A 1104987-nucleotide genomic window follows, 5' to 3' on the forward strand; every position below is an offset into this window, starting at 1 on the left:
AAGATCCCCCAGCCAAGAGGGGGGTGTATGCTCACCTGCCACATCGATACCGTGGGTACATTAAAAGCCACCCCGCAACTCTTTCCCCAGAAGTGACTGGGGGAGGCTTTTCAGTCATCTGGCTGTAAACCCCCTCCCCCTCAGGGAGACCAACATCCAGGCATGCCTTGCTCTAACTCCCCAAATCCACTGCCCTCCGAGGAATAAAAGGCGTCTGGGCCACTCCCCCGGCTCTAATCTGCAGATATGCCTGGCTTCCCAGAAGTAGGCTGAGAAAGCCAGCATTAAGGCACTCCTTCCCACGCCCAGATCCACAAAATCCTCAGAGAAAAGAAGAAAAATAGCCACTTCACCGCAGCAGGAAGTAAATGGACTTGGGGGACACAGGAGGCCAGTTCTCCCGGGGTCAATGGAAAGGAGGGCTAGATGCAACGTATCTGAGGATTTTCCATGTGCACAGCTGAAACAGCCATGCCTCAAGCAGGGATGCGTCCCATTTATGGCAGTTCCTCCCCACTTCTCATCCCCAAAAGACAAACTCGGGCCTCTGCCTTCTCCGTGTGTAGCTCCCCACTCCCTTCAGCATGGAGCTGCGAGGCTCTGGGTTTGTGGAGAACCACAGGTGGGAAACCGAGGCTACTCATGGTGACCACAGAGAACAGACCGGCTCGGAGGGGGCGAGGAGGGCTGATGCACAATTTCTACGTTTGAATTTGTTGGGAACTTGGTGGGAGTCACAGGCTTGCAAGCCACAACCCCAGCTATCCAGGACATGGGCTTCCCAAGATCACAAACCTCAGGGGACGGGGACGGGGACGGGGACGGCGCCTGCGCCGGCGAGCGAACGCCGGGCTGCCCCAACGCGAAGCACGGCGCATGCGCCCAGGAGGCGCATCCGCACGGCTGGTCGGGGAGCGGGCGCAGCGGGAAGCCCGCGGAAAACCACGCGAAACCGGCAACGCTCCTGAGTCTGACCTGGTCGGACTACGCCGCGCCCGAGAGCCGCGCTGCTGCCCGGCTGCCGAGTCCGCGAAAACTACAGCTCCCGGCATGCCCCGGGAGGCAGCCTGCCCCGCTGCCTGACGCCGAGGGGACGCCGCTTCCGTTCCCCCCCACCTCCCCACGCCGGCGCAGCAGCAGTTCCCGCCGAGCCCCCAGCGCCGCTCCGGGTAGCTCCGGCACGGCGCGGCCCCCGCTGCCGCTCCGTGCGTGCAACATGGACCCCGCCGCCCTCCTCGGGGCTTTCCCCGGGACCCGCCGGCCGACTGCGCAGCCCCGCCACGGGGCCCGGTGAGCCCCCCCCGCGCGCCCGTTCTCTCAGCCGCCCTGTCAGCGCCCCACCCCCACCCCACGCGCGCCCGTTCTCTCAGCCGCCCTGTCAGCGCCCCACCCCCCCCCCCCGCGCGCCCGTTCTCTCAGCCGCCCTGTCAGCGCCCCCCCCACCCCCGCGCGCCCGTTCTCTCAGCCGCCCTGTCAGCGCCCCGCGCCCCCCCCCCCCCCCGCGCGCCCGTTCTCTCAGCCGCCCTGTCAGCGCCCCCCCCCCACCCCCGCGCGCACGTTCTCTCAGCCGCCCTGTCAGCGCCCCCCCCCACCCCCGCGCGCACGTTCTCTCAGCCGCCCTGTCAGCGCCCCACCCCCACCCCCGCGCGCACGTTCTCTCAGCCGCCCTGTCAGCGCCCCACCCCCACCCCCGCGCGCACGTTCTCTCAGCCGCCCTGTCAGCGCCCCACCCCCCACCCCCGCGCGCCCGTTCTCTCAGCCGGCCTGTCAGCGCCCCCCCCCCCACCCCCGCGCGCCCGTTCTCTCAGCCGCCCTGACAGCGCCCCGCCCCCCACCCCCGCGCGCACGTTCTCTCAGCCGCCCTGTGAGCCCCCAGGGCTCCCCCCCGGCCTCGGCACAGGCGGCCCCCACCTCCCCCGGGCCACCCCCGCCTCCGACGTTCGCCGGTACCGAGGGGCGCCCGGCCCCGCTCACCTTCTCCCTCGGGGCAGCCGCAGCCCGGTCACTGCTCAGCTCCGCTCCTGCCTGGGCTCCCGGCGGCCCCTCCCCTTGCCAGGGAGGGGGCGTCGCCATCAGCCTCTCACTGCCCGCACCTGCGGCTCCTCCAGCCCCGGCCCGCAGCTGTGGTACCGAAACCCGGAACCAAACCCCTCACCACCAAGGTGAAGTGAAGCAGCAGGCACTGCCTTGACTGAGTGACAGATGTCAAGAGTCATCTGATGTGGAAGAGGTGTTAACTGGGGTCAAAATACAGATTTTATTACCCGTCTGATTTTAGTTCTAAGACTTGGCGATTGCCAGGTATCATCTTTTCGATTTCCCCAGGTCCACCCGCGAGCGAGGCCACAAGGGAGATTTCTTCCAGAGAGAGGATAGAGTTATTAAGTCTCAAGACCACGATTTGCTTTTCTCCTTCATGAAGAGGTGAGTGGATCATATAGCATCACTAGTCACCCAAGCAGTTAAGCCTGAACTTTTCACCTGTCCTTTAATGCCGTCAACTCCAAGCTAAATTTTTCCCGTTATTAAGAGGGGACCAAAGATCATGTGAAGTATTATTATCCTTTCTACAAATACACCCCCATCTTAGAGCTTTAGCTACTAGAGAAGGTCTTGGGAGTTTGGGGTCAGAGGAGCTAGCTGCAAGTACAAACTTTCATACAGCTCTGTTTAGGATGTGTGATGCTTCTCTGGTTGTCTAAACCGGTCTAAATTTCCACAGATGGTCCCGACTCTGGGTGGCTCTAACAAGGATCCTGGAACTCCAGTAAGTTCTAAACATCGTTTTATATTTTAAACATGATCCCAAGTTCCTTTTTGCACTTGTCTCTACGGTTTTGGCAGCTGACAGCCCCAAGGGGTGCTTGTACAAGTTTCTCCCGAAGGGCGAGTAAATTAATTCTTTTGTCCGTGAGGTGGATGGTTTGGTAACGTTATAATTCACAACGCTATAATTCCTTCTTTCAAATTTAAAAAAAATAATTGCCTTTTAAATCCATCCAATTTAATCTGCTAAAATGATTCTCGTTGTTCTACCTCTTTTCTCAAGTTTTGGTTAAATTCAATGTCAGTATTCTCCACGGAACTAGATTTTCATCTGACTTTGGAATCGGAAAGGCAGGCTGTTACCGAGGTTAAATTCTGTGTCTTTACAAAACTTTGAATCAGTTACAAAACTAGATTTTTTTTTTAATTCAAATTACAAAACCGGTTAATATCAAGATGAATAGCTCAAACAATAATTGTTTCATTTTGTTTATCTCATGTTTAGAACCCCTCAAAAAAAAACCACATACACCCTCTAAACACACAAAAAGATTATTGCCCTCGACAATATTCCTAATAGCAACCCCAACGTTATAAATTTTACACAACTGTTTTCCCAAATAGATAACGTGAAACTTACTTATAGATTTTCCGTTTTAAAGGGACAGTTTCTTTAGACTTCCAGTTTCTTGTTGGGTGCTTTCTTTATTCTCGAATAATGAAGCCAAGGTTCTTCTCCCAGACCTTTACTGCTACAAGTGTTGTTAAAATGACTCGATACGGTCCTTTCCAATTCTCGGTGATTTTATATATATTCAGGCTCCTGGTCGGAAGGGATGCGCTGCTACGTCCAGTTCTAAGGGTCCAGCTGTGGAGACATACTGACAAAGTTCTTGAAAAGAATTGCTTAAAGAAATCATAACACCTTTTAAAAACATATCTCCAAAGGCACTCAAGATACTCAGAACACAGGACTCTTGATATGGTCTTTCGTACAACATTTCCTAAAGACTTGACTTTTCTTTCTCTTCTGGCTATACTTCGATTCTTAATAGAGCCACGGGTAACGCTTTAACCCACGTGAGGAGTGAGGTTTCCTGACAAATTTTACTCGACAGTTGCTTAAGGATATAGTTCATTCTCTCTTTCTCTCTCTCTGCCCACACACTTGCTTGTGGTCTATGTGGGGTGTGATAGTCTCAATCCATAGATAATACATGGCTCAACTTGTCTCATAATCTTTGCTATAAAATGAGGGCCATTGTCAGATGACATTCTTACAGGCACCCCATATTTTGGTATTATCTCTTTGAGCAAGACTTTGACTACTTCCCTTGCTTTGTTGGTGCGACAAGGGAAAGCCTTGGGCCGCCCAGTAAAGATATCAACTAAAACTAGGACATATCCTTATTTTCAAGGCAATTCTATAAAATCAATTTGCTAATATTCTTCTTCTAAAAAATTTCCTTATTTAATAATCCCAAAGATGATCTTATTACTGGTTCGGGGATAAATTTACATACACATTTCACGTCCACTTATAATTGTTTAAACAATCTTTGTCATATTTCGCTTTCTGTTTCCCAGTATACTCTGTGATGTTCAATGGGGCAATTTCTCTTATTATTGTGGGTGGGTGGGACTATTATTCGACCTGTCGGTGTTACAGCCTATCCTGTTTCATTTTGTTAGCCTGCAATCTAATAATTAATTCTTCATCTTTTTCATTATAATTTGGAGTTTCTTTAGGCAATTTTATACCTTTCTCTGGAACTAGTGCTAGGATGCCTTTTTCTGCAGCCTCTTCAGCAGCTTTATCAGCCAGTCGGTTACCTGCGTTAGGACCGGTCTTACCTAACGGATGTGCTTTACAGTGCATCATCGTGACTGCTGTTGGTTTTTGAATGCTTTCTAACAATTTCAGTATTTGTTGTGCGTGCTGAACGGCGGTGCCTGGTGCAGGTAACAGTCCTCTTTCTCCCCGTATCGCTCCATGCGCACGTACCACTCCAAAAGCATACTTTGAGTCTGTCCAAGTGTTGACTCGCTTTCCTTGACTTAGTTCCAGAGCTCGAGTAAGAGCTATCAATTCAGCCTTTTGGGCAGAGATCATCGAAGGCAAAGTTGGCAACGCAAGTACCTCCTCAGTAGTTATTGTCTATCTCGATAAAACGTTGTCCTTCACAGATGGAACCGCTTCCGTCGGCATATAGTTCCCAATCTGTTTCTTCTAGTGGCACACCTCAGAGATCCAGTCAGCTGGAGTAAACTCTTTCGATTGCCTGCAAGCAGTCACGTTCCAGTTCTCCTTTAACTCGGTCAGTTGTTGAAAACGCAACGGGGTTAACGGCGGTAGTAGTTTTTAGGTAAACATCATCTTGTTCCAGCAACAACACCACTTGGTATTTCAGCATTCTGCTAGGGGATAACCAGTGCCCCCCTTTCCGTTTTAGCACAACAGTTATCATATGGGAAACGTACAGTAATCCTTTCTGCTCAGGCGAACTTACGAGCTTCCTGGATCAGTAGCACAGTTGCAGCGACGGCTCTCGGACGACCAGAGCATCCCAGACTCACGTTATCCAATCGCTTCGAGAAGTAGGCCACAGCTCGCCCACTTGGCCCTAAATATTGGGCCAGGATACCCAGAGCTCTACCTCATCTTTCACGAGCAAAAAGTTCAAGTGTCTCTCGTGAGATCTGGCAGACGCTAGGGCTGGCACCCCTGTTACAGCCTGTTTCAATTCTTGGAAGGTAGCTTTCTCGGCATCGGTCCAATCCGTCGTTTGAGGTTTTGAGCTGCTCCTATAAAGGTCAGGCCAGCAAGCCACAATTTATAATCTACAGGTGACACCACTCGACCATTCCCGGAAATGCTTGTCATTCATTTTTTTTAGTCTTAGGTTCGGGGAGACGACACATTGCCTCTTTTCTCTCAGTTCCCAATTGTCTCTGTCCTTTTAGGATTTTAAAACTCAAATTTAAGTTTCTTCTTTCTGGGTTATTTGGGTTTTTTTCTTTTGACACTCGATATCTACTGATTCCCAAAAAGTTCAAAAAGTTAAGAGTTAACTTTGTGCATTGTTCTTCCGTCTCAGCTACCATTAACAGATCGTCCATATATTTCAGCAAGATTTCTTGATTATTTTCTTTCTTCCAAATCTCTAATTCTCGTGCCAACTGATTTCCAAAAATGGTAAGACTATTCTTAAAGCCTTGAGGCAAGACTGTCCACGTATATCGTGTTTTTCTCCCAGTCTCAGGATTTTCCCATTCCAAAGCAAAAACCTCTTGACTATTGGGATCCAAGGGAATACAGAAAAAGGCATCTTTTCGGTCCAACACTGTGAACCATTCTCATTTCTCCTTTAGGGCTGTTAACAAAGTATAAGGATTTGCTACGACCGGATGAATACCTTGTACTATTTGATTTATTGCTCTGAGGAGGTCTTGAACTAATCTATCATCTTTTTCATCAGCCTTTTAACAGGCAAGATCGGGGTATTATATCTGGATTCACATTCTATTAACAATTTGTATCTTAAAAATTTTTGTATTACCATTACTAACTCTTTCCGACTTTCCGGTTTTAGGGGGTATTGTTTCATTCTTACCGGATTCGATCCTGGCTTTAAATCAACTCTCACAGGTTCTGCTTTTTGGATTTACCGGGAACTTCCCAGTCCAGACGACTGGAATGACAGCATTACACTTGGACCGGTATAATCTTCTGCTTTCGGTAAACATCCTGTTAACAACAAAGCCGCTGCTTCGATCCGTTTAGTTTCTGGAATTAAAATTTTAAGCTCTCCGTTTTTAAATTTAATTTCTGCCTCTAAGTTCTCAAATAGACCTCTCCTTAACAGGAGTTTAGGAGAATTTGGCACATACAAAAACTGCCGAGTGACCCACTGCTTTCCTAATTTCATTGTTAAAGATTTAAAGAAGGGTCTAGTTTCTCGTTCGCTTGTTGCACCAACACCACCAATTTCTTCAAAACTTAACTCTCCCTCTGAGGTATTTAAAACTGAAAAGGTGACTCTAGTGTCAACTCACATTCAATTTTCTGTTCTCCCAGTTTAGCTGTAACCAGAGGTTCTGCTGGGAGACTCCCCTCCGGTCCCCGCCCGATACGTTCACTTAAAAAGAACAAATCTACATATGGCACTTTATTCCATTTACTCTCTCTCCTACAAAACAACAGGAATTGCAATATAGTATTGTAACTCAAAGTTCTGTTTGTTTACCATTTTTCCTGCAGTTCACCCCAACGTGCCAATAAACATCCCAGCGGTGACGTTTCTGGTAACTTTTCATCAGCAGTTCTATTTCCTGCACTCTTATTCTTAAACAATTTTGCTAATGCCATTATACTTATATACATTCAAATACCAAATACCAAACAAATGCAAACGACAGCTGTCCCAAATAATACACAAAGTCCAACCCAGCAATAGCTTTCGCTTATGACTTACGGGCAGACGCCTAGGCTTCCAGTGCAGACGGCTACCCTCCAAGCCCCAACCCTGGGAAGCTTTCGCCGCGCCTCACGGGCAGGCTTTCCAAACAAATTCCAAAGAAGCAGCGCCTTACCTTTTTTCCAGGGAACGCTGCGAGGAGCTTTGCGTGTCGAGGGGGACGGTTCTCCCCGAGAATACCTCGGTGCCGGCCGGAGCTCGATCGACACGCCATCTCGTCCAGTCTCACTCGCAAGGTCCCATCTGGGTCGCCAAAACCGTTACCGAAATCCAGAATAAAACTCCTTAACGCCAACGTGAAGTTAAGAAGCAGGCGCTTTGTTTATCGCAGCGCTGGGGACACGGGGGATCGCTCCTCCAAAGGCGTGTCCCACTTAGTATCAAAATCCATCAGTTTTTACAGGCTTTTCCCGTCAGGTCATTGTTACCTAAGCTCCTTCCGTAAAAACGCATACTATGCTCGTTCTTAAATTTAACCGTTGTAACGATCGGTCCTGTGATTCTATAACCTTATCAATATTCTTATTTTAAAACAATCATTGGTCAGTGACACTTGGCTCTGCTGACTGGCATCGTCGATACTCAAATCGAGATGGGAAGGGTAAGGGGGTTTCCAAGCAGCAAACTGGTGTCCACGACGGTTTCCTTAGTTTCCTGAAACAGAACGTAGGAAAACCAGTAACTTCCTGGTGAGGTTTCTAGGGTTAGCTGTTTCAGACTTTAACAATATTACGGTTCCTAGCGTCACGCATAACACAGCTCCTAAAGTTTCTATGGCTACGTTTCAAACTTAACAATCCTATACGTTACGCTTCACAATTTTACTTCTTAATCAAACCTAACTCTTCTATGTGATTAAATGTTGATTTCTTTACCAGAACATTTGCAACAGCTGGAGCCCAGCAGGAACAGGGGGGGCACGGCCCGACCCCCCCCCGCGCCTCACCTCCGCCGCCGCCCCAGGGCGCCCGCACAGCCCCTCGCCCCCGGCCGAGGGAGCGCAAACGCAGCCCGGAGGGCAAAGGGGCCGGCCGGCCAGCGTCTATTCAGTCAGTCGCGCGCCTATCGAGTCCTGCCAGCGAGTCTGCTCCGGGGCTCGGGGCGCCCCCCGGCGCTCCCCCTGCCCCTCGGACACCTCTGATAGCACATTTCCATACGTTCTGTATGGCACGTCTAAATATTTGGGTGGTTTTAATACTTTGTACCAGCTGTGGTTTGCTGCTAGGTGACTGTAAAAGTGAGATTTGGTAAATAATGGTTAGAAATCTTATACTAACGCTACAACTGAAACAACAGACAAAAGTATAGCCGAGCAATTAACTAGCAGAGGTAGGTACTCCTAAGTTTTGCAGTTCTTTGCTCTTATGACTAGATGTTCCCCTGTAAGCTAAATGGGAACAATGCTGAAACTGACCACATGCGATTGAAACTGCGTTAAGCTTCAAGATCAAAGAACAAGGACAAGAATAAAGACTTCGAGGACAGCCAGCAAGAACTTCAAATGGGTCGGTGGTCGCAAAAGCAGCCCTTCGTCTCAAATGGATCCTTCCTTGCACGTGATCGGATGTAGGCAGTGCTATGATAATCGGTTGCCGTCGTTTTTATGTATATGTATACTCATCTGATTAATAAGCAATTAGTTATTCTATATAACCTGTTTGTGCTAAAGCTGTGGCACGCACACTAGGTGGAACTATCCCCCGTGCATCCGGCGCTGCAGTGAAGAACGCCTGCTTTCTAAAACTCCAAAACGAGTCTTAGGGAGTTTCGTCGACCGGCTTTTCAGTATCAGAGGTACAAGGGAGGAAAGGAAAAAAAAAAAAAAAAAGGAAAAAAAAAAAAAGCAGGGGTGTGGGAAAGAGAGGGGACCAGGGGACGGAGGGGGCAGGGAGGGACCGCAACACCGAAGAGGGGAGACGGGGCCCCGAGGGCCCGGGGCTCACCGCAGCTCTCGTTCTTGGCGCTGCCAAGAGACTTTGCCAGTTCAGCCGCTTCTTTCTCCTTCTCTCCTCCCTTCCTCTTCTGTAACTCCAGTCGCTTGGCTGTCCTCCGCATAACGGAACACGCGAGCCCCTCGCAGCTCTTGCGAGATGAGGCCTCCTAGACACGTAGCCTCGCTCGCTCGCTCGCTCACTACGTGGCTGTACCGCGCTGCTGGTCACGCATACAGACCCTGGCGGTCTGACCTGCTGTGGACTACGAGGAGGGATCCTCCCACACCCACAGAGGCAGGGTCCCTCTGGCCTGCAGCGGGAGGCAGCTGCCAGCCAGATGGCCTTCCGTTTCTTCTTCTTTACCTTTCTGTGGCCTCTCCAGCTTCAGCAGCTCCCGTCCACAGCCAGTAAGTGCTCCGCCTGTCCCTCTGCGCTCCCGTGCCGTGAGGAGAGGGAGGCCGGGCAGAGACAGGCCACGCGAGCCTGAGGCTGCTGCAGTCAGCGGCATCCCCGGGGACGAACGGACAACCCCGCTCACGGCGTGGCCTCTGGCAGAGGGAAAGAGGCAGCAGCGACCGTTATTACCGCAGCTCCACCCTGGCCGGAGCCCCTCCGTCCGCAGGGGCTTCCGCGGACGGACGCCACTCCTTCCCCGCGCCGCTGCTAACGGCACCCGCGTTAAGGGAGACTCGAGAACACCGGAGGGCCAGCTTGCCGCCCTCACGACAGGGCTCGGGGGCTGCCTGCGGCTGCAGCACAGGCTTCAGGGGAGGGGCTGCAGCTGGGGGCAGCCGCAGGGGCCGAGCGGGGCTGGGGAAAGGCGGCGGGGGAGCTCCGGCGACTCGGGGAGGCGCCCGCTGGCCGCGCCTGGGGGTGCCCGCCTCCGTCCCCTCTTCCCTTCTGTCGGCTCTCGGGGACCTGCCCGGCGCTGCCCTGGCCCGGCTCGCCTCCGGCGGACCGGGAGCCTGCCGCGGCGGCCGCTTCGCAGCTTCCCGTCCCGCCGGCCCCGGGCGGCCAGCGGGCAGGAGGCACCCGCCGCCGCGGCCGCCGCCGCCCCCGCCGGAGGGGATCGCTCGCCTCACCCGCGGTCCCGGCGCTCGCCCGCGGGGCGGCAGTGGCGTTTCCTTACCGGGAGGGAGGAAGCAACGAGCGCGGCGGCACTTTCCCCCGGGGCCGCACTGCCGGTACCGTCGGACGGCACGTGCAGGACCGGGGCAGCCCCGCGCACTCGCAGCCTCCGAGCTGCAGTACCGAACATTGGGCCGCGGGGTGGCAGCGGCGAGGGCTTGGCAGAACGCGGCAGCGCGCATGCGCGGCACCCCAGCTGCAGTACCGGACTTTGGTCCTTAGGTGGCGAAAGAGAGCGCTGGCGCAAGGGGCCGCCACCGCGCATGCGCGGCTCCCAAGCTGCTGTACCGTGGTTTGGTAGCCAGGCAACAGGCAGAGAGCCGTAAACCGCGCCTCCGCGCATGCGCGTTTGCCGAGGCGTCGTGTCGCGATTTGGTTGCCTGGCAACAGCGGCGAGCGCCGTAAACGACGCTGGGCGCATGCGCGGATGCCAGGCGGCCGTAACGCGTCCTGGTTGCTAGGCAGCAGCAAGCGCGCCGTACAGGGCGCAGCGCGCATGCGCGGCTGCCCAGCTGCTCTTCAGTTGCCAGGCAACAGCGGCTAGCAACGTCTATGTGCCAGTGCGCATGCGCACCAGCAGGAGCCCACCGACTCACGCCACCGCGCATGCGCGCCTCCCCAACGCCAGTTCCCACCTTCGCTCCCCGGGCAGCAGAATCCGCATCCCCGCAACGATCCTCTTCTGAGCGTCAGCTGCGTGAGGGACGACTGACAGCTCAGCCCAGTAGAGACCAGCCGCAGGCGGCAACTCCTTGCTGGGGGCACAGGGCTGACGTCACCCTGCCCTCTCCCCACTCGCAGCCCGGGCACTCCTCTTCATCGCCTCCCTTCCAAAAAGCACCCGAGCGGCTGGAGCGTTTACAGCAGTCAAGTGCAAGGAACAGACAATTCGGGCGGCCGCTTCTGTCCCTGCCCCCCCAACCCCGTTATCTAGAGAGGAGAAGCAGCACAGGGAACCTGCAAATGGGGGGGGGGGGGCAAGGGGGGTGTCCCCTGGAGCAAGCCCCAGGGACTGCTGTATCCCTCTGCATGGGGCATCAGGGTTGCGGGAGCGACAGCAGCCAGGCAGCAGACGCTGGCGAGAGATTTACAACAAAAAATAACGCCTGGTTCAGGTGACAGCCTGAAGGCAGGCCACAAGAGACCCAAAGCTGCTTCGTGCCGGAGGGGCGGCTCTGTTCGGCAGGAAAGGCCGCGGCCCAGCGCACCAGATGCGAGCGGCCCACCTGCAAGCTAGCGATACCCCGGCGACCCTGGGGCTCAGTCGGGGTGGGCACCTCTGTGCTATCAGAACGCGGCTCTCCTAATCCTGCACGCACGCAAGGCTCCTTGCGGGGGGCTTGTCTCTTATCGAAGAGACGCTGCACGGTGTTACGTACCGCCCTGCCCTCCGGCGTTCAAAGTAATCAGACGTTGAGGCAGGGAAAGCAGAGAGGCCTGTCGGGATATTAGATGTCCTCAGCAGAGGACCACAGAGCCCTCGAGGTTCCATCTTTGCTCCCTACGGGAGCGTGGCTCCGCACTCCTTGCCGCTCCTGCCAGCAAGCGTCACAGTTGCCCTTTGCCGCCTGCAACACGGCCCCAGTACTGCCGCTTACAGAGCGAGAGGCGCTCGCTATAAAGCGGCGATGAAGAACAAGGACGGCCCGTCGAGATGGCAGGAGGAACACAGAGAGCCTCCAGCATTAGCCAGGCAGGGCTTGCAACTCACCTCGTGTCCTGGTTTAACGCCAGCCGGCAACGAAGGCCCACACGACCGCTCACTGGCTCCCCCGCCCCCAGCGGGACGGGGAGACAAGCGGAAGGGCAAAAGTGAGAAAACTCGTGGCTTGAAACAAAAACAGTTTAATCATCATGAAAAAGAAACAACAACAACAACTTGTAAGGAAAAGAAGAAGAACAAATGACAGAGAACAGGGTGCAGGCAGCACACCAGGGGTCTGGAGCCTGATGGATGATGGGGGGGTGGTGGTGTGGAATATGGAGGAGGGAAAGGAGGGAGGCAGGGCAGGAGATAGGAGAGCAGGGGGTGCAGTGGGAAACAACTCGCGGGGGTGTGCATGGGGGAGACACGGACCTAGTGGGGAGGGTAGGTGAGGGTACAAAGGTGCACGGGGGGGTACTAAAACCAGACGTGCTGCTTCACAGAAATACGGTCCCACCTGAATTCAGGAGTAGGGTTTCTTCTGCGCTTAAACATTAATCAGGCATTTAAAAGCTTCAGTAGACTTGCAAACTGAAACCTCTGACAATTTACGTAGTCTTCTAATTTCTGATATCCAGGATATGTGAAAATAACACTCTCAATTCAACAGTTTTCACCGAGAATGATATGTGTTAACCTAAATCACACAAAGTGAATAATATCATGTTAGCCATGTAGCCTTTATTAAGAGGTTGAAATTACCTTCTCGGGATCTTTTAAGCTTCTAAGCGTAAAATAATGAGTGTAGCTTACAGATGTGGAAGAGAAATCTTTTGGTATCATAACCAAAGTAGTCTTCTCCTCTATGAATGGCAACACAATCTGTAATACTGCATCGACACTTCAAAACCCATTCTGTCTCTCCCCTTTTGTCATCCAATGTTGTCTTTTAGATATTTCAAGAAATTCTTTCATTGTCTATCCCATAAAATGAGAAGTAGATTATTACGGAAGAGCTCCACAGATAAAAAGTTAATGCATTAGACTAGCTGTGATATAAAAATTACTGGAGATATATTTATGTGTGATGTTCTGATGAATTATCTAGTTGTTTACAATTGCTAGGACTTCTCTCAGCGGTAAATCACTGGCAATGTGCACGAACACAAGAAACTCTTCACGGGGCACATTCATCCTTTATGCAGTTAAATGAAGTTTTTAAATCACAAAAAGATTTGGCTGTTACACAGTCTGTGTAAATTACGTGATAGTAACCCAAACCACAAGACCATGTCTCTCCTACTTTGCTCTGTTGCAGAAGAATCTCAGCTTGCAAAGCACATCAGTTTTCTGTAACACAGATAACCAGGGTTCACACAGTCAGACTTTTCAGTCAGAAGGCCACAGAAAGAATCATAAAGAGACCGAGTATCTTTTCCTTAAACATCCTGTTTACAGACAGCTATGTTACCTCCAAGTGCTATGAAAGTTACTTTCTCTAAAACTATCTTCCATTTAGTTTTCCTTTTTTTTTTTTTTTTTTTTTTTTTCCCCCTTTTCTTCCCCTGAAAACAATCTTATAGCTTAATCCTTATAGGATTTTTTTCAAGTTTTGTTTTTTTCTAACGAGTATCAACACATGAACACTCTAAATAGTTTCAGGAAGGTCAGTATTTGCTACAGTTGCACTTGATCCAACATCCCACTTTTTTTTCCACCAAGCAAAGGAGTTCAACCAAGTTTCTTTCAAGAGCCATACAGGAGAAAGTACAGATTCTGCTCTGTCTGCTAACAAGCAGGCGAAGGAGCTGCTGCCGATTTGAAAACTGTAGAGGCTCTGCTGTGCCCATTTTGAACTGGGGAACAAAAATAGTATTTAGGTCCACTTTTTCTCATTTGCAAAGCAGATCCACTGCCTTGGGAGACTGACCAGAATTACCTGGAACAAACATTCTTTTTGCCTAGGATCTGTTTGTTAGTTGAGAAAACAATCACTATGTCTCTGTGATAATATGACACGATTTCATCAAGACACTTCTGTCTCAAGGGGCCCAGTTGTATTTTATTTTCTAGTAACACAGCATCTATCCAATTCCGGTCCCTGACTTAAGAGATGAGCAACATGCAATTTCTTCAATGTCTACTTATCACGGTGAGGAAGTCAACAAACCTCTTTTCACAGTTACAAGCACTTTTCAAAGACCTGACAGTTCCCTCAGGTCATCAACTGACCCTGAACAAGTTGCAAAAAGGATCAATAAATGCGAGAAAGACCTTTGGTATGAGGGAACCCAGACAAACCCGGTGCAGCAGCTTTCTTCCCTATTGATTGGAAGAGAATGCTGTTTGGCTGCTGCTTCGACGGATAATCCACAAATTATTTGCTATTCTTCTTAGCCAAAGGGCTAAGGCAGTGCCATCAGCAACTTCATAATAAACCCTGAAACAAGAAGCAGATATTACAGCTCCAAGTCTGAGGAAACAGCATCAATGATCAAGACAGCTCTAACATGGAAGGCCTGGTAAGTGGCAGTGGTATAAGGCACTAGCAATTTATCAGGGCTCTCTTTCAAATGCTGGCATTTTCTGTGACTTGGATTTTGCCTATTGGTATGAGATCATTACATCACCTATCACACAAGTGTAGCTTTGTTAACTTTCAAAGAAAAGCTGCTAGACAATATACAACACAAAGTTAGACAAGCGAGGGAAGTACACAGGGATTTCACAGGCAATCTGGAATCGGGCACCCGACTTGAATTCCCGGCTTTGAAAACCTCTCTCCAAATGACTTACCATCCTTTCACTAAGATCCAGCAGCAGTTCCCTCCTGTGCCTCATGCTCCTCTTTAGTCAGCCAAAGCCCACGGAGCTGCACTGTAAGCTTGAAGACGAGGATGCCAGCTGCGTGTCCTATTTCTGTCACCTAGTTTTTACGTACCGTTTCTTGCTAATCAAAAGGCCCAGTGATTCCTCCTCACACATCACACTGGAGTTAGTACGTCCAAGCATTATTTCTGCCGCGCTACATTTGCACGGATTAGCTGCTGAACCCTCCAGATGATGTACTGCTTTTCAAGAAGGGTGTAGTATAACTGGCGAGGGTCTACAGTAAGTCCAAGAGGGTGCTCAACGATGTACAGGAGTCTGACTTCAAAGCATAAATTGAAAAACAGCCGCTTAACCTAGAAAGGGCAATACTGAAGAGAAATAACAGTGTTTAAACTCTAAAAGGTAGCTGTAAGGAAGAACTTTTGTGTGCATCCACTGCACACAGTTACACGGAATCATGGGGCTTAAATTACAACCTGAAAAACTTAGGGTATGTGGCAATCTTTGCAACAGTAGTAACAATTACAGGAAATGTTTAAGAATAAATTAGGCAAGCATTTGTCAAGAATGGTACAGAAAGTTGATCATTCACCTCTAGAATGAGAGCAACACTAGACTATCTTTAAAAGTTCTTCTTTCCCCACTGCTGTCCCTCTCCGTATTTCTACCCTCAAACACAAGCATCATCCTCAGCTCTGCACTTACAATTATATCTGCATATGCACATGTCTAGAGATGCACATTTATTTCTTCGTTACACAGGTGAAGGAGAGTACTCATAGGTAAGGCAATTTACATAAACAGCTTCTGAAAGTTAAACACCTCAGCTTCTTGCAAAACGTCAGCCCAACAGAACACCGGGAGCGGTATGTAAATCCTTATGCCAAAACTGCGTTCTCTTAAATCTTATGAAAACCATTTCTAACATAAAGCCTGACCTGACTGGTCTATTTTCTGACACTCCCCTTCTCTGTCATCAGGTACTCATTAGACAGTAAAACAACTGACGGGGCAAACACCATAACTAGCACAATAGCTGACTTCCGTAGCAGTTGCGTATCATGTCTGAAGAAATGTGAGTTTAGTAGGTGTATAGGTAGATACACATTCAGAAATGCACAAGAACTGAAAGGAGTAATCTGTAACCGGTAGACTAAGAACGCTGCAATAGCACGCAATGTAAATCAACATGCACCTATAGGGAAGGGAAGGGAAGTACAGAAACATTCTTCTGGATTTAAAAAAAAAAACAAAAAAAACCCGCAGCAATGGTAGGAAAAGGTACTTGGAACGTGCCACTTTCAGTCCACTGAAACAATGTCTGCAACAGCAGTAAGAACACTGGCAAACTACCTTCTCTGTTCCACAGGGCCTTGAAACCCATACGCATTGTCTGTTGCCAGTTGCTGTTAGGAAACAAAGGCACTGTGATCAGTAGAAGCGTGTAGAACACCAAAAATGAAACTTTTGAGTATGTCACATGCAAGATCCTCATTCTCCGTACAGTCTACAAGGTTACACAATTGTAAAATACTTTGTAAGAATGAGAATCCTGACGTTTGCCTTGGATTAAAAAAGTTTTTAAATTCCGCTTTGTTTTGAGGTTTTTCCCCCCCCAAGGGCTTAAAAATAAAAGCATCTTGGTAAAGTGATTTTCACACACTGCACAGACACAAGCAGTGTTTCTCCCACTGCGAGAGGAGTATCAAAATACTCTTATCTAATATGTTAGACAAGAGTGACCGAGGTCACAGGAGAATCTGTACTTTCCCACTGATTACAAGGAACGGGCCAGCTGCTTTGTGCCTCCTATGCAGCTGGAGCATGCAGTTGCCTGGTAACTTGTTCCGAGCTATTGCATCTTAATCACATATACACGTAGGAATACCAAGCTGACCGCTTAGGTTTATCAGCCAAAACAGTTTACAGCAACACAATAGTTTAGAGCAATTCAGGAAGTTTAACACTGAATTTAGGTATGTGCTTATATGGTTGGATGAACAGAGCTTCTATAAATGAAAGGGAAACAACAGAAGTTATTTACATGTGATTTCAGAGTATACAAAAGGTATAGTCTACAAACCAAGTATCAAGTACTAGCAATATTTACCTGTTCAAAGGGCATCATGTAATGTCTCAGACTCAACAAGCATAAACTGACAGACTGTTATGATTTGAAAATTTTAAAAAAGTTCCAATAGTGTGCCCAAAACGGAGGTGTTTCAGTGTTCAGGCTAGACTCCTTGTCTCCAGTAAATACACATCTTAATTCTAACACAGGATAAAAACTGATTTATAAATGTCCTCTTGTAAAAATGAAACCGTTCCAATCACCCTGTTCACTCCTGTTTAAGATATTAAATAGGGCAAATCAGAAGTAACTTGAACCAATCCCTCCCACCCAGCTATAAACCAGGACCATATACAGCCCCTTGCAGACTACACAAGACCCTGTCCCATTCCAGCCACATCATTAGCATAAGCTGTGCAAACCCATGCAAATCAACAGGTTTTTCAGGCATAAAAGCAGACTCCAACAGCAGTTAAGCCACTTCTTACAACTGACAATGTCATACTTCCATCCCTGATCATAGCACAAGAACAAAAGAGAATGGGTCTTTATTGTCCTTCATGAACTTGAGGGGCTGCAAGAAACCAGTGAAGTCACAAGCCTGGATTCTGTAACGTCGCTACCAGCATAATTTCCAGATCAAAGATCCGGCCTCCTGTTAAGATCATCAAACATAATTTTGAGTTCGGAGGACAGGTCATCACAACACTATGTTAGGTAGAGTATAAAACCTTATCATCAGATTCTCAGCTAGTTTAAGTCAATGTATTCTGTGTGTTCCGCTGAAGTCAATGAAACTAAACACACTATCACAGGAAAGAGGTATTTCAGCATGCCTCAGACCTGGAAAACTATCTTGAAAAATGCCCGTAACTTTTAACACAAATTCTCTGCACTTCCCACGATCTCTCAACAGCGAGCAGTAGTAAGACCCTAACAGTTACTTGCAACCTATTTCTTGCATAGCATTCATTTTTATTTTAATTTTAAAAGGGGCAACTAATACATAAGATTTTTGCAGCTACTCACAAAAATCAATAAGCAAAGACATTTGTTCCAAGATTTAAATTACTTGTACAATTTAAAAAAAACTATCAAAGCTCTGTAAAGTAAAATAGATACATTTACCTACTCATGTAGGAAACTACAGACAAACTTCAGGAAATGACCAAAGGTGCAGAGGATAGGCTAATAGGCTAAGGTAGAAAAATAACAACAACAAAAAAAAAACAACCCAGGAGTTCTACAGAAAAATGAGTGAGCAGCCCACAGCACTGGCAGACAACAGATTATTTTTATACCCACTTCCTCCACCCCTTCTTCCTATTCCCTCCCCCCCCCCCCCTTTTTTTTTTTTTTAAGGGAAATAATTATTCTATTGTGAAACATATTGTCAGTGATGCAGTTGAAGCCAAAAGTTTACATGAGTTCAGGAGAGGATTAACCGAATTCTAAGACATGTGCCAACACAACTGCTATAAAAAGCATCTGCATCGCGGTGAAATGCAAACAGCTACTCTGAGAACGACACATTATTATTCACTAAATTTGCCTTTGCCTTTTACCCTGTTGTATAGTTACTAATGTTGAAAAGAGTCACTGCTGTGCAAGAAACTAAAACTTACAGCGCTTCATGCTGGGAGAGAACTGTGGCCCATCAGCTCGTGGCTGTGAAGCCTTACAACTTAACACGTTGCAGCTGCACACCAACAAGTTCTGAGGTGGACTGCTGACTGTATTCAATAGTCACAGCTTAGGTAGGAGGATATGATAAACCTTACTTATTCGCCTTTAACCGATGCTCCAACTATGTTAAAGTCGTTCTTAAAGCAGGTTACTGGTTTGATTACCCTTCATACAAAATCCTCCTTCAAATGGAGGTTTCTCTTCTCTTCTTTTCAGATTTAAGGCATGAACAGAAACCACACCTGCATCATCACTGAAATCAGTGCCTATTTTTCAATAAACTTTAGCAGCATCAGAATTCGTCCTCAAGTACCGTTCATAAAGCAAATGCTTCATTCTTCAAAACTTTTTTCAGCAAAGGTTAGTAATGCTGTACCACAGACTCTCGCGCCCATTCACACATGTTCTTCCCGAGACTGTTACGCAGCTTAGTATTTTAAAAATCACCATCCTAACTGCATACCTGATACTACTGGTTCTCCCCTTTTTAAAGTCTGATGTTAAGGAAAAGCTGCAAGTCCTACAAAACCAGGCAGACTTGCTTGTTCTTGCCAAAGAGAAAAAGGTTAAGCATTATTAAAAAATAAGACTATTGCCTACCTTTAAGTATCCATAAAGCTATCAACATGAACCGTATGGTGGCTTGTTAGCACCAATACTTGTACACGGGCATGCAAAATGTCCTTCAGTTAAATTCCAAACTCTATGAATTAATTGGTGGGCAATTCCCCAAGGATAAAACGTCTATCAAAAGCCAACAGTAAGCCAGAAATCTCTTTCCGTTTCATAGGGTAAAAAAAAAAAAATAAATACAGTGAATCCTGAAAAAAGAAATCGATATTAGACAGGGAACGCCTATATAGTTATAGGGCAAGTAATAAAACATTTAGTGTTTTGATTTTCTTCTTTTTATTTATGTCATCACAATAGTTAGACAAACATGGAAACATTTGCAACAGCAATACTTGGGTCACTTTAAAATCTTGGTAACACTGAAATACAGGTCAGCAAAAGCTAATGATGTGGGGAGGGGACTTTAGGTCTTCTTATTTTCATACACATTCACACACACACACACACATATATCTATACACACACGCGCACTCCACAACTCCAAAGAGCTATCTTAACTATGTCTGCCAGTAAACGGAAATAGTAGGCAGAAAGGAACCATATCCATACTAAGACAGTTAGCTGTGTCGTAAAACTGAAGATCACTGCAACCAGTGCCATCTTAAAGAAGAAGAAAAAAAAAAAAAACAAAAAACCAACACCAAAAAACCTGAAAGGAACCATCGCTGTGCATGTCATAAGCATGAAGTTATTTTAACCTGGTGACTACTCTGCTCTATACTTTAAGCATCGTGAAGTTTTTATGTGTTTTTAAGGTCTAAGGTTACTATTTTAAATGACCTACTTGTAGTGGCAGCCCAAGTAGCATTCTGGAGAACACCACAGTGCCCACAACTTCTACAGGTCAGTGCAGTCTGATCAAGCACTACATTTCTAGGGGAGGAAAACAAAAAACCACTACCGCTCATTTATTCAATTGGAAAGCTTATTACCTGCACCTTCCAAAGCAACAGGCTACAGGAACACTGAATGCAAAGTAAACCAGACCCATCTGGAATAATCTGACCTCTCAGCTCCAAGTTACACATCTTTCATTTTGTATTTGAAGGGATTAACAGCATTTGGATGCACAGAAACTGTCTTTACAGTGATGTCTGCAGACCTCCGAGTCATAAGTTAAAAATGTCTTCCTAAATTATAACAGTATTAGCACTTCCTCTGAAAGGAGTGAAAAAAACACAACCAGGGAAGGAGGAAGTGACACAACACCAAGGTTTTTTGTCCCAGAGATAACAAAATCCTGAGAGAACAAGATGCTTGTGCTATCAGAATAAAAATCCCCAAAGAATCAAAAGAGTTTACCTTTCCCTTGGAAAAGTTACCTTTGAGTCAAGATCTGCTCTTTTTCTCTCCCAAGCATGAAATCTCTCTTCAGCTTAAGACTCTCTTCTACTGCAGTAGAAATTTAGTGCACGTGCTGGAACCTGGACAGAATCTTATTTAAAAAAACAAACAATACAATAGTACTACAGTGGCCAGAAATCTTTTACATATTCTGATGAAAAGACTCAACTTATTTCTAGGAAATAAAGTGTTTGGGGCCAAAGCCAACGCATGATGGTCATGTAAGGTTAAATTTTTATTAATTTTTTTTTTTTTTTTAAATTGATATATTGAAAAAAGCTGGAGAAGGAAGCGGGGACAGAAAGGAAAAACCATTCAGGGAGTCAGTGGTATAGACTGTCAGCACGCAATCTAAATATTGTAACTGCAGATCACATAGTCAGAACAAGCCAGTCAAAAGTAGCACCCTCCCTGGGAGAGGGGTGGGAGTCTCTCTCCCCTTGTCTTTCAAGCCAAGACCCAACTAGCAGAAGGCAGCTTTTCTGTCAGATAAAGCAAGGCAAAAGGATCATGTACAGCAACTTCCTTGCAGCCTCTTGCTCCTGAGCACCCTTCTTCACCTCTTTCTTTCTTTCTTTCTTCTGGTGATGGGGAGGTAAAGCATGTTCTGGTTCCTGTGAGCCCATACTGCTTGTCCCTATAGTCACAGCAGGCACCTGTGATTCCTCTCCGAAGACATTTACGCATAGAAATCAGTTGAGTGGTGTGTTACGGAAGCATAAGCTGCAGTGGACGTGATTTTGAATCAGTTATTGTTTTGCCCATCATGACAAAATAAAACCAGCAATTTCTTACTTTATAGAAATCCTCCTAAAGTAGTAGTTGCCCCCAGTCGCTGTCAAGTTTTTGTATCACAGGAGAACAAATGCAGCCAAAAGAACATTTTCTCTAAAATGACCACTCCGAACTGCACAAGCAGGCAGGCACAGGCCGCTGCCAATTTAATTAAGCGTATGTACACAGCACCACTTAGTGGTGCAAGCGGAGTCACCGCTGATAGGAATGAGAAGCTTGAACACCAACCTTCCCTCCCCGGCCCCCTGGACACTGCAGCCTGATCTTGACAAATTGACCGCCTGGATAAAGAAAGCTATCTGGCAACTAAAAAGATCCATTGTACTTTTCTGCTCACTACACCTAAAGATACAGATTCACCCTCTAAATCTCGGCCAATTTCTTGAATACCACCAACACTCAGAACAGGTTTCAAATGGCAACGTGGCAGGACAAAGTAATAAATACTTATCCTTAAGTCTGCTAACTTTCTAAACCTTTGCCTAGACCTTAAGGAAATGTAAAAACAAACAAACTACTGCAAAGTTCAATACGCAATCCACGCAAAGTTAAGGCTATCAAGTAGGAACTGGATTACGAGTATAAATCATGCAACAGCTACTCTATGACATGGATGTCCTGAACAGATCATCCTCTACAGTTTAAGTCCAAGGTACAAACCCATCAGCACCTCCTTCCCTCTCTGTATCGCTGTGGTTACCTGCTCTGCGCCCAGAGCCAAAAAGAGTCCCGACGTTGGAGTTACTGTTCCTTTTATGCCCACCCCCATACTTCTTTCCCGACGGAGAGGTGATGCACCTGATTTGAGGTGGAGTGCAGACAACCTTCTCATCTAGTGCTGGGCAGTTTATTTGTCCCATAAACAAACCCCAGGAAAGAGAATGCACGGTTGGACGGGTGCACTTGAGGTTTTGACCACGCGGTAGCACCGTTAACTGCTGAAAGAGCAGGACTCTCTGCCGCTCCGTGTCCATGTCACGACTGCCCTCACGTCCCCAGTCTGCACCCAGCTCCTCCAGGGTGTGCAGAGGGGTTTCCAGCCCTGGCTCAGCAGGCGTCCACATAAGATCCCCCAGCCAAGAGGGGGGTGTATGCTCACCTGCCACATCGATACCGTGGGTACATTAAAAGCCACCCCGCAACTCTTTCCCCAGAAGTGACTGGGGGAGGCTTTTCAGTCATCTGGCTGTAAACCCCCTCCCCCTCAGGGAGGCCAACATCCAGGCATGCCTTGCTCTAACTCCCCAAATCCACTGCCCTCCGAGGAATAAAAGGCGTCTGGGCCACTCCCCCGGCTCTAATCTGCAGATATGCCTGGCTTCCCAGAAGTAGGCTGAGAAAGCCAGCATTAAGGCACTCCTTCCCACGCCCAGATCCACAAAATCCTCAGAGAAAAGAAGAAAAATAGCCACTTCACCGCAGCAGGAAGTAAATGGACTTGGGGGACACAGGAGGCCAGTTCTCCCGGGGTCAATGGAAAGGAGGGCTAGATGCAACGTATCTGAGGATTTTCCATGTGCACAGCTGAAACAGCCATGCCTCAAGCAGGGATGCGTCCCATTTATGGCAGTTCCTCCCCACTTCTCATCCCCAAAAGACAAACTCGGGCCTCTGCCTTCTCCGTGTGTAGCTCCCCACTCCCTTCAGCATGGAGCTGCGAGGCTCTGGGTTTGTGGAGAACCACAGGTGGGAAACCGAGGCTACTAATGGTGACCACAGAGAACAGACCGGCTCGGAGGGGGCGAGGAGGGCTGATGCACAATTTCTACGTTTGAATTTGTTGGGAACTTGGTGGGAGTCACAGGCTTGCAAGCCACAACCCCAGCTATCCAGGACATGGGCTTCCCAAGATCACAAACCTCAGGGGACGGGGACGGGGACGGGGACGGCGCCTGCGCCGGCGAGCGAACGCCGGGCTGCCCCAACGCGAAGCACGGCGCATGCGCCCAGGAGGCGCATCCGCACGGCTGGTCGGGGAGCGGGCGCAGCGGGAAGCCCGCGGAAAACCACGCGAAACCGGCAACGCTCCTGAGTCTGACCTGGTCGGACTACGCCGCGCCCGAGAGCCGCGCTGCTGCCCGGCTGCCGAGTCCGCGAAAACTACAGCTCCCGGCATGCCCCGGGAGGCAGCCTGCCCCGCTGCCTGACGCCGAGGGGACGCCGCTTCCGTTGCCCCCCACCTCCCCACGCCGGCGCAGCAGCAGTTCCCGCCGAGCCCCCAGCGCCGCTCCGGGTAGCTCCGGCACGGCGCGGCCCCGCTGCCGCTCCGTGCGTGCAACATGGACCCCGCCGTCCTCCTCGGGGCTTTCCCCGGGACCCGCCGGCCGACTGCGCAGCCCCGCCACGGGGCCCGGTGAGCCCCCCCGCGCGCCCGTTCTCTCAGCCGCCCTGTCAGCGCCCCCCCCACCCCCGCGCGCCCGTTCTCTCAGCCGCCCTGTCAGCACCCCCCCCACCCCCGCGCGCCCGTTCTCTCAGCCGCCCTGTCAGCGCCCCGCGCCCCCCCCACCCCCGCGCGCCCGTTCTCTCAGCCGCCCTGTCAGCGCCCCCCCCCACCCCCGCGCGCCCGTTCTCTCAGCCGCCCTGTCAGCGCCCCCCCCCCCCCCGCACGCACGTACGTTCTCTCAGCCGCCCTGTCAGCGCCCCCCCCCCCCCCCCCCCCCGCGCGCACGTTCTCTCAGCCGCCCTGTCAGCGCCCCCCCCCCACCCCCGCGCGCACGTTCTCTCAGCCGCCCTGACAGCGCCCCGCCCCCCACCCCCGCGCGCACGTTCTCTCAGCCGCCCTGTGAGCCCCCAGGGCTCCCCCCCGGCCTCGGCACAGGCGGCCCCCACCTCCCCCGGGCCACCCCCGCCTCCGACGTTCGCCGGTACCGAGGGGTGACCGGCCCCGCTCACCTTCTCCCTCGGGGCAGCCGCAGCCCGGTCACTGCTCAGCTCCGCTCCTGCCTGGGCTCCCGGCGGCCCCTCCCCTTGCCAGGGAGGGGGCGTCGCCATCAGCCTCTCACTGCCCGCACCTGCGGCTCCTCCAGCCCCGGCCCGCAGCTGTGGTACCGAAACCCGGAACCAAACCCCTCACCACCAAGGTGAAGTGAAGCAGCAGGCACTGCCTTGACTGAGTGACAGATGTCAAGAGTCATCTGATGTGGAAGAGGTGTTAACTGGGGTCAAAATACAGATTTTATTACCCGTCTGATTTTAGTTCTAAGACTTGGCGATTGCCAGGTATCATCTTTTCGATTTCCCCAGGTCCACCCGCGAGCGAGGCCACAAGGGAGATTTCTTCCAGAGAGAGGATAGAGTTATTAAGTCTCAAGACCACGATTTGCTTTTCTCCTTCATGAAGAGGTGAGTGGATCATATAGCATCACTAGTCACCCAAGCAGTTAAGCCTGAACTTTTCACCTGTCCTTTAATGCCGTCAACTCCAAGCTAAATTTTTCCCGTTATTAAGAGGGGACCAAAGATCATGTGAAGTATTATTATCCTTTCTACAAATACACCCCCATCTTAGAGCTTTAGCTACTAGAGAAGGTCTTGGGAGTTTGGGGTCAGAGGAGCTAGCTGCAAGTACAAACTTTCATACAGCTCTGTTTAGGATGTGTGATGCTTCTCTGGTTGTCTAAACCGGTCTAAATTTCCACAGATGGTCCCGACTCTGGGTGGCTCTAACAAGGATCCTGGAACTCCAGTAAGTTCTAAACATCGTTTTATATTTTAAACATGATCCCAAGTTCCTTTTTGCACTTGTCTCTACGGTTTTGGCAGCTGACAGCCCCAAGGGGTGCTTGTACAAGTTTCTCCCGAAGGGCGAGTAAATTAATTCTTTTGTCCGTGAGGTGGATGGTTTGGTAACGTTATAATTCACAACGCTATAATTCCTTCTTTCAAATTTAAAAAAAATAATTGCCTTTTAAATCCATCCAATTTAATCTGCTAAAATGATTCTCATTGTTCTACCTCTTTTCTCAAGTTTTGGTTAAATTCAATGTCAGTATTCTCCACGGAACTAGATTTTCATCTGACTTTGGAATCGGAAAGGCAGGCTGTTACCGAGGTTAAATTCTGTGTCTTTACAAAACTTTGAATCAGTTACAAAACTAGATTTTTTTTTTAATTCAAATTACAAAACCGGTTAATATCAAGATGAATAGCTCAAACAATAATTGTTTCATTTTGTTTATCTCATGTTTAGAACCCCTCAAAAAAAAACCACATACACCCTCTAAACACACAAAAAGATTATTGCCCTCGACAATATTCCTAATAGCAACCCCAACGTTATAAATTTTACACAACTGTTTTCCCAAATAGATAACGTGAAACTTACTTATAGATTTTCCGTTTTAAAGGGACAGTTTCTTTAGACTTCCAGTTTCTTGTTGGGTGCTTTCTTTATTCTCGAATAATGAAGCCAAGGTTCTTCTCCCAGACCTTTACTGCTACAAGTGTTGTTAAAATGACTCGATACGGTCCTTTCCACTTCTCGGTGATTTTATATATATTCAGTCTCCTGGTCGGAAGGGATGCGCTGCTACGTCCAGTTCTAAGGGTCCAGCTGTGGAGACATACTGACAAAGTTCTTGAAAAGAATTGCTTAAAGAAATCATAACACCTTTTAAAAACATATCTCCAAAGGCACTCAAGATACTCAGAACACAGGACTCTTGATACGGTCTTTCGTACAACATTTCCTAAAGACTTGACTTTTCTTTCTCTTCTGGCTATACTTCGATTCTTAATAGAGCCACGGGTAACGCTTTAACCCATGTGAGGAGTGAGGTTTCCTGACAAATTTTACTCGACAGTTGCTTAAGGATATAGTTCATTCTCTCTTTCTCTCTCTCTGCCCACACACTTGCTTGTGGTCTATGTGGGGTGTGATAGTCTCAATCCATAGATAATACATGGCTCAACTTGTCTCATAATCTTTGCTATAAAATGAGGGCCATTGTCAGATGACATTCTTACAGGCACCCCATATTTTGGTATTATCTCTTTGAGCAAGACTTTGACTACTTCCCTTGCTTTGTTGGTGCGACAAGGGAAAGCCTTGGGCCGCCCAGTAAAGATATCAACTAAAACTAGGACATATCCTTATTTTCAAGGCAATTCTATAAAATCAATTTGCTAATATTCTTCTTCTAAAAAATTTCCTTATTTAATAATCCCAAAGATGATCTTATTACTGGTTCGGGGATAAATTTACATACACATTTCACGTCCACTTATAATTGTTTAAACAATCTTTGTCATATTTCGCTTTCTGTTTCCCAGTATACTCTGTGATGTTCAATGGGGCAATTTCTCTTATTATTGTGGGTGGGTGGGACTATTATTCGACCTGTCGGTGTTACAGCCTATCCTGTTTCATTTTGTTAGCCTGCAATCTAATAATTAATTCTTCATCTTTTTCATTATAATTTGGAGTTTCTTTAGGCAATTTTATACCTTTCTCTGGAACTAGTGCTAGGATGCCTTTTTCTGCAGCCTCTTCAGCAGCTTTATCAGCCAGTCGGTTACCTGCGTTAGGACCGGTCTTACCTAACGGATGTGCTTTACAGTGCATCATCGTGACTGCTGTTGGTTTTTGAATGCTTTCTAACAATTTCAGTATTTGTTGTGCGTGCTGAACGGCGGTGCCTGGTGCAGGTAACAGTCCTCTTTCTCCCCGTATCGCTCCATGCGCACGTACCACTCCAAAAGCATACTTTGAGTCTGTCCAAGTGTTGACTCGCTTTCCTTGACTTAGTTCCAGAGCTCGAGTAAGAGCTATCAATTCAGCCTTTTGGGCAGAGATCATCGAAGGCAAAGTTGGCAACGCAAGTACCTCCTCAGTAGTTATTGTCTATCTCGATAAAACGTTGTCCTTCACAGATGGAACCGCTTCCGTCGGCATATAGTTCCCAATCTGTTTCTTCTAGTGGCACACCTCAGAGATCCAGTCAGCTGGAGTAAACTCTTTCGATTGCCTGCAAGCAGTCACGTTCCAGTTCTCCTTTAACTCGGTCAGTTGTTGAAAACGCAACGGGGTTAACGGCGGTAGTAGTTTTTAGGTAAACATCATCTTGTTCCAGCAACAACACCACTTGGTATTTCAGCATTCTGCTAGGGGATAACCAGTGCCCCCCTTTCCGTTTTAGCACAACAGTTATCATATGGGAAACGTACAGTAATCCTTTCTGCTCAGGCGAACTTACGAGCTTCCTGGATCAGTAGCACAGTTGCAGCGACGGCTCTCGGACGACCAGAGCATCCCAGACTCACGTTATCCAATCGCTTCGAGAAGTAGGCCACAGCTCGCCCACTTGGCCCTAAATATTGGGCCAGGATACCCAGAGCTCTACCTCATCTTTCACGAGCAAAAAGTTCAAGTGTCTCTCGTGAGATCTGGCAGACGCTAGGGCTGGCACCCCTGTTACAGCCTGTTTCAATTCTTGGAAGGTAGCTTTCTCGGCATCGGTCCAATCCGTCGTTTGAGGTTTTGAGCTGCTCCTGTAAAGGTCAGGCCAGCAAGCCACAATTTATAATCTACAGGTGACACCACTCGACCATTCCCGGAAATGCTTGTCATTCATTTTTTTTAGTCTTAGGTTCGGGGAGACGACACATTGCCTCTTTTCTCTCAGTTCCCAATTGTCTCTGTCCTTTTAGGATTTTAAAACTCAAATTTAAGTTTCTTCTTTCTGGGTTATTTGGGTTTTTTTCTTTTGACACTCGATATCTACTGATTCCCAAAAAGTTCAAAAAGTTAAGAGTTAACTTTGTGCATTGTTCTTCCGTCTCAGCTACCATTAACAGATCGTCCATATATTTCAGCAAGATTTCTTGATTATTTTCTTTCTTCCAAATCTCTAATTCTCGTGCCAACTGATTTCCAAAAATGGTAAGACTATTCTTAAAGCCTTGAGGCAAGACTGTCCACGTATATCGTGTTTTTCTCCCAGTCTCAGGATTTTCCCATTCCAAAGCAAAAACCTCTTGACTATTGGGATCCAAGGGAATACAGAAAAAGGCATCTTTTCGGTCCAACACTGTGAACCATTCTCATTTCTCCGTTAGGGCTGTTAACAAAGTATAAGGATTTGCTACGACCGGATGAATACCTTGTACTATTTGATTTATTGCTCTGAGGAGGTCTTGAACTAATCTATCATCTTTTTCATCAGCCTTTTAACAGGCAAGATCGGGGTATTATATCTGGATTCACATTCTATTAACAATTTGTATCTTAAAAATTTTTGTATTACCATTACTAACTCTTTCCGACTTTCCGGTTTTAGGGGGTATTGTTTCATTCTTACCGGATTCGATCCTGGCTTTAAATCAACTCTCACAGGTTCTGCTTTTTGGATTTACCGGGAACTTCCCAGTCCAGACGACTGGAATGACAGCATTACACTTGGACCGGTATAATCTTCTGCTTTCGGTAAACATCCTGTTAACAACAAAGCCGCTGCTTCGATACGTTTAGTTTCTGGAATTAAAATTTTAAGCTCTCCGTTTTTAAATTTAATTTCTGCCTCTAAGTTCTCAAATAGACCTCTCCTTAACAGGAGTTTAGGAGAATTTGGCACATACAAAAACTGCCGAGTGACCCACTGCTTTCCTAATTTCATTGTTAAAGATTTAAAGAAGGGTCTAGTTTCTCGTTCGCTTGTTGCACCAACACCACCAATTTCTTCAAAACTTAACTCTCCCTCTGAGGTATTTAAAACTGAAAAGGTGACTCTAGTGTCAACTCACATTCAATTTTCTGTTCTCCCAGTTTAGCTGTAACCAGAGGTTCTGCTGGGAGACTCCCCTCCGGTCCCCGCCCGATACGTTCACTTAAAAAGAACAAATCTACATATGGCACTTTATTCCATTTACTCTCTCTCCTACAAAACAACAGGAATTGCAATATAGTATTGTAACTCAAAGTTCTGTTTGTTTACCATTTTTCCTGCAGTTCACCCCAACGTGCCAATAAACATCCCAGCGGTGACGTTTCTGGTAACTTTTCATCAGCAGTTCTATTTCCTGCACTCTTATTCTTAAACAATTTTGCTAATGCCATTATACTTATATACATTCAAATACCAAATACCAAACAAATGCAAACGACAGCTGTCCCAAATAATACACAAAGTCCAACCCAGCAATAGCTTTCGCTTATGACTTACGGGCAGACGCCTAGGCTTCCAGTGCAGACGGCTACCCTCCAAGCCCCAACCCTGGGAAGCTTTCGCCGCGCCTCACGGGCAGGCTTTCCAAACAAATTCCAAAGAAGCAGCGCCTTACCTTTTTTCCAGGGAACGCTGCGAGGAGCTTTGCGTGTCGAGGGTGACGGTTCTCCCCGAGAATACCTCGGTGCCGGCCGGAGCTCGATCGACACGCCATCTCGTCCAGTCTCACTCGCAAGGTCCCATCTGGGTCGCCAAAACCGTTACCGAAATCCAGAATAAAACTCCTTAACGCCAACGTGAAGTTAAGAAGCAGGCGCTTTGTTTATCGCAGCGCTGGGGACACGGGGGATCGCTCCTCCAAAGGCGTGTCCCACTTAGTATCAAAATCCATCAGTTTTTACAGGCTTTTCCCGTCAGGTCATTGTTACCTAAGCTCCTTCCGTAAAAACGCATACTATGCTCGTTCTTAAATTTAACCGTTGTAACGATCGGTCCTGTGATTCTATAACCTTATCAATATTCTTATTTTAAAACAATCATTGGTCAGTGACACTTGGCTCTGCTGACTGGCATCGTCGATACTCAAATCGAGATGGGAAGGGTAAGGGGGTTTCCAAGCAGCAAACTGGTGTCCACGACGGTTTCCTTAGTTTCCTGAAACAGAACGTAGGAAAACCAGTAACTTCCTGGTGAGGTTTCTAGGGTTAGCTGTTTCAGACTTTAACAATATTACGGTTCCTAGCGTCACGCATAACACAGCTCCTAAAGTTTCTATGGCTACGTTTCAAACTTAACAATCCTATACGTTACGCTTCACAGTTTTACTTCTTAATCAAACCTAACTCTTCTATGTGATTAAATGTTGATTTCTTTACCAGAACATTTGCAACAGCTGGAGCCCAGCAGGAACAGGGGGGGCACGGCCCGACCCCCCCCCCCAGCGCCTCACCTCCTCCTCCTCCCCTGGGCTCCCTCACAGCCCCTCGCCCCGTGCAGAGGGAGCGCAAACGCAGCCCGGAGGGCAAAGGGGCCGGCCGGCCAGCGTCTATTCAGTCAGTCGCGCGCCTATCGAGTCCTGCCAGTGAGTCTGCTCCGGGGCTCGGGGCGCCCCCCGGCGCTCCCCCTGCCCCTCGGACACCTCTGATAGCACATTTCCATACGTTCTGTATGGCACGTCTAAATATTTGGGTGGTTTTAATACTTTGTACCAGCTGTGGTTTGCTGCTAGGTGACTATAAAAGTGAGATTTGGTAAATAATGGTTAGAAATCTTATACTAACGCTACAACTGAAACAACAGACAAAAGTATAGCCGAGCAATTAACTAGCAGAGGTAGGTACTCCTAAGTTTTGCAGTTCTTTGCTCTTATGACTAGATGTTCCCCTGTAAGCTAAATGGGAACAATGCTGAAACTGACCACATGCGATTGAAACTGCGTTAAGCTTCAAGATCAAAGAACAAGGACAAGAATAAAGACTTCGAGGGCAGCCAGCAAGAACTTCAAATGGGTCGGTGGTCGCAAAAGCAGCCCTTCGTCTCAAATGGATCCTTCCTTGCACGTGATCGGATGTAGGCAGTGCTATGATAATCGGTTGCCGTCGTTTTTATGTATATGTATACTCATCTGATTAATAAGCAATTAGTTATTCTATATAACCTGTTTGTGCTAAAGCTGTGGCACGCACACTAGGTGGAACTATCCCCCGTGCATCCGGCGCTGCAGTGAAGAACGCCTGCTTTCTAAAACTCCAAAACGAGTCTTAGGGAGTTTCGTCGACCGGCTTTTCAGTATCAGAGGTACAAGGGAGGAAAGGAAAAAAAAAAAAAAAAAGGAAAAAAAAAAAAAGCAGGGGTGTGGGAACGAGTGGGGACCCGGGGACGGAGGGGGCAGGGAGGGACCGCAACACCGAAGAGGGGAGACGGGGCCCCGAGGGCCCGGGGCTCACCGCAGCTCTCGTTCTTGGCGCTGCCAAGAGACTTTGCCAGTTCAGCCGCTTCTTTCTCCTTCTCTCCTCCCTTCCTCTTCTGTAACTCCAGTCGCTTGGCTGTCCTCCGCATAACGGAACACGCGAGCCCCTCGCAGCTCTTGCGAGATGAGGCCTCCTAGACACGTAGCCTCGCTCGCTCGCTCGCTCACTACGTGGCTGTACCGCGCTGCTGGTCACGCATACAGACCCTGGCGGTCTGACCTGCTGTGGACTACGAGGAGGGATCCTCCCACACCCACAGAGGCAGGGTCCCTCTGGCCTGCAGCGGGAGGCAGCTGCCAGCCAGATGGCCTTCCGTTTCTTCTTCTTTACCTTTCTGTGGCCTCTCCAGCTTCAGCAGCTCCCGTCCACAGCCAGTAAGTGCTCCGCCTGTCCCTCTGCGCTCCTGTGCCGTGAGGAGAGGGAGGCCGGGCGGAGACAGGCCACGCGAGCCTGAGGCTGCTGCAGTCAGCGGCATCCCCGGGGACGAACGGACAACCCCGCTCACGGCGTGGCCTCTGGCAGAGGGAAAGAGGCAGCAGCGACCGTTATTACCGCAGCTCCACCCTGGCCGGAGCCCCTCCGTCCGCAGGGGCTTCCGCGGACGGACGCCGCTCCTTCCCCGCGCCGCTGCTAACGGCACCCGCGTTAAGGGAGACTCGAGAACACCGGAGGGCCAGCTTGCCGCTCTCACGACAGGGCTCGGGGGCTGCCTGCGGCTGCAGCACAGGCTTCAGGGGAGGGGCTGCAGCTGGGGGCAGCCGCAGGGGCCGAGCGGGGCTGGGGAAAGGCGGCGGGGGAGCTCCGGCGACTCGGGGAGGCGCCCGCTGGCCGCGCCTGGGGGTGCCCGCCTCCGTCCCCTCTTCCCTTCTGTCGGCTCTCGGGGACCTGCCCGGCGCTGCCCTGGCCCGGCTCGCCTCCGGCGGACCGGGAGCCTGCCGCGGCGGCCGCTTCGCAGCTTCCCGTCCCGCCGGCCCCGGGCGGCCAGCGGGCAGGAGGCACCCGCCGCCGCGGCCGCCGCCGCCCCCGCCGGAGGGGATCGCTCGCCTCACCCGCGGTCCCGGCGCTCGCCCGCGGGGCGGCAGTGGCGTTTCCTTACCGGGAGGAAGGAAGCAACGAGCGCGGCGGCACTTTCCCCCGGGGCCGCACTGCCGGTACCGTCGGACGGCACGTGCAGGACCGGGGCAGCCCCGCGCACTCGCAGCCTCCGAGCTGCAGTACCGAACATTGGGCCGCGGGGTGGCAGCGGCGAGGGCTTGGCAGAACGCGGCAGCGCGCATGCGCGGCACCCCAGCTGCAGTACCGGACTTTGGTCCTTAGGTGGCGAAAGAGAGCGCTGGCGCAAGGGGCCGCCACCGCGCATGCGCGGCTCCCAAGCTGCTGTACCGTGGTTTGGTAGCCAGGCAACAGGCAGAGAGCCGTAAACCGCGCCTCCGCGCATGCGCGTTTGCCGAGGCGTCGTGTCGCGATTTGGTTGCCTGGCAACAGCGGCGAGCGCCGTAAACGACGCTGGGCGCATGCGCGGATGCCAGGCGGCCGTAACGCGTCCTGGTTGCTAGGCAGCAGCAAGCGCGCCGTACAGGGCGCAGCGCGCATGCGCGGCTGCCCAGCTGCTCTTCAGTTGCCAGGCAACAGCGGCTAGCAACGTCTATGTGCCAGTGCGCATGCGCACCAGCAGGAGCCCACCGACTCACGCCACCGCGCATGCGCGCCTCCCCAACGCCAGTTCCCACCTTCGCTCCCCGGGCAGCAGAATCCGCATCCCCGCAACGATCCTCTTCTGAGCGTCAGCTGCGTGAGGGACGACTGACAGCTCAGCCCAGTAGAGACCAGCCGCAGGCGGCAACTCCTTGCTGGGGGCACAGGGCTGACGTCACCCTGCCCTCTCCCCACTCGCAGCCCGGGCACTCCTCTTCATCGCCTCCCTTCCAAAAAGCACCCGAGCGGCTGGAGCGTTTACAGCAGTCAAGTGCAAGGAACAGACAATTCGGGCGGCCGCTTCTGTCCCTGCCCCCCCAACCCCGTTATCTAGAGAGGAGAAGCAGCACAGGGAACCTGCAAATGGGGGGGGGGGGGCAAGGGGGGTGTCCCCTGGAGCAAGCCCCAGGGACTGCTGTATCCCTCTGCATGGGGCATCAGGGTTGCGGGAGCGACAGCAGCCAGGCAGCAGACGCTGGCGAGAGATTTACAACAAAAAATAACGCCTGGTTCAGGTGACAGCCTGAAGGCAGGCCACAGGAGACCCAAAGCTGCTTCGTGCCGGAGGGGCGGCTCTGTTCGGCAGGAAAGGCCGCGGCCCAGCGCACCAGATGCGAGCGGCCCACCTGCAAGCTAGCGATACCCCGGCGACCCTGGGGCTCAGTCGGGGTGGGCACCTCTGTGCTATCAGAACGCGGCTCTCCTAATCCTGCACGCACGCAAGGCTCCTTGCGGGGGGCTTGTCTCTTATCGAAGAGACGCTGCACGGTGTTACGTACCGCCCTGCCCTCCGGCGTTCAAAGTAATCAGACGTTGAGGCAGGGAAAGCAGAGAGGCCTGTCGGGATATTAGATGTCCTCAGCAGAGGACCACAGAGCCCTCGAGGTTCCATCTTTGCTCCCTACAGGAGCGTGGCTCCGCACTCCTTGCCGCTCCTGCCAGCAAGCGTCACAGTTGCCCTTTGCCGCCTGCAACACGGCCCCAGTACTGCCGCTTACAGAGCGAGAGGCGCTCGCTATAAAGCGGCGATGAAGAACAAGGACGGCCCGTCGAGATGGCAGGAGGAACACAGAGAGCCTCCAGCATTAGCCAGGCAGGGCTTGCAACTCACCTCGTGTCCTGGTTTAACGCCAGCCGGCAACGAAGGCCCACACGACCGCTCACTGGCTCCCCCGCCCCCAGCGGGACGGGGAGACAAGCGGAAGGGCAAAAGTGAGAAAACTCGTGGCTTGAAACAAAAACAGTTTAATCATCATGAAAAAGAAACAACAACAACAACTTGTAAGGAAAAGAAGAAGAACAAATGACAGAGAACAGGGTGCAGGCAGCACACCAGGGGTCTGGAGCCTGATGGATGATGGGGGGGTGGTGGTGTGGAATATGGAGGAGGGAAAGGAGGGAGGCAGGGCAGGAGATAGGAGAGCAGGGGGTGCAGTGGGAAACAACTCGCGGGGGTGTGCATGGGGGAGACACGGACCTAGTGGGGAGGGTAGGTGAGGGTACAAAGGTGCACGGGGGGGTACTAAAACCAGACGTGCTGCTTCACAGAAATACGGTCCCACCTGAATTCAGGAGTAGGGTTTCTTCTGCGCTTAAACATTAATCAGGCATTTAAAAGCTTCAGTAGACTTGCAAACTGAAACCTCTGACAATTTACGTAGTCTTCTAATTTCTGATATCCAGGATATGTGAAAATAACACTCTCAATTCAACAGTTTTCACCGAGAATGATCTGTGTTAACCTAAATCACACAAAGTGAATAATATCATGTTAGCCATGTAGCCTTTATTAAGAGGTTGAAATTACCTTCTCGGGATCTTTTAAGCTTCTAAGCGTAAAATAATGAGTGTAGCTTACAGATGTGGAAGAGAAATCTTTTGGTATCATAACCAAAGTAGTCTTCTCCTCTATGAATGGCAACACAATCTGTAATACTGCATCGACACTTCAAAACCCATTCTGTCTCTCCCCTTTTGTCATCCAATGTTGTCTTTTAGATATTTCAAGAAATTCTTTCATTGTCTATCCCATAAAATGAGAAGTAGATTATTACGGAAGAGCTCCACAGATAAAAAGTTAATGCATTAGACTAGCTGTGATATAAAAATTACTGGAGATATATTTATGTGTGATGTTCTGATGAATTATCTAGTTGTTTACAATTGCTAGGACTTCTCTCAGCGGTAAATCACTGGCAATGTGCACGAACACAAGAAACTCTTCACGGGGCACATTCATCCTTTATGCAGTTAAATGAAGTTTTTAAATCACAAAAAGATTTGGCTGTTACACAGTCTGTGTAAATTACGTGATAGTAACCCAAACCACAAGACCATGTCTCTCCTACTTTGCTCTGTTGCAGAAGAATCTCAGCTTGCAAAGCACATCAGTTTTCTGTAACACAGATAACCAGGGTTCACACAGTCAGACTTTTCAGTCAGAAGGCCACAGAAAGAATCATAAAGAGACCGAGTATCTTTTCCTTAAACATCCTGTTTACAGACAGCTATGTTACCTCCAAGTGCTATGAAAGTTACTTTCTCTAAAACTATCTTCCATTTAGTTTTCCTTTTTTTTTTTTTTTTTTTTTTTTTCCCCCTTTTCTTCCCCTGAAAACAATCTTATAGCTTAATCCTTATAGGATTTTTTTCAAGTTTTGTTTTTTTCTAACGAGTATCAACACATGAACACTCTAAATAGTTTCAGGAAGGTCAGTATTTGCTACAGTTGCACTTGATCCAACATCCCACTTTTTTTTCCACCAAGCAAAGGAGTTCAACCAAGTTTCTTTCAAGAGCCATACAGGAGAAAGTACAGATTCTGCTCTGTCTGCTAACAAGCAGGCGAAGGAGCTGCTACCGATTTGAAAACTGTAGAGGCTCTGCTGTGCCCATTTTGAACTGGGGAACAAAAATAGTATTTAGGTCCACTTTTTCTCATTTGCAAAGCAGATCCACTGCCTTGGGAGACTGACCAGAATTACCTGGAACAAACATTCTTTTTGCCTAGGATCTGTTTGTTAGTTGAGAAAACAATCACTATGTCTCTGTGATAATATGACACGATTTCATCAAGACACTTCTGTCTCAAGGGGCCCAGTTGTATTTTATTTTCTAGTAACACAGCATCTATCCAATTCCGGTCCCTGACTTAAGAGATGAGCAACATGCAATTTCTTCAATGTCTACTTATCACGGTGAGGAAGTCAACAAACCTCTTTTCACAGTTACAAGCACTTTTCAAAGACCTGACAGTTCCCTCAGGTCATCAACTGACCCTGAACAAGTTGCAAAAAGGATCAATAAATGCGAGAAAGACCTTTGGTATGAGGGAACCCAGACAAACCCGGTGCAGCAGCTTTCTTCCCTATTGATTGGAAGAGAATGCTGTTTGGCTGCTGCTTCGACGGATAATCCACAAATTATTTGCTATTCTTCTTAGCCAAAGGGCTAAGGCAGTGCCATCAGCAACTTCATAATAAACCCTGAAACAAGAAGCAGATATTACAGCTCCAAGTCTGAGGAAACAGCATCAATGATCAAGACAGCTCTAACATGGAAGGCCTGGTAAGTGGCAGTGGTATAAGGCACTAGCAATTTATCAGGGCTCTCTTTCAAATGCTGGCATTTTCTGTGACTTGGATTTTGCCTATTGGTATGAGATCATTACATCACCTATCACACAAGTGTAGCTTTGTTAACTTTCAAAGAAAAGCTGCTAGACAATATACAACACAAAGTTAGACAAGCGAGGGAAGTACACAGGGATTTCACAGGCAATCTGGAATCGGGCACCCGACTTGAATTCCCGGCTTTGAAAACCTCTCTCCAAATGACTTACCATCCTTTCACTAAGATCCAGCAGCAGTTCCCTCCTGTGCCTCATGCTCCTCTTTAGTCAGCCAAAGCCCACGGAGCTGCACTGTAAGCTTGAAGACGAGGATGCCAGCTGCGTGTCCTATTTCTGTCACCTAGTTTTTACGTACCGTTTCTTGCTAATCAAAAGGCCCAGTGATTCCTCCTCACACATCACACTGGAGTTAGTACGTCCAAGCATTATTTCTGCCGCGCTACATTTGCACGGATTAGCTGCTGAACCCTCCAGATGATGTACTGCTTTTCAAGAAGGGTGTAGTATAACTGGCGAGGGTCTACAGTAAGTCCAAGAGGGTGCTCAACGATGTACAGGAGTCTGACTTCAAAGCATAAATTGAAAAACAGCCGCTTAAACTAGAAAGGGCAATACTGAAGAGAAATAACAGTGTTTAAACTCTAAAAGGTAGCTGTAAGGAAGAACTTTTGTGTGCATCCACTGCACACAGTTACACGGAATCATGGGGCTTAAATTACAACCTGAAAAACTTAGGGTATGTGGCAATCTTTGCAACAGTAGTAACAATTACAGGAAATGTTTAAGAATAAATTAGGCAAGCATTTGTCAAGAATGGTACAGAAAGTTGATCATTCACCTCTAGAATGAGAGCAACACTAGACTATCTTTAAAAGTTCTTCTTTCCCCACTGCTGTCCCTCTCCGTATTTCTACCCTCAAACACAAGCATCATCCTCAGCTCTGCACTTACAATTCTATCTGCATATGCACATGTCTAGAGATGCACATTTATTTCTTCGTTACACAGGTGAAGGAGAGTACTCATAGGTAAGGCAATTTACATAAACAGCTTCTGAAAGTTAAACACCTCAGCTTCTTGCAAAACGTCAGCCCAACAGAACACCGGGAGCGGTATGTAAATCCTTATGCCAAAACTGCGTTCTCTTAAATCTTATGAAAACCATTTCTAACATAAAGCCTGACCTGACTGGTCTATTTTCTGACACTCCCCTTCTCTGTCATCAGGTACTCATTAGACAGTAAAACAACTGACGGGGCAAACACCATAACTAGCACAATAGCTGACTTCCGTAGCAGTTGCGTATCATGTCTGAAGAAATGTGAGTTTAGTAGGTGTATAGGTAGATACACATTCAGAAATGCACAAGAACTGAAAGGAGTAATCTGTAACCGGTAGACTAAGAACGCTGCAATAGCACGCAATGTAAATCAACATGCACCTATAGGGAAGGGAAGGGAAGTACAGAAACATTCTTCTGGATTTAAAAAAAAAAACAAAAAAAACCCGCAGCAATGGTAGGAAAAGGTACTTGGAACGTGCCACTTTCAGTCCACTGAAACAATGTCTGCAACAGCAGTAAGAACACTGGCAAACTACCTTCTCTGTTCCACAGGGCCTTGAAACCCATACGCATTGTCTGTTGCCAGTTGCTGTTAGGAAACAAAGGCACTGTGATCAGTAGAAGCGTGTAGGACACCAAAAATGAAACTTTTGAGTATGTCACATGCAAGATCCTCATTCTCCGTACAGTCTACAAGGTTACACAATTGTAAAATACTTTGTAAGAATGAGAATCCTGACGTTTGCCTTGGATTAAAAAAGTTTTTAAATTCCGCTTTGTTTTGAGGTTTTTCCCCCCCCACGGGCTTAAAAATAAAAGCATCTTGGTAAAGTGATTTTCACACACTGCACAGACACAAGCAGTGTTTCTCCCACTGCGAGAGGAGTATCAAAATACTCTTATCTAATATGTTAGACAAGAGTGACCGAGGTCACAGGAGAATCTGTACTTTCCCACTGATTACAAGGAACGGGCCAGCTGCTTTGTGCCTCCTATGCAGCTGGAGCATGCAGTTGCCTGGTAACTTGTTCCGAGCTATTGCATCTTAATCACATATACACGTAGGAATACCAAGCTGACCGCTTAGGTTTATCAGCCAAAACAGTTTACAGCAACACAATAGTTTAGAGCAATTCAGGAAGTTTAACACTGAATTTAGGTATGTGCTTATATGATTGGATGAACAGAGCTTCTATAAATGAAAGGGAAACAACAGAAGTTATTTACATGTGATTTCAGAGCATACAAAAGGTATAGTCTACAAACCAAGTATCAAGTACTAGCAATATTTACCTGTTCAAAGGGCATCATGTAATGTCTCAGACTCAACAAGCATAAACTGACAGACTGTTATGATTTGAAAATTTTAAAAAAGTTCCAATAGTGTGCCCAAAACGGAGGTGTTTCAGTGTTCAGGCTAGACTCCTTGTCTCCAGTAAATACACATCTTAATTCTAACACAGGATAAAAACCGATTTATAAATGTCCTCTTGTAAAAATGAAACCGTTCCAATCACCCTGTTCACTCCTGTTTAAGATATTAAATAGGGCAAATCAGAAGTAACTTGAACCAATCCCTCCCACCCAGCTATAAACCAGGACCATATACAGCCCCTTGCAGACTACACAAGACCCTGTCCCATTCCAGCCACATCATTAGCATAAGCTGTGCAAACCCATGCAAATCAACAGGTTTTTCAGGCATAAAAGCAGACTCCAACAGCAGTTAAGCCACTTCTTACAACTGACAATGTCATACTTCCATCCCTGATCATAGCACAAGAACAAAAGAGAATGGGTCTTTATTGTCCTTCATGAACTTGAGGGGCTGCAAGAAACCAGTGAAGTCACAAGCCTGGATTCTGTAACGTCGCTACCAGCATAATTTCCAGATCAAAGATCCGGCCTCCTGTTAAGATCATCAAACATAATTTTGAGTTCGGAGGACAGGTCATCACAACACTATGTTAGGTAGAGTATAAAACCTTATCATCAGATTCTCAGCTAGTTTAAGTCAATGTATTCTGTGTGTTCCGCTGAAGTCAATGAAACTAAACACACTATCACAGGAAAGAGGTATTTCAGCATGCCTCAGACCTGGAAAACTATCTTGAAAAATGCCCGTAACTTTTAACACAAATTCTCTGCACTTCCCACGATCTCTCAACAGCGAGCAGTAGTAAGACCCTAACAGTTACTTGCAACCTATTTCTTGCATAGCATTCATTTTTATTTTAATTTTAAAAGGGGCAACTAATACATAAGATTTTTGCAGCTACTCACAAAAATCAATAAGCAAAGACATTTGTTCCAAGATTTAAATTACTTGTACAATTTAAAAAAAACTATCAAAGCTCTGTAAAGTAAAATAGATACATTTACCTACTCATGTAGGAAACTACAGACAAACTTCAGGAAATGACCAAAGGTGCAGAGGATAGGCTAATAGGCTAAGGTAGAAAAATAACAACAACAAAAAAAAACAACCCAGGAGTTCTACAGAAAAATGAGTGAGCAGCCCACAGCACTGGCAGACAACAGATTTTTTTTATACCCACTTCCTCCACCCCTTCTTCCTATTCCCTCCCCCCCCCCCCCTTTTTTTTTTTTTTAAGGGAAATAATTATTCTATTGTGAAACATATTGTCAGTGATGCAGTTGAAGCCAAAAGTTTACATGAGTTCAGGAGAGGATTAACCGAATTCTAAGACATGTGCCAACACAACTGCTATAAAAAGCATCTGCATCGCGGTGAAATGCAAACAGCTACTCTGAGAACGACACATTATTATTCACTAAATTTGCCTTTGCCTTTTACCCTGTTGTATAGTTACTAATGTTGAAAAGAGTCACTGCTGTGCAAGAAACTAAAACTTACAGCGCTTCATGCTGGGAGAGAACTGTGGCCCATCAGCTCGTGGCTGTGAAGCCTTACAACTTAACACGTTGCAGCTGCACACCAACAAGTTCTGAGGTGGACTGCTGACTGTATTCAATAGTCACAGCTTAGGTAGGAGGATATGATAAACCTTACTTATTCGCCTTTAACCGATGCTCCAACTATGTTAAAGTCGTTCTTAAAGCAGGTTACTGGTTTGATTACCCTTCATACAAAATCCTCCTTCAAATGGAGGTTTCTCTTCTCTTCTTTTCAGATTTAAGGCATGAACAGAAACCACACCTGCATCATCACTGAAATCAGTGCCTATTTTTCAATAAACTTTAGCAGCATCAGAATTCGTCCTCAAGTACCGTTCATAAAGCAAATGCTTCATTCTTCAAAACTTTTTTCAGCAAAGGTTAGTAATGCTGTACCACAGACTCTCGCGCCCATTCACACATGTTCTTCCCGAGACTGTTACGCAGCTTAGTATTTTAAAAATCACCATCCTAACTGCATACCTGATACTACTGGTTCTCCCCTTTTTAAAGTCTGATGTTAAGGAAAAGCTGCAAGTCCTACAAAACCAGGCAGACTTGCTTGTTCTTGCCAAAGAGAAAAAGGTTAAGCATTATTAAAAAATAAGACTATTGCCTACCTTTAAGTATCCATAAAGCTATCAACATGAACCGTATGGTGGCTTGTTAGCACCAATACTTGTACACGGGCATGCAAAATGTCCTTCACTTAAATTCCAAACTCTATGAATTAATTGGTGGGCAATTCCCCAAGGATAAAACGTCTATCAAAAGCCAACAGTAAGCCAGAAATCTCTTTCCGTTTCATAGGGTTAAAAAAAAAAAATAAATACAGTGAATCCTGAAAAAAGAAATCGATATTAGACAGGGAACGCCTATATAGTTATAGGGCAAGTAATAAAACATTTAGTGTTTTGATTTTCTTCTTTTTATTTATGTCATCACAATAGTTAGACAAACATGGAAACATTTGCAACAGCAATACTTGGGTCACTTTAAAATCTTGGTAACACTGAAATACAGGTCAGCAAAAGCTAATGATGTGGGGAGGGGACTTTAGGTCTTCTTATTTTCATACACATTCACACACACACACACACATATATCTATACACACACGCGCACTCCACAACTCCAAAGAGCTATCTTACCTATGTCTGCCAGTAAACGGAAATAGTAGGCAGAAAGGAACCATATCCATACTAAGACAGTTAGCTGTGTCGTAAAACTGAAGATCACTGCAACCAGTGCCATCTTAAAGAAGAAGAAAAAAAAAAAAAACAAAAAACCAACACCAAAAAACCTGAAAGGAACCATCGCTGTGCATGTCATAAGCATGAAGTTATTTTAACCTGGTGACTACTCTGCTCTATACTTTAAGCATCGTGAAGTTTTTATGTGTTTTTAAGGTCTAAGGTTACTATTTTAAATGACCTACTTGTAGTGGCAGCCCAAGTAGCATTCTGGAGAACACCACAGTGCCCACAACTTCTACAGGTCAGTGCAGTCTGATCAAGCACTACATTTCTAGGGGAGGAAAACAAAAAACCACTACCGCTCATTTATTCAATTGGAAAGCTTATTACCTGCACCTTCCAAAGCAACAGGCTACAGGAACACTGAATGCAAAGTAAACCAGACCCATCTGGAATAATCTGACCTCTCAGCTCCAAGTTACACATCTTTCATTTTGTATTTGAAGGGATTAACAGCATTTGGATGCACAGAAACTGTCTTTACAGTGATGTCTGCAGACCTCCGAGTCATAAGTTAAAAATGTCTTCCTAAATTATAACAGTATTAGCACTTCCTCTGAAAGGAGTGAAAAAAACACAACCAGGGAAGGAGGAAGTGACACACCACCAAGGTTTTTTGTCCCAGAGATAACAAAATCCTGAGAGAACAAGATGCTTGTGCTATCAGAATAAAAATCCCCAAAGAATCAAAAGAGTTTACCTTTCCCTTGGAAAAGTTACCTTTGAGTCAAGATCTGCTCTTTTTCTCTCCCAAGCATGAAATCTCTCTTCAGCTTAAGACTCTCTTCTACTGCAGTAGAAATTTAGTGCACGTGCTGGAACCTGGACAGAATCTTATTTAAAAAAACAAACAATACAATAGTACTACAGTGGCCAGAAATCTTTTACATATTCTGATGAAAAGACTCAACTTATTTCTAGGAAATAAAGTGTTTGGGGCCAAAGCCAACGCATGATGGTCATGTAAGGTTAAATTTTTATTAATTTTTTTTTTTTTTTTAAATTGATATATTGAAAAAAGCTGGAGAAGGAAGCGGGGACAGAAAGGAAAAACCATTCAGGGAGTCAGTGGTATAGACTGTCAGCACGCAATCTAAATATTGTAACTGCAGATCACATAGTCAGAACAAGCCAGTCAAAAGTAGCACCCTCCCTGGGAGAGGGGTGGGAGTCTCTCTCCCCTTGTCTTTCAAGCCAAGACCCAACTAGCAGAAGGCAGCTTTTCTGTCAGATAAAGCAAGGCAAAAGGATCATGTACAGCAACTTCCTTGCAGCCTCTTGCTCCTGAGCACCCTTCTTCACCTCTTTCTTTCTTTCTTTCTTCTGGTGATGGGGAGGTAAAGCATGTTCTGGTTCCTGTGAGCCCATACTGCTTGTCCCTATAGTCACAGCAGGCACCTGTGATTCCTCTCCGAAGACATTTACGCATAGAAATCAGTTGAGTGGTGTGTTACGGAAGCATAAGCTGCAGTGGACGTGATTTTGAATCAGTTATTGTTTTGCCCATCATGACAAAATAAAACCAGCAATTTCTTACTTTATAGAAATCCTCCTAAAGTAGTAGTTGCCCCCAGTCGCTGTCAAGTTTTTGTATCACAGGAGAACAAATGCAGCCAAAAGAACATTTTCTCTAAAATGACCACTCCGAACTGCACAAGCAGGCAGGCACAGGCCGCTGCCAATTTAATTAAGCGTATGTACACAGCACCACTTAGTGGTGCAAGCGGAGTCACCGCTGATAGGAATGAGAAGCTTGAACACCAACCTTCCCTCCCCGGCCCCCTGGACACTGCAGCCTGATCTTGACAAATTGACCGCCTGGATAAAGAAAGCTATCTGGCAACTAAAAAGATCCATTGTACTTTTCTGCTCAGTACACCTAAAGATACAGATTCACCCTCTAAATCTCGGCCAATTTCTTGAATACCACCAACACTCAGAACAGGTTTCAAATGGCAACGTGGCAGGACAAAGTAATAAATACTTATCCTTAAGTCTGCTAACTTTCTAAACCTTTGCCTAGACCTTAAGGAAATGTAAAAACAAACAAACTACTGCAAAGTTCAATACGCAATCCACGCAAAGTTAAGGCTATCAAGTAGGAACTGGATTACGAGTATAAATCATGCAACAGCTACTCTATGACATGGATGTCCTGAACAGATCATCCTCTACAGTTTAAGTCCAAGGTACAAACCCATCAGCACCTCCTTCCCTCTCTGTATCGCTGTGGTTACCTGCTCTGCGCCCAGAGCCAAAAAGAGTCCCGACGTTGGAGTTACTGTTCCTTTTATGCCCACCCCCATACTTCTTTCCCGACGGAGAGGTGATGCACCTGATTTGAGGTGGAGTGCAGACAACCTTCTCATCTAGTGCTGGGCAGTTTATTTGTCCCATAAACAAACCCCAGGAAAGAGAATGCACGGTTGGACGGGTGCACTTGAGGTTTTGACCACGCGGTAGCACCGTTAACTGCTGAAAGAGCAGGACTCTCTGCCGCTCCGTGTCCATGTCACGACTGCCCTCACGTCCCCAGTCTGCACCCAGCTCCTCCAGGGTGTGCAGAGGGGTTTCCAGCCCTGGCTCAGCAGGCGTCCACATAAGATCCCCCAGCCAAGAGGGGGGTGTATGCTCACCTGCCACATCGATACCGTGGGTACATTAAAAGCCACCCCGCAACTCTTTCCCCAGAAGTGACTGGGGGAGGCTTTTCAGTCATCTGGCTGTAAACCCCCTCCCCCTCAGGGAGGCCAACATCCAGGCATGCCTTGCTCTAACTCCCCAAATCCACTGCCCTCCGAGGAATAAAAGGCGTCTGGGCCACTCCCCCGGCTCTAATCTGCAGATATGCCTGGCTTCCCAGAAGTAGGCTGAGAAAGCCAGCATTAAGGCACTCCTTCCCACGCCCAGATCCACAAAATCCTCAGAGAAAAGAAGAAAAATAGCCACTTCACCGCAGCAGGAAGTAAATGGACTTGGGGGACACAGGAGGCCAGTTCTCCCGGGGTCAATGGAAAGGAGGGCTAGATGCAACGTATCTGAGGATTTTCCATGTGCACAGCTGAAACAGCCATGCCTCAAGCAGGGATGCGTCCCATTTATGGCAGTTCCTCCCCACTTCTCATCCCCAAAAGACAAACTCGGGCCTCTGCCTTCTCCGTGTGTAGCTCCCCACTCCCTTCAGCATGGAGCTGCGAGGCTCTGGGTTTGTGGAGAACCACAGGTGGGAAACCGAGGCTACTAATGGTGACCACAGAGAACAGACCGGCTCGGAGGGGGCGAGGAGGGCTGATGCACAATTTCTACGTTTGAATTTGTTGGGAACTTGGTGGGAGTCACAGGCTTGCAAGCCACAACCCCAGCTATCCAGGACATGGGCTTCCCAAGATCACAAACCTCAGGGGACGGGGACGGGGACGGGGACGGCGCCTGCGCCGGTGAGCGAACGCCGGGCTGCCCCAACGCGAAGCACGGCGCATGCGCCCAGGAGGCGCATCCGCACGGCTGGTCGGGGAGCGGGCGCAGCGGGAAGCCCGCGGAAAACCACGCGAAACCGGCAACGCTCCTGAGTCTGACCTGGTCGGACTACGCCGCGCCCGAGAGCCGCGCTGCTGCCCGGCTGCCGAGTCCGCGAAAACTACAGCTCCCGGCATGCCCCGGGAGGCAGCCTGCCCCGCTGCCTGACGCCGAGGGGACGCCGCTTCCGTTCCCCCCCCCCACCCCACGCCGGCGCAGCAGCAGTTCCCGCCGAGCCCCCAGCGCCGCTCCGGGTAGCTCCGGCACGGCGCGGCCCCGCTGCCGCTCCGTGCGTGCAACATGGACCCCGCCGTCCTCCTCGGGGCTTTCCCCGGGACCCGCCGGCCGACTGCGCAGCCCCGCCACGGGGCCCGGTGAGCCCCCCCCGCGCGCCCGTTCTCTCAGCCGCCCTGTCAGCGCCCCCCCCCACCCCCGCGCGCCCGTTCTCTCAGCCGCCCTGTCAGCACCCCCCCCACCCCCCGCGCGCCCGTTCTCTCAGCCGCCCTGTCAGCGCCCCGCGCCCCCCCCCCCCCCCGCGCGCCCGTTCTCTCAGCCGCCCTGTCAGCGCCCCCCCCACCCCCCGCGCGCACGTTCTCTCAGCCGCCCTGTCAGCGCCCCCCCCCCCCCCGCACGCACGTACGTTCTCTCAGCCGCCCTGTCAGCGCCCCCCCACCCCCCACCCCCGCGCGCCCGTTCTCTCAGCCGCCCTGTCAGCGCCCCCCCCCCCCCCCCCCGCGCGCACGTTCTCTCAGCCGCCCTGTGAGCCCCCAGGGCTCCCCTCCGGCCTCGGCACAGGCGGCCCCCACCTCCCCCGGGCCACCCCCGCCTCCGACGTTCGCCGGTACCGAGGGGTGACCGGCCCCGCTCACCTTCTCCCTCGGGGCAGCCGCAGCCCGGTCACTGCTCAGCTCCGCTCCTGCCTGGGCTCCCGGCGGCCCCTCCCCTTGCCAGGGAGGGGGCGTCGCCATCAGCCTCTCACTGCCCGCACCTGCGGCTCCTCCAGCCCCGGCCCGCAGCTGTGGTACCGAAACCCGGAACCAAACCCCTCACCACCAAGGTGAAGTGAAGCAGCAGGCACTGCCTTGACTGAGTGACAGATGTCAAGAGTCATCTGATGTGGAAGAGGTGTTAACTGGGGTCAAAATACAGATTTTATTACCCGTCTGATTTTAGTTCTAAGACTTGGCGATTGCCAGGTATCATCTTTTCGATTTCCCCAGGTCCACCCGCGAGCGAGGCCACAAGGGAGATTTCTTCCAGAGAGAGGATAGAGTTATTAAGTCTCAAGACCACGATTTGCTTTTCTCCTTCATGAAGAGGTGAGTGGATCATATAGCATCACTAGTCACCCAAGCAGTTAAGCCTGAACTTTTCACCTGTCCTTTAATGCCGTCAACTCCAAGCTAAATTTTTCCCGTTATTAAGAGGGGACCAAAGATCATGTGAAGTATTATTATCCTTTCTACAAATACACCCCCATCTTAGAGCTTTAGCTACTAGAGAAGGTCTTGGGAGTTTGGGGTCAGAGGAGCTAGCTGCAAGTACAAACTTTCATACAGCTCTGTTTAGGATGTGTGATGCTTCTCTGGTTGTCTAAACCGGTCTAAATTTCCACAGATGGTCCCGACTCTGGGTGGCTCTAACAAGGATCCTGGAACTCCAGTAAGTTCTAAACATCGTTTTATATTTTAAACATGATCCCAAGTTCCTTTTTGCACTTGTCTCTACGGTTTTGGCAGCTGACAGCCCCAAGGGGTGCTTGTACAAGTTTCTCCCGAAGGGCGAGTAAATTAATTCTTTTGTCCGTGAGGTGGATGGTTTGGTAACGTTATAATTCACAACGCTATAATTCCTTCTTTCAAATTTAAAAAAAATAATTGCCTTTTAAATCCATCCAATTTAATCTGCTAAAATGATTCTCATTGTTCTACCTCTTTTCTCAAGTTTTGGTTAAATTCAATGTCAGTATTCTCCACGGAACTAGATTTTCATCTGACTTTGGAATCGGAAAGGCAGGCTGTTACCGAGGTTAAATTCTGTGTCTTTACAAAACTTTGAATCAGTTACAAAACTAGATTTTTTTTTTAATTCAAATTACAAAACCGGTTAATATCAAGATGAATAGCTCAAACAATAATTGTTTCATTTTGTTTATCTCATGTTTAGAACCCCTCAAAAAAAAACCACATACACCCTCTAAACACACAAAAAGATTATTGCCCTCGACAATATTCCTAATAGCAACCCCAACGTTATAAATTTTACACAACTGTTTTCCCAAATAGATAACGTGAAACTTACTTATAGATTTTCCGTTTTAAAGGGACAGTTTCTTTAGACTTCCAGTTTCTTGTTGGGTGCTTTCTTTATTCTCGAATAATGAAGCCAAGGTTCTTCTCCCAGACCTTTACTGCTACAAGTGTTGTTAAAATGACTCGATACGGTCCTTTCCACTTCTCGGTGATTTTATATATATTCAGGCTCCTGGTCGGAAGGGATGCGCTGCTACGTCCAGTTCTAAGGGTCCAGCTGTGGAGACATACTGACAAAGTTCTTGAAAAGAATTGCTTAAAGAAATCATAACACCTTTTAAAAACATATCTCCAAAGGCACTCAAGATACTCAGAACACAGGACTCTTGATACGGTCTTTCGTACAACATTTCCTAAAGACTTGACTTTTCTTTCTCTTCTGGCTATACTTCGATTCTTAATAGAGCCACGGGTAACGCTTTAACCCACGTGAGGAGTGAGGTTTCCTGACAAATTTTACTCGACAGTTGCTTAAGGATATAGTTCATTCTCTCTTTCTCTCTCTCTGCCCACACACTTGCTTGTGGTCTATGTGGGGTGTGATAGTCTCAATCCATAGATAATACATGGCTCAACTTGTCTCATAATCTTTGCTATAAAATGAGGGCCATTGTCAGATGACATTCTTACAGGCACCCCATATTTTGGTATTATCTCTTTGAGCAAGACTTTGACTACTTCCCTTGCTTTGTTGGTGCGACAAGGGAAAGCCTTGGGCCGCCCAGTAAAGATATCAACTAAAACTAGGACATATCCTTATTTTCAAGGCAATTCTATAAAATCAATTTGCTAATATTCTTCTTCTAAAAAATTTCCTTATTTAATAATCCCAAAGATGATCTTATTACTGGTTCGGGGATAAATTTACATACACATTTCACGTCCACTTATAATTGTTTAAACAATCTTTGTCATATTTCGCTTTCTGTTTCCCAGTATACTCTGTGATGTTCAATGGGGCAATTTCTCTTATTATTGTGGGTGGGTGGGACTATTATTCGACCTGTCGGTGTTACAGCCTATCCTGTTTCATTTTGTTAGCCTGCAATCTAATAATTAATTCTTCATCTTTTTCATTATAATTTGGAGTTTCTTTAGGCAATTTTATACCTTTCTCTGGAACTAGTGCTAGGATGCCTTTTTCTGCAGCCTCTTCAGCAGCTTTATCAGCCAGTCGGTTACCTGCGTTAGGACCGGTCTTACCTAACGGATGTGCTTTACAGTGCATCATCGTGACTGCTGTTGGTTTTTGAATGCTTTCTAACAATTTCAGTATTTGTTGTGCGTGCTGAACGGCGGTGCCTGGTGCAGGTAACAGTCCTCTTTCTCCCCGTATCGCTCCATGCGCACGTACCACTCCAAAAGCATACTTTGAGTCTGTCCAAGTGTTGACTCGCTTTCCTTGACTTAGTTCCAGAGCTCGAGTAAGAGCTATCAATTCAGCCTTTTGGGCAGAGATCATCGAAGGCAAAGTTGGCAACGCAAGTACCTCCTCAGTAGTTATTGTCTATCTCGATAAAACGTTGTCCTTCACAGATGGAACCGCTTCCGTCGGCATATAGTTCCCAATCTGTTTCTTCTAGTGGCACACCTCAGAGATCCAGTCAGCTGGAGTAAACTCTTTCGATTGCCTGCAAGCAGTCACGTTCCAGTTCTCCTTTAACTCGGTCAGTTGTTGAAAACGCAACGGGGTTAACGGCGGTAGTAGTTTTTAGGTAAACATCATCTTGTTCCAGCAACAACACCACTTGGTATTTCAGCATTCTGCTAGGGGATAACCAGTGCCCCCCTTTCCGTTTTAGCACAACAGTTATCATATGGGAAACGTACAGTAATCCTTTCTGCTCAGGCGAACTTACGAGCTTCCTGGATCAGTAGCACAGTTGCAGCGACGGCTCTCGGACGACCAGAGCATCCCAGACTCACGTTATCCAATCGCTTCGAGAAGTAGGCCACAGCTCGCCCACTTGGCCCTAAATATTGGGCCAGGATACCCAGAGCTCTACCTCATCTTTCACGAGCAAAAAGTTCAAGTGTCTCTCGTGAGATCTGGCAGACGCTAGGGCTGGCACCCCTGTTACAGCCTGTTTCAATTCTTGGAAGGTAGCTTTCTCGGCATCGGTCCAATCCGTCGTTTGAGGTTTTGAGCTGCTCCTGTAAAGGTCAGGCCAGCAAGCCACAATTTATAATCTACAGGTGACACCACTCGACCATTCCCGGAAATGCTTGTCATTCATTTTTTTTAGTCTTAGGTTCGGGGAGACGACACATTGCCTCTTTTCTCTCAGTTCCCAATTGTCTCTGTCCTTTTAGGATTTTAAAACTCAAATTTAAGTTTCTTCTTTCTGGGTTATTTGGGTTTTTTTCTTTTGACACTCGATATCTACTGATTCCCAAAAAGTTCAAAAAGTTAAGAGTTAACTTTGTGCATTGTTCTTCCGTCTCAGCTACCATTAACAGATCGTCCATATATTTCAGCAAGATTTCTTGATTATTTTCTTTCTTCCAAATCTCTAATTCTCGTGCCAACTGATTTCCAAAAATGGTAAGACTATTCTTAAAGCCTTGAGGCAAGACTGTCCACGTATATCGTGTTTTTCTCCCAGTCTCAGGATTTTCCCATTCCAAAGCAAAAACCTCTTGACTATTGGGATCCAAGGGAATACAGAAAAAGGCATCTTTTCGGTCCAACACTGTGAACCATTCTCATTTCTCCGTTAGGGCTGTTAACAAAGTATAAGGATTTGCTACGACCGGATGAATACCTTGTACTATTTGATTTATTGCTCTGAGGAGGTCTTGAACTAATCTATCATCTTTTTCATCAGCCTTTTAACAGGCAAGATCGGGGTATTATATCTGGATTCACATTCTATTAACAATTTGTATCTTAAAAATTTTTGTATTACCATTACTAACTCTTTCCGACTTTCCGGTTTTAGGGGGTATTGTTTCATTCTTACCGGATTCGATCCTGGCTTTAAATCAACTCTCACAGGTTCTGCTTTTTGGATTTACCGGGAACTTCCCAGTCCAGACGACTGGAATGACAGCATTACACTTGGACCGGTATAATCTTCTGCTTTCGGTAAACATCCTGTTAACAACAAAGCCGCTGCTTCGATACGTTTAGTTTCTGGAATTAAAATTTTAAGCTCTCCGTTTTTAAATTTAATTTCTGCCTCTAAGTTCTCAAATAGACCTCTCCTTAACAGGAGTTTAGGAGAATTTGGCACATACAAAAACTGCCGAGTGACCCACTGCTTTCCTAATTTCATTGTTAAAGATTTAAAGAAGGGTCTAGTTTCTCGTTCGCTTGTTGCACCAACACCACCAATTTCTTCAAAACTTAACTCTCCCTCTGAGGTATTTAAAACTGAAAAGGTGACTCTAGTGTCAACTCACATTCAATTTTCTGTTCTCCCAGTTTAGCTGTAACCAGAGGTTCTGCTGGGAGACTCCCCTCCGGTCCCCGCCCGATACGTTCACTTAAAAAGAACAAATCTAAATCTACATATGGCACTTTATTCCATTTACTCTCTCTCCTACAAAACAACAGGAATTGCAATATAGTATTGTAACTCAAAGTTCTGTTTGTTTACCATTTTTCCTGCAGTTCACCCCAACGTGCCAATAAACATCCCAGCGGTGACGTTTCTGGTAACTTTTCATCAGCAGTTCTATTTCCTGCACTCTTATTCTTAAACAATTTTGCTAATGCCATTATACTTATATACATTCAAATACCAAATACCAAACAAATGCAAACGACAGCTGTCCCAAATAATACACAAAGTCCAACCCAGCAATAGCTTTCGCTTATGACTTACGGGCAGACGCCTAGGCTTCCAGTGCAGACGGCTACCCTCCAAGCCCCAACCCTGGGAAGCTTTCGCCGCGCCTCACGGGCAGGCTTTCCAAACAAATTCCAAAGAAGCAGCGCCTTACCTTTTTTCCAGGGAACGCTGCGAGGAGCTTTGCGTGTCGAGGGTGACGGTTCTCCCCGAGAATACCTCGGTGCCGGCCGGAGCTCGATCGACACGCCATCTCGTCCAGTCTCACTCGCAAGGTCCCATCTGGGTCGCCAAAACCGTTACCGAAATCCAGAATAAAACTCCTTAACGCCAACGTGAAGTTAAGAAGCAGGCGCTTTGTTTATCGCAGCGCTGGGGACACGGGGGATCGCTCCTCCAAAGGCGTGTCCCACTTAGTATCAAAATCCATCAGTTTTTACAGGCTTTTCCCGTCAGGTCATTGTTACCTAAGCTCCTTCCGTAAAAACGCATACTATGCTCGTTCTTAAATTTAACCGTTGTAACGATCGGTCCTGTGATTCTATAACCTTATCAATATTCTTATTTTAAAACAATCATTGGTCAGTGACACTTGGCTCTGCTGACTGGCATCGTCGATACTCAAATCGAGATGGGAAGGGTAAGGGGGTTTCCAAGCAGCAAACTGGTGTCCACGACGGTTTCCTTAGTTTCCTGAAACAGAACGTAGGAAAACCAGTAACTTCCTGGTGAGGTTTCTAGGGTTAGCTGTTTCAGACTTTAACAATATTACGGTTCCTAGCGTCACGCATAACACAGCTCCTAAAGTTTCTATGGCTACGTTTCAAACTTAACAATCCTATACGTTACGCTTCACAATTTTACTTCTTAATCAAACCTAACTCTTCTATGTGATTAAATGTTGATTTCTTTACCAGAACATTTGCAACAGCTGGAGCCCAGCAGGAACAGGGGGGGCACGGCCCGACCCCCCCCCGCGCCGCACCTCCTCCTCCTCCCCTGGGCTCCCTCACAGCCCCGCGCCCCCTGCAGAGGGAGCGCAAACGCAGCCCGGAGGGCAAAGGGGCCGGCCGGCCAGCGTCTATTCAGTCAGTCGCGCGCCTATCGAGTCCTGCCAGCGAGTCTGCTCCGGGGCTCGGGGCGCCCCCCGGCGCTCCCCCTGCCCCTCGGACACCTCTGATAGCACATTTCCATACGTTCTGTATGGCACGTCTAAATATTTGGGTGGTTTTAATACTTTGTACCAGCTGTGGTTTGCTGCTAGGTGACTGTAAAAGTGAGATTTGGTAAATAATGGTTAGAAATCTTATACTAACGCTACAACTGAAACAACAGACAAAAGTATAGCCGAGCAATTAACTAGCAGAGGTAGGTACTCCTAAGTTTTGCAGTTCTTTGCTCTTATGACTAGATGTTCCCCTGTAAGCTAAATGGGAACAATGCTGAAACTGACCACATGCGATTGAAACTGCGTTAAGCTTCAAGATCAAAGAACAAGGACAAGAATAAAGACTTCGAGGGCAGCCAGCAAGAACTTCAAATGGGTCGGTGGTCGCAAAAGCAGCCCTTCGTCTCAAATGGATCCTTCCTTGCACGTGATCGGATGTAGGCAGTGCTATGATAATCGGTTGCCGTCGTTTTTATGTATATGTATACTCATCTGATTAATAAGCAATTAGTTATTCTATATAACCTGTTTGTGCTAAAGCTGTGGCACGCACACTAGGTGGAACTATCCCCCGTGCATCCGGCGCTGCAGTGAAGAACGCCTGCTTTCTAAAACTCCAAAACGAGTCTTAGGGAGTTTCGTCGACCGGCTTTTCAGTATCAGAGGTACAAGGGAGGAAAGGAAAAAAAAAAAAAAAAAGGAAAAAAAAAAAAAGCAGGGGTGTGGGAAAGAGAGGGGACCAGGGGACGGAGGGGGCAGGGAGGGACCGCAACACCGAAGAGGGGAGACGGGGCCCCGAGGGCCCGGGGCTCACCGCAGCTCTTGTTCTTGGCGCTGCCAAGAGACTTTGCCAGTTCAGCCGCTTCTTTCTCCTTCTCTCCTCCCTTCCTCTTCTGTAACTCCAGTCGCTCGGCTGTCCTCCGCATAACGGAACACGCGAGCCCCTCGCAGCTCTTGCGAGATGAGGCCTCCTAGACACGTAGCCTCGCTCGCTCGCTCGCTCACTACGTGGCTGTACCGCGCTGCTGGTCACGCATACAGACCCTGGCGGTCTGACCTGCTGTGGACTACGAGGAGGGATCCTCCCACACCCACAGAGGCAGGGTCCCTCTGGCCTGCAGCGGGAGGCAGCTGCCAGCCAGATGGCCTTCCGTTTCTTCTTCTTTACCTTTCTGTGGCCTCTCCAGCTTCAGCAGCTCCCGTCCACAGCCAGTAAGTGCTCCGCCTGTCCCTCTGCGCTCCCGTGCCGTGAGGAGAGGGAGGCCGGGCGGAGACAGGCCACGCGAGCCTGAGGCTGCTGCAGTCAGCGGCATCCCCGGGGACGAACGGACAACCCCGCTCACGGCGTGGCCTCTGGCAGAGGGAAAGAGGCAGCAGCGACCGTTATTACCGCAGCTCCACCCTGGCCGGAGCCCCTCCGTCCGCAGGGGCTTCCGCGGACGGACGCCGCTCCTTCCCCGCGCCGCTGCTAACGGCACCCGCGTTAAGGGAGACTCGAGAACACCGGAGGGCCAGCTTGCCGCTCTCACGACAGGGCTCGGGGGCTGCCTGCGGCTGCAGCACAGGCTTCAGGGGAGGGGCTGCAGCTGGGGGCAGCCGCAGGGGCCGAGCGGGGCTGGGGAAAGGCGGCGGGGGAGCTCCGGCGACTCGGGGAGGCGCCCGCTGGCCGCGCCTGGGGGTGCCCGCCTCCGTCCCCTCTTCCCTTCTGTCGGCTCTCGGGGACCTGCCCGGCGCTGCCCTGGCCCGGCTCGCCTCCGGCGGACCGGGAGCCTGCCGCGGCGGCCGCTTCGCAGCTTCCCGTCCCGCCGGCCCCGGGCGGCCAGCGGGCAGGAGGCACCCGCCGCCGCGGCCGCCGCCGCCCCCGCCGGAGGGGATCGCTCGCCTCACCCGCGGTCCCGGCGCTCGCCCGCGGGGCGGCAGTGGCGTTTCCTTACCGGGAGGAAGGAAGCAACGAGCGCGGCGGCACTTTCCCCCGGGGCCGCACTGCCGGTACCGTCGGACGGCACGTGCAGGACCGGGGCAGCCCCGCGCACTCGCAGCCTCCGAGCTGCAGTACCGAACATTGGGCCGCGGGGTGGCAGCGGCGAGGGCTTGGCAGAACGCGGCAGCGCGCATGCGCGGCACCCCAGCTGCAGTACCGGACTTTGGTCCTTAGGTGGCGAAAGAGAGCGCTGGCGCAAGGGGCCGCCACCGCGCATGCGCGGCTCCCAAGCTGCTGTACCGTGGTTTGGTAGCCAGGCAACAGGCAGAGAGCCGTAAACCGCGCCTCCGCGCATGCGCGTTTGCCGAGGCGTCGTGTCGCGATTTGGTTGCCTGGCAACAGCGGCGAGCGCCGTAAACGACGCTGGGCGCATGCGCGGATGCCAGGCGGCCGTAACGCGTCCTGGTTGCTAGGCAGCAGCAAGCGCGCCGTACAGGGCGCAGCGCGCATGCGCGGCTGCCCAGCTGCGCTTCAGTTGCCAGGCAACAGCGGCTAGCAACGTCTATGTGCCAGTGCGCATGCGCACCAGCAGGAGCCCACCGACTCACGCCACCGCGCATGCGCGCCTCCCCAACGCCAGTTCCCACCTTCGCTCCCCGGGCAGCAGAATCCGCATCCCCGCAACGATCCTCTTCTGAGCGTCAGCTGCGTGAGGGACGACTGACAGCTCAGCCCAGTAGAGACCAGCCGCAGGCGGCAACTCCTTGCTGGGGGCACAGGGCTGACGTCGCCCTGCCCTCTCCCCACTCGCAGCCCGGGCACTCCTCTTCATCGCCTCCCTTCCAAAAAGCACCCGAGCGGCTGGAGCGTTTACAGCAGTCAAGTGCAAGGAACAGACAATTCGGGCGGCCGCTTCTGTCCCTGCCCCCCCAACCCCGTTATCTAGAGAGGAGAAGCAGCACAGGGAACCTGCAAATGGGGGGGGGGGGGGCAAGGGGGGTGTCCCCTGGAGCAAGCCCCAGGGACTGCTGTATCCCTCTGCATGGGGCATCAGGGTTGCGGGAGCGACAGCAGCCAGGCAGCAGACGCTGGCGAGAGATTTACAACAAAAAATAACGCCTGGTTCAGGTGACAGCCTGAAGGCAGGCCACAGGAGACCCAAAGCTGCTTCGTGCCGGAGGGGCGGCTCTGTTCGGCAGGAAAGGCCGCGGCCCAGCGCACCAGATGCGAGCGGCCCACCTGCAAGCTAGCGATACCCCGGCGACCCTGGGGCTCGGTCGGGGTGGGCACCTCCGTGCTATCAGAACGCGGCTCTCCTAATCCTGCACGCACGCAAGGCTCCTTGCGGGGGGCTTGTCTCTTATCGAAGAGACGCTGCACGGTGTTACGTACCGCCCTGCCCTCCGGCGTTCAAAGTAATCAGACGTTGAGGCAGGGAAAGCAGAGAGGCCTGTCGGGATATTAGATGTCCTCAGCAGAGGACCACAGAGCCCTCGAGGTTCCATCTTTGCTCCCTACAGGAGCGTGGCTCCGCACTCCTTGCCGCTCCTGCCAGCAAGCGTCACAGTTGCCCTTTGCCGCCTGCAACACGGCCCCAGTACTGCCGCTTACAGAGCGAGAGGCGCTCGCTATAAAGCGGCGATGAAGAACAAGGACGGCCCGTCGAGATGGCAGGAGGAACACAGAGAGCCTCCAGCATTAGCCAGGCAGGGCTTGCAACTCACCTCGTGTCCTGGTTTAACGCCAGCCGGCAACGAAGGCCCACACGACCGCTCACTGGCTCCCCCGCCCCCAGCGGGACGGGGAGACAAGGGGAAGGGCAAAAGTGAGAAAACTCGTGGCTTGAAACAAAAACAGTTTAATCATCATGAAAAAGAAACAACAACAACAACTTGTAAGGAAAAGAAGAAGAACAAATGACAGAGAACAGGGTGCAGGCAGCACACCAGGGGTCTGGAGCCTGATGGATGATGGGGGGGTGGTGGTGTGGAATATGGAGGAGGGAAAGGAGGGAGGCAGGGCAGGAGATAGGAGAGCAGGGGGTGCAGTGGGAAACAACTCGCGGGGGTGTGCATGGGGGAGACACGGACCTAGTGGGGAGGGTAGGTGAGGGTACAAAGGTGCCCGGGGGGGTACTAAAACCAGACGTGCTGCTTCACAGAAATACGGTCCCACCTGAATTCAGGAGTAGGGTTTCTTCTGCGCTTAAACATTAATCAGGCATTTAAAAGCTTCAGTAGACTTGCAAACTGAAACCTCTGACAATTTACGTAGTCTTCTAATTTCTGATATCCAGGATATGTGAAAATAACACTCTCAATTCAACAGTTTTCACCGAGAATGATCTGTGTTAACCTAAATCACACAAAGTGAATAATATCATGTTAGCCATGTAGCCTTTATTAAGAGGTTGAAATTACCTTCTCGGGATCTTTTAAGCTTCTAAGCGTAAAATAATGAGTGTAGCTTACAGATGTGGAAGAGAAATCTTTTGGTATCATAACCAAAGTAGTCTTCTCCTCTATGAATGGCAACACAATCTGTAATACTGCATCGACACTTCAAAACCCATTCTGTCTCTCCCCTTTTGTCATCCAATGTTGTCTTTTAGATATTTCAAGAAATTCTTTCATTGTCTATCCCATAAAATGAGAAGTAGATTATTACGGAAGAGCTCCACAGATAAAAAGTTAATGCATTAGACTAGCTGTGATATAAAAATTACTGGAGATATATTTATGTGTGATGTTCTGATGAATTATCTAGTTGTTTACAATTGCTAGGACTTCTCTCAGCGGTAAATCACTGGCAATGTGCACGAACACAAGAAACTCTTCACGGGGCACATTCATCCTTTATGCAGTTAAATGAAGTTTTTAAATCACAAAAAGATTTGGCTGTTACACAGTCTGTGTAAATTACGTGATAGTAACCCAAACCACAAGACCATGTCTCTCCTACTTTGCTCTGTTGCAGAAGAATCTCAGCTTGCAAAGCACATCAGTTTTCTGTAACACAGATAACCAGGGTTCACACAGTCAGACTTTTCAGTCAGAAGGCCACAGAAAGAATCATAAAGAGACCGAGTATCTTTTCCTTAAACATCCTGTTTACAGACAGCTATGTTACCTCCAAGTGCTATGAAAGTTACTTTCTCTAAAACTATCTTCCATTTAGTTTTCCTTTTTTTTTTTTTTTTTTTTTTTTTTCCCCCTTTTCTTCCCCTGAAAACAATCTTATAGCTTAATCCTTATAGGATTTTTTTCAAGTTTTGTTTTTTTCTAACGAGTATCAACACATGAACACTCTAAATAGTTTCAGGAAGGTCAGTATTTGCTACAGTTGCACTTGATCCAACATCCCACTTTTTTTTCCACCAAGCAAAGGAGTTCAACCAAGTTTCTTTCAAGAGCCATACAGGAGAAAGTACAGATTCTGCTCTGTCTGCTAACAAGCAGGCGAAGGAGCTGCTACCGATTTGAAAACTGTAGAGGCTCTGCTGTGCCCATTTTGAACTGGGGAACAAAAATAGTATTTAGGTCCACTTTTTCTCATTTGCAAAGCAGATCCACTGCCTTGGGAGACTGACCAGAATTACCTGGAACAAACATTCTTTTTGCCTAGGATCTGTTTGTTAGTTGAGAAAACAATCACTATGTCTCTGTGATAATATGACACGATTTCATCAAGACACTTCTGTCTCAAGGGGCCCAGTTGTATTTTATTTTCTAGTAACACAGCATCTATCCAATTCCGGTCCCTGACTTAAGAGATGAGCAACATGCAATTTCTTCAATGTCTACTTATCACGGTGAGGAAGTCAACAAACCTCTTTTCACAGTTACAAGCACTTTTCAAAGACCTGACAGTTCCCTCAGGTCATCAACTGACCCTGAACAAGTTGCAAAAAGGATCAATAAATGCGAGAAAGACCTTTGGTATGAGGGAACCCAGACAAACCCGGTGCAGCAGCTTTCTTCCCTATTGATTGGAAGAGAATGCTGTTTGGCTGCTGCTTCTACGGATAATCCACAAATTATTTGCTATTCTTCTTAGCCAAAGGGCTAAGGCAGTGCCATCAGCAACTTCATAATAAACCCTGAAACAAGAAGCAGATATTACAGCTCCAAGTCTGAGGAAACAGCATCAATGATCAAGACAGCTCTAACATGGAAGGCCTGGTAAGTGGCAGTGGTATAAGGCACTAGCAATTTATCAGGGCTCTCTTTCAAATGCTGGCATTTTCTGTGACTTGGATTTTGCCTATTGGTATGAGATCATTACATCACCTATCACACAAGTGTAGCTTTGTTAACTTTCAAAGAAAAGCTGCTAGACAATATACAACACAAAGTTAGACAAGCGAGGGAAGTACACAGGGATTTCACAGGCAATCTGGAATCGGGCACCCGACTTGAATTCCCGGCTTTGAAAACCTCTCTCCAAATGACTTACCATCCTTTCACTAAGATCCAGCAGCAGTTCCCTCCTGTGCCTCATGCTCCTCTTTAGTCAGCCAAAGCCCACGGAGCTGCACTGTAAGCTTGAAGACGAGGATGCCAGCTGCGTGTCCTATTTCTGTCACCTAGTTTTTACGTACCGTTTCTTGCTAATCAAAAGGCCCAGTGATTCCTCCTCACACATCACACTGGAGTTAGTACGTCCAAGCATTATTTCTGCCGCGCTACATTTGCACGGATTAGCTGCTGAACCCTCCAGATGATGTACTGCTTTTCAAGAAGGGTGTAGTATAACTGGCGAGGGTCTACAGTAAGTCCAAGAGGGTGCTCAACGATGTACAGGAGTCTGACTTCAAAGCATAAATTGAAAAACAGCCGCTTAACCTAGAAAGGGCAATACTGAAGAGAAATAACAGTGTTTAAACTCTAAAAGGTAGCTGTAAGGAAGAACTTTTGTGTGCATCCACTGCACACAGTTACACGGAATCATGGGGCTTAAATTACAACCTGAAAAACTTAGGGTATGTGGCAATCTTTGCAACAGTAGTAACAATTACAGGAAATGTTTAAGAATAAATTAGGCAAGCATTTGTCAAGAATGGTACAGAAAGTTGATCATTCACCTCTAGAATGAGAGCAACACTAGACTATCTTTAAAAGTTCTTCTTTCCCCACTGCTGTCCCTCTCCGTATTTCTACCCTCAAACACAAGCATCATCCTCAGCTCTGCACTTACAATTATATCTGCATATGCACATGTCTAGAGATGCACATTTATTTCTTCGTTACACAGGTGAAGGAGAGTACTCATAGGTAAGGCAATTTACATAAACAGCTTCTGAAAGTTAAACACCTCAGCTTCTTGCAAAACGTCAGCCCAACAGAACACCGGGAGCGGTATGTAAATCCTTATGCCAAAACTGCGTTCTCTTAAATCTTATGAAAACCATTTCTAACATAAAGCCTGACCTGACTGGTCTATTTTCTGACACTCCCCTTCTCTGTCATCAGGTACTCATTAGACAGTAAAACAACTGACGGGGCAAACACCATAACTAGCACAATAGCTGACTTCCGTAGCAGTTGCGTATCATGTCTGAAGAAATGTGAGTTTAGTAGGTGTATAGGTAGATACACATTCAGAAATGCACAAGAACTGAAAGGAGTAATCTGTAACCGGTAGACTAAGAACGCTGCAATAGCACGCAATGTAAATCAACATGCACCTATAGGGAAGGGAAGGGAAGTACAGAAACATTCTTCTGGATTTAAAAAAAAAAACAAAAAAAACCCGCAGCAATGGTAGGAAAAGGTACTTGGAACGTGCCACTTTCAGTCCACTGAAACAATGTCTGCAACAGCAGTAAGAACACTGGCAAACTACCTTCTCTGTTCCACAGGGCCTTGAAACCCATACGCATTGTCTGTTGCCAGTTGCTGTTAGGAAACAAAGGCACTGTGATCAGTAGAAGCGTGTAGGACACCAAAAATGAAACTTTTGAGTATGTCACATGCAAGATCCTCATTCTCCGTACAGTCTACAAGGTTACACAATTGTAAAATACTTTGTAAGAATGAGAATCCTGACGTTTGCCTTGGATTAAAAAAGTTTTTAAATTCCGCTTTGTTTTGAGGTTTTTCCCCCCCCACGGGCTTAAAAATAAAAGCATCTTGGTAAAGTGATTTTCACACACTGCACAGACACAAGCAGTGTTTCTCCCACTGCGAGAGGAGTATCAAAATACTCTTATCTAATATGTTAGACAAGAGTGACCGAGGTCACAGGAGAATCTGTACTTTCCCACTGATTACAAGGAACGGGCCAGCTGCTTTGTGCCTCCTATGCAGCTGGAGCATGCAGTTGCCTGGTAACTTGTTCCGAGCTATTGCATCTTAATCACATATACACGTAGGAATACCAAGCTGACCGCTTAGGTTTATCAGCCAAAACAGTTTACAGCAACACAATAGTTTAGAGCAATTCAGGAAGTTTAACACTGAATTTAGGTATGTGCTTATATGATTGGATGAACAGAGCTTCTATAAATGAAAGGGAAACAACAGAAGTTATTTACATGTGATTTCAGAGCATACAAAAGGTATAGTCTACAAACCAAGTATCAAGTACTAGCAATATTTACCTGTTCAAAGGGCATCATGTAATGTCTCAGACTCAACAAGCATAAACTGACAGACTGTTATGATTTGAAAATTTTAAAAAAGTTCCAATAGTGTGCCCAAAACGGAGGTGTTTCAGTGTTCAGGCTAGACTCCTTGTCTCCAGTAAATACACATCTTAATTCTAACACAGGATAAAAACCGATTTATAAATGTCCTCTTGTAAAAATGAAACCGTTCCAATCACCCTGTTCACTCCTGTTTAAGATATTAAATAGGGCAAATCAGAAGTAACTTGAACCAATCCCTCCCACCCAGCTATAAACCAGGACCATATACAGCCCCTTGCAGACTACACAAGACCCTGTCCCATTCCAGCCACATCATTAGCATAAGCTGTGCAAACCCATGCAAATCAACAGGTTTTTCAGGCATAAAAGCAGACTCCAACAGCAGTTAAGCCACTTCTTACAACTGACAATGTCATACTTCCATCCCTGATCATAGCACAAGAACAAAAGAGAATGGGTCTTTATTGTCCTTCATGAACTTGAGGGGCTGCAAGAAACCAGTGAAGTCACAAGCCTGGATTCTGTAACGTCGCTACCAGCATAATTTCCAGATCAAAGATCCGGCCTCCTGTTAAGATCATCAAACATAATTTTGAGTTCGGAGGACAGGTCATCACAACACTATGTTAGGTAGAGTATAAAACCTTATCATCAGATTCTCAGCTAGTTTAAGTCAATGTATTCTGTGTGTTCCGCTGAAGTCAATGAAACTAAACACACTATCACAGGAAAGAGGTATTTCAGCATGCCTCAGACCTGGAAAACTATCTTGAAAAATGCCCGTAACTTTTAACACAAATTCTCTGCACTTCCCACGATCTCTCAACAGCGAGCAGTAGTAAGACCCTAACAGTTACTTGCAACCTATTTCTTGCATAGCATTCATTTTTATTTTAATTTTAAAAGGGGCAACTAATACATAAGATTTTTGCAGCTACTCACAAAAATCAATAAGCAAAGACATTTGTTCCAAGATTTAAATTACTTGTACAATTTAAAAAAAACTATCAAAGCTCTGTAAAGTAAAATAGATACATTTACCTACTCATGTAGGAAACTACAGACAAACTTCAGGAAATGACCAAAGGTGCAGAGGATAGGCTAATAGGCTAAGGTAGAAAAATAACAACAACAAAAAAAAACAACCCAGGAGTTCTACAGAAAAATGAGTGAGCAGCCCACAGCACTGGCAGACAACAGATTTTTTTTATACCCACTTCCTCCACCCCTTCTTCCTATTCCCTCCCCCCCCCCCCCTTTTTTTTTTTTTTAAGGGAAATAATTATTCTATTGTGAAACATATTGTCAGTGATGCAGTTGAAGCCAAAAGTTTACATGAGTTCAGGAGAGGATTAACCGAATTCTAAGACATGTGCCAACACAACTGCTATAAAAAGCATCTGCATCGCGGTGAAATGCAAACAGCTACTCTGAGAACGACACATTATTATTCACTAAATTTGCCTTTGCCTTTTACCCTGTTGTATAGTTACTAATGTTGAAAAGAGTCACTGCTGTGCAAGAAACTAAAACTTACAGCGCTTCATGCTGGGAGAGAACTGTGGCCCATCAGCTCGTGGCTGTGAAGCCTTACAACTTAACACGTTGCAGCTGCACACCAACAAGTTCTGAGGTGGACTGCTGACTGTATTCAATAGTCACAGCTTAGGTAGGAGGATATGATAAACCTTACTTATTCGCCTTTAACCGATGCTCCAACTATGTTAAAGTCGTTCTTAAAGCAGGTTACTGGTTTGATTACCCTTCATACAAAATCCTCCTTCAAATGGAGGTTTCTCTTCTCTTCTTTTCAGATTTAAGGCATGAACAGAAACCACACCTGCATCATCACTGAAATCAGTGCCTATTTTTCAATAAACTTTAGCAGCATCAGAATTCGTCCTCAAGTACCGTTCATAAAGCAAATGCTTCATTCTTCAAAACTTTTTTCAGCAAAGGTTAGTAACGCTGTACCACAGACTCTCACGCCCATTCACACATGTTCTTCCCGAGACTGTTACGCAGCTTAGTATTTTAAAAATCACCATCCTAACTGCATACCTGATACTACTGGTTCTCCCCTTTTTAAAGTCTGATGTTAAGGAAAAGCTGCAAGTCCTACAAAACCAGGCAGACTTGCTTGTTCTTGCCAAAGAGAAAAAGGTTAAGCATTATTAAAAAATAAGACTATTGCCTACCTTTAAGTATCCATAAAGCTATCAACATGAACCGTATGGTGGCTTGTTAGCACCAATACTTGTACACGGGCATGCAAAATGTCCTTCAGTTAAATTCCAAACTCTATGAATTAATTGGTGGGCAATTCCCCAAGGATAAAACGTCTATCAAAAGCCAACAGTAAGCCAGAAATCTCTTTCCGTTTCATAGGGTAAAAAAAAAAAAATAAATACAGTGAATCCTGAAAAAAGAAATCGATATTAGACAGGGAACGCCTATATAGTTATAGGGCAAGTAATAAAACATTTAGTGTTTTGATTTTCTTCTTTTTATTTATGTCATCACAATAGTTAGACAAACATGGAAACATTTGCAACAGCAATACTTGGGTCACTTTAAAATCTTGGTAACACTGAAATACAGGTCAGCAAAAGCTAATGATGTGGGGAGGGGACTTTAGGTCTTCTTATTTTCATACACATTCACACACACACACACACATATATCTATACACACACGCGCACTCCACAACTCCAAAGAGCTATCTTACCTATGTCTGCCAGTAAACGGAAATAGTAGGCAGAAAGGAACCATATCCATACTAAGACAGTTAGCTGTGTCGTAAAACTGAAGATCACTGCAACCAGTGCCATCTTAAAGAAGAAGAAAAAAAAAAAAAACAAAAAACCAACACCAAAAAACCTGAAAGGAACCATCGCTGTGCATGTCATAAGCATGAAGTTATTTTAACCTGGTGACTACTCTGCTCTATACTTTAAGCATCGTGAAGTTTTTATGTGTTTTTAAGGTCTAAGGTTACTATTTTAAATGACCTACTTGTAGTGGCAGCCCAAGTAGCATTCTGGAGAACACCACAGTGCCCACAACTTCTACAGGTCAGTGCAGTCTGATCAAGCACTACATTTCTAGGGGAGGAAAACAAAAAACCACTACCGCTCATTTATTCAATTGGAAAGCTTATTACCTGCACCTTCCAAAGCAACAGGCTACAGGAACACTGAATGCAAAGTAAACCAGACCCATCTGGAATAATCTGACCTCTCAGCTCCAAGTTACACATCTTTCATTTTGTATTTGAAGGGATTAACAGCATTTGGATGCACAGAAACTGTCTTTACAGTGATGTCTGCAGACCTCCGAGTCATAAGTTAAAAATGTCTTCCTAAATTATAACAGTATTAGCACTTCCTCTGAAAGGAGTGAAAAAAACACAACCAGGGAAGGAGGAAGTGACACACCACCAAGGTTTTTTGTCCCAGAGATAACAAAATCCTGAGAGAACAAGATGCTTGTGCTATCAGAATAAAAATCCCCAAAGAATCAAAAGAGTTTACCTTTCCCTTGGAAAAGTTACCTTTGAGTCAAGATCTGCTCTTTTTCTCTCCCAAGCATGAAATCTCTCTTCAGCTTAAGACTCTCTTCTACTGCAGTAGAAATTTAGTGCACGTGCTGGAACCTGGACAGAATCTTATTTAAAAAAACAAACAATACAATAGTACTACAGTGGCCAGAAATCTTTTACATATTCTGATGAAAAGACTCAACTTATTTCTAGGAAATAAAGTGTTTGGGGCCAAAGCCAACGCATGATGGTCATGTAAGGTTAAATTTTTATTAATTTTTTTTTTTTTTTTAAATTGATATATTGAAAAAAGCTGGAGAAGGAAGCGGGGACAGAAAGGAAAAACCATTCAGGGAGTCAGTGGTATAGACTGTCAGCACGCAATCTAAATATTGTAACTGCAGATCACATAGTCAGAACAAGCCAGTCAAAAGTAGCACCCTCCCTGGGAGAGGGGTGGGAGTCTCTCTCCCCTTGTCTTTCAAGCCAAGACCCAACTAGCAGAAGGCAGCTTTTCTGTCAGATAAAGCAAGGCAAAAGGATCATGTACAGCAACTTCCTTGCAGCCTCTTGCTCCTGAGCACCCTTCTTCACCTCTTTCTTTCTTTCTTTCTTCTGGTGATGGGGAGGTAAAGCATGTTCTGGTTCCTGTGAGCCCATACTGCTTGTCCCTATAGTCACAGCAGGCACCTGTGATTCCTCTCCGAAGACATTTACGCATAGAAATCAGTTGAGTGGTGTGTTACGGAAGCATAAGCTGCAGTGGACGTGATTTTGAATCAGTTATTGTTTTGCCCATCATGACAAAATAAAACCAGCAATTTCTTACTTTATAGAAATCCTCCTAAAGTAGTAGTTGCCCCCAGTCGCTGTCAAGTTTTTGTATCACAGGAGAACAAATGCAGCCAAAAGAACATTTTCTCTAAAATGACCACTCCGAACTGCACAAGCAGGCAGGCACAGGCCGCTGCCAATTTAATTAAGCGTATGTACACAGCACCACTTAGTGGTGCAAGCGGAGTCACCGCTGATAGGAATGAGAAGCTTGAACACCAACCTTCCCTCCCCGGCCCCCTGGACACTGCAGCCTGATCTTGACAAATTGACCGCCTGGATAAAGAAAGCTATCTGGCAACTAAAAAGATCCATTGTACTTTTCTGCTCAGTACACCTAAAGATACAGATTCACCCTCTAAATCTCGGCCAATTTCTTGAATACCACCAACACTCAGAACAGGTTTCAAATGGCAACGTGGCAGGACAAAGTAATAAATACTTATCCTTAAGTCTGCTAACTTTCTAAACCTTTGCCTAGACCTTAAGGAAATGTAAAAACAAACAAACTACTGCAAAGTTCAATACGCAATCCACGCAAAGTTAAGGCTATCAAGTAGGAACTGGATTACGAGTATAAATCATGCAACAGCTACTCTATGACATGGATGTCCTGAACAGATCATCCTCTACAGTTTAAGTCCAAGGTACAAACCCATCAGCACCTCCTTCCCTCTCTGTATCGCTGTGGTTACCTGCTCTGCGCCCAGAGCCAAAAAGAGTCCCGACGTTGGAGTTACTGTTCCTTTTATGCCCACCCCCATACTTCTTTCCCGACGGAGAGGTGATGCACCTGATTTGAGGTGGAGTGCAGACAACCTTCTCATCTAGTGCTGGGCAGTTTATTTGTCCCATAAACAAACCCCAGGAAAGAGAATGCACGGTTGGACGGGTGCACTTGAGGTTTTGACCACGCGGTAGCACCGTTAACTGCTGAAAGAGCAGGACTCTCTGCCGCTCCGTGTCCATGTCACGACTGCCCTCACGTCCCCAGTCTGCACCCAGCTCCTCCAGGGTGTGCAGAGGGGTTTCCAGCCCTGGCTCAGCAGGCGTCCACATAAGATCCCCCAGCCAAGAGGGGGGTGTATGCTCACCTGCCACATCGATACCGTGGGTACATTAAAAGCCACCCCGCAACTCTTTCCCCAGAAGTGACTGGGGGAGGCTTTTCAGTCATCTGGCTGTAAACCCCCTCCCCCTCAGGGAGGCCAACATCCAGGCATGCCTTGCTCTAACTCCCCAAATCCACTGCCCTCCGAGGAATAAAAGGCGTCTGGGCCACTCCCCCGGCTCTAATCTGCAGATATGCCTGGCTTCCCAGAAGTAGGCTGAGAAAGCCAGCATTAAGGCACTCCTTCCCACGCCCAGATCCACAAAATCCTCAGAGAAAAGAAGAAAAATAGCCACTTCACCGCAGCAGGAAGTAAATGGACTTGGGGGACACAGGAGGCCAGTTCTCCCGGGGTCAATGGAAAGGAGGGCTAGATGCAACGTATCTGAGGATTTTCCATGTGCACAGCTGAAACAGCCATGCCTCAAGCAGGGATGCGTCCCATTTATGGCAGTTCCTCCCCACTTCTCATCCCCAAAAGACAAACTCGGGCCTCTGCCTTCTCCGTGTGTAGCTCCCCACTCCCTTCAGCATGGAGCTGCGAGGCTCTGGGTTTGTGGAGAACCACAGGTGGGAAACCGAGGCTACTAATGGTGACCACAGAGAACAGACCGGCTCGGAGGGGGCGAGGAGGGCTGATGCACAATTTCTACGTTTGAATTTGTTGGGAACTTGGTGGGAGTCACAGGCTTGCAAGCCACAACCCCAGCTATCCAGGACATGGGCTTCCCAAGATCACAAACCTCAGGGGACGGGGACGGGGACGGGGACGGCGCCTGCGCCGGCGAGCGAACGCCGGGCTGCCCCAACGCGAAGCACGGCGCATGCGCCCAGGAGGCGCATCCGCACGGCTGGTCGGGGAGCGGGCGCAGCGGGAAGCCCGCGGAAAACCACGCGAAACCGGCAACGCTCCTGAGTCTGACCTGGTCGGACTACGCCGCGCCCGAGAGCCGCGCTGCTGCCCGGCTACCGAGTCCGCGAAAACTACAGCTCCCGGCATGCCCCGGGAGGCAGCCTGCCCCGCTGCCTGACGCCGAGGGGACGCCGCTTCCGTTCCCCCCCACCTCCCCACGCCGGCGCAGCAGCAGTTCCCGCCGAGCCCCCAGCGCCGCTCCGGGTAGCTCCGGCACGGCGCGGCCCCGCTGCCGCTCCGTGCGTGCAACATGGACCCCGCCGTCCTCCTCGGGGCTTTCCCCGGGACCCGCCGGCCGACTGCGCAGCCCCGCCACGGGGCCCGGTGAGCCCCCCCGCGCGCCCGTTCTCTCAGCCGCCCTGTCAGCGCCCCCCCCACCCCCGCGCGCCCGTTCTCTCAGCCGCCCTGTCAGCACCCCCCCCCCCCCCGCGCGCCCGTTCTCTCAGCCGCCCTGTCAGCGCCCCGCGCCCCCCCCACCCCCGCGCGCCCGTTCTCTCAGCCGCCCTGTCTGCGCCCCCCCCCACCCCCGCGCGCACGTTCTCTCAGCCGCCCTGTCAGCGCCCCCCCCCCCCCGCACGCACGTACGTTCTCTCAGCCGCCCTGTCAGCGCCCCCCCCCCCCCCCCCCCCCGCGCGCCCGTTCTCTCCGCCGCCCTGTCAGCGCCCCCCCCCCACCCCCGCGCGCACGTTCTCTCAGCCGCCCTGACAGCGCCCCGCCCCCCACCCCCGCGCGCACGTTCTCTCAGCCGCCCTGTGAGCCCCCAGGGCTCCCCCCCGGCCTCGGCACAGGCGGCCCCCACCTCCCCCGGGCCACCCCCGCCTCCGACGTTCGCCGGTACCGAGGGGTGACCGGCCCCGCTCACCTTCTCCCTCGGGGCAGCCGCAGCCCGGTCACTGCTCAGCTCCGCTCCTGCCTGGGCTCCCGGCGGCCCCTCCCCTTGCCAGGGAGGGGGCGTCGCCATCAGCCTCTCACTGCCCGCACCTGCGGCTCCTCCAGCCCCGGCCCGCAGCTGTGGTACCGAAACCCGGAACCAAACCCCTCACCACCAAGGTGAAGTGAAGCAGCAGGCACTGCCTTGACTGAGTGACAGATGTCAAGAGTCATCTGATGTGGAAGAGGTGTTAACTGGGGTCAAAATACAGATTTTATTACCCGTCTGATTTTAGTTCTAAGACTTGGCGATTGCCAGGTATCATCTTTTCGATTTCCCCAGGTCCACCCGCGAGCGAGGCCACAAGGGAGATTTCTTCCAGAGAGAGGATAGAGTTATTAAGTCTCAAGACCACGATTTGCTTTTCTCCTTCATGAAGAGGTGAGTGGATCATATAGCATCACTAGTCACCCAAGCAGTTAAGCCTGAACTTTTCACCTGTCCTTTAATGCCGTCAACTCCAAGCTAAATTTTTCCCGTTATTAAGAGGGGACCAAAGATCATGTGAAGTATTATTATCCTTTCTACAAATACACCCCCATCTTAGAGCTTTAGCTACTAGAGAAGGTCTTGGGAGTTTGGGGTCAGAGGAGCTAGCTGCAAGTACAAACTTTCATACAGCTCTGTTTAGGATGTGTGATGCTTCTCTGGTTGTCTAAACCGGTCTAAATTTCCACAGATGGTCCCGACTCTGGGTGGCTCTAACAAGGATCCTGGAACTCCAGTAAGTTCTAAACATCGTTTTATATTTTAAACATGATCCCAAGTTCCTTTTTGCACTTGTCTCTACGGTTTTGGCAGCTGACAGCCCCAAGGGGTGCTTGTACAAGTTTCTCCCGAAGGGCGAGTAAATTAATTCTTTTGTCCGTGAGGTGGATGGTTTGGTAACGTTATAATTCACAACGCTATAATTCCTTCTTTCAAATTTAAAAAAAATAATTGCCTTTTAAATCCATCCAATTTAATCTGCTAAAATGATTCTCATTGTTCTACCTCTTTTCTCAAGTTTTGGTTAAATTCAATGTCAGTATTCTCCACGGAACTAGATTTTCATCTGACTTTGGAATCGGAAAGGCAGGCTGTTACCGAGGTTAAATTCTGTGTCTTTACAAAACTTTGAATCAGTTACAAAACTAGATTTTTTTTTTAATTCAAATTACAAAACCGGTTAATATCAAGATGAATAGCTCAAACAATAATTGTTTCATTTTGTTTATCTCATGTTTAGAACCCCTCAAAAAAAAACCACATACACCCTCTAAACACACAAAAAGATTATTGCCCTCGACAATATTCCTAATAGCAACCCCAACGTTATAAATTTTACACAACTGTTTTCCCAAATAGATAACGTGAAACTTACTTATAGATTTTCCGTTTTAAAGGGACAGTTTCTTTAGACTTCCAGTTTCTTGTTGGGTGCTTTCTTTATTCTCGAATAATGAAGCCAAGGTTCTTCTCCCAGACCTTTACTGCTACAAGTGTTGTTAAAATGACTCGATACGGTCCTTTCCACTTCTCGGTGATTTTATATATATTCAGGCTCCTGGTCGGAAGGGATGCGCTGCTACGTCCAGTTCTAAGGGTCCAGCTGTGGAGACATACTGACAAAGTTCTTGAAAAGAATTGCTTAAAGAAATCATAACACCTTTTAAAAACATATCTCCAAAGGCACTCAAGATACTCAGAACACAGGACTCTTGATACGGTCTTTCGTACAACATTTCCTAAAGACTTGACTTTTCTTTCTCTTCTGGCTATACTTCGATTCTTAATAGAGCCACGGGTAACGCTTTAACCCACGTGAGGAGTGAGGTTTCCTGACAAATTTTACTCGACAGTTGCTTAAGGATATAGTTCATTCTCTCTTTCTCTCTCTCTGCCCACACACTTGCTTGTGGTCTATGTGGGGTGTGATAGTCTCAATCCATAGATAATACATGGCTCAACTTGTCTCATAATCTTTGCTATAAAATGAGGGCCATTGTCAGATGACATTCTTACAGGCACCCCATATTTTGGTATTATCTCTTTGAGCAAGACTTTGACTACTTCCCTTGCTTTGTTGGTGCGACAAGGGAAAGCCTTGGGCCGCCCAGTAAAGATATCAACTAAAACTAGGACATATCCTTATTTTCAAGGCAATTCTATAAAATCAATTTGCTAATATTCTTCTTCTAAAAAATTTCCTTATTTAATAATCCCAAAGATGATCTTATTACTGGTTCGGGGATAAATTTACATACACATTTCACGTCCACTTATAATTGTTTAAACAATCTTTGTCATATTTCGCTTTCTGTTTCCCAGTATACTCTGTGATGTTCAATGGGGCAATTTCTCTTATTATTGTGGGTGGGTGGGACTATTATTCGACCTGTCGGTGTTACAGCCTATCCTGTTTCATTTTGTTAGCCTGCAATCTAATAATTAATTCTTCATCTTTTTCATTATAATTTGGAGTTTCTTTAGGCAATTTTATACCTTTCTCTGGAACTAGTGCTAGGATGCCTTTTTCTGCAGCCTCTTCAGCAGCTTTATCAGCCAGTCGGTTACCTGCGTTAGGACCGGTCTTACCTAACGGATGTGCTTTACAGTGCATCATCGTGACTGCTGTTGGTTTTTGAATGCTTTCTAACAATTTCAGTATTTGTTGTGCGTGCTGAACGGCGGTGCCTGGTGCAGGTAACAGTCCTCTTTCTCCCCGTATCGCTCCATGCGCACGTACCACTCCAAAAGCATACTTTGAGTCTGTCCAAGTGTTGACTCGCTTTCCTTGACTTAGTTCCAGAGCTCGAGTAAGAGCTATCAATTCAGCCTTTTGGGCAGAGATCATCGAAGGCAAAGTTGGCAACGCAAGTACCTCCTCAGTAGTTATTGTCTATCTCGATAAAACGTTGTCCTTCACAGATGGAACCGCTTCCGTCGGCATATAGTTCCCAATCTGTTTCTTCTAGTGGCACACCTCAGAGATCCAGTCAGCTGGAGTAAACTCTTTCGATTGCCTGCAAGCAGTCACGTTCCAGTTCTCCTTTAACTCGGTCAGTTGTTGAAAACGCAACGGGGTTAACGGCGGTAGTAGTTTTTAGGTAAACATCATCTTGTTCCAGCAACAACACCACTTGGTATTTCAGCATTCTGCTAGGGGATAACCAGTGCCCCCCTTTCCGTTTTAGCACAACAGTTATCATATGGGAAACGTACAGTAATCCTTTCTGCTCAGGCGAACTTACGAGCTTCCTGGATCAGTAGCACAGTTGCAGCGACGGCTCTCGGACGACCAGAGCATCCCAGACTCACGTTATCCAATCGCTTCGAGAAGTAGGCCACAGCTCGCCCACTTGGCCCTAAATATTGGGCCAGGATACCCAGAGCTCTACCTCATCTTTCACGAGCAAAAAGTTCAAGTGTCTCTCGTGAGATCTGGCAGACGCTAGGGCTGGCACCCCTGTTACAGCCTGTTTCAATTCTTGGAAGGTAGCTTTCTCGGCATCGGTCCAATCCGTCGTTTGAGGTTTTGAGCTGCTCCTGTAAAGGTCAGGCCAGCAAGCCACAATTTATAATCTACAGGTGACACCACTCGACCATTCCCGGAAATGCTTGTCATTCATTTTTTTTAGTCTTAGGTTCGGGGAGACGACACATTGCCTCTTTTCTCTCAGTTCCCAATTGTCTCTGTCCTTTTAGGATTTTAAAACTCAAATTTAAGTTTCTTCTTTCTGGGTTATTTGGGTTTTTTTCTTTTGACACTCGATATCTACTGATTCCCAAAAAGTTCAAAAAGTTAAGAGTTAACTTTGTGCATTGTTCTTCCGTCTCAGCTACCATTAACAGATCGTCCATATATTTCAGCAAGATTTCTTGATTATTTTCTTTCTTCCAAATCTCTAATTCTCGTGCCAACTGATTTCCAAAAATGGTAAGACTATTCTTAAAGCCTTGAGGCAAGACTGTCCACGTATATCGTGTTTTTCTCCCAGTCTCAGGATTTTCCCATTCCAAAGCAAAAACCTCTTGACTATTGGGATCCAAGGGAATACAGAAAAAGGCATCTTTTCGGTCCAACACTGTGAACCATTCTCATTTCTCCGTTAGGGCTGTTAACAAAGTATAAGGATTTGCTACGACCGGATGAATACCTTGTACTATTTGATTTATTGCTCTGAGGAGGTCTTGAACTAATCTATCATCTTTTTCATCAGCCTTTTAACAGGCAAGATCGGGGTATTATATCTGGATTCACATTCTATTAACAATTTGTATCTTAAAAATTTTTGTATTACCATTACTAACTCTTTCCGACTTTCCGGTTTTAGGGGGTATTGTTTCATTCTTACCGGATTCGATCCTGGCTTTAAATCAACTCTCACAGGTTCTGCTTTTTGGATTTACCGGGAACTTCCCAGTCCAGACGACTGGAATGACAGCATTACACTTGGACCGGTATAATCTTCTGCTTTCGGTAAACATCCTGTTAACAACAAAGCCGCTGCTTCGATACGTTTAGTTTCTGGAATTAAAATTTTAAGCTCTCCGTTTTTAAATTTAATTTCTGCCTCTAAGTTCTCAAATAGACCTCTCCTTAACAGGAGTTTAGGAGAATTTGGCACATACAAAAACTGCCGAGTGACCCACTGCTTTCCTAATTTCATTGTTAAAGATTTAAAGAAGGGTCTAGTTTCTCGTTCGCTTGTTGCACCAACACCACCAATTTCTTCAAAACTTAACTCTCCCTCTGAGGTATTTAAAACTGAAAAGGTGACTCTAGTGTCAACTCACATTCAATTTTCTGTTCTCCCAGTTTAGCTGTAACCAGAGGTTCTGCTGGGAGACTCCCCTCCGGTCCCCGCCCGATACGTTCACTTAAAAAGAACAAATCTAAATCTACATATGGCACTTTATTCCATTTACTCTCTCTCCTACAAAACAACAGGAATTGCAATATAGTATTGTAACTCAAAGTTCTGTTTGTTTACCATTTTTCCTGCAGTTCACCCCAACGTGCCAATAAACATCCCAGCGGTGACGTTTCTGGTAACTTTTCATCAGCAGTTCTATTTCCTGCACTCTTATTCTTAAACAATTTTGCTAATGCCATTATACTTATATACATTCAAATACCAAATACCAAACAAATGCAAACGACAGCTGTCCCAAATAATACACAAAGTCCAACCCAGCAATAGCTTTCGCTTATGACTTACGGGCAGACGCCTAGGCTTCCAGTGCAGACGGCTACCCTCCAAGCCCCAACCCTGGGAAGCTTTCGCCGCGCCTCACGGGCAGGCTTTCCAAACAAATTCCAAAGAAGCAGCGCCTTACCTTTTTTCCAGGGAACGCTGCGAGGAGCTTTGCGTGTCGAGGGTGACGGTTCTCCCCGAGAATACCTCGGTGCCGGCCGGAGCTCGATCGACACGCCATCTCGTCCAGTCTCACTCGCAAGGTCCCATCTGGGTCGCCAAAACCGTTACCGAAATCCAGAATAAAACTCCTTAACGCCAACGTGAAGTTAAGAAGCAGGCGCTTTGTTTATCGCAGCGCTGGGGACACGGGGGATCGCTCCTCCAAAGGCGTGTCCCACTTAGTATCAAAATCCATCAGTTTTTACAGGCTTTTCCCGTCAGGTCATTGTTACCTAAGCTCCTTCCGTAAAAACGCATACTATGCTCGTTCTTAAATTTAACCGTTGTAACGATCGGTCCTGTGATTCTATAACCTTATCAATATTCTTATTTTAAAACAATCATTGGTCAGTGACACTTGGCTCTGCTGACTGGCATCGTCGATACTCAAATCGAGATGGGAAGGGTAAGGGGGTTTCCAAGCAGCAAACTGGTGTCCACGACGGTTTCCTTAGTTTCCTGAAACAGAACGTAGGAAAACCAGTAACTTCCTGGTGAGGTTTCTAGGGTTAGCTGTTTCAGACTTTAACAATATTACGGTTCCTAGCGTCACGCATAACACAGCTCCTAAAGTTTCTATGGCTACGTTTCAAACTTAACAATCCTATACGTTACGCTTCACAGTTTTACTTCTTAATCAAACCTAACTCTTCTATGTGATTAAATGTTGATTTCTTTACCAGAACATTTGCAACAGCTGGAGCCCAGCAGGAACAGGGGGGGCACGGCCCGACCCCCCCCCCCCGCGCCGCACCTCCTCCTCCGCCCCAGGGCGCCCACACAGCCCCACGCCCCGTGCAGAGGGAGCGCAAACGCAGCCCCGAGGGCCAAGGGGCCGGCCGGCCAGCGTCTATTCAGTCAGTCGCGCGCCTATCGAGTCCTGCCAGCGAGTCTGCTCCGGGGCTCGGGGCGCCCCCCGGCGCTCCCCCTGCCCCTCGGACACCTCTGATAGCACATTTCCATACGTTCTGTATGGCACGTCGAAATATTTGGGTGGTTTTAATACTTTGTACCAGCTGTGGTTTGCTGCTAGGTGACTGTAAAAGTGAGATTTGGTAAATAATGGTTAGAAATCTTATACTAACGCTACAACTGAAACAACAGACAAAAGTATAGCCGAGCAATTAACTAGCAGAGGTAGGTACTCCTAAGTTTTGCAGTTCTTTGCTCTTATGACTAGATGTTCCCCTGTAAGCTAAATGGGAACAATGCTGAAACTGACCACATGCGATTGAAACTGCGTTAAGCTTCAAGATCAAAGAACAAGGACAAGAATAAAGACTTCGAGGGCAGCCAGCAAGAACTTCAAATGGGTCGGTGGTCGCAAAAGCAGCCCTTCGTCTCAAATGGATCCTTCCTTGCACGTGATCGGATGTAGGCAGTGCTATGATAATCGGTTGCCGTCGTTTTTATGTATATGTATACTCATCTGATTAATAAGCAATTAGTTATTCTATATAACCTGTTTGTGCTAAAGCTGTGGCACGCACACTAGGTGGAACTATCCCCCGTGCATCCGGCGCTGCAGTGAAGAACGCCTGCTTTCTAAAACTCCAAAACGAGTCTTAGGGAGTTTCGTCGACCGGCTTTTCAGTATCAGAGGTACAAGGGAGGAAAGGAAAAAAAAAAAAAAAAAGGAAAAAAAAAAAAAGCAGGGGTGTGGGAAAGAGAGGGGACCAGGGGACGGAGGGGGCAGGGAGGGACCGCAACACCGAAGAGGGGAGACGGGGCCCCGAGGGCCCGGGGCTCACCGCAGCTCTTGTTCTTGGCGCTGCCAAGAGACTTTGCCAGTTCAGCCGCTTCTTTCTCCTTCTCTCCTCCCTTCCTCTTCTGTAACTCCAGTCGCTCGGCTGTCCTCCGCATAACGGAACACGCGAGCCCCTCGCAGCTCTTGCGAGATGAGGCCTCCTAGACACGTAGCCTCGCTCGCTCGCTCGCTCACTACGTGGCTGTACCGCGCTGCTGGTCACGCATACAGACCCTGGCGGTCTGACCTGCTGTGGACTACGAGGAGGGATCCTCCCACACCCACAGAGGCAGGGTCCCTCTGGCCTGCAGCGGGAGGCAGCTGCCAGCCAGATGGCCTTCCGTTTCTTCTTCTTTACCTTTCTGTGGCCTCTCCAGCTTCAGCAGCTCCCGTCCACAGCCAGTAAGTGCTCCGCCTGTCCCTCTGCGCTCCTGTGCCGTGAGGAGAGGGAGGCCGGGCGGAGACAGGCCACGCGAGCCTGAGGCTGCTGCAGTCAGCGGCATCCCCGGGGACGAACGGACAACCCCGCTCACGGCGTGGCCTCTGGCAGAGGGAAAGAGGCAGCAGCGACCGTTATTACCGCAGCTCCACCCTGGCCGGAGCCCCTCCGTCCGCAGGGGCTTCCGCGGACGGACGCCGCTCCTTCCCCGCGCCGCTGCTAACGGCACCCGCGTTAAGGGAGACTCGAGAACACCGGAGGGCCAGCTTGCCGCTCTCACGACAGGGCTCGGGGGCTGCCTGCGGCTGCAGCACAGGCTTCAGGGGAGGGGCTGCAGCTGGGGGCAGCCGCAGGGGCCGAGCGGGGCTGGGGAAAGGCGGCGGGGGAGCTCCGGCGACTCGGGGAGGCGCCCGCTGGCCGCGCCTGGGGGTGCCCGCCTCCGTCCCCTCTTCCCTTCTGTCGGCTCTCGGGGACCTGCCCGGCGCTGCCCTGGCCCGGCTCGCCTCCGGCGGACCGGGAGCCTGCCGCGGCGGCCGCTTCGCAGCTTCCCGTCCCGCCGGCCCCGGGCGGCCAGCGGGCAGGAGGCACCCGCCGCCGCGGCCGCCGCCGCCCCCGCCGGAGGGGATCGCTCGCCTCACCCGCGGTCCCGGCGCTCGCCCGCGGGGCGGCAGTGGCGTTTCCTTACCGGGAGGAAGGAAGCAACGAGCGCGGCGGCACTTTCCCCCGGGGCCGCACTGCCGGTACCGTCGGACGGCACGTGCAGGACCGGGGCAGCCCCGCGCACTCGCAGCCTCCGAGCTGCAGTACCGAACATTGGGCCGCGGGGTGGCAGCGGCGAGGGCTTGGCAGAACGCGGCAGCGCGCATGCGCGGCACCCCAGCTGCAGTACCGGACTTTGGTCCTTAGGTGGCGAAAGAGAGCGCTGGCGCAAGGGGCCGCCACCGCGCATGCGCGGCTCCCAAGCTGCTGTACCGTGGTTTGGTAGCCAGGCAACAGGCAGAGAGCCGTAAACCGCGCCTCCGCGCATGCGCGTTTGCCGAGGCGTCGTGTCGCGATTTGGTTGCCTGGCAACAGCGGCGAGCGCCGTAAACGACGCTGGGCGCATGCGCGGATGCCAGGCGGCCGTAACGCGTCCTGGTTGCTAGGCAGCAGCAAGCGCGCCGTACAGGGCGCAGCGCGCATGCGCGGCTGCCCAGCTGCTCTTCAGTTGCCAGGCAACAGCGGCTAGCAACGTCTATGTGCCAGTGCGCATGCGCACCAGCAGGAGCCCACCGACTCACGCCACCGCGCATGCGCGCCTCCCCAACGCCAGTTCCCACCTTCGCTCCCCGGGCAGCAGAATCCGCATCCCCGCAACGATCCTCTTCTGAGCGTCAGCTGCGTGAGGGACGACTGACAGCTCAGCCCAGTAGAGACCAGCCGCAGGCGGCAACTCCTTGCTGGGGGCACAGGGCTGACGTCGCCCTGCCCTCTCCCCACTCGCAGCCCGGGCACTCCTCTTCATCGCCTCCCTTCCAAAAAGCACCCGAGCGGCTGGAGCGTTTACAGCAGTCAAGTGCAAGGAACAGACAATTCGGGCGGCCGCTTCTGTCCCTGCCCCCCCCACCCCGTTATCTAGAGAGGAGAAGCAGCACAGGGAACCTGCAAATGGGGGGGGGGGGGCAAGGGGGGTGTCCCCTGGAGCAAGCCCCAGGGACTGCTGTATCCCTCTGCATGGGGCATCAGGGTTGCGGGAGCGACAGCAGCCAGGCAGCAGACGCTGGCGAGAGATTTACAACAAAAAATAACGCCTGGTTCAGGTGACAGCCTGAAGGCAGGCCACAGGAGACCCAAAGCTGCTTCGTGCCGGAGGGGCGGCTCTGTTCGGCAGGAAAGGCCGCGGCCCAGCGCACCAGATGCGAGCGGCCCACCTGCAAGCTAGCGATACCCCGGCGACCCTGGGGCTCGGTCGGGGTGGGCACCTCTGTGCTATCAGAACGCGGCTCTCCTAATCCTGCACGCACGCAAGGCTCCTTGCGGGGGGCTTGTCTCTTATCGAAGAGACGCTGCACGGTGTTACGTACCGCCCTGCCCTCCGGCGTTCAAAGTAATCAGACGTTGAGGCAGGGAAAGCAGAGAGGCCTGTCGGGATATTAGATGTCCTCAGCAGAGGACCACAGAGCCCTCGAGGTTCCATCTTTGCTCCCTACAGGAGCGTGGCTCCGCACTCCTTGCCGCTCCTGCCAGCAAGCGTCACAGTTGCCCTTTGCCGCCTGCAACACGGCCCCAGTACTGCCGCTTACAGAGCGAGAGGCGCTCGCTATAAAGCGGCGATGAAGAACAAGGACGGCCCGTCGAGATGGCAGGAGGAACACAGAGAGCCTCCAGCATTAGCCAGGCAGGGCTTGCAACTCACCTCGTGTCCTGGTTTAACGCCAGCCGGCAACGAAGGCCCACACGACCGCTCACTGGCTCCCCCGCCCCCAGCGGGACGGGGAGACAAGCGGAAGGGCAAAAGTGAGAAAACTCGTGGCTTGAAACAAAAACAGTTTAATCATCATGAAAAAGAAACAACAACAACAACTTGTAAGGAAAAGAAGAAGAACAAATGACAGAGAACAGGGTGCAGGCAGCACACCAGGGGTCTGGAGCCTGATGGATGATGGGGGGGTGGTGGTGTGGAATATGGAGGAGGGAAAGGAGGGAGGCAGGGCAGGAGATAGGAGAGCAGGGGGTGCAGTGGGAAACAACTCGCGGGGGTGTGCATGGGGGAGACACGGACCTAGTGGGGAGGGTAGGTGAGGGTACAAAGGTGCACGGGGGGGTACTAAAACCAGACGTGCTGCTTCACAGAAATACGGTCCCACCTGAATTCAGGAGTAGGGTTTCTTCTGCGCTTAAACATTAATCAGGCATTTAAAAGCTTCAGTAGACTTGCAAACTGAAACCTCTGACAATTTACGTAGTCTTCTAATTTCTGATATCCAGGATATGTGAAAATAACACTCTCAATTCAACAGTTTTCACCGAGAATGATCTGTGTTAACCTAAATCACACAAAGTGAATAATATCATGTTAGCCATGTAGCCTTTATTAAGAGGTTGAAATTACCTTCTCGGGATCTTTTAAGCTTCTAAGCGTAAAATAATGAGTGTAGCTTACAGATGTGGAAGAGAAATCTTTTGGTATCATAACCAAAGTAGTCTTCTCCTCTATGAATGGCAACACAATCTGTAATACTGCATCGACACTTCAAAACCCATTCTGTCTCTCCCCTTTTGTCATCCAATGTTGTCTTTTAGATATTTCAAGAAATTCTTTCATTGTCTATCCCATAAAATGAGAAGTAGATTATTACGGAAGAGCTCCACAGATAAAAAGTTAATGCATTAGACTAGCTGTGATATAAAAATTACTGGAGATATATTTATGTGTGATGTTCTGATGAATTATCTAGTTGTTTACAATTGCTAGGACTTCTCTCAGCGGTAAATCACTGGCAATGTGCACGAACACAAGAAACTCTTCACGGGGCACATTCATCCTTTATGCAGTTAAATGAAGTTTTTAAATCACAAAAAGATTTGGCTGTTACACAGTCTGTGTAAATTACGTGATAGTAACCCAAACCACAAGACCATGTCTCTCCTACTTTGCTCTGTTGCAGAAGAATCTCAGCTTGCAAAGCACATCAGTTTTCTGTAACACAGATAACCAGGGTTCACACAGTCAGACTTTTCAGTCAGAAGGCCACAGAAAGAATCATAAAGAGACCGAGTATCTTTTCCTTAAACATCCTGTTTACAGACAGCTATGTTACCTCCAAGTGCTATGAAAGTTACTTTCTCTAAAACTATCTTCCATTTAGTTTTCCTTTTTTTTTTTTTTTTTTTTTTTTTCCCCCTTTTCTTCCCCTGAAAACAATCTTATAGCTTAATCCTTATAGGATTTTTTTCAAGTTTTGTTTTTTTCTAACGAGTATCAACACATGAACACTCTAAATAGTTTTAGGAAGGTCAGTATTTGCTACAGTTGCACTTGATCCAACATCCCACTTTTTTTTCCACCAAGCAAAGGAGTTCAACCAAGTTTCTTTCAAGAGCCATACAGGAGAAAGTACAGATTCTGCTCTGTCTGCTAACAAGCAGGCGAAGGAGCTGCTACCGATTTGAAAACTGTAGAGGCTCTGCTGTGCCCATTTTGAACTGGGGAACAAAAATAGTATTTAGGTCCACTTTTTCTCATTTGCAAAGCAGATCCACTGCCTTGGGAGACTGACCAGAATTACCTGGAACAAACATTCTTTTTGCCTAGGATCTGTTTGTTAGTTGAGAAAACAATCACTATGTCTCTGTGATAATATGACACGATTTCATCAAGACACTTCTGTCTCAAGGGGCCCAGTTGTATTTTATTTTCTAGTAACACAGCATCTATCCAATTCCGGTCTCTGACTTAAGAGATGAGCAACATGCAATTTCTTCAATGTCTACTTATCACGGTGAGGAAGTCAACAAACCTCTTTTCACAGTTACAAGCACTTTTCAAAGACCTGACAGTTCCCTCAGGTCATCAACTGACCCTGAACAAGTTGCAAAAAGGATCAATAAATGCGAGAAAGACCTTTGGTATGAGGGAACCCAGACAAACCCGGTGCAGCAGCTTTCTTCCCTATTGATTGGAAGAGAATGCTGTTTGGCTGCTGCTTCTACGGATAATCCACAAATTATTTGCTATTCTTCTTAGCCAAAGGGCTAAGGCAGTGCCATCAGCAACTTCATAATAAACCCTGAAACAAGAAGCAGATATTACAGCTCCAAGTCTGAGGAAACAGCATCAATGATTAAGACAGCTCTAACATGGAAGGCCTGGTAAGTGGCAGTGGTATAAGGCACTAGCAATTTATCAGGGCTCTCTTTCAAATGCTGGCATTTTCTGTGACTTGGATTTTGCCTATTGGTATGAGATCATTACATCACCTATCACACAAGTGTAGCTTTGTTAACTTTCAAAGAAAAGCTGCTAGACAATATACAACACAAAGTTAGACAAGCGAGGGAAGTACACAGGGATTTCACAGGCAATCTGGAATCGGGCACCCGACTTGAATTCCCGGCTTTGAAAACCTCTCTCCAAATGACTTACCATCCTTTCACTAAGATCCAGCAGCAGTTCCCTCCTGTGCCTCATGCTCCTCTTTAGTCAGCCAAAGCCCACGGAGCTGCACTGTAAGCTTGAAGACGAGGATGCCAGCTGCGTGTCCTATTTCTGTCACCTAGTTTTTACGTACCGTTTCTTGCTAATCAAAAGGCCCAGTGATTCCTCCTCACACATCACACTGGAGTTAGTACGTCCAAGCATTATTTCTGCCGCGCTACATTTGCACGGATTAGCTGCTGAACCCTCCAGATGATGTACTGCTTTTCAAGAAGGGTGTAGTATAACTGGCGAGGGTCTACAGTAAGTCCAAGAGGGTGCTCAACGATGTACAGGAGTCTGACTTCAAAGCATAAATTGAAAAACAGCCGCTTAACCTAGAAAGGGCAATACTGAAGAGAAATAACAGTGTTTAAACTCTAAAAGGTAGCTGTAAGGAAGAACTTTTGTGTGCATCCACTGCACACAGTTACACGGAATCATGGGGCTTAAATTACAACCTGAAAAACTTAGGGTATGTGGCAATCTTTGCAACAGTAGTAACAATTACAGGAAATGTTTAAGAATAAATTAGGCAAGCATTTGTCAAGAATGGTACAGAAAGTTGATCATTCACCTCTAGAATGAGAGCAACACTAGACTATCTTTAAAAGTTCTTCTTTCCCCACTGCTGTCCCTCTCCGTATTTCTACCCTCAAACACAAGCATCATCCTCAGCTCTGCACTTACAATTATATCTGCATATGCACATGTCTAGAGATGCACATTTATTTCTTCGTTACACAGGTGAAGGAGAGTACTCATAGGTAAGGCAATTTACATAAACAGCTTCTGAAAGTTAAACACCTCAGCTTCTTGCAAAACGTCAGCCCAACAGAACACCGGGAGCGGTATGTAAATCCTTATGCCAAAACTGCGTTCTCTTAAATCTTATGAAAACCATTTCTAACATAAAGCCTGACCTGACTGGTCTATTTTCTGACACTCCCCTTCTCTGTCATCAGGTACTCATTAGACAGTAAAACAACTGACGGGGCAAACACCATAACTAGCACAATAGCTGACTTCCGTAGCAGTTGCGTATCATGTCTGAAGAAATGTGAGTTTAGTAGGTGTATAGGTAGATACACATTCAGAAATGCACAAGAACTGAAAGGAGTAATCTGTAACCGGTAGACTAAGAACGCTGCAATAGCACGCAATGTAAATCAACATGCACCTATAGGGAAGGGAAGGGAAGTACAGAAACATTCTTCTGGATTTAAAAAAAAAAAAACAAAAAAAACCCGCAGCAATGGTAGGAAAAGGTACTTGGAACGTGCCACTTTCAGTCCACTGAAACAATGTCTGCAACAGCAGTAAGAACACTGGCAAACTACCTTCTCTGTTCCACAGGGCCTTGAAACCCATACGCATTGTCTGTTGCCAGTTGCTGTTAGGAAACAAAGGCACTGTGATCAGTAGAAGCGTGTAGGACACCAAAAATGAAACTTTTGAGTATGTCACATGCAAGATCCTCATTCTCCGTACAGTCTACAAGGTTACACAATTGTAAAATACTTTGTAAGAATGAGAATCCTGACGTTTGCCTTGGATTAAAAAAGTTTTTAAATTCCGCTTTGTTTTGAGGTTTTTTCCCCCCAAGGGCTTAAAAATAAAAGCATCTTGGTAAAGTGATTTTCACACACTGCACAGACACAAGCAGTGTTTCTCCCACTGCGAGAGGAGTATCAAAATACTCTTATCTAATATGTTAGACAAGAGTGACCGAGGTCACAGGAGAATCTGTACTTTCCCACTGATTACAAGGAACGGGCCAGCTGCTTTGTGCCTCCTATGCAGCTGGAGCATGCAGTTGCCTGGTAACTTGTTCCGAGCTATTGCATCTTAATCACATATACACGTAGGAATACCAAGCTGACCGCTTAGGTTTATCAGCCAAAACAGTTTACAGCAACACAATAGTTTAGAGCAATTCAGGAAGTTTAACACTGAATTTAGGTATGTGCTTATATGATTGGATGAACAGAGCTTCTATAAATGAAAGGGAAACAACAGAAGTTATTTACATGTGATTTCAGAGCATACAAAAGGTATAGTCTACAAACCAAGTATCAAGTACTAGCAATATTTACCTGTTCAAAGGGCATCATGTAATGTCTCAGACTCAACAAGCATAAACTGACAGACTGTTATGATTTGAAAATTTTAAAAAAGTTCCAATAGTGTGCCCAAAACGGAGGTGTTTCAGTGTTCAGGCTAGACTCCTTGTCTCCAGTAAATACACATCTTAATTCTAACACAGGATAAAAACCGATTTATAAATGTCCTCTTGTAAAAATGAAACCGTTCCAATCACCCTGTTCACTCCTGTTTAAGATATTAAATAGGGCAAATCAGAAGTAACTTGAACCAATCCCTCCCACCCAGCTATAAACCAGGACCATATACAGCCCCTTGCAGACTACACAAGACCCTGTCCCATTCCAGCCACATCATTAGCATAAGCTGTGCAAACCCATGCAAATCAACAGGTTTTTCAGGCATAAAAGCAGACTCCAACAGCAGTTAAGCCACTTCTTACAACTGACAATGTCATACTTCCATCCCTGATCATAGCACAAGAACAAAAGAGAATGGGTCTTTATTGTCCTTCATGAACTTGAGGGGCTGCAAGAAACCAGTGAAGTCACAAGCCTGGATTCTGTAACGTCGCTACCAGCATAATTTCCAGATCAAACATCCGGCCTCCTGTTAAGATCATCAAACATAATTTTGAGTTCGGAGGACAGGTCATCACAACACTATGTTAGGTAGAGTATAAAACCTTATCATCAGATTCTCAGCTAGTTTAAGTCAATGTATTCTGTGTGTTCCGCTGAAGTCAATGAAACTAAACACACTATCACAGGAAAGAGGTATTTCAGCATGCCTCAGACCTGGAAAACTATCTTGAAAAATGCCCGTAACTTTTAACACAAATTCTCTGCACTTCCCACGATCTCTCAACAGCGAGCAGTAGTAAGACCCTAACAGTTACTTGCAACCTATTTCTTGCATAGCATTCATTTTTATTTTAATTTTAAAAGGGGCAACTAATACATAAGATTTTTGCAGCTACTCACAAAAATCAATAAGCAAAGACATTTGTTCCAAGATTTAAATTACTTGTACAATTTAAAAAAAACTATCAAAGCTCTGTAAAGTAAAATAGATACATTTACCTACTCATGTAGGAAACTACAGACAAACTTCAGGAAATGACCAAAGGTGCAGAGGATAGGCTAATAGGCTAAGGTAGAAAAATAACAACAACAAAAAAAAACAACCCAGGAGTTCTACAGAAAAATGAGTGAGCAGCCCACAGCACTGGCAGACAACAGATTTTTTTTATACCCACTTCCTCCACCCCTTCTTCCTATTCCCTCCCCCCCCCCCCTTTTTTTTTTTTTTTAAGGGAAATAATTATTCTATTGTGAAACATATTGTCAGTGATGCAGTTGAAGCCAAAAGTTTACATGAGTTCAGGAGAGGATTAACCGAATTCTAAGACATGTGCCAACACAACTGCTATAAAAAGCATCTGCATCGCGGTGAAATGCAAACAGCTACTCTGAGAACGACACATTATTATTCACTAAATTTGCCTTTGCCTTTTACCCTGTTGTATAGTTACTAATGTTGAAAAGAGTCACTGCTGTGCAAGAAACTAAAACTTACAGCGCTTCATGCTGGGAGAGAACTGTGGCCCATCAGCTCGTGGCTGTGAAGCCTTACAACTTAACACGTTGCAGCTGCACACCAACAAGTTCTGAGGTGGACTGCTGACTGTATTCAATAGTCACAGCTTAGGTAGGAGGATATGATAAACCTTACTTATTCGCCTTTAACCGATGCTCCAACTATGTTAAAGTCGTTCTTAAAGCAGGTTACTGGTTTGATTACCCTTCATACAAAATCCTCCTTCAAATGGAGGTTTCTCTTCTCTTCTTTTCAGATTTAAGGCACAAACAGAAACCACACCTGCATCATCACTGAAATCAGTGCCTATTTTTCAATAAACTTTAGCAGCATCAGAATTCGTCCTCAAGTACCGTTCATAAAGCAAATGCTTCATTCTTCAAAACTTTTTTCAGCAAAGGTTAGTAATGCTGTACCACAGACTCTCACGCCCATTCACACATGTTCTTCCCGAGACTGTTACGCAGCTTAGTATTTTAAAAATCACCATCCTAACTGCATACCTGATACTACTGGTTCTCCCCTTTTTAAAGTCTGATGTTAAGGAAAAGCTGCAAGTCCTACAAAACCAGGCAGACTTGCTTGTTCTTGCCAAAGAGAAAAAGGTTAAGCATTATTAAAAAATAAGACTATTGCCTACCTTTAAGTATCCATAAAGCTATCAACATGAACCGTATGGTGGCTTGTTAGCACCAATACTTGTACACGGGCATGCAAAATGTCCTTCACTTAAATTCCAAACTCTATGAATTAATTGGTGGGCAATTCCCCAAGGATAAAACGTCTATCAAAAGCCAACAGTAAGCCAGAAATCTCTTTCCGTTTCATAGGGTTAAAAAAAAAAAATAAATACAGTGAATCCTGAAAAAAGAAATCGATATTAGACAGGGAACGCCTATATAGTTATAGGGCAAGTAATAAAACATTTAGTGTTTTGATTTTCTTCTTTTTATTTATGTCATCACAATAGTTAGACAAACATGGAAACATTTGCAACAGCAATACTTGGGTCACTTTAAAATCTTGGTAACACTGAAATACAGGTCAGCAAAAGCTAATGATGTGGGGAGGGGACTTTAGGTCTTCTTATTTTCATACACATTCACACACACACACACACATATATCTATACACACACGCGCACTCCACAACTCCAAAGAGCTATCTTACCTATGTCTGCCAGTAAACGGAAATAGTAGGCAGAAAGGAACCATATCCATACTAAGACAGTTAGCTGTGTCGTAAAACTGAAGATCACTGCAACCAGTGCCATCTTAAAGAAGAAGAAAAAAAAAAAAAACAAAAAACCAACACCAAAAAACCTGAAAGGAACCATCGCTGTGCATGTCATAAGCATGAAGTTATTTTAACCTGGTGACTACTCTGCTCTATACTTTAAGCATCGTGAAGTTTTTATGTGTTTTTAAGGTCTAAGGTTACTATTTTAAATGACCTACTTGTAGTGGCAGCCCAAGTAGCATTCTGGAGAACACCACAGTGCCCACAACTTCTACAGGTCAGTGCAGTCTGATCAAGCACTACATTTCTAGGGGAGGAAAACAAAAAACCACTACCGCTCATTTATTCAATTGGAAAGCTTATTACCTGCACCTTCCAAAGCAACAGGCTACAGGAACACTGAATGCAAAGTAAACCAGACCCATCTGGAATAATCTGACCTCTCAGCTCCAAGTTACACATCTTTCATTTTGTATTTGAAGGGATTAACAGCATTTGGATGCACAGAAACTGTCTTTACAGTGATGTCTGCAGACCTCCGAGTCATAAGTTAAAAATGTCTTCCTAAATTATAACAGTATTAGCACTTCCTCTGAAAGGAGTGAAAAAAACACAACCAGGGAAGGAGGAAGTGACACACCACCAAGGTTTTTTGTCCCAGAGATAACAAAATCCTGAGAGAACAAGATGCTTGTGCTATCAGAATAAAAATCCCCAAAGAATCAAAAGAGTTTACCTTTCCCTTGGAAAAGTTACCTTTGAGTCAAGATCTGCTCTTTTTCTCTCCCAAGCATGAAATCTCTCTTCAGCTTAAGACTCTCTTCTACTGCAGTAGAAATTTAGTGCACGTGCTGGAACCTGGACAGAATCTTATTTAAAAAAACAAACAATACAATAGTACTACAGTGGCCAGAAATCTTTTACATATTCTGATGAAAAGACTCAACTTATTTCTAGGAAATAAAGTGTTTGGGGCCAAAGCCAACGCATGATGGTCATGTAAGGTTAAATTTTTATTAATTTTTTTTTTTTTTTTAAATTGATATATTGAAAAAAGCTGGAGAAGGAAGCGGGGACAGAAAGGAAAAACCATTCAGGGAGTCAGTGGTATAGACTGTCAGCACGCAATCTAAATATTGTAACTGCAGATCACATAGTCAGAACAAGCCAGTCAAAAGTAGCACCCTCCCTGGGAGAGGGGTGGGAGTCTCTCTCCCCTTGTCTTTCAAGCCAAGACCCAACTAGCAGAAGGCAGCTTTTCTGTCAGATAAAGCAAGGCAAAAGGATCATGTACAGCAACTTCCTTGCAGCCTCTTGCTCCTGAGCACCCTTCTTCACCTCTTTCTTTCTTTCTTTCTTCTGGTGATGGGGAGGTAAAGCATGTTCTGGTTCCTGTGAGCCCATACTGCTTGTCCCTATAGTCACAGCAGGCACCTGTGATTCCTCTCCGAAGACATTTACGCATAGAAATCAGTTGAGTGGTGTGTTACGGAAGCATAAGCTGCAGTGGACGTGATTTTGAATCAGTTATTGTTTTGCCCATCATGACAAAATAAAACCAGCAATTTCTTACTTTATAGAAATCCTCCTAAAGTAGTAGTTGCCCCCAGTCGCTGTCAAGTTTTTGTATCACAGGAGAACAAATGCAGCCAAAAGAACATTTTCTCTAAAATGACCACTCCGAACTGCACAAGCAGGCAGGCACAGGCCGCTGCCAATTTAATTAAGCGTATGTACACAGCACCACTTAGTGGTGCAAGCGGAGTCACCGCTGATAGGAATGAGAAGCTTGAACACCAACCTTCCCTCCCCGGCCCCCTGGACACTGCAGCCTGATCTTGACAAATTGACCGCCTGGATAAAGAAAGCTATCTGGCAACTAAAAAGATCCATTGTACTTTTCTGCTCAGTACACCTAAAGATACAGATTCACCCTCTAAATCTCGGCCAATTTCTTGAATACCACCAACACTCAGAACAGGTTTCAAATGGCAACGTGGCAGGACAAAGTAATAAATACTTATCCTTAAGTCTGCTAACTTTCTAAACCTTTGCCTAGACCTTAAGGAAATGTAAAAACAAACAAACTACTGCAAAGTTCAATACGCAATCCACGCAAAGTTAAGGCTATCAAGTAGGAACTGGATTACGAGTATAAATCATGCAACAGCTACTCTATGACATGGATGTCCTGAACAGATCATCCTCTACAGTTTAAGTCCAAGGTACAAACCCATCAGCACCTCCTTCCCTCTCTGTATCGCTGTGGTTACCTGCTCTGCGCCCAGAGCCAAAAAGAGTCCCGACGTTGGAGTTACTGTTCCTTTTATGCCCACCCCCATACTTCTTTCCCGACGGAGAGGTGATGCACCTGATTTGAGGTGGAGTGCAGACAACCTTCTCATCTAGTGCTGGGCAGTTTATTTGTCCCATAAACAAACCCCAGGAAAGAGAATGCACGGTTGGACGGGTGCACTTGAGGTTTTGACCACGCGGTAGCACCGTTAACTGCTGAAAGAGCAGGACTCTCTGCCGCTCCGTGTCCATGTCACGACTGCCCTCACGTCCCCAGTCTGCACCCAGCTCCTCCAGGGTGTGCAGAGGGGTTTCCAGCCCTGGCTCAGCAGGCGTCCACATAAGATCCCCCAGCCAAGAGGGGGGTGTATGCTCACCTGCCACATCGATACCGTGGGTACATTAAAAGCCACCCCGCAACTCTTTCCCCAGAAGTGACTGGGGGAGGCTTTTCAGTCATCTGGCTGTAAACCCCCTCCCCCTCAGGGAGGCCAACATCCAGGCATGCCTTGCTCTAACTCCCCAAATCCACTGCCCTCCGAGGAATAAAAGGCGTCTGGGCCACTCCCCCGGCTCTAATCTGCAGATATGCCTGGCTTCCCAGAAGTAGGCTGAGAAAGCCAGCATTAAGGCACTCCTTCCCACGCCCAGATCCACAAAATCCTCAGAGAAAAGAAGAAAAATAGCCACTTCACCGCAGCAGGAAGTAAATGGACTTGGGGGACACAGGAGGCCAGTTCTCCCGGGGTCAATGGAAAGGAGGGCTAGATGCAACGTATCTGAGGATTTTCCATGTGCACAGCTGAAACAGCCATGCCTCAAGCAGGGATGCGTCCCATTTATGGCAGTTCCTCCCCACTTCTCATCCCCAAAAGACAAACTCGGGCCTCTGCCTTCTCCGTGTGTAGCTCCCCACTCCCTTCAGCATGGAGCTGCGAGGCTCTGGGTTTGTGGAGAACCACAGGTGGGAAACCGAGGCTACTAATGGTGACCACAGAGAACAGACCGGCTCGGAGGGGGCGAGGAGGGCTGATGCACAATTTCTACGTTTGAATTTGTTGGGAACTTGGTGGGAGTCACAGGCTTGCAAGCCACAACCCCAGCTATCCAGGACATGGGCTTCCCAAGATCACAAACCTCAGGGGACGGGGACGGGGACGGGGACGGCGCCTGCGCCGGCGAGCGAACGCCGGGCTGCCCCAACGCGAAGCACGGCGCATGCGCCCAGGAGGCGCATCCGCACGGCTGGTCGGGGAGCGGGCGCAGCGGGAAGCCCGCGGAAAACCACGCGAAACCGGCAACGCTCCTGAGTCTGACCTGGTCGGACTACGCCGCGCCCGAGAGCCGCGCTGCTGCCCGGCTGCCGAGTCCGCGAAAACTACAGCTCCCGGCATGCCCCGGGAGGCAGCCTGCCCCGCTGCCTGACGCCGAGGGGACGCCGCTTCCGTTGCCCCCCCCCACCCCCCGCCGGCGCAGCAGCAGTTCCCGCCGAGCCCCCAGCGCCGCTCCGGGTAGCTCCGGCACGGCGCGGCCCCGCTGCCGCTCCGTGCGTGCAACATGGACCCCGCCGTCCTCCTCGGGGCTTTCCCCGGGACCCGCCGGCCGACTGCGCAGCCCCGCCACGGGGCCCGGTGAGCCCCCCCGCGCGCCCGTTCTCTCAGCCGCCCTGTCAGCGCCCCACCCCCCACCCCCGCGCGCCCGTTCTCTCAGCCGCCCTGTCAGCGCCCCACCCCCCACCCCCGCGCGCCCGTTCTCTCAGCCGCCCTGTCAGCGCCCCCCCCACCCCCGCGCGCCCGTTCTCTCAGCCGCCCTGTCAGCGCCCCGCGCCCCCCCCACCCCCGCGCGCCCGTTCTCTCAGCCGCCCTGTCAGCGCCCCCCCCACCCCCGCGCGCACGTTCTCTCAGCCGCCCTGTCAGCGCCCCCCCCACCCCCGCGCGCACGTTCTCTCAGCCGCCCTGTCAGCGCCCCACCCCCACCCCCCGCGCGCACGTTCTCTCAGCCGCCCTGTCAGCGCCCCACCCCCCACCCCCGCGCGCCCGTTCTCTCAGCCGGCCTGTCAGCGCCCCCCCCCCACCCCCGCGCGCCCGTTCTCTCAGCCGCCCTGACAGCGCCCCGCCCCCCACCCCCGCGCGCACGTTCTCTCAGCCGCCCTGTGAGCCCCCAGGGCTCCCCCCCGGCCTCGGCACAGGCGGCCCCCACCTCCCCCGGGCCACCCCCGCCTCCGACGTTCGCCGGTACCGAGGGGTGACCGGCCCCGCTCACCTTCTCCCTCGGGGCAGCCGCAGCCCGGTCACTGCTCAGCTCCGCTCCTGCCTGGGCTCCCGGCGGCCCCTCCCCTTGCCAGGGAGGGGGCGTCGCCATCAGCCTCTCACTGCCCGCACCTGCGGCTCCTCCAGCCCCGGCCCGCAGCTGTGGTACCGAAACCCGGAACCAAACCCCTCACCACCAAGGTGAAGTGAAGCAGCAGGCACTGCCTTGACTGAGTGACAGATGTCAAGAGTCATCTGATGTGGAAGAGGTGTTAACTGGGGTCAAAATACAGATTTTATTACCCGTCTGATTTTAGTTCTAAGACTTGGCGATTGCCAGGTATCATCTTTTCGATTTCCCCAGGTCCACCCGCGAGCGAGGCCACAAGGGAGATTTCTTCCAGAGAGAGGATAGAGTTATTAAGTCTCAAGACCACGATTTGCTTTTCTCCTTCATGAAGAGGTGAGTGGATCATATAGCATCACTAGTCACCCAAGCAGTTAAGCCTGAACTTTTCACCTGTCCTTTAATGCCGTCAACTCCAAGCTAAATTTTTCCCGTTATTAAGAGGGGACCAAAGATCATGTGAAGTATTATTATCCTTTCTACAAATACACCCCCATCTTAGAGCTTTAGCTACTAGAGAAGGTCTTGGGAGTTTGGGGTCAGAGGAGCTAGCTGCAAGTACAAACTTTCATACAGCTCTGTTTAGGATGTGTGATGCTTCTCTGGTTGTCTAAACCGGTCTAAATTTCCACAGATGGTCCCGACTCTGGGTGGCTCTAACAAGGATCCTGGAACTCCAGTAAGTTCTAAACATCGTTTTATATTTTAAACATGATCCCAAGTTCCTTTTTGCACTTGTCTCTACGGTTTTGGCAGCTGACAGCCCCGAGGGGTGCTTGTACAAGTTTCTCCCGAAGGGCGAGTAAATTAATTCTTTTGTCCGTGAGGTGGATGGTTTGGTAACGTTATAATTCACAACGCTATAATTCCTTCTTTCAAATTTAAAAAAAATAATTGCCTTTTAAATCCATCCAATTTAATCTGCTAAAATGATTCTCATTGTTCTACCTCTTTTCTCAAGTTTTGGTTAAATTCAATGTCAGTATTCTCCACGGAACTAGATTTTCATCTGACTTTGGAATCGGAAAGGCAGGCTGTTACCGAGGTTAAATTCTGTGTCTTTACAAAACTTTGAATCAGTTACAAAACTAGATTTTTTTTTTAATTCAAATTACAAAACCGGTTAATATCAAGATGAATAGCTCAAACAATAATTGTTTCATTTTGTTTATCTCATGTTTAGAACCCCTCAAAAAAAAACCACATACACCCTCTAAACACACAAAAAGATTATTGCCCTCGACAATATTCCTAATAGCAACCCCAACGTTATAAATTTTACACAACTGTTTTCCCAAATAGATAACGTGAAACTTACTTATAGATTTTCCGTTTTAAAGGGACAGTTTCTTTAGACTTCCAGTTTCTTGTTGGGTGCTTTCTTTATTCTCGAATAATGAAGCCAAGGTTCTTCTCCCAGACCTTTACTGCTACAAGTGTTGTTAAAATGACTCGATACGGTCCTTTCCACTTCTCGGTGATTTTATATATATTCAGGCTCCTGGTCGGAAGGGATGCGCTGCTACGTCCAGTTCTAAGGGTCCAGCTGTGGAGACATACTGACAAAGTTCTTGAAAAGAATTGCTTAAAGAAATCATAACACCTTTTAAAAACATATCTCCAAAGGCACTCAAGATACTCAGAACACAGGACTCTTGATACGGTCTTTCGTACAACATTTCCTAAAGACTTGACTTTTCTTTCTCTTCTGGCTATACTTCGATTCTTAATAGAGCCACGGGTAACGCTTTAACCCACGTGAGGAGTGAGGTTTCCTGACAAATTTTACTCGACAGTTGCTTAAGGATATAGTTCATTCTCTCTTTCTCTCTCTCTGCCCACACACTTGCTTGTGGTCTATGTGGGGTGTGATAGTCTCAATCCATAGATAATACATGGCTCAACTTGTCTCATAATCTTTGCTATAAAATGAGGGCCATTGTCAGATGACATTCTTACAGGCACCCCATATTTTGGTATTATCTCTTTGAGCAAGACTTTGACTACTTCCCTTGCTTTGTTGGTGCGACAAGGGAAAGCCTTGGGCCGCCCAGTAAAGATATCAACTAAAACTAGGACATATCCTTATTTTCAAGGCAATTCTATAAAATCAATTTGCTAATATTCTTCTTCTAAAAAATTTCCTTATTTAATAATCCCAAAGATGATCTTATTACTGGTTCGGGGATAAATTTACATACACATTTCACGTCCACTTATAATTGTTTAAACAATCTTTGTCATATTTCGCTTTCTGTTTCCCAGTATACTCTGTGATGTTCAATGGGGCAATTTCTCTTATTATTGTGGGTGGGTGGGACTATTATTCGACCTGTCGGTGTTACAGCCTATCCTGTTTCATTTTGTTAGCCTGCAATCTAATAATTAATTCTTCATCTTTTTCATTATAATTTGGAGTTTCTTTAGGCAATTTTATACCTTTCTCTGGAACTAGTGCTAGGATGCCTTTTTCTGCAGCCTCTTCAGCAGCTTTATCAGCCAGTCGGTTACCTGCGTTAGGACCGGTCTTACCTAACGGATGTGCTTTACAGTGCATCATCGTGACTGCTGTTGGTTTTTGAATGCTTTCTAACAATTTCAGTATTTGTTGTGCGTGCTGAACGGCGGTGCCTGGTGCAGGTAACAGTCCTCTTTCTCCCCGTATCGCTCCATGCGCACGTACCACTCCAAAAGCATACTTTGAGTCTGTCCAAGTGTTGACTCGCTTTCCTTGACTTAGTTCCAGAGCTCGAGTAAGAGCTATCAATTCAGCCTTTTGGGCAGAGATCATCGAAGGCAAAGTTGGCAACGCAAGTACCTCCTCAGTAGTTATTGTCTATCTCGATAAAACGTTGTCCTTCACAGATGGAACCGCTTCCGTCGGCATATAGTTCCCAATCTGTTTCTTCTAGTGGCACACCTCAGAGATCCAGTCAGCTGGAGTAAACTCTTTCGATTGCCTGCAAGCAGTCACGTTCCAGTTCTCCTTTAACTCGGTCAGTTGTTGAAAACGCAACGGGGTTAACGGCGGTAGTAGTTTTTAGGTAAACATCATCTTGTTCCAGCAACAACACCACTTGGTATTTCAGCATTCTGCTAGGGGATAACCAGTGCCCCCCTTTCCGTTTTAGCACAACAGTTATCATATGGGAAACGTACAGTAATCCTTTCTGCTCAGGCGAACTTACGAGCTTCCTGGATCAGTAGCACAGTTGCAGCGACGGCTCTCGGACGACCAGAGCATCCCAGACTCACGTTATCCAATCGCTTCGAGAAGTAGGCCACAGCTCGCCCACTTGGCCCTAAATATTGGGCCAGGATACCCAGAGCTCTACCTCATCTTTCACGAGCAAAAAGTTCAAGTGTCTCTTGTGAGATCTGGCAGACGCTAGGGCTGGCACCCCTGTTACAGCCTGTTTCAATTCTTGGAAGGTAGCTTTCTCGGCATCGGTCCAATCCGTCGTTTGAGGTTTTGAGCTGCTCCTGTAAAGGTCAGGCCAGCAAGCCACAATTTATAATCTACAGGTGACACCACTCGACCATTCCCGGAAATGCTTGTCATTCATTTTTTTTAGTCTTAGGTTCGGGGAGACGACACATTGCCTCTTTTCTCTCAGTTCCCAATTGTCTCTGTCCTTTTAGGATTTTAAAACTCAAATTTAAGTTTCTTCTTTCTGGGTTATTTGGGTTTTTTTCTTTTGACACTCGATATCTACTGATTCCCAAAAAGTTCAAAAAGTTAAGAGTTAACTTTGTGCATTGTTCTTCCGTCTCAGCTACCATTAACAGATCGTCCATATATTTCAGCAAGATTTCTTGATTATTTTCTTTCTTCCAAATCTCTAATTCTCGTGCCAACTGATTTCCAAAAATGGTAAGACTATTCTTAAAGCCTTGAGGCAAGACTGTCCACGTATATCGTGTTTTTCTCCCAGTCTCAGGATTTTCCCATTCCAAAGCAAAAACCTCTTGACTATTGGGATCCAAGGGAATACAGAAAAAGGCATCTTTTCGGTCCAACACTGTGAACCATTCTCATTTCTCCGTTAGGGCTGTTAACAAAGTATAAGGATTTGCTACGACCGGATGAATACCTTGTACTATTTGATTTATTGCTCTGAGGAGGTCTTGAACTAATCTATCATCTTTTTCATCAGCCTTTTAACAGGCAAGATCGGGGTATTATATCTGGATTCACATTCTATTAACAATTTGTATCTTAAAAATTTTTGTATTACCATTACTAACTCTTTCCGACTTTCCGGTTTTAGGGGGTATTGTTTCATTCTTACCGGATTCGATCCTGGCTTTAAATCAACTCTCACAGGTTCTGCTTTTTGGATTTACCGGGAACTTCCCAGTCCAGACGACTGGAATGACAGCATTACACTTGGACCGGTATAATCTTCTGCTTTCGGTAAACATCCTGTTAACAACAAAGCCGCTGCTTCGATACGTTTAGTTTCTGGAATTAAAATTTTAAGCTCTCCGTTTTTAAATTTAATTTCTGCCTCTAAGTTCTCAAATAGACCTCTCCTTAACAGGAGTTTAGGAGAATTTGGCACATACAAAAACTGCCGAGTGACCCACTGCTTTCCTAATTTCATTGTTAAAGATTTAAAGAAGGGTCTAGTTTCTCGTTCGCTTGTTGCACCAACACCACCAATTTCTTCAAAACTTAACTCTCCCTCTGAGGTATTTAAAACTGAAAAGGTGACTCTAGTGTCAACTCACATTCAATTTTCTGTTCTCCCAGTTTAGCTGTAACCAGAGGTTCTGCTGGGAGACTCCCCTCCGGTCCCCGCCCGATACGTTCACTTAAAAAGAACAAATCTACATATGGCACTTTATTCCATTTACTCTCTCTCCTACAAAACAACAGGAATTGCAATATAGTATTGTAACTCAAAGTTCTGTTTGTTTACCATTTTTCCTGCAGTTCACCCCAACGTGCCAATAAACATCCCAGCGGTGACGTTTCTGGTAACTTTTCATCAGCAGTTCTATTTCCTGCACTCTTATTCTTAAACAATTTTGCTAATGCCATTATACTTATATACATTCAAATACCAAATACCAAACAAATGCAAACGACAGCTGTCCCAAATAATACACAAAGTCCAACCCAGCAATAGCTTTCGCTTATGACTTACGGGCAGACGCCTAGGCTTCCAGTGCAGACGGCTACCCTCCAAGCCCCAACCCTGGGAAGCTTTCGCCGCGCCTCACGGGCAGGCTTTCCAAACAAATTCCAAAGAAGCAGCGCCTTACCTTTTTTCCAGGGAACGCTGCGAGGAGCTTTGCGTGTCGAGGGTGACGGTTCTCCCCGAGAATACCTCGGTGCCGGCCGGAGCTCGATCGACACGCCATCTCGTCCAGTCTCACTCGCAAGGTCCCATCTGGGTCGCCAAAACCGTTACCGAAATCCAGAATAAAACTCCTTAACGCCAACGTGAAGTTAAGAAGCAGGCGCTTTGTTTATCGCAGCGCTGGGGACACGGGGGATCGCTCCTCCAAAGGCGTGTCCCACTTAGTATCAAAATCCATCAGTTTTTACAGGCTTTTCCCGTCAGGTCATTGTTACCTAAGCTCCTTCCGTAAAAACGCATACTATGCTCGTTCTTAAATTTAACCGTTGTAACGATCGGTCCTGTGATTCTATAACCTTATCAATATTCTTATTTTAAAACAATCATTGGTCAGTGACACTTGGCTCTGCTGACTGGCATCGTCGATACTCAAATCGAGATGGGAAGGGTAAGGGGGTTTCCAAGCAGCAAACTGGTGTCCACGACGGTTTCCTTAGTTTCCTGAAACAGAACGTAGGAAAACCAGTAACTTCCTGGTGAGGTTTCTAGGGTTAGCTGTTTCAGACTTTAACAATATTACGGTTCCTAGCGTCACGCATAACACAGCTCCTAAAGTTTCTATGGCTACGTTTCAAACTTAACAATCCTATACGTTACGCTTCACAATTTTACTTCTTAATCAAACCTAACTCTTCTATGTGATTAAATGTTGATTTCTTTACCAGAACATTTGCAACAGCTGGAGCCCAGCAGGAACAGGGGGGGCACGGCCCGACCCCCCCCCCCCGCGCCTCACCTCCACCTCCTCCCCTGGGCGCCCACACAGCCCCTCGCCCCGTGCAGAGGGAGCGCAAACGCAGCCCGGAGGGCAAAGGGGCCGGCCGGCCAGCGTCTATTCAGTCAGTCGCGCGCCTATCGAGTCCTGCCAGCGAGTCTGCTCCGGGGCTCGGGGCGCCCCCCGGCGCTCCCCCTGCCCCTCGGACACCTCTGATAGCACATTTCCATACGTTCTGTATGGCACGTCTAAATATTTGGGTGGTTTTAATACTTTGTACCAGCTGTGGTTTGCTGCTAGGTGACTGTAAAAGTGAGATTTGGTAAATAATGGTTAGAAGTCTTATACTAACGCTACAACTGAAACAACAGACAAAAGTATAGCCGAGCAATTAACTAGCAGAGGTAGGTACTCCTAAGTTTTGCAGTTCTTTGCTCTTATGACTAGATGTTCCCCTGTAAGCTAAATGGGAACAATGCTGAAACTGACCACATGCGATTGAAACTGCGTTAAGCTTCAAGATCAAAGAACAAGGACAAGAATAAAGACTTCGAGGACAGCCAGCAAGAACTTCAAATGGGTCGGTGGTCGCAAAAGCAGCCCTTCGTCTCAAATGGATCCTTCCTTGCACGTGATCGGATGTAGGCAGTGCTATGATAATCGGTTGCCGTCGTTTTTATGTATATGTATACTCATCTGATTAATAAGCAATTAGTTATTCTATATAACCTGTTTGTGCTAAAGCTGTGGCACGCACACTAGGTGGAACTATCCCCCGTGCATCCGGCGCTGCAGTGAAGAACGCCTGCTTTCTAAAACTCCAAAACGAGTCTTAGGGAGTTTCGTCGACCGGCTTTTCAGTATCAGAGGTACAAGGGAGGAAAGGAAAAAAAAAAAAAAAAAAGGAAAAAAAAAAAAAGCAGGGGTGTGGGAAAGAGAGGGGACCAGGGGACGGAGGGGGCAGGGAGGGACCGCAACACCGAAGAGGGGAGACGGGGCCCCGAGGGCCCGGGGCTCACCGCAGCTCTCGTTCTTGGCGCTGCCAAGAGACTTTGCCAGTTCAGCCGCTTCTTTCTCCTTCTCTCCTCCCTTCCTCTTCTGTAACTCCAGTCGCTCGGCTGTCCTCCGCATAACGGAACACGCGAGCCCCTCGCAGCTCTTGCGAGATGAGGCCTCCTAGACACGTAGCCTCGCTCGCTCGCTCGCTCACTACGTGGCTGTACCGCGCTGCTGGTCACGCATACAGACCCTGGCGGTCTGACCTGCTGTGGACTACGAGGAGGGATCCTCCCACACCCACAGAGGCAGGGTCCGTCTGGCCTGCAGCGGGAGGCAGCTGCCAGCCAGATGGCCTTCCGTTTCTTCTTCTTTACCTTTCTGTGGCCTCTCCAGCTTCAGCAGCTCCCGTCCACAGCCAGTAAGTGCTCCGCCTGTCCCTCTGCGCTCCTGTGCCGTGAGGAGAGGGAGGCCGGGCGGAGACAGGCCACGCGAGCCTGAGGCTGCTGCAGTCAGCGGCATCCCCGGGGACGAACGGACAACCCCGCTCACGGCGTGGCCTCTGGCAGAGGGAAAGAGGCAGCAGCGACCGTTATTACCGCAGCTCCACCCTGGCCGGAGCCCCTCCGTCCGCAGGGGCTTCCGCGGACGGACGCCGCTCCTTCCCCGCGCCGCTGCTAACGGCACCCGCGTTAAGGGAGACTCGAGAACACCGGAGGGCCAGCTTGCCGCTCTCACGACAGGGCTCGGGGGCTGCCTGCGGCTGCAGCACAGGCTTCAGGGGAGGGGCTGCAGCTGGGGGCAGCCGCAGGGGCCGAGCGGGGCTGGGGAAAGGCGGCGGGGGAGCTCCGGCGACTCGGGGAGGCGCCCGCTGGCCGCGCCTGGGGGTGCCCGCCTCCGTCCCCTCTTCCCTTCTGTCGGCTCTCGGGGACCTGCCCGGCGCTGCCCTGGCCCGGCTCGCCTCCGGCGGACCGGGAGCCTGCCGCGGCGGCCGCTTCGCAGCTTCCCGTCCCGCCGGCCCCGGGCGGCCAGCGGGCAGGAGGCACCCGCCGCCGCGGCCGCCGCCGCCCCCGCCGGAGGGGATCGCTCGCCTCACCCGCGGTCCCGGCGCTCGCCCGCGGGGCGGCAGTGGCGTTTCCTTACCGGGAGGAAGGAAGCAACGAGCGCGGCGGCACTTTCCCCCGGGGCCGCACTGCCGGTACCGTCGGACGGCACGTGCAGGACCGGGGCAGCCCCGCGCACTCGCAGCCTCCGAGCTGCAGTACCGAACATTGGGCCGCGGGGTGGCAGCGGCGAGGGCTTGGCAGAACGCGGCAGCGCGCATGCGCGGCACCCCAGCTGCAGTACCGGACTTTGGTCCTTAGGTGGCGAAAGAGAGCGCTGGCGCAAGGGGCCGCCACTGCGCATGCGCGGCTCCCAAGCCGCTGTACCGTGGTTTGGTAGCCAGGCAACAGGCAGAGAGCCGTAAACCGCGCCTCCGCGCATGCGCGTTTGCCGAGGCGTCGTGTCGCGATTTGGTTGCCTGGCAACAGCGGCGAGCGCCGTAAACGACGCTGGGCGCATGCGCGGATGCCAGGCGGCCGTAACGCGTCCTGGTTGCTAGGCAGCAGCAAGCGCGCCGTACAGGGCGCAGCGCGCATGCGCGGCTGCCCAGCTGCACTTCAGTTGCCAGGCAACAGCGGCTAGCAACGTCTATGTGCCAGTGCGCATGCGCACCAGCAGGAGCCCACCGACTCACGCCACCGCGCATGCGCGCCTCCCCAACGCCAGTTCCCACCTTCGCTCCCCGGGCAGCAGAATCCGCATCCCCGCAACGATCCTCTTCTGAGCGTCAGCTGCGTGAGGGACGACTGACAGCTCAGCCCAGTAGAGACCAGCCGCAGGCGGCAACTCCTTGCTGGGGGCACAGGGCTGACGTCGCCCTGCCCTCTCCCCACTCGCAGCCCGGGCACTCCTCTCCATCGCCTCCCTTCCAAAAAGCACCCGAGCGGCTGGAGCGTTTACAGCAGTCAAGTGCAAGGAACAGACAATTCGGGCGGCCGCTTCTGTCCCTGCCCCCCCAACCCCGTTATCTAGAGAGGAGAAGCAGCACAGGGAACCTGCAAATGGGGGGGGGGGGGCAAGGGGGGTGTCCCCTGGAGCAAGCCCCAGGGACTGCTGTATCCCTCTGCATGGGGCATCAGGGTTGCGGGAGCGACAGCAGCCAGGCAGCAGACGCTGGCGAGAGATTTACAACAAAAAATAACGCCTGGTTCAGGTGACAGCCTGAAGGCAGGCCACAGGAGACCCAAAGCTGCTTCGTGCCGGAGGGGCGGCTCTGTTCGGCAGGAAAGGCCGCGGCCCAGCGCACCAGATGCGAGCGGCCCACCTGCAAGCTAGCGATACCCCGGCGACCCTGGGGCTCGGTCGGGGTGGGCACCTCTGTGCTATCAGAACGTGGCTCTCCTAATCCTGCACGCACGCAAGGCTCCTTGCGGGGGGCTTGTCTCTTATCGAAGAGACGCTGCACGGTGTTACGTACCGCCCTGCCCTCCGGCGTTCAAAGTAATCAGACGTTGAGGCAGGGAAAGCAGAGAGGCCTGTCGGGATATTAGATGTCCTCAGCAGAGGACCACAGAGCCCTCGAGGTTCCATCTTTGCTCCCTACAGGAGCGTGGCTCCGCACTCCTTGCCGCTCCTGCCAGCAAGCGTCACAGTTGCCCTTTGCCGCCTGCAACACGGCCCCAGTACTGCCGCTTACAGAGCGAGAGGCGCTCGCTATAAAGCGGCGATGAAGAACAAGGACGGCCCGTCGAGATGGCAGGAGGAACACAGAGAGCCTCCAGCATTAGCCAGGCAGGGCTTGCAACTCACCTCGTGTCCTGGTTTAACGCCAGCCGGCAACGAAGGCCCACACGACCGCTCACTCGCTCCCCCGCCCCCAGCGGGACGGGGAGACAAGCGGAAGGGCAAAAGTGAGAAAACTCGTGGCTTGAAACAAAAACAGTTTAATCATCATGAAAAAGAAACAACAACAACTTGTAAGGAAAAGAAGAAGAACAAATGACAGAGAACAGGGTGCAGGCAGCACACCAGGGGTCTGGAGCCTGATGGATGATGGGGGGGTGGTGGTGTGGAATATGGAGGAAGGAAAGGAGGGAGGCAGGGCAGGAGATAGGAGAGCAGGGGGTGCAGTGGGAAACAACTCGCGGGGGTGTGCATGGGGGAGACACGGACCTAGTGGGGAGGGTAGGTGAGGGTACAAAGGTGCACGGGGGGGTACTAAAACCAGACGTGCTGCTTCACAGAAATACGGTCCCACCTGAATTCAGGAGTAGGGTTTCTTCTGCGCTTAAACATTAATCAGGCATTTAAAAGCTTCAGTAGACTTGCAAACTGAAACCTCTGACAATTTACGTAGTCTTCTAATTTCTGATATCCAGGATATGTGAAAATAACACTCTCAATTCAACAGTTTTCACCGAGAATGATCTGTGTTAACCTAAATCACACAAAGTGAATAATATCATGTTAGCCATGTAGCCTTTATTAAGAGGTTGAAATTACCTTCTCGGGATCTTTTAAGCTTCTAAGCGTAAAATAATGAGTGTAGCTTACAGATGTGGAAGAGAAATCTTTTGGTATCATAACCAAAGTAGTCTTCTCCTCTATGAATGGCAACACAATCTGTAATACTGCATCGACACTTCAAAACCCATTCTGTCTCTCCCCTTTTGTCATCCAATGTTGTCTTTTAGATATTTCAAGAAATTCTTTCATTGTCTATCCCATAAAATGAGAAGTAGATTATTACGGAAGAGCTCCACAGATAAAAAGTTAATGCATTAGACTAGCTGTGATATAAAAATTACTGGAGATATATTTATGTGTGATGTTCTGATGAATTATCTACTTGTTTACAATTGCTAGGACTTCTCTCAGCGGTAAATCACTGGCAATGTGCACGAACACAAGAAACTCTTCACGGGGCACATTCATCCTTTATGCAGTTAAATGAAGTTTTTAAATCACAAAAAGATTTGGCTGTTACACAGTCTGTGTAAATTACGTGATAGTAACCCAAACCACAAGACCATGTCTCTCCTACTTTGCTCTGTTGCAGAAGAATCTCAGCTTGCAAAGCACATCAGTTTTCTGTAACACAGATAACCAGGGTTCACACAGTCAGACTTTTCAGTCAGAAGGCCACAGAAAGAATCATAAAGAGACCGAGTATCTTTTCCTTAAACATCCTGTTTACAGACAGCTATGTTACCTCCAAGTGCTATGAAAGTTACTTTCTCTAAAACTATCTTCCATTTAGTTTTCCTTTTTTTTTTTTTTTTTTTTTTTTTCCCCCTTTTCTTCCCCTGAAAACAATCTTATAGCTTAATCCTTATAGGATTTTTTTCAAGTTTTGTTTTTTTCTAACGAGTATCAACACATGAACACTCTAAATAGTTTCAGGAAGGTCAGTATTTGCTACAGTTGCACTTGATCCAACATCCCACTTTTTTTTCCACCAAGCAAAGGAGTTCAACCAAGTTTCTTTCAAGAGCCATACAGGAGAAAGTACAGATTCTGCTCTGTCTGCTAACAAGCAGGCGAAGGAGCTGCTACCGATTTGAAAACTGTAGAGGCTCTGCTGTGCCCATTTTGAACTGGGGAACAAAAATAGTATTTAGGTCCACTTTTTCTCATTTGCAAAGCAGATCCACTGCCTTGGGAGACTGACCAGAATTACCTGGAACAAACATTCTTTTTGCCTAGGATCTGTTTGTTAGTTGAGAAAACAATCACTATGTCTCTGTGATAATATGACACGATTTCATCAAGACACTTCTGTCTCAAGGGGCCCAGTTGTATTTTATTTTCTAGTAACACAGCATCTATCCAATTCCGGTCTCTGACTTAAGAGATGAGCAACATGCAATTTCTTCAATGTCTACTTATCACGTGAGGAAGTCAACAAACCTCTTTTCACAGTTACAAGCACTTTTCAAAGACCTGACAGTTCCCTCAGGTCATCAACTGACCCTGAACAAGTTGCAAAAAGGATCAATAAATGTGAGAAAGACCTTTGGTATGAGGGAACCCAGACAAACCGGTGCAGCAGTGTAGGGTTTAGGGATTAATCCGTGCGGGGCCCGGACGACGGAACACCAATGTGATGATTAAAGTCGCCCGTTTATTGAGCTTAGCTAATCATTTTTATACAATTCTCTAAGTTGTTGAGAGACTTTGATTGGCTACTATATGCAAGCACTTGGTGTCCACACACACAAGCATAAGCGGTGATTGGTTACATCGGTACTGTCCACGCGCACAAACACAAGACATAATTGGTTGTGTTAATTAGAGCATACAAGACTTGTCTTAGTCCAATTGGTCAAGATAAGCCCCTGAATTGAGGTTGTTTGTGCCAAGCTCCCTTTATCGTGGAATGTGCACCTGTGTTTTCCTAATTGGGATCTTTCTTCTTCTGTCTTCTTATTTATTCTGTTCAAGGCCTTCTAAAGGCGCCTGGAACAGACTTGTGACCATGAGCTATTTTCAGGCCCAATAACTAAGTTCCATATAACTGAACCCTACACAGCAGCTTTCTTCCCTATTGATTGGAAGAGAATGCTGTTTGGCTGCTGCTTCTACGGATAATCCACAAATTATTTGCTATTCTTCTTAGCCAAAGGGCTAAGGCAGTGCCATCAGCAACTTCATAATAAACCCTGAAACAAGAAGCAGATATTACAGCTCCAAGTCTGAGGAAACAGCATCAATGATTAAGACAGCTCTAACGTGGAAGGCCTGGTAAGTGGCAGTGGTATAAGGCACTAGCAATTTATCAGGGCTCTCTTTCAAATGCTGGCATTTTCTGTGACTTGGATTTTGCCTATTGTTATGAGATCATTACATCACCTATCACACAAGTGTAGCTTTGTTAACTTTCAAAGAAAAGCTGCTAGACAATATACAACACAAAGTTAGACAAGCGAGGGAAGTACACAGGGATTTCACAGGCAATCTGGAATCGGGCACCCGACTTGAATTCCCGGCTTTGAAAACCTCTCTCCAAATGACTTACCATCCTTTCACTAAGATCCAGCAGCAGTTCCCTCCTGTGCCTCATGCTCCTCTTTAGTCAGCCAAAGCCCACGGAGCTGCACTGTAAGCTTGAAGACGAGGATGCCAGCTGCGTGTCCTATTTCTGTCACCTAGTTTTTACGTACCGTTTCTTGCTAATCAAAAGGCCCAGTGATTCCTCCTCACACATCACACTGGAGTTAGTACGTCCAAGCATTATTTCTGCCGCGCTACATTTGCACGGATTAGCTGCTGAACCCTCCAGATGATGTACTGCTTTTCAAGAAGGGTGTAGTATAACTGGCGAGGGTCTACAGTAAGTCCAAGAGGGTGCTCAACGATGTACAGGAGTCTGACTTCAAAGCATAAATTGAAAAACAGCCGCTTAACCTAGAAAGGGCAATACTGAAGAGAAATAACAATGTTTAAACTCTAAAAGGTAGCTGTAAGGAAGAACTTTTGTGTGCATCCACTGCACACAGTTACACGGAATCATGGGGCTTAAATTACAACCTGAAAAACTTAGGCTATGTGGCAATCTTTGCAACAGTAGTAACAATTACAGGAAATGTTTAAGAATAAATTAGGCAAGCATTTGTCAAGAATGGTACAGAAAGTTGATCATTCACCTCTAGAATGAGAGCAACACTAGACTATCTTCAAAGGTTCTTCTTTCCCCACTGCTGTCCCTCTCCGTATTTCTACCCTCAAACACAAGCATCATCCCCAGCTCCGCACTTACAATTATATCTGCATATGCACATGTCTAGAGATGCACATTTATTTCTTCGTTACACAGGTGAAGGAGAGTACTCATAGGTAAGCCAATTTACATAAACAGCTTCTGAAAGTTAAACACCTCAGCTTCTTGCAAAACGTCAGCCCAACAGAACACCGGGAGCGGTATGTAAATCCTTATGCCAAAACTGCGTTCTCTTAAATCTTATGAAAACCATTTCTAACATAAAGCCTGACCTGACTGGTCTATTTTCTGACACTCCCCTTCTCTGTCATCAGGTACTTATTAGATAGTAAAACAACTGACGGGGCAAACACCATAACTAGCACAATAGCTGACTTCCGTAGCAGTTGCGTATCATGTCTGAAGAAATGTGAGTTTAGTAGGTGTACAGGTAGATACACATTCAGAAATGCACAAGAACTGAAAGGAGTAATCTGTAACTGGTAGACTAAGAACACTGCAATAGCACGCAATGTAAATCAACATGCACCTATAGGGAAGGGAAGGGAAGGGAAGGGAAGGGAAGTACAGAAACATTCTTCTGGATTAAAAAAAAAAAAAATAAAATACGCAGCAATGGTAGGAAAAGGTACTTGGAACGTGCCACTTTCAGTCCACTGAAACAATGTCTGCAACAGCAGTAAGAACACTGGCAAACTACCTTCTCTGTTCCACAGGGCCTTGAAACCCATACGCATTGTCTGTTGCCAGTTGCCATTAGGAAACAAAGGCACTGCGATCAGTAGAAGTGTGTAGAACACCAAAAATGAAACTTTTGAATATGTCACATGCAAGATCCTCATTCTCCGTACAGTCTACAAGGTTACACAATTGTAAAATACTTTGTAAGAATGAGAATCCTGAAGTTTGCCTTGGATTACAAAAGTTTTAAAATTCCGTTTTGTTTTGAGGTTTTTTTCCAAGGGTTTTAGAAATAAAAGCATCTTGGTAAAGTGATTTTCACACACTGCACAGACACAAGCAGTGTTTCTCCCACTGCGAGAGGAGTATCAAAATACTCTTATCTAATATGTTAGACAAGAGTGACCGAGGTCACAGGAGAATCTGTACTTTTCCACTAATTACAAGGAACGGGCCAGGTGCTTTGTGCCTCCTATGCAGCTGGAGCATGCAGTTGCCTGGTAACTTGTTCTGAGCTATTGCATCTTAATCACATATACCTGTAGGAATACCAAGCTGACCGCTTAGGTTTATCAGCCAAAACAGTTTACAGCAACACAATAGTTCAGAGCAATTCAGGAAGTTTAACACTGAATTTAGGTATGTGCTTATATGGTTTGATGAACAGAACTTTTATAAATGAAAGGGAAACAACAGATGACTTTAGAGCATACAAAAGGTATAGTCTACAAACCAAATATCAATTATTAGCAATATTTACCTGTTCAAAGGGCATCATGTAACGTCTCAGACTCAACAAGCATAAACTGACAGACTGTTATGATTTGAAAATTTTAAAAAAGTTCTAATAGCGTGCCCAAAATGGAGGTGTTTCAGTGTTCAGGCTAGACTCGTTGTCTCCGGTAAATACATATCTTAATTCTAACACAGGATAAAAACTGATTTATAAATTTCCTCTCGTAAAAATGAAACTGTTCCAATCACCCTGTTCACTCCTATTTAAGATATTAAATAGCGCAAATAAGAAGTAACTTGAATCAATCCCTCCCACCCAGCTATAAACCAGGACCATATACAGTCCTTGCAGACTACACAAGATCCTGTCTCATTCCAGCCATATCATTAGCATAAGCTGTGCAAACCCATGCAAATCAACAGGTTTTTCAGGCATAAAAGCAGACTCCAACAGCAGTTAAGCCACTTCTTACAACTGACAATGTCATACTTCCATCACTGATTATAGCACAAGAACAAAAAAGAATGGGTCTTTATTGTCCTTCATGAACTTGAGGGGCTGCAAGAAACCAGTGAAGTTACAAGCCTGGATTCTGTAACGTCACTATCAGCATAATTTCCAGATCAAAGATCCAGCCTCCTGTTAAGATCATCAAACATAATTTTGAGGTCAGAGGACAAGTCATCACAACACTAGGTTAGGTAGAGTATAAAACCTTATCATCAGATTCTCAGCTAGTTTAAGTCAATGTATTCTGTGTGTTCCGCTGAAGTCAATGAAACTAAACACACTATCACAGAAAAGAGATATTTCAGTATGCCTCAGACCTGGAAAACTATCTTGAAAAATGCCCATAACTTTTAACACAAATTCTCTGCACTTCCCACGATCTCTCAACAGCGAGCAGTAGTAAGACCCTAACATTTACTTGCAACGTATTTCTTGCATAGCATTCATTTTTATTTTAATTTTAAAAGGGGCAACTAATAGATAAGATTTTTGCAGCTACTCACAAAAATCAATAAGCAAAGACATTTGTTCCAAGATTTAAATTACTTGTATAATTTAAAAAACCAGCAAAGCTCTGTAAAGTAAAATAGATACATTTACCTACTCATGTAGGAAACTACAGACAAACTTCAGGAAATGACCAAAGGTGCAGAGGATAGCCTAATAGGCTAAAGGCAGAAAAACAACAACAAAAAAACCCCACAGGAGTTCTACAGAAAAATGAGTGAGCAGCCCACAGCACTGGCAGACAACAGATTTTTTTATCCCCACTTCCTCCACCCCTTCTTCTTATCCCCCCCCCCCCCCTCCCCTTTTTTTTTAAAGGAAATAATTTTTCTATTGTGAAACACATTGTCAGTGATGCAGTTGAAGCCAAAAGTTTAAATGAGTTCAGGAGAGGATTAACCAAATTCTAAGACATGTGCCAACACAACTGCTATAGAAAGCATCTGCATCATGGTGAAATGCAAACAGCTACTCTGAGAACGACACATTATTATTCACTAAATTTGCCTTTTACCCTGTTGTATAGTTACTAATGTTGAAAAGACTCACTGCTGTGCAAGAAACTAAAACTTACAGCACTTCATGCTCGGAGAGAACTGTGGCCCACCAGCTCGTGGCTGTGAAGTCTTACAACTTAACACATTTCACGGCGTCCCTTCTTCGTGAAAAGACACACGCCACGCCGCCGTAAAGGGCAGCAACCGGTTTCCGACGTGCCAGACACACTGCCGGAAAGCGCGGCGTCTTTTCGTCGTGAAAAGAAAAACGCCACGCTGCCGTAAAGGGCTGCAGGTGGTTTTCGACGTCCCCGCCGCACTGCCAGAAAGCGCAGCGTCCCATAGTCGTGAAACGGAGGGCGCCACACCGCCGTAAAGGGCGGCAAGCGGTTTTCGACGTGCCCGCCACGCTGCCGGAAAGCGCGGCGTCCCACAGTCGTGAAACGGAGGGCGCCACGCCGCCGTAAAGGGCGGCAAGCGGTTTTCGACGTGCCCGCCACGCTGCCGGAAAGCGCGGCGTCTTTTCGTCGTGAAAAGAAACACGCCACGCTGCCGTAAAGGGCTGCAGGTGGTTTTCGACGTCCCCGCCGCACTGCCAGAAAGCGCGGCGTCCCATAGTCGTGAAACGGAGGGCGCCACACCGCCGTAAAGGGCGGCAAGCGGTTTTCGACGTGCCCGCCACGCTGCCGGAAAGCGCGGCGTCTTTTCGTCGTGAAAAGAAACACGCCACGCTGCCGTAAAGGGCGGCAAGCGGTTTTCGCCGTGCCCGCCACGCTGCCGGAAAGCGCGGCGTCCCATAGTCGTGAAACGGAGGGCGCCACGCCGCCGTAAAGGGCGGCAAGCGGTTTTCCTTCCCCGCGCCGCTGCTAACGGCACCCGCGTTAAGGGAGACTCGAGAACACCGTAGGGCCAGCTTGCCGCCCTCACGACAGGGCTCGGGGGCTGCCTGCGGCTGCAGCACAGGCTTCAGGGGAGGCGCTGCAGCTGGAGGCAGCCGCACGGGCCGAGCGGGGCCGGGGGAAGGCGCCGGGGAAGCTCCGGCGTCTCGGGGAGGCGCCCGCTGGCCGCGCCTGGGGGGTGCCCGCCTCCGTCCCCTCTTCCCTTCTGTCGGCTCTCGGGGACCTGCCCGGCGCTGCCCTGGCCCGGCTCGCCTCCGGCGGACCGGGAGCCTGCCGCGGCGGCCGCTTCGCAGCTTCCCGTGCGGCCAGCGGGCAGGAGGCACCCACCGACCCCGCTCCCTGCGCGCCGCTACGCTGCTCCCGGGGACCGCGCATGCGCGCCGGCCGTACGACGGCGTGCGAACGCCGGGCTGCAGTACCGCCCTTTGCCCACAAGGCGGCACCAGCGGCGGCGCTGCTGCGCACCTGTGCGGTGCCGGCGCTGCTGTTCCGCGCTTTGCGCGCGGAGCGCCCGCCGACACCGCGCCCGCGGGGCGGCAGCGGCGTTTCCTTACCGGGAGGGAGGAAGCAACGAGCGCGGCGGCACTTTCCCCCGGGGCCGCGCTGCCGGTACCGTCGGACCACGGGTGCCGTTACAGGGGCACCACCGCGCCTTTGCAGCCTCCGAGCTGTAGTACCGGATTTTGGGCGCCGGGCAGCAGCATCCCCGCCGTAACGATCCTCTTCCGAGCGTCAGCTGCGTGAGGGATGACTGACAGCTCGGCCCAGTAGAGACCAGCCGCAGGCGGCAACTCCTTACTGGGGGCACAGGGCTGACGTCGCCCTGCCCTTTCCCCACTCGCAGCCCGGGCAGTCCTCTTCATCGCCTCCCTTCCAAAAAGCACCCGAGCGGCTGGAGCGTTTACAGCAGTCAAGTGCAAAGAACAGACAATTCGGGCGGCCGCTTCTCTCCCTGCCCCCCCCCCACCCCATTATCTAGAGAGGAGAAGCAGCACAGGGAACCTGCAAATGGGGGGGCAGGGGGGGGAAGGAGGTGTCCCCTGGAGCAAGCCCCAGGGACTGCTGTATCCCTCTGCATGGGGCATCAGGGTTGCGGGAGCGACAGCAGCCAGGCAGCAGACGCTGGCGAGAGATTTACAACAAAAAATAACGCCTGGTTCAGGTGACAGCCTGAAGGCGGGCCACAAGAGACCCAAAGCTGCTTCGTGCCAGAGGGGCAGCTCTGTTCGGCAGGAAAGGCCGCGGCCCACCTGCAAGCGAGCGATACGCTGGCGACCCTGGGGCTCAGTCGGGGTGGGCACCTCCGTGCTATCGGAACGCTGCTCTCCTAATCCTGCACGCACGCAAGGCTTCTTGCGCGGGGCTTGTCTCTTACTGAAAAGACGCTGCACGGTGTTACTTACTGCCCTGCCCTCCGGCGTTCAAAGTAATCAGATGTGAAGCAGGGAAAGCAAAGAGGCCTGTCGGGATATTAGATGTCCTCAGCAGAGGACCATAGAGCCCTCGAGGTTCCATCTTTGCTCCCTACAGGAGCGTGGCTCTGCACCCCTTGCCGCTCCTGCCAGCAAGCGTCACAATTGCCCTTTGCCGCCTGCAACACGGCCCCAGTACTGCCGCTTACAGAGCAAGAGGCGCTCGCTATAAAGCGGCGATGAAGAACAAGGACGGCCCGTCGAGATGGCAGGAGGAACACAGAGAGCCTCCAGCATTAGCCAGGCAGGGCTTGCAACTCACCTGGCGTCATGGTTTAACGCCAGCCGGCAACAAAGGCCCACAGGACCGCTCACTCGCTCCCCCGCCCCCAGCGGGACGGGGAGACAATCGGAAGGGCAAAAGTGAGAAAACTCGTGGCTTGAAACGAAAACAGTTTAATCATTAAAAAGGAACAACAACAACCACTTGTAAGGAAAAGAAGAAGAAAAAATGACAGAGAACAGGGTGCAGGCAGCACACCAGGTGTCTGGAGCCTGACGGATGATGGGGGGTGGTGGTGTGGAATATGGAGGAGGGAAAGGAGGGAGGCAGGGCAGGAGATAGGAGAGCAGGGGGCGCAGGGGGAAACAACTCGTGTGGGTTAGAAACTCGCATGGGTGAAGGGGGCGGGCTGGAGCGGGGCGGGGGGGGGGCATATGGGGGAGACACGGACACAGGGGGTAGGGTATGTGTGGGTACAAAGGTGCACGCGGTGTACTAAAACAAGTTGTGCTGCTTCACAAAAACATGGTCCCACCTGAATTCAGTAGGGTTTCTTCTTCTCTTAAACATTAATCAGGCACTTAAAGGCTTCAGTAGACTTGTAAGTCCAAACCTCCGACAATTTACGTAGTCTTATCATTTCTGATATCCATGATATGTGAAAATAAATCTTTCAGTTTAATAGTTGTCACTGAGAAAGATACGTGTTAATCTAAACCACACAAGGGGAATAATATCATGTTCGCCATGTAGACTTTACTAAGAGCTTGAAATTAACTTCTCAGGATCTTTTAAGCTTCTAAGCATAAAATAATTAGTGTAGCTTACAGATGTGGAAGAGAAATATTTTGGTATCATAACCAAAGTAGCCTTCTCCTCTGTGAACTGCAACACAATCTGTAATATTGCATCAACACTTCAAAACCCACTCTGTCTCTCCTCTTTTCTCATCCAATGTTTTGTTTATTTCAAGAAATTCTTTCATTATCTATCCCATAAAATGAGAAATAGATTATTATGGAAGAGCTCCTAAGATAAAAAGTTAATGCATTAGACTAGCTGTGATATAAAAATTATTTGAGATATATTTATGTGTGACGTTCTGATGAATTATCTAGTTGTTTACAATTGCTAGGACTTCTCTCAGTAGTAAATCACCGGCAACGTGCATGAACACAAGAAACTATTCATGGGGCACATTCATCCTTTATGCAGTTAAATGAAGTTTTTAAATCACAAAAAGATTTGGCTGTTACACAGTCTGTGTAAATAACATGATAGTAACCCAAACCCCAAGACCATGTCTCTCCTACTTTGCTCTGTTTCAGAAGAATCTCAGCTTGCAAAGCAGATCGGTTTTCTGCAACACAGATAACCAGGGTTCACACAGTCAGACTTTTCATCAGTTAGAAGGCCACAGAAAGAATCATACAGAGACCAAGTATCTTTTCCTTAAACATGCTGTTTACAGACAGCTATGTTACCTCAAAGTGCTATGAAAGTTACTTTCTCTAAAACTATCTTCCATTTATTTTTCCTTTTTTTTTTTTTTTTCTTCCCTGAAAACAATCTTATAGCTTAATCCTTATAGGATTTTTTTCAAGTTTTGCTTTTTTTCTAATAAGTATCAACACATGAAAACTCTAAATAGTTTCAGGAAGGTCAGTATTTGCTACAATTGCACTTGATCCAACTTCCCACTTTTTTTTCCAACAAGCAAACCAGTTCACCCAAGTTTCTTTCAAGAAAGTACAGATTCTGCTCTGTCTGCTAACAAGCAGGCGAAGGAGCTGCTGCCAATTTGAAAACTATATAGGCTCTGCTATGCCCATTTTGAACTGGGGAAGAAAAATAGCCCTTCTTGTTTCAATATTTAGGTCCACTTTTTCTCATTTGCAAAGCAGATCCACTGCCTTGGGAGACTGACCAGAATTAGCTGGAACAAACATTATTTTTGCCTAGGATCTGTTTGTTAGTTGAGAAAACAGTCACTATGTCTCTATAATAATATTACACGATTTCATCAATACATTTCTGTCTCAAGGGGCCCAGTTGTATTTTATTTTCTAGTAACACATTATCTATCTAATTCCTGTCTCTGACTTAAGAGATGAGCAACATGCAATTTCTTCAATGTCTACTTATCACATGAGGAAGTCAACAAACCTCTTTTCACAGTTACAAGCAGTTTTCAAAGACGTGACAGTTCGCTCCGGTCATCAACTGACCCTGAACAAGTTGGAAAACATAAAAGGATCAATAAATGTGAGAAAGACCTTTGGTATGAGGGAACCCAGACAAACCCGGTGCAGCAGCTTTCTTCCCTATTGATTGGAAGAGAATGCTGTTTGGCTGCTGCTTCTACGGATAATCCACAAATTATTTGCTATTCTTCTTAGCCAAAGGGCTAAGGCAGTGCCATCAGCAACTTCATAACATACCCTGAAACAAGAAGCAGATATTACAGCTCCAAGTCTGAGGAAACAGCATCAATGATCAAGACAGCTCTAACATGGAAGGCCTGGTAAGTGGCAGTGGTATAAGGCACTAGCAATTTATCAGGGCTCTCTTTCAAATGCTGGCATTTTCTGTGACTTGGATTTTGCCTATTATTATGAGATCATTACATCACCAATCACACAAGTGTAGCTTTGTTAACTTTCAAAGAAAAGCTGCTAGACAATATACAACACAAAGTTAGACAAGCGAGGGAAGTACACAGGGATTTCACAGGCAATCTGGAATCGGGCACCCGACTTGAATTCCCGGCTTTGAAAACCTCTCTCCAAATGACTTACCATCTTTCACTGAGATCCAGCAGCAGCTCTCTCCTGTGCCTCATGCTCTTCTGTAGTCAGCCAAAGCCCACGGAGCTGCACTGTAAGCTTGAAGACCAGGATGCCAGCTTCATGTCCTATTTCTGTCACCTAGTTTTTATGTACCGTTTCTTGCTAATCAAAAGGCCCAGTGATTCCTCGTCACACATCACACTTGAGTTAGTACATCCAAGCATTATTTCTGCAGCGCTACATTTGCACGGATTAGCTGCTGAACCCTCCAGATGATGTACTGCTTTTCAAGAAGGGTGTAGTACAACTGGTGAGAATCTACAGTAAGTCCAAGAGGGTGCTCAACGACGTACAGAAGTCTGACTTCAAAGTATAAATTGAAAAACAGCTGCTTAACCTGGAAAGGGCAATACTGAAGAGAAATAACAATGTTTAAACTCTAAAAGTTAGCTATAAGGAAGAACTTTTGTGTACATTCACTGCACACAGGACACGGAATCATGGGGCTTAAATTACAACCTGAAAAACTTAGGCTATGTGGCAATCTTTGCAACAGTAGTAATAATTACAGGAAATATTTAAGAATAAATTAGGCAAGCATTTGTCAAGAATGGTACAGAAAGTTGATCATTCACCTCTAGAATGAGAGCAACACTAGACTATCTTTAAAGGTTCTTCTTTCCCCACTGCTGTCCCTCTCCGTATTTCTACCCTCAAACACAAGCATCATCCCCAGCTCCGCACTTACAATTATATCTGCATATGCACATGTCTAGAGATGCACATTTATTTCTTCGTTACACAGGTGAAGGAGAGTACTCATAGGTAAGGCAATTTACATAAACAGCTTCTGAAAGTTAAACACCTCAGCTTCTTGCAAAACGTCAGCCCAACAGAACACCGGGAGCGGTATGTAAATCCTTATGCCAAAACTGCGTTCTCTTAAATCTTATGAAAACCATTTCTAACATAAAGCCTGACCTGACTGGTCTATTTTCTGACACTCCCCTTCTCTGTCATCAGGTACTCATTAGACAGTAAAACAACTGACGGGGCAAACACCATAACTAGCACAATAGCTGACTTCCGTAGCAGTTGCGTATCATGTCTGAAGAAATGTGAGTTTAGTAGGTGTACAGGTAGATACACATTCAGAAATGCACAAGAACTGAAAGGAGTAATCTGTAACCGGTAGACTAAGAACGCTGCAATAGCACGCAATGTAAATCAACATGCACCTATAGGGAAGGGAAGGGAAGGGAAGGGAAGTACAGAAACATTCTTCTGGATTTAAAAAAAAAAACAAAAAAACCCCGCAGCAATGGTAGGAAAAGGTACTTGGAACGTGCCACTTTCAGTCCACTGAAACAATGTCTGCAACAGCAGTAAGAACACTGGCAAACTACCTTCTCTGTTCCACAGGGCCTTGAAACCCATACGCATTGTCTGTTGCCAGTTGCTGTTAGGAAACAAAGGCACTGTGATCAGTAGAAGCGTGTAGAACACCAAAAATGAAACTTTTGAGTACGTCACATGCAAGATCCTCATTCTCCGTACAGTCTACAAGGTTACACAATTGTAAAATACTTTGTAAGAATGAGAATCCTGACGTTTGCCTTGGATTAAAAAAGTTTTTAAATTCCGCTTTGTTTTGAGGTTTTTTCCCCCCAAGGGCTTAAAAATAAAAGCATCTTGGTAAAGTGATTTTCACACACTGCACAGACACAAGCAGTGTTTCTCCCACTGCGAGAGGAGTATCAAAATACTCTTATCTAATATGTTAGACAAGAGTGACCGAGGTCACAGGAGAATCTGTACTTTCCCACTGATTACAAGGAACGGGCCAGCTGCTTTGTGCCTCCTATGCAGCTGGAGCATGCAGTTGCCTGGTAACTTGTTCCGAGCTATTGCATCTTAATCACATATACACGTAGGAATACCAAGCTGACCGCTTAGGTTTATCAGCCAAAACAGTTTACAGCAACACAATAGTTTAGAGCAATTCAGGAAGTTTAACACTGAATTTAGGTATGTGCTTATATGGTTGGATGAACAGAGCTTCTATAAATGAAAGGGAAACAACAGAAGTTATTTACATGTGATTTCAGAGCATACAAAAGGTATAGTCTACAAACCAAGTATCAAGTACTAGCAATATTTACCTGTTCAAAGGGCATCATGTAATGTCTCAGACTCAACAAGCATAAACTGACAGACTGTTATGATTTGAAAATTTTAAAAAAGTTCCAATAGTGTGCCCAAAACGGAGGTGTTTCAGTGTTCAGGGTAGACTCCTTGTCTCCAGTAAATACCTATCTTAATTCTAACACAGGATAAAAACCGATTTATAAATGTCCTCTTGCAAAAATGAAACCGTTCCAATCACCCTGTTCACTCCTGTTTAAGATATTAAATAGGGCAAATCAGAAGTAACTTGAACCAATCCCTCCCACCCAGCTATAAACCAGGACCATATACAGCCCCTTGCAGACTACACAAGACCCTGTCTCATTCCAGCCACATCATTAGCATAAGCTGTGCAAACCCATGCAAATCAACAGGTTTTTCAGGCATAAAAGCAGACTCCAACAGCAGTTAAGCCACTTCTTACAACTGACAATGTCATACTTCCATCCCTGATCATAGCACAAGAACAAAAGAGAATGGGTCTTTATTGTCCTTCATGAACTTGAGGGGCTGCAAGAAACCAGTGAAGTCACAAGCCTGGATTCTGTAACGTCGCTACCAGCATAATTTCCAGATCAAAGATCCGGCCTCCTGTTAAGATCATCAAACATAATTTTGAGTTCGGAGGACAGGTCATCACAACCCTATGTTAGGTAGAGTATAAAACCTTATCATCAGATTCTCAGCTAGTTTAAGTCAATGTATTCTGTGTGTTCTGCTGAAGTCAATGAAACTAAACACACTATCACAGGAAAGAGGTATTTCAGCACGCCTCAGACCTGGAAAACTATCTTGAAAAATGCCCGTAACTTTTAACACAAATTCTCTGCACTTCCCACGATCTCTCAACAGCGAGCAGTAGTAAGACCCTAACAGTTACTTGCAACCTATTTCTTGCATAGCATTCATTTTTATTTTAATTTTAAAAGGGGCAACTAATACATAAGATTTTTGCAGCTACTCACAAAAATCAATAAGCAAAGACATTTGTTCCAAGATTTAAATTACTTGTACAATTTAAAAAAAACTATCAAAGCTCTGTAAAGTAAAATAGATACATTTACCTACTCATGTAGGAAACTACAGACAAACTTCAGGAAATGACCAAAGGTGCAGAGGATAGGCTAATAGGCTAAGGTAGAAAAATAACAACAACAAAAAAAAACAACCCAGGAGTTCTACAGAAAAATGAGTGAGCAGCCCACAGCACTGGCAGACAACAGATTTTTTTTATACCCACTTCCTCCACCCCTTCTTCCTATTCCCTCCCCCCCCCCCCCCTTTTTTTTTTTTTTTAAGGGAAATAATTATTCTATTGTGAAACATATTGTCAGTGATGCAGTTGAAGCCAAAAGTTTACATGAGTTCAGGAGAGGATTAACCGAATTCTAAGACATGTGCCAACACAACTGCTATAAAAAGCATCTGCATCACGGTGAAATGCAAACAGCTACTCTGAGAACGACACATTATTATTCACTAAATTTGCCTTTGCCTTTTACCCTGTTGTATAGTTACTAATGTTGAAAAGAGTCACTGCTGTGCAAGAAACTAAAACTTACAGCGCTTCATGCTGGGAGAGAACTGTGGCCCATCAGCTCGTGGCTGTGAAGCCTTACAACTTAACACGTTGCAGCTGCACACCAACAAGTTCTGAGGTGGACTGCTGACTGTATTCAATAGTCACAGCTTAGGTAGGAGGATATGATAAACCTTACTTATTCGCCTTTAACCGATGCTCCAACTATGTTAAAGTCGTTCTTAAAGCAGGTTACTGGTTTGATTACCCTTCATACAAAATCCTCCTTCAAATGGAGGTTTCTCTTCTCTTCTTTTCAGATTTAAGGCATGAACAGAAACCACACCTGCATCATCACTGAAATCAGTGCCTATTTTTCAATAAACTTTAGCAGCATCAGAATTCGTCCTCAAGTACCGTTCATAAAGCAAATGCTTCATTCTTCAAAACTTTTTTCAGCAAAGGTTAGTAATGCTGTACCACAGACTCTCACGCCCATTCACACATGTTCTTCCCGAGACTGTTACGCAGCTTAGTATTTTAAAAATCACCATCCTAACTGCATACCTGATACTACTGGTTCTCCCCTTTTTAAAGTCTGATGTTAAGGAAAAGCTGCAAGTCCTACAAAACCAGGCAGACTTGCTTGTTCTTGCCAAAGAGAAAAAGGTTAAGCATTATTAAAAAATAAGACTATTGCCTACCTTTAAGTATCCATAAAGCTATCAACATGAACCGTATGGTGGCTTGTTAGCACCAATACTTGTACACGGGCATGCAAAATGTCCTTCACTTAAATTCCAAACTCTATGAATTAATTGGTGGGCAATTCCCCAAGGATAAAACGTCTATCAAAAGCCAACAGTAAGCCAGAAATCTCTTTCCGTTTCATAGGGTTAAAAAAAAAAAATAAATACAGTGAATCCTGAAAAAAGAAATCGATATTAGACAGGGAACGCCTATATAGTTATAGGGCAAGTAATAAAACATTTAGTGTTTTGATTTTCTTCTTTTTATTTATGTCATCACAATAGTTAGACAAACATGGAAACATTTGCAACAGCAATACTTGGGCCACTTTAAAATCTTGGTAACACTGAAATACAGGTCAGCAAAAGCTAATGATGTGGGGAGGGGACTTTAGGTCTTCTTATTTTCATACACATTCACACACACACACATATATCTATACACACACGCGCACTCCACAACTCCAAAGAGCTATCTTAACTATGTCTGCCAGTAAACGGAAATAGTAGGCAGAAAGGAACCATATCCATACTAAGACAGTTAGCTGTGTCGTAAAACTGAAGATCACTGCAACCAGTGCCATCTTAAAGAAGAAGAAAAAAAAAACAAAAACAAACCAACACCAAAAAACCTGAAAGGAACCATCGCTGTGCATGTCATAAGCATGAAGTTATTTTAACCTGGTGACTACTCTGCTCTATACTTTAAGCATCGTGAAGTTTTTATGTGTTTTTAAGGTCTAAGGTTACTATTTTAAATGACCTACTTGTAGTGGCAGCCCAAGTAGCATTCTGGAGAACACCACAGTGCCCACAACTTCTACAGGTCAGTGCAGTCTGATCAAGCACTACATTTCTAGGGGAAGAAAACAAAAAACCACTACCGCTCATTTATTCAATTGAAAAGCTTATTACCTGCACCTTCCAAAGCAACAGGCTACAGGAACACTGAATGCAAAGTAAACCAGACCCATCTGGAATAATCTGACCTCTCAGCTCCAAGTTACACATCTTTCATTTCGTATTTGAAGGGATTAACAGCATTTGGATGCACAGAAACTGTCTTTACAGTGATGTCTGCAGACCTCCGAGTCATAAGTTAAAAATGTCTTCCTAAATTATAACAGTATTAGCACTTCCTCTGAAAGGAGTGAAAAAAACACAACCAGGGAAGGAGGAAGTGACACAACACCAAGGTTTTTTGTCCCAGAGATAACAAAATCCTGAGAGAACAAGATGCTTGTGCTATCAGAATAAAAATCCCCAAAGAATCAAAAGAGTTTACCTTTCCCTTGGAAAAGTTACCTTTGAGTCAAGATCTGCTCTTTTTCTCTCCCAAGCATGAAATCTCTCTTCAGCTTAAGACTCTCTTCTACTGCAGTAGAAATTTAGTGCACATGCTGGAACCTGGACAGAATCTTATTTAAAAAAACAAACAATACAATAGTACTACAGTGGCCAGAAATCTTTTACATATTCTGATGAAAAGACTCAACTTATTTCTAGGAAATAAAGTGTTTGGGGCCAAAGCCAACGCATGATGGTCATGTAAGGTTAAATTTTTATTAATTTTTTTTTTTTTTTTTTTAATTGATATATTGAAAAAAGCTGGAGAAGGAAGCGGGGACAGAAAGGAAAAACCATTCAGGGAGTCAGTGGTATAGACTGTCAGCACGCAATCTAAATATTGTAATTGCAGATCACATAGTCAGAACAAGCCAGTCAAAAGTAGCACCCTCCCTGGGAGAGGGGTGGGAGTCTCTCTCCCCTTGTCTTTCAGGCCAAGACCCAACTAGCAGAAGGCAGCTTTTCTGTCAGATAAAGCAAGGCAAAAGGATCATGTACAGCAACTTCCTTGCAGCCTCTTGCTCCTGAGCACCCTTCTTCACCTCTTTCTTTCTTTCTTTCTTCTGGTGATGGGAAGGCAAAGCATGTTCTGTTCCTGTGAGCCCATACTGCTTGTCCCTATAGTCACAGCAGGCACCTGTGATTCCTCTCCGAAGACATTTACGCATAGAAATCAGTTGAGTGGTGTGTTACGGAAGCATAAGCTGCAGTGGACGTGATTTTGAATCAGTTATTGTTTTGCCCATCATGACAAAATAAAACCAGCAATTTCTTACTTTATAGAAATCCTCCTAAAGTAGTAGCTGCCCCCAGTCGCTGTCAAGTTTTTGTATCACAGGAGAACAAATGCAGCCAAAAGAACATTTTCTCTAAAATGACCACTCCGAACTGCACAAGCAGGCAGGCACAGGCCGCTGCCAATTTAATTAAGCGTATGTACACAGCACCACTTAGTGGTGCAAGCGGAGTCACCGCTGATAGGAATGAGAAGCTTGAACACCAACCTTCCCTCCCCGGCCCCCTGGACACTGCAGCCTGATCTTGACAAATTGACCGCCTGGATAAAGAAAGCTATCTGGCAACTAAAAAGATCCATTGTACTTTTCTGCTCAGTACACCTAAAGATACAGATTCACCCTCTAAATCTCGGCCAATTTCTTGAATACCACCAACACTCAGAACAGGTTTCAAATGGCAACGTGGCAGGACAAAGTAATAAATACTTATCCTTAAGTCTGCTAACTTTCTAAACCTTTGCCTAGACCTTAAGGAAATGTAAAAACAAACAAACTACTGCAAAGTTCAATACGCAATCCACGCAAAGTTAAGGCTATCAAGTAGGAACTGGATTACGAGTATAAATCATGCAACAGCTACTCTATGACATGGATGTCCTGAACAGATCATCCTCTACAGTTTAAGTCCAAGGTACAAACCCATCAGCACCTCCTTCCCTCTCTGTATCGCTGTGGTTACCTGCTCTGCGCCCAGAGCCAAAAAGAGTCCCGACGTTGGAGTTACTGTTCCTTTTATGCCCACCCCCATACTTCTTTCCCGACGGAGAGGTGATGCACCTGATTTGAGGTGGAGTGCAGACAACCTTCTCATCTAGTGCTGGGCAGTTTATTTGTCCCATAAACAAACCCCAGGAAAGAGAATGCACGGTTGGACGGGTGCACTTGAGGTTTTGACCACGCGGTAGCACCGTTAACTGCTGAAAGAGCAGGACTCTCTGCCGCTCCGTGTCCATGTCACGACTGCCCTCACGTCCCCAGTCTGCACCCAGCTCCTCCAGGGTGTGCAGAGGGGTTTCCAGCCCTGGCTCAGCAGGCGTCCACATAAGATCCCCCAGCCAAGAGGGGGGTGTATGCTCACCTGCCACATCGATACCGTGGGTACATTAAAAGCCACCCCGCAACTCTTTCCCCAGAAGTGACTGGGGGAGGCTTTTCAGTCATCTGGCTGTAAACCCCCTCCCCCTCAGGGAGACCAACATCCAGGCATGCCTTGCTCTAACTCCCCAAATCCACTGCCCTCCGAGGAATAAAAGGCGTCTGGGCCACTCCCCCGGCTCTAATCTGCAGATATGCCTGGCTTCCCAGAAGTAGGCTGAGAAAGCCAGCATTAAGGCACTCCTTCCCACGCCCAGATCCACAAAATCCTCAGAGAAAAGAAGAAAAATAGCCACTTCACCGCAGCAGGAAGTAAATGGACTTGGGGGACACAGGAGGCCAGTTCTCCCGGGGTCAATGGAAAGGAGGGCTAGATGCAACGTATCTGAGGATTTTCCATGTGCACAGCTGAAACAGCCATGCCTCAAGCAGGGATGCGTCCCATTTATGGCAGTTCCTCCCCACTTCTCATCCCCAAAAGACAAACTCGGGCCTCTGCCTTCTCCGTGTGTAGCTCCCCACTCCCTTCAGCATGGAGCTGCGAGGCTCTGGGTTTGTGGAGAACCACAGGTGGGAAACCGAGGCTACTCATGGTGACCACAGAGAACAGACCGGCTCGGAGGGGGCGAGGAGGGCTGATGCACAATTTCTACGTTTGAATTTGTTGGGAACTTGGTGGGAGTCACAGGCTTGCAAGCCACAACCCCAGCTATCCAGGACATGGGCTTCCCAAGATCACAAACCTCAGGGGACGGGGACGGGGACGGCGCCTGCGCCGGCGAGCGAACGCCGGGCTGCCCCAACGCGAAGCACGGCGCATGCGCCCAGGAGGCGCATCCGCACGGCTGGTCGGGGAGCGGGCGCAGCGGGAAGCCCGCGGAAAACCACGCGAAACCGGCAACGCTCCTGAGTCTGACCTGGTCGGACTACGCCGCGCCCGAGAGCCGCGCTGCTGCCCGGCTGCCGAGTCCGCGAAAACTACAGCTCCCGGCATGCCCCGGGAGGCAGCCTGCCCCGCTGCCTGACGCCGAGGGGACGCCGCTTCCGTTCCCCCCCACCTCCCCACGCCGGCGCAGCAGCAGTTCCCGCCGAGCCCCCAGCGCCGCTCCGGGTAGCTCCGGCACGGCGCGGCCCCGCTGCCGCTCCGTGCGTGCAACATGGACCCCGCCGTCCTCCTCGGGGCTTTCCCCGGGACCCGCCGGCCGACTGCGCAGCCCCGCCACGGGGCCCGGTGAGCCCCCCCGCGCGCCCGTTCTCTCAGCCGCCCTGTCAGCGCCCCCCCCCACCCCCGCGCGCCCCGTTCTCTCAGCCGCCCTGTCAGCGCCCCGCGCCCCCCCCCACCCCCGCGCGCCCGTTCTCTCAGCCGCCCTGTCAGCGCCCCCCCCCCCCACCCCCGCGCGCACGTTCTCTCAGCCGCCCTGTCAGCGCCCCCCCCACCCCCGCGCGCACGTTCTCTCAGCCGCCCTGTCAGCGCCCCACCCCCACCCCCGCGCGCACGTTCTCTCAGCCGCCCTGTCAGCGCCCCCACCCCCCACCCCCGTGCGCCCGTTCTCTCAGCCGGCCTGTCCGCGCCCCCCCCCCCCCACCCCCGCGCGCACGTTCTCTCAGCCGCCCTGACAGCGCCCCGCCCCCCACCCCCGCGCGCACGTTCTCTCAGCCGCCCTGTGAGCCCCCAGGGCTCCCCCCCGGCCTCGGCACAGGCGGCCCCCACCTCCCCCGGGCCACCCCCGCCTCCGACGTTCGCCGGTACCGAGGGGTGACCGGCCCCGCTCACCTTCTCCCTCGGGGCAGCCGCAGCCCGGTCACTGCTCAGCTCCGCTCCTGCCTGGGCTCCCGGCGGCCCCTCCCCTTGCCAGGGAGGGGGCGTCGCCATCAGCCTCTCACTGCCCGCACCTGCGGCTCCTCCAGCCCCGGCCCGCAGCTGTGGTACCGAAACCCGGAACCAAACCCCTCACCACCAAGGTGAAGTGAAGCAGCAGGCACTGCCTTGACTGAGTGACAGATGTCAAGAGTCATCTGATGTGGAAGAGGTGTTAACTGGGGTCAAAATACAGATTTTATTACCCGTCTGATTTTAGTTCTAAGACTTGGCGATTGCCAGGTATCATCTTTTCGATTTCCCCAGGTCCACCCGCGAGCGAGGCCACAAGGGAGATTTCTTCCAGAGAGAGGATAGAGTTATTAAGTCTCAAGACCACGATTTGCTTTTCTCCTTCATGAAGAGGTGAGTGGATCATATAGCATCACTAGTCACCCAAGCAGTTAAGCCTGAACTTTTCACCTGTCCTTTAATGCCGTCAACTCCAAGCTAAATTTTTCCCGTTATTAAGAGGGGACCAAAGATCATGTGAAGTATTATTATCCTTTCTACAAATACACCCCCATCTTAGAGCTTTAGCTACTAGAGAAGGTCTTGGGAGTTTGGGGTCAGAGGAGCTAGCTGCAAGTACAAACTTTCATACAGCTCTGTTTAGGATGTGTGATGCTTCTCTGGTTGTCTAAACCGGTCTAAATTTCCACAGATGGTCCCGACTCTGGGTGGCTCTAACAAGGATCCTGGAACTCCAGTAAGTTCTAAACATCGTTTTATATTTTAAACATGATCCCAAGTTCCTTTTTGCACTTGTCTCTACGGTTTTGGCAGCTGACAGCCCCGAGGGGTGCTTGTACAAGTTTCTCCCGAAGGGCGAGTAAATTAATTCTTTTGTCCGTGAGGTGGATGGTTTGGTAACGTTATAATTCACAACGCTATAATTCCTTCTTTCAAATTTAAAAAAAATAATTGCCTTTTAAATCCATCCAATTTAATCTGCTAAAATGATTCTCATTGTTCTACCTCTTTTCTCAAGTTTTGGTTAAATTCAATGTCAGTATTCTCCACGGAACTAGATTTTCATCTGACTTTGGAATCGGAAAGGCAGGCTGTTACCGAGGTTAAATTCTGTGTCTTTACAAAACTTTGAATCAGTTACAAAACTAGATTATTTTTTTTAATTCAAATTACAAAACCGGTTAATATCAAGATGAATAGCTCAAACAATAATTGTTTCATTTTGTTTATCTCATGTTTAGAACCCCTCAAAAAAACCCACATACACCCTCTAAACACACAAAAAGATTATTGCCCTCGACAATATTCCTAATAGCAACCCCAACGTTATAAATTTTACACAACTGTTTTCCCAAATAGATAACGTGAAACTTACTTATAGATTTTCCGTTTTAAAGGGACAGTTTCTTTAGACTTCCAGTTTCTTGTTGGGTGCTTTCTTTATTCTCGAATAATGAAGCCAAGGTTCTTCTCCCAGACCTTTACTGCTACAAGTGTTGTTAAAATGACTCGATACGGTCCTTTCCACTTCTCGGTGATTTTATATATATTCAGGCTCCTGGTCGGAAGGGATGCGCTGCTACGTCCAGTTCTAAGGGTCCAGCTGTGGAGACATACTGACAAAGTTCTTGAAAAGAATTGCTTAAAGAAATCATAACACCTTTTAAAAACATATCTCCAAAGGCACTCAAGATACTCAGAACACAGGACTCTTGATACGGTCTTTCGTACAACATTTCCTAAAGACTTGACTTTTCTTTCTCTTCTGGCTATACTTCGATTCTTAATAGAGCCACGGGTAACGCTTTAACCCACGTGAGGAGTGAGGTTTCCTGACAAATTTTACTCGACAGTTGCTTAAGGATATAGTTCATTCTCTCTTTCTCTCTCTCTGCCCACACACTTGCTTGTGGTCTATGTGGGGTGTGATAGTCTCAATCCATAGATAATACATGGCTCAACTTGTCTCATAATCTTTGCTATAAAATGAGGGCCATTGTCAGATGACATTCTTACAGGCACCCCATATTTTGGTATTATCTCTTTGAGCAAGACTTTGACTACTTCCCTTGCTTTGTTGGTGCGACAAGGGAAAGCCTTGGGCCGCCCAGTAAAGATATCAACTAAAACTAGGACATATCCTTATTTTCAAGGCAATTCTATAAAATCAATTTGCTAATATTCTTCTTCTAAAAAATTTCCTTATTTAATAATCCCAAAGATGATCTTATTACTGGTTCGGGGATAAATTTACATACACATTTCACGTCCACTTATAATTGTTTAAACAATCTTTGTCATATTTCGCTTTCTGTTTCCCAGTATACTCTGTGATGTTCAATGGGGCAATTTCTCTTATTATTGTGGGTGGGTGGGACTATTATTCGACCTGTCGGTGTTACAGCCTATCCTGTTTCATTTTGTTAGCCTGCAATCTAATAATTAATTCTTCATCTTTTTCATTATAATTTGGAGTTTCTTTAGGCAATTTTATACCTTTCTCTGGAACTAGTGCTAGGATGCCTTTTTCTGCAGCCTCTTCAGCAGCTTTATCAGCCAGTCGGTTACCTGCGTTAGGACCGGTCTTACCTAACGGATGTGCTTTACAGTGCATCATCGTGACTGCTGTTGGTTTTTGAATGCTTTCTAACAATTTCAGTATTTGTTGTGCGTGCTGAACGGCGGTGCCTGGTGCAGGTAACAGTCCTCTTTCTCCCCGTATCGCTCCATGCGCACGTACCACTCCAAAAGCATACTTTGAGTCTGTCCAAGTGTTGACTCGCTTTCCTTGACTTAGTTCCAGAGCTCGAGTAAGAGCTATCAATTCAGCCTTTTGGGCAGAGATCATCGAAGGCAAAGTTGGCAACGCAAGTACCTCCTCAGTAGTTATTGTCTATCTCGATAAAACGTTGTCCTTCACAGATGGAACCGCTTCCGTCGGCATATAGTTCCCAATCTGTTTCTTCTAGTGGCACACCTCAGAGATCCAGTCAGCTGGAGTAAACTCTTTCGATTGCCTGCAAGCAGTCACGTTCCAGTTCTCCTTTAACTCGGTCAGTTGTTGAAAACGCAACGGGGTTAACGGCGGTAGTAGTTTTTAGGTAAACATCATCTTGTTCCAGCAACAACACCACTTGGTATTTCAGCATTCTGCTAGGGGATAACCAGTGCCCCCCTTTCCGTTTTAGCACAACAGTTATCATATGGGAAACGTACAGTAATCCTTTCTGCTCAGGCGAACTTACGAGCTTCCTGGATCAGTAGCACAGTTGCAGCGACGGCTCTCGGACGACCAGAGCATCCCAGACTCACGTTATCCAATCGCTTCGAGAAGTAGGCCACAGCTCGCCCACTTGGCCCTAAATATTGGGCCAGGATACCCAGAGCTCTACCTCATCTTTCACGAGCAAAAAGTTCAAGTGTCTCTCGTGAGATCTGGCAGACGCTAGGGCTGGCACCCCTGTTACAGCCTGTTTCAATTCTTGGAAGGTAGCTTTCTCGGCATCGGTCCAATCCGTCGTTTGAGGTTTTGAGCTGCTCCTATAAAGGTCAGGCCAGCAAGCCACAATTTATAATCTACAGGTGACACCACTCGACCATTCCCGGAAATGCTTGTCATTCATTTTTTTTAGTCTTAGGTTCGGGGAGACGACACATTGCCTCTTTTCTCTCAGTTCCCAATTGTCTCTGTCCTTTTAGGATTTTAAAACTCAAATTTAAGTTTCTTCTTTCTGGGTTATTTGGGTTTTTTTCTTTTGACACTCGATATCTACTGATTCCCAAAAAGTTCAAAAAGTTAAGAGTTAACTTTGTGCATTGTTCTTCCGTCTCAGCTACCATTAACAGATCGTCCATATATTTCAGCAAGATTTCTTGATTATTTTCTTTCTTCCAAATCTCTAATTCTCGTGCCAACTGATTTCCAAAAATGGTAAGACTATTCTTAAAGCCTTGAGGCAAGACTGTCCACGTATATCGTGTTTTTCTCCCAGTCTCAGGATTTTCCCATTCCAAAGCAAAAACCTCTTGACTATTGGGATCCAAGGGAATACAGAAAAAGGCATCTTTTCGGTCCAACACTGTGAACCATTCTCATTTCTCCGTTAGGGCTGTTAACAAAGTATAAGGATTTGCTACGACCGGATGAATACCTTGTACTATTTGATTTATTGCTCTGAGGAGGTCTTGAACTAATCTATCATCTTTTTCATCAGCCTTTTAACAGGCAAGATCGGGGTATTATATCTGGATTCACATTCTATTAACAATTTGTATCTTAAAAATTTTTGTATTACCATTACTAACTCTTTCCGACTTTCCGGTTTTAGGGGGTATTGTTTCATTCTTACCGGATTCGATCCTGGCTTTAAATCAACTCTCACAGGTTCTGCTTTTTGGATTTACCGGGAACTTCCCAGTCCAGACGACTGGAATGACAGCATTACACTTGGACCGGTATAATCTTCTGCTTTCGGTAAACATCCTGTTAACAACAAAGCCGCTGCTTCGATACGTTTAGTTTCTGGAATTAAAATTTTAAGCTCTCCGTTTTTAAATTTAATTTCTGCCTCTAAGTTCTCAAATAGACCTCTCCTTAACAGGAGTTTAGGAGAATTTGGCACATACAAAAACTGCCGAGTGACCCACTGCTTTCCTAATTTCATTGTTAAAGATTTAAAGAAGGGTCTAGTTTCTCGTTCGCTTGTTGCACCAACACCACCAATTTCTTCAAAACTTAACTCTCCCTCTGAGGTATTTAAAACTGAAAAGGTGACTCTAGTGTCAACTCACATTCAATTTTCTGTTCTCCCAGTTTAGCTGTAACCAGAGGTTCTGCTGGGAGACTCCCCTCCGGTCCCCGCCCGATACGTTCACTTAAAAAGAACAAATCTACATATGGCACTTTATTCCATTTACTCTCTCTCCTACAAAACAACAGGAATTGCAATATAGTATTGTAACTCAAAGTTCTGTTTGTTTACCATTTTTCCTGCAGTTCACCCCAACGTGCCAATAAACATCCCAGCGGTGACGTTTCTGGTAACTTTTCATCAGCAGTTCTATTTCCTGCACTCTTATTCTTAAACAATTTTGCTAATGCCATTATACTTATATACATTCAAATACCAAATACCAAACAAATGCAAACGACAGCTGTCCCAAATAATACACAAAGTCCAACCCAGCAATAGCTTTCGCTTATGACTTACGGGCAGACGCCTAGGCTTCCAGTGCAGACGGCTACCCTCCAAGCCCCAACCCTGGGAAGCTTTCGCCGCGCCTCACGGGCAGGCTTTCCAAACAAATTCCAAAGAAGCAGCGCCTTACCTTTTTTCCAGGGAACGCTGCGAGGAGCTTTGCGTGTCGAGGGTGACGGTTCTCCCCGAGAATACCTCGGTGCCGGCCGGAGCTCGATCGACACGCCATCTCGTCCAGTCTCACTCGCAAGGTCCCATCTGGGTCGCCAAAACCGTTACCGAAATCCAGAATAAAACTCCTTAACGCCAACGTGAAGTTAAGAAGCAGGCGCTTTGTTTATCGCAGCGCTGGGGACACGGGGGATCGCTCCTCCAAAGGCGTGTCCCACTTAGTATCAAAATCCATCAGTTTTTACAGGCTTTTCCCGTCAGGTCATTGTTACCTAAGCTCCTTCCGTAAAAACGCATACTATGCTCGTTCTTAAATTTAACCGTTGTAACGATCGGTCCTGTGATTCTATAACCTTATCAATATTCTTATTTTAAAACAATCATTGGTCAGTGACACTTGGCTCTGCTGACTGGCATCGTCGATACTCAAATCGAGATGGGAAGGGTAAGGGGGTTTCCAAGCAGCAAACTGGTGTCCACGACGGTTTCCTTAGTTTCCTGAAACAGAACGTAGGAAAACCAGTAACTTCCTGGTGAGGTTTCTAGGGTTAGCTGTTTCAGACTTTAACAATATTACGGTTCCTAGCGTCACGCATAACACAGCTCCTAAAGTTTCTATGGCTACGTTTCAAACTTAACAATCCTATACGTTACGCTTCACAGTTTTACTTCTTAATCAAACCTAACTCTTCTATGTGATTAAATGTTGATTTCTTTACCAGAACATTTGCAACAGCTGGAGCCCAGCAGGAACAGGGGGGGCACGGCCCGACCCCCCCCCCCCAGCGCCTCACCTCCTCCTCCTCCCCTGGGCTCCCTCACAGCCCCTCGCCCCGTGCAGAGGGAGCGCAAACGCAGCCCGGAGGGCAAAGGGGCCGGCCGGCCAGCGTCTATTCAGTCAGTCGCGCGCCTATCGAGTCCTGCCAGCGAGTCTGCTCCGGGGCTCGGGGCGCCCCCCGGCGCTCCCCCTGCCCCTCGGACACCTCTGATAGCACATTTCCATACGTTCTGTATGGCACGTCTAAATATTTGGGTGGTTTTAATACTTTGTACCAGCTGTGGTTTGCTGCTAGGTGACTGTAAAAGTGAGATTTGGTAAATAATGGTTAGAAGTCTTATACTAACGCTACAACTGAAACAACAGACAAAAGTATAGCCGAGCAATTAACTAGCAGAGGTAGGTACTCCTAAGTTTTGCAGTTCTTTGCTCTTATGACTAGATGTTCCCCTGTAAGCTAAATGGGAACAATGCTGAAACTGACCACATGCGATTGAAACTGCGTTAAGCTTCAAGATCAAAGAACAAGGACAAGAATAAAGACTTCGAGGGCAGCCAGCAAGAACTTCAAATGGGTCGGTGGTCGCAAAAGCAGCCCTTCGTCTCAAATGGATCCTTCCTTGCACGTGATCGGATGTAGGCAGTGCTATGATAATCGGTTGCCGTCGTTTTTATGTATATGTATACTCATCTGATTAATAAGCAATTAGTTATTCTATATAACCTGTTTGTGCTAAAGCTGTGGCACGCACACTAGGTGGAACTATCCCCCGTGCATCCGGCGCTGCAGTGAAGAACGCCTGCTTTCTAAAACTCCAAAACGAGTCTTAGGGAGTTTCGTCGACCGGCTTTTCAGTATCAGAGGTACAAGGGAGGAAAGGGAAAAAAGAAAAAAAAAAAAAGGAAAAAAAAAAAAAAGCAGGGGTGTGGGAAAGAGAGGGGACCAGGGGACGGAGGGGGCAGGGAGGGACCGCAACACCGAAGAGGGGAGACGGGGCCCCGAGGGCCTGGGGCTCACCGCAGCTCTCGTTCTTGGCGCTGCCAAGAGACTTTGCCAGTTCAGCCGCTTCTTTCTCCTTCTCTCCTCCCTTCCTCTTCTGTAACTCCAGTCGCTCGGCTGTCCTCCGCATAACGGAACACGCGAGCCCCTCGCAGCTCTTGCGAGATGAGGCCTCCTAGACACGTAGCCTCGCTCGCTCGCTCGCTCACTACGTGGCTGTACCGCGCTGCTGGTCACGCATACAGACCCTGGCGGTCTGACCTGCTGTGGACTACGAGGAGGGATCCTCCCACACCCACAGAGGCAGGGTCCCTCTGGCCTGCAGCGGGAGGCAGCTGCCAGCCAGATGGCCTTCCGTTTCTTCTTCTTTACCTTTCTGTGGCCTCTCCAGCTTCAGCAGCTCCCGTCCACAGCCAGTAAGTGCTCCGCCTGTCCCTCTGCGCTCCCGTGCCGCGAGGAGAGGGAGGCCGGGCAGAGACAGGCCACGCGAGCCTGAGGCTGCTGCAGTCAGCGGCATCCCCGGGGACGAACGGACAACCCCGCTCACGGCGTGGCCTCTGGCAGAGGGAAAGAGGCAGCAGCGACCGTTATTACCACAGCTCCACCCTGGCCGGAGCCCCTCCGTCCGCAGGGGCTTCCGCGGACGGACGCCGCTCCTTCCCCGCGCCGCTGCTAACGGCACCCGCCTTAAGGGAGACTCGAGAACACCGGAGGGCCAGCTTGCCGCCCTCACGACAGGGCTCGGGGGCTGCCTGCGGCTGCAGCACAGGCTTCAGGGGAGGGGCTGCAGCTGGGGGCAGCCGCAGGGGCCGAGCGGGGCTGGGGAAAGGCGGCGGGGGAGCTCCGGCGACTCGGGGAGGCGCCCGCTGGCCGCGCCTGGGGGTGCCCGCCTCCGTCCCCTCTTCCCTTCTGTCGGCTCTCGGGGACCTGCCCGGCGCTGCCCTGGCCCGGCTCGCCTCCGGCGGACCGGGAGCCTGCCGCGGCGGCCGCTTCGCAGCTTCCCGTCCCGCCGGCCCCGGGCGGCCAGCGGGCAGGAGGCACCCGCCGCCGCGGCCGCCGCCGCCCCCGCCGGAGGGGATCGCTCGCCTCACCCGCGGTCCCGGCGCTCGCCCGCGGGGCGGCAGCGGCGTTTCCTTACCGGGAGGGAGGAAGCAACGAGCGCGGCGGCACTTTCCCCCGGGGCCGCACTGCCGGTACCGTCGGACGGCACGTGCAGGACCGGGGCAGCCCCGCGCACTCGCAGCCTCCGAGCTGCAGTACCGAACATTGGGCCGCGGGGTGGCAGCGGCGAGGGCTTGGCAGAACGCGGCAGCGCGCATGCGCGGCACCCCAGCTGCAGTACCGGACTTAGGTGGCGTTAGGTGGCGAAAGAGAGCGCTGGCGCAAGGGGCCTCCACCGCGCATGCGCAGCTGCCGAGCTGCTGCACCGTGGTTTGGTAGCCAGGCAACAGGCGGAGAGCCGTAAACCACGCCTCCGCGCATGCGCGTTTGACGAGGCGTCGTGTCGCGATTTGGTTGCCTGGCAACAGCGGCGAGCACCGTAAACGGCGCAGCGCGCATGCGCGGATGCCGAGCTACCGTAACGCGATCTGGTTGCTAGGCAACAGCAAGAGCGCCGTACAATGCGCAGCGCGCATGCGCTGTTGCCGAGCTGCCGTAACGCGTTCTCGTTGCTAGGCAACAGTATCGAGCGCGGTGCAAGGCGCACGGCGCATGCGCGGTTGCCAACCTGCCGTAAGTCGTTCTTGTTGCTAGGGGACAGCAACAGCGCCGTAAACCGCGACCTCGCTCATGCGCAGTTATCGAGGCGCCGTGTCGCGCTTTGGTTGCCAGTCAACAGCGGCGAGGGCCGTAGAAGTCCCAGAGCGCATGCGCGTGTGCCGAGGTGCCGTAACGCGTTCTGGTTGCCCGGTAACAGCGGCGAACGCCGTACAGGGCGCAGCGCGCATGCGCGGATCCGTGCTGCCGTAACGCGTTCTGGTTGCTAGGCAAGAACAATAGCGTCGTACACTGCGCAGCGCGCATGCTCGTAGGCCGAGCTTCTGTAACGTTTTCCGGTTGCTGGGCAACGGCAGGTGCGCCGCCGCGCATGCGCAGTTATCGAGGCGCCGTGTCGCTCTTTAGTTGCCAGGCAACCGCAGCGAGCGCCGTACAAGGCGCAACGCGCATGCGCAGATTCCGAGCCGCCGTAACGTGTTGTGCTTGTTAGGCAAAAGCGGCGAGCGCCGTACGAGGCGCAGTGCGCATGCGTTCTGGTTGCTAGGCGACAGCAGGAGCGCCGTAAACCGCAACGCCGCGCATGCGCGGTTAGCGAGGCGCCGTGTCGCGCTTCGGTTGCCAGGCAGCAGCAGCGAGTGCCGTTCAAGGCGCCCCGCGCATGCGCAGATACCGCGCTGCCCCAATGTGCTTTAGTTGCCTGGCAACAGCGGCTAGTAGTGTAAATGTGCCACTGCGCATGCGCACCAGGAGCCCAGCGACTCACGCCACCGCGCATGCGCGCCTCCCGAACGCCAGTTCCCACCTTCGCTCACTGGGCAGCAGAATCCGCACCCCCGCAACGATCCTCTTCTGAGCGTCAGCTGCGTGAGGGACGACTGACAGCTCAGCCCAGTAGAGACCAGCCGCAGGCGGCAACTCCTTACTGGGGGCACAGGGCTGACGTCGCCCTGCCCTCTCCCCACTCGCAGCCCGGGCACTCCTCTTCGCCTCCCTTCCAAAAAGCACCCGAGCGGCTGGAGCGTTTACAGCAGTCAAGTGCAAGGAACAGACAATTCGGGCGGCCGCTTCTGTCCCTGCCCCCCCACCCCGTTATCTAGAGAGGAGAAGCAGCACAGGGAACCTGCAAATGGGGGGGGGGGGGGTAAGGGGGGTGTCCCCTGGAGCAAGCCCCAGGGACTGCTGTATCCCTCTGCATGGGGCATCAGGGTTGCGGGAGCGACAGCAGCCGGGCAGCAGACGCTGGCGAGAGATTTACAACAAAAAATAACGCCTGGTTCAGGTGACAGCCTGAAGGCAGGCCACAAGAGACCCAAAGCTGCTTCGTGCCAGAGGGGCAGCTCTGTTCGGCAGGAAAGGCCACGGCCCAGCGCACCAGATGCGAGCGGCCCACCTGCAAGCTAGCGATACCCCGGCGACCCTGGGGCTCGGTCGGGGTGGGCACCTCCGTGCTATCAGAACGCTGCTCTCCTAATCCTGCACGCACGCAAGGCTTCTTGCGCGGGGCTCGTCTCTTATCGAAAAGACGCTGCATGGTGTTACTTACCGCCCTGCCCTCCGGCGTTCAACGTAATCAGACGTGAAGCAGGGAAAGCAAAGAGGCCTGTCGGGATATTAGATGTCCTCAGCAGAGGACCATAGAGCCCTCGAGGTTCCATCTTTGCTCCCTACAGGAGCGTGGCTCCGCACTCCTTGCCGCTCCTGCCAGCAAGCGTCACAGTTGCCCTTTGCCGCCTGCAACACGGCCCCAGTACTGCCGCTTACAGAGCGAGAGGCGCTCGCTATAAAGCGGCGATGAAGAACAAGGACGGCCCGTCGAGATGGCAGGAGGAACACAGAGAGCCTCCAGCATTAGCCAGGCAGGGCTTGCAACTCACCTCGTGTCCTGGTTTAACGCCAGCCGGCAACGAAGGCCCACGCGACCGCTCACTCGCTCCCCCGCCCCCAGCGGGACGGGGAGACAATCGGAAGGGCAAAAGTGAGAAAACTCGTGGCTTGAAACAAAAACAGTTTAATCATCATGAAAAAGAAACAACAACAACAACAACTTGTAAGGAAAAGAAGGAAAAAAAATGACAGAGAACAGGGTGCAGGCAGCACACCAGGGGTCTGGAGCCTGATGGATGATGGGGGGGTGGTGGTGTGGAATATGGAGGAGGGAAAGGAAGCGGGGAGGGGGGGAGGCAGGAGATAGGAGAGCAGGGGATGCAGGGGGAAACAACTCGCATGGGTTAGAAACTCGCATGGGTGAAGGGGGCGGGCTGGAGCAGCTGGGGGCATATGGGGGAGAAACACATGCCCGGGAGAGGGTAGGTGAGGGTACAAAGGTGCATGGGGGGACACGGGTGGGGATGACCTACCCCAGGGAGTCCACCCAGGATGATCCACAGCAGGTAACTCACCTGGGATAACCCACAACAGAGCATCCACACCACATCATCCACGCCGGGAGGACCCCCAGCAACGCCCCTCAAACTGCCTGTGCTTCACCCCCAATCTTCCCCAAACTGGGGAGTTTTTTGCTTTTTCAAAATACTCAGTTTGGGATATGTTTCAGTGCTTTTCCACAACATAAAAAGGGGTGATCTTTTGGTTGTGGTTTGCGCATGAAAATGGGGTGGTGTTTTTGCTTTCCAGCTGCACAAATCCAGGTGGATTTGGCTTTCCCAGGAGTCCCAAAGTCATTTGTTTTTTTCCATTGCAGACCCAGAATCAGGGGGTTTGGGGTTGTCCTGGTTTCGGCTGGAATAAAGTTAATTTTCTTCTGAGTAGCTGGTACAGGGCCATTTTGGATTTAGGTTGAGAATAATGTTGACAACACACCGATGCTGTAGTTGTTGCTAAGCAGTGTTTATACTAAGTCAAGGACCTTCCAGCTTCTCATACCGCCCTGCCAGCAGAGGCTGGGGGTGCACAAGAAGAGTCGCTGAGCTAAAGGAGGACTCCAGGTAAAAAAGGTCAGCTCAAAATACACCACCTCCTCTAAAAGTTAAGAGCGATTTGAAGACTTAAAATCAGCATTTAGGCTAATCAATACCATTTTGAACACCTTCTTAGCATGCAAATAAACACTCTTGCCCATGTTGGAAAACGTCTCCTCCCTTCCTTACAGCACTGCTGCAGGGAGACAACCCTGGGAGGCTGCGGGACGAGGTCGTACACAATCACAATCTACACTTACGGATCCACCACAACAGCTACAGCCCTTGCGCTGCTGCTGCTGCTGCTTTGCATCTTGCTTGTTTGGTGAATAAAGCTGAAAGTGAAGTGGAAAACTTCAAAGAGCAAAATGAAAAATAAAGAATAAATCTCAGTAATTCACTTTACACTAAAAAGGTGTGCCCATGTTTAAATACATCCAATGAAAATACTTATACTGTAAAAGTATTTGATTTCTCTTTCCCATTACCATAACTTGCACAGCTCTGAATTCGTACTGTTAAATTATCCCTCTCCAAAGTACACAGTTATAATGGGACTAGGGGGTTTTGTGCGTGTTGTGTAACGCGGGGGGACACCTGGCCAGCTGAGCTGCCCAAGAGAGGCACTACTGAACTGCCAGGGAAATGCACCATTGAAAGCCAGACAGAAAGGAAGTACTTCAGAGCACTCCGTCAAAACATCAGGAAAAAAAACCCATAACATTCAGTTGCCTCTCTTTTTAAAGGTTTAGAAAAATACCTAACTGCTTACATACACCTAACACATCATATACTACAGCTATTTGGCAGTTACAGTTTAAACAATGCAAGTCAGTTTGTAAAATCCCCAGTGCTGCAATACCTCAGACTACCAAAAAGCACTGGTGGATTTCCTAATGCTTTTGGCGGTACTGAAGCAGGCAGAGTAACACGTTTTCATGTTATCTCGACTGTTACAACTGAGAAACCAAAGACCAGTGATGCCATCAACTTTAGGAAGATGGGCTGTGCTTGAGTCTTTGGACTTTTTTTTTTTTTTCTTTCTTTTTTTTTAAAGAGAGTGAAAAGTCTCGTTACTGATGACTTCTACTGTCAAGTCAATCACCTCTGAAGATCCACTCTGATGGGAAGTTCATAAAACAAAATTTCTTTGAGTGAGAAAGACTTCCATTTTGGAAAATCTCTTTCCAACTGAAGTCAAAATTACACACTGTAGGTTAAAGGAAAAAATACATTCCTGAAGCAGTAACTCATCAAAAACACCTCAGGGCTCACTGTCACTAGTTACAAGGCTGCTAATGCTTCCTGGGAAAGCCTGGGAAACACACAGATGCCACGTCCGTTTGTCCTGTTTTGTCCCCCATCTCTTCTTTGACCTTGATTGCTTTTAGTACAGATGCTAATTATCCCCATAACGTTTTTGAGTACTAGTATAAGATATTTTAAAAAACTCATTGACTGTAAAAGCATAAAGCTTTTATCATGAAAACAAAGTCTGTTTCTTCTGAACACCTGAACTCTTATGAACAGTTTCTTCCCTCTTTTAGTACAAAATTATTTTCACAGTATCATTTACTAGCAAGCACTCAGAAACAGATGATTACGCTTTCAGGAAGAGAAAATAAACTGAGGGAACTAAGCTTTGTATAGGTGTAACATGCTCCGGAACAGAACTTATTTTTAGTATTTCTGTTAAAATATTTAAGGTAAAAAAAAGTAGAAGGAGAGTTGGCACACACTCAATGTTAAAGGCCATACTGCAGGTACCTTTGGAAAAACGCAGACACACATCGTAGGCGTACCTTGTACTTGCAGGCCACTACGGAATCTTTCCATCTGTCTCGTACCTTCACGGCAGAAGAAAGGGCAACCACGACGAATCGGTGCCAGCTGACATCCAGCTGAGAGAAGAAAAAAACCATTAGCACAAAGCTGGGTAGGAAGCCAAAGCTGCCTTTTTGTTTGTGAAGGTTTGTAAAGACAGTATGACTGAGCAGAGGAAAAAGTATTTTTGCGTCATTTTCGGTACAGCTGTTGACACAGGCCACTAGAGCTTTTGCATCTTTCAGACAACTGTACTTTTTTTTTTTTTCTCCTTTCTTTTTTGACTCGTTGGCAACTTTACTTTCACTAGAACTCACTTTCCTAGATACACGCAGGTGACACACCCAGAGATCTACGTACATTTTCTCAAGCTTTAGTACAGCCAAGGCTCCATCAAACCTATACGTCCCAAGTTGAGTATTTTTGCTAAAGAGCACAGCGACACATCTGTCCTTGTGAACTGCCTTTTTGCAAAAAAAGGAGTCATTTTTTCCAGTCCGTTGCTCCAAACAGGCAAGATCTTTTAAAACTGCAGCTGTGCCACCAAACCCGCTCAGGGTCCCTCCTAGCTTTTGACCGCCCTGAGATTTAACAGGCACACGCTCCATTCCACCTTCCAACAGCAAAAATACGTTAACGCTCTCGGACCCAGGGAGCAACCCTACGGACGTCCACGCACACAGCCTGCCGTTTTGATGAGGAGCCACCGAGCATCCCTGCGAGCACAGCTGCATGCGCCAGATCGGTTTCACCTGCGCCGCGAGTTACCGGTTTCAGTGAATGTAGTTTCTGACACTTTACACCGAAAACCGTATCTCGACGCTTCGCCACAGCAGAAACGACCCATCGCTAGAATGCTACAAAAACGCAGTAACACCAATTGCAAACCCACAGCAGCAACAGCTCCAGAAATATTTAGACCAGGAACAAGGGAGAAAAATAAAACAACTTCATCTCACGCACAGGGGAGCGGCAGGCAGAGAAAAGGGTTGGCATTCCGAGCCCTTACAGAAAACGGGCATTCTCCTTCCATTCCTCAGCCCGTCCATTAAGGTCTAAATGCTGCAACACTACTAAGGCAACGTCGAGAGTAGGGAACAGCAGCCCTGCCACTGGACTTGCCATCGACCCATGCTATTTACGTAGCAGGACGCGGACGCAGAGGGACACGTTTTGCCACACACAACCCTGAACTGCCTGAAAATTTACGTTTACCAAAAAAAGCCGTTTGGAACATATTGCCAAACAACATTCGGCAATAAAGCTTTGATGCGTTTGACACACGCAAGTTTTTGGTCACTTGCTATTTGCTTCCTGTTGCTGCTGCTGTTCTTCCTTCAGAAATTCTACCTGTAGCCAAGTTATTCACTACTGCTTCAAGCATTTGCCCTCCTGGTATTACCAGCACATTCACAGAGGCAAGTAACTTAACTGCTCTTCTACAGTTATCCAAACGACAATTACAGCCATGAAAGAGAAGGAGAGGTCAGGCAGCAGAAGAGCTCTGCAGGTTGGCACCAGTCAATATTGCACTCTCTAAAAACAAACAACAACAAAACAAAACCGTGACCCTGTATCCTCCTTTTTTTTTTTTTTTTTTTTTTTCTTTCAGAGCTCATCCCTGCCTCAGCATTTTGTCTTGTCAGAGCATGAAGCGCAGGTGATCCGTACCCTGATGACTTTTGCGTGTGATGAACGCCTGTTCAGAAATAGTGAGATCTGCAAGACTGGCGTCATTTTTATGGTTTTAATCATCATAACTCAAATTTTATTTCCTCACGCATTTGTGAGGAAACTTATTAACTTTTAGACACTGCCTCTCCTTTTTTTGGGGGGTGAGGGTGGAAATGTGTTAGAGACTGAAAAACATTACAATTCAGAGCTCCCAGCCACGAGGGAGTGGTGGAGAAATCAATGAAAGCAAAGACCAACAGCAGCAACTTCAACTGAAAGTTGGCTTTAATTCCCATCACGTACTTAAGCGACTCTCCAAGTCTATGCCTCGGTCCTAGGAATGACTAGCCCCTTTTTGGAAGGACAAACTTTTTCACTTAAAAGTCCTAGACTGAAGACTCCGCTGAACGGAATGGGGATTGTGCCACGGGACAACATGCCATCAACACTCTTAATGGGGAAGGAAAAAAAAAAAAAAAAAAAAACCCAACAAATAAAAATCAAGTTTAAGTACCAGTTCTCATCGTGTTTCACTCATTACATTTCTACTGGCATCTAGGCGCTCAAAAATGAACTACAGGGACACCACATATTCCTAAAAACTCAGTTATACATAAAAAAGTAACAGGCTATTTCCAACTTGCCCATAAAATCAGCATGAACAGAGAGAAGAGAAACACTCGACCCTGAAGAAGCTAACAGGCAGCTCTGAATTTACCAGACAGGAAATTTCATTCTTTCACCTGAAACAAAAACACATCAAGGGACCAGTTCAGGAACAGGGCACGATCTGTTAACAGCAATTTTTCCATCAGCTTCTCTGCACTAGCAGCAAATTTGCCTTCTCTGTGGGTTTAACGTGAAGCATCTGTAGTGCCCTCGAACTCGCAAGCGTTTCTCTCCGCTCCCCCAGCCCGATACGTGCGATTACCTGAGCAGCAAGCGGAATTGACCACGCAGGATTTCTTCGTGTGACGCGGAAGGTGACACTGGGAGAAGAGGAGACAAAGAAACGAACCTGCTTGTCACACCCAGCCAACAGTGAAAAGACAGGGGAGGATTCTGCCGGAAGGGCTCTGCACCCCAGGAGCTCTCACCGGCCGGTTTCTCTCCCCTTTGCCCGGTACCAAGGGGACGATGACACCTCGCCCGCGCCCCCTCACAGGGTGGGCTGCCCCAGGAGAGCCGGGGGACCCCCACCTCGCTTCTGCCCAAGGGAACGGACCGGGCGAGACCCTCCATGCAGAAAGAGGAGCGTGGCGTGGATTGCATCCCCGAGGGAAAAGGCTGGGCTCCCTGCTGGCAGAAGGACAACTCACCTCCCTGCTGCTCGGAGCTGCTTGCTGCGGACAGCCCCGCCTGCGCCCGGCCGCTCTTCGGCCGTGCTGGGAGCACAGTCCGGCCGATGGACGCTCCAGCTAATCGCGCCTCCTGCTCGTTACAGCCGCAGGTACTTTTGCGTCTGGCTAATGCACGCTCCAGACAGCGGACACCCCGCCTCGTTCCAGCTCACGCTTGCTGCAGTTGTGGCTCGCTGAAGCCCCAGCTCCGCACTGAAGCTCTGGTTGATTTCAGCTGCTTCTCCTTCCAAGCTCCAGCTACGTGCAACGGTCTGGGCTTTCCATAAGGCTGCGTATCAACTGCTGTCAAAACTGGAGCATTAGGATTAAACATCAGAGTTACACGCCAAGTAAATATCCGTTAGTTTGGGCGATTAATTACTTAACAACTATTCTGAGCAGCGCAGAAAGAAGAGCTGGACTCCAAGAGGGCACGTGGGGTCTGAAAAGTGCCTTTCCCCCCACAGACCACCGCAGATGTTGAGTTTGGCCCGCCGCGTGCCGGCCTCCCGAACTTCGGCGTCCGACACAACCAGACCCCCATCTCCAGGGAGGGTCCACGCACCCTGCCCGCCCCCCGCTTCTCCCTGCAGCCCCCAACACCCTCCCACCCACCTGCAAAACCAGCCGAGCCGGCTCCCGCTTTTGGCCCTGACACCAGCTGACTCAGAGCCCATTTGGGAGCCAAAAAACCTGGCTGCTGAGCCTGTTCTCAAGGCCCAAACACGCAGGGCCAGACCTCTGTTTCTGGGCCCAAAGCCGGGCAGCTCGGTCTGTTTCCAAGCCCCCACATCAGCCACGCGAGCCTGTTGTCAAGCCTCAGGAACAGAAAACTTGTTCTCCATTTCTGACCCTGCAGCGCCCATGGGCGACGCCGAGCGTCACCACCCCACAGCCCTGCACCCCCGGGGCCCCACACGTAGTTTCGGGGAGCGCTCGGGACCTGCGGAGGGCCCGGCCCCACGCCTCTGCGGGGCAGCCCCAGCACAGGCAGGGCACCGCTTCTCGATTGCCGTTTCAGGCTTTATTTCCCTGCCATCAGCGGCACGGCCAGGCCCCCACCCCAAACCCCCCAGCCGAAGCACCCCCGCGGGTAGCCAGGCCCAGCCACCCGGAAAACAAGAAAACCAAAGAGGGAACAAGACAGAGACCATGGGGAAAGGCAAGGAGAAGGACACAGAAACAGAGAGAGCGTGGGAGGGATAGGGAGCAGGACAGAGAGATGGAGCAAGAAAGGAAAAAAGGACGGGAAGCAGAACCAAGGAAAAGAGAGACAAGGATGGGGAGCAGGACAAAGGGACGGAAGGGGGGGGGGGGGGCGGAAATAGCGACGGGCTGCAGGACAGAGATGAAGGGATTAAATAGACACAGGGAGCATGACAGAAGGACGGAGAGAGACAAAAGGGACAAAAAGCAGGCTAGCATCGGAGGGGGAAAAAAACAACTGCGATGGGCAGTAGGAGAGAGATACGGAAAAACAAAAAAATACTGAGGAACAGAAAAAAGAAAGAAGAGACAGCTAGCGGGACGGGGGACACAGTTAGAAAGGGCATGAGAGGGAATGGGGCAGAGAAAGACAGACAGAAAAGGTAGCGAAAGAAAGCAAGGCAGAGGGACAGCAAGGTGGGGCAGGGGGGGAAGGGACAGGGGTCTGGACAGAGATGGAGAAATAAGCAGCAGGGACAGAGGAGACAGAAAGAGGGACAGGGAACATGGCAGAGAAGGAAAAATCAGGACAGCGGCAGGACGGAGATAAAAAACTGGGACGGTCCTCAGGACAGAGAGGAATATGAATACGAGCAGGGAGCGGGACAAAGGGATACAGCGAGAAACGACGGGACAGGAAGCAAGGCAGCGCGACAGACAAGAACAACGACAACGAGAGAGACAGAGACCGTGAGAAGCACAGGGGGGTGGGGAATTTGGAAAGAGAGGTATCAGGATCCCTGCAGAGAGAGGGTGAATAAAAAACGGGCAGGAAGCAGCACAAAGGGTCACAGAGAGCAAGAGATGAACAGGAAGGAGGATGGGGACAGCAAGATCCAGAATGACAAAAATAAACAGCAACAGCGAGCAAGACAAAGGGATAGAGAGAAAAACAGAAAGTAGGAAGAAAAGAGATAGGAAGGCAGGGACACAGAGTGGCATGTACAGGTGCAGAGAGGAAAAGAACGCCAGGGAACAGGCCAGGGAAACTGGGGGGGGGAAGAGGTGGATGCAGATCAGGACAAGGAGATGGAAAAGGAAAAAACAGTGACTGGCTGCAGGACAAAGACGTGGGGGGGTGGGGGGGGAGGGAGAGGGAGCAGGACAAGAACGGAGAGAGAAAAAGAAAAGGGGGGCAGTCGAACGAGAGAGAGGGAGAAAGGGGGAGAGGAAGAGGGAGAAGGACAAGAGAATAGACAGAAAAGGAGAGGTACAGAGAAGCAAAAAAAAAAAAAAAAAAAAACCAAATCCAACCGAAACCATCACAGCAGCACGGGAAAGAATGGGAAAAATTAAAAAAACAGGGACAGGGAACCAGACAGATAGCGATGGAGAAAGGAAAAAAGTTGCGATGGTCTCTACAGGGCAGAGTAGGAGAAATTAAAGAATCAGGACAGAAAGAGATGAAGAAAGGCGTCCCAAAGATCCCGTCTCCGCAGGGAAGCCACAATTCCAACAGGCTCTGTCTCTCACAAGGATTTGGAGACAGCCAAGCGACGGAGCCGCACATCCCTCCGCATCGCTCCCCCGGCCCGGCCCGGCCCGCCCCGCCGCTCCCTCCCCTCCCGCTCCGACCGGCCGCGACTCCGGAGCGCCCCCAGCCCGCGCTCCCCGGCGCCCCCCCTTCCCTTCCCCTTCCCCTTCCCCCCAGACCAGCCCTCCCAGCTCCCCGGTGCACGCACCCCACAGCCCCCGCCCTCCACGCCAGCGCGCTCGGGCTCAGCCCAGGGACGCCCGAAGACCCCTCCGAGGCAGCCCTCGCTGCCCGCTCCCCTCCGGACGCACCGCAGCCGGCGGCAGCCCTCCCGACACCCGCGGCCTCCCCGGCGCCCCTGCCCCTCCGCGTCGGGCGGCCCCGACCCTCACCCGCTGCCGGCGAGAAGAAAGCAGGCTTCGGAGCAGGCTGCTCCCGGGAGCAGCGGGAGAGGAGAGGCCGCTCCGCCGGGGCCGGAACCGGAACCGGGGCCGGAACCGGGGCCGGAACCGGGGCCGGGGCCGGGGCCGGGGCCGGTCCGTCCGTCCTCCCGCCCGGCCGCCGCGCTTCCGGCGCCTCTTGCGTCATCGCGCTGCGCCGCAGAGAGGACCCGCCCGCCGTCATGGTGCAGCTGGGTGAGTGCGCGCGGGCGCGGCCCGCCGGCCCCGGCCCCGGTCCCGCGCGCTCACCGCCTCGCGCTCTCTTCACAGGCAGCCGCCTCCTGAAGAGCTACCGCGGCGGGCACGTCGTGATCCGGTTCGCTCTCGGAGGCTGCGCCAACCGGCCCTTCTTCCGCATCGTGGCAGCCCACAGCCGGCGCGCCCGCGACGGGAAGTACCTGGAGCAGCTGGGCTGCCTCGACCCGCTGCCCAACGCCCACGGCGAGAGGGTGGCGGGGCTCAACCTGGAGCGGCTGCGCCACTGGCTGGGCTGCGGCGCGCAGCTCTCCCGGCCCGCGGAGAAGCTCCTGGGTAGGCCCGGGGGGGGCGTCCTGGGCGGGGGGAGGCGGGGGGGGCGGACGGCTCGCCGCGGCTCACCGGCTGCGTCTCGTTGCAGGTCTGGCGGGGTTCCTGCCGCTCCACCCCATGACGGTGACCGGCGCCGAGAGGCTGCGGCGGCGGCGAGCGCAGGAGGCCGCCGCGGACGGCTCGCCCGGGCCTGGTGAGGCACCCTGAGAGAGGCCCCGGCCCGGGCCCGGCCCGAGGATGCGCCCCTGCCCGCATTAAAGTGTCGTTTGCACGCTCCACACTGTGCATGTGCTGCTCTCTCCGGACTCGGCTCTGAAAGGGTTACTACCCTTGCTGCCAGGTTTGGCGCAGCAAATACAAAAGCGGTTCTCCCGCGACGATGTAGGTGCCGGACCATTCCAGGAGCCGTACATGGCTTTTCCTAAAGGCAGGTAATTACCTCTGGTGTACCGCTTTCCGCAGCAATGGCGCGAGTACTGCCAGCTTCCGTTTGCCCGCTGCGCTCCTGAAGTGTTTTGACTCCTGGCGCCAATTTACTGTCACAGGGCTGGCCCGTGGTCCAGGAGAGGCCTGGTGCAGACAAATGCACGTGGGACTGCAGCTGCGTTTCTGTTTAGTTTGTCCAGAGAGGGCCTGGGCCTGCTTGTTCGTTTACAAGCAGAAGGGAATGATTTCAGTCTCGGGTAAAGAGGGAGTGGGGTTTTCATGAAGTGAGGCGAGAGCCTTCATCAGGTTTTTTGACCCTATCCCGAGAAGCAAGAAACCCACTTAAGTCTCTCTCCTACCTTAGATATGCCTCTTGCTTTTGGGGATTTCCTTTGGCACAACTCTTAACACAACTCTACAAAGGTCAGGCAAAGACAAGTTTTCATTTTTACATCCCAGTAAGGCTTGTAGTGTAACCTCCCCAATAGAGGAAGAATAGACAAAACACTCTAAGAAAGGGGCTGGCTTGCTTTTAACAGAATCACAATACTGAGCATGGGCGGTTTTATTTCTGCTTACAGGTGAAAGATCAGATGATTAAAAACCGATTCGTTGAAGCGGATGAGGCTGTGAAAGGTGGTGTTGCTTTTCTAGTTGTCCCGCCTTCTTCCATGTATTTGATATGTACAGAGTCACATTTTATATAAAAATGGTGGCTGTACTCTGGTACAGGGTTTCTAGGAAGTTCCTCTCTAGCTTACTCTAGAGTTCCTTGCTTCAAAAGGTAAAGGTTTGCATCTGCACTGTTCTTCCAATCGTAATCTAAAGGTACCAGGCAGCTCTCCCTTTCTGGAGTTTTCTGCTTCGAACACAAGAACGTAGTCTGTAAGGTTTCTTTTGAGACAGTTTTGTGGAGGCCTGGCTTTTTTGCCTATTAAAAAAAAACCCCAAACTACTTTGTTATTAAATAAAGCATCCCATAATCATCCATGAGGCAGTAAAGCAGGTGCTTTCACATCCTTTTGAATACGGAAGTGCTACAGGGGTGCTCTGTAATGCAATAGGGTGAGTGGCTATTAGCATCAGACGCTGTTGCAAGACATAGTAAGAACACCAGGTAAATGAATGAAGTAATAAGAGGAGAGTCTGGCTGTGCTGAGGTAGTGCTTTCCGCAGTGGCTCCTCTCAGCTTTTCTCTTGGCCCCGTCCTCCCCCCCCTATTGTCTCAAGTCCCCTGCTAAGGCACCTGCTACACTGAGAAACAACATGCAACTGATCAGAGACTTACAGAAAACTGTGTGTTTCTCCTCACCTAACTCCTTCCTTGTCTGTGCAAGCGGTGGGCCTGTTTCTTTTTGTGGACCAAACAAGTAAGTAACTCAGGGTTCCTAAATTGCTGCACGTGGATCAGAAGAACAGTTTGTGCAACAATGCATAGCCTCTAGGCCACAGTAAACCCAGCCTGCCGTAGAAACAGTGGATTTTTCTGCGCAGATGCAGAGTACTGTGCATCAGTAGAGGACAGCCCCAACTTTAAAAAAAAAAAAAAAAAGGCATACTAAGCTTATAAAGCGTAATTCTCAAGCAGCTGCTCTGATGCTCTCAGTGGGTGAAGGCTGTGAACGAATTACAGAGCAATTCCAGTGTCTTGCAAATGGCGAGAGTGCAGTGCTGGAAAAAGGGTATGGCTGAGGCCTCTGGAGTTTGCTAGAGAAAACCAGTAGCAGTTAGCTATGACCACTGAATGCAGCTTTGGCTGTCGGCTGAACCTGCCTTTCAAGAGATTAGTTGATACTTTTCTTCAGAGCCACGATGACCTGTTGCTTAAGGGGGCTGTACGTGGGAACGTAACGGTACAGGGATCCAAGTTCAAGGGTGTATGTGTTGCTGTAGATGCTGCACTACATACTTTCTCTAGAGCAAGGGCTAGGGCAAAAGGAGAAAGAATTTTCCTTTTCTTGGCAGGAAGCAGCTATTAAACTCATTCAGCTATATTGTCACCTTCCCCTATTTCCCCTGAAAGTTGTGTGGGCTAAACAAAACAGCTGCATACAAGGAGTGAGCATAAGCCAGAAGCAGAGTATCACCAGGCTGACGCACAGCAAAAGTTAGGCTTGAAGAAAGCCACAAGGGAAGCTTGAATCTCTAGCATAGTAATTCCTCATAGCATTTGATAGCAGTACGGTTAAATTCCTCATTGTTTAAGTAGCTCTCGTAAGCTTGGTTAGCACCGTACTCACACAACCCAAAATCTTCATTTCTGCTCTGATGCTGTGATTTCCTCTGCTGGCCGTTCTGTTGGCTATTGCAACAAAATTTGTTATCCTTTGTTCGAGAAAGCTATTGCTGGATCCTAGAAAAAGCAAAAACAAAACAAACAAAAAAAGCTTACATACAGCTTATATATGCAGCCAAATACTGCACCATCCCCGTTGTAGACTGCTCCTCAGTCTGCAGACTGCTACTCTGTGCGTATTTCACATTTGAATTCATCTGATTAACATTACTTCATTGCCTGCTTTCTTCCTGCTCCTGGAATACTTCTGTGTTCCATACACCAGGCAAGCTGATGAAGCAGTCTCCCCTTTACTTACTGTTAACTATTAGTGCTATTTGGGTATTGGACTATGCTGTTGCCTTTGAGATCTAAAGTAAAACTCCTTGGCTAGCACTGTGGGAGGGAGTTTTAGGCAGCAAGCTGCACATGCCAAAAATTCTCATTATTCCATGCATTTACCATTTCTGCACAGGATATACAAGAGAGAGAGCGCACGTTGGCAAGGCTTTTAACATGAAGAACTCCTTGTACAGTGTAGAACGCTGTCTTCCCAGAACTTTCAAACCCGTTAGGCGACAGCATGGACAGCAATACCAAGGAATCTAAGGATTCTAGTAAAAGACTACTAGTCTGTCCCAGCGCTGCTGCCCTACAGCTTTTCCTGTTGTCTTGGGTGTTGCAGCCTGCAATTTGCCACCCTAAATGCAGGCCCACTTTCACTAGCACCTTCCCCTTCCACTCACCCTGCTTACAGAAGTGGCAGCCTGGGGCAGAGGAACAGCAATGGAAAGTTGCTGCAGCCAAATGAATCGTTATGTCTTAACAACCAGAGGTATGGAAAATGTCAATTTAGATAAATTAAACAGATGCTGGAGATCTCCCTTGGCATTTCAGCTCCAGTAGTCATAGAATTCTCAAGATGTTTATTGTACTTAATGCAATCCATTGGGTGGTGGTATGGTAATGGCATCTAAAAGTCTTGCTAAGGCTGTCATCCGATCTGAAGGCAGGAGAACATACAGTAAGAAAGCCACCTTTCACCTGAAGACAAATTCTTTTTTTAATAAAATAAAGTGCATCTCCTGTAGAGTACCAGATGACTAACTACTTGTCAGTAGAAAATAAATTGTCTAGACTCTTTTCAAGCAGCTCCCAATATAGCTTTTCTTTTTTTTTTTTTTATATATATATATACAGTCATGCAATTTTATTTGATTCTTGAGAAGACTTATTTTCTTCATTCAAGGATACAGCAAACGTTCCAAACTCATTAGGTTGTCTTTTTTGAGAGACATGGCAGAGGTCAAGTGAACTGCAGGCACACACGCTGAAATGGTTACAGCTAGCTTAATTACAAACGTGAGACAATTGATTAGGTGCTTTCTCCGTCCCCCTCCCCATTTTCCCTACTTATGTACCTCTGTTATAAATACATTTACGAACATCCACAAATAATTGCCATCAAGCAACCTTTAATGATAAGGACTTAATCAAAATGAACCTTTAGGCACTGCTGAAGAGATTCAACTACAGCACGGTGTAAAATCACTTTCCTGCCTAAACTCATGCATCTTACTTCTAAACAGCAGCTTGCAGATTTACAATATTTGAAGGGTTTGGATTCCAAAAGGTAAACATCACTTTGCAGCTCACAGTTCAACAGTGACCACATACAGTAATTTCTGTAAAACACAAAATGTATGACAAAGGAAGAGAATAAGCAAGTAAGCAGTGCCTCTTCTTTAAGTTAGTTTCTATGGATTTGATGCGACTTCCAACTCTGCATGATGGTGGCAGGCTCTGGGTTTTTTCCAGACACCACCAGTATTACTCAAAGCCCCAAATTGACATACATTGATGTTGACTTAAAAGTACTATGTATGTAAACACTACATAAGTACATATGCAAAACAAAGTCCATATCCTGTAAAATAGAAAATGTGATACATATTCTATTGGGCAATGCATACAGGCAATAGCAGTAGTTTTATAACTACATAAATGTATTTCATCAGGTTATTTACATAGGGAAGCAGAGACAAACATTACCATCAAATACATTGATTTCATCAATTCTGTGAATCTTTTTAAGATCCTCACTTGCAACAAAATGATCTGCAACTCCAGCTACCTAGGAAAGTAAAGTGCTCATGATCCATTTAGTGCAATAATGCTACAAAACTTAAGAGGAGAAAACATTTTAAGAACTAGTACCGCATTAGCTAGTGGGACCAAACCAAAAAAAAAAACAAACAAACAAAAAAAAGAAAAATAATTTTTTAGTTTAAGGTCAATAAGGAAGAGAAATTAAGGTTACACAGCAGACCAACAAGAAAAGAAAAATTCTCCAAAGTCAAGTCTTTAGATTGTCAGAAATCGAAGTGCCAAATGTGCAGTTTCTCAGGCTATTCTGTTCCAGCTTGATCCTGAACATTCTTGGAGACAGCTGTCCCATAATCCAGGAAACAGCATGTCACAGATACTCCTGCAGATATGGCACTACGTAAGCCCAAACAAAGAAAAATGAACAGACTCACCAATCTGACAGTCCTTTACCTCTGAGTGCTTAACTTCAGCGTTCCTCCATTTAAGTAAATAGCGAGTAGCATGAAACTTGCTTCTCAAATAAAAAAAAGTAATACTCAGGGACGGATGCTAAAAACAAGGGGTTCTTATAAGCTGTGCATTATGCTTTCAGCATTGGGGTATAGTAAGCCACAACAGCTAAAGATTGCACAAGTTATTTCATCTTGGCATCACAGATCAAGCACCAGAACAAACTTAGGTGAACAGTCAAGTACAACTCATTTAAAAGGCGTGGCACTCCAGAGAAAACCCTTCTTCTGCACCCAAAGACAAGGTGAGCAAAAATAACCTCCAGAGGGATGCCATGCACAGCACACATAAACACCAAAATGCCCTATCAGCCTTGGTAAACCTTGTCTGTCTACCCAAATACAGAGGCAGGCTGACAGGGATCCTAGAAAGTTTTATTTCTGTTTTCGTCTTTGCTCTCAAGACTTAAAAGACTCCCGGGCTTAACTGGAACTTATATGAGACCTCACACTTGCCACCTTCTAAAATCAGAATAATTAAGAATTCTCACAGATAATGAAACCCAAAGCCCTTTTTTACTAGTTTCAGTGAGAGATGGAAGATGCAGCTGTAGCTGACTAAAAGTACTTAATCACTGATCCCATGCAGATTTTAAAATGTCACAAGGTATAATTGAATGAAAAACAAGGATGATGTGCTACAGGCTTTCACACAAACGATTTTTCTTACATTCTCAACTTTGAGAGTAAGCTTCTACCCAAAGGAAGTTGACGCAAAAAGACCCTTCTCCCCAAAGGTGGCTTATGGACAACTGCCTGTCCTCCTGCTAAGTCATCACAAGCCCTTGTAGTCTTAGTTAAAAGTCTAACGTGGAAGCAAATATGCACATATTGGCAACCACCACCGTGGACCACAGCCAGAACCTACAGAGCAGGGTTTGCAAGCCAGGCCGCTGTGGTTTCACCCCACAGTGGCTTCTTGGAGCAGTTCTGCTGGCGGGAGCTCTACGCACCCAGGAGCCTGGCTGTGGCACTTGACGGAGTAGTTAAGCCACCTGAGCAAAACCAGTCACTCTCTGCCTTTCCCAAGTTTTGAAAAGCACCCATCCAGAGCCAGGCCTACCACGGGCAGAGACCGGGACCCGCAGGTTGGCCCCGCTACTCCCTGAGGCCTCGCGGGAGCCACCACTGCCCTCGGCAACTGAGGGCCGGGCTGCTCCACCGGGCTGCGAGATGGCACCTTCCGCCCACGAAGCCGGCGGAGCACTGCAGCCGCAGCGCTCCGGCAGCGGCAGTGCCTGCAGCGGCATGTGCAGCCCCGCAGCTCGCTGCCGCCCGAGAGATGGTGCTCGCCCTGCCCGGGCGCCAGGCTTCCGGGTCCCCTGCCTCAGGCCAGACAATGCCACTCGTCCCGCCGGGAATGACCGACGGCACCGCGGGGCAGCTGGAGGGAATGGCCCCGCGCTGGCACCACCGCTTCCCGTTGCCGTGGCCCTAGGGGCACAGACGGGCCTTTGCCGCCTCAGGGAAAGGATGGGCGGTGCCAGGTGCCACCAACTCGCCCCTCAGCTCCAGCGGGCAGGGGAAAGCTCGGCGAAGCCAGTGCAGACCTTCTCGCCGTTTGCCAGGCCCACTGCTGCCGTCCCGGGGTGGGACAAGCCCACCGTGCCATGATGGGGAGGCCAAGGGCGACGCAATGAGGCAGCGGAGGCTGTGGCGGCTTCTCCCATTTATTCGTTCCGCGCGCGGGGCAAGAGCGGGCGCTGCTCCTCGGCGGGTGGCAGCTCCTCGGCGAGCGGCGACTCATAGGTGACGCAGAGGGAAGAGAAGAGACAGCCCAGGAAGGATACCAGGCTGGCGAAGTACATGGCGCCGCTGGCGCTGCCCACAGCCGCCGTCAGCGGCCCCATGGCCAGGGCCACGAGGATCTGTGCCAGGAAGTACTGGCAGCTCAGCAGGGAGATGTCAACGCCCATCCCACGCCGCGTGCCCTCCGCCTGCGAGCCTACGAACTGTAGGGGACACAGCGTAAGGGGGCGCAGCGGAAGCCCCTCTCCCCTCCCCAGCCTGGGGCTCACCTCGCAGCTCTGGTAGTAGTCGCAGAGCAGGGAGTAGGGCAGCGTGCAGAGCGTGGCAAAGAGGATGCCGTAGGTAGCGCAGAGTGACAGCACTATGTAGACGTTTCTGGAGAGCGTGGCCAGCCCCGTGCCCAGCCCGAAGGCCAAATAGGCCACAAAGTACAGTGTCCGTGTGCTGAACCGCTCCTCCAGCTTCTCCAGTGCAGCTGCAAGACAATGGCATGGCATTCGGGGTGAACCGTGGCCCTCCCCGACGCTAGCCCATCATTCAACCCACGGGGTGCACTTTCAGGCCCCACAGCCCAGCTTTTAGGCAGCCACATCTCAGCGGCAACCGTTACACCTTTGACTAACTGGTGGCTCACACGTGAATGCCAAGGACCCCCCTTCCAAACTCCACTGCCACAATGCAGCCTTGCTGCCCTACATGTGGAGGACGCGGCAGAGCTGAAGGCTGGCAGTGCCCCTGTCCCAGAGGGGTAAATGGGAATTGGGGGGGGGGGGGGGGGGGGGTTGGAGGGGGTGGCAGGGGGAGGGCGGACGCATGACACACAAGGTGCTGGCGTGGTGCACGATACCGGGGCCTTCTGCTGAGGGCACACAGGCACTAAGGGCTGCTGCGCCAGAACTGTGCCTACGGTGGCTGCGTGTATTTCTGGATTCAACGTACATTGAAAATGCCACTTGTGAAAGGAACTATATACTAACAGAGATCTGTTTTCACCAGACTGCTGACCTCATCTGCTGTCAGTGCAGGCCAAGCTAACTAGCAGAGATAATACGGTGAAAAAGAACACTCTGCTTCAGCACTCCTGCCATGTGGTAGGCTACGTGCAACATAAATGGTGGACTACTTGTTGCAGAAACACCGCTTAAAGAACGGGTGCATCTTTCTCACAGCAGTGGTTAAGATGGCTGTACTAAGTACCTGAATAGAAAGCAGCACTGAATGCATAGATGCACATTCCCCAGCAGCCCATGGTGACCCCAGCGTTGTACTTCTGATACTCATCTGAGTTGTGAGGCGCTTTCGGATTCCCTTGAAACACTACTTCTCCCATGAAGTCGGTATAGAAGAGTAACATCCCCTCAAACGAAAGCCATCCTGAAAGAAGCCAGAAGTAGCCCATTAGGATTGCAGAGTATCTGTTTCCCCTTGTCAGCTTAGGGGATGGTATTAGCTATATTGCAAATTGCAACCGAAGACAGGTTGTGCAACATCGGTATTGCATAATGTTCAGCCACATTTATCTGAGACTGCTGTTCCCTGTGCATTATGCTACCATGTTTGCCAAAGACGTTCAGGATTTTAAAGACCAAGAGTTACCCTTTGAATGCCTAAGTGGAATCCTAGAGGCTGACTACAGGCCACAGAATACTGGTTTAGCAAGACAGAAAAATAGATTACAGCAGTCTGAGCTGCCTTCAGGTTTTGACAGGACACAACGCTCAGTTTCACAGAGTGTCTCATGACATCGTCATTTCAGGTTGCTGTTGTCCTCCCACACAGAACTGGAAGGAGTGCTTCTTATGTCATGGTTGCAGTCTCTAGAGCGCCTCCAACACAGTTAAAAACTCCTACTCACAAACCAACGTCAGGGCCACTGATGCAGGCAATCTCTTAATTCCTTTCACAGCCAATGAGTATTAACTACCTGTTACCTTCTGACCAATTTTGTGTAAACTGGATTGCTTGCAAGCCCTTCCTAACCATCAGTCACGCACTGGTAAGCTTAAAGGTAACAGTGCAGTGGTTATGGGCACTCCTGCAGTGTCATGTTCCGCACCTGTTCTGGGACCCCCTATACACAAGCTGTTAAAGGGAGGAAAGTGAACGCCGGTCTCAGGTGTGAGCAGGGAAATACAACTAATCTCATCTTTCTGCTCAATAATGCCAATTTCAGATCACTAAAAAAAAAAAAAAAAAAAAAGAAGGTCAATAGTTTCAAGTTCTTCGATCAGTGGAGTTTGTCATTCTGTTGTAAATATCCATTTAACAGATGTGATGATTTAGGCCATTGTTATTCCCTCTCAAGGAATGTAGGCTTTACTGTTTTGTTGGGTTTTGGGTTTTTTTCCCTTTCTCAGTGTTCTAAGAAACTAAATACCAGAAAGTACCTTATTGGTGAGTGTACATGGAACAAATCATGTCCCTTTAGTTAGCAGCTATTGCAGCAATAGATAAAATACTTAAAAACATTCACCCGAGGTAGACTTGACTTTACACTGAAAGCAAGACGGCACTTTCTGAATACCTAGGAAGTGGTTGATGCAGAGGTTCCGAAGAGCCTTGGGCATCTGGCAGATGGTCGAACAAAGAAGTTTCACGGAGAGTGGTTGCTCAGAGGTGTCACCTGATCCATTCAGCTCGCTCTCATACTTAACACCATTCAGCAAGATATTAGCAACCTGCACCATAAGAACTCCCAGGTCAACAAAGACAGTAAAACATTCTTTGAGCAAACCTATGCAGTATTACACCCCTATCTGACCACCTGAAAGTTAAACTCTGCTGCTGCAGTATGTTAACTTGGAGATGAAGAACAGTGTATTTAGCTAAGCTGTAAATTCAGCCTTTGAACAAGTGTTAAATGGCAGCACTGCGCTGCAGCTTTCAGTATACTTGAAACAGTACTCTTCACTTTTCTAGGGTATTTGGCAACCACATCCAGATGCTAGCATAGGGAAGGCATAAATTCCACTGCATTTAATAGGAGCTGTACCCACATTCAGGTGGATTTGGTTCCTGAAGTTTTAGAGACATCGAGGAAGAAGAGGCCAGTTTAAATTGAAACACATTCTCACTGCCTGCTAACCTTGATGCTCAATCTCTATGTGCACAGCATGTAAAATTCTGGCCCTGATGAAGTCTCCTCTCACAAACTGGGTCCAAGTACAGCAACAGCAACAAATAAACAAAACAAAACAAAGCAAACAAACAAAAAAACCACCACTACTACCACCACCACCCAAAAAAAACCAAACCAAAAAACAACACGACAGTTTACCTCATCCCGGATCATAAAAAAATGGGCCAGCATACAGAGGTCTCAGACATTCCAAGTTATCATCAACAGTGGGAGGTGAGATCAGAGTCTTATCCCTGGGTAAGGGAAACCTCACCTCCCTGATGGAACCAGATGTAATGACTGCCATAAGGAGAAGCTCATGGGAGAATCCTATCCCTGGCCCTATCTTGCGGGTATTTCTGTGGAAAGGGAAGATACAGGCTCAATAAAAATGTGTCTTTTTTCTGCTCTCACGTGGTAGGTCCCTGGGTGGTGAAGCAGGGCTAAAAATACTGACCTAACTTTCACATGTGGCCCGCTGAGAGCGGAACGCTCCCATTTCTGCCATCTTAACAAAGACAGTTGACAGACTGCCAGTCATAATTCACATCCTACCCACTATTTTACCAATAAAGTCATAGCAGGTATGCTGTTCCCATAATGACTTTTATGAGCAAACTATCGTGAGCATTCTTTAATAATGAATTTGTGCACCACACATTTAAAAATATATGAAGAGATTAAATGAATGCTCAGGTTTACGTGGTCATATCATTGATGTTCTGCTCTTACCTGTTGGCTGAAGGTTACATTTCTTCTTCTGCTATTTTCTGGACAGTGTCCTGTTACGATATCCGGAATGGCCAAGGTCTGAGGTCTTTTCAGGATCCCTGACGACCGTGGCTTTGTCGCATCCAGTGAGCCCACTCTTAGCACCTCGCCATCAGGCCCCGGCGTTATGCTGCTCTCCCCTTGCTCCAGAACTCCATTTTCTCCTTGGTAACAGCCATCAGGCACCCGAGGAAAGCTGACGCTGACAGGCTGCCTGGGCAAGCTAGCTGGAAGTGCCAAGTAGCTGTTGTGCCCGCCTGTAAAACAGTCTATAAGCACGCTGTCAATATTTGAAGTCCCAAATGATGATGCAAACTCATTAATTCCCGTCAAGGAATTATCTCTGCTGACAAAACTGCCATATTTGGGCGTAAGTGGGCTGAGGGGGGAAACTGGACTCGTAAAACTTGCATATAAGTGAGCTGAGTTATGAGAAGCAAAGTTTTCATTTACACCCTCCTCAAAGAAGAAAGGTGGAGAAGGAGGGAGAGGAAGACTTGGACTCTTCATCACCTTTTTCTTCCTGCTAAAGGACTTTAAGGGTCTTTCTGGAATGCTAATTAGAGTCAGCACAGTAGTGACAGTCAGTATAACTGAGGTGAAGACATAGATGACGCGAAGTTGCCCTCCCACAGCTTTTCCAAAACTGGTTTTATCCCAGTGTATTCCTCCAACAACATAACCAAAGCCACCTCCAAGACCTGGTGGAAAAACAGAGCTGAGATTATCTTCCCTAGCCAATCCTGGAAGTCAGTAACAGCACCATTTGTCTAATGATTTGTGAGTAGAATCCAACGTGTTACTTCTGTTCTACTACTCAACCCCTCTTCAATTCAAATGCAGTAATAAACGGTTATCCGCGCCACAAGGACAGTCTGGATGTACAAACACAGTACAGAAAGAGAGAGAAGGTCAGTGCTGTAAAAGTGATGATACAAAAAATTAAAAATGGTAGTTCTTTCTCTGCCAAGAACAAACCACTTTACCTTCAGCTATTTCAGTCCGTAAAAGAGAAGTGTCCACCAGCCTCGTGGCAAGGCTCTGCAATCAGTCAGCTAAGACTGTCTTCCTGAAAGTAAGTGAAAATCCATTTTCCTCACTCAGTTAGAGGAACACAGATATAACTGCGTCCAAGACAGACCGAATCACTTCGGAAGCGTAGCAAGATCATTACTCAGCAACACGTTGACAGCATACAAAACTGCCACTGCATTACTACCAAATGAACACAGAAGGTCTGAGGGCACCGGATACCTCTCTCACTCCATTCACGTGGTGAAAGCCTTACAACACTGTCCTTTCTTTCTTATGAACGCATTCAAGACTGTGAAAGAGTCTCCTGATGGAGAGGAAAACTAGACTAGGGCAGTATGGCAATTGAAGATGACAGCAATGAGGGATCATAGCACCCAGTATGCACTTTCCCCTCCAGCAGGGCGACTAAAAAAAAGGCATTTTCCACACCTGCAGGAAGCCAAACCTCCTCCCTCAAGGGATAATTTTGTTTCCATAGGTGTCATAAGTGACGTAAGGGACCTTCAGATGAACAACCCTGGACTGCATCTTGTTTGACTTTTGGTAGTTACAAAAGCCTTTTACAGAAAGCAAAAGTTTGTTTTCAAAGTTAATTAGTGCTACTCTCCAGGTATTTGGTTATTATGCTTATACAGGAAAAGACCAGCGATTTACACTTGGCTTTCTCACAGCAGGGCTTGTTTACTTAGGGGTCACGTCACCCAGGAAGCACCAAGAAAGCATACCTGCTAACAAAGCGTGGATGTTGAGGCCCCTGTCTTGATCCACTGGACTGCATACATCCATCATGTAGGCATGACTGGGATTGTCTGCTGAATCTGCACTGAAGTCCATGAGGACAACACCACAGACCGTAAGAATGATTCCCCATTTGTGGTTATTTGCAGTGTCAGACAAGGCAGTCCCTATATCTTTGCCATTCAGCATAAGCGAGAGCCCAAGCAACGCTCCTGGGAATAAAACCAAATCAAAATCAATCAATCAACTGCTTGTAAGCAAAAAAACCTGCATCACTCCATGATCCAAAAGCACTGTACTAACTGCACAGCCTTGCGGCCATCACTATTGCTTTTGTTCAGACCACCACAGTCTGGGGAATGAACGTGGCTTACAGGATATACATAATCCCTTTCCACTGTTCAAGCTTACAAATGTCTGGAGTTGTTTTGTTGACCAAAGAAAAACATTCTTGACCCTCAAAACACCATCTCTTCAGACTCTGGCAAGAGAAGCTTTTATGTGTGGATCTCCGGCTGCCAAAGCATCACCTCGGCGCCACTCACCACCTTCTTCAGACCCACAATACCCAACACTTCTGAGGCATTTTGTTCAGCCTAGTGCCACAGGGGATATCACAGAAGAGAGATGTGCAGTGTTTCTACTTTACAAGTGTTATCCCCATAGTTTCTAAAAGACACACCTACTGCCAAGACCAGAATGAAAGGTCTTCTCCTCCCGAATCTTGATGTGCATCTGTCACTCCAGGCCCCCAGCAAAGGCTGCAGCAAAAACCCTAGAAAAAAAGGAATCACCAATAAGTAGCATTTTTCTACAAGCCTGTTTCACAGGGGAGTTAAAATAGGTAGCTTAAAAGGCAGCTAAAGGCAGGACACCATAGCATAGCGATATCCCCAGTTGGTACTAGTCACCCAGGTGCACAAACAGTGTACTGCCTGGCATTTCCCAGGTTGGGGACTGAATAACATAATGTGCCGCTGCTTACTGTCATGGCGGTTCACTCTGCATCATTAATACTGCAGAATGTGACATCAGGTGGAGAGTAAAAGTACAACAGTTATATGTTCTAAAGGACTCTGTTCCTTACAAGCTAGTTCATTTACCTCATCTTAGATGGGAGATCCCCTGCAAATTAGCTTGGAAGATAGCAGGAAGTAAGCATGCAAGTTGGAAAGGTGCCTGTATTACCCTGGGCCAGCCTGTGAGTAGGGGCCTACCTACTCTCTTCTTCTGAAGCACATCCCACGAGTACAAGAACAGGCAGAACAAAAGTTTCCAAGTGGTAATAGCCCATCCTATGGTTCTTCCCATAGTAAGGGATATGCCCCCAGCCCTGCCTCCTTGCTAAGGCAAGTAAACCAATGCCCACAACAGTAGTGGTCGACAGTCTTTCATCATTAGAACACCTCATTTGTTTCAGAAAGTTAAACAGGAGAAGGCAATCCCACTCTGCTTTTTTCACACACCCTTGGGAACTGTCTCTGTATGCTTTTTTTTCATAGGGCCATAAATGGATACACTGATCCTCTTTTGCTAGTTTTTATATATAGGAACAGAATAACCAAAGCTTACCCTTGCACAAGATGTAAGAGGTTGAGAAGCTGTTAAAAAGAACATACCTTTTGATCACACCAGGCCCATTTCAGGCAAAACATAGCAAGAGTTACTCTCCATTCAGTTATCTAAAATTATGGCTAGGGCTTCTTAACCTCGAGAGCACACAGAATGTAATTATGAACAGCTACGGTAGAGAAAATAAAAACATATAAACCCCATGTAGCAGAAGAAACAAGAGGGAAGAAATAGAGTAAAGAACAGTTACCTAATATAGGGCTGATGAACCACACCATTCCATACAGTTGGTCTGGAAGCCCCATTTGAAGCAGCACAGGGGTAACATAGGCTGTTTCCATGGCATAGCTGAACTCAAGCCCAAAGAGAATGCACCCATTAAACAGGAGTTCTAGGAAAGACCTCTGAGGCTGGAGATCCCCAAAGTCAATCAAATCAATAGGACATGGAGTATTTGGTGGTGGTGGTGGTGAAGGGCGGATGTGTTTTCTCCTTTTTGGGTGTCTCTTGAAGTTGTTAGCCCTGTGACTTATGTGCCGTGTGACCGATCCAGAATAGCCTGGAACTTGTGACCTCCAGATTTCCTGAGAAGCCACACTTGGCAAGAGTGCAGCATCACTGACAGGGGTTGTTGCAGATGGTGGAATCATCACGGGTAGGCGTCTGGAAGAAAAATAGCTCAGAATAAAATGGTTGAGTAAGAAAACTTTGCTTAATTTCACTTCCTGAAGTCTGAGCCATTTCTCAAACACTTCACATACTGAGTGCAGCCTTTGTATTAGTTATAACCTTTTCTCTCCATCTCTTGACATGAGGCATATACGTCTTACGGGCACGTCTCCTCTATCTTTGCACAAATGAGACACCAGAGATGCTATCTTGCTTACCTGGGCATTGCCTACCATCATTGGGGATTAAGATTGTGTCATGGTTTCACCCTAGCCAGCAACTAAGCACCACGCAGCTGCTCACTCGCTCCCCCCACCCAGCGGGATGGGGGAGAGAATCAGAGGGAAAAAGGTAGAACTTGTGCATTGAAATAAGAACAGTCGAACAGAACAGAAAGGAAGAAAATAATAATAACAACAATAATAAAACGACAATAATAATGAAAGGATTGGAATATACGAAACAAGTGATGCACAATGCAATTGCTCACCACTCACTGACCGATGCCCAGTTAGTTCCCGAACAGCGATTCCCCTCAGGCCAACTCCCCCCAGCTTATATACTGGGCAAGATGTCACATGGTATGGAATACCCCTTTGGCCACTTTGGGTCAGCTGTCTTGGCTGTGTCCCCTCCCAACTTCTTGTGCCCCTCCAGCCTTCTCACTTGCTGGGCACGAGAAGCTGAGAAACCTTTGATTTAATATAAACACTACTTAGCACCAACTGAAAACATCAGTGTGTTATCCACATTCTTCTCATACTGAATCCAAGACATAACACTATATCAGCTACTAGAAAGAAAATTAACTCTATGCCAGCTAAGACTGAAATATTTAAAACAATTAGCAGTCAGACATGTCACGCTTCCCAGGAGTTCCCATAACAGCAATAGTTTTACATTTATCTGCAATTCACTTGAGCTAAATTAAGATGAATCGAGACCTCAGTCTAAGTTTACAATAAAGCAAAGCTGTGGCTTGGCTGCAGATTCAGGCCCCTGCTGCAATGTGAAATCACCTTTCAGTACTGATCTACCATTCCTGCTGCCTGTGCTCAGGCCGAGACTTAATGCAAAACTTTTTTCGCAATGACTGAGTTTGGTTTTCTTCCTATTTATACACCTGAACTCAGCAGAGATGCTCTGTTGCAAGGACAGGGTCTGATTCTCTGCTTCTTGCTGGTTCTATTTCTATAAGACTTTACTGGAGCACCCAAAGAAAGTGTTTTTGAAGTTCAGACTTCAAGCTGAACACCACACAAGCTGAACACTCGGATGAGGTCAGCTGACAAGAAACACACTTGGAACCAGAAGCCAACATCATTTTTCAGTGCAGGAATTGAAGTTTCAAACTAATTCCTGAGAAGAAGATACATACCCCACAAGCCACTCTCAGCACTGCTACTCCTCTCTCAGAGATGAATGCCATTAAAGGGCTGAACAGCCTCCTTGGGTCTCATCAGAATCGCTCCTGCAGCCAAAGCACGCATACTGTGGTGGGTAAAACAGCCAAATGGGTTCCAAAATAGCATCTCAGGATAGACGTCGACAGATCTGCTGAATTAACGAACCGCATGTGATTTCTTGCCTCTTGTTGCCAGAAATGGAAACAGCTCGTAAGTGAAGTCTGACCTTTTCTTTATGCTTTCTTGCCCACGGACCAAAGGCTGCTGCTGCACAAGGATGGCTCCACATCACCCCACACCTCTTCAGGAAAACCCCCACAGCTGCACACTAGTAAGCAAAAGAAATATCTTACTTTTTTTTTTTCACATTTGCCTGAGGAAAAGAATCCCACCTGTTCTGCTCCTTTGGCTGTACAGAACTCCCACAAATCTCCCATATTCTGCTACTTTCTCTGGCATATTTCACGCACCAGTCTTTCTTCCTGTAGCTTTTAGTCTACGCAGCACCATTCTTCCCTGCATATCCCCAACCACTATCAAAAGCAGAACTCCGCAAACCCACGTTTACCATCACATTGACGCAATGGTTGTTAAGCATGGTGGGATGATGCCCTAGACAGAACGATCCCCAGCTTCACGCAAACATCCAGAGACATTGCACAAAGCAAAATTGAACGCCAAGCACCTCACAGAAGACTGCAGTTGGCATAACTTGACTGTATTTGGGGCCTGAGGGAGAGGAGGAAGGGTGGGAAAGAACAGACATCTACTGAGGCATTGCTAACATTGTACCCCGGGTTTCCTCAAGATGGCTCCTCTTCAGACGAAGATGCATACCATGTTAAGAGAGAAGAACAAACAATTCATAATTGTAACTACACGCCTTGACAACCCCCATCTCACAAGGCACCAACAGCAAGCTGCATTTTCTTGGGAAAGCTCATTAGACACAATGTCACCTACATAGACCAACAGAAGGAGAAGCATATGGAGACTTTGTAAAGATACCTGCACCGGTGTTCCCCTTGACGCTGTTTTAACAAATTACTGAAAACTTCTTATGACCCATGTCTTCATAAGGAAAGTCCTTACTTTGCAGGAGTACCTTTATCAGCCTTCAGATCAAAGTAATGCCCTAAAGATGACAATTTCTTAAAAATTAGGAGACAGATACCAGAAAAAAAAATAAAGAAAACCTAGTCAGATTCTCGACGGATGCTCTAACGACCCTTTCACAGAGACGTGACAATACAGCTCTGCTAGCACTCCCCTTCACCACTGATACACCTTGCCATTTGTACCCAGGGTGTTGATCTCACTCTATTAATCTATTAGTTTAATTTCGTCCTAGGTCCTCCTTCATCTTCCTGCTCTGTAACGCGCCTTGCAAGCAAATCGTATCGGGAGTTGTAAGCAGCAACATTTTAGTGACAGAAGGAAAGAACCCCTCTGTGTGGCTCAAAAGCACAGGTGATCTGCAACCACTTGGAACTAAAGGCCGTTACTGACAGCATGTCACTGGTCCAGCAGAAAGCCTGCGTAGAACTGTGAGCTGAGCCCATACTCCTCACCACCCACTTTCCTCAACTTTCAAATTGTTCACCAGAGAGCATCTTCAAAAGACTTAAGCCTGTCCTCAGGTGAACCTACCCTACGATCGCAAGAGCTTCAAAGCCAGGAACCTCTCCTTCAGCGTGCAAAACAACGACGTGGCCCTTAAGCTTTCACTGTCAGCAGTCATTTGTGATTTCTGGTACCCGACATTTGTCATACCAACAACTGCGCATCTCAAACTGCAGGGCCCTGGCGACGCCGCCTCTGCCGCCCGCAATCCGCACAGTCAAACCGGCGCCCGCAGCCAACACGCGTGGCGGGCAGGGATCGGCCGTCACCGTTCCGCCGGGGCACCTCTGCGCCGAAAACGAGTTTTTTTCCTTCTTCGCCAGAACCCGGTCCCGGTTTCGCTGCGGCGGGTACCGAGGGCTCCGAACGAACCACAGACATCAGCATCGCAGGGAAAGGCCGACCCCGAGCCGGCGCTAGGGCCGCGGCCTCCCGTACGCCCCTGTGGGCCGAGAACGAGCCGCGCCGCCTAGCGCTGCGCAACCGCCCCGGGCCCGGGCCCACCGTCCGCCCCGAACGGGAGGCGCGCCCGGAGCCGCCAGCGCGCAGCGACCCCCGCCCCGGCCCGCCCGGCCGGCCGGCCTTACCACCAGCGACCCCCGCCCCGGCCCGCCCGGCCTTACCTCCAGCGGCGCCCGGCCCGGCCCGGCCCCGCACTGCGCCGTGCGCGGTGACGCCGCCCCAGCCCCGGTGACGTCGATCCGCGCGGCGGCCGCCCCCCCGCGCCGCCGCCGCCGCCGCACGAGCGGGCTCCGGGGCGGCGCTGGCGCGAACGCGCGAGCGTGCTCCGCCCCCCCGGGCCGGCGTCGGGGCCGGCGTCAGGACCGGGGCCGGTGCGGCCCTGCGGGACGAGCCCTCCCGGCCGAGGCAGGGGTCAGCGCGGCGCCGGCTAAGAGAGAGCTCGAGGGTCCTCCGGCCGGGCTCCCTGCCGCCGCCGCCCCGCTGCCTCCTCGCGAGAAGCGCCCTCTTTCTGTCGCGATGCTCGCCCCCGACAGGCGCGAGCTGCCCTGCTCCGCGTTGGCGCTGGAATCGCAGGGGAGGCGGGTCGCGGTAGGGAGATTTCTAGGTGGTTTTCGGCAGGCCCGTAGAGCAGATGCCGTAGATGACGCTGCGCTTTTCTAATCAACAGTAGCGCTCAGTCTTCCCTTCCCTGGGTAAGGCGCTCTGGCACTTTTGTTTTACAGCGCTGTATTTTGTGCTCACGTTCCAAATTTCCTCATGGCTTGCAAAGAAAGAGGTCATCATGTAGTGCGGTCTGCTCTGTATGTTTTTAAAAAACTTGAAACTCAGGGCATTAAGGATGCTTAATTCTATCTCCAGAGGTTACCGTAACACCACATGAATCCTTAGTATATATTAGTATTTAGCTCTTGTAGAATTTATTGGAGCAGAACGATGGCTTCCGTCCACAGAAATCACTAGTCGCAGTAGGAATAGAAGGTATTGCGCCATTTGTCCGTAGAAAACTAGCTCTCCTTTACATGGTAGGTGTGGTGCAAGAACAACATCTGAAAAAGATGCCAAAGAGCGCTCTCTGAAGCAGGTGGGGTTTAGCTAGTGCACAGGTTCATATAAAGCCCAACAAGAAATTGCAAGAAATCAGGGTAATCTTGCAGCACTCGAGGACAGGTGCAAGAGACCACTGAACATTGTTGTCACCATGGATTCCCTGTCACCTGAACTGTGGGTTTCAATTTTTTTATGTCAGTTTGGCCGTTATATGGGTCAAGTATCATTTGCCAGTGTTTATGTAATCCAAGAGCAGTGTAAAGGACCTATTTACATCACTAAGGGTTATTCACTCACAGCACAATGACATTCACAGGGCAGAAGAGGGTTTGTATTGGTCTAAATTAAAAGTGGGACTGGGTTCCTCACCTATCCTCACAAATGTTCTTCCTCAAAACCACATCCCAACCAGCACATCAACAGTCACGGCAAAACTCTTCCCTTTACTGCTTTCTAAGACAGGGGCCTGTGTAAGCACGTTGTTCCCAAACTGACCGCAAGATACATGCCTAATTCTGCCAGACTAGGTAAAAAAGCGGGCATGAAACTTGTCAAGCACCAGCACTGTTGCTCTCAGCTATTTGATCCAAGTTCACCTTTTCACCTCCTCCTTTGCCCATGTCAAAATGCTCATGCAGATAAACTAAACACAGATGGGAGAGTCAGCCTGATGTCACGGACAGCTTTGAGTAATGGAATCATCCCAAAATACACCTATTTGCCCCAAACAACACGTGTTCTTTTGCTGCCATGCCAGACACTGTTGCAGGCTTCTACCGAAGATGCTGCAGGTTCCTAATCTGACATACATTCTGTCCGCAGTCCTTCTGGCAGAGTTGAGGCAATTTCGGTACCGAGATGTCCCTCGCCTGTCTGTGCTGAGCTTTTCCTTTCGGCTCCCCAGATATGGGACTTCCAGAGCCTATGTCAAACCAGCCTTGCCACACGCCACTTCTCAGTGCTGATGGCCGATGGCTGTTTCTGTCTCTTCTCCTGCCAGAGGGTCTCATCCACAATACGGCAGCCACCGCTCCATTTGCGGCCTGTTGAGAGAACAAACTGGTTTTAGAAGCCACATTCTTAATGAATCGATTAAAACCATTGCTGTTGCTCTGGAAGAAAACAATCACGTTCTCATTCAAAAGCACAGGCTGATGGCATCCCTTTTATTTACATGCCTCCGATGCCACAACCGCTGGAAAGATCCCTCATGCTTCTGAGCAGCAAAGGTGAAAAACCAAAGATTTGCAACCCTAGGGATTAAGGGCAGGAACAGGAGAAGGTGCAGCCAGGTGCCACAGCTGGTGAGAGAACATGAGCAGGCAGGTCTGCTGCCTGCCAAAGGGAGCAGACAGGTGGGGCAAGAGATGGCTGTTGCTGGGAGGAGCCACTTCCATCAGCAGTAGTCGCAGTAACACCAACTACTGCTCACCCAGCTTCTAGTGCTCAGGGACAGCTAAATTGGCTGCAGCTATGGCTGACAGGCCAGCCACAATTGTTTGCTTCCTTCTTTGCTCAAGCCCCAGTGTCAGCCATCCCTTCAGTGACCACGAGAGAGAACACAGCCCAACAGCCTGTGCTCTCGCCAGCCTCGGTCCCAACCACCGCCCAAGTGCTAGAGAGCTCTGCAAACACTGAGCAGATGAAGGGGGCATTTAAGAGCCCCATTCCTTGTCACCGAGGACAACTTTTTGTTCCACCTGGGCATGGAGAGTGGGCTATATTATTAATGCCGGCAGGCAGTCGTGGCCATCATATACGATGATTCTTCCCTGTGAACATGTTTGAGACATTAAACTCGCCTTTATTCCACGTTCAATTAAATAAAACTGCCTGCTCAGAACTTACAAGGATTAACTCTTACACCATTTAGCACAGTTTGTCCACTTGGGATGGTGGGACAAGGCACTCTACTCCTTCCCAGGGTAACAACAATGGAGAGAACGAAAGCAATTCCTGCTGTGCATTCATCTATCAGCATCCTTTGGGCTTTAGACAAAACAGAAACCACAAATCTCCTCTCCTCTGTGAGCTTACACATAAATTGTTGTTGAAATGTAAAGATACTCATTTACTTTGTACTAATTTAACCCAACAGCATTCAAAAGAGTGAGTTTTGGTGATGAATACCTACTGCTATGAATCTGCGCTGTTCCCTCCTACCTTCTCTGGGTGCAAGATGTTTTGCATTCATTAAACTCTTTTGTGAAGTCTTTCCACGACGCAGCTTCTGACAGCATATTCATCTCTCTGCTCATTTACAGCTGCATGTTAGGCTCGCTGTTTCATTTGCCAGCAGACCTCATTATTTGCCTCGCTTAGATCAGGACCATTCCTCCGTTTCTTGGAAACCTCTCTTACTATCCTTATAATCCTTTTCTCCGAGGTAAACATTAGCTCCAGTTGAGTGAAATTCTGTGCAAACCACCAACTGAGAGTATGTTGTTCTCTCTCTTAAGAATGGGGTTTCAGTTGTGTGATACTGGGTGTTCCTTTTTCTTTTTTCATCTTAATTTTAAAACATCTTTCAGTTAGGTTCAGTGGCTCCACAATGCCATTCAGTGATCCACCTGGAACTGGCAGCTTCTTTTCCAATCATGACTTGATTCTTTTGCGGGGAGATACAAAATCTGTACCAAACAGACACGCTGTGAAAGTTGTTCTGCGCTCAGGGGCTGCCACTTCAGAACACCCAAAGGCCACACAAATCCTGGAGCAAACATTAATCTGTGCTCAATAACCCAGAGAGGGAGAAGCCTGATGAGTTACCAAGTTTTTATGTCTGCGGAGGGTCCTGTGCATGCCCTCCGCAAACTATCGTCCACTTCCTACAGAACAGCAGACAGCTTTCTCTTATACAAACAAAGCAGTCAAGGAAAAACTACGCCAGTAGAGATCAGACACGACCCCTCTTCCTTCAGAAGGGCCATGAAGGCACACATCCTGCACTGCTGTGTTTCAGTGGAAGGCGGTGGGCATGGCTGCAGAGAGCTCCTCAGAACAAACTGTACAGGCTTGCAATAGCTGTACAGCTTGGTCGCCCCTTGACACAAAAGGGTTGCCTTGCCAATATTTTAAGAAAACCCCAGAAACTGCATTCTCTTCTGAAGGCGGGTGGGGGGGGGGGGTGGGGGTTGTGGCTCAAATGAAGTCACCTTCTTTTTTCTTTTCTAATTTAGCAGAATTCACTTCATTTAGGGGTGGGGGGGAAGCTGCTTAGTTTGGAGGACTTCAGTTTGTCCCCTCCTGAGCTCCACAACAAAGAAGGTGGGGCGGCACGGCAGTAGGTGAGGAAAATCCAGAGCAGCATAGGTTACAGAAGAATAATTGCCAAGCCTATCTCAAGTCAGTTTGCACAATTTCCAAGTCAGTGATGCTGTCACATACTGGACAACTTTCCTTTCCATAGCATGGAAAAGACTAAAGCTCCCTGTGCCCAGAATGAAACATTGCATATTTCTTGCTTCTTAGGAGGAATAAGTGGTCTAGCTTAATCTGTCATTTTTGACCACCCCAACCTGGCAGTAATACAGAAAGAACTAAATATCCTTCTTTTCCTACTCCACATTGAAATGACAAGTTAATTACTGTCCATGCACTACAGTCTTTCAAAAGGAAAAACAAAAAAAGCCTTTGTCGTGTTTGGGAGAACGAAATTCAAGGGGCTGGGGCGGGGGGTGGTGGTGGGGTTGGGGTGCTACTCCTTATTAGTTAATTATTAAGCGGAAAGGTTAGGTTAAAGAATTTATGGAAAAGCTGAGACCTTACCATTTGTTGCCAATGTGTAGCTCTCATTGAAAGAGTATTTGACTGAGTCGGCTCTGCTGCGCTAGGCCTTAGTACCATAGCTGATCTGGCAAACTCATTGCCAGTGAGATTATACAGCACATAAGCTTTTCAACACTTGGTACTTTCACAGTTTGAGAGAGAGAGATGTATACAGACACAGTGACTTTCTAAGGTTCTTTCAAGCTGTACAGGATTTAGTGCCATGGATTCAAGACATTTGTCTGATACAAATTAAATTGCCCAAGAAATTTTGGGTGAGTTCTCAGGAGGTATTAGAGGAGAAACAACCACTCAGCTTATGTGGCTTTGTACAACAGCTTCTTTGTTTGGTTACTGCCTCTAAAACTACTGTGTCCCAGTCTGTTGCATCTTCCTATTCTACTTAGGCAGTCTTTGTATTTTAGCAAAAGCTCACTTTCAAAAAGCTACAGTCAGGAACTCTTCCAGCGGAGAAGCGCAATACAAAGATCTCAGCCCATGTCCAGAGAACAAGGTGTCAGCATCTGCATCGCCTCCACCTGTACACAGGCATGACTCTAGATATTTCCATATGCACAAAACCAGCCCACTGATTTTTCACAGTCCTTTTGCAAGGGGAAAAAAAAAAAAAAAAAACAAAAAACCAAACCAAAAAAACGGTCGTTGATGCCCGATGCCTATCAGCTGTCAGTGTTCAAAAGGCATTTGGACAATGCCCTTAATAGTGGGCTTTAACTTTTGGTCAGCCCTGAAGTGGTCATGCAGTTGGACTACAAGATAGTTGTAGGTCTCTTCAAACTGAACTGAACTGTTCTATTCCTCAATACTTTTTTCTTGAGAAGTAGAAAGCAGTGTGATTACTTAAGAAGCTATGAGTAAGGCCCTGTACACTTGCTACTGGGCATCAGGCTCATCTCTTTCAAATACAGTCTTTTTCCAAGCAAGTTCAACGCCCCAAATATTCCTGTAATCCCTCAGAAAGCTTGATGCAACTCTTCCTTTTACGTAGCATATTCCTCATTCTGTCCAGCACAGTTAACAAAAAGTCACATTATTGATTAACTTTCTTAAGGCAATGTTGCAGTTTTCTTGGTGTTATCATTCTTTTGCACCAGAATAATTTAAACAGGTGTCAGCTCAACCCTAGACTATTTGTAAGGGTGATGAGTTTGCAAACCAGGGACCAAAACATTTCTTAAATGGCAAGTTTATGACAGTCTTATGCTTATTTAAAATTAGTTCTGTCAATGACAAAAATTGCAAGGGTTAGAATCATAGAATACCTCAAGTTGGAAGGGACCCATAAGGATCAGAGTCCAACCCCCTGCTCCTCACAGGACTACCTAAAACTAAACAATATGACTAAGAGTGTCATCCAGACACCCCTTGAACTCTGACAAGCTTGGTGCCGCGAACACTTTCCTGGGGAGCCTGTTCCAGTGACCAATCACCCTTTCAGTGAAGAACCTTTTCCTAATATCCAATCTGAACTTCCCCTGACTCAGCTTCATTCCATTTCCTCGTGTCCTATTGCTGGTTACTGCTGGAGTTATCTAGATGAATACAGGCGCTCACCATACAGGCTGAAGCACTCTCTAAATCCCAACTGTCCTTGCTCCTTCCGCAGTCCATTTTTCCAGATAATGTCTAGAACCGATGCCAGTTTGCCCTCTTCCCTTGAACTCTTCCTGTACGTGTATTCCCAGTACACAAGAGTTTTTGCTCCATTGCTAAATCCAAAAGAAACTCTGCTTTCCACAACGTTTATGACACCAGTTGAAGAAATTATTTATATTTGTGTAAAAGCCCAGTCACGGCAATAAGGTCTATGGCCTATGGTATTGAACACAGTGCAAATATGGAGTAAGACCAAAAAAAAAGCAGCAAGTTCAAACAAGGTAAGGTACATTTCAATTATACGTTCTTAATGCTTAGAGGAGCTTACCACGTAAATTACACCGCCCTAGCATCCCTTACATGCCAAATGAGTAGGCGTAAGGAAGTTGGTGGGAGGCTAATACAATGTAAGAACATAAAGAAGTCTCATATATGCCAGTTTGCACACCACCTCCATATCTGGCCCTTAGCGTATTGTCATATGATTGTAATAGCCCAGATAAATCAGTTCCTGAACATAGATTCACCAAACTCCTACACTGGCTATATTAATGGGTGCAATTAAACATTTAAAAGGGCTTTTGAATTTTTACTTAAAAGAAGGAAAAACACAACAACAACAAAAAAACCCCCAACCCCCAAAAACCCACACCCAAAACACCACCAGAAACAAAACCCAGTATTTTGCTGCAGAACGAACAGCAGTGGTAACAGCACCGATCCATTTGCATGAAAATTGAGTTGCCAATTCATTGAGACAATAAATTCAACATAGCAAACTACTATACAAGATAAGAACACGAATTTTTAAAGAAACATGTATGCATGTTCTGACAACTGCTGTCTGCAATTTGTAAGCCTGCACCTGCATGGATGTAACAAAGTAAAAAAGGAGTTTGTGTCTGCTCCAATCCTTTCCCAGAACACAGCAAATCTACCCTATACTTTTTGGGTGCAAGGTGAGGGCATGCTCCTGAAACAATCCATCGAGAAGTATCTTCAAGATTACCCCTGACAAGCATGCCAGGCAACTACAATGCACATCACGTGTAGAGCTCTAATAACAGGAAGATACAGAAATGCCCCCGCTATTGACAAACACATAGCCCTGGACCATAGTTCAAACTTTTGTAAAACAGGTGAAACTTTTTTTTTTTTTTTTTACACAAGCAAAGTCTTTAGTAAAGAGCCAAATTGGTTTTAGAAAAACTGGAATGCTGTCACTGTACAAATGAAATGTCAGTGATGTATCAGCCTAGTCTACAGTTGCTGTATCAAATGAAAACCAGAATGCCGTGGCCCTTTCTCAAACCTTACAGGATAATTACTCAGAAAAATTTCACTAATGCCACGCTTCACTGAAACCATTCAGGCATTGCGCAGTGACAACCCAATAGTTTTTCTCCTGCTGGTTTGCGCTTGATTTGACTCATGTTTTGGTTCAGACGTGCTATTTCCACAATAGCAGAGTGCATGCATTCAGTCGTTTGCTTTCCTGAGCTTTGTGCAGTGACTGCTCAATGAGCATTTCTGTTTGCTTCTGCAGGACAAACTAGTGCTGCCCTCAGAATGAGGACACTTACCTAGCTCCTGCCCTCAACCAGACAATCACCCCTTCAATAGCTGGTCTCTCTCTCCGGCAATGAAAACCCAACACACAGTTCAGAGAATTAGTCACTAGAGGGCACTTACAGAATCCAGAAGATTGAGAACGGGCTCGGTATCGGAAGGCTACAGTCCTACAAACAGTTTAAAGCGTCCAAATGACGAGTTTTGCATTTACTTCCTAATCAGCTCCTGCTAAGACACAGAACCAGGGAAGTAATTCTATTTCAGATGATCTTTTACCATTTTCTGGTTTTCCAGCAATTGAATGAAAGAAGGCTCAGGAAAAAGTTTCCTCTGAGGCAACATGTGTGCTAGGCTACACTGACCATGCACTTCTGGAGAAAAGCTGAACAAGTTAACTGCAGGCATGCAAGGCATTTACCATGCAAGATACTGGTGCTAAGTGTCGCTGTTGTGTGCAGCTCTGGGGAAGGAGGTGCAGGAACACACAAAGCAGCATGGCAAACTCACAGAAGTACAGTATTTCATTTCACTTCAATGCCTCAAGTGGACTACACATTTCACAAGAGACAAGGATGTGATTATACCCCAAAGACCCGGCAGGGTTTTTTCTGCATGTGACAAACCACAGAAAGGTGACAAGTACTATGTCAGGAAAGCAGGAGCGAGAATCCTGGATGCAGGAACTTGTCACCCAGAGCAGGCATGGGCTACATATCTTTTAGAACTAAATTCAATTCTCATTTAAAGGTAGAGCATAAATAGAGACTACTGACATCCCTCCTGTGTTACATGAACAGCTCAATTCCTTGCTTCTCGTATTGTGAGGTGCAGCTTCAAGCCAGTAGGTCCTGTCATTAGTAAGATCACAGTTTTCTTGGCTACCGGGTGTCTTATTTCTGTAATTCAGTACACTTCAGATCTTCTAGTGGAGAAGGAAAGCAGAACTCACGTGACCAGCGAGTTCTGGAAAACCTCAAATCACTGCTTTTCTGAAGGCCAAGTGCCGGGCAGCACAAGAAAGGGCCAGGCCACTGCTGTACCGAGGGCTGTCGGGAAGAGGTAGGTGGTTGGGTGAGGCACCGTGCAGAGGGCAGGCCAAAGCACCCGGCTGCAGGCGAGCGTGGCGAACGGTGAACCCGGCAGGTCTGTCACGCAGCATCGCTCTTGGCAGGAGAGGTGGCAAAGGGTACCAAAGCACTGCTGCGCCGGGCTGCGTTCTCTAGCAGCTGCACTTGGCAGGGCTCGGGCTGGCTCAGCAGCAGCCAGAGACAGGGCACTCGGAGCTCGCAAAAGAAAAGCAGCATGGCACCAAGTGGTACGTGGTGGGCACTGCAAGAAGACCGGCAGTGCGCCTGCCTCTTGCTAAGCATTCATGAAAACTCTGGTTTATAAATTGGCTCTGTACTTTTTTTTCTAAATTGACTTTGGAAGCCTATGGGAAGTACTGCCCCACTTCCCTGTGTTTACCACAGGGGAAATGAGAAACCACCGGGTCCCTGGGGCTAATTACTTTCTTCAAAACCCAGCACTGCTCTATGTTTCTGACTCAGTGCAGCGTTCAATTTTCTGCTGAGATTGTATCTATATCGCATTACAGGATGAGTTGCAATAGCACTCGGTGTTAATTGCAGTGCACAGACTGCTCCCTTCTCTCCTTTATACCAGTTATCAAGAAAAACCAGAAAGTCTACTTCACTGTTTTTAATTTAGCCTCTTCCATCCATACAGAGTGCCTGTCAGACAGGAGAGGCAGGGGCTGTCATCCCCTTTCTGCCTGAAAGTGTCTAGCAACAAGGCAGAGACTATAAAGATGTCTACGTGCCATCCCAAACAATCAGTTACCTTATGGAGACAGACAGATATCGGGGTGCGGTATGGCCACTCGGCGTAAACATATACAGACAGGTGCTTTAATATTCCTGGACGGCCCCAAAGCCACTCTGACAGCCTTCCTTGCCTCTCGCATCCACTGAGGCAGAGAAGAGGGCAGAGATGAAGTAAGAGGACACCCCTATGCTACTCTGAGTGCTTGGCAGTCTCTTTCAGGGCATCTGTCTGCCTAAAACACCAAAGCAACCCTCAAAGCACCAGAGCACAACCACGAGCAGACTTCCACAAAGCACAGAAACAAGCAGGCGCTGTGCATCCCAACTTGACAAGTGTATATGGCTCAGGAAGTTCTCCTATGGGAACTAAATTTGAGAACATTTGCTAAGTGATAAGTACGATTTTTACCTTTCCCTGGAGCATGATCAAAGGGATAAGGGTTTTTAGCGTCTTATCCATGTTTTATTTCCCTCCTAAATGTCCATCTCTAACAGCAGTATGCCAGCACCCTACCATGTCAGAAACAAACATTTCTATGATACAAGTCATTTGCTAGCCTATCATCTCCCACTTCCCTTCCATCAGGGATGCTCTGCATCATATGTACACAGGGGAACGATATGGACTTGTATAGTGCTTCTCACTTTCAATGCAGTGTATGAATAGCATTTGAAGAAAATCGATTAATCAATATACTGGAAAGCAATGCCTGCAGGACTAGCGTGGAGGTTTTGGAGATCTTTTTGTGAGATCTTTCAAACACCGCCTCCTGCTAAAGCAACAGGAAGGCAGCCATAGTAGATCAGATAGCAGTCCTGTTTCCAACAGGGCTATTAGTGGACACTTGGTTGCTGCAATTCACAAACCTGCTTTTTGCTTCTACTGGTCTAAATAGACTATTCACCTTGGTATTCAGTTTGTTGGGTGTTTTCCAGTAAGTCAAAGCCCTGTAAGTACCTCCTTTCTTCTGATTTCTTACCCTTTGCTTAAAGGCCCTTTCCTTGTTTGGCAGATCATTCTCAAGACATTTTCTGCTCTCCCCCATCAGCAGTAAAGAAAATCCTCTGACTAGAGTCCAGCCTGCAACATGTGTGCAGTCTGGAGTTGCTTTTCTTAGGCGAGAGGAGGGGGAAAAAAAAAAGAAGAAAAAAAAGAAAAAAAAAGGAGACAAGAAGAACAGAACATTCTGTCAAATAAACATTTGCTCACACTCTTGAGCAAGAGAAATGGAACAGGTAGTAAACAGTAACCCAGATTAACTATCTGCTAGGGCAAATACACAGTACGCAAAGGTTCCCCGTACACTGTTTGGATGGCATTTCTGTGTTGAGCCTGGTACACTGATATATTAATTGATCTCTCCAACAACAGCCATGACCTTTGGATACAAAATTGGAGGTCAGGCCTCACATTACTCTAATTATTCTCCTGCCTGGTAGAATAAAAACAGGCTTGCTGTTAGCTTGACTTTTCTACTTTTTTTTTTTTCCCCTCTCCCATGAGCAGTAAAGTGATTTCTGCAGGTACACAGTTACTCAGTTTCTCAGTAATATCAGCTCTTTGGGTGTAGGACTAGCAGAGCTTGCCGAGAATCCATGGGTTGATTCTATATGAAAGTTTACTGCAACTTCTGGGTCAGCTTTATGTCTGAAGACTGAACATGTAGGAATCAGTAAATGAGTAATTGATTCCTCTCTTCTGAGGCTGAGCCACACAGAGGCATTCCCCAGGAAGGGGTCTGATCACAGCCCTTAACCAGCAGGGAGTATTTTCCCTTCTAGGCCTAGTACAGATGAAGATGACACTGGAGCCTGAGTCTAGCTCTGGGGACCACAACTATAAAATAGCATTGAAAAACTTGGGGTGAAGAATAGCAGAAATTATTTATGAGCCGGAAAACATTTTGCAATAATCTAATGTAAGAATTTTTATCTGTTGAATTCCTGAATAAGACACAGAGCAAGGGCTTCCAAAGCAGCTGGTCCAACAAAGGGCTGAAAATTAAAGCTAAACAAATTCAAATTACAAGTAACGTACATGTTTTTCAGAGTTAGAAGAGATCAACCATTGCAATAAGCTACTGAGGGAAGCAGTAGACATGCATGTTTCTGGGGAACACATGGATTAATCAGAGATCACCGGAGGAAGAGAGAACATGGGTCGAAGATGTTTTTGCTATATGAAAGCTCAGTCCGTGGGACTAATGGTCCTTTGTAGCCCTAAGGAAGAGAGTTTTGCACCTATCTAACCAATCTCTTCTCAAAGACAGTAGGGACAGAGCTAGATCACATCCACCCCACAGTAAGCCAATCTACTATCTTTTGCAAAGTCAAAAAAGTCTCCTTTGGAGGTCTTAGGGTCAGAGAGAAGGACATGTTAACCTCAGACCAATTTCTTCAAACAGACCATATTCTCCTGGCTCTCCTTTTCACATTGGCCAAGATGCTGGACAACCTTTCCGTGCCCATGTGACAAATGCTTCCAACCTCCTCCTCCCCCCTACTTTTTTTTTTTTTTTTTAATTAAAAATCCAGGTTCACTAGGACACTTGCTTATGTGATCAGGCTACATGGAGATAATAAAATGGGAGAAGTTTTTGATAAAAAATAAAGTGGACATCCTAAGAATTTGGAATATAAGCTCATTCAAATTTCAAGTATCAAATAAATGTCTTCACTGTGTAATAAAAAGATCAGATTTCGCAGCTGAAGAACAGCCATAAGGAACAGAGGTGAAAAATATTTGAGATTTAGTCAACATAAAGTAGATTTTTGTCACTATCTTTTGTTTCTGGGCAAGTTGGATAGGAGAAAAACAGGTTTGATACAAGTGTCTTCCTGCAGATTAACTTGTTACCTACCTTTGCACAACTTCTCAAGCCACCCACTAGCCTAAGGAGAAATGATGCCACCAGACCTAGTCCATGAACCTCAAGACAGGCTCTGCCCTTTACTTTCCATGGATGATAGTAACAATAAAGTCTGGACATCCAGCTCACAGATACAGGGGCACATAGTCTTATTATAATATTAGTCCTGCGAACTTCATGCATACCACACATTCTCCCGAACAGAAGAGATGACCAGGGCTAGTCTCTCCCTCAGCTTTAAGGCATACTGGACCACACTGGCTCTGGACATCCCCTCAGAATTACCTTCCCTTGAGAATTTCAATAGGGCAGAAACATGTAGACTGTTTTAAGACCTTCTGTACTGTCAATGAAAGGGAAGGAGGCAACCTATTTTAACCTGCAGAGTCAATGTTCATGACCTTTTGGAACACCCCTTTTAATTTAAAATCAAACCTTTCTACAAGCCAAAGGAGACTCACTCTCTCCCTCCTCTATTCTAATACGGTCTGAGATTATGTGATCAGACCAACACACAGAAATCCTGCCGTGGGAGCAAAGCAGATCTATCCAGCAGCATTTTCTCCATTACACCCTGGTCTAACCTCACTGCAGAATTTTCTCCTGGTGACCATGTTGCATCCTTTTCAGTCCTCCATTCTAGGGTTTCAGGTTTCCCTGTGTTTTCTGTTGCAACAGCATTTCTACTGCCCTGTCCTCTATCTGTTTAATGACGGCAGCATTGCTGTGGATAGGTGTGGTTTCTACCATGGCCAATCTTGCAGCTAAAACAACAATCTGTGTAGCAGTAGTTCTGTACAGGAAGAGGGAGCTAGAATTCTGATGTGCTTTTACTACATATATCATTCCCAGAATTGCCCAGTTGGATAGCTGGCATAGACAAAGGTCACATCTCCATGATGTTCTCAGAAAATACGTGCATGTTAGACTGCCTCTATTTGTCATACCAAATAGTCCTTCAGCCAGATCATCATCATCTTTGTAATTTTTCACCAAAATGGAATTTTCTTCCCTTTGCAATTCTGTATAAAACACCAGCACTTGGACACAGCCTAGCTTTGCACAGTACTTCACAGATACTTCTTAGAGGTAAAATGCACCCGATTGGAAAGAAAGGGTTTTTTCCCATGTTTGTTAGCTCAGCCACAGCTACAAACTCCTGACAGTAGACTTCCAAGAAAAGAGGAGCTGGGAAGGGAAGTTCTATTAAATGGACTGTCCACATTCACAGTTCATCCTCAGAAACCCTAACTGTCACCTTCTTCTATGGTCAGTTGACAGAAGTTGAGCCCCATGTCAGCTAAAGCATACGTAAGAACAGCTGCTTACCTCTTTGTTTTGCACAGAGTGTGCACCTGTGTAGCAACACACACATTACATAATAGTAAGTCATAAACTAAAAGGAGTCAGATTGCTAAATCAATCCACTGTGTGGATGAGATTTTTACTTCCATCACCTGATAATTTAATTGCTCAATTAGCTCCACCTGAATGCCTTGACCATGGTAGAGGAATGTTCCCTTGCAGGTCACGGTAAATCAGAAGACGGGAGGCAAGTAAGCAATGCAAAGGTAAATGATTCCTCTACAACAAACCAAGTGCATCATCCAATTGTATTTTCTCTCCTGATCTGCTCCTTGCACTAGTGTTTTAGAGACAGAACAGGCACCAGACAAATAAAAGACCAGAAAACTCTGGTCAAAAGCCAGTATCATAGGAGGCCTCCCCTATGAGGTTTAATCCTGAAACTTTCTTAGCCGATTCAAACCTCACTCGGACATTTCTTTTTGCATTTCTGCAATTCCATAACATGCCTAATTTAGGTAACAGGGTAATCTCCTCGTTGATGAGGACTTTGAAACATCTGCTGCATCACTGAACATTATATTATTGCTTTCCTTTAGCCAAGAGGCAAGTGGGAAAGACACCATTAAAGTGGCACTTATTGATCATCCTGGACCATAGTGGGACTGACTGTGGGCCTGTGGATGTGACTCTTGTGCAACAACAGACCCCAGCACAGAGGGTTTCGGTTGCAATGAACATGGCCTGTAGGTAGGTAGGACTTGATAGACTTTGTAACTTAATTTTTTAGACTTAATGGGAAAGTAATTACTTCTGCTGCAAAAGCAACTCTTGAGTGTACTGCAGGCACCTAGATCACAAGAAACTAATTCTACCATAGCATTCAAAGAAATCAAAGAACATGCAGTTCCCAGGGAAATCTGTATTTGTAATAGATTGGCTGCTGTGTAGGAAGGGTCTGGTTCTGAATAAATGCATTTGACACACAATTTCATTCTAAGCAGTTCTTGCCCTGCACTCTATACTGGAGTGCCTGCTTCTGCCCCCCCATAAATTCACCACCACTGATCCAATCCACAATTGGAAAATCTGACTCACTCATACCTTCCTCCGGACAGGTACTGGGACTTACCCGCTTTCCCTCACAGCTTGGAAGTGACTTAAAGCATTTTCTGAATTGTGGCTTTCCCAAACTCCTATTTCTGGATCACACTGATCCCAGGCTACACTGCAAGAAAAAGTACCAAATGGAGAGATAGTCAGAGTTTGGACAAAATAATTGGCACTCACTGTGCTGCCTTTGGAGCCTAATTTTAAACTATACTAGTAAATACACTTTCTCCGTCGGTTTAAGGCATTATTACTTCCAAGGTAAATCATTACTGTATGCCCTGCTGTGAAATATGACCCTAATCTGCACATCATTTATCTGTATATTTGTCTGGGTCTAACTGAGTCCCCTTCCTGTCTCTCTCCTATCTGTATTTCTGTTAACACCAGTTTTATTAACAATCCTCACAACTGCTTATTAATAATTTTCATTCACAAAACCGCCACTAGCAAAGATCAGGAAAACACGTCAGAATAAATGAGAATTCTTCAGGGGACAGAACCTTAAAGAAAATCAAGGGGCCAAGAGGTGAGCAGGAGGGTCATTATGGCACCAAACTGCACATACCTGAATCATACCCTCTTTCATCTGGTGGGTCGCACCGGAACACAAAATGAAGCTACAGCAGTCAAGTTCTTAACACTCTCCCTCTGCTGCTCATGTCAAAACCTGACTGCTCCAGTACAATTAATGAAATCATGTTGTTTTGTTTATTTTATTTATTAGTTAGACACAGGGCACAAATTTCTATTAAAAAGAATTTAAAATTGCTTAGGGAGATAGAAGAGTCTCTATCACTGGAGACTTTTAAGATCATCTGCCAGGATGCTTGAGAGCAGGTTAGGGTTATTAGATCCTGCCTTGGGCCAAGAAGGTGAAATAGAGGAACTCTGTGACCTTGCAAGCTCTCTTCTAGCTTTTCCTGGAACCATTCAGTGAAAGCGGCCTGGAAAAGCAGCAAACCAAGAACCACTAAGAGAGACACCTCTGGTCTGTGTTCAGTTGTGGAAGCAAAAAAAGCCAAAAGAGTCTTGAAAAGTCTACATCTAGCAAAGTGTCAAAAGGGAAAAGAGTTTACAATTGAAGTCAGTGAGTGCTAAAGGGGAAAACATCCTCTGCTACATGACCCCTATTTAAGGTCTTCTCATGAACACCATCATTAAATCCCTAGCCATATTATCATTTTACATAGCTCCTTCAAAACTCCATTTGTGAACTTCCCCCCGTAGTGCTCCTTGAGATCATCATGAGAGCTCACATTAAGTCATTCTGCAATGCACCTTTCCTAAATTGCTCCCTGAAGCCACCTATAAAACAGGTAGAGGTGAAACAGAATTTACTTGGAGATTACTGACCCCCTTTTGCTTTTAATTAGGATGCAATGTCTCCTGAATTCTTGGTCATTAGAAATCATCAGCCTGTTGATTCTGCAAGGACTCACCATGCTAGAAAATCCTGTTTCTGCCTCATGCCATGCAAAGCCTGACTGGATGTTACTTTGACCTGAAAAACAAGAAACAAAGTAGGTTTGTAGCCAAACCTTGGGCTGCCAACTATACCTGTGGCAGGAAAAGGTGCATGTCCAGCAATCAGAAATTATATTTAAAATACATCTTTTCTTGGATGGATCATATAAATCAGAGCAGTTCAAAAGAGGTGAATTTAATTAGAAAACACTTGTCCCAAATGTGATATTGACAATCTGGGAAAATCAAGTTTAATGGAAGGCAGAAAGGAGCTAAAAATAACAGCAACTGTACATAACCAGCTTGGGAAACAGATAACGGAAGTAAGAGGCAGTGAGGAAGGGAAAAACAACAACAAAAAAAACCACCAAAAAACCACCACCTTCCAGCAGACAATCAGAAGTGTTTAAATACATTAGGATAAAAACAAGTACAACAATTTGTAACAACATCTGTAATAATCAGATTGCCCGTTACTACATTCATATGGTAAAATCAATCTGTCAACAGTAATACAGAAAAGGTAGATATTTCTCATAGTTATTTCTGCTCTGGACTGCGAGGCAATGCATGTCATATAATACCTTAAAGCAAACAACTCGGACTGATACTTCAATAGTACTGAAGGTGAGATATTAGTGAATCAGCACCCCAGACCCCTACAAGACGTCGTCTGAAGACCTGATTGCTGACACTGAGTTTCTGCAAGTCATTGAAAAATAAAGTAAGCTCCATAGGTCAGAGAGAAAGCTAATCTCTAGAAGTATAAACAGGACAATCCAGGACTAAGAGCTCAAGACCAGTCCAAAAGCGGGTGAAGGAATTCCCTTTTTGTGGAAGGAGGGCCAGCATTCCAAAAGCAAGCAGCTGCCACCTAGGCACTACCTGGCAGACCACTCGTCACATCCTCAGCAAACTGCTCCGCTTCCCAGGAAGCCGCAGGCACAAACGTTTTCACTGAAAGCCTTAATAAGAAATGCCAGGGGTTCTGCATTTGGTCAAAAATGCTCCACAGCTACAGTCTGATCAGAGCACCTACGTCAAAGGTGGCAGAGTTTATGTTCGTGGATGAACACTGAGCTGGGAGGATGTTGGGCTGTAGAACAAGGCTCAGAATCAGTGCAGTAGGGTACTGGGACAAAATAATCTCTCAAGTATTTGGAGAGAATAGCCAGGAAATAGCTAAAATACCTCTAAGTCTGCACCATGGAAAACCGTTTACTAAAAAATAGGAATACATTTAAGAGCCATGAAGAACTTGGGACGTCTTGCAAGGAGAGATAAAGAGACAAAACCTGTGACTTACAGCCTCCAACTAGAACTTCTCTACTAGTAAATAAAATGCTATGACATCAATAGTGACAGACCTCCAAGTGAAAGCAGTTTTAATTCCAAAATGTTCGGATTAAGGAAACACAATTGTAGCTTAATGTATTTAGGACGCGATCAGAAAACTGCATTTAAGATGGTAAATTTGCCTTTTTACTCCACCTAATTTACAGAAAAATCTGCAGAACATTTCAGTATAAAGATAGAACATTCTGGAAGAACTTGATGATTGTTACTTTACATATGAAAAGTGTTTCTATTCCATTCTTTGAGATTTTATCATGCAAATCACGCAGAAGTGGGTGACTGAACATTCCAAAAGGCTTAACACAACTTTTACCGTGTTTGCTTAGGCAAATATTCTGATACCTGTCACCAGTTCAAATTTAATCTTGTCCCAGGGTTAGAAAACAGGTCACGGTGCGTTACGTTTGCCATTTTGTTGCGAAACTTCAGTGCATTTTCATACCGAGGACACATGAAACAATTTCTAGGCCAGCTGACTTCACTGGTACCACAGTTTCCTCTCAACTGTTACAGGATTCCCACATATTTGTCTTTTCTGAAGAACTCAAGCACTGAAGAATAGTTTGGTCCTTTAACTGTTTTACAGTACCTAGGAACGGTTCCTCTGACTGAGCCTGAAAGAAGTGCTGAGTTTTAATTTCACCCTTACATGCAAACTTGAACTGGAGCTTGGTAGAAAGACCCACAGCTCTGGCGTTTGAGATCTAATAGCATTGTAGGTTTTCTCTTGTAGGTGTTGCAAGCTCATCAGATTTCAAGCACATTTCCATGTTTATAAAGCAGTTGAGCTGACCCAACGCAAATGAATAGGTGGAAAGCCACAGGAAACCGAAGCCCTACCAATTACCTGCAACCGAATGCCATTTCTCAGAGAGACAATACAAGACGCTGATGAAATGCAGATACTCGCTTTTGGAACAGGGTGCTGGCTGGCGAGTTACAAGCTTTCACTTCAGGCTGCAGCCATCCCCCAGCTGACCTGCTGCTGGCGAAGAGTGACTCAAGCACGACGGGCGCTGACGCCCCAGCCCTCCCGGTTCTGCAGCTAGTGACTCACCCCTGCACCCCCCCCGCCCCGCTCCGCTCCCGGGCAGGCACCCCAGGGCCTCCCCTCGGAGCTCCAAGACGTGCTGCTCCGCAGTACCTCTCCTTCCACTCGGAGCAACCCCGTGCCCAGACCGCCTCGGGAAAATCTCAGTTTCAGCAACAGCGAAGAAGAGCTAGTTAACAAGGAGGAGCGAGGAAGCATTAGCGAAAACATCTTCTCCCGTGGGTCCGGAGGAGCGGAGCGCATCTGCTGACTAACAGCGGGGACGGGACGGGAAGGGAAGGCAGCTGGCATCTCCGTGAGGGAGGAGACACGTTCCTGAGCGATGCTGTGGGCAGTACAGGAAAAGCTGTCATCTCCAACAGCAGCGCATTGCCTCTCGGGGATCCGACACCCACTGCTTCCACAGCACCCAACGCTCCTTTCCCTCCTGGCTAAAAAGCACGTTAAACATGATGAGCCTGCAACACTCAAGAGGAGTTAAACTACAGCTAGAGCGCTCTGTTTGGCTAAAAGCCTTAAATACAAGTGGAAAAACTGATAGTATTCGTGAAGCCCTGAAAAGGAAAACGCAGGATACCTAAGTCTGTTTGTAATAAAGTAACCCTCTGTGAAAAGTAAATGCAAATGGGCCTGATGCTCCCCTTCCCGCGACCCCCACATACCGCCCAGAGAGCAGAAAGCAGTTTTTGTAAACCACCACCAGGATTCACACACATCCACAGGCTCACTGGCACCTCAGCCCTCTGCTAACAGAGGAGGAGAGCAGCCTTCCAGGAAAAGGCATGCACGTGGACGGGATGGGACCCAGCAGTTCCAACACTTTCCGATCGAATTTCCTGAAGAGACTTTGATGGGGTGAAGATTTGTGGGTCTCTTCAGGCTTTCTGGAGTCAAAGGCATGCAAATTCCCAGGCACAGAATCTCACAGTGGCATCAACTGCTGCAAGAAAGGTTCATTTTTTTTCGATTCTCCTCCTTGCACATGACCAGCCAAGACTACTCCATCTTATCTACCTGCTTATGACCCAAACTTCTTGTCAGCTGCTAGCTGAGTGATCCCCAAGTCTCCAAACACCGCATACCCTTCACCTCGTGCCTCTACTACTACACGCATCCTTGCCACAAAGCAGAGTGACTCACAGCCTGCCCATACAGATCATGGCCTAGAGAGCTGCTGATCAGGATGTGGAGGTATCAGCCACATCCTGAAAATGGAAGGGGCCACAAGGTAGAACAGACAGAATGGCACTGACAGACCTGTGAGTCAGAACACAAGGGAGAAATGAAAGATGTTGTCGACAGCATAAGGAGCCTGGAGGTAACAGGGAGCTTAATTGCTAGACACGTACAGAGTGGTGAATCAAGGTAAAACCCCTCCACAGCAGATTCTGTAACATTCTCTCAGCACACGTTCCCAAGCGCAGAGTCTCACTGTGGTGTATTTGTACCGCTGTCAGGACCAGTGTGAACAGCTTTTTAAGACTGCCATACAGGAAGAAGGCTTCAGGGAGTCTTTTGTGATTATTAGTTATGTTAGAACAGACTGGACTTTTGTCTCTCTGTTAACTTTTTGAGTCAACTCCACGGGTCACCAGCCAGAAAACCCAACATGAAATGCAGTCTGGTGTTTTGTTAATAATATACTCTGTGTTTGTTCATGCTCTTTAATCACATAGCTTTTTGCTCTGTGAAACATCCTGTCTCTCTGGCCTAAACCAGTTCGGAGGTAAGGATGCTTTGGACTGAATCCAGACTACACACGTATATTTTTGTCTTGCTCTGGAAACCCTATGTCAATTTAAGACCAATTGGTAGAGTTTGTATTACTGTATTTTCCTGAAAAACAAAAGGAACCTGCTTATAAGAAATATGAATAGATGGCCCTGTGCGCCCCCCCCCCCCCCCCCCCCCCCCAAGAGGAAATCCTTTGCCTCTCCAAAGACAGGAAAAAAACTGAAGGGGAAAGGCTAGCACACTGATAAATTTGTTCAGACTAACTGCTCATAAGAAGCTATTCATCTGTTGCTACTGCTATGTTTCTTACACATCAGCAAATGTGGTAACTGTTTATTTTTCTGTATTTTTATGCTAAGGCCATAGCATTAATGGTTTTGGGGTTTGGGGCATGTTAAACTAATCTCAAAATCTCATATTCCGTTTCTACTCCCAAGCATTAGGAAACCACCAAATACAGCTCCAAATCACTGACACTGTTGCGAACAGAACATATTATAAGTAAATTTATTACTAAACTGCTAACACCACAGATTCATGGATAACTTTTGCAAAAAATTCGGGGTTCTACCACTGCTGCCTCCTGACCCATGCATAACCCAGAGAGTATGCACGACGCCCACTGGAGAAGGGAATAAATATTCCAACAGCAGCAAATCCTCTTTCAAACCCCATCTAGCTGATTCATGCTTTCACAAGTTGGATAACAGGTTTTTATTCAGTCACTTTGATTTCTACCACATTGCTCAAAGTTTACAGGATGCCTCAATGCTTCTCCCTCTGCCCCATTTGTGTAATACCCAACAGATAAATTATTGAAACCGTGTCAGCATACTCAGGGCAGGACAGGGGGGAACCAAATAAAAAAAAGCAAACAACACAACAAAAAAACCTCAAGATTTCCAGATCCCCAAAATAAGAATAAAGTGTGTAATTCAAAAACTATACTAATGTGGAGTTGTATTTAATATTAAGAGCCAGTAAATAAATGTATTGGACATATGCCATTCCAAACCAAACGCACATATTCTTTATAACAAACAAATACTGTAGAGTAAAGGAACCAGGACTGACCGTCAGGAATTTACAATAAAACATTTTACAGGGATATTGTAATTAGTCTGAAGAGACCTATTCTGAAACTAACCAGATAAATTAATCAATAATTAGCAAAATTACTGCAAAATTATTTATCCATTCCAAGACTAAGTGCTGTCATTTGGAATGCTTACCCATGTTCCCCACACATAAGCAAGCATTTGATTCCTGTCTTACAGGCAATACTCAAGTTAGTCTTCACTGCGGAACAGGTACAAAAGTGTCCTACTATTAACTCTCATGTTGGACATTAGCCATAAAATAACATAGTAACTTATTGCTGGAGATCCACTATTAAACGGGATTCATGGTTTTAATCTTTCATCATAAAATAGATTAAATCTGCACCTTTGTAGAAGCATGAGCACATAATCCTAATAAGAGCCTATTTATCCTACACAAAAATAATTAAATGTTTGATTGCTGATTTTCTGAGCAACAGATTCTGTTTTTCTGGTTGGGGACACCCTTTCTTATACATATTTTAAAAAGCTCATGCTAATTAACACACACAATATATCCAGTAAGAATGCTGGTGCTCAAATGGTGGGGCAATAATCAGAAAGGATCTGCTGACTGCAGTCCAGCGCTCCTAAGGACATTTGTGTCACTTAATATGGAAATAACATGGGTATTTTATATATCCCCAACTTTTGCATTTAGGATGCATATGAATGAAAGGGTATTATTTGGAGCCATTGGGATCACTGTGAATGAATGCCATTCTAATTGACACGACTGGATGTGACTCCAAGACAAACTCTCGTTACCTCTGTGTGTGTGTGTGTATTTGCAAACTGAGCTCCTGAAGCACATTAACTACAAGGCATTTGTAACGCACACAGCTTGCTGCAGAGAGGCATGTACTAGAACTGGCTATTAAGATTGGGCATCTCTCCTGACCACCTAATTTTGTTCTGCTGATGCTGCCCCTTGTGTCAGTTTGATGTTGTAAACTGACTTCTACCTGGCCTGCCCTCACAGGAAAAGGATGCTCTTTTGACCAATGAGGAAATATCAAATACACACTGTGCACTTTGTTACACTGCCATTTTAGCAGAAAACAGAGTTTACTGACCTATCAAAGAAAGCAGCTCTGTGAGCAGCAGAAGTAGTGGAACCCAGGTCTAAATGGATTTTGTGGCTGCTGCCTGATTTACAGTTTTCTGCTGTCCTCAGCTCATGCCAATAAAATTCTCTTCTGCTTCCTGTCACAACGAACGCCTGTGAAATAACACACTGGCTGCCACACTTGCTCAGAGAAACCAGCTGACAAAAAGTGTGGAGAGACAAACTTGACAAGGTTTGACTCAGAGCATTCTTGCACAACAGCTCCCTATTTTCCAAAATGTGTATGAAAATAATTACATCTCAGACTACGTTTCTTCTCAATTTGCTAGAAATTGTTACGGATGGGATTATACCCATCCTCGTCAAACAATCAAACGCCCATCTAAAAAGCAATTTTGAGGAAAAAGAAACACAAAATTCTGACATTCAAAATCTCTTGCTCTGTCATTAACCCTATTTTCCCAGTAATGCTCATAACACAGAAATTAAATAGAAGTATTACACCTTAATCACTAATATTTCAATTTATCTGAAGGCAAATATTAGGACATATAAAAATATTAAATTAGTGGTCTGAGAACTCAAGATTTCTCATTCAAAGGAATACTATTTATTGAGGAAAAAAAAGAAATCTACCCCCCACAACCCGAGTTCTCATTTCTAATAAAAATCTCCCTGTTAACAAGAGAAAATGGAAACTAACGCCCCCGCCCCCCCCCCCCTTCCCTCCGTGGTATCCTATCTTTCCATTTCATTAAAATTCAGGTAGCATTGACATCTCTGGACACCTTTGGAGGGTGAAAGACTACTATAAAAGCCCACTCCCAAAACCTGAACGTTTCTCTTAAAGCCTAAGTTAGTTACAGATCTGGCAGTCTGTGTCTCAGTTCTTTTTTCCAGCCTGTATGATAGACACCATCCATCCTAAGCCTATATGCCTGCAGCTGGCGTGAAAATTTCATGACAGTAAAGCCATCTGAAGAAATAACAGCACAATACTGTTGTCCATAAGGCATATTTTAGGCTTGCATAAGACCTCCAGTAGCTTGTTTAAATTGCTATTCTTTTTTAGAACTGCAGGAGACAGAACAAAGAAATGGCTTTGTTAACACTTCCACAAAAAGCAGAGTATAGATCCTTGGGGCAGCACAGAGCAGCTGTTTCTGGTGAGAAGCAGGATATACAAATAGATGACTGAATTGCTGAAGACTGGGGAAAAGGCAGGAGTAAAAATAAACGTTAAATTTCACAGGCTGAAAAACGTCTGGGCTTGTACATACTATCTCTACTCTCCAGCAGAAGAGGTGCAGGAGAGGACAGTGCCTGCCTTTCATTTCCTCCCCTCCTCTCCACAGTTCTGCTGTCCAAACTCCCTTCCCCTGTCCCAATACCCTCCCTTTCCCTCCAGCAACTCCGTACTTGTGCAAGGTTCTTGTGCAGGACCAGATCTTTGTCTGTCTCTTGTCCTTGCCTCAGCGTTTTTAGATTCCAAAAGGTTTCTGCAACTGCACTCTAAAAGCAACACCATACTTCAAACTTAAACAGAGCTAACTTTTGTAAGTAACAAAACTTGTATGACAGGTGGATCTTGAAAAAGAAAATTCTTAGAATTTAAATCTGGAGAAGACCAATGTGATTCTCTGCTGTGATCTGACACCACAGAGACCTTAAGTTTTACACAGTCATTTCTGAAGGCAGAGAGTGACTGTGAGGGGGATAAAATCCTCTGGAAGAAGCCCAGGCAGTGTTTACAAATTTCAAAAGACAGAATAATCACCTCACAGTAAGAAGCACTAGTGACAAATCATCTTCATTTTTTAAATACTTTGCCTTTCATAATTGTTTAGAACTAGCAAATGAAATACTTTTCTTCAAGGAGAGGGTTATGGGGTTTTTTGGCTGGTTGGTTGGGGTTTTATATATATATATATTTATATATACACACACGTATATGTATGTATTTTCAATCTTTGATCCTTACAGTTTACATGTAGTTTTTCTGGAAAAGTTGGAGACAATCCATAAGTTCTGCAGTAATGCTATGGTGTATCAAAAAAAACCCACAAACCCCTGGAGTTAGTCCTGTGGAGCTCTTTATTTAGAGAAGCAGAAAATTATTTTTAAAATACCAGCTTTTAAACTCTCCTACTTGAGATAAGTCTAAACAAACCAATGCCAGTGTTTTGTTTTGAGTCTGAAAACTTAGGGTTGGATGAACTCCAGAAGGACTGAGTGAATTTAAACAGGCAGGAAGAATCATAAATTTTGCTTCTGGAAAAAAAGACCTGTGTTTTGCTTGCCAACAGGACACCAATAAACCTTCCCAAGAGGGAAGGAGCTGAACAACCATTTTTAAGCCATCCATCTGCACAGTCTTCCATTGAATTTTGAGAAGTTAAAATAATCTTTTGGAGATGAATGACTAAATCTCTCTGGAACAAGTAGTGAAAGACCACGTGAGCAAAAACACCGAACGTGACTTGCAGTGCTGCGCACACACAGAAGGGCCACACGCAGATGGGCAAACCCACACAGCATTTGGGTTAACACCTAGCACAAGCAGCAAAGAGCCTATTTCCCCAAAGACACAAAAGGACAAACTTTTTCAATATCTCCATGTGAAATGACTCCTCTCTTACATTCTAGTCCCTAAAGTCAATTCATTCTTTTTTTCTTTTTCTTTTTTTTTTTTTTTTTTTTTACTGACTTTGGAAAACATTTTCTGTTTAGAGATAGTTACCCAAAAATAGCGCAATACAGGCAGGGAGGCTTGTAAGGTGTAATATTAGGAACAAGCCTTGGAAAGCTCTAGAAAAAAATCAGTGCAACTACAGTGACAAAATAAAACAGAGGCAGAAGGTGAGGCAAATATGCACAGTTAAATTTGTCACATGACAATAAATAAAAAAGCAAGATGCTGTTCTGTCTGGTTTCATTGCTTCTGCTAGACCGCTTCTCCATTATTTCAAGTGTAGTAAAAACAAGAGGGCATAGCAGTTCATTTGCATAAACTTTAAAAAGTTTTAAGTGACTAGAATGGAAGAATCATCAACCAGCATCTGGCATTCATTGGCAATAACAACTCCCCCCATAAACCTTCATCCACACAAGCAAAGGCAAGATAGGCTTTCCATGCCCAGCCCTGATCGAAATTCTACTTCAGGAATTAATTAGCTTGCTACAAAGAAGGAAAGCATGCAGGAGTGGCTTTGGCCTGTCTGTGCTTCCAGCAAAGCCAGCCTTAGGCTGTAACATTCCCTGCTACGAGTGGGAGAGCTCAAACAGCTCAGCTGTTTAGACTCTTTTTCTCTTTAAACAACATAGTGGTGCATTTTAAGCCACAGAGCAGAAGTAATAGATATTATGATTTGTATACACTATAATATTTTTGCACAGTCCACTTTTAATATACCTACCAGAAAAAAAAACATTGAGTTACAATCCAACAAGTCCATCTAAAAGATTCACTAGCAGGCAGTAATAAAATAAAATCAGGAGAGCTCAGCATAACAGTGATCATGGTGGCAAGTGTGAGAAAGCAAAAAACCTTGAAGAAAATTAATTTCAATGATAGCTTAGTAATTTAAGACTGCTGTCTGAACTACAGCTTGTTAAATTCATCCTCATTCAAGTGAAGCCTCACAAAACAGAGGACGTGAGGCAGGACTATGTCACGAGAATTTGAAGAGATCTGTAAGACATCTCCTAGGCAGGTTATAGGTGCCTATTTGACAAAGAACTGATGTACAACCATGTTATGAACACAAAGGTACAACAATTTAATGAACACTGGACTGAGAATACATCATTGCATACTGGGTTAGAAAAAAATTATTCTGTGACTAACGGGAGCTCATTTACATTGGGTGGTGCTGGAAGAATAAACAGAGGAGCAGTATGTTTTAAAAACTGGGGAAGTGTCAGTTTTAAAGCCCGTAATTTTTCTCGCAGAGAAGTGGCAAGCTTGCCTTTCCAGGCTAGGGACTTGGCAGATCAAAGAACATGACATTGAAAAGTCCCCCTAGAAAACAGCTTGGGAAATACATGCTTGTGAAAACCATCTAGGGCACAGTCCCAGGGAAAAAGAAAGTGGATTCAGGAAGGGAGTCCAAAACAACTAAGACTTTCCCATTCACAAAATGGCAGGGCTCAGTGGTCAGTTGTGTATATACCACCTATTTTGTTGATTTTTTTTTACATTCACCCTGAAATATTCTAATTCTGCATACATGACAGAAGTAAGGCATTTCAAAGCAAAGGCTGTCTGTAGCTAGAGCTCAATGAGAGAGATGGCACAATACACAGACATCATCGATACCTAACTCCTTTAACTTTTTAAGGTAAGGATTGTCCATACAGACCCATTTCACCAAGAAATGTTATTGCAAAGATACACTGGCAGAAACATCTGCAGAGAGACTACCAGTATACTAATTAGATGTATGCACAAAATGAATTGAGAACTAAAGCAAGCAGAAAACCTGCAGATAATAGTGAAGTGCCCCTCACGTATATGAACACCACTTCAAATATCTTTTTTTCCACTTGATATGAAAACAATAATAAAAGCAAACTAAAATACTCCACAAGACAACTTTCTGACTGAACAGATTGAGAATATACAGGTGCTGTAGAGAGGAAAAGGCTCTCTGGGGACCAAGGGATAGATACAAGGCAGATCTTCATGCAGCTGAAAACACTGCATTTTTTGCACAAGACCAATATTCTTTGAAAGCAACAGTATTCCAAATGTAGATTTGATTCAGTCTGATTATCAAATTAATTACAGGAAGTCAGAAGAGACTGGCATCTGCATTCTAGCACAGCTGAGGGGAGAATGTAAAACCCCTTATAAATCTAAGTGCGTTAAATGCTCATTAAACATATACCAACCTTCCTGACACATAATCTGTTTAAAAGCAATTTACTTATCAATCTGCTCCAAAATAAAAAAGCCCACAACACATGAAGCAGGGCAGCAGATTTATCAGATGGGCAGAACTACCATTAAAAGAATGTATTCCCAGACTGTCTCTTTCTGTGTGTAATGTTTACTTACATGTACAGTAGATGGTATTGTAAAAAGACAGGACAAAGTGTTCTCATGGACTATATCTGGAAATACACAAGGTCAGTGGTAGCGTGTCAGTATTAGCCAGGTCTTTTTCAGCAGAAGGTTATGCAGGCTCCAACTTGTGACAGATCATCACAAAGCACAGTTGAAGGCTGGTATGAACTGGGGAGCCTGGAACAAGGGAATAGACTCCTTAAATCTGAGTTGGATGTAACGTAAATTCAGGTAAATTTATAGCATTTTAGAACTCATGGTTTTATTCACACTGAGATGCCTACCTCAACTAGGAATGCAGAGTCATGGCAGTGCTATGAGATCAAGGAAGCGAGTTTGAAGAATGACACATCTCAGCAGTTCCACTCTGGAATGGTTGTATCAGTAAAAAAAAATAAATGATGCCGTATCCAACTGCTCCCACCAACCCCTATGGCAGAGCTTTGAAGACTTCGGTATTGCAGATCAATTTCCTATGCTACAAACAAAATACTTTTGAAAGGGCTCTGAGTGTGGGCAATCCTCAGCAGCCCTGCTGTGTGCAGGACACTTCCAGGGACCAAGCCACACACTACTTGTATTTCCGCTTAAACTTGGGTCTTGCCCAATGAAAGGCCTGGCTTTCTTCCACTGCAGCTTTATGAGCATTGCCAGGGAAGAGAATTTATGCAGAGAGAGAAGGGACTGGTGTTCCTTCTACAGTAGGGCCAATTGTCTCAGGCTGCCACATTCAGTTAAATGTTTACTTTGTTGTTTCACAACTTCACAGGAAGCAAAAGGTCAGAGAGGGCCCACTGCAGAACAGAGATGGTGCCATTCATCTATTCACCTCAAGCCAAGATTCCAGTGGGAGACTACTGCTTTCCAGTTTTTTTCCTCTTCCTCCAGAAGACAGACACCAGGTAGTAAATCAACACTCCAGCAATTCTTCCAGTCTGGTTTCATATCCTAGAAGAAACGTTAGAAGTCTGAGAGTATTCTGTCAAGATTCTGGAAGAGGAATATTGCCAGGATTTATTCACCAAGACTGGTTAATGGAGAAAGATTAATCTCCTGAGATTACCCTTGAAGACCAGCCTTTTTGGCACACTTTAAAAGGAGAGCTATAGCAAGGATAGAGCTATAAGTGTGCAGAGGTTCCTGCGACACAAAACTTCTCCACTTGAAATGGTGAAGACCCTACTCAAATTCAGAGTCCTTCAGAAGCTGCACTTGCCAGCATGAAGGTAAAATAAGAACAACCATTTAATAGGAATGAGACTGCTATTCTTGGCTTGTTATGAATGGACAACCTGCAGTTTTGCTCTCAGTCAATGAAGTATGAATTCACCTGGACAGCCACTTGGCCAACTAGTCCGTTAAAAAGAGCCGAAAACTTTCTTATCCTGTAAGTATTTTCTTCCTCTGTTCAATTAACACGAGAAAAAAACCCACTGAGTTTAGCCAATGAAAACCTACCACAATAGTAATCAAGCCATTATTTTCAAGAGGAATATGCATGGGTCAAACAAACATAATGCAATTCTCAGCTAACTGCAAACATGCTCTGAGCTCGTGAAGAAAACGCAGAATATTGGGTCCTGGCACAGAATGAGTCCTGCTCTGATGAAACTTTGACCGCATTGTTTCTGACGGTCTGAGCGGCCAGACGGTTATTGGGACACAGCCTTGGATGGGATGAGTCATACCCCAGCAACACCTGTTTCTCTCCACTGAGTACCGAGAAAACTGAGACAACCAGCTCCAAAGCAGAAGTCTATATTTGGACAGGCAAATCCTTCCTGCTCTGTCTCTTCCTGAGCACAGCATGCAGTTCACAGATTAATCAACAACTATAGGACCTGAAGAAACTGGTGTGCCTGCAGAGTCTGGGAAATGTCATCTTCCTCAAAGACCAGAACCTCAAAAACACAAACTGAGACCTTTTCCGGCATAGGCGGGGTAACCCAAATCTGGAGGCAGGGGGGAACCCCAAACCCTCACCACGGCTGACTGAGCGGATGTGTATTAACCAAACCTTCCACCTTCTCAGCTGCTTACACAAAAAGTAAGCAGTACTTGTTCTGTAGCTGGTTGAAAGCACGGCAGCCCCATTCAAACTGGAGAACAACGTGTGCACTCTTCTGAGATGGTGAGCGTGTATCCAATCCCCAGTCTCATTAAAGAGGCTGACAAATCTACCATTGACCTAAGGCGGCAGCAGGATTACGCATCTGACTGGAAAAGCACAGATTTCCTGAGGACTGTCCAGTCTATATACAGCCAGCCACATAACTCGGTGACGCACTGAAAATCCCTGGACATGACTCAAAAATCTTCCTCACAAAGCTGACGGGAACATTCCTGGGCCAGCTATTCTGGCCACAAGTACTCTCCTCCTCACTGGATATGAGCTTTGTCATTCACAGTAACCTATGCCAGTAGACTCCTGACTCCTCTAGGTTATGAGGCAAAGCTCAGGTTTTTACAGATCAGACCTGATCCGTCAGACCAGGCTCTTCACTTCAACATGGTCAAAAGTCTTCAAACAATCTTCAAGTTCCCATATGATTGTGGGTATATTTTGACAAGTCGGCAGGATTTTCATTCCCCAGTCAATACTATTACCTGAGCAAAGAAAACATTTTCATATACAACCTATCTTATAACCCATACTATCCTATTCAAACAGCATTTGAAGCTATGTTTGGAGACTGAAACATCACCACTAATTAACTCGCAAATGGGTAATACGATAGAGAGTGCTTTAACATGATGACTGTATGCCATTCTAATTCCACTGAATCACTCTATTTTACAAAATAGGAAACTGAGATGCAAAAGGCTATTACTGTACTGCATTTGTAATGTCATATTATGTAAAAAAGTACCGACCTCGTGTTGCAGAAATAAAGCAAACAGATTTAGAATTTACATTTTTCTCATAGTGTCACCTAAGATCACATACAACAGGAAAGATATTTCATTTTTCTTCAAAATTACTCAGAAAAAACCATGACACAGTAAAAATCTGTCAGCAAGACTTCTTGGAACATTGGACATCTGCCATGTTACTCAAGAATTACATGTATCTCAGTCTCTCGGCTAATGCAGAATTTAAGTAGGAACATCCACAGTGGTTTTTAGAACATACCACCATGTTTCACTCTAAAAATCAGAAGGAAAACCCCTCTGCATTAGATGCTTACGTGTACTTGTGTGTTTCAACTGGCTGACTGTAAATACAGCTTTTCAGAGCTGAATCATTACAGCTTGATGACACCAAGTAAAGGGTAATGACTCGTGCTCTCATACAAACAAGCGGGCAAACAGTTAGTGAGAAGACCCTCAGTGACAGAAATGAGCTGTACTCCATTAGGACACTGCCCCTCATCTTTGAACCTTCTCAGAATGGAAATTTGAGAGCATGCAGCAGCAGCACAGAATAAACTTCAAATATATTTTGTGAAAAGCCTGAAGAAATCCTACCTCTGAGATCTCATGCTCATCTTGCGGTGCAGACCACATTAAAACAAAGAGTGTAGTGGGGACACTTTTTCTAGCCCTCTGTAACACTCAGCATAACATTTCAGGCTGTGATCCAAAGCCTAATTTAATACAGCATAGGTGTGTAGCCTTGGCTCTGTTGTGCTGAGAAGACTATTGTTAAGGTGTGAGAAAGTATACAAGCTTAAAGCTATGCAAGATAAAAGTAAAATCACAGACAGAAGTGTAATCGTCAAGACATGAATAACAGGCCAATGATTCAAGGAAAGAAATACTGACATGAAAAGGTAACAAGACCAAAAAATTCTAACAAGAAAAAGAAAGCAAAGAAATTCCATGTGTTGTGCCACTTCTACTCTCTGTGAGGTCCCAGTGCTCCTGCAGACTGTTTATGCAAGTGCTGTTCTCCCTTGATTACAATTCACTAATACCCTGTCGCAGTCGGAGAAAAGTGTTGGCACAAGAGTGCCACACATCTTACTTTACAGCCCTCCAGATGATTCATACGCAATTATTTAAAAGTCATAAAATTGTTCATCTATGAGGGTGAGTCAGAGAACTAGGAAGTGACTCGTATACCAGACTATGTGGACCTTACAGTCTTCAGCAGGATTCCTATAAGACCAAAACTATTTCTAAGACTGATTGCTTTGTGACACAAACTCTGTTGTCAGCTGATTAAAGAGACACTGCAAGGAGAGAGGTGAGGCTCAGGGTACTGAGGACAAACACACACACTCATTCACTGGCCATATTTACTTTTATACATACAATATGAACGTATTTCCAACAGCCTATTACCATGCAATTGAATGCAAATAAGTTTGCTGATGTTATGACAGTAAATAAAAACCCCACACTGTTATGTTTATAAACATAAATAGTCAAAATTACTGATTACAAAGATGAACATTATCTATGATTTGGTAAGACCTAGGAATGAATATGGCAGAATATTTTTAAAACACTACCTATATCTGTAAAGGTCTTCCAGGCACCTTATGAGCTTCATTTGGTTTTTGGTTGGGTTTTTTTTTTTTTCCCTCCTCGGGAACTTAGCCGAGTACTAATAAAGGCATATCAGTGTTAAACTTCTTTCTGGATGCTAAGTACTAGTATAGATTGAACATCATCCAAATGGTATATAATTCATAGACATATGCTACACTAATTTTCTGCAATGCACACTCTAAGCAAGCTAAAGGTAAACTTCATCTTTCGTAGAGCTTTACTCCTGTTCAGTCTTAATGCCTGTTCTTTACAGTAAGTGGTTCATGATAGTACGTAGGTGGAATCTGGAAACAAAAGGCTGTTCCTCAGTCATGGCTATGCCATGTGGGGAGAAGTTCATTTCATTATTCATGCATTCCCAGAAGAGGCCAGATGGACATGGGCACAACTACAAAACAGACTCTCTAGTAGTTTTCATACGGGGATTATTTCTTATTGGCACGAAGGGGAAGATTTATCCATCTGTCAGAAACCATCAAGGGGCCATTGGCCCCCGTTATGATGAAATCAGAGCAAAACTACTCCTGAATGAATTTTTCAGATTGTAAAAAGATGGTTATGGGCCACAGAGGAAGAATGTAGCGCTCCAAAGTCTGATGTTTGTGGGATCTAGGTTCATACTACAACACTAATACACACATAGCACGCTTTTAGTCATCTTTAGTAACCACAGCATCGTGGCAGTGAACTGCGATGCTCTTGATAAAAGCCTGGTATTTAACAATATCAGTTAGCCAAGTCTGGTTACACTTTTTGGCACGAATCACCAGAGAACGCCCGTTTTAAAAAGTAGCTGCTACAATTACAGCTATATATGAGATATTAGCAATGCCATCGAAATGTAACTTCATAGCCTCATCGGCATGTTTGCAGCTAAGGGCAAACTGAACTGAAAACAAAGCAATGTGAGTTGGAGTCCAAATTGCGACAGAGCAAATACCAACCATATTGTCCATCAGCTCCCCAGACACCAAACAGATTCTAGCAAAGCTGTCTCTTAGCATTTGTGCTTTGCAGCAACCAATAGCCCAAAGCATTAGGCTCACACTGAATGAGCAGAAAAGAGCGCTTCGGTAGTTCTGACACACTGAGTCCTGACACCACTGTGCGGTGCTAGAGACCAAGACTGGCTTGGCCTTCGCTCCCAGATGACTCCGCAGCACTTGCAGTCAAGACTAGAACAGAGCCTGTTCACCCACGCTGCCCCCAGCTCTACTTGAGGAACGCATGCGGTGCCTCACTCTGTGCTGCCCGTCACACGAACTCTGCACCGGTACAGAAGTGTGATAAACAGTCTCAGCCCACCTGCAGAAATTCAAAGGAAAGATCTGCAAGGATATACAAGTGCTACACGATGACACAAATCCTACCATATCACTGCTTTTCTTCCATGCGCACAGGTCCAACAGCTCGGCCAGCTCTCTAAGCCACCAGGTCACAGCTGTGCCACACTAACTCTGGCACGAAGCTGGCAGAAGGGGTGGGGGGCACTGCCTGTTTAATCCAGTTTGCAGAGTACAGCTCCTGCGTATCTAACTACAGTCTTAGAGTAAAGTTTTTAGGCTCTGCCCACTCATAATGGTTATCAGCTCACTCTTTACAATGAAATCCACTGTTCCCAAAAAGCAGCCAGCAGTTTCACTGAGGTAGCAATAACATGGAAACATAAAGGCTGATTCTCAACCATCTATGTAAAGTTCAAAGTAATTTCTTGTAACCTCGCCTCTATAAAAACTTTCTAAACATCGTTTAGCACTGTATTTTAAGCTGACCACAGGAAGCACAAACAGGAAAGTCCAGGAGAAGCCTCATCTACCCCTCAGGCACTTCCTGCACTAGTGACAAAGGCATAATGCAAAATTGCTAAGAAAATGCTTCATGTTTAGGTTATGCTTTTTCTTCCTTTTAGGCAAGAATATCTGTTCATCAAAAATTGCAGTCTGGAAGCAACTATGCCCACCTCTCTGTCACAGTGTCTGGCTAGACTCAGAGCTGCTGGAAGCATGTCTCCGATAAACCAGGTTTGGGAGCAAACTCGGAGAATGAACCAAACCAAAGCCAAGCTCTTAAATTTTCCTCCCTCTCTTCAAGCAGAGTGGGTGCCTAATAGTCATGTGATCTACTAGGCCAACCTTTGCTGAAAGGAAATTACCTATACTCCTCTCCACTAGCCTTGTAATCACTTAGCAGATGGAAGAAAAAGCTCTATGGTCCCTTTAAGGAGAAAGCAGATGATTCAAACATTCCCATGTTAAAAAACACACTAGAAACAATTGAAAAGGCCACAAATTGTTCCCCCCATTGCCACAGCTACACAATATCCCCGATCATAATGACCGTTAGCAGCGAATTCTCTCTTCCTGCTCAGACATCAAGACAATAAAAGCAAGAACAGCTACAAAAGACAAAACATTCACAAAAACTTTTTCACAAGTATTAATCTCTTTTTTCCTTCTCATGCTGTTTCCAAGGTAGCCTGAAGGGCCTTACTTTAAACTGGTGGAGCAAAATCTCTAACAGTTAGGCTAAATCTCAATGTGTGTTTGCTCCAGCCACTATTTGACCCTACACTGAAGAAAGAGTTGGGCATGTGCTAGCAGTTCATTTTCCATCCCTGCTTCATTTCCAGAGACAGAAAAGGAATACGCGTGCCAGCAGGTAGACAGAGCACACTATTTTAGGTACCTGACCTGGATGACTGGAGAAGCAGGATCTTGAAGTGTCTGCTCCTTAATCTGGACACAGCATCTGATCTCTGCTGAGCATCAAACAAGGATGCTTCTCTGCACTGTTCCCTTTCTCATAAGGATTTGTGCTTGCCTACTCTCACTAAAATCTCTACATCCTAAGTAATCAGCACACTTTACTGTTCCCCACAGCTCCTGGCAATCTTGAACAAGAAAAAAAACTAGAGAGCAAAGATTTAGTGTTCTTGACCGTAAAGGTTATTACATGTGTATTCACACAACTCACAAAGGAAGAGGGGAGGGGAAAAAAAAAAATCCACAAAACAACAAAAAACAAACCACCACCAACCACCCCACACCCCCGGACTCAGAGAAAGCTTCCACTAAAAACTTCCACCTCTCCCAAACAAATGAAGACCAGCATGCTCTCACAGCTCGTTGCAAAAGACAGCACACAGGTTTTCTCCTTAGGTAAACATGGAGACTTAATAGTCTCTCATTTCATGATGGTTGCTACCACACAGGCGGGATTTGTGTGCATGTTTCTGCTAGCTTTCTAGTGTACAATACTGTCCACAGAGCCTTCAATATTCCTTCCTCAAAAAACGCTAGTCATTTCGCCACAAGTCTTGCTACTGGGAAGGCTTTCCTGTAGTATAAGGAAACGCTACCTATGTTCAGATCCTTCAGGAGCAAGCTATAGACTCTTCTGTGTCACTATAGAAATCAGAGGCAAAGACTTTTTTTTACAAGAGGATATTTTCTAGAAGGCCTAGATAGGGTGGGGCAGACTGCAGCAGGAGAATCTTGCTTGTGCCAAGTGATTTCAGAGTGCAAGAGACAGATAACATATATGAATCAGCAGTGCCTTGGGCTCCAGTTGTAACAGCATTTCTCTCCACATCAGGAGAAAGATCCTGTGCCTGACAAGAGCTAAAAATCAGGCAGGGAGTGTAGCTTTCTAAATCACCTTCTAACCTGAGGGACTGCAAATCAAGGAGTTCAGGGAATTTGACTGCTTCAGCTAATGTGCACACAACAAAAGGCATGATGGGTCCTGGGGCAAGAAGAGGAGATAAGCCCTCCAAAATGCCCGTGGTCTTTCAGCTCCTTAGCAGCATCTTGGTAGCATCAATTCAAACCAAATCAGTTCCTCTAATCCACACTAAAATAGTTCTAATGCCACATTCCTTCTGAAGGAAGCTTATCTTGCCTGATTTTTCACTAGGACAGGCGACCCACAGACATACCCTAGACTGTCAATCTTCTCTCTACCCTCTCTTTCCACAAAGGCCTAACTCCACCTGCATTATTCTTCCAGGTGGTGGATCCATGGTACTCTATTTGCAGGGGCAGTGGACAGGATCATCACAAAGATGGCAGCGCAGTTCTGCGGGCAAGTCTTGAACATGGATACATTCCTAACGAATGTCTGCTATGTCTGAAAAATCATAGAGTAACTTTGGTGGGTTGTACAAACAGTGAAGTCTACCGCTGCTGACTGAAAAGACCAAAAAGACCACACCAGTTAAATGTATTTCAGCTGATTAGCATAAACCCTTTCAGAAAGAATGTTATGTGTTATTATATTGCATTCCATTATATTGCCCCACTAAAGAAAGCTCCAAACTGTAGTTGCTTCTCTGATAGATGACATCACGCACAGTAATTTACATACATAAGAATGCAGTAAAAATGTCTTCCATTTGGAAAATTTTTATGTGCTGAGATCCAACTCAGCTATGCCCTGGTGAAACTAAAAGTAAGGCAGTTTGGTTTTGCTTCAGAATAGGGAGTATTCCTCATGATTTAACACATCATGGAGTATGGAAGACATCTATCTGTCCTGAGTCTTGACCCCTTTGAGATCTGCCGCCTTGCATCAGCAAACTCAAGTGCTGGTAGTATCATCACAGGCAAGGTTTAAAATAAACAAACAAATAAATAAATAAAAATCCTTTTAACAAGGTTTTAACTATGTCTAGAATCTGCTGTCACCTATGTGTGGATGCAGGACAAGCTCACACAACGTGGGGCCTATATTCTACATAAAGAGTTCTGCCCAAGATAAAAAAAGCACTCTGCGTTACATACTATTTCTTTCAAAGTCTTACTGAAAATCTGTAAACTTTCAGTTTCGTCATACTGAGAACTTGTATGGTAGCTAACTAGAATATACAAGAAAGTGGATATTCTTACGAGTTAAAATATTTGAAGGAATACAACATAGCATCATTCTCCTACTTTCTCAGGCATGCCTTCCCATATAAAAATCCTATCTCTTAGCAAATACATATCCAGGTAATCGTTTTCCTGATGACGCAAGTGTACCTTACTACTACAGGCAACATTCTGTTCCTGATGCTAGTGACTGACAGACTCATGAAAGACTTGGGTAGCTCGGGGAAAATAAGACATTAGAGCTGCCTTTAACTGTTTGTCTTTGTGGGACGATGCTCTGCCTATTTTATACTCAGAAAAATTGAGATATTTAGGGACAAATGTGCCTCAGTGTGCATGTTACACCTAAAGACTGATTATTCCAGGTTGGCCTTTTCTCTTTCCATGCAGCCTACAGCACGCTGCTTTTTAGATAACAGATACTGCTTCCTGTACACAAAGCCACATAAAATGAGATTTCAGGAAATAATGGAATTTTTTTTTTTTTATCCACAAAATAACCCCACCCCCAGACCCACCAACAGGTTTTCTGTTTAAGACTCGTAGACTGCCTGCAGGTACTGCTGTGCTCTCCCTGCCTCCGGGAAAGGAGATAAATCTTATCAAGGAGTAATTAGAACAGGGAGCAAACTGTACTGTTGGCTGAGCCAATGCAGGTATACCTTGTTACAGTTCCCTCGCTTACCACTGCTTACTTGCTAAATAAACTGACCCAATGAGTCAGTCATTGCAACAAAATGATGTAATGCGTAAAAATTCTGAACTAGTAACCTCCAATATTCTTTGAACACTCGGGAATAACCCCTGCATTAGTCAGGGAGCAGCAAGTACAAGCTACCACTGCCTTGGTGAGTCATGAACAAAAGAGACTTGGCATCTCTTACAGCTTTGTGTAACCCTCCTCCTCATGTTCTTCCAGTACAAGCCAATGTTTCCCAAACTGGGCACACAGTATGAGCACATCTGTGATGCTGGCTGTATCCCTACTACATCAGGTCAATGACTTATCCAAGTGTGCCCCAATCAACTAGTGCTCAGTGATCTGTGCTCCTCTGTGTTTACACACATCAGTCCATTAAAACAGATGCATTTCTACATTGGATCTTTATCCACCTAACCTTCACCTGAAGACAATTTGAGTATCTAAGTTAAGCAGTCTAGTCTTATGCTTCCTGGAGGCATTTTGCATCAACAGAATTCATTTCCAATCTCTCATTAAATCTACTGAATTACAAACAACACTTTTCCAATTATGCAGTCTTCACTGGCTTTGTCAGTCCTTCTGTCAAAAGGCAAACTTCAAAACCTACTGTCTTGGGAAATGTTTCTGAAAGCTTCTCCTTCAAGCAGTAGGCACTGTAGATTAACACCAGGCCTACTCAAAATGTCTGGATATTTGTCAAGACCAAGCATCCACCAAATTGTCTCCTACAGGTTTTTCCCTGCAGGAATTGCCAACTGAACCTTTTGAAAGCTTCTAATTCACTTAAAATAAGCACTAAACACAGTCTAGAGACATCTGCTGGTGTCCAGGAAGGCAGGGCCTCTAGAAATGCAGGATGTATGCTAGAGTTACAGGACATTAATAGTTTTAAGAAAAATAAGGCAGGATTGCCCTTTGTATTTAACTGCAGACTACAATGGATTCAGTCAATGTTTAGATGACTGTATCACTGGTAAGGTCTGAAAAGGTGGGGTCAGCTTGTTTGGTTTGGGCTTTGTTTTTCTGGTGTTTTTTTTTTTTAAGTAAACTTGTTCAGGAGTTGAGCATGAGAGAGTGAACATCTCCAAAACAGACAAAGAATGCCAGCTAGAATAGATTTTTACTTGCTGCCAATGCAGCGCTCTTCAAGTTGGTATTTGTCTCAGTCACTACAGATAATAGATCTCAATGAACACACATAAGAATTTATAGCTATTAAAATGACAACTAATTTAATCAAACTTCCTCTCTCTACACAAAACACAAAGGCAAAGGTTTACTCTACCATCCTTCCTGGTTTTCTGATCCTGTATTACTCTGCATGGATCACCAGGACAACAAAAAGACTGAAATTGCAGCAACCCCACAACACTCCCAGCAGGCAAGTTTATGCAAGCTAAGTCTGTGCAAGAAGCTCTTATGAAAAAAAACAGAACAGAGAAGAACATGAAGTGTATCATCAAGGCAAGCAGAACCCTTGGCTATGTGATCTGAAATTCAAACAGCTGATTCTTTGCAAAATTAACTCCCTTATTTCCTCCCAAATCCATGGTAGCTGCTGGCATTCTGTAAGAATTTCCCATTACACTTTGTGATACTGTAATGTACCTGGATGCACTGCAGAGGGAATGTACATCTCTGTGTCTAGGAACTACAGCTGCTCTCCTGCACCAACATACATTAACGATACTAATTATACTTTACTTACAATAATTGGATTCATATACATTGCTTTGTAATCATTCACTGAAGATGCACAGGACAGTGAAAGCAGAAATGTGAAATGCATTATTCCATGCAGGAATCTAGTAAAAAACTGAAATGCCATTTCCTAAAGGATATTTAGAGAACTTTTACTGTGAAAGCATAAGTTGAAGCTGCTTCCACCACTGCTTCAAAAACACAAATGTTAGAAAGGAACTGTTAATTCTATCCCTAGCTTCTTTCTTTCCAATTATTCTTCCCATTCAGCCCCAGCTCTAAACTCAGTGTCAGAATTCAAGGTATGTTGCGGAGGACCAGTGACCTCCCCCTTGCACTTTGAAATGGAGAATCATCCTTTTTCTGCTCCAGATCATGGTTAGTCTGACAAAACCAGAAAAGCCTTCTCTGGTCCCAAGGACGCTCCACTTTTCTTCTCCATAAAAAACATAAAGATATTTTAACTTATAATTACTAAAAATTTAACTCAAAATTGCAAACAGCTTTCATAAAAGATGCCTGGCAGAAAACACCTCAGTATTTGCTGAATTCTAACATAAACATGTATTTACTTATTTTAAGGCTAAATACTTGAAAGCTGGTAAGGCCGGGACGCACAGCAAGCTGTGCTGTTTTACCCGCCAGTTCCAGTAAGCCCAGAGAGCTACCTTCTCAGCAACACAGGCCCAGATCTCTTAAATCTGAGCTGCAAAGAAAAGAAATTAGCATGTTCAATTAAGAAAAAGAATCTGCAGTTATCTACGCAGCTGGGAATTTGTGTGTGTTTGGACAGCAGACCCAGGTTAATGCTTCTCTAGCCTCTACAGTTTATACAGTTAAATCAGAATGGTAAATAAGCTTAAATGAAAAAAAGAACAAATATTAATGGATACAAATCTCAGACCCTGGCAAGCCATTTCTTGCACTGCTGAATAAACACTCTCACTAAACTGCATGTGCTCTTTGCAGACAGGCAGTGACATCTGGCTGATACACGGTTCCCAGTGTATCAGTATCCTCTGATACACTGCTGATACACGGTTCCCAGTATCCTCTCAGTCACACGAGTGAAGCTGCAGCTTCTGCACAGCCGTGATAGCCAGTGTTTGCATCCAGGTTGTGGGAGCAGACTAACAAGGGAGAAGGGCAAACAGCTGAGCAATGAATCCCCCTCTGATCAGTACACACTGGGCTTATATGCATCACCTCCCATCTCAGACAGAGACAGGAGCCTCTGAGAATTCCAGGCTCTCCATCACTGTAGACTGATCTTCTCCAATTTTTGCTTTGTATTTGTGTAAATCTATTTCTCTTCCTCACCAGCAGCTTTGTGGACTTCCATTTTCTTATCCTTAAGGATGCAGATAATTAGCCTGACAGTGTTTCAGCTTCATAAAAATCAGCTCAGGACCTTTGTGCTGCTGGTCCTTGATGGGCATGAGCGCATTTTAGAAAGGGTTGGAGGAGGCAGATATTAAAAGTATACCTTGCCTTTGCCAACTTTCAAAAAAACAGCTGACGCATTAACCTCACACTGACTATTCCTTACAGAACTTCTCCATTCTCTTAGTCTCCTTGGTCAGGAAGATGCAGAAATGGTTTGTCCCCAGAACTACTGGTGGCTCAGTAAGCATTCCAGCTTTCCCGCTCAGCATTCCAAGCAGAGGAATCAGCCACAAAGGGTTTTTTCCTTTTCCTCTGATTAACACACGTAAGTTTACACATGGCAAGCGCCACACATATTTTGGTATTGCTTAAGAAACATCTAGGTTAGGCAAGCAGAGGCTGGAGCGATGGAAATTGCCTTACTGGATCTATGAAAGACTAACCTCAAAAGAGGCCATGAGGTGAGGACAACATTTCTGAAGTTAACACATTCGCCACAGCAAGAGAAAGATGCAAAGCAAACTTGAGCTGCCTGCTGTGACAACTGCAGAGGTTGTGTGCTGAGCCCAGTGCAAATAACTGCTCTAACTTCCTAACAGCACCACAATGAATAATGGCAATCATTGTATAAGCACAGAAAGAGGTAGTCTCTCCATTGCTAGTAGCAATAAAGGAGTAGATATTCAGGACCAAAAACCAAGGATCCATCTAATTCTGTGTCTTCGAATCATAGAATCATTTAGGTTGGAAAAGACCTTTAAGATCATCAAGTCCCACCATTAACCTAGCACGGCCAAGTCCACCACTAAACCATGTCCCTAAGTGCCACATCTGCACGTCTTTTAAATACCTCCAGGGATAGCGACTCAACCACTTCCCTGGGCAGCCTGTTCCGATGCCTGACAACCCTTTTGGTGAAGAAATTTTTCCTAATATCCAATCATCTAAACCTCCCCTGGTGCAGCTTGAGGCTATTTCCTCTTGTCCTATCGCTTCTTACTTGGGATGAGACCAACCCGTACCTCACTACACCCTCCTTTCAGGTAGTTGTAGAGAGCGATAAGGTCTCTCCTCAGCCTCCTCTTCTCCAGGCTGAACAACCCCAGTTGCCTCAGCCATTCCTCATAAGACTTATGCTCCAAGCCCCTCACCAACTTGGATGCCCTTCTCTGGACACCTTCCAGCAACTCAATGTCTTTCCCGTAGCGAGGGGCCCAAAACTGAACACAGGACTCGAGGTGTGGCCTCACCAGTGATGAGTAGAGGAGGACAATCACTTCCATAGTCCTGCTGGCCACACGATTTCTGATACAGGCCAGGATGCTCTTGGCCTTGTTGGCTACCCAGGCACACTGCCAGCTCCTATTCAGCTGGCTGTCGACCAACACACCCCCCAGGTCCTTTTCTGCCAGGCAGCTTTCCAGCCAGTCTTCCCCAAGCCTGTAGCATTGCATGGGGTTGTTGTGACCCAAGTGCAGGACCCAGCACTGAGCGTTGTTGAACCTCATACAGTTGGCCTCAGCCCAATGATCCAGCCTGTCCAGATCCCTCTGTAGAGCCTTCCTGCCCTCAAGCACATCAACACTCCCACCCAACTTGGTGTCAGCTGCAAATTTACTGAGGGTGCACTCGATCCCCTTGTCCAGATCATTGATAAAGATATTAAAGAGAACTGGCCCCAATACTGAGCCCTGGGGAACACCACTTTTGACTGACCACCAACTGGATTTGACTCCATTCACCACCATGCTTCGGGCTCGGCCATCCAGCCAGATTTTTACCCAGCAAACAGTACACCCATCCAAGCCATGAGCAGCCAGTGTCTGCAGGAGAATGCTGTGGGAAACTGTGTCAAAGGCTTTACTAAAGTCTAGGTAGAAAACATCCAGAGCCTTTCCCTCATCCCCTAAGCAGGTCACCTTGTCTTGCCTAAGGGAGTTGTCAATACCAACTTTCTTAAAGCAGGATGTAAAAAAAAAAAAAAAAAAAGCCCCACAGGTAAGAGCTGTCCTCACAGAGAAAGAGCTAACCTGGTTATCGAGTTTCCTTCGTTCAATGCCCCATCACTTTGACCCAAAAAGGCCAACAACAGCCACTGCACTCTAAGTGATCCTTCCGGCTCCAATGCCTCTCTCTGATGTGGAAAAATCACCACCAACAGACTTATGCCAGAGCCTCTTAAAGGTCCAGCTCCCACTTCATAACCTTGGCAAATGTCCAAGCTAGTAGTTTTACAACTGGGGAAAATTAATCCTTCAGCAAGGACAATCAGCAGGTGACCACAGAAGGGGACTGCTGGTAAGACAGGATCGATCGCAGGTGGATATGCCAGTACTTAAGAAATTCTCTAATGGGGGTTTTAGATAACAGCCTCTCTCAACTGCAGGTAAGGTACAAGTGAGGTTGAATATGGCTCAGCAAGCTGCCCTCTTATCCATGAAGGCTTACCTGTTCTGAAGGGAATTTCTGGAGGAACTTTGCTGACTAGTTACAATGGTGCTGTAAATACACAGTACTGCAAGAGCCTAGCTGAACAGAAGTAAGAATTGCTAGTCACAGGTAGTCTTTCAGGGGCTGGAGTCATCCTTTGTGAAGGACTGCGGGCAGACTGCTCAGTGTTGCTGCCAACACAGAGGGCTTGTGGAAGGTCCCCTCTGATACAACTGGCAGCTCCCCGGAGCCAGTGAGGGTCCTCAGAAGGCTGGCAGTGCCCTGGGATGCATCTAAGCCAAGTCTGCAGCAGCACTGAAGAATGTGTGTGGCATGATCTTTCTCGCTCGGTTATATATAGATGAACCACTATTGCATATTCTCCGTTTCCACAGAAAAGGAGCACTGAAGGTGACACTTAGGTTAGGCTCAGCTTTTCTCTCATTTCTGTTTTCCAGTCTAGTTTCTTCAGACACAGCAGCTAGATCTAACATACTTAGGAAGGCTAGCCTCTTCTGAATCCTATCCAACCTGAAATACTGGCTTTGTTGGCCAGAGGCCCAGGTGAGGCTGTAACTGTGACACTACATGCAGTACCTTTGCTTAACCTTTTCCCTCCCACATTGCCAGGATGCATTTCAGATATTTTTACATCTTAGCAACAAAGACAATTTCATATACAGCTTTTTATTTCTCTTTCCATTTGAGCATGCCTAATGCAGTGCTCTGCAGCAACTGCAATCAGTACAGTCCCTTCCAAACTCTGAGTCAGATGCTAGGCTGCATCTTGCAACCGTTCAGTCTCTCCAGTGTCCTCAGGGCCAGAGGCTGCTGCTCCTCCAAATGCCTCCAGCCCATCTCAGGGAGGGGCTCAGCAGCACCCTCACATTTGGCCAGCTGCTTGCTCTATTCCACCCCTCCTGACTCAACCTCAAGAAACAGCCAAGTGAGCAATGTCCTTTTACTCTCTTACTGTTTGGTCCAAATAAGAGCCTGTAGGCTTCCACAGACACAGAATCCAGGTTCTTTGCACAGACACACTTTCAGACAGAGAATCCTGCAACTTCATGGTAACTTGAAATGTTTGTAAACATTTCTTCAGCCATGCAGCAGCTAACTGACGAAAAAAAAAAGTTAAACTAAGTGTTCAAACAAATTCCTAGGCTATATTATCAGCAGCTGAGTCTGGCACTTGTGAAATTCATAGTCTTTAAATACAGCAGCCGTTCAAGAGTTTCTGTCCTCAGCTCCTTATTGGGGAAGATGATTTCTTCTGAAATTGTAAAGAGGGCTTTACTCACTATAAAAGATACCCCTTACACTAATACATGTAATTCCTCAGCCTAGCATTTTTCAAAGGGAATTTTTCAAAAGTTAATCGCTGTGTCGGTTTTAAGTATTGTGAAAGCAAACAATGCACATAGATTCTGGACAGGGTCATCTGGAGAAATGAAATTCAAGCAAGCTGGACAAAGGTACTCCTAAAGCCTTCTGTTTTCCCATGTTTAGTACAAATTGGATCGTACAACAATTTAGGGTGGGCGAGACCTCAGGAAGTCTCTAGGCAGGATCATCAGCCATTATATTAGGTCAGAGCAAATTGCTCAGGGCTTGATTCAATCTGGTCTTGAAACTCTCCAGGGACAGAGACGGCACAACCCCTCTGAGCAACCTGTTCCAATGCTGGACTGCTTCACTGTAAGCAAGTTCCCCTTTACACCCAGCTGCAGGTGACAAAATGGTCTTTTCAACCACAGAAGTTTTTCTTCTGACAGTTTCCTCCTTTAGTTCCCTAACTTTCATAGCAGCATACTCATCTTCTCAAACCCCTGCTCTCATCTATCTCCTGCTTGCCTCCTCGTTCCTTTTGTTCACCCTTGACTTCTCTCTCACCTTCACCACACCAATCCCCTACACTTAAGCCAGCTTGCTGCTTTTTGCTTAGAAACCCTCCTGGGATTTCTTGCTCTCATTCCCTGCTCAGTTAACTCCTTAGATCTTCTCAGCTCTAAGGATGCCTGCAGGTCCCTGCAAAGAAAGATCCCATGTCACCTTTTGTGCTTGCATTTCTCAGTGCAAAGATGAAGGATGCCCAGAACTTTTCCACTCTGCATGTAACTGCATCCACAAGCAGCACTGGAGCCTCTCCTTCCCCTCCTCTACAGCATCCCTCAGGGTGTCACAAAAAATCTCTCATAAGCAGACACTATGAACAGCAACTACCTTGCTTTCAGCTCCTGCTCTGGAGACTACCAGACAGAGCAGCACAGATGAAGCCACAACTTCTACCATGAGGCAATACTATCATGACTCCCATGGCATGTGCAAATTTCTACAGAACTTTGGGCAGATGAGAGATGTAGCCGAGCTGCACAAGGCACCCCTGAAGGAATTCCAGGTGAATTCCCAGTAAAGTATGGAAAATGCTGACAGACTGCTTCCCCACCCCCACCCAAGGGGAAAAGGATTTCAACTTTACAACAACAACAAAAAAGATTACAGACTGGGATATCCCAACTACCTTAAGTTTGGCTTCAGCAGTCAAGTCTTACTTCGGGTGACTCAGGGTTACTCAGCTATCAGGATAAATTATCAAGCCAACCCTTTCACTTTGACACCAAGAAATAATGACTCTCGTGACATTTCTTCCTGTTCACTTGCTTGCCAAATAACATTGTTGATGTCTTCTTTACAAAATAAGCACGTGCTACCAGAACCTGATGTACAAGCAAGCTGTTCCAGCTTCTCTCAAGTACGGATAGCAATGGTACAGTTTAAGTAATTTCCCAGAAACTGTAAAGTCAAGTGATTAAACACACTTAACATAAGTGTTACGGCATAGAATTTTCTTAGGCATCTCCATTTTCAAAGCAGCAAAGCGGCCTCTGAAAATGCCATATAGCAAAAATACCCCGGAGAAACACAGGCATCCTGGAGCTTTGAGGTGAGATACAAAGCCCTGCTACCAAGTCTGGCCCAGCCACCTGGCACCGAAGTGAATTACAGACCAATCAGCCTTACGGATACAGATGGATACTTTGGCTATTCATGCAACCTTGAGAGGAAAAGGGAAAGCTTAAAATAATCTCTCTTATCTAAGCTGAGTCTAATTTATCCTACTATCCAGGGCAATTTCAAAGCATGTATCGAAGCGCACTAGGAAGCGTGTCAGGTACCACACAGCAATTCCTCAGCAAGCAAACAGGTAGGGAAAGCACTATCCCTGCGATATTTGCTAATAACCACCTCCTTGAGCACCCTACGTACGGTGGGGTTGCCTACTCAAGAACCATTTTATCCCCACCTGGCAATGTGTTCTAATGCTCTACTGCAAATACTGTTTTACACCAAACATGATTTGTTTTAGATAATATGTAACACCTCACTCAACTCCATCTCTGTGTACTGCCTCCAGCAGAACCCACTAGCAAACATGGAAGTAAAACACATTAGAAATGGGGCAGAGGAACCTTCACCTTCTGTCCACTGTCCATTAAGGATTCAGCAGTTGGCTCTAGTGACGTGTCACAGACGATAGGCTGATGGATGGCTACCTGCTCCAGGCCCTCCTCCTCCTTCCTTGGATGCAGAGACACAGGGCATGCCGGACTGGCCCTTCAGAGCCACCATGAGTTCACCCTGCCCTGAAGAGGCACCTTTGCTGGTGACTGTACGGGAATGCAGGCCACTCAGAGCTACTCATTCCCCTTACACCGTTTGTTTGTTTGTTCTAAAAGAACCCGTAACCAACTCATGCTATAGACTGATTTAAAAACCTCCAAGCCTTAAAACATAAAGCATACCCTCTAACAACTCATGGAAAAAATGTCCGGAAAGCAAACTGAAAAGCCTGAAAACAGCTGCCGTGCTTGCTGACTGCTGAAATCTGTTAGCCGTGTTCCTGCTTAGCGCTCGAGTAGCGGCACAGCCCCCACCCCAGCAGATGGAACAGCATCCTAACCTACTATACTTCAAACTAATTAGCTGGCTGCTCCCACTAACACAAGCATACGCTTTTATTCCTCAGCAATCTCTTTTTACACTGAAAATGCTTGAAGGAGCTGAATAAAAAAAAGCAAATAAATTAATCTTCCTTCCCTCCAACCAGTAACACAGTAATCATGAACAAGCAATGGCTGTTGCCATTTCTCAGAGAAATTTCTGTAAAAGCACAACTGTGTAAGTACATCAAAACAATCTTAAGTACATCAACCCGATGAGAACTGTGGTAACACTTCAAAGTCATTACCTGTACGTTGCAGAGAAAGTAACTCCTATGGTCTCTCCTTGCTTTAGGAAAAAGAGAAGCTTCAGCGCAGATAACACAAGCTCACGCATCTAGGGAAAATCAACGTAAGCCAGGCCTATGCAACGCTGAACCCAGAACAGGCAGTTACAACTCAGAAAAGAGACTGCCAAGTCATGCACAACAGCCCTCCGCAACCGAGGGCTTGAATTGGGGCAGTTGCCAGAAACGGACAACAAAAAGTTAGAAGGATACAACCAATCAGACAGAGTGTCCATCCAACGCGTGGCTCTGGTCTCTGCACCAAGGGTGATGAAGAGAGAAAGGTAACTACAACGATGAAAAGAACAGGGGCTCGTGAGGAGAGACCGATGGGGCTGAGATTTCCATCTGGAAGGAGAGAAGGATGCGGGAGACTGGATGGATTATGATCCAGGTTAACAAAACCCATAAAGGCAGTAAACAAGCTGAACGTGCAGCTCTCACCATGTGTAGGTATTTGCCAGAATTTTAGAAGCAGGGGCTCCTGCAGAAACCAGCAGCAAATTGGGTTAGAGCAGGTAAAAGAAAACCATTCTTTACACTCTTAACAGGGAGTCCCAGAGCCTGCTGCCACCAGTGGCTGTGGAGACATCCACGCTCACTCAGCAGGTTCAAAATCAGACCAGATAAATGCATGGAAAACTGATCTGTAACCAGAAAATACAGGACCAGGCAGGGATGTAGCCCCGTTACAACAGCTGTGGCTTCTGGGGGAGTGCAGGAGGACTGGACCACAAAACCATCTAGGCTTGCGAGCCTTCCCCAAAGTAGCCTTTCCTATTGCTCCCACAGGAGTCTGACTACTGGCCTAGATGGACTGTTGGTCTGACCCGTTAGGACATTTCTTGTGTTATTTTTATTCCCACACACAAATCTGTCGGCTTTAGTTGGATCCACAGCCAAACAGAAGATTCAAATTCAGAACTTGAGTTTGTGCACTGTCTCAATATTTGCACACACACACACACAAGATCCTGAACGGATGTTACTTTCATTATACATACTTCTGGATTATCTTTCTTTTCCCTTGAAATATGGGCTGTCTTTTGGGAGCCAGCCAGCTGACTTCAGGAGACAATGCTGCTGAACTGCTGTCAGCTGCTGCACTGGAATACAATACTATCTGACAGCCAAGGAAAACAATTCTTAACACGTTCACCACGAATGTGCCAGAGGTTATCACCAGTGTTTGTGTGTGGAAGACAAGCAAATAAGTAGACAAAAACTCTCGTATACAGTGAGCAGCCTGGGAAAGGGCAAAAATAACATATTTGCAGAATACTATGCAACCATCCCTCTGCATGTGTGCATTTCTGTATGTAAAGCTTATTTTCAAAAAGGATTTAAGAGAAATCAGTAACCCATCACCAGAAAACCTGTCCTCTGAGTCAGCCCAAAGTTCTCCATCAATACACAGACAGCATCTTTCCCTGCTAGAGTGAACGGATACTAAAGTAACTTGGAGATAAGGCCTGTATTACTAGAAATCATTTCACAGCAGAAACTTCATGCAGACTTTACTTTGAAACTACTGCTTCCAGGAAGACCAAAAAACTTGGGACATCACACCAGAATTAGAAAGCGCCAGCGTGCCAAGTCTGAGATTGAGTCACATACCTTTCCTTCCCCAAAAGACTATTTTGATAGCAGACTTGGTTCAGCTTATTTACAGGTTTGCAGGTCATTTTTTAACTTGTCAAAACATATGCCAGGCATGTGTGCAACAGCCAGATAACTTATCATTTAAGTAATTTTTGAAAACAACATGCAGAAACAAACATTTAATACAGATGATTATCACTTATACTTTGATTTTGGCTTCATACTACTATCTTTGCATCACTGTATTTAATTACACTCCACATTTCCTTCATGATTCATCGTTGCATAACAAACTAGATAGCCACTTTATGGGTGTGTTGCAGGTTTGCACAATTAACTGAGTCTATTGGACTGGAAATGACGATTTGTATTAACTGAAGAGATCATGTGGCTGCATAGTTTGTGGGTGTTGGTTTATTAGAATGGAAAGTGCCAATTAGAGAAGGAGAAAACAAAGACAGACTCATTAGGTTTTAAAGAGAAGTACCTACGACTTCCTGGAAATGTTAAAGTTTATCTGGGATAGGATTCCGAGTTGCTAAATTACAGAGAAAATTATTCTTCTTGTGTTCACGAGCATGTAGGAACGGCAAAGGAGGAAGCACAGGCGGCGGAGGGAGAACAAAACAAGTAGCAATCCAGGAACAGGACAAAACAGGAGTTTCCAGGCCAAGGCCACCTCCGCCATCGCTGCCACCTCCCAGCCCCCGCCCAGCAAAGTCTGTGCCTGCTGCAGGCCGGGCACATCAGTCACACAAGCTGCAGCAGGCTGTAGGGACTCACCGGGGACCGGCTGCTCTGCCCCGAGCGCATACAGGCACTCATCAGATCCCGGGAGGAGGACGAGACGTTTCCCCAAAGAAATGCCAGCTCCCAAACCTGCAGTGACCCTGCGGAGGAAGGAAGAGAGCGCGGTCAAGATGACAGCAACTTCGGGACTCCGTGAATGCTGGGTTTTGGCCGTACTGCAGGCCATGCGGGTGCAGCCTCACCGCCCAGCCCTCGCCCCGCTGCTCCCTCCACAGAGCTACTTCCAGCCATGCAGGCAGGAATACTCTTTTCCTGCCCGTATTTTGAGCTCAACAGCAATTTCAGTTCGATCGTACTCCACTCTTCACGCCTACTTTCAAGAGCGCCATCTCACTACGACAAATCTACACGAAAAATGTAAAGCTCAAATGCCTCTGAACTGACTAAAGTTTATATATTTGACTATGGTGCTCCCACCATTTTCATTAACAGTTAGAAGGTGATGCTCATGACAGAACAAACACCGTATAACTTAAGTAGTTAAAATCAAAGATGTGTTAAAAACCTCAAGCTATTTAGTTGCTCAAAAAAAACTCCACCATAATTTGGATTCATCCCTCAAACCAAGCGTGAAATATTTCCCATTAATTTTCTGCAATGTACTTAAAAAGAAATCACATAAATGAATTATCCCTCGTAAATTTCTTAAATCTGAACACAGAAGGGAATTCAATTCAGAGTTTGAAAAAGTGCTTGATATCTTTCAATATGGTATATTAAAAGGAGGACAAAGTCTTTTTTTAATTTTCTGGGTTTGGGGGGGGGGGGGGGGGAGATGAGTGGGGTGAGGGGGTGGAGTGGGGAAACACACAGAATCAGGTTATTCCTTTAATTTGTATTTTTATAATTCTATCCATGTTTATCTGAGGTGTGAAGATACTGAACAGCAGACCAAGACGCTCAAAAGGTCATGTTGCTCACTCCTAAAAGCAGATTATTATTCCTACAGCATTAATAAATTCTGGTTCTCCTTGGAATCCTTTTTTTTCTCCCCAGACTTCAGAGTAGAGCCCATACACATAAAATATCAAACGCACATCATGTAGAAATGCTCTTACAAGAATGTAAGTAATCAAGTAGCTTATTTTAATGCAATTATGTGCAAAGGTATCTGTCTGTCAGGATTTCCACTAACTGCCAGTCAATACATCCCCAGCTTTGGTTTTCCCGCCAACTTGCACTGGCGTCAGCTGGAAATTCCAACAACTGCCACAAGGTTCAGAAGTACAAACCAAGCACAGGAGTTCACTCTGCAATATTTCTCAGCACCTTGAAACAAGAACAGTGTGGGCGCTGAGAGCAAGCGCAGGAGGAATGTCATTTTCTGTCCAAATACCTCAGGCTGATGAATGAAGTTAGTAAATGAAACACTACAGAAAAAAAGGGGGAGACAAGATGGGAGCTGAAAAAGGATTGCAAAATGCTTTACAAAAAGCTTGTTGAGAATTACTGTGACGGCACCAGCTTTCCCCCCTTCTTATATGCTTGCAGCCCATGCTGCTGCTATGCCCAAGCACAGTTAAGACCTATCTTGTACACAGACATGCATATATATATGTACACATTCATACGACATATACGTTTAAGAGGGAAAAGCTATTCTCATGCCTCAATTTAAGAGACACCCCATTTGAAATGTTTTGAAGCAACCTGATCTTAAAGACATGACATTAGTTTTTTTCCTCTAAACCTCACAAAGGTTATTTTGATCACATATATATAACCTTAACTAGAGACAGGGCACTAGAGACACCAACATGTAAAAATACTTCTAAATAAATATATTAAATATCAGCTATTTAATTCCATGTGTAGACGTAAGTAAGAGCTGAAATTCAGAGACATTGATGAATCTTTTTTTCAGCAAAATCATTAGGTCCTGTAGCGCTCGGCTTCTCAGAAAATTAGTGTTTTATTAATAGGCACAAAGATGCACTCAGGTAAGTAAACGTTAGGCTCTAGAATTAAAGATGTCGTTCATAAACAGACGTTAAAAACACATGTCAGATTTTGACAGGACAAAAAAACAGAAGCCAGTTCAGCAGCACAGTCTCACTTTGTTGGGTATGTCTGTAGCAAGGGATCAGTAGTGCAAATACAAGCACACATCTCAAAATACCAATGCTTGGCAGACTGTTGTGTCCCCTTCCACATGCCCCATATAGGCAGAATCTCAAATATGAATAAAATTAACTTTATACTATTTGGGAATCAAGTTACCGAACTATTAATTTCTACAATGATACACTTAGAAGTGCTTCCAAATACCGTTTCTATATATATAGCTTTTCAACTGAAATTGCTGGTTCAGAATGAGAACCAGCAGAGTTTTACCCTCACTGTCCTTCCTGCTCAATCTGCTCTTACCTACCTGGCTCAATGAAGCCACACACTATTCCACCTTCAGATCTTGTAAAATCAGTGAAATCTCCTTCCCCTGCTTTCAGAGGTCTCACCAGTACCCACCTGACACCTAAAGGCATCCCAAGCGTCCCTGGGTTTTGTTTTTAATGGCATGCTATACTTCTAGGCTGTCAGTTTTGCTTACTGTTTATTTTGTAGAGATCATAAGCCACATCTATTGATTATACTAAATATCAATTTCATCAAAAGAACAGACTATGGCATTGCCTTCAATAGATAAAGAGGCTAGAACAAGCCACAGGAAAAGGCACAAAGAAAGCGAAGAGCTGACTGCTACCATTCTTTCCAACCTCTGTGAAGTCAACTGCCCAATTATGACTGTAAAAGACTGACAACTTCTAGGCTTGCCAATACAAAATACCCAACAGATATAGGTGCTGACCATACTTAGTTATTTTTCAAGAGCTCCTGTTCGGTCTTGACAAACAAAGGTCTGGCCAGAGCAATCCACACACCTCACGCTGGGCAATGCAACATGGTCCGTCTGGAGATTGACTCAGTGGACGTAGGGCCTCAGCAGCATGTGCTGCAGTGCACCAGATCACCCAGGACTGGCTCCTTCCACAGACAGCCTACCTGATCTAATTTATGTCCCTTACCTTGGTGTCTGTGATAGAGTAATTAAGAAACTTTACCACGTGCAAGGACCAGTTCAGAGGCCCCTGCATCAGACACACTCCTTGCATTGGGCAAACCAGTTGAGATCTCTTGCAGCAGAGAGACGTAAATCCTTCCCCAGCAGGGATAAGAAACGCTACACATACACAGTGTTCTGCAGTTTTCAGATGCAAGCTTGCTTTGCCTGTTTATCAAAGCCAACAAATGAGGTAGGGTATAACAGCTCAAGCTGAGCACTATGCCGCTATTCATATAGCTTCTAGCTGTTTTGAAGAACAGCCACCGCAGACGCCCCTACCTGCAAAATACTGTGTGAATGCATCCTATCATTCTCGGGCTGTTTAGCTTTTCCACAAAGCTGACTTCTATCTATGTAGTGAGATGACCACGGCAGAAAAAACACATTGAAAAAGAAATAGCATAATAGACAACAGTAACAGAATACAACATGTTCTTGGGAAGGATGAAAATAAACTTCTGCGGTGCTGCAGACCCTAACACTGCATGTGGGTAAATTCCAGGAACCTCCCCCAAACTGCCTTTATGCATAACACTAACCTTGTGTGAAACACTGTGCCTAAAGGGCACAAAAAAAAAAACAGCTGAGCCAGTCAGCTGACAGCAAGCCCTCTGGCTCTGTAAGGAAGGAGATGGGACACGGCAGGGCAGTTAGACTGGGATTTGAGTCAGCTCCTCTGTTTCTGCTGATCCACCCAGCATCCTGCAGCAGAACGTCTCCCAACACTGCCCTAAAAGCATCCAATCCAATGGATTAAGTGAGCTCCGGCTACTTCACCAGACTAGAGCTCAGCTTCCTGATGACCAGTTTACATGCCTGAGAGCAAGAATGTACTCAGCCTGGGAGGACTGTATAACAATGGCCCTACAGCAGCAGGATGGATGTTAACATTTCTGCAAGGCATTCAAACATTACAGAACGGATGGTAAAAAACAGATGTGGCTGTGGCCATTTCTGGGAAACACAAGTGTGAACAACCAGCTATTTTTAATTTCTCAAGTTCCATTCCAGTCTAAGCTGCTACAGAATCTGTGTCAATCTTTGTGTCCTTTTTTGATCTCTTCCCTCACTCAGCTTATGCTTATGTACTGAAAAAGTCTGAGCACATGATTACCCCATCCAGGCAACATGCCTTTGAAATGGCTTTTTAATCTAGACTCTCCACTCCCTGACAGACTGACTTTTGCAGTATGTCTGTATTTGCTGTCTAGACACTTGAATATGCTAACCTCTAATTTAGCCCTCCTTTACTGACCCGTGAGTTTCCTCCCTTCTGTGGGTCTTCTGGCTAAACTGGAAATGCAACACACTCATTCTGCCCTATACCTGCCTCGTGTAACTGCATTCATACAAATCTGACCAGTGAAGTAAGGACAGGTTCCTCATTCACAGCAGCGATGAATCCTTACACTGAAAAAGTTTTGTAGTGCTCTCCTAATCCTGTTCCCTTCTCTGCTGTCTCCAAACTCAAAAGAACAGCACAAGTCCTTTCCTAGAAGGATTCAGGACACATCTGGAGAGACAAGGACCTGAGCTGAATCTTGTAAACAGAATTAAATCCTTGTGTACCCTGTTACGTAGGCAGGAAACGATGGAAGAGTCTGATTGAAATACGAAAGGGAGAGCAAAATACCGATGTATCCTAACAGCAGCTATACTGCCTCAAATCCCAAGGTCCACCTAACCCAATATTGCCCTAGCATGGGCAAAAAGGGAACAAGAGATGTTCAGGGCAGCGGGAAACCTCCTCTCCCAATTCTCACCAGTCTGATACAAGGCAATTCCTCTACAGCCTTAATAGATCTTTTTCTTTCATCAGGCTCCCTGTGCCTAGGTTTTGAAGCAATGTAAAACTGGCATTTGCAGCATTCAGACAGAGATGTAATCAAGGTACACAGATGAGAGCTCACAAAAGCCATGCTGTACTTCCACTTTAGATAGTATGTTTGCATCACAAACCACTTCCATGTGCCTGAAGCATAAAAGATTTGCTATCTGTGTCAGTTTCTACAGATGACTTAAGAGGCAATTTAGAGTTATCCAATTCCTTTAAAGTCTTGGATAGGGTGAATTTGCACAAAGCCTGAGTAATGGCCTCTGTCCAAGGCTGAATTTCAGCATCAGGTCTGCACAGCAGTTTATCGTTACCCTTGCAATGCCAGAGTCTGCACTGTTAATCCTGGATATGCCTTACACTCAAACTCTTTGTCTCTGCCCCTTCCTTGCACACCTACACATCTTCCTCTGTCCCACAGTAAGTACCACGGTGCACCGTACAACATCCCCTGTACAGTAAGAATAGAAGAAGTATGAAGTTTAACTGCTTGTAAATTGGGCAATGATTTCTCCACTCGTGTACCAGCACGAGTTTACCACTGCTGCACCACAGTCTCTGACGTGCTATCAGTTCAGTGGGACTACAGCAATTCTGATGCATCCCATACGCATTGGTTTTTCCCTCGAATTAACAGATGCTCAGGTTGATTTCCCTCACTTCAGGGCGATAGATGTTCAAAACTTAGGCAACTAAGAATTTTATTATCTGCGTACTTTGTTTACGTCATCATAATGCATGCATCACTAGAGTAAGAGTACCACACAAACTCCTTAACCTCAATATTCATATGTAGATCCACTCTGTCAGACTACCACAGAACAGAAGATAAGGACCTGAATAAGACCTATGAAATGAAACTACACGATGATCGCACACATTTTAACTTCTACTGTGCACATCTTGATTCTGCTTGAGGTAAAGGCTGTGAATTTTAAGAAAGATGCAAGAGGGACACGACAACTCATTCATTTTGGAAGTTAGTACCCAAGCCAAGGCCAATGTGTTGAATTTTGATCTATTGAATAATGACGGAATTCAGGACTTCTCACAATGGAAAGATTTATTCATAGACCACCTTCCGCATTGTTTTTTTGCTAGGGTTGCTTTTCCCAAGCAACCCCTTACTAAAGGGTTCATAAAGGCTACATCTGAAATAACTACAGTGACAGATGGTCTCAGCTCTGCAGAAGCACCTCTGGAGGTGCTGTAGAAGTGTATCTACACCACTTTCATTCACATAACTAGTCATGCAAAAACTAGCACTACAGCATCCAACTTACGCTTTGTTTACCTCTCTTCGGAAAAGATTTTCCTCTCTGATGACTTACCGCAATTACCTTTTCTAGTCATTAACAAGGCAGAAGAGTGTCTAAGCTACTCATTCCCTCTCAGGCAACCAGACCAGAGGCACGCTTACCAGAAAACACGGAAAAAAACCCCAAGCTTCCTGCTCAAGAGCAGCTACCACAAATAAGTAGGATTAAGCAATAAGACAGCAGCAGCTACTGTAAAACAAAGTTATTGTTTATAGAAGTTGGCTCACCAAAAAAAAAACATGACAATCTACAGAATGACCATACAAGAGCTATATCTGACATTCTGTATTAAAAATACATACCTATTACTTCCCATGTTAGTCTTTCCATATGAAACCTTACTTTATTCATTTTCTAGCTTCCTAAAGAGATTTCGTGTGTCGCTTCTCCAGCTGCTGCTTACATTTATGCCTTTCTCCTCTCAAAACAAGCAGAAATAGCAACTGAAAATTTTAAGTGTTGAAAATGGGAAATATCAAAGGAACGGCGATCATTGAAAAGGTGTATGCTGCAAAGCAAGCTAGAAATAGGACAACTCTGATCAAAGGACATCCGGTATCATAGGGATCCCTCTGCAAAGGGAATGCTTGTATGAAAGGGAATATCATGAATGGTAGTCCATGATATTCTGTTTTCACAGAATTCAGACATTGCATTTACTAAATACAGACAAGTCTGCTATCCTTCTCCAAAACAGGGTACAAAAGAGATTTAAAGCATCTTGCAATACTACCTGAGCTGCTTTTTTAGCATACTTGTTATTAACTAATATTAACCAACCAGGATGTCCAAGATTACTTAGGAGTTAATCTTTAGGGCAACTAGCAAATTGCAAAGAGTGGTTTACACATGCCTACAGAACTGTGAGGTGGTTTAAGAATCCTGAAGTATCTTCATATTGCAAAGAAGGGAGAGAAAGGAGAATGTAACCGTTGGTACAGAACTCAATTTCCTCTGTGCAGAGGTCAGCACAGAAACTACTACAAGTGACACCATTACTAAACATTGTTACTCAGTGGAACAATCAGAAACTCAAGGCAGTGGGGTTTTAATGAGCAAAGGCCATAGGTAAAGTCATTTAACAGTAAGAGACAAAAATTCCACACCATTACATGCCCATGAACTAACTCCTAAATTATCTAACAGAGAAAAACCAGGCCTGCTGAGGGAAGTACAGAGGCCATAGGGTAACATCTGCAGGGAAAGCCAGAATAACCTTTTCCTGGATCAAAGATTCTCAGGCACAAACTAGTTAAAAAGACAAACATCTATTATTCCTCATGTTCCACCATGGAGGCACTGCAGGAGTTTGTCCTACTGAAGTCATGTCAACACTCTGAAATGCATTTAAATAAAAAAAAAAAGTTTGTCCTTCGTATCCATTCATAATAACATTTAGGCCTATTTGCACCATCAGTGAGTATGTATATCAACACACCAGAATTAAAAAAAAAAAAAAAGGAGAGACAACTTTCTCCTCCACACATACATGTAACCAGGACAATTTAAACTTAAAAGAATTCATGCTGCACATGCAGTTTATCCACAGAAACAACTAGTTGCAGTCTTCATGTCCAGAGCAAGAGAAGTACAGCAAAGCATTTGGAAGAAGTCTTTGAGCACGTACAGTTCAGCACAAGCTATCATCACTAGTTGCTACCCCCTCTAAGCATGCATCCAGAATACAACACAGCACAGTCTCACCGTTAACACCGTGTGCCGTAATTCATCAAAACCACAAAATCTCACTTGTCCGATCTCCTCCTCTGACGACTTTCACCCCCCCTTATATTCTTTTCACTCTCTTCTGCATAACACATTTAGCCAACTTTAGAGCAGCTTTTCATCACTTCTCACGTCCACAGAAAAAGAAACCCACCAAAGATCTCTCCTAGTTTATATTCCTGCCCTTTCTTCTCACATCACCTTCATTTGTACAGCAATATAGCAGTTCTAATGATACAAATATGCAGTAACAGAGCTTACTGTCCCCGAGAAAAAGGGCAGATGGGGGGACTGTCGCTGGAGATCAACAGAAACCCCAAAAGAGAAAGCAGAAGTCAACTGCAGACACGCACCGTATCATGGAATGAAATCAAGCATTCTTCCTTCTTAGCGATATGAATAACTATTCCAGCTCAAAAAGTATAGCAGACACCTGCTGTTAATCCTGTTGTTAGCAACTCTCAGAGCTGGGAGTTTGAGCATCCCACACTGGCATTCCTTTGTCCAACAAAAGAAGTATGCGCACCGTGCAGCAAAACTGATCAAAACCGAGGTTTACATCGTTTATGCTGTAATGAACAGTATCGCCTGCAAACGCTCACGAAACAGTCTTTACACAGCAGCTTTCACCGAGAACCCTGCTGCCCTAACCAGTGCGTTTTACCATCACAAATGCTGAGTCTTGACAGAAAATACGCTGTCAAGTCTGTGATAACCCACGTGCGATTGCTCAAGACGCCCAGTAAATCACTATATGTGCAAATGGATTATTCACGTCAACGCAAAGTTCAGGAAAACGGACATTCCCAGTAGCAATCCCTGCAACGGTGGAGGCAGGCCTTGGTGTTTTTTTCCTTCGAAGGACAAGCGTTCCCTACCACTGCGGAACACGCAGACACCAAGCGCGTGGGGTGAGGACGAGCTCCACCTCGCCGCTCGGGCGAAGCCGCTGTTACCACAGAAGGAGCTGCACCACGCACCGGCAGGGAGATAGATGAGCGCGGAGCCGAAGCCGCCACGTTCCTCGCCGGCCGCCCGGGACGGGCAACGCGGGAGCCCGGCGCCCCCGGGGCCGCCCGCTGCGGGCAGCCGGTTCGGGGCGGGAGAGCGGGCGCTCCCTGGTGGCGGCGGGACGCCCCCGCCGGCCCCGCGCGGGTGGCGGGGAAGCGGTCCCCGGGGAACGGCTGCCGAGCCGGGCGAGGCGAGGGGCTTCCCGCCTCCCGCCCGCAGCCCGGCCGGTGCGGCGGGGCCCGCAGGTCCCCCCCCCCGCAGAGCGGGAGAACGGCGGGCGGGCGCTGAGCGGGGCGACCGGCCCTGGCAGCGTCGGCAACGGGGCGCGGAGAGGGGGGGTACTGGTGGTGTGGGGTGGGCGGGCGGGCAGCGGAACGAGTAACCGCCGCCATCCCCCGGGGAACGGGGACCCGGTGACGGGCGGAAGGACACCGAAGCGGAGGGGGGGGTGGGGGGGTGGCGGGCAGTTCCCCTGAAGGATCGGTGCACCGGCCAGGGAAAGCCAAGCAGAGGGCCGGGGGAGGAAAGGACGCCGAGCGCGGGAGAACCGGGCGTCTGCTCGGCGAGGCCAGCCGCCGCGGCGGCGAAAACCGGGCGCCGGCAGGGTTTCACCAGCGCTACCTCACAGCCTCGGCTGGGCGCCCGCGGCTTCCCGCGCCGCCGGCGGGAGCGCGGCGCTCTGAGGGGACCGAGCGCGAGACCCCGCCGCGCCGCTGTCCCCAGCAAGTCCCTCACCCGCGCCGCCGGGCCAAGCCACGGGCGGCAGCTCCCCGACCGGCCCCGCGCCCCGGTTACCCCCGCCCGGAGCCCGCTCGGCGAACGCGCCTCTCGTTCAGCCCGGAGGCAGCCGTTCCCCGCAGGCCCGGGCGGGGAGGGGAAGGGGGAGGCGCCGAGGCGGGGGGCGGCGCTGCCCGGAGGGCGCACCGGCGGCCGTTCCCGCAGACGGGCCCAGAGAAGCGGACAGCGCTGCCGGCGCCCAGGCCCCCGCCGGGACCCGCTGCAGCCCGCCCCGCTCCCCGCCCGTGGCCGGCGAGGCCCGCACCCTCCCGGCAGCGCCCGCCTAGGAACGGCCACGGCACCTTTACCGGCCCACGCGCGGCCATCGCCCCTTTAAGGTTTTTCCCGACGAGTGCGCAACGGACGTGAGGGCGGGGGGGGGGGGGGAGGGTGGTGGGGGGCGGCCGGCTGGGCGCGGGGCGGGGCTCCCTGGCGGCTCCTCCCCCCTATATAAAAACAGCCGTCCGCGCGCGGCGCGGCAGTGATCGGGCGCTGTCGCGGCTCGGCGCATGCGTGTGGCGCCGGTCGGCCGCGCGGGGACATGCGGAGCTGCGCGAGGCTGTCGGGGTGAGTGATGGCCCCCGCGGCGGCACCTCCCGCCGCCCCGCTCGTTGCCATGGCGGCGGGGCGCCCCCCCCCCGCCGCCCGCCGAGGCCGCTCCCGCCCGCCGCGCACCTCAGCCGCCGGCTCCGGCCCCCGCTCCTCGCCCCGGGCGCCGGGACGAGGAGCGGGGGCCGGAACCGGCGGGAGCGGCGGCACCTGCGGGTCGCCCGGGCCGCGGCGCCAAGGCCGCCCGGGCCCCTGGCGCGGAGCCGCGGTCCCGGCGCGGCGCGGCCCACGCCAGCGGGCGCGGAGGTGGGGGTGGCGGCGGGCCGCGGCCCGGGAGGCGCGCCGTGGCGGAGCGGGAGCGCGTTTCCTGCCCTTGCGCTGGCGAGGGCGGCGGCGGGGGGGAACGACGGACGGGGGCCCGCCGCTGCGCCGCTTACCTGCGGGGTCCGGCGGGGAGGGCGCGGCAGGGAGCGGAAGCGCTGGCGCGGCAGAAGCCCCCTCAGAGCTGGACCGGCGGGTCGGGCGGGAGCCGCCCGGGGTCAGCGCCGCCCGCGGCCGCGATCTCGGAAACCGAGGCGGCACGCCGTGCGTCTTCCGTGACCCGAAAGAGCGCCCGCGTTCCCTTCTCCCTCAGCCTCCGAGCTGCTCCTCTCGCTCCTGTGAGTAAACAGAGACCGCATTGTGGGCTCGGGCTCCGCGCTTCGCGCTCTAATTTAGGATGGCTTAATTTAGAATAAACATTTCTTCGTGACTTCATAGCCCCGTACGCGCTTACCCTCCACCTCCTAAAACAGCCGGTCTGCGGCGTTTAAATCCGGAGCCACCGCTGTGCCCTGCACGTATTTCCAGTGCATCTCTCGAGCGTGCACGCCTGCTGCGGGCAGGCGCCGCGTCGCTTACGCCAAGCGAGCGGTCCAGAGCGGCTCCGAGACTGCGGTGGTCTCGTGTCGCTAGGGCACAGGCCAGACTGAGGACCCTACGCAGTATTGCTGAAGCCATAAGCAAAAAACCTCGCCGTGCTGGATCTAAAGATAACAGTAGTTAATCATATATTGATAAACTGGATGGGAAAGGCTCTGGGGGCAAGGTCTCTTTGGTCCGTTTGGGGATACTTGAATCTTTGTCATACTGGAACGACAGGCGAACGATGCCTCTGCATCGCGAAGGCATTTGTGAGCTGCATTTATAAAGTCAGTAAAACCTCAAAAGGGGAAACCAAACTCCTCAATTCACCCATGTTACTTTGGGCACAACCCTAGTTTTCTTTCCTTAGCAGTTTACCTATATGGGGCAATCTTTTTAATTTTTCTTTTTATAAATAGAAACCTGTGTTTTGAGGGAACGTATGTCTTTGGTGAAGCCTTTTCTCTGCCATCCTCTGCAATACAGGAATTATTTCAGAGGAAAACAGTTCCACTTCTCCGTAGTGGAAAACAGAATTAAAACTTATCACAGCGTGTCTAACGCTATGGTTATGACTCTGAGTCAGCTATAAAGGAATTTTTATTTCCTGAATGTAAGCTGGCTATATTCACATTAAAATTTTCAGGAGGGTGAAGTACCATACCTTAAGCATGCATCTGAAATCTGACAAGCAGAGGCAAGGCAATTGTCTTGCTGTTTAATTATTAGTTTTCTACCGGCAATTTACAGGTTCCTCCCAGTTGCTGTGTAGGACCATGAAATGGTAGCCCAAATTTTAACTGAACTTAAAACTCCTTGAAGAGCTACAGTTCTTTGACTATATTCCAACATAGCTGACTATTATAATCTAAATACCTGTTTGTCTGCTGTTCTGTTGATTTGTCTCTAAATTTATGCCCATCGTCATCTGGGCTATACCTGTAGAATTAATTTTATTTGCAACCTCCTATGATTTGAGCAGCATTTTTATCCATCTTTACTAAGTGATCATAGTCTTAAATTTTCTGCCACAGAATGGTCCATTTCTGGTTGGCAGAATGCATAGAAAAAAAAGTCTCTCAGAGCTAAGAATATGCCTAATTTATATAACTGTAAAGAATATAATGAATATAAAACTGTAAACAATATAAAAGAATAATTCCTATAAATGGAAAAATCTTCTGAGGCCTGTATCTGAGCATGATTTGGCTTGTGACTCCAAGGAATACTGAACTGCACTGTGGAGATCTGGTGCACAGCAAATAACGTCTAATTATTTATTAAATGAATAGATGTAAACTAACCTTCTTGTGAGGCTCTTTCTACTCAGTGTTGGTTACTGAGCATTCAGCTAGTTGCAAAGACAAAAGCACTTAAGGGATGATATGACTACTTGAGAACCAGGTTTTTGGTTTGTTTTTTTTTTGTTTGGGTTTTCATTTTTTTGGAAATATATGGAGTTCCAGAAAGTATACTAACAGCTCTTAGGCTTTTTAAAGTGCAATTAGAAGTCTGAAATACTTAAATATTAAAAGGGGTGGCTCTACCTCAGGTACTTATGTTAAATAGAAAGTCAAAGGAAAAAAAGGAAATTACATCACATTGTCAAATAAGGAACAGCTAGCTGGAGCTGATGACTTGTAGTGCAAAAATGTGCCCCTCCTCCTGTGAATTGCTTCTGAGATTTGTTAAAGATATGTGATGGCAAGGTGAGCAAAAATAGGTTGTGGATTTAAGGTAGCCACAGTTCTTCCCCTCCCAAAAGTGCTAAGTAGGTCTTACTCCCCTCCCCCTACCCCCCCCTCATTTCTTACATGAAGTAGATAAGACGCTTGTTAGGACTGTTGCCTTTTTAAAATCTGTCCAAAATTTGTGCAGGCATTCAAAAATCTGTACAGCAAATTGCTGTATTCCATGCCCATTAAGTGAAACATTCTAGAGCATGCTTTGGTATACTGTGCATACCATGAAGGTTTTCTTTATTATGAATCTGACTCGCCTCAAGTATTTAGTTGCATTGGGGCTGGGAGAGCAGGGAACATAGTAACAAGGTTCTCTGTGTGATCAGGGCTAGGTGTGGAGCTATATGCAAATGCTTCTTAGTTTCTAAATAGAGGGTTACTGTTGCTATAGTACAAGTATTTTGTGATAGGTATCCACATGAAAACTGTATATTTGGGATGTTTCATGTAACTCCATCTCACAAAAATTTTCTGATGTATTCCCCACTCTATAAATACCCTACTGTTTATGGATACATTTGACCATTTTCAGCTTACACATATCCATCCTATTATATTCATCATTCATCACTTCAAGTCTGAATGTGTATTTGGCCTTGTAAAAAAAAAAGTTCAATCTCACCTCTGATATTCAGAATAATTCATATTTGTTAATGTGAGCAGGCATGAATGATTTTAAAAGTATCTCCTCTGCACAGTTACCTTGCCTTACAGTGGATGGTGTTGATAGCTTTCTAAAGTACCAACAAACCTTTGATTTGCATCTGCCCTGTAGTACTTGCTAGCTACAGGTTTAGTTTGAACTCAGTTTCTTTTGAATAACAGTGAAACTGTAACATCTTCAAAAGTGCTCAAAGTGCTTCTATCTTTCTAAGTGCCATAATCGATGCATAATTAGGCCAGACAAGCAGAGTAACCAGAAGCCCATTCTGTGCAAATGAGTGGCAAACAAGCATGAGATCAGGAATACTTCATTACTGCAGAGTATTCATTTTCTTTAGGAAAGGTAGTTTGATTTTATTTATGGTTAAGTTTAGATCCTTGAGTATTTAAGGAGGCAGGATTCGGCCAACAGTTACAGTGGAAAGTGTTGCTGTTTTTATCTTCATGACTGACTTCTGTAATATTTTTTAAGCCAATTACTAGAAAACAGTAGCCTCATGAAATATGTACTGCTCATCTTTGGTAAGAGCACACTGTATAAAGTACAGAGTTTGTACTCCTCAGTTACATGTCCTCATGGCTCCCTCTTAAGATACTCTTTCTTCAAACAAGCTTATGCATGTTTTAAAGTATAAGCACCAACGCTCTAGACTCCCCTGAAAAAGTAACAAGGTGATGTAGTGAAAAAGCACATGCCCTACCTCTCTTGATACTCCTAGCTTAAGGCACAGAGGACAGTTTCATAACTGTCCATTCACAACTCCCCACTGAAATGTCAAGGCAAGTCACCTTCTGTGAATTCACAAAGAGGTTATTGTTAGAAGCAAGCAAGTTTTATGGCTGTAAAGTTTGTTTGTGCTTTATTTTTAAAAAATAAAGAGTTGATTGAAACAAGTGAAAATTACCTTTTCCTAGGGTATGTAAATATTTAAGTCCATTTCAGAAGTTGAGCTTAACATTCCAGAGGGATTTCAGAGAGGCAATTGTGCAACTATCAGTCTTGAGAGCTGAGATTTAGACAGCATTCAGAAAGCTGACACAGTAATTACTAGCAGTGGTTTTGGCGTGGGATCTGATGGAGGCTGGGCTTCTTAACAAGCCCTGCAAGGGTTGTATGTTATCATAGCAAGCACATTACATGTGCTCTCAAACTACAGCAATGCCACCCCCCCCCCCCCCCTTCCTGTCTCATTTTTTTATATCAGAATCAATGTCTCGCTCATGGTCTTGTTGGATCTTGTATGCGTGCTGAGGTGGAGTACTATCATTTGCTGACTAATCAGTGTTCTGTAGCAGTGATTTTTCAACTTGTGACTTGCGTTTCACTTCAGAAAATACTGAAATGGAAGCACAAACTCTTTCATAGGCATTAGTCTTAAGTTCACTAATTCATTCTCCTTCATTTCTTTTGCAGATTCATTGTTAATAGCATAGGATCTGAGAGGCACAAAAAAAATAATCACTGCTCGATACAGCATGAGCTGATGTGATGGATGTTTCATTTGCGAATTCTGTTAACATGATAGGAATTCATTTTAGAATTCATGCTATACTTGTGCTTAAGCCTTTTTGACAAATGGGATTCTCCAGTCTTCTGCTCCCCCATAGACAATGGTTCTGCTTGCGCTTACGGAACCAAAAGGAAGAACTGCTGTTACAGGACTACTAGAGATTTTGAACCCAGTGGCTAATCAGAACAGCGTTATTGCTTCCTGGGGCTGTATGTTTATATTTAATTTCAGTATGAAATTGTAATTTACAGCAGTCAAAATTTACTGCAATTCCCATTATGGGAAGGGTCCAACTTGATTGTATAATGCAAAAATTTCCAGGGTTAAGGTAGCTTTTAAGGAGATTATCTGAAAAGGAAGAACATAGTCTTTAGTAAAATCCGGAGGACTAAGACTCTAATGCAGCAGACAGAACACTGGTTTGGCCCTTGTTCACTTCTATTAAAGCTAATAGCCTCCTGTCTAGAATTCCTAAGTGCTTGGCTAACATACACTGCATATCTGGTAGTGAATTAAAAAAAATATTTAAAAATCATACTTCTGTTGACACAAGGGTGATCACTGGTAGTCACAATCAAGAAAACCATCACACCACACTCTTAGTAAGAATGTGATTAGGTCTTATACATGATAAATATACTTACAGTTATTTTGCGTGTACTGTTTGCTTGGATGATCAATATTGGACCCAATTCAAATTTGGAAAAGCATAGCAGAGTTGTTCTTTCTCAAGTAGTTGTTTATAAAAGGCAAATTGTGGTGTTAGATTGCAAATTAATCCTGGGGCACTTGGTTTACAGTCCTGCTTAGGAGTCTGCCCATCCCTCATGTTGCAAATGAGTATAATGGATCTTTACTCTTAAAGGAAAAGGGAGATTACGCATCTGCACAGAATGCCCATTTTTGAACAGATTTACCATAAGCATAAGCTATTACTTGTTTCTGTACCCCATTTTCTTGCTGCACCATACTGTGAAGGTGTTTTCTTGACATGTATACTGCACTGATGTGGCTGGCCCTCAATTGTTGGTTGACTTTTCTTTAGGCGGAATTTTTTTCTTTCAGAGGGGAGGAGGAAAGTAGTTCATGTTAAGAAACTGGTCATATTCTTGATTCTCAAGAGAGATACAAATTAAACTGTTCTGGCTGGATTGGGTTTTGTTGTGTTTTGTTTTTTTTTTTTTTTTAAAATGGCCATAACATACCATATCATACTTGCTGAATTTCAGATATTTGTGTAGATGAAGCACAGATCGAGAGCACATCGCTGCTTATAGTCTTGGACTTAATTTCTCCTGCCTTCAGAATGTTGACTACTTTTACACTGTGCCCCCTCACCCCCAATAATCCATTCTGAATTTTCTAAACGAAGCCGTGGTAGTCAACTTGTTCCTTAGACTATGATTACTTCTTCAATGTAAAGCAATTGCCAACACATTTTTTTCTTCTGTAAATGGGACAGATAAAGCACTGTTCACACATTCAAAATAAATCTGAATACAGCAGGACAGTTTAAGATGAGATTATTTCAAATCACTAGATTTCCAACTTGTTTGAAATAGCTAGAAGACTTGAGGCTGAGTTAAAGTATCTTAATGCTTAAGTTTGTTAATAATAGCAACTGCTTTACATAAAAGAAGTTTTGGAATTCTGATTTACTTAGTCAGTAATTCTGTTTATTGGAGCAAAGGCCATTTGTTAGGCTATTGAAGGTAATACTTAAAAACAGACCAGGCTGTTACACGTTGGCTACACTGGAAACCATAAACTCATTAGCAAAAAAGATATAACTAAAGATAGATGGCTACAAGAAAGTTAAACGAGATGGTTCTGGGAAACTTATGTTGCCTGAGTAACTAGGAGTTTATGTACAAGAACTGAAGTTGTTGATGCATAGTTGCCATGTATTAATAGCTTTACTGAACATACTTTTCTTTTTTCTATACAATTTAATTCTGTAGAACTTAACCATTTTTTTCTTTAGTGTTGCAGTCAGATACAAAATAACAAGTTTGATAAAGTTTTCCTGTTGGCAAGAAGGCCTTTCTAGAGAGCTATTTAATTCCTTGAAATACTGAAATTTCAGATGAGATATGAACTCATCAAGTTTGCATTTCTGATATTTATGTCCTTCTCTCTTTCGAAGGGAATGAAAACTGCAGGAAACCTGTCAAGCACTTAATTTCTAGGGTTGTAAGACATCGCCAGAAAACAGTGCATGATGTCAACTGCAGGAGTTGCTGCTCAGGAGATGAGAGTCCCATTAAAAACTGGATTCCTTCACACTAGTCAAGGCATGGGGAGTCTGAAAACCTGCTGGGGTAGCCACAGTGGATTTGAAAAGTGAGGCTAAAATTTCATCTATCATGTCTTCAAGTATATGAGATGAGGATTAAGAATACTTATACCGGTACTGACCTATGGTTTCTTTACCTTTTTTTTTTTTTAGTACTTTCTTTAATGTGGACCCTATAGCAGTGGCATATAATTTGAATTCATCAACAGAGCAACATTTACCATCCATTGGTAAGTATAAAGCCTAACATATGTACTTGGGTAGTGTAATGGATTTGTTTTAGGGAAAAAAAAAATAATCCTGAAGTCTTCTTCCCCAAGACACTAAATGCTTTCTCATTCTAGATATAAGGCTGCCCTCTGGTGACAGATTGCAAACATTTCAAGAAAATACTACTATTCAAGCCCAACAAAAAAACCCTAACAATTTAAACAACATGATCAAGTTAAAAAGAAACAAACAAACAAAACCTTTTCTTTGTACTTAGAGGCCTCGGAGTTGCCATTACTCTTTTGATAGAAAAGCTATTTAGTAAAATAGCACTTGTTCCATCGTAGTCCTTTGCTGGCATCTTCATAGCTGTAGCTCTGTTCTTTTGCTTATGCTTGGGGTCTCTTGAACTACCTCATTTAACTGGAGCACTGGCCTAAAACAATAAGGTAATCAGCTGCTCTCTTAACTAAACACATAAATCCATGACTGGAAAAGATCTAGAATAGCTACGTTTTGCTACTGGAGTCATTAAGCAGACATTACTTATTGTTGCATTAGAAGGAATTAAATATGCAGTGGCAAAGTCATGCACTAAAGTGTTATTCAGAAAAGTGTTTCTAAGACTGTCTTAACTTTTTAGGGCACTCTTCCAACCACGCTTCCATGAATGACCACAGCTTTGCTGAAAGTTGTATCGAAGTCCCATCTCAGAAATCCAGTCTACTTCCTGTAAGCCCCCAAAATGAACAGCCAATTTCAAGACACGAAGACCATCTCGTTCCTGGCTTCAGTAAACTGTCATTAACCATGGGCTGTGTTTCTGAAGAAACATCTCCTCACATGCCAATAAAAAATGGGCCAATTCAATTTCTGTCTGCATCTTCCAACGATCGTAGCTCCAGGCCACTACCCCCTCTGCCTGTTTCAGAAGGCCTTACTCCAGATGAGGTTGACAAAGAGGTGGAATTCCTGACTAGCTCAGATACTGACTTTTTGTTAGAAGATTATGAACTTCCTTTTAAATCTAGTGCTCCAAGTCGGCGGAGCTTTAGGGGCTGTGGACAAATCAACTATGCATACTTTGATACTCCAACAGGACCAAACCCAGAAGATGCCAACCCTACACGAAGCCTAAATGGATACATATCCAGTATTTATCCTCCTCCACAGCAGCTGCATCGACGTTTGCGAAGGTCCCATTCCGGGCCAGCTGGATCTCTTAATAAACCAGTAGTAAGACTATCTGGACACTTAAACAGGTCTTCTCCAAACTCTGATGAAGATAAACCAGAGATTCCACCAAGGGTTCCCATACCTCCAAGGGCTCTCAAACCAGATTACAGAAGGTGGTCAGCAGAAGTTGCTTCTAGCGCATACAGCGATGAAGACAGGCCTCCGAAAGTGCCCCCAAGAGAACCTTTGTCACGCAGCAATTCCCGTACACCGAGTCCCAAAAGCCTGCCATCATACCTCAATGGGGTTATGCCCCCCACCCAGAGTTTTGCACCTGATCCAAAGTATGTCAGCAGCAAAGCTCTACAAAGACAAAATAGTGAAGGATCTTCCAACAGGGTCCCTTGCATTCTTCCGATTATTGAAAATGGTAAGAAGGCCAGTTCAACACACTACTATCTGCTGCCTGAAAGGCCTCCATATTTGGACAAGTATGAGAAATTCTTCAGAGAAGCAGAAGAAAGTAGCTCTAACACAGAGGTTCAGTCCTGGTCTGGTGACTGCACAGCCACTTCAGCCCCAGCAAAACTGGACTCAAAACCTAGAATGGACATAGCTGGTCACCTGAAACGAAAACACCTGTCTTATGTGGTTTCCCCGTAGTCTCCGGGAACACAGGCTCAGCTCAGTTGTTCACGATGGAGCTGAACTTTATCATGTTACAAAGTTGTTAAGGTTCTCAGATAATGAAGTAGGACCAGTTTGTCCTCCGAGAACTGGAAAGTGGATGGTAAAGTCCTCTTATGCTGCACATCTCTGATATGTTTCTTAAGACTGTTTTTTGTCTTGGTATATATAGCTGAGAACCTACAAGGATTCCATAGAAACATACAGAGGGATAGTAGTCACAGTTGGCCAGTTACATGCTACCTAGATGAACATATTTGGTAGTCACATTATCAAAAAAAAAATTTAAAAAAAATCAATCTAGCTTTGCTTACGAGTCACTTATAAAGCTGACAACAGAGCAGATAGTGCAGTACAGTTTTTGTATCAGGCAATTCCAAAATTTCTTTCACACAGTAACTCACTCTACTGAGAACAGACTCTATCATCTTTGACTAGGATATATCAACCTGGTAAGAAGGTAACTGCAAGTTCTGATATCCACCTCAAGACTTGGCAAGCGTATTGGAAGCGCATTTTGAAAGATGAACCTATTTTACAACTTAATTTGACACTAATAGACTCTTAAAGTGAGTTAGGTTTTGTGGATTCTTTCAGTTGCTAGACACACTTGGCTCAATTTTGCAGTTTTTCCTAGGAGAGACTTGGACCAGCCATTGCTAAGCCTCTGCTGCTGCTCTTTTCCTGCTGGATCCTAGAAATGTGTGAAAGTGTCCTGAAAGTGGCAGAGGATATAAGCAGCTATACAGTTGCTATTAGGTAGGCAGTAACAACCACATGCTCACCTGGAGTCTGAAATTCTGACTGTATTAAATACAGAAACACAGCACAAGCTGGTCTTGTGTTTTGGTTTCTGTTCAGTATTTTAGGGGAGGAGGAGAATATGAGGAAAAAAATATTATTCCCTTTATGAACAGTGTCAGTCCCATCCCCTGCTGCTTCAGATGCTGCTTCTTGCTGTTTAATTTGTCCTCATTGTGCCTCAGCGATCCATTAAAGTTCATTGAGGTGCCACATTTGTGCATTAGCAGTTTCTCATGCTCATTTTGATTACATTTATCGTCTTACAGATAAGCACAAGAGAAAGGGTGCTCGTAATGGAGGTACAGAAGATGACTGTGTTCCTCCTAACAGAAATAAACAAGCTGTTTACAGTTTAAACTGCTGAATGAGATGTTTGAGCTATTTTAAAGCTTACTTTTTATTTGTTTTAGTACAAACTAAATGAAGGTGAAATACATGCTATAGAAATGCACTGATATTTCTGCATCGTGTACAGTATTGAATAGAAAAAGAATTCACTTTGTATTTTGAATATTGTCATGTCTTGAGTTTAATAAAGTTATAAAATACTTATTTATGATACATTTTGGTTTTTGCTTTATTGAATAGTGTGTGTAGTTGTGCATTTGAGTTCTGCATTTACTGGAAGGTTCAAAGTGAATAACGTTAAATGAGCAACAGATGTTGAATTCAGCTTGCATTTAATTAAAATTAAGATTTCAGCAGAAATGTTCGATGACTCACATTGCACACCATTAATTTCAATTCCTCCTTACTACCTGGTAGCACAGTGTCTATAGTTTTGTGCTGGCAAGAACACATCCTGTAAGATTAAGTTATTCAGCCTATCATTATTAATAACCTTTGTTATTTCTAGAATCAGCCATAGCATGTTAGGCACCATTGGACAGAAAAGAGAAGGTAGTAGTGTTCCTGTCTTCAATTTCTCACCTGTTAAAAAGAGAACTAAATCGTACATTAGGGGTGACCGAAGAGGAGCTACTCTTATTCTAAGGATGAAAAAAGCTTGAGCATAGCATGGTGATTTTTTTTTTTTTCTTAAGAGGAGAAAGAAATTGCAAATACTCATTGCAAAGCAACTATACTTAACCGTAGCATATGAGCAATGGATAAGGTTACTGACAATACGAAGCATCACACAGCTTAGATCTTTTAGCTGTGTATGCAGGTAAGTACTTGACTTGATCTGTCAGTCTAGAGTCTTCACATTTTCTGTGAATGAGCTTATTTCAGAATAAAGCACGTTGCCATCTGTGGCATTATACTTGATGGAGAAAACATCATATGTAGTTTTTCAGTAATGCCTAATTACTTGGCTTTTATAGCTGGGGAGATTGCAAAGCTTCATTTATGTAGGTGCTTAAAAACCTACTGCGATGCCATAAGGCTGCCAAGAACCTACGCAGATTGGCCTCCAAAACATAAAGTTATCTAATCCTGTGCAAGGCTGTTGACTATAATATCCTACTGAAAGCTCCGCTTCCCCTCCACCCCCTAGATTTTTCATAGGTGGAAAAAGTCAAATTGGTACTTGCAACCTTAATTCTGAGCAGCTGTAACCCTAGGACTCCAAAACAAAATACCTGCTCAGTTACACCACCCCTCCTGCAGCAAACAGAACAGCACTGCTAAGCTGCAGCTCTTTCTTTGTCAATTGTGAGTCTTGGCACAGACTCAGCAGTTGTCATTTCAGTAGAACTCGGTCTAAAACCGAGTGCCTGCCCTGCAAATCTCTTCTAGCTTTTGCCTCTGGGTCCCACTCCATTCCTGATACTTGGAACCCCCCTTTTTAGCCTAGGTTCCTGTGCTTGAACAGACTGCTCTTTTCACCTTAACCTGGAAGCACTTGAATTCCCAAAGGCCTCAACTCAGTTCTGCCCTTAACAAGCATTTACTCCCAAAGGAGTAGCAAAGCCACTCTCGGATGGGAAAAAGAAGAAAGCTTCCCCATCCAGATACCCCTAGTAAGCATCTTCCCTGCTTTCAGTGGGATTGTTTCAACTTAAAAGCATTTGGGAAAAAGCCACAGGGCTAGTGTGCACAGTGAGAAATGAACCCCTCTTGACAGGGAGGCCAGCCCAGTCATCCTGTATCATGGGATGTATAAGGCATTGCATTTGGATGAAGGAAAACTGAGTCTGAGCCATCGCACTTGCTGCCAGGTCTCATTCACTGTTCTTTTTGTGAACACAGCAACGGGATAAGATTTCTGCCCTACCTCATTGCACTTCATGCCGGCCTGATGCTATTACTTAGCATTTGCACAGGGCAAGCCAAAGAGACAGTGACTAACAATTGAACACGTCTTTACTGTGTATGAAATGGGGTATTTACAATTTCCTCAGCCCTGCACCACGGCACTTATTTTCACTTCTGTAAGCAGTGGAAGTTCCCGAGTCAGTGGGCTAAACCCTTTTCTCCCAATGTAGCAGCAAGACATTTTTCACTTCCTCAGAATAAGATCTACTTCCAAGTACAAACCGTTTTCATATTTAGAGTACTGAAAAGCTTAAAAACCTTATAAAACTTGTGTTTCTGAATGGCCCTACATAACCTTTTCTGCAATTCTAAAAAAGTTTAAGACTTCTAACCTCCATTACAGTTTTTCTCCTAGAAGGAAAAAAAAAAAAAAAAAGAATTGCATTTTCCTTTCCTGAAAATATTAGTATTGCTACTCAGTCCCGAGTATTGAAAAAGTAAATTATTCTGTAGTGATGCTTTCTTTCCTACTGTGTCAGCTGAGTAACAGCTGAACACAGCACAGCATTAAGTCTCCTTCCAGAAGTTAAACCTAAGTTTAGCGCAACAGTGACTTAAGTAAAACAGACTGAACCTAAATTGAAAATAGTGACTTGCTATGATCAAGCAGGTTTCAGAGCTCACATGCCTCTTCAGTATGAGGAAAGTAATTTATAGGCAAGTCTTACAGTAAAGTAACTTGGCCATTTTCCCTTTAAAAATCCAAAGTAATAAGGTTTCACTGAGGACTGGGTCCACAGTTCAGTGGTTCTCTCCGGGTGATGGCGGGGGGGGGGGGGGGGGGTGGGGGGTGGGGGGTGGTGTGACTGACAAAGGCAGATGGAAGCCTTGCTTGTGTATTCTCAAGACACCAGATTTCTGTGCTTTGAGGGGCAAAGTTTGCATGATCTAAAAACTGTATTCTGTTTTCCAAGTGAGTAATTAAGGCGGTAGGGCTGTGGGGGAAGCTTTGCAAGTTCTGGCCAGAAGACATCTTTCTGCTCATCCCCTGGCACATGATAAGACTTGTCAGGACACAAACACGCTTTTGCAACAGCCTGATCCCCTGTTTGAATATTTAGAGCTCGGGCTCACCTGGGCAAGGCCCAACAGCTTGCGCCTCTGAGGAGGAAGCCCCTTGCCAGGTAGATCTGACTGGAGTGATCACACTTCAGAGCAGTTACGACTTGACACACTGAAGCCTGAAGAGTCAAGGAATTTGTGTTGTAGCAGGGAAGAAGGATGTGCATCTAAGGAAAGGCAATGCTTCCCACAGCCTCCTGATTCAAGAAGTGGGCTACCCATACTGCTCCCCCTGCCCCCCCCCAGCAGTCTCTTGCCTCAGCATCGCTGTTGTGACCACCCAGCCACGTTAGTGAGGACCCATGGGTCCCAGGAGGCAGCTGCGCTGGGGCAAAGTGAGCTTGTACCACAACAAACTACATAGGGCTGGATCCAGAGCAGCCCTATGGTGAACCCCCATTTAAAAACCTCTGGATTGTCAGTTTCTCTTGCATCATAAGAGATAGAGCAGAAAATAAACCCAATTCAGAAGCATGCTGATTGACAACATAATTAAATTCTGTAGTCATTTAAAATTACTGATCGTTGTTGTCACTATTAGCTTTCCATTCACTCCCAGACTGCAACAGGCACAATTGCTACTGTACTGAAACTGCAGAAGAACTCTCACCGAGATTGCATTTCCTCCTGCTGCAGCCTTGATTTTGCTTTCAAACAGTACGAGGGAAGCGGTAGGTTTGACATGATAAAGGAAAGCATCCATCTAGTTCAGGACAAAGACACCAAATCTGCAAGGGCAGTTATTACAGCAGGGAGTAGTTGCTGATGGTGTTCAAACCGAGCCTTGTCAGGAATTCAGGGTTAAGATGATGACCAGATCAGTCATGGTGGAATTCCCACCCTTCAAACCCATGATTACAGACTGTGGCCCTTATAAACACATTTAATAGTATTACAAGCTGTATGCTAAGTACATACCCTCTAGATTACTGTCAAGAAGGAAATTTGAGATGGAGGTAACAAGGTGCATCATTTTATCTGCTCATAGGGTCTCTGCGGTTAGGTAACCGATTGAGCGTGCGTGAGCATGTGTTGAGTGTTCCTGGGGTAAACTTTGGTTTTTTCAAAGTAGCCTAATCTTTTCCTTTCTTGATAGCTTGCTTTCCAAAGCAGGTTATATTCATTTAAAACTGAAAACATATAGCAAATTTTCTGCTTCTCATAGCTCCTTGGCACTGAAAATCTAGCACACGAAGTTTAATTATACTTATTAATATTTGTTAAATAGTGCTGCAGAGATTTCTGGCTGCTGAGCTTGTGATTAGCATTTGTAAGCTGGAAGAGGTGTTACCCCCGCCCATCCTGGGTTGTAATTCAGGCCTTGCATAATCCCTGCCCAAATGCCTATTTTCATCCACACAGCTCATTATCTTTTCTGAATCATACATGGAAGCCACACCCGTGATTGCTCATAGACTGTTGCTATATTATTTGTATATTGGTGTGCACCTTGATCCCAGTTGCGGTTAATTTTGGAAAAGGTGTTAGGTATTCCAAATTTTAAGTGGCATGCCACTGAAACATGGGAACCATTACTGCTATTCATTTCCTTACAAAGTGATTCAGAGGAAGAGATGCTTCTATGTTTAAAACCTGCAGCTTCTTGTTGAAGATTAAAACTGTTGCCCACAAATTGTTAGCATGTGAAAGCCGCAAAGAAAGAAAAGTACAAATATACTGCCATGAAACACCAGAGAAAAAAAACCATGCCAGATTACCCCAGCATCATCAACCCGAATCTGCTCAAGGATGCTAACCACTGCACATTGAGCCATTGTGATAAAATACTCAGAGGCCCTCCATGCTCAAAGTCTCTGGATCAAGCATTAGATCATCAAGTCTGACCCTGAAGAACAATCTCCTGCCCACCACCTACCCAGGTGACAGGAGAGGCATGTTCCCATTGCCCGAAATCCTCATTTTACCTCTGTTAACGTGTTTCTTGTGCTCACAAGAACATCAAGGGCAGGGTCAGCACTACCGAATGCCCTTCTGCAAGGCAACTGGAACATCCAGCCAGCCCTATAGACTTAGCAGTCTTCAGGCGTAAAGCTCTTGGGGAACGTGGCAGCTTCAGGGATGTTCATGCCAAGGACCACATCAGCTCATGCCATGTTGAGTCCAGCTGCTGCTTGGCAAGATGCAAGGGAGACGCAAGCAAACAGCAAGTGGACCTTTGCAAGGTTACTCACTGCCTTGCAATCCGTGTGTTGTCATTTACTGGCTATTAAGCAAGGTCCAGAGGAAATCTGAGACTCCAACCATATTAGGTTGCACTTGGTAACTTCATTTGTCATCTATCATGTTGACAAGTTATTCCAGAAAAGTTTTCCTGCATCCTGCTTGCACACCCCTGCGCTTAGAGCTTAAGCAATTTGAATTGGGATTGTGCTCTTATGATGCAGAACCTACATCACTCCAGCGCAGCAACAGGCACGTGGCAACACAGAGGCCTCTAACGACTCAGGGCGGAGATGAGATTATGGCACACACCCGACACATTCTGTTGCTCGTGGGGCTAAAATAGCCTGAACTGCTTTTGCTGGTGGAAGGGAAGGCTGTATTTTCACCAAGTACTTTCTCATCATGCTGACAAAACCCAGTGAACCGAAGCGGTCACTTCATTAAAAGCCATGGGGACAGATGGCCCTGTCCAAGACACGCTCTTTTAAAAATGGACAGCAGCGAGGCAGGTGTTAGTGAACTCCTGCCTTGTATATACAGAGGCTGATGGAGGACTGGCATGGGGCTCTGAAGAAGAAGGGCTAACCTGAAGGAAGGATGAACTGTTAGCTCCTAGCTTCAAGTTACATGGCTTAATGCTAGTGTTTTGTTAAAGGCTGATGGGCTCAACATACATGTTTTTAAGGGCGAGACGACTACATTAGGCCTTTTTCTTCCATAGGTTTTCTCAGTCACAGGATGCCCTGTGCTGTTGCATCCAACACACAATAGTATTGCTCCATGGGAACAGCCAAGGATGCCACCGCTCCCCGAGCAACCTTTCCACTGGAGGAACAGACTACTGCTCCACTGAGACAGAGACAGCAGGCACAGGCAGCAGTCCAGTCCTAGCTTTAGGCAAGACGATGCGGCACGCAGGAGTTAGCTCAAGGTTGCTCAGCCTCTCAGGCTGCTCGCAGCCAAAGGGGCCACTGCAGGGTGCTCTGGACACGCCGCCTCTCCCATCACCCGCGCTGAATCAGACCTACTTGATCAAAAGCAGCCTCCACTATAAGACAGATGCTATTGCACGCCCTGGAGCAGCACAGTGAGCAAGGCGGCTGTTTTACAAGCAGCCCGGTTTACAACTCAGCACCCGAGCTTTCCATCGGGACATTTGGTCACACAGAAGGCAAATTACAGAACGCTGGCTCTCTCCAGCAACACAACAGGACGCAGTCAGTCTCGCTGGCTGCAGCCCCGCAGGATTCAGCAAGGCTGCATATCCCCCCCCGCTCCCCCCCCCCCCCCCCCCGGCCCCAGGCTTGGCAGGAGTAACTCCTCTCTCTTCTTTCTGCCTTTTTTTCTTTTTTTTTCTTTTTTTAAATTATGTTCGGGGTGTTAAGGCTCTGCGCTTCTCTGAGGAAGGAGGAAAAAAAACCCAAACAAACCACCCCCCACCTCTTGTTTTTGCTCCAAGGGACTTATTGGAAAGCTGATGGCAAAGCCTGCGCCTCTGGAGGCCCATACAGGATCCCAGAGCCGTGTTATTCCTAGAGGTTCTAGCACAAGCCCTCGCTTCCCTTCCGTGCGACCGAAAGGAAGGGAAAGTACTCCTTTGCAAAACACAGCGGGAGAACAACCAGTTAACACGGAGAAGTCAGCACAGATAAGTGTTCTTCTGTTGCCAGTTCTCTTAGCAATTCCCCACCCAGCAGCAGATTTCCCGTTAAAAATGCAAACGACAGTGCTGTGCCCATCAGAGGTCAGATTCGTCACTGCTCGAGGCAGCTCGCTCTCTATCTGCCAGTCACTATCTTGTCTAGCTGGTGACTTCAGCATGAGAGGGCCTTTTCCAGTTTATATACAAAATAACAGGGGAGAAAGCGGGAGCCCGAGACTAGAGCTGCAGGTATGTGGAAGTAAACAACACCGTCTTAGAAGAACTCACTGTAACTTGGAAATGTTTCAATGTACAAAAGCAGGCAGCTCCCACAGGTGATGGTATTTACAGTGCAATGCATGCAATTTAAAAAGCGGGTTTGAAACTACATAGAGACCAGCCTCCCAAAATAACTCATTGAAACTTAACAGCACAGAGAAACCAAACACCTCATTTAAAGAAGAGCTGTAACTACAAAAACCTTAATAGAAATATGCCTCTTGAGAGTGCAACAATTCAGAAATTCCTAAAATCTAGAAACAAAATCCACAAACAGAGTCTTTAAGAACCAAAGCACTTCCAACTAAACCACAGGAGCAGGAAGTATCCTTGTTGCCAGCTTTAGAGCCAGCAAACGACACCGCATCGCCCAGCTCCAAATCCTGGATTCTCAAAGAGCAAACACAGCGGTACCGACGGACAGGGAGCAACAGCAGTAGCTTCTCCACAACAGCAGACAAACAGAGCCAGAAGCACCAGCGAGGCCCACAGCCCCACAGTACCTGGGCGAGGAGAGCCAAGCGGGTCCTGGGGAAAGCAGCAGCTTCAGCCAGCACTCCAGCGATCCATCAGCCGGCAGCTCCGAAGCAAAGAGGCAGCTCCAAAGTCAAACCAGGAAGCCCCCGCAGCAAGTCAGGCTCACCAAAAAGCAGAGCTGCACCTGAGCCTCACTTTAAAGGGAGCTCCTGGGCCAGGGGCAGAGGGTGCTAAGAGGGCCCAGGTGAGGCTGGTCAGGGCCATGATGGGCTCACCATGCCCACAGCTGCTGCTCAACCCTGAAAAAAACTATTTCCAAGCTGTTTGAAGGAATGATGGTCACCACTCAAGAAAATTTTAATTCTTAGGAACTGGCAGCAAATTTCAGCCAATACTTTGGGTGTCATGAAGGAGAAAGCACTCTGTCTCAAGCGTCTGGTGCTGTCATGCACGTGACTTCAAAAGCTCTTATCAAAAACCTGAAAATTGACTCTGGGCATTCCTGGTCAGAGTACAGGAGACAGCTTGATTTGGACAAGTATCAGTGGGGAACTTCACTGATGCCTTAGAAAGGAATTTCTTTGCTTTGCAGTCTTGAGCAGCAAATAAAAATGCAGAATTAAGGAAAACTCAATGTGCTACTAGACTGAAAGGATTAAGTCACAAAATGACACTTTAAGTTTAGACTCTGCTGAACAATAAAGATCTTTAAATATCGGGGGCTATAGTCAAGAGTCAAACTACACAGTTAATAGCAGAAGAAATCCTCTGTTCAACATACAGCAGATGAAATTTTCATTGGAGATGCACTTGCAGAAACACTCCTGCTTGCATTCAGGGGATTCCTTTGATTCAGAACAGCAGCTCTACAAGATTGCAAGGAACACTGAGAATGCCGAAGGAAATTCTATCATAACCATCAATGACAAGAGGCTGGTTGCAGGCTTTAGAGCTGTTACTGAGCACACACCTGAACCGCAGTCAAGTTCTGGCTGTGGCTCAGAGTCACTGCCAGTGTAAACTGTAAAAATAGTTACACCATTGATATTTAGAAATCAGTGAGATTTGCTCAGAAAATTGTTACGTCCCTAGTCCTGCTGGGAAACTTCAGCAGCTGAGGAAAACTTCAGTGTCACCACTGATACACTTGTCTCTCTAGACATAATTCTGCTCTTTAGAATACAAGTGCTTGCATGAGATCCTCGGACAACTTTACTTCTTCCATCCTCTACAATTCGTGGAATGGCCTTGAACTACACTGTAAAAGGTATGTAAGTATCCACAAGACTCAAAGGGCTGTAAACTCTGTGTAGGGGGGGATTATTTAAGATTGTACAAGGGGTATAATTAGAAGCTGTTGAGTGAAGTTAAACAAAAGAACAACAAGGCCGAGTATAAAGGCTTGTCTCTCAATCAGCAATGCCTTTTAGCACACCACAGAGGTTTGCAGAAAGCACAGAGGCTCTAGAGCTGCTGAAGAGACTGAGCGCAACACAGAGCACTGCCATACCTAACTGCTGTGCTACCCAGTGGAGTCCTCAATGCACCTAGACACTATAGAGGAATAAGTTACCTTAAACCAGGATACTGGATTTTAGAAGTCTCAATCTGCTTCTGGAGCCTATCAATCACGTACACTAGCCCTCTTTCCCAAAGCGTGGCCAGAAAAAGACAAACCAGTAATGCTGCCTAGTCCCTTAACCAGTACTCTGCTGTTTAGAGTACTCGGGATACAGGAGGCCTGGATTCAATTCCCTCACCTCTGGCTTGTGTGGCTGGGCCTGCTCTGCATGCAGAGCTCCGAGTGTCCACGTATGCAGAAAGGTGGATGCTCCTAGACATGGAGGATTCACGTACAGCAGGTCTGGCCATTCTGGGAGGGTAAGGTCTGCCTTGGGATGCCTACCCCACAGAACGCATGCCAACTGAAGGAGCTGGGCCAGTGTCTGAGGCAGCACCCGGTACAGTGATTCACACAACCTGCTCCTAGCCCCTTCCCTTCCTTAGAAGCTTCTCAAGAGATGACAGGGAAGAGGCTGAAGGGCACATAAATTATTCCAGCAGGGGCAGCCTGTCCCTTTTTGCTGTTCTTCCCAGAAGCCTTATACCTTCCTGCCCTGTGACCATGCTGCAAGAACTACAGCATCTCTGTGAAGATGCTAGAAGAGCTCCAAGAGCATCACCAAGAAGAGCTAGGAAACATTAGCAGAGTAAGCCATTCACCTGTCAGATCAGGGCAGCAGGTAGGCATGTCTGTGCTGGGGCCTGCTCAGCTCTCATTTTACATATTTTGCTTTCTCTCCATACTGCATTTCACGCAGATATACCACAAGCAAGATCACATTCTAAACACGCTAAACTATTTAAAATTTTGGGCAACAATTTCTTCATTCACTCACAGTGTTTTCTTGCTTATTTTTGAAACTCAAACATGGCAACCCATGTCCCACTAAAATGTAGTCTCCATCTAACAGCAATGCATCCTTTTTTGTGGAGGTACAGTCTGTGAATATGAATGATGGTAGGGATGCAGGGCTCGGGATTATTTCTGTAGTTGGCACCTTCCTACTTCTCTGTTACATGCTTATCTTTCCAACCAAGCCATATCTCATCCAGGCTGCTGGAAGACTGCTGTCTTTTATCATTTTGGGATCATTGCTTGTATCTTGCATCACAATGCATCTTTTTGTTGAAAGAACAAACAAAATAATCTGATTTAAGTAACCATTCTTTGCTCTGAGAGTCACTGTGGGTTTTGTGCCTTGTAGTTAGGTCATACCAAAAAGTATACGTATTCAAAATGGCTAGCAAGCTGTCCAAAGCTTGTAATTACTGGATGAAGCGTATTCCTTTGTGTACTTTTACAACTGTAAGTACTAGTGTGCAGGTTGCTTTGCATCCGTTATGGTTCTGTTTGTCTCCACCTATTTTAAAAGTAACGCCTTTCTCTCTCGAGAAGACGCCTTTCTCTGTTGCTCGGAGGGACATATTCCTGGGTTTGGATTTGTGCCTGCTTACAGCACAGTGCCGTGTACTTTGCTTTCCCCTTTTGGAAAGAAACTTGCCAAGGAACTGCAGCAAACCCAGATTGCTCACTCTCCACATGTTCTTTGTTTCTTCTGGTTCAGAGCTGCTTCTTCATTTATAAGCTCCTTCATTCTGAAGGCAAATATTTTTCAGCATTGCAAGTATTCACTGCTGGCACTAGCATCTACGCCATCTTGTGTACATTCCTGTTCCTAAGTCATAGAATGCATCTCAAATCAATAAAAGAGCTCACTCTCAATTATGCATTCAAGCCTACACTATGACCAGAATCAAGAGAAAAACCCCCACACTATTCTTGAGAGATGATACAAAGCATACAGCAAATGCTAACTGACTACCTTCTCTGCAGGAAAACAAACAAACAATCCCCCAAATCCTCCGACTGTCAGGGAACAAAATGGTAAGTGCTAGCTAGAGATGAGTGGATGCACTCTTCATTTTAAGCCAAGTTCTGTGGCAGCAAATATCCAATTACCGTAGGCTCTAAAACTAAAGCTTGCCAATAATAAAAAGGCACGAAGTTTCTAGCATTCATGAAACGCTGAGTGGAAGAGTACCTCATCTCATCTTTCAGCAGCAGATATAAGGTGCTTTAGGGAAAGAGACACGTAACAGCTAGGGAACCTCTGTACGAAACAGATAAGGAGAGAGGAAAAAAGCATTTACCAAGTTGGAAGGCAATTTTTTTTCTCCCCTCTCAAATCAGCAAATTCCTTCTTCACACTTCCCCTAAGAGAAAAATTAGCCTAATCTTAGTTCATACTTAACTCCCCTAACTTTAAGACTGAGTTAGTGACACCTTGGCAGAAACAGAGAACCCATGTAAATTCAGGTTTGCTGGACATCTGCAATGTAAAAGGTTGAGAACAGGGTCAGCTTTATGAAGGAAGCTGTGATGCAAGCACATTTCATTAACCAAGCCCTTTTAGCTGAGTGCACTGAAAGAATCTGCAAGTTAACCAGATACCTTAATGGGCTCTAAGCTCATTTTACTGAGTGCTTTTCCTATTACTACTTTTAACAGGAGTGAGAAAGCCCAAATGTACACTTTGAAAACCTCATTTCTGTAAACTGAACTCTCTTGGCCTTAGAATAAAAAATAAAAATCTGTAATAAAATTTCTGGTCGCTTTGTTAATGCCTTATATTAAAAGATTTCTGGAAGCCTAAATATAATATGAGCACGGAAATATTTTCCGTCTAATGCTATAAGGCAGTACTACAGCCCAGGAAAGCGCAACCTTTCCTGTATTCTGAATCATGCCAATTTACAAACCAAGTGATTATTCCAGATTCTAGGACAAAGAATCTTTCCATCATTTGGTTTACATTTGCATGGCTATACCAGTTAGACGTGCAGCTTTAATGAACAAACATGTCCAATCTTACACAGATTACAACTTTTTGCATATCTTGAGCATATTTCAAAGCTAGAGAAACATATGAAAGATTTCCTAAACAAATCAGAGGCAGAGCATAAAAAAGCTAAAGCAGTTCTTCCAGTAGATACTAACAATGTAGAGACATTTCTTAATTCTGAATTTGCAAAAGTACCTATGTATTTCATTACCAAAATGCAGTAATTGAGAATGAACTTGTTTCCCATTAAAATAAGCAATCACAAAGGCACCTATGCAGTCATTTTCTAAAGCTTAGATTGTACCCTTCAGATATATGCTGAACCAGGTCTCCAGATGCTGCGGTAACTTCAGAGTCCAGTGAGGTGCCATCTTATAAGTGCGATTGCTGACAGAGCCAGGTAACAGCAAAGTTATTTGGGAAAAGAAAGGCAGCAAAGACAAAAATTGATCCCAAAATCTCAATTCTCATGGGGACAGTGCTCCACTACTTCCTCCAGAAATCTGTCCAGCAACTCCTCTAAGCCGACACACGCTCACTGAAGCCAGTCTTGTAGCAAGTTCCGATTCACAGTAAGCAGAAACGAGCACTGCTACTGGCAGTAAGCTACTAACTCCAAACTTCCTGCTTTACGCCGATTATTAGCTGCTTGAACAGCTCAATGGATGTGCAATCATTTAACGCAGAAGACAAATTCCAAGGGTATCATGGACAACCTGCTAGCTATAGGAACTCCGGGGTGCTTGACAAGGAAAGAATATTCCCACTTTTAATTTAGTTCCATGCCATCTTAGAATTAATACTAGCTAGTTATTGGCCTTATTTGTCTACAGGAAACTAAATATTGTTTTAACAAATTCTAACTTACAACTTAATACTATGTCATTGAATCATAGAATATCCTGAGTTGGAAGAGACCTATGAGGGTCATCAAGTCCAACTCCTGACTCTGCACAGGGCAACCTAAAAGTTAAACCATGTACCTAAGAGTGTTGTCCAAAAGTTTCTTGAACACCAACAGGCTTGTGGCCATGACTACTTCCCTCAGGAGCTTGTTCCAGTGCTTGACTACCTGCTCATTTCAGCTCATGCTTCAGAAGAACTGTGTGAGATTCTAGACAGAAGTTGTTTTGAATAGTACATTGCCAGCCATAGCGGTAAAAAGGTTTCATGCATCTGGATTGGGAGAAAACACACAAAGAAACAGGACACAAGCAGGGTTGCTTCATTTTTATTAACTCAGCAAACATTTTCCCACGTGATTCTTAAATGCCACGCAGGGGCTAACCAAGATTATTAGGTGCTGGCTGCTTTTGCGTGGTGAAGCTTTTTGCTAACAGGATCTTTTTCCAGAAATAAAGACCATTGGTTTGTTAAGGTATCCCAGTTTAGCCAAGTACAGTTGCTAATTTCACCCGCAATTAAATTGTATTTACAACAGTGCATCCTACAGTTATTCTACAACGGACAAGACCCTCCATCCAAAATTGTCCTACTCCCCATCCCACACCAGGATTTCACTCTTTCAGTATTAGGGGTGCCTTCACCTGTTCAGCCACTTCCTTCCCCATCAGCGTTTCAACAATGGCCAACCCAAATTCAAAGCTGGTACCAGGGCCGCGGCTGGTGAGGATGTTCCCATCTTTCTCCACGCGGCTCTCGGAGTAGGAGTAGTGTGCTTGGGGGGACACACAACAGAAAGAGAGAGGGTCAGTCTCCGGCACAGCGCCCACAGCTGCCGCAGCGCATAGACCTGCCTGACACGGGGCGCTGCCGCCGGCTGCCTGCAGGCTACTGCAGCTGAGGAGCGGTAGGTCCAGCCTGCCTTGGGCTCTGTACCCCTGTCCCTCCAAGAAACAAGCAGCACATCACTGCCTGCAGTCCTCAGGGAGCAAAATGGCCCACAGGGAGCTCTAGCATCTTGTTCACATGGTATGGGAAGGCACCTCTGATTCTACAAGCTCATCAAGAAGCACTCGCCGTGCCTGTCCGTTCCCGTGAGGTTACTTTTGGAAGTCAGACTGCTGTTGTGTAGCTGTTCACAACCATCTTTTTTCCAAACGCAAGCAGAGGGAACCGGAGGAACCCTGCAGACTCCTGCTCACCTTCAGACTCGTTAATGTTCACAGAATGACTTCTTAGTAGTGCTTCACCACCACTTCCTTTCGGTATGAGAAAGCGTGGACCCATCAGCTGCTCATAGCACTAAAGCACTACTCATGGGAGAGCAGGAGAGGTGCTGTTGGGGTTTGCTGTTGGGCCCACTGAGGCAAAGAACCAAAAGGGGAAGACATGGCTCAGCCTCAAGAGAATAAGGGAAAAAGTGCTCCTAGTATGACACCAGCAGCATATTTTCCCCAAGGATAAGAATGTTAATATAGCCCTGCATTTTGAGGTTAAACAGACTTAGAAATATAGTATTTGCATATTCAGTGGAATTTTGATTACATTCAGGAAAGCAATAAGGAAATTCAGAGACACAAAATAGGATACAAAAGCTATTTTCCTTTCTTTAAATCAGAGGTTCAGCTGAAAAAAAAACAACACTCCAAGAACAGTTTAGAGAGAAACTTATAAAAGTCATTATGTACCTCCATTCATCATTTTATCTTTGGCCAAAGGATGTGTTGTGACTTTGCTTCCAAACCCTATTCCATGTGCCAGAAGGGCAGTAGGACCTGTAAGGACACAAAGTTGCACCAGTGAGGAACTATTTTCTGCTACAAATGCTTTTAAGAACCAACGTCCAGGCACTAGGCCCTCAAGGGGCCAAAGCTCACTGTGGACAGACTACTTTTACAAGACCTGGTGTTAGCCCTATCTCTGAAGCAAAAAGCTTCAAAAAGAACACAGCTGTATAATCTCTCCCATTCTATTACACAAAACACCCTGTGCAGAGAAACACATGAAGAAAAGAGAAGGTTTAGAGAACACCCTGTTCATGCAGCTGTCCTGCCGAAGATTGTGCTGCCTTTGAAGGGGTCGAGAACGATGGTCATTTCACTTCCAGATAATACATTTTATTTAAAACTGCTTGAAGCTAAGTAACAAAAAGTCTGCATTTCAATCTGAACATTAACTAGGTATAATTACTTTAGGACCTTGTTAAGCCTTGCATTTAGGGACTTAACAGATAAAATATTATTTGAGCAAGCCTTTACATGTTGCAATTGTGTGCCAAGCAGTATTTTAGACAGATCATGGGCTGGCTGCTAAGTTTTTGGTTTTAACAGTCTTTCTCTTTTCCTTTCATACTTCCTCCTTAGCCTGAATTGAGGAAGCAGTTTGTGTCAAGAAGCTTTAGGTCATCTGACAGAAAATCCTTACGGGAATTCCAAAAGAAACTGAAGGCAGGACTGGCCTGATATGAGTTTTATTTCTGTACATTTGATTCATTTCAGATATAGTCCAGGAAATAACCTTCTTTGCGTTCAGACGGAATCGGCTCTAAGAACCATTACACCTAAATAAATGAACCATCCCCATTACAAGCAACTGTGAATTTGTGATTGCTCTGAGATACAGATAGAGAAGTAGAAGACTACCACTGCCAAGTTCAAGAATGTTCACAACTCTGTATGCGTATCACCTAACTGAAGAATGAAAGCGTAAAACCCCCAGCAATGTACCAGAAAACAAAAGTGAAAACACACTCCACAAACTCACTCTGTTAGACTGTCGTTTACACGCTCGTTGCCACTCTCCTCGTTCTCGGCTATGGGTACCTAGGCCAGCCTCCCAGTTCAGTTGGGAGTACTGGCAATCGTTCATCTTGCTTTTTTACACGCAAATCTTACAAAGAAATGAACTGGATACTGTTGCAGTGCTGTGCAGAATATGTAAGCAGACAACCCTCTCCTCGGAGTAATTCCATCTTTTGCTACCGCTCAGATGAGGAATGGTGAGCCTGTAATACTATATTTACAGCCTTCCTTCTGAAGTTAAAGGGCAGGAGAGGAGATGTGAGATAAATTTGTAGCAATGATGTTCTGCCAGCAGTGTGTCCTCAGCAACGTGAAAGATCACCAGAATAAGCAAATATTTTGTAAAAAATCCTCACGCAGTACCTTTCACTTTTTATTTTAAGGACAGTAACACAACCAATTGAAAAGAACTGGGTACCAAGCAGAACTTGCAGCATAAGTGTTCAAAGTATTTCAGAGATTCCTCTGCTATTAAATTTACAAAAAATTCACATGCTGATGGGTGCATGTATAGTACGAATCCCTGCTAATACATTACAGGAATACAGATTTCCAAGACAGGAAACTGTCTGCCTGCCCCTTCAAAATATCCAAATGCTTTACAAAGCAAGACACCTTGTTAACCCACCTGCACATATAGCAGCAATCAGGCCTTTTCTGCTTTCCTGGTCCTTCAAAATGTCTTTCACAGCAGGAGACTGTACAAAGAAACCGTATCACAAGTCATTGTTTGGCACTGATTATTTGAAGCACAGTTGAAATATTTACCACTGCAACTTCATAAACAAGTTTTACAAAGAAAACCAGCTGCCAGCTCTCCATCCTGCCACAGCACAGAAGGCAATGAAAACACTAAAAAGGAGAAAAAACTGAACAATAAACACATGCCCCACAAGGAAAGAGCAAGGAAATCAGAAGGAACTGCAGGGAAGTACTTGGCCCACATAAAAGCTCGTTAATCCACAGCCACAGAAAGTTGTTGTTGGAAAGCTTCACAAGACAAATAGGAAAGAGTATTCATGAGGTACCTCCAGACAGCCTCTATCATTCTTAAGAAGATTTATACGGGGTATTTGTCTCATATTCCAGGGCTTACGAACTGTGTGATACCATCTAAGTCCTATCTGATAGATCGACTTGTTTGTCCGCCTGCCTTCCACAAGGTATTTATACCACCACTACAACAGCTTTGCACCAGAGACAGAACTCTTGAGCAAAGGAAGAGAGTCTCGTGGGTTCGGCCTGTTTTATATTTCATGGAATTAAATCTTCATTTGCAACTGTTTCATCTTCATACGATTATGAACAGAGATTTTCCCACAATACAGAGCACCCTTCCCTTTTTATTCTGCTTAACTAGGTACTCAAGTCCAAGAATTTACGCAGTTGTCCCACCTATGTATTCGTAAGAAGGCTTAAGACAATTAACATTTAGTTTACTGATGTGTTCAGAAGAGAATTTTCAGATGCCAAACTGAATTTGCAGGATTACTAAGCAAGTGTAGACCACCCACTACTCATGAGGATGCCCATGAATCTTTAAGATATTAGAACTTTACCTCTGACAAGTTTTGAGCTCCAAGGTTACCCCCAGGCAGGACCACGACATCGTAAGGCCCCTAAACAAACAAAAGATAAAATTGTTCTGCTGAACAGAGGCTGTACGTACATTACACCGTTTTAAGGCCACTACAGCTGAGTCGGATGCAAAGCAAAGGGATCTACCTTTTTTTCCACTGAATGACACTTTATAATCAGAGAATGAGTTCCAATTATGGACCAAAATACGGTCTCCTACTCCAGGAAGAGCCTATTATGAATAAAGTCTGTCACAGAACTAAATTTCAAGCCCAGTACATTTAAGAGCTTCAACAAGCAAATGGCAGCTCTTGCACTGTAAGAATAAGTGGTTTTCCTCCAACCTTACTGTTCAGGTCTAACTGTAGCATTGTTTAGCTTTTCATCAGAACTTTTCAATTGTTCCACATCACAGTATTTTGTTGGGCCAACTAACATGCAAAATAAAGCTCTATGTTTGATGCTTTACAAAAACAAATACCTGTGCAGAATTACGAAATCTGCCTGATCCTAGCATGCTATGAAGCAGGACAACACTGAAGGGGAGCACTGCGGGACGTGCAGTTCCGTGATTCACTGCTGCGTAGAGCTAACATAACATGCAACATATTCCTAAAAGTAATGCATAAGCTTTCCAAATTCACCTCTGAAACTGTGAGAAAGGCTATGTTGGCCATTGTATCAGATCAGGGTGATGACCAACCTCTTTTCTGGCATCTTCAAGACTGGCATCAGGACAAATGAAGACATCTCGACTGCACTGCACTGGTTCTTTTCCTGTTAGGCCTGCAACAGTCACCTTGATCTAACAGAATACATAAAATTCAAGAATTTAGGGCATTTTTCTTATATGTTTGTTCTTAAGTAGTACACAGAATGAGCAAAGCACTACCGACAGCTGCTGAGAACAGGGCAACTCTTAAGCTTCCCCAAACCATGATTAAGTCCAAATGCGCAAGGTAAGCAGTGATACTCACCTCGAGATTAACAAATACCTCTAATAGTTCAACTTTTCAAACAGGACATTTAGAGAATATCTGATCCCACAGGTTTGAAACAAAACAAAACAAAACAATAGAACCCAGGAGAGCTGGACTAAGTAGATCAGATAATGAACTAAAGTCTCTCTGCAGGCTCAAGCCATTCTCAAACACACTTACAGAGTGTTCAATTTTCTCCCTTGACTTTTAGATGCCTGGTCATAATATCATACATGTGCATGGCACAGCTCACATTCACTAAATAAGCAGACAAGCTTGAGCTTCTTATGGCAGCCCAAATGGGGAGCACATTATTGGAATGACAAAGGTGGTGGGAGAGAGTAATTTGTATTTTAGTCATTTCTATACACATGCAGTTGATGGGTTTATTTAAAAATCTTATTTTCGTACTTAATCAGACGATAACACTGTGTACCACTACCGTTGCCAAAGTAACAAAGAGCATCAGGAAACCCACCAGACAGAATTCTAGTTAATAACAGAATCTTAAAAGCAGCTTGAGAAAAGCTATGTAACGTCACGAGCTGTAATGTACTGAGCTGTCCAGACCCCTACAAAAAAAGCACTTCCTGTTACTGTGCATGGGAGTAGCCATGTTTTCTGTTAGGGTAAGATTCACCTGAAACACCGCTCTGGTCTACGTGAGGCTGGTATTTTAAAAGGTTATCTTTTGCACAAATGTCAGTTGTCATGCATGCTTATTTGGGGCATGGCACAAATATTTGCTAACCGGTAAGAAGGCAAGGGTGAATTTTCACCTCATACCAGCAGACTATGCCTTGAACTCCTAGCAATGACCGTCAACTTGAGGCAAGGATTTTCCCTTGACCAAGCACTCACAAAAAGATTTTCGTGGTCTGCATACTCACCCCAGCTCTTCTCATAACATCAGTGGGGATTACAGTTTCCATTTCCTCTGCCCCTTTTGCAAGAATCACCAACGCTCTTTTCGAGGCCATATCTTGAGGGGTTGCTATTAGGTGAGATGGTTGCGAAGGGGGGGCTGAGGAGGGTGGAAAGAGACAATGTCGTTAGAAGGCAAATCCCCTAGTATAAATCCTTCCCAATGGTGAAGGTTAACAGTGAGCAATATGCATTTTTTGCGTTATCTTTCATTTAAGCCACCTTAAAATGGTTCACTAGCTTTAATATTCATAGCAATTTCACTTAACTAAAGAGCTTTTTACAAAGAATGCATTATGATATTAAGGGATCAAGACATTTGTGTAGTGGGAGGCACAGCACATCAGCACCAGAACAGAAAGCAGCCTGACCTAGTCAAGACTTTACATGACTTGAGTCTGCCGGAGAGAGGGGTTCAAGGTGGGTGGCAGAGTTGTTTTCAATTTGCACACCCTCACTCATACCCAGACTACTGACTCCTACCCAGGTCAGCATTTATAAAAAGGGCTTGCATGAGCTTTGACCTCATGTCTGGTATTTAGTTTCCACACAGCATGCTTCATGAAGAGTTTCCTGTGACTTACAATGACTCGACCAGTGCCCCTGCAAAACCTCAGCAACAGATTTTCTGGGTATTTCACAATTTTGTGGGGGAGAAAGGTGTGTGCACATGTGTGATGGGGGAGCAGACCACAGAATTTAGCAAATGGAACAAACTAGGCTTAAGACTTTTTTTTCAGGTTCCTAAACTCAAGTTGAGGTGAATGGCCAAATTTCCATTTGAAGGTTAAGTTAAAGTAGCATTAACTACATCATGTAAAATACACACTAACTCATACTGGTCTGACAGAAGTCTGTGAAAGCATCTGCGGTGTGAGAAGGCATTTCACAGGTCATCCACTCTATGAGACAGGGATTTTTTTCCTATGCGGGGACTTGCCATCCAGAAATGCATGTAGCACCTGGGAGCTCTTCATAAAATGACATCCATCTTTAGTTGCCTCCACGGAAGAAAACCATCCCCTCATCGTGCTTCAACTTCATCTATTTTCAGGTTCGCTCCCCACTGTTAAGCCTCATTTAGAAAGACGCTCTTTCTAGAATGCAGCCATATACAGTGGAACGTCCTGCAGGATGCAGAACCAGCCCAAGCAGACTAATTCAGTGTGTCAAATCTTACTTTTAGGACAGCTTTAAATACTGCCAACGCCAAGGCCAACCGAACAAGTACACTCGAATCATAGGTATTAGCAATAACTTCAGGACAACCTGGAGCTTCCTACTAATTCGTCTTGAAGATATATGTTGATTCTGCAAAACTAATTTTCGTATGGTTTTGACTAACTAGCAATGGAACACCTGAATAGCCACAACGCAGAAATACTGCATTTGCTTCTTATTGTAGAAAAGTACTCCAGGTCATAGTTTGTGTCCCTCCCTCTCATTAGTTCTTTAGATGCAAATAGGCACCTGATCCTGAAAGCTTTTCTCTTTCCCCTAATCTAGCGAAATGCAGCCTCTTCCCTACTGTCCTTAGACATTTCTGGTAATACACTGGCCGATTCTTGAGCATCAGTGCTGTTCTTTACGTGGGTGCATATGTAAACAGCCGTCACGCTGTAAATGCTACCAGGACAAGACCGTTTTCCAAGTAGGCAGAACCAAGCTGTACAGACGCGACAGCCGCCTCATTTAACAAGCTGTCTATGCACAGCAAACACAAGTCACCCGTTTGCTTCTCGGTGCCAGCATATGCGCAGGCTGCCTCAGACCTTTAAGCCAAACGTACTCCCCTACGTGGGTACATGCACATTTCTCGAGATGGTGACTGCTGGCAGACGGCCGCACCAGAAACTCCAAGCAGGCTGGCTTTAGAAGAATCGCGCCTTTCAGCGCCCCGACCACGCAGCCTCGCTACCAGAGGCGAGGGACGCGTCCAGGGTCATCAGATCGGCCGCTCGGAACGGAAGGCCGCGTCCCTGCGCGATCATGTGTTTATTTTAGGGACGCGGCGCCATTTGGTGTCGCCACCACCTCAGAACACGGCGAACGGCGGCGCGGGGCGACGGGAGCCGGGGGGGGAGGGGAGGGGAGGGGAGGGGAGGGGAGGGGGGGCCCGGAGACAAGCAAGCGGCCTTCCCGCCCTGCCCGCGGCCGCCGCCGGGCCCTGCGCGCCCCCTCCGCCCCGCGGCCGAACCCTCGCCCGCCGCAAGCGGCGACCCGGCTCCTCCGGCCAGACCCGGCGAACCGGGGCGCGACACAGCACCGAGCGAGCGGCGGGAGCGGCGGCGGCGGCGACTCACCTCAGCCGAGGCGCGGGCGACTCTGGGAGGCGCGGCCCCGCCCCCGGCCCCGCCCCCCCGCCGCAGGCCGCCCCCCCCCCCCCCCCCGTCCTCCTTTTCCGTTCGCGAGAGGCGCCGGTTTTCTCACGTTCGCTCGGAACGCGGCTTCGGCGGGCGCTCCGGGCGCCCACCGCCGTGACGCCACCCTCCTACGTGCGGCAGCGCGCTCGCGAGGGGCCACCTTCAACGCGAGCCGCCGCCGCGGCCGCCGCTTTTCCTCGGGCAGCCCTCGCACCTGCGGGCAGTGCCGAGCCGAGCCGCCGCTCTCCTCCGAGCTCTGCCCGGAACGGCAGACCCACATTCCCGTGGCTCCAGGACTGAGTTTTATCCTGGGCTTAAGGAGCGGTTTCAGTATTTGGAAGGACGGGCCGGGCTGCGGGAGGGGCCCTTCGGGACTTGCGGACGGCCCTGCTGCGTAGAACCGCTACTTGCGGGTGCCGGCAGTCGCGGCCCGGCTCCCCGGTGAGGGGCTCAAGGGAGCTGCGGCGGAGCGGCTCAAGTCCAGGGCATGGGGCCGGAGAGCGAGGCACAGGGAAGGGCCTGGCTGGGGGCTCTCCCGCAGTCGGTGCGGGGTTCTGCTCCCGCCACGGGCAGCTCTCGCGTGCCGGGCACGCTGCGCTTCGCTCAGAACCCCCGACTGGGCTGGTCCTCGCGCCTGCTGCCCGCGAGCCGACGGTCATAACGCGCTCTGGAAAACTCCTTCCTCCAGCTCCCGCCGGCCCACGCCGCCCGCGCACACGCGAGGCCCGCCGCTCCCGCAGGCCGCGCGAGCCGGCGCCGACCCCGCCCCGCCCCTGCTGGAGCGGCGGCGATTGGCCGCGGGGGAGCCGCAGGGGGCGGGGCTTGCGCGCCAGGCGGGCGCCCGGCCGCTGCTGGACAGCGAGCGCCGCCGCCCCGGCCCCGGCCCCGGCCCCGAGCGCCGTCGGTCCGCAGCGCGCCGTCACCCCTGCGCTGTGAGATTTACCTCGTGCCGAGGTGGTTTCGGTACCGCGCGGGACCTCCGCGCACGGCGGAGGTTGTTCCCAGACGTACCGGTGCGGTCCGGCCCCGGCGGCCCGGACACCCAGGCTCTTTCCCCCTCACCTTTCGGGGGCGCGGCCGGGCCGGGCCGCCAAGCCACCGCGGGGATTCCGCGCGGGACTCAGCGGGAAGCCCCGGGGGCGGGAGCGGCGGGCGCTGCCCGGCAGCGCTGAGAGGGGCTGCGGGCGCTGCCCGGCAGAACCGGGGGTCGCACCGCGGGGGGGGGGGGTGGGGTGGGGTGGGTGGGGGTGTGTGCGGTGGGGGGGGGGGGGCGGGCCGGAAAGCCCCGCCGGGCCGGGGTTTTCCCCGCCGCCCCCGGGCTGACGCAGCCAGGCCCTCCGGGGGCGGCCCGTAAGGGCCGGCGCCCGCCGCCCCGCGCGCACTCCAGCGGGCCGCGCCGCCGCCGCACCGACCCCATGCGACCGGCGGCAGCGCGGGCGGGCCGGGCGCTCTTGCCGGCGGCGCTGCTGGCCCTGGCGCTGAGCCCGGCGCCCGCCGCCGCCGCCCTGCCGTGCGGCGCCGACTGCCCAGCGGGTGAGGGCCGGGCCGGGCCGGGGCGCGCCGGGGCGCGCCGGGGCGCGGTCCCGCGGCAGCCACCCTCTGTCTCGGCCCGCAGGTACCTTCGTGGTGATGGCGGGCTGCGGGCGCGGCGCGGGAGCGGGCTGCCGGCAGTGCCCGCCCGACACCTTCTCCAGCGCGGCGGGACTCCGCGGCTGCACCCTCTGCCGGAAGTGCGAAGGTACCGGGCGGCGGCGGCGGGGGGGCCGGGGCCGCGCTGCCCCTTCGTTACGTCCCCAGGGCGAGCGCGGACGGCAGCGGCAAAGCGAGACGACGCGTCTGCCGGGCTTCTCGCTGAAGCCGCCGGTCTCGTTTCTGCCAGGCCCGGGCTTCCCTGAGCGCGCGTGTAACCCAGGTCTCGTCTCCGCTTTCCAGGGAGATTCAGGTACTTAAAAGAGTGCTCCTCCAAAAGCGATGCTGAATGCACGTGCAAGGAGGGGTACCGCTGCAGCGACGACGGCTGCTCCCGCTGCGACCCAAGCTGCGGCGTGGGCCAGGAGAACACCGGGAGCGGTAAGGTCACCTTTCCCCGCCAGCTTAAACCTCCTGCGCTCGCCGCGCCGCTGCCTCTCGCGCAGCGCGGGAACGACTAGAGCAAGGACCTCGCAAGACAAACCCACCAAACTCTGAGCCCTGCTGCAGCTCAAAGCCTGCGCCGGTTAGGTCACTTTGCACGACAGCTCTTCTGTTGCCAGCACGTGGGAAACTGAACTGGGAACTCTGGAGCTAGAGGTGATCTGCAGCATCTTTTGCCAAATAAACAGGTGGTGTAGCCGAGTGCTGTACTGGCCCATAGCTCACGGGGAAAGAAATTGCCTTGCACAATCAGAACAGCTTATGAGATAGTAATTCTGTGAATGTGGATCACAGTCATTGTACAAGCAGGCAAAAATAATCTCACATGTTGTTTTAAATGCTCATCTTGTACCAATTTACCTGTCCTTCTCTGTTGAAGGTTGCCAAACTTGCCGCTATGGAACTTTTAATGATCAGCCCAATGGCTCCTGTAAAAACTGGACAAAGTAAGTAATCTAAAAATAAATGCTACAGCTATTACACTTGACTGGTTTGGTTTTTTTTTTCCATGGTTTGGTTTGGGTTTTTTTATTTTTTTTTTTTATTTCTTTTTTGCTTTAAATGTCTTTCAGGTGCTCTGCAAACCAGGTCCTGGAGCCTGGAACTACAACAAAAGACGTCATTTGCAAACACGCTTCAGATAATCCCACTTTAGTCACTACTCTACCTACCACGTCTCCTGCAATTCCATTTTCTATCACTGTGCCAGGTGAGTCATAGTATAAGATTGCTTATGGAGCTAAAGAATTATGACCTACTTTGAAACATACTACAGCTCGCTCACTCACCATTTAAAGCAAGAGTCCTTTCTTCTATCCATTTCCAGTGTTGCAGACTCTTCCAGAAGCAGAACTGGAGACAAAGTTGTCAGCTAATTCAAGGGCAGTAGGATTTCGCTTTGTAACGCTTATTAGAGAATGTTGTTTGCTCCCTAGGGGAAGACCTCCAGATGGACATTGTCAGAATTTCTCTTACTGTAGCTGGGCTGTTGTGCGTAGTGTTTATGCTACCTTTGTGCGTATGCTTTGGTATCTGGCAGAAAAAGAAGCTACATGCTGTCTTCAAGAAAAGTAAGATATATACACTCTTGAATTCAATTTTTCTTTTTGAAACTAGACAGAAATCAGGAATCCAGGTTTTTAAATCTCTTTCAAAGATAATTCCAGACAGCTTCAGTTTTTGGCCTTGTAAGTCAGAAACAACAACTGAAAGGAAAACAGTTTGGGAATTTCTGTTGCAGAAAGCACTTAATTAGCTGTAGGCGTTTTATCAACATCACAGGTTAACTGCACGCGTATCCACAGAAGTGAAGTATTCACGGGAGGCAAAAAAGCTCAGCTGAGCCTTGCTGATCTGGTTGAGGGTCAGTTCAGTTTATTACTTCCAAGTACCATCCTTGGCGCGCGTGGCAATAGCGCTTTCCAGTTCCATCTGCTCAGGAACAGTATGCATGGCCTGGAGTGAGCATCTTTGAACTCTGGCTGCAGTAGAAGAGGGGATACCAGTCAGGACGTACTGCTACACAGATACAGAGTCAGCCTGAATCCAGCGCTGCCCTCTGAGAGCTAATAAGCCCCAGGGAAGCTCGAGTTCAGCACAGAGATGAGATGGAATTGCATCCAACGTAGTTTATAGTTGGGATTTTTGTCTGTTTGGGTTTTTCTCTCTTTCTCTTCTTCTCTCCTCTCCCCTCCCCTTTCTTAGAGATAAGGGCTTGATCTTCTGGTGTAATTCTGAATACAGGAGACAATAGCATTACTCCAGAAATCTAACAGCTCCATATTTGTCTTCCTTTCATTCTCGTGGCAAACAGAGCAATTGCAGTCCCTGTTGCATTAGGGAAAACAAAGTATGATAAAATAGTTTTATTGGATGTACATGCCGTAGAGGAATAATTTCAGATTATTGAATCATTTGGAAGAATTTTTCTTGCTGACTTCCTGTGCTTGTGACAGAGGAAGGGTGAAATAAGATGGCTGAATAAATACAACAGAAAGTGAGCATTTGATCTTTTTCTTCAGTGCACACCACACCTGAACAGTCAATTCAGGAAGATGATGCCTGCAGCTGCCGCTTTCCTGAGGAAGAACAAGGTGAATATGAGGACCATAGCAAATCCACAGAATTCAGAGATCTTTTGGTGAACTAGGAATTGGACTGTTCAGCTCAACCACATTTGAATTTTCTTTCGGAACACAGAACAAGAACCTGTTTACATAAATAGAGAGGGTATCAAAATCTGTGGATTTCAGAGCGCTAAATAGCCCAGCCACTGAGGAAAAAGTGCATCTTTTCCATCTCTTACAGAAATAAAAATAAATAAATAAAAAGATCTGAGTTTGCTGACTTTCTTCCTCTAGGACTAGGAATCATATTTCCAAGAAGCGGTACTTGATCTACATACAGAAAAAGTACTGCACTTAAAAGCAGTAACAAAAGGGCAGAATGGCTTTCTGGTCCCTCTGAGAAATGGTGCTGGAGCCATAATTTACATGCAGTCTGAAAGCATTTGAGCTAAAAGGGGGATGTGTAGCCCATAGTAGATCCACTTGTGACACTCATGGTCTCCATTACCATTACCAGCTAGCTGTCCTCTTGAGTCTAGAGCTGCAGCTCCTCCTAAAGTTTAGCTCAAACCCCACAGTCTTGGGTTTTGTGTGCAAATACAGATAGACCTCATTTCAGATCCCATCAGTGCTAGAAACAGATACCTGGCCTAACTACTGCACACCTTCTTATGTGTAGGAGAGAGGAAGCCAGAAAAATTTAGAGCTGCAAAGTGCTTCATAAGAGCTTGCCTCTGCTGTTGTATTACAGTGGTTGGCTTAAGAGGGGCAGTGGAAACACTGAGAAAAGCTGTGGTTGACTTGATCTTAGAAATAGATGTTACTGTGCAGCTGGACTGCACCACCTTCAGTTCTACATCATTCAACTTTGATCTTTTAGGTGATGTAAACATATTATGTACATTGCAGATGTGGTATACGTAGATGTGATACATTTCTGGTACTATTTTTGTAACTCTGAGGTTGGAAAGATTTTAACATCAGACACTCTATCTGTCTCTTTGATCGATTACTGTTACTTTGGTCTTAAAATGCATGTTTGAATCATGGTATTTGCAACACATTTTTAACCTTTTACAAAACCAAGTATTTTATTTCTTTAGTAGATGTTATGCAAAAAATAGAATGAAAACCCACCAATATGTCATGTAAAAGATGATTTTCGCCTCTATGTGATTTCAACTTGGAGAATGCTATTCTTGTCTTTGAGGAACGACAGCCCGTCTCTCCATTCAGCAGAAGATTACGATAGCAGATTATTTTCACCAAACCACACTTAGGCATTCTGATAAACTTCTGTACAAGTAAACATAAAACAGTATATGAGAAAATAAACGTCGTACCAAAGCCTGAACTATTAAGTATATTTAAATCTCTCTTTTCATCCCTAGCCCAAATCTCCTCTCTATTAGTACTTTCGACCATGAGAACTAAGTGACTATTATGTCAAGTTCACAAACTTAAAGACATGAACAGGACACGTGAAAAGCCACCAATCTATTTATAAAATCAACAAGCAACCTTTGCACCAGTGGACAGACAGTATCTTAGAACAGGATAAAACAGTTCTGCTTGTGATTAGTTTCTAATCTACACGTAAGGTATGAGAATTCATGTACAGATCCCTCTAAAAACTCAAAACATCCGGTGGTTTGTCCTTGGAAAAGAGAGAGCAGTTGGAATTTTACATTTTGTTAGTGCATTCAGTATGTATTTTGAAGGACATTCTGTTTATAACAAAAGCAGCACTGTAAATACTAAGGTAGTTGGAGTGTTCAGCAGTTTTCAGATTTATACAATATTCAAGTTGTGAATTGTGGCTTTCTATAAAGAACTCAAATTATACCCATAGAATCATGCACTTCCTTGAACATAATTAATTGTTGCATGTTGTGGAATTTGCCTTCACTGTGATCACATAGAACAAATTTATTAGAAGCTTGTTCCTGTTCTAGACCCCACATAGATAGATATTTTTATTTAAAAGTACTAAAGGATTTGCTTAAATTCTTCTTTTCACTATGCATGTAGCAGAAACAGCTGTAAAACCACTTCTGGCAGTATGCTATGGAAATGCAATGGGCAGACTCATCAATTAAGTTTGCTCGGAAGTTTGCATCTGCAAAAAAAGCCACATATTTGTAGCTTCCTTTTTTCCTTTTTAAATTATTCTTTCATCTCCTGAAAAAATCCACGGCAGCTAATAAAACGTTAGTCAAAGCTAGATAATGTGCAGATTGGTGGTTGACAAGTTGCTACTATACAAGTCACAGAAGCAGAAATGGTGTAGGCATCTGATCTAAATAATTCAGGATGCCACACAGAATTTTTTGAATGTTTTGTTCTCTCAAGCTTTTGTAAAAATGTTGCACAGTACGATTTAGGGATCATCAATGACTAGATTAAAAGAAACATTGTCATTAGAATTAAGCTTCTACTAGCTTTCCTGAACAGAATTTGTGGCTGAATTTGTCTGTTTCCTAACACAGAGGATGACAGCCTTCCCACATGCATATTAAGCACTATAAAATCCTTCATCCAGCAAGGGTGAAGGGGGAGAAACTGCACTGTGTATCTTTGACTATTGGTAATTACGGCAGAAGGAAGGAGTAAAGCCTAACTGTCCGTAATTCAGAACCAGGACTGTGGAAAAGAAGTATTTTTTGGTGAGGAAAAATAATGGATAGATCACGTGCATCTTGGCTTCACAGGGAGCTTTTATTGAACATACAGATTCTTTAACACCTGAAGAAACTTACCAGTTCATGTAGAAATAATGCAGATCAGTCCTCCTAACTCTTTGAGCTCTAAGTGTTGTCTGCTTTCTGTGAATGTCTCTTTTCTCAACAGTCTTTTTAATTTATTATGTAGCAAGCAAAAAGGAACTGGGAATGCCATGGTGACTCTCAAGCAGCCCAGGTGGCTGAGGATGAGGTAACAGGCCAGATGCAAGCTTTTTGCATTTCCATTTGTTTTTCTTGGAAGTCAGAAAGTGTCCATTTAGCCAGACTGTGTGTGGAGGCCCAGGTGATGTCAGGCAGAGTTCTGAAAGCATGGAAAAAGGAGACAAATTCTCTTTAAAGATAATTTTCAGCAGGAGAGCCTGCTGGTTTTTTATTGCTTCCAGAACCAGCACCATTTCCTGGCACAGTTCCTGGCATCAGTAATTAAAACCATGTTTGTCACATGTCTTGGCTTCATAATTTCTTGTAAGAGTTGTGTGGCTAAGGAAAGCAAAAGGTTCATAGCAAAAGGCTTTCTGTTTCTCACTTCCCTCTCTTCTACAGGCACGCCTGTGCATTTCTATGCCTGATACTGCTGGATCATAGAGACTCTGAAACTGTAATAGCTCCTGTCAAACATATAAACTTCATATAATTTTTTAAAAGCAGAATATGATTTCTTATTTTCAGTCTTTCTATCGGACCCTTCATAGGATAGAAGCATACTCTTCCCTGACAGTCATTCTGATACTAACACTAATGATGCAAATACCTCCACAGGAGATGGTCCACTCTGAAGAGACTTAACACATAGGAAATAGTACTACACAGGCAACTTGCACCACTCCACTTGCTTTTTAAACAGGTGATAAAAAGTCAAGGTAAGTTTCACTATTCAAATGATACAAAGTCTTATTCTATCACCAAGTGTTACCTCAGTTCTCTCAGCCAGGAACAAGCCTTCCCTGATACAGTGCTTTCTTCAGAGCCTGCCAAAGGAGGTTCTCCATCCCACAGGGTTTGTGTTAGCTGTGCATCAGGAACAGATGGCTGAGCATCCTCCTATCTATCCCTGGAACTAGCACGAAAAAAGCTGTTGGATGCCGTCACTGCCCTCACTGTAAATAAGAACTTTTAATACCATCTACAAAGAAAATGGAAATTCCCTCTAACCTCAATTTGGCAAGAGTTTTTTATGATATCACCTACTATGTTTCCTTTCACCTTCTAGATCCTGGGTGCCTGCCAGTTAAAGCAGCAGACTGTTCCTGCAATACTCTGAAGCAAACTGGACTGTATTTTAATGAAAAAAAACAAAAAAAACCCCACCAGCTGAACACCCACTGAAATCAGGGAAAATCTCTCCTGTTTGTCTAACCTGTTTGCATTAAGGAAATAAATCAGATTTTATTTGATTTACCAAGTGCAAAACCCCATACAAAGACACCTACCTCAGTTTAAGGATGACTTATCATAGTGTATCTTAAACCTGTTAAATCTACTCTCAGTTTACATAATCCAAACTAAAACAAGCCATTTAAAAACTGAAATAAACTGTCCGAGTTACCCATTTAAGTCAGTTTTAAACCAAATCTTAGGTTACATTAGCTCTCTTTTCTCCTGTACACAAGGATTTCAGCAGGTTTAGAACAAATGCAATTCTGGAAAAACAAGAAGGTAGATGGAGAGGTGAAAGAGACAATTTGCCTTTAGCTACAACACTATAGACTTGAGAAACATTTCTATTAAAAAAAAAATCCTTCTAATAATCACAGCATTGATATTTTGATACTTTCCATTTAGAACAAGTATAAACCATTTAACTTGAAAAGAATACTATACAGGCCTGTGAGCAGGAGAAAAAAAAAAAAAAAAAAAAAAAAGGAAAAAAAAGGCACCACACTAATTTTACTCAGTGCACCTTTATACAAATTTTAGAGAAACTTTGAAAGAGTAGAACACAATTCTAAAGAAAATGTACATACATGCCTAAAGCAAAATTTACTGAAGTATCTAAAGCATAACATATTTTCCTTAAACGAGAATGGAAAATACAATGAACAGGTATATGAAAGGAGTGGTAGGAAGAAACATCATCGACTCCAGAGGAGCTGCAACACTGCAGTTCAGCACCACAGTTGTCTTATCAAGCTACAATCCCATCAGAAGGCCAACAAGCGATTGACATTATCAGTGTTACAGCCACCCTTAATAATGCATCTTTTTGTATTACCGTATAGAAGTACAGGTGTAACCACAGAAAATGCTGGATGGTTCCCTCAAACTTATGAGTTCTAATAAGAGAAAAGGAAGCTGCTGTTCTTTAACTTGAGAGTCAAAGGATTTAGAAATCTGAACAGGCGCTCTACTTAGGAAGCTAGCAGATATGACCGTAGCATATTCTCTTGCCATTGCATCTCACTATGTCTGCATTCATCAATAGGGTAAGCTACAATCAGAATACTTCTCACATGGAACAGCAAGGTTGTAACACATAGCATTTATGTGCTTCTCAAGAGTGATTAAATATGCCTCAGGGAATTACAGAACAGGAAAAGGTTTTACTGAGCTGTGGCAGTACTAATTATCCTACCTTATATAACGGTTCCTGCACCTTCTTCCAGTCATTCCTAATGACACAGAAAGAGATCATCCTGTAAATAAAACATTAGTATGGTGGCAGAAACGAGTAGAGCAAATGAAGAAGGCTTTGGAGGCTTCCTGCACTATTCTATTTCCACAGATGGTGGTTTGCAATGGATTATTTCCTTCTAAGCATAAATCCTGCTTGTCTTGAAGAGGATTTTTAGAAAAGCTACATGGGTGCTGGGATGGGATACTATGTGCATGCTCTAGGCTTTGTAAAGTGACCTACTTCCTCAGCTGAAAAGGCCAAGAATACATCTGAGCAGTTACAAACAGCCAGAAATACCTCCCCATCACCCTCTCCAGCTTAAGGAAGGAGGATTGTTATAAGGACTAGTGGAGAAATGGATGGAACAAGAGAAGAAATCATAGAATCGTTTATGTTGGAAAAGACCTTTAAGATCATCACAAATGTCATCTAAAAGCTAGTTCGAATGTTGTTCTTTGCAAAGATCTGCAGCATTTCCTCTCCTGGTCTTACATATCCTTCACCTCCTGCTATATGAGGGTTGTCCTTAACCAGATGGTTCTCCGGCACATTAGAAGAAAGGAGCTACACAGCTGGCAGCAAGACCATAAAAAGAAAAGACAGGACTGTACTACAACAAGCAAATCAGATATGTATCCCTTCCTTGTGATACAGGTCCCAATCCCACTCTTCCAAGGATGGAAAGCATATGCTTCCATGCACAGGTGAATTTTTCTTATTTCTATGTTTCTTCTGCAGACTCTGTTCAGCAGTAACCAGTTGGTTCTGTCTGTTACAACTCTCACTCATAAAAAATGCATATGTAGTACAGGAATAAGACTAACAGGCTAAATAGTGACTGCTCTACAGAACTCTTCTTATATCGTAAATCTGCCTTGGGAGTTCTTGCAGGAAAGGGGATTTTGCTCCCATTACTTAGTTCCAGTGTAGCAAGAAACATTCAACTTGCCAAACCAGAAGACAAAGATCTGATACCTGCTTCCTTCACCTTTGTTAATTCCTACTCCTGTTGATCCCTCCCATCCCCAGGGAAAGCTTTCCACTCCAGTCAAGATAAGTCACAAAGTCAGTCAGTCATCACAGAGAAAATCAGTTAATGCTTGTAGCGGATTCCAGTTTATCAAATAATTCCCATCTCTTAAACAGTGAAGGGAAGATTCTACGTGGCTGACTGCCAAGATACATGCTTTCATTTACAAAATAACCTTGAAAGTACTGCTTTAAAGCTCAAGTTGCCCAGTGAGACCTATGCCAACTTTCCACCTGTTAAGTACACGTATTTGTCCTGAAATGTGAATCACCGAGCTTGCAGAGATTCCATTTAATTAACAAAAAATCCTCCAAGTAGTGAAAGATTAAAGAGATTATGCACTTGGAAAGCAAAATTAAAAATTAAAGTCTGCTTTTGTGAGCTATTCATTTACTGCCTACGCTAAGTTAGACAGTTAAATGCCAATGATTATTAGGATACCTCTTTAATTACAGTGGCTCCTGCCCACGCACTGAACTTCTACAGAACTACCTGAAATTTGTCCTCTAATATCAGTTGTTAGAGTGGTAAGTGATCCTAAGCCTCTGTGGTAAAAACAAGAAGAACATGTGTATACCAAATGTGAAAATGTGGACAGAAAAATAAAGAAAAGCATAAGGACACCTCTGACAAAATTGCCTTTGTTCCATCCCTACTGTAGATGCAAGCCCTTACCCTCTTGCTCTTTTAGATAATGAAACAGGGCACCATCTTCAAAGACAGCAAAATCTTATTAAATTTCTGATAAAATGGTTTGTAACAAGAAACTAACGAGACAGAGCACTGTGCAATTAACAGGGTATGAAGTAGGCTCAAGCGGGGAAATCTGGAAGACAACTCTTATACCTCATCCATCTCGCGATTTGCTGCTTTAGTGTTTCTGCACGTCTTCATATTGAGCCAGAAAAAGTGCAAGACAGCCTGGCCTACCCACCCCATCATCCAAACTACTACATCCAAAGAAAAGAATCAGCAGGGTATTGCTGCTTCCCTTTTTTGACATTAGTAATACCATTTTATTTTTTTTTTCAGAGTTGCACTCAAAGCCTTAGGAGACAGAAATATTAAAGCTGAAGTTCATTTCTTTAAATCCTCAGCTGTATAGATGTTTATGTGGGCAGGCTCCAGGACAATCATTTGTATGGAAAACCCCTCAATAATATGCTTAACAAAAAATAATGAATGGTCTAAGTCTAAGAACAGAACAAGAGTGAAAATGTCATAGCATGCAGCAGTCACCTAGCTCTGCAGCAGGATTAGCTTGATAATTTCTTATCACAACCTAAATTAAACCTCAGGAAGACTGTGCTATTGTTGTTGGTATTTTTTTAAATAAAATATTTATAATATCTACTGCTGATAAAACTACGAATATACTGTATTCTATATAACAACAGTACTTATGCAAAAGTCAAAAGATACAAAGATACCCTAGCATAGAAAAAACTACTGTGAATATACAGGAATACAAGGTACTCGTGATCCACAGTTGCAGAAAAAGGCAGGTTATTATATAGTACCATAAACAACAACAAACAAGAAAAGGTAATAATTCAAGTATGTTTAGTAAGGTCTTTATGTCTGTACTGTAATACATACAGATAGAAGGCTACCGTTAAGCCTGCACTGTGTTTGGCTGTTTTTCTAAAGCATCATGCTACCTAATCCTCCACAGTGAACATAAGCTTCTGCACTTGTGAGCTTTGTTTTGCAGCATATCAGTTGCCTCTGACAGAAGATTCAAGCATGGCTGCTCCCATCATTTGTAGCAAAACCTGCTATGGACACATAGCAGGCACAAAATTTGATTCCTTCTCTCCAAGTCAATCCCTAAAACTACCTCAGTGAGTATTGCTCCCCAATATATCCCCTAGACCACATATGCATCTTCATGCTATGCTGAAGGCTTCCAGCCTGTGCTTTTGCTCTGGCAGACAGAGAAAAATTGATTTAATTAAATAATAATAAAATAAAAGTTGTATGATCTGCGCTGAGATAGTATAGTAATGGATAGTAGTAGAAAAAAATCATCTAGCAGTTTTACATGAACCCCCTGCAATTTCATGATATATATATCAACCTATAGCTTTTATTATCTTGTTCTCAGAGCATAGGGCTATTCCTTCATGCTCTTCAGCTCTAAAACGAGCAAGGGTTCTGTTTCAATGCCTATACAAATTAAAACTGCTTTCTGAATAACGTTGCTCTCACAAAATATGTAAGAAGTAGTATTTGGTTCCTACTAGTTACTTAAACATTTTCAGAGAAAAGCTATCAACATGATACACTGTATTTTCAGTTACAAAGGACCACAGCTGATGGGAATCATCCAAGCTAATCAGCCTGAGAACAAATACAGCAATGTCACTGTATACTTAGTTTGGCAACTATATCCCCACTGCTCAGTTCGTCCCTACAGATGCTCTCAGACAGCCCAGGACACGTGGACCAGCAGGGACAGGACCAAGGCTGACTGGAAGTTAGGATCTCTTGAGACCAGAACCACAGGGAGGCAGAGATGTGAACAAGCTTACGTGCTCCAGGATGGAGGGGAACAGGAAACAACGCTAAACTCCATAGCTCTATTTGCTGAGGATGTCCATTTTCTCACCAAACGAGAAGACAATTAGCGTAAAGGAAAAAAAAAAAAAGGCAGCTTTATTCGGTATATTCATTGATTCATACACCATAAATACACTTGTGCCTGTGCAGCCACAAGGGCTCCAGCAGCGCGCAGTGCCACCCTCCGTGTTCCCTGTCCATGGTCCTGTGCCGAGGCCGAAACAAGGACCGAGTCCTGCGAGCACCTTCCCGAACCCTCCCTTTAAAAGCTCCTTCTTTCTTTCCACCCCCTACACTTCCACCTAGAGCAGACAGAGAGACAAGGCTGGGCACTGCAGACCGAGGAACAGTGCCAGGAGCGTAACAAGAGCACAAGCAGGAAGGGAGAAGAAAGGTAAGCTAGTACATGGAACGGAGCAAGGCCTAAGGTTGGACTAACAAAGGGGCTGCTACTTAAAAGCCTCACGAAGGTCAAAATCCTGCACAAAATGCTTTAGCTGTGGTTTCAGAGAGTTAAACCAGATAACAACGGCAGGCCTTCCAAGCTTCTTAACGTGAGAAGAAGCCTTGGCTGCTTCCAGAAATGCCAAGACAGCAAAGGCATTACAAGAAGGAAAAAGAATGAGAAAGCAGAGTAGATCATACAAGAGCATTCAAGAGTGAAGACTCTGTCCTGACCCGACTGTCTGCTTTACTCCGATCCACATAATTGTTGTGGTGCTCTTTAGTAGACCGAGCTTCCGATGCAGTTCCAACACCAGCAGTGATGCTGACTCCTATCAGTGAGGCTACTCAAGAAAAACTAATGTCTAAGGAATACATTGTATGGATAATTCCTCCAGAGTAAAAGCCTCTTGACCTTATTTAATCATTCTTCAAAGAAAGGCAAGAGTTATTTAGTTGAGAAACACACACATATGCAAGAAGGGAAGAGAAACAAGACCTTTTTTAGAAGAGATAAGTGGACACCCCACTGCCCCCCAAACAACAAAACCAATGCCACACAGTTACTTTCCCCCAATTTAGTTGTCTTTTGTAAATTTTAATTCTATACCGCACTGCCTGTGACACCGGAGTCGAGCCCCGCGCCCGGACCCTGGTCGCTCCAGCCTTTTTCAGGAGGTTTCTCAGCGCCACCTCCCGGGGCAGGAATTCCATTATCAGCTCCCTCAAACCCACCGAGCGACAAAGCCAGCATGAGCAGAGAGAGAAGGTTTCCTTTCTTTGAAACGCAGTCTGAAAAAATGAGGTACCTGTCACTGGTCGAGGCACACTGGCTGGCTGTTAAATAATACAGCCACCCAAAAGTTAATTACCCCTATTCAGAAAAACAAACAGGAAAACGTGTTCACCTATCCCAGCTCTTCCTCAACAGTTCTCTCCCTTCACACTCCCCACACCAGGAAGGAAAGGACTGGTGCACTGTGTCTCAGATCAGAGCTCATTTGGACTACTCTGGATTATTGGAAGGTCTCCAAACATCCAGTACTTTGCCTTGAAAAAGCCTCACAACAGACTTCTCTGCAGCAAAGCAGCACAACTTGGAAACTTTTACTGGTTCCAAATGCAAGCAGTGCTGCAGAAGCAGACTGTCGTGGTTTAACCCCAGCCAGCAACTAAGCACCACGCAGCCGCTCACTCACGCCCCCCCATCCAGTGGGATGGGGGAGAAAATCGGGGGAAAAAAAAGTAAAACTCCTGGGTTGAGATAAGAACGGTTTAATAGGACAGAAAAGAAGAAACTAATAATGATAATGATAACACTAATGAAATGACAACAGTAGTAATAAAAGGATTGGAATGTACAAATGATGCGCAGGGCAATTGCTCACCACCCGCCGACCAACACCCAGCTAGTCCCCTGAGCGGCAATTCCCCGCCCCCCACTTCCCCGTTCCTATACTAGATGGGACGTCACATGGTATGGAATCCACAGTTGGCCAGTTTGGGTCAGGTGCCCTGGCTGTGTCCTGTGCCAACTTCTTGTGCCCCTCCAGCTTTCTCACTGGCTGGGCATGAGAAGCTGAAAAATCCTTGACTATAGTGTAAACACTACTGAGCAACAACTGAAAACATCAGTGTTATCAACATTCTTCGCATACTGAACTCAAAAACATAGCACTGTACCAGCTACTGGGAAGACAGTTAACTCTATCCCAGCTGAAACCAGGACACAGACATGCATCTCTGAAGAAAACGAGCACAAGTCTCCAGCTTGCTTTATACCTGCGACTGATGAAATGAGAGTGCAAGTATGGATAGTCACTGACCAAGAGCCTATGCCTTTTAGGAAGGCTGCTTTGCACTCATTTCTGTGCAGTGTGCTGACCAGAAAAATGAGACAAAGAAGTTCTTATTCTGCTTTAGTCCAGACCATAATTTCTTATTAGGGTTGAACAGATTATTTGGGATACCTTGCGAGAACAGGAGAAAGGTAAAGAGAAAGTTCCATTCTTGCTGCAGAAGCTTTCCTCTTTCCTTATACTGCCTGCTCTCATAATTTCAGTTTTAAAAATAAACTGTAATTGCATAGTTAGTTCCATTACATTTTTTGTGGAAGAAACCTTATTTCAAGATCTGGTCTCTGCTCCTCTGTTTGTGGCTGCATTATCCAGAATCTGATTCCCATAAGATATTGATGTGCTGAATTTCCAAGCTCCAGTCATGCCAGACTTACTTTCCTTCATGTCAAACAGTGTGAAGCTTCAGTTTGCTAATTCTGTAGTGCTGAGAGGACAGGGGAATTAAGGACCAGTTTGTCAAGCTTCACTTGGAGAATATACCCAGACTACAGTGTGCCAGCCCAGCAGGGCCAAAAATCAAGAGGGTTTTTTCCCCCCAAACTGGTGGAAACTATACTACAAAGGAGCAATGTTTTGGCAGCTGTGATCCTGTACTAGAGAATTTTTAGACCACTTGCCAATTCTGTAGCAAAATAAAATACCTTCAGAAAGGCCTACGGACCTGCCATCTTCATTTACGCAGAGGCATGTGTTCGGTTAAGCGCACATACTCACCTATGCACCTCCAACCCACCACAGAACAAGAAAACCTAGGTCAGAACCTCTCAGAGATCTTACATAACTGAGAGAAATTCAGAAGACAGAAATACTAATATGCGTACCCAAATATGTGTAGCACCGTATAGTGCTATTTGATTATACAGAACACACACCACATGCGCTATACTACAGTTTGCGCACAGCGGGAAGAAGCATCATCTTCAAAAAAGGAAGTTAACAGCAAGTGCCCAAGTTATGGTTAGTTTTTTCCTTTGATCTGCTCAGTCTCACAGCTGGCTATTTTCAGTACACTCTAAAATGCAGAGTATACATAAGGCAATGCAAGCTAGTGGCAGGAAAAAAACTCTTATTGCAAGTATGACCTCACAAGGCAGCTATTTCAGTATGCAAACTAGATCTAATAATCAAGTTAAGAAGCTGAATAATTAGGTAAAATGAGAAATGTTAAGTTCAAGTTAACTTCTTAGGTGTTAATGAGGACAGATATCTGCTAAGCCAGCAGTGACAGCAAAGCAAAAAACCCCAAACCCCTAAATGATACGCTAGACCCTAGCAGGGAAATAAATAACACTGCAAATATTTTTTTTCTCTCACACCAGCCAACATGTATAACTCACTGAAACAAGATGTTAAGTTAAAAAATCTAGTAAAATTAAAGGAAGAGCTGGAGATTTATATAATAAGCTCATCTGCAATTACAGTGTCAATACAAAAACATTCTACTGCATGCCTCTCTTCATGCAACCTAAATGCAAGCTAAAAAGTTACACCAAAATTTACATCCTAGGAAGAAGTCGCTCATACAAACGTTACTGCTAAATCACGTCTTCTCTGAAATTTCTGCTGTTGCCAAGTGTTGCAATACTTGACTAAAATAACTCGTTTACTTATCATAAAGCACTTTAAAATAGGAAAGAACTTTTGCATTATAGATCAGATTTCATCCTTACTATTCTACATAGAAGGTAGGTAATTTTGGGGGGTGTTTTTGGTTTTGTTGTGTCTTATTTTTAAAATGAGTTTTCTTGACTTCATTAGCAAATTATTCTTCACGAGCCATCATTCTAAACCAAGAATAGTTGTTTCTTCTGATAATTAAGGATAATCTTTTATGATAGGGTAGCATATACTTACTATTCGGAGCTTGCTAAGTAATTTATCTGGACTACTGCTGCCCTGTTATTTTAAACTGAAGCACTTGAAAGAAAGTCTATTAGCATAAATAAGAACTTAAAAAAGTTTTGCCACAAACTTTTGATAAAAGTTTTGATAAAAATTAACACTATTTCTTGCAAATCAATTTTCAAGTTTTCAAAGTGCAATTCACATTTACTTCCCCCACCCATGTATTCAGGGTTTTGTACCTTTGTTTAGGATGAGCTGTTTCTTTGCTTTGCATGATGACGTGTGCACTGTCCCCTGAGGAAAATGCCTTTGACATTTTGGTAGAGGAAAGAGCGTCCAAGTGACAACTTCAAATCTGAGTAAAGGCAATAAGCTGCAGGCAAGTTGCCCAACTTCCACATGACGCACTTCATGATGGCTCTAAGAGGCTGAGACTTCCTTGAGAGAAGACAAAGGACATAAGTTGCTTGTGAAGAGTGCTTCATTAGCTTTCCTTGGAGGATGCTCAGCGCAAATATTGATAATGCCATTGTCATTGATAGTTCACTGAAGGAGAAGCATTTGTACAGAGCATCCAGCACCAACAGTGAGATCATGCATCAAATCAGACCTAATTACTGTCTGCAGTTTTGGAACGAAGAGTTGCATGACTCAGATGAGGAGAGAATTCCTCTCTAGCTACTTATTTCTCTCGTAGGGAAGCACAGGGCAAGAGGCATATAAAATGTATTAGGTTAATTCTGTAGAGAAATTCTTTTGTCATATCCACTCACTTCAGCAAAGAGAAGTCCAGAGAAACACCATTTGTACTTCAGACACCTGCAGCATGTATTCTATAAATCAATACTAGACCTCTCTGTACACACAGGAGAATAGAAAAGTTTAGGTTGGAAGGACCTCTGAAGGTCCTCCCTTACCTCTCCCACTCCCCACCTCTGCATTCAAAGCAGAGCATTTGACCTTACATGGGGATGCTCAGGGCCTTGTCAAGCTTAGTTTTGAAATTCTGTCCCATTCCATCCTTGAAGCTGGACCTGACTGGACACACTCCTGGACAAACTGCTCTGGCTGACCCTGCTTTGAGCACGGGGTGTTAGACTAGATGATTTCCAGAGGTGCCTTTTGACCTCAACCATTCGGTGATTCACAGGGTCCACAGCTTTTCTGGACAACCTGTTAACCGTGCATGTGTGGGGCATGCTCTCCTGGAATTAGACCTGCAGCAGAAACACATCTGTTCTATACAACAGATGTAGCCAATTTGAAATTAGGCCTAAGAGCCACAGAACTTATAATACAAAAATTAATCTTCAACAGGAAATGTCAATAAAGGAAAAAGGAAGCAGGTAAGTTCACTCCTTTTGCCACTTACAATTATCACGCAATTCAGCATAGGGAAAGAACTTTAGTAACATTAGTGGGATTTCATAGTATTTTACACAGCATTTGAAGGCACAAACATTTGATTAGAGGCAGGAAAGAAAATTACCAAACCTCAATTTATTATGAACCTGAACAAGCATAATCTTCTCACCACCTAAAGGAAAGAAAATTGGCATAAACTTACTTTTTTTTATTTTCAAGGCTCTATATGGTTGGGGGTTTGATACTTCATAGAGGATGAAGATGACAGACCAGTCCAGTCAGTCCTTGCTCTTTGATATGAAAAATGAAATTGTAAGCAGAGAAGACAATATGCTAGATGGAGAGAAATAAAGACTAAAGTTAGGCGATTACGTATAGCAACTACCATGCTAGCGTTAAATAAAAGCAAAAGGCAAACAGGGAAAAAAACCTAGCTAGCAGACACAGAATTAAGTAGCTCCAACTGAGGGAAAGAGAAGATAAGCGAAATAGAAAAGGGTCTCCCAGTCTAGTGAGGGACCTGTGTTTAATATCAACCAAAGTAGTTTATATGTACCAAGCAAGTCTCCAGATGGAGGCTGTACTTTCTCTGCCAAGACAATTCTCTAGGGCAACACTGGATGAAGTCTTCTCAAATAAATAGATGTGAAATGCTACAAGGGGGGGGGGGGGGAGGGACGACCAAAAAAACACCCCAGAATGAACTTCCCTAACATTCTCTTTGTAAATTAACTAGATATTTTAACTCCCCATATCTTTTACTTTTTCTGGCACAAGAACCCCAAATACAACACAACACATCCATCCATCTCACAAAACGAAAAAAAAAAAAAAAAGTGCATTTCATATCAGATGCTTTGCGTCAAGCCTGCTAAGGCTCATAAATCAGCTGTCTTATTGCCCTGGTCATTTCAACCAACGTCTGACCCTTTTGTTAACTCATGATTTATAACTGGAAGTTACTTTTTTTTTTTAATGCCAGATTTATAAACTTTACTGTGCTTGGTTTGATATAATATCCATTTTGTACACCAAGCTATAAGACAGTAAATTTATTGTCTATGAACTGTTACCTTGAAAAATTACATCAATGCAAAGTGGTTTCCATTTAGAATCAATGGGCAATAAATTCATTGGATTTTTTTTTTTTTTTGAAGGGGGGGAGAGAACATGATGATATTTATGAGGTCATGAGCGGCTATATAACGGGTGAATCTGGGAGCAGAGGCAACAGTCAGACAGGAGTTCTGAGTTACAGGGGTAGACAAAGACAAAATATATTCAACACAGCAACAATGCATAAGCTGGTATTCTGCTGTCTCATTATTATCGGCTTCTCCTATCCTCTCTCGTCTCTCCCCATCATCAATGCCAGTGAGATGTCTTATCAACTCTCAGGTAAGAGTCTTTTGATTTTAATAGTCATAAAGCAGGGGCTAGAGCAGAAAAACCAGAAAAGAAGCAAGTATGCTTTCCAAGGGGCCTTTATCTGTGCTGATGAGCTGTAGAAAAAGCAGGAATATCTTCAGAACACCAGCAGCGCAAGTGACACCATCCGTGGGTGCTAGTCTTGTAAACGGGGAGGTTGGGTGCCCTAAATATTTCTTTCTGCTGCTTTGAGATCCAGGAGGCAAAGGTATCCGAGCCTTCTGGCACTGAACGCAAGCTGGCATATACAGTGTCTGTCTTTGAAGCAACATTAGTAGGCATTGGGTAATTTAAAGAAACTTGGCTGTATGGTCTCTCCTCTTGCTATGCTTTAGAATGAGCTATGTTTAACTGAAGGTGTATTTAAAAAGGGGGAAACCTACTGCAAAGATTAATGCAGTCCTACTTAAATCAAGAACGGGCAAGTCTGTCTTACAGTACAAAAATAGCAATGTACTGAGCATGCTATTTGTTTGCACTAACACAGATTCCATTCAGTCCAGCAAAAGAATAAATCTTTGCTTGAAAAAGCCCTCCTCAAAGTTTGAAATTATACTACAAGTCAAGACTGAAATGGCTCAGTAAAAATGCACAACAGAATCTGGAAGGTTACGGTCATCAGACCTGACCTGTGCTGGAACAGTTTCTGAAATGACTTCTGAAAGAACAGGCTAATCAAACCCAAAGTTATTGCATAAAGCTGACTATTAAAAAATGGCTGTTCTTACCTGCTTTGCAGGTGCAACAGCTATTGTGCCAGTTTATAGATATCAGTCGTTCCTAGTTTGCTTTGAAAACCTTGGACTCACTAAGCCAGCATCTTCTCAAGCCTTCCACTATGTAACTTTCATTTACAGCCAGCCATGACTCAGTACGGGTAACATCTATCACATCGTAGGGTGAACAAGCTGGCTCTAACAATTACTGCATTTGTTTGAAGATGTCCATTAGGCTTATTAAATCTTCCTTGCTAATATAAAGAGTCTCTAGGCTGGCTAAGATAGAAGTAGAACTCTGTATTAAAGAGGGTGGTTTGGGCTTTGGGGGGTTTTTTTGGTTTTTGGTTTTTTGTTTTTTTTTTTTTTTTTTTTTTAAGTCTCAAAGCAAGTTTACCTGCTAACACCACTCTGAATTAAAAAATAATACAAGGCTAGAGATGTGAATTGTCTACACATAGCACAGGGAAGTTACAATATTCTTATTCAGTCTTACATTTAAATCCCCACTGTCCTTTGCAATTGTCCTTTCGTACAGTGAACAAACTAACAACATGGATGTCCAAGGTCTTCAAGTTCTTGATCTTGGTCCAAGCTTTTGAAATGATGGGGGATTATTTTCAGCAGTTTATTTTCTTATATATTTCATATTGAGGAGCTATAGAGTCTCACCCATCCCTGCAGGTAAGAGCAACTAAAACTCCATAGTATTATCTAAAAGTACAACTACAAAACAATATTCATCTACACAACTAGAGTTGCATAATAGCACCCTCTCGTAGCCCACAATTTTGAATGTCTGCTATATATTAGCAAAGAGGAAATTTACTGCTCAGATTACAAAAGCCTTATTTACCTCAAGTATAACACCGCTAAGGGCTCCAGCTGGCAACCTGCCTCGGGGTGGGGCACAAGCTAGTTACAGAATTCTGAATTCTCTATGCACATACAAATTAATTCCATCAAGTATCAGCAATCTGTTGTTTCAGAAAAAGTAATAATATCTGCACTGATACACACATTAAATGAGGGAGATGATTGAAATACACAGAGAAGCATAGCTGCCAAAATAGGCTTTAAGACTTCTTACATTTATTTCTGCCCTTCCCCTAATTTTATTGCATTTAATTGTCAGGAAACTGAGCAGGTTAATAGGCCTTGAACAGGAAGTTTTGTCTTTATTCATAGAAAAGCTCCAGCATAGGAAGTAGTTGATAAAGATATGGACTAAAAAAAAAATAAAAAAAAAATAAAAAAAAAATTATATACACATTTGGGTTGTCTACAGCTGGGTACCAGAACGATTAGGCTGTGAGTTCCTCAAGCAATGGGAGTGGCTGCTGTTGGTCAAAAAACTTTCTTAAAGAAAGACCTGCCAGAGAAATGAGCATCCAAGATTAACATCAGGAAGGTATCTTTTCTCACAGCTTTGGAAGGAAAAACAAGACCAACTATCCCCCATTTTATTCATTAAATGAGGATGGGTGACTGGATTTCATGATAATCTCCAACAGGTGGGGCCAGCAGACCTGATCAGAAGTCATCAGAGACAGACTGAAACAGGGATTCAAAGCAAAAGACTCTTACTGTATGTCTGTTTCTGTCATCTCCCATTTGCAGCTGATGAAGATTCAAGATTAAATCCAGAGCAGATGGGCAGCCTAGGAAGCACTTCCCTGCTTCAGTTTCTGCCAGAGCTCTTGGGCACAATGACTGAAGACAACAAAGCAGGTGAGGATTTACAACAGCAGTTTATGGGACAGTGCCCATGGTTTGCATGTCCAGCTTCCACAGATATTGTGCCCCGATTCGTGGGTATTTACTGAAATACAGCATCATGTGTAGGCAACAGACAGCTGTCATTTAATTAACTGGGACCTCGGGGAAACCTGCCGAGCAGCCATGCTTGCAGCTCAATACTAGCAGGAAAAGTCTCCAAATTAGTTTAGCAAAACCTTTGTATAGCAAAACCAGGGCAAGGCAAAGATTGGCCTAGAAGGAGCTAGCAGACAAAATGAAATAGCACAGTCTTTTAAAAAACATCAATACTTGCAGAAAGTGCAGAATCAATAGCAATAGATGGTTTGGGGGGGGCAACAGACATAACAGATGCCTGCTGAAGAGGACAGTACAGCTTGCGTCTGCAGAGTCCCAGATCCTGCTGGAACTGTGTGCCACAGGAAGAACTGGCTGTGCTGCTACAAAAGTGTTTTCTGTCTGTTCCTCTGAACATACCAGTTCAAGACTTCTGCTGGCTGGAGTGTTATGGCACACAAGAAAGACTTGTGTAGGTTCATGGTTTTAAATGGTAAAACATTTAATTATGTCTCCCCTCTACCAGGTCTTAGTCCCAGCAGCTACAACCCAAGGGAAAATATCAAAGAGGTAAGTAAATGATCATCTGTCACCGAAACAAGAAAAATAAGACTCCACATTTTAAACTACATGGAACTGTTACCGAGACCTCATTTAAGACCCACAGACTTTGTAAACAGTATAGACTAAAGTATGCCACAGTGTTCTTGAAGCTGAAATCACTTAGCAGTTAGATAAGCAGTGGAGGAGAAGAAAAAAAAAAAGGGGGGGAAGCAAGTAACCCAGAGCATTCCATTCTAAGACCCACGCTTTTTCCCCCCAGAAAAACAGCTTTCTAAATGAAGGCAAACTGTCAGCTTCATCAGGCCAGGCCAGCACATTAACCAGTATTAGCTGCATGTCATTTCTCCCCAATGCCCACTGCAACATAGGCTATGCAGTATTATCAGATTTGTTATGAACCATTAGGTAAATGGAAAACCTAATTCCTGTTCATTTGTCTGCTGAATTAAATATAAAGGCAGAAGACGGGGACTAGTTTTAGTGCATCATCTAAATCAGAGGGCACACTGGGCAGCCATCTCTCCTTCCCCCAGTCAGAACACAGGGCTGGGGCTGGGTGGTCAGCTGGGGCAGTGAAGAGCATACTTTCCCACTGGGAACATTTACCCTCCAACAGTAACCTCTCTAATGCTGTTTGACTACAGACTTTCTATGGAAATCATCCTCGAATTGCTTTGCTGGGCCGCTTCTTGACCAAGGACAGGAAACAGTACAAGAAACGTGGGAATCTCTCCGAGTGCTTCTGGAAATACTGCGTGTAAACAGGAGAAGAAACTCTCCCTGACTTTGGTTGCATAATTTATACGGATGTCTGAAAACATGTATATAGATTTGCTTGATTTAAAATGAGAATGAAGAAACATGAAGACAGCTCCTAACGTTAGACTCTACACTACTTGGAAATTAATAAATTCTTGATGTTTTGCAATTATGCTGTGAGCAGTGTACTATTTTCTTAGAGTTCAGTACTACAGGGTGAAAGTATTGGGACAAAGACATAAACACGCAACATGAAGAGAACTCAGGCATGGGAAGCAAGATTCCCATGGGGTCCTGTGAAAGCTCCCTGAAGAAAGATGCCTCAACTACATCTAAGTCCAGAGGCAAGAGGACTTTTTCCTTTGTCACTTAGTCAGCTGACGTAGGTTGGGGTGCCAGGAAGAAAGGGTCATTGCTGCATTCCCTGATGATCCTGAGCCGGTGAGGGATGGCAGCTTAACAGTGCCCAGACTCCTCCTGCCATCCATCCCCAAAGCACCACAAAAACAATAAGCATGTGTTAGGATCAAGCATCTGCTCCCAGTACTGCTGGCAACAGTTAACTGTTTCTCTTGGTCACTCGCAAAGACCCACGAATCTCTTTCTTTGCAGCACCTTGCCTAGTCCCCAGCTACCCATGACAACAGGATTGCCTGTGCATAGCACAGGCTTTAAGAATTGTGTCTGATTATCATCAAGCACAGCATAGAAGGTAAACATTATGGTTGTCAATATCAAGGCTTTACACTCAGATTGCAGGGTCAGTGGAGGTAAACAGGGATGACATGACTTAAGAGATTCTATGACTGTGACCTGCACTTACGTGGCTGCACACACAGATGCGGGAATGTGATACGCAGACATAGATCACAAGCATTACTAAGGCAAGTCACCTCCTGCTTGGGCACTCGAGGGCAGTGAGATTTGTTCCCCTGAGCCACCACATGTTTTTTATAATGTTATTGTATCTTGGCTCTAAAGTAAGTGAGGGAGAAGACAAAAGAGCAACTGCAAAAGGGTTCCAGTCTGACTCCTTTTTATGCGGAGTACCAGCATTCTCTCTCAATCCCAGGCACTTCCTGATAATATCTGCAATGAATAGAGCCGAAGAGTCAGGAATTCTCTGAGGAATGGCAATCTTGATAATATGCACAAACAGTCTGAACTGTGAAGCCCTACCTTGTTCGATACATACTTTGCATAAATCTTGGGCTAATCAAGGCTCACCGAAAGCTTGAAGTAAACTTCACCTAACAGTGATACACATGCTACATTGATCTCAATAATATACATCATAAATCTCTGACTGTGGTGTTTAAACAAGGGCTACAGGCTTGATACAGCTCGTTCACTTCACATAAATTCTAAGACGGATGAAGCCAGCTATAACAAAGAAAAATGTCCTTACAAATGCAGAGCAGCTGGATGCACTATGCAGCTACTTGAAATTTTCTGAACATTGATCCTTCTCTCACACAATGGAACAAGTCAGTGCATGTCTGGAAATTACTCCTTTCCTGCCACCTCATCAGTCAATAAGAAGTTGTAAGAAAAGGCTTCAAATTTATCTACATGAATAATCATCTAACATAGATTTACTTCACAGACAGGGAAAGGTATAGAGCCTGCAAAGACTGGGGAAGAAAAATCCCACTTAAAAAATTGCAAACGTAAAGCAAAATAAATAAAACCACAATCAGTAATAACTGAAAAATATTACAAGTATTAAAAAGTTCACTAGCCATCTATGTAAGAGAATAAAGCAATGAAGAGAGCTGTCAGATGGTGAGGATGGAGTCAAGATGAGGTAACTGAGCTATAAACCCTCAAACTGTTTCACCTCTCGATACTGCAAAAATACTTGCTAGCAATTATGGCATCTAAAGAAGGAATACTCAAGCAACTTACTGTGTTCAAGCCAGGCCAGAGCACAGCAGCGAGGGCTAGGGGAGGAATTCAGCTAATTCTAAATTTCAGCAGAGCCTAAAAATTCCAGTCATTCACAGTCCTTGCCTCTGGTAGGTAGCAGTTCAGACTGCATCTTTGGACATGACTGGTAGTTCTCAAAAAGATGACCATTCGAGACCCTGTTGCACACCCGACTGCCTCCTTCCTGAAGGAAAGAAATGTTTATGGCAGATGCCAGATAAACTCAGGTCCAGGGCCCAAGAGCCCAGAGCCCAGCCAGCCCGTGACACAGAAGGGCAAACACCGCTTCTGCCCCATCCCGCTACAACCTATAGCTACTGCCAGCTTTCAGCTCTGAGCTTTTCCTCTCTTCTGCAGGCCAGACAAGAAGGCTGGAACTGCCACAGAAAACTGAAGAGATTGTAGGAAGACCTCCGGCAGCTAGGCTGATCGTCTTTCCACCAGACAGGGCAGAGCTTTCGGAGCGGGCAGAAAGGTGCAACTGCAGCTGGGGAAGTGAGGCACAAGCATCCCGTCTATGCCAGCCTGAGCCTGCCTGTAACAGTTTCAGGCAGCAAACTGGAGCACCAAACGGGAGGCAAGCAGGCAGACACCTGTTTGAGCTGCACAGAAGCAGTATGTAATATATATCCTGAAAGTTAATGAAACTGTGGAGCAAACCTACTACAGAAAAGCTACGGTCCCATTACTTTTGCAATTGGAGTGAGTAAGCATTACAGGTCCAATACTAACCTCTCACCATCTGCCCAAAATACAGAAGTACATCATTCAGCTCAACTTTGACAGCCACACAGAGGTGAAAGCTACAGATTTTTAACTGTGAGCAAGAACTTCAGCTGGCAGGAGGATGACGTATTGACAAACCAGTAACGTAGCTGGACTGACATTGCCTAGATCTCTGAATAAAAACATAGCACCACCTCAAAACTGTTTCATTTCACAAGCCTATTCAACTCTCCTCATCATTTTTGGACCAAAAATACCTAGATAATTTGGCTCATATTTGTAAGTATGTTTAGAAAGATCAAATAACCCTTTTAAAAATTAATAAACCATCAGCAAAAATATGTCCAATGTTACCTTCGAGATGCCTGTATTTCAAGGAACTGCATCACTTACCTTGCCAGAAGCACCTTCAGTTACATACTTATCTAAGATTACCTCTCCCTTCCAATTTTAATAAGATGCTACATCTTTTGGTTTGTACCTTGTACTCCCTGAAGTGACTTCGCCTTTCTCCCGCAGGCGGCTTTAAGCACTGTTGACCACACTTCTCTCTAAAGTCCCTTAAAGCAGAAAAAGATGAGCAAATTGTTTCTCTGCAATTAGTTGAGAACTTTATTGCTCTGTGAGACATGCCTGTGAATCAAACCTCTGAATTGTTTCTTTGTACTTCCTCTAGAACACAAATTTTAGCATGGTGGGGCCAAAACTCCTAGGATGTTTATTAATTACCTTTTCTAACAGATCAGCACAGACAGAAGCTTTAAATCCTGCATGCCAAACCCAACAGCTTACACATCCAAATACAATCCTTTACATTCAAAAGGTACTTGCCCTTCTCTGTGGGGTGCAATTAGAAAGGAAATAACATGTCATGAAGTGGGCAAAGTAGAGTGAGATTAAAAAAAACCCCTAACACAAAACCCCACACAGAACAGGATGAATGGCTGCTACATGACTGTTTTCACTATGCCCACAACCTCAACACTAAAGTACAATCAGAAAAACATAATAAATATTTTGTTAAGTCTATTTTCTAGAAATTACCAACAAAAGTAAACACACATTTGAAACAGTTTTGCAGCATATTTTTCAGTTTTATTTATAAAAACAGAAGCTCCTTTGAAGTGTACAGTTAAAATCACAACTGTAAATTCAACCACAGCTGAATATTATTTCAATAAAATATTCCTATCAACTGATGTAAAAATTCATTTGATGTGATTTAAAACTTGATTTAGCTGGAAGATAAACTTACCAATACATTACTCGTTCAGCAAATATTTATCGCACTGTAAAAATACACTAGGGTCCCTCCTGTTCATAGCAGTGCCATGAAAATATTTGCACATCAACTCATCTTTTAAAAACATAATTCTGCATTTATGAATACAACAAAAAAAAAATTGCCAGTGAAATCCACCATGGGTTTCCAAACTGCTGATGCCCCCACAGGGGGTAGTAACTGCATCACTACTGTACTTGTGTGTTTTCCCTTTGATCACCAGAAAAAGTGACCTTCCAAGCAGCTCTAAACTGTCTGCAACATTTTAATTATGCCAGGCAAAACAAAGTCACATAAACAAAATAGCATGTCCAAATCTGGCTGCAGTATTTACTCCATTGGTCGTTCAGATGAGAACTGTATCTCACTTCCACTACTCCAGCAAACTACAAAGACTGAAAGATTAATATAAGCTGAAGTTAAAACTACCAATTCCTGAAAACGTACCGAAATGACGTCCTTCCCAAAAGGCTTGATAAGGCATTTGATTGCAAGATGTTGTGGTTCTAGGGGGGTAAAGAATAGCTTGGGAAACTGTTTTTTTTTTTTTTTTTGTCCTAAACTTGGTTTTGCAGCCAAGACCGTTTGCGTTTTTTGGGCAAATAATTTAGTTTCGTGGCCACACAGGGCACCGAGTCACCTCTTCTTTCCTCTTATATTCTTCGCCCATACCATAATTTTTTCTGTAACCCGGGACTAGTGTAACCCCAGACAAGGAATCTTGCACCTAAGATTTAGCCAGGATTACAAACTTTGAATTCAAACTCCTAAGCACATGCACCTTCATCACGTATGGTCAGAGGGTAGGGTGTTCACAGCACTACAAAAACCATCTAGGATTTCTGTGATCTCTATGATCCTACTGGGCACAAATTCGTAGTAATGGGTGGTACAAGAAGGGTTAACACCTCCAAACAATAAACACACGTAACATGATCAGGTTTCTAGGTACAGGTCAGAATCTTGGAACACTTGTAGCAAAGACAGCACAGGATACAGTAAGTGAAGATCCCCAAATTATACTCCTGGATTTGGTATGAACTGGGGATATGCATCTGTGCAAGTCCTTTGTGTGTCTGCCTCTTTTTATACACCTGGGATAACGATAGTCAACTTTTTGACATGTTTCCAGACCTACAGATGAAAAGCGTTATTCAAGCGTTAGGTAGGTATTACCATTCTCGTAAACTAAGTCCCAGTGTTTTATAAAATGGATGACATGTATGCCTGCTAAGACATGGCAAGCCATCTCATTTTTATACTCGGGAAATAAACAGTGGAAATAACGTACAGCAAAAGAGTTGATTATCTAAACTTTCCTTGTGGCTTACACTTTTAAACTCTTATGAAGGAGACAGCCATCCTTACCTGGAGTATTCAAATTAATCTATTTCACTAAGTCTCAAAATATATTAAAGCACTCATTTTAATTTAAGCACAGCCAATTAGAATGGATTCTAGTGCATCAGTCTAATTTGACAGTTAAGTTAGTTAAGAAGCTTCCCAATTAAGAAAAGAACCTCTACACATAGCATTTTGTTACAAGTTTTAGAGCAAATATTTTAGGCGGTGTGGCTATAAAGCAGAATACTGTACTTGGAAAGTGGTGGAAAAAGACTACGTATAAGGTATTGCCCACATTTTCCTACTTGAGTACATAACTTGCTATATGTAAACACCTATTAAAGTCTCTCATTTTTAGAAGTGTTTAAAGTTCAAACACAAAAAGTACTGAGGATGTGTGGACCTCTGCTGATTTACAACACAAGAAAAAACAAGTTCAAGCTGAAAAAAAAAAGAAAGACCAATAATGAAATGCAGCTTGAGAATAAATAGAAAGCAATAGGTAGAAACAGAGCAGGCAAGCATACTGCAACAAAACAAAAAAAAAAAAAAAAAAATCAAAAGAACAATGCCTGAGTCAAATTCACCTTGAAAATTTCAAAATTCTGTAGCAATAACTTTCCTTGACATAAGCTTTAATGACAAAGATTACCACTGAATCGATTTTAAAAAGTAACAAAAACCTTTAGATAAATAATAGTTTTCCTTCAATGATCTGCAGATCACAGTATTTTTAACTTACTCAAAAACTTCAAGCTTATTAGTAAATGAAACTGAAAAAGTGAAAATCCTTCACATAGCAGAAAAGGAAGAGTTACACAGAAGAAAAGGGTGAATAATGTGTTACATTCTAAAACTCTTTGTTGAGAAGGCTAAGGTGATTAATGACACCACAAGGAAAATCTGATTACATTCAGCTTTCGATAAACAAAGGGGAAATCAGACAAAATCTGCTAGGTTTTAGTGAAGCGTGTCCTGTTTGAAGAGCACTTTGAGACATTCAGCTTTAAGCTAGAAGTACTAACATGAGAACAAGTACTTTTACATGCTGAAAGAGAAAGCGGTTACCACTTTCTGAACAACAAACTCGCACTATGCACAAACTCATTTTTTGTCCATGGATTTCAACAGCCAGAGACTCCATTACAAAGAAAGAGGTTAAAACTTGTACAGCAAGTCAACAGTGATAAGAAATGATGAATATGTGGTTTGATGTTCAAGTTTGGCTCTACAACATGTGACTTTTCAAGAAAGCAGAAGAAATGAAGCTCAGCCTCTTTTTCTTTTTGGCATCACCACAACAAAAACAAAACAGGGAAACAACTTAAATTTTCCTATTAACTATGTCTGGATTCAACTCATCTAACTACTCTAATACAACAACAACAAAATTAAGATACAAATCCGCCTTACAGAGTGCTAGCAACATAAGATAACAGATTGCATGTAGCTACTTGATAACTAGGCTCTAGTGCCATGATAGAGAAGGTTTTCCACGTGTCTTTTATTAGAAAGCAGATCCTGCATAAGAAAATAACTTCTGAATTGTTACTTCTATTTTTTTGATTGCTATTTATAATTTAATCTCTAGTGGATTTGCAGACCAGTTACCCTCAATCAATTTTAAACACCTATCCTGAGAAACACAGCTTTAAAAGCAAAAGCTATAAAACAACCTGGTTCTAAAGCATCATGAAAAACACAGGGAATAGCTTTGCTTCTTTTCACTTCAGTTTGGTTTTTTGATGGGCACAGCTGGTGAAAGGCATTTTGATGCAGAATAACTTAGTTTTCAGCTGCTCATTAAAAAGCCTGTTGGACCCTTGAACCAGCTACTGTGATTTTAGAACCTCAGAGTATTAGGATCTTCAATTCAGACCTTTAGATATTGAACAAACAAAAATGAAGAGCACTCCATTGTAGTTTGGTTGCAATGCTGTTTTCAACACACGTACCTTACGTGGAGGGTAAACATGCTCTGATCCGTTAGGCTGATACACTGTAGGTTCTTAACCACTGCATCTTTTCAGAGTCTTTACTTGCCAAGTTCAAGCAAACAAACAAACAAAACCCAAATCCAAACCACCTTTGCATTTTGCTCATCATTGAGCAACCAGAAGTTAAAAACATCACCCATTCTGCGTCAAGCCTGTGAGGTCAGGAAGGGAAACAGCCTCCCAGTGAAAGCTTGTCTTCAAAGTCATGCCAGGAGTGGATAGGTAACGGAGGAAGATTTAGTTTCACATGGGTGACTGCTCATGTTGGGAATAGATAGCCAGAAAAATTCATCACTAGTACGCAGCAAAGCCAGTAGAAAAGACAATGGGAATTACACTAAGCAGTTTTACTGACACAAGTGCTGATGTCTTCAGCGTTGCAGGAGCAGAGGTGATTTTCCCTTGTTTTCCATATTGTCAGCAGCCATTGCAGCCTCACAACTCGCTCCCCTGATGTCACATGTAACACAGCCCTTTAAAAAGGAACAAGAACGTAGTAATTTAAATTCTCCTTTTTATGAGTATATTTCAAAGAGTCAAATCCTGATAGCATGATACGTTGCAATCCCTTGAAACGTCTTGCCAATGGGCTGAAATCTCTCTAAAAGCAAAGATCACACAGGTATAATTTTCAGAAGCAGGTACTTGCACCTCCAACTTATCTTGTCTCGAAAATGAATTCTTCGGTTAGTGGAACATACACTTTTAGCTTTGAGATAAAAAGGTACGTGCCTTCCTTGAACTTGAAGGCCTAATCTTTCAGCTTTATAAGCAAGCTGCTCATTAAGGATTTGGACTGCAGGCTGAACAGCAACAATACCGACCAACAAAAAAAGGCTGAAATGCCCGAGTGTATTGACAGACCAGATTTTTCTCCTTCTTGAGAAATGCTGTGATATTGAAATAAAGTATTAAAATAGAAACCCTGTCTTTCTTTCTACTGTCAGAAGCCTGGTTGCATTTGCAAAATGATAATTTTTATTGGAAACATGACCTACTGCTTAGGAACCTTAGATAGTTTCAGCACCTTAGATATCAAGTATTTATATTTGCACACCAATACATCTCACAACATTTGAGATGTAAACATTCAACAGAATTTTCTGCAAGACCACTGGACTTCATTTTGCTATCTGAATCAAACACACAGTCCTAACCACATAGGGGACATAAGATTTTTATCAACAAGGTATTAGGAAAACAAAGGCTAATTTTCTGGTCTTGTTCCAGAGCCAAGGACACAGATTTCTCAATTTTTCTGCTCTAAGAGTAAATACCACAGCTTATGATGCCATATTTGAAAATCCCAGCACATAGAGCATACAGTCCTATAACAGACATTAGATTTTTCTGCTGCATGAGTACATGAATACAGCCCACAGCCTTGGAATTTTCTGTACAACTCATTGCTGGAACACTAGATTTTTGTGGGCCTAGTTCTGCCTCACTCTTTTCTCCTCCAGAGTATCTGGGAACACTTTAAACTGATTAAGACATTCTCTAACACATATGAATATAAATCAGAAGTAGTTTATTAGAGTGCCCAAGAGTTATACACCAGATAAAATAATCTGGCATAAGATACCAAAAGTCTTAAAGAATTAATCCACCTACAAAAAGCCAGCTATTTTGTGTTTCTTACTATATGCCTGAACCTCTTCTGTGATGATGAGCGTTTTTCAGTTTGCTGAACACGCACTTGCTCTAATCTTCACTAATGTCCCAGTGTTATATACTATTCAATCATAGCAACCATCAACTTCATAAGAAAAAGAGCAAAAGACCTAACACCAACAGAAAAAACATCACTAGATGTGGACTCTTCTGTGACGGCATGACACTACTCCCATTCACCCAACAGTGTGACTGAAGGAACTTAGCTACAGGTGGTTCCTACATTTACAAGTAATAGCCTTGTTACAATACAAGTTGAGTGACCCCAACACTAAAAGACTGCATTGGTTAGAAATGGCACTGCCCTGGGCTAGCCAAGGCATGAATGAACTGCTGATTCCTTTCACAACTGCTTACCTGGGTGCTGATTTGCTGTGGTACAGTCTGGGTCCGGATCCATGTATGCACCTCTGCAAGCTCCTTCTTTTGCCCATCTGTAAACCAAGGCTGCTGCTTTTGCATGACTGCCAGCTTCTCCAGATCCTCCTTTAAAACTTCCTCTTTAATTCTGCAAGTAACAGACATCTGTGAACACAGCTGTACTAAATGAAGCAAGGCAGGCACTCATTACAATCACCCTGGAAAAGTCTCTTCACCAGAATCTATAGCTGAAGTCTAGACAGCATCAGCAATTGACAAGCAACTATACTTTGTTATACCTTACTTGCTTTGTATGGCTTCTTTCAACACTGGTCTGTCAGGGTTTTTTTTTGTTTGTTTTTTTTTTGTTGGGGTTTTTCAGGTGTTCGGTGTGGGGTTTTTTTTTTGTTTTATTGTTTTGTGTATTTTTTTAATGTGGAATCTCATTACAAATCATATATAAGCTAATTGCAAGCAACTTCAAATAACACCTAAGTATTTTTACCCCTTTGTGCATTCAAAGTACAGGATAATAAGCAATCCCCTGTAACACTTCAGCAAAAAGGTTACATGTTACCATATTTCAACTGATAGTGGAAATAGGGAAAAAATAGACTAAAGGAAATAACCAGGGCTTAAAATGCACAAACACTAGTTTAATACACCTTCTTGGCATTTTATTGGCATGTGCGCTCTTTCTATGGTCTCATTTTTAATTCTACAGCTCTATACATAATTCCAAACTACATGTCAGAAACTGTTGATGTTTTCCAACCTGTTTGGCATTTGGTAAGTCATTAGAACTCGCTCAGGTGTGTGATCCATCATCACCCAGGCTGACTCATGTTTGGATTTATGAGCCGTCCCTTTTTCTTCTGCTTCCTGATTCTTCTCTTCTTTGGAAGCTTCAGAAGAATCATTACTGGCAAAATACTTGCTGCTTTTCCCACTGTCTGCTGAGAATTACCATGAAAAAAAATGAATGCAGATGCCTGAGAAATCCTAGTAATTCAGCACAAAAAAGTAAAAGAACACCAGTGTATTCTTGTGAGCTAGTTCTGTAATACAAACACAGGTACTCCCAGATGACTGCTCTAGCAAGTGATTAGTACCTACTGAAAATTCAAAGATAAAGTGCATTCTGTTAAGTTTCTTAAGACCTCCAAAGCTCTTTTCACTCTTCTCCAAATTAATTGGCTCAACTTCTCTGCTTCTGTTTCAAGAGGTCCTGCTCTAGGCAGATTTACCTTTACTCAAATAAGATGCAAGCCAGTATCTAATGCAGAGAAAAGTGATAATGAGCAAAATGAAAGAGTCACAGGTTATAGGAACAGCTTCTTAGATTCCCATTTCCAACTACAGCGACTGAAACAAACGTGGCTTCAAACGCTGAAAGCTGGTGAAAAGTAAAGACTACAGATCCTCTTACTAGGATTTCCCATTCCCATTACAGTATCTTGTTATGAATTACCAACATGTTTGCAAGCCATCTAGCACATCCAAAACATCCAAATCTCAAAATTCCCTACCTGTGCCACAACCAGAAGTCTCATTGGAGCCAGAGCCTAAAGAAAGAGATAAAGCTGATCCACTGCCTGATGCTGCCGAACCTGTACCCGACTGGGAGTCCTCGTACCGTGAGTGGTCAGTAAATTCACTAGAAGCACAATGGCTAGCACTGTTACCACTGTCTTCTGGATTGTTGTCCTGGAGACAAAAATCAAAACAAACACATCCATGGAAGTTACATTTAAGTTTGAAAAAGGAAGTTCATGCATTTACTGAATTTGACACATGTTGACTAAGTTCTCGTATCAATTCAATAGGTTTGGCGTTTCTAGCTCTGAAAATGAATGGCGGTCTAGAACTCAGGATAACACTCTTCATGCGTGAAAGCAACAAGCATCTGGACTCTAGTTTACTGGTTTCTGCTGTAGATCCTTCCCCATTGGGTCAAGATATTGTACTGTTGCATTAAGTTAATATTTTCTGCTGACAAGAGAGCAGGAGTCAGTTCCCTTCATGTCCTGTTAGATGGCATGAAGCAGCCACACACATCAAGCAATGGTGCACTACAGGGAAAATGAGAGAGTCTTCCCCTGATTCACTGTGTGAAGCTCACCGCTTCAGCAGCTACAGGTACACCAACTCCCCTTTCAGGACCCTACCCTGCAGTTTCAGCTGATCCAGCCTTTCCAGCCCAATCTGGATTCAGGAGCCAACATATTTTTCCTTGCCTGCAGAGCTCAGATTCCTGCCTCTGAGTTTACCGCGGAAGTTGGAGAGGCCTTTTCTATGCCCATGTATGGAAACCGACCCACACGGATCCCTGTTCTTCGTTCATTAGCTGCATCCCTGGGAGACAGAGGGAGTAATTAGAAGCGTATCTTCCCTTTGTTTTGGTTCTCCACAGAGACTGTGGGACTGGGTGAAAAAGGATGCGAATTGCGCAGCACTAACCAAGTTCCACATGCATAAAAGCCCCAAACCCAAAATTCCGGCCGACAATTTAATTGAAAAGGCTGCTGCCAAAAGGCTGAGCAGAAGTGGCTTGTGGCAACCTAGACCAGATGTCACATTTCTGTCATTTGCTAAGTGCCAACACTGTACTGTTACAAGTTCCACGGGTGCAAGTATAAACAGCTTTCTCCACCTCCTGTGCTATTTGTGCCCTGCAGTCTACATCGCACAGCCACTGGAAAAAGCAGCTAACAAAATCTGGTGACCCTGAAACACAGATCATCATCACTGGTTTTGGTGACTGAACACCATGCAAGTCAGAGCTTCTCCTTTACATTAAAAATTCATATTACTTACACATTTAGCTTCTGCATGTGCCTTAACATCAGTACTAATGGAAAGCTCCATAGGTTTTGGCAGCTCTTCTTGAAGCAAGTTCAGCTGAAGTGGGGAGCTGCTCCGTGAGCTACTCAGCAGTAGGGCCTGGTCACGCTGGCCCTCTTGCTGGTCCTCCATGGATGTGGCAGAAGAAGCTGGAAAGGGCTGATCCACAGAGCCCGGTGCTATTTGTGATGGAGCAGGAGCAGGGGCCGGAGGTAGTGTAGTGCATGGATATGAGGAGGGGGAATAAACATACTGAGGGCTAGGAAGAAAGACATATTGAGGCATCTGAGCGTACGTGGGGAAATTCTGGAAAAATACAGCCATAAACGTGCCTATGTTTGGGGGATAAAGTGCTGAGCATGACTGTGCTTCGTAGCATAGTTGTGCCGATGACATGGACTCAGGTTTTAATGAGTGAAGGGCAACCTCCCCTCCTACAGAAGAGGCTGGAAAACTAGATAGTGGATGCGAATAGACAGGAAATCCCACAGGAGGAAGGACATTCGTACTGGATGAGCTCAGATAGGAGGCTTCTGAGGGAGAGAATGACTGTTTCTGAATTGTTCTCTTCCCACATGGAAGACTATTTCTATTTTTACTAGAAAAGTGGCTATCTGAGGACTGTATTTGAGGTTTCTGGCGCTTGAATTTTCCATGTTTGCTTTTTTTCCAGCTAGCTGGGCTCATCTGCTTTGAAGGGGAATCTCCTAAGGAGGAAGAAAAATAGACACATTCACTGAAATGACAGACCTGGGGCGGGGGCAGTGGGAAAGAAAGAAAAAGACAAAAGAGAACATCCAGATAATTGAGTGTGGCTTATTTGGAGAGCTGACTTTCTTCTAGATAATTCTTTTGTACACTACAGTGATGGATTTGCTGACATATCTACAATATTTTCCTTTGTGTCATCAATTTTCTTATCAATTATATTGGCTTATCCCAACCAGGTCTTTTACATTCCTTCAAGGGGAGGCAATAAACTACCTGGGATTTGCAGGTTTGACTGCAATAATTATATGCTTTGTGAAAAATCTAAGATAGCAACATCCAAGATGGAGCAGACCTTCTGTGTGGGTAATGCTGTTGTCAAGCCTTGGCAGTTCAAAGGAAGCATTCTGTTTGCAGCCAGCATAAGATACTCGCTAAATCATGCGAAGGAGAACCACTGCTAGGTTGGTCTTTGTAAGTCATTGTCCTGGTTTCAGCTGGGATAGAGTTAATTGTCTTCCTAGTAGCTGGTATAGTGCTATGTTTTTGAGCTAGGTATGAGAAGAATGTTGATAACACCGACGTTTTCAGTTGTTGCTAAGTAATGTTTAGACTAAAGTCAAGGATTTTTTAGCTTCTGTTGCCCAGCCAGCAAGCAGGCTGGAGCGGCACAAGAAGTTGGGAGGGGACACAGACAGGACAGCTGACCCAAAGTGGCCAACGGGGTACTCCATGCCATGTGACGTCACGTCTAGTATAGGAACTGGGGGGAGTCAGGGCAGGGGGATCGCCACTTGGGGACTAATTAGGTGTCGATCAGTGGGTGGTGAGCAGTTGCACTGCGCATCATTTATATATTCCAACCCTTTTATTATTACTGTTGTCATTTTATTAGTGTTATCATTATCATTATTAGTTTCTTCTTTTCTGTTCTATTAAACTGTTCTTATCTCAACCCATAAGTTTTACTTCTTTTACCAATTTTCTCCCCCATCCCACTAGGTGTGGAGTGGAAGTGAGTGAGCAGCTGCGTGGTGCTTAGTTGCTGGCTAGGGTTAAACCACAACAGTCATCTACTAAGTCTTTATTTCTCAAGGCTGCTGCCTACCTTGGCCACAGGAATGTCCGTTGTTACTTCTGCTCCCCTGTTGAAGGTAAGTCCTAAATGGAGAGAGCAAGATCCTCTGGCGGAACTTGTCAACGTAGTTCTGCTCCTCCTTTTGAGTGTGAGCTGACAATGTCTCTTTCGTTAGGCCAATTGGCTTTAAGTCCTCAGGCACCATAGTGAGACTCTGAGCATTCACAGGAGGCAGCTCAATTTGTTCACTTCCAACAGTAGTATCTTCCATTGTAGTCACTTCTTTGAAGAGGGGAGAAAATAAATCACTTATTCTTTGCTCTGGACTTCTGGTGTCAACTCCCACAACACACAGAAGGTTACACAGAAAACAATCTCATCTGAGCTACTGAGCAGATACAGGCTGCAGAAGCAGCAGGGAGAAAACACCCTTTACACTCAAATATAGTCACACTAACATCAACTGAGTAAATTACTTTGCATGGTCTAGAAAACTTCAAATTCACTTTCAAGTTACAGAGGCACTTCTTTCTTCATATTTTCTTAGTACAATAGCAGTTAAATACTCATTTTTATGCTTCTTTCTGCATTAAAATGAAGTAACACTGGCCCACTAGTCATTTTTATTATAATCCTCAATGGCCAAAAGCACATTGCTGTGTTCAAGACATATGTGATGAAGTTAAAGGGGAAAGGAAATAGTGCACTCTGATAAAACTAGGTTTTGTTAAAATACTGTAAAAATTTCCAGGCTCAAGTTTTCTTCACAGTATCCCTAGAAGTACCTTAATTGTATTTCAGAGTTCATATTCATGCAAACATATCTTAAATGGACAAAACTTTCTCATGGTCTACTTCAGTTTGAAAACATTGTGTAAATTTAAAAATCAGTGAGTCAAGTCAGTGTTTTGCAAGTGCAAACAGTACCTGATTCAGGGTGTGGGACATGCACTATAGTGCTGCTGTAACTGCACTGGCTGGTGACAGACACCACACTTGGAGCCTTGTTGGACAAGGTCAGGTCTGCCAGAGGAGCTCCCACCATGCCTGTAGTTCTCTGATCTTTCAGCGTCTCTCCCGGAACAGCAGATATCGGAGTTTCGGAATTAACTGCTGAAAGCATAGCAGTATCTTTTGGTAAATGACAACATTTCTATGTGGAATTTCATTCCAAGCACTACAGTCCCAATTCATCACATCTGACTGGTTCAGAAAAAAACAGTAACTATGCAGACTACTAAAGACAGTCTTTTATACAAATAAATGTAACATTCTTATGCCAGTGCCATGTCAGCACATACTAAACACGGCATAAAATGAGTGAGCAAGAGAAGATACATCTAGCAACAACAAACAATAGTTCTTTTGACGCATTCTACATTCAAAGACTTAATATTGTAGGTTATGCTTAATTGTGAGGTCTAGACAAAGTAAGCAATTATTTACCACATAACCAAAATATATGTGCTGTTAGCATGACAACACTTTAAAAAGTAGGCATAAACCTTAGAATGTACAACAGTGGCATATAAAAAAAAAAAAAAAATCACTTGTTGAGGTCCTAATTATGATTGCCAGTATACTTTGTGTTACCTTCCAATGCCTTGACTTCCTGCTGACTTTGCTGGCCTTGCTTGTCATCTTCTGAAGATGACGATGATGTATTTGCAGATTTACACTTCCTTTTCAGTGCTGGAATACTGCAGCTCTCTAGATATCTGAAATAAAAGCATATCACAGGAAGCTCTCCCCACTTTGCATTTTTTCTCCATTTGGAGAGACAAACATTTGAGCAATCCAAACTGGAGATCCAAAGGTTGTTAACTAGTATTTCAAATTCACCGCAGGAAGCTCTGGACATATATCTGCTTTCCAAGGAGTATTTTAAATAAAAACCTATCAATTACTCTTAAAAAAAAAAGGAAAAAAAGAAAAAAGATGATGTTATCCACTTGGTTAAAAAATACTGACATTTTATAAATTATATCAACTTTCTGTTTTATATGGATGTTCTCAAAGCGTATATTGAGAAGACATTGACATATTAGGCCCATCGAAATTCAAACTGCTATTGCACCAAGGGTGAAACTAGCAGTAGACAAATGTCAATAGCTGCAAACAGAATCTTAGGCCCTAAGTTCTTCATTACTGTGTAATTGTGATTGACTGAGCATTGGGATGGATTCCCCAGAAAGGCAGAAAACTTTACAAACAATCCCAAATTTATCTCACAACTCAAAACCCAGATAGCTTAGACCAATGCAAACTGCTTGGATATTTACCTTCCACCAATTAATCTTAAACTTGTGTAACTAAAATCGCTTCATAGTTTATTACCTGATAATACTATCAACACAATTGATCTGCTGATAGGAAGGAACACGTGGAGCCTTCTTTGAATCATCATAAAACGCGTTGCCTGGTTCTTCTGTGCTATCACTTCTCAATGTCTGAAGAAAACAGGAAGCAGAGTCCCCCTTCCCTAGAAAAGCAGAAATCCTCAAAGACTCCTCTCAAAGTCATCTAAACACTACCCCCACCAAGACACACACAAACATATGTGTGTGTATATACATATATATGACACAAGGATATACGGCTTATGACAGCACAGCTCTCATCACTAAGTTATTCTGCATTTTCATCTTAAGTCACATGTTTTGAGGCAAGGGAGGTAGAAGGGGAAAGAATGCCTAAAAAGAAAAAAACCCCATACAACACCTTAAACATCCACTCAGAACAACTAGTAAACACCAAGAAAACAGCATAGAAAAAAAATAATATTGTATTTAAATTGTAAACAAAGCTGCAATCAATATTACTCTTCTCTCAATTTATACATCACAGAATCCAACCTGTTATTTAACAGTAATTTACAGCTTTGCATAGCATAGATACACTGGTCAGAGAAGTATCGACATTCACAGTGCTGTCTTCTTATCAACAAGACTAGGAGTTAATTATCATTTTCCTAGGCAGTATCACCGTGCAAAATGTTTTAATACAGATTCCTGTACTTGAGGAAGCATCCAGGTTTCTCCATATATTTGTGCTAGGTAGTAACTGCAAATAATGTGCGTTAGCATACTATTAAGCGCTCACTAACTAAACCACTACTTCAGTGGGAAGTGGGGCAGTGTTTTCCAACCTATGGATTGTTTCTGAGAGTCCACATAAAGTAACTAAGGGAAGCTTCCACAGTAGATTTATACTTGCTACAAGCAAGTCCGCATTTTCACTAGAAAATGTTAAAATAAAAGTCTAATAACCTCGGAAGAGACAGATATGTTCCTCCATATCTCAGGGAGCAGTTAAAAAGTTAATGGATCTGCTGAGGTTTTTTTGGGGGTAGGTTTAGGGTTTTTTTGGTTGGTTGGTTTTTGATTGTTTAAAAAACAAAACAAAACCAAACCAAAACACTTCCCACATTTAAGCCACGCTAAAATGCTATCTTAGAGTTCTTCAGCATAACACCAGCTAGCCAAACTCAGGGCTATAGACCTACTGGAGTTCATGTTACCTTAAGGATCATAATTACATTAACTTACCTCCTAGCACTTCTGAGCTCACAGCCTGTTCATTTCCATTCTGTGGCTTACTCCTTGATGCAATATACAGCTGCTGTCCCAGATTCTTTATTCGGTTGACATCTGCACAAACTTGTTGCAAGGTCATCTTGAGATACGTGAAAATGTGAAGTCAGAATAAAATTAATAAAGAGAGGCCATAGGAGACCATTAAGATGGGCTTGGGTCCTTGTATTCTCCAAGCTGAAAGGGAGTAGACTGCCAGCCTAAGCCTGGTATCTATTGGTATTTGTGAATTTAATGAATCTCATTATCATGGTTGATTTAATTAAATTAACTACGATAAAGCTCAAACAGCCTCAGCATTTGAATGTTTTAATACTGATGCAAGCCTTGAGAGTGGGAATAAGCTGATGACTTACCCAGGAGCATCACAAGGAAATTAGGTAATTGCAATGCTTGTTTTAGGACAGCACTGTTTCCAGTCTTTTCTACAGCAGTCTACACTGTACCTCTAGTGGCCTTTTTAAAACAAAACAGAAAATCCCAAGCAAACAGAAACCCCTCCACATGCATCAATCTTCTTTATGGTCGCATGGTTCTTCCACTTTTTTCTCCCAGTCCTCTGGTTCTTTGAGAGGGCTGATCTTAAGCAAGTCTTCAATTTACTTCAGTGAACTATCACAGTAGCTATCTGCTCATTTTAGTCAGCAAAAGTAAGAGCAAGAAACCCAAAAGCCAGCATTCTATAATTGACCAATTTAAGTACATTTAACTTGAACATAGCTGTTTCTTCCCACGTCAGTAAAATTCATAATGAGTAGTGCGTATGTACACAGTAAAAATTGTCATTTTTAAAACCGTATTTCCACTACTCTGCAGGAAGTGACACATTTATAGACTTACTGGTTCCTGTATTTCTTCTGCACAATTCCCATTGGAGTCACTTGAAGATGCTATGCTGATATAGTGCTCATAAGAGCCACTGCTTCCAAGGCTTCCATAACCACTGGAAACATTGCTGTGAACTGGCTGAGGGGAGGGGAAAAAAAAAAAAAAGTAATTAAAAAAAAAATCACCCTCTCGGAGAACAAAAAGAAGGGAACAACATACTTTGCAACACAGAACTTCAAGTAAACAAAGAAAAGTAAGTGAAAAGTCAGTACTGCTCTGAGCTCTATCACTCGCTTAGGAAAAATTCTCTACCACGCTTAAAGCTGTTTCAGGATGTAGATTTATCTTTCAACATAAAGACTTGGCAAATGTGTCAGACAAAATATTTTCTTCTTATCAGGTGGGCTACCCAGAGCCATATTTTTATGCTGTCACACAAGCCTGTCTCCATTTAGAACTTTCCTTTCAGACCTTTTAAAAGATCATCCCCAAAGTAGTCTGCTAAACAGACCCAAGTTTCTTTAGCCTCTCACTCAGAAGGCCAGCCAGTATTTTGAAATTCTTTCATCTTCTTTACCTGCAGAAGCAGCTTGTAAATTTGTCCTTGCAATTCCCTTATCTCTTTCTCAACACTGCTTGTTTCTTTTCTTCTTGCAGCAAAGACATCCTCATTCAGAGGGCTTCTGGAGAGAGCCAACAAAATATCACTATTAATTTTAATTGGATGAAAAAAAGGTAGCTATAAACAGAGTGGGAACATATCCTTTTTTTAATTATCATTATTTTATTTTGACTGCTTCACTGAATCAACAGACAAGGATGTCATTTGTTCCACTAGCAGCTCTGCTAGGGTAGTGGGGCAGTGCTACGAGAGCAGTGCTTCATGCGAAGCCCCAGGGAAGTCAGTGCACCAGCACAGTGACATGAGTTAAGGCTGACAAGCATCTACCCCTCTGCCTCCTTCACTCAGAAGGCAAATTCACACCCCATAAAATCCTGAATAAAAGATCACTTTGAAAAGTCAAAAGGCCATCCCAAAAAGCTGTTTCCTAGAAAAGAAACCAGGTAAGAGGAAGGCAGACAGCCCATATTTCCAAATCTCCTCGAAACTAAGGAGAAACATCTGGAAAATTAACTTGAACATCCAATACTAATTGCATTTTTAAAAGAGGCTACCTTGGTAAATATTTACATTCTGTATCAAGTGAATGTTCCAGAAGAAAGCAAGCCAGAAGGTGATTTTGGCTAAATGTCTGTCAATTAATGTGGGTTTTTTTGTGAGCCAATCATGAATCAACGTCAACTAATTATTTGTTACGTTGCTTCTTAACTTTTACTCAGCTTGTCTAAAACTGTTATTTTGATTTAAACACATCCATTGTCACAGTATTTGGACATCAACTGTGTGCAAAAACATATGCTAAAAAAAATTGGATTTGCCTTTTACTTAGAAGTAATTTACTTGTCTTCATGCTTAATAAACAAGACTAATGCTGTTCTGAAGGAACGGGCTGCAAGACTGATGCTAGGTAATTGTCACAGACTGCAGGAGCAACATTATGTCTCTAGTTCATTTTTGTCTTGCAGAGTATTCAATGAAAAGCACTTCAATAGATAGTTCTACAACTGACTTACGTCCGGACTTTGTGTCGGCCAATGATGAACACTACTTTCCTGCTCCAAGGATTCACAAAACTGGACCAGCTGGTATCCAGTATGACATAATCCCCATTCTGAGTACAAAATCTAATAGGTAAATGTTCAAAAGGGGGTTGGCCAGCAAATTTCAGGACTGAAAAAAACCACAACCAAACAATCAAGAAACAAGGTTTAGTTTACATTATGACACAGTAGTGCAAGCACAAACACTAATGACTGGGGTCCTTTAAAACTTTGGGTTTGAAATTTGCTTTGATCTCAAACTGGTTGCTTTAATTCATTAATTCATCTATTTTTGTCTATAGACTGCAGATCAGTCACATGTCAAGCAATATGATAATGAAAGAACGTTAAAAACAGTAGAAATTCCTCTTAAAGCAACTGTACTTACTTTTCCGGTGAATAGCAATCATCAAAGGACGATCTTCTGGGTGCAGATACATCAGTATGGATGTTCCAATTAAATCTTGAGGTAAGTAACCCAACAAAGGCACTGCTCTGAAACCCAAACACGTTATCACTGATTATAATATAGTTTTGAGTATTTACATCCTTAACCCTTTGCTTGTCAGTGAAGTCCCCATGCACAATCTACAGTGCCATGAACTAGGGCTACAGAACATTTTCCAGCCCGTCTAATAATCCCCCAGCGCAATGCAGACATGCAAATACCAATGACAAACATTTCTGTGCCTGGAGATCTAACAGATCACATTTGCAGCCAGTGTTGTGCTTGTCTACATGCAACAACAAAAACAAAAAAAAAAAAAAAAAAAGAAGAAAAAGGGATCTTGAAAAAACTGGTCACAGGGAAAATGTCAGTAAGAAATGTGACATGGATGCTGCAAAGTGTGTTGTAAAAACACTCCTGTGGCTTTGCAGGAGACAGCTTTAGTTGGCCAAATTTATTTGACCCAGTTCAATACAGCTATATCTCCACACTGTGATCCCCAGAGCTTTGCATTATGTGGGTTTTCCACTGTCTGTGTTACCACAGGTCCCCATTGCCCTGGGTAATGAAAACTGACTGCAGTTCTGCTTAATTCACATTTTAGAGTCAACAAAAGAGATTACGTCCTTGAAGTTCTAGATGGTTTTCCACGAGCAGACCAAAACAAAACTACTTTGTTTAATTAACTACTGCCAACTGCACAGTTCAACTACTTTACTTGGGTCTCCAGCTGCATCACTAAAGGATTTTTTGCTACCTCTCCATACACACCTCGCAGGTCTTAAGAGTCAAATCTCACCTGTCATCTATGTCAAGAAAAACACATCCAGGGGTATGAGTGGTAGTGAAGATTCTTTTATCCATAGGAATTCGAGGAGCTAATAGAAAAAGAAATATTTACTGAAACAAAGTATGCACTAAGACAGAAAACCTAACTGTTACTTTTGCTCATGATAGAGAGTTCCTGAACTTTTTAATTGCTCACTGCTTTTTGACCAGTAACTCATAGAAACATTACAAATTTTTAGGTGCTACAGACTTCTCTCGAAAATAAAATAGTGAGAAGACGTCAAATGCATCGGGGCCTTGCAAAGAAGGCACAGATGCTCTGGATTCGGCATGCATGCACGTGCGTGTGCACACACACACGAACTGGATGTTACATGGGTGAGACTACCCAAGCACAAGTTCTAAACAAAGGAAGCAGACTTTCATATACTGCATTTTCCTATTGGCTTGGGTTTTTTCACTGAGTCTCCTGACTTGCCTTCGTATCCAGAGTGAATTTTCTCAGCCAAAGCCAAGCAGCAGAATTCTGCATCCGCATGGACAGAAGTACACACATGGACCAAGTACGGGGTGATTCGGAAGGGGTAACAACGCATTTCTTGATCTTTACCACCCCTGAGGAAAAGTAAAAGGGATTAATGCACTGGTTTCAAGACTCAGATACTTTACATCAGGGCTGAGAACCCTGCACAGAGAACTTACGCTGAGCTCACAGACCCAGGTAATCAGAATCTCCCAAGGTCCTAAGCACACTCCCTTGCGATCCAAGGCCAACATATTCAGCAATACTGATCTCGTTCCCCTTCAAACCAAGGAGGTGTTCTGCCTCCAATACTTGCATTCAGAGGCTGTTCTAGAAATGCCATTACTCCCACAGTTAAAGACCACCTTCTGATTCTCAGTCCCAATGTATTCACGAGAACCACTAATTTGGTCTTGAGCTCTCCTTCAAGTTAAACAGTTCTTTTTCAGTTTGTTGTTTATTCTGTACCATTTTTAGGTTAAAAAAAAAAAAATCTCTCTCAAGTTTTGTTTCACTGACCTACATAAGACAGACTCCTCCAGCCTTGGTTCGCAAATAGTTGTTTTTCTTTGATTGTCCTCCTCCCATAAGGATTTGTCTTCCTAGAACATGTGTGAGCAGTAGCAGGACACAACATACTAGATGAGATCTTAACCAGAGCTTTGTAACAACTGCATTAGTGATTGCCTGTTCCTATTGCAAGTGCTTTTTCACCTGTTATAATTGCACTATCTTACCCAGCTCTGACGGAAAGAATTTAGATAAATTTTTGGACATTATCACTTAGAATAAAAGTTACTTTCTTATTCCACACTTAGTTTTGTAAAATGTTTCTAGAGAGAAGTTAGTGTCATAAAAACTATGACTGACAGCTCTTCCTTTTGGAAAAAAAAAAAAACCAACACAAAATAAAACAAAACAAAAAAACAGAAGTTGGATATAGCAGAAGTCTAACCCACCAAAAAAAAAAAAATTTTCATACTTAAGCCTAGTGCATGCTTGTGAAAAAATATTTTCACTCATGAAGCCCACATAATCAAAAGGATCTGTTATATAAAGGAAGGAGAGGTGTCGTATGAAAATCTGAAGAAAAGCTATTATAAAATGTTTCTGTGTCCTACAAATAGTTCCCCCAACTTATAATTGATATCTGTCCTGCTATATTTATTTCAAGTGCCGTTACAGAATTCAAGAGACAAAGGTGATTTCAGAGCTTGGGTTTTTGAAACACAGATTAATGAATCAATGATTGACTGAAAGATGGAATATGTATTATATCTGCTCAGAAGCAAACAGTTCTTACTGAAATCAAGAGACCACCCGCATCTGGAACAGAATGGCACTGAAGATTACAGGCCAATCTCAATTTTTTTTTTACTTCTTTTTAGCACTAAAATTAGCCAGGCACAAAGCAACAAACTGCATCCATTGTGACAGCAAGTAGTTATCTCATGATTCAGGTCTCATACTGTGACTTGGGTGACTGAGTTTCTTTTACTGCCTCTGTCACAAACTCTCGAGCAATCTTAAGCAAAACACCCTTTGCCTCCATTCTCAAACTGTAAAAGGGGGAGCAGCAATTTTTCACAAGATCATTCTTCTCCTGCATGACAGTACTGAAAAAAACTGATAGGTCCAAAAGAAACATGTATCAAGGGTTTTCCTTCTATCCCCATGCAAGTTTAAACATCACTATCGGAAAGATATTCCAAACATCCTGCTGGATGCCAGTATTAAACACAATAAGCCCATTTTGTAATGGAGTTCCGTGAGCTCATGCTGGTCAGTTTTAACAACAGAACACTGTTTCTGCCCAGTACTGTACCCTTTGCCCAGCCTTCACAAAGATAAAACTATAATAATGTACTTGCCTGATCCTGCAGAAAAAGGATTTCACCTGGGCATATTCATACAGAGAAGCTAGGGAGAAGAACACACATTGAGAGTATCAGTTAATACCCTTCCAAAGGTCACACCTATCAGAACTATTTTAAACTGCATTCTCCAGACTTTCTGAGCAAGACCAAAGTCTCACAACCTGCTCTTTATTAGCTACTAACTTAGCTGCTCAACAGTCTGCTCCCACTTCAAATGTTATCTCTTCTCCAGCCCACTTACTCTTGGAGAAATGGTTGACCTGGAACTAAATTCAGAGGGAACACATACAATCTAAAAAACTTCCTTCCCCAGTACATCACCATGGAAAGGGAAGGCGAAAATTCCTGGCTTTATGAGCCACCCACCAAACAGTACGTACAGTCAAGAATTAAGGGGACAGTAAAACTCAGTAACAGTTCACAGTAAGAAAGTAACAACAACTCCATAGGGGTGCCACTGCGCTGCTGGGTAGGCACACCCCTGGCTTCCAAGTTGCGGAACCCCTGGCACATTAGCATTAGCAGCCTCTGATGTCTCACATCCTTTGGTAGCAAGGATTTTGGACTTCCCAGCTCTGATGCCAGAACAGCCCTAAGGCTCGGTGGACAAAAGACAGGGCCTTGGCATGGGAGCTACATTCGAATTACTCACAAATAACAATGGACTCAAAAGTCACCATTTAGGCACATCCAGCACTGAATAGCAAGTCAACTTAAAACTTGGGTTCGGTGAGCTATGTTCACAGCAGGCTGCAAGCGGACCATAAAGACAAAGCACCTAAGTAAGCATAAGATGTAGATTAAACAACTTTGAACTCACGATTAGACCTTTAGTATCTTTTTAAAAAGCGGCAGTATTTGGAATAAGTAAGATGGTACACAAAAAAAACCCAGGCCTTTTGCTTACCACAGGTAAGATTTAAGCCCCTTGGAGGCTGGCTAGGACTACCTGCATAGCTACTCAGTTTTCAAAGCAGAAAGGGAACAAGTGTTGCCGATGTGTATTGCTAGCATAAGCATTTAAAATGAACTACTATTCTATCCTCAGTCTGCGAAGACAGAAAGACACATAAAGCATTTAAGAGCATTGCCAAGTCCCACCTGTTTGACCTTCCATGTTCCAAAGCGGCAGGTGGGACTGATCAGTGTGCGTATAGAACACACTCACATCCTGAGGGACAAGCAGCTCTACAAACCGGCAGGAGTCCAACACTTTCTTCTTACAGTGTAGAATGGATGCTGCCTGCTCAGAAATATGCAGTATGCGTCCAGAAAGCAAGGAAAACACAGCCACAAATGTGTCCTGGAAAATAAGCATTGTTAAAGGCAATCCTCCCCCAACACACAGTAGCAATATTGTAAGGATAAAAAAAACCCAACCCAAACCAAAAACAACACCCAAACAAACCAACCAACCCCAAAACACCACACACCACAACCTAAGACAGAGGTTCAAAGATGTGTTCTTAAGTTAGCATCCAATTAAAGTTGTGCGTGAGATACTACAATCTCCAGTGCTATAGTAGCTTACTCATGATTTACAAATGCTAATAAGACTGCAGTATCAAAACTGAAACAGATTACAATGATGCCTGCCATTATCCAGAATCACTGGTTGTCACTCCACACACTTCTCCCCAAATTTCAGAGTGTTCACCACAATTCCACACAGAAAAATATTCCAAGAACTTTTCAAGTAGAAAGCATTTGCAATATTTCTGATACAGCATGTAACAGTACTGAATCTCAAGAAACACTCTTTTCTTTGAAGCAGAGCCAGAAAGCATGACACATGCTGCAAATCAAGGGAAAAAAAAAATAATTAAATCCAGGAGTACAAATAGAAACCAAAGTCCCTCACAACTATGGACTTGCTATGGACTTTCTGCTAAGTCTGTCTCAAGAGATTACTGTGCTGTAAATGAATGCTCCAATATATTTGTTGCTTCTGGCAAAAAAAAAAAAAAAAAAAAAAAAAAAAGGTATTTCTTCACTTACTGCCGTTGAGTACCCTGAGTCAGCACAGATAAGAAGTGGTCGCTCTACCTTTAAAAATACAAAGGCCCGTCTGGCTAAAACTTAAAGGCTTTTCAATTTTACACTTTCTATTTCCACAAAGCGGTGTAAGGAGACTAAATAGAGAGTGAAACAGCAAGTGATGAACTCCTTGAGTGCGCCTGAATTCCTTACAGTGTTTTTTGGAGTGTGTTCAGATGCAATTGCCACCAGCTCTTCTATGCTGTACGTCATCACATCTGTCTGAAACACTCTTCGGTCATTCAGAGCCTGGAAAAAGTCATTGTTTGCTAATTGGAGAAAAAAAACAAACAGGAAAAGCAAAACAAACACAAGGAAGTCAGTAAGGAGACTATTTTGAGTGTTTCTTACAGCCCTTGTACTTTTGTCATCTTTTGGGTGAAGTCCAAGGTGAGATGAGGAAGGTCTGTGTAGTGACAAAGGAAAAAGGAATACTGATTATACTATTGGAGTGACCTATTTATGTTACAGAAAACGAGCATGAGGAAGCAGAAAGGACAGAATGTGATGGCAAAAGAACCATTTTAGCTACTTGGTTCCGTTGGAAAACACAGACTATCCAATAAGTTTTCAAAGTGGGATGGGAATGCTGTTTTTTCAGTATACGCAGAAAGTTATTGGTAGGCACCTATCAGCTATAGGATTCTTAAGAAAAGAAAAGTAGTAGGTGGACATTTCAATAGAAAAGATCTAAAAAAAAACAAACCACAAACACAAACCCACAGTGCTTCCAAAAGTCAGTTGTTTGCAGGTTAACTGGAATGCTTTCATTTGTTTTAGTGTTATTTGTCACCAGACACGTCTATTCAAACTAAGCTGCTGTATAGCTTCTACACTTCCAGATTTTGTTTCCACACCTACCTTGGACCTGTTGGACACACTGCAAGGCATAGTTGAGAGCACTGATGGTACTCGGCTTGCTGGAACTCCTTTTCTCTTCAGGCAAACACCTTTTAATTTCTTGGATCATCATCATCAGATCTCTGTGAGACTGGCTCCATTTCAGCTGCTCACTGTAAAACAGAGGTTAAATTTTACCAGAGACTTCTTTTCTGTCAACTAATTAAAATTATTCACTAAATCAACATTTTATGGGCTTGGCTGCAGAGACACAGAATACCTGGAAATGTCCTAATGCTCATTTGCTATATTTCCTGTTGTATCTTTCTCACTTCTTTGCTACTTAATCTTTTCTCCTCTACCTTCCTCCTTTCCAACTCCAACATGCCATGGATGGCAAAGTCACATCATAACCAATCTGCTTGCTAAGATGCTTAGCAGCTAAAAATAAACTGATGTTTACTCTAGGTTTTCTAAATCTCACTGGTAATTAAAATCATGAATAGATGCTGATTCTTTATGAATATGTCTTCCTAGCCTTGAAGTCTGCATCTGATTATAAGCTCTTCAGAGAAACGTGAGGTCCTCAAAATACACCTGATGCCAAGATTTCATTCCTCACGTGATTCGGGAGTCTTCATTATACTTTTAACAGAGTCGTTGGCCTCAACAGCTGCAAGGTTATTAACAAGCAACATTTCCCTCTTCTTACCTCTGCTTATTTCACCGACTGAAAAATAAACAGTCAATACCCTCAAAACACAGATTGATTCTAATCCTACAGATGAGATATGAACACTGTTATTTTACATAACATTTTACATAATATTATACATATTTTACATCTGTCCATTTGGCATTTTTATTAGTATCATACTCTTACTATATAAATCACTAAATAAGTTCAAGTATTGCATGTTAACTTTACGTACCAGTTCAACATTGCGTAAATTATATCTCTTGAACTGCCCCTTTTTTTTTTTTTCTTAATTAAAAAAAATAAAATAGAAACTAGCACCTCATTGCATTTCTGAGCTTTTGGGAAAAAACATCATTTAGGTAATTTCTGCTTTACTGCTGCTGAATGCCGTCTTTAGAGTAAGTATATACGGAAGCCACAAACGGGTCAATGAGGTATCCGGATCAGCCCATCTAGGAATTAGGCAAAGAGCTTAGGAGGAACCATGCAGCAGCAATGTAACCTACATGCGAGACCATTATAACAATCGCGGTCTGCGACTCAGGCAGGCTTCCCGGGTGTACTGAAGTAAGGGAGTCCCGAGAAGAACTCGGGATCCCAGCCATGCCAGGTGCCCGACGCTGACGTTAGCTCTCTGCTGAAGTTAAGCACGTCACTCCAAGCAACAGGACGATCGCCTCTACACGCCGTCAGGAGTTACCTGTTAACTTTGCTCTGCCTCACGCAACTTCCCGCCGAACGGCCGTTCGGCTCGCGGCTGCAGAAGTCCGTTCTGTCGGAGTGCGGCCCGTTCAACCGCTTCTCGCTAGAGCCGGTTCCCGTACACAGGGCGCAAGGCAAGCCTGCGTCCCCCCGCCGCTCCGCCGCCTGCCTCCCCGGGCCGGGGGGGCCCAGCGCCTCCTCTCGCTCGCCCGCAGCCCCAGCAGCGGCAGCCGGGGACCACCTCCCGCCGCGTTCCGAGCCGCCGCCTCGGCGTCTGCCCACGTCCATCTCCGAATCCGCAGAACGCTACGACGCAGGGGCATCGGCGGCCACGGCCCGGCTCCTCGGCTCGGTCAGACCCTCGGCCGTCGGTTCAGGACTCGGGCCCCGCGCGGCTTCTGCGGGGGAGGGGGGAACAAACACCGCCTCAAAGGACGGCGGGAGGGGCGAGCCCACCCCCCGCCGCTGAGCCGGCCGCCCATGCCGGCTGGTTCCCGCCCTCCCGCGCTGCTCCCCAGCACGCGCCCCCTCGCCTCACGGCCAGGCAGCGCCCGTCGGCTCCTAGCACGGACGTCAGTCGGAAGACCCCGGGCGGCGGCGGCGGCGGCGGCCGCCGCCGCTTCGCCCTCCCGCCCCTCCCGCCGGCCCCCGGCCCTACCTGCTGCGGGCGGGCAGGGAGGGAGGGGGGAACGGGGGACGCGCCAGACCCCACCGGAGAGCGCCGGCGCCGACCGGGCCGCCGTGAGGCGCCGTGCCCGCGCCCCAGCCCCGCGGTTACGTAACGGCGGCCGCACGCGGCGGCCCCGCTCCCACACACCTCGGCCCCGTGCGCCGCAGCCCCGCCCCGCCCCGGACAGAGGAGGAGGAGGCGGAGGCAGGGTCGGAGCCGCTTTATTGGAGGAGACGGCGCGCGGCGGGGCGGCGGCGGGGGCGCCGCCCCGCCCCTCACGCGCCGCCGCACGCGGACCCCGTGCGCGCCCGCCTGCCCCGCCGCCACGTGCGGCGGCACCGCCCCCGCCCCCCCTTCCCTCCCCTCCGCCCCCGCGGCCGGAGGCGGGGCCGGGCCCGGCCGAGAGCGGAGCCTCGGTCTCGAGTGGCCCCGCCCCGCGGGGCAGCGCCCGCTGCGGCTCCTGGACGGCGGAGGCAGCGAGGCGGCGCGTCGAGCGTTAGCGCTGAGGAGGGGGGGGGGGGAAGGAGAATACGTGTGTGCGTGTGTGTGGAGAGGTGTCCCTCCGCGGCTAGGAACTGCGGCTTCATCAGGGCTAGGCGGGGGGAGCCCCCCGCAAGGCACGGGTCAGCCCCCCCTTCGCAAGGCACGGGTCAGCCCACAGAGCCGGCCAGGAGGACGAGGAAGAGGAAGGCCATAAATCCCCAGACCCAGTACAGAGGCCGCGACCCGTTACAGCACCGACCGTGGAAACTCTAGAGCCAGATCCTCCTCACCGGCACCGTGCCCCAGTTCATCGAGGCACGGGGCAAGTGGTGGGCTGTGCTTGTTAGTAATTAATGATAGGAGTGTCTTAAGGCAACCGGGTAAAGTTAGTTAACATTTCAGTAATCAAAACAGTTTTGCTTTAAACAGCAGTAAGTGGGCTGAAGATACAGCAGGTTTGAAGTGGAGAGGCTGAAGATAGGCACCTTCGGTTGATTCGAGTTTCTTCCTGTAACTCAAGACACACTCCAGACTACAAAAAGAAGAAAGAAGTTGGACAGTCTCCTTCAGCCCCTTACCACAACAATCCTGCATTTTCAGAATTTAAATTACTAGAGATAAGTAGAGAGGGATTTAAGAGCTTCCCACGGTGGTTATCCTAGTTTTACTTTTCCTTCGTGCTTGCAACCTGGTGTTTCTGCCCCAGGACTGCCTGGCTGTCGCCAACGGTTACTGCAGTGTTTGTTACCGTATTACAGCACAAACTGAAACTCTGTCCTCCCATGAAATACTTGGGGATTACATGAGAATTCAAACCAAAGACTGCACTCTATGTCCCCTGGCTTGCTAGCCTGACCCAACGCTAGTATCATTTCACCCAGCAGCAAAGTCTCCACTTGAAAAATGCCTGTCTGCTATGGCAGTGCATTTGGAACTGCCACACCAAAAAGGATTTGCCTAGCCAGAAGCCGGGGCAGATGAAAACCAGTTCTCAGACAAGGGAGGCAGATGGTATTTCTCCTTCTACTTCTGCAACATGCAGCTGTAAAAAAAACCCACAACCAACAGAGGCTGTTCCTGCTTTCCTAGTCCTTGCTATATTTGCTTTCACCTGTTTCACTCTGCACACACGTCTGAGACTCAGCTATTGGAGCTCCCACAGCCATCACAGTTTACCACCCATTACAGCCACAGGTTGTTAAAGCAGTCCCTGCTATTTCAAATTCATGTTGTATCTTCTTTCCTTTGAGTATCCTAGCTTGATTTAAACTGTACCAGTCAGTGAATTAACACCATCTATTCCAACTCTATGAGAAATCCCAATTTTGGGGAAACTTACCAATAATGATGATGATGATAATGAGAACAACAGCTATCAATATTGCCCACATCTGTGAAAAAAAGCCATACAACACTTACTACAAACCATGCAGTAGCATCAACTGGCCTTGAGGGTACAGGAAAGCAGCCCCTGGAAAGTACTTTTGCACCGTGCGCTAGATCTAACATGGCAAGTAAAACTTCTTCAGTAAGCAAGCTCGATTCACCATCACCACTCAGAGACGGCAGGCTGTGCACACAGGCAAAACAGACCAACAAGTTCTTTCCCCACTGTGTCTCCACGCAAGGCCTGTCTCAGGGGACTACACAAGCGGGAGTAAAGAACTATTAAACATCACTTCTACTCTTACCCTATACCACAGCTTTCACTGTTTTTGTTGCTCACCAAAGGAGATTCCAACCTTCGCCAACAACTACAAGTACAGGAGCCTGAGCGAGCTCCTTCGGCTTTCTAATACTTCCTTTGCATTAACTCAACCTATGCATTGTCGGCTGCCTTCTTCCTGTTCCCCAAAGCCTCAGATTACCGAGTTGTTTCCCTCTGGCCGTTACCGTCTCAGACAAAGTCTTGAATCAAGCAGCATGTAAAGCTGGTAATCCAGCTTTTGGTTCCTTCACCTAACCACTATGCCATGTTTTAAAAATGGATGGTGTAACTTAAATAACATTGGCTAAAGCCACTTCTGCCTTTTGAGATGCTGATTGTAATAGTGTTAGCTGCAGTACTGCACAGTGTAAGTATACAAGCCATGGTTACCTTACAGTTCTTCCACCAATACTTTCTTTTCAGCTTGGCTGCACTGGTCTCAAACTGGGAAGCTCCTGCTTGCAGTGCATCAGCACGGTCATCCAACTCTGACAGCTTCTGATCTCGCTCCAACACCTTGTCCACATTCACTCTCATGATGTCAACAACCTACATCGGTTTAATGCTTACAGTAAGTTATTAGTTTTATCACCCACTGTGGAACTTAATTGCAGGCAACGGATAGCAACACATGGTACTCAGTGTTCTCTTCTCAGAAGTAGAAGCTATTGCCTTTTAGTGTATCCAGTCATAATTCACCTGCGGCTGGAAGCCCCTAGTACCTACTTTAAAATGTCAGCAGTGCCAGTTGTGCTGGCATTCCCTTAAACCCAGGAAATAATTCCTGACTTGCTTCAAAAGAAGTTGGGGCATATTAACATGCTAGTCAACCACATGTCAAAAAGTACTGTTGGTAGCCAGCCTGGTTTTTGGTCTCCCCAGAAATGTGGGCATCTCATATTTGGTGGTCAGCCTTCATTGCTGCTGCTGAGAAAAAAGCTTGTTGTCTTCAAGAACAAAGGTTTTCATCTTTCTTAAGCCAAATCCTCAAGCACCGAGTTTGCAGCTAACGTTTGGATGCAGGTAACTTCTCTCTTACTTCCCCACTCCCACTGAATGGATTCCCCCCCCCCCCCCCCCCCAACTTTTGCAACAGTTAAGACAAGTGTAATAAAGCAAGCTGAATTATACTTAATTATATGAAGGGGAAACTGCTTTGGCCAAAATATCCCTTCTCATTATATAGGTTTCCTGAAGGAAAATCATTACGCTGCTATCAGACTAGACTTTTACCTCATCTACTTGGTGTTGAGTCTGCTGAAGACGACGATTACTGCCAGCAGCCATATTTGAGCTTCCAGGGGCAGTGGCTGACCTGCAGTAAAGAAAGTCACTGTTATTCTGTTTAGCTTTTGATAAGCTGTGGTTTTGGTTTTAAGTGGATATGCTTAGAGTACACGTTATCTGACATTCCTGAAAACAGGGAACTTGTACCCCTGGAATAAATAGAGGGCAGTTGCCTACTGGAGAAGTGATGTTTTAACAACCGACAATAGGGGCAAGTCACACAGTGTCCTAAACATCTCATCAACAAATTGCTTGACATGCTAAAAGACAGCAGTGGCTTGCTAATAGTATAGTTTACAATAAAGCATATGACAACTCTTATAGTGGTTCATAGGGCTCAAACATTCAAGAGTTGGGGATCAGGGGTGTTCTTGTTTTCTAGTACGAACACAAATCCAAACAGTAGTTTACAAAAAATTAAATACAGAAACTTAATGGTTATTCTAACTATGTCCTCTTCCAGTGGCTGCCTCCGTCTCTATTCTTTTGAAACAGTTGACGCAGAGCAAGAGAAAGCACAAGAAGGAGAAAGCATTCGGCATATACAACAATTTACCTCTGGTCAGCTTTGACTTCATTACCTCAGGCAGCCCAAGTTCTTTTTACCAGCTGCAACACCCTGCCTCTTTGTAATGGATGACAGAGCCTCTGTACATAGTGTTCATACCCTTTTCACCGCTTTGGCAAGCTTTTGTTGCCTAACTCTAGAGCTATCTGTGCTCAATTTGCTTTTCTGCATTTTCACGTCCTCTGCGCAGAAGCGCGTACTGTTTGTTTCGTTCACCCCGATACCCTAAAGAGTCGAATCTGAGCATTGGCTGTATTGGCACACTGACTTCCAATTTACACTTGGCGAGAACAAACGCGCACACGCACGGCGAGCAAACGGGGAAGCCTGCGCCAGGGCTCAAGAGCAGTCCACGTGTAATACCACAGAGCCCGCTCCTCTGTTCCGGCACTTAAGTCACCCTTTCATGCTGCTTCGCTGCTGATCCCAGGCTGAAGAGTCTCGGAAGCGAAACCTCTTCCCAGGAGCAGAGGGGCCAAAGGCAGCACCGACCCAGCCCCGGGGAAGCGCGCTCCCGGGGCCCTGCCCGGCCGCTCCCAGGGCGAGGCCTGGGGCCGGCAGCGCCCCGCGGACCGCCAGGACAGGCCAGCCCGCCCCGGCAGAAGCCGAGCGTCCTGACACCGGTCCCTGCCGCCGGCGAGGCCGGGCCGTGCCCCCTCGCCGCCGGCCGCGCCCCGCGACTACAGGCGCAGCCCGCTCCCGGAAGCCCCCGCCCGCGGGCGGCGCCGTCCCAGCGGCAGCCAGCCGCCACCGCGCTACGCAGTAGGCCTGACCCGGCCCCGGCCCCGGCCCCGGCCCCCGCTCCCGCTCCCGCTCCCGCGGCCCCGGCCCCCGCTCCCGCGGCCCGCACTCACATCCTGCCGGCGGAGGTCGGACCGCTGCTACACGGCGAGCGCGCCCGGGCGGATCCCAACGGGAACTGCGCGCAACTTCGGCGGCGCCCAGCAAGTGACGACAGAGAAGGCGGTGCCTGGGCGGGGCCCGGATGCTCTGCTCCGGGCGGCAGCCTGGGACCACGCCTCCAAAGGGGCTGTCCACGGAGAAACCACGCCCCCCCCCCCCGCGGGCGCGGGGCGGGGAGCGCGCGGGGCAGCCGTTGGGGGACGCGGCGGTGGGGGTGGGGCTGTCACCGCCGTGTCAGGCGCCGCCGGGGGGCGGGGGGCGGGGGAGGGGGTGGTTTCGGTCCCCTGCAGCGGCCTCGGTGCGTGGGACAGGCCAATGTAGTTGATAGCGCGCACACCAGCGCACCCCCCCACCCGTCCACATACCCCCCCCCCCCAGCCAGTTCCTGGGCAGGACACGGCTCCTCCGGCCGCCCCCTGTGTGTTAGCGCGGGTGGGTGCACAGTTCGGGGCTGCGGACCGCCTGTGAGAGACCCCGGTTCTGTGCGGCAGCCCTCACAGCAGTGGTGCGGTCACGCTGCCTCAGCAGCAAGCGCTTGGCCCGAACTGCCGGGGACACGAGGTGATTTTGAGGCAGCGCTGTGCTTATGTGGTGCAAAAAGTGTACGTGCTTTTTTTTTTCTTGTTAAACGCCTGGGTGCGGGCCTCGTGTCGTCACCTGAGGGCGAGTGGAAGATGCTGAAGGGTGAAGGCCTGCCGCGGCGGGTAGATTCGTTCTTATCCCTCTCGCTGGTTGTGAAGGGGTCCTGGCATGACCAAAGGCCCCCAGTACAGCTGGGCTCGGAGACCTGGCGGGGTTATGCCTATACTGGGCCTGGCTGGGATGCGGCTGATGTCCTTCGTCGCCGCCTGTACGGTGCCAAAATTGGTGATTTGTGGCCAAAACAGTGTCGATAACATGCTGATGTTTTGGCTGTCGCCGAACAGCGCTTGCGTGGCATCAAGGCCGCCTCTGTTTCTCATGCTGCCCACCCCCCCCCGCAGTGAGCAGGCTGGGGGGTGAGAGGCTGGCAGGGGACACAGCAGGGACAGCTGTGCCAAACAGACCACAGGGCTGTTCCACGCCAGGTAACATCATCCTCGGCAGTAAAGCTGGGGGGGGTGGTGGTGGTGGTCTTTCAAAGGTATGCGGCTGCTGGTGGGAGGTAGCGACTGCCTGCCTTTGCATCACTTGTTCTTATTTTTGTTGGGTTTTTTTTCCCCCCCTTCATTTATTAAACTGTTTTTATCTCACCCCAGGCATTCTCTTCTCATGTTTGCTCTTCTAATTTTCTTCCCCCCATGCCTCTGGGGAGAACGGGGGAGGGTGGGGGAGTGAGCGAGCAGCTGGTAGGTGCTTACTTTCTGGCCAGGGTCAACCCACCACGATGCCAAAGGCGAACCCAGGAATTAACAGGCATGTAAAATGGAAAATCAGGGAACTATCTGTGAGCAAATCAGGGAGTAAAATGCTGATTATTTTTTTTCTTAAAGAGAAACATAATTAAACATGTTTCTCTGTAGTCCAGAAGAAACTCTCCTAATGAAATCTCATCTTCTGTTGTAGTCCTGAGTTTTGGAAGAACTTACTCATACTAGTACTAACATAGTCCTTCAGAAACAAGGTGATTAATCTATTAGAGCTGTTTCTCCCTGCTAGGCTAGCCTGCCTTTTAGTCAGGTACAAAAGTGGCATTACTGAGGGTTGGTTCATGTAACTTACACAGCTGTTCAGTGCAACAGTTACTAAGTCTCAGTTGTTAGTATTACTGTGTCATTAAGTGTGACCTCATAGGTTCCTGCATCAGCAGGCCTCTTGAATTCTACTAAGATTCGCCTCTGCTTTGTGCACAATGTAGGATTTAGCATTCTTCTACTAGGTGTTCAGGGTTTCTCATGAAAAGCCCATACGCCCTGCCCTGGAAGTGATTGTCTACTGAAGAGGAACTGAAAATAATTTGATCTCAGAAAAGCTAGTCATCCATAGGTGAGTGCTATCTGCCATGTTTATACTATTATATAGAACTACTTGAAGTTGTGTTAGAGAATCTAATCGGAACTGGGGCCACCTAAGGGCTGGTGAAATATTTACAAATCTGTAGTATTATGTTGCCTTACATGACTTCACAGAACGTTTCCAAATTTGAAATGCCATCATAGCACATTGCCTTGAAAACCAATTTCCAGCAAAGTTCTGCTAGCTGCAGCTGGGCAGAACTTGTATTTTAAGGACAAATGGATTTTTAATGCTTTTGTGTAGTTACAGTCATCTTGGCAAAACCTGTACTTTGACGCTTGGATATTAGGGGCAGATGAGTACCCAGCCTGTGTGGTTTTAAAACAGTTTTCCTTTCTGCTGTAACAGTGTGGACAACACTCAAAAGGAGAAGTTTCTGCTTGGGGCGAGGGCCTGGGGGGAAGAAACAGAGAGGGTGGCTGGCGTGTCCAGGTTTTGTGTAGCAGCTGCCAGCGCGGGAGCCACCGGCAGGGCCTCAGGTGTGAGCCAGTAGTGCTGAGCAGTGTCATGGAGCTCTGGGCTGGCCTCTGCACTGGAGAAGGACTGGGCTGGCAGTGCTGTGCCCGGGAGCTGCAGAGCACCACTGGGCAGCGGCACTCTTCAGCAGGGGACCTGGAAAAGTTCGCTGCCCAAGAAACAGAGAGTTCCTCTCAAACATGCTGCTTTACGCACCAGACGAAGGTTACACACTGGAATACAGCAGCAGAAAGGGCTGCAGGTCCAGGGGTTGTGTTGTTGCCTTTAGTGAATCCCACCACACTTCCAGGGGCTGCGCACCCGCTCGCGGGTAGGCTGTGGACTGTTCAGATTATAACCCGCAGGAAACGAGATGCTACTTACAAGCAGGCCATGTATAGTAAAAGAAACGGATTTTTTTCATGGTTACGTACAGTGACTAAAGGACTACATCATGCTTTTCAACTAGGATAGAAGAGACATGTTTAAAGAAAGGCGCACACTTTGTATGGGGAAATTTTCTTTGTTTTTAATTTACAGCAGAAAGAATATAAAGCATTCAGAAAACATTTTCCATATTTTAAGGGCAATTCAAAACATTTTGCATGGTTCCAGCAGCTGAGTTCTTCAACAGATCCATTGATTCAGTGATGCTTTACATGCACGGTTACAAAAATAAAACTTACAAAAGAGAAGACATCTATACTAGTTTTACATGCAAGTCTTGGGGACCCCCCATTGGGCACCAGCTATTGTGTGGAACTGCCATAAGCGTGCAACCAGAGAGGGGGTTCATGTTATATTCTGTATTTCTTTCACACAGTATTACTGCTGTCGAATGTGTTTCACAAAGGAGCAATTCCATTATCAGAAGACAGAAGATCTGGCTCCTGGCACTTGGGAATTTGAATTTTCCCGGAAAGCTGCACTTACTTATCTTCCGTGACAATGTAAGTTCCACAACCAAGAAACGGGTGAGCAGAATCACTTCACTGCAGGGGGAGTCTTTCTAACTCCCCAGTGATACACTGAAGGGTTATGGCCCGACACAACAAAGCACTTGGAAGCTGTACTTGGCTTCAAGCATGCAAGTAGTTCTGTTGCGCCCGTGGAATCGCTTGCATGTTTAACAGCAAGTACAGGCTTAAACGTTTGGCTGAAGCAGGATCTAGATTAGTAGATACACCACCAGGCCCATGGATCTGGAAGAGTAATTTGAAATAGCTCTGTATATTACTGAATCATTTTCTGTAAAGACAGGGAGTTAAAACATTTCCACTGAGGTCACTACTCTTGTTAGGAAAAGGTCGATTCTATATTGTCACATATTGGTTAATGGGAAGCAACATTTCAGTTTCAAAATGTCAGAGTTCTTCCAGTATTAATACAGAGCATTTCCAATTCATTCCAAAGGAGATTCTTCGGCGTCTCCTGTTCCGTTTTTGCGCAAGCAGAAAATTTAACGGTTAAGGTCCCAATTCCATACTGTAAATCGAGGCTATGAGGCTGCCCACAGGCACAGTGTGAGCGCCAGACCGTTCGTTTTTCTTTTTTTTTTCCCTTTTTTTAAATTGAATCAGGTCATAAAGCAGCAGTTCAGAAATGTACAAGAGAATTCTGATAATGAGCTATAGCACATCTACTGTAATTCAATGCTGGCAGTGAAAAGAAGTAATTAAAAACAGGTACAATTATAGAAAAGGCACCAAGAGCACTGACCCCAGTTTTTTTTGCCACAATCTTTGTTTTTACTCTTCTTTTAAAGACACCAGTTTAAAAGCTTCTTATGTGTGAATATTTTTAGGCTTCACAACAAGCCTTGCGTTTAAACATTGCAGTTGGTGGCCGGGATCAAGCAAGAACAACTATTCCAAAACTAACAATCTCAAATTTACACCAGTCCATTCAGAGATTTTAAACTGCCACAAGCAAAACAAACACAGAGGAGCAGTTTCTGATCTCAGACACACGTACATAACCCACAGTAACGACACAGACTTCAGGAGTTTCTTCCCTTACATTCCTGTGTAATAAAGATCAGAACCTGGTTCCCATTGTCGAGAATTTGTGACAGTTTTAAATTAGTAGTTCAATTTAAAAAAATCTAATTTCTTTGGCTCCTCACTATGTGGAAATAGCAATATACCATGACACCCCTACAAGATCAGTTTGCATCTTTTTTTAAGTTTTACTGAATTTTTTAAAATTTTTTGTGCAATTTTTATTACATTTTCTGACTTCCAGCAGGAGATATGAAAATGTGAAACATATTTTCTACTTTCGTACTATTTCTTTTTTTTTTTTTTTTCATTTTATGTTCATTCTACGTGTTCTTTATTGGAGTGAGTGTATGGTGTTAAGCTAGATACGGTTTTTGTACTCTTATGATTATCTGCTTTGCAAAAGTAACTTAATTTTCTTAAGCAATATTAGCATTCACATTACTTGGCACCATTGGCAAAAAAAAAAAAAAAAAAAAAAGACGGGGGAAAAAAAAAAAGAAGGAAGGAATAAATAAATAAAATCCAACCAAACCGAACTCCTGGTAGCCAAAATCAAATGTAAACATATCCTTTTTTTTTCTTTTTTTTTTTTTTTTTTTTAAAGTAATGTTGCTCTGCCTTTTTTTCCTAAGTCTAAATACAGTAGCTCTTTTTTGCCATTTAGTCATGCTTTAGCAAAAATGTTCTTCTAAAGAACATTTAAAATAAAGTTTCTTATAGTGAAATAAAGTTTTTGTTTCATTTTACAGACCATAGCCACTAATGCTTTGCTTTGTTCATTTCTTTTTCTTGAGTTCATGCACATATCTCTTTGTTTTAATATATACAATATGTACAAACAATACATCCACACTCTTCTCGTTCATTCAGACAAAACTATACAAATAATAATTTTATCTTGCCAAGTTATTGACCCTTTGTGAATAAAATATTTAGTAATTAATCAATATATTCCCTTTCAAATATTTTTTCTCATTTTCCATTTCTACCTTCTATATATACAGAAACTGCCCAGATTTTGATGAAGTAGCCAAAATAAGAAATTTACTGGCCAGAATGCAGCACCACTCTGATCTTTAGGTGGTATAAAATGTCCAGGCAACATATGTATGTGACTCTGCAAAATGACAAGAGGTTTGACAAGTACTTAAGATAAAAAGCTACATGTTTTACAAATTATTTTCTGAACTTAATTCAAATAATAGTACATGAAAGTAAGGCTAGAAAATAAAGTGCTGAATATGAGAGAAAGTACATGACAATTGATATGTTTGCAGGTTCTAGTAAAAATACCAAAAAAACTTTTTAAAACTTGCTTAAGCTGCTCTCTCCATTCCTCATGCATTACCCGTTTATCTCATACACCAACCCCTTCTGTAAGTTCCCACGGGATGTATTAAAAACCTGCAGATTTAAAAAGTTGCATTAAGTGTGCTGTAGAGATTTAAATAAAACACAAAGGACAGAAGTGCGAAGGAAATGAGGATGCATGGACCCAATAAAGATGTACTGATCTAAGCCCCTCCACTGAGACTCTCAAAGCTTCAGTTTCTTGGAGATGACTGACAGGTGCAGGAACAGCATTCTTGTGTTGCTTGTGCATTCCCACCTTTTCTTAACAATATTTTTGGTATAATATTTGTACAGTTCCACATGTTGTTTAATACAGCCCTATATGAAAAGGATAATTAATCGCTTCTTCCTTCTTGGAGAATGAAGCAACTCACAATTTCCTCCTGGTGTCTTTTGTTTTCCCCATGATCCAACAGAAGATTGAGTTCCAAGATGTCTTGCTGAACAAATTAAAAGTTGTCCATGAAAGTGCAAATGCAATGACCAAAACATTACTGTTAAAATCCTGCAGCTGGTATTTCCAGAACTGCAGTGGGTATTTTTGTTGTTGTTGTTGCATGTCTCTGCTAAAAACAGAAAATGAAAACAGTCTGAAAAGCAATGTCACATTGCTACGGGATGCTGCTGCGTATCTTCAAGTTCCTTGGCCTTTTTCAATTCTTTCACTCTGAAAAAACAAAGAGGAGCTATATAACACTTCCGTCGCAACTCTCTTTCAAGACAGAAAAAACCCAAAATGATTCCTCGCTCTAACCTCCCGTGCAAAGGAGCCAGCTCCCAGAGGAATGACAGGAGGGCAATACGTTCCTGACACCACAAACAGTTGGAAGCGCAAGAATGGTCTGCTAGAAATCCAAGACAAAACACATTTGGAAAGATATACTTATTTCCAGCTACTGGTTTTTTCCTGGTATTTGTAACTACAGCTGGACTTTGTTCTGGTATTGGCCTATTTAATTGCCTGGGGAGTTGTGGGACTGCTATTCCTTAACTGATTTTGCAGCTGCCCGCTATTCCAGCTGTTGCGGCAAAGGGGCTTTTCAGTGTTGACCTCTTTTCTCCATACATCGCTGAAGCGTGAACAATTTGATGTCGTGCCCAGCGCAGCAGGGGAAAATCAGTCAGTTGTACTTACAGGGGCAGCGTGATGTTGATACAGAACGTCACATAAGGAAGTGTTTCTATGCGAGCGGAAGAACCGGTACGGGTGTGAAGAAAGAGAATTTACTTCACGCTTCCTCCAGCTGCTAGCAGCTACATCTAGCATGTTGTTGGCAGCAGACTCATGTTTTTTCCCAGCCAGCAGTGGAGGACGCTGCATGCCAAGGGCAATGAACCTACAACGTGGAAGAGTCACTCTCCCTAGATGTGGCCTAATGCTTCAGTTCTCAATTCTTCAAATGCATGCAATACACTACCTCCCCTAGCACTTATCAGTGTGAGAACTAAATCATAGCTGAAAGCTGAAATAATTAAAAATTGAATTAAAAGGATGAAGAGAAGGGAATAACTTCAATTACAGTTCAAGTAAAGCAGAATTCGGCATTGGTGCTGGAGTAGCAGCAATCCTCTGCTCCGGCTGACAAACTGGCTGTGTGTCAGTGAAGGCTCCCTGCAAAGGAGCCAGAACAAATCCACGGGGACGTCCCATGCTGCCCCTAAACCCAAAGGCAGGTGCCCAGCTGAGCTCGGGGCAGCTTGGCTCTGCCTCCTTTTGCAGGGAGCTCCTTTCTGCAGTGCAATCCCTTTGCCACCTGCCTCCACATGCCTCCCCTCTGCTACTGCGAGGGGAGGACCCCCCAAAAGGAGCAGAACACGGCCTACATTAAGGTGACCTAGCAGAGCATGTATGTGCCCAACTGATGTCGCAAAAACTTGAAAGGACAAATAACGAAGGTATGGTACAAAGAATTGTGTCAGAGCTGCAAGTCTGTGTACCAGAATCCAACTAAGGGTGAATGACTTTAAGAAAGCCTAAGTAAATACAGATAGCAAAAGATGTTGGGAGAGCTACACGGCAGCAATGCCAGTTTGTAGCTTCTGTACGTTGACTTCCACTCACACATCCTCTTTTGACTCTTGCGCCAGCCTGCTCATAGGACGATACACTGAAGGCTGCAAACTGACCTCTCTAAATATGCCTCCATTTCACTGTTTCCTTTATTCATTTTTCTGCATGTACTATTACTCAGAATCACAGTCAAAAGGGAGCTGTCTGCTTCTAACTCCTTGTTTTAGCTGACTCAAAGCTCTAAGCACTCAAAGGCATTCTCTTTATTTGTGAAACTGGGGGAAACAGGAGTCAATGAATAAATCACACTAACCAGCATGCAAGTCAGACCTTTGCTAATTACCTTAATTCCACCAAAGTGTTTGAGAATATCATGTATGGAAAGACAGAGGGCTCTGCTAGTCCAAATGCACATGCCCTTTGCAGAGGCTGAAGACCCACATCCAAGGGGCCAACAGCACTCCTCTGAAATCTGAGTCTGGCAGAGGGGTGCCTCAGTGCAGCCCTCCCAGATGCCAAGAAGTGCTCTGATTCCCGGGCTGAGGAAGGGGCAAGGCAGCGAGCAGCACAACTGGTTCTGAATTCCTGCCTGGGTAGTGCTGTGCCAAGCCTAAATGCCTGCCACAGCTTCACAGAGAAATTTTCCATGGGGAAATTTTGGCTCTGCGCAAGCTGGTGTCTAAAAAATGTCTCCTGCTGACATCAGGGGAGTGGGGGCTTCAGCTCACAAATGACAAACTGATCAACCTCAGTATATTTTGTTTTCTTTCTTTTCTTGCAGCAGAAAAGCAGCCTCTCCCTTGAAATTATTACTAAAATTTCTATTACTGCACCGCTTAGAAGCAGAAGGTGAGCCAAGATCCCTGCTGTGCTAGAAAAATGTGGTGTGCCTCTGTGCACTAGGCAATTTTTAAGGCTTAGATTAACTGTGTTCAAGATACCATCAATTAATGCATGATTTGCAGTGCAACTTCCAAATGTTTTCTGTTGCACTTCAGTACTGTAACGTAAAATTAACCTGTTATTATAGATCTCTTACTGAGAACATGCACATTAGATAAGCTGGTGGCTCTTTCACTGAGACATGCTATACCTTAGTTTAGCACTTCAACATGCAAGGGCTACACTAACAAAGCACTTTTGCTGGAAGAATGCAAGACATGCTTTGCTGCAAACTTCAACCTACAGCATGCAGTATCTGTACTGGTGCAGACCTATTGAATCTGTTTAACTGGAACACACATGCCAAGAGAAGTTAATTGCTGCAGCGCTCAACATTTGCACTAGTACAGATCCTATTCAGAAGTATGCAATGCTTTCCTTGGTCAAGTGTGCTTGACATCGGCTTACAGATTTTCAGGCTTATAAAAATGTTGCAAGTGCAATGTTAATTACTGCTTAAAAACATAAGCACATACTAATACAGAATTTCCCTACAGCAAAGTTACAGACTTTGAAATGCATCATGGGTACATTACTGAAAGATGCGGTTTAGTATGTAATGGCTTAAAACAAACCCTGCGTTCCACAGCATTTATAAACTTGCACTTCAAGATGATGACCATCCACGTTTACTAAGCTACCACATTTTTTTAATTAAACTAACCTCTGTGTGCAGTACACATAATTATGCATGTATTACATTAAAAACAGGAGCACAGGTAGGTACTCTAAGGCCTTTATTTGTACAATACACTGCCTGGTAGGTATGAAGACCTGCAGTCTGTGGCTGACAATCTCTCCTCCACACTCAGAAGAGCCGGCACTGGGAGGCCAGAGACGTTCTCCCCTCTCCCGGGGGCTGTGGGATCTGCAGCATAGCACAGCCCAAGTGGAACTGAAGTACCTCTAACTGCTACCAATAACTGAGCAAATCCATGGCCAGGTCGGCGCTTAGGAAGCACTGAAGTGGTGTTATGAATGCCCCTGCTTCTTCCCCAACCCAGGGCTAAAAGTGGTGTGCCATAACACGCATACGCATCAAGCGAGATACCAGCCCAAGGTAATCCATTCATTTTGTCATTTAAAACAACTGTTCTTAAACAAGCCTTTGAACTGCTTTACCAGGAGAACCTAAAACTAATTGTTTTTAACCAATTAAATTCTTTATTGGAGAGTCTGTGCTGCAGCCTTTCCTGTGTCTTAGAAGTCCTTTTAGTCCTCATTTAACACTTCTTTTCTTTTTTGAGTAAGTTCCTTACTCAGTGGTACTGCGATTTGATTTTGTTACAACTGTATGAAGTGTTAATACCCTCCACTCAGTGTAGGGCTGGTATTCCCTCTTCATTAAAGCTCAGCGTAATGAACCCTCTAAATTTTCAAATGCAGTCAAAAATACAGTTTTACCAGGGAAGAAGTTTGGACAAATTAGGACCCTTGAAAAAGAAACCCACTGAGTAAGTGCTGCTAGAAGTGAACAATATAGCATTGCCTTCATGCTAGAAGGTGATCTTCCTTGGTTCGTACTTTTCCGCTCTTAAATTCAGGCAAGGGAAAAGGGCCAAAGGGTAGCATTTGCAGTTACAAGCATTAATAAACTGCTCTAAGAAAAAGAACACTAGGGCAATTAATAAAATGGTACAGCAGAAAGGATGTTCTTAGAGAAGATGTTTCAATCCAGTCTGGCAGACTTCCAGTGAGACTTTTTTCTTTTTTTTTAAATAGCAGAAAAAACAAGCGCGTTGAGAGCAAGTAATACCAGCAGGCCAGGTGCTGATGGATGGTACGCAAACCTCTCCAGAGGTCTACAGGCACTGGTATGCTGGTTTGGATCACTTCTGGAAGTGCCCCCAGCTGCATGGGGACTGGAGGCGAGGACAGTTCCAGTGATGCATGGCTGCAAGCCAGAAAGCACCAGAAAGGGTAACAGGCTCCAGCTGTTGCAAGGCTCTAAACAAGAAGTACCATCCTATGTCAGCAGCTATTGAAACCATGCACAGAATTGCAAAGACCATAAATTTGCTTTTGCACTGTGAAGCCTTCAACAAAAACCTGCTCAAATAACATTTCCTCTAGGCAGTAAGCGCCTCTAAGGGCCAAAGTCATTCCCTCGGCAATTGCTGAAGAGCAGATGGACAGAAAAAGCACGTGCAATCGAGATGACCACCGCTAAGGTGTGTGAATCAAGCCGTGGTGCTGACGCACAGATCAGGAAAAGAAGATGATTTCAACTCTGACCTTTGAACCCTGACACTCGGGAGCTACGTCCCAGTTCCCAGATTGCTCCAGCCAGACAAAGCTTCTGCCCTTCGAACTGTGTTACTTACTTGGACACCATACAGGAGGTTGCATCATTACGTGCTGAAGCAATGTAGAAAGCAACAGCCCCAGAAGCGAGCAGCAGCTCCTCTCCCCACGTGCCCTCCCCAGTCTTGTATGGGAGTGTGTCAGCAAATGAATTAGGCCTACTTAGAGAAAGTTACAGCAAACGATGGCTTCATGGGTAAAGCGTAACACAAAGCTGCTTCATCAAATTTACTCCATAATGCCCAGCCAGGGAAATGTTTAATGAATCTGAATGCTGAAGATCAGTATAAAGGACAGGGTGCAGGAGCCAGAGAAGGCTGTCTGGCAAGTTACCTGTTGCTCTGAGAGCTGAAATGGCCTGTGGGACATTTAGGAAAAGAGAGCTCTTGCCTTTTTCCAGATATCTCATTTGGGCAGCAAAACAAAAAAGACAGAAAGGCCCAATAAGAATGACACCCCAGAGCACGCGGTCTGCGACTTAACACCCACATTTGAGTTCCAAATACATTCAGCCCCTGCAAGAGGTAAATGAAAAAAGAAATTACGTTGAAAACTTTTGTTGCAGGTACAGTGACGCATATCCCAATACGACATTTTCTCACATCATCCTGAACTCGAACAAATGGGACTTTTCAATCCCTTAAAATTTTCCCCCATTCTCAATCCTACTATGAGATGTAAGAAACTGGGTACTTAAATGCAATGGCTGCTGCATGGCACATATTAAAAACACACAAAAAATACGAGTCCTAGTTGCACAGGAGTAGGAAAGGGCTTGTTGCTGAAATGCCAAGAGAGGGAAGGGTATGCACAGAACAACAAAATCTAGTAGATGATGTTTATTTAGGTATGAAATAAAGTTGTACTTACCGGAGAAACCAACCTCAGGTGTTACATGCACACTCCCCAAACCGGAGAGCAGCATTTAATCAAACCGTCAGAAACAGAGTGGGGGTAAAGGCATCTATTTTTAAATGAAAGATGCCGTGAATGAATACAGTCTTTATTACTCAGGATCATAGATAACACGCGTGCTTGTTCTGCCCCGGAGAGGACAGAAGTTTCGCCGTAGGCGGAAAGCGATTGGCTAGCCTCGTGATGTCAAAAGACTTGCTCCTTGTGATCTGCTCCAGATCACCTGCCTACCAAGAGTACGGCAGAGAGGGTCACAGTTCAAGCAGCTGTGTATTTTTGTTCATGTCCTATATCTGGACTTTGAGCAAAGCTCTCCTTCACAGGAGGCTACAGTGGATGGTTAATCAATGAGCAGGGAAACATTTGTGTAGCAGGCACTGTGATTAGCTGTAATTTGTCCACTAGAGCAGCTTCCCCTGAGATGAAAACTATTACTTAAAGGCAACAGTAACTGTGTGTATATATATATATATATTTTTTTTTTCTAGAAAGTCTTTTAATTTCTACCACGGAAAGATATCAAGTTTTGTCTGTTATAAGTTGGCCAATAAAATCTCCCACCTCTCCCTTTTTACTGATCCTGGTGTAATGTAATGCTAATAAATCCAGAAAAATTAATGATGAAATCAATTTGAAAAGAGGTTTTCAAACTGAAACACGGAAGCAAATGCTGTGATCATTTATCTGCACCCACAGACTACAAAAGCAGTGTCAGTGTACAGAATACATCAAATTTGTATATTAGACAGACGTATGTTTGCATGCAGTCCTTCAGCATATATGGAGATGTCAGCTTGTGCACATCAGAAGGCCCAGAAATACTTTTCTTCTGTGCATGCACGCCAGCAGTGTATGCACACGGGTTGCTATCAGAATGCAAAGCAGCAAAGAATCATTTGCTGTAAACAGACTTATTTTGGCACAAGAGCAGCTAATACATTTTGTGATGGTTCATAGCTTACTTCTTCCAGATAAGCAGAGAACTCCCCGATTTCCAGATCAATCCCATATCACTTGCCATTCAAGGCAAAACCTGCAAATGCTACTAAACTTTCAGAATCTGCTTCCTGCTGATCTCTCACACTGTTACATACACAAAGCCTTAAAGCGCAACCACTATTTCTCCTCCAGTACTGACGACTGGCCTGTCAGCTGCACCAAGAGCAGAATTCACCATACAGTATCTATGGAGCGAGCCCTCAGGGCTGGCTTCCCCAGCTTCGTTTGAGTCCAGGGAGCCGTGTGCTGGCTGTGGGCCTGGACCCTGCCCTTGCTCCTCTTTACAGTCCCCTCTACTAGTGCACTGACCACGCAACACTGGTCGCTTTTAGTGTATCTTGAGACTGCAGCATGCATCTCCTCTCTTTAGTAGGAATCCCAGCTTTGAACAGAAAGGCACAATTGCTTCATTCTTCTACATTCAAGTGTACATTGCACATTCTTTTCAGTGTTGAATCCAACTAGCCCACTTTGGTATGCACTTTTTAAGTTTAAATTATTTCTCCTATTCATAGGACAAAGGTCATAAAACATATTCCCCTCCTGCCTGGCAGGCAAAGCTTACACACAGTGCTGCTAGCAGAGAACGCAGCACAGCTTCCAGCCCGTGCCATTCCCAGGGCTGCGGAGTGCAGGGAGCAGGGGTGTTCTGCAGGGCAGACCAAGCCTGCGGACCCCAGGGCAGACAGAGGTGCCCAAGAGAGCAGGATGCAGCAGGAACTGTGCTGGCACACCCGCACGCAGCCAGCCAAATCAGCTAAGCAGGAATTCTCTGGAGAGAAGGAAGACTGAGAAGTGAGCGCCGAAACTGCAAAAAAACAGGAGTAGTGGAAGGAAGGAAGATATTTTGAGTATACCAGCATCTAGCTGCGGACATGCACGCTAGTCCCTTTTCTTACACACTGTGGGATGTGGTCCACCGCTAGCCAGAAAAAAACAGGGAAGAGTGGGAGACCCCCAGTTATCTCCAGGTAGTGTTAAGAGAAGAGGTCTCACCAGGAAGCCCCCTGCTGCAGAACGAGTCTGAGGCAGGGCAGGGAGAAAAACATCGGCTCTGTCTCTTCTCTTCTTGCAACTCCTATCTTGCACCAGTTTCTTCCAGTTCTGCTGCTTTTGAAAGGGTTTCACACCCTCGACAGGACTGTAGCATTTGACTTTTGCTCAGAGAGGAGACAGAGCGGGTGCATCCACCATTCTGGTTGGCAGGGGCCCTGCAGCTCAGCCTCCTCTGTCCCACGACCCAAAGCGTGTCGGGCGGCTGCAAGGCTGGCTCCGCATTTGTGCACCGGAGTTCAAGGGTTCCTGCCACAACAGGCACATGGTGCGCTATGGGGGTGGAGGAGCTGCAGCTCCTTGCTCAGGACCATCTCGGGACAGGAGGAAGGAGGTTGGGACAGTGCCTGCCAGGGAGGAAAGGTGTGCTGTTGGGCCAGCCCCAGGCAGCTATGCCCTGCAGTGTGCTGCTCTACTGGCTGCTAAATAAAATGTCGTCATTTGTCTGCAGCATTCATTACTGCCCCATGGATATGGAAACTGACCCCAAGATTAAAGACGGTTAAACTTGCTAATGTTTTTTCGTACAAAAGTAGACACTTAGCTCCTTACAACAGAGGAAGGCTGATTTATCTAATCAGAAGAACTTTTTTTTAAGTTACTTCCAGTGAATTTTATTTTTCAAAACCCATTTATGTTTTTTTCTTCAACAGGCTTTTGAAACCAGACACCCAACTGTAGACCAAGAATTACTAGCCCTAGTTATACACAAAGCATCAGCTTAGTAAAAGCAAGTCACCCAGTCAGTCCACCATTATGAGAATACAAGCTATTTTTACAGTTCCTGTCTTAACCTGCATTAGTTGTAAAGCACGTTACTGTATGTGCTAAGACCTGGACCTATATTTTCCAGCTAACAACTTCACAGCGTTGGTGTCTCTGCGACCAGGAGTAATGTTTCTCTTCATCAGGGCAAGATCCATGAAAGTAGCACTTGAAACAGTTAGGGCTGATCTGGGCCTTTGTCCCCATTTCATCCAACTCTTACTTCATTTGTCATTAGTAAAGAACCCAAATTGTTACTTGTAAAAAACTGAGGATACGCAACAAAAAATGGTAGCACAAAAGTCATAGCTTGGAAAGAGATGTCATTAGCTTTTGCTTCTTTGTTAGGCTCCATAGTAAAACAAATAACGATGCCTCCAGCAGGCTTAAGCCCAAATCAGACTCTCACTCCTAAGTCATAAAAATTGCCTCTGCAATTTGCAGTCAGTAAACCTCCACAATCAACAATTCAGGTTTTTCTTCTGAATGTTAAGTGGAAGCAGGAGTCCAGGTCATCCCTCCCTCTGCCTCTCCTCCCTTGCTGAAATAGGAGTAATAAGCACACAAATGGTGTTATTTCCAACTGCAGTTTTTGACAAAGAATAATCCTGCTGTCCTCCAACCTCTCAAATGCAAGATGGCACTGAGCAGTCCTGCTGACAACTCCGGCACGTGCCTTGAAAGCCACAGCATTCCCTGCTCGTGTAGGGACTGTGACCTGCCATGGGAACACTTCGGCGTATTCCCACCCTGCTGTGGGGCTAACCAGCCCACTAACGTGACCAAGCACAAAGGCGAGCGGACTCTTTTCATGCTGAGAATGAGACCCCCGACAGAAGCTCACTCAGAACTTGCTATAACGCAGTTATAGCACCTTCATTTCTTTTTTTTTTTTTGTTTTCCTTCTCACTATGTAGATTAACAGCTGAGAGAAGCAGTTGTCAGAAAGCTGGCCTTAGTAAGGTAAGCAGACGTGTAACTTACTGATGACCAGCTTCTAGAAAGTAAGCATTGATGCTTAACCACCTTAGGGAGTAAAAAGCAGCGTGAAGAGCTCTTTTGCTTCTTGCTGGCTCAGGCAGAAACAAACACCCATCTAGAGTAGGCTGCATCTGTACTGCAGCTTCCTATCACCTACACTGAATGCTGTCGCAGTCCCAGGACAAAGGACATTATTACTCCTTGAGTGTGTGTGAGTACAGACCCCGTCAAGTTCCAAAATCTACTAGCAGCCATTTTGGATACTGAAAAAATATCCCACCGACAACGCCGCCTAAGCATGCCCATGATGAATATACATGTCCTTTTTCACACATTCATGCATTGGTAACGTCTACTGCAGAGCTCTGTCCTGTTATAAAAGCAGCAGTGTTAGTCATTGCAGTAGGGTTAGTTTATACAGGATTCTGTTTTATATAATTAATGGAGGTGAAACTTACTGGCATATCTCGGCTGCAGCCCCATGCAAGCAAGCAGAAAGCAAAAATATTTAAAATGGAAGAGAGGAACTGGCTAGCAGGCAGCTACACTCACCCTTTTGTACAGCCTATGGTCCACCAGTGGGCTTCAGATTGCAAAACAATACCAAAGAGCTATTAGCACACACATGGCAATAACCATACCTTACCAAGAGCTTCACTTCAGGGAGGAGGAGACAATACTTCTGCTTGCCTGGAGAGAAAGAACCCTTCCCACTCCTGCCTACTGGACTCCTCCTCATTACCAGGGAGGAGCAGTCCCGTGTTTAGGTGTTTTAGGGCAGGAAGTAATAAGCAAGTAAAATAAACCCAATACTGTCATCCGGTGGCATTTCTAGCTGCATCCTGCCTTCCCGTGCAGCGATTATCTGCCTTCTATCTCATTCCAAATGCTACTCCATGAAAAAACACTGCAGATCATAATCACAGCCTAGCAATGGCATAGGTACCTCTTGGAAGACTAAAATTTTCCTAAGAATTGGAGAAAGAATAGGAAATAGGAGGTTACCTTCCCACTGAAAGCTGACAGTATGGACCATATATGGATTCAGCTCAGGAAACCCAAACCACTTTGGAGCTCTCGCATTTCCTTGTGGCTCTAGACGTGTCATATCTGGGGATCTCTAAGTAGGTGGAGTCTTTCCAAACCCGTTAAATACACAAACCTTGATTCTGCCTCACACAGGACAGCATGCCAGGAGACAGCTCAACTCACAGTAGGTGTAATGGCAAGTTTTAGGCTGAAAGTTAGTCAAGTGCCAGCCAACAGGTCCAGGCACCATGGGAAGATGGGCAAAGCTCTCCTGGGAGGCCACGAAGTTTCTGTTTCTCACTCTCAATGAACAACACTTCTGTGGTGACAAGTTATGTTGATACCATGTTATGGCTGATGTATGTTTTTCACCACATTTTTGAGAATATGACAATAGATGGATAGTTTTGTTTTTTTGGTTTTTTTTTCAAAGTCAAACAGAAACAATACATGTCTGACCGTCAGAATGACTGCTGCTGATGAATGACCACTTTTGTCTCCATGACACCTGATAATAGTCAGCTGCTAGAGCTCCAATATCTTCTCTAAGAATACATTTGACCAAAACTTACATTTCTTTTCTCATTTTCATCAACACCTACGCATCCATTACTGAGAGAGCTCCAACTGCAGAACCTCTCTCATTAGCGCTCTCAAACATCTGCAATACTGTCTGACCAGGCAACAAGCGTAAGTTCAGGAGATCAGAATACACAAAACCAACATGCCTATGCACCCTAGATCCTCAAGCTGATAGGAATCATGTTTGCACTACTGAGCCTTTGTGTCAAAAAGCTAATAAGCAAAATAAGACAAGACAACCATTTAAGCTGTTCTGAATGCTAACAGACAAAGAGTTCTCATAATTGGCTTAAAGTAGAGTTTGATCACTTTAAAATAGGAAAAAAACAACCAACCAGATGGTTGCCAGGGGAAAGCCTGAGTAAATCTTGCCTAAAGGCTACAGAATAAGCTCTTAAGAGTCATTTATTGGCCCAGCAACAGAATCTGCTTGTGGACAAAAACCTAGGTTAAACAGTTTCATTTTTTTTAAGGTGAATTTCTGAACTTTAAGAATTTACTGCCTTTTCACTTAGCTCACTACCCTTACGACAGACTGCAAACGGCTTTTACAGCCTCCTCCCCCACCTCTATCAGCTGACAGAAATCTGCTACAAGATCCTGCTTCTTTGATGTTCCTGTGCATGCTCTCTTCTCTCTCACTCCCTCAGATTTTCAAAAAATATCTGTCATTTCTATCCTTTGCACTGACAAGGCACTGTGATTTAACAAGTGGCTCCACAGTGCCATTTTTACGCTACAGACCATTAAAAAACATTAGGTGTTAGCTGCAACGGCTTGCCCCTGGATGTTCAGAAGTTTGGATGGCTGAAGCATTTCTTTATGGAGCCTGGGCCTTTCTTAATTTCTTGTTTATAGCAGCAGCGTGCTAATTTTGAGCATTTCAAGAGCAGTCCGCAATGGGATTCCAACAAGCAGTACTCCTGAAACAGCGCATGTGGCTGTTAGCCTAAGTACCAGTCACATCAGCAGCAGCTGTATCCTGTGTGAGCATTACACAGGACACACAGTAGACTGAATGAATATAATTAGGAGGCTTATATAGAGGTGGTTTTAAACTTACTTAACATTCTAAGTTTCATTACCCTTAGAAAGAGGCAAGCAAGAAAGTCAAGCAGTGAGGAATAACTGTAATTATTAAGACACAGAAAGAAAATTCAGAAAGCCTGAAGACGACCAGATGAGAGGGAAGCAACGCTCTCATCTTCCACCAGGTACCCCAGTGTACATGCACCACGAACAGGGCAGGTCAGAAATGGGGTTGCAGAGCCAAGCTTGGGAAGGAACGAATGCGGGTGGTCTCGCCAGGATATGGCTGTGCTGGGGAAAGCGTGTGGATCTCCCCCTCGGGGCTGAGGGGGGCAAGGAAGCAAACAGGTCAGTCTGAGTCTGCTGAGATGCTGAAGCAAGTGAAGCTCTCTTTTACTAAGTAGATCTCTATCATTTCCAGTACTGTACTTCTCCTCTGCAGTTGTTTATGCAAGCAAAAGGCTTCAATCTGTTTGTCTTCAAAATCCTTCACGGCAATAAAGCTCCAAGAACCCGATTTGTGTGCTGCTCTTCACAGAGCGCAAACAAGCTCAGAGACCAGATCTCTCTGTATGGTACTGGCAGCCAGGAGAGTCCGAGGGTCTGTGAGATACTTCAGCAGTGTGATCCCAGGATCACAGATGCAGCCTAAGTGCACAGAGCATGAAGTGTTTTGGCAAACATCTTTCTTTGCAACTGCTTGCTACAGCTTTTTTGGCAAGCAGGAAGAATATGGGGAAAGAGGCCCAAACTTGTCACATGCCTAAACAGTTCTGTAAATCTAGTAGACTGGTAAATTTATGTCTTTTTCAAGCAGATTTAAATGCTGGTTTTGCCATTTTTCGTAAGTCTTGCTTTTATTTTTAGCATTTGCCAATGCCAGAATGCTCCTGGTTAAAATTTGTATCAGTTATTAATACTAGTTGCACTAACACAGTTTTAAACCCTTCGGATCGCTTGGAGAAAGTGCATGACCACAAACGTGTGATCGTTTTTATTTCAGAAGGAAAAGCAAGGCAGTTTTGAAACACAGTTAACATCTTCAGGGGAAATAAGTTACTTTCTGATTTTGTTGCATCCTAGCTAAGAACCATGGATGAATTCCCAGGTAACCACAACCACTAACAAAGTGCCTACAGACAGACAGGACTGCACTGTTGCAGAAATGTCAAGTACTGCGCAGTGTGACATAAGCCAGACAGAGCCTACTGAAAATGGACAATCCCCCCCAGCCCCCGCTTCTTCATTTTTATTTCCTGTCTATAAACACCCAAGACTTAAACCCATCTCCCAGAGATGCCTGGCAGCAGCAACCACGCTGCTGAAGAGAGAGGAGATCGACTAAAGGCAAAGGGAAGGGTCTTGCCTGCAAACTTCAGTGATGCAAGCGAGTAGGGTCTCGCTCTACAAAGGAAACAGGTGATGCTGAGAAAGAGGACAGCAATGAGCTGAAGGCAAGAAAAACTCCTGGAATCACGGGCAATTTAAGCCCTGGAGGTCTAGGTTACTCAACAGTTGGAGACTTAACTGAGCGTGGCTGAAGTGCATAGTGCATCCTGGACATTGGTGGGAAACCCAGGGATACAGCTCGTCGTGAGGTATTCTCTGGGCTTGTGTGTGATAGTTGGCTGTAAGAGCTGCTGGCAGGTTGACCCTAGAGCCTCCATGGATGGAAACGGGCACATGGCTTCCCCAGGGACTGCCTGGATCTCAAGCAGATCTGAAAGGATACAGAAGTTCCGAGCCTCCGCCTATTTCAGTGGGACATGCTGCCCAACAAACACAAAAAACCAAACCTTTTGGTCTCTTCCACATGCCCAGCTGATAGCAAGAAGCTACTTGTGCTTCTTTATGAACAACTGCGGCTGTTTCAAGTGCATTTGGAATTGGCCTGGAAACAATAAAGCCCTCTTTCTTGTCCACACATGTTACTTTGCACTGAACCTGCAGGTAAGATGTCCTTCCACAACGTGAGCCACACTGACTTCCTGCAAACTACAGCTCTGAAATCCTACAAAAAGGACTGAGTCTGTTTCTAAAATCAAGTTTATCACATGCCTCTCTGCCTCTCAGAGTTCTCCTTGTTCAAACATCACTGGGCTGAACTAGACATGCTTCAAAATGCATCAGGTCTCACCAGCTCCTGAGTGGATGAAATGCATGTGTGGTGAGAATGGAGGGAGCAGAGTCAGAAACATCTGAATTTACTTTTGTCTAGGCAAAGTTCCAGTTTGCAACCTGATCATATATGGAATCCTTTCATTGAGAAATCAAAACAAACGCCCTGCACATAGCAGAGCACTGGTATGACAGCGCTAGCTGCCACATGTGAACACTTTGGCAAGCCTGCGCAGGTTCTCACACTGGCAGGAGATGATTCATCTTCATGTCTATGTCTGTACTCCCAGCTTACTGAGGTATGTGTGGAGTGGCTGATGTGAACTAACTTGTCCTCTGCTCTGTTGGCACATTCCACCTATCCACATTAAGAAGATTCCGTATTTGATGAAAGTTTACCAAAGGAACCTGTGACCAAACTAAAGGCATTTCCAGCATACACCAGATCGTCACATTTTGCATTTTTCCAAGTACCATAAATGCTTTGTGCAGCACTTACAAGCTGCAGCTATGATTAAGTAAGCATTTTGCAGACTTCCTCAAGTCCAACTTTTAAAGTCATGTGCCTTGCTTTGCTCAAAGCTTCCTTATTCTGTGTCTGCCCAACACAACCTGGGCTGCTTCACCATATCAGCAATGGAGCCGAACATAATTCTCTTTCAGCAATAGTCCTAAGTTAGAGATTTCATTTTTGGCAGCATAACTTGGAAGCAGTTGGGCTTCGTTATTTGATTAAAGGATCTGTAGTGAGCTGATTCTATTATCCTTTACATTGCACTCATCAGTGACATTGCTGAATATTGTTGCATTGCTCTAATAAAGGGCAGATACCAAAAGATAGCGTCATACCTGTGGCGGCAGCGTCGTAAAAACCGCATTATCTTGCGAGCAGCTTGATCCTGCTTCTTGGTAAGCAGACTGCTTCTAAATGCAAAAAAACCCAACACTGAGGTGTAGGCAAAACTGAGGAGACTACTACTAAATTCATAGTTCATAGTTATCCTATGAACCACTGTCCTTTTCCCACCAGCCTTTGTAAACTACAGCACAGCCCTGATGAGCGTAAAAACAACATATAAAGATCATGGTAGCATCTAACATCCCAACAGCTCACCTGAGTTTCTGTTGTACAATGGTGGCTGCCCGACGGTTTTGCCTCCTCTTCCCACATTCTTTGTAGCTGCGATAGTACTGCTGGATCAGCATCGCAGCTCGTCGGCTCTGCTGGAATTTTTTCTGCTCATAATAACTTCGGAATTTGCTCTGGATAAGAATGGCAGCTTGCGTCATCTTTTTATAAAGTGCATACTACAAGAGAAACAAAGAGAAGCTGAGGCATTACAATAAAACCAGCAAGAAGCAGGTTCCTACAGAAAGACTCTTGTGCCACTTAAGACACAATGAGAAGCAAATGAGTATCTACTCGCTGATCACGAGCTGTATGAGAAAAGGGTGACAGCAAACTAGAACAACTGTGAGATTAGGTGCAGAACCTAGTCTGCATTAAGAAAGCAACTACTTGTTTTGCTGCCCCTGGAATAGTTTGATGGGATTCAAAGAATCATAGAACAGTTTGGGTTGGAAGGGACCTTTCAAAGGTTGTCTAGTCCAACCCCCCCTGCCATGAGCAGGGACACCTTCAACTAGATCAGGTTGCTCAGAGCCCTGTCCAACCTGACCTTGAATGTTTCCAGGGATGGAGCATTGACCACCTCTCTGGGCAATCTGTGCCAGCGCTTCACCACCCTCATCGTAAATAATTTCTTCCTTAATACCTAGTCTAAGTCTACCCTCTTTTCAGTTTAAAACCATTACCCCTTGTCTCATTGCAATAGGCCCTGCTAGAAGTTTGTCCCCATCATTCTTATAAGCCCCCTTTACTGGAAGGCTGCAGTAAGGTCTCCCCAGAGCCTTCTCTTCTCCAGGCTGAACAACTTCAACTCTCACAGTCTTTCCTCACAGGAGAGGTGTACCATCCCTCTGAGGTTTTATTTAATACCTAGCTAGCAGAGGCTCTACACGTACATGCTGATGACCAGATCCAGCCATCCTATACTTATGAACAACTGGAGCTGATCCCGAGTTGTGTTTACAGTGCTTCATATTTGTATTGCAGTAGGTCTGCATAAGAGATAAACCAATCGATTACACTTAGAGGAATTGTTTCCCTTGCATACAGAAATCTTATTACAAAGTACAGGATGCTCATTTCTGTGCAGCCATTGTTCGTAAAGACTCAGAGCAAGAGCAGCAAAATATGCCCAACTAAGTGATTGTAAGGATAAAGCAGTGTGAATGACTATTCCAAAATGCTAACAAATTAACTAAAACCAAAATACACTTTTTTGTGTCTTCATTTACAAATATCTTTTAAACAAATTACTTTGTAAGAACCAAATTTGCTGTTCACAAGGGTATTCCACCTTCCTAGGACTAATAACTTTTAAACAGCTCGCTTCTTGTTTCCATGCCATAGCACATACTGCAAAAGTTTTGATTGCTCATATATCCATTTAAATCCAAGCATTTCAAATGGAGTAACATGTGATTCTAACTTAAAAAAAACCAAACAAAACCAAACAAAACCCCAAACCCGGAACAGTTAATTAAGCAAGTCTAATACTGAGCCTAAGTCACAGGCAAAACTAAATCTCATTAAGAGTCTGTAGCAAGCATCCACGGAACTTGCAAATTTGCATGAGCAGTCACACACATCCAAAACTCTGTCTAGCACTGTATTATTTCTAGTCCCATGATTCCAAATAAAGCAGGCACAAACTCTTAAAAAGAAAAATCTCTATTCTACATGCTTTTCCTTTTAAAGCACGCAAGTAGATGGCCGCTTATGAGAAACCATATGCATTCATGCATATTTTTAAAAGTCCTTTTTAAGATAGAGTTGTAGAATAATGTATAGAAGTTGCACTCATACCTCTGAACTAACGCTAGGACAGAGGTTTTCAGTGTTTACTGATCTTATTTGGAAAGTTTTAACACTTCAAAACTTATGTGTCTCTTGTTCCTGGATATTTTATCAGCTATGACTTCTGCTTACTTTATCAGACAGATAAGACACAGAAACAGCAGCCACTGCCCTGTACAGGGTAATGTCCTAACATATCTCAGTGGAGCTTCCTGTCTTTTGGGAAAAAACCCCCCAGACCAAAACCAAAAAGCAAACAAACAATGCCCACCAACAATCACCCCAAAGCAAAAAAAACCTCCAATATCATCACAGACCACCATTTACCAAATTTCACTTTTTGGAATTGAAGCAGTCATTAGGTGCAGTTGTATTTTGCCATTATTTATTTCCATTGGTTTTTTTGTTTTGTTTTCTTTTTTCTTTTCAACATTTTTAATTAAATGGATCAGATCGTGGTTTTAAATTAGCTATTTTAAATAAGTCCACTCAGGGGCTCGTCATGGTTTTCCTTCAAATTTGTAGCCCAGATGGGACTTCTGTGGCTGAGTTACAAACCCCTGAATAGAAGGGTTCAAATACGAAACTGTGATGTAAGCTATGACTGTTCAAATTTAGTCACAAGCCTGCGCTGATCCTGCCAATACAGTAACATAATAGAGGAGTAAGGCGTGTGAAAGAGAAAAGCAGTCACTGGACAGACCCCAATAAGTTTGCATTCAACTCTAAGACCCACTTAGCTGATTAGCTGCTTCCTCTCCTCCTTCTCTTTTCCCTTCAGCTGGGAAGAGGATAAACAGACAAGTCCCCTGACCTCCATGAAGCGGTAAGCCTCAGCTAAGTACAGTGCCCTGGAAAGCTCAGCTCACTTGCGCTGATACAACAGTACTTTGATACAAAACCATGGTGCAGGAGGAAGCTGTGGATGGAAAACTACCCCAAGGACACATTCTCTCCCAGAAGAGCGTGCCTTGCCTCCTGTGTAGCTCTGAGAAAAGCTCAGTGGATTCTAGCATCTGATGAAAGCAAGACATTGCACAGCTGGGAAATCCATCTTTACAGGAGAACAATTATTGGCCATGAACAATTTAAGACTGGCATCAACAGTTGTGCCTCCAGTGTGAGCAGCAACGCACGTGAAATGGTGGTCTTAGGCATTCAGAGCACAGGTATTTCAAAGATGAATGTTCAAAATACTTTGGCAGGCAGAACGCAGAGGACGTTGGCTGCATGGGTGGGGTAAATGTCCTCCTGCACTCCCCAAATGCCAAGGCAAAGATCACCGAGTGACGGCTAATCAGCAGCAACAAAGGAAAGCTTGTCCTCCAGAAACTGGCTTCAAAACCTTCCTCACACCTCAGCCCATCACTGCTTAAATGAGTACCTGTAGAAGCAGGAGACTTTTTTTTTTTTCTTCAGTTGTACTCCTACATTGATATGCTGTGGCACAGCAGCCCCTACATATCTCCCATAAGGATTAGTTGTCAGTGATTTCTCAGCCACAGATATTTATTAGTGGATACTATTAAAACATTTCTCTAAATGCCAGGTTCTCCTAGTTTATATTGAATGTGAAAGTTAGTGACCCATGGGGAATTTTTTCCAAAACAGTGTTTGTATTTGTATTACCTTCAAGGCTATCCAAGTAAGCTTAGGGAGAAACAGAAAAATACATAGTTAATGTTAGTTCTGCAAATAAAGAATGAAAAAATAAACCCAAACCATCTTCTTTCAAAAAGAAGCGATTCCAGGATCCAAGACAAAGCAGTTTGTCAAGCAGTTTTTGAAAGGAACTAGAGCTTCCCTATTACAGGAAGCATCACTCCAGAATGACAGCCATGTGACAGTTTGAATGTGAATCATGATGCAGTCACCTAACACTAAAAAGGCTTCCCAAATAAATGTTTTTGAAGGTTGCAAAAGAGCACAGGCATCTTGCCTTTCTTTTTACATAACATGCCGCCAGGCATCGGACAGCTTGAGTCTAGCAGGGTATAGTGAAGAGGGATGTGGGGCTCTAGCCCCTACAAAAAAAAACCCCAAACAACAAACCCAAACCCAAACCCAACCCAACCAAAGAGGAAAAAGAAAAAGTATCTTCTTTTTCTGGGGTTGAGAACTCAGCCTAAAAGCATGTCTCCAGCTAGAGTCTGGAGAAAAGTCTCAGTCCTGGAACAACTCACATCAAGCTAAAACACGTGACTTCGTGACTTCCCATAGTTTAAAAGTTTAGCATATGCAAAATAAAATAGCCTATTTTTCATCTTTGCCTTTACCAAAGGCAAAACCAACTTCAATTTCACAATGAAATTTGGCAAGCAACTAGTCAGAGAATAGTCTCACCAGGCTATAGCATGCATAAAGGCCAATACGGAATACATCATTGCCAATATGAAATACATCATTGCCCTCTATCTCATAGCAAAAATGCAGGTATCATCACAAACAAAATGCTTTCAAGGATTCCCTCCAAAATTAAGATTCAGGACATGAATTTTCTTCCCTTTTCAATTTTGCCTTAGCAGGGTATTTCCTTACTGCGTGCTGAAAAGCATACAAGAGGAACAGCGGGATAATTCCCATTACAAAAGGCTGTGTTCACGGCACTTACGTGTGTGCCGTGAAGTTTCACTTCCTTGATTACCTGTTTGTATTTTCGGTAGCAACGCTGAATAACAGCAGCAGCCACCTCTTGCTGTTCCCGGAGAGGACGACCCTATGTGGAGAAGGAAAGCAGCAATAAGATGATGTGAAGTGGCTCACAGCAGCTTGCAGGGCACCTACTTCTATAAATCTCTCCTATCAGTGCTACCTAGTCCGATTCAGGTCTAGGCATTGCCTGGAGATGTCTCTACTGTCAATTCACGTAAGGGACAAACCCTCAAAATTGATCTTTACACCAAACAGGCAACTAACCAGAACCTCTGGGGATATTTTGAGGATATGCTTTGTGAGTGTTGCTCCAGCACAGAAGGCATGCTATAGCATGGCATGCTCTCTCCAGTACGGTAGGTGCTGGGTAAACATCAACAAGCAAATGCTAGAAGCATTGAAAAGGTTATGATAGAAACTGTATTTTTGTCCCAGGAGTGGCTATTACCCACATTTTGTTTTGTAACAAATTATACTCTCTCACACCTAACAAGGAAGACATTGGATGTTTTGACCACGTACCTTGTATTTCCTGAACACTGTCTGGACGAGTTTGGCAGCTTCATAGAGTTCTCTCTGCTCATGATCAGACAGAGTTAACTGTGCAAACTCATTTTCTACCTTCTCGCTGGTGGATGCACTCAGAAATTCAGACCAATCTGCTGCCGAGGGAAGGCTGGGTTTCTCAAAAGCTATTTCACTGATTGGTGAGCCTGCAGGGCTCAAGCTGGTGTTCGAAGAAGGGGTCAGGGGTTCACTATACAGACTTCTGAAATACCAATCACAGTAGCAATTATTGGCTCACAGAGCACCTGGGCTGGCATCACAGATAAGGACTACAACATTTCCAAGTTCAAGGCAGAAGCTCATGCTCCCCTCCCTCTCTCCAAGCAACATCCCACATTCCTGAGCCTGCCTGTACTGCCTTGCACAGACTCAGCACTGGAAGAGAAGTCACAAGTCAGACCTTGTGGCCACTTCCCCCTCCTACTGCATGCACTCCCATTCTTCCATGAATTTGTAGCTGTGCTGGCAACGATACGTTTGATCACAAGAGTGTGGCTGGGCTTGGAACACCAGCATTGAGTCCCACTGAGAAAGAGCACCTGCAGGCTAAAGAATCAGTGCATGCTGCCCAGCATACAGACCGCTCAAAAACCCAGAGCAACTTCACAGCTCTTACTGACCTTATCTGTGCAGCACTCGGCAGATGATCGACATCAGCAAGGTAACTGGCCAGCCAGCTCATTGTGGTGCTCATGGCAGCACTGTCCGTTCTCTCCACCAGCGGCGACTCCATTGGCACAAAATTCTCCCGCTTGATCCTGTCAGGCGTAGCTTCGATAATGTGCTCCGCAAGTGTCATCATGTTCACCTGGGAAGGGGGAGAGGAGAGCAAACTTTTGCTGCCTGGTAGCAGGAGCCTTGTGCTTGCATGCTACAGCCCAGCTTTAGACAGACTGCCCCATTTTCCCTGAACTTGTGGTAGCTGGAGTCTACCATTTGTCTCAGCATTGTAGAGAAAGTAATTAGCCAAAGCTCATTTGCTTTTCTGTCTCTTCTGACAAAGCACTGCAGGGTTTCATATTCCCCAGACCTCTTTTTCACTGAGTGTACGGGGAGCCTAAGAGATCTGGTGAAAGGTTTATGTCATCTGACCTTTGCTGTCCGCTACTGACAGCTGTCACTACTATCTTGTTTCCAAAGGAAAGGTGATCTTGCCACTCTTCCATTGAGGTGTGCAGTAGAGCACGACGACAATAAAGGCACATCAAGAAAAGTTAAAACCCTTGGGACCACAGCTTTGTCAGGAATCCTTCTGACCCATATCCCCCCACCTGCCAAGGTTCACAGGAATTTTTAATACAAAGAACAGAAAACAGTTCTTGTTTTGCAAACATCCGCTTCATCCATGTTATGCCAGCAAGATTAGAATATTTAGAGATGCCAAGGCAGTGCATGTAGCTTGTGTTCCCATCACTCTTCACTCAGAAGACCAAGCGCGGTATCTTTCTCCCAGTGACTACTTCTCATTTGTCTGTCCTACTACTCTTGTGTTTTTATCTCCGCTATTCCATACCTTACCTCCTTGCCCTTTAAAGTGCAGTGGCTTGGCCTGCAACCACAGCACTGCCACTCTCAGACCACCTTGTCTTTGTAGGGATGGCTTCCCAGTTCCCAAAGAACTATGGGGCCACCTTAGTCTCATTTACTGATGTGACCAGGAGGCTCTGCTTTTTCCTTTTTCTGTGCAATATTGCACGCAATTTTGTGCATTCTGTACAGAAGTGTATGCCAGCGCATGACCCTAAATGCTAACCATTAGCCTTTGCATCCAGGTTGAAAGGATACCCTTTGAAACTGGAAGAAAGTATACATTGAGCATATGACTACCTCCTTTCACCCAATTCAGAGTCTCTGAAGGCCTCCACAGAAGTTTCTCACAGTTAGGCTCCTGTGTGCAGCCACCATGTGCTCTGAGACTGCTGATCTTGGTGCTATGGGTACGTTTACCTGCAAGTCATCCATGTGGTGTAAGCAGTCCTCATCCCCTGCATTGTCCCTATAGGACAAGAGCTCTGCATCCACCATCTCCCTGTCAGCCATCATCAGCACGTTCATCTGCTCTCGCTGGCGTAGCCGATGGGCTACAGTGTCCTTCCCCAGCGCAGCCCCCTTCTGGCTCCCTGCCACCTGCACTGCAGACACACCAATATAAATGTCTTTTGGGTTCCATTTCATGCCTGCTTGGCTGCCAGAACCCCGGTACCCAGTAACTTCTGGGATGTGCTGGGAGAGCTCCCGGCCATAGTCCCTTATCCCTTCACTGGGGCTGATTGTCTCAGTGGTGGATTGCTTGGAGTTGGAGTTCTGCTTCCTGATGCTCGGCTGTTCCAGGCTGAGTGCAGTGGAAAGCAGTTTCTCTTGCCGGGCTTGAAAATATTCAGGGCTCAGCTTATGTTTTTTGGGTGCAGGGTAATCTTTCTGAGTCTCACTACTGTAGTAACTGGAAGGTTCTGATCTTGGTCGTCTCAGCTCTGGAAACAAACAGATCAATGGTCAAAACAAAACGTGTAACCCATGATCACTGTAGGAACTATGACAGCTTCTGCCACACAGCTGCAGGCAGAAGTTTGTGCCATGCTCTAGGACGCCCGACAGTATGTGCAAAGGGAGTAACTACCACCCACGGAGGATACTACCTCCACCACTCTTAAGATATACATGCCTTTCTAAAGCAGGCATTCACTCCTCTTCCCAATACTTATGCAAGTGCATGGAGCACAGGACAGAGCCCTCACAAGAAGAATGAAGTATGGACAGCAGGGCTACAGGTGGGACCTGCTTCCCAGGTGAGGTCCTTGTCCCCAGGTTTTCACACGTCAAATGTCAGCAAAGCAGTGCATGCCCTCGAGGTTGTTTTACCTGTGTTTGTACTGGAAATCACAGTGACTCCCTTCTGAGGCTCCTGAGGGGCAATAAGCTCACTGTGCCACTGGGACACCCAGTTCTCTGTGTTGGAGTCTGTGCTCGAGGGGCACTGAATCCTGGGGTTTTGCCCAAGCTGAGTTTGCTCATCTCGCTGTAGCTGCTCCAAGCACTCCGCCAACTTCACGTGGCCCCGAGACCGGGCAATGGCCAGTGGCAATCTCCCAAGGGAGTCAGGAATAGAGATGGCTCGGCGGTCCCACTTGTACAGCACAACAGCTGCATCCATGTGGCCCAGGGCGCATGCCCACATCTGAAAAAGAAGACAATTGACCCATTGGGTGACCTGCCTTCTCCTTCCTTTCTTGCTAACGCAGTGGAGTCTGGTCCTCAGCTCAGGGAGAAACAACTCTGATAAGCAAAACCATAACATGCTTCTACCCCAACAACTGGCTTTTATAAATATCCTATCCTGACAAAGGCCATTACAGAGGATCATATGCATGCTGTTCTCTCCTGTGACAGAGAAACCTCCACCTGCAAAATGAAGCTGACAGTCTGATGCTTTCTTATTTAGCAATAAACGGGTTTTTTGGGTTTGGCCCTTTTTTTGTTGTTGTTGTTGACACCAGCATCACTGCAGAGATGGAACAGCTTCATATGCAAAGGAATCTCTGAGATCAGAAACACATAGACAGAACCAAAGGTTGGGAACAATAAAATCAACACTCTGCTGTTGTAAACTGGCACTTCTGGTTCCACCCACTTTGGCTTTTTGCTTGTCTAAGTTCTTACAATTTCATGATTCCAATGACCAAGATATTCCAATGACTTCACAACCTCTACAGTCAATCAGTGAAAGAGAAGGCATGTTAAGTCCCTTCCCAAGCACGATAGTGGAGACTAGATTTTAGGTAAAACACAAACCAGAACCACCTGTCTGTCCCCTTTCCTCATGTTACTCAAGGACAAGTTTTTTTCTGTGCGGTCTCTCTCAACAAAATGCCAGGAAGCTGATAGTGCTGTCTCTTACCATTTACACAGCAAGGACACACAAGAAACTCTTCAGAGTGTGAAACACATTAGGGAAGTAACACATCAGGAAGAACTCTAGAGGGTCCTCAAACTCTCTCAGAAGTTTCAGTCTCTGCTCTTACCAGAGGAGTGCAGGAGAAATGATCCACATTCAAAGGGTCAACTTCCAGCTCCAGATCGATGCTGTCTGCATGTTTGGTGCTGCAGAGGAAACAATAGAACAAATGATGCTCTGTAGCCACGTTAGGATCATTGCCTAAATGCACAGCTTTACCGAGTGCACCCTACCACAAAGAAGTGGCCACGCACATGCCCATGACACACATATTTACTACAGATGGTGCCCCCACCAGAGACTTTAAGAACATGATACATCCAGTGATTGGACTTGCTCTCTCAAGAGACAGGTCCTGTCAGATCAGGGAACAAGTTCAGGGACTTGGCTATTTCTACGGGACAACCAGAAATCTGGAGCAAGCAGAGCTTACATATGCGTCTGCCATGCCTGTACTGACACCCAAAGTCCAACAGGCTGGGTCTTACCGCCATTTGATGAGGGTCTGGATCAGCGTAGCATAGCCCTGGGCAGCGGCTAGGTGGAGCAGTGTCATTCCTCGGAAAGTCTTTGAATGGATCAAGTGTTTGGACTTTGCCCAGCAAGCACGACTCATCATCTTCTCGCACACCACCACCACGCGGCTCTCAAAGCAGCTGCCCAGTGTCCCAGTCCCAGAAACGCACTGAAACACCACACACATCCCAGTTTAACCACTGAGGGGAGCTGCAACCTGCCCTGAGCAGGCAGCGTTCCACTTCTAGAAGCACTGAGACAGTGGCAAATGAGAGTGAAAGCCAACTGCTGTTAAAGACACCCACAAACCAGACATGTTGTTTAGGGGAAAACTATAATCCTTTCCACTCCACTCCCCACCCCCACAAACCCCCAAACAAACCCGAACTCTGGTAAGAAAGCATAACGCTGCCCTGTCTGGACACATCGGGGTTCATACCTGCACCTGCGTTCCTCCATTCCCACTCCCATTGCTCCCGCCTCCTACTCCTTGTTTGTGCTGCTGGGAGCCTGTCATTTCAGCCATTCTCCTCTCCATCTGCTCAAGTCGCTCCAATATTGACATCCTGAACTGGTTATCTAGGTTGGAGAAAGCCAGAATAAGGATATTTCCATGGAAAGAAAGCTCAGGTTTTGGTAGCCTACTGCAGGAAGCCACAAAGAGCTATCCTGGAAGTCACACAGGAGATTTGCTCTGCTTTGCAATGCACAGGGACACTTGCCCTGCAGCATCCCAGCCCTTCAAGTTCCTGCAGCAGCCCTTTGACTGCAATTCCAGAGAACTTCCTTAAAGAACACAGACAGAAAAATGAAAAACACAGGCAGAAGATGGATCCCTTCCCTTGTGATTCTAGCAGTAGCCACACAATAAAGGACTGAGATAATGCAACTTCTTTGAAAACACAAGCAAACCCTAAGCAAATATAACAATTCAGACATCATTTCAGTAGGACCATATCTTGTCAAAATACTCTGTTTTGGAGTCAATCCCCCTACTTTACAGAAGTCCTGAATTCAGCTTGGCTTGCCTCCTGAAATCATGCAGTAATGGTACCTGGAGGAAAAACAGTCCTCTGCTTCCTTCTGTGCTTAGAAAAAGGAGCTTTTAAAAAAGGCACTTGCTCCTTCCTTGACAGGCTCCCTTTCTTGGAAAACAGGTTCAGCCCAGTGCTAGAAACAACTGCCAAAAACCACAGAGCAGGGGCACTGATAATCCAGTAACATCATTCTGAAAAGCTTTACAACTCTTGAGCCCTCTGGTCCCTGCAGAAGTCTAAAGGCTGTTATTAGTTATTCTGTCCTCCTTGTATTGTAACCTAGCACTACGATACAGCTACTAATGCTTGAATAATGGAGCAGGGAGATTTAGATAGGTTAACAGAACATTGCTAAACCTGATGCTGTAAAGATCAACTCAAGCAATCTTTTTGTGTTTAGGGTCAGTCAGTGCAGCTCGAGTGGCTGCAACCACAGAGGGCTCCTTCTGTCTTGTGACCCATAAGGGAGAATCTTCATGTAGCTTGTGTGGAGCTGAGCAGGATAATTTTGTGCATAGGGAACATTTAATGAATCTTGCTATCATGCTAACAGTGTATATAATAAACTGTGGGGAAAAGACAACCCTCATCCTGCGTGGTTTCATGCATCCATGGAGATGATGCAGTGGTGCAGCGCACCGATAACCCCAGAACAAAGCCCACTGACAGTAACAGGAATCTGTGCATCAAAATGAACAAGCTGTGATCAAGTTTTAAAAGAGAAAGTCTTCTCCGAGTGACCTGGTTACATGCAGAGTCCTTCCTGGAAAGCTGTGGGAGTACTTGTATACTACACTCTGCAAGGCGCAACTCTCACTAGAGGGTATGAGAGAGATATAGATGTCTCTGCTGTACTGCCCTGAAGACTATACTGCAGACCATTAATAAGAGACAGCTCAGGTCCGCTGGCTAACGACATCCCCTTCTGCCTAAGAGGCTGCTGTGGTTTGACAGTAAACAAGAGCTCTGCTCCCTTCTGGTCAGCACCAAGGGGTTGTAATGCGGCATCCCACCCTGGTTGCTCAAGAGCCACGGACAAAGGAGTGCGGCTAGCACACCTTCTCTAACCTCCTTTCAGAACTGAGCTCACTACGGTCTTTTCTCACCTAGTCCAAAATGCTATTACTTATTATTAGTGCCTTATTAATAATTCAGTTGACCTGTTAATTGCAAAGCCTCTGGGAAAGTGACTGACAGTTACACGAGGAAAGATTCCTAACAGATGCAGTCTCAGGGCCCCGTCTCCAAACTGTGGTCAGCACACAGCAGCAACACAAGTCGTGTTTTCCCAGCCCGTCTTTGTTGTGGGAGTGCTGCAGTGTGCTGCAGTGCAGTCCATGTCGCTGTCTCCTCCTTCCCCATTGCCAGGCGGAGCACGTACGCTGCAGAGACTGACAGAGACCTGGCACCGCTGAGCCATCCCCTCTCACCGCAGGCCTGTGCCAAACAGAGCTACTACAACTCAGGCACCAGGAAAAGCGGCTGCGTTCGCCACGCAGGTTAACAGCTCCATTCTGCACATTTAAGGCCACTCTCTCCAGTTGGGTGGCCAGCACTCGCATTTTATTAGAGCTAAGAGTAGCAACACACATCAGGTATTGTATCTGAGCCTTCAACCGTGTATAGGCAAAAGTAGCATCTTTTTAAAAGAATAAATCTGGCTTGAACTGGTGTTATAGAACAACAAGCCCAGGGCTGCAAGATACTGGGCATTTGCTCCTGCCCATATAGGGTCAAAAGAGAGTAATTATTATGTACAACCAGAAACAGCAGGAGAAAATGATTCCAGTGAGATGAAGAAGTACACTGTGCAGATTACTATTCCCCCCCTCCCTTTTTTTTTTCCTCCAAGCTGAAACCATTGTGGGACAGAAATGGAGGGCCCCACATTTGTGTCTATTTTCCAGGCTCTTCTCCCTAGGCTCTGTGATCTCTAATGAGTGAAGCCTCCACCTTTCTTGATACCGAGCTAATGACACTGAACACTTCCTGGTACTTCTCGTCAGAAGACTGAAGTTACTAACGGGACATCTGTCACCACCAGTGTCCCCAGATGGGGACACTAAACCAAAGAAGAGAACTCTTCTATGAAACAGAATTTGAAACAGCATCTAGTGCTCCCACGTACTCCTATTCAGACACCCAGACAGTGCTACCGGGAAATATTTAGGGCAGGACAACCTGATTTTGGGTAGCAGAGGGCATCTTTTTGACTCAACAGGAGTCTGAAGGACAGACATTATGAACTCATCAGAGTCTAAAACCTGTAACCTTCAGCATCTTACCAAGACAATGGTGGTTTTTATAGATGGTCATAAATTGCTGCTCAGTCTACAGGCAGGCAAGAAATATGCCACTATTAGTAAAATGGGAAGTGGAAACAAACATTCTGGAGCACCAGCGCAGAGTAAAGGGAGGCCCTTCCATACCTAGCAGTGACTGCCGGCACTTACCCAGCAGCAGGGTGCACCCTTGGATTAGAAAACTCCAGGCAGCAAATAAGGTAAGTGGGGCAGGAGTGCATGGAAAGTATCTCTATGCCACCCATTTTCCAGGTGATTAAACTTGCTACCTAAGCAGCCTGAACAAAGCCACAACTGATGGTAATTTCAAAATTATTTATGTGTAGTGTTTCCATAATAAATTCCGTGGTATCAAGTACGCCAAAGTGTCCCCTTCAAAAGTGACTGGTCACTTGAAGCGTGTACACTGCACTAGTCTACCAAAAAAAAAAAAAGAAAAAAAAAAAAGAAAAAAAAAAAAAAGAAGTGGGGGAGAGTGAGCAAGAACAGGAAAGGGAAGGCAGCAACTAGCTCTGCTGCAAGAGTTGGTACATCCTTAACAAAACAAGACAAGGACACCTGAGCACAGAGGAACAGCCAAAGGGAAGGACACCCTCCCCCAAGGTTCCCTCTGGACTCAGCAATGAAACGAAAGGCTCCTCTTCTTCCACACGGAGGCCTGGACGCACGCTGGATTAATGGCATTTGGACCACGGTCAGCACAGTTCACGCACCATTAAGAAGCCAACAGATGCCTTGCTCAGGCAGCACCAGCAACAACACATGTCACTGTTTGTGTGGAAGATCCCTGCGTCATTCAACCCCCTAAACAGCCCATTTCCTTCCTTCCTTGCTTGGGGCAGGGCCAGGGAACCTGCTCGCTTGCAGTTAGGCTCCCCAAAGTAAACCACATACAAATACCGATTCCTACACACTCTCCTCTTGCTGCACTCTTGCAGCATCTCTCAGTATACCTGTCCACAGGCAGGTGAACTTCTAAACTATTTTACCAGCCTGCTCTGGTCCTACCCCGTTAAAACTAAGTTACAAAGAATAAAGATGATCTCGTACCTTGAAAACTTAGATTTTTGCAGGGGCCTAATTAAAGGGTAAGTCTTTAAGTGACCTCCTAGGAATCAATATTCTGTAAGTTCCAAGTTTGCCAGTTTGTATCAAAACATTATCACTTCTGTATTCTCAGTAACAAGACTTGGCCAGCTTCATCTCTAAGGACAACAGCATCATGTTGAAAATAAAAGTACAACTTGTAACCACAGAAACTGACATGAAAATATCCTTCCTTTATATAGTTCTGGGTTCAACGGGGTCAAAACCAAAGTCAGCTTCACATACCACGAGTCATATGCAATACACCCAGTTTGTCTTTAAAAGCAACGCATCTGTATCTATGTTAGCAGCCTATATAGAAGGATGACTGCTACAGCTGTGTAAAAGTTAGAGGAACTAGACAGAAAGAAAACCTCTGACATTTTGGGAATCAAAGGGTTGCTTTTGTGTGTGTGTGTGTGTGTTATGTACTGAACATAACTGAGGTCTGAAACAAGATTCTCCAGCTCGGTTGTATAAAGGTATCAGATGCTGCCACAACACTTTTTTTTTAAGCACTGTGCTCCACTGCAAAAGAAAACCATGCTTTCTGGTAAAGAAAACATGACCAAACCTGACCCAGTTCTGCTGACTCTCAACACGTTTTCCTGCGAGAACCCCAATTGCCAAAAAAGCACCATCAGCAAAGCCCGAACGCCACAAACAGGATGAAAATGAAGTGCAAACGAAAAAAGACAAGCTGTCTGGTATTATGTGACTTACCTTGCAATAATTAAGGGATGGGCTATAAAAGCCATAGGGCTGAATGTTACAGGTATCACTCTAAGAGAAGTTTAAGACCCTTTATCCCTCATTATTTCTTCTTTTGGTAGTCACACTCTTTTCTGTCTTGCTCACTTAGGGGTTTGTGTAGAGCCACTTGCTTAGCAGGCAATGAAGTTACAGGAACACAGTTTCCATATTCCTGTCTCATATTCAACAGAAGATGTCATGACAAGTATCTATCTCGCAGTGCACTGAAGACAAGAGCTCAACAGCATACAAACTGTTGTCAAAATAAGCTTTTCTACTGCTGCATTATACAGGAAATCTGAACAGCTCCAGCCCAGCACAAGGAGATGCCTTGCACTGGGAGCACCCTAACTCTTTCCAAAGGCAGCAAAGATGCATGTGGATACAAATGTATACACATATTTAAGGTTCTACCCCAGGACTCTGCTTTTGATGATAAAATTTCAGATTTTTTTTGTGAGCCAAAAAATTAAGGCTTGCAAATTTTTCCATTTCTTGAGTTTCTCCATTAGGTATTGTGCTGGTTTTGGCTGGGATAGAGTTAATTTTCTTCATAGTAGCTGGTATGAGGCTATGTTTTGGATTTGTGCTGAGAACAGCCTTGTTAACACAGGGATGTGTTATTGCTGAGCAGTGCTTACTGAGAGTCAAGGGCTGTTCTGCTTCTCATCCCACCCCACCAGTGAGGAGGCTGGGGAGACACAAGAAGTTGGGAGGGGACACAGCCGGGACAGCTGACCCCGACTGACCCAAGGGATATCCCAGACCATAGGACATCATGCTCAGTATGTAAAGCTGGAGGAAGAAGGAGGAAGGGGGGACGTTCAGAGTCATGGTTTTCGCCTTCCCGAGCAACCGCTACATGTGCTGGAGCCCTGCTTTCCTGGAGATGGCTGAACACTTGCCTGCCCATGGGGAGTGTTGAATGAATTCCTTGTTTTGCTTTGCTTGCGTGCGTGGCTTTTGCTTTACCTATTAAACTGCCTTTATCTCAACACATGAGTTTTGTCACTGTTACCCTTCTGATTTCTATCCCCCATCCCACTGTGAGGGAGGTAAGTGGCTGCGTGGGGCTTGGCTGCTGGCTGGGGTTAAACCACGACACATATAAATCTGAGGAAAATGTTACAATATTCTTTAAGAAACCACAGAGAAGGTTTACTGAAGCTGTTCTTCAAGGCTGCCTCCACTGAAGGTAATGAAAACGACTGCATTTGTATATCTCCAAGACAACTCATAAATTCACAGAAAACATTCTGAACACTGTATCTTTTCTGGAAATTATTATTCTTCAACAATAAAAACGTAACATCAAAATTACTCTTCACCATTATTCCTTAGCATAACAGGAAGAGGTGGTGGCTTTAGGCCCTAAGGGCCTTTTTTGTGAACAGACCGAGTCCCAGCAAGGCAGGACAACCTGCTCTCACAGAGCTTTTCCACCAGCAGCTGCCTTCACCTGATGGGAGTTCTGAAGCTTTCAGGATCTGATGGAGCTACACGTGTCCACTCGCTCATGCTTCATCCCTCTTGCCCTGCACTTTCTGTGAAAACTCTGCAAGCCCCAAGTGTGTCCCTGGATCACGCGTTAATTTAGGGATCTGTTCCATCACACACAAAGCCATTTTCACTTCTGTTGTCCTCAGCCCTTCATAGGGGAGCGAGAAGCTGTCCCATGGATTCAAAACCAAGCTTAGGAAATGCAGCAAAACTACTCATGGTGGTATTTTTTTGCAGGGTCCGGTCCTCCTGAGAAAACCAGTTACTCCAGTGTCATGTCAGGGCTGGTCTGCTTCACAGCACTGGCAGCCTGAGGGGAGCCTGACTGTCCCAGCAGGGAGAGACTGGAAAGAGCTGCTCTGTCAGACTTTGACCCCTACTAAGAAAGTGGTTTGCCTCTCATACTCATTTCCCTAAAACATGAACCATTATTTGAGTGCAGAACGAGCTTCTTTTTAATTGGTACTCAGAGGGAGCCTACTACTGATTACAGTAACAATAGCAAGTTATGGACAAAACATACCTAAATATGCAAAACTGTTCTGGTATGAGTCTTTTAAGGATGCATAGTTAATTACATCAGTTAGCAGCTTACAGAGCTACAGCGTGTACAGTAGTACACTTACGCCCAGTAGACAAGCTTTCATCTGAGACTGCAGAAGCATCTGCCTTGTGAAGCCTGCTAACAGCTTGTGACCCCTCCTGAATGCATGTACCCTGTATTAAAAGGGAAGCTAAAACACAGCACTTGCAAACTTTGTACAAGTGTTTTCCACGCGAGGAGGCAGCAGGGCTGCTACCAGAAAGATCTGCGATTATGCACTGAGTGGGACAGTTCGTGCAGAACTACCAAAAGACACCCTACCACTCCCTCATTCAGCCATGTCATCCTACCCGCAGGAGACAAGACACTCGAGACTTTAGTAACAGTAAGGGTGGAATCCCCATCCTAAATGGTACAGAAAACCAAGGACCACACCTGGGGGAAACATCTGCGCTGCAGAGCTTAGTCACAAGTGCAACGCTTCACCTGCCCCCCTGCGATAGCCCACTCCTCTGCATGGCCCTCCCCATCTTCTAACCCAAAGATCTCTTTCAAAGACACTGTATTTATTATTTGTCTTTTTGAGCTATGCAAGCAGTGTTCCAATGGGTGGGCACTGGCTCGAGCCGTTGGCTCCTGCTCACGCTTTATTACAAAATGTAGTAAAGCCACACGTTAGCAGATATCGAGTCTCAAATCTTGCACTTTCTTTGTGTGCTACCCAAAACACCACTATGGTCCAGGTATGGAGCTAAGAGGATACCAACATACAGCAGCGAGTGGCAAGACCTCCTTTGCTTGACAAGCCAAGTTTAAGCAATTAGCATAGAGAGCTGCTTTTCTCATCTCTGCACACTGCTTTACTGGACAAGTACAGATCCAAAAGCATCTCCTCTTTCGTCCTTTTGCCAAGCAAGCTTCAACCAGCAAGAAACTGTCTGTACTACTCACAACATGGCAGTGCAGCCAGAACTGTTAGAGGAAGCACTGCTTTGCAGTGATGAAAAATAAATCAGCAGTTCTTAGCAGTGAGCAGTGTCTATACTACCTGCCTTTTTTTTTTTTTTTTTTTTTTACACTCTCACCTGGAGATCTGTTTTTTTTCACCACACTGCACAACCTAAATGACAGACAGTGTTTGACTGGAAGGGCTAAAGGATGAGGGCGCATGATCTCCTGCACATTCCACCAGGGCAGTATCTGAGGATGTAATTATTTCCCCGCAGACTTCTAACCACTGAACTAATGGTGCTTTACAAGATCTGCATCTGCACGTGTTCCCAAGTACTGTGCTTAAATACTCAGGAGATGAGAAGCCACTCTGAAGGCACTGGCTTCTCAGCACATGCAGTTTCTTTAGCTGCAGTTTCTGTGTTACAACCTTCACTGTGTGAACACACGCAGGCTGAATTTAACAAGTGCGATAGCTGAGCGCTGTAAAAAAAAAACATGCAGCGCAAAGACGTTTGTTTCGCAGAGCAAGTCAGACACGCCATATTCTCTCATCCAGTGCAAGCTGTGGGTGGGGATGGAAGCAGTCTAAGGACACATCACTTCTCCGAGTGCCACTGCTCTGTTCCTATTTCACAAATCATCTGTCACTTGCCCGTAAAATCTTACTCAATTCTTCTATACAGCAAAAATTATGAACACCTTCCATGTCGCAGTTATCAATTTGATCCGGTTTAGTACTTATTTCTGAGGTATCATCATTGCAGGAACATGTATTTCTGAAATGAAATTGCAGCAGCATCTTTGATGTGCCTTACAAAAAGCTCTCTTTAGCAGTGAGCTATTACAGGTCATGGTTTCTACCAGCAAATGAAAGCACTTAAAATTTTTACTTAATATTCTAAGACAAATGTGTATCTGTGCTGGTGAGGCAGGTCAGTTCCAGGCCTTTTGATTAGTGAGAAATGTCACAACTACTGAGGCACAAGATGAGGAAAACACTGTGTTTACACTCTGAACCTAAGTGACAGCTGAAGAAGGTCCGTTCTTTCACAGAATAAACAAACACTACTGGGCATGGGCAGGAATAACGAAGTAATCCAGACCTGCACATGCAGGCATTGTCATTGATTTTAAACCATTTATCCACCTACCAGGGCAAGACTTCTCACTGGCAACACTTTCCCCATAGCTCTTCCAACACTGTACAACTTCAGCTATTGCTCCCATGCCATCTGGGACTACCCCGTCCCTCTCTATTGTCCCCAGCAGCCAGTGCTCCCTCAAAAGATGGTACTTGCCCCTACTTTTCTTTATCATGCCATTACTAGAGAAGAAGAGAAGGAGGGTCGCTCAGGCGGACTTTTTCCCCAAGTGGCAGTCTCTATACCAACAGTGATAAAGCACTTGCTGCCTTTTTTTTTCTTTTCTTTTTTTTCCCTTTCCAGGTTTCTCTCCCCCAGAGCTTAGGCATGGCAAGGTTTTCACACTATCCAGGAACAGCTACTGCAGCAAACCAGGGAAGGTTTTAGAGATGCCATGTGGACTTGGTGTATTTTATAGGTAGGGCAGACTGCTAAAGATGTCACTTCTTGCGCTATTTAGTAATTTCTATAAAAACAGCTGCCTGCCTAAGGTCACTCTCTACATCTCAGGTCAGAAATTGGCTGTACTTTCCCTTGGGTGCCAACACTATAAAAGACGTTGTCCTTTTAGAGGTATGCAAAGAACGCCAGCCTAGGAGACGTGCTGCCTGCTGCTCACCTGCACAGTGCTACCCACTGCTCATGGAGACTCCCTCCTCCAAGGGTTACATGCTAAAGGAGCTATAAACAGGAAAAAAACCCAGCTCCTGGGGCACTATGCAGTATCTGTGCTATGGTACTGTAAGTATGGTAAAAATTCTGACCCAAGTCTTCTCTCATAAAAATTGCAAACTCGAGAAACAAAACAGAAGTCACCAGACTGATGAGCAGAATGATACAAAATGATTGCCGTTTGCTGCAAAAGTAGATGAACAGGAACTGCCACAAGCTACAAGGCTGTTAAACACCAGGTCAGCAAAAGAGACCGAGATCTCCTTCACTGGAAGCTTTCAAAAAGTCAAATATCAGTCATGTTTACCCCATCTCTAAACTGGGAGCGGCCTACACCGTCCTCCCAATTCCTCTTCCTAGTCCTACTCTTTTTGATGAGGCGCCCTGCAAAACAAGTTTTGCAATCATCTGGCACGGGGCAGGCATGTACTTCAAGCATCCCTAAACTCCTCAGGGAAGGTCTGGGCTACCGACCTCATCCCACGCTGTACCAACTCAGAACGTGAGATTGCGAGGTAGAGGTGTTAGGAGGTAATCTGTCCTTCTGCGTGGGTGACGCTACGGTAAAAGCGCTGTCCCAACCCTGAGCCGGCATCCTAACATCGCCCTGGAAGGGCCGGGGACCGACAAGGTGGGGGGGAGAGTAGATGGAAACGCGACCGCGTCCCACAGCTGGGGGCACAGGGAGAAGGAGGGGGAGGAACAGCGAGCTTAAAAAGGCGCGCGTTCACGTTTTAAGTACAGCGGAGCGAGGGACAAGACAGAAGCATGCAGATTTACACCCCAACAGATACTGCTCGACGCGTCGTCCTGCAATACTTACTGGAAGCAGTGCTTTGCCGCATCCGCACATCCACCTGCACGGGGCGGGGGTCCCGGACCCCTCCGTAGTACCTCTACCTGCTTCCAGGTAAATAAACAGACAACATCTGGCACCCGAGCGCTGACCCGGGAGTCTACAAAGGCGTCAGCAGAGGCTCCGGCCAGCATCTGGCGCAGCCCCCGCAGCGGGGGCGGACGGAGCGGGCTCCCCCGCAGACCCGGCCGGCGTCTTCGGCATCCTCGCAGCCCGCCGCAGCTCCTCCGGCTCACCGCAGCGCGGGCGCCGGCCTCGGCCGTCCGCCCGCCCCGCACCTCTGCGACCGCGGGTGCCCGGGCTCGCTAGCGCCGGCCGGCATACCTCGGGAGCGGGGCAGCGCCGCCGCCCGCCGCGGGAGCCGACGCCGAGCCGGGTTCAGCGGCCGGCGGCATGCCGCCGCAGGCGGCCGCCCGAGCGCTGGAGCCGAGGGGCAGCGCCGCAGGACCGAAGAGGGGCTCCGCTCGGCGGCCGGCTCCGGGGCGGCTGGGCGGCGCGGCCCAGCATCTGGGAGGAGAGCTGCGGCTCCTTCCGCGCCGAGACGGGCCACACCTCCCCCGCCGCGGGCGGGCGGCCGCCGTGCCTCGCCCGCCCCGGGGCGGCTGCCGGAGGGGCTCCGCGGCCGCCGCCCGCCCCACGGGGGTCGCTCCGCGACGAGTTAAACGGCGGCGGACCGGCAAGCGGCCGGCCGAGAGGGGCTCCGGTGGCCCGAGGGGCGGGGAGCCGGCGGGGCGCTGGCCCCGGTTACCCCGGGCGCGGCCAGGGGCCCATCGGCGCGCCCGAAACCCTCTCGCACCCGCAGGTACCGGGGGCGCCGGTACCCGCCCCGGGGCGCCCGGGCAGCGAGCGGCGCTTCGCCGGGCTCGGGGCGCCTGAAGCGGGGACGGGACGACGACGGCAGCCCCGAGACCCCGCCGCCGCGCGGGAGCGCTGGGTCCCCCCGCCGCCGCCGCCGCCCTCAGCCCACGCCGGGGCCGCCCGGCGCCGCCATAATTGCGGGATACCCGCCCCCGCCCCCGCCGACGGCCTCTCCGCCACCGCGCTCAGCGGCGGCCTGCTGCGGGCGGCGGGAGGCGGCCGCCGCCTTCCATTGTCTGCGGCGGGGCGGGCGGGCGGGCGGCCCGGCCCTGCCCCGCTCCCCGCCGCCGCCGGCGGCCGCCGGGCCCCGCCCCGGGCGGTGACGTCACCGGCCCCCATTGGCGGCCGCCGCCGTGTTTACGGCGCGCCCCGTGCTCGGCGGCCCCGGCCCTGGTCCCGGTCCCGGTCCCGGCCCCGGCCGCCTGCCCCGCTGCAGCAGCCGGGAAAGCACGGAGCGAGCTTCCTACCCGGCGTCCCGGCCGGGAGGGCGACCGCAGGTCTCTGCCCAGCCGCTCCGGCAACGTGCGTCTACGTGGCGTGCTCCGGGAAGCGGGAGTGATTCAGGGCCGGGACGCGAAGCACCTGCGTCACCTTCGAGCAACAGGGCTCTTGGCGTGCAGTGCTCCTCGTCTCGCCGCGCGCAAAATAATTACGCTTTCGCTAATTGCCCTGCCACGGCGGTAAAACCCGAGACGCGAGCCCAGTGAACGTCGCTGCGGTTACTTGCTCCGAACAGAAACTCGCCTCGGCGGCGGGGCGTGCTTCGCCGTCAGCCCGAGGATAAACACGGGCTCCCCGGAGGAATCCGGTCTCTGACCGTGAAGGCAGGCTGGCTCCAAAGACATCATCCCGAACAGAAAGGGAGACGCTCCTCACCTCAGTTCAATCCCATTACAGCCAAAATAGAAGAGGGTAATCTGGGGAGTGCAGTCAAAGCCACGGAAGACAGGCTCCCGGAAAGAACCGTAGCAGAGCAGCCTGGCCTTAACCATGGTGTGTGAAAGGTAAAAAAAACCCAACCAAACAAATCTCAGCAGGAATACAAACAAAAGAGACAGAGCCTCCCTGCTGACCAGGAGGCAGTAAAGAAGAGAGGAGGATGAACAGAAACATGTGAAGTTCACCACGTAGTTCCTCCTCCTCAGGAACAGGGTATCCACGTCCCGTACCAACGCTCACGTGTCCTGGTGAGCTGCACCGCAGCCCCGGAACACGGCGCAAGACATTCAGCCCTCCTCCTGAAGGGAACCCAAATATATAATCTTTTATGGTAAAATCCAAGACGTAAAGTTAAACACACAGTCACCTCTACCCAGGTGGAGACAGGAGTGATAAACAGTGCTACTGTTTATGGACACGGACTTTCTTTCTACTGAAAGTCTCTTACGGCTGTGAAACAACAGTTCTAAGGACCTCACCGATGCTGAATGCGTCTCTCCTACAAGAAACTGTTGTCTGCATCTCGTCACATCTGCATGCTAGAAAAGGCATCCGGCCCTGGTAGAGAGACATCCTCCATGGATTTTGGTGACGAACATCTACCATCTTGCACGCTTACCACTGCTATACAGGAATCACGTACCTATCAGACTGTGAAATGCCACAGGTAGCATGCACACGCTCTACCGTCACAGGTAACTTGAAAGCATGTGATCCCATCCACCTCCTGCGTGCCAAAACGAGAGTTTGGGTGCCACGGGTACAGTCACGTCACCCTAATACGAGTGAGCCACCAACCCCCCCCAGCTTTTTTACATTTTTGGGCTGGGAAAGACAGCCGCTTCTTAAACTAAGAATCCAACAGTAGCTGAAAGGCTCCCTATTATGCTCTCTTGCGTCGGCACCATTTGCAATAAGTACCAGTCACACCCTTGTCCATCCCATACACACTTGACTCATCAGTCCACACATTGCCTGCCCGTATTTCTAAGTTCTGTTTGGGCTCCCTATGGCAGCACATACTCCTCCCCCACCTCTTTCCTGCAGATGGGTAAGCATAATGCCAAGGAGCACTCATACGAGCCTCCCTGGCACTTCTGATCGTGTCGCATGCCAAGGAAACGTCACCTCTACAGACACTTTCTGAAAGCAGCAAAGACTCCAGTGGAGGGGAAACATACCTGCTTTCCACTGGAAATTTGTACTAAAAAGCCTTTCTAATTTGTCACGCATCTGTCACCAGAAGACCTCTGTCCTTCAGTTCAGAAGGGGTCTCATTTGCTTTTTGTTTTTCTTTCTTAAGAGAACCTCTCTACAGACAATGAATGCAAAGTGAGGTCACATGGCTATAGAAGCATACGATGGCTTCTGAAACCTGTCAGTTTTACAGAGAAAAAAGACGAGGCTGCCAAGTTTATCAGAGATCAGGATCACACGAGAGTGCTTCCTGTATGAGAAGAAGAAAGGCTTTCTTTGAAACGAAAGAACACTGCTATTCTAATTAACTAGAAAAAAATATACAAGAACATCAGCAGCTGGTGTCCACTGACCATTTGTAAAAGATCCAACTCATCTGTGGGGTAAAATAAGGAAAACTCAGAATAAACCAAGTGTGGCTGTGTATAGTTTGGAAGAGTGTGTGCTATCCTTTATAGCACAGCATGGACACTGAAAAAGGAAGAAGCCCTTCAGAGGATGGCCACCCAACGTGCTGCCCCTTAAAAACTCCTTCTCTCCCCATTCCTTCACTTGGCTTCATACAGTCCTAGAAAGAGGAGGCATGGCAGGAGATGGTCTCACAACGCTCTCCAGTGGTTTGCAGTACTGCTCCTTGATCCCAACGGCCAATACTTGCTCTATGCTCAAGAAGGTGGGATTTTATCCTTGCCCCAAGCTCACTACTTCCAAGAGCAGCAATTACTCTAAGCCGGGAAATTATTTAATGAAATGTTTTTCTCTGGGAGACACAACTCCCATTGTTTCACTCAAAATGCCTGTTCATCATCGCATCTCTTCCAGACCCTGAGCCCTACAGGCCCTGGTTAAATGTTCCCTGAATAATCATAAGAAGTACCCGCCTTTACAAAAACTTAAACCAAAAGTTGCTATAAGTGCTTATAAGAAGGAAGCATGATACATCATACCACTGCTGCTCTCTGCCAGTGCAGTAGCCAGGCGGAAGCAGATCCTGCTGCGATGCTGCACAGGCACCTGCGTGGACCTCATGGCATTCCCCTGTGACAGAAGGTACAGCGATGTCCCCCAGCGAGCAGCGTCTCTGCTCTGAGGCTGCACCGAGAGCTGCTCAGCATGCAAAAAAATTTGTGCTCACTTTTTCCCGCCGGGCACTGTGGAGCTCTGGAGCTTGGTGTCAGATGCTTCTCTGCTAACATACCTCTGTTGAAATCTGGAAACTTCTACAGAGGTGTGATTCCAAGTGTGCCTACTATCTTAGCATTAACTGGGAGCCCTCTGTACCCGAAAGCTGCAATTTTATGTACATACCTATTTTATTTATTGGCTTTGTTTACACCACATCCTTTCCCGATTGAGGTACTGCTGCCTGCCGTTTTACGTCTGGAGCTGTGCTACAGCCTGTGTAGCACAGCCAGTTACTGCAAAAGCATACAACAACTACACAAGCCCTATAACTGGACAGTGAATTCCAACAGGACCCTGCAGAGAAACCGGAAGCACTATGCTGTGAGCTGGGCATGGTCAGGCAGCTAAAGACTTGCCTCCTTGAGACAGAAACAGAGGCTAAAGGTTTTTCAGGTATCTGCAGAACTGAACCTGCAGAACTGAACCAAAGGCGGCAGATTAATTTTTGTCTTAATGTAACTGAAAAATATACGGTTCACATATAGGATGCCTTTATTTTTCTTTTAAAGAGATCTGCGGAAGACAATTGTTTATCTAAACTTACGTAAGATGGAAATTGCTTATCCTCTTACTATGCTGTTCCTGGGGTATGGCTGACTGCTAACTCTCCCTCTCTTGCAGTGGTCATACTAGCTGGAATCATTAACTGTGTTTTAACAGTGTAGTGCAAAGGAACTCAAAGTGTTCCACTGAGTTAATTAAAAAGAATTTTAAAATTCTTGTCAATATTTTGGGACTACAAATATTCCTCGAAAACCTTCCCTCAAGACTACATAACCGGCAGTAGGGCAAGGATTTGAAGCAGGGCAATTAAAGTAAACAGAGAAGACAGGGATTTGTGTATTTATTCTAGTGATAGAATCAACTCACTTCGGCTTATACCTTAGCTAGCTAAGCTAACATTTGTTCTCCAAGAATAAATGGGAAGATGTTGCTGGTCCTTTAAATAAGAATGTAATCTGCTCCCCTTGAAGCACGGTGCATAAAGGCAGAGGCTTCTGATAAGTCATGGTTAGTATAATTATTCAGTCTTTTTCCCTGAAGGGCCTCTGCAATGCAGCGGTCCTTTTACTTTTTTTTTCTCCTCCCTGTTAGCAATGCCCTAGTTTGTTCACTGCTGCAGTCCCCCTCCCTTCCACCATCACCACATCATAACAATCTCTAATTGAGAGCTTGCCCGCTAACCAGGAGCTCCCAGACAAACTGCAGGAACACCAGAGACAGCACTCACAGCCACCTTTTGCAGCTCCTCTGAATTCACCAGCACAAGGGTTTTAAAACCTATCCACTTTGCATGCCACACTGGAGAGACTGCTAACAGCTGAGTATCAGTCTCCATCGCATCAGTATCGGCTCTACTTCACACACAACTTGCAGCCTCAGTAGCAGATGAAAAGCACCTGCAGACTCTTCCAATACTCAGAAGTCAAGCCAGCTCAATTTTGATGCTGAACATGAGACTATGTGCACTTCATCTTTAAGAGCTATTTCCATTTCTGTTTGCAAGTATGCCTCTACAGCCAAGTCACAAACCTCTCTTTACTCCTGCAACAACCACACTGATCTGCCTCCGTTCTGCTCATGCCTACAAAACGTTGGAAGCAGTGTCACCCCAACTTCCTTGAAATGCCCCTCTTGCATGTGGCGTGAGAAACACGGCAGCTACAGGCCAGAAAGCGGAAACAAACTAAACGTTTTTGTTTTGTGACATTACAGGGAGGGGGTGAGCCAGGGAAGGACACAACAGTCCGCTGCTAATATTGATGGATAACCTTCAACAGCTGAAGGTACAGGCACTGTGCCACTGAAATAATGCCTGATGCTACTTTGAAGGACATTCTGTTTTCTTATTATTTCCCCCGACTTGTCTCCAAAAGCATCAGCTCAGACTCTGCATACGTACACACACCGGTCTGCCAGAATCCAGCTAGAAATGGCTCCTCCTCACCTGCCCCTGGCGCTCACATTTTACATATGAATGGCAGATGCTCTTATCAGCATCGTCAGGGTGCTCAGTTTTGACTCACATGACTAGTCCCTAGGCTCACAGCTGCTAATGGTATGGAGAAAGCATCTAATGAACGTTTTAATGAAGAAAGCTTTGTCTATCGAGGCTTCCCAGAATGAGGGAGCCCACCAAAAACCTTTCAAACACCACCTGCCTACACTGACATGTAGCTGGCCTGAATTAAGCTCAAAACTGTTCAGTATTTCTCCAGTTAAAGTAAAGCAGTTCTAAGTATTTGCCATGTCCATCAAGGATAGAAAATAACACCACCACCACAGTAACATATGCTTCAAATCTTTGTAACGATAGCAGTGTTTTAAAGGCATTAAACTGGTGTCAAAAGTAATATCCACAGTAGATTTCCCAAAGCGTGTGTTGTATTACAGTTACCATGTCTGCAGCTGACAGACAAAATAGGATGAGGCTAACTGACTGAGGAACAAACTTCATCAGTATATCAGCTCATTATTTCTCTTGCCTTCAGTATGGCCCTGTGCAAACAACCACTCCTGTGGCTTCTTTTGCGTAACACTTTGTAACACTAATATTAGTTTCTCAGCTATGAAATCTATGAAGTCTAAGGATCTGACCTTACTGTATTTGTCTCCTGTATTTAGCAGGGAAAATAGACACTTGGCAAATGGGTTACCAAGCAAGAGCATTGGGCCTTTGCTAAGATCCACAAAATGCACTGCCCCAGCAGCTGACTCCCTCTGATGAAGAAAGATGAAAGCAGTGTTACTGGTCCTCTCCCAGCCTGTCATACAAACCAGCTCTCGCCCTGCATCTCCTTGGTCTGAGTTGCAAGCTGCGACTCTCTAGCAATCGCACTCAGGAAGGGAAACAAATGTTTCAGGCTCCTAAGTTCTTTCCCCTGCTCTCCCTTCTCTTCTTGCTCCTTTACAAAATGCATTTTGGGGGCACAGGGTTACCAGGTAAACCCGAACCTAAAATTCGCAAGCACAGAGTTGCCATTCAAATCCAGAGCCTGTGTTCCCATCCCTTGGTGCGACATTTAGGTACCAGAGATCTGTTCTGATCAATCATGGATTCTTCTGCCAAGTGCCTGGCTAAGACCTAACGCTATTAGGGTGTCCATCTCACCCCTGCAAGGCTCAAGGGATGCTCTTATGAGTCTAAAAAGGCTGACTGTGGCTGTTATGTGCCAGAGCGTGCCTGGCTTGCCATTAGCGCAGACTGCTCTGGCACTGAGCTCTCAAGTATTTGGCAGAATCTGTATCTGCCCCATTTGGTAACTCCTAGGTAACAAGGTGGGATGGGGACATCACAGCAGTGGCTGACTAAAGTCCCTTCATTCCTTAAATTGCCTCACCGTCTTCCCACTTCCTGCTTATGTAAATACACATTCTTCCAGACAAGCTCAAGTTTCAGAGTTCTCAGGGAAGACAACTGCAGGGTAGATGCTCCTCTCCTGCTAGGGAAGGGGTAGTCCCTGTGTTGGGGAAACAATCGGCTTTCTGTTCAGACTAAGAAAACACTCCCCTTTGTCTCCTTCCCATCAAATGCAGCCACATTCTGTTCACATCAAAAGAACTTATAAGAAATTTCAGCAAGAGGTCTTTGATTAATTGTGCAACAGACCTTCCCCACAGCACAAACTTGCCCCTCTACATCCCTCCCCCACACCAGGAGCTGCTCCTCTCATTCACAGTCCTACCATTCGGTGTGCTTTGTTAAAGAACATTGCATGCTTCTTACCATCCAAGGACAGCCAGTCGTGCTGGGAGGAAGGCAGGGTTGGCAGAGCTCTGGCTTTGTATTCAAACACCACAGAATTGGAGATGATCTGATTGTTGAAGGCAACTTGCAAAGTCACGAGCCCAGTGTCATGAGCTGAAAGGAAAGCGCATGTGGTAAGACAGAGACCTCCCCACAGAAACGGACAGCTAGGTATTATCCCATTGATCTCCCATGTGCTAAGCAGCAGGCTGAGAGCAGATGCAATGAGGGGAGAGGGGGCGTTTGACAATATTTTTGTGACTAAACAACTGAAGAGTCCAAAATGCCAATCTGTATTTTCAAACATGAAGGTTGTAAGCTTAAGAGTCATCCAATGGGTTGTTTTGGCAGGAGGCAGAATCACGTGTTCCTAAAGATTAGCCAGCCTCACTGCATTTCTAGTGGGAAGCTGGGGCCTAACGACAACACCAAGTTACTCTGCATACACTTAAAAGTCATATACTGAGGACCAGCACTACTGAAAATCTCTGCAGGGAGGTTGGAGGTGTTCTCATCCTGTAAGTACCAAGGACAGATTGCAGAATATAGGCAAATTAAGACTCAGCAGAGCAGTGAGTGCACTCCTGAGTAACAGTTGCTCTTTAATCTGCTACTTCAAAACTAAAGAAATGCTTAGAATTATTAGAAATTATTTCACATAATTATTTTAAAGCTAATTCAGAGCTTTTAAGTAATATTTGTTGTGATCTGTTGTGACATATCAAGATCCTAAGGTGCTGTTCTCACATTAAATAGGTCAAAGAAAAAGGAAAAGCTTCTCGATGTTTATGTGCTATCATTCACAATGGGTCCATGAGTTTACGCAAGGCATATACATGACATTATTAGGCTGAGAACTCGCTCTGAAACCACCAGCTCTAGAAGAGAAGCGTTCCTTACCTGGGCAGTAGCAGCGCAGTACCCCTGGCTGAATTAAAGATGCAGGCACTGAGATCTGATCAAACAGACAGCTGTAATTATTGCTGGCTTCCTGCCATGGACCAGTAATTAGGACTTTTACTCCTCCCTGTGAGGAAAAGAGGGGGGGGGGGGGGGGGGGGAAAGCATTACAGAAGAAGCCATTCCCAGAGAGGACCACGCACTGAAATGGTTGAATGGCAAACAGCATCATGAGGGCTAACAGAGGCGCCAAGCTAACGCAGATCCTCGGCAGCAGTCAACACCGATGCCCCAGTCTCCCCCCCCACTGTGAGGAAATGCAAATAGTATTCCTTAGGAGAGCATCTTTGCTTCTCTTTGCTTGCTCTGGTCCCCACTCCTGCCCACGCACTCAAGTCCCGTGCTTTGCCAGCGTGACCCTCACCACAGACCGCTGGCCTTTCTCTTGCTCACATGCCAGCTCCCAGAGCAGTAATGGCAAACCTTATCAATGCTATGAGCCAGACATCCCTCCCACCAGGCAGGTCCCGGTAACTTCTGGGTGCTCCATCCCCACCTCGCGCCCACCATCGTCTCCTCAGGCTCCAGGCTCGTCTCCTCACCACCGAAAAGCGCCACAGCTCAACCACAGCCACCGTGCTGCACGGTTGCCATCGCCGCCCTGACCCTGCTGAGACGGAGGAGCGCGCGTGGGACACAAAAGGCGACGCGTCGCCTCCAAAGTCACAACTGGAAGCCCGAGAGGAGCCGGACCGCGAATCCGACAGGCCGCCACGTCGGAAGACCTCAGCTAAAACCACCAGCCGTACAACTGGCGCTTTTCTGGGTACCGGGAGCTCGGTTAAATAAGGAAGCAAGACGCCAGCGGGGCTGAGGCGGAACGGGGCCGTGCTGGCCGAGAGCTCCTTCGCCCGCAGCTCCGGCACCCCGGGCCAAGCCGGTCCCACGCCTTTCCCCCCGCCCGGGCCCTGCCAGGCTCGCCGCCGCGGGCCACCCGCAGGGAGGGAGCCCCCTCAGCCTCTGCCTCTCCGGCCGGGCCACGGACGCACCAGCTCCATTCGCGCCCAGACCCGCAAGAGCGGGACCGGCTCCCGCGACAGCAGAGACCCCCGGGCCAGGCCCCCGCCGGCGCTCAGGCGAGGCCGGGAGAGGGGCCGGCCCGGCTCAGGCCGCGCCGCCGGCCCTGCCCGTCCCTTCCCCGCGGCCGTGCTGCCCTCGGGCGGCCGCCGGCGGCAGCGCGGCCCGCCCGCCCTCGGGAGGCGGATCCGCCGCGGCCGGCGGCCTCGCACCCCCCGGCGGAGGCGGGACGCGGCTGCCGCGGCCGGGCGGGCGTCCCGGGCCGCGGCCGGGTGACAGCCCGGGCGGCCGAAGTCACCCCCGAGCCTGGTCCGCAGCGCTGGGTGCCGAGAGCCCCCTCCGCCCGCGGCAAGATCTCGTCTGGAGACGGGAGAGCTGCCGCTGGGATCCTTCCCGAGTTGGGGACGCGAGCGGCAAGGGCTGCGTAGCAACTGAAGAAACCCAGCAGCCGGGGTACTGCTCTGAGCTGCTTGCAAACGACAACCTTGGAGCTCCGGGTACGAAACCACGCAACCAGAAAGCGATCCTGGACCTGCCTGGGCTTTGAGAAACGTTCTGGTGGGTCTGCGCGAATGGATTAGGCCTTGTGGTCTGCGTAAAACAAGAATAAAACACGCTCTGCCAGCAGGAGTTGAGCAAGTCATTAGCGTAGCAATGGGTAACAAATAAAAAGTTTCCACGGTGGCAGCAAGAAAGAAGGATTTGCACCGGGAAGGCCGGAGGTTTGCCGTTAGGCTTTTTTAGTTGAGTTTTGGGACCTTCTAACGCAAGCGAGCAAGAGTCAGACTGGCTGTCTGGACAACAGGCACGGCAGAAGCAGTGTCTGTAGCCCAGCGTAGCCAAATGCCCTGAAATACTGTGCTACTTGCGAACGAAGCCTACCTGGGTTCTAACAGTTGCTAACAGGCCATCATTGCATTACTGTTGCATGTTAAACAGCCAGTTAGACAACACTACTATTGACCACCATGGTGCTAAAACTTCAGTTTCTATTATACCCCGGAGAAGCAAGACCGACACATTCAGACCCAGTTTATCACCGAGAGCGAGAGAAGGTAAACTCCAGCTGGTGGCGAGGGGTAGATGATCAGCGACCACCTTGTCTCTTAGAGGGGACCCTGGATTTGGCAGCTGGCAGAGGTGAGGCCCCTGGGCATCTCCTGCCCTAGACAGTCCCAGATCTCCCGGTCAGCTGCAGGCTGCGCAAAGGAACGGGGAGGCAGTAACGAGTGGCAGGATGCCTTCAGCTGCCCACCATGCCTGAGCCTGCACCACCACCTTGCTGACCACGATGGACTTGTCTGGAGAGAGCGAGCAACTAAGTGGTGGGCAGAAACTCCTGAAGGAGGCTTTTCATCAGTGCCCATCGGCCATTCCTGCATGCTGGCAACCTCAGTTTCTTTCCATCTGCAGAGTGAACGCCCATGTTTTCACACCAAGTCCCATACTGCACAGTACGTGAACTCTTAGAGCCACTGAATGCCAACTCATCGCCTGCTCCTGGAACACCGTGGTCCTGGAGCTGTCGCAGGATCATTCAGCTGAAGGTTAAGCCACCTCACCTGCTTATTACTGGCTGTTTCTGCAGCCTCACCCACTAGCAAACTTGCCATCCAGTGGTGTCAGATGCATGCTTACTGGGGGTGGCACCACAGGACTGATAATCAGATAGCACTAGTCAATGGGAACAGAGAGATCTTTTCCTGAGCAGTTATACACCCCCACAAGGTAACATGCAACAGTGCTCTGAGGCTGGGCTTACAAAACCACAAAGGAGCATTTTTTTAATTCAAAACAACCTGCCTCTCCATTACTGGCTCAAAACAGTCTCTTTCCTCCAGCATTCCTTCACATCAGAAAAGACTGTGCTGCTGACATTTTTAACTTGTGGTGCACGTGACTGATTTTGGATAGCCTGTGGGATGGAGGTAAATGCTGAACTCATTAAGGCAATGCAGGTCAGGAATTATTCTACTACGAACATCAGAGCCAGATGTAAGGATCGGCTTCAGTTTGCAAACTCTGTGGCTGTAACGTGGCTAGGTAGTACCATGAAGCCATCACGTGGGACATACTTTGCTTTTCAATGAAACAAAATATTTCTGTTTGGATGCTTCCTAAGTGAAGAAAGGGCTCTGTCAGGGTAATGAAGTGCATAATTAAAAGTACGCTCAGACATGCAAATGGTCTTGGATGCTCTGACTTCTAAGAGAAATATTTTGAAAGCCTTGTCAAAGCTTTAACAAAACAGTTCTTGGGAGCCCTTATTAACAAAGCAATGAAAGATAAGGCAGTAAATGTTAATGAGTAAAAGCCCTAAGACTCACCTCAGGGTAGGACCATTCTGGTGAATAATCTGTCACCATGAATAAGCGCCCACTCTGCTGTAGCAACCCCAGAGTGCCTTGTGCCGTAGCTGCTGAGACTACCTCAGCCACATGCATGTATGCCATCGTGCTGGCTCCATTCTCTGTGCTGCTGAGCTGCATGTTGGCTTGCTGAGGACTGCAGCAAGGAATGCACATTTCAGCCTGGTTGTAGGTTGCTCTGTTACTGTCTTCAGGCTGAGACAGTCCGGCACTGTCACTTGACACCAGCTGGTGTCCATAGAGAGCATTGCTCCCACCTTCTACTGAAATGAAATCATTAATCAGATCAGAAAACTGGTTGCTGAAGGAGATGTCAAAGTGGTCCAAGTTAAGCTCCATGTTGGAGGAGTTATTTAAGCTGGGATGGGCCACAGGATAGAGTCCTTGTACCATGTTTCCTTGGAGAATAGGGAGATTGTTCCCATTCCTGATACCCCCATTGGCCTCGGGCTGCAAGTAGTGTTCTGTGCTGCAGGCTTGAAGATCCCCTGATTTAAGTAGATTTTCGTTCCCTTCTGCCTGCTGGGAGGTCTCCATGGGAACTTCAGCCTCTGCAGTCATAGCCTGGAAGTTTGCTTGGAACTGCATGAGCTGGAGAGAAGAGGTGGACTCTATTCTGGTTTCCACTGTGCCGTTACAGTTGGAAGTGGTTTGGGACGAGGACTCTGTTTTCACACTGGGGATTCCTAACGTGTTCACAAATGAGCCACTTGTGTCATTCAAATTGTTGTGAGTGTTTTGCTCAAGGGGAAGAGGTTTGCTGGCATCCTGCAGAAAGAAGCTGGGGGAAGGGGTCTGATGAACATGAGGGCTCTGGACGGTCTGATTGAAGCTGGAAGAATAGTCCTTATTGGAGTCAATGGCACTGAAGTCCATCTGCTCCAGGGTGGTACTTGGGCTCAGACCTCCTCCAGATGGAAGCAAACCTGAACCAGTAGTGAGGGTGAGAGTGTTAGATGCAGAAGTGGAGGAAAATGCTTCTTTGGACATCTGTTGTTCAAAAGAGGTGTCCTCAGTTTTAATTTCTTTTGTGAGGGTTGTATTGAAGTTGAAGCTACGTTCCGTTGTGGGTGACTGCCTTATGTTGGTACTGATGCTGTCACTTTTCATACCGCCTCCACCATAAGTCTGCCCTTGCTTGGGATTGTTAAGAAAACAGTCTGGGTCAAAATTCATGGTGGTTTCTGGAATTTTTCTATTTCCATCTAAAGTTGTGGAGAGCACAAGCTCCTCGGAGACAGTGCTGGGTAGCATCGACAAGCTCTCCGAACTGCCGGTTGTTGGAAAAGCAAATTTGTGTCCATCTGAACTCACAGCAAGTACCAGTCCTTGTGCAGCTGCATCTGAGGACAGAAGGTGCTGATTTGGGCCAGAGGTGGGTGACATGGTATACACAGCTTCACTGGTGACTTCTGACATAAATACGGTGGCACTTTGTGACAAACTTCCCATAACTGATGCTACAGCCATACTGGACACACCAGTGACGGCTGGGCTATCTGCCATATCCGGGTCGCTATTTAATCCACTGCTGATGGACACGGGAGAATTCTGGGTCGTGTCAGGGACCTCCACCTGGTTGGTGGAAGAAACCTCAGTGCTGTTTTGATGGAGCAACACCGGTTTCGCCACTTTACCGTTCCTCTTCTCTCGGCTGGAGGCCTTGCCGTGACTGTGCTCATTCTTGCCTTCAGAGACATCGTTATTTTGTACCTCTGAATGAGTGCTGTACCCACCTGTCCTTGGTTCGACCTTTGGTGATATGATGCGATGTTTGGCACTGTTACACTTGTGATGCACACTGCTTCCTGCCCCTGTGCCAGAAAACAACAACATTTGCCATTCAGTAAATACAAAATTAAGACAATACTAGCTGCGTATCTTACGGCTGTAGCAAAGGAGAGCCGTGCTTATGTGCGAGCGTGTGTGTGAGACCGAGCGAGCACACGTATGAGAGAGCAAGAGACACCTTGGAAATAAAATTCATTTCTCGCCAGTGCCAGATTTACAGCTCCCTTCCTGTCTGACGCATAGATCCATTGCGTTCAATGACAGCCACCTCAGAACAGGCGTGTGCGCACCTTTCTGCTCATCCCACATAGCACGTACCCCCTTCCTCCCTGCCCCGATCAGACAACACATTAGGAGGAGAGGAATCGTCATCCATGACAAGTTTTGGAGTTATTTAAACGCGCCCCATCTCAGCGCAAAGTCTGCAAAGCAAGGGCTGTTGCTGTCAACTGTGGCAGAGGGTTTCTGCCTCGCAGGATCTGTTGCATCTGCACTGCGGACAAGACCTCAGTCTGCTGCGACACAGATGCTCGGCTCTTCCCGCTGGCTGATGTCGGGCGGTTTGACAAGTGCTCTTGTGGGTTGGATGCTGACTGGTAATCTGGAGGTGACAGATGCCATATCACGCTCCTGTCCCCAGCATCACCCTGCCGCCTAGATTGCAACCCTTATCTTCTTGTCATCATGGTGTCTATTACAGCTGCCAATCAAATTATTAAAAAAGTAGTACATTAGCCAGCACAAAGAAAGCTTTCCCTCCCATAAGGATGGCGATGCGTTTCTCTTGCCCTAAGCTGTTCATGTGCTGACAGATAAACATTTTGTACTTTGAGAGGTCACACGCAGAGCGCACGATTAGTATCGGAGCGGCTGAAGAACGCTCAGGAAAAGGTCACCAGAAGACAACCCTCCACAGAGTTCAGCCAGCTGGAGCCTTTACTGGCCCGACAGAAGATGAACATCAGCCAAGTTCCTGGGAGCCTGGAAATCAGGTAGGATGAAGTGAACGATTCTATCTGCAAAGGCATCTTAGCCACAAACTCTGGTGTAGGGACTGCTTTTGTTGTTAAAAGAAGAACAGCCCATGCATTTTTGATGTTTCTTTCCTTAATTGATTCATTGTCCCTAGAATGAGGTAAGAACATTAATTACGGTACTGTGTAATGACTAAAGGGAGAAAGAAACCTCCTCCTTATAGCTAATGGCTACAATTATAAATGCCATCTTCTGGGTAACATAAAGCGCCCATGTAGCTGCTGCAATTTGCTAAATCTTTTGTTCCTTGCCCTTGAAGGGGAACTTCTCTGTTATATGCTCAAGATTTGAATCGGGTCACTTAAAGTAGTTCAGGACAGTGCTTTTGAGACTAAATGCAATATTAAATCTCTCTATTCTCCTAGGCATAGAGATGAACAGGAACAAGGGAGAGGCTTTCACGCTGCCGTCTTTGTGGATGACAGTAAGGAATTGGGAATGTATGTGTCAATGTGCAAGGCGTTACAAAACAAAGCGATACTGTTATGTTAAAAAGCATGCAGCAGACTTAGCACAAGACAAAACATCAAAGGGAAGAATAAAAGGATTCATGTTCAGATCTGCAAGCCTGGATCAAATGCTGAGCCTTAAGGGTTGAATTTTAATCCAAACTCAGGTATTTCAGAGGTCATCTTTCCTACTTAAGTCTTGATTGTATAATGCCACTGCCCAAAAAAAGAAGAAAAAATAAACCCTTTGAAGCACTGACAGCTTTCTTTTATAAATTTCACTGAAGACTAATTAATGTGTCATATATTTTACTTGACCCAAGTACTAGGAAGGGGTGGCTACAAAGCAGATGAGTTGGAAAAGTGAATCACACAGCTTCCCACTCTCTCTAAAATGCTAATACCAAGGATGCTGTTTCTTGCTGTCGTAGTCTCACTCAAAACAAAGCCATCTTCTTTAATAGGAAAGAAATCTGTATTTTCATGATACCTAAATAAAACCTATCTTATCCCAACGATATTTTGTAATTTGCCACCTGAGCCCATTTTCTTCAGCAAAGTGGGCTGCAGGGCAAGGAGTTCAGAGGGTGAAGCTGGAAGAATATCAAATTTTGAGGCTTTGGTAACAAAATTTGAGCATGTCGAGGAGAATATGCCTTTTTGAGCAGGTCACATATAGACAGCATTTATTAAAACCTACACATTACAAAGCATTGACTTTTTTTCCAGAAGTTCCAGCTGCATCTTTTTATGCTCAATACTTCTTCTGTCCCCTCTGAATTCACTGTCTCTCAACACTTCATGATACAGCATTTTAGCACTTCAGTAACACAAACCCTACCCCAAGTCTGAACTGAGCTGTGATCAATTTGGTGCCCTCCCATGGTACTCACCCAAGGTACCAGTGCAGAGACAGTTGTGTGTCCGAGGCTGCGGTTTGGTCTGGTGACTATCGAGGATCTGCTGCACGAGCTGTTCCACTGAGAACCCTGAACTGCTGTTTCCATTGCTGCATGTCCACTTAATGCCATGAACTGCAAAGAGAACAGTAAAACTTCCCATCAGAAACTTCAAACACACACCAGAAACTGTCAAAAGCCACCCCAAAAGAACAGCAGAAACCCATTCCTGCTGCTTTTTGTCAGAACTGAAGGAGACCTATAAAAAGCAACAGTAATTGTTATTGCTTTACTGTTCTCTGCTTCCCAATACCCATAGGCTTCCAAATGCAATTCCTGGATTAGGTACATACAGAGGAAAAAAACCTCAGTAGAGTATATTTCTCTATTTTAGTTTGCCTTTAACGGTGGCTCTCGAACTAAGCTGAAAAATTGTGATGACTATCTGGATAGTGCATGTAACCTTCACTAAAAATCTGAAAGCAACAAAATATTTATGTTTCACTGAAGTAAAACAGTACAATTCCAAGGAGAATTTTGGAATCTTTTTCTAACAGGAAACCAAAATTAGTTAGTTTATAATAATAAAATCAGCAGCCAAAAATATGCCAGTATAATGGCAAATAACAAGCTTTTTGCCAGGTCTTCATTGTCAGATGCTGGCTGGCAGCAGTAAAGACTGACTCATTTTTTGGGAGTCACTAACAGACACTGTGTGAGTTCCTCTTCAGACTTGGACAACTTTTTAGTAATTTGGGAAAACAGACAGGAGGGTGACATTGCAGACCATGTTGCAAACTGAAGGTCTCTTTTCTTGGGGACTCTCTTGGCCTGTTAGCTATTTAAATAAGAATGCTAAGCTGCACGCACATAAATTATTTGAAGAAAGGCTCCCTCTCAGAATTTTTAGATGCAGAATTTCACATATTGAGTGTATTTTAAACCAGACTTACAATGGAAATAGCATTTCTAAAATATTTTCTCTGTAGTAACTGACTCAAAGCATCTTCTGTCTTCTTTAATTTCTCTCTGAACAATTTATACATGCATATTATTTATTATCCTTTGTGTGCACCAGAGCTCACTTGCAGATTTTGGAAAGTGCTGGTTGGTGGCAACGTAATTTCCAAGATGTCCCTGTGCCTGGCAGCTCAGGTCTGAAGAGATGCTGCTCTTCAGGAGTATCTTTGTCGTACTCTAGCAAAGCAGGTTTTTTGCATGTTGTATTCTAAAATCCTTAACCAGAATATACCGAATCAAAGTTAAAAGTCATACGGACTTCAACTTTGTAGGATTAAGCTCTAAATACACGTATCCCTGCATAGTGAAGGTCCTCAATGTGAGGTCGTGAAACGCTGGCAACAGCACATCAGGCTGATAATCGCTATACAGCCCGAAGTATCTGCAGACTCCGCAGCAACAAGCTGTAAGCTGCTTCATGCAGGAAGATCAGAAGCAAATGAGGGCACATTTATGACAGCTAATGACCGTTGTCAAAGAGGCAGGACATCGTGTGACTCTCCTATTCTCCTCTTTGATGCTGCTTGTTTAGTTTGTCATAAGCAGCCAGTGGAATGAAGTTCCTGGATCTGCTCTGTGAAGCGGTTTTATTGCTTTTTTTAATCAGCTGTTGCTGCATTGCCTCATCACCCACTGACGTTACTTCGCCTAAGAGCATCTCATCTTGGTCTAGTTTTATATTACAGAATTCACATTTTTATTGGCTGGGCCCAGTAACTTGCAGAAATATTGTAAATAAGGTTTACAAGTATTCTTCTTCATATCACTATTTAAAGTGCTGCAGTTAGTTTAGCAATGAGTCCCTCTGTGCTTGCTTGACAACTGCGTTTATTGTTATCGCACCCAACAGATTTTGCTTTCTAGTACGTTCACAATTTTGAATTTCCTCTTAACACTCAGTATCTGTTATTATGTCTAAGTTTAAGTTTATATACGCTTACCGCTTCAGTACCTCCACTCACATTCGCTTTATTATTCTAGGCATATTATTCTGTCACGTGTGATGTCATGCCTAGTAAGTGATGTTTGAATAGCAGTTTTGCAAGAAATACATTGACAGCAAGATTAAAATGCAGTAATGTATTTGGAATACTTTTGGCTATACTATATAAAGTTACTGAACTGTAATTATTCCTGAGAAACTTTGCATTAAGTTCTTTCTGGTTACTTCAGAAATGCTTTGCTAAAGAAGTAAACTCACATACGTGTTGCTAGGTATCAAAAGTCTATTTTACAGCAGTATGTCAGAGTTTGCTTCCTACTGCTGCTAAATCCCGTGATGAGCAGCATATTACAGGGGGCAAGTCTGGTAAGTGAATCATGTCTCATGGTTTGTATACACTTGATGACGGTTCTTAAGTCTGAATCAAGCTGTGAGCTGGAAGCTAAGAAATAACGGACAGCTTTCTAGCTGGATACATATAGCACCATGCCTATTATTTTCAGGTCTAGAGTATAACAAAGTCCCGTCGTGGATCTATTGCCGCTGAGGAAAGGTCCTCCCCTATCCTTGCTCCAGCTGATCCTAATGGGCTCTGGCTCCAGCTTCTGTCCACGTGGTATGACTTTTTTTTAGTGCTTATGCTCTCTGTATGTTATGAAGGTTATAAAATAAAAAGCCAGTGAAGGGTGACAGATTGCAAAAAAAGAATGTCTGGATGCTTAATGCAAATTATCTGCTATCTTGGCATATCCAATATGCAGATTTTCTCCCTCCCCCTTTTAAAGAAAAACTCCTGTGAGCTGGTGAGTTGTTAGTACTGAATACCAAATACTATCAAGATGGCTTTTAACATGTCACGCTTGGCTTCCTGACACATAATGAATCAGCAGGAAAGGAGATTTCTATAGGGAAGAAAGTGCATTATGAAAGGAGGGTTAATAAAAAGCACACACACATGCACACTCTTCCTGTTTCTTAGTGGTTCAAAAAGTGAAACCTCCGTAGAACGACATTTGATTAAATACAGTCATAATGTAGGAACACAAAAAAAAAAAAAGGAAGAAAGACTGAAGCTTAACAGAAGTTCTGGGAAGTATTTTAACCTGGATTTCTGTTCAGATTCCTCCTGCATTTCCTTGTAATTTAAAATGAAAGCTGTGCACCACTCCAACACTTTCCTTTCCAGTGATACCACGAATGGGCCTAAAGGCTGCTGCATTAGAGCAGCAACGTATTCCTTGCCACACACCCTCTGCACAGTGCCTGTAGCACTGAGGCAGCGGAGCTGGGGAGAACTACTGCTATTTCACCGGCTGCTTGAAGAAGAGAAGTAAGGCTGGAGGAAGGTCCACAATTCAGAGTGCTAAGGCTGCTCCTAGCAGAAATGCCTCCAACCTCTTTTTGTGAACATGGGCTCACATCTTTCTTCTCTTTCTTCCCTTGTGAAGAAAAGACAATAAAAATGACCTTCCGATATTGGCCCAGCGACTCCCCGTTCATTAGTGCTGTCAGGACTTTGTCTGACCATCACAAGCAAAGGAATGAAAAATGATCTAGATTACCAGCAAAAAGGCAGCTCAGAAGCCAAAGGAAACTCGCTCACAGAAAAATGTGATTTGTTCAGGTTTCTTACAACACCCTGGCTCTTTCTGCCTTCTGCTGCTGCTGGGGGAGCTCAGTCCTCCACAATCACCAGGTCTGCAGTCCTCTGGTCTTGCAGATATCTTCCTCCTCATCATCACCTCAAGCCTGCCTTGCTGTCTCACCTTCACTCTAGGCTGAACACCACCAATAGCTAAAAGCCTGACTATTTCCCTCTCTGTGGTTTCCTCCACCTTAAGCAAAACCTGTCCCTAAAATACCTTCCCACATTTAAATCCGATCATCTCACCCTTTCTGAACGCTCTTAGATGTTCCTTTTTGCCTCTTCATCCATTTCATGTTTCCTGTTTCTACTCCAAAGCTCTTGCTCTTCTGCATCCTGTATGTACAACGCAGCTTAGACAGATATGTATATGTACACTACATAATGAAACCATTCCCTATACCTGACATGCCGCTCCTTTGCCCCATTTTGACAGGTAAGGGCCCATCTTTTGGTTTTTGATTAACAACAATGACATCTCCCACATGAAACAGGCAAGTTGGATAGACTGACAGAGCTAGAATATTTGGAATAACCAAGGACAGGTTTCTGTTTACCTCTCCCCCTTGACGTATCCTGGAGAACCTGCTGCAAACCCTTGCGTCACAGTCCTGCCCTTGGCCGCTCCTGACCGGTACAAAATGCTTTAAAAATCCTACAAGCGCTGACCGTAGCGCGAGCAGGTCCTTTGTCCTACCGCCCTGCTGATGGGAACGAAAGCCCGCCTTGCTTCCTACATCCCGCGCCACCAACTGTTGACACTGGGAGGCTGTTTCCATGGCGATGGTCAATTGGAAATGGCAGCCTTGTCCCTTCAATTTTCGCCGCGTTGGTGTTGACAGCAGTAAAGGCCTTGCTCTCATTTCCCCGTTTGGCCGAGGAGATTTCCATTAGATTTATCCTTTCGTATCCAGACGCCCCCACACAATTCAGCTCTGATTTTCCACCCCTCCGCTTCCACTCGTTATTGGCTACGAAGGAGAGAGTCCCTGCGCCTCGCTGGCAGGGACGCAGGTGGGGAAGATCACCTTGCACATTCGCCATTTCTTCATGACACTTTCTGAATTCTCGTGTCTTTGCAAGGACTTGTAGAGATGTTTTGCTCTCAGCCGTTCTTTAAAGAGAAGTCTTCCTTCCAACGTGAGACCTTGCCTTGAGGGTTTGCTCCGGTGCAACGGGATGCCTCAAAGCAAGCGGGAAGATCGTGTGGTTCAGACACCCTCAGAAAGGGCCGGTGGGACACGAATCTTCCAAAGCTGCTCGCGGCGAGACTTCTGCGACCGTCCTTTTCGGCTGAAGCCATTCTTGCTTGCAGCCACCTGAAGTCCAAGGCAGCTCCCGTACCAAAGAACCCTCAAAGCCGAAGCCGACCCTCCCAAACCCTTCTCCCACACCACGTTACGTGGTACCGGCCTGCAAGAGGGGGCGGACCGCGCTAGGAGCTCTTCTTGCCTTTGACAACCTCGGTCAGGACGAAGCTGCAGCCGCCGGCGGGCCGCTCCGTTCCACCAGACTCGAACTTTCTGAGAGGATTCCCTCCACAGCCGCGCGCCTGCCGCCATTAAAGCGCGAAGGCGCTCGTCCCCGACGCGTTTCGGTTGCCTTGGCACCGAAAGCTGGGCCGGGCCAACAGCCCAGAGGGAGCGAGCGAGCCCGGCCGGGCCTGCCCGTCGAACCGGCCGGGCCCGCCCGTCGAACGAGCCCGTCGAGCTCCCTCCGCCGCCCCGCGCCGCCAGGTGGCGCCAGCGGATCAGGAACGGGCGGCGGCGGCGGCCGCGCAGGTCCCGCTGCCCGCCGGGCTCCCGCGAGCCCGAGCCACCGCCGGCCGTTTCTCTTTTGTTTTTCTTTTTTTATTTTTTTCCCTGGTTTCTTCCAGCGGGAATCTTGCCGTGGGGACAAAACTCTCGGTAAGCAGGGCCCGGCGCTTCCAGCCGCACCACCCGGGCCCGCTCTCCACGGCGCACCCCGGGTCTCGCGTGGGGGTCAGCAGCCATCCCACCCCCAGGACAGTCAGCCCTCTTCTTCACCATCCTGGTGGAACTGCCAGGAGAAGGGGGCCGCCACCGCGGGAGATGCTCTGGTATGGAGCCTGACCTGCCAAGAGGGGAGGTGAAATACTAAGGAAGAGAGAAGGCAGGCTGCTGTGCCCACGGCATCCTCAGGGCGGTTCTGTACTCGCTGCGTGCGGCTTAATAAACGTCCAACTTTCAGGAAACGATTTGGTTTAGCTCTCCTCAAGTTAATTTCCGCGCCTGCTAACAGCCCGGTTCCTACTGGATTACTGTCAACACTCCGCTTGGGCTAGCGGGATTATTTCACCGTGGTATCTGCAGATGCCGGTGAAAGACTGCCCAAAGCACCAGGCGAAAACCGGTTGCTAATTTTGTTCTTTGGGCGAAGCGGGACTTTCCACGGTAGGTAAAACTCACACGTGAGGGAAACCAGGTCTCCCAAGGAGTGACCGACATCAGCAGGGGACCAAGCTCCTCTGGGGACATGAAGGTCACCGCCAATCAAAGACGGGGAGGAAAGGTGCAATTCTTTCCTGTGACCCGTGTTTAGCGCAGTGCACCTGCAGTAATGAAGGGTTTAAGAGATCCGTCTTGGTGAGAAGGTGAGAAACGGTGACTGCCATCAGCCATGCAGCTGATGCGAACGGGAGGTGCTCCAAGTCCCAGTGGCCAGCGGGGTAGAAGAACTTGTCTCGCACCTACTGTTGTATTCTCCTTTTAATAAAAAAACACAGCCAATTAGAGTAACACGTAAGTACTGGTCCAGCAAAATTGGACATCTGCGTTACTAAAACCAAGCTCTTTTAAAGAAACTAAGTTACTTTTTACGTGGAGATCAGCTGGAACTAAGCTGGCAAGCTTCGGTTTCCATTGAGGGTCAGTCACTTTGTGGCTCTGACAAACCAGCTGGGGAATGGTAAAAATCATCCCACGTAGTGTTTTTGTACAACTGATCTTTTAAGAGTAAATATAAAAACTCCCTTAAACACAATTACTGAAACTGAATATAAATTTAAGTCAAGATAAAAACACCCAGCAACTCGATTCTTGAAACCATATTAATGCCGATCACCGCCCTTCAAACTTTGTTTAATGCCCGCCATTCAAACTTTGTTTAATGCCCTCTCCAGTCGCAACAATGCAGGGATGCCGTTTCAGGTCACCTCCAAGAGCCCGACTGTTTCATTTCGACAGAACAGAGAGAACTGGTGACTCCAGGGAGAGGCAAGAGTTGCCTATGCCCAAAGGTATTAAGCCTGACGGGTGCCACGTGAAACCTCCAGTTTCCCCAGCTGTGGCTGCGGGCAGGCGGCATGAGCAGGAGCAATCAGCTTCCACGCAGCAGAGGAATGAAAAGAGCTTTTTTCCGAAAGAAAGATAGCTCTTAATTATAGTGGACCTGAAACAAGGATTGCAACGTAGCACCAGCTGTGAGCTTGTAACTCATACTTTGCCAGCTGAGGGATGAGAAAGCCAAAAGGGGATGATTTGGAGAAACCCCCAACATGAGCTGGCCCACAATTTGCTGATCATATGGAGTTTATATACAGCATTCTGCTGTGCTGGATTCTGCCACTGCATTTTGCTTTTACCACCAGATGCCTCTAAGGACATCTGCTAATCTGTTCAGAGAAATCTCAAAGCAAGACTATAACGGGGCACAAGAGGGGGGAAAATTTGAAAGCAATGCCAAATTGAGGCCCATTCTTCATACCAGGCATCCTGAAATGACTTACAGGTGTCTGAGACAATGTTCCCGCAGAATTTTCATGTATTATCGCCATTCATTTTGCACGAATGCCCCAAAAGGTTGCATTCCTACAGAAGCAACACACACGACAACCCTTTTGATTCAGACAACCAGTTAGGATGCTGCCGACAGTCAGATTATCACAGCTCTGCCATCAGCAGCAGGATGTTTCAGAGGAGGCTTTACAGTCCTCCGTGGGCTCCCTGACCACACTTACACCTCTAAGACAAGGCACCCCATCTCCTAGCCTGGAAGGAGAGAGGAATTATCCTGCTGGAGGTCACAAACAGCATATCCCAGCCCTTCCAGGCTCGTCTGCTTCGGTCTCAAGGACTGCCAGACCGAGGTCTGACAAGCCAACAGTGATAGTCCAGACAGGACAATCAGGAGGTCGTGGACGTCCCAGCATGAAGGCATGTGACAAATATATCGGAACTAAACAAAAAATCCAAAGCCATGAAAACTGAAGTCAGGCTGATATTAATTAATTACTTATGGTCTCAATTCAGCTGGAGATGTTGAGAAAACCCCAAATCCTCAGAGCATCTGCAGTGAGTATTTACCTTTCGTGGATGTTCAGGCAGGTTAATTTCAGTCTCTGAATTAGTTCACAGACCAGCTATGTTAGAACAAGTTAATGGTGCTTCCACAAAGCTCTCAGGGCTGTATGGCTACCTAGAAAAGGTATTTTTTTCATCCACAACCACCAGTGCAAGCACAGTCACAGCACGAGGAAGAACCATCTCTGAAGCCAGTCAAGAAGCTCTGGGTTCGCAGAGGTCTCCTTCAAGACCAGGACAGGAGGAGCCACCTCTCAGCAGCCCAGACCTCGGCGCACCGCTCTGCTCGTGGAGTGATGCAGTCTGGTACCAGGAGCCTGTGCCTGTCCCGGATGCCTGCTGAACACTCGCTGAAGCCTGGACTGACTTTGGGATCATGCAGCAGGGAAGGAAGTGGGAGCCGAGTGAATTATGGATGCAAGAAATGTGAGCAAACGCCCTGCTCATCCCAGTCAGGGTCCCGCTGCATTTCAGGAAAAACAGTTTGATGTATTTGTCTGGCTCGGACTCTCAGACCGATGCCTCTCTCCCTGCCAGCCATCTGCCACATCACTTTTAGTTCTCCAGGCACATGCGGCCAAGAGAACGTGCTCCCAGCCTTTGGCTACCACACCACTGTCTCCGCTGTCCTAGACTCCGTTATAAAAGCTTTCATACCTGACAGAGGTCAAAAGCTTTAATGCCTGACTCTAGTCCAGGCTGAGTAGGGCTTCAACAAACGGCACTTGTTCTCAGCGAGTCAAGAGCTGGATGCTGTCACTAGCCTCTGACCAGGAGGAGGCATTTTCCCCAGAGGTAGAACTAGTATTAGCTTCTCCTCCTAATTCTGAACAACATCAATGGTCTGAAACAGGATGCAAAAACCTCCCTGCGGGTACAGCATTCGGCCTCGGACCTCCATGCACAGCCTGGCTGTATCATCGCTAACTTGTCTTAACTCTGAAATTCTTACAAAAAATGGCAACCAAGAAAACAAAAGAATCGACAAAAACCTCACACTGCTTCCAAGTCCAGAGGAATAACAACAGCTGAACTGCAACACGGCACGGGTAAAAGGACGAGACTATCACTTCACCAGCGACACCACGCACAACGCTTTAAGTCATTGACTAATCTGCTTTAGGGCAGAGAAATTTGGAAACATCAGGCAATCAAACTGTGAAGTCTGCGAAAGAATGTGATTAATGCAAAAATGTGATGAAACTGATGTGCTTGGCTCCAGAATTTCATGGCACACCCAACGCTGGAACCAAATCTGATGGCTTCTTGGCGAGCAGTGCCCCTCTGTGTTCCCCGAACACAGTTATCCATGTCCTCTTTGTTTTCTAGGCCTGATCAGAATCTAAAGCTTTTATTTTAGCTACATTTCTAAGGATGCATTTCCAGGATATGTACCCATAAACAGAGACGTGTACATGCATATATACTCTGAATAATTGTGCAGAATTTCACTCTTCCCTCCTGAGACATAAAAGAGCCAAGTGTTATTAAATTTACGGCGAGTTCGTTGTAGTTTTCACATAATTTTCTTGATGCACTGCAGATTTTTTAACAGGCTGCCACTTCCTCTCCTGCTTAATGCTAAGGTACTTGTCCAGTCTCAGCTACACCTTCAACATCTTGGATTTCTGTCTAAGGTTATCAGTCCCAGGGGCAATATTCTGTTCAGCAAACGTGTCATTTTCTCTCTTCTCTCCTGCTTGTCTTCTGCCCTCCAACTTTGCGTGGAAAAGGAATACGTGGGCCTGCAGAGCTCAGGACGCAACAAAGGAGCGGTGCAAACTTAGACTACTAATGCTGCACTCAGCACCAGACTGACCTTTCACTGATGGTTGAGACACACCAGAATGTACTTCATGGCTGTGACCTCTAATTATGGAAGGTTGGGCATGACACCAGCATCCGACTGAGGGCCGGGGTGAGGGAGAGAAGCAGACCTGGTATTTGTTGACTCAGATGCAAGCACCTAGATTTGGTATTGCGGCTCCTGCAGCTAACCTTCTCTTGCTTACAGACCTACATTGTGCCTAATCTTTCTTCTCTTTAGACTGCAAAGCTCAGAAAGTAGTAAACGACACCCACCCTGAAAACACTCAGCTTGACGGAGTCCGTCCGTAAGCAACAGCAACCCATTCCGATGTGACGCTGAACCACCCAAACATGGAGCACCCTTGGGGGAAACCTACCTGGCAATACTGCAAAGGCTCTTTGCAAGCAGGCAGGTGCCTGCAAACGGCGCCTGAAAATGCAGGACAATAGGTACAATTTTTAACCGGTGTGTGGAGGGGACCTCTTTCGGGACACTCTGGGCAGCTCTCGTACCACGCGTCCCAGAAGCGTTAAACATCGGGAAGAAAGCGCACGTAGATGCAAGTTGAGTTTGATGGTGAGAAATGACTCCTTCACGTGGACGGTCGGTGGCAGTGAGGGACATCTAAATTAACCCTTTGTAAAGCAAAAGAGCAAAAAAGCCTCCCGATACTCACACATCGGTTTGAGCTGTCCGATGAGTTCCTCTTTTGTCCACTTTGCCCATTCCTTCTTGTCTGTGTTTATTGAGCACAAGATGGGGCCGCACGGTTTCCCGCAGTCCTCGATGGCAGGGACGTTCAGGTAGTGCACCAACACGATGTCTGGGTTCTGCGGGGAGAGCAGAGGAAAAGTTATCTTGTTGGGCCTCTCCCCTGCTCAGGGCCCTCTGCATTTATCTTCCTAATTAAAACTATGACAGAAAGCATCAAAATTAGATCCCAGTATGTACCACATTTCCCTGAGATCAGAGCTGTTCTTTAAAAGAGGTGGCAGAAGACGAGGCACGGCAGATTTTGCACGCAGCTTCCCCCCATCCCGAGCGCCATTTGCTCGCAACTCTCCTGCTCCCCTTGTGTGCGCAGGGTGAACCTTTTTTCCGACCCATGCAACACCGAATACTTGCAAGAGTCCTGCAAACGCCAGTCGCAACAAACACCAGGTGATTTGCTTTGGTTTAAGGGACCCGCGGCCTGTTTGATCCAATGCTTTAATTGGTTCTGGTCCACATCGGACTATTTTGAATATAAAATATTTTGAATTCACCTGAGAGCATCAGTAACAGTCACGCTTCCCGTACGGTGGCAGAAAGAGCGGGGGGGGGGGGAAGAGCCAAAGAGGCTCGCAAACAGTATGACAGAGCGCCCCAAAGACAGGCTCTTTTCAGACAAGCCCAAAATTTCTTGTGCTCTGAAGATCTTGCAGCTTTGCGATGAAAACAGTGAAGCTGCAGAGGGTCGGGACTGGAAGAGACCGTGTCCTTTGCAGAAGTGCTGCAGAACAACTGCAAGGCGCTCGCTCCCGCAGGGCTGCTTAATGCTCCCCTCTCTCCCCGCGCACCTTCTTACGGGGGCTGAGAGAGGGGACGCAACGCCGCTTTGACGCACTGCGGCGCCGTCCCACTGACACAGACCTTTCAAGTAGGGAGCTGAGCAGTGTGTTACCACCCTGCGAGTAAATGAATCATCTTAACAACAGCAACAGAAACAACTCCGCTCGTTTCCCAACAGCATCCCAGGGAGATTGTACAATAGATAATAACAAGATTGAGGAGCTGATTTCTTTCCCTTAAGTCATTTACTCCTAAGTTCACAAACTTTAATGACTGCTTTGGAATTATTTATAAAAATAAATAGGATAATGGTGTAATTAAAACTCTAATGTTTCATTAATGCTGTTAGAGCCCTGTTCTTAGTGGGAGAGGGAACACAAGCCATCGTTCCTTTGCAAAGGTTGCGCTAATGGGAGCACTTGCTCATGAAACCCACGGAGGGCTGGAGCAGGACGTGGACGCCCGTGCCAAGGAAAGACCAGCGGAAGGTAACTTCTGACGGGCAAACCACAGCGCCGAGGCTGGGCATGGCGTGCCGGGCAGCTTCATCTGGAGCCAGCCCAGGGCAGGGGCAGGAGCGGGGCAGCGCTCACCGCTGCCAGGGTGACTGTGCAGCCCCTCGTGTCCCCTGTGCGCGGGGAGCACCCCGCACGTCCCCGAGAGGAGGGGGCAGCCGGTCCCAGCTCCTCAAGGCTTGCCAAGATGGGGCTGGTGGCCGAAAGGCCACCCCTTCGCGCGGTGCCCACGTACAGCAGCACAACAAGCGCAGCAGCCCCGCAGAGCGTGCCCTCGCCCTGCCTGCATCTCCTTGGATGCTGGTACCCACCGGGGCTTCAGTCATCAGATGCGTCCCTCAGTCTGGAGAGAAGCTGTCTTTTAAGTTAGGGAGACACGCAAGCAGGAACTTGCATTTTTCCCCCTCTGTTGAAGAAAACCACAAGCGGGGGATTTGCAGTGAAGATTCTGTGCGACTGCAGTATCCGGTTCTTGCAGCCTCTGTTAAAGAGTTGTGTTGCACAGGGAAGAGGCAAGGAAACCTAGTAAGTAACTGCTAACAACTTATTTCGGAGCGGTTTTGGAATGTGCTAAAGCAAAGAAAACCGTCAGCTCCTCTATTCCTGAGATTCTCCTGGAGACAAACAATTGGACCTTTTTATGTTCAATTTTTACGCGTTCAAAACCTTCCGTTTCACAGGGCACATCTGCCCCAGACACGAGACAGCCAGAGAAGGACGCGTTAAAACACCGTACCCCTCTTTCCGTACCACAGTGCAAGTCCTCAGGTCACCACGAAAAATGGAGCCATGTTTTCCTTTCAGCCTTCCTGTTTTACCCTTTAAAGGCAACGGAGGTGACAGCCGGGGCTCCCGGGGAATTAACGGGGCGGCTTTGCTGCTTCCAACATGAGCGGACAGCGCTGTTCAGGGCTGGGGAGGTGACGAAGGGGAGGTCTGAAACATTATGGTCCTCATGCATAATTCAGAAAAGATTCAGATAATAAAAATGATTACCTATACACCCAAATAGTCTCCATCAGCTAGTTTAACGTAATTAGTGATTTAGATGATGAAGTAATAAAAAGTAATATGCTTCAGAGATTTCATGTAAAGACATCTCTTGCTCTCAGAGAAGTTTGAAAGAAGAGAGCAAGGACACACTGCCGCGGCGGCGCTGGGCAACTTGGCAGTTCTGCAGATGCTTCTCCCTTCGTTTCAGATAAACTGTATTTTTCACAGCCTGATAGTGCCTGTTTGTCACCAGGCAAGTCAGGATGACGGGGCTTCCTGGCCTCATTGCAGCAGAAGCAAGTGGACCTCAGCAGTAGATTGGCACTGGAATTTATACTTTTTATATATAAAGGCATATAAAATAAAACACCAAACCAACAGGTTTGTTCCTTATGTCTACATCTAAAACTTGACCACAGATTGGCAAGTCTCCTGAATGCCAATCTACCCAATAAACTGAAATGTTTTGACACAAATTAAGAAAATACATATGTTTTGGAAAACTAAATCAGCAGAGAATCACTATTTCTTTGTGGAGACCTACCACTAGAACAAGAGAGACGTGAAAGACTAAAAGAAAAATTACAAATGTTAACTTCCACGTGGGAAACGTGCCAGGACCGTGGACGTGCCACGGCAGGAAGCCCTTCCCCTGGGCAGCAGGGAAGTCCTACAGGGAGCCCCGGACTGGGCTGCAGACGGCTTTGGAAACGTGCCCATCGGAGAGCTGCCCGTAATTTCAGTGCCCAGAGCTTCGGCAGAGCTGCTTCGCTTCCCACGCGTCCGAATCAAAGCTGCTGCCGTTTGTTCCTGACCTGGGCAAGGCTCCTTGGCACGCTGGACCCGAGGCACCCAGTCCGCCTCCTCGGCGGAGCCTCCTTAGGGTGGCGGGGGAATTTGTTCCACTATCCCTGGTGCTGTAGGGTAAGCAGGAGATGGCGCAAGAAGTGGTTAAAAAAAAAAACCACAAAAAGCTGCGAGTTTTGATAAAGAAAAATGCAGCTGCAACATCTGTCTGGCTCTTGTTTGCAGCTTCATCAGCACTAAGTGGTCAATAAATCAGACTGGCATGGCGTTACGTTTCTTCCGTGGCTTAACCATTAATCTAGTGCCAGTTCTCATGAAAAATGAAGGAGAAAAACTATGTGATAGTGAAAGTGTATACATTATCCAGAAAGTAATAATAGCACGTAATGGCGCTGCAGACCTCCCTCCCAGCATGATTGCGGGAGCAGCGATGCAGCCTCCCTGTGCTACTGACTACACGCTATTTAAATTAACCAAGTAAATCAGCTATTGTTTGTTCCACCAGCCCACTCCATGTTTATATTTTTCACATTAGCAGAAGCACAAAGCTGAAACAAGCCGGGCTGCTCCAGCTCCCCAATTCTGGCAGGCGGGGAGGGCAGAAATGCAAAGAAAAGCAGGGCCAGCCTCTGAAGGGCTGATTAATGCTCAGATGAAGGAATGGCAGGTACCCCCAGCGCTCCAAGCCAGCAGGGCTGCAAGGGAAGCCTTTCTCTCATTTCGGTGACCACCTTCTGCTTGCTCATTACTACCCGAAGTCAGTCCCCCATGTGAGGGGAAGTCTCTCTTCTCTGGCAGGGCAGAACAATCACAAAAACCCTCCCCCTTCTTGCTGTCCCCATCCCAAAGCATGCGCTTTTTTCCCCTGTTTGTTTGTTTGGTTTTTTAAAGCAAAAATCAAAAAAACATTTCTGGCCGGCTTTCAGCTGCTCTTCAGCTGCTCAGCAATGGCAATCAGCTCAAGGCTAAATCTTACTGCCAGGGGCTTCAAAATCACTGATGACCACAGCTAAAGATACTTATTTGGAAAAATACTTCTGAGCTCAAAGTTTTGCATTTGTACTCCCTGCTGGAAGAATGAAAGGAAATAAATCATCCTCAGGGACAATGAGCATTGGTGAATTTAATTCCAGCCACCCTGCAAGGAAATTACCCTCACCCACAGCCCTGGGACCCGGGAGCGATAGCCATTAGCTCTGCTCCACCGTGCAGGCAGTCGCCTAGGCTTTCGCTGGATACCTGTGTGATTTCTGTTGTGTCGAACTTGCAAAGTACGATGCATTATTAAAAACAGGGAAGGTGAAACCAGCCTTTTCCGGCCCTGATAGCAAAACTACGAAGGGAAAGGGCAGAAGGAGCAGAGGAGCGTGGCAGGGGGATGCAGAGGTGGCTCCTGTGCCCCCCTCCCTCTGCTTTCACCCCTGAAATTAGAAAAGGTTTTTTTTTCTTTTCTGACGGCTATTCATTCATGAGGTTTACTTTGTATTCCTCAAACCATCCAAGAGGTTGAAAAAGAATCTCAGCTTTCTGGGAACATAATTTGCATCCATCGCTGTGGGGTGCCTGGATTAATACCTAACAGATTATCACCCAGAAAAAGGTAATACAAAAAGGTTTCCGCAGTTTTGAGAGGCTGCCGTTATGTGATGCCTCAGTACCCACAGGTAACTCGGAGACAGGTACTGGGAGTGTCTGTGTATCATCTATGTATTATCGAAAAACAATTCCCAGACACGCAGAGGTGCGGATGATAGAATCTTCTGCTATTTATAGCAGTGTCTATCTGCAGGGTTTCCTCTGGATTTTTAATGGTTTGAGAGCAGAACCTGGGATACCTGAAGTACAAGGCACAAATACACAACACAGACACAAGTAATGGGATTTTTTCCCTTCCAGAGACTAAATGCTAGCTTTGGACAAGATTACTGGTTTGAATCCCAGCAATTTCTTTATCCTTGAACTAATTTCTAATTGAGGCCACGCTACAGAAGGCAACCTGGCAGCTGATGCATTAGAATATATTAATCTTTCACACTAACAGTGAAAACCAAAAAAATCTAACATTGACTTTAAACGCACAACCCATTGCCTTAAGTTATCTTGAGCTGGGCATGTTTAATTAGGGAGAACAAGGCAATTAACAGACGCACAGCACAGCCCTGGCACCCGAGGAGTTGAAGCACCGGAGCACCTGGAAGAGAGGGAGACCCCAGAGCCAGATGCAAAAGCAGAACTCACGCTGCAGAGCAGGACCCCTTTTGCTGGGAAATCCATTTTAGCCTGTACAGCTCTTTGAATTAACCTTATATCCTATGCCTCCAGCTGCATGAAAGAGCTGGTGGAACTTACATCCCTTCAAGAGCCTTCTCAGGAGGAGAGGACATCTTGGGTCAGCCGGGCAGAGAGAGACAATGGTGCATCTATGGGTTTAAATCTGCTTACACCAGCATCCTGATACGCAGCGGCTCAGGAGAGGTTCCTAGGTGTCATCGTCCTTGCCTGGGCACAAGAACATCAGGTCCCCCCCGGGGCAGGGGCCATCCCTGCCATCTCCACTATCATCCCAGCCACGCCTGGAGTCGCAGGATTTACACCCTACGGATGCTACAGGTGTCTCCAAAGGTCAGTCAGCCCAGAACTCCAAAACAGCGTCATTTTCCCAGCTTTTCAGCCCAAAGCCTGTTGAGTTGTTTTGTTTGTTTAAATTGACTAATTTTTGAGGCAAGAGACTGGCGACAGGCTGATACAGCTCCACGTACCGCAGACAAGGGAACGACGAATCGTGAAGGGCTTGGAAAGCTAAAAAATTGTTTCGGCCCTTGTGTAATTATAAGGGTGAGATTTCCTGCAATTGTTTTAAAGGGAATCAAGATTTAATAGGGCTGTATGCTTTACAACGTGCTCCCCAGTTCCTCTTCAATACCTTGGTAAGGGAAGATAATCAGGAAAGTAATTGTACTCTGTTCTACATTTCATGTCTCAAAAGAATGACTATGGGGTACAGAGCCACTGCAGGGCAGGGTTTGGACTAGAGAAATACAGGTTTTCCTCTTGCTATTTTCCTTTTTAATCCTTCTTTATCTTTCTTCTTCCTCTGGCTGCTCCTGGTGTCCCTCGATAACCCCCTACGTTTCTCCCAATAACAAATCGTGCCTGTCCTGTCCCTACGACGCCAGTGACACGGGCAAATCCCCTTTGCTCCTCGGGAGCATTGCTCTCGGGTCCCCAACAGCCAGCCCGCAGAAAGCATCCTTGGCTGGAACGCTGATTTGTGCTCCGCGTGCTGGCGGCAACACCTGAATACAAACGGGAGCGAGAGCCCTGTCCCGAGCACCTTCTCCTTGGGGCTCGCAGAAGCATCGCCCGTGGCAGATCTCCAGCAGAGGTGAATGCAGAAGATCCCACCGGACAATCTCGGGAGAAGGCAGTAGGGGAGCAGAAACGGTCCTGAAGTCTCTCTCTCTCCCCTTTAAAAGAAAGGTCTGGGGTGGTGTTCAGGATTTAGCACTATGGGTGGTTTGATTTGAATTGCCCCAAGACAACCCCAGAAACAAGCAGAGTCTTGTCCAGGGGAAAGTCAGGAGATCAGCAAATAAGCTTTTCTTTGTGGGTGAGCCTGGCAGCAATCCTGTGGGGTTACAAACAGCACAGGGACCAGCCCGGTCATCATCAGGCAGCGTTTAAATAGCGCAAGCGGCAGAGTAAGAGAGTCTTAATATAGAACAAATACCAAACACTTACTCATACATCATCAAATGTGATGTATTTGAAGGTATTTTATATACAAAGAGCTGCCTCTGAATACTCCTGGGGATCATGTTTATTTAACACGCACTTCGAAAGATACAGAAAAATACAGCGCTGTAATTCCTGGCCTCCAAAGTTCCAAAAAGAAATTGATTTCCGAGTTGCTTATTATCTTTCATAGCAATACCTCTTGTGCTACTAAAAGGTATAACAGAAGGACAATACTGCACAACAAGAAGCGTGCAGCAAAATAAAACAAAAGGCACTTCTCTTTCTCACACACAGGTATTATTCTTCCGGATAATGGAAATTTCTTTTCATCTGTGTCACTGCTCCCAGCTGGAAGCTTTAACTTACACGGGCAGCTGACAGGGACAAGATAATTCTGCCATGAGCTGGGACTGCTTTTGTTTATCTAGAAACACCCAGCGGAGCTGGCGGTGCTGACGCAGAAGTCCCATGTCCTGGTGCGCAGGGACAGAAACGCGGCAGGGAAGTCTCCTGTCCCACTTATCGCTCTGAAGCGACGAACCCACCGGAGACCGTGAGAGCGTTCGCCCGAGAAGGGCCGAGGAGACCCGAGTCCTCCGCACCCGAACGCTCGCGGTGTTGGCAATGCCCTGCGCGCAGGGCACTGACCAGTGGCGCATCCCTCCCTGCGGCAGCGCCGGCCACGACAGCGCAGCTCAGCTCCAGCCGCGGAGCCTGCGAAGGGTTTTCTTTGAGAACAGCGGCGGGCTCCAGACTTCAAACCACAGAGCAAGGCAGAGGAGCTGAAGGAGCAAAAGCTGCTCTTGCCTCTTTCGAAACCATGGTTTTTACTGTTTACCACTCAATCCTTTATGACTGTACATCTGGATTCTTGAAAGACCAGCCTGAGACTTCAATAGCCCTTGAACAGTCGGTCACACGAGGTGCCCAGGCAGCTGTCTGAGGCAGTTTAATAACCTTCTAAAGCTATGCCGTTGCTCATGTATAAAAACGTAACCACGATAAAAGCATGCAGAGAAAAGTTACAGAGAGCAACTTGCCCTGCTTCACCTCGCTTAGAGACATTCTTTCTTACCACACACCCAGCTCATGAAAACCACATAACAATGGCAATGGATGCATTTAACCCAGCTGCTGCATCTCATATCGATTGCTTTTTAAGGGAGACAAATTTGCCATGGAAATCATCAAAGCACCTCCTCCTCCTTTCTGTCACTTGCTCTCTCCAGTTGTCCAAGGTTTTACAACTCATTCTGCAAAAGCCTGGAGTTTCTGCCATCAATAACTCTGAGGGCAAAGCAAAGGTTTCTTTGGGTTGGAATTCCTTCGAGGTAGTCTTCCTGACAAAGCAGGCTTATTACAGACATGTAAATGTCTTGCTATACCACACATATGCCGCTACTCCAACTCTCCACCTTTGAAGACTGACACTTAAGAAATGCCTCTATGTTTTCTTATATTAAACCTGCATATTGCAACCATTTCCAGAACAGTGTAATTTCTTCTGCATGGAAAGCGGTGCAGAGGAGACAACCAAAGCCATCTTATGTTTCAAAGTATCCTACACTTGAATTGTGCTTTTCATTTTCAGAACATCTTAAAGAATTTGCTAACCGGTACAGTCAAAGTTATATACTGCAATTACTTGATTTAATAGCAAACCCCAGCTCTTTCTAGGGTAAAAAAGAGCAAATGCTTGATAGCACACAAACTGTCAGTAAGGAACCTCATGGCCACCAAAGCTGCAGATGCAGAGCAGAGGTCTGCCCTGCAGTTGCATTAATAGCTCAAAACTACGTTACGCTACCCACGCAAACACCAACAAAGCCGTGTCAAATTGGTGCATACAAATGTAAATATCGAGGTATCGAATATGATGGAACAGTGCCAGCCTCTCTGCAGACTGCTACTCTGTAAAAGATTCGCTACTGCATTCAGACCATTTTCCCCCAACAAGTGTGAGCCAGAGATCCCTCAGCTGACATTTGTGAGGACTTTTTATTTTCTTCATTCTGAAGTGCAGAATCTCCTCTCCCTCTTTCTGTTTTTTACCGCAACCTTTACATGGGAATTCTGTCATTGCATTTCAAACGGGCTCAGACAGAGCTAAGCTCAGAACACTTCCATCCTCATCACCTTCCAGAAATACCAGCATTATAAAGCGTGCCCCAAGTGGCTTCTATCCTTTCCCAGCTCACCCAAGCCAGAGAGGCAACAATAGCTGGTCTGAAATAAGAAGAAATTTTAATTTCAAAGCCTGGTGACATTCACCAAGTGCTTTCAAAGTTTATATCAACAGAATGCACTGCTTCAAATTCTGGTTTGAATGCAGATGGCGCAAGTTCTTTCTCTCATGTGCTGATGGCCTAGTTTGCCTCAATAAAACTACTAACTTTTAAATATTAATGCATTTCTGTGAATTAAGAACAGTTCAATGTGTACCTGAAGATACCTAATTTTTTTTTTTTTTTAATTGGTATTGTTGTAGGCAGACCAAGTAATAGGAAGCTGACATTTCCAAATACCAAACGAGAAAACCCCAGGAGAACGTACCCAGAGCTCACGATAAGCTTTCCCTCCAGAGACGTGCTGTCCCTCAGTGCTGCTCCTAAAGCTTCATCAAGCTCTAAGCTATTTTTGTACGTATGCAAATGTGTTAAAATCATTTGGAAGCTGATTGCCCCTCGAAAACCGTGTACACTCCCCACAGCAGCAGCACGCGAGCGTCAGCGTGCGGCAGTGGAGGATGTCGGGCTAAGGATGCGTCCAAGGGTTTGCAGGCGTGCGAGATGGAGACGACCAGCAGCTTGCCCGTACACAGGGTACCACGGACCCCCGGCCCCGCGCAACCCACCCGCGCACGTGCCGACCAGAAAAGGAACGTTCTGCAGCAGCGGCAGTGACGGCAGCTCCCGCGGCTGCGTCGGGCAGCTGGCTCTGCCCAGAGTCCCCCTTCTCCCTCCTCTGCCGGGAGGCTGAGGGACTCTCCACCATCTCTCGTTAGGCGTGACAGACTCCCCATACAGCCCTGGTCTGCTATTATGCGACTACCTATTACTTCTGGCTGGTGTCTGGATCAGGGGAAGGGCTTTAACAAGTCTGACGGGGACGTGCTGCCCCTCGCAGCACGTGTCCCTCCTTCCCCCGACCAGGACACGGCGCTCGCCAGCCCTGGCCCCTTCCCATATATCTGCACAGCACAGCAAGTGCAGAGACATGGGGCTCCAGGTGCCTGGAAAGGATGCAAGCGTGACCTTGATGCCTGCCTGGAGGAATAGGAGAGAAACGCTATTTAATGTTCCACGCAGCCTATACGGTACGTGGTAAGCCAACGCGTCCTTTTTATTTTTACTCTTTGCTCTTGCTCTGAGGGCTCTGTCATTTATAGCTTCTTTAAATTTGTTACTTTTGATATCAGTGACTGGTAATACAATTCCCAGAGGAAGAACATCAATAACCTTCAAACCACTTTCATAATGATGGCTTTGATAGTCTTGCAACATTTTTGTTCCTATGCTGTAACCCTTATGACACTGCTATATAGCAGACAGGTTATTCACTGAAGGTTTTGTTGTGCCCAGATAACCTCTCTGGACAAGAGTAACACCCAGTGCCAGGGAATCCAAAGTTCTCCTCCTGTGGCACGTATTTTGGAGTCCAACTTTGCTTTGCGTTGGACATGAGATCTCATAGAGATGCACGAGTCCCACTTAAAGGTGCACAGGGACGCCAGCAACACCGGGGCTGTCCCCAGAGGCAGAGATGGGCAGGTACCAGGAATACACCAAACTGCCACGTCAAGGACGTGCAGGACCCCTCCCTTCTCACTAGAGTTGCTGGCTTTTACTCAGTAGGCATGGTGTCCTAAAAAGGACTCACAGCAGCCAGCTGGGAACTGATGCAGCACTTTAGACTGGAAACATCGAATCCTAAGGCAAAAAAAAAAAAAAAAAAAAAAAAAAGTATCAGGCTTAAATTTCTTCTGAATTGCAAGAAAAAAAGATTATAAGACACCCTTCTTTCTTCTTCCCTATCACTCAGAAGCCTCAGATTTCCCCAGAGGAGATTAACAAACAGAGATTAGCATCTAAGAGCTCCTGCTGTAGGCTGTGTTAGACCAAGCCCAGCTCTCCGGGCCTCCTGTACATATATATTTCTAGGCTCCCAAGTGGGTGCCTTGAAATCTTAAAAGGAAACGTGAACCCCACCAGTACTGCTGTGTGGCTCAGAGGGGTTTCTCTGACCTCCCGGTGAGAGCGGAGTTATCTCCTTATCAGACCTTTCCGAGGACTCCGAGTCCTTTCTAGCCGTGTAGGTATTCAGGTTTCTTTTAGGGAGATCTCGTACCATCTGACAATCAGATTTTGTTTCTCTATTTCACATAAGAGAGCAAACACAGAACCACTCCCAGGGTGGACAAACAGCTCTGGTTAGTGCTGACGCAACTCTGAATTCAAAGGAGAAGCACATATTCCTTCCTGGCTCCTTTTTGCCCCAGATCAGGTCTCTCTTGCCCAGGTGTCTCTTTCACACACTGAGAGAAGAGAATGGTAAACTGGATAGCGAGCCTGTCCTGCCTCAAACTCCCAAGGTAGAACAAGCAACCTGGCTGCTAACTAGAGACATTATTATTATTTGCAATGAGCAGAAGGGGTGCTACAACCTGGCTAAAGGAAAGTAAATTGCCCTTCAGCCTAACCCCTCAGTCTCAAATCCACTGCATGGGAGCAGCCCGGTAATTTCCTAGCAGATGACAGCACACCGATAACCTCAAAAGCTGTGTTATTTAAGCAGAAGAAGGTGAGCTTTGTTTAGCCCTTGGGCTCAGGCTGAGCGGATGGCAGATGCCAACGCTTCATCCAATTAGATTTTTAAGTAGTGAGAGCAAATTTATCAGGTAAGCATTTGGAGACGTGGCACATGAGAGTTACCAGCTGCTTTGGTAACTCCATGGCTACAACTCACCCTGTCCCTTTGGAGATTCTCCCTCGTCTTTTTATTTCATACTATGCTCTAATAACAACAGTGAAGCTTTGGCAACACCTTCTAAAGTACATAACAAGTAGTAATGCATTTGCTGTTAGATGTAGCAACTCTCCCCCCTCCCGTTGTTTTTTTTTTTTTTTTTTTTTTTTTTTTAAATTTACTCACTAAAAGTGTCTGTGAAGTAGAGATACTTTATAAATTGTGTGCTGCTGCCTGTGGTGTACACTCACCTTAGCAAGGGAAAAGAACACACAATGCCAACAACATTGTACACTTTACAAAGAAATGTAAGGAAAAGGCTGCTGAATTTCAGTAACAGACACAGACTATTACACGCAGCAAGTCATTATTCATGTTACCCATCAGCTACTTGACCCAGCTACATACACTGGTATCTTCTGAGACATCCCAAAAAAGCAGCAGTAGTCGGAACATCCAGTGCCAGACACGGGAATAATTAAAGTTTAACACGAGTACTTTTAAGTTTGTAAATGCTAGGGAAAGCGAGCGCAGATCAAAGGCTTTTTTTCAGCTTAGGCATCGATGCATCTAAAGTAGCATCTAAGAAATAGGTAACTCCAAGGAATGAAGAGCTTATGAAAAGAGTCCTTGAAATCCCAGAAGCAGCAATATTCTCCACTATCCAGACTCAGAGCGCTCTGTGCATTTCCAAATTTACTGCTTTTTCATTTTTTTTCCTGGCTGCATAGAACATGGAAGAGGAATGGAGACCCTTGTCTTACTGTCCTTTAAAAAGTGGTAGACCAGTTTTTCTTCTCCAGCTTGCACATCTCAGATATTGAACTTCATCAGACAGTGTTTCTCACACATAGTTACAACCCTTTCGATGCTACGAAGAATTAACAGCTAGAAACGCCACCCCTGCTGGCATGGGACACTGAGGAGGAAGAAAGAGAAGCGGGACGTGATTTGGTGCTGCAGTAAGGAAAGCTGCTGCTTCCACTGCTACGGCGAAGGACGTTTGCTGCCGTGGGCTGCGGGACCGCAGGGCCGGTCGGCGAAGCCCCCCCGACCACTTCAGTGCTCTGACCACGGGTGTGCGCCGTGCCAGCAGTAATTGCTGGAGATCACCAGGCGAGAGGGGCTACAGCAAGTTTCTGGCTATTTATCAACCACGCATATAGGTCACACTTCACCACGCAGCGCCTTGAGAAAAGATAAAAGCAAGAGAATTGATCTGAGCATCTGTTGTTAAGTGTGCCACACATGACCGCAAATAAGATTATTTTTGAGGGGAATATTGACGTTCTTCTATGCCTACCCTCCTGGCTGTTACTGGACGCTCACGGTAGAGCGTATCTTTTTCTCTTTCACTCCACTTCCCATTCCCTTTCACTGGGACAGGTTCTAGTCCCCTTGTACCAGTTCAACTCCACTAAACTCCAGTTCAAAGGCACAAGTATATCGCTTACATTAAGGGACAGAATTCATCAAAAGGCTTTTTGCAAAGTTATCTTTAGCATGATCTACCTTGAGCAAATATAGAGTGCTGCGCTTTGCCAGAAAATGCCAGTATTTAGCATTTTAGCATTTGTACATATCCTGCATAGGTTTTCTGCTTGGGAACATTTTTCTTTTGCCAGCAAAGACTGCCTTTTTCAGTCAGAGACCCTGCCCAGATGCCTCCTATTTGTTGCTAGATAGGAGTGTCTTCACTCATCCAGCCACAGATCATTACTCTCTAATACTGCCAGAATGGAGACTTGGTGCTGAGTCAGCAACAGCGCGAGTTGGGGTGACTCCAGTCACGCCTCCTCGCAAACAGCTCAACGGGAAAGATTTTCATCTCGGCAGAGACACAGGAGCTGTGGCTGCTTTCTCCCATTCATCAGGAACATTTCTATTTCCATCAGGAGTGTTTCTGTCACCTGCCACGGCTGCAGAGCGCAAGAACCAGCAGAAGCGTCAGCTGCAGCAGAAATTCAAGTCGCCGGGATTCCCCATGTTATTGCCTACTCGTTCTCAGAAAAACACGCATCTGAAGCGGCAGATGCCATGCACAGGAGTGGCTGCTCCCACCTTGCCTGCCAGGACCGCAACGCCAGCGCAGCTGGTACCCACCACCCATTTGAAGTGGTTACGCCGGCACTGCCATCCTTCTGCCTCCACCCTGTGTTCACAGTGACGGACAGAGGGCAGCAGAAAAGCAAAGGGGATTCTGTTCTCGTTACACATGTAAAAGCTGATTACTTTATTCCTAAACCCTGGGACTGGAGAAGCGGCAGTGCCCATCCCAGGGCTACTGGAGATGCTGCGATACTAAAGCACGAGGGAGACCGCGTCCTGCTCTGCCAGCTTGAAGGGCAGCTATTTCACGCGATACGTGCCGTCTGCCTGCCGTGTCAGGGAGTATTAAAGAAACCTGTAAAGGAATACATAATGAGACTACAAGTAGCAAAACCCGTGTGAGTGAATGCACGGATTCCCTGCAGAGTCTCCTCTTGGCTCTGCATTAGGGGAGCACTCTCGGGGGAACGCGGCATCCCTCTCTTTAGGCAGAGAACGTTTAACGATGAAAACCCGTGGAGATCCAGAGGAGATCCTCCATCACAGCTAGTTGCAATTTTGTCTTCTCCAGGTTTCCTGACGTTTTGGCGTTACGTCAGAAACGTTTCAACTGGCTCAGTACTGCCAGAACCTGGAAAACATGACAAAAATCCTCCTTCCCGACTTGCACACACGATTTGGAAAAGACCAGAACAACCGTCATGCCTAAGGAAATTAAAGCCAGGTTGTCCCTGTTTGCCGAAAAACAAAAGCACATCCCTGCCGTACAAAAAGCTGCGAGGTACCACCCAGGGTTTCTAGTAGGACAGGTAAAAGTCCATACATCACCGTAATTTGATGATGTGGGGGTAGAAACAAAGGCAGACCCCAGAACTTGAAGGCAAGTTCTCAGTAATACCGCAAACTCCCCACTAAGTTCACTGTGTTGTCAAGTCATTCTTTTTTATAGATAGAGACACAAGGAAAAAATGAAATCTAAAAAGCATTGTCAACTTGAATGATTTTCCAGGTTCTTGTCACTAAACAACCATCATCCCTCAGAGCATAAGAAAGGCAATAAAACCAATAGAACTAATAAAGGAAAACTGTGTGGAGCTTGACAGATCTGGCTGTCCCTGGCATGTGACAGCCTATTTTACCAAGCAGGCAAATTGAAGCTGCAGCAGACTTGTCCACAGGATAAGTGAGACCCTGACAAAACCAGCACCGACTCCTAGTTTTTTAACGCTGTTAACTTCTACTAAAAAAAGGGCCATCTTGAAAGACCATTCAAGAGGTTTCGCAGAATACATTTGCAGCTGATATAACAGCCGCTCAATAATTCTGTTTAACTTCTCGCCTCTGCTGAACACGAGAGCACGGACCTAGCCTGCTCTCCAGCACCAGTAATTTTTCACTGCTGCTTAAAGGGATGCACCTCACCTTGTTAATATTGCTTGTCCACATATGGAAAAACCCCTGAATTTTTATTTGTAACTGAAGTAATAGTGGAAAACCAAACTAAATAGCTTTTCAAAATAAATACGGTGTGGAAGATATATGCTTCAAAGTTGCAGATGTCAGTGGGAAGTTAAACCTTGTACTGTTCCTGAGGCTGGAGGTCAGACACTCACACATCCTTTGCTGGTACTCATGCGATAGGGCTCAGGTCTGTCCACAGCTCTGAAGGAAAAAAAAAAAACCCACCCAGACTTGGGGTAGCCCATTTGCATTTTTCTTCCTCCTAATACAGCACAGGGGGAAGGGGCACACCCCCAAAAGATGCCGGAGGGGGGGTTGGGGGGAGAACAGCACACCCCTGCTCTGCAGGAGCCTGGCAGGCTGCAAGCACCTTGGCTGCTTGAGAGCCCAGCCCACGACTGCTCCCTTGTCATCTGCATTTCTCTGAATGCAGAAAACCCATCCGAAGCTTTAGTTATTCTCCAAAAGTTGGAATCCTTCAAGCCATGCGGTGAGCCAACCCTAAACGGTTTGCAGTAAGAGTCTGTTACCAAATCCGAGACTTAACGTGCTTTTGAAGTCACTTATTTACCAATAAATTACAATGGTCTGAAATCATTAGCAACAAAGTAAATTGTTTTAATTGATCTGCACTTCTTTACGATGCAGGAACTTTGTTTCTATATAATTGCACTTTCTAAAGGACTAAAATAGCAAATTAATCACTCTTGGAGCTTGCAGTCTTTAAAATGCTCCTTATTCTGAAAGGCTGCATGGTTGAAATGAAGAATAAATCCACAATTCCACAACTCTTTCATGTTCATGTTTGTAATGAACCTTGAACCTGTCTCATATTAACCTTGTAAGGGTTCAAGGACTTTCCCATGTCAAGGGATGCACCGAGACAGCAACCATACACAGGTATTTTACATGGGAAGAACAGCATTTCAAGACACGGAATCACAGAATGGTTTGGGTTGGAAGGGACCTTAAAGATCCTCTAGTTCCAGCCCCCTTGCCATGGGCAGGGACACCTTCCACCAGACCACGTTGCTCCAAGCCCCCTCCAAGCTGGCCTTGAACACTGCCAGGGATGGGGCGGCCACAACCTCTGTGGGCAACCTGCTCCAGTGCCTCACCACCCTCATCGTAAAACGTTTCTTCCTTACATCTCATCTAAATCTACTCTCTCCCAGTTTAAAGCCATGACCCCTTGTCCTCTCACCACATGCCATTGTAAAAAGTCCCTCCCCGGCTTCCCTGCAGGCCCCCTTTAGGTACTGGGGGGCTGCTATAAGGTCTCGCCAGAGCCTTCGCTTCTCCAGGCTGAACAACCCCAACTCTCTCAGCCCGTCTTCACATGAGAGGTTCTCTAGCCCCTGGATCATCTTCATGGCCCTCCTCTGGACCTGCTTCAACAGCTCCATGTCTTTCCTGTGCTGAGGACCCCAGAGCTGGATGAGGTACTCCAGGCAGGGTCTCACCACAGTGGAGTAGAGGGGGAGAATCGCCTCCCTCAACCTGCTGGTCACGCTTCTTTTGATGCGGCCCAGGATACGGTTGGCTTTGAGCCACAAAGGCACGTCGCTGGGTCATGTTGAGCTTCTCGTCAACAGACGACCCCAAGTCTTTCTGCGCAGGGCTGCTCTCAATCCACTCATCGCCCAGCCTCTGTTTGTGATTGGAATTGCCCTGATCTACAGGCAGGACTTTGCACTTGGACTTACAGAATTTCATAAAGTTCTCATGGGCCCACCTCTCAAGCCTGTCAATGTCCCTCTGGATGGCATCCCTTCCCTCCAGCGTGTCAACCGCACCACACAGCTTGGTGTTGTCAGCAAATTTCAGCTGTGGGTGCACTCAATCCCACCACCCATGTCACCCCCAGAGACGTTAAACAGCGCCAGTGCCAATACTGACCCTTGAGGAACGCCACTCGTCACTGCTCTCCACTCGGACATTGAGCCGTTGACTGCAACTCTTTGAGTGCAGCCATCCAGCCAATTCCTTATCCACCAAGTGGTCCATCCATCAAATCCGTGTCTCTCCAATTTAGAGACAAGGATGTCAGGCGGCACAGTGTCAAATGCTTTGGACAAGTCCAGGTAGACGACATCCATCGCTCTTCCCTTACCCACCAATGCTGTAACCCTGTTGTAGGCCACCGAATTTGTCAGGCACGATTTGCCCTTAGTGAAGCAATGTTGGCTGTCACCAATCACATCCTTATTTTCCATATGCCTTAACATAGTTTTCAGGAGGATCTGTTCCATGATCTTGCCGGGCACAGTGGGGAGACTGACTGGCCTGTAGTTCCCTGGATCTTCCTTTTTTCCCTTTTTAAAAATGGGGGTTATGTTTCCCTTTTTCTAGTTGGTGGGAACTTCCCCAGACTGCCACAACTTCTCAAATATGATGGATAGTGGCTTAGCCACTTCATCTGCCAGTTCCCTCAGGACCTGCAGATGCATCTCATTAGGTCCCATGGACTTGCTGTCCCATGGACATGCCTACTCTTGCTGCACTATTTATAAACAATATTCACAGGATTATTATTTTTTTTTTTTAAAGTGATTGGAGAACATGAAGACTATGCAGATTTAAATAACTTCAAAATTTCATTTGGTATAACCCCAGCCTAATACAAAGGTGCAGAGGTCCTGTTAGTAAATACCTACACCTAGCTCAAGCCCTTTCTGTCTGAATAATGGCAGCCTCTGCAAACAGCAAAGCAGCAATCTAAACCAAACGATGTGCGCTGCCATCTAGTATAAATACATTTTCTATTCAAATTGGTTGGGGGGTTCAGAGGAAATATTCAATTTATGAATAGAGTATAAAAGGCATCTTTCAAAATAACAGTTTTAGGCACAGATTAGCTCTCCAGCCTCGTTGCTTCTGATAGGGCTAATCACCACCCTAAATCAGTGTTTCAGCTGAACCTGACATTGGAAATCACATATAATTATACTGATTAATTCTGCTGAAAACATACAGTGTTTTGCTATAGAAATGTAAACATAATAAGGTGAAAGGGTGATACAAATAGCAAAAGCTGACTGCTGTTCAGAAAAAAACTACTCAGGTGCTAAAGACATTTGAGTGACTACATTTATTAAATGAGCAGTGCTGATTCCTGCATCTGCCTACTTATTTCGGGGGGTGGTGGGGGGAAGCAGAGGAAAACTGGTGGATAGGACTCAGGAGTGTAGTTGCAACCTACTAAAGGCATCCAATTATTTATATATACACATATCAAAATAAAATGAAGTGGAATATCATAAAAGGACTGCTTGAAACATCACCAGTCCTGCAGATGACCTGCATATTAAAGTGCCTGATGTGGCCAAAGAAACAGTTCAAACAGAGGAGTCTTGGCTGAGGAAGCTAAAGAGAGAGGCAGTATAGGAAGAGAGGGAACTCCAGCTGGTTTCCTGGCAGTGAATTATTCAACAGCTAGTAGAAGAAATGTAAAAGGCATCGCAACGCAAGGAGATTGCAAGAGGAAAAAAACCCTAAAATTAGGAATTCCTCCTTTGTCATCCTTGTGCAACATCAACATTTCAGGAGACGTTGTAGCAGCTCTAGAAACACGCTTGTCGTCGGCACCTAAAGACGAGATACAATTTCTACAAGGGGCAAATGGGCACAGAATTTCAGCAACAAAGCCTAGTAATTTCACAGAAGAAACCAGCATTAATACATAGCACTTAAAATGGAGAGAGATGCATTTCTTAGCTGCATCTTGCTGTGCAATGTTCTGAAAAGCCCCTGGAAGAAAAGTTGCTTGGGTTTCAATTTTGAAGCTGCACTTAACCAAATACTATCTGTCTTCAGACATACTGGCAAGGAAAAGTAGCAAATTACTTGTTTTTCCTGTAGCACTGAAAATCACAACAGCTATCGTGTCGGTCCCTCGTTACCTAAAATCAACGCTCGTGAAGCTGATAAATTGCTGTGACCATTCTTCCTGCGCCTTGCCTTGTGGGGAAGCATCTCAAATTCTTTGGATGGTTTGGCTTATTTACTCACAAGCACAAAGCCGACCTCCAGCAAAGCACCTGCATCCCACAGAACAGAAGCACTGGTTCCATCGAATATAGCATTTTCCAGTGACCTTTCACAGAAATTACAGCGTGGTACATCTTGCTCTCATGAAGCAGCACTGCCTCGGTACAGGGCAGCACTCCACCTCCCTAAAGTGCTTGGGCCAGAAGTCATATTCTGGTTTCCTACAGAGCATCTCTGCAGCAGACAGCTTTTGGTAAGGAGGATCCAGGGTTTGCTCCATCCTAGCACAGAGCCTGAAGATAAACGGAAGGGAAAGGCAAACACAAAGCTACAGCTGAGTAAGTAACATTAAGTCTGACATGGGGAAGCTGTGATGCATTACTCACCCTGATAAGTTTAATGTATAATTTAGGAAGATATCACCAAAATGGAAAAGAGAAGCTCTTAAGCAGCTCTGAAGGGTATTCAGCTCAGGCATTGCACACAGGTAGCGTTTAAGGGAAGCTGCTAGCCCCGTGGCAGAAACCACCCCTCACCCAATAATTTGATTTAGATGTCTCTCAGCACTGAAGCACATTAGAAAGAACCCATTCCTTTTCATAGGCCGGATTTAGGCTTTTTATTGAGTATTAGGTGTTACCCCCTTGCTTGATAACCAAAAGCCATCAGATCAGAAAGCCCTTATCGTCCAACTGCTGCTCAGTGTAATAGGCAGCCTCAACTATGCAGTTTGAACCCACACCTTGGAAGTAGCAAATAATCCCAAATTGCATTAAAAAGAACTTGGTGGATGCCTCGCCACAAGTGACAATTAAAAAAATAATAAAAATCAATCACGTCTCACAGAACACATCAGGTGATATTATTTTGGTTTAAAAGAATATAAGTGACAGGCACTTTTCCATATTCCTTTGAAGAAATATTTATCTCGGGGAAAACAAGAGCTTTGCTGGGGCTTAGGGAATCTTCTGCCCTTTCTGCTTCGGAGGGATGGTGCAGAAGAGTGATGCCCCAGCTGCTTTTTGAGGAGGTTTGTACGTGGGTGACTGTCAGTCTAGCACCTGCCTAACAGGGGAAGCATTAACAAGGAAAGGTTTTTTCCTGGTTGAACTTGCTGTAAGTGTCCCCTAGAGTCCACATTTCAGAACTAATGATTTCTGATACTGCTTATGCGATCACCAGAGCTCCTACGAAAAATATTTTGATGATTAAGGATGCCATTCATTAACAGGATGAATGTGAAGAGCGCCTGGCAGACCGAGGACGCCCCCAGGACACCTCCCAGCACAGAGCAAACCCACACCGCCGAAACGACGAGGAGGAGACGGAGCAGTGGGATCCCACCCTGTACGGGCTTGTGACGGTGCCGGCTCAAGACCGGCACTGGTGTCAGCTCAGCATCATTTTCTTTCCACCGGAACATTTCCAGCAATGCTGACGAACCTTTAGCGCTGCCACCCTGAATTATCTTTGCAGAGCTCACTGCACCGCTAAGTGAGGGAGCTCAGTCAGGTCTCCAGTGGACGACCTGGCCTTGCAAGAAAAACCATCCTCCCTACTTGGAAGGGCCGGCAGGCTGTGTTTGGGGAGCATGGTGCCTGCATTTCAATGCAGTCCAGCACTGTCCCACCAGGGATGCTCCTCCACCCACCCACCCACGTACGTCCAGGTCCACATCGTGGCTGCCATGGGCCCCAGTAGGTAAATTTCAAGCAAACTAGAAATGATGGATGGCAGCAGGCTGGACCTGAGACAGGGAGGAAATTTATCCACAGAGCTGAAAAAGTGCTGTGGCATGGGAGGGAGGGGGGGAGGTCACGTAGGGTGACACTGACAAAAAGCCCTGAGTGGCCCCAAAGGTGTGGCCGGTCCCAGTAAGGTCCAAGGTTTGACATCCCTTCTGGCAGCCCCTCTAACAAGGTTGCTTGTTATTTCCCTGGATGCTCTCACCATCCAAGCATATTTTCATTCCATTTTTTAGTTTATCACGCTCAAGAACTGAATGACATCTCACAGCAGTTTCACAGCACTTCCTTTCCTTAAATCAGGTTTGACTTCTGTTGCTCTTCAGTAAAATTCATTGTCCCCTTATTCAGCATTACAAGATAAAAAGGACAGAAGCGTCTTCTCTACAATTTTGGAGCAGTTCCTCATCGTACACAGTATTTGTATGACACCTCCTTTTGTCTTTTCTTAGTCAGTTAATATTAATCTTTTCAATTCTCTTCACACAGGACCTTTCAGGCAGTGATCCCTGCTGCCCCCCCCAATCCCCACCCAACCCCTGCTGAATGGGACTGTCCAGCATCACCTGCAGCATATCAGACAAGGCTGCACTTTGTTTTATTCAATCCCTCTGCTTTTTGTTTTTATGCAAACATCTGTATTGCTTCTTGACCTCAGTTGCACATGCAGAGAAACACTGACAACCCATGACTACCCCTAATGATATCTTAACCCCCCCCCCCCCCCCCAAGCACCTACAGGACTAAGAAACAGCTTTCCAATTTTCTCCCTCTTTCCCAGCTCACCATTAAAAGTAGACTTTATAAAAGGTCTTGATTCTTGATGGCCCAGTATCCAGAGCACCCTGCACTCCAACATCCATCTGACCAAAAGAAGCGGTTTCCCATCCTGGTGGCACAGCTCTCCTGGGCTCACCCATCCCCGAGGAAGGTGGAGATGCTTTTCAGGACACATCATCACTGCAACTGCTCCATGAAGTGCTTTATCACACACATATTTTAAACTCTTGATAACACACATGCTGAGATAAGGGAACAGGAACTTGAGCCACAGTTTTATAACATTTTCCCGATTTCTAGCGGTTTATCTCCAGAAAACATCAATATGTCTCCCAAATCCTTACACATTAGTACAGCTGGTGATACCAGCCTCTCTGACCTCAAGCAGTACTGCCTGCAATAACTGACTCTCAATAATCTGCTCAAGAAGGGAGCCCTCGTACCAAAAGCAGTCTACCTCCAACACTCCAAACATCAGGCACCCATCTTTGCGGTGAAAAACGGAATTTGTTGGGCTGATGTCCTGCTATTTACTTGAAGCACTGACTGTCCGCACGCCTTTCACACAATGACCCTTCAGCACGCAGGAGAAGAGCAGACAGTGACCCCAAATTTCCATCCTTTCAGAGGTTATGGCGCGGCTGGGAATTAGCTTGTGATGAGCATTTCACACTGCTGTACAAGCCGGGGCCATAAAATGCCTGGAAGGAAGATCCTGGCTGCTGCTTCAGGCAGCTTTTACAGACCAGCGCTGGACCCAAGGTCCAGCCAGATCAGGCAGTACGCAAAAAAGGGGCCTGGGACAGAGAGATACTGAACACAAGGGCGACCCCAGCCAATTCATTTAAAAACAGACAATTGGACCTTGTAATTCTGGATACAGCAGAGAGCACCTGGGACCAAACCGGCCCCCAGCCACCCAAATGTCCTGCAGCTGAGCAGGACCAGCACCCGACCGCTGGGAACATGCGTGTAATCCCTGGCACACTGCTAAAGCCCATGCTCCCTCTGGATACGGAAAGATTAATCCTTGGGAGCTCTTGGCAGAGATTTGCAAGGAGCTGTTTTACTTTGCATTGAGCTAGACCTGGAGTGCTCACGCAAATCTGAGGCTCACTTTTTTTTTTTTTTTTTTAACAAGCACAGACTGTGCCCACAGAATCTGACATAATTTGAGTTCGGAGAGGCAATAAAAAATAGCACACCCTTCCCAGAGCTTTTAGACTCAAAATCTCATCAAAAAGAAATGCAGTTTCATAAATTATGCAGCCCTACCCTGCCTATCACATTTGGCTGCTGCATCGAGTCTCTTCACCTGACAGTGGTTTTAAGTTACGAGAGCTCCTTGGCTCCTCGAAAATTATGAGGGCTCCTGCCTCGTGCTGCTGAGAGGGCAGCCCTGCGTTGGGTTGCTGGAGCCTGCTGAATTCAAATGCCCTTGTAGCCAAAGATGACTGTTGCTTTTGCTGCAAATGCTCCTGAATGGTTATCTGGCTCAAAGGGGTAGCAGTGCTTGTGCAGCAATATCCCGGCCAAAGCATCCTTTTGGCAGGGGAAAGCAGCTTTCCCTGAAAGTGTCCCCTGAAGGATGCTGGCCCCGGGAGCGTGGCAGGCAAGTACCCATGCTGGTGCTGGGTGCTGCCCGTGCTACCTGCGCTCACCCACTAACGGAACGGCGCAGCGCTTTTCATCGCAGTCAGATCTTGGCATAGCACGCGATGAAAGGCTTAGAGCATTGCCAGTGTGCTGAATTTAGCAGAGAAGGGAGCTGGGGAGATGGGATTCCTATAGACAAAAATAGAAAGTTTTAAAGCTGCAGCAAAGAGAAAAGACTGCTGGAACATGGAGTCCTCTTCAGTAGCATCCAGCCAAGCAGCAAGAACCAAAAGGAAACAACCTATAAATAATATAGGGCAGATCTGCTCTGATCCACTAACCTACTTTAGGACAGGTTTACAGTGAAGAATGAAAAAAAATTAAGCTTGATTGCAGTGATTTAGAAAGCATCTGTATGGTGTTGATGTATATTCCTTGCCCTGGTTTCTCAGCTGGCGTTAAAACAGAGACCTGAGTCCAAGTACAGGAAAAAACAGTCTGTCTGTCCTCTCCGTTTCTTTTTTTGGAGAAGGGAAAGAGTGCTTTGCAACTGTCAGCTCTGGATGTTGCGCAGGGAGGCATATACTTCGCTGCGTGGCTCAGAGAAGCACCCTTGGGGCGGGTGAGATCCTGGATGCTGTGACCGAAGCACAACGGGATTAGAGCATCTCCACCAGCACCGCAGCATCCCCACGGGAAAGGAAAGCAAACACAAATCAGTCACCATTTATCAGCTCGTAAGAGCTGCCCTGGGATATGCAGCACATGTCATACTCATGTACTAACAGGACATAACATCAAACTGAACATGGGTGGTTAATTTCCGTTATGGAATAACTGACATTTCTTTATCCTTATTTGATGATGGGTGGGGGGAGGGAAAAAAAGAAAAGCAAGCTCACCTTTCCTATAGGGTGCAAGGCCCTATGCAGGCATTGCCAAAGCCTTGTTTTCACTGCTAGGACATTCCTTACGATTGCCAGCTGAATGTGGGGCATACCCCTAAGACAGCAATGTTTTTGTGAAAACATCCTCTTGTCATGACAAGACCGTCAGCAAACCGAGAGAACAGCCCTAATTTTACTGAAATAAGCCCAAGCAGTAATTTCCTGTATGTTTAGATTGAATACACCAAAACAGCGACCTGTAACTCTTTGCAGGTGTGGTGGCTGGATGCCTCAGTCAAGAAATTCATGGCACGGGACCTCCTCAGTCCTGCCCTCCCTGACTCTGAAACTTTCGAATGAGGTGTCTGACACCATTTACTCACTGGCTTAGAAGTTCTCCAAATAATACCACCACGTTGCCATGTACCCTTGGCCCAGGGCCTTCCTACTCCCCTCTCTTTTCTTTTTCTGTTCATCAGCAACATCTTCATTTTAAGCACATTCCACCAAGGCAGACTGGAGCCTTAAATAACCTCATACTTCATCGTTTCTCTTCCTTCAGCAGCTAACTGTCATTGGTACAAGCAGAGGCAGCCAGCTCTGCTCCATCTGAGAAGGGAAGCCATTTGCCGTGTTTTGCTTAAGCGCATTTTAATAATGCATTTTGCGTGTGAGGAACAGTGAGCCGAAGCGCGGCCAGGGAGCTGGAATGCACAGCTAGTCCAAAAGGAAACCTCCAGGTGAGCAGCACTTGCGCAGGCTTTAAAGATTATTAATTACTGTTCCTTTCCTGAAAATGCTTTGAAAAATAATCGTGAACATGGTTTGGGCCTAATGAGCAAACATGCTTTGTGTTCATGGACAAGTAACAGACAATCGGCTCGATAGCCTGTTTATCTGTTAATTTACTATGCCACACACCTGAAACCTGACGCACCTTCTTAGCTGCTTCTTCTTCCTACAACCCATATGTTTCCATTTCCTTTTGACCTGAAGGAGAACTTTTGAAGAGCAGAGCTACCCAAAAGGCACAGCAAAGCTCGGCCTAGGTCTCGCGATTGCAGGGATTTCAGGTTGCCCGGGGTGCGTGCTCTCAGGAACGCAGAACACAAGTTTCCTGCTGCACAGTGAGCTTGGGGGGGTGCGAGCAGCACATCCCCCTGGCTCCGCAACATGCTCTCAGGAGGTCCAGGAATTTTAGGAGCAAAATGGACAAGTTTAGGTGCAGACCTAACCCCCAACAGCACGCAGAATGAACACGGATGTCCTGCATCCATCCTGAAGCGGAACCTTTCTGCATTTCTCTCTTCCGTTCCTTTCCCAGGATCCCCTAGAGTGGTCTCTGGACCGGAGTCTCGCTGTGAGAGGTGGCTGAAACACCACGCACACAGGAAAGAGTTCAGCTATTATGCTTCTAGGAGGGAAAGAAAAAAAGTCCTTAAATTAGTGTGCCACAAGTATTTTTGGAGCTACGTCCAGATGCCAATTAAAAATATCCTTGTGCGTTAAGATGACATTTGGAGCAGCTGTGAGGCAGCCTCTGTTTTTGGTTCCTGTGAGAAGGCTATACTGCAGCTGCCACAACCTGTACAGTTTGCTTCAGTTCATTGAGCTAAATCTGCTTGATTATAGATTTGCTGTAATCTCTTTTCTGTTTGCTTATGGAAACATCAGCCACAAAAGCAAGCGTCCAGATTCCGGAGAGAAACTGACCCAAAGAGTTTATGTCAAAAGGGAATAGCGGTGGGCTAGGAGATCCTCGCATTACGACCATTTGGATCATCAGAGGGTGGTATAAAAGAAAAGAGCATCATGGATGTAGGAGATCTCACGTGCCATTTGCACAAAGGTTAAAAAAAGCTGGCCACGAGCACCGTGCCTGCCAGCGAAATTCAGCATGCCCCAGCAGAACGGGCCCACGGGTGGATGCACGTGGTGGGAGGTGGAGGGCTGCGGCTGCACAAAGCACGTGCAGGAAGATGGAGCAGGTCCACCACGCGTATGCCTCGCATGTGAAACGGTACGATTTGGCAGCCCTATGGGTAAAGAAATGCCTGCAAGAGGCTGATCTCACACCACCAGTGGTGAGACTCCAGGGCAGGACAGCCTGCACCCCACCAGTTCCAACCACCGCTTGTTCTTGGAACCGGCATCTCATTCAAGAGCCCTGTAGCTCCTGACCACCGACTTGCAAACGATGCACTCACACGAAAACCATGCCGTATTGCCCCAAGGGCTCCAGTCCACATCGAAAAGGGCAGCCCAGTTTTGCCATCGGGTATTTCTTTAGCTCAGGAGAATCCAAGAGTCCCACATTCGAACCTTACTTATGCTCCATATGGGAACGCATCCAACCATGTAATAAAATATTCACTCATGTAATTAAGCATTGTATTGCATTATTATATATTTTAATGCTGAGCAAAAGGGAATAGATCATCTAATTTTGTACACATATGTTCCCATTTTCCCAGTCCTTTAACAAAGTTTAAGTAGACACCACTGTTTGGGTTAGGGGATGCCTATTGAGGGTTACCAAAGAGTGGCTCTTGCAGTGGCAATGGATGTTGGCTCACGAGGGGTTAAACACCAGTCCCACCTTGGGAAGTTTGGTGGTTCCCACCTGCAGCAAATCACAGTCCAACTCTCAGGCCTTTATTCCTCCAACAAACTGCAAGATAACGAGCAGACGCAGCAAAGGCTCAGAGGAGTTGCTCTGTCACAGACCACGCTCGCCTGTCCCTAAAAATCAGTCCCGTTTCACAAAGCTAGGGTGCCTGGCAAGCAGAGCATCAGGAAGCCATGAGCTGCTGCTACCGAACTTTTGTGCACTTTTCTAACACCAAGACTGCTGTGTTTTGCCCACGTGACAGCAAATTCGCACCTTTGTGCGGATAAATAATTTCTGTAAAACATTCCCAGTGATCACGCACATCTCAAACAGATTTCTGCCCTGCCTCAGCACCCGCATTCCTCTTCTCACCTGCTCCGTGCCGGCTGTGGGGTATGCCGCTGCCCTTCATCACTTGTACTGGATGGGCATCTTAAATTTCTGCCTGTACTGCCACTGAATTCTGCTTTCAGCTAACCATCTCTCCAACTAACTAGCTGCCGTACAGTTACAAGCAGCATACATCACAGACCTATAGATGGCATATGAGGCTCAAACGACACCGTGGATGTGAAACCAGCATCCAGCAGCCCAGGGAAGGCAGACTCCATGTTTTCTTCCCGAAACAGCCCACGGCCGCATGGAAACACAGAGCAAGCCAAGCGTTACGCTTCTGGACTTTTCTTCAAAATTAAAAACAAAGCCATGCACGCTTTTTGGTAAGAGGAGTTAATTTTCAATCTGAGCACGTGGGAGTGTGTCCCTAGGGAATGGCATAATGAAGCCCTGGTGTTGGTTGCAAAACAAATAGATAAATCAATGTTTCCATTTGCTCCACAAAAGCGAATGGGCCGCAGTTGCTTAGCAATTCAAGGGACGTGACTGCAGGCTCCTCACACACAGCCAGAGACGCTACCAAAGGTGCTGGGGTTTTTACCACTGCAGAATTAAAATAAAACTCACCTTCTGGTGACAGTAGCAACTCAAGGACCAAAGGAAGATCCTACTTCTGCGCAAAACTCCCTGAAATCCTCAGCTCATAGCCAAGCCAAGCAGCAAATACCTTCTGAGAGCATTTTGAAGTGCAGCGTGCCTGTTGCAATCAAGGAAGCACCAGGTTTCTGTGGCTTGTAGGAAAATTCATTTCAATATCAACATCGAGACTCTACAGCCGCACGGGTCTGGACAAAGACAGATACCACGTTTGCCAAGTCTCCCTCCCAGGGCTGTCTGGGTGCTAGGGCAGGGTTTATAAAGCACTCGCACAGCTATGCTCTATATCGCAGCACTGAGCTCTCCTGAATGCTCTAAATCCATTCAGGTGTGGCGATGCCGGTAAAACTGGGGGCTGAAACCAGCTCCAGGTGCCCTCTCAGACGAGCAGGCCTCTGATGAAGGTGAGATCCACCTGGTAGCTTTGGCTTAGGATGGGGTCATTTCAGGCAAGCTGATGATTTCTTTATAGTGAGAGCAGGGGGAAAAAAAAAAGATTAAAAAAAAAAAAAAGAGATCCTAGGTATTTCCCTGGCTAACAGGGTCTAAGCAGTCTTGCTTTCACACCGGTCTTGTACTCAATTCCCCCGCAGCCTGCGCTGCAGGTAACTTACTGGGTCTTCTGGTGTTTATTGCCTGTATCAGATCAAGGTTTGCTGGTCCCACACAAGCTACAAGCCCGTCCAGCCTCGCACCCGCCTGCGCCGGGGGTCGTGCCATCCTTTCCCCCTGCTTGCCAGAAGTGGACGGGGAAATTGGTCAGGTACCCCTGCTTCCATCTGAAGGCTTTTTTTTTTTTTTTTTTCAGGACTCCACAAAGGCACCCACTGCCCACCCCGAGAACAGCCAAACCCAAAAGAGCTCCAACGCACCCTAAAGCCAAACAACCCTTCATGGAAAACAAAAAAGCCAAATTTTAGCTACGCGCTCCTGGGTTTTTCTGATTAGAAGAGCCTGTGCTAAACACTTTTAAAAGCTCTTTTGGCCCCAGGTAATTCCTGGCATAATATCCTTGCCGGTAAATTGGTTTGGGGGTGCGGGGGACTCGGTAGAGACTAACTCCCTGTATTTTGCTGCCAGGTCTGTAACAAAGAAATGCTCCATTGTTTGAGAATATGGTAATCTCTCTCTCTCAATCAAACCCGAAATCACAAAAACACATTCCCCCCTTAATTCAGTTTAAACCCTGAGCTGTTCCCCAGGTAATTAATAATGTTTGCAAATGTGCCTCCTTTGAAGGAATATTATCATAGTTTAGGTGACAAGCTCAGACTCGTATTCCTCTTTATAATTCCTAACATCTACTCAGGCAGCATTAATTGGATTCAGAGCAATTACACAGGAGTCGTGTTGGCCACTTTATATCAAATTCTAGAATAAATTTTGCTTTGCGCTGCTCCGAGCCGCGGTGCCGATTCCCAGCCTTTCCCCTCCCGGCTGCCTGGTGGGCACCCGACAAGAGGCACCAGGGCAGGTTGTGCTTTGGCTTTGCAGAAGCAAAGGAGCTGCATTTATTGACTGCAAATCGACGCCTATAGTGTATTTTTTATTATTACATGAGGAAGGACCACGAGATGGAGACCTGTCATCCAAGGCGATAAACGGGCAGTCCCGACTCTGTGCAGCACCTGCCCCAGGACAGAGGAGTTGCAGCGGCAATAAAGGACGCGCACCATGTCGTTTTGTACTCGGGGACAACGTGCCCTGCGTTTGTTCGATCTCCTTCGGCCTGGAAAGCCACCAAGCGTTTGTGGACGTTCCAGGAACAGACTTGGCTCCAGAAGGAAAAAAAATTAAAAAGGATGTCTGTCTCTCTATAGTGCTGACCCATTTCTCTGGGCTCAAACGAGAAAGTTCCTCCGTTGTTTTATGATGCACAGACACACGCGCGTAGCCAAGCAAAATAAAGCCAACACAAGGGCCTGATGGAAGCGTGCCTGGGAAATGTCTGGAGCAGGGACTGCTGAGAAGTGCGTAACATTGGAAGAACACCAGTGTGATGCTCCATTCACTTACTTCATAATCATTAAAGATATCCAATACATAATCCAACAGAATTTGAGGATCCTGGCTGGTACCAGGAACAGGCAGCCAAGCCTTGTCTCATAAACTCTGCTGTAGTATCTCTGGCTGATTGAACATGTTTTTTTTTTCTGCAAAGAGTAAGCTTTAAATTAAATTCCACTCTTTGTAAACAAGAAGCACCGTTTTGCTCAGGTGTATTTTCTCTTTTCTCATTAGAGACTATTGAACAAAAGAGATTATTTTATTAGCAAGTCCAACATGTAGCATCCATTTACTCCCAGAGCTGCTGGGCAAGTGGTGCTGCCAGACCTGGCGAGGTTACCCAAGTCCTGAACGCCTTCCAGGGAAGGTCTATGAATGACCCAGCGTGGGGCTCCCATGCCTGGGATGGAGACGAGGGCTGGGAGGAAGGCACAAAGCATCCCTTCAAGATGGCAAGGGGTCAGGGCTGCTCCTGGGGTCCCAGCCAACAGGGCTCCAAACCCAAGGTCAGAGCAGCCAATGTCCCGGGCACGCCATCAACGGGGGCCCTGGAAGAGCAGAAAGGCTGTTGGGGGGATGAGGAAGAAGAGGCTGGGGGCCAGGGGGTGCCAGTGGACCTGGCAGGGATGGAGCAGGGCAAACTCTGGAGGCGGCAACGGGCTTGCCAGAGCCTCGTGCCAGGGATGGGGGGCACAGGGACCCGGACGTCATGGCATTAATATAGTATTAAACCCCAGGAGCTGCAAACCAATTTGGTGAGACTTTTACACCATACCTTTTCTTGAAGCAGAGGAAGCTAAACCCAGCTCTGAGCCACGCTGATGGCTTTCAAAACCGTAATACATTGCCTCTAATATCGGTGCTCCAATTATCCTCGGGAATGTGCAAATAATCAACATTTTGCAGTGGTTTCCAGTGTGGATCGTGCGCCTGTAGAGGAGGGATCTGCAGAAACCGCTCCGATAGAGTTAATGGGTTGCTCTGCCAGAGCCTATTTAAAATTCCAGGCAGCGCTAATTTAGTTTTAATGGGCACAAATTCAATTCCAATGGCTAAAGTATGCAAATAACAAATAAAAGGGAACCCCTGCTCCAGCAGCTGCCGGAGAGAAAACGAACAGCCACCCAGCTCCCACCTTGCCCCGAGCCGCTCTCTCCCCACCCATCATCTCCAGCAGAAGCTGACCCTGTGGCCGCCCGGGCTGCTGGCAGAGATGGGGCTCGCCCCCACACCACTGGCTGATGTATTTATTTGCTGATGAGTGCAGAACTGACGCTAAAGGGCCCTCAATAATACCAAGCCTCATTAAATTTTAATCAGGGCAGCCTCATGCTCACTCTTCAAACACCAAGACTTTGCGAGGGAGGAGATGCTGCGGCAGGCAGCCTCCGGCGGGGCAGGGGAATGCCTTGGGAAGACCCTTCCCACAGCACGCCCCGCTGTCACCCGGCCCACCGGACCCGGAGGAGACGGGCTGCGACCGTGCGACGCGGCGCTGGCGTCACTCCAACCCTCCTGCTCCGCCAAACCGCTGCCCCCTCGTTGCAGGGAATCCCATGCAAAAGGCGGTCTTCCCCACGGTGCCTTACGGGAACCGACAGAAAGGATCTTCTGCTGTGAGCAGTAGAACAAAGGGCTTTTGGTGTAAGCTTGAACTCTGAGCTGCAAATAGGACGGATTTTGCCAACGCTCAAGACTTGGGTCGCCTATGCCCAGCCCAAGAAAGAGCACCGTTAGCAATGCCTTCCCAGTTGGGAGGCATCGGCTCCAGAAGTCGCTCATGGATAAGCTGGAGCAGCACGCTTACAGCTGTATGCATTTGTGCTCTTATCCTGAGGGCTGGAAACATACGTGAGAATACAGAGACGGGCGCCTAAAAATCCTTTGCTTCTTGCTAAATATCGTATTGGCGCAATGTGGTAGGTGCAACACAGTCAGATCCGTTCAGAGACTACTTGCAAGCAAACCTGGAGGGGACGTTAATAACCCGCTGGCTATCATTGCGGCTACACCACTCATTCTTTGGGAGAACGTAAAAAATAAATAAAGAAGTTAGAGCCAGTGAACCAGCAGGGTAGTGGACCAGAGGAATAAACAACTGGCAAACGCCAAGCCATTCTCCAGGGGAGTACAGGTCAGCTATTGGAAAAGAACTGGAAAAAGGCCAAGTCTCAGGTTCACTGCAGCACAACACGCCAGGGCAGTTGAGCAAACCTGTTCGAGGGACACCGACATTGTGGCAGGAGTTTTGTGGGTAGCAGTCAAAGATCAAGCTTCTCCAAACCAAGGTCCCTTTTCCATTCTGCTGCTACAGAAGCAGAACTCAAACTGAGTTACGCCAGCCAACTACGCAGGAAAAAGTGCCGAATTAAACAGCTTAGTAACTTTACACACTCAAACCAGGGCACAATACCATAAAATACGCTGAGTAATGGTTGCCTAATGTAGATTTCTTTCTCAAAAATGGCTAAGACAGCAGAAACCAAGCACGCGAGCACCGAGGGTTTACATCCTCTGTAGCTATGGTAGAGGCAGACCCAGTCCCTCTCCTCGACGTTATCTCTGCAGCCTCTTTCCTGAGATCATGGTGGCTGCAAGGACACTAAAGGGAAACCAGATGCCAGCATCTGGGACACAGAAGAGCCTCGCTTTTATCCAGGGGAACTGAAGATGCTTCTCCCTGCTAATCACTTCAACCTGTATTTAGCAAGGAAAGGACTGCAGAGATTTCCAGCTTCCCATCCTCTGTCTACACTGACTGCTTGCTTCCCAACCACCGCAGAGAAAGACAGGCCAGGGCGTTATGATTCCGGAAAAGCCAGCTCTGTTCATCACCCGTGGGCTCGTCCTGCTCCGTCCCAGGCAGCATCACTTGCCGCTCATCACTTGCAAAGTGTTGGGTCAGGTCATTCTTCCTCTAAACTCATTTACTCCTTGACAAAGGCTCATTATGTCACCGGAGCAGCACCGGAAAAACACTGACGGATGAAGGACTCTGCAAGGACACTTTCAGAGCCTTTATATGATGCTGCCAGGTGCGGGAAGGAGACGGCAGGGTAATGTGCCACAAGGATGGAGGGATGCAAGGATCTGCCGTACCAGAACCGAGCGGATCACGCCCCAGCCCAGAGACTCTGCTGTGCGATCTGTAGCTTCGCCACGTAAAAAGAAGAGCAGCTGGTTACAATAAGGACCCATCCTTGACTCTCTTGTGTGGCACCAGAGGGAAAAGGGGATGCGGGGACACACACGAGGGTTGGGGTGAGCATAGAGAAGCCCAGCTCCTCACGCCTATCGTTGCACGGGCTTACACTTGTCCTCGTCTTTGTCCTCAGTGCTGCAAAGCTGATACCGACAGCCAAGTACAGACGAGGCACAGCGTTTCTGACCAGTCATGGCAGCACCTGCAGACGCACGGGTCGGGCACGCTGCCAAGCGCAGCACCCTCCTGCTCTGAAAATCCTCCTCGCCCTGCCAACTAGCAAGGACTCACGGAAGGATTTTTCCAGCAATTGCCTCGGCAGACGTAAAAGGCATTAATATTGCTGTCTGCTCCCCACAGGTGCTGTGAGCCTCGCACTATCCATATGCTGCACTACTCCCACCGGAGAAACATCAACATTCTCCCCCTGTTGCTTGCAGTCATTCTTACTTGTTTCAAAGACAGGGTTTTCCCTTAAAAAAAAAAAAAAAAAAAAATGGGATGTGGTTTCTAGGAATCACTCCAATTTGGCACTGCAAGATGCACGCTCCCTGAAGGGCTGACGCCAAAGGCCCCTGGTTCAAGAGAGCAGGAGTCCGTCACACCACGTTCCCCCAGTTACAGATGCCAGCAACGCGCCGGCCGCCGCGCTGTGGCCGTCAGCCCCAGGGTCGCCTCCTTCGTCGCTGTTTTCCCTTGGACTCGCTGTACCTGACTCTGTCGGCACAAGTTCACCAGGTAAAAAGGCACATGTAGGAAACAGGCTGGTTTTCCACCAGTACCTGAGAAGGAAGGCTGGTTTCCGACCTGCATCTCTGGCTGAAGGCACGAGTGCGGAGGCAGCGCCGTGGAGAGTAACCCACTGTGTCTGCGTAAGCACCTGGCAAAGACCTGCTATCGACACACAATTCTTCCTGCCCAGTATTTCATTGCTTCTGGAGTACGCAGGCAGCTGCAGAATGATGGATCTCCATATGGCTGGGAATGGGATTTGTTTGCTCTGGCAGCAGCAGCAAAAACGGGGAGTTTCTCCCTTGCGCTCCGGGCACAGCATCCAACACTTCCTTGACCTCTGCTACCGTAAACATGTAGCGCGGGCTTCGCATACATTTACAGTATCACGACGGAAATGGAAATTTAGGTGAAGTCACGGAGGTGAAGTACAGGAAGCCTGGGACCTCTTACTCCAGACACTGGGAATGGTTTCTGCTCCTCTCCTTGGCACTGATGGGTTTCCCAGCGCAGATTTTTCTCAGACCACTCAAAGTTAAACCCGAGCTGTGCTGGGCATGACACTCAGGCATCCCCTTCTGCCCTCCACAACCTCAGCAAAGTCCTCCAGCAGGCTCCAAATTTAAGCCCCGACACACTTCTTTGACCTCAAGTAAATGCGGACATTACAGACACTATGTTTAAACTGTCCCGGGAACGGTTACAGCCAGGCGCTTGCAAGTTACCTGCAGAGCACACAGTGCACCACATCTGCCTTATGCTAATAATAGGGTTGCACCCTTGGCACGTTTCTTTGTCCGCAGTTATCGGAGGGCAGAATGAATGTGTCCTCTTTTATAACTAAGGATAACAATTTGCAAGGTACAAAGAGCTTTAGATGTCAGGAAATTGAATCTTATTCAAATTCAGCAAAGATAATATGAGCAGAAGAAATGCACATCATCAGGGCAAAGGTAGGATGGAGAATGGACGGGGTGATCCTGATCAATGGCTACACTTACTGTACTCGAAAAAATGAGGGACTGGGTCTTTTCATACCTTTGGCGGCACAATATAATTCTAATGCTGTGGGATTATCACAATCAGACTTTTTCAAAGACTGTATCTTGAGTACTTTATATCAGTGATTTCAGTTAAAATCTGAATTCACAATATCATTTCTATTTATAGGCTCACATTCTGTTTTTGAGAAATAAAGGAGTTTATTTCAAGAGTAATACCTAAAGTGGTGAAAGATCGTATTTCCAGAAGAATTAATCTCTGAAACGATGTACACCGTTCACCTGAAATATCATTTTACAATTAATTATTGCAAGATTGCCTTCCAATGGCAGAAGGCCTCTTTAAAAAGTGGCTTCAAATCAGGGTCACAACTCTGGACTTTTTATTGTAGCACATCTAATTTCAGAAAGCATCAACTACATTTGGAAATGCTAATATAGCAAGAAACGATACCGCGTGCACTCTCCCCGGTACAGAAAGAGCCCGTGGAGGCAGAAGGTCGATGCTCAAAGCATGGCCGAGAAAGCAAAAACAAGAGGGAGGATGCAGCAACACACCGGTAAGCTCCTGTGTGAAACATCCTCTCCTGTTAGAGGGAACCGGCTGAGCAAAGGGACCGTCTCACGTCCTGTCGCTCAAACGTCTGCTCATCTTGATCAGACAGGGAGGCACAACACAGCGTTCCTCTCCTCTCCACACCTCCCTGGCACAGACACCTCGCTCCCTTCCTCTTTGAAACTGCTGTCCTCCTGGCTTTGAGGTGCATGTGACAGTGGTATTTCACACTAATATTTCCTAATACTGGAAATTAATACAGTGTTGCAGGACCTTGTCTCTTTTCCTAAATTAAGAAGGAATCCAATTAAATTAAGAACTGAACACCCAGTTAAGTTCCTCCCTATTAGCAGGTCTTTTATCATATTGACTTTGGCTGCTAAAATTACTCTTTAAATATCACTATTTTTTGCTGCTTTTCCTTGTGCAGGGGAACACTGATTTCATCATATGACAGTAAGTGGCAAAGCCCACCTCGAACTGTCTGCATCAGAAGAGAAAAGAGAACACGTCACTTTCTCCGCAGGTGTTAACATCCCCCGGGGAGACGGCCGCTGAGGCCAGTGCGACGTCAGCCTCAGAAGCTGCCCCTGTAAAAAAAAGTGTGATCCCTCTCGCCGGGCTTCACAATTTCAGCCCCTCGGCAAGGGCAGGGTTAATGCTGCGTGTGCAAGCTGGTGAGAAACGAGCGTCCCTAAATAGATGTTAAGGCATTTTCTGGCGAGAAGGGAAGGGCAGCCCGGCATCACGACGATGTGCAAGGGCTGAGCTCCTCCACGTGCCTCAGCAGGGAGCGACGGCGACGCGTTACGGCTCCGCGTCTCATCGCTCTCCTGAAGGGAAAACGCCACAGAACCCAGAGCGGGAGGAGGGAGGTGGAGATGCCTCAGGGACACACGGGTCTCCTCCTGCTTCTTTCCATCCCTGAACCAGCCTGGCAGAGATGTCCAGGTTGGGCTCCCGCGATGGCTTCCCTGCTCCAGCGCAGCTGGGAAAAGAGAAGGAGCCTGGGGACGTGGAGGTGATGGCCACACTGGGACCGCAGGTCATCACGGCTCCAGGTGGGCTGCAAAGCCAGACACCAAAGGGAGGAGAGGATTTGAACGTGCCGGGCGAGGAGGTGCTGAGAGGTGAGGGATGAGCGGCTGCTCCAGAGCGAGACGGGACGTCTCCAGCCAGAAACACAGGGAGCGACTTGGGAAAACAGATCACCTGCAACGTCTGATAACATTAATACTTAAAATACTTGATCAACAAGCAGCACGGAAGAAGGCAGTGTGAGGTGTCCATCTCCCACTGCTATCACTTGAATTTGCTTGGTTTTCCTGACCCATGGGAGGCAACTGAGGTCTCAGACCCACCTCTGTACCCTCAGGTACTACCTTTGCTGGCCACCAGTTTGCACTGGTTGAGAAAGTCACTCATGGGCATCACATCTGCACGCAAACAAGGAATAAATAAAAGCAAAATCAGCTGCTGCTAATTATATCCTGACGTTCTCACCTTTAAGCTTTTAAATCACAAGTGACACTTCCAAATCAATCCTATTCTTTTTTTTGAGAGTTTAACAAGAAACAGTCAGTCTCCAAGAGCACTTGGATTTATTCTGATCAGTAATTTGACAAGAATCCATTAAAATATACTGGAGGTTGCTTTACCCCCTAAGGAGAGAGTTTAGTCCAAGGGCTTTTTCACAGCTGCCTTTTGGCAAAAAATGTAAATGGAAACTGATTTTAAAAGTGCAATGACTTGTAATGAGCAAGCTCCAAAATGCTAATCCTAACAGTCCCTTTTTATTCAGCACCTGATGATGAACTGTACCTGGGTGTGTCGGAGGGAAGAGAAAACCTTTTCCAGCGCTTGGGCGTACCAAAGCGTTTGACAGCTACGCGAAGGCTCCCACCACATCCCAGAAACGGTCTGAAACGGGCCAGAAAGGAGAGGGACTGACCAAAGCAACCCCAATCCCACGCCCCGAGGAGCCCACGGCACCGCTGCGTCAGCTGCAGCTCTCCCAAGGGGCAGGTAGGGCCAGGGAAACCCTCGCATTTTGGGGGCAGAGCCACCCCAAACAGGATTGTCCTCCCGCTCCCTTCCCGTCGTGTCTTCTACCCTCAAATCAGAGGGAAGCAACCTGCCTTGCATTCGCAGCAGACGTTCTGTACCCAATTTTATCTGTGCGTTGTCCCCGAAATTATGAACACGGGCAGAAGCCCAAACTCACACGATTGCACTTTAGCATCCCCGCATAAAACTGTTATATCACAAGCACGATTAACCTCAAACTGTTACCACCACGCTGCAGTATGCCAAACCCAAAGCAGATTTGCAGCATCGTTCTGCGGCACATATTGGTACCGAGCTTTTAAACCTCGGCAGGAACAGTGTTACAGGGTATTTTCATATGAAAACTGTAACTGCATCACCAATACATACTTACCAAATGTCTACCTACTCTCTTATTTTCCTTATACACAACAGAGCAGGTCTTAAACGTATTACAAGTTAGTAGAATACAAATGAATAATATCCGTGCTTTTTGCGTAATCAAAAACATATTCGAGTAACTCATAGGGAAACTGGGATTTTCATTTCATGTACAACAGATTGCAATTACTTTACTTGTCTAACACGCGTACAATTGCTGTTTTCACTTAAGGCACTTCACTTATTGATCAAATTGGGTTTCAGGGCCATGATACCAACCCTTCTACCAATCCCAACTCACAGATTCCTGCCCAACAACGATGACTATGAAAGGGATGACATTTTTCTTTTAAAAATAGGCTGCTATTGATAACATATTTTTGGAGATATAATCAGATTTTAATTCATGGTCAAAAATTACCTGTTTAGGTCATTTTCAAGTAGCATCTGGAGAATGAGCTTTCCTACCGAATATAACGCAGAGCTAGCGCAGAACAGGAGGGAGGGAGGGCGGCAAGTTCTTCAAACACATGAACACAGCAAACAAAGAGGGAAAAAGAAGGGAAGAAAGGTGGAAAATAGGAATGCACAAGCCATGAGCAAGCAAGCTGGTCTGACCAGCGTTGGGATGCTGAAAAATAACGCAAGGTTCCATGCACTGCAGGATTTGCAGTTTTAATACGTTCCTTCCTGTCATGCTTTGCACAGGGTCTGGAAGCCACATTCACTGCACCAGAGTGAGAAAAACAGTTTGCCCAAAAACATGGGAGTTTGCAGTGGAGGTCATTTTCTGGAGACCAACGACCTTCCCCGCTTTGCTGTGGTGAAACAACTTTCTGTAACTAATCAAGTAATTCATTAAACTTCTGTGAGGTAGGTCAAACCCTCTCTAATTTAGCCAATTAATCAAGTTGCTATAGCTCCGTTCGGTGCTGAGGCGTCGACAATAGTTTCTGTGACCTCTCTGACCACGTAACTATCCCTCTGAAGCCTTTAACCCAACGCATTACTCACTGCCAACCGGCCAGTCGGTTGCCACCTGCACAGAAGTGAGAATCACCAATTAGGTCTGTGGATTCAAGTTGCTGCCAGTGAGAAATAAAGCTGAGAAACAGGCAAACTCCAGCTGCCCCTTCGAGACCGAGGCTTTCAAAGCAAACTTCTGTTTTTCTCTCCTGTCCCCAGGACACAAGAGTCTAGCTCAGCACCACTTAACTCATCTTCCCTGGTGGCATTTCTGGAGGTCATCCCGATCGCTGCCTCGACTCCTACACTGCACTTATTTCCACAGGGACACCTTTCTGCCGACAGGTCCAGAGAGATGCGGCTCCCCACAGTTACCCAGTAAATGCCCGGTTTTCTAAAATGCACCACTTCCAGCAGCAAAGCTTCAAATTCAGAGGAACACAAGAACAACCAGCATCGTCTGCCACATCGTGCCAGAGGAGAGTCGGCGAATGGAGCTGCATGTGGGGGTCTCGTTAACCCACCGCCATCCCTCCCGCCCTGTAACACTGCTGCCTCTCTGCGGTTAATGAACTTTCAGGCAGCAGACCCTGTAGATAGAAGCACCACCGTTGTGGCCCGTCAAGGGATGCTACTTGGGATGTCATCTCTCCGAGACACCTGACTTAGGTGCTGAAAAAGGCCAGTTAAAAAGTGGAAGAGTCAAAAAGGTACACGTACAGATTTTGCCCCTGTATCTTAAAGAGGGTGCTGATCTGCCTTGGCAGGCATGCAGACTGGTTTCTAAATTATGTTAGAAAAGAAAAGCGTTATCCACCGGAATCATGCTTGCCCTCCTGAGGAGGAGAAACAAACCTACTGTGAAAGGTGCTCAGGGTGGCTGGCTGGCCTCTTTGTTTTAGAAGATGTCCATAGTATTGCACTTGTCTCCGATTAGCTGAAATAAAATTTTACAGTACCCACCAGGCTCTCCATACTCACCAGGTACACAGACCTCTCAAACAAGGTGCTGCTATGCCCGTACCACTCGACTCGAAACACCGAACCGCGTCTAGACAATTTAGGGAAAGACTACGATCTTTTGCAGCTCAAGATCCGAGAGGAAGGGAGACGAAGTCACTTGTTCCAAGAAGGTTACAAACCCGTGATCTGCAGCTGGAGCCCCTGCCCGCAGCCCAGTGCTAATGGGACAGGGCTGATGAACGCCTGCTGCGCTCTGCATCTTGCAGCGGGCTTGCAGATCCTGCATGCGTGAATGAATATGCAGCCTAGAGAACTGAGCCGAGACCAGAAACGCCTGGAGAGAAAACAGTATCCTATTAACTTGGGCTGAATCCATTTTACCATATTACAAACATTCGTTTTCAATGTGGAAATCGTTGGCTCTTGCAGTCCCTGGATGCCGTTTTGAAGCATACACAGCAGCTTCACCCCACCCTATAGTGTAAAGCATCTGATTTGTTTTCTGGATTAAGTCCTGAAGCTGGGAATGCCTTCCTTAACGGCGTAAGAGGAGAGTAACCTTTTGCTCTCAGGTGGTTCTCTTCGCAGGGAAGGGAAATGTTCAGCTCTCCAGCAGGTTAAAGGTGCTTTCCACCGCGTACTGCTGCAGCCTTTCAGCTGGCATTTATTTCAATGCTGCGCACCTTATTTATAATTCAGATGTATAGAGTAGGGCTTTTTAGCTAAGTTTATTGAGCACCAGTTGGAGTCTGCAGCTGAAAAAAGCAACCATCTTCAGAAAAGGTACAAACCTCCTTTAAAAGATCTTCTGATTAGCAATATTTACCAGAAAAAATAATTGGGAGAGTCAGCACCCTGAGTCTACAAGGAGATCAAAGCGCAGATACAGTCACAAACTATCAACCGAGCATGAGCTTTCTTTAATAGCTGCCAGTGGATCCCCAGTAACTAATTACTTATTGTGGTGCCCTTAGCTTTGTGCCTAGCCAAGGAACGTATAAAGCGAGCGTAAGCCATGGGATAATTACAGGATGAAACAGGCATCAATCTTCCTGCACCAAAACCTGGCACCCTTCAGCAGGAACAGCCTGTGTCGAGTCAGCTTCATTAGGTATTGTCTAGAGCCCCAATCCTCATTTGTTTGCATCAATAATACATTCAAAGGATTTATCTAACTTGCAAATGTGAATTCACTTATTGGTCCCATAAGCAAGAGCGAGCTGTGACCAGAGAAGTGTTTCATGTTACAGGTTGGGTACTAAACTGGGACTACTTGCTGAAATTTCAACAATTACACTCTATCATAAATGTTTATATTATTATAATTTCCCTGTGCACATTATAATAATGAATTTTAACACAATGTTAATCTGCAATTTTAAAGATACATATTCCTTATAAGAGCAGAGCAATCGCGTGAGCGTTAAGAGATTTGTTTCTACAGAATAACAGAAATAAAGTTAAGTAACAGAGTCAACAGAGTGCAGAGGGTTAGCAAACTGCCTGTGTTGACCCTAGAGTCCTCCTTGTAGCAGCAATCCTTTTCTACACAGCAAGTTTCAATTACAGTCACCTTTTCTGGTCTTGCTTTTTACAATGAAACATCCAACAATGGTATTCCTTGTCTGGAAAAACAGTCCTCCCTGCATTTTATGTCCTGATTGCATGGTATGAAATAATATTTATTGCTACTGTTCTACCTTAGACTAGGCAACCACCTGAGCACAGCAAGACGACACCACTTCGTGACCAAGGCTCCAGATCACCTCCTTCCAGCTTTGTAAGCATTCCAGCCAGATTTTTCATCCTTTCTGCATCTTTTAACCTGTGCTGCAGGGACCGCTGGGGACAGTCAGCAGCACGTGGCTGTGCTCTGCTCCGGACCAGGCTGCTTTCTGCTCCGACCCTGGCGGGAGCATTGGCAGCAGGTCAGATGCCCGCGTCTGGTGCCCGTCTGCCGGGTCTCTCGCCCACCACAGATGTCGTAAAGATGAAGCACGACGGAGGGCATGTCTGTTGCTAAATCACCAGCTATCGCTAGAAAGGCAGATAGAGAGGCTGGTTTCACAGGTGGTCCCACATCCTGGATCTTCTTGTCATAGAATCACAGAATGGTTTGGGTTGGAAGGGACCTTAAAGATCCTCTAGTTCCAGCCCCCTTGCCATGGGCAGGGACACCTTCCACCAGACCAGGTTGCTCCAAGCCCCCTCCAAGCTGGCCTTGAACACTGCCAGGGATGGGGCGGCCACAACCTCTGTGGGCAACCTGCTCCAGTGCCTCACCACCCTCATCGTAAAACGTTTCTTCCTTACATCTCATCTAAATCTACTCTCTCCCAGTTTAAAGCCATGACCCCTTGTCCTCTCACCACATGCCATTGTAAAAAGTCCCTCCCCGGCTTCCCTGCAGGCCCCCTTTAGGTACTGGGGGGCTGCTATAAGGTCTCCCCGGAGCCTTCGCTTCTCCAGGCTGAACAACCCCAACTCTCTCAGCCTGTCTTCACATGAGAGGTTCACCAGCGCCCTGATCATCTTCATGGCCCTCCTCTGGACCTGCTTCAACAGCTCCATGTCTTTCCTGTGCTGAGGACCCCAGAGCTGGATGCGGTACTCCAGGTGGGGTCTCACCAGAGCGGAATAGAGGGGGAGAATCGCCTCCCTCAACCTGCTGGTCACGCTTCTTTTGATGCGGCCCAGGATACGGTTGGCTTTGAGCCACAAAGGCACGTCGCTGGGTCATGTTGAGCTTCTCGTCAACAGACGACCCCAAGTCCTTCTGCGCAGGGCTGCTCTCAATCCACTCATCGCCCAGCCTCTGTTTGTGCTTAGGATTGCCCCGACCCATCTTCTTGCTGTCTTGCTCCAAACTTGTGCCAGGATTCAGTAAATCCTCACAAAATGGGAAAAGTCCAGAGAGAAAAAACCATCGTAGACTGGTAAGATTCAGATTCTGCCATTAACTGGATTTCTTCCTATAAAAGATACTTAAAAATAGCAACAAACCTTGCTGAAATGGCCACCAGCCACAGCAAAGGCAGTCTGTGATCGCCACAGCTGTTAACAGCTCAGAGGCTCTTCTGAACCCTTTTTTTGTAGCAATGAGGCTTACATTATGATGGCAGGGCAATAATTTGCCATAACAACATTCTCTGAGGTTTCTGCCTGTTTGCTGCAATTGTGAGATGCGGGAAAGCTAAGGGACATTTCTGCCAGGAGGGCCAAAGTGTTCCAGGTCCTACTGGTTGCACTTTTAAGAAAAGAAAGAATTGTCATTTGCTTTAAAAAAACCAACAAGCACAACAAAAAAAAACCCAACCCCCCAAAAAGGAACTGGGGATTAAGACAAGATAAATTTCTTTGACAGTTAATGCATTGCCGTAACGCTGTGCCCTGTGTCAGTAGAGCTTTCTTCAGCGTCTGCTTGGAGGGGGCAGGAGGGGGCTCAAGACAGTTCAATTTTGTTGGATTGAAAATTAATGCTTGAAACTGGACAGTGATGTAAAGTGAAAACAGCGGCAGAGCCTGCGTTATTTAGAGTGCATCATCTGCTCATGTTTAGCAGAATTTTGCTATGATTCTCACGTAAAGGGAAGACTAATGGATTTCTTCCTTGAGGCAATTAAAAAGTGATTTGTCACAGGCCAAGATGCGTGGCTTTGTATTGGCAGATCCTCCTCTCCTCTCCCCTCCGTGACAGGGGAGGGCACCGGGAGCTGACGGCAGAAGTGGGCTCGTCCCAGGGCACCAGGAGTGGGACCGGGCGACAGCACCAGGCGCCTCTGCATCCCAAGGCCCCAGGTCGCCGCAGCAAGATGCACCAACGGCGGCAGGACCCCGAGCCTTTGAAAGCTGCCCGCTCGCACTCTTACTGACTGCTTAACTTTTCTAGGTGGCCAAGCATTTGTGGGACTTTGGAAGTAATTCAGATGATACTTCTGAATAATTCTGAAAATCGGCTTAAGCGTGGGTTTAAAAAGAGGCTTCCCAAATTCACACGAGCCCACGAAAAGTTGGAGCAAGAGCTCTAACCAGAGACGGAGCAAACTTTGTCTCCTCTATCTTCCCAGCCTACTCGGCCATACCTGCGCCCACACTGCAAACACGCTAAGCCACCGCTCGTCTGTCCGCACGTTTCCAGCTCCCCCGCCACGCAGCGCAGAAAAGGACGTCTTCTGCGAGAGGGGCAACAAAGCAAAAAGAAGGGAGCACTTGCACGCAGAGCTGCTCTGGACACCAGACAGTCACCGAATGTAACACAAAGCGACAGGGAGAGCCCTTCTGGACACAGCGAACGCCTTCCCGGATAAAGTCACGCTCTGGGGTGTTGAAGGGCATCTTCTCCTATAGAAAGCCTTGGCTCATACTGCAGACCCAGCCTCAACATCTCCCTTACAAAGCAGCTTCTCCAGGTAAAACGAAGTCGCGAAGAGCTTCAGCTGAGGCAGAAGCGAAGCTGGCAGCGGCTGTGGGAAAGGGACGGGGGATCTGCCCCGACCTTGCGCCCAGACCCCGGCCCCCGTCAGCCAGGTTGTTCTACGCAGGCTGAAGAGCGACTCAGAAGCTCGAGCTGAGCCTCACAGCTCCCAAGCCGTCCTCAGCCGCTGGCTCCACGCGGATGGTTTCTGAGCTTGCAGCAGTGTTTCTGCCGGCCAGTGGACAGGGGGTCCCGTTTCACCGATTCAGGAAGGACCCCGTTAATGCCAAGAGCCACCCTGCCCTTCTCCCACCATTTCAAAATCCTTTGATTCCCCTCAAGGCTCCCAGTGCATCAAACATTAAAAGACTGACGTTATTTTGAGCACACAACGATGCTAAAGTTCAAGATATTCTGCAGATGGATTTTAAAATCTTTTAATCCATTGTGAAGCCAAAATCCTGCCGTAAACACTCTGCAGCATGCTCCAGTTAACTGCTCATGCAGATATAAAAAAAAGGCTTTCCAGCTACTCTTTGCAGATGACCTTGTGGTCCCCCCACCCCACATCTCACAAACCTCGGGGGACTGGCAAGGAATCAGATAAAAGGATTTCATTTATTTTTGTTGGCATTGTTTTATGAAGCTTTCCTTTTATCGACACCTCAACTTCAAACCATTTTCAAACACCAAGCAAGGCACCAGAGATCAACAGATATTTGAGGGACACGCTGAAGGTGTCTTGTCTTTATTCCCATCAACCTTTCTGTGAAGGAAACTCTGTACTGCACATATGCCGGGCTTTAACCTAAATGCCAGCGGTGCTACGGCATTGCTCTCCTGGTGTGCTGTCCGCCGCCAGTGACACCCTTTTGCAGAGGGTCGAACTGTGCCGGGCAGCTAATTAAAGAGCTGCAATCAAGCCTGACGTGGTCCTGAAAGCTATTTCATCACAATGGTAAACCCCTACCTCATTTTCCCAACAGAATTCATACCAAAAAAATATACCAGATGATTTTGCCCAGCTTTCTAGACAAGTAGATGTGACATCACAGTCCCTCCTATTGTGCCTGATGCTCACGCACGTCATCTTCTTCTTCGCTTGTCATGGGGGTGGAACATGGAAGTCACACGGATTCTGCTGCTGGAAACGGAAGGCAGCTGTTTTCCCAAAGGCTAGAGAGATGCTGAGGATGCTGAGTGCGTGGGTGTGCGTGCGTGCGAATTACCGGCTACCTGTTTCCAACACTACTATATGCAAACACTTCATTTAAAAGGCTCATATATCACCAGTCTCCCGAGCTCCCGCTGAACATCCTCTGATCTGTTCTCCTCTGTGTGACAGAAACACAGGGAACTCTCTGGAAACCAGGCAGGAGGTGAATTCCTGACCTCTTGGCTCCGGGAAGGGGAATGATTTCAGGCTGTAGAAAATGCTGCATTTTGTACAGTGTGTTTCCTCCCAACGCACCCTTTGCTGCCAGGAATGAAGATCTCGCTTTGCACCCAATAGACTGATTTCCTATTTAATAATACACTGCCCATCACTCAGATCAGTTAAATTCAACACTGAAATACGAATGCATTTGAAAACATCAGGTTCTTTTTTTTCTTTCTTCTTTTTTAGGGCCGGCATCCTCAGCGTTTCCAAGATCCTTCTGTTGGACTATTCTTGTAAATACCCAATTCCCACGCTCCAGGCGCGTGCGTCTCCCAGGGCGTACGGCCGCATGCTCTTCCAGCTCAGGCTGGGCTGCTGCTGCAGCCTCTCGCCGCTGCAGAAGGCTGACAGCTTTTTGACTGGAGTTCAAGATGGAGAGGCAGGGAAGAGGCAGAGACCAATCTCATCCTAAAACATGGAGCTCGAGTACAGCCAGCCTCTAGCTGGGACAACCACCTTCCTCCCCCAGCCACCGTCCAGCCCAGCAGCAGCAAACACCAGGATAAATCTCAGGGCTGCTGGGCTGCCACCTGAGCTGCCAGAGGGCTGTTTTACGTCTGTATTGAAATGGGTGTTTTATATCCTTTCTGCCATCACTACTTTTGCTCTCTGAAGACGGACTTTCCCCCCTTATAATAGTATCAGTCGAGTGGCATAGCTTTCAATAGGTGCAAATGCATCTAAATACTGGACTTCAGAAAAAAACAAGGTTGTGCTTTGCTTCAGAAAAACATGCAAGCCTTCCTAAAAGAACATTCTTGTCCAGAAAATTCCAACTGAAACTGATATACAGCAAAATGCACTGGGTTTATACTTGTTCCTAATTGGTATTCGTCCATTTAATAAATACAGTTGCAACACAATACAATTATCGCAGCCTGAGGCATCTGGGAGCCCTTTCTGCAGCTCCAAGACGATGGGAAGGGGATGCTTCGCAAGGGACAACTCCCAGTAGGTCAGGTCTACTGGAAACCAGCTAGCAAGGTACCAGGGAAGGGCTCTCCTTACATCGCACTTGACCCTCATACCCTCCCTGTCACTGTGTCACGCGTCAGTGCCAAAATAGCATCGGGAGAGCGCTCAGATAATAGTGCATTTACAATTATAATTGCTCATGTCCAGGAGTAATCCAGTTTAAGCCCTTTACCATCTCAAATATTTAGAGAAATCCTGCCAGCTGCCTGGAGGGGAGAAAGTTAGGAGCCCTGGGAGAGCACAACAGATTTTCATCTTTCCAGCCCTGACAGTCTTTCACGCATAAATATCCTCCCAGCCCCCGCTTCCCCCCCTCCCCTGCCCTCTCCCTGCTCCGCAGGCAGCCCACGTCGGCTCCCGCCGCGCCGGGGCAGCAGCCGGGCAGCTCGGCGCAGGAGCGGGGCCGGTGCCCACGCTCCACGGCCGGCACCACCGCCCAGAGCCCCGAAACCCCACGGAAGCCTCTGCCCTGGGAACGTCCTCGGAAGGGAGGCTTCCATTTGGCTGCCATAGGGATCTTTGCTTTTTGGGTTGGGTTTTTTTTTTTTGAAGGAGGCAAGGGCGTCAACGTCTCCCGGCCTCTCTGCTGCCCGAGAGGTGGCACATGAGGATTGCCCGGCTCACCGGCATCGCTGCCTCAAAAACCCCACGACAGGCATCCCTTACGTGCCATTCCAATAGTTTCCCTTCTTTCGCAAAGGCCCTTGCTGCCGTGCAAGCGATTTGGCCAGAAACCCTGCAGACCTGCAGGTTCCAAGCTCGGTCAATGAACGTCTTGGAGAGCTCAACGCTCATCTTGCAAACCTTTCACATTTCGTGTTTTTCTAGCTTTTCAGGCCAGAGGACGGCACTGCTAGCGCTGAGCCTGGCTCCCCGCACAGCAACGCAGGGAGGCGTATTCCAGACGCTGGTCCCCACCAGGGACCCCCGGCCGAGCGGGATGCACATCTTCTCAAAACCCACCAAATTCATGAGGGACAGTCCCTTAACAGCTTGCTCCCTTGAAAATTGCATTCACCATTCAAACTGTAAACACAAGTCAAAGCTGTAATTTTGCTGACTTCGGCCCAGAGGTACTGTACCTCTTGTTGAGCTTTTAGCCGTTAAAACTGCCTAAATGCAAGTGCAATTAATAGGCTGTGACCAAATCACTGCTCAGTCTCCTCTCTGAGCTGCTTTATTCTCTCACTAGCAGCTCTCCTCTAAAACCTCTGCTGTTTTCCACTTTTAAAAGTGACGGGACCATGGCTGGGTGCGTGCTACTAGTACTCATCACAGAACCGTACAAAGTCTCAGCTTCCACAGACTTGGACACTCACGCATTGGAAGCCATTTTCAGAGACATAGCTGCTTGCTGCTACCCTGCAAGCCTGCTCTCACCTTCTTTTTGATGCAAAAGCTTGCTTTTCAACTCAAACACATGTTGATAACTCTACTCGTCTCTAATAACCATGTTCAGATTAATTTCTGTGACCAACCTTCATCAATATTTATTACCCTGCAAAACTTCACAAATGGAAGCGGTGATAAAACTTGCAGGTAATGATTTTATAATTTCTTTCAGATGGTTGATAAAATATTGAGTACTACTGGGCTCAAAAGCAGTCTCAAAGGGATGCTACCAGAACCGCCATGACAAACTGATAAATTTCCCATTAGCAAGGAAGTGGCAAGATTCGCCAGTGAGCTGTTGCAGTCTACAGGGCACGTGCCAGTTTGAGAGTCCTTGCAAATGGCATTAATATTTATGCTAAAGAAGAGTGTGGTTAAAAGTCAAACGCCTAATCCTTCCCCAGCCTGAAGTTTTCTGAGCGCTGCTCCGCCACCCAGCAGGAACAGACCTCCGGGTATACTACAGGAATATCAAGTTTGAACTTCAACGGTATTGCACAGTGTTTTCTTGATAAATGATAGGACAGTCCATAAAAGGAGCAGCAGTTGCTCTTGAAGAGCAACTCTTGAGGGATGACAGAGCAGAGCACAGATATTCCTTGCCTTTGAATCCACCTGGACTGCTGAATGGGACTTGTAGCTCCTTCCAAGGACCACTCCGTGTTCCTAAAGCATACTCGCCACAGGCTCTGTATCGGACAGGAGTGGTGCATAGGCCGTGAGGTTTTTTTTTTTTTTTTAGTACTGCAGCTGGACACAAGCAGAATATTGAAAACTATATTTCCACGTACTTCACTAAAATGACATCTAGTACTTCTTTGCTTTGCATCACAACTTCCAGTCATCACAGCACAACTGACGCCCTGGTATAGGGGGGTTAGATTAACAAATCATCAGATTGGCTTCCTATGCTTTCTCCATTTTCTGTCTAATGCTATTCCGGTGTCCGACAGGAGGGAAAAACCTTTGCAGCTGATGAATGCAGACAGGCTGATATTAAGAACTGTGGAAGTTTTGTCAGCAAGAAACCATCAGGCTATCAATGCAATATTAAAGAGAGAACACCTGAAGCTCTCCCGAGCTTTTACGAGAGCACAACCATGGCAAAGTGAATCCCCCTGTCAGTATCACGCTGCCAAAGAGAAATATTCATCATTACTACTTCAACCTGGGAAGATGAAGCACTGTTGAGAATACGGGTCTTGTCTACCTTGTAAATTTGATATCAGCGCTAGATAAGACAGCTTGCATCTTTTCTCATTTTACCCATTTACGCAAGTTGCTTTCTTCACAGTGGAATTACACACGTTTTGTTTACAGATATGCTAGCGGGGCATCCTAAACTAAGGACAAACAGCTTGGGCAAAAGACGTGCAGGCAGGCCCTAGCGAGTCGTCTCCGTCTCTGCTCATGATGGGGGGCGAGAGCCTGGGGGACACGCTCCCAGCCAGACCAAACAGGCAGCTTTGCCCATCGGTGCCAAAGACCCCGTCCCTCCCTGCACTGCCCGCTTCTTCCCTTGCCGATGCATGGCAGAGGCATTTATTTTCACCGGGAGCTATGTCTGAGGCACTGGCTTTGGGTGCGATGTAAAGGAAGGGGGGAGAAGTGTTCATCAGCAAAACCAAAACCAGTCAGCAGCCAGAAACACGGCAGGTTTGTCAGATGGCTCCGGTAAGCCAAATTTACACTTCTCTCTTAGCAGACATTAATCTAAGTCAGAAAGAAATAGACTGCCACGCAATGGGGAAACGAGAGCAGGTCTGCGTTTTAACTCCCCGCCAGTTTACCGTCAGGAGCGGTCTGGAACCACTGGGTGAAAACAGGGAGCAGTGGAAGGTGCGCACGTGGTAACAGGCTCCAAAGGGACCAGAAAGCACAAAGACAGACAGAGATCTGTGTTTCATCCCGGTACGCCTTCTGCTTTCCAGCGAGATGATAAAGCACTTGCACATCAAGAGACAGCTCGAGATGTTGGCGCAATAAGGAAATCCGATGACTTTCCTTAGAGTCTTGCTTACAGAAAAGCGTCCTACGTACAAGTGGAGAAGATTTGCCACAAGCAGCCTCCTCTTTGGAGTCCCGACCTGAAAGCCGCCTGATGTATTACCCTCTGCCTTGCTTAATGCTCCTACAAATTCCTCCAGTCCTGTCACTGTTATTCTGCATTATTTTTACACTCTTCTGCAGCACAAGTTTAATGAGCAGTGCGACTTCAACTAATGTGCTCCCCAGAGAGAAAGGGTCAATGCACGTGCGCGAGGAATTTCTGATCTGGTTATGCAGGAAGGGAGGGATCTCCTCTGACAACTTCTGACTGCACAGAAAAATTAATTCCCCTTTCCCCTAGAAGTTCATCATGAGAAAGCTACTATATCAAATTGTTAATGATTTTGCAGGCACCAAATCAGCGTCGCTGAGTGAAATCTCACTCTCATAACTTCGCTTTTAATGAAAGACCGCAGATGTTGGACTATATTTATATTACAACTCGAGAAATGTTTCATCGTTTAGGCTTCATCTATGCGGTTCATTTACGTTGACCTCAATATCTGAGCTGATCTGCACAAATTTTCAATTCTACTTGTTCACAGCAGCCAAGACGGTCTCTGTGCCAAAACCCAAATACGACCTGCTACCCTCTACGGGACAAGCCCGCAACAGCCCTTTTGTTCACTGCTGAGGCAGTTTTCATGACTTCTTTAATAATTGTGACTGCAAACAAAGGGCCAGCATAAACCAGAAAGCCTCAGACCTGGCACCCTGGGTTTCCGTGAAGGACAGCTTGCAGGGTGCTGCCGCTCAGCTCGACGCGAAGGGAGCCCAAGGCACAGGGCGTTGCACTGCACCGTGACCGGATCAAACCCGGTACGCACCACAAAACCCCAGCCTCAGCTACCAACGCACCACCAGAAGCTTGTGTTAGGAGAGCTTTTAGGCTTTGGAAAAACCCTCGGTGTCTTTTGCTTTGCTACCTCCCGCATGTGCCAGCGTGCATTGCGGCTCTCGACCAGAAAGCAGGACATCAGACGATGTGCGCAACTGCAGCACGCTGACGCGCAGCAGCGCTGGGGATTTGCCAAGCGCCGAAGGAGGAAAGTCCTGCTCTCATGCTTCGGTACTCCAGTTACTGCAGAGCCCGGAATAAGGGGATTAACCATGTTCCCGAACAAGCTTTTTGCTTCCTGCTGCTGCTTTAGGCTGCTCAGCGCCCAGCACGCGTCCCGCAGACCCACCGAGGTGCCTGCAGCTCACACGTACGCAGCAAAACGGCCCTTTGCTGCCGGTGAGCTTCGCGCTCTCTGCGCTGCAAGCCAAAGCCTGACCCCGCCGCAGCCGGTACCGAAACTTCATTAACATCCAAGCGCGCAGGCTTCGGCACCGCGTGCGGGTCACGGCAGACAGCGCGGACGGGGAGAGGAGTGCTCACCCGCGTGGTCTGGATGAGGGTACAATCTGTACCGACAGCTATAGCTGTCCAAGCTCTCGGTGCCCTGAGAACAGCAGCACCGAGATGATCCGGTCGGCTTCCAGCCACCGACGTGAACTTTGCTGTTAAATTATTTGTTTGGCTTGCCCTTAAATGCAACCAAAGAATCCCATTATTCCAGGTAAAATGAGTCTTCCTTTCCTACTTAGATACTGAACTGATAAAGCTTAAAACCATTCTGCTGAAAACCATAAACTCAGCTTCTGTTCCATTCAGCTCATGCAAGCCTGAGGCAACACTGATATTATTACGGAGGCTATTTGCATAGGAAGAAATTTTTCTTTTGATTAAAAAAAAAAAAAAAAAAAAAAGCCTTTCTATATTTCTTGGTCTGCTTGTGGTAGAGGGAACTATGGCAGTTTCATCACTATGCAATTATCCAAAGATCTGAAACACCGCACCACGGGAGCTTGCAAGAAGTCTGGCGAATACATTAGTGAACCACCTATTCTGCATCACTGGATGCACAAAAAGCACTAAGAAGACACCAAAGCTGTCCGTTCTTACTGAACTCCTCAGCAAGCAAACACAACATTTTCAGATATAAAGAGAACTTCTAACATAGCAGGTGAACGACAGAAGAGGTCTAGTCTCGGTGCCTGGGGACGCCATCGGTGCGCACGAAGAAGCCCAGCAGAGAAGAGCACACCTTTGGTCCTGACTGCTGCTTCTTGCAGAACAGAGGTTACCCGTTTATGCAGTGCTGCCTAGGAAATCCTTGGCTCCAGGCAGGCTCCAGGGCACATCCACTGCCTCGGGTTTGGATTCCATCGCACTTTTGGGAAGTGCTCACTCCAACCGTTTTGCTGAGCCTCTCTATAATAATCACATCTCCCTCCTGCTACTTAGATGATTAATGGCTGGATTTGATTGAAAAGCTGGTGCCGTGCCCCATTTTCCCAAACCTCCCTGTCAAGAAGCCTTATTCTGCTGTTTTGAGAGGAGACCTCACCTTGCTGCCCATGCCATTAATTGAGTAACTATCAGTTCCAATTTATTCCACATGGCTACAAATTAGATTTCAGCTGGCTATTTCCAAGCCCCGCTTCAACACAACCTTATAAAGCTGTGTCCCTTGGCTGATGCCACTTGTCAACCTGCATCTGTTCTTGGTGTATTAAAAGACAACAAAGCCAGAAACCCGCCAGCCTCTTAATGAACAGAACCCAATACGTTTGGCTTTGCTCTTTTTGAGTTTATCATTCCTTTAATGAAGACAACTAGGCTTGGTATTTAGGAGGCTCAGCCTGTCCACCTGCATCCCGCAACTCTCTATTTAGAGGAGAGATACAGCAGGAAGTGAAAAACTGCTGTCAGGAAACCCAGCAGCATCAACAGTCTCTCAGAACAAAATGCCTTAAAAATCAACACGTGCAGAAGTAATTACTTGTTTGCAGTTAATGCATTGAACTACGCTTGCAATGCCACTTACTGCTTGCTTGTCTGGGTTGCTCCCCATGTCAACAGAGACATCCATGCAAGGAAATTCCTCTTGCCCAAGAAATTATCATTTGGAGAGATAGGTCTCAGCCAGACCCAATACAAATACGTTCCCCAGAACCACAACTCTTTAGCAACAGAACTTGCCAAGCTTACGAAGAACGCCACGTTCTCAGGAAATCCTACATTTTAGTTTAAGGGGGCTTATATTCTTAAATTCTTATATTCCCAGACTTTTACCTAATTTTGCAGCAATTTTATTTCTGTCTGCTAAGGACATCTTCACGAATGTTTCTTTTTTGGCACCTGTGCCTTCATCATCATATTTTTATTGCCATGGTCACGTGTAACTCAGTTTGCTCTCCTCGTCAGACAGCACTGGCTGGGAAGATTCATCGGGACCTGCAGGACGGGTCTGACAAGGTACCTGTGAGAGACAGTGGAGGACACCCACTGCAGAGTGAGAAGTGGAGTCCATGTGTTGGAGATGGAAGATTTTCTTGCCAGCAGTCCTTGCTTAATAGCAGCTGGCCTCCATGCACTCTCTTCTAAGCCTGCTAGGTAGACCCAGTCAGGAAGGTGCCCAGGTTCCCGATTTGGTATCTCCTACGTTCTTCTGATGGGAAACGGAGGGAGACAGAATTCGGACAACCATCAGCAAGTTTCCTTAGAAGCATCTCAGCACTGATCAGTGGCCCAGTATAGCATGAGCAAATACTTTTAACAGAAACGCTGCATCTCCGGCTTATTTGTTTTTATACTTGCTAGAGGATGCTCAATTTTTCTTGGTGTAAAAGCTCTAAACGTCCTTTGAGGAATGAAAATACTTGCGAGGGAAGAGAAGCCGTGAAACTCACCGCTGCATCCTTCATGTAAATTAATCACAACACTGAATTTGCACGGCATGTTTCCCAGCAAGGACTGAAAGAAGATGCAACTAGGGAAACCACTGCCAAGTGCCAAGTGGTGCACGTCTTAACCTGGTCAGAGTAAGCAGGAGGTGTTTGTTTAGAATACACTGTCGAGGAATAAGGTGAGTTACAACGCAAAGTATTCGTCCGCTGTTTGCAATACACTTAAAGATACTCCTCCTTAAATGACCCGAAAGTACTGATTGACTGGGTGACTGGAGGATTTCGGCAAAGCCAGGTCTTCCCACTCCCTTCAGAACAAGCCCAAATGAAATCCCAGCTCTTTCACTGTGATTCTGTCATCTTTTTGCAAGCTGCCAGCAAACCTTGCACCTCGCTATCTGGCGTGAGGCCCACGGCCTCTCCCCAAATCCCTGCGGGATGACACTTTCCACTCGCATCCCTGCTATGGATCGGGGCAGAAGAACACCATTCTGGGCTGTAACGCACAGCCTTTGGCAGCAAGGGCTCCTGAGAGCCGCCGTCCCAGCCCAGCAATGGGCATCTCCAGTGCAGAGTTCAAACTGTTGTGCTGTGATCGTGGGCTGACTTAATTCCTACTAGAGTATAAAAATTAATAACAGTAAAATGTCACGATCGTCTCGCACTAATTACGCATCTAATGAATAATTAGCTGTGGACGCATTTGACATTTTTGGTCATTAATTTGAGCAAGTGTTCTAAGCCTTGAACAAAACTGCTCTGCGACTGCGACTTGGTGCTGCGCAGCACGGACCTACGGCATCGACACCCACGTCGGATGGAGAGTGCCCACCAACTCCAGCCCCTCTTCCCTGCAAACGAGGGGACCCTCTTCACGGCGGGAAGGGCCCAGCAGCAGCAGCAGCACCTTGTGCTGAATTCGTCGGAGTGGCCGAGTGGCTCTGTGCCTGCCAGCGCCGTGGCGGTCGATGGAAAAAGTATGATTTAGGAAGGGAATTTCTGCACACCACCTCTCTTTGCGCCAAACGTGGATACGTAGACGTGAAGCTGCGAGGAATATTCTTTCCTAAATGTGCCGGGAATTTGGTGTAAAGCAAGACTTTAATTTTCCGTTATAAGCTGTAGCTGTTTTTTGGTGACAAAATCGTTATACAAAAAGGGGAAGAAGGCAGAACTCTGCATCTTACATATGCATGCATGTGTATATACACACATCTCTTTCTCTGCCTGGCTCAGGATTTTAGTGCCTCTCGGCCTCCTTTCCCTCCGACTCCACCTTTATCATTGTGTCTGTAAGGTCTCGGGAATGAAGGAAAATAAGACGGGAGCAAATCTCTCCTAGAGGGTAGAGATGAACTCTGGAGCAATTTGGTTCAAAGGTTGCAACACACATCCACAATTAATGAACAAAACACGTCTCATATATAGGATGAAGGGACATATAAAAAGGTCACGGAAGGCCAGAATTAGCACCAGATTGAGCACTAAAACCGAGACAGAAAGCAACAGATGTTTCCCTCCTAATTTACTCCATTAGGATCTTCTCCAGATAACATGCAATGTTGCTTGCTAATGAAGCATTTCAATCTTCTTGCTGTATAGCTCGTAAATAAGCATCCCTGAGGTCAGAGGCAGGAACACAACCGCTCCTCCTGGGCAGGCTTTGTCTAATTCTATAAACCCTATTTTTTGTCAAAGAGAAAATAAAAATCTGTTTCCAAATTCACAAGTAGTTCCGACACAGCTTAATTAACTCCTCTTGCTGAGTCGCCTTTCTTGAACAGTGATGCTTTAACCTCATGGCGAACCCCAGTTTCCTTACGCTTGTCACAACGAATCTCCATGTTACGGACAGCTGTGTATACACTAGGTATATTGATTTTTAAGCTACAGGAGCAAGCTGCAACAGACCTAAATAACAAAGTATTTTACCTCCTATCTTGCCACTCCTGGTATTTTATACTAAATGGAAGAAACACCCCAAACTGGCTCCATGCACCAGACCTCTCACCCCTCCCTCCATCCCCGCCGCCGTGTCGGCTGGGAACAGCCCCAGACTGCAGTCTACAGTGAATAAATAACCCGCAGAACCAGGGTCAGCAATAAAACCTGCTTCCCTGTCGCTGCCCTGGCTGGCCACGAGCACGCCTGAGAGCTGCAGTGGTCCAGCGGGCCTAAAATTTGGGAATTACTGCCTTAGAGAGGGTGTTTTCCATCTCTCCAGCCTGTGAAATACGACCTGAGACTGAAACCTATGGCAAGCAGAGGTGTGATGCTGCGGGCAGACGGTATCTCTCGGACAGAAATCTTCCCGAGCACAAGCCAAAGGAGCACTGCCCGAGTCTGCTGGGATGGCCCTTACGAGACAGCTTAGACAGACACACTTTCCAAGCAAGACACATGGCTCCCCATTGCACTACAGCTTAATTATAATGCTCTTGCGAAGAATTTCAATTTTTTCCTACCATGGGAGCGAGCTCCGTAATGAAAAGGCTTTATTAAAACGAAATGTAAAACATGGTATTAATTAATGAGGCTATGCAGGTGTGTTCCTGAAAGCAGTCGAGATCCGTGTGCGTTGAAGGGAGCCAGATTAAGGGTTAGCTGCGGCGTAACACCCCTATCGCTGTGTAATGTGAAGTTCCCCATCATTACATCTTACACACGTAACATTATGTTGTTACTCAGGTTTGAATTCAGACGAGAAATCCTGAGGAGCACCTGGGGAAGAGGTGGTAAAAATGTGCTCCCTGCAGTAATGCAATACGACTTTTAAACCAAAACCAGCCTGAGATGTGTTCTTGCCACTACAGCGCCTGAAAGAAAGATCTGATCGGGTGCCTCTTGCCAGGCAGAATTTCGGAGTGAGAATTAACGCGGGCTGATAGCACTAAGGTTAGAAGGCCTTAACAGACGGAAAACCACAAGCTTAAAGACAGGCCTATCTGACACTGAAGTTAGAACTCATGCAGATGGAAAGCCAGCGAGAGCCAAAATGCCACAAAAGATGCATTTAGTGGCAGTTAGGTTAACGCCAACTTGCAGACTGTGGGGTTTTTTTTCAGTTTTCTTTACATTCAGACCAAATCTGTGTCCTCCATTATTTGGCTGTTTGAAACCGCTTCTGTGTTGATGACTGAATTGCACATATAAAGACATGTTCACAGTCGTGTGATGGCTGCATATAGCGCGGGGCCACAAATAGCCCCTTTTTGTTTTCTTTTGACAGGAGTGCTTGCAGCACTGTGGAAAGTTATTCTTCATTCATTTGAGCTAGCTTATTTGTTGAACTGCAGCAAATTATACTGCAGCAGGTGTGAGCATTATGCAAGGCTATTAAAAGGAGCCTGTTGGTATCTTATTCATATGTCAACGAAAGAGAACCTACTGATTATATACACTCAAAGGCGCATAAACACGCAGATAATACTGGAGGTATAGGCTGTGTCGCAAATCCGTTTTCAGCGTTTCTTTGTTGTGGAGTGGAAGTATTTATGGACAGTTGTTACTGTGCAGGCTAGATACCCCTCGGTGAGTAAGAATGGCCCTTACAATTAATACTGCTACTGGCTAATCACTCCGAGCGAGCAAAAGCCATCCGCAGATCCCTTAGCTTCCGCCCTTAAAAAGGTCGCGTCCTGCCTCGTTCCTCCAGCTCAACAAAAACCTACCCTGGACCGACAGACCGTAGCGTCACAGGGCGTTTGGGAGAGGTGCGGGTGGGCAGGGACCCCGGCACCCCTCTTGGGCGATGCTCCCGTGCACCCCGGCACCCTCGACCACCTCCTCCCCGGGGGGGGGGGGGGGGGGGGGGGGGGCGCAGCCTTTCCCAGCCAGCGTTCCGAGCACTCCCTCCCCACGGGCAGCAGCCTTGCTCTGGCTCCCGGGCACAAGCCACCCGAAAGAGTCTGGAATCGCGTCCCTGCCTGTTACTCCTTCACCAGCACCCTGTCTCGGTGCATGGAGCAGGCTGGGAAAAGGAAGAAGTAAAGCTGCTCGGGTTGCCAGAAAGGGGGCCTTTCCTAACTTCCAAGCACGCAACTTTGAAATCAAAAGTCAGGATAAATGTATACCGGTTTTTAATGTGACTATACAGACCTCTACGTATCAATGTACACGCAAAGCATGCTTTGTTTCGCTTGTAAAAAATACATGCAAACGCATCCTCTGCATGGCTGAGATGCAGCTGTTACATTCCGAGGCTCCGCATACAGTGAATTTTTATGGCTGAGCTATAAACCTCTGAAAAATGAGGTTTATAATAGAAACCCTGACACCCTCTAAAATATAGCAGCACTATTGGGTGCTGCTGTAATACGGCCCTAATTTATAAACCACGGAGGAATCCTGTTCCATTTTGAAAGTTACACACAGTAATCTAGAAAAAGGGTAAACCACGAGGAAAAATGGTCATGCTGTCTGTGAGCTATAGCGTCTAGTCCAACCAACAATTCAAAAATCAAGTAGGATGCCACAATATTTAGGCCACGCGCTGAATCCTGGACTGTCACAAAATAAAAACATGGCGTATCCTAGGATGGGGGTGTATTTCATGAAGCCATGTGCCATTTCCCATGCCTCTGGGCAGTATTTTTCGAGGGACAATTTGATACGAGAACACTAGAAGTAAAGAAAAAGAAAGACCAGAGAAACACAACCCAACCCTCCAGTTTTGTGTGACATAATAAATGTTTCTGCAAGAGGGCTTCAATGTACTCCCGTTTAAATTGAAAAAAGTGGCAAAGCAAGCAGATTGTTTACTCACAGGAGACAAAAGTTCATCACTAAAAGCTCGGAAAAAGCTCTCAGTGCCTTGAGCCTCCCGCTCTGCGTTAAAACGTATCGAGGAGACGGTAATTCACGGGGGCAGCACTCTGTCTCGCTGCTCGCAATGCGTTTTTCCGCAGTACGCCGGACCAGAAACCTGTTAGTAATCTTTACGGTGACCCTGAAATGCTAAGCAGAGGTTTCAGCCTTGGGATTTATGTTTGGAGAGTCCCTTTGTGCCTCTTTGGTCGTCCCTGCCCTGGGACACCTCTCCTGGCGTGGAACAGGAGGAGGGAGCGGGACAAACGACCCTCTAATAGAGCGACGCTCGCTTGCAATTTTGGGAAAGAAACGGGAACCTTTTGGCGCAACAGTCAGAAATCAAGGCGGCGAGCAAGGATTTCATTCATCACTGTCACTTGCTTCAAAGCCCAGAAAAAAGTCGCTTCTCCCCCACGCATCAGAGTTACCTCACCCTAGATGCTGGGATCACCCCGCTTACTCACACCAAAGGGATGTTCCTCCCCAGCAAAACACAAGACTTTAGGGGCTCACAGCTGTCAGGTTTACCCCGAAATTTTCACTGCGGCTATCCTGGATTCCTCTCCTACTTCCCCTAAACAGCCTCCTTTTGCATGCTGAGCGTCAAAGGAGAATAAATCCAGATTTATTGCACTTTTCCTGCTAAAACTATTTCTCAGTAGACTTGGTATAAATCAAGAGCACCGTATTCTTGTCGGCCACATCACCGCCCACCAGGGCAGTAACGTTTTACCTCCGGCAGACCTCGCCCCCCCTACGCAAGTGAGCCCTAAGCCCTCTGGGCTCTTCATTAACAAAAAACGCGGATTTGCTTGCAGAAAAAGCCAACAGCAGGGGCCTTCAGCAGCACTCCATGCTGCTGTGCCTTCCCCCAAAAACTTCACTGGCAGGCATTGCAGAAACGCTCCGGGCAGCACCGAGGTGCTGGGATCCAGGCGTGAGAGGGGCTGAGCTCTTCATAAACCGTTAGCAGGCTAACGAGGGCATCTGCAGAAGGAATAGGCACTAAAACTGAAACTAGATACAAAATAAATATCCCAGAGCTGGATTTCTTAAAAAAGATTCTGCTGAGCTATAGTTCCACATCAAATTTTTATTGAATACATTTTCTACTGAGAATTTGTGCACTAAACCCAGTCAAAATCAGATGAGAGGGGTATAAATTTCATGTACAGTTTTCACTGCAAATATCCTTCAAGAGAAAAAGCAAAAGCACTTTTTAATCAAGCCCACCCCACATCCTCTCCTTCCTTTCCCCTGCAACACGAGCGGCAGGCTGGGAATCTGAGCCCACGCAACCCCGGTCCCCGACGTACCAGAGGCAGCGGGAAGCCCCTGCGAGAGGGATGCTCCGCTTGAAGGTCACAGCGAAGGGGACAGATCATCCACCGTCTGCCATGCCTGAAGACGGTGCCTAGGTCTGCTTCGCGTATAGGAAAGCTACGAAGAAGCTGACATTTTACAGCAACTGATGCTCTTAACTCATGATATCAATTCGTGTGATTTCGGCAAACCACTGTTAAAACCAAACTTGATACTGCTTCTTTCCCCAAACTCAGAGTTGCCCCTTCAAAAACTACAGCGGTGACATTATTTCCTGCAACCGTAATGGATTTCATATTTGGTTCTACAAAACCTGAAAATGAGGGTTAAGCTCCCTGAAGGACAATGTTTCTCACTGTACAAGCAAGGTTATGGGTAACTTTGAGCTTGGAAAGACTCTAGGATCTAAAATGGTAGTACAGACAGAAAAGCTACTTCAGATGACTTCTTTTAGCAGCTTCCCAGCACCTAACAGTTGCAACCTCTTCTTCCCCCCGACGACTACCAGGTGAACTCGGAAAAAATGTCTTTTCTCAAAGGTTTCCAGATTTGTCAGCATAATGTAAATACTAAATGGGTCTAAAAATCCAGCACCTTTCAGAACTCAAGTGGGTCTCGGCCACTGCATTGTCCTAGATGCTCATATGGCTAGTCTTCCCTGGGATATTTCGTTACCCGGGCTCCTGGGAAGAAAATTACACCGAAGAAAAGGTCAATAACTGGCAGACAGGAGATGACATCCTGTAATAGTTCTAATTACTGTTTATCAGAGTGCCTCACTGCACAGGTAGCAGGTTACAGGACATATTTACTGTATTTTTCCATGAAAAGAGGAACATGGCTACCCGATTCAGGGTTGATACTATGAAACGTATGGTTTCCTGCACCGACGATGCTTTATTATAGAAAGCCCAGCGCCGTTACATCGCCTCCACAGAAACAAGTGACCTTGAAAGATGTTGCATTCATTTTTCTTTCTGCATATTTTTCTGATGGATTTAATGTTCAATAAAACTGAAAGAATAGCAGCATTTGAGGCTTGAGCTATTTGTGCAAGTGCCAAGCACTGCAGGAGGAGTTCAGGGCTGATTTCTGCACCTTGCTCAACCCATTCTCAGAAAAACTGATGTTGTGGCTCCATTCTCTTCACTGTTGGCTGAGAAGGGGATTTATTTGCTATGTGGATTCTTTTTCCCACAAAGTTTTACACTATGCATGTCAGGCAAATTCCTAGCAGGACAGATGCATGAAATGCAAAAGCATGGGATGAGCAAAATTTGACTGATGTGTTTCAGAAAGGCAACAGTTCTCCAAAGTATGAAATATCTATATGTGGACACTATAAAGAGAGACTTTTTTTGCATCCACAGAGACCGTGCCTCCGTACTGGACTGGTTGAAGCACATGCCGATGCTTGGCTGAACCACATCTGATGAAGGTCCTCCTTGCACTCTGAAAGCACTTACGGACACTAGCTCTCTATCTTAAAACCAGCAAAATCCCTAAAGAATGCGGCTGAAGTGTAGGTTATAGAGAGAAATAAGCACAAGTGTTCTGTGTCCGTAAATAAAGGCTGCGATTACGGAGCCATTGATGCTGGCTTTTAAAGAGTGCCAGGAACAAATATAAATGAAGAATGGTGAAAATCCCGGCAGCCTCCTCTTCCCCTTTTCCAGCAGAAAGCGCCCGCGACGTCTCGCTGAATTATAAATGGTGATTATTACAAGTGCCAAGCAAAAGGGCAGCTGAGAGAGGTGGTGTGCGTGCTGTCCCTCTGGCCAGGACAGCACCGGGAGGGAGCCTCTGCCGCCCGTGGGAAAGGCTGGGAACGGCCATTCGATTTTTCCGTATAGTGCTGGGCACACGGCTCTGGCTGCTGCAGCATCCCTGTAGATCCACCTACTTCCTGCGCCCCGGCGTGGGATGAGCTGCCCGCAGCTTCTTTTGGAAGTTTAGTACGTGCTGCAATATTATTTTGCAGGTTTTAGTCTGCGCTGCAACATCCTTGCACGTCTCCTGCTGGCAAGTGATGGACCGACACTGCCAAAAGCCTTCCTTCGGGTGAGAGCTCTCCCCAGCAAAAAGCAGCAAGTACCTTAAGCCTAAAGGCAGATTCAGGTCATGCAGACTGATCACATTTTCTGAATTTCCTCCCCCGACAATGCGATAGCTACTCCGTACTTAGAAAACTGTCTTGTTATAGGTAGCCTGATCAGGTCGGTCAGAGCATTTAACAGCCATCATTACCAATAAATCCAGTACTGGCGATGCCAGCCAAACATATTTTTCTAACAGGAATACCGTCCTGCACGTCCCTAAGGACTGCGGGCAGACAGTACTTAAACGCACGTGCTACGCGTCCTGCGCTGGGTCGCAGGCAGACTGACCATCACCTGGGCTGTCCTCCTGCCACCCGTCCCTGTCGTGAAGTACGTTATTTTCACTTGCCGCAAGGAGATCAGAAATACCTTCAACCTTTCTCGGGAATCTTTTGCAAAGTTTGGTTGTAAAATGAGGACAATATGAAGACATATTCAATCCAACAGACTTGTTTTGTGCTGGTTACATTATCGGGAAATCTAATTTCCTGGGAAGAGGCCATCCCATTTTACAGAGACTAAACGGATAAAAACCTCAACCTCTATTTTACTCTATCTAAATTGTGCTTTCTTTACTGCTGATAGCTAACAACTCCGGTGCGAGCTAGCAGACTGTCATATGACATACGTCTTGCAGCAGCGTGAGGAGCAGATGCAAACCGGCTGACATTTAACTGGAACAAATGCACGATAAGAAAAATCTTGCCCTTTTTCCTTGACACAGAAAATGATGCCCTGAGGTACGACGCCTGTTCAGGAGGGAAAGCCATTTAGGTCGTTCTCCTCCGGCTTTTGCCCCTTCAGCAATATGTTAAAGAAAACCATCAAACGATCTCGCAGAGGACTAAGACCGTGGTCTGCGTACACCGTTCCCACGGCTTCGGATGTGGGCGCATCGCGTTATAGCACAGACGGTGAACTCCGGGCCGTTTTTAATAACCTTCACTGACTTTCACCAAGGGTAGCGCACCATCTATACGTTCACATACGTGACGGCCGCTTTCCCGTCCGTCGGTCTGACGTGAGACATCATCGCAGGCGTGGACCGGCGAGACGGATGCAGTGATAAAGGAGGCGGCCACGGGAGGTGACCGGGACGGAGAGTCCTTGTCCCCGTGGGGCAGGGCAAGACAGACGGGGGCATCACGGTTTCATTAACCGGGGGCAGGCGGCAGCAGTGCAGAACATCAGTGACAGCTAAAGGCAGCCCCTCAATAGAAAGGGAATAGACAGATACTCCTTCAGAAATAAAAGATGATTTTGAGAATAAAAGCAAGCGGGGTAATAAGCGAGGCGTTCACGCAGGCAGAAGGACAGCAAGAAAAGCATTCACAACTGCAGACAGCTGGGAAGTGATTTATCCGAAACGCTTCTTAAAGCGTGCCTTAACAGATCAAATACAAAAGGGGGTAACTCACTGCGGGCCAAGACACTGCATATTAAAAGAAGAAAATATCCTGCGTTAGAAGGAGATACTTCAGCCTTGGCAGCATCTGCTACAAGTCCTCCGCTGCCCACGCCAAAACGAACTCCAGATCTCTAAACTCAAATTGTAATTTGCTTCACTACAGAATTTCCAACCCAATCCTCAATTATGCCTCTCCGGCGAGGGTGAAACTTCAGCCGACGGTATAATACATTCACGGACACCTGCAGACCTAATAATTGACCAGGGAGGATGTGGATGAGATCAGCAAAATTGCTGCATTGCTACTGCAAGCCTCAGTGTCCTACACCAGGAAACAGCTTTGCTACTGCAAGGTGCATAATTTAATAAACCATTAACTCAAACCTGAGGTGAAGTAAATTCAGCGTATTATATATTTCAAAATAGCATTAGAATTCAATTTAAGTGTCACCAAAAGCCTAATCCTCAGTATACAGAGCATATTAATAAGTGTCTTGGAGCCTGTGGTTTGATTTAATTTCCAGCTGAGTTGTGCTGTCGCATGACCGCGATCCCTGCCGCGAGGATATCTCGGTGATAGCATCAGTGGTCCAACCCGCAACAGAATCGGAAAGATGCACGGTCCCGCTTTCCGGGGTCTTCCCGGGCGAACGGGTGGGCCTGCGATAGAGGAAAAGCAATCTGGTTTCCAGTCGCGTCACTTCGGGGTGCCACCGTAACGGTGTTGACGTTCCCCAGCGATAGCGGGGTCCTCGGCACGGTCCCCGGGCTCCCCCGAACCAACCCTGCTCTCGGTTCCCTTTTGTAGCCATGGGGGCAAAAGGCATTTCTGATAAGGCAGCTGCTCCTGCAAAAGCCGCCGGGAAGGGGCAGAGGAAAGGCTCTTGGCGTAAGGCCGGCGTCACACCAGCGCCGCGCTGCCTGGATGATGCACGGAACGCGACCGCTGGCTGCGGCAGGGGCTGCCCCCCGCCGCCACGCCGACGGCACACGGCAGGGCTGCGGCGACCGTAAAGCGACGGAGACGCTGCTTTCAATCCCCCAAGTCAGGCGGAAAGCGCAAATGGTGCATCGTTTCCCCCAAGAGCCAAAAGCCTCAACTCTGCTTTCTGTTTTTGTGGGAGTCGGCCATGTTTTGGACTTTTTGACATCGCCCCTGTTCTAACTCCTCTGGATTAGCAAGCCAGGCACGTCCCACAGCAGTTTGGGAAACGCATCTCTTCTATAAATGACAACAGATTATTTAAGCAACAACTAAAGCACTCTGACTGCTTTTTAGCTTGCTCGCATTAACGTCAGTCTCCTCATATATCTAGGGAACGAATCCGGGATTTTCTCTAAAATGGTGGAGAGCGATACAAAAATAGCAGACTACTCATCTAAAATAAAGTTATGTGTTTGAAAGGGTTGGAAATTGTTCTTTAATCACTGGCGTCTTTCTTCTGGAATATAATCTGCCGGCTATACATTTTGCTTTTCTATCCGATTTCTCAGGAAAATGCAGCAAGTGTGTTAATAAATAATTTATAAAAACATTACAAAAGATAAAGCACTCCTGCTAAAATGTTTCCAGCCTCTGAGATACCAGTTCATTTGTAATCCTCTCCACCTCCCCTTCGCCGGAACATCAGCAGAGGGTTATTGCTGCCTTTCTCCGCAGTCCCATTTTACTTGTCCTGCAGGTGTCAAAACACATCTTTGTTTTGAAGGTAGTCGGACTGATAAAAGGGTATGGCCCAGCCCGAGTCGCAAGCTCCATTTTATCTACTACAGATTTTTGTCACAAAAAACGTTTTTCAGGCGAGCGACATCCTGATTTATTTTTGTGCTCTGGCGCGCAAGGATGGGTGTAAAACACAGTCGCGCTGCTGGCTCTCCCAGAAAAGAGGGCTCTTGTAGATGCTGTTTCCTCCAGTGTTTTGTCCTTCCCTAACAGCAAACGGGACGTGCTTTCCATGAAACTAAACAGGGCAATTTTGGAGCACGGTGCACAGGGTGGCTTCATTCTTGGGAAGAGGAAGGAGACGGTCGGGAGGAAGAGGGGGCGTGATGAGGTCTGCCAGATAGAGCTAAATTTTAGTGAAGACTCTATGAGAAGCTAACAGTAGCGAGCAAGTAAAACCTGAAGGAGGAAAAATCAAGCAGAAATAGCCTTCAACCTGAACAGACAGTGTGTGCGTCTGTATTAAAAAGGACTGTAAGACTGAAGGTAGGTTTCAGTGGATGCAGCTGCTCTGAAAGCAAATCAGGGGACGAGAAGACCAGTGGAAAACAGAGTACGATTCAAGGGAATCTCCCGCAGGAGAACCACTGCGGGTACTGAAGTGCCGTCACTGGGGCAGCTTCCCCCCCGGCTATCTCAGCAGCCCTGGCACGGCTCAGCACCACTGCACCCATCCTGTCCCCGGGCTGACCGCGTGCTGCTACGGCGATGCTCTGCCGGCCAGAAATCCGGCAAAACCAACCAAGCTGACCAAGACGAGCCGCGCGTCAGCTAGCCACGAGCCAGAGACAGCAACCGCGCTGCCCGAGCACCGCTCCCAGGAACGAGCCGCAAGCGCTTCCATCTTCAGCTGGCAGGATTCACGGGGTGTGGGAGCTCCCTCCGCTCAGCTGCGAAACACAGGAGACGTTTCAAAGGCAGCGAGCGGGCACAAGCGTCGGGGAGAAGAGAGCGGCTGTCACCGCGTGTGACTCTCAGCGCCTATCACGAGAGCTGGCAGCGACAGCGGTCCCGGACACCCCGCCCGGGGGAGACGCAGGAGCGATTTGGGGGGGGGGGGGGGGAGATGACGAAGAGCAGACCTGCAGCAGCCGGCTCCTCTCGAAGAGAAACGGTTGCCCTCAGATTTCTGATGCTGAAGGCGAAGGAGAGAGGTCTTCCAGCAACGCAGCCTTTTGCTTCGTCTTTATTTCGCTAAAACGCTGGAGAACAGCAGAGCGTAACATGAATTGTTGTCGTTAAAGCTACCTCTAATGACAGTTAAAGTGACGTTTTGGGGCATTTGTGCTAAACGGAACTTGAGTTTTACGCAGTGCGCAGAGCCGCAAAAAGGCTCCTTCAAACCTGTTTAACTATTCATCCCACTGTTAAACAGAGCTTTGCCACGGGCGATCCCAGCGCAGACTGAGGCTTGTTGAGATCGGCAGCTGGGCACCAGGCTAACACACCCAGCAGCTTCTGACCTTCAACCAAAATGAATGAAAAGGGTTAAGGTTAAGGGTTAAGGGAAAAGGTAAGGCTAACACCTCTCTTACATGGTTTCTTTGAAATTCATTTGCAGGAGTAAATACTTGTTAGAAACGTCCCCCCCCCCAATTCAAAATCATGAAAACAGAAAATTAGTACAAAAGAGTTATCAAACCCCTGGAATTTCAGCCCACTGAGCAATACTTTTTGCACAGCTCCACTGACTCCAGGAGTATTTCCGATCTTGAGTGATCCCTGAATAACGTGATGGGAAGTCGTGAGACACGGCTGTTCCTGTGATCGCAATGCAGCAGAGACGTGGCAAGGAGCACTGTGCCTTCAAAAAGAGCTGATGAGAAGATGAAAGGAGGGAAGGAGAGAGCGGACCTTCAGAGAGATCACGTCAAAGGAATATTAAGGAGGCCCGAAAAGGGCGCCCACAACTTCTTCGCTCTCCGAAAATGCTTTTGCACTGGGAAGCACCGTGAAGCCCAGCAGAGACACAAGGGGACCGACTGCTGTATGCTATTGACTCCTGGCCAGAGTGGCTATCGAAAGCGCTTCTTCTGTCGCAGCTCAGAGCGAAATCGATGCAAAAGACAATTCTGCTCTCCTGGCAGCATCATACGCTCCCACCACGCTTACCCTCTTCTCTCGCAGCACAGCTCCACGTGCGCGCTTTGCACTAATAATAGGAATCCAAGGCAATTAAAGCATGCCTGCTTGAAAGGTTCATTCTGTAAACACCCATCTGTTGGTGGAAAGTCCTTGTCTGGTCCTGCAGAGATAATCCCTTCCGAAAAGGTGCCCAGGGTGAAGAGGCATCAAGGCAGATGTGTCCATCTGAGAAAAATCTCTGGGGCTTTGCCTTAGCTTCTCCCCATCATGCCACCACCCAAGAAGAAGCCCAAGCTTGGGTTGGAGGAGGGCACTGTGGAGCGTTACGGTGGCCAGGGAACACCTGAGCCTTCAGAAATTATGGCAGTTTGAACATGAGAAAGGCGGGACTTTTTCTTGCTTTCAACCTTGTTTGTGGCCACATTTTAGGAAGGTGGGAGTTCCTCTGTCCGTTCGGTATCGTGGTCCGTCTCGGCTGGGGCTAAGCCTGCGACACGCTCTGCATTTTTCAGCAGACGTTAGCCCTCAGATACCCATAGCCTCTGACCATGTAACAACAATAAAGAGCACTTTATCCCACCTTACGTTTATATTCTCTTTTGGATTTCCTTAGCTTTACGGCAAGCGTTGAGTAACAGCCTCTGCAAGGGGACACAGACCACGCATGAAGATGTTGCAGAAGTAAAGAGCGCTAAAGGCCGTAGGTCCCCAAGTGCCTCCACCACGGGTGGTGACTGCCACCGCCACTGTCACTCCTGGATGGGACGCTGCACCTCAGACCGTTCAGTTGCTGTCCCAAGGTGACCCAGCCCATCTGCGCCGTGATGCTGCAGGTGGTCATAGCGACGTGCTCCGGATGCTGAACCACGCTAGCGCCGGTGAGGTACCCCGTGCCATACTCTGCTATACTTCAATACATGCTTAATTTCATCGTATAGGCTAAAACTCACTTTGGGAAAACGCACTAGCGTAGCGGCAACAGTTTATATTCCCATTAGGAAAAAACGCAAAAGGCTCATTATGCCAAGAGCCTAACTTACACCTTGCTCCCCAACAATACGGGACCGATCTAACGTGCCCACATAGAACGCACGATCTTCAATGCTTTATTGCCCAGTCATTTCTATTTTACCCAAATGAAAAATAAAAACCCATTACTAAGCAAAAGTCTCAGGAATTTTTATGAGATTGTAATGCTTCCAGTTTATGTTGAAAAAGACCAAAACCCTCAAGCTGTCTGTAGCTCCTCCAGCCAGGGACATGGAAGATGCTGCTGACGCAGCACAGCACAAGTGATCAGAGGGGCCAACGCTGCTCTATTGGGGTGCCATCAAAAAGGAAAGGTTCTTCTCTTGCGTAGGACATAATGGAAAATTTGAGGCAACAAAATACAGAATGAGCCCCACATTTCTGCAGGACAGCTGCAGATGTCACGTAAAATGTTTTAACTGATCTTCAGGCCTTGATACTTTCTGTCCACAGCTTTCAGACGAGCCGCATTTCAGGACGGAAACACTCGGGGAACATCAAGCATCAGTGTAGACATTAATGGTAATAAACAGCTGAATATTCAAGTGTATCAGAAGGAAGAATCCAGGAAAAAACAGTTTAAAGAGAAAACATTGCTTGAGTCTCTGACATTAAATCAGTGCTTCTGGATGCTCTGCAAGGTACAGCTGGTGCATGCAGAACCGCATGAAGGATAATTAAAGACGGCTAACAGAATATTGCCCAACTACAGCGTCCTCTTCAGCATCTCCCGCTTGCTCCTTCCAGGACAGACGTCTTGCCTGGACATCACCACTGGTATGACTACCTGTGGATGTCCCCTGACTTTCCCCTCCCACTTTCTGCCCCACAGTAAAGCCTCCCAGTGACTCCTGTGGCTGCTGACAGCACCCTGCGAGCATGCAAGCAAGGAAGGTGAAATGCAATTTTTCCCCCCCAGCTCCTAGAGGATCGGATTATTACATTTCAGCAATTAGCGCGAAAGCCCGCTTTACAATGGGGCTCTGAGGGGCTCTGGTGTCTCCCCGCGCCCGGCACAGCTCAGCCTGCGTCCCGCTCTGCTTCTCCGACTCGCCTGTAGAACAGTGCCACTTACACACTTCTTCATCGCTTTTGAATTATTCAGTGAGCTGTTAATGCGCAGACCGTGTGAAACAGGTATCTGCCCACATATTGCTCTCGAATGCTTGTTAGTCTTAATTTGTTTGATTGGCCGAGATGAATAGGTAAACGCCAACAGGCTGAACATCCCTACCCACTCGTACCGGTACTTCCCGCCCCTCCCATTTCCACAAGCATCTTTATCAAGAAAATCTCACCTGTGCAAATGCTATTGCCAAACAAGTAAGCTAATGGGAACATTCTTTGAACAAACGCATGGGCTTTATTTGAACATATGATCATAATTCATTTGATTTTATTCCACTTCATCTATAGCTGAACAGGAGGACATCCTATCATGTTGGCAGCACTCTGTGGAGGATTCCTCACCTCGCCTTGCTGTGACTGCTGCTGTTATTAAATGATGGCAGAAAGTGGGGAGTCATTCAAAAACCCAAACAAATAAGAACATTACTGAAACCTGAGTGCCTAAAAGGCACACTTTCCCCACATTTAGGCAAACAATTACAGAAAGGATGCCAATATGAGAAGTTCTGTCCTGTGCCATGAAGAACTAATATTCAGCCACTGTCTAAATTCACAAAAAGTTTTTAGCATGACCCTATAGCACAGTTTATGTACTTCTTCATTAAGAAAAAGGGCAACAGGTTTTCTTCATGTATTACTTCCCAAAACCGCAGCACCTCAACACCAGCACTCAAAAAAGATACCAGAATCTGACAAAGGCAGGATGGCAAACGACGACTGTCCATCAAACTCGGGAGTCTCTATGGCACAAGCGTGGAAGAGAGCAAGAGACGCATTGCTATTCATGGGTAAAGATGAAGCCCGCCTCCAATAACCTTTGCAAACAGCAGCCAGCCCTGGGAGCCTGGCAGCTAGATCGATTTTAAATTCCTGGGGTGCCAATTACCAACCCACAGAAGGGAACGCTGCATTTCGCTACTCAGCTGTGCCAATGTTTGAAAATTGTCGGTATCTGAGAATCCACATTTTCCCTGCATTAGTCATTATGAGTACAAACAGGGTTTTTTTTCTTCTTCTTTTTCCATTGACAGAAAATCTGGTGCCATTTTGAAGGTCTAAACACACACAGCGCGGGTGTTCGTACACGCGCATCCCGCTGGCAGACAAGCCAACAAGCCCAGTGGCAGTGTCTGTGCGCTGAAGCCTTTCCAGGAGTCTGGGGACCTGCCATCACTCATACCTAAAAAAAGGCTTCAGCAGCGCTGTTCTGCGCTTGACTAACTGCGAACAGCTAGGGCGCTGCTGCTTTTAGGAAGCTAACAGGTAATGCCAAAAAAAAAAAAAAAAAAAAGAAAAAAAAAGCAAAAGCGCTACTGAAGAGTCCTCCCCGGCACCCCTTGAAGGGGTCACCTGCATCCTCAGCCCTGTCCTTTCCCCTGCCTGTTGCTCAGAACATGCTCTTCTATTTCTAGAAGTCAGGAAACCGAAAGAAAAAAAATATGACAACCCAAAGTAGGAGAACACCACCACCTCCTTGGTCATGCTTCCTTCCCTCAGCTCCAAGAGGTCCACGCGGGAGGCTGCCAGCGCCCAGGGCTGGACCACCTCCTGCAATGACACTCCACTGTTTGCTTGGCTATTAAGCAACTATTCAAAATCTTGAAGGTGTTTGGGGTAAGGCAGCATTTAAAATCCGTTCTCAAGAAAGCTTGAAATGCCTCAGAAATGTAAAAGCCCTTCAGAACAGAGAGGAAGAGACCTCAGCCGCGGTGCCGTGCACAGCAGAGCTGCCATCACAACCACTCCACCCCGGCCTGCGGTCGCAGTCGCTGCGCCGCAGCCTCTGCCTACGGCAGGGTAACTGCTCGTAGTGGCGACTCAGAAAAGTGCATTGGCCCACTGACGGTTCAAGCTGACCGGTTTTCATTTCTCATCCCTTTGACCAGTCTGCAGGGAGAAGGCATGCTGTGTCAATCATAAATGACAACGCAAAGTTGTTTAAATAAGAAATCGGATACCACCCTATAATTAATGGCTACAGCACAGCATAAATGCACAAGAGAGACTCCTAGTCTCTCTGGCTTGTTTGAGTCTTGGCCTGTGTGCTGAAAACACTAGTCAGCGAAGATCAAGAACAATTGCATGGGGATTTTTAATCGATATCTAACCTGACAACAGGATTTGGAGGAAGAGCATCCTATAAAACACAGGCGGCATCACAGACTAATTGTATTTACTTCCTATTGACCAGAGACTGGCTGGCAGAGAGCTCCGTGTCCTGGGAAGGTACTACACATCTCTCTCAAAAAAGTGAAAGTCACCCATCTGCCTCTGTGAGCTAGAGAGCCAAACATTTTGCTAGAGGTTAATGTTAAATGTTGCCCTGTCTGTACCCGCTTGGGAATATCAAAGTCATGTACTGGGTGGTGCTGAAGTGGGAGACTCTGAAGCAGATGCCCCAAATGCCTTCTCCCTCTCTCCTCCTGGTCTCGCTCTCCTTAAATTCACCGTGCAGCTGAACAGAAACATTGTGCAGATGTTAGAAAAGCGTCATCTATTCTTGGACGGCTCTTTTCTCTCCGGCTGCATAACCTTGAGCGCGTGATTGAAGGATGCCCATTTATGCCTGGGAGATGCTGTCATGAATCACAGACCCCTATTCCTCCCACAGTGAAGGCACAACGCGTCCTTGTTTCTGAATACCCGTTATACTACATCCGCAACGAGATGTCCTGCACCACATTTTATAAATAGGCCCCTAAGAAACGTACCTCCCATCCACTCATCTCAATCCAAAGCAGTCATCGGAGCAAAGAAGATGCCTAAATGTTAACACACACCCTCCGAACGTCAGCGAGCCAGACCTCAGGGCACGGGTAAGAAGATCCGATGGTGCTGCAATGCAACTCATCAGCTCGGGCTTGCTAACTGCCACAGCAGCCAGGTCCAGCAATACTTCTAGGTAGCACGCACCAAAAATGAAAAGGAATACGAAGCTCGCGATTAAAGATAAGAGGGGTGACCTACGAGGGTAGGACCCCTGTGGGGACAAGCACAGGCTGGCCAGCCCGCAAGGGAGCAGGCTCTGGGGACTGCCCGCGGCCGGGGAGCACTTGGGCTACACGAGCACAGACGGCTCAGGCTGCTGGATAACAGGTTGAAATCATGGGAAATTTCCTGACAGAACAATGGGCAAAGCTAGAAAATAGTCTCTCAAAGGTAACGGAAAAAGCTTTGCGGTTTGGGAGCGAACCTCCCTAAAGGTCACAGCCCAATTTTAGGTTGGAGCTCTGCAGTTTGATTTTGCGTCATCTGTTCCTCTTGGGATCTAATAGGAAGGACTCTGCTGCCTGCCCTGAATTTCTTCAGAAACGGGGGCCTGACTTAACTTTTTCAGTTCATGCGAAAACATTTCATGAACCGAGCTGCCCTCCAGGGATGCTGGAAACCTCCCGGCACCTGTGGTGACTGCGCCTGCGCCAAGGGCTGCTGCTGACGGGGGAACCTGTGGCATCTTTCAAGCCTGTGCGGTACCGGTACCCTCCGAGCTCTGGGGGCAGTGGACGGAGGATGCTTCCACCAAGCCCCAGCCCGAACTCCTGTTCCTGAGTAGGCAAGAGCAGAAGAACCGAGTGACCTCCTACCCTGCCTGCTGCGGTCCCCTCTACCTTCCCAGGGCCGCCCGGGACAGACGCTGGCTCGGGAAGCACCATCGTGCCGTGCCGGCAGTTATTCAGAGGGAATGCGGAGTTCCCTTTGAATTCTCGTGTCACGCCGTCCGTCACAGGCACTGGCAGAGACGGATGCTGAACAACCACGCGAGCAGCTGTCTGCCGCCCCGGGCAAACCGGACCTTAGGTTTAGAGGTTTTGCTCGGTTCGGCGCACTGAACGGTGAACATTTAACCGTTTCTTCGGGCGCACCTACACCCCGCTCCCCCTCTTCTCGCTGCATCCAACCACGGATGCAGGTCAGGACCTCGAGAGACTGCGGGCAAAAGCGCTCAGCATCCGCAGGATCGATGTCGTCGTGCTGCATTTTCAGTGGAGCTGCAGGTTTCCTCCGTGGAGGTGAAATACTGCTCCCACCACTGCAGCGAAGCCTTTTCCCCTTTACTTACACGCGGCACTTACATGCAGAGGATGCAAAGAGAGCCGAGACCCACAAAAACACCAGAGAGGACAGTGACATTTTGTGCACGTTCCCTTTGGTTACGTGCACGGTGCGGGCACCGTCCTCTGTGGGTCGTCGGCCATCTCTCATGCAGCAGTGACCACAGCAGCGTCGTCTTTTGTAATATGGAAAGCGCAATTGCAAAACCGGGGGAAAAAGGGATTACTTTCTCTTTGCTTTTTGAAACAGATGTCACTTTCCTCAGACCTGTTTGTTTTCAGGACTGCGGGGGTTTAATCTTTGAAACAGTATTATTACAATATGTGTGAAATACTGTTTTCCAACAAAAGAAAACAAACTGCTTCCACTTTGTAAGCAATGGTAACCAGTCAATAATATAAATAGCTCCACAAACGTAGGGTTAGCATCTCAGCCCAGCAAACGCCCACCCCGGGCAAACTCCCGCACGTGAACCTGAGCACACCCACCGCAGCCGAAGGAGCCTGGGGGGCATCAGGCCGCTACCCAAAGCCTGCCGAAATAAGAGGAAAACTCCACTCGACTCCTCCAGGGGCATCACTGTGCCCACAAGAGTCCAAAGAAAAATCATGGAGTGACCCCCAAAAACTCCCTTGAGACTAAACTCCCTGTCGGAAGAAAGCAGACACACCGCAAGGCTGGCCATAGGGTTTGCCCCAAATTCCAACAGAGCCACAGGGCTGATTTGTCTCCCACAGCATCACGTGCCAGTCCAGCAGTCAGCTTCCCGAGCTCCTGGCCCTGCCTCGCTTCAGAATGGAAAAACACGACCGAAAACCTAAAAGGCTTCAGAACGGGAAAACCCAACTAAAAACCTTCAAAAAGTCTCCCTTGAGCTGACTCTCTGTTTAGGGAATGTCTGAGCTGGCATCAGCTCTCTGTTTGCTAGAAACTTAACCAAAGAAAATACGTCATACACCCGAACAGAGACATGCAACGAAGAAAATCCCCCTCACCTCCAGACAAACAACATTCCCCCAAACACTGCAACAGGGACCGTCGACCTCCCCAGCAGCAGCCAAACACGGCCCTACGGGCTCGACCGGATTACCCCCAGGAGAGAGGAATTTGTCGTCATCCTACCTGCAGAAGCCAGTAGCACCTTCTGTGAAACGTGGGGATGATGGAGGAATGGACGTAGCAGCCGTACAAGCACTAGGGACACAAAAAAGAGAGAAAGCAGAGTCGGGTTAGCGAAGGAAACCATCGCCCGAGGAGGCAGCACCGGGGACGGGAGCGGCAGCGCGTTATCCGCCACCGGAGGATGTCGTTCGGAAGTCGGTCCAGGGCTGGCAGCACGCAACACCGGATTACAGCACCCCAAGGTTTTTATTTTTCTAAACATTGCTACAGGTTACAGAATTGCTCTTCTACCAGCCGGGCTGTGCCGGGGCCCTGCGTTCGCCCGGTGCGGCCAGAGCGAGCGGAGTCTCCCCACGGTGCTCTGCATCCCGACACACACCACAGAGGTGGGGTTGGCTAGCTGCATCTTAATCTTTGCTTCGACATATTTTTATTTTTTAAAAAAAAACACAACACAAACATCTCTTTTTCCATGGTTTACCACCTGGGTACATAAACGGAAAATTTAGGTTTGTAAATGGAAAAAATTTCTGTCAGGTATTTGATACAGCAAAACACCAAAATACAGGGTTTTTTTTGTCGTCTTCTTTTTTTATACGAACCCTGCTTCTCTGATTAAATGAAATCAGTAAGGCTAAGGAATTCTTTCTGCAGGAAAAAAATCAAATTTCCAGTACGTTAAAGCTTTTCAACACCGCTGTCGGCTGGAAGCTAAGTCCAGTGCAAACCAAACACACAAAACTGGTTTTAATTTAAAATATCCCGGTACGATTCCTGTCCACAAGATTTGTTTATTATTAAGAAAGCAATATTATTTTCTGACTCCGCTGGCTTTTAATATAGCGCACATGGGGGATGGGTGTGCATGTAATGATATATTCTCCCATACCGAAGGTGATTAGTTTTCCTTAAATGCGAGATTGCAGCGGCCCAGCAATCTGCTTGCAGCTTTCTTCAGGTATTTCCCCTGGCAGATTGCGGGCCATGTATATTTTAGGCACACCGGTATTCTGCCACGACAGAAGGAAAAAATACATAAACCCAACTGCAGGGGATTTTTAAGGGGAATTTCTTTTTTTTTGTTTTATTCCAGCGACTGCATCGGTTACGACGACCCTCACCATTAGCGTGCTCTTCGCTCGCTCGCAGCCCTGTCTGCACCCTGCCAGGGGGTCCTTCCTCACCGGTGCGGGGTGCGGGAATCGTCACCCAGCATCCTCCCGGCAGCAGCGGCTGCAGGGCGGGACGGCCCCGGCTCCGGCCGGACTTCAGCAAGACTTTAAACCGCATTAAGTGGGTCCTAAGTTGATGGGTACTGGAAAAAACTTATCGCTAAATCACCGTCCCAGTTCTCTCAAGTACCTGTTTCTGCAGCCATAGGTGCCACGGCATCGATAGCGACGGGAAGGTTGACGCGTGGCATCGAGGCTTTACCCGTGCTGGCGGGGGTGACAGGCGCCCAGCGCCCCGGTGACGCCGTTATCCCGCCCGCACACCAGTCCGGCGCTGGGACACAGCTCCGTCCGCGCCATTCCCCCGGCGCAGGACGCCAGCCACGCGGCACGAACACAAAGGGGCCGGTAAATCTTCATTTCTTATCTTTCTGCCTGGAAGGCACCTCAGAGACTATGAAAACTCTCTGCGAGGAGCAAGCCCGCCCGCCCTGACATCGTTAGCGAGCCCTGGAACGGGGCGAGCGCAGAGGCGTGGCGTTAAACGCGCACGCTTACCGGCGAGCACGCGGGGAGGCTGGCGGCAGCGTCTCCTCCCCAAGATCACCGCTCACAAGGTCGGCCTGAATTAAAAAGGATTTAAGGGCTGCTGGCTGCTATCACCGAGTTATTTTTAAAACACAAATGACAAAGATTAATAATGTTTTTAAATGTGTCAAGGGTACATTCCACACGCAGAAAAAGCAGGGAGGAAAAGGAGAGGGGGAAAAAAACCTGCAGAAAATAATCCAAAGGAAAGCTTAACGTTCAAATCCCACCACTCAGCCTGGGGAAAAGCAGACGCCGTTTGTTTAAAATAATCCCTGACAGCCACTCCTGGCTGCACAGCACCGGCGGCGGCCTTAAAAGGTCTTTAATGTTCGGTTCTGCTGACTCAGAGCTGGTCCTCCCACCGTGGTAGGTGCAGCATCTCTCACTCCCACCAGCTTCCCAGCTAGGATGGGAGGGCTGGTCTGGAGCAGGCAACTGGAGGAGCCTCCGCAACACCTAGGAACATCCACAGCGCCTCACGCAGTCTGTATCAACTATACACCGGCACAGCCCCACGCGCTTCACAACCCCGATTCGCTGTGAAGTCGATGGAAACCTCACCGTGATTAAGACCAAAAATAATGGCAAGCACTAACGCTGAGCTCCTTGCAGCTCGCTGCATTTAGTAGGTCGGAAGGCTGCTCTCTATCTCCAGATCTGTCTCGCATATAGTTCTAGAGGTGTCAATAGCGAATCCCACAGAAGCATCCCACCTCCACAAAACTGGTTTTCAACATTTCAGCAAACCATTAAGAAAGTCCTAACGGTTCACAGAATATACAAAGCATCCAGAATACAGAAGTGATTTCTTTTCATTTTTCTTTTCTCCCAGCCCTCCCCACCCCCCGACGTGGCAGGACATGGGAATCTGGTTCTGGGTTGATGGACGTTCTAACTTGGGCAGCTGGGATGAAGGAGACCCTTCGGGTGTAAGGCAGCCCCGCCGGCCTCTGAGAGGCAGTGGGAACTTCTTCACGGGCACCGTGTGCTTGCACCACGAGAGAACAGGGCTGCGGAGAAACGCACTGCGGTGGTGTAGAACAGACCCTGCAAACCCAGCTTCTGGAGTAAAGGCAAAATGAGCGATGGTGGCAATAAAAGCTACATTAATTTTCAGATAAAAAGGCATAAAAAATTGTTAAAGAGATAAATAGAAACCTTAGAAATCTGAGCTTCGTTGTTCTGGAGGATTTTCACAGTTAATGAGTTAAGCGCTGTTAGATGACCTAAAATCTGAAGTTGGATAGCACGGTACATGTGGGTTTACAGGCAGAGGGTACATAGAGGCGATTTTCCCGTGCTCGGCTCCACTGACCCCCGCACCCGACACGGGGCAGTGACGAGCCCCTCTGCCTCGCGCTGGGTCATGGCTGCCAAACGCCCGGTCGGCAGCCGATGGCTCGACACACAACGCTGCAACTAATTAGGAGAACGGAATTACCTCTGTGGCTGGCCTTAGGGAGACAGGTAACCAGGGCACGCTTCATGCCTTTAGCTAAAGGAGTCTTTAAAATGAATTCTTGCTCGAAACAGGCAAAAGGGGTTTCATTAGCTGGGTTTTCTTTTTTTTTTTTTTTTTTTCTTTTTTTTTTTTTTTTATCAGGGAGGTAAAAAATGCGGAGGCCTGTGTGTCTGTGGCTATGTTAATGCCAGGCTGGGCGCTCAGCCAATGCATTAAGTGAAATCGAATTCCTGAAACCAGCTTTAATCAGCAGATTTTTAAGGTTAGAATGACTCTCTCCTCTGGAAGGCTTGCCAAGGTTAATTCTGTCCTGAGCAGGCTGAATTAATGGGCTGGACAGGGGAGAACATTTTTTTTTCCCCGATTCCCTTTTAAGTTTACAGAATCTCCAGGAGAAAAGAAATGGCATTTCTGAACCATCTGAGGAGAAACGCCACTTCAGCAGCTTATCGATTTCTGTTTGGAGAACAGGGGCCGAGACGTGAGCGGCCGTCGCCTCCGGCCCGCCAGCTGCCATCCCTGTCCCCATCCCTTCATCCAGCCTGTCCCCTGGAGAAGCCCCGCGCGGCACTGGCCGAGGCAGACGGACGCCAGCCCGCAGGGATCGCTCCCCGTCCCCGCTTGCCGCGGCGGGACAGGGACGCGCGTGCCGCCGTTGCCTTTCGGGGAGGGATGTGCTCGTCCTTGCAAATTACACCGTGTCTGGAGACGGAGGGTGTGCAGAGCACCAACTACGTCCTGAAGCCCTGTGGTGGTGGGGGACCCCTCTCTGCGCGGATAAACCAGCCGAGAGCAGCCACCCACGCAGCCCCCCCCCCCCCCAACCGCGAAATCCGTACCTGCCTCACGAAGTTTGCAGCTAGAAGAAACTTTTTTGCAGCCCCTGCGCTGCTCCCAGAGAGCCAGGCCCTGCCAGCTCCGCTTCATCTTGCACCTTTTTAAAATCGACGGATAATTAAAGAGAAAAGGGCCTTCTTTGGACAGGGGAGGAGAGCTGTGCTATTACAACTGCCTACCTCTCCATTTATATGCAGTCCACATCTTGCATTATCAAACTTCTGAAAACCAGAGGGGCGCAAAAAAAAATAAAAAATCAAAGTATTAGTGGATTTTTTTATCCTGAGCTCCTTAAAGTGATTGTGGCTTATTTAAAAATAATACAATAATGCTGAGGTGTTCCTCCTGAACAAGAACACCTTGGGAATGCAAATAGGAAAGCAAGAGAATCAGAAATTCAAGATAGGGTTGGACAGGCTTTGCAATTCTTCTCCCTGGTGAGTTACACTAGTGGATATTTAAAAAAAAAAGAAAACCGCCTAGATTTTGTTCAGATTTTCACACTGAATTCCCAATTCCCTTAATAAGAAGCTACATCAATCTTTAGAGAACAAACCACCTAAGACCTGTGGCTCTAAATTATTAAAATATACTCGAGTGATTTTATGGTGTAAGGCTTCAACTTCCAACACCCCAGCAGCCTGCAGACATCCAAGCAGGATCCGTACAGGTTATTGGGGAAGAAGGACCGTGCCTGCTCCTCGCGGGCTTTCAGGGAGGCAGGGCTGGCACATTCCCACCACGGTGCCTTTCCCGAACAGCAAACCCCCCAGTGCAGGCCACCAAAGATGTCCCCTTCCTCCCAAGGGGCAGCTGGCTCGGCGTCCCTCTCTCCCTGCCAGCCAGTTCTGCAGATCTTCCTCGATTCTTTTGGAGAGGTAGAATGAACCTGCTTTGGGAAAGGGCACGCGTTCCCTGTGCAAACCCTAACAGCTCGGGATTTGCACTGAAATCCCCCAACAAATAGTCTTTTCAAATGAAAACGCTCATGGCAACACCAGTAAAAAAAGCCCCAAATAACAACATCTGACTACCAGACAAGTGAAATCCAAAACACGGTTTAAAAAGAGAATAAAAAGAAAGCCAGCATGAAATCATCAAAACAGGAGATGTGAAATTCCTTACGAAAAGGCTCCTGAATTGCGCAAATGCGCCTGCAAAAGAAAAGGCTGCTGCCTGCAGCCACCCGACGCGTGGTAGGAGCTTGAAGCCCACGTCGAAATGGCACCAAACACCCCAAGGAGCCCGAAGCAAGGAGACCCTCCGGCCCCAAGAGCTGCCTGGACGCGTGCTCCAACACGCGCTGGCTTCTGCCTCGTCCCGCTCCGAGATGGCGCGATGAGCAAAGGCAGGCACATCTCTGGAACCTGGTTCTGCGGCCGACTGCCCTAAAATTGAACGTAACACCTCCCATGGCCCGCAGCAGGACGTCAAAACCCCTGATAGGAACATAATGCTGGCGTTTAACAAACGAGGGACAGGGACAACGACTGCTTCAATGGCAGGCGACGCCAGTAGCGTGGGAGGACGGAAAGCCATCGCCGCCGCTCTTAGCTCTCGTGGTGGTGTTGAACAGCGCGTGCTCAAGTCTAGCAGCTAATCACGTCCCCGTTACAGCACCGTACCGCGCGGGATCTCCTTCTGTAATTACACTGACGATTTCAGAGCTTCTCCACCAATTTCCATCGGGGAACAGCATACTGCTTGCAGTGGCAGCACTGCTGCCGTGGATCAAACCTCCCGGGAAAGCCAAATGAGGCGTTAGGTTCATTCTTCTCATCATCCTGATGATAGGCTACAGGTCTAAATTAGTGGCTGTATCTGAGCCCAATCAAGCTCTGTCCTTACCCACAGCCTGCCCGCTACCTGCGCAGCCACGCAGTGCACCAGGAAAGGTACAACGCAGGAACTGCAGCCATGCAATAGCATGCAGGCTGCATCTGGTACAGATTTCTCAGACGTAGAAGTGAAAATGGAAAAGCAGCTTGTAAGTTCTCATCTCAGCATCCTTCGCTGCAGTAACCTGTGTTTCGGAGATATCAGTCGAAACGCAGCAATACAACCCACTCTCCCATCCCTACCACAGACATTGCCATTATCTGTTCATATAGATTCCACTGCTATCCCGTTCTTTTCACCAACTTTTTCATATCCCAGCAGAGACACTACCCAATCTTTTTGAAATCGACTTCTCTGGATTTCATACAAATCACGCTCAGAGGAGTTCGTTAGCTGATTGTAGTAATATATTTGTTTCACATGTAGGAGCCATCTTCCATCTGCGTCCGTAACAAGTACCCTCAAAATTCTCTGATGATCTTCTCTGACAGGGCAGAGCGCGGGTGGAAAGGCAAGGCAACTGAAAACCTTGAGTCTCTAACGTGAGCTGCCTCTTGGCTACCAAATTAGCAAGCATAGGGGAAAACCCTCAAATGCTACGTGTATCACCTCTCTTTTCAAACGGACCCAAAGCAAGTGCCCTCCAAGATTGGGTTATCTTGTAGCAGATGGTCCTTCCTTCAGGACAGCGATGCTAAAGCCACGGACACGTTCCAAATCCATTTAAACATCAGATTAGGCTCGCCCCTGTCAGCCGCAGGAGCTGGGAGACAGCAGCGGCTCCCGCCTGCTCCATTAATCAAAATTCAGCGAGAAAAGCCAACGTGCTGCTACAAAACCCCCTGACTCGATGCCAACACCACGCACAGGGAACCTAGGGCCATCAATCTTACTTCTCCTCCCCCGGCAGCGAGACACTGCTGGGGAGGGGGGAGCAATGATGGGGGCTTGGCCAAGCGAGTGGAGAAGCAGGTTTTTGACAACTCTCCCAAGGCAAAACGATGCACAGTGACACCAAGTTGATGGGGACACGACACGAAACCAACCTCAACGATTCTTTGTACAGATCAGCCCTGGTTCAGCCTTTTAAAACTGGGAGGTGTAACTATGGCTGAGCCCTGCAACACCGGCTAATCACCCGGGTGGGGGCAGGTGGGCTGCACCTGGAGGTCTTATTTTGATCTAAAAAGGGAAAAAAGTGTCACAACATAGGGAGGCATCCAAAATTTCCTGTTACTGTAGCCAATCTTCAACTAAAACACTGCTAAGCATGTTTTCTCACTCCTGATCTTAGTGAAACACAGCCATTAGACAGGTTTGGACTTTCCTCCAACACCTATAGATAGTAACTTTGATTCAGCAAAGCGCAAAAACGTGCTCAGATCTCAGCGCTGGACTGATCTGCACTGCTGGCATGGTTTGCCTTTTATCGATGTCAACAAAACTTAAGCTATTGCTTATAGTTTGCCAGTTTGGGCAAGGAGTCCCTACGTACTGACAGCAGATCTCAAAAACCACCTGAAAATTTTTATGGGGCTGCAATATCCCAGAGAACCTGACCCTTCATTTCTGGGCTACAGCTGGCACAGCTGCAGCCTCACAGCTTACCTCTGCAGCGTCGGGACACTGCCCACTGTGCAGGCGTTCAGCCTGGCGCAAGAATTTTGGTTTTAATCCTACTGGCTCTTTTTCTGACGTGTTTCAAACCCTCCCGATGCCCTTGATGTCACCAGCAGTTATACCTAGATAAGGGTTTCTGGATTGAGCCCAGGGAGCTCATCTGATGGCTAATCACAGGAGGAGAGGTTACCACAGCCTCAGAATCTAGAGCCAAGCTCTATGTGTTGCAGGACCTTGTCACTTCTGGCAGCTTTTGTTATCAAATATTGTCCTGTTTACCTCGGGACTTGTTAGAAAGCAATTTTTGAAATGTTCAATATTTAATGAGATATTTAAATGTTTAATGGGTTCTTTTTCAAACCCTCTTTTCCCTCTGTGGAGTTCCGAAGTCACTGCAAGGATTGTGGGTTTTAACTTTCTTACTGTTAGAAAGGTTTCTTCTAACAAAGTTGGCTAATTGGCAGAAATCTTCGTACATGGGTACCAATCTTCAGTGCCCCAAAATCTAAAATTTAAGTTTTATGCCTGCACTCCTACGATGCATGCCTGACAGACCTCCCTCCACCCTCCCAACCTGATCCTCGGACCTTTCTTTACCGTAGTCCTGCCGCACAGACTACGGCTCTTCACCTGAAGACTTCTCACTCAGATCCCTGCCAACGACTCCCGTCTTTGGCATGCTTTGCTGCACCTTCCTTACACGCAGGAAGGAGAACAGTCCCTAGAAAGCGGTGTATTTTAGCACCTTCTCTAGATTTTTCCAGTGAGCGCTATTTCCTTCAGGTCTAGTCTTTAGACTCTCTATGTATTACGTTGATGCGTGAAAAAGAGATGCGAAACTGTGCTCCCTGTTCGATGCTGAAGGATAGCGACGTTTCCACTTCTGCCACGTATGTGGGTTTTTTTCCCCTAGTCCAATAAAGCCGGGTCCGGCAATTTGGCGCACTGCCGTCGCTGAGGTTTGCCGCACAGGCGGCACAAGGAGAGGTGCCACGTTGGAGAGAAAGAGGACGGAGACTCGGCGGTCCCGTCGCAGCAGAAACTCCCTCTGGGTTTCCCACCCTGCCCGTGACGATGCTAACGGCGTGCAGTGACTCTCCTTGCGGGGAAGGGCTCGGTAGCCAAAGCCCCCCGCACATACGACCCTGCGCAGAGGTTCAAAGCCCACCGCACAGCCAGGCACCACCGTGCTCTTCCATTGGGCTTGCCACAAAGGAAAAGTTAGGCAGAAACGTTACTACGAATCCAGCGGGGCTGTCACGCAGTGGGTTAAATCATTACAATAACAAACCAGTCGGTAACAGCGTTTTCCAGCCTGCCCAAACCGCTCTTTTCTATACCTGGTTTTTACGCTGGTAGCCTGTGTTTTCAGTAAGAGCATTTACTGCTGCTGTCCACCGGCTATTGAATCCGCTGGCACTTACCCATCGATCTCCTACCTACAGCTCAAAAGCCAATTACAGTCCAAGGTCAAGCCTTTCTGCAGGTTGTTTATGCCCCACGCAAGCCCCTGCCTCTCTCCGACCGAGGGAGCTGGGACACGGCCCCGGCCGCCGACCCATTCACCATTGCTGGGGAGGACGGGCAGGCGCAGGCAGCGGCAACGTGGAGAAATTCGCCTTTCCGTGACGGCGAGAAGCACGTTGGCTTCCTGACCTTCCACCGCAGACTACAGCACGCTATGCGCCAGCTATCAAACTCTTAATTTTTTATACTGGTAATTCTTTTAATAAGAATTCTTTAAATATTTATGAAAAGAAATGCATGAGGCCAGCTCAACAAGAAGCGATAGCTTTAATCTCAGTGTGCTCTGCAGCGATCCTGCCTGCTGCTCTGCAACAAGAGAAGTGACTTGCGGAGCCACCTAATCCCCCGGTGGTGGAACTCCAGCCCTGCTGCAGTTGGTGGGAATTTTGCCATAGGCTGCAACGTGGCGAGGGTTTCAACATCTTTCCTAAGTCACCTAAACCACGTCCTGCACTAAGTCACAGCATGGAAAGCACAAGGCGCTGTTTCTCCAAGAAGTGAATGTCAGACAGCGTCTCTACAAGTGCAAAATTTTGTACGGATTTTCTGTTATTTGCGACACTGTCAACTGCAAGACGAATCAATAGGAACTGCCCACCCTAGCCTGCTAGTCTATTGCTCAAATTGGTATTAGCCACACACTTGCAATTGGGTTATCCTTGAGTTTTGACTACAACTAACCTCATAAAATCTTTCATGAATTCCACAGGAAGCAAAATCCACAGCCTGGTCCTGCTGTAGGATCATTGGTATGCAGCCCCACACACCCACCTACAGTAGCTGCCTGTTCATAAATGCATATTTCTTTATTAATATGGGGATACTTTAATCTCAGTCTAATTTTACCTTTAGGGAAGCTATATCCCGAGGCTGCCAGGAGCTAAAACCCTCCAGATGCAGCGGTGTAATTTGTATTCAAAGCAGCAGGTCTATCTGTCAACATGTTTGTCTCCCCTATCTGCCAACTCTTATTTATAATCCCATTCAGATTAATGAATGACAGTAGTTCTCATCACAAGAAATTTGATTAATCAATTTAAGTGCTTAATCACCCTGGCCTGGGTGAGAACCGTATGGGAGCGATGCTGCCTGGCTAGGGACAAAGTTGTGAGACATAGGAGGAAAACATCACAGCTTTCCCTCGGGAAAAATTCAAGTGGGGAGTGTGCATGGGATCCTCAATGGGATTATGAGCTTTCCAGGAGCTGAAGGCTTTCTTAGGGCCAGCGGTCACAGCCAATTAGTCACAAAATAGCCTTTCCCAACCACCTCCTAATCTGACACAAAAGGCTTCACACTACCCACCTCGTTCCCTGCTACCCGTGTCGCTCGCCACCAAACCCCCAAACCGTAAATTATAACCCCCTTGCCCTGCCCTGGGGTACGACCATGATAACCTAGCTGGGCATCCTGGAGGCCACTGGATGGCTCTGAATTAGTTGATAAACCAGCCGGGCATGCCGCGCGGCATCCTGCTCCCAGTTAGTTCCTGCCCATCGCTTCCCTGTACCACAAAGACCCCCATGCCTTGGCGACCGCCAGCTTGAATATTCTAGAATAATCTCCAGGGTTTTCTGGAGACCTGAGAGATGTTTCAGATGACGGGTGAGAGCAAGGCTGAGTACAAATCACTGACTTCTAGGAGAGTTATCTAGGAGAGAGGCCACGCAGTGTGAGCGCTGCTCTGAGGCTACTCTTGTGAATGCTCTGAACGACAGGGTAAAACAAAAAAAAAAATGGATAAAACATCTGAATCTCAGGAATAACACCATCTTCTCTTCCATGAAAGACAAGTTTACAGAGAAGTACCCCCTTTTGCTGGCAGACAAGATGCATCTGAACTCTGTGACAGAGAAGCAGGCGTTCGTCATGAACTGGCTCTGGATATTACGATAACAGGCATCTCGCAAATGGGTATTTAAGATAAGTCAATAACACTTCAAAATAAGCAACAGCTGTCCTGCTGCCAAGCCTTGTCTCGTGGCCACTCGCTGGAAATCAAGATCAGAGTCTCCCGATCGCGCTTTTCAGGAATCGAAGCCCAGCACTATTAAATCTTTGCGCTAGCAATCTGATGACAAACAGGGAATTGCTGCGAACAAAAGTTGCAAGTGACCAAAGGAGCATGGAGGAGCAGGGTCGTCGCACGGAGGGAAGGGGATATTTTGGGAAGATGAGCTCCCTTCAAGGATAACTAGCATCTGGGTAACCACTTCTCCAAGATGGGGGAACATTTCTTAGAGAGTAATGAGGGCTCAGGAAAGGATTACACAGCCACAGCTCACTCACCGCTTCATGTGACGACCACGCAACACCAGGGCGAAGTGAGATAATCTGGTCCTTGGACACGTACTTGAGGGATGCTGAAGACATGGAGGAAACCAGACATAAACCCAACAAACAGATCTGGTGTCCACAGCTGAAAAGCTGGAGGTGGCATAAGGAGAGGACTGGAAAAAATGCATTGTGGTGGGAGAGCTGGACCACAGCCTGTTTTGTTTATTTGAAAAAACGTAAGGCAAAAAGCTCACACTAACCAAATACCACTGCCAGAAGTATTCATGGAGAGACAAACATTGGCTGTTTAGTGACTAACCTAGGAGAGAGAGACAAATAAATGAATGCCTGGAAAAGAAGGCCAAATGATTTACATTGAAACTGGACTACCCATTTGAACTATCAAAGGTTCTTTACTAGAACAAAACCTTGGAGAGGTGGACAGTCTCATCTCCACCTCTTGCTTTCTCCTGTGCTCACCCAGCTGCCTCTCTGACCCATCTGCTGGAGACAAACCAAGCGGGGCTGAGTCACAGGTACCAAGTCAAGAGGCATCATGTACATGGCACGCGTCAGGTCAGCCTAGACATCAACGGTCCTGTGCTCTGACCATCCCTTGGAGACACGGGGAGTATTTGGTAAGATTCCTGGGAAGCTGCACCAGTAGGTCAGGGTTAGAGCCCCTGCGTCATGGGGACAACCGCCTCGGCGTCTGGGGCACTGACAGCCCCGATCAGCACGGGGCTCATCGACGGATCGCGCTGCACACGCTGCACGCTCCAAGCAACCTCTGCGCAGCCGGGTACGTGGGATACGGGGAGTCTCACTGGGAAAGACGGATGGATGGTCCAGTGATGCCCTGGTAAATATGCAACAGTCCAAGTTTGCAAGCGGTGATGAAGAGTAGATCTGGGTGACGTAAGGTCACCGCGAAACCAGAGTCCCGTATTCTCAGGTAAGGGAAAAGCATCCCAACAGCCCCAGCATCAGCAGGGGGTTAATAAGAGGAAAAGCGGCACGGAAGGCTGCTTTGGCTCCACGAGACCGTTTTCTAACTCAACACCGTCTTGGCAGTCACTCAACTGGGATACATAAAACCTACGGGACAGAGACATTACCCGGGTCCCCACACATCATCTCGACTCCAGCAGCTTGTGCAACCGCACGTTTCCCCAGGTATGAGGGTTTCTTGACTGTCACCGCAAGGTTAGAAGAATTGTGAGCTGGAAAATCATGGAGCATATTAACGTCAGACTGAAATATGACCACAATACACAGAAGTATTTTATATTTATTCTCTTTTAGAAATGTTATAAAGACAATATAATGAGAATGTTGCAAACAAGTCAAGTGGTTTCCTCCTAATCTGGCAATAAAAATATGTCAAAGAAATGCCTAAAAACCTAATAGGAGAACAAAAAAATAACGGGCTAGGCTATGACAGGATTTAGCTGTGATTTTACTCAAAGGCTTTAATCATGTCTACTACAACATAAATGGAAAATCAGATACAAACCTGTATGAGCCATTAATGTCTCTGTTGGTTGGCTCAGCTGTTAGGGGGGCTGAGACCGAACAGATTTGGTGGAGGTTAATGAAGATAGGTAGAGGTCTAAATACGTTTATATCTGAGGAAACTTTGCACAAAAAAAAGGATTATCGAGCTGGTCTTCGTGGAGACTTGACTGAGGTAGCAAATACACAATTATAAAAAGATTAGAAAGTGATTAGTCATTCCATTTTAACATCTGCTATAAGAAAAGAACAAAGGGTTTCTTGATTAAATTAATGTCTGATAAACTTGGAATCTACGAAGAGGAAATACTCTTTTTTTCAGGGGATACCCAGGCTTTGGAAGTCAGCACCATGGAAAAGGGGGAGTTCAACATTAGAGACGGATTGCAAAAGGCTGAATAATTTAACGAGTTGGAGCGCAGCAGAGCTATGACGAAAGCCAGGGCAAGAGGCGTCGAGAGGGAGAGCATCGCTACCTCTGCCCGACGTTGCATCTGGATCTTAATCCTGGGTTCCTGTCGGGATGCTCTTGGCTGCGCTCCATTCAACAGGGAGACCGGGAGAGAGCGGGGGAAGTGAATCCCACAGGACACCAGCTGGGGGCCAGCGGGGTGAAAAGCGAATACCAGGTCTGTGGGAAGAGACCAGGATGGGCTCGGAGTGAGAACATCAAATATCCACTCACCACCATAAAAACACCACCACCTTCTTGAGCCCAGCTGCCTTTACCGCCGCCATCATACAGGCAGGCTGCGCAAAAGTTAGAGAAGTTTTTATTATCTAGATGAATCTCTCTTTCGGGGGGAAAAAAAAGACCATTACAGCATGGGGAAATGACAAAATCTGATAGCGCCCTGGGGAAATGCAGGCTGAGCCAGTATTGTTTGCACACACGCAGCAGCAAAAAGCCACATCTGCTAATGACCACGGTGGGGTGCAGGGCACGGGGTGCCATCGCATGAGAGCAGACATGGGTCTGATGCATTCACCGCCTCTCAGATTTGGGTAGGTAAGGGCAAGTCTAACAAATGCAACTTACAGGCAAATATATAAATATCTAAAAGAACGTTTGGGAGCTATTAATTATGCCTGCAGTTTTATCTTGGATTAATTTTGTGCTGGAATGGACCAGAAGCCTTAGCCGAAATCTTTTTTTGGCAGCCTCCCCTGTGCAAAATTAGCCTTGGAGTTATCTGCAGACATACTACACTGTGCCTACAAAGTGACGCATTCAGCTGGTTTGCGAAATACCCAGTTTCTTGGTCCTGTTCTCTTTATACCACTTGCTTACATTTAAGACCAGAAGCCGCTGCAGTCAGCATTTCAATGATCAATGCGCAGTCTTCCCCGTCTGGTCACGTCAAGTTCGCTGCACAGGTGGCATAATTCGCATTATGGCACCAAAAATGCTTTCCACTGAGTGGAAGGAGAGCATGGTTGTGGCAAGGCTATCAGTATTCCATCAAAGGAGCTTCAGAAGTTGATATTCCCTTCCCCACTTCAGGAAGTCATTTAAGGTGTTCAGCAGCTCCTGAATTCTGAACATTGAATCTAAGCGCATGGAAAACTTGGAAGGACCTGACCTTCAAACCTCCTTCCAATGAATCCCTTAATTAAAAAGCATTTACACAACCTAAAACAAATTATTGTGTGTGCCAATACTAAATCTTCCCATTCCAATTTAAAATCCTTAGAGCTTCACTATCGCTCACGAGCAATGGCAGGAGCTATAGTAAGCAAGCATTTCGGAATGTCTTTCTGGACAAGCTGTTGTAGAAATACTAAGTTTATATTGCTTGCAACCAACTTATAAATATTTCATTCCTGTCCCAAAAACCCAAACAGCAAAGCATTAATTTCTCAAGATTAGTGTGCCTAAATTTACTGAAGTTCACCACCAGCAAACAGCTGAGTGTTTCTGACATTCAATAAGCAGCGAAAAGGTCGACGTTTTACTTGTATTAATTTTTCATCAGAGAATGGAAAGCTCATTTTCGTGGCAGATAATGAATGTTGGAAGACATCTGCTATGGCAAGATACAGGAGACTGGTGCATCCTCTGTACAAACCATGGCAGAATTTCAGAGACCTTTGTCGTGTCTTCCTGAGGTGATGTTATCTCTAAAATTTTGCAAGTTATGGCTCTGCCTTCTGAAGAGTTCTTCAGGACTATTTAACAGTTATGGCACTTGGGCTGTTGAAGAAGGAAAACACAACTCTAAACACAAAAGCAAGTATCTTCCATATGCCCTGAGACATTATGGAGAATACAAGCAGAAACTGCAAGCTAAGAGCAAATTTTCTTCTTGTTTGTAAAATAATAGTAATTTCTATCACTGGCATTCAAAGTATGGATGTCTAAAGAGTATCTGTCTACATGTTGCCAACAAAAAGTTTATTTGCATTCTTTCTTCTTCATGGTGGAGGCATCTTGGACCTTAGGTCTGGACTGTCCCTTTCCTCCTGCCCTTCGGGCCGCTCAGCCAGAGGGCAGAAAAGGTACGGTGCTGCACCGCAAAGAGTTGTCCCTGCGCTCTTCTGCATGGACTATTCTCCTCGAAGAGACACTCGGGGAGTCCTGCCACGTATTGCCCACGTAGCACCAGCCACCGCATGGCCCCGAGACCTTCGACTCCACCGTCCCCGGACTGTGTACCTGCCGCTTGGCAAGGATGCTCCCACGCCTCCCCAGCCGCTCGGCTGCAACGGCAATGGCCAGATACCCACAGCAAAGGTGCATCGATGAAGTACGTGATCTGCAATGTCACCCGTACACAAACGTGACACGAAGGGATTTAGTTTTGCTTTGACTACCTTGTCACTAGCATCCAATTATAGGACCGGTGGGCTTTGCTGATTAATTACGGATTAACTAGATGCAAGCCTTCACACAAATTAATCTTAAAAACTCTGCTGACACAGATGGGATCTTACACGTTCCTCTTCAACCTTTTGTACTTTTTAACTACGAAGCTGGAAGTGCTAACGAATAGCATCAGTCGAATCCGCAGGTTATTTAGCAGGTAACGAGGGCTGTGGAGTCCCCCGTGTCCGCGCTTTCCACGTCCCCGGCTCTGGGTGCCACGCACCTCCCGGCTCTTCCTCGGGGTCCTGCTGTGGTACGGACACCGGCGCTTGGGAGGAGACCCAGGCAATCACAGGCATTGACAAATGAAAGTCAAGTGATTAGCTGGCAGTTTCAACCGTTTTGCTTCTGAAGTGCTTTCTGCATATTTTCTCAATAAAAGCAAGACAGCGCTGATGAGATATTTGACAAAACAGAATGCTGAATCATTTTTAGTGCATCACCTCTTCTCACGCAGAGGGAATCTTCCGTCTTCCCCATCACAGCCAATTAAAACATTCAAAACATTTCTTCTAGGCTGACAGTGATTGGAAAAGACCACGAGACTTCCTAAAATACACTTTCAAGCTTTATACCATTAGGTCTGTTCTCTTCATGCCCCTGGTTCTCACGGTGTTTTCCTGGGTATGGCAGATCAGCATTTTTCTCAGCCCAAACAATTTTTTCCTTGAATGCCAGTACAAAGCACAGCTTTGCCAATGGAAACAGAAGACATTTTTCCTTTAGAGCAGCAGCAGCACGACCGGCGTACCGAACTGCTGCTCTGAGTCCCGACTCCCCTGCTCCTGCAGACATAGTGCCCCAAAAAACCTCCGTCCTTCTGCAGGGATGGACACAGCTGGCCCAGGAAACAAAACCGCTGCAGAACAGTGTGTCCACGTTATTCCTGTTTGTTCCTCTTCCAGCACGACAAGCAGTTTAGTTCCTACAAGAGTAGCTCCGAGGTCCTCATCTCTCTCGTCTGCAAAGGCTGACTCTTCTGTTTCAGGGGGCTGCTTTTCATTCTCAGCTCCCCAGAGGCGAGATGCACTGATCTAATTAAGGGTGTCATCTGAGCAAGAACTGAAATGTTACTTGAACATGGAATTACTATTTCAGCTTTTTTCAAGATTGAAATGGCGAAATGCCATCCCTTGGGAGCGGTCGTCTCTTACAAAACCGGTATCCATACAGAGAAACTTCAAACGCTTTCTAAAATTTTCTCTGGCTAAATATAGCTCAAAAGAAGATCAATACTTTCACGTGCAATTCATAGTGTCCAGACATTATTCATGGTGTTGAACAGATCAGAGGAAGATTCACTGCAACATGCGTAAATTTACACACTGTTTGTTTCATTTTTGAAAACAGAAGCTTTTCAGCATTTGGGAGAAAAGGCACGAATACGTGCTCATACTTGTTTACTGCCAAGATAAAATGCTTCATTGAGGCTGACCGTGCACTGAGTCTTGGCTTAAGCCAGCTACAGCACAAAATCGAAACACAGTATTCTCTCAGTCACTGAAACTGACCCACGTTCAAGATTCAAGGAAAGGCAGAAGAAATCACAGAAAATTCTGGGTCGCTCACTTCCCCAAACCGCACATTAACACCGCAAAAAGTGTCCTTAAAAATGAGTCCCATGAGTGGACAGAAATCTGTTCCCTCAGCCATCCAATTCATCATTTTTGTCCAATATATTACCTGTAGGTTTACAAATCACAAGGAATTTACTGAGTGTGCTTTCATAAGTAGAAGTGGACAATAAATCATCACCATACCAAAGCCACTCACGTAACACACAGTTTCATCTTCATGCCAAATTTCGTTATTGGTAACTGCAAAAAAACCCCAAAACAAACAACAAAAAACCCGTGTCTGAGCGGTCTTCAAAAATAACGATACAGTATTAAGGACAGATATTAATTCAATTATTCACCTATTCTTTCTTCTCTAATCCCATGCTGAACCTGAAGGGGCAAGAACATGCCCCCTCCCCTAGCTAGACTGCACTTTGCTTCAACAAGCTTTTAAAAATAAATGTTTTTATTTGCATTAAGCATAAGGGTCTGAAGGACAGGGACGCTCCCTCTGAAACTCCTGCCACTGCTGTGTGGTTGCTGCTGCACCTCCTCAAACTTTTGATAAATCCTCCTCCGAAACTGCAATTAACACCTTTTGCAGGTCGCCCCACAAGATTAATTTTCCCAGCATAGATTAATGAAAACGCATACAGAAGTGTTTAGAAAATATTTTCTCTATTAATCTCCATCAGCAGCAGATTACCAGCAGGGCGGCTAATGAAGACGTTGTATTGTTAAGGTGAAAGCCGACGGGGAGAAGGACGAGGATGCTCTCCCGGGCGCCTTTAGTGGTGCCTCTGACGGGGACAGCTTTGTCACCATCACGTCCCAGGACAGTGCTTTGCCTGAGATTTATTTGGGTTTACAGCCACGCGCGAGAAGAGCAACATTTTTAGACCGAAGAGTCACAGCGTGAAACCACAGCCCCTGCAAGACCCCACTGCATATTTAATGTTAATTTAGAGGACATAATGCTATAAAACATTCCTGTCTTGGGAAACAAGTGGCACCATTCCTTAAAAACTCACCCTTTGCTTCTTTAGGGTTTTTTGTGGTGTTTTTTATTTTGTTCCAAGCAAACCCCAAAGATCAATGAATTGGGGCCTGAGCGGCTGCCCAAAAACGCTGAACAGATCCTCCCCACGCACCGATTCACACCTCAAAGGAGGGAGCTGCCCGTGGCAACTGCAGCCTGCCACAAACCCCTAGAGCTGACGGCTTCCGAGCTCCCCAACGGGAGCGCAAACAAACACCTTTAAAAATCTCCAGTCCCCCCCACCCCAATCTATCAACGGCAGACACTATTTTACTTCTGTTTTAAAGTTTACCCTTGGGACTTAAGAGGCTCCTTTTCTAGAGAACTTTTCTTTACCATACCTCACAGAGATGTTTAACAGAATTAGATCAAGAATTTGAAACAAACGCAGAAAAGCTCCTGCAGAGTAAACCTGACACCTGAGAGGAGCCCATGATCGCCGCAGAGCTCACAGCAGAGGCCTCCGTAAGGCAGATTGAGTGTGCCCACCTTCAGGAAGCAGGACCTTTTGACTCCCAAACCTGCTTTTTTTCCCCAGACTAACAGAGCATCTTTCACGTTTCTGTCTCTAACAACAGCGTCTCCCGGAGTTCAAGCAAATAACAGCTTGTTTCCTCATTATCCTTTCCTTTACAGCATTAAACTCTCTTTTAAATCGACAGCTGTTATTTTGCCTTCATTTTTCCAAGCTCATTTGTTGCAATGTTGCATTTTGATATAGTCTAGCTTACAGCTTGATTTGCTTTGAAAAACAGCAAACGTGGCCGTTTACCTATCCTGCCTCAAGGAAGGAAGCTTGCTCTCACCTGGCTCACTACAAAATCAATCACAACGTGTACTTAATGCTCTCCTTGAAGGAAGGGAAAGCAGCGGGATGAAAAGCCGAAACCACATCCTCTGTCCTTTGTCAGCAGCACAAAGCTCCGCAGCTCCCGTACCCTTCAAAGCTCCTTGTTCTTCGCAGGCGGATGGCAAACAATTACCGAGGACCTGCATGTGCTTCCTCCTCAGCAATTCACCCGTCCTCGCACTGCCTTCGGATCAACACCGAGGACTTCTTTCAGTTCAGGGTTGAACTAAACAGGACTATGGCTGAAAGTAACGTTAACAAAAGTTATCTTCAAACCTTTTTTTTTTTTTTTTTTTTTAATTCGGTATATACTCTTAATAAATTAGGCATTACCATTTAATATCAAGGATGCCACCTCACAGTGCTAGCGCTCACTTTATAAAAACGCGAGCATCATGGCTTTATTTCAAGGTTCGCTTGCAAATTTAATTGGAATAAAAAGGTGTTTCTCTAATGGCATCAAGGCAAAGAGAGGGACTGACTCATGCTGAGGCTGGATTTGACCGTGACTATCAGCTGAGCATCCCTACAGGGTTCAGGGAGGATATTACACCCCTGAAGACTCTTCCAAACCATACCAGTTTCCCAGTCCGTGTTCAGAGCCCATTTTGGGTACCCTACCAAAACCCAGGCTAGAACGGCAGTCACCTCGTTTTAGTAGCATTTCTGGTTTATCTGGGGCATCTTCAACTATTTGACAAAATAACCTGCATGGCACAGGCAAGCGCGATGCTTCGAGGGCTCCCGCCAGCGCGTCCGACCCGCACCCAGCACGCCAGCGCCCACATCTGCGACCTTCGCTGTGCTGCCCAGCCAGTGTCATCCTCAACTTCTGTCAGGCAGAAATCTGGGAAAGCTGGGATTTATCCTGCTTCAGCTGCACCCTCAGAGCCCACGTGTCAGGCTGCTCCTCAGCGTCTTGGTGAGCGCTTCGCTCAGCCGCTGCTCTGCAACCGGCTCCCGCCTCGGACCAGCGTGCCGAAACCGGTAACGCTGGCTGGCAGCGAGACGGTGAGAAATGCCGTTAGGCGAGAGATCTGCCACAGGGTGGCTGCGTTCACATCCATCAGCAAAAGCAATCAGGAACCGCACTGGTACGGAAGCCCTGTACCATTCACCACAAGCTGCCCTTCCCAGGCCAAACGTGCATTTTTCAGCTAGAGCGTGAAGTCCCTTCCGTTAGTGCCTCCCAGTGCCAGCAAACACGATGCAATTTAGGATCCCAAATGATTCCCACAGGACATATTTTTGCGCTCATCGGTGTACCCTGCAGTACAAAGTGTCTCTTACGTTTGAGTCTTGCCCTACATGATGCATGCAGCAGGTGAGACGGTGATTTGGCACCGAGAAATAGCTATTTTATCACATTTCTTCCTGCAGATCAACAAACCGAGAGGAAATGGCGTCAAGTTGAGGCAAGGGAGATTAGGTTAGATATTAGGAAAAAAATTTTTACTGAGAGGGTTGTCAGACATTGGAATAGGCTGCCCAGGGAAGTGGTTGAGTCACGATCCCTGGAAGTATTCAAAAAGCGAGTAGACGGGGTACTTCAGGACATGGTTTAGTGGGCATGGTTGATGGTTGGACTCGATGATCTTGAAGGTCTTCTCCAACCTAAATGACTCTCTGATACCAGACCTATCCTGCTTGTGCATCCCTCGCAGCTTGCTCGGAGCCTGCACTGCCGGGAGGGATGCCTGCGACCCAGACCTCCTCTCCATCCTGTCTCTTCACACTTGCAATGCCACCAGTCAGACATGCGTGAGAAACGGGATGGGAGAATGATCAACTCCCAACAGCAACTGTTGAGACACCAACTTATCTCTCCCTCGCAGAGTAGGGAAGGTCCAATAAGTATAAAGTTTAATGCTACCCTGTTTAATGATATTTTCATTTCAACCAAACTGTAAAATTAACTGAGAACTTACACTAAAAACGACTTTTATTTTATGCCGATCATTAAGTAAGGAGGTTTCACACTTGAGATCTGTTATATTAAAGGGAACTGAAATTGCTTTTATCAATTCCCTTATTCTAAGCGGACAGACTTCTCATAAAATATTGAAACTCTGTGGTGACTATGGAGGAGGAGAGAACGGCTGAATCGTGGGTGGAAGGGATCCCTGGGTCGTGGCCACTGCCTGTGCGACATGGCCTGCCAGCGTGGGGATGACCACGAGCAGAGGCAACCCCGCGAGGTTCGCCGGTTGCCTGCAGGAGCTGGCTTGTATCACGCCACGACCAGGATGCCCGCGCCGGTGCCGGCGCTGCGCGGTGCACCGCTCTGCCTGCGGTGCTGGGCGCCGAGACGATGGCTGGCAAAGCCTGGTCTGGGCTGACCACCGATCCGGTCCCTGGCTTATTTTCCTCTTTATAGGGGTACTCATCAAATATCCGAAGCGTCAGCTCGGGCAGGATTTGGCGTGATGATGATGGCAGCACCCCGGCTGACTGCCTTAACCCCTGGAGCAGCAGCATCCGTCAGATTATTTTACCCACCTACTCAGCCTGATTAATCTCACCTTTATCGTTTGCTAATTCTGGGCTTGTATAGAACACAGATAAACCCGACTCACAAAGACACAGAGGGAGGCTGGATGAAAGAGGAAACCATGGTCCGGTCTGCTTCATCCTCCCTCTCCCTCGATGAGAATTTACCCAAATTATTGAGGACTCAGACACCGACTTCAAGGTGCTGGCATGACCTGAGGAGCTGCAGGGTGACGGGGTAGCAGTCGCTTGTACTGCCAGGCTCGTTTGCTCTCCCTCCACAGCACTTCTAATAACCAAGACAAATTACCCTGCACGCCACGTGCCTGAGCAGGTCTGTCCTGAAGCTTGGGAGCTGCAGGCATCTATTTCTGGGGGACCAGTCAAGGGTAAACCAGCGAAGCAAGCGATGCCCATTATTCATTAATTATAGCTATTTATTTAACTATAATAATGTTGTTTATTATTTGAATAACAGGGTCAGTGCTGCAGGATGAGGAGGATTGCTCTCACAAGTGAGGTTGCTGCTGATATCTCAGGCCAGGAGACCTGGGAGTGTCAGTCCCACCAAGGATTAGAAAATGTGGAGTGGCACTGATACAATTCCAAGGCTGAAAGACCCTCAGGCATATGTAAGGAGGGGGCTTTCACCAAGGGCAGGCACTCGGCGCTCTGCCTGAGGAAGCACGACTGCAGGATGACTTCGATAAAATGAGGGTTTCTGGCTATTGTTTTTGAAATATATGAAGATGCAAGAGTAAAAATCAATTAAGCTGACAGAATTCCCTGAAAAGTGCGTGCTTCGAAGGATTCGGTCTAACTCAAATCTTTCTGGAAAATTCACAGCGGTATTTTTAAAAACTCATTTCATTCATAGCTCTCTGCACATCTGTGGATAGTCTTTGATACTATCTCAGTACTATAAATATCTAGAAATCTGTTTTCTGTGTTCATTCACGTATTTCCACTGGACACATGACCCTGTTTCTGACTTTGCGTTACAGTACGTGAAGTAACACCCCTTTCCTTGATAAAACTTCATTCCTGCAGCAGTCCGTCCAAGACCAGCGGTGGACTCTTTGCTTAAAGCAATTCCCAGCAAAATGCCTACTGAGATGTGGATTCTCCTTACGTGGAGGGTGTCAGTCCTGGAAAGCATGCTTTAGCAAGCAGACGGTCCAAGCATAGCATTGGTCACTCTTTCACGCATCATTTGGAAATTTTTTCTTTTTTTTGGCCCTATTTCCCAAGTGTCCGAGTTAAAGCTGAAAAGCATCTCACAGGCTTCCTCCCTCTGTCGCTACGGGCAGAGCATGGCAGGTTTAACGACACGGCACATTTAAAGCCCGAGCGGTCCAGGGGTTGCCCGCAGGCTCGGCGTTGACGCTGTGCGGCACCGACCTCCCCTCGCTCCATGGGAGGTACCACAGCCCCCAACACTCGGGACAGGGCACGGTCCCACCCTACCTTCTGTGGACCACAGGCGTTATTTTCCACCATTCAAATGATCTTCAGGTTCTAATCCTTAAACCAAACAAAGGTACACTCAGCTGGAGCTTCATTACTTTGTTGTTTACCCTGTTAAGTAAATATATCTACAATGAAAGCAGCTAAAAAACTAATAAACTAACAAGTTCAGGAGAACCATCTTCAGCAAAGCACATGCTCAGCGAGTGGACAAGGAAACAGAACTCAGGATAAAACTGGTTAAGCAGGAAAAGGTCCGAGGGAAACCGGCAACTGGGAAAAAGCAGCTGGGTCAGAGGAGACCAGCACAGTGAGCAAGCAGAGAAGGAGAATAGTTCCCCCAAACTCCAGCACGGCGAACATGAGCTCGAGTAGGGAGCGTGCAGCAGGGGGCTCAGCATCTCCCTGTGGCTGTGCCCGCCACCAGGACCCAGGACTCCAACACCTTTCAGTTACCCCCCCTATAAAGTATCTTCCCTGGCTGTCAGGATTTGCTACTACGAGTGACAAATCGAGCTTAAATACCGCACGTTAATTTACATTGTCAGTGTCATTACGGCGTTATTCATCGAGTAGAAAAGATCTCCTTTCTAGCTTGCGAATATTTCTGCTGAGCACCCCACGTTTCTTTACAGGCTAGCTGGTTTTGCTACCCTCTGACATTCAGAGGGGGGACTGACTTTATGAACTGTTCCCCACAACGTCTGTCTCGCCTCACTTAACAGCCTTTGCTTCTGATGAGGAAATTTAAACATTCAAACTATCCCTACAGAGAGGATGCTCAAACAAAAAAGTTGAAATAAATATAATGAAGCTGAAAGTTAAAAGCCTAAAGCAACTATCTGTGTGGACTTACTTACCCAAAAAACATGGGTTGCTGTTGCCCAGCTAAGATTAAATACTCTATTAGTAGTCAACAAGAAAAAGGTACGAGCCACGGTGATACAGTGACAACAACAACAGGGACCCAGGGATGCTCCTATCACTCTCAGGACCAACCACCCCCCATCTCCTGGAGAGGATGCTTTATACGTGCATAAAAAAAAAAAAGCAGAGCTGAGATGCAGTCTGCCAGGAAGGGTAGAAAGCATCGTCTCCTGCGGGCAGTGGGATTCCTCGGCACATGGAGCACACACAGTGTGCCGGGGGCCGGAGGCGTGAAGCGGGCAAACGAGGATCGGGGCTCCATGAGCATCGTCAAGACATAAAACATGCAGCAACAGCCACCGACCAGCTGCTTTGGAGAGCCATGGTGGCCCAGGTGGCCTCCAACTCCTCACCGCTTGGATACCAAAAAGCCAGTTCCACGTTTTCCCAGCACGTGCCTGACACGATTTGTTGGGTTATGTAGAATATGAGTTCCTATACACAGCGCCCTCTCCACCTCCAGTCCCCCAATTAACAGCGGATGGCAGTATCTGACTCAACCAGCACCCCAAAATTGGGTCTGCACCGAAACCAACTGCCCCAACGAGAACAAATGGGAAGCAGCCCCTCAAAAATTGACATGCTTCTGTAATTCTTTTGCTATAGAGTCTCTGATACAGCGCTGTGTCATTACAGGTACGCGATTAATTACAGATGAGTTGTAATGCACTTTGCAAATGAAAATTCTATTAAAATGTAATTATTAATTCTACAAAAATGTAATTATTAATTCTATTACTACTACTGCCAAGGGCACAAACCCAGTTTGAAATATAAAACTCCCCTCAGGTAACTTAAGAGACACACAATAAACGGTGCAGTGAAACAAAGTACTGTTGTATCATCAGACCACCAAAACTTTTCAAGCACAATGGGACTAGCACAAATAAATACCTGTGCTTGCACAGCTGCAGAGGCATCTTTACAGAAATACTTTTTTCTGCAAGTAGTGTGTATACCTGTTTTGTTGTGATCATCCTCTTCACCTTACTCTCTTTCCTCTTAACATAAACAGAGGGATTTCAGTTGCAGAAGGTGCTGACATAGCAGGACTGGGTTTGCTAGCAAAGTACTTATTATCCACTGCTTTATACAACCACACACTATTCATTTAATCAAAAGCCACACCTCAACTGTTTGAGTGGGACAAGCACATGAAAGTGCCCAGCTACCCAGCTCGGCTGTTGGCACCTACAAGCAGAATTGCTCTTTAGCATACACAGACATTCAGGGAGGTTTCAGGAAATCAAACCCTAAATTTAGAAGTCATCCTCTCAGAGTTGTATGTGAGATGATTCATCATGACAACAGCAGCAGCATGTGAAATAGAGTCATTTGGAGAATAATGTAGACAGGAATTTATGAAGCACGAGGCTAACTGCAGTTGTCGGAGCCTTCTAAATATTGATCGTGCCACCCCAGAAAGGTGTGGCTTTTCCAGCGTCTTACGATGAAGCTGCCACTAAGCATAATTAACCAGCAAATAACGTTTCAGCACGTCCTAACACACAACAAAAAATCTAGCTATATTCTGGAGAGGGGAAAAAAAAGAAAGAAAGAAGAAAGGAAAAAGAGCCTTCCTTTCCAGAGCAGCCAATGGTGTAGCTTTCACCCACACTGACGATTTCTGGCCATCGAGCCCCGTGCTCCTGCGCGTAGATGCCGCAGGCGACCTCGGTCCTTGGCTCCTGCCCAGCTTCACCCTCACATGAGCCTTGTGGCTTGCAGCCCGACTCCTACGAGAAGGCTCGTACAAAGGTGCAAGGCTCTGAGAGAAACAGAAACCGTCCTCTTGTCTCCAACGTGCATTTACCTGCAGCCGTTCTTGCTCCGGGTAATTCTTGTGCTGACGCCACCCTTCAGTTTACACCTTTTCACCTCCCCACTTTATTCCTTTGACATTTGTAGACGGAGCAACCGTATCACCTCTCAGCCTTGGTTTTGCCAGATGAAACAAGCTAAACAAGCTTTTTATTTCTGCTCGTAAAACAATCCAAGTTCCTGATCTGTCTGACTTGTCCTTTTCTCTTCTGCTTTCCACTGATGTCTCCCGAGCACTGTTCTCCTCGGTTGTACACAGTATTGTAAATAATGTAATGCCACCTTGCTCAGCGGCCTCATTGTGCCCTACAGCTACCGATTATTCCTTCTTTGAAGCCTCCTAGGGTTGCACATGTCATAATAGCGATTAGCACGTGCTCTCTGAGGCCAAGAAGCTCCGAACAACACACGTGAAAGCCTGGCATGTGAAAGCCACTCTATGTGCACATATGAGACATTGGTTTTAGCAGCAAAGATCTTCCAGTGTGCCAAGTATTGCTAAATACATGCAATTTAACAAAGCGTGGTGTTTGAAGCATGGCTGAACATGTGTGGGGCAGAGGGAAACAAGAATGCATCTCAAAGAATAAAAATGATTTAAAAGCTAATCTCCCTCTTTCTCATCGTTATATTCCCAGTCAGAAGCTATGTGTTGATTATCTTCCATTAATGTATCATGTCCTCTTCCTTAACTTCCTAATGAAATGTTTATCTCCAAGGAAATTCTGCAGAAAAGACTGAATTTGCATATAAATAATAGACATGTCAAAACATAAGATGCTAGGATTTGGTATTCTTGCTAAGAGTGTTATACATGATTTGTATTATTTCCTTAAATTCCAGTGCAACTCCACAGAATTCAATCACTACCGGTGTCATTGTACAACTAATTGCATTACCGTTACATTTACTGAAGTTACGGCTGCTGATTAGGAGCTGCCCTTTTCGGCTATGCATATTTTTGGGCAATCCTTTCCATAATCTAAATGCAGCTTCTTAATTCTGCCCTTCACGGAGGGAAGACAGGATGATGGCAAGGCTTTTCCACAGGATAAAATATGAAAAATGAATAGCAGGGAAACTCGTTTTTCCAGAGGAGGAGGGAAGCTGTGACGGCAGGACCACCGAGAAAGCCAGCTACCCCGAAGCAGGCAGCTCACGCCGCTGCCTCAACCTCCCAGCCGGGAGCCTTCGGCATTGAGCGCTCAACAAGGGCTTGCCACTACCAAAGGCAGCCGCGCGGGAGCGAGCGCGCGGTGATCGGCAGGCCGCCAGACCCACGGCTTGCAGACAGCGTGCTGGCCACCAGTGGCTGGGACATGCGGTACGTGGGTGGTTTTGCTGGCTCTGTGCATTGGAGTTGCAGCACAGAAGAGAGTCCCAAAAGGAAAGCGAATCTCTGCAGATAATGATCCACCGCAATGGATTTCAAATTGGAGCCAAAAGAACCCTGAATGCTAAAGGTGAACTTCAATTAAAGATCCGCTGCGCATTTCACTCCAGACCACGATAAAAACTTCTTTCCCTGCCAACAGCAAAGTCTCCTGTGAGTTGGTTTTTTTTTTGAAAATTGGCTATTTTCGAAAGCCAGCTTAGAAAACACATGTGCTCTAGGGTATAAGGAAGGCAGCGCTGTGTGTAAGATGTAATACTGGGAGGTAGAGCTTAGTATATTGACATTATAAAAACCGGGTAGCAATGGGAAATAATATTTCTACAAAGGTTACAAACATGAGTGTAAGACCTAAGGGCAATTTTCCAGATGCTGCTTAGTAACATGGTATTGCGCATTCCCTCTTCTGCTACTGAGCTAAGCAAGGTGAGCAACAGACAGGAGTGCAGGAGCTGTGATGCTCACCAGCTAACCAGACGTGCAGGCCAGTGTCCCATCACCAAGAGTGGGCACAGCGCTCACCACGGCAGAAAATGAGCTCCCAGACAGGAATTCCCCGGCACGAGGAGCGTCCTCCCAGCTCCCGCAGCTGAGGCACATTCCAGCACATTCGCACCCCCTGTACCGACAGCTCCTGTGGTTCACTTGCTGTCGTTCCTGCATCCATAAATCAACTTTACGTAACGCACCGATCCGGGAACGGCGCAATAAAACACACGCTTACTATTGGAATAGCAATGTTTGTTTGCAAAGAAACTGTCTGTTCCCAAGCTGGCTTCCTCAGTGCTGGAGAACTTTGCACATAACACGGCAGAGACGTCTGCTGGGCAGTACAGAGGTTGATTATATCCCCACGCAGCAAACTCTTCCAAACGCCGCCACTGCTGCCCAGTGCTTCAGTGCTGACGAAAGCAGAATACTCGCCACCCGTGGTAAAAAGGGGGATAACAGAAACTTCTTGCGTCCATATTTAAAAAAGCCCACAAACTATTTCAAGTAGTCTGGCAAACATCACCCAGATGGCCAGTTTGCTGCATCCTTGCTGAAAAATACTATGCAGCCAACAAACCCATATGGCCAACCAGAGGAGCCACATAAAGATAATGATACACCCGTACAAGCAAAATGTTAATGAATTAGGCCCAAAGTAGATAAAAATCTGCTACCTGGTACATTACACCTGTTTACAAAATCAATGCGTGTTATTTGTTGTAACATTTAGCAATTCATAAACAAGTGACAGGCAGGTATGGTAAATTCAGAGATGTTGGCAACAGGCCACCTGTGCAGCCCGTTCTGCTCTCCCCACCCCAATATTTGCCTCTCTTTCATCTGGAAATAGGGTCTCACAGTCTTTAAATTCCCCTGAATGAGAAAGGGATGAGGCATACAAGCAGATGGTCGATAAATAAGGTTCTGGAAAAATCTCTTGCTGCCTGGGGATTTATCTTCTTTAAGAAAGGCTGCCCAATTCGCTACAGGATTCTTACGCTCACTTCCACGTACCTGCAGGCCGTAAAAGAAATGCCAAAGGGGCTGCATCATTTGAGCCACTGACTCAAACAAATACCAAATACTGACGCCTTCAGGACGACATGTAATGTGAATAAATACACTTAGCATCAGACAAGGTGAAAATACAATGACAGTATTTAACAATACCAAAAGTCAAAGCGTAGCGGAGGGGAGAAACTCATTATTCAGCCCACCTTTAAGCTAGGCAGAAAAGCAGGGTGGCCCCAGGTCCCTTGCTGCAATTATAAATAATGTTATAGTACTGTTGTGGACATGAGACACAACGGATGTGGACAGGACTCTGTTGTGTCACGTGAGAGACCTTGCAAGACATATGGAGGAGCGATGGAAAAAATTATGTTCCACCTCACAGGCGGAGATTGCAGCCCTTCGGCGGGCAAAGCACTTGCAAGTTCTCTGCAGACATCCCAGCGGAGGACAGTCGGAAGAAGGAGCAAGGATGAACCTCACCAGATGCTCATGAGAAAGGGGTGAGGAAAAGCAAATCCAGCCAGCGAGCACAGGGGGTGTTCCGCATCGGGGGCTTACGGGAGGCAAAAATGAGTTTCTGAACACCGAACAAGGTATGCACCCTGTGGCAGTTAAGCCAAAAGGAAAAAAAAAAAAAGAAAAAAGAGCAGCAAATGGAAGGATGCGTCAGAGGTATCGGAGGCCTGAGACAAGGCAAGGAGCGTGGGCGAAGAGGGTGGCTCAGAAGCATTTGAGCAAAGCTGACTTTGGATGAGTGGAAAGGGCACACTCTGGGTCAGAGCGTGCCCGGGACGGGAGGAGAGGGCAGGGCAAGCAGAGGATGACTGCAAGCAGTATGCTCAGGAAGGTCAGACAGGAGGGGGAAAATGGAGAGGAGGCAGGCAGGGATGCAGGTGCTTTGTTTTGCAAAGGCAAATTTTGATGTTAGTATCTAAAACAATGGAAAGGCTTTGCATAGGAAATCTTCTCAGAAGCACTCATACGATTGTGATTTTTAGGGAAGTCCCTCATTTGTTTTTAAAATGTTGAGACAACATTGATGCAACCGAGGAATGAACAGAGTAAGGGAAAACAAGGATTGCTTTCTCCTCTTGCTGCTTCTTCCCATGGACAAATTCCAGCCAAAGCTGCCTGGTACATTTAGATGCAGGGGCAGAGTCTCACGAGGCTCCTGGGTATCGCCCTGCTAGTGCTGTCGTTGCGTCAAACGTTTTTATAGCCCTGGTAGACACAGAAAACCAGCTGATCACCTCCTGCGACATCCCAGGACAAAACCCCTCAGAAGGTCGGTAGGCACAGCAGGATTTATTGGGAAGGGTTCATGATCAACACGCCAAGGTTCAGCAGCCACGATGAGCCTTTATCAACTGCTTGGACAAAGAGGAGAACCAGCCCCTGAAGGAAGAGACACGGGCTGGGATGCGCAGTGCACCAGCTGCAGCTTGGTGTCCTCTCCGGTCTTCATCACCAGATGACTCGCTGGTGCAGTCAACCGGCAGAACAACCTCAGTCGGCTCCAACCAGCACACAAACGGCCTTTCGGCTAAGGTGACTCGCACCGAGCTGCTGCAGAGGCACCGGGGCCTCCTGGGCCCGGCTCTGCCATCACCACCGTCTTCTCCGTGGTTCCCATCAATGTGAGACACGTTTCTGTTGGCTTCCGAGATGACACTGAACTGAAAAAGCTGCGGAGGGAGCTGGCAACATGAATCTTTTATATTAGGATTAATCAATTAAAAGGCCATTACAGCAGGAAACGTCAGGATGCTAGATGGCCAAACAAATCTGTATTTATGCCCTTCTGCCTGGAATTCCCCACTTGCTATTTACCATCACCCTGAGTCACCTCTCATTTAGCCTGCTCCGGAAAGGAAAGGTTAGCTGTTGGTAAAACTGAGGGCACCGGGGGAGGAACGGTATTTCTGCCGCCCCCAGCCACTCCGCGGGCATTTACAGGTCCTGGCCAGATGCACGGTCCCATCCGAAGGCGCAATAAAAGCCTTGAACGCGTCTTTCACTTCACGGAGGCTTTCGACGTCTGGGCGCGTTGCTGCCGCCTCTGTAGCGAATTGTGTCCGACGCTCGCGGGGAGCCCGCGCGGGTACCACCGCAGCGGTTTCCATGGCGACGGCGCGATCTCAAGCCGTATTCCTTTCTCATCAGTTGAGATGGCTCGAGTATCCATTACGCATTACTGTGGCGGATTGAATAACAAACACGAACGCTAACAAATCAATGAGACGCGCAGAATTTTAAGCCCTGCAAAACGCTTGCTTTCTTCTGTATTCCCACGAGCCTGAGGCTCCCCAGCCAAGTCAGAGCGAAGGGATTTCAAATTTGGCAAGAATCTAGGTGACAGATCCTCCTGAAGTGCAAATTGCCACAGTTCCACTGAAGTCAGCAGAGATATGACAATTTACACCCACTTAGGTTCTGCCACTGGGTAATTAGCACATTGCAAATAACTGGAAACATATTCCCAACTAAGAACACTCTTAAGCTTGAAGCAAGAACATTTAAATAAAATATAAAAAAAAAAAAAAAAGCCCACCACATTTTTTCCTAGGATTAAGCAAACTTGCAAGCTTCTCTGCTGGCTGTCGTGGTTCTAATATCTTACTGGCTGAAGCCAGAAATTTAATCTAATTACCAGTCTTTTGTTTCCCTAATGAAACCAGGATGAAACCACAATAGTGTCATCTGCCTTGATGTACCTGACGTGCTTCATTCAACACGTCCCGCACTCGGTATAACCCACGTGCTCTTTCACTACTAATCTGTTTAATTCCCCCTGTGCCACCCAAGGACCTAGCACCCCTAATTGCTGGCTCTAGCCATGCGCTCAGTCATGCCCTGGTTGTGCCACCTGCCCAATTTTACAGACTTTTACCTCGGACACAGCAGTAACAATGCACATATTGAACATTTGCAGGAACGCTGGGAGATTTTGCTGTTCTTAACATCATGGCTGTCTGCTTTTTATAAAGTCACCAGAAACACTGGTTTTTTTGCTAGCACCTATTATTAACTCCATCGAATATCTGTATGCAATATATAGCAGTATGTAACGAGAGGAAGCAAACAGACTGTCACGTTTGCCACTTGTAACATGGGAAGGGCTACTAACTTTTAATCACATGTAATACCTATGTTCTGTATAATTTCTCTCTTAATCAATACCCAAAAAGGTCAAGCAGAACAAACCTCTCACTCTCTCACGTCGGGCTGACTGGTCTAACATCAGTCCCGGGCAAAGCAGTGGAAAAATTGATACGGGATTCAATTAATAAGGAATTAAAGGATGTGACTACAACTAATGCTTGCCAACCTGACTGCGTGGGAAATAGCTCTTGTCAAACAAACCTGATTTCGTTCTTTGAAGAATTTCAAAGTCTGGTTGACAAAGGCAACATATTTGCAAGGCACTGAACATTTTGTATGGCATTTGACTTAGTACCAAACAGCATTCTAGTATTAAAAAATACCGCTCTACATTATCTGTAACACACACATTTAATGGATTAAAAGCTGGCTAGCTGACAGATCTCAAAAGCAGTGGTCAACTGGGAATTATAATTGAATAGTGAGCTTTAGGAGAGGTGGCTATACCCTGGAAAGCAATGACTCTGGAAGAGTTAAGGCTTTGGAGTGGACAAATGACTCAGCCCACATGTGCATGCAGGCGTGAAACCAAATCGCTGTCATGATCGGCACTTACGGTGGAGAAAAGTGGCTGGTGAAGGTTTCTGCACGGCAGCCGGACAGACATACCAACAGATCTCTTCCTTTGCCCGAGTGACAATCGCACGGCTCTGCCATACCAGCTTGCCCAGTGAGAACAGATTTAAAGAGGGGAAACATCTACAGCGGCACAGCAAGGATGCCCTTCCCTGTCCTCTTCCTGGGATACGGATGCTCTTTGCGCCTGTCCCACACGCACAAGCTGTTAAATTGCAGCGGAAGGTGCAGACCAGCCATGCGAGACCGAGGGCACCCTCTGCCCTTTACCCACAGACTGTGCGCAGGCGCTTAATCGATCGTTCCACATGCGAGCTCGCTGGTGGGAAGTCAAAAAGGCAGAAACACCCGGCAGTCAGAGGTCCCCCATATTTGCTTCTTTCCGTCATCAGCAGAGGATGCTCAGGGATTCCCAAGAGCTGGAAGAGCTGCCCCTCTGCCTGCAGCCCAGCCGCGGCACTGGCCCTGAGCTGCGCCCTGCCCTACGTTAGCTTCACGCTGAGGAGTTAACGACCCCCTGTTAATGCCTCTGGCGGCAGCCGCTTGCGTTTCTTCTCCATTTGGTTATTCCGAAGGCCCAGAGTGCTGAGCCTTGGAAATGTAACGCGATTTCCACGCCTCAACAACAAACAAACAAAGGCACTACGATGTCCCTGCTTTCGCCTGCTACCAACGCGTTATCTCCCTCTCTCATCTGCTCCAAGAACCTTCCACAAGGAAAGCTGGCGGAGCGCAAGCGCAGGGCAGGGCAGGATATCCACGAGAGGAGCCGGAGGCGCACTGATGCTCTGCGGCAAGACTTGCCATACCCGCTTGAGCCCCAACACTGTGGGGGGAGAAAGAGGGAAAGAGGGAACGAGGGAAAGAGGGAAAGAGAAAGGAAGGAGGCAGCCCCAGAGGTACAAGGAAGGGGATGTGTGGCCCCAAACCACCAGCAGTAAGACAGCACCTTCCATCCACAGCCCCGCTCAGAGTGCCAGACTACTCGCAATTAAAGCCTGCTTTAGTAACGTCTACATCAGCGGACAACTTAGGGCTTCAAGCAACGCAGACATGTTTTAACGCCATCCGGCAGGGAGTGGGAGCTTTTCTTCCCAACGTCTGGTTTGCTGCCTTGCCTCACAGCAGAGGCATCCTTCCCCGTCCCCTCCCTTGCAGCGAGGTTCGTTATTAGCCGGGGAAACAGAGGGTGTCCGATGGTGAGGGGGGAATAAATCATTGTTCGCGGCTAAATGGAGTAGTGCGGATCTGCTAGAAACGCCGCCTTTTACCAACAGTGCAAATAATGAAGATTGCATGCACTGGGGACAATGCAATGAGCCGCTGCACTATTGATGGGGTATTTGTACAACTCCAGGAGTTATGTTTCAGAAGCAAGCTCTATTAAAGGCAGCATCTTTGTTCAGAAGCCAAGGATTAATACTGCTCCTCGGACAACGTACAGGTTTCCCCAGCTAGACCCAAGAGAAGTCAAAGGAAAAGCATCTCTTGCTTGTGTCTCCCCTTTCAGCCATCGCTGTATTTTTGACGGGACCGCTGCACCTCCTGTCATGCGACTCACGTGCATCTGTGTGTGTGTGTGTGTGTGCGTGTGTATAAAGGGAGGATCATTAGAGTATGTCGGTAAACGAGTCTTTGTGGAAACATGTTCAGAATTTAATCTGGGGGGGATTATCCCCTGGCAGACATGAAATAGAGACATTATCACACTAGATCCGTCCCCGTTTAGCCTAGTCTCCCGTTTCTGACAACCGACAGCATGAGCTGCATTGGAGGAAGGTGAAAGGCTTTTGCACAAGACATCAGGAACTCCTGAAGGCATTAACCTAAATCCTAAGCAACCTTCCTCTCTGTAGCTACTCCACTGGCAGAGAGAATGAGATCTATGAGAAACATGATTTATCTATACAATTGTAATTTAGATTTTAACACATAATGCTGCAACAAACGCGTTAAAGTATCTCATCTCTAGCATCTAATGTTGTTGACGCCAGTCAGCGTGTTCCACTGCTTACCATTTTTACCTTGAAACTCCTGGACTGCTGGCTTTGTAACCTGTTTATACCATTCTCCAGGCAGGCCATCTGCATTTATGTCCGAAGAAGAAGAAAAAAAAAAAAAGGCACCGAAGCGGTCAACAACCACCATACACTGGAAATCGAGACATCGTTCTGCTCCCGCCGGATGGACAGCTGACTCCATCTGTGAGTGAGGTCAGCCCCAGCCCCGAAAGGCATCCTCTGGTTGTCCAAAGCGCGAGCGAAACCACTGCATCGACTCCAGAGAGATCCGGCTCGTTCTGCCACCGAGCACGGGTTGCTCTCCCTCCCTCCCTCATCGTCCCTTCTCCTCCCCTTGCCACCCACCCACCCGGTGGGACCAGTTACATGGGGCCCGATCCTGTGGTTCACCGCGATGAACAGGTTCCACCAGCACCAGCTTAGTGTCTCGAATCGGTCTGGTCTGATAAAATGCTCGCTCGAAAGGCAGCGTTTTCAGATGTATATAGAAAGAGGGGTTTAATGCACTTAGCTCTCATCTCCATTAAACTGCTAACAGACAGAGGTGAGCTGCTACAGTCAAGGAAAAGCTTTTACAAAAATTATCTACTCTGTGAATACATGCAGTGACTTTTTATTATGCAGAAATGGTGGGAGTTTCTGTGCAGCAGAACAGAGAAGGCCAGACTAGGAAAGCTGCCCGTCGGGATAGTCACCATCACCAGTAAACCAGGAGACAAGACAGCTGCTTCCCCACCACAAATGGGTGCTAGGAGGCTGGCTCAGCCCGTCCTTCCACCACGCTCTCAGGCAGCTGGCCCAGCAATGATTTCTCCTGCTCTCAGGCATTATCAGTGCAACCTTCATTAAAATATCCATTTATACCAGTCCTTTTGAAGGAAAGTATTCGATTTGGTCTCCCAGCTGCTGCTCCAAGTCAGGGGACAGCCTGAGCCACAGAGGTGGGACCGAACCGCACAGAAACCAGCCTGGAGACACTTGTGAATCAGGTTTTTAAAATACCAAGTAACTGAGCAAATTCATGGCTCTGCTCCCATTCTACAAATAAAAATTTGGGATAACTCATCTGAGGGAACTGGGAAAGCCATTCCAGCTGTTGGCTACATCACTACAAGTGAGAGCAAAATCCCGTTAGGTCTGGATTCTATTTTTCTTTTTTAGGTTGGTTTTTTTTTTTCTGGTGGCATTACTAAAAAGCAATGCACTCAGGACAGAACACCTGAACTAATATCAGGGAAAGAATTACAGGCTTGATCCTCTGCAGTAGTTTGCAAAAAGTGCACAACAACGCATTATTAGCATATAAAGATGAAATGACTATAAATCTGTGCAAGAAAGCACAGTATCTTTAAAAAAGAAATACAATCAAAAATAAAATTACAGATGAAAACTAGGCATCAGCTGTGACAGCGCCTGCTCCAGTCAGAAACAACAACCAATATTTCAAACTGTTGAAATACATCACTCTTCAGGTTTACTTTTATAACCAAAGAACAGCAGCTTCTCTTATTGATTTTTTCAATGTATTTAAAAATACAGATCAGTACATTATTGCAATTGTGGTGGTTTTTTGTTTTATACAGAAGAACCATAATACATCAGAGATACTCCAGGCCTTCAAAACTTTTCCAAATGTTGTTCTTTAAGTAGCTGTACATGTTAGTAAATAATTATCCATGAAACAGAACAAGTCCGAGGCTTTTCCACTAAAAGGGTCTCTGCCTAAATCCTACCTGCTCTGCAGTGGAACCTTTTATTCTACTCCTTTATATGCATGCTTTTTACATGTATCTCGAAACCCTTGGGTTCAACTGTGCCTTATTACATTTTAAAGCCTTTGGATGGCAGCAGCAAAGTGTTCTGCGCTATAAACCAGAACACAGCTGAGGTTTGATGGGTTTGCTTCTCCTTTCTACCCCACAAAACGCTTTCTAAATGCTATTAAAATTTAGCATACGCCGTAATAACCAAGCTGCATTTTTTTCCACATTTAAGTCAATTGACTTTCAAGTTTTATCTTTCCACGTACTTTGAATCAAATAAAGTTGTTTCCGCAGTTCAGGAGGAGGATACTGTGGAGTATCTCATTCTGATGAGAAGCAGTTCCATGAGCAAAGGTCCAGATATTCAATTAAAAGTGTCGGTGGCCATTGGAGACAAAGTAGGAAAGTTCTAAAATTTTCTGTCTTTTCCTGCTACAGTTAGATTTAAAAAAAAAAAAAAATAGGCACAAGAAATTGAAATACAAAGCATTGATATGAGCAGAAAGCAAGGTGCTGTGCAGAAGCACGCTCGGCGCTCGCCCGGGAGCCTCGGCAACCCCCTGCTCCTCAGAGCCCCTCACCCTTCGGCTCCTGACACCCAGCCCTCACCTCGGACCCCCAGACACGTGCTGGTTTCAGGGTGGCCCCGTGCCGGTTACCGGTGCAGAAGACCACGTCTGACCTTGCAGGTATCGCTCGCTGGCCCCCTCTGCAGCCCCAGCAGCTCGCAGGGGCTCACAACCGTGCTTCCCCAGCAAGCACATTACCTCGCTGAACCTTATTCGGGGGCTTAAATGATTTTCAACAGGACGCCTGGCTTCAAAAGACCTCTCTACTTTTACCTTATCTCAATTCCAAACAGAGCTTCTTTGCTCCCCGGCCCCCTCAGGGCAGCCGTGGGCTGCCTCCCCCCAACGCCTGCGCTGCGGCCGCAACGCCAACGCCGCAGGGAGGCCGCGGGGCGATTGCTACGTTGGCTAAGGAGCTGTTCAGAGCAATAAACCCCCCAGAAATCCGTATGAAAAGGCGCGGGCGTCAGGCAAGGCGCACGGCGAGCGGCGTGGCTCGGGACGGCAGCGACGGCGGCGTGTGGCGCCCGGCCGCCCTCCGCCTGCCCAACCAGAGCGTCGGCGCGCCGACGGCACCCGCCACGAGCACGGTGAAAATAACCGTAGGAAATCAAACTCAACGGCCACAGCGATGAGAAGTTAGACTTTGCGCCTCTTTTTGGGTCAGGGAGCTCAGGGCCAGGCTCTCCGCCCATCACTGGGGCCTCTGCTTCTTTACGGCAGGCGGGACCTTTCGCTCCGAAAGAAATGGCTCCTCTCCGAGGAGAGGGAGCTGCCGCGAATGCTGACGTGAGGCCCAATGTCACCTTGCCCATCAGAGGAGGGCTCTGGCTTGGGCTGTGTCCAGCGCCGGTCGCGCTCTCCTGATGGAGGTCACCTCTCCGCAGGGTTCGCTGACGATCTCCAAAATGACAAGGAAGGAAGAGAGCTCCTGTCAGCACTCTTCAGGGAAGAGAGACTGCGAAGGGAGGACAGGAACAGGGGGAAACGCAGGCAAAGGTCGCTTTTTACATAAATTGGAGGGCTACCGAAGCGTGGCCGGGTACAAAATTAACTCCTGGAAATACTGACCCCAGCGCAGCCCGAGACGCCGGACGCGCAGGGCCAGGGAAGGGAACCTGCAGGTGGAGGTCAGAGACCCCCCGGCTCACCCGGCAGGACCCCGCGGTCCTGTTTCATTGGTAAAAGTGGCACTTTGTGTACCGTCCGTACTTGGGGGTTCAAGCACTTTTATATTTAAATTAGCCAACGCCTGAGCTACATTGCTCGAAAGGGGAATAATACCGAAGTGACGTCGTTCAGGGAGGATTCTTGTGATCCGTGCAGTCAGACCCATCTCTGCAGCGTCTCTAACGTTACAGATACAATTACAACCATCAGCCTGTGCTAACGTGTGGGAAGGGGAATGATTTGCATCCAAACTGTAGCCAAGTCAAAGCAGAAGACAGTTCTGAAATAGGACCCAGCAAGGCATTTAACTAGAAAATCCTTCCATTTAAAGTTACAGATAAAATGTAGGGAGTCATACTATAAACATTTCTCCTTCCAGCTGAGTCAGGGTACAGAGGCTAAAATGAGCTAAATCTACATTACCTTCAAAATAACCAACACTGAGGAAGAAGGAAAAAAAGAAACCAACACCGTCCAAGGAGCTCGGCCCCAGCCCACCACCCCGCTCAGAGCGAGGGAAGGACGCAGCTGGAAAGCCCACAGAAAAGAGCCCACCAGACATTATGCCAGTAGGAAATTTACAGTAGGTAGAAACCAGGAAATTCTTCCTCAACTCAGGCAGAACATCAAGGAAACCTTGGTGGCAGTATGATTTATTACGCCTCATAATCACCCCCTGGCCCAGTGACGGAAGTTTCATCATGTGGAACATTTTAGGTTCTGCACAACTTTAGAAAATACACTTCAGGGCATAATGCACCTTTGGCTCAAAAGGCAGGAGAAATCACTTAATAGATTTTTCCTGCATCTAGTTTCTATGAATCAAGGCTTTGGAATTACAAAGAAGGAAGGAAGGAAGGAAATTTTGTAGAGAACATCTTTGATTACTATTCCCTTCAATGGATGGCACTGTTGCTAAAGAGGGCAGCGGGGGGGAGCAAACCCGAACCACATTGCCAAATGGGCCACTTATGCCCCAGTCCAAGGGGATGAACTGGCATGCTTTTAATAAGCACTTTTTAATGAACAGTTTAAAGAACTGAGGCATTTATCTTGCTGTGATTTCCTCCCAAATTACGTGACAAGAAACACACGACGCCCACCGTGCAGCGGACCAGGATCGTGCGCTCACTGCGACTCATATGCTTACCCACAGGTAACCTCTGAACGCCTGATAGATTCATTTCTTAAGCGCCCACGAGCAAGCCCTAACTTAAAATACTTGGCAAACTCTTCCCCTGGATTTTGCCTTCTTTCTTACCTTCCCACTGCCAGACCATATAGAAAGTGGAAACCACAGCAGCTGTAAATTCAGGTTATGATCCAGCGCCCCAAGGATGCTCTCAGACGCTCACCCCACTCACAGGATCCGGGGATGTTTTCAAGCAGCTTTTCTCTGCCATGTGGATTTGGTCCAAGGAGGGTCGTTTATAGTCACTGGCAGTTCCACAAACATCCATGATTTAGTTCCCCAAATATTTGTCTCCCATGAACGCAGGGAACCTCTCAATTTTACACGAGTTTTTACAAGTCAGACAAAAGCTATTAATAAGAGTGAAACCTGCAATATCCCCAAAGGGGGATGGGAAAAGAAATCAACACTGGAAGTAAAGATCAAGTGAAGCTCGGGTGACAGATGGTGCTCTACAAAAGGTCAACCCTTGGCTCATTCTGCTCTTCATTATTTATTAACAATCTTTCTGACATTGGCATTACTGCAAGAGTCCAGCATTATGCAGATAATAAAATGCTATTTTATAGTTCAAGGTCTCCTGCAGGTACAGCAAAAAGTTTGCAAAGTGACTCCCACGCGTTGCACAGCACTTTTGAGGATGCACTTGCTAACAAGCGCACGGACAGCCTGCGAAGGGAAGGTGAAAAGGAAAAGTTTCACAGCTCACCTGCCTGGCCTCCCTCTTGCCCAGACTTTTTCATCACGGTTTCCCATTTCTCCCCCAAAATAAGACAGCCAAGGTCACGTCTGTTACAATCTACGCTGGCTCTAACAGCTCACGGGTTACATCTGCCAGAGGCCAACAGAAAACCTTCCTTATTTAGCTTCCTTATATTTGAGGACATTTTAGCAACAGAGACTGCATTGCTCCTTCCAACGCAGCGATGAGAGCAGCAGGGAGAGGGAGTCAGCGAACACAGCAATGCAGCAAAGCAGAAGAAACCTTTTCCTATTCAGCAACCGTGGAATTGTTCTTGTAATGCAGTAAACATGCCAAAACAGAGTTCGTATTTGCCAACGACAGGCCCATTAACAAGAGGCCAGTCTCCCCCTGCCAGGAGCTGTCGACTTAGGTCGTACAGAAAATGGCCCTGCCACCCCCCGCCGCGAACCTGCTGCTGGAGACAAGTCTCACCTACCCCAGCTGGCGACAGGAATTCAGAACGGCACCAAGAAAGAGTCTGGTTCAGGTCTGACCGAACCCTTGTTTGCTGACACATTTGCGCTCCTGGTGCCTACCTGCAGCCGTCCCGGCTGGCTCCTCCATCCCAGGGTTGAGGTCCGATGCACAAGTCCTGGCCGTACCGGGGGTACCCGGGCACGTCCTCCTTGGCCGCGGTGCCGTCCCCGCATCTCCTTTGCCCCCTCTGCCCAGCATGGGAGATGATGGCTACCTCGGATCAGCTGGTGGAGCCCACGTAACAGCGATGTAAGCTCCTCTGCCCTCATGAACTGCGTTGACCAACACCTGCGTACGACCCTCCTGCCTTACCCCAGCTGAGACGGGTTTAGGGGACACCCCGAATCTGGAGGAGCTGCTCCCCACTGGGAGGGCAGCAACCTTTGGTGCTGTTGCAGCAGAAAACATCCCCGTGCTTTAATTTTTAGGCTAGCAGGATGGAAAAACAGCAACAGGCTCATCTCCAAATGTTGAATTCAAGTGTGGAAGGAGGTGAACCATGCACCGCAGTGCCTACATGCGGGACCACCTCCCTACAGGGCGAGGAGCGCTTGGAAAGGAGCCTTATCAGCCCAGCTGAGAGGCCGGAAGGCGATGAGAAGCCAAAAAGCAGATGGGAATCAGCATATGCGGAATATCTCCAGATCTTGCCAAAAATAACAGTCAAACGTATCATTCGGCATCTCTGCAAGGCATTAGGTACCCGCGTTCAACACTGAGGTAGCAATTCTAGGCCTGGCCACAGTACTAAGGCCGGGTAGATCAGCATCGTGACATACAGCACTGAGACAGAAGCCCACAGAGTAAAATCCGCATTTGTTCACTTCTTTTTTTTCTGCTTCATGTTGAGGAAATTTCTTTGCATTCTTTATATAAAAAGAAACATGAGTGCAGTGGACCTCAATTTGTTGTAAGTTAAAAATCTGAAAAGGCAGATGCATGCTGCTTGAGCATTACAAGTCCTTCCTCTTCACTGGAGGAAACAAAGCGCAGTCTCTTTTTTCCAGCTTTTCAGGTGTGAGTAATCAGAAAGATGAGCTTAAACAACAGCAGTGTTATTGCTAAAGACTGCCAAACCAAAAGAAAACCTGGGAGATCCCACTGACAAAATAAGAGGCATTTCTGTTACAGCGAGCCCAGTATTGCCTCCAAGGAATGATCGGCATAAGTGTGATTATATCAATAAAAAATAAAAACATCATAAAAAGTAGTCAGGCAGAGATAAGTTTATTACTAATTATGAGCAGCCTGACATGCCCTGACTCCTTGTAAAATAAAATTAAGTCCATTTTTAATATCTGCTTCCCCGACTTCCAGATAATAGACAAATTTACTTCCAAGGTCATATCTCATTTAACACGTCAAGAGTTTTAAGCACGTGTAGGGAAACCACCAAAGGCCTCCTGCTTCCCACAGAATCAAAAGGAACGTACGACAGCGTGACTGTGTTTTATCTTCCTCCTCCATAAGCGGTTATCAGTAAGTATAAATTGAAGTTCATTCCAGAGACAGGGTAAGTTCTACATATAGATCTACAGGATTTATAAAGTCCCCAAATCTTTAGAATACCTGGGTTTTTATCCAAGAACAATAGGAACAAGCACCAGCTGCTCCTCAATAAATGCAAATCAGGTATTGGCGCTGGCAGCAGCATGGGAAGAAGAGCTATAAAAGGAGCAGAGAAAGGTTGGCTTCTACAATGGACTGATCCTAAAGATCACAACCCACTTGTCTAGGCTTAAGGATGCAAACAGACAGCAGTGCTGCCATCACCGAGGACAGAGCTCCTTGCCTTGCCAGCAGCGCGTGATGCCAACGTGCAAGGGACACGCAGTGCTAGAGCCCGTGCGTGGAGGCTGCCTGACAGCTTCCAAACACGGCTGGTAAGAGAAGAGTAAATTTTCCTGTGTCCGAAGGCAGCGGCACAGCTTTCCCTCCCAGGATTTCCAGCAGCATCTCCGCTATCTGAGATTTAGCACCTCCCAGAAAGCATCAATGCTGCACGAGTTTAACACGCTAAATGCTTTCCCCAACCGCGTGCTTACCCTACGCATGTGCCACCTATTTATCAGTGCAGACTTTAGTCGCAAATGCCCAGACTTGATGCTTTCATGATGGTTTCCATTTCCTGCTCTTCGCTTTTCTGCTTGATAGCCAGGGCTGTTCAAAGCCAGAGCACATCACTTTGCTCTCCTCATATCAAGGCTCCTTTCACTTGCACACTCTGGCTTGCTTTTTTCCTTGGTCGGAGCCTTATGATTTGGCCATAACAACCCAATGTTTATACTTGCCATAAATGTCAAGCCAAAGTAACATATAACAGTTGTATTCTATCCCACAATCCTGGGGTTTACCCATAACTATATGAAAGAGGCTCCAGGAAGCATTAAATACTCTCTGTGCTTTCTCCTGAAGCTGCAGTGCGGGGTGGCACAGGGCACGGAGCCGAGATCCCACTGCTGGGACCTGGAACCCATTACATGCAGAAATCCTTACTTTCAATACAACCTGGAACTTGGAAATGGCAAGGTTAAGGAAAAAACGTCAGTGAGTTGTTTACCCAACTTCCATACATTGACAACTTCAAAATGTTGATTTAACTTCTTTACTATAGGTGCTTCACAACCAGTTAAAAATACCCATGGTGTGTTTTCACTAAAAATAACACGATTAGCTGCCAGCACTGCCTCGGTGATGCGATATGCCCACCCATAAAACAACAATATGTAGCTGGAAGCCAATGTATGTTTTCCGAACCAAGTGCCCCCACAGACAGGAGCCCCCGTTTGGCCATCCAAGTTGTTTTACAGCAATAAAGTAAGATCGCTCGACAAGAAATGGAAAAGCCTTTCCTGTTCTCCTCACTTTCTCTCAACTCCAGCAATTTTCAGCACTTTGGATTTATGTCTGTAAAAAGTTTAATGAACTTTTAATGGCTTCCTGAGAAGGAGCGAGCAGCAGTAGGCATTATCTTCAGGAACTGGTCCTCCGATATCACAAGGGCGAACCAAGAAATAAAAAGAAATGGAGGACCCCCTCGGCTAACTCAGAAAACAGCCTATAGTACGAGCTGAATTACAATACTTGCAGCCTAGTAACAAAGTAATGGCCATGGAATATTCTACTTATCGGGTGCTTTTTAGCGTCTGGGTTCTGCTGACTGTGAATGAAAACGTGTATAAATAAATGTAGAGCACACTGGCAATGATGTTAAATGATGCTTCGTATAATTATCGCTATTCTGCGGTACCATTAACAGGCAAAAGCACAGAATCCTAATGACCACGTTCGCATGGCAGTCCGGATTTGTTGTCTGACACCACGTGGCCATAAAACCTCCCCACGAACGCAGCTGCTGATGGCACAAGACCCACAGGCAGACGGCAAGAGTCTGTTTTGGCAACAGACAACCCATTTTGTGCATGAAAAACAGCAGCACTCTTACTGCCGCAGGCCGAAATACGGCTTTCTCCATTTACCCAGTAACGGCCAGAGCACAGACCGTACTGACAAGACTCGGGCTCTCACCCAGCAGCCGCACCTTCCCTGCTCGCACCGCCTAAGTCCACACAGCCAGCATGGACCGGGATGCTCACAGATCGGGATGCTCGCAGATTGGGATGCTCGTGACCCGGGTCTACACGATCAGGCCAGGGTCCTGCTGACTGGGGACTTCCCAATGCCTTCACCCTTGCCTCAACTCTAACAACAAATCCAGGTATTTACAGTTCTCAGGATTAACGGGAGCGACTTGAAAGCCTCTCCACTCTGAGACAGAGAGCTTCGGACCAAACATTGGAAGGTTTTTGTGGGGAGCACCATCGCAGACCCGTACACTGCTTCTTGTTATGACAGGACCGGTGCAGGAGCAGACTACGTCAGTACCAAAGTGCCTTCCACAGCAAAAGGGACCTTGTCTTCACATCTGTAACCCTCCTAATGAATCCAAGCCATCACCACAACATAAAACCCTACACAGCTCCAAGGCACTGAGCCTCGGTATTTTATTTCTCAACTGTGTACCTACCGCTTAACTCTGAAAAATATTACTTATAAAAGATGATTCCTAAAAGCAAAGTTTGGAATTTTATTACGCCTCTGGGATAGATCGGCTGATCTTTGAAGAAATAAGGTTGTACCCTTTTCATTTGATATCCACAGGACAATATTTTAGTGGTGAGCGAGGTCAGAAGATAAAGATCCGCAGGGCTCTTGCCATGTGATGTGTTTTAGGCAGCAAGGCTGGCATCACCAAGGCTCAAAGGGCCACCACATAGCCTTAATAAGGCGGCACACTGGAATTTGATGGATTGTACCTACCAAGGCCAGAAAATACCATTCAGCGTTCAAAAGGCTGCAAAGCAGATGGAGCACATGAAGAGCACTCAGAAATGCATACAAAAAAAAAAAAAAGTAACGTTCAAAAAGTTGGAGCAAGAAGTAAGAAGGAATCCCTGCGATGCCACGCTTGTTAGCAGTTGACACAGAGACTTCTTAACCTCAATACATAGCGCTCTGTTTATAATAAGCACTTCTATTATTATTACTACTGTGTTTTAACTTCATTTTGCTGTGTGAGCCACCATACTTGTCCCTTTCAGAGCCGTATTTACTCCTTGGAGAGGTCAGGACGCCCAGATGGAGACAGCCGCGGCGGAGCACTCTGCAGAGGAGCCGCCGGACGCCAACCAAACTGCCGTGCCGAGCTGCCTGCAGATAACGCCCGTGGATGATGCTTGCGGGGAGGGAGAAGGATCGTGCAGCTGTTTTGAGCCTGTCCCGTGCTGCACTGCTACCGGCCAGCCAGCCTGGGTGAGCGCGCCCAACTAACGCTGATGGGGAGCTGCCTCTGCAACGCCCTCCAACGACGAAGGAGAAGGTGCGGAGTGAGGAAGCCCTTGGCCAGCCAGAAAACCAGCTGCCAAGAGAAGGCAAGGGCAGCGGCAGCTGTTCCTAGGCAGCGCGTGTGGTGAGTAACCTATGGCCATCACGACGTGGAAACCCAGTTAAAGTCATGCCCAAAGGGCACTGCAGGAAGGGAATGGCTTATTCCAAGGTCATTTAGCTGAGGTCACCTTGAAGGTCAAAAAGCCCCATTAAGTTATATTTGTATTTCCCTACCAGTCTCTAACCCCACATCTTTCCAGTTACAATGATGTTAGAGAGGAACCAGTCCAACCAGTCAGCATCGCCAAGGTCACCACAGGCAGCACTCTGGTCCGAGGAGAGCCGGTGAGCCATCCGCCTGGGATGCTGGAACTGCGGCAGAGAAAGTGCCTGGGCTTGGATCCAGCAAGGGCACACCGAGGCAGCTGCATGCTACGCTGTCTTCCCCTTCCCTTCTCCCTTCAGCACAGCCGGCCGCGGCTTTTGAACAAAGAAGTTAAAATTCTGCTGGCGGATCTGTGGCCTTATCTGCATTTGAGACCGTAAAAGCATTCCCATAAATGACTAGTGGGGAAAACCAACAGAAAAGCAACGTATCGCAAGCCTTTCCTGATGAATGCACAGCGCTTTCTGCGCCCAGGCACAAGTAGAGAAGTGGAACAAACCGGAGATATGTGGGCACAAGCGGGTCCCCAGGGCACTACAGGGAATTGGTTCTTGCAGCTCCTCCTCCGCCACCACTTGCCTGGTCTGGGTGTTGGACGTCGCTTGCGCCAACGAGCTGCCGCTGTGTGCACTTGGTATATTGGGAAGGATCCAGGTAGCTTCTCCTTGAACCTAAATTCTTCTTTTTTCTTATTAAAAAAGGCAATAATTTGTTCCCAACGTCCTAATTTGCACGTTTCCCAGGGTGAAGAACACACCTTAACTCAGGACACGGCACAGTGCTACATGTCAAAGACCAGCTCAAAAAAGGTGCAGTGTAATGAGCTGGTACTTCACAAGAGCGTAAGCTGAAAGCTGCTTGACACTGGCTACCAAAATAGCTTGAAATTGCTACATTCTGAAATCTAGCTTCTATTTGAACTATGATTTAATCCATACTTTTTCTTCGGTAAATGTGCCAATAGGCGTTTGTTGCTTGCAAATTGTCATGCTAAGCAAAACACAAAGTCAATTTGCTTTCAAAGAAATTGATTTGAGAGCATTAGATTCATCAACAATCATTTTTTTCCAATGGAAAACAGGGTCAGAATAATGATTCAAGATTCAACCCCAAAACTTTGGTTTAACTTTTTAAAGCACCTGATTAACTTTTTAAAGAAGCACGCGGCTTGTGGGATGCTGCCCGTCCATCACCACCGCGCTTCCCATCAAATCAGCGCCGAAATGTTTCCAAGCAGGGGCTTTGCAGACAAAGCTGTTTGTCCTGAGCAGACCCGTATTAGCTTTAGTGAGCAGATCCATCAGCCCAAATTGCCTGCAGATTGCAAAACCCGAGCTTCCTCCTAAATCACGCCATGCCACGTTCTGGTTAGAGAGCCGGCTGTCGCAGGCGCTCCAGATGCCAGGTGATGAGAACTGCCGATGCGTCGCTGCCGCCAGAGCAGTTTGCTTTATGGCCTGGTGGGGCTGGCTCCGAAATTCAGCTGCACCCCATCAGCGCACGGGGCGACAGCCTGCAGAAAGAAAGAGGTCACGTCACGGCATCACCCACCCTCGGCCCGTTCTGTTTCTGCTGCCAGTGATCGGTCCTTTTAAAGAAACAGCTGGCAAGCGTATTTTTACATTGCATCTGCGGTTTTAACGAGCTGCCTCCTGGGAATGCCAGCAGAGGACGGAGAGGCTTCCCCAGGGAATCTGGCCGTTTGCTCCATGCCGTGCGGTGACAGCGGGCGCTGCCGATGGTGCATCGCACCCGCCGGCACCGTTGCGCATCGCCCACCCTGGGGAAGGGAGACGGGCGGGATGGGCAGCCCCGGGCAAGAATGGGCAGACCCTGCCTGCTCCTAACACCACTGCGGGGGCATCACACGGGAATCACCCACAGACTGCAAACTGTTCCTTCGTCCGCGCGAATCCCGCCTGATGCGGGATTTTCCCACCAAAAAGGGAGGAGTGACACCAAAAAACCCTTCACTGGGATACCTCTGCCTTCCCTTCCAGATGCCCTTTGGTTTCAGACAAAATGCCTCAAGTGCTGTTATGAAGGCAAACCATCCTTCGGTTGCAATGTATTTTGAATAAGCTGTTTCAAAAGCTTAAATACTTCGCTTAATTTTACTTTTTTAAACAAAGGTATTAGAGGTCTCCCTTTCAGCACGAAACAGACGCGACTTTCCACTTCCTGCTCATGTTATTCCACGCTGACATGGCTGAAAATTTTATTTTTAAATAGAATTCCTTTCCGATAATGTATATCAGCAATCAAATGCAGGCACAGCATGGTTACCCAACAAGTTAAAAATTCTGTGGTATCTTCCCCTAAATAGTTTCATGTACTGATTACTTAGAAGAGCGCATACTCTGCAAAGCTGCAACCAGGCACTCGGTTTTTGCTCTTACTGATAAATGTAAGCAATAAAAATATGTTCTATTCTACAGCAGTGCCTATTAAAATGTAAACACAGCTAGAAGATTTTGAGCAGGCTACAAAAATGCTTTATTCAATAGTCAAAGCAAAAGGCTGTCTGAGGCTGCTGAAACCCAGCATGGTATGTAAATACGCCAGCTGGCGTGTTCCACTAGAGGTCAATATTACGGTTATATAGGTGTAAAACCAGGACCGCTGGTTTGGGGGCTCTTCGGACTCAGGTTCCTGAAATTAGGAGTCGCTGTGGTGAGTGGGATGTAGGTTTGATGGGTGCAACAGCAGCCTGCGTTCCGGTGGGCTGGGGCGAGAGCAATCGCACCAGGACGCTTCCCCCCACCCTCCCCCCAGGCTCAAACGAAGCCCTTGCGATAGTTGTGGGGAAGCGTACGTGTCCAAAATTGTGGTGAATTTTCCTCTCTCTGAGGTCAGAAATACATTTACAGTCTGCGTTAAGCAAGATGCTGATGAATTAAAATTCAAAATGTCCCTCATGAATAATTCACTGAATGTGTGCAAGTAAATTATAGCAATGGAAGTATATATATGTATATAAATAGATACGTATATATGCAAATTAATACATTAAGGGCTCGAGTTATCCACAAGGAAAACTACCAGCCACATAAGAATGCTCATGTAACTTCGGATCAAACATGTAAAAGTATAGCTAAAGCAACAGCCTGTAAATTTCTCAAAATACAGCATAAAGCAGGCCTTGTACCATGTGCGTTTGTGACGTTACAAATCCTTCTAATTTTTTAAAATGTATTTGTTTCCCCACTTCGTGTTTTACTCTCACTAAACCCAACCTATCACACCTTGGAGATGATGGCTCTGCTCAGGAGCACAGGTTGCAGCCACCCACCGTTTGCGTCCCGACACAGAGCTACCGAGCGATCAGTTCAACATCACCTCGTCAATCTGCGTTCTGCGGCTAAGTTACAGGAGTAACAATTACCCTGGTAAGCTAGCAAGTGCATTAAAACCCTTGAATTCTTATAAACGACAAAACAATATAAATGATAGACATAGGTGCAGAGTCCATCGATCATCCCCTTTCTCCCTCACAGCAAGAAAGGTGGGATCACATTAGAAATAGAGCAGACACCTGCAAACAGATGGGTATTTATACGGAATATTGTGACAACTGTCATTTTGCATTAGTCAGAGAGATCCCACAGGACTTGGGCAAGTATTAAATGTACCAGTTTTTGTTTACTGGCAAAATATAATAAAATCCACCCTCCCCGATGGTTTCCTGGTGGGGATTGCTCCTCTCCCTAAACTCATTCATAAAATAAAGATGTTCCTCCAAGATCCTGGGTAGAAGACAGCAGGGTACGGAGCGGGGGGACGGAATTTTTGTGATTCCTTACTCGGACTCCTCCATGATTTTCAGGATGGTTTGATGGTGCTGGGCTCAAAAAATGACCATAAACCACCCAAAGTCAATGCAGACCCATTGCACCACGCCGTAGCAGGTCCTGCTCCCACACACCGTGTGCTACAAAGCGACACCAGTGCTGGTGTGGAACCACTTTGAGAGGGACCGCATCCTGTCCACGGCAGGGTAACGCTAGCGCATAGGAACAGCCCCGCTTCTCTTGTATGAAAGCAGCAGGTTATGTGAAAAACCAGCCAAAGCTGTTGTTGCACTTGCTGGTGGAGATACCCTGCAACAGAACCTGTGCAAAACTGCAAGTGATGCTACGGTCATGTTTTCCCTCAACTGATAAAGATCAAAAGGAGCACTTTATGAATGTTGTTAGAGGGATTTCAAAAATTTAACCTTGACCTTACTCAGCTTAGCCTTACCCATTTGGACTTCCTTTAAGTTCCTTCTAACTTCCTTTAAGTTTCTTCTAACTTCCTTTAAGGCATTTCCCAGCGTTTCCCAGGAACTTCACCAGCTCCAAGAGCAGAGGGTCACTCCTGCTTACCCACGGCGTGTGCTATTCTTGCCATTTTACCCAATTCCCTCATTTGCCAGCCAGCGGACAGAAACTATAAAAAGGAAGCAAAACCAGATTACACGTGCCAGCCTGACCCGTGGGAGCGCATTTCAGCTGAAGTTGCTGAAATGACAGAAACACGTTGTTCCCCACTTAGCCTAACTGACAGGCTGTAACTGTTGATTAATTACATAGGGAAGGCGCACGGAAGCGGCTAGGTGGTCCACTTTTATTTCCCAGATCTTCCAGGTATGATCTTCAGACCCGCCAGGCAGCATCTTGCTGGATGTGCCGAGTTGGCCGTCTCCTTTCATTACCCCCCGTGTTTGGCTTAGACCTCGACTTACAGCTTCCCACCGGGTTGTCTGAGGGCTGCTTCTTCCTTTTTTCCCAGATTACATGGGGAATTGCCAACAGCTGAGCTCACCTGCTGCTTCTCAGCACTTCCCAGCCATGCCCTTCCCTGCTCTCTTGAGTCCTGCATGGAAAGCTGCAGCCTGGCATGGGAAAGTTGTACATCTTGAAACATGTTATGTTTAGTGAAAGAGCAAACCACTATTGAAATTCCTCCATCATAAAAGACGACAGTTATCTGATTAATAGTTCCAATGGTGACACCCAAAAAGTGAGGATCAGAAGAGGTCTGTATGCTCCTGAGAGCATGTTTCTCAACCATGTTCCTCAAGGGTCTCGAGGAGGAAAAACCTGAAATCCAGAGCTGGAGCTACTTTTGTTTGTGTACAACAACAAAAAACCCTCACTCATACAAATGAAGCACTTCAAGGTCTTGCTTGTTACCTTGAGCAATAACAACAGGACTTTTGTAAATGTCCTAGATGTCCCTTTTACTTGGTGAAAGACATTTACATCACTTGAAGCAAAATGGATCCTCAATGGCAATGTAGTTCCTATCCAAAACCACAACATGCCCTACATTTTATCATCAGGCTGGTTAATCATTTATACAGCCCTGCAGTTGTACGCAGTACTCTCTGAAAGAGATGAAGGCACACTGCGTGCCCCAAAGAACAGGCAGTGTAGTACAGGAAAGGCAAACAAGAAAAGACATCGGATACAACCTCGGATGGACAGGATTGGAGAGGTAAAGAGATGATGGACAAGGGGACAGAATGGGAAGGGGTGAAGGGAATTACAGAACCAAGTGGGAAATCAGGACAGGAACATGTCAATGGGGCAACACTAAAAACATCAAAGGTGAAGAAGAGGGCCTTGAAACAGATGCAGAGAGAGCCAAGGTGCCACCAATGGGTTCCAAAGAAAAGGTGACAAAACTGGGATGGCAGGCAAGGACAGCATTGACCAGGCATCAGTGGTTCAAGGGCAGCTGCTGGAAGGACAAGGAGGTTACTGGAGCGCATGGGAAGGCTTTTAGCAACAGCAGCTAGAGGGAACGGGGAAACATCAGGAGTCTTCTGGGCAGAGCAACAAAAAAGTTGTTTTAAAAAACAACTCACGCAAGACAAGAGACAGGACTGCTGAGAACAGAAATAATACCTGAAAAGTAATGTGGCACAGCAGAAAGTGGAGAACTGATCCACCTGTCATGCGATGCCACCAGAAGCATTCTATAAACACACATTAAAATTCAGGTTCTGTTTCCAAGCGCCTCTCCCGGGTCGGTTTTGTGCCACTCGCCGAGGGGACTGGAGAGGGCACGGCCTTGACTCATCTCCTGGCTGCCACCGAGGTCCCCGGCTGTGCCAACTCGGATACTCGCTCCTGATGCAGGCAATCTGTCAGCGGCCTTTGACACCCGAATTCTCCCTCTTGCGTTGTCCCAACATGCAGGGCATCTGGGCTTGTTTGTACCAACCATGCTCATGTCAAAGCCCAGCCTGTCGAGCGATCCATGTTGTCTGGGCTGGGAATTGGCTCAACGACTTGACCACGTTTCCCTCCCGCCTCACTAGCGGTCGGGTGGGACATACGCCATGCCCCAGCCCTCTCCCACCTGGCAGAGAGGGACAAGCCGCCTGTCCCAGACTCTGCTAGAGTACATCGACGACTTCCTGATCATTTTGCCTCTTCCCATGCAAACCCACCAGCCTGACCTTTGGCAGGCAGCTTCTTCAGCTCCACCACTTCTGCTCAAAGCACATGCTGTCCTACCTTGCAAATTTTCCATCATGGTATTTTTACAACCTACTATAATTAAGCTTTGTTTGGTAGACTCTCTCTCTAGCTTTGTATTCTTGCCAGCACTTGGGTTACTTCTCCACACCACGTAGAGCAAGCTTACAACAATCTTTTTCCCATGTGCATCACTGCCTCACCAAGGGCTCTGGCTGCACAGCAGTATCAGCTACAAACCCCAGACTTTGCCTGAGCTTTCAGTAGGAAAAAAACCAACACATTTTAAATAAAGCTATATCTTGCAACCTAAAAATCAAATTTAAAAAAAAAAAGAATGTAAGAAAGAAAACTGGTTTTCTGAACAAGAACAGAACTTGGCTTTTCTTTGAGAAAATGCACCCCTTTGAACGACATGCCTTGCAACGCAGCCAAAGACCCCCACAGTCTGGGAGCGAGGGAGACAGACCTTGGGAGTAAGTGGGAGAAACATTTTATTGCAGCCAGGAATCCCACAGCCAAGGGACGGGTGGTAGACAAGTAGCAAGACTTGGGCAGTATGTGCCGTGCACAGGGTAAGAAGCTCTCATAAAATCCTGGGGTGTATAAACTCAGAAACATCAAGCAGGTGGGAATTGGGAAAAGCGGCAAGGTTTGCACAAGACTCACAAAAGCATACACGTAGTCTCTCAAACCTGCCTCGGTGTAACTTCAGTAAGCCTAATCTACCCAAATGAAAAATAAAGGGAATAGGAAAGCTGCAGGTATTAGAAAGGTTCTCTTTAGCCTCGCTAGTTTTAGGAGAGCTTATTTCCATCGGCCTGACCCACGGTCAAAGGGCAGGCGCTCTTCCCAGAGATGACTTATGGTCCCGACAGTGGATGTCCTCCCGCCCACCGCCCTGTAGAGCAGCCCCTGCTTCGCTCCCCTGTCTCCGTGAGGGGCTCATGGAGGCACGGGGCTGCCAAAAGCACAGCGAGCCTCCACGATCAACACTTCACCTGCCCTCATCACGGCACTGTCAGCCCTGCCAGGGGGAAGAGATCCAGCTGTAGGCTCCTAGACGACTGGGGACAGAGCCAGCGCAGCGATAAACACGGCATTTGAATGGTATAAGCAATTAGCCCCTTGAAGCACGGTTCTTAAGCATGAAGCAGATTCCCCACCTTTTCCTATCTTTAAATCGTGACCAACATCCTTCTGAAAGATAAAGGCTCAACGAGAAGTCATGGACTGAATTCAGGCATCAGTAGGTGGAACTTTCCGACGCGTGCTACGCAGGTCAGAGGATCATAGTCGTTCCTCTTGACCTCGCAATCTATACTTTAATTAACGTACCCTCCTGGTTATAGGATATCAAGAAACATTACAGCTAACAATCTTCTGCTTGGGGCTTTTCCTCCTAAAATGGACTTTCAACAATCGCTACACGTTTTTCTTTGACTTTGATAATCTAACGTTAAAATCATGAACTATCCCCAATCCACTTCAGATTTTGTTTGTTTAATGAAGAGTTGAGCAATTTCAAAGATGTTTTTACAATTCAAATACTGGGTGTTGCACGCTGAGAGGATCCTTTGATATCCAAACAGTCCTCCAATGACAATCTGTGGTTTTAATCTTTCTGGTATTGAAGGCAATCTAGTTGATCTTACAGACATTTCTGATTAAATGAGCCTTTTTCTCTCCCCGGTTTTCACACAAATATATAAAATATTTACAGATACGATACAATGAACTTTATGCTCTTCTTCTGCTTAGGGCCACACTTTGTGACACAGGTAGCTGGTATTTATTTGTCATTACAGGAAAAAAAATTAAACCTACAGTTTTTTAAACCGAATTATTTTATCCAATACTCTATTGGGGTTTTCCTCTAACACCAGTCACTGCACAGCTCTCATAGGTTATATATAAAAAGACTTATTTTTGTGGATAAAAGTCAACAACAAGTCAATAATTTTTGGCAGATAGCCTTCACTGTTCTGCTAGCACAAGCGCATCCAGCTGCTGATGAACCTTAATGTTTCCCTGATATTGTTTTCTGCTGTAAAATAGAAGATCTAATCTATGCTGAAGGTCAGTCCACACCGAAGGCTGCAATCAGTGACAGCATTCATAAAACCGACTGAAATTTGTAATATTGTGCAACATCCTCTGGACGGTCACAACAGCGGCTCTATTGATATGTCCTCTACCCAGGACATTGCAGAGCTGTAAGTACCCCTACTTCTGCACCATTGCTTATGCATGAGAAATAAGTGATCCACAGATCAAACCGGAGCACGTGGAAGCTGCCAGCACAGCCAGTTTAACCCCATGCACACTTTATGAAGAAGGATGAAGTCCCGACCACTTTCACCAGCGGCCCACACCTCTGGTAGGGACGCCTACCTTCGTTTAGATCAACAGTTAGTGAAAACATGTCTTTTTAAATAATCGTCTTGTACAAGTCTAAACGCACTACATCTTTTAAAAAAAAAAGAGCGTAATTAAAATCTAGACTTCTCGCAATACCTTGGAGTCAGGCAATTATGAGGCACTTTTAATGAGTAATTTAGGTAATTAAAGAAGTCAAACATATAATACACAAGAAGCAGCATCAGTGAGCTACTGCTCCGTGGCATGTTGCTCTCTGACCCTGGCCGGTGCTTGCTGCGGTGCAAGTGCCATCTTCTGCTGATGTATCACCTTGGCTGGGTAACGGCTAAAGAGGGTTTTCCACATAAGCTTCGGCTGCGACTCATGTTTAAGTGTGTTTAATACCGACATGTATAAAGTATGTTGGGTAATTGCCGCTGGAATTCAATGTATGCTGTATCTCATCTAGGATATGCAATTTACTGGCTATATTCTAGTAAAATAACTTTATGACTTTCTGTCATGATAAATAACAGTTTATAGCATAATGGAATTAATATTTACTTTGAAAGCTATGCAGACTATTCAAATAAAGTTGCTATATATAGAATCATCTCAACCGCCGCTGGTTTTTTAAATGCTGTGAATTGACAAGACGACACGCAAGTATTAAATTGAAGTGCCCTCCGGCCGTTAATAAACCTTCAGATTTGGGATTTGTAATCGAAACCCTTCCATATATTTTATACAATTACTGTAGTTCAGAAAGCATTAATTCAAAAGTGTGACAAACTGGACACTGACGGGCCTCTGGGGTTTGGGAGCTTTCTCCGCCTGCTCTGCCTGCCCTAGGGATGGAGATGGGGCAGGATGGTGGGTATGGACCACAGGGCTTGGAGCTGGGGGCAGAAACCTTAGCAACTGTTCGCAAGAAAGTTCAGGATTTAACACACAAAAATGAATCCTGTTTTTGTAATGATAAAGGTATTTTTTATTACTCCAACGAGGAGAGATTAAAAAGATGCTGAAGTCTCAACGCGTCTTTTAATATGAAATTGAGAGGGAAAAGAAACCGACCATTTTTAGATGGATCTTTCTCAGGTATTTCAAGTTAATACACACACCACTGTCAAGGCTCAAAATTTATTTCTATCCACCACGTATCCTATTGCCAAATTTCTATCAAAAGCGGTGCATAAGGCAGTTTTGCCTGCCTCTCCCTGATGCTTATGGGCCAGCGCAGGGAACTTCTACACAACGTACAACAACCTCTTCTCACGTATTTAGCCGCACAAAATTCTCTGTTACGATAGATGGATAATGAAGCAATGAACCAAAAAAGCAGCATCATCAGTGACCAAAATCTAAGCCATTCTCCCGGGCTCCAGATGCTGGTCCCCGAGCACACACGGTCGCAGTACGCAGAGCTCGCCCGCCAGCATCTCGGGCCCACCCAGGAAAAAAACCCACAAGCTGAGCCCGATATCCAAAGGAACAGACTGAATGTCAAGGAAGACAGGTATCAAAATCTAGCAGGTATGTTACAAATGGGTATTTTAATCATTACTTAGGAGAGACATGTCCGTTTTCCTCATCGGTTTGCATTGCGCGCGAGAGCCGCGGCGCACTGCTCAGTGCAGAGCACAGGGCAGCTGAGCAGAAGCATCGTCCCACGCCTGGTGTCACCGTGGAGGCAAACGTCATTTCCCAGACTGCAACCAGTCTGTACAAGTTTTGTTATGTTTAACGCTGCTCGTTTGTTTTCCAAAGAGTCTGCAGCTCTGTCTTCAGAGAGCTACGTATAACCTACAAAAAGCTGAACAAAGGGAAACTCTCTCATTAAAAATTAAGTCCAAGTGTTGGACATTCTCTAAGAGAGGATGGGCATGAAGGGAAGTACGTGGGAGGCAGGGAAGGAGGAGGTATTTCATCTTTTTAAGCTCAAAACCATGCTTCCCTTTTGCAGGAAAAAGCTAAAATAAATTGTTCTGGCCGTGGCGGTTAAGACATTACGTACCGAATGGAAACCCGTCCCCGAGGACGACAGAGAGCCTGACCGACAAACGGACAAGGAAGGGGCAAAGCTGTTGCTGACATCATGCATGCCCCAAAGTAAAAGCAGCGGGAGCATTAGCCAGTGCAACAAGCCCACCGGCATTTGTACAACCAACTTCCAGCGCTTAGGCATAAAAATATTTCCTCATTCTTGTTTTATTCAAAATTTGTTTATGGCAACAGGCATACAAAAACTGCAGGCAAAGTGTAACCATCAACAGATACACCCACGCAGTATTATAGAATACACTTAGGTCAGACAGAAGGCATAATCTTCAAAAATATATTTATAGTGCTCTAAAACGTTGCAGTCCTCAGTAGCATTAGCATGGGGCCTTTAAATGGAAAAATACAGCATATTTGTTGCAGTAAGTGACAAGAAGCAGCCACAAGCAGGCATGGAAGAGCTGTCCTGAGAGGTGCGGGGTGGGAACGCCACCGCGGGGGGACTGGGACCGTGGTGGCCAGTGACAGTCAGCCGGAGCCAAGGAGCCGGGGACGGGAGCACTGGCACAGCCCAGCCATCGACCACCTCCACCACGTGCAGCCTTGCAGCCACGGCACACCGGGATGTGCCAGCGCCAGCACCCTTCACTTCGGGGAACCCAGTTATAACATTCAGGCTTATTTTACCTTATGCTGAGAGCTCCCCGAAATATTAAACCAAGCGCAGCTTTGCAAAGCTTTGCGATTACAGGCGAACATCAAGCCTTCCCCGGTTCTAGTCTGCAGAATTTTTGCATCATTACCAGGTTTTGGGTGTTTACTCCTTGAAAATAATTTTAAAAGCAGGACTCCCAACTCCTGGTGTAAACACTTGAGAGGCAGGGAGCACTGGAAATGGCAGGGGAACGTGCTGCCTAGCAAATCCCAAACCCATCCCCAGGGCAGGCAGGCGCCGGCTGCCACCAGCAGCTCGCTCGGTGGGGGACAACGCCGCTCCCGGGGAGAAGCTGCCAGAAGGGCTCAAAAAGCTCATTACGGAGGACTCCGTCTCAAGGCACGCACGCCAATTTATTGCATCCTGCCGCCTTCTACTGCAAAGCGTAGGACGGTAAAGCCGGAGGTACAAAACGGTCACCGGGAGGAGGGGAGGGAGGCTGAGGCTGCACGGTGCCGAGGGGCACCGGCCGGCTCCTGCCTGCGGAGAACGGGAGCTGCTGCGCCCGAGCGATCCCAAAAAACGAAGGCGACTCGGGCCAGAGCGGCTGCGCGAAGGGATGGAGGGCGGCTCTGGCCAGGGGGACGGGGGTCTCCCGGGGGTCTCCGGGATGGCAGCGGGGTCTCTCCCCGCCCGGGAGAGTGCTGTTAATCCCCAGCAGCCACGCGATGGCAGCAGAAATATGGAAACACCGGAATGGACGAATGCATTATCATACGATTATAACGAAAAGGTATTTTGCAGGGACGAGGCAACTGCTAAACATAACCCAACATGCACGACGTTTTTAAGACAGGCGGGGAGTAGAAAAATAGTTTTTCCCTCTGAAACACAATAACATGCGTTTGCTGCATTACTTTAATTGCCAATAGGGTCACTTGCGCTTTCTTGTTGTAGCACTGATACAATACAGCCCTCTTCCCCTGCGATTTTATTCTGACCTACAGCAGACACAGCAAGATGCAGAGAATAGCTCCCATTTCAACCTAAAGCCTTGAGGTCTGGGTAACTGGTGACTGGTCTCAGCTTTGGCCATGAGCTTATCCCACAGGGTGCTGGGTCTCTCCTGGAAAATGCCAAATAATCTGGCCTCACCCGAGTCCCACTGAGAACATCAGTTACTTTATTCTGAGAAACAGAGTATTTCATTTGCTCAATGGCTGTTTGTACCACAGTTTCAACCCGGCACATCCAGTGAATGGAAAACACCAACGATCTCATTCCTGTCAGCTCCATCCCATCACCAGCCATTATCTCAACTACGTTAGCTGAGGCCGACATCTCATTACTGCCCTTTTGTCTAAGATGCTTGGTTGCTTTTTTTTTTTTTTTTTTTTTTTTTTTTTGCGTGTACAAGCAGGTTATTTTCCAGGAGCTTGTTGAGGCACTTTTTTATTTTACAAACATTTGGCACCCAAGGTGAGACTATCTACAGAACACCACCAAAGCATCAAGCTGAGCTTCTAAGTCCAACTCCCGCTGTCTGCTGCTCACAGACACACGGCATCCGAGCGCGGGTTCAGCACCCCACCTGGATCCCCAAGGGTTTCCATTCCCTGGACTTTGTCCCTGCAACTCTGTCATTAAAAGCAGGTATATGCATTTCCCAGAGACTATGACTACAAGTCAGAATGTGTGAAAGGGGTATTGGCACGCAGAAGCGAACTACGCCCACCGCATCTGGCTCGACAGAGGGAACGACTTCGTGCGTGGGGCAGAGACGCCGACGGGTACCCGGCGAGGGCAGGCGAACCCTCTGCCGACGGCCCCGTTCCTCCGCATCGTGTTTCCTTTTCACTTCTGACAACGGGGTATTAGTATGCAATTAATGCTTTACATTTCCAAAGAGTTGTACAAACATTGGCTAATTAATTCTTATCTCTTGCCTATAAAAAGGGTGAGTAAATAATATCTTACAAAGCGGTGGCCATTAAAACGTGCCCACATGCAGGACAGGGCCACGCTCTGAAATCCTGTTTCGTCAGCTTTTGCGTCTACTGCGTTTTGGGGACAATACCGGATTTTGTTTAGGAACTCCAGCGCCTTTGAACCCTTGACACGACTCTGCTCTCACTGATTCCCCTCCACACTCAGGCTTTGGTGAGCAGTATCCGTCTTTCCAACGGGAACTCGGGAAATGAAAACGTTTTATGCATCTCTGATGCATACAAAATTAGCAGCGATACAGCAAACGAGATTTGCTTTCCTTTCCTACGCACTGTGAAATAAATAAATAAATAAAAACACATTAAAACCCAGGCGCGTAACGCAGAGACACTGAGGCTCCTCGTTTCCAGTGGAAGCCCTTATCTCCGTCACAGCCCACAATGCAATTACAAGATTACAAGGCACATGCTGCTTCAGCATCTGGATCCTCTGTGCAATCACAGGGATCCCTACAGAAAAAGGAAACCTCTTAATCTTGCGAGGAACGGCGATGATTTCACCTCGCCGTGCTGCACCCCATTTAAAACGCTCTAGGAGCTGCGTGATGAGTGGCCTGCAGTTCAAGACTTTAGTCTCTGGTGTTAGTCTGTCTCCACGCATGCACAGAAAGGCAACTACGTGGTCAAAAAAGCAAATGCAGACCACTGCCTCTGGTCCAAAAGTATTTACGTTTATTTTGTTGTGCTGTAAACTGTCTCATCTGAATTGCAAACGCTGGGATAAAGTTTGGACCAATAAGCCTCCACTCCCATCTCCAGTCCCCAGCACATTAAACCAAGACCACAGATCCAGCAATCCAATCTCCATATATTGTATTCTCAAAATATTTCATTTCTGGCCACCAATCTTTAGATCTTCTATTGGATTTTGTTTTCGTAAATGGATTTTCCCACAGAGCTGGCAGAAAATATATTTAATTTTGAATTTCTCTAAACCGAAATAGTCAATATAAATGTCAATGTGTATTTGTGCTGTACAGCCTTTGCAGTGACAGAAACTTCACATTTCAGAGGGGGGTACACGGCTGCCCGTTAGCTTGTTTTGTGTCTGCACACTTGTTCTAACATTTTATTTAATCAGGATGGCTAAATAATGTAAAAGTATATATATATATTAAATTTTTTGGTGTGCTTTGGTTTGGTTTTGGGGCGATCCAGAAAGAAGCATCGTGTCTACCACTGCTATGCAGGCAAACGAAGAGGAAGACGGAGAAATTGGAGTAACAGCCATCCCCATCGGGCCTGGAGCCCGATACAGGGGCTGATGTTTGCCACCCCATTTCTTTAGACCCATCCAGCATATTCAGTCTCCTGATTTCTCCGCAACAGAGAAGCGTGGAAACTCATGTCACTGGGTTCCTCCTCTTTTCCCCCACAGTATGTGGTGCAGTTGCAGCATCAATTACTCAAACAACTGCAATCTATCTAGACGCTAATGTCATTAGTCCACAGAGATCCTTTTGGAATAATTTACATCGAAACTGCCTTTACATGCGAAATGAAAAATGTTCAGACTTTAGTGAATGGGATTTGAATTACAATCCCACCACATGTGGCTCAGCTTTATTCACGCTATTTATTAAACAGGGGAAAAAAAAAAGGTGATGCAGTCAATTACAAAGCAATTACCTGAACTGCTACTGCAAACCTGTTGCCTTGCGCTGAAGGGTCGGTTGCCCTTGACTTGGGCAGAACTTGCCTACGGGCCACCTGCTCATCACCCGAAAGGGGGTCCTGACCCCCGCGTATGGTCGAGAGAACCCCCCACCTCATTTCTGGCTGGCTTTGAAGGCTCCTCACGTGGTACTACACGACATCCACGCTGCATGTCACTCAGCGCACATTTCTCAGCCTTTCTGCTACCTTCACCGACCTTCTGTTACTGGATAAAGCGATCCCGTGCACTACAACTGGGTGTAGCTGTTTGGCATCTTATTTCAGAAACGTCAAAAGCCACGTAGCTCTTCTAAATGCCTTTGCTGTGCTTCTCCAAGGTATTTAAGATGACTTGGGAAGTCAAAAGATCACTTATTTTTATACTTTACTGCAAGAAAGATTCTTCTTTGCTAAACTCTATTATAGAGCCCACAGATTATCTTTTCCGCTGCTGGTATAGAAGCAGGAACTCTGCACAAGGCTTAATGTTACTGTAACAGCATTCAAACCACATGGATAATTAAGGCAAATAAACCAAGCCTGCCCTACAGGTACCCTTTGCTGCTTCAACGTTTCCAAATGCTGAACCCACCACACCATTTGCATTTCACTGAAATTCAACACAAACATGCTCAAGCTGAGCCGCAATCCCAAAAGCTCTTGCTCTCAGCTTTGCTTCGTAACGTGTACGCAAAACCCTCAGTTGTTACCATGAAGCAAATTGTTTTCAAAAAAGAAAGTTCAGCCTGTTAAGTTGTAAAAGTTGTCTTTTGTTAAAAGCAGATTAGGAAGGGTGAAGACTCCTTACCCCACTGAAATCACACAAAACTCATGGTGGAAGGAATCAAATACAAGGGGAAAAAGCCTGAGACAGCACTTTAATCCTTTTATTCCACCTTTTCTCCCTTCATCATACAAAAACAAAACTAAAAACATTTTCCATTCTGGTTCATGTCCAAAACGATGCGTGAACTAATCGAGTGTAAAAACAGTTGCTTGGCGTTGCATCGGTTAAAGCAAATGTAACGTTTGCTCTTCCTACCCTGCAGCTCTCCTCCATTCCTGTTTTTGCTATAATTCAGTCCATTCCCAATATGTCACTGGAAAGACTATTTGCAAAAGCAGGAATAAGAAACAGACTCTTTATTTCTTTGTGAATTTATTTTCAGTTTCTTCAGTCTAAGGCTCCCCCCGTTTACCAAGTGTCTCCATCTGGAAGCCTCCTCATAAGCCAACTTTATAGACGAAGTGATGATCCGCAAGTGAAACACTTTCATCTGGTAGACGGTATTTAGTTATTCTGGACTGACGCTGCCAGGCTGAGTGAGTGAAGAAAATGCAGCAGAAAAACTGTATCACATTGTCTCAAGATTTAATAATTTTCCCACAAATATTCACTCACCTCTTAGAGCAAACCCCTTCTCCAGAGCTCATTGCCCAGCACACCTTAAGGAACGAGATAGGGGATAGGGATTCCCCAACAGGGAGGCACCCAACCCAGCATGGCCCTTCATTTCACAGCAGGTACTTCATTTAAGACCGGGGAAAAGCACAGGAGTGAAAGCAACCTGCAGCTGCACTTACACCCATTTACCTCCTGCTAAATGGAGAAAGTCCTTCAGACTTTGGACCAAACAGAAATATTGGCGCACAGTACTCAAAATCAAGCATGGGCTCAAGTCACTTTGCAAGAGCTGCGATTAGGACAGTTTTGTGTGTGCCAGGGTAATGAGAAATAACGTGGACCCTCTTCCTTCCCCCTGACCACGCCGGCACCGCCCGCGGGACCACGCCGAGCCAGCGGTCCCCTGATCTCCTCCAGGAAGAGCCATCCTTGTCCCGTGAGCCCCACGCACAAGTTAGTTAATTACATCGGACCAAAAGCATCCCGAGGACAGCTGCCTTCATCTGCCGACGTTTCATGCTAGCCGTTATCGATTTTCCCCTCATGCTGCGCTGCCCAGAAGTAGTAATGCCACTAACCTGCTTTGTGAGCGGCAAGCTTGGAGCATTTCAGCTCTCAAAGTTCTCTCCCAAAGGTGAATTTTTCCAGAGTGTTGCACAGCAATGCACCGGTGGCTTGGTACAAGTTAGTCCATGCAGGAAATAAAGCCAAATATTTTATAGCATATCTCTGAATAAACAACTCCTGCCTGCTAAAACAGCAACCAGTGCATCCATTTTCTTGCCGAGGCAAGGCTCCAAGCAGACGCGGTGCCAACTGCACCAGACTTGGGCAAAGAATCTCCTCCAACATCATACGCAAGGCAGTGGCCCTGATCTCAGCTGAACCTTCTTTCTGAGACACCCAGGTATTAAGAAAGCTTTTATTGCTGAAGTTATACACCGTAAAATAAGCGACAACAATTAAAGGATTAGGTACGTTACAGGTCCGTTGAAGGATAAAATCTCCTTGACGCATATAGGGCGTTAGGAAAAGATGGCAAAACCCACGACCATTTGCTGTGAATTTATGTTACTGCAAGTGAATACAGTAGGATCCTGATATAGAAAATGAATTCTTGATATGAATGTTCCCTTCAGAAGAGACTCTCGGGAGACCCATTCCAGATTTAACGATAATCCATATTCCCCTTCAGAAACGGTAAACCAACTCTCTGATTTCCCCAGGACCGCCACAGACGCGTGGATCATTAAGATGCCATCACAACCCTACGTTCTGGATGCTGTAAACACCACCTGGAATAGGTAACAGAATAAAACTCAACCACAGCTCATGAGTCAACACCTTCCATATTTCCGTATGAGCATCTGCCCGTTGCATCCCTCGTAGAGACGTGCATACCACAGCAAAGACGGGGAGATGCTGTTGGGCTCTGTGCCCTCTAACGAGTTACGGGAGATTAAGGGAGCAGCTGGTTAGGAATGGCGAAAGTCAAACACTGGGAGAGATGTAAGGAAAATACTGTTAGGAGTGATGATGAAGAACAGATTTGTACAAAAACTGTCACTCCTCTCTGAGTAGTTCTTCTCCTTTGCTTTCAGGGCTGCGCTTGTTTGCGTTAATGTATGCACACGTGTGTGTCATATTTTCAGAAAGCCTTTCACATTAAACTCTCCTTTCTCCTCCAAAGCCACCCTGCAGTATTTCTCTGGAATGCATTAAGCAGCCCGACTGAACAATGCAATCCTAATTAGTTTGCAAACTACCCAGCTCACCTCTGAGGGCGAGCAAAGCCCATGTAAATTAAAGCGAATTGGATCAGACTGTCCTAGGAATAGTCCTCCAGATTAGTGCTGCCTGAGCGGGCGATCTCACAAGTTGCTTTCACCCTCCAGTAATAACTTACCAGTAGATTTCACCGACAAGAGCAGGGAATTGAGCGATGCGGTAACATTTTGCAGTTTGATATTCCATGATGGGTTATTTTACAGAATACAGAAAAGCCCATTTGGTCATTTACTAAAAGGAAGAGTCATCTTGTTCTTAGCATGTATTCCCAGCTCGGAGGCTGTAAGAGCAAATGACGCTATTATCACCCAGGTTGTACTGCCTGCGCAATACTGAGTTCAGGTACGGTGCGTTTTCAGACCCAAACGCGAAAGAAACCCTTTGCAAAGTTTTGACGGTGATGTCCCAGGGTTTATGCAGTAATTGAATAATCTAAAATTTCCATTCCTGTCCTCGTGGACTAATCTGTAACGGTGTTAAGGGACTGTTATGATATTAATTAAATACAAGTCCTGCATACAAAATTGATACTCTGCATCTCCATCTCCACAAGGGAGTTTCTCTCTTAATAAGACTTAAATCAAGTTTTACTTTTTTTTTTTTTTTGGTTTTGTTTTGTTTTGAGGAATTCATAAAGATTACCATATTGCACTGAGATAACATACATCTATCTAGGAGAGAACGCGATCTTTCAAGTATAGGAGCTCTGGAGCATTCCTCTTGTCCTCTGACCCGGAATTAGCGGCGTCAGACTAAACGAAGGCTGATGAACGACCCTTCCCGACGAGCCGCGGCTGCTGGCGGTGGGGGTCACTGCTCAGCTGGCAGCGCCGCTCCCCTTGCCGCCCCAGCACCGAACAGCAGCGTCTCGGCTGACGGATGCGCTGCTGCGGCTCAACCCTTGGCTGTTGTAGAGCATCGGGCTCCTGCCAGCCATTTGGCAAAGTCCCACCGCAGGTAGCGTCGCTCGTGCCGAGAGAGGGACTTGGCTCTGCCCCGAGCTTGAGAGAACCCTTTTCTCTGACTTCTCTTCAGGCGGCGGGGTTTGGAGAGACCAAAATATCCTCGGTACAGGATAAAGAGCAACAGAATCGGCGCCGACCTTCCAAACCGCAGAGGATAAAAGGGAAACTTACTATAAAAACATGACCTCATTGCCATTTCGGCAGCAGTTTACTATGAATTCACGTGAATGCGCCATTGCCGGGCACCCGGACAGGGTCACGCAGAAGAAAAGGCAAATGCACCAGCTGAGCCAACCAACTGTAAAGTCGGAGCAGCGCCAGTCCGGAATGATGTTAAAGCTATTTCAACACTCCCCTTACTATTATTTATTAGTTAAAATTTTTAATTATGTGGATTGATTAGGAACACATCACCAGGGATCCTAATTAATTAGAATTTTAAAAAGGATCACGGACTGGAGATTTTTAATGGATTCCACAAAGAATTACACAAAGAGGTATATTAAGGGAAAGGCCAAATTAACTTCTCCTTTCTGGTTTATCCAGCATTTTCTAACAGGATTGTGCATCAGATTAACCAAGTAATAGCCCAAACCCTCATGCACAGTGATGCTAACCAAGACAGTAGCTTGAGCATTTCAGGCAGTTATAATTTAACATCCTCTTGGCTAATTAGTTTATTCCTCCCATTCCTTACTTATTTAAATTAGTGTATTCCTATTTAAATTAGTTTCTTCCTTATTTACATCCTAAATTTGCTTTAGCTGCCTCGTCCATGTTCACCAAATCCTTTTATATGGTAGGGGTAGGCACCAACATCCCCAAGTACCTGGCGTAAACTTTTTGTTTCCAAGTGCTTTTCTTTCCCTTACCCAAAACTTGCAAAGACACAGGAGCCATCACACTGATGACACTGAGGACGTAATTAATTATTAAATCTACTAATACAAGTCCCTTTTCAGAACTGGCTGGTCAGTAGTTTCACCAGCCAACATGTTTCTCCTTCTCGCCTATTAGCTGCAGTTTCCAAAGCTCTGTTTGGATGCTATTGATGCTCTTGGCTGTCGGCTTTGCAAGTATTTTTCCATCAGCGCGACGATGATACCTATTTATCTTCTGGCTGCAACAGTCGCTGAGATGATCTGGCAGTGCCACAAGGCAGACAGTTATTTCATGCCCTGTTAAACCCTAATGTGGTTAACTACAGTATCGCTCCAACTTTGAAAAAAGCCTTTTTTTATTATTTTAAATCTGTTGCCTCTGTGCCCAAGTAAAGAACATCGCTTCCTATTAGGATGGTATCAGAAACATAAACCCGTAACGCTATCTGTGAAGTACCACGGTGTACTGATCGAGTAATTAATTAAGAAGGTTAAAAATACCTAATTCTGCTGCCCAAGCAGCACTTAGAGGTCAAGAAAACAAACTTTTCCTGCATCGTTCAGAACGGCGACTGGCAGCAATCACTCAGATGCCGCCCTGGCAGCGAGATGGGACAGCAAGGGGCATCAGGGCAGGTCAGCGAGGGGGCTGCGCGGCAGAGCGCTGCGGCTTCTCCTCCGGCCTCTGGAAACCGCAAACATGCTTCCAGGCACGCTCGGCACACCAGAGGTTTCTACAGTGGACCCAACTCTTCTAGACCCAGATTTATGTGGGAGTTAAGTTGCAGACCCAAGCCTCTATCTGCCTGTTCCTCTTGGTTTCTTTTCTTCTGCCTTTGCCTACATAAACTGCGACGACTTGAATCATCGCTTCCTTTGTACGCTCTGATACCCGGGGGGGAAAAAAATTAATTTCTTTTCATCACTCAGATGATCAGTCTGCATTTTGATAACCGTTGGTGCTACTTAACACATAGATTTATGTAGAGGTTGCGTTCCTCCAGTTTTGAGCCCCAGTAAAAATTGCCATTAACTGCTCACAGTGTTGGCTCAGGAGCCAGGTTTGTGCTCGGTTGTCGCTTTATCTGCTGCAAGACCTACCAAGTGTAAAACTGGCCGCATCCCGCCTCTGCCAAAGCCAGGAGGCTCAGAGCTGGGTCTGCTGGGCTTTGCAGTGAGAAGATTGAGGGATGACTTGATGAGAGGGCGTAAGTACCTTCTTGGAGATAAAATACCGGGTATTAAAGGGCTCTTAAGCTGGAGAAAGAGGTGGGAATGAACGGCCGAACCCCGGCACATCCAAATCACAAAGCAAGTACTCTGACACTTATTTTCTTAAGTGGCGAATGTGATCAGCCACAGGAAGAAACCCTGAAAGCTGTGTGTTCTCCAGCACCTGCTACATCCAATTTCAGATTTGTTACCTTCCAGAGACACACTTCAATCAAATAGAAATTATTGGGTTCAGTGCAGGGCTATTTGAGTTAAATATGAAGGCCACGCACATCCATGCAGTCAGGCACTCTAGGGGTTGATGGCTCTGTCTTTGAAAAAAGATGTCAGAAAGTGTTTATTTAATCATGTGTATGTGCGGTAGCCAACGGTCGCCACCACCCTCCTACAGGTAAGCTCCGCAGCGCAGGTTTTGGTATTCTGCATTGTTAAAGTTCACAGCAGTTAATCAAATCATGCTCTGCAAACCCGAAACAAAAACAATGCACAATTTCCATTATGCTGACTTTTTTTTTGAGGCCTGTCATAATAAAACATTGTTATTGGATGTAAAAATTATGGAACAAAGTTATGCCTCTCTGGTGTAATATAATGCAATCCATTTAATACTATTTTAAACCCCAAAACCTCATTAAAGCAGACAAGAACGTAAGAATGACAAATCACCCACGAGGAAGCCGGAGCACGAGATGCGTTCCAGGCGCTTGGCCGCTTTGCATCCCCCGCGCCGAATTCGGAAACACCGCGCGGTGTGGAACCCCCGCCGGCCCCCAACTCCCGGAGCCACACTGGACATCAGCCGGACGCGAGAAAGGTTAATGCCGTGCAAAACATCTGCCAAGACGGGCCTGGGGGGTGAGGTTGGAAAGCTCGGCTTAGCCCAAACTCCAGCCTGAAAGCTATCGGACATGCCTTGAGGTAACGGGTTAAGCCTGGCCCGTCACTGAACACCGCCGATTGCTCCAAACGCTGCCGTCCGTGCTGGGTTATGCTCGCGTGCCTGGGTGCAGCCTCCTATGCGGAGTGATGCATGCAGCCCGTGAGCTGCAGAAATCAGTACAGCTTATACAAATAAATACCCTTACGGCTTTGCTCTTCGTGTGCTGGAATTAGAGTATTTCTTGATGACACAGCTAAATGCTACAATTACATCTTTGAACACCCTTTTACCATTTTGGCCCCAAGTTCAGTATCAAAATGTGGGGAATACAGCCTGGGGTCTTAGGAACTAAGCCAGGCAAAGCTCTGCAGCTGGACTTCTGCTATCAGAAAATGTAATTCCCAGTTAATAAAATAGAAAAGAAAAAGTTAAATACACATACTTCTTGTCCACATCTGTGCAGACCTTTAACGTCAGAAGTGATCAGTGAGATCAAACAGCTCCTGTCTCACGCAGACGGACTTTAAGAACAAATAGTTGTGTCAAACAACGACACGTTTTAGAACACACAGGCTTATTCCAGAAATTCTGTGTCAGGTGAAATCATCCACCTGCATTTCTCTGAATGGCTAAATGCCATCAGTAGAGCAACAGTCTCCTTCAAAACACGCCTTGAAGCAGAGTCCAATTCTGGTCTGAATTCAACAGAAATTCTACTTCTGCATACTGGAAGACCAACACTGAGTAAGCATACGGAAAATTACAGTAATTGCTACCAAAAACTAGCTGGTATTTTGTGAGAATCAAAGCATATACATACAAAGCTGATGCGGTAAAAAAAATGCTTACCAACCCACCCCAAGATGTTTGGTCGCCCTTGTGAAGTACCTGTTACAAAAAGCAGGCGTTCTACCAAAAGATGCTTGGTGTGGAGACGCTTCCGTGTCTTTCGTCAGCACCGCTACTGTACAACCTCACGGCAACCAGAGAGCAGTAACGCAATCCGACAGTGAGGCTATATGCAAATTTTGTTCAAAGTAGTAACAAAAACCGTGCCTATATTTTGGGGGGTGGGAAGCTGGGATTCAGCAAATATAAACCTTTTTCTGAACGTGTGGACAACTTCACGTTGAACGAACTTTGAGGAGCTGTTGCTTCCCAGCCCAGCTATCAGCCAAACCCACCCCCACTCCGTTCTCCTACCTCCACTCCTTGGACCTTCAGTTTCATGTGATCCTCTCGGGTGGTTTTCCCATCTTTCCTTTTTTTCCAGCAATATCCATCTTTCCTGTATTTCACCTTCTTCCTATTGTACAGGATCATAGAACCATTCTGCGGTCTGGAAGCAAGAAACAGTTTTGGATTACATAACGAAAAAAACCCACCCTAAGACAGTTTATGAAGCAATGCACTACAGACTAGAAAAAGTCTCTACAGAAAAGCAATATTCTCTATTTGGCATAATACAAATTTTCACTGTTTGTTGCTTCTAACTGGATTAATTGATGTTTTGCAATCTGCAAAATTTTACTTGAGAATCTTGTACCTAATGAAGTAAGCATGCCAGTGAGAGGTATTAATAAAAAAAAAAAAAAACCAACAAGGAAAGCTTATCATAAAATAGTCAGTGTCTTCACAGGATATGTTATGATTGGGATCAGCTACATGCTGAAAATTAGGAAAGACAGGTTAAGGAAAAAAAAGGATCGTTATTATTTTATGACAGACAATCTCTCTCTTTTTAACGCATCAGTGGGATTAGGCAACAAACACCTCTAACACAGCACCAGAATACGGATGTTGGCTTAAAAAGGCAATAAACAGGCAAAAAAGAATGGAAGGAAAAAGGCATGAGCTTATACATTGGTTTCGCTGTTCCTGCTTAGATCAGTGTTAGACATGGACTAACTTTCTCTCTTCTGAGCACCTCCTTGACTTAAAAGACACATGAAAACATTTTCCGCTTAGAAACCAGGTTGATGCTTTAGAATATCAATAAAGGCAAATTGATGCTTGCCCAACAGACAGGAGTCACCAGCTATTTGGCGTATGACAGTATTTCACAGAAACGTTTTGCTATCTGCTAACCCAACACACAATAGGGGCATTTCTGCTGCAATACTGAAAACCAGAAAATACCCCCCCCCCCCCCCCCCCCCCCACATCACTGCAAAGACAGCATGCATCCCATGCAGGCAGCAGTGCTGTAGATGCTGCAGACATTTACAGTGGTGCATTAGTCACAGTAATTTGGCTTTAGGACACCAAGAACAGAAAGAAAAACAATGACATTAGCAGCAGCAGCAGCAATAACTTTCACAGGAAAGCTTTGGCTGGAGCCTTTTGATAAAGGAAGGCACCTGAACTTGTACAAACAAACCAAAGTAACAGAAAGAAGCCTTTCAGGATTGAGAGAGAGGGTCTGGATTCCCCCCGCCCCCCATCCAGTCCACACGTCGCATCGGACCTCGCACCCCTCCACTTTTTGGACACTAGCAGCCAGGCGTTTTCAGACGGAGCAGAGCAATACCTGGAATTGCTAAAAATGCCACCGAGTATTTTCACTTGCCCAGCCAACGCAAGGAAGCTTTTTAAATAAATAAGCCAAACTAAGCGCTTTGTGTCCATGCAACATTGGCTTGTGACCTCAGAGCCACGCCGAAGGTGCAAAAATCAGTGCCTGGCCCAGCTGGAAAAGCATCTGCCTTCCCTCCCGCTTCTGTCTTTCAAACAGCATGACACTACGAAATAAGCACAAGAACAAGCTTCTGCAGGTACCCTCTCCTCATTTTTCTCTAACAAAATACTCTGGTTGAAGACAGCCGCCTTCACCCATGTTTATCACATAATAATAGGGCAGTAACATCGATGTAAAAGCCGTTAATTATAGAGTAACTCATCCCAGTGCTCCATTAAGTGCATAAAGGCACCTTACTACTGAGGAAAACAAGCTCATAATGGTTTTCTACCACCAGTGGCTGGCTGAAATCACCTAGATCAACCAATACAACACCCTTCCTCCGTCAAAGCAAACACCATTGGGGAGCACGGGATCTGCTACCAAACCCCCATCCTTTTCCCTTGTCTCTGCATGTAAGCATGCAGCTTGGGTACACACAAAAGGATGTCCTGCCAGCTTTACACTCAGCATTTGCTCTCCAGAACACACGGGCACATCACAAATTTAATGAATGTGGATGAGAAACTGCTGCACAAAGTCTCTTTTAGTATGAAAACAGACTTTCTGCTTCTGCAAACATTTGCAAGACCGAAATGGCCTTTGATCTAAGTGATTATGAGCACATCCTTTTACTAAAACAGAACTTATAGACTTAATTTTCTTCCACATACACGCAAATATTTATTCCCTGTGACCAGAAACCCGAGCTCCGTTTGTTCCCCCCAGCTACGTCTCCTCCTCCTGCCCTGAAAATAAACACTTGGGTGTCAGGACAACCACGGCGTCTATTTGACAGCGACGTAGATAGTGCAGGGTTAATTCAGTGGAGATATTACATATCTTGTTTCGGTGTTTCTTCTATAAACCTCCCGTTGCTGCGCATGTCAGCTCAAACCCTTCTCAAAAGATCAAAGTTTTCCCCTTGTTGCCGTCAGGGAGACATGCCCTATGGCTTACGACGAGTTACCTGCACGTTTAGGGCGAGTAAGGAAAAGACGGCACGGGAATTTATCTCCTGTCTAGTGCCTCGGCACTCGCATGCGCGGCTTTTCGGAAAACATACACTCAAAGGACTGGAAGGAGGACCAGAAAGTTTTCTGATGTGAGCAAAATACTGCTTTTTCTTGCCTGCAGTGCCCCAAGAGCGTGCGGGTGAAGGGACCGCAGAGCTGAGCTCTGCAACCTTGCTGCTGTTCTGCAAGGCTGGAATCAGGTTTTTGTTGGCTTATTTCTGCGATGAAAAAAGAACACCGTAAGAGGTCACTGGAAAACAGTTAACGAGATTTATACGAAATAAAGCACAATGGAACAAAATCTCCTAAGGATCTCTGGAGCAGCTGTCGATTTTGATAAGAGTGTATCGAGTTGCTTTAAGGCTCATAGAAAGCAACTGGTTTTTAAAGATATCTTCATAAAACGAGAGGCAATTTTAACCTGATATACATTGCTATTGTATTTCACTTGTTGTAAGAAAGAACAGAAAGGGAAGATCTCCTGTGCTTATCTCTGGCACACAAACACAGCCAAGAGCAGCAAATTGATGGTTGCGGGAAGACTCAGCAGATGAGGTCCGACAGGGATTCCCAGGACGCACGACGGGTGCAACTCCAACCCAGATCTCCTCTGGAGGTTTTGCCGCTCAACCTGAATTTGGGGGATTTCGTTCGTACCCCTGCAGAAGAGGGGGACGAAACCGCACGCCTAAGCATGGGCTACCCGGGACTGCAATTCCCTACTGGCTCCTGCGGGCGCGTGTTTAGGAAGCCTGCAGCCAAGGCAAGGTCGGCTTGCCTGCGCATCATCAGACACGGAAAGCAATCGTCTTCCTCTGTACCAAACTCCACCTGGAACCACGGCAATAACAACAAGTACTGGAACATTAACGGAAATTTACTTCATTTGATTAGCTACTACTTTGCAGCTCTTTTCATTAATGCGGGACTAAATGGAAAATAATAAACCAGTATTTTAATATTAAGGTACAGCTGAAAGCAAGCCAGCCAGAGTGATGGAGACCCACCGAGAAGCCTGTCTGTGCTTGCAGCATGCGGTGCTGGGGCTGCCGGAGGGGACCCCCGCAGAGCCTGGCCCCCACGGGGCCCCCCTCCCTCGTCCCTCCCCGGTGGGGACGGCCACAGCCCAGTTTTGCAAGTTTTGCATCAGGTATGACAAAAGGCAGACTCGTGGCCGTGAAATGGCAGCACGGCCTCACAGCAGGTCGCCTCACCTGTATTCGCTCTACATCAAACACCAGGCTACTCCGCGTACTCGCTCCGGCTGGTTCCCCAGGATAGTGCGGAAAGGTCAGTAGCATTTCCCCCTCGGCTCAGAATAAATTTTTTTGCAATGAGACAAGAAAGGGTTTGTCGCTCTTACAAAAAAAGGCAGTGAACAAAAGGCAAGGAATTGGGAACAGGCGAACGGAGCAATCCTAAACCGTGAGCCCCCCCCCCCCCAGCAGCGGAGTCGACGAGCACTTTGCCTGCCTGCCTGCCTTCCAGTAAATCACTGTATTCAGTTTAGGCTGGCAACACCAACAATGCAAACCTTGGCGACCACTGCTGCTGCCCCATGAGCAGAGATGCGCACCCCATCCTCAAACTCACACACACAGCCCCCCGAAACCCCTGTGAGCCCGGGTGCGACGGCAGCGACCTGCCCTCGGCACCGGCAGCCAGGCACGTCGCTTGTCCGTCTCCCCAGCAGCTGCGCCGGAGCGAGCGGCTGAGCCCCGAAACAAGGGCAGCCGGGCTCTTGGCAGAGACGGTGCAATTATTTCTGGTCCCACTGTGTGGAGCTTGCAGGATGGTCTACTTGCTTACAGACCCAAATAGCAGGCAGCAAAGTTGCAACTCTGAATTTCCTCTCTTTTATGAGCCTGTGGCATTTAAAAGCTGCCTGATCTCTATTTAGGTTTCTTGCTTGTGGCCTGGGGGAAGGAGGGGCAAGGACAGGAAGAGTAATTGCGGAGCAGAAAGCCTTTTGTCTTAACTATTGATGAGATCGGAGATGCTTCCCTCCCTCTCCCTGTTATTTACCACCACGGCTCTCACATCAATTGCCACAACAGCATAAGAGCTACTTTTGCCCAAATTGTTCCTGCTACAGCCGGGAAGGAGATGCTAAATTCAATTTTGGGACTTATTTTCAAAGCGAACAATCATACCCTGCAGCTGACGGGTCTCAGGACCTGCTGGTTGCTTGGGGCTACCCGGGGCTCCTGAGGACGCTCACCTCCAGCTCAGGACCAGTCCAGGCCACCGGATAAACTGGGGTTTCTCGCAGTAACACGGGGAGAGGCGGTAACAGAGCGCTCGTACCAGCAGGAATCAGAGGGGCTTTCCAAGGAAGATTTTCCAGAAATGTCATTTTGGATTTGGCACCCAATTTAGCTGCACACACCTACCTCTACATCTACCTCCAAGTCCCGTTCTGAGGGGGGTTTGTTTCTTTTCTATAAAGTGCCTTACTTGGATAATAAGAATCTAAACCAACTCGTCTTATCATGAACACGAACCAGATGCAAGGAGGGAGTAAACAGAAAACAAGTTAAGATTAGGATATTTTGGTCATCTGATGCTGCCTCTCCACTGTGCTCATAAATTAAAGTCTTTGGCCTAAACAACCACGATGTTCCCCTGATCACGCTACCGCAATATTAATAAAGCTGTTCATCGCAACTAGCTCCCTCTAAATCGTCACATCAAGGTTTGGTAAATGTCAGATGTATCATTTAATAAAAACTATGTTTTACTGCCTAGGGAGCTCAGGTTGCTGAAAGGGAATTTCAAAATTGCAAAGCCAAAGGCGACTCTTTTTCCAGGACAACGGAGTAATATCAACCAGAACCCTTCCTCGAGAAGGTCCACGGCTCTAAAATTAATTTTTTATTTTATCATCTTGGATTTATTTCAGTTCCCTGCCAAGGCGGCTACTTAAGGCAGCTCAGTTCTTTACAATAAAAACACAAAATTAGGTGTGCGGCTGCTCACGGGGGCCCTACCAAAGCCAGAGGCATCAGCAGCCTCAGAGCTTGCCATCGGCCCAGAAAGCGCTTGTAACCGCACCGTGGCAGCGAGATGACCACTCTTCCAGTGAGCCGCAGGTCGCCGAAGCCGGGGGAAGGCTGCCTCGGCACAGCGGGTGAAATCCTCGCCTGGCTGTTGCTAACGCGAGGGTCGGGGCAGCTGCCCCTCGCTCCGTGCTGCCTGCGTACGCCATCCCCCGGAGCTGGAGGGCGACAACAGTAAAAACAATAAGCAGAAGGGTACGGCACACCGGACGCTTTCTGTGCCGTACTGGTGCACAAGCAGCAGCCGCCCCCAGCCCGAAGGTGAAGAAGCCCCCTCCATCCCTCCCTGCCGCACGCTGCACTGAGGAACGGCTCTTGCTAACCATCTGGATTATGCCATTTTTTATCCTGCAGAACTATTAGCTTTGTTTTCTCTGGCTATGAAGTTATCATGGAGTCGAGCGACAGCAAAAAGGGGACTATCTTCCATCTTCTGAATCTACGCATGTTAATAATGAGAAATTAACTTCCACTCTCCCAAAGGAGCAACCTACTGATGCAGAAACTGGCTGGAAAAAGCTGGAGTCTTGGAGGGAGCCCTGGAAAGAGAGACAAAGCCTTGTAATAAATCACTGCACGGAATCATTGTTTCCCAATGAACTCAAAGAGGATGAAGTCCTTGAATTTGCCTTCATCCTGAGAACCCTAACTCCTCCCACAGGTGTAAACCAAGCCAGCACAAGCACGAGGACACCCTTCTCTGAGGAGCTGCCTTGCTGGAAACCAAAGCCTCTCAAGAGCTTGCAGAGTGCACCGTGTTTGCATCCCAGAGTGCAGTGGGACCGACTGATGAAGTTGTGGTCCAAAACACTGACATCGCTCATACCCACGTCCCAGGGAATCCAAGCAAGCACTAAAGCAGGAGTCACAGTTAACCATGCTTGCTTTCTTCAATGGTTTTTGTGTGAGTTCCTAAAAGAGGAGCGCGATTGTTCTCCTGCTGAGCACGTCCAGAGTAGCTTCCCAGATTTGGGGTAAAAAAACATGCAAGTCATGACATGTCACACAACATGACACTACTATGTCATGAAACACCACTCAACATGACGCTACTATGTCAGGAGCCGGTGCTCTTACATACTGCAAGATAGTTCTACTTTTTAGCCTCCAAACTTGCAAAACACACGTCCTCCTCTTGCTGTGTGTTGTCTCCTGTTCCTGACAAGGAGGCAAAATCCTATCGACATGATTATAATGAAGAAACCTGTTCTACAAAGAAGTTGAGACAGCCCTCCCTCATCACACGCCTTAGTGGAGAAGTAGGGAAGTTCACAAAGCAGAAGAGACGGGTCAAAGCCCCCGGTGGGCTCCACCGACCACGATGCACGCCCTTACGGCTCCACCAAGAAGACAGCTGCAATACAAGCATGGGGCAAGGTGGAACGGGAAGGTGGCTCCAGAATGGGTTATCGTCATAAGAAATATTCTGCAAATAATGGACTAAAAAAGTGCCTCAAAATATTCTTCTCAAAAGTTAATTAAACTAAGGAGAGAGGACTGAGAATACGATACTCAAGGGAAATCACGTACCTCTTTGAAAACACCAAGAAAAATTGTGTGTGGCCAACACGGGGCACTTTAAAATAACACAGAGCATACATAATAACATCTGAAAAGACTGACACAGGCCGATAATTCCCTCATCTGATACTCGGACAATTTGCTTAAAAGCATCATCTATTCAGTTTATGTCACCGACTCGCTTTGCTTCGCTGGAAATCGTGTTTGGCCGGTTCCCGGCCATCGCTGACAGCGTCAGTCTCTTCTGGATCTCATCCGGCAGCAGAGACCCATCACCTACGACATCCCCCCTTCCCTGCCCGTTTGTCTGAAGTGGGACGGAGCATGCAGCGTCAGGAAAGAAAACCCATGCCGAAGCGCTGGCTGGATTTGGGGATGGGGAGAAGCCCCAGCAGCGAGTGCTCCCAGGCACCTACCTCCCACGCAAGCTAACACCTCGCCACGCAGCAGCCCAGGGCAGGCACGGTTTTATCCTGTAGAGCTCTGCTCCATCTGGGTCTATCAGACATTCCAGGGGATGGAGTTCAAACAACCATCTATTAATTTCACTTTCTTTTTTTTTTTTTTCGCTGTCTGCAGCTTTAAAGCCTTTGCATTGCAGCTCTCACTTGCGGGGCAAGGAGGGATGCACGGGGACTGTCGGTCGGGATTGCTCCTGACTGACATCAAGATTTCAGAAATACCTCATCTCTTATTTCTTGTTTCTACAGAAGAAAAAAAATCTGATGACAGAAGTTATTTCTCCCCCGAGGAGCGCCGCTCTCTAAGTCTTCATTTACCTTGACATTTCCCCTCCGCTGTACCAACGGCTTATCAGAAGATTAAAGCCCAAATGGAAAACCGAAGGAGGAATCTCAAGCAGCCACAGACTGGGACGTCTCACCCCCACGTTTCAGAGCGAGCCCGTCCTTGGCCAAGCAGACGCCCAGACACTCGGTGGCGGTTTAGAAGGCCACCAAGATTCACTTGTTGGCATTAGGAAGGGGTCACCCAAAGGCGAGGCAGCGCCGCAACGCCTCGGTTAGACGGCGGTGCATCACCGCACCACCCCAGTGACGGATCTGAAGGGTGCTGCAATAGCTCTACAGCTCTCTTCCATACAGACGGAGTGTGTTAAAATAAGATTTACACAGGCAAATGTTTTCAGACTTTGGGGAACTTGACCATCACAGCTGTATCGCTGGCAGATCGCACATGAATTGGTTTTATAAACCTTTTTTTCCCCTCTCCTCCCAAATAAACATTTGGCTTTTACCCTCAGGCAATGATGCGCACCCACCCTGGAAGAAAAGAAATCCCAGCGTATGTTCAGCCTTTCTCAGCAGGACTGCAAACAAAAGAAAAGCCCGTCACAAGAACTTAATAGAGATGTTCAGACTTCACCGTGTCTGCTGAGGACCCAGCAACGTGTCACCTTTCAGGGAGAGGCCGCTTTAAAAGTCCCCGTCATCCTCACTTAAAGTTGCGATTATGAAGGAATTGCAGATTACATGTTTGAAATTTTCCTGATCTTTGAACTCTGCAGAAGTGAAATAAAGACTTCAGAAGACATCTTCTCATTCACATAGGAAGAGAGATAAATCACAAGAAAACGTAAATACACTGGATTTTTTTTTGTCTCTAGAATTAAACGTCATTTACATTTAAGATGAAGGTGAAGGAATTTTGTATCTGCAATATTGTCCTGGTTTCAGCCGGGATATCGTTAATTTTCTTTCTAGTAGCTGGTATAGTGCTATGTTTTGGGTTCAGTATGAGAAGAATGTGGATAACACACTGATGTTTTCAGTTGTTGCGGAGTAGTGTTTAGACTAAGTCAAGGATTTTTCAGCTTCTCATGCCCAGCCAGCAAGAAGGCTGGAGGGGCACAAGGAGTTGGGAGGGGACACAGCCAGGACAGCTGACCCAAACTGGCCAAAGGGGTATTCCATGCCATGTGACATCGTGCCCAGTATATAAACTGGGGGGAGTTGCCCTGGGGACAGGGATCACTGCTTGGGAACTAACTGGGCATCGGTCAGCAAGTGGTGAGCAATTGCATTGTGCATCACTTGTTTTCTATATTCCAATCCTTTTTTTATTATTATTGTCATTTTATTATCATTATTAGTTTCTTCCTTTCTGTTCTGTTAAACTCTTCTTTTCTCAACCCACGAGTATTGGGGTTTTTCCCCAATTCTCTCAGCCATCCCACTTAGGGGGGGCGGGGGGAGTGAGTGAGTGGCTGTGTGGTGCTTAGTGACCGGCTGGGGTTAAACCACGACAAATATTTAAGAAGTTAAAGTCTAAAATAACAGCCTTGGCAATTTTATCCAGAGTTGTAGTTAACACAATGGCTAATCCCATCAAGGGGACACTAACTGTTGTCTACATGCTCCTTTCCATAGCAGCAGTAGGCCATAAAACTTAATCCTTACGTCCTCTTTCCAGCTTGTAGCCTCCGTGTTCATCAATAAAAGTAATGTTATTCATTAAGTATGGGAGTAATTACCTACGGCTCCAACAAACAGGACTGAACAAGGATGTGCCAGTACAAAGCTGGCTTTCAGGACAATTCTGAAGACTGGAATACAAGCTACGAAGCACTGTAGAAGTGCTGGGCATTTTTTTGGTGTGTGCGGGGACACCCGTTGACAAATCTTAACCCGGAACCAGTTCCTTGGGGCTATTTAAGGAGCGATCAGGATGCCAGCGCCACAAAAATGCATCCTCCAGATGCTTCTGTTTACTTCCTTCTGTAGAGGAAGAGATACTTCCTCTACTTTGCTATAGAGATTAACCCAAGTAACATCTGGGGCTCTACTAACTTAGGCAGGACCAAAGTCTGTGCTAAACTGTCTTCCCAACAGTGACAACTCTGCGGCACAATGCAACCAGGTGCAAAGCATGGTGGCTTCAGCCGCGGGCGGTGGCACAACAGACCCTTGCCCGTGCCCCCGTCGAAGTCCTCCGCAGGCTGTGGAGACGGAGGGTGATGGAGCAGCTACGGGGCAGGCGTTTCCATTTAACAACAACTCCAACTGGTACCACTTGTCCTCTGCAAAGACCTATTTTTATGAATGCGCTGGAAAAGCCTGTACATTTTGGCTCTCCGTTACTTGTTCTTGACACAACCAGAAAATAGGAAACAGTGATAACAGCACTAATAATAGTAATACAACTAATAATAGGATTTGACTTCTCAGTAAACATTTACTCTGCTGTCGTCTACACTCAATGGTATTGCATTTTGTTGCCAAAGAGTGAACTCCACGGAAGATTCATCCAGCGTCTTTGGGTATCACGGTTACTCAGTCTGATTAATTCAACTATTAACAGTTCTCTTACTTTTAGAGCCAATCAAAACAATCAGAGAAAAAAAATAATCTGTATTGTCAGTGCTTTTGACACAAGAGATGACCATCTTCCCCCTATCTCTGCTTTGGTTTCTGGAATCCTCTTCGCCGCGTCTCCCTCCACAGCACCATCTGGGTGTTGTCCTTCCCCAATTTACACCTTAGAGCGCATCAGTTAGAAACTGTGATCTTGTGAAAGAACCAACAGCCAAACTCTGAGTCAGGGTGTGTGTGTGTGTGTGCGCGCGCGCGCAGGAAATAATTTCTGTGCACCATTATGACTTTGAGCAGCCCAAAATACTGAATATTAAAAAGGAGGGAAAGGAAAAGTCAGGCAGCTCCACTGCCAGACCTCGCACTGGCAAAGCCACAAAGCATCCCGGATCACCCTGACTTGTTCCTACACCTCCATTTATCAGATCTGCTTCTTGACTCAAGCATCTGTATCTCAAGACCATAAACATATCTACAAAAAGAAAATAAAGATCTGCTGAAGAAATGTTTCATTACCGAGGTCGGAGGAATTTCCACAGAGTTTATAGGTTACGCATTATTTTAAATCACTTTTGCGCACCGGGTAGCTTGATGTACTTTACTGGTATAAATATATGCCATATTGATTTGGGAGCACGGGTCTATGCCTTTGAAATTAGTTCTTCAGCAGAGAAACCTCATTCCAACTCCTTGATGCCAGGGATTAACTTCCCTGAGCTTCAGGGGGGGCTGGAGTCCAAGCGGAGCCCTTGGCCCCGAGCACTCCCTGGGCAAATTCGGATGCTGTTAGGAACTGCCTGGGGGCAGCTACCCCTGTCCCTCTATTCTTGGGATAATGCAGCAGGAAAGAGTTATGTGACCAAGGGCAAAAGAAAAACTAAACTCAACCCTTCTTATTTTGAGGGCAGAGGAGGGTAAGAAAACACAAGACAAAACCCCACCGAGGTCCTACTGGAAATTCAGGTTTGGAGATGTGCTTATCACAAAATAATCTCTAAGGGAAATAATCCATAAGCAGAAGTTAGCCAGTGGACGGCTTCTTATGCTCTCTGATCACCAAGAGAATATAAACTTTCCTGATGCATCACTTTAATACACTTATGGGCAGGATCACGGCTGGTATTTTTTGTTGAGGCTGGGATGCCAGCTTTAACTCACGTGCACGAGCTCTTCTCTTTCCAGCAGCGTAGTAAGTCAGAACTTGGTTTTAGCACCTCGTCCTGCGCTGTCCCAAAGCTGTATATTCAGTTCAAGCACCTAACAATAGTATTCCCACCATTTTTGCTGGATAACATGGTAATTCTTGTGTTGATGGTTCTCAACTCTATACCAGATTTGAAAGAGAAATTAGAAACAATCTTTATGAACTCCTCAGTATGCCGAGCAATTGAAACCTCCTCATAACGATATAGGACCAAAGCTAGAATATTAAAATTGTCATTAAGTGGAATGCACACGAAATGCTAAAAAGTCTTTTGGCAAATTATTTCTTGATATAATGACATGCTATAGAGCTAAATCTTAGTACAAGGCATGAAAAAAGACAGTTAAATCAACTTTGTTCATTTAAATATAATTTTAAAAGAACTAGCGTTCGTCTCTTTATTGCTCAAGGATCTTTATCAATTTCTTTAGCCCTCATTTATTTCTCTTCCTTACTCCCATGGGGATACTGTTTGATTTATTGGGAATTAGTTCTTACAACTCATGAATGCTTTAAACTGTTTTCAGATTAATCATCCCAATGCCTGTTAGTGTACCAAGAAGAGCCCCCATTCGATCTATAGGTTCACATATACGTGAAGGGCTCCCAGCCCGCTGCATGCCGGCAGCCGTTTTGCGTTATCGATTGCTTTCTCCATGGAAACAAGTCGTTAGGGCAAGGACCTGGGGCTCCAATTAACTTTTAAAAACCTTCTTTTGAGATGGCCTCATTCTGCAGGCGTCACTGAAGGCAGAAGTCAGCTCTAAAGCAAGGTCATTTCCCAGCACAGCGGTGATACCCGCACCCGCAAAGGCTGCCATATTCATATGGGGGAGGGAGACAATGGGGAAAAAAATTCTGTTTATTTAGTTAACTTACTTCCAGTTCAACCTCCCTGCTCATTGCAGCCATCGGCGTGAGGCTTAACAAGGTCTTCCCCAACCAAGCGGGGCCGTACCTCAGTTTTATCCCAATTACTGTATTCCAGGGGGAGCTGCCAGGATGCCATCGATGCCCATCGCCTTGGCCTCTGACAGCAGCTGGCAGGAGCTGTGTGGGGTTTGCTGGGGATGGGGAAAGCCTCGGAGGGGCCGGGAGGCGAGAGGAGCTCTGTGCCATGCTTGGAAAGCGCCAAGAGGAAGGAAAAAGGTTGCCGGCTCTCCCTCCGCTAGCGGCACATTGCTTGGCTCACGACTTGAGACACTAGAAAAATCCGTAAATATTTGAAAATTGAGTACTAACTCATTAATTATAAATTTTAATTGAGAACCACTTCAAAACGGAATTGCAGTTCGACAGTCAATGAACTTCCAACGCCGCAGCCAGCAAACGGCTGGCAGAACAGTGACGGCAGACCTCAGCGTCCTCCGGGCACCCGGAGGGACCCCGCGTGTGTGGCAGCACCAAGACTAACCAAGGAGCCGGGGGGGAGCTGGGGCTGCCCGGGCTCCGGCTGGAAAAGCCAGCGACGCTCTGATGGGAGGGAGTAAACTCCCAAACTTTGCTCCAGCGCAGGATGAGGACTGATGCCTATAGACAACATACGGGGGAGGGCAATGGGGACTTTGGGAAAGACGCTAAGCGTATTAAGCATATGAGGAACTGTTTCTTTGCTCTCTCCTGTGGTTGTGAAGCCTTACGAATTGGCACCTACCGGCTGTCAGAGCAAACACAAGCCCTGGAAATGAACCTGAAGGAGCAGCGCAAACCCTGGGCACTGCCGGGTACTGAGCATCCGCCAGCAAAGGCAACGCCACGGAGAAGCGCCGTGTCCCGCACGTGCTGCCGCAAACCGGCACGGCAGCTGTCCAAACAAGGCACGGAGACATTTGGCCTGACGGTGTTGGGAGAAAGAGGAGGAAGAAGCCACCAAGGCGTCCTCTCCCCGGCAGCGACGCCGCGGTTCCTCTGTTATGCCGCTGCAACGACGATGCGGCCGCTCCATTACGCCGCGGCAGCAGGGCGCGATGCCTCGGTCCTCGCAGCCCGGATCCCATGTGGCCGCCCCGGTGTCCCCCCTGCCCTGGCACACAGTTCCTCCCCAGTGCCTGGGGAAGGGATCAGGGGTTTATTTTCTTCTCCTTGGTGTGCTCACAAAGGATGCGTGAGGGAGTGGGAGGAAGCTTCCCGCCGAGCCCCGGGGAATACTCTTTCGGAGCAGGGCTTTGCACAGCACTTAAGCTCCGGTCTGGGAGCGGCGACAAGATGTAAATGCAGAAATTCATCTCCCATCAGCAACGCAAGGCACAGCAGAAGATGTGCAGAGCACTAGGGGAAAGGGCTGGTATAGGAGACACCATGCTGCTCATCAACCGCCACCCGCTCTGTCTTTCCAGGCAAAACTATTTTATGCAGTATCGCAATCTAATTAAAAAGATGTCGATTTACCCCTGGACTCAGTTGACTGCTGCTTAATAGTAATTACATGCGTAAATCTGGATATACCTGGAAGCTGGAGGCGCTCAAACTGTCAAATAAGCTGGGCTGATGGGGCTGGCTGTTTTCAGTCCTCAGCCAGGACCATCGGCTGTTTGCAGGGCCGAAGCTTAGGACTGAGCCAAGCCAACAGTTGAGGCTAGTTTTAAGAAGATGGGGCAACGCAAGCTACCCTGGCCTCGCCCGGGAAAAGCGAGTGCTCCCTCTCCTCCCCAGGAGGGCAGAGCTCGGCTGCATCCATCTTCCAAGGGGATTTACGAGCGGTGATGCCGACTGAGCCTGAACGTGACCTTGGGCGCATGAGCTCTCTTCGGCACTTCGCTGATCGCCCGCTGCATTCGAGGCACGTGCATAAACACCCCGCGGCAACCTGTGTTAAGCCCCTCCTCCCTTTCAAATTAACCTCAGGAATATAATCTATTTATTTATATCAATTTAGTCCCATCAATTAATGATGACAAGGCAATTAACTAGAATGCCAGACAGTAAAAAATAACCACATAATGCCTTCTTTAGAGGAAATCTATTATGTAATCCCAATCGGTCTTCATTAACACAAAGTATTCCAGTAAAAGGTAGTAATCTAGTTATGGTCTCTGAAATATGAAGATCCGCAAAGTAATTTTTCAGAATTAAGGGTAAAGTATTTTTAGCAAATGGAAAGGAAACATTTTTGCGTTTTTCCTGCAAAGCTTTGCAAAAAACAAGAGAGTGCCGTAACATAACATACCAGTACCGAGCAGATTGTGCGATATCACAAAAGAGGCATTAAATTAGCCATTATCACTACAACGAGATGCAAGGCAGCTTCCTAAGCATCTCCCTCCCCCATGCTATTTGGTTTCTGGATCAAGCCAAGAGCAAGACAGCCTCAATTTTCTCCATCCCTCGTCCAACACTCACTGCGCAAAGATACAGCACCAGGAAAACGGATCTCAAACTGCTAACCGAGATGGTCCTCAAACGCCCTGATAATCTGTTTTCGGGCCGAAAGTGCTCAAATGAGTGTTGCACAATTTTATTCAAATGACAACTTAATACACCGCTCCTCCTCGCCAACAGCTCTCCTCCATGCGGGGCTCACGGCCACCACAACAGAAGGATGCTACGATGTGACCTGACCCTGACTCCTTTCCTACGCTGCCGGCCTGAAGAACTGGGCAAATGACTTGTGCGCAGAAAAAAGACGACTTATTCGCTCCAATGTTTAATGTGACGCACTTCAGAATTAATACATCGACTATTTTAATGATACTAATCTAATTTATCAATTTTATATATTAAAGATCCAATTATTAGAAAAACTAGATTAAAAGCTTACACGAATCCACAGTTCTTAAAGCTTACGCTTTAAGAGAACACCCAGTTTCACATGGAAACACACGTTTTCTAATTTTAAGCCTCATTCGCCTTCAAACTTATTAATAAACTAGTAGACGATAAGAGAGAATTAAACCCAAATATAGAAAATCCTACAAACAAATATAAAGGTAGTCAACCACTTCTCCAAAATATGCCAAAGCTGTTAAGCACTCTCGACTTAAAATTTATAATGAAGCAGCTTAAAAAATCCCAAATTCCTATAGGAATGTGTTTACAATACAAACTCAATTATTGTCTTATTCCGATCCTTATCTTTTCCATACCCTCTCAGCTCATCCTACTTTTGAATTTAATTACATTACAGTATTTTTAGTTCAGATGAAATTACACATTTTCAGATTAATTTAGCCTGAACTAACTTTTGATAACAGAAAATCCTTCCTTCTATCATGCCCTAATTTGAGACCATCTAAGTTAGCACAAATCACTCTTTTGAACCTCATGTTGCACCCCCCAGCAAAGCCACACTCACCGTCTCCAAACCCAGCACGGTGTGCCAAGCATCGAAGGGTAAATGTTTGCCCAGTTTCCTTTAATGAAAACTCTCGTTTTGCTCTCTCCTCTCTTATTTTCCGAGCCCAGGCCGACAGGAGAGTCAGGCAGTGACTGTTCCCTACACACTGGCACCCAAAATGCCCCAAGAAAGGCATAACCTTTTCTGTTTGTTTAAAAAAGCACTAAAAAAAAGAAGAAAATAAAAAGAAAGCCTTGTATATGTTTACATACACAAGATTTCCAGAAATAATTTTAAAATTTAATTACAATTTCATTCCAGCTACTTACTTGGAAAAAAACCCCCAAACAATCCTCTCATGAATACTTTCTTAAACTGAATCGGTATAATCCAGAATATTTTCACTTAAAAAGCACACATTTCATCACTCGATCGGGTTCTTTGCCGTCTTTGCAGCTGAGGTATTTTGCTATCATTTTAGCTTAGAGGCAATGAGTCCGTGTGCCCACCGTTTTCATAATCTATGCAACTGTCTGCCAGAAGACGGAGACGGACAATCCAGATACACTCAGAAGCGTTCCAGGGACTGGCACTCGTCCCCCGCGGTTTATATAAAATCCTTCTACGGCATTCCCACCTGGTTAATTCCAGGTTTGATGATAACAACCGGATTTTTCCCCACAGTTCAGGAAACCCTTTACAGCAGCCGTGCTTTCGGAACGTAACGACTCCCCTCCTCAGCAGGGGATGCCGGTGGAGCGGACGGGATGATGCTCGCCAGCTTCAGCCGTGCCGTCCCGGCACCGAGCAGGAGCCCATGCTCGGTTTCGGGCTCCCAGGGAGAGCAGACACCCGTCCTGAGGGAAACGGGCAGCGCTCTGCTTTGGCATGTCCAGTCGCTCCTGTCGTGCCCTAAACACTCTGGGGCTGCAGCTCTCAAAGGAGAATACGGCTTTATGGGGATTTGTCATCTCTACCGACTTAAAGAGCGATCCAGGCGTTTCACGTTTCCCTAAGTTCACTTCGGACCACCGCGCTTACAAAGGAAACGAGATTTATTTTAGTGACTCAAAGGGCCGTGTTCTTGTAATGATAATTCGGGTCTGCAATTAAGGAGAGGGGCGAGGCAAACATACGGACTTAAAACACGCCCGATGCCGAGCTCCCTTCCCACCCAGCTGTTTGAAGCCCCTCTCCGCTCAGCAGGACCCCACCGGGACATGAAGCTTTCCCTGTCGGATGCCTCGCGGTTCCCGTGGGATCACCTGGTGCAGCACCATCCACCCATGCAGGGAAACCCAGCCTCTCCCAGAGCTCCCGCGTTGGCTTTAATCCAACCACAGACGCCACAGTTTTCCCCTCACCTGCCTCCTGCAAGTTGTTATCTGACGCAACTGTCAAATCCTAAACGAATTTAAAATCTGCTTTCTTAATGTGCCAAGCTTAGAGACTCGATCTAATTATTGTAACTGAGTTATAAGCTGTAATTGTGCTAGCGCTGTGCAAGATTTTCACTCTAAACCTTGACCAAACTATGATTAATATCAGCGAGAAACTAAGATTAAACATTAGCTTCCATAGGAATTATAGAATCTGAAGGAAAAAAAACCAGCCCCTATTTATTTTATCTTATGTATACGTTACTGATAGTGCACCAACATCCTTTAAATGGGCAGAAACCCCTTTCTAACAGATGCCCACTTCAGCACATTCCCAGCACAACAGCGAGACTGTGCCTGCTTATCAGCTGGTTTGGTTGGTTTTCTAATTGCTGAGATGAGCAGCATTAAATACTCAAAGAATGTCCCGGTTTAAGGACACAACTGTCACCGTGATCCCCCCCGTTCACACCCTTGGGATGCTGTCCCAGGCTGAAGCATGGAGCAAAGCCTGGGCTTCTCGGTGCAGTCCTATATGGCAAATAACCCAACACATTTTTCCAACCCGGAACACAAAAATCCTGGGAATGAACTGCATGAATCCTGAGGCTGCATTACTGAAGGCACTCCATGCATTTTCCGTCTCTCCCAAAGGCTGTTGCCTGTGCAATATGGGAATTTCTCCCACGCCTTCCTAAATATAGAGTATTTCCATGAAAGGTCCATGTTTTTACATTCCAATCGCAGCAGAGACTGAAAAGCTCAAGCTATTCCTTGAGCATCCATCCCAAGAGCCACAACGGGCAGCACTCTGATAAACTGCTCCGGCTGAACGCTCCTACGGTCACCCACGCCTGGGCATCTGCCGCCGGTGCTGCCGCAGCCAGGGCATCCCGACGCCGGCACCCGAGCCTCGCAGGGACCGGCGTCCAGATGCCACACAGTACCCGAATCGGCTCCAACACGGTGCGGGCTTTCTGCCCACCATCGCCACGGTCTCTTAGCCGGCGTTCGCCTATCCCGAGGTCAGAGCTAATTACCCACTCTAATTTCCCCCCTTCTGATGGAATCATAACACTATTAAGAGCCAATACATTTATTATGAGGACTCTCAGCCAGAGAGTATTAAAACTTGTGAAAGTGACTTTGCAAATTACCAGCCAGTCACCGAGCTAACGAAGCGGGGCTTTTACAGGGGCTGAGAAATAATTCCCGTATTATCGAGGGCAATCTGCTGCACGAGGAGAGGTTTGGTTCGGCGCAGAAACGCTCCACGCTGTGAGAAACGATAATCCATGCAGAATTGGGCAATAGAGATGAAACAGGAGACAGTTTTAATGCTAATGAAATACGGCTTAGGAAAGAGCCAACATGATAGATAGTAATAACAATAATCAAAAAAGTAATAATACTTTGTAAGTCACAGTTTTCTATGTTCATCTGAGCAGGTGGAGAGACTGAACTGCTTCAAGTAAACTTGGCAATAGTTCAGAAAGTCCTGAGAGCCAGTGAGGTTGGTTGGTTGTTTTGGTTTGGGGTGGGGTTTTTTTGTATGGTGTTTTTGTTGGCTTGGTTGGGTTTTTTTTTTACTTCAGATGAGACTTCTTTTGAAGTTGTCAAAACACTGTATTGACATTAGTGGCTCCTAAACATACATTAAAGAAATCTAAAATGCACTGTTTGCTCATTAGTTTGAATGTCACGAGGCCATTCAGCAGAAACGTTAACAGGGAAGCAGCACCAAGAGCAGCACAACAAAAGCAACAACCACTTCTCTAACTCAGCGGAGCTCCCATGGGAACAGCAACAACAACCAACCTCGAAAAAGAGGTGGTCAGGCCTTGACCTCTTCCAGAGTGCTTCTCTTTGCAAAAATCATGCAAGAGGCAAAATGTAAGCACTTAAGAAAACATATTTATAAAAAAAAAAAAAAAAGAAAATAAAAATCAGCCAGGGGAAGGGCACTGCGGAGCCTGGAGCTCAGCAAAGCCAGTTGTGCATCCAGCCGAACTGCGGCCACAGCACCACCCTGGCACCGTAAACCTCTGGAGGCTTGCAGCCCAACAGCAACAAAATTTAAAAAGTAATTCAAAAAGAATGCAATGAGGGCGAGACTAAATCCTGCTCTGTCCCGTGTACGCGTCCAGATCCATCGCCTGCACCTCCTGGGTCCTGGGACGAACGGCCGACAGCTCTCATACCCGAAGCCCAAAGCCCTGCAAAGGGCTGCCAGAGAAGTTGGGCCCTCTGCATTTTAAATAACATATATGGTTTTCCTGCGTGCCTGATCACAGGCAAAGCTCAAGCCAATGACGGGCAGCTCAAGGAGCTATCCGAGATAACTCTGTTGTGTTCCATTCCTCGCCCCTAGAGGAGGCTTCCCCAAATTGCAGGCTCAGAGGAGCAGGCAGAGGTTGCAGCGCGGTTTCGTTTAAGCTAGACAATGGCAAGAATAAGGCAAGAACGCGTGCGTTGGGATTTTCTTTTTCCAGTTGCGACAATTCTTCCAGTGCTTCAAATAGTTACTGGCTGAGCTGGCGAGGAGCAAGTCCGCCAGCACCGGCACAATCCCCCAGCCCTCGGCGGGACCCCGCAGCATCCCCCGGGGCTGCCCCTGGTACCTCCCCATCGCTCCCGTCCCCTCACGCTCCCCGGCCCAAGGCAGCCGCAATCGCAGCCGCAATCGCAGCCCGCCTGCGCCCACGCCAGCCCGCAGAGGTGAGCCGCCTTCACAAGCCTCCTGTTATCAAATCTCATCTGATATTGGGGATTTCAGCAGAGGCAGGTGGACGGAATGAAGGAAGTCATATTAGATATAATGGTCCCTTCAGACCTGGGATCTGTGCAACGGCACTGTGGGCTTTAAAAGTGACTTTTTTTCAGATTTCAGGAGTCAAGGAGATGAGAGGGAGGATTAAGCAGCAGAAGGAAACGAACAGAGCAGCATTTAGAAAAGCCCAGGAGTAAAACTGCAGGGAGAGGGGGAGGCAGGGCAAGCAAGCGGAGCCATGATTATAAAATCTCCCAAATCTTTAATATCCTAAATTTAAAGCAGAGCACAAAACAATGAGCCACTGTTCACTGGCACTGTTACCAAAGGGCACAATTTATCAAAAAAACGTTTGCTGAACAATTTAGAGCTGGTTAGATCTTCTAACCCGGTCTGGGATTATAAACGCCATTGAGCAGGGAGACGCATCGCTGGGCAGCTGCAGCTGGCGCCCAGTATCTGTATTTCTTGTTTGTATGCGCGTCCCTTCCCAGAAATAGAAGCAAGGTCGGGGCAATGAGGTGGAAAGGTCAGGATGCAAAACGAATGAAAGCCCCAGCCACTGGAAAAGGCTGCGCATGGCTGTTTGTGCGGCACCGCAGCATCGCCACTAACGCCAACGGCTGAAGAAGGGTCAGGCAGTCTCTGGAGAGCTCAGGACAAGGAAGAAATAAGAAATATACTGTTTTCTCAAAAAAAAAACCCAAACCACAAAAAAAAACCCCAAGGCCACAAATTGTAGGCTGCTTCTCCTCTATGGATGCCCTCGGTGTTTGAGGATGCTGTGTTGGACGCTGTCCTCCTGAGGATTTTCCCAATCAGACCCCCAAGAAGTTCCTAGAATAACCGAATTTGGAACATTTAGGATGGCAACTCTTGTTCTGAACACAGCTCTTCTGTGTTTCCAAACACCGAGCGTGGCAACAAACAGATCCAAATGCTGGAGCAAAGGTCTTGGTGGGTCCTTGGGAAGAAGCGACGTCTCGGTGGCAGCTGCTCAGGAGCCGTCTCATCTGCCCTGTGCTTGTCGAGCGCTCGATGAAACCTTTCTAGCCCGCAGCGCCGGTACGGTATATAAATGAACACACCAGTAAACTGGAGAGCAAGAAGGCAGCAGCCAGATAAATTATGACTAGGAAGTCGGCAGCTCGCCACCCAGCCTATTTCTCTCTCCTCCACGAGGTCAGCATCGCTGGCTGTAGAAGGGAATACTGCAAAGTAGAACTAAGAAGCAGGACAGTAAAAAAACCTGACTCTCGGCCGCGTTTCACCTTAGTGCTGGCGGCTGGGACAACGCGTTATTCAGTGAACCGAATCCCCCCTAACACACAAAGTATTTTCTTGGTAACTGGTCCAACAGTTTCAACCTTTCTTAGCTGCTCGCAAATCCTGTTACACAGCAAAGATTTGTACTAGGGCTTTAATTTACTTACTGTAAATAAACCCGGCAACTCGGCCAGATCGTTTCGTGAGTCACCAGCACGCCCGAGGGCCCAGAGGATTGTCATCCTCGTTCCAGCAGCACGCGGTGCAGCTCCGCATTGTAACCCCAGGTAATGCACTGCTCGTAGCACCCTGCCACTTCAAAAGATGCAGACAAAGCCTTTAAAACACATTTGGGGTTAATGTCACCCTGCAGTGCCGTGCAGATGGCCGTCCCCCGTCCCAGGAGCAGTCCGGTTTGACTCCCGGCCCCGCTGCAGACCCGGGGGCAGCTCGGTCAGCGTGCAGTCAGAAGCGCCGGTGTTGCCAAAGCTTTTGCAAAAGCCTGCGGGTCATGACGGCTACTTTGGAGGAGCTTTGTGAGGCTGCAGAGGGAACTGATGACACCCCAGATAAACAAATCAAACAGACGCTCCCGGACACACTGCCCAAAGAAGTTTTGTCTCTCAAGAAAGCGTACAAAGGTTCTCTTAGTCATCGCTTTGCCTCCTTTACTTGTAACCGTGTAAATCAACTTGTGGTACCCTGTACGCTCACTGCAGCAGCAAAGAGGAGGAGGAGATGCAGGAGCGTTTTCGCCAGAGAGAGTTAAGTTAAATGGAGGGACACCCCACAAATACCAAAGTCAATTAATTCATTTGTTACAGAGCGAGAGTCCTGCATAATTTGTTCTTTGAGTAGTTTATTTTAGCTAATTGCTTATCCAGCAAGAAGATCTCCCCTGCGTGACCCATTTGCTGCGCAAGAGGCTCAACTGATGAGAAACGAATGGTCACCTTCCAGAGGGCACCGAAGCGACGGTGCCAGGATGCTCCTCAAACCCACGAACGAGCCACGCAGACCACAGAGGGAGACAAAAGTGCCAATAACCTGCTGGAGCCTGGCGGGCAGGGCAAGCGCCGGCTCCCTGTTTCTCCAGGGGAGACCACGTCTCCCCTCTCCAGGCCCAGGGTCCCCACGAAGATGGGGAAGAGAAGGCTGCAGACAAGACGCCGTACCTAAGGCATCACTCCCGCCTCTGCCCGTCTCCATTGCTGCAATTCAAAGCGACGCATGAACACATTGCTTGGATTTTACACCAGCACTAAAAACAATTCAACAATTTCACTTGCGAAGATGGTGGTCTTCTGTCATCTGCGTCACTCCCTCAGCTTCTCCACTGGTGTAAGATGAAGCATAGACAAAACCAAATGGCTTAATACTGCCTTTGTAAAACCATCCGTTTTTAAGCGTTAGTGGAAGACAAGCTGAGCAGAGAGCTGTCAGACCCGCTAACCGTCTTCCAGCCAGCCGAAAGATGGAACAAGTACAGATGTTATTAGTCTCATTAAAATTTTGTAAATTAAACAGCGAGAAGGAACAGCCTTATTTATCTTAATTGAGTTCATCATTGACATTTATAAAATAAATACAGAAGGAATGCTATGGGCACAATTCACTCTCCCTGGCAGCAGCAGGAGTCACAGGCACCCTGATGAAGCGCAGGGAGGGATGCTGCTGCCTGCCCGCCAGGAGAGGAGCCGGACGGCGCCAGCTGAGCCCCGAGGGATCCGCTGGTACCTCTCACCTAAGCATTCCCTGCTGCGTGAAATCCTGCAGCGGGCATGCTGCGACGTGGGGGCTCGTCTATGGAGGTGGAACTGAGCAGCCGGCAGCACTCCACGGTTCAAGTGCAACGGTCGTGCCCGCGGTCCCCGGCTCCATCAGAGGAGGAATATGTGATTCAGCACATCCACCAATTCCGTGGTTTTGATCACACGCAGCCAGAAACACACCTCTGCAGTCGCGCACGGTCCGTTCGGTGCGTGCTGGTGCCTGGCCCTCCTGGGAGGAGCTCTTTCTATCGCTATCTCCACCAGCGCTCCAGAAATTGTCATCGCTTGATTGTTTTAAAAATACAGCCACGTTGTTCCACAGCTTCACGCTGGCACGTGGCATTGTTAAATTAGGCTGGAAAAAACCATTCAAATGGTACACACCGCACATTTTGGCTCTACAGTGAAAAGGCACAACAGCTTTGCCAAAGTCGATAGATTTTACTGTTCATTTTGTAAAAGTGCCAGGCATTGGAGCAGCAAGCAAACAAGACGCCCCGAGATGACAGCACACTGGAGAAGATGGAAAACCCCAGTGCTTTCCAGGTAAGTGGAGTCATTTTTAGGCAAAACTTCATTTCTCAGAATTAAAAAGAATTCCTGAACCGTGGGAGCAAAACTTTTAATTTCACACCATGACAGAGGTGGGGCAGGAGGGCGGGGAGGGAACACCTCCGGCAGCTACATGGCAGTGAAGATCCCGGGAAGCCTCTTCAGCATCACCGGACCGACATCAAGACCCTAAAACCCCATCCATGCATCGGGGCCAGCGAGGCAATCACAGCAGCACCAGGCGCATCCCCGCTGGACTGAGCCGGGTGATGCTAAAAAGAGGAGGAGGAGGAGGAGGAGTACGAGGCGATGCTCGCTTTGAGACCGGTTGGGCCAGCCGTTTAAGAGTCACCACCGAGGAGATAACAGGATTCCTGTCAGGAAAGCTTCCACTTCTCACACTCCACCGGGAAGCTCATGATGGGCTTTTACCGCTGCTTTATTTCCCTCAGAATCAATAGAAAACAATAATCCTACGACCAAACATAAATCACGTTGCAGAACTCGGCGAATCATCACATGGGACGCCTCAGGACGAGGCCTTTTATTTAATCCCAGAAAAAGCACCGTTAATGATTTAGCAGACTCCTATTCCGGGGCGCTGGAGATCTCCATCCTGCATCGAGCACGGCCGCCGCTGCCCAAGCAGTTAAGGTTTATTGGCGGAGCAAACGCCATTTCAGCCTCGCGCGTGCCAGGCGGGCACAAGCGCCTGGGAACAGCTCTCCGCACCAGCAGGCAAAGCCCACGCGGGCTGCACGCCTGTGCCCGTCCCGACACGCGCCCACCCTGCCCGTGGGCTGCAAAGTGGCTCCTAAAATCCCTTTTACTACTGGCTGTACTGGAAATACCCCTTCGGGCTGTGCCAGGCCAGACCAGGAGTGCTTTACAAGGCTGCGCTGTCTACTAATGTGGAAAAACGATGGTAGGTAAAGCAGCTGCGTCACGAGTGGGAAATTAAAGACTCCTGCACTCGGCTAACAGCGGCAGCAGCTCCAGCAAACTCTGGCAGGACCTTTCTCTCCGCTCCCAGCCAGGAGACAGCACAACCCAGGGGAAGGGTTTTTTTTTTCTTGTGAAAGCACAGCCAGCAGCCCCAGACACCCCCACGGGAGCTGCAAGCTCGGTCCAGCCCCGCCGAGCACCCACCCGGACAAAAGGAAATCCAGCACCAAATCAGCTAGGGAAAAATGGGAAAGTGTTTATCCTAATGAACAAACTTTTTTCCCCCTGAAAAGCATACCAACAACTGGCAGAAGAATCATGTCGGTTTACATCCTGTCAGGAAATTACAGGAAAGAAAAAGGCACAGTGGAAATTATCTGTGGGTGTGAGATTTAAGGTACATTTTTAATTAAAACAAAAAGACCAAAGCTGCGATGCAGTGTCATAAAGCAGATAATTTTACAGCTGGATGGTCTCCCTCTGATGTACTTGAAAACCATTTTTAAGTGACATAAAGTTTAACATACCGGTACATCTGCCTACCCACCAGATTCTACATGGAATTTAAAATTTAATTATAGTAAAGTATTGTTACAGTGCGCGTAGCAAGAATGCCAACCGAGTGTAACTTTAGGAGAATCTTTGCCAGATTTTTGTAAATTTGTGTTTCTCAGGACTAGGAAGAAAAAAAAAAAAAAAGCAAAAAAAAAAGCTCAGCCCCTGTATCTGTGCTCTCAGCCTTTGTGTTTATTGCTCACCCACCATCTCCTCCACACTTGGACTGAGGAGGCTCAGGCACTTCTCCAGCACCTCTCGCCACCGCCTGCAGAGCAGCGGGCGGGTGAAATCGCAGCGTCCTCTCGTAGCGGCCTCGGCGCAGGTAACCGGACTCGGGAAGCCGGAGCTGCACTCCCTGATGCTACGTTACACATAAGGAATCTCCCACAACGTTCTCCTCTAAATGCAAGCACGGGGACACATGCATCCTGGAAAACCAACCATCTACCTACAGGAAAATGCATAAAGCCACGTGGAAATGGAATACTGCAGGTATAGCAGTCTGTGGGTGAAGGCCAGAAAAGCAGCAGCAGCGAAATGGGAAAACACGTCCCTCAGTAGCTGACGGTGATGGTACGAGGACAGTCAAAATTAGCTTTGTTAGAAGGTTGATACCGCAGGACCCCAGCAAGGCCTGTGGGGCTTTGAAATCGATGCCTTGGAAAACAGGAGGGTGAATTGCAGGAAACCAAATCTGAATTACCAGCCTTGGGACTTTACAGCAGCTCGTGGAGCAGCAGGCAAGGGGCCGGGAGGACAAACGGGAGGGAGAGCCGCAGGTTTTCAGCTGAGAGGAGAGCAGGAGCTGCCAGCATCTCGCCGCAGCACCTATCGCCCCCATTAGGCAATTAATTAAACCCCGCAGCGCCGCTTGCACCACCAGTGACAAATGCCTCTCAACTGCACCAGTTCACGTGGACTGCGAAAGGACGTTATTCCAAAAGCTGGGAGGGAAGGGGAAGAAAAGAGAAGAGCACAAAGGGAGGGAGAAGTTTGCACCTCACAGCGGGAGCGAGGAAGCCTTTTGCTGTTTAGGTACGCCAGAAACGAAAAGAGAAACTCCTAGCGCAAAGGACAGAACCTTCGGGATGGGGGCAAAGGAGTAATTTCACATTTCTGCAAACATCCAGGAAGACCACAACCCCTTTAGAGAAACCAAAGGACACTACAAGCCCAGCAGTGTGCGCGTGAACAGCACGTGCACCCGCCAAGCACGCCAGCTACCAGGTTAGCAAATTATTCCTCATGCCACAGCAAGATAAAAGCCTGCTCATTACTTACAAACACTGCTATTCAGAACCAAAAAAAAAAACCCAACCCAACCCCAGCCTCTGTAGTCAGCTCCTCATCTTCCGACAAACGTGGGTTGTTATACAAATCAATTTGTATTCTTCCAATCTGAACAGCAGGTCCGCCGTGATGCACGGCTCCCGGCTGCTCTTCACACACGTGGGGCGCAAAAGCCCTCTTCCCAATTCCAGATTTCTAGCACACGCTTGCTAACGCACCACCGTGCAGTTTAAATCATGCTATATTTGCCACAAATGTTACACCGTCCCCGTCCGGAAAGCGAAGCATCCACCCTCCAGAGACAAGGCATCCCTTTCCACCGGACCCTGGGCACCCTGATCTCTGCTGGCCAAGGACGGGAGAGTGGGGAGAGCCGCGGTGCCTGGCTCCAGCCCAGCACTCCAACTTCAGTGCCAGATTTCCTGGAGGGAAAAAACTTTGTCAATAAATAATCCCAATAAATAGTTTCTTTTTAATCAGCTGGTATTTGCAGGCCATTAAGATGCAACAAGCAGTCTCAGGCACTCTTTCTGTACGTTGTTTTTGATGCAGAGAATGTATTGGAAAAAATGAGAGAATATCATTAAAGGTTAATTATGAGCAACTTAAAGGTTATTTTTGCATATCTCACCTCCTGGACAAAAGATGCTTCTTCATTACCATACCAGAATATAAATTAAGTTGCAAAGCCTTTAAAATGCGACAGAGACTTTAATTTTGTTGCTGTTTAAAACAGTATGAACAAATACCAGTCTTCCTATCCCTTCTGCAGCCTCTACGCATTGTGGAGAAAAGGGCACCTCCAAAGCGGTCCCACAACTGCAATTAGACCCTCCATCCTTCTCGGTATCCTTCGACTGGAAGCATAAAATGCATGATAATATGGGATGGTCTGGCGGGTCGGGTTCCAGCCGCCAGGAGCCCCAACCCAAAATCTCTCCTTGCACATCTTTACCTCTCTTCTGCTCTAACCGGGACAAAGGCAGCTCCTCTCTTATTTGGCTCGCAGCCCATTAAACCCCAACCACACCGTCGACACGGCAGGGACTCACTCGTATCGAGCGGCCTCTGACACCTGGAGCATCCTCCCGCCCCTGTAACATTTGATCTGGAAACAGTCAGAGCCTGCCCAAATTTTGAAAGTCAGTTTTGTCCAAAAACGAACACCACGTATTTTCCTTGGCTGTATCTATCGATGGAAAAAAGCTTACCAAGCCTCACTGAAGGCTGATAGTAGTCTGCTGAATAATTTAATTGCTTTATTATCAGATAATTGCTTTTTCTGACAATTCCATGTTTTCTAGGGTTCTCTGTCTCTCCAAGGGGTGACGCTGCAGGACTCTCCCCTGACTCTGCGTGAAGAAGAGCGGGAGCCTTCGCACCCCAGCACCGCCGTCCCCCACAAAGCCGGGCAGCGGGGACAGGAGAAGATGTCCATCTGCGTGGACCAGCTATGGAGCCAGCATCTTTGAAACCGTACCCAGCTGACGCGTGGCAAACTCAGAGCCTGGTGAACACACGTAGTGGCTGCGGAGAGATCAGCAGGCTGGAGGAGCCAACCTTCAGCGTCCGTGCCAGTTGAATCCTGCCCATAATGGAAATACGGACATCTCGCCTCGGTTGTCCAAGTTGGCCGACGCCGTCTTCCACGGTGATGCAGCTCTCCTGAGCCGCGGGTTAAATACAAAGGGAAACCAGCTCTCCAGGAGCACCAGCTCTCCAGGAGCACCAGCTTGCACCAGCTGCCCAGGCTGGATCACTCATGGCCAGGGCTTGCATGAAATACTTGAAGACAGTCAACTGATCTGGGCCAGGGTGTCCTGATGGCTCCCAGCGATCCTGCCGCTAGGTCACGTTAAAACAAATGGGGTGAGCTGTTAAAGGAATTAATTATTGGCGTCTCAACACCCCTGGACCACAGCGGCTAAAAATCTATATGAATCAATGCCTCTCAAAACCACCTCTGTACTGTTTATCCTCTTCAGAGGAAAAAAAGGTGAAAAAAAAAAAAAAAAAAGAGTAGGAAATACTGAGAGCAGCGAGAAGAAAGCGTTGAGAGTCGTGAAATCTTTAAAGTGTAGAGAGAGATGTGCCACAGTTAGCAGGGATTATGCCAAGCAGCATCCCAAGCCAGAAAGAGCTGACAGCACACACATTGCCTTTGATGAAGGAAAAATAGGTCATATGCGACCCCAAACATGCAAACAGAGTTTCCAGCAACACAAGCAGAAAATCCAAAATTTTGCCATCGCGCATGGGTAAGGTTGATAGTCCTGGATCCCGTGGAGAGTAAGAGCCACGCGAGAAAGCAAGGACCTTTCAAACGTGCCTTCAGAGTCTAAACACGGTTTCAGGAGTATTTTCATCTGTGATAAGCAGAAGGGGAGACGGACAGAACTTTTGCCATCGATCACAAGCTCTGGGCAGTTGCCTTTTCACGACCTCCCGCTCACACGAGCGTCTCCTCAACACGGAGCTCAGTTCACGAGTGCCAGGACATCCTGGCAGCAGATCTACCCAACACAGCAGGACAGCTCCCGCCCAGAGCGCATCGGCGAGCCGCCTCGCAAGGTAATGACCTAACGCAGTAAATGAATTCCAAAGCACAATTGTTTTCAATCTTCATTTAAACCCAACCTTAGTTAATCTCACTTTAATGACATAGGAAATGGAAATCCCCTTAATAAAGTAAGTTATGAATATTTATGAGCCTATTTTTACCTGAAAATTGAATAATTCAATTAATTTTACTATTAATTATTTAATACAAAATTAATATACTGCAAGATCCTAACTTATCTTTAAGAAGCCCCCGGTCAAGACATCCAAGATGAAACAGACTCCTTAAGCTGGACCGCCGGACAGGTAAGGACCGGAGCGTGCTCCTCGGGCGATGGGCAGCAGGACTGCCATGGAGGTGAAGCTCCTGCCCTTTGCCGCGGAGCAGGGTCGGTCCTCCCCTGCAATCCCCCTGCGGCAGAGGGTCGGTCGATGCGGACCCCATCCCTGCCCCAGCTCCGGCTCCAGGCCCTCTCCCACCCCCCCCAGCACCGGCAGGGGGACGGCCGGGCGGGCAGCAGGGCTCACCGCACCCGGTGATGCTCTCCAGGGAAGACAGGCGTGTTTCTTCTCGCTTTTACATCCCCCCCCAGGCAGTTTTGCTGAAACAATAACTGTATTAGGTTTGCCTGCCGTGCTCCCTCTAAATCTCATTGCGGACTGGTCCCCTCCGCTCCAGCCTAGGCACGAGCCCGCACTTAACGTAACAAATTGAATTTCCCAGGAAATTTCAAAACTCTGGAGCCAGCAAAAATCACTAAAAAAGTAACAGAGGAAAACAACCACTGTTGTGTGTGCATTTTCAATCAGGAAAAGTGATTTCTAACCGGCCTAATGTAATCTGCATCCCTGCTTTCAGCGACCAGTATCAGCAAAAGTTGAGGTGAATAAATGGGTACGACAGTCCTCTCCAAGACACGACGTCTCTGATGAGAGAAAGCCGGGTTACTTATTTCTCTGCTTTTTGCTACCTTGGCACATCCTCCCGCCTCGAGCTGGGTCCAGGTTCCCCAAAGCCTCGGCTCACCACGGGGGCTGCGAAGCATCGCCCCCCCCGCCGCCCGTGCCTGCTTCCGAGCCGAGGACCAGCTCTGCCCAGTGGGACGAGCCCTTCCCACTCCCACCCCAGGCGCGCAAACGGAGCTCGGACGGTTTTTGTTGTCGTTGCCGCTGTTATGAACCGGGTCCCGACAACTCTGTGATTTATCAGGTTGGGATTTTTCAGTGTGAAACGCTGCCCAGCCTACTGTCCCTGCCCGTGACACCAAAAAGTGATGCTTTTTTTTCCTGAAGCCAAGAGAGGGGAATTAAAATGCTAAAAATAACCCAGGAGGTAGCAGAAGTAAAACTGAATTCCCCCAAATGCATACCGACAGCATATGTAAACCGCTATTGATTTGCAGGAGCAGGCTGCTGCCCAACTTTTTTAGTTGCAGAAATCTTAATGTCTCACTGCCTAAACCAGCATTTGGGCTCTAACCTCGTAGCTTCTGGGCACGGCCAAGTCTTTTCAGTGGCCTGAGCCTCACTTGTGAAACACAGGTGAAGCTACATCGGATCGCTCAGGCGTATTTTTTAAATCCTCTAGAAATGATAATTACAGAAGGCACTTAGAAACAGATAAGCAAAGTATCTTCATCTAGCAGAACGTTTTTGGACTAAGAAGGTCGGCTTTGTCACTGAAATTCCAATGTAAATAACAATTAAGTTCTACTTGATATACAAATGTCAAGTAATATTTTTTTTTTTGTCGTCACGATTTGCATTTAAACTTGGAAATGTCAGAGACTTCAGCCTTGCTGCATTAGCAGAAAGCTTCCCCAGTTCACCCTGCTGAGTGGAATACCCGCTGTGGATTATCTGGCACGTTATCAAGTAACCAAACACCATTTCAAGGAAACATCAAGGTCGATGCCTTGCGAGGTGTACTTGTTAATTTATGTTGATAAACGGGAGTGCTTAAAAGACTGTTGTAATAATACTCCAGTATACTTGCATCAGCATATTTTATCAATTAGAGTCATTCAACAAGAAGTTTCATAAAAAAGCCATTTTAGCGACCTTTAAAAGCTTTCTCATCACTCCTCTAATGCCACCACAACGGCATCGTAAGAGGGTTCCTCCTCCATCCGCGACCAAAGTGACACCTGACCGGTACTGTGCTGTAAACACGGGAACTTCTTTATGAGAAAGAGATGAAGACGCTCGGAAATGGCAGGCAGGGCTCGACACGAACTCTTCCTCTTTTGCCACCTTCTACATTAGCTCAGTAATCCGGGAAGTCGCCAACAGCTCCGGCAACCGCCGGCCCCCGACGCGCATCGTCCGGCCACTCTCAGAGCCCGCTACAGCCATCCGTCTAGCAGCGATTCCTCGGGTCACGCTATACATCATCTTATTAAGAAACTCCGTAAGCGTCAGTGGTGCAATTAATTTTTATTAATTGTCCGAGATGAAATTAGCAGCACCCACAGCAGCAAACAAAGAACAGGGAGTGTTCCAGTTCAGCGCTGGATCGATGTCGTTAATTCTGTAATACCGAGAGCCCTGATTGTATGAACTCAGCATTTAACTCTTCCAATTAATTTTTATATAAAAAAAAAAAAAAGAAGGAAAACTAACTCAACAATTTATAAAGGTCCTTGAACAGCCGTCACAACTTTCCATCTCCTGTGACACTCATTCTTTCAAGTGTAAACACACAGGAGGAAGGTATTGTAATATTAATCAGACAATTTTCATGCATTGCCTTTAGCAAACCAAACTCTTAAAATCATAAGACACTGCTACAAAAACATTTATAATCTCCTATCTTTAGTGATGCCATGTATACCCAGACTAGTTAATATGTTTTTCTGACCACTTAATAGGCTTATTTGGCAAAGGTTCAGCATGAAATTATTTCGCCTTAATTCCAAAACTTAGACTACCAGGTCAGAAGAAAGCTTTTTCTCATATTGTCATACTACCTGCTGTCCTGCAGCCAAGAAGGGGAGCGAAGCAAAGTGTTTATGCACCCACCAGCGCGAGACTCTTGGCTGCCATCCACGGGAAAGGTCCATCTATGGGCCCTTCAGCCACCACAGCAGCCTTGGGTCTTGCAGAACCATTTGAGAAAGCAATTGGGTTTCAAACGTCTCTCTTTCCCGGTATTAGGGACACAAATGCATTACTTAAAGATGTCACAAAAAATATAGAACAGGGTGGGGGGGGGGGGGGGTGGGGACGGGGACACAGACACCCCAAACCAAACCTAAAATCACATAGCTTTTTTTCCCCTTATTTCATGGAAAGCACATCCTCCACCCAGTTGTGCCCCAACTGCCGCTGCACTGTGCTCCTCCACCTCCGCCCTCCCCTCAGCTGGGAGCTACGAAACACCCGGGCAATTAATCTGCGCTACTCGTTAGGGTCAATACCGGTCCTTGTGTCTCACTGTAATTTCTGCTCCTGCTAATTATAGAGGGAGGCAATGCCAAACCCAGCAACAAGCCGCCCAGGACGCCGCTGGCACTGGGTCCCTGCAGCGGATGGCAATGGGATGCAGGATGCTAAAAATGCTCTTCTCCCACCTTGGTCCTAGCAGGCTCCCTCTGATAACCCTGCCCTTTTCAAGAGGAAAGAGGTAGATTGGTAAAAAGAAAAAGAAGAAAAAAAAACCCCACGACATCAGAAAGCAAGTTTTTTGTGTTGGCGAGACATACGGAAACTTTGCGAGCCTGAACACAGCCGAAACGGCAGGAAAACATCCGCAGCCGAAACTTCACGTATCGGTTCCCAAGGGAGCGGAGGAGTTAAACATTTATGGCAGCGCGAAGAAGACATGACATTTACTGAATAATAAACTGCAAACATGTCTGTTAATGCGGCTTTTTGGGATCTCCTCGCCATCAAACACTTAACCCCAGCAAGAAAAACACCAAAACGCAAACAATCCCTGCGACTGCATGTTAAACAGGCAGAGCACAGGGGAGGGCTTTGCGCTTTTTTATTTATTTAAAGTTGGAGGCTGCAGGGAGCACTGTCAAGATAAATAGCCTGCAACCTTGCTCACAGGCTTTCAAACCCCTTCATCTGAAGGCATACAATTAAATCCTGAACAATCGGGTTAAAACTTTAACCTGTCAAGATTGCAGCTGCTCCATTTTTAATCAATCTGATTTCATTCAATAAAATGCTCATTAAGTCAATTAATGAGAGTTTGGTGTCACAAGCCATCAAGCATGACTGGGAGCTTTCGCTCGGTGGCCAACGCATTGATTAGCGAGTCAAGTCATCAGTGAGAATGAGTCAATGTGCTGAAGCATGAGCAACATTACCTTGTTTTAGGGGAAGTTGTTAGCCATTCTTCATGCTTTTCAAACGTTATTAAATAAGCTGCAATTTCCTGAAAGAGAAACGCAGAAAGAAAAAAAGAGTTATTTGCATGGCTGTGTTGGAAACCGGAAAGTTCTATAACAGAGAAGTTTTATAACTGAGACAAGGAGCTGCCAGCCCCGGGTTAGGTCGCAGCTTCAATCGGGTTTTGACCGCAATAGTGTGCTCAGTCAACGTTTGTATTCGCACCACCAAAGCCAGACTTAAATATCATAATGAAGAGATGCAAACGAGGAAAGACATCAACATTTTCCAGCACAGACAATTTGCTGGTAATTTTGGTGACCGCAGCATTGCCGAGAGCCTGGCGTTACGTCAGGAGGCAAAGGGGAAGGCAGCGACAACACGGACACAGGAAGCTAAATTAAATATTTATAAATAGAACAGCATCACTGCAGAGAGAATTACTGAATTATTAATCGTTGCCATAAAAAGCCAGCGGGTGACATCAACATAAGTCATCGCTCCCACTTGCAGGAATGATACGGGCGATTACTTCCAGATCAGAACCGATTTGTTCGCAGGAAATTATCGGCGCCGGCGAGATAATTCACGACGGTGCTTGTACATACGCCTGACGAACGTGGGATGGCCGCCCATCAATTTCCTTGGTACAAACCCGGAGCGGTTGTGGGGCGGCCACGCTGCAGACAGGCTGAGCGTCGCCAGCAGCCCCGGGAGAGACCAGGGCGATCCACGCCAGAGGAGATGCAGGACCAGTGACCGTCCCTAACCGCGACGGCTGCCATCACCACGCCAGCAACGTCCCGACACCTAGAGATGGCCAAGGAGCCCTGGGGCTGCAGTCCACAGGCTGCTGGAAACAATGTCCCACCCCACCCTGAAGATATACTCAGAAACACGTAGGGTTTTGATGGTTCTCTTCCAAAAATTGCCTACCATCCAGGTCCAGAGTCTGCCTCTCAGAGGGAGACTTGCAACAGCAAAAGCTACGCAGGAAGGTCAGCGAGGCTGCCCTGAGTGTTCCATTGCCTCAAATTAGACCACGAAAACGCGTGCAGTTCAACCTCCAGAGCTCCTGCAACAGAAATGTCTACAGGCTGCGCCATCGCGAAGGTAACGCGCACACAAGAAATGGGTCTTTCGACCAGAAGATGATTTTTTAAATTTTTTTTTTAAAAGATAGTTCTATATAAGGGTTGTAGCTGTGTAGTACCAAAGCTAAAAAAATCCACAATGCTCTCCAACCAGCTGGCCCAAGCATCTGCTAGAGCCACAAAATGCAATTATATTACTCCCAAACGAGACGTAAAAATATCTTGTTTCCAATACTCTTGGTTTTAAGACTCATACTTAATGTCCTCTGGGTATTGCAGCGGTGCCAGATCTCCGTGTTATGTACTTTATTAGAGTTGTGTGAATGTCATATTAATGACTCCTGACCAACATGTTTACACTGCAAATAAATTCTCCCAGAATCCACCGCCGCACCCCTCGCTTCCCAAGCCCGACTCTGCATTTTTAAACGCCTACCCTAGCAGCAGACGACGGGAGCAGCACCGCTTCTCCGTGAGCCAGGAGGAGGAGCAGTGACATGAAGCTCCGAAAACACTTCTTTTTAATTTCTGGCTAATTGCCACATAAAATTCAATACCAAAATAACCCGGTGCAGCCCTCCACCGGGACGCCGGTTGTTGGCACAGCATCTACACTCGCGACCTTCCCAGAGGACACGCCAAACCTTGTGCTTTTACAGAAGCCACAGTTGAATCAGATGCAAGTGCTAAAATTCAGCCGCTGCACGGCCAAAAAGGTCTGGCCCCCAGATTTCCACTGGGCTCCAAAGAGGCATTGCCTGTCGCTCTCCACAAGAGCCACCGATGCAGCGTTAACTCAAGGCTTTGACGCAGGGTGCGAGTTGTAGGAGCCAACCACTGATTTTGTGTGTGTGTGTGTGTGTGTGTGTGTGTATATATATATACACACACATAAAAAAATACCCTGCAACTGAAGTTCTTCAAAAAACATGAAACAAGATCTCTGCTTTTTTTTTAAAGCCAGTACAGTATTTCCACCAAATGTGCTGCGGTCTGCAGAATTTTATTCCCAGCCCATCCCACATTATGGCCTCGAGTCGCTACATTACAAATCTGCGTCATCTCGCACCTTACAGCGAGATGAGCTTTGGAGATATCAAGGAACGAGCGCCAGCAGATGCCGAAGAGGGAGCTCTCTATACGTCCTCTGTAACACCCAAGTCCCCCGGACGCTCGCAGCGTATGATCTGCATGAGCAGGCATTTACAGAAACAAATCCCTTCAATGCAGAGACAGATCCAGCTGATTCACCCTCAAAATCCTGCAAAAATAGGCATGTTCGGTGGGCTTCAGATTAGCATGGGATTTTGCCTATTCCTACTAAAATTAAACTTGCCGTAAGGAGAATAAAGCAAATTTTAACTTTTGCGGCTGAACAAACAAACGCATTGCTACAGCAGAGAAAACCAAAGTATTTCAGGTGAATGAATGCTGCTCTTACCCAAGGTTCGTTTACTTTATTCCCTCCAGCCAGCCTATACCCTGCACGCTTGGAATCTTCATCCCAAGACTGTCACCGATGGGAGGAGCTGCGGCAACGAGACGCTCCCATCCGGAAGGAGACCTTTTGTTTCCACGCTGCCGGCCCGGGCCTGCTCAACAAATTTGGGCAGACCGAAGAACAAGCTGCCGACCGAGGCCGCAGGCATGCGGGCGACCCACTGAAACACACACACGTTCCAGGGTACAGAAAGGCACAGCTCCAACCAGACTCCAGGGTGGATCTTGAGACAACTCAAAATGCGTAATTCAATTCTTCTAACAGGATAAAAGAAGGATCCGCATCAATCAGGATAGGAGCTCCCCCAGGCTTTCTGCTTAATGACATATTACAGCCTGATTTCCCTCCTCCAGAGGAAATACCTTGGATAACAAGGAAAATCTAGCTCACGGCAGCGCTATAAATTAACACGTAGAGCAGAGAGATGGCGAATCCTCCACGCTGCCTTCCATGCCTCGAGTACTCAGAATTACAAGGACCGACATGCAAATGGGGCAAAAAAAAAAAAAAATAAAAAAATCCCCAAATCTCCTGCCTCGTCTGCTCGCCCTGCCCATGCCTGCCTGCAACCCCGTCGCCCGGAGCACCGCACCCTTCACCAGGATGCCTTGGCATCACCAGCAACAAGGAGCCGGCACGCTCAGCGTCGCAAGCTACCATGCCAACAGCTCCTCGACCCGGTTTGCGTGCTGCTGGTGCGGCAGGGGGGAGCCGAAACCAGGCACGCAGAGTCCGAAGAAGGTTCGGCGTCAGGAGAATTCCTGCCCCGGTGCCCGATCGCTCGCCCAGCCGCAGGACCCCACGCCGCGCCGGGGAGGAAGCGGTGAGCAGAAACGCCGGTTTATGGTTTTGACACCTACATGCCAACTTCTGTCAGTACGTAAGCACCGCGACTCCGGGAGAATAATCCTTCGTCTGCCACCTCAAACTGGAGCAGAACTGCGAGAAACAGATGACTCGGTGATGCCGGCGACGAACGCTCCCGCACACGCGAAGCCCGTCGGAAAGGCACGTCTCGTGTACCGGGGGAACCCTGCACAGGGGCTGCGCAGCAAAACGCTGCGTTTCGAAGTGGGGGAGGTAGCAGAGCTGCGTGCACCGGGCACACGAAGCAGAGGAGCGCAGCGGCAAGACGCCTCGGGTCGGCGCCCGCAGCCTGGATGGAGAAAGCCTGTCCCAGGGATGGGATGCACAGGACCAGGATGGGGAGGATGCGCTGGGGAAGGCTTCTCTGCCGTCAGCAGCAAAACCCCTTTAAACCCCGGTCTTGAAACGTTCTGCTTTCTGTAACTACACATCTTTGTGTCCGTGGCCCAGGAAAGTCCCAGAAAACCGCAGAAACCAGGGTTGGCAGCAGACAGAGGTGGATGCTTCCAGGTCAGAGGCCGGAGCGAAAGGAGATGCTTTTCATGGAAGAGACAACACAGGGCACATGCACACACAAATCCGCAGCCAAGCAGCTCCTCCAAGCAAAGCCCAAACCAAGCTAAAGGTGAGCCCGAGCAGCTCAAGTCATAAAAAAGCTGTTTTTTTCAAATCCGAGGAAAGCACCACCTGTGAGCTGCAAAACACGAGGACAAGGTTACTGAGAAGTCTTGAAGCCGCAGGCAGCACAGAAAGAGCTGCAGCTGGGAGCGGTCAGTACTCTGAAAACCCAGGGTCAAACTCACCCCCAGCAGCCCAAGTCTGGAAACTTTCCTCCAAGACACCATATCCCACACAGCTTCTTGCAATACATTAATTCCTACAAAATTTTTGCTATAGACAAGTTGGAAAAATAAATCCAAAAGGCCCAGAAAAAGTGGTCAGGCTAACGCTGCTGTTTTATCAACAGCGTGCAAGAGGTGCTTTTTAAAGCGTGTGCCTGTCTGCGCTTTGGGGCACAAGCAGGGCTGCTAATGAAGAGCCAGTGCTCATCAGCTGCACGGGGCATGTACCCCTTTGTCACACCAACACAGTCTTTCCTTTTGAAAGAAGGGGGAAGAAATAGATTTATCACCAGAAGACACAAAGTCATTAAATAATTAAAAACAAAACTATAGGCACAATAAAAGCCCTCTGATAAAAAAAACCCTGCATTTTAATGTGCGTTAATTCCCCTAATGATTCACTCTGTATGTCTTCCAGGGTCAAATCAATGTCTTCACCAAAAAAATTCAATTATGTCCCATTCATCGTATCTCTGGAGCGAGGCTATTGTTTGCTTTTGTCTCCTATCAAACCCTTTCCCATTGCTTCTTGCCCGAGATTACAAACAAAAGGCAGTGTGGCACCAGCAAGGTCAGACAAGACAGAGCCAGGCTTTGAAACCCCAGCTCTCCGTCCTCAGCTTTGCTGTTTAATTATAACGCGAGCAGAGAAAATAAAAGGACACGCACGCTTGCCGTAAACGCCCGACTCATCACCGCTGGCGAGTCCCTGTGGGGCACCGGTCGGGGTAAGTGACACTGGATGGACCCCAAGGCCACCCAAGAGCATCTCTGTGGGCAAGGGTACCACGCACCAAGCCCAGCAGCCCCTTGGCTGGGACATCCCGCCTGGCCCTGCATCCCTTCTAAGCCCAGTTTTGGAAACAACGCCAGCAAATAAGCTGAGCGAGCTTTGCTGAGAAAGGTCAAAATACCGACACTTGTGCGGATCCAGCTCCGTTTCTGACTGTGCCTGCCGATTCCACGGCAATGCTCGGAGCGTGCCTTTCCCACCTAAGTGAGAGCCTGTAGGACTGAGCCCTACGTTCATAGCTTGTAAGAGACTGGTGAGGAAAAAAGGCTTAATTTGATCAGCTAATGGAAGCACCCCATAAAGCAGTGAGGTAATCTCACATTAAAATAACACGAGTTATGTTTCATCCTAAACTTGGTCATACAATTCAGTGGTTTAATTTATACTTTGTTGCTCGGGCTGAAAGCATTTTACATAAACGAACATTCATTTTTATTTTGCGCTCCCCCGTTTGCTAAGATTATTAGTTCGAACGCGTCCAAGAGCCATCGGCTGTAAAGCCAAGCTAACCGCACCAGACGGGACGCGCGCGGGCTGTAGCGTCTCTAGACGACCGCCACCGAAGCCCTTCCCGTCGCTCGTCCTCCGGCTTCGTCCTGATGGCCCCGTGCGGGACCTGCGCCGTTAAGCCCCGGGTGAACCCAGCGGAGGAGCAAACTGCAGACGTTATCAGCTGGGGGTGCTGTGCCGGGAGCCAGCACCGCGCTTCCCACCTGCCTCTACGTGACCGCAGCTTCTCGGCCGCTTATGGACTCTGTCCTGCTCTCGGGTGAAGGACCGGCAGGGGAACGCACGCATCATTTGGAAGAAAAAGTTATAAAGAGCTCGGAAACTCGCAACAAATACCCCCGCCTGGCCCCAGACAATCTCTGCATCTGAATTTCAGCCCGGAGGAGATGCAAGGAAAGGCTATCGCACGGATGTCTGTCAGAGACACGAGCTCCGGAGACGGCGGGGCTGCAAGCGCAGAGGCACTGCTCGACAGAGCCGGCAGGCAATCGTCCCACACGGCTCTCGCCCAAAACCCTGAGCGCGGGCGCTCCTTAGCACGAGCTAACTGGGATTACTGTTGTCCCAGAGATGGTACCAAGGGGCTGGCTGAAGCCACGGATTCGAGCGGCGGCGGCTCTCTCCTCCCAGCTCGACCCCCTCCAGGTCATCTCTGCATCCTTGCGAGGGTATCAGCAATTCCCACCTGATCTCTCAAAAGAAAAAAAAAAAAAAAAAAGAAACCTGGAACCCAAATAGGATTCCCCGTGCCAGGTAGCTCAGGCCACCTATCTTGTCTCCAAGCAATAAATCATTAGTTTAAAAAAAAACCCAAAAGTCTGAATTTCAAGTTATTACTTTGTATGAATTATACGCATCCAAATTAATAAGCTTGAAATGTATGCGTGTTTTAAGAGGAAGCAGGAGAGTTTGTACACATCTCTGGATTTATACCACAGAGCTAATAAAGTTGCATTCTCTTGAGCAAGCACATTTATTCTCTTAGGAAATCTTCACGTCCTCGCTGCTATAAAGACAAATTCCAGCCCATCGCTTCCTTATCGTCCTTCCACTCTGAAATGAAAATACAAATTCATGTTGATTATGTAGCATCTCCTCAGCTGGGATCAAGCCATTTTCATTTTCTAGCCGTCCCTGCTCTCAAAGCCATTAATATTCTGACTATTTCGACTACAAACCGATCTGAAAGCCACACAGAGCAAGGTCTCACTACCTTGTTTACCATCACTGGAACAAAAATTGCAATACCATTTCATTCGTCCAGTTCTTTGGCCTAAAATAGCAATGCAGCCTTGAAAGGGACATTGCTCGGTGAGCTGGGGAGAAATGAGAAGTGAGAGAAAAGCAAACAAAGCTTCTGAGTAACCAGCAGAGAAACACAAGTCAGGCTGCCGTCGGGTTGAGAAATACCTGTCAACAGCAAAACACTTTTACACCAAAATGTTTTATTTCCTTTCGCAGGCAGTGCTTCATTTTTTGTCTCCAAGTGTTACCCATCTGCAACTCTCTAAAGTAAAAACGTTGATCTGCACACTCCAAAGCTGAGAAGAGGAATAAACCCAAATATTACTACAGTTTTACTGACAACCTGTGTTAGTAATACAAGCTGGAGGCCGGTGGGATAGAGGCGTCCTCGTGTTGCATTTTGCCAAGAGAAGCCAGAGTAGGTTGTCAGGCTGGATTTGCACGGCTTTGGTTTTCCAAAGCGTGCCAGGGATTTTCTTTCCAAAAACCTGCCCAGCCTCCCAGCAGCAGTCACGCTTTGCTGGGACTCGCTCTCATTGTCCCCAGATGTGCGGCAGGGAGAAGCGGGACGGCGTGGCGTTACCCCGTTTCGTGTCTGATGAAAGGTACCTGAAAGCAAGCTCCCCAGTTACTACAGCACCTTTTCCATCATGACGGAATTACAGACAAAAATAAACTAAAACTTCACTTAAAATGTATTTTTCTAACCGAGTAAGGGTACACTAACTAACATCCTATCAAATTAGATGGAAGCTGGGTTTTATTATCAGTATCTGCAGCTAACTAATTGAATCATTTACAGCCACCGCCGCTCTGAGGGGCTCTCTGTCCCGGGAGGGGGAGGCTGTAGCAGGGGGGCTGCCGTGCACAAAAACCTCCGCTACGCCCCTGTCCCCTGTGGGGAAAAAAAAAAAGGCATCGGTCCCCGTTTCCGCAGCACCCTTGCGGGGGGAGAGATCCGCTTTGTAACGAGGTCCCCGCCTCCTCGGGACTCAAACTTCGTCTTCTCGGAGCCAATGCAAATTCCTCCTCGCTGTATAGCTACGAGGCGCTGTTGGGAAAAGTGGATCCCTGCATCCCTGACACCCCTCCCTCCGAGCATCCTCCATCCCGGAGCGATGCTCTTGCCCTGGGGATGCCCTTCTCCATCGGCCGCCTGATGGCACCTATGCAAGGATGCTCTGCTTCACCACCACAGCTCCCCCAGCAAATGGCTGGATTTTAAATGCCCGTTTTCTGGCAGACAGAAAAACCGCAAGTCGCCAGGACGTGGCGGCTTCCGGAGCCATCACCGCTGGGGGTCCCAGCTAGTCGCCTGGGAAAGAAAAGGCTTTTCTCTATTCCTGGAGCAATAAGCCAAACCCCACTCCGGAAGGGTCTTAAAGGAGATTTATTTTGCAGAAGCCGTTTTAGTGCCTCTGTATAGGAGAGAGCGATAAATATTCCGGCTTTCCCCAGTCTCCGCTGCTGCTGCTTGTCCCCCTGGGAAGCGGCAAAGCAACCAGAGAGGGGAGAGGGAGAGAGAAAGCGTAAAGGGGGGAACAAAGGATTCGTTTCTAAAACCTGGGACAGGCGAACATGACCTGGTGATGTTCACCCACGAGGATGCAGGGATGGAGAGGGAGAGCTCACCCCTGTTAACCGGGGCCGTGCTCGCGTGCAGCAGGGGCGCTTATTTATACCCATGAAAATACCATTAAATAGCTTAAGCCAGACCACTTGGTCTATTACTCTAATGGATGAGAAAACCACAGTTTTGGGGGCCCAAAGCGTTTCTTGCTTTCCCTTGCTTTGCCAGAGAGCAGAAGACGACCTGCAGCCCGCCGGCTGCTGCCAGCTCCTTCGCCCAGCCTCGCCCAGCAGAAAGCACCTCTGCAGAGTTTAAATCTTGCAAAAGAGGCGCAATGGCAGCCCTGGGACCGCTAATTGGCACCGCAGGAGAATAAAGCCACGGAGTGGAAAACACATTTGGTGGGGGAGATGTACGTCTTGTTTCTCCATGTTGTGCACGGCGACGAGCGGCTGGATTGCAGGCGCTGGGATGTTTTCATTAATAACAGCGTCTCGCTAACCATCTGCTAAAGGTCCACACTATTAATTTAACAGAAAAAAATGGAATAGATTACGCTTACAGTTTTCAATTAAAGTACATGATGTCTTCAAACTGCAACCTTAATTAGACATTACAGGATGACATTTAGGAATCCTGAACTGATCAAGTCATCTGATTGTGAAGGCGTTCTGCAGTAATGCCAGGGCAGCACGCACCCAGGGTGCTGCCGAAAGGGGTGCCCCTCGAGTTTTAACACTTGAGCAGCTTGGCTTAACTCCTAAACTTAAAGGAGTAGAAGGGTGAAACCAACAGCAGCCTCAGCACAACAAAAAAACCCCAGCTTCAAACAGGCTTGGACACATTCCCAAAGAAAACTTATGGAGAGAGACAGGAGTGCACAAAGCAGGCGGGGGGGGGGGGGGGGGGGGCCGAAAAGAAAAAAATAAAAGGGGTCAGATGTGTAACCAACATCATCCAAACCCAAGCCACGGCACGTTTTACACCTACACCTAAACACTTCCAGGGAGACTTCATGGAAATGGAGAACTGGATCTACCCAGAAAAAGGTGCCCCACAGCACCCCCACTTAACCGCTTTCCTGCATCCCAGCAAACTCTGACTGTCTCCACTGATAATTAATAATTAATGATTATTTTACACAATCCCATTTAGACTGCATTCATAGAACATTTTCCAGCGCAAGTAAGACTTCAGCCCACTCTGCTATACTTTTCATTGGAATTTTAATTTGAGAAGTTGCTGGAGATTGTTTATTACTAGAAGGAAAACGCCGATTGAGCTGTACAGATTTGTAAGGCTCAGCTCAGTTAAGTCAAGGCATTTCCTCCAGGTCAGCATGACCAGAGCTCAAAGTGGCTAGCCCTTGTCACTCTTAAACTTCTATAAGTTTAGCAAGCGGACAACTTAAATGCTTTATTTTCAAGGCTAAACCTGGTATGAAGAAACTCGATTAAGACGAGAAATAATTTTCTCTAAAACTGATGAAAACAAGAAGAAAAAAAACCCCAGTCAAGTGAATAAGTGGTGATTAACAGACACCCGAGTTAAATGACATCTGCTCAGCAAAGTCACCTGCCAAATACACGTGGAAAATAGTAAACTTAAAATATGCAACAGGTCTCTATAACAAGACCATAATTCTGCACAAAGGCACTTAGCAATGGCTGTCCTGAACTGCTCAGCTCAGAAGTACTGTTAGTCACAAGTATTAGCGACGTCAGACCTTGAATCAGGCAGTGCCTAATGGGATTAGGATAGATTTTATCTTCCATTTCAGTCCCAAACTGAAGGATAGTCAGTGGAACAGAGCAATATTTAAATAATGCCCAATCTTTAGTTACTGGAAAATACCAACCGATCATTACATGATTATTATTATTATTATTCTTTTTTTTTAAATGACCTTGGACTAAACTTTGCACTTTAAAGAAATATATGAACTATCATCTTGCTGTCACTGTTGGCTTTAGTACACAAAATGGGACTTCTGTTCCGTAGCCTGAAAGACTCAAACAGGCAGTGGGATAAAAGAAGAAAATTCAGTAAGATACGTGTATCTACGTTCCATCAATTACAGTATAACAGTAAAAACTTCAATTATTTTACATAGTTCGAACAATCATGTGGTTTGAAGATGCTGAAGAGTGTCCCCATCCTCTGGAGCAGGCACGCACCATGGGGAGATGCTACCCTGCTCTCGACTCCCACAGAAACCAAGGGTAACGTTTAATTTTCTGCAGCTCTCCTCCATTGACCAGCAAACCCTCCCCCGTGCTTTGGTGCAGCATGGCAGAACAGACCAGGTCACCTTCCGTTAACCCACCGTTGTGGGCAATGCAAGGCTTGGAGCCCTGCTGAATGCAAAATCAAAGGGCACTCTTTAGCTAAAAAATGTAGCAAAAAATATAGATTTGGGAGAGAAGAGGCCCCAAATGACTTTGCCCTTGAACCGCTTCGTGTTTATTCTGGCAGTCTCCCCCTGAGCCCAGCCAAACCATCACACGTGAGGGAGAAACACAAAGGATCTCTATATAAAGACATACCACTCCACTGTAATGCTGTATATACGGTTTTTTCCCCCCTTCACCTCCCTAATTCTTCCCCAGCGCTAAGGCATGCAGGCTACATTATTAAACATCTTCCAGACAGCCCCTCACATTTTTATTGTCTTCTTCAATTAAGGACAACAAATTGAGAATATTTAGCTCTTTTGGCTTGTTTCAGTAAAACAGCCGAGTTAACGTCAGCTAGAGGAACGGTGGCTGAAGTAGTACTTCAGGCAGTATCTGCGTTATTCATCTTTTCTCCCTTCTTTATTCAGGTTTAAGTACCACATCATCAGCAAATGCGCTACATTTAACTTTTTATTTTCCATCCAGATTGGAAGAGTTCAAACCCGCTTGATTTCTGGTTTTTAAGGGAAAGCAGCAGCTTGTTGTAGGCAAGGAAGCACCCAAAGCTGAACCCCCACCAAGGGAGCAATCCCACGGCAGACGCTGGAGGAGATCCGCAGAGAGGAAAACCCGCAGAGCTGTTCCCATCACCTCCCGTCAACGCCACTGGGCACACTCTCCTGCGAGAGGCCGTTCCATATCTCCAGTTGAGACTGGCCAAGTCCAACATCTCCAGCCCTGGCAAACAAGGGGGCTGAAGGATGCTGGTGGATTTTAAGCCGTAAGAGTCTGGACTGCTGGCCTTAGGAATACATTCTGGGGGAAAACGTCAGGTTTTGTTTATTTGCTACCTGCTGCTACGATCACTTGGCTGGGAGCCTACAGGGATTTCCTCCTTTTGGGTTTCCAAGAGTAAAATGCCGACACGAAAAGAATAGCACTGGTCAGAGCAGGATACCGTGCCTGGTATTTGCAATTATTCTTTCCTAACTTGCCAAATGTGTAGCCTTAAACCGCAGGACGCTACACGGATGCTGCGCGGATACCGCCCGTACGCCCGCTCGGGGAGGAGATCTCCGTCCAGCACCAGAGCAAAGCCCTGGCTGGCCCCAGCTCTCGTTCTGACTCGAGACCAGAAACCCACCGCGTGTTCCCCCGTGGACTGGGATTGACAAGCCCGCGCGTGGTCCCTCAACCCTTTGCTTCCAGCCCCCCCGGGTGACAGCCGACCCGGCTCTGGCTGCGAGCATCACCCTCCAGCCCAGCTCGCCCTCCTTCCCACTACGTGGGGGACACAAAGTCCTGCTCTTTGCAACGAGGCAGCTACACCCAAACGCCAGATGAGGTGAAAATGTCTGCGCTTTCTCGATTTGCCTCTCCCTGCAAGGAGACAGCAGCAAACCCTTCCACCAAAGGACTGTGCAAGGTTCATTAAAAGGAAAATATCCATGGTAATTGCCCCTTTCTGCATATTCCTCACTCCAATATTCTCTAACATAATAATGTTCCACATTCCTGCAGAACTGTCTTTTCAGCATGTTTTTGCATTATGCCTAATTTTGTAAGAGTTTTTCAGTCCCACATAATGACACAGTTCAATGCAGAATCAGATATAAATCTGGCTTAAGAGACTCTCAACAGGAATTCATTTAAAACTGTAAATGTTAAAAGATTCTGTCTCTGATTTATGGCGTTTCCTTATTTCAAACAGGGAATTAAAATCCTTCTTAAAAGATACACATTAAATCATGATAAAAGCTGTGTTCGAATGAAGATGCTGGTCCGACCGAGAGCCACAAAGCACGGAAAGCTGGAAGGAGCAGTAACTGGTGCATTCTACGTTCTCGGCTAAAGCGGCGCTGTCCTGCGACGAACTCGGTCCCCCACATCTTCGTCAGTGTAAAGTGGATTTCTGGCGGTTGCTGCTGCTTGCATGCTTCATATATCCCCCTCCTGCCCTCCAAGTGCAAGGATCTCTTTTCTCCTGAAGATCTAGCTAAATAAAGGAGTTGCTTTACCAGAAATGATTATTTCATGGGTTTATTCCTTTTGTATTGTTTACATGGAAGACTCCCCCAGCTCTCCAAGGTGCTCTGTAAATATCGCACAAGTGCCCCTGTATTGTTGTGCCAACAACATTTAACCTTAAAAGAAATTACCAATGCTACTCATTATTATCACTCCTATAATAATTCTTAAGGTTTTGTACTTGTGAACAGATAAAATGGTACTGATCGAGTCTTGAGCGTCACAGCATTTGCAGCCCCACACCTGACCACGGAGACACTGACGAAAGTTTACAAAAAGCTTTTGAAATAAAGCCGTGCAGTGTGCCGATACAATTCCCAAGTCCTTTATTAAGTAGCCAAGATCGCAAAAGAAGAGGGGCCTACGAAAGACTAACAGCTTTCGGTTGTGCTTCCTAGAGGCGCGCTCACTGCATCGCCAGATGTCAATCTGTTGCAAGAGTCCATAACCTTGTATTGCTCCATTAAAATAAAAAAATCTAAAGGGAAGAAGGACCAATATCAAATATAGGAGTAAACAAGTAGAGGCGGCCAGAAAAAGCGTTATGCAAATATTTATATAATTAATTGCTCATTACTCGCAGGCCACAGAGCTGTTAGCAGAAACCGAGAGCTCGCTGCCGCGCAGCCTTCAGAGGTGCAAAAGGCGGTGCCCGTTCATTCGTTAAAACCTCTTTGGGTCACCCTGACACTTGGACCTGAAAACACTCCGGGTAACTGCGGTGACAAGGCTCTGAAATTCTATTTCTAGGAGACAACTATCCCTCACAAATCTTCCCAGAGACAATACAATGGAGTTTAAGGTCTGCTGCCGTTTCTCTTCATCACACAGCTGGGCAAGCAAAATCAAATACCAGCAGGTATTTGTTCTCTTCCCCAAACATCCACCCAATTAATCCAAACAAGCCTCAAACAAAGCCTAGGGTGTCAACGGGATAAAAAAAGACCTTTTGAAATTGTTGGTATTATTACCTAAAACATTATAAATGATCCCATTACACAACCAATTAAGAAATTCGTCTTCCTTCCACCAGGCAGGATGGAGCAGCTACAGACCGAGCATCAGAGCCAAGAGATCTGCAGGGATCCCCCGGCAAGCAACTGCAAGAGCAAAAGAAAAACCAAAACACCTCGGGAGGCAGAGTTTTGTTCCCAGGCTAAGTTAAGACCCGAGCCACTTGTGTTGTAAATCTAAGCGCTAGGCTCTCTTTCCTCATTTCAAGCATTCACGGCTCGTTAAGTTCTTCTTCCTCCTTTTAACTGTTACTCAAGGTTTAGAAAGAAAATAAAACCACGAAAAATGAGTATTAGGAACACAGCTGTGATTTCCACTTCCCAACCTGTGCTGCTGGGTTGGTTAGTTTAGGTGTTGGGTTTTGGGGGGGATTTTTTTGGTGTTTTGGCAGGTTTTTTTCCCCCCAGATCTCCCCCAGTAAATCGGTGGATTCTCCCCAGAAATGGGACTGACAGGTCAAGTATCCGGAAGCAGCTCACGAACGCTGATTAACGGATGGGATCAGCTCCTGTGCAACTCGTTACGCTCATGGCTGCAATCAAACCGTCCTCCCTTCTGTGTGGGGCAGGAAAATGGAAATATTTCTGCTCTAGGTAGGTATCTGGCCATGCCTATTAACCCAGGGCTGTTAGTCTGGGGCCTCACAGCAAATCTGACCCCCGAGAAGGGCCTGCTATCGCCAGCTGGTTTTCATTCGCTGGAAACTCACCCTCCAGCCCAGAATTATTCGATATGTTGGAACAGAAAGTCAACAGCCCAAAACCAGAGCAGCATCAGGGAACCATAAATTCTTTGCAAGTTATTTGGAGACTTCTGAGATTTTACTCATTCCTCACATTCGAGAAAACATTTAAGAAAAAAAGGACAAGGGGGAAAAAAAAAAAAAAAAAAAAAGACAAGAAAAAAAAGGGGCATTATTTGTGCAATAAAAGCCATTTACAATTCTGAGCAGTGCCAGGGCAGCAAATTTCCCAGGATTTCTAGCATTTCTCCTCAGAAAGGAGTCGACCAGAAGGTTGGTGTGAAACCAGGGACAATGTCCATATCACCCAGGGGCGAGTGTGAGGGACGCACGCTCCCGCAGCGGGCCGGCCCCTCTGCCTGGCGCGGCTGCCTGCGCAATCCGGGTCACCTTTTGGCTGCTAGCAACGGCTGGAAAATCACTGCAGGCTGTGCCGGGGCTGCCTCGTGTTTTATTAAATAGAGAGGAGACGGCTGAGAGCGCTAATAATGTTTTCCAAAGGTTAAGCATTACAGGCGGTTTCATGGTCTTTACGTTTTTAAGTGGTGGATTTCTGCCTTTTTTTTTTTTTTTTCTTTTTTTTTTGGATAAATAAAAATAATCATAAATCCTAACATCTGCTCCCGGGGTGGCAGCCTGAGCCCTTGGGGTCCGTGTTCAGCCAGGGAAGGGAAAGAAGCTGCCAGGGGCTGGTGCAGGTGCTATTTTTAGTGCAACAGCTATTTACCAGCTCCATTCCCAGAGGGAATTCAGGGAGGAAAAGGGATGCTGATGCATTTCTTACTAAATATAGAAAAAGGGTGAGCCGCTGTACACGGCATGACTGCAGCCACCAGCTCCCACCGGGGATGCAGCCGCAGCGAGGGGGAGGCCGGCCCCAGGTGGTACCCGGCACCCCGGCAGAGTCCCTGCATGCAGGGCTGGATGCTTAGTTCACTGCATTTTAACCTTCAAGCTCTTGGCGTTTGGAAAAAGCTTTTTAAAAGCAGCTCTTAGACCTAATTGGCTCCAATTTGAAGCCTTGATCCTGTAATGAATGGCTCCAGAAATCAAACAAAGCATTTTCAACACAAACAAAATTGCCTGTTATGAAAGCAGAACGTTTTTAGGGTAATATTGACTTTAACGCGCTGTCAAGGCAAATCGACAGCAGGGATGAAAACAACCCTCCCTCTTTTAAGGCAGTACAAATTCAGCCGCTGAGAGGGGACCTCAAACACTCATCCAAGTCTGTTTCATGCCCCCGACAGCGGGCTCATTTCGTAACTTATTTAAAATTCTATACCTTTAAAAAAAAAAAAAAAAATCTAGTTTAACAAAAGAAAGGGATGCATTTCAGAATTACTCTGTTCTTCCCTATCTTTAAGCGTTTAAAGTTCTCGAGAGTCAGTTTTGACATCAAGGAGCTCCGCATTCCCAGCTAGATGGGGATTCCCCAAGTCCTTTCATATTTAGTCTTCAGCCTCCATCCTGTATTGCTTAGTATTTACCAATGACCTGGAAGGCGAGCAGTGAGAAGGAAGCATTTGAATATGACAAAAGGCATTTACAAGTGAGGATCAGACAGGCTGGAAAACCAGCCGAGAGACCTAAACAATCTGCAAACTGGGCAAACGATCAACACGATAGAAACAGAGTGCATGGTTGGGGGGGCGTGGGGGTGGAGGGAAGCAAAGAAAAGGGGATTGGAAGAGAAAGATGCATTATTCATACAGCCTGCGAGGGTCTGCGTCAATGGCATCACCTCCAGGTGATCCGAGATCATCAGAGCACCGGGGCATGCAGCACGACAGACGCCTCTGCTCAGCGCGCCAGGCTGGTAGGGAGGAGAGGGAAGAGCCAGGCTGCAAAAGGAGTGGGATAAAGTAATAAAAGCTTATAGAGCCTTCGGACCAGTCGACGCTGCTGCCATACCTGGATCACCACGTGCCGTGCTGTGCCGGCTGCCCTCGGGTCCACCCTGCGCTCCCCAGGGCTCAAGTCACCAGGCGGCCGCTCCCGCCCCCACCCGAGAGGTAGAGATAGACAGACAGACAGACGGGTAAATACACACACACTCCCTGGGACACTTAATTTCACTAGTTTTCAGAAGGGTGTCCACTTACAAAGAAGAAGAAAAAGAGTTTAACGAATTAAAGTGCACTTAAGTTAGGGAAAACTAACTGCAAGTCCCACATTAATTGGACATAATTGAGAATCCAACCTTGCCACTGTTTTGATTATGAACTGCAATTTCTGGGCACAGGTAAATTAGCACCTACCTTCTCCTGAAGCGACCTGCTGAGAACAAATTGCTTGGTCACCTACTGCCTGTTAAAGCGCTCTCTATTTTTAGGGGGGAAAGCACCAAGGATCACCTCTTATTTTCCTTTCCTGGGGTTTCCACTGCCTTAATTGGCCCCAGTTTACCTTGTGACCATCCTAAAGCAGTGCAGCTCGGGGATGCCCGCTCTCGGGGACGCAACACGTGTGCTCGGCATCCCTTAGGGCAGCTCAGCTGCAAAGCCCGCATCGGCCAGCGGCGAGTCTCCCGGACGCGCAGGTAATGCCGAATGCGCCGGGCACAGAGACGGCCGGGAGCAGGCGTACCCCGAGGGAGAGCCCCGGCAGCCCCGTCCCGAGGATGGGCTTTGTGCGGGTTCGCACCCAGCTGTGGTCGGAGCTCTCCTGGAGTGTTTTGGAACAGGGGAGCTCCCGGGCCGTTTCATGCCATCACACTGAGTATAGTGCTGCCAAGAGGAGTCTCCGGCACGTGGAGATCTTCCAGCCTCTCGTGTGCGCTTAAAATACCGTTTGATTTAAAAAAAAAAAAAAAAAAAAAAAAAAAAAAAAAAAAAAAAAAAATTGTGTTTTGTGGGACCGAGAATTTTCCAAGAGCTGGAAAAGCAGCAGAAGCGATGCTCGCCCCAACCTGTGCTCCCTAACCAAAACCACTTTTGCTAGGTCTGCTCACGCCCTTCTCTTCAGATGGTGTTGTTTCCATTTGGCTTAGTGCACGTGGGAAAGTCAAAGACGGGGAGGCAGAAGTGCCGCTTCCTCAATCCCCACCCTGGAGACAAGCACGGTGAGAAGAGGTGATGAGAAAGAAAGGCTACGCTATTTGTGGGTATACAAGAAGCATATGGAAGCAGAAAAACGCCATCCAGAGAAGTCAAACGCATTGAGGTTTCTCCTCCTCGCCCACCAAAGAGGTTTTTGATGGAGGGAGGGCTGCCCAACACGACGGCCTCCGAGCTCAGCTCTCTCCCTGTCCCAGCACCGCTGCCAAGGGAAACTGTCTGGGTTCACACCGAGGAATTCATGTTTGTGCCTCCTGGTTTTCCTCTCTGACTCGGAATTACATTTGTTATACTCCGTATCCCATCACTTAATGTATGCAAATTATGTTAAATATTTCATTCATTAAATGGCTCAGGTTATTACTGAATTGCACCTTAAGCTGTTCAGAAAGTTAATTCTTCTTGCACTTGCTCGGTAATGTGAAATAACCGACTTAAATGAATATTTTACAGTTTGTGCTAGACAGAACATTTATTAAAAATTCTGTCCTTTTCAGAGTTATTCTTTTAAGCAGGCTTCAGTGCACTATGCGACTTAAATTATCGAGAGGGAATGATTTTTTAATTTTTTTTTAAAGTTTGTTTCGTTCCCAGTATGGAAGAGCCCAACAACCTGCCAAGGACCCAAACTTAAATCTGCTGGGAGAGACTAGCAGTTCGAAAGTGATTTTCTAAAAAGCTAAGGGAGGGGAGGAAAGCAGCAGAAGAATTTGAGAGCTTTTTTGTACTCCTGTAACTCTCAGATAGCTTTGCTGTTTGAAATGAAATAGCTCCCGCAATAGCCCATAACGTGCCACGAGTCCTTTGGGAGTTTAATAAGAGTAATTTGAAGTGACAGGGCTCCAACGCCCGCGCATCGCCCCCTCCCGCGCACGCCGCTGCCATCCGTACATAAGCAAGGCGAAAGCGGCGGGGGGAATAGGTGCAATTCCAGGGCAGCTCCACCTCCTTCCAGCCTCACCAAAACCCAAGGCAACAGCATCCTCTCCGGCGAGGACGAGGTCGTTACTATTTCTCGTCAAGGGAACAGGTCCTGGCTAACACACCAGCACAGTCTGGCAGCTCCCAACCCTGTGGACCATCACGCAATCCACCTTCCCCGGGGGTTAAGGCAGGATAAAACATACTCCGATGTACGCCCAGAGGATGGTGTCACACCAGCGGCAGCCCGAGAGGCGACGCGGGCGTCCTCCGTGCCGGAGCCTCCTCCCGCCGCACCTCCAGATGACTTTCCCGTTCGCACGCCACGGGCAGCTCCTGGGGAAAGCCTGCCAGGCTTCAACCCGTCTTTTAACCACCGCCTGGCAGCCCCGTCTGTACGAACTTCCCAGGTTTAGAGGAGATGCAGCTGGTTAAAAATAACAATCGCTGGAACGGCGGCACAGGCATCGAAATAAGTCCCTGGCCACTGACCCAGGGAAAGGCGGCTCCCCCCTCCCCCGGCAAGGGCGCATCCCCCGGGATGGAGTTTGACAGCCTCAGCCGTGAGCGGTAGCACAGCAGACACCCTGTAACTGCAACGACGTCTCATCAATCTCGGCTGGGAAAAACCTTTCCGTTTCCAATGGAAATATGCAAACCAGGCTCCACACTGTAAATCTTCCTTTCCGGCGCTAAGGAGATAAGTAGGACCTATTAACCTCCCATGTTATTTCCAACTTCATTATTGGAGCTGACACGACGAGAGCGCACGGTGACGGCTCTTTTTGGCAGAGTGCATGTAAATCGCTTTCTCAAAGGAAATTACTTCTCTGGGCTGAATGTTATTAATCTAAATTCTCCCTTAGTCAAATTGTTGCCCATAATAAATATGGAACAGGTTGCTGTGCTCATCTCCGAGGGCATCCCAATCCAGCTGCAGGTTTTCCCCCGCCGTTTGAAACCTCTTGAGGAGCTGCTCTGCAAGAGCACGCTTCGCCCAAGGGTGGGGACCGTCCACCCCGACGTCACCCTGCGCTTGCGAGCCCACGATTTCATCGTGAAAACATATTTTCATGCTGCCGGCATGGAGTCCTCCGGCAGCAAAACCGTGAGCAGGAGCAAGCTGGGACATGGCGAGGCTGGGGAAGAGACACAGCACGTGGCCTTCACCTGCAACGTGACGTGGTGGCCTTCCATGGCCAGCAACTTCCATGGCTGGTGCATCATTTATGTCAGCTTCGCTACTGTTAAAGCGGCAAAACTTCCAAGGTTTAAGAGTACGCTCCTTCCCAGCGCATATACATCCTCCTCATGCAACTAAAAAACCCCAGAGTTTAAGGAATAACAGATCAAAAAAAACCATAAAAACTAGATCAAAACCAAATCTAAACTTTGCCAAAGATGCAGCTAGAAAATAGAAATTTCACATCTTAAATGCTTAGAGGAATTATAAATGAAGGGGAATTTTATTTGCACGGTATTCCTTCATTTTATTGAGAACCAGCTTAGAGCCAATAAAGATTTTCACTAAAAATACTCACGGAACACCTGGGTTTTTTCCCCTCCCTTCCATAAAAAGCACGCGATCCCTTCTGCTTAAATATGAGCACACCACAAGGCGAGGGCACAGACCTCTGGCACACACCAGGTACACAGCAGATTTGAAGCATTATAAATCCAGCGGTACAGAAAGCCCTTCTCCTCATTTGTTAGGCAGCCGAGTGTGAAAATGTTAATGAAGGCAGCTATAGTAATCTATGGGAATTTCACAATTAAGATTTCATTCACGTCCAACAGCCCCTGCTCACGCGCAGCCTGTTGTGCATCAACCCTTCCACCTAATAGCAGCCGTAATTGCTGCGCTCTGTCCAGCCACCCTCACCCGGCGGCCCTGATGGGGGAAATTACTGTCATTCTATTAACTCGAACTTTTATTACCTGTATTCCTAAAAGAAAATAAACGCAGAAAGATTTTAAGTGTGTATCTACTCCCCTACATGAGTATTTTTAAAATATAGCACACTGACAAAGAGCACTGAAGTCAGGCACTATGACGGGACCTCCTTTTATTGGGGAAAAAAAAAAAAATAAAACCCCTGAATTTTACAGGTGGCTCACGAAAGCCCTGACTCGTGGGAAACTGGTGTCTTTCCTGTCGTTCAGCGAGGCGAGCCTTTAAAGCTTGTTGGGTGCTGGGAGTGCCTGGCGCCCTACTGAGGGGGATAACGAGCTACTGATGCAGAGCAGCATGCCATGGAAGTCAAACCATACAGGTCAACTCTGAAATTAGAAAAGGGAGTGATTTTTCTTAAGTCTTCAGCTTGTCACCAAGATTATCTTGATGCCCCTCCACCCCTCAAACATCCCAGACCAGTCGTTGGTCACCTGGAAGCAGCTGGTGTATTTATTAGGGCTCATTGCAGCACAGTTGCATTTTTATGGGGATTGGGGTGTGGGCATGCTCCCTCCAGCTTCTTGCCCAGAAATTTGTTCTTGGGGATTTGTCTCTGAGTCAGGAGATGGATCGATCCTGCTTTCCCCAAACACCTCCCACGCTCACGTCCCCGGCACCCGTGCCCCACGGCACGCCCAGCAGGTAAGCCGGGCACGGCAGAGGTGCTGGACCCTGCTGGCCATGGCTGGGCACCGATGTTTTTGGAGAGCTGCCCACGGTGACTTCCAGCTCTCCTCCTCTGTTAGAGCTGTTAATTTATCGCTGCGTATAGTGCATCATCAAGGCCGTCCTTCCCTTCCATGTACTTTAAATTTAGGGTAAATGCATGTGTTTTGTAGAGTCGTGCTGGCCGCTGTCAAGGCGTACACTGACATGCTCGGCATTTGGGCAGCGCTAATCATGAGGTCATGCCAAACTTTGTGTTGGACGCACAACTTGAACGCACAAAGTCTCTACCCACCCCAAGCCAGGAGAGCGGTCTGCCCTGGCGAAGGCAGCCCTCGGACCGCAGGCGCTGGAGGCTTGGCATTACCGTAGGAGGCAGGAGAGCATCGGCAGCACCGAGCCATCGCTGCCATAAGAGGACAACACCCGGCAGCGCGGCCGGCAGACGGGTTGGAGGCAGAAGGCACCACGCAAACGTTGTGCGGTTGGAGGCACCAGCGAGAAATGCTTCCAACCCTTGGAGCAGGAGGCTTGAAACATCACGGTCTCCCGCAGGAGCTCCCCAAAGCGACCCCACAGCGTTTCGCCACCCTTTTTTCCCCATCTGTTTTTTGCACAATGCCTCTTCCCGGGAAGCCTGATCGCTGTTGAGGCATTGCCGATTCTCAAACATGTTATTCTCAAGCCACGAGCACCACGAAAGCGCGGGCGGGAGCTGCCGAGCAGCACGGAGCCTGCCACAGGACGAGGATGCTGCCCCAGCGCAATTCGCAGCCGGAGCAGAAACAACTCACGGCAGTAGATGGGAGAGGACCGGCGGCAGCAGCAATCTGTCAGCGGCAGCCCCCGACAGAAGACGTGCATCCCTCTTTTGGCAGAGAAGCAAGGGAAAGAGAATGCACGATAAAACGAAGGCATGCTCACAAAAAAATTACTTCCCTACCACAGCCGTGTGATTTTTAATTTTCCTCTAATTTCAGGACTGCAGCACTGATATAAAAATCCCTATAAGTGTTTTAGGGAGATGGTAATGGTCCTATACTAAAATAATTCAACCAACACTATAATTTTAGTACCACTATCAAAATGAAATAATGGCTGTTTACTATGTTACACCTTTCAAATGACCTTCATTTGAATACAAATTGTGGCTTGAAACTCTAAAAGCTGCTCCATTTCAGGAGGCAGCAAATTGAGGATGTTTACCCAGGGTTTACTCTGCCAGCAGATTCCTCAGTATAACCACACAGGCTAAATTGTTTTTTGGGGGTTTTTCTTCTCCTCTGAAGCTGCTGGAGACTCGCTTAAAGGACCCGCGTGGATCTGACCCGGAGCCCAAGTGAGACAGAGCGACAACCCTTTGCTCCACTCCAGGCGCAACAGGAATCGCACTTTCTGTTTTATCTGGAAATACTCGTCATCGACACTGAGACCCATTCGCTCGCACCTCCCTCGCTTGGATGATGGATGAGGATTATTCTGCTAATAATCAAGTACCCAGCCCAAGAGAGGAACGCAGGTGGGTCCGATCTCAACCCGCACCTGTGAAAACACCTTATTTTATTTATTTTTTTTTTTAAGCTTCAGCTCTGTCTGCCTATCACAGGCACGGTACTGGTTTGGGGGAGCCCCGCACAGCCGCCTCTTCCCGGAGGAGCTGGCTGGTGCCTGGGCGGCAGGGAAACCCTCGGCAAAGACCTGGGCGGACACAGCAGACACAGGGGTGTTGCGCGGGGAACGGTGTTTTGAAATACCTGGGTTTGTGCAGGTCTTGCAGCTCAGCCCACGCAGCACGAGCAGCGTCTGCCACTAGCAAGGTTTTGCAGAAGAAATTTCACTACAGAAGTTCCCCAGTATTTACTCATCCACCTGGGGAACACCAGCCCAGCATCAGCTATTTCTCTCTAATAATGAATTTTTGCTCTTTCATCAACATTAGTCAGAACAAGCTCTGAAAAAATTCCCATTTGGTGCCAGGAATATAAAAGAGAACATTGACATGACCGGCAATAAGCAAAACCAAGCAGCACGCCCAGCTGCAAAGCAGCACAAGCTGCTAGGACCCAATTCTTAGCCCTTCGAATATCATTACTAAGCAGGGAAAAAAAGAATTATTAAAAAAAAAAAAAAAAAAAAAAGAAGTTTTTTTATAAGGCACCAGAAGTTGCACTATGAACTCCCCTCTGGCAGAGACAGCGATGGGCAATGATCCTGCAAGGATGCTCTTTCCCCAGAAGCTCAGGGACACTCACCTTTCCCTCCTCTCCCCCAATTCCCAAACAAGAAAACAACCAACAAAACAAACAACCCCAACTTAAAAAGGCGATTCAGGCTTCAGGCCAAGCAGACGCAGTGCCTTTGGTGCTGTTCACAACGCGAGTGCCACAAAGGGAAAATCCCCACGCTCCAAAAATACGGAGTATCTGTAAACACTCCCACTCCAAGACACCTACGTGTAATTACTCACAACAAGCGAGGAGGAGGAAGAAAAACCCACTTTTTGTTTTTAATTCTCTTCTCTGCGCATAAAAGCTATTGCAAGTGAAGCCCCCGGCTGGCTGACGTTTCCACAGGGGAATGCTGGCCGCAGCAGCAGGCGGGGAGGGAGGGACCCACAGAAAGGGCAACGGTCTGTTTGGCAGCAGCCCCATTTTGGGGTGGAAAAAAGGGAAATCCCTTCTGTAAAGGGTGACCTCTGCCTTTCCCCAGAGCCCCCCCGCCCTCAGCGGGTGCAGCCCTTTTGGGGAGCAGCCCTCCCCAGGCAAGAGCCAAGCCAGCAGCAGATGCTCTAGCGGGAGATCCTGAACTGACGCCGATCTCCTTCACGGTGACATTGTGGAGAAACAAATGGGGTTTAAACGATAGGTGTTGTATAAAACAACTGAAAAACAAGACAAATTAGTCATTAAAAATTAATTCTGGAAAATTACAGTCTTGTTAACAGACACCGTTGCAGCTTTGCACGTTCATTTTCAGGCAGGAGGGAGGAAGGGGATTTAAAACACATTTTCTCATCTTTCATCAAAAACTGAAGCGATAAGAGACAAATGCCTTCGAAAGCCCGTGTTTCTGCACTGCACAAATTCGCAACCTGAGTATATTTGCATTTGCAATTTGTACTCGCAAGGAGGAAAAGCCATTCTATTGAGCGATTCTCCCATCTCCTCATAAGCTGCCTCCCAATCCCTTCAGCTCGCGGTGTTCCAGCGCTGTCTGACCTCACTCCCCATTACACGTCGGGATTTCTGGCCATTTCTGGGGAATCGGGGTCTGGCACTGCGGGGCCTCCAGCGCCAGCTCCTCCTGGCTCTGCTCCACCAGGAGCTCTCAGCCGATCTTCCGACACGGCACAGGAGAGACAAGGGAAATTCATCAGCTCCTGCCTGAACACCATCAGCAGGCACAGCTGGGAAAGTTGCCCCGAACCCCACAAAACCCTGGAAGCTCTTTGCACATTTGACAAAAGGCAAAAGGCAGCGTCTGCTCCCAAGAAGATGGCAGGGCGCCTTCTCACCTAAAAAGGGACGGGATCCTGGCCGTGAGGCAAGAAACCTCAAAAGATATGGGAGGAGAGCGGAGCAGACCCACGCCTTGCGTGGAGGCAGGGGACCCCAGGCAGGGACCGCTTCTCCTGAGAGCGTCCCCCTGTTGCACCCACATCCCCCAGTCTGCAAACGGCGGGGCCCGATCCGTCCCCCTGCACCACGTCCAGGTGCCCGGAGGACAGCCCCGTTCGGCGAGGGCAGCAAAAACGAGCCAGTGCCAAACGATGCGACCAGGGGAAGGCGAGCGCCTGCAACCTTGAGCCAAAAGCCCCCACCACAAAACCGCCCACGGGATGCTCCGACGTTATTTTCACGCTCTCGACAGCGAGGACTACGCCAAAATACTCAAGGTCAAGAGACCAGCATGGTTCGAGGCAATCTGCGCCTCTTAAAACAGTGACAAATATGTTATTTAATTTTAATGAGCTTTTTTGCATCTCCAATCTAATTACAGCATTATCAAGTACTGCTCCGAACTGCAGGTGGCTTCTCATTACTTGGGGTAAGGCTGTCACAAGCATTTTTCATGAATACTAAAAACCGCTTCACTTCACTACCCGCCCTGAAACTTCCCCAGCCCAGCTCCTCCGCTCCCGGTTAGGGGCTCACAGGAGAGCCATGCCCCCCCCCCCCCCCCCCCCCCAACTCTGAAGAAGTGAGACCATTAATGCCACAAGCTTTCAAAGCTTCTTAAAAGACCCCGTTTTCCAGCCAGTGGCTCCACTTTTGAATTTGGGGTTTATTGTGGTTAACAGAGAGCAGTGCCCACCCAGCACAGCCCTGCACGCCTGCCCAGCTCCTCCAGCCAAAATCCCAAGGGGAAACCTCTGCATCCACCAAAAAAGTTGTGTTTTGGTGCATGAGATGCTCCTATTGGGTGAAATCTCCCCCAAAAGCAAACGTCTCCCTGTTCCGCACACAAAAGCAAGGATACCCTGTGAAAGGGCACTTAAGAAAACCCCTCTCTTCCAGATCGCTTCTAGTTTTTGCATTCAACTTCGTATTTTTTAATATCATTATTAGGGGCAAAGGAAGTGCTCCAACGTCAAAAGCGTTTTGGCAAGATCAGAATACTTCAGTTTCTCCTCAAGCTTTTCAGAAAATCAGATTTCTCCAATGGTTTCTGGCCGAGTCCTTTGACTGCCTCTAGTCATCAGTTATTGTTTCCCTGCGCGGTGCAAAGCTGCCAGAGTTCACGTCCAAAAAGCTCCTGCCTAGACTGTTATTCAGAAGCCATCAAAAAACAGATGTTTTAATTCTCCCAAAAAACCTTCTTCCCCGAGCAGTTTGGTGAACACAGGCAACATGCAAGCGATAACAAAGCCCTGACAGCAACTTCTCCTCTTACGAAGCGTGAAGGCCTGGAGGACACCGGCTCCGCGGTGACCCCAAATCCTCAGCCCTGGGGAGCCGGGAGCAGCCTCTGCGGAGCCACAGGGATGCAAGGACAAGGAGAAGGAAACCAGAGGACGGACGATCCCTTCCCCACAAGCTCCCTTTGAAACACACACGTCCCGCTTAAAACCCGGATTTACTGGTGGTTTTTCTCCCCGAAGGGCTCTGCGGAAAGCACCGTGGGCTGCAGACAGCGGCAGGGAGCAACGCAGCTACCCGTGTACGGGATGTTGTCCCACGCTCCCGCTAAGGGAAAACAGCATTTTCTACCTTGGCCGCTTCCACAGACACAACGCTGCTGTTAGCCAGGAGTCACAGAGCACAGCATCGATCCCCACGTGCTGGCACCGACAGAGACCAGCGATCCCACAGCCCCGACACCAGCCAACACGCAGCCCAGCTCAGCCTCTGAATTACCTTTTTTTGCCCCAAACAGCCACAACCGGGGGCAGCCCGCAGGCTTGCCCGAGCAGGAGCACTCACCAGCATCCAGAGAGCCACAGGGCTGATGGGGGGGGGTCGGCGAGGGGCACACAGGACCACCAGGGTCTGCACTGCAGGACTGCTCCAGCAAAGTGAGCTCGGCCCCAGGCAGGTGCTGGGCTTGTCCCAGTTCCCCCAGCAGCCTCTTCAGCTCCCATTGAGGGCAGCTGGGAGAGGGCGATCAGCTGGGCAGCAGCACCTGGGCCACCTCCTGCCACACGGCCAGATACCTATGTATAGGCGTATACATGTATATGCATGTATGTATAACTTAGCACGCACAATACGCACTAAAGCTCCCCTTTGTCGCATGCAGCTTTGTATTACAACAGAAAAAGTTAACGTTGGAGGAACTGTCACTTGGAAATGAGAGTTATCAGTGCCTCTGCTGCAGTAACAGCATGTTTTGTCTCCCCTGACCTTGCTGCAAACCGCAGTCGCCTCCGAGAGGCGTCTCCCCTCACCCCCCCCCCCCCCAACAACTGTAGCCAATTACTGCCGCATGGTTGTTTAATTATATTTCCCTGTGCACCGCGACGGTTGCCGCTACTGGTGCCCCAGCATCGCAGGGCGATGGCGAGGCAGAGGCAGGCAGGTCCAGCTGGGTGCGGGCAGCCTGCCCTGCACGGAGGCTGCCCGGCACCTCAAGGGAATTAGTCATTTGGGCTGGGAGAGGGCGCGTTTCCTCGCGGAGCGGGAAGTTGCCGGGAAGTCCAGCGAGCGAGGCAGCGAAGGCAAGCGAGCGTAACGCAAATCTGCATTTGCTCAGCTGCGCCTCGGAGGAGCTCGCCGGTTCCCCGCTCCCCCCAGCCAATTTACTCGGGGAGCTCGGGCTCTTCTCCAGATAAGCACATTGACTTTAAAATAAAGTGCGTGCCAACAGCTGCAGCACCGAGACTGGAGCAGACAGAGATGTGGCGCTGAATGATAATTAAATACATTTTCATCATCTGTCATTTTTTACTGCAGGTGCCGGTGTAATAAATCCGAGCTTGACTCTTTTGTCAGCTGGCAGCGAACACGTTTTAACGCCAAATCCCGGGGGACGAATTCAGAGTCGCTTGGCCTTGCAGGGGGGAGGAGCTGCCTCTAACGTGCCAAGCGGGTAACTTATACCTGATTGCTTTCACAATGCTTTTATTATTTTGGTGATATGGATGTCTGATGCAGCGTCTCAATCCGCTCCAACGGGCTACGGGGAAGGCAAACACCTCCACCGACATTCCCAACCGGACCACAATTCTCCCAGCGCGGCGCCGCCTCCGCTCTCCTCGCCCCCTCCGCGCTTTCCCAGCATCTCGGCGCGCCCGCGACCGACTAGGGATGTTACAGTTTTGGTCAAAGAGGAAACAAAGTCAAGGGAAAAAGGCAAACAGACAGAATTTGCAAATTAATTTAATTAGAACAACTGCAACTCAGAAAATTAAACATTTAAGTTAATAAGCCATAAATCCAACTTGCAAATCCAGCGCACAGTGAAGGAGCAGCTCTGCTTCCCTGCTGATGGATGCAAAGCACTTGTAATTCATCTCATGGAGAACAAAAAGTTCTTCGCTGGAGACGCTGCTGGGACACCCTGCGTGATATCATCTTCCATGGGCACCCGCCCGTGATGCAGCACCAGCCCGTAAACATATTGACGCCGCGGACCTCAGTCCAAAATTCCCACTGGAAATGAGATACGGCATGTTCAGCCCTGCCACGGCGAGGAGGAGCAAGTGGAGCTGGACACGGCGGCCGCCTTTGCCCGGCAGAAGGGATTTTCTTGAAAAGCTGCCATTTTCTACTGATTTTGAAAACTGAAACTTTTCAGGTCTCTGTCACAAACCAAAGAACCAAGAGAAACGTGGAAAAAATCTCCCTGAGACTTTGCTGGGCTCCTCCATTTTAACTGATCACCTTGTTTCACCTGCCTTCAGCCGAGCGCATCAATTAAAAATGCCCGACCCCATAATTGGTATGAGAAAGCTCATGGGCAAAGAGCCGGCGCTGCACCCTGCTGTAACTCTGGCCTCACCTTGTTTTCTGAGTCAGCGGGGTAGGACAAGTCCCAGACAGAACCATTTTATTTTGCTCCGTGTGCTGCAGTCTACCGCGACCTGTCATTTCATTTAAGGTCAAAAAGGGATTTCTGCCCATTACCTTGGCAGTAACAGAAAGCTGGCAAAAAAAAGACATTTCCAAACTTTTCCCCCAATTCCCTTTAGCAAAGAAAACAAAATCAGCAAGGGTAACAGAAGTAGCTATTTGTGTCTGTGCGGACTGACATGGGAGATGAAACCAGCCCAGATGCTCCAGCTCCTCCCATGCCAAAGTCACCCCGACGGGCTATTTGCTATTTCGGGGGTTGTTTTTTTCCGAGCGCTGGAACTTTAGCTGCAACAAGTCAAAGCCTTGGTGATCCGCCCGATGCATCCCACCTCTGAAGAAACAGGGATTTTCTTTTTTCCATTACCGGCAAAAACACTGCAGACAAATTGTTAGGTGAACTCTACTGGGACAAAATGCCTGGTTTATCGCTTCCCCCCCACACCCTAGGCTTGACTAGGGCTTTCCACAGATACTAAAACCAATGCGGCTCATTAGCATCACTGTGATGGCAGCACACGGACCCTGGGCTGGGCAGCAGGCAGCTGCAGTCCCCCGGGGAGAGCAGCTTCTGCAGTTGAGTCCATCTCAACTGGAAAGAAGATGTTAACATTGAAACCTGGGTGCTGCAAAGGCAACAACTCCCTGCAACCCCTGCAAGAGGCAGAAAAAAGCTCCCTTTTGTCCCCAAGAAGAAAAGCGCAGTAACAAATACCTATGAAATAAAGCCAAATCTGGCAATCTCCTGCGCAGGAACTCATTAGGAAAGTTGAAATACTGAGTTTACATTTTTCCAAACGAAGCGCTTGATCCCAATATTCACTCTCGCAGGAGTAAACTGTTTGAAGTAGATGGATTATTTTACCGAAAGCTTTCTTCTCTTTGGCTCCCACACGCAGCCCAGCTGACGCACCAGTCAGGTACAAATTCGGGTGCCGCAGGATGCTCCTGCCTCCGAGCTCGCCCCATCCCCAGGAAGGATCACCAGCCCAGGCACTGGGTTCTGCGGGGACAGGAATCATCTGCAACGAGCTGGGGCTGGCAAGAGCATTGGAGCGCAAGGGGAGAAGTCAAAACACCGGCGGAGAATTGTCCTCCCGGTTTTCAGTACTGAGCGCGGGGTAACTCAGTGTGCCGATGGCTGGGGCTTGCCAGATGCACCCGGCTAATTATAACACCAGCACTTAACGTAATTAGAGCTTGACAACTTACAATGCGAGCCTGAAAATCAGAGCACTTTATTTATCCAGACAAACCTATATTAATGCAGTTCTCCTTAAGATGGTAGAAATCGTGTTTACGGAGTATTTGTAGGTGCCTCTCTGAATCCAGCTGCCCTGAACGGTCTCTCCCCTCCCAACAGCACGGGCTGGTCGGAAACGCGCAGGTAAAAGCTTCGGCAGCGCTCTCGGTCTTCCAGGACTTACTGCACTTTCAGCCTGAAAAAACCCCCATTTTTATTCGAGGTGGATAATGCATCTGAAGGGATAAATAGCTGTCATTCCTGCCCTCACCACCAAAGCAGGCACGAGCGACTGCTTTTGCCCCCGAGATGGTTTCCATATGTTTTCGCTCTGTGTTTCACCCCCTCGACAAATTTTGAAGTTAGCCTGTTACTTTGCCAGCGGTATTTGTGTCTGGGAGCAGTAAATGGCTTTTTTAAAAAATTAAATTAAATTTAAGCATAAATAAACAAGTGGCTACAGGAGAGTGGACCCCCCCCTTTTGCGTAACAGGAACCAAACCTGATGCTAGCCTGCTTTTCTGAGTTTTCTTAGCAAGTGCACTGCATCAGCTCTCATTTAACAGAGCAGCAACAATTACAACACCATCAGAACACAATCTCCAAACGTAAACCTCCACAAAAAGCTGCGATTAAACTTGCAGGCAGTAATCATAAACACTTAACTTACAGCACGTACAGACCTTTCTCCCAGAGTTGGAAACCCTCCCGAGACGGGGTTCTCACCGCTCTCCCTGTCACGTTCCTAAAAACCCATCACCTGTCAATCAGCTCACGGACAACTATTTGCTTTTCTCGACGCGAGCCTCGTGGCACCAGATCAGGGTAGGTGAGCACCAGGTGCTTCCAAACAGGAATCGCCATCCACGTCCCTGTCTCTGCGAGTGGCAAACCAGCCTCTTTCCACCTCTTCAAAACTGTGTCCGTCGCCTTTTGCTTCTTCCAACGTCAGCCGCGTAGCTGCACAGCTACCCATACCTGGCCGCTGCCGAACCTAACAGACACGGGAGTACGATTCCCACCTAGAAAGTGCCGCTACTCAAAACACCTCTCGGGCAGCTGATAACACCTGGTTTAAACAAAAGCACGTTTTCGTTTCATTTTGAACGTTCCCATGGATTAAAGATTTGGATGCCACAGCAAAGCAAGTTAAACATTTACCTTCTATTAAAACATCTAAATGAGAAGATTAAAAACTGGTTTACATTTAACAGAAAGGGAAAGTCAAATCAGCACAGGAGCAGCTTAGCGGGTACTTAAAGCCAAGGCGCTCTGACGGTGAGAGGTAATCAATTTAAGGAGGCAGGGATTTCTTGAAACTACTCAGAAAGGGGAAAAAAAGTAATAGACATGCATTTGAAAAAAATCTTTCAATTATCTCTCCCAAAGAACACCTCCCAAAGCCTTTCTGCTGCCAAGTCTAATAGGCTTGCTTCAGCAGACAGCTCTTGCCCCAGATTTCCACGTAAAATGTTTTCACAGCTTATTAGTCTATTTAGCACGTTGTGTGCTTAAGCCCTTTTGTTTATTTTTCATTTGAGATGGCAGGAGGAAAAGATCCTATAGAATACATAAGGCAACTGTCTGAAGTAACAGCAGGTAGAGGTGACGGAGGTGACACAAATGACACAGCTGATCGGCGTTAAGACTTTATGCTCTAATTTTCTAACATCCAAATAGACCCTGCATGGTAACCAAAAACTACTGAAACTATGGCTGGTTACCGCTAGGCCAAAATTCCTCGGGGAAGCAGAAAGTCTCACTTTACAAAGCCAAAATCCGAGCCTATTTGCAATAACCTGCGGCCAATTTAACACGCATGCAGATCGGAGAACGGCTCGGTTTCATCACGCCGGTAACGAGGCAAAGCTCCAACGCTGCTGCCGGGGACCTTCCACAGTGTTTATTACGTAAGCTTCGTGACGATACATCTCGTCAAGAGATTTAAGTGACGCCATTTATGACGACCGCCAGACCCTCAGGTTAACACAAAGCACCCTCTCTGCCACACGCAGTCTCCATCCAACACCCGACATCTAAAATCCGGTACAGCACAGGCACGTGCAGCGATACCCACACGGCCAGTAGTGAACCCCCCTCCTTAGGGACTCGCACAAAAACCCCCATCACCAAGTTTAAGAGTGATGTATTCTTACTTAATGACTAGTAGATTTTAAAAACCCTACAATAATAGAGCTCTATCAGTTTATCTCACTGCCATTATAAGAAAGAATCAGAGCACCCATATCCTGTCTAACAGAATTAGATTTAATCCCCCCAGGCGCTTTAGAGGTCATCCCAAAGATAAGTCTCTATTTTAGCTATAATCCTCGGGTTAAAAAGTTTATTAAAAACACAGAAGTGAAAAGCAGTAGAAGGAAGCGGGGGGGGGGGGCGGGGGGGGCAGAGTGGAAGCGCGAGGCAAACGAGAACAGCCCGCAGCTTCCCCTGGGGTGGGGGTTTTGGTTTTCTTTTAAATGATTGTACTTAATTTCTGTTTGAAGCAGCACCCCAGCCGAAGAAAGCAGCATGTGGGAAATGCTATTCAACCGGCCTTGTCAAATAAAAGCATTTTGGCACGAGTATATGCTATACAAAAGGAATAACGTCTTTTAGCTAAAATATTTGAAAGAAAAGTTTTACAGCTAAGAGCTAAAGAGAGCTTTCTCCGTTATTTTCCATTAGCCTCTCTGATCATGCTGAATGAAATGGTCAAATTTACAAAGTATTTTAGGACAGAACTTAGAGGTTCTACTTGCAACCAAGTGGATTTTGCAGCTTATGCTACATACAGACGGGAAAGTAGACGAGCGGCTCCAAGGCTCACTGGCGAGAAGCCACGCGACCCGTTGGCCACGGACGATGCTCATCGTGAAGGGTCCCGGTACCCGCGGTAAGCGGCAGGCGCGGCAACGGCCCCGGGACGCTTCGCCGACTACGGCTCGCTCGACCCTGCGGCACCCGAGCGCGTCGGCTTTCTCGCGGTCGCCGCTCGCAGCCCCGGCACCTTCACGCGGGAGCCCACCCGCGCGGGCGGTGAGGATGCCACAAGGCAGCACCGATGCCGGACCTCTCCCTGCGTCCCTCCCAGGGGACGATTCATCGGAACGACAGAGCTTTGGCTTCCCTATAATCGCCGTTTCCTCAAAACTCTGATCTTCCCTGCAAAATCTGCACATTAAATGCCTTCACAGCACCCTCCTGTGGGGATTCCGCGTCCGTACAGAGACGGGGGCAGCTAGAGATGGGGCGTGCGAAGGAAATCCTCCTCCTCCTCGTCCTCCGGCGACGCCGGCAGGGACAGGCAGCCCAAGCCGCCTTTGCCGCCCGCTCCGAGCGCGCCAGGCTGACCCGCCGGCACACGCCGCGTCCCCGGTCGCCGAGCGGGGCCGGGGGTGCGAGGCGACGCCAAACACACCGCGACCACCAGCCCGGTCCAGCCCGAGGGGACGGGGCAAACACGGGGACTGCACCGCGCTCCTCCGCTCGGCGTGCGGGGCCCGAAACCATCCAACGTGTTGGCCTGCGAATTACCGATTCGCAAAGCCAAGTAATGACAGGTAATGTTAAAAAAAAAACAAAAAAACCCAAAAAAAACTCAAGAAAAAAACCAAGAAAAAAAATGGTTAAAACAGGTTTTCCTGTGACAGCCAGTGACAAATAAAAATGCCACCTCGACTATTTCACTGGGGTTTGCAATTGCTACCCAAACAGGGTATGCTGATGTTTAAAAAGCTGCTCTCAAAACTAGGGAAATCTCCATTCAGCAGCACATTATTCTGGAATCACTTACGCTTTAATACTTCTGTTTTTGTGGTGATGCTACAGTTTAATTCAGATACTTGAACGCATTTTTACCATAAGCTACAGTGGGTTTATGCAACGCTTTGCCACCGCGATGAAAACCTGGCAGTTCACTTATTTCTAAAAGAAGGAAGACTTGAGAGTTTATAATTATTACATTACTAAACATTTACGTTTAAAAAAAAAGTTCCTATGTTACTTACGGTGTTGATTTACAGCATTCAGAATGGAACTGCGATACAGAAATCCCATAGATACCACACACCTTCCCACTTTTTGCAAGAACACTGTAAAATTAGCATTGAATAAATCTCAAATCTGAATTATTGATTTTCCTTTAGGATATGTCGTAATTTAATGCGCCTCCCCATACAAGACTTGCGGAGCGCACACAGATCAATTCACTTGTGCAACGTGCAATAAGAACACTTATATGGCATTATTCACTTTCAAAGCATCTCGCACCACATTAATTAATCTTAACAGATGATGCTTCTGTAGGAACGAACCAACTTTTCTGCCTCCCAAATCAACAGGGTTTTTTTAAAAAAATCTAGATATTCAGTGAAGTCCACAGACACACATGCAGACAAAGATCTAATATTTTAAAAGGTTTAGAATGAGGTAAGAGTGATCGCAGGAGGGATGATATTCCCACATTTACCTTTTCCTCCACCTAACAAGGGGAGTTCTTTCCATACGCTTATCAATTGGTAACGACTGTTTTCACTTGTCTGGAATCGCACATTGCTCCCGTCCCTGGAGCACGCAAGGATTCTGTCATGAAAAAAACAGGTTCTTTACAACGTCAAGAGCAAAACTACAGAAGCACACGGTTTGCCGTGGCCGAGGAGGCTGGCCAGAGCCCGGCAGCTCTGGTTGCAGGGCGGCAGCTCGCCCGTGCAGCTGCAGGGCACGCAAAGGGCAAAAGTGGCACAAAATCCGGGAGTCGGGTACGCCGCGGGCGGGCGCCCGGCACGCTGCGTGGCAACGCCGCTGCCAGCACGCCTGCGCCACAGACTTGCTGGTCTAGGTCCTGGCACAAAGCATACCTTTCCAGACAGAACCGCAACTCGCATCAATGTAGATGTGTGTGTCGATGGGAGATGTAAACGCATCTGGAGAACGGTAAAGAAATACAAGTATTTGGTGGATTTTCAGTTACGATTTAAGAAGTTTTACACCTAGAAGCCTCGGAAAAAACCTGTACTTGGAACCATTTGTCTCCCTTGGTTATCCCCCAAACAGAATAATAATCCAATTAGGGGCCTTAGATGGACTTTGCATTGCCAACAGCTGAAATACTGTGAGGACGTGATATACTCCAGATCGATTTCAACATGTAGAATCAATCAGAAATAAGCCATCAGAGACGAGCATCTAGTTTGGAAAACTCAAGTGCAAAACTGCGATTAAAAATTGCCATTCCGCTGCAGGAAAGCCTTCTTGTATTATCATTCCGGGCAGTAACTAAACCCTCCTCCTGAAAGTTAAAAAAATCACTGCAACCGTGTACCTATAAGAAAGGAAGAGATGCTCAGCGTGTCACCTATGGTTTGCTACCAAATTCTGAAGACATTACTGAGACCTGCAGCTGCTCTTCCAGGGCAAAGAAAGGCTGAGGTTGATGGCAAGCAGGGGCATGGAGGTGAGGGCTGAAATCCTTCCAGCGGAACCCAGAGAAGCAGAGCGAGCAGGCAGGAACGGCAGCAAGATGAACCAAGAACACAGTTTTTGTTGTTACTGTGACACAAAATGTGTGTCCAGGGAAGGCTGGTATTGGGTAGGAGCCTCTCATTGTTAATGGATGCAAGACATTACTCATTATTACTACCATCAGAAACGACAGCATCATCTGGGCAGTAGCAGCAGTATTTTCTGGATGAGAACACTCCATTTCTACCTTGAAGAATACCAATGCTTCCTCCACTACCCAGCCTTGCTAGCGGATAGTAGAGCTATTCCCAGCTACGAAGAAAATGTGTCCTAAACAAATGGAGAGGAGAAAGGCAAATACAATGTTTGATAATAAAGTCTTGCAAGCTGAAGTCTTTTACAGGAGGGAAATAATCTCAACAGCTGGAAGGACACCTTTCCTCACACCAAGGTCAGATCTTCCAAAGGAACCGAGGCCGCAAAGCAGCGCACGGACTGGCCCCAACCCAATCGGTATCGCGGAGCGTACCGTTCCCGATCTGCTTTCTTCCACGCATCTCCAAGAGGAAAAGCGAATGCCAAAGCATAAACCCTTGTTAACAAATTACGTGCGGATCCAACTACTGAATTAGTAATTTCTTAGCCTCTCATCAGCCTACCACCCTGCTAACACACGAGGACCAAGGAAGACGGGAAGTTAATGGATTTGACTTGGGTGAAAAAGTAGCAGTGCTTCTCATCAGGAATTTACACGAGTGCCACGGCACCTTCCCCCTCCAGGTCCCTCGCAAAGAACGGAGAAAGGCAAGTTGTAGTATTTGTTTCATACATTCATCACAACAGGAACATCACCCAGATCTAGACTAGGTCCAAGTAATAATCACTGTAATTAGCACTTCATTCATATAATTACCAGCAGACCCCATAACATTTTACAATGGAGGTAATTACCCATATTTTACAGCTGAGGAAACAGATACAGTGCAGGTGAATAACTTAAAAAGAAATCATCAGTAAATCTGTGGCACAGCCAGACACTGCAATTATCCTTATTTCCAGCCACGGCTCTCCCCAATAATCCATGCTGAATTCACTTCTGTCTTGTGGGAAGGAATCCAGAGAAAATAAACACAAACTGGAATTTCCAATGTCTAGAAGAGCTGAAAAGCAGACAAGGCAAACCTGAAGGAGAAATAAAAACACATTTTTATCACTGAACATTTTCTCACCCGAGGTCTGCAGCCAAGAGCGAAGGAAAGACAGAGGACCCTAGCTCTAGCACATACAGAAAGCCAAATGCAGGGTTTCGACTGCTCTAGGAGTTCTACTTCCATAAGCAGAGTAAGAGCAGAAGCAGAAGACCGAGTCGGGGAAGGCTGCCCAATGGCGCCGGCTTACCCCTCCAGCGATCAAAGACCTTAATGCCTTTTGAGCATTTAAAGATTAAAGCAACAGCAGCAATTAAATTATTTAAGGACTTTGCAAAACAATATACACACAGAGCAGCAAGCGGGGTGAGAAGCCTGGGAAATTCACCCCCAATCCCCGAGGAGAAACTCCCGAAGAAGCCGACTGCCAGGGCAGCAGTCCTCCCGCGGCCGCCGCTCCGACGGCCAGGCGCGACCGCCCGCGAGGCTGGAGCAGCTCTCGGGCTTTCCTCCGCCAAGTGAGAATTCCGCTTCCCCTCCACGCACCAGAGCGACAAGATTCTCACCCAGAAGCCGCCGGCCCCGAAACGCAGTAGTAGGGGGCAGCTGCCCATTTGTTAGGTTTATGGCATACAGACAGATTCTGTACAGAAATCTGTGTTTTCTCAGATACAGACTTTGGGGGGCAGGGGGGGTGGAAATCTGCCCTGCACGCTTTTTCATCCTGGATGTGTGGATGAGTTTTATTATTAATAGAAAAATGTTTGCTTGTGTTGACTGATAGATCTGTTTTTCAAAGTAGGCCAGACTGAAGTGAGCAATTTGTCTGCTGCCTATGTATATTTTATTAAATGAACAGCACATGCAGATGATTGATACACAAGTGTGTCTATTAGGCTGAATAAAGCAGATTAGGTTAATCCAACCCCAGCTGCATTACCTGAACTGCAAGACATGCAATGTTCTAAATCTAGTAAATGTGCCAAGTATTTCATTTCAGCCATTTAGCCTTATCGTAAGGTTCGCATATAAAAGCATCCAGCAGTAGAAGATATTGCACAAATTTCAAAATTAAGTTTTTTTCAGGGGTGGATGTTATCAATATTCTGGCTTTGAATAACAGAAAAACCTCATAAGCAGGAACAAATCTCTCAACAGAGTATTCTCTTAATATTTAAATAGACAAATGTTTTGCTTTGCCAACATTTTGCAGCATTTGTGTAGTTCTTTGATTAAGCATTTGAGGAAAGCACGTATTTTAGTTCCTGTTCAGTAAAAAACAAGCTCAGAAAAATGAATTAAGTTCTTCGTGGCATCTCTTGCCATAAAATGGACAACTGTTGCTGGTATTATCTACAGTCATCCAGTAACACTGCAGCAGAAACCCAAAGACAGACTTTAAGCTCGGGTAAATGGTAATGCTATTGCCGTGTTAACAAAGCAGCTTTTCTTACTAATATTTAATGTTGTTTATACAGGAAACTGAGAACAATTCCCATCCTCCCTTTCCAAGGGCTCTACCTCCTCCTTCCCCAGCAGCTCGAGCATCCTGGCAGCCCCTGCAATAGCTAACAGGCATAATCCATAGTCATTACGCCGATTTCTGTGAATAACCATCTGCATCTGCCAGAATACTTGGAAAGATCATGAAAAAGATAGCATGCATCATCCTGTGTCACCCAAACATCTTGTGAGATACACCTAACTATCTCCATCGCTAAGAGTGCTTACCTTATGAAAAGAAGGCAGGACGGACATGGCAAAATGCCTCCAAAATAAGAAATTCTAGCCATCTTTTAAGCCCATGTGTTTTTATATTGACTCCAATTCCCAACATCAGATGTTTTTATTCCATCACTTTTTTTTTTTCCTCGCCATTTGTTCTACCAGGAGGCAGCTGAAAGCCAGCCCTCTACACAGAGAAGGGAGATTCCCTTTGGTTTCCAGATGTCTAAACAAAGGGTTTTTTTAAAAATTGCTTTCCTAGAAAGTCAAGGCATTCATGTCTAACTGCTGCTGATATAAAATATGTGTTACAAGGAAGAGAAAAATAGCCTTCAAGGCATTTTCTTGGGCAAAAAAAAATATTTTCTCCACTGAGTTTTAAAAACCCTGTTCTAAAGACTGGAGAAATAGCTCGAGATGATTTTGGAGGATCATACTTCTCCGGCTGACAGGCAGCATTAAAACCAGAGTAAAAGCCAAATCCCAGCTATCCAAAACATGCTCAATGTAGGGGCAGCAGCTTTGTATACCAGAATTGATGACTCTAGGCCTACAAAAACTATTACAGCTAAAATTTGGAACAGGGAGCAAAAAGGGAAAAACCACCTGAATGCTTCAAACACTGATGTAGGCTGTGATTGTCCATCTCAGCTCCTAACCGCAGGGTCAAAGAGAAACAGGTGCATCAACACAGAGCAGATACGGGTCAGCAGAATTCTGTGAATACTGCTTTTGACTGCCACGTTCTTTTAACAGGTGACTCTGCAAACACAATGAAGGGCAGTTTAAAACCAGAGCTCTTGCTGTTTAAGCACAAAGATTAGTGCTGGAAATACCTTTTTCTCAAGCACGGATGCTAATTAAAAATAGAAGATGCTTCCTGAAGCAGACTCCGGTGATGACGGTGCATCCCCACCGCTCAGGGGTAAAACCTGCTGGGGCTCAACCCACCAAGCCTTCAGAGGACTCGCAGGTAAATAAGGCAGCTCACACTCAGCCCCGGGGGCCAGCAGCACCCCCAGCAAACACTGCAGCGGAGCTTGCTGCAGCCTCTGTTGCGCTAGGGAAAGCATCAGCGGGAGGGTTTTCAGATGGGCTTCGGGCTCCTCCAAAAGAGGCCAGGCATGGGCAGTGGCCAGGTGAGGTTGGCAGAGCCTCCTCACCTTGTAATATGCAAACAGCTCACTACAATTTTAATCTGTAGTTCTAATGAACGATATAAAGTTTTATAAGCATCAACAAGGCTCAGAGAAGACCTAAATCCATTTCAGTGCTCATTTAGCAGCTTCATCTGTGTGCAATTAAAACTTCAGCATTAAATGTTAGAGAATAAAATAATGAGACACTTAAAAAATAATCTGTGCTTCAGTGGGCTGTGCTCAGTAGATTTCATGTGATCATTTACAAGATAAAAATAGAATCTGGCCAAAATCTGTCTTACATGCCAGTACCCCTTCAATAGAAAAATGGAAAGAAAACACCTACTTAACTTTGGGGGGCTTTTACTACCCCATGTATGCACAACACTGCTTCTTTAAGCTCATCCATGCTTAGAGCACATCCCAAAGCATTGATAACTTCCCTTTTGGCTTCAATGATAATGTAAAAATAAATGTAAATTAAGTTTCAATCGAGATTTTCATTTTGGTCTAAAGCCTAATCTTTTATTAAAATAGCTATCTGTTTTAAGCTGATGGCTAGGAAAAGTTATCTTCAGGATGGGGAACAAAATTTTAACAATAAAGAATATTTCTTATTCATAAGAGTATCTTAAATGCTCCCATGATTACTTTACGCTACCAAAATGTGACTGGGGTGGGGTGGGGACACCAGCATATGTTTTACTGACCAAAAGAACTGTACAGAAAAGCAAATTAAAACCAAAGATGTAAGGAAATATCAAAATTAAAAATTAGATTAAGTACTGGGAGAACACAGGTCAAAAAAAAGTAACGTACTATACAAGAAACATACACACAGTTAAACTTAAAAGAAGCGAAACTCAATGAAAATTACATACTTTATTTTTTTTAAACAACTGAAACAGTTTTTATTCAAGAAAAGCCAACATTACATATCTTCATAGAAAAAAAAAAGACATTTGGGGAGGTCAGAGAACGCTACAGTTTAAAATGATGAAATGTTACAGCTTGCACACCAAAATTAAAAATGAAATGAAATTAAAAAAATGAAATGGTTACCAAAGTAATGCAGGTCAAGGGATCAAAGGTGAAGGGTCACACATTATTAAAAAGAAATCCAAAAGGGCGTCTGCATCAAGATCTCTGCAAAACAAAGGAGCTTCAGTGAGTAAAACTAATACCTTCCATGGAATCACATCAAAGCTCTCGCAATTCACACCCAGCACACGGCAGCACCCGCCGGCCGTCCTGCTCCCCCCAGGCACGCTGAATTGCAAGGTGCCTGCTGCAGCAAGCCCTCCTGCACCCATGACCACCCCGGCTATGGAGGTCAATTCCTACTTCTAGCAGCTTTTTTCTACCCTTTTTTTTTTTTTTTTTTTTTTTTGAACCTCCCTGTAGAATGGTTTCTACAAGTCTTTCCGTTTCCATATTGCTGCATCAGTTTCTTATTAGACAAAATGTGTTTTCAGAGCTCGGGATAAAAACCAGCACGGCTCACGTGCTGGCACTGTGCTGCACAAAGCATGCAGTCCAGCTCCAGCGCCGACAGGTTACCTTCAGCAGGTCAGAACCCAAATGGCTGCCAATACAACTTTTAGATCACCTCTTTGCAGGGTAAGCATTACATGCTTTTTCAAGAGTTTGCTATATTCATTGTAACTGTGGAAATATAGTAATTATTGACACACACGCACACCGAACTCCTAACATCATAATGTATTGGTTTAACACTACAATAAAAAAGTAATTCAAATGTGGTTACCAAGACAAAGGCCTCTACTCCTGGAATTTCAATTACACAGAAGCTATAAAAAAACCTTTGGTACCCATTTCCAAGCAAGATGCAGTCAATTATCTATACTAAATTTATGCAGAGCATGTAATATTTACATCAGATAACTTCAGGAGAAAGACACCCACCAAGGGCATTACATCCCTTTTCATTTCAGCGCCTCTCCCCCTGCCTGGCAAGGCATTAAGTTTTGGGAGTCTTTTGTCTGGACCGAAACAGCTTCATGCTCGAAGCCAGGAAACAAACCCACCCCACAAAACTGTGTCTTCCTAAGGTAAAGAAGCCACCGATGACAGAAAATCTCCAAAGTTGAAGTGTAGTGCAATGACCTAATTTGCCCGTACGTTTTTCCAGAACACACACTGCATCTTTCTGCATTGTTCCCACTTTACATGCATCACGGTCAAGAACCCACTGGAGAAAGTGGGAAGGTCTGTATTTTTAACATCCCCCCCCCCAGCAGCAGCGTCTGGCAAACCCTCCTGCTAAAGTTACTGCCACATGTTGGAGTTAAAACCAAGTTCTTGCCGTTACTTCCAACACTCATCAGTTCCAACTTTTGTGAACCCAACCAAAAAGTCAGCTTTTCCGCTGTTATTTCACCCACATACGGAGGCTGGGTCCTTTCATCACGATTTACCCTACCGATCTGTAAGACAACCTCATTTTGGAGGGAAGTGATTTGGAAACCAAGTGACTCGGAAATAATTCAACAACAAAGACACCGATTTGCAGTGACTCAGCAGCTAATTAAGTCCGGATGGCATTAACGTGAGTCACATGGTCAGGAGGGGCCCACAGCTCAGGAACTCCTCGAAGGTGAGAGATGGGGACCTGAACACGGTCACCCCGCATCCCCCCGCACGAGCCCGGGGCTCCCTCCCGCCTCCTCAGGTAACGCAAAGTGTGCGTAAAGGTGAGTTTTAGGTAACTCCCAAAACGTTTTACCGGTGGGATGGCAACTGACAGGCGTTAAATGCGGGGCAGTCCCGGAAAGCCCAGCGACTCACCCGCATTTTGCTAACTCCGCTCTGCTGTACACAACAGCTCCCTGCTCCTGGTTTTACAACCCACAGCCCCATTTGTAAAGAGCTGGGTATAGATGCCAGTTCCAAAGGAATGGACGCAAAGAGTTTTTTTTATATTTCTCCCCCCTCCCTCTCTCTCTCCCCCCAGGTACGCTTCATTCCCCCCAATGATCACTCCTTTTGGAGAAAACAAATTGGGTTCACTCTTATTCCTTTTTCTTACGTACTACCCCCGCATAAAATCTTCGCTTTTATTGGCACTAATTTTTCCTTCATATCTAGTTGTTCTTTTTCATCTAAATCCCCTGGTTTTCCTCTTCAAAATGAAACAGCCACCCTTGGAAGTAGCGAACATGAGACACAGAAGACAGGATTTCAATCACTTACAAAATATAATATCCTCAGTTTCCATTCATTTGACAAGTGAACCAATTCATTTGTGTTTATATATGCCAGTCCCTGGCAGAGAGACACTTCAATTGACTTTGTAAATTGACTTTGTTGTAACATTTTCCTTGTAAAACGCGTTACAAAGCACAACTTGCATAACATACCAGCTAGTATTTTACTCAGTGCTGGGCAAGCCAGAGACCCAAATACATGATGCAGTGATACCTACCACTACTGTTGATGTTCCTGTAAACAGCTAAAGAATAATTATATTAATGCCTTCTGCCGATTCTCTCACATTTGAAGAAGGGTTTACGTAACTGGTGACTCCAACTTCTTATTTCCCCTACATCCACATTCTCTTTTGATACTATACATCAGAGTAACCACGTACCATTAAAGAGGATGAGCCCCAACAGATGATGCAGGTTAGGAAAAACACACCCGGTTAATCAATTGGAGGAAATAATATTCCACCTTATTTTCCCCACATTCCTAGAGCAATCTACAATTTTTATTTTTTTTTTTAAATTGTGCATTATTGTGTATGCACTAGACAAAGGATTGAGAGCCTGTTCTTACAGAGAAGAACAGACATCTGGACATGCATTTGTTGCTGCTAAACTACGGTTGTCTACACGACACACTTTCAGCAGAGGAGCCTTGCCTGACGTGACAAAAACCCAGCAAGTCCCTTCCATCTGAAGTAGCCACTTCAGTTTGCTGGGAGGTTTCGTCCTTGTACCCAAGAACCGTCATCGTCTGCTCTCTCGCTCGGTGCAGCACACAAACCAGTACATCCACTTCCCAAACAACACAAACACAAGAGGCTGCATTTCAACATACAGGAGCACCAGGAAGCCCAAATAGGAGGCATGGCCACGGGAGTGCTCAAACCAAACTGGACCGATTCCACTCCAAACTAATTGCTAGAAAAAGTTTCAAAATTTATAAAAATAGTAAGAGGTATTTTGACAGGTTACTAATGTCAAAAAGCCAGTGAGTTAAATACCATCAGCATTTTATACTTTGTATAATATGCTAAAACTAATTATGAAGTAATTTTTTTCTTCAGCTGTCATTAAGTGTAAAAAAGTTAATTTAATTCATTCAATTGAATTCACTTGGGGGAAAAAAAAAAACCAACAAACAGGAGGGCAGCACATTATCCAAAACAATACATTTCATCTGTTTGCTACGCTTTACAGGATTCAATCTGGTTCCAGGACACCAACACATTAACCGAACAGAACTGCAAAATCAGCCATTTTTAAAGACTTATCGTTATACAATCACAACGTCAGTCCTAACACTAACAAAAGGGAAGGAAAAAAAGTTATATTTTCCTAAGAGGAAGATGAGGAATCTCTCTCTATTAGAGCATGAACAGCATAGCAGGTATTACTGCTTTTGTTTAAAATTGCCAGGAACAGTAACCTTTCAATTCTGCTAAATCACCGAGCCTGCTCACAACATTTACTAATTATGTAAACATGACTGAGAAACTGCAAAAGCAAAGCCACTAGCAGATTTTCTGCTTTGTATATTAAGCAAAGCACAGAATTTCATTAATTTCACAAAATAAACCCGTAATGAAGTGCTTCTGTTAAAGAGAAATTTCCATCTCGTTCACTGATTGGCCTTAAAAGCCTAAGTACGCACGCAGTGAGAAAAGCCGCCCACCCGTGCTAGACAGCATCAGTCAGGTGTACAAACAGTTTACTCCTGACTCTGCTCTAGTCAGGGTGTAAACGTTATTTCCTTTTGATCTCACTTTCAGAGCCACTGCTTCTCCTTTAAAGAGAAGTGGGGTTTCTTACATTTCTGTTGTTGGCCAAGGGGATGGACACACTTTGGAAAGCACGCTACCAACGGCTGGTAGAGCAAGCATCCAACTAGCTAGTGACAAACTCAGATGGGACATGCCTTTCCCAACTCCAACAGCTAGCAGAAGACCATCACCACTGAAACAAAGGACTTGAATCAACACCGACGTTCTTGATTTTACAGATGTTCTGGCTGTTCCAGCACTTGGCAAACATGGTGCCCTCAACTAGGCACTTCCTTTCCTTCTCAAAACCTTATGTTAACTTGGTTCAGCCCCCAACTCGGCACAAACCTAAAGGCAACGCTGCGTGCCAGACCAATGGTGGCAGGAGGAGATGCCATGTCAGAAGCGTGCACAAGCCGGACTGTGACCGTTTCCCCACTACTGCTCCAGCAGAGGATCATCAGGCGGAACAGAAAGCAATGAAACTTCTAATCATAGCATTTGCCAATACCACCGTAATAGTTTATACTCCGCGATCACGTGGGTAGCAGGCAATTAGTCAAAATTAAATATTCTTATTGCTCATGAGAGATCACAGAGCCGATGCAGACAGCAAAGATGGTCCAGCTTTGTAAGAGCTCGGCAGCCGCAGAGCTCTCACGGCAATGGCCAGCCTCTGGCTTCGGGAAACTCTGCGCTTAAGCAAAACACATCTGAATTAACTTGACCTTAATGGAAAGCACTAAACAAAATATACTGAATAACTTTACAGTCCTCAGGAAACTGTAATGAGCACTGTTGCTTCTCCAGAGAGTTTTGCCATCTTGATGGCATATCGCAGAGGGGATGCTGTGACCTGGACAGACACCCCCTTCCTTCCTCGGTCTGACTGTGATGATGAGAAAAACTGATCCCATACACTTGCTCCAACCCATGAGTTTATAACACAGTAAGCTGCTTTGGTAAATGAGGTATGAACTGGTACAGTAACGTAGCCCAATGCTACAATACACCCTACTGTCCAGGGCAGCCTTAAAACAAGCAGGTGTTTTAAGTTTTCAGACATAGGAGGTAATTCTAAATGGCACTTGAAAGCATTTAAAAAAAAAAAAAAAAAAAAAAAAAAAAAGTAGTAGTATGCCATACTGCTCCATCTTTACCCGGAGTGGTACTCTGATGAACAAACTTCTGATGACAGGAGCCATGCCAGTAACTGGCTGCCTGACACTCATCTGCCGGGGGGCTGAGGGGGAATTGGAGTAGCAGGTGGCAGGCGACGTATCGCTTTCACCTACTCCTTGCTAGCGTTTCATAGCATAATAGCCAGACCAAATGCTTGAGACTCACTTCCCAAATCAGTCTAGGTCCCTTACGTCCCTCAGGCAATTCTCCAAACCTTCAAGATCTTCTCTACGCTTTAGAGAAAAGACGGGAAATAACTTGATGTCAAGCGGAAGAGGAGAATGTCACTGTCGTGCAAGCAAAGCAAAAATGCAAGACCACATCAGAGATGTCAGCGAGCATGCAACTCAAGGTCCCCAACACAGCATCGTTAAAGAACTTCTTCTTATGCTAAATAATGCTCAAATAGAGAGTTTTGTTATTGCACTTATTTGCATACTACCAAGCAATACCTAAGGCTGAAATTTGTAACAAGTTGATGATAGATGTCACACTGGAAAACGGGGCATTTCTGTCCTGCCCCTCAAGAAAAGCCTAAGCACACGAAGCAATTACTACTGTTTTTTCTACTGTGGAAATTCTGGGCTTCTCCCAACAGAGAACGTAAATATAGAATACTGTCAGAAACAAAAGCCCTAGGTAGCATTTTACATTTCCAATGTTTAACTTTTTCCTTCTTTCTCAAACTGTGTCATTAAGTTTACAAGGATGATTAATGACTGCGTCTGCCAACTCCACTAATGAAAGGCATCTCTGCTCAAAGCCACAATCGAGCTTTTGGCAAGCACCATGCAGAGACAAGGTTACTCCGACACCCTCGAGCCCCTGCACCCACCGTAGCGCTGAGAGCACAGCAGCCTGGGAAGCTCCCGGTTCCCGGATAACCTGGTCACTCGACAGAAAGAAGCAGGATGCCTTTCCTGTGGACAATGTCTCTTGCTGCCCAAAGCGATTAGCGGTTCAGAAGCTGGCGACCTTTGCCACCTCCGTTAGTGGACGAGGCACGAGAAGAGGAGTGCTGACAGCCGCCAGGCGAAGCAGGAGCTCAGCCGAGCACCCAGAGGGATGGGCAGACAGCCGGCTCCGCACGGCGGTGCTCTGGGACCATCCGTCCCGCTCCTCGTGGAAGGGACCCGAGACCCAGTGCCCCCGAAATCCACCCTCGGTGCGCACCGCGAGCACGCCGAGCAAGCTACAAGCAGCACCGCTATGGGAAGTCTTTGCTCCATCCGCTCGCTAAAGCCAAGCCAGATCTGCATTACACAAACACTAAAACTGTTCAAAATGAACGACAACTAAAACCCGAGAGCAAGGAACTCTGTCAAATGCACAGAGCGTTTGCAGAATTTTCTGGCAATTAACTGATTTGTCCTAACGTGAGAAATCATATGAAAAAACCCTTTCTATCCTCCCCCAGAGCAAGAGAAATAAGCACACACGCACTTTCACAGGCATCTCAAAAAATGTAAATCTGTAATTAAATTGCTTGGATTGCTTGGCTAAACTTATGATTTTGTATCTCTGGTTAAAAAAAAAAAAAAATTGAATTAGAGGGAACACTTCCTTCACTAGGAAATATAAAACCACTATAAACTTGATTTAAGACAAGATGACATCTTGATATGGAAATATATTTCCATGAAACATTTCAGTTAAAACAGCATAATCTGACAGAAAGCAAACATCTCAGTAACGTGTTCTAAGAATTTTTAAATGCTCCATTTCTCTTGCTGCTCATAGCATTATTTTACTAAGTGTAAAGTCAACCACAACCTATTCAGCTCTCAAAGGATATTGTTTCTCCATCCCAATTACCGATTCCAGAGCAACATATGACCATTATCCTCAATCTGCAGATGAAAGCGCTCAGAAAAAGTTATTTGCGGCGTTCCCATGGCGATGCCCTGGTAGAGGAAAGAACAAACCCCAGCTGCTCCCTGACCTCCGCGTTCAGCCTCAGCAGCAGCTCATTTGCAGATGCAAGGCAATCATCAGCAGACCAAGCCTACGCGCCAGCGTGCAACTCCGGCCCTTTATGCCACCCACCAGCTCCAGTGGCTGAAGATACATCTGCGCTTTATTTCAAGGACCCACAGATGCGTACAAGGGCTGTGTTTCAGTTTCCTTGAAATATCCCCAAAAAAGGAGCAGAAAAAGGGTTTTGGAAAGTAGCCAGGCCGCAGCTGGGTTAGAAGGGCCGGCGCCGGCCGCCCCTTGGGATGCATCCCACACCGCATCCCACCACGCTCACACTCCGGAGAAGTCTACGGTGAGACCGGACATCCGTGAGTTTGTCCAAACACACACGAGTTTAAGGGAGGTCAACAATGTCACAGACATATTCAGATCTGTAAGTTACTTCACGCATTTTGTTTTCTTTTATAACTTTTAACTAACCTCCCTATCCATGAGACACCTTGCAAGCAGTACCCATGATCTTGAAATTAACACAAAGATTCCGGAAGTACCACTGTATAAAACACATCATATTCTTCTGTATTTTACAACTCACGCCTTCACCAGCATAGACAGAACACCTGTGCACTCAGACAAAAACTTACATTCCCTTAGGAATGACTCTGAAATGTAGTCCAACATTATTATTCAATTATACCATAAGAAAAATTCAAGTATTATAACAGTGAACAGAATTAAACTTTCAGGTTGGGGGTGGGGAGGGAAATAAAATCTGTAAGCTAAGCTCCCTCCTCCCCCATAATTAACACAAATTTTCCAAGACTTCATCTAGGCATAAGATTCTGCTTTTTTTTTTTCTTTTCTTTTTTTGCACGCCTCTGAGCTAACGAGGCCAAAAATCTCTGGCCACAAGCTCTTCCTTTTAAATAATGCAATAGGGAAACTGAAACCGACATGCCACATACACTAGCAGAGGCAGCACCAGTAATAACCCACGTAGAGAACCAGCTCCCTGTCCCCACTGCGTGGCAGCCACAGTGACAGATTTTGGAGGAAAGAGATATAAATGAGTGTGACAAACTTGACATTTAAAAAGACAGAAGTGGGTTGGGTTTGGTTTTTCAACATACTAGCTCATGATTTGTGATTATTGGCAAACAATCCATCTCGAATTAAGGTATGAGACAAACCTACACCAGCAATATGCTGGCAAGCACCACCAAAACCATTCACTTCCCCCTCTCCAGAATGCCGACACGTCCTGCAGAAGGAAGGCTATGCTCCCCAATTTTTCTTCTAGCTTAATACACCTCACAAGCACCTACGCTTTCCTGTTTGTATCATGCTTCTGAATAATAAAAATTTTCAGCTATGTGATTAACTTCATGTGCCACATTCTGCACCCTGGCAGGCTACACACACCAAACATTGTTCAAAAAAAAAAGGTGAAAGCCTACATGTGCAAACGTATACACAAGGCTCCAAACTAGGGACAACAGAAATACTAGAGAAAAGTGACTAAAAATCAACAAGCCGTTCCCAATAACAAGAAAGAGCATCATTCTGCCACAGACTCGTGCGGAGAGCTTGCTTTCTCAACAGTCTTTGTCAAAACATCATCTTTTAGAGCCACTGGAATTGCTATTACTCCATGCCCCGTTCCCGTTAGTATAAATGCCATCACAGAATAAATGGCAACCCAAGTTTTCTACAATTCACATTTCAACTCAAATGACCCAAGACAAAAACATCTACACAGAAGACCCAATGCCAGCAACTCCCCCCCCAAAACCCGATTAATTTTGCCATGGTATTTACTATGTTAAAAACATATACTTGACTTGAACTTTCAGACAAAAGCAGGGGGGGAAGGGGTGTAAAGGACTCTGACCTTGAAAAATAACACACATGAAGTGATCCGTACTTGATTCTGTGCTCTGCAAATATACACATGAACTGATCCATATTTGATTCTGCACTCAGCTTGCCACTTGCAGTCATTAAACTCGTGGGTACAGTTTTTGTTAATGCATTTAGATGTTACAAATGATTGATTAGAGGGACAAGAATAGTTAGCTAGCAACAGGCACATGGAGTTTTACAGTAGCTTCTCAAAGTTGATTGCTGCTATTATTAAATGATTCGCACAAATATGGCAAAGGTACTGTAAGACAGTGCTACTGCAAACCAAAACTACACTGGGTAGGTATACCTGCTATACTACGTGGGTATTGCAATGTAACTTCCAGCCTTGCTGCCCAGAAGGAATAAAGGCAAAGTATCGTAGGCCTATTTGGATCGTTTTTCAACTTTACCTTGGTCCACAAGACACCTGAATTTTAAATACTTGTTTCATGTCAATGAACCCAACCATGAGGTGTTAAGAGGAGATATGCAAACCAGCACATTCAGAGTAACTGGATTCCAGTATAAAACGTCCGATTCTGTGTGTCCCCTGTTCTTAACAAGATCTCTCAGATGGTAGCAAGCTGGATATTTCTCAGGACCCCATTTGGCAGGAACAAACATGCACTGGCTTTTTGTTCACAAGTCTTTACACGCAGTAAGATGACATTTTGTTTAACGTGGTACCAAAACACCTATCTAATTTTAAACAATTTTGAAACATGTTAAGAGGATGGTATGAGATTTGACTCTGAGACCAGTGACATACACACACACACAAGCAACAGACTCCTACTATACTAGTAGTCAGCTTCCACATTTGCTTTCTTAGTCTAGTTTAAACCTCACTTTCAACATGTAATAGGACTTTATTATTTGAACAACAGGTTCCAGAGCCAGCAAATTCATATTCTGTAACTTACGTGGCATGCTCTCAAAAAATAATCCATAAGCATCAAGCTGGTACATTTAAGAATAAATAAGAGATGTAACTACCTCATTAGTGTTCCAGCGGTGCCTCTCTTTCGGTAAACTTGAACATTTTGGTAGACATTCAAGCAGCTTCTTCGGTAAAAAGATTTTTACATGACTGCCATTGCTGTTCCCATGATCATCTAGAAAGAAGAGGAGACATGTGATGCATACACAAGAGAACAGGCAGTTTCCACTAGGAGACCCTAGCTACAATGAGACTCGGAAACCCACCAGTTCACTTGTCACAGAACAGGCAATTTGTCATTGCAAAGAAGAATATGGCTTTCTGTTGAAATCGCACCTTTATTTCAGAAATATAAACACAGTTTAATTCCTTGTGGTTGCAAAGTTTGAGAAGACCTTTGGTGGATTTATGCATGAGGAGCCTGTGTGTGTGCTTACCTGTGCCTATTTCAGCTTATTATTTTCTTCAGTGACAAATTTTACAAGCAATAGCGACAAAATGTTAGAGAAGCTGTGACCACAGCAGTATGACCTGCCAGCAAAGTCATAAATGAAGTTCACACTCGACAGGATTTGCAAGTAAATAAGCAGAACCCCAGTACCTGCTATAATTTTGTCAAGCTGCAGCAGAAACGCAACTCAAGGTCTATTAGTTCATTTAAAACTAAAATGCGCTGTACCCATTAAAAACAGGTTACTTCTCTTTCCACAGACAGCTCAGAAAGCGAATGTAGTTCCTCAACTTGAGAGTAAGGTAGAGGGATGGAAATCTTCCTACCTCACCACACCCAGGGGTCGCAAAAGCAGAAATACAACACAAAATTATTATTTTTTGTTGCTAAAAATGTAAAAGGTGCATCAATTGCCCTTAAAAAAAAAAACAACAAAAAAGAGACCCCAAAACCCTTAAGTCCAACAGCAGCCCGCTCAAGTCCCAGAATCTTCAACTTCATTGTGCCTCTCTATCCTCCCTCCGACACCGCCTAAAGAATCACAGCATCCACAAACGGTGCATATACAGATCACATCAGTCCCCACAGAAAAGGGAACCGGAGTGGCACGATAAGACATCCCAGCCACACCACAGGAGTTTTACTAGTTCTCCTTCTAAAACCCACCATCTCTGCCTGCTTCCACTATTCTCGCGCTTTGCGTGACAGATACTGGGCAGCAGTATACAAGAAATACACTTATTCATTGGCATTTTACCCTACAAAATTAATTTATAGTCATCTCCCATTTGGAAGCGTACAGAAAAAAGGATATTAACTTTTTCCTTTTACACATCTCATCATTTTGTGTCATTAAACCAGGTGCCAGCATCATGATAAAACTCCTCTGCAATTACATACGATACGGAAATTTCCCATGACCTGCAGCAAACCCTGAGAGAACCCGTCCCGCAATCATTTTAGAAAGCAGGCGAAGAGCGCAAACCAGCAGCTAGACAACCCTAGTATTTTTAAAGCTTGATTATACTCTTGGATGTGTCAAGTTCAACAATATACATGCTGTTAAATCAACTACTCGTGCAAGCACAGCAGATGAGTTTACAAGATAAGCAGCGATGTGTATGATAAACGTGAGCTGCTCTATAATTTATGAGTCCTGCACGCTCCCTGAGTTATTGGGAACTTTACTGTACGACTGCGTTAGACTAAATCAACAGGGTTGCCAGTTTCATACTTCTTCCTGGGCAAACGAGCAGTCGGGCAGCACTGATCCTTGCTGAACTGATAAAGAAATCGGGAAGAAGGTTGTCTCTATTTTTTTTGTATACCATTCCAGGATTTCTAGCTTGACGTTGAGTATCTCAGACCGCTACTCTTACAGGGCTTTTTGGCCACATCTTTTTCCCAGTCAATGTTCCGCACGTGTGGCCGTCACCTTTGTTACCTCCCACCGCCTCTGGCCGCTCAAAGCCTCACAAACACGCATGTCAAGACACTTGGGGTTATCCACAAAGACACCAACTTACTTGGGGCAAAGAACGGAGCCAGGCAGGGCCCTGCTGCGACAGCAGCCCCCCACCATTCCCACCTGTACTTTCAGATCCGCCATCTGATTTAGCTGGTACCTACTTAACATTCCCTGCATTCATTTTATACCGTTTTCATTTCTCATTCAAAATATTGCATTGCACTACATTCAATTCATTAAGGCGGCAAAGTATTTTACAGCACACATTATTGCTTTTATCAGCCAAACTACATCCCCAGTTACATCTCATCAGCTTATTTTCCATGGGCACATTTTAATTGACATTAATTGTATTACTTCCCCTTACCTCCGTATCAGTCAAGTCCTCTATCATTCATTCCATTATTTTGCAGGGCTGGCAGACCTCTAATTATTCAGCTCGTTTTATTAACTTTCTTCCACTGTCATCAATTATCAGTATTATTAATCCAGAAAGTGCCTATGGATAATACATCCCCTAAAAATGTTTTGGTAGAACTTATTAGAACTTGCTGACTCTAAACCTTCCGATTCCTGTTGTTAGCTTCTCATACCTTTGTGTTATTATAGCAATGGAAGGTCATTTTCATCATCCTGTAACGTGACTACATCTCACGTAGGCTTCCCTTTTCTGTGGCTAGCAACGACACTTTTTCTTTCCAAAAAAATCCCCAACACGGAAAGCAACAACTGCCACCTGCCTCAATCTGACAGGCTTTTTGTTAAAGAATCCTCTATCCACATGGTCAGAATGACACCCAATAATCACATTATGGGAAGTGAATCCTAAATTCAATGACCTCTAAACAGATTTGACCTTGGAAAAGGACAGAGTTGGCCAACCAGCTGCGAGGATTAAAAGCAAGAAAGTGCCTCGCCCCAAACGATGTGCACACCCTTGCTTTAAAACTTGCTTCTCTACCCGCTGGAATCGTTCATGACGTATTCCCAAACGGAGGAAAGTCTATGCAGGTAAGATGGGGAAGCCGGGCAGAGAAGAGGAGGATTGCTCTCCCAGCTGCACCAACAGTGCTGGCAGACCTCGGTCACCCCTGGACCTCCACCCCATGACTCGGCCTCCTTCGTCCAAGCGTTTGCCATCAGCAAATCCCCAAGCATCACATGGGATTTGTCACCCCCACCTACAGACTGGCTACTGAGAGTTCACATTCCTCCAAATCCACCACTGCTTTGCTACTCAGGTTCCTCACAAATAAAATCACAATCCTTCCAACTAAGACACGTAAATCTTTAGGGAGATGGAGCAAAAAAAAGTGGTTGCCCTTTGGTTTGAATCAAATCTGTCATTTCTAGTCAACCTGACGCACCCACTCCCCTGCCACAGAGACTTCTGATAAAGTCAGAGGAGTGAGAATCAACACTGCTCAGCATCTACACCCAACTTACAGAGCAGCCAGCACGTTCCAGAGGGAATATTTTACATTTATTTAGAACTAAAATTTCCTCTGTAGTTAAAAAAAGGACCTGCAATTTCACAATGCTTATTTGATTTTACTGTGCAAATCCAGGCCAGATGTGTAATTGAACTTTCTTCCTCGCATTATTTTTGCTACGGGTGTGACTTATGACATTGTGATCTGCAAACCCATCCAGTGTCAATAAAAAGTGCTTTTGCAAGCAAAGCTGCACTTGCACAAGGAGGATTTGCCAGTAAAGCTGCATCGACATGGGGTTTTTTTTAGTGCAAAGCTGGCCACAGCTCAAAAACGCTTCCCCAGGCACGCACAGCCAATTCTGAAAACTACAATAAGGAAGCTATATACTAAAATATAGCGGCCTACAATGTGTCTAGTTATAATTCAATACAAAAATCCAAAATTTAAGTTCCATTAGCAATCTTCAGGATTACTTATTAGCAAACCAGAAACTTGTGTAAAATTAAGAAAAGTACAACTATTATAAAGTTCATGGAAAGTTCCATATTAATTATACCACATAAACCCTTCGTAATTTTATGGATTTCTTCATGCTCCTTGCACTTTATCCTCCCAAGGGATGCAACATGGGCCATAAAACTTTAAAGCGCACAACAGCAAATCACACAGCGAGTCTGTGCTCTACCCTCGCTCTCCAAACAATTCCTCCTTCCCCACCCCCACCCCCCGTTTTTCCCCCCCCCCTTTTAACTGGTTCTTAAATCTTCTGTGATCCAGGAGGTGAACTTAGATCTGCAGACCATTTAACTACCGCAGTTTATCAATATAACATATAATTGGAGAATACAGAAATGGCTCAATGGGTGTTGATCAACTGCTGATTTGCAGACAGTTCTATACTGAAAATAAATATAAAGAATAAGCCTATAAAAATCACAAACACAAGTTTCATAAACCCATTATTACGAAGTAGTAACTTAGGGTTGGCCATCTTCTTAACTACCGCACAAGAAGTAAAAGGTGTTTAAACGCTACAAATAGGTGCTTCCGTATAAAACAAACGGCTAAAGTCACAATGTAATTATTAGCTACTTAAATGGAATGGGAGGGCATCAAGTTAACTGTGACACCACTCACCACACTGCTGTTTAAGCAGCAGAACCAAGTAAATACGGTTCAGAAGTGGCACCTGTACGAACACAGTCAGTGTAGGCTACGCAAAGTCATCCAGTCTTTGGCGTAACGCAGTATTAACCCATGCCCCAGCCCTCCTCACAAGGAAAATCACAAACGAGTGCCTTAGGTAAGAGAGCTCAGTAGTGACTACGTCGATACCCAACGCCAAGGCACCAATTCCACTGTCCTTTCTTTGGAGCTCTGCCTCTCAACCCTATTGGCTTTTCTGAAACTCTTCTCCTTTGCAAAAAGCTACTCTTCCAGTATCTTACTTTTCTAAAGATGATATACGAAGAGATAGACAAAAATGAAATCAAGATACCTAGGATTTAGTAAAGAGATATTCAGGGGTTTTTACATATTTGTATTTCCCATGTATTGGTTTGGCTCTGCTAGGTTCCAAGCCGTGGGTGGGAGTATGAAGTTCCCTTGAGGTCCTACATTCTTTTACTTGCTGACCTCCAGACACAGACAAAAAGAGTAACTTTAATCTGGCAGAGTTGAATGCAAAGAATTATCCCCGATCCAAACATCTGAAGGACTGGCATGCTACTTCTCATAGTTAAAACTTCATTCCTGGCATTTTTAATCAGTAAACAAACGGGAATATAAGCAAAACCAACAGCTTTTGGTCTGTTTTCTAGAAATATTTGGACGATTACAGTTGTAAATCTCTTGGCAACAAAAGCAGATTTCTAAATATCAGTAGAGGGTGGCTAAGATGAGATAACCAGGTCCAGCTCTCCAGCACTGCTTCCCCAGCAGGGTTCCGCTGGATGCCAGCACTCGGCTCAGACACCGGCCGAGCAAAGGCATTCCCGATCCTTCACCGCCCAAGATGCGGGCAGCCCCAGAAACAGCCTGGGGGCTGAGGGGAGGACGCAAGGAGAGGGTAGACAGCTCGGGCAAAGGTAAAAAACGTGAAATGGGAGCAAGGGAGGACGAGACACAAACCAGCACGCGTGCAAGCTGTGACTGCTGCCTGCGGGGAAAACGGGAGGAACGAGGAAAACCAAAACAGATGAGGAGGAAACCATAGGAATGGTAGTAGTATCAAGGATGATCAAAAAAATAGTTTTCCTCCAGTAAGTTATTGAATCTAGCCTAGCTTCTTGGAGTATTTGTGATAAATACTTTGTTGCTATGATAAGCTCTACAAACCATTCTAAAACTAAGAAATACAAATATAGCTAAAACTCTGCTGCCACACATTGCTGTCCCGGTTCTCCCCACCAATAATGCGCTACTTGTAAGCTATTTTATCCTTTTCACATAGCAGAAAGTTCCCTGACATTTTATAACTGAATTCAACTGAAACAACACAGTTATGTAAAACTGCACATGGTGCGTTTTGGGGAAGAGTTGATAGCACAATTCTTCTTAATGAAAGCCTACGTGCTGGTCGAGAAGGTCTGGTTTACACAATTAGCTATTTATTTCTTATGCTGTACATTTATCACTGTGCTCAGCGCTGAGGAGTCTGCTTCCCCCCACCAACAAAACTGGCTCCTCTATTTCACAGGCTCCACTTTTCCTCTCCCTCCTTAGCAGGCGGTTTAAAGCACCCTGCTAACCACGCAAGAAAGGAGAATGTGGTTAAATTCAGAAGGTGCACAAGAGTAACTATTTTACAAGCAATCTTTAGGAGCAGTAAAAGAGTGCAGTCACTTCAACTTTCTCCTGCAGCTTGCAAGTGTGTCCATGCATGACTTTCACCGTGTTGCTTTTAAATATGACAAGTGCAACAGAACGATTAAGACCATTGCTCACTGTCGCCAACACTCGCTTGTTTTAGACCCGTCATCAATTCCTTCATCCCTTGGTCTTCTCTAAAATTACATCATCAAATTCAATGGCAACGAAACGAAGGCGAGATGGATAGTATTAGTCAAGCCTAGCAAAAATAAACCACCCATTTGTACAGCTTTCAATCCTACAAACGTTCTCAACATTACAACCAGTTTTCCAGAAGTCCCAAAGTATTGGCTAAGGCTAGTGAAATTACTTACTCTGAGCCTACAGGCTGGCAGCCACCAGCCACAGATATTTTTACCCTCACCCCTGCCCCCCCTTCCTCCCCCCACTATGAACAGTTTAATTTTGGAAACCTACCTGGAGAGCTGTCAGGAAAAAAAACCCAAAATCCTTGAATAGAAGATGCGACAAGAGCAGGAGAAGGACACCAAGCTCTCCATTCCCAGCGATAATGGGAGTTTGCTCTTGCTCGCCCAGTGTCGTAACTGCTCCTCAGTACGAAGCCGCACCTTCAGCATCGCCCCAGGGAGTTGGCAGGTGCTGCACCCCAAAAAACTGGGGTTAAGACAGACGCCAGCACCCACAGGCTTACTTGCCTTTCAAAACCCACAGGGTTTAAAACAGGGTGAACACAACACAGGGCTGAAGGGGCGCAGGAAGCGACAGAAGGTGAAAACAAGACACGAAGCGAGGGAAAAAGCCAACAAGAAACAACTCAGCAAGGTGTGGAAGAGGAAGCCAGGCAACACTGAAGATGCAAGAAGCTACTGGAAGCACTGCATTTTAATTAACCCGCACTGTATTCCACAATGCACTCTACCAGCCTCATTTCACTCCATGGAAAGGTTTGGGTTTCTTTGGTCCGTCGTCCTCCCCCCCCCTCCCGATATATTTGGTTTATTGAAGCACAGACAGAAGGGACACTAAAAAGGGAAGGTCACATTCCAGCTCTCTCTTTCCGAAGGCTGCCTGGACAGAGAGGTAGCATAGCTACTTCCCCTTCCTCCGATAACATACACCTTTGTAAGCAGGTCTTTAAGAGACTGTGTGTTTGAGAAGAATAATTTAAAAATATTAGTAACATAAAGCTAGCACCGAGCCCTGAAAGACTAAATTTCAAAAACATTTGTTTTAACCTTACTTGCACGTAATTCTTTTACTGTTTCCCAATACAGGAAATGAAATTTGAGTTACAACATCTGTAGGAAACCTTCCTACAGAAGTAGCTTTACAAATCCACACAAATAAACCAGAAAACCTTTGAGCCAAAGGGTTTGGGAAAATCATTAAGAAGAGATGTAGAATTGTATTAGAAAACCAGAGCTTTAAACAAGGTGCATGCCTTACATCTGGAATCTTGCACATACCACAGTTATAATACCAAAAGTACTCCAAAAATGTGACCTCACACACACACGTAGCTCCTGCTGTTCAGAAAAGGCGAATCGAGTCCACTCTCTGAAACTGTCCTGCTGGCTGACAGCCCTCCGAGTGGGTCTAGAAGCTTCACCAGAAGGCAGTTCGCCTCTGACAACAGAAATTTTGGTAAAATCCCAACTGCTGAAATTCAGCAAAAATTCTGGGGCAACGAGTGGACTGAGCCGAGCGTCAAACCCTGCCTCCTCACCGTGACAGTCCGATTTTGCCAAGAAGGACAGCAGTCCGGAGAGCGCGGCACAAAATCCAATCCGTCACGCTCACAATAAGCTCAGGTTTGTTTAAGTAATAAAACGTTATGCAACACTTCCGCAGAGGGAAGTAAATATTTGCTGTTTAACAACCAAATCAAGAACGTTTTGTTTTCAAAAGGTATGTTGCCCAAACGGTCTCTCAGCATTCAATAATATTTGAATGCTCTAACTTCCTTCTCGGTCAGTATCAACAACATAGCCCAAACGGCTGCCAAAATCCCTGCTGCCATCCTCCCCCGGCACCCTCGGCTCCCGGGGGAGTTCCGAGGAGAAATTCCACCTCCTGCCTTTCCCACCTATTGACCCTGCCCAACTAGCAGACATGAAATTCAACAACTACATATAACCGAACTTAGCGGGCACAACAAATAAAGCACCCAGTTCCTGCGCCATTCAAATAACATGGGCACTGCTCTGCTTTAAAGCTATCGGCGTCAGATACCTGCCCACGAGAATACACAGAAATCTACAGAAAGGTTCTTGATGCACATTCTTTCTGTTTTGAACTTTTTAAAAAGCTTCCTTTTTTGAATTTAAAGAAGAGCCCCGCACCCCAGTTGAGTTCAGAGCCCGTTACAGCTGCCAAGATGGCACCTCCGAGGGTCAGTCCTCCCATTTCAGTTCAGACACGCAAAACGCGGCAGAAACTACAAAAGCCGCAAACCCTCCGCCACGCGGACGGTAAGAGCTGCTCAGTCATGGGGCCCAACTCCATCCTGCCTAAGGAAACCAGAGAAGAGGCAACTCACCCAAGTCTTCCAAGACATGGAAATCTCTCCTGCAGCCAGGGAACAGAGAGGCCAGCCTCGTTTCAAGCCCTCACCCACTGCCGAGGTTTTTCTGCTGCTAGCTGGGCATGAGAAGCCCCAGCTGAAGCTTAACAGGGAAGCTCCAAGACCGGGCAGGTCTGCAGAGCTCTTCGTCGCTGTTCACGAGGTTCGCTTCTACTGTACTACTCTGGGCGGGTGGAGCAGATTGCTCCCCAATAAAAGCAGCGCTTCTCTGCGCAACTAACCTGCTAGCTGCCATTTACAATTGTTTTTTCAATATTAAAGTAACAAAACCCTCAAGCGACTTGGGTTCTCCCCTCCAGCATCAGTGTTACTGGTGAAACACTTGTCTTAAATCACGCTTTAAGATGACTCCCATTTAAGTTTCTGACAGGTGCAGTTTAAGTTTAAGGAATGAATGGTTTATATCTTGCCTCCTTGAAAATATACCACAGAACTAGGTCAGCGCGAGGAGCTGCTTACTATAAGAACAACACAGGCGCCAGCGCCGAGCCGAGGTGAAGACTCTCCGCTCCCGCCCGAGCGGTGCTGCCAAGCAGCGAACCAGCTACTGACCAGCCAAGTGAAACGCTGGTTTACGACACAGGATGGGCACCCTTAAACGCCAGGCACAAAAGTCCTTTCTCTAGCAGCTCGTGCGCGGCACTACCGTACAAGAGCGAAGGCCGCTGCGGACCCACCGCTTCAGCCCCAACACGCCTCAAGGGCCCACAAAAATCAGCTACCAGTAGGAAAGGTGGCAAAAATCGCATTAAATAACAAGTGCAAAGGCCAAAGTGCCTTTCAGGTCAAGGACCGCTGACCTGCACGGCTCCGTAAAGCCGTGGCCTCGCAGCAACGAGTATACTGAAACCTGTGCTTCACGTAGAAAAAACGTCACCGCCCATTGGTGCAGGAAGCCCGAAAAGAGAATCAAGCCCGACGTGCTTTGGCGACAGCACTTTCATCCAGGGAAGAACCAAAAGTTCACCATTTGAGCCACGAAGTCCAGACAGACGCTAAATCTCTTCTCACTTATGCCCCTGTTCACCAGTTGGCATTTTGCTACTTCAGTGGAGTTGATCATTTACTTCAACGCAAATGAGAAAAGAATGAAGCCCGGCGTTTTCCAGACCACAGGAAAGATGGAACTAATGAATTTGGGAGCATCAAAGAGATTAATAAAAGACGAAGCTGACAACGCTCATCATCACCGCTACTACTTAAAACAAACATTCTTGTAGAGCACTCAGCCTTCACCAAGCTGGACAAGGCGCAGGCAAAATGCAAACCCAAGGCGGCCATGCCTACAGAGGCTCTGCAACTACTAAATGACGAGAAACAACCGAAAAAAGAGACGTTCCCACAGCACCTGAAGCAGAAACCCAGACAAAGAGACGGGCTAACGAGCCTTGTATCCCAAGAAGGGGTTTCCCGGTAAAGAGCGCAAATGGGTTAAAAGCGAGGAAGCGCGCTGGCTATAGCGGATGAAGAAAAAAACGCCTCTTAGCCGGATGAAAGGCGGTTATTTGAGGTGCCCAACTACAAGCAGATAAATTCCCGAGGCGTCAGCGAACGTACCCCCTTTTCCGTGACGCAACCGGTTAGTTGCGGGATGCAAAGCATCCACCTCCCTTCTCTCCTCCCGCCCCTATAAAATGGAGGCCCTGACACCGGGTACCGGTTGCGTGGCGCAACGCCACGCCAACCGAGGCCGCGGCCGAGCGGCTCCGGCCGCCGCGCTCCCGCCAGGCTGCAACACAACTTGGGGCGACGGCCGGTCCGGTGCGCGATCCTCCCCCCCGCCCCCCCCCGCGTCCGTCCGGGAGAGCCGCCGGCGTCCCGAGCCCTCGCCCCCGCCACCGGGGTCAGGAGTCGCCGCCGGCGCTTCCCGCCAGGCTGCTAAGGACGAACTTTTCCTTAAATAACAGAATATATTAAACGCCACGCGGAGGGGCCCCAGGACACCGACTTGCGCGGCTCCCCGCCGCCTGCTCCCGCCGGACGGCCCCGCCGGGGTGGCGGGGGGTGGTGGTGGTGGTGGTGGTGGTCGGGGGGGCCGGCCGCCGCGGGGCCGCGCACGGGCGGAGCAGCGCTACCCCCTTGCGGACGCGGCGCGCCCCGGCTCCCCGCCGCGCCGGTAACTTTCGGCCGGAGTTGGGCGCCCCGGCTCTCCGCGCCCCCCTCCACCCTCCCCGCCACGGCCGAGCCCTCCCCTCGCTTCCCCCACCACCACCACCACCACACCCCCCACCCTCCGGGCCCGCCGCTCGCCGGGCGGCGCCGTTCCCCTCCGTTCGTTCCGTTCCGTTCCGCTCCGCCCGCCCCAGCAGCGCCCACCCCCGGCCCGCCCGCTGCCCGCCGGCGCGGAGGCCCCGGTGCGGCGGGGCCGCGGACGAGGCCGCCCCGCTCGTGACGGGCGCGCGCCCGCGAGGCACGTGCGCCGCCGCCGCCGCCGCCGCCGGCGGGAGCCGGGGGGGAGGGTGGGGGGGTGGCGGGGGCGGCCCGGCACGGCGTGACCCCCGGGCGGCGGCTGCAGGCCCAGGCCGACGGCGGCGAACGGCGGCCCGGAGCCCCGCGCCGCGCCCTGCGCCGGCCTCTGCCGCCGCAGCCTCCATGTTGGCGGCGGGCGGGCACGTGCCGGCGGGCGGCGGGAGGCGTGCCCGTGCCCGTGCCCGAGCCCGTGCCCCGGCCCCGGCGCCACGCGGCCTGCCCGCCGCACATGGCCTGCCTGCCGCACCCCCCCACACCCCCCCCCCCCAACCCCCCAACCCCGCCGGCCCGGCCCGGCGGGGGCGCCCGCCGCCGCCAAACTTCACGCCGCGCGGCCCGGGCCGGCCGCCGCCGCCCCGCGGCGGGGGCAGAGGCGCGGGGCGGCGCGGGAGGCCCGGCGCGCCGACAGCCCCGCGGTGGTGGTGGTGGTGGTGGCGGCGGCGGGCAGGCCCGGCCCGGCCCGGCCCGGCGCCGCGGAGCGGAGCGGGAGCCGGCCCGGCCGCGCTCTCACCTTCCGGCTTGTTTTCGGCAGCCATTTCCCCTCCGCGCGCCACATCCTCCTCCGCCTCCTCGCGACCGGGACCCAGGCGCGCGCCGCCTCCTCCCGCTGCCGCCGCCGCCGCCGCCGCCGGGCCGGCCACCCCGCGCGCACGGCGCACACCCCGCGCCGCCCATTGGGGGAGCCGCCGCACTGACACCAGCGGCGGCCAATCGCGACGGGCGGAGGGCGGGCGCCTGGAGAGGATGGGCGCGATGGACAGCGCGCGCCGCCAATCGGAGCGCGGCAGCGCTTCAGTGACACTCGCCGCAGCCACTCGGCGGCGGCGCCGGGAAGACGAGGTGGGCGGCACGGCACGCTTTACTGACGGCCGCAGCGGCCACTCGGGAAGCGGCGCCGCGCGACTGACGGCCGCCGCAGCCAATCGCGCCGCGGAAGACGCGGGACGCGCCGATTGACGCACGGGCGCCGCCGGCGCCGGCGTCCAACGAGGCGCGCCCTCCGCCAGAGTGACCGCGCGCGGGGCCAATGGGGCGGGCGAGCCGGGCGGCCGCCGGCGCCACCGCCCCCCGCCCTGTCCATTGGCTGCGGGCGGCCCCGGCGGGCGCACGCCCCCTCCGCGCCCTGTAACCCTAAACAAAGCCGCCGATTGGCGCGGCCGGCGGCCCGCTCGCCAATCCCCGCGCCCGCCCCGCCCCGCCCGCCCACCCGGCGGGGGCAGCCCCGCGGCCCGGCCCGGCCCTGCCCGCCCTCCGCCCGGCCCGGCCTCGCCCGCCCGGCAGCCGGGGCGAAGGGCGGACCTGAGTCCTCCCGGGGCGGGGCGGGCGAGGGAGCCCGGCCGCCCTCCTCCACAGCCGAGCGAGGGCCGCATTCACCCTTCCCCGGCAGCGCGGGGCCGGGCCGGTTCAGCTAGCCCAGGCGCTCCGGCGGGCCGGGCACGCCGGCCGGCGGCCTGGGCACGCCGGCCGGCGGCCTCCCACGCCGCCGGTCGGCAGCGAACCGGCTTGCCGTCGGCCTTCCGTACAACGACCCCGTTCGGCTGCCGTTCCCCGGCTGCCCCGCCGCGACGGCGGCAGCTGCGGTGCGAACGGGGCCCCGCGGCAGCCCGACGCGCAGGGGCGAAGCAGCCGGGGCCTGCGGCCCTGCCCGCTGCCCGGCCGGTCACCCCGGCGGCGAGCCGGTCGCTCTGGGGCCCCCTCCGGTCAGCGGGACGGTCACCCGGCCGAGGTTTGGCCAGACGCCCTGTCCGGAGCGAACCGCGGAAGCTGCGGTTTTCTTCTTCAGTGAGCAAACAAACGCCCAAGCCGAGAGGTTTTCAAGAAGGGTTTTTTAAAGGGGGGGGGGGGGGGGGGGGGGTAGCTGGAAACGCAGCATTTTCTGCCATCTCTTGGTACCGCTAGAGCTGAACCTGCTTTCCCCCCTGCTTTCTCGTCAGGCGAGGGCTGCCCGGCTAGGCTGCTGCCAAAAGCAGCACGCAACCCCCCCCCGTCCTCCCCGTTGAAATCACAGGCAGAGCACCCCACTCTTTACCTGACCTAAGCAACAGCACCAGGGCTGCAAAGGTTATCTCCCCCATCTTTTCAACGCTGCTGAAAAGTCAAAGTTCTGTAGGCCCTCTTCCACAACCGGAGTATTTTGGGGCAGATGGCCCGATGCTCGGGGGCAGGGGGGGAAAGCCGCTCTTGGCACGGTATGCAGCCGACGAGGTGAGGATTTGTCACCTGCAAAGAGAACCGAGTTACCGTTGCCAACAAGATGTAATGAGTATGAGGAAGTCCTGCAGATCATACGGGAAGGAGGTCACGGCAAGCACTCGCCCGTTCTGTGAGGAAAAGGGCGACAGTCTGCAGCCGTGCAGACCCCTTCCAGTACCCACCCCCGGCCCGCAGCACGCCGCCTCAGGATCAGGATGTCGAGGAGCTTTTGCTGTAAAGAGCCTCTCAAGAAACCAAGTAAAGTGCTCGGCCCTCTTAAAAATGGAAAATGCTTTGGAAGAATGAGGTGTGATTTGCCTGGCCGAGTTTTCTCCCCGTCTTGTCAAAGCTTGAAGACTCCTGGCGCTTCTGCCTTCCCAAGCAGAGCTCCGTGTAACTGGACCACATCTAATGCCTGCACAATGCAAATGAAGATCGAAACGGTTGTTTCCTTTGATGTGTGTGACTAAACACGCAAAAAGGATATTTTCCCTTAGATCCTCAGGAGAGTGGAACTTCTTTAAAAAGACCTGTTGGCTCTCTGGTTTTGCTAAGGACCGAAGCCATTTCCAAGCCAAGACGAAAGAGGAGTATGGTGTGCTGGCTCTCTTCTAAGACAGAGGAAAGGAAAATTCCTTCTTCCTATTTTCAGCGGCTGCTAATCTCATGGAGCGTGAAAGGCACATTGATGAAGAGGCTCTAGAATGACAGGCTCACTCCCGACGGTCATAAAGCTAATCTAGTATGCTCTGTCCTATAAATACACACAAATATTAACGCAGCTAGAGGATCAGCTAAGATAATTGTTTCCTTCGGCCGTTCAAGATACACTGGAAACTTTTCTAGTTGCCACGCTGGCAAAGAGCTATCATTTTCTTGACGAGTTCTAGGGAATTTATGTCTCCCCTTGGATATTCTTCCGAGATGACCCACACGCTTAGCAGAGACACGAGGTAGCCATACAGTCGGTGCTACTCGCAGTCTGCAGTATGGCAAAAACAGAACAGTAGATTAAAGCAGATATCCCTCTGCAGTTAAGAGATGGAAGGTAGTTTCCTGATGCAAGTACCAGATGTTTAGATGACACCTTACTGAGTCGCGAAGGGCTAGCCCACGTTGAACTCATCCCCAGCGCTCCACACGGAGTGGCAGGTGCCAGTGTCTACCCCCTACGGACAGACCCACCTCGCTATCTCTTCTTCAGCAAGAAATGGGCACCTGGATTAGCCAAGCAGCATGGCGTGCAGTGCCTTCAGCGTGCCAATCCTATCCACCACCTCTCTCCTCTGAACCAGCTTATCTCCTGGCATGTCCTTCTCCTGCCCAAGATTAACGTCAGGCTGGTATTCAGAAGGGGCTCAAGCTTCCACTTGGATATTCAGGCAAGACTACGTAACAAAAAAGAGAGGAGAGAAACGGTGGAGCCAACACATCTCTCCAAAGACTATCATTCTGCTACCAAATACAATGATGTCAGAGAGCCATTCACATTCGGTTTTGCAGACACTGGTGCTTGTGGCTGAAATGCAAGCAGGAACCCAGGCCGCTCCCGAGTACGGAGACAGCAACTGTTGCCACAAACAGCCTTTCCGTGCTCTTCAGGGAGACGAGCGCAAATGTTTATTTCCGTCATAGCCCTCGCTGCATTATTCACTTACGTTCACTCTTGAGAACAAATAACCATAAGGTTCTCCACATGGGGTTAGACCTTGAGATCACCCAGAAACATAATTAAATGCAGAATCAGCTACATGCGTGCACAAGAGTGTCCACCTCTTTCTCCTCTCCAAAGCTCAAGTAGTTCCTTATGTGCTTCCATGGCTCATTAGAGTAATGAGGTCCATGTGGTCCGATTGACAAGGTTGTTTAGGACACCAGCTGCCTTCTCTCAGCCGTTACAGTCTGGGGAAGGAGGAACTTCCACCAAATCACTTGGTAATAGCTCCACTTCCAGAACTAAGGCAACCTACCTTGCTTGGCTCTAGAGTAGCGTGCAACCTGCTCTATGAAGTGTCTTCGGGGGCACTGCCTGGCTTCCTAGATCCTTCCTGGTCTGTAAAGACGATGAGAGTTTGTGTGGATGAGGATGAATAAGGCATTTTTAAGGGGTTATTGAAGTAGTGTATGAACTCAGCTACGTACAGCTAATGAACTCATTCTCTTCCTCAATATAAGCTTTTCTACCAAGAGAAAAAAAAAATCCCTAATAAACTGAATCTTATATACCTGAAATCATACATAATTTTAACAGTAGCATATAGGTTATTACAGCAATATGATCTATGTAATATTACAGATGCCATTTGAACATGGATTTTATATCAAGCATGCCAGCAAAGTCCCAAATATTTTCATTTAATTCCTTGTGCAACACAATGATAAGAAAGAAGCCATTTGAATTGAAGTGCTGCTGCTGGTATCTTTCAAGTTTCCCAGCTCCCCACTGTTTAAAAATCAAAGGTCTAATCACTATTAAGGCACAGAGGTACTGAACCGCAAAAGATTTTGCACATGCATCTTATAGGATAAACTGACTTGGTCTTACCTTTCTAGGGGCACAAACACAGAGCTACCTCCAGCTGATAAGCGGCAAGAAAGTAGATGTGTGCAGGAGTTTTTGCAGTCTGAACCATGAATAATTTTGAACAGCATACTGATAAAAGCTGCTGCTATTCTGATGTACGGTGTTTGGGTTTTTTTGTTAAGACGGAGGTGAAATACAAAGTTCTTTAAAAAAAATCTTAATTGCCATTCCATGGTGGGTCTGGCTTGGTTAATTGGGTTAATGTGATGATTTGGCATGCTTAGTTATATGCAGAAGTAAAACTGTAAAGAATATATCCAAATACCCTGTTATAGATATTCAGCAAATTATACATCCACTGTTGCTATGGCAAGCATCAAAAAGCAAAACAATTCAGACAGTTTTAATAGCTATAATGACAATGTTGGAACCCCATTTCTTTTGAATTGTTTGCACAAAGTTACTCCACAATTTAGAAGCAAGGAATGCCAAGTGTTTTCATGAAAATACACTTAGAAGTGTGAATAGAGATGCTTAAAAAACCAACCCCACAATGATAGAAATGAAATGGGTTTGGCCTATCCTCTCTCCAGTTACAGAATCAAAAGCTGTTTCTTCTAGGAATAAACCCAAGACTTAACCAAGCTGACACATATGTATAAATCCACTGTTAACTTCACAGGACTTCACTGCATTTGTGAAATATAATTGCCAATTCCCAGGTTCATCAAAACCAGGAAAATATCCCAAAACATGCATTTCTTCAGAAAGGTTCTCCAAAGGAGTATACTCTGTTTAGGGCTCTGCCGTCCAAATAACTTGCCCCAAATGATGTGTGGAAGTTGAAGAAGAATATACTACCAGGAACTAAAGGTACTGGGTTACACTCAGAGTGGACAAAACTGCATACGACCCTAGAAGGAGGCAGAACTCAGCCGTCATCCATATTCTGGGGTTTGGACACATTCTCCTCCCAGTTCCTTCTGCAGTTCTGAGCTCATTTATTTCCCTCAGAAATACAAACACTGCATTCAAATAATCTCTAGTAAAACTCTGCTGGCTATAGGGAATTTACACCAGACTAAACCGAAGCATAACTCCAGAGCCATTTTAATGGACCCTGGAGGAAAGATGTTTTTCATCTATGCAAAGCCTCATGAAGTTTTTGTAGATATTTAAGCCAGTAGCCTCAAAACTAAACATAGTATTTACCTGTTTAACCAAGAACAAGGGCAAAAATGCTTTGTTCCTCTACACCAGCACCGACTGCAGAAGAGAAGCAAGTGGCTGGCTGGGGGGCTTTGCAATGCTGGAGCCCCATTTGTTCCAGTACAACGTCAAACAGCTTCAGAACTGACTTACACGGGTGCCAACCTCCAGCATTTTGCTGCAGCCAGCAATGCTAGGGGAGAATGCCTGCCACGCCGTGCACTGCGGCACGCTGCCTCTGCCACCAGCCCCGTTGTTCCTCCCTCTGCGGTCCTTGGTCCTTTATTTCCCTACAAGAACAGGCCAGGTTCTGTCTTCACTTTGGTTCACGCTCCAAGCACCCTGGTGGCACTAAGAAAATAACAATTATTTTGCTCTAATATACATCCATAAGCCAGTTAGAGAGGAAAAAACTGAAATACGAGGTAAATTAAAGCTTCCAACTAAGGGGATTTACCAGTAAGTCACCATAAAATTCAGATAATTTATTTTTTCAATTCTGCAGCAACTTTCTCCAATTCGTTTGGATTAGCTATTAGAAATTATGTCTCAAAAATTAAAGAAAATGTCTATTGACCATTATATCAAATTCTAATTTTAGCCAGAAAAAAAAAAAGAATAATTAGGCTGTGATTTACTCTGGTAGTCAACTTACATTAACAATTTTTTCCCCGTTTATGTAATTCTGGCAAAATCAAATAATATATACAATGCTCATAAATGCTGGGCTAGATTTAGTAAAGACAATTTCCTACAGTACATTCAGGACATTTCTCTTTGCTTTCTGTTATAATAAGACAATCAAGTTATTTAGTTTAAAGAGGTAATATGATTGTCATCCATGGTAGCCTCAGTTATAATTTTAGTACAGTCTTCAATAAGGTATATGGAAGGATTTTATTTTTATTTTTTTTTAAGCTGTCATCATCCTGTAATAAGCTGTATATCTTGGCTCCTGCTCTCTGGGAATGTTTTTCCCCCACATCCTAACCCCTCTCCCCTGCTAGTATGCAAAACTCCCCTTACTAGCTAAGAAGCAAGAAGAAAGTGTAAATCCTACAGACATTCAGTAACGCAAAGCACTCACACACAATGTTGGTACACAACTGGCTCTGTTCTGGGCAGCGGATGAACAGCTCCCAGCTCAGGACTGGCCAGGAAAAGCTGCTTGACAAAGGTGGCAGCACCAGCTCATTGAATCCCAACTGACATTGTGTGCAGAAACCCATACAGTAACCAATATTACTTGAGGGAAAGGCCATTTTTCACAATTCTTCTCTTCCCCTCAACTTGCACAAGATAGCATAATCTTCAGGCTAGTTTGATATCAGATCTCTAGTGATAGCTGAAGCAAATAATAACAGGAAAGTATGTTTAAGTCTAAGATCCCTAAAGGTATGCTCCTAAATTTCTGTTCCTACTCTTAAACAAGTATCTTTTCCAGGATACTAAACTCCTCTGAAATTGCACTGCTGTCTAAATTAACCGAATAAATACGGATCTAGGAGCCAAACTTTAGTCACCAAGGTATGAAAATGTCAGCCTCAGGCACTGAAAACAGAAGAATGAGTAATGGAAGACAACGACGGAAGAACAAAAGGAGAACCAAAGGAAGAGAAATTGATGATGGTAACAGAGGCAGAAGGTGTTCAAAGCTATGTAGATTCAGGAACTGGAAGCCAGAGGCAAAGTCAAATTTAACTGAGTCAGTCTACTCCCAAGAAACTTCTGGTGACAGCACCACCCAGGCTCTGCCCTCTGCCCAAAAACCTGTCCTGCAGTTACCAAACCAAGTCTTCATTCATACACTTCTGTGATTTATTGTGTGTATGCATAACATGGAAGCATCATTAACAAACAATAGAGCACTCACGCTTTCAATTAAAAGCATCATTGTTGAAATCATTATCTCAAGTCTTTAAAGGACTCCACCACGACTGGGTTCTGCCATGCTATAAATTCACAATGAGAATGAACTTCCCTGACTTTTTTTCATCATTATTTATGAATAGATAAACCAAATGGAAGTATAATTCCAGCATCACAAACTACAATCAATTGTGATTTGCTTACAGTGGTACTATGGCAGTGCAGCTAGTCAAATTATCTCTTGAGTGCCTGTCCGGTGCCCTATTGCACAAAGCCCTTCTTCTCTGTCATCAAGGATATGCATTAGTTCTTATAAACAAAACCAATTTTTTTAATATTTTGTCCTCGTTTCAGCTGGGATAGAGTTAATTGTCTTCCTAGTAGCTGGTACAGTGCTATGTTTTGAGTTCAGTAGGAGAAGAATGTTGGTAACACTGATGTCTTCAGTTGTTGCTAAGTAATGTTTAGTCTAAAGTCAAGGATTTTTCAGCTTCTCATGCCCAGCCAGTGGGAAAGCTGGAAGGGCACAAGAAGTCGGGATGGGACACAGCCAGGGCACTTGACCCAAACTTGCCAACAGGGTATTCCATACCATGGGACGTCACATCTAGTATAGGAACTGGGAGGAGTCGGGGCAGGGGGATCGCCGCTTGGGGACTAACTGGGTGTCGATCGGCAGGTGGTGAGCAATTGCACTGTGCATCATTTGTGTATTCCAATCCTTTTATTATTACTGTTGTCATTTTATTATCATTATCAGTTTCTTCTTTTCTGTTCTATTAAACCGTTCTTATCTCAAACTGCGAGTTTTACTTCTTTTCCTGATTTTCTCCCCCATCCCACTGAAGGGGGGGGAAGTAAGTGAGCAGCTGCGTGGTGCTTAATTGCTGGCTGGGGTTAAACCACGACGTATTTCTCATTAGTTTTAGCTACAAAACAGTGTTTTCTTTCTAGATTTGCCTAGACCTTGTCTAACCACCAAAACTATTCTTTCCCATATGACCCACGAGAGTTGCACAGAATGAGAAATACAAACAATCAGTATATGCAGAAGATATGGAGAAATAGCTAGTCTTTACTTAGATGGTTTCATTTGTGAGTTCTTGGCTTTCCCCTAAACTTCCTCCCCTGAAGGACTGGAACAGCTATACTTTTCTTCCTGAAGTGGAGTAAATCAGTTCCTACACTCTCAGTAGCAGAGTGAAAATTAAGATGTAAAGGAGTAAAGAATGCAGGAGAACCCTATTATTCAACAACAATACAATTTGCTGCTGATCTTCAGTTGCTAAGACAGGCATGTCAATTATTTATAGAACCCAGAGTGTTAAATATGAAGTATTTCAGCCTGGGACAGCATGAAGGTAAAACAAGGAACGTGATCCTGTCAGAACTGCAGAATTGTGGGCAAGGACAGAATATCCCTCCACAGATTACCCTTTTTATTGAACTATAAATTGAAAGAGGTCCTTATGAAGTGTCACTTTCTGTGTTAAATGATATGCATTCTCCCTTTTTGACAGCGTCACTCTGTATTTAATGTTTATCTAAAGGGCTATTTCTGCCAGGGAAACAATGCACAGCATCTTCCAAACCACAAGTTAGCATAACCTCATCTGAATATTTGCATGAAATCCATGACCTTCTCTTTATCTGCCCTTACATCTACAAACAGCCCATCACGCATATTTTAAAATTTGCTCCAAATGACTGCGACTTTGCCATTCTCACGGTGCTGAGAAGACCTCGCCATGCAACACTGAGCAACACTGTAGGATTAGCCCAAGGATTAGATACCTACTACCAACTCACCTATAGTAACCACAAAATGCAGCTTAAAATAACTTCCACTGACTCCTTAGAGTGGGAGACACATTGAAAATTAGTGAGCGCTCCTAAAGAAAAGAATTATGCATAAAATGACTTCTTTTTAGCTGGTAAGAGAACTATGAATATTGGAATTAGCTTTTATACTTGGAATGGTGTCTTTCAACTTCCATCTCTGATTAAACCATAAAACCTGTGACCTAGCATTGCACAATGTCAATTTTTGTAACACCCCTTCCTGCTTAAAAAAAAAATAAGTAGATTTACAATAATATCAAAACTAGAAGTTAATCTTTCTGCAGGATTACTGATTGATCAAAATCAATGAGAAGTATAAAAAGTAAACAGATCTTAGTGCAGAAATTAGTACAGGATCTATGGAAGTGGGCAGTCACCTGGATGACAAGCCTGAAGAGCACATTTCAGAAATGGATCTGCAAGGTCTGCCTATGAATTTAAGTGCAAATTAGGAGTACAATCTAAGGACTGCACTTACTTCTGCTGTATTTGGCATTAAGCCCTTACAGTTCAGGTGAAAGCTTGGAGGATGAAATTATGTCCCTAACTTCAAGCACCCACCATAATCCAAACAATTATGTTTTGCATGAACTATACAAAGGTGTAAGTGCCAGTACTGGAATCGGCTCACAACAATGGCCAGCGTTACATGACACAATCCTGTCAGCACAGAGACTTCCAGTTACGCAGACTAACTACAAAGTTTCAGATATGAAATCAGAAAGAACGTATAGGCTTGCTTTTAATAATTGTCTTATCATTGTCTACAGTAATCCCGGAATTTTGGAAATAAAATATTTCCCACTTCATTTGGCCATTTGTTTGCTCAGAAAACATTGCTTCCTGTCTTGTGCCATTTAAGACGCAAGGGGCCTCTGTGTATGTAGTGTCATTACCGGGAAGCTCCTTGCACGTGGAATCCTGCGGAGCTCTGTCCTGCTCCCCTCCTCACAAAGGATACTCTCTCTCATTAAGGGAGATGTCAAAATGCTAAGGTTCTTCATGCCAGCAATAGAGGAACATGTGGTTTACACCTCTCCCACATTGAGATTTAAACCTGTTGCATCTGAAAAGTTTAAATCCAGTTTCATTAGTCAGCTGACTGGACATCCAGGAAAAACAAGCACAGGGTGAGAAGCACCCACTTCAAGTTCAAGCCGGGTCAGATAGCCGTTACTGCGGTTAGGAAGGTGAATACTCCAAGGCGTACACTGGGCATGCAAAGATACCTTCTTAAAACAAGAACTGTGCCTCAGGTCCGTTTTGAACTCAAGTGTTTTCAGACACCTGACTCAAACTGCCCTTCCCCTCTGTAAGCGGTCTTTCCTCTCCTATGTGGATCGTGCAGCTGCAAGCCAGTCTGGGACTCTCCACCTGTGCAAACCAGTACATACCCGTCAGATTGGCCGCTCTTAGAAGACAGTGCAAGACGCATCTGTTAGCCTGTTCCTCCAATGATGGCAGCTACAGAGCAGTACTAATGCTACACAAAGCCCAGAGCAGGCTGCGTGGCTTGCTTCTGTAGTGGGAGAGGCTTAAACAACGAAACCAAGAGATGGTTTTAGTAGCATGTAGTGGTTATTTGGAAACAACCTATGCAAACTGCACATGGCGGAAGGTCTGCTGAAAGCACCAGGTAGAAGCCACTTCACCACCAAAGACTTAGAGACAGACTGAGAAAGACACAGCTCTCTCCTTTGCGGAGAGCACCTCCTCGCTTGAACTCTGCCAGTGCTTTGGGCCACGCAACATGCTGATAAGCACCACAAGTCTCTCATTTCAAGAACGTATGTAATTTTACCCCAAGTTTTTACCTTGGTGTCAAACAGATAGCATATTTGACTTTTTATATGGTGCAAGCCCTAAAATGCATAAATGAAAGCTCACACTGCTGTACAGACTGAAAAGAGTTTAATCAATCCCAAAGCGTTCGCTTCTTGGGGAAAGTAAGGCACACGACAACCTCGTGCTTATTGAATTAGACTCTTAGAGCCACTGTACCTCAATCTATGAGGGTTTTCCTTCCCTGAGGGATTTTTGTTCGCGGTGGTCAGCTAGCTCCTTCCAATAAAAATAAGTTTTCTACAGACAACAATGATTAAGAAATACTGAAAACACTGTTCATCCTTCACCAGAAATAACTGATATGATGGCACTCAAAGAAACTATCCCAGATCGTGATGGGGACTTCTTAGCATTTTGCGTCTTGCACACTGACTCTACAAAAGCCCTTATTTACTAAACTATTATAAACAACTCATTAGCCACACTAATCCCATAAAGCAAGTGGTGCATTACTGGTAGGTATCCACCATCTAATACGCGAAAAGCTACACTGTCTGTCTCTAAAAATACCTCATTTATTTTATGCCAGCCAGTTGCCAGCTTTTATTCAAAAAGGTTGAACTTTTACTTAAGAAGAGTATGGTTGGAAGCACACAAATTGTGTGGCAGATATTAACATACTCATAACTTCCACAGAATCAAAATTTCAACTTATGTTCGCATGAGTGATACAGAAAGTTTATCTGCACAAAAGGTGTTGTATGGTTCATTGCAAGTTTGTTGAAAGCAAGCATCTGGATTAAAACACCCAAAGTTGCAGTGAAAGGTTGTCCATGGCTCATCTGAGGAACTAATCTGTACTAGTCAAAAATGTCCACACTTTCCTGGGGAAAAAGATGAAAACAAAACAAAAAACCCACAAACAAAACCAGAAAACCTTGGAGCCCTACATTCTAGTAACAAGAACAGTAGTAACGGCCACTGATAAGTGATATGGTCTTAATAAAATGCACTAATAGCTCCATTAAATATTCCATGCCAAATCAAATATTTCGAAGATGGAGGAACTCTAACTGCATCTCCTCCAGATGCCTTGCCTCTGACATTGAGGGCGAGATCTTCAAATAAAATGACTAAGAAATTTTGTCTGACAAACCACTTACAGAAAAGGAATAATACTGAACTTTAAGATCAAAGTATACAAGTGATTCACCTTCCTTACTTGTACGTTTGCAAGACATAGGCTAAACACGAACATAACACTAGGTGCTTTGAAAAGCTCCACCTGCATTTGACTAAGAGAATTTGCATCAAGTGGTAAAGTGAGGCTACAGAAGCCTGAACGATTGGATTCGACTCTCTCCTAGATAACCATCCTCAAGAGCTTTGTCTATCAGACCATGTCACCTGAATGACTAACAGCACGGTAACTCCCACGGCTGCCATCTCTCACTGACTCCAGCAAGCTAAAGCATTAGCAGGACAGCAAGCAAAATAGAACACATATTTCCCAGTGCTCCCCTGCAATTGAAAACCTGCATGCTGACAAGACTGAGGGGGAAAAAAAAAACCCACAAAACCAAAACCACAAGCTAGTCTAGTAGGCAACTGTCTATCCTCAGGGTCACATAAAATACCACGTGCTGGAGGAAGGAAGAAACAGCGAGGAGCTGGCAACATCCAAGGCACAACGCCCGCAGAAGTGATTGTGCTGATGCCAAACCTGGTCCTATCTGAGCTTTCCAGCCACTGCTGAGTTGACAGCACGTGCCACGATGCCAGAGCTGGCAGAGGCGATGCTGAGCACAGCTAGTGGCCACTAGCCACCTTAAAGCAATAGCACCACGCATCTTCCCTGAGATAACGTTTAGTGGCATAAATAGTAAAATAACATATATACAGTGCTCTGTCGAAACCACAGCAATTACTGAAGAACAACTGCCTGTTCTCCATTTCACCCAGCCTGCTGTGATGCCGGACTTGCAGGGTGCTGCAGTCCACCACTGAGCCATGCTGGCTGGGCTCCAGGGCCCCGAACAGCGAGCAGGAGGAACGGGGAATGGCTGCAAGTCCTGGCTCTGGGGAACCAGCTCCACGGTAAGGACACAGCTCCTTGCCAACACTGACTGTACTCCAATTTTAGCAGACTTAAAGCCTTCCAGATCAATGGTGAAGAATTTTGAAACTCAAAGAGCATGATGGATTTACATCTGAGTTTACAGAAATAGCTGAATAATACACCAACAGCCTTAACGTAAACACGTGCAGAAAAAGAACAAACCAAACTATCAGATCTCCCAAAACACGGATTAACAACAGAAATTTGCTAATGACTATTTTAAGTATGCCTGAATTCTCAACTCTGGTGTTATAAAACCAAAAATTATATCATCATATATTTTAACTGTATGATAGCTCACGATATACAATACTTCAAACATGGTTACATTTCTAAAATGACATAGGACAAATTACTGCTTTTTCACCAAAACACTTGAATCTGGTGTTGCTCCTCCCCTGTGACATCATGTGGCCTAAACATAACAAGGATTTTAGGACATCCTGTAGCATCCAGAACAGCTCCTTATCATGGCAACAATGGGAAAGTATTTTACTAAATAGAGGCAAAATTAAACTGTAGAATTAAGCCCAAATAATATTCTCACTGAGAAAGCAGGAGAAGTCATTGACTTCTTCTCAGAGAACTATGCTACTGGAGGTGGTTGGAGGCTGATTTTGGAGAGAGAAGAGCTGGTAGGGAATATGGGTTCCCAACTTCCAGTCACCAACACTGCATGAAATCCAGAGGGCTGGCCATGGAAAATGGTATCTGTAATTCATTCCTATGTTTCTCATCTTCAAAGTGTAAAAGGTTGGCTTTCTGGCAAGCTCTACATGTTCTGAAAACAGCTTCTGACAGATGAAAGCGATGCCCTAACACAGAGCTCTGTCCCCACGACATGCTCTTTATGCACTTGGCTGAAAGGATCCAAAGACACCGAGCACGCTCGTTTAAGCTATACTGCTGCAGGAAATGCACTTTAGTGGGAAAGAACGAGGTGCCAAAGGTCAACAGAAAGCCAGCGTCTCCCTTCCCAGACACCTGGTGCGCATACGGAATTGCTGGATCTTTCAGAAGATCTCCTAGCAGTATGAAATCAGCCTGAAAAAATAATTTCTGACACTGTCAAAACTGCGCTAATGATCTTCAGGAAAGGCTATGGTGCTAGCACATTCAAAAGCCTTAACCCTGCCCTGCACAATGCTCTGTGTGATGGACCACATCTTGATTACAAAAAATTTAAGCTCATAAAAATTACAACTGGCACCAACACCTGAACTATAGCAAATTCCTCCCTGATTGTTGTTTTGAAGACGACACTTCCAGCAGAATAGAACTGTTATTTATATATATCAACCATTCACACCTCATCCTGCTTCTCGTACTGACAAGATCTTCTGCTTGCCACAGAAATGCCCTTCTGTCCCATACACTTGCTGCCAGAAGGAGCCGAGAGGCAGGGGGCAACATGCACATAATTACTACAAACCTGGAACATTTTCAAGGAGAATGTTTGCTTTTGACTTTTGGGGGATTAAAGCCAGTCTTCCATAAACAAGCATGAAAATATCCCAAGGAGAGCTACATTACTAATGAAGATTTTCTTGCTGCTTGTCATTTGCTTCAGCCACTTCTGCTGCCTTTGGACGAGTGTGACGAAGGCCCTTCTACTGCATGGCTCTCTGCAGGTGTGATTAAATCTGCCTCTTACTTCCCAAAGTCCCCAAGTGGACTATCATGCCTCAGTTACAGAGATAATTTCTCAGAATGAAAGAGCCAGTAAGAAGCGATTCCTTTGGGCATCTCAACAGCATTAACACAAAATGCAGTAAAAAGCATCACAGTACCAGAAAGCAATTTAGTCCTCGTGGAAGCAACTTGTTTGCAATGCATTCCAAACATTTTAACCATGTGTATCTGCCCCGGTTTAAGTCAGAAGATGGTGCAGGCAATGGCTGCACTGAACCGTCACCTCAGGAGAATGGCACTGGCTGCAAATTAACTGGTTGAGATCATCTCTCATTTATCTTTTTGCTCTCCTCACAAAACATGGCAGCAGATTGCTGGACTGGTATGATTGCTAGACTAATTTGGCAGTGTGAGCTGCAGGTTGGGACGAGACGGCCACTGGACCTGCAAGCGTGTGCATGCAAAGACACATTCGAAAGTATGAGTCTTGCAGGGGTTTTAGGTACAGAACGATGCAGCTTTGGGGAAGACCTAAGCATAGAAAGTAGTAAGTCAGGAGCGAGAGGCATCACTGGGACTTCATGCACAATGGAGGAGGGAATTCAGAAAACAGCTAACATTTGAGGGGGTGTGCCATTTGCCTCATGAGGGAGGGTACCACATGAAGTCCCACAGGCTCCAAAATGCACTCAATTAGCTGTTCCTTTTACCTTTTTGTTCTACCCAGCATTTCTTCAAGAGCACTGTCATCTCTGGCTTTGGCATCCTACTCATCATCTATGAATTCATGTTGCCGTTTCCTCCCTGAAAGGAAAAAGTCCCATAGTCAGTCATTTGCTACACAGAGGAAAGGACAAATTTGACAGAGTATTTTTGCCACTGTTCAAGTTCAAAGACCATTGCTCCTTGAGCAGACACAGTACTGCAAGTTGTGTTCTCCTCTATGGTGTCATTCATCTGAAATCAATCAGCCTGTGTTGACTCTAGAAACTTATCCCAAATTTACCTGCAAGCAGCTGAAAAGCTGTCAGTATCTCAGACCTGCCTGGAAAGAAAGAGCAGGGCAATGACTCACCCAGAGTAAAAAAATCCCAGCAACAACAAGAGAGACTTGCGCCAAGCAAATATCTTTATTTTATTTTGAAACATTCTGAAAGTGTTACTCTATATGAAAAAGAAGCAATACAACACTGAGAGAGCACACTTAATGTTAGGGAAGCCTTCCTTTCATATCACATGAGCCAAATTAAAAATAAAGCTAAACACAAGCGTACAAAGCAGAGACCAAAAAAAAAAAATCAATTTTCTGAAAGAGATAACATGAGGGGCTCCCACAGGGGCTGGCAAATTCTGGAAGAGAGAAAGAGATTATATTTTATGGGAAGAGATTCAATAACCATTCTTTTCCCATAAAGCTAGTGATGGAGGATTGTCACTGCTCCATAGACACACTGTGCACATTTCAGGACAACAGTAACAGAAAATCAATAGCATCTTTTATACGTGAAAAGACATTATCTCTATGGACTCCTAATACTAACAAATGGGACCAAAGAAGACCTTTACTAAAATTTAGTAGTCAGCATTAATCTGGCTGATAAGAGAGGGGTAGTATGCTAGTCTACATCCTTGGATATTTTTTTTTTTTTTAAAGAAATAACTCTGCTCAGAGCTTCACCCTCCACTGAAGCCAAAGAGCCCCCAGATGACACTACATTAAAAGTCTAACAATGTTGAACCCTGGCGCTGTCGCTCGAAAGCCCCATCGGCATACATTTCCTCTCTGGCTGATGGCTGTAATCATTAGGAGGTAGGAGCTTTATCAGGTGGTAATTTGACAGCTTTGACAAGCTCGGCTGAATTTATGGCACTTTCTAGTTTTTCCCTCCATTGAGCTGAGATGGAACTAAAGTTAATATTAGCAAAAAACACTTTGTGCGGGGGCAATTTTCCAGCAATGACTACATGATTCCAGTTACTAAGAAAATCTGCTAAACAAGGCCTCCTCACAGTCCTTTGCCACTCTCCCCAGACTAGGGAAGATGGTTCCCCATCCAGCCCACTAGCTTAGATGAAAGATTCAGTACATGGAAGGAATCTCTGCTATCACTGGCTCTAAAGCAGCAGAAGTGAGTCAATTCTGAAACAGCTCTGCACCTTGTAGAGGAGCCACTAGCATCCCAGAGAAACACAAGGACGGATGTTTCCCTTAGCTTAAAAAAAATAACTTTCAGCTCCAAAACCAGTTTTCCAGATAGGGACATTCACAGTTTGCTGCTCCATTTTTCACCACGCAGCACTGTTCACTGGTGCCTAAGCTCAGGAACGCTGGCACTTCAGGTGTACCCTTCCAACATGTCCAGACAGACTGCGAAAGCCCTCCTGAAGGACCCTCCTGAAGGACCCTCCTGAAGGACCCTCCTGAAGGACCCTCCTGAAGGACCCTCCTGAAGGACCCTCCTGAAGGACCCTCCTGAGCACATTCTGCTACCCACTGCTTACCCAGAGCAAGCACCTAACCCAAGTTCATGAACTCAACACCTCAGGCCAAGAATGGTGATGTTCAGGATCATTATGCTCAACTCCCTTTCTAGGTGCAGGCTAAAAGTCTTTTAAACAAAGCACATAGTTTCTTTTCTGTCTGTAAAAAAATCAAGCAAAAATGAGAGTTTCTTATATTTGCATGGATCATACGGTCCACTCTAAGACAGAACCCAACCAATTACGTCTGAGGAGGGGCAATGCCAGTAGATTGTAACCTCTGGAAAACACCAGAGCTGTGTCAGGACACTAGTAAGGCTACTCACAGTTCACAAAAGGAGCACACTACACACACTGGAACTGAAGCCACAATGTCACGTGTCTGACAGCACACGGGTTGGCTAAACCCAGGATCTGATTCCTGGGGTCTGCTCCTCTCATCACAAAAATCACATCCCACACAGCACCATGATGCTTTCTTGTGGGGTGCGAGGAATCTGCGAGCAGTGACATGGGCAAGAGGAACACTGCACCCTGAACCAAAACTTGGCAAGTCAGTAAAGCACAAACAAGTACTTTCCTCCCCCCCCCCCCCCCAATTGCTTTTTGCCCTAGATGTTACATTTCCTCTGTTATAATCTCGGTTTTAAAGAGCTTTCTCTGCATGCTTAGAAAGCACAGTTCATATTTAGCTCCCTAAAGTCGTATTTCTCTCTTCCTATATTTCCCTGCCAAGATGTGACATCTGTGGACTGTTCCCAAAAAATTCCCCTGAATCATCTGTGATGCATGCGAAACAGCGGCCAGAGCTGGCAACGAGCAGCTGTGTCTTTTAGGAAAGCGTTAGATCAATCTGGTAAGGGGAAGGATTCCCAGTAACTCTGCCACCAACACCCCCGAGGACTGCACAACTCCCAAACCACGTTAGAAAAAGAGCACAATTACGACAGGACCAAAATCCATGGGAAATAGCGTTGCCACAGCAACTGGCATCCTCAGAACTCAAGTCTTCTTTGCATTTTTGCACAGACTCAATGACTCCTAAACCACGTGGAAAAAAAAATGAGTCTAGCAGGTGGGTACATTCAGGAAAAGGATGCTGCCAGGTGATTTCCTGTAAAACAGACCCATTTCTACATGGTTGCTCAGAAATTGAGCCTTTGTGGATCTCTTGTTCCAAAAACTGCATCTCACTTACTACAAGCACAGAGGAACTTCCATAACACAACCAACACTTCCTTGTTAACTACCCTTGGACCAGAAAAAAAATTATTAAATATTAAAACATTCCTGTTTTCAAACAAAAGTTACATGAAGATAAAATCCAGAACAGACTGGCTGAGCTTTGGAATGGGAAAACACAGTTTCAGCTTCACGCTAGACTGTATTGGTGTTATTGAGTGGTCTTTCAAAAGCCCCTCTTTGAGGACAGCAGTACTCTAAAATCACTCCGGCACCCCCTACACAAACATCACACCCAGTCACTGGGGAACGTCCAACCACGAGCAGGAAAGGCCTTATTTTTCTTCCTGGCTGCCTCATCACAGCGATAATGCCAACGAACACCCAGTGTGTCCACCAGCATGCTTTATAACGAGGCACAGGTTAGAGCACAGACCAGGAAGCCCTTCTGCTAGAAATTCTGTCTGCTCCCCACACTTTTGGGGCATTTCCTTCCATTTCGCTACTGGGTGAGACATGGTGAGTGCCCTCTCCTGGTTAACCCGCCATCAAGACTGTCTGCTCTTTGGAGGGCAATACAGCATTCTCTGCTCTGTGGTGAAAAGCCAAAGCAGATCTACTGACTCAAAGAAAAACTGCTCCAGATTTATACTGGTGACAAACAAGAACGAGGTCTAGCCCTGGTTTGCTCCCTGCCAGCTGTTTTGTGCCAGCAGGTTTGACATCGCTGAGCTGATCTTCTGCTCACCTCCCTATTCCGTGCAAGTCAGAAGATCTGACCTCACGACATTGAGCTGCAACAGGCTGCAACGTTTCTCAGCTGACCTCTGCAAGTCAGCCTCGTAAGAGCCAGGAGCTACTCATGAAATAAAGACGCTTTGGGCACAAAACGCTGCGGAAACGATCCTCTTGCTATGCCAAGCAAAAGGCCTCGGGGCAACGTCCGGGACTCCTGGGCCCGCGAATAAGAGGGAGCCCTTTTTGGGGGGCACGTCTGGCGGGCAGGCTGCAGTCCCGGCGGGACCCCCACCGCCGCTGCGCTCCACGGCCAAGGCGCTCGACGCCAAGGGCGAGCACGGCCGGAGGGAGCCTACCACGGCCGGCGGCACCGCCTGCGGCCGCTCTCCTCCCTCTCTTACCTAGGGACGGAGGGCACGGAGACCCCGACCACCCGCGGCTCCGCCGGCCCGGGCCTGGGGCCCGCTGAGCTGCTGTCACTACCGGCCGCCACTCGGCCCCCTCCTCCCGGCCAGGACGAGTGCGCGGGCACGGAGCGACGCCTCAGGGCCCCGGGCCGCCGCCGCCGCCGCGGGGAACAGGGCCGGACCCGCCTATCCCGCGCGGCTCTCGGACGCGCCAGGCCGGACCGGACCGGACCGGACCGGACCGGGCCGGGCCGGGCCGAGCACTCACCGCGGCATCCCGCGCCCGCCGCCGCCCGCCTCGCCTCACGGCGCTCTGGGGCGGAGCCTGGCCGCGCATGCGCGGACTACGCGCGCGGGGGGGAGGGGAAGTCGTGGTGGTTTGTGGGTTTTTGGTTGGTGGGTTGGTTTTTTTGGTGGGGTTTTTTTTTTTTTTTTTTTTTACCCGGGCGCATGCGCAGGCGTTCGGCCCTCCGGTCCGCTGGGGGGCGCGCTGGCGGGGGGCGCCGCGCCTCGCGTCCGCTCTCGCGTCCGCCGCCGCCACCCCCGTCCGTGCGGGGTGAGAGGTCGGGAAGATGGCGGCGGCCTTGGGGGAGGAGGTGCCGGACAACGAGGACTACTACTCGCTGCTCAACGTGCGGCGGGAGGTGGGCCTGGCGGCGGCGGAGGGCTGCGGGCGGCGGGGCTGGGCCGGTGGGGCAGGGCGGAGCGGCCGGGCCCGGTGGGCCGTGTGACCCCGGTGCCCGCCTGGGCGGGCCGGGCCGCGGCGGGTCCCGGCGGGCGTGAGCGGGGCTGGGGCAGCCGCTGCCCCGGGAGCAGGAGTTCAGAAATCCGAAGCGGGATGGCGGGGCGGGAGAGCGGCGGGTGAGGCGGAGGTGGGTTGCGGTGAATGCTTCCGATTCGACTCTTCCCGGGGCAGAGGGTAGCTCGGCCCTGAGCCTCATCCCCGCGGGTCCGTGGGTCTCGTGTGCTTGTCTCTTTGGCCGCCCGTTCGTTCTGCTTTTAACCAGGGCCGCGCGGACTTCCCAAACGTTTCCAAATTGAAAATCATACGTGTGTTGCAGGGCATCTCGCTTAGCAAAGAAGGAGGATCAATACTCCCCGGTTTCATTTTTAAGAATAGACGGGTATTAGTGGGCACAGTTTTGTTATGCTAGAACAGTTTGGGACATAATGGGAGGTAGCTGCCTTTTTTTATAGTAAGAATTAGGCAAATCGCCAAAGATCAGAGTGTATAAACTGTGCTATAGCTTGTTTCGTCAGGTGTAATAGCGATATATCTATACATACTCTCTATATGTGCGTACATATATCTATACAGCCTTAACCGTTCAAACACATCCGCCTAGATGTTGACGATTTGGGCTGAAGAAGGCTTTTGCTGAACTACTACTACTGCATATAATAGGAGTTCAGGACTTGGAAGCGATTCAGTCTGATAGCTCGGAAAAAAATTATCTTTGGAGTTAATGTCAGTACTTGCGGCCTTGGTGGCAGCCTCCTGTGTCTCATTTGTGGAAATGTTCCGCATTTCTGAAGGAAAAATACGTAACAGTAACTCTGTTTGCAGAATTCCTGAATGCCATGCAGCAAAGTGCGCTCTTTTTAGAAAAAACTTTTGTGCAACTCAAGCCTGAGTCTTGTTAAAAGCTGGTGGGCCATACTTGTAGATCACTCAACAGCTTTTTTAATTCACCCTCCCAAATGTCAGCCGTGTGCAGATGTAGAGGTTAATGGAAAGAGGTGGGAACCGCCCAGGGGTTATGACTGCTTGGGAGATAGACAGCGGAGGCTTAATAGTTAACTTAGCTAGGCTTTCAGCTCTGTGCTAGAGACCAGCAAATTCAGGTTTGGTACAGCAGGGAGCTGGAAACCAAGTTAAAATGGTCTTCGAGGGAGTAATTCCAACTGAGAGTAGTAGTTGCTTTCTTAATTACCCCTTGCTAATTAAATTCAGTAGTACTATCCTGCATAGCAGTGGAATGCAGTGACTCGCATTTTTGTGTGCTGAGCCAACTTCGTGTGATGTGGTAGCTGAGCTTAAAATGATAGTTAACCACTGAACTTTGCAGCCCCGATGAGGAGAGTAAGCCTGCCGAGCCGTGATTTTCGTGCGTGTATGTATATAAATGTTTAATCTTTTATAGATTTCAATCCAGTAAAAAAGTGGTGACATGTTTGAGACGTTAAATGAAGCCATTTAAACCCCAAGTAGGGAGATGGGACACCTTTTAATTTTGCCTGGAATTTTGGTAATAAAGATGTAACTTACGTATGATTATTACTAACTTATGTATTTCATTGCAATTTGAAATGATGTCAGTATTTCTTTAGCGGTTTCTAAGAGGCTATTGCTCATGAAATATTGAGCTAATGACCCGAGCTATTCAATGATGATGAGAGGCCCAATCTAACATTTTATTGAACATGGCATTTATGAAAAATGAAACTGCTCATTTCTATTATATAATCAATAGCACATTAAACCATTTATCATTAATTTGATTAAAGAATGCCATTTTAGACCTATATGTTCCCCTGCCTTCTCAGTCGAGTTTAATTTCGATGTCCGAGAAAGCACAAGGTGGTAAAAAGAAAAACAGCTAATCTGTAGCTACATTTACTGTCTTGGGGCCAGCAAATTTGGCAGGTCCCCTTTTGCTATATCACTTAGAAACATGAAATAGTACACACGTGCAGAGAAAACATTTATTCTAAGCTGTCCTCAAAATTGAATGGATTTCTAGCTCTGGTACACAAATGAATGCGTTTCTTTGATGAAAACCCAGACTCTCCTTACCACAACTTGGAAAAAAGATGTTACTCTAAGAAACAAACTGTTAGGGCCTTTGTTTCCACGGTGAAAGCTTGGGAACTGTGAAAGCTTCAGTCACTGAAGAGTGTTAAGAGTAAATGGAATTTGTGTCTTTAAATTCCGTTATCGAAAGTCATTTTCTGGATGCCCCCTTCTCGCTTGCTTGCGTTCTATTCCTGTCCGTCGTAACCCCTGGCTGTAATAAAAGGGATGACATTTGCTTGAAGGAGGCCAGCAAGTACCCGTCATGTTGTTTCGGTTATTTTACTCTGCATATTTCTCCTGGTGCAGAGAAGTAGCTTCCTGCACCCTGGGAATTGAGTCTTGCCCAGACAGTTTTGTAACTGGCCGGTTGGTAGCTCTGTGCAGCTGCATGCACTAACTGCGCCTTTCGGGGAAGTTCTGGCTGGTTTTGGCTACTGTGCTTCTAAGCAGGTGTTAACCAGCCGCCAAGGCATAGACGGCTGCTGCAATACAAAGACTGTTGCAGGAGCGAGATAAGACAGGGGAAGTTACCAGTACTCTCTAGAGTCAAAAAATAATATTGCTGTGAGGTTGTCTCCTGAGAGATGGTAATGGAAGGAGTGGGGGTTTTATTCCATCGATTCTGAGAGCGCCATCTGAAATCCCTTTCCACCGCGTGTCTTTGGAATGAGGCCAGGTGCCGTCTGAAATTCCAGAGTGGTTGTGGTAAAGAACAGGGCTTTTTGTTTTTTCTTGATGTGTTTAGTGACACGCTGTTCTTCTGGTTACCCATCTGCTGCAGGTGAGTGTGTGTCTGTGGGCAGATGATGTGCCTTTCTTCCGTACAGCACGAGAGAGAGCCCTTGCTGTATAGGAAGAGAGGTGCTGGAGAGCGTGGCAGTGAAGGGGTGGATGTAAAACTGTAGGTTTACATTTCTTAGCTTTACTGCTGTGGAAAGTCAGTGCTTTTGGATAGTTATAGTATCTACTTGAGGGTTTAAGCTGAAATATGTGAGTAGAATTTGATGTACATCTCTGGATTTAAGTGTTTTTATCCTGAGGTGGCTATTTCTTTTGCTTTTCTGCATTTAATTGAGGAGACATTAGTTGTGTAATAACAATAATGTATGAACACAGATTGCTTGGGTGTTTTGTTGGGGTTTTTTTAACCTATTTTTTTATACCTAGGTATACACTGATAAGCTGTTGCTGTCACTTGTTGCACTATAAATAGTGTGGGAAATACTGGTGTGCATAATTGAACATTTTATTAATGTACGTAATGAAACAAAAGTCCATTATTGATTTTGTGTAGGTAAAAGTAGTGTAATACAATAGCTGATGGACTTCTCTTTTAGGGCTGATCTTGAGAATGGTCTTTTTTAAATAGCATTGGTTGTACTTTAATTCATTTTTACTGCTGTTCGCAGGCCTCTCAGGAAGAGCTAAAAGCTGCCTACCGCCGACTGTGTATGCTCTACCATCCAGACAAGCACAGAGACCCAGAGCTCAAAACGCAAGCTGAGCGGCTCTTTAACCTTGTTCACCAAGCTTATGAAGGTCAGTGGAAGTCTGAAGTTTGCAGAAACTCTTTTCAGGGGTTGTCTAGAAGGGCTGTGTCTTCGTGCTTTTTGAAAAGTATATATATTATTACAAAGTAATAATTAAATTTGCTGACGCTTAGCCATGCTTTGTTTCCTGATTCTGTCCTGTAAATCAGAGGAGCAATGCAGTATAAATTCTTCAATGAACGAAATGTGGAGTCTCTGTCTTATTTCCTGCATGTCATAAATAATCTTTTCACCACTTCCCTTACTTCTGAAAAGACTCTCCCATAAGAGACTGAGGACTGAAAAGCTTCAAACAGAAAGACAATTTCATATTTTTCTTTTGAACTGATACATCCTGATTTTCTGTTCTCTATCAACTGATCGCAGTCTCCATTGTTTTTCAGCAAGTTCTTCCCATATGCTAAGACTGAGACAAGGACAGTAGATTTCATCCAGGGATGCCAAAGCCCTTTAAAAATATTGTGAATTAAGCTGACGTTTACTTAAATCCTGGTGTCACCATAGGTAATATGTAGTGTAACTGAGGCACAAGGAAGTGATTTGTGCAGCATTTTGCAAGTGTGGTAAGAGGCACCTGGAATGCAAGTGGATTAGAGGCTGCTAGGACTCTGCTGCATTAAAAAAAACTGGTGCACCAAACGAGAGGCTCTGTCCTGTAGCCTAAAGAGAAACTAAAGCAAAATGGTGAATAAATATTCCTCTATTAAACCTCAAAGATGAGCTAAATTTTATATTTTTTTTACTGTTATGTTTTCTGAATGATAAGCATTTGTTTCTTCCAGTTGGACTTGAACATGGGTGGAGTCTTTTACATTGTCCCTAGCTAGGCGTTAGGACATACTGAAGCTTTTGCTGGGGAGAACAGTGAAGGTCTTACATTGACGACATAGGGAATAAAAACTCAGAATGCTTCAATAATTTCATTTTAATGCGATGAGCAGGTCTTACATTAGAGTCAGCTTTCCCTTTGAATTCTGTGTCTTTGCTTGGCTCTGTGTTGCAATGTATATGTAAATGTTGTTCGTTTAGTACTAAATGTGAGCATAATACTTTACAAGCAAAAGTTTTGATGTCTTGAAAATAAGCCACCCCGCCTCCTGCCTATTTTCTCCCCCTTCTCTTCCATCTCCTAATATCACACAAGAAAAGAGTTATTTTTTCAGACTTTATAAAAAATAGTATCTGCCTGTGACATTTAGCAAGTTCAATAATCTTCAAGTAGTTCAGATCAAACCTCAATTACTAGTATAAGCCTCTTTTTGCCTTAATATACACACCCAGCTCCCTGAAGACTAATCAGTTCCTCCACAGTCAAAAGACATGCATGATGATGCTGAAGCTGATCTTGGAACCCTGTGGGAAAACTATGGATGATTTTTTAATTTTGGGGTTTTTTTTTTAAGGAAGGGTGTGGTATGAGAGATTATGCTTTTAAATATGCCTTACATTTTGGAGAGTCTTCTTAATTCTGTGTACAGTCTTTTTCCAAAGTAACTGTTCTGCAGTCTCCTTGTTTATTTTATTTTCTCCATTGCATTGTGTGACTTTTGGGGAGATTAAGATTCTGCATGCATTTTTGCAATTACCCTCTAGTTGATGTTTGGCAAGGCAGGAACTGCCTCATGGAAATTGCGTTGTTGGTGCTTGGCATGTCCCATATGTTTGGACTGGGTGGGAAAAGATCAGTGGACAGGGATGGTAAAGAAGATCGAACGCAGGGAGTGAAGCACCAAAGAGCTTTGAAAGCTAGACAGAGGTAGGTGTCATTCCTCCTCAGACAGTTTCCAGGGACTGCTATCGCTGAATGGCTAATAATCCCAATAATGCCGTTAATTGTTAGAGGGCTTATGTCACCCTTCAGTCAAAGAAAGCAATATTAAAAAACCCTGCTGCATATTCAGTTAGTCTGCATGTCTCTTTTGTGTTCTTTTCACTTTTTGATTTTAGAAGTAAGGAAGAAGAAAAAGGAATTTGCTGGGGGGAAAAGTGAGTGTGTCCTGTTAAATGTAGCATGTGAAAAGGTTAAAGGGAGTTAATGTAAAAATTGGATGCAACTGTAGAACAACGTGTTTCCAGGATCTGTGCTTGAATTCGAAATAACACTAGTGTGTTGGTCTGAAATTCGAGGAGAAGACCAGAAACTGAGTTCTCTCCTCTTTTGATTTTAACTTGCAGTGCTTAGTGATCCACAGACCAGAGCCATCTATGACATATATGGGAGGAGAGGACTGGAAATGGAAGGATGGGAGGTGAGAGAAATTTAGCACCTTACGGACAGTGGAATTGACTAAACCCACCTTTATCTGACATTCTTGTTATATTGAGCTGCACTGACACCTTGATGGTAATAAATGCCTGTTTGTTTGAAGGCATCCCTGTTTAGTTATTTCTGCCTCTCTCCATCTCTGCTGAAACACCATGATGGATTTTCAAAGAATACTTAGGTTTTTCACTTGACAAGAGAACAATAAACCTGACATTCAGAGTTCCCTAATAGGATATTACCGTGACAGACAACATCTTTGTCTGAGAAAAATGCGTCGTTATTGTCCATCTAGTCTCATCTTTTTCATCTGAAACTTTTTTCCCAGCATCAGCTAGCCTCTGAGTTTGAAATTACTTTTTCTTTCTGGGCTCTTTGGGGTTGTTTGGTTTTGTTTGGTTGGTTTTTATGGGCTTTGAAAGAGAACTTGCCCATTTGTGGCTTTCCTGTTGTTAAGTCCCCTTGCTAGCCTCTGCCAGTCTTAGTTGATTGCACTACGCTGCTTGCTGCAGAATATATTGTATTGGGTCAGGCCAGTACAGAGGTCAAGTTTGGAGTTAGTAGCAAGACATGTGGAGCAGTGGCAGTGTGTAACAGACGTTTTTGAGCTGCCTGTGGCAGACTTGATCTTATTTTGAAAAGCTGAATCCAATACTCTTTCTATCCATACCTAGAGCCATACCTGTTTAAAACTTTCATTCCCTGAGCCATGTAAGGGAAACAGACATGAATCGTTGTAGCCTAAAATCACAAAACTCTCACTTAATCAGTTTACCTCAGGTCAGAAGCTTTCAGTTGTTTTCATTTTTTTTCTCTAGCCCTAGTACAGAAGTTAATGGATAGCTGTTAGTAACGGTTGTGCTGCAGTATCTTGTACTTGTGGTTTGAAAGCTATTTGCCCTGGTTTTGTCAAGGAAATAGAAATAACAAGACCATTTTCCCTTCTGTCAAAGCATGGGGTTTTCTCTTGTGCCTGCCATTTGATCTGGCCCAAATATTTGCTTCCAAGCTCTGAGTTCAGAGTTTGCAGGGTGGCTTACAGAAGCAGGAGGGACAGCATGTTAGAGCGTACCAGGTCAGTGGACCTCCGTCCCATCAGCAATGCAATACCCTGAATACCTCTTTCTGGTAATCTTCTGTTTTTAATTTCTTTCTGAGCAGGTTGTGGAAAGGAAGAGAACTCCAGCTGAAATCAGGGAAGAATTTGAGCGTTTGCAGAGAGAGAGGGAAGAAAGAAGACTACAGCAGCGAACTAATCCAAAGGTAAGCAAAGACTTCATCCTAGGGTCAAGGGTGAATCTGTAAATTATTACGAATATGCAGGGTGTGATTAGCCTAGATGAGGGGCTATAGGAAATGGCCCCTTAGGTATCTACACGTAGTGACTTACTTTTCCTGTTTTGAATATTCAGTTTCTCTGGGCAATGTAGGGAAAACAGCTAATTTTTTGAACAGTAATCCTCTATTGAAAGTTCCTTTTCTTTGTTTCGTTGAAAGATGTAGGAGCAAAATACCTGTTTCAGCAATTTCAAGAAAACAGACCTAACACTGAAATGTTTTATGATTTCTTTCCAAGTATTCCAAATACAATGAAACTCCCTGCAGTTACCTGATGAGTTTCCCTTTGACACTTCTGTAGTGTCACAACAATGCGAGGAGATATTCAAACGCAGCTTTGAAACCAATGAAAAATGCAAGGCAGCTACCAAACCAGCTGGGTAGCAGAACTCTTCTGGCTGCTGCACAGTGAGCAAAACCAACCTGAACAGGATTGGGGTCTTGCCAGTTTCACAGTTAGTGCCTGTTCTAGGAAAGCTTGATTGCACTCTCAGGATGAGAATCATTGAGTATTCCATTCGCATCTCTCAGTCTGTTTGAGCAGCCATAAACTGACACTAAATGACCCACCTCGCAGCTGAATCTTGGCTGTTCAGAGATGATCAAGAATACCGTGTTGAGAATGATGTTCTCATGGTAGCGTTGGGATGGCAGTGAGAGGTGGAAATGACGATCGGCCGCTGCTTCCTCTGTCACCTGCTGCGACTGGAATACTCCAATAGTTTAGAATGCTAACAGCTTTGCTGGCTCTTGGCTTGATAAGTATGCTAGGCAAACCCTGGTTTTGTCAGGATTGTCACGAACTGAGGTTTCAAAGCTTGTTGAATCACAAAAATCTTGGTTCTCATGCAGTGAATGACATTATCCAAGGGCTGCATCTACACTGGCCAAATGTATTCATACTTTAGTTTACCTGTATCTATATTTTTCTCGGGGTTTTTTGCTTAAACTATCAGAAACCATTTTGTACCTATTTTTTGAAAAGTGTTACAAATCCGTTTGTTCTATGCAGTATGGAAGTGGTCCGTGGTGGGGGAGCCTTAATTTTACTCTGTCTACCCGAAGGTAACTGTACAGATATTTATGTAGACCAATTTTGTTTGTCTTGAAAAAATAAACTGTAATGAGACATCAGTTTTTGTTTTATTTATAAATGCTTCTATCCTTGGTGGAAAACTGGGTATCCCCAGAGTTCTCACTGCAGGCTTGCATTCAATGCAGATTCTGCATCCTGAAGCATGGGTGGCTGTACTCTTCTGATGGCTTTGAAAGAGGAGGTCTCCTGTGTTGTTATGTTCACGCATGGACCTCTAAAGTGTTGCAGCATAACTTGCGTAACCTGAGAAACAAACTACCAGCTGATTAACTACTATTACTGTTGGTTTTGAAGGTTGATGGTATTTTCATGGCCAGCAGTTTAAAATCACAATGTTTTCTGATTGAACAGAAGGGTATGGTAATGCTTAGGACTGTATCAGAAAAATGTCCATCTGAGAAGACCTGTAATGTTTTGAGATATTCACCTTGGCACAGACTTTGGATCTGTGCTGGTCTTAGCAAAGCAAAGGACTAATACAGATCACCAGGCTGTTGTGGATAGTGCACAGATACTGAGACCTTGTTTGTACTGGAAGGGTAAATAAGCATAAGGTGTTACATGAATAACTGCTGACAACATTATTGCAGGCAGGAAGGGATTCCTGGATGCCACTAAAGGGGCAAGTTGAACTATCTCTGCTGGAGATGAGGGTGATTGGGGTCAGAAGGGTATTCTGAGAGAGGGTGATGTTTATCTCCACCTCATGATTCTCTGTGACTTCAGGAATTTGACATTTTGTCTGGGCGCCTCGCTGTGGCTGTGAGCCGTAAAAAGTGGAGCTCCATTGTAAGCCTCAGCCTCTGTGTCCTGTGATAAAATTAGCCATCTGGGTGTTTACAGCAATTGCTGATTGGCAGCCTATAGAAATGTCTCTCCAGGCAGTGTTCCTGTGGAATTAGGTAGCGCAGCTGTGATCATTTCATACACGAACGCAAGTTATTTTAAAATTTCCAACATTTTGTCAGTTCTATAAAACGGTTCCAGCAAAATAAAGCATTTTCACCAGAAATGTTGAGCAATAACCAGATGTAGGCAATTTGGCAGGTTTCGAATTGAGTCTATTATTTGCTTTTAGAGCTTTGTTCCTGCTTTCAAAGATGTGCAGAAGGGTTGAAAAGTTCATTACTTGATTTGAGAAGAACCGCTTCCTGTTAGGAGAAATTAAATCCCATTATTTTCCTGCTGCGGAAGGTCAGCGTCTAAGAGATGCAGGTCCCTCAAGGCTTAGTCTGGCACAGCTTCCATATGTCACCTTCCAGAAGGTAAATCCCTAAGAAAAGAGGCAAGGAGGGAGTATATTCTTCTCTGGCACACCTCTTAATTCCAGCAGTAAAGTCTGTTTTGTATTCGCAGGATGGCAAATAAAGGTGATTTTAAAAGAGGATACCAGGTATCAATTCTGATGGTTCTGTAGCGTTGTTCCCCAGCTTCCCGTCCTGCTGAGCTGGTGTGCTTTGCAGCATGTCGCGTGCGTGCACCGCTGACTTCTGAGCAGAGCTTTACAGCTTTTTCCCTGCTGCTCTTTCTTTGGGGAGGGCGTTTTCATTTCCAATGGTCTGAGCAGGTGGCTGATGGGGAGTTGCGAGCAGCAGCGGTCCCCTCTCTATTATCCGGTGGCATAGGGGGTGCTGTCGTTCTCTGGGAATATTTTTAACTTTACCATCTGCTGCTTTTCCTGTGCTTGTGCCCGAGCCAGTTTCCTGGCCAGGATCTATAGACCTCTGAGGGTGACTTCACCCGCTCGGCAGGAGGTGAAATGTCTGCAAGGAGTCCACCGCTCACTTCAGCGAAAGGCAGCTGAATAGAAGATCTGCTGAGGAGGCAGGGAGGGAGTGGAGACGCTCCTTTCCTCTGAATGGGTCTTGTGGATTTTCATGGATAGGTTCAGGTGTTTACCTTTTTTCGTTGGGAAGGATATTTGCCCTGAAATTCATAGGTGTGAAAAAGGAAATCATAAGATTTTGAGTATGACTGAAAGAAAGGAGGTGCAATGAATTTCAGGAATGTGTGTGGACCTTGATCCATCTTTACAAAGGGTACAAGCATTGCAGTATGAGTAAACGTAGTATAGTAAGGTGTTTTTCAGTGTTTGGGGTTTTTTTAGTGCAAATTCTTGAGAAAGATTTACTGCTGCTTATATTCCAGTCTGAGTTGAAAACACACAATTTTCTGTCTTTTTGCCATTCAAATTCAGCATGCTTACTACTCAGCATGCTATCCCTTGTTTAAAAATGTTTAACTTGGAATTTAAGGTTGCAGTCTGGCAAAGGTTCTGCGCTGAATGTGGCGCTCCACATGGAAAGCCTTCCTTTCCATCCTGCCTCTGTTAGGAAAGATCCTGGATTTTACGCTTCCTTGAGTTGAAGAGCATCAGGGAAAAATGAAAATAGTTCTCTCTTTTGTTAAACTAAACGCTTACCTGTATCGAGACATGTTCGGGTGGCCACTCTGGAGTGCACTTGCTGGAATTTCATTGAGTGGAGTTGGCACTTTCTGTTTCTCTTGGGCTGTTGTACTCCGTGTCTTTCCAGAGGGCTGGAGAGCAGCGCAGGGCTGCGCTGCTTCCTAGGCGGTTGGCGGTTTTGCCTTGCTTCGCTCTTAATTTGGCCTCGTTTCAAGGCACAGCACAGCGTAGGAGTGGGCTGAAACTGAAGACGCTGTAGCGTCTGGAGAGCAGATCCCTTGAAGGTGACTTTGCAGATGGTTCCTGAAAAGTAGTCTTCTGCATAAAGGGCAGGAGCTCGTCCTTGGTGCTGCCACAAACAGAACGATGAGCGTAATTGCTTTGAAATTCACCAGCCTGCCAAGAGTAATCTGTGAACAGTTGGGGCACAGCCCCTGTTCCAGAGTTCTCCTGGAAATGATCACACCTTCCTGTGTTAAAATATTTATCCAATTTTTGCCGGGCAAGGAATCAGAAAATAAACGTGGAGAAGAGGTCGGGAATCTCCACAGCAAATAAATAGTTGGGAGCCAAACCAGAAAGAAGTTTTAAGTCCTGTCAGACTCTGCAACTCTTCTTATATTTATGGTTCAGCATTTGATTAGAGTGGAGTGAGCAAGGAAAAACGCTCACTCAGGTTGAAATAAGAATTTATTCCATCCACACGGACTCTGTGTGAGTGGGTTTTGTACCTACCCAGCTATTGAGTTTTTTTATACAAATTGCTTGGGGTTCGTTCTGTGCTTCTGCACAGAGGGTTGGTTTTTTTATTGCAACTGGTACATTTTATATGAGCTGGAATGCTGTTTAATAGGTCTATAGGGAATGTTTCCAAAGCCTCTTGAAGTTATATGACCCAGACAAGGATCTAATCGTGCCCTTCTCAAATAAACCCACTCTTGCAGTTAGTCTGAGTGAGCACAGCAGCAGGTAGCCAGACTATTTAGCTGTGGCCTAGTTTTTTGTAGGAATAAGCTTTCTATCGTCTGAGAAAGGAAATATTTACCACTTCCTAAAAGTCTCCCTTTGTCAAGCTTTTCTTCTGATTACAAGATAGAAACTAGGAAAAAGAAAACTAAATTTTTGACTAACGAGGTCAATTGCAAGTGAATGATGGCAGCTCAAAACTAAGTTGTTTCAGATAACTCAAAGAAGAAAGCATTTAGAGGATTTCTGGCCAAGTTCCATGGAAGAAAATCAATTTCTAAAATACATTATTTCAACTTTAAAATACTGACAGAGCAGAGTCAGTTGTGGGGGAAGAAGAAACCTGCTGTGTGAAAGTGTTCTACCTACTTCTGTAATGTGTCACAATAGAACTACCTACTAGTATTACAAGTTGCAATCCTGCTGACAAACTGTCTTTTATCCAGTTTATGATTTATATTGCTGTTTTAGAATATTGTGATCATTAATTTTTGTTTGTCTTGAATGTGTAAGAAATGCATTTTAAAGTGGAAAAGGTAATAGCAGAACAAGAAAAAAATGCAAAAAAATTTAATCATGTACAAGGACTGTTTAGCCATTTGGCCTCTATATGTTGGATGTTTGTTAATGCTAAGTACTTGTTTCACTTGTCATTCCTTAGGGAACAATTAGTGTTGGAATAGATGCCACTGACCTCTTTGATCGTTACGACGAAGAATACGAAGATGTGCCTGGGAGCAGCTTTCCCCAGATTGAGATAAACAAAATGCACATATCCCAGTCCATTGAGGTAAGGAGGGCAGACACTGCTGCTGGTGTGGAGCAGGGCCTGAGCTAATGAGGCACTACCGTGCAAAGCAACGGGAAATGAAACACTGCTCAGGGGGTTCTCATCTTGATTTATGGAAGGATGCGATTACCAGCGTGGGTGGGAAGAGGAAGGTTAGTTCCAGCAGGACTGCGTGTTGACTGTACAGCATGCGTTTGCGTGACTCGTTTGTAGGCTACAGTGGTCCTGCCTGCTAGCACAGAGGCTCACTCATGATTGAAAACAACAGGTATCTACTTCTCACTGAACATGGAGTGTTTAGTGTATGAAAATGAACGGTGCCCAGTTTTGAGGATGTGGGTTAAGGAAAAGAAAGGGGAGCATTTCCTCTCTTGGAGAGAGGTGACGAAATTTAGTCTGCTAGTGACATTAGAATGGTTTGCAGCTCGGGGTCAGGACTTTAAGGTGGTACATTAAAGATGTCACAAATGTCTGGTACTGTAAGAATTATCTCACTTTTTGCCGTACTTGATCTTTGACTACAAAATTTAGAGCAAGTGTGGCCATGTCTGGTTTAAAGACCTGGGCTCGGTGGATGACAGGGAGTCATTGGAGAGTTACCTTTTTCTCTGCGCTTACACTCACAGCAGTTGTGATTATGTCCTTGCAGAATAAGCACTAAATGTGTGAATTGGGATCAGACTAATTGGTAACAATATATTCATTCTTCAGGCACCACTGACTGCCACGGACACAGCAATACTGTCTGGTAACCTTTCCACCCAGAATGGGAATGGAGGTGGATCGATTAATGTTGCTCTGAGACGAGTGACATCTGCCAAGGGATGGGGAGAGGTAAGAGTACTAAGTGTTATGCATTTTTATATCCAGTCTATTTCAGGCTGCTTGGATTAGTTACCTAGTGTTTATTTTCTTTAGGGAACTTTAGCTCTGTTTTATCTCTCATTTTCTATGTTCTGTAGAATGTAGAAAAAGGAATTCTCAAAGGAATTTGAGAAAAAGGGAAGGCCAAACTTTGTTTTTTCTTATTTTTTTCCCCTTTCCATTTGGCCATGCATTTTTGGACTTCACTTGTGCTGACAGAATTGTTACCTGTTGTCTCCAGCCTTCTTAATTTCACTGTCTGAAGGTTCTCAGGTGCCTTCCAGTGCTGTAAGCATGCATCTTAGGGCAGCGTGATAGTTTGCCTTTGCTTCAAAAACTGCTTTGCTCACAAGGGAAGAAGTTATGGGGGAAAACAGTTTGACTCCCAGGAATACCTGATCTAAGGAGCTGGAAGGTCCCACGCTACCACCTGCAAGCTGTGCCTCGCTAGACCGGTGGCTTTGTTTGAGATGCTCATGGCATCACTGCTACGGCTGGCAGGCAGCTTGCTTTCTACACCTTCCTTTTTGCACACTGGCTTCTGCTAACCTGTTCCCTCAGCTTGTGAGAAATGGGATTTTTCCCTCTTGTTTGAGAATTCATAGACTGGAGGCATTTGATTTGCATTAGGATTTCATAATATTGGTAATACAGGAGCTTGAGGGTATTGTCATGAGTCAGTTGACTAAAAAAGTCTTAAAAAAACCCGTGCAATAAACTTACTTGGGAGATGCAGATGTAGTAGGAACTGCTTTTGCAGGTTTTGTCATGAAGTGTCAGGTCTAAGAACCGCTTCCATTAGCAAGACTGAACAGCATCAAATAAACATTGAATAGCCGCCCTGGAAGTCACCCAGACTAGTGGGTGAAGCAGCAGGTGTGTTTTGCAGACGCTGAGATGGTGCAGCAGCAGAAGTGCCGACAACATTACTGTGAGGCTGTCCTGCGAAGGACTCTTACCCTCAGAGGGCAGCAGCCATGCCTTGCTGTTTGCCGTTGTGAGGCTGCAATGGAGGCGTTTTCTCCATTTTCACTGGAGCAACCAGAGCAGGTGCTAGTAGAAGTAGCCTGTAGCACTATGGAACTGGCTTTGTTTTACTCATGAGGACCCTACTCAGTCAGACACCTCTTATTCTGAATGCAAAGCTAGCAGAAAAGAATGGATGCTGAAATATATGGTAAATGTTACTCACATGTGTAAAATGTCTGTGACATAAAGGACACTTGTGAAGTACTTGGTCACTGTTGTAAAAGATGTTTTCTTCTAACAATTTGGCATTATGCATTTAAACAGTTGGAGTTTGGAGCAGGAGACCTTCAGGGACCTCTCTTCGGTCTGAAGATATTCCGTAATCTTACACCAAGATGGTAAATATTAGGAAAATGGTCTAATGGTTAATATTCCACACTAAGGAACTAAATGGCTTGAATTCTTTTCCATGTTGATTCTGGATTTGTTTTCTGTCCTATAGGATATGGTATTTCTTCTTCAGACTTAAGGTTGTGCTTTAGTATTGATCAAAATGCTTGTACTCTTTTTGTGTGTTGCTGTCCTCCATTTTGATACCTCCAGTTTAAGGAATGTCTGTGTTCCACATCGTTAGATTTTGTACTTGATCTTGTCATGAATTCGTGATACCTGAGGCATGGTCTCACAATCAGAGCCACAGAAGTTTGCTCTGGGAGCAGAACAAAAAAATTGGGGAGCTCTTCTGGGGCTTCCGTGTGTGAGCCGAAGTTTCTGACCGGAATAGAGGATATGTCATATTTTTAGGGAAATGATGCCAAATTTGCCACTAGTGTGGTGTCTGTTTACAAATGAACAGAGGTCTCAAGTTGCAAAGGAGAGTACAAGGTAAGGGCTGTGATTGTAGACATATGCTAGAGCATCATAGATACCGGTGTAGACTTCCTTCTTTTTATATTTTCTAATTTAGTAATGCCATTCCTCAGAGCTTATACAGGGATCTTGTTCTGCGTAGAGTCCTTTATTGCTGTTTTTTGGAGCTGGTGCTTGAGGGTTATTAAATAGCAGGGCTGCTATCTTCTAGCAGCCAAGTGTGCTGCCTTTACAGAAGAGCAGGACTTTATCTGCCTAGGGCGAGAAGGGTAAAGGCTGAAAGGTAGCCTGCTGTGTTGGCTGCAGTGTTGCAGCACAGACCAATAAATTAGGGCATGAGCTCGCTCTTCTGGGTGGTGCTGTGGTCAGTACAGTCTAAATTAGTTTTGAGTTTTTCCTGAAACCCTCAGGCGTTGTGCTCTTTGCAGGATATTCTCTGCATATTCAGCAAGGCTCTTGGGCAAGAAGGAATTTGAGGCCATCTGGGAGCCTGTGTTTTATCACTGATGGGGCTTTCCTTATTTCTTCTAGTTTCATCACTACAAACTGTGCCCTGCAGTTTTCGTCGCGTGGGATCCGCCCAGGCCTCACCACGGTTCTAGCCCGCAACCTTGACAAGAACACGATGGGGTACTTACAGTGGCGATGGGGCATCCAGTCAGCCATGAACACTAGTATTGTCCGGGATACAAAGACCAGCCATTTCACTGTGGCGTTACAGGTGAGCGTCCTGTTGCTGTATGCAGGGGACAGTGATACCACCCTGTGGGAGAAAAGTGCCTCAGCTTTTCTGCTCTAGCAGAATTTTCGCTTGGGACTAGAGGATAACGGAGCAGTTGGTACTGTCTCATATGAATATGTAACATAGATAACCAGCTGCATTTGGCAGAATGCAACACTTTGCACCCAACATCGTCATCTCTAATGTGGATCAGCTCAGATTAGGGTCAGGATGCACAGCACAGACTGCAGAGGTTGCTGGCTGTGGCGAGTAAGTGGCAAGCTTTGCTATGTTTTCTGTGCTACTTAAAGGATAAGAAAGGAAATTTGAGGGAGCATTCAGTGGTGGCAGAGGGTACGTTTTCATACATTTGTGCCTCTTGTATTTCAGCTGGGAATCCCCCATTCTTTCATGATGGTCAGTTATCAGCATAAGTTTCAGGATGAGGATCAAACACGAGTGAAAGGCTCTCTCAAGTAAGTGTGCAAGAGGAAATTCACATTGCTCACAGCCTGAAGAATCTGTCCTGTCCTGCTGTTGTAGGCCTCCAGGTTCCACACAAATCAAATGCTTCTGTGGTCTTTGGGAATCTGCTCTTCATTAATTAAAACTGGTAAATGCTGAAGTGAATGTCTTGAAGGCTTAGCTCTGTGTGCCTCTTCGGATAAGTGGAACTTAAAATATTTTTGTGTGGTATCTCTATATCATCACCAATAAGAAAGCCAGAAGTTCTTGTAGTCTGTTTACTACTTTACAAGCTGAAAAGGCTAATTTCATCTTGTAGATACACAGTGAACCTTCCAGTAGCCAACATCTGCTGCAGAGAGATGTATTTCCATGCTTTACTTGTTGGGGAATTACAGGATTCAGTAAAGAGAAATTCAAGAGTCTTCTCTGTCTTAGCAGTTTTTGGTTCTCTCGTTCTAGGGCGGGTTTCTTTGGGACCATAGTGGAGTACGGAGCAGAGAGGAAGATTTCCAGACACAGCATTTTAGGAGCCACTGTCAGTGTTGGTGTTCCCCAAGGAGTGTCTCTGAAAATCAAGTCAGTTCAAGATTACAACTCTAGATTTCAGAGGCTGACCATAACCTGCATAATTCTATTTCCAGTATTCAGGTGGGAAGGTCCCAATCTTAGGGCAATACAGGTATATTGATATATCACTATGAAAGGTTTCAGCTGCCCTCACCTCTAATATAAGTGGTGCCTATCGGAAGCAATGTGTGCCTTCTGCTGGTGTTACGCTGAGCCTGAGCCACCTCTTTCAGGACTAGTGTGTGTGCGTGCATCAAAATATTCTGAAAATACAGCTTAAAGTAAGGTTTGGAGCATTATGGTAAGTGGATGGAAGATTTCTGAAAATATTATCGATAGAAATGTATTTAATTGCATTCCATTTTTAAAACGCTGTACGCAAGTATATACTTGAATAAGTGAATTATCATTAACTAATCTAGGTGATTATACTATTAACAAGATGCAGTTCACAAAGAGGGGCAGAACTCTCTTAAGGGTTCATACACTGTAGTGTATTTTTAATTGGTGCCAGCAGAGGGCGAGCCAGGATGCAGAAACTAAAGAAGCCCTCTGTCCCAAGAAAACTAAAGTTTTCTAAAATAAATATTATTGTGTCAGAAAAATATTAATGTGCTCCTCCCCTGAAGGCACATGCCAGTGTTGTGAACATAGACCTTTTATCTAGGAGTTTTCTTTTCTTTTTATGATGATGGTAGTCCCTTTCCCTGGTGAAATTAATGACCAAATAAATTCTCCTAAGATTAAAAAAACACTTTAGGATGGTCAGGTACTATCCCAAGAGATGTCTGCTACGTAAAAGCCTGGCTATGGGTGGTGTCAGCTGTCTGTCTCGCTGTTGTCTTGTTTCAGTTTATCAGATTTTCACCTTTTTGAGCTCAGCATTCATCTCTCCTTTGGTTCAGCAGTTCTTCAGCAGCATACCCTGCTGCTAAGTGTACTTAATCAAGCACATTAAACTCTGCATTTCCTCTTACCTGTCACTCTGTTCTTTTTTGTTCCAGGTTGAATAGGGCTAGCCAGACCTACTTCTTCCCTGTCCACCTAACAGATCAGCTGCTTCCCAGTGCTGTATTCTATGCCACTGTGGGACCTCTAGTTATCTACTTCGCCATGCATAGGCTAATCATCAAACCCTACCTCAGGGCACAAAAGGAGAGGTGAGCTCGCAAGACTGTGTTTTAAATTCAGAGCTGGGAAGTCCCACGCAAGTGCTTCTGGGAGCCTGGTGCAAAGGCTGGAATATCCAGCCGAGGCACTGTGGTTCACTACATCATCAGTACTACTGAGTTCTGGAAGCCTACAAAAATATCTTGAAAGGTGGGCAAGAACCTTAAAACTGAGCTCATTTGTGTCAGGTTGTGGGCCAGTTGTAATTGGGGTGGGTAAGTAGACATCTGCCACTTTGTGGCTGCATCCCATCCACTGTGTAGACCTGATGTGATGTTGACTTCTTTACGCCAGAGAGCTGGAGAAGCAAAGGGAGAATACAGCCAGTGACATCCTTCAGAAGAAGCAGGAGGCTGAAGCTGCGGTGAGTTTTTCCTGTAACTAATCCTTCTTGGTTAAAGGAAGCTGTTTTCACTCCGGGCTTTTCACTTTTGGACACAGTGTCTGACAGGGCTTGACTTTTGCTCTGCCCCTTGTGTTGTGACAGGTTCGGTTAATGCAAGAGTCTGTCCGGAGGATAATTGAAGCGGAGGAAGCCAGAATGGGTAAAGATTACAACACTATTTACTTGTTCCATAAATTTAGAGAGAGGAGGGAACAATACAAAGGCTGTGGGTGGTAAGGGGGGGAGAAATGCAAGGTATTGTTTCTTCATTTCCACTCCTAATGAAGCACAGCATAATTGCTGTTGCGCACGTAATGGGGAAGTTCCGTTACACTTTGGCTTACGGTGCCTGAGTATAGTAGGGATCCGCTGAATATTCTCTTGGGACAAGCTGTGAGGTGGGTCAACAGGCTGAAGACAGTAGTCTGGATTCACTTCTCCACAAGAGAGAGGTGTGTGTATAAATATGTGCAAAAGTTAATAGTCTCAAGTTTAGGTTTCACTGGTCTCTAGCTTACACAGTTTGCTCCTGGATCATAATGGAAATCTGATTTCTGATGTTTGCTAGCAATTTCCAAGCAAATGTTTCAAAGTGAACTGACATCCACTTGGACTGCCGCATCAGCGTGGCGTTGAAGTCACGTCATTCTGTCCTAGTGCTGAAGATTGCTAACAAACACCCAAGTAGAAATGTTCTTCTGTCTTGAGAAGCATGGGTCCAGGCAAGGAGAGTTTAAATGTCATTGAAAGCAAGAGAAAATGCCGGGATGGTCTTTTCATCAGTGTCTGCCTAGCTGTCAGTGGGAAGCCTTTCATCACATCTCTGATTTCATGTGAAATGCAGGTTTGATTGTAGTCAACGCCTGGTATGGGAAGTTTGTTAATGACAACAGCAGGAAGAATGAGAAGGTGAAAGTAATAGATGTAACTGTGCCCCTGCAGTGCTTGGTGAAAGACTCTAAACTCATCCTTACAGAGGCATCCAAGGTACGTAGCTGTTCTGTCAGAGCCCAGACTCAAGGGCTCCAATGTGTGACTCAGAGTTTCAACTGAACCGTATGCTGTCCTGCCAGGGGATTTCTCCAGTGTGCTTGAAGCTAGTGACTCTAGATCAATTTACAGTGTTATGAATGTCCAGGAACTTCTGTTTCTCTGGGCATTTCCAGTGCCAAAGAAACAGCATCTCCATATCTGCAGCGTGGGACAGTGTCTGTTACAGACTTTGGGGCTGTACACCAGAAACTTCCCAAAACCCCGATTTTCTCTTTTCTGCCATTAGAACTTGTGGAGCCGATTCCTTAGCTTGTCTCATCTCACTGGCAACAAAACTCCCTTTTTTTAATGACACCTCACACTGGCAGTAATAAATGGTTTGGGTCAGTTGAAGAGCTGTGAAAGTCCACTCCCTGATGCTCAGTCTGTCCTTCTCTGGTTCAAGGCTGGGCTGCCGGGTTTCTACGACCCCTGTGTGGGTGAGGAGAAAAGTCTGAAAGTGCTTTATCAGTTCCGAGGAGTTCTGCACCAAGTGATGTCAGCTGACAATGAGGCCCTTAGGATACCAAAGCAATGTAAGTAGCAAGGACCACCCTGCTTCTTCCTTCAGGAACCAGTAAAGGACTGCTTCAGCTCTGTGTGGCAAAGTGCTCAGAACTGGGGTTATTGAAATGGGCTGACCATGATAGGCCTCTGGAGTATGACCTAAAAGAGCTCAGCAGCACCACTGCAGCTGTTTTTATCAACTAACCTTATATATCTAACTGGAATTAGAAGCAGAGGCCTCCTGCAGCTGCCGGTGTCCCTGCCAGGCAATTCACAGCATTGGATTGCCCTTTGAGGACTGAATTGAATGTATGAAGGCAAGTTGGAAGCCTGAGCCAGATTTCTTCCTCATCCCCATTTATCTATCATCTGCCAAAATATCTTCCCTGCCAGAATAATTTTGTGAAACTGGTATCTGCTAGTGACAAGGTTTACCAGTACCCCTGTAGGTCTGGGGAGTTGGCTAAAGGGCACAAACCTCGTGTTTACTCTAGACCAGCTCCCCAGCCCAATTTAAGAAGCACAAGAAGCACATCCAACTTACAAAGCTTCCATAAGTATGTTGGAGGTGTATATGAATCGTGTTTAATTAGCAGCCAGAAATGTTGCGGTCTGTCCCTGGTACGGTGGCAAGTTCAAGCTAGGACGTGTCTTGTCCAACAGAAATGGCATGTGTATTTAATTGTTCTTATCCAACAGCTCACAGAATCGATGCAGATGGCTAATGTGGTGAGAGCGTGCGTGTCCATTACAGTACCTGGATCAACGGGAACTACAAAACCTTCCCCCGGATGCTACAAGTTTGAACAGAGACATTTTTATTTTTACTATCCATATAGCAGGTGGTGTCCTACCAGTTATGTTAGGAGACAAAATGAGAGAACCTGCTTCTACAGGTGGCTCCAAGGCAATACTTCTCTGAATTGTGGCTGAGTAACCAATAAAGCAACGTGACTCTGAATGCGCAGTGCTTTCTGCTGAGGTTGTGTGAGTGGGCACTGAGCACCACCCGTCACGCAGCCAAGTCTTTCCTGCTGTGATTTGGCCACGGTCTGTTTGTGCGGTCTCACGTCTATCTTCTTGCACTGAGCAGGGAAGAAGACCTGTTGTTCTCCCTTCTCCACTTACTTCCTGGGGTAGGTAACATACCTTTTTCTACTCCTGAGGGGAAGTTAAGTTCTCTGGCCACCTCCTGGAAGGCCTCTGTGTAAATCCTTTTGTTGGAAGGAGGACAGAGATTGTTTTCCATCTCAAATGTGTATTTGAAATGTACTTGTTAAGAACAAGTAAGTTTGGAATGGAGTTCTTTGCCTTTTGTAGTAACATGGACCTCTTCAGCGTGAATCCATCCAGCTGCTAATTTCAAACACTGCTATTCCAGACAAGGACATGGGGTATAATAGTCTTATTAATTCTTCTGCACCCTAGAACCACATACTATCAAGGTTTTCCAGAAAAGAGGAAAGCGACTTTGGGAGAAGGACAGCAATTCATTTCGCTTGACTCCATTGCTGGAACTCTCTCTTCCCATCTAATTTATTTCCAGGAAAAAGAGGAACATAGGTTATACAAGTAAACCAGACCAAAGTGAGGAGAGATGCCAAATGGGCAAAGAGCTGAAAATGTAAAATTCAACTGGCCTTTCTAAAAAGCATCAGTTATGACATCAATCCATTGGATTAATCTTGCATAGAAGCCACGCCAGTGACTTTCCAGCAAAAAGGGCAGTTGTGTTCTAGTGACACAGCAGATGGAAATGGCAGCCTTATGGTATCTACTACACACTGCATACATCAGCACTACCGAGGCTTTTTCATAGAGAAAAGGAATAATCGTGGCTGTTTCTCAGTCACGGTTCTGCTCATGGCGAGTCCTAGAATAGTCTTCATTGCTTACATGTGAGACAGAGGGGAGAAGAAAAACGTATCTAGGCAGTGCATTGTTGCTCTTGGCAGTCCTGAGATGTACCTGGACCCTTTTTCTGTGCAACGGTGATTCTCTTTGCTCAAGTCATTGTAACAGGAGAATTAGATTTCCAAAAGCAGACATATTTGAGCCAGTCTGAAAGAGATGCCCCCCACCCCATACAAGTTCATCCAATGAAGGGGGTGTTCACTTGTTTTTATTAAAACCAAAACAAAACTCTTCAGTTGTGACCAGCTCCTGGTGCAGGATTTTATTTTACTTACTACCAGTGTTCTGTTGATCTGAAATTAAATGTAAAATGTGCAATAAATTATATTCAGCCAAAAAGTAGCCCATGTTCCCTTGCATCTGTAGGACACTCTTGAAAATAAACTCTGGAAAAGCAAGGGTTGCAAGTTTTGTAAATGTAGCTGCACCATCCATCACATCCTGCTTATTGACCTCTGTTGATCAGTTGTCTCTGTAACTAGTTGAACTGGGCAGGAATCTCCACCAGAAATTCCGTTGTTGTGTCTTGTCACTGCATGAAGTGCATGGTCAAGAGTGAGCGCCAGCCTGCAGTGACTGGGATGTGGCAAAATATTACCAAGAAGGAGTACTGAGAATTAAATTTTGTGTAAGCAAGTGCAAAATAGTGACAATGCATTTACTGCTGATTACAAAGAACCTTAGCATAGCCCTGTGTCTAGTTTGCAGTGACACTGAGGAGTGTTTACACAAAAAAAGTTTACACAGTAACACAATTTTCCTCCTTTCTGACAGCTTCCTGAGATAGTTTCTGCTGTCATGCAAGTGTTTGTCTACATTAAAAGGGAGAGAAATAGCGATATGATTCTAAAAACTGCTTCAGTACTTCAGGAGGTCCCGGGGTATTTCTACACTTGAAAAATAAAGTTTCTGAGGGGCAGAGTGCATTGGTCCTACTCCAGCATTAAAACCTTTAAAACAGGGTAGCATCTTTGGGTGCAAACTTCAAAATGCATTAGAAACATGAGGTGGTGCATCCGTCTCTAATTGACCCAGCAAATGCTTAAAATACCTTAATGAGGATCCAGGAACACACACTAGTCTTTTCAGCCAGAGCCTTTAAACTGTAAATTCTTGAGGTGGAGATTCAGGTTTAGGATTTACTTTATGGCATCTTCCCTTATCTTCCTGTATGTGCTCTCCTCTTTGACGGCCATGGCCCAGGGTGGCTCAGCCAGTGAAAGGCTACAAGGAGCCAGAGCTCCAGGCACCGGTTCTGCTGTAAAAACCATCTAAACCCTCTCCCGTGCAATTCAACTGGTGTGTTCATACCTCCAAGCCAGGGCTTGGAGTCAGGCAGGTGCTTTCCTCTTAACCACAGCTGTGTTCTCATCAGAGAGCTGACTCAGTTCTCCTGCCTTCCCCCAGCACCTTGGAGTTGTCTTTCTGTCTAATTGCAAAGAAGTTTGTGCAAGGCACAGATGAACTGTAACTTTGTACTTTGAACATCTGAATTTGCGACTCTTGTTAAAGTAAAATCCCTCACGATTAATACTGACATAGGCCTTGCCCCGTTCCCTGGCTAAACATCATAAAAAGTATATAACTTGGTTTTTGCTGCCAGATTAGCCCACCAAGCATTCAGACTCTTGCTTTTCCCCTCCTTTCAAGTACTGCGAGTGCCCTTTCCCATCCACAAGGCTGCTGTGGCAGGTTCTCTGTGAGCTCCTTTTTTGCTTCCCTGCAGTGTTTGTCATCAAGGGATGCTGAATTGTGTCCACAGGGTGGAGTCTGCTGCCTGTCCTGTCCTGTTTGTTGCCTCCCTTGGTGCCAGGTATTGGGTCAGTCCCTTCTACTGAATACTTCAGCCCACCTCCTCCTCTCCACCTTATTGTTGTGGTTGACCCCAGCCACCAACTAAGCACCATGCAGCCACTCTGTCACTCCCCTCCTCAGCTGTACAGGGGAGAGAAAATATAACAAAAGCCTAGTGGGTCAAGATAAGGACAGGGAGAGATCACCCAACCAGTTACCATCATGGGCAAAACAGACTCAACGTAGGGAAAAGTAACTTAATTTATCGCCAATCAAACCATAATAGGGTAATGAGAAATAAAACCAAATCTTAAAACACCTTCCCCCCACCCCTCCCTTTTCCCAGGCACAGCTTCACTCCTGAAGCAGCAGTGCAGGGGGATAGGAAGTGGGGGTTATGGTCGGTTCCTCACACCTTGTCTCTGACACTCCTTCCTCCTCAGGGGGGAGGACTCCTCACTCATCCCCTGCTCCACCGTGGGGTCCCTCCCACAGGAGACAGTCCTCCACGAACTTCTCCAACATGAGTCCTTCCCACGGGCTGCAGTTCTTCACGAACTGCTCCAGCATGGGTCCCTTCCACAGCGTGCAGTCCTTCAGGCACAGACTGCTCCAGCGTGGGGGGTCACAAGTCCTGCCAGGAGCCTGCTCCAGGATGGGCTTCCCACAAGGTCACAGCCTCCTCCGGGCACCCACTACTCCAGTGTGGGGTCCTCCACGGGCTGCAGGTGGATATCTGCTCTACTGTGGACCTCCATGGACTGCAGGGGGGCAGCCTGCCTCACCCTGGTCTTCACCACGGTCTGCAGGGGAATCTCTGCTCCAGCACCTGGAGCATCTCCTCCCCCTCCTTCTTCACTGACCTTGGTGTCTGCAGAGTTGTTTCTCTTACATGTTTTCACTCCTCTCTCCAGCTGCAGTTTCTGTGTCCCAGCAACTTTTTTTTTTCCCCCTTTTTAAATATGTTATCACAGAGGCGCTACAACTGTTGCTGATAAGCTCGGCCTTGGGCAGTGGCGGGTCAGACTTGGAGCCGGCTGGCACTGGCTCTGTCAGACACAGGGAAAGCTTCTAGCAGCTTCTCACAGAAGCCACCCCTGTAGCCCCCCCGCTACCAAAATCTTGCCACACAAACCTAATACACGTATTTTCTGTTGGTGCAGAGTTTTAAAGAGACTGTAAGAACAGCCCCGCTTGAGAAACCACTGCTTTCAAACACCACCATTTCTGCTCTGTGAGAAACTGCCATTTTATAGCCCCAACTCTGCTGGGACTTTGTTTCTCACTCTGTATAATACAAAATTGCAAACAGAATTAAAATAGAAGCTATAAGCGAGCAGAGCTTAGCTTCTAATACAATCCAGTCCTGTTTCCAAAGAATTGAGCCACCTTTGAAGTTTGCTGAGGTGTTAAGGCTGCTTGAACACAGCTGGCTGAGCAGCAGTGCCTTCAGGGTCATGGCACATACAGGGGTGGCACCAGGGCACCAGCATCCCTTTGGTGGTTTGGGGTCCTCAGTGCCACCCTGCGGCACGGCAGGGGTGGGAGGGAAGGAGCCCTCCTTCACCACAACTCCCAGGGGGCTTAAAGGGAGTTTGCTTTAGGTCTGGCTGAGCAACCTTTGCCAGGCAGATACAGTACAGCCCCAGGTCCGTTTCTGAGGCTGCCCAGTCCTGCAGGGACCTGGCTCTCACGCAAGTGGGACAGGCACAGGGTCACTTCGGCCAGCAGTCTCACCTGGTGTGACCTGCCCAGCTTCTACACACCAAGCCTGCCTTCAGGCGCTCTCCACGAAGGACCCGTGCCAGGACAGCACGCTCCCAATGCCATAGGTGTCCTGACCCAAGCCCTCTCCCCCCAGGCTCACGCCAGCCTTTGCACCCTTCAGCAGGTCCCTGTCAGCAAGCCCGGTGCAGCATACCAGCTGCCTTCAGCCACTCTGGACTCCCACAGCAGCAGGCATCACCTGCCTCCCATCACTGCCCCATGCTTGCCCCTGCACTGGTGACAGGGCTCCACCACAATTTACCTTGCTCACAGCAGAGGCTGGGCAAGGAGCAACTGCAACAAAGAGAAGTAAGGATACCTGTCAGCACAGGGAAGATGCGTTTGCAGCGCTTCCTATCCATACCTGAATTAGTGAGCGTACCGTTGAGGGAAGAGCACTTGAAGCATCAAGTCTTGCTGCCACCTGGCACAACTGCTTTACACACCGGTAAATCATAACAGCAGACTCCTGAGTTTGGAATAAAACAAAATCATTGTTCACTTGTTTCACATTTAAGAAAAAAACATGGTTCATTAAAACAGTTTTAATGAAAAAATAAAGTTCTGAATTAAACTATAATTATACATGGCTGAAAGTGAGGAACTAAAAGAATGGAGATGTTACTTTTTTTTTTTTTTTTTTTTTCCTCTCTGCTGATACTGTAATGTGCTGGACTTGTCAGACACCATCTATGGGGATAAATCTGAAAAGGTAAGAGAACAAGAGTCAGTCACATTGATTAGTATCGAACCTCTGTGAAAAAGAGCCAGTTCGCTTGGCAGTTCGCCATTTCTCCCATAAAAGCTTCAGGAACGCGTTCCACGGAGGTCCAGTTGAATTGCAGACACGCTGTAAACAAGAGAGATATACCAATTTTCAGAGCAGGTCCAACCCTCACGCAGCTTGCGACCAGGATCTTCCAAAGCCTTTCTGTTTGCAGAGGGAAATGGTGGCATTTGAGAACTTTGGTTATTTTTCTGGCTGCTAAAACAGTCAGGCAGCCGGCAGGGGCAAGTCTTTGGCAAACTCCTCGGTGGTTCCATGCAGCTTCTGGAAGGCAGCATACCATGGTCACGGTCTTAAGATTTTGCATAAGCTGGAGCTGGTCTTCAGAACCTAGAGTCAGTTGTTGCAGCTTGGTGGAACGGGATTTTTATAGAGAAGCATACAGTTGCACATAGTGCTGTTCTGTCATCCCGGCCCGGGCCTGCGGATCCTTCACACCCCTGCGTCCCACACAGCAAAGCCCCCGGGTGCTGCCATGCCGGACTGTCTGCCTGAAGCTTTGGCAGCCCCATGTCAGACATCTGAAGGAGGGTACCTGACTCTGTGTACTGGAAAAACCCTTAGTCATCACCAGGACATGTCTCCTGATGAGCCAGTACTCTGATAAGGCGGTGGTCTTAATGTGGTTTATCATCTGCAGGACTAACGTGGACACGTGCCAACCAGTACAGCTAGTCTCGCTTCAGCCGTGGTATCAGCCAGGGACTCCCCTTGCCTCCTGGTCTCACCGGACAGAGCACACATTGTCCATCAGGCATAACTTCAGAGAAATACCTCAACATGTCAACTGAATTTGTGCGATACACACGGCTCGCTCTGTTTGGTCATCGAGGAACAGTGCTGCTGGCTCGGCGGCCTTGCATATGAGCCTCGACTCCCTGTCAAGTCTCTGAACAGATTTCCCTCGGGCTGAGGCCCCAGGAAGTCCCGTTGAGGGAGCGCAGCGTCTGCAGGGGCCTCAGTGCTCTCCTGTCCTCCCCCGCACTGGATGGATCTTCATTGCACTGCATCTTGCTAGCTGCATAGCCTGCATTTGCTTTTATCTGTGTTACTTGCAACCAATAGGTTAAAGATTCCGTCTTTTTGATTACAAATCCAGTCTCAAAACAAACAGCAAAAACAAAAGTCAACTCAGCTGTAGTACTCGGATGGAAATGATCAAATCCCAAACCAGCCCTGCCAGGTTCTAAGTTTACTATGGCCCCTTTTACAGTCCACATTTGAATTCTGGGCTGAGAAAATGGAGGGTCATCGTCGTCTTAAAACAGCACCTTAGAGTTTAACGACGGGCCGGGAAATGGAGCGAACAGTATCCCCCCCATACACACATTGGAGCCAATCATGCAAAACAAAGTCACAAAAAAATCACCGTAAGAAGAGACCACCTAGCAAGAAATCCAATGTCGCTAATCCCCAGCGCTGCCTGTCCAGAAAAAGGGCTGCTCTCTTCCTTGAAATGCACGGGTCCCTCAGCACAGAGGGAAGCCCCGTTTTCACTTGAACAGTGCCAAATCACAGGACACCCCTACTGCCCAGGGCCCGCTGAAGAGGAGGCAGATCACGCAGAAGTCGGTATGTATTGATGCTCACTCCCATGGAGCCTTGGAATATCTAAGATTGATATATATGGACAAATGGGCAGGTATAGTATTACATTAAAATTAAAACACATGGCCATTTACTTTTCAGATTCTTCACACAGATTCCCTCCTCCTCCTAGGATTCCCTCCTTGAGTTTCCTAGCACAGAGAAGGTTCGCAGTTTCCCGATGGGATGAGAAAACATACGTGGCAAAGGTATTATACATTCCCCAGACATCACCGAATTCATAGTTGTGACCGGACAAAACCCCACCAAACCCAGAGAGCTTAGTCTGTGCCTTGAGCGAATCAGTATCTAGCAGCAGTTTTGACCAGTCGGCCTCTTCCAGCCCCGGCTGCCCACAACTTGGCGATTCCTCATCCCTGTTACCGCAGGCCGGCCGGGCAGCCCTTCCGCCTGAGCAGCAGCAGTTCGGGGGAGCTCTCCCCGGCCTCCCGGCCGGTGTCAGCGGCTCACCCGCCCGCCCAAGCAGCGCACCAGCACGCGCCTCCCTGCCCTAGTCCAGAAAGCGCCTGCGCGAGCCCGTCCGGGAGCGGTTCGAACGGCGAATGTCAAACTTGGAGTCCCGGCACTTCTGACATATGTAGACCTCTGGGACATTCGACTTGCGGATTTTGGCGCAGGAGAGGTGGATCCAGGTGTGGCACTCATTACACTCAATCATCGGCCGCCCGGCAAAAGGCTTCATGCAGAAGCAAGTGACTAGGTCCCATGAGTCGTCATCTGCAAAGAGAAACGGCAAGCTATGTTTTTAACGGCCAACGCCTCTTGCCCATGCTGGGAATTTACTCTCCTTTCTCGCTAAATTCACTGCCTGGGTTTCAAAGACAGGCACTTTGCTGATCTTTCCAGGTCTCTCTTGTGCGGGAAGAGACTCTCGGCAGCACAAGAGGCCATAATCCAGGAGAGTGGAACCCGCCGCTTCTACGAAGTCGCAGCTTTTCACTCAGTTTATTGCAAAAGCAGCCAAGCGGTCCCCCCCCTTCACCCCGAACACCCAACCGCCACTTAATTCTGCCCAGGCAGTGCACCATGGCGTTATCCTCACGCTACAAGTAAAGCGCCGCAGAGATCGGCAGTGGCACCACCGCTTCCACCTGGCTGATCCTCTTCCGACAGCCAGGCCACCTACCTGAATCCACCATAATGTCCTCATCATCGCCGGTGCCGTCCTCATCCCGAAAGACCACCTGCTTGCCCTGCCGGATGACCGTTCGTTTGCCCACGCTCTGGATCTCCACCGTCGGCTCGGCCGTCACGGCAGGGTAGGAGACGCTGGAAGGCGTGTCCGAGTCCCACACCGAGCAGTGCTCGGTCGCAGACTGAGGGTCGCCCTCTGACGAGGGGCTCATCGGTGTCTCTACATAAGAGTCCTCCGCCTCCAGCTCCAGCAGCTTCTCTTCGTAGTCCTCCTCTGCAGACACCTCCGTTTCCCTCCTCTTCAGCTTTTTCTTCTTCCTGATCTTATCGATTTGCTTCCGCTCTGGCAGGAAGTTGCCGGGTTTTGCCCGCTGGAACAGGGAACCGTACGGTTTCGCTCGCTTTAGCTGACTGAAGTTCTTTCTGTTCTTGGCGGGCAGGGAAACGGCGGAGGGGATGTCATTGAACCGGGGGTCCCAGCTATCGCTGTCAATCGTGCCTCCGGTGCTGTTGGGAGGGCTGGGGCTGTTCCTCAGCGGCGTTTCCTGGAAAACGTCGAGGAAGCGGGTAAAAGCGTTAACTCGGCTCAGCGCTGCGCCCTTTCCCCTGAGGCGCTGCTTGCTCTCGCCCCAGTCCAAGCTCCTGCTCTCTCTCCCTGCGACCTGCCCCGCCGCGGGCACCTCCAGCCGGGCCGAGCCGCCGCCCGCGGCCACCCAGGCCCCACCGTGACCGAGGCGGCGATGCCGGGGCTCCGCGCTTTCCTCCCCCCGCCCCGAAAAGCGGCCACCCGCTTGCTCTAGTTCCCCCTTTTGTTTCAGGGAGCCGGCGCGGAGGCGTCACCTCCTCGCAACGGCCGCTTTTACAAAACAGCCCGGCAGACGGCTGCTGCGGAGGACCCGCTGCGGCCGCGGGACCGGGAAAGCGCCCGGGCCTCCCCGGGGGGGAACCCACCCGGTGCCCCCTCACCTCCTGCGGGTAGGGGATGTAGCCGGCGTAGGCCAGGACGAAGGTGCAGAACTTGTTGAAGTCTTCCACGGTCCGGTGCCGCCGGGAGGAGGGGGAGAAGTCCTGCAGGGGAAGGGGACGGGGGTCAGCGGCGGCCGCCGCCGGGCCGGGCCGGGGCGGGGGGGGGGGAGGGGGTGCGGGGGGGGCAGCAGCCGCCGCCGCTCCCCGCAGCCGGGCCCCGCCCGCCGCCGCTCCCCGCGCCGCCCCACCCCCACCCCCCGCGGCAGCGGTGGTAGCCGGGCAGAGCCACCGCCGTGCCCCCCCCCCCCCCCCCAACAACCACCACCACCACCACCCCCCCCGGTCTCGGTACCGGCCCCTCAGGCGGGCCGCCCCCCGCGGCAGGAGACGGCGGGGCGCGCCGCCGCCATTCCTCGCCCCGGCGCTCCGCGCTCGGGAGGCACAAGATGGCCCCGGCCCCGCGGCGGGGCGGCAGCGGCGGCGGGGAGCGGGCACCGGCGGCCGGGCCGGGCCGGGCCGGGCCTGGCGGCGGGGGACGCGCCCCCCCCCCCCCCCCGCGCCGCCGCCGCCGCCGCCGCCCCGGCCTCCGGGGCCCCGGCTCACCTCCGGGGCGAACGGGGAGGCGCAGGAGTCGGAGTCCATGTCCCGGCGCGGGAGGCGGAGGCAGGGCCGGGGAGGCAGCGGCGGCAGCAACCGGGCAGCGCCGACACCCGCGAACCGCTCGGTACCGGCGGGAGGCGGTGAAGGGGGGGGGCGGCCGCCCGCGCGGGGGCCGCCGGGAACGGTAGTCCGCCCGCGCGGGGAGTGCTGGGAACGGTAGTCCGGGCCTGCGCGGTGGCGGCCGCGGGGGCTGCTGGGAGCAGCAGTCGGGGCCGGGGCGGCGGCGGCGACGAGCGGAGCGGTGAGCCCGGGGGTGGGGGGGGAGAAGCACCGGGGCGTCTGTGGGCCCCGGTGCAGAGCCGCGGTGGGCCTCGGGGTGGGAGGGTGTCGGTTGGCCGGGGACGGGCGGCGGCAGGCAGGGCGGCCGCCTCTCGCTAGCTTCGACCCCTGGGCCCCGCTGGAACACGCCCGCCGCGCCTTCCCGGGGGGGGCGACGGCCTCCCTCCGCGTTGTCCGCCCCTCCTCGCCCTGCTCGGTCTCGCCCGGCTCCGGTCTCGCCCCGCCGCGGCCTCCCCGCTCTCCTCCCTTCCCTGCGCCGATCTCCCGGCCCTCGTTGCCGGGGGAGCGGAGAGGCGGCGGCTGCAGGCCGAAATACCGGGCTGGGTCCCGGCGGGGGGACCCGAGGCAGCAGCCGCGTCTTCGGGGACCGGCTCCCCCGCGTCCCGCAGCGGCTCCCGCCGCGCTCCCGTTCTTGGCGGAGCGGGAGTCCCGCTGCCCGCCCGCCCACGGAGGCTGCCAAGGGCACGAGGCGAAAGCGGATTATTCCTCCGGTGTCCCTTTGACTGGGAGCGAGCGGGGACGGGCAGTCTGGCAGGACACCAGCCGTAACGCTTTTGGCCAAAACCCCGGAGCTCTCCACTTTCAGGCAGCCTCGCCTCGCCTGCGGTAACTTAGGCCGGGACGGTCAGCGAGCGTGCCTCCCGGGAACACCCCCCTCGGCACCTCGCTTTTGAGGAAGACCCCGCTGTCCACCTCGAAGAGCGGCAGGGGCTGCTCCCGCTGGGCGCCCCATCCGCGACACGAGGCGCTGGGGGCTCGGGTGCGACATTCATGAAGGTGTTATGTTCACAAAGCTCTGTCCGGCTCTCGTGAGGCTGCCGTAATCCTGGGCAGCTTCAACACGGGCTTCTTAAAAATATAATTAGACTAAGCAGGGGAGGCTGCTGGCAGCGCCAGCTTGTTATGCAACCCCCGCTCCTCCGTGACAGGGGAAGGAGGATGTTTTCTAGGGCTGTTTAGTTTATCCCGCTTCCCAGCCAGAGGACGGTTTTCCCTGTGCTAACCCACCTTTTCTTTTCTTCTCTTTTCTTTTTTTTTCTTTTCCTTTTTTCTGTCCTGCAAGCTGCTCTCAGGGTTGAACCCCAAGGGGCTCCACGCAGGGCGTGACGCAGCGTGTGCTCTCCCACAGGCACGGCATGGCGGCTAGCACAGGCAGCAGTGGCGGTGAGACGGCGGCGACGGGGGAGCCGGCACATGCGGTGTCGCTGCTGCGGGGGCTGAGCGCGCTGCGAGCGGAGCGGAGTCTGCTGGATGTGACGGTGGTGGCGGGCGGCCGGGAGTTCGGGGCGCACCGCGCCGTCCTGGCCGCCGCCTCTGGCTACTTCCGTGCCATGTTCGGCGGGGCACTGCGGGAGGCGCGGGCCGAGCGGGTACGGCTGCACGGCGTGGAGCCCGAGTGCCTGGCGCGCCTCCTCGACTTCGCCTACACTGGACGGGTGGGCGGGCTGGGCCCCGACATCGCCGAGCGCCTGCTGCGCGCCGCTGACCTGCTGCAGTTCCCCGCCGTCAAGGAGGCCTGCGGTGCCTGGCTGGCACGTCAGCTGGAGCCCGCCAACGCTCTGGACATGCAGGACTTTGCCGAGGCCTTTGCCTGCCCGGCGCTGGCGGCTGCCGCCCACCGCTTCGTCCTGCGGCATGTGGGCGAGCTGGGCGCCCAGCTGGAGCGGTTGCCGCTGCCGCGCCTCCTCTCCTACCTGCGGGACGACGGGCTCTGTGTCCCCAAAGAGGAGGCTGCCTTCCAGTTGGCACTGCGCTGGGTCCGCGCCGACCCTGCCACCCGCGCCCCGCTGCTGCCCCAGCTCCTGGCCCATGTCCGCCTGCCCTTCGTGCGCCGCTTCTACCTGCTGGCCCACGTGGAGGGCGAGCCGCTGGTAGCCCGCTGCCCGCCCTGCCTGCGTCTCCTGCGTGAGGCCCGTGACTTCCAGGCCGCCCGCCTTGACCGCCATGACCGGGGGCCCTGCGCCCGCATGCGCCCCCGGCCCTCCACCGGCCTGGCCGAGATCCTCGTCATCGTCGGTGGCTGTGACCGCGACTGCGACGAGCTCGTCACCGTTGACTGCTACAACCCGCGCACCGGCCACTGGCGCTACCTGGCCGAGTTCCCTGAGCACCTGGGCGGGGGCTACAGCGTCGCCGCGCTGGGCAACGACATCTATGTCACCGGTAAGGCGTGCAGGGCATGAAAGCACCGCTGCTGAGATTTCCATTGAAAATACACGGGTTCTAGCAGCAAGACCTGGCTTTTCTCGGGGTAGCAGAGAGTTTGAAACTCTGCTCGGGCTCAGTATGACTGCAGCCTGAAGGCGGGTGTAGGGACTCCTTGAGTTCGTGCTGAATTTAGCAGCAGATCTCAATCCGGGAGGTATTTTGTCATGACTAATGCTCCTGAGCACGTGGGCAGAAGTAACAGATCTTGCACCAATAGAACTTTCTAACCACTCGCGCTGGGGGACAGGAGTGACTTGAGAGGGTTTTGAATTTCTGGCTGTGAAGATGGTGTTTGGGTTCAGAATCTGTGAATCACAAGCCAAGCGCGTGCTCAAGGCAGAGGCGCGTCAGAAAGCCCCCGGTTCCTCAGCCAGCCAGCGCCTATGAGTCACGGTACCTTCCTCAGCACAAATGCTGCCTCCTCACAGTCCGCTGGGGCTATAATTACTTCTGTCAAGGTGACATGGATGCGTAAACTCGGCTGTGAATCTGCATGTAGATGCCTCCTTTGAAGCACATCCCCGTAGCTGGAGTGGCAGCCCTGCGGCAGCTGTAACAAAGCAGGGCCTGGGAAACGAGGTGCTGCAGAACAGCTTGCTCTGGGTGTGCAGGACGTGCTGACAAAGATTTGAAGGGCAGGTCAAATGCAGGTGAACAGGAAACTGTTCTCTAGTCATGAGCAGAAAACAAGGCTCTGCTTTAAGGGCAGAGTTCTAAACATGACGGGCTACCACACAACTCGTTTGTATGGATGCCCTTACGTCCCGTGGGAGCTTTCTGGAGCAATCCCACGCGGTTCTGGGGGCACCGATACTGCTGAGAGCTCCATGCTTCAACAAGGCCACTGCTGACAGGGATCTTCAGTTGTTCTGCTTAGTGTCAGCATCGTAGCACGGGTAGTGGGGAGGGAGGGTTGGAAGGTTTCCGTGCTGCCGGCAGTAATGCTGCCTTGGCAGCCAGGTGCTGGTGAGCGTTAGTCTCAGCAGTTTCTGGACAGCAACGCAGCAAGGGTTGCAAAACAGGGAAGAAAACGGGTTGTTTGGAGGGATGGAGCTAGTCAAACCTGGGAGACTCGTTTTGAGTCTGGCTGAGTACGGATTAGGAGTGACACAGGAGAAATCCTTCCAGGCGTGCTGGGAAAGAAACAGTGCAAAACTTCTGTTAAAGTCCTCACAGCACACGCTACTGTGGTCCCCCAGCACTGAAATATTTTCATAATGTATGGCCCTGGGAAGGAAAAAGTGCGTGTGGGTATTAAGAAGGTGCAGCTGGAAGACATAGCAAAGTCCCCTATCCCCAGTCTCCTCCATCGCCTCGTAGTATTTCCCTTTCTGAAACTGCACTTTGACATGTGGCGTGCTGTGCTGCAGGGGGATCGGACGGGTCAAGGCTGTACGACTGCGTCTGGAGGTACAATTCCAGCGTGAACGAGTGGACGGAGGTGTCTCCCATGCTGAAAGCCAGAGAATACCACAGCTCCACGGTCCTGGACGGGCTGCTGTACGTGATCGCCTCCGACAGCACGGAGCGCTACGACCACTCGGTGGACAGCTGGGAGGCTCTGCAGCCCATGCTGTACCCCATGGACAACTGCTCCACCACCTCATGCCGTGGCAAGCTGTTTGCCATAGGCTCCCTGGCTGGCAAAGAGTCCATGGTTATGCAGTGCTACGACCCTGACAGTGACCTCTGGTCCCTCGTGAACTGCGGCCACCTGCCTCCCTGGTCCTTCGCCCCAAAGACTGTCACTCTCAACGGCCTCATGTACTTCATAAGGTGAGTAGCAGGAGCAATAACCTCCCTCCCCATGCCCCCAGTGGGCAAGCCCAGGGTTTCCCCGGGAAGGCATGTGGATTTTGTGGGTGGTTGCAGGAAGAGCACTGTGTTGGGAAAGCACAGCAGTGCTTCCGCTGATGGTCCAGGTGGGTCTGTAAACTGCCACGCCTCTTCGCTTTACTTCTGTTGTAGCTGGACCTCAAAGAACTACACTTAAAATTCTGTAAAAATGTCTGAATCTAAACCCACAGGCTGGGGAATAGCCAGGTCTAAATCTGGCTGAAGTCAGCAGCAGTGCTGCTTGGAAATAGACTTCTCAGTTTTCTTGGCTTCTGGTTCAACCCCCCTTGTTGCTATAAATAAGGGAGTAAGCTCCAAGAAAGCGTTAAACTGTAGCCCAGGGGAGGACATCCTCCGTCTCAGCGGAGATAAGAGGACTGAAGATGAAATGATTGGTCACTATTTTTAAGCGCCTTTCCAAATTGGGACTTAATTACCCATCTGAAGCTGTCCTGGTGGCGCAAATACTTTGGTTATCCACTTAATTAAAAATAAACTGAAAGGCATGCTAGCACTGAAGCATTTCATCTTGTTGTGTTGACTTTGAGCAAACATAGACTTCTGCGATGGCCTCCAGACACTTTTCTTTTTTTAGTCTCCTCTTGGCTTTGCATAACACAGCAACTTCTACCCAGGACCTTTTATTTGATTCATCTGGGTTCAGCCGAGTGTCTTGGTTCCTGGCCATTGTTTGCAAGTAGCAGTTTGAGTCACCTGCTTTTTAGTAAAGACTGGCAGGGGTGTTCTAGCTGTTTGGCCACTTGTCACAAGCGGGTTCTATAGGTTTTCCTTTTTCTTATCTTTTTTAAGATACTGATGATTGACACTTCAGGATTTCTGATCACTTACGGCTCTGCAGGAGTTAATGAGAAGATGATCAGAGTCAGGGTTTTCGTCCCCTCATTTCACGTGTTGCACGTGGGCTGCTGCTCTGTGTAAAGCTGTGAGATAATCTTTGGAGGACAGAGGAATAGCTTACAAATAGAGGTCGCAAACTCATTTTTTGGTTAGTTTTAAATAGCTCAGACTAAAGCTTCTGACTGACGATCCCCTCTAGTGGGACTAGTTTTATAACTATAAATATGGCACAGCAGCGAGTCTTAGGTCTTCAGCTGTATCCTTCTTTGAGCTAACCCTGAGACAGGAGAGGAGGTCCTGGCCTGCCTGTCACCAATCCTGGAACTGCATGCCTAGAGCTTTGCCCCTTGTTTCCCTTCCAGTCCATCGGGGTTTTTAGCTTCATACTTGAAAGTATTTGACTGGCCTGCTGCTCTGTTATGGGAAGCGTTGTGAACAGCAGCACTTCCTCCAGGTACAAATGGCTTGGCAGCAGCATTTGGCTCCCAAGCGCTGTGTGCTAAGGCAGGTACCGGCTCTTGGTTCTGAGCAGTTCTGAGGAAGAAAGGTTGGTCTTAGTGCAGCTCTGTGGGGCTTGGAGTGCTCACTTACGTGTGCCTGCACTTAAGATGTTTCGTTCAGGTGAATATCGGTTCAGTTAAAGGTACATCGCAAAAGTAACTCGAACTGAAGAAACTGGTTTCAAAGTGTGTATTGTATGGGTACCTTAGGAACACTTGTCCAGAGCGTAACCAGAAAGCCCCATGGCACGCACCTTGGCTTCACCACTGGCTTTGCAGGCAGATTTTTGATGTAATGTTTGCTAAGCAGATGCTGCTGTTGTAGGTGAGATTTCTCATTTATTTTCACTCCCTCCCCTGCTCAGATTCACGTCAGCAATCGATAGTGATACCCTGTCACCTGCACGATGCATGACAATACGCGATGTCACGATAGATACAAAGACAACAAAATATTCCTCGCAGCCTTTTGAATCCATCCCTAACAGGACTGTCTTGGAGTGACTGACAGCTCTTCTCCAGCTGCCCTGACCTTGTCCTCCTCGTGTTCTTGGGTCAGCAGCGCGCGTTTCTGTGTTGTGAACATCCTTCACCTGTCACTGTCGCCCTCCTGCCTTGCGAGCAGAGCGGGCAAGAGAAGCCTTGGGGGATTACGCTGCCCCTGCCAGCTCTTCTCTCACAGTCCTATGGTCCATCTAAATTTGGCACTGGCAAAAAACTCAAGCAGTAGGGATGCCGTTACTTGGAAGTGCATGGAGGTTTAAGCCTCTCCAGAACAGCAGTCATTTTTCTTCCAGACCCTGAAGACTTGGCACCAAAGCCAGATCGGTCTGTGAAATGCAGGCTTGCAGAAAGTTAGTCTGTGAACACACCTACCATAGATGTAGATGTAAAAAAAAAAAAAAAAAAAAAAAAAAAAGACTAGATTTGAGAAAGCCCTTGCGATTATGGAGCCATTTCTGACCCAGCAGTGGTGCAGCTGCGTGCTGGACTCCGAGTGGGGCATGCAGTCCAGAGCAGCTCACCCTGCCGTCTCGGCTGGAGCGACCAGCTTAGGCAGGTGGAAAACAGTGCGTGCTGTCAACTTGCTCTGTCTCTGGTTGTCTTGTCTGCCATCCCACCTAGGCAGCATCCTGAAACTCAGCGTACACCAGAAAGTATAGAGTGCGTTGCTTTGGCTGTCGAGAAGCTCAGAAGGGGCATTTGGGCTCTTTGGATGTAGGTCACTGGCACTGAGAATGAGACATGCTCCTGCACTAATATGTGGTACGAGTGCAATGTCTGTGCCAGCCTGCTTCGTGGGTTAGGGGTGCAGCAGAGATGTCCAGGCATTTCCTGGGGTTGAATGTCACTGCAGGCACAGGAGAAGCTCATGCTGGAGGCTGGGGTCTGCATCGAGACCTGCACCTTCATACAGGGACCCTCTGGTCTCCAATCTATGTAGTGGAATTGGAGCAGAAGTGCTTATGGCAGCATTTCAGGCTGTTGAACTGAGGGCTTCACAAGGTGGGAGGTTTTTAGAATGCAGAAGAGTAATTTTGTGTTATCTCCAACAGAGACGACTCAGCTGAAGTGGACGTTTACAATCCAGTGAAGAATGAATGGGATAAAATCCCTGCTATGCTTCAGGTAGGATGCTTACCGAGCTACCATCTTCCTATCAGTGTTAAAAACCAGTGTAATTTACCTTTGGAAAAACCAGGTGCTCTTTAGATGATAACCCCTTACACACAGAGTGCATTTAAGCATCTCACAGTCACCTGGTAGAAAAAATCCCAGACTGCGGTTGTGTAGTCGGGTGCTCAGCCCAGCACGCAAGAGCTGGGTAAAGCTAGAAAACGCTGTCTCCTCCTGGCAGTTGGGCAACGCTGGTTGAGAGCCAGAGTCAGCAGCTGGTGGGCGCTGAGCCCCATCCAAGCGAGCAGTTGTGGGACAGTACCCGACACCTTTGTCCTCTGCCTAATTGGGCAAAACTCTCCTGTTTAACTGTTGCGTATATTTATTTTTAAATTGTAGGTTCACGTTGGGGGGAGCGTGGCCGTACTTGGCGGGAAGCTCTATGTCTCTGGCGGCTACGATAACACGTTTGAACTCTCGGACGTCGTGGAAGCCTATGACCCTGAGACGCGAACGTGGAGCGTGGTGGGCCGACTCCCCGAGCCCATCTTCTGGCACGGCAGCGTCAGCATATTCCGGCAATTCATGCCGGAAACCACACAGGAGGATGATGGCATCACACTGGACAACACCATCAACTTGAACAGGCAGCGCCAAAACCTTCACAACCAGAACCTTAACGAGCTTCGTTAGCAGGGGAAGGTGCTGTTCTCCTGGCTCGGCGCGAGTTCGTTATCCAGAACCAGTGTTGCTTTGAGAGAAGGCAGAGGCAAACCGGTGCTTGGAAACAAAAATGTACTGATCAGAGAGGGAGTGAAAACTCCTAATGTTTGACGTGCTGTTGCAGAACTGCAGCCGGCAGACAGCGAGGCCTCCGCTGCGGCATCCCTCGGCCCTCCTCTGGGGCGGGAGAAGGTGCTGCACTGCCTGCAGAGGAGACCCAAGAGGTGAACTCTGAGGAAAGCGATCGCGCTGAATGTCACTGCAGCATTGCAGCTTACAGCTTTTGGTCAGACACCTTTTGCTGGGAGCTCCTTCACCCTCTAATGCTTTGTTTGCCACCAAACTTTCTTCAGTTTCTTTTTTGGTAGGACGGTGGTCGGGACCCCCACCTCTGTTCTGTGCTTCAGAGGAAGACGGACCTCCTGCGTGCGTCTTCCTCTGTGTGGTTAGAGTGGGGGAAAGGCCTTCCCACAAGAGCTGGAGGTCTGTTAGGGGCGAGAGGTTAATATGAGAACATGGCCCCACCTGCCCTGTCACCGTGGTCCTCAGTCCCCGTTCATGCCTTCAGAAGGAACAGACGTCCTGTACCAGGGATCTTGCCGAGGCTGGGTTATGAAGTTTCACCTTTCCCTTTGTCCGAAGCTCAGTTCTTCCTGTATTTTGGTGGGGTTTAAGTTGCAGCATTTAAACTTCTGCAGGTGTTTGTTTTCCAACCCTTCCTAGTAGTGCGCTTTTTCCTTCCAAGAAGAAACACCCTTATTTATCTTTTAATTGCATTCTCACAGCTAGATTATTTTCATTTCTGATCACCCCAGCTGCACCCTCCTGTTAGGGGAAGGGGAGAAGCGAGTACCCCTCTTGGCTGGCCCAGGGAGCCGCTCTCTCTTCCCGGTGTCATTGGACTTGTTGATAGTGGGGCTGAACTAGGCAGAAAAAGATGCTGCTTGTGGCGAGGGCTGTTTGCTGCTGGTTCTCCTGTGCCGAAGTCTCAGCCAGCACGCTGGGTTGGGCAGATAGGCTCCATGCAGCGAGGACGAGTTTTTATTTCTTCACCATTTTGAAGGAGCTAAGTCAGCGTTGTACTGTTTTAGGGGAAAAAAAAAAAACTTACTGGGAAAGGCGAATACAGCTTCCTCAGGAGATTCATCGCAGGCTTGCAGAATTGCTGGCTGCGTTTAGGTACCTTGATGCAGAATTGCTTTCAAATGCATTGCCTTGTGTGAAGGAACCCACCAGACCTTCGGAGGGGTCTCGTGCCTGTCGTGCCTCTGGTTTGCAGGAGCTCTCGGGATTTGGGTGAAGGTGTAGGAGTTAGCCAGTGTTGCGGACTGAAAGCTAGTTATTTTAGGGTTGGGTTTTTTCTTCTTTTTGCTTGGAGTTTGCTGGTTTTTTTGGCCTCTGTAAGATTTGCCTTTATACTCGCCCAAGTGACCTCATTAGCTTGGGCTGTGTTTTCTCTGTCTACCTTAGCTGAAGAGAAGCAGTTTACTTGTGGAATGTTTCTTGAACAAGAAAACGGCTAAAACCGCAGTACGGCTCACCCAAAAATGAGCATCGTGCCTTTTGGAAAAGTGTAAAGTGTGACAACAGCTGAAGTGTTGGCTGGATGCGCTTGCTTTTTCCATCTTTCATTTTTAACCAATAGGAAAGAAAATTGAACTTATTTCAGAGATGGAAAGCCTGTCTACTTGATTGCACGCCTGCCTTCTGGCTTGCCCTTGGATTGAGTAGTGTCAGAGCCCCATCTCCACATCAGCGCCTTCACAGCTTTAAAAAAAGCTCTTTGCCTTCAATGCTGTTTTATGCCACGCTCCTCAGCTGTGGAACTTGGGAAAGCTGTTCATGAAATTTGGGCTGTTCTCCAATCTGAAACTTTGACAGTGCCTTGAAACTGCCACGTGCCGGTGGAGGATCGCGGAGGGGCCTCGTCCGGCCATGGCAGCCTCTGGGTTTAAAACCCTCTCCGGCGCTGCCACGGGCTGGGGTGCAGGGGAGGCCCCCCCTTGGGTGGAGGGGACACGCAGGGGGCCTGTGATTTGGGGCGGCTCCTTCATTTCTGGCTGCATCCCGCCATGTCGACCTGTGAGGCCAAAGCAGCCCGTCCCTACGGCGCCGTGTCGTGCCCGGGGAGAGATGGTGCACGCCACGCAGCTGAACTCGCATTGCAGACCGAAGTATTTACGCTGAACTATAAATAGTACGCACACCCTGTCTCATACCGTAGTGCTCGCTGCTAGAACTGCCACCCCTGAATTCCCCAACCCGCTGAACAGTTACGGATCTGTATTTATTTTTTTGTAAAATTCATTGTGTCCGAATATGAGTACAGTTTAAATACCGTCCTTTGAAACAAAGGCGTTTTACATTTACAGATATTGTATTTTTATTCTCATAGTTTGTTTTTAAATTTACTTGCAGCAGTCAAGTTAAATAAAACACGTTATGTAAATCTCGCTGTCATCTTTGAAGGGAAGATTACTGGAGTAAGTTTCTACTGCGATGTTTCTCATTCTAGGGCTGAAGTATGTTTAACCTGGAGACTTTCTGCCCCCTTGGTGAGTAAAAGAGGGACAGGGGAGAGAGTGTGGCTGGGATTTCAGGGCACGTGGGTACACTGTGTGATCTTCCCCCACCCTGGGAATACTCAGGAAAAGGTTCTCAGCATCACAGCAACCCTAGATCCTCGTATTTCAGACAAGTACAAATCCCCACGCCCAAGAACAGGAGCTGAGCTCGTTGCCCAGCTCCTGGAGATAATGTGTTTCAAGTTACCAAACAGCTACATTATCTCAATAGTGAGAAGATACAGGTCATGCCCTGCCTTTAACGGGGTAAAGAAACAGCAATTAGCAGAAGTTTGACAAAACAGAGTAGAAATAAGGCACAAATTTAACAGAAGAGACAATCCTTTCAGCAAGTGTTTAAGGAAAGGGGCAGAGCCGCACTCTCTTGGGGACGGTAAGCTTTAATCGGGAGCTTTCAGACTCAAAAGGGAGAACTGCCTGCACAAGGCCAGAGCACTGGAGGAAAGGGGAGGCGAGCACCAGCTGTCCCTCCAGTCGCAAATGAGAGCTCGTTAAAAAGTGATTCACAGTATTACACACACAGAGTCAGCAGTCACATCCTGCCTCATACAGCACACGTATGTTTATTTAAGTAGCCATTCTGAGTAGCTTCACATTTGTTTCTTCATTTGTGACCCGATTATAACTTCATTTCCCTGCAACCTGGGGTGGGAGCTTTGTGGGGACGAGGGGAAGGGGCAGCTGCACAACTCAGAAAGAACAAGCGCAGCAGAGAGCAGCTCCAGCCTAACGCTTTATTGTGTTTTGGTAGGAAGGACGCGCACAGGCGGTCGCGCTATGTTTCACAGTCTTCGGGAATCGTTGTCGTTATAATTAGCGATTGCTCGATCACATCCGCTGTAGAGAAGTTCTCGTTCGAGCAGAGTCTCTGCACAGGAAGTTCCTCAGGCAGGGCACCATGGGACAGGGACTCCACGATCACCTCAGCCGAGCCCACGTCCAGCTCCGGCGGTGGCTGCAGTGCCACCACCACGGCCTTCTCGTCCTCGATGATCAGGTTCCGCAGCTTCCGCTGCCGGGGGTTGTAGTTCTCCACCCGGTCATGAATCCCCATGTGGCGCCTCAAGTGAGCCTGCAAAAGGAAGACGCAGGATGAGGGGCCCGGTGGGGGCTGGATCACACAGCACAGCACATGCTGCCAGGGTTGCCAGAGCCGGGGAAGGCCTCACCTGCCGCGTGAACTTGTAGCCGCACTCGGTGCACTCGAACTTCCTCACGCCCTTGTGCCGGCGGACGTGGACACGCAGCTGTTCAACAGCTGAGGAGGGAAGCAAGAGCTCATTGGCGGCAGCACCACACTGTAGATGCTTGCAGCGATGCAAAGCCGCACCACAGAAAGGAGGACAGTTTCTAAAGAGCTGTGTGAAAGCTCGATGCCATGGCCATTACCTTTGAACGTTTTCCCACAGATCTGGCAGAAGTGGGGCCTCCCCTCCTGGTGCCGGCTGGCAATGTGCCTCAGCAGAGGCCCCTTCTCTGTGAAGCGCTGATCACAGAACTCGCAGCTGAAGGGACGCTCCCCAGTGTGGGTCCGGTTGTGCTTGTCCAGGCTCGCTGCCATTGGCAGGGGGAGAGAGGGGGAGAGCCGCCGGTCAGCGGCGCAGCACATGCCCCTGTCGCAGGGCTCAGGTACGAGCCATGCCGCAGCAAAGACTGCACACGTGCGGTGCGATCGGTCTGTGCCAGACTGGTTAGGAAGGCTTAGAAGCAGTAAAATCAGCAGCCTGCTGGTCCAGGCGAACTGTTACTGGGGAAAACTCATCAATTTCTTCCTCTTTTATGCCACGAGGGTAGTGGAGGTAACGGGAACCTGCCTTCCTCAGTGTTAGTGCGTGCTCCCAAGAGTGTGGCTTTGCTCCCCGGAGGAAGCAGGCAGAAGGTGGTGGGTTTTGCAGCATGGCTGCTTTCTGGAGGTCCCGGATGCCAGAGCACAGTGCTCAGCCCCAGCAGCCCCAGCCGCGCGCCCAGGGGGTACCTTGCGTCCTGAAGGTCTTGCCGCAGAGGTGGCACTGGAAGGGCTTCTCGCCGGTGTGCGTGCGCAGGTGCATGTTGAGGTTGGCTTTCTGCGTGAAGGCGTGGTGGCAGAACTCGCAAACATAGGGCCGCTCATTTCTGTGGGCAGAGACAATGTTACCTTTATCTCTGCCTTGCCAGCTTCAGCCCCACAGGTTAGCTGCTGCTCCTCGCCCAAAGTTCTTGGAATTAAACTCCTACTTCAACCCGTCTCAAACTAAAGTATTTTGGAAGCCCACAAATGCTATTCTGCAGCCACAGGCTCCCAAGCTGCAGCCTCCTGCCCCTTGGGCATTATAGCCCAGGAAACAGAACACTAAGGATGAGCGTGGAGAGCAGCTGCTGGTGCACGCTGGCCACTTCAAGAACACAAATGAGCTGGGCTGACGAGCTTCAGTCATCGCCTGTATTGCTATGACCGCACGCTCAGAGGAAGTGCCAACGGTCTGCACTTCTTTTGGAAGAGAAAAGCAAAACACCAGTTGGCCCCTCACCAGATTTCTGCTTCGGCCTGGCACCCTGGGGAAAGGGGTGCTTGCCACCTTCCAGCCAGCGCCTCTCCCCAGCACCACCCAGCTGGGCCCTCGGGGGAGGAAGCGCAGCCAGAAAAGCCAGGACGATGCAGGAGAGGACACAGGTTATGTCATACCTGTGCTTGGCCTTGATGTGCATCTGCAGGCCGTTGCGACTTGAGGCCCGGTGCCCACACTCCTCGCAGACAAACAGCTTCTCTCCCCGGTGCTTGAAGGCCTCGTGCAGGCGCAGCTCTGTCCGAGACAGAAAGCACTTGGAGCAGGTTGAGCACTGCAAGGCCACAGGAGAGCGCAGGGTTAGGCAGCTCGCCTGGGCGCAGTTTGTGGCATACGCCTGCGACAGACCCGCTCGCTGCCCAAGACACCTCCCTCTGCCTGCCACTGCTGCTGCTTTGGGGCCCTGCCTGCGGCCAGCTGTGGCAGCACCCCCAGCTCCAAAATGCCTAACAAGATGAGACGGTCTGACAAAGGCAAAATGCTGGTCAGTACTTGGGTCTGTCAGCCAAAAAAATGACGAGGACTGCTCCTGTTTCCAAAAAACTACTTCCAGCAGCTCTGTAACTTTCCTGCCTTGCTAAAAAGAGCCAGACAGGACGACAGGGGCCATTCCTTAGGCCAGGCCTGAGCACAGGCTAATTCCCTCACAAAAGCCCACTGCCGCCCGCCTGCTCCCTTACCGCATGGGGCTTTGGCGCGCCATGCAGCTTTATCATGTGGCTCTGCAGGTCCTTCTTCTGCATGAACTGCTGGGCGCAGGAGGAGCACTGAAAGACAGGAGAGGAGGGTCAGCTTCCAGCAAGTGCCAAACAGCGATTTTGGTGCAAGAAGAGGCCCAGCAGTGCGCTGGCGCAACGGGCAGGGGAGCGCCGTTCTGACATGGAACACGAATCCCTGGTAAGACCGCAGAAAGCGCCTGGCTTTGGTCTCTCCCTGGAGCACGTTCTGGCTCAGAGATGGGGAACGACCATCAGCAGGCTGCCACGGACAGGGGAAGGGAGCCGGTGCGCTCTTTTCCCCTGCAAGGCTGGGCCAGGCTGCCCCAAAACAGGATGCTCGCCCCCCCCTTTCTTCGCACCAGCGTGGAGCCACTCATAGGGTCATCAGAGGCAGGCACTGCTCACCTTGTATGGCATCTCCCCTGTGTGCGACACCATGTGCAGCCGCAGCTCCATTCGCCTCTTGAACACCTCCTGGCAGACTGAACACGTGAAAACCTGCAAGAGAGGGGGGAAGTGTCAGCTTCTGCCAAACTGAGAGTCCGACGCCAAGCCCGCAGCTCAGACCAGCACTTGGCAGTCGGGCACTGGGACCTTGTTATGTCATTTAACCCGCGCTGGCAACAACCTGGATCTTTTACAGTACAGAGTATCCTCGCGCGCTTGAAAAAAACAAACAAAATGAGAGTTGTGTGGTAAACTGGACAAAAGCTGCTGCCATCCTCATTGGCAGTGGACCTGGGGGGGGGCTATGGCTGGAGAAAGGCTCTAATTCCACTCCTGCAAAATGGCACCTGCTTTCCAGACCGCAGCTTCCTGGGCGTACCTGCTCAGATCGGTTCATGCAATTTCTGGCTTCATGTTGCAGGAGATTCTCTTTTCTGAAATAACATTTGCCACATTTGGAACATTCAAATGGCTTTTCTCCAGTGTGTTTCCTAGGGGGAAGACAAAAGGACAGTGTCCGTCACTGCCGGTCCCACAGCAGAGATGCACGAGCGGGCCCGAGGACACTGGGAAGGGAGAGGGAAGGACCAGGCAGCTTCTACGCCCCCCCCCCACCCCCCAGCACCAATATTCACAGTTGCCCAAAAGCCACCTTTTAGGCCAGCTTTGCGGATCCCATCAAGCTGTTGGCGCCCACTGTGCTCCACGAAACCTCAGTTTCGCAGGGCTAAGGTTCTCCCCTTGCAGAAGAGCGCAGCTGGAGCTCGCGCTCTCTCTGCAGGCACCCACTTTGCTCCTGATTATTGACCCCCCAGGCTCCTCACGGCACCTGGCCATGCCAGCGCACTCCCCACAACCCAGGCAAATTGCCCCACAGCCCGTGCTGATTCTAAAAGCCCAGTAGGACCATTTGCCATCGCCCACCCGCAGCCGGCGTGTCCCCTGGAAGAGCCCCTCAACGCCGCCTTTTCGAGGCAGGCTGGCGCTGACCCCCGAGAAGCAGAAGCCTGGGACAGCTGTTGTGGTTCTCGGAACAGTTTCGGAGCTGTACAACTCCCCCACAGCCACCCCAGCTCAAAGCGACCCCAGCCTGGGGGACAGAGGGGACCTCCTTTTCTGTCCTGGGGGACATTGAGGCATTGAGACCAGCTGGCCGCAAGCAGGACAATCGCCCACCACCCCCCACCCCGTGGAAGAGCGGGTGGGAAGGGGCAGAGCCTCACGGCGCAGGTGCCTATGCGCGAACGCAAGGGGAAGGAAAAGTCGGAACGTTTACCTGTTGTGCACTTTAAGGCAATATTTGCTGAGGAAGGTTTTATGACATGTGGGGCACTCGACCGGCACCGCTGTACCTTTTCTGCTACCCGGCGTCCCCGCGCCGCCGGGCGCCTTCCCCGGCGGGGGGTTCTTTTTGCTCCTCAGGGCCTTTTTCTCGGGCAGGGATTCGGCGTCGCTGTCCCCCCGCCCGCCGTCGCCCGCCGCCGCCTCCTCCGGGACGGGGGGGGTGGCCTGCGAGGGAAGAGGCGGCCGTCACCGCGCCTCCCCCGCCGGGCCGCCGACCCCCTGCCCTTCTCCCCCACCCCCGCCCCGTTCCGTTCCCTTCCCCACTCCCGGTCCCCTCACGCACCGCCTGGCCTCCGGGCTGCGGGGGAGCCGCGGCCGCGATGTCCGCTTCCCCCGGGCGGGTCGGGGTCGGGGCGGCGGAGCCGACGGCCCGGCGGGGCCGCTGCCGGGGTCCGGCGGGGCGGAAGGCCCGGCAGAGCGCCACAGCGTCGGGCACGCCGAGCTGCTCGGAGGCGGCCAGCAGGCGGGCGCGGTTGTGGGCCGTGAGGGCCAGGCGGCCGGTGTAGAAGAAGTCGAGGAGGAGCTGGAAGGTGTCGGCCAGGCCCTCGGGCAGCGCCACCGGGCCGCCGGGCCCGCGGGCGCGGAAGAAGCGGGAGCAGCTGGCCAGCACCGGCCAGTGGGCGCGGAACTCCCGCCCGCCCACACCCAGCGTCGCGTCGCAGAACTGCCCCGCCGCGCGCTGCCGGTTCAGCTCCCGCAGGACGCGGACGCTGTGCGCCGCCGCCGCCGCCATGGCCGCGTCGTTACCGGGCCCCTCGCCCCGCCGCCATCTTGGCAGCGCGCCGGATGTGGCGTCAGGGCGCGACGGATGTGACGAGAGAGGCGCCCCAGGGGCCCGGCGGCGGCGGCGGCTCGGCCCCATCCCGGCCCCGGCCCCGGCCCCGGCCCCCCGCCGCCTCAGGCCTCGGCCAGGCGCCGCGTGTAGCTCTGGATCGCCATCTGGAAGTGCTCGGGCGTGTTGAGGCGCGGCCGCAGCAGGATGACGAAGGCCTTCGGGAGAAAATAGCCGCCCAGGAGGGCGCCGAGGGTGCAGAGGGCGCCGAGCACCTGTACCGCCACCGCCTCCCGGCCGCGGAAAGCGCCCTGCGTACAGAGGACGACGGCGGCGCAGGCGAGGTGCAGGAACAGGCTGCAGGTGAGGCACTTGGCCTCGTTGTAGCTGGCAGGCAGGTCCTTGCCCGCGTAGCTGAGGACAAAGCAGCAGACGCTGAGCAGCACGGTGTAGGCGATGACGGCCGTCCTGCTCGCCCCCGCGCTCGAGGTGCACTCCAGCACCACCCGCTCGGCCGCCACGCTGTAATCCCAGTGCGGCACCGAGGGGCTGGCGGCCTCCGCGGCCAGGCACAGCACCGCCTGGGTCGCCGTGCCGGCGGCGACAAGGAGAACCGGCCCCCTGCGCCGCAGCCAGGCCTCGTAGAGGGCTGGCCAGCGCGTATTCAGCTTGAAGATACAGATGATCTGGAAGGAGCGTGTCGCCACGCACAAGAGGAAGACGGTGAAGCTGATGGCAAAGAGGGGGAGCTGCAGCAGGCACGCCTGCCGGGTGGGCTCCCCAAAGTAGCAGAAGACGCTGCTGCCGGCGCAGGCCAGAGAGCCCAGCATGAGGAAGCACATCTTCCCGCCAGCAGACTTGACCACTGGCGTGGAGGCGTTCAGGGCAAAGAGGATGGCCAGCCCTGCCATGAGCAGCATGAGGAGGATGGTGGGGATCAGCAGTGCCCAGGAGATGGGCTCAGACCAGGACAGAAACTCAGCGGTGCGGTTGAAGCAAGCTTCGCTCCTTGCCGGGGCCCACTCCTCTACCCTGCAGGACTGGCAGCTGTAGAGGTCTGCAGAGGACAGGAGCCCGGGTGGTGACAGAGGCACCTCGCACACCACGGACCCCGGTAAGATGTCTGCCGCGGCAGAGCACCCTGCCCTCACAGCCTTCCCCGGGCTCTCTGCAAGAGCTGCCCCCTCCTCGCGTCCTCCTCCTTCCCCTTGGGCACATCCAAGCCTTAAGGAGCAGAGGGTCTCTTTCCCCAAAAGTTCCCCCAGTGGACTTCCCAAAAGTCCATTGCTTGGGTTGAGAGGCACAAGGCCCACAGGAGCTCAGCTGGGTGAGCCAAGGCTCAGGGGCACGTGGGCCGCAGGTGGGAAGGGGCTTGTGCATCCAGCAGTAGCCTGTGAAGGGCGGGACGGGTCTGCAGCAGCCCCCCTTCCGCAGGCTGGGGTATGGGACAGCAATGCTGACCAGCCATGTTTGGGGGCTCCCGCTCTTCCCTGGAGCTGGCTGTTTCCGCCTGCCTCAGCTCAAGTGCAGGCCGAGGCTGCCGAGAGACCAGCTGCCAGCAAGGCGTTTGTTGCTGTGGCTGGTGACGCATAGACAGGAGATTCCTGGGACATTTCCATATGCCAACTACTGGTGACCACATGGTGCAGAAGCCCTGAGTGCCACCTGGGGCACAAAGGCAACCACTGGGTCAAATTTCCCTCCCAGAGGATGCGGTGCAGGAAATGGCTGTCAGGCCGGATGCCCCTTGGCCTCTGGCTGCAGGAGAAGGTGCTCTGCCAGCACCATCACTGCTGGCTGTTTGACTGTGTGGTCCCACCTGTGGGCAGCGCTCCCCGGAAAGCACCGGGCATGGGCTTTGCATACCCACAGGTAGGCAAACGGGAGTCAGACCGACTGCGTTCAGGTCCGCTCAGAGGTTTTTACTGACCACAGGGAGGAAGAGAGAGCAGGAGGGAAGAGGCTTGGGGAACAGTGAGATGGAAACAAGCAGCTGACGTGAGGGGGAGGCAGGGTGTGGGCAGGGGGTCCAAGCGGGAAGGAAGGGGAGGGAGCGGCCCCCCAGGATGTACTGACCTGATCTGTTCAGGAAGGTTCCCGAGGGACAGGCCACACAGCTGAAGCAGCATCGGTGGCGGCTCTGCTGCAGCCGCTTCTCCCCCGGTTGACAGGCCTCGGAGCACACCGAGGTGGGAACCTGTCAGGAGTGTGGCAAGGGTTAAGCAGGCGAACGGGGCGGGCAGCAGGACCCCTTACTGAGTGCCAGGCCTGGGCCTGGCAGCATTCAGGCAGCTTGCTGCCCACTTTCAGGACAGACACTGGGCAGCAGCCAAGAGCTCACCATGTTGTGGTTCTTACGGAGGTGGTGGGAAAATGAGAGCATTTAAAGGTAAAAGTAGGAACCTTTTTGGTTTGTGTGCCCTGCTTGTTTTTTGGAAGGATGAAAGCTGATATTCAGAGCGTGGATCACCCCCCATACCACCTCCCTCTGCCCTCATTTTTGTCCAATTTTGGGGATATATGCCAGAACTGGCAGCGTTGGAGATATAGCTGGCTCAGCAGTAAGCAATAAATAAGATCTGGATGCAGAACAGTACCTGGCGATCCTTTGTGTGCCACAGGATTTTGCTGTGGTCAATGCTCAGCCTGTCGGGGTTCACACGGAAAGTTCCTATCACGTTGAAAGCCCAGCTTGGGCTGCTCCAGTCCCAGGTGATGATATCGTAGCCTTTACAAATGTCCCCGTTGGCATCAAAAGAGATGTGGCTTTTGTACAGGGTGAAGTTTACTTGCTTGATTTTTTGTAAGAGCTGTAAAACAGGAGAGTAAGAGAAGAGTCCTTCCTGATGACGAGCCTCCTGCTGAGGAGTGCCTTGTCTCAGGAGAAAGATGTGCTAGAGGGCCCCTCCTCTGCTCTGGCTCCTCTTTCCAACCCCCCAACAGCTAGCTTATGCCCAGCTGCAGAAACTCCCTTCCAGGTTTCTGTGAGGGGCTGGCAGTAGAGGAACAGAAGTGATCTAGGGCAGGGGTCTGGGTCTAGGTCTAGGTCCACGCTGCTTTGACTATGACCAGTGGCCGAAGCCCATGAGGCTCTTCAGCTGGGACACGAGCCTTTCAGAGGGACAGAAAACCCTTGGGCACAAGGGGAAGATCCTTCCCTGTGAGGAAGGATCCTCATGGATGCTCTTCCACAAGGAAGATCCTTCCTCCTGTTGCTCTTACCTGCCAGGGGTAGACTTTGCCTTTGCTGCATGCCCCTGAGGCACAGCCCAGCAGGTCATGGAGGCCATGGGCCACGGCGTACACGGCTGAGTACACGTTGAAGGAGGCTTGAGCATCATACGTGTTGGGGGCAGTGGCGAGCAAGTGGCAGCCGGTGCAGCGCTGCGTGCAATACAGCTGGGCACTCCCTCCATCTCCCCCGCCTGCCTCTGGGCTGCCGGCACGCTCAGCTGCAGCGCTTTCCTCTGCCATCTTCCAAGATTCAAAGCGGTCCAGCATCGGGGACTCCGTGTTCTCAACCGACATCCCAATCACTGAGCCAATACTCTGGATGCCAGGCACCTGCCAGATTGTTTGGGCTAACGACCAGTCTTCAGAGCCTACCCACACCATGCCTGTGACATTCCTCTGGACCACCACTTCAAAGAAAGGGCGGGCACTTTGTCTGTTGGAGAAGACAACGGTGACGTTGACCCTGGTGTCCGTGAGAATTCTGACCAGGTTATGGAGCTCTGGGCTGCTGGCGTCCTTGTTGGCGGGGATGATGCCTTGGTAGGCAACGCACACATCGCTTGTGGTCAACAGCTTGTGGAGGGCGTGCAAGCCGTCCCTACCATAGGCGTTGTCGCTGCCCAGCAGTGCGACCCAAGTCCACCCAAACTGCTGCAGCAGCAGGAAGATGGCCTTCACTTGCTGCCTGTCGCTGGGAATGGTGCGCAGGAACGAGGGGTAGAGCCGCTTCAGGCTCAGCGTCGCCAGGGAGGCTTCGTAGCTAATCTGCAAAGGGAGCCAGGAGAAAGGGGGTTTTGCTCCCCCAGGCAGCAGCACCCTAAGAGCTAACGGAACAGGCAGCCTGTCTCCTGAAGAGACTTGGGGCTGGGCAGGCAGCGGAGCTGGAGCCGAACGTGCTGCCGCGAGAGAAACCTCTGAAGGACGGCGAGCCAGCCGCAATGCCTGCCTGCCAGCGCCTGGGAAGAGACACGGGCCAACGCATGCACGGGGGGGGGGGGGGGCTGTGTTTCCAGCTCAGCCTGGGTCCACAGCTCCAAGCCCACCCTCCCTCAAACCGCTGCTCCTCGGGGTCCCTTTTCTTCATCTGCTGGGGGAGCTGCGCTTACCTCCGGTATGAGGAAGATGCCAAGGATGGCCGCTGTGGTGACAGCCAGGTGGGTGCTGTCAGGCCCGATGATGGCCACCACCTCGGGCTCGTAGTAGCGGAAGGCAGGGAGCACCTCAACCTCCCGCCCGCCTTTCCGGGCGAGGGCGCGCAGCGTGGCGTGGAGGCTGGCAGGCTCCGAGCAGGTGTCGTGGATGTCGTAGCCCAAGGTGATGTTGGGGAGGAGGGTGCTGGAGTTGTTTATCTCCTCCACGGCGAAGCGCATGGCCTGGGACAGGCAGTAGCCGTGGCTCTTGAAGGCAGCGGTGCTGCGTGAACGCAGGAGTGGTTTTTAGGGAGGGAAAAAAAAATGCATTTTGCGGGGGGGGGGGGGGGGGGGGGGGCTGTGCACGGACACTAGAGGGGCGCGGGGGACTCACTTGTCGCAGTCGTCCACCAGCGGCCGGGCGGCGGCCCGCGGCGCCGAGTTGTGCATCTGGAAGAGGCCGGCCAGGCGGTAGTCGCCGCGGCTGGTGAAGGAAGAGGAGAAGGCGGCCGCGGCCGCGCAGAGGCAGAGCAGGGCGGGCAGCGGCATGGCGGGGCGGCGCCGGGTGGCGGGCGGCGCTTCTTAACGGGGTGGGCGGCTCTCGGCCTGAGGGGCGGCCCCGGAGGAGGCGGAGGGAGGCTGAGGCGGCCATGCCCGCGCGGCGCGGCCCGCCGACCCGCCGCCCCCGCCGGGCCTCGACCCGCGGGGGCCGGGCGGAGGCGGCCTGGAGGGAGTTCGCCGCCTCCTTCGCCCGCGCCGGCATGGTGCCGCCGGCCGAGGCGGGCCTGGCGGCCGTGGAGGCGGCGGAGGGTGCCGCCGTCCTTCTCCTAGCGCCGCGGCAGGTGAGCGGCGACCAGCCCGGCCGCTCCCTCCTCGTCGCCGCCGCCGCTTCCGCCTCACCACCCTTTCCCCTCCGCAGGCGCTGACCTTCACCGGCAAATGCCGCCTGCGCTGCCTCTATGGCGCCGTCCGCCTCCTGGGCTTCGCCGTCGCCTCGCACCAGCCGGGGCTGCCGGTCTTCTCGCCGGCCACCCACTGTGCGCTTACCCTGGAGGCGCTCCCCGCCGACCGCCCCCCCGCCGCCGACCTCCGACAGCTCCGCGCCGCCGCCCGCGCCGCTATGCGGGCGCACAGCGTCCGCCGCCGTGAGTGCTAGCCCGGTGTGGGGTGGGTGGCCGGCCGGTTGCTGGGCCGCCATTTTGTGTGCGGTGCGGGGTGGCCGCCATTTTGCGTGGGGTGCGGGGAGGCGGCCATTTTCTGTGCGGCGCGGTGCGGGGCGTCCGCCATTTTGCGCGCGGCGCCGCCACCGCTCTTTAGCGCGGTCTGAGGATGGCGCTGTCCGTCTGTTGCAGAGGCGCGGGTGAAAGTGATGGCCAGGTTCTCGCCGGAGTGTGCCGTGGTGCTGCTGGAGCACCTGGACACGCCAGTGACACGGTTCCTGCTGAGCCACCCACCGCTGTCGCAGCTCTTCGAGCCCCAGGTGAGACCCAGAGGGTGTCAAGATGCCCGCTCCGCCCTGGGTGGCAGCGCGGATGTCGTGCCTTCCCCAAAACAGGCCTCGTGCAGAGCGAGAGGCAGCTGCCCTGCTTTGGGTGCCTGTTAGCATCCAGCAGCGCAGCTACAAGGCCTTACGCATGCCTCTCTAAGCGTTTTCCCCTCTTTCCTAGAAAAAGGAAGAATCCAGCTTCACACCGGAAGATGCAGTTTTGGCATCTGTTGGTATCGTGAAGTGTAGCCCTGACCGTGGGCTGCTGGTGTCAGAGAGCATGTTGCTGGCTCTGGAGGAGCTGATCCAAGCGTGCTGTGGTGAGTGGCGTGCACTTGGTGAGGTTGGGGGGGTTCAGTAGCCTGAAGAAAGGAAATTCACAAGGCTTTTTGTGAGTTCAGGTTAGGGAGGGCGTGCCCTGTGACAGGCACTGATGGAGGGTCATATTTTTCTCCTGAATAGTGGGAGTCTTGAGCTTGTGCATCACCTGGAGTGGGTTTGTGCCTCTACTGCCAGACGGGCAGCTTGTTGCTGTAAAGGCACTTCCCAGTCTGACGTCAAAACCCTCATTGTGCTCTCTTTTGTAGCAGCTAGAAAAAAAAAGTCTCCTTACTTCCCAGCAACATCTAAAATACAATGAGCAACTGGAGTTCATACATGCTGGGTTGTAGTGCTAGAGCTTGCTTCTTGCTTCAGCAGCTTTTTCCCTTTACGCTGGTGCACTTAACATGCTTCTCTTGAATGTAATTTTTTTCTGTTTAATTCAAACGCATCCTAGTCAGACCGCAAAGTCTGTAGGGTTTTCCAGGCTTTTGGTTTTTTTAACAAATTTATGTAAACAGGGCATATCAGAGTAACTGACAGCATGGTCAGTTTCAGACTATGTTTATTTTTCCAGCGGAAGATGAAGGTGTCCCGGTGGTTCTAGTGTGTGGCCCCAAAAACACCGGGAAATCGACATTTAACAGATACCTGATTAATCTGTTACTGAATCGGTGAGTCTTTTCATGTTCTACAGGTTTTTAAGTACTGCATGGAATTTAGGAGAAGGAAAAAACTGCCTGCCAGGATTGTCAGAAAAGCTGTTAACTGGAAGGTAGATATCTTTTAAAAGCAAACAAACAGAAGTGCAGAAAAATAGGCATTCTTGTCTTGGGTTCCTTTCAGAAAAGTTGACTACTGAAGTATTTCTGTTGAAATACTACTAAATTATTGTATTGGAGTATGCGAACTAATTTGGAACCGAGTAGTTAGGGTTCGGTAAGGAACTGGTAGTTGGAACGCTTAGAAAGACACAGTAGGTTATAATTTGGTAGCGTCTTTGAAGATTCTTGGCAGAGCAAGGTGTAGAATCTTATTCTCCTGACCATTGTGTGCTTAAAATAAAGATAATAAAATTTATAAATTTCAAATGGCTGTTCTTAGGGTGTCCAGTTAACGTCGGAGAGGCAGTATACTTGATTAATACCACCTCCGATTATTGTTCCAGCTGCTTCCCTTAAAGCTGGATGGGTACGGAGCTATTGTAGTATAATATTGCACTATAGGGGAGCCTTTTACGTTCTCACTTAATACCCTCTCAAGTGAGGGAAGGAGAGAGATGAGTTTTGGTTTGATTGTATTCAAGAATTTAATTTTGACAACCTGGAACAAAATTAGATTGTGCTTCTGATGTGTTCCAGGTCGTGTCCTGTTTCTTTTTAAGTGGACGCTAATATACAGGCTTCTTCCACTGCAGCCTTCCCTTGGTTGAATATATGGAATGTGACATCGGTCAAACCGAGTTTACACCGCCTGGATGCGTGTCTTTAAGTAATGTAACGGAGCCAATTCTTGGTACGTGTTTTGCCATTTTCTGCAGTTGCCACAAACCTGTTTCATTTCCAGAAGGTGCTTTCTGAGTAGAGGCTGTACTTTAGGGGAAGCTGCCACGTCTGTCCGAGGTGCATAGAGAAACTAAACCCAAGGCTGTTAAAGTTTTCTTGCATGTAAACTCCATGAGAATCTCGCAAAGTAACATGGAGCTATTCTCCCTGCTCGTTTTTTGTGTCTTAGAGACAATAGTTGTTTATAAGGTGGTGGAACAGGCTGTGACATATCAGGGTGGATGTTAAGCCTTTCAGATTTGAAAGGTCTCTTTGGGAAAATCTTTCCTAGTTTTTAGTATCCATAGATACAGCTAGTTTGAGTTTTAGGGGGAAGTTTTAGGTAGGGGGCTGTTATTAGAAGTGTATCAAAACTAGAGCCGGAGAAATCACTGGTATTTCTGGTCTTGGGGATTTGGGTCACTGTCTGAAAAGGATACGGCCAGACTGGTTTACTTTCTGGATAGTCTGTCAGAGAGGAGGGTGGTTTTAAAATTTGCAAGTATGTAACCAGTTGCTTAAAACAAACAAGAAAAAACCCAAACAAACAAAATTCCTAGCATGGAGTCTCGCAAGTGACAGTAAAGTTTCTCCATAGGTGCAGGCTGCACAGGAAGGACTGTTAGCATGTGAAAAGAGGACAGATTATTTTGGAAGGGATGGGAGTTTTCTGATTTGACTTACTGAAACCACTAGAGGTTTGTTTGTTGCTTGCTTTTTCAGGTCCACCGTTCACTCATCAACAAACGCCACGTAAGATGGTGTATTATGGACAGACTAGTTGTGAGCAGGACACGGAAAGATACCTTGATGTTGTGAAGTGTGTGTTCAGCTCCTACAAGAAGGAAGTGCCTTTAGTCATCAACACCATGGGCTGGGTGAAAGGTAAACAGGATAAATCTGTTCTTAAGGGGTGGTGCAGAAGGGAGGTAATAATCGTAGCTGTACACCACCATGCTTTGAAGACAGTCCAGAAGCCAAAAGTAAGGCTTACCCACCTTGAGCTAGTACTGGTCTTCCATAACAGTGTTCCAACCTGTTTATGTAGTGGCAGCAATCGTGTTTTCTCTGCTCCCTAAAGGTGAGGGGTTGCTGCTTCTGATTGATATGATTCGGCTGTTGTCACCCAGTCACATTGTTCAGATGGATGTGTATGACTGGAAGGCCATGGCTCCGCTCACCCCAGAGTACGTTCATCTCACTCCTGGCCTGTACACCAAAGGCAAACAGCAAGCCAAATGCAAGCAGATGGGTATGAGTGGAGTGGGAAGCTGGAAGTCCTCTGAAGGGGAGGCAGATGCATCAGCTCCCGAGTATAAGTTGCTGTACGTCCATCCAGAATTCCCTCGAGCAGGGGTTGCAGGTGAAGCGTAAGTAGAAAGTTCAACGCTACGTGGCAGTTAGTGGGCTTAACAAAATCATGCGTGGTCCTGATGGTAAAGGCTCTTGCTTTGCTTTGGCCTCGAGAGTTCCGTTAAAGCGGTCAGAGCTTGTTAGTTTACTTATTAGGGGGTTATGTTTGGGGGGTGTTTGGGTTTTCTGGGTACTTCGGTTGGGAGAATGGGAGGGTGTTTGGGTGGAGGTTTGTGTAGGTTTAGTTTTTTAGGCGGGAGGGGGGAAGGTTGTTCCTCCCTACTCCCAATGACTACTGTCAGTTACTCTAGTTTTACACTGGGCATGACTTCCACTTGGAATTGTGGAACATTATGTCTCTCTTTTCTAACTGGGAGGTTCCTTACCCATTTCTTACAGACGTAGATGATGGATCACCTTATTTCTTAATTTCTCTGATAACTTGAGCATCTCTGATGCTGATGGTGAAAGTTAATTAATGCCTTTTTAAAGTTGAAACAATGCCCTAAATCCTGCCATCCCTTAGTGGTAATAAAAACATAGCTCTAAATGTTCTTCAGCAGTAGATGTTTCAAAAACTAAATTTGCATGAAACAGCGGCTAATACTGTATGGTATACTCGGGACTATCTGGGGTATCTGGTTTGGGTCGCTGTGTGAGGGTGCGCTGCCTTTCCTTGACTTGTGGTTATTTTTCCAGGCGAGTACATAGCGGCATCTTGCGTGACATGTCCATACTGGGTTACCTGGGTCAGCTGCAGTCCCCAGACATAGGAGCAGTGCTTCCACTGCACAGTCTTGTGCCATATCAGGTAATTGAGCAGTTTTGAAAGGCTTGGAGATGGCATGGAGGGCCTGTCTCATAGTAATTGACAGTTCTGCTTGTACCGCACATGTTTTTTGGAAGAGGGAAGAATGGTCTGTAATCTGCAAAAAGATAGCGACTTTATCCAGTGTATCTAGAAGTGAGGTTTTTGTTGTGATGTTAGTGTGGCACGTGTTTTCTGTGTGTTCAGGTGTTAGTGTTGAAAATGTTGTGTTTGCCACTGAGATAATGTCTGTGCGTAGATGTGTGTAGGGAGCTTTCAGAGCATTACCTTGTCTCTGAACTCAAAACTATGTTGACATCGAGCTAATGAACAGGGTTTTTTCTTTTTTTTTTCTTTTTCTTTTTTTTACCTTTTCAGGTACCTTTCAATGCTGTTGCACTCAGGGTTATTCACACCGATGTCGCTCCTACCAACATCATGTATGCAGTGAACGCCAGCTGGGTTGGGCTCTGCAGGATACCGGATGAAATCAGATGCCAAACTGACGGGCCAGTCTTGCTGACACAGACACCAGTCTGTGATTGCCTTGGCTTCGGTGAGCAAGCCTGGGAAGCCTTGAGCTGTGTTCTCACCTGTCGTATTCTGACAGATAGGTTGCAGAGTGACAGAATTGCCTGCTCTTTGAAAAACAACTGAAAAAGTGGGATGAGATAAGAGAATAATCGTGGGTTCTCTTCTATTGCAAGCTGCGCTTCAAGTCCTTTGGTTTTCATTAACTTGCAGTAACAGCCGTGGGGAATGTCGCTGAGCAGAGCCTTTTGTCGCTTGCTTCTCTCGCTCTTTCATAACTTGACAATTTACTTCCTTTCTGGATTCACATTCTCAAAAGCAGATTCCACGTGGCTTATGCAAAATACCTTTAGTTGTGCATTTCCTTCTACGACTCAATTTAATCTTACGGTTCTGACTTGGAGGTTGATACTGAGCTACTCAGGTTCCTCTACGAAGGTACCAATGAACAAGGATATGCGGTTTGGGAAGTTGGCTGTTTGTTCATATGTACGCTGAGGTACTGGAGGAGTGGCATACAGCAATGCAGGTTTTTGTTATGATGTGTCTCAAATCCTTCTCTTGGTTCTAGAAGAGCTGTTTATTCAGAGAGCTTCAGCTGTGTCCACTTATTTGCTCTGAAGTGATCAGGTGGAGTTGAGACTGAACTTTGCCTGTATTTTTTTCAGGAATTGTCCGAGGGGTAGAAATGGAGAAGAAGCTTTACCACGTTCTGACACCAGTGCCTCCAGAGAACCTGAGACTAGTGAATTGTTTGCTCCTTGGAAATATTGCTATCCCAAACTGTGTTCTTGTGGGCCAGGTAGGAGCTGCACAGGAAGAGGGTGGAAGCTGGCTGAGCTTAGGCTGGCTGGCGGGTTTTCCGTTTTCTTATTTCTGAGGCTTACGCGTGCCTGGAGATGTCTGGGCATTACCAGATGGTTATCTTTCTTGGAAACTGTCCTTAACCTGTAGAAACAAGGGAGAGGAGAACGTTCTTATCATGTTTCAGATACCAGCGCGGGATTTGTTTGATGATGGCTTGCTCCTTTCCACCAGTCAGCTATCTCAGACTGTAGAGGAAAGTGCTTCCCGTTCTGTTGAAGATAAGAGTTCTTAAAGTAGTTTCTGGTTTTGTTCCAGCAAGGAGTTGAGGGAGAGATCCCCTATGTCACATCCGATTATAACTACAGCATCTTGGGCTCTGGGAAGCTGAAAAAGAAGAAGCATTTCAAGAGGAGGGAGTACGCATTTGAGTGTGATTACACCTAAAGCCTTGGGGACCTTGGACCGTGGGATTTGTTTTGTACAGAGACTGGCAAGAGCCAGGTGTGGTCACAGAACCCCTGGGTGCTGCAGAGCTCTGAGAGACCCTGGGCATGTGTCCGGTGTAGATACTACAGTGTGTCTGTTTTTTATAATGTTTTATATTTTCAGTTTGTATTTTGGTGTTTTGTAATAAATATCTATTAAAAACATTGGTTTGGTTTCAATTTTTTCCTCAGCCTGTATGGACTTGGACACAACTGATGCCAGCTGGGGGTGGTTGCCATTGAAAGCCCAGCCTTTGGTTAGCTCTGGGTTTCAGAGCGCAATGCACGGTGGTGTGAGCGTGACTTCCTAGTAGCCATAACCTTGGGCTACTCGTGGTTTGGGGAGGAGCTCCTGCCGGTGGTTCTCTCCCTGGTGCTGCGGCAGACCCGCATCTGGGTGTTTCGCTTGTCCAGGAGACTGGGGAGGAAGGAGCAAGTCAGAAAATCCTCTTTCTCTTCCTGCGTGACCGCAGATACAGCCGCTGGAGGGAGTCCCCTGCTCTGTCACACCTCGCTGTGGTGACGGCCCCATGCAGCCCTCTGCGGCTGGTGACACTGGTGCTTTATTCTGTCTTGTGGCTGCTCTGGCCACATACCCTGCTGCTACAGTTTACGTTCAGCGCCTTGAGCGCGGGTCTGGGAAGAGCTCTGGGTCTGTCTCAAATGTGTTGCCCAGCTCTGTCTGAATAGGTTGTGCTACGGCTAGAGGCTAAAATGGGACAGAAGTGGGGAGGAACTTGTAACCCACGATCTGTGCGGACCACTGGGGTGCTTGGTCTTGCCTGACTCGTTACCTGGTCTGTGCCCCACTGGGAAAGACTAGAACTTTTTTTTTTTTTTTTTTTTTTTTTACACCCCCCCCCAGCTCTTTTGTTGGGGCAGCAGTTTGGTCTGGAGTGAAGATGAGGTTGGTGGGAGTCACACAGAGGTGAGTGAGCATCTCAGGCTGAGTTGAGGACCTCTTTGGGAAAACCACTTCTGAATGGGTAATATCGGCACATCAGGCATTTAATGGATCCAAGACTGCAAAAATAACCGGACTTCTAACAGCTGTTCCTGATGTGACATGGCCCTGCCCTGCTCATGTCTCAGAGCAGGGGGACAGTCTGGCCTGGGGGTCTGCAGCGCCCCGAGATGGGTGCCCGTTCAGACCCCTTGCAGCCAGGTTTCTCGTGCGGAGGAAGGAGGGATGCAGTGGGCATGCCGCTCGATGCTCGGTCTTTTCAGCTGGTGGCTGCTGTGGGCGTGAGTAATCCACAAAAAATGCTTTTATCTGGTTTGCAAGGAGAGTTCCTAGCACTCTGTGTACCTACCTGTAAACGAACAAATTAAATGGGATGACTGATGGGGAGGGGACAGAGCTGGAGAGGAGCTGTGAGGGGCTGTGTGGGGTTGCTGCCTTTTAAAGAGTTAAAGCTTTAACTTAATCCAGGCCTAATTATCCCCATCTGGCTGGGTCTGGCAGCACAGGAAGGACTTGGCTGGCAACCTGGCCTGCACAGTGGCTAAAATAAATACAGGGGCCGCCATCGTGCAGCCAGGGGGAAAATCCTGGGTGGGGCGAGGCGGGAGTTCAAGTCTCGGGGGATCGGGTGGAAAAGGCACTGGGAAAGGTGAGACAGGCGAGTGGTACGGGTGAGATGCCCGGTGCCGAAAACCCCCCAGGGCTGAGCATCCCCCTCTGTGCTGTCACCGGCCCCCCAGCATCTGCCTCACCTGGCCGAGGGTGACGGACCCGGCACTGGCCGAGCGGGGCTCCCCTTGTCAGAGCCGGGGGACAAGTGAGTAACCCCCATGCGCCTGTGCCGAGCCTCGAGTGTCTGGCTGGGGACTTCGGAGTGTAAACCTTGGCGTAGCATCCTGCTGGTGAGGGTGGGAGCACTCGGTACTTCGATCGATAGGAAATGGGTTACTTAGCACTTCAAACGTCAAGGATGTGCTAAATAAAGCAGGACTTATTTATTTTTTTTTACTATGTTAGCATCTATTAACTTTGCAGCATTGATTTCTTTTTTAGTTTCTGGCTATCTTTTCTGGCAAAGGGCACCTAGAAGCAGCAAAAGTGTGGGGAGCACGTGGCGCCTTCGGGACAAGATGCTGTTGATGCCGATGACTTTGGGGGCTGGGATGGTCTCAGCCCACCTGATTGTCCCGCGTGGTGTTTTGGTTTTCCCCGTTTTAGGGAGGGGTTTGCATGAGGCAGGACAGAGGTGCTGTCCTTTGCTGCCTTTGTGGGTTTTAAGGCCTACCTGGTGCTTTCCCATTTACTCGGGTTTAGCAGGGGGGAAAACCCCCCAAAGACCCCTGGCTTTCCCCGCGTGGACTGGGGGCCCCCAGTGTGTCCGCAAGCGCAGGGGTGCAGCCGGGGCCCAGGGCGGTGCATTCCTGCTCCCCCAAAAGCTGTCCGACGGCAGAGCCGCCGAACAGCCCCCCTCTTCATGCCGATTATTTTAATCACAAGCACGTCTTGTCTCCGCGGCCGAATGTCTTTCATAGACGGCGGAAAGTGAAATTTGTGCAATGTCCGTAGGAGGCTGAAGAAAGGCCCTTTGTGTGCCCCCCGCGCGGGCGCTGGGCAGCCTCCAGCGGCACCCTCCGCAGCCCCGCAGCTCCCGGCCGCCGGCCTGAATGCGCCGCTTGTCCGGAGACCGGGATCCGCTCTTAAAGCCGGAGCCGGGCTCCCCGGGTTAGTCCCACCGGTGGCCCCGGCGGGGCGGGCACGGCTCCGGGGGGGCCCCCCCCGGCCGCGACCCCAGGATGTTTCTATACTGGAAGAAGCGGGGCGCCTACGAGCTGGAGGCTTTGCCCGCCGGGCTGGCAGGGCTGGAGTACGGGGCGGTGGAGCGCTTCTCCTGGAGCTCCAGCCTGGACATCAGCGAGGAGCTCGGGGGTAGGTGGCCGGGGGGCTGCGGGGGGCCGGCAGGCTGCGGACAGCCGCGCTCGGCCAAAAACCTCCAGCCCTGGCAACAAGGGTGAGGGTCTGGGAGAAGCTCTGGCAGGAGCGGGGATGCTGCTGGGATGCTGTGGGGAAGGCAGTGAGGGTGCTGCAGCGATGAGACGGGGAGAATGCTGCAGGTGCAGCCGGGGAACGCTCAGTAAACGGCCCTGTGCCACCGGCACCGCTCCTTCCGGCTCAGGCATCTGAAACGGCGAGCTGCCACCGTGCGCTCTGGTGCAAGGACGGTCCGGTTTCAAACTCGTTTGCCGTCACCGTCACCGTGAGAGCCGGGCGTGATAACGCAGCCCGTGGCACCAGGAAGAGGAGGAGGCGACCGGCAGGGGAGAGGAGCTGGTGGGGACAGGATCCCTCCTCCAGCCCCCAAAGCGTCCGGTGGGGAGCCGGACACCCTCCTGCCTCTGCCAGAAACTGGGGCTCCCTCTGCACCTTCCCTGCCGAGGAGCTCCCACCAGCACGCCTAAGGCCCTAGTGCGCGCGTGACCTGCTGCCAGGGTCACCGGTTGGGAAAAGCCACGCGGCTGTGGCCACGGCACGGGGCTGGTCCTCGGCACTGCTGGCTGCTCCAGCCAACCTTGAGATTTTGGTGAGTTTGGAAAACTTTCCCTTGGGTGCGTGAAAGAATCCCTCGTTTGTTTCTGTTATTATTCCCGATAGGTCAAGTGAAACGGCAGCGGCGGGGGGCGGGGGGCTGGCCCAGCCCGGCGGGCGCTGCGGGGCAGCCACGGGGACAGAGCCCTCATTGTGCTTCTGCCGCGGGGGCAGCGCGGTGGCCCCGGTTCCCAGCCCTCTCCTGGGGGGCGGCGAGCCGAGCCCTGCCCGGCTGCTCCTGCGCCGTCGTCCAGCAGCGCCCACCTGCACCCGGGCTCGCCTCCTGGCTGGGAGCTGGGGCAGCCGGCGCTGCTCCGGATCGCCTCCCCCTCTCCAGGCAGAAGCGGCAGCTTTTTCGGCACTGCCCCAAAAGGCGGTTTTTCCCGCAGACTGAGTCTAACCCCGGCCTTGGCCACGGTCCCGCTCGGGCCGGCGTGGATGCTGTTTTTGTTGGCAGGAGGAATGCGGGAGAGGGGAGCGGCGCGGCGGGGGAAGACCCTGTGCCGGCTGCCCTGCTGCTGGGGCTGGTGCGGTCGTGCTGTCCGGTGCGGCCGTGCCGCCTGGCCTCCCCATGGCCCCTGCGTCGGCTCGGTGCCCAGCAGGACAGCTTCCCATCGGAGCGTCCCTGCCCTGCAGGAGGGTGTTCGTGCAGCTCGTTTGCTGCAAGTGGCCGGAGTCTGTTATTTTTAAACAATTAGATGCGACGTGTAACAAAAGCCTTCAAAATAGGATTTGTCCCTAAGGCCGATTTAACTGTCAAAGCTTAAAGTGCCTCCTAAGCCCTGTTGGGGGCTGGCAAGCGGCAGATTTAGCGTTCCTGCCACAGCCCAGGTCTGTGCCGGCCCCGGGGCAGCTGGGGCAGGTCCGTGTCCTGATCCTGCGACTTGGGGCGCCGGGCAGTAGGTGCTGGATCCTGACGCTGCGGGATGCACGGCGCCTTCCCCCAGCGGGGATGCAGCGTTGGCTCTTGGGCATGGGGTTTCATCCCCCTGGATGGCCTGTGGGGCAGGCAGGAGCAGGCATCCCCAGCCTCGGCTTTGCCAAGCTCTTAAACCCAGGGTTTGCGGTGTGGGAGCCTCGGCGCTGCCCCACTGCGTGGGCAGGGCTGGGAGCGGGACTGGAGGGGACTCCCCGGGGCACGCCGGCACTGACCTCCCTCTCTCCCACAGCCGAGCCGTGCCCACCAGAGGAGACGGTGCTGCGCTGCCAGAACCCCAACTGCACCGGCGAGAGGAGGGCGGCCAAGGTGGGTCCCTGTGGGGGTGGTGGGCGGTGAGTGCCGGGCAGCTGCCTTCTGCTGCTGCCTGGCGTTGGTCTCGTGGGTGAGAAGGGGCAGCCGGTGGATCTGCCCGACCTGCCGCTCCACAAAGCTCCCCTGGCACGGCCAGCAGCCCCCCACCAGCCACGTGCCCCCTGGCCCGTGCTGGGTATGCAGTCCCTGGTGCTGTCGTGGTCCTGCCGGCATTTAATGGTATGGAGGTAGCTTGCCCGTTTCCCCTAGCTAGTGTGATTCGGGCTAATCCGCTCCAGCCCGTCTGTCCCCTGCTTGCTAACATGACGCCAGAGCGGATTTAGGGTCCCTTCTCTCCCACCGGCTGGCCAGGTACGGGTCTGGCCTGGACCGATGCGCCGGCTCCTGGTGAGCCCCTGGAATTCCTGTGCTGGGCCACAGGAGGTGTCTTTCTGGTGCAGCGGGCAGGACGGTAGCCGGGCTACGCCGGGAGGTGTGCCGCTGCGCTTTGTTTGCACAGCTGGGGTGGCAGGGCCAGTGCTGCCGGGGGCAGACGTGGCGCTGGGCTACGGCCACGCCAGGGCACGGCTGGGACCGCCAGGAGGGACCCACCGGGGCCACCCTGCCGCCGTCACAAGAGACCCCCAACAGCGCCCAGCAGGTAGTGTGGGGCGGGGGGTGGTCCTGGCAGGGCTGGGACTCATCCTGCCGTGGCACGGAGCTGCATCGCATCCCCCCTCGCTTAGCGGTGCAGCTGCCGAGGGCGAAGGTGCCGTGTGCCGGGAGCGTGGTGGGGCCAGGAGCTGGGAGCTGATCCCTGAGGTGGGCAGACAGGTTTGGGTGTTATCCCGTGGGGACGAGCCCAGGGCTGAGCCGCCAGCACAGGGTGGGTGGGCAGCCCTGCATCCCGGTGGGACGGCTGCTAAGGACCCCGTGGGATGCGCACCGAGCGAGCGCCGGCCGCGGTCGCTGCCTGGAGTCCACGGCCACGCTCCCTGTCTCGCAGGTGCCACGATGGCCGTGAGGGTGTTGGGCTTGGGGCACGTGGTGGGAGAGCAGGAGGGCTGGGGCCGGGGGCAGGGAGCATCCTGGACAGGGCTGGTGTGTCGCTGGGGCCGGGGCTTTCTCGTGGCCCGGGGTAGGACACCGGTGGGTGCCGCGGCAGCGGGTGCTGCGGAGGCACCGGCGGCTCCTCGGGGAGCGCGCGGGTGGCGGGAGCGCGTCAGCTCTGACCTCAGCAGCGCCGGGAGAAAGGAGGGCAGGAAGCGGGGGCGGCCGGAGCTGCACGGGCGCTTCCTCCTTCCAGCGGCACGGTGCGCAGCAGGCAAGCCCGGGCAGGGCTCGCTACTCCTCGCACCTCTCCGCATGCAGGGTGGCAATGGGGGTCCTGCACGGGGATGGGGACGTGCCAGCAGTGCAGCGGGGCTCACCGGCAGTGGCCGATGGCACTGCAGTGCCCAATAGCGGGGCCAGCTGGACCCCCCAGCCAGGCGGGCACTGGCCGGGGGTCACGGGCCGTGTACCGCGCTGGGGGCCCAGCCGGGGGTTTAAAAATAACCCGCTGTGAATGCCCGGTGGGGCTGGGGCTGGGGCCGCGGCCGGCACACAATCGGAGGAAACGCGCCGGCTTCGAGCATTGTTTCACCACAGACGCTCGCTTCCTCTGTCCCGCTGCAGGGACGCTGCTCTCGCCAGCACAAAGGGGCCGCGGTGCGGGAGGGCGGCCTTCCCCGGCACCCGGCAAGGTGCGGGTGGCACGGGCACAGGTGGCTGTCCCCCAACTCCCCCTCTGTGCCTAGGCACGCACAGCCCTCCCAGGGTCCCTGCTCAGCGCGGTGGAGCGGGGAGGGGGCTCTGCGGTGCAGGACCCCCTGCCTTGTGGCCATCTCCTGCTCATGCTGCTTTCCCTGTGCCCGCTCTGGCCTCGACGCTGCCCGCGACCGGTGTGCCAGCAGCGGATGGGGATGGGAAGGGGGGGACACAGCTGCTCGTGGTGCTGCCCGTCCCTCCCACCGGCGTGCCATTGCCGGCAGCCCCCGGTGCAGCCCGTGCCCGGCTGACGAGTGCGCCCGCAGGTATGCCACCACGTGGAGTGCCAGCAGCTGAACAGCAGCGGTCCCCTCAGCCTGTGTGAGCTCTGCGACGGCCGCCTCCATGGCGCCATGCACTTCGACGGCCATATCCGCTTCGACCTGCCCCTGCAAGGTGAGCAGGGCTGGATGCGGCCGGCACCGCTGCTCCCAGTGGCTCTGTAGCATTGGGATGTGCTCAGGGCTGGGAGTGGGATGCGGCCAGAGCCGGCACGGGGCTGGGGGTGCCGGCGCAGCCCAGCTCGACGCCCGTTTGCAGGCTCCATCCTGGCCCGCAACATGTCGACGCGCTCGTGCCCCCCACGCACCAGCCCTGCCTCTGACGTGGAGGAGGAGGAGGAGGGACTGGCGGATAGCAGAGGGTGAGCCCCCGGCCCCGCGCGTCCCCTCTGCTTCCCCAGCCCGCGGCGTCCCCGTCACCCTGCCTGCCCTGTGCCCGCAGGGAGCGGAGGAGCTCGGCGCTGAAGCTGCCCAAGAAGAAGGCTCGGCGCAGGCATACGGATGTAAGGCACCAGCCCCTCTCCCCGGGGCGCTCGGCAGGGCAGCGGCATGGCCCCAGGCCGGGCGGGAGGGACCCCTGGGTGAGCGGCTGCCGCCTCCCCCCAGGACCCCAGCAAGGAGTGCTTCACCCTGAAGTTCGACCTCAGCGTCAACATCGAGGCGGAGATCGTGCCAGCCGCAAAGAAGAAGTCTCTGGGGTGAGTCTGTTGGGGACAGATGCAGGGACCGGTGCGGGGACAGACGTGGAGATGGACATGGGGCTCCTGTCCCCGCAGGGAGGTGCTGCTGCCAGTCTTCGAGAGGAAGGCGATCGAGCCGAGCAAGGTGGACATCTTCCTGGACCAGTCCCACACGCCACTCTCCCTCCAGTTCGAGGCGTACCGCTTCGGGGGGCACTACCTGCGGGTAAAAGGTGCGGCAGGGGCCCAGCGGGAGGCTTGGCTGCCCTGGGGGCTCCCGGGGGACTCTGACTGCTTGATGCTCCTGCAGCCAAGCCTGGGGATGAGCTGAAGGTGGAGCAGGCGGCACGGGATGCCAGGTCGGCCAGCTTGCCCCTCCTGCACCCTGCCAGCCCCGCCGCACTCCTTGGGCCGGCGCCGGAGCCCATGCCAGGACGCCCGGAGGGCACCGACAGCCTGGTGAGTGCTAGTGCCAGCCCTGGGGAGGGGAACTGGGGAGCGGCTGGTGGGCCGTGGGATCCCCCTGTAGCCGTCCTTGCTGGGAAGATGGGGACATGGGGCACTGGCACGGCATCTCCCGGATGGCCTTGTGGGGCGTGGGCTGAAGATCCCCCTGGAGTCCCAAAGAGCCGGTTTGTCTCCTCGCTGTGCCATGCCGGTTGTGCTGTGGTGGCAGTGCATGGGCAGCGCGCCCGTGCCAGGCGTGGCAGCTCAGCCGGTGGCACCGGCCCTGCAGCCGTGCCACGTACAGGCTGGCACCAGAGCAAAGGCAAAGAGGAGCCCCGGCAGCCCCAGCGATGGCAGCCGCTCGGTGCCGCCCCGGCCCTGTGGCTCTCCCTGGCCGCCAGTCCTCCTCTCGCCGCGGTGCCTGACAGCTGCTGAGCACAGCTCGGTCCTGCCCCGTGGACCCTGGCCCCAGATAAGCCGTGGGACCGGGCTGGCTGCCACTCCCCACGGCAGCAGGCTGCCACACTCACAGGGAGCAGCTCCAGGGGGGCCGGTGGGGACGAGGTGGTGCTCAGCCCCGCGCCGGTCAGCCCCCGAGGGTGGCAAGCTGGCCGCGTGGCCGGGGCTGGTGGCCGCCCGCATCCAGCACTACAACACCTGGCTGCGGGACCGGCACAGCCCCGGCGGGGCGGGGGGGCCAGCGGGCAACCAGCCGCCCCTGCGGGGGTCTCGGCCCCCGCCGCCTTCCCGGCAGCAGGCAGGAGCTGAGCCATGCCAGGGCGATGGGGCCGGCAGCGGCCGGGGTCCCTGGGGACCCGGCGGCACGGTGAGTAACGGCGATGGTGCCCACGGTGGCTGTCCCCACCTGGGTCTGCGGACAGGGCAGGGTGCGGGGCTGTGCCGGCGGTGGTGGCGGCAGCATGCCGTATCCCGTGGCTCAGTGGCAGGCAGGGAGCCCCGGCCCTGCTGCCTTTTGTGCCAGGGCAAGGAGATGGCAGCGGCCGTGTCCCGGCACGGCCCAGGGATACGTGGGGAGGCAGCCAATGCAGCGGTGCCCAGGCCAGTAGGAGCCGCTTGGCCGTGACCCAGCTCTTGCGGTCAGCCGGGGGGCTTTGATCTCTGCCGGTGAATTGTTCGGCTCTGGTTAGCTTATCTGGTGAGGAGGGAAATAAGGTTTTCGGCGCTGGCCCCACCTCCTTTTGTTTCGGAGGAGCCCGGCCGCAGCCTGCCCGGCTCCGGCTCCGCTGTCCGAGCTGGGAGCGCGGCTAGGCGGGCGGCTTGGCCAGGGTGCTGCACCCCATGGGATGCCCTGAGGCTGCCGGGACCGCTTGCCCGCGACCAGCCGGGCTCGGCCAGGCAGCGCCCGGGGCCCCGCGCCCCCAGGATGCAGGTAGGCAGGTCAGTGCGGGCAGGGGATCGTGGCCGGGGGGACCCCGCTGCCTGCGCGTGCCATCGGGGTGTCTGTCCGTCCCACGGGCGCTCGAGGTCAGCCTTGCTGTAGCATCGCACCGCGCCGTGCTGCTGTCCCCACCCCAGTGGCACAGCTGTGCCAGGCGCTGACCCTGGGGGCACCGGCTGTCCCCGCTGCAGGCTCCGGGCCGGCGGAGGAAGAACATGACGGAGTTCCTGGGGGATTCCAGCATCCCCAGCCCTGAGCCGACCTTGCACGGCGGTGGCTCTGTGCCTGCCAATGGCACCGACACCTGGAAGAACCGTGCTGCTAGCCGCTTCAGTGGCTTCTTTGGCTCCGGCACCAGCGCCGGCTCCTTTGGGCGGGTAGGTGGGACGTGGGCTCGGGGAGGGGGCGCGGGAGCTGCTCGCGGCTATGCTGGGGAGCTGGGATGGGTCCCCTGGGGCTCGAGCACCCCCCCCCCCAGCTCTGCGGGCAGGGTGAGGGGGTCCGTGGCACATCTCCACCAGCCCCCCGCCCAGCCGCTCTGCCCCCCCACTTTCGGCCAGGAGACGGAGAAGCTGGAGCAGCTGGCGAGCAGGCTGCACGCCTACGGCAGCTTCGGGCTGCCCAAGCTGCCGCCCCAGCTCTGCTTCGACCGCGACTCCTGGGAGGAGGACGGGGACGAGGCCGGGCTGGTGCTGGAGGACAGCTGGCAGCAGATCATCCGGGGAGCGGAGGTAGGGTTGAGGGGTCCGGGGGGCCGCGGTGGCTCTGCCCAGCCACCGGCGCAGCGCTGACGCTCAGCCCAACAGGCCCTGTCGCGCCGGCAGTGCCACCAGCAGGAAGCCATCTGGGAGCTGCTGCACACCGAGGCCACTTACATCCGCAAGCTCAAAGTCATCACCGACGTGAGTGCCGGCGGCAGCCGCGCTGTGCTGCGCTGCGGCAGGGGGCCGGGGGCCGCGGCTGCACCCCACCGGCTCCCCGCTCTGTCCCCGCAGCTCTTCCTCTGCTGCCTGCTGAACCTGCAGGAGTCGGGGCTGCTCTGCGAGGTGAGCAGTGGGGGGGGGCTGCGGGGATGCCCTGGGACGGGGATGGGACCTCAGTCTGGCCACGCTGGCGAGGTGAGGGTGCCGTCCCCAGGCAGCTGCCTGCCTCACACCTGCAGGTGGACGCCGAGCGGCTCTTCAGCAACATTGGCGAGATCATCCGGCTGCACCGCGAGCTGTGGCGTGGCGTCATGGCCCCGGTGCTGGCCAAGGCACGCCGGACCGGGGCACTGCTCGACCCCGTTGACTTCCTTGATGGCTTCAAGATGGTGAGCGGAGACCCGGTGCTGCAGCGGGGGACCGTGCCACACCGCGCCCCGCGGTGACTCCTGCCTTGCGTTTCCCAGTTCGGCTCCCTCTTCAAGCCCTACGTGCGGTACTGCATGGAGGAGGAGGGCTGCATGGAGTACATGCGGGCGCTGCTGCGGGACAGTGAGCTCTTCCGTGCCTACGTGACGGTAAGGCGAGCGGCTGGGGCCGGGCCTGGGGCCGGGGCTGGGGCCGGGGCTGACGCCTGCGTGCCGCAGTGGGCCGAGAAGCACGAGCAGTGCAGCCGCCTGAAGCTGAGCGACATGCTGGTGAAGCCCCACCAGCGCCTCACCAAGTACCCGCTGCTCCTCAAGTCCGTGCTGAAGAAGACAGACGACACGCGCGCCCGCGATGCTCTCACCACCATGGTAGGGGGCCGGGGGCACAGGGTGGTGGGGCGCGGCATGGGGTGGTAGCCCCTGGCCCCTCGAACCCACCTCCACCCCGGCTGCAGATTTGCTCCGTGGAGCGCTTCATCAACGATGTCAACTCGCGGATGCGCCAGCGGCAGGAGCGGCAGCGCCTGGCCGCCATCCTCAGCCGCATCGACGCCTACGAGGTGGTGGAGGGCAGCACGGATGAGGTGGACAAGGTAGGCTGGGCACGGCGGACCTGCGATGCCACGCCGCCTCAGGCCACGCTGCCTCATACTATGTCCTGCTACCCATGCCATACCGAGTTATGCCACCCCATGCCACGCTACCCCGTGCCACCCCATGCCGTGTCTGGCACTGACACCGGGGGCTCCCGACAGCTGCTGAAGGAGTTTCTGCGGCTGGACCTGACGGCCCCCATCCCCGGCACCTCCCCGGAGGACACCCGGCAGCTCCTCCTCGAGGGCGGCCTGCGGATGCGGGAAGGTAAAGACAGCAAGGTGAGGACCGCGGGGGACGGGGAGCCTCGGCCCCGGCCCCTGCCCGCCTGCCCCTGCCCGCTGTGCCGGCTGGCGCCCACGGCCCTGCTCTCGCCCCCAGATGGACGTCTACTGCTTCCTCTTCACCGACCTCTTCCTCATCACCAAGCCCCTCAAGAAGGCTGAGCGCACCAAGGTGGTCCGGCAGCCCTTGCTGGTGGACAAGGTCGTCTGCCGGGAGCTCAGGGACCCGGGTGAGTGGTGCTGGGGGTGAAGGGGGCTGCGGGGGGGTCCCTGGACGCCGCTTGACGGCTCCTGCCCACAGGCTCCTTCCTCCTCATCTACCTGAACGAGCTGGGGAGCGCCGTGGCCGCCTACACCTTCCAGGCCAGCGGGCAGTCGCTGTGCCGCAGCTGGGTCGAGGCGGTGCGCAATGCCCAGGTGAGGGGCGCGGGGGGCGGCTGGGGGTCTCGCGGGCGCCCCGTGCCTCTCTGATGCCTCCCCCTCCCCAGAACCTGCTGCAGCGGCTGCGGCAGCGCCGGCGCCTGGGGGAGGAGGAAGAGGAGGAGGAGGAAGAGGACGGCGAGAGCGGCGCCTCGGCTGCCAGTTCACCCACCGTCATGCGCCGCAGCAGCGCCAGCCCGGACTCGCAGTGGTGGTAGGGAGCGAGAGGGGGGCCCCTGCACACCCCCAGCCTGGCACGGCCCCCTCCTTACCCTGCTGCCCCCGCAGCCCCTCCGATGGCTCCACCGAGACCCTCGCCGTGGTGGTGGCAGCAGACGGCGGTGGCGGCGAGCTCTCCTCCCCAGACTGGGACACGGGGCCCTTCGGCTCGACCTCGGACGGCTCGTCCGTCGGCACCGGCACCTCCATCGGCACCGGCGCCTCTGCCGACACCTCCACCTCTGCCGAGACCCCCACCCGGGAGCTGCCGGCGGGCGCCCTGCCTGTACCCCTGCCCCATGGCGCAGCCCCCCCGGCCGGCGGCTGCCGCTCATCTTCCATCGACAGTGCCTACGGCACGCTCTCACCCACCTCCCTGCGGGACTTCAGCCAGCAGCCGGAGGGGTTGGCCGAGGAGGGGCGGGAGCCCCCCACGGCCCCCCGGCCACCCCCGGCCCCCCGGCCCCCCTCGCCCCGGCTGCGCCGCCGGCTGCCCGTGCAGCTCCTGCCCTGCCCGGCCAGGGTGCTCAAATCCAAGTCGGAGGCCAGCCTGCCCCAGCTCTTGCCCCCCGGCCCCCCGGCCCCCCTCAGCCAGAGCCGCAGCCTCTCTGACCTCTGCGCCAGCCCCCCCCGGACTAGCCAAGCCCCTGGCCCCCCGGCTGCCCCCAGCAGCAGCGGCAGCTCCACCTCGGAGCTGTCGGAGCCGGAGGAGCCGGCGGAGAGCCCAGCATCCCTCCCCGGGGAGCTCAGTCGCGATCCACCGCCCGCTGCCCGCCGGACCCTCTCGGACCCGCAGTCGGCACAGCACCGCAAGCTGACGCTGGCGCAGCTCTACCGGATCCGGACCACGCTGCTGCTCAACTCCACGCTGACTGCCTCGTAAGTACGCTCCTGCCTGCGTGCTGCTGGACGATGCTCTGGCTCTCCCGGTTGCTCGCCAGGGGCCAGGTCCCACTGCAGAGGGCATTTCTCCCCACTCTGTGCCTTGCAGGGAGGTCTGAGAGCTGCCGGCACGGTAAGGACGGACAGGCGGACATACCGAGGAGCTGCTGCCACTTCTAACTGTAGCGTGACGCTGGGGCCGGGCAGAGCAGGCCCTGGGATGCCGCGCCTGCGGGGACACGGAGGGGGATGCAGACCGGTCCCCTCGGCGAGGATGTGCCCCGGGCATGGCAGCGCGGGGGGGAAGGCTGCCCGCTTCTCCCCAGAGCGGGGACAGACATGGCACACGGCTCGTGCCGAACCCTTGTTCGCAGAGATGAGGGTTGGTGGCCGGGGCCCAGCTGCCCCGTGGGGCGTTGGGCAGGGGGTCCCAGGGACATGGGGGGCTGTGGGGGGGGGCGCGGGGCAGCTCCTGTGGGCGAGGAAGGGATGATGACGTCGGTGGTGGTGAGCGGGGAAGGTGCCGAGAGGGACACGGTGCCGGCGGCACGGTGCTGCGGGTGGCGCGGGGAGGAGACTGGGGCTGGCGGCAGGAGGGGACGGAGCTGGGCTGGGGGGGGGGGGCAGTGGCCCCAGGGTCCGGCGGGAGCAGGGTTTGCCCTGTGGGGTGGGATGGGCGGCAGCAGACGGCAGTGCCCGGGGCCGGAGCGTGGGAGCCACGGGGGGACGTGGCGGCAGCCGGAGCGCCAGCTGTCGTCCCGTGCCAGGCTGCGCTCTGCGTCTCGGCCAAGCAATAAACCCAGCTGGTGCGCTCTCGTGCCCACCTCGCCTCTCCTTCGGCCGCAGCGGCACCCTACGGCTGGGCAGCACTGGGGTGGGCGCGTGGCATGGCTGAGGGACCCCTGCCGGGGCAGGCACCGCAGTGAGTCTGGGGGTGGCTCCAGCCTCGGTGCCCCAGGATTTGGGGTGGGGATGGAGCCCGGGGGGGGCAGATCAGCACTGCGCCCCGCACCCCGTCCCAGCCACGGTGGGTCCGTGCCAGCGGGAGAGGGAGGGCGGCGGCCGGGCGGCCTGCGGCGAGGCGGCGCAGGTCCCTCCCGCGCCCGGCGCTCCCGTCATGTGGTTTCACACCCCCTGGACTTACTTCCAAAAAAGCATTTCCTCCTGCTGCGGTCGGGTGTAAAAGCCTGTGTGGGGAGGGCTGGTGCTCACTTACCACGCGTCACGCTCTGCCGGTGGCGGCAGCGGCGGCAGCGGCGGCGGCAATGGGGTGCTGGGGCACCCTGCCTGCACGCTGAGCTGCCCTGACACCCCGCTGCGTCCCCTGCCCCAGTCCTCTTGCCGCCCCGGCATGACCCAGCCACATTGGCTGCAAGGATGAAGCGCTGCTGTCCGGGGGTGGCTTGGGTGAGTGCAGCGGTGCCGGTGTCCCGCGGACCCCTGGCACCGATGGTGGGGTGCGCCGTGGCCGTGGCCACAGGGGGTCTGGAGGCGGGGGGGGGGGGGTTAGCCTAGCGCCAAGTGTGCCGAAAACGCTCGCGCCCCCCCTGGCTAAACACCTGGGACTGGGGTCTGCCTTGCCAAAGCTCCTGCAGCGTGGCACGGCCACGGGGACCACAGCTGTGGCACAGCCACGAAGACTGCAGGCGCAGCCACGACGCCTGGGGAACCGTGGGCTCCACCACGGGGCCACAGGCAGGGGCACTGCTAAGGGGATCGGCTGTGCCGACAGCCTGCAGGCGCGCATCGGGGCTGCCGGCGGTGGCAGCTGCTGGGGGCGGGCAGGCGGCCGCGGCGGCGCATGGCACCAGGGCCGCGTTATGGGCAGGGGTGGTGGTTGTGCGGCACGGGAAGCGGTGGCTTGCCCCGCCACGCAGCCAGCGGTGGGATAGCACCTGCGCCGATGGCTCCCCTGCCCGCAGGGCACCTGCTCCCCGTGCTGGGGAAGGGGGCAGCTGCCTGCGTGCAGGCAGGGCGTGCAGGCAGGGCATGCAGGCAGGGTGTGCAGGCAGGGCCCCACCATAGGAAGGTCGTGCTTCGGCGGTGACTCAGACGTGCCGCTGGCAGCCAGGGCCGAGGCGGCCGCCCCGATATGCCAGCGACGCTCTGCAAGTGGGGCGGCTCATGCGCGGTTTCCAGTCTGCCGGTGGTGGCGGGTTTAATAGAAAATGATTCAGCTGCCGTAATCGGGGCCATCACGGCTGGGAAATCCAGCCCCCGGCGAGGAATCCCCTGGCTCCCTGCCCATGCCGCCGGTGCTGCGGCCCTCCCCAGGGCGGGGGGGTGCCAGCATGGGCAACCCCTCGCCGCCCCCGCCGGGGTTGTCCAGGGACCTGGGCTCCCCTGAGTACAGCACCCGGCTCCCCGGGGCGGAGGAGCGGTGACCTAGTTTGGGACACACGTACGAGGCGCGATAGCATCGGGGGGGAGCGTGAGCCGGGCACAGCTTCCTCTTGGGGAGGAAATCGCCTTCTCTGCGAGGGAGATAAACCCCAGGAAAGTCAACGTCGGCAGCCTTAACCCTCCCGTGCCTGGCTGCCGACACCTCCCCGGGCTGGCCATTGCGTGGGCAGGGCGACCGGCACCGCTGGCAGCCCGTGCACCCGGCTCCCTCATCCTGTCAACATGGTGGTGGGTAGGTGGCTGAGCATCCCGGGCCCCCTCCCCAGCCAGCCTGGCGGCACCATTGGCAGAGCACCCGAAGAGCGCCTGACAGCAGCCCCCTGGGCTCAGGGGCCAGCAGGGTGGACCCTGCTCCTGCGGTGCCAGCAGGAAGCTGCTCGCTTGGGTACGGCGGGGAAAGCGCGGCGCAGCGGCTGCCGTGGGGCATTCCCAGCCCCGAGGCCACACCTGGACAGCTCCAGGGCATGGGGCTGCAGCTCCAGCCGTCCCACTCGGCACAGGCACCGGTGTCCACGTGTCTCCGGTAGCCCAGTGTGCGTGGCTGGGAGGGTGGGGAGCGCGGTGGGAGGGCTGCCCTCCATGGGTGCACGGCTCCTGGGGCACCCCGGCTGCCTGCATCCCTGCCCTCTCCCTGCCCACAGGTGATCCTGGCAGCCCTGAGTCTGGCAGCGAGTGAATTGCAGCCTCCGGGGTGCCGGGACCACGCCATGCCGCAGGGGCAGTGGGTCCTGGTGCGACCGCCCAGCCGCCCGCGGAGGCACGCCACCAGACCTCTGTGCCCCACCGGGACGAAATGGATCGAGGGGGCTCGCCGGTGCTGCGCCCTGTGTCCTGCAGGTGAGGGCCGCCGGGCAGGCGCAGCATGGCACAGCATGCCGGGGCACACCGGGCATGTCGGCCCAGATGGCTGTGCTCCCTGTCACCCCACTGTCCCCGCAGGGACGTTCCTGCACAGCCCCTGCTTGAACCGCACCAACGACAGCGTCTGCACCCCCTGTCCCGCCGGCACCTTCAGCGCCCAGCCCAACACCTTCCCCGAGTGCCAGGCTTGCTACGAGTGCGACCGCCAAGGTGAGCTGGTGGCGCGCCGCACCACACCGTACTGTGCCGAGCCGCGCAGCGCTGCACAGTGCCGTGCCTGTCTTCCGCAGCTTTCCAGAGCGTGTTGAGCAACTGCTCGGCCACCAGCAACGTCGCCTGCGGCTGCGAGCCCGGACGCTTCCGCGACTGCCTTGACGAGCGCTGCAGCGAGTTCTCCTGCCGGCAGTGCCAGCCCTGCACCGGGCGGCTCATCCAGCGGCCCTGTGAGTGCTGCCGGCCGGCCTGCAGCGTCCCCACCGGCTGTGCTGCCTCTGGCCGTGCCGCCCTGCCTGACACTTGCCCTCTCCCCAGGCTCGGGGGCGCAGGACGCGCTCTGCGGCAGCTGCAAGCCTGAATTCTACGCCGAGGGCGGCGAGTGTCGGCCATGCAGCGCGTAAGCAGCGACCCCCTCCCCGTGCCCCAGCCGGGGACGCGTGCAGGGCGCGCGGCATGGCGCAGCACGGCGCCCACGGCTTCCTCTCTCCTCGCAGGAGCGCCCCGGAGACGTGCGGCAAGGAGTGCCAGCGGGTGTGCGGCAGCAGCGGCGGCCGAGGTGCGGGGGTGGCGGGGCCGGGTGCGGTGGCACGGGGGACGCCGCAGCGGCCGGCTGACGGGGACGCTCCCGTTCCTTTTCGCAGGCTCGGGGCTGGAGTACATCCTGCTGGCGCTCACCGGGCCCCTCTTCCTGGGTGCCCTCGCCATCTACCACAGGAGGAAGCGGCTCCGGCACGACGCCCTGGCAGACAGCCCCCTCCCCACGCTGCAGGCGGCCGCTCCCACGGCCGGGGCTGCGGCTGCGCCGTGGTACCAGGTCAGTGCCCGGGGGTGGGACGGCCTGCACTGGACCCGGCCGTGCTCCCCCCAGGTGACGGCGCTTGCCAGCAGTGTGGCGAAGCAGAGCCCCGAGCACCGGGCCTTACTGCGAGAGCAGCCCAGCGGCGTGGCGCGGCTGGGCGGCGAGGCGGAGCCGCCCGCTGCCCCAGAACCCTGCAGCACCCTGCTGCAGGGCAGCCAGCTCTACGCCGTCATCAACGCGGTGCCGGTGAGGCGCTGGAAGGAGTTCATGCGGGTGCTGGAGTTGCGGGAGGCGGAGATCGAGCTGGTGGAGCTGGAGGTGGCCCACATCCGCGACCAGCAGTACGAGATGCTGAAGCGCTGGTGCCAGCAGACCAGCGCCACACTCGACCGCGTCTTCGCTGCCTTGGAGCGCATGGAGCTGGCCGGCTGTGCCGAGGCGCTGCGCCGGAGCCTGCTGGCGGGCCCCTGACCTGCCCCGTGAAGGCACCCTGGCAGAGGGAGGTCCCGGCACCTCCCCAGCTCGCCAGGCACCTCGGGCGAGCCGTACCCCTAAGTATTGTTACTTATGCCGTGTAGACATTTTATGTCAGTTTTATGTTCCCTCCCCGCCTGCCTGCCCCCCCCTATTTATGTCCCCCTGCTCCCAGGGCCGGGGGGGGGCCCCATGCCCTGGCATGCTGGCTGCCTGGCCGCTCGCGGGACGAGCGGGCGCCGAGCCCGCCGTGAACCCATGGGATAGTTCTCGAGGCCGCCCGCTGCTGGGTGTGCCTGCCCCCGCCCCAATAAAGTGGCACGTTCTCCATCCACCGGTCCCCGGCCTCCTTCTTCCGGGGCCGTGCCGGCCTGACCGGGAACCAGTGCGCTGCTGGCATAAGGGCTGCCACAGGTGATGCGGCCGCCGCAGGTGACGGCAGCGATGCTGGTGATGTGGCTGATGCGGGTGATGGTGGCGATATGGGCGATGCGGGCACCGCGGTGGGCGCGGCGCGGTGCTGGGCAAGGGGGGTGGTGTGGGCAGCCCCAGGAAGGCGCGGGGCACTGCTGGCGGGGTTTATTGTTTTAATTGCTGGAAAGGCAGGCGGTCCGGGGCGCGGGGGAGCCGGGAGCCAGCCTCGAGCTGCTCCGGACACGGGAGGGGCAGGAGTGGAGGCGAGCGCGCTGCAGCCACAACGGCAAGCGGTGCCAGTGGGGAGCACGGGGAGCCAGCTGGCACGGCGAGCCCAGCCGCAGCGGTCGAGCCGGGTGGCACGCAAGGAGCCGGGTGCCCCACGCCGCGGCAGCTCGTTTTGCGAAGGGCAGCACGGGGTGGCGGCGGGCTGGCGGCAGCGGGATGGGGGCTATGGGTGCCTGGGGCAGTGGTGGGGGCTCCTCTGGGACAGGCTACGCGGCCGTCCGCGGCGGGAGGAGGGTGCTGAGGCGCGTCCCAGTCCATGGCGGGACCTGCCGGCCTCCTCCCGCCGCGAAGAGCCAGGGCGCGGCGCAGCTAGTGCTTGGCTATGTCCCCCTTCTTGAGGATGATCTGCCGCTGCCAGGGCGCCAGCTTTGTCTCATCGTACCCGAGAGTCCTTAGCTTTTCCGACTGCTCCTTCTCTTTCTCTTCTTCCTCCCGCTTCAGCTTCTCCTGCTCTTTCCTGCTCGGCAGTGGAGGGCACGGGGCACCGCGGTCACCAGAGCCGCCGGAGCCGCTGTGCCCACCCGCCCGCCCACCCAAGGAAGGGGCTTACGGCACTCACCGTTTCTGCTCCCTGTGAAGGCAAAGGGAAGAGCGGGGTTAGCGAAGCCGTGGGGACGGCCGGCTGGCCTGGCATCCCCCGGCCCCGGCTCACCTCTCCTCCTCCAGCTTTTTGCGCAGGATGTCCCTCCTCCAGGCTGGCATACTGGCCAGGCGCGCTTCCTCCTCCTTCTCCTGCAACAGACAGCCGCGTTACCGGCACTGCTGGGAGCCCACCCTCGCTGCTGGCACCGCGGGGCAGCGGTGTGGCCGCGGCACGTGGCACCGCATCCCACTGGTGGCCGGGCCGAGCCGTGCTCCCGGCATGGCACCGGTGGGGGCTCGCCAGCACGTGGCTCGATGGCGTTGCCCCTCGCCACCCGCCTTCTGCTGGCACGGGGAGGAGGAAGGAGTGCGCGGCGTGGCCAGCCCTTCGCAGCACACCACAGCTTTATTGCACTGACACGCGGGGGCCCACGCCGCCCCGGCACTGCAAACGCCACGCCAGAGGGGAGCGCAGCCCCGGTGCTGCACACCCCGCACAACACACAGCCACAGCAAGCAGCACACCACAACCTCGGCCCCAGGGCCGCGCGAACCGACACCGAGCCCTCCGCCGAGCTGAGCCGCAGCACTGCCGGCACCCCTGAGGCAGCTGAGCACACCTGGGTGCCGGGTCTAGCTGCCCCCCTGGTCCCTGCACCCGGCCAGCCCCGCACCACACCGCCGGCACAGCCCGCAACATGCTGCCGGGCTCAGGTGTCAGACATCTCTGCCTCCTTCTCCTTCCAGAAGGAGAAGCTGCGGTCGATGAAGCGGCAGATGTCCTCCTCGCTGAACTCGCCCAGCTCCGGCACCAGCACTGCCGCCCCATCCCCTCCCGGGGCCGGAGGGGGTGGCTCCAGTGGGCTCTCCGCCACCGCGGTGGGGCCGTCCCCAAAAAACTCCTGCACGAGGTCCTCAAAGCCATCGAGCCAGTGGCGGTGGCCCGCCTCGACCCGCTCCAGCACAGCACGGTGGAAGCGGCGGACGTGGCGCCAGCTGTGGCCGCCCAGGCGGTCGAACATCTCGTAGCAGAGGAGGTGGCGGAAGCGCCGCTCCTCGGGGCTGAGCGGCATCTCCAGCAGCTGGAAGTAGCCCAGCATGAAGAGGTCGAGCGGGAGGCTGTCGTGGGGCACAGGCGAGCCACCGACGTGGGGCAGGAAGTGCTGGGGCCAGTACAGCACCGCAGTACGGCTCAGTCGCCGGATCTGGCGCCCTGGCACCCGGCGGGCAATGCTCCTCCAGCGGGCCAGCAGCCGCCCTGCCGCTGGCCGCCGCCTCCCTGGCCGCCACAGCCGCTCCTCCCCGGGCACTGCTGCCAGCGCCCGCTTCTTCCAGTGCTCCAGGAAGAGGAAGACGGCACGCTCCTTGTGCGCCTCGGCGCACTCCCGCGGGCTGCTTGGCTCTGATGGTGCCGTCCGGCTCCGCTGCGGTGCCCCGTCCCCATACTCCTCCTCCAGGACGGGCCGGCGGGTGCTGCCGGGGGGCTGCGCCCGCTTGCGCTTGGTGACCCTGGGGAGGGCCACGGGGGCCCCTCCCGGCCCCTCATAGTTGGCCTTGAGGCTGCGGACGGAGACGCCGCAGCCCAGGATCTCGCGCCGAGCGTCGTGCTGGGTGCCAGGGCCACCCACCGCCCCCCCTGCCCCGGGGTCCTCCCGGCCTCCTAGGGTGGCTGGCGGCGCAGCCGCGTTCCTCGGCAGTGTGGGGGACCAGCTGCCGCGGGTGGGCCAGTCCTCGCCGGCGAGGGCGAAGCGCCGGGGCGCTGGGGTGGCGGGCAGCGGTGGGAACAGCGGCAGCTCCTCCTCCGGCCGCCCCAGCAGCGGCCGCACCGGCTGCGCCTCGTGCATCACCCGCAGGCTCCCCAACTGCCTCTCCAGGTGCCGCACGTCCTCCTCCCGCATTGGCTGCCCGGCGGGTTCCGGCGTGCCCCCACGGGCGGGTGGCCCCTGCCGGCACAGGGGCTGCGAGTGGCTCCCGGGCTGCGGCGGGAAAGAGGGCAGAGGGGCTCTTGAGGCCACGCCGCGCGCACCGCGTGCTGCCGCCGTGCGCAGCACCCCCGGGGTGCGATGCCCCTGCATGCTGGTGGGGTGGTCCCCCGGCACGGCCGGGAGCCGGAGGCGATGCCGCACATGCCGTCTCGCCAGGTCCTGGGCCGCTGGGCCGTGCCCGCGCTGCGTTCGCCGCCGCGGCCCGCGAGACCCCCCTACCTTGCGCCGCTGCTCCTCTTCCTCCTGCATGCGGAGCTGCAGCTTGCGCACCATCACCTGCCGCTTCCACTCCGGGATGGGCCGGCCCTGCTCATCGTGGCTCGGCACCAGCACCTCCGCCTCCACCGGCGCCCCAGCACCTGCCGCCAGCACCGGCGAGCTCCCGTTCAGCACCAGCTCCGGCGAGCCCCCTGCCAGGCAGCGTGGTGGCCCGGCAGCCTCAGGGGTGGCTGGCGGGGTGGGCGTCCTGGTGGGTGACGGGGAGGATGCTGGCGACTCTGCCTGCAGAAAAAGGACGGAGGGAGGGCAGTGGGCACCTGCCGTTCTGCGCCACGCCGTGCCACCGGCTCCCGTGCCCCCCCCCCAGCCACCTACGTTGGCCCCTGCCTGGCCACTGCCGGAGAAGACGGTGGTGAAGCCTTTGCTCTGCGGTGTTGGCTTGAGGCTCTTCCCAGCCTTGATCTCAGCCAGCAGCTCTGAGTTGTCACCGGTGGGGGACATCATGTTGAAGGACTTGGTGCCTGGGGGGAGGCAGGGGGGGCAGTAAGGACCCCGCTGCTGGCAGCCCCCTGCCCCTCCAGCTCCTCCTCCAGCTTGTGGGGCATGGAGGTGGCCGGCTGACTGCCCCCCACACCAGGGAGCCCCTGGGATGCCCATTGGAGCAGCATCCCAGCATCCAGCCCCCCCCCCCAGCTCCACGGGACCCTGCAGGACCAGCGCCCTGGCACCCAGCTCACCAGGTCCACAGGAACAGCACCCAACTCCCTGGGTGCCCAGGACCCCACTGGAGCAACACCCCAGGACTCAGCAGCCTGGCACCCAGCCCCCAGGGTCTGTGAGACCTGCTGGAGCAGCACCCCAGCACCCAGCTCCTGGGGCCCCAGCCCTGAGTGTCCCCCACCGCGCCGCACTGTGCTGCGGCAGCAGCAACATGACTGTGGAGGGATGGGTCCGCAGCTGGCGGCAGCCCCGGCACGGCAAGACGGCCCCGTGCCGCCTTGCCGGGGGCCCTGGGAACCCCTACACTCCCCTGCAGCCCTGGCAACGACGCACTGACAGCCTGCGCCAGCCCTGCTGCCAGCCCTGAGCCCCAAGAGCTGCACAGCACTGGCACCGGACCACGGCAGTGCCCCCGAGGATGCCCACGCCGCTGCTCACGCCGCCCACCTCGCAAGCACCCACCGTCCGTGCCAGCCATGCGCGGGTCCCTAACGGCCCATGGTGCCGTGCCAAGGCAGAGCCCCCTCCCCGTCGCCGGCACCCGCAGCTCGCCCCGCTCGGCCGTGCCGTGCCGGGGCCAGACGGCTGCGGGTGCTGAGGGCCCAGCGGGGCGCACGCACTGCCATCCAGCGCCGGCTGAGACCCCCTAGCCCTGGGAGCTGGCGCTAATAAAGCGGGCGCCGAGCAGCGGCCAAGCCCGCCGGCTGCAATCAGCGGTGGGGGAGCGGCCGGTGCGCTCACGTGGCGGGGTCACGCCGGCCGGCTGAGCGCAAACAAAGGCCCTCTGTGCGTGGGGCCGGCTGCGGGGCCGCGAGGGCCGTGGGGGGCGTGGGGCCCCCGGCCGCCTGCCCAGCCTGGCCAGCCCTGCCCGGCGGCTTCGACAGCCCCGCGCCGGCGCTTGGGGGGCCCGCGTGGCACGCCGGCCCGGCGACGCGGCGGGCGGGAAGGCTGCGAGCAGTTGCCAGCCCCAGCCAGCCGTCGACGCCCCGTGGCTCTAGCGCGGGACGGTGCCAGGTCGGGCCCCTCCAGCTGTGCCCAGCGCCGGGGCACCCCCCGAGCAGGGAGGAGCGCGGGGCCGCGGTACTTACTCTTCATCTGCCTGAGCGCCTTTCCTCCTAGGGAGAGAAGCAGAGAGGTGGCGCGGGGCGCACGGCAGAGGAAGGATTTGGCCACCGCGAGACAAGAGAGAAGAGAAGCGGCCAGCAGTGAGAGCAGGCAGGGGCGGGCAGGCGTGGGGGCCCCCGCGCCGACACCGGAGGAGAGAAGGACAGAGAGGCCGTCAGGAGCCATGCGACCGGAGTGCCACAGGAGGAGATGTGCCGGGGCGGCCGGCGCCGCGGTGCAGCCGACAGGACAGTGCCCGGGATCGTGCCCCATGCCCACCCGGCACCCCGCCACTTACTTCCCGTGGAGGACGAGGAGCGGCGGGGGCCAGCGGGGGTCTCAGCCAGCGGGGGTGGTGGTGGAGGCGGTGGGCAGGCAGCATCAGGCAGCGGCGGGGGTGGCGGCGGGGGTGGCAGCTCGGCGCTGGGCTTGCTCTCCCCGTTGCGCATGGTGTCCGCTGAGATGGGTGATGCCTGAAAGAGAGTGCGGGTAGGCGTTGCCCGGTGCCGGCGTCGACTGGCGCCGCCACCACCGAGCCACGTGCAGGCTTGCGGTGTGGGGCGGAGGGCTCACCTCCTCGCTGTGCGCCATTCGCCGGGGGCCGGGCTGCTCGGCCGCACCGTGGCCCAGGTGCTTGTAGTAGTCACCGGTGCTCGGCTGCTTGCCGAAATTCCTCGACCGCCTGGTGGAGTCGGCCCTGCGCAGGCCCTCAGGGCTGCTCTCGCGCGACGCCAGCTGCAACGGGGAGCGCAGCTCAGTGCAGCCATGCCTGGCTGCAACCCGGGTGGCTGTGGGGCAGAGCCGTGGCGGAGCGGGGCCGTGCCAGCCGTGGCCGTGGGGCAGATGCCCGGCTGGGGGGACGGCAGGTGCGTGGCCCGGGGGTCCACTCGGCACGAGGCTGCGCCAGGGGCTGCATGCCAGGGTGGCGGCATGCGCCGTCAGCGCCTGGCACTGTGACCCCATAGCCTGTGCCCAGGAGCCTGGCCGAGCCTCCCCCGGGATAACCCCCTGGGAACAGGAGTGCCGAGCCCTGGCCGCGCGGATTACCGGGAGCTTATCCCCCATGGGGCCAGGGCCCGGTTCCAAACCTCCCTCTGAAGGGGGCTCTCAGGCAGCGCAGCCTCGGCTCACCCCGGCACATACCGCAGAGGCTTTGCAGGTCGTGCTGCCGAGCGCCGGCGCTGCAGGGGGCCATGCCTGCTCCCCAGGTCTGGGGGGGCCGCAGCGGCACGGCCCTGCTCCCTGTGCCGGGGCCCCCGCTATTTGCATTTCCCCGTGCACCACTGCCGCCCGTGGCATTTGCACGGCAAGCCTGGGAGCTCGCCGCCGCTGCCAGCCCCAGCTAAGTCAACAAGCGCCAGCTCGGCGCTTCCTGCTCTGGCTGCCATGGGCGCCGTGCCAAGCCTGGCTCCCGCTCCAGCGGCCCCAGCCCCGGTCCGGCGTGAGGGTCCGTGCCACTCAGCCCCGCTGCATGGGGCGCCTGCGCCGCTCTGGTACGGGGCTGGCACGCGCCTGCACCTCCCCAGGGCGGCCTGGCTCTGTAGCCCCAGGCAGGGCTGCTCGTTGCCCCGGTAAGCGCTAACAAGCCAGGGCCTTGCACAGTGAGCGCAACGGGGTCCCGAGGCCCACGTGGGCCTGGAACACTGCTCCGCCGAGACCCCCCCATCCCATATGCCTCTGACCCCGGCAGTGCTGGCCTCTGCCAGCGCCCCAGCTATGGCTGTGCACTGGGCTCCCGTCCCCGGTGGGGTGGCGAGAGCCAGGGTAGGGGGTCGGGATGGCCCCGAGCCCACCGCATCCCTGCGCCCCCCCGGGGGCCTGCACCCCTCTTACCTGTGCACGCCCGGCTGAGCCCTCTCCGCTCCTGGCAGCACCGGCTGTGCCACCCGACACCTGCGGCGCGGGCGACACCGGAGCTGGCCGCTCGGGTTACAGCCTGCGCAGTCGCCCACGCACAGCTCGGTGTGGTGCCGGTGGCATTGCCAGGGCCACGTGGGTGCGGCTGCGCTGGCCGGCCACGCGCCGGCCTGCACGGTGCCACCAGGTGCCCCAGCCGGTGCAGCGGTGGAGCAGGGCTGCCAAGTGCCGCGGAGGCACCGGCGCATCGCCAGCCCTGGCTCGCTGCAGCCTTGCTGCCGGTTGCACCCCAGTCCCCCGGTGCATGCCAGCATCGCGGGCACGTGGCCTCAAACCAGGGGCGTCCCCTCCCAGTGCCGTCAAGAGCTAACAGCTCCCCATGGGGGATCGGTGCCCGGTGGCATGTCCCCCCACCCCCGGTGGCACGTCCCCTGAGCTGCGTGGCCAGGAGCAGCTGCGCACAGGGCATGGGACATGGCGCATGGGGCCGTACCTCTCGGCGCAGCGCCTGGCTCTCCACGTGCCGCAGGTTGTTCTTGGCCCGCACGTAGATGTCGGCAGTGTGGGGGGCGGCGGGGGGCGCGGGTGCGGGGTAGCCAGGGGGCGGCGGGGGCGGCCGGGCGGTGGGGGGCGGGGGCGGCGGCGGGGGGAAGGCGGGGGGCGGTGGCAGGGGGGGGCCCTCGCCTGCCGGTCCCCGGCCCCGCGGCCGCGTCTCAGGGTCCAGCATGTCCATGTACGCCTGCATGTCCACGAGCGCCGGCTCGGGCACCCCTGTGCAGGGCAGGGGGTCAGGGGGGGCTGGCCCCGTGCCCCCCACCCTGCGCCTCCCGGCCCCACACTCACGGGCGGTGGGGGCCCCCGGGGGGCCGCCCCTCTTCTCCCCGGTGCTGGACTGGCTGGAGTGGCAGGAGTCGTAGTTGGAGAGGGTGCTGGCGGGGGAGCCCACCTCGAAGCGCGCCTGGGGTGCCGACACCGTGGTGTTGGGCGACGACATGCCCGAGTCGGGCTGCCGGCACTCCCCGTCCGCCGAGGGGTCTCGCGACAGCACGCGGTGCTCCACGCTCTGCTGGCACAGCCGGGCGGTCAGGCGGCCGGGCGGGAGTGACAGGGCCCCGCGTGCTCCCCGCGCACTCGGCCACGGGACGCCGCTGTACCATGTTCTCCACGGTGCGCAGGTACTGGGCGCAGTGGCCGTGGCCGTTGTAGTCGGCGAGGTCGGCCGCCGTGTAGCCGTCCTGGTCACGGACGCTGAGGTCGGCGCCATTCACCACCAGGATCTGGCAGCACTGGAGAGAAAGGGGGCGCGTGGCAGGGCCGGAGGGTGGCCCCCCGCCTCCACCCGGCCCCCACTGGCCGCCGGCCCCCACCTCCAGCTCGCCATTCTCAGCAGCATCGTGCAGCGGCGTGCCGCCCCAGGCATCGGCAGTGATCTCCCCACCGTGCAGCAGCAGCCAGCTCAGCACCTTGGCGTGGCCGCGGCTGGCGGCGAAGTGCATGGCCGTGGCCCCCTCAGCATCCCGCTCCGACAGGCTCACCGTCGTGAAGCTCATCTGCGTGGGCAGGCGGGCTGAGTGCTGGCACTGCCAGCCCCACACCGTGCCACCACACTGCCACGCCGTGCCCGGCCAGCGCTTACCAGCCAGACGATGACGGTGTTGTGGCCCATCTGGGCGGCGGCGTGCAGCGGGGTCATGCCGTCATGGGCACGCGCGTGGGGGTCGGCCCCGCAGTCCTGCACCAGGTACTGGATGATCTCCAGGTGGCCCTCCTGGCAGGCGAGGTACAGCGGGGTGGCCCCTGTCTTGGTCTGGGCACTCAGCGTGCTGCAAGCGGGGCACAGCGCTCATCACCCGCTGCCACTGCTGCCGGCAGCGCACCGGGATGGGTGGGCACAGGGGACACGTGGGTTGCAGGGACATGGGGGACACATGGGACACGCTGGTGGGGGGCAAGCAAGGCAGCGCCACGGCCAGGCAGCGTGGGCAGCGTGGGCAGCGTGGGCTGGGAGCCGTCCACCCCACGGCTCCCCACTGGGTCCCAACGCAGCGGCGGCCACTGAGGCGGGAGGTCGCTAAGTTAATCAGCCTGCTTAGGCTAAGCTCCTTCCTCCGGCTGTTTTTGGACACTGCAATTTAGCAGTATTTTTAAATAAGCGGCTTAGGCAGCACCGGCTGCAGGGGAGCCGGCAGGGAAAGGCCGACCTGCACCATGGCGCTGCCCGGCCCTGCTGCCCCTGCCGGCCCCACTGCTGGGCATGGGCATCCCCCCGCTGCCTCCGGTGGGCCTTGGCGCCACCGCATCCCTCATCCTGAATTGTGCATCCCACATCCCCGCTGCGCGGGAAGCTGCCTTATGAAGCGCTCCATAAAAAACCCTGTTGAATATTTCAAAAAGGAAGAGCAATAAATACTCCGCTCTGTTATCGCAACGATCACGGGCCCTTAATAATTGATCCCTGTAACCGTGAGACGAGCCATGGCCTGTGCAGCCTTCCCACCGTGCCATGCCGCAGTGCCGGGCCGGCATGCCGCTGGACGCTCCCCGAGCAGGAGCCTGGGCGGTGGGAGGCCGGTCTGAGGCATGGGGGGCCGGACAGGCGTTCAGCCCCCGATTGCTGTTTCCCAGTAATTGTAAAGGGGTTAGGCCACTTGGGTGAGTGCCGGTAAACTGCTTTGCCAGATGGCCATGACCCCACGCCGAGCCACCGGCTGCCGGGGCGAAGGTGGGCCGGGAGAGCCAGCACCCCGCAGCAGCACCCGGGGATTGGATTTCGTGGCTGTAACGGAGCCTCCGGCCGGGCGCGGGGCTGGGAGCGGGGCCAGTCCTAAATAATTCAGGGGGAAGGCGGTGACGGGAGCAGAGCAACCCCAGCAAGAAGCGTGAAAGCCAACGCGGGATGGCCGCCGCCAGCGCCGCACCGGGGCCGCCACCGCGGGCACCGAACGGGAGCCGCGGCGGGGCCGGGCCGCCGTGGGGAAGAGTAACGGGGGGCTGAACCGGCACACCAGGGGCAGGGACATAAGAGGCCGGGGCCGGTTTCCAGCCGCAACCGAGGCAGGGGCTGCGGAATCGTCCGTGCAGCCCCACGGCTGCCGGGGACCGGGACCGGGACCGGTGCCGCTGGTGGTGTGGGGGGGTGCGGAGTGCGGTGGCTGCCGCGGCGGCCCCGGGAGGGGCGCGGGCTCTCCGGGGCGGGCGGGCCGAGCCTTTTTACGTAAGGGCGGGCGGACAAAGGCGTCTGTGTTATCGGCCCGCTCCAGGCGCCCCGCCAACCGGCCCGGCGGCGGGAGTTCTGCCGGCGCTCGCCCTCGCTCCCCGGGCCGTCAGGAGCCGGGGACGAGGGCGGCTGCGGGGACCCCGCCAGCCCCGCTCCTGCCGGGGCCGGGACTGTGTGTGTGTGTGTTGTGCGTGTGTGGGGTGGGGGCGCGGAGCCGGTCCCGCCGGCCGGCAGCGGGGCCGTTACCTGGGGCAGTGTCCCAGGAGGAGTCGCAGGGAAGGGAAATCCCCTTTGGCCGCGGCGTAGTGGACGGGCAGCGCTCCCGTGGCGGTGGCCGCCGTGGGGTCGCTGCCCCCGAAGCGCAGGAGCCATTCGATCACCTCGTGGTGACCGAAGCGGGCTGCCAGATGCAGGATGGTGGCACCGGAGTTGTCTGTGTCCTGCGGGAGGAAGCGGGGCGGCCGTCAGCACCGGGGACGCCAGCCCCCCTCCCACGGTAAGGCGGCCTGCGGGGCCGGGGGGCGTCGCGGGGCAGCCCCCGGCCGAGAGCCGGCCCCGGCCCGGTTGGGGGGTCATTGCCTGGGGCGGAGATCCCGCCTGCAGGGAGCGGGGCCGTCGGAGGGGCCGTGAGAGGAGCACCTCTGCCCTCCAGCGGGGCCTGCAGCCGCTCCCGGCCAGCGCTCCGCAAAGCCCCCCCCCCCAACTTGTCCCGCCGGCGGCGGGGCAGCCCCTGCCCGCGGAGCCCCGGCCGGGGCGCGGGCGGAGCTGGCCCCCGGCCAGGAGGCCGCCGAAGCGGACCGGCCCCGTCCTTGCCTCCTAATCCCCGCCGCCGCCCTCCTCTCCCTCCGGCCCGTCACATGTCGTCAGCTCCCGGCCGGCCCCGGGGCAAGCCGCTTACCGCCCCGGCCCTGCCGTTGTGTAACGCCGGGAGGGGCCGGCGGCCCCGGAGGGTCCGTGACCCCTTCGGGGCTCAGCCCCGCCGCGACGCCGGCCCCCCACGCCCCGGCCGCCACCCTCCCCGGCCGGCTGTGTCCGCGCCGGCGGAGCTGGAAAGCCCACCCGCGACCGTCTCCCTGGGGAAGGCCTCCCCGGTTGCCCGTGACACCCGCCGCGCCCCCCCCCCCACCCCTCGACCCCCCGCGCCCCCGCTCGCACCTGCACGCCGCAGCCCCCCTGCGTGAGCAGCCACTGGAGACAGGCGAGGTTGCCGGTGGCGGCGGCGTCGTGGGCCGGAGTGGCCCCGTTGCGAGCCCGCGCGTCCCCGCGGAGCGCGGCCTCGGCCGCCAGGTACCGGAGGCAGGCGAGGCGGCCGGCGCGGGCGGCGTGGTGCGCGGGGGAGGCGCCCAGGGCGTCCCGCAGCCCCGGCCGCAGCAGCCCGGCCGCCCGCAGCCCCCGCAGCGCCTCCACGTCGCCCTGCCGCGCCGCCAGCAGCGCCCGCTCCAGCGCCATCCCGGCCCCGGCCCCGGCCCCGGCCCTGGCCCCGGCCCCGGCGGCGGCCCCGGCCGCCGCTTGGCACTGCGCGGCGCTCCCGCCCCGCCGCCCCCCGGCCCCGTCGGCTCCTCCTCCTCCTCCCCCGGGGCCGCCCCTCCGCCCGCCCCGCCCGACGGCGCGGCGGCTGCCCGCTGCCCGCTGCCCGCTGCCCGGGCCGCCGGCGTCGCTCTCCCCCCGGTCCCTGCCGGGGCAGCCCGCCTTTGCCGCTCCCTGCGGCCGGGACCGGGGGACCCCAGGAGCGCACCGTGCCCGGCGGCCGGCGCTGCCGTCCGGGGGCATGGGGAGCCGCTGCCCGCCCCCCGGCCCCCCGCCCCACGGGTGTCCCGTCCTCCCCCCGCCCTCCGCCCGCCAACGCGGGAGGCGCGGCGATGATGGGCTCCTCCGGCAGCCCCGACGTGCGCCTGCCAGTCCCGGCAGCGCAGGCAGGAGCGGGGGGGGGGGGAGCCCTGCCGGGCTGCCCTGTCTCCTTCCGCCGCGGGGCGGGGGGTTTGGCGGGACGTACAGTGAGGGCGTCGGGCGGCACCGCGGAAACCGACGGCGGGACCCGTGGGCAGCGCGGGCGGCGGCGGTTACCGCGGGCGCGGTCAGGCTGGGTCACCCCCGCCGTCAGCACCGCGGACAGCGCCGGCGTCGCGCCTTCAGCACAGCGGACAGAGGCGCGGCCGCCCCGCCCGCCCTGCCCCGCCGGCGGACGGTAAAGGCGGCGGCGGTACCGGTACCGGTACCGGAGCACCACGACCCCGGCGGGCGCCGCGCCGCAGCCCCCCCCCGGCCCCCTCCTGCCACCGCCGAGCTGCGCAAGGTGAGAGCTCCGGCACCCCCGGGCCGCCCCACGGCCCCGGGACCCCCGGGCAAGGACGCGAGTGCCGCCGCCCTCCCCGCCCCCGCCCCTGGCCCGCGCCCCCTCCATCCCTTCCCCATCCTGCGCTCGGCAGCGATCCGCCACTGCCTGCTCGGGCCCGCCGCCTCCCCCCGCCCTGGGACCCCTGGGCGCCCCGCCGAGCTCTTTCCCAACCGGAGAGAGCCTCCAGCGCCGGGGAAGGAGGGAGGCAGGGAGGCTGCCCGCCGGCAGGTGCCGGCAGCTGCCCGTGCCGGCCCGAAGACCGTGACCTCCGTCAGCCGCCGCGCAGGCAGGGCTCACCCCGGGGCAGGCGGGCGAGCGCGGGGAGGCGGAGGAGCCCCCCGTCCCGGTGGGGAGCACACAGCTCCCCGGGCGGGACCGGAGCTCCGCCCCCCGGGCCCCGGAGCTCCGCCCCCCAGGCCTCGGAGCTCCGCCCCCCGCGCCCCCCCTAGCTCCCCGCTGCGCCCCCGCGCGGCGCCAGCCGGCAGAGCGCCGGCCCCGCCCCCAGTGCCGGCGCGGGGGCGTGGCGTAGCGCTGCCCGCCAATGGGCCGGCGCGCGGGCGGTGGGCGGGTCCCCCGGAGGGGGCGTGGCGTGGCGAGGCGTGGTGGTGCCGCAGCGCCGTTGACGGGCGGGGCGCCGGTGCCGCCATGTCGGAGCGGGGGGCCGCGGGCCCGGGGCCGGCCGCCATCCAGGTGTCCAGGTACGGCCTCGCCGCGCTGCCCGCTGCCGGGGATCCAGGGGAGGGCCGGGCAGGGGAGGGCAGGCGGGCCGGGGGACCGCGGGCGGGCTCCGGGGCCGGGGCCGGCCTGCAACCGGGATGCTACCGGCGGTGCTACCCGCACTGCTGCCGGCGCCGGCCACGCCGCCTGCACTCAGGCACTCCGCCTGCACCGGTCACGCCGCTTGCACCGGCAGCGCTGCCCGCGCCGGTGACGCAGCCTGCACCAGGGTGACGGCACGCCGTAACCGGTGCCCTTCCCCAGTGGGTGTGAGCTGGCAGGGCGGGCAGGGCGCACCTCGGTTTTCCTGCGTTTGCCCGCTGCCGCTCCTTGGCATGGCCGCCTTGCCGAAGCACAGCTCCTCTTCAGGCTGGCACACAGCCATTGCCCCATCGCCACCGTGCCTCGCCTTCCCTCCTCCGGTTGATTATTTGCCGCTCCGGCAAAAGCCACCACTGCTGCTGCCAGGAAGCCGGGTCGAGGGGTGGCACATGCCTGGCTGGGTCTCGGTTTGCTGCAGTGGGGTGGTGGTGAGATGCAGTCCAAACCGAGCAGCCGGCTGCCCCTGGCAGAGGGGCAATGCCTCCTTCCACTCCCAGCGGTAATTTAAGGTGGTTTCCGCCACCGCTCACAGGAAGCCGCGCACAGGCAGCGCCAGTGACGTTGCTGGCTTCAGCGTGGTGAGATGGCCCAGCAGCTCATCTGGTAGGGTGATGGCAGTGCCTCTGGGTGGCTGTACTGGGACCCAGGCTGGGGGCATGGCAGGGGGGTGCGAGCTCCTGTATCCCTCTCCTGGCAGGATCATGCGCCCGGATGACGCCAATGTCGCGGGGAATGTCCATGGGGGAACCATCCTGAAGATGATCGAGGAGGCGGGAGCCATCATCAGCACCCGCCACTGCAACTCCCAAGCTGGGGTGAGTAGGCACCGGAGCACCTGCAGGGCTCCAGTTCGGTGACTCTCTGACCCCCCTGCCGTGCCACAGGGGTCTGCTGGGAGGCAGGGGTCCCCTGGGATGGCTGGGCATCCCTGGGGGCCTCCCCAGTCATCCCACCACACCGGAAGCGCTCGCTCCTGCGCGCAAACCGCCGGTGCCTCTGCTGCTGCCGGGGCATGGGCCCGGTAGCCGGAAGCACCCTGCTGAAACTGTGTTTTACAAGCAGAACCATTATTATGTCACCACTCATGGTTCAACTCCCGCGAAGGGCAAGTCAGAGGCAGCCCCATTGCCGGTTACAGGCTGGGAAGGAAGCACAGCCACTGGCTGATAAGGCAGAGGTGGAAGTGCCGGAGCTGTGCGCGGCACAGGCTGGCCCCAGGAAGCCGCCGGCTGCAGTCTTGCACGGTGTGGCTGCAGCCGCTACCCTCGCTGTCCTGCCATCCCCAGGAGCCCTGTGTGGCCGCGCTGGCGCGGGTGGAGCGGACGGACTTCCTCTCTCCGGTGTGCATCGGCGAGGTGGCCAACGTCAGCGCCGAGATAACCTACACCTCCCGGCACTCTGTGGAGGTCCAGGTCAACGTCATGTCCGAAAACATCTTAACAGGTGGGTGGCTGCCAGCGGCCCTCTCCCAAAGCTCCGGGAATAACTGTGGTGTAAGCCGAGAGCTTGCAGCGGTGACCCCATTCTCTGCCCACCGTCGCCAGCAGCACTGGGCAGAGGGGAGATCTTGCCTTTTTATTGACAGTGCTGGGGGCAGCGGGGAGGGGTGGTGGTGCTGGGAAGGGAAGCCAAGCAGGCTCCCTGGGGACTACGGCTCCGTTGATCACTTTTAGCGAAGAAAGGCAAAACCCGCTGGTAGCTCCTCCTGCCTGGTTTGCTGCCCATGGCTGCCTTTGGCCTGAGAAAGGCCCTTTTCCTGCCGTCACCGTGGCAACCAGCTGCGCTTGCCGGGTCGCCTTCCCAAAAGCGCATTGTCACATCTGCTCTAAGCCAAAGCCCAGCAGCCGCTGGCAGGGCAGGGGGCTGCCTGCTGCCGGCAGCATCGCCGGTGTGTGGCAGGCCCTGGACTGTGGCAGCGCTGGTGGCAGGTGAAGGGCTGCTGGTGTCAGCACAGTCACCCTCTGTCCCCCTCCCCTCCAGGGGCAAAGAAGGTGACGAACAAGGCGACGCTGTGGTATGTGCCGCTGTCCCTGAAGAACGTGAACAAGGTCCTTGAGGTTCCCCCCATCCAGGTAGGATGGCTCGCTTTGCTCCCCAAAAAGCAGAGCTTGCCCTCTCCGCGAGAATGGCGCTAACCTAGCCCCGTTGGCACCCCTGCCTGTGCCAGTGGCTTTGCCAACCCAGTTTTTACCAGCCTTTCCTTCCAGTATGCCAGAAAGGAGCAGGAGGATGAGGGGAAGAAGCGCTATGAGGAGCAAAAGCTGGATAGGCTGGAAACTAAGCAGAGAAACGGCGATGTGATCTTCCCTGTCATCAACCCAGGTAACACGGGCGGTGCGTTGCCTGTGGAAGCATCCTGGCGATGCTGGGAGGCCAAACCGGTCCCCGAGGCAGCTCCAGCTGTCCCCAGGCACCTGTGGCTGCAAGCACACGTTCTGAAACGCTGCGCTGGGGAGAGGGCTGGGATTTTGGAGCCGTGGTGTGGGAGCGGAGGGGGAGCTGGGTGGGCACCTGTGATCCCCCGCTGGGGCTGGTGGGTGGGATGCCCTCTGCCAAAACACGGTTCCTGCCACTGCTCCCTGCATCCCTCGTGCGCTTCTGGGCAGCGGGAGCTAGTTTTGCTTAGCGTAGGGTAAATGCAAGTGTTGGGCGAGGGTTTTGCACGCTCTGCAGCTGCAGCCCCTCTCTGGAAGGCAGGTTTTAGCAAGAAATTCATCGGCTGGTGTTTGAAGGGGAGGATGAGCTATGGGGAGGAGCTGGGGGTCACGATCTCCCTAGGGGAGCGCTGGGGATACCTTTCCTGTCGAAAGCGTTGCCCTGGCTTCTGGAAACACGGTGGCGGCGCTGACAGCGAGCCAAAGGGGCGAGTGGCTGGTGGCCTCCAGGACTGGCCATGGTCCTCAGGCAGAGGTGGAGAGGTGGCATGTGGACATCGTCGGGGGGATGATGCGGGATGAATGTTGCTCAAATGCTTTTTTCCCCTCTGTTCTTCCTGCTCACAGATAGGCAGACAAAAGGTAAGACTTCAAAGGCGCTGCCACGCGGGTGTCCTCCCCAACGAGGTGATGCTGAGCGGTCGGGGGCTTGGCTGGTTTTTCCTGCGCTAAGCACCCTTAGCGTCTCTCGTTAGACAGAAAACGCAGCCAACCCCGAGAACGGGTTTCCTCTGCTGGCAGTTGGAGGGTGTGATTTCTGTCGCCTGGATTTAGTGGCGAGTCAGAGGTCACCGGCCTGTGCCAGGGCTGGGGGGGTGTGGGGGCCGAGGTCTTCATGCCAAGAGCAAAGTGTGGCTCTTTGGAGACGCCGCTGAGCGGCAGGTTTGGGGAGATTCAGCTGCGGCTGGTGGCCTGAGGAGGGAAAGCATACAGCCACACATCCATCCAGTTCACTCCCATTTGCCTTTGGGCTCTTTCACTCCCATTTGCCTTTGGGCTCTTTGAAAGCTTTAAAAGAAGAAAGGAGCTGAGCTGGAATAAAATCAATGGGGAGGCATAAGAAGGAGGTGGCAGCACATCAGGTTGTGAATAGCCTCTGCTCTCAGGGCTTCTCGGGGCCAATTTAAATGCTGATTGGAACATACTTCAGCTTTGCACAAGCCAGCCCTACGTTTTCTTCTTTCAGATGGCTTAAGACAGGGGCATACGGTGGCGTACGGGTGCTGGCCAAGCAGCTTTGACCTCCACTTTGCTCTCTTTCTCTAACCAGAGCCGCACACCGTCAGCTATAGCCAGTCCAGCCTGATCCACCTGGTGGGACCGTCGGACTGCACGCTGCTGGGCTTCGTGCATGGAGGTGAGCGAGCGCTGCCCCATTCAGTGGCTGGGCTGTTTTTTTCTCTGGAGCAGAAGCACGGTTTGAGAGCGACTCGTGTGTCTCGGTGTTTTTGGGAGGCAGGCTCCACCTCTGAAGGCACGCAGGCCTATTCCCGCTCTCTGTAAGGTTTGGTGTTGCTTCAGCTGAGATAAAAGCTTTGTCTTTTTCTATGCTTAAAAAAAGGCCCTGAAAACCTGACATACTCAAGCTGTAAATACTACAATTTTGTCGTCGTCTCGTAAATTGCAAATCTAAACACCTAGTGTACAAAGACTGCAATTTGCTGGAGTAATTTCCTCTTGGCTGGCAGTGCCTGTTGCCTGCCAGGGAGGCAGGGCAGGGCGGACACATGGGTGCGGTGTGAGCCCGGGGAGAGGCATGTTTGCTGAGGGCCAGGACGACACTGGATGCTGCTCTTCATCTAGTTGCATCCTTAAAAAAAAAAAAAACCAAACCACAACAATGCGGCTCAGAGCTTTTTCCAAGCAGGAGGTTTGTGGGACTGATCCTGCCTTGCAAGGCTGAGGTTTGCTCAAAGATGTTTGGGAGAGCCAGAGCTGGCCTAAATCTTAAGCCCAGGTCTGTGAGGATGTCGCCCTGGTAGTACTCTTGACAGGAATCTTTGTGCTGGTACCAGGGCTTTCCTGCAGTAAAGATTGAATCTCTGGTCCAACTCCTCCAACTCCGGCGTAGCTTTGGTCACGCAAAGGCCTTGCCGACTTACGTGTGGTTTTTCCCAAATCCCACTGGCCTCCCTGAGACAGGACCCTCTGCCTCCCCCCACCCAGGTGTCACCATGAAGCTCATGGACGAGGTTGCTGGGATTGTGGCTGCCCGCCACTGCAAGACCAACATCGTCACCGCCTCGGTGGACGCCATCAACTTCCACGAGAAGATCAAAAAAGGTACCGGGAGTGGGGGCGGGCATTTTGCTGTCCTGTGGTGCCATGTCCTGGTTCCCCTGGGTGCATGCTGGGGACACAGTGGCAGAGAAATTTAGTCCCCGTTAGACTTGTCCTGTGCTGAGAAGCTCCCCTTAAGACGTGGCTTACGCATTAAACATGCTGGGTACCCTTTGCTCCCTTTCTCTGAGCAGAAGTGGGGGCCAACTGCTTAACCGGCCCCTCTCCACTTCGCAGGCAGCGTCATCACCATTTCGGGGCGCATGACCTTCACAAGCAATAAATCTATGGAAATTGAAGTCTTTGTGGATGCCGACCCGTTTGTGGATGAGCCTCGGGAGCGGTACCGTGCCGTCAGCGCCTTCTTCACCTACGTCTCCCTGAGCAAGGAGGGGAAGCCCCTGCCCGTCCCACAGCTGCTGGTAAGAGCTCTCCCCGCCGGGCTGCAAGCCAGCCGGGCCAGCCCCTCTCCTGCTCTTCCCGGGACAGACCCCAGCTGGCTTTTTTGTCCAACAAATCCTCTTCCCTTGAATTTTTCAGCAGCAAAGTATGAGCCTGAACGAGCCTTTCCAGAGCAGGCTTCAGGGTTGTTTTCTGAAATTTCTTCTGGTTGAAAATTGCCAATGTGGAGACATTGGGGGTGGGGGGTTTCCTTTCTCGCGGTTGAGGACAGGCTGCATGCAGGCTCTGCAGCTTCCTCTCCTGCCTGCACCGGAGACGCGCGGGAGGGGACCCTTCGCAGTGACGGAGGCCCCTGCGTCCCCCATCCCCGCTCTCCATGGCATCCCTGCTCCAGCCCTCCTGCCTATTTTTAGCTCTCCTGATGCCGGCAGGGCTTTGCTGACACGGCGCTGCTGACTAGGGGCTGTTTCTTGATTAATATTTTAGCCCGCGCAGGTCTCCTCCTGCTCTGTGCAGGAGTACCTTAGCTGTCAAAAGATGTATGTCACGGAGCGCAGGTTTTCCTTTACTTTTCCTGTAAGGGGAGGCACATTTCCCTCCTGCACACGCTTGCAAGATGCGGCGTGGGAGAGCCATGCTGCCCCGAGGCAGCTAACACCGGTGGCTTTGCTTTCTTTCTGTTGCCGGCAGACGGAGACGGAGGATGAGAAGCGGCGCTTCGAGGAAGGGAAGGGCAGGTACCTCCAGACAAAAGCCAAGCGGCAGGCGCAGATGCAGCAGGCTGCCCAGCAGTGATCCCGTCCCGCGCCGCCCCGCGCTCTCGCAGCCTTCACCCGCTGAACGTCCGGGTTCCTGTTAGTGTTGTGTCTGGTCCGCGCCGGGCCTTGCAACTTCGCCCGCCCCAGCCTGCTGCCGGAGCTGCCGCGGCAGTGTGGTTGCTTCACTGCTGACCGGTTTAGCGCCCGTAGACCTTGTGCTTTAGGTGGCCTAAACGCCCCGAAAGCTGCCGGGAGCCTTCCCGGTTGCTCGCCATTCGCCTCTGGAGCCCTGTTTTCACCATTGAATCCTGTAAGCGGAACGCCCGTGCCGGAGCGGGGCAGAGGTGCGTGGTGGCACGAGCGATGCGCGAGGCCACGAGTCTTTGTGATGCTGTGTTAAACTTGCCAGTTATGTCCTAAAACTGCACACCAAAGCTTACGTGCGATACTCGCGACGGGAAACGCGTCCCGGTATCGTACTGAATGTCTCGGACCATTTTGTTGACATCTCTAGGTAGTTTCTCTGTGCACATCTAAGTTATTTAAGGAATCCTGTGGCATAAATAAAGTCTGTTGTCGTTGACTGAAATAAAAGGGGGTTGTCTTTTACTTTTTTGTCTCGAGCAGCAGCAATTCCGGCTGAGGAGCTTTCTTTATTCCAAAAACTCACGCGGCTTCCCCTGCCCCTTGCCTTTCTTTCCCCCAGCCCCTCCCAGGGTCCCCGGAGCGGCACAGCAGCGTCCCGCCCTTGTTTTGCAGAAAATCTGCCTCTTCTAACGGGAACCCCCGACCGGCCCCTGCAGTTGGGCAGCCGCCCGGTGTGGCTCCCACCCCCACGGCCACTCTCGCCGTCCTGGGACCGGCCCCCGAGGGCCCCAGGCAGCTCTTCATCCTGGGCCACCGCAGGCCGGTTTCCTCCACCCCCCCGCGGGGTGCACCACGTCCCTGTGGGCCTCTCAGGCGTGAGGCAGGGGCCAGAGAGCGAAGGCCCCGGGGCCGAGGCCCGACGCTCTGGCCGGGCCCACAGCGGGAGAGGGCGGGCGGGCAGGCCGCAGCCCGGCGGATGGTGAGGGGACGGTGGCCCGAAGGTTACAGCCCGGGCCGGGAGCGGCGCCTTCGCCCCTCGGCGCTCCGGTTTGCGATATTAAACACCAACCGAAAGAAAAACGGGCTCCGGGCGCGCCCCGCCGTCCCCGGCGGCGGCCAGTGCGCCTGCACGGCGCCGCTGCCGCCCAAGGGGAGGTACTGCGCCTGCGCGGGGCGCAGCTCTCGCGAGAGCGGCGCCGCCGTTGCCCTGGCGACGCGGGCGGGGCGGGCGCCGCCATGATGGCGGCGGCGGCGGCGGCGGCGGGGCCGCGGCGGGGGCGGCTGGGCCGGGAGGCCCGCGCCAGCCTGGCCGCCTTCTTACTGGGCGCCTCGGTAGCGGCGCTGCCGGTGGCTCTGGGCTCCCCCTCCGCCCTGCTGGCCGCCCCCGGCCTGCGCGGCCGCCTGGCGCTCGCCCTACACGTGGCGGGCGTTAACGCGGCGCTGCTGCTGCTCTACCCGCGGCCGCTCTACAAGGTGCGGGGCCGGTGCGGCGGGGGGGAGGCCCCGGGGGGGCGGCGGCGGCGGGGAGGAAGGAGGCCTCGGGGTGGGCGGGGGGCGACGGTGATCGGGAGACCGCGGGCCCGGGGGGAAGGCCGCGGCGGGGCCCGGCGGTGGCGGTGGCGGCGGCGGCGGCGGCGGCAGCGCCCTCGGGCCCTTCCTCTGCTTGCAGATCGCTATCCGGGCCTGCTTCCTGGGCTTCGCCTTCGGCTGCGGGCTGCTGCTCAGCACCGGCCGCTCCGCCTGGCGCCACTTCGGATGGTAAGGGAAGGGCCCGGGGTGGCCGGGCGGGCGCGGCGGCCCCCGGCCCTGGCAAGCTTTCCCTCCCTCTCTCCCGCCGCAGGTACATGTGCTCCCTCTCCCTCTTCCACTACTCGGAGTACCTGGTGACAGCCATCAACAACCCGCGCAGCCTCTCGCTGGACTCCTTCCTGCTCAACCACAGCTTCGAGTACAACCTGGCCGCCCTCTCCTCCTGGGTGGAATTCACGCTGGAGAAGCTTCTCTTCCCAGGTCGGCCGCCCTGTCCCTCCCTGCTGCTCACCCTCCCGCCTGCTGTCCCCTGGCTCTGCCCGGCTGCAGGGCCCTCGCCTGGGGCCCACCCGCCCGGCAACAGAACGCTGGCAACCCCCGCTTAGCTGACCCGTGGCGGCAGCAAAGGAGGGCTTTGATGTGGCCTTAATCTCTCTGTCCTCAAAGCCTCCCGGTTTCGGTCTTGGGGGGCGGGGGGGATGCCAGGCCGTCTTTGCCGCGTAGCGGGTCTTCAGCCCTTTTCTGCCTGCATCTTTCAAGCTACTTTGGTGGTACAAAGAAGGACGCTTCACTTACATCTGGGCGTCTTCTTTTGACCTGGAATAAAATCAAATCGGCACAACCTGTTACTGTTTGCCCAACCTGGGGTGCTTCCTTTTCTCTGGGAGAGGGGAGGTGTTCTTCCCTGCTTCTTAACGGCAGCACGGGCTGTGAAGCTCCCCGTGTCCGGCCTGAGCGCATCTGCTTGGCTGTGCTTTACATTGGCTTTACTCTACACCAAAAAGCCGGGCTTTGCCTCAGTGCTGGGTTCCCCTCGGGGCGATTCACCGTGAGGATGTCCAGACTCCGTGTCGGGGGTGACTTTGTGGCAGGGGACGCTATTTTCATTTGTTTTGGTGGCGGGACAGCAGCACGTGGAACGCTGGCTGTGTTTTACATGTTGTTGTGCTTTGAGACGGGGGGGGAAAAGCCCACCTGCCGACCCAAGCCCCTGTGACCCCCCCCGCACCGCGAGCGTGACCTGTGCGAACCTGTTGTGACCCGTCCTTATTCACTTGCAGAGCTGAAGCAGATCACCTGGCTGAGTACTGTAGGGTTGTTGATGGTGATCTTTGGGGATTGTCTGAGGAAAGCGGCCATGCTCACAGCTGGCTCCAACTTCAACCATATTGTTCAGAATGAGAAATCGGATACTCATACTTTGGTGACAAGTGGGGTGTATGGGTGGTTCCGGCACCCATCTTACGTGGGATGGTTTTACTGGAGTATTGGAACACAGGTACCGTATACAACGCGCTCAGATACTTCCGTGTTATAACCCGGGTCTTTCTTCTTAATGCTGCCCCGCACCTGTAACGGGACTCAAACTGCCGGCGATCAGCGGTACCAGTGGCCGGTCGCGGGTTTTGATGCCTCCTGCCTCCCACCGGCACGTCGGGGGCAAGGGAACCCCGAGCGCTCAGGCCCACACTGTCTTGGGAGAGACCCCATCGCCTTAATTTTCTGCGTGGAATAAGCAGGGGTGGCGGGGCTGGGGTTTGAGCCAGAACATCCTCGAAGGCTCGGGGTGCGATCTGCTGCTAGCCTAAAGCTGGTGTCCAGAGTTTCCTTGCATCCCTGTGGGCAAAACGCCTTCCGTAAGTGGTCAGACTCAACCTTGCTCCGGCCAAATACCAGTCCTGTGCCAGGCTGGCAAAGAAAACTCTCTCTAAGAGTGCCCAGGGCCCCGGCCAGAAGGTAAACTGGAAGCCAGCTGCGGTCGAGCTGTAACTCAGCGCTGCCTCAGTCGCGCTCTTCTTGTGGTTGGCTGGTGGTTGGCACTTGGTTTCATTTCTCTGGAGAGAGACGGTAAAGACTGCTCGTGGAGTAGTGCGGCCATGCGTGGGCTCTCTAGAGCCAAGGCGCTGCTCTTGGCTGGGGCGGCAGGAGCCGGCAGCTGCTCACGAGCTGCTTTCTTCATAAGCACTAATTTCTTCCTGGAATGAAGTTCCACAAAAGGTGTTGGGATCTTTTATTTTCTTTGGAGACCATTTAGACAGACCTCATGGCAAACTCAGTGAAGGGTGATTAGCATGTGGGGGCGGGGGGCAGCCTCGGTCTCTTTGGGAGGCAAGGGGACACTAACCGCCAGTGTCTGTTCGCAGGTGTTACTCTGCAATCCCATCTGTATGGTGGGCTACGCGCTGGTGTCCTGGCGCTTCTTCAGGGAGCGGATTGAGGAGGAGGAGATCACACTCATTCACTTCTTTGGAGAGGAGTACCTGGAGTACAAAAGGAAGGTGCCGTCGGGTCTCCCTTTTATTAGAGGAGTCAGAGTAGAACTGTAATGCAGGCAAAAACCGAACTGGCTGAGCAAATGCCTGGCTCCAGGCACTGCACAGCAAGGGATGTTGCATGGCACCGGGAGTAGCCCGGTGGTATTTCCCGGCCGCCCAGGAGGAGCTGGAAGGGCTGCAGAGCTCGGCAGCCTGCCACGTCGCTAGCAGATCAGAAGCTCGCTCGTCCTCCTCGAGATAAGTCCTTCGTTGCACATTCAGGGATCTTCCAGATCACTTAGCCTGTAGCAACCCTAAAGAGAATTGAACCCTCCTGCCTGCAGCAGCTGCAGTAAATGCCTCTGAACCAGTTCTTCCAGAGAACAGGTCTGCCCTCCCACCCCCATGCAGGAAAGGCGCTGGTCAGCGGATTGGTCCTATGGCATAATTCGATTTTAAAGCTTTTTGACCTTGCGAGCCAGGCAGTGTGGCTTTAATCTCTTTAGGCCTGATTCTGCAAGCTGGCGCCCAGGCGGCTCACAGGAGTGGGCCTCCAGCTCTCCGCTCTTCAGGTGCAGGGGCCACCTACCCTCTGCTTGCCGGAGAGCCGGCGGCGCGGCACCAACTGGTTCTCTCCCAGGCATTAACGCTCACAGGGAAGATTCTTCTGCTCGCCTCATGCCGCTGGATCACGAGTGCCTCCGTGAAACGCGGCAGGGGAGTGAGCCCGCTACTTCCTCCCTCGGCTGCTGCCATGAATTTGGGAGTCACCGTTTCAGCCACCGCTTTCCTGAGCCTCCCTGCCGCCACCTCTGTTCCCTCTTCCTGCTTCCAAATCATGCTGCTTCCTAGCCTGCCAGGCTGCCTCCGTCCTGCAGAGATCCCAGGATTTTGGGTTGGGAAAGAACCGCAGCTGCTGGGCTTGCTGAGGGCTTTAGCGCTCGAGATTCTTGCCTGCTTTTTTTAGGTGAAAGCTGGGATGTCGGTGCGACTAGGAGATGCTTTTAGGGAAATTCTCCAAACGGGGAAAAAAGTTTGGCTAGCTAACGCTATTTTAAACGTTACCATTTTGGAAATGGTTCATACTCGAGCTTTGTGGTATAACTTATTCTGTCGTTATATACCAAAGAGGTTCACTGTTTTACTGAGTTTTACATTATTCTTCCTAGCTGGAATGGAAGCGAGTTGCTTGTCAGTTCACGCTTTGGGCTTGCGGTGTTCCTTGGTGAAGGTGCTGTGGTATGGCTCAGGAAAGGGGGCACTGATGGATATTGCTTTAGTTTTGGTTTGTTGTTTTGTGTTTTTGTTTTTTTTATAAAAAAACAAGTAAAAATATTGCCAACTTCTGCCTGGTGGTTATTTGGAGACCTCTTGAGGTGGTGGTGACAACATCGAAACTGGAGTCCTTACTTTTACAATTCCCAGTGGGTTTTCAGAACACTCCAGTGTTGGGCTGAAGCAGGACCATGACTCGCAGTGACTTATGGGGCTGCGCAGCCTCAGGGACAGGGTGAATTCTCCGTCTCTCCTCACTTAACTGCTGCAGAGTCTTTCCTCTGCTGAGTTTGCTTTGTATTCCAGAGTGTGTTCTGCACAGAGCATTGGCTTTACGCCTTTGCTGGTAAATTGTCTTTTACTGAGCGTGGTTTTAGCCTGGGAGAAGAGAGCAAACGTGAAAGTCCACCAGCCTGATAGCACTGATTTCTCCGCGTAGTCACTCATAGGCTCCTGCTCAGGCTTTTCTCTGCCTCCAGCACACATCCTCATGGAAGCTGTGACCTGATGTTGTAGCCAGCATGTCTCAGGCAAGTTAATTTTTAACTATTTTTTTTTGTTTCTGCCGTGAACTTGCAGAAATGTACTTTGAAAATAAACCAAACAAAGCGATCATTGCTTGACTTTGACATGAGCTGACAACAGAAACTAAGATTTATTCTCAAGTCCTCTGTAGTAAATGTACTTTGATCCTAATTTATGGGAGCATGCCAGTGCTACCTCTGACCCTGGTTCCAGCTGTGTGGCAGCAAGGTCTGCCCAAGGCAGTATACATTGGCACCAAAAGAAGGGATAAACTTCACCTTGAGCAAAACCTTTAGAGCCCTCTCGGTGCTTTTGAGACCAGCAGCCTCTCTAAACCTTTTATTTTCCTGAATCCTGTGACTGGAAGCTTGGTGAGGAGACAGGAGCTCACCAGGCACGTAGAGGGTGTTGGAATCTTGAGTGAAAAGCCAGAGTAAGGTGCCAAACCCTGTCCTCCTGTGCTGCAGGAGTTGCTAAGTTTTTAAATAGCGCAGATGCACAATGAGCACAGTGCCTCTTTTTTAGCACCCTGCCTGTGTTTTGCTCTGCTGCCTGTCGGCAGTTCACAGGACACTCCGAGACCCTGGCTCCTGGCTCTACCCTACACCAGGGTTAGTTGTTGGGGTTTCCCCCCCCCCCCCCCCCCCGCCACATTTGCAAACTTTGTGGTTTTGAGAGCAGCTGGACACCCCAAGCCAGCAGGCCCATTTTGCCCAGAGCCGCAGAACCAAGTGGACACGTACAGTTGCGCCCTTTTATTTCACCTCTAACACACAAGAGGGAGAGTATAAAGACAACTATTTTTTCAGATGAACAAAGCCGCCCTAAGGCAGGCTTTTGATATGCTGCAGACACTGTGTTCCTCAGGCTGTATTTTCCTGCCTTCGCTTGTGGCACAAGGTAAGAGGAGCCGCTCGGTCAATGACCAGGGCATGGCGCTTGCGCAGTGAGCGCCAAGCAGCTCCATGCACTTGCTCAGCGTCGGGCTCTATGGTGCAAGCTCTTTCTGGGCCGTGCTCTCAGCCCCGTTTTTCTGCTGGCCCCTGCAGCAGTGTTTGCTTTTCGGGGAGGGCTCTCCGGAGTCGCTGCTGGGTGCGTAGCCCTCCCCAGGGCTGGCCGGAGCCCCCTCCTTGCCACTGGCCAAGGCGTCTCTGGGGAAGGGAAGGTACCGTGGCAGGGTCAGCAGCTGGGAAAGGGCACAGGGGGAATTCAGCACCCTGGTGCTTGCTGTTGCCTACCTTGGCTCCGCTTTGCTGTCGTCACAGATCTTGAGCAGCATCTGCGCCTGTTCCTCCTTGGGCTCCCGGGGTTCCTGCAGCCTACGGCAGAATGGGCGTGAGCCACGGCCGTGTCCGCCACGGCCGTGTCCTCCCCAGCCCCAAAAGCCTCCCCGTGCCTCACCTGGGCTCCAGCCGCTCCTTCACCTTGGCGATGGAGCGGACGTAGGGTGCGATCTGCTTGGTGATGGTGGTCAGGCAGCTGTTCTCCTGCCGCAGCTGCAGCAGGTCATGGAGCTGGGCTGGAGGGGCGAGAGGAGCGGGCTGTGGCCACGGCTGTCCCCCCGGTGCAGGCATAGGGAGTTTGGGGCCGGGGGAGTGGGGTCGCTGGTACCTTCGTAGATCTCTTGCTCGTTTGCCACCCGCTGGTACGTCTCCTCCCAGACCTGGAAGGGGGGAGAGGGAGCCAGGCAGCGTGCTGGGGCACGGCACGGAGGGCCCCTGCTCTGCCAGGGCGCGCTGACCATACCTCCTCAAAGACGCTGCGCATCATCTCCACAGCGGAGTAGTGAGCCGCGATCTGCACGTCCATCTGCAGGGACTTCTGCAGGATCTCACTCATGATCTCTGTCTTGATGAGCGAGTGGTGCTTGGTGAGGTCACGGTGCAGCTCCTGCACCTGGTCCTTCAGGCCTTGGATCTCCGTCTGCAGCATCTGCAGGGGCCAGGAGGCACCGCCACGTGAGCAGCACCCTCCTGTCCCATCCCGACCCGTCCCAGACCCGTCCCGACCCGCGCTCCCTACCCGGTAGGTGTTCTCGTAGTTGCGGCAGTGCTCAGCAAAGGGGGTTTCGCGCCCCTCGGCCAGCAGGACCTTGGTGCTGATGTACCGGTGCATCGTCGGCTTCCGCACGATGGGGCCAGTGGACATTTTATCGCCAGTGGGGGTGCAGCTGGGCACCATGAGGGTCTTGGAGCATTGGCCACCGGGGAGCCTGCGTGGAGAGGGTGACAACGGCGTACTGCAGGCGAGCAGTGGTGGGGCGAGGTGCCAGGGGCCAAGCCGCCGGCTCAGCCCTGCCACCCCTTGCCCCTGGGGTGCCTGGGGAACGCGCCAGCCCCGCACATCCCTTCCCTCACCCGAGCACAGGGGGACACTCGAAGGCACCTTATGCTGCCCCAAAAGTCAGGTTTCTGTGGGCAGCTCTCCTGATGCCCACGGCTCTGTGACCAGCTGCGGCACAGAGAAGGCAGGAGCCGACCTCGGCACGTGCCGCCTTCTGAAGGGAAGGATGCGGCTCGCTCCCTCACCGCCGATACCTCCTGGCCCCTTGGCAGGCGCCACTGCCCCATGAGTCTCCCCCCATCCCGCAGCCTCTCGGCGCTGCCCACTGCCCTGGCTCTGCTGCCCCACCGCCATCGGTCCTACCGTGCAGTGCCGCGCTCCCCCTGCCTGCGCCGGGGCCAGCAGCCCCCAGGAGCTCAGCTGCCCTGTGGCACTGAGCCTGGCCGGGGGCAAGGAGCGGTCCCCATGGGGCGGCAGTGCCCGTTTGTCCTCTCCGGCCGGGAGCGCCTGGCAGGGCTGGTGCTGCCGTGACATCAACAGGCCTAAATATATCCCGGGCGAGGAACGGCCGGGCACTTCCCTGAAATTCTGATAAAAATAGTGGCGGGCAAAGAGGCTGCGGCGCCGCGGGCGTGCGGGCGAGCAGGAGGTGGCCCTGGCACAGCCCTCCGGGGACCATGGCAGGGGATTGGGCTAGGGCGCAGGGTCACCCACGCGCCCTGTTGCCAGGCCTGCTGCCCACCCACCCGCCTGTCCCGCTTCCCAGAACTGTCACTTGAAGCCCCCGTGCCTGTCGTTCGTCAGCACAGCTGTGCTCCGCGCTGTTCCCGCGCCACCGCTGAAGTGACGGGCTCAAGGGCAGCAGCGGGGACGAGCTCGGCACGCGTGGCAGGATGCGCCCCGGTGCCGGGTGTGATCCTAGCACCTCACATGTTCGTGCCAGCGATGCCAGGACCGATGCCGCCGGCGCTGCCCACCACGGAGCGGCGGGGGCTGAGCATCAGCAGGGGCTCCAGGCAGCGGGCGAACTCTGCCCGGTACTCGCTGTTAATCTGGGGGGCAAGATGGGGGCGAGCGTGGTTGGGGCCAGCGTAGAGCCGGCAGCCGGGGCTGCCCGTGGGGCACTGCGGGCAGGGGCTCAGCCCCAGGTGGGCGGCAGGGCTCTACCTTGCTGGTCTGGGCTGGCCGCAGGCGGTGCGGCAGCTTGACGATCCTCTGCAGCCTCTCCATCAATTGCTGAAAGGCAGCGGTGAGGCACAGTGAGGGGTGCCTGGCACCCTGCCCGCGAGCCCGGCACCGCCGCAGCGTGCACCAGCCGCCCCGTAGCACCGTGGCGGGATGCTCCAGCCGCCTTGCGGCACATTGGCAGGGTGCACCAGACGCCTCATGGCACCGTGGCAGGATGCTCCGGCTGCCCCGCAGTGCTGGCACTACTCACGTAGCCCAGGTCCAGGAATTCAGCTTTGTTGGCAGAGCTCAGGAATGCCGAGCAGGTCACCAGGTGGACCTGTGTGTGTGTGGGGATGTCACCACCAGCACCCATCCGGGCCATGCCAGCCTGACCCCTGCCCGGCCCAGGGTCCTACCTGCAGGGTGGGCAGCAGGGAGGCGAGGTGGGCAAGCTGCTCCTTGAATGCCTTCTCCTTCTCCTCGTGCTGGCTGCAGCAGAGCGGGACTTGGCACAACCTTTGTGGGGTGCCGGGGAGCCATCCGGCCCCAGGGCACGCCAACACACCCCAGGAGGGAGGACACCCCTGGGAAGGGGCTCAGCCCGCGGCCCCTCACCTCTGCACAGCTTTCAGGAGCGCCTTCTTCCTCTCGGAGAGCTGTTCCTGCAAACGACACGGCCGCCCTGTGCCCCGTAGCTGCCCCAGTCCCCTCCCGCTGCCCCGGCTCTGCCGTGCCCGTGCATTGGGCACCCGTGGGCGCAGGGCACCACGCGCCGGCAGTTGCCCCGCACCTGCATGCGGCCGAAGAGGGAGTTGATGGCCGCCTCCTCCTCGCTGGCACTGTTGCGCACCTCCTCGATCATGGCCTTGAGGAGGACGATGGCCTCGCGCGTGGAGGTCTGCAGCTCCTTCACGGCCTGCCCGGGGACAGCGGGGAGGCTGTGGTGCTGCGGGCAGCACCGCACCCCTATTCCCCCCACCCTGAGATGTGCTGGCCCTGCTCACCATCACCGCCTGGTCCAGCCGCTGGCACCCCTGCATGTACGCCGTCTCGATGTCGATGCAGTGCGCTCGGCTCTCCCTGCGGGCACGGTGGTCAGGGCACGGGACGGGATGGGGCGCGGGGCGGGCACGGGGCCGGGGCTGCTCACCCCTGCATGTCCCTGAAGCAGTTGATGCAGAGCATGGACTTCTTCTCGGTGGAGAACATGATGTAGGGCTCCTCGTGCAGTGCTGCAAAGGACAGGGGTGTCGGGCAGCCCGGCGTGGCGTGGCGTGGCACGGCGTGGCGCGGCACATTACTCACGGCACTTCTTGTGGATGTCTTTGGTGCGCTTGGAGAGGGAGACAATCTCGTGGCGGGCGAACATCTTGGCGCGGTGGGTCTCCTCGCGGCACGGGGCGCAGAGGGGCTGCCCGCAGGTGTTGCAGAAGTACATGGCGTCCAGCTCCTGCGTGGTGGGGGGGGTGGCTGGCGGCGGGCACAGCCCCGGTGGGGGTCCCCTGCCCGCCCGCCCTGCTGCCCTCACCGCCTTGGCGCAGCGCCGGTCGCAGTTGGCGCACTGCACGTCCTCCTCGCCGTCGGCCGAGCTGTCCACCAGGAACTGCAGGAGCCGGTCCACGGGGGGCAGCCCCGTGCCCCCCCTCACCACCGAGGGGTGCCTGTGAGGATGGGGACGAGGTGGGGACACCCGCCCAGGGCAGGTGGGGGCACCTTTGGGGAGCAGCGGGAGCAGCGCCAGGCCAGGCTGCCGGCCACATGCTGCCTGCCCCGGTCCCGGCGTCCCCCCTGGGCAGGATCTGTCCCTTACCCGCAGAGCGGGCAGCGCAGGCGGCCGTCGCTGGCGCGGCCCCGCAGGCAGCTGGCACAGAAGTTGTGGTAGCAGTCGAGCAGGCAGGGGTGCTGGTAGGGTTCATGGCAGAGCAGGCAGACCAGCGGGTGGCAGTTGGCCTTCTCCAGTTCCGAGCAGCTCCCCAGCGGGGAGAAAATGCCACCGGCCATCTGCGGGGCAGAGAGCGGCCCCCCACGCTCCGCTTCACCCCCTGCAACCGGAGGGCCCCCCGTGCGGCACCGTGGCCGCCACGGAAAGAATGAATCCTGCCCCCGCCAGGGGCCTGTGAGCCGGTGCCTATTTTTAGGTTATGAGCGGCACGGCACGAGGCTGCCCCGAACGCACCCCTTCCCCCTGCCATCGCGGGCCAGGGGCAGCGGGGCCGGCTGGGATGGCCCCTGCAGCGGGGGGTCTCTTGGGATGGGGTGTCCCCTACGACAGAACATCCCCTGCAGCGGAGCGTCCCCCAGGACAGGGGTGGGGGGGACCCCAGGGCTGGGTGGCCCCCAGGAGGGAGCGTCCCCCGCAACGGGGTCTCCGCTGCTCTGGGATGTCCCCCGCGACGGTGGTCCGGCAGCGAAGGCAGCCAGCTGCCCCGCGTGCTGGAGACCCCGTGGCCCGGGAGGCACGGTGGCCGGGCGAAGGCTTTACCTCTCCCCGTCCGTAAGCCGGGGGATCGGCCGTGCCGTGCCGAGTCGAGCCGTGCCGCTTGCTCCCCGGGCGCCGGCTGGAATGAGAGCGATGCCGAAGCGGCAAGACGTGGGGCCCCCTGGCACCGCCGGACGGCTGCCACGCCACGGCCCAAAAATAGCCCTGTGGCAGGGCCGGCCCTCGGGGTGCGGGGACGGTGGGGACGGGGGACCGGGCGCCCCTGGGGTGCAGCCGGGCTGGGGGGAACACGGGCTCCCGCCTGGCCGGCTGGTGGTCCCCACGAGGTGAGAGGGCAGGCCGGGGGGCGGGGGGGGGGCACCGGTGGGCAGCGACCGGGGTGCGGGGATGCGTGCACCCCGCGGGCAGCGGGGCACCCACCCCGGGACGCAGGGGGGGGCCCGGGCTGCGGCCCGTGCTCCAGCGAGACCCCAGACCCTCGGTCCCCGCCGGGCCGGGACCGCGCCGGAGGCTTCTCCGCGACCCCGCCCCCTTCTCCCAGCCCCGCCCAATTCCCCATCGACCCCGCCCCCTTCTTCCCGGCCCCCCCCCTTACTCCGCGGTCCTGCCCCCTTCCCTTCGACTCCGCCCTCTTCTCTCCGGCCCCGCCCCAGGCCGAACCCCCGCCCCGACTCCCGGCCCACCGCCCGGGGCCCCGCCCCCGGCTCTGCCCGCCGGGCGCCTGCGCCGCCCGGCCAAGGCAGCACTATGCGCTGGCGGAGCAGTCAGAAGCGTGCGTGGGAGGGGCCGGAAGCCATCGACGTTCTCAGCGGTCGGCTAGGGCGGCCTGCGCGCGGCGCGCGGCCCGGCGGCGGCGTGGGCGCAGGCGGCTCGGCGGACGGCGCATGCGTCCTGGCCGCCCGAGGCTGTTTCCGCGCATGCGCGCGGCGCGGCGCTCCCTTTTTGCCCCTTCGCTGGAGCCGCCATGGCGCCCGTGGTGAGTCTCCGCCGGCGGCGGCGGCGGCAGGGCCGGCCCTTACTCCCTCCCCTCCCGCCCGGGCTTCCGTCCTCCCCCGGTCCCGTCTGCCCCCGCCCGTTCTCTTCCGGCCCGGCCCGGGCCTGCGCCTGGGGCTGGGCCTGGGCTTCCTCCGGGCCCAGCCCGCCAAGCGCCGGGCGTGGGGCTCGGGGGGACGGGCCGCCGGGGGAGGGGGGGAGCCCTTCCCTCTCCCCGCTGCCCCCGGCTTGCTCCCCCCTTTCCGCTCCCCTCCCCGCCCACAGCTCGGCCCGCTCCCCTTGCCTCCAGCCTGGAGCTCGGCCTGGCCCCCTCCCGCCGCCCCGGGGCCGGTCCCTCACGGTTCTCTTTCCCCCCGCTTGCAGAAGAAGCCCGCAGCGAAAGGTGGCAAAAAAAAGAAGCAGGTGTTGAAGTTCACCCTGGACTGCACCCACCCCGTGGAGGATGGCATCATGGACGCCGCCAACTTTGTGAGTGGGGGGCCTCCCTGCCGCCCCGGGGACAGGCGGGACGGCCCTGCTGCCCCACGGCCCTTCTTGGAGGGGGAGCTGCTGGCTCTGCTTCCAACAGCACGTGGGCGAGCATGGCCCTGGCTGCCCCTGTTGCCCCGGTGCTCCTTTTCTGCCCCTCGCCGCGGCGCAGCGTAAAAGCCTGCACCTCTGGGAAACGCCCCGCAGACAAAGGCAGCCTGGGTGGTGCTGGAGGCCACGAGATGTGGCTCGGTTTGAAACACTTTGTAGTTGAAGCGTGAGCGTTTTCCCTACCTGTCAAACAGTGCTACCCTTCATCCCTCGCGGGGTGAGTTTTCCATTGCGCAGTGAGGAACGGCAAGGGCTGGGAGCGCTGCGATTCTGCTGAACCTGTTTTCGTTCAAGCTGTGCTCGGGTACGGGTTTGAAGCGCGGGGTTGTGGTTGAGGCATCCTTGGAGGATGCTAAGCCAGCTGTCACTTTGCTGGCTGTCCCCTGGGAGGGCAGGAAATGTGTCCCTACCTCACTCTTCTGGTGCATTTGGAGTTGAGAACCTCACTTAGGTGCAGGTCGGGATGGGCCGGTGGGATTAGCTGTGGAAGGCACTGGCAGGCTCCCGGCCTGCCGGAAGGCACCTTTGGTCTGCTTTTCCCCAGACATAACAGCACTTCTCTCTCTTCCCCAGCTCCAGTAATAAGCTGAAACGCTGGGCGCGAGCGAGCTGGGGAGGCCTTGTCTGGCGGGAGGTGGTGGCCCCGGCTAAGTGGCGGCATTCCTCTCTTGTAGGAGCAGTTCCTGCAGGAAAGGATCAAGGTGAACGGCAAGGCCGGTAACCTGGGCGGGGGCGTGGTGACCATCGAGAGGAGCAAGAGCAAGATCACGGTCACATCGGAGGTCCCGTTCTCAAAGAGGTGAGCCGGCGGGGCAGCCCTGTGTCCCAACGGTGCTGGGTGCCATCATGAGGCTGCTGCTGGCGCCTGGAGCCACAGTCGGTCGCTGCCGGCAGCAGTCAGCTCTCGGTAGGGGATTGCTGGCGTTCAGATGGGAGCCTGGCTGGCAGGGGGGCCTGGTAGTGAAGAGATGTCTCGGTGCAGGAGTCGTGCCAAGACTCTTGATTAAATGCTGCATGATGCTTGGTGTGGCAGCTACCATTCCCAGATGATCTTTGCGAGTAATACGGGTCGATATTCCTGCCGGGAAGGCCGGTGGGCTGGGCAGTGGGGGAGGGTGCGCAGCTGAAAGGATGCCAAGTGCGGAGTTTTGGGGGTTGATCAGCAGCTGAGCTCTTTCGCTCCTGTATTGTGACCCGCATCCTGCTAGGCTCCGGCCCTCTGCCTGCTTCTCGTGGCTGCCTGCCCTTTCTCTGACTCTGATAAACGTGGGTTTTGCTGCAGCAGAGGTGGCATGGTGAGGCGGCTGAAGGTCTGCAACGGTGGGAAGAGGAAAACTGTGTGTGGAATTGGGGCAGTGCCCTGCTCTGTAGGCACCTGCCTTTCACCTGACCCGTTTTGTCCGGGTTGGTGCCGCACCCAGCACTTCCCAGCAGCTGGACACAGCGGTTAGCCACCATCCGAGCAGAGATTTGCTGTGGTGTGTGAGACCGGCGGCATGGAAATACGGTGTTGTGCTCGGAGGGTGAGGCGGGGGGAAAAGATTTCCCGGGCTCGGTGTTGGGGGCACGATTCCCCCAGCAGCAGCAGTTCCCGGCCGAAGCTTTGCTGGTACGTGCCTTGCTGCCGGCGGAGGGGGAAGCCGGCAGGCGCAGGGCTTTGCGTTGCCCTGGGAGGTGGGACAGAGAGGTGCCGCTGCCGAAACGCCTCCCATCTAGGGGTGCAGAACCGCTTTCGAGCCGGACTTCTCCCCGCAGGTACCTGAAGTACCTGACCAAGAAGTACCTGAAGAAGAACAACCTGCGCGACTGGCTGCGCGTGGTGGCCAACAGCAAGGAGAGCTACGAGCTGCGCTACTTCCAGATCAACCAGGACGAGGAGGAGGAGGAGGAGGAGGATTGAGCCGGCCCGCCGGCCATTTTGTACAGTTTTGCTTTCCTGGAATAAACGGCGGGGAGAGTTGTTGCTACCCCGCGCTCCGCTGGCGGCGGGGGCCGATTTGGGGGGGATTTGGGGGTTTTCGGGGAGGGGAGAGGCGGGGCGGGGGGGCGGGGCCGGGCGCGCGGGGCGGGGGTCGCGTCACGGGGAGGGGGGCGGGGCGCGGCGGCCGCCATCTTGGCGCGGAGCGGCCGCGCCCGCCGCTCGGCCCCGCCGCTCGGCCCCGGCGCGGGCCGCTGCCGCCGCCCCGGCTATGCGGGGGCCGGCGGGGGCCGGCCGGGAGCTGCCGGACGACGCGGAGAACGAGGAGGACGTCTCGGGTAGGCGGCGGGAAGGCGACGGCGGGGGGGGGGGGGAGGGGGGGGCGGGAGGGGTGGTGGGGCCTCCCCTGAGGCGCGGCCCGGCCTCCCCTGAGGCGCGGCTCGGCCCCGGGGCGGTCCCCGACAGGCCGCGGCACCTCCACCTCGGCGCCGTTATCCTCTCGGCCGGGGCCGGCAGCTCCACCAGGCCCGGGCTTGACCTCCAGAGCCGGCCTGGTCTCCCCAGCCTCGGGGCTGCCGCCGTTCCCTCGCTCGGGAGCGGCCCCGGGTCCTTCCTTCCCCTCCTGGCCGTGAGCGCAGGGGAGGGCGGGCTCCACAGCCCCTTCGGCGGCACGACGGGCCGGGGGTTCCCTGCCGTGCGTGAGCAGGTGGCGGGGCCGGGCCCGCCGGGGGTGGGCTCCTGGCACTGCCCGGACTCACCCACCCCCGTTCCCCGTGAAGTGGGTGCAGGTCAGGCGCCTGCACCACCAGAGCCTAAACCGGGACGGCCTGAAGTCAGGCCGGAGGTCTGTCCCAACGACTCCGGGCTGTTCCTACTGTATAAGCTCAGAAATTAAAAATAAAAATAGCGACGTAGGCCGTGAAGAAGTGCAAAGGCTCGCCAGGATATGCTGGGACTCGCTGGGTCTGGGGAAGTGATGGTGGTGGTGGTATGAGAGCATCTCTTGGGGTTGGTGTCTCTGCCTGGGGCTGGGGTCCCGGGGGTGGCATCCGCTGCCCAGCTGGGTGCCTGTGGCACACCCTGGGTGTGGAGCTGTGGCAGATGTCTGCCGCGCAAGGCCTTCCTCTTCCTTGTTGACCTTCCACTGAATCTGTTTTAATGGGCTCTGTTGGGGATCTGAAAAGTAAGAGCCTAGCACTCCCCAGTTACCTGCACACCCAGATCAGTAAGAGCAGGCAGCGTGTGAGGGCCTCCTTGTGCCCCTGTCTCCTGAGGGCAGACTGCAGACTGCCAAAACCGTGGGTGTTTGTGTGTGAGTGGTGGCTAGGAGCTGGGCCCGAGAAGTGCCGGGGCACATGCTGCCGGGCCAGACTCTGCCAGGGCTCCCTCGAGGGGCAGCAGCAGATCAGCTGCTGGCATGAGGGCCTCCATGAGAGGTCACGGAGCTCCACGTCTCATGGCCTGATGCTGCCGCTCGGGTGTGCTCCTCTATGAGGATAAATGTGAACATGGGGTCCTGCGTGCCTGTGCAATCCGTCTGCGTGAGCTGTCCCTTTTGTCCCCAGAAGAAGATGATGGGGTGCTGGAAGGACTCGATGAGTTTTTCGCAGAAGAGCAAGTTGCTGTGCAGAAAAAAAAGAAATCCAAGAAACTGAAAGATGGCAAAGCTGCCAAAATCAAGAGGAGGAAGAAGGAGGTAATGCTGCATGCTCTCACTCCGGCCTGGGGGGGCTCCTCTTGGCCATGGCGCAGAGGCAGACTGCTCAGGGTGCAGCTGGCTGCTGGCAAGCACCTCTCGGGTGTTGCTGGGTGGAAAGGGGGGGCATTACCGGGGTGTTCCTGTGCCAAGCAGTGCTCTCCTGGCCCTGGGAGGTGACCCAGAGCCAGGGTCTGAGCAGTTCTCGTCCCACTCTGAGGCTCTGGGGTGGAAATCTGCCCTGTGAGTGGTCTCTGGAGAGCAGCTGGGGGAGGAAATGGCAACCATGCCTTATGGCAGACACGTGGCTGCCTGGCCCCTCTGGACAGGCTTGGCTGTGGTGTATATGTTGGTGAGCATGATGGTACTGTCTGTCCCTGTTCACTGAAGCCCTCCTGCCTGTGGTGCAGTGCAGCACCTTCTTACCATTGTGTCCAGGGGCAGGCAATCTTTCTAGCCCATCCTGTACTGATGCCGTGTCTGGGGCTCACGTTTCTGAGGAGGGAGATGCAAAGTGCTGCATTGGGGGTGTGACCAGGGCAGGCCTTGGAGGTTTCTGTGAACGTCGGTGTTGGCCACGCTTGTCCAGGGCATTTTGCAAGTGAGACAGCGGAGGGGCTTCTAGGATTTGCCACGTGGAAGGGCCATTGGGCCTTCCGTAGGAAAGCGAAGATAAGGTGTCGTGTCCTCGAGGATCAGGCCTTCCCAAGGCTGTGTTGGGGGTCTGCTCTCTCGTCAGGAAGGCTGACTGGCACTGCCTCTGCCCTGCCGGGGTGCCTGGCTCGGATACAGTGCGGTCCTGGAGCCGGGCTGGCTGCTGCGTTGTGCTACACAGGCTCTGCCTCTTGCTCTCCTGGCCCCGAGCAGTGCTGGACGTGAGGACAGGATCAGACATCTTGTGTGCTGGCCCTTTCACTGACTGAATGCAAATAGGGTGCTGGGAAGAAAGGGCCAACAGCGGAGGTTTCTTCAGTCCCCATCCTTCCCCAGTGATGCTGTGGCTGGGGAGAAGTTGCTCATCTAGCACAACTAGGTGTAATCCCCACCCCGTCCCTTGCCAACCCGGGGCTGAACGATGCTGATCCCCTCTGGTCATCCCCTCCTCCAGCTGCTCCCCATGGGATTTGTAAAAACAGATTGGCTGGATGAGGTAGCGTGTTAAAGTGCTTTTGCTACTGATGGGAGCATGATGCACTGCGGATTTAAAGAAAGCTGATGCCATCTTGCGCTGCGTTGCCTGCCAGCCTTTTGCAGAAGCCGTGGCCCTGAGGAAGCTTTTTTCCGTTCGTGGCCATGGTGATGCTCTTGTCTTTCTGCAGATACCAGACAAAGCTGGCTCAGGCCCTCTGCCTCCCTGTGCCTCTTTTTTTTCCTATGCTGCCTTGCTCGGGGTGGGGAGAAAATAACAGGCTGAATGCGGACTGCACTTGTTTTTGAATTAAGGCCTTGTGTGGGCAGTCTTAACCAGCCTCGGTTCTGCCAGTGGGAGACTGTTCCTTCGTCCATCAAAGCCAGGGAGAAGCTGGTGCTGTAGCTGTTGGTAGGCACCGAGCGGCAAGGCTGCGTTTTGGGATGAGGAGATAAAAAGCAGGGGGGCCCTGAGCGAGGCTTCCTTTTCCTGAACTCCTCCTCCAGAGTTTTGTAGGGTGAGTGGGCTTTCCCCCTGCTAGAGGAAGGTGGGAGGGAGGTGCAAGCCTCGGATGTGGGGCCAGTGCCTACGCCGTGACTGGCCGACACACTGTAGCCCCCCGGTTTTGTCATTGGAGCGTGGGGCGGGAGGGCTGCCATGCCGCGCTTGTGCGGGAATTTGCCTGCACCAGCCGCAGTGGAACTCACTCGGTTTGCGGTGACGCTGATGGAAGCCCTGGCGCAGGAGCCGGTGCTGCAAACCCCCGGAAATATCTGCATAAAATAACCAGGCTGTGGTTTGAACCTCCGCGTATGGAGATGAAGGTCCTTGTTAGAGAAGGGAGCGGAGAGGGGGAATTTCAACCTGTGCTGCAGCAGTTACCATGGCAACCAATTATTCCGTGCCAAATTACAACTGTTTATAGCCCCGCTGAAGGAAAGGCTCGGTTTGTTCTGAGCCCACAAGCACCAGAACCCCGCCGTGGCTGCCTGCGTCCCTCGGCAGCCGCTGCCTTTGGCCGTTAACGATAAACTCCCGTTGCCGGGGCGGTGGCGCCGGGCGCTGTCCGTGGTGCTGAGCCCGGCGCCAGGTGCTGTTCGTGGGGCAGCATCCTGCTGAGCCTTTGTGCTGCTCCGCACCCTGGCGTGCGGGCTCAGCCGTCCGGGTGGGACATTGGGATGCCCTAACGCACACAAACCCTCTCAGGCTCTCTCGGGACCCGAGTGCTTCACCCGGCGTTCCTTAGGATGGCGATGTGGTTGCTGTCGGAGTTGCGCAGCTGGTTACGGTCTCTCTCCTGGAAAGAAACCTAAATTCCCCCTGACCATGCTTCACTCTAGCTATCTGCAGCTCGGTGTAGCCATCTGAGCCTGGTCCCTTCTGCGGGGAAGCAGAATGCATCCGTCAGCCGTCCAGCAGTTGGCTCAGCTTGCTGCTGAAGCCGTGTGTGACCAAGTCTCTGTTGGAGATGGGAGGTTTCACGTGGCTGCCTGTCTCTGAAAGCGAGGGAATTCAGCCAGGCTCACCTCGCTTGCTCTGCTCTCCTGCCCCTTTCAAGGCTCTCTGTGCATCCACCAGGACTGTTTTGCTCATGTGACAGCTGAAATCCTCCTGTAGTCACGCAGTTTGGCTGCAGCACATAGTGCCCAGCTGGGCAGAAAAAGAAAACAGCAACAAAGCAAAACCCTAGCGTGATACCTGTCCAGTGAGCTAAAAGATTGCATGTGACTAAAGAGATCTTCTCTTCGTTTCCTTTAGTTTCTTAGCCATTCACATGGTGATAGAAGAATGTGACTTTATATGTGTAAAACCATAAGCAAACACAAGGTGGAAGGAGCATCATATGTTACCTGTGTTATAGCAATTAAAAACATTGCCTAAATGTTTCCCATCTGAAAATTTAGGATCTTTTAGCAGAGCAGTTAGCTGCCTCTTAGAGGTGTTGCTCTTTGGTTCACTACACAGCTATTTTTAATGTGCGCATGTGCTTACTTGGCTTGCTGTCTCCTGATTTTCTGTTTATACCACTGCTCACCAGACTGGTTCCTGGACACTGTGGTATTGCAGCATCTAGGCACTTTCAGAGGAGCATGTTACAATATGGAGGTAGAGCAGGCATCCGTCTGCGTGGCTGTGGCTCAGCGTTGCTTCTCTTGCACCCCTTGATGAACTAGTCTTGAGGCAAAAGCGTGAAGGTTCCATTTCATATACTTTGGCCTAGATAAGCTTTTCTAAAACACAGATTTATCTGTATTACACGACCTTCTCTTGTTTCCGGTGCTTCCACAGAGTGTGGGTTGCCTTGCATGAGCAGGTGTGTTTATAGTGTGCCTGGAATGGAGAGAGGGACTGGCTCCATTTACAGGTGGGGACTTGGGGCAGAAGGTTGGTTAGGGATCACAGAACTGCCCTGAAGAAACACCTCCAGATAAATCAAGGATTTCTTTCTGTCTGTGTTTCCTGCAGTCAGGTGCTTCTCGCCAGTCCCAAATCTGATTTTTGTGGTGTTTTCCCCCAGCCTTGCAGTGTAATGGCAGGATTATTCGAGGGAGGGGTGACTTTGGCTGGTGACAGCAGCTGCTTCATGCTGCCTAGGAGGGTTTGTGGGAGGAGAGCGGAGGCGGGGCAGGCCCTGCTCTTTCTCCACTGTCACTTTCCGTTTTAGGGGAGCAATGATGAAATGTCAGACAATGATGAGGAGATTGAGGAGAAGTCTGAGAGTGAAGGGAGTGACTATTCCCCCAACAAAAAGAAGAAGAAAAAACTGAAGGACAAGAAGGAGAAAAAGCCAAAACGGAAGAAGAAGGATGAAGAGGAGGATGACAACGAGGATGGAGGTCTAAAGGTACCAGAGATTCCTTTATCCTGAGCTGGTGCTAGAGCATGAGACCGCAGGGTGTGGCCAGACCCTGCCAGGGCTCGAGTTACCTCGTTCAGTGTGAGAGGTGAGCCATGTTTTCTGGCCAGTCACCTTGTGTTGGTGGATAAGTTCCCTTTGTGTAAACCAAGGCAGTGTAAGCAAGGTGCTCTCTGGCGGGCTGACCAATTTAGCTACGTGGCAATGTGTGCTCACAACTCCTCCTGGTGCCTTTTGTGGTGATGAAGCCAGCGTATTTTACTCTGAGGTTGGAGGCCTAGCTGGGTAGCTTGGACCTTCTGACAGACGGCAGCTTCTCAGTCTGAGGCAGCTTGCCTTCTTGGATCGTCTGCCCACATCCCGCCAGTAATAGGTTAGATTCATTGCATCTGTCCTCTGAACACGGGGGCAGGGAGTGGCAGAGCAGCTCATGCTTGGAGAAGGTGGCCTGGAGGTTTCATGAGATGTCTGACCTGAGTTTGGCAAGGAAGAGGTTGCAGGTGAACAATGGGGAGAGGAGAGGCTGTATTTCCCTGTTGTTTATCCTGGCACGCAGAAGGAAATGGAGTTTCTTGCAGATGCGAAACCTGCCAAAGCTTTGCGTTGTATTGCGTGGTACAGGGAGCATTTGGACAGTGCCACGTTAATTTGCCTCTTGGAGTTGTGGGAAGCATTAGTTTATTAAGCACTTGTGCATGCTCTGTTTTGTAAATCACAGAAGCAAATCGCTGCGGGTCACTGACTAGGGAGAGCATTTGATACAGAGCACGTGACAGACCCAGCCTTGCGCTGCTCGTCTGCAGAGCTGCGGTCATTTACATTAATGATGTCTTTCTAAATCTACAGGAGCCCAAGAGCTCAGCCCAGCTGATGGAAGAATGGGGCCTCGATGACGTAGATTACGTCTTCTCAGAAGAAGATTATCATACTCTGACTAATTACAAGGCTTTCAGCCAGTTCCTCAGGTAGGAAGCTGTAGGTCTGGAGTGGGCCTTGGGTGGTGGTTGAGGTTTGGGCTTTGCTCCATCAAGTGGGTGAAGCTGTGAAATAAATTCTGCATCATGAGCTCCTGGTTGCTTCTGTCTGTCTGACCCAGTCCTCAGGACTCCATTTTAATTGCAGGATTGGCTGGAAAACAGCTGAAGTGTTTGTCCCTCCTCTCCCTCTCTCCAGACCCCCATTTGTGGTGTGTGCTTATTTGAAAAGTTTTGTGAGAAAAATTGAGTAACAATGATGAATTTTTGCTTGTACTGCAAGCCATTCAAAACACAACAGGTATTTCAGGGAAAGGTGGTCTCAGAGGAAGTTTTGGTGTGCCCCCTTTTTACATGTTCTTTTTTAAGAAAGCTCTGGTTTCTGCTGCCTTTCCAGTGGAGCTGGTACCAGTGGGCCACAGTAACCTGCTGCTGTGAGGCATGCACCACTGGTGCATTTCTCGGGCTGAAGTAGCAGCAGGCAACGAGCAGGAGCGGACACGCAGCAAAGCTTTTCTGTTAATGCGTGGTTTTCCCTTTCACCCATGTTGCAGGCCTCTGATTGCCAAGAAGAACCCCAAGATCCCCATGTCCAAGATGATGACCGTGCTTGGTGCCAAGTGGCGAGAGTTCAGTGCCAACAACCCGTTCAAGGGCAGCTCAGCAGCAGCGGCAGCAGCGGCTGTTGCTGCAGCTGTGGAGACAGTCACCGTCGCTCCACCGCTTGCCGCCAGCCCCCAGCAGTCTGCCTTGCCCACCGTCATCAGGAAGGCTAAGACCAAGGAAGGCAAGGGTAGGTACCAATCGCGGTGGGCTGAGTGGAGAGGCTGCTCTCACCAGTAGCATATGGCCCGCCTGTGGAGCTAGCCAGCCGCATCTTCAGGCTGGCAAAGGTGGCAAAGCATCTCCAGGCAGGAGGCATGCTTCAGCAAACTGGGGAGGCGAAGGTAGTGCCAGAGTTGTGTCTGCAGCTCCTGTTTCCCTTGCAGAAGTCCTAGAGGGGGCTGTGGTTTGTGAACCATGGCAATACACCCTGGCAGCCTCTGGACCTTCTGGACTTCCAGCAGTTTGTGGCAATTAATACTCAACTTCATTCTTATATCTTCAATAAGTGTTTGGGCCATGTGTTTCTGTGCCGTCTTCTCTCCTGGGGGATTCAGCGGGGCTGTAAAGCCCTCTGGAAACCAGCAGTATCCTTAGAGTCCAGTGTCCAAGCTGAAGGGGATTTGTAGGTTAGCAAGGCTAGGGCAGAGGTGCGTTGGCAGAGCAGGTATGGTCTGGCCGGATGAACATGCGCCCTTTTGGCAGTTGAGCTGGGTGCTTTGTCTCTGAGATAGCAAGGAGGTCAGTGATGGAATGGCACTGGCAGTAAGGCTGCAGCTCTTTTTCAGAATAAAGGATTTGTTCTCCTGTTAGGTGGGTGGACGGTGACTGTCTTCAAAGCCCACTTGCAAGGAGCGAGCCAACTGTATAAATCTACAGTAGCTCCTCTGGAAATAGTCTGACTTGTATTGAAAGGGCTCTCCTGCTGTAAACATTTTCCTATTTCTGACAGCAGATTGATGCTGCTTTCCCCACACTTGGAAGGGGCTGTGTGAATTGCTGTAGAAGCTGGGCAGTAGTGGGAAAGGGAGGGATCTCCCTTTGTTTGCGCCATGTTCCTCCTCAGGAAGGTTGCTGTTCCACTTGTGCAGTTGTCAATTCCTAATGCCTCGAGAGGTTTTGAACAAGTGGCTCAGAGCTGGCAGCTGACCAAGAGCGCAGCTTGCAGCAGCCTTCCCGGGCAGTGGGATCAGTGCAGCATTCCTGCCTCTCTGCGGCCGCCTCTTCTCCCCACCTTGCAGACCCCCAAGTCCTGGTTTGGTATTTGCAGCCCTGTGGTCTGTGGGCTGCGGTCCCTCTCCTGGATCCCAGGGCAGATGCTTTCTTCCCCCGATTCTTTGCAAGGGCTGGGTCTGGGCTTGCAGCCTTTTGCCCTGAAGCACGTGGTCTGTGGACAGTGTTAGCCACTGGCCTGCTCCGTCTGGTCCCCAGTGCTCTCTCATCTTCCCTGTAAATCCTGGAGTTGGCGGGGGGCAGTGATTTGGGGGACAGGTCTTTGTAGAGTACCAAACAAATCTTCTGTTTCTCCAGGTCCGGGAGTGCGGAAGAAAATCAAGGGCTCCAAAGACGGGAAGAAAAAAGGGAAGGGGAAAAAGATGGCAGGCTTGAAATTCCGGTTTGGAGGAATCCCCAGCAAAAGGAAAAAGGGCTCCTCTGTAAGTGTGCGCCTCCATTTTCTGCATGGGGCCTTGGGTACAGGGGAGTGTGGCAGAGAAAAGACAGGATGAGCCCTCCCATAGAAGCCTCCCTTGTGTAGGGGGTGTCACAGCCTTGTTCATGCCCTGCTGCGAGGCACCAGTCTCTGATCAGCACGTTCGTTCATCCCTTTGATAGAGAGAGCTGTGTTCAGGCTTAGATTTGTAAAGATGTCTTGTGTGGGCACAATTTCTGCTAAAATTGTATAACCACCTTTAATTCCAGTGGCGAGGTTGGTAATGCCATCATTTCAGATTTCATTGGCAAAGGAGTTCTTTGGGGCTTGCACTCCAGCTGAACCATACCTCTAAGAGTATTACCAAATGCTTTAATTATGTTAGCATAGCCTGCCACTGGGCATCTGCGATCCCGCAGTGTAGCCCAGGAGTACCAGAGATTCCCAGTAAGAGTGCGGCAACAGGGCGCCACTGCAGTTTGCGTGCTGTGCTCTTGTCAGCATACAAATGCTAGGCATGTTTTAAAGACTAGCAGAGCATTCTAAAGCTTAAGTCTCTTAAATAAGTATTGAATAGGGGTGGAACTCTTGTAGGTCTTGATAATAGTATTGATCAAAATCCCATTAGTTCACCCTTATTGGAGCTCACCGACTCTCTAGCTCTAGTTCACATAACACAACCTGTTTGTAAATAGCTTTGTGCGTCAGAGGCTGAAGCAAAAGGAGGAGTGCGAGGCAGCCACTCGCTGCTGCTGTTTTTCAATCACACATCAAAAAAATTCATCCCGTGTCTGGGTGCACCTAGATCTGTGCCTTTCTGAGAGTTACCGAGAGCTTGGGCTTGCTCCTGCAGCTGGAGTGCTAAGCACCTGATTAATAATGTGCAAATCGGGTATTTGCATGCATAAGTCTTCAGAATAAGAATTCAGATGTGTTCTGATGTTTTGATGCCATTGAATGCCGGGCCTGTATAACTCCTTGCACATTGTAAGGCAGGTCAAGCGTGAATGCCTACGTGCGTGCACGCAAACGGGCTGACACAAGCTGAAATGGGTGTCGAGAGAGAGAGGGAGCCAAGTTCTTCCAAGCAGTGGAGAAGGGGGCCCCTGACTGCACAGGACTGGGAGCAGGGGGTCATCCCCCCATGTGTCTCTGTTTCGGGTGTCTGCACCCAGGATGATGTTGTCACAACAGTGGGCTCTTGCAGCTGGCTGACACCTGTGAGATGCTGAGCCCTTCCCAGCATACTGGGCCGGCTGCACCATGCAATATCTCTGCACTCTGTGCTAGTGGGGATCGCAGGCTGCAGGGGAAACCCAGAGCCCACCTCTTGTCAGGGAGGCCAAGCAGGGACTTGACCTCGTGGTGACTGCACATTGATGGTGCTGTGAAGTGGACAAACTGTCCCTGTGCTGTGCTGAGCAGTGCAAGGTATTTGCCTTCAGGCTCTAGTGATAGTCCGGGTCTACGCTTATCGATTGCCTGGCTGGGACATCAATCTGATAGAGGAGATTTCTGCTTCCTAACGCCTTGTGACACCTATGAAGCCTGTCTGTCAGTGCCAGGAGCACGCTTGCCTTGCACCATCCCTGCTGCTCTGGGTAGTCTATTCATGTGGAAAGGAGGGTACCCTGAGGAGCTCAGCTGCTGGGCAATGATCCCACGTGGGTTTATGTGGGTCTTTAGGGGTTTGTTCCACTGCAGAGCAGTGTTCTTTGGGAGTGACTGCTGGGATGCCAGCGCTTGGATTGTGTGTGCTTTGGTTTTCCCCTCTGCAGAGCGAAGAGGAGGAACGGGAGGAATCCGACTTTGACAGTGCCAGCATCAACAGCTCCTCAGTGCGCTCCGAGTGCTCGGCTGGCCTGGGGAAGAGAGGGAAGAGGAGGAGAAAGAAAAAGAGGAGTAGGCCATCCTTTGTACTCTGTTCCTGTTCTGTTCGGATTGCCCTCTTCAGATGGTGCTTTCCTGGCCTTGGCAGCTCCAGGCCATGTCTGGCGCTGGCTCGGTGGAGAGGATGTGCTTGTGCTTGCCTGTGTGTGTGGAGTGCGAGGAGCTTTCTTGGTGTCCAGGCCCTGCTGCTGGTGGGCTTGTGCCTGCAAGAAGGCAGCAAGTGGATCCTGTCGCAGGGCACTGGCTCACCCCAACAGTGCCGGTGGTGGTGGGGCAGCCCGGTGGCAGGGCTTTTCTGTCAAGCCACCGTCACATTTCCCTCTGGGCATATCTCCAGCCATCAGCCAGCACCTGGGGCTCCTCTGCCCCCAAGCCAGCTCTGTTGCCACTCAGAGTTGCTTCGGGAGAGCCATGGTTGCGGTGCTGTGCTGTGCCGTGGCTCACAAAGCCTGCCTGCCCCCTCTTGCTGCCTGCTCACAGCCCCAGCCACCCAGGGCAGCTGAGCCCCCTGCCTGCCCCAGGACCCTGCCTGTGCTTTGTGCACCGGGGTGCGTCACGGGCAGTGTGGGCAGCTGGCACCCTGCCTGCGCATGTGATCCTGCCAGGATTTGTCCTCTAGCAGCGAAATTCCAGAATTTGTGGGGCGTCTAGGGAAGGTATTTTCTGAGGAGCAGCCCCTGGAGAAACACAGTTTGTGGCAAGCTCCCAGTGGAGCAGGGCAGCCTGCAGTCAAGAAAGCATTAAGACAAGGGACTTTTTGTCCGTGTGAGTTGTGCAGTCAGGCAGCGGGCAGGCAGTAGATCTGTGTAGTGATGTAGGAAGAGGGAGGCACGCGAGCAGCGGTGGAAAGCATCTGTCGGGGTCTCCCAGTGGCTCTGTGGCCACGTTTGTGTGCGTATTACTTCATCCCTTCCCTCGCGGAGGGCTGTGATGGATTCTGTGTGATGGCACCTGCATCCCTGTGCTGCCGTTGAGAGCAGCCCTCCTGTGCTGAGCTGCCCCAAGCCCTGCTCTGGCTCCAAGTGCCGATGGGACTGCTGGGGCTCAGTGCTGCCCTGCCTGGCTTCCCATGCCATCTCTGCCTCCTGTGCAGCTGCAGGATGCGTGCTGCCTTTCTACCTTGCATCCTTGTTTGGGATGAGATGCATCAGATGTAGGTGCATTCTTTGGCTTCTTAGCTTTGCTGATTGCTTCTGAGCAATGGAAGGTTTTTTGCTTCTGAGAAATGGAAGGGCGGCTTCTGGGCTGGGGGACAGTTAGGGCATGATGCTGGCCAGCCTCCCCGTTGGTCGGCGAGGCAGGGCTGGCCGGCTGGCTCCATGTCTCATGTGTGAAGGGCATCGCTTCTCCTCCCGGCTTGTTGCTGTACGAGGGCCCTCATGCCGGAGCTAGGCAGCTCCTGCTGCGTGCTGGAGGAGCAGAAGGTTGGAGGTCCGCGCTGGGACTTTGTAGCAGAGCTGGGCATTGAGATGAGCCGTTCTGGTGCTTGCAAGGCCTTGTCTCTCCCTTCCTCTTCCCGTCGGTGCCGAGTTGAGAGAGCTCCTGCCTCTGCGCCAGTGAGCACCCAGGAAGAGCAGAGTAGTCCCAGGAGGAGGGGTCCTCCTCCTCGGCCGTGTCACCCTTGCATGGTGCGTTTGCAGTTGGTGGCGCTGGTACCTGGGGAGGTTTCTCTGACTGGCCTCCCTTGCAACCTCTCCAGGTTCTGGCATTCTCCATTGAGAGCCTGAAGGAACCAAAGGATGATACAGTGTGGAGAGAGAAAGAGAGACAGAGGTGAGATGATGCTGTGTGCAAAGATGAACTGTGGTGCTGAGGGACAGAGAGGTAGGGGGATGTAACAGGAGGGGTCTGAGGCGAAATGCTTTCCTTGTTTCCTTAACTGTATCATAGAGGAGCAAGTGTCCCGTTCCCTCCCGGGAGAGCAGGCAGCTCTGCCGTCCCTCTGACTGTCCGCCTGTCCCTTGCTTGCAGTCGAAGAAGGGGATGGGTACGAGACGGACCACCAGGACTACTGCGAGGTGTGCCAGCAGGGAGGAGAGATCATCCTGTGTGACACCTGTCCTCGCGCCTACCACCTCGTCTGCCTGGACCCCGAGCTGGAGAAGGCCCCCGAGGGCAAGTGGAGCTGCCCCCACTGCGTGAGTGTGGTCGGGGCCCCATGGGGGTGGGCGGGTGGGTGGGTGGCAGAAACCCTTGGCGTTACGCTGGCTGTGCTTCCCCAGGAGAAGGAGGGCATCCAGTGGGAGCCGAAAGAGGAGGAAGAGGAGGAAGAGGAAGGTGGCGAGGAGGAGGAGGACGACCATATGGAGTTCTGCCGGGTCTGTAAGGACGGAGGGGAGCTGCTGTGCTGCGACACCTGCCCATCCTCCTACCACCTCCACTGCCTGAACCCGCCGCTGCCAGAAATACCAAACGGTGAATGGCTCTGCCCTCGCTGTACAGTGAGTGTTACCAGCATTCCTTGCCCTGTCCCTGCTCCCGCACCCACCTGGCCCAGCCCGGGAACGGGTCTCCCAGCTGCCACTGCCCCTCGCACCCTCTCCCCATGCCTTGCCGCAGGGCCGGTGTCCTGCCCTCTGCCACAACCCCCCTCCCTGGAGCAGCATCGCTGCCAGTCGCGTGCACTCTGAGGGCCCTGGATGGCTCTGCCGCCTGTGCAGTCTCCCCGTGGGGATTGCTGGCTGGCGGCTTCCCTGCTGGTTTTCAGATGGGATGTCAAGCCCTATTTGATGCATGGCCTGTGTGGAGGGGCCTTTCTTGCCTGGTGGCAATGCCTGTCCCCGTGGGGGATGCTGCAGTGTTGTGGACATTTCTCGGGCACACCTGCGCCAGCCAGCCTCTGCCCGCCCCACTCAGCCTCACCTCCTCCTTTCTGTCCACCCCATTAGAAATAGCAAAGGCATAGCTCTGCCAGGGACCTGGGCAGCACTTTGCTTTCCCGTGGGGGTGGTGGTGCTGTCTGCCGGCTGAGACAGATGCAGGCAGGGGCTGGGACTGCTCAGGTCACCCGGTTTGCCATGCTTGGCTTCCTGCGGCTGGGGGTGAATCCACGGTCGCTCCCTGCCCTGGGCTTTCCCTCTGGCAGCAGCTTGCGGTACAGGCTGTGCCAGCACGCTGCCCGGAGCTCCGGCTGTGCTCTCCCTGCCGTGCCTGGACGGTTGCCGTCCACTCAGCATTGCGAGACCCCTTCTGCCCTTCTAGGTCTGCCCTTCTTCCCGCGGCCCCTGACAGGGGCTCACCTTAAACTCTGTGCTCTTGCCTGTTTGCTTTTTTCATCCTCAGTGCCCTCCCTTGAAGGGCAAAGTCCAACGCATCCTGCACTGGGCCTGGAAGGAGCCGCCGACCACCCCGCTCCCACCTGTGCTGCCCACCCCGGACGCGGAGCTGGCCCTCCCCGCACCAAAGGTGCTGGAGGGGATCCCGGAGCGCGAGTTTTTTGTGAAGTGGGCAGGCCTCTCCTACTGGCACTGCTCCTGGGTCAAGGAGCTGCAGGTGAGCCAGTGCGTTGTCGTCGTCATCGTGGGGCCCCTGCTGGGCCCGCTGCCCCACTGCCCGCGGACTGACCGTGGCTCCCGCCTGCTGCAGCTGGAGCTATACCACACTGTGATGTACCGCAACTACCAACGGAAGAATGACATGGATGAGCCACCGGCCTTCGACTATGGCTCTGGGGACGAGGACAGCCAGAGGGAGAAGCGGAAGAACAAAGACCCGCAGTACGCCAAGATGGAGGAGCGGTTCTACCGTTATGGCATCAAGCCTGAGTGGATGATGATCCACCGCATCCTGAACCACAGGTGAGGAGCTGTGTGCCGGGGGGGTGCTTGAATGGGCACGTGCCAGGGTGCCTGAGCCCCTGGTAGTGCTGGTGCTGGGCGATGCCGTCGCAAGCCAGGGAGGGAAACGGCAAGGGTGAGCCGTGCTGCGCTCCCTGGGACCCCCACAAGTTCTGCAGATAAAGGTTTGAGCAGCAGGTCTGTGGACTCTGCGGGTTTTCCCTTCGTGCGCAGCTCTCACGCAGACAGTTTATGCGGTTAGCTGAGCTGCTGGGACTGCCTGCTGCGGGATTTCTGTGCTTGGTTGAGTTCTCCCCCCCCAGGACGGGAAGTTCTGGCTGTCCTTCTGCAAAGCCAAGATCTCGGGCTGGTGGAATTTCAGCTGCTGGCTTGTTTCAAGGTCTCTGTTGCCTTGGAGGTTTGCTCCCAAGGTGAAGCTAAGGCCTGGAGTGAATCGATGCTTGTCTTATTTTTGTTTCCACTACCTTGCGCGTTAAAAATAGAGATAGTAAATTTTTTCCAAAGGTGGCTGTGCAGGTTTGTTCTGCTCTTCCCAGACGTATTGTTTGTGTCCCTGTTGTGGCCTAATCATTCTGTAAATTTCTGCTGCAACCTGGTGATGAGTCTTGCTTCCATCAATGGTGCCCTGCGGCTGCTGCTCCTCTCCTAAACTGCTTTGGAACAGCAGCCCTTTTCCATGTAGGTCATTTGTTCCTCTTGGAAACCATGTGGCACCTCTGCACTCTTGGCAAAGGTGAGGCACCAGCAGGGATTTGTGTGGTACGCGTTGTTCCTGCTTACCTCCCCTGATGCTGCTAGGGACAGTGCCCAAGGAAAGGAGTTTGAGCAGGTGCCTGACTTCCTTACGAAGCCTTGACATTTGCATTTCTTTTCTGTGGAAGAAATTTCCTGCATATGAAATGTGCTATGCAGGTGGCTTTTTTACATCAAGTGGCTAGAGACGCCTTTTTGTTGAATTCCTATGTTTCAAGTGGCAACTTGAAGTTTCAAGCAGTGACTCTGCTTGAAGGATGCTTGGCAGAAAATAAAGCAAGCTGCCTGGCTAATTTTCACGCGAGCTTTACGTTGTCTGCTAATAAGGCAAGGGCTTTTTCCTCGTAGGCATATAATCAGACTTGGTAGTGTTTTTTATTCATTTTTCAGTGTAAGCAAAACTTCATAGAGCAGTGAATGCTGCAGGAGAAAGAAGGGTGAACACTGGTATTCATCCAGTCCTGGTAAAACTGGAAAACGAGGTTGCCCAGTGGAATGGAAGGGAAGCCTTTAAAGCTCAATGATTTAACACATACAGCAGATTAATAGGCATTTCTGCAGGAAAGCGTAGATACTTTCTTTCTGTTTTTCTACCTCTGTTTGGATGTCATGGTCTGTAGGTAAAAGCGGAGGATGAAGCATCCAGGTTCGGGGAAGCAGGCTATGGCTAGCTGCTTCCCGGGGGTCAAGTGTCATTTCACTGACAGGCTTTTCATGCCCTGCATTACAGCTTTGATAAAAAGGGAGACATCCATTACCTGATCAAGTGGAAAGACCTGCCCTACGACCAGTGCACCTGGGAGATTGACGAGATAGACATCCCGTACTATGAAAACCTCAAACACCTCTACTGGAACCACAGGTACAAGCCAGCCGGGTGGTGGGGACTGCAGCTGGGTTGCCACAGCCTGGGAGAGCCTGGCAGAGCTGGGGCAGCCTGTGCAGGCCTTGGGATGACTGGGAACTTGTAGGTGACCCCTTTGGAACATACTGGCACTGCTCGCAGGGACCTCTCTTCAGAGACCAGTGGCTGAGTGCTTTTGGAAAGCTGGCTCTCCTGAAATGCCATTTCAGGGCTGCTGGGAAATCTAGCCTACCTGTTGTTTTCCAGCCTGTGCTCCCCTTCCGCTACGTTTATATTGCCGTAATATTTGTGGTCTCACTGCACTTCAGGGCAGCTCCGTGGCACTGCTGCCTGTCTGTTTTGGGGGAAAACCACAGTACTCTGATGAGATTGCTGTTCTGCATTCCGGAATGATGTGGCATGGACTGCTGGGAGGGGAAAGTTAACACTCCAGGAGTGCCCATGCTAACTGGGGCAGAAAAGCTCCCGTGGGGAAAAGGCAGTGGAGTTTGAGAGGCGGTTATGTCCCTTGGCTTGGGGACTGGGAGAGGAATGCCCGTCTGCCTTTTCCTGATGTGCACTGGCTGTTGCAGGGAGCTGATGCTGGGGGAGGACACACGCCCTCTGAAGAAGCTGAACAAGAAAGGAAAAAAGCTGAAAGAGGAGAAGCTGGAAAAACCTCCAGAAACGCCTCTCGTGGATGTGAGTAAGAACAGCAGGGGCAGCGCAATGGTGCGTGAGCTCAGAGAGGGAGGTCTGTCTGGCCCCCCCATCCTGTTGCCCTTTTCTCCTCTAGTTCCCTTGGGGACCCTGGTGTTTTTTTCATTGAAAGCTCGGCAGTGGTTTTGCTGTGAGGAGCCTGAGGGCTGGGCTGGGGACTGTGTCTGCATCTCTTTTCAGGCTGTTTGGTGTCACAAGGCTAAAGAGGGATGTGCTTGGCCGCAGAGAAAGGAGGAGGAGTTGGTTCTCACTGCTTTGTGTCGTGTCTCTTTTCAGCCTACGGTGAAGTTTGACAAGCAGCCATGGTACATTGATGCCACGGGAGGCACACTCCATCCTTACCAGCTTGAAGGGCTAAACTGGCTGAGATTTTCCTGGGCCCAAGGAACGGATACTATCCTGGCTGATGAGATGGGGCTGGGGAAGACTGTGCAGACTATTGTGTTCTTGTATTCCCTGTACAAGGAGGTGAGTGGAGCATCCAGCGGTCCCCAAGGTGGCCGAGAGCTACTCAGTACAGGGAGAACAGCTTGGACTTTGTCTCCCTGAGCAGGGCCACTCGAAAGGGCCGTATCTGGTCAGTGCCCCTCTCTCCACCATCATCAACTGGGAGCGTGAGTTTGAGATGTGGGCACCCGACTTCTACGTCGTGACCTACACAGGTGACAAAGAAAGCCGGTCGGTCATCCGGGAAAATGAATTTTCTTTTGAAGACAACGCCATCCGGAGTGGAAAGAAGGTCTTCCGGATGAAGGTGGGAGCTAAGTCTGTGCCCTACCCGGTAGCTTTAACCATCAGCTAGAAGGGGAGAGAGCAGAATTTGATCCGGAGGAGGAGGTTGTTTAGGTCCCTAATCAGCTGTTTTCCAAAGAGGGAAGCTGGCACAGTTGACAGATGCAGGAGATTTGTGATGAGCTTTAAAGATTTGTGCCAGACCCTCTTCTGTTTCTGTAATCCCCTACGTGGTTCTAATGTTCAGATGCGTATAGATTTTCTGCTGGCACGACTCATGCCTCGGCCTTGCTGCCGGTGCTGTGCAGTGCAGTGCAGGCAGCCCCTCCTTTTCTCCTTGGGTCATGTACAGCAGCAGCGAAGGTGGAGGCCGTCCCGTTCCTTGCTCTCTTATTGTAGCTTTTCTCTCCCTCTGCTCCTCCAGAAGGAAGCGCAGATCAAGTTCCATGTCCTGCTCACCTCCTACGAGCTGATCACTATTGACCAGGCAGTGCTGGGCTCCATCGAGTGGGCCTGTCTGGTGGTGGATGAAGCGCACAGGCTGAAGAACAACCAGTCCAAAGTAAGTACTAGATATTTGTCAGCAATTTTTGTGGTGCGGCTGGTGCCATAAAGATATGACACCCACGCACTGGCGGTTTGCTGCTCCATGCTTTTCTTCCTGGGAGCTGAACGGTGTCCTCATCTCGCGCAGGCTTTGCCTGGGACCCGCGTTTCAGTGGATTTTCTCTCTTTAACACCCTCTGGCATTAAAAATCATTCAGCAGTGGAAGAGGCAGCAGCCTAGCTGCCTGCCTGACAGTCCTTGGATGGGCTGTCATGGAAAGGAATCGATCCCTCTCCTTACTCTCCCCTTTACCTGAGGCTAAATGTGGTCTCTGGCCCCTGGGACCTTCACACAATCCCCAGCACAGGGAGAGGCAGGTGGTGTGACCCAAGGACATTCAGGATTGCTGCCTGTGCTTGATGGGGATGGTTCGGAGCAGGACAGGCAAGCTGCGGTCTGCTCTGCAAGCCTGGTGGGAGGGAGAGGTTACTGCTGAGTCTCCCTGTGTGCAGCCTGCAGAGTCCCTGGATGACTAACTGGCTCCTGTGAGCTTTTTTCACCTAACCTCATTTCTTTTCCCAGTTCTTTAGAGTATTAAATAGCTACAAGATCGATTACAAGCTGCTGCTCACCGGCACTCCACTCCAGAACAACTTGGAAGAGCTCTTCCACCTGCTCAATTTCCTGACTCCTGAGAGGTTTAAGTGAGTTGTGCTAGTTCCCCCTCTCCAAAAAGAGAGAGTAGCAGGGACCTGGCTGGCAGGGTGGCTCAGCAGAGGTTTCCCGGGGCTCCTGTCTGTGTGGGGGTGTCTGGATCCAGTTACTGCTGTGCCAGTGTCACTGATCTGCACCGGCAGGTGGGTGGCAAAGTGCATCGTCCCCGTGGCTTGTTGTAGCAGCTGCATGCACATTTAATGTAACCCCAAATTTATTCCCATGGACTAGAACTTCTTGGGTCCTGTGTGTAGCTATTGCCTTGCTATCAGACAGGAGATTTGTGAGTGGGGAACTGAAACCTACCTTCTCTTCCCTCTCTGAGGAGAGAGAGGTACTTTGGGGAACTTGTTCAGACCTTGTATTAGCGCATTTAGTGTAGATTTCCCCTCAGCCATCAGTGCTGCTCCTTGGCCTAGCTTTTGCTCTGCTCAGATACAGGCATGGGAACATTACCACATCACGTACCCTCAGCCCTTGTTTTTAAGTCACAAAGAAACAGATATCTTCACTCTCGTGCATCCCATTGTCGCTCAGCACTCTCTGGTTCTGGCTGCTTTCACAGTAACCTGGAGGGGTTCCTGGAGGAGTTTGCAGACATCTCCAAGGAGGACCAGATCAAAAAGCTCCATGATCTGCTGGGTCCCCACATGCTGCGGCGGCTCAAGGCAGATGTGTTCAAGAACATGCCGGCCAAGACAGAGCTGATCGTGAGAGTGGAGCTGAGCCAGATGCAGAAGTGAGTAATTCCAGAGCAGCTGCCCCGGGGTGGCTGGCTGGCCTCCCTCACTCTGCCTCATCTGTGGCATGGTGGGGCGTCAGTGGGGTTCGACAGGTCAGAGACGCCCTGCTGTCCTCAGGACTGCTGCAGGAAGAGCTGGAGCGCTTTCTGTCTCACTGGGGAGCACGTTCACTCTGGTTAAATTGGGCTCCATGCAGTCTTGGCTGCTCAGCAGGAAGCATTTGATGCTGTCAGGCTCTCGGTGTGGCTCTGCTACTTCTGGGGGGACAGAGAAAACCCTGAGGTTGAATCCTCATCTCCCTCTCCTGTTCTCGGCACCGGGGCACCAGCCTGTGCTGCCAGCTCGTCTGGTGTCAGTCTGCAGCAGTGCTGCTGCCCCAGGGCATGCTTGCTGGACTCTGTTTGTTTTGGGCTGACTTGCTCAGCTTCAACGGTATCTTCTGCTGAGATGGGGGACTTTTCAGGAAGGTCATGTCACTTCTTCCCAGCACGGTGGGCCAAGGCTCGGTTTACACCCAGCAGCAGGGAGTGTTCCTAGCCACTGTGCACCTGAGTCTGTCCCACTTACAAGTGCTGCGATGTCCACAGAGTGATCAAATAAACCTGACTCTGGGCTGAGGGTGCTGAACCATTGCTTTTAAAAATGTCCAGATGTCCCTTTTGAAGTGATGCGAGTGGGGTTTAATGTGGTGCTGTCCTGTTCACGCCAGTCCTGTATCTGGCCGAATTAACAAGGCTGCCTGTCCTGTCCTCGTTCCCTCAGGAAGTACTACAAGTTCATACTGACGAGGAATTTTGAAGCCCTGAATTCGAAAGGTGGTGGGAACCAGGTCTCGCTGCTCAACATCATGATGGACCTGAAGAAGTGCTGTAATCACCCGTACCTCTTCCCTGTGGCAGCAGTGGTATGTCAACTGTATTTGCACCGTGGAGGCATTTCTCAGAATGTTGTGTGTAAGCCATTAGTGGGGGCTGTTTCTGTGATCTTGCTTTGGTTAACGGTGGGGGTTTTCATGCGAGTGGTTTCATACAAGGATTTTGCCTTGGAAATGCATATGAATTTCTGCATGAAGTTAACGAGTGTTGTCCTTGAGGAGGCTAACCAGGATGCCTTGACAGGAGGCCCCGGTTCTGCCCAATGGATCCTACGATGGGAATTCTTTGGTCAAATCTTCTGGGAAACTGATGCTGCTCCAAAAGATGCTGAAGAAGTTACGGGATGGGGGTCACAGAGTTCTCATCTTCTCCCAGGTGAGTGTAGGGAAGGATTAATAATAAATACATCTTTAAAGGTTTTTTTTTTTTGTTCTGTATGAGAATTTTGTGCTAGGAACAGATAGCAATAGGTGGAAGAGCTGGTGACAGCTTCTCCCCCAGATAGTGTGGCAGCCGTGGCCGTCACAGTGGATGGACTGCGTCCCAGCTCTCTCCTGAGGGAGTGCCTGTTGTGTTTAAAACCTCTTTTATCTATGGATAAAGAGGAGATAACAGCAATAGTGCTCCCCTTCGGGGAGGGCCGTTCAGACACGATTCCCTTGTGCTGGCAAAGCTGCCTGTAGAAGACGAGATGCGAGTGTCACTCCACTGGCAGTTGCATGTTGGCCATACTCTGCCGTTGGCAGTTCCACCACCACCTTGGCCTCTGGGCTGCGGGCAGGGGCCTGGCCGGGCAGGGCAGGCCCCTGGGGGACGCGGGGGGAGGCAGGGAGCCGGACCACGCAGAGCCGTTCATGCCAGGGTCACCTTGTCCTGCAGATGACGAAGATGCTAGACTTGCTGGAGGACTTCCTGGAGTACGAAGGCTACAAGTACGAGCGGATAGACGGGGGCATCACTGGCGGCCTGCGCCAGGAGGCCATAGACAGGTTTAACGGTACTCGCGTTTCTGCCTCGCTGAGGAGAGGGCGCGGGGTGGATGCGCAGCACGCAGCCAGCAGCAGGGTGGGCTGGCTGCGCCTGAGAGCCCTGCTCGCCCGAAGGAGAGGTGGCAGGGTGTTGCCTGCGCGTCGGTCGTGCCGCGCTCGGCAGGTCTGGCTTCTCGAGGCATGGCGGGGGCTGCTCATACTGTGGCGTTAAGCCCTTGAGTTGGGTCCCACAATGAACCCTGGTGCGTGCCAGCAGCAGGCTGCCTAGTTTGAGGGTTAAACCACAACACCAAGGAATGATGTGTTCTCACTCCTTGCCTTCCCTGCCCGTTGCTTGTTGGCTTAGACTGACAGTTCACGCTGTTTTATTCCTAAAGCACGGTACTGCACCTTTCCACGTCTCCTTGCCGTCTCACCATTTGCCACCTGTGGGTTTGTCTTTCTCAGCTCCTGGTGCTCAGCAGTTCTGCTTTCTCCTCTCTACCCGTGCTGGCGGTCTGGGCATAAACCTTGCTACGGCCGACACAGTCATTATTTATGATTCTGACTGGAATCCCCACAATGACATCCAGGTTTCTGACTTTTCCTTTTCCTTCCCTTATAGTATGTACCTCTCTGGCTCTGCCCTCCGTTTGCATACCCTGCACAGGGAAGCTGGTCTCTTCTCTCAAGAGCTGGTTCTGCTCAGGAACCCCCTTCCTGCATCTGCCAGCCTCGCCCTGGCCTGTCCGTGGCATGGGAGAGACCGGGCACGTAAAACCGGCTCTCTTCCGCAGGCTTCTTGCTCCCTCCTGCTGCTTGTTCACAACCAGGTGCCCCCTCCTCTTTTGGGGAGCTTCCACTTGTGTTTCCAAAAGCCCGGGGTGGACCCTAGCTAAGGACTGACCACCAACAGAGCAGGCGAGCAGCCAATGCCTCGGAAAGTAATGGAAAAGTGAAGAGAAATGCGTAACCCCCCCATGCTCCCCGGCCGGGAGAAGGTCCTCTTCAAAGCTACGTCTGCTGTTGCCATCCATTTGGGCCAGCATTTCCTTTGCCTGGGTCCTAGGCAGGAGGACATGCTGGTGCAGGGTGGTGAAGGAGCAGTGCGGGCCCAGTGAATGTGCAGCTGGAGGGTTTCTAGCGGGAGCGTGTCCTTGCTGCTGCCTGCCTTCAGGCCCTTCAGTTAGGGGCCTGGATGGGAAAGCTGGCTCACCTGCAGTCAGTGGAGGGGGCCAGCATATTCAGGTTGGCTCTGAGGAGCCCCTCTCACTCCACTGCCCCGTAGCCTCCTTGAATGCTGAATTCAGCCTTGCCCTGGCAGTGGCATTGCGCAGCCTGGAGGGGTGAGAAATGGGGAACCCTTGGCCGGCATGGCACGGTGCTGCCCTCGACAGCTTCATTCTCTGCCCGCAGGCTTTCAGTAGAGCTCACCGCATCGGCCAGAACAAGAAGGTGATGATCTACCGCTTTGTGACTAGAGCCTCTGTTGAAGAACGCATCACCCAGGTGGCCAAAAGGAAGATGATGCTTACCCACCTCGTGGTCCGCCCAGGGCTCGGCTCCAAGTCGGGCTCCATGACCAAGCAAGAGCTGGATGACATCCTCAAGTTTGGGACAGAAGAGCTCTTCAAGGATGATGTGGAAGGTGAGGTCAGGAAAGCGCTGGGGATGCTCTGCTTGAGGTGGGGTCCTGTCTGAGTTGCTGGGGCTCGTTCTCCTCTTCTTATGCTCACAGGCATGGTGTCTCAGGGACAGCGGATCACCATGCCGGATGCTGTCACCCCTTTCTCTGACACGCTGTCAACCAAAGGGGGTGCAGTGACTCCTGGCATGAAAAAAAAGCACGGTGGCACCCCACCAGGTGTGTAGCCCCCCTTGGTGGGGTGACCTCTTCCCCTCCCTGGCCCAGCATCCAACCTGAGCTCGCCTGGCTCTGGGAGCAGGCACGGTGGTTTGCATTTCCATTCCCCGCACTTTGCTCTCCAGGTGACAATAAGGATGTGGATGACAGCAGCGTGATCCACTATGATGACGCTGCCATCTCTAAGCTTCTGGACCGAAACCAGGATGCGACCGATGACACAGAACTCCAGAACATGAACGAGTATCTCAGCTCCTTTAAAGTGGCCCAGTATGTTGTGAGAGAAGAGGATGGTGTGGTAATGTGATTAGTATCATGTCTTACAATCGCACCTCTTTGTACGTCCCTTTGTGTTTCTTCTGCTCCCTTTCCTGTTCTTGTGAGCGTTTCGGTGTGGGGCAGGACTCCTCCCTGCTTGCTCTCTGACAGCTGTAGATGGTTCCAGACCCAGGGGTCCCAGGGCTGACGGGCCCGGCCGCAGGCAGAGGAAGCAGAGTTGTCATTGTCCTGTGCAGCCCACGGCGCAAGGCAGGCTCTGTCCTGGTTGGCGTGGGACCTCATTTCGAACAAAGCACCCATCCATAGGCACCCCCTTCTGTCCTTCTGGAGGCTCTTTCCCTGCAGACTGGCAGCACGCATGGTGCTGCTTAGGTACTGTGCTGCTGGCATTGGTTTTCCCAGTAGCTGACTGACTTAGTTCCTTCATCTGTTGACAAAGCCGACAGTAGGCTGCTGTTCTGGGAGGTCTCTGCAGATCTGTAGTTTCTCCTTTGGTGTGAGTGTGGGCACTGACAGGTGGGATGGATGGCAGTGTTCGGAGGAGCTCTTTCTGGGTGGGAGGTTGGCCCAGCCCTTTGGCAGCCTTGCACTGAGGTTGGTGTGCCTGGGCAACAACCCGGGAGGCAAATTTCAGCCAGTGGCTCGGTGCCCTCCCTCTTTCCTTGGAGTGCCATTAGAGGACCAGCAGCGGGGCGATGCAGGCAGGTCTGTGGCTGCCTGATCTCAAGCCTCTTGTCTCTTGCTTTGCAGGAGGAGGTGGAACGTGAGATCATCAAGCAAGAGGAGAATGTGGACCCTGACTACTGGGAGAAGCTGCTGCGGCACCACTATGAGCAGCAGCAGGAAGATCTGGCCAGGAACTTGGGGAAAGGAAAGAGAATCCGCAAGCAGGTCAACTACAATGACGCCTCGCAGGAGGACCAAGGTATGGCTGCGGCCGCTCGGCTCCTGGCTGGGCTCGGGGTGGGCAGCAGGCCCTGCGGGCTGGCTCTGAAAAGCTGACTTCAGACCCACTGGCTGAGTTGTTGCTTGGCATTTCTCTGCTGTTTGGTAGACTCTGTACCTCCCCGATTCCTAAACTTTCAGGGATAGAAATTCTTCAAAGATTTTTTTCTTTTTCTTTTTTGGTCCGTAAACTCTGGTTCTGCCAGAAGAATTCTGGAAGAACATGTCTGTGGGCAAAATACTTCAAACTGGTTTTTTTCTGTAGAGGAGAATACTAATTTTGGAAAACCTGAGAAGGCAATTTTCTGCTTGTTGTGCCCTCCTCTCTTGCTGCCTGGCAGTGGATGCCAGCTGCACCTGTGGGTGGGCTCCCAGCTGTTCTGCATGTCCCTGCCGGGCAGGGTCCCGCTGCTCAGGCACTATTCTAACCTGGCCTCCCTTGCGGTCTGCAGAGTGGCAGGATGAGCTCTCTGACAACCAGTCGGAGTACTCCATTGGCTCTGAGGATGAGGATGAAGACTTTGAAGAGAGGCCAGAAGGTCAGAGTGAGTTAATGCATTTGCTACTCCAGGGGATTTTGCTCTGCGGGAAGCCCCCGGCACTCAGGTGCAGCAGAAACATCTGAGCTGGAGGGAGCGGTGTGCTTCTGGGCCTCCATGCAGGGGAAGGTATCCCCACTTGCCTGCCAAGCAAGGAGATTCCCAGGGCAGGGAAGGCAACTGCCTGTTTCCTTCACTGGTCGCTGCAGGACCTTGGTCTGGTCCTGGCAGTGGAAGGATGGGGGACCGCAGGAGGAATGGGCACGGTATTCCCTTGCCGGTAAGGGCGGAAGAGCATCCCGGCTCGGGGAGGCCGGCAGGATGGGTGGAAGGGGCTCCACAGCCTGGGCTGCCACTCTGCCCGGCTTCTGCTCCCATTGGGAGGCAGTGCAGGAAGCTTGGGGCACCTGAGTGCTTTGGCTGTCCTTCCTCGCTGCCTGGGCCCATCCATCACTGAGGCTGCTTGACTCTAGGTGGCAGAAGACAATCCCGGAGGCAGCTGAAGAGTGACCGGGATAAGCCTCTCCCTCCTTTGCTGGCAAGAGTTGGGGGAAATATTGAGGTGAGTGTTGGCCTCGGCCAGAGCACGACTGATGCGGTTGTGCCGGGGCTGCCATGGGCTTGCGGGCTGGACTACTCTGTGCCGAGTTGCCTGCATGTCGGTCCTGGTCCAGCACAGCTGTAACAGCCGCGAGGCTCCGAGATGCCACGTGCTTCCGAAGCCGCATTTTGGTCACGGCAACGCCTCTGCTCCCTGCAGGTTCTCGGCTTCAACGCCCGCCAGCGTAAGGCTTTCCTGAATGCCATCATGCGCTGGGGCATGCCGCCCCAGGACGCCTTCAACTCTCACTGGCTGGTCCGGGATCTGCGAGGGAAGAGCGAGAAGGAGTTCAGGTATGGGGGCTCCTGGGCAGGCAGGGCAAGGTCTGTCCTGGGCTCTGCTTGATTGCGGCGAGTGCTTAGCTCCTGCATTCGGGATGAACCCCAATCGCCCTGTTGTCTTGCCGTGCTCCCCAGGGCAAGGTGGAGGCTGCGCTGTGACAAAGCCCACTGGGCAGCAGTAGCCCAAGTGCCTGCGTACCCCCAGCATGGTTTATTTTTGGGGAGGCAATGCCTGTTTCATTTGAGAGGGCTGCTAACGTTCTGTGTGTGATAGGGTAAATCTTAGCCTGGGTGGGAGACTCTGCCCTCACCTGTGGATCAAAGCAGATGGTGTGGGTGCTTGCCTCAGCAGGGGGTCCGTGGGCTGAGCTGGTCTGAGGTCTGGCTTTCCTTCCGCAGGGCGTACGTCTCTCTCTTCATGAGACATTTGTGCGAACCTGGGGCAGACGGTGCTGAAACCTTTGCGGATGGTGTTCCCCGGGAAGGGCTGTCGCGCCAGCATGTGCTGACTCGGATAGGAGTCATGTCACTAGTAAGGAAGAAGGTGGGTGAGCAAAATGTTCAACGTGCCGTTTCAGGTGTGTTCTGGAGACTTGTGGGTTTCATTGGCTGCCGAATGCCTCTCACCAGGGATCCCCTACTGAATCTCCCAGGCTCAGGGCACATCCGTTTTTGTCATAAACGTATAGGGGATGGTAATGCAAACGGCCTTTCAAACCCTGCCACTTCTTTCCCTGGGAGGGACATAGGGATGAGCAGGTATTCAATAGCCTGGCTGACAAAAAAGAGAAATTACGCTGGAGGCTTGCTGGATCTCCGAGCCATAGTGTCAGACGTCCCTGGCAGGGTGGGTGTAGTGATCCTGCCACTTTGTGCCTCTGCGGGTGGAGCAGCCTGCGCTTGCCAGCTCTGCGGCACCGGGCTGGAAATGTCTCCGCTGTGTTTGACTCGATGGTGTGTGTCTGCCCCAGGTCCAGGAGTTTGAGCATGTCAATGGGAAGTACAGCACTCCAGATCTGATCCTCGAGGGCCCAGAGAGCAAGAAGTCCAGCGAGATTGTGTCCTCGGATCCCAACACCCCCATCCCGGCCAGCCCAGCACATATGCACATGGGATCTGTGGCCCTTGCGGGTAGGTGTGCCTACAGGCTTCCAGGGGATCGTGGCTTTGGTCTGCCTTGGGAAGGGAGGTAGGCCAAGAGGCCAGAAGGGCTTACAGGTGTCTGCCTACCCCTCTGGGGCCCCGTTCAATGGCTTCCTTGCTTCGCTGTTGCTACAGACAAAATAGAAACCCAACTCGGGTTCCAGGAGGAAAAGGAGCAAGTGGAGCAGAAGTCCAGGAAGGTGTCTGACAGCCAGGTAGGGTGGCTTCTTCCAGCAGTAGTGCCTGGAGGCCTTCTCATGGTCTTCCCAGAAACTTGGAGTGCTCCCTGAGGAACGGGCAAGGCTGGGCTGATCTGGTGTGGGCGCTTTACGTTCAGGTGCCTGTGAGCGCCGAGAAGGCAGAAAGTGAAGAGCGCACAGAAAGCTGCGACAGCAAGGAGAAGCCGAGGGTGGAGAAGCAAGAGGAGAGTGAAAAGACTGAGCCTTCTCCTGAGCCCCTGGTGAAAGGTGAGGAGTCTCTTTGGCTTGGACAAACACGATGCCCATGCGCGGGCTCCACTCTCAGTTGTGGCTGGGACTTCTGTGGGGCTGTGGCACCCAGGAGTGGCATCGATTTGTGGCGTCGAAAAGTTGTACAGCTCAAGTCACGTGGAGCCCAGGGCGTGCACCCTAGAAGTCTGGGATGTGCTGGCACTCCTGACGGGTGGGCTTCTCCGCTGGTGGGAGGCTCTGGCGCTCGCACCTTGCTTGGGTCTTTTGCTTCTCCACATCGCAGTGGGAAACCTGAATATTGCAAGGTCCTGTAGCGATTCCTGGAAAAACAACAGTTCCAGGTTGTAAATTATGAGAAGTGCTCATTCTGGGGAGCATTTTCTGTTCCTAATAATATGTTTCTTCAGCTGTCTCAAGGAAGAGGGAAAAATAAATACATTTTCCTGATAAAATGCAGCATAATATTCTGTTAGAAGTTTTTTTCAAATGCCTTGAATGTACAAACAGTGTAATCGCTTTACCCTGAAAGGGGAAGTCTGTCCAGACAATAAGTTGTTCCCTGAAGAGCGTTTTGCAGTCCAGGCTTTTCTCATGGTCCCCTTCCCTTCTGCAGATGAGGGCATTCAAGAGAAGGAGAAGTCTTTGGAGAAGCTGGAGTTGAACAGCAGCCCAGGGAAAGGGGAGGACAAAGAAGTCAAACCAGGTGAGGTGTGAGGAGGCTTTGGGGTGGGAAGCAGTGTGAAGGGCCTCCAAAGCAAGGCAGGTGCCTGGCACGGAGGTGAGGGAGCATGTCTGCGGGGTGATGGCGAGGACAATCGTCAGCACCCGCAGCAGCTGGTGCTGCTGTCTGATGATGCTCGGGAGTCACCAGCGGACACAAGACGCTGTTATGTTGGGCGCTGCCTGTACTTGCTGTGCAAACAGTAGGACCTGCCGAAAGAGGCAGGTGGTCAGCTGCTGCGGAGCAGAGAGCAGGCTGGTGGCTTTTCCAGTGGTAACTTTAGCAGGGAGTTCCTCTGGCAGCTGATGGGGCAAGAAAGACCCCAGTTGGTCTTCTGGCAGAGTACTATTAGACAGGCATGATTTCTTGTGTTTGCCAAGCAGAGGACGCCAAGGCGGAGGAGAAGGAGCAAAGCGAGGCTCAGCAAAATGGTGACAGAGAGGAAGAGGAGGATGGAAAGAAGGATGACAGAAACATGAACTTCCGATTCATGTTCAACATTGCTGATGGCGGCTTTACAGGTAAGAGCAAGAGACGAGGCATTGGCTGCTTCTGCAGAGCTTCTACACGGAAGCACTGAGCCTGCGCAAGAAATGCAAACCGCGTGGAAAGACTGGACAGGATGGTGCTTCGCCTGGCAGCAGGCTGTCTCGATTTTGCGCTGTGCCCTGGGAGATTTCATCACTCGCCCTGCCTGATGCGCTGCACGATGTCCCTGGCAGCCCCGCTGGCTGACCCGTCTGTCTCGCTTCTGCTTCCGCAGAGCTGCACACACTGTGGCAGAACGAGGAGAGGGCTGCCATCTCCTCTGGCAAGATCTACGACATCTGGCACCGCCGACACGACTACTGGCTGTTGGCAGGAATTGTCACGTACCCTTTGACTTGGCAGGAGCATGCCTCCCTTTTTTGGCTGGCAGGAAGGCGGCGAGGCAAGGGAGGCCTCGGCAGGGCGCGGGACCTGGGGTGATGGTGCGGTGACGAGCAGGGAGGGGGTTTGGCAATGCGGTGTCGCCGCGGGGCAGCGGGCGTGCTGTCGGCTGGCTGGTTCTTCCCTTGACGCTCCCTCTGCACCAGTCACGGCTATGCCCGCTGGCAGGACATCCAGAACGACCCACGCTACGTGATCCTGAATGAGCCATTTAAGTCGGAGATACATAAGGGGAACTACCTTGAGATGAAGAACAAGTTCCTTGCCCGGCGGTTCAAGGCGAGTTGCAGGTCCAGGGCTGGTGAGTCCTTACTGGGTGGGGGGGACCAGAGCGGCTCCCTAAAGCCGGCGGGGAGCCCGCCAGCCCCTTCTGGGAGCGGAGCAGGGAGCAGTCGTGGGCTTTGTGAGGGGCTTGTGCTTGCCGGAGGAGAGCAGGCAACCGGGGCTTGGTCCCGGGGAGCTCGCGGGCTCTGCAGCATGGTGCACGGGACGGGGCTGGCTGCCCTGGGCTCCTCTTTGTGAGCGGGCCAGGCTGGGTGCTCTGCCCGCTCCTGACACGTGCAATGCTGTGGAAATGCTGCCTAAATCCCCTTCTGGATGCTCTGTGTCTGAATGGGATAAGAAAACATAAGGGCTAAGCCTGTTCCCCCAGGAGTTTCTGGGAGCGAGGCTGGTGGGGAGCAGGGCAGGACAGAGGCTCTGGTGGCGTGAACTGCCTGGGCAGCTGGAGCCTGTGGAGCGGTACCGGTTTACACTGGAGCAGGGGCTGGTCCTGAATCCTTCCCCTCCTGTACCTCCCAGTTGCTGGAGCAGGCCCTGGTGATCGAGGAGCAGCTGCGGAGGGCTGCGTACCTCAACATGACCCAAGACCCCAGTCACCCGGCCATGGCATTGAACGCCCGTCTGGCTGAAGTGGAGTGCCTTGCCGAGAGCCACCAGCATCTCTCCAAAGAGTCCCTGGCTGGGAATAAGCCCGCAAATGCCGTCCTGCACAAGGGTGCGTTCTGGTGGAGGGCGGGACCGGGAACCTGCCCCAGGGGGGCGGGAAGGGTTTGCCACACTGACCGTGGGGAAATCCAGCTGGGATGTCATCCCTGTCTCGCATGACCTCAGCCAGGAGCTGCCTGCTCTTCCCCAGCTCGCTTTGCCGGCGAGGGCAGCAGCCCACTGCCGCTGCAGCCTGCGGTGTGGGGGTCTGCAGTGCTCTTTGCCATCAGCTCCCTGCTGCTGGAGCTCGCCAGACCCCATGGCTGGGATGCTGGGGGACTCCTGCCTCTGCTAGGGGTCCGGTGGGCATCTCCCCGGTCTGAGTGCCAGCTTGCTCTGCTCGCAGTGCTGAACCAGCTTGAGGAGCTGCTGAGTGACATGAAGGCCGACGTGACGCGCCTGCCGTCCATGCTGTCCCGCATCCCGCCTGTGGCAGCCCGGCTGCAGATGTCTGAGCGGAGCATCCTCAGCCGCCTGGCCACCCGTGGGGGGGACCCCACCGTCCAGCAGGTCAGCGGGGATGGGGACGGAGCCCCTGGCCGGGGCGTTGGCAGTGGGACCGAGGTGCAGCTCCGTGGCTCTTCTCCCTCCTTACCTCCCCAGGGCTCCTTTGGCTCCTCCCAGATCTACAACAACAACTTTGGGCCAAATTTCCGAGGTCCTGGGCCGGGCGGGATTGTCAATTACAGCCAGATGCCTCTGGGACCGTACGTGACCGGTAGGTCGGGGTTTCGAGCGGACACTCCGGGGCAGAGAAATTCAGGGGGCGGATTTGAGTGGGCCAGGAGCGTGGCCAAAGGACGGTGGGCAAGCCAGGCGTTGCCTCTCTCTCACTGCAGATATTTAGCTGTTCCCACCATGTTCCTCTGCAGCTCCCGTTTCCAGCTGAGGTAAGGCTGCGCTCTCTGCTCTTGTTCGCCAGGGCAGACACACGAGAGGGGTGGGTGGGGCCGTATGTGCCGGTGTCCGGCTGTGGCCTCTGGCTTGAGGAACTGCAGCGGCTACTGGCAGCGGAGGTGGGAGCAGGATCCTGCGGGGCTGGAGCCCAGCTGACGGGCAGCTCTCCCCTCTCCCCGCAGCAGCCCCCGGGGGCTGCTCCCTAGCCCCCCCAGCCGAAAGAAGCCCTGTCGCTGGAGGAAGGGCAGGGGAAGCGCGACAGCGTCGCCTGCGTGGAAGATGAGCTGCTGCTGGTGCTGCCAGGCTCTCCCGCTCCCGCTTCGTGTGCTTCAACCGACGCAATTCCCTCCACTGTTGCCGGAGCGGCTGGGACGTGGGGTTTCATTTCCGTGTACATTTTTTGCACTTTCTTATTGAAGACTTGAAGGGTTGGTCTGGGCGAGTTGGGCTGAGCTGAGAAGGGAGGGAGAGTCACGGTGTTTATGTCTGGTTTTATTGCTGCCTGTGGGGTGTGAGGGGAGGCCGGTAGGCGCCCTGCTTCCTGGCTGGCTGTGCTGGGGCGCCTGTCCGGGGCCGAGTCGGCTCCCGCGCTTCCCTGTACGGTCCATTTCTACGTCCTCGTGGTGTTTGAACGCGTGCATGCCTGCCGCCAGCCCCGCTGCCGCAGCCCACCTGCCCAGCCCCAGGGGGAGCATCGGCGTGTGCCAGCGCTGCCGCGGGGAGCCCGGTGCTGTCCCAGCAGCGGGGCTGTGACAAGGTCTGGGGGGGTTCGGGCGTGTGCCGGGTTTGGGGCACACGGGTGGAAGGAGGGGACGGCTGGAGCCGGGACAGGGACACCTGCGAGCGCGGTGACACCGACTGTGCCGCGGTGGTGGCCTCTTGCCGGAGGCTGACGGCAGCTGTAAGCAACGCCCCCGCGTTCCCTTCGTACTCCGTGTGTCCCCATTTCTGTTCTCTGTGTTTTAATAAATCCTTTCGGAAGGATGCAGCGGCAGCCTGGAGGTGGAGGCGAGCGGCTGGGGGGGTGAGGGTCCTGCTGCAGGGGGTGCAGGCACCTGCGCTGGTGGTGATGGGGGGGATCCCAGCTACGGTCCCAGCTCTCCCGTATGTCAGTATGTGCTTACATATATGTAGATATATAGTGTAATTTTTGTATTGGTGTGTATACACACATGTAGATGTACATAGAATTGTAATTTTTAGATACCTGTGTGCGCGTGTATATCTTGGTATAAGCATACATAGATAGCAATAGGTATAGATATATATGTAGAGCTAAAGGTATAGGTATTTAGGTACAGCTGTATCTATGAAGGGGTGTGTATATATACACACAGCTGCATATTTTTATAGACGTGTAATTTTCATATATGTGTGCATACTGAGATATATGTAGCTATATCAATATATTTACATGGATATGTACACATCTATATATCTACATATATGGATATACACATATATATACACACAGCTGCGTATTTTTATAGACATGGGCGTAGAATGTATTTGTAATTTTAATACATGTGTGTTCATGTGTATATATATGCTTATGTACATATACAGGTGAATATATAGGGGTGTGGGTATATATATAGGTATGGGTAGATAGGCATAGATATATATATGTAGGTATGGATGCATAGATCTATTTGCATAGGGGCATATACACATAGCTGTATCTGTGTTTATATCTACATATGTAAATATCTATTTGTAATTTGTGTGTGTGTATACACACACACATGTATTTAATTCTGAATATATTTATACATAAGTAGATATAAACAGAAAAAGGTTTATAGATATAGCTACGCATCTAGCATACATGTGTGTATACACAGGTATTTGTAACTTTATACATTTGTATGAGTATGTATAGGTTTATATATATATACAAAGATCTGTGTAGTTCTATAAAGGTAAGTAGGTATAGACGTGGATAAATGCATACAGATACATGTAGGTATTGGCAAAGGTATATGTCTTTCTGCACAGAGAGAATACACATAGATATGCATAGAGATAGCTATAGCTAAATTCCAAATAGGTCTATGTCCATGTGTATATATATAGGCATGTTTTTATATAGCGGTATAGATATGAGTATATATCTATTTTTAATTTTCATATATGTGTGCATACGGATCTATATGTAGCTATATCAATATATTTACATGGATATGTACACATCTATATATCTACATATATGGATATACACATATAGCTATATATGGCTGTAGATACATAACTACACATCTACAGTCTGTGTTTGTATACATATTATATACATAGTTTTCATAGGTGTAGTGCATATATATCTACATACATATAGCTATATATATAAATAGGTATGGTATCTGCATAAAAACTGGTATAACTATAGGGATAGAGGTAGATCTACATTTATATATACAGCTCTAGATGTATGTGTGTATGCATATACACACTTGTCACTGAGGTGTGTGCATATATAGGTGCATCTACATGTACATAGAGCTAAGGTACTTGTGGACCGAGCACAGTATCTCCCCACCTCCTTATAGATGTATGCACCCAGGTGTGCAAGATGTCCATATATCCCTGTGTCTATATGGGGGGGCTGTACACACGCGCTCACACACTTACCTGCCATCCACCCCGGTCCCAGCCCCATCAGCCCCCCATCATCGCCCCATCCCGCCCCCCCGGCCCCAGGAGCGGGTACTCCCGTGGGCCTGCAGCCCCCACGGTGCCGGCGCCGCCGCAACGCAGGCAGGGCAAAGGCGAGGGGCCGGGGCGCAGGCTGGGGAACAGCTTCGTGTTGTCAGCCTCGCGGGCGTACAGCACCCGCTCGCATCCCCGCGCCCACCGCCTCCGGCAACGCGGTGGGGGGGGCGGGAGCGACGCATGCAACAGGGTCCCCGCGCCGCGCCGGCGGCACCCGCTTGGGCTGCGGGCAGGGCAGCTCGAGGCTTGCCCTCACGCGCTCCCCGCCGGCGGCCGTCCCTGCGCTCCAGAGCCACGGCGGGTGGAAGCGGTGCGGTGGTCTGGGGCAGCGTGGGCGGGAGCGCTGGCTCTCGGCGCGTCGGGCTCGCAGTGCAAACCACACTCTCCACTTTGCTCCAACAAAGCGTAAGCAAGCGAACGGGCGGCGAGGGCTGCGCGGCGGGTGGCGCGCTTAGGATCTGTAGTCCTTCTTGCTGTAGGGTTTGTTGCCCAGGATGCTATCGATCTCGTGGACGATGGAAGACGACAGCTTCGGAAGGACCTGCGGGGGACGCCCTTGGGAGTCAGGATCACGCTCGTGGTGCACGCAGGGGGCTGCAGCTGCCGGCGGCACGCAGCCGTGCCGTGCTCACCGCCTCTACCCCGCCACCTCGATGCTACAAGCCCCAGCGTGCTGGCTGCGCAACCCAGTTACAGAAAGCCTAGGTCGGGCTCCTCCCCTGCCTTCTCAGCCCAGCAAAGCCTCGTGTCTGCCGCTCACGTTCAGATCAAGCCGAAACCCCTAATTTTTTTGTTTGGAGCCAGGTTTGCAACCTCCTTTCCCCCCGCAGCACGTTAGAGCAGCGTGCAATGCAGCAGCAAAGCATGCGCAGGCAGGCGCTGCCCCGTTCAAGCCCCGTGAGCAGGGTCTGTTCGCTTCCCGCTGCGAAGCCGCCCCCGGCGCACGCTGACCTGTATTGCTCCGATGTTCTCCATCAGCTGGTCGGCGTTGGAGGCACCCAGCAAGACGGAGCTGACGCCCTCGTTGCGCAGGCACCAGGCTGGGGCAGGAGGAAAAGTAGAGCTTGAGCGTGGCCCGGCTGCCCCCAGCGGCTCCCCGGTACCCCCAGCGCTCCTTACCGATGGCGAGCTGGGGCAGCGTGCAGCCCAGGCGCTCGGCGATGGCCTGCAGCTCCTTCAGCTTCGCCTGCTGCCGCCGGCCCTCCTCGCTCAGGATCTTGTCCTTCAGCCACTGGTATCCCTGGGAGGGCGAGAGGACGCTCTAGAGGGGGTGTTGTGCTGGGAGGCAGCTGTACGGGGACCTTGTGCAAGCAGGGCATCCCCCAACGCCCCGGGTCGTGGCTCCTGGACCTCCTGCTCCCCAGGCTGTGCCTGTCCCATCACGACCCCCCCCAGCCAGGCTCACCTTCAGCGAGGCGCGGGAGTAGGGGGGGATGCCCCCGTCGTACTTCCCTGAGACGATGCCGCAGGCCAGCGGGGACCAGGTCATGGCTCCGACACCTGAGGGCAGAGCGGGGGGGTGTGAGGCTGCTGCCCCCCAGCTCCCCCAGTAACACACGCTGTGCCCCACCAGGCTTTGGGGAGCACCGTGCTTTGTGGGGAGGGGGGACTGGGGCAGGACCCCCACCGCTATACCTATCTTGTGGAAGAGCTCGGGGAGCTGCACCTCCACCTTCTCCCGCTGGAACATGTGGTACTCAGCCTGCTCGCAGATCGGCGGGATCAGGTTGAACTGCCGGGCCACCGAGTACGCCTCCTGCCGAAGAGCCAGGACCCTCAGTGCCCCGCCAGCCCCCACCCCCACCTTGAGCCCCCCCAGCCAAGCAGCCACCCCAAAAAATAATTAAGGCTTAAGCACATCTGCAAGCACTCGGCTCCTGCCAGCTGCTGTCTAATTAAATCAGCATCACCAACAGCACCAGGGCTGCTCCGCCGTGGCTGCCCTGGGCCCCTACCATGATCTCCATGGAGCTCCAGCGCGAGGTCCCCCAGTACATGGCCATCCCCTGGTTGATGACGTGGGTCATGGCTCGCACCGTCTCTGCCGGGAGGGAAGGGGAGAGCGGCAGGCAGGGGTTAGCAGGGCGCCGCGCTGGCAGAAGGGGGCTCGCGCCGTGCCAACGGTTGGCGAGCATCCCGCTCCCCAATGCCGAGGCAGGAGCTGGGTTGTGTCCGGAGGATGCTTTCAGAGGAGCAGGATAGGGATGGAGGAAGCAGCCACTCAGGACGTGCCAGGGATCACACGGCTGACCCCGGCATGCTGCCGGTGATGCCGGGGCTCTCCCGGCACAGAGAGCAGCCCGAGGCTCCTGGCACTGCACCCCTCAGAGCACCAGCACCACGCTTGGCATTACTGTGGGAGAGGGACCTGAAGCGTCGCCCGTGTGCTGCGACCTAGAAGAGGGAGGGAAGCCCGGACCCCACGTGCCGGGCGCGGGGGTCTCGGGGGAGGCGGCCCTGAGCCATGCGGGCTGGGGCCAAGCCAAGGCGCGCTCCTGCAGCCAAAGGTGGGCAGTGGGGAGAGCGAGGGGCGCGAGGCTTGCCTGGCCGGCACCGGAGCGCACGCCCCGGCGTGCTCACAGCTGCCGCGGCAAGGAGAGACCCTGCCGCGGTCCCCGGCGCGGCTGCAAAGGGTGCCCCGTGGCGAGGAGGCTGGGGAGCCACTTTGCTCTTGTCCCCTTTAACTGGCAGATTGTCTGAAGAGGCCGGGAGGGTGGTTTTGTTGTGCTGCTGCTGCCTGTGCATTTTATGGCAGGGTTTGCTCAGGGTGGGAGGGAACGGGACGGAAATCGCAGAGGAGTGGGGCTTCTGCCCCAGGAAATGCCGCTGGGACACAGGCAGCGGCCCACGGGCAGAGAGTACCTTCTACGATGAAAGTCCTGGACTTGGAGGAACTAAATGGGTCCCCTGGTGATAAAAGAGAGATTTAGAGAGCGCGCAGTTGGCCGCTGCCAGCGGAGCAGAGCAAGTGGCTTGCCGGGATGGGGTCAGCGACCCGCTGCCGTGCCACCAACCCACCCCTGCCGCGGCCCAAGGAGGGTCCCGGTGCCGGGCTGGGGGCGGCAGAGGCTTAACCGCAGCATGGGCTGACCGTGGCGGTGGAGGAGCAGTTTCTGCTCGGGAAGGGAAAATGCCCTTAGATAAAAGCCTGGCACAAACCAACTGCGACGGCAACAAAAGGCAGCGGGGAGGAGCGCAGCACTGTGGCACGGCACCCACCTTCCATCGGCGTGTTGGGATCAGGCCGGTTGGCGAACACCACATCCACATACTCCAGCTGCAGCCGCTCCAGTGACGCCTTCAGACCTGCCGCACCGAGGGCGCCGTTAGGTGTGGCGGCACCAGCCGGCGAGGCAGCCGGTGGAGACACAGCCTGGCACCGAGGCCAGCAGCACCTGGCAAGCATCCCTACCTTCTATGATGTGCTTTCGGGACAGGCCCCTCTCCGTCTCAGCCCTGGAAAAGGAAAGGTGGGTGAGAGCCTGGCACACTCCGGCCGCTCTGCCACGGGGCGGGTGCGCTACCTACTTTCCGCCCCAGAAGATTTTGGTGGTGATGACCAGGCTGGACCGTCTGCGGGGAGAAAAAGAGGGTCATCGGTAGCAGCACCCGCGAAGCCCCGTGCGCATTCATGCCCAGGGCTGCTCCGCTGGCTTTACCCAGCCCATCAGCACCGCCGTGATGGCTTTGCCACACAGGAATATAGTCCGGCTTACCTCCACCCTTTCTTCTTGATGATGTTCCCCAGCACCACCTCGGCCCTACAAGAGAAGGTGAGGTCAGCCGCCGGCACCCTGGCTGCTGCGGCCATGGGGAGCGGTGGCAGCTGGCAGGGATGGCCCTGGGTCCCCAGCAGACTAAGAGGCAAACGTGGTGGCCATAGGGACACCATTTCCCCCCTCCACGATGCATGAGCTTGCCGTTTTTAAGTGGGCAAGTGGGCACGCCGTGATGCCTCCGGGGCACCGTGACCCGGGCACAGCCGCGGTTCGCCGTGCTGGGGAGGGTGCACGGCTGTGCTTGTGTGGCACAGGCAGCCCAGAACCGCACGAGCTGCGACCCCTCTGCGAGCCAGCGCTCGCTGCCCCATCCCGCTTTGCAGCCAGCAAACCCGGAGACTCCCAGCACTGCTGCAGTTTGAAGGTGCTGGAGTCCAGGGTGCACGGTGAGAGGCCCCTTGTGCCACTGCTGAAGTGGGGTACTTACTTGCCGGCAGCATAGACTTCTGCCGTGTCAAAGAGATTAATGCCGTTGTCGTAGGCTAAAGTCATCAGCTGCTCCGCCATCTGTGAGGGGAGAGCAGGGAGGGTCGGCAAAGGGGGTGGCCGAGAGCCGGAGCGCAGATGAGCTCCGGCACGCCACACGCACTGAAACCAGCAGCCGTGGCTGTGCCGGCCCCATCCGTTCCCCGCTTCGCTTGGGAAGGCCTGGGGAGGGATGGGGCGAGGGGGTGCGATCCTTACCTCATCTGTGATTTGCCCTCCAAAAGTCACCCATGTCCCTGCGGAGGAGAGAGTGTGCACGCACAGTGAACGCGGTGAGCACCGAACACTGCCGCCTCGAGCCCCCGGCCACCCGCCCCGACTGCCCTGGCACAGCCCCGGCACGCAGCGGCCACAGTTGGCCCCGCCGCGTGCGGCGCGGCGCTCCCAGCATAGCCCGGTCACTTCCTATCGCGTTGGAGAAGAAAAAGAGAAAATAATTTGACAACTTCTGGGCTGCTTCTCAAAACCGCCGCCAGGCCAGAGGAAAACCCTTTCCTTCCCTTTGCAAAGCATCGCCGGAGCAGGCGAGCGCTGCCCTCGCCAAGGAACGCCGGCAGCGGGCGCAGGACAGAGGAGCTGCCGAGGGGCCACGGCAAACCCCGGCACTTACCCAGGCCCAGGCAGGACACACGCAGCCCCGACTTCCCGAGGTTCCTGGAAGACAGAGATCTGTTAGGAAAGATGCCAGAAAGCCCCAAAATGCCATCTCATGCATCTGCGTGCCACCGAGCATGCCGTCTGCGTGGGCTGGTAGGTGTGGTGGTGATCCCCCGTCCCCGTCTCCATCCCCATCCCCGCCTGGGACCATCGCACAGCGAGGGTCCCCCCGCAACTGATTAAAAGCCATCCCAGGCCGGGCATGCCGTGCCTCGCTGGCAGCACGGCCGGCACCGGCGCAGTGATGCTGTTTCCCGCACGCAAAATAATTGCCGTGCCTAGCAGGGTAATCGAGAGTGGCAGCGGGCAGTGACCTCGTTAAAGCGGCTCCCCGTGACGAGGCTGGGGTGTCCGGCTCCCCCGGCAGCGCCGCTGGCATGGGGTGACGGGGCAGGAGCAGGGGGAGACGGCATGCCGGTGGCCAGGCCTGGAGCATCCCACATGTGGCATGAGCTGTGCTCGTTCTCTGCGGTGCGACATGGGGAAGCACAGGGCTCACACAAGGAGAGGGTGCTCAGGATCAAAGTGGTCTTCTGGAGAAACGGAGCACCCCTGAAAATTTGGCCAGCACAAGGAGCTGGAGAACAGCTTTCGGGAAGGGGGCCGGGCTGGCAGACGCCTTCGCCTCGGTGATGGAGAGCCAGTTTCTTGTTAAAAATGACAAAGGCTCGAGAAACGAGCGTTAAAATAAATAAAGTGTAGGTGAGCCGTGGCAGCTCGCCCGCGCGGGTGTCGCGTAGCAACCGGGAGGCACCGCCACCGCCGGCATGGGCACGGGGAGCCGGGCAGGGAGCACCCGCGGTCCGACGGCAGCAGGGAATGGCGGGCTGAGTCAAATCGGGGCATCTCTCCTTCCACGCCAACGCATTATTGGCCAACATCTGGAGGCGCGGGCGCTCCCCCCAGCCCTGCGTTATTTTTAGAGCATTTCGTGGTGGGGAGCGGCTGTGGCCTGGCCATGGGGTGGCAGCGGCTCAAGCCCCTGCGATGGGGGGTCACGGCGGCACGGGGATGGCACCAGTCCTGTCCCGGCTATCCCAGGCTGCAGGGGCATCACGGGGCTCCTCCTGGGCGGGTGGGCACCAGCAACACATCGCCGCTTCTGGCTCTGCTGCCTGAAAGCGTCTTGACCGGCCGCCCAACGGAGACGCTGCCGGGTACTGGGGGAGGCCAAGCATCCCCCTGCTGCACTGCGGCCTTCCCGCTTCGTTTGCATGGAGTGTGCCCCTGCACCACTTGTCCCCCCCACAACCACCGGTGGGGACCCCCGAGCCGGTCACCCACTGCCTGGGAGAGGGTGGCTGCCCGGCGCACTCCTCCTCCGGATGGGGATGCGAACGCCAAGCCCAAAGGATGCCACCGCGTGTGGCCCCAGTACCACCACCGCCGCCGCTGCAAGGGTTTGGTGTTTGGGAGCCAGAGGGGGCCGCCCCAAACCCCTCCCCAGTGCCCGGGTGAGGGGACTCGGCCGATTTGGACGATGATGGTGGGTGACGGCTGGACTCATCCCCGTGCTCTGCCAGCCTGACGCACTTTGCAGCCCAACGCCGGTCACATCTGGGCTGCCGTGAGGGCACGCAGCGGCTGTCAGATGGACCGTGGCGTGCACGCTCATCCCAGGGGGAGCCCCCAGCCCCACGCTTGGGTGCGCACTCATCTTGGGGGGGGGGGGGGGGGGGGGGGGAAGCCCCCGGCGCTCCGCTCCAGCGCCAGGGACGTGGAGCGCGTTAACCCAGTGGGTGCTGGCTGGGGGAGGCACAATGTGCACACGCCGCCCTTCGTTTCCAAACCCACTGCGGGCAGCCGAGGGCCGAATCCCGGCTTACAGCTCCGCCACGCTTCGCAGGGCGGCGAGGCTCCGGCAGCGCCGTAACCGTGCCACGGCAGCCCATGGATTAACGCGCGCCGCGACTCTCAGACCCCCCTGGCTCGGCAGGCGCCGGGGATGCTGCTAATCCTACCTCGTGTTTGAGGGTCCCCCCCGCCCCATCCCACCGGTTTTACGCGAGGCTGGACGAAAGCCGCCCCGAGAGGGGACAGGAGCGAACAGCGAGGAAGGTGCCGGAGGTGCACGGTCAGCACTTTTAGCACCGAGAAACCAACGGAGCAGGACTCGAGCCGGGGGTTAGGGGAGTGCAGCACAGCCGGCGTGTCCCCCCCCAGGACCCCCCGCCGCCCAGATCTCAGTGAAGAACAGAGAAAGCAGCCGAGCAAACCTGCCCGTCCGTCTCCTACCGGTATTTCATCCCCGGCTGCTTGACGCTGGATTCGCTGGAGGAGGGAGCGTTCTGCACCGAGAGCTGCCCCAGGCTGCGGGCCACCATGGCCACCGCCCGGAACTTGCCACGGGTGCCGAGGCTGGGGCTGCCGGCATTCTGTCGGTTCAACCGGTCCTCCGCGCTCCGGCTCTTGATGCTGTGCTCGGAGCACACAAAGGAGACCTGCATGCTGCTCCGGCGGGCAGCCTCGCCAGCTGCCTAAATTTAGCCGGCGCCCCGGGTGAGGCGGGGAGCTCCTCCCGCGCGCCGCCGCTCCGCCAACGTGACGGTGGGGGGCTGCCAGGCGGCGGGCGCGGAGATGGCTCCCGTCAGCCCTCCTGCCCTCAATATTTGATGAGCTCAGGAAGCGAGCAAGCGGCGCCCGGGCAGGTTGGGAGGGGGTGCAGGAGGGGGAACGCCGCTGCGGGTGTCCCCCCCCACCAAAGGCACCCCCAGCCGTGGGCAACGCTTCCAGCCCAGGCCCGGTTTGGGGTGCAGCGGGGGGGAGCTGAGGCACCGGGGGCGAAGGGGTCAGCACGGCATCCTCCCGAAACAAAAATCTCCCGGCAGGAGGGCTCGCGCGTTGCCGAATACACGGTTCTGGGCCGAGAGCGCAGGCGGCGGCGATGCCGCCGTCCGTCCGGCTCTCCCGGGGGCAGAGGCCGGCGGTTTGCCGAAGCCAGACGGGTTGCCCCCCTCGGGCCCACGGTCTCCAGATTTCGCCTGGCACGAGCTAAGCAGATCGGGGCGAAACCCAGCCCCACACCTCCTGCCGAAGGAGGGACGCAAGCCGGCCACGCTACGGGACCGTTTTGTGGCCGGGGCCACGTGCAGGCTGCCCTCACCGGCTGTGCCCCCCCAGGTAAGGAGCAAGGAGCGGGGCTGGGGCTTTGCTTGCGGCAGAAATTACGCACATTCAGCCCCGACCTAATGAGAAATCTTGTAATCTCCTCTGCTCCCCTCTACTGCAAAGCTCCTTAGCCAGGCATGCCCGCTGGCTCCAGCCCCCAGGCAGGGGGGGGGAACCCGGCAGCCACAGCAGCTCCTGGAGAAGGAGAAACCCCAGAGATTTTGGGGGCAGCGGGCACATGTCGCCCCTCTCCCCATCAACAGAAGCCTCTCCCCATCAATAAATAACCACCTCATGAATATTAGATGAGCTCTTGCCACCGAGTAAATGTTACCTCTCTCATTGTGAGCAGAGGGGAACCTGACCCGCGGTGCGGCACGGCACAGCGTGGCAGGAGCCGGCAGAGCTGCCGGCGCCTGGAGGGTGGGGGCAAGGGGGATGCCTGGCACCCCTGCATTTTCATAGTGGGGAACAGCCGCCGTCCCCAGCCCCGGTGCCCCCAGCCCAAGCCTGAACTGGGTTATTGGGGGGTGCCCGGCTCCACGGCCCATCGCCCCACCAGCGCCACTGGGGGAGAGCGGGAAAGGATGCGCTGGGAAAACCAGCCACGTGCCCTCAGAGGAGCCACGGCCGACGGCTCCGGCTGCCCGGCGCGGCAATGAGAAGGACAAAAGTCGGCTGAAGTCCTGAGATGCCTCACGCCCTACCCGGACCCGCACGCAAAATTAATGGAGCGCCTGCTCTGCAACGACCGCTCGTCAGACGGATAAAGCGTTTCTGTAGCAGTTTCCTCCAACCGCCTGATCTTTAAAAGCACAGAGTGTGTTTGCACTTGCAGCTTCCCAGCCGCAAAAGGGAAAATCAAGTCAGAAAATCAAAGCTCACCGAGCAAGCAAGAGGCAACGGCGCTGCCCTGCCGCAGCCTCTCCCGCACGCGCTGCACGAGATCGCCTTTCCTGCCGAGGACTCCGGCTCTTCCCCACCTCAGCGCACCACAGGGAAATGGGAGAAAGCTGGGCTTTTCCCCGACGAGGCGCAAAACCAGCACTAATCACCATGCCCTGCTCCGTCCCCGCATCTTGGGCCGGGCGCGCTCGGCCTTCGCCACCCCGGCAGGCGCTGGCACGCTGCCTTACCTGTACCTCATGCCAGTGGTGCGGGCAGTGCCGTCGGCCAGGGAGAGCCCGTGCATCCGCAGGAACTCCTCCAGCGTCTTCGCCCGCGCTGCCGCCCGCACGTCCCGCAGCCGCCGCAGCTCCAGCCCGTCCGCCGGCCGGGGGGCCGGTGGCAGCCCCCACTCGGGGGGGTGCCGGCTGGCCACGCTGCGCAGGCTCTCGCTGTACGTCATGGAGAGCATCGCGCTGCCCGAGCCTGGGCTCCGCAGCCTGGCCTTGCCGTTGACCGCTCAGCGATGCTACGGAAAGAGCTGGGAAAGCGCCCCGCCGCCGCTCACGGGAGAGCCCTGCCCGTGCCACGATGCCGGAGCGGCGGCACCCACCCTCGCCAGGACCTGCGGCGGGTCTGCGGCGCGGGGAAGGTAGAGTGGGGACCCCGGCAAAGCCAGTCACTTCAGTGGAGTAAAGCCTTGGCAGGGGAGCCAAAGAGCAAAGAAAGGCCGAGGGCGGCAGCGCGGCAAGGAAGGGACGCGGCGCTGCCCGCGGCTGGGCGGCGATGGGCAGCTGGGGCTGCAGCGGGCGCCTGCCATGGCCGCCTCCAGCCCAGCAAGCTGCTGCAGCCTGGCACCTGCCCCGGCTGTGCCGTCTCCCAGCTCGCACCGGCTGGGCTGGCACTGGTTTGCACCCCTGTGAGGGACATGGCGGGCCCCAGGAGACGGCTGAGCGGTGGCACAAGTGCCGCCGGTGAGAAGCCAGCACCGCGTGCCGGTGGGTAGGAGAGGTCAGGATGGGAAAGGGGTCCCTGTGTGGCTCCCCGGGCAGGGTGAGCATCTTGCAGAGGTGCTGTGGGCACTGGGTGCTCGCCGGTGGCTGCCGTGCCCGCGGCAGGCTGCCGCAACTTGCGCCGCCAGCCGACACCTTCCCTGCAGCCATGGCAGCGACCTCCCAGCCGGTGCCGAAAATAGCCTGCCGCAGAGCGGGCTTCTCACCCGCTGGAGGTGCTTGCCGCCTCTATGGCTGGGATCTTGTTGGAGGTGGCACCGGCATCGATTTCCCTGCTGCTCTCTGCAGCGACCCTCGCGCTCAGTGTCTGAAAGAAGGAGCGGGGACTGGGGCCAAAACTGCGGCACTGGTGCCAAAGTGGCTGCTGGGAGTGCACCGTGCTGTGGCTGTGCCGGCATCAGGCTCCGGCTGGGCTCCCGCTGGTGGTTTTTTATTTCCCTGTGAAGCTCAAATTTATGGTAGCAGGAGCCAAAAGCAAGGCACACTCTCCCATTGAGGTATGACCTCAAGAAAAAAAAAAAAAATAGAGGAAGAAAACCCAGAAGATATGGAGCAGCAGCTGGTGAGGGGTGACCGAAACCCCAGGGAGCTCACGCGATACCCAGCGCTGCTGGAGACCCTCCTGCTCTGCAGCAAGGTCTCAGGAGTGCTGGCAGACCCCTCTCCTGCGGCAAAACCAAACTGAACCCCGGCCACCAGCCGCCTCCTCCTGCTGCGCCTCAAAGCTGGAGTCCAGAGCCGGCACCAGCCCATCTCCACGGCTGGCTGTTTTAATTAGGGCAGCGCCGGTGGCTCCTGCTGGGCACGGGCACAGCACCTGGCCCTGGGGGGACCCTCTCGCCCCTGGTGGGATCCCCTTGCCTGCTAGTGGCCGGGAAAAGTCCAAAACAGCTGCACTGCTGCTCTACAGTGCTTCACCACACTGCAACGAAATGGCCGCAGCAAGCGAAGCCGGGGACTTTGGGCTGGGCTGCTTCGAGGAATGGGGTGGGAATCCACCGGTCCCCTCCATTTCAACACCTCCCTGATTTTCGGCTGAGCAATGTTATGAGGTGGCAGAGAGAGCACGGGGGCAGCGGGTCCGTCCACGGGCCGTTCGTTAGCAGAAATCCTGATGCTGCCTGAGGGGCGAGAAGCGGCGGGGGCTGCAGGAGCTGCCGAAGCCCAAGCAGTGCTGTGCCCAAGCAGGAGAGGCGAGGAAGGAGCAGGGATGGGGACAGCGTGCAGGCTCTGCAGGGTGATGGGGGGATCGTTAGCACACATCAGGGACACAACAAGTGGGTGACAGTCGGGTGCGCGGGGTAGCTGCTGAAAAAGGCGTCTCTCCAGCCTGGCTTGCCAAGCTGGGAACTTGCTGGCAACCCACAGCCTGCCTAAAACCAACAAGACCCCAAACCAAAACCTCCCCAAGCCACCAAATCCCGAGTCACCCCACACAGCAAATCCTCCCTGCTGCCCCCATCCCCGCTCGCCGCCCATACTGCCGGCCCCGACTCACCCGCGCCCCGGGATGCCGCTCATGGACAGCAAAGCTCTGGGCAGCTGGGCTGCCCGGGGGCAGCTATAAGAGATGCGCGGCCACCGCGGTTTTTTTTGCATTAGGGGAGTGTCGGCGCTTGGCATCCAAAGCAATTGGCAGCTGTGAGGGGCCCCCCCAGAGCCCAGCTTTCTCGCCGCGCTCCATTAGCCCTATTAGGGGATTTTCTTCCTTGCGAAGGGCAGCTAAATTATTCATGGCCGCTTTGCTAAAAGCCCGAGGATGTGCCGCTGCTTTATCAACGCTGGCATCGCTGCCTCCGCCCGCAGCCGACCCTCACCCTGCGCGGCGACAGGTCCCGCACCACCAGCACACGGGGCGGTGGGGACGGCCGGGCACACTGGGAGCTGTCGGGGAGCGGAGCCGGTCCCCCGCGGTGGACGCAGCCCTCCCGCAGTCCCCGTTTGTGACGGGATTGGAGTTGGGCCGGGGCAGAACCGAAACGCGGACTTCTCCGGGTTGGAGCCCCAAAACTGGGCTGGGTGATGGACACCGGCGGCAGCTGGCTGCAGGCAAGCCGGTTCCTGCCTGTCGGCCTCGGGAGCCTTTCGCACCAGATGTGTCCAGTGGTTCAGGTGTGCAGCTGTGCCTGGCCGGTTTGGCAGCCAAAACCCACCCGTGGCTCGGGCTCGGCAGTGGCACATCGCTGGGACAGATACGCTTGCAGTGCCGCCAAGCCACCCCGGTGCTGGCCAGCCTCTCCTCCTCCCGCCGCCCACGGGGATGGATCCAGGAGGCCACAGCTCCCTTGGGGGGCATCCCCCCAACCCCACCGCATCACAGCCGGGCCGGACCCGCTCTGACACCGCCAAGCTGCTGCGGCCCCGCGAACACCAAAGCGGTTGCTGGTACAGCGTGTCAGGGAAAAGTGCCGCCTTCACTTCAGACGGTAAAAGGGTGGTGGTGGGGGGGGGGGGAACTGTTGCCTTCTGTACCACTTAATGATGCTTCTCTTAATGGAAGGAGCAGCAGAGTGGCTGGCTGGCTTCCTGGTGCTGCCCTTGGGAGATGCCAGTGGGCTCTTCCCGGCGCAGCATCGGTGCAGGATGCTCCCCCCGAGCCAAGCCCAGCCCAGCCCTGCATGCCGGTGGTGGCTGCCCCCCAGTAGCCCTCCGGCCGTGCTCCGGCCACGCTCTGCCGCTTGGGGACCCCGGCGAGGACAGCCCCCACCTACCCGGCCACACATGTGGGGTCCCCAGGTCGCACTGCCAAACCCACGAGCAGGCGAAGATGCGATGCCGCGCCGGCGATGCCCACCCTGCACGATGTGCCAGCATCGCCCGTGCCAGCACCACCCCGGGCACGGGCCAGGGCTTCGGTCACATCTGCTTGCCAGGGAAGGATTTTGGGGGCGGGGAGGGGGGGAGAAGGGCTGGGTTACCTGTAGAACTGGAGCTGGCGCTTGGGGCTCCCGTACCTCGCGCTTCCGACAGCAAAGGGGAGAAAGAAGAAAGATGCCACAAACCCCATTAGAAAGGTGGAGCGGGACCGGGCGGCAGAGCTGGCGGCCGCAGGAAGGGTCGGTGGCGCCCGCCCGCATCGCGGACACCGGCACGCTCCCCAAAAGTACCCATTCTTCCCAAAATAGGCATCAGCGCCAGAAAACGCTGCTGCCTCGTTTTTCGCAGTCCTGGAAGTTTTTGCACAAAGCATGCCAGGGTGGTTTTGGGTGGCCATGACCCTGGGTTTGAAGCTCCGCAGAGCCTCCCCCGGTGCTGCCCCGCACCCTTACCTGTAAATCATCCCTGGGGAGCCCGTCTGCCGCAGAGAGAGTCGCGCCGGGGAGTCAGTGGTGGATTCGGGATACATGGAGCCAGCCTGGGCTCCCCGGAGCCGCTTGCCGCCTCACCCCTGCCACAGGGGAAGAGAAAAAAAAGAGGAAGAAACGGGGGTTTTTGGGGCGCGCGCATGACGGCGCTTCCTGTTGCCGAAGCTGGCGAGCCGGATGGGCGTGCGGCGCGGGCAGCGGTGCGGGCAGCGGCAGGCAGGGCACGGCAGCCCTGCCAGCCCCAGAACCCCCCACCCTGGCCCACCACCGATCCCAAACCCACCCCGTCCCTGCCCCGACTCCCCAGCTTGGTCGCTTCTCCCCAAATTCCTGGGGCTCCTGGGAAGCGGGAGGCGAGCAGGGCACGCCACGGGGCAAGCCAGCTGTGGCAGGGAGGCAGCGACCCGTGCCACGGAGGTCTTACGACATCTCAGGAAATGGTGAAGAAACGCGGGCCTGAAAAATGAAGCGTTTTGCTGGTGTTTAACACTAAAGCAGCCCCCAGAGGGTCTCTCTGCAAGGGACAAGGTGAGGAAAGGAAAATAGCTCAGTTCGGCTCTTCCCGCAGCCCGCACGTGACTGTGAGCGGGAGCTCTGAGGGAAAGGGGTGCTCACCCCCGGCACCCCGACCCTCCCTGGCCCCATCCCCGTGCTGGGGGCATCCGACGTGACTCCCTACGGAGCCGCGGTTCCGCTCTCTGTCCCACAACACCGTCAGCAGTTTCCAGTATCACAGAAAACCACAACACTTCCCTACAAATCTGGGGGTAATTTTTAAATTTAACCCATCTTTCCCTAGGCCCATGAAACCCTGTCTTTATGCCACCAGCCATGAGCTGCTTCTTCCCCCGGGGTGGGGACTGAGCACACTATGGGCTCCTTCCCCGGCTGCCCCGGGCACAGCGGGAACGTGGCCTTGCACAGCGCGCTCGTGTCCTGGCACGCATCCTGCCTGCATCCTGGCACAGCATGCCCGCATCCCTCCTGCATCCCGGCCCGGCGTGCCTGCATCCTGCATCTCTCCCGCATCCTGCATCCCGGCCCGGCGTGCCTGCATCCCGGTGCAGCCCCTGCAGCCCACGCAGCCCAATGGCAGCGGCTGCGGCAGCTGAGCCCGTCCCCGCGGTGCCGCCTGCCCGCCCACCGCAGCCCCAGCCCCGCTGCGGCCCCCGGTGCAACCCCCCGGTGCAGAGCCCCATCTCCCTCCTCCACCAAGCACCGCAGAAACGCGGCTCCCTTGGCCGCATCCGCGCCAGGGCTAGAGATCAGGCAGGCTCAGTAAAGCCGGGTGTGTTTTTGAGAGGGCAGGAGGGAGCTGCACCCCCGTGGCCCCGCGTCATCGCGCCGTGCACCCCGAGTGGGACCCTGCGGAGCCCCCAAAGCCAGCGCGGCCACCCCGGCTTCTCCCCGGGGACTCCCGGTGTCACCTTCGCGGCTCCCCACGGCCCTCGCCTGGCAGCGACGCAGGGTCCGCGGCAGCCACCGGCCCCGGGCACCGTCTTGCACGCTCCTTCCAGCCGCTTCATGCCTGCTCGGCGGCACTTAATTAGCGGCAACATCATGAAGCTGAAGCGAGCCGGGGGGGATGCCTGCAGGAGGGACGGCCGGACCCCCCAGCCGCAGCGGGGCAGCCGTGCGGCTTTCTTGCCTGCACCGCCACAAGCCGAGACTCAAACTTATTGCAGGGCTTAGGACTGGCTCTGTTTACGCATCCTGGGGATCTGTGGTGTCACGAGCTCAGCTCTGCGATGAGCTCAGCTCTCCGCAATTCTCAGCGGGGCCCGACACCCCTCGTCCCTGACCTCGTGGTAAAGCTATGGGGACTGAGCGCAGCGGCTGGTAAGTCTCCAGCAGCGTTGGAGAAACTTTGCCGGGAAGCGCCGCTGGACCGCTGGGACATGGGGCAGGGTTCCGCACCCCGAGGAGCCGGAGCATCCCGGCTGCCAGGGTCAACCCACCCCTGTGGGTCCTCCCAGCCAAAGGCGCTGCCAAAAGCCCGGTCCCCTCCGTGCTGGCAGATTGGTGCTTGCCCGAGACCACTCCTGCGCCTTCGGCTTCCTCAGGGCAAAACTCAGCTGCGAGTCCGCAACCGCAGGAGTTTCTGCAGGGCAATGCATGGAAAGGGAAGAAAAGTGTTTTGTTCTGCAGGATGCGCCCGGGACCTGGGTGCAAGGGTGCCCCGAAAGCTTGTGCTCTCGCCGGGCTCCATCCCCGTCCCCATCCCCGGCCGGCACGACAGGGCAGGAGAGCGTGGGCCCTGGGATTCCGAGAGGATCTATGGCCAGGAAGCCCTGGGGAGCTAAAGCCCTGCTGGGCCAGCCTGGGGGATGCCTTGCAGACCACAGCCTCCCAGACACACCGCCGTCAGAGCAAGAGGAGGTGAAACTGCACACAGAGTTAATTTGAATACAGGGGCGAAGCTCCTCACCTATGGCTGAGCCCGAGCCCCCTTTGGGGTGGGGGGAGCTGCAGGACCCCCACCCTGGGCAGCCCAGCGTCCTTCCCAGCTGCTCAGGTGGGGGATGCAGGGGAGACGGCACCAAGCATCTCCCCACTCCGGGCATCCGTCCCTGTATTTCTACCCCTTTTTTACCAGGTTTGCAAACAACACCCTCAGCAAACACACCCCCCCCCCCCCCCCCACCCCAGGAAAGGTGACTTTAGCACAATTACTCACACTGCACTGCTCTGCCTTGCAAATGGCTTTCGACCCAGCACCTCCTGCCGCCGTCGTCACCTCTCTGGTCGTGCCCCGTGTGGGGTCCCGCGCACCCCCCACCCGCAGCACCGGCGCTGCAGGGATCCGCAGAGCAGCAGCCCTGCCCCTTCCCTCTGCCCGGGGAAGCCTCTGCTGCAGAGCAGCGTTCGCTCCCCTGGCCCACTGTCGCGGCACGGGCTCCCTCCGACCGCGGCCCGTGGGCTCGGGCGTGTTTACAAGCCAGTCATAAAAGACAACGAACAAGGCAGGCGTTAGGGATTTAGCTGCGACACGTGAGGTTGCCCGTGATCGCACCGTGTGCGCCGAAGCGCAGGCACCCGGCGCCGCTCGGCTCCCCAAGTCGATGACACAGCCCAAAACCACACGCGACACGTCAGAGGGGCTTATTGCTGCTTTGCCGTCACGTACGCCAGCACAAAAGTAAGGGGGTCCGTCAGGACACCGAGCACCCGTGGGTCCCCGATGCGCAGCACCGCCAGCACGCACCCTTCCCCAGGGAGCCGGCTGGCAGGCTCCCCAACTTGCCGCAGCTGCCAGCCCGGCACGGCCGAGCCACCGACAAACCCAGCGCTGCACCTACCTGGCACCGGTGCTCCAGCAGAGATGCGCGGTCAGGAGGCAAAACAAAAACAACAACAAAAAAAAAACCAAAAAAAAAAGAGAAAGAACCCCAGCTGCCAGCAGAGCTGGAGGCTCTGCAGGTTTCGGGAAGCAGTGCCGGTGCAGTGCAGCCGTGACAGCCGGAGGCGAAGGCAGCAGGTGCCAGTTCCTACCCCATTCCCTCTCCGTCCCTGGGAAAAGGCATCTGGCAGCAGAGGGGAAGCCGAGCCCCCCGTACCCCGGGATGCGGCAGCACCCAGGGATGCTGCAGAGCCGGCCCTGCCGCTCTCACATCCTGACTCGGCAAGTTTGGCTCCGCTGGTGGCGTGGCGTGCAGCCCGGCTCCCCAATCCCACCGGTGCCTTAACCATGTCGGTGCCGCAGCCCCGCACCGGCAACACGCGTGGGCAAGTGAGCGGCTGCCACCCGGCGCCGGCCACCCCTGCGCAGCTCAGGCGAGAGGACGCTCGTCTGGAGGCCGCGGGGAGCATGGAACCGGACGTTTCCATCATCGGACACCTTCAAATCACGACACGCTGTGTGTTTTGCTTAAAGAATGAAATAAGGGCAGCCACAGGCGATGCTGCGGGGCTGCCTCCCAGCAGCGGGGCTCGCCTAGCCACCACAGCCCACCGGCTGGCCACGCGTCCTGCTCCCCGGTCACGCCTTCCCAGCGGCTTTTGCTTTTTGGCCCTCTTGGGCAAAAAAAAAAAAAAGCGCCCCAGAATACGCAGTTCAGAGGCACCCCAGTAACTGGAGCACACTGGTCCCCGGCAGCAGCACAGCACCGTAATCCCGGAGCAGTAATGGCACCGATGCGGCCGGTGGCTGGATTTAACATAAAAACCAACAGCCAAGCCAGCAAAAAGGGGTCAGGGTTTTGTAAGCACGCAGCTGTGCTTCTTCATCTATAAATTAGGAAAACCTGGTCCCTCTCCATCCACCAAGTCCCGGTCAGTTTCACCACCGCATCCTCTGCCCTCCAGGCACAGTCTTGTCAGCAATGGGGCCAGCAAGAACAGTGCCCACTCTGAACCGCGCTGGCACTGGTGGGGACCCACTCGGCACCGCCTGGGTGGGTGATCCCAGCAGGCTGCCCGCTTCCCATGCCGTGGCAGCTCCGCTGGCGGCGTGCGGCAGGCAGGGAAGGCCGTAAAGCCCGTCCCGTTCAGGGAGCGCTCCCCAGCACCAGCACGGCAGCGGCTTTGCTTCCCCAGCAGACGGTGGAAACCACGCACCGAGTCGCTCTGCTTTCGCTCCGCCGCGCATCCGACCCACAGACCCGCATATTGACAGCGGGGAGGCGACGGCCGGCCCCGCTGCCCTCCTCATAAAAATAAGAGTAATAAATAATAAAGGGGGCTCAGGCATATCTTCCGTGAGCAGCTGCAAGCAGAGGCATTTCTTCTTAACCAGCCTGAAAATCACTGCCTATGCGCAACACGTATATACATATGCAGTATATACTGGACATATTGCCCAGCCACCGTGGCTCCAGCGACGCTTTAGGAAGAAACCTGCGCTTTTTGGGCAGCTGGCGGGCGGCCCTAGCCGCGCAAAGCCGGCAGCAACCCGGCCTCGCCTCCCGCCGGTGCGGAGCGTGGCTCCGCTCTCCTACCGGGAACCTCTCACCGGGACGAGAGCGCCCACGGCACCCACACAAGCGGTCCCGGGATGCCCGCGTTCACCGCAACGGCACGGCGTCCCGGCCGCCGGCTGAGCGGGCGCGAGACGGACGAGGGTCCCCCCCGACGAGGAAACAGCCTGAAAGAGCGGAGGCCGAAGCGGGGCTCGGGAGGCAAAGAAACCCTCGAGTTGCGGGCACGGCTGCAGGAGAGCCCACGGGGAGGCCCACGGGAGGACGGGGAACCCTTCGCACCTCTCCCGTCGGCGTTCCGCCACCTGCCTCTCCCGGCGCGGCGTCGACGGGCCACGGGCAGCCGGAGCCTCGACCGCCGCCGCGTTCCCTCGCTTCGCTGGGGAAAAGCCGGGGCGGAGGGCACCCACCGGCAGCCCAAAGCCGCGGCTCTTCGGGAAGCAGCCGGGCCCGGACCCCCCCACCCCCCACCTCCCGGGAGAGGCCGGCGGCCGCCGGGGCCGCGCCCCGAGCTTCTCCCTCCGTTCCCACCGAGACGGCGCCTGCGCCGGCCGGCCGCCCACCCCCGGTAACGCCCGGCAACGCCGGGAGGATGCCCGGGGCGGAGACCGTCCCTCCGCCGCGGGAAGGGGCGCCGGCCGCTCCCCGCAGCCCCCCTCCCGCCGCTCCCGGGCTACGAGCCAGACGCCGCCGGAGCGCCAGCCCGCCGCCGGGGACGGGCGGCGTGGCCGGACCGTAGCCCTGCCCGCGGCCGTGCCCGGCCCCGACATCCCCACCGTGGTCCCCGGTCCCGGTCCCCGGTCCCGCACCTGCCCGCGGCCGCCGCTCCCCACCGCTCCGCCGCGGCGCCCTCGTGGGGGGCAGGCCCCGCCCCGCCCGCCGCCGATTGGCCAGGCCGCCTGCCTCTCCTGCCGCATATGAATGACGGCGGCCCCGCACCCGCCCCCATTGGCTGCAGAGCCGATTGGACCCGGCGGCGAGGCACCGCCCCCCGCGGTGCGGCACCATCGCCCTAGTAACCCGATGCCGAGCCGGGCGCGACCACCCGCCCGAGGAGGGAGGTTGGGAAACGGTCACCGCCGCCGCCGCCGCTTCCGCGGCCGCCGCCGCTCCGGGCCCGGCTCCGGGATCGTCCCGCCGACGTTTCTCTCCTTTGCCCGCCGGCGGGGTGGGGCGCGGGAGCGCGGGCGGCGGGGCGGTGAGCTGCGGCGGAGCCTCCGTATCCCCGTCCCTCCCCCCCGGCGCGAGGTTGGTCGCGCCCGCGAAGATGGCGTTGGGGCGCGGTGAGTACGCGGAGCGGCGCGGGTTCGAGCCGGCGGGTGGCGCGTGGGCGCCCGTAGCCGCGCGCGGGCACCTATTGTAGCCGCGCGCGGGCACCGATTCTCAGAGCCGCGCGCGCGGGCGCCGCGCGCGGGTGCGCGGGCGCGTAGAGGCCGTGCCGTCCGCCACGCGTGTCCGCGGTTTTGCCGCGGGCAGCAGCCCCGTCCCTGCCTGCGTGGGCACCCACTCGCGGGAGCAGCGGGTGTGCGGGCGGGCGCCGCGGTGCGCCTGGCCTCGCCCTCCACCGCCGGCCCCCATGGCGCTGTACGCTCACGCACACGCACATGCACGTACGTCTTCGGGTGTCGGCGCGCGTGCGTGGGCGTCTGCGGGCACGTGCCCGCGTGTCCGTGGGTTTCCCGTGCCCGCGCGTCCGTGCGCAGAAGCGCATCCCTCTACGGGTCTCTGCGGGCGTCCGCGGGTCGACTCGGACGGGAGGAGCGGTGGGTGCCGCACCTTGGGGTGACCTGCGCCGGACCCTCCGGCTGCGCCCCGGCGAGTCGCCCGCTCCCGGGGAAGGCCGGCACGTCCCGCGGGAACCCAGAGCCCCTTTACGGCACGTCCCGTCGCGGCCGTCCACGCGCGTGGCGTCACGGCCTCGGAGCGCGTTGGCCGGAGCGTGCGTTTCCCGGCTCCGTTTTCCAGCCGAGCCCTCGCCCTAGCCGACGCCGGGAGGGAGAGGCGACCTCCGGGGCAGCAAGATGAGCGAGTGGGAAAAGGTGTTTCTGCGGAACGTCGTCCTTCCTCCGCACTGCCAGCGGAGACGGACTCGCCGGCCGGGCTCCACGGCTTTCCGCTGCGTCCTGAAGTACCTGGAAGGGGCTGCCCTCACCCAGGTAGGGGGGACTCGGAGAGCCCAGCAGTGTCTTCTCGCTGAGCCCTTGCTTTCTGCCCACCGCCGGCCGGGATCTGCTGTGTTTGCCGGCAGAGGTTTTCAAGACAAGGTTACTTGTTTTGGGGGGAACTAACTGTAAATCTCCCGGAAACACAAATCGGGGCCGTGTCTCAATCCCAGGGGTTTTCACCTGCAAATCTGGGTTAGTGTTTAATTAAAAACACTTTAATTTTTGTTAGTTTTTAATCTAGGTGAGCATTTTTAAAGTAAAATCCCCAGGGAGCGCTCTAAAAGTCTGCTACTCCTTTATTAGATGCTTAATGTTCAGTTTTCCCACTTCTGCTTTTCTTGTTCAACCTCTGCCGTTCCGACAGGTTCTCCAGCAATGCACAAAGCTGTCCGTGGCCGCTGGCCTGATTTGGGCATCGATTCGAAAACGGGAATTGTTTGTCCCCTTTTACTGAAGTGTGTTTTCTGCAGCGTTGGGGGCCGCTGAGCTGGCGTGTCCCCGTCCTGTCGTGCCTTGCAGGGAGCTGAGTACCAGCTGCGCCTCTCCCTCTTCGATGCCACCTACCACCACTTCTTCGGGAGGACGTGGAGGAGCAGCCGGCGAGCTGCCCGTGCCGCCCCGCCGCGCCCGGCCAGGGCGGCTTTCAACGAGGTAGGGTGCTGGGGGGGCGGCCGTGCCGGCTGGGTCTGGGAAAACGCCGGCACCCCCCTGGGAAGGGGCGGCGATCCCGCGGGGAGGCGGCTGGAGCTGCAGGAGTCAAGTCGGAGGAGGGAGGTTTTTAAATACGTGAAGGGAAAAGCCGCCTTTGCTCGAGTTCAGCCTGGAGCCGCTCTTCTTTGGTGCTGGTTTGGCTCCGTCAGTCTGTGGAAGCGGAGCTCGGAGAGCTCTGGGAGCCTGCGATCGGCACGCCGTAGCCGTGAGCCTTTTAAAGCGGCAAGTCCGAAGCGTGCCCGGGCTCTGGCCCGTGGTCGGTCTGTGCTGCTGCTGAGCCTCGTCTGCGGGGCTTCGTTCTCCTGCACGCAGGCAGACAGCAGCAGCAAACCCTTTTCCCTTCCTGATCCTTTGCCCAGGGTGCACCCCAGACACTGCCCGCTTCTTAAGGTTTTATGCACGGTTTATTGGAATGGGGAGATCGGGCTCTTGGGTTACCTCCGGGGCTGGGCGACGGCGTGGGAGCAGCGGCGTGCCACCGCGTGCCGCCTGCTGTGTTCAGAGCCGGCGGCAGAGAGCAGTGTTTCTTCACGAGTGGGAAGGAAGGGAACGAGACAGCACTTTTCTCACCTTCTTGCTTTCTTCCCTTACCTGGGGGCTTAACTGGCTCAAAGCCGTGCTTCCATCTGCTGCTGATACCCGCAAACCGGGGTGCCCCCTTACTGGGGAGATCCCGCTGCCCCGTAGTGGGGACGACAGCCGAGATGTCACGTTTTCTAATTCATACCTTCTATTTCCACCTCCTCCGGTGCTGCAGGTGAAGTGTGGCACAGGTTAGCGCCGCGCTCCTTCATTCATTTAAATCGGTATCTGAGGGGCGCTGACGTGTGCATTTCTCCCCCGAGTATGTTAATTACGGGCCAACCCCTGCTTTTTTGAAGGGGGATGCAGAAAAACTATGGCAGAGCGTGCTGCGGAGAGGGCGATGTGGTGCCGCTCCCCACCTCGCCAGATGACTTTCCAAGCACCATCCCTATGTCCGCAGGCTTCCTGGGTGTTTGGCGTACGGTTGGGAGCAGTTGGCAGGAGCTTTGGGGTGTTAGGGGACCGCGTCTCACAGCCTGTCTGCCGTCGCCGAATTGCATTGCCCATCCCCTGCAGCCCGCCCAGCACGCTCACGGTGCAGCCGCAGCGCTCGGGGGTCTTGCAGCCTGCGTTGCAGCTGAGCACTGGGATCTTTTAACTTCACGATACTCAGCAGTTGAGCGTCGCAAAGAGTTCGGGTGCAGAGGCAATCGATGTGCGGAAGGCGAGGGAAGGGGGAAAGGCGCTGCTCCTCGTGCAGGAGAAGCTGCCGGCTGCCAGAGAGCCGCCTCGCGAGACCTGGCAGCGCGCGGGGGCGTCGCATCCTCTGCCTGCGCAGGCCACGCGCTGAGCTTCTGCCTGCACGTGCTGCTGCCTGCACTTTCGCCAGCTTCACCGGGACAGTGGGCAGGGGACGGGGTCCGCACGTGTGGTGGGTTAAGGTGACCCCTGCGCCGCATCGTCCTCGTAGGGTTTAGGGGAGGGGAGCGAGCTGTCGTAAAGCGGTGTTAGCGTTCGCAAAAGGAACAGCAAGCCTGGTTTTACAAGGGATCCGCTTTAAGGGCTGTCTGTGTCTTTGCAAGGCAAGGCATCGGTCTGCAGCCAGCGGTCATTACTTCAACGTTTTGCAATAAAAGATAATAGAATAACGATTTATTTCCCTGGGTTGACACGGTAATGTCTCTCTCCGTTATCCCTTCCTGACAGCCTGTGATTACAGTAAACGTTTTCCCTGGGACACTGCGGTAATGAGTTTTTAACAGAAAGATTAACCTAGCTTTAAATCCTGTCCCGGGGAGGTGACCTGTGTCCCGTCCCCTCCTGCCCTCAGGTTCGGGCCACCCCCGTCTCCCCTCCCTGCGGCAGGGGGGCTTCCAGCTCCTTTGGCTTTCCCAGCGTGGGCCTTGCTATGATGCTGCAGGTCAGGGGCGCATCAAAGCCCTGCTCTTATCGGGGTCCACAGCATGCGGAAAATGGGTGTTAGCACAAAAAAAAAAAAAAAAAAAAAAAAAAAAGTTAATGATGTTTGAGATTTAAGGAGGTTGAGATTTCCGAGCGGTGCTGGAGGTCGTTTGCCGTGAGCTGCTGCCTGGAAGTTTTGATGGATGGTCTGGTTGGGCTGCTGGCTGTCCAAACGCAACGGCTATTGCTCTGCCCGCAGCTGCCGCCACCACCTCCGAAATACCCTTTCTCTCTCCTTTTCCTGTCCCAGACCATTTACTTCCACACGTCTTTGAACCACCCCAGCATCGCTGCCGTCGTGGAAGTGGTGGCGACGGCCGGGAAAGGGGACGGGGGCTCTCGGCATCTCTCCTGTGGCTTTGGACTCATCCCCCTCTTTGGCAGCGGGTCGGAGGCGACGGATCCGGCCGCTGAGGACAGAGCGTAGGTCCCCCCGCTGCCGCGTGATGGGGCACGCCGGGAATCGGGGTGGCAATGTGCACGGCTGCTTCGGGAGGGGGGAAAGGGTGGTCCTGGGGCTGCAGAAACAAAGCCAGTGTTTAGAAACCTGGAATTCTTCATGGCTGGGGAAGCAGCAATGGGTTTGTAAGTGATGCCTGTCCTTTCCATAAAGGACAGGGTTTTTACCACGGGTGCAGAGCAGGAAGGTGATTTCTTACTGTTGAGCGGAGGCATTGCAGAAGTTGAAGATGTGCTTCAGGGTGGATTTACTGACCACTGCACCTGTGCTCTTTGCTTTCAGGCTGAAGCTGTACCATGGGACGCCGCGCGCCTTACTGCACCCGCGCTTCCAGGACCCCGTGGAAAGTAAGCAGCTGCAAGACGTTGCGTCTCGCTCCTTTCTTGGCAGCCTCTCTTATCCAAATGAGTATCGTGTGTGTCCGGCCGATGCGCTACGTGGTCCGTGCCCTGGTAGTGCTAAGCGGACGTGCCTTACTGCCAGCCGGGAAAAGCCTGGCCGGGCAAACCCAGGTTTTCCTTTGCTCCCAACACGTGCGTTTGTGGATAATGATTTCTTCTACAGTGGTGCCACGAAGCTGTCTCCCCCACACTGTTTTGGTCATTTTGGGATGTTTTCTCTTCTTCAGAGAACAAATACCTGACGGTGATGGAGAAGAGCCACCTGCAGTATGCCCTGAAGACCCACCAGCCCCTGGAGGCGATATTTCACCTCCTTCCCGAAAACCTGCTGGTGTCTGGGCTGCAGACCATTCCCGGGTTGCTGCCAGCGCATGGAGATGCGAGTAAGGGCTCCTTCCCTTTCCCTGCTGCCTGTGCTGCTCCTGCTGAAGGCAGCAGGTCCCTGGGGAGGCTGCGGGCAGGGCAGGCAGGGCGCTGGCATGGGGATTCTGGGAGCACCGACGGGTTCTCTGCAGTGCTGCCCCTTGGCGAGAGCATCTCCGCTCCGCCGGTGGGGCTGCAGCCCTTGTGTTCATAGCTTATCCTGAAAGATGTCAAAACGGCTTCAGTCTGTTCTTCCATTAATTGCTTCGCTCCTGGGAAGCTGCTGGGGATAAGTGATGGTTGGTTTAATCACAGCTGTTTAGCGGCGTCTTAGGAGAAGCCCTTGCAACTTGTTTAAAGTCGTCCTCCTTGGTGGCGGGGCTCAGGATCGCTGGGGGTCTGGCAGGTTCGGGGGGACGAGCCCTTGCACCCTCAGCCCTCGTTAATCTTCCCCTGTGGGTAGCAGCCTTGCCGTTGGAGCTGCTGCGATTAAAATTGCATGATCTGAGGATTCAGAGGGTAAAAAGGACTCTCAGTTCTGGAGCGGAATTATTCTTCGGCTTACTGCCGGAAAAACCCTACTGCTAACCGTTTTGGGGGTTGTAACTGTTAACGTTAAAGCTGAGCAAGGTCTCCAAAGCAGCCGAGTCCCCAGTGCTGCCGAGAAGGAGGGGAGAGCCAGCGTCTTGCACTGCAGGGCACCTCAGCACTGCAGCGGCGGTGGCTTTATTAAGTAAACAGGTTGCATCCATTGACACCGAAGGCATTGGGTATTTCTGGGTCTCTCCCGGGTGTCAAGGCGTGTATGTGCCAGGGAAGCTGGGTGAAGCAGGAACGTTTCACCGTGCGTCTCTGCAAACACCCCATGTCCACATAAAGGTGGTGGCCCCGTGGCCAGAGAGCCTGTGCACGGCCACGACCTCTCCCCGGTGCTGCTTTTCGGCTCGGGTCCGGCTGCGGGTGCCCCTGCGTTCCCAGCATCGTCCCCCCGGCTGCAGCGTGACCTGTGGCCACCACCTTGTCTCTTCAGGTGACTGCTTGCAGAAACCCCGGCTGATGAAGCCAGTCACCTGCTATCTGGAGAGGCTGTCCGTCCAGCTGTACCCTTCCTTGGAGGAATTTGAGGAAGAACTGTTGGACTTGCTGAACAGCGATCGTTTACTTCAGGTACTGCCGATGCAGTTACAGCAGGGGAAAGCACAGTGCACAAGCAGTAATGCCGGTGCTTTGTTTATGGGCGGAGTGGAAAGGTTCAAGTAAATGGCACTTGTGTATTTGTTTTGCTTGGAGTCTCCGATTTTTTGCTTTGGCTTTTTTTTCTTTTTTGCTGTGCTAGCCTCTTGCGTGCTTTGTGGCTGGATTAGCATGCAGGTGCTCTGTGTAGGCTTTGTTTTGAACATCCAGACGCTAATAAGCAGCATTTGGGTTTGCTCTGCTATGGAAAATGCAAAGATAAAGTGCAGTGCATTGAGTACGTCTCTTTAGGAACAGCAGCGCTTGGTGCCCAGTAAGGACTGCTGGCCGAATCCTTCTTTATTTGCCGGATTTGCGCCAACTCTGCCATAAAGACGAACGATTTTAATATCCATCAGCCGCTGGAGGGGTGGGTCCTGTTTTTTTGAGCTTCCGACAGATTGCCTGAATTTTCCTGGCCACGGGCAGTGCAGGGAGGGATGCTGTGCCGCCTCGCTGCCCGAGCTGAAAAACTTACCTGTCGCAGGCTAACGCTGCGCCGGACGGCGACGGGGTGGCAGTTCGGGAGCGGCGGCTGCACGTCGGCGTCCACAACGGCCTGCGCTTCGTCCAGGCGCCGCAGGTCGCCGTGCTGGTGCCGGAGGCGGAGGTGGTGCGGGGCGGCTGCCCAAGGGTGCCCGGCTCCGGAGCCAGGTAAGGGGGAGACCCTCCACTGCCGGTGTCAGTCCCCTCCTGCCTCGGGTGCTGCTGACAGCCGGTTCTCCATCCCGGTGCAGGGGTGCAGGTCAAGCCCTGGTCCTCAGGAGCCGCATCCACCTGAGCGAAATGGTCCCTCACCCAGCGTTTGGGGTCTGCTTCCAGCTGGAGTATGTCTTCTGCAGCTCGGGGAGAGCCGGCGGGAAGGTAGGGCTGAGCGTGCGTGCGCCTCGTCTCCGTCCCGTATTAAAGAGTGGAGATCTGACGCTGGGGGAGCGAGCCCTGCTGAGTAACTCTGTCCTCTGCTCCCGTTTCGCCATCCAGTGCCTCCAAGACGCAGGGGCTCCTGGTTTCAGGGCCACGCTGCCTAATGAATGGCCCTGCAAAGTGTCCAGCGAATGGCCCCACAAAGTGTCCAGGTGCTTTCCGCAGCGCTGCAAAAAATATCCTGCAAATGGGCTTATTGAGTCCTTTTAATTACATGTGGTTACATTTCTCCACCGTGTATATGTATATGGAAAAGTGTAGCCTGCAGCAGTCCCATAGTGTTCTGGCAAGCTAATTTGGAATATTTAATCTTTTTTTGATTTAAAAAAGGCTTTTCTTTAGAATTTAGCATTTATGCCAAAAAGAAGTTAACTCTCCCGCTCTTTTTTCTTTTCTGAATGCTGTGCTTTTCTGGGAGCTTCAGCCTGATGTTCTCTGGATCTTAAAGCCAGAAGTCTCTGTATTGACTGCAGAGACCCGCTCACTAATGCCTACTTACCGATCATTTACACCTATTTCAGTTTAACCTTTCCCCAGGTTAAACCCAGCTTAGTGAGCCCTTCGGTAGTCCCCTCCAGAGCCCCTTTGCTATTGGAGCCATTAGCTCATAGTGTGGCTGAATCAATGGCCATCAGTTCGTTAGGAGGCCCTAATCATGCTCGTTGAAAATGCTCAAATGTCCTCTCTTGTTAGAGCTGTCCAGAGCAAAACTTGGGGGGGGAAAATGGGTATTTATAAAGTGGGACACACGTGCCAGGCCGGAGGGATTTCTATTGAGGGGGGGAGGAGAAGCTGACCCTTGCTGTCGGAGATTATATGTGGGGTTCAACTCCTTTAAAAAGTTGAAACCCGAGGACCCACGGGCATCTGGGGCTCCAGACGCAGATCTATTTGGCTGTGCTGGGTGCTGGGAACGCTGGCTGGGGTGGCGGTGGAGCCAGTTCCTGTGGTGCAGCCCTTGGGCAGAGCAGTTAATCCCAAAGCCGCTTGCCGAGCTGATCGCCTTGTCCTCCGTGCCATAATTAGCAGGCTGCGAGGGCGATTGCGGGCGCAGATAGAGACCTCTTGGTTTGCTTCTGCACCTCTCCTTCGGTTTAAGGGGAGGCCGTGGACGCGCCTGGGTAAGTGGAAGCCTTTAGGCTGCCTTTCCCGTCTGCTAAATACATACAAGGGATGAAAACCCTGTTATGTTTGAAAAGCATTATATCGTGCTTTTACATTATATCAGCATTATATTATGCTGATCCATAATACAGAGGTGTAGTCGCTTGCATAATTGGTGAAGGGATGAGGTGCAGTTACCTGGAGCACGGGTGCCTGCTGTACTGCAGCTGCAGGCTGCGGGAAGGGGAGTAACGTCAGTGATGGGCTGAGTAAATGGGATATATGCAAGAAAAAACAGTGTGCCCCTGTGGGGAAGGGTGGTACGGGGTTTACAGGGAGAAAGTGAGATTCGTGCCTGTGGGCAGCTGTGGCTGTGGCCTTGAGGAGGTGAAATCATGTAGGAAGGTGCTGGTTCTGCCTGCGGCGCTGCTGGCAGAGGGAAGAGAAGCAAACCTCAAAACCGTGCAGGCCAGGTCAGTGCTCTTTCGCTGAGAGGTCTCGCGATCCTGCATCCCCTCCCCGGGATCGCTGTGTCCCTCTCCATCAGAGAAGCATTCCTGGTGCTCCTCAGAGCCTGCAAAGGGATGGGAGCAGAAAGGTGCAGTTGGTGGCGGGGGGGGCAGAAAATGGGTGCAGAAAGAGAAATTAAGGTGCTGGAAAGCGGAATGTCTCCAGAACAGGCGGAGGGGGAACGGTTTCTGTGATGCCGGAGCCGGGTGCGGGAAGGCGCAGTGGGAGATGAGAGCCGGCATCTGTCTGGCAGCACCCGCTCCTCCATCCCACGGCGAGGCGGGGTGCCCGGCACTCACCACGCTCCCCCCTCTCCCCCACCCAGGCCCTGCCCGGCAGTGCCCACGGCGAGACGGCCGACATACGCTCGGTGCGCTGGGCCATCTGGAGCCCCGACCTGGGTGCCGGCGAGGCGGAGGTGGTCCTGCCCCTGCGCGGCGGAGCCTGCCGCGGCCCCTGCCAAACGTTGGTCTACCGGACCCCGACGAGCGGCAGGAGCTCCCGACAGGTAAGGCCTCGCTTCTGCGCTGCAAAATACACGGGGACGCTGCCGGTGCTTGGACGGGCTTGCCGTTAGAGAGGCTCTTTGCCAAAACCTTTGTAAGTGCCCCGGCGACGGGGGAGCTCTCTGCAAATCTGTGGGGGGATGAAGAGGCTCGGGAAGAGGAGGGCGGCAGCCCCCCAGCCCCTGCCAGCGAGCGTCTACGGCGATAGGTAGCGCACTCGGTGTCTGGTGCTGCTTGACTTCAGTGATGGCAGACGGGCAGACTGAGCTGCCACGTAGCTGGTCGGCACAGTTATTGCGATATTTCTTGGAGGCCTCCTGTGACCTGAGCCGGTTTATTCCGAGATGCGCATGCACGAGGTAAAAACCTCGTTCCCAGGTGTTTATCAGCAAAAGCAGGTTAGGCCTGGGGCGAAGGAGTCACGGCGGGGTGGCTGGAATAATGGCTGTGGTGCTAAGCTGCATGGGTTGCTCTCTGCTCCGGGCCAGGACAGATGAGTGTCTGCAGAACTTGCTCAGTAAAAGTCTTATACCGGGTGGTGGTGGGTGGAGTTAGCAGGGGGCTGTGTGTGTGTCTCTGCAAGGACAGGGGTATTTGGTCAGAAATTAAAGTAGCTAGCCCCTTGCTAGCTCTGCCTCTGGCTTGCACCACGGTTTCTCTGACTGCAGGGCAAGGGAGTCGTCTCTCGAAGGTACGGGGGTGGCTGCGTGTAGCACGCTGTCTAAAACTATTTCGTTTCTAATTTCAGGGGAAGCACGTGGAGTCTGGGACTGTCCAATTCTATGTTTCCACTGATTCGGAAGAACATCTTGTAACTGCGGCGGAGATCCTACGTAAAGACAAGGACGAGTCGGAGAAGCCTCCTACGCCATCGCTGAGTGAGTGTTTTCCAGATCGCTGACATTTAAAATACAGAGTGTGGCACTGGTGTCTGCTCAGGAGAAAAAAAAACACGTCTTCACCGAGTAAGCTAGTTTATGAATTACCGGAGTGAACCGAGTTTCCATCGAGGTGAATTCAGCTCTCACTTTTGAACTTGCAAAATCCCCCTGTGACAGTAGCGCTGAGCCACGTGCAAAATCCCCAAGGATTTCCAGCATGGCACCAGCCAGCTCCCGTTTCGGGTCGCGCTGATGGCGTTTGGGCTCCGGTGCTCAACACCCAGAGCAGCTGGATGGGTGCAGCAGCTGCACCAGCAGCGCATTGCTCTCTCGACTCTGAATCCCTCCATACGTGAGGACAGGAGAGATGGCAATTATAGGCTGAGGAAAAAAATAATAATCTTCTTGTGCTGCTGCTCAAGGAGTGTGACAGCAGCACTCATTCGATCGTCCTAGCCAGGAAAACCCGGGCTGCGTATGCGTGCGTGCACATATGCATTTATCTGTCTATGTGTCTGTAGTGCAGGGCTGCCAGGTGGTCGGGGTTTCAGCGCTCTGTGTGTTGGAGGCAGAAAGAAGACTGCCATTGGCTTGGGTTTGGGCACGGAGTTGAGTCAATGCCCCCCGCTCCTGGAAATCCTCTGTGGCTTGTTTCTGTCTAATCCCCCCTTTCGTGATCGATGGGAAACAAAACTTCCCTTTCCCCTGCAGCGTCGCTTCTGCTCCTGCTCCAGTTCCCACGCAGGTCACGGTGCGATGCTCCAGATACCTGACAGTGTTTAAATACGTTTTACAAGCTTATCCAGCTCCTCTGGTGAGCCGGTAGCTGGCGCGGTGGATGCCTGTTCCTGCTCTGGCTCTGGATCTGCTGTGCCTTCCACGAGATGGCAGTGGCACCATGGCTCTGCCGCAGCAAGTCCTGGCTTTCTGCTGGCGAGGAGCCGGGTTTGCTGGTGTAAGGGGCTTTAGAGCAGGAAAGCTTCACGGGTGAAATGAAGGGCTCTGGCGATGCTGCGCTGGGTTAGGCTCTCTGCGACGTGGCTGCATCGCTGCTGGTGCCTTCCTGGCGCTGCTTGAAAGGTTCTCCTGGATGCCTTTCAGCTGGCGATGGCTGGGATGTTGAGGGAGTTGCAGTGCGGTGAAGGGAAAAGCCAGCGCGCGCCGACGGTGAGCTTCCAGCCCGGCACTGGGCTGGCGTGCTCCGGCTTGCAGGGAGCGTGCTGGAGTGCGGGCAGGGTGCCCGGCGAGGGGAGATGCCCCAACAGGGCGATTTTAGGAGATGAGCTGCGTGGCCTTTCCCTGGCTCCGGGGGCCTGGTGGCACCGGGGAGAGCTTGGGAAGTGCGGCGGTGGTCCTGGAGCCGTGCCGTGAGGTGAGCGGCCACGCGCGAGAGCCAGCCTGCTCTCCGAGCTGCTGAAATGAGTGTTTGGTTAACTTCTTGTAGAGCTCTGTTGGAAAACATGCCACCAGCTGGCCCTTTTGGCCAGCGGAGGCCAAGCGCATCTTCTGTCAGCTCAGCTGCCGGTGGTGCTGATGGATCCATCCATCGTCTCCTTAACGCTGGCCAAAGCCATCCTAACTGAAAGAAAACAATGTTGTAGACGTAAGGGAAACAGGGTGGTTTCCTTTGCACAGCAGTCAGCATGAAATAGCCAGAATATGTGTGGTGGTGAAAGCAAAATAAGGTCTCAGCATCACGTGGATGCAGAGATAGAACATCTGTGCCCCTGGACTGCTCCGCTCTGAAGGACCCGCGGCTCAGCGGCACAGCGAGCTCAGCTGTGCCGGCGCGCGAGCCGAGCAGCCAAATATAAACACGATAAAGCTCGTACCGTTTCAGGGCACGAACGCACGAATAGATGAAGGGAGTGACAAGAAATAACAGAGGAGCGACGAAAACCTTAAGTATCCTAAAACTTTCACGTCTCATTAAGCATCCCACTTAGGCAGCGCCGGATGGCCGGAGGGAACCGCGGCACTGTCTGGGAATGGAGGAGCTGCCTTTTGCGGCAGAGTTAGCCTAATTCCAGCAAAGTAACGGTTGGATCTGGAGACGTGCTATGTTTCCCCCCCGCCAGGCAGCAGTCGTATTGGAAAAATAAGTCAAATAAGTGGTTGAGAGATGGTCAGCCACCTCACCGAGCTGGTTTCACCCCCCAGATTTAAAAGGGCTGGCGGGAGGTTGGAGGGGGCTCGCTGGCGGAGGTCACAGCCGCGGCGGCGGGGCCTGGGGCGACGGCTCCGCTACCGCATCTCTCCCGTCCCTCTCCGCAGGTCCGCAGGCCCCGCTGCGAATGGCGGCCTCCCCGCGGGGACCGGGGGTAAGTGCGCGGACGCGGGTGGCGGGCAGCGGTGTTCCCGGGGGATGACCCAAGGGCTGAGGATGTGCTCCCGGTCGCGTCCTCTGCCGGTTTTCCTGGCTGCTGCGGCCAAGAGGCGCCGAGCGTCCTGCTCAAACCCACCTCCTCCCAGGCAGCAAAAGGGACCCTGCCTATAACGTGCTGGGCGAGATTGCCTCAGCTCTTTTCACACCCCAAATGTATTTGTAAGGGCAGTTCTGGTTTTTGACAGCCCAGATTTGCTGAGTACTGTTGTCCCCGGTACACGCTGACAGTGACGCACGGTTTCTTTGTGCGGAGCTACTGGGATTTAAGGAGAGCTATGAATACCGAGATCCCTCTTTATGCTTTTTTTATATCTTGATTCAAGGATCAAGGCACACAAATATTTTTGATGAAATAAAACGCTTCACAAGACTGCATTAAGCGGTTTGATCTTCCTGCTGCATTTTCCCATCCCTCCCCTTGCCAGCGAAAGCGCAGCAGCTAAATAAGAAGCAGAGGTGCCGTGCCGCTTCTCGGCAGAGCGGCGATGCCGGAGCATGTGGCATCTGAGCCGCTTCAGCAAGGAAGGGCCGCTGGCCGGCCTCAACGCCGGGGTCCCCGCAGGGCAGCCCGCCTTGGGGGGGCTTCTCCCCCGGCGTGGGGCCGCGGGTGCTGACGCTTGCCACTCTCCCACCAGCTGTCGGCGTCCCAGCTGTCGGTCCCGGCGCGGTGCAGGGGCCAGCCCCCGGTGCGGCGTGGCCGCGGCTCTTGGCAGGAGGGGGGGATCACTCACCTAGAGGCTGACCTCGGCTCGCCGGACCCAGAGCCCTGCGCCGGCGACCAGCTGCGGGCGCTGCCCTTCACCCCGCTGCAGGTGCCCCTCGCTGCCGTGGGGCTGCAGGCAGGCAGGTGATGCTCGGCCGCCCTTCCCCGGGCTCCTGTGTCCCCATCGCCCGGCCCGCCGGGGTCCCTCGTGGCCGATTCTGCGCGGTTCACCCCCGTTTCTCTTGTCAGTTCCCGCACCCTGCTCTCCCGTGCCTCCCTGGCTCGACTGCACGCCGCCGGCTTCCCGGAGATCCTGGACCACAACCAGGTACCGGTGGAAATCTCGGAGCCGGTGGACCCGGCGAGTTTTAGCCCGCGGCTGGAGGAAGCCGACCTTCTGCAAGGCAACGAAATAATCCTGCAGTTCCTGGCTTTTGGCAGGTGGGATGGCAGCTCTTCGTGGTACCTTCTGCGGGCAGATCCTGGGGGCCTCCTGGGGGAGGGTCCTTTACCAAAATCCCCCCCAACCCACTTCCCTGCTTGAGAGGGAGAAGTCCTTGCAAAAGTGCTGCTTCCCCCAGCGCCTGCCGTGGTGGCAAAGCCCCGCAGGGTTTTACAATGATGTTCTTGTCCTTTCCGGGCACTCTTAAATCACGTTCCAATTTTTTTTATTGTATCCATTAGCCACAATGCGATGTAAAAGCTAGTTAATGCAGGGTTTCTCCATAAATGCATATGGAGTTGAGAAAGTTGGCACCCGTGGGGGTGGCTTTGGCTGGATAAGGCCCCACTTGTGTTTTTTCTGTGGATGGCAGTCTGCTCTGTGAAGGTAAAACGCTGCCTTTGCTGGGCTCCTCTGTCACAGCATATGGCAGAGGACAGCTGGAATTGTGAAGCTTTTTGGAAAGCCAAGGCAAACCATATGCCCGCTGTCTTCAGAGAAGTCCAAATACTTGTGATGCTGCCGATCTTCTCTTGTTCTTCTGCCTTTCAGTGCGTGCCAAACGCACTAGTTGCTCGTGATGGCGAGGCAGTGCCGCGCCATGAGCTAACCCAACCCCCTCTCTCTTCCTGAAGGGACGCCCAGGATGGCGTGGAGGGGACGTGGCCGAAGACCATCTTCCTCACCTTCCAGTTCTACCGTTTTCCACCAGTCACCACGCCACGGCTGCAGCTGGTCAGCACGGATGCGGGGCTGGCGGCTGTGCCGGCACAGCTCCTTGTCCGGGTGAACAAGGACGGGACCCTTGGCACCGGTGAGCTCCGGTTTTAGCATCCTCGTGCGGCCGCTCTTCTCCCATCAGTCAGTTTTGGGCTTGCCTGTGGGCTGAGGAACAGGCCGGCGCCTGCTTTGATAGCCAGCCTCCGCTAGTTTGTGTGGCACATCATGAAAAACGTTCAAAATGTCCAACATTTGAAGTAGAACGCCGGGAAGTGTTGGTGGCACGATTTGCACGTCGAGGCTGCCAGCTGCTGCTGCAGCTAAGCGCCTTTGAAAAGAAAGGCGGCACGTGAGAACGCAGTGCCCAGAGCGAGCGGCTCTGATCCTCCTCGCTGAATGCTCTTCTTTGTTTCTTTCTGTGCCTTATTAAGTTCTGGTCCTGAGAGACACCAAGGACTTGTGGCTGGGGAAGCTCCTTTTCCACATGGAGCTATTAATGGAAATGGAGGGGGGTCTGTACAGACTGAGTGTTTCTGGGGGGCGGGTGCAGTCCCGGGGGACCTTGGACCTTACTACTTGACCGATGGGTTCATTAAGTGGAGGAGAGCAGAGATGCGAGCGGGCAGGCTTCTCCGGAGCAGAAGAGTGTCCCCGTCCTGGCTGATGTGCTGCTGTCGGCAGAAGCTCCATTTCCATGACGATGCCGCATGTCTCGCAGGACCGCCGGGCTTGCAGCTGAAGTACATGGTGGATCCGGCTTTCCTGCGACCCGGGGAGCAGCGCTGGTTTGTGCGGTACCTGGCCGAGCACAGCCTCCAGATTGACGTCTGGGATGGAGACTCCCTGCTCCTGGTTGGGTCTGCTGCTGTTAAACTGGAGGTATCAGTTAAATTGAAGGTCTTTCCCCTCAAGCCCTCAGGACTGCTAACGATGCAGGAGACCCCCTGCTTAGCAGGCAGGAACGTTAAGGAAGAGCCTGACTTTTCCTTTGGTCCCACGTTGAGGTTGCCTCTTTAGTAACCGAGTTGCTGTCAGCCCCTCTGTGTAACCGAGACCGATGCCAGCCCGATAAGCCCCTAATTGTGGGATTTGTCATCTTTTCCTCAAAAGTGGCGGCAAAACGTTAACTTTCTTCCACTGCCCTGGCAATCCTGCAGTATTCTAGGGCTAAACCCCCCAGACCTAGGACATCCAGAGACATCCTTTACCCCTCACCGGTCCATGCCTTGTCCCCAGCCCCTGCTGCGCCAGGGCCGGGCGGCCGTCAGGACCCACCATGAGCTGGAGGTGGCCACGACCGAGTACGAGCCAGACGTGACGGTGATGGGCCGGGAGGCACTGCGGCACGGCGCCCTGCGGCCCCTCGGCGTCCGCGTGGCGGTGAGGGGCCGCCTCCACCTCTGCCTAGCCAACGTCGGTAAGAGCGCTGCCGACAGCCTTGGGTGCTGGCACCGGCACCCTTGCGGCACGCACGCCTCGCCGGGTACCTCCGGTGCTGGTCAGACCCCCTGTCCTGGCACCAGCGCTGCTCGGCTCTGGGTGCCGCTGGGCTGCGAGCGGAGGCATGTGGCTCCTGGTTGTGGTTGCGGTTCCTCCTTGGCTGCAAACGCCGGCAGAAGGCAGCGGGGAGGCCGGCGGTGCGGGGACGGCAGCGCCGTGCAGTTAGGTGCTAGCAAACAGCACGGGGCCGTGGGAGAGATGCAGAGGGCTGTACCTCAATGAAAACCACGCTTGTAAGAATGTTATTCTTCCCAGAACCCGCTGGCTGCTTTTATTTTATATATTTAATTCCCCGTCCTAGAAATGTGCAGTGACTCCAGGTTTTAAAATCTTATCTTCAGAAGGAAGATTAGCTCCATTATAAGATATCTCAAATCGTCATTTCCATACTTTGCCTGCAAAGGGACGATAAGCTCCTGGGAAGGAGAATCTGAGATTCACAACCCACGGAGAGGTTTAACTCACACCTCGCAGAAGAGGGAGAGATGCTGCACCAGGACAACAGCCGCCCTTTGATTGGTTTTTTTCCCCGTCCTCTTTGTTTGAATTTCAAAATACTGTTGTTAAAAACAGTATTGAAAAGCTTGGTGCGCCTGCCTGAAGGATGGGGACGGGATTTGTAGGCCAGGTAAATACCCAGCGGGTTTAGAGCCTCATCCAGCTCCGCTTGGCATAACCTTTGCGGGAGCGCGGATGGCAGCAGGAGCGGGGCTGCAGCCCGGGGATGGGGAACACAGAAAGGAAAACCGGAGCTGGTGAGGGGCTTGGTGGTGACTCACTCAGTATGGCACTGTGCTTTTGATGCTGCTCGTCTCCTGGCAGACGGCTGTATGGTGTTAGCAGCACTAGGCCCTGGAGGGAGTGCCGTAGGGCTCGCAGAGCGTTGTTAGCAACCAGATACTTGCTCCTGCTTTTTTAAAATTGTCTATAAAGAGCTGCCGCGAGGATAAAAATTTGTAGTAGATTTTTTAACGATGAAAAACAGATGGTTTCTGCTCACTCTCGTCTCTGCTCGTGGCAGGTCACCCATGCGAGGAGACCCCGGGGCAGCCGCCGTCCCGCTCCCGCGTCGTGCCCGCGCCGGACAGCGCTGGCAGCATCCCAGCCGGCAGCTGGATCTCCCTGAACGCCGCCGTCGGTGAGTCCTGCCGGGCTGGGGCTCGGTCCATCCCCCGCGGCGTGGGTTCGGGTTGGCGGTGTCTCTGCTGCCGTGCCTCCGGCCGCGGGGTTGCTGCCCCCTCCGGCGCTCGCCTTGCCGGCCCGGCGGCATCGTGGGGGGGGGTCCCTCGGGGCCACGCTAATCGGGGGTCCCTTGTCGGCGCCACGGTGTTCTCTCCCCGCAGGCGGGCGGGTGTCGCGGGCGCGGAGGCTGGCGGAGGTGGACGGCGAGCTGGCGGCCGCGCTGTGCGTCCGCCGGCCGGAGGCGAGGCTGGCGCCCCCGGCCGTCCCCGGCGAGGCCACGGCCGCCCGCCGGCGCAAGCTGCGGCGCATGGCGCTGGTGCGGCAGCAGGAGGACGCCGGCGGCGGGAGGACGCCCCAGCTCTCGGTGAGGAGAGGGGGGACGGGGGACGGGGATGCGGCGGTGGCTCTGGGCTTACGGTCCCCTCCCTCGCGGCAGGGCTGGCAGGAGCAGCGTGCCCGGCACCTGCGGGACCTGCAGATCATCGATGCCTACCGGGAGCGCGTCAAGGGCGAGAGCATCTCCCGGATGCTCAGCCAGGCCATCACCGCCACCCGCACCGTGCACGCCGTGCTGGGGACGGCCGAGTTCTTCGAGTTCGCCCTGAAGAACCCCTACGGCGTCCAGCACACCGTGACCATCGAGGTCGACCACCCCGAGCTGAGGTGGGGGCCGAAGTGGGGTCTCCCCCACGTACCTGGGGAGATGCCAGGGTGGCACCGGCTCCCGACCAGTCCTCACCAGCACCTCTGCCGCTCGCTCCCCCAGCGTCATACTGGACCCGAGGGAGTGGCGCCACTTCAAGGAGCTGACCAAGAGCGTTACGCCGGTGGAGGAGGAGATGTTCCACCTCCGTGACGACCTCAGGCCTCAGGTCTACCTGCGCCCCAAGGAGACCGTCCGCATCCCCTTCAAATATCAGACCTTCTCCGCGGACCCCGCCGTCGTTGTGGCGCAGGTAGGCGTGAGCCCCCATTTTGAGCTGTTCCCGGTAGGAAGCATTTTCCTCGGCTGTGTTTGCCTCTGCAGGGCAGGGTGGTACTGCCACGGGGAGCACCGCGCAGCCATAGCGGTGCTGCATCCCCAGGCAACCAGCTCTTGCACCCCACAGGGGCCGGCAGGGCTGGGTGCCGGCGCTGACGCAGCCACCCGCTCCCTGGGGAAGAGCGGGGCCGGGCGGACAAAGCACATCCAGGTGAGGGAACCGGGCGAAAACGCCGCTCGAGGGGCTGTGCGGGAGGAGAAGCATCACTTTTGCAAAACTCCGTCCCTCTCCCGCTGGTCGCCCGGGACAGGTCTCCTTCCAGGTGAGCGGGGGGAAGCCCATCGCGATCCTGCGGGTGAAGGTGGAGCTGCAGCCCCACGTGGTGGACCAGACCTTCCGATTCTACCACCCGGAGCTCACCTTCCTAAAGAAGACCATTCGGCTGCCTCCCTGGCACACGCTCCCCGGTGAGCCCGCGGTTGGAGCTCGGGCTCTTCCTCGTTAGCCAGCGTCCAGGGTTCATTGGGGCCTCCCTGGAGGTGCGGGTGGCATCCAGAGAGCTCATCCCTTCTTCCTCGCCCTCTCATAGCCTTGGACTCCCCGCTCGCTCTTCATCCGCTTGCCTGCGTTAATTTTATGTTTAATTCCCTGCACCAGTATGCCCGCGTAGTTTGCCGGTAGCCCTGCGTAAGGGATTCTGGGCTGCGGCTGCGTGGGGTGCAGGGTAGCAAGCACAAGCACAGAAAACGCTGAATACGGTTTTACCTTGGTCTCTCTCCTCCACAGGTGCACCAGTGGGGATGCCGGGGGGGGAGCCCGAGATGTTTGTTCGCTGCAGTGACCCTGACATCATTTGCGAAACCAAAAACATGGTACTGGTTATGCTTTGGCATCGGTCTGTCCTTTGTGTCCTTCTGCTGGGGGTTTTCGGTGGTGGTGAAATGCCTCGCACCCATGGAGCATCCCTGTGTATCAGCCCGTGGTAGCGAAACGCTGGCAGTGATGAAAGCCGGCATTGCCCTTTATTATTGCTCCAATTAAAAGGAGCCACATGGCTTTTGGGGTGGAAGCTGAATATTGCCCCTTACCACATCCTGCAGCAGCCTGTACTGGCTTGTTCTTTTGAGCAAATACCAGATGATTAAGATGCTGGGGAAAAGCAGCCTTTTGTCGGGCGTGGGAGAGACCTTCCCTGCTGCTCGGGGTCTCCGCAGCCGCTGGAGTCGTGCGGCGGGGGGACGGCGCATCCTCTGAATGGGCGGCAGAGCATCTCTCCGCTGGGTGATGCTGAGGCGGTGGGGAGGACCGTGCCGGACCGAGGTGCTCCTTAGGCTAAGCTTAGCCGTCGCTCTGCGTCCCTCCCCAAGCGCAGCCCTTGCTTTGCAATGCCCGGCACGAGTTTCTGGGCTTGCTCTGCAGCTGGGGGAGGTAGAAAGGAAAAATAAACTTGAGCCCATACGTGCAGATGGCGATGAGGGGTCGTTGCTAATTGCTGTTGCAGAAACGCGTTAGTATGGTAATTGGATTACGGCTTGTTAGAAAACTTGGGGAAAATTTGCCAAAATTTGATTACAGATGCAGACCTGGAATGCGATAGTCGTTTGTGTCCTCTTTTGTAATTAAAAATACTGGAAGAGCTCAGCCAAGCTGTATAATAACTTAATAACATAGTTTAACTAGATGCTGAAAGCATCTGCTTTCGTAAGTGGGTCGGTGGCGGGTTTTTCCGTTAATGGGAAGGAAACCCTGGAGTCCTCATTAGCTGGTTTGATCGCGAGGTTAACCGTTGGAACGATGCTCTGATTTCTGCACGCAGGGGCCCGGGGAGCCGCAGGACATCTTCTTAAAAGTAGCCGGAGGACCAAGCCCGCAGATCAAAAAGTTCTTTGTTGCTATTTATACGTAAGTAGCAGGACCCCCAAAAGTGAGAAACACTAGCCCCGAGTGGTGGCAGGGCAGGAGGGGAGCTCACGCCGCCCTTTCCTTGCTTGCGGCTTCCCGAGCCCAGCCGGCTTCACTGAGCAGCAGAAAGCTGGGCAGGAGGCTTCCCAAAACTTTTGCAGCTTAGGGTTTTACATAGTTTTCTTTTCCTCTAAATAACCCCTGGCCAGAGCATCCCCGCTGTGCAAGCTAATGCCTTTTGAGCCAGCCGGGCTATGTCTCCATTGGACGATGCTCTGGGAACGGATGGGACTGATACGGGTTCCTTAGCAGAAGCTGTCAGCGAGCCCCGTCCGTCTGTCTGTGCTGCAGGGACGCCTGGCTGGCAGCACCCGTCCAGATCTGGCAGTTCTACCTGCACTCGCTGCAGCGCCTGGACGTCAGCTGCACGGCCGGGCAGCTCTCCCGCCTCTCCCTGCTGCTGCGGGGCACCCCGGCCCCGCGGAGGGTGCAGGCGTTCACCTCCCACCCCCAGGAGCTGGAGGTAACCCCCGCCGCGGGTGGGCTCGGGGCTGCGGCAAGCGAGGGGCTGGCCTGGACCAGCCTGGTGAAATCCCCTCCGGAACGGGAAAGGCAGCCCTAAAGTGTTTGCGATAATTATCTTTTGATTAGAGCTGTCATGTGTAGGATCATCGGCACGAACCCCCAGAGGGCAAATTATCTGCGTTAATGAGACCATCCGAAGACTAACAATTTCTTTAGAATCCGTTTGGCCGTAATTGCAAATGTCAATAATGGAAGGCACAAAAACTCAATTGCTGTCCCGTAAACAAAAGCAAAAGTTTCCCCGGGCAAAGCCTGTGAGGGGAAGGAGTCCCGGGGCTGGGGGGAGCTGGCTCTCCCCGAGCGGCTCTTATCCTTCCCGACACGAAGCCGGTCCCGGCGTATTCACGTGGGTGGGATTCAGTAGTGGTGGTGTAGGTGCGCAGGTCTTTAAGAGCGATCGTCGGGTCTAGTTTGTACTCCAAGCTGGACGTCGCGGAGGTGCGATAGGCTGCCGCGGGTGGCCGCAGCTCCCAGTGTTGGTTTCCGCAGGTGGATCCGGACGGCGCCTTCCTTCTCCCCGCCAACGGCATCCAGGACCTGTACCTCGGCGTGAGACCCCGGCGGGCCGGCAGCAGGTTCATCTACCTCAACCTGGTGGACGTGGAGTCCCACCAGCTGGTGTCCTCCTGGCTGCTCTGCCTGTCCTGCAGGCAGCCCCTCATCTCCAAGGTACGGCGGCTCTTGCACCAGAAAAACGCGGTGATGGCACCGGACCGGTGGTTGCGGTCTGGCCAGTAACCCGGGGCCGTCTCCTGCTTCTTCCTCTCTTTACATCTATGGGGGTTTTGGTGCTTGCCACCCTGAGCGCACGTTTCATCCTCGGGTGCTCAAATAATCTCGCTGCAGACTGCGGTAAAACGTCTTTCAGGCGGTTTCGAAGGCAGTCCCATGCTGAGGAGTGTCAACTCTGAAGTATCCCCGGTTGTGAAATTAAAGCTACAGCATGCTGCTTTCTATTAGCACTATGCTGGCAGAGGCCTCGCCTGAAAGATAGAAAATTAGATTTTCCGGCTAATGTGTTCCTTTTAAAAACGTTTTCCCAAAACCCTCGGTGCCGGGGGAAGTTCAGATCGGCGTTTAAACCGATGCCTCGGCATCCTGCCAAGTGCCAGCCCGCCTTCGGTGCCACGGGGCGTTACCTGAGCGAGCGCCGTGGCTCTCCCTGTGGACGTCCATTAATTAGCTGGAGGACGAGCCGGCCGGTCCCAGCTGCTCCCCTGGCCCTGGGTCGTTCGGGCTCGTAATTACTTCTGCTGCCGCGCCGGTGCCAACGGCGGCGTGAGGAGGATGCTTTTGCTCAAAGGTGGCTCCTTTATATCTGCTGGCAGAGATCAAGTGTAAGGCGTAGAAGGGGAGAGGAGGGGACGTAAGGCAACGTGGCCCCGAAACGCCTCCCGCGGCGTGTGGGTGCAGGAGGCATTTCTCCGCAGTCGGTTTGGGGGAGTGCCCGTCGTTCCCTCCGCCCGTCCCGCGGTCCGTGCCACCTACTGCCACGGCTTGTGCTCAACCCGCAGGCGTTCGAGATCTCGCTGCCCGCAGGAGGCGGGAGAGGCTGCAACAAGCGCATCACCTACACCAACCCCTACCCCTCGCCCAGGCTCTACTTCTTGTACACCAACCGGCCCGACCTCCTGCAGTTCAAGGAGGACTCCTTTGAGGTACGTCCTCCTGCCGCCGGTCCCCCCACCTTGCCAGACCCCCGGCCTCATCCAGCTGGACACCGTGATGCGCGGAGCGATGCTCGGTGTAGGGATGCAGGCTGTGCTGCCGCGGGAGAGCCGTGCTAGCCCGGGGAGGGTGGGCAGGTCGAGGGGTCCTTGCCGGGTCCCGCCACCTCTCCTCCCACCCGTTTTCCCGCAGGTCGCCGGCGGGGAGGTGTACACCATCGGCTTGCGCTTTGCCCCGAGCCAGGGCGCGGGCGAGGAGGAGATCCTGATTCACATCAACGACCACGAGGACAAGAACGAGGAAACCTTCTGCGTGAAGGTCGTCTACCAGTGAGGCTGCGACCCCGCCGCGGCAAAGCGGCTGGTCTCTGTGCTGGCCACCGCCGCTCCCCCGGCAGTGCCGCCTCGGGAATGCCCCTCTCTCCCTGACGGGGGGTTGTGAGCCCCATCCCCTTGCCGTCAGCACCTCACCAAGCCGGGAGGTCTCGCTGTCCGCCGGGATGCCCGGGCATTGCCGTCAGCGTCGGTGGTGCCACGCGGCTCCACCTGCACAAATTGGGGAGAGCGAATGTATTTGTTGCCGTGCGTGGTGACCGCTGGATGTCTTTATTTTTGGTAAGCGTTACTATGTTTTAGGCACATTGGAATCTTTTTTTAACTGAAAAATTTGCAGATCTGATTCTGCAGAATATTTGTAAAGTATTTTATATTCTGCAATGAGTTTTGTACACACTGAAGCAGTTTTCTGGCATTTTCGTTACTTTTTACTCATCCTTGATCAATTAAACTTGCTGCACAGAACTGGCAGGCTCTGGCGGCGTTTTCTTCCGTGGGAGGTGGCAACCCTCGGGATCCCCATCCTGTGGAGGCAAGTGCTGAGCTTGCCCTGCCTGCAGCCACGGTGCCATCCATCCTGCGGTGGGGAGTGCCGGGGGTCCCCTGTGTCACCCCCAATTCCCTGGAGCATCCTGGGGGTCGGGGCAGAGCAGCCCCCTGCCCCCAGGAGACTTGTGCCCCCGTGAGCGCCGTGTCACTTCTTTTTACGGGGCTGAGGCTGGTGAATTAGAAGCCCCGATGAAGTCGTGTGCTGAGTTCCTCTGCCTCCCTAGGACTGATCGGAAATGACAGCTAATATTTTAAAAATGATTATGCTGTCTGCAGCACAGAGAGGCCCCGAAGTTGGGTTATTAAAGTAGATTAGCTGAATAACTTTCATTACATTTTCATACAACGATATTTCTTGAGGCTTATGAATGAGCTGGTGCTGTACCCTCGGCCGTGGCAGAGGAGGCAGCTTGAGTGCCAGGCGTTCACAGCCGACGGTAAGTGACGTGCCGGCGGGCAGGGGATGCAGACGCGGGGACTCGAGCTGAGCTGGCGGCTCAGCAGCCGCGCTGCCATTAAATGCGACCGGCGGCTGCAGTGCGCGGCTCGCGCAGATGCATGTACAGCGTGCCTGGCGAGCAGCACGGTGGGCAGCAGCCTTGTGGACAGGGTGCTGCCTGCTCCCCTGGAAACCACGGCACAGCCGTGCGCTCGACCCGAAATCTGCAGAACTGGCGAGGCCAGTAAGAAAAGTTGAAAAAGCCTTTCCTGTTAGGAAACGGAGGTGTCTCGTGTCCCAGCTCCTTCAGGAGGGACCTGGACACCCACGGCTGCTCCTCCTTTGTGGCGCTGCCTGCGGCCAGGAGGAAGGGCTGGTAAATAAAATCTCCAGCAGCACTGGTTTAAGAAACCGGAGTGAGAATTTGTCACTTAGTGGTGCAAGGCTATGTGGGAAAACGCTCTGCAGAGCCCCGTGTCCCCCTGTGATGGAGCTGGTCTGAGCTGCCGGCGGCCAGCCTAGATTAATGCTGGTGGCTTTGTTGCGGATGGTGAAGGTGTAATGAGGCGGCTGGATTATTTAGACACATGCCTATATTTAGCTGCGGAGTTTAAGTGGGCTGCAGGAAACCAGGAGCCAGCTGGGGCGAGGCGGTTTTCCCTTCTTCCCTGCGTTTCCAGGCAGGGCTCGCAGGTGGGAGCCACGCTACCTGCTCCAGCCCGGAATACCTTCCCTATGGCACAGATAGTCCCAGAAATCTTTGCAGGGCGTTCATCTGCCCTGCTGGTGCCTGGAAGTTTGTTTTCATTACATTAGCTTTAATTAAACCATTTCCTTCCTTTGAACGTAAGCAAATCCACGGCGGTCAATCCGAGCGGCTTTGTCGGTGCAGTGCGCCAGGGGCTGCGGAGGTGCAGCCCTGTGGGCAGGGGGCTGGGGGGGGTGAGACCCCATCCTGCCGGAGAGCAAAGAGCCTCCGCAGAGGCATGAGGCGTGCAGGGAGTGCTCCAGAGCCCGGCAGAGACAGGGCTGCGACCGTGCACGGAGCTGCTGGGCATTAAAACCATGGCCCTTGGAAATGCTGCTGCTGCTCGAGCATGGGGCAAACACAGGAGCAGCATCTGCTGCCCGGCTCTGCTGGGCTGGAGCCGCTTCTTGGGTTCACGCTTGTTAATGAAGTCGTCCCCCCTAATGACAATAAACTCGTAGCACCGCGTGCCTAGCATGCAGCTTGTTGTTCTCTTCCCACTTCATTCATGTCAGGAAGCAAATTGGATTCCAGCGATGATAGAATTAATGCACCCTAAAAAATCTCGGCTCACATCTCATCACTGAAGCGCACAGGGAAGAAAAGATTGGGAAGCACTCGCCATGGTTTTCAATAACTCTTGGGACTGCTCTGTCCTCTCGGAGCAGGCGGAACCCTTCGGGGACCTGAGCATCGCTGCCTTCGCCTCGCCGACGCTCTCAGCTGGACAGCTTCAGGTCTCTTAAATCTGCCTCCGCAGGCTCCCGGGTGGCTGATGGGTGCTGATGCCGATGGACCCTCAGAGGGACCTGGTGAGGGGCTGCCATTCCCTGCTGCTGCGTGGCCGCGTGGCTCTGGCATTTCCCAAGGAAGGGAGGTCAAACGCTCTGCGGCGGCTCTTTAATTGAGCTCATTTGGTGGAGGTCCAGCACTGAATTGACTGGAGGTGAAGGCAGGAAAGCTCTGCATCGCTGCAGGGTGCTCTGAAGGCTTTCCACGGCTTGGGCTGATTCCACTTGTGCTTTGCCTCTCCGGGTGCCTGTGTCCCAGTGGGGTTTGTAGCCGTTGCCTGGAGGCATCCCGCAACAGGACTGCTCGCCCATCCCTGCGGGACGTGGGCTCCCCTCGCCTCGGAGCGATGCGGGGAACCTCGAGAGATGCCGGCACACGTGCCGCTGCGCTGCTGCTCCGGCACCTTCTCTGCTCTCCCCGGCTGCGGATGCGCTGCGGGGAGGTGACTGGGGTGGCTGTGCTGGAACGGCTCCCGCTTGGCTCCCACTCCTGCTGCCTCCGTGCTCTCCGTGAGCTTTGCCAACCAGCGCTGGCGTTTCCCATCCTGAGCGGGGTGGATGGAAAACCCCTCAAAATTCATTTGCTTACCCCGACAGTTGTCGTCATTGGTGTGCTCCTGTGGCGGCTGAACTTTACTGATCCTCAGAATAAACAACCCTTCGGGGGCTGTGTTTGGAACCCAGGGGAGGCAGGAGCGGGCAGAAAGCCCTGCCTGACGCTTGCGCACGCTGCCTGCGCTGCCTTCCCGCGGGAGCTGTGCTGGCTCGCCGGCACCGCCGGGTCCCCAGCCCTTGGCATTGGGGCTTACGCCAGGTCTTCAGGCAAGAGGTACTGCAAGAAGAGCGGCGGAGGAATAAGAAGAGCCAGTAAATCTGCCCCCAGCTCCCGGCCGTATGCCCGGCCAGCCCTACCCATGCCTGGGGCAGGGAGGGGCTGCTAAGAACTGGCAAGCAGAAACAAGAAAATAAATTAAAAAAAAAAAAAAAAAAAAAAAAAAAGGAGGAGTTGGGTGCAAAAGCTCCTGCAGCAGCAAAATGCCCTTTCAGGCTGGGAAATGGGCTCCCGAGATGCCTGGGCTTCAGCAGGGTACTCATTGGGCTCAAACTTTTAAACCCAGCTTATTTTTCCCATTATGAGGAGGAAATTGCTCCTGCCTGATAAACCTCTAATTAAACAAAGGCTCACCATAATATTTGCTGGGAGCTTGCCAGCCTTGTAATATGACATTACCGGGTATCTTTATTAGCTGAAATGAGTATTTGGAGTCTCTGCCAAATTGAAAGCTGATAGACGCATTTGGAAGTGGCACTGCAGCACCAAGCAAACACTTCTGCAACCTGCCGCTGAGGCTTGGCCGCGGTGGAGGTCGGCTGCCGTCGCCCTGCGCAGTGGGAGGGGGCCGGGAAGCCGCCCCCGGTGTCGGTCCCCCCCGGCGCGGCACCTTCCTACGGCAGACACGATGTCCCTCCCGCTGATGGAGCCATGCATTGCCTTTTGGCTGGCGTTGGCCAAGCGGTGGGGCACCTTCTCTTCCCACGGTGGGGGGGGGGGCGATCGCAGCCGGGAGGCTGGCAAAAAGCCTCTGCCAACCGTGCCAGCCTGCCGCACGGCCCGCAGCTCCTCTGGGCGATTATATCCCGGATCATAATTTCATTATCAATTAACCAACAACACACCGAGGGACTGTTACGCTATGCATTTATTGGTGTACGGTCTGTGCTCTGGTGGTGCTGGTGGAGCCTGGGGTGACTGGCAGGCTGATGCCAGTGCCTTGCAATGGTGACACCAGAGAAAGCTGCCATTCCATCAAAACTCCTGGGAATGTCCTGAGGAGCCCGGTGGGGCTGGAGGAGGAGGGCAGAGAAAACCCAGCGGTCCAGGGCAGCTGCTGGCACCGAGATTTCAGGGAGCGGCGTGCCGACTTTAACAGCCAGGGAAATCTGTGAGAACAAGCCTCAAAACAATCTTTTAAATTTTTTTTTTTAATTTATTTTCCCTTGGCGTGTTGCTGCGATTGCGCAGCTGCAGCCCTTTGGAGCCCGGGTGCCCTCCGAGCCACGGCCCCGTGGAGAGCTGCCGACAGCTCCGCAGCGCCGGGGCTGGCAGGTGAATCTGCTCTCCTTAGGGAAAGGGGCTGCTCCCAGCAGTCTTTCTGCCTAAGGAATCAGAAAACTTCAGTGTTACAATGCGTTGCCGTGGCATTTCCAGCAGGAAGTGTTTTGATTCTCAAGTCTAAAATGAGCTTTTATTTTGAAATGCATTATTCATTTTCTTTTGAAAGGTCAAAATCTAAATGAAAGACTTTAACTCACCTGAGATGAATTTATTAGTTTTCGTCTTTGGCAGGCACACGGTAACTCAACGTGCTGGTGGCATGCCGCGCTCGGGCAGCGGACTCGAGTGGGCACGGGCTGCGGCGCACCGTGGGTGCTGCCGTGGCCACCGCCGGGCTGCTGGTGGCTGTGCGGGAGCTGTGTGGTGGGTCGTCAGCTCCAGGTAACTTTTCTACTTTTCAGAGTGCTGCTCTGCTCACTTTGACACATGTGATGCATCAGGTATATCTATGTTAAGCGCAGATGCGGTGACTGTGTTTTTTCTCAGGCCACCTTTAAGGAGGTTGCACAAACCATCTCTGGCTGCAGATGCAGTAGTTGCTCTCTCAGGTTCCAAGCGCTGCGCATCTCTTCCTTTCTTAATTTGACAGTACCTTTCCCCAGAGGGAAGCTAAATGCCCTCCCTGGGCCCCGTGGCCCCAGCTGCCCTCAGAGGAGAAGCTCGTCGGATGTCCTGGTGGCGATACAGGCAGAGGAACCCCCCAAATCCGTGGCTCGGGCGAAGGCAGAGCATCCCCGGGGCTGCCGGCTCTCTCCATCGCCCTCATTGGGGACAGTGACTCTGACTGCGTGGGGAGAGCAAAAACTTGCTGGAAGGCAAGGAGAATGCGTGGGAGCCGCTGGCCAGCATTGCCAAAGATCATCTCGACGTTCTCGTGCCATTAGTGGGACAAGTGACTTTTTCACCCCTGTCTGCTCCTGCTCCTGCTCCCACGCTGAGCTGCTGCGCACCACGGGTGCCGGCGAGCGCTTGCAGCCCTTCCTTCAGCACAACTTGAAATATTTTGTTCCTTATTAGAGAACGTGTTTCAGAAAACCTGTAGAAGTTTACTCCAGAGAGCCGTTGGGCTTCACGGGGAAGAAACAGTTGCTGGTGGTAATTGTATATTAGCTTTAAGGCAAGCACATTACTCCAGAGGTGACAGCGTGTCGTGGAGAGGGGTCTCCTGCCGGGGCGGTGCAGGGTCCTCTGAGCTTATTGGCAGGGTCAGGCAAACCAGGTCCAGGCTCTGCCCTCCCCCTTTCCTCGGGATGGTTTTCCGGAGGAAAATTGGAAAAATGGACATCTGTTGGCTGAGGCGTAGAGGCAGCATTCCAGCTTTCCCACGGCACAGCCGGGGCCGTGCCCAGCTCCACCTCGCCCCAGGGAGCGTCCCAGCACCTTGATTTTTAGAAAAAGCTTTCTTTATCTGCAAGGATCATTAATTTTCCTATCAGAGAAGGAAGAAACGGTTTTTCCAAGAGGTTGTGAACCTGTAGTCCCTGCAGCTGCCAGTACTGGGACCAGTGGATGTCCGGTGTCTGAAGCCAGACACGATTCCTGGTGCTTGCCTTCCAGAGGGAATACACTAAGGAGTATTTATTAGGCCAATTACAATTCGCTCTTGTCCTCTGGCAGTTCAGGCCCTGTACTGCCCCAAAGTGAGGTGTAACATGATCTTCTGCAGAAAAAAAAAAAATCCCCTTTTGGTTATTAACATGTAGCCCAAATATGGCACAGCAGTCCCAGTGCTGGCATTCAGGGGGTTTATTCCCCATTTCTCCCATGCGTTTTCCTGAAAGTGTACCACCGACCTGATAAAAAACCGATTTAAGGGTTACAAAACCCACAGATAAAGCTGCTCTTAATGGATTTCTTTATGATCAAGGCTGTCAAATACCAGGCTCAAAATCCTTTCTACAGCAAGAGCCACTATTTTAAGTGCACTCAATCAAAACCGGGCTGAGGTTCCGTAAGTGAAACAATGGCTGTAGGAAATGCATTTTATTAGCATCTCCAGCAGAAAGGAGGGCTGGCAGAAGAGATGAAAAGCCTCCGAGCTGCGGCTGCTGCGCTCCCATTCAGCCGGGATGGATGAGATGTGAAGGGCATTTTCAAAACATGTCCTTGCTATCTAATCATGTCCTGTTGGGAAGAGGGTGATGGGAGCCATCCCTTTGGGCTCTGAGGCAAAATAACACAACGGGGGCCTTTGCCGGGAGGGAAGCGGCTGCTCTCGGGTGGCAATCTCTGCAGCCGGGGCCACAACAGCCGGACCCGCGTCGAGGGGCTGCTTGGCTGGGGCCGACGCTCAGAAATACACGTCAAAATCTGCCGTGAGGAATGTTGGCTGCTTCCCCGTGGAGCTCGTCTCCTGCCTGGGTTTAAAGTTGAGCGGGGCTTCCGAGTTTGCAATGCTCCAAGGGTTCTTGGGGTCTTTGATGGGACTTTTTCTGCAGCTATCGGATGAAGGTTGGGGGCCTCTCTACCACAGACTGCGTTGTGCACGTAGGCTGATGCTGAAATACAGATTGGTTTTTAATAATAATTTGCAGTTACGTAATGAGAAGTTTGTAGCATTTGTAAACTGCCAGTTGCTTTTAAATAATTACCCTTCTTTCTGTCCCAGGCTTGACATTTGATGAAGAATTCAGGCTTTGTCTTCATTTACGAATTAATTTATTGTACAGAGGTGGGAAGCAGTGTCCACCTCAGTGAAGGTCAACAGCATCGCGTGTTTGCCTGTTATTTCCAAATATTATTAAGCCTTTTAAATAAACCGTGTGGGTGCCATAGGCAATGAAAGCACCTCTGGTGAGGCTGCTCCTGCTCCTGCAGCAGCTCTCATCGGATGGTGACGCGGTGTTCGTGGGAGCAAGACCGGATCACTTGGCTCGTCGGTGGGAGTCCGGTGTGGAGTCCTCCCGAGCAGGTACGGCAGAGCGTGCCCCTGAATTCACGCTTAGAGAGCGCTTGGTTTTAGGGACACAACGAGCCGAGCGCTGACAGCCATTCATCGCTTCCCAGCCCAAATTAACATTTGATTTGCGCCCTGCTTTCCTTCAGCTTGCCACCCGTCCCGCTCATCCATGAGACGTTTGACGGAGCTGCCCCAAGACTCCTCCCGGGGATGTTGTGTTTGCCTCCTGCAACTAAAACCCGTTTATTAGCTTCTGCAAATCTGTTCAGCTGGTAGCTGGTGCGTGAGGAGAGTGGACTCTGCCAGGAGGTACGGCTTACCAAATGTCACGCAGATCTTATCTTGGGGGAAATGTACTTCAATCGTCAAATTAAATGAAAAGTCCTGGAATAAAAGCCTCGGAGGCTATGGCCTTCTGTTCAGCTCCAAAATACATACGGAGCGGGAGATGGGAACGGGAGATGGGAATGGGAGATGCCAGAGGGCTAGGTCAGCTCTCTGCTAGTTTCACTGTGCAGCTCCAGGTATCATGGAGAGTCTTGTACTTCTGCGCTTTGTATTTTCTCCCTAAAGGTGTGTCCTTTCTAGAGAAAGGCCAGACCTGCAAGTTTGCTGAAAACCAGCCCTGTGCAAATCACCTGGGGGCTGTTACCGGCATCTCCAACGGTGCCAGCCTGGGAGAAAACCTGCTGCGGGGCTGCCGGAGCAGCCGGAGGGGCAGGGGCTGCGCTTCCCACCCAGAGTTACGGCACACGTGGTTATCCACCACACACCGGATGGGCCGGGCTTTGCTTTTATGGCTGGCAATCTCTTAAAATTTCTGGTGAGTCACCTCTTGGCATCTGACGGGGTGTCACCCAGCGTTTCGGGAACAGCCGTGCCCTGCCGTGACACCCACTTTGCTGGAGAAAAGCTGTAAAAGAATTGATCGTAAAAGCCGTCCTCTGCCTTTGGCATAGGTTTAGACTCCCCTTGGGACAGAGGCTAACATTTACATCTGCTACTGAGGGATAATTCCAGGATTACCCTCTGCCAGCCCTCACCTGGCACAAGCCCGGCTGCGCAGGCATCAGCTGCTGGTGGGGGGGGTCTCTGCCCTGGGCTCCCCCTGCCTCTGCTGATACGGCGGCACCCGTGGCCCAGTGCCGGCCCCGGAGATCCGCAGCGGGAGGGAAGCCTCTGCTCGGCCTCGGGGCTCTCCGGCTGGAGCCCGTCGGATGGTGGGTGCTTGAGCATCACCAATGGCCCTGGGCTCCAGCTCTGTGTGCAGCTCCTCATCCCATCCCATCCCATCCCATCCCATCCCAGTTAAGTGTTGGTGATTAACTCCAACACTGACAAACTGGAAATAATTAATCTGGCATCTCACCTCTTCCTGGCTGAGCCCCACCAGCTGTTGATGGTGCAAGAATGTGGTGCAGCCAGCACTGGCATTTTGGCCCTGGGAATACCTCCCCCAAAACCAGAGGGCTGCATGTGTCTCAAGAACAGGTTTTGCAAACCTGCGGTGTTTCGCTGGGCTGGCGGGCCAGTGGCTGAGGTCCCCGCAGCGTGGGGACAGCAGCAGGGTCTGCCTTTGCCCGCAGTGCATGCCAAAGGACGCTCTGAGCTCTGCCCGTGCAGACCATCTGCCCCCTCGCTTCAAATTAAGAGGCAAATTCAGAAAGAAAAAAAATAATCAAAGTCTTTTCTTGGATAATTTGCGCATGGAAAAAAGGGGCCAAATGAATTAAATAAATTCTTTGCTGCAATGGGCTCGCCCAGCTCGGCTCCCTGCCTGTCGGAAGCAGGTTTTCAAGCCTAATGGTATCAGACACTCTTTTGGCACCCATTTTCGAAGAAGCATCCCACCCCTGCTGCTTCTTAATGCAGCTCATCTCCTGCCGATTGCTCCCAGGGTCTCAGCCAAATCAACACTTCAAATTAAAGCCTTCCCTGCCGCTCGATGCGGGTTTCCATGGAGATCCAAGCGGATGCTCCTTCCTCCTCTGGAGCTGATGGAGAGGCACCCTCCCGGGAATGGCCCATGGGGGGGCCCGTGGGTCACCCAGTATCCCGGGGCTCCGTAGCTGTAGCTGCGTTTCCCATGCGCTGCTGCTGGCGGATCCGGCATCTTCAGTCCCACTGTGCCGGCGCTGCCGCGGCTCCTCTGCTTTGCTGGTTACGAGCTGGGCTCGGCACCCGTCCCCACCGCCACGGGCAGCCAAATGTGAGCGGGAGGGAGGTTAGGAATAGCTTGGTGAATGCGGGTTTCTCCCTGGGCAGTCCCGGAGAAGTTCCCGGGACCTCCCCTTGCCCCCAGGGTCTGCACCTTGTGAAAAATGTCATCTCCTTCCCCAGCTATAGGTTTCCTCGTCGCTGCCGATGCCCCGTTCTCCCTGCCTCGCTCCACGCCGGTACGTGCCACCCTGTGCATCTCCTTTGCGCACCCGTACCTGGAACAGGCTTTCGGTTAAGTTACTCTCGCGCATCGGAGCTGATGCCGCCCGGCTCCCCGCAGAGCTTGGCCCGCGGAAACGCTTATCTTCAGGTGGGAACCAGCCCTTTCACTGCGCGAGAATCAGGTTGATTTGTGTGTAGCATCTTTATTTAAACTAAGAATAGTCTTTGTAGTCTGAAAACAGGTTTCCTGAGCGTTGCGCAGAGCTGTTCGGCCAAGGCTGGGCCACGGCAGGCAGCGGCGGCGGTGGGAATGCCCTCGCACGTGCGGCTGAATTAGCAAATAGCTGCGAGATCTAAGAAATGATAGTAATTACAGGAACAAAATTGTTATTAATGTACTAATTTACTTGGGAGCCAGGCTTTATGTAATTACGCTCCGGGATCAAGATAAGGTTAATGCATTTACCTTCCCGGGTAGGCACTTGGAATTGTTCTTCCTCTGCCGTAAGAAACAAGCATGCGTGTTCCTGGCAATGCGGCGGCAGGACCGTGCAGCTGTGTGGCCCCGCGGGCAGAAGAGGAGACGAGGGCACGGGGGGGCTTGTTGCTCTTTGCTAATATTGCTAATGAGGGGATTCGGAGCAGCGGCTCCCCTGCGCAGCGTGCAGCCCCGTCTGCGCGTCCCGTGGGGCATCCCAGGCTCGGCTGCTTACCGGAGCCTCTCAGAGCACGGTCAAACAAGCTTTCCATGGTGAGTACATCCGAGGGTGAGCTGTCCCGGGGACCACCGGCGGCTGGCGTTTGGCTGTCTGGAAATAATCCCCCGCCCTCCGGGCTCAGCAGCGATGCTGCAGCCGCCCAGGGCTGGCAGAGAGGCCAGCAAACCAGACCCGTTCATCCTTAACAAGTTAAAACTTTGCAAACACCTCTGAAACTTGCAGGCGCTGGTGAAAAAGCTTCTGCCTGCGAGGATGCTGTGCCCTGTGTCGGGCCCTTCTGAGGCCGCGGGAGGGCTCGGCCGCGGCGTCGGTCCCTGAGATGCCGAGTCCTTTGGCAGCCGCCGCTCAAGCCGCCGTGGCCACGGGTGCCCTAGAAATGCCAGGCTGGAGCAAGGCTGCTCGCCCGCGTGCTGGTGGGCAGTGGGGAGCCCGGGGACCGGCAGGGTGGGCGCAGAGCCACACGCTGCAGCCCCGGGACAGGCTGCCGCAGTTTTAAACATCGCTCTGTCGCGGGCGAGAAAAGAAAAAAGCAGAGCAGGATCCGACAGACCGCGGAGTCCCCCTCCTCAGGGATGCTCTGGCTTCTCCCCCAGTGCCTCCGGAGCTCCCTTTGTCGCTCAAGCCCACCTTTATTAATGTCACGCTGGAAAATGTCAGCTGGGTTTGCCAAGCATCCCGCAGAGCTAAACCCTCCCGGCTGCACCGTCCGCCCGAAAGCCGATGAGCCCGCGCGGCGCGGCGCTGCTTGCTCGCAGGCCACTTGCGAGCGGCCGCCGAGTGTCACCGGGGATATTTCTCCTGGTGTCACATGGGGAGGACAGCGGCAAGCTGCAGAAGGTCAGAGCAGCCCTAAAAATATGTATCTGTATGCGCATGTATGTATTTTTGGCGTCTTCATTATTTGACACACATGCTGCTAGTTAAAGGAAAGGCTGGAGAGAACTGAACACAGGTAACCTTTAAGAGCAAGGGAAAGGTTTAATAAGGTCACATTAGGCCTTAAGGACCCCTCGGCTTGGCCTTTCGCTAATTTACAGGGAAATAAAGGGGTGAGTGGTTGTGGGGAGTCCAATGGCTCTGCAGAGCTTTGCAGCGGAGCAATCGGAAAGGGAAATCTGCTGAAGAGGAGCTGACAGAGCTGAGCAAAATCTAAAATAATTTCCCCGGAAATCAATGCAGAGATTTATTCCTGTCTTTAAAGGGGAAGGAAAGATGGTTCTGGGCTGGACGTCAGGCCCGTTTAACCGCATCGTGTAAAACCATTTTTACCACAAACATAAGTTTGAGTTATGTGTGTTATTTTTGCTAACTGTTTGCACATGGCTGAATTTCGTGACGACAGAAGTGAGTAACTGCACAAGGTTATGCAAATGAAGTACTTAATTAAGTAGGAGTCATACGAAATAAATTCCAGCTCCACCAAACGCCCTCTGTTTTCCCTCCGAGCCCGGGTCGCTGCTGAGTGATCGGCTCCCGACTGAGGAACCCCCTTCCCGGGGGAACGATGCTGCTTTCCCACCCTTGCTCGCGAGGAGGGTGGGAAACTGCGTCGCCATCCCCAGAGTTCCCCCCTGGGCTGTCCCAGCCCGTCCCCCCCCGGTCCCCAGCCCATCCCTGCTGGTCCCCAGCCCATCCCCTCCAGCACGACGCTCTGCCGAGCCACCCGCAGCTCTCCTTCCTCTGGACCCCATTAATCACCCTCGAAGACTCCTCATACATTATCAAGCCCAGATGTTTCCCACTGTATGCTACAAATGTTAATTATCTCCTAATTACTTATTAGCAGTGGCTGGGCTGGCACAGATCAGGGCGAAAGCCAGCCAAGGGCATTCAGAGCCCTGGGCGGCCGTACACGAACTAACAGCTGCTTCTGGTGGGGACTTTATTGGAGTTCCTTATTATCTGCCCCCGATTCCCAATATTTACCTCGGCAGTCGCTCAGGACGGACGTGCCCGTGGGGACGCGACGGTGCAGAGTCCTCTCTACCAGCCGAGCCCCCACCCCCCACCCCGGCACCGGTGCTTTCTTGAGCCTGGCACGTTTGCCTGCTGGTTGTGATGGTGGGACGCATTTCTGGGGGCTTCGTGGTCCGCGGCAAGGATGAAAACCCGTCGGGCTCATGCGTTCCTAGAAACTGAGGGGCTGAGGGTTTTGTCGGCTGGAGCCTGGCTCATGTGAGGCAAGCGGGAACACATCTCTTCTTGGCACTGTGGTTTTATTGATCCCCCTGCATTACACAGGCCTTCGTGCATTTAATTGTATCGGGCGAGGAAGATGGATCGGCACGTGGTCACCTTCAGGCCGGCCACATGTCATCTTCTATCCAAATAAGCATCAGCCCGGCTTGCTGCCTCGCCTCCGCAGCCGCTGACGGTGAGGACCCCCGAAAGCCACCCAGAGAAAGCATAAAGATTTGTTTCTGCGCAGCTATAATTCTCCCTGCTGCCATTAGATATAAAAAAGACTGTGCCGTGCTAGCTCTCATTTGCAGTACATTATTAGCGAGCACAGGCAGGGGAGGGAGGGGAAGGCACCTTCCACAGGCAGCTGCCTGCAGCAGCGATGCAGGGGCTGGGCAGGGGGCTGGGGTGGTCCAGGGGCTGGGAGGGATGTTTCGGCAGAGGTGAGGTGCACGGCGCGCAGCCCTTCCTGGGAAGCGCAGGGAATCCTCCTGTGTGCACGCACGTCGCCAAAGATCCGCTGGGACAGCATTTCGGCGGTGGGTAGCTCGAAAGGCAGGATGAACTCTACGCAAAGCGATGCGCCTCGCGATAAAAATCACTACGAGGCAGGGAAAAGACGCTCGGGCCCACGCATCTGTTGGCAGAAATTCCCGTGCGACGGAGCGCGGGATGCATCGATGCCAGGAGCGGGTCTGGATCCTGCAAGCGCTTCGGCGTCTCCGGGGTGTTAACTCTGAACATGTGCAACAGCGCTGCGGGTTTGCAATGCTCCTCCAGAGGTTTGCAACAGCTCGTCCAGAGGTTTTCGGCTGGTTTGCCTGATGATTTTGCAAATACCTGTTTCCCGTGAAATATGGGCTCTCCTTCTGCATGGAAAGGCTGTTTTGTTCCAATCCGCAGCAAAGAGTGATGAAATCCATTACCACCGATGCTCTGCGAACGTCTGTGGCGCAGCTCCTGCAAGCTCCTATTTCTTCCTAGAGGCTGATAACTTGGGGGCTGCCCGCTTCTGTGGAATCTTTAATCTTCTGCAGTGCCATGTAATTTAGATAGAAGAGGTTTGGTAAATTTTTGCCTCTTTTTCTGGTGTTCAGAAATTCCCCCAACCCCAGGTCTTGGTCTGTCACCGTTTCCCTTTCTGCATCCGAGCGGGGAGGGCGAGGTACACGGTGCAGCCCACCCCACCTTTGCTCCCCCGCATCCACTGACTTCTCCCCTGCCTGCCCGCCATAGTCATTAATTGCAGTGGGACTCGCTTCACTTCTTGTGCTCCCTTCTGAGTCCCCTTGTCAGGAGACAGAAATTCTGATTGCTCACGGTAATTGTGCTGATGACTGTCCCGGTGGCACTGACCTCGTTTCCAGCCAGGCCGGGATGCAAAGAGGGTGGTTTTCTCTCACAAAGATGCAAAGAGGGCGTTTTTCTTTTACGAAGAAATAATGTCGCAGCGAGGATGATTGCCTCCTCGCCGTCCCTGCGTGCTCCCGCGCAAGGCAGCCGCAGAGGGATCCAGCCCCCCAGCTGGACCTATAAAACCAGCCACCAACCCCAAAGCCCCGGCAGAAGGGAGGATGCGGGAGGTCTGGGGGGAGCTAATTGGGGTGGGGGCTGCTCTGGCGTAGCTGTTAATTCGAACGCCGCATTGCACAGATGGGAGCGGAGCAGCCGAGCTGCCACCAAGCACCATTTGAAGCTCCCTGAGCATTTTGCACGCTAAGACAAAAACTATGAAATCCTGCCGGCAGTTAGTGGAGTATTTGTTAAAAACATCCCTCTTTCCCGAAGTGCAGAATTTAACATTCCTCCTCTTTTTTCCCTACCTTCCCCTCCTGACAACGCGCCCTCGTTTGTTACCCTCTGGAGGTCCTTGTGTTAATTGCCGCAGCCGGTGCCACACCGGCATGCGGCAGCGCCGCGGGAGAGACCCTGCCCCTTGCTTGGGGGTATGTCCCGGACCCCGACACCGGGTGTTTGTGCCAGCACCGGCAGGTGGGAAGAAACCACCGCTGACCTACATTGCTTTAAAAAATCTGGGTCTGGGAGCCCGAGTCTGCAAAATTACTTGGGATTTAAAGCTAACCCTCCCATATTAGCTGCTGGCATCTCACAGCGAGCCTGACCCTGCGTGGGCTGCAGAGGGTTCATTTGCAAAGCACACCCTGGCCAGGGAGCGAAGCTGGCAGCGATTTAATTGACTTCTCTTGCTCTGCCACAGGATTCCCAGGGGTGGGATTGGAAAAGCTTAAAGGGGGAGAATGGCTTGTCGGGGAAGTTACAGCCCAAATTGAAGCCATCTGTGATGCCGCGCAGTTTCTGCCATCCAGCACATCCCCAAGCTGTCCCTCGTGCTAAATCCTCTCGCCGTGGCGGCTGCGCCGGTGTCGCAGCCCTCTGCCCACTCTGGCCTCAAACGGGGACCAGGCATCACTGGGATGGCACCTGAGCAGGGGCTGGAAAAGCCTCAGCCCCCTCTGGCTGAAAGCTGGGCAGCTTTGTCAACAGGGAGGAAATATTATTTTAAAAAAGGCAAACCAAACACAACCAAGCAGGTGAAAAGAACAACTTTTGCGGAGGCTTTATTATTAGCTCCCTCCAGTGCAAAAAACCAATTAAGGAAAGTGTAAAACCCCACCCCCAAAATGCAAAAAGTTGGAAGCCAAATGTCACCGCAGCTTTGATCCCCTCCGGAGGAAGCTCTGGTGCTCTCAGTCTAGAAACATTAGATTTGCATATTCATGTCCCCTAATTTGCTCTTCGGGGGCTGAAAGCTAATAACTAAAGGAAGAAAGTCTTCCTGTGCGTGCAGAGGAAACCCTGATTATGTCACAGATGCGTTAAGAAAAATAAGCAGACCTAAAGAAGTGTCCGTCCCAAAGAAAAGGCTGTCCGCAACCAAAAACTTGGCAAACCCAAACATCCCTTCTGTGCACGTCCAGGGGACAGGCCGACGGACCTGCAGCCGCAGGGGGGACTGGAGGTGGCCACGAGTGGCCGTGGGTCAGACCCCGTCCCCAGTGCCAGGACATGCCCTGACGCAGGGGGGCGAGGAGAGACGCTGAGGGGGAGGCTGAGGGGGCTGGAGACCTGCTTGCCTGACCAGCAGAGGGGCACTGGGCTGTGTGATGGGAACGGGCTGGTTTTAGGGAGCGGGAACCGATGCGGCGAGCGCCCAGGGACCCGCCGTTACGAGCACGAGCTGCGGCAGGAGCCAAAAGGCTGTTGATGGAGTTTGGACGACCAGTTGACTTTAACAGCTACGCTGCCAAGTGATGAATCCCTTCTGTTCACCCTTAATTAAATTTCTTTTAGCAACACAATAGCTCAGTTTTATGCCCGCCATTTATCAAGAGTTAAAGTTATTGGCATCGTCGCTGGCAGGGGGATCGATTATGAGGCGGCACTAAGGCTTGCAGGAGATGGCGATTGCTCGGCATCCCGCTGCACACCCACTCCTCATCCCCGAAAACATGTGCAAAACCCCCCCGGGAGCACCTGTGTCTGTTGGAACTAACGGGACGCGTGGGGATCCAGTGCGACCACTGGATTTAATGCGAAATGTGAAAGCTCAGCCGGTTCGGGGACAGCCCGCGGCACATTGTGGCAGGAGCATCGCCCTCTCGCTGCTGCTGACATCGGAGCCGAGTTCGCGGCTATCTGAAGAAAAGGTGAAGACGGGCTGGGCTTGAACCACACGTTACCATTTATTCCTTGCGGTGTCTGGAATGCTCTTTCTCTCTGTTCTCTCAAGGGCTGCATTTCCATATATTGTTGTCAGTAGCAAATAAAGATTAAGTTGTCAAAAAGATCGAGAGGCCGGGTTTAAGGCTGCTGCCCAAGGTAGGAGCCATGCGGTGATAAGAACTGCCGGAGCACCGAGTGCTGGCCGCGCTGGCACCCTGTTTAATGGAGAGGGTGGACTTCTGGAGGAAAAACATGCCCCTGGTTTGGCCGGAGCCGGAGTGTAAAAGCAATCCCAACAGCTCTGTGCTGCGTGGCAGCAATGTGGCTGGAAAAAAGCAAACCCAAGCACGGCTGCCTGGCAAGTCCCGTGGGTGAGAGCTGGTGACGAGCCGGAGCGGGGATTTGCTCCGCAGCAGCCAGCTGAGGAGGGAATTACGGCCACAGCCCTGCTATCGGTCCGCGGCAATCAGATTCAGCTCTGCCTGGAAGTGGGCACACTTGGCCTTTTGCCTTCCTCTTGCACCGATTTTCAGTCTTGTGAACTAGAACGTCCCTTATGCCCATGGACACGCCGGCAGCCCAGAGCATCCCGTGCCTGTTTCCCGTGCCGAGCGCCCTATGTACCCATTGCCCTCTCGCGTTCGTTGTCCTGGGTAAATACTGCGTGGCTCTTAACTGGGAAAACACTTGCCAGCATTCCAATTTGTCAGACGGCTCTTTAGCCTCCAGTGCTTTAACTCTCGACCGTTTATCATTGCTAATTCCTTTGGTAATTACGGCAATAACAATAACCAGGGAAAGCTCATTGGGCTGTAATGTTTGTATGTACTGTGCCGTTCCATGCAAATTCCGCTTGGGATGTGCGGTGGTTAACGAGACCCGTCTGGAGGGCTGGCAAAGTCCTAGGGGACGGTGAGGGTTTGCATGGCTCGGGCGGAGCGGCGGCACAGCGGTGGCACCGCAGCCGTGCCGGGAGTGGAGCTGGGTGGTGGTTAGCTGTGTAATGTTTGTTTCATGCTCCGCAAGCGGTTACCCTATTTAAATTGCAAATATTAGTTATGCTGTCAGACTTCAAGGGTGACTGTGGCTTATTCATCCCAGCATGAGCCGAGTTAAAACGCAGAACTGGATTGCAAGAAGACAAGTTACGTTTTATTGAGAAGAAAAAAAGACGATGGTATCTGTATTTATGAAATTGCTTTAGATCGATTATTTCTCTTTTTGAATGGTTTATCAGGGAAACAACTTGAATTCCTTAATCAACAGAGACAGGGAAGCCGTCGCTTCCATTCTGCCTTGCGAGGCGCAGCCTTGCCGTCAGGGCCCTGCCCCGAGATCTGCCCCGCAGGTCTCCGTCGCTCAGGGATGATGTTAACTTTGAACTCTGATGGAGGATCTGAGGAGCCGGGATTAAAGAGGAGCCATGCAAATCTGCAATCACAGAGCCACCGGCTGTGCTCCTGCTGCCCACTCTGCCGTGGGACCTGCTGGGCGGGAATGCTGCCAAACTGGGCTGGGGAAATTCCTGCTCCCGGCCAAGTCCCACATTTCACTGGACATCAGCAATTTCAGCCTAAGTGGTGGGACTCGGTTTGAATGGAAACGCCAAATTTGGCAAATTTACTGGACGACGTTATCTATCTCTAACATCAACTCCTCTTAAGAAAATAACAAAGAAAAAAACCTTCCGCTTTCTTTTCTTTCGGCTAACACATTTTAAATAAATTATATGATTAAAAACATTAAAAGTTTAATCGGCTCCCCTACCGTGCTAAAGTTCAAAAGGAACATTCATCAGTCGTGAGTTTGGACTGCAATTTGTATGTGCCGCTGAAAGCTTTTTAATTCACTCAACGGGAAACGAGGAGAGCAGTTGATTAAATGGGAGCTGGTAATTTAGTCTCAGCCGGCAGCAGTTCAGGCACCCTTCAGAAAGTTTGCAGCCGTGGGGCCAGCCGCAACAGCCCGGTCCCCTCCTCTGTCACCGGTCTTGCCCCGTGTCAGCGGGTTCCCCTCACCAAACCGCCCGAACCAGCTCTGGCCTCAACTCGCAGCAGCAAGGATGCAAAAGTGAGCTGAAAAGCAGCCTCTGGGTGCTCATTCTGCAAACGCAAAACCTGCGCAGACAGATAAATGATTCCCTTCTACGTCTCTCCGGGTCATGGCAAGAAACCCCCTGTTTCAGGAGCTCAGACACACCGTTCGGCACGGACTCGCTCCAGGCTGTCCCTCCCCCAGGATCAGTTTAATTGGGAGCAGTAAGATCCCAACAGCTTTCATGCCGTGTTTTTAAATGAAAGGAAGACTGGTCTGACACAGCGTGTCCACCCCGCGCTCGCTCCTCCCAACGCGTGCTCTTGCAGGCAGGGCTGCCGTGGCCGTCGGGGAGCAGCCAGCCCTGCCTGCACCCCAGGTTTTGGGATGCCGGGGTCTGCCTTTGGGGAGGCCCCTCTGCACCCTAGTTAGATCAAAAGGTCATTTGTTCGCGCTCACGGCTAATGGTACGGTTCCTTGTGCTCCGTGCTTCCCTCGCTGTTCAAAAAGCGCCACTTCCAAAATGTGCAAATGTATTCATACAACTGGAGAAATTTTTTGCAGATTTTGTAATAAAACCTTACAATGTAATTTTGGATTACTGACGCCCATCTCGCCTCTGAAGACTCCTTTGTCCTTCATCACGAGGGCACTCAGGCTGGCCAGATGCGTTACCTTTGCCCTCCCCACGCAGTCCTTCTTTCACCTGCACTTTCATTTTTATTGTCCAATAAGGGAAAGGTCAAACCCAATATAATGAAGCTGCTGGCGTAAAATCACCGGTTCACCACCAGTAATTAGGGGGCTGGCGCTGAGCACACTGAGCAAATACTCTTCTAATTTAGCTGCTTGTCACTGTGTTTCTAAGTGCGAGGCTTTTAGGGCTCGCGCCCTTTTGTACTGCCGTGCATAACCACACAACGATCCGATTCACACGCCCGAGGCGCTGAAGCTGGTGCCGGCGTTGCCAAACCTGCCCCGTGCGCCTGGTTTGGCGGCAGAGCTGCGAGCCGACGGGGTGGGCGGCTCGGTCCCGGCGGGGCATCCCGTGGGGGGGGCAATGAAGCCCAACAGTCGGGTGCTGAAGCCTGTTGCGTCAGGCAGCGGTTTCCCAGAGCCACGCTGGGGAGAGGCAGTGACGCGGTCCAAAAGCATCCCGGGGAAAGGGCAGCTCCGGACAGGGGCTGGGGCTTTTCTTGCCTTGATTTCTCAGCTGTCTCCCAGCAGATTGGCTTCTTCCACCAGCAGCCCGTGTGAGAGGCGTAGCTTTCCAGGTTCCGCCAGCATCCCCAGGACCTCAGATGAAGGATGCCGCCCACGAAGCCAAATCCACTTTATTACCATTATCGAGAAACTTACATCCTTTTCCACAAGCAGTCCTATACTGTTAACAGCAAACCAAGCAACTGCTGACATCCAGGCTGTTCCGGACAGCAAGCCTGCATCCTTTCTGAATACTGAAAACACGGCAGCATGGTAATGACCTCTTTCATCTGTCTCCCGTGCTCCTTTTTGCCCATTTGCTTGCCCATCAGAGACTCTGGGAGCACAAGCAGCAGCAGCAGCAGCAGCTGGCTGTTGAAGAGTTAAGGATCTGTTTTTTCCACTGCCACTCTTCCTTCTAGAGGGAAGACAAATGATTCATTATATTCCCCATCATTTTCTCTGATGCCTGGCTGCCTCCCATCGAGATGTTGGGGCTGCACCATGGAAAGTCATTAACGCCATCTCCAAGAAGAGCCGTGGAGAGCAGTATTTCCTATTTGTGTGTGGTGATTCATGCCAGGGGCAAAGCAGTGTGATCAATTCTAGTTTTCTTTCAGATCTTTACAAAAATGCCTACATATAGAGACACGGCATGAGAATATAAACAATGATGTCCAGCTTTTACTAGGCAAAAGAGAGAAAACACTGTGACTGCGAAAGGTGTTGCAAACTGGTAGCATGGGGGAGAAGCCTGCAGACACTGCAGGGGAAGGTGCTCAGCAATACGCTACCTACGCTGATGACTTAGTGTGGGGACTATCAGCTTCCACCCTCCCTTGAGGTAAATAGTGAACTCATCTTCTCCTGGGCAATATTTGCCTCTCAGATCCATGGATTATAATGTATAATTTAACAGAAGTCGGTCAGCTACGGGCAGGGCAGCACAAGATGCAAAGGGCAAAATGCAACCTTTCCCATTGGAGCAGATATACTCTCCACAGCGAGAGGAGGACAGGCTATCTGTCAGGAAAAACATGGTCTGAGAGCTGGCTGTGGAGCTTTTCCCTAAAAACACTGCATTTTCACTTACAAGAGTGACTCGCCGCTGAGCTGTATGCATGACTGCATGTGGTTAAGAGAGTATGGGTAGTGTTTGTCATGAAGTGGAGCCAGGCTGCGCGAGCAAAACGCTCCAGCTTTCAATACCCAAATCCGGAGGTTTTTTGGATGGCACAAGTGTGCTAGATTTCAGAGCCCGAGTCGGCCGAGAGCGTCTAGATCCAGGGAAGGTGTGGGAGTCTCCAGTGCTGAAGGGATCGGCGAGGAACTGGTTTGCTAAGTGAGATTCGGGTGCATACAATGGGATGGTGACCATGTCGAGCCGATCAGAGGGCTGATGTCCCCAAGCACCTAAGACCCCCAACACAAATCCTAAAAGCCCGTACGCTCCCCAGTGCACGCCTGAGCCCAGGCGCAGCAACTGCCCTTCATGGATGGAACGCTTTGCTAGCTGGGAAAGAAGCAGCAATAAAAGTGATTCAGATAGGACCTATTAATATATAAAGAGCAATGTGTGTTTTAGCCTCTCTCTGGAGGGTTGTGTTAGTCCTGTTATTATTTTTAACTGTCCTCTCCTGGGCTGCTCAAAGGCACCGGGAAGGGTGCACTTGAAATGGAAGGGAAACTGCACGTTTTATGTAGCTGGGCAGAAAGGCGGAGGCGGCTGGGGCAGCGGAGGTGGGAGAAATTTGTCATGGAAATTAGGGCTGCTGTTGCCTTGGGTACCAGTGGTCCCCCCGGCACCAGTCGGGACAGCAGCCCCCCGGCAGCATCACCCAGGTGAGCCGTGCAGGCGAGTGCTGGGGAGGAGCTGGGACCGCTGGAGCCGATGGGCTGCTCCCCAGCCAGGTCCCTGGCAGCACATAACTTACTGGTTTATTTTGATAGGCAGGAGCCATTCCTGTTTGCAGACGTTTAATGTAATGTGGGAATTAGTAGTTTGTGATAGTGGCTGAAATCACTTTCGAATACGTAAAACATAAATACAGCAAAAGCGGAGAAATGAGCCATAACTCTCCCTAATGGAAACCCCGGCCTCCCCGCTTTTTATGGTACAGGAGAAAAATGGCCCCGCTATTTTCGATCATTAATTTTGTATTGGCCCGAACTGTGGTGCTGCTGGTTTCCAAAGCACTTTTTGCAAAATAATGAGGCTATTTATTAGCAGCAACGAGGCTGCACAGAAAGAAGAGTTGAGATAGTTTCTATAGTAACTCCCTGCAAAAACATTTGACACTCACCCTGGCTAAAGCTGTTCTGCCGCCCTGATTGCCGGGCTGAGCGGAGCAGCCCCCGGCTGGAGGTCGGGGCGAGGAGTCTCTGCGCTCATCTTTCTCCATCCATTGCAGGACCCACTTTAAGCCATTATGAGTACCATGCGTGTGGCTGTGGGACCAGACCGGTCACAGGGGCGCCATCTCCATTTTGGGGTTTATTTGGCAGCATTTCCCCGAGAAACACCGGTGGGCAGGTGGGAAAGGAGGCGCGAACCCCACCAGCCCGGTGCCGGCTGGGTGGGCTGCTGGGCAAGGCGATGCAAGGCAGCCCTGTGCATCGACTGTCACGGTCCTCAGGGTGAGATGCAACAGCTCTTTTTTCCCAGTGCAGCACCTTTCTGTCTTCTTCCTCATCTGTAGGTCACATTTTCACTGTTCTCAACCCCCTCCTCAGAGGAGAAGACGAGCAGGAGGGGAGCTGGATGGCCGAGTGCAGGCTTGAGCATCCTGAGGCTCACCAGCAGCACTGGCCACCGGCCACCCCCCTTCAGAGAAAAAACAATTCGGGGCTCACGCTGGTCTCTGTGTCGCAGCAGAATTTCCAGCAGTAATTGGATTTGGCCGTTCAGATACTTCCACAAATAAGGGAAAACACAATTATTCACATTCGCCAGTCAGATACTGTGGGAACTAAGAACAAATTCCGTTTTTCTTATATGCAGTTCTACAAACGGTTTGTATCGAGTCAGAGAACAATAAAAATCCCTGGCACCGCCACATTAATACGTCGAAGCGAACGAAGTGACCGAGCAGCCCTTTCGAGGTGCTGCAATGCAACAAGTTTTCCTTCTGGCCACCAGCAGAACGCGGAGCAGGTATTGCCGTGTTGTGCGGCAGAGCATCCCGCTGCCGGCGATGGGAGCCCGGGCAGCCACCGTCCCTCGGTGCTGCTCAGCTGTGCCGGGGCTGGCAGCGTGGGATGCGGCCGGCGCAGGATGCGGCCGGCTCGGGCAGGGGTCAGGAGTGGACCCAGCGGGGACTGGGTCTTCTGCCCGCATTAGTGGGTGCAATAGTGAGGTGGGCATCGTTGAAAAGGGAGGGTCTGAAGACCTACATCTCTCACCGCCCAGCTCCATTTGGCTTCCTGAAGATTAAGAAGAGGCTAAATTTACTGAGGAAACAGTTATTCACCTGGCCCTACACGACAGCTGGATGAACAGGGCTTTAGGAAGGAGGATAAATCAGTCTCGACCCGTTGCTCCTTGCAGGGGGAGCGGAGCCTCCTCCAGCCCGCGCGCAGGCTCTGGCTGGCCAGCTTCTCCCGTCCCCCACGAACCCGTTATTAAAGCTGGCAAGCCATCATGAGAAATAAAGATTTATTGTGGCGTAATTTCCCAGGAGGGACAGAGATTAATGCCGAGGAGAGGGGAACCAGCATTTGTTTTCTGTGTGGGGAGCGGAGGAGCTTTTCACCCCCCCCCCCCCCGGGGCCCTTGTGCTCCTGCCAGGAGCCGGCAGCGGTCCAGCTGGGAGGCACGGGTGCGGGGCTCTATCCTGACCCCGCTGGGAGCCAACCCACCCCTGGAGGGAGCATCCCGGAGCATCCCACTCGGGAAGCTCAGCGCTTTCATCTGCTATCCTGATGGAGCGGTGCTAAATCCAGCAGCAGCACAACCTGCTGCCGGCACAAGGTGTGGAGCAGAGGGGTCCCCACCGCGCAGACCCTCAGGTCTCACCGTGCCAGCGCTGACCCCGTGGCACAGCCCTCCTCTATTCCCCAGCTAATAAACCAGCAGCTCCATTGAGAGGCATTTCTGTTCTTTTGCGTACTTCTTGAAAGACACATGTTCCCATAACGACCTCCAGTCGCACGCTGCTTTGCTCTTTCCCAGCTTTGTAGCGCGACAACTAATGCCTGGCGCTGGGTAATATGAATTATTCGCGGTCTCATCTAGCCATTCCTCTGGGCACGATCACAGATCGCATGGGAATGTGCCGTGAATATAATGCTTTGGAACTGGGAGGGGGTTTGGAGCTTTTTTTTGGGTGGTCTTTGCCCAGGGAAGGTTCCCTGATGTTACCCAGAGATCTGCACCGCCCAGCAGCATTGTGCTGGGCATCACCGCGGGATTCTGGCAGCGGGAAGGCAGCTGCCTGCGCGGGGAAGGCAGGAGGGGCATCCCCTGGACGCAGACCCGAAAGTCACAGCGCTGTGGGAGCGCAGGTCGGTCCGGCAGCATCCGACCCATCTCCCAGGCAGGCTCCCTGAGTGCCAGCAGCGGGACAGGCTGCCTGAACCCCTTCCTCCGCCCCAGCAGCATCCTCATCCTCCGCCTGCTCCATCATAGGACTGGCACCTGCCAACCTGTGCTCCCCACACCGGCTCCACCAGTTGGTTTTGTTTTCATTAGAAACAAAGTCGTAACTCCCCAAGTGCCAGCCTGCTGAAAAGCAATCATTGCTGGTTTCGATGGTTATTCATCAAAATCAGACGAGAGCTGGTCTGCTCAGGATCATTTCCCCGTGCTCGGGCTTGCCTACCCCTACCCCTCCTTGCTGCCTTCTCCTCCCCCAGGGGGGAGGTGAAGGCTCTCCTTCCACCTCCTCGCTCCTGCCCTTTTTCCCTGCTTTGATGGGAAAAGTGAAGCAATGCCAGAAACCTCGGAGGCATTTCTGCAGCCCTGGGACCCTCCTCAGAGAGGCCGGTGCTCTGCAGCAGGGACCTGCCGAGGCTCCGGCTCCAGCACCTCTGCCTTTGCTTTTCTAAAAACATCTTAAATTTTGCCCTTTCAAGGCCACTTTCGGCAGCGTGGCCTCCGGCGAGGGACTCCCTGTGCATCAGCGGATGGCAGCGGGGTACCTCACGGGAGGCTGTTATGCTGGTGATGCACGGCACAGCCCCAGCACTAAGCACCGCTGCCCGTGATGGATTTCAGAGCAGGAAGAGAGCTGTGCTAAAATACATCAGCGGGAGTTAGAGCTGCCTGCTGCCGGCATGGCATGAGGAGCAGCTGGCATCTGGCCGGCCGTGGGCAGAGGCGAGTGCCGTGGCGATGCTCAACCAGCCCGGATGCCTGGAGCAAGGGGAGAGGTGGGACATGAGAAAAGCTGCAGAGAAGTTGGATAGTACGGTCGCTGATTGATTTTACAGAGAAAAAGGTAATCGGTGGACTCAGGAAAATGCCACCACGCGTAGACAGAGACCAAAGGGCTCTCATGGAAAATCCCAATTTTTGTTATTGCGGCTCGTGGACGCGCTTAGTGGTAGGAGGGAATACTTGTAATGTGTATTTCAATTTTGGCTGCAAAACTTTCATCGTTATCATTTCAATTAAAATTGCTCTTTGAAGCCGTTTGTCTTCAGGCTCAGCCACACGAATCTTTGCTTTCATGAACATGGAAAACTTGAAAAATAAAAATGACCCTACTTTATCCAGCCCTGCTTTCTTCCCCTTGGCACTCTGTGAGGTTTCAACTACAGGGGTCATATCGGAGCATGCAAGGACGGCTGCCTTCATCGAGCGTGGCATCTCCCGGGGAAGCTGGCCACGCTGCGGTGTAAACCTCGATACGGGCGACGCGCAGCGAGCTGGCCGGCTGCCGCAATGTTGGCCAAATCAGCTGGGTGCCCATGTCAAGGCAGGCAGCAGCGCCAGGGGTTTAGGCTTTAAAAACCAGCAATCGTTTGGCAGGAGCAAGAAAAGGCACTGTTAAAGCTTGGCTACGACAGCGGTGGCAGGATGGGGTGGGATGCGAAGCGTGGTGTCCGTGGTCTGAGGGCTTCCCCGGCTTGCTCCGGGGCAGGGAAGCGCTCCTGGAGCAAGGGCAGCACTTGCCCTGGCGCGATGCCGAGGGAGGTGCACGCAGCCCCGTTAGCTCCCACCTTACGGAGAGCTAAAATCGAGCGAGAGCTCCGTTAATGCCCTTCTGGCTTTGGCTTTTGGCCAGCTGGGGCCAGCTGGCCTGAGATGGGCGAGCATCTCGTCCCAAATCGGTGGGACCCTGCAGGGGTACGACAGGAGGACGGGTCTTTTCTGTAAATGCTCACCAGCCTCCCCTACCTCTGCTGGGGATCCTGGGATGGTCCATGAATACACATGAGGCGGAGATTATTCAGCGCTTCCATAAAACAAACTGATGTTCAACACTAATTTATGGATATACTGAATTATCTGACACAAATGTAGATGGGATTTAAAAAGAGATATCAGGAGAGGCACCTACAGTCGAGTCAATCTTCTTTGCAGAGAAGCAGGAGCAGAAACGTGGAAAAGGATCCTGGTAATTTCTGCATCTGTGTGTCCCGTTCTCTCCTCGGGAACGCGGATACCAGTGGCTGCCGCCCGTCCTTCATAACTGCTCGCAATGTCATCTTTTTAATGAAAATTAAGTGCTTTGGTTGTACTAAATAGAAGCTGTGCGGACATGTCTAATTGCAGCACCGGGAGATGGCAACCTCATTTGAAAGGAAGCAAGTCCCGGGAGGATTCAGCGTGGACTCTTCAAAAACAACAGACGCCATGGACTTAGAAGGACTAAAAATATTTTTCCTGCATCTGTGCGAGCTGTTTCATTTCCTCTTCATTCTCTCTAATTTTCTTTGTCTTCAGCTTTAACTGGTTTGATGCATCCTAATTACGAGGACATCTGCCCGCTCCCGCGGCGTCCCAGCTGACCCGCGCCGGCAGCAGGGCCGGTGGAGGGAGGGAGGGAGGGATGGGGCCGCGGTGCTTGCTCAGCACTGCTGGATGCCCCCCGGCCCTCCCGGCCCCCGGCGGCGAGCCCTGGATGCCGCCCAGCCATCCCCAGGAGAAGGCTTGCCATGCACAGCGCTTCCCATGCCGTAATCCCCGGCTAGAGGAGGACCAACCGTTTTTCCCACGCGTACGGTCACTTTCCCAGGAGCTAACAGCACGGTCAGGATCGCACCCGTTGCGGCTGGTCCCCGGATCCCGCGGATAGGACTGGGGCTGGCTTTTTGGGGTTAGCCGTCACTTAAGAAAAGCCTGTGTAAATCCAGTGCTCAGAAGTAATTTATTCCACTTCTAATATATGACAGTGTTTTTCATCCTGATCTTAAAGAAAATCCATCCTCACACTGAAGCTAAAAGCAAATCCCTGGCAAGATTAGGTTAGCCTAGAAAAACTCAGCCCATAAGCAATTACCCATCGCTTCCGAGGTGTTTTATCTCCTGGCATAAGGAAATCAAAATCCCCAACCAACGATTCATGGGAAGAAGCGGCTCCAATACAAGAACAAAATGCATGTTGTGTCCTTTCTTTAATCAAGTTAATGGTCATCATTTCACATGCTAATGTCTCCTCAGTGGTCCATCAGCTCGTACAGCTGCAGCCGCCTTCAATCCGGCGCAGTTTACCTAGGAGACCCAATTACGTGCTTTCCTTCGAGCGGGCTGACTCCGAACATCGCAAATAAACCCCCACCGCCGACCGCTTCGTCCGCGGCAAAGTCTTCTCTGGCATCAAGTATGGCAGGGGAATAATTTCAAGGTTTGGGTGAAAAAACGAGGAGGAGAACGGCTTGCGGCCCGCTTCATTCGGTTCCCCGGGAGGGCTCGGGAACGGGCAGGAGGCTGCGGGGACACTGGGGTACCTTGGTCCCGGGGCCGAGCTCGCTCCTGGGGGTCTTTAGCAGCTGGGGATGCCTCCAGAGAGCCGCAGGCTGTGCCGCTGGCAGCCCAGGGCCACGAGCCCTGCCAGGCTGTGTATGTCAAGACGCGCTGACATTTTCATTGCCATCTAGTGGCAATCGCTCACAGCTGCTTTTTATCCTCCATTTTCTCATACGATCGACAATAACTGATAATAAAATAACCAAAGCCAAATATTCAATACTTTCCCCCACAATCTTTGCGTGAAGCTGCTTGACGGACGGGGCCCGGGGTGCCTGCGATGAAAGGTGCTAATCAAAGGCAAAGCAAAGAGGTTGGTCAGTAACGAAAAAGGATGCACCAATTCTCTGGATTTGTGTCCAAGGGATCGGTTCCACCTTCACCCAAGCAGAGAGCCATCCGCCCTCTCGTGCAAGCCGCAGAGCCGCAGGCGTAACCGGGAGCAGACTCAGTTTCCCCCTGTATTACCCAGGCAATGAGCAAACCACGCAGCAGAGTACGGCGCGGGTGAAAACTATGCTGTGAAGGAAGCGCAAATCCCGGGCGGTCAGGGCACTCAGGCAGGGTCCTCTCTGGTTGCCAGTGCCATTTCTGTTGAAAACGTGAGGCTTTTGCGCATCCCTCACCTGCCTGCAGCCCCAACCCTCAGCAGCATCCTCGCTCCTGCAGCCACCGGCTGGCGCATCGTCCCCGGACAGCCCCCTCTGGCAGGACCCGCGTCTCCATGGCTGGGATGAGGGGCCGTGCCCCCGGCTGTGCTGGGACACCCAAGCCCGGCAGGAGTGGACGGAGGCAGCACCCTCATGAGAGGCTTGATGGCTGCTCGCCGTCTCCAAGGGCTGCGAGATAAGGGGGCTGCCAGGGAAAAGCCGGACCAGGGAGATAAGAGAGCTTATTCCCTTCAATTATTGGGCAGATAAGGCAGCAAAGGCAAGCCTGGCTCACCTAATCCATCGCAGCGAGCTGCAGAGGGTCGGCCTCTTCCAAACGAACCGTCCCCACGTGGCTGCTGCGGCACTCGTCGGGGCTGGGTAATTCCTGCTGCAGGCAGGCAGAGCCTGGCTGCCCCGCTGAGTCTCCTGCCGGAGACTTTACGAGCCTGGGGCCGCTCGGACTCGTATTTCTTGTGAAATACGGCCCTGGCATTTCTCACAACCTTTGCACAAAGGTTAGGAGGGAGCTTGATGAGATCTGCTTGATGACTGGGAGTTGGGATGCACTGTCGACAGGGATGACGGAGCTCTCTCCCGGGAAGCGGCGGCTCACCCGCGGCTTTGAGGGCTGGCGAGGAGAGGGAGCGGAGAAGCGTGGTACGCAAGGTCGTCCTCCTGCAGCAGCAATGCTCTGCCAGGGCTCGCCTCGACCGAGGGAGGAGAGCTGCAAGGTCGCAGGGCTGCTGCAAACTCCAGTCTGGCCCTATGAGCCCCCAGAACGAGCGACAACCCCCTCCCGGGATGGCTGCAGGCAGGGGTTTGCAGCACGGGGGCTGCCCTGCAGCACCGTGCACCACTCTGGAGGGTGCTGGCAGAGCCGTGCATCCAAACGGGGACAGGATCAACCCCCTGCAACGGTCTCGGGAACGCCTGGCCCCTGTAGAGCTGATTGCGATGAAGGAGGGGCAGGGGGTGATGGGCCAGGCTTGCAGGGTACCAGGCCAGGAGAAGCACGGGGGGCACGGGGGGCACCGGCGCTGGGGACAGGCTGACCCACCCAGGGGAGCAGCATCAGCCTTTGGGGCCAAACACCAGCATCCCTGAGGTCTTCCTCGGTGCGGGGGGGACCGAGCGCCAGTCCTGGGGTGTGCAGGCGAGCAGAGAGAGAGCCAGACCGGGCACGTTTACAGCTCTGTCAGCATCTCGACCCTCCCTCCCTGCTCAGCGGCTCATTAAGCTCGTTTCTGACGGCACCTTCCCCGTGGCACGTGGGGCCAACCGTGCGTGGATCGCAGCCTGCCAGTAAAGGGCTGGAGCCTGCTGGGGCAGCTGGTGTACCTGTGCCCCCCCCCCCCCCCCCCCCCATCCTGGCACTACCCTCCCTGCAGAGCCGTTAATTAGCCACAGGCCAGCACCACTCTTAATGAGCAGCACTAGCCCCCTCCCCAGGAGCCGCTGGACGGGGTGCCGGCACGGTTTGCAGAAGCCGCCTGCGCGGTACTTCTGGGCCGGGGCTTGGATCAAACCCCCTTCCCGGGAAAAAGGGCTCGGGCAGCTTCTCCTCACCGTCTGCCGCAGGAGTCTGAAAAGACGCAACCCAAACTATCCCCAAAGCATCACCGGGCTGATTTGGAGGCACAAACGAGCCGTCCTTCAACCACCCGTAACCGCGCAGGCTCGGATTGGGCCAGGACACAGCTTTGTGCTTTGGGGAAACTTCCTCAGGTTTTTAATTATCACAGGCAATTAAGACTTTAATTCTGCTAGGCTCCAGCTGCTGTGGCTGGCGCCGCTCCAGCAGCCCAGCCATCCTCTCCAAAGGCTGCGCTGGGATGCTGGGCCCAGATGAGGAGCTCCAGGAGAGAGGCTGGTCACCGAAGCCACCGCCGGGCGACTGGGGCTCCTGGCAGGAATAAGGTCGTGCCACGCACGGTCGGCCAGCAGCACCCGCGGGGGCACGTCGGCGATGCCCAGAGCCCGGCGCGCAGCTGGGGAGGCAGGAGTGGGGCTGCCGGGATGCTGCCGGGATGCTGCCGGGATGCTCCCAAGAGTTGCCGGCCGTCGGGGGAGCCAGGGCACGTGCAAGAGGAGTACTCGTAAAATGCCAATTCTGCTGTGAAAAGTCAAGTATTTTATAGAAGGCAGAAGGACGAGGAGGAAAAACAAGAGCAGCATTAAAAATAGATCAAGGTAAGGAGGTGAGAGAGGTGGCTGGGGAAATGAGAGCCCGTGTGAGGAGTGGGGGATGAGAAGCAGTGTAAGAGGGAGGGGAAGCGTCCAGCCAGGGGAGGATGGACGGACAAACTGCCGCAACCCCCAGGGAAACCCCCCCCCGGGGACCGGGAGGCTCCAGCTGTCCCGCAAAACCATCCGGACAGCCCTGGAGAGAGCTGCCCTCGGCCAAGGATGTGAACGCAGACATGGCAGCGGAGAGCTGGGCCCTTAATAGACAGAAAGCATAATAAATTAATCTGGGTCCCACTGCAGCAGCTTTTCTCTTTTCGTGGTGAAAATGTCTTTCATTGCTGATCTAGCGCAAGCTGATACAGTTGTAATACGCACGCAGGGGGATGTGTCTTTCCACGGCTGCCTTCTGCGTTATCACAAATAAATATCACCTCAAAAACTGGAGGAAGCACGAGCTTGGCCTCATCTGGCATCCCACAATGTAATTAGTTAGCGCACATCAACTGGAGCCTGAAATACGGAATACAGAAATCAGAGGAGCTCACCCAACGAAACGGAAAATGAGAAAGCCTCACCCAATGAACGAGCTCTCTAAATATAACCAGTGCTGCAAAATTATGTCAGAGAATAATTCATACGCAGAAATAGCTCTAAAACTTGGTGGAAGCGTGAGCAGCTAAATAGAGCAAACCCCAAGGAACAATAAGGAAACTGCACAAACACGATGGAAGTGCGAGAGCAATACAGAAGCAGCGATAAAAAATATTCCGAGATAGTTCTTGTAAGTCGTGCCACCGCTCTGGGTTGCAGGGGGAGCGAGGAAAGCCTGGGGAAGAGGTGGGAGGTCCCCTCCCTCGTTGCCAGCCTCTCCTGCACAGCAGAAGGATGCAGCTCCTTGGATTTGCTTGTGCCAAGTTGGACACCAGCAAAACAGCACCGTCAGTTTTGTACGCTCGATATATCTACATTTAGTCCTTTTGTTTCCTGGGCGTGTTGCTTCAACACATCCTGGGTGGTATAAACGCTTTGCCCGAGTAGCCCCTTGGCCACAGGTAACCTTGGCATTAAATGGGCTCTGCAGCACCTCTAGGGCCGCAAAAATGCTGGAGTTCAGGCAAGGAAATTTGGGGATTGCATGGATTAGCTGGCTCCCTGCACTGGTGGGGGGGGGGGGTAGATGTCTAACCTGCCTTTCCTTCCCCTGCCCACCCCGGGGCTCCCCTCGCCGGCAGCGCAGAGGTGATTCATTCCCCCAGCTCCCTGTGCCGGCTTGTGCTGAGGCTGGCACCCCCAGCACTTTGGGGTTATTTTGGACACTTTCCTTAATTTAATTTGGTGCGATTGGGTTTGATTAAAAGGTATTGATTGCGGGGGGAGGGGGGGGGGCTAAAATTGTGGCCATTTGTCAGTAGCCGGGAGCCTGTGAAATCTCCTCATTAATAAATCAGGGCCGGTGCTATTCAGTGTGCAGCTATTACTGTTCAGAAACACAGTCAAGCTCTTTCCCCTCTGGCACCCGGTGACGGATTAATACCATTAAAAGTTGTGAGCATTTCCAGCATGGAGCAGCTGCTGGGTCCGGAGAGAAAAGCCCTGGAGCCGGTGGGTGAGAAGTGGTCCCACAAAGCTGGGGTACCCCCAGGGTGGTGGAGGCTGTGGGTGATGCACCCTGTGCTCCTCCACGCGATGCCCCGTGCAGGGCAGTGATTTCAGAGGCTACCAGAGCCCAGCTTCAGGGAAAAGCAGGAAAGCTCCTCTCCCAAAGTGCCTTCCTCCTCCTCTTGGGCAGCAGAGGCTGCTCGGACAGGCTGCCTCCAGAAAAGGCTCTGATGGAAGAGACCGCTGCATCTGCCATAAGGTGCTCTGGCATCTCCCAAAAGATGCTGCTGCCTCTCCCATAAAATGCTTCCTGCACACGGGGCTGGAGCACCTGCCAGATGTGGACGCGGCTGCCACTTTGATTTAAGTGCACTGTCCACAGGCAGCTTCTTCGGTAGCTGTGACATATAGAAAAATTACAGCGCAACACTTACTAGCTCTTTAGCAGCGTATTGACACAACTCGGAGGGAAAACGGGGACTGAAACGAGTAGATGTAAGACTTCTGATGCATTTGTATTATTTTCAGCATGCTATCATAGCTCCCAGAATGGGAATGTCAAATGGCTTCCTCTGAGCATTTTGTACATCTTTAAAAATGAAATGGGCTGTGCCGACGCCTTCAGACGTCTAATGGGTGATACAAGTGTAAAAGTGCCACTTCATGCTTTGAGATGTCACTACAGTAAATCAATCCTATTTTCGCTGCTTATGAACGGCAAATATTTTCTCAGGGCTACTCAGCGCGGAGGGACTGAAGGAGGAGAATAGGAGCTGGGGGCATTTGGCAAAGCCGAGCGCAGCCGGGTCGGCCTCGCGGTCCGGCTGAGCTGGCTCCTGTATCCTGCGGAGGGTGTGCAAGGGGGGCAGCGGCTGCGGGACCCCAGCTTTCGCCTGTGCTGCTCAGCACCCTGGGGGCTCGGGAGATATCCCAGCACCATTATCTCCTGCCTCGTATGGGCTTTTGTGCCACCCAGGAAGACCTCTCTCTGTATATCTAAGTCCTTTGTAATAGCTTAGATGGAGCCAGGGGAAGCTTGACAGGTTGGCGGAGTATTAAAAATGATCTATGATAATAAAAGGGGAGGAAAAAGAGACCACTGTCTTACAAGAAGTCATCTCTGAAAGGCATGGAAGGGAACATGATTAACAGATCGGCTATATGGCACATGCTTGTTGTTGGGTTTGGGGGAGAACAACTCTCCCCACTTGGCATTTTTCTTCAAAGGCGGTGGATGACATCAATAAATGCCAAGACCTTGATGCAATGTGAGGTGAGCAGCAGAAAGGCGGTGCACGCAGGCTCCACGTGTGTTACCTGCGAGTGCAGGAGCCGTGGGACCCCTGAAGTCCTAGGCACCATGTCCAGGGTCTGCAGAGAGAGGGGAATCCACTTCTCCAAGGCGAAGCCTCCTGAAGGGCACGAGGAGAGCGCTGGCCGGCTCCTGCCCTCCGCTGAGAAGGCTCCTGCTGACGAGGCCAACGGTGCAAGTGTTTTGGGCCGGAGCAGGAACGAGCGAAGGGGCCACTGAGGGGTGCACGAGGATCCATCATCTCCTTAACTCCTACGAGCCTCTGCCTGGGATCTGTGGTGACTTATGTCTTGGTGACTAATGCAGTCATAATCAAAATGGACCATAATCATTATGGCAGTAAAGTGATCCTTGCATTTTCCTATTTACTAATCTTCAGCTTCTCCTTGTGACCTTTACTTTAAAATGTTTCAATATAAATAATGCACTCCTGTGAATATATTCTTCTGATTATTTCCCAAAGCTCTGATTCTCCATGTGTGACGGTCCCTGAAGTGGTAATTTGTTCTCTTTCTTGGTAATTGCAATTTTAGAAATGGCTTTTTCAAATGCTCACAGCCTGATATCTTTTTAGAAGATATTTCCTTCATTTTCCCCTCCACGATAAAGTTGCTGCCCACGGCAGCAGCGGCATGTGCCCCAGGCAGCCGGGCTGGGGAGCAGGGTCCAGGGCAGGGGATGCCCTGGGGGGAGCGGGGGCTCTGCGGGTCTTCCCCTATTGCAGAGCAAGAGGTTTGTGCCACCCCAGGAGACACCATCTTTCTATTAGGCACCTCCTAATCTGTTAGGGCATCTATTAGGAGTCCCCTAATCATTTCAGATCAACTCTTATTAATTCCAGTTGCCACCGAGATTCAGTTACTGCAGGATGGGAAACGTGCTCATGATACGCGGAGGGAAGATAGCCCAGCAAAAGAGACGTCCGTGCGAGAACTGGACGGAGACCCACACTTAATAAGCAGTTAATCCCTCAGGCACAGATTTGAGATACGCATCACTGTTGCTAAGTTAATAGAACGATCATTCCCGCATACAGGAAACGGTTTTGGGCTCTGGATCTGGGCAGAGCCCAGCAGCGGCGCAAGGGACCGGGACCTGCCGGGTGATCTGACCCCCCTGCCAGAAGGCAGCCCCCCGGCTTGGGCGCAGAGGCTCGTTACCTGCAAACGAAGCGCTTGCAGCAGCCAGGGTCTTTGCTTTTGGAAGGAGAGGGGTCTCCAGCGCGGTGTCCGGTGCAGGCTCCCTTTTCCCGAGGGAGATGCCAAGGGAGGGCTCTGCTCGCCAGCGTGGCTGCCCGGCCCCTGCCCGCTCGCCGGCAAGGGTGGCTCTCATTTTGACGATGCCACAGCCCCGGCCCCTGGGCTCTAACCTTTTGTAGCCAGTTCAGAGAAATTGTTGGTGATTAATTTAAGCTGAAGGTTAAGAGCCAACATAAGCTCGAAAGTCAATGACTAATCTATTAAGCTCCCCAGTAACTTAATTTACATGTTTTTAATGATTACTTCCTACCTGGGCACTCTGAAAACTAATTGGACTTGAATCATTAAGTGCATTCAGAGGTGGACTCAAATTAATAAGTACCACTCGTGTCTGCTTTTAGATGCAAAACAAAATCAACTTTGGTTTTAGGGGCTGCCAGAACACCTCATTGCTATGCAAATGCTGCTGCCTCTCCTCCATTCAAGGGGTGTCTGCTCTCTAATAACCAGGATGCATTAGCCTGGGGAGCCGGGTTTGCTGTACCCGCTGCCATTTAGGAATTAAAATCCCAATTAAGGGCTTGATGCACTTCTTGAAAATTGAGGATTTTCGTTCATTGTAAAAGAAAAATCTGCTCGAGACTTCAAATGGGGCTCGGGCCAAGCACCGCTCCCAATTAGCCGGTGGTGTTCTTGGCATCCAAGGCACCGGTGAGACTGGCTTGATGGTTTCTCTGCTGTCAGGTCATGAGCTAGCCATCCCTCCTCCTCCTCCTCCTCCTCCTCCTCCTCCACCGGTTCAATTGCAGACTTCATCAGCGACGGTCCGGGTCTCCCTGCTTGCTGGGAGCAGCGGGTAAGAGGACATCGTTCAGTGGCACGGCAGGTCGTTAGCAGGGTCAGCGGGCTGCGGGAGGCTGCCGGGGAAGCTGGCCTTTTCGCCCGGTTCCTGAGACTGAGACGAATGCATCTGAAGGAAAGGCCCGCGGCGGGCGGGCAGGAGGAGACCCTTCTGCACCGCGTCTGCTTCCCCAAGGCATGGACTGCACGCTCGCAAGGAAAGGACAGCCTTTTCCAGGAAGATAACCGCTGACGACTTGTAACTGGCAGGACCCACGTCCAGCTCTTGATTTCCAGCGCTTCTATTAGAGATGGGCATGTGATAGAAAACACGCTTCTCAACCTCAGCAAGCGAGTACGGCTCCAGGCACACTGGCGTCCAGCTCATCACCTCGAGCATTTTCAGTTCCCAGGGGTGGAGGGGTCACCAGGAGTGGGGGGGGGGGGGACCCCCGGACTGCAGCAAAAGGGGTAGGAGCAGATCATGCCTATTTGCATGCCCGGGGGAAAGAGGTTGTCACTCAGATCAGAATACCCCGTCGTGTTTAAGGTGCCTAAAATCTGCACAAGAGAAGTAGCCGATATGCCTTCTCTTTCTGTACATGCAAGGAAAGCTCTTGCTTTGAGGAGAGAAGGCTGGCGGTAAGGGAGGAAATGTGGCTGGAATGAAAAGCACCTACTTAAGAGATAACATGAAAGCCCTTTTAATATAATTTAATGGCAAAAGGCAAAATGAGGCTTCGAGATGCAGCGCCGGTTCCCTGCTTAAGGCAAGGATGAACACTTGTATTGGAGTAATCCACATGAGGATGGGGAGGAAAAAAAAAACCAGCGCGGTATTTATTTCCCTAAGAAGTCCGGCATCTTGGCCGTGGGAAGCGAAGTGAACTCGCTCGGCGTCAGAGGCGTAGGGCTGTCCTCGGAGCGGCACCGCGCTCGTCCCAGCAAAGCAGGACTCGGTCTCCGCCGGCCCTAACGAGCGGCCGGGTGCGAGAGCCGGCTCTGCCTCCGTAACCACGCGCAGCACCCCGCGCCATCGCTGCTCGCACCGGGAAGGCGACCAGCCAGCAAGTTACAGACGGCACAAGTTAATCATAACGAAATTGAGAATTTCACAGTTTGCCATCAATTAATAGCTGAGCAAACAGAACAGTGCTTGTATTGGGGAAGATGGTTCCCCCTAAAGAACAGTTCCTTTAATGAGGCTCATAATAATACTCATTAATTTGTGTATGTCTGAATTTTCAGGTTCGCAAATGAGAAAGGAAATGGCTTTGCATTATGGTTGACTCATAAACACAATAGCTTCCCTGTTCCTTCCAAGCCTCAGGTGGGTCATTGAGAATTTGTTTTACTGATATAAAAAAAAAGTTTGTCGGAATAAATCCCGCAGCCGGCACCGTCCGGCCGGGGGGGAGCGACGGTCTGGGGGTCCCGCCGCCCTCGCTGCCTCCTCCCCTCCACATCCCATTGAATGCATCCAAAGCTTTTTGTTTCTGCACCAGGGGGTTTTGCGGGCCAGCTACGCGCAGCAGGAAAATGGGCTTTCTCCCCTTTTGCAGAGGAAAAGCAGCTCCTTTCCCTCTGTGCCACAGGCGAGGTCCCGGCTCTCTCCCCCCACGGTGCGTTCCCCGGGGTGACACGCCACGGAGATGCCCCTTTACCGCGCCATGCCTCCCAGGACCCCGGGTGCTCGCCTCGGAGCTGGGAGCCCTTTGCAGCAGGAACAGTCTTTCTCCAGCACAGGGAGCAGGAGAAAGCCTTGCTCGAGCCTGCCAGGCTCTCCTCCAACACAAATAATAGCTCTGATGGAGAGCGCCGAGTTCCCTCGCCGTCCTCGGGGGATGGAGCGTTTCATTGTGGGCTCTTTCGTTAGCTTACAATACAGGAGCTGTACAGATGCTGTCTGCTCCCCCCCAATGGCAAGGAAATTATGCACCTGGGCTAGCAGCCAGCATACAGAGGATTTATGCTTTTCAAGGTCTTTTATTAACTTGACAACATATGGCTCTATCTGCAGAGCACCTCCTCCTCCTCCCCCAGGATGCCGGGGCTGGACCGGGGCTCTCCCTGGCTGCCCTGTGCCCCTTCGCCCTGGTTTCTGGGCACCCTGCTCGGGGGAAACACCCAAGGAAAAGAAACACACAGCCCTTTGGGGGTGGGTGGAAGGTTAATGAAATGACATGAAACAATTTTCTTCATTAAAAGCATATTTACACTCCTTTTTTCTCGCACAAATGCAAACCCAGGGCTTTAAAGTAACATTAGCGAATATTTAGGAGACTCAGACATTTTCTTTTTGGCACATACCAGCATTTGAAGAGGCACACCTGAGAATGTGTTGACACAGGGTAAGTTTTGATTCCACATAGTTCTCCATGGAAACCTGCACCGAGGATGGGTTTTTCACTACATTGGAGTACATTCCCACACTGACAAGAACCGGCCCCTTAAACAACCACACCCCAAAGAAGAGCCAGTGCGTTCTTTGCATTCATATCTGATTTTTGTTCTTGCAGATGCCTAACACGACAGTCTGTAAAGGTCCCTTTGGACCCGGAGACTGTCCGAGCCTCTTCACTCGATGTATGCATATGAGCCCACGCTTGGAAAGCAGAGTTACAATTGATTTTTGTCTTTAAGATTCAGGCTGCAATTGATTTCACTCAGACAGAAGCTTTGCGTCTAATGAAATGCAGAGATCCTCTTGGAAATGCACTGCAGCTGGCAGTGGGGCTACGGCCAAGGAAAATTGCCCTCATTTTTAAAGCTTTTAGTGACTTCAAGAGAAAACTCAAATGGCTGGGTTTCTGCAGGTGGAGGAGCAGGAGGGAGGTGGGGAGCGGCTTCAGAGAAGGCAGCCCCGCCAGGGAAAGACCCTGCCGAAGCGTTCCTGTGCCTCGCTGTGTGTAGGAGGAATGTCTAATGATGTTGAACTTAAACTGGCTGGAAAAATGTCATACCGCTGCCTGGCTTTAGACGTGTCTCTTCCCTCTCACGGCTGAAACAGGGCTGGCTTGCACTGAGCTAAACCCCTCCTCACTTGCAGACAAGCCAAAACGCCAGAGGCAATGCTGGATCTCCAAGCTGGTGAGAGTCAGCACCCTCTAGGCCAGCACCCGTCCCTGTCCTGGGGGCATCGGTGGGCTGGGAGTGACGTACCCCAAGGGCAGATATGCGGGAAGAGGCTACGACTACACACCAGCAACTCAGATGCTTCCTCAGCCACGACCCACCAAGGAAACCGGAGGATTACCCTGGCTGCAGGGGCACAGAAGGCTCCCTTGGCAGGCAACCCTTAAAATGCTCTCAAGAGGCACTGGTGGGAAGAAATCCCACTTAGCTGGCAGGAGAGTTTTGTCCTCTAAGAGGAGTATTGCTCCCAATCAGGCGGATGCACGCTGCTTTGCTGTAAGTCAGTGTGGCAGAAGGATGCCGAGAACTGAGATTTATTCCTCTCTCCTCCACCTTTGAAAGTCCCCGACAGAACAGATCCCTTCAGTTATGGGTACAGAAACCAGCTCGGCACCGCCTCAATCTCAGATCAGTGTCGCAATGGCTGTCGGCTGCAGCCCTGCCTTTCCCTTCGCTCTGCGTCCCGGGATTTCCTCCCTGGGGGACACCCCTTCAAGCCTCGGTGCTGGCAATTAAGACCACCAGACCCCCCGAGCCACCTTCGAGCCAGTGCTCCCTAACCACGGAAGCCCGAACCCTGACCCACCTTGTGTCTCCAGCGCTGGCCCAGGGGTGACCACGAGGAGGCTTCATGCATGCTCAAAGAAGCTCGCTGCTCCTGGAAAATCCTCTTCCCTGCCCCATGCCGGTGTTTTCCTGGCCCTCCAATTGCTTTGCCAGTGGGAAAGCCTTTCCGAAGGGCAGCGAAGTCCCGGGGATGCAAAGCCTGGCTACACACAGGGGCCTGCAGCAGTCCCACCGGCAGCCGATGCTTAGAGGTTTCCTCGGCAGATCTTTCCAGGTGGGGATTTTCTGAAGCAAAACTCAGCAGGAGGGGAGAATCCAGCTGGACAGCCCTCACACCAGCGACCTCTCCTTCCATCCAAAAAGCCCTCCCGGCTTTTATGGGCTAGCTGTGGGGCCGTGCTGAGTGCCCCAGCCGTGAGCATCCCCAGCTAGCTGTGTGGGGAGGGAGCTCCCGGCCCCTGTACCCCCCCACCACCCCCAAAAAGTGTAGCCCCAGCCCCTCCTTTCCTTCAGCCTCCGACTGACCTTGCTGGGACCGGTAAAAGAGCTGGACAGGCGAGACCGGGGTGCGTGCCTGTCATCCCAGCCCGTGCTGTCGGCTCGGGTTTTAGCAGACATTTGTGCACGCCAAGTGCCCGGCTCTCCGACATCCCCTGGCGAGTTGCGACGCCCGGGGTGTTTTAGCAACAGCGCTGGAAATGCCATCGGAAACTTGGAGTGAGGTTAGGAGCTGCCATTTACACATACATGAAACATTCCAAATTGATCGACGCAAGACCCAAATACGCCCCGCGCAAGCTGAAATGCAAGTGTCGGCGCAGCTGCTCCCCGGCTGCCTCGAGTCCAGCCCGTCCCAGCGCCGGGAGCCTGGCGTGCTGCGGCACGTGGTGTGGTCCGACCCTGCTGCATCCCGCTGCATCCCACCGAATCTTCCATCCTCTTAGGATGACAGGCGTGTTTTTTTCCCTTTGCATACCCGCACGTTTTCCAAACTTTTCTGAAGGCGGCTGTTGGGAGCGGCAGGCACGGGCTCTGCTTGCACATTCAGACCCGCGGGATGAGTTCGTTTACCCACGCGCCTTAAAGTGCGAAGCATGAGGCTACAATGGCATTTGAGCAGTGTCGAGTGCTTTCAAGAAGATTACACCCGCTGAAGTAGTAATTAATGTTTGTTTTATTATGTTCTGGGGAATGATCGGCCAACAAGATAATTCAAATAAAGCAGAACATGTTCCGATTGAACACTGTTTAAAGGCTGATTCATTGCAAACTGGCCTGTGCAAAGGACTAATAATTAAGAGAAAAGGCACAAGCAGGAGCATACTCACCATTTATCTGCCTTTTATGTAATTAAAATGATGGAAATTATGGCTTAATGAGTGGAAACTGGATGTGCTCTTGAGAGTTTTGTGTATCGTGTTTTCCTACGGAGCACCGTCTCCAACCACGGCCCCCCAGCCGTGTCCGCAGCCTCGGGGCACAGCCGGATTGTAAAGGAACCTGGGCCACTCGGGGCGAGAAAGCGGGCAGCGATGGTGCTGGCAGCATTTCTGCCTGCCTGCCGCGGCGCTACCCGCCGAAACCTCGCTCCCGAGGGGCTGCACCACCCGGCACCGGGTACCGAGGGCTGGGAGCGGGGCTCCTCTCGCCACATCTCAGCAAAGCAGTCCAGCACGAGCGCCGCTTCCAGTGATTAATTTGTTCCTAATGTGTCATTAAATTATATACAGTGAAATTACTGTCTCCCATTATATGGTAAATAAACCTCAATGAAGGCAGAACATCTAGCAGGCTGAGGAACACCCAGTTTTACCCTCAGCTGAGCGCTGAGAGGTAGCGCGGGGTGCTGAGGGCCAGGATGGCAGGAGCTGCCCGGTGCCGCTGCCGGCAAAGCCCCGGTGCGGCCGTGCCGCAGGCGGTACGGCACGGCGGGACTTGCCACGGCTTTTCATTCCTTCCTTTTCTTTGCAGAATCTAAATTCCCCTAAACGTGGAAAGAAATCCTCTCTGTAACGGAGCGGCAGGATGAGCACAGCGTAGTACCCCTGCTCTCCGTATCCGTTCTCTGCCGCACAGGGACCCTGCGAAGGGAGGCGCTCGGCGTGTCGGTTAAATGACGAGAAGAAAATTGTCCTCCATCTGTTGAAATAAATTCCACCGCATTTATTCCTCAGAGTAACTGCACAGGGGTGTAATGCATTATTAAGCCCATGGAGGCAGAGCCGGGGAGCCAGGGTGCCGGCTGGGTGCCAGCACCGCCAGCCTGCCAGGGACCCTCCTGCCGTGCCGGCACGCCGGCGGTGCCGAGCGGACCCCCGCACGCTGGCTCCCACACCGAGGGGCAGCTTCCCACTCCGGCTCCTCAGGGAAGCATCTTCCACAAGATGGAGCCTGCGGGCAGACGATGCGCAGCTGGGAGGACGCCGGACGGTGAGCGGCTGTCTGTCCGGCCGGCCACTCCAACGCACAGTGGTCTGTCCGTCCGTCTGTCACCCAGGCGGTGCCCGGAGAGTGCTGTAGAATGGCCTGTCTGTCTGTCCATCTGTCCGTCTCCCAGGCGGTGCCTGGAGAGCGCTGCAGAACAGCCTGTCTGTCTGTCCATCTGTCTCCCAGGTGGTGCCCAGACAGGGACGGAGAGTGGCTGTCTCGACTCGTCTCCCTTTGCAGTGCAAGCTGACCGGAGACCTGCCGCGGGCCCTCGGTCATGCGTGTGCCTGTGTCTGAGCGTGCGTGCGCACACGCACGTGCCCTCTGGCCCCAAGCACACAAATGAGCTGCCCCCAGGAGGACCTGACAGCCCTGAGTCCAGGGATGCCATCTCAAGGCGAGCCAGCAACAGGCACAGGCTTTAACCACAGGCGACTTCTGCCAGCACTCGAGAGGCACGAAAAACTGCCTCGCAGGGGTTTTTTTTGGGCTTCGCATCCCTCGCACGGGATGCTGCGGCTGCCTCAGTTTCCCCTCTCGCACCGCAGGCTGTGGCTGATGGCAGGGGCTCCCACGCGGGGTGAATAAATCTTTGTGTATTGACGGCTCGCTGCTTCGCCTGCTAATCCGGGGCGGGGGGGGGGGGGGGGGGGGGTATGCAAAACCAAGACAGATTAAAATAGATGCCAGAGCCCGAGGAGAAACATTGGCAGCTGGGGGAGAATGCGGGGGGCCGGGCACCCCGGGGAGGGCTGCTGCCACCCCAGCTCAGCTCGCCCACCTCCTCCATCTCCGAAAGAAACCTTGCCTGGCTTATGCCGAGCTGGTTTGCACCCACACTGGAGAGCCCTGGGAGAAAGATTGGTGCTTGCTTGACAGGGACTTCCAGCCGCACCATTCCTTGGGTTTATTTATTCTGGCTTTCCTTTTTGCTAGGAAAACCTGAAGCGGAGGGGAGGGCAGCTCTGCTTCCTGTAAGCGGCTTGGGGAGAAAAATAGCATCGCGCTTCACGCCGTTTCCACATTATGCTAATGCACATCTGTTGAATGCCTCCTTCCCATCACGAATTCCAGCAGGTCCTTTCTCGTAAGTGGGAATTACTTCCATTTGCTGTTTTTTTAATTACTCGGTGCTTAGGAAAGTAGATCACTCGGATGGTTTGGTTGCTGGCTGTGGCAGCCTGGCGACGCTCGGCACAGGTGGGGCCCCGCAGTGGGCGACGCCGAGGACCTTCCGGGGCGATGCCGAGGACCGGACAGCTGGTGAAGCCGGCAGCTGATCCCACAGAGCAGAGGGGGGGATGTACGTCCAGGCTGTGTGCTCGGACAGCTCAGCACCCGCCGGGCTCCTCACCTCACCCGGCCCTGGGAAGAGGAGACCTGGTCCAGGAAGCCCACCACGACGCTCGGCTCCTCCAGAGCACCCTGCCGCTGCCAGCCCCCGGCTGGCGACGTCGCCTTCACCAGGAACAGAATTACATCGGGAAAAGACCTGGCCTTTCCTACCATAAACCTTCCCAAACAAGCTCTGTGCCCAACCACGCACAGATGAGGCGAGGAAGAAATGGATCAATAAAACATTCAAGGAGTGGAGAAAAAAAAGGACAAAATAACGAGCACCTCATTTGTTTGCTTCCTTTGCAGGTTACCTTAAAGGCAGGACGACGGGAGAAAAACATCACATATCTGATAAAAAAGAAACAGCTGGAGGCAAAAAACCTGCCTAAACATCAGCCCGGCAATATGGCTAACCAGGCAGACAGCCTCGTGGTTCATCTCTGCAAATGTGGGATAAGAGCCGCAACTTTGGCCTTTGGCTCACCTGGACAATGTCAGGGTGCTGGCACGCGGGGCAGCGCCGGACGGGCGAAGGTGCGGCGGCGGCACTGCGGGACGGCAGCACTTCATTAAAGGCAATATAAATGGAAAGAGGATTTGGAGAGCGAGAGGAGACAGATAAGCGGTGACAGGGAGTATAGAAACGCAGCCCGAGGAAATCGCTACGGCGTTATTGGAGACGCAAAGAAGACCGCTTTGACACGGGAGGCTCACGACGCCCGGGCTGGAACCAACCGGGACAGCAGTGCCGGCACCGTGTGGCTGCACCGGAGCCTGGCCAGAGGACCGCAGCGTTGCAGCACCATGGGGTCACGTATAAAGGCTCCTCCTCTGCTTCCTAGCAAGGTCTTTTTGCAGAAAACAGAGGGAAAGCCCTTCGGTCTGAGCCCCAGGGGAGCAGCCGAGGCAGATCTGGGCTCGGTGCCCCAGCCCGGGACCTCCAGGCAGGAGGCAGCGGCCATACCGCCGGCTCGGCCCAGGGCTGAGCCTTCCCGAGGGGAGACGCTGGGATGCTGGGGCCACGGGGAGAGGGATCTGCCTGCGGCACGTCCCCTCCCTCCCACCTCAACCCACAGTTTATCTCACCCTCCCTTGCCTTGCCGCCGAGGCACGCGCGGCTTTATTTAGCAAATGCTTCCAGCGTGATGCTCAGCTACGCTGGGACGAAGGCTGCTCGCACGGTGGTGATTAATGAGTGAAGCAAAGACCTTCTCTGCTGCCCCATCACCCTTGAAATCTGCCCGATCACGCATACTAAGTGGAAACAAATTTCAGGGATTATGTTTTCCTTAGTGTTCTTCGGATAGGTCTGTGCTGGAGCCCCTGCCATGATTGCCGTCACCAGGTTGGGCTGGATTTGAGGAGAATTTTTATTTGAACAATAGGTCAAATGTGAACTCACCTCGCTCCAGAGACAGGATATTAGCTCCAATTTTGGAGGCTTTTAGCCTCCTTGCAGAAAGGGGAAAGAAAGAAAATCCTCACCGTCTAATTATCTTGGTTACAGGCAATCAGAGTCTTAGTCATATTCTGATGACTTTTATTTGACACTGATTGATTACACTTTAATAGCTGCCCTGAGCACTTTCTCGGGTTGTGAGAAAAGAAGTTTTGGAGAGTTACGGTGAGCATGACAGGCTCAGAGACTGCTGCTTGCGGGTCACAGCCATCTCCTTCTCCTGCACTTAGGAGTCTCCTTCAAAGACCGTCGGCTGAGAACCTGGGCGCGTTACAGGAAACGGCGCAATTAGACGGAGCCTAATCATGCAGAGTGATCTGCAGCTGGATTCGTGTCACAGCGCCTGCGGGGGCAGGTTCCACGGGGCTGCGGCTCGGGGCTGTGCTCCCAGCGTGCAGATGCGGACCCACAAACCGGCCTTGGAACAACACACTGGGAACTGGGTTTCCAAAGAGCAAAATACAGCTTTGAATGTGTTCTGATATCTTTTACCACACCGTAACACGCGTACGGCTGATAGTGGAGCAGTACTCACGCAGGGAAGTCTGATGCCACTGATAAAAACCGATTAGTATTTTTAAGATAGAAAAGTGTATCAATTTTGAACACAGATGCCGAATCTATCGCTGTAGGAAGGTATTATATTCACAGCTCGACCGTCCCGTGGCTGTTCGCAGCACACGTGGAGCACAGCAGGGCCACACCACCACTCCACGTGCTCTTCCCCACACTCCCCCCGTGTTGGGCAGGAAAACCTCCCGCTGCCAAAAGGAGGGGGAAAAGCACGATGACGAATCCTTACCTTCTAAGAAAACATTAATCTTTGCACACAGGGACAATATTGCAAAGCGCTCTAGGACCTGCTTTCAGAAATGTGAAGGTCAACCCCTTTACAAACAACAGAGGAACCCGCTTGCTACAAAGCCCTTTTCCTACACACCGGTGGAAGGGCAGAGGGTAATTCCCTCTCCAACAGCTGCCAGCCATAGGCAGGGGGGCACGGAGATGGGATGAGCCGCTGCCCCGGGGGAGACGTGTGGGCAGCACCCGGAGAGGGAGCAGGGCATCCCGGCTCCTCGGCGGAAACATCTGCAGCCCCCCAGCGCCGAAAGAATCGATGTTGCTCCGTGGGAATTTGGCCAGGGATTTCTTTTTCACAGTTTTTTTTAATCCCGTGGACCCAGTTTACTTTTGCCAAAAGATTCTGTTTTGCACTTTTCCAAGTGGGAAGGCAGGCGCTCTTGCAAATCGGTGTGAACCGAACGACCGAGTCTCTTACGCCGCCTCAAAGAGACCCAGCTTCGGCTTCCTACCAGCGCTGCGATTGCAGCCTGTGATCTCGCCACGGAGCAAGGGAGACAGCAGGAGCCTGGGGACGGCCGGGTGCTGCGGGAAGGAGCGCAGCCGACACGAGGGCAGGCAGGCAAGAAGCATCAGGATATCCTAACGTGACCAGAACAAAGAAGAAACCCTTCCTCTCCAACAGCCAGAGTGGCGCTTTTTCAGAGCTGTGTCATTCAAATGGTGAAAGGAGAGAAGCCTGGTGTTTTCAGGTACCTGTGCCTTTAAAAGCTGTATCATCAGTGCATTAATTATCTTTTAACGCAGCGATAGGTTGGGAACAACAAGTCCAAGCATTCAGATATTGTGGTTTTCTGATCTGCTGCAGAGGATGGAAGGCCTTCTGCTCACTGACTTAGCGTCTCGCCTCCGAGGGGGAAAGGAGCAAAAAAAGAACCTGCTGGGAGCAGAGCAGCCGATCCTTCCATCCTCTCGCCCCCCCCCGAAGAGCCGGCTGCCCGCACCCCCTCTGCCTGCTCCTGCCCGCGTCAGGGCAAGGCTGGGCGCGTGGGGCTGGATGACTGCCGGCGGCTTTATAGCAAAACACATCCCCAAGCATTTAGGAATTCGGGCAAGCCACTTGTAGCGAGTAATTGAAATACAGAATAATGCAGCTAAAATTCCTCGCGCCGTGTTTCAGTGGAGGGCTGGCAGCAGATAATCGCTTCTTTTTGCGGGGAAAGTGCCGGCAGGGTCAGGGCTGATGCATTGTAAATCAGCGCCTTGGAAGGAACGGCACCTTGTTTTACTCAGCCTGCTCTTGCCAATTTGAAGTTGATGTATTATTCTACAGCTCGCTGCTGCTCTTCAGGCAACCACGTAATTCCCTTTGGCACCCAAACTTTAACATGAAAGGCACACCAAAACACGGACTGGCGCTACAGCATCACCGCACTGGGAACCCAAAGACGAGGCGGAATAAAAGTGTTTTCTTTCTTTCCTGAACACACAGCTAGCAGCTAGCCAGTATTAGATCCTCAGAATAACTTACACTGAACGCCTCATCCTGTGGTAAATAAACACTGCTTTGGAGACCTGAGGCAATGCTGTCAGGCTGAGGCCACCGCCAGCTGCCCTCGCTCGTGTCCCACCTGAAAATAAATGCAATTTTCCCCAACCTCCCTGGACTTTTCTTTCTCGGCAGAGCCTCTTTTCCTTCTGACTTAGCTACCTGAGAACAGCCGAATCAATTTAACAGCCCTCTGAGCTCCATCCGACAGCATTTCGCATAAATTGGCTGTAGCTTTCCAGCCTGGGAAGGGCTGAACCGGGGACGCTGTGACCCCACGGGCAGCGGGGCAGCTCTCGTAGGGGATGCAGGCTCTCCTGCCGATGCTGCCGCAGGCTTGCAAGGGCCCCTGAGCACGTAGGAAAAGCCTATAGCCGGGCTGTGCCCACGGCTCCCTGCGGGAGGAGGACGGCAAGGCCCGGGAAGGCGTGAGGTTTGGGTTGGAAACAGCCTCGGATACGTGGTGCAGGGCTGGCTCGCCTGCCCAGGAGCGTACGCTCACCCAGCCCGGGCTCAGCTCCGCTTCTCGCTTCAGCCGCCTCGTGCCGATGCGCGCACGGAGGGTTTTCATCTCTAATTTCGCAATTTCTGACCATTTCCCTAATTGTCTCCGGCTTGAATCTCCACGCTCGTTTCTCGGGCGAGGCTTTGACCCCTGCGAATCTCATCTGCCTAATGGACGAGGGAAGCGCCGTGCCCTAACGGCGGGCTGGGGGTTAATGCGCTCTCGCCCAGCGCGTGGCATTTGCAGGTGCGTCCCCTTCCATCACCCAGCCTGAGCTCCCGCAGCACAGACCGGGGATGCTCCCACTCTCGTTCCTGCCCTGAACCCGATACCTCGTGGCTGCGCTAATTTTCTCCGTTGCTTTGGCTTTTTCTCCCGAGCACTAATAATACCATGGGAAAAGAAATGCCAAAATAGAAAAGCTCTCCTTATGAGGCAGTAAATGGTCTTTGAGCCTAAGGAGACCTGCAGGACAGACAAAAAGGTGGTTTTTAATTGCCAGCGTGCATTACAAGGCTGGCTGTGCCTAGGTACCTGCAGCTGTGGAATGGGCTTAGCTTTCGCTGTCTGCTGGGTTTGAGGGGGGAGCTGGGTCCATCCTGCTAAATAATTATCTTTGACATCCCTCCACTGGTGAGAGCTCACCACTGGCACAGGAGAGCAAGTCTCAGTGCTGCCCCGTTCCCCTCGGGAGGCCAACTGGCCCTCCCTGCGCAGTGGTACAAGGTGATGTTCAGGTTATGGCACCTGGGGGGGGAACCGCGGAAAAGCTCAGACCAGGCAGTTCTTGTAAAACAAATATTCAACATAAAGGTGAGCAGCTAACCTTGGTCTTGGCACAGTCCTCCCTGGCCTGGGGCTGCTCACATGGCTGCAGCCGGATGGAGCGCACAGGCAATACAAACCTAGAAAAGAGAAAAAAAAAAAAAAGAGTAAATCTCACCATTGTATTTAACAAGCAGCAGACAATACGCGCATGCCTGGTTTGCTCAAAGCCAAGTGAAAACCCCTGCAAACCCGGAGCGCAGGCAGGGGCTGCCCCGGGAGCAGGTCTGCAAACTCAGGCAGTGAGAGGTGCCCTGGGAAGCGATGGCAGAAGAGGCAAAGCGCAGCCAGCTGCCCAAGGCACCAGGGGTTCCAGAGAGGCTCCCGAGGTGCGAGCCGTGCCTGCGTTAATTATATTGGCCTTTTGTGTCATGCCTAAATGCAAACAATCCAATATCTCCAGTGGTTGTAGCTAAGTGGCTGGAGCTGCGGTACTGCTGCTGCTACGGGTTCAGCTGCATCCTTTGCTTCTAATTTCATTTCTGAACTGTTAATAAAGACATATAAAAGTTGCTTTTCTTTCATCTGTAGGTAACTCCTGGACCTCTCTTTCTTTTTCCCCAGCAGTGCTTGCTGCCGGGCGCCGACGTGATGCCCACAGAACCGCGGCGCGGGTGAGGCTGGTGAGAGGGGCAGCCACCGGCAGCTGCGGTGACCACCTCCACTGCAGCCTCCGTGAGCCCACGCTTTGCTCTGCTCTGCTCACAAGGGACCGGCAGGGGTCTGGAGCAAAATGGTGTGTTACTGAGGTGAGAAAACACATAGGCTGGAAGGTGACCCATGACATCCTTGCCCTCCCGCCCACCACTTGGGTCTGGCCCCCAAAGGGAGATACCAGCTCTGTACGTGAGCGCACGAGAATGATCTCTCACTGTCTTAGGCAAAAAAACCAGACGGATGTAAAAAAACCAACCACCCCAGAGTGAGAATTTAATTGTGAACTCTTGCTGGTGGAGGCAAAGCGTGAACCAATAAATAGCAGAAATACATCTGATAAACTCTGGCAGGTAAAGATGTAAAACAAGTTAGCTGCACGTAGGTGTATGTAGGACGATGATGAAAGGCTTTAGAAGTACCTATAACAGGAGAAAGACCATGGGGACCAATAAACCAGGTGCTTAGCATGGTTTTAGGCGAGCTTTAGGCTTCGGTTGCGGTGATGCTTTCACCCTTCCCCACGGCAGAGCAGAGCTGGGAGAGACAGATTTCGCTTGCAGGGAAAACACAGCAAAAGCCACTTGCGGGACAGTTTCAGTAAGGAGCCCAAGATATCTGCAGAGGAACCTTCACCGACACTGGCTGCGGGCACTGCCTTCTGGCGACGGATGGTTTGGACTTACTACACGTCGGGCTGAATCTCTGGAGCTGCGTTGCTGCCCCGTTGCAGGATCTGCCCAGCACCACCTCCAGCCCCCGGCTCAGGGATAGGAAACCGCTGCTGCGGCTCTGCAGACGGCGGCCGTGCACCGGCAGCCCCGGTGGAGGACTGACAGGGACTGGAGGGCAAGACCTTATAATAACCAGCCCTGCTCTAAAAGTAATATCAAGTACTTTTGGTTATCTGCAGCTGGGAACACACCCAGCTTCAGATATTCCAGTCTATGTAATTGAATTATTTAGGGGCTGGCATGGCGTGATGAAATAGGCTTTCTTCCTATTTTTAGGTTTCCATCTACAGTGCTGGAAATTACAGCCATTAAAATGTTCTATTAGTAATGATATATAAACGGGAAAAAACTGATCAGACTTTTCTAGTGCACATAGAGCATTAGGATATCATTAATTTTAATGATAGAGCCCCAAATTACAAAGCTATTACAATCATACTCGAAGTTGCCGAAAAAAAGAGAATCATTCTAAATTATTGCTAATGAGTAAAAAAATATTTAAATCATATTTAACAGACCTTAAAATTCTAGCCGATATTGCCACGAGCTAACGACAGCTTTGGCTGCATTTATTGCCCGGTGCTGACAAACACACTGTCCTGCACGAGGAGGATTTGCACAAAGTGTTTCTGCAGGGGAAGGGCGGGGGAAGAGGGCACGCTCCTCCAAGGGCTGCTTTGGGGCTTTAATTTCACCACGCTCAGCCCTTGCTGTGGGATTTCCTGCTGTCAGGGACACCACAGGCATTTTCCCAGTGCTTGAAGACATGTACCTGGTTTACCTGGGAGATGGCATGCCTCTCCCTTCTTTTCCAAGGTTAAAAGCAGCTTCCAAATCCATCAGCTACTGGGCAAAAAAATACAATTACCAGCCTCGTATGCTCTGAAGTGGCAGCAATTAAAGTCCCTCGGAGGATGGCAGATTTTTATCTTGGTTTTCTTTTACGAAATAAATGACTAAGGAACAAAGTCCTGTGACAAAGCAGATGGGAAAAGAAGAAACTTGAAAAGAGAAAGCCCGGAGACGGGAGGCTGCGGCAGCTGCTTTTTGTGCTTCCCTGCCTGCTGGGGGCAAGGAGGGAGCCAGCGGCACGGGAAGATGGGCTGCGGCACCGGGGAAGGCGGCTGGGCCTCCCCCTGACCCTGTGCCTCTGGGAAGCCAAGATCCTGTATTTATTGAGACACGCTTGCAATAATTCAGTGAGCATCCCCCGACCCCGGCGCAGCGATGCACTTTGGACGCAGCCCGAGTCCCTCTGGAGCAGGGCTGTGAACCAGGGACAATTTACTGCCTTGCCCTTGAAAGCTTCGGTCCTAAGTCGCCAAACTCTTGACTTCCTCGTGTAAAATTCTGTATTATCCAAACCAGCTACAAAGTTTGCCATCTGAATTCAGATCCCTCACCTGCGTGCTATGCTCCATTTTATCGAGACCATGTAGAGCCAGGAGGAAAAAAACCCCAACAAACACGGGCTGATAGTGGCAGGTGTGTTTCTAGCTGCACTGACCCGAGGGTGCAATTTCTCTCTGTTACTAAACCCGTGTATCGTTACGGAGCTGGAGCCAAAGCACAGAAGCCTCTCCCAACCTGGGGGGGGTTCCAGCTCCGTCCCCTCCTCCGGTGGCCCTGCTGCAGCAGCGGTGCCTCCCCACATCTCCTCCCTCCTGCTTCGGGAAAACCCGCGTGGTTTTAACCCACCTGCAACGGTTGGCTCGACATCCCTCGAAAGCCCGGATCTGGGCGGGAGAGATGACCGTGGGGCACTCCCAGCCCAATCCGGGACACAGAGGGTGATGGGGATGCAGCGGGACACAGGCATGGCGCGGTCCAGCCCTTGCCCAGCACACCAGGAGGCACATAGGCCAAGTAGGCAGATACAGGAGGATCTGCTCTGGTTTTGGCAGGAGCGTTTTCCCAGGGCTTTGCGCCTCAAACCCTGCAGAAATGCCCTTGTTCAGAGGAGGGCTTCCCGACAACGAGCTCCTTTTGTGGGAACACGGTCTTCAGAGCAAGACAGCTGCAGCAAAGGGTTTGAAGGGGCTCAGAAGTAGACCCAGGCATAGCCAGACCCTGCGTGGGGATGCTGCCCGGGGAGATGCTGCCGGCGAGCCCAGCTCACCCTCGGAGCCGCCGCTGCCGGCACTGCCGCATCACCCGCGTCTGCAGCTGGCAGCTATTAAGCAGCTTAGCAGCCCGCCGTGCCCTCTGATGGGAAAGGCGTATTTATGGAAACACTGATATTCTGGAAAAAAAGAGGCTTTGTTTCTCGGTGCCCCGTGGCCAGCATGACCTGCCCTCCCAGGGGCTGGAGGTGCGGCTGTGCTGGCGTGAATCGTGCCCGGGCGAGACCCGCAGAGCGGCTAGCTACCGCCTGCTGCTGCCTTACCCTGGTCTTAACCCACCTCAACATCACAGCCTGTTTTCTAAGGGGGAAGGCACCCATGGGTGACAGCTGCTTGCCATTTGGGGCCCCCCCCCCCCCGCCGGCACGACTTGATTTCTTTATGCTTTGGAGCAAGCCCCTTGGGAAGGACGCGGTGGGCAGGCAGCTCCTCAGTGCCAGCCGTGCCGCAGGACGGCCAGCCTCGGCGGGACAAAGCCCACGCCGGCTCTGCCTGCGGCGACCGCGAGTCTGCTTTAACCTCCAGCCTCGCAACACAGCGATGTGCTTGCTAGGCGTGGGAGAGAAGGTATATAGGAAAGGAGCATTAAATGGAGACACCTCTCTAAGGAAAACCCCTACCCGCTGAATCTCACACCACTCCGGTTTGCTGGCTGCTGTCCCAAAGCTCTGCGAAACATCTCAGAGCAGAACATCTAGAATAAATACATTGGCTCATAATGGTCTATGCAACATTAAAACTATTTTCCAGATACCTGATATTTGAGATGTTGCAATAAAAGGGTCAAAAACTTTTCAAATTCATTAAGCCATCGCCTCAAAATAGCTGCTTCATTAAGTGCTGTGGAGATGGCCGATAACAGGAGGCGAAGCAGAGAGCCCTGGAGATTGGATGCACACACGGTGCTGATAAATGGCTTCTCTGTGGCTATTCCAGAGCCGGCAAGGGGAAAAATGCCATCCCACGGTTGAACGAGTCTGGAGTTTAGTGCGAAAACTCAGGAACTGCCTCGGCCAGAATAGAACATCGCTGCTTCTGCCTTGCGGGCAGCAATGTGACCTTTGGGAGAGGGGCTGCAAAAAAACACGCTGGTAGTCGGCAGCGCGGCGGGAGCTGCCTGGGACCCAAAGCCCCTTTTGTCCTTCGTTGGTGCAGCTGCCAGCCCCGCTGCCCGGGGGTCCCCGCACGCCCACCCCTCGCTGGGGGGATTTGGTCCCTCAGCTGCCCCTGCCACACACAAGGGCAAGGAGCAATCGCTACCTGCAGCTACAGCTCCCTCTTTTTTTGGGTGACATTAAAAGAGCAGCCTGCCCCGCCGCCTCCGGCTTTGATGGCTGCAACCTCCATGCGGGAACATGGGTGAGGGCTGCAGGGGGTCCACGCTGCCCATCCTCCCTCCTGTGGATTTAAATAATCCTACGGGTCGATCCCACCTCTTCAACGTGCAGAGAGGAGCCACGGCCTCGGGTTCTGCATCCCCAAAGAGTTTCCACTTAATTCAGCTTGATCGGTTCCGGCTGCAGATCTGGGATGTGCAGTACGTAACGGTGCTGAACCACCAGCCCCTTTCCTGATGGATAAGGGGGAGGATGAAGACAGACAGTTTTCTTTGACCAGGGTAATAGAGTCAGCAATTCCACTTGGCTAAGCACATGGTTTTTGTGATGTCCCTGCGCGGTGTTGAGCAAAACACGCCGGTGGCAGAAGATGTATAATGCTATCTGTGGAACAGTCTATTTTCTAAATGGAAGCTTGCTATTTAAAAAGAAAGCACTTTAACACTTCAGAAAACAGGAAGGTCCCCAAAGCTGAATTTTTGAGTGCTCATTTTGCAGCTTACAAAAAAGCCAAGTTCATTACTGAGCAGCAGCGAGCGCTGGGTGGCACCAGTCCAAGCAGCACTTAGCGTGCGCATAACTTTAAGCAGACCCACAGTCCCAGCATAGTTGGAGGCATTACTCACGTCCTAGAAGTTAAGCATCTGCTTAACTGAGTATTTAACATGGGATTTTTTTTTTTTTTTTTTTTTCATTTTTAACACCAAGACTGGCACCAGGTTTGTTCCCAGACTCACCCTGTCCCTGTGAGGCAGCTGCAGCCGGGGGTCCCGCTGTCCCCCGCTGTCCTGGGGGCTCTCCCTTGGAGTCCCAGCTCTGCTGTCAGCATTGTCCAGACTCGTCCTCGTTTCATGGCACCACGGTTTGTAGGCCATTGTATTGTAGCTGGGCTTTGCTTCACTCTCCCACCTGCAACAGCGCTGCCTGGTAGTATTTCTGTTTTCCCAGCCTGCAGCACAGTAGATACAACTGGCCTCACCCCCAGCTCCTCTCCGAGCTGCCCTTGTCCTACTGACCAAGACTTTCATCTATTTCCACAGCAACAAATATCTTTTGCAATCATTTCGAGCTGGGTCTCCACAGCGGGAATCCACCCAGCACTCCCGCAGCCTGCGTCTGGTCAAACTGGGAGGAGCGCGGCCCTGGGGGCTCCGGGAAGCCGATGTGCGGCTCTGCCCGCCTCTACCCCAGCGGCACCGTTTGCAGCACAGCAGGAGGAGGAGGAGGAGGAACCAGAGCGCTGCACTGCTGTGGCGACCCTCCCTGGAGCCATAACCCATCGCGCAGCCCTCGTGCACGGCTCCGGCACGATGCTGGAGCATCGCGGTCCCACGCACCGGCTGCCGCCTCCTGCGGGGCGAGGGCTGGGCTGCTGCCGCTGCGGAGCATGTCCAGGCAGAAGCGGCGAGACAGGGGACGTGACAAATTGCTTTGTTTTGGGAAAGCAGCCGCTGAGATAAATGCCCCTTGCTCAAGCACGTCCTTCACAAGACTTCTCTTGCTGCTCCCGTCGTTCGGTGGTTTGGGCAACACCTCTGCATTGGTAAAATAAATTGCTTTTAATTAAGAGATAGGGGGCAAAGACGACGTTCTGGAGGATGCGTGTGGGAGAGCAGCCCGCCTCTCAGAAAGAGAGGGCTCCCCAGCAGTCGGTGGGAGCGATCAGAGGGCGAAACCTTCCCTCCTGCAGCTCAGCATCCACGGTGGGAGAGAGGGCACAGTGGACAGGCGGGGAGGGACGCGCGGGAAACCGGGGGGACTTCTCACGACTGTGCGCCCACGCTGACCCCGGTCTTGCCGAAGGCTGGCAAAGGACATCTGCAAGTGGCGGGTTTGAAGCCGCCCAACGGCGAGGCTTTTTATCCAGTTTTTCACTCATTTTGCACGGCCGATGCTCCCGCTGTCTGCGGTTGTCCCTCCGAGTCGAAACACCTCTCGCCGGCACCCTTCCCTGCGGTGCTGCATGACCTCCTGTCAGCGCCGGCATCCTTGTCAAGGAAGGAAAACGTTAGACTCCTCTTCTTGCCCTTGCCTCTGCTGAAATTCAGGGGAAAGCAGATTGCCCATGTGAAGCGGGTGCCTTTCCTGCCTCTCCTCGAAGCCATGGGACTGAGCAGCCTGAGCAGCAGCAGTCGAGCACACCATTCAAACATTTGGTCCAAATCCACTCTGGTTTACCGTGTGGGAGCCAGCGAGCTCCAGGATATCTGTAAATTCGGGCTGAGCTTCACCAAATCTATTTGCTCGATCAGATTTATGTAGCAATTCCAGGACGAGGTGAATAATGAAAATGACTCATGAATATTTCATTTTTATAAATCACATAATTCATATCTATTCACAAATATTTGCTTTGCCTTATAAACTGGATGAATAATTTACAGAAATATGCAGCAAATATTTTAAAGAAAATATGAAATTCATCGACTACATTAATCAACAAATATTATTCAACTTATATTGGTTTAGCTTGCCGACAGATAAATTCTCTGTTTACGAGAGGAGCTGGAGAAGCAGGTGACATTTCCCGCATTAAAACACAAGGAGACAAATCTCGTTTCTTCCCACGACAGAGGTATTTTCACACTTGCCTGCTCAGTCTTGGCCGCAGCGGTCCGAGCTGGAGACCCATCCGTGGCTCTGGAAGCCCCTTCCCGCTCCACGGCTGTGTTTTGGGGAGACCAAAGGGCTTCTAGAGTCAGTGCTGGATCCGGACCCTCGGCTTCAGCATCTTCTCACCGGGGCCAACAAAGTCCACAGCCTGGGCAGGCATCCATCATGAAATGTCTTTCTGTACCTCCGTCTTCTCACCGCCCGAGCGGGGAGTACTGGGATTTCACCACCTACAGCAGGCGGTTCCTCCAGCTTTTTGCCCCATTCCCTGCTAATACAAACAGCATAAACCCTGATGTTTGGCGGCAGCTGCGGTTCCTTCGTGCCAAGGAAACGGGGCTTTTATCTGTGAGGGCACCGAGCGCTCTCCTGCCGTCGCTCCCGGTCGTGTTTTGCAGCCGGTGCCACGTCTCCAGCACAGCAGGTGAGAGGCGAGCCTCCTCGGCCGGCAAAGCCACCCGCAAACAGCCAGTGCCTTTCGTCTGCAGATGCGCACGACAAGAACGGAGGTACGAGTGCTCGGAATATGAAAACAGAAAAAAGAAAAAGGGAAGAAGGCATCGCGCCTCGCCTCCCCACAGCCTCCACGCCGGATCGGCTACGGCTCGGCTGCCATCTGCCTGCGCCGAGCTGGCGTGGCAAAACTTGGTAAGGACACGTCTCCTGCTACCGCGTGGCACGGAGGAGCTGCGTCTTCTCACTGGAAAAAGAGACAGACCTGTTAAAAAAAGGCCTTTGCACGCAGCTGATAGATGAATGCCTACGCTGGGGGCTGAAAACCCAAATGCTTTCCAGTCAGCTCAGCTGCCCTGGGCATGGTCAAGACGAATGAAGCACAGCATTGCCAGATCTGTATTAACAGATGGGCTGTCTGAAGAGAGATGGGCTGGCGGGGATGAAATGAGAGCTTATTGATACCACTTTTACCAAAGAAGTATTTCTATCTAGAGAAAATAACGGTGCCTCAGCTTCTTTTTTTAATTATTTCCTCACCTTTTTGGTTTTGTTTTGATACCACCACTCAGCTACCCCAGCAGAAGCAATCACTGTAAAGACTTTGTTGGTGGCTAAAAGGGAGAGAGGAATGCCACTTTTTGCATTTCTGTTTTCCACAGCTGGGGCTACACGGCACTGCCATCCCCAGGTCCCTGCCATACCGCCGAGCCGGGGCAGGAGCGTGCATCTACTGGCTTTTCTTGGCTGGCAGCTCTGACAATAAGCAGTAAATAAACTGTTAAGTTTTCTCATTTTACGGTAATTCCCTCAATTATTTAGCTTTTTTTTTAAAAAAAAAATCAGCTGCTTAAACAGAGTATTAAGCGACTGCATTTATCCACCTGTATTTGGATGATAAAGCGATTAATCCGATCTATTTAAACACTGTGATGATTTGGTGACGAGTGCCCCGACGGAGGTGGGGGCTTTGCCGAGCAGCATCCTGCAAAGGGCTCGATCGCCCAGGCAGGCTCGAGGGATGTGCGGGGACAGGCACGGCATCCATCTCCTCCTGAAAACATCGCCTCGGCCGCTCCAAATTCCTTCATCAACCAGCTTCATCGCGGGGGCTTGTGCGCTTTTCCTTTTCTGTGCAAGTTTCTGGAAGCAGCGAAGGGAGAGGGAGGGAGGCTGATGTATTCCCTGGTACTAAAACATTTTGCAGCGGTTTGGGATTGCCGCTTGCAGCCCCAGATTCCCAGGCTGGAGCGAACGTTTCGCACCTCTGCCTCACCTCGGATGTTTGGTCCCAGGAACCTCTCCTGGGGATGGAAGGGGAGCGGGTGGACAGGGCTGGGGGCACTTCACATCAACACATCACATCCACGCTGGAGACGCTGCCGAGTGAGACAGCCCGTTGGGCGCAAGGCGGGGAGCGTAGGTTAAAAGGACAGCGTCAGCTCGCGTTTTTGCAACCCGATTATCGAAGCGCAGAGCCAGCGCCTGTGAACTCGTGAGCGAAATTGTGGAGAAACTCGGCTGCCGGAGCTGCGGAGGGCAAAGCCGCAGCGCTGATGGCGAGGCAGGCATCGAGAGCCCCCTCCGCCACTTCGAAGGTGGCAATTGTCACTCCCATGGGGAGCTTAAATGGCTGAGGCACTTGGTGGCCATCCCAGTGCGGGAAAACCAGGCTTCGGTACCTTTCCACATGGGAAACTGGGACCAGTGGAGCAAGAGTCAGGTCTGCCACTGCCTCTCTTCCTTTGCAACGCAGGCACGAGGCGAGGAGAGGAGGGGGCAGCTGTGTGATGCCTAAACCGAACACAGCTTCTTAGAGACCCTCCCAGCCCCATTTAAGCAGGAATTAGGCGCAAACGTCACGGTTCGGGACGGGTCCCCGAGGAGCGGGGCCCAAGCCGATGCAGACCCTGGCGTTCCTGTGTGCCTGTTTCCGCAACCCAAAGCAAGACCTAACGTCCCTTTTTAGTATTCCTGCCATTTGCAGCGTGTCTCCCAAACGATTCATCTGTAACATTTGTAGGCCTATTAAGAGGGAAATACAATTTCATAGTCACAGATAAGAGATTAGACAGATCAATTCCTCCCCGCGAAATGAGCTAAGAAAAGAAACATTTCCAAATCGTGACAGAGAAGGTTTTTGTTCTCTTGGTTTATCGAGCTGTGGGTCCTGCCACCAACTTTTCTGGTCACGTTCTCATTAGGAGAGCAAGACATTCATGGGCTAAACGTTAAGCTAGACAGTGGGGCAGCTGAGGGTCCTGACATTTGGGTTCTTTTGGGGGCCAGACAGGCTGAGCCCCCCCCTTGGCAGCCAGCCGTCCCCTGCTTTGAGACAGCCGGCTGCAGAGCGGCTTTCTCCCTCATCCCCTTTCCCATCTCTGGGGTTTGATCCAGGAGCGTTTCCCCCGGGGGAACACGGCCGCCCGGCGCAGCCCGTGTCGGCGGTGGGGAGCACACGGTGTGCCGGCACGGAGCACGTGGTGTGCCGGTGTGCCACGGCGGGGAGCCAAGGGGACTGTTACGGTACAGCATGACATGCTGTGCTAGGCTGTAAGAAGAGAGGCTGTCAAAACATTTAGCAATGGAGTTAAACCGCAACTACTACATCCGCAGATGGGGAATTCTGCACAATGGCTCTCAAAAACTCAAATGCTTGTGAAAAATGCGGGCGCCGAGGTGGGCAGAGCCGTTTCCCCGTGCGTGCCCGGCCCTGACCCATGGCTAGCAGGAGGCACTTGCTCTCCTGAGATGCTCGGCTCAAGGTGTAGAAACACATCCATTTCTTCAGGTCAGGCAGACGTCAAAGCAGCTTACGCACAAATCTCCGTCAAAGGCGATGGGCTTGGCGAGCCCGTTGCATGGTCCCAGCACGCACGGAAAACCTTCGGCTGCTCCTGGCACCATCGACAAAGGGCATCACCGACAACCACCGCAGCGGCCAGGGGAGTGGGTGTCGCAAGAGCAAAGGGGGGAAAGCGGAGCCGGTCTGGAAAGGCTGGGAAAATGGCAGGGATGCTGCTGAGACAGTGAGGGCACCATTCCCCCGTGCCTCTTTCGGGAAGACCGGAGTCAACCTGTCGCCTGTTCGCTCCTCAAACCTGCACACGGCAGCTCCGTGCCAGAGAACCCTGAATTATTTATAGCCTGTTATCATCCCCTAGGTATTATTTGTGTAATCATTAGTTTCTGTAAAGTGTATGAAAGAAGCTGTAAAATATCAAGCATCTCCTCACTTCAACTGGGAGCTGATTATTTTCCTGCCTGATTTACCAAGCTCCGTCTCAGCAACTTAACCCTTTGTGACCGGTGGCGGTGGAGGACCGCGAGGGCTTCGGTGTGCCATCAGCCTGCACTCGCTCCCCCAGGCGAAGCCTCGGCTCCTCATCCCCACGGGAAAGGCGGCGTGGGAGCCGAGCACCAGCTGCGGGCATCGCAGGAGAGGAGAGAGCTGGATTGTTCGCTCCTGAGCTGGAAGCTTTTGTCCTAACGGGAGGAGCTCTTGACTGGAAAGTGGTGGCTCTTCTCTGGATAAATACAGTTTCAAACCCATGATTTATTCAACAGTTTAATGAATTCAGTGCCTTTTAAATGTGACAGTGGGTAAAATGCATCGGCCTTCTGCAGGCTTAAATGTCACCTGTAAAGATCAGGCTTTCTCTCCCCTCCCCAGCACTCCTGGGCCATCTTTTAATTTACTGCGGGATTTTAGATGGGCTCGGGGCGGCAAGGCTGGCACGGCTGTGGGGACACAGCAGCCCCACATCCCTGCATCCCCAGGCACTGCCCAAGGCTGACAAAGGGGAAGAGAAATGAGGGGAGAAGGGCTTGGGGTGAGGAAAGCAGAACCCACAAAGCTCAGCAGGATGCCCAAGAGACGAATGCCTTGTAGGGGGTTCCAGATGATGGTAACGTGTTTCTTTTCATGCTCAAGTCAGCAAAACAAACCAGAATTACGCTTCAATGTAAATTTAGAGCCAACCAAAACATAAAATAGAAATGACAAAGCCGACTAGAAAATAGCCCTCAAATTCACTTAAGGCAGACACAACAAGAGGCTCGGACAAGGCTTGAGAAATTAGTCTAGAAAACAAGCACTTCAGAAACCAAATAAACTGTTCCGAGGACACAAAAAAATTACCCTGAGCAAGCTCGTATCGATTGCAGGCACTGAACCAAACTAATAACGTGGATGCCCTCACGCCGGCGGTGCCTGCTCTGCACCCACCGTCCTCAGCAGCTGCCCCCCCCCCCCAAGGTCCTGCCGCATCCTTGCCGCTCTGCCCCGGTCCCAACCCTCACGCTGGCATGAAGAGGGGAGAGCAAACCAGCATTTCACCATATTTCTCCAATCCTTTCCGCCCACACGCTCCGGGATAGAAAGAAAAGGCCTTTGCCTGCAGGAAATTCACCACAGAAAGTCTCCCCCCTGACCCGAGCGGGTGCATCGCGGGGACACCTTGCTATTTCTGGAGGTTAAGCGCGCTGGGACAAGCAAAAGGCAGCACGAGGGTCGGTACCACCAGGCAGCCTCGGAAAACGCACCCAAAACCCAGGCAGCGTGAGCCTGGACAAACTCCTTAAGAAATTAATTACCTGGAAGGTAACCGGGAGTTGCAGGTAGAGCAGATTTGGCGAGTTTACAAGAGAGCCCGAGGAGCGAGGATGCACCGGGAGCAGGAGATAAGGCTGCTGCTGCGGGGAATCCAGATGCGCCTGTCGTCTTTGGGAGGGAGCAGCCTAAAATCAAAGGAAAAACCAGATAACAGCAGAAGGAGAAAGGCAGAAGGGCAAGTGAGGGAGAAAGCAAACAGAAACAGAAAATACAGAGGAAACTGTAGAAACGGCAGTATAAACACGATCAGTCATTACCCAGAGCGTGCGTGTGAAGCTAATAAAGCAGAGAAGAGTCATTACCTCTGGCATCGCCCAGCACTGCAGTCTGGGGCAGTATTTCCCGCACAGGTACCATTCCCACAGAGGCTTTTATGTTTTCCTCCTTCAAACATCATCTTTCTCCTTCTCTCCCTGCCAGGCTTGATGCTGGCATTTTTGCGAGGATGATTTTTCTTCTGCCGCCTGTTTGGCTCGGCTCGCGTCGCCACCATTTCTCATGCCAATCTCCCCCCGACTTTTTGCGAGGGGCACTGCACTCAACTGCACAAGGCTAGAAATAGATAAAAAGATTGGTCCTCCTTTAAAATTGTTTAACTGATGCAATTACTGCCCAGAATAATCAGAAACTTCTTTTAGGAGACCCCCAAGTGCCACTGTGGCAGCGGGACCACAAGTCCAGTGCCGCAGGTCCCGCAGCAGAAGATGCTCGGACCATATTTTTGGCTGTTTGCTCCCCTTTCCCTTCTGCTGCTGCCGCCTCAGTTGGCTCCGAGGGGAAGCAGCCATCCCATGGCTGATCGCCCAAACCAGCTGCCAGTCATGACCCCCACGCTATTTTCAGTGCTGGTGGGAAGCAAACAGCAGCCATCAGCCATGGCAGGACCACGAGCTGCCCCAGGCACTGAAAGAGAAAACACGTATTTCACAGAAAATCACTGTTCCTAAAAATTTCCAATTACGATTCTACTCTGGGCTTGACGAGCAAAAGGACTGGGAAAGCAGAGCGGCAGCAATTGGCTGTATGTTAATTAGCCGGCCTTATCTCAGGCATATATTAGCCCTGACTGCAGCATTGGAACGAACTCCGCAGCCGAGAGCCTGCCCGGCTGGGAGCGGGGTCGGGGCTGCAGAGCCGTGCCGGACACACTGGTTCCCCCATATGCTAACCTAAGCAAAATAGTTTAAAACGACCCCTATCTAACCAAAGACTTTCTCCAGGCCAGCAGATAAAAGCAGGCAATGACGGATACAGGCGACAAAAGCGCAACTGGAAATTTGAGCGGCTGCTGAATATCGATGGGGCTGCAGGAAGGCCAACATTTCCCAAATGGGGAAATATTGCTGCGTGACCAATGAGCTCCGGCCACATTCCCGGGGCGGCCGTCAGTTATCCGAGGGCCACGGACAGGATCCCGGCCGTCCCCGCACATCGCCCCACCGGCTGGGAAGCTGCTTCCTCGCTCACAGCTCCCGAATTGAGCCTGCACCTCTTGCGGAGAAATGAGGAGCCTTTGGAAACTCGAAAGACAAGGTACCCAGGAGGAAAACTCTCAAGCCTCTGCGCGGACAGGTTTCGGTGAGGGTAGCAAGTGTGGGGGGGTGGGGAACGGCACGTCGTGTAAACACCTCTGTTACTGGCATTGCACACCTGGCTGAAAGGAAAAATCATGCAAAACCAAAACCAGTCGCCTCATCTCCTGGAAGTTGATATGTCCGTACGTACCTTGTTATGTCGACCTGCAGAGCGGAGGTTTGTTTCCTGCAGCGGGCAGGGAGGGGATGCTCTTTGCCTGCTGGGCATCGCTTCTCCCGGGAAGCGCATCAGCATCACCGGGCCGGCTGGCTGAGAAACTGCCCTGCCAAAAGCAGCAGCTGGTACACAGTAAAAAAGTGAGGGGGGGGTGGAAAAAAAGTTTTCCTTTCAGATCATTGAACTGACTGTAGTAAAAACTTCACATTTAATATGTATGACCCCCTCCATGCACTCCACTCTAATAAACTGGTGGAACATCTTGCACAGCTAAATCATTAGGGGGTGGATAAAACACCAGGGGCCAGTTGTAAATGCAAGGGGGGAAAAAAAAAATTAAGCCAGGCACATAAAATATGAACCAATTTTCTCATCTTGGCTAATAGATTTTAAATGGGAAATCTGATCGTGGATAAGCAGCGAGAATATGAAAAATTCAGGTGTTGCTAGGGCCCTACCTGGATCTGTAAGGGAAGGGCAAAGTGTGATGAACGCTCCCAGGAACGCGATCGAGGGCACAAGCCTTTATTAGCTGCTACATTAAAAATCTGCTGCCGAACATCATGCTTTTTCGAGCTCTCGTTTAAAGGTGTGTTGTAGCTTGCTGCTTCCTAATTACCTTGTATGTTCTGCATAATTTTTGTTTTAATTTCAGATGGGAAAACACCATAAACTCGCTAATTAATTACTTTTTAACCCCGGTGTATCAGCTGAGGCACACGCTTTGCCGTGCAACCTCTCCTCTCCACGGCACTCCATGGGAAATCATCCTCCGAGCCGAGCTCCGGGGCAGCCTCCAGCGGAGCGGCTGAGTTTGCAGGGGATTTCACTGAAACCCCTGGAAAACAAATGGAGGAGAGAACAAGGAGCCAGGTAACCTGATTTTTGGCTACGGCAGCAGCCGCTTACCAAATCTGGCCCCAATGGAGGCTGCCTGGGAGCAGAAACTGCTGTGGAGGTGACATTAACTGGAGATTGATGGACTTCGTATTTCAAAAGCCTATAAGCTGCTGAAGAGAAAATGTTTAGAGAATTTAAAGCAGCTAGAAGTACCAACCGGGGGTACAGGGGGGGTACAAATCCTAAAATAAAGTGGCACTGACAAAATGAGTGCCAGCTCCCTGGCTGGCCCCAGAGCCCGCTCCCAAACCCACTCTCCTGGGTCTTGTTCCTGAAGTTTCCAGAAACTGCCGTGGGTTTTGACAGCCAGCCCTTCTCTCCCTGCTCCTCCTAATTTCTTGCCATCTCCTTTCTCCTTGAAAACGTCTAGCTCAGGCGTACTTGATTCCATCGCGGTCACCTCCAATAATCTTTTAGGTTAAAGGCAGGGCAGACTGATGAACCTAGGGGGGAAAAAACCCCAAAATGAAAACTCAGACTATCTGGGCAGGTGAATGACTTGCTTCTTGGCACACCGAGCTGGAAATTATTTTTTCCTTTGTTTTTATGAATCATGCACGTTTCCATCAACTTAAAAAGCAAACGGGCAAATGTCAACATTAGGATTTTTAAATGGGAACACACTGATATGAAAACAAATAGAGGTTTCATTTCCTTCCCGTTAATTCCTGGTGAATGCATGTTAATGAGAAGGTGGGGAGCCCAGCTCTGTTGACAGAAGCAGGGGTAACGAGAGACACGTCTGGACTGGTGACGAGGAAGGGGAGCGCGAGCGCAGCCTGACACGGGCTGTCCGACGGCCGCCGTCCCCATCCCGCCCCACGTGCGAGGGACGCAGCAAAGCTCCAGGGGGGGATGTCCGGGTGACCCCCCGACACACGGAGTGGGATGGCAGAGCAGGGCTGGGGTCCCTCCCGGTGCCCACCGCGCCACATGCTGCCAGAGCCCCAGTAAGCTGTTTACGCCCCTCACGCTCCATCAATCATTTTTTCATAGAGTTGGAAGATTATAGCTTCTTATACGCTACCTCCAGTCCAGCTTGTCACGGGAAAACTCCGGGGAGAAATTCACGGAGATGTATTAAAGCCATCTAACGCTTTCTCCATGGCAACTGGGACCGGTGCAAATCCCATCAGCCCTGCCTGGAGCAGGATGAGACCTCCTCCGCAGTTCTTCCAGGCGCCCAGATAACGGCAGATAGAGGGGAAACGTCTTCATTAGCTCAAGATGCCTCCCAACTATAACACACAATAACGCTTGATTAACGCCGAAGCATTTATCACTTGTGAAATACATTCGACTGAGGCTCCTCGGCAACTCGCACTTGCCCTGGCCTTTTCCTACCTCGTCTGAGCGATCTTACGTTAACGCGCATCCATCCGAGCGCTCGAGCAGATGGGGAAAGAGAAGTGATGCGGTTGGGCAGAGCGCAACCGCAGCTGCACGCAGGACAGCACTAAATCGCCTGCCAAAGATCAAATGAGAGCATCTTTATAACAACACGTAATTAATAACACTATCATTAGTTTCGAAAGTCTTGATTTTTGTTTATTGTGCTGTCCTTGGCGTGGTCAGGAGCCTCTGGACAACATGGGAGAGGGAGCTCCTGCTGCAAAGAGCAGATTTCAAGCATTTAATACCAAAAGTTACAGCCACGGCGTACGCTGGAAGGTCTTTAAAAATAACTCGAGGTCTGTGCGCGCACAGACATTGCGAGCGAGAGGGATGTCCTACATTTCCTGGCTCGCTTAATCCCTCCGACTGACGACAAAATCCCCGCTCATCCTCCTGGTAGGTGAGCTCCCCGTTCCATCTCGGAGAAGAACCCTTCCCATAACTAAGGGCTTCACCTTCCCCAGCAGCCGTAGGGTCCGGGGGGGGCACCTTGGGCCATTTTTGGCAGATGCAGGGCCTTCCCCAGAGCAGGGCATCTCCCGGATTGCAGGAGCCAGCCGGGCACTCACCGGAGCGGGATCAGCCGCGGTGGCGAGCAGATCTCTGCAGGGAACCGTGCCGAGCTGGGTGGCAACCTCGGTGTGCCGCTGCATCGGCCGTGCTGCCCGCACGAAGCCAAAGGGGGGTGAAGGCACGAGGAGCGGGGCTTCGCCGATGCTGTCTGGCCAAAAGCCTTGCTCTCCGAGGAAAAAAAACTTGTTTGAACCACAGGAGCAAATCTGCAATTTTATTTCAACTCAACCTACCACCAAACTGCGAGGGAGCCAAACCCTTTGAAGTCTGCCATGTCCAATCCATTATTAATCACTGTAAATCTGGTATAATCTCTACAAGCATATTCCGCTCCCTACAAATAGGCTGGTGCCAACTTGCTCTAATAAATCCTGCGTCAGGGCAGCTATTGTGTCTTCTCTTCATGCAGCATTTCCCAGCAGAAATATTTAGACAATAACAGTCTCTATTTGGTGCAGTCACTTTTGTTTTAGAAGACTACAGCCTAACGTGTAACAGATTTAGAGCTTACAGAAAGGCTTGGATTTATGGCACGCTTTCTTTCCAATGCTTTTTTGTTTCTAATAATCCCTGTGAGGCATTAAACGTCTCCGTTTGGGTTCCTAACTTCAGGCCAAAGCAAGAAAACTACATTCTTCTTCCTGCCCAAAACTTTGGGGCAAATTCTGAAAGTTCTACTGAGGAGCATTGCTAAAAAAGTAATCTAGCATCACTTCCCCACAGACAAGAAACTACTTGCCGATTTCTCTAGAGCTGGGACGGTCTGTGAAAAAAGAGGAAGGACACGCGTGCACGAGGAGTGCTCTTCAAGCAGCAAGGACTTTCACAGGCCAGTATATGGCAGAGTTAATGAAAATCGGTGAATTACCTCCTGCTACCTTTGTGAAGCAGACCTGGAGGACAAAGGTAAGGTTTTACAAATCTTTCCCCTGCAATGAGTTTTTCACACAGCCTACAAGGAAAACATTTGCTGCTCGGTGCTTAGGAGGAAAGGCAATGCTGCCACAGGTAAAGGGAGCACCAGCTGCAGAAGTGGCCCATCATATCAACAACCTTTGCAATGAAAGGCTTAAAGCCACAGAAAACGACCCTGGAAACTCCAGAAATACCCACTAGGACCAGTATTTTACTTGTATGCAGTCACACTCTTAGTCGGCCGCAGCCAAGTGGCATGGCTACCTGCAGCAGCAGGTGATGCTCCAAGGCGAGGCAAGACTCGGCTTTCGGATGGATTGGTTCCCTGCAGGCAAGAGAGGCCAAGAAGCCAAAAATCCCGAAGCGAGAACAAGCAAAAAAATTCAACCCCAAAATACACACTGGCCAGAAAGAATCAAACACAAGGGTAAGAAAACTGACCCCCAAATTGTGCAGGGGGATGTGCAAATGAAGGAGGTTTATACCATGAGCTGCTACCCAATGCCCTATATAAGCAGCAGCTGCGTATATAAACAAATGCTGGAGAATTATCAACTCTTACTGAGCTCACAATCTATACCAGACAGCCTCTTCATTCCTGCGAGCACCTGGCGATGTTTGTTTTGAACAAAGCCCGCGAGCCTAGCCAGTCTCCCAGAGGAACCGGGAAGCTCCGAGGTTTGACAAGACTCTGACACTTCCCAGACATGTGAAACTTTTCCGGCAAGAGTTTGCGGCTTCGAGCATGTCAGCCTCCTGTGGATGCCAGCGCCAGGAGCCCTTCTCTCCACACTGGCAAATACTGGCACCGAACAACTCCGGGCGGCACGGCTGCCAAGGAGCAGGGAGGGAGCCCGGGTTGCTTCCGCAGGATGCTCCGGGTGATTCCTGGAACCGCTGCCCAGGGGGACAGCAGCCGGCCCTGGGGATGCTCGGTCCCGCTGTGACACGTGGGGCCGGCTGCCAGCCTGGGTCTTTACGGAAGGGTTTCAGCAGCAAGATGCCAAGATCCTCCCCTGCTCACCAGCCGCCTCCATCACGGATCCCGAGCGGCGCTCGCAACGGGGACGGCGTTGGCCCGTGGCTGAGGACGCTCGCCGCGCGCCTCCTCGACGTGAGCACAACCGACCGGGAGAAGGAGCTGTGAAGGCTGTTAGTCCAAACGACAGCTTGTTTTCTCTCTCGCTGACAAACGAGTCAGAGCTCCAAAAGCAATTTAGTCTGGGAGTAAACATCCAAGTACCCACTGCTAGGGCTGAGGCACTAAATGAGCTAAGCAGAGGGAGGCTGCAGCAAACTCAGCTTCCAGGCACTTGGTTTTCACTTGACTTCCTCAGCTGGCAGCTCACAGCGGACTAAACGCTCTCCAAGAGGAGCAGTTATTTCCTACCCCTGCCAAGGACTCTGGCCAGAAAACGTTTTTTTCCTCCCCTGACGCTGCTCATTAATTTTGTTTGTTTGTTTTCTTTTTTTTAAAGCTTTTGCTGGTTCCCTAATTAGGATGCGATAAAAAAAAAAGAAAAGAAGGGAAACTCGAGGTACAGAGAATTCAGCTGGATCCCTAGCGTGGGCAGCGGCAATTGCCGAGACACCCAAACCCCTTTTTAAGTGACAGCGCGGGCAGCCAGGCCACCACACCTTCGCCTTCCTCCTCCTCCCACGAACATAACTCATTTAGTGCCTTGCCCGTGTTGATAAACCGGCAATAAAAATGCACAGGGAACTGAAGTCAGATCGATTTATTTCAATATTTCTGACACAGTTGCCGCAGAAGCCAAGAGCTGGGGAACCAACAACACAATTTCCTACCAGAGAAGTGGTGAGACATCTGGCATAAATTACGCTTAAATGTCACTTAGATAATGAGGCTGCATCCATGAAGATTCATCTCCACTTTTCTCACATTGAAAAACGCTCCGAGACAGCGATCTGACACAGGAGCTGTCACGGCACAACCTTTCTGATAGGATCAGACCTCACCAGAGGTGTTTCCCTCCACCGATGCCGCAGGGACGGAGCTGGGGTACCTCACCCCCCGAGCTGCGCTTTCCTCCCACATTCCCCCGTCCCTGCAGCTCTAAGGTCAGAGCACAGGCCTAACAACTGAAAATCAGAATATTAATGTTCACCTTTTGGGGGGTGGTTGGATACACCACTTCCAATGAAGAACAGTATTCATTTCAGTGCGTGTAAGAGACATCCGAGGCAGTTTCCATCGTTGGCAGGGAGAAGTGGGGGAGCTGGTGTGAGCTGTCTGCTGGGACCCGGGAGCAAAGAGAGTATATTTTTCTTTTTGCATTTACAAAAATAAAATGACACCTCACACGCCTGCTTACTCTTTCTAGCTGGAGTTCATAATTTCTACCCACTTCCCTATATTTAAAGCCCCTCTCAAAGCGTGTTTGGAGCAGGGATTTTGGTAAATAGACTGCCAGGGGCATTCCCTTCAGTTCATTACAAGGCACAGGCATGACCCATGGGATCAGATTTTCTAATGGTTCAAATCAGGCTTCACTGTAGCGCATTGAGCGAAGTGACAACTAATTGCTTCTCTGGGGGCTCCCACCACTTCCCAGCCCTACGACCTGATTGCAAGCAGCTCATTAGTTTGCCTCTGACGGGCCGGTACCTCTGTGCAGGACCAGCCAGCCGGGAGCGGGGACACAGCGGTTCACGTCCCCCCGCCCCGTGCACTCCCCTTCTCTTCGCCCCACGCGAGTTCACCGCGCTCTCCGAGCCCCTAGGCAGAGGCATAGGTGGATGTTTGGCCAGGGTTGAGAGCCCCAGCTATACTTTAGGGTCTGGGGGTTGGGTAAGACTTGCAAACTGGCCACGTGTCACTTGGGGCTGGACACGGACCCCCAGCCTCACCCCTGCCAGGGTGGGGTGCGACCCCCCGGGACGGTGGGGAGAAGCGGGCTCCCTTCGCCTGGGGGGGTGTGGGGGGGTACCTCTTCACAAGGGCACGCGCCAGCTCTTTCTTGGCACTTCATAAAAAGCTCCGTGCAGAAGGAAATTAAAGGAAGGCTCCGAGCAGGGGCTGCGGTAACGACGCAAGATTGGCTGCAGTAACCAGCTTTTCCAAAAATATCTTTCCTCTGTCGGAGACGCTCTATTTTTAGAGCTACGAAGCATCACATTGACAAGCGGCGGGGGTCGAAGCTTACCTTTAAACTTCTGAAATTCCTTTGCCCTTGCGCGAACACCTTGGTTTTTCAGCCGGCTATCAAACGTAACGAGACGCAGTCCTTCCAGCGAGCACGGCCGGCGAGCCCCGGCTCCCAGCTTCCCCCAGAGCTTCGATTGCCCGGGAGCCACGCGGGCAGGGTCAGCTCCGACATGACCACACACCATCCATCTAATAGGTTGCTTGCTTCTTTACCCTGAGCAGCTGACACATGTCTATGAAAATGATCTGTAATTTAGAAACCCACAATGAGATCTCCAGGTGGGGTAATTGCTGTTCTGTGACTTTGGTATAGGAGATATATGTGCTCAGGCAAAGAAGGAACTCCCTAGGTGTCTGGATCCTTTTCCCCTGCTCCAACAGACAGGGCAGACTAGGGCAGGTTAATTAAATTATCACAAATCTGAGAGCTGCTCCACAGCAATGGAAATAGGGGAGACCCCAGTCAGAGCTGTAGGACTGCCGTGTCTGCACAGACAGCAAACCGAGCACATACCGTGTAAAATTAAAAATCCAGCCGTTCTATTGCCAGGAATAAAAGCCATCATTTGCATGTTAAAACACCTCAGCTTACAGCAGCAATTTCTCTCTTTTTAGCTCTCTCGGTTTACGCAGTTTCCAGGATGAATAACGCAATGAAACTCCTCATCGGCGATACGCATTCAAAAATGTGATAGGACTTCTTTTCCCCCTAAACCTACACATCTTCTGCAAGAAGTCTTTCCAGCGCGATGTCTAAATACCTGCTGCCAACAGCTTCTGCTAGCAGCTTTTAAAAAAAACTTTTTAACTGTGAAGGTTTGGGAGGAAACGCCTGCCTGTGGCAATAAACCCACTGGGCTGCGGGCAGCTGCCTCCAGAGGGTCCCTGCCCTGCCCGGCCAGGGCCAAGTGAGCCTCCGCAGCAGGTTTTAATATTTAAAGTGCAAAGAAGTCACATCCACTCTGCTTGCTGTGTTCATAACGATCAATAAAATAATGAGAAGGCGCTGTCCTGACCGATACAGAATCCTGTTTCCCCGGCAGTGATCACCAGGGCATCAGAAACCCTGCCTACCAGTCCCCATTTATGCTAATGGCATGTATATGTCTCTAATAATGCCTCCAATAATTTTTCCATTGCTCAGATTACTGCCCAACAGCTTTCCTGTTTGCCCAAATTAAAACAATCTCTGCAGACTTCCGTTAACAAGATCTTGCATCGCTTCCTTTAGGAATAAGCAAATTAGCTCATGGGGGAAAAAACATTGCCATCAACCTGGTTCTGAAGCCTGGAAGCAGATTATATTAAATTTGAATAATCTAGGTTATATTTAATTTTAAAATGTGTTCCTGTCTGAAGAGGAAAGAGAATTAGAGTGCAAACGAATTGATCGGTCCCCAGCACGGGGCTGCCCTGCAGAGCCAGGCTCACCTGGTGCCTCTGCAATAGAGCATCAGCCAAACCCAGCCGAGATGCGACGGCACGCCTGGCCCAACGCCCGCCGTGCCGCTGCCCACCATTTTGTGCTTTTCTCACCGGTTCTGCCGTTTCCTGACCCGCTCCTGTCTTTTCCCAAGCTGCCTTCCTGGAGGAGAAGCTGGGGCTGGGCAGCGATGTCCCCAAGGGCTGTGACGTTCCTGCCGGTGGGACAAGCAGCACACGCAACGGGAAGGACACGGTTTGCCGAGAGGAGGAACCCCAAAGAGCCGCCCTGTTATCACTCGCTTTAGGAGATATTCCTGCCTTTCTCCTCCAACGCCAACTCCAGACAGAATCAGAGGGAAATACAGCTTTCCCTGGGCTTGTAGGTTTTGCCCCTGAGAAAGAGCACGGCTTTTCCACTCTGGAACAACACAGACAGAGGCCATAAAGGCACCTTGCCCTCTGATGAGGTAATTTATAGCTTCACCCTCTGCCATCAGAGCAGTTTCCTCTGCAGCTGAGTTTAATTTCCCAAGCGAGCCCCCCACCCAGCCCCAGCTGGTCCCTCTCCCCAGCTGGCGAACGGGCACCCTGCCTGCTGCCGGGGGATGGAGGCTTGGGCTGGGCGGGGGTATTTCTACATGTCGAGGAATCCACGTAAAAATTACACGGAATATTTTGCTTTCCACATCCACTAACACATAAGTAATCTGTTTGTAAGTAACGCACATAATCAGCTTAATGTAAGTAAAGTAGCTCCCCTTATTTGCATTTGCAAGTGTTTATTAGTTTTTACTTTTATTACACGCAAACCTTCCACCAAGCTCAAGCAAAACGCCTCGCTGGATTCCATTCACCCCGAATCCCCGCGTGCCGTGCACCTATTTGCAGGTGTGTATCTCAATTCTGGCACGGGTCGTAACGACGTGCAAAATTTTCCCGCAAGTGGCACCACAACGGGTATTGAGAGAAATTATGTCATTCCCGTCGCCTCCAAAGTGAATGCGGCGCGCTTGTGATACAGCAGGACCTGACCGAGGCTCCCACACCCAACAGCACGAAACAGTCAACGCCGATAACACAGCACATGTAACGGCACATAACAGAGCTCGGGATGTTTGGGAATTGCAGTTAAAGTGGGAAACTCCATTTGCAAGAGGTTCGAGGCGGGTGCTGGCAGTCCAGCCAGCGGTGCCGGCTGCTCCGGCACGCCAGCGCTGCTCAAGGAACATGCATTTTCTACCAATGCAAATTGTTCGCTTGCATTAGAAAATAAAATTATTTCCATTTATACATGTGTAATGAGAATTTCAAGAGCGTATAACGCAGCTAATGCTTCCAGGGTGCGAGCAGGCGTTTGGAGCTGGAGATGAAGAGGTCTGGTGCGCTGCAGGATCCTGGCCCCGCAGCCGCCCTCTCCACCATCACCTCCCGGAGCTTGGCACCCAAAGGTCCTCGCTTAAGACGTGAAACGCATCTTGGTCCCTCGGCTCCCCATGCCCAGCCGCCCCCGGCAGCAAACGGGTGAGACGGCCCGAGCTACGAGACTGCAACTCGCTCATTAACAAGCTGTTAAATAATTAATAAGTTTACATATAATTGCTTCTGTGTACATAATCTTGCATTTTTCAGAAAACTATCATCAATTTTCAGTTAGTTCCACTCGAGGAAACAAGGGCTAATGCTTTCATTTGAGCAGATGAATATTTATGACGTGCTTGTTCTGTCTGGGGCTGGGGAAAACCGGATTGTTTGGCTTCCCAGTGTGCAAAAGGTGGGCGGTGGGAACCGGCGCGTCCTCGGCTGTTGCCGGTGCCCATCGGCCGCTCCAGACCTCCCACCCTGGCTAATTGGTCTCTGAAGAGCCTGAAAGTTTGGTGAGCTTTGGGCTGGCGAGCGGGTCACGGGGATCGGCTCGCTGCTCTGAAACGGCGCCGGGACTTGGTCCCCTGCTGCCGGGAACACCCGTCACAGCACTTATGATTGATCTATTATTGATCTGTTATTCAATGGGGACGGGCCAAGCAGAGGCAGGGAGAAGCACGTAGGGAGGACGCTGGCACGAGGCGATGCGCGTCCCCTGCCGCAGCGCTGGCGTGAGGCGAAGTTCTCCTTTTCTCCAGTTTTCCTGAGCCTCGTGCTTTCCCCGCTGCCCGTAACTCATCCTCCAAAACCCACTATCATCATTTAAACTGAAAACGGCCCCAGTTTGATAGGAGAGACTGCCTAATCGCGTTCAGACAAAATGCCTGTAATTACCGTACGTGCCGTCGCCATAAACATGCGATCAGGGCCGCGTAAAACCCGCCACGGATTTCCCTGTCCCGCAGGCAAAGTAAACGCGATGCGGCAGCTGAGCATGCACACTGCCCACCTCGGCGGCGCGGAATTTTGGCTGCGGTGGGGTGCTGCAAGGTCTCCCGGTGCCTGAATTACTGCTGAAATGAGCCATCGAAGGGGTTGCTGGAGTTTTTCGGGTGCGAAGAGCCACCAAACAGGAGGGTTTCAGAAAAGCGTCACTCCCGCGGGAGCGGCGGAGGGGGCTGGCTCCATCGCAGGGTGCGCTCCGTGCCCTTGGAATGACGTGACGCGGCGCCACGGCAGCTCGATGCCAAAGCAACCCGAGCTGAACAGGAACCTTTTGATCTCAAAATATTCCTCCCTTCGTTTTATGCCACAGCTCTGCGGCATGCGGCTCCTCAGCTTCTACGCTGTAAGAAGTCCTTCGGCAGCCTTGGCTTGCTGTGGAAACCAAATATTTTGACTTTGCTGTTTATTCCTGTTTTTTTAAAGTGTGTTCTGAGTGAATAATAAATATGGCTTTTAAGGCAGCTGGTGCTTCTTCCTCTAACGCACAAGGTGAGGTAGAAACAAACATATTTGCTTTTGCTCCGTCTATTTATGTGATAATAGGATCTTTGGTTTTAATGGCAAAAAAATGTAATTACCGCACATGTTCTCACAAGCTCTAATTAGCACAACGTTTAAGCATACGCTTAAGCACATCGCTGTTCGCTGCCAGTTTTATTGTGGGCTCTGCAAGAGCTGCCAGCAGCCGGCTGAACGGGGGCCATGCCCTTCCCGGTTCACCTCGTGCTGATTGAAAGCCGACATTTGCCCACCTTGAAAACCTGGAAGTTATTTTTATCCCAACCGGCGCGTGGTCGTAACGAGTCTCAGCCACCAAAAGAGCCGCGTCTTCCCGCAGAGACCACTGCGCGGGGCAGGACGCCGGACGAGGGCGAGGACGGAGCCGAGGGCGTTCGGACACGCGGAGCGGACGCTGCCCCGAGAGAGCGTCTCCCAAGGGAGCTCTGCCGACTCCCCGTCCTCGGCTTAAAAAAGCAGATTTAATCTCATCTGAAAAACCGCAGCAGGGACCGGCAATGTCACCGTCTGCCGGCAAGCGCCCGTGCGGCACGCCAGGCGCCGCGTACGGTGTTTGGTAGCAGCACAGCATCAGTTTACTGTATCGCAGAGAAATTAAAGAGTACGTGTAACCCCATCAGCGAAAGGCACCGAGATGTGGCAGTCAGGCACTCCTCCTTGGCCCTAGCCACCTTTATTGCATTTGCCTTGATCTTTCTAAGCTGGGGAACGTCGTGCCGGTGAAAAGCACAAGTGCAAAACCAGCCCCCGATGCGCCCCGAGCCCGCACTAATCACAGCGGGGGACACAGCCCGACCTTCCTTCTCTCCTGCTGCTTTCAGCCGGTGCCGATCAAGTGCAAAAGGGACTAACCGAGGCTTTAAAAAGAAACATGTTACTCGCTTGCCCGTAATCGAGGCTTTGCTAATCCAGGAGATTTTTTTTTCTTTTTCTCCTTTTTTTCCCTTTGTATCGTCAATAAGGTTAGCTCAGCGCAACCATCATTAAGGTAATTAAATGAGCACTTCGCTTATTAACAGATTGCAACCTTTTCCACACGATTTACCGGGTTTCCCCCCTTCGAACGCAAACACCTCGTGCACAAGAAGGAAGGAAGGGGTTGGCTAAGGACAGGGCTGCGACCCGCGCCTCGGCTCTCTCCTCCATCGGCAGACCCCGCTCGTGCTCACTGCCCCGCCACCGCTGCTGCCCCCGGGAGGAGAAGCTGAGCCCCCCGGACCGGTCCCGGGGAGGGTGGGCTGCTGCCTGCCGCCACCCCCCATCCCCGTCCAGGGGCTCCGGGAGCGCCCGCGCAGAGCAGGGAGCCAGAGCCATGTGTAAGCCGCTCTATTTACATAAGCTTCTGTCGTCTTACCCCTCAGACTAAGATGATGTACTCCCGTGTCAATCCTGTAAGTAGCTGGAATTTAATTCCTGACTTAATATTTCCCTGGATGCTTATTTATCATGAACTGAAGCAAAAATACCATCTTCCCCAGTGGAAGTGGAGCAAGCAGCTCGTTGCAGGTACTCCTGGAAGCGCTGAATAAGAGCTCCCGGGCTCGCTGCGGGTGGCATTTGGGAGCTGGTGCCCGGCTTTGAGCGCTCCCACACCGGTGCGCGGAGCGACCCATCGCAGCGCTTTGCGCTTTCACCCAAAGGCTCAGGACGCACGGCGAATGAACCCGGGCATCCCTGAGTCACCAGGCAAAAGGAAAAAACATTGATTTACTCCAAACCAGCCTGAAAAGAGCCAGACAGGTTCTTTCTCCCCCAGAGTAACCTCTTTTATTAAAATAAGTCATTTTGGATGAGTAAGGGCTGCCGGTGCAAGGCGACCCCAGGCTGCCTGGCCGGTTGCCACCACCCTGGTGCAGTGCGTGGAGGGGAGCTGGGGGGATGCCGTTCAGTGGGAAACATTTCCATGTCCTTTGCACGTCAGGCTGCGGAGCCAAAAGGGGCGATCCGTGGTCTGGGAAAGGAGCTGCCTGGGCGGTGGTGCCACTGGGGCACAGCTGGGAAAACGCATCTCAGCCCGGCCAGCGCTGCCGGCAGCCTCCCCACATCAGCATGCACAGAGCTTCCCGCCGCCGTGATTCGCGAGTCGGGATGGAAGCGGCTCTGAAATCACTGGACAGAAAATTAAAAACTCCTGGGAGAATTTGCCCCAATCTTTCACCGTGCGTTCAGGAAAAACAGCTGCTTCTTGTACTCGGGAGACCCAGCTCCACTCTCTAGAATAAATTCAGCGTTGCCCTTTTCCACTCCGCACTTAAACTAGTCTTTTTTTTTTTTTTTTTTTTTTTCCCTTTCAGTTTCCCTGGCCTGTCCAAAGCAAGCAATGCAGAGGCCACGAGTGGCTCTTTCGACCCTGGGTGCTCACGCCGGGGCACGTGCTGCCGGGCTCTGACTGACCCACAGCCGGGGCAGGCAACGCGCTGCTGCCTCGCAAGATCCCACCGGTTCCGCGCGGCTCCGCGGTTTGTGGCCTCTGGCAGCAGAGTGCCCGTGTGGAAGGGAGATGCCAGGAGCACGGGCTTACGCTCCGGCTCTGGCACAGCTCGTACCCAGTGGGTCGCTCCCGGGAAGCGCAGGCATCCTCACCCAGCGCGCCTTCCCGGGGCTCCGGTGCTGGCAGAGCCGCAGTGCTAATTGGCTTCGTTACAGCACAGAATTACTGCGGTTGGTAGCGGACACACCAGGAGGGATGCGGGTGTCATTTCGAATAATCACTGCCTTGTGGCAAAGGGACCGCACGCTCCGGCAACAGGATCTCTGCATCAAAGGGCCGTGATTCACCCAAACCCGCGCTGGCAAACACACAAGGCACCGCAAACGGGAACGCAGCCGCGCTCCTGGCCGGTGGGTCTGTAATCGCCGTCACAGATGACAGTGAAGGCCTCTGGCCACGCAGAGAGGGAAACCGAGAGCATGGCACCGGGTCGGACCACGCCGCATCCCCGCGGAGCTGAGCCGCAGGCGCTAGGCATCGCGGTCCTCGCCGGCCCTGTGCCGCCCCGCACCAGCAGCGCACTAACCGGCCTCCCCTTTGCCAACCAGCGCTTCAACCCTCGCTGCATCCTACCTGGGGCTCAGAAAGCACTGCGGCCAAACCCTGAAATTATCTTTATCGCTGCTGTGGATCCCCCGAGCTGTCCGAGAGGGAAAGTACCTGCAGGTCATTAACAAGGGACTAACGGCCTCTTGCTTTTCTCACCCTTTCCCCTTTGATCACAGACCGGGTCCGGCTTTTCAGCAGCCTATGTACTTCTAAGGAAAACACCATTGAAAGTCTCGAGAGCTCGCTCCGATGGGAAATTGCTGCCGTTTTCACCAGAGAAAATGGCTCGGTGTTTCCCCAGGGCAGTTTCCTCTTCTGCAATGCTCCGTTGCCTGGGATATCTTAAACTGTGGTATTAAAAAGCCATGGATAATGATTACTGTTCACCAGCATAATAGTCTCAAGAATCAGCATCCCTACTTTTTGCAAGAAACATATCCCCAGGCAGTTTCCTTTGCATATAAGCGTACAAAAAAAAAGTTCAAGTGAGAAAAAATCGTATCAGCAAAGCACATTTGTATAGATGAATTATTTTGAAAATTTCTGAGCATCCAAACTAACTGCAGCAGATTTGATTTATAGAATTATAAGCAACACGTTCATTCTGATCCTCTGGGCTAAAAAGTTATAATTAGCACATGCACCATAAAACTGGCTTTTAATTAAATAAGCCTTGGAACGGAGGAAGTTTTGCGAGGTCCCTCCCTCGCTTACGTAAGGCAGGCGGCCCAAACGGCCACCGCCGGGGATGCTGCGACGGCTCCCGAGCGCGGGGAGCGTTAAGCAGAATTTTAAAGAAAGGAAAGAGAGAAATGGGAAATCAGGCAAGCGGGGAGCCCGCAGCCAGCAGCTGGATCTCGTACGTTAGTGACCCGAAGAGCCATCGCAGCCAAGTGAGCTGGAACGATGGTTTGCGCCGGTGAGTTAAGCTGCATTGCCGGATCGGCGGTATCCTAGGTTATACCGATAGCAGCTGCTGCGAGCGCCGGGCAGCCCAAACGCCCCGCCGCCGCGTGGGGCATTGCAGGCGGGGGCTCGCCAGAGCCGGGGTATCGGCATCCTCCCCAGCGGGACCCAGCCCAAACACACGCCGGGAAGGCAGCGTCATTAGGAGGGCTGGCACGGAGGCCGTCGCTTGTACCTCCAAGCATCCAGCCTCTGGCATAGCCCGGCAATACGTCACGCTACCTGTTGCCTGTATTATAATAGGCTGAGTTTATTCACAAAAAGCATATGTTGCGGTACCGAGCGTGGAAATGCCATCTCTCACAGTTGTCTCTTTCTTCACACTTTCAAAAGGCTGTAGGAAAAGATGACATATGGCACCTCAGCTTACGACGGTTTCATCGACACTGGTAGGGCCAGGGAAAATAGAGCAGAGCGGCGTTCCCGGGGGAGAGCGCCCGTGCCCGGTCCCACCGGGACGCTGCCTGCTGCCTCCCGTGCCGGCGGGTGCCGTTACCCGCAGGCACGTGCGTTGCCAGCGCTGGCGCTGGGCGATAAAACGAGCTAATTAACAGGCTCCTCCCCGTCAACGCCAAAGCTGAACCTCTAGCTCTTCAGATGTGTAATTAAAGCACGCTCTCGTAATTATAAAATTTCATTCCACTTGAGCGAAGGCGGAGGCCTGGCAGGTGCTTAAATTCACTTGATCGGTTCCACTTTTTCTCCGCTCCTCTGGAGAGCGGCACAGCCCGAGCAGGGGGGGGAGGGGGGGAGGATGACGATGCCGAGGGCAGGGTGGGGGGCTGCCCACCGGGACCCCCGCGGCAGGGCTGCGCCGGCACCCAGGGCAGGCGCCGAACGGGGCTCCGAGCTCGGGAAGGCTGAAGGCGGCTCTGAGGCTGGCGGTGCCTCTGGAAGGCAAAAAACTCGCCCACTTGCTGTCTCCGAGAATAACAAAAAGTCGTGAGAGGCTTGATGAGCGAGCGATGGGAACGGTGCCTTCGCTGCATGGGGAGGGGACAGGGAAGGCTGTCAGCACACATGGCTTGCGTAGCTGGGAAAGCAAATGCTGCTATTTTCCCTTAATAACCAAAATCGTCTGCAAATGCCATTGCTGGAATATTCTATAAATACTCGCTGTTCTCAAAGCCTCTTTCTCAACAGCCCGCCCCAAAGCCCACTCCTCTCTCCAGATTGCGCACCAAATCTCACTGTTCCCTTTCCAGGGGCGACAAACGGCACGAGCAAAACCATCGCGGGAACGCGAAGACCCGACACATCACGCCCCAGACCCGGAGGTGGAAAGCTGGAAAAGCTCCGGCTACAGGGAAGGCACGAAGCGCCACGGATCACAGGAATGCATTTGTCTCTGCGAAAGCGCTCTCGAGGTGATGGTCACCCTGCGACCACCGCTTTATTCGAAGGAAAAAGAGCTTTCCGTCCTGACAAAAACACCGAGGCTGGTGGTGCAGTGGGGGTCCATCAGTGCTGGAGCCAAGGCCGGGAGTCACCCGCAGCCGTGAGACCAGCGTGGGGTGGGAAGCATCGCCTCTGGAGCAAACCGACCGCTGTCTCCCGAAACGGCCCGAGGGTCCAAGAGGAAGGGCTGAAGCAGGGGCGAAGGGAACGGTGGTGGTCCGCCAAAGCCCCCGCACGAGCTGGGCTCTGCCGGCCGGGTCTGGGCTTTTCCCGGCTGGGCTCCAAGGGGGAAGATGGGAGCGGGGCTCTGGACCTGCCCCTGCGGATGCAAAGCCCACGCAGGGGGAGAGCGGGTGGTGCCCGTGGGGGCTGTCCACATTGTGACTGTGGGCAAGCCCATTCAAAACAAATAAATCACGCTAACCTATTTCCATGCCATTGTCCCTTCTCCGGGGGGAACAATCACTGCTGAGGATCTTTGCAAAAATTAGTTCCTGTAAGATCTGAGGAATCTTTCTGCTTCTGCACTGAGCACGGGGAGGGAGCCTATAAATCCACTTAGTCACACTCGCTGGATTACATCCGACCTTGTACTTCTGCTTTTATTAACAAGATTGTTTACTATATAAGAAGCTTTATATAACTGTGAATCACGGGTGATTTGTAGGACTGCACAGATGGGAGTTGCCAACCATCCGTTTTCTCTGCGCTCGCGTGAACCTCCCGCTCCCAGCCCATACCTAAAGAATAAATGAAACCCTTGCTGTGGTAATTAAATATCTGGCTCTACTCCACTTCAGTGGTGCTCTCGGTATGGGATTTAAGACTCCCCGATATTCCGGTTTAACGCACGGGTTCGTATCAGTGCTGATGCAGGGATGGAGTTATCCCTGAAAAGTGTTCTCCATCCCGCATCTCTCCCCTGAGGACATCCCTCGGGTGCAAGGGGAGACGTGCCGGCTCCCACCTGGCACCAGGCAGGAGACCACCGTGCCCCAAACCCATCAAGGCTGGTAAGTGACAACAAAGTAGTTACCAACTACCTCGTTTATAAAGCGTGAGCACTTGCAGGCAAAGTCTCCAGGACTGAATTGCACCCTGCCCGCAGAGTGCGTGTAGATCTTGCCCAGTATCATTAAACGCCTATTTTATCACAACTGAGCGACCTCCGGACTCCTCCCAGTGCTCACTGGGCTTCTGCTCTCTGCACCCCTTTTTCCTCTCGATTTATACGTGCTTTTAAGTGACTCTGCCAAAGGGCGTTTATATAGCCGAGGCTAAGCATCGGTGCGAGGTGACAGGCAGATAGGAAGCATCAATTAATATCTCCGCCAGTTAACCGCGTCATTTTCGGTAAAGTGCTGATCTTTAAGGACCAGTTGGTAGATTTAGCACAGCAGCGTCAATTTAAACTTCATTCACAACTTTGTAAAGAGGTGACGGGACCCGAGCTTGGGGCTCCCTCCCTCCCACAAGCAGCCGGGCCACGGCTCCCCCGCAGCCTGCCGGCACCCGCGAGCCGTTCCATTTGTGCACAGGCAGCCTTAATCCTCAAACCGAGGCAATTCGTTTACCTTCATTTATTTTACCTGTCGCGCTCTCTGAAGTGAACCGATAGCCTCGTCGCTATGCCACAGCCCAGCGCAGCTCACTGTCAGCACGTCCAGCCGACAGCACGGCGGTATTAGTCACGCACTTAGGGAAGGAAGGCGGGCTGAAGCTGCCAGCCCCGCTCCTGGCTGAAGGTGACTTGCAGGGAAAATATCAGGAAAAACACCAGCTCAGGCTCATCCAGCAGCAGGAGGAACCGCCGCCTCCCAGAGCCCGGGCAAACCGAGCAGGGCAGAAGCTGCTGCCTCCCAGCAAGGCTTCCCACCTGCCCCCAAAACCTCGTTAGTAGACCTGACGTTGGCTATTCAGGACAGTCTTTGCGTGACCTGGTTTGTCCTGTGGCCAAGACGCAACCCGGAGCTCGTCAGCGAGGTGCCTGCAGGCAGTGCACGGGAACGCTGACCGGTCCCAAAACCCACGACTGAGGTCTCCTGGGGCCAGAGCCACGGCCAGCGCCACATCCAGACAGCGGTGCTGGTGCCCTCAGCAGCGCGGCGCGCTCTCAGCGGCACTGTATTGCCCCGAGTGAGACTTGCTGGATAAATAAATATTCTAGAGATGCTCCAGGTCTCATGAAAATGTATTTTTCATGAGTTCATTCTACTATCAGAAACCGCACCCTTTAAGAAGATCAGGTGCTACTGTAACAGAAGTAATTTTTATAATGAGTAACTTGTTTGAAAAGCTGCTTCAGGTCGTCTCGGTGAAAGAAACGCAGTTTGGCTCGCTCCGCTCTGCGGCGGAGGCAGGAGGGATGCTGGAGGGAGCTGCGGGCTCTCAGGGGCTGCAGAGGGGCTCCGGCTGCACCAGGGCACCGAAACTCGCCGCAGGGGGAAACGTGCAGCGTCCTGCGAGCAAGGTGCGCCCCGCTGGCTCTTCCCAAGGCGGGCTACCCTCCTATCTGGGAACACCGGCAATTTCTGGACAAAAATCATATTGAAGTGCACCTTTTCTGCAAATTCAGGGAGTCTCTGGGGAAACGCGGGAGCCCTTCCCGGCCCCGCGGGCTGGCTCTGGCAGACCCGCTCGGTGCTGCCGCTGTTGAATTCACGCTGCGGACGACGACAGCGACAACTTTGGGATCCTCGTGAAACGGCCTGCGCAGCTATTTACTGTTGCGCTAGATTTAGACCACGCAGTTAGATATTGATTGAGACTGAGCCTCCAAGCAAAGACTGCTAATTAGCGCACGCAACAAAGAGCCAGCTTTTAATTAAATACAGCTTAGCGAGAAGGACCTGTGACAGACAACTCCCCTTGCACGAGAGAGATGCGTGCAGGAGAGTTTCAGAGCAGGACCGAGCCTGCAAGGTTGCCCCGGGACGGGGGTCCCACAGCGGGAGGGCTCAGCCCAGGACGGGGCAGGGGGGGGTGGCTGCTCCCCTCCCCGGGGGCAGCCCCAAACCAGGCACCCTCATCCCGGGGCTCCCGCTGCCCGCACCCCTGCCTCTCCTGCCCACGCTGCCTCCTCCGCTAGCCACCAGCCCTTCCTTGCCATTGCAAATAACCAAACAAGCAGCATGGCGAAGAGAATAATATTAATATTAAAAAGGCATTTATAGTTTTAATCAAGCTTTGGGGGGAAAAGACAGCTTAACACGGCACTTTACACAGTTGATAAAATGTTTGACATTTACTGGTGCCTGTAATGAATCTTGTCTCAATTTTCTCTTTTAAAATGCCACTCCAGATACTCTATCTATCTGTAGGGTTTAAAAAGCACTTATCCAACAAAGCGTTATCACGACTGAGAATATTAAACGGTGGCTCGGCGGAGCACCGCCAGCTGCAGGGTTTGCTGGCACCCGAGCGAGCACCGAGGGTTTGCAGCAGTGGGCGGCCCTGCTAAAGCACAGCCCAGCAAAACACCACCATTTTCCCACTGGTTTCCTAATCCCCGAGTGGGAAGTCCCCAAGTTCCTAACTTTTTCTGCTCCGTTTGCTCCCAGGACACACGCTCCCCCTTGTACCCGTCCCCTAGCCGAACGCTCCCTTTCTTCCTCTTACAGAAGGCAGCCTTGGGATATTCACTCAATCATCAGGTACCCAGTAACCCAAAGCAGAAGGCAGCCCCAGAAAACGGCATGTTTTCCTTTGCTGCGACTATCCCCATCTTCCTCGCGTGCTTTGATCAGTGATGAAATCAGTGAGCGCGGCTCCGGCAGCAAAGTTGGCGTCAGCCTTCGAAATCCGCTCTTTCGCGATGGATGGGAAAAAACCATCCCACCCCGGGATCGTGGCTTTGCTCTTCGGCAAACCCTCCCCCAGGTGCTGAAATGCACTTCAGGCGTTACTCCGTCACGCCTTTCTCTTCCATCGCGTTTATATTTTGCCAAAGGAAGCGGCAGCGAGGTGGGATCGAGTCACCCGGTGGCTACAAACTCTTGTAACACCTCCCCGGAGGCCCACCAGCCTTGCGGGAATATTGGGAGCTAAGCGGCCGTTGCACCAGCCCGGCGCGGCACGCGAGGCTTCGGGCTTGGTCGTAGACCAAAGCAAACCCAAAGGTTTTGGAGGAGGAGGCTGGAAGTTTACTTTGTCCCATAGGAAGAGAGGAGGTGAGCCGCCCTGCCTGCTCCTGCCCGCCCAGGCTTTGTGTTTTATCAGTAAACGGCAGTTGTCTTGTGTAAATACAGCCTGACGCTCCGCGGCTACTGAACGGGCGTTTATCTGCGGAGCGCTTCTGCTCCTCGCTGGAAGGACACTGCGGAGGGAAATATCAGCAGCAAACACGCAGGCAGGCGCTGCCCGGCTGCGCGGCTCTGTCCCGGGCTTCCCTTTGACTAGGCACTCTTAATGTCTTTCTCTTTGCTTTTTTTTTTTCAGGGGGAAGAAATGAATTATTCTGTGGAAGTTAGTGCTTGTCTCAGGAGCCTGGTATAGAAAATTAGGTTTTAATAGCTTTGGAATTGAGGTTCTGCGGGTCAATAGGACAAGATTCTGCCAGTGAAATGACAAACCCATAAAGGGGAAAAAAGCAAATATTTTGTTACTCATCAGAGAGTCACAGTCCAAAGATAGCAGGCAGTAGCTTGAAATACTGCTGTGCTCTTCAGGCTACTGTAATGTTTAGTCAGAAGCTCCTTTTTGCTTGTTGTCTATATATATATTAGCTTTGGGAACGGAGCACTTGGCTTTCCATCTTCGGACGTGCCTAGGAATTTCTCAAGTTACTGCTGGAATTGGAAAGTTTGCTCTGAAATAAAAGCACTCTGCCTTTCCTGATCGCTTCCAGCCCACGAACTGGGGACCCTGAGGATGCCCCGTCGGACGGCGGAGCTCACCCACAGCGAGCACGGGAGCGGACCACGACTTGTGTCACTTGGTGCTGAGTCTCTCCATCCTTTATGCTATTAGAAACCTTTTAAAAACCAAGCTGATAACACAGAAGCATCCCATCCATATGAGAACAGGTAATTCGGAGTGAGTTATCTGAAGGGGAAACATGTAACGAGATAAAGACCAATGCACTTTAAATGGACAAACATAAATAAGCTACAGACTCATTTCCTGAGAGTTGGAGCTCAAGCCCCCTTTTGCTAATTAAAACCACAGCAAAATCAATGAAATTAAAACCAGGAGACTTTGCAACACCTTTTCCCACACAGGGAGAGGAGCTAGAAATTGCCTGCCGGCAGGGCAGAGCCGGAGCACGTGGCACAGCACCGGCACGTGCCCGGCACGGAGGGTCTGCGGGCTCACGGCCAGCGTCCACCGCAAAGGGCAGGGGCGGGAGAACCGGGGCTGCCACCGGCAGGTACACACGCTGCCCGGCCACACCGTCCCGGGTGCTGGAGGGCCGTGGGCTGCTGCACAGGGAAAAGCTACTAACTCAGCCGGCAGTGAAATTGCTTCGGCTCATACAGGACACAAAACTTTCAGAGAACTTCTGCTGACGAGCACTGGAATGATTTGAGTCATTATTAAAGGGACAAATGGATTATAATTATTCCTAATTTCATATTCAGAGATCATTACCATCCCTAGGAAGGGTAGACAGGGAGCCCTTGAGCTCCTGCAAGTTACTTTAAATATTCATAGGGCTGAGAGAAATTTCTCGTGGTTTGGACGGGCTGTGAGGGGCACAGTGCCTCCGGCCAAAGGGGCCAGGCAGCTCTTCCCCCCACGGCTCACGTTCCCCAAAGGCGCATCCCAGCCCGGGCATCGCTGCGCCGGTCTCCGGGGCTCACCAGCCCACACTGGTGGCAGCACCAGCCCGGCACTCGGAGCTAATACTCCGCTAAGGGGCTGTGCGCCGGCGAGCAGGAGATGGGACACCTCGGCATGTTTTCCAGGTCACTCGCTGCTTTGTGGCTCTTCCAGGTTTTAGCTGCGGCGAGGCGAGACAGAGGAAGGCCACAGTGAGCATGTTCTCGCCCTGACACACATCAGTTCGCTTGCACCGCTGCTGCGGGAGCATGTTCCAAAGGCTCCCAAAGTGGCTTTACTACTGTGCAGTAGCACGGATACAGCTGCTGCTCAACCGGCTGCAAATTCCCTCCTGCGAGCACCAGTCCAATCTGAACTTCCACGTCTTCAGCTTGATGCACGGGAACTAATGAAATTACCTCTGCGAGCCTGCTAAGGGCTGTAGGAGCTGTCACCTTGGACAAGCTCCCGGGGGAAATCCGCAGGCTCAATTCTTCTCCAGGCCTTTTACTCACGAGTGGCAGCAGGTCATCCCTCCTACATCCCACGTCGAGGCTGGAAACTCTCCCCAGAGCAGAGGGTGGATGCTCCCGGCTCGCTGCAGGCATCAGGCGCAGGCAGCAGGCGCAGGCAGCACGCACAGCTGCCCAGCGCCTCGTGCTAGCAGGACGCTTAAGCACAGGCTCCCTTCTGGGTCTTTGCTCAGGCTTTCTCCGGGAAGAAATCAAGCTCAGATACTCCCACCGTTGTGTCAGCAGCAATAGAAGCAGTCTCATAATGACCTAAGCCAGAAGTTGCCTTTTTTTGCCCTCTTAGTATCTTTTGGCATAGGAACTGATGGAATATAAACAGTTGCTAAGGAGATTTTTAATAATATGAAAAGCCACGGAACTACGCTGTTGATGCAAAAACCGTACACCTAAAAAGCGAAGCGGTTCCCCGTATCTGTCTCATCCCGCCCTACCCGTCGCTGGGCTGTACGGCAGCAGTGGAGGGCAGGCAACGGGTCAGTGGGTCAGGCTGGGTCCAGGCTGGCAGCTGCCGGCATTGACGCCAAAGCTCATTTGCTCCGTCGCCTGCCCCCACAACCGGTAAATCAGCATGTGGTAATGATGGGATCAGCTTTCCCATCATTTCCCCACTCAAGGTTTTACGGCGGCGCTAAATCACCGATCCTTGCAGCGACCTCCACGGTGGGATCACGGCTGCTCCCGCGGGACGGTGTGCTGAGGGGGGGACCGGGACACGGCGCCTGGCGAGAGCCGCTCTCCTCTGACTGCGGGCGAAGGCACGCAAAGGAGCGCGACTGGGCACCGGTGATTTACGCCCCGAATTACGCCTACCGCGCACGCTTCACTAACGTATAGAAATGTCACATTGCTTTAAGCATTGCGCCGAACTTCTGTCCTCCAATCAATGCTCAATTTCCTTCCAAGGATAAAGCTGTACATTATTTTTGGCTGACCAATTCAGCTCAGGGCACTCTTAATTTTTCCCCCTGCGCTCAGAGGACAAATGCTTCACCGTGCTTGCCTCAGAGCAATGACAGAACAAGCACATTTCTAATGGCTGGCACAGCGCGTCCAAAATATATTAAATGTATTAACTTTGGCACTCGCCAGGTCTCGGGAGAAGCTCTCGGAGCTGCTCGTGTGCTTTGCCTCCGCTCCCCCGGCTCCTTACTTCTCTCCTCTTCTGCCTGGAAAATTCCCTGTCCCCGAAACTGCGGCTGCCTGGAGGTCACCGCCATTTGCCGGCAGCTCGTCTCCGTGCCCCACTGGGCGCTGCCCCGCCACGCTCGGCGAGCGGGAGAGGCCGGCGAGGCTCGCAGATGGCGAGCAGCCGTCCCGCTGCCGCGGAGCAGCCCCGCGGTGCCAGCAGCGCTGGGGCCGGGAGATGCTCGCCGCTCCCGCGGGCATGCAGGACCCCAGAGCCAACACGCGAGCAGAGCAGGGAGCACGGGAACGCATCCAGGACAACGCGACCAAATGCTCCGTTGGCTCAGCAACACCCGTATTCGTAACGTCCAGATGCTTAAAGCCTGGCCGGGATTCGCTTCAGGGCTGAACTGCGGGGAGTGAGGCTCTCAGAGGGACGACTCGGGTGGGAAGTCACCTTCTCGCCCCCGTGCCGGGGGGAACCGGGCAGCAGGACTGCTCGGGGATGCCCCTCAGGGAAACCCACGGGGGCTTTCCCACTGTCCTGCCCGCCCAGGCGCTGCCCAGGCTGGAACCGGGGCCGGCACCGACCCGCGGAGCAGCTGCCTACTGCTGCGCGGGAAGCAATTCCCAGGACTCGCTCTCCAGCCACGCGCGGCCCGGGATTTTATTACGTTTTCAATAAAAAAAGTGCTGCAGGATAACACCCTGAGCGGCATCTGCCACGTGGGCTGCTGCTGTGAAGATGGGAAAATTGCCCTTTGTTCTTCAAAAATAAATCTGAGGGAAAGCCCTTTATAAGCAGGCAGCATTCTCTGGGGGCTGCCAAGGACTTCACAGGCATCGCCATGAATAACAGTTTATCTACAGAGTTTCATTCAAAAGGAAGCCTCAGACATGGCCTAAAATTATGGGGACGCTGTGAAAATGGCTTTATAAACTATTGCTTTTTCCTCTATGAGCAGCAGCAAAGTACAGGCCCGACAAAAGCCAGCCGAGACTCCAAATGTAATAAATAAGTCAGCGGAGCTGATAAAAATAAAGGATGAAATATAATTCAGCCATTCAGTGACAGATCCCATCTTAGCTGTGATATAGGGTCTGTTGAAACTGTCATTGCTTCAGGAAATTAAAGAATGAGCCCATTAGTAAGGATATTTAAAGATGTTCATATTAAGATTATGACTTCCCAGACTCAGCCCGTGCAGGCAACACGCTCTATTCGAAAGTCATTTTTCACAGTCCCTTTTCGCTCCTGTTCCGAAACCCCAAAGGGTGCTACGGGCGCCCGTGACGCGAGGGGCGAACGGGGGGTTTGGGCGATGCACCCAGGGGTGGCCGGGCAGAGGATGGGGGACGCGGCACCCAGCTTGACTTGCGGGTCGCCACAGCGATGGGAATAACCGGCCTAAACCGAAAGGGAAAGCGCACGTGGGGCAACCGGTCCTGGGAGGGGAACCTAATTGCCGCCACGTGCGATTCCCCGGCACCGCGGCGGTGCTTCACCGGGGCCGCGGTGGCGCCGACGCGTGCCGGCGCCTCGCACGCTCCCTCGGCTCTCCGGAGGCAGGAGCGATCGCTGTTGCTTGCTTCCACTTCCAGCTACCAAAGCAAACACCGCTGCTGGCAACAACGGAGCAAAGCACATAAGAAAAGCAAATAACCAGCGGCTGGGAAGCGCGAGGGGAAGGAGAGCTGCAGCCGAAGCGGGGGTTACAGGGAGCCTGGGAGGTGCCCGAAGGACGAGGGGATGTCGGTTCCAAAAAGAAAAACAATGCTCAGAAAAGGGTGAAGATCTCTAGACCCGGTGTGTTGAAAAACTGATGGATAATTGTAATTAGCTTTCAGGATTTTTAATTATAGAAGGGGTATAAATAATCACAAAGCACAGCTTCACTAATGAGAGTCCTTGTGCTGAGAAACACAGGGATGCATTTGTTAGGGAGACTTTGAAAGCTCTGCTGTTAATTAGGTGCCTCGCAGCCAGCAGGGTTTCAGGAGAAGGAGAAACATGTATACATTTAAATCAGGCTCATTGTGAGAGGTATCCAACATCAATTACGGGATAGCAGGGTGCTAAAATCAACGCACTTTGTAATTAGCAAGCGGATCTGAAAGGCAGAGAAGAGCCTTTGTTTCCCTTTCAGGTGCCTGTCAGAGGTATTTAACGCTGGTCAGGACCTGGGGCCGGAGAAGTGACCTGCTTTCCACGCGCCCGGGAGAGCATCCCACGGCATCCCGGGGTGGGCTCCATCGGGCAGGCTGGGATGGAGCGGGGTTCAGCAGGACGTCACGGCCGGGCGTCCCGCAGCCCCGTCCCACTGCTTTTGTTGGCAGAACCAGAACAAAATCAAACGGTAGCTAAAGAGAGCAAACAAGGACATTTTCTCCTCCGGCTTCTCTTTGGGGAACAGCTGCGAAGGGCATTTAGCTTGGGGGTGCTACAGGTTTTCCCATGCCAGGCACACGGTGCCGGCAGCGGTGGGAGGGAAAGGGAAAACACGGTTATCCCCAGCATCACCCAGCCTCGCCGGGGCCTCTCGCCAGGGCTGGAGCTGCTTCTCGCTCCGGCGCGTCCTTGCTGGAGACGCAGCACGGTCAGACAGAAACAGCGGTTCGGTACGTCGGCTGCTATTAGCTTGCGTGTTTTCTCGCTGGTTATAAACGAACAGAAAAGGAGATGACAAAGACCGGGGAGATCCTTCCTAACACACGCATCTGCCTGTTTGCAGTGCCCGGCACGGGGTGCCCCCCGCCAGCCCGCTGCGCCGGCAGCAGCCAGGGTTGGAAACCAGCAGTGAGTTTGGGCCCCCGCTAAGACCCACCAGTCTGATTTCCACCGTCCTTCCTTAAATTTTCTTCTTTGACCACAAATTCTAAGCCTTGCCACAGGAGTTTGTGCAAGTAATTATGTTTAGCCGGTATTTGGCTAAATCTAATGAAGCAAAGATAAACAGCTCAGCGTTTTCTTCCCTGACGAATAATGAATATTAATTTGGCTGTCAAAAAAGAACCTCTGCTCATTGCAAAAGATTAGATTCCCGTGCTAAAACTTGCCAAGGGGATAGGACTTCACCAGAAAGGACGGCATTTTGGGAAAGCCTGCGTCTCCTCCCGCACGTGCCTGCACAGGGGAGAGCAGAGGCGCCTGCACAGGGGAGAGCAGAGGCACCTGCGTGTAATCCCGACGCGTGCTGGCACCATGTCCAGCGGTAATTCGGCCAAGCGCTGAGGTTCTGCACAGTAAGGAACGAGCAGACAGTGCTCAGCGTTTGAGTATATGTCGCCTCAGCAGACAAGAACTGACTTTGCTTTTGAAGGATTTTTCCTAGATGGTAAGGGCCTCTGGAAAGCTGAGTACGAGGGAACGGCCCTTCTGACAGTGAGGATGGAAGCCTGGATGGAGAGCAGCAGGCTGGGTTCAGGCATCTTTGTAAGGAATGGCCGGCAAGCCCCGTTTGACCCTTCGGTCTGTATTTTTTTTTGGCAGAAACAGGGCTGAGCAGGAGCTGCGAAGACATGCCAGGCACTGCGTGTCCCACATCGCAGGCAGCAGTGTCTCCAGGAATCCCCCTCCAGACAGGGAGAGCCTTCTGCAGGAAAATGGCACAAAAGTCTTCAATGGGTTATCCTCCTCCGCATCAATAATCCCACTGAACTTACGGTCCATCTCTACACCTCCCAGTGAAACGAAGAAGAGCCCTTATGCTCTGTCCCCCACGTGCAATGCCTTAGTTCTAACTACTTTGCTTATTGCTTGATAGCTTTTTTTAAATTTTATTCCCTACCTAGTTTTTATCACTTTGCCGCGTGCCGTCGCGGTAGTTGTCGGGTAATGCCTTTGCAGCTCAGCTTCCCAGTACCCGGGTGGGAAGGAATGGGCAATTCTTATGAACACGGCTGAGGCTTTTGGTGGTCTGCGGCGCACAGGAGGATCGCGGCCCCATTAAGAAACACCAGGACTTCATTTTTTCTGACAGAATATTGCTAGCGAGTGAGACACGGGCCAGAAAGCCAGCCCTGCTTTTAGAAGGAGGCCGAGTATACCCGTACCTCTGGTTTTACACATGGTACATTTATGCATGGCCTAGGCATTAAAATGTAAATCGCCACAGACCATCTGCTGGACCTATTGCCAGGCAGAATTTACAGCGGCATAACAATGACAAATTATACAGAGAAATCATGAAATGCTGCCCGATATGTCTTAGGAAAGATTTTGGAAGTTACCTGCCTTCAGCCAGACTGTCTTTTCCCAGCTGTAAATTATTCCCCTGTGCTCTCTGACTGGCTACAGCTGGAATTAACATCTGTGGCACACGGGAAGAAAACTTCAGAGCAGCCAGTGCTGGAAAAACAATGCCTCAGCGTCCTGAGCCTTAACTACAGCGAGATGAAGCCCCGATGTGCAGTAGCAGAGAGCAAATTGTTGTGCATCAATAGACAGAACCACGTCTCAGGGAAACTCGTAAATAGCTGGAAGGCGGAAAACTGTTTCAGAGACTAAACGTTCACCAAGCTGGAGAGAAAGCTGCACCAAAGCATCTTCTCTGCCTTGAGAATAAGCCTCTTTTTGCTGCTCTGAAGCCTTTCCCATTTCAAGTCCGACTATAAAGCGTGATGGTGAAGCCGGATTTTTGGTGGGAATTGGAGAAAAGGTTCCCAGGGCCAGGGAGCCTTCGGCACCTGGTGATCACGGAACGGCTGATTTGTATGAATGCGCTTACCAGCAATGTTCGCATCTACTGAAGCTATTACATTAATGCTCAGGAACGATCACACCCACCTCACAGCTCGTTATGCTCCATAAAAATTTAATGGCAAATGAAATGTGCTGTTGTGGGTAAATCGATATTGTTATTCTCTTTTGGCAAATGATGAAATATATTGTTTTCATAATGAAAACCATCATGGCAATGTACTGGTGTTGGGAAGAGGAGAGGGAAACCAGGGGATGGAAAGGAGTGCGTGACCTCCCATCACGGTCGTGTCCCTCTCCTCGTGTCGGCTGGGTTTGTGCTGCTGCCCGAACGCCACCCCAGCATCACCCCACGAGGGCTCCCAAACCCCTCCGCCTCTTTGGAAAGGGACAGAGAGGCTTTCTCTCTGGGACGTGGCATCGGCTCTCCGTTTCCCCCCGTGCCGTCCCCCAGCCCCGTCTCCATCGCTGCCTTCAGCTGCCTCTGCACCTGGGCGGCTTGGAGGATGGGGGAACATCGCTCTTTTTCTCCTGGCTACCACATTTCTGTCGCCGGTACAAATGACTGGGTGAGTGCGCAGTGCAAACGCAACCTGGCATCATTTATTTCGGGAGGGAAACAATCCCAGAGTTCTGGCTCTGTACCCAGGCAGGAGAAGGTACAAGCAGTGCCCATCCCCGCTCCCTCGCCTCCTTTCTCAGAGATGTTCAAATTAACGAGGTGATGTTTCACCTCACCATTTGCAGTTTTGCATCTCAAGTCCTATTAGTGTTTTCTCGTCAAGTGGCTGCTCATGGGTCCACAACGCTGGCAGCCCGCTTGAGCGGTGGCCGTGAAAGGGCTCGTACTTGGGGCACGGCGTGGGAGCCACGGGGAGCCACCCCCGCGGCCACGATCGTTCCATCCCTGCGGCCAGGCTGCCGTCAGAGAAGCGCAAACTGTTTGTAACGAGCCCAAAAACGCCGCGGCTTCAGCAGCTGCGACAGCCGCACGCTGGGCTCTCAAAATACTGGCACGGGGCTCTCCCTTTCTGGCACTTTCTCCCTGTCTTTTGGAGTGAAACATCAAAGCCCAGCCCTGGAGGAAGATCTGAGCTCTTCGCCCTTCCGACTGTGTATTAATCTGCCACTTGACAGTCGTTTTTAGCAGCACGGGAAACGTGGTGCTGGTGCTGCTGCCACCGCAGGAACTCCGGGGCCAACCCTGCGCTCCAGCATCCCGCGGGATGCTCCTGCTGATGGCCCTGTCCCACCCTGGCAGCCCCTGGCTGCCGTGGGGTCTCGGGGTGGGGGGTCACCCCAACTCGCCCCGGCTCCCTGCATCTCAGGGAGACCCCGTGTCTCAGCACCGGTGCTCATGGTGCTCCGCGCCGCTCAGAGCGATGTCTCGGTGCCAGCGTCACGTTAATCTGTTTCTAAGTTTAACCAGCACGTGGGCTGCAGTGAAATGCGGTTCGCGCACGATGTTAAGGGAAAATGCACGGCTCCTCCCAGGGAGGGGGCGGGCGTGAAAATGAGTCCGCCCGGGTGGGCGAGGGGAAGGGAGACCCAGGCGGTCGCTGCGGGGCACCCGGCTTTGCCCGTGCCGGGGTCCCCGGGCTGGACCCCCGCATGGCAGCGCGCTGCGGGGGGTAAATTGCCAAGCCGGCTCCTTCTAGCACGCTGCCGGCGGGCATCCCTCTACCGAGGAGGGAGCTGAACCCTCTCACTCCCAGCAGTTGCTCTCAAGAGCTCCCGAGGGATGCGTCGAGCTCCTTGATGTTGCTCTTACGCACCGGCACCCCGTGTCCCAGGCTGTGCCAAAGGCAGAGGAAGCTGCCTGAGCGCAACGGGGGATCGAGTCTGTGCGTTTCAAGGGGCGCAGAGGGACAGAGGCTGCTTCTCGGCACCCGGCTCTGGCTTCCCCGTTGGCAACCGGTGCTGCCGCACCGCGGCAAGGCAACCGCGACACCCCGGAGGGAGCGCGGGAGCACACCCAAGTGAAAGCGCTGGAAGGGGACTAGAGAAACAGCGTCAGGGTTTACTGTAAAAACAGGTGCTAAACTTTGAATTTGGCAAGAGGAAGCGACTCCGGCATCTGCTCGAGAAGATGCCGGGGCTGGCGGTGCGAGGGCTGGGGAACGTGAGGCTCCCAGAGCCCAGCAACAGCCGAACGGAGCCCGTCTTTCCCGCTTGTCCCTAGGCAGCTCAGAGACCAGGCAAAGCACCGATGAGTACACCCGCTGACGGGTTTAAAATACTTAAACATGCTAACACGTTTGCCGGTATTATTGAACTTTGTTCTCTGCAATCCTGGCTTCCCAGCGGCTCTGCAGCCCCCGAGCTTCAGCACTTCCAACCTGCTTTTCTCTCCAGAGCCTGGCTGCGAAAGGGATGCGTGTGGCTGCTGTTCTTCCGCTTATGGTTATGACTGAGTATTCCTTAGAACAAAAACAAGGGGGAAAAAGAGATGGTGTTCTTGCCTATGCAAATACAATATGCATTCAGATTCAAATAAAATTATAGCAAATAGAATCTGCAGCATTGGAGATAAAAATGGTAATGAGTTTTAATAGCTCGCTTTGATTTCCTCTATTGAAAGTGACTCTGGGAGGCTGATATTGTACCGGGAGATGTTAGATCCCCGGTCACACATCAGGCAGCTGTACAGCTTCCAGGGAGCGAGGGAGAGGGAACGGCACGCTGCCGCCGCCGCCGCTGCCGAGCGTCTCGGCTGTGGCGAGAGCAGAGAGCCGTGAGAGGCGGCCATTACAGCAGGCGGGCAATTAGACCAGCTATTGATCGTTAATATGCTTTTAATCAATAACCTGGGCAACGCTGAGAGCCGGATTGATGTTGCAGGAGTGCGAAGCACCCATAAAATTGTCATCTGAGTATTTGGGGAGGGCGAGCTTCTCCTCCGCTGCTGATGAGCTGGACGGGGATGTAATTGGCCAGACCAAAGCAGGAGCTGACTGACATATGATTTAATTTCTGAACTACCCGTGTTGCTGCCAGACACATACACTTATGTACAGCTCCAGCGCTACACCTGCTCCTTTCACCAAGGCTCTACATTCCAGCTGATGGGGCATGTACACACACGACCGTCAAAGCAGAAAGCCAGGTTTGTCATCTTCTGTTACCCGAATGAAAACCGTGATTGAACTTGTCACTGATACCACTGACAGCCGATAAACTAACGATCTTACTCCATCCCCATGTGGTCAGCCACAAGCACAGAAGGAATGACAGAATTAGGAATGAATCGCCTCTGCAGCCCCGCAGGTGCAAAGCACCCGTAACTCTGACCTCAGCAAAACAGCCACTGCCTCGCTCCGAAGCAGAATCACATCATTTCCCCAGGCAGCTTGCGGCTGTGCAGGCAAGCCTTGCTCGAGCAAAATGAAGTTCTCTTCGGTGGTGGGGCCACGGCTGCCGGGAGCCCGCGCGCCCCGACGAGCTCTGCGCGCTCGCGAGGAGCCATCTGGGTCAAATAGCAGGAGGGAATCTCGAAATGTTCTTTTTTTTTTCTTTTTTTTTCTCTGAGAGCTCAAGGGCAAAATTTGAACATCAGAGGCAGGGAGACGTATTCCTGGGCTGATTTGTGAACATCGTGTTGAGACGTCTAGGATCAGATCTGAAAATATTTTAGTGATGCAGAGAGTGATTCAGCGAGTCATCTGGGTTATCCACCCCTCGCTGAGGATGTGATTGAAATGTTTGTGGCTGAATATCATCCGGGAAGAGCAGAGCAGTCATACCCGGCGTATAAACTGTCATGTTTATATCCCAGGATCTCCTCAGCCTCGTAGCAAGGCTGAGAGGAGCATTCATCATTTTCATACACGCTCTTTGGGCTGCCTGCGGGGCTTTCTCATTCAGCACCGCTCCCGGCTTTAATCTGATTGCGCCAGGCGGGTTGGCCGGAGCCCTTTCCTCAGCCTCACCCGCCGCAGGTCCGGCCAGGAGGGACGAGATGCTCGTGGGAAACGCCGGGGATACCCCGCGGCTCGGCAAAAGCTGCCCCCTAATTCTTTCACACCAGCAATCGTAAGCGCGGGAGGTTAACTTCTCGAGCCCGTGGCTCAGCCCGGGGGCTGCGGCAGTGACCCGGGGGCCGAGGGGCCGTCAGGGCAGCTGGATCCCCCCAGCTCCTGCCCCGGCATCCCTCCACCACGGCGAGCATCCCGGCCGTGCCGCAGCCAGCTCGGCGAGAGCCGCGCAGGCTGCGGGGAGAGCTGTCTCCGAGCGGGAGCAGCCTCCCCAAAGGTATCTCCAAGCACCTTTTCGAGCGGGTGCCGTTTGCTTCCTGGCTGCTGGCGGGCTCAGATGAAAAAGCGCATTGTTTCTTCCTTCCCTGGCTAGCCAGCTGCCCAAAGACAAATTGTCCTCCCTTGGGGTGCGCATTATAAATGCTTAAGCAAATTAGCCATAAATAGAAAATGTAACATATGGGTCTGTAGATAATGTTTCATTATAAATTATCATATTCTCCAGGGAGATACGCCTCTTCCCTTCACACCAAAGACTTTGTGTTTCTTCTTCTCTGCAGATTTTGAGTTTCTTCTTCTTTTTTTTTTATTTCTTGGTAACTGTTTCTGACAACGATTGGACTCAGTAGTTGATTTCCTGGGTGCGGAAATTGGGATATGAAACTCACTCCTGCTGCAAATCCTCTCAGATTTAATACTCTCTCATTAAAAAAAGAAAAGAAGTTAATGCAGTTCTGATGAAAGGTGTCTGAGCGAAAGCCCTGAAGATTAAACGTGGCTGTTTATCCACGGAACAGTTACGCCAAGGACAACAAGGCTTCTCCCCTGCAGGATGGCCGCTCCTGCTCGCTCTGCGCCCAAGGCTGGCAGTGGTGCGGGACCACGGTCCCAGTTCTCAACCAGATTTAAATGAAGCGCTTTCCAGATCAAGAACGCCTGTGCATTATTCCCTCTGTAGAGCTGTCTCTGGGCCGAACCGCTCAAGAGGAATTTGCCCAGCGCAGAGGCATCGCCTTGGACGGCCATCCGTCACCTCAACGCCCTGCAGGCACCGTGGACCGTGGCACCGACCAAGCACCTCCCTCCTCGCAAAAGTACTTAAAAACTGCATTATTGTTCATCTAGCTACAGAGTCCTCAAAGGAACAGAATCCCCAGGCAGGAGTCGGAGCTTTTTTTTTTCCAGAAAACTTACTGCATAAGTAAACACAGACTTGTAGGCCAAAGTCACAGCGCAGCAAGCAGTTTTCTACCACATATATATAGGTGTATTTGGAGGTCTGTCTGCATACAAAAGAAACTGAACTAACTTGGACCCCTTCAAATGAGATTATTGTAGGCTGAGAGATTTACCAGCTGTAAGTGGAGAAATCTTGGCACTTGCACCCTGAAGCTAATCGATGTCATCAAAGCAACTGAACGAGTCCTGATTTTGGTAGTAAAGAGTCCCACCTGGCATCTCTGCCTCTCAGTAATAACGACAGACTTAAGGGAAAGAAGGTGTATAAAGTAACATCTGTTGCAACGCAAATATTTGGGAGGATTGTGCCAGCTCGTACCGGAGGCGCATCCCGACCCAGTCGTACATGTAAAACGTCCACTCGTGGTTTGTCAGCATCTTCCTGGGGCTGCCGGCAGGCCGCAGAGCGCTGGCAGCACGCGTGCCGAAGGGATGCTCGGCGAGCCCGCGGTGGCTGTAGAGCCCTTTCTGCGCGAGGCCGCTCCGCTGCGGCGCCCCAAGAGCAGCCCAGCGACACACTCCAACGCTAGAAGCGGCTGGGTTGAGTTTTTATTAAGCGCCCTCGAAGCGTCCACTGGACGCGGGTGCAAGAGTGGGAGGTCCCGCAGAGCCGCGGCAGCCAGCCGTGCGGCAAAGCTGTTGCCTGCCAGGGTCGTAAAGCAGCGATCGGCTTATTTGCGAATGCTTTGGGAAAATAAAGTAAAAACAAGAGAGGCAAGCGAGCAGCGGAACAACAGCAGAGCAGAGCTGCATCCACCATAAGGCAAGTCCTTTCCAGCGCTCTGGGAGAGCCCGAGAATAAAGGGATGATCTCAATCCTTCCCGGGACCAAAATAAACCTTGCAGGGAGGGATGCGGCCGTGCACGGAGCCTGCGGGATGCTTTGCCCCGTTCCCCCGTCCCTGGTGCGATGCAGTGCACCGTCAGGGAGGATTTGCAGCGGTTCCTCGGCAGCGCTGAAGGGTTTAGCAGATATCCTGTTATGCCGGGGGACAGGTGACTTAACTGGGTCAGCTGGCTTTGCTCTGAAAAGGCTTAACCCTCCGTATTAGCCTCCTTAGCAAGTTTCCTGGCAAACTTCAAAACCAGAAGGAACAAAATATTCCTATTGAGCTAGAATTTCACGCTTGACGCAACCTGGGGGAGACGTGCCCTCGCTGGCAGCATTGCCAGAGATGGGCTTTGGGTGCCAGGGGTCCGACCTCGCTCCCCCGCGGGGTGCTCGCACCCTGGCACCGGGGACAGAGAGGACCCGGCACAGCCCGCCTCATCCTTCTGCTTCTCCATCAGCATTCCCAGGGGAAGACGAAGGCGCCATCGGGAGCCCCGAGCTCAGGGCTGTCTCTGTCAGGGATCAATCCTGTCCCTTGAGGCTTTCATGCTGTGCCGTGCTCTCAGAAGGACCTCCGGGGTAGCGGTGGCAGCGGTGGGGCCGGAGTCCCTACGGAATTGACTTTGCACATCCGAGCCGGCCGCAGGTTCGCCCTGCGCTGGAAGGTGGCGGCCGCCATGCCTCACAAGGCTTGGAGAAACTTTCTGCCCAAGAAAATATTTACCTTTCCTCCACAGCAGCAAAGCGAGAGGTCGAGCGGAGCTGCCCCTTCTGCATCCCTGGCTGAGAGATGAGCATTAAGCAAATCAGCTTAGTCATTTAAAATAAATAACAACCCGAACTTATCCCTGCCAGTCGCAGGGCTTTGGCTTATTGTTCCAGTCAAAAAATAATTATCGCCCTCAGGCCTTGGAGATGAAAAAAAGGGGAGAAGGAACAGAAGAGGCAGCAAGAGGGAAGAGCTGCAGCAACGAGTTCCCTCGCCAGCTCTGGGAGCTGATGCAGTTTTCCTGCAGGCACGGGGAAACGATGCGCTGCTGAGGGAGTCGCAACGTACCCAGATGCCTCGGTACCCTCCTTCGCTCCTCGCCAACCCCGTGCTTTTATAGCCTTGGAGTTGTACTTTTTTTAAAAAAAAAAATCCGTGGCTAATTTTTCACTCTGTGGCACGACGCGCTCTCTATAACGAGATGAACAGATGCAAAGGCAATCTTGAGCGTGAAGCAGCGCAAGCCATCGCCAGCAAACCCTCCAAACCCGACAGCTTCGGAGCCCTAATCCCGTGGGGAATAAGAGAGGGAGGCAACACTCTCCAGACATCTCAGCTTTCCTCCGGAGGCTGCGACGGGCTCCGGGGCAGGTGGCGATGGCCTTTGCACGCAGGATTTCAATCGGGTGGGAAAACGAGGCAAAATCCGTCTGCTCCGCGTGCCGGCGATGAATTATTCATCCCCTCCCAGCCAGCATTTACATGCAGAGGGCTGCCTTTAATATTAAGCAAACAGCGGGGAGGGGGCAGGGACGCGGGTCCCCTCACGCTGCCTTCGGTGCCCGAACGCGGCAGCGCGTCTGCGGCGCTAACGAGCCGCTCCAGTGTAAATACTGCATCCATCCAGGAGCGGAGCGGGCGCGTATCCTGCATGTCTACGCAAAGCAAACACAGATTATGCCGTTTCTTCAGGCCTTTCATTTCACACGTCATTTTTTCTATATAAGTATAGGTTTACATGAGAGGTAATTATCATCCTTTCAAAGCTCTTCGCGCAGAGTAAAATGAGACGGAGCATTACATTTGTAGTATAATCGTAAATAAAAAGGGCCGTAATAACCGCCAATTAGCACATTAAAACACGTCGAAGACTCGTCTTATCGCTCCGGTGTAAACAAGACCTCCAGGAACACCTTATATCGCCGGCGGTCTCCCTTCCAGAGCCAAGTTAGGCAACACCCTCAAAACCAGCTATTAGTCGGAGTCAGACACGTTTTTTTCACGAGGATAAATTAATCACGGGCGAGTCCGTTCTCTCTGCCGAAACAGCCGGTGCCAGACGGGGAGGAGAGGGGCCGGAGGTGCAGCCCAGCCTCCTCTTCCCAGGCTGCACGAGCAGCATTCCCGGCTCCCGTCGGCAGGCTGCGGGGAAGCAAGCGGGGATGAAGCAGAGGGGCAGCGTGAAGATGAAGGAAAAAAAGGCCGGGAGCCCATTTTCGCTCGTACAGTTTGGCACCGAACCAAGCCTTAGCTGAACAGCGTCTTCTCCCAACGCTTGGGGCAGGCGATAGCAGAGGCGGGGGCTGGCGGGGGCTGCCCCCTGCCCTGGGGCAGGGCCCGATGGATGCCGTGTCGGCTGCCGAAGGGGAGATACCAGCTTTTCTGTGGATTTCTGTAAGTACATGGAAGGCAAACAGGCTTAGGCCTTTCCCAAAGCTGTGATTGCAATCCCCCAGGGAGACTCATTTTCAAATGATCTTGTTAGACATTGTTAGGAATTGATATATTTGCATAGCATGAATGTTAAAACTCAGAAAGAACTCAAATGCCAATTAGAACCACGGCGGTTTTTTTCCCCCTAATTAATCAGTCATAAAAGAGCAGCTCCAGGTGTTTTTCCCTGACTAAACACCAGCAGAAGTCTATCGTTATTAATCTTGATGACCCAAGTGTCATCACCATATGCGGATTTTTTTCAAGGTGATGGAAGACTGGAAACAATTCAAGACGCAAGGCAGAAGCGCAGCAACCCGCTCGCTGAGGATCGTTCCCAGGGCTGGGGGACCGATCCTGGGATAACGGAAGCTTGAGACGCAGCCTCTACAGCAGTTAGGGACGCCGACGGAGAGGTTCTAGTTCCTTCTCCTCAATTTAAAACTGTATGGAAATTTTCCATTAGTTCATTCTAGTTTTTTTCTTCTGTTCTAGTCTGCAGAACAGGCCAGGAGAAAAGATGATTATTATTATTTTCTCCTTTGATAGAGGTGCATTCTCTGGAGAAAACAGTTTCAGCAGTTTTACCAAAGTCACGCTCTGGGGCGCTAATAATCCTGCCAGACTCCTTGGCCGGGGACCCCCTCGCTGCAGCGTGCGCAGACGGGACTGGCCAGCGCGTGGCCTTAAACACCGTAATTTAGAGATCTAGGCAGATGCTATGCCCCATCTGAGTACGCCAGCTACTCCTGGGACGTTACGCTCTGCACAAAATCAGCAATGAAACCTGGAATTTCTTTTCAGAAAACACTAAGGAAGTGACGAGTCAAGCAAGACTGGGCCCTCTCCGAGCCGGAGCAAGTGCGCTTGCTGAGAAATGTTCACGCCGGTGTTCAGAGGCAAGAAATACCGCACTCCGGTGACGGGGGACGTCATTGGGAAAGTCAAAGGCATCGCAAATAAAAATAAAATGCGTGCACTGCAGGCAGGTGGATTGCGTTAGGATAATAGAGAAAATACCCGTACCTGATGCAGCGGGGAGGATTTGTGCTGATTCGCTTTTTCTGCAGCCGGGAAGTGGAGCGATTTGCGTAAGCGGCTTCACCGCAGCCCGGCGTTTCAGGCTGCGTTTGCAACGTGGCCGGCGCAGGGGCACGAGCAGAGCCCCGGGGACGGGGACAGGGTGGCCGCGTTCCCGCTGCCTCCCCCGGGGAAGATGCTGCCGCCCTGCTCCGTCCCCTCTGTGGGGACAGGAGCCTTCGCGCCGCTTTCTGCGAGCGCAAAGCCAGCTGCCAAACGCCCGCCTGGAGGCGGCAGGGTCCCCTCCTCCTGGGACAGGGCGCAGAGCGTCAGGCTCGTTATTTGGTTCACGAATGGAACCTTTGCGGGTTTTCCCCCCAGTATTTCTATCTCCACCCCGAGTCATCTTTGTTTCCCTTGCGGCAAACCACCAGTCCGTTCAAAGTCTCGGCAAACACCTGCGTTTGCCCACTGGTTTTGGTAGGACCGACAGCCCTCTTCTTGACATCACCCATTTTCTGTGCTTCGAATTGCACAGCCCACTGAGATGCCGCTCAGCCTCGGTGGGCACCGGTCACGGTGCGAAGGGTCCTCCTGGCACCTTAGAGAGGAGCGGGGCGCGCAGGACTGGCGGGCAGCCCCTCGCGCCAGCGATGCTCGGGAAACGCCGTGCCGGCGGGGACCGAAGGCACCTCGCGGCCACCCCAACCCGGCTGCGTCCCGGGAAGCTGCCGCTCTGCCGCGAGCCCATTGCCTCCGGCCGGTCGGCAGGGCATCGCCGAGCCGCTCGGAGCCCTCCGGGGAGGAAATCAATCAGCTTCACGGCGATTAATTACCCTGCAGTAGCCGCAGGTGCGACGCTCCCCTGGGGACGGGATAGGGCAGAGGCGCAGCCCTCACCCGGCTTCCCACCCGGGAATAAGGCGTGCATAGGATCAGCTCCAATTAGCAGCACCCAATTTATACATCCTACTACAAATGGTGATTGGAAAAAACCCCAAACCCCCAAACTAAAAATATCTTCCCTGGGGAGAAGCATGGGCAGCTTTTAGGCTGGTTAGACAGAGAGCGAGGAAGAAGATGAAGAAGAAAACTGTCCTTCGACTTAAAAAGTACTGTTTCAGATATGCAGATTTTTAACAGAGTTTTGAAATTCTCTACTAAAAATACTGTTAAATATTAATTATATTGCTATTTATAAATGTATACATAATTAATAGGAATAATTAATGTAGCAAGGATCGGTTAAGAACTTTCTTCTAAATATTTGAATAGCGAAACATAATTATGTTTTGATGTGAAAATGTCAGGAATGTATTAAACTGTTTTTACATTACTGAAACCAGGGAAACTTGCTGGGAAATACCAGGTCTGGGAGACAGGCCGTTTCACCTTATTTCACTTAACTTTCAGAGTTTTTGTGCACTCTGCCGCCTTAGTGCGGCAAATGCCGTAGACAGCAATAGCTGTTGACACAACATCAGTACTTCAGACTACAAACATCATTATAACCAGCTCGAGATTCCCCGGAGCGTTGACGAGCTTTGAACCGAATTCCCAGGCGTTTGCTGTACGGGCTGCCCGGGGAGCACGCGGTGAAGAGCAACCTTCGGCCTCCCTCGGGCTTCTGCAGCCCGGATGGTGGATTGAAGCCTGGGGAACGCTGCTGGGAAAGCGCTGGTTAACAGCTCGGGCAGATGCGGAATCGTGTTTATTGTACATCAAGTTTATGGTACCTTTTCCCTTTGCTTTAATTGCAGTTTCAAGGGCAGCGGCTGAAGACGCGCTGAAGCGGATCGCCGGCGTGGGAATGCTGTCAGGGGAGGCAGCGACCAGCACGGAGATCATCAAACCCGCCTCCCCGCTCCGCATCCTCGGCAGGTTTTCCCTCCCCTCTCACGCCTCGCAGCTGAGGACGGGACGGGTGGGCAGAGAAGAGCGGCGCTGGGCACCCAGATCCATCACCCCAAGGACATCCCCTCGGCCAAAGCCACCACCCCAGGCAGCTCCCTCCATCGACAAGAGGCCTCTGCTTCAATCCTTAAACCGCTTTTTTTTTCTTTTCGCCCCCTCCTTCTTCAAAACCAGGAATAGCTTCTGCCAGCCCTGGGGCACGTCCCCTCCCGACGGGACACTGGCAGAGCTCGGACAGAGGCACGGCGGTGGCCGAGGACAGACCGCACGCGTCGTGGGAAGCTCACGGAGATATTTGAAATACTTTGCCGCTTTGCTTCCTTTTGGTGAGACTTCATGGGAAACAGATGCCAGGCTGTTTGCTTCTGGAATTCGTGACCTCTGCCGCATTTGAAAACGCCGTGGCATGAAAGCAGACACACGCTCTGATTAATGATTAGACTGAGGAGAAACATGGGAGATGAAGGGAAGCGCTTTATTTGATCCCCAGCCTCAGGAAGGCTGCTGAGAGGCTGAGCAGGATTGCCTGGTCTCCCCCAGTAGCGTTTTTGGGAACCTTTGAGGAGATGCTGCACCCGCCGCCCTGCGCCGCATCCCCGGGCGAGACGAGGGGCACAGCTGGCCGAGGTGCCTGTGCAAGCAGAATAACTGCCGCAGCCTTGCTCCATGGGTTTGGGAGGTTTTGGCACTAGAAGCGATGCGAATCACACATTTTTCTTTCCAGGAGAACACAGTACATGCTTTTGCACTTAGTCAAAAGGCTTTTCTACTTAAAAGTGAGATTTGCTCCAAGGGAGCAACGAATCCCAAATAAGTTTTCTTTCCAAATGGTCTTTATACCCGCTCGCTTTGTCCTGAAATATCCTGGTTGGTTCTGCTCCCTTGTTTTGTGTTTGCTGACGAACACGGCCATTTAGTGACCGCTGTGCCACAGGGTTGAGCCCCTTTGCAAGGCTTCTCCCAGGTCCCAGCCCTGGCTCGCAAGGAGGGAAATCTCACCGAGTACCTGGATGCTGAGCTGCCTCTGCTTTCAGGATAAATCTTGTGACCTCCTGCTAGGGACCTGGCATGCGTGAAAATCGGCTCCAGCTGGAGCCTGCAGCACTCGGGGGGGGTAACGCTGTCTCCATCGTGCCACTGGCTCCGCATCAGTGGTTGGGGTCTCGCTGCCCCTGCCCCTCCTGGCTGGCTCCCACCTGCATTTTGGACCGGCGCACTGCTTGGTCAAAAGGCTACTCAGCCGCCGGCACCACTCCTAAGGCTGAACACCATTTAAACTGTTAATGGGTTCTACACCTGACTCTTTACGGGAAAGAGAAGCATTGCAATGAAAAGTTTAAACTGAGTAAACATTCCTCGTTCAAGGAGGAGTAAACTCGCATTGCAAGATGGTGCGTCGCAAGATGTCATTGCAGCCCCATCTCCTCGAGGGTAGCATGGCTCGGTGAGGACTCCCACGCCAGCGGCAGCAGTGGCCGAAGCCCCCTCGTGACAGGCGTGGGACGGAGGACCGTGCCACATGCGGCCCTACGTCCCACCCGCGGCACCAAACCCTCGCAGCGCAGCGGCACGCAGCGGCCACGCGTGCGGGAGCTCATCCAGCCATCTGTTAATATTGTGGAGCCTTGGTGTTATACAACCTTATCAGCCTGGCACTGATAGGAAGGTGGTGTAAAACACGAGGAATTCAGTAGAGCATGGGAAAGACGCGTTTCGAAATCATAAATTTTGCCATAATGCAATCTTTATGCAGATCTCGGCAAGAGGCTGGGTCCGCTCAACCATCAGTCACCATGAAAGATGAAACTTTTCAAAACTTTTGCACATTAAAGAGAGGTTTGCAGTTTGGTTTCCCGCTTTGCTTGCTTTTTAAATGCGTAACATGACCGATTATGTCTCAACCCGAACGCTTCGAAGGTCTTCTAACTTTCTGGAAGATTCATGGCATAGCTTCCCTATGTTTTCTGAAGAGGAAAGTATATTTATTTATTGCACTTTAAGTGAAAGATAGTATCTCACAGGCAATTCCCTAAAACAGCTCTTCTGTCCTAAGGCACTTGCTGAGGATTGCTTCTGCTCAGCTAATACATTACCATATAAAAGGGAGAAAAATGACCTTAAAATTCGGACATCTGTCTCTGGTGGGGTTTTTCTTTGGTTCTCAGAAAGAAGGAACAGAGACAGACCTCCCCCAGGCCTGTGCAAAAAGAACGAGTTATTCTGGCTGTCCCGCTACTACTGCCAAAAATCTTTGGCTACGTCAGTGCCTGAGCATCTGTGTCAGCGAGTCAAGAAGTGCCCTTTGCGGCTCCGCACCCAGCCACGAGGGCCTGTCCAAGAGCTCCGCGAAGCCCAGAGGGAGATTTTTCTCCCGACCTGGTGGACTCTGGACCTCCCCCAGTCCCTGGGATCTGCACCGCACAAGGCTTTGCCGTGCGGTCACGGCACTAGGCGGGAGGTGCAGCCGTGTCTCGCTCGCTCTGCGCGCCGGAGGACGCGCCTGCGCTCGCACCCGGCTCACCCCAAACCCACGGCGAGCACCCCTGGGTCCCTGCAGGCGCTTCTCTTTTTGCAGGGGATGCTGAGGGAGCCGAGCCCGAGCGATGCGCCGAGCTTCTGGCTACCTGGAGTTAGAGGAGCCAGCACAAAGAACCGTACCCAGACACCACGCCACACCGTGCTGTGCCGCAGCTGGTCCCAGCGTCTCCCAGTCACGGGCTGAGCATCTGCCCGGTGCCTGTCCCTGTGGCACACGTGTCCGAGCGGCAGGGTCTCGAAGCGAGTGGGAGGCACGCTGTGCCGCAGCCTGCGGACACGAGCTGCTGGCAGCAGCAAGAACCACTCTGTCCTTCTGATCTCCCTCCTCTTTCCCTCCAAATGTTGCAGGCGATCAAAAACGGGTAATGAACGAGCAGTCAGCATTTGTGCTTGAGATGTATTTAAAAAGGTTAAAGCAAAACAGATCAAAACATCCTTTATACTACAGCCATTTCCCCAAAGTAACACGTTAGCCCGAAGGTAAAAATCAATGTTCAAAGCCTGTACCAATTTTCAGAAAGATAAATGCTGTGTTTAATACTCTGCAGCGATGATTGTTCAAGAAGCTGTCCTTGGTGTATACGAGATGGTACCAGCATCTCCCAATTAATGCCTACGCAGCCCCTCGACTGGTGCGCAGCTTGAGGAGAGATGCTACAGAAAGAGATAAAACAGGCATGTGCGAGGACTCGCTTTAAAACGGTTTACACGATGCTGACACTTCACATCGCAGCCGACGCTCCAGGTTTGTAAACCCAAGTTTCCCCAGGACAGAGGCAGGGAAGAGCGGGAAGGCGCCTACGAAGCGGGCTCCCACGCCAAATCGAGACGGATGGTCCCTGAGGATGCACCGAGCATGCATTGCCCGGCCCCCTGGTCTCGCCATCCCGTCGTCGTCGGACCCGTGCTGGGACCGGCACGGTGCTGCGGCATTGCTGAAGCCAAGCACGTGCCCGTTCTGGTGACCTTCTCAGGTCTTTAAACTCAAAGGCAGCGCGTAGCTTTGACTTGTAAGGAAAAGATCGTATTTGTCAGAAGCAGCCTTTTGATATTTTTAAAAGGTGATCGCAAGACGTGAAGGCTGGCAGCGGAGCCACAGCCTTTCGTTCGGTTCCAGTTACGTGATCCACAGACGTTGTTCATTTGGGTGGAACCAGAAATGCATTCAGCATGTCCTGCCTGCAGCCCTGCCTGCTTCCACGGGCGGCCAAAGCTGGTTCAGAGCAGCGGTGCCGGGTCGCACGCCCCAGACCCCGTGCAGTAAGAACTCCCCACCTCTGCTCTGACAGACCGCACAAGCAGGAGACGGGATGAATCCCACCCGGAACCTCTCCCGCCACGCTCCTGCGCAACGAGAACGCATCTCAGCGTTGAGCTCGGCTCTGAAACTGAGCACAGATAGGGGACGCCACAATTAAAAAGCCTTTCATTATCGACGGCGCGCCTGCTGCTGTGGCGGGGTGTGTGATGGGTATCCCATATCAGCACAGCCCCAGGGCAATCACAAACCCTGAGCTCCTCGGGCTGCTTCTGCCAAGTCCTGGCAAAGAGGAAGATAAGAGATGCTATCTTAGCTGCTGCTTAGCCTGCAGCCATTTAATTGCTTGTTGCCTGGATGTCCATTCAGAAAGAAGACGAGGGGCATGGATTCTTGCTTCTTATTTCTTAGCAAATGCTAGAGGTCTGACTATTGCCTTGTTTTTCAGACATTTCCCTGATTATGGCAGCCCAGTGCTTTGCCAAGCCTTGCTTTCCACAGCAATACCCAAGGTGAGCCCTGCCTGCCCGTTCTGGCAGAGCTGCTGCCTGCTCCTGCAGGCGCTGGCTCCTTTAAAACAGAAACGTGCAGCCGATCAAAATTGAAGTAATAAACAATTCTCTCAGCCTGCAAACACCCTGCCTAGTTAGCTAAGCATTTTCTGAGCTAAAAGGACTTTATTCTTTCTTGATGGATCCCAAGTACGATAATTGTATTTGCTGTGATAAAAAGTTAAACTGCATAAAATTAATATTGATTCAAATTAAACCATTTATCTCCTTTCACTTTTCAGCTCCACAAATACAATTATTGCTTCAGCTGTTACATACCAAGTAAAATTACAAGTTGAAACTAAGGCTGTTTTCTGGCTTTTCTCCCCCCCGCCGCCCCCCGGCTCGCTTTCACTTGTAGGGAAGAAGGCAGGGCCCGAGCTGGCACCTCTCGGCATCTTCCCAAGCACACAGCATGGGGATGCCATCCCCAATCCGGCAGGTCTGCGGCACACGGTCCAGCCTCGGATGCTTGCGGACGGGAGCACGGTGGGCAAGACAGGGAGAAAACACCCGGCGGACCCAGCTCCGTGCCTGGACTTCAGAGCCTGTTCCCTCCTGCTTTCCTCTTCCTTTCCACCGCCTTCTCATGGCGATAATTGGAAAGGAAGGAAGGAGCTATAAATACCTCTTGAAATCAAAAGGAGCACGTATAGTCTTGGCAGAGAGGGAGAATATCCTGAGGGTCCCGGTTCCTCTCCCCTACACCTATTCCCAAGTGTTTACTTTCAAATTTTTCATTTGTTTCCTCTGGGAGTAGAGGCAAAACAATATTTGACAGCCCAGGAAAAAGGCGGTTTCTATGGAGTGCTGTTTGCTTATGCCAGGGATGAAAATTAGCCTTGGTAGGAAGCAGGCTCAGGCGCTTCAAAGCCGCGCTCTTAAAAATGAGCAAGCCTCGGCAGCGGGCCATGGGAAAAGATGTCCCCGCTGCCCTCGCCTCTGCCTGCAGCAAGTTGCTCAGAGCAGAGGACATGACAACTGAACCGCTGCTGGAGCCCATGAACAGAGCTGAATCCTGATGTCCGCCTGTGGGTCTGCCCCTGTGTGCAGCATCCCCCCCCCCCCCCCCCCAGCATCTGCAGCGGCACGCAGCATCTTCGCAGCACTGCCGCAGAAACCCCGGGCTGGTTTCTGTCCCCATCGCCAGGAGCAGCTCAAGGGAGCAACCTCCCCGTCAAAATCTTTTCTCCAAAGGCCAGAGAGCCACCGCCGAGCAGCGCCGGGGCATCGCCGGCTGGAACCGGCGCTTGCTGGGGCACGGACTGAAGCAGAAAGAAAACAAGGCTTGTCTGGGTAGGAAACCACATATTCCTGAATCTGGGCTTGTTCCAAAGCGAGCCCCTCGAGGCAGGGCAGCTTGCCAGGCCCAGACCCTAGCCTGGGAGGCAGGAGAAGTTCCTTGGACTGGAGAGATTTCAAACAAAACATGGTGGGCAGATTTGGGTCTAAGCTGCTGTGTAAAACTCTGAGTAATCGCTTCAGGCGAGCGGTTGGGGCCAAGCTCTCAACCCAGGCATCGCAGGGGAACGGGGGGGCGATTGCTGGCTCTGCCCCCACAGCTCATAGTGTACTGAAACCCTGGCCATACATCAGATATTTATAACCAGCAGAAGTACAAGTCAAGTCCTGCAGGATGAGGGTTTCGACAGAAAGGCAAAACCGGGCTTTGCTGCGACCTACGAATAATCGATGGGCGACGCGCTGGCGCTGTGGGAACGGCGAGGCTGGTGCATCGCCCAAGGGACTGCGGGCTGGCAACTGGGAAAGCCCACAGCAGTCCGAGCTCATCCGGCATCTGGATAAGATTCCGGCATCTCAGGCTCCGAGAGTCAAGGAATTAGCAAAAGTGGGATTGCCACGGCAAGCTCTCAGAGCCAACGGTTCCCGCGGCCGGTGGGTGCGCGAGCACAGTTTCACATGACACGCTGTGTGCGGGCTGTAAGGATAACAGCAGGCTAAACTGATGAGCATCAGTGCCCCTTACGCACCTCCCAAATTGCTACAGCCCCGGTTGCTTCTAACCCCACGCCGACGGCTGCTCTCCATCCCCTGCAGCGAGCGGAGGGAAGGCTGCGCAGCCAGGAAAGGTGCATCTCATCACGGCTCAGCGCCAGGACATGCCACCGGCGCCCCGACTTACCGAGTGACCCCTGCAAACGAGCGGTACCCGGACCACCCACCCGCTCTGCCAGGACACAGCCGGTGCTGAGCGGGCTGCCCACCTCAGCGGGAGCCGGGAAGGCTCTGGGCTTTAACGGGACTGGGGGAGGAAGGAAAGGACTGAAAGGAAAAGAAAAGGCGATTATGCATTCAGTTCAGCCCTGAATTGTTCTCCCATTACGTTCAGCAGAGCTTTACAGCGCTTAATTTAAAGTGCTGTTCCGTGCAGGAAACTCGTAAAGCAACATGATCCATATTTATTATCTCTTCACGATTCCAAGTGAATTTTTCCCATTTCGTAAGCTTAAGGGAAGGGAGAAAAGGTCCGTGCTGCTGCTGCCAGCTCTGCCAGCGGATCGCACGTGGGATCTGCAAGCAGCCCGCGCTCTCCGCTTTGCTCGGCCACCTGTACAACGAAGAGGCTGCGGACGAAGCGCTGCCCTCGCCGACGTCTGCCTCCGGGTCCTGCTCCTCCTCAGCGCCCGCTCCTGCCCTTCCCTACAGCTCTGCTGCCCCTCCAGCAAAACGAAAAGCAACGCCTCAGGAAAACCTCTGCGAAAGCATTCCCAAGCCCAGGCGTGCCGTTAGGTAGAGACCGGCAGCCTAATTTTTTCTTTTTTTTCATTTGAATCCATTGTGAGCAGCTCCCCGCATATCCCTTCCCCCGTGCCTCTCAGCTACTCTTCAGCCGAGCTCCGCTCCTGCCTATTCTCCGATGCCTTGTTGTCCGTAAAAGTGAACATGAATTGCTGCCAGCTCAAATTAGTGTCTTTCCACAGGCGGCCAACTGAAATGTTGGAAGAGGGGAAGGAGTCAGGGTCTTCGAATCTTTATGGCTTGTTTAACTTGTGTTAAATACCGGGCTACTGCCGAATTTGCTAGGAGGCGTTTGGCGATTCGGTCGCCTTCATCTCCTCTTAGATGGGAACCGGGCTCTTCCCGGAGCAGCTGTGGAGCAAGCCTGCTGGCACAGGGGACTCAAGCAAGGCTCTGAAAGGAGATTAAACTTTATACACAAGATAGACAAGAAATAGCAGCCACTGCAGCCTAGCCAAAGGCGGTGAACACGGTGTTTTGGCAGAACTCAGTGCTGTGGTAGGAAGCCTGATGCAGGCAAAACCTGCCCTTGCCTGGACATGCTGAGGAGGGTTATAAAACTGGAAACCAAATAAACCAACCGACAATAACAAAATGGCCCCAGAACACCTTAATGACCAATAACTCACCCCAGCAGCACTCCCCGGCTCACGCAGTACAAGTGTGACAGCTTGGAAATGCCTTCCTGCGTTAGTTAAGGAAGATGGGAAACCCGATTTCATTTTTCTGGAAGCGCAAATAACTCCTGAACTGGATGAGGAAAACCTTTTATCGGGGGCTTTGATTGATTTTATCAGTTGTGGATTTGATTGCTCAGGCTCAGTAGCTAATTAGGATACGTTTTGCCCAGTTATTTTCGATTGCCTTCCCGCTCTGCCCGCAAACCCCGCGGATGGGCATGTGCTTTTTATTGACCAGATAGATGTGGCTGTAATCTCTCTGGAAATGCACATTAAAGGAATTTTAAAATCTGGATTATCTCTGTAAGTAGTCCTTAGCGACGCCTTTGCAGCTGTTACAATGCTTATGTAAATATTGCGAGCGAATATTTAAGGGTCTATTAAAGAGAAATTTACTCTGCTGTCCGTAAAGCATTGAATATCTCCATAAATCCCGCTGCGCAGGTTGGCTCTCTGAAGCACAACCAGTGCCTCTCTGTTCAGCTCCGTTTCAGATGCCCTCACCTCCGCAATCCTGATGCAATTGCAAATAAAACACTGGAGGCATCCTCGGGAGAGATGCAAATGTCTGAAGGAGGCTCGCGCCCCATCTCTATCGACTTTGGAATCAAAATGTGGGAATAATGCCCAAGTAGGAGAAGAAAAAAGTAAACTAGAAAGATGTAAGAAAATGTGAAAGACTTCAATATAAATGAATATTCCAGGCTAGGAATAATACACTTGTGTATATGTGCATGATCGCTATCAGCTCTTTTGTTACGAAGCTGGAGGAGCATGAAAAGAGTAACGTATCTTCTAACAAGACCTCGAACCTGCCAGAAGTAGCTGTACACGAGAAGAGTCTTTGGCATTTTCTCTGGGCTCATGAAGAGAAAGCCTAATTAATTCAGACTAACCATCACTTGAAAAGCCACCTCTCTCCGCGGGATTTGAGCAGCGGATAGATGGAGAACAGGAGCACCGGGAACTTCCAGAGCATCTCCTACCACCTGGGCAAGGCAGCGCCACGCAAACGCCGTGACCCGCTGCCGGCGACGGGCTGGCCGGTGCCCTGCGGCGGCAAGACCCCAGCCGGCTCTGCGGTCAGCTCCCGAGTTTAATTTAAGCGTGTGTACAGGAGACTGATATTTAAGCATCGCCTGGAGGCGGGAACCTCGTCGCGCCACCCTCACCCCACGGACAAGCAGTTTTGGTTATCAGAATTGACCTCCCGACCCTGTGCAGAGCATCTCTTCGCGCTGCGGCGCGAAGGTGGGACGCTGGACCCGCGGATGTGTGGCACCTCTGGTCCCCGAGGGCAGGGCACCCCGGCCCTGCTCCCCGCTCCGCTTCTCCTCTCCCCCGTATCATGCGGAAGGTTAGAAGCTGACTCCTTTTTGCTGCTTACAAGGAGAGGTGGTAAAGGGTGTAAGCGGCACGCTGGGTTCCTAATGCTCTGCTAACTTGCATTATTGGGCAGAAAAGGAGCACCCGCCACTTGGGTGGTCAGCTCATCTTAAGCAGCTAACGCCTCTTACCTGACCCCCCTTCAACACGGGTTTTGTTTACAATTCAGTGTCAAATAAACCCCGTTATCTCTGCGAAGCAGCTCTGTTAACAGCGATGGCGAGGTGCGATCTGTTACGAACCCGGCCAGCGCAAGGGTCTCTGGTGCCTGACCCCGACCCCTGCCCGCCCGCGGAGCTGGAGCGACCGCAGCTCGTGCCCTGCGCGGCTGCAGCACCCTGCTCGTGGGTGCTCAGGGTGGGCTGCAGCACGCCGAGAGCTGGGGTGAGGCTGGGCCACCCCTGCCCCGGGGTCCACGCTTTCGGGCGGCTGCCCTCCTTTCTGGTCCTCCTGCTTTGCGGTGGTACTTGAATCCCGGCAGCAGAATCCACGTATCCCAGAAGAAACGGGCCGACGCAGCAGAGAGCGTATGGCTCCGTGTTACACTGCATGGCAGCTCCCGTGCAGCCGGGATGCTGCCGGGATGCTGCCGGGATGCTGCCGGGATGCTCGGGTGCCCAAGCAGAGGCAGAGGGGAGATCCTACAGAACCCCTCGGACAGACACCCGCGCTCTCGGCGAGGAGGCGATGGAAGCAGCAAAGTGCCTTTTAGCAGCAAACCTGGGTAATGAGGCTGCTGAAGCACGCTCAGGCTTTTTAGACCGGATTAGGAGCCTCGCCACAGAAATTTCAGCTTTTCCAGTAACCCTTTGAAAGAGCATTACAATAATCTAAACAAGAAGCGGTACGAGATGAGCTTCTCTAAATCGGGTGGCAATTTTCTCTCCCCCCTCAGCAACAAGGTCGGAGTCTGCCTGCACACATCTCCCCCGGCGGCAGCGGGGCTTCCTGGCGCTCAGCCGAGAGCCAAACCACGCAGCCACGGGCTGCACGTACCTGAGCCCTTACGGAGGGGAGGAAACCAAAGATCACAACTAGCAGAACACTCTTTTTCAGTTATTATTACTATCGAACGTTTACAAGCAAATATAGCATCAGAATCCTAGGAAAAATTAATGGAAAAAGATTAATTTTCCTAAACTAATGAAGTACTTGAGCTCTAGGGCAACAACTGCTAATGGTGCTTCTATCTCAGCTGAAGAGGCAAAAAGTTCTGTTTAATAGTAATTTTAAACATAGATTTGAGGATCTTGCCCATAAATCATGAAGTCAGATAAGGAGTGCACATAATAACTTCTCGGATTACATAAATAAAACTGATCTCAAGTACTTCAAGAAGAAACACTTTTATTCCAGTTGCAAGGCTGCAAGCTTGACAGGAGACTTAGCACCTGGACGAACCACCAGCCATTTTACACCTTCATCTGCGGTAACTGTTTCTGCATATTAATGGCACCGAATCTGACAATCACGCAGGCTTTAAAAAATGATTTAAAATTGTACGGACGGGAGCTTGTCCAGGGAGGGATCTCCTGCAGGTTTTCTCCCAGAGAAAACCGGCTTCCCACGCAAGCCGTGAGCGGGGATGCCGAGCGGCTGCGAGGAGCCGGAGGGGAAACGGCGCTGACAGCAGCCCAGCCCAGCTCCAGGAGATGGACCAGGGCTCGAGGAGGAGACGATGCACCCCACCAGGCAGCTCCGGGGTCGAACGGGGCCGAACCCTTGGCCGGCAGCGCGGAGGCGTTTGCCCCGGGCTTCCAGCCCCAGCCTCGCGGCACCTGCTGCATTCAGCTGAATCACAGGAGCACCCTCCATCACAAGCCTTATACACAGGGATAGTGCGGGCATCCATCAGTTTTATTCCCCGCGCGTAGCCCTGAGACACCTCTCACGCTGCCGTGAGCCGCCGCAGCGCCGAGCTATTACTTCAAATGTAAATAATAGCCTGTGCTCTTACACTCCTTTACAGTAGGTATTATTTTAATGTTTCCCTCCTTGAATCCCTCGTCCCCCGAGGACCGAAACGCTGCAGGCTGATGCGTTACTGCCACAGAAACCCCTCGGCAGAGCAAAACCCGCCGCTGCTGCCAGCACAGCCAGCTCAGCACCTCCAGGGACCGGCTTTCACCGAGATGTGCTTCCCGGGCAGCCAGGGAGCAAACGCCCATTTCTCCGATACACTGATAACGTCAAGGTGAGTATTAATATCCTCCCTGAACCTCTGGTCTGTCAGACTTCAATAAAGGGATGCCACGGAGCAAGGGAAAAAAAACCTCATTAACAAAACCTGGATTGGCGCTTCGGGGTCTGGAGATAAGAGCCAGGGGACCCGCGCAACGAAGCCTCCAAGTCAACCATCTTCTGGCCTTGGACCGCTCTTAAATCACAACTGCCGAGGCAGCTGCCCCGTCCCCACCCCTGGGGCCCATCGATCACATTTACAGTGACCACAAATCACCACCAGATTATGCTTCATTTAACATTCCCGCAAGGGGAGGGGATGCCCGAGTCTCTGAACCTTCCTTCGTCCGGCGCCGGCCGAGGAACTCCGAACCCGTGGTGGGAGGGAGCTGGTCTGCGTCTGCCAGCAAAACCACGCGGGGGGGCAGTGGGAACTGGGGCTCTGCCGCAGGCACGGCTCCTCCGGGGAGCCCCACGCAGTTTGCTTACGCAGAGCAAATGGAGGGAGAGACCGTTGCCATCTCCAGTGCCCTGGTCTTTTCAGTGGTCTATAAACTTTTTATCCATCTGTAAAATTTCTAATTAACTGAGGTAACTAACCAACGCTGCATGAGCTCAAACTGAGAATATTACAGTCAAATACATAATTAAGAATTTCTGCTGCGCTGGTTCCTTCCGTCGGTGACGTAAGCTACTGCACACCGAGCGAGCGCCGCAGCCCAAGACCCCGTTTTGAGGATTCCCATTCCGGTAAATGCCAGAGGCGCGAGGACGGAGCCGTGCTCTGCCCTCCCCTCCTGCTCACCACCGAGACCCGGGGAAGGGACCCCCACCCCGCCGGGGGATGCGGATCCCCCCTCGCCCCGGCGTGCCCCAGAGCCGCGCGTGGCAATGCCGGCTTTCCCGGCCAGCTCCCCATCTGCGCTTGTTTTGAAGAGGAGCTGTAAGTACCGACAGAGAGTGGGAGCCGCCGGGCTGCAGCCCAGGAGCGCGGGCTCTGCTGGCAGAGCCCGAGCCGCAATTAGAGCGAAGCACATGCTAAGCTTTCTCTTCCTCAGAATTAACCCTGGGAAATATTCTCCTGTCTCCAGCTAGCAGCAGCTGCTGGAGATCGACGGTCTGGAAAGCCACAAAGAGACGGGGAGAAGCCGCTGCTCCCAGCCTCCCCGGGCCGCACGTGCTCTTGCTGCAGAGGGGGAACCGGGACCCTCGGCCTCTGCAGCCCACCGAGAGCCGGGAAACTTCTGCGGCTCTTCAAACGGTACCAGAAAACACGATATTCCTCTTAATGACTCACCTGCCTCCACGCTGCATCAAAACCATCAAGCGGGTCTCATAGCAACTGCCAGATTAGCACATCTCCCTAAACCAGACTTCTTGCTGCAAGCCGGAGGGCTAGAAGGAAAAGAGTGAGATGCCAGACCTTTGAGAAAAGGGGCAATTCCCCCCCGGGGCACCGCGTACCTGCCAGGGACGAGCTGCCACCGGGCTCCCAGGAGGCACGAGCTCTGAGCGACAGGCAGTGCCGGCTCCTTTCCCACGTGTTAAATAACCTCTCCCCCAGCCCAATCAAGCCTGGGAAGCCCCTGCCCCACGGGCAACTGCCTGCCTGCCCACCTGTGAAAGGGGCTGACTCAGCACCCAGCCCCTCCAACCGTGGCTGCCGGCTCTCCCCAGCCCTGGCGCAACCCGCTGCACCGCACCGGGGGGCTTCCAGCTGAAGCTTCTCTTTCTGAAATGAAACGCGTCGTGGGTGCTGGTGGTCCCCAGCCCCTGCCAAGGGGCACCTGGACTTGGGCTGCCGAGAGCCGCTGCTTTAGAGAGCCCTGCTTTGGCCGAGACGCATCGAGCCGGGGTTGTGTTTGGCTGCTGCAGCCAGTTTTCTTTGCAGGGATTGTCTCGCTTCATGGGCCGAACGGTGTTTCAAGTCCCGGTAGCCATGGCAAAGCCCTTCTTGCTAACGAGCGTGATGGATAGGCTCTCCGTCCAGCCCTGCCGCGGTTTCCACCCCACTGCACGTGGTTGCTCCGTCCAGCTCCCATGGCTGTGCTCAGCCTCTGGCGTGTTACGTGCATTGCTCCCTTTTCCTCCCATAGCCCGTGTGAACAGGGGAAAGGGTCTGCAGCAGCTTTCTGTGTTAACATCCACGCTCCACGTGCGCTTGCTTTTGACGTGAGAGTGCTGATAGAGGGAATAAGCCCCAGTTAGGCTTTAGGATTTACTCCACGTACCCTTCACAGCGGGACGGGGAGTACCGACACGGAGATCATGTAATCACGGGGAACCCCAAGCAGCGATGGGCTTTCAAACACTTGCCGAGCCCTCGAGCACGGGGCACCGAGCGCTCGCTAAGCTCGGGCTGTGTGCCAGCTCCGGGACCCGCTGCCGCTGGAAAAGCCCTGGCCTGGAGCGGCTGCATCGCCCCGGTGAAAGTGCTGGTGGGAGAAGGATGCCAGCCACGCTAACTGCTCCTGGCAGCGAAAGCGCGGGGCGATGAGCATGTCCGACTCCACTCCAAATCCTCTTTAGATCAAAGGCATTTGGCTCTGACTGATTTTGAAGAATCTTCCTGCCTCCTTAGCCCCACCGCTTGGCTTCCCAGGCAGAGCCCTAATCCCCGCTGCAGTGCTGAGCGCAGTGCCCGGCCGTGGGTCCCCACCGGCCCCATCTCCTCCGGCAGAGCCGTGGCAAGGGGGGGGAAGAGTCCAGAGAGCCTCGGGCGGCCAAGGTGGCTCCTGCTGCTTTTTTGGAAAGGGCTGCAGAAATCGGCTCCCTCAGGTCTCACCGCTGCTGCGTTGCCCACGCATCTCCAGCCCCTTCTTTGTCTCCGGGTTTTATCCTGCTATCTATAGCACCGATCGGTAACGCTGGGGAGCGGCGGCAGGAGCTCACGACCCCAGGGCAGCCGTGCCTGTCACGCTGCTGCTTCGGAGATTTTGCTGGATACAGAGATGATCTCCCGTGGGAACATTTTACAGCTCTTCGCAACAAATTATTGGAGGGTGGTTTAAACCCTAGTGCTATTGTGCCATTATCTGTGCCTAATTTTCCATTCCAGCCCCTAACATTTCAATTTACCCCTTCACTGATCTCCTGCTTTAATAGCTCTTCCAAACTTTGCCTAAGTTGAGAAGTGCCCATTTGGTACCATTCCTGCCGCATCCTACTGATGCCTCGCCTCCTTTCTTTCTCCTACTTGTTGCCCTTTTCTCATCTTTTTCTCCTTGAAAATCCAGCCTCTATCTCTTTGCTCCCTTAGGAATCACGGCGCCGGCCCTGCCGCTGCTGGGGATGCTGCATTTTCCCCGCTCAGCAGCCTCGCAGGGAGCCTCAGCTGGACTCCGGGAAGGACTTTTCATGGAGCTTGTGAACCTTCACTGCTCCTTTTCTTTTCTTTCTTTGCAGGCCTCAAACCCAGCTCTAGCTGACACTCCACTTGTATAACCCCAGCGTGACTTGAGGGCTGTGCTTGGCCAGAAAACCGTTCCAAATCAATTCAGCGGGTTAGAACCACGCTCGGATGGTCTCCAGCGAGCACTGCGTCTTTTGTGCCTCCTGTCCCGCCACTTTGTCTGCTCATTCAATGTGCCGAGCACTTTTGGCTGGCTGCCACCGGAGAGAGCTGCGCTGTCCGGTCTCTTCCCAGCCCCCTGGAGAAAGGATGCTCCTAAGGCTCCGGCAGCCACTGCTCAGTGTCACTCAGCCGTCACTGGGCTTTGTCCCTGCCAGCATGCCGTCTCCCCAGACGGGGTCCGCTCCGAAGGACTTGCTCCCAATCTCCCTGGCACAAGCGACCTGCAGGCTGGCACCGAGCAGGGACGCAGGCTCAGGAGAGGGTTTTGGGGGGCTCTCGGCTGCTTCTTCCCCCACATCCCACCGAGTCAGTCCTAGGGCGGCGGAGACCATGGGAGGCGTAAGTAGCTCCGTACAGGCGGTCGCTGCTCTGCCCTACCCTCTGCCCAAGAAGAGGCAGCCTCAGCGGCTTTGGGAGTCAATTGTTTGAAGCCAGACGGCACTAAAACCTGCCAACCCTGAGGGAAAAGGTTTTATTTGCATTTTAAATATTAGCCCTGGCTCCTGTTTTTCAGCTGCACGCTCCACCTGACTCGCACGAGACGTCGGTGGGATTAGGGTGGTGTGTCTGAGCACGCACAAACCAGCTCCTGCCCCTGTGACGTGCGGCTGCAGACAAGCCCCAGCGTCCCCGTTTCTCTGCCCAGGAGGGCCACATTTGGAGGGCTCCTGCCTTCCCAAACCCTGGGAGAATAACAGGGAAAATATACCAGCCCAAAGCATTAGCGGCGGCAGCGATGGACGTTGCCGGCCACCGGCTGACTCCCAGCTGAGTGGCTCTCTGGGCTGATCGAAAGCAAATTGGTGAATGTGGGCCCTTTCTTTACCAGGGACTGTGCTCACGGCTAATTGCTTTGATGTACAGGTTTATGGACTGTTACATGGATATTGCTCTTCTCCTGGCTTCACAAAACCATTTTATAAATGGTGCTGGCTGTGATCCACTGCTCCGTGTATAGCTGTCGGTCTAGATGTTGGTGCGGAGTCTGAGGCAAGAAGGAAAACACGAATGAGAAATAGATAGGGAAAAATAAATGTCAAGCTGTGCTTTTTATAGACCGAGGGCAAAGTGCCGGCCAGCCTTTTAAAGTCGGAGAAGTAGAGAAAGATGTGCTGGTAATTGGAAACATGCACCTGGGGGAGTAGAACAGTCTGGCTCCTGTACCACCGGGCAATCAGGACACCTGGCCGGCCAGCCCCGGACTGGGATGCTGCGCTCTGAATCCCCGCATGGGGCTCCGCTCCACCGGACCCACAGGGGCTGTGTCCCTCACGGCACAGCCCGGGGACGGGGCCGTCCAGATCTGCCCCGGTCGCGGAGCCGGTGAGGTCGGAGAGAGGAGACTCGAAGGAAAGCACTGAGCTGCCACGGAGTGCATCCCACTTCTCAGGCAAAAATGGGATGAGGGTTGGCCTCCCTGCTACCATCATGAACACAACAGTCCTCGGGGCTAGCAGAAAACTTGGAAATACTCAGTGGCAACCAGAGGCTGAATTAGCACTGCTTAGCGATGGCTTTTTCTGGGAAACTAAAGCCCCGAGTTCATACTTGGGCCACAGGTGTTAGCGTTGCCCACTGGAAGCATCAGGCGATGCTCTCCAGCAGCGAAACCAGGTGAGAATTTCTAAACACGTTATTGATAGCCAGAGCGAGTATCAGGCAAAGACGTCAACTGTTCCCTGATCTAAGCCAAGTGAAATCAATTGCTGCAAGGGGGAGCGCGGTCAGCCATGTCTAAGCCCTTTGACAGGTCAATAAATACCGCTCCCGAGAGGACACGGCTCGCCCACGGAGGCGGACGTGCTTCCCCCAGCATCGCTGCTCGAGCCACAGCCAGCTTGCTCGGGCGGGCGCTGGGCACCAGGATCGGACCCCGCGCAGCGTGCTCCAGCACGGAGCTTCGCGCACGGCTTCGCACGAGCCTTCGCGCGGGGCTGCGCGGAGGGATGGTGCCTCGCCGCGGCCCCGAGGTCCCGCCGGGGTTTTTGCTAACGCATCGCCCGCGCCGGTCCTCTGCTGCGGCAGAGGCGAGGAGCGGGGTCCCAGGACCCCCGCCACCGGTTCCTGCCGCCCGTCCCCTGCTCCAGTCACAGCACTTATTCACGTTTGAAAATCTGCAAGGGAAAGATAGTAACAACCCCGAATAAACTCCGTCCCTGTTTTGGCCTGACAAGGAGCTGAGATAAATGTGAGGTTTCAGTTAATATCACGCTCGGAGGATGAACGGGAACAGCGAGGATTTCATTCGGGTAAGTTTATTAAAAACATATAGACATGTCAGTCCTGGCAGAGCTGAACAGGTCCTGGAGTCTCGGAGCTCAGTTTGTATCAGCGGCAATAAAACCCGAGATTAGATCTAACACCAGCCTTGCATTTGAATCCTGCGAATGGCAACTCGTGCTTCCCGAGTCTTCAGGAGAAGACGCTCCCCACCCCAGCCGGGCAGACGGAGAAGACCCACGGGCTGACCCCAACCACGGGCTGACCCCACCGCAGGCCGATCCCACCACCGACCGACCCCGCCGCTTGCCGTGCAGGTATCCTCCGCTGCTGCATCCTCGGGGCTCTCGCTTTCCAACGCCCTCCTGCCATAATTCATCTCTCTGCTGAGAGGCTGTGCTGCTCCGAACTGCTTATTAGCACAAATTGCCTGGCAGTAATAAAACGCTCTCTCAGCGCTCGTCATTTACTGGGCACGCACGTCCGTGGCCAAATGCCGAGATGCGAGCCCGGCCGCCTCGGCAGCGCGCCCTGCCACGGGACCGCTGCCGGGGGCTCGGCGCGAGGCCGGGTGGACGTGACCCGTGGGCTGCTTCAGCGCCTGACAGCAGTAATAAACCCTCCATTTTGCGACGGAATTTTTCGATGACTCGAATAATTCCGATTCGCAGAAAAGGTTGCGTTCAGCCCAAAGTCCAGGCACGTTTGGGCCACGCCACCCGTCGGGAGCCGGATTCATGCCGGGGTCTGGTACCCATCCAGTTAGGAGGGAGGCTGCGGGGAGGGATGAGCTGCCGGCCGAGCTCAGCCGGCCGAGTCCCATCCACCCCGCGTGGAGCCACCCTGCCACTGACACCCACACACGGCCCCATCCCTGTCCCCCAGCCCCACGGGGAACTGATGGCACTTGGAAGGAGCGCGAAGCGTGGCGATCTTGGCGTTGAGACCCATCAGCTCGGATGATGTACTTAAACTTTTAATAAGAAATAGCACTCAATATAGCGCATCTCCAGCATTTATTGAACTGAAGTGCCTTCTACTGCTTCAGTGCTGAGCCCTGAAGCCTGTCCTGGATGATTTAAGAACGATCCATCTGGAAAATGATGCAGACAATTTGTTACATCCAGCCAGAGAGCCATAGAAACCACAATAACAAGCTTAAATGATTTCAGCATCGCTAAATCATCCAGCCCCAGCCAATCTTCCTCAAAGCCACCGCCGAGGTGGGGTCACCGCACCACGCATGGCTCCTCTTCCCGAAGCCGGCGCTCCTCCTGCAGCCCAGCCTGGCGCCAGGACCCCGGCTCCTAGCGCACATCTCGCAGGACACGGGGACACCGGCACAACCGGTTCCCCACGGCGAGGGGACCCCTTTCCGCCTCCCCCCTTCTCATCCCTCCCCCCCTCCCCCAGTCCTTATTTTGCGAATAAGAAAACAGGAGCGGCTTAAAAAACCTTCCTTGGTGGGCTCCTCCTTCTGCAGGCAGCATTGTTGCATGTTGATAGTTACTACCTAGCCCTGGAAAAATCAGGGCTTCGTTTTTCAAAATAGCATGTTGATTGATGCTTAAAATATCTGCAGCAATTACTTCGCCCCGGTATAATTATAATAATTAAACTTGGATAATGCTTAGTCCTACTTTTTAACAGAACTGTGTGCTGCGGCATCAGCGCGCTCGTGTTTTTGTTTCCAGCCTCCTTTTCCAGTCTCGCCCCGCTGCCGGGCAGAGGCAGCCCCAAAGGGATGCAGAGATCGCAGCCTCCCGAAGGGATGCAGAGATCGCAGCCTCCAGTGCTGAAAAGGGGATGGCGAGCCAGCCACGGCCCCGCCAGCCCCAGGGACCGCTCCGGGCATCGCTTACCCCGGGGCACGGTGCCCGGTGGCTGCACCCCGGTCCACGCTGCGCGGCGGGGCGAGCGGCGGGAGGGGATGCTCCTGGCTCCGGGCCGGCAGCGATCGGCGCTGGAGGGGGCAGGGACGGCCGGCTCTGCGGGGACGCCGTTTTGGCCGGTACTCCCCTTCGGCTGCAATGCAGAAAGCTGAGCTCACCGGGCTGGGCAGGAGCTCCCGCAGCAACAGTCTTTCACGGCGCACCAAAGTCAGGCAAGGAGCAGAGCGGCGACGCGCTGCCGCCCGCTCCTGCAGCCGCGCCGGCTGCCCGCCACCGTCGCAATCCGTGCGAGCGAAGCGCACAAATGCGGGCGAGACTGTGCAGCACCCACCCGCCCGAGCCATTCAGCTCCTCCTCGTCCCCCACGTCCCCTCTCCCACGCTGCACGGGGCTCAGTGCAATATTTCTCCCCTGCGCTCGCAGCAGCGACGCTTGCAACAATTCAAGCTGGCGAGTACGTTTCCGGCTGTGACAAATAGCAGGGAAAGGAATGAGATCCCAACACTGTATTTCATGCCCTGAAATCCCACTTGTATCTGGAAACAAACAGAGCTCTCCGGCTGATATACGCAGCTTCAGGGCCGCTCGCATCCTGTTAGCTTGTACACATTGTCACGGTGATTTAAGCTGGCAATTTGGCCCTAAAATGAAGAGCGTCTCACTTTCTCCCTCCCTATTTTCCTACATATTTTCCCACAGCAGAGAGGTTTTGGGGAGGATTTGGCCAGGCTGGGGAGGGGCGGCATCTCTGGTCCCCATTTCGGCGTGCCGTCAGGTGGCTGGCCCGGCATGGAGAGCTGCAAAGGGTCCTGGAAACGAAAGCAGCAGGCGGCTGTGCCGAGCTCCATCTTCTCAGGTCGTCCCTCTTCCAAGCCAACACAGACACTGAAAAAGGCTTTTCCCCCCTTTCCAGGTCAGACGGCGTTTCGAAGGATCGCAGCCATGCCGTCCCGCAGTGTCCTGGGGAAGGGGAGGAGGCCAGCAAGGAAGCAGGGGGGCTCTGGAAGCTGTCCCCGCTGCCCAGCAAGCTCTCCGACAGCCCCCTCCACGCGGCACCCCGGTCCCCACGGCCGTCTGTCTGTCCGGCGAGCAGAGCGCAGCTGTGCAGGGCAGGGCCAGCCCCGCCTGGGAGCACAACCGCCCGAGCGTGAACCATCATCACCCATTTCAACCCAAATTTGCGGGCAAGAAATCCCGTTTTAATACGCATCTGCTCAGGGCAGAATTTCTCTTTATGTAAAACGTGCATCTAGGTTAAACAGTTCTGTAATGCCTGCTTACCTTATTGCGCAGCTGTTTATTTAAAACATCGTTAGTGATGTTTAATTTGCCCTCCAACTGTCCTATTAAAGGGCTTCCCTCTTCCAAGCGCTTGGTCCCAACACGCCCGTGCGGGTGTCCCCCTCCCCGAGCCCTGGGGGACGCTGGGCGAGCCTGGGGACCCGGCGCCCTCCCGCCTCTGCCGCGGGGTCCGGAGGCGGCTGTTGCGGCGGTGGGGACCTCGAGGGGATGCGCCAGAATCTCCTCCCGGGACAAAGGCCGAGCCGTTTCTCGGCCGCTCGCCCGAGGGATGCACAGCTGGGGAGCCAGGGAGATTTCGCCAGGGAAGACCCCGGGCTCCTTCTTGCGGAGCGGCTGCCCTCCCCCCGGCCCCCGAAACGACCCCGTCCCCTCCCCAGGGACCGCGGCCGCCACGCAGAGGAACCCAGTCACCACCCGGCTGCGCGGTTCTCATATCAGTTTTAATAGCAACATCAGAGTACTAAATATACACAGGGAAATCGGTATAGGGTGGCATTTACAGTGCTTCCAAATACACAGCTTCGAAGTACAGAGACAAATTAAAAACCACTCGGGAAGAAAACAGTTCTCGCCAGCGCGGGCCCCCCGCCCCCGGGGCAGCCAGCTCCCCACCGCCATCGCCCCGGCTCGCACCGGGGCAACCGCGATGCCGAAAGGCGACGGCCGCTTCTGCCGGCGATGGCCTAAAGCACATCGCCCACGTACGGGCGGGATGTCTCGCGGTGCAGGATTTTCCCAGGAAAAGAAAGAAGTACTCAGTGATGTCAAACCGGTTACAAAGTAAAAGCTGTCTCATGTTAGAAAACGGGTTTTGGCAAAATAAAAATAAAGTGTAAACTTCACTGTACATGTCCTATCAAACAAAAAAATAAACCCCTCGGAACCTAAAATAGAAGAATCTGGGTCAGAAATCTGTGCCCTTAGTGTACATTTTTGTGCAACATAGACTTTTTCTCAAAGGAAATATTATCTCCACTCGCGACACTATTAAAAATGTACCTACAAACGCTGAGAATAATTCTTAAAAATGCGTGAGAAGCATTACATGAGATCTGGAGACCAAACCCACGGACTTCTGAAATGGTGAGGGATTTCTTGCTGGTTTTGAAAAAATCGCTTACAGATTTTATACCTGGTTGAACCAAAATTCCAACCACATTCATCCTGAAATGGGTGGGCTGAGATAGTATATATATATTTTTGTTCTATTTTATTTTATTTTTTTTTACAAAATATATAATATGTGTAGAATATCTACTATTTAACTACCATTTGAGCTGAACTACCTTCCTTCACAACAAGCTGCCAATGGAGAAGAGGTAACCTGAAATCCGCCCCTGCGCGCTCTCCCCACGCCGGTTTTGCCGTCGCTGCTCCGACCTCCCGGCCGGCGAAGGGCGTGGAGGCTGGAGAGCGCGGTGGAGCGCGCTTCCCGCACGGCCCCTCCGCCGCCGCCACCGCGGCGGGCTGCCCTTTATCTCTAGCTGGGAAGACAGAGTGAAGGTAAACGATCGGATGTGGAGAGATGGGCAGCTGCCCGGGACCCGCTCTGCCCCGCGGATGCTACGGGACGATGCTGCCCTCAGGACACCCGGCTTTGCAAAATTCAGGGCTTTGGGTACCGAACCCTACCAATCTGCCCGCCGTATCCCGAGGCGCCGTGACACAGTAGCTGGGACCGGTAGCCCCGAACCAGCTCAGTTTGGCGCAGCAAAGAGCCCACTGGCGCCGGCTGCAGCCCTCACCCAAGCAGTCGCGCCGACTCTGCAGCTCGGCAGGAGCAGAAAGTCCTGCAGCTCCTGCTCGGCGCCTGCAAGGGACTTTGACGGAGGAAAGGTCCCGCACAGCCCCGGGAAGTCTGGGCTTGCTGCGGAGCCCGAGGGAGAGCCAGCCTCTCCCATGCCGGGGGACCAGAGCAGCCGCCATCCCGGCACAGGAGCAGCTGGCTTTGCCGGCTCCCTGCAGAGGTTGGCGGTGAGAAGGGCTCACCCCAAGCCGTTTTCTCTCTAAGACAGAGCCACAACCAACACACAGACATACCACCACACATCTGGGGGATTTGGCAGCCTTTCGGCAGCCGTGACACATTTCTTAGTAACTACCAAGGGGCTAAGAAATCCATAAAATGAACCAAAAAGCAACAAGAAGCAGCTAGCTGGAAGTTTACGGCAAAGCAAGGAGCAAACCTTTTTTTTTTCAAGCCGCCAGATCCACAATGGAACAAAACACTGTAAAAAGCTCTGGTTTTCCAAAGAAAGGGCACACCGGCAACGTATTTTTCCTAGGCGGTGGCGGACACCCAATGCCGCGTCCGGGCTGCACCCCACGCCTGCTCCCCTGGATTTACTGTCCATCCATCGAGTCCCACCACACGCGTGCCCACGGCTCCCCAGCACGGCACCGCAGTGAGGTGACCTCCCTGGGCACAACGGGGACGTTCACAAGGGACGTTCACCGCCTCGCTGCTCGCAAGCTGTGGCTCAATCCATTGCGACGCAAACGATGCCGTCCAGCGCACAGGGCTGCGTTTCACGGTGGAATTTCATGGTTTCCTGCTACCTACGCAACGCTATCGGGCTGGAAAATGGGCTCAGCTTCCGAATGAGAACAGAAATACCCCTAATTCTCCAAATGTGCGCAAGTCCCTTCTGTCCTTGCACAGGAGCAAGACCCCGCTGCTCGGGCGAGCGGCTCCAGCCAATTCAAAGTACCTGGTGGCACGAGCATTAGCAAAACTGCCCCTGTTATTACTGAATAAGCTTTGGGCTGGCTCAAGCCAATGAAGCCCAGCACAATTCCCGCCAGCTGAGAACAAAGCTTTGTGTCCGGCAAAGGGCAGCGTTGGAAGGAGCCCATCTAGAGCCATCGCCTGTGGCTGCGGCAGCCAAAAGACCTTGGGGCCAGACAATGTGGCCAAAACATGTCACAGGTCACGAAGGAACGTGCCCGCGAACACCCTGCTTGCCTGCTTTTTCCCCGGTGTGAAGGATCTGCTTGACCAGTCTATTCCATGAAAATGTGACTTTCTGTTTTCACTTCTTTCTTTTTTTTTTGGCTTTCATCAATAGTAGGGAATGAAATAACCACGGTTCATTTCTCTTGACTACGAAAGACATTGGGATGCTAGGATCCTGTCTCGTAAATCACCGCATTTGCAGCTCCGGCCCTTCTCTTCTTCCTCCCCTCCTTTCCTTTCTCCTGGCAGTTGTCCCTTGTTCGTGTGCTTGGCATGCATAGGGATGGGAGGGTCTCTCTGATAAAGTGCAAGTGCTGTTGGTCCTTATAAATAAGGGAAGATTGTGCATCTACTTTTGTTCCCTGGTTCACCGCTCATCTCTTGGTGACCAGGACGTGTCCTTCTGCAGACTATGTGGAAAGCTCATGCAAGTCCTGCCGTCAGAAACCTGCTCCCATCGCCTGGGGTCAAAGTTATTTGCCTTCGTTCTCTCTCCCTGACACACACACAGACACACACAGACACACTTCCCCCTCCTTGCCCCCAGCTCCGCAGGGAATTTCCCGGGAGCCGGGTGCCGGGCTCGCAGCAGGGCACCTCTCCATCACCGGCACCAGCGCTGCCCACGCCGCCCTGCCAAGCCCCCAGCTCCGCCTGACGACTCCCCTTCAGGCAGCAGGTTCCATACACACAGAAATACAGAACGATGCTTCAAACGCTCGGGAATGAGGGAGGTGAGATATATTTTATGATGTCAAATTGCTGTCGAGATTACACTGGAATACCCGCAAGAACTACCGGGTGCAGCCAGCACATACAAATAAATAGGAAGATCAATGGGTGAAGCACAACAGATGTGGCTCCCGAGCTGGAGTGGATTGATGCCAGCAAAGTCAAACAAAGAAGGAGAATTCAAAAACCGTGCCAGCAAGGGTAACTTGAGGGAGCTGCACTGTTTACATCAGTGAAACACAAAAGCCCCCGGTATACCGAGATGACGGATCACCCTGGAGTAGTGGCTCGGAACCCGCGCTCCCCGCATGGGTTTTGGCTGACCTCCGCTGCCATGAAGCCTCCCTCCAGTGCAGCCCTGGGGGTGAGCAGCGCCCGGGGTGCTCCCCTGCGCAGCTGGTAATCCAAGCGAGGCAATGCTCTGCGCTTTTAATCGCACCCTGCTGCATGCCCAAGCCCCCCTGGCATGCACGTGAGACTGTCGGCGACACGGACAGGACCCCATGCAGCACTGACGTGCCTCCCCGTTTCGGGGCAGACCCCCTGGGACACCCTGAGGGCAAACGCTCCCCGCGTTTCTCAGGGAAGGCTAAAGCTTTTGGGGGGGTCACTCCTCTAGCGAGACACTGTTGCGCCCCCCCTGCTCCTGGAAGCATCCCAGGGAGGCATCCCACCCAACGGCCCGGAGAGCCGGACAGGAGAGCCCCTCAGCAGACACCCCCCAGCTCCGTGCCCAGCCTTATGATGGAAAGGTTTGCTCTCAGGAAACACACAAAAAAAGAGGAGATCTCTGCTCTGCTGCAGAAGTCTAAGGGGGCCCAGCCCTGGTAAATACCCCCCAACACCAAGACCCAGCCGCCCATGCCCGCCCAGCTCGTGAGAAACCACCTCCGCAGAAGGAACGGGTTCGGTCAAGGATGAAAACCTGGCTGGGAGCAACAGGAACCCCTCCTCCTCCTCTCCAGCTGCCGGTTGGCAGCGACCCCGGTGCAGAACTTGCCCGAGGCGATGCTCGAGGCTCATTGGAGTTGCGGGGAACGTTGCCAACGCAACCTTTGGTTGCACTTGGTGCGAGTCCGCAGGTAATCGCCAGGTCCAGCAAGGAAGACTTCTTTCCAGGGCAGCTTCCAAAAATTCAGGAAAAATAATCCAGACTGTGCAACTCCATCAGAAAAGGACAGAAAAGGGTATGGAAACAAGAGACCACACACGTGGCTATGCACAACACCATAAGTTTCCGAGTTTGTTTTTGTTTTTAAACTGCACGTTCGTTATAATAAAGAAACGGTGCTGAATAATTAGCAGATGAGTAGAAACGTGTATCCGGACAATTCTAAAAAATCGCTAGTGTTTACGAAGGGCAGTTTACAAAAAGAACTGGAGGACTTTGGTCTGAACTCTGCTGTCGTTCCCACCCACGTAATGTTGAAGCAACCCAACCGAGACCCGTCTCGGTGCCTGACGTGAAGCAGACCCTTGCATGAATCGTACAGTGCAGTTACCCGGGAGCCCTCTGCAAGCTTTGCCTTGGCACGGTCTATGTGGGCAAGCCCAGGCTTGGAGCAGGGCACGTGTTAAAGAGCAGAAGCAAACCGTGGCCAGACACCGGGCAGGTTGGGAGACCCCAGCCGGCGGCCGCCATCCCCTCCTCCTGCCTGGCTCTCCCACTCGTGCTGGTTTGGAGGGGCACGGCATGGCTGGCAGCACCCGACTCCATGGAAAGACTTGGACGGGGGAGCTCACAGGTAGGCTGGCAAGCTCGTTGGCACCCACCGAAAACACCCACCCCAGGTGGAGCTGGATGGACAACAGGACGTGTTCCTAAAGCAACACGCCAAACCAGAGCCAGCAGAACAGTACTTCCCTGGCAAACCGTTGGGCAAAATTTCCTTTTTAACGCTATCAAATGATCCCTGTGACTGTGGACGGCGGGCTGCATCTTCTCCTGCCGCTGCAGACCCAGCCAAGAGCAGGAGAGCAAAGGAAGATGCTCCTGGGAGCTCGCTGGCCTTGGGCTGGGTCAGGAGGCAGCGGGCTCGCTCCTCTCTCGTTTCTCACAAAGGGCTGAGCAAGCTTTGGTGTCGTGGCCAACGTAGAAGCCATTTTCCAAAAAAACTCCCACATCCCGCTCCTGAAACTCGTCTCCTGTGCCAAGAGAGGCCCCTCCCTTGAAAGCCCACGCCTAAAACCCATCCCCGGCCAGCCCTGAGGCATCACACCGAATACAGCTCCGCAAAACAAAGGGCAGACGCAGCCTTTCGGGCTTCTTCCTATCTCCCCTGATGACGTATCGGGCTGCAGAAGTCTGGAAATACCCTTCGCGACCGCCTCGAGATGCTTCAAGCTGCCAGGAGCCGGAGGACCTGCTTGCTGCTCGCTCCCGCTCGCCCTGCCCCTGGGAACGCAATGGTGCGGGAGCAGCGCCTCCGACACGGGGTCCGTGGGGAGCGGGAGCGGGATCTGCCGCGTGCAGGCGGCATCCCACATCGGGGAAAGGGGGCTTGCAACGGCCAAGCAGCTGGGCGAGAAGGGAGCTCCTCTGCTGCCCGCTCCTCTCACCGCGGCGTCACGCTTCCTCCGGCCTCCGACAGCAGGAATGCACTTTGTGAATTTGGCCCAGAGGCATCCTTCTAGCTAGAACCCCAGCCCATTTCCATTCTCGTCGCGTTCCAAACCAGCCTCCAGAGCGCTCTGCCATCCCTTCTGAAGCTGGAGGAACCACGGGGCAGCGCAGCCGCGATGCGACTGGTTTTTGGGAAGCCTCTCCCCAGCTCCCCACCGGCAGCCTGCCGTGCCGGCAGCGTGGCCCCGGCACGTCCCCCGCCGCTCGCCGCTGCGTTCACTTCGCCACCACTGGAAAAGCATTTCCAAAAAGAACCAAAACTATATATATCTCTCTATATATATGTATACATACATATATATGTTTATACATACACACACATACGTATATATATGTATATATGTCTACCTATATATACACATATAGGTTCGAAAGGCAAGCTGCCAAAGTAGAAAACATCGGTTCACCTAGTTTGTATTATGCGTGTTAAAGAAATGAGACTTTTAGCCCATGACATCTTCTTTAAAAATGAGTATTTAAGATCTCCAAAAATTGCTACAGTACAAAAAGTGTTTGTGTGTGTATATATATATTTTCTCTCTACATATATCGTATGTATGTATGCGTATGGACCGGAATGAATGACCCCACCAGAAGAGATGCCCCACTCGTCCTCCACAACATTTCTAGGCGTTATCGACTGAGCTTCGGCTTCTCGCGAAGTCTTTGCATCGGTACGTGGCACATAATGGTATTATTGGCACAGGTTCAGAGTCACAGTCCGCATCCAGGCTCCAGGCGCCCAGTCCTTCCCTCTCAGTCCCTCGCCGGTTCCTCTTCCTCCACAGGATTCTTTGCTCGCACATTTGTCTTTCTCTTCTCCAAAAAACGCGCTCTTTGAAAAACGCAGTTACCTATAGGCATGTTCATTTTTATAAAAATATATTTGGCCCATAGAACGCTGCTCTTTGAGTCTCCTACTGGTAAACGGAAATGGTAGGTACAGGTAACCCATTATTTTTTTATATTTTTTACAGGTTCACCAATGGAATCCTGTTAAGGACAAGAAGAAAAACAAAGGTTAAATCACGACAGGGCAACGCACCACGACTCGCATCGCTTCTCCGATGCCCCCCAGGAGCCCAGAGGCTTCCCCCTCCTCCCAGCAGCGGCACCGCGGGGCTCAGGGGAGCAAATGTCGATGGCAGTGGGCGAGCATCCCGGGGGAGCAGGGGACGGAGGAAGCGGGGTGTCAGTCACCTCCCCCTGCCGAGTTGCCAGTCTGCATTTGGGACTGGGACCACTACTTCTGCCTCCCCGGAGAAGGCCCAGAAACGCGGGGCGGCCTTCCGAAGGGGGATGCGCACGCTGGGACAGGGATGCTTTTGGCGAGCGGTGGGAGCGACTAAGAGCCTTCGGTGTGCCCTACTGCGTGCTTCTATCTCCTCGGGGCCTTTTCCAAAGCACGATTTATTTCTGAGCATCCTTGCATTCTGGAGCTTTTCATGCTCGGGCTAGGAGCAGCGAGTGCTCTGGCAGATGAGAAGATGATGATGAGTACTAACAAGATTTTCTAAAGTTAAATGCCCTAAAGAAATCAATAGAGAATTGGTTAAGCATCAAACCCAGAGATCCTATTGAAGTTCCTCTTACGCTATTTACTTGCCGTCTTCCGAAAGACCTCTCCCTACGTAATCTTTCAACCTCTGTGTGAAGACAATTACTCCCCATCATTAGTGTGCGGCCCCTTGCTTCACCTGTATGCGACTGGCTTTATGTATAGCGATACATGCTGTGCCTGAGACTGAGCTACCTGCATGCGGGCTTTATATGCAGCAGATATATAGTCAGCATATGCAGAAGTGCTGCCCGGAGTGTGCTCATGACATATATGCCCTCATCTACGCTACGGCCTCTGACTAGCTGGTCATTAGCATTTAGAAATGCAATACGCTTTCTGTTCGAGGGTTCTTTCTTCAACATTATTTTGAAGCAAGATGCCCAATATATACCATCTCCAAGAACAACGCTGAAGTCTTAATTAGCGAGACAGATTTTACAGAGTCCTTAATCTCCTGCACGGGGGCTGTGTTGGGACTGCTGTTATTCCTCCGAAGGCAAGCCGGGCTTTTTTATGATGACTCATTATCTGTTAATGTTAATACAAACCATTTGCTGTTGTTAGGCAGAACGGGGCCATCACAGCAGCTGCTCACCGTGTTCAAAGCACGGAATTACCATACAATACCATCAATTTTAACTGCCTTGTGCAAAAGCTAGGGTCAGATCAACGTTACCGTACCACTACGATTTTCAGGTCTCAAATCGCCACTTCTCTAACAGCGATGCCGAACATTTGCATAGTTCTGGATGAATACTATTTAATGCATGCATTGCAGGATGTAAAATTTATATTGTATTCCAAATAGCCTCTTTGTGCAAAGTAGGTCAGTGCTTGATCAACCTTACCGATTTTTGTATAATCTCATTCCATGGGGTTTTTCAGTCAAAGAGAGCGGGATTAAGGACAAGAATAATGCGAAATCTCAAACTTCATTTCAGAAAGCCCCAAAGCCAGTATGAAATCAAACCAAAACAGCCACAGTTTGCTGCGGTGCCCGGCCAAAAGCCACACGAGTCTTCAGCAAATTTCACCTTGCGGTTTGCAAAACCAGCGGCCGTTCCTGCCTCTGCCTTGGTGCTGCGTCTCCTCTGTCATCTGCCGTGATAGTTTTGCTTCTTACACCCCCCCTGCAGATAGTTCCTCAGTGAGCTGCCTGGCACGAATGCTTTGATTGACCGCTTTACTCTCCACCTAAGCCAGCCTTGGGCGGAGGGGCCAGGTCCTCCTAGGTGAGACATCCATCTACAAGCCAGCGTTCCCGCGGGACCTGACTGCCGGCAGAGGCAATCTGCTGGAAAGCTCCAACAGCTGCTCACCGCCAGCGACGTCGCCCGCTCCTGGGCGCACCAGCGCCCCGGCAGCGACCGTGCCGGCAGCACGGGAACCTGCCCCATCGCTCCTGTTGGCACGGGATGAACGTGACCCTGGGAAATAGCTTCCGACATCTGCTCGCCGTGTAACTCGATGAGTTTCACCGGGTTTCCTGACACCACCTCGGCGCTGCCTGCAGCTCTCCAGGCTAGAGACCGTTCCGCGGCGCCATCCCATACATCTGCTCCCTGCAGCCGCTCAGCCCAGCCTTTCCTTGCCATCAGCATCGTCAAATGCCACGCTGCCATTTAGGCAGCACGACGTTCAGTACTCGCACAGCGCTGATGGATTGTAATATGTAAAGTCCCCATTAAACTCCAACCAGCCTCCCAGTGCTCATCTAGTCGAAATGTCCGCACCCCCTCTCTGCCCTGCCATCCCCGTCCCCGGCCACATCGTCCGTCTTCTCTCTCCAGCTCTGACTCTACACGTTCCGTAGTACCGATTTCCTTGTTAGACAGCTATGAGCTGTGAAGTGCCATCAATTAAAACTTGTCAAGTGCTTTGAGCCTTTCCAAGGAGAGAGGTCTCCGGTGCAGAGTCTGACCCCTCTGGGTGCGTGGCTGTGTGGCTGCAGAGCAGGGAGAGCTCCCCACTGCCCCGCTCGCCTCGACGGGGGGTTGGTCCTCTCATGCCCCCCTCCATCCTCTGCTCATGCTGAGAGAAAGGGGCTGGGAAGAGAAAGCTGCACGTAACCCCTCCAGCCAAGAAGCTCCACGTGCTCTAGAGCATCCTTCCACCTCTGCCGAGATGCAGCGCATCAACATTGGCTCAAGTCACCTTCAGGCGACATTGCTGCTACCGTAAAAACCAGCCAGGAGAACAGCCATCCCTCCAGAAGAGGTGCAGCCCGAGGCAGCTGCGTCTCCTTTTCTCCTCTCCTCTCCTCTAGAAACAAGAGCTGGAAAGGCTTCCTCAGTCCCACCGCTCCTCCTGCGCTCAGCAGCATCTGTCTGGTGACAGTACAAGGCAACCGCGACGACAGGGGACAGACTACCTCAACACCATCTGCTCTTGGAAGCTCTTACCTTACACAGGGACAGGTGAAACTTGAAATACTCATTTTGTCTGTGGGATGTCCCAGCTGGCACATACGCGTTGATGCAAAATGCTGTTTGCATGGGGTTGCAAAGCATCTTTTGACCGCAGGCTTCTGGGAAGCTGCGGGGAGCCGTGCTGACCGCCATGGGCTGCGGGGCAAACACCAGGCTGCAGGAACAGCTGTGCAGCACTGCCACGCAGGGCAAAGCCCACTTGGAAAACATACACGCCACGACCTTGGCAGGTCCTCGCTTTAACAACCGCGCCCCGGCAGAAGATGTAGGCAACCGTGCACGGGAAGTAGCACGGTGCGGAAAAAATATTAAGCGACCTTGCTGAACTTCTAAAGGATTTGGGTTGACCCCATTTTGGGACGAGGGCAATTTCTCCTGTTATCTGTGCCATGGTGACATTCTCGAGGTTACTCCCCACAGACGGTAGGGTTCTATGGCAGTCACCTGGTTTTTACCATGACATACCACTTAGGCGTGTGTATGCCAGAAACAACCTGGTGCAAATATACACATGCACGTGCACACATGCAAAGAACAGTTTTTGGATTCATCTCACTTTGTTAACATTAATGAAACCAAACATCAGCTTCCAGAACCGTATAAATAATTGAAAGACTGTTACGGAGCTTATGCTCAAGGTACGACTCAGATAGATTTTTCCAGAGCGTGTCAATACGCCTTTTATGGATTCCATGAAAACAGGTCAATGAGAATTTCAAGGATTTAATAAGGCATAATGAACCAGCTTTGAACTATTTAAAGAAATGTATGGAGATGACCGGGGTGCGGTCTTTGGCACAGAGTTTCACAGGACCTTGGGCAAGAGCGGTGGGAATTGCACCAGCTTCCCATAGTGGGCAACAGCCTGGAGCTGCTCATTCTCCTTCCCTCTACGCTTCAGGCACAAGAGCTCCTGATGGCATCCAACTATGACTGGCTTGGGTTTTGCATTGTTTGGGTTTTTTTTTAAATAATTTTAAGCCAACGGACAGACGTCACAAACTACAAAGCTTACGGTGGAAGAGGTACAGCGGGCTATTGCTGCTTGCTTTCAGCAGCTAGCATCCACACGTGCTGTTGAGGAAGACCCTGCAGAACCTCCCTGTTCATCCTCCCGCTGCCCTTGCTCACTAACGCCAGCTCTCTGGCCAGGTACCTTGGCACTTTGACCCCGAGACAGCAGCCGCAACAAAAGTCAGAGTAATAATGGGAGAACACTAATAGATGGGGAGTGAGAGCCTTTTAAATTCCCTAGCAAAGCCCCTCCAGCCAGGAGAGGCTCTTGGGGGGCAGAGCCGCCCTGGCTGAGCAGCGGGGTCACGCCGGCGAGACCCTGCGGGCATAGACACCGGTGGGCAGACGGCCGAATCCTCGCTTTCTGCTTTCTGCCCTCCGCCACGCAGGCAGGCAGGCACACACCTCACCTGGCCTGCCCAGACACAGCCAGCCCCGGGCACAGCCGAGACCATTAACTTTTTATTCCCTTCCATTCTAATCTAATTATATTTCTGTGTTCAATAGCTGAGCATAATGTTAAACAGGCTATTCCGAGCAAGCTGCAGTCAGGGAAGGCTGGAAATTTCATTTACACTGAATATATGATTCATTACAGCAGGGACTTGGGACAGACCAATTAATTCACCTGAGCGTGCGGCTCGAATGGGCACCGCTGCCCCACGGTGAGCTGGCACGCAGTGAACCCTAATTGCTTTTACTGCCACCGCTATTGGCCGTGCCACCTTCAAAAGCAATACAAGGAGGCGAAAATGGCTCAAGCCAACTCAAAAGAAAAAAAAAACCCAAACAACGTACTGTTGAAACCAGTACAACGTCATTGTACTCCTTTGGTTGCAGCAGTACCCGAGGCGTGAACCCAGCTGCTGGGGACTGCGCACGCAGGCTTGCAGGCTCGGCTTCCCACAGAGCAAGAAGGGGCATGGGAGCAGGAGGAGGAGGAGGAGGAGGAGGAAGAGGAGGACCCCGGCACCCTCACAGCGGGAGCATGGAAATGTTTAGGACAGCAAACATCATCAAATTAGCTTTCGGGTACCAATGGAGAGTGCATGTCAGATGCGTGACTCTTGAATGAGACAGACCCTTCCTCATGCAACAAGAGGTTAATTACAGATCAGGCCATTTCACAGCCCAGCAATTACGATCGCTTGTCGAGGTTTTAGAGGTGGGCTGGAACCTCAGGATCAGGCTGAAGCTCAAGGCTGCCCCAAGGACCCTTCCCTCACAAGTCCACATCCATCCCAGTCCCTGCCTTTTAGCTCAGGCCCGTCTGTAATTCACCTCCGTGGAAAAGCCATTTTGGCACCCAACGTCCCATCCACGGCGGGAGACGTCTCCAGCCATCCCGGCTGGGTGAGCCGCCCTGCTCGGGTCCGATGTCCCAAAAGAAGAGCGAGCGGAGGATGGCACCAGGCAGGGAAGAGAGCGGCTGCTCGCGGGCAGGGGACGATGGGCACGGGGGACACACACATGATGGACGCGGGGGGGAGCGCGGTACGTACCAGGAAACAGCCCGATGGCGTCTGCCCTGCCCACAGAAGTCAAACAGGCTTCGGCCAGTCAGCAGGAGATTTCAAACCATTTCTCAGACACAAAGGCCACAGGAATAAGATGCCGGTCAGAAGAAGAGGGTCTGCAGCGAGCAGAAAAAGGGGCTTGCACATGCCGGTACGTAACACACAAGGAGCAAGCCGAGATGGCCTGCTGCAAAAAATCAGCTTTTTTAGAGGGGGGGAAAAAAAAAAAAAAATCTCTGAAGTAATGCTTTGAATGGGCTTATTGGCCTCGGAAACCAGGGTGGTGCAAAGCAGAGAGAGAAGAAGAGAAGGACGGACTGCAATATCGAACGTTTTGGCCCCTGTGCAAGAGCACCTTTTGATGCAGCCAATTGCTGCAGGGATAGCTGACCCCAAATGGCAGCAGAGCATCTCCTATCTGCCACCTCCCCGTCTCCCGGGTCCCGCACGGGTCTGCCGTGCCCATCACGTGCACGGGGTCTGCCAGGCTGCCTGGAAACGCACCGAGGCCAACAGGGTCCCAGAAAGCATCACTTGACGGCAGAAAAGCGACGACCCCCTTCCAGCCAGAACAAGGGCACCCCTGGACCGCTTGGGCTGGGGTTCGCATCAAAATCAACGCACGCGTGCGTTCAACGAAATGGTTTGAAAATCCCTGCCAGTTCTCTGCCTTCCAAGATCTGAGGAAACCCTGAAAAACGTGAACTAGCAAAACCCCGTGCGCACGCAGATGATGGTTAAGAAGATGCCTATCAAGCTGTTGGCTTCCAGGCTTCTGTCCTTCATGCAGGCAGACATCAGCTGCGGGTGGCATGCAGGCCACGGTCCAGCCAGGCTGCGTGGACCACCAGTGGCTCTTTTTCTCCCTCAAAACTCCCCTCCTGATTTTCCTTCTAGCTTTGGTGGGGGGCAAGCGTTTACGGCGTGGTGAAACCGCACCAGCACCCGGTGAAAGGGCTCTGGGAGCCAGCCCGGGGCACAGGGAGAGGTCGCTCCTGACCACCTCCCACCCACGCAGGCAATGGGCACGCAGAGCGAGGTCTCGCATCTTTTCCACCGTGCTGCCAGCTGCTACGAAGCCTCCTCGTTAACGCATCGTTATTTCACACCAGACAAACGGTTCATTTGGCTCTCGCCGCCCCACTCCTCCATTAATCACCCCGCTCATTCGCAACCCAGCAGCTCTTTCGATGCCACTTTAGGAGACAGCACGAACGCTGGAAGATGGATCCAGCAGCATTTACACGCTGGCAGCAGCAGCGGGCGGGAACTGAAAAACGTGCGGTGCCGAACACTGCTGGGGCTTGCTGAGCCATGGGGGGGGTCCGGCTGGCCAACACCGCGAGGATGGGGGCCACTGAGCCGCCAGCCCACCCTCATCGGTGGGATGAGAGGTCCAGCGGCTGTGCCTATGCTGAGCTACCGGGCAGGCAAGCATCGTGGCTCGGAGAGCCGGAGGAAGGCAGCTCCGCCGCACGCTCCCACGACATCTCCCTGGGGAAGAGAGGGGGCAAGCGGACCCCCGGAGCGGGATGGCGCTCCCCAACCCGCAGAGAAACCGCGCCGGCCGCCTCACCTGTTTCCATTGAAGGTCGTTTTATAATCCCCGGGCGAGCGCAACACCTCCTCCGCGTAGACGGGGACGGGGGTCCGGACGCACTCGTGGGAGCACTGCAGCGTCTCGTTGTAGGCGGTGAAGATGTCGAGGGCGCTGGGCACGCGGGCGGGGGCGAAGTCGGTCAGGTTCTGGCAGCTCTCCTCCTGCTGGTCCAGCTTGCGCTGGTGGCTGTTGCGCCGCGGGCGCCCGCTCTGCGCGCAGCTGGGGCGGCGGGGGAGAGAAGAAGGGACACGACGCACCGCGCGTCGCTGACGCTCGGCAGGGGGAACGCGCGCTCCCGGCCGTTAATTGTACATCGCTTGATATTAGATTAGAATTCAGGCACATGGGAAAGATCAGCCACAATCAAGCAGTCGTTTGGCTCACTTTTTTTTTTTTTTTTTTTTTTTTGGAGGATCGAATTTAAATTTTAGATATAAGCTTTTTACCACCAGAGGAATGACTTGACAAGTCATACGTTTATACCTGCAGGGAATGAAAGCCTTTTTTTAAGTGAAAAGACAGGTGAAAACAACGTAAGTGAAACCTTTTCCGCTTGGGAGGCACCAAAAGGGTTTAACTTATCGGGATAAATAAGCTCAGAAACCGGTCTGACATGGCAGACACGCTCCCCCTCGACCGAGGGACAGCTGGCAGGGCAGCCCTGCTCCCCGGTGACTCCACCAGCTCCAGAGGCTCCAACGGGATCTCATGGCCGTGCAACGCTTGTAGTTCGGTACGAAGGAAACAAGGGAGAACGCCAGCTAGCACGAACCTGCCCTCGATCAGGCTGGTCCTATTTAAGGGTCTAGACGCTGATTTAAGCGAGATGTCACTTTTTTCTGAACAGGATTGACTGCGCCTATCCTAATACTGGAGTTTTGGAAGACCGCAACTCCGAGGGCCGCGGGAGCTGGGGATGCTGGTGCTGCCCGCGGAGGGAGACCTGCGGGGCCGGGAGCACGGGGCTCCCCCGGGAGCGGTGCCGGCCATGCCAGCAGCATCTGCGAGCAGCGGGGCACAGCCTGCTCTGCACCAGCTGATGCAACCGAAAGAGACAGCCACTAAAATAACCGTCAACTCCATCACGGCACGTTTGCAGAAGGAGTAACGACAAGAAGGACGCCAGCGTGGCACGCGGCCATCACTCACCCGTCCTGCCCGAGGGGGACAAGCGCCAGCCTAAGGGACGGGGGTCGGGACTGCGTCCCGTTTGGGGCCAGGGACTGAGCGTGTGATTTGGGTCAGCTCTGCCACGGAGCTCACAGCTAGCGTGCGGCCGGGCCTCACCTGTGCGAGCAGCGCCGGAGGTAGCCTAAAAACTGCGTCAAAACCCAAAGCGGTTTGGCAAATGTTAGAACTGAGCAAACTCATCGGGGTGCTGCTTTCCTGCCTGGGGCACGTCTGACTGCTGACCGCGCTCGCCTGCAGGTATCCTCCGGGGATTTCCCAACTTCACTTACTGTAAACAATTTCTATGCTACACTGATCACTGTATTCTTTTTTTTTTTTTTCCCTTTTTGGCTTCAGCATTAGGTTACTCGAGCCGTTCTGGCAAGCTGCGGTCAGCCGGATCAATGATATGGACTGCTCATGACCACTACTAGAGAAAAATCCCAGAAGTGTTTTATAAAGTATTTCCCAGGCTCTTTCACCGAAATACTGCTATGATTAGGGATGTTTGGTAAAGTAACTCCTGTCTGAGATACAAACTGGAGCATCACTGGCTGCACTCCCAACACCTCCCCGCAGGCCCGCTCCCAGCAAAGCAAACTCGTCTGCGGGGCGAGCGACTCGGCGCTTTCGGCCAGCCGCAATGCTTCGCTACAGCTCTGCCGAGATGAAAATGCCTCCGGAGCCCTGCAAATAGGTTTTCCTCTAATCCCGGGGAGCGAGCAAGCTTCTTCATCAACCGGGTTTTCTAATTTCCTCCTGCGTGCAGGAATCGATTTGCTGCAGCGCCTTGGGAGAGCTTGGGCGGGCAGGAGCCGGCCAGGCTGGAGGAGACTGCTGGAGGAGAGAACCGCCGCCGCCGAGCGCAGCAGCACCGTACGGCGGCTCTCGCACCGGCCCAGAGCCGCAGCCATATCCCTACACCACCGATGCTGACCTCAAAGTAGGCCAGTTTCCCTGGGAAAATAGGTAAAGCCACGAGCGCCTGAAGCGAAAAGCTAACCTATTTTGCCATACGCCCAGCCGTGCTGAGAGAATAAACGGGAGCAAATTAAGCTGGAGGAGCGCACGAGCGCTCCGGGGGATGGGGCACGCTTCAAACCAGCAGCATTTGAGGGGCTCCGAAGGTGCCCTTCAGTCCCTGGAGTCGGAGGGAAGGTCAGAAAACGCGATTGTTGCTTGCTGAGCCAAGCCAGCGGTCTAAGGAGCAGCAGCAAAGCTGCTTAAGCGAGGCGGCAGAGGAGATGCCACCTAGCGCAGGGCAGGTCCTGGCACCCTTGCGGGGACACCGGCCACGGCCAAACGCACGACTTTGACCTCACTGGGTGGCATCACATTGCAGTGACTCGCTCCCAGGGCAGCGATGCGCACGCATCCCACGTGGGACTCGGCCGCCCGCCCTTGGCCACGTGCCGGTCCCCAAAGCCGCCCACGCCACGCGGTGAGAGGCACGGGAGCCGCAGGGGCACGACGAAGCCAGCTGCTTCGACCTCCTCTGGAGGTTTCGGTATTAAAACAACCAGCTCTCTCCCGCGATGCCTTTCAGAAGCCATCCTGGCAGACGCCACGGGCTTCGGCGCTCACGGCTGGAAAGGCATCCCCCGTCCCCACCCTGTCCCCATTCCCGCGCCACCTCCCCACGCCAAACAGACCCAGGAGAGTACCTTACCAATTTTTTAAGACAAGAGTTGTTATCAGAGCAGCTATGACCATGATGAGGGACACGGTAATAGTGATTATCTGATGAACCGCCAGACCTGCAGAGAAAAGAAAGGAGAGAGAGTGGGGACAGGAGCCAAGGGGGATCCCGGGCAAAGCCCCCTGCAGCACACAGACCCCCCCGCCGCCTCCTCCCAAGCCCTTCTCCAGCGCGGGGCTGTACGCAGCCCCCGGCAGCGGCGACGCAATCCTCTCTCCTGCCTTACATAAAATAATCTTTAAGCCAGGCTTCTCATTTCCTATCCTCTCAAGTATGTTCCTTGTCAGCCCGAATTAGGCACGAAGAACGGAAGAGATGTGAAGACGTATCCCCTCCGGGACGGAAAGGGAAACTTGAGCGCAGCCTTGCAGTGGGTGCAGGATTAACCAGAGATAATAATTACTGCACTAACTGCTGCTCACTTAGAAGGTCGGATGGGCTCATTTTCTCCTAATTCACCTTACACAGGGTATAATTTTGGCTCGTGTATCATTCCTAATGAGCAGTTTGGAAACAAAAGCATCTCAATGTACAGTATGTTTGTGATTTTGTGCTGCTTTACAGTTGCAATTTCATAATGAAATGATTTTCCTGGCTGCAGCCCAAGGATGTGCTATTTTTCACAAACAGATGTTGCAACTCCTGATGGATGAGATTTTTAATAAATAAGTAAGTGTTAGTATGACAGGAAAACAAGCAGTTATATATATATACATACACACACACACACACATATATATATATACGTGCATCTGGGCAATACATGCATAGCGCTCCCAGCTCGTGCGTGTGCACGTGGAGAGGAAATCGCTGCTTCTTCCCACACAAGAGCGCACGGGTTCCAGTGCCGACAGCCGTACACACGCACACCCCTTCCCCGGCAAAAGCGGCTCTGAAGGCGGAAAACCCTCCCGGGAGAGACAGGTCGGGGGCGGCGTGCCCCCGCTGCAACCCGGAGTGCCGCTCTCCACGGGAGCATCCCCCCCTGGCTCCCACGGGAACACCGCCCAGGGCTCTCCCACTCTCCTGAGCAGCGGATTTGGGGCCACGCCGCAGCTCCCCTGCTTTCGGCACAGCGCACTGCGCTCTCGCGGCAGGCTTGTGTGAGACTGAGCAGTAGCCCAAACACCGGGCTGGGTAATTAGGCCAGATGAGATTTATCAGTGGTATTTTAAACCATGGCTCATGCTTGCTGCTCTGCTGCCTTCTCTTGAAGGACAAAAGTTTTGACTCCCTTGAAATTCGTTATCTCGACTCCCCCTGCTCATTCCCGCTCTCCGGGGGTTTCGGGTCCCTGCCTGTGCACCCACGCTGCTGACAGCACTCATCAAGGGAGAAAAGGAAAAGCTGCTTGAGTTTAGCCTGACTCCCGGGGCAAAGCTGCCACCTCCCAAGGCACGCAGGTGTTGGATGCCTCCCCAGCCCACGCACCTCCAAAGAACCGCTAATCGCCCAGGAACACGATGGAAAATGCATCTGGCCTGGGGAAGAGCAGGAAAAAGCCGTGCAAGGCTGCCGAGACCCATGGCGATGCCCAAGGCGAGATGGAAACTCCTCAGCGTGGGTGCACGAAGAGTTACACTCACCTTTCGAAGGCCAGCTCCAGCACGCAGCGCAGCAGCTTCCCAGTTTTCGGGAGCACAAGCGCACATCACGCCTCGACCTCCCCGGGCTTTCGGTAGCCCTGCCCACGGGCGCATGTGCCTCAGCACCGCGCCTCACCACCTGAGCATCCTTGCTCAGGATCCACCATCATCTCGCCCTCGTTGGTGCTCCTGTGCTGCCCAGGCTGCAGGACCCAGGCTTCACTGCTGGCGGCCTCAGGAAGGAGGCGTGGATCCCCGCTCGGTATGCGGAGACCCATAAAATCCCCGATTTTGAGCAATGAGGCCAGCCAGCGGCGACACCTTTTTAGCGCTGCGGACTTTGCTGCCAGGATGCATCCTGGGCATAAATCAAATGCTCAGAGAAATGTGAGTCTTGACAGTTTAATATAATAAAACCAAGGTCACCTTCGGCGAGTCTGATTCACTACAACACGCCCAGTGCCAAGCACCAGGGTAGCAATCGCTTGCGGGAAAGGCTTTGCTCCCAGCCCCGGAGCTGGCGTGCCGGCAGGGCGGGCAGCAGCCAGCGACCGACAGCAGGCTGCCGGCGAGGGAGCTGCTCGGCAAGGACGGGTGCGAAGGGGATGGGCGCGATGGGCTGGCACCCACCCTGGCGACCACAAAGCTCTGGCATCTGGCAGAGCAAAAGCACGCACCTCCAGAATAAAAGCGGCAGGGTTTCTAGAAGGAAGCATGCACCCGGCATCTTCGAGCGCTTATTCCACTTTGCCGGCAGATATGCTATGGAGGACACCTGGGAGAAGAGCTGGAGGGAAGAGCAGGGACCCCGACTGGTTTTAAGGATGGGACGTGGTCCGGAGCGGGAGGCGGCAGTGGACGTCAGCCACGCCACGGACATTGCAGGCAAAGGGGTTTTCTTAGAAGCAGGACCAAGGAGAAATGACTTCCCAAAGGCCAACGCTTCCGAATTGCTGGCTCTTTGCATCCTGGCACGGTCCCAGCGTCGGGCCGGCAGAAGGCAAGAGCCCACCCAAACACAGGGAGGTGCAGAATGCTGCAGACCCCAGGTACTTTGGGGTTCTTCCTCTGCTCCCCAGGGCTCCCCGGGGAGCCATCGGACAGACAGCCGGGACAGCTGCTCGCCAGCCCCCGCGCCCTGGCAAAGCCGAGAGCAGCGGGATGGGATGCGTCAGGCTTATTTTTCTCCCTCGACTCAAGCACCTATTTTGCAAATGACCCATTTCCTTCATTTACTCCCAATTACACTTCAATTGGTTCAAACGCGCTGTGACAAGGCTGTGACAAGGCTCCTCCGGAGAACGGCTGGCACGAGCAGCTGCCAGAACAAAGAGCGGGTCAGGGGAAGCAAACGCGAGGGCTGGGGACGAGGAGGGTGGGAGAACCCGGCACCCACCTCCTCCGCACCACCTCCAGCTCCGGAGGGGTCTGATGCCGGGGAGCAGCCGTTGGGCTTCGTGCCCTTGAGGCTTCAAGAACCCATTCGTGGCTCTGCAGGCTGGGGGGGGGGGGGGGGGGTGGGTGGGTGGGGCTCCGGACCGAGGGCAAACACCCGCGGGGACAGCCAGGACAGGCAGGATCGCTCGGGAGATGCCGAGCCCGGAGCTGCGTGTGCTGGCGGACTCGTCCTCCCCCCGGCTGGGGAGATCGGCCAACTCCCACGAGCGATGGGGGAGCCAGAGACACGTTGTTTGCCCCTCGGCTGCTCCGGCTTTTGTTTCCCGCGGGAATTCAGAGGGAAAACACCACAGGGCTTCCCACCTCCCACCGGCACCCCACCGGCTGAAGGCAAGGCGCAGAGAAAGACTGCCGGCCCCACGCTTCGGATATTCCTGGAGGACGGTCGCGATGGGAGCCGTGTCCCGACGGAATCAAGAAGCGCAGTCGGCAGCTCCCAGCTCACGCCCGCGCGCGCCGGGTCAGGAGCGACACCCGCCCCGGCAGCAGCCCGGCGCAGCCAGCCCGGCCGCATCCTTCACGGCATCCAATCTTGGAGCAGCTCCCAGTGGGACACTGCCGAAAAAGATAAAAGGAACGACTCTAAAAATAAAATAAAAACAGCCCAGTGCCCGATTCCTTTGAAAACAGAAGCAGCGTCGAAAACGAGATCTTCTGCAAAGATGGGAGCCGAGGCAGAGGCGGCAGGGACATGGGAGAACCTAACGATGCAATTAATCCTCGCACTTACGTAATGGGAAAGGCGCAGGCAGAACAGATTGCAGGTGGCTGAGCACTGGGGAGGATGGCGGCTCTTCGGAGCAGGACACATGGATTTTAAGAAGGGCTGGATAATTTTAGACTCCATCACATACATAAGTTGCCATATGTACCAGCATAGAAGAAAGTTCCTTTGCATCGCATATTAATTCTGCACCAGAGCCTGGGGGGATTTCAAGGGGATGGGAGATGTTGTTCCTGGCAGCCTTAACCACGGCAGTGATGGAAAGAGGGAAAGGGACCTGATGGGTACGGGGGATGATTCCCTGGGAAGCCCTGCAGCCACACGCGCTGCCGTAAGGACTAATAGGTCTTTGTCCTTACTTCACAAATGCATCAAATCCTTTCCTCCGGGCCTTCGAAGAAATGTACGGAACCGTACAGAGCAAAACCGAACAGAAATATCAAATCTAGAGGAGAAGGAGTTAATGGATGGGGCATCCTGGGAGAGGGGAACACCCCGTCAGGGACACACACCACTCGGGGAGCGAGGCGAGGTGAAAGAGAGACTCTGGCTGCGAAGAGCAAAGCATTATTTTAAACATGGCCCTAGGAACCCTATCTGTCTGGAGGAAAAGGACCTGGAGGATAAAATCAATAGCTCATAAAGCCAAATTACCTCCTCCTCCAGTGTGGGAAGCCTCCTGACACGCGTGTAACTCACAGTGAAAACCCGTGCCCCCAAAACGCGGGGCAGGCTGTGGGAAAGAACCTGGAAGCAGGCATTACGGTGGCTCGGTTTGGTTTGCCCATCTCCGTGGCCAACGTTTCAAATGGCAAAGCTACAGAACCCACCGGCCACTTAATTACATGGTAATCACCGGCGAAGAAACAAGCTGCGGGAAGGGCAGAGGCTGGCGCGCGGGATCGGGTTGGGACGCCCGGCGAGCTGCTGCCCCATCCAGCACCGGCCACGGCAGCTGTAAATGCCTCATCTCTGCGAGGGGACTGCGAGCGGCTCCCTCTTACAAGGCTTTTACTAGGCAATTTGACGCAGTGACCATTTAACTCGAGGGTAATTACAGGAGAAGTATTTAATGGAATTGAAAGTGTGTCCAAACCCCCGCACTTCTGCTAGTGCAGCAGAATTTAATGTGTCGCCTGCCAGGAGGGAAAGCTCTTCAAAGGCGCTCTTTGAACCCTTGGAAATGCTGAAATATTGCTGGGTTTTTCCACTCGCGCGCCATCCGAGCGCGCTCCGCTCTCGCCGGGGACTTCTCGTCCCCTCGGCGGTGGGAGACCCGGCCTCAGCGTCCCCGGGGGCAGCAGCCCCGGCCACGGCCGCTCGGGCAGCAGCCGTGCGTCAACCTGCAAAACGCAACTCCAAATTCCCCAGGTCCAGGGAAAAACCCAATCTTCTCAAAGCAAGCAAATGCCAGGGCTTTTTTTGTATGTTATTTTAAAGACCATGTATTTGCCACTGAGATGAAAGCGCTGAGTTTTGGCCTTTCTGGCCACCTTTTGAAACGGCTCCCGGACAGCTCTGCATCAACAGAATTAATTCCATGAGAAAATCCATTTGAGACTAATGTCTTGCTACTGCAGAAGTGCGCAATGGCAGTGAACAGGAGATATAAGCTCTTAATTAAAAACAAAGAGAACCTCTATCCCCTAAGGCCTTTATTTCAACAGCTCTGGTTAGGGAGACCATATTCTTCATTCTCCCAATAAAAACAGCTACGAGCCGCAACTCTTTGAAGACCCTCGTCAAGGCCTCTAAGCTGCATAAAATTAAAAAAGGCAAAAACAGCTCCGTTTCATTTTGCAGACCATAATCTTGAGTTACCGTTAGTGGTAGCAAAACAACAGATGCTCCAAATACCTGCTACACCCCAGCCAGGAGGGCTGCAACGAAGCACCTAAGCCCCTTCCCGCACGCGTGCCACGTGGATTGCTTCCTTGCCCCTTTCTCCCCGCTCTGCCTCAGCCTTCCCGCAACTCCCGGTGTGAGTCGAAACGCCAAAAGAGGGTAAATCTCCTAAATCAGCCAAGGCTGGGTCTGCTGGCATGGGGTGAGAAGCAGGGAGGGCCCGGAGTTGCAGGGATGAGCCGGGGAGGCAAGTGCTTGATTGCAGCAGGATCTGCCTCTCCCTCCTGCTCCTCAATCAAGGCATCGGGTCTGGCAGGGGAGAGGCCATCCCAATGGGCTCCCAGGAACGAGCATTAAAACGGAACTGGCTCCTGGGAGCAGCTGAAGAGCTTACAGAGAGGGAAACGATGAAAACACAGATGGAATCGGTGCCGTGGCAATCATTCCCGGCCAAAATAACCTTCCAAGCAATTTCCACGGTGAGCATCACAGCCCACTCAGAAGCCAACAACCGGTGCCATCGCCACCGCCGCTGCCCTGCCCCGCGTTCGGCGCGGCACTGCATTGGGCAGCCGGCCTTTGGATGTGGGGATATCGGTGCTAGGGGCTGCCTGAGGAGGGGCTCTTTCCCCAGCAGGGTCTTCTCACAGGGCTCAGCATCCCATCCTCATCCCTGCCATGAGACGCCTTCCTCTGTTCTTGCAAACCCTGGGTGCCGGGACGCTCCTGAGCATCGCAGAGAGGCTGGGGAAAACTGGCTGGACTCAATAGACAGTACAGCTTCCCCAGCCATCTGATTCCCGAAAGCTTCATCTGGCCCATAAAACCGCTTTTGGACAGAAAAATTCAATCAGGAGCGTTGTGTGGCTGCTCTGCAGCAATCACAGCCACAAACAGCCTTTCCCAGGGGGGATCAGTCAGACTTTGCAGTTAACACGAACCCTACTGCCATTTAATAGCTTGTAAGAAAAATAATTTACAAAAAAACACAAGGGTTAGATACGGAGGAGAAGATAAGGCAGGGGTCGTCTTAGAAAACCTTGATCCGGTGCAAAACCAGCTCATCTGCTGCCTGACCCACTGCACTGGGAAACCACCTTGGGTCTGCTCCTCTTAACACCCCTCTTGCCTTCAACGCAGAGTTTGGGCAGGCAAAGCCCCCTGGTTTTCCACCTGGCAAATCAGGGCGATCAGCCCCGAAACCCGGCCCAGCGAGCATTAGTCATCCTGAAGTGAAAATGCAGCTCTTCAGCAAAAAAACCCACCAAGGTTCCTGGAAACCTCTTGGTATTTTGGGTTGGACTGATGAAAGGAGGAGAATATCCTCTTGCTGCTGCTGCTGCGAAATATTCTTGCCAAGAACAAAGATCCTAGAGGCTTATGCTAAAGACACTGGGACTTATCTGCTCAGGTGTTACAGCAAATATCACCGAGCAATAAATACTTCTGAGAGCAGCAGAGGAGAGTTTCTGGCTCGTTTCGACACACGTGGGTGAAGGCACACACGCACGCCCGACATCTGCTAATCCCGGGGAGAAAGACAGTCCCTTCTCCCTCGCCAGAGAGAGCTCAGCTTACGGCCACGCTCATTTCTCGCTTCAGCCATCATCCTCTGTCCTTAAGGAAAACCGCAGCTGACGCACAGCCTCACGAAGGATCCTTCGGGAACCTCCTGGGAAAGGTGACCGGAGGGTGCTGGCCCAGGAGATGCCGTCCAGCCCCCTCGCCTCCTCTCCGGCCCCCGGCTGCGATGGCTCCCCACGCCTGTGCACGGTGGATCAAAGAGGCGGCTGCATCCCCACCGCCCAGGGTCTTCTTTTAAACACATTTTATCTTTAATTAATTCCTTTGAAGCCTTTTGCCTCCGCTATCTCCTTGCATCCAGCGCCCCCTCTCCTGCACCCTCTTTTTGAAGGCAGGGTCATCTCCCAGCAGGGAAGCGAATGCCTTTTTTATTATTATTATTATTGTTCATTCCCAATAAGCTCCCCGGCCAGCGGCAGGGAGGGAGCAGAGGGCAGGCTGGGGCACGCCATGAGCTCGGCTCCGGCTGCCGGCGCGGCGGATGCCCACGCCAGCGCCCACACCAGCGCCCACGCAGCCCCGCATCTCCACCCGGGAGCACCCCCAGGCGGCAAACCCGTCCCCCACATCTGGGCCAGCCTTGGGGGGGGTGCCCCTTAGCACCGGCTCCTTCACCAGCACACCGCTCGCAGAGCACGATGCCAAACTCGTTGCGTACCGGCGATCAAATCGCCATTAAGAGCGGCAGACGGCACATAAAGTCTTCTGCCTTATAAAGCACTTAAAGGTTTAATTAAAGACGGCTTTATTCTAATAATACTGAAAGGAGAGCCTCAGACAACCCAGCGAGCGCAATTCATGCCTTCGCTCTGACAGTCTCTGATTCATTCTTCTCTTTTCTTCTTTTTTTTTTTTGGCTGAGCCCACAGTACAGGAGGATGCTCTGCCTTGGCAGAGAAGCCCAGCCCGCACGGAGAGCGACCGCGCGGCCGCCCCGGCAAAAGCTCCAAACAGCCCTTGCCTCTCGCAGCACGCCGGAATTTTAATTATTTCTCTCTTTCCGTGCTCCACCGTAAAACGATCACGACAGCCCCCGAAAAAGGAAGAGCAATTTTGAGAAGCATAAGCATAAACTACGCCTGGGTGAACATATTGCGTCCCCATCTGACTGCCATCAGCACTCTGCCAGGCGCCGAGCAGGCAGAGGTGGCACCGGGACAAGCACACCTGAGCTGTGGGTTGCCCAAAACAGCCCCCTGCACGGCGGCACCCCCCAAACCAGAGCGGCGCGCACCAGCCTCTCCGTTCTTTCCAGACATTGCAAGTAATCGCTCGTCTGCCTTCTCTCCTACCTACAGGCGGAATATTTGCTATTCCAGGGGAATTTTTTTAAGCTTGTTTTTGCTGCTAGTGAGTCACGGAAATGTTGTTGCTGGCTTTTTTCTCTTTTTTTTCTCTTTTTCAGCAAGGGGGAGTGGGGCGACAGGAAGACCTAACTGAGCAGGATTTGCTTTCATTGCTCGTCTAAGTGAATGCTGCTGCCTTCCCACCCCACGCGTGCCCCAGGGACCCCCCACGGTCCCCCAGCAGCAAGTCCCTTTCCAGCAACGCAGAAAGGGAAGCAAGGACACGGCGCGGGAGGGACACGGCGGGGAATGCAGCACCTTCGTTAGCACGACGGCAGCACCCGATCCGAAGGCAGTGGGGGTCCCCTCGGCTGCGGGAGCCCTGGGGTGGCTCTGCCAGCTCCCAGGGTGGCCCCAGCTCCCTTGGGTGCTGCAAGCAGGACCACCCCGACCCCCAGGGCTGCTGCCAGAGAGAGCTGAAGGACCGCAAGCTGCGGGAGCAGCATCCCTCCCCGTCACCCACCCCCCTCGGGCTCCTATCACGACGTGTGGCGCCTTACAGGACGGCAGGATGGGGATTTGCAATGCTCGCTGAGGCAAATAAAAAGTACTGACGAGTTACCTAATCCTAATTTGTAGCCATATGTTTTTCCCAGCAGAGAACAAACACTTCCAGCCGCTAAACCTTATATAACAAAGAGGAGCAGAGCTTGAAAAATGCACAGCCTTGCACAAACCGGTGACGGCACGGCCGGGGCTCCGAGACGGCGCTGGCCGCTCGCTCCCAAAACGCTGGTCCCGAGGCGCGGCAGGGGCTCAGTGCTCCTCGCCGGGGCTCTCCTGGGTGCTCAGCCCCAGCGGTGGAAGGAAGAGCAGATCCGGAGCTCGGGCGCTTTTCAATTTAGGGTGAACAGGCTGAGATCAAAAAGGTCCTTTAGCCCCGGGAAGGAATTTATCGTATTCACCGCTCGGCAAAAAGAAGTTAATTAGCAAAAACTCCGATCCCGCCAAAAGCCCCTAATGAGAGCTAAGAGCCGGCAGATTAAAGCAGCCGGTCCCCCGGGAGGCTGCCGGGGACACGGAGGCTCGGGGCTGCGGTTTTCTGCCGATCTGCCGGCCAGGGAGGGCAGCGGCAGCAGCACACCGGCGGGCAGGCGGCAGCACCGGTGGCTCGTCCTTGCCTAAACAAGGTGGCCGACTCGCTCACTTGAGTCGGAAAGCACCGGCACGTGCCAGGAGCCGTCCTCCCACGTGCTGCAAACGAAGCCAGCGGACGGGCTGCCGCAGCCGGCCAACGACGAGCCCACCGGACGATGCCACCGAGGCCAGAGGCACCAGCAATGACAGGTCCGGGGAAATAAGGCTGAAGATCTCATCACGCAGCGAGCAGCTCACGCCAGCAGTCGTTATCGACAGCCCCTTGCTAATTTATCCAGCCGATTCCGGCGTATTTTTTTTTTTAAAAGGTGTGTAGGTTGGGAGTTTTTCACTGCTATAAATAACTCCTCTAAGTCAGGAACACCACTGTGGTTGGCTTGTCTCTTTCTGCCAAGCAGAGCAGGCTAGATAAATTAACTGGGATTGAGATTAGGCCATAAAATTCTTTTTTGATTCGACTAGAAAATCACTGTAGGCTAAAAGCAGTCGATGCACAGTGAATAAATTCTGTAAACTATACAACGGTATCCCACAGCTTAATACTGGCAATAACAAATATAATTTGAAATAAATGGGAAGCAGCTTTCCCATCCATGTCCACACAGCAGACAGCGCTGGGGGAACGCGCTGCCGTGCCCAAGCACGGCGCTGAACACGATTACGGGAGATGGGCTGTGGATGGATACTGCTAATGGGAAAAACACAGCAAGCTGCTGAAAAACGCCTCGGATAAAAGCGATGAATCAGAGCTGCCACTTCCCTCCTGAGCGCTCCTGTTTAACATCACACACTTATTTCCATCCCGGGCACTGCTGCCACGGGGAAACTCGTGCCGCAGTGACCCCTCTGCTCCAGGCTCCCCCCCCCAGCCCTCCCAATTCACCTGCCACCGCCACCCCGGCAGACCCTACCTGTGCTGTCTCCCAGCCCGCGGGGCAGGCGAGCATCCTTGCCGCCGCTGCTGCTGTGGCCGGCGGCCGGCTCGGTGGTGCTGGTGCGGCCAGGGCTGCTGCGGGGCGCATCCCCGCCAGGCGCGGGAGCCGGGGTGCTGGGGGGCGCGCGGGGCGGCGTGACGGCTGCGGTAGCGGCGGCGGCAGTGGTGGTGGTGGCAGCGGCGGTGGTGGCGGCGGTGGTGGCGGCGGCGAAGGCGCCGGGCAGCGTGCTGCTCTCCAGGGAGTCCTCCTCGCCCGTGGGGCCCCAAACGATGACCTCGGGCGGCGCCGTGGTCCGTCCGTCCCGCGGGGCGAAGCCGCGGCCGCGCAGGTGCCGCCGGCCCCTCCGGGAACGTGGCCAGCGTGGGGGGTGGCCGGTGGGCAGCGGGGCGGCGGGGGGCGGCCGGCGGGAGCGGGGTCTCTGTGGGGGGGTTACAGGGGAGCAGGTCCAGGGGGGGCCGGGACGTCGCAGGTCCTCCCCGCTCCCCGCTCCCCACAGCGAGCCGCGGGACAGTCTGTGCCGGAGTGTCGGCCGTGGCGAGAGCCTCCCGCCGGCGCCACTGGCTGGGGGCTGGCAACTGGCGAGGTCCATGGCTAGGTGGAACATGGCTATTAAAATCCAAGCATGGCTTCCGAGCGGGCAACCTGACCTGTGGACAGACAGCGACAGCGTTAGATAGGCAAGGGAATGACCGCACACTCCCTCCCGGCACGGCGCGCCCCGGCTCCCCAAGCCCAGCCACCCGAAATGGCCCTCGGCATCGCGGGAAGCGATGCCGTTGTCCTCCCGCCGCGCTCCAGCCCGCGTCCCCGGAAACAGCACGGCAGGGTGCCCTGCACCCCGTCCCCACCCTCCTCCCACCGCGAAACCCACCACCGCCACCAAGGCAGATCAAGGACCCCCATCTGAAACCGCAACTTTGCTGCTTTTCGGCGGATCTGTGAAGGGTATGAACGACTCGAGGATGGGTTTTACCACCAAACGCTCCGAGGAAGCGGCTAGCGTCTGCATTGCCCAAACTCAGCCCTTTTAGATGAAATACCCAAAGCAGATGGCACAAGCGGAGTGCCAGCAGCCAGAGCCTTCGCTCTGCCTGACCCCTGCTCCCCAGCTTTCCAACCCAAGGTGCAAGGAGCAAGCCCACAGAGGACTGCGGTATTAACCCCTCAACGAGCTGAAGCAGAAGAGTCCGTAGACTCTTGCGTTTGCTCGTGTAACCCATCTCCTACTGAGGAGGTCGCAGCAGGAGCGTCCCCTCCCGAGGAGCACAGTACCCAGTGCTGAATGCGACCCCGCGGCACAGGGACTCGCCGGCCACCGCACCAGGCATCTCCACAGCAGAGCCCCTGACCTCGCGGGCGAGGACATGCAGCCCCTTTCACTGCCCTCTCTTTCACCGAACAGCTGGAAATCACGCTGAACTGTGGGCAGGCTCAGTATTTAAAATTCAGCTTTGATGTAACGTGCCACCATCACATTGCATCACGTCACGCCCAAGCCCTCTCCCTTCCTCAGCGGCACTGCACCTCGCGAGGCTCTGCTCCGCTCGCGTCTCCCCCTAAGATGCTACTCCACATGAAGCACAGTGTTGTGCCTTGAGAAAATGCCCCATACACACATTTTTCTTGTTCTTTTTTTTTTTCTCCCCCCCAGAAAAAAAATCATTAGATCGAAGCCCAAAAATCTTTACTCCATTTTATTCAGCTTTTACACAAGAAAGACTTTTGTCGAACTCAGCAGGAGTTAATGAGAGCTTTATATGGCTAAACAGGCTAATCCTCCGCAGCACTGTGCCCCGTAAAGTCCTTGGTAGCACTACAAAATGTGCATCTGGTTGACAGAAGCATTTGTACACTCCCTCCATGCGTGAGCAAATGAAGCTAAAGGAGCTGACCTGGATACTCTCAGGCACAGCCTTTTTCTGCTCACAGGATCTCTTTTTTTTTTCCTAATTGGGTATTTTTGCAAAACGTAACAGCATTTATTTTGGGGAGGAATAAGGCGACGCAGGGAAAGAGCGCAGAAGGAGAAAGGGAAGAGCCAGAAACAGACAACATAAACCAAAATAGTTCAGGCTGGGGGACGAAGAATTTCAAGGCTTCAAAAAAACCAAACCACCCAAAACACGCTGTTGGTGGGGGTTTTTTTTTAGAGGCCGGCAGAGCGGTGGCAGTGCCGCGGTGGGCAGCACGAAGAGCATCCCCCACGTGCCGCGCATCGGCGGTGCCGCAGGCAACACGCCGTCTCCACCGGTGAGGAATAGGGAGCTCGGGCTTCCAGCGAGAGCGTTAAACTCGGATTCACCTTTGCAATGCTCACATTCACTCCGGGGGCACATCAGGCTCGATTTCAGCCTCTGCCCGATTCCCTAACGCCATTTGAAATGTCTCCTGGCGAGGAAGGAGAGGTGCCTGGCACCTCCCCAGCGCTACCCTCAGCCCAGGTACCACCTCTCGCACCCAAACCACTTCCATGCCCTCTGCCAGCAAGCAGCGCGCATGGTGCACTTTTATTAATAGCTGCTGAGTGAGGCGAGGGAAGATGCGCCCAGCCCAAACTTGGTGCTCGCTAAATCCCAGCTGCTGTGTGGAAGCTTCTGAAAGACAAAATGCCAGCCCTTGGTACTCAGGATTGGCAGCTCACAGGAAAAAACAGATTTTTTTCCCCTCTTCCCGCTTCCTCCCGCTTGCTCATGACATACTCGAGCTGCAGCGATGGCAGCCCCGAATTCGCAGGGGTCTGCTCCTGCACCGGACCTGCCTGAGCATCGCTGCCTTGCTCCCCGCAGCGCCAGGAGGACGCGTGGGAAAACACGACACGCAACCCCGGGCTTCACCCGTGTCACGCCAGAAACTCGTGCCCGAGTGTGGCCAGGCAGCGCCAGGGGACAACCCAAAAGGCAGGGGTGTCCCTCGCTCCTGGCATCGCTCCCCAGGCCACAGCCTCCGGTGATGGAGAAGGACACGGTGGGGGACACCCACGGCTCAAGGACGGCGTGGGTCACCCTCCCACCTGTGTCCCTTCAAGCGCTGTCACCCAAGGAGCATCCTCCTGGCCACCCTGCAGGCTGGCATGGCCCTGGAGGGCGACTTTCGGGATGGGAGCGGTGAGTCTGGTTACCACGGAGGAATTTTGCGTGGCATGCAATCTTTTGAGGGCTTTGCAACAACAGATAAGAGCAAGTGTCCTTCAGAATAAATAGCAGCATGTAGGAGTTGCCGTCGTCTAGGCAACGCAGCGTGATGCGCCCGGCGCGGCGGGGATGCGGCAGCGCGTGGAGGGGCCCGGTGGCAGCCAGGGGCCATGGGCTTCGCCGCAGACCCCCTCTTCCCTCCCCCTACCACTCCTCCTGCTCCCCCGGCCCTACTCCGGCAACCTGCAAAAGCAAGAGAGACATGGCCCAAAGGGCAACCCAGGGAGCGGGGACACGTCCCACCCAGAGGTCCTACCACCTTGGTTTTGACCCCCCCCCAAAAAAAAAAAGCCGGGTTGTCCCACAAAAGCCCACCGCTCCCGAGGAGCTCCCACGCCTCTGCATCGCCACACCGGGCAGGAGAGCATCCGTTCGCCTCTTGGGAGGCGTGAGCACAAAGTCACCGCTGCTGGGAGGCTGGGAGGACGCCTGAGCTTTGCTGAGACATCAAATGGCACAAAACCCTCCTCCAGCTGCGCGAGCTGCATCCCACCGGCCGGAGAGCAGAAGCAGGAGGAACCTTCGCCACTCTCAGCGCATGGAATAACTCACCAACTGCGTTCAACAGGTTGGGGGGTCAGTCGTAGGGAAGAGGATCAATCGGTCGGCCGTGCACATAGCACCCGTCTGCCTCAGTTCGGGGGGCACGGCCCCAGCCCCAGCTGGGGTTATGTGCTGGATTGGAGGGATGCACCAGGCAGGGCTGTGACTATGCTGCTCGCTGAACCCTCTGGAAATCAGGATTTTGATTATTTATAACTGCCCCCATAAGCACACGCACAACTTTTTTTCCATCGCAGAGAGAAATGAGAAGGGCAGGCAACTTTCACGTTATTTCTTCTCCCATCTTAGAGGTGAATGGGAACATTATGCCCAAACACTTCTCAAACTCAAGGAAAAATTTGACAAAACTCTGAATTGGGTTAAAAAAGAAAAAAGCAGCGGAGATATTTGAGAAGATGAAATCTCTTCTTTGCCCTCCTCATCCGAAGCCTGCGCTCCCACAAACCACACCACTCCCGCGGCTTAATGGATAGAGGCGGCCATATTCTCACGCAGCAAGGGGAACTGCTACAAATATTTACCTGCGCTTCGCGAGAAGTACAAGAGCAGATTGCAAGGAAAGTACTTGGATAATTACAGGGATCATCCACATTAAGCGCTCCAGGGTTGCTTTGCTGAGCCCGACCGAGCCAATCTCTGTTTTAAAGGTGACAGGAGTTACAGGTGTTGAAGGTGTTTCACGTGGAGCCATCCCAGCCTGCCCACCCTACGTGACATGTTTTAGAGTTCTCCCCAGTATGAAAACCCCTTCCAAATCCTTTCAGATGCAGCTGTTTGCTTTGAAGAGGAGGAAAGTCGGCACTTAAGACGGAGATTAATTTCAAGGAGGCAGGAGGACGTGAGCTCGCCGCGCTCTCCGCTGGTCGGGAAGAGGCTGCCGGGGTGTTTTCACGTCTGGAGCCGGCGCGGTGATGCTGCCCGGCTCCTCCGGCCTCACCGCCCTCGCAGGCAGCGGCAACGTGGCTCTTGCCAAAAGCCCCACGTGCCTTCAAGCTCCTTCCCCACCAGGAAAACTGGGATACCCGAATCCCCCCCGCCCCGATGGAGCTTCACGTAACAGCCAGAAGCCCCCCGAGCGTTTTGAGGAGCACGCGCATGCAAGCGAAACGCTTTGGTAATTAGTGACCTCGGACTGCGGCAGAGCTGAAAAGGCGAGATTATCTCTGTCCTGGGATCACCTTATAAACACGTGAAGCAGCAGCCTAGGAAAGGCAGCGTCCCGGCCGTGAACCCAAACCCGCTGCCCCTCGGGCATCAGCTGTACCCATCACCCCAGGGCTGCTGCGGCACAGCCACGGCTCCCGCAGCACCGCGGCAGCTCGGAAGCACGCGCAAGGGCTACGCGGGCGCAGCGCGCTGGTTGCATCAACTACGCGATGCTTCTGAATCGGTAAGGAGCATCGAGGGTTGCTTCGTGCTTTTGGAACGACGGAGCTACATGCAACCGGTACAGTAACCAAGCACGGTGTGGAAGTCGGACAGAAATCCACAGGAAAAGCAAGGCGCTGACAAAAGATGAGAGCAGTCAGGACAAATGGAGTAAACCCCCTCTTCTGCTGCCCTCCGCACGCGTTATTTTGCATTTCTAACCACAGAGGCAGCCTGGTGCGGGCACCCCCAGGGCAGAGGCGGCCGCAGGGGCACAAGGTCCAGCAGCACGACGGCAGCAAGACCTCACCGAATCTGGGGCTGGCAGCACCCCGGTGCCAGGCTACTTCTCACGCTCGCTCTGCGCCATGCCCCGGTGAGAGCCAGAACTTCCAGAGAAGCGGCCAACTCGCTGTAACGCCCGGGGTTTTAATTCACGCGGCTCCAAAGGCTGCGAAGCCCCAGGGCCACTTCGGGATGCTGCCTCGGAAATCAGCCGCTGCCGCCTCTGGCACGTGGTGCCGGGAGGGAAAGCAGGAACATCCAGCACGGCCGATGGCACAAGAGAAGATGCACGGAGCGGGAGGGAATCACCTCTGCCCCGGGGCCCAGGGACCCTCGGAGGACAGTGTCACCGCCAGCGAGCCCCAACGCTGTGGGCAGGACGGGGGTTAATCCAGCGGTTGCAAAACCAGGCGACCGCTGCACGCCCAGAAATCCCCGAGTCTGGTAATCTGTCCGAGCAATTAACTGGGATCATGGCCACCGAGCGGCTCTGACAAACTGCAAAACACAAACTGTCAGCAGCTTGCACGCCGTTCGCGCAGAACCCATTTCCCCGAAGCCTCAAAAGACTCACTCGAGCGTGAATCCCAGGGCAGCGCCGGTGAGAGGTGCCTATTTGTGTCCCTTTCACAAGGTACTTGTTTGCTCTCCAACACCGGCCCCTTTCTCCTCTGGCTGTGGAGACACTTCACAGGCAGCGTTAAATGCAGAATAGGCTGATTTTTAATGCGGAATTATACAAATGGAGCCATTCTTCCATTTCATGCCTCCTGTTAGGTAATCTATTGGTATTGCACAGGGAATCAAGGTTATGTCCTTGTTGGGATGATTTACGAACTCCCAGCATTTCCTATCTCCAAACACCCAGCGAGGCAGAGACAAAAATATTCCAGCGAACGCCTGGAGTGCGAGTGGGAGCCATGGGCAGAGGGACAGGGCGACGTTCGCTCGTCCCAGGCAGTACACGGCAGGAAAGCGGGCCCCACGCTCTAGGAAAAGCATCCTCGGCGGCGCGGCTGCGTGTCCTACAAAGGTGTTCGGAGCATGACACATTGTGAGAGCGTTTGCAGGAACTCGCCGGCTGGAGAAAGAACGAGGCCGCTGCATCTCAGCGGGTGACTTTCACGCTGGAGCAAGAGGAAGAGGGGAAAGTTTCGGCGGCGGCGGTGGCAGATACTTGGCCCGCAATCGCGTGTCCTCGCCGAGGTGGGGACTGCGGACCCGCCGCATGCCGCAGCCGCTCTCCTCTCCAGCCCCGCTTTCGTGCATGACGATCCCTGCAGTGCAGCGACTGTCCTTTGTTGTGACACTACCAGCCATCACCATGGAAATGGAGCATCACCGTTTCGCTCCGGGCCCAAACTGGACCCTGGTGCTTGGGCTGGGAGGAAGGAAGCTGGCACATTCCGGATGGGTGCCAAAAGGCACATGGTGAGTTACACCGTGGGATCACTGGGAGACTCCGGGGACCACCCCGGCGGGGCACCCAGCACAGAACCCACCGCATCCCAACCCGCTCCCCCGGGAGCCGGCAGCAGAGGAGCGGGACCGCGGGCACGGCCGACCCGAGCGCCTCTCTCCTAAGCGATATTTTGCTCCAGGACAAGTCGCTCTGAACCCAGACCCAATGGGTCCTGGAAAGTTAGTATTCACTGCACCGTCCACAGCCCTGACTTCTTCCAAGATAATTATAAATTTGTGAAAACATGGCTGCCGAGCTCTTTAAAGCCAGGACTGGGAATTAAGGCACAAAAGCTGACACACAGTAGCACCTAGGTAAATTAAATGTGCCACATCACTACCTATCTATATTACAGAACTGAGCTTCAGGATTACCTACTAATAAAAGTGATATTTAAAACAAGTCCTAAGTTCCTCTGCTCTCCCTCTTCTCCCCACAAGTAATTAAACCGACACCGCTTCCCACGGCGGAGGGGATGGGATTTATCACGGAGGGAAATCAGCAGAGGGTGAAATAGGCTGAACCCTCGCCACCACGCTTCCGTGGCCAGGCAGTCAGCACCCATCTCCCCAGGAAAATGGGGCAGAAAGAGGTGGCCAGGGCTGGGGAGCAGCGGGTCCTCCCCAGGACAGAAATGCCGAGATAGAGACGGCTGGATCCGTCCCTGCCTGCGCTTGGGGAGCCGCATCCCACGGAGCAGAGAGAGGCAGGAGGGCAGCCATGGCGGAGGGGAGCCACTCGCTCTTCTGCCTCTGTCTTGAGCTCACCCAGCTGCAAATAAACAATTTTAACATTTGAATAGCCGCGAGTGCGGAAGGCATAATTAATACCCAGCGGTACCGCCAATATGCTGATGCGGTAGGCACAGACCCTGCCAAGGCTGTCAGGGAGCAGATCTGGCGCAGCAGTGCCGCGGCCCCGGCTGCTCTCGCCTTCGGGTCCCGTCCTTCTCCGGAGGCAGAGAAAGGGCAAAGCCCCAAGCGCGGCAGCCCGGGGCTGGAGCCCACCGGCGCGGGACCCCTCCGGCACGTCCCGTGCCGTGAGAAGCGGCACGGCCTTGCAGAGCAACGCGGGAAAGAGAAGAAAGGAGAAAAACAGAGAGAACGGGCGCACGTGGCACTGCTGCAAAGGCAAAAGCACGTTTGCTCCACGTGCCTGGTCGCTGCCGAAGCCGAGCTAACCCTTAACCCTGGGTTTCAAGCTCAGTTCCCATTGCCAAAGACTTTAGAGGACAAACACCAGGACTAAGGCGAGCTCAGCGCCCGCAGCCGGCCTGAGGAGGAGCGTGAGAGCTCAGCTAATGCGGCGAGCTGGTGAACAACGTCCAAGACTGCCAGCCTAGTTCAACTTGCTCTAAAAAGGGCACAACATCTGCTGTAGAGTTCTTTCCCCGGTCTTGCGGGATTATTTCAGACAGGATCTGAAAAGCGCCGGGGGCGGGAAGCCCAGAAGTCAGCGTGCGCCTTCAGAGAAACGTCTTCAGCAAATTTATGTGCGAAACCGGCGCTCGGTGATTCACCTGCTGCTGCTCCGGTGGAAGGAGCTCCACGCGCGGTCTAGCTCCTCCGGGAACCCCTGCAGCCCCTGGGGTACCACCAGAGCATCCCCCCCCCCCCCGGCAGGCACGGCGTGGCCGCTGCTTCCCCCGCCGCTGCTCGGCCAACCCAGCCGGCAAACACTGCGCGCATTTAGCGTGGCAGGGCCGGACAGTGGGGCATTTCATCGAACTGTCGGAAATAACACTCGGCTTTTGTCCCGCCCGGATAAAGGGGGTTTGTGAGCGCTGGCTTTCCAGCCCAAACCTGCACCTGTCACCGACTTATCCCACTCGTTCCTCCCCGAATTCTGCACCCGCGCCGAAGATCAGGCAGCAGCAACAGCTTCAGTTCAGACACAACTTGCCGGGAAGTTTCTCTCAGATTTCCAAACCCACCAAAAATCTTGTCAAAGAGTCATAGCCTCGAGCTCCATTCTTGGCAGTATTGAAAAAATCCCACAAACCTAAGGAAACCAGGGGGTTTTCCCCCTGTTTTAGCTTCCCTCTGAACCTCCTCGAGTATTTCACCACCTCGTGTGTGGCGCAGAATCGCCTCCTAGACTTCGCTCGCTAACGCCTACCCGGGAGGTCCCCGGGCACGTGGGACCGCGTTGCCCTCTGCCATCACCACCACGAGAGCAGAGAACACCTCCCCCTTTTACCAAATACACGTAAAAACCAGTGCCACTGCAGGGAAGGGACTGCGGCATAGGCATGAGCGCACTGAACCCAGGAGCTTAGAGATCAGCCCTAATGCTGTACAGAATAAATAACTATAGAGGCTCCCCGATGGGGCCATGGGCTCACGGAGAAAGGTGCGCTTCCCCGTAGCCACAAATGAAGAAGCTGCTCATTTCCCTGCTTTTCTTATGATTTTTCTTCCTTTGTCACACACCTTTCCCCCGTATAATTGACTTGTGGACAAAGCCGGGTCTCTGCAGGACGATCAGGCCTCCGCCTCTGACAAAATGACCACGTCGGGCTGTATGAGCGGGATGCAAAGTCTGAGTGCTGTGGGATGGGACGGGACGGCAGATGGGAGCGGTGAACGCCAGGATTGTGAAAATCCTGCCTGCTCCTAGGCTGGACCGGGAGCCTTACGAGGGTTTTTCCTCCTCTGAAGCCCATATCCAAGGTTATTTGAAGAGACAGCGACTCTTTCAACCCAGCTCTCCAGCCCTGAAAGGACCAACAAGAGGAAGACCCTGGTACAAGCTACTGCTTACACCGCCCTTTAACACCGCTGCTTCACTGGTAAATAAACCGCACACTTATCTTATTTTCTAAATTAATGTGCTCAAGCATGTCATTACAAGGTAGGCAGGAAATGCTTTGATCTAAAAAAATAAGATAAGTTAGCTCAGTACATAAAAGTAGCAGCTTAATGAGCTTTAAAACAAAATAATTAAAATAGGTCCACCGCATTGTCCTAACACAATACAACTGTGCAGGAGCCATGCGTCGGAGGCCACCACTCTGCCCGCCAGGATATCCGCATCAATGGGAAATACCACCCCTGTGGAAAATACCCAAGGAGAAAATATCTCCCAGTGGGCTTTTTAATGATGATCTCCCAAAGAGCTCCACCTTCCCGGGAGCGAAGACAAGCATTGACCCCGCTGGAAACGCCTGGGCGAGCAGCACAGGGCCCAGCCGTCCCCTTCCCGCAGGGAGAGCTGGATGTCTGCACGGGACTGCATGGTGCCTCGGGAAATCCGACCGACTCCGGTCTTTGCTCCAGCACCGTGGTCTCCTGGCAGAGCTGCTCTCAGTTCACACAGGTGTAACCGAGATCCAAACCTGGCTTTCTCCCGGGAAGTCCCTGGAAGCCCAGGGATGCACAGCCTGCCCCAAAACCTCAGCATGGGAACAAACACAGGGAAAGCATAAAGAGTTTCCAGAGCTCCAGTAACTCTTACAGAAATGGAGAAGATGAGAGAAATAAAGCCTCTAAAAGCAGACAGACAGACAGATGGCTTTTATGGCGCAAAAAATACAATAATAAAAAAAACAACAAACCAGCAGCAGTGGAGCACTGTCTGAAGGTGTGGAACATCAATAGGAAAGCCTGGAGAAAGCAAAGGCACAAGAGCTGGGGTCCAAGGGAGGGGAGCGCAGCGCTGGGCATGGCATCGCCTGGCCGAGGCTCTGGCATGGTACCGGGGGGCTCCCGGCACCGCCAGCTCCTGAGCCGTGTGCCAGGACCCTGCCCAGCCCTGCAGCGGGCACATCCCGCTGCTGGAAAAGGCTCACAGGCTGACACGCTTTCCAGAGAAAAGAGAACGGCCCAAAAAGATGGAGAAAAAGCAAAACCAAAATAGAAAGCAAAGGTAGCGAGAAGGAAATCCGGGGCAAAGACTCTTGATCCTTTCATGCAGACATTTAAATCCCCTTTTAGCACCGAACAATCCCTTTCCCACGAAGAAGAGCTGTTCTCCCTGACACAGCCACCTCACCACGCGTACAGCATCTGGGCAGCTCGCAGGCTCTCCCGCTCCGGCAGCCGCGGGAGCAAAATCCTGCCAGATCAAGGTGAACGTGAGTCACCAGAGGCACTCTCAGCGCCTAGAAAACACTGCGCTGTTTGTGGGCACACACCCTCCGGAGCCTAATTGCCAGTGAGTCAGATATTGCTGTGCTTTGCATCTCATTACAAAAAAAAAAAAAAAAAAAAAAAAAATCCCCCTTGCAGGAGAGATTAAACTTTTCAGAGCGTTATCTCCAAAGGAGAGAAGGATGTCTCTGCCAGGCAGATCCGTGGCGACAGGGGACCTTCTGCATCCCGCATTGCTTTTCACAAATCTCTGCAGTTTATTGCATCTCCCACGGTATCTCGGCTTCCTGCAAATGGCCCCCATGCCGGGTCCGCGTGCAGCAGCCTCATGCCGCAGGGGTCCGGACCTCCAGAAGGACAAAAGGGAAGAACGTGGAATCATACCCCTTGCCACCAGGTGCCCGAGCAGAACATCCCCAAGGAACTGCCCGTAAGAAACATTTCCGTCCTCATCCATCAAAATTAGCAAAACTGATTTTGCCAGACAATATGGTCACTTGGACGGGAACTCGGAATACGTCCTGAATATTTCACATCAGAGGATGCTGAAGGAGTAGAGAGCCTCTTATGAAGCCAAGAAACAAGAAGATGAGTAACCCATCCTCATCTTTCCCAGAGAAAACTTAATAAGAAAACCCATGAAAGGCAACTACTTGTAGAAAACAGGTTTGTTCATGCAGGAGCTCTTTTTAAAATAATGCTTGCCAGCATCTGAGATGGCAACGCTTTGCTCATGTAATGCCCAGCTGCTGCAGGCTCAGCCGAGCTTCGGCTTCTGCCGGGGAGAAGCAGAGCCCGACCGTGCTCCCGGCGGGAAGCGCGGCCACGTGGCCTCAGCTCCCGGCATTAATCACCCACGTTTCGGTGGGTACTTAAGTGGATGTCCTAATCCATGTCAATTAACTGACGCTTCATTACTCGAGTCCTGCAGACGGAGGCAGAGATGCTATCGCAGGCACCGGGAGCAGGGCCGGGGTCACGCACGGGACTCCGGCAATTAGAGGAACGCGTCCCCGAGGACGCCGCACGTGCCGCGGGCTCGGCTTGCCGGGCAAGCAAATCCCGGGGGGGGGGGGAAACCCGGGGTCCCCCCCGACCTTGCCACATCTTCAACCTGAATGACACGCAGTCAAGTAGCAACATCAATTAACGCTGTTTGCTCTTAACGAAGCCTCAAACGCCGTCTGCTGAGCAACGAGCCCTCAGCCCTCCCACACCGAGCCACGGCTACACGGCCACGTTTTCTATTCACAGGGCCACCAGCCACGGCTGGAGCAGGTGTCACAAGGACATTCTCCTGAACAACCCGGGGATGCTGCAGAAAGGGAGCCACAGCCAAAACCCCTTACAGATGGGAGCAACCGATCCCTGCGGGGTGGTAGCTAAACTCCACCAAACCGTTCTCCTGTGCAGAACAGCGCAGTCCTTTGGACGGCGTGTGCTGCTCCGCCGGTGTCCCAAGGCACACGGTCAACCCCCCTCGCCACGGGTCTCTGCGCCAGCATGTCCCCGTCCCCATCCCTTCACTTCTCGTGCGTCAGTGCACAAGCACTCTGGCAAGCTCCGGTGTTTCCACCTCAAGGGTCCGGACCTGTATTTCTCTTGCAGGAAGCAGGTCACAGCTCCCAGGCTACATGTTGCTCTTGAAGGAGCTCTCGCTCAGCCTTTATTTGGAAGCCAAAGGAGTTTGCAATGCTCGCACCCCAGCCAGGCAGAGAAAAGCTTCACCGCTCCCAGCTCGCAACGGCCAAGCCTCGTCCCACGGACAGCTTCACCCGGGGCTAAGAGCAGATTTGCTTTTGCTCCCCATAGCACCGTGCAGGATCGGGCAAGCCAGACACTGCTGGAGCACACCGGCAGCATCGCTCATCTGGACGCACCAGCAGCCACCGGTGGAACGGACACAGCACTGCTGGGGATGCAACAAAGCTTCCAGAAAAGCAGAGCTGCCGAGAAGGATCTTCAGAGCAAAATTAAACAAAAATCATCGCATGTTCAAGTATATCTCCCGCCTACACATCGTTTCCAAGTCACACTGAGACATTCTGCAGATCAGAGTTGAAAATGAACTCTTTATGAATGATGAGCTTTACTTTTTTATACTTGTTTGTTTTTTTTCCAAGTCCATTTAATTTCTCCAGGACAGCCAGCAAAGTTGGAGGGCTAGGGAAGCCTCTGCTGCTGAATTTTGATGGGGCGCTGGCCCAAAGGCGGCCAGCGGTCTTGGAAGAGAAAACCAGAGCCAGGCTCAAAGGCCTCGCTGGGGACGTACGACCTGCCGCTCTGCCGGCAAGGACCCCGGACGAATCCCCAGCAGGCGCTTCAGCCTCCCGCCCCGGGGCACTCGGCGCTCGCTGACCCCATCCCTGTGCTTATTTCCACACAACCGCTCATCCATCTCCATGGCAAGCCATCTTCCTTTTCATTTTATCGCCGTTGCTTGGTACCAGAGAGGCTGAATCACCCAGCGCTGACGAGAGGACGCATCCTCCCGCGCTTGGGGTTACCGCCGCAGGTCTCCGTCTTGCTCCGTGAGCATCGCGGCCAGCAGCCCTGGCCCCGCATGAGAAGCACCGGAGAGAGACGGAGCCTGGCCAAAAAAACGCCCCTCGGTCCCCGCTGCGTCCCCCGGCGCAGCTCCAGGCAAAGGCATCCAACGCCGCGCTGAAAGGAGGCTTAAGCGCGGCTTCTACTCGCAGAGCCGCTGGGGCCAGAGAAAGGCATTGATAAACCCAGAAAGCAGTAGCAATTCAGTGGCAGGCAAAACCTCATTTCAGGAGGAATCCTCATAAAACCAAATTAATGTTGAAGGATGAAGGCAGGTAAACCTCCCACAGTTAAGTTCAGGCCACAGAGACTCAGTTTAAATCTCCCAGCAGTTCTGATTTAATCAATGCATTTCAAAGTGAAATTAGATGAAGTACATCTCCATCACAGGAAATTATGTAAGCTATCAAAGTCTGTAGGTGCAGGTCCCAGTAAGAAGAGCCACAGGAAATATTCATATCAACTCAGGTTCCATTTTTAAGGAGGCAGCTGAGGTCCAGAGTTTTACATTATTCCAGTGAAAAAAATCACTCTGATGAAAACCTTGCACCTGAGGCAAAGAAAGGCCAAGCAGCAGCTTCGGGAGCATCCTCCAGGAAACCCGCATCGGCCACTGGGCTTGGCCAGGGAACCCCCTCCCAGCGGGACCATCCAGCGTGGGAAGGACGGAAGGAAAACCCCTTTGTTTTAAAGGAGGGGGTGAAAGCGCCGACGAGGCCGCTCCACCCTCCCCACTGATCCCGCCCAACACAACTTGGCTTCCAGGAGCTGCCCCCCTGGAAGAATTGTGGTCTCAAACCCAAACCCCGTTGGGCCCGAGTTGCTGTAACCCGCTTCATCGTGCCCAGCCCTTAACGAGAATAACGGGGGTACTGCAACCCGGAGCGGAGCGGCTCCCGCTCCTCCGGCTCAGCATATTGATTCCCGTAATCTTTCCTCCCAGTCCTTCTCCTATTAGCTGTATTTAAAGGCTTAAGCATGCATACATTTCCATAATAAACCTCAGACCTGTCGGAAGTCACATGGATTATTCACACCCTACGGAGCTGTTGCGCGAAGCCGCTCTCGGTGCTCACCGCCGCCCTGCATACATACGTATAGATACAAATGTAAATAAGTCGTGCTGGGAGACCTGGCGGATCGGACTCGGGTGAGGAAAGGTGGGAAGGAGGTTATTGGGCCAGCTGGAGAGCTGGTCTCTCCCTCTCTGTGTTCCCCTTTACAGGCTGGGCTTTGAAGGAAAACTATCAACTCCTTATTTTCAGCCGATGACCGGTAGGTAAAGCAAACCCCAACCGCGGCACTCCGACACCTGGAGCGGCGGGGCCGGCGGCGCAGGGCAGCCCCCGTAGCACCCAGGGCGAGCGGCCGCTCCGCGACCACGGCAGCTCCTATCCGTCACCCCGCCGGAGACACCACAAAGGCAACGCGGCCGCGACGACGGCGGCTCCGGCGTTATTACAACAATTATTCATGCTCTGGGGAAGAGGCTGCTGAAGACCAGCGCCGCTCCCTTTGCCTCATCTGTGAAATTGCTGCCGGTTAGGAGGTACGAACCGCTGCATAAAAGTGCAGTTTATTCAAGCATTATTGTGGCTGTTAAGTATCATAGCCGGTGACACTAGATGAATTTCTGTGGCAATCAATTCACCCAGGAGCAGCCAGCTCAGCCCCTGCGTGGATGCGGGATGAGTAAGGACTCCTCAGTGGAGGCCATTAACTCCCACTGCTTACTGCTCTCATTACTTTCCAGACTGCAAGGCTTGCATCTTTGACAAGCGGCTGAATCTACATTTGACAGCGTGAACTTGACGAGTGAAATGCACGGAAAACGTTTGCTTTGGCAGTAACTACAAGGCCCATAAAGTTTCCTCAGTGCCAACGCGCAGGGATGTATGCTTTTAATGAGTTGTTCTATGCAAGCGGGAAGAAATTGCAAACAGTGTTTTTACTCAGACTGCAAATCACTCCGGAGCTAAATGCTGTAAAAATCGTGGCATATCATTTAAAATAGTGTATTTGTAGCTACGGAAGGGAAGTCCTCAGCCAGAGCTAGAAGCCAGGCAGGCGGCACGCTGCAGAAAGCTGTCGTGCCCTTACAGGCAGGCGCAGGCACTGACGCAGACGTATGCACGCACACGTATGTCGGTGCACGCTCAGGAGGCAACGGAGTAGCTGCCATCCCCCCCAAATAACAGACCTTTGCCCTGCAGCACCCACGCCCGCCCCCGCTGCGCTGCGAAGGGCAGAGCGGATCTGGAGCATCCCCGGGACCTCGCAGGGGCTTTAAGGGGTGCTCGGAACCGGGGGAAGCGCGAGCTGCCCTTCGCGAAAGCAAGGGCGGCGGCAATTCCAAGCGATGGGGGTTTAGCAGGGCTTGCCCTCCCCAGCTTCAGAGCACGGCTCGCCCGCAAGGTCACGCCGCTGCCGCGGGGCGAGAGGAATCCGGCTTGAGAGGAGCAATAAGGTACCATCTCCCCGTGGCAGCCGGCAGCTCCAGGCAGAGACCGTGTGGGGCGAAACGGGCGCTGGAAAGGTCTGCTGCTTCTCTTGGAGCTATTTTTCCAGCAGTCTTCAAGAAAATGAGGGGAAACGACATGGGAAATGTCAGAAATAAAGCCAGAAGCAATTAGAGTTAGAGAGAAGCGAGAGCAGCAGGCAAGGTTAGCAGTAAAGTTATCTCTGATTAAAAATAAAACGCGGAGGGACTGGAAGCTGATGAGGTGGTACAGAGGACAGCCTGGCGCTGAGGATCCAGGAGACACAGCACAGAGATTCGCGAGGCGAATCGAGGAGAGAAGCGACCGGAAGGCTCCTGTTTTCACTGCTAAACTCTTCGCAAAAATAAAAAAGCAGAGGGCGTCCTCTGTTTCCAAGATTACGGTCTTCTGCCGGCTCCAGCCTCAGGAAAAGAGCACTCCAGCTCCACCGGGCTTTTCGTCTGCCACACAACACATCCAAAGGCGAGGCACCCCGAGAACCCTCTCGGGCACCTTCCCTAGGAGGAATTCCTACAGTCACTACATCGCCGCACGCTCCCCGGAGACTCTCTCCTTCCCACCACACGGCAGCGCATCCTCGGCAGACGGACGGATGGACGGCTCCGGCGGCAGCGGGAAGGCGCTCGCGTGGCCGGGCCGTCAGGGTGCATCGGTCGGGAGCAGGGGACGAGGCCGGGGGCATCGGGAGCTTGCTTGCCACGTGCCTCCGGACTATGCCGCACGGCACAGGCGACCGTAAAACAAAAGCCGAGGGCCTCCCCCCAGCTCCGAAAAACCCCTCGGTTCAAGTTTCACCCTCCCGGACTCCATCCAAAGCCCAGGCAGAGGGAGCGAGCCGCCAGCGACCCCAAAGGGTGTCGGACGAGGGCCTCTCGCATCACCCGCATCCTGCCCGCGGCCCCTGCGGCGTTTGGGGACCCCTGCCCGCCTCCCCTCCTGCGCCCCCAAAGCAGCAGCCATGTTCTGCCGGAGCGCACGGGCGCGGGGAGCGGAGCGGGCTGATGGGCTCCCCTAGTTGCTGCGCGGGGTAGGGCTGGCGGCGGGGCCGCATCCATCCGCTCGCCCCGCAGCCGTCCGGGGTGCCGAGTCCCGCTCCCCGAGGAGCATCCGCCGGGCCCGGTGCCATCGACGGGAGTGGGGCCGCCCGCTGGGGACCCCTCGCCCGGGGACCCTTCTCCGCAGCGGCCAGACTCTCCACGCAGCCGGTGAATGCGAGGACGCGTTCCGAACCGCTGTCCCGCTCCGCAGCGGGGAAGCGTGGGGCAGGCGGTGGGGTTTGACCCCTGCCCCATAGGCACAGCTGGCCGGCCCGAAGCCAGGACTTTTCAAACACAGCACCGGGTGGGGAAAAGGCGGGGGGGGGGGGGGGGGGGGGGGGGTGGTGTGTGCAGAGGGAACGGATGGCGGGTCTCAACGGCAGCAGCGTGGTTTTCCTCATGATCTCACTTGTTTAACGCGCTGCTGCCGCTGCTGCTGCAAACAAATGCATTCCACCGAGATAGAGAGGCTGGAGAGACCGACCGCCAGGTACTGCTGCGGGGGCAGGCGGGCAGGGCGCGGGCAGGCGCCGGGTACCCGGGCTTCTCCCCCCACCGCACCACGGAGCCGACAAGATTTGGGTTCGGCTGACTTGGCAGCGGGGATGAAAACGTGTTACGTAACACTTTGCCTCCCTCTCCCCCCGTTTTGCGAATCCCGATTAATCTCCCAAACATATCCAGCCGGACGGACGGCAGCATTCCCCCCCCCCCCCCAAACCACCACCACCACCAACAACCACCCACCCCCGGGCCGGCGAAGCGGGGGGGAGGGGGACGACGACCCCTGCCCGGCAGCGGCGAGGGGACCGGCAAGGCGAAGGGACGCGGCGCGCCCGCTTCCTCCCCCCCGGGGCGGACGGGGGAAGGAGGGAAGGGAAGGGAATGGAAGGGAGGGAAGAAGGGAGGGAGCCCGGCCACCTCGCCCGCACCCGGCGCCGGCCGCGGCTCCCCGAGCGCGGACATCATCCTCCGGGCTGCGCCGCCCCGCTCCCCCAAGTTCCGCCGCCAACTCCTGCTCCCCGAGCGGCGGCGAGAAGCGCAGCCGGCTCCCGCTCCGCGGGGCTGCTGCTGCTCCTCCTCCGCGGGGGCCGCCGCCGCGCCCCGGCCCTACCTGCTTCCCGAGAGCCGTCGCATCCACATCCTCACGTCTCCCGGCCCGGCCCGGCTCGCTTCGGCCCGGCCCGGCGGGGCTCACCGCCTCAGCTCTCCATCCGGGAGCGCCGCTCCGCGCCCGCGGCGGCGCTCAGCGGCGGGGCAGGTGGCGGGCAGCGGGGCGGGCATCGCCCGGGGGGCGGCGGCGGCGGCGGCGGTGGTGGTGGTGGTGGTGGTCCGGCTGCCCCGGCCCCTTCAGCGCCGGCGGGGCAGCTGCGCGCCCGCGGAGGCTGCGCGCCCCATGCGCGGCTGGGCTCGGCTCGGCTGGGCTCGGCGCGCCCCCGTCTGTGCGCGCACCCGCGGGGCGGGGGCGGGCGGGCGGGCGGGTTGGGGGGGAGGGGGCCGCGGCTGAGGCGAAGTTGCGCGGGGAGGAGGCGGGGGCGGAGCGCGGCCCCTCAGCTCCGCGGCCGCGGCGGGGCGGGCCCCGGGGGCCGGGGGGGCCGCGGCGGGAGCCCACCGCGGTAGGCGGCCCGCAGGGAAGCGGGGTGTTTGCCTGGCCGGGGGGCCGCGCTCGGCCACAACTTCCTTCTGCCCCCCGGCGACCGCCGGAGCGCTCTCTCTCTCTCCCCGAGCGCGGCGGATTACACCGCGCCTGCGGCTGCCGGGGGAGGTGAGGCGGCCGACTCGCTCCGCCTGGTCTGGGTCACGGGTTCGGGACCCCGGGGTCAGCGGTGCGGGACGCAGGGATTACGGGTTCGGGACCCGGAGGTCACGGGTTCGAGACCCAGCGGTCACCGGTCCGGGACGCAGGGGTCACCGTGTGGATCCCCCGTCCCCTGCGGAGCCGGCACGACCCCGTCCCCACGCTGCTTGGTGGTTCCCCAAAGAGCCCTGGGGAAGGGGACGCCTTTTGAAGCCGGGCTTGGGAAGGCCCAGGCCGCAGGCCCTGCGGGGCAAAGGGCTCCTTCGTACCCCGGTAGCCCAGGGTGGGAGCGGGCTGGCCGCAGAGCGGTGCCCACCGGCCTCCTGCCTCCCTGGGCAGAAAACAGCAGAGTTCCCGTGAAATGCCGAGCAACGAGAGCACAAATCTTCCACCACCGGTGAGCAGCGGCTCCCAAACGGCTGCTGCTGCCTCCTACTCCTCCTCCTCCTCCTCCTCCTCAGGCTCCCGATTGAGAGAGGTTTGCAGCAGCAGCAGCCGCTGCCGCCAAATTCCCCTCAGCTGAAAGTTCGTGCCTTTTTAGCTCTGCGCCGGTTTAAAGACAGCAGAGCACAAAGAGGACAAGCGAACGTGAGGGGAAAGGCTTTGGTTATTCTAAGAGGTGTTGCGCCGGAGCATGATCGGTTTTCCTCTCTTCAGGGGCGCTGCCAGTAAGAAAGCCACATTATTCCTGTCGCTAGTGTATTGAAAGGAAAGTGTCTCTCTTGAAAAGACAAGCTGCTTTGGGCGGTTTCTGTTTGGTCGCCGCAATAAAAGAAATTTTTGTATGAATTTGGGGACGGACTCTCCAAAGCTGCTCCTGGCTACAAGTGAGGAGCGGGACTGCAGTTTGCAGAGTCGGAACCGCCTGGGCAGTCCCCTCGCGGGAACGAACCTCCGACGTGCCTCGGCTCCACACGGGGCCGGCAAGGAAGGGGCATCTCACCAACCACGGCTCGCTTTGTTCTGAACAATCACACCAGAAAGCAAGACTGAAGCAGAAACGAGCCTCTGCTGCCTTTCTGAGTCACTGGGTTTCTCTTCTGCCTCCATACAAACTTATTCTAGAAAGAGAAGGAGCCTCCTTTCAGCAAGGCAGCCCGATGAAAGGTCAGCTTTGTCCCTCTGATGCCTGGCAAGTCCTGCCTCCGTATGCGCGCTCCCGGCGGATCGGCTCCAGCTGCCACTAGAAGTGCTGTAGTTCAGCATCCAAATCCCCACGCTGTTTGGAGTCAGATTCCTGCTCGGAAGGAACCTATTTTGGGAAGGATGAAATCTCAGGGGCTGGCCTGAAGAACAGCTTATCCTGTGAGATTTCAGCTGCTGGGGAGGCAGACCTCTCCTATCCAAGCCCAAGCAGAAGCAGGGCTACAAAAGTGTCCTAAATAATGGCCAGGCTGATCCTCGTTTTTCCCAAAGCATGCTGCTGACCTGCTGGGGCAGTTTAGGCACGGTTCCCGCATAGCCACCGACGAAAGCCCGACCTGCAGGCTGGGCAGCGTGCGTTCGGTGACGCTGCAAGGCTGACGGCAGTCCCCTCTCCATCTCCCCGTAACGAGGCCAGTCACAAACTGGACCTCAGCTCTGCCCAGTCAGAGTTCTCGTCCCTCCGCAGCCTGGCGGGAGGGAGCCACGAGACCCCGGGACGTTCATTACGTGCAAACCCGCGATTTCACACACGGTGTTTGCAGCTGCAAATTACAACAGCTTCAGCAAAAACAGGTGTCAAAGCACAAGACTCACCCGGACGCCGTCTTTCTGGAGGCTGCATGTGTAGTGACGTGAAGGAGAGAGCTCGGCTTTATTGCAAGCCCCATGACTTTATCATCAGCTAAACCCGGCTAACTAACATGAAAGATCTTTAGAGAGAAGAAGGGAAGAGCGTGCAATCATCAGTCACGTAAGAGGCTGTTCTGGAGCCGGAGCGATACTGGAACGGAGTTAAGTAGAAGACAATCAATTAAGGCTTAAATAAACCCAAACGAGCAAACACTAATGAGAGCTATCTTGTATCTGAAACAAATCCTCTTAACTCATCCCCACTTAAAAAAATATCATTTCCCCATTTGTGCTAAACGTGTGGAGCTGGCGTGGGGATTGTGCGCTGGGGGACCAGGACCACATCTGGGGAGCTCTGGGGCCCGGCAGCACAGGTCGAGCTTGAGAGAGGGGGCTGCAAGCCACCAGGAAACTGTGCCTGCATTTATTTGGCTATAACTATCTGTTATACCTCTGTAGATGTTAGCGAGGCAAGTGAACCCCAGTACTCCAAGGCCCCGTGCCCTTGCCGTCAGCTATTCTCTGGCGCTGAGCCTCTTCTAGAGCTTCTGGCCTCTGCCCTGCATTGAAACGTCACCAGCCAGAGTGCCCAGACTATTGTCGAACCAGAAAAAAAGAGGTATCAAAGGAGAGTTGAGGCTTTCAACAGTACCAAAGCAAGTGTGCATACAAAGCTTTTCTATATAGGCCATTATTTGGGTTCAGGGTGGGTTTGAGATGCTTGGGGCGTGAATCTCGCAGGGGGAGAGGTACTTGGCTGGAGTTTGGGCGTCCGAGCCGCATCCTCGCTGCCCTCCAGAAAGCCCTGCCCGCCGCCCGCCCGCCGCTGGGCCTCCTTAAAATAGCCAGTGCAGCGTTTTTAGCGGCGTTTTAAAAGGCAGATTGATGCCACTCGGCAATCTTGGCCCCCTTTGTCTGGCTCGTTTACGCAGCGGCACTGCCAGGGCTGCCTAGCACGGAGCGGGTGGCAGGCGATGGAGCAGCCCGCTGCGGGAGCAGGAACTGTGAATTATCCCACCATTGAAGTAGGAGGGAAGGAAGTCATTAGTGAATTCATTTGTCGAACTTGTTCTTCTCAGAGTCATCTCTCCAAGAAAGTCAAGTTCCTGACGCTGGTGCAGAGCTGTAAGCACTGACTGGAGCTGGCTGCTGCACTGCAGGTCACAGATGCTCATGCAGACCCATATTCTGGAAGAAAAGAGGGGGTTTCCCTGTGACCCGAACTGCACTTCCCACGTTTCCCGTAACAGCACCTGTGTTACCACCCACCCACCCACCGCGAGCGTTAATAGGTGTGGGCACCCCAAGGGTGCTGCTAACCATGGCGGGTGAACGTTGCCAGCTGCACTGCACTTCACCCGTCGTGTTCTTGCGGCAAAATCTGTTAATTTGTCTCTGAGTGGAGAGAAAGACGCTGCCCTGGCTACACTTGCCAAGGAGGAGCGAAAATTGTCTCTCCAATAGAAATAGGTTGTCATTACCCATTTTCCTTTCATATGGAAAGAGCAGAAGTGTTACTTAGCGCTTGTGAGGAAGAGAGGAGTATAATGCGATTTCTGCCTCCTTGTAACATCATACTTTGGTTTTTCAGACCCGCACTGACCGCGAACGGGATTCTGGAAAGCACCTAGCGTATTTTATACTCTGAGCAGCTCTTAGGGGCCTCTGAGACTTGTATTCGCTTAAGAAAGCATCCCCCGAGGTCTCAGACTCCTCCTTTGATGGTCTTGATGGGACCGTATAGCAAGGCATGACTGCAGCTCCAGCTTACCAGATCCCTGGAAGGAAAGAGTCACAAGCCCGGGGAGCTGCAGGGGAGGGCTGAGAAGACGTGAAAAAGCTGGAAAGTATTTCAGGGGGCACATCTGCCTTCTGCCCATTCTTCAAGCCCAAGAGAGTCACCGCAAGCCCCCGCAGCCTCACGGAGCTGCAGCAGGGGGCTGCCTGCCCAGGGGACATTACCCAGCTTTCCAGCCACAGCTCCCTTTTCCAGGGAAGCACGCTCTTTATCCGCTGCCGTCCCCAAAGCCCTTCCCCAGGGAGAGGAGGCAGAGCAGCCTGCCTTCGCTGACTACTGCCGGCCCTGCCGCAGAGCCCGCCTCGCACCCCCGGCACTGCAGCCCCCCAGCTGCTTTTGTCCGGTGCTGAGAACCAGCAAAGAAGGCTGGAGAGTTGCTGCCCAGAATCTAACATCTTGGGTAGCGTTTGTCTGGCTAGGCTGCTCTCATGCAGTTTCTTCTTTTTTGAATCTAAACATTGCTAATCAGTGTCTTCAAGCTCCAACATACGTCCTATAAATATCCCTTGTGGAAGCAAAATCTGTCTCATATGTGTGTGCAAGACAAAAGAAAAAATTAGAAAGCGTGAAGCCCTGACTTAGCAGCCCAGCAGCTAAAGCCTTAGAGATAAATGAAAGAAGGAAAAAACGCCTACCTTCTCCATACCCTTCATACAGCCTCAGAGCATGCCAAAGCCCCAGTAGCCTCAGTCCCCGACAGATGCAGAGTTTGCCCAGGCTTAGTGCTCATTGTTACTGCCTGCGGGTGTCTCATAAGCCACCTACGAGGCGGCTGCCAGCTGTTTGGCTGAGGATGGGACAGGGGACAGAGGTGGGCAGCGCTTCGTTCTTGGAGCTAAGCGGGACGCTTGGTGCTTCCTCTCCTTCCCAGTATTTAGCGACAGCCCCGAGGTGCTCTTACAAGTCTTATTTTGCATAAGAAATTTATGGGCCCCTGGCTGAGCTTAGGGTAGGGTGGGTTGTCCTGATTCTCAGCTTGCCTCTAAATGGGATAGGACAGGGACAAGCTCCCTGGGCAAGATACCTCCAGGCACCAGGATCCCGAATGCAGCAGCAGTACGGTGCAGATGGAGCTCCGCTGGCTCTGCCTCTGTTCCAGCACGGCTGATAGGAATGAGCTCAGATCAATCATCATTCTCTAACTGGCTTCCTAGCTTGCATCCCCCAGCCTCCAGCCGGGCTGCAAAGCCCTGGCTCTGAAGCAGGATACTGAGGGCAGATGAGTATCTGAGCAGCTTAATTGCCTTCAGCACGGGCTCAGGTACCTTTTGTTTTGATGGAGACACTGTCAGCTCTTGGGGCAGGTGGGGGCTGGAGACCCCGGGGCGGGGGGGGGGGTGTCACAGGCAAGGGGCTGCAGAGCGCAGGGGCACCAGGTGGGGTCAAAAGCAAACGCCTAAGAAACAGCGCTTGCAGGAGGCTGGAAACTTTGCTTTTAACAGCTCGAAAGGTAACCTGCCTTTGATAACTGCTGAGAAATCCTTGGCACCCTTAGAAAGGTGCCACTGACTTCAGCATTGCCATGGTTTCCCCAGGTTTTCCATTTAGCCGCTGCAAGGTGAAGCAAGGTGGTTCTCCTTCTCAGGGCGCCTGGGAGACATTAACAACCCGGAGACGTGAAACTAAAGCAGAGGTCTCCGCTGCCTTGCAAAGGAGAGGTGCCGTTACAGGGCGCAGTGCTTCGCACGGTTCCTCACGGGAAAGAAACGCTAATCTGGTCCTGGTTCGCTAAGTAGGATAAGGTGAACAAATCTGAGGAGAGAAATGCAGCGGGACTGGTGTTCTTTCTGAACCTCTGCAGGGGTGGGGGTTCAAGCAGGAGTCTGAGAGCTCTGGGTAAATGAGGTGCAATCAGGGCAAAGCAAAGGTGATTTTGATTTCACTAACTTGCAGTTCCCAGTGACCGCACAGCAACTACATTGCACGGAGCAGCCGCTGATGTAGAACTACGGCCCCTAGCAGAAAGAGATGGCGTTAGCAAACCCAGTGCTTGGCAAAGCTCAGAAGAGCCGGCTGCTGGCTGTGATTTCCCTGTGCAGGTTCTTCCACCGCTCTCAAGCATGTCTGCAGCGGGCTGCTTCCTAGGACACCAATTCACGCTGAATTATGGGGTTTTCACCTTGACGGTGGTGCATAGTACGGGTAGGTCTGGCCTTACAGTTCCTTGGGTAAAGAGGTTTTCTTAAGAGCGGAGGCCTGATGCTAAGGCCGGCTTATTTCCAGCTCTGCTGCCAGTGTCCTCCCCTCTCGCGTGTCCCTGATGAACTTTTCCAGCTCTCCATCGCTGGGAGGTGGTATGGAAGGTAACGAAATTAGAGCACTTGGCTTCATAAACAGTACGTGCTTCTTAAACCTACAAGCACCTCAAGCAGGGCTGTTATAGATTCTCTTTGCATTGGCTACCTTTGTCTCATAAATCTCAGTGCTGTTGACAATTGGGCACGGTTTAATTTTGCAAATCTGAGGAATGATCAGGCCAATTTAGTTCACATTTAAAGCATTTGTGTTCACACGCTGGAAAGCCTTTTCTCTTCCTTGCTCCTTGCCTAAGGCCCTTATTATCTGCTGGTGCTATTTATCAAGGCACGGCAGGTATGTTACAGTAAGGTCTCTTTCGTAAAGTGATACGAAATAATCATTCCTGTTCCTCATCTGCTCAGCAAGAAAAGTGAGCCCGACCCTCATGCGTGTCAGTATTCCTGAGCCGCAGCCTTTTTATATTACTGTGGGAGAAGTGATTTAACTCAATCAGCTTGTCTCATAAATGGCAATAGTTTTGGAAAGTGAAAGGAGGCGTGTGTAAATTAACGCAACGTTCCCCTCCAGCTCCGTCGCTTCAAGCCCTGCCCCGGCTGTGGGGGATGCCGAGGGAGCCCCTTCCCTGGCAGCCGCGGGGTTATCCCTCTGCCAGGTCCGAGCTTGCACAGGGGCTGCTTTCCTGGGACTGGGAAGCCTCTCACCAAGTGGGAGCTGGTGGGAGACGCTCGTTTCAGGGCAGATTACTTCCATTTTGGGTCCCGAAGTGTGTGAGAGGAAGGAGCAGTCTTTAATAATGGCTCGTGCCTGGGAAAAAAACCCACTCCTCCTCCTTTACATGCGCGTAACGGCTCCTTACCCCCTCTTCTCAATACAGGTTTGTCTGTGTTTAGGGAAGGAATGCGCAGATCTGGTTTGCCACTGCGTTGACACCAATGCGTGTATTTGTGCCACGTGCGGTGGCCTGCAGGATGCCGCCGGTTCGCAGCGGCAGCTGAAGCTGTCTGAGCAGGGCGCTTCTTCCTCTGGCATATAATTAAATGCTGGATGAAGTGTCTTGCGATGTCTGCACGCCTGAAAAGCACTACAGAAAAGTACAGTCGGGGCGTGCGTTTCCCCACGCAGGTTACGGAAGAAGATCGTGCAGACCCAGGAGCTGGTGAGGAGCGAGTCCTGTCGGAGCAACAAATGCCAACCTGCGTGCCCCGGGCTTCCGAGCCGGGCTTGCTCCTCGGTTCAGGACCCGCGGGAAGCCCTGGCAGAGTCCGGGGGTCCTTCACACTGCTCCCGCCCTCGGAGCGATGGCTTCTGCGGAGCAAAGGGGATGATTTACCAGGCTGCCTTTCCCCCAGCGCAGGGAATGTGGGTTTTGTTTGGCTTTCTCCTCCCCCAGGGACTGAGGTTTAATATTACCTTCCCATTAATTTATATGAGAACATTTCCAAATAGTAAACTGCCAATAAATTAGTAATGTTGATCTATAAAAGGGAAAAAATGGTGTGTTGCAAGTTTATAGCCCTGTGGAAAAGCCATTAAACAGAGGCCTCCTTAGCACAGAGCGCACTGGGGACACCAGGGGAGCTGAACTCCGGGCTGGAGACCAGCCTGAATGCGGCATATCTGCAGGGAACTGGGCTAACCCCCGGCTGCAAGGGCATTCGGCATCCTTTAGATCTGCCTGGGATCAAACCTGATGCAAGACCGTTTGACGCGTCACAGGCCAACGTTGCCTTTACCGCTTAGAAAACTCGTACAGAAATAGGTTCGCAGGCGGGTGCTGGGTGCCGTGAGGCTGCGGGACTCCCGTCCTCCAATTAAACTCAGAAACCCTGTGGCTCCTTCCCTGCAACCGGGAGGGCTACAGGAATGAGTTTCTGCATGTGTACAAGCTTTCCCTGTAACAGCCACTTGAAATGTAAGTGGAGTTGATTGATAATTTTCCCACTGAAGAAACCCGAAATGAAATAAATAGGATTTGACACCTGAGGCAGCGCCGCTCCCCTGCTGTTCTCCATCACTGCGTGGCACGGGTATGCCTGCTGTGGCTCTCGCCGCTCAGGAGCTCTGCTCTCCACCGGTAATACACGGAATGGAAACCTCATTCCTTCTCCGTTCTCCCGTGTGTTCGAGACGTGGCTCAGGACCCGGTCCTTGCCTGGCATCAGCATCACAGGTTGCTTGGCCCTGCCTACTGCCTGCAGAGGCTTCTTCCAGTGCAAACGGCAACAGGCTGCAGAAAAGACATGGAGGCAAACTGGTCGTGAAGTCTTGTCATTTATGTATTGAGGGAAAACCTCCGTGCGGGTTTCACCACCCAGCCGCGTCCCCTCTTACCCAGCAGCCAGACACAGTTTCCCGCAGCTGCCAGGACGAAGGCAGAATTACCCTTTACGCTTCATCCCTTCTGTCTTTGTGGCTTCTGTCTCGCGGTCTTTATCACCACGGAAGGAGCGGCGGCCAGGCAGGTCTCCAGTTTGGGTGCAGGCAGGCTGGGATGCTTGCGCGTGTGGCTCCGTGCCATGGGATAACCGTGATGCAGCACGTTCCCTTCTCCGGCTTATCCCTTCGCCAGCCGAGAGGCAAACGTGGACGTTAGCCAGCCCGGGGGGACGTGGGAGGAAACTTGGATCTCTGCTGTCAAGACCCCTCGCGGCATAGAAGAAAAGCAAGCGCTTTCCGGTTGGTTTTTAAACACGCTTCCCACCAGTATCTCTTTGTCAGAGCCAGACAGGGAAAAAAGCACAAAAAGATTCCCAACGACCAAACCAAAGGCGATGAAAAATGAATGAGAAGACAATTCAGCCTGGAGAGTACAAACAAACTATCTGGAGCAAACGGTTTATTTTAAGATGCTAACAAATTTGCTCCAGAGGCCTGTAGGAAAAAGTCAGGTACCACACAGCCAGCCTTTCCCTTATTTATAGAATAATTACGATGATTTATTAGCCGCGATCAGAAATATATTTATGGTGTGGAAGTTTTCAGCCATATTTCAAGTAATTCACCTCCTCACACAACTCCCTGTCGCTGTCATCCCAGCTCCACTTTTTCTTCCCCTTGAAACCTGCTTGCACCACAATTTATGGCTTTGTTTGCGGGAAAAGCCGGTGTCTTGCTCCAGAGCACAACAGCAAAACAAGTGCTGGAGGGCAAAACCCTCTTGCCAGCAGCCCCCGAGCAGCTCGCCGTGCCGGCACACCGCCGCTCTCCCTGGCACCGTCCTCTGGCAAAGGGACGTGGCTTCCTCCCCCGGACCCCAGCCACCCGGCATCGGGCAGAGGGTGTCCCAGCAGCGTAACGTACCACCCTGCGAGGCTCCCGGTCCGCATTCCCCCCGTGCCCGCCGGCAGCCAGCTCGGTAGCGCGGGTGGAGAGGTGACAGCCAGCATCCCCTCCTCCGCAGGTCTCCTCGGAGCCTGGCTGGCTGCCTCCAAAATGAGCAGAAAAAACATCTTCATGTTCTCATGCTAGCCTCTTAATATATCCTTGTCCTCTCTCTACTCCTGCTGCTTGATATATCTCGCTGTTTTCAGCACAGGGAGGAAGTAAACACTCTCAGAAGAATGCCAAATGTAACAAGTTCGGGAGAAGAACCTAAATATTTGGCCTCTGCCCCAACCAAAAATTTTTTTTTTCTGCCGTGCCTGCTGTTGTTTTCCAGGCGAGCAACAATGGGGCGAGCGAGGTGCGGCTGGGCTGCAGAGCCAGGATGAGAGGGCAGGGCTGTGGGGGCTCAGCGTCCCCCCATGGGTGTCTTCAAAGGGATGCCCAGTTGCCTCTGGAGATTTGGCCGCCCGGCCGGCAGCTGGCAGGAGGGGAAGGCTGCGAGGCACCGGCAGCCGTGGCCGTGCCGTTGAGACGGGGAACCAAAGGAACCTTAGTAGATATAGTAGATATATGAATGTAGATAGGAATTGTTTAATAATTATCTAGCTTATAATGAAGTTAAAGAAGTTTCAGTAGAGGTAGGCATGGCCCGAGGGGATGAGAAGCGATGTTTAACGTTTGCACTGTTGAGGCTGGCTGGGACAGGAGATAGTCCCTGATAAGAAGCGGCGGTCGACCCCAAGAACCAGCCAAGACGGGCCTTGGGATTTGGACAAATGCCAAGGGGCAGCTGAGTCTGCGCAGGGACAGAAGGTTAAGGGTTCACCGTGAAGAAGACATACAGCCTTCACCTTCACGACCACCAGACGACCACCATAAGGAGGCACTGCGCAAGCGCAGTTGAGAGGAGACTATGGAAATGGCTTCCTGGAGCTAATTTTAATATGAAGCGGGGATAGGTAGTGCCTATGTACAGGCGTATTGCGAAACTCTACGTATATGTAACACTTGACTGCATAAACTTAAAGCAAACTGCCGAGTTGGGCGCGCACGACTTTGGTGGGACTACCCCCGTGCCGCCCAGCGCTGGATGAACGTACCTACTTTACAATCTCACTGATTGCGGAGCCTGTTTTCCACACGTCAAGTGAAATCCTCTAACATAATTAACCAGCGAAGAGATTGTCCCGGGAAGGTTTAAGCACCGCAGGCTTCTTGGCGCAGCAGACCGAGGGCTGAGAACAGGAGCTGGAAAAAACGTGCTCGCCTGACGCTGTCTGAAGGGAAGGGCAGTCTCTCCCACATGCACAGAGCACCACAAGCAAGCCGAGTAATTGAATTATCTGTATGAGAAGGCGGGCAGAGGCCTGAGCCGTGGCAAAACTCATTTTCCGCGGCGAAGGGCCGGCACCTCGTGCCCTCCTCCTAAATTCGGGGCCGGGAAGAGAGCTGCCCCGCCTGCCCTCTTTCTGTTATTTTTCTTACACCCCGCCCCCCCCCAAACCGTTCCCTGGAGGCAGCGGGGTCTGTGCTGCACCTCAGAATTTCGGTTGGCAGAAAGCCTCGCGCGAACGGCCCTTCTGGAGCTGGTTTAATACAGAGCTATTTGGAAGTTGATGAACAGGAGTCCCGCAAAGTGCTCTGATTTGGGATGAGCCCGTGTTTGGCTGCAGGCTCTGGTCAGGCATGGGAGAGCCACTACACTTCATCGGCGTTTCTGACTGTCAGCTCCGTGCGATTCCCCAACAAGTGGAGTTTCTTAAAGACTCGTATTAAAGCAATCATGTTGTCTTCTCTCCTCTGCTCTGGTGACAGTTTCCCCCAACGCTGCCGTTATTGGAAGCTATATTCATGTCACGTCAGGAGTACAGATCGGCTCTCTGGAGAGTCCTTCTTTACTGGGAAGTGGCATCTCTGCCATGTAGTCCAGAGAGAAATCAATGAGAAAACTAGTCAGGGATCAGCAGACGAGGCTGATGACTCTTTCCAGTTACACCGGCATGCCTCATTTTTGGCTTGTGTAAGGGGAGAAATGGCAAAGGTGCGGAGGAGACTGAAGGCGGAGAGGAGGAACCGGGCGCTGGGGCTTCCCTGCTGCAGTGGGTCTGCTTTTTCCCATCCCACCTTCTCCCTACCTGCACTTCCCAGGCAGCTGCTTCCCCCGGGACCGCAGTATATCAATTGGGAGGTCAGGTGTGCTTGGGGCGAATTTCTTCATGCTCAGCAAGTCTTTCTTGCAGCGAGCAGCAAGAAGGGAAATAGAAGAAAAATGATCAGATTTTCTCCTTCATTGAAACAGCTGAATATTAGCTCCTGATATATAAGACAAAGTGGGGATAAAGGGTCACGTTTCCATTACATCTTCTTAATCGGGCTTTTTCCTGAAAGCACAAAATCAATATTTTCATCTACACGTACCCAATAAGCTATTTGGGTCTCCTTTAATAATGCAAATCTGGCCTTTGTGCGTGCAGACTGATGGGGTACGGGCAGCTGCCCGCTGCAAGCGGGGCGCTCGCAGGGTGGTCGAGCCGATGTCCCAGCCACGCGGCCGGGCTCAGCCCCACGGCACGCCGGAGAAATGCCAGGCGCAAGGACCTGCCCGGGCCATGCCACGGGGATTGGGGCCGTGCCGGCTGTTGGGAGCCCAGCCAGGTGCCAGGGGTGTGCGAGCGATCAAAGTCTTCGGCGCCGCAGAAGAAAAGCCAATTCTGAGCCCAGCATCCTCGGTCGATATCTGCCAATTCCTACGAAATTGGCCACCTTGAAGTAACCGAAGTGACAAAATAGAGCCGATTAGAAAAATTAAACTCAGACTGAGCTGGAAAAAAGGCCATTCGGCTCACTGAAAACATTATCTGCTCTAATTGGAAGCTTTGTTTAATTTGGCTTTGAAATTGAATTCCCTTTCGTTCCCAGAGAACTGTTATTACCTTAATTCTCTGCTTTGAATAAGACCATTTATATGGTCAAGTACGGCTCGTTTGAAGCATGGAAAACTCACCGAGTGGAGCAGCGATTGCCCTCTCCCACGCCGGCTAGCGTTGGGCGAGCCACGTTTGTCAGGCGCCCGCATCATTTCGTCGCCCCTTTTCCTTTCGCCCTTGCCCGGTAATTATGTCGGTCACGAAAAGAGTGATAGATCAATTTTAACTTCATACTCCTTCCGAGGCAGGCACGGGCACTCTTCACGCTCCCCGTCTGCATTCAGAGCAGCAAAAGGGGTCCAGGCTCAGGGATGGGAAGATTTGCAACCCGGGATGTCTTCAAGCAGGGGGCTGCAGCCTGTCCCTCCGCGGTCACTGCTCCAGCCGGGGAAAAGGAGCCCGTCCTGATGCGCCCGTGGCCGCTGCTGGTTTGGGGTGCGAATGGCAAAGCAGGTTTTCCCGTCTCTCTACCAGCTCATTTCGCCAATTTTAGCCGGCTCGCTGTCGTGTAGCTTATTTGCAGAACGGCAATAGAGGGAAGACAACAGCGTAATGAAAGCATTGCATCCCAATTTCCCAGTGTGGCCAACAAGATCCATCAGGCACTTTGGAAAAATCAAAAACTTTATCTCCAATCAGCCAGCTTTTATCTGCTTAGGAATAAACAAGGCTGAGGAAGCTAGCGGTAGCAACAGCTGCATCGTAAATAAGCCTGAAGCCAGACCCTTCTGCTGGAAGTAAATAATTGATCTCAGAAAAATTCTGCTTAGGCAAAGCCATTTCAATTACCTGGCAGATGACGACGAGTGCTGAGAGAGGTTAATGGCTCTGAAATATTTAAAGAGAAGATGTTTGCCTGGGCGCACCGTAGTTTGTCTTTCATTTACCCAATAGAGGGAGATTATTTGAGAAACTGAAGCCGCAGGTAGGTGTGACCGGCCCGGCCCGCTCCGGCGTGAGTTATTGGGGCGACCTGCTTGCCGGGCGGGCAGTGAGGGGCACCCGGTTTAGGGGTGAAAGGCAGACACGGCTCTCGCTTGGCAGCATTCCTACTGGTCACACCAGCCTCAACTGCGACTTCAAGGGCTGCGAGATTTTCTTGGGGATTTATCTCTAACGCAGCAGAAGTCAGGCACTTCGTGGAGCCGGGTAGGTGAGACATAAAAGGGAGTTACTGTAAGTGAGGAGCTGCCGTGCAGTATGCCCGGGGCACCGAAAACCCGGACATTTAGTTTAGTGCTGCAATATTTCTCCCTCGGCAGAGAGAGCAGCCTCCTGAAACCGCTCGTTGCGCCACCGGAGCCGGGGAGCAGCGGAGCGGCTCGCTGCCGGCAGGGTTGAGCCTGGATGCTCTCAGCATCGCTGGAGGCGGACCTTTTTTCGGGGTGCAGGAGGGAGCCCTCATCTCATTTCCATTGAATTTCGAAAACAACAAAGTTTATTGCGGGGTGTTTTAAATAAAGTATTAGCGAAACAAGGGCTCTTGATGAGCACCGCCTGCCTGCCTGGCCTCCAGGTCCGCTCCCCGGAGGCGCGCCGTATCCCCGAACGGACGCGTGCGGGGTGGGGAGCACCCCGTGCCCGGCTGCAGCGCGCCGCTCGCAGCGCGCTATCAAAGCCTCGATGTTGATCACCACGGCGGGCTGCTCAGCGATCGGCTTTGGTTTTGCGAGCGCTTTGATCATGATACCTCAGCTGTGGGAAATGTGTGGTTCCCTTTGTTTCGATTAACTTTCCTTTCTTCACTTTCATCCTCATAAATAATTTATTCTTGTTTGTTCTATTCACTTTCATATTTTTGTTTTCTTCCCCATTAAAATTCTGCTTCAGTGGCTTGTGGAGAAACTTTGAAGCTCTCCCCCTCTGTCCTCAACCTTTCTGGGGAAACAAATTCCTCCCCAGTATGGTTGCAGGGAGGGAGACACTTAACTCCCTCGCTCCCGGCTGCTCTTTGCAAAGCACTTGCCCCACGCAAGCCCCTGTCCCCGCGCACCTCTGGGGTGAAGAGCGTCTCTGAGTGTGCAAGCAGCAAACGGACACAGGTGAGAGCTGATGCCCTGGATAGCGGGCAGAAACGCAGCTCGGTAGAGGAGCTGACCGTGAACATGAAACTATTTCTGGCATTATAACATATTCAGCTTTGGATATGCTGGGTCAATAAAAGCCTTCTCTAAGGAGGGATTGCTTCTCTGATGTTAAAAAGATTTTAAATTTTCACAGCAGAGCACAGATTCAGTGGACAAAAATGCCCTTTATCCACAGCTGCTGAGGAGGTCTTTCAAAACCACAGCATTGCTTGTCCCCCTCATAAAACTGGCAGTCCTTAGCCAGCTTTTCCTTGCCCTTTCCACGTAGCAGCTTCTTTAGCTGTTTTCTTTTTTACAGAGCTCTATTTTTTACCTTTTATCAATATTTTTTCCCCATTGAAAGATGCAGTTTATAGTATTCACCCTTAAATGAGTCCTCCAAAAATAAACAAGGTGCACCTGCTATTTCCCATCCTATCTATTATACCCACACGGGTGTTGCCAGGTTTAGTAACTCCACCTGTGTTCGCATTAGCATCTGGGTGGGTTGGTTTGAGATATGCTGCCATGGCAGCAGGTTTTCCCACTTTGGTGATCAGCCCTCAGGCTTTAAAACCCCCGCAGGGCTCCAGGTGAGGTCTATAGGTCTTGGCTGTGGGAAGTGCTGTAGTCTGCCTTTTGGGACGCGGGGATGGAGGCTGCCTGCGTGCGGAGGAGAAGATGGGCTGTTTACCCTCTCGGATAAAGAGGTCATCTGCAGCCTTTTACAAGAATCCGAAAGGTAATTACTTGGAGGGGAAGCGAAATGCTTTTGCATTAGCAGGTATCGTTTGTTCTAAGGTAGCAAACTGCACTGTTGTTGCTATTATTACTTTGACAGCAGCACCCGGGGCCCTTCTGAGGAGGGGGGTGCCGCTCCCTGCCTTGATGAGCGTGGCATCTCTTGTCTCCTCTAGTTACCATCAATATTTTTAAGTGTATTGTGGAGAACTGGGTGCGTGCGCTTTCCAGTTTATGGAGGCTCAGCGTGTGTGCCACCTCGAGCTACCCAGTGCAGTAAAGGGGCAATTAACAGTTACTATAAACATGTCAATGATGTGACTTACCCCAGAGGATATGGGAGCACTCTTTGAGCTACTGTCCCTAATCCTGCAGCCCACAGTCAAGTAAAAGACCCATGGAAATCGACTGAGAGAGTCTCACCCCTTGTACACCGTGAAATTGTGCCTGCAAGGCTGCCTCTGGGGAGATCTTGCTCTGGTTGTAGCTCCTGTCTGAAATTTCTGGGTCAGGATTATTGATTGGGATCACTAATTGGCCGGGCTTTGCAAGGGGTGGGCACGTGGGGCTCTGTGCCACTGAGGTGTCTCTGTAGGCAGCCTGCTGAGGCTTTACTTCTGCTTCTTTACGGGTCTCCTGGAAGATGCTGCTGCTGGATCGTTGCCTGTTCCCTGTCCCTCTTCCACTGCTTATAAATAGCAGAGTGAATCTCTGTTCCTTGCCTCTGCTTGTCTACAAAGCTCGTCCCAGACCCTGCGTGGCCATCGCCAGCTCCCTGACTAACGCCTTGGGTGTAAGTACCCAGCATCGCTGCGGGCCCTCGGGGCTCCCTGGGGACCTGGAGCGTGACTAGGAGCTGCGGTTACTGATGTACGTGTGCGGGAGGTCTCGGTCTGTGATCCTGAATAATGCCAGTAGGGTTTTACCTTATCCCACGAGAGAGAGGATGCAAACCCCACTTGTGAGAAGGCATATTCATTTGTAAGGAAACTTCATATCTAGGACTCTTGTGGCAAATATATTTCAAGCTGAAGGGCTTATGGCAATAATAACCCTCGGATATGTCTCTCTTTCTTTACTGCTGTGGGATTTATAACATCCAGAAAACAGTCAAACCCAGGATAGCACCTTAACCAACACGTATTATGTCAGTTCACACCATGTTACCCTCCCTGCATATTTTCCGTAGTAATCGGATTTGACTACTTCCCTGCAAATTGACAGAGCTCGCAGGTTGGCACATAGGCAGACGCACTCTTTGAATTAAAAATAGTTCTCCGTGTCAGGGCTCATCTCGGTAATCAGCACCGCCGGGCAGCTTTGATCTCAATCCCATGCGAACCGCGACAGCTTTCCAGCTTTGCACGGCTCTGGTGTTGCACAGGCACACGCGCCGGGTGGACACACACGTGCCGAGCACGAGTAGGGGTTTGTATGTGTGTGCGGAGACTGGCGGGCTGCTAAACTGCCCGAGGGACATGTTGTGAGCCCCCGTGCCTTTGCAATATGCTGAAAGCTCCTATTGATTTGAAGGCTGGGGATCAAGGCTTGAGACCTCAAGAGTCACACAAATGACCTGAGCTTCCAGATCCCATTTAAAGGGAGTGGGCTCACTGAAAAGGAGACATCTGAATCCTGGAGAACCAGCTGAGGGAGCCTGAGGTGATGGGAAGGGGGTGAGGGTTGTGGTGGGGTTTGGTTGCCCATGGAGGGCTGGAGCAGCCCAGCACGCCACGGGTGCTGCATCGTTTTGGCTGTAAGAGCGGTCCTTGCTCCGGTGACACATGGGTGCAAGTTACTGACGTGTGGGCTTAACTCATGGAGTGCAGCTTTCTGGATGCTGCCGTGATTCTGTCGCTCATTGTGAGGAGAGCTTTAGCTACCTGGGAAGTGGAGAAGGTTCTCCTGAAAGAGCCCTCCTTGGCCGCGTGTGGGAAGAGGCTCTGTTTTGGGGAGGAGCACAGTATTTCTTGCATCCTGAGCTCCAGTCCCATTTGGTTGTGACAGGCAGAGAAAAGACGCTTCCAAGAACCAAACTTGCAACTGCTGATTTTTTCAGCAGCAGTGGCTGGTTTGAAGGAAATGGGAATTTCTTAGCCTGGAGGAGGGAGGAAAGACAACAGATCAGTTCAGTTAAACAGTAATCACAGGTTGAGGAAAAGAGCTGAGAAATTTAAAGCTAATTAAAAGTATCTGAGGTTTTCTAAAACTGCTTCTAAAGCAGACAAATGGAAATAACCCACCAGGTGATGATGAGCTCTGAATTTTGTTAGAAATGGCAGAAGAATAAATTTAGCAAATCATCAGGAAAGGCTCATGCAACACTGGAGCTACAGCACACAGTCAGTATTGGTAATTCTCCAAATTCCTGACAATTATCCATTTCAGGAGACATTTCCACTTATCTTACCTCACCTTAAAACCTTCCTATTGAACTCTGCCTATGATTAATGCTTGTTCATGCTCACCTTTCTCTTTTCTCTATTATTGCTTTCCTCCATTTCTCGGTGTGGTGACATCCATCCTCACCTACCTGTCCTTTTCCCTGCTGCTGCTCCATTTCGGAAGGATTAAGCTTTTAATTGCAGGGAGGTTTTTGCCTTATCTTGCTGCGGCATCATGGAGCTGCCTGGCAGCAGCTATTTGAGGCTTCTGTCTCTCCAGAAAGCTGTAGCCCCTTGGTATCTTCTGGTGTTGCCTGATGGGTGGGATGTTCCCAGCAGCAGATCCCTTCCAGGAGGGCAGAGCTCGGTCTCGACCCCAGCCAGACACGCCAGTGAGGACAGCAACTGTTGGCTCTGGGAGCTGACACAGGAATGCCAATATCTTTTTCTGAAGGAAAATGCAAGTGGGAATTTTCCAGAAACAGTGGGTTGGTTTTTTTTTAAAGGACAAATGTGAGGTGGAGAAAAGAGAGTGAGCAAGGATGCCAGCCTCAAGATGTCCCAGCATCCACAGCACGCAGGAGATGTGGGGGGCCGGGGAAGAAAAACATTCTGTGATGGCATAGTAAGGAAGAGCAGATGATAATAATAATAATAAAAAGAGAAATGAAATAAACACAAGAAAAAAAAAAACAAGCTGCATCTCAATAGACTGTAGGGTTCAATGAGCAGCTGGGACAAAAAAAATGCCAACACCATGCTTCCTGAATAATACAGAGATGGGAGTACAGGTGATAAGGCGGCAAAGGAAGGAAGGAGGAAAAAAATAGAAAGGAGAAATTACTAAAGGGAGAAACCTGCAGGTGATGTGCTATTTTGCTGTGCTAATAAAGAGATGAAAGCGAATGGAACAGGAGCAGAGACTGGCAAAAGTCTTACTTTTGTTGGAAGGAATAAGAGGATAAACGTTTTTAACATTTATGAAGGAGCAAAATAAAGCAAAGAAAGGCTCAGAACATCCAGCTCGTAGATGAGGAAATTAAAGTACATAAAATATTTATTCATTTGTGCTTAGTGGCTGTCAGCCATGCATGCATTGGAGAAATGGTATGTTTCTAGGCACAGTTTTATTCTTGCTCCTATTTTTTCCTCCTCTTGCAGAGATGAACGGGAACAATTTGGTAAATAGTAGCTGAACGCTCAGCTCATTTTCTACATTCCATTAATGTTTCATTTCTTAATACCCTCGAAACAAAAAGGGGAAGTTGGTATAAAACATTATTCTCCTTTCAAATCATGGTAAAAAGGAGCATGGTTCCAGGCCAGGCATCAAGATTATAAACTGGCATCTGTATTAAAATGGGAATGTAGAGCTGGTGATATGTGCCAGATTGGAAGAGGTCCTTTAATGAGCCACAGAAAGGGAGATGTAACATGGGGCTTTTTTTCCTGTCACCAGCTGCCTCCAGCCTGAGAGGACCGTTTCTGGAGGATGCTCTTGGCTTCTTGTCCTCTGAATATTTCACCTGATGTCCTCACTGACACAGGGAGCAGATTTGTCAGTTCAGGCGACTTATTGGTGACTGCACTGGAAATGAAAGCAACTTCCTAATTAAGGATGTTGGCGTCTGACTTGAAATGACAGCGGAGCGCAGCGTGCTCCCGAGATCTTTGTTAGATGCTTCTCGTGGTGGTGCGATGGGAACGGTGCCACCGGTGCCCGGCTCTGCGCTCCCGGACCTGGGCGCTGGGGCTGTAAGGAACGGCTGGCTTTGGGGAATCCCCATCCCTCCTTTCCTTCACCTTTCTGGAAGAAAACCAGCTGTGTGTGGTGGGCAAGAGCAAGGCGCAGATCACTGCTGAGAGTGGGTAGCTTGTCCTGTGGCTGGAGGACTGTGCCTTCGTGCCTAGGCAGGGAATGCATCTGCAGGGGACCCAGCTCCTGGTGGCACCACCGGGATGAGCGGTATCGGGTGGCTCAGCAGCTCTCTGCACCGGGAGAGTGGCACTGGTATGGTTTGCTTGCTGGCACCTCATCCTCATCTGCAGGACAGTGCTGGCCCCAGGCAGTGGGCATGTCAGCCTCTGGCCTACTGCTAATTTTAATCTGTTTGATAGGGAATCCCGGGCGCTCCAGTGACTTGGCTGGCATCTCCTGCTGCCTGTCAGATGCATTTATTCTCCAACAGCAGCATCTAGAATGTACTGACCCTGGGCTAACTTGCTACTCCTCATGTTCAGCAAGTATTTCTTTTCAGTCAGCGGACTGCTGTTACCCATTTACCTGCCTGTCTGTCTAGTCTTTGGGAACCTGCTGAGCTGGGGTCCCGCATCGGACAGATGGAGCTTCCCAGGAGCTGGGTGGGCTGCAGGGTGGGAGGCAAAGGGCTGCCCCGGAGAAGACCGAAGGCAATAAGCCCATGTGTGGAGCTGCACAGGCAGAGTGGGGCTCTGTCTCCCTCTTGCAACTGGCCTGGCAGGATGGCACGGGTGGCTGGAGAAGGAGGCCAGGTCTGGGGATGCACCTTCATGGGCAGCACTGCGTGGGGGGAGCTGCTTTGTTGTTCCAGCCAAGGTTGGGTCAGTGTTCGGTTTTGCAGAATTACATGTGCTAACGTTACACTACGTGTTTGCCCAGGTGTCTTGGGATTGATGGAGAAGCTGCTGGCTAGCCCAAGGGATTTTCTAAATCCTACCCTTCCAGAAATGGTATCACGGGAGGGCTAGGAGTGAGCCTTGGGCAGAGTGGGAAGCACAGGAGAGCCTGTGTCTTCTCCTTGCGCATCCTTTGCAGCTTTCTGTAAAGCATGGAGATGTCAATATTAGTTTCATTATGAAGCTCAAAACCCCCCTTGATCTTGGCTTTATCAGAACTGATAAATTCTTGGAGAATTTCTTAGTCTGGATATTATGGTTTCCAGTGAGATACTTGGATAATGTAAGCTAAAATCAATTCATTGACTTCAATTGGGATCTGCCAACTTATACAAGCTGAAAAGATAGTCTTTTTTTTGTCTTCTGGTGACAATTTTATATAAGAGCTGACCCAGCCTGAAGGAAACGAGGAGAAGCTGATAACCACAACAAGCAATTTACTGCACACCCAGATGATGCAACTTTCATCTCTGATGCGGGATCAGAATTTTCTCAGAGAGAAAAATAGAAGCAACAATTTCTCAGGATCACCACTGAGAAATCACTTTAACAGCTTATAATGACACTTTATGGAAGGCACACACGAACTCCCACATCACCGCGATTACAGTATTTCTGAACCACGGGTGCTGCGGTGTGCATCCTAATCGTGCCCGATGGGAAGCCGGGCTGCACCGAAAACTGGCGAGCGGTCCCCCACAGAAACACCCTGCTGGGTCCTCACCAGCTGTGGAATTCAAAGAAAACCCCCCTATGGGGACGGAGCTTAAAAACGCAAGAGGGGGGGTGTTGTCGAACTGCGTATAGATTTAACTATAGGGAGACAACAGGCTGGTTTTGGAAGAAGTCTTCTGTAGGATTTCTTCCAGATTCCCTCACGTCTCCCTGACAGTGGTTGACGGCAGTAAGCCATGTTTTGTGTATTTGATGGGCCGTTGTGAGGTGCTGCGGGGGTGTCCCCACGCCTGTACAGCAGTGGGGTGAAGGATATGTGCTTTGCATGTCGGCAACAGTAATTTTGCCTGTCTCGCTCTCCTCTGAAGAACATCCTGCTCTCTTCTGCAGCGCAAGTCTCGTCTTTGCTGGGCTCCAAAGCCCTCCAAATTTCCCCCGTGGCCTTTGTCATCAGTGTTCTGCATATAGACTCTCTCGCAAGCCCTTGCACTTGATTCAGTCACTGCTTAATTTAATCCTCTAATTTAATCAATACTTCATGGACCAGGTCTTAGTTTTTTAAAAAAACAAACAAACAGAAAACCTTCTAGTCTTTTTTTGATTGCTTTATGCAGGTATTATTAGGTTAATGCAATCAGCAGTGATAAAGCTGCCCTCCATTTAATGAGGGAGCAGTCTTGTTCTGCATGCTGTGGAAGGGAGGGGAGCCTGGAGAAGAAAACCACCCGCTGCCAAAGTTGGGTACTTGAGACCTCGCTGCTGGCATCACCGGATTCAAAAGTGACCCTTTCTGTTGCAGAAATGATGGGAGGCACCAGCAAGGACTCCACCTCCTCTCCAGACGCTCCCCAAGACGAGAGTAAGCGGCGGGATGTGCTGCAGTCTCGAGAGGCGAGGAAGGATGGAGAAAGGTAGGAGGATGGAGAGAGTGGCGCGGTGAGAAATGCAGGTGGAGGCAGGTTAAATGGTTTGCCCAAGGTCATGCGGCTCTGGTGGTGGGGAGTGCGGTCTCTGGTCACACAGCGTGAAGCTGCTTTTCCTTGCTGGAACTCCGGTTGTGCTGGGGCACCAGCACATGCTCCTGGTCGCAGGCTCTGCCCTCGCCATACCTGCTGGTAGCGCTGATGGAGCACGTGCTCACGACTGGCTCTCAGCTTAATGAGATGATGCACCCATTCTTCATAATTGTGAATCCTCCAGCAGTCGTTCCATCTTTAATCAAATTTGTAGAGCCTCGGGCCATTCATAAGGAAAAAAAGTGTTTTCCATCTGCAATAAGAGGAAAGCTTGACTGTCAAGGGGTACGAATCCTAATAATGAAGTTATTCATTCTTGTTGCATTTTACTATGAATTTCTCAAGAAAGTAACGGTGCATGTAGACGACTTTTTTCCAAGCTCTGTGAGAGGGCCGGTAAATGGTAGCAGCAGCTTCCACTTCCAGGGCTTAGTGATACATTAGCAAGTCTCTAGCTTTCTAAATCATGCCCCACAAAGCGGGTGGGGAAGCCCGCTCATCCGAAATGCAGCATGGACGGGCTTTGTTTATAGGGACAAATGTGCAGCGGGGAATGAGGAACGTGGCAGAGGGCGAGATGGGGGGGACCAGCATTGCCAGCTCCTCAGAAGGAGCTGCTTTGCCACCCCATGGCCATGGGGAGCCGTGGGCTCCCAGCTCCAGGGATGCTGTGGGCATCCTTGTGCTGCTGGAATTAGGAGATGCGCTCGATGCTGCAGGTACCAATTGTGGTGCGGCGTGGGGCTGAGATCGGGAGCTCTGTGCAAAGTGTGTGGGACAAGAGCTGTGTTTCTGGCAGCTGCTTGCTGGGACTTTTCAGTACTAGATTGTACGTTTGCGGATGGCTTTGTCTTCGCCTGTTTGGGAAAATTCTTTTATTTTGCCTGCAAGTCGTAGTGCTTTGGTTGCGTTGCGTCTCTACTGAAGAAAACCAACCATAGTAAAGCTAGTGAGGAAATAACCCCCCAAAGAAGCTACACTAAGCACCAGGAGGGTGATAAAAAGCAACAGAAACGTGTCTACCTTCTTGCTTTTTCGAGAAAGGTCAATTGACTCCCTGCCACCTTGGAGCATATAACAAAATCGATGATACTTCATCTTTAATTTGATTTTTCCATTCAATAAGGGTGGTAAGCATTAGTGTCACTGTAATTTTACAGAGTACCATTAGATAACAGGAGAATATCAAATGTGAAGATTATGTGCGGTATCAGTGGCAAAATATTACACCCAGCAATGATTTAGAAGAACATTAATGTCTTAGGCATGCTATAAGACATGTCATGAATCGGACAATAAAATGTCTTGGTCTTCAAATAATTACTCACGGGCTGACGTCTGGCTGTTTGGGAGGCAGATCGGTGCCCGTGGAACCTGATATCCCACCCGCAGCCGGTGACCTGCCAGCATTTCTCCTAAGGCAGGCAACTCCGTTCTCCTGTGCCTAATCCTGCGTGGCAGCGAGGCGGGTGGGTGACGTGGCCAGAGGGGTGATGGATGCTGCACATCTTAAGCAGGTCGATAACAGGATCGGTGCAGACCACGGTTATTTTTGTGTTTAATTCACTGAATAAAATGAAACAGGTAAATCACTTGGAGGAGATGCGAGCTGATGTTAATAGGCACATTTGCAGCGCTATCTAAAAATGAGTTCTGCAATTACTGACTCATGCCATCGTCTGTGCTCCGCGGTGCTGCTGGGAGGCAGCCCTCCGTGCCAGCATCCTGGGGAGCAGCCCCTGGGCTCCAGCAGCGAGGAATGGGGCTCGCCGGCCTCCGAGGATCCCGCTGGGGCCCTGCCAGGACTTTGGCAAGGCGCAGCAAGCGTGTGCTGTCCCCGCGGAGCCACAGGGCATGCGCTGGTTTTCCGTGACCTCACAGGAATGGGTCTGAGCCAGCTGAAAGCAGCAGGGCTGGGCAGCTCTTCCAGGCTGTGTTTAGCAACGTAGAGGAGACCTTCCAGGCTTCTCGCCTTCCTTGCACGAGGGCAGGAAAGCGAGCGGTTAGCGTGTCCGCGGCAGGGAGTCGGCGATGGGTTCGGCCGTCTCTGCCCCTCCAGCTTCCCTGCAAAGGTCTGCGCTGTGCATGGTCCAGGGAGCTCGGCTAATTTGGTGCTGTGGCTGCTGAAGAGCCCGTTCACCCAGGGCTGACTAATAGCAGCAGGTACCCAAAAAGCACAGCCGCTAACAGCAACTGCGGCAGAGGATGAGAGACTCTAGGATAAGCGTGAAATTGGATCAGCGCAGCCGTTTACCAGCGAGTGACTCCTGCGAGAAGCCATGGCGTGCCTGGCTCCCCGCAGAGGAGGCTGAGCTGGCGCAGAGGCTGGCTCACGGGGTGGGGGGGGGGGGGGCATTTGCCTTGAACCCCCCTGGAGGAGCCTCATTAGAGCATCAGGCATCTGTCCGGGATGAGGGAGATCACCCAACAATGATGGCTGCGTTTCGGCGCTGTTGCTATCACCTCTGGCTGAACATGCGTCGCTGGAGATGTGGTGAAAGGGCTGCAGGCAAAAAGCCGATGGGAGGAAGAAAAGTTCTCTATCCCTTCTGCTGAGTAAACTACCTTGCAGCAACCCAAGGTGCCTGGCAGCGGGGCGGGTGGCACGGGTGTCGAGAACCGCTGCCTACTGCTTGCAGTGGGACTGGAAATATCCCTGCTGGTACGAGGCAGCCTGTGCCCAGCATGCAGCCCAAACCTGTGTGAGGGTGCTCAAGAGACATGCACGCCTGCACACCTACACTACTATATTTCAGCGCCTGTGCCAATTCTGTGCAGCCGCCAGATCAGAGGCAGGGTTTTTCTGTGACTAATCTTTATCCTGCTGCACTGCTGGCTGCTGCGATGGAGGCGTTGCCGAGCTCTTCGGCTAGCTTCGCCGTAGAGGACACGGCGCCTTTCTCCAGAGGAAATGCAGAAGCTCGGCTGTGGGGTCTTTCATCTTTCCCCACGACTGGGGTGGGATGCGGGACGTCCTGAGCATCCTTGACCCCAACCCTTCCAGGCCTCTTTGTGAGGAATAGCAGTGAGGACCAGGCGTTCGGAGGGGTGATGCGGAGCGCTCTGCCAGCTTCCCAGAATAGCATCCTATGCAAGGCCGGATTAGTCCCCGCAGAACCTCGGGGCTGGAGCAGCCCGGCTGGTGGGCAGGCACAGGGGACGGGCACTGGGAAGCGCTCCTGCCAGCACGCAGCGTTCCCACCTCTGCAGAAGGAGAAGTAAAGGATCGGGGACCTGGATGACGCAGCCATCAACCCTTTTATCGGGAAGGAGCAGAATTAATCGCTCAGATCGGCAGAGTCATTGTGGCTTACTGAAAACAAAACAAAGCCAATTATTATTCGAAACTTGTCAGGGGGGCTGTGGCTAATCTCATTACGCGCAGAGCAGCGAGGCACTGGGGAAATCTCATGGTGCCGATAAAGCGCTTGGCAGCTGCACAGAGCAATTACGGTGAAACTGGTGGGCCAGTCACGGGGACAGGCTGGGGGCTCAGCTCCTTCTTGGGGCAAGGCAGAGACCTGTGGGAGGGATGTCCCCATCTGAGCATCTCCCCCCTGCCCTGCCTGCCTTTGCGGGGAGCCCCTTCTTGCTCGCAGCAGTCCCTGGCAAGCAGATGTGAGGCAGGTGCTCTTCCTCAGGTCCATCCTGGTGCCTTTTTCCCATATGAATGTCCGTTTGCTGGTGCCTGGTCAATATGCAGCTCTGAAAAAAACTCTGCCAGAAGCAAAGCGGTTTGCTGGGGCCTGTGGGACCGGCCTCTCTGTAGGTGCCCTGAGTGGGCAACATCATCCTCATGGTCCCGTGCCAGGATCAGTCACCCAGAAGGCATAGGGCACTGCGGAACAAAGATGTCTCGTTCCAGAAGGTGGTAAAAGATATTTATGGGTAGCCATGCAGGCCGTAATTGAATGGCGTTAGAGTGGTGCTATTTTTTTTATAAATCTTAAATCATTCCACAGCTCTCGCTACTGTTTTAAATTGTAACTTGGCTTTTTAAAAGTTTATCGTGCACTAATTCATTCAGCCTGTTCATTTACATTCTGCTGACAGGGTACAAAATTGCTTCTTTTTTCATCCCAGAGAATTCTAACTTTGGCAATTTATGGTGCCTTTTTGATTTAATCAGGATATTTCCTAAACTTCCATGGCAATAAGAAGACATTTTTCAAGAAGCACCTGAGAGATGGCCGGGTGTTATTTACATCCCTGGTGCACACGGTATTCGTGAGGGCCTTCCCATGGGTTGCTGGTGCTTACGCATGGGCTGGAAGCTGTGGGTTGGGGCAGGGGTCCCTCCAGTATTGCTTGACCGTGCTCCTGGGGGAGGACCTGGAGAGCCCCCCTTTCTTTTTTTCTTTTTATTTTCTTTTTTTCCCTGTTGTCAAAAATACCCACGTGTCGTTCTTTCCCCCTTCCCACCCTGAAGGAGCCCGGAGTCCCCAGCAAGAGCTGGGCACCTGGGCCACCCACACATCACTTGTGTGCCATGGATGGAGGCTCTTTAGCCGTGCTCTGCAAAGCCAGTATCATACCGTTACATGCTGAAACACTGTTATTTCACTCTTCCAAACACTGTCAGAGCAAGTCACAGGAGGGATTATTTTTGGCTCTGTTCAGCATAGTTACCTAGCAATTTGCAGGAGGCTTGGTATTACTGGGTAGTTATTCGAGCCATGCGAGCTGCTTTGCGGCAAGCAATTCATTTGTTGCATTTGGTTCCTTTTACTGCTCACAAATAGTCCAGATGCCAGCTTGGAGTCTTACGAATTTGTTCTCTGTTGGAAAGATTTCAGCCCTGTTGGTTGTTTGTGAAATATTTCCTCTGATCGTTGCTTTTGCCTGCTCCCCGCCTGTAATTCCCAAATCACGCCTGGGCTTGGTCCACCGGCATGACGCGGTGCTTTTTCTCTGCCCTGTGAAAAGAAGGGAAAACCGCAATGTATGCAGATATCACTATTCTGTAGGACATTGCTTGGAAACGTCTTCTGATATTTTGCTTTCACGTTTCTCAGGTTAAAAAGAAATAATGTGCAAACGCTTTCCTCTTCCGGCTTCTTGCTGCGTGCGTTCCCATGCACGCTCAGCATCACTGCTTTAATGAGCCATAAATACTGTTTATATTTGGCTTATTATCTCCAAGGTAATTTATGCTTTTTTGCTCATCCAAGGCGTTTACAGGCCTTCTGTTCCCTGCAGAACTTGAAGCATTGTAATGAAGAATTGTTATTATTCAGCTAATAAGCAATATTGATTGCTAAAAAGCCAACAAAGTCACTGTCTTCCATCCTCCCAGCATCAAACTGGAGGCAAAGAGCCCGAGCAAAAATCCCAAGTGGTGCGGAACAGGGAAAATAACATCCAGGTGGCAAGGACCCATGGTGCTATGGTAAAGTTTCAAGAATCTTAATTAGGAACAAATTAAAGATACTTCAGTTCCATGTATAGTATTACCCACATGATGAAACTATAGCAAAAAAGAAAGAGGGAAAACCTGCTCTAGGCTTTGTCCTCTTATGGGTATCTTCTGTATCCATCCCCGGCCCTTCCAAGGCTCCTGGGTACCAAGTCTGCAGGCCAGCTTTGTGCCCATCCAGGTGGGTGCCCGCGCCAGGGTCGGTGGGTGCTGCCCTGGCCACGTTTTGGCCTGGCCAGGCTGGAGAAGGAGGCGATGCTTCTCCCCACCGCGGGGTCTGCACATGCTGCCTGCCGCTGCCAGCTGCCCACGTTTCATCCTCATCCAGGGGCTCCGGGCGCTCCAACAGCAGCTTAACGAAGGCTACGACGGCGGGTTCCCTTCCCTTAGACGCTGCAGCGAACCGGCCCCGCGTCGGCAGGGCATCAGGCAGTTCCTCGCTTTCTGTGCCGGCAGCTAGCACCCGACAGCGGAACCCTGGAGTGTGAAATGCGTTTGCCTACGTTGCAGCACAGATGTGCGCTCAGCATTTCGTGGGTGGCGATTTCATGTCCTCACAAGGCATTTAGTCCGGGCATTAGCTTGGAGCTTGTCGAGCTCGCAAGTGGCTTTCGAACAAGGTGCCGCCTCGATGGGTGCCTGCGCTTCCAGCCAGCCTGGGCATGCTACCGCCTAGGGTCTGGCTTTGCAGATGCAAAAGCGAGGTTTTATTGACTGCTCGGTTGGAGATTTTGTGTAGCTTGGTGCTTGCTGGGGACGATACTCCCATGAAGCTGAGCCCATCCCAGGGCAGCAGCAGCGGGTGGGAGCATCCCTGTCTCCTGGCAGGACCCTGGCATCACCCACGAACTAACCAGGCGCTTACCTTAGCTGAAGGACACTCCTTTAATCTCATCAATGTCGCGGCTGTGTGTGTTCTGCAGAGGGCAGCTTCTGTGCGGTGATGTTATCAGGTATGGACGATGCTTTTCAGGGGGAAAGTGTTTATGAAGCTTTGCTCCCGTGGCACATAAATGTTCATTAGATCTATTATCCCGACCATTTTGTTTTCCAAAGTGTTGCAGAGAAGACAAAATGAGAACGATGGCTCTTTCGGAGCTCCAGCTCGAGCTGGATGTTTGCTTTAAATAGAATTAACCATGCAAATTGAATCATGTGAGCGTAAATTAGCGCTCATTTCGCTGGTGCTCTCGGTATCGCTTAACCTACCATTTACCCCAAGACATCTGCTAAGTGCCATTCTTTCAAGTACTTAAACAGCACCTATTGCTACCAAAAAAGCCCCAGCCCCACGGAACAACAAAGCTGCCGGAAAGCCTGTAATTATCATTAAAGGACTATTGTGCTTCTGGCGATGATAAAGCCGGCGGGTGAGGCTTTCCAGGCTGGCTCTCCCGCTTGCCATGGGGAGGTGGAGCGGAGCTGGGGCCAAAGCCTGCCTGCTCCCTTCCTCTCCCTGCTCCGGCACCTGGGAAGGTCCCGGCACCCAACTACACTGATTTTGCCCAAACCCCGCTTGGTTTCAGGCAGAGCCTGTCCCCTGGTGAAGCTTTGCAGCATGAGGAACCGCGCAGCCTCGGAAGGGTGCGATTAACGGGGGATGACCCAGCACAGCCCGCCTGGCCAGGGACTCCCTGTTGTGTGGGGGTTTCCTACAAAGAATTGGAAATGTGCTGTTGGAGGAAGGCTGGACCAGGCCTGGGCTCACCAGCCAGGGCTCCTGCCTGGTGCAAGCCTCGGGGAGAAGACCATGCTGGGAGATTTCCACCTCCGCTATCTCTTGCTGGCATCGCTTCCTCTGCAGCTGATAAGGACAGAGAAGGCCCAGGGCTGCAGCAGGCACGGTGTCACTCCTCTAAGCCTTCTGCAGCGTGATCTATTATTTACATGGTTATTTAAGCCTTTGTTGTCATAGCTGGGAGAATTAATGCATTAACCTCGCGGAGAAGATGGAGTGCCGGCAGGCTGGAAGCACGCAGCGCTCTGCCCTTCAGCGCAGGTTTGCTTCTGTACATCAGCTCGCAGCCGAAAGCACGACGGGTGGGGAGGAAAGGTGGCGGGGGATGGCATCGCTGGTGCCCGGGTGGCTCAAAGGGGTCCCACGGATGCTCAGTTCGCTCCTCGGCCTGGCTCCTCGTGGGAAACGTGGCTGTGATGTTCATCAGCTTCTTGCGAGATTCCTGCCCCGCCTCCCTGCAGCGTGAGAAAATTCATTGTGTCTGGTATGAATAGAGTCGGACACAATTCCTCCACAGCGGTTATGCAAATTCCCAGCCACAATGACACATTGTCTTGTGTGATCCTGCGAACAGATGGCCCAAAGACAGGCTCAAGATCTGAATTAGTCCTGGGCTCCTGCAATGTAGCTGGAGCATATGGTCCTCATAGATCTGTGCTTTAGCCTTAATAGCAAAGTGAACTGTTTCTGATGAATAAAGCAAAAGAAGAGGAGAAAAAACAATATTGTGATGATTCAGTAGTACTTGGGCTCTTCTGTAAAGCTGAAATGCTCCCTCCTCAAACTCATGCATCCTTCCAGCAACAGATGAGTTTTTGCTGTTGATGATCCATAAAGATGCAAGCAGCTCTTGTCCTCTGCAGAAATACAGATCGCTCGGGTAGGTGCCTGTTCCCCGGCATGTCCGGGCATGGCAGATGTCACGGTGATGTGGAGGAAAGCCTTCATTAACAGCAGATGGTTAAGCTGGCTGTCAAGCTCCTATTGCCCAAAAGCCTGGCCGTAGTGAACCTGTCCTGCATGGCACGCTGGCAGGGTTTGTGTTTCGTATGGATGTGCTGGAACTGGACTCTCACAGAGGTCTCGCCTGGGTAACGTGGACCACATGTGCGATGCCAAAGGCCAGAAGACTCTGGTCTCATCCTCGCTATAGAAAGCAAGCTGCTGCTGTTTCCAGTGCCGATTCCCCTGCAAGGTGGAGGAGCTGGGATGCAGGCAGGAGCACGGTCCCGCTTGCAGCAGCGCTGCCTTTTGGCCAGGGTGGCTCCTTCGGCTCCCATGGCATCGCTCCCATCAGTAACAGTCTGTGTGGACCAAGCTCAGAGCCGGCTTCAGATCCTGTTATTTATGCTATGGCTTCCCAACCTGCTCTGAAAGTACCAGCAGTGGTTTATAATCCCATTTGGCACTTTGTTTTATTGCGAGGCTTTAGGAACTGCTTTGATAGATAGCTTCTTCTCTCCTGTTTGTCATGTCCGTGCTGCATGTTTTATCAGTTGCTGGTTTCCAACTTGGAGCCATCAAGAGGAGCAGCTATTTCAGAAACACGGGGTATTGTCTGTTCATTTCTTATAGTTTTGTAAATCCATGAAGTACTGGGTTTCTTCTCTGGTTTATTTCAACCTAAAGATGTTTTTAAGGCAGCTCATCGATGCTGCTTGGGATTTCTCTAAGGACTGAATAGGAAAGTAATACATATGGTGGAAGTGCTGAGCAACAATGATTAAATCTGTCAGTTAAATAACATACAAGTATTAAATAGCATATGCTACCGTAACCGCATTCCCTCTGACATCAGAACTGTGCCCTTCCCATCAGCAGAAGAGCTGTCACTTCAAGTCTAGAATGCAGCATCTGGATAAAAAGGGACTTTTTTTTCCCCAAGCTATACTATTTCTAATCAGTTGTGGGTCAGGATATAGTATTTGCCTAGAGCAAATTCTTTCAGTAACCTGAATAAGTGGTCACCAAGGCTCGTACCTGTGAAAGTGTATGGAAGGGATTTTGGTGCCTGTGCCACTGCCGCATGGTTTCATGGTGCTGCAGACGTGGCTGCACCAGGACCGGGCTCTGCCGGCTGCCCTGCTGGGACCGGAGTAGCTGTGCCAGGGCTGCCTGCCTGCTTCTGTGCTTTTTCTAGCGCTCCCCCCTACAAAAATAAGTAGCAGCAGTTGTTCCAGCTGATTTGGGGGTTTTTTCCCATATTTTGTATCAGTGTAAACTAGCTCAGCAGGTCAGCTAGGATTTCCCCAGTACGAGGGCACTCTTGCTCTGGGTGGAGAAGAAACCCAAAATTCATCATCTCCATGAAAAGAAACCACTCCAGAGGAGTGGGGGCCCCTGGGAGGCTTCAGGTGGTGGCACAGCAGGGCAAATGCACTGGGCATTTTGGACTGGAAATGAAATGGGGTGATGTGGAGTGGGTCCGTCAGTCCTTGTTTCTGTAACTGTGTTTCTGTAAAGTCACCTTTCTCTCATGTGAGCAAACAGAGTTTGCTGCTGTCCTTGGGTTCGTTGTTAGGATGCTCTGGGAAGAAGCTCAGACTGTTGCAGGGGACACAAGTGACCTTTTATTTCCTTTTAATTACAAAGCAGAGTTGTAATTAATTGATACTGATATTTTCTTGAAGAGGTTTGAAAAGGAGAGCACAATGCAGCTTCAAATCAGGACAGACGAAACACCAGGGCAGACGATATTTAAAGGGGCAGGGCTGTGAGCTGCTTCACCAGGCTTCAGGGGAGCTCTCGTCCCCGTGCCGGGGAGACTGGCAGCTGATGGCCAAGAAATACCGTGGGGTTTGCACGGCCTGTTTGCACATGCATCACGGACCTCCACCAGGACAGGTCCCCACGCACCGACTGCCAGCTTGGCAGCGCTGCCGGCATCTTCGGTTTCTATGGTGACCGTGGGATGCTGTGCCACGGAGCTGGGTACCGGTACTCGCCACGGCACCGCCAGCTTCTGCCGGTCCCTTCGGGAAGTGGGTGGCACGAGCTGCTTTGCAGCTGGGGGAGCCTGTGGGAACCCGGGTGCAGGGCATGATGTGTGGCCAGAGCCAGCTGCGGGGGATTTATTTTATGGCAGAAAGAGAGCAGAACCCCTGTGCTGCAAGAGAACACTTGCAACCCTGCAGAGAAGCACAACATATATATATATATTCTTAGCAGGGCAGCAAGACAAATGAGCCCAGCTCTTGGAACCATTCATCTAACTTGCGTGCTCTGGACCCCTATTGCCACGACAACCTTTTCCAAGTAAATTAAGCCCTGTGCCTGGTACTATTTGCTCTACTGAGCTGTTATGCTCTGAGGCACAGCAGCCTGCGGTGAGTTTTTGGGAGCCCGGGGTGAGACCCAGCCCTGTGCAGGGCACTCAGCAGGCAGGGTGTGGGTGACAACCGGTTTGTTTTGGTGTTAGGCGACGGCCCGTCTCTCATTTCTGCTTGCATAAGGCAAATATATGTCACGACTGCTGGGAAAATGGCTTTCTCTGATGCTGTCCTTGGAGTGAGGATTTAGGATTTTATCCCCTGCCTTGACCAGAGACACCTTGGCTGGATGCTCAGGGTGGACTGCTGCCCCGCGGTGCTGCCCGTAGTCCCCGAGCAGCACCGGCAGCACCGTGCCTTGCCCCACGCCTGCCCGAGATGCCGCAAGTGGAGTAAGCGCGCGAGGGGACACAAACTGTTAAAATACAATCCTGGCTTTGTTCTAAGAGCAGTCTCCTGGTGTATGAGCTCCCTGCTGCCTTCCAATCACTCTTTGCTGATACACAGCAGAAAAACCCGAGCAGGCAGGCTGCCGGCTGAGGCTCCGAACGTGCTCCCTGCGCCTGTGGCGGATGGTGCTGCCGCCTCCCTTGCCCAGGCAGTACCTGGCTGTGCCGATGGGAATTATTAATGCTTGGAGCCGAAGGACGGAGGGGAGGCGGGTTATACCTTTTCTGCCAGTCTTGGGATTCTGCGGATGACTGATGCTAATCTGTTGTCTTAATTTTCATGTTTCTTGTACCCGGGGGTGAGGATGGGCAAGGCCGGTGCGATGCTGAGCACTCCCCGCTGCCGCAGGGTTGCGCGGCCAGGGCTCCCGGTGCTCCTGCCCTCTTTGATATATGCACCTTTCTTTTACTGTAGATTGTATCTTTTACGTGTGTTGTAACTCACCCCGCTTCTTGCTGGCTGTGGCGAGGAATTCATCTCTCCTCTGCCTGAATCTGGTCACAGCAGGCTATGGGGGGGAGCTGGTTTTTTAAGGCACACTGATGGGCAGCAGGTGGGCTCGCTCGCTCCATACTGCTCCTCTGCGTGCGCTTTTGGAGCAAGAAATGGGAGTTCAGTCCTCCTCCCCCTGAAACTGTCTCTTGTGGCTGGAGGGAAGAGGTGGGCTTTGGCATCCACCCCGAGCAGGACCGTGCAGCTCTGCTGCTCCTCACAGCCCGCTGAAGGGGTTTTAAATAGAGAGCTTCATCGCTTTGCTTATGTAAAGCAGTCGTTCCCTGCTTCAGCATTATGTCTGAGCAATGTTGCCCAAAACAAACTCTTTTCAAAGCCAAGATTTTCTATTTCTATAGCCCCAGTCACGTCAGCAGAGTAGCAGGAGGTCTGCAGGACAGTTGTGCCTCAGGGCTGGTTGGCCAGATATCCACAATGCCAAGGTCCAAGACCATCTTGTTCCAGTGAGGTCTGGAGGTTTGTCTAACTGGCAAGTCACCACTTTTGGAGAGCCTCAGCTCCGCAAGTAGGTGTGCCATATTTCTTCGTCCATTTTAACAGGCTGGGTTGCCTTAAAACCATTCACAGCTCAGCTTTAAATGCTAAATAGAAATAGCTGCTAAACAGAAAGTTACTTTCAGGAGTCTGATGAAGCTCCCTGGCTGATCATGGTGCCCGGGGCTGCTTCAGAGGGAAGCGCAAGCTGCCCCATCTTCGTATCAGTCTCATGTTCGTGCTCTCTTGGACTGTGGAACGCACCAAGAAAAGTCCCAGGCTGTTCCTGTCCAGATCTGGGGAGGACTGATACTGTGCCGTAGCTGTCCATACCAGCCCTCGTCAAAGACCACCTCACCCCGTGTGTTCCTGCTGTGCTTTACATCCCCGCCACCTACTGCCGCTCCGGTATGAACAACCCCCTACCCGGGGCTGAGGAACAGCCATTGCAGCTGCGAGAGAAGCCGGTGACTTATTACTCTAATAAAAGTCTATGCTGCTTATTTGAGCATTCTGCTAAACCAGGTGGAAAGGCAGGATTAATCCACCGTGTGTCATGTTCTGTCAGCATCGCAGCCTCCCTTGACGCCGCATCGCTTCCCTGCCCGTCCCCTCTGCCTGGGAGGACTTTCCTCTTCTTTCTCCTGTTGTCGGAGGTCGGATGCTCGCAGCAGGTCTCCGTGGCCTCGCCACCCCCCCTCCCAGCTACCGCCAGGCACCGGCACCTTGGCAGATTTCCCGCGCACGTGATCGATGCACCTTGTTCCCTTGTACCAACCCCACAGCCAATCAAAGGGAATAAAATGTGAAAAGCTGCACAAACAGCATCCCCGAAGAGCAGTAAAGCGCTAAACTGCTGCTCCTTGTGACAGTCAGATGAGATTTCTGCCTTTAAACAAACAACCCTAGTTAACAAAAAAGAATACTCAACTACTGTAACAGTGCATTGAAGGAACAGAGGCGACTCCTTGCAGGCAGCGGGACCTATCCTGCCCTCGGCAGCATCTGCATCCCCGGGCAGCCGGAGCGCACACCGCTGGGGAGGAGCAGGATGCGGCACGCCGGCGCTGCTGTCCATCTGCTGCTGGAAACGGCTTTAATTTCTCCTAGTGCCTCGCACAAAGCAGCGACCCAGCAGGTCCGGGTCCTGCCTTGCAGTGCCGGTGCTGCTTTTGGCCTCACACGTGCATGTTTGCATGGCAGGAGAAGGCATGCGGCGGCGCTTTGCTGGGATTTCGAAAAGCTTTACAAACGTTCTATCAAGGTGAAGCGCCTGTGCTGCACTCCTGGGACCTTCCCGGCCTGGCTGGTGGAAATCTCCAGGAAAGGAGCCCTCCGGTGCAGCGCAGAGAAGAGAACAGCGAAGGCGCATAAAGACAGCGGTAATTCGGGACCATCCGGGCCTAAATGAAGTTGCCTGATGGAGATGCCCGGTGCAGCGCGGTGGAGAGCTCGGTCTCCCTGGCAATGGTTGCCATGCGATAGCTGCTGTGGCACTGCGTCCGCCTGACTTCAGTCAAACGTGTTTTTCTTCCCAAGGGAATGCGCTTGTGTCAGAGTCCCCGGGGAGGCACAGGCACCGAGGGGCCCTGCAACGTGAGGATGCTGGGATGCATCAGGGCTGCGGATGGATGGAACCCTGCTGATGGGGAGAGGGGAAGAAAGGGAGAGACCTGGGGGTCAGAACCCGAAGGTGGAGCTGCCCCCCCCTGGCTGCAGCGAAGGTGGGACGTGGATATCGCAGTGGGATTGAACAGCACCGTGCCCGTATCCTGCCCTTCCAGGGTCCTTCCCAGGTACAGCATCCCGCCCCGCTGTGGCACACGACCATCAGTCCCAGGCCTGCAGCAGATGCAGTTTTCCAAACATAATGTGGCCTGGAAGACACCTATAACCTATTTTTTGGTGGTTATTCAACGCTTTCGGGTTAATGCCCGAGCTGCAGTTTGTTGCTGCAGTCTCAGCCTATTCCGTGCTCCCTAATTTGACAGACTAACAATTTTACAGTCGTGGTTTCTGTCCCCCCAGCAAACAATTAGAGGTACACTGCAAGGTAACTCTGCTATTTCAAAAATAAATCTTCTATAGGAATGTAAATTTCTTATTTTAAATCCGAATGTGAAAGAAAAAAAAAAAATATTAATGCAAGGAGGTCATAGGAAACCAGTGGGAAGAGGCAACGCCCCCAGATGAACAAGCGCTTTGTCTTTTGACATCTCATGACTAGTTCAGCTCGGAGATGTACACCCATTCATGCTGCGCTGCCACGTAACACTGCGAACGTTGTAACGAACAATGCCCAGAGCGCAGGGGGTTGCCGAGACTCCCACCAGTGCAGATTTCAATAGACATTGTGTACGGAGGGGTTCTGGCTTGGAAAAGCATATGACCGTGCATTGAAAATAATCAAATAAATGTTTAAAATGTGTTGAGAAATATGCACCCGTTGGTTAGGCACCCGTAGCCGCTGGCACCCGTCTCTGGGTAGAGTCAGGTCCTGAGGAGCCGTCCGTGCTGGGGTTGTTGGCTTTATCCACTATCCGCATCGATTAGAGAGTTGTCCCAACAGAAACTGCCTGGTATTGCATACATTACTTGCATCTGATTTTTGTATCCGCTTTTCCACATGAACAATAACGTTGAACCGAACGTCAGTCATCAGACAGACGTAATTGGATTTGGAAAGTGTTATATTGTGAATTGAGTTGACTGATGGGGAAGTGTCAGTTTTATTAACAATCTTCCTTCAGATGATAATTTTATATCTATAAGGATGAATTACAAGAGTACTTGAAGGCATCAGTTCAAAATGATGAAGTCATTTTAATAAAGGCCGACTTTCTCTTTCATATACTTGTTTTTAAATGTTTTATCTCCTTGTGGGAAACCGTATCCAATTAGGATCTCAAACCAGTGTAAGAAATGCCACATAATCAAGCGATTAGTTTGTATCCGGACCCCAGGCACGCGGAGCTGCCGCGCAGCAGCCGAGCAGGCAAGCCCTGGCCAGGGACTGGCTGTCTACAGGCAGCTTTGCTTCACGTTTTGCTGGGATGACCTGGCTTCTGGAGGCGATGGCTGCATGTCTGCTTATTAACGAGAGTAAAGCGTGTTTTCCCCTTTGCACGCTGAAATACTTTCAACCTCGGGAAAGCTCCCCGCTGGGTGCAGCCTCGCAGGGAAGCCTGTGCAATGAAGGCAGAGGTGCTGGCCCTGAGCACGGCCCCGGCTCTGGGGTGACGGATTTGAGCTTCGTCCCGTGATGCTGCAGGGTCTGAAAACACTTTGCTTTGTTTTTCCCCTCTGAACAGCTTTCATGGTTTGTTTTCTGCATTATTCCCGTGGCCAAAAGCGAATGGGCTGAATTCTCCAGGTGAGGAGAACTGGACAACGCGTTCTGCTTCCAAAAAATAGCCTTTAAGAGGAATTCACTGCAATACAGTGCTTGAATAAATCCAAGGATTATACCAGCATGAAAAAGCTGGAGTTTTGCAGTAAAAACCTGCTTCTGCTGCGTATTATGATAAGTAGCCATGTCGTACGCAGATAAGAGCGAGCAGTGCCCCAAGACACAGATTTGGGATGTAGTTAACACCTGAACTAACCAGCGCCAAGCTGGGATCGGGCAGAAGGCACTGGCATCTCTTTGCATCCTCTCCCAGCATGTGTAGGGGCGCGCTGTCTCCTTGCCACACGCCGTCAGGGGTTTACACCGTCGCCCTGCCAGCGAGATGTGTGAGGGGACGGTTTTGGGTACCAAGTGCATCGCCACCGCCTCGGGCAGCTGCATCCCCATCGGCTCATCGCCGGCCTCTGCCTTCTCCTCCTGTTATCCCGGCTCCGGGTGGGAAGAACGGGAAGCCCGCTGCATCCGGAGAGGCGGCAGCCAGGGAGGAGCGGGACCACGGGAGCCCGGTGCCCGGCCGGAGGGGACGATCCCCAGGCATTAGAACAGGCTGTCCCATCACCCCGATTCCTCTATCATATCGACACCTGCTGATTCCTGTTCTTAGGGCTTCAGTGCAAATCTGAACGTTGAAAAAAAAAAATATCTGCTTCCTTCTGTTGTATTTTTCCAGAAGAAAGAAGTGCGAAACACAGTAAGAAAAGGAGTAAGAGGGACAAAACCGAACACTTGGAAATATCCCCAACTCCCTTCCACTGAAGGGAACTTACTGTTGGCTTTGTTCCATATCTTTCACAGCAAGGAGATGCTTTTTCCCCTCATTGTTTCGAGTCATGGTACTGCTGAAATCAAAAGGGTTTGGGGTTTATACATCAGCGCTCCGGGGCGGCTCAGAGCCGTCTTCTAAAGATGCAGGTCACCGCTTCATTTCCCTTTTCTCTACTTAAGCTATTCTAATTAAGACTGTCTTAATAAATATTTGATGTGCATTTCAGCCGAAATGGAGGTTGTGAGCCATGCCTATTGCAAACACTGGTCAGTGCAGTCTGCAATCCAGGAGTCACCTTTGAGCACTCATTTATCACCGGACAACATCCGCTTCATTACGTCTCTATTGATCAGTTAAATACTTTGCGCTTTATTTATCCCACCGACAGGAAGGAGTATTGCAGGAACAAAGAACAATCAGGTTAGACTAAAATCTAAGGAAGAAAAATGAGCTGATAAAAGCTGTGCTCCGCCTGGCTTCTCATTTGGAGTGGAGGTTTTTTTACTAATGAAAAAAATTTGCTGCGAACCTGCAAATCAGTGAAAAACCTCTTTGGCCAAAGTTCTGCACGTTTACAAATGATTAGGCGATGTCGCGGGTGAAGGAGAAGGCAGCCTGTGCTTCCCAGGGGAGCAGAGCCGGAGGCGGAGTGGGGCTTCGGGGAGCTGTGGGCTTTTGTCCCCGGTTTCTCTGCCGCCGTGCCTCGGTGGCACACAGTGCTGTTTGCCTGTTGTCGGGCGGTCTTGCTGGGCACGGCGGTTTTCGGAGCTGCGGGAGGTGCTGGGAGCCTCCCGGCTCAGCAGGGCGGCCTGATCCGGGCGGTGAGCGTGAGCTGTTTTCCAGAGGTGCCTTTGCCCTGGCGCTGCGGATCGGAGGAGAAGAGTGAAACCCGCCCTTCGAAATTACTGTTGTTCTAAAGTGGGTCATTGGAAAACAACAGGCATTGAGCAAAAGCCTCCCTGATGGCGTTTTTTCCCGGCCATTCGTTTCCCTTCTCCCTGTGCTCCTTCTCCCGCAGCGAGCCCCTCGCACCCAAGACCTGGGGACGGACCGACGGTCGAGGCGGCCGCAGGCAGGGCCGGGCAGCGGCACAGGCACCGGTGCCTGCCGCTGCGGCGAGCGCGGTGCCGGTGCCGCCCCGGTGAGCCTGTTCACCGGTACAAAACCTCGCGCTCCCAGCATCGCGGCCCCTCCGAGCAGATGGGAAGGATGACCCATTTATTTATATTTTCTTTGAGAGATGAATGGCGAGAGCCAACTGCTGAGTTGGCCGATAACGAGATTAAACACGCCTGCACAAAGCCTTGGGAGCCTCAGCGCCGTGCAGGAGGGCCAAGTGCTATTATTGCTATCTAGACTACTACTATTGCTGGGATATAAACCCCCGTGTTTGCGGAGACCTGCCCTGACCAGCCGTTAGAGATAGAAAGGCGCTCCACTGGAGGATGCTATCAGACGTGCCCACCGCTTTTCCCCCTCACGAAAGGGATCCCAGATTTCAAAGCAAAATTAGAATTCCGGTTGTTCTTTGGTGAAGATCTGAATCTGCCGAAATGGTTTTGTGCTGAAATGGTTTGAAGTCAGATGCTTTAGCAGCAGAGAGAGCGTGAGGCCGGATTTGCATGTGAAATGAATCACGCCTGATGTGATTAAAAATGCCATAAAGGTTGAATTTAAGACTTTTTTTTTTGTTACTTACTATTAAAGTTTTTCAGTAATTTTCCACCCCCTCAGATGAGCGTCGTTCAGATGAACTGAAGAGAAACTTTCTCTGCGATTCATTACTGAGGGGTCTGAGGGGAATTCTTCATTCTTCAGTGAAAAAGCAAAGCTAAAAATAAAGGTTCTTCCATCAGATAAGTGGTTTTGTAGAAACTGAGATTCTGGGAAACACAAGGGCAGCTTTTTATCTTGTGAATTTTCAGTGGTAACTAATTAGGAAAGGGAGAGGGCATGGGCCGCTGGAGCAGGGCAGGGATGAGCCGCTGCTGCTCCCGGTGTCCTCCAGTGTCAGCACGTTTGACACTGGTAATAACACCGATATATTTTGATCTGGAAAACACAGAGAAGGGCCAATTTCCCTGCCGTGGGATGGTTCCGACGGCGCTGCCGGGCTCTGCCGCCAGCCCGAGCTTTGTGTGCTTTCTTCCCCCACTTGGCCTATGCTGGCGAAGTCCCGCTTCCATGGGATCTTAGAGATCACCATGGACCACAGAGACGTGCATTTGGGGGTAACGCCCGGTGGGCCCAGTAAGTCACCCGGCTGCTCCATCGCCCCTCCGCCTTCTCCTCCAGCAGGCACTGGTGTGAGCAGCGTACCCCCTCCGAGCGCCGGCAGCCTCACGCCGGGAGACGCGGGCACGTTGCTCCCGCAGCTGCTTTCCGCGTGAAGTTGGGTCCCGCCTTCAAACTCTGCAGAATTTGGGGATTTTGGCAAAACGGAAGGTTGCGGCGCTCAGGCACGTGGGGGCCGTGCGGGATTTGCGCAGGGGCCACGCAGAGCCTACGCGGAGCAGCTCCAGGCACCGTGAGCGAACATGAGGCTGGAGCGGGTTTGCATTGCTCCCTGTCAATATTTCAGCATTTGAGCATTGCCAGCGTGACCGTTTGGAAGAGCAACCACGGGGCTCAGCCACGGGGATGAAGAGCCGATACGCGCTTTCCCAGCCGTCTCTGGCACTGGTAGCACGAGGCAGTTGCTAGCCCCGGAGCCAGATGCAAACAGGCGAATTTTGCACGGCGCCTGTCCATCCCTGCACAACTGGCCGGCACAAATGTGCCTCGAGGCTGTGGAGCAGCTGCTGCCCACATCTCCGTCCTACCGGTATCTCCATCCCACCGCTTCCCCGTCCCACCTGCATCCCCGTGCCCACGGAAGCAGCAGTTAGTCCCTGAGGAAAGATTATTTGCATGATTAAAAAAAGGGGGAGGAACGTCACAGGCAGCAAACCACGTTCCTTAACCGTGCTCTTATGAAACAGATGCATGTCAGCATATGTCTTAATATGAGCGTCTATTGCAACGATAGCAGAATCAGTCGGCGGCTGGAAGAAAAAAAGGAGATATCTCTCCATCTGTATAGATGCAGGGCTGAAATCATATTTGTATGTAAATGTGGTTTTTCTAAATGCATGCTAACTTACCCGTTGCTACAGGAGATACTGCGTATTCATAGCAGGAGAGCTTTTTACCAGAACAGGAGTTTTTGAAAGTACTTTGCATGATTTTTTCCTTTTTCTCTGGGTGTCAGAGTTTGACTAACACATTGAAAATTAAAAAATAATTGAAACAGATCATATGCAGCTCAGCAGGGGCATTATTTTCCGGTGAGTGGCAAGGGAACGGTGGAGCGGTAACGCGCGGCTTTTGTAGCCTTGTCACTTTGATGAATTCTTTAGTACCATCAGAGGCAGCTCAGGGAGACTCGGGCTTTATGCCGCCTTTCCCGTCGGGGCGATGCCAGCCGGAGCAGCAGCGCTGGCTGGACGCAGGGAGCCTCATTCCAGAGAAAAGCGTATGTGTTTTCCGCTAATCGGCAATATACTTTTTCCTTGTAAACACAAATTGGACGTGGGACAGCGCCGTTAGAAGGAGCGCTGGTTCGTGCCTGCGCTTTTCCGCAAGGAGCAGAGCCTTTGGGCGATTGCGGAGGAAAGGCCTGGTAAAGGCTCCCCTCAATCCCAACCCATCCCACTCGGCAAGCCATGCAACGTCAACGGCTTTGTGTGAAAAAAACCCCAAAGCAGTGAAGCGTGGGGCACCTGAGCAGGGCAGTCAATGAGAGCAAAGATTTACCTCCCCGCTGACCAGGGGTGCTATTCCCCCAATCCATGCCTTCTTCTCCAAGGCAGCCGATCTGTCCGCTCTGGGATGCCCATGGCCAAGTTCACCTTGGGCGTTACATGCCTTGGCGTCGGTCGTGAAGTTTTAACCCCTGCGGCGGTCTGCGGGGCGAGCGCCTCTCTGGCGGGTTGGTCCTGCAATTCTGCACGGGCGACGGCGAATCGCGGCTCCTCGCAGAGCTCACGGCCACGTCTGGCAGTGCTGTTTTCTGCCAGCAGATTCTGCAAAAACAAACCCCGATCCCCTGCAGGCACAGGGCAAACAAACATGGAGGGGACGGGCGGCCGGCCGGCCGGGATGGGGCGGTCCCAGGGCCCCCGAGGGGCTCCCAGCTCTGCTGGGGAGGGTTGGCCGGGGATGGCTTCCCAGGGAAAATAAAAACAAATCATGGCTTGGACTTATATCTGCCTGCGAACATTTCCATACCACATCTGCTGCTTTGAATTAGGACCTGAATATTCATCTCCAAAATGTATAATTTATACTTACAGCAGACAATTCATAATTTAAGTGTTATTGCTCTAAATTAAGTATAACATTTAAGCTGGCTGCGGACCAGATAACTAAAACCAAGATACCATGAAGAAGGAAACCCGCGCTCTCAGCGGCTCACGCTGCAGGGTACCAGCTGGATGTCGATACCCAAGCGCATGCCCAGGGTGGCCGGCGGGACGATGCCCGGTCCGGAGCTGAGCAGGACTCGGCTGCGTGCAATGCCCCAGCCAGCGCCTCTCCCTCCTCTGATGGCAGCCGTTAGAGAAAGAAACAAAAAAAAGTCAGAAATGAAAAAGGAAAATTAAACATGAAAATTTAATTAAATCACCCTTTGATCACTCTCTGTGGAATGGACTTAGTTCCGAAGATTATTTGTTGGAGAGCAATAATAGCTTCTAATTAGGGTAGGATTCAATGTGAAATGAGGGTTGGTTGTGTGTTTTTTTTTAAATCAACCCGTTTTTCCCCTACACAAATCAACAAGACTCCGTGCGCGTTACCAGCTAAATATTATTAAAATTCTATTTTATAGCCCGGTTACTCGCCATTGTTTATCCACTTGAAACTCCTGGTTTAAAGTCAACACAGAAATATAATCAAAGCGGTCGATGGAGTAGCAGTTTGTGCCTCAGTTGCAAAAAGCGGGTGCAGGGTGCAGCTGTGTGACTCCCACGGAAAGCAAGGTTGAAGAAGAACGTTTTTCCCCCCACGAAGTCATCCATCCCCTCCGCAGGTGCTGGGGTGGTCGGTGCGGTGTGTGCAGCCCCATCCCCGTCCCCGGGGACCAGCCCGCCCAGCCGGGACGAGGGGCTGGGAAGCTGGAAGAGGCGGGATGGTGGAGAGAGGGGACTTTGGGCAGCAGTCATCCTCATCTGCCAGGGCTTGGCTCCCGTACAGTAAATCCCCTGGAAGAGCGGCCGTGGTTGCCTCAGCTTTGTGAATGAGGCCCTTAAAGATTTGCATATATCATAATAAATGTGAGTCATAAGCAGCCAGCATTTAAAATGCTCACCGAAAGAAAGAACCAAATATCCCCATTAGAGCTTTTATCCCCTGCTATTTCATATCACAATAAAATGTCAAAAGGAAAAGAGAAGCAGATTTCTGATATTATTACTTTGAACTTTTCTTGGCTATACTCCCCTGAAGCATGACATTTACCGAGGAGAGGGAAAAAAGAAGAGCCTGGAATATCTCCTTAATCATCTTTATTTCAGCACTGTGGCATTGAGTGGCTGGACCTCGTCTCCTGCCTGTATGGGAGCAGCGAGCTGGGGTGGCACTGCGGCCCTGGGACCCTGTCTTGCCCACCGGCACCCGCCGGGGACCCGGCACCTCCGGGTTGCTCCGTCTGGGCGCAGCCGAAGAGAAGCAGCGGGCAACGTTTATATCGTCGTTATTATTATCAGCATCATCAATATCAACATGAATATCAATATAATAACATGTGGTATAGTATACTATGGCATGGTATAGTACGGTAGTATAATAATAACAACATTTAGAGCTTTTCAAGGCGTCAGGCGACTCATCCGCTGCGCTCGGGGGAGAAGCAGAGCGGGGAGCCAGTCCGCAGGCGTGCTGGTGCAGCCATGCCGATGGGTCTGCCCTCGCCATGCCCCCGAGGTCTGGCTTTGCTGTGGGATTTACACCACGGCGTAAAGGTGTCTCGGGGGATTACGAATGAATTGGTTTGTAAAAAAATTATAAGTCATTAAAAGTTCATAGTGAAAGGAAAAGTGTGAATAGATGTCATAAAAAAGTTAGAAGACTAAAGTGTTTCTTCCATCAAAAGCTTTTACGAGACCATTTAAGAAAGCCACTTTAACTGTATTTTAATTTCATTTATGGACCTAATAAAGTCAAATAGTGTCAGGGAGATTCACAAAGGTGGGGCACCAACACTGTGTACAACTTCCATTTCGGAAAAACCCCTCTTCTGGCTGGGAGCTGACAGTGACTGAGCTTCCAGGGGCTTTGCCGGAGGGAACCGGGGCGGCCAGGGTATCCCACTGCCTCAGGACTGCGGGTGCCGGGGACACCGAGCAGCATCTACCATCTTCGGAGGCCTATGATGGACAGCTGAGGAAGAATTGAACAGCAGAGTTGGAAAGTTAAGCCCGTGGAACAAGGTGCGAGGAGCTTCTCTTGGGCTTGAAGGGACTCTGCAACAACCCCGAAGATGAAATCTCGACCCCTGCGGAGGGATGCCCGGAGCTTTGGCACGCCTGCGGGGCACCAGTGGCTCTGCTTCCCGGGCATTCAAAGCGGCTCCTCCCGGAGCTCCCTGCAGAGCGGCTCCCAGATGGGAGGCTCATTTTCCATCCGCTCACCAGGAATATTCAAACCCGGGCTGCACTGCCAGGTTGCATAAATCACCGGAGCTCGTCGCCCTTCCCTGCGCCCCGGCTCGCAGAGGTGATCAACCAACGTCTCAATTTCGCGTAACATTTTCATTCTGAATTTGCTGGGGTGCTGGTTAGTCTTGCAAATCCAAAGGCACGCCTGCTGAGCGTTCAGGCACGTGAGCTGTTTCTGTGTTTACACCTTGGCAATGGCCAAACCGTGGCAAGGTTTTCCAGAAGTGAATACTAAGAGGGTGAGGAGACAGGAAGAGGCTATTTAATAAATAAATCAGTCTTGGGTGGCGAGAAAGAACAGGAATGAATACGCACGGGCATTATTTGGCAGCATTTGCCCTCTCCTTCCCCTGCCAGGCAGCTTTTGTCCTCCCGCAGCCGAGGTGCCGGTGGGTGCCACCCGGAGCAGGGGGCTTAGGGGCTGTGCTGCCCATTCCGACGGGTCCTGCCGCGCTCGCGCCCCGCTTGAGGCGGGCGGAGAACTCGGGGATCCCTGGGCCGTTTCTGTTCCCTCAGGGAGCACGCAGCGGCGTAAATAATTTTCATTTTGCAAAACCCCTTCAACAGCGGGCAGCTCTGGAGGGCTGTTTGCCACTTCGCCTTTCGTCCTGGTGCTGCTGGGGCAATTTTGATCAGCATAAGTGAATCGCCTTTAGCAGCTTTGGCTCTTGTGCTTAATTTTCACGTGAACGTAGCAGGGTTATATCCTGGCACAGCGAGGGTCCGGAGGTGGGATGGGGAATCTCTAACAGGCAGCAGCATTAGCAACCTTACAGGAGGTACCCGGAGGAGGAGGAAGTTTTGGAGCAATGCTTTCCCTCTGGGCAGCTTGCAGGGCAATTAAAAAAAAAAAAAAAGTCATCAAAGCTACCGTCGTGCGATCAGGATTCAGTTGCAAGTGAGGACCTGGCGGCTGAAGGCGTCGACCTGCTCCTTCGAACGACAGAAGCGGGCAGGCGCGCTGCCGAGGAGAGGCTGCGCGTGGGGCGCCGGCTTTGCGCAAACGATGCCGGAGGCGGCTCAAATCCCCCAAAACTCAGCCCAGGAGCCGAACCGGCAAAGGACCACCTCGAACCCCGGCAGCCGCGGAGCCGCGGCGGTGCCGGGGGCTCTTGCCCACGCCGGGGCCGGTGGGGTTTGCTGGTTGCGCGGGGGCAAAGGCAGGGAGGGGAGCGGGGGCTGCGCTGGGGATGCGGGAGGAAAGGTGTTGTTATGGTAACAAATGACTGGTATTCTCCAAAGGAAGCACGATTTCGGTTTAATAGGGGGAAAACGCAGGGAAGAAGAAAAGGATAATATTTCAAAAAAATTTAATGAGACGTGAATCATACACGCTCGTTCTCTGGAGTGTGTAACGGTTCAAGCGGGGGGACGAGCGGCGTTCACAACCCGCCTCACGTGCCGAGCGGGGCTGCCGTGCCGCTGCCGGCGTTGTGCCTGCGGAAAAGCCAAACTTCGAGGTGCCCGCTCGGCTCCTCCAATGCTGGTGAGCCGCCTCAGCCGGGACGCCCCGGGAGATTTTGTTTGTTGCCCGGCCTCAGCCTCTGCCAAAAGGTGCTGCTTGTCCGACGGCACTGTGGGGAAGCCGGGGCTGAGGCACACCACGGAGGAAAGTCTGCCGAAGGGGAGCACCCAAACAACGCCTTGGAACGGCTTCCCTGGGGGGGACGATGCCCTGCAGGCAGTGGGATGGAGGTAGAGCCGCCCTCGCCCTGGCTGCCCACTGGCTGCGGACCCCTGGTCCGGGAGCATCCCTCCAACGTGGCACACGCCGTGCCGGTGCCGCCAGCACCAGCCCAGGCTGCCCAGGCTTCCCTCACGGAGCGCTGCGCCGGCTCCTGCCTTCGTCTCCTCTAGCCGGCACGGCTGATTTGCCGAGGGAAGGAGGTGGTTTGATAAGGAACACAATAATTAGGAATGTGCCAGAAACCAGGTATTAATAGAAGCGCTGTTAGAGAATTTATGGATGATTTAAGATGCAGCCCATTCTGCTAGTGAATGCCTCGTCTGTTTAAGAGCAGTAATTGCCTATTATCTAGCAGCTTCTAATGTGCTTGGCTCGTGCTGGCATGACACGCGAAGATGCAGCACATATTTAAAGAGCTAATGCCAATTCAGAGGACCTGCTTGTAATTTTAAACGCAAGAATCCAATAAAATTCAAATGGCAGCTAGGAGGTGAAAAAGCAAACGGCACACGCCAGGCACCAAATCAATAAACAGGTAAGTGCCCCGTAGCACAGAGGTGGGCGCAGCTCTCGGTAGCTGCTTAAGCTGCAGAAGACAGTTCTGCTTATCTTTAACGCGGGTAAATTTTACCCCCCCCCCCCGCCCCGCCTTACTCCATGCCACTTATTTTGTGCCCTGTAGCAAAGACAGTTTCATTGATCAAACAGAAACCAGTTAACGGCTAAAGGAACATGAAAAATAATGTAACATCGAGCAAGCGGGCAAGCGTCCTGCTTGTTTATCCATGCGTATGTCTTTTGAAATACACTGATTTGATTTTATTTTTTTACAATATCGTGGAACCTTTTTGCTCTTTGAAGTGCACCAATCTACCAGAGAAGCCTTAATTTCTGGACCAGGGGTAAGCATCCTCTCCAGTCTGCCGGCTGCTCTGCGCGCCAAGCCCCACTTCCAAGCGGGAGGAGCGCGATGCTGAGCGCGGGCTGCCCCGGAGACACGACGCTCGGGGCAATACCAACCACCTCGGTCCTGCTCCGAAGCTCCGTAGCTGAGCTCACCCGAGAATACCCATTTCTCGCACCCACGATGGAGTAAAAGCAGCCGGCGACCATGCAGAAAGGAGAGCCGGACCCACGCTCACCCCACGCCAGCCAGCCCTGGACATCCCTGCCCGCAGGCACAAACCCTCGTCCGCCGCGACCTGCCGATGCTGAGCCCAACGCTGCCGCTGCCGAATCGCCCTCGTGCCTGCGACGGAGCCCGCTCGGCGCCCGCCTGCTGCCGCCACGGTGCGCAGACCGCCGCGGCGCAGGTTTTTCCTATCTGCTGAAAGGAATCTTTCGGTGGCAAAAAGCTTTCTTGGCGGCGGAGGGAAAGTTCCCGCTGTTCAGCTTGCAGGGCTCTAGCTCGCTCTGCGAAGAATAAATGCCTTTTGAATACCAGCCACAGCAGCTGGGAAGCATGCTCGACTGTCTTCTTGGCGGGTTTTAATTTATAGCGCCTGCACTTTGACGTGTTGATCTTCGTGATTGCGCAAGGAATTGAATTTGATTCAGATTTATTTGTTCTAATTTGTGCCTCCTGTTACTTAGCACTGCAGCATCGTAGGCTGTGGACGGCTTTTGTTCAGCCATCCCAATTAAAGCCTGCAAAGTGCAAATACACACAAGAGCAGCTGGAAATACGATGAGCAAAGAGGCAAACAAGCCAAACCCCACAGCGATTGCAAAGCCCGAGCCATTTTGGCGCGAGTTTCACCGAGAGGAATTTCGGCGGTAGAATCAGCTCCGTTCATTTTCCTGGAGCCTCTCCTCCTGCCCCTCTGCCGGCGAGGAATTGCCTTCCCGCTGCTCTGCCACCCAGCTACGAGCCCGCACGGGTCAGCCGTGCCCGATTCGGTGTCAAGAGTGGAAAATTACTGTGGCTGGGACCCGGCCCCTGAGACCGCACCGTGGCCCATCTCTCCTGCTGCCTCTGCCTTGCCGGCGAGGAGACCGTGCTAACGGCGGTGCTCACGCTGCTCGCGACCGTGAAATATTGCGAGATGTTTCTCCTGAGCTGCAGTGTCCGTTCTGCTGCCCTGGACATCTTCCCGCTCAGGTTATTATATCTTGCCTCCCGCCCGTCCCCTGCAGTCTCGGTTATTTAGAGCCTCATTTTCGGAGGGCTGAGCACCGGCAATTCCAGCTGACTTCAATCTCCTTGTCTGCAAAAAAGGGGACAATGAGGGCGACCTCCTTTACAGAGTACTTGGGAGATTTGCTGATCAACCGCCGTATCCAGGAGGTCAGGATTAGCAATAATGATTCGGAGTAAGGATAAAAGGGCTTTGCACTTTTCAGTAGCAGTCCCTTTCTGGCTAGCGTGTCGTTTTTCCCCCTCTCGGCAGCACCCCCAGCCGCTGGCTCCCAGGCCAGCACCTTCCCGGCTGCCCTGGCTGAGCCCTCCCTCCCCGCGCTGGGGCCAAGCCGGTGCAGGAGCGTGGCGTGCCCTCGGGAATGCAGAAAGGGTCCTCCTCGGGCTGGAAATACCACGAGTCCATCATTTCCCTCGGTATCAGTAATTGCCCGCTGTGCTATAGGAAGAAAAGGCCTTGGATTTAAATTGGAGTGCGTCTAGCTTTAATTCCCATTTGTTGGTTCTCGCAATACTCCTCTGTACCGGGAAGCCCCGCAGTGCTGTCCCTCCCAGGCAGGTCCTCGTGCAAAGGGGCCGAGTCGCACCTCAGGCTTCTTCTAATAAGCTCAATAGACTGAGCTCTTTAATTTCCTTTGGGGGAGAGATTTTTCCAGCCCTCACTCATTTTTGCCTGCCTTTTCTCCATGAAGAAGCCTGCCTTCTTTCTGTGGAGCGTTTGCTCCATTTCTGTTGCCGTCAGGCGGGATCTTCTTTTCTCCTTTTTAAAAAAGCCTATGTTCTCCTTGCAGGTGGCACTATAGAAATCCATAAATAAATAACAATACCATTGAATGGCTCTGGCGGCTCACACCATCGTACCCGGTTCTCCGGAGTGCAGAAGCATTCGGGGTCTGCTCCCCGCCCTGAGGCAGGCTCCGAGCATCGAGCGGAGCATCCCGGGCTCTGCCTGCCCGTCCCGGGGAAACCGCAGCTCGCCGCCATGCGCCGGTTACCGCCGACATTGTAATCTCGCTCCCTCCAGCCTCCCGTTGTGCCCAGAAGTGACAATGACATGGCAATCAATGGCAATGATCTCCCAAGTAGCCGGGCTGATAAACACACTCTCAAGGCTGCTGCGAGCATGTCTGAGCTGCTCGCTCTGAATAAATTGGGTTTGGTGTATACAGCGTGAGGTGTATATACTTTAAAGTTTATTCCTTCAATCCCCGTTGCTTCTGAACCCCTGCTGCTGTGAGGGCAGATGGGAGCGCTGAGGAGCTCCCTAACGAGCTCCCGGGCCATGTCCGCGCCTGGCTGCTCCTGCCGCCGCAGGGACGAGGGGGTCCTGGCCGCAGGAGCCAAGCGTCCACCTCCGTGGCCGCACGTCACCACGGCTCCCTGTGGTTCAGGACCGAAGGACCGGCACTCCTGTGCGCTCAGCACAGGTTTGCCGTGAGGATACCTCTCCCCCTTGAATGGGGAGGGAGCCTGTGTAAAAGCAGCCAGCAGCGGTTATCCCATCTATTTAAAATCCGTCATTGCGGGTCAAACGCTTGCATGCGCTTCCAGTGAAAGGGCTGAGCAAAAATTGAGCTTTAATGACTCCACCAAGGCTGCAGTACAAAGCAGCAGCGGCGGGAGCACCGTGGTTTTCCCCTATTAGCCGGGCTGCCGTGCCGGTTACCCAGATGGCAAACCTCTGACGATCCGTGGGCTGGGGCGGCCGCTGCTGCAGGCGGTGAGCGAGGGGCTTCGGAACTGGGGCTGGGGCTGGAGCTGGGCTGCTTCCCAGCAGGTGATGGTTAGGGCCAGGCATCGCACCGAGGCGGCAACGCCGGCAGCCTCATTTGGCTGAATGTTTTGTTTGTGTTTGCTTTGTTTGTGGAGTACGTATGAAAAATTAATATAAAGGTGCTAATCATATGCGGTCCTGAATATGAATCTGCCACGGGTACAAACTGAATAGCAAGTGGAGGGGAAGATTCTACTGGAAAACAGGTTTTCACTTCAGCCAGGGGACTATAAAGCTCGGGTCTGAAAACCTCAACGGGCTTCACGGCCCGAAGCCTGACCGGAGCGAAGCAGATATGTGCGGGGGGCCGGGGCTGGGAGGCTGCACGCAGCGAGCGCAGGGAGCCCAGCCGGTGCCTCCGGCCCCCCCGGGGCTGCGTGCCGGGGTGCCCGAATGCGGGGCTGTGCTGCTGTGGCGGCCTCCAGCACGGTTCGGGTGCCGGTCTCCTGGTCCCCTCCATCCTCGCCCCGCGCTCGACCTGCTGTAAAAACACGGCATTTGCACGAGGGAGGTGAGAAACCCCGGCTCCCTGCCCGCCCCGTCTCCCGGGTCCTTCTGTGCAGGTACCCATCATCTCCTTTGTTTGGTTGCCTTAATTGAGCTTGCTATTTATAGCTGATTATTGGAACCAGGTCGAACTCATCTCGGTGCAGTTTCCACAAGGAGGCAGGCAGTGAGTCACTCCGAGTCCCTGCCGCCCGTCCCCGGCATCGTCCCCGGGCGCGGGGGGGCCCCCGCCGTTCCTCTGCTTAGCGCCGTTACTGCCTCGCATCCACCCAGCGAGAACTCCTCTTAAACCTGAGGTTAGCCTTTGATTTACGGTTTCGTTCTGCAGAAAATATACATTAGCCTTTTGATCCCCAAAGTGGGCTTTTGAGAAGGATTGCAGTAAAGTCTTCAGGATGCGAATACTGAGCTGCGTAATTACGCTCCTGGTAACATAATGAATGGCCGCAGCCAGCAGTTCTTGCCGGGTCTCCGCATACTTCAGCCGCCGTTTAACACAATCATTTTCTTTTGCCGGCTATAAATATGTTTGAATTCTCTGACCTCGCGAGCCAGCATTATTCTCGGAGGCAGAATTATTTCTTACTCTGCAGCTCGTAGGTTAGCTTTGGCCTCGAAGCTGCCCAGCCCCTGACAAGTGCGAGAAGCCCAATTTACAAAGCAAACGAGATGCCGGCAGCAGACCTTGCAGGGAGGCAGGGCAGTGGAGCGGAACACCCGTCCAGCTCCAGCCCTCACTGCCACATTGCTTTTCGGGTGACGATTAGCAACCGATCGTGCCCGTGGACAGCGCTGCTGCGACCGGGGTGCGTGCGTGGGCAGCCGTGGTCCCAAAAGCCAGGAGGAGCCTGTCCTCCCGCGCGCGGGACCCCCGATGCTATGCGGACTTTTGCAAACTCGATACTGTGCCAGTGCTCACGCATCCCTGCGGAGGCCTGAGAGCTGCTTCCCACGGGCGCAGCTCGTCCGGGGCAAGAAACAGCCCTACCCAGCGTGCGCTGCCTGCTCCTGCCTACATCCAGTACTGCGCTCTCCCTTCATCCGCAGCAATTTGCTTGCATAAATAATTAAGACTGTAGCCTCCCGTGGCTTGCTCCTCGTATTCACCCCTAATCCCAGCGTTTTGCCAAAAACGTGTTTCTTAGTAATCACTTCTGTTTTACAGTAGCTCTTAGCTGTACAGTCACTTATTAGCAGACCTATTCCTGTTCGGATGTTCTGCTGACAGTGACCTTGTCCCTAAACCCCTCTCTACTGCTCTTCCCTATGAAATCACTTTGCCGTAACAGTGCTAGAGTGGAAAGAATTTACTGCTTAAATAATTTATCTAGATTCAGTACAGAAAGTCTTTTGAGGAGATTCATCAGCTAATAAAGAAAATTGATTCTGGAAGCCAAAGTCAATAGGGGGTTAGAGAAACGCCACTGCCTGCCGTGGGCTCCTTTCCAGAAGCTTCCACTGCCACATCTGGCTCCCGCTGCCACATCTGGCTCACGCTGCCACATCTGCCTCGCACTGCCACGCGCCTCCCGAGCACCGCCGCCTTCCCCAAACCAGATCGGATCTGCCTCCCCACCTGCCAGCCCTCGGGCACCTTTTTTCCAAAGTCCCACCTTTCTGGTGAGACCTGTAGCTCGACAAGGCGTCACTCAGCCTGCTGTGGAAACAGGGAGCACGAGGGTGATTCACGTGGCAAAATGCAGCGCCACAAGACGATAACACCCTAGCACGAAGAAGGTGACGCAGCCCCCTCTCTGTGCACGCTTTGCTTCTCGGGGTAGGTGCTCCGTCTCCAATTTTGGAAGATGGTCCAGCACAAGCTGCATCCTTCTGAGCTCGGTGACGAGGCCCTGCTCGTGCACAGCCGCCTCCTGGCACCGATTTTGTCTTTGTCGGGTCTGACAGGCAGGTGGGCTCCTGTCGCCCTTGTGCCCTCTTTGCCTGCAGAGGCTCGAGGCGAGAGCAATGCACGGGGCGAGGGGGAGGCAGGGACGATGCTGTAAATCCAGAGCGAGCGGCAGGGCGGCGATGGCCCTTCCCCAGCCGGAGGCCCCGGCACACTCTGCCCACCCTTCTCTGGTTTTTAGGGAATATTTTTCCTCTGCGCGATCTAGAAGGCAAGTACAACAAAATTTAATAAACAGAAGTGTCGAGAAAATGGCTCAAACTGGCCGTCCGCAAGGGAGCTGGGAAGCGATGCTGTGACTGGGGACGTGGAGGAAGGAGGCTGGGCACCTTTTCTGGCAGCCCGTGGAAGATGAGAAATTGCCAAAGGAAAGAGAGAGAAAAGAAAATTTGGCAGAAACATTTGGCCATATGGCTGATTTGTATTTCATGTGTGTTTCTCCATATGTTGAACGTACATGTGTTTGTTTACCCCCGTGCACTTTGCATGCCAGCGATAGTCTCAAACCCATCAAAATTATCTTGTAAAAGCCTGAGGAGCTTTAAGCATGCTGTCCTTCCCTCGGCCGTTCCTCAAAGCCATTTATCCAAATCACCTTGATCGCCTTGAACAATTAAAGCCGTCTTCGCCCTGATGCGGCTTTTACCCTCCCCGAGCAATCCTAGCAAGCGGCGGAGCACGAGGCGTGCGGAACTGCAAGCGCTCGGTGGGCTCAGCCGGTTAATTTACTGCAAGCCAGATGACATTTGCTGGGAAGGGAACCGCTCTCGCTGTCTTCATTGCCTCTGCTGGAACCCGTGTACCGATCAATAATTCAGGTGCCCTTACAGCTACCACCAGCAGATCCCTTCCTGCCTGCTTAATGGGAAAGCACGTTTCAGTGCCCGGCTCGGGCAGCGAGCCGCGGGCGAGGAGCCGGCGGCCGAGCGGCCGGCTGGAACCCAAGGAGTTTCCCAGCATTGCTCCTGCAGCAGCGCAAGCCCGTGCCGCTCTGCCTTTCCAGCCGGACAGACAGCCGCTGCCGAGCAGGGAGACGGGGGCTGCCGGGCACGGGGGTGCTCGGGGCTCCGCTGCCCCTCTGAAGCCGGGGAGATGGGACCTGAAGAAGTCGAGTGTAAAACCGGGAACGCAGAGGCAAAAAAATCCCAAGTCATTGCAATCATTACAACCGAACGAGTATCTCCACGTGCCAAGCCTGCTCTCCGAGCGTGATTTAAGCTGAAAATTCAGACCCATTTCCTGGTACAAATCATTCGAGCGGGATGAAACAATCAATGGGAGATATAATCTGCCACTCGTCTCTGCAGCCAAAAACATCTCATCTGTGAACACAAACTCATTAGGAGCGTGATTAATGGGGTCTGAAGGCAGGAGTTGGGGGTAGCGAAGCTATCTGCAAGCTCTGCCCTCCGCTTAACCTGCGCAAACGGTGCCGTGCCAAACGGCAGCAGCCCTGCCCTCCCAACGCTGAGGCATCCAAGCTTGCTGGTGGAGCCAGCGGAGGGATGAGGAGCTCCGCACTGCGTTAGCTGCCTCAAAAGCGACGCAATGCTCTAGTTTCCCGACAGCTTTTTCTTCCCTTCCCGGAGGGAAAAAATTTTGCGCTCGCTGGAGCCGAGGGGAACAACCAGCCCACCCCGGCGGCAGGAAAAGCGACCGCGGGCTGCTACAGGTAGAAACAACAACGAAAAACGGTCTCAGAAGAGCAGGAACAACTGTGGAAAGACACAAAAAAGGGAGAAATGGGACTGCGTTTGCTAGGTGACAGATGCAGGGGGCTGTGCCCGGGGCTGGGGTCCCTGCAGCACTGGAGCTGGGAGCCAGAAGTTTCCCTGTACCATGAGGTCCCTGGAGCACAGCCCGTTTCCAGCGTTGGCAAAATTTGTATTCAGGAGGGACCTGATGTGGTTTCTCTTCTAAATTGCCTGCTTGATTAGATGTATCAAAAGTGCGCTTTGAGGAACAAAGCTCCTCTTGCCGCCGCGACCTGACGCCGGCGTAAGAGGTGACCCAAAGCCTCTCGGTTTCTTCATCCAGCACTCATCCTTGCTCAGCAGCAGCCCGGCCTGCCTCCGGCACGGCTCGACACTCACCCTCCGCGCCGCTCCCCGTGGCCGCTGCGGACCCTCACCGGGTGATGCCAGCGCCCTTGCTTTCTTTCCCCCTGCTCTCGCTGGGGCGCGCTCCTTCTCCCTTCCTATCCGCCGTGGGAGATTCCTGGTACAAACCCTCCCGGGATGCGGGAGGGGAAGGCGAGGACCCGCTGCCTGCACTGCTGCCTGCAGACCCCCGGCTCCATCCCTTACCGGCTGCCTTGGTGGGACACGGCAGCGCCGAACCACGGGAGCGGTCGGCAGCGCGAGGATAGACAAGGTCAAGCAGGCTTAGAGAAGCAAAGAGGGGGGGAGATTTTAGGAACATGGTTCAAATAGCGAGGTATTAATTCTAGAGATGCCACGGAAATGATGGCCCATAAAGTTAATGAGATATTGCTGAAAAAAGGGTAAACAATTAGGACTATTAGCTGCAAAGATAAACCAAGACCTATTGCCCTCAGAAACACTGAAACTAATTAAATTGAAAATTACAGCATGGGAGTACAAAAACAAAAGCAAATAAATTGAGAGAAAGAATTAACTGGCTTAATATCGTGATGATAATATTATTAGCAATAGGAAGCGGGGATTGTACGATCAAAGCTGTTTATCCTCACGCTCTCTCGCTGAAAGCAGGCGGCAAGGGACTCGGGGCAGGCAGGAGGGGACCCGCAGCTGCGGGGGGTCCACCTGGGGTCCCTCGCAGAGGTGGTTATACCGTCCCGGTGCGCTCCCCGCTGCCAGCGCCGGTGCCGTCCCACCGTGCCGGGCGGGAACTCGGGCTCATCTGCCGGCAAACCTTGCAGTGCCCTCGCCAGCCGCGGCCTGGGAGAGACCTCCAGAAGAGTCATTAGCACTCCAATAATTGGTTCCATTTAAAGGGATTAGAGCCAAATTAACTTTGTGGTTTGCCACCCAGAAATAATCCTATTTTAAGTGGACACATTCCTCTGTAGCATCCAAGGAGACTATGAATGGGCGATGTACTGCTTGAGTGAATTCTCGACAGCGGAGGGGGGTCCCGGTCCTTCCTTGAGGGGACCTCTGGCGCGAACGAAACTCATCTAATGGGGGTTGATGAGGTGGGGGGCTGATGCGTTAGCAGAGGTTTCAGCCAGCATCCCAGCGTGGGTGACAAATCGAGGAAGAAAACTCAGGCGGAGAACAATAAAAGGATGCTTCGGGCAGGAATTTGTGCACCGTAGAAGGAAAGGAGACAAAATCAATCTGGGTCTTTGCAGAGCGCTCGCTCCCGAAGCCGGCTGGCCCTGCCTGGCTGCAGCCCGGGAGCGCGGAGGCACGAGCCATTTCTCCCAGCTGCCGGCCAGGAGTGCCAGCGGCGCTGACCGTCCCCTTCCCCGGTAATTGCGAGGGGATTAACTCACTCGACGGAAGATTGCAGAGCAGATTTCCACACATCTGAGATGCTCTTTGAGACCGTCAATAAAGCGGATGCAAAGGCAGCGACGGCCACGGGTCGGCTTTGCGTCGCTCACCGCTCCTGGCCGAGGGGAGGCTCTGGCGTGAGCCCTGGGCTAAAACCTGGGGGTTGCTCAGATCAGCGCAAGGCTCCAGCTGATAAAATGGGCATCTTACTTTTGTGCTTTTACCCATTCTAGTAAAGTTATCTTTCCTGCTGCACTGCAAACCCTGACATGTTCAGATACCTGCGGCTTCTCTAGAAAATTATGTTTCCTCCCTTTCCAGGTTTGAGAGACTTGGCGCCGGGTTTAAAGCCGTACGCGGCATCGCTAAGACCCTCACGCGCTTTTCAAGAGCAGAAATGAAGCCAAGCAAAAGGCAGCCAATATTCTGGAAATTAAGTGAAAGTTGAGAAGTTTGGGAAAGCAGAAAGGGCCTGCGAATCCGGGTCGAGTTTCTCGCTTGGTTCCATCCAACCGCTTCTGCGGCTGAAGGTTGGCGAGCGCAGCCAGCCTGCGCCCTCCTAGGATCCTGCAGCGTTATCAGAATCAGATCAGCCGGAGGGGGAGGCAGCACGGCAGAGCCGCTCCTGCCCCGTTGGGCTGGGTGCCCTTGTGTGCAAAGTCTGCGATATTTGTGATCTGGTGATGGAGGGCAGAGCCTCTTTTTTTATGGTCGTTTCATTACGATGGTTAATTTCTTCTGCAAAAGCAATTATGTTCTACGGGTGGAAAGCAATATCGGAGATGTATGATTGTTATTGCTATCCCACCAGCTCCGCGGCTGCTGCTGCCCGTGCTCCCACTGCCGCAGGAATAGCAATCAGGGCACGGGCGCCAGCGGCTCGGGCTGCGCCCGCCTGCACCAGGACAGATAAGAGACTTTGCAAACGGGAAGATAACCCCGTCCACTGGCCAAATATTTACCTGAGGGGGGGGCGTGTCGCGTCCGAGGGATGGCTCCACAGGCGCTGATCAAACACACTCGGTAACCTCTGGGAGCAAACAAAATTGATAACGCGGCCCTGGGCTGGGCTCCTTTGCTGTCTGTTTTCATCACCAAGTTCTCCAATTATTCCGGAAACGCAGCAGCAACGTGCCTGGTCTGGGCTTTGTTTATTCTTTCTTACACCATCTTCACCTAACAAAACGAATTAATGCCAATAATTTTCTATTTCTCATAGGCTTAAAAAGAGTTACTTCTTCATCCGGTTAAACGAATCTGGTAGGAAATACAATCTTTTTTCCGAGCCAGTGGCCCAGTCTGCACAGGTATTGAGGGCGTCTCATTACAAAACCAAGTAGGCACCTTGCAGCCCTCAAACGTTAGTTTTGTTGTGAAGACTACTCTACTTAATGATGTTTCCCTCATAATTAAAACTAGCATGTCAAGGGTTACCGTGCTGGGGGAGCGAAGGCAAAGGAAAGAATCACCCCAGGATTTGCATGGGTCAGGATACCACCATGCGAAGGAGCTGGAAAGGTGCTGAGCAGGTCCAGGACTGCACAGCATCCATTGGGGGGGACACATGCCGCAGCAAGGACCATTGCTCCCGGCTGCAGCTCCGACGTGGATCCATCTGAGAATGTCACTGGCTTTTTGCCGGTGATTCGCAAAGACCGAGAGAAACAAAACGTACCGAATGAGAGGCCTTGGCGGGAGGCGGCGGAGAAAGCGGTGACTGCTGCCCGGCCGGCATCCGTCAGGGATCATCCCAGCTTTGGTTTTCAAGGCTCGAAGGAAATTAACCACGGCGATTGCAGGGGCTGGCGGCGGCACTGCCGGGCGCCACGCGGCACACGGGCCAGGCAGCGGGGCAGCCTCCGAGCTGATGTGTCGCAGCAGCTCGTTAGTGTCGCGACATTGGCGGAGCCGCGGACAAGGGTCTCCCAGTACGTACGGCGTGATATATGCTGCCCGTCAAGAAGCAGCCGGGACTGAGGCGCACGCGGGGCTCCGCTTGCCATCCAGTTGTCTGCTTTTAATGGATATAAATGGTTACCTTTAGCGCTGAAAAAGCTGAATAGATACAAATATTACCGATACCTTAAGGGTGCACTGGGCCTCATTATCCTTGGGTAATCGAGGTTATGTGGAGCTCTTCTCCTTTATCTGTCACTGTCTCCCTCGGCAATGTGCTGAAGCAGAGAAACCTCGAGGATGAATTGCCCGGGAAGCTGGAGAAGGGCTGGGACCCCAAAACCTCGCTGGGCGGGAGGAGCACCCGCGTCCTGACTTACTTTTTGGATTCCTGAGTTGGGCAATGCCAGCAAATGGCAATGCTGGCCACTCCCTCCGTGCATAATTGTTTTCAACTAAATCTCTGCAAGTAGTTACTCATTTGGTACGTTTTGTTTCTCTCGGTCTTTGCGAATCACCGGCAAAAAGCCAGTGACGTTCTCAGATGGATCCACGGTTATTTCTGAATTTCTCCGGGAAACATTGCAATTTGCAATGTGTGCGCTGAGTCGGTATCGCGCAGGAGAGTTGCTCTTCCTTCCCCGGGTAAACATCTACCCACGTGCTACCCATCGCTGAGTATGAGTGCTATTCTGGAGAGCTACAGAAATATCCCTTTGGTAAACAAACCCAATAGTACCGAGACTACCCCCAGCAGTGAATTTCAGGGGCTTTATTGGTCTGGCGAAGCCAGCTGTGTTGGGGAATCCCACAAGCCGCACGTGGCTCTTCCCGCTTCTTGGTGGGACTTATCTCACCAAGCAAGTTGTGTGTTTTTCAACGGAATCTAGAATGCAAGATTTGCAAGCACCAAATGCATGAGCGTTCGAGCTGAGAATTTGCTTTCTGCAAGTATTCTTACCAATGAAACTGAAGCCGTAAAATATTCCTGGAACTGCTTATGTCAAATGATGTTTTTCAGGTTACCTCAAATTTGCTTTCTGTTTCTAAGGAATGCTCAGACTTTCAACTCCTCCCCTCCTTTCCCCCCGCTGCTTGCAGTGTACGAGTCGCGTTTGTAAGGAGGAGTAAGGCAGTGTGCTGTATGCATAATTACACGGCAGCACATCCACAAATCTTCTTACCAAAATCACTGAAAATATTGAGCTGCATTTTTGCACTGAAACATTCAAGCAGATTCATAAAGCTCCAACTCGATTTACTTCGTTAAAGGGCGGGGGGGGGGGTGGAGCAGAGTTTCAAACAGTTCTCCGTCCGTTGTCGCCTTGGCAGAGTAGATAAATAGTCCGCAGAGGCCAAATCCCCATCGCAAAGCAGCGTGTGACGTCTGCCAGGCAGGAGTCAGACCACGGCTCCCCCGGGCCCCAGCAGATGCCGTGTGCGTCCAGGATCACGGCTGCCTCTTCACCCATCGCTTCCAGGTTGTTGCAATGTTCATCGAAGACCGCTTCTCTGCAGAAAAGCGATGCCGATGTGGAGCCAGCCCAAGCCCAGCTCCTCGGCTCACTTTTTTTACCATAGGCAGGAAAATCATTAATGTGATGAAAATTACCTCAAATTGCTATTGCTGGATTATTTAATCTGGCCGGGCTCCTTTCGACTCTCAGCCACCATAAAGGAAGACAAATTGCCTGTCTCGTGTTTAAAGGTTTCGGAATATAGGACAGCATTGATTTTGTGTATCGGAAAAGGTGACACTCCCTGGGTTTGCCAGCGCACGGGAGTTTTGATGACAAAGCATCCTTCGGTGCTGATCCTCCCCACTGATACCGCGCATCTCCCTTCTGCTGGGGAGCGAGCGGCTGGCAGGCGTCACGGATAACGCAGGGAATGGGGAGAGGGGCAGAGGTGGGATGAGATGTGTTCGAGGAAAGCATCAGCTCCTTGGGCTCTCTGCTGTTGCCCACCCTCGCTGCCCACCCTGCCTGCCTCTGACCTGGGCTGGCTGGGACCCGGCTTCGTTCCATGGGTCCCCTCCGTTGCCCGCTGCTCTTCCAGGCAGCCGACGAGTCCCCCCGCCTCCTTCCCAACGCGCCGAGCAGATGGAGTGCTTTGCCTCTTGCTGGGAAGCGTTATTTCCAGTCCTTGACTCAGAGGGGATAAGCGTTCCCAATTTCAGGCGTCTATCGAGCTCAGAGGGCAGCCCGGTTCCCGCAGCGCTGGGCTCACGCCGCGGCTGCCTCCTGCTCTCTCGGCACAGGGACACTTCTCACGCCAAGCCCGCCGCCACCAAAATGGGTTGGGGAAGCCTCCGTCGGCTGCCCCGTGAGCCGCTGGGGCCGCCAGCCGGGATGAGAGCCAAAACTGCCCGCCGGGACAAATTCCCCCCTCCAAGAGCCCCCCGGGCAAGGGGCTACAGGGCTGCACACCCCGGCTGCCCGCCGCTCACCTTGCAGCGTGCCAGTGGGGTCAGCGGCTTTTGTGTATCTATAAACCACAGCAGTTACACCCCCGATCTAGTTTACATGCAAAATAAAGCTAATTCGTTGTTTGGGTTTCCTTCCACAAATTCCCAGGAGTAGCCCACAAAGGGGAAGGTACAAAGGAAAAAGCGATTAATTCTCGGTGGCGCATTTAAACACCGTTTTTATTACAATTCAGCCTTTTCACGCACTTTGCCCTTTTCTGATTCATTCTTGCTCTTTTGAGGTGGAACAAGGCTGATGTTTTGCAGCTCCCATTTCTCGAGAGGAGTTTTTAACTCCTGGTTTGCTGTTGTAGCTGCGTCGGTGAACCAGAGCCTTTCCCGCTGCGCCCACAGATGCGCGGATTCTCCGGGGATGCTCCCTGGGAGAAGCAGCGTGCTGTGCTCTCCCAGCACGGGACTTTGCTGCCCTGCAGGATCCAGCCCGGGCGTGATGGGGTGCGGTGGGGTGCGATGGGGTGCAGTGGGGTGCATCGGGGCCAGGGCCGTTCCCGGCCGAGCCGCCAGCCCCCCCCAGCTCCGCTGCGGAGCGCCCGCTCAGCAGCGTTTTACAAGGCAGCGCGACAAAACCTGAAATGTACTGGAAATAATTCTACTATCAACTGCATTCAGCTCTGTTTGTTTGCTTTTAAATTAACATTGGGGATGAAATGATTCACTGAACTACAAAGAGATCCTCGACTTGACAAGAATCGCAGGCAGGATTTCTTCCACTTCCAGTTATCACAGGAAAAAACATTTCAACATCTTGTCTGCTCAGTGCAAGAAAAATAGTTTTGTACTCTATGCCTGTGAAACGAGGAGCTTATCAAAAAAATCTCAGGCGTCAGAGGGACGAGATGGCAGAGGTGTTGACGAGGCACCTTTTCTCTCTGCTGTGCATAACCGGGGCGGTGCTGCGGGGAAGGACAGGACTCTGAAGCGGCACAGGGCTGCTCTTACGGACTGCTGGTGTCCCTGATTAAGGGGATGGGTCCTCCAAGAGCTGGAGCAGAAGGAGCAGGGGCACTAACAGCGTGCTCACGACCAGCACTGCAGCCCGGAGCCAAAGAAACGGGGAAAAGGGAAGGGTTCTCGGTGATTTTCCCGCAGAGAAAAGGGGGGAAATGGCTCGGAGATGCAGGGAGAGGGGCGGGCAGGAGGAGCAGGCAGCGGGGTCCGTGTCCGGCGGGGCTGCCCGTGCCCCCATCACCCTATGCCCTGCGTGCAGGCAGGCGCCTCGGTGGTCCCTCTCCCCTCCCCACCGCACAGCATCCTCTCAGCCCAAGCAAGGAAAGCTTCCCCCCGCTCCCTGCCTCCCACCCGGATTAAACTCCTGCCAGCAGCCTACGGCAGGGGTATGCCAGGTGTCTCCAGACACGAGGCACGCACGTAGGGACGGCGGTAATGATTAGGATCTGCTTTAGGTAATGATTAGGAGCTGCGGCAAAGCAAGCACGGGTGGATAAGCCGGACTCGTCAGAGCACATAAGCCTGGAGTCGTAATTAGACATGGGGAGAGGAGCCGTGACCTTGAAAGCATTAGGGAAGAGGACTTCTAATTAGGAGGCAAAAGGGCCAGGCGTTGTTTAACCTGCTTCTAAAAGTCATTAAACTGCCCCGGATGACTTTGTTGCCAAGAAGATTTGGAGGACGAGCTGACAAGCTTTAGCAAAGCTGACCGAGCGAGAAGAGAGGCCGGGCTGGAAGCGAGGGCACGCTCCTCCAGGGCCGGCCCCGGTCCCAAGTGCTCGGGGTGCCCCTGCCCCCGGCCGGGGCCGGGCACGAGGTTAACGGTGGATCAGAAGCAGCTCCCGAGAATTCACCGGCAGCCTGCCGAGGAGCGGCAGCATCCGACAGCTCCGTTTGCGGGACAGGCTCCTGCACGGCAGATATTTCTAGCTGGATTTGGGCTGGAAAGGGGGTTTAACTCGGGGAAGAGACTGGTGAGGTTTTGCTTCTGAGAAAACCCGGCGGAAAGACGGAGGTCAAGGAAAGGCTCCAGGAGAATATCAGGCCACGAATTTCCAAAACGTTTTCGTGCACGAACCCCTTTAATTTTGGTGCCTTGGGACCAAACACGAAATGAAGCTCAGAGAATTAAATAAGGCAGAGGGACTAAAAATTTCTCTCAGTTGGTTGCCCTTTAGGTAGGAAGCTCCAGCTGCTTGTTCTCCAGCCGGGCAGAGGGCTGCCAGGAGCACCCCGGCTTGCGACGGCATTTTGCACGCGACGCTGACACGTCCTCTGTGGGTGGGCTTCGGCGCAAAGCCGACGTTTGGGGAGTCGCCAACACGGGCGAGAAGCTGAGGGACGTGGAAGTTTAAGCTTTAGGTCGGTTTTTGTTTCTTTCTAATTGAGCTGGTTTGCTGATTCCAGTTTGAAAGCTTCTGACTGTTCCGGAGGCAACAGGGTTACCGGACGATCAAGCTCTCCGGTGCCATCAGGTCTCTCCCACCCACTTAATGAAAACAAATGCCACCTGGGACAAAGGCCATCCTTCTTACTTGTCTTCTGGGGCCCCGAGAATGGCCTTGCTTTAGACTTCTTTTTATAGATGTTATTTTAACAAAGGATCCCAGCCGCTCCCAGATACATCTAATTCCCAAACCGTAATGGAGCTGTTTCTGGTCTCTGGCCATTAATCCTATTCCCATCAGCCTTTGCTTCTGGTTCTGGGCCCGTGAACTACCAGTTAGTCTAAGAGGGTGCAAAGTACAAGCTCTTGGAATCAGTTTCCCACATCAGGGCTCCAAAGGGCAGGAGCGGGGCTTAGCGGCCCATTAACAGCAACTGGTGGAGCCACTGGAAGTGTGCGGGCGGCAGGAGGGGAGGGGTAGTCCCCTTTTATGCAGTTTGCGGTCCCCGCTTTGTAATAAAATCCAACATTTTGGCCAGTGAAATGCAATCACCTTTCAAGAGCAGAGAATTAAGGCTTCCCAGACGGCTTACAGCAGACCCTCACCAGGGGAAAAGCACGGAGAAGCCAGGCAGCAGGAGGGGACATTTGCGCAATAAGCCAGCGCTAAGACCGTGCAGACAAGCAAATAAGAGTTGATGAGGATCAATTGGTTTGCAGCAGGGCCTCGACTGCAGCAGCTCATGCTTCTGGCAGCATCAAACTTCATTCACTCCTAAGGACCTCCAAACTTTAAGACTATTTTTTTCCCCTCAATATTCAAGTGCTGGCACAGTCTCCGGCTTGCCAGCCCCGTGGGTACCGGGGGGATGAATGAGTGCAGCATGAAACAAATTGGAAATAACAGCTTCCTTTTACTGTGAGATAAAAAAAAGGAAGACAAGGGGAGAGCGGAGAAGTAGCTTAGATAAAACTGCAGCTCGGGCTGGAAGTAATGGAAAGCGGCAGAGACATCTGAAGCAGGTAACCGCAGAGATGGGCACCTCAGCTCCCCTCCACGGCTGGCGCACGAATCCTGCGGCTGCTTGCTTGCCTGCCCGCCCGGCTGCAGCCTCACGCGCTCGGTCCGTGCACGAGCCCTCGTGCGAAGCGTGCACACGTGCTCCGTGGCACGTGAACTCACCCCGTCCCGCAGAAGCCACTTGCGCGGTAACTTGCAAAGCCGAACCTCCCTCTCCGGAGAGCAGCCGCCCGTGCACCGAGCTGGGTGATGCCAGACCGCGGTGACGTGCGGAAAACAGGCTCCGCAATCAGTGAGATTGTAAAGTAGGTACGTTCATCCAGCGCTGGGCGGCACGGGGGTAGTCCCACCAAAGTCGTGCGCGCCCGACTCGGCAGTTTGCTTTAAGTTTATGCAGTCAAGTGTTACATATACGTAGAGTTTCGCAATACGCCTGTACATAGGCACTACCTATCCCCGCTTCATATTAAAATTAGCTCCAGGAAGCCATTTCCATAGTCTCCTCTCAACTGCGCTTGTGCAGTGCCTCCTTATGGTGGTCGTCTGGTGGTCGTGAAGGTGAAGGCTGTATGTCTTCTTCACGATGAACCCTTAACCTTCTGTCCCTGCGCAGACTCAGCTGCCCCTTGGCATTTGTCCAAATCCCAAGGCCCGTCTTGGCTGGTTCTTGGGGTCGACCGCCGCTTCTTATCAGGGACTATCTCCTGTCCCAGCCAGCCTCAACAGTGCAAACGTTAAACATCGCTTCTCATCCCCTCGGGCCATGCCTGCCTCTACTGAAACTTGTTTAACTTCATTATAAGCTAGATAATTATTAAACAATTCCTATCTACATTCATATATCTACTATATCTACTAAGGTTCCTTTGGTTCCCCATCTCACACTTATTAAAACTTCCCACTTTGGCAGCTCATCTGAGATGAAATCCTCCGGCTTTGCACAAATAATTGGCATTGGATCCCACTGCCACATATTCAAGACTTGGTTGTTAACTGTGAGCTTGGTGGATGCCAGCAATCATCATTCCTGACTATCTGGGAAACGAATGATTTCCTGAGAATAAGCTGGTTTAATTTCTACTGATAAAGAGCATACATTCTGGGATTTTCAAGCCACCTTCAGTAGAGACAAGCGAAGGTTTGTTTTTCAAATTGATTTGCCTACAGCGGGACGGCTGGTACGCGCTGCGGACTCGCGGCAGGAGCCGTGCGAGCGGGCGGCACGGTCCCATTCTGCTCTCTGCTCCCACAGGCATCTCTGGAGCCCATCGGCCAGGAGCCTTTCCAGCAGGATGGCCGCAGCGTGCCTGTGTTATTGCCCTCTCCTGGGAGGAAACAGAACTTCGTGCAGAAATTATCTGCAAGCGAACCATGACAGTAAGTGCCACGAACAGCCCAGCTCCGAACGAAATGGGGTCCCTTTCCCCATTTGATCAGACGGCCGTGGCTTGCACCCAGGCCCCTGGCAGGGCTGCTTTCTACCACGCGTGTGCTGCCGATCGCGGAGCGGCAATAACGTGCGTCCTAACAGGAGCAGGACATGAACGGCCCCGGCTTCTCGTGCAGCTCCGGACACGTACGGGCACTCTGCTCACTCTGCCCGCAAGCTGCACGCTGCCATCGCACACAGGCCAGAGACGTCCCCGGAGGAATTTCGCTGGGCTGCCGGCAGAAAGCAGGGTGCCAGGCTGCGGCTGCCTGACCACCTGGCCGCCTTCCACATCCCTCCGCGGTTTTACCTGCTCTTTTGCAATTCCCGCGCTGGCACCGGTTCTTTTAAGCGCAGGCTTGTAAGGGTGAAATGGCTAAGCTGTCCCGGTAAAGCGCTCTCCCCCAGGCTTCCCGACGGCAAAGCTCGGCAAGCCGGTGTCAGCTCTGGTAGCCCCACGCCAGGCATGTGGCTTCCCTTGCGTCACCCACCGGGACGGCGCGGGACCTGTGCCGGGAGAGGCACCGACACCTGGGGCAGCGGCTGCCGACGTCTCTGGATGAGGAACGCAAGCTCCTCTGGACAGGATGATCTTCTCAGCTTTGCTTCTACAAGATGGCACAAAAACGGTTCCAAGCTGCCGTGCGGGGAGGCAAAAGCCGGGGCAGAGGAGCCTCTCCTGCCGCAGGGCGAGGGAGGATGCCCGAAAGGCTCAGCCCCGGGTTTACGCTGAGCTCTGCCTTCCTCCTTGCTGGGCTTCCCCAGCACGCTCCGCAAACGCTAACTTAACCCCACCGTTGTTTTAGTAAAGTCTCCCTCGCACGGCTTCTCTGCCGATAAAAGTGATTTGCAATTAGTTCAAAAGCAGGTTTATCTCCTGCCCGCACAAAGTGGTTTTTGCAGAGGACTTCTGAAATAAATATTAGAGAGAATAACCAGAAGCTGATATAATAGAGCCGTCTACTCTATATTTTACCTCTTCCGCTGCAGGAGAAGAGTATGAAATACGTTTATAGTCCCACTTACAACCATCCCTAGGAGTGGTTCCTTTGGGCAAATTGCACCGGTGATCAGCGAGGATAAATCACACTTTCCCCACCACAGCCAATAAAGCTGTGCGAGCACGCACCGTCTTGGGATGCTTAAAGCGTAAATGGGGGACGGAGCCCAGCTTAAATCCAATCTGGATCTGGCGGTTGGGAAAGCTGAGATGCTGTGAGCTGTATTGATTCTCAGGCTTTGCACTGGAAACACTGGAAACCTCGCAAAGACAAATGTCTGTTTGGAGGAGATTTGGAAAGGGTAGCCCCTGAAAGCAATAAATATGCCTCATAAAAAAGGTTAAACGTGTTACTTGCGTCTGCGGGTAGCAAACCAGGTTAGAGCCTGGCTCGGAGGGGATGACTGGCAGAGCAGAGCATGGCCAGAATATGGAAATTCCTGCTAAAAGACAGTGATTTATAGACCCAAAAGCGAAATGGAAGAAATCGTTGAAATATGGAGCCTGTTTCCCAACGTCCTTAGAAGCAGTTTAGCTCCCAGGCATGAAAGTTTTGAAAAAGCAGCCGGGGCTGCTTGCCGCCAGCGTGGCCAGGGCTGTGGCTGCGGCGGTGTGGGGTGGCAGCAGCCGCCCACTCGGGGAGATGAGATGAGATATAAGATGAGATGAGATGCTCCTCGCGTGCTGGAGCAGGGGAAAGAACAAAAAGCCCGGGGCCTGGCAGTGACGACCTTCGGGTCAAGGCGTTTACTTGCTGTGAAAGTGCAGAGAGCGTGTTGCCATCTATCAAAAGTCATTGCCTTGCAATTAAGCCATCTAGATGTCCTGAGGTCTCTCCTGCACTCCGTCATCCTCTCGTTCTCTGAAATGCTACTGGCATTAACATATTTATCAGTAAAAGTTCTATTAAGGTTGGGAACTGGATGAAACTGCTGAGTTGTAACACATCATTTATAATTGCTGTCCCTGAGGATGCTGCCAGCTTATAAATAGGCATCCTGTACCAAGTGGCGAACGGCACGTGGTGCTTCGGTGATCCTGGTCCGGGCTCTGTCAGGAATACTGCAACGGCCGTGAGGAGCGGCGGGGAGCGCCCCGAAGGCTGCGGGAAAGAGGGGCTGCTGCTTTAGCAAATCTTCCTGCTTCAGCGGGGAAGAGGAGGCTTCAAGCTGTGACGGAGCAGTGACACGCTGGGGCTCAATTAGGAGGCAGGTAGGAGGAAGAACAGTTTCACACGGATGCGCCCGATGTGCCGACGGCGTGGGGGGCTCTGGGCTTTAGCGCTTGTTCAGGCTTCGCAGAGCAGCGGCAGACTTTTCCTGGGCACCGACGGCGGCGGCGATGCTCCTGGGACTGCTGGGGTGCCCAGCCGTGGCCGCAGGGTCGGGGCTGTTTTAACCAGGCAAGCTCGCATGAGAAGGGCTTCCATCCTGCCGGCGCTCTGCCCGCGAGACCAGCTCCGGCCGGGATGCTTTTGGAGAGGGGCAACAGCGCTTCTGCATCAGCGCATCCTCCCGGTGGGATGCAGCCGGGTCACAGGGCTATGAACGGGTTACAGGAGGCTGGAAGGATTATCACTAGGATTATTATTGTTCAGAAATATTAAGACAATGAGGAATAAACACTGGATCTATTTATAGAAATTCTAGGGAAATCTCGCTCGAGCCATAAACCCACTTAATTGCAAATCTGCACAGATGTTTCCTTTGAATTTGAAAAGTGATTAATAAATAAATTAGAGTAATGCTTGTTTTGGCTGAAATATAATAATAAATAATGTTTATAGCGCTTAGTTGCCAAAACATCCTCAGCGCTATGTGACAAATCAGACACACGCTAAATGGCTAAAACATACAAGATGGAAGCAATTAAAGCCAGGCTCAAGCCATAAATAAACTCAACAGCGCAAGTGCAACTGCGGGTGTGCAAAGGCGGGCGCTGAAGCTGCCACGCAGGCTGGGATGCTCCGCAGCCCCGTGCCCGGTTCGGTTCTGGCCCTGGTAGGACCAGTCCACTGGGGCCCATGGTGTGGCACGGCACGGCACGGCGCCTGCATCCTGGCACCCCGCAGCTCCGCTCTACCTCTGGCTCTGGCGCCGTGGGAAGCTTCCCAGCACAATCCCCCCGCTTGATCCCCCCTATTCAAACCGCTGGCAAAGCCAACGTGTTTACTATGTCCCTCGTGTTGACTTTTTTTAATTCATGCATAATTCAGACTATATATATAATTCCAGGGTAAACACAGACATAACTTTTCTGTTGACTATTCCTTGACCCAGTTACTGTACAAATATGCCTTGGAATTTAGCAGCACTAGAAAGGCGAGACCTTCAGAAATTTCAAGGGCTCGCAGGGAGCCACGCACATCCCAGAGCAGCAAATTGCCGGAGGCGGCCGCAGCGAGCCCCGGCGTCGCGTCGCCGGCTTCGGGAAGGTCACCGCCGCGGCGTGACGAGGTGGCCGGGGGGCCATAAACCCACCCGAGCTGCAGAGGGAACCGCTCGCGGTAATAATCTTGGCAGAGGACGCGTGGGAGGAAGGCCCACTGCCACCGTGAGAGCGTGGCGGTGCCGTGCCGGCACCGTATAGCTGCCTGCGGCCCCGGCTCCGGCCCCAGCAGCACCGAGGCAGCGCGTTGCGCCGAGGGGACGACTGGTTTGATGACTTGTGAAACTATTGGCAAATCCGTTTGGGTTTCCACTGAAATAGGAGCTTTTATTTTAATTTATATTGTAATGAAAGCTTGTAACAGTACCGTATCGTAAACACAAACAGTGCAATCTTATAAAAATTTCATCTTTATCTATTTTGGGGAGAAATAGCCCTGTCTGCCTAATTGAAGCATCTGTCATTCTGACATTAAATAGTGCATCCATGGCTCTTTTATTATATTTTCTTGCATTTCTCATACACTGTTAAATTGAAATAACACTGTTGGCTAGGAGATAAAGGGAGATAATAGGTATTTTATAATGAGCAGAAAGGAGGATTCATCTTCAGTCGGAGCTGAGAATTGCTTTATCTTTTTTTTTTTGGTGTTGCTATTTTGTTACCCTAAAGGGGGGATTCTGCTGCTCAGCTTTCCCAGCTCTCAAAGATCACACGAGGAGCGTTTATCCCCACGTGAAGAGGCGCGAGCGCCAGGCAGCTGCCCATCAGCACCCGAGGCGACAGGGTTTCTGATGTGCCGCTCCCCAAAACGACTCTGGACGTCCGCAGAGGTGTCGCACATTGAGGGTACGTCTGATTAACACTTACCAGGACACTTGGGAGATTATTTTTTTCATCATTTTAAGGAGTCATCTTTTCCCCTCATTGCCATTGGTAACTGCTTATTCAGCATCTGCTGACACGCAGCGCCGTTGTGAAGAGTTTCCCACGTTATGTGCGTGGGCGGCGGGGGCACGGCACGGCACGGGGACCCGAGTCGGCACCAGACCCCGGGCGAAGCCACCTTTAGGCGTCCCTTGCTGCAAAACTAGCCCGGGTTGATCGGTTCGTTCTCAAAGCCCCAGCCGCTCTGCCTTGCCAGCATCATTAATCTCCACCAGGCTCCAGCGCTGGCATTCCGCCCCACGCCGGGGCTGGCCATCCGGAGCAGCATCCCAGAGGAGCAGCATCCCAGAGGAGCAGCCTTGGAGCGGGGCCGGGGGCGGCACGACGAGCTCCTGCCCGAAAGCCGCTCGGGAGCTGCGCTCTGCTAAGGATTAGGTGAACCCTGCTTTGGCAAGCTGGGGTTTAAAAGAAGGATTTTGTGCACGAAATTAGTTTTAGCCAGTGCCACTCACATCGAGAGGGAGCCCCAGCAAATCGATTCAGCCTTGGCTTTGCACGGAATAAGTAAGAAAAAGTGAATCCGAGGGGGTTTGGGATGCAGCTGGGGGGGCTGCCAGGATGCAGAAGCCCAGCGCGGCTGGACCACATGCTGCCCGCTCTGCTCTCCGGTCCAGCGCTCGTCACCTCCCAGCAGCGAGACGTGGCTTTTGGGGGCTGCCCGAAGGAGAGGGACACCCGCACCACCACCTCCCCAGCTACGGCTTCGCTGCGAAGCAAACAAGCCACACAAAATCAAACCGTGCAGCCATTTCCCCATGTGGATTTCTGTAATTAAATTCCATGCAAAACGAAGCAATTACCGAAAAAAAGGCGCCGTGCGACTATAGATAATTATCGGCGCGGAGGCCCCCCAGGTAGCTGGCAGAGAGGCTGGCGGCCGCTCGCCCTGCCCGATACCCGCCGGCGGGGATGCTCCCCTCGGACCCTGCCACGGCGGGGGCTGCCCTGATGCGGGACGTGGGTGGGCTGGCCCAGCTGCCCCTCCAGTGGGTTTGCTTTGGGTGCCCCCCCCCTCCGCCACGGCTGGTCGCCGGATCCCCGCGGCTCCGGCTGGGCTCTGCCAGATCCCCACGGCTCCGGCTGGGATCCGCCGGTGGGCGAGGGGAAGCGGGGGGGAAAGAAGCGGCACTTGGGGAGGCGAGGGAAGAGCCGCTGCTTGGAGTAAAAGCACGAGACGTCTAATTGAGATTTCCCTGAAACCCACTGGAAATAATTAAAATTGACTTCTAATACTTTACAAACTAATTAAGAGTATTGGACTGGATAACTACATTGAAGTATAAGTGGCATTTAATTGGGATAAACTGAATCATAATTGGAAATAAGCGTAGCCCAGAACAATAAACAGCGTGGTAGGAGAGGTTATGGGCAGCTTGCGTGAAGGCAGGGAAGCGCGGCGCTGTCTCGGTGGCCGCCCTACGTGGATGCCGGCACGGGCGCATCTCGGTCCCGTGCCAGGGCTGCCGGAGGTACTGGGGCTGGGTGCCGTCAGATTCCCCATAAAGACACCAGAGATGTTAAACCCTCGCAGGAAGCGCTTCCACGCCGAACTCAATTTCTAGAGCCTGATCTGCTTTATCAGCCCCCAACTCGTGCCTGTTCGGTTATTTATCTAAGCTTTAATAACAGTACCCTTTCTGTAGTATCAAACAGCCACGGAGCTGCCTTGCTCGCTTCTCATTCTCCTCAATGAGCTAGGAACAAATTAATGGGATATGGGAGCTGCCGGGCCTTTGTTCTCCCTCATCTGCTCCACTCATTACTTTGAGGAGCCCTATTTTCCTTTTCTTTTCTCCTTTCTTTTCCCGAACAATGGGCTCTGAATGTATTCAAGCAATTCTTTTATCATTCACTTCTGTAGAGATCTCTAAGTTCTCCACCTGAACAGTTGGTATTTCTATTTATGAAAACTTTCTTGCTGACTGCTGAAATTTAAATTTTAGTCTTGCAATGACTGGTTAGCTCAATTATCTCCTGTTTCCTTCCCCCCCCTTTAGATTTAACAGCTACAATTTATAAACGACATCTTTTCCTCTTGTTTCCTTGTCCCCTACACGCTTGCTGTGAACCCGTGAGCCTTCTGCTCTCCCTCTGATGATGGCTGGAGGTGGCCAGACCATTTTTCTGACATTATTTGCCCCACTAAAAGAAAACAGAAAACAAATTCAGAAAACCCTCAACGCATTCCCTGCCTTTTCAGCTTTTTACCAGCTGCACACTTCACGAAGCTCTTCACCAGACGCCGGAAAGCCCCCGCCAGCCCTGGCAGTCACCACCCCAAAGCCCCCCAGGCTCCCCTGACCGTTTAGAGGACGCTACGCTGCGCTTCTTTTTACGTTACGTTTTTTTCTTCCAAGCGCGGCACAAAATATGAAAAAAGCTTAACGGCTTTTTCTTCTCTCATTCTCTTCGACAGCTTCTTTGAAGATCGTTCTGCTTCTTGCTGGTTTCTGGCCCCTCTGTTGTCAGAGGACATTTTCCCTCCCTGCTAATTGCTTTTTGCACTCGCAGCTGGGCAGCGCCGGTGCATCAAACTTCCCACCCTCCCGAAGGTGCGAGTTGCTTTCAGGAGCAAGCCGGCTCTTTTTTACCCTGCTTACGGCTCCGTCCCCATTGAGCCGGCAAGCCCCCGGTTTTCACTTTGCCACCGGCGGTCCGGGCTGACATTCCTCAGCCAGACACCCAAATTACCGAGCTGCTCGACAGCAGGCAGCCGCCGAACGGCACCGGCCAGCGGAGCGGGCCGGCAGGGTGCTGGGTGCCCCGCGTGGGGGTGACGGTGGGTGCTGGGTGCCCCGCGTGGGGGTGACGACGGCGGCGGCTGCGGCGGCAGCATCCCACGCCACGCAGCAGCGATGGGTTTGCACGGCGAAGGGGCGACCGGTGCCTTTTGCCCGGGGCTGCTCCGGCAGCCAGCCCGTCCTGCCGCCTGCGGCGGAGAGCGCCAGATGGGCTGGAGTTCATCAAAGCGTTCGCGTCTCATGGTCCAAGGAACCCTGAGAGGAGCTCGAGCGCCGCTCGCGCTGTCTCTTATACCAGCCCGGCTCCTCAGCTGAAAATAATTTTATGGTTAACTACAGACCATCTGTTATCCTCTACTTTTCTAACGGAGCCCATGTTCTTTATGGTTTATTAATATTTATTTAGTCTGTTTAAAACCTAAGCATGTTGCAGGAGACTTGTGATACATCTCCAAAGATTTTATCTTCCAGCTTGGCCGCCGCTGCGCCCAGGCACCCTCAGAGAGACAAACGGGGCATTTTCAGAGAGCTTTTCCCTCTGAGCTGGCAGATACCCTGCGCGGTGAAGCCGAAGTGCTGCACGGGAGCTTCCCTCGCACGGAGGCCACTCGCCACACGTGGCCCCAGCATCTTTTCGGGCAGCGCGAGGCGATGCCTCTGACGACGGGGATCGCGGGCAGCGAGGAATTCCCTGCCTGGCACCCGGACCACCGCTTTGCGAGTCCTTCGAAGAGATCGGCTGGAGGGAGGTTTTGGTCTTTGTGTCCGGCGCACCGAAGGCTTCAACGCCACCTCCCAGCGGATCCTCCCGCCTCCGTACCAAGCAAGGGCTGCTCCGGCTCTCTCTTAAATTGTCTCCTATGGATTCCTTACTGTCCCACGTCAGGGGCGTAGCTATCGAAAGCCTGCGTGGCTATAAACCGTGAAAGCATCAGCTCTGTGCTGGCAGAGAGCGAAGGGGAACTCTAATTGCCCCCTAATCTGAGGAGGATTCAGGAGGCTTCTCGCAGCACCATGCAGGCAGAAGCTTTGCAGTGGTATTGCCGGCAGGGTAAATCACCCTGGTGCAGCTCCATTCTCGACAGAGGTCTGCTTTCCACCGTCCATTCCCTTCCATTTTTAGGCAGCTATTCCGAATACAAACCGGCTCCTCCGGAAAGAGCATTTTATTGCACTGAAAAAAGTCAGGGATGGGAAAGGAGGTGAAAGAAAGGAGATTTACCGTGAGCTTTGATAAGCATTACCACGCTGCAAGTCTAGGGCTCTTGATAAACGGCAGAGACGCCGGGCTGTAACAAGCTGAGCGGCCTCTCAGGAGGCCAAAGAAAATAAAGTTTAGCATCAATTTTTAACTGTTGCTCTGCATTATTTAATAAATGGTTTGAAACCTGCCTTGCATCATGAGAGTTTTTAAATCGTTCCTGGGCTGGAAGAAGAAAAAAGAATATATTATTTTGCAATTACAGAAACATCCCTCTCAGCTGTGCATGCTTCAAATATTGGTCTGTTGGTTTGCTTTGTTTTTTTTAAGGACCCCTCAGAAAAGCTTTTCAGCACATTTAATGAGATTGAGCAAGGACAGAGCAAGCGGAAACTAATCTGCATGGGGAGGGCCTTGCGTGCCTGTGCCCTTGGCTGGCTTACACACCCCGGCCAGCTTTGAAACAGCAAAAGAAATTAGTCCCTTGTCTTTTCTGGCCACCAGCTAATACGAGCAGCCCTTTTCTGGGCAAACACAGCCCTTTCTGTGTGCTTCTCCATCCGCCTCCCAGATGGGGGGGTCCGCCCCAGGGGACATGGAGCCGCTGACCCTCCCCACCTCGCTGCAAAGGGCTGAGCAGAGCGGGGGGTCCGAGCCCGGGCCGCATCCTGCGCTGCCGCACCAACCCCCCAAACGGAGGTAATGCCCAGCTATGACTAATGTGCCAGGCTACTAGTATGAACTGGGCCTAATTATGCATCCTCATTAGTATTCTTCTGTCAAGCTGTTAAAATGTAACCCCAAAATGGTCTCCTAATCGATCTCCTAATGTCATGTCGGGGGTGTTTCCACTATTATTTTGCCTGGCTGGTGGCTTTTCCCGGGGAGAGGCATCAGGCTCTCCGCTGGGCTCGCTGGAGCGCGGCTGTCCCCAACCTGACAGCATCTCTGCAAAGCAATGCGCCTGGTTTTCCACTGCTTTCATCTCCCGGGGTCCCCGACTCTTCCTGAACCCCCCAAAGGGTGCGGCTGATTGGTACTGTGGCAGTTTGCAAAGCTTCCAAGTTGACACCAGAGCAGGTTTTTTTGGCAAATCGGCATCTTCCCGCCGGGGTCCGCGTCACTGTTGTCCCCCCGAAAGGCGTGGGAGCCCGCGCCTTCCCTTTGCCGGATGGGACACGGGCTCCTCTCTGGCACCTGCAAGGTGGAGGGTTTGATTTTTCAAAGATTGCCAGGTATTTCCCAGTTGGAGTAAAACGCACCTTTTATGTTTCAGTGGAGGCATCAAGCTGTTCATGCTTCTTTATCCCTTTTTTAAGGGAAGCTTTATTAGACCGCTCGATGGATTTTCCAGTTAAAATAATGGCTGTTTTACACTGTAGGCATCAATAAAAATGTAAATGCAAACAAGGAAGGCAGCAGCAGCAATGGATTTTGTGGCTTTTGCTCCCTGGGCTGAACTGGTAGGTCTCCGGTTCCCTGGAAGGAATAACAACCAAGTGCCTAAGAGGGGCCAGCCAGCTTCTCGACTGAGCCGCATTACGAAAGCCCCTCCGCGGCTCTCGTGCTGAACCGTGAGCTCCCCTGGTTATTGCTGGGGAGCTGCAAGGGGGTGGCAGCGTCTGGCATGGCAGAGCTTTGCTCCGGCGGGGACGGGCTCAGGTGCCCCCGCGCTCCTCGGCACCGCTCCCACCCTGTCCGACGCGCGGCCCTGCCAGCTCCGCTCATTCGGAAATTAATGGGATGATTCCCATGAGCGAGACGAGTAGCTTGCTCCTTCCAAATTTCCATAACGATCATGGCCCTAGGACGGAATAAATTGCTTGCTTTGGTGGAAATATTTATAAAGTGATGGTTTTGGATCCCTGCACGACAACGTTTAGCCTCATCGATGGCAGCGTTACGGATGGGCATAGCCAGTGAAGTCTCAGGCAGAAGATAACCCGTTCCAACACAACCGTCTGGATGTCCGTGGCCTGATTTCATTTGCATCAGCGCAAATCAAAGTGACGCCCAGTGCCAGGAGATGCTCTAACGTGTGCTGACCAATGCTCGGGTTGAAAATTAATGGCGTGCGCCGGCTGCCCTCCCTTGGGCCGAGGAGCTCTTCATCCCGAAGAAGGAGCTGGTTAATACACCCCCGAAAGCAGCTTGTGAAAGCATAATTCCTGGTTCAAATGTCACGCCAGTACATGGCATTCACCTGTATTGATGCATCTCTCCCTACCTGGGCAAGTAAACTAATACCGGGGTCTTTCTGGCAGTGGTGAAAGGAAGCACTATATGCTATTCTATACTTCCTCCTCCATTTAGATGGATTAATTGACCTTTAAAAATGTACCCAGAAAATAAATGACCTAATAAAATGAATTATCCTCTTCCACACAGTGCTCAAAATCCACTGTAACTTGAGAGGAGACTAATGAAACATTGAAAGCATTGAAGAAATGACTAATGAAAGAAATAAACCCAATAAAGAATAATTGATTAGTCATTTGGAAGCACCGCAAAGCCTGGGGTGAAAGTCTCAGCCTGGCTACAGGCCCAGGGAGGGGGCTGGCTGGCCGGGAGACCCTAAGCCAGCTCACCAACCCCTCGGGCATCAGCGGCCACCCCGGCAGCGCAGCCCTTAGCGGGGAAGAGAAACGGCTCCTCGAGCGATCTCAGCACTTCAGGGCTTGGGTCGGCTCCAACTCAGAGCAAAGACGAAGCGTCTCAGAGCCTTCGCAGGGAAGGTCTCTGCCCTGCCCTGGGAATGTGCTCCCTCTGCTCCCTGCAGCCTCCCTGCCAAACGATGTTCACCCCATGGGAACGGTAATGGGACTGAGGCGGTCTCTTCCTTAATGCAACCTCTCCCTGCTGGCCAGCCCAGCGGAGCCGGGGAAGAGGAGCACGTCTGCCGTCCTGCCTGCGCCTGCCCGGCCCTGGGAGGTGCTCCTGAATACCCCTGCTCCCAAACTGCTGCGCCCAAACTGCTGCATCCCAAACTGCTGCATCCCAAGATGCTGTGCCCAAAGGGCTGCGTCCCAAACCACTGCACCCCCAATCACTGCACCCCCAATCATGGCACCCAAACCCCTGCACCCTGAATCACTGCACCCCAAATCACTGCACCCCAAATCCCTGCACCCCAACCCCTGCAGGCTCACAGGGAGGCAGGGCTGGAGCCCGCCCAGCAGTGGCAGCTCCTGCCTGCACCCTCGGGCCAGGCAGAAATGCCAGGCTGAGAGAGGGTCTCCAAGAGCTTGCAACTACGTGCACGAGGACTCCTCCAAAATGCCAAAGCAAAGCCAGCGCACGCTTCCTCACGACTGCTTCCCGCTCGGCTTTCCACCAGCACTCATGCCCCCACGTCATTTCTGAAAGGCAACTTCCAGCTTGAGTGACCACAAAAATCACATTTTGAATTCCTGCTATCCGTTCAGCAAAGCCTAAGTATCTGACTTATAGAGAGAATAAGCAAGACCAAAAACCACCTGAACTTGCCAGTTTTCCCCCATTTCTGCCCCTCCGGCAGCTGGGTGGGAGGCATGGGAGCCACCGCCGAGGACCATGCGGGACCTGCACGCCACTAGCCGGTCGCTCACATCAAATTATCCTTCCTTGGACAAAATTAAGGGTTAAGGAAAAGCTTAACGAGACATCTGGAATTGCTGCCGCTTCTTTAATTGTAGTTTACAAGAATTTAGTAAATGGGACGTGGAAAAAGAAAGCTTGCTATGCTACAATCTTCTCCTCAGGCTGGAGCAATTTTGTGCTTCCTTTTTGGCAACCACAGAGCCCTTATCTCGCTGACTAAAAACCATTCCTTAATTTTTACGAGGTCCTTGGTAAGACTGGTGGAGCGGAATGATTGCAGTCTATCCTGCCCTCTCCTCCCAGTTTGGTGCGAGGGAATATTGTTCCCTGGGTGGGAAATAAAGGTGGAAGTGTCTGCGCCAAATTTACAGCTCGCAATAAGCAGGGTTTTATCAACAGCCCTCCGACAAATTATTTTTATCGTCAGCCTCTTACTGCCTGGAGCTGCGGCCATGAAAAAGCAATTCGGTGAAACTGTAATTGTGTCACCTATCGACTGGACCCGGCGAGGCCCCGGCACCGGTGCAGCCGGAGAGGCCGGAGCTCTCCGCCTCCGCTGCCGCACGGCACCGCGTTTTCCTTGCAGAGGGCATCCCAGAGGCGGTCGAGGGAAGAGCTGGGGAAAAAGGCTGCAGACCCCCGGATCTGGCCGCGACAGCCCCTCCGGCAGCGCCCGTGCCCGCTGGCAGCAGCGCGGCAGACTGCCGGAGGGGGTCCCGGCAGAGGCATCCCTTGCAAAACTCCTGCGGGCAGAGCATTCGGCTATAGTGGCATGTGCTGCTAAAATGGATGGATGCATATTTACATATTTATTAAACAGCTATTAGAAATTCCGCAAAAGAAAGTCATGCCGAAGCGCTCATTAATAAACCTGCGTAGACTGCTGGATCTCAGGTCTGCGATGCAATTGTTTAAACAAGCAGACATGTTTTACAATACAAATAGGATGTACTCCTGCGATGATTCCATCCATAATTCTATATTAAAAAGTGTCATATGAAGCTTGCACTCGTTACTCTAACTCCGTTTCTTCCATTTGTTTATTTGTTCTTCCAGCACAAAACAATTCAACCTCTACAGTTATTTTAAGCAAATTAGGTTTTGCTCAGAGTTTCATTTCCATTTTAAAATATGTCCTTGCAGGAGCTGCTGGAGGTGCGGGCATTTTCAGCAAATCAATACATTCTGGTTGAATTATTTTTTTAATGGCATTACTAACATTCACGGCAATAGATGGGGCTCCGGCAATGCAACCTGACCGAGCGTAAACGCGGGCTGCCGGCCCCTTCCTCCACAAATATGCCAAAACGTGGCAGAAAGTGGGGGGCACAGGAGCGGCCAAGCCGGGGGACCAGAGACGTGAGCCCTTGCCTTAGCGCTGCTCCAGGCACGGCCCTGATCATCTCCTCAGCCTGATTTTCTCCTCTTTCTAATCATAATGACTGCAAGATTAGCTAGAGGTGAAGAGAATATTAAAACTTTAATAAAGTTGTCGAGACCGACACCACCTCTGGGATCTGATCTTGCCTTTGATTGTAATTTATATTTTTATAAAAACTTTGACATCTGTAGTGGACTGGGAGGAAAAAAAAACAGGCTCTCGTGTAGTTATTGGCATCCCAGAACCGAGGTACAGCGACACGAGTGAAGCCGGTGCCGATGCCGGGCCACAGCTGTGTCCGCCCAGGGATGCTGCCTACAGAGCGAGCCTCACCTGGGACCCTCCACCGCCAGGCTGCGAGCGGAGAAAAGGCTTCGCGCTCCATCCAAAAGTGTCTGCGAATCCCTGTAAACCAACACTTTTCATCGATCAGGGCTTCTGCTGCGAAGATCCACGGTCTGTTTGCACAAAGCTCCTGCGCGGTGGCGAACGAAGGTGGCAGGAGGCAACTCCAACTGCTGGATTCCTTCCCATAACCCCAGCCCTCACCTATCGATTTTCCTACTTCCCGCTCGGCTGCGGCAGCACATGAGGTTTCTGGTTAATAAAAGCCAAGCGGCGGCTCCCGGCATCTCCAGGGTGACTCCACCGAGCGGCTGGGACTCCACCGTCCCAGGCAGGGACGGCTCCCGCACCGCTGGCCACCGCCGCCCACAGGCCTCATCTGATCCGATCCGTGCGCTTATTGAGGAATTAAAAGACACTTTATACTAGTTTATAGCGGGAGGCAGCGCCAACGAAGGCTTATTTTAGCCCCAAATGCCTCCTCTTTATATCCACTTGAGCCATTCAAGAGTTTACATTTCTCTCCTCCTCACTCAGGCCATCCAAAATACCAGGCTGGGTTTGTGTCGAGAGGGAGGAAAGTACATGTCTGCTCGAGCCGCTCTTCAAAGAAACGACTCAAGCAGAGGAGTAGCATCTGCATGGTAAATAGCAGCAGGGAACACCGCGGCTCAGACAACACAAGGGGGGATTCGTTCACAGGCGGAAGAAATCTGGAACAACTTTCAAGTGCAAATCTAAATGATAAATATATTCCAATAACTTTTTTGGAAGAATCACGGTCTCTCAATTCATTGTTTGCGTTAATTGCTCGGAGAAAACAACTCCCTGAAAGCTCTGGCAGGTACATCGCCACGCTGATTCATTTAGAGGTGCACAAGTAATTCCTCAGTTCTTGTGTTTTTTCTTTCTCACAAAGACTAGCAGATTCAGAAGCCCGCACGCAAGGACAGCTGCAATTAATGCTAAGGCTACCGGTCTCCTCGTTAAACAAGTGTCATAGGCAGAACAAAGGACAGCTGTGAGCCACAGCTGAAATGCTTTCAGGTACCGGGTAGGAGCAGGTTTGGTCGGTAATTCAGTTAATGAAGAAGGAGATGAAAAGTCCTCTGTGATGGGGGCTCCCTGTTGCTACTCACAAAGTGCAGTGGTTGCCTGGAGCCGTTATCAGACGTGAAGGCCCTCGCACCCCATTTGTACCCCAGGAACCGAATCCCATCCTTCCTGCAGCTCGGCACTTGTGCAGAACAACCCAAAGAAGAAGCGGAGCGCTTCTCCGGCAGGTCAGGGGTGCACGGGGGGGGAGGAATTCGGGATGCAGTAGCTCTGACTACTTGAGATGCTGAACCATATGCTCAAATACCCTTCGCTAACTAATCTCCATATCCCCGTTCGTGCAACCCTGCGATGTTCCGGGCCGATGATTAATCATGGTGCTGAGTTTCGGATTGCAATGAGTGCAAATTGAACAATAGTTCAAAACCAACCCTGAGGTCATTGACTCAAGGTATTGAAGAAATGTCTGCCTGGCACAATAAATCCTAGTTCGGGTTTATTACAGCTTTGTTTGGAGGGGGGCCAGCCGGTTGGGGTGGCACGGCTTTGCTGCGGCCGTTTTGCCTGCTCGGGGGTACCCTGGGAACGGGAGTATCCCCGGCCCTTTGGGGCGAGCACCAAGTGAGTGCCACTGTGTCGGACAGGCGCAGCCTTCGTCGCATGGTCTTAAGTGGAGGCTCCTCAGATTTTGCACAGAAACTTGTCTTAAAATAACAGCTTGATGAGCGCCCTTGGCGCTAATGAAATGAAAAATCTTTCTGTTAAGGGAGAGAAACTGTTAAGACCGCTTTAAATGTTGTGTTACTTGGTTGACTCCAAAGTGGACAAATCTTCCATGAGGTTCTTATATATGTTTGTTCTTAACCTTAAGAATATGATTGCGGCGATAATAATTCTATTTTGTGAGCAAGAGAGAAAGCAAACAGAGAAAGCTGTCCTGCTGTTTGCCTTGGGAAAGCAAGAGCCCTTGCAGAGCCTGGAGATGAGGCTGGCTTTGTCCTGAGAGTGTGTCGTCTTAACCCAGAAATGGAGACCTTAAATCACTGTATTATATAGGCCTCAGTGATGGCTAGGAGGTGGAGACTGGCTTTGGGGCACACAGCTCTCCTCGAGGACTGCAGTGCATTGCCCTGGCCATCAGTCCCTTGCAGCGGCTCTCCTCTTTTAATACTTCTGTGTGTAGGACTCAAACAACAGCTATTCTCTAGTTAGTTTTTTTTTTTTTGCGGTCCCAGGTGAGGTAGCCATTAATTGAGAGAAGTCACCCATGAACAAGCAGTCTTTCTGTGGGTCCCGAGTTACAGACCTCTGACTGATCCTTAGCATGCAGCAAAATCTCCTTAGGAGAAAAAAAATGCATTTTCTATTGTTGAACGACTCATGCTTTAAGTTGTACGCAGTGACAAAGTCTAACTACGAATGAAATGAGATTGTCCTCTAGGTGGAGCATAGGTAGAAAACTCCTATTTACTGTGATGGAAATAAGTTTCATGCATATTTCCCAGTTCTGTTGGCAATCCTTAATCGTCCGGTATATCAACACAGGTGTAAATGCAGTTCCGTTCCTGGGATATGATACTTACCCCCAGCTCTCAGAAGCGGGCTTATGTGTTTTCCAAATTGTTCTTCAGCTTTGAAAAACCTAATGTAGCCTGAACAACGGAAATGAAGGACTGCAAACTGACTGCTGTCTCCAGGCAGGATCCAAATCCCTGAGCAACAGCATCAGGGCGGCTGGGGAGTAATAGCACAGAGTAAGTGCTATAAATTACCCAAGATCTCCTGCTTCTTTTTTCCCCTTTTTTAGCAAAATGTGAATTTATGAACACAGACTATGAATTATTATCCCAAAAAGGCACATTAGGTATTTTACAGCATATTTCATACAGTTTCTCATCCAAAAAAAGGCAGACAGTCAGAAGAGTATAAGAACAAACTGTTCTTCTCGAATAAAATGTCGCCGAAGATAATCGGCAATTTCCTTTTACTGTGTAGCATGTACATGGAGTTGAGATTTATAGTCCTCTGCCTTGTCCCAAGCCAGGGGTCCCGTGCTCCCCCAGAGCCAGCTGCAGCCTGCAGCCATCCCTCCCAGCCCCACTGGCTTGTGCTTCTGGGAGGACTTTTCCTTCCTCCTGAGCTTCTCCGGGGTGACCAAAATCTTGATTAAGTCCTACAATGGAGCCTAAGGCCCACGATTCTGCCTGACATTAGGATATAGCTAGAAACAGCTCAAAATCCACCCTTGCAAAGTCCACAGGAGTAAGAGGATTAGGAGCGATGTGAAATTAAATGCCGGTTTCTCCAGAAGTTGAGTGGAGAACTCTGCTGGTGCCCTTCTTGGCCGAGGGCTCGATGCTGAGACATGCTGGCTGCCAAAAATGTCCTTCCTCGGACAAGGAGCCTGAGTCGATGCCCTGATTTGTCCGCCTCCCTTTCTCCTCGGTCCATCCCTTGGCCGTTTGCCGAGCCTGGCCAGGTTTTGCCTCTCCCTCTAAGAGACGGCCCCAGCTCTTAGCTTTGGTTGCCAGGCCAAAGTCATTCCTCTGGTATGAAGTGACAATGTTTGCCTAAACGTGAGGCTGAGGAATAAAATATAAACTGAATGTATCCATCTGCTATAAAATATGATTAACTCCTTGACCTGGAGAAGAGTTACGGCCACTTGGGAACTCACGGGGAGAGGAGAAGCGTTGGGCAGATCGGTTGAGGCAAATGGTAATGAAGATTTATGGGGCCTGCCGGTGGCAAGAGTTTATTTAGGCTCCTACAAAGTGATCCTGAGAGAGAGGTGTGGATGTGTAACTCGACAGGATGGCAGAGAGGCCACCGGTCAAGTCCCTCAGCCAAGCCTGGACGCAGGAGCTGAACTGGCTGCGACAAGAAATTAACGACAGCACAAGACTCCCCAGTAGCTTTTCCGCTGGAAAGCCGCTCGCTTTGGGGTCCCTCGGAAAACCCCGCTGTACCACGGGGCCCTTTCTGCCCCACGTTCGGAGCCCACTCACCACGCAGCCATTAACCGGGCCGCCCGCGACTGCCGGTGCTGGCATTTCTTCCTGCTCCTTCAAATAACTGCAGCTGGAACCTGCCTCCCCGTATGTGGCGGCTTCGAAAAAATGTGCAATTAAACCAGTGGCTGGAAATGAAGTAGGAGAAGAGTCTGCTCTGCTGTGGATGTAGGAAAGGAAACAAATGTTTTCATATAAAGGAAGTTTACACTGCATATAAATCTGAATGCCAGAAGCTTAATATATTGTGGACAGAAGCTGTTCCATCATTCTGGGGCTATTAAATTTTTTAATCAAACGCTTTAGCTATTAAACTGCCCGGGGTTGGCAAAAGCTTGCTGTTACTATAGGTTAAAACCTACCACGGTCCAAACAAATACAAAATTAATGCCACGTGCCAAAGGAACGGAGGAGTCAATATAACAGTAGTATTTCCTGGGGGCCGGCTGCACGGCTGCCGTTTCCACCCCACCAAATGGGAGATGACCCCCCGCTATGGGAGGCCTGGTTATCTGTCCAAAGCTACCCAGGGAGCACGTGGCAAACCTCTCCCACCCTGCCTCCTCCCGCTGTCCCAGCGCCGAGCCCCCCTGGCAGGCAGGGACCACCGAACACCCGCCGGCTGCACCGGAGGGGCGATGTTGGCCACGGCCGTGGCTGCCTTCGCGTTTTAGCTCAGCTAAATTACAGCTGCGAGGCTGCACGCAAGGAGGAAAGGAGCTGCCAAAAATCCAGGGAGGAGCTGCTGCGGGAGCAACCGGTCCCAGCGTGACTGCTGTCACCCCCCGAGACCCTCAGCAGAGATGTTGCACAGCTGGATACCCTGCTAGCCCTAACCAAAACGTCCCTTTGAAAGTGCAGCTCCCCGCACAGCTCCGGCATCATGCAGACAGAGCTCCAGCAAGCCCGGTGCTACGGGAAAACCCACGCCGAGCCCATCCATCACGGCAGCTCTGTCTGCAGCCAGAGGTCCTTCGGAGGCACGCTCGTACATCACTGCTGAAGGGCTGCGAGCAGGAGGACTGACAGGCTGGGGTGGAAAGAACCAACCCAGAGGAAGCAGTGGGAGGAAAATACCTGCAGCCTGGCAGCTTAAAGCTGTTTTTAAGGATACAGAGAAAATTCGTGATGGGTGAGAAATGTAGAAGTTCACTTTGATTAAGTAGCCTGAAATACAGAGGCTCGCTGCACAGCTTTGCTCTGGCGGCTGGGCGGATCGTTATTTCTTATGACATTGCCCAGGTTTCCTGAGCTGAAAAGATGCTGGGAACAGATCTCCCACCCCGAGATCTGCCTGCTGAGCCTCTCTGCAGGATAGCCGAGGCAGAAGTGTGCCCGTCGTATTTAGTGTTGTCTTTCCCAAAATAACCCATAACTGATGCTGCGGACAAAGTTTCAGGGAAAGCGGCAGCAGGTAATTACGATTTCCCGCCTGCACCTCAGTTTCTTCCCTCGCGTACTTAAACCCTTGCAGGTTTTCCCTTATGCAGAACTGTAGCTTTGGATTTTCTCTTTATCCCTCTAAATGCATAATCCACGCCGAACCCCGCTGGTCCCTCGCAGCTCATCCTGACAAGGCAGCGCTGCGTGTGCCTAATAATGCATTCTTTTAAAAAACATTTGATTTTATCCCTTCTAATTGTCTTTCCCTGCAATTTAGGGGGAAAAAAAAAAAATAAAAATACGTAAAGCTGCCAGCTTCTAAGCCTATGAAGCTGTATCTTCAAGAGCTCCCTGAACTCAGATGGTGTTTCTTCGAGGGCGGCTGTGCAAGTGTCAGCGCAGCCGGACGGATGCCGGCAGAGCCGAGCTGCCGGGGCACGCTGGCTCTTGCCGCCTGCAATCTCCCCATCTCCTGCTGTCCCCCACGGGCTCGGAGCCTGGCTGGATGCCTGAGCAGCTCCCAGCACTGCTAGCGAGGTGCTGCAGAGCACCAGTGCTGCGGCCGGGTTTTTCACCGGCGGTGGCCAATGTCACTTGCTCAACGCAGCTGCAGGTAAAGCACGAGCCCCGGGGCTGGTGTTTGCCTCACCGAAGTCAGCCGCACGCAGCTCACGTCAGATCCTGGACATATCTTTGCTCGCTGACCCTAAAATCAAAGTTGCTTTATGTCTTTTCACACAAAAAAAAAAAAAAAATCCCAAAACTTTTTGTCCTGGATGTCCAAACACTGCAATAAGCCTGGAAAACATTAGACCTCATTTTGAGCTCTCCTGCGTGAAGGAATTGCTTTCTCTGCCCTGAAGTTTTCTGCATACGCTCCGCTGTTAAGCTTGTAAATTGTGATCCTGACAGCCCTGCCGCTTTCCCTGGCAATGCCAGGAAGACCCACGGGGTGCTGGCATCCCCCCGGCAAAGCCCAAACCAGCCACCAGCGCCCGCAAGCTCTGCGTTCCCCCGGGGTGGGTGCCAGCCACTGGGGCTCGGGCAGCACCCGGCGCTGCGGGGAGACCCTCCCTGGGACCCCCCAGTGCTCACTGACATCCCCGGGTGAGGTGCCTTTCCCAGCTTCTCCCAGCCCGAATGCCTCCCGCTGGGCTCCCGGGATGCCTGCTGCTTTGTAAAATGACTTCTACAACAGCAGATGCAAAATGGAAATTCTCCCCAGCTCGCAAACCCTGCTTCAGCCTTTTGCTATTTAGCATGTGCAGCATAGGAAATATGTGTTGCATAGGAAATAGGCTGGGGGTTAGAAATGGTTTGCCTTTCAACACAGGAGAATTGTGCCTTAATTGTGTCCCAAAAAAGCCTGAGGCTCCTAGCACTGAAAAAAACCAGCATCTAATAATAATTCCCCAGCGTCCCTTTTTACTGATGGTGTCTTGAAGGGTTTGGAGAAAAACAATTCAAGGAAGAAGAAAACCGAGAGGGTTGTCAGAAAACTAAGAAAGTGATAAGTGATTTGTAAAAATGCCAAGCAGGTGTGAAGGGGTGGGCAAGCGAGCGACCGGCGGGGAGCAGGGGAGTCGCAGACCCCCATCTCCGGGGCAGCAGCAGCGAGGGTTGGGACACACAGCGAGAAAACCGGGAAGGACAGCAGCCTGGGTGCATCGGGGTGGCTGCCCCTTTCTGCTGGCCACCTCTCTTCTTGCCCTTTCCCTGCCATAGCAGCCTAGGGCTGGATTCAGCTGCAGCTATTTCTGCTCCCGCCGAGAGCCCGGGGAAAGTCGGCGTGGGAGGCTGTCTGTGGATGTCTCCCTGCTAACGGGACGGGAAATTTGGAGAAGAAAACAGCAAGAGAAGAGCTGCCCGCCTTCCTGCGCTGCCCTGGACTCGCGGCACACCGGGAACACCGGAGCCAGGCGGCTGCTGAATGGGAGACTGCCAGGACCGGTGCGACATGGCACCTTCACGTCTCCATCCTTCCCCCGTCCCTGCCCCTTTTGCACCGCAGGTGCTGACGTCTTCACTGCTTTCATTACATTTTGTACAATTAGGCTTAAAAAATACATAAAGTTATCAAATTAGAATAATAGCCAAGAAAAGACCGAGGCACTTAACTGGGAAATGGAAGCACGTGCATTACGGCAGCACGAAGTGAAGACAAGCCCTCCAGGAAATTGAGTTTAGTTTCAATCACTGTAATGACACCTTGTCCGACCATGCAACGAGAGCACGAGGCTGAGGAGTGGAGTATTCGGCAAACAGAGACCAGCTTTGAAAAACGGCACTCCGTTATTGGCAGGATGATGGCTTACCTGCAGGATGTAATGTGCAGCGTGGGTATTGGAGCTGAGGCCCTTTGACTACGAGCAGCTTTTCCCATTCTTCCTGCGGCTCCCTGAGCACGCACGGACCTCGCCAGTGCTCTGCACCCTCCGAAAGAAAGGTCATTCAAGCATCAACGCTTTTATTGTTTATGGAGCATCCTGGTCAGCACGAACCACCTCCAGAAGCAGGCGATCTCATGCAGGACATGTGTCGGGAGCCCTGGAGCTTGGGCGTGAGCGGAGCCGGTGGCTGCGTGCTCATTCCCGGATCTGGAGTAACCAGCAGGCTTCGGGTTCCCGCGTCCGCTTTGGATCTCAGCAGCCACAAAACCAGAAGTGGCAATGCCCTCAGCTCTGAGCTTCATATTCCTCTCTGGGGTAGTTAAAACCTTGAAGGCTCAAAATGACTTGAGCTGTTTTTGCCGCTGTGAAGCCCATCGCTCCTGAAAGCTGTCTGGGTGGCCGGTGAGCCAACGTAATGCTGCGTCTGCTCGCTGTCCGCCCACCCAGCCGCTCGCTCGCCATAAGCCGACAGGCTGAAACCACCCACGTCCCTGCTTCCACCCGTCCCGGGGGGCATGATGCCCTGGTGCAGAAATCGTGCCGTCAAGGGCGAGGTGAGCCGCTCTGCCCTGCCACGTAGCGAGGACCCGCGCACCGCCTCGCGCCCGTAATTCATGGCGTAGGAAAACAGGGGGCTGCTTAATTGGTGTGTCCAAGGAGAGCGATGTGATTTCTTCTTATTGGGATCTCTGGCTGGAGCTAAAATTATATACATGGCTTTAGGGACAGTGGGAATATTTTTTCTTTTAAATAACAGCACCTACATTTTTAATTTAGGTAGCACAATAACCATAAACCCTACAAAGCAATTCTTCATTTTAATAATTCATCTCCTCAAGTTTTACTGTGATTGATCAAAGATATTAAATTTAATAAGAGAATTTATCAAGGTTATCTGATGTCAAAATGAAAGAGTCTGGCTTCTTTCACTGGCTGGGGGATGCTGTGTGTTTGTGCGTATCCACGCTGTATATCTAGGCACCAAATACAGGCGGTAGAGGCAAAACCGAGGCCATGCCGTCGCAGCCTCCCATATGGGGCCAGGAGAGTCCATCGGGAATGTGCTCCGGCTCCAGCTTCACACCCAGCTCCTGGCAGAGGGGGCCGAGCCCATTCCCCTCTGGCTGCAGCCTCCAACCCTAATGTTATTTTGGCGGCGAGGACAAACCCCTGTGTGGTGCCATGGGCTGCTGGGCAGCCAAACCTCGTAGCCGGAGCATCCCTGAGGATTGCTCCCCGCCGCCACGGACCCACCGGCACGAAAGGCTCCTGCAAATCCGTACAGGCACGTACCGTGGGAAAGGGCTAGCGGTGGCGGAGGATGCTCCCAGGGGTGAGGGCAGGCAGGAGCAGTCGCAGGAGCTCGCCTAGGGCAGAGCGAGCAGGTTGGGAGCCGCCGGCAAGCCAGAGCTCTCCTCCAGCGCGCGGTGTTTGACGGCAGTGAGAGGAGGGAGCGGAAAGCGGCTTCTCTAATTGATGTTTCTAAGCACTCGCATTGACACCAGGAATTTAGCATACATCACCTAACACTGGCAGTGATTAAAATCATTTTGACTTCAATGCTGTAGGTGTAACTCAATTACGGAAAGGAAAACCCGCTACTTTAATGCAGTTATCAATCTGAATTAAATTGAGCATTTTTAATAATGTAGCTCATTCCGGGAGGCTTTCCGTACCGGCTTTGGCATCTTTATCCTTTCCATACTTTTAAAAACGACCCAAAAGGAAGAAAGAAGCAACAGAAGTTCCGTCAGGTTCAGCAGGCGCAGCAAAGAGCGTGTTTGCTTGCACGCAACTCTGCTCTTGCCGCCGGCCCGAGGCAGGAGGGGACGGGCAGGGTGATGCTGTCTTCGCCCACCCGAGCACTGGGGTGGGGGGCTGCGTGTCCCTGGGGGCCCTTGCAGTGGGCAGAGCGGCTCCCCGACCTGCTTTTGCGGGGACGCTCACACGTCCAGCCCTGGCCGGGAATTACTCTGCTCGTGAAGAGGCCGAATTGCTTTTTATGTTTCTTGTTAATGTTTCATTCTCTTCTCAAGCTGAAGGATAAGCTCCGTTTATGAAAGAGGTTGAATATCCATCAAGAAGTTGTTCAGGCAGGTCAAGTGGAAACTGATGTATTCAAATATTAGCTGTAAAAAAATGTCCATTATCTATAAATTAAAGCCTGTCAGGAGCAGAAAACTGCAAGGCATTAAGGACTGCAGGCTGAGGTCCTTGGTCTGCGTGCACCCCTGCAGCCCTCGCCCCTTCGTCAGGGGGCTGGGGGTCAGGAACACCTTGGCTGGAGGAGCCTTTTCTTGCCACCGAGCGAAATAACAGGGATGCTTCCACTATCGCCCAGCCTGGCACCCAGGGAGCACTGCGACCTCGGCGGCGTGCGGAATTTCACCGCCTTTCCTGCCCGTCCCGCAGGCAGACCTGGCAGGGATCCCATTTGTTCAGGAATTGTGAGGTTCCCAACCTCCCCGAAGGTCCAGGCGCGGGAGGGGTTTGCTCCTAAACGCTTTGTGCCGTTGAAAAAACAAACCCTGAATGAACGATAGCAATGCGATGAGAGGCAGGGCCGCAGCCGATGAGAGTGGAAACTGCTCTGTGTGTGTTGCGAAGAGGAGTATGAGCAGCCTTCCTCCGCCCGGGAGTATGAGCTGGGCAAGCTGTCGGCGGCCAGCGGGAGAGGGAGTCGAACGGAGAGGGAAACTGCTGGACTGACAAGCCTTTGGATGGCCGAAACTCCTCTCATTTCTCTGCTCAGGAGCAATTCTGCTTTGGAATATCACGTCTTAGCCAGCTTCCAGCCCAGAAGAAAAAAAAAGACCTTTAATTTGCATAGCTACAATATTGAATTACCATTATGCTGCTGAATAAATAAAGAATGAGGTTTCTGGAAATTCCCATAGATCAACAATCAACATAAAATGCCTCATTATTCTCGATGTGGTTTATGACAGGGGCTAGTAACATAAAATGGAATCGATAATGAGAGCACGTGCAGGGAACACACTGTGCAATGGGAAGCCCATCGCAGAAAGGTGATGCCGGCGAGCGCGGCAGCAAGGCGTGCACGCTCTGCGCGGCGACGGCAGCCCTGCACCGCAGGCGTGCCTGGGTGGATGTCTGACAGCTCCGCTCCTCTGGCAAGCGGCACCCTATGCCCTTCAGTCATTAAAAAACCCCCCCGGACAGCACTACGCGTTGCTGGAAGGCGTTAGGTGACAGCAGGCTCCAGGCAAAGCTGATTTTCCTGATGCGGGAGGGGGAATTTGGAGGCAGACCTCAGGCGTCCTTCCCTGGACAGCCTTGCCTGCTTGCCTGGAGAAAGCAGGAGTACTGCCCAAGGCTTCTGAGATGCAGCCACCCCTGGCACAGGGGCGGAGGAAGCAAAAATTTCCCACACCTTTCCCCGTGGGCAAGACCCAACCCGGCTCCAACCTCAGCACTGGCCCTTGGCAAACTCCCCGGCACCCAGGATGTTTTCCAAGGAAGCCACTCCTCTGGCCAGAGAGGAGGAATCATTCATTTCAAAGACTAAAGTGCATTTTGCTAATCAGGATTGCAAAGAGCAGGGGGAAAAAAAGAAGCCGGCAATGACTCTGTCCTCTAAATGCTAAATTTGCCCTTGGATACAAAGAACAAATTGATAATTATTGTTCTAATTCTTTTCCCTGAAGGTCTGGCTAGATAATTAAATGTGTAAGCTTTCTACAGATTGAATACCTCAGTTTATAATTTGTTGCTTCCCCAAGCACGTTGTCCTATTGCTTACTGCCTGCTCCAACCACGACTCCATCAGCGCTGCTCACTCACCATGTGCGCCGGTTGCTCTTGCTCCTGCCTAAGGGGTCTCGGGGAGGCCCTTTGTAATTTGTTCTGTGTTTTAACAAGTAAATAAACTTGTCGGGCGGTGATCCGAAGCGTGCGCAGGCAAGGGGGCGAATACAAAACCCCGCAGCTGCCGCAGCATCGCGAGAGGGGCTGGGGACGGGGCACGGCAAGTGCAGGGCAGGTGTAATAACGCAGCGGAGGGAAGGGTTGCCTTCTCAACGTGTTAACAACAGGCAACGCTCCTGTTCGATTCTTTAAAAATCTCGCCTTGCTGTGTGACGGTTCGCCAGTCGTGCCCAGACCCACCTCGCCTGCTGAGCCAGGTGCGGGAAAATGGGCGCTGCAAAGCCGCAAAGAATGCCTTGGGACGTTGGGGGATAGCATCGCCGTGGTGTGCAACAAACTCTCCAGGACTCTTCTTACGCCGGCAAAAAGGAAGCACTGCTGAAAATGTGTTTGCTTTTCACGTTAGAGTAGAAGCCCCAAAGCGTGAAGCAAAACTTGCTTCAGAAATCGGGAACATAAACGCTGAAATCGCAAGCCACACATGACTCTGAATTACGGAGAGGACAGCCCCATAAATCTCCAGGCTTAGACCTTAAAACCTGATCAGGGATATTAAAAGAAAGTAGATTTGAAAGATATGCAGAGTCCAATATTATTTAAAGCCTCATAAGTCAGTAATAACGCTTTAAAATCCACCCTAAATCTTGCCAGGAGCCAGTGAGGGTGGGTTTGATGCCGGGAGCAGAGGGGCTACGTTTTACGTGTTGTGCACTACATACAGTAAGTAAGCGGAGACAATCATTAGTAACTGGTTGCACTGCGGCGGGGAAGGGAGAGACCTCCGAGAAACCACAGGCAGCTCCTGCTTCTGCGTGGGAAGAGCTGCGTTTGCATCGGTCGGGGATGCTGGAAGCATACGGGTGGTGTGTCCCGGCTCCCCGGCCCACGAAGACCACCACGGTCAAAACGTGCCCCGCATTAGCAGCGTTGCAATGTGCTTTAGGATCGGCGTGAATGATAAGTCAGGGTTTTCCTGCTCCCTGTGCTGGCTTTTTCCTCCTTGCAGCCCTTCCACAGCTGATGCTCGCAGGGGCCGTTAAAAGTGAATTAGCCGTGGTTTGAATTTCTCCTGCCTGTTCCTATCTGCCTCACAGGAAAAGAAGAATGGGCAAAAGCAGTGGGAAGTGCCTGCATGGCTGAGATGCCGAGCCCTTTTGATGCGGGAGCAGAGGATTCGATACGGGAGAGGAGGCGGCTGGCCTGGGCTAACGGAGAGGGACTTGGTGCCGTAATTGCACGAGTGGCGCACAAGCAGCACGGGCAGGAAAACCCTGGGAATTACAGGTTTGCACTCAGATTTCTAAAGTGCGGAATCAGCACAGTTATTTAGTGCTCATCCTCTGAGCTTTGCCAGTTGAAATAACAGTGGCATTTCCACCACGAACTCACAGCAAACAAACCGGCGAAGCGAGATATTACCGTGCCGGCTGCCCGCGGCTGAGGGCAGGATACGGCTGTTTGCCACCGGCGAGAAACGCTTCTTCAGCAGTGCAAAATAATAGCGTGTGCTTGTACGCATCGTCCAGGCGCGCAGACCCCTTCGGCACCGCCAGAAACCCATGGACTTCCTCGCAGCCGGAGCAGCAGAGGTTATTCGGCTTTGTGCCTTCGTAAATACCCGCTGAGTCTCTCCAAGCTTTTTCTTCCCGAGACATCTAGCCAGTGACGGCAGGGTGGAGAAAGCCTGCAGGCGGGTACGACCCGTGAGATGCGGAATACATCTAGAGAACCTAATTCCCCAGCTGGCGAGGGCAAAGTTTCCAGCGGTACTTTGGGTTCAGCCTTGCTGCTCCCCCTCCCTCGGCAGCACCGCACGCCTTGGCCCCGGGCAGCGTGGTTCTACTTCAGAAAACCCAAAATAGCCACGCGTCAGGACCACCGTGCCCTCCTGGCAGGGACCCGTCCGGCTTAGTTTTCACACTGGCTGTCGCCGTGCCCTTCTGCCGAGCTGCGGCTTCACGGGGATGGTCTGCTTTTCCTCTGGGATTCTGAGGGCTGCTACCCCTGGGCCCATCACCGCAGTGTCCGAGCGGCGGACGGAGCGACCTGGCTATTTATAGCCTGGAAAGTATGTCGAGAGCCTCGGAGAGGAGGGACATTGGCTGGGGATGAAAACAATACAAGCGCATTTACCCGGCCTCCCTGACAGCCAAAGTCATCTTTCCTCTCGGCGACTAAGAGCGAGCAGTAATTCCTCACGCCGCTGCAGGAGCATCACGCTGCTCCTGCCCGCAGCGCCCGCGGGCGCTGCTCCGCCGGGCGAGGGCCGGCGCGCGCGGTGCGGGATGCGGCACGGAGCCAGCCTGGTGGCTGTCAGGATGCTCACCGCCGCGACTCGCTCATCACGACGTGGGCTGGAGATGGGAGATCTGTTTCTCCTGGTTAATAAGGTTTATTTTTGTTCCGAATGAATAATACATGATTAGTGTCAAAATAAATTACAGTCCTTCCATTATAAACCACTTTGCTGTTCTGTATCTTCTCCTCTCCCTGTCTTTCTGCTTCTTTCAACTATCTTTCTTTCTCTTTGGCTCCTTCTCTCTCTTTAAAGCTCCTTCTTCCTCTTGTCACCGTCACACCATTCATTTTCACAGCAGCAGAACAGAATATAAATTTGGTGCCTTAGGGCTCAGCGAAGTTAAGAGCTTGTTGCATTAGGAAGCGCGCTGATTGGTCTAAATTATGTAAGAGCAAACCAAAGCGGCTGGGAATTCACTCATTTGCTATAAACAATAATAATATCAAAATCTAAATGCCTGCATTTTTCAGCCGCGCTGGGTTCCCAGGTGACGGGAGGGAGCAGGGCTGGGTGCCCGCTCCCACCCGGCGTCCACCCGAGTGCTGGTTCCCCCAGGGGTGGGAAGTTTGAGGGTGTGCGCGGCTGTGACGACGTCTCTGAATCGTGCCCCGGCCTCGCCCTTTGTCCATCTCTGCCGCTCGCATCCCCGATGCTTTTCACGCTGGCCGGTGTACAGAAAGCCTGTCCGGAGCGGGGACCTCCCGGCTTCCCGGCAGCGGCTGAGCCGCGGTGCGGGCTGCGAGGGGCACGGCTCCATCAGCCCAGCCGTGCCCCTGCGTGAGGGGACGCACCTTCCCTGCTTGCAGCACATCCATCGCTGCCCACCAGCGAGAAGGTCCTCGCCGTCGTTTCGGCTGCTCGTGCCAACAGCATCGCCCTCCCCGGGTACCGGGGTGGCCGGGGCAGGAGGGAGCTGGTCCCTCTCCCCCGGCGGAGCCAGGGCACGGCAGGCTTCAACCGCAGCCCGACGGCTCCGCTCCGACAGCAGAACGGCCAGCTCCGATATGCATAATTTAACAGAGAATATTGTATTTCAGACTCCCTCCTAAGACGCCTGGCGAAGGTGACTCAGGTGAAGTGCTGAGCGCTTTGAGACCGGATTGCTGCATTGCTTTCTATCGCTAAAGAGCAAAATGGCTGTATTTTTCTTTATTCCGTCATTAGAAAAAGAAGCAGCTTCATAAAATATTTCTGTTTCTGAAAATAATTGATTTTCTTTTAAGGCCCTTGAAGCAAAACCTTCCGGTGGTGTAAGCGTTGTCCGGGTCATATTCCAAAGAGCAGAAACTATAATGAAACAGCCAGTACCAGCCACTTCAGAGGGAAGACCAATGGCTTTATTTAATTACTTTATACAATACGGACTTTGCTTCTCAGCCTCAAACAATGTGAAATCCTCTGAATCTCCACAACAACCCAAGACTCGAGGCAGCTTGTGGAGGCAGCTCAAGTGGTTTGTGCCGGAGCTGCTGAGCACGCGGGGCTTTGGCAGCTCTTGGAGAGTGGGAACGGGGGAACAGCAGCTCAGGAATTCGGGGGTCCAAGGGGACCCAGGAGCCTCAGCCTGGCTGGGGGTGGGGAGCACTGGGGTGGGAGCACCCACGTGTTGTTACCTGTTGAACCTTTCTTTGCCTGAAGCTGCCTCTGAACACCCAGCAGAAGGAGCAGGCGGGGGGGTGCGGCTGTGTGCACGTGCGGGAGGAGCAGGGCTCCGCGTCCTCCAGAAAGCCTCTGATGTACAGCATCAGGGAAAGCTCCAGCGAAAAGAAAAGACGATTTCCCTTTAGGTTTGAAACTGGAAGTTTCTTTAAGTTTCCCCAGCTTGAAGCGACAGTTGGCAGACCGCCAGGTGGGAGGTGATGCTTGCAACCCCTGCCAGAGCAGCAACAACACACAAACGCTCAAATGCAAATATTTTCTATGAAAATGAAGGACTTGCTAGGGCGGGCAGACTGGGTTTGCCTCACTTCATTTGTTAAGAAACTCTAGTCTACACAGGTCAGCAGGGAGGAAGAGCAGCCCCAGTGCTCCGCACTCCTGCTCCGGCAAGCGGCGATCCCCGCCTGGTGCACAGGGAAAACCGCGGGATGCATAAGGCCTGCCAAGCTAAAGCCGGATGGGAGCAGGCTTGCCGGGGGCTGAGCAGCCCTGGCTTTGCTCTCCATCATCTTACTATGAACTTTCCACGAACGATGCTTTTTCACCTAAAAGTTTTCTAAACAGACACCCAGTCGCGTGCTCCAGGGTAGTTGCCCTTGTTCTTTTGTACGCCATAAAATAAGGTGTATCATGACCTTTCCTGCAAGAGAAAGACGATCTTAGTTTGATAAATTCCAGGGAACAACGCGCATCTCATTCAGTTTTATTACCCTTGTCGTAAGGTTACAGAAATGCTGTTTCAGATTATTGCACTTAACCCGCTGCCAGCCCCCACAGTAAATTAGCAGCCGCTGCCCGCACCTTTACACCTGGCAGGGGTTTGGGCAGGCAGCTCTCCGCCGGAGCTCCCGGGCAGCCCGAGTCCACGGGTGAAAGGGACGGTGGAGGAATCCGCTACTGTTTTAACCTCACGTGGAATTTATTCCAGTAGATCTCCTTCAGGGTGTGAGTATTTCATGGCCGGCCATTTTACGGGCATGATGTTTCTGCCTTCGCGAGGTACAAACCCAGCCAGGGAAATATCTCCCGGGTTGATTTGTGCCAACAGCTGAGTCATTTAAATGGTGGGATTTATACAGGCAGGAACAAATTGGACACCTGCGCTGAGAAAGCTGAGTTAAAGCCAAAATAAAAATCAGCCCCCAATTGTTCAGAGGTGGCTCCGCTGTTATGCATCAAGGGCATTGTCTTCGGCGAGCCAATTCATTTTCTGAGCCCGTCCTCAAGATGCCAGGGGAGAAAAGCGGCATCGCCTTCCTCAAGTTCTTGTCAATTGCTCAAGATGACGGCCTGTACATAAAAATCCCATGAATTCCAGCATGTTTCAGCTTTGCTGTTTAAGAATCAGGTCTTAACGATACAGTAAGGGATAAAAGTTTAAGACCTGGGTGTTATCTAACAGTAAGCACTTGCTGCCACAGAGTACGGAGGCAGATGGTTTTGCAGGCTGCAGATGGCCGTGGACGTGGCTGTGCTGGCCGGCTTTTTTCTAGGATGGCTGCAAAGGGTTGCGTCGGTCACGAGCCGGGGGATGCACCCGAGGGCACAGTCCCTTCCCTCCTGCCAGCCCGCTCGTGGGCTTGGTGGGATGCTGGGCACAGCAGCCGGCACCGTGGGAGTAGTTTTCGGTGTAGCGCAACGGCCAGACGATGCACAAAGGACTCGTCTGCAGCAACGGTGCTGCGGCTGAACTGGCACGAACCGAAAAGTGAGTTATGCTGGACCACGGCGCTATGAATTCCTAATTCCTCTGCCTGGCCTGCTCAGCGTGGCTCGGCAGAGAAACGCTAATGACAGACTCTCGCTCAGAAGAAATAAAACATGAGCGCGAAGAGCCGAGGCCACAGGCATTGATTTTCCCCGCAGCAGCGGAGACGGTGTGAGCAAGCTGGAGGGTCCCGTGTGGGGCAGGGGGTGACGGTGCCGTGGGGAGCCGGGGTCTCTGGGGTCTTGCGCTTGCAACCCGCAACGGCTTCACCCAGCTGTGCACCCCGCACTCGGGATCCTCGCTTCCCTTTTAATCGTACTTCAAAACCAGGGTAACGACTTAAAAGTAAGCAAAGGAAGCAGCCGACAAAGACATAAGGGCTCGTTTGATCTTTCTCTGAAAGGAGATTAGGAATCAATTCATAACAGAAAATGGGCAAGCGACAGTGCTTGGAAGGCAAAGCCAGAAAAGAGCTGGGAGCAGCCGCGCGTGGGGGGTTCGTGCTCCCAGGACGCGCTCGGCACCGGGAGCGGGCAGCACAGCCAGCGAGCACCTTCATCGCCGGCTGCGCCAGCACGCAGCCTCGCCGGCCACGCGCCCAGGCAGTGCCGAGGGGCTCAGCGGCTTGAAGGCTTTGGCAAAAGTATAATTGTCCGGCGCTGTGAGGCGTCCGAATCCTCTCGTGGGGATGGGGATGCTGATTCCTGCAGAGAAGCGGGGTGGTGGTCCCCACGTCCACCCTGCAGCCCGTGCTGCAGCCCCGGGCGCTTTTTGGGGTGGCTGGAGGGGCAGCCGGCACTAACCGGGATGCTGAGGAGCTCTCCATCTGTACAACAGGTCTTCGTAAAATCGAGATCCACACGCCAGTGCGTGGCTATGGTCACACATGAGTGAAATTCCCCTGTTTCTCCCTGGACTGTGTGTGCAGGCAGGGAAATCCGTGAGGATGAGTCCAAGAGCTCCCTATGCCGGGGTGGGGGCTATGCCTGCCGGCAGGCATGCCAACACCACAGACACCCTCCCGAAGCTGCTTCAATAAGAGTTGAGTCTGTGGGGAGGAGGAGGAGGACGGTAAATCCCACGTAAGGCGCGCTGCGGGCACGGGGCTGGTAGGGAAGCGGTGTGATTAACTCCGGCCGTCTTGAATGCACATTGCTCTTGAGAGCTTCTTGCTGGCTCTCCCATCTTGACCGAGCATGAGCCTCAAGTGCTGCCTGGGGTTATGGTTTTAGTGCCAGGATTTAGAATAATAAAATCTAAAAGCTGGCACGAGGCATGAAGTGAAGTTGCTGCCTACAACAATAACAGCATTTCAGCAGCTGAATTGAATATGACCCCTCTTATGCAGCAGGTCAGCAAATAAATCAAGGAATTAATTGCCGCTGTCGATATATATCTCAGCAGTATCCAAACATTCACAAATGTGAGCTTAGCACTGCAGTCGCCATGCCGGAGCTGGCGCGTCCAGGCCTGGCACTGGCGTCTGGTCCTCCTGCACCTCGCACTGAGCGGCGTTAGGGACGTCGTTTGGGTCATTCTGCCTTGATGATCTGCGCAGTGACTCCGGCTTCTTCCAGAGCCAGCCGTTTTCAAACCATGGTTTCCCCAGGCTGGTTTTGGCCCTGGACGGTGCTCACTGCTCGCTGCACGCCCAGCGGCCCCGGGTCACGTCCCAGCTCTGTGCCCGCAGCACCGCGGTGGCTGTCCCCGTGCCACCCTGCTAATAACGACGCTTTCAGAAGGGAGTTGCTAATAATCCCAGCACGCTGCTTCTCACGCTCTCCTCTGCTGGCAAACCCTGCCAGCAGCCTTAGCTGCTGCGTAAGAAGCAGTAAAAGAGCAAAAATGGCTCAGCTGCGGGCTCTGAGCTGAGCTGCAGGCTGAGGAACAAGGAAAATGCGCAAAGGGTGGTGGTTTGCTCAGCACAGAAGGAAGGGCTCTGCTCCGCTGGCAGCCCAGCAAAGGCACAGTCCCCACCACCACGAGCCAGCCTCAGCGGGGAGAAAGACTGCAGCGAGCCCAGAGACGGGGCTGCAGCCTGGAGAAGGGCTGCTGGTTTCATGAGACCCTGCACGCTTACTGTTTCCTTCCGTTATTTTAATTCTGCATCTTAGATTCCACTGCTAATAGAGCAAAACATCATTGAACTGGAAATGTCATTTAATTATTTTTTAAACAATAGATTCTGGAAGGTCAGTAAATGGAAATATCAGTGAACACAGACCACGTTGCTAGTCTTACAGCAACAAATGTGTCCTCCGTTCTCAGGGCAAGTCAGCTGTGACTTGATCTAGCCACTGGGCTGCAAATTATTCATGTCCTCTGATGACCCTCGTCAAGAAATCATAAGCCCTTCTGCTCCTGAAAGAGCTTCTAGACAGATATAATGACCTAATCATATTCACGCATTCATCACGGAGATTATTAATTAATATGTTTTATTTGTTTTGTTAAAATCATCTGCGATAATTTTAGGGGGGATTTTAGCAATATCATGGCATTAAGTGCAAATAACCTGGAACTAAGGGATTGTTTTTGCGAATGTGGATATTAATGCCTCTCCTGGAAACGCTTTGTAGCGGGGGGGAGGGAAAACATTAATGGTCCCATTACGCTGTATTACACAAATGGCATGTTTCGCTCATGGAGGGGATTTAATGACTTGGTGCAATAACAGTCTAAAAGCTGGCAAGGGTAAGATAATGGACTGTAAAAAATATATGTTTATTGACACTTTCCCTCATTGTTTGGATTTCTGCAGGGCTCAACCTCCTCGCCATGCCGCGCGCGATGCTGTGTGGGAAGGTGCCTGTGCGGGACGAGACCCTCCTCCGGCGGCCAGGGCAGGAGAGAGGGGGCCCGGCACACGGCCCCTCCGAACCGCACTTGCTGGTCACAATCTGGCTGGGAAGGGGCAGCAACCTCCCCCCAGTAGGGCCGAGCGAGGCAACAAGGCCCCCCCAACCTGGGAACCGGAGGGATGCGCCCTACGAGTTGGGGGGACCCGGCTCAGCCCCCTGCGCCAGCACGTGGTGCTGGAGGCACGAGGGATGCTTGCTCATCTCCCGCGGGAGGGGCAGGTCCTGATCCCACTTTCCGCTCGCCCGCATGCCCGGGGAGGCGAGAGGCAGCCCCAGCCCCGCGGGCAGCAGAAAACTGGCCCCTTCTGCGCTCGCCTGCGAGCGCCGGCTGATGCCGAGGAGAGGCAGCCCTCAGAAATATGTCAAATTAGCGTTCCAGCACAATGCACAGGCTTTAAATATAAACTTTGTGAAGAGAGGCTGACATCGCTGTCTGTCTCCAGGTCCTCAGAGTCATTTGATCATCTCCCTAACAAAACATTGAGCCCTCCCAAAGACACACCGCTGCAGGCTAAGAAATAAAATCCCCACTAAAGATGCCACGATCTGGAATTATATCATCTCTTGTTACACAATGAGATGGCACGATTTGGCCCCTGAAGCCTAAGATGCATTTTTCAGACGCGTTCAGAATGTATTTTTGTTTGAAGTATTCACGCCTGGGCTGCATTCCCACAGAGATGCGGGGCTCTGTTCCCAGTGCGGTTGTGCCGCCGGCTCATCCAAGCGCCGACAGCAGAGGCGGGCGATAACAGAGCTGGACATCACCTGCACGTCCCGCCCTGGTGCTCCCCACGCCTTTAGAAGTCTTGTAAAAGCACTAGAGCAGGCAGCATCGCAGGGCTTGTTTTCTAACCCAGCCAGAGAGCCTCAACACCACTGAGATCCAGTAGCAGACACAGGCTTGGTTTTCTTCAGCTGCTAAACACGGGGTTATAAGGGAAAGAAATTCCTTGGCTACTTCCCCGAGCAGTAGCAGCGGGGCAAGAAAACGCTCTTCCAGCCCTTTCGCTGGCCGTACCGGCTGCAGTCCCCAGGATGCGCAGGGATGGCAGCGGGCAGGAGGGTGCTGGCAGCCGTAGCGGAGCACCGGAGCCGCCCGGTGTGAAAACAAACCGAGGGGTGGGAGACGTCTGCAGAGACCCGAGGCAGTTAGTGATATGGCACTTGTGATAATTGTTCTGCTTGGAATCTCATGCGCTGGTAATTATTACTCTCTTAATTTCATTATTCACTATTGTGATAGGTAGCTTCACCTCTCTCTATTTCTCTCTCTCATACAAACCTCTTATTAGCATTCCCTGCGATAAAATTCCCCATCCTACGGCTGAAACAAGCCAAGAGAAGGCTGGTGCACAAGATCATCACATTACAGTTGCCTTTCTGCGGCTCCTGTCTTCCGCGCTTGCTATGATACACCAAAAGCGGTGTCACGGGAGGGCAGTGCGGGGCCACGGTGCAGCTTCCCGACGAGCTGGGGGACACGCGTCCTTTCCCGGGGGGAGCACGGCAGAGAAACCCAGCAGAGCTCCCCCCGCCACCTCCTGCCCAGGCGGCTGTCACACAGGTCTCTGCTCCAGACCACATGAAGCTGTTCAGCTAGGGCTGTTTGATCTGCTTCCAAAAAAAAAAAAAAAAAAAAAAAAAAAAGAGGAAAACTTCCACTTAGCCTTTCTTATGATCCATAAAACGCTGCTGGAGGCAGAGACAGCTGCTGATATAAAAAAGTTACAGTTGGTAAAGAGAACTTATTGCAGTTGTAAGGGGTGCTTGTGACTGTGCAAGCGCTGGGCTGCTAATGCAGAAATAAAGCGCCGTTGCTGCGGCCGTTCCCCTACCCGTTCCCTGGAGAGCCATGGGCCAGCGGGGCCGGGTGTCTCAGGGCTGCGTTGGCACCCGTGGCTTTCTGACGCCCTTGCCATGAGCTGGCTAAGGGACGTCATGCGCCGCAGCCGGTGCTGTCGACGCGGTCGGTGCAGCACAAAAGCTCTGTTGCAAGGGAAGGTCTGGCCCGTGGAGGTCAAAGTGAGATGCTCCACCTGGGCAGCTGAGCGTGCAGCCTTTACATCCCACCCTGGGGGCAAGAGTCAGGGCCCTCGAAGCAGATGGGGTAATTAACCTCAGGTGCAAGCTTATAAAAAGCTGCAGGTGGGAAGAAGGGCTCTAGAGCTCTGCTTGCCCCAGCACTAGAGGAGGGCAGCGTGGTGGGCTGCGTGGGCGCTGCTGGTGCGGAGGCTGAAGGAGCGTTCTGCTGCCCACCCGAGTGGGCTGGAGGTGAGGCTGGGCAGGCTACGTGCAGCTCAGAAAGGGAGTCCCTGCAACCCTCCCCATTCAAATCAGGAAAAAATTCTTGTCTGTGGTCCGTCACCTTGTTTTGCCTCCTGGAAACTGGAGAAGGGGAGGCGTAAGGTGGGAGGAGGGAGGGGGTGTGTGGAAGACTAATTGCAGCTACATCTTGGGACTGTGGGTGCTGCAGGCATTTGAGATGGAAAAAAGTGATTTTCAACTGCAAATTGGTAACTGGATCCTTAACGTTAGCTTTGCAGTTCCAGAAGAGCCAGCAACCTGTTGTAATGCCTCGCCACGCAGCGCTGGGACGTGGCCAGCCAGGCAGGGGAACAGCACGAGCCCACGCAGCGGCCAGGACGGTGCCTCGGCCGTGGCTCCTGCGACGATGCTCCTGCGACGGTGCTCGCAGAGGGCTCCTGATGCTCACAGAGGGTTCGAGGCAACTGTTTAACAGCAGTGTTTAAAAAGAGGAGTTGCTATGGCAACTGCCACCCGGGTTTCTTCACGCATCGGTACAGGGAAATGCTTGCACTGCGTGTGCCCAGCTACGGCACGGCAGTCACGCTCCTCTGCCCGCTCTGCTCCGAGGCAGCCTGCGTCCCGCGGTGCCCGCTCTCCCATATGGGCACATCTGTGGTGGCTGCTGTTGGGGGCCGGTGCCCCAGAGGGTCCCGCAGCTGAGCTCGCGCCGAGGTGGCCGCGCGTGCCGCGCTCTTGCCCGAGCTGTGGTTTCCTCTAGCAAACCCTTGTTTGCCTTCTAGGCTCCCCACGATGAGCACGGCGGGCAGGAGCTTACGCTCTTCGTTGAGCAGGGACCTGCTTCTGCGTCGTCCAAGAGCAGCCTGGCGCAGGGATGACCAGCAGCTGCCCCGAGCGCAGGGCACGTGTCGTCAGGGAGGTAACTGCTCATTTCCCACTCGTAATTACCTCGCGTGCTGTCTTAATAGCTTAGCTGCTAACTAAGACTAGATCTTTGGTAGTAATAAAAGCAGTCCCTTGGTGGGTGGGGTTTTTGGCATTTCATCTCCGTTCCAAAATGAATAATTTATACAAGCCTTTATTGGAGCCCAGAGTTATACAATAAATGTTCCATGCAAACACACTCACATATTTCAATGTTAATATCTCTCTAGCGAATTTCCCTGGCAGGCCAAGCCAGTCTGGGATTGCCACATTGCTTATTTACGTAAAATATCATAATCTCACTTTTATTTGCATTTCTGAAGTGCCATTAGGGTGATTTGGAGCATATGAGCCCAGCCAGTTGACTGCAGCTGCAGCTCCTGGTCCAGGGTGGGAAACGACTTTCGGGACTCCAAGCCGAGACGTGGCCAAGAGCAGAAATAGGGTTTGGCAGTCGGGCGCTGTGGGAACACAGAGCCCCCGGGGGTAAACACCCGGGCGCGGGAGGCGAGCGTTTGGGTGTTTGTATGGGGCTGAGCAGATGGAGATGGGAACAGCGTGTGTCACCGGGAGCTGCTGAGCTACAGCCCGAGCCCGTCCTCCTGTCTTGCTTTGGGCGGCAAAGCCTTTAAGGCAGTTTAAACCCAAGGCAGCTCTCGTCAGAGGAGGGTGGCAGCTTTCGGCAGCAGTAGCTGGGCTGCACCCCCACCCCTCCCCAAACCAGCGTGCTCTTTAGGGATTTCTTCCTTTCTCAGTGAGGTGAAATTGTACCCATCTAAAAGGATTTCATTGCTTAAATCCCAGTTATAGCCTCCAGAGACTAATTACCTTCTTCCTGCATTTGCATCGTTTACATTCCAGTCAGTTTAAGGGACATGTGATGTTTTGGAAGGAGATGTGAAACTGAGAGGCAAAAAAATCTTCTAAGTAGTAAATGGCTTGGAAGAAAGATGTGAGAACGCGCATGTGGTGAGTGCAGCCATTTTGAGATGGGTTTGATCCGCTTTCCCATCAGCGCTGGAACAGGGGGAGTGATGGAGGGTAAGTGTCCCTCAGATGAGCACTTGCCAGCGTTTCACCCGGAGAAGAGGCATCTCCAGCGGGAACGGAGGCGTGCGGTTTGTGCTCCTCCGCATCCCCTTCAGAAAGAAATGACAAGCACCAGCTCGGCGATACTGTGCCTGTCTGAATCCAGATGTCTGGCTCCCATACAGATTTGTGCTGCTTTTGCCGCTCACAGCAGAGAGGCAGCTTTAAGACAGGCAAAAATTATTTCCAAGTTGTTGCTTTGTGCACTGTTGTCTTCAGCCAAGCTAACTGCTGCTGGGGCTTTCTGATGTTCTTTGTGTGATCTGAGGCTCTCTTTAAAGCTCGGGATTGTGCAGCCACAGGTCTCTCTGATGCAGAGGAAGGAATGGTCTCCTTGCAGCCAGGATGCCTATTGACACGTCTTCTGCTTTATTCTGCTCCAAAACAGGGCACAGAAATGATTTTCCAGGCATCTGCGCCTGCTGCGCAAACCTCCTAACTTCCTCATTTTAAGCACGTTCTCATCTGCTTTTCTTCTGTCCTTGCAAACTCCACCTGGAGCTGATGATCCAGTCGGGAGCTTTCCTTGCTCACGCGGCCAGGAGTCGCAGCTCCGCAGACCGAAGGCGGTCGGGATGTGCCCTGTGCCGTGGCTGGGTGGCCAGCAGCCCTCCTGGGACTCGGCAGCTCCTGCTGCTCGCAGTGGCTCCCTGGGGAATGGGAACTAAAAATATCACAAGTGAGCTCAACAGGAGAGTTTCCAGTGAAAAGCAGTAATCGTTGATTGAGAAAATTAGTTTAATTTATTCGACAAATACTTGCAGGTCCAGGGAGCAAGTGCATACATACCTGAAAGAATTGCTTCAAAGAAAGCCTATTGTGGCTGCTGTCACTTGTTCTGCTCCTTTTTCTTTTTTTTTTTTTTTTTTCCTCTTGAAACTGAGATGAGCTGGAGAGCTAGTGAAAGAGGACTTCATTTCATCCAAAAGCAAGCTCAGCGGCACCTGGTGTATTGTGGAGGATCTCAACAGGCCTTCATTGTCTGGCCGTGCTGCTGTCTGGGCAAATTTAGCACATAGCCGGTGGGCTGCTTTAGTAGGAGTGCTGCGATTTCAGGAGAGCTATAAATTTATATTCCCCGTAATTGTGATAGCACACCTTAGCGCTGTTCCCTTAGCAAGAAAATGGTTCTCCCCCCGGAGTGCACCGGCGACTTAGCAAAGATGCTGGCACAAACAGGATAATGAATGTTAGATAACTTGCGTGTTTCACAGACCGAGCTTAAATAGTGGAAGAGCAGCATCCCTGCTTCAGAGAGGGACTTAAATCTATCTTAAATCTAGGGAATGTTTTCCCCTCTGCTCACTGGGATTTGCGTGGGGACCTCACTTCAGCATTAATGGGATTTGCGAGCTTGGAACATCTCTTAATGCACTGCATCCCTCGTATCTCTTGTCTAAGTAAAATGAGTTTGAATTTTTCATTTTAATCGCAGACTTGTGATCTGGAATAGACATTCTTGTACTGAAAAGCATCCGCTTTTAGATCCGTTCCTCGGGGTATACAACGACAAAGGCGTGTCCCTGGCCTCTGCTGCTTGCACGCTGCATTCGGAGAGCACAGCTGTGTCCCAGCGGCGGTTTGCGTTTCAGTAGTCGCTTCAGACGGCAAGAAAATCTCCAAAATGCCCCACGGCTCCAGAAAGACTCCCCTTCTATGGACAGGTAAAATTCAAGCAAGACATTTTGTGCTATTATTCACTACTTGGCTTGGAACGGTGTTTTCGGTCTGTGGCGTGGGTATGTAGAAGGGGTCCCTGGTTCTGAACGACCCCGGTTCGGATGAAGCGGGTGGCTACTGGGGAGCACTGAAGGTGCTGCAGGCTGGGTGGCAGCAAGCCTGGGGGGTCCCCGTCCTAGGCCAGCCCCCGGGCAGCTGGAGCGCTTCGGGCAGTTCCTCGTACTGCTTGGGACCGGGCTTCCCTAGCCTTAACATCAAGCTAATGGTTTTGGCTGTTGCTGCTACCCTGCAAGTGTAGGAGCATTCTTGAAAGTTGCTTGCTGTAGTGGAATAAAAAGTTATCTCTAACCCTGTAGGGATTTAGCAAAGATGCTGGCACAAAAATAGTTTGTAATGAGCTTTAAGACATATTAATGAAGAGAAGTATAATTATTATTACTGAGTTCAATTACAGCGCTTGGATTACAAATATTCTCCCACAATCCCTCAAGAAAGAAATGCATCTTGTCTCTGCAATTAAATAAACTGCATATCAAGGGGAGGGAAGAGGATTAAACTACAGAAGAAAGAATTGCTTCAACTTGACTGTGGTGGCCCCTCTCATCCTCCCAACCAGTTATCTATGCTTTGAGGAGAAGGATCCCTGCTCAGCACAGTGCAATGGTGATAAAAATATTCTTCGGGAAACTGGTGGTTGGCTTCCTTCCAAAGTCTTAGGCATCTGTAATGCAGCAGTTGCCATGTTAGTAGAATCTAATAAACTCCTTTCTAAAATATTTATGGAAGTGCACACCTGTACATTTCTGTTTCCCAAAGATGCAACCTAGGCACTTCTTAAGGGGTTTTTCCCTTCCCTGGTTACTGAGTGTAGAGACAGAATTGAGGAATTCGCATGTTTCACGCAAAGGAGCGTGACTGAAAGCACAAAGCGGTAAGAAATGTGTAGTTGCAAATGCAGAGCATCGCCAGGGGTCAAGTGCTGGGGAAGCTGCACATTGAGCACGGAGAGCTTGACCTTGACAACGCAGTGGAAATGTCAGGCAGCAGTAAAACAATGCGCTCCCTGGGGAACAGCGAGATCCGGGGGCTGGAGTAGCTACTGATGTGCCTTTGGGCTTCTTGGGCCGAGAAGCTTGCCTCTGGAGAGCTTTGAGGGAAGGAGAAGCCGGCGCTTAGCTGTGTGCTGAGCGATGAGGGGCACTGCATTTCTTTCACTTGCAGTAAGAAATCCATTACTGACACTATCACCCTGACAGAGATGCTGGATGGTAAAGGACCAGGCTCCCAACCAGGGGCAGAGCAGCTCTGCTGGCTTTGATGCTAGTGGAGAAAAGTCTGCTAGCATCTGGGAGATGGTACAGGCGGTCTGCAGAACAGCACTGCTCCCTGGGAAGATCTCGGTGCTCCGAGAGCTGCGCTGGATGCTCCCAGCTGGCCAGAGCTGGGGGGGGGGGGGGGGTGTTAGCGTAGCTCTACCATTTGCTGCTTTTAACCCTAAAATCTATCCTGAAACACTTCTGATGTCAAAACGCACTGAGTTAAGCCAGAGAGCAGAATGCTGTGGTGATGTTGTGGCTGTTTTTCTGCAAGACGTAAAGAGGCGATGACAAGCCTTGGCGACTGTATGGACACGCGTGGAGACTGTGACGGCAGCGGTACTGGTGAGCTACCAGCTGCTCTTCTGAGCGCTGCCTAGGAACTGGGTTTCTTTTCCTATTAAGCAGGATGACAAAATCACCGTCACGCATATTGTAGTAACTTCTCCTTAAACATCGCTACTGTCTGCAGAGAGGTTTGTCTGCCTGCACTAGTCATCTCTGGAAATGACAGAGCTAACGCTTGTTTAAATTCTCTCAGAACCTGCTATCTGAATACATTTCTTGTGCGGTCTGATCGTTGTTAAAGCTTTCCTACCTAACCTGGTTTACACACTGTTTCAGGGCTTGCTTTTGATCGCACTGGCTGTAGGACACTTGTTCGTACTGTGAACCCTACTTCTTTGTTCCTGCAAATGTGCTACCCATGGGGAAACCTTTGTCCAAATAATCTCAGATTCCCCAAAGAGTGAGAGCTGCTGGCTTTGCTTTCTAGTTGAAGTGACAGCAAGGAATATATAGATTTGTTCTTCTATTCTTTGGTGGCTTTCTGTTCGCGTATCCTCACATCAAATCAAAGTGTCAAAATAACATCCCTGGCTTGCCAGCCGCAGCTTCTGGCCACTAGACGGACATCTGAGGAACAGATATTTTCAGTTGAAAAGGGTAACCACCAAGGGTTATTTAGCGAAGAAGATAACCCAAGACGCAAGGTAAGAAGAAACTAATGCACAAACTTTTACTAGAATCTGAGAGGACTGGAATTACAACAGCCACCCCTCCGACTGCTGCATCTCTGCTGCGTGCCAGGCAGCCCCAGACCTTGCTGGCATCCCCAAAGCAGAGCTACCGTGAGCGCCTGGCTACTGACACTCCTTCTGGTGACAGCTCGGCTCCTGGCTGGGCACTTGGCGCGGCGTGCTCAGACCACGAATGCCTGAGTCGAGAAAGCGGTCTGCATTGTCACACACCTGCCCTGGGTGCGGAAAGAGGCAAGGGGAGGGACAGAAAGATGTGGCAGTCGGGTTTCTAGCTCTATGACAGCGTTCCTGTTATCAGAACACTTCTAAGCTCTCAGTCTTCTTCCTAGGTTTTATTTAATTCTGACTCTGTTCAAGTCTTAAGCACTGTCAGTCCACGCAGAAAAGAGCCCTAGAAACTTACTCTTTGCAAAGGAGTTCCCAGCTCAAGTCTTTGTCCACTTACATGATTAATCCATCTCTGTCTGAAGTGCAGTTATTGCACACCGGGATAGCGTCTGGATAGTCGCACTACGTGTTCTTTACAGTATGCAAGCAGTGTGAATGGCAAGGCGCACGGCCGGCCCTGCAAAGAGGTGGAAGATGACTTCAGTGCTGTGGCGTTGTGTAACAGAGCTACTCCTGGAAAAAAAAAACTGCTTCAAAAGAGTCAGTACACAGGAGATCTACCAGTGATTTCTTGATGGAGGCATACTTGCATGTAGAAAATACTTAAACAGATTGTAATGAAGATCTGGCTTCATTACTGGAGCCTCGTAGGGCTGATAACTGAATTGCTCCTGTTGCACTGAAGTCCCCCGTTGGAATGAATGCGTAAACGCATGGCACTCTAGGACACTGGAGCGGTTGTCTTAGCAAGAATCCTGCCAATGGTACAATATTGCTTGCTGTTGCATGAACAGAACATGTCTCCTCTGATTGTTTTTTTCCTGCTCTTTTGAGATGGATGCTGTCTGAGGATCCTCACTGGTAGAAGGCCTTCTCTGAGGTACAGTTACAGCTCTTTACATGTAACCTCTGGCACCAGTAACAGGGTAAAAGAAAAAAGTCCAAGTGCTTTTTTGGATGAAGCTTGCTCCTTTTCTGGAAGGAGTTTGTGAGACTTGACAAGAGGCTGAGCTCAGTGGCCTCTTCCGTGGTCCTGCTCTACGGCATTTCAACTGTAATTATCTTTTTTTAATTTGGGGAGCTATTGAACTGTGATAACATTCCTGGAGCGGCTTAAACTCCCACTCCTGTAAGATACCAAGGAACAAGATGTCTCTTGAGCAAAATGCTGATGGTTTTTCTGCTCCGCTAAGAAGATGCCACCTGGCCCAGCTGCCTTCTGCTTCTCAGATTGGTGATCACCAGTGGGGACTGCACCTCTGCTTGGGCCAACTCCGTCCTCGGGGGTATCACTTGTCTGCCCAGCAACTGGTGAGTCTTAGGAGGCAAGACTTAAACTGTTGAGGCTTTATAAACTTTATGTTTTGAATTATCACAAGATCGGTGACAGAAAATGAGCAAGAGTTAATTACATGACAGAGAGGGAGGCTGTGTAGCAATCATTTCAACGGCAAATAGAAATATTTATAGACTCAGGACTGCCAAACCTGCCACTGCACTCTGACACGAGATGTGCTATGATTCACAGAGCAACACTTTAGGATGGGGCTCTGACAGTCATGTGGGCCAGAGCTCTGCTAAAAAGCTGGGTTCAAAGGGATGTGCTAATGTGATAAAACGAGGTAAAACTTTGTAAAATCA

The 1104987-nt window shown here is 50.8% G+C and overlaps 27 protein-coding genes and 4 long non-coding RNA genes across 106 annotated transcripts; 14 read left to right on the forward strand and 17 right to left on the reverse strand.

Annotated features, from left to right (window-relative positions):
• Positions 1 to 102054: 102054 nt before the first annotated feature.
• LOC126039463 (uncharacterized) lies at positions 102055 to 108099 on the reverse strand. Its single transcript, XR_007506324.1, has 3 exons — positions 107925 to 108099; positions 104215 to 104618; positions 102055 to 102287 (listed from the first exon to the last, which is right to left on the reverse strand). It is a non-coding gene; the product is annotated as an uncharacterized LOC126039463 (long non-coding RNA).
• A 20481-nt stretch (positions 108100 to 128580) lies between these two features.
• On the reverse strand, positions 128581 to 131131 carry LOC126039467 (uncharacterized). The gene is made up of 3 exons (XR_007506326.1): positions 131041 to 131131; positions 129921 to 130459; positions 128581 to 128622 (listed from the first exon to the last, which is right to left on the reverse strand). It is a non-coding gene; the product is annotated as an uncharacterized LOC126039467 (long non-coding RNA).
• A 2326-nt stretch (positions 131132 to 133457) lies between these two features.
• On the reverse strand, positions 133458 to 142564 carry LOC126039405 (uncharacterized). Of its 8 annotated transcripts, none has more exons than XR_007506317.1 (5): positions 142450 to 142564; positions 139357 to 139689; positions 138969 to 139026; positions 136342 to 136440; positions 133614 to 134360 (listed from the first exon to the last, which is right to left on the reverse strand). XR_007506317.1 is itself a non-coding variant. In XM_049802498.1 (3 exons), exons 1-3 carry the CDS (start codon positions 137095 to 137097, stop codon positions 133492 to 133494), a joined length of 987 nt encoding a protein of 328 aa, XP_049658455.1. In that variant the 5' UTR covers positions 137098 to 138961; the 3' UTR covers positions 133458 to 133491. The 8 variants fall into 8 exon arrangements, 2 of the variants coding, with proteins under 2 accessions (XP_049658455.1, XP_049658463.1); XR_007506315.1 differs by having other exon boundaries at positions 133614 to 134549; XR_007506314.1 differs by having other exon boundaries at positions 133614 to 134874.
• A 16-nt stretch (positions 142565 to 142580) lies between these two features.
• Positions 142581 to 143303, forward strand: MRPS16 (mitochondrial ribosomal protein S16). The gene is made up of 3 exons (XM_049802632.1): positions 142581 to 142692; positions 142768 to 143028; positions 143114 to 143303. Exons 1-3 carry the CDS (start codon positions 142680 to 142682, stop codon positions 143230 to 143232), a joined length of 393 nt encoding a protein of 130 aa, XP_049658589.1. The 5' UTR covers positions 142581 to 142679; the 3' UTR covers positions 143233 to 143303.
• Positions 143304 to 144001: 698 nt separating this feature from the next.
• SLC45A1 (solute carrier family 45 member 1) lies at positions 144002 to 161720 on the reverse strand. Of its 13 annotated transcripts, XR_007506309.1 has the most exons (10): positions 159375 to 161169; positions 157578 to 157990; positions 156438 to 156530; positions 155743 to 155967; positions 153944 to 154683; positions 152618 to 152771; positions 151291 to 151467; positions 150363 to 150568; positions 145692 to 145804; positions 144002 to 144382 (listed from the first exon to the last, which is right to left on the reverse strand). XR_007506309.1 is itself a non-coding variant. In XM_049802462.1 (9 exons), the coding sequence occupies exons 2-9, from the start codon at positions 157975 to 157977 to the stop codon at positions 145772 to 145774; spliced, it is 2028 nt and encodes a 675-aa protein (XP_049658419.1). In that variant the 5' UTR covers positions 157978 to 157990; positions 159375 to 161169; the 3' UTR covers positions 144002 to 145771. The 13 variants fall into 13 exon arrangements, 12 of the variants coding, with proteins under 12 accessions (XP_049658419.1, XP_049658361.1, XP_049658430.1 ...); XM_049802462.1 differs by having other exon boundaries at positions 144002 to 145804; XM_049802404.1 differs by lacking the exons at positions 144002 to 144382; positions 145692 to 145804 and adding an exon at positions 161649 to 161720 and having other exon boundaries at positions 147654 to 150568; positions 159375 to 159730.
• Positions 161721 to 221946: 60226 nt separating this feature from the next.
• Positions 221947 to 232561, forward strand: ERRFI1 (ERBB receptor feedback inhibitor 1). The gene is made up of 4 exons (XM_049802486.1): positions 221947 to 222026; positions 228974 to 229170; positions 229277 to 229353; positions 229977 to 232561. Exons 2-4 carry the CDS (start codon positions 229046 to 229048, stop codon positions 231170 to 231172), a joined length of 1398 nt encoding a protein of 465 aa, XP_049658443.1. The 5' UTR covers positions 221947 to 222026; positions 228974 to 229045; the 3' UTR covers positions 231173 to 232561.
• Positions 232562 to 245524: 12963 nt separating this feature from the next.
• On the reverse strand, positions 245525 to 253862 carry PARK7 (Parkinsonism associated deglycase). 2 transcript variants are annotated; one of them, XM_049809110.1, is made up of 7 exons: positions 253795 to 253862; positions 251462 to 251595; positions 250295 to 250396; positions 249573 to 249632; positions 248642 to 248711; positions 246901 to 246987; positions 245525 to 245987 (listed from the first exon to the last, which is right to left on the reverse strand). In XM_049809110.1, the coding sequence occupies exons 2-7, from the start codon at positions 251549 to 251551 to the stop codon at positions 245827 to 245829; spliced, it is 570 nt and encodes a 189-aa protein (XP_049665067.1). In that variant the 5' UTR covers positions 251552 to 251595; positions 253795 to 253862; the 3' UTR covers positions 245525 to 245826. The 2 variants fall into 2 exon arrangements, with proteins under 2 accessions (XP_049665067.1, XP_049665077.1); XM_049809120.1 differs by having other exon boundaries at positions 253799 to 253820.
• Positions 253863 to 254732: 870 nt separating this feature from the next.
• TNFRSF9 (TNF receptor superfamily member 9) lies at positions 254733 to 259411 on the forward strand. Of its 3 annotated transcripts, none has more exons than XM_049811420.1 (7): positions 254733 to 254871; positions 255474 to 255596; positions 255791 to 255928; positions 256371 to 256437; positions 256564 to 256700; positions 256927 to 257061; positions 258013 to 259411. In XM_049811420.1, the coding sequence occupies exons 2-7, from the start codon at positions 255488 to 255490 to the stop codon at positions 258138 to 258140; spliced, it is 714 nt and encodes a 237-aa protein (XP_049667377.1). In that variant the 5' UTR covers positions 254733 to 254871; positions 255474 to 255487; the 3' UTR covers positions 258141 to 259411. The 3 variants fall into 3 exon arrangements, with proteins under 3 accessions (XP_049667377.1, XP_049667387.1, XP_049667369.1); XM_049811430.1 differs by having other exon boundaries at positions 254741 to 254852; XM_049811412.1 differs by lacking the exon at positions 254733 to 254871 and adding an exon at positions 255125 to 255391.
• On the reverse strand, positions 259236 to 263457 carry LOC126043297 (uncharacterized). The gene is made up of 3 exons (XR_007507388.1): positions 263374 to 263457; positions 260817 to 261102; positions 259236 to 259353 (listed from the first exon to the last, which is right to left on the reverse strand). It is a non-coding gene; the product is annotated as an uncharacterized LOC126043297 (long non-coding RNA).
• Positions 263458 to 273710: 10253 nt separating this feature from the next.
• Positions 273711 to 277804, forward strand: UTS2 (urotensin 2). Its single transcript, XM_049809103.1, has 4 exons — positions 273711 to 273918; positions 276285 to 276395; positions 277006 to 277049; positions 277688 to 277804. Exons 1-4 carry the CDS (start codon positions 273711 to 273713, stop codon positions 277802 to 277804), a joined length of 480 nt encoding a protein of 159 aa, XP_049665060.1.
• A 5074-nt stretch (positions 277805 to 282878) lies between these two features.
• On the reverse strand, positions 282879 to 306371 carry PER3 (period circadian regulator 3). Of its 8 annotated transcripts, none has more exons than XM_049802305.1 (21): positions 305742 to 306367; positions 304363 to 304514; positions 303655 to 303770; positions 302566 to 302767; positions 301459 to 301507; positions 299543 to 299679; positions 299075 to 299153; positions 298216 to 298322; positions 297801 to 297957; positions 296743 to 296848; positions 296178 to 296303; positions 295293 to 295419; positions 294082 to 294226; positions 293338 to 293462; positions 292672 to 292854; positions 291775 to 292026; positions 289932 to 290665; positions 288644 to 288821; positions 287890 to 288070; positions 287112 to 287262; positions 282879 to 285553 (listed from the first exon to the last, which is right to left on the reverse strand). In XM_049802305.1, the coding sequence occupies exons 1-21, from the start codon at positions 306029 to 306031 to the stop codon at positions 285452 to 285454; spliced, it is 3699 nt and encodes a 1232-aa protein (XP_049658262.1). In that variant the 5' UTR covers positions 306032 to 306367; the 3' UTR covers positions 282879 to 285451. The 8 variants fall into 8 exon arrangements, 7 of the variants coding, with proteins under 7 accessions (XP_049658262.1, XP_049658272.1, XP_049658252.1 ...); XM_049802315.1 differs by having other exon boundaries at positions 291775 to 292023; positions 292672 to 292857; XM_049802295.1 differs by having other exon boundaries at positions 287890 to 288067; positions 292672 to 292857; positions 305742 to 306366.
• Positions 306372 to 307263: 892 nt separating this feature from the next.
• Positions 307264 to 311416, reverse strand: VAMP3 (vesicle associated membrane protein 3). The gene is made up of 5 exons (XM_049810681.1): positions 311314 to 311416; positions 309838 to 309919; positions 308995 to 309153; positions 308236 to 308287; positions 307264 to 307428 (listed from the first exon to the last, which is right to left on the reverse strand). Coding segments are annotated over exons 1-5 (312 nt in total). The 5' UTR covers positions 311316 to 311416; the 3' UTR covers positions 307264 to 307411.
• Positions 311417 to 316101: 4685 nt separating this feature from the next.
• Positions 316102 to 639068, reverse strand: CAMTA1 (calmodulin binding transcription activator 1). 8 transcript variants are annotated; one of them, XM_049803126.1, is made up of 25 exons: positions 639008 to 639068; positions 634642 to 634735; positions 607575 to 607693; positions 557138 to 557205; positions 523852 to 523987; positions 454862 to 454933; positions 380218 to 380371; positions 369796 to 369936; positions 365586 to 367441; positions 362182 to 362308; positions 361261 to 361395; positions 342947 to 343086; positions 342480 to 342676; positions 342059 to 342137; positions 340899 to 341214; positions 339987 to 340510; positions 338660 to 338847; positions 337995 to 338241; positions 337465 to 337536; positions 336450 to 336470; positions 333012 to 333205; positions 332747 to 332821; positions 327692 to 327722; positions 322760 to 322941; positions 316102 to 317836 (listed from the first exon to the last, which is right to left on the reverse strand). In XM_049803126.1, exons 2-25 carry the CDS (start codon positions 634706 to 634708, stop codon positions 317773 to 317775), a joined length of 5205 nt encoding a protein of 1734 aa, XP_049659083.1. In that variant the 5' UTR covers positions 634709 to 634735; positions 639008 to 639068; the 3' UTR covers positions 316102 to 317772. The 8 variants fall into 8 exon arrangements, with proteins under 8 accessions (XP_049659083.1, XP_049658819.1, XP_049658910.1 ...); XM_049802862.1 differs by lacking the exon at positions 322760 to 322941; XM_049802953.1 differs by lacking the exons at positions 322760 to 322941; positions 336450 to 336470.
• On the reverse strand, positions 592327 to 597735 carry LOC126039695 (uncharacterized). The gene is made up of 3 exons (XR_007506388.1): positions 597650 to 597735; positions 596055 to 596210; positions 592327 to 593757 (listed from the first exon to the last, which is right to left on the reverse strand). It is a non-coding gene; the product is annotated as an uncharacterized LOC126039695 (long non-coding RNA).
• A 181-nt stretch (positions 639069 to 639249) lies between the features above and the next one.
• DNAJC11 (DnaJ heat shock protein family (Hsp40) member C11) lies at positions 639250 to 660460 on the forward strand. Of its 2 annotated transcripts, XM_049798770.1 has the most exons (16): positions 639250 to 639383; positions 642946 to 643075; positions 645262 to 645335; positions 646511 to 646612; positions 651818 to 651946; positions 652658 to 652780; positions 654104 to 654177; positions 655181 to 655370; positions 655761 to 655846; positions 656298 to 656414; positions 657410 to 657565; positions 657870 to 657939; positions 658063 to 658120; positions 658805 to 658947; positions 659399 to 659528; positions 660199 to 660460. In XM_049798770.1, exons 1-16 carry the CDS (start codon positions 639312 to 639314, stop codon positions 660222 to 660224), a joined length of 1680 nt encoding a protein of 559 aa, XP_049654727.1. In that variant the 5' UTR covers positions 639250 to 639311; the 3' UTR covers positions 660225 to 660460. The 2 variants fall into 2 exon arrangements, with proteins under 2 accessions (XP_049654727.1, XP_049654737.1); XM_049798780.1 differs by lacking the exons at positions 658805 to 658947; positions 659399 to 659528; positions 660199 to 660460 and adding an exon at positions 658529 to 658798.
• Positions 660461 to 660982: 522 nt separating this feature from the next.
• Positions 660983 to 670233, reverse strand: PHF13 (PHD finger protein 13). 3 transcript variants are annotated; one of them, XR_007505836.1, is made up of 6 exons: positions 670073 to 670233; positions 669470 to 669571; positions 668496 to 669048; positions 665727 to 668086; positions 665339 to 665443; positions 660983 to 661030 (listed from the first exon to the last, which is right to left on the reverse strand). XR_007505836.1 is itself a non-coding variant. In XM_049798791.1 (4 exons), the coding sequence occupies exons 1-4, from the start codon at positions 670109 to 670111 to the stop codon at positions 667860 to 667862; spliced, it is 921 nt and encodes a 306-aa protein (XP_049654748.1). In that variant the 5' UTR covers positions 670112 to 670233; the 3' UTR covers positions 665464 to 667859. The 3 variants fall into 3 exon arrangements, 1 of the variants encoding a protein (XP_049654748.1); XR_007505837.1 differs by lacking the exon at positions 660983 to 661030 and adding an exon at positions 661633 to 665268 and having other exon boundaries at positions 665357 to 665443; XM_049798791.1 differs by lacking the exons at positions 660983 to 661030; positions 665339 to 665443 and having other exon boundaries at positions 665464 to 668086.
• Positions 670234 to 670316: 83 nt separating this feature from the next.
• On the forward strand, positions 670317 to 680599 carry KLHL21 (kelch like family member 21). 3 transcript variants are annotated; one of them, XM_049813272.1, is made up of 5 exons: positions 670317 to 670370; positions 671538 to 672571; positions 673987 to 674392; positions 677367 to 677439; positions 677827 to 680599. In XM_049813272.1, exons 2-5 carry the CDS (start codon positions 671545 to 671547, stop codon positions 678118 to 678120), a joined length of 1800 nt encoding a protein of 599 aa, XP_049669229.1. In that variant the 5' UTR covers positions 670317 to 670370; positions 671538 to 671544; the 3' UTR covers positions 678121 to 680599. The 3 variants fall into 3 exon arrangements, with proteins under 3 accessions (XP_049669229.1, XP_049669137.1, XP_049669321.1); XM_049813180.1 differs by having other exon boundaries at positions 670346 to 670370; positions 671472 to 672571; XM_049813364.1 differs by lacking the exon at positions 670317 to 670370 and adding an exon at positions 670396 to 671185.
• Positions 680600 to 681282: 683 nt separating this feature from the next.
• Positions 681283 to 686580, reverse strand: ZBTB48 (zinc finger and BTB domain containing 48). The gene is made up of 10 exons (XM_049813045.1): positions 686072 to 686580; positions 685721 to 685953; positions 684824 to 684935; positions 684403 to 684495; positions 683959 to 684045; positions 683398 to 683552; positions 682711 to 682847; positions 682125 to 682289; positions 681905 to 681993; positions 681283 to 681807 (listed from the first exon to the last, which is right to left on the reverse strand). The coding sequence occupies exons 1-10, from the start codon at positions 686519 to 686521 to the stop codon at positions 681511 to 681513; spliced, it is 1818 nt and encodes a 605-aa protein (XP_049669002.1). The 5' UTR covers positions 686522 to 686580; the 3' UTR covers positions 681283 to 681510.
• Positions 686581 to 686642: 62 nt separating this feature from the next.
• On the reverse strand, positions 686643 to 691577 carry TAS1R1 (taste 1 receptor member 1). Its single transcript, XM_049813499.1, has 6 exons — positions 691319 to 691577; positions 690901 to 691207; positions 689783 to 690559; positions 689158 to 689370; positions 688637 to 688757; positions 686643 to 687617 (listed from the first exon to the last, which is right to left on the reverse strand). The coding sequence occupies exons 1-6, from the start codon at positions 691471 to 691473 to the stop codon at positions 686686 to 686688; spliced, it is 2505 nt and encodes an 834-aa protein (XP_049669456.1). The 5' UTR covers positions 691474 to 691577; the 3' UTR covers positions 686643 to 686685.
• On the forward strand, positions 691560 to 698424 carry NOL9 (nucleolar protein 9). The gene is made up of 12 exons (XM_049812910.1): positions 691560 to 691766; positions 691844 to 692069; positions 692277 to 692404; positions 692592 to 692730; positions 693309 to 693405; positions 694149 to 694246; positions 694999 to 695160; positions 695357 to 695645; positions 696328 to 696439; positions 696815 to 696992; positions 697636 to 697769; positions 698090 to 698424. The coding sequence occupies exons 1-12, from the start codon at positions 691575 to 691577 to the stop codon at positions 698216 to 698218; spliced, it is 1884 nt and encodes a 627-aa protein (XP_049668867.1). The 5' UTR covers positions 691560 to 691574; the 3' UTR covers positions 698219 to 698424.
• Positions 698425 to 698896: 472 nt separating this feature from the next.
• On the forward strand, positions 698897 to 712256 carry PLEKHG5 (pleckstrin homology and RhoGEF domain containing G5). Of its 10 annotated transcripts, none has more exons than XM_049812547.1 (22): positions 698897 to 699187; positions 702976 to 703052; positions 705113 to 705242; positions 705387 to 705489; positions 705570 to 705630; positions 705734 to 705825; positions 705904 to 706040; positions 706118 to 706266; positions 707845 to 708030; positions 708214 to 708384; positions 708460 to 708555; positions 708649 to 708699; positions 708816 to 708965; positions 709044 to 709154; positions 709224 to 709373; positions 709460 to 709597; positions 709760 to 709879; positions 709980 to 710112; positions 710184 to 710299; positions 710371 to 710516; positions 710591 to 711400; positions 711513 to 712256. In XM_049812547.1, the coding sequence occupies exons 3-22, from the start codon at positions 705200 to 705202 to the stop codon at positions 711520 to 711522; spliced, it is 2973 nt and encodes a 990-aa protein (XP_049668504.1). In that variant the 5' UTR covers positions 698897 to 699187; positions 702976 to 703052; positions 705113 to 705199; the 3' UTR covers positions 711523 to 712256. The 10 variants fall into 10 exon arrangements, with proteins under 10 accessions (XP_049668504.1, XP_049668663.1, XP_049668158.1 ...); XM_049812706.1 differs by lacking the exon at positions 698897 to 699187 and adding an exon at positions 700022 to 700040; XM_049812201.1 differs by lacking the exon at positions 698897 to 699187 and adding an exon at positions 700742 to 701149.
• Positions 712257 to 712516: 260 nt separating this feature from the next.
• TNFRSF25 (TNF receptor superfamily member 25) lies at positions 712517 to 716280 on the forward strand. 2 transcript variants are annotated; one of them, XM_049808719.1, is made up of 7 exons: positions 712517 to 712810; positions 714448 to 714643; positions 714746 to 714877; positions 714958 to 715110; positions 715199 to 715280; positions 715378 to 715439; positions 715525 to 716280. In XM_049808719.1, exons 1-7 carry the CDS (start codon positions 712781 to 712783, stop codon positions 716151 to 716153), a joined length of 1284 nt encoding a protein of 427 aa, XP_049664676.1. In that variant the 5' UTR covers positions 712517 to 712780; the 3' UTR covers positions 716154 to 716280. The 2 variants fall into 2 exon arrangements, with proteins under 2 accessions (XP_049664676.1, XP_049664667.1); XM_049808710.1 differs by having other exon boundaries at positions 714448 to 714877.
• Positions 716281 to 717132: 852 nt separating this feature from the next.
• Positions 717133 to 728020, reverse strand: ESPN (espin). Of its 3 annotated transcripts, XM_049808676.1 has the most exons (15): positions 727698 to 728020; positions 726789 to 726982; positions 724962 to 725148; positions 724693 to 724875; positions 724480 to 724611; positions 724169 to 724388; positions 723819 to 724096; positions 722042 to 722203; positions 721767 to 721941; positions 721453 to 721479; positions 720020 to 720165; positions 719645 to 719926; positions 717511 to 717590; positions 717418 to 717429; positions 717133 to 717315 (listed from the first exon to the last, which is right to left on the reverse strand). In XM_049808676.1, the coding sequence occupies exons 1-15, from the start codon at positions 727989 to 727991 to the stop codon at positions 717168 to 717170; spliced, it is 2520 nt and encodes an 839-aa protein (XP_049664633.1). In that variant the 5' UTR covers positions 727992 to 728020; the 3' UTR covers positions 717133 to 717167. The 3 variants fall into 3 exon arrangements, with proteins under 3 accessions (XP_049664633.1, XP_049664652.1, XP_049664643.1); XM_049808695.1 differs by lacking the exon at positions 723819 to 724096 and having other exon boundaries at positions 724272 to 724388; XM_049808686.1 differs by lacking the exon at positions 721453 to 721479.
• Positions 728021 to 729462: 1442 nt separating this feature from the next.
• ACOT7 (acyl-CoA thioesterase 7) lies at positions 729463 to 736165 on the forward strand. 2 transcript variants are annotated; one of them, XM_049803842.1, is made up of 10 exons: positions 729463 to 729575; positions 730394 to 730511; positions 730983 to 731139; positions 731677 to 731768; positions 731904 to 732018; positions 732699 to 732713; positions 733402 to 733488; positions 734298 to 734414; positions 734649 to 734833; positions 735504 to 736165. In XM_049803842.1, the coding sequence occupies exons 1-10, from the start codon at positions 729523 to 729525 to the stop codon at positions 735606 to 735608; spliced, it is 1044 nt and encodes a 347-aa protein (XP_049659799.1). In that variant the 5' UTR covers positions 729463 to 729522; the 3' UTR covers positions 735609 to 736165. The 2 variants fall into 2 exon arrangements, with proteins under 2 accessions (XP_049659799.1, XP_049659810.1); XM_049803853.1 differs by lacking the exon at positions 732699 to 732713.
• A 695-nt stretch (positions 736166 to 736860) lies between these two features.
• Positions 736861 to 741008, forward strand: ICMT (isoprenylcysteine carboxyl methyltransferase). Its single transcript, XM_049803866.1, has 5 exons — positions 736861 to 737131; positions 737328 to 737416; positions 737499 to 737668; positions 738469 to 738686; positions 739552 to 741008. Exons 1-5 carry the CDS (start codon positions 736895 to 736897, stop codon positions 739732 to 739734), a joined length of 897 nt encoding a protein of 298 aa, XP_049659823.1. The 5' UTR covers positions 736861 to 736894; the 3' UTR covers positions 739735 to 741008.
• A 1212-nt stretch (positions 741009 to 742220) lies between these two features.
• Positions 742221 to 747598, reverse strand: RNF207 (ring finger protein 207). 2 transcript variants are annotated; one of them, XM_049812669.1, is made up of 18 exons: positions 747398 to 747598; positions 746726 to 746916; positions 746444 to 746576; positions 746221 to 746365; positions 746066 to 746147; positions 745920 to 745995; positions 745706 to 745831; positions 745531 to 745577; positions 745332 to 745404; positions 745184 to 745252; positions 744913 to 744981; positions 744676 to 744797; positions 743485 to 743674; positions 743209 to 743394; positions 743074 to 743125; positions 742864 to 742981; positions 742701 to 742781; positions 742221 to 742613 (listed from the first exon to the last, which is right to left on the reverse strand). In XM_049812669.1, exons 2-18 carry the CDS (start codon positions 746914 to 746916, stop codon positions 742451 to 742453), a joined length of 1923 nt encoding a protein of 640 aa, XP_049668626.1. In that variant the 5' UTR covers positions 747398 to 747598; the 3' UTR covers positions 742221 to 742450. The 2 variants fall into 2 exon arrangements, with proteins under 2 accessions (XP_049668626.1, XP_049668617.1); XM_049812660.1 differs by having other exon boundaries at positions 746221 to 746576.
• Positions 747599 to 748212: 614 nt separating this feature from the next.
• Positions 748213 to 750894, forward strand: RPL22 (ribosomal protein L22). The gene is made up of 4 exons (XM_049812024.1): positions 748213 to 748331; positions 748712 to 748816; positions 749602 to 749726; positions 750683 to 750894. Exons 1-4 carry the CDS (start codon positions 748320 to 748322, stop codon positions 750825 to 750827), a joined length of 387 nt encoding a protein of 128 aa, XP_049667981.1. The 5' UTR covers positions 748213 to 748319; the 3' UTR covers positions 750828 to 750894.
• A 166-nt stretch (positions 750895 to 751060) lies between these two features.
• Positions 751061 to 783311, forward strand: CHD5 (chromodomain helicase DNA binding protein 5). 9 transcript variants are annotated; one of them, XM_049801373.1, is made up of 42 exons: positions 751061 to 751183; positions 752411 to 752541; positions 756336 to 756515; positions 757374 to 757492; positions 758056 to 758294; positions 759635 to 759759; positions 761534 to 761657; positions 763617 to 763783; positions 763868 to 764086; positions 764928 to 765137; positions 765231 to 765442; positions 766926 to 767057; positions 767633 to 767741; positions 768036 to 768227; positions 768313 to 768513; positions 768916 to 769053; positions 769621 to 769742; positions 770318 to 770491; positions 771258 to 771399; positions 771614 to 771745; positions 772250 to 772367; positions 772807 to 772931; positions 773755 to 773986; positions 774077 to 774202; positions 774328 to 774500; positions 775232 to 775406; positions 775879 to 775971; positions 776439 to 776527; positions 776726 to 776859; positions 777247 to 777391; positions 777819 to 777978; positions 778126 to 778205; positions 778328 to 778457; positions 779056 to 779145; positions 779547 to 779684; positions 779927 to 780035; positions 780240 to 780372; positions 780895 to 781090; positions 781427 to 781590; positions 781684 to 781798; positions 781920 to 781970; positions 782160 to 782262. In XM_049801373.1, the coding sequence occupies exons 1-41, from the start codon at positions 751117 to 751119 to the stop codon at positions 781925 to 781927; spliced, it is 5868 nt and encodes a 1955-aa protein (XP_049657330.1). In that variant the 5' UTR covers positions 751061 to 751116; the 3' UTR covers positions 781928 to 781970; positions 782160 to 782262. The 9 variants fall into 9 exon arrangements, 8 of the variants coding, with proteins under 8 accessions (XP_049657330.1, XP_049657316.1, XP_049657304.1 ...); XM_049801359.1 differs by lacking the exon at positions 781920 to 781970 and having other exon boundaries at positions 768919 to 769053; positions 782160 to 783311; XM_049801347.1 differs by lacking the exon at positions 781920 to 781970 and having other exon boundaries at positions 782160 to 783310.
• A 1447-nt stretch (positions 783312 to 784758) lies between these two features.
• On the reverse strand, positions 784759 to 803749 carry KCNAB2 (potassium voltage-gated channel subfamily A regulatory beta subunit 2). Of its 11 annotated transcripts, none has more exons than XM_049801680.1 (17): positions 803645 to 803749; positions 797884 to 798002; positions 797533 to 797574; positions 789562 to 789605; positions 789150 to 789187; positions 788893 to 788972; positions 788403 to 788447; positions 788215 to 788259; positions 788099 to 788142; positions 787906 to 787992; positions 787549 to 787593; positions 786642 to 786727; positions 786322 to 786442; positions 786092 to 786186; positions 785806 to 785926; positions 785638 to 785726; positions 784759 to 785227 (listed from the first exon to the last, which is right to left on the reverse strand). In XM_049801680.1, exons 2-17 carry the CDS (start codon positions 797958 to 797960, stop codon positions 785138 to 785140), a joined length of 1149 nt encoding a protein of 382 aa, XP_049657637.1. In that variant the 5' UTR covers positions 797961 to 798002; positions 803645 to 803749; the 3' UTR covers positions 784759 to 785137. The 11 variants fall into 11 exon arrangements, with proteins under 11 accessions (XP_049657637.1, XP_049657640.1, XP_049657636.1 ...); XM_049801683.1 differs by lacking the exon at positions 803645 to 803749 and adding an exon at positions 801219 to 801285; XM_049801679.1 differs by lacking the exon at positions 803645 to 803749 and adding an exon at positions 800597 to 800908.
• A 293-nt stretch (positions 803750 to 804042) lies between these two features.
• On the forward strand, positions 804043 to 832038 carry NPHP4 (nephrocystin 4). 3 transcript variants are annotated; one of them, XM_049801443.1, is made up of 29 exons: positions 804043 to 804118; positions 804801 to 804991; positions 805520 to 805651; positions 807948 to 808120; positions 808440 to 808504; positions 808786 to 808941; positions 809952 to 810088; positions 810642 to 810808; positions 810892 to 811018; positions 813018 to 813200; positions 813947 to 814076; positions 816354 to 816400; positions 817101 to 817312; positions 817418 to 817609; positions 818246 to 818424; positions 819049 to 819209; positions 819567 to 819747; positions 820852 to 820968; positions 821174 to 821376; positions 821449 to 821675; positions 821779 to 821968; positions 822122 to 822205; positions 822306 to 822462; positions 822782 to 822867; positions 823812 to 823897; positions 824249 to 824420; positions 824972 to 825151; positions 825997 to 826140; positions 826343 to 827164. In XM_049801443.1, exons 2-29 carry the CDS (start codon positions 804857 to 804859, stop codon positions 826481 to 826483), a joined length of 4164 nt encoding a protein of 1387 aa, XP_049657400.1. In that variant the 5' UTR covers positions 804043 to 804118; positions 804801 to 804856; the 3' UTR covers positions 826484 to 827164. The 3 variants fall into 3 exon arrangements, 2 of the variants coding, with proteins under 2 accessions (XP_049657400.1, XP_049657416.1); XR_007506134.1 differs by lacking the exon at positions 804043 to 804118 and adding an exon at positions 831718 to 832038 and having other exon boundaries at positions 804744 to 804991; positions 826343 to 826764; XM_049801459.1 differs by lacking the exons at positions 804043 to 804118; positions 824249 to 824420; positions 825997 to 826140; positions 826343 to 827164 and having other exon boundaries at positions 804741 to 804991; positions 824972 to 825146.
• Positions 832039 to 953894: 121856 nt separating this feature from the next.
• AJAP1 (adherens junctions associated protein 1) lies at positions 953895 to 995693 on the reverse strand. The gene is made up of 6 exons (XM_049801728.1): positions 995384 to 995693; positions 977200 to 977870; positions 966618 to 966705; positions 963755 to 963997; positions 962164 to 962294; positions 953895 to 956650 (listed from the first exon to the last, which is right to left on the reverse strand). Exons 1-5 carry the CDS (start codon positions 995410 to 995412, stop codon positions 962222 to 962224), a joined length of 1104 nt encoding a protein of 367 aa, XP_049657685.1. The 5' UTR covers positions 995413 to 995693; the 3' UTR covers positions 953895 to 956650; positions 962164 to 962221.
• Between the last annotated feature and the right edge of the window lie 109294 nt (positions 995694 to 1104987).

The sequence above is a fragment of the Accipiter gentilis genome, chromosome 1 (assembly GCF_929443795.1).
Source record: "Accipiter gentilis chromosome 1, bAccGen1.1, whole genome shotgun sequence".
NCBI classification, from domain to species: Eukaryota; Metazoa; Chordata; class Aves; order Accipitriformes; family Accipitridae; genus Astur; species Astur gentilis.

Coding starts and splice junctions, on each gene's coding strand:
- LOC126039405 (XM_049802498.1), bottom strand. CDS start 137,097: ATGCAGCTGTGCTCGCAGGGATGCTCGGTGGCTCCTCATCAAAACGGC. Junction 134,875..136,306: donor GTGTCTGCGTTTTTCCAAAG/GTACCTGCAGTA, acceptor CTTCACTTTCAG/CTTTATTCACCAAACAAGCA. Junction 133,613..134,799: donor GTAGCTGTTGTGGTGGATCC/GTAAGTGTAGAT, acceptor TTTTGTTTCAAG/CCACGAGTTTTCTCACTTTT.
- MRPS16 (XM_049802632.1), top strand. Junction 143,029..143,113: donor GCCCGCGGAGAAGCTCCTGG/GTAGGCCCGGGG, acceptor GTCTCGTTGCAG/GTCTGGCGGGGTTCCTGCCG.
- SLC45A1 (XM_049802404.1), bottom strand. CDS start 157,977: ATGATTCCACCATCTGCAACAACCCCTGTCAGTGATGCTGCACTCTTG. Junction 156,531..157,577: donor GTTCATCAGCCCTATATTAG/GTAACTGTTCTT, acceptor CTTTTTTTCTAG/GGTTTTTGCTGCAGCCTTTG. Junction 152,772..153,943: donor ATGTAACCTTCAGCCAACAG/GTAAGAGCAGAA, acceptor CTTATGGTGCAG/GTTGCTAATATCTTGCTGAA.
- ERRFI1 (XM_049802486.1), top strand. CDS start 229,046: ATGATGTCAACTGCAGGAGTTGCTGCTCAGGAGATGAGAGTCCCATTA. Junction 229,171..229,276: donor AGCCACAGTGGATTTGAAAA/GTGAGGCTAAAA, acceptor TTTTTTTTTTAG/TACTTTCTTTAATGTGGACC. Junction 229,354..229,976: donor GCAACATTTACCATCCATTG/GTAAGTATAAAG, acceptor TTAACTTTTTAG/GGCACTCTTCCAACCACGCT.
- PARK7 (XM_049809110.1), bottom strand. CDS start 251,551: ATGGCCTCGAAAAGAGCGTTGGTGATTCTTGCAAAAGGGGCAGAGGAA. Junction 249,633..250,294: donor TTGAAGATGCCAGAAAAGAG/GTTGGTCATCAC, acceptor TTGTTTGTTTAG/GGGCCTTACGATGTCGTGGT. Junction 246,988..248,641: donor GATTGCTGCTATATGTGCAG/GTGGGTTAACAA, acceptor GTGTCCTTACAG/GTCCTACTGCCCTTCTGGCA.
- TNFRSF9 (XM_049811412.1), top strand. CDS start 255,274: ATGCGACCGGCGGCAGCGCGGGCGGGCCGGGCGCTCTTGCCGGCGGCG. Junction 255,597..255,790: donor CCTCTGCCGGAAGTGCGAAG/GTACCGGGCGGC, acceptor TCCGCTTTCCAG/GGAGATTCAGGTACTTAAAA. Junction 257,062..258,012: donor ACATGCTGTCTTCAAGAAAA/GTAAGATATATA, acceptor CTTTTTCTTCAG/TGCACACCACACCTGAACAG.
- UTS2 (XM_049809103.1), top strand. CDS start 273,711: ATGAGCGGCTATATAACGGGTGAATCTGGGAGCAGAGGCAACAGTCAG. Junction 273,919..276,284: donor GATGTCTTATCAACTCTCAG/GTAAGAGTCTTT, acceptor TCCCATTTGCAG/CTGATGAAGATTCAAGATTA. Junction 277,050..277,687: donor CAAGGGAAAATATCAAAGAG/GTAAGTAAATGA, acceptor GTTTGACTACAG/ACTTTCTATGGAAATCATCC.
- PER3 (XM_049802286.1), bottom strand. CDS start 306,031: ATGGACGTGGGCAGACGCCGAGGCGGCGGCTCGGAACGCGGCGGGAGG. Junction 299,154..299,542: donor AATTCACTCTGGATACGAAG/GCAAGTCAGGAG, acceptor TTTTTCTATTAG/CTCCTCGAATTCCTATGGAT. Junction 295,420..296,177: donor CAGAAGAAATACAGGAACCA/GTAAGTCTATAA, acceptor ACGTATCTCAAG/ATGACCTTGCAACAAGTTTG.
- VAMP3 (XM_049810681.1), bottom strand. Junction 309,154..309,837: donor CTCAACACCAAGTAGATGAG/GTAAAAGTCTAG, acceptor AAACCGATGTAG/GTTGTTGACATCATGAGAGT. Junction 308,288..308,994: donor ATTGGTGGAAGAACTGTAAG/GTAACCATGGCT, acceptor TTTTTTTCACAG/ATGTGGGCAATATTGATAGC.
- CAMTA1 (XM_049803126.1), bottom strand. CDS start 634,708: ATGATGAGTAGGATGCCAAAGCCAGAGATGACAGTGCTCTTGAAGAAA. Junction 557,206..607,574: donor ACCGCTGGAACACTAATGAG/GTAGTTACATCT, acceptor TTTCTCTTTCAG/GAAATTGCAGCTTATTTAAT. Junction 362,309..365,585: donor CAGAATGGTCCTACCCTGAG/GTGAGTCTTAGG, acceptor TTTTCCTCACAG/GGAGGAGTAAAAGTCCTAAT.
- DNAJC11 (XM_049798770.1), top strand. CDS start 639,312: ATGGCGGCGGCCTTGGGGGAGGAGGTGCCGGACAACGAGGACTACTAC. Junction 655,847..656,297: donor CGAGTGAAAGGCTCTCTCAA/GTAAGTGTGCAA, acceptor CTCTCGTTCTAG/GGCGGGTTTCTTTGGGACCA. Junction 658,948..659,398: donor TCCTTACAGAGGCATCCAAG/GTACGTAGCTGT, acceptor CTCTGGTTCAAG/GCTGGGCTGCCGGGTTTCTA.
- PHF13 (XM_049798791.1), bottom strand. CDS start 670,111: ATGGACTCCGACTCCTGCGCCTCCCCGTTCGCCCCGGAG. Junction 669,572..670,072: donor CCTCCCCGTTCGCCCCGGAG/GTGAGCCGGGGC, acceptor CTTCCCCTGCAG/GACTTCTCCCCCTCCTCCCG. Junction 669,049..669,469: donor ACATCCCCTACCCGCAGGAG/GTGAGGGGGCAC, acceptor GACGTTTTCCAG/GAAACGCCGCTGAGGAACAG.
- KLHL21 (XM_049813272.1), top strand. CDS start 671,545: ATGGCGGCTAGCACAGGCAGCAGTGGCGGTGAGACGGCGGCGACGGGG. Junction 672,572..673,986: donor CAACGACATCTATGTCACCG/GTAAGGCGTGCA, acceptor GCTGTGCTGCAG/GGGGATCGGACGGGTCAAGG. Junction 677,440..677,826: donor AAATCCCTGCTATGCTTCAG/GTAGGATGCTTA, acceptor TTTAAATTGTAG/GTTCACGTTGGGGGGAGCGT.
- ZBTB48 (XM_049813045.1), bottom strand. CDS start 686,521: ATGGCGGCGGCGGCGGCGCACAGCGTCCGCGTCCTGCGGGAGCTGAAC. Junction 684,496..684,823: donor GCATGAACCGATCTGAGCAG/GTACGCCCAGGA, acceptor CCTCTCTTGCAG/GTTTTCACGTGTTCAGTCTG. Junction 681,994..682,124: donor CTGTGGGAAAACGTTCAAAG/GTAATGGCCATG, acceptor TTCCCTCCTCAG/CTGTTGAACAGCTGCGTGTC.
- TAS1R1 (XM_049813499.1), bottom strand. CDS start 691,473: ATGCCGCTGCCCGCCCTGCTCTGCCTCTGCGCGGCCGCGGCCGCCTTC. Junction 690,560..690,900: donor GCATCTTCCTCATACCGGAG/GTAAGCGCAGCT, acceptor CTCCCTTTGCAG/ATTAGCTACGAAGCCTCCCT. Junction 688,758..689,157: donor GGCACACAAAGGATCGCCAG/GTACTGTTCTGC, acceptor CACTCCTGACAG/GTTCCCACCTCGGTGTGCTC.
- NOL9 (XM_049812910.1), top strand. CDS start 691,575: ATGCCCGCGCGGCGCGGCCCGCCGACCCGCCGCCCCCGCCGGGCCTCG. Junction 691,767..691,843: donor TTCTCCTAGCGCCGCGGCAG/GTGAGCGGCGAC, acceptor TCCCCTCCGCAG/GCGCTGACCTTCACCGGCAA. Junction 695,161..695,356: donor CACCATGGGCTGGGTGAAAG/GTAAACAGGATA, acceptor TGCTCCCTAAAG/GTGAGGGGTTGCTGCTTCTG.
- PLEKHG5 (XM_049812015.1), top strand. CDS start 702,759: ATGCAGCGTTGGCTCTTGGGCATGGGGTTTCATCCCCCTGGATGGCCT. Junction 703,053..705,112: donor GCGAGAGGAGGGCGGCCAAG/GTGGGTCCCTGT, acceptor GTGCGCCCGCAG/GTATGCCACCACGTGGAGTG. Junction 708,031..708,213: donor GCGCCGGCTCCTTTGGGCGG/GTAGGTGGGACG, acceptor ACTTTCGGCCAG/GAGACGGAGAAGCTGGAGCA.
- TNFRSF25 (XM_049808710.1), top strand. CDS start 712,781: ATGAAGCGCTGCTGTCCGGGGGTGGCTTGG. Junction 712,811..714,447: donor GCTGTCCGGGGGTGGCTTGG/GTGAGTGCAGCG, acceptor CCCTGCCCACAG/GTGATCCTGGCAGCCCTGAG. Junction 715,281..715,377: donor GAGTGTCGGCCATGCAGCGC/GTAAGCAGCGAC, acceptor CTCTCCTCGCAG/GAGCGCCCCGGAGACGTGCG.
- ESPN (XM_049808676.1), bottom strand. CDS start 727,991: ATGGCGCTGGAGCGGGCGCTGCTGGCGGCGCGGCAGGGCGACGTGGAG. Junction 724,612..724,692: donor CTGAGAATGGCGAGCTGGAG/GTGGGGGCCGGC, acceptor CTTTCTCTCCAG/TGCTGCCAGATCCTGGTGGT. Junction 717,591..719,644: donor AAGAGGAGCAGCGGCGCAAG/GTAGGGGGGTCT, acceptor TGTCTGTTGCAG/GAGAAGGAGGAGGAAGCGCG.
- ACOT7 (XM_049803842.1), top strand. CDS start 729,523: ATGTCGGAGCGGGGGGCCGCGGGCCCGGGGCCGGCCGCCATCCAGGTG. Junction 729,576..730,393: donor GCCGCCATCCAGGTGTCCAG/GTACGGCCTCGC, acceptor CTCTCCTGGCAG/GATCATGCGCCCGGATGACG. Junction 734,415..734,648: donor CCACGAGAAGATCAAAAAAG/GTACCGGGAGTG, acceptor TCCACTTCGCAG/GCAGCGTCATCACCATTTCG.
- ICMT (XM_049803866.1), top strand. CDS start 736,895: ATGATGGCGGCGGCGGCGGCGGCGGCGGGGCCGCGGCGGGGGCGGCTG. Junction 737,417..737,498: donor GCCTGGCGCCACTTCGGATG/GTAAGGGAAGGG, acceptor CTCCCGCCGCAG/GTACATGTGCTCCCTCTCCC. Junction 737,669..738,468: donor GGAGAAGCTTCTCTTCCCAG/GTCGGCCGCCCT, acceptor ATTCACTTGCAG/AGCTGAAGCAGATCACCTGG.
- RNF207 (XM_049812660.1), bottom strand. CDS start 746,916: ATGGCCGGTGGCATTTTCTCCCCGCTGGGGAGCTGCTCGGAACTGGAG. Junction 746,577..746,725: donor CTGCGCTGCCCGCTCTGCGG/GTAAGGGACAGA, acceptor CCATCCTCACAG/GCACCCCTCGGTGGTGAGGG. Junction 743,395..743,484: donor ACTACGAGAACACCTACCGG/GTAGGGAGCGCG, acceptor TGGCCCCTGCAG/ATGCTGCAGACGGAGATCCA.
- RPL22 (XM_049812024.1), top strand. Junction 748,817..749,601: donor TCATGGACGCCGCCAACTTT/GTGAGTGGGGGG, acceptor CCTCTCTTGTAG/GAGCAGTTCCTGCAGGAAAG. Junction 749,727..750,682: donor GAGGTCCCGTTCTCAAAGAG/GTGAGCCGGCGG, acceptor TTCTCCCCGCAG/GTACCTGAAGTACCTGACCA.
- CHD5 (XM_049801347.1), top strand. CDS start 751,117: ATGCGGGGGCCGGCGGGGGCCGGCCGGGAGCTGCCGGACGACGCGGAG. Junction 775,972..776,438: donor AGAGAGGCCAGAAGGTCAGA/GTGAGTTAATGC, acceptor GCTTGACTCTAG/GTGGCAGAAGACAATCCCGG. Junction 779,146..779,546: donor GGACAAAGAAGTCAAACCAG/GTGAGGTGTGAG, acceptor TTTGCCAAGCAG/AGGACGCCAAGGCGGAGGAG.
- KCNAB2 (XM_049801662.1), bottom strand. CDS start 794,073: ATGCTCTCCATGACGTACAGCGAGAGCCTGCGCAGCGTGGCCAGCCGG. Junction 788,448..788,892: donor GAAGTCTATGCTGCCGGCAA/GTAAGTACCCCA, acceptor CTTCTCTTGTAG/GGCCGAGGTGGTGCTGGGGA. Junction 787,993..788,098: donor CCGAAAGCACATCATAGAAG/GTAGGGATGCTT, acceptor TCGGTGCGGCAG/GTCTGAAGGCGTCACTGGAG.
- NPHP4 (XM_049801443.1), top strand. CDS start 804,857: ATGAGCGAGTGGGAAAAGGTGTTTCTGCGGAACGTCGTCCTTCCTCCG. Junction 805,652..807,947: donor CCAGGGCGGCTTTCAACGAG/GTAGGGTGCTGG, acceptor TTCCTGTCCCAG/ACCATTTACTTCCACACGTC. Junction 816,401..817,100: donor CCTCCCCGCGGGGACCGGGG/GTAAGTGCGCGG, acceptor CTCTCCCACCAG/CTGTCGGCGTCCCAGCTGTC.
- AJAP1 (XM_049801728.1), bottom strand. CDS start 995,412: ATGTGGATGCGACGGCTCTCGGGAAGCAG. Junction 966,706..977,199: donor CGGGCTGGGAGACAGCACAG/GTAGGGTCTGCC, acceptor TTTTCTCTGCAG/GTCTGGCGGTTCATCAGATA. Junction 962,295..963,754: donor ACGACCTTCAATGGAAACAG/GTGAGGCGGCCG, acceptor TGCTCGCTGCAG/ACCCTCTTCTTCTGACCGGC.